This window comes from Panthera leo, chromosome C1 (assembly GCF_018350215.1).
Source record: "Panthera leo isolate Ple1 chromosome C1, P.leo_Ple1_pat1.1, whole genome shotgun sequence".
Taxonomy (NCBI): Eukaryota; Metazoa; Chordata; class Mammalia; order Carnivora; family Felidae; genus Panthera; species Panthera leo.
The window spans coordinates 39,626,034-40,759,347 of record NC_056686.1 but is presented as its reverse complement, the minus strand read 5'-3'; the positions used below and the strand labels follow the sequence as shown (position 1 = coordinate 40,759,347).

The window sequence follows — 1,133,314 nt, the reverse complement described above, 5'->3', positions numbered from 1 at the left end:
TCTCATTGAGCATTGTCCGCTCAAATACTCTAAACTCCAGGCTGTCTAAATAAAAACTTAGAAGACTGTTTCCACTGGCTGAGGCCTTTGCCCATATTATTTCCCTGACCTATCATTTCTCCCTCACTCCTGACCTTCTACCTCCCGTCAGGCTAACCATTATTTCCACTTGTCCTTCCTAAACTCAACTTTGTTTTGCCTAACCCTTCAGTCTGGGTTAGTCGCCTTCTCTGTGCTCTCAGTCCCTAAGCCTTTCCCTGTCACAGCCTGATCAAGCTGAATCATCTGTCCCTCCTCTGTGCAGGGCCTGGCACATTGCCTAAGGTAGAGTAGGCCCTCTTCATGGTTGAATGAACAAAAAGCCCAAGAAGCAATGTGTGCAAAGGAAGGAAACAAGAAAGATGAGAATGCTCCCAGAAGACAAGAAGTGGGTCTTGACTCCCTTTCTTTTATTCACCATTTACTGATTCCCCCCACCCCACCCTCACCAGACCCTGTGTAGGCACTAGGGAAACTGATTTATCAGACCTGGCTTGTCCCTAATGGAGCCCAGAGTCCTCCTGGGAAGACAAACAGATGAGTCCTTCTACCTCCCCCAACCAAAGGTTTTTAGAGAGCCCTAAGGAGAGTGATTAGACCATTTGGGTGAGGATCAGAAAGGATTCTTGGAGGTAGGACTCTGTTAAACTGGTATGGGCCTGAGTGCTCTAACTTTGAAGTCCCTGTTCTACAAAATTACTTACTTAAATGTACTCATATCCCATATTAAATATAACCTTTTTTCTGCATTCTCTCTTCTTCAAGACCTGCCTTGCTTCCTTCCTGTTAATAGCTCCCACCTAAATATGATATCCCTGTGGTATCCCTATTGCCACATTTGTATCAGAATCTTTTCACACATCCCCACGAATCATTATTTCTCTAGCTTGAAAAGTGAAATCATTGGATCCCTTGCAAGAAAAATTTCAAGCATTTGCCTCTTCTCACCCCACCACCCACCATTGCCATTTTCCTAGTCTCCTCTGAACTATCAAAATAGCTTCTTAATGAAGCCCTTGCTTCTGCACCATCGATCCATCCTCCACACTACTGCCATGAAAAATGTGACCAGAGAGCATTCATAGACTTGTGGTTCAGAAATTTATCATGGCATTAAGGCCTTGTAGCATTTGGTCCCATTTTTATGTCCCCTATGACTCCAATTCCAACCCAGCATCCTACACTCCAGCCATCTGCACACTACTTGCTATGCCCTCAATTCTCACTATGCTTCTCCACCTCTGACCTTTTGCCATGCTGTTTCCTTCTGTTGAATCCAGGTACCTTTTAAGACCCTCAATAAAAACTACTTTCTTCATGTAGCTGTCCCTGATTTCACTTAGTTGGAACACATATAATGATAGAAAATAGATGGGATCTATTATTGTATTATATTGTGTATAATTATTTTAACACAATTTTAAATATATAGTCATAACTGACATGTATTAGGCTGAGCCAGATATGTAAGAGCCCAGAAAGGTGTATATTGGTGTTCCTGTTTTGTAAGAATAGAAACATGGTTTCACATGGCTCTTCAGGGCTAAAGCCAGGATTTGAATCATATACCAGTTGCCTTTGTTAGATTTTGGGAAAAGACTACAACTTTTTTATCCTGGTATTCCTCAGTTTGTACAATCAAGGGAATGGGGGAAAACATCTCGAAGCCTTTGGCATCCACATGTAAGGAAGTAGTTGATCAATGATCTTCCTAACCCAGCTTTAGAAAGGAGCCCATGGAAAGTGCCCTATAGACCAGAGTGTGACCTAATCACAAAACATAATTTAAAATTGAAAATAGTAACCAAGACTATTACAGTGACAAAGACTCTCCTTGACCTAACTCTAGTCAGGCTTCTCCAAAGTCCTCAAGGTCATAAACATGGGTTCTGTCCTTGGCCCACTTATTCCAGTTTTAGCAAGAATCTAGCTAAGTCAGTTTAGCCAGAACCCCCCATTCTTGCATCTGACAAACTTAGTCTGCCTTCAGCAAAAATCCTATCAAGAAGGTTTAACTAGAATTCCCCTTATCCCTGATATTTCCTCTTAGTAATTTTCCATCCACTGATCCCACCCTGTTCCTTGCCCATAAATCCACACTTGTCCTTTTTGTATTCAGAATTGGACTCAGTTCTATAGTGAGGCCTCCCTTCCCCTATTGCAACAGCTCCTGAATAAAATTTGCCTTCACCATGTTAACTTCTGTCTGGCTCTGGTTTTCTCTGACAGCAGGAGATCTAATGCAGAAGGAGATATGATAATCTGGTATCTTCTATTGAGCTAGATTTTTTAAAAATAGATTTTATTTTTTAGACAAGTTTTAGATTCATATCAATATTGAGCAGAAGGTACAAAGATTTACTATATGCAGCCTTCCCCTACACGTGCATACTTTTCCCCATTATCAACATCCCACATCAGAGTGGTACATTTGTTACAACTGATGAACATACAATGACACATTACTAACACACAGAATCCTTGATTGATGAACCTATAATGATCCATTACTAACACACAAAATCCTTGCTTATATTAGGGTTTACTCTTGCTGTTGTACATTCTATGGGTTTGGACAAATTTATAATATGTATCCATCATTATAACATCATAATGAATAGTTTCACTGACCTAAAAATCTGTGTTCTACCTATTCATCCCTCTCTTGCCCCTGGATATCACTGATTCTTTACTGTCTCCATAGTTTTACCTTTTTCAAAATGTCATATAGTTGGAATCATACAGCATGGAGCCTTTTCAAATTATCTCCTTTCACTTAGTAATATGCAATTAAGGTTCTTTCATGTCTGTCCATGACTTGATAACCCATCTCTTTTTAGCACTGAGTAATATTCCACTCTTTGAATGTTCCATAGTTTACACTGAAAGACATCTTAGTTGCTTCCAAGTTTTGACAGTTATGAATAAAGCTGCTATAAACATCCATGCACAGGGTTTTTCCTCCCAGTTTTTCATTGTGGTAAAATACACTTAACATAAAATTTACCACATTAACCATTTTCAAGTGTACAGTTCAGTGGAATTAAATACACTCATAATATTGTGCAACCATCACCAAGATCCATCTTCAGATCTTTATTCATCTTACAAAATCAAAACTACTCATTAAACAATAACTCCCATCCTCTTCTCTCTGCAGCCACTGGCAACTACCATTCTACTTTCTGTCTGTATGACTTTTGACTAAGTATCTCACAGTATTTGACCTTCTGTGACTGACTTTAAGGTTCATCCTTGTATCATTTTGCGGAATTTCCTACTTTTTAAGGCTGAATAATATTCTATTGTATTTATATACCACATTTTGCTTATCCATTCATCCATTGATGGATACATGTTTTAGCTGTTATGAATCATGATGCTATGAACATGGGTGTACAAAAATCTCTTTGAGATCCTGATTTCAATTCTTTGGTCATATACCCAGAAGTGGAACTGCTGGATCACATGGTAATTCTATGTTTCTTTTTTCTTTTTTTTTTTTGAACTGCCACATTATTTTCCACAGCAGCTGTACCATTTTACACTCCCACAAAAGTCTGTTTGCAAATTTTTGTGTAGACATAAGATTTCAATTATTTTTGGCAAATATCAAAGAGCACAATTGCTGGATTGTATGCTAAGAATATGTTTAGTTTTGTAAGAAAGTACCAAACTATCTTCCAAAGTGGCTGTAACATTTTGCATCACCTTTACCAATGAATGAAAGTTCCTGTTGCTCCATATCTTCACCAGAATTTGGTGTTGTCAGTATACTGGGTTTTGACCATACTAATAGGTGTATAGTTGTAACTTGTTGTTGAATTTCCATATATCTGAAATTTTCCTTTCATATGCTTATTTGCCATCTGTATATTTTAATTGGTGACATTTGTGTTAAAATGTTTGGCCCATTTTTTTAAAAGAGGGTTGTTTATATTCTTGTTGAGTTTTAAGAGTTCTTTACATATTTTAGAGAACAGTCCTTTATCAGATGTATCTTTTGCAATGTTTTATTCAAGTCTGTGGCTTCTCTTTTCATTCTCTTGACACTGGCTTTCACATGGCAGAAATTTTTAAATTTAACCAAGTCCAGCTTATCCTTCTTTCTTTCATGTATTGTGCTATGCATTGTATCTAAAAAGTCATTGCAAACCTAATGTCATCTAGATTTTCTTCTGTGCTATCTTCTAGGGGTTTTATATATTTGCATTTTACATTTAGATGTGAATCATTTTGAGTTAACTTTTGTGAAGGGTGTAAAGTCTATGTCTAGATCCATTTTTTTTGCATATGGGTGTGTAGCTGTTCTAGTACTTTTGTTAAAAACACTATCTGTTCTCCATTGTATTGCTTGCATTTACTCCTTTGTTAAAGATCAGTTGAGTATATTTCTATAGGACTATCTGGGCTCTCTATTCTGTTCTATTGATCTATTTGTCCATTCTTTTGTCAATACCATACCACTGTCTTGATTACTACAGCCTTGTAGTAAGTCTTGAAGTAGGGTAGCATCAGTCCTCCAACTTTGTTCTTCTTCTTCAATAATCTATTGGTTATTCTGAGTCTTTTGCCTCTCCATAAAAATGGAGAATCAGGTGTTGATATCCACAAAAAAAACTTGTTGGGATTTTGTTTGAGATTATATCAAATTTATATATCAAGTTGGAAAAACCTGACATCGTGACAATATTGAGTCTTCCTATTCATAAATATAGACTATATTTCCATTTATTTAGCTCTTATTTGATTTCACTTACCAGAATTTTGTAGTTTTCCTCAAATAGATTTTGTACATATTTTGGTACCTTTATACATAAGTATTTAATCTGGGGGAGTTGCTAATGTAAATGGTATTTCAGTTTGATTTTTGAATTCCACTTGTTCATTGCTGGTATATAGGAAAGCAATTGAATTCTGTATATTAACCTTGTATCCCGCAATCTTACTGTAATCGCTTACTAGTTCCAGGAGTTTTTTTGTTCATTCTTTTGGATTTTTTACACAAATAATCATGTCATCTATGAACAAACTCAGACTTATTTCTTTCTTCTCAGTCTGTATATCTTTGATTCTTTTTATTGTCGTACTGAATTAGCTAGAACTTCCAGTATGATATTAAAAAGTAGTGTTGAGGGGACATCCTTGCCTTATTCCTTATTTTAGTGGAGAGATTTGTTTTTCACCATTTAGTATGATGGAAGCTGTAGGTTTTTTGTAGATAGTTTTATCAAGCTTAGGAAATTCCCCTGTATTCCCAGTTTACTGAGAGTATCATGTATGGATGTTGAATTTTGTCAAATGCTTTTTCTGCACCTATTGATATGATCCCGTGATTTTTCATTAACCTGTTTATGTGCTGAATTACATTAATTGATTTTCAGTTGTTGAGCCAACCTTGCAAACCAGGAATAAATCTCACCTGGTATATAATTCTTTTCATACATGGTTAGATTCTATTTGCTAACTTTTTTGAGGATTTTTTGCATCTATGTTCATGAGAAATATTGGTCAGTAGTTTTCTTGTAATGTCTTTGTCTGGTTTTGGTATTAGGGTAATTCTGGCCTTATAAAATAGGTTAGGATTCTTCTCTCTGCTCTATGTTCTGAAAGAAACTGTAGAGAATTAGTATAATTTCTTTCTTAAATGTTTGGAAGATTTCACCAATGCACCTATCTGGACCTGGTGCTTTTTGTTTTGGAAAGTTATTGTTGATTCAATTTATTTAATAGATACAGATTTATTCATGGTGTCTATTTCTTCTAGTGTGAATTTTGGCAGATTGTGTCTTTCAAGGAATTGGTCCATTTTCACCTATGCTATCAAATATGTGGGCACAGAGTTGTTTATTGTGTTCCTTTCATATTCTGTTAATGTCCATGGGATCTGTAGTGATGTCCCTTCTTTCATTTCTGATGTTAGTAATTTGTGTCCTCTCCCTTTTTAACTTAATTAGTCTGGCTAGTTTTGTTGATTTTATTGATCTTTTCAAAGAACCAGCTTTTGGTCTCATTGATTTTCTCTATTAATTCCCTATTTTCAATTTCATTGATTTTTTTTCCTCTAATTTTTATGATTCCTTTTCTTCTGCTTACTTTGGATTTAATTTGCTCTTCTTTTTCTAGTTTCCTAAAATGGAAGCTTAGGTGACTGATTTTAGATTTTTCTTCTTTTCTAATATAGGCATTCAATGCTATAAATTTCCCTCTTTCATTTACTTCAAATGAATGTCGAGGCACCTGGGTGACTCAGTAGGTTAAGCATATGACTCTTGACTTCAGCTCAGGTCATGATCTGACATTTCATGGGCTTGAGTCCTGCATCGGGTTTTGCACTGGAAGTGAGGAGCCTGCTTGGGATTCTCTCTCTCTGCCTCTCCCCAATTCATGCTTTCTCTCTCTCTCAAAATAAATAAATAAACTTTAAAAAAAAGTATCAAAATACTGTTTAATTTCTCATGAGATTTCTTCTGTGACACATATGTTAGTTAGAACTGTGTTGTTTAATCACATAAGTATTTTGGGATTTTTCTAACTATTTTTCTGTTATTGATTTCTAGTTTAATTCTGTTGTGGGTTAGAGCAGACATTGTATGATTTCTATTCTCTTAAATTTGGTAAGGCAGGGCACCTGGATGGCTCAGTCAGTTAAGCGTCCGACTTCAGCTCAGGTCATGATCTCATGGATTGTGGGTTTGAGCCCCCTCTGTGCTGATAGCTCAGAGCCTGGAGCCTGCTTCAGATTTCTGTGTATCCCTCTCTCTGCTCCTCCCCCACTCTCACTTTGTCTTACTCTGTGTCTCAAAAATAAACAAATGTAAAAAAAATTTTCTTTAATTTGGTAAGGCATATTTTATAGCCTAGAATGTGGTCTATCTTGGTAAATGTTTCATATGAACCTGAGAAGAATGTATATTCTGCTGTTGTTGGATAAGGTAGTCTATAGATATCCATTATACCCAGTTAATTGATGGTGTCATTGAGTTCAACTATGTCCTTACAGATTTTAAGCCTGCTGGATTTGTCCATTTATAATAGAGTGGAACCTGATATTATTATTTATTATTATTATATTTTATTTTAGAGAGAAAGAGCTCACAAGTGGGGGAGAGGGGCAAAGGGAGACAGAGGGAGAATCTTAAGCACACTCCCTGTTCAGCACAGATGCAGAGCTCTATCCCATGAATCTGGGATCATGACCTGAGCTGAAGTCAAGACTCAGATGTTCAACTGACTGAGCCACCCAGGCACCCCAAACAGATATTGCAAAAATAAAAATATGTTATTTATGCTAACATAAAAGGGGCTTAATATTGTTATCCTTAAACGAATTAAACTTATTATATTTCTTAGTTTTATTTTCTAACATGAGATATGTTGATAGATATAATTTATATAAACAAAAGCTCATTAAAGTCCTCAATAATTTTTTTAAATATTTATTTATTTATTTTTGAGAGAGAGAGAGAGAGACCAAAAAAAAAAAAAAAAAAAGTAAGTGGGGGAGGTGCAAAGAGAGAGGGAGATACAGAATCTGAAGAAGGCTCCAGGCTCAGAGCTGTCAGCACAGAGCCCAACAAGGTGCTTAAACCCACCAACTGTGAGATCATGACCTGAGCCAAATTCAGATGCTTAACCAACTGAGCCACCCAGGCTCCCCAAGTCCTCAATAATTTTTAAAAGCATATAGGGGTCCTAAGATCAAAGTTTGAAATTGTTAGTCTAAAGCCTTCCTACTTAAATGTGGTCCATGTATCACCTCTACCTGATTCACCTGGGGCTTATTAGAAATGCAGTCTTAGGCCCCACCCAAAACTGAGTAAATGAGAATGTACATTTTACCATGATCCTCAGATTTATATGCACATTGAAGTTTAAGGAACACTGGGCCTAGGAGGGTTAAGAAGTCTTCTTGACACTTGAGCTTTGTTGGATGACTAGGAGCAGCTGGGGAGGACAGAGACAAGGACTCAAGCAGAAGGGAGAGCTTGGATGAAGGCATAGTAGAGAAAAATGCCATTCCACATTAGGAAACTGCAAATAGAACATATCTAGATTCTTGGTAATATTTTTTCCAATTTTTTTATTGTGATAAAATACCCACACAATTTGCCATCTTAATCAATTTTTTTAAGTATACAGTTCAGTGGTTATTAAGCACATTCATAATGCTGTGCAATAATCACCACAATCCAACTCCATAACTCTTTTTTTTAATTATGTTAAAATACACATAACAGAAAATTTACCATCTAAACTATTTTTAACTGTACCTGTCAGTGGTATTAAACACATTCACATTGTTTTGCAGCCATCACCAACATCCATCCCCATAATTCTTTTCATCTTGTAAAATCAAAACTCTGTACCTACTAAACAATAACTCTCCAGTTATTGCTGTGCACAAGGGTTCCAATTTCTCCACATCATTTCCAATGCTTTTTTCTGTTTTTCTGACAGTAGCTATCCTAATAAGTGTTAGGAGGTATCTCACCATAGCTTTGATTTGTATTTCCCTAATGATCAGTGATGCTGAGCATCTTTTCATGTGTCTATTGGCCATTCCTATATTTTCTTTGGAGAAATGTCTATTCAAGTCCTGTCCCTATTTTTCAATCAGATTGTTCTGTTTTTGTGTGGAATTTCAGGAGTTCTCTATATGTTCTTCTTAATCCCTTATTGGCTGTATGATTTGCAAATATTTTTTCCCATTCTGTAGTTTTCCTTTTTATGCTGTTGATGGTGTCTTTTGATGCAAGAACTTTAATTTTCATGAAGTCCAGTTTGTCTAGTTTTTCTTTTGTTCTTTGTGCCCTTAGTCATAGCTAAGGGCATAACCTTAGTCATAGCTAAGATACCGTTGCTGAGTCCAGTGCTGTGAAGTTTTATCCCATGTTTTCTTTCAAGAGTTTTATTGTTTTAGATCTTAAATTTAGATCTTTGATCCATTTTGAGTGATTTTTTATGGTGTTTGCTAAAGGTCCAACTTCATAATTTTGCTTATATATATCCATTTTTCCCAGCACCATTTCTTGGAAAAAACTGTCTTCCCCCCACCCCGCCCCCATTGAATGGTCTAAGAACCCTTGTCAAAAATCGTTTGACCATAGATGTAAGACTTTATTTCTTGGATCTTTATTCTGCTCCATTGGTCTATATGTCTATTTTTATGCCAGTACCACACTGTTTTAATTTTTGTAGATTTGTAGTAAGTTTTGAAATCAGGAAATATGAATTCCCCAGTTTTTCTTTTTCAAGATTGTTTTGGCTGTTTGGTGTCTCTTGAGATTCCATATGAATTTTAACATCTTTTTTTTTTTTTTTTTTTTTTTTGAGAGAGAGAGAGACAGAGAGAGCGCGGGCACACACATGCATGTGCTGGGTGGAGGGTCAGTGGGAATGGGAGAGAGAGAATCTTAAGCAGGCTCCACACCCAGCATTGAGCCTGACATAGGGCTCGGTCTCACAGCCATGAGACCATGACCTGAGCTGAAATCAAGAGTCAGATGCTTAACCAAATGAGCCACTTAGGCACCTCTCCATATGAATTTTAAAATGGCTTTTTCTATCTCTGTAAAAAAACATAGTTGGGACTTTGATAGGGTTTGCATTGACCCTACAGATTGCTTTGGATAATTTTGACATTGTAACAATATAAAATCTTCCATTCCATGTTCCAGTGGAACATGAGATATGTTTCCATTTATTTATGTCTTCTTTGATTTCTTTCAGCAATGGTTTATAAAGTTCCTGTACTAGTCTTTCATTCCCTGGTTAATTCCCAAGTGTTTTATTCATTTTGATACTATTGTAAAAAAATCATTTTGTAATTTCTTTTTCAAATTGTTCATTGTTAATGCAGTTGACCCTTGAACAGTATAGAAGTTAGGAGCACTGACCCTATGCAGTTGAAAATGCACATATAACTTTGACTCCCCCCAAACTGGAGCCTACTTAATAAAAAGAATATAATAAGGAAGATAAAATATACTGACAGTACTGTACTGTAAAAAATTCATTTATAAATAGACCGACTCAGTTCAAACTAATGTTGTTCAAGGGTCAATTGTATATAAAAATGCAACTGATTTTTGTGTTGACTTTGTTTTCTGCTACTTTGCAGAATCTATTAATTAATTCTAATAGTGTGTGTGTGTGTGTGTGTGTGTGTGTGTGTAATCTTTAGGGTTTTCTACGTATAAGATTATATCAACTGCAAATAGGAATAATTTTACTTTATCCTTTTCAATTTGGATGCCTTTCTTTTTCTTGCCTAATTGTTCTAGCTAGAATTTCCAGTATATGTTGAATAGAAGTGGTGAAAGTAGGCATTCTTGCCTTTTCCTGATCTTAGAGGAAAAGATTTTAGTCTTTTACCATTGAATATGATATTACTTGTGGGTTTTTCATATATGGCTTTTATTACATGAAGGTAATTTCTTCTATCCCTAGTTTTCACAATGTTTTTATCATGAAAGGGTGTTGAATGTTGTCAAATGCTTTTTCTGTATCAGTTGAGATAATGATGTGGGTTTTTTCCCTTCATTCTGTTAATATGGTATCTTACACTGATATTGCTTTTTGTATTGAAAAATCCTTGCAATGACACATCGGACAAAGGGCTAGTATCTAAAATCTGTAAAGAACTCACCAAACTCCACACCCAAAAAACAAATAATCCAGTGAAGAAATGGGCAGAAGACATGAATAGACACTTTCCTAAACAAGACCAGATGGCCAACAGGCACATGAAAAGATGCTCAACGTCACTCCCCATGAGGGAAACACAAATCAAAACCACAATGAGATATCACCTCACACCAGTCAGAGTGGCTAAAATGAGCAAATCAGGAGCCTATAGATGCTGGAGAGGATGTGGAGAAACGGGAACCCTCTTGCACTGTTGGTGGGAATGCAAACTGGTGCAGCCGCTCTGGAAAACAGTGTGGAGGTTCCTCAAAAAATTAAAAATAGATCTACCCTATGACCTCGCAATAGCACTGCTAGGAATTTACCTAAGGGATACAGGAGTGCTGATGCATAGTGGCACTTGTACCCCAATGTTTATAGCAACACTTTCAACAATAGCCAAATGATGGAAAGAGCCTAAATGTCCATCAACTGATGAATGGATAAAGAAGTTGTTGTTTATATATACAATGCAGTACTACTTGGCAATGAAAAAGAATGAAATATGGCCTTTTGTAGCAACGTGGATGGAACTGGAGAGTGTTATGCTAAGTGAAATAAGTCAGGCAGAGAAATTCAGATACCATATGTTTTCACTCTTATGTGGATCCTGAGAAACTCAACAGAAGACGAGGGGGGAGGAGAAGGGGGAAAAAGAAGTTACAGAGAGGGAAGGAGGCAAACCATAAGACACTCTTAAATACTGAGAATAAACTGAAGATTGATGGGGGGGGGGGTGGGAGGGAGGGGAAAGTGGGTGATGGGTATTGAGGAGGGCACCTGTTGGGATGAGCACTGGGTGTTGTATGGAAACCAATTTGACAATAAATTTCATATTAAAAAAAAAGGAAAGAAAAATCCTTGTAATCCAAGGATAAATTGCACTTGATCTTGGTGTATAATCCTTTTATATGCTGCTATATTAGGTTGCTGGTATTTTACAGAGGATTTGTGTCAATGTTCATATGGCATATTAGTCTATACTTTTCTTACAGTGTCTTTTTCTGACTTTGGTATCAGGGTAATGCCGGACTTACAGAATAAGTTAGGAATTGTTACCTCCTCTTCAATTTTTTTTCTAAAAGTTTTAGAAGGATTGGCATTTGTTCTTTAAATGTTTGGTAGAATTTACTAGTGAAGCCATCAGGCCCAGGGCTTTCTTTATTGGGATTTTTTTTTTTTTTATTGTGAGTTCAATTTCCTTACTAGTTATAGGTCTATTCAGATTTTCTGTTTCTTCATGATTTAGTCTTGGTTGATTTTATTTTTCTAGTAATTTTTCCTTTTCATCTAGGTTATTCAATTTGTTGATATATACTTACTAATACCACTCTCTTATAATCCTTGTTATTTCTGTAGCTTCAGTAGCTATGTTGCCACTTTCATTTCTGATTTTAGTAATTTGAGTTTTTTCTCTTTTTCCTCAGTCATCTAGTGAGTTTTGTCAATTTTGTTGATCTTCTGGTTTCAAAGATTTTTAAAAAAATTTTAAATTGCTTTTTTATGTTGTTATCTATTTTTGAGAGAGAGACAGAGACAGAGACAGAGAATGAAGGGGGAGGGGCAGAGAGAGAAGGAAACACAGAATTTGAAGCAGGGTCCAGGTTCTGAACTGTCAACATAGAGCCCGATGCTGGGCTTGAACTCATGAACCTGGAGATCATGATCTGAGCCAAAGTCAGCTGCTCAACCAACTGAGTCAACTAGGCACCCCAGGTTTCATTGTTTTTTGTTTGTTTTTGTATTCTCTATTTCATTTATCTCTGGTCTATATTATCTCTTCTCTTCTGTTAGCTTTGGGTTTAGGTTGTTCTTTTTCTTGTTCCTTAAACTATAAGGCTAGGTTGTTGATTCGAGATATTTCTTGTTTTTTAATGTTTTTATGGCTATAAATTTCTCCCTTTACACTGCTTTTGCTGAGTCCCATAAGTTTTGGTATGTTGTGTTTTTGTTTGTCATTCACCTCTAAGTGTGTCCTAATTTGCTTTGTGATTTCTTCTTTCAACTATTGTTTGTTTAAAAGTATGTTGTTTAATAGGCACAATTTTGTGGATTTTCCAATTTTCCTTCTGTTATTTATTCCTAATTTCATCCCATTGAAGATACTTTTCATAATATTTATCTTTTTAAATCTATCGAGACTTAATTTGTGGTCTAATATATGGTCTACCCTAAAAAATGTCCTATAGGCACTTAAGAAGAATGTGTATGCTGTTGTTGTTGGGTAGAGTATTCTGTGTATGTTTGTTAGATGGAGTTGATTTATTGTGCTAAGTCCTTTATTTCCTTACTTATCATCTTCTGGAATGGTTGTCCTATCCATTGTTGTGAGCAGGGTATTGACATCTCCAACTATGTTGTAGAATTGCCTATTTTTCCCTTCAATTCTGTCAGGGGGAAAAGAGAACAATGAAGGGAGCCAAAAAGGGGCACTAGTCCTTTAAATTCCCTGGAAGTCACTAGCTGGAGGGGGAGGGGCTTGCAACAACGGGAAGGTTCCACAACAACAATGGCTGCCCACCTCTTTGTCTGTACCTCTGTGATTTGAAGCAGCAAGCACCAATCAGAGCACAGATTCCCAATATTTGGAGGACAGGGTCCTTTATGCTCACCCTGACTCCCATGAGCTGTGTTAAAGCTGCTTCAGGAAGCTGTGCATAGCTGCCTGCCACTGGGGGTGAAGGATAGATAGCTGTTACTGTTCTAAGAGTTGAAATTGATTGAAATTCACCACAAATTTATCTTCCAAGTATTCCCCTGGAAGTTGTAAGCAAGGCATCAGTAGACTCCAGAGTTTCAAATACATAGTTATATGAGGCAGATTCTGCTAGTGCTGAATCTTGGCATTTCCTACTTTGCCATCTTTCCAGAATCCTCTCTTGGTAACATTTTGCCCTCTAAAAAATAACTTATGGTGATCACAATATCCTTACATTAAAAACCAGGAGATAATATATATATTTACTGAAGGAAAATCTTGAAAATAATGATCCAAATATTTGATTAAAGGAAATTGATTAAATAATCATATATTCACTTCAAGAGGTATTTTCTAAAACCAGCATTCTCTACAACATTATTCTCTAGTCCCTTGCCTTACTTTGTTTTTCTTTATAGAACCTGATATTTTACTATGTGTGTATTGCTCATTGTATGTCTCTCTCACTATAATTAAGTCCATAGGGTAAGGGCTTTGTCATTTTCACTACTGAATTCTCAGCATCTAAAATTTGCTAGAGTCTGGCAAATTCTAGGAACTACCTAAATATTTGTTGAATATATGCATAAGTGAAACATGAAAAGTTCCTGGGAAATACCACTTAGTAAAAAATACAGAAAATGAAATGTTTTCTCTCATTAAAACAATGAAAAGAAATGGCATACATGTTGATGGAGTTTGGAACCTAGAAACTTGGAGATAATGGTCACCAAGGTAATGTGGAGAAATGGAAATGATTTTTCTGATAGGAGACAAGATTATAGGCAGTGTTTTTTCTCTCTCTCTCTCTTTCCCTTTATTCTTGGTATTAATGTTTCAAAGTGGTTTGTGCTATGAAAAAAAAACAAACCTTTAAAAGCTATTTTCCTGAGGCAGGTGAAAGCATGGATAGAATATTATGCTTGCCAAACTTATTCCTGATAAATGAGGCTATGTATTCCAGGGTGGGAAGGAATAGTCCTTGGAGCTTTCAGAGAGGAAATTAAGCACAGAGGAGGAGAATGATTGCTTAGTGTTTGAACAGTAAGTCACATGATACATTAGAATCAAGGGATATGGAGATAAGGGAACAGAAACTAGCTTCTCTGGTCTGTGTCCACAGGCTTTATTCTGAATTTAACAATGGAATACCAATAATCAGGCAAGGCCAGAACATAGAATTTCACATCTTGTATATGTCACAAAGGTGCTCAAGCCAGGAAACAAGTGGCAACTAAAATTCAGACCTTACTCTACTTTCTGAGTCACTGAAACCTGGTGTAGGGCTATATCTGCCCAGAAGGGGTAGCTTTTTCTAATTTTCACAAAGGCATCATAGAGGATAGTTAGTGGAATGGACCACTGACTTAGTGTGCTGGAGTCTGATGCCAAGTAAAATAACGTCTTAGTTGTACCACATCAATCTCTACTCCAGCAAGTACTGGGGCCAGGCTCAATGGGTAGTTTTCAAATAACCATGTGAAAAGACATGATTAATATTTCTCACATATAGTCGTACCAGACTTGTATACTTGCTGAAAGACAAGTTTATATGCTGGATGTAAATATAGAACACTAAATGACCTATTTTCTTCTAATCCTCCTGCCATGATTTAATGAAGAAGTGGGGGTGGGAGGGTTGCATATGGGAACACAGAAAGAAAAGCTTTGGAGTCCCAACTCTTGGACTCATCAAGTAGAAAAATATTGAGTTGAAGTCTCCAATAACATTCTCCTTATATCTCTCTAATTGCCTTAGGAAAAGACATTTAATAGTTTCTTAGTGGTTTGTGTTTCTCACATCCTCTGTAGCAACCATGTGAATTCAATGAATTCAAACATACTGCGCTCTTTCACCCTGCCTCCCCTTGGCCTATGCATAGAAAGTCTTTCATTGTTTCCTCAACAAATTCTCTTCAGCTTTTAAAACTCACTCTAAGATCATTTCACTGGGAAGCCCTCCTGATACACTATCTTCCCCACTGCAGATATTTCCTCCCTCTTCTGTGTTCCCCCAGCATTTGGCACACTTCTCTATTAGCATATAGCATGATCTGTAAACATATCTGCTGACTTTGTTAAACTGTGGGCTAACTCAGAATAGAGTTTATATATTTTTAATGTTTATATCTAGTCCTAGCATCTAATAGGATGCCTAGTGGAATGGGGTAGTCCAGAAATGTTTGTTGAATCATGAATGAATGAATGCTATAATGACACATGCATGCATCTGATGCAGGAGATATGGGTTCAACTCTTGGCTTCACTGTTAACTTTCTTTATGTGGCAGATTAAATAGGGCCACAAATGCTTTGATGCTTTCCTTATTAAGAAATGGTGTCTATGTCCTTTCCACCTAAATCTGAGTAGAGACTCTGTTAGTGCTTTAATAAAATATGGCAACAATGACACTGCCAATTTCCAAGACTTGGGCTTAAAAAAATGGAAGCATTCATTTCCTATCCCTTAGAACATTGCCTTTTGAAGCCATTGGATGATAGGTAAGATGTTTGGCAACCTTCCGGAGAGACCTCGTGGACGGGCTTTGAGACTACGTGCAGAGAGAAGGGCCTGACTGAGCCCAGCTTCTATGTGAGATGGGGTTAGCCAAATCCAGCCTTACCAATGTTTCAGTCATGTGAGTGAAGCTATCTAGGATCCTGCAGACCAGTCAAATTGCCAGCTGAACACCATAAACTGAGCTCATTTCAGTCCATGTGAAGCAGAAGAATCAATCGGTCGTCCAAGCATATGCCAAATATTACCCTACAAAATTAAGATATATAAAATATATATATATATAAATATATATATAATATATATATATATACATATATTATATATATATACCCTACAAAATTAAGATATTTTTTTAAAAAAAGCTAAGTTTGGGGATAGTTTGTTAGGCAATGACTGATAACCAGAACATAAGTTGATACCTAGAAATGGGGCACTTCTGTGACACAAAACCCAAGACATTTGACATTGACTTTGAGACTAGGCAATGATTGATGACTTGAAGGGCCTTGAGGAGTCTATTAATGAAATTGGTAATGGCCTGGAGAAGCCAGTCTGAAGACTTACAGAATAGTCAAGAAACTGTTATTGGAAGCTGGAGGAAGGTTGGCAACATGGTCACTTATGGTAACATTAGAAAACAGAAAGGTACCTAATGAACTTGAGGATCTGTGTGGGGACTTTCCAGGCAGAAAGTATAAAGTATCAACTTGCTTTTTGTAGCTGTCTATGATAAAATAAGAGAAGAGACCGGTAAACTAAAGAAGGCCCAGGATAGCATTTCTAGCCAGCACAAGGATCTCAAAGGAATAAATGGCCTCTTGGTAAAAGTCAAATCCAAGGTGTTGCCAGTAAAATAAGGTTACAGGGTAAAAACAAATCAAGGGTACAACTATAAAATCTTTGGTTGAGACCTCAGAGAGATTTAAGGCTGTGTCTCATAGATCTTTTATAAGTTATTCCTAAGGGGAAAATTCTTTCTAAGAATCTTAATGCTGTGCTTCATTGACCATCAATGTTGAACAATAGGTTTTCTAAGAGTCTTAAGGGTGTCATTCTACAGCAGCTTCACAGGGGACCTAGGGTCAAGAAAGGTTCTCTGAAAGAGATTTGTGGGTTTGTTTTTTGGATAATGGAGTAGAGTATAATATGATACAAAGGAAACTCCCCAAATTGTAAAAGGATTATATTAGCTTGGCCTGAAACTGTCAGAGACAATACAAGATTAAAAGAGGTCTTTGGACTCCCATTCTGCTTTGGGGAGAGAGTAGGCTGAGGACACTCCTCAGCTACAAAAATGGGCTGTTTATTATGGAAAAAAGGGGGATAATTCAGAGGGCAGTCCCAAAAATCATAGAGACTCTCATTCCCAGGGAGCAAAGATAGGCCTTAATTAAGGAACTAGCAACACGTGCCTAGCTAGATTTCAGAGTTTCTATGCACCAGTGACTGCAATGTGCTTCCATTCCCCCAACCTACCACCACTACAGCCGTCTTTTGAACTGAAGTGCCATTGCAGTTATTTTATACCTTTTGCCATTGTAGTTGGGTGTGTAAGGGAAGATAATTTTCCTCTTTAGTTCAGAGATCTTCAGTTGAAAGGAATAATGCTCAAGAAGCTACAGCTTAGAAACTACATCTGAGGCACCTCATCTACATCTGGAACTCATTCAGATGATGAGATCATGGACCTTATTCCTGAGTCTGATGCTGTAATTGGTTCTTCTGGTGGGGTAGATTCTTTGAGGAAGTGAGTGAATTTTACATGTAGGAAGAAGAATGTAAAATAATTTATGGTCCGTGGGCAGATGGTCACAGATTAAAGATGGCTGTAAATTCTTTGATCCTTTACCATTGTCAAGTGGTGTATCTCCTCCTCTAGAGTCAGGGTGAGCTCTATCATTGTTTTGAGCAATAGAATATTGTAGAAGTGGGAGTGCCTGGGTGGTTCAGTTGGTTGAGCATCTGACTTCAGCTCAGGTCATCATCTTCCAGTTGGTGGGTTTGAGCCCCACCTTGGGCTCTGTGCTGACAGCCTGGAGCCTGGAACCTGCTTTGGATTCTGTGTCTCCCTCTCTCTCTCTGCCCCTCCCCTGCTCACGTTCTCTCTCTCTCTCTCAAAAATAAATAAACATTATAAAAATTTAAAAAATATATATTGTAGAAGTGACACTGTGCTAGCTTCCAAGCTCAAGTCTTAAATGATGGTAACTTTCCACTTCCTGTCTCTAGGGAACATTGTCTCTTTGAGCCGTAAGCCACCATGTACCCTGCTGGAAAGATCACACTGAGACCCTCAGTAGGGTGAAGGGGACCCAAATGAAACCAACTTTCTAGCCATTCCCACCAAGCCTCAAGGCATGTAAATGAAGCCAAATGAGTATCTTTGAGTGATCTCAGTTGACTCTATGTGGAGTAGGAGAAGCAACTAACTTAGTCATGACTGGATTCCTGACTCAAAAATTGTGAGAAATAATAAAATGGTTGTTGACCCAAGCCACCTAACTTTGGGATAGTTTGTTACCCAACAGTAGATAACTGAGATCTCCATGACTTTGGGTCAAGTCTTTTCTCTCTAGAACTATTTCTTCAGCTTGGGCAGTGTCAGGCTAGGTTAGGTGAGCTCAAAGGGCCTTAACAGTTCTGATTTTCAGTTCTATTCCAAATGGCTTTTAGACACTTGTTGAATAATCAGTGGAATATAGACGATATATAACTAGGTACTCAATAAGTATTTAAATGAGTTTTGAAGGATGAAAAAGAACTGCTCATGTAGAAGTGAAGGGAAGGACACTTCAGACAGAATGAACAGCATGTGCAAAAACTCAAAAACCTGAACAGTTTAGGAAATTGCAAGAATTTCAGAATTGTTGAAGTTTCAAGTACAAGGGAGAATGGGGGAGATGAAACTGGAAAGATGAACAGGGCTGGATGCTAAAGAGACTTACTGGCCTGGACAAATGCCTGTAGGCTTTATCTGCAGACCCTGGAACACCTTGAAAGGAAAATTATCACTGAATCCTTTGTAAGATAAATGAGATTATCTACCTTTTCATACATATGGAAACCAAGGTTTTGTTACCTGCCCAAGATCACATAATTAGTGGGTGGCTGATCCAGGATTGGAATCCATGTCTAATAGCTCTGAAACTACATTTTCAAAGGCTTCAGAAGTGAAGGGCAGAAGACATGAATAGACACTTTTCCAAAGAAGACATCCAGATGGCTAACATACACATGAAAAGATGCTCAACATCACTCATCATCAGAGAAATACAAATCAAAACCACAGTGAGATACTACCTCACACCTGTCAGAAAGGCTAAAATTAACAACACAAGAAACAACAGGTGTTGGCAAGGATGTGGAGAAAGGGGAACCCTCTTGCACTGTTGTTGGTGGAAATGCAAACTGGTGCAGCCACTCTGGAAAACAGTGTAGAGGTTCCTCAAAAAGTTAAAAACAGAACTACCCTATTATCCAGCAATTGCACTACTAGGTATTTACCAAAAGGATACAAAAATAGATCCAAAGGGGTACATGAACCCTGATGTTTATAGCAACATTATCAAAAATAGCCAAGCTATGCAGAGTCCAAATGTCCATCAACTGATGAATGGATGAAGAAGATATGTATATGTGTGTGTATATATATATATATATATATATATATATATATATCCCACATCTTCTTACTCTAGCTCCATCCATGTCCTTGCAAATGACAAGATTTCATTCTTTTTGATGGCGGATTAATATTCCATTATATATATTATTCCGCCATCAAAAAGAATGAAGTCTTGCCATTTACAAGGACATGGATGGAGCTAGAGTGCATTATGCTAAGCAAAATAAGTCAGTCAGAGAAAGATAAATACCATATGATTTCACTCATATGTGGAATTTAAGAAACAAAACAGATGAACCTATGGTGGGGGGGAAGAGAGAGGGAAACAAACCACAAGAGACTCTTAATGATAAAGAACAAACTGAGGGTTGATGAAGAGAAGTGGGGAGGCAGATGGGTGATGAGTATTCAGGAGGGCACTTCTTATGCTGAGCATTGGGTGTTGTATGTAAGTGACGAATCACTGAATTCTATTCCTGTAACCAATATTGCACTGTATGTTAACTGACTAGAATTTAAATAAAAAATTGAAAAGAAAAAAAAAACAATAAAATCAAAGACTTCAGAAGTGAATATAATTTTTATTTATTTATTTATTTATTTATTTATTTATTATTATTTATTTATTTTAAATCAACAGAGATTTATTCTCTTACAGTTCTGGAGGCTATAACTTTATTTAAAAGACCATTTTGAACATATTCTTTGTTGTATGAAGTATGAGAGCAATGTGAATTGTTTATGATTAATTTTCCTTGGGGAAATGAGTAAAGCCTCCCAGAAAAGAGGACATCTTATTTATTTATTTATTTATTCATTCTTTTATTGTTATTTTAAAGCATAGGTAACTTTCATTGAGCTCAAACTACATGCCTGGCATTGTTCTAAGTGTTATTTATGCCTCACAACAGCCCTGTGAAGTAGGTACTGTTATTTTCTACTATTATTTCTTTTATTTAATGTTTATTTATTAATTTTTGAGGGAGAGAGAGAAAGAGGGAGCGCGCGCATGTACAAGTGGGGGAGGGGCAGAGAGAAAGGGAGATAGGAAACCGAAGCAGGTTCCAGGCTCTGAGCTGTCAGCACAGAGCCTGACAAAGGGTTTGAACTCACGAACTGCGAGATCGTGACCTGAGCTGAAGCTGGACACTGCGAGATCGTGACCTGAGCTGAAGCTGGACACTGGACGCTTAACCGACTGAGCCACCCTGGATCCCGTACTAATATTTCTAAAGTAAGGAGAGTTTAGGTGACTTGCTCAAGTCACACATTTCGTAAGCCTGGATTGGATCTTGGTGGACCAGAATCATGCTTTTTAATCATCAGCAGGAAAATTTAAACTGGGTCTTAAGATAGAGAGATTTGTGGGCCAAAGAGCATTTAAGAGGGAAAAACAACGTAAATAGTTGATGCAAATGTTTGATGGCAAGAAAGTTCCCTGTGTCCTAAGAATAACATTTCAGGGAAGCTGAAATTTAGAGAAAGAACATTTGTGTGTGTGTGTGTGTGTGTGTGTAGTAGTAGTAGTAGTAGTAGGAAGTGGAGGGAGGATGAGAAAAGAATGGTAGGTGAAGGTGCTGGCAATATACTTTGGGACCGGGTAATGGAAGGCCTGGAATGCTACACAAAGCACTTGATCCTCTGGGCTATGAGGAGGCTTTGAAGTTGTTTTCCTTTTCCTTCTTTCTTTTAATCAAATGAATGCCACAATTAGTTCTGTATGATTAGAAACAATAATCTGGTTGCAAGAGGAAATGGATTGAATGGAGGATATGGGAAGCATAGAGAAAGTAGTCAGGGCTTCTTTGTAATGTCTGACAGGGAGGCCTGAGTTAGGACAGTGGTGGTGGGGATAGGGGAAAGGGAAACAAACAGTGAGTGGGCTAGTGCTTGTTTTCATAGCTAATAGCTAGTTTCTACTGGGCATGATTTTGAAAGTTGATTAAATGTGACCTGTTTTTTGCTTGGAGAGGCTTGGATAAAAAGCTTATTTTCATAATTTAGAAAATCAGAAACTCTGCCTACAGTTCAGTGGTCCTCCACATAGGGCAGGTAAATCAAACACACTGAGGCCATTAAAGAACACACATATAAAAAGAGTTTGAATACTTTAGTCTTTTCTTGGCCTTTGCATTATTTCTACCTCAAAGACAGGACCCCAGAGGCATTTAAACAGGCACATTTCTGAGATTTTAAAATGTCCACAGAAGGCCACAAAACTTGACCCGACCCAAATAAAACTGAACAAAGGCTGAGGCAAATCCTGCATTCTGCACATCCTGCCTTAACAAACCTGACAAAGAAAACTTGCTGACACCTCCAACTCTTTTTACATCAATTCCATTTGCCTGGAAAACCCTCCCTTCCACCACCCTGCTCTGTGATGCAGCTCAGACCCACCTCTCCTAAGGCAAAGCCAGAAAAGCACTCCTTCCTCCTCCTCTAGCACACTCCAGATTTCTCTATTACAGCACTTGTCATCTGTTTAACAACTATTTGATTACTTATCTTTCTCTCTCACCTGTACTGTGAGCTATTTAAGAGTACAGATTTAATTTTGCTCATTTATTTATCTCCAGGGTCAGGCAAGATGCCTAACACATAAATGTTTGCTAAGTAACGCAGTCAGCACATAAACACATGATAAAATCTTCAGTTAAAGGAATTCAAATGCAGATGAAATACCGTCAAAAATATTTTAAAACTTAAAAAGTCATCAAAATAATACATTCACATTGTTTATAAAGTCAAAAAATACTATCAGACTTCTGATGGAAAACTGTAATCTCCACCTCTCCCATCCTTAACCTCAACCCCCCTAACCAAACTCTCTTAGCTATTTCTTCTGGTATTTCCCTCCATTAAAAGATAATATGCTTGGGGCGCCTGGGTGGCGCAGTCGGTTAAGCGTCCGACTTCAGCCAGGTCACGATCTCGCGGTCGGTGAGTTTGAGCCCCGCGTCAGGCTCTGGGTTGATGGCTCGGAGCCTGGAGCCTGTTTCCGATTCTGTGTCTCCCTCTCTCTCTGCCCCTCCCCCATTCATGCTCTGTCTCTCTCTGTCCCAAAAATAAATATAAAAAAACGTTGAAAAAAAAAAAATTAAAAAAAAAAAAAAAAAAAAAAAAAAAAAAAGATAATATGCTTATAATGACTCTTTTTGCTTTATCAACTTTAAACATCATCTTTTGAATTCCTATTGTGGAAACAGGGTTCAGCCCTCTGCCATCACTCCAGGCCTATATTGTCCTCTCCCAAATGTAGTTAAAATACAATTTTTTACTAAACCAAAATTCATTCTTTGAATCATTATAAGTATTGTTCACTGTAAGCTAAGCACTGGATTATACTTATATTTCTTTTCTTGTGTACTTTTCTTACTGGAGATATTAATAATTTTATCTTTTCCTTTGTTTTGTTCTCTATACCACTATTTTCTACATTATCAAATATATCAGATAATTTATCCATTTCATTTATTTTTCTGAAGATATAAGTCCTGGAACTTATTCCATTCTCGTGTTCCAATCTTCAAATATGCTAAACAACTGTAATCCTCACATTCTCCTTTATTATCATCTTGGGGAACTCTCTTTGCCTCTCCCCTGCATTATATGTACTTTATTTGTTTTGTTTTGTTTTTTGTTTTACCAATTCCATGTTTCTCTCTCTTTTTCTCCCTCATTCTGGTGGCACATATACCATCAATAGCTTCTTGAATATATGTATATGTATGTATATATATATGTATGTATATATATATATATATATATATATATATATATAGGGACTTTGAAAGTCTTTTTATGCCTTAATTTTACCTTTCCACTTGACTGGCAGTTCTCTAGGTATAGAATCTTAGCTTGGAAATAATTTTTACACAGAACTTTTTAAAAATAAGTGTTTATTCATTTTTGACAGAGAGAGTGTGAGCAGGGGAAGGGCGGAGAGGGAAGGAGACAGAGGATCTGAAGAGGGCTCTGAGCTGACAGCAGCAAGCCCTATGCGTGGCTTGAACTCACAAAACATAGATCATGACCTAACCTGAAGTCAGACACTCAGCCAGACACTGGCTGAGCCACCCAGGTGCCCCTTGACACAGAAATTTTAAGGCATTGCTACTTTCTTTTCTAGTGTCTATTTTTTGTTGTTGAGACATTTAATATTCTTTCAGTTCTCTCTCTATACTTTGTATTATACCATTATATTCCCCTGGAATTTTAAGCATATTTTCTTTATCTCCTAGTGTCCAGAAATTTCTTAAGGATTTACCTTGACACATCTTTAAAAATTTATTTGGCACAGACTTTAGTACATCTTTCAAACTGAAAATATGTGTCTTCTATTCTAGAAATTTTTTCTCATGTTCTTCCTTTAATAATTTATTTATCTTTGTCTCTTTGCTTTCTCTTTTTGAAACTTATATTGTTTGGGATCTGCTGAATTGATCTTCCAGTTTTCTTATCTCTTCATTTGTTTAACTCTTTGACTTTTTGTTCCATTTTAATTTCCAATTCTTCTATTGATTTTTTAAGTTTTCCACTTTCATGTTTTTAATTTTTATGAGTTCTTATTCTCTTTTTATTCTTTAAAAAAAATTTTTTTTAATGTCTATTTGTTTTTGAGAGAGAGAGAGAGAGAGAGAAAGAGAGAATACAAAGCAGGCTCCAGGCTCTGAGCTGTCAGCATAGAGCCCAATGCGGGGCTTGAACTCACAATCCCTGAGATCATGACCTGAGCAGAAGTTGGATGCCCAACTAACTGAGACACGCAGGCCCCCTGCTTGCTTGCTTTCTTTCTTTCTTTCTTTTAAAGAAAGCATCCTCCTCTTGTGTCATGAATGCAATAACTATTCTTACTCTCTAAGTACATTGATGATCAATTAAAATTTTTCTTCTACTCCCTAGTTTGTCTGTTTTCTTTGAGTTCCATTTTTCTATTTCTCTTGGCTTCTCCCATTTTGTCGTCTTTCTTCAAATATTTGGTGAAATTTTGCAGCTCTTCATATTTAGTGGTGAGGTACTAAAATGTCAATTGGAAGCTCTGTGTGAGTAATGGGATTGTCAACTGGTGGCTTCACTATAGATTAATAGGGGAGTTACCTGACCATTTTGCTGTGGACCTCAAAGTATCAATATTTGTAGTTCTTTTTTTTATTAAGCTGGTCAGTTTCTCCAGACTCTTCCCTTGGATAGCAGAGGCAGGTATTGCTGCCTGGCTATCCAAGTACTCTAAGCTAAGTAGGACAAAGGGACTAGAGGCCTCACCATTCAGTAAGTGGACATTCACTTAATTCCCCCATTTTCTGTTGTCCCTTCTCTCCCCATGCTAAGTGCCTAATTTCTCTGGGCCTTGGCTTCAGAGGTGCAAATTTTCCATAGATCAAATCTATGGATTTGATCTGCTGCCAGGATAGGGAGATCTAGCCTGATTAGATGAATTGGGGGAAGAACTCTGCAAGTCTAAGTTCTCTCTATATAGACATCATTCAGCCAATTTCTCATTCCTGCCTTCCACAATATTCCATGCCTCAAATTACTGAGCCTTTCTCAAATGGCAGTACAATGTAGTGGGTAAGGAAATAGACTTTGAACCTAGATTGTCTGGGCTTGAAATTTGGCTATGTGAACTTGGACAAGTTATTTGACCTCATGCTTCAGTTTCCTCATTTGTAAACTGGTGAAAATAATAGTACCTACCTCAAAGGATATTGTGAGGATTAAATGAGTTTATATATGTAAAATGCTTAGAACAATGCCTGATATCAACTAAGATATATAATAATACAATATTATTCTTATCCTTATTTGTTTCCATAGCTTCCCACTGGAATCTTCCCTCAGCATACACTTCAGCTTCCTCAACCCTATTCACTTTTTCCTCTTCTAAAAATGTGTCTACTGACAACTTCTCCTGCATTCTCTTTCCTCGTGAGTTGACAGCATTAAACAATCATTTGTTCTCATTTTACTGATGTTTTTGGAGAGGAGGAAAGATAAGCACATATGTAGATTATAATATATATTATATTATATTATATTATATATAAAACATGTTATATATAATATATAACATATTATATATGTTATTATGCTAGAACTGGTTCAATTGACTAAAATAAAAACACTGAAATTATAACATCAATGTTGATAAGATTGTGGTGAAATAAGGAGCTCATGCATTGTTGTTATCAGTATGAATTAATATAGTTTTTTTAGAATATCGAAACCTACAATGAGTCATAAAAACACTTTAACCTTTAACCGGCTATCCTATGCAATTATTTACAGGGGGAAAAAAATCAAGCAACAAAGAAATTATTCATTTTAATGAAAAGTTAGAGGCAATAAAAATTTCCAACAGTCTCAGGATGCTAAAGTTTAGTACATGCCTAACACATCCACTTGATAATATTATATAGTAATTATTTTCAAATATGACTTATGCTAAAATTTAAAAATTACCATATAACACTAAGTGCGAAGAAAAGGACACAAACATATGTCCACTGTGGGTGAGCAATATAAACTTTATGTTATAAAGGGAATATGCAAGAATAAAACCAGTTGTTTTAGAAAAGTAGAATTATGGAAGTTTTGTTTTTATTTTTAAAAAATTCCTTTTATGCTGTCATAAGAATGTTTTCATAATTGAAAAAAAACCTAAACCTCAAACCTAAAGCTGACAAAAATCATAGTGATTGTGTCTACCAGACCTCTTAGATGAAGATGAAAACTAAACCATTGGGCCAAACATCTGAAAGTTTCAGAACAGCCAGGTCTTTGATGTTGGGTAGACTAAACAACCAGATGTTTGACTGAAGTTTTCTGTTTTCATCGGAAAAGCTGACATCATGTAACTATGGCCTGAATGTATTACTGATGTCAGTCACCATAAAGTTCAATGAGTTGTTAACACAGTCCCACACAGTTCTCTTGGTCTTCCCCTTTTGGTACTCACAAATATCATCATTAGCTTGCTCTTTGTATTAGGTGTTTACTATTCCTCATTAAATCTAAAGAATAAAGGTTAACCTCCTTAACCTTTCCTAATGAGGCTGCAGCTGCTTCACCAGCCCCACATCTCATCATTTTCCTCCCTCACAAGGTTCATATTCTCTAGATGCTAGAATCACAGTCCCTGATTCTCAAGAAATTCATTGTGGTATTATTGTTGTTGTTGTTCTTGACTAGAGAATATTATCGTTATCATTCATTGAGCTATTATGAGCTAGAGTGATAGGGCTTAGTATACACTATTGAATTTCATCTTCACCATAACTTCTGTAGTCTTATTATTTCCATTTTATCCATAGTGAAAGAGAGGCTAGAGAGATTAAGTACCTTGCCCAAATTTACATAACCTGTAAGATACGGAGCCAGGACTCAGTCTTTTGAATTCCAAAGCCTAATGCTCTTAATCACAACACCATAGGGACATGCTACTAATAAATTTACTAAGATATTATGGTAGCTACATAGAAGTGTGGAGAGAATAAGGACTACAAAATGACAGAAAATAAATAGGCAGAAGTTTAGTCCAAGTACCATTTGTAAAGCGTCTATGATATTCTGGGCCCTATACCAAGTAGAAGCACACAGAAAAGTCGAATATCATCCTTTCCATGAAAGAGAAACCAGACTGATAAGGGTGTCAGGCACCTAAAATTAGGTGGAAAGTACAGGTGTTCCAGAAATGGAGCCCACAGGAGTGATGGTGTCATATATACCCAGGGCTTGGCTGGGGTACAGGGTTTCAGGGTTAAAGTTCCAGGAAAAGGAGAAAGGGAATAGAGAGACCCTAGACACTAAGTAACTTAGGAAGAGTGCCCAGGGAGATCATTGTCTCCCCACAGAAATATTTGAGGGATGAGGAAAGAGAAGAAACTTTTATCCATCTGAATCAAGAAAGCCCTGAGACACTTGACAGTCACAACTATTCAAGACAACAATGAAGATTCATTTATTTTACTAGTTCTTATTCTGTGCCTCTGTTGGGCACCCAAGGATTCAGATAGTCAGACACAGACTATCCTTGGCCATTGTGGTTGGCTCATTCATATTTGTGGAAACACAAATAAGTATGGAGAACCTACTATGTGTGACGCATTGTTCTAGGCACTGTGGATACAAGAGTAAACAAAAGAGACATGCCTTCATGGAACTTACATTCTGTTAGGGAGAGACAAACAAATAAATATGTAAAATATATAATATTTTAGATAGTGGTAAGAGCCCAGGAAGAAATATAAAGCAGGGAAGAGGGACAGGAAGTATCAATGAGATGGACAGGTCAGGAAAGGCCCATCTAGGAAGATGATTTTGAACAAATACCTTGCATTTTCACAAAAAGGAGAACATTCTAGGTACATAGAAGAGCAAGTGCAAAGGCTGTGAGGCTGGAGTGTTGCTTGATATGATCTAGGTACAGCAAAGAGGCCGATGTAACTGGGGCAGAGTAAAAATTATAAAAATTTTCACTTTTATTCTGAGAAAGATGAGTAGCCATTGGACAGTTTTTGAATCAAGAAGTGATATGATCTACTTTATTATTTCATATTTTCATTCTGGTTGCAGTGTTGATAATACACTGAAGGAGGATCAAAGTGGAGATAAGCTAGGAGGCTATTACAATAATCCAGGGGAGAGTGATGGTGGCTAGGATCAGGAAGATAGCAATAGAGGTAGTAAGTGGTCTGATTCTGGATATACTATATTTTAAAGGTATACTTGGTAAGTTTGATGATGGATCAAATTGAACTGTGAAAGAGTGGAGTCAAGGATGACACCAAGGTTTTACACTAAGGAAATTGAAAAATAGAATTGTAGTTTACTTTGATGAATAAGACTGAGTAAGAAGCAGGTTTTAAGGGAAAGATCTGGAGCTCAGTTCAGACATGCCAAGCTTTATATACATATTAAATATTCAGGTGGAGAAGGTGAATAAGCAATTGGATATATGGACCTGGAGTTCAGGGGAGAGGTCCAGGCTAGAGATAAAAATTTGGGATTCATCAACATGTAGATGTTATTTGAAGCCATATGAGGCAACGAAGGAAGTGAGTATACAGAAGAAAAAATCCAAGGACTGAGGTCTGGGCACTCCAACATTTAGAGGTCAGGACATGAGAAATTAGAAAAGGAGACTAGAAGGAATTATTAAAATTATAAAGAAAACCAGAAGAATGTAGTTTCATTCTAGGAATCAAATGAAGGAAATGTTTCTGGAGACATTTACAGTAAAGAGTAGCAGGAAATAAGAGTTGAAGTTGGAAGGGAATATGAAATCAGGAGAGGGTAATTTTTAAGATAGGAGAAATACTAGCATTTGTGTGTGTGCTTATAAGAAATGTTCTAGTTCAGTGTTTCTCAACTTTGGCACTACTGATATTTTTGGCAGAATAATGTTTTGTTGTGGAGGGCCATCCTTCGCATTGTAAGATGTTTAGAAACATCCCTGGTGTTCTATCGACTAAATGAATAGTAATGCCCCCACCCACCTCCCCAGTTGTGGTAGCCATAAGGGTCTCTAGACATGCTAAATGTTCCCTAGAAGGTAGAAGGAGGGGAGCGGGCAAAATCACCTATAATTGAGAACCACTGATTTAGTAGAAAAGAAGAATATGGTGATGCAGCATAGAGAGTGGGAGAATTGCTAGGGCAATATCTTTGAGTTAGTGAAAAGAGATGGGATCTACTGTCCAAGAAGAGGGATTGGTCTGCTAGTTTCATGGGCTGTGAATCTACATTAACAGAGAAAGCAAAGGGTATGGGCATGGATGCAGCTACGTGGCTAGATGTGTCGGTAGGTACCTAAGGAAGTTCTCTTCTAGTTGCTGAGAAAAGAATTCTCAGCAAAATAAGAAGCAGAGTAAGCAGCCAAAGGCAAGCACATGAAAGGAGGTGCCGGAAGTTTTAAGAGATGGGAGATCTGATGGAGATCATCTAGGAGAATGGACTGGTTGGACTAGAATTCACCAGCTGGGCTACTGAAATGTATTGTGATTGCTGAGCAGCTTTTCTATCCAGTGGTAAAGACCCAATAAGAGTAGAATAAGACTAATTAACATTGCTGTTTGTTTTTCTCCAGTCATATGCAGGGGTCTTGGTGCACAGAATAAGCTCAGAGTTGGATGTGAGCAGGTTTGCATTCTCACCAAAGAGTATCATGAAACGAAGGGAGGCAATGGAGTTGAAAATAAACAAGGGAGTGATTATAATGATTGACCATGATATTTAAGTTGGGTAGGAAGTCAAGTGAGGACATGAAGGGGACAAGGGACAGTAAAAAGGTGGTAGCATCATCAGTGGAATATAAATCCCTGTGGGACTGAAGGATTGTTGGAGTACTAAAGACAGTGGGATGGAAATATGGGGGGGGGGGTGCAGGGTAAGGATAGGGTATAGAGTATGACTGTGGTAGTGAGCTTCAGGGTGGGGTGGGAAATGGAGTCAAAAAGACAGATGCACATAACCATAGAGATGCACAGAGCTGCAGAGTGTCAGAATCCAGGGGATGAAGAGTAACAAAACCTTATTGTAGTAACCAACATAAACAATTAGCAATTTCCACCCTCCCTTGGATGATTATCCTAAAACTCTGTGTGGTAATATTATTCCCCTTGCCACTGACCAATTTAGAGATGGCCAAAAAGATGAACGAAAGTCTTCAGGGGAGCTTCGGGAAAAGGTTTTCTTATTCCAAAGAATGGGATACTTCCTCTTCTTCCTCTGGATTATGTGATGCCTGAAACTTTTGTAGCCACCCTGTTAGCAGCCTGAGGATAAAGTTAACACTGATGATGGCAGAGAGATGGAAAGAGCGTGGGCTCTTGATGACACTGTTGAACCACTGTATCAACCAATCCTGGAGATTGCCTTACTCATAGAACAATATTCCTATTTTGAGAAATGATACATTATCTATTGTTTAAGTCCATTTGTGTTAGGTTTCTGTTACTCTTAATGAAAGCATCTGATAACACTATCCTTGAGGAGCCCCTTGCCTATGGGAAAGCCACCATGGAAACAGATTAACACATTTCAGTATGTCACATGCTGCCCTGGAGGAAAACCAGGGGGCTGTGAGATCCTTGTGTAGGTGCTTAACTAGACTGAGAGTCAGGGAAACCTTTCCAGGTAAGAGTATTCCTTTTTTTTTTTTTTAATTAAATTTTTTTTTAATGTTTATTTATTTTTGAGAGAGAAAGAGAGAGAGACCGAGTTGGGGAGGGACAGAGAAAGAGGGAGACACAACACAGACTCCAAAGCAGGCTCAGGCTCTGAACTGTCAGCACAGAGCCCAACACAGGGCTCAAACCCACAAACCATGAGATCCATGACCTGAGCCGAAGTCAGATGCTTAACTGACTGAGCCACCCAGACAACCTGGTAAGAGTATTCCTTAAAAGTCAATAAGCATTCGTTAGGCAAAAGGGGGGTCCTGGGGAGAGAGAGCTGAATATGTGATGGGACAATGGTAAAAGAAATTCAAAACTTTGTAGCTTTACAGCTAGCAAGAAATACTAACTCTTGATGTATGTTTGTCAATCAAAAAAGTTACATATGTCAGAGGTTCATTAGTTGCCTATCCAGCATTTACTTTCCCTCTGCCTTTCTAACCATTCCCATATTTTCCTTTTGGAGCTACTCCTTCTCTGTGTAATTGACTCTAAACCCAGCTCTAGAGGTGGCCTCTGACTGACAGAAACCAAGTAGAATCATCTTATGCCCCTTGACATGATGATTTGTTCTGGTAAATGAAGTGCAAATCAATCAAATTTGGCAGTCCTCTGACTACAGAAGATATTTCAGGGATAGTTTAGTCAAGTTTGGGACTTTTATTTACTGGTTTTAAGAAATGATGCTCTCTCCCACTGCATGTAAACAAACAAACAAAATAGCATATAGTCTTTCTAGCTGCTAATTTGTGTCCATAGGGGAAGCTAGTCCAAGGATTACAAGCTAAATATATAGGAGGTCAGAAATGAGACTACTGAAGAGCAATTGAGGAGAAGCCCTGGTTGAACTGCACTGAAGTCTGCCCAATTACTTATTTTCAGTTATATTTGCCAATAAAACCTTTCATTAGTTAAGCCCATTTAAATTCGATTTTCTGTTACTTGAAACTGGATGGTCCCAATTTGAAACACATACACAGAGGATCAGTATGTTCATTAGTAACCTATATTATAGTTTATATTAGCTGGTATATGAGCAATTCACACCATAACATAATATTCTTTATCTTTACTTTCTTGGACTGATAGGTGACATACAGAATGTCTGGTTCCACACCAGACATCTGTCTGCTCTAAAGGCTTGGGGTGGGATACATAGATAAAACTCAAGAGAAGCAGACAGGGGACAATATTTTATCCTAAAGATAATGGAGATCCAGGAGAAGGGTTTAGGCAGGTTAAACAAACAAAAGGTAATAATTTCCATGGTTTTGAGGATAAGTCTTTTCAAAAAAGAAGTTTTTTTTCCCTTTTTCTTTCAGTAAAATTCTTATTTGCTTTGTAATCTACTGGTTTATTCAATAGCTATTTATTATGTGCCAGTCACACAGGAACTTAGGATATAGCAGTGAATAAAACAGGAAAAATTCTTGCCATCACAGAGCTTAGGTTCTTTTCAGGCCAAACAATATCCTCTCCACAATGTCTGCCTGAATTCTCTCAATTGTATTTAATATATCCTTCTGCTTTATGGCGTGTTGTATGTACTACTGTAATTACACTTATGGTCTGCTTCAAGTTAGAGGTATTGCTTCAGATGTCAAATATCCCTCTCACTAGACCAAAGGGTTCTTGGAAGCAAGGTCTATGTTACTAGTTTGCCTCCCAAGCACAGACCTGGTTCAGAGCAAGTGCCAGTAGGTATTTGTTGAATGAGAGAATGACTCTGTCTATAGTCCTAAAAGGGCAAGCCCACATGGTGCAGCTCTCTCTGTAGCTTCTGCCAGGCATTCAATTGGAGTGGATGGGAGCCAACCTGACATGGATTTAGATGATCTGGTAATCATACAGAAATGACATTCCTAATGAGTGATTATTACTGATAAGTGATAATAATAAAGTTCATTTGTATGACTGTGGGTATGATAGGAAATGAAAGCCTGGATAATTCTATTATGAAATTCAAACAGCTGTCCAGCTTAATGAATGTAAATGGCTCTTTGATGAAGAAATGGAATATATCAATGAAAATGGTGACTGCAATTATAAAAATATTTTCTTTGGTTAAAACTTAAATGACTCAAAAACTGGGTCATATATGCACTTAAATACTTTATAAATCACTGTAACTTAGGGGCAAACACCTCTGATTTTCCTAGAAACAAAAAAGAATTACTGTAAAGATCAAAAGCATTTGTTTCTGCTTGATTTCAAATGGTTGCTGTTTTATTGCTACTCAGTCAACAGAGGGAGCCCACGTTACAAAACGTAATAAAATTTCCTTACTGGGCTTTGTACATTGGTAGAAAGCCAATAGAAGAAATAGAAAGAAATAGAAGAAGTAGAATAGAAGAGTTAAGGTATTGGACAAATTTGGTTTTAAATGATACTAAGAATCTGGAATCCCTCTTATGAAACTGAGTTTGGGGGATGATATTAAGTTAAGGGTATTTCAAAATAGCATACGCATAGTGGATATATAAATTTTTAAACACACCTTACATACTGCCAGAATGAGCCGTGATCTTTAAAGTACACAGTTCTATCACTCTCCTGCTTAGAACCCTCCAGTGGTATCTTCATCACTTATGCAACAAATCCAATCTTATTGGGGTTGTATTAAAGGAGATAATCAATAGCATAGTGCCTGGCACAGTGAATTGTCAGTAAATTCTTAGTATTATTTTTCACTATCATGTCTTTTATTACAGTGATCCTTCAGACTAGAATGCTTTCCAAACTACCCCCTTCCTACTACTCTCATCTGACTAACTCCTTTCTTGTACCAGAGGCTTCAGGATCCCAGAAGTCTTGTCTTTCACTGTCTGGGTGCTCTTCTGATATTTATCACACAATATTGTAGTGATATGTTCACAAAGGTGTCTCTCCAAGTTGATAGCAGAGGCCAGATCCCATAAATTGTTCTGTCTCTAATGCCTAGTAATCAGGTGACCAACCATCCAGCTTGGCCTGGCACTGTTCCAGTGTTAGCAAAAAAAGTTCCATGTCACCCTCCCACAGATCCTGACACATAATAATAATTCAATCAATAAATTTGTTTGCCTAGGAAAATGATCACTTTTGCTTCACGGATTTAAGTTTCTCCAACTATTAACTAAAAAGTTTAAACAAAATAATATCTAAGGCCCTTTTAAACTTGATATTTTGGAATTGGATGTCACATTTATGTCCTGCCTACATTCATATTTTATCTTATCTATACTAAAGGAATTTTAACTAAGTACTACCTGTTTGTGTTTTAATTGCTTTTTTATTTTTTATTTTTTCTTTTTATTTTAGAGAGAGAGAGTGTGTGTGAGAGAGAGTGGGGGAAAGGGGCAGAGAGAGAGAGAGAGAGAGAGAGAGAATCTTAAGCAGGCTCCACACTCAGCGCGGAGCCTGTCACAGGTCTTGATCCCACAACCCTGGGATTATGACCTGAGTCCAAATTGAAAGTCCAATGGTGACCTGACTGAGCCACCTACCCTAATGGTTTTAATTTAAATGAATTTTTAAATTGAAATATAGTTGATACACAATGTTACATTCATTTCAGGTGAACAACTTAGTGGTTTGACAACTCTATTTGTTATGCTATGTTATCCACAAATGTAGCTACCTTCTGTCACCATACAATGCATTACAATACCATTGACTATATTCTGGACACTGTACCTTTCATCCCTGTGGCTTATTCATTCTATAACTAGAAGTCTATACTCCCCACTCCCCTTCACCCCTTAAATTTTTTTTAAAAGTACTACTGAAAATACTCATGATAAATCAAATGAAGAGTAAAATATAAATCTACTTGTACGGCATAATTCCAATTTTGTAAAATATGTATATTTTTATGTTTTATTGAAGAAAAGGGAATGGAATTATGAAAACATTTTTTATCAGTAAATTCTCCCATTTTATGAATTTCCAAAAATGTCTACAATTATTGTATGATTTTATACTTAGTAAACAATACCTATGAAACACCAATGTTTGTGCTGATGTGGTAGTGGGTATACTTTAAATAATTATTTTTCAGGATATTGTTACCTTTGCATGAAGTTGTTAATAAAAGCTAGCTAACTGATCACATGTTTCCTTTAACAGAGCTTCTCAACATTAATGTAGTTCTGGTCTGGGCCTGTGATTCTGCATTTCTAACAAACTTCCAGATGATGCCAGTGCTTCTGGTCTGTGGACCACATTTTAGGTAGTGGGCTTTAGTGTACATGAATTCTAATCCACATTTGACTATCAGTTACAATTTTTTAAAACAATATTGTGCCTTTGGTAGTGTTTCCCAAAATGACACATTAGGGAAATACAGGAAACTTCTCATAATTCACCCTTCTGAGTGCTGAGGGGGATTGATACCTTGGGAAAATTGTAAACTCTTAAAAATGTAATGGTTGGGAGTTCCTGCCTCAGAGTTAGTTGTCTTTTGTAAACAAGAAGTCAAACACAACAATATATGTTAGACCAACCAAAATACTAGACGCCTATGTTGACATATGCTACATAACTCAAAATAAGGTGCTTTCTCCTCTATGCCCCTCACAGAGTTCCTAGTACAGTTGTGTTCCATAAATAGAGTTTGGACAAAGGAATGAGTTTAATTATATAAATAATAGCTAGGATTTTAACACTTTCTGAAGGCGTAAAGCTCTGGTTCTCAAATTTCAGTGTGTGTAAGACATATCTGGGAAAGAAGCTGAAATGTAGATTCTTGGACTCTGCCCTCAGAAATTCTGATTCTGGGCAGTGGAATTAAAAAATCTGTTTTTTTAACAGGATCAGATGATTGTAATATAGGTATCTCTGGACTATATGTTGAGCAATACTAGTTTTAAATATAAGAAAAAAATTACCACCACTAACATGTAAGAAATACATTTTCCATCATGACCCAGTTTACATACATGTTTAGATACATACATATCTGAAACAAACTTTCATAAAATAATACTAACCCTTACTATGTGTCCCACCCATGTGTCATATCATAGCCTGATATTTTCTATTTTATTCAATTTCATTACAAAAAAATTGCCTACAACCAACCAACCATATTGATTTCACATCATTTACCTCATTTAATCTTCCCATCAGTGCTGCAAGGTAAGCACTCTTAACTGAATCTTTCTTACTTGGAAACAACCTTGGGGAAGATTAATGTGCCCAATGTTACACACTGAATAAATGGCAGAGGTGGAATTCAAACTCAGAATGCCTGGCCATAAATGGCTCTGGCCTGCCCTCACCTTCATACAAACATCCTGAAAAAGCCCAGCAACCCCCCAGTTTTGGAGTTGATTCAGACAGCCTCTGGTTTCCCCAGTTGAATTCTATCAACTTTGGATACCAATTAGAAATATCTAAGAAAAAAAAAAAAAAGATTTTTACTCAACTTGGACCAGGTGTGAACTCTGATCCATTCTGCTATAGTCAAAAGGATGCTGAGAGTGGGGTCACCTAGTACAGTCATGGACACCTAATCCCTACAGCAAGAGTTGAAGCTGGGGGGATGGTGATTTCAAAGAAAGGGCAAAGGTCTTGGCAGTCACGTAGAAATACATTTACTATATCTGCATTTCTTCTCATTTGAGCAGGGGAATTTTTCATCTCCCTTTCCAGGTAAGTACCCCCTGCAGCATTAGAACAGGAGAAACTAGAACAGTACAATCCAAGTCTTCTTCATTTCCCAACCCCTGCAGAACTCCTGCCCTCCTCACCTTCCCAAATGCACAGCAGGGATAGTCCTGGAAGTTCTTACCTGAGGCAAAGGAGAATTACAAAATGAAAGGAGCACCTCCTTCAGTCTTTGTGATGGAGGACAGTGACTGACTTTCTGGAAATTCAACAGGAGCTGATTCTTCTCTGTGTTTGAGTGTCCCTTTCTTCTCAGGGTCACAGCAGCAGGTTTTTGCAGAAGATTCTGAAAACCTGACATTGTTTGTTACATAATTCAAACTTCCCATCGAAGACACTATTTTAACCTTCTGAAAAATAAAAAATTGCAAAATTTCTCTCAAAAGTTGTTGAATAAAGAAAAAAGGATTATTATCCTTCTTTAAAAATATTCAAAATATAAAATTAATGCTGCAGTTCTCTAACAAACGTTCCTTTCTTTTATTAATGTAGACACACACCTCTCATGAAGACCAGCTATGGAAGTTTCAATTATGCCAAAAAGCATAAGACTAAATAAATCAAAAGGTTAAAAAAACATATGGAATTTTTAAATAGCTAAATCCTTTTTGGACAAATCACAGTGCTTTCATTTACATCCTTTGTTTCCTTCCCACTGCTGAGGAAGATCGACAGTTTCCTTGGTTAAAAGAACAGTTTGAAGTGCTTTTTAAAGAATACTTTTAAGATTTTTTTCTGTTATTTTCAACATTCTTAAAAGTTTTAGAGTCTTCCTCTCTTTAATATGGCAAAATAAAGAACAATTTTGACCTGTCTTAAAAATAGACTTTAATAATGTTTACATCTAATTAGACTCTAAAATTTTATTAAAATGAAAATAATTCCCAAATCCTAACTCAACAAGTATTTTCCTTGTCTTCCTATTCCCTCCAAATTTTTATATGCTGTGTTTGTAGAAGGATAATCCTGAGGAATATAGAAAGTGTTGTACTTTTTCCCCTTGATAGCAACCTCAACAAAATAGTGCTTTCTTTTGAGAAGTATATTTGCCTGTGCACAATCATTATAAATATTATTTCTATGTCTCTTAGGTATTGCAATCATGTCTCATATTCTTTCATCTGGAAGCACTTTGGTGTGTATTATTTGATGTGTATTAATTGAGTATTATTTTAACAAACATTCATTTGTTCATTATTATTTATATTTACCTGAATGCAGACTTCATCTACATCCCACCAGAGTCATGCCAAGTCAACCCAATGAGCATCTAAAAAATAAATACATTTCCAGTTCCAGCCGACAAGCACTTTACATAATACTGCTTTTGCTTTAATAAATGAATACTGCAATTTCTCTTTAAAAAATAATGCCTTAGGAAATAAATATTTTACCAAAAACATATTAACACATTAAATGAAAACTCTTAGGAAAGAAGAAGTAAAGATACAATTGAATTGTATCTTAATGGTGGTTGGGGAGAGGGAATAATTGTATTTAAAGGAAGTTCTAAGCCAAAAATTGGATGTACTAAAAATTACCCTTTAAAATGCTAAAATTAGGAGGGGCCAAGATGGCAGAACAGCATGGAGGTTTTTTTGCATCTCTTGTCCCTGAAATACAGCCAGATCAACACTAAACCATCCTGCATACAAAAAAAAAAAAAAAAAACAAACAAACAAACAAAAAAAAAACCTGATTTGAGGATTAACACAACAATCTGCACAACCTGAACCACAGAACTCAACAGGTACATGGTGCGGAGAGGTGAACTGGGGAAGACAGAAATTGCAAAAGGCGGGGAGCTGTTTTTGCTTGCAGAGAGAGGATGGAGATGGAGGTGGGGAGAGTACGGGAAAGCTTCCCCCCACCTGTGACACCTGAAAGCAGCTGATGAGAAAAGAAAGAGTATGCAAGGGACTGAACAAAAAAAGAGAAAGGAGAAAGGAGAGGATTTAAATTCCATTCCAGATATCGAGCTGTGGAGTTTCAGACTCTGAAGACTCTATAAATAGGGAGAGCACAGAGTCTGAAACTCTACAGCTCGATACCTGGCAGTCCTCTGGTGGGAAGGGCGAATTCCTAGGAATAGTTAGCAAGGTCCAAGGGGTCCTCAGGCCACATGGGGAGAGGCAGTTCCCTTGCTGGGAGGACATTTGGTAGAGGCTGTGTGGCCACCCACAGACAAAGGTTCCAGCAGACCCTGGAGAACAACCACATTCACTGGTGCTGGAACAAGGACATTAAGTGAGAAGCCTGGTGCCAGATATGTGTTGTGACTTCCATAATCCCTGAAACGCTGTTGCTACACAATCAGGTGAACTTTTCCTGGAGCAGGCTGGCACCCAGCCGCAGTCTCTGGGGATGGCAACAGCACAGTCTCGCAAACGTTCCTGGGAGCAGGCAGGCACCTGTACATTGCTTGGTGAGACTCTCCCTCAGAGGGTTAGAATGGGTGAAAGCTGCAGTCCCTCAGAAGTGAGGAGTTGAAACACAGCCACATCTGAGATAAAACCCAGGAGGGAGGTGCTGCCTCACAACCTGATGGCTTGGTCACTGACAGTGTAAAAGCGAGGAGTGGACAAAAGCTGGAGACAAAGGATGGGTGTGCAATTGCTGATCAGGGAGAACAGAGTTCTCATACTATAGACAGGGTAGCTGGGTGACGCTATTTTCACCCCTCCCACACATGCGCACACACCCCTACAAGTGCCACAACAATCTACCCCAGTAAGCCAAGCAGCGCCATCTAGTGGGGAATAGAGCCATTACACTAAGCCCCGCCCAACTGGGCCCACCTCGATCTTCAGGGAGTCTCTGCATGCTTAGTTTATGGACTATAAAGTGCTTCACAGTTTGAGGGGGAACCGATGTAATTTCAATCGTACTTCAGCAGTTTGCTGGTCCAATTCTTTTTCTTTTTTCTTTTTCTTTTCTTTTCTTATTCTTGAATAGAGAAAGAGAAAATTTTGTTATTATTTTTGATTTTTATTAAAAATATTTTTCTTTAGTTTTTTCCACTATATTTTTAAATTTTCTGTAAATTTTCAAAATTCTATTTTACCTCCATCATTTCATTTTATTCTATTTCATTGTATTCATTTTTTCAAATTTTCAAACATTTTCCTTTTTTCCCCTCTTTTCTCTCTTTTTTTTCCTTATCTTTCCTTTTTTTCTCTAATCTATCAAGCTCCTTTCAACAACCAGACCAAAACACAACTAGGATATAGCATCGTTTATTTGATTTGTGTCTGTGTGTTGTTTTCAATTTTTAAATTTTAATGTTTTTTACCTTATTAATTCCTTTTCTTCCTTCAAAATGGCAAAATGAAGGAATTCACCCCCAAAAAAGAACAGGAACAAATGACAGCCAGGGACTTAATCAACACAGATACAAGCAAGATGTCTGAAGCAGAATTTAGAATCACGATAATAAGAATACTAGCTAGGGTTGAAAATAGATTAGAATCACTTCTGCGGAGATAAAAGAAGTAAAGCTAGTCAGGATGAAATAAAAAATGCTATAACTCAGCTGCAATCTCGAATCGATGGCATGGTGACAAGAATGGATGAGGCAGAGCAGCAAATCAGCGATATAGAAGACAAACTTAGGTAAAAGGACACTAAGGTAAAAGAGCACGATTTAAGAATTAGAGAAATCAGTGACTCATTAAAAAGGAACAACATTACAATCATAGGGTTCCCAGAAGAGGAAGAGAGAGAACGAGGGGTAGAAGGGTTATGTGAGCAAATCATAGCAGAAAACTTGCCTGACCTGGGGAAAGACACAGACATCAAAATCCAGGAAGTACAGAGGACTCCCATTCGATTCAACAAAAACTGACCATTAACAAGACATATCATAGTCAAATTCACAAAATACTCAGGCAAGGAGAAAATCATGAAAGCAGCAAGGGAAAAAAAGTCCCTAACCTACAAGGGAAGACACTTCAGGTTTGCAGCAGACCTATCCACGGAAACTTGGCAGGCCAGAAAGGAGTGGCAGGATATATTCAATGTGCTGAATAAGAAAAATACTCAGTCAAGGATTCTTTATCCAGCAAGGCTGTCATTCAAAATAGAAGGAGAAAGAGAAAGTTTCCCAGAAAAACAAAAATTAAAGGAGTTCGTGACCACTAAGACATTTTAAGGGCCCTGTCTGAGTGGAGAGAAGACAAGAAAAAAAAAGAGACCAAAAGGAACAGGGACGAGAAAGACCAGAGAATACCACCAGAAACTCCAACTCTACAGGCAACATAACGGCAATAAAGTCATATCTTTCAGTATTCACTGTAAACATCAATGGACTAAATGCTCCAATCTAAAGACATAGGTTAACAGAATGGATAAGAAAACAAGACCCATCTATAGATGCTGTTTACAAGAGACCAATTTTAGACCTAAAGACACCTTCAGATTGGAAGTAAGGGGATGGAGAACCATCTATCATGCTAATGGTTGTCAAAAGAAAGCTGGAGTAGGCATACTTACATCAGACAATCTAGACTTTAAAATAAGGACTATAACAAGAGATGAAAAAAGGCATTATATCATAATTAAGGGGTCTATCCACCAAGAAGGCCTAACAGTTGTAAACATTTATGCTCCAAATATGGGAGAACCCAAATATATATTAGTTGGGAGAACCCAACTAATCACAAACATAAAGAAAGTCATTGATAATAATACCATAATAGTAGGGAACTTCAACACCCCACTTACAACAATGGACAGATCATCTAAACAGAAAATAAACAAGGAAACAATGGTTCTGAATGACACACTGGACTGGATGGACTTAACAGATAGAACATTTCATCCCAAAGCAGCGGAATATACATTCTTCTCCAGTGCACATGGAACGTTCTCCAGAAGAAATCACATACAGGGACCAAAAAAAGCCCTCAACAAGTACAAAAAGATTGAGATCATAACGTGCATATTTTCAGACCACACACTATGAAACTTGAAATCAACCACCCGAAAAAAATGTGGACCGATAACAAACACTTGGAGACTAAAGAACATCCTACTAAAGAATGAATGGGCTAACCAAGAAGTTAAAGAGGAAATTGAAAAGTACATTGCAGCCAGTAAAAGTGATAATACTACAGTCCCAAACCTCTGGGACGCAGCAAAGGCGGTCATAAGAGGGAAGTATATAGCAATCTAGGCCTTCCTAAGGAAGAAAGGTCTCAGATACACAACCTAACCTTACACCTTAAGGAGCTGTGAAAAGAACAGCAAATAAAACCCAAAACCAGCAGAATACAGGAAATAATAAAGATTAGAGCAGAAATCAATGCTATCAAAAACAAAAACAAAAACAAACAAACAAACAAACAAAAAAAAAACACAGTGGAACAGATCAATGAAACCGGAAGCTGGTTCTTTGAAAGAATTAACAAAATTGGTAAATCCCTAGCCAGTTTGATTAAAAAGAAAAAGGAAAGGACCCAAATAAATAAAATCAAGAATGAAAGAGGAGAAATCACAACCAACAGAGTAGAAGCACAAACAATAACCAGAGAATATTATGAGCAATTATACATCAATAAAATGGGCAATCTGACAGAAATGGACAAATTCCTAAAAACATATAAACACCAAAACTGAAATAGGAAGAAATAGACAATTTGAACAGACCCATAACCAGTAAAGAAATTGAATTAGTAATCAAAAATCTGCCAAAAGACAAGAGTCCAGGGCCAGATGGCTTTCCAGGAGAATTCTACCAAACATTTAAAGAAGAGTTAATACCTATTCTCTTGAAGCTGTTCCAAAAAACAGAAATGGAAGGAAAACTTCAAAACGCTTGCTATGAAGCCAGCATTACCTTGATTCCAAAACCAAAGAACCCACTAAAAAGGAGAATGATAGACCAACTTCCCTGATGCACATGGATGAAAAAATACTCAACAAGAACCAGCTAACCAGATCCAACAATACATTAATAAAATAATTCACCACGACCAAGTGGGATTTATACCTGGGATGCAGGGCTGGTTCAATATCCGCAAATCAATCAATGTGATTCATCACATCAATAAAAGAAAGGACAAGAACCATATGATCATATCAATAGATGCAGAGAAAGCATTTGACAGACTACAGCATCCTTTCTTGATAAAAACCCTCCAGAAAGTAGGGATAGAAGGATCATACCTCGAGATCATAAAAGCCATATATGACAGACCCAATTTTAATATCATCCTCAATGGGTAAAACTGAGAGCTTTCCCCCCAAGGTCAGGAACAAGACAGAATGCTCACTCTTGCCACTGTTATTCAACATAGAATTGGAAGTCTTAGCCTCTGCAATCAGACAACACAAAGAAATAAAAGACATCCAACTTGGTCAGAAGGAGATCAAACATTCATTCTTTGCAGATGACATGATACTCTATATGGAAAACCCAAAGATTCCACCAAAAAACCCTGCTATAACTGATCCATGAATTCCACAAAGTTGCAGAATATTAAATCAATGCACAGAAATTGGTTGCCTTCCTATACACCAATAATGAAGCAACAGAAAGAGCAATCAAGGAATCAATCCCATTTACAATTGCACCAAAACCCATAAAATACCCAGGAAATCCTAACCAAAGAGGTGAAAAAATCTATACACTGAAAAGTATAGAACATTTATGAAAGAAATTGAAGACACACACACAAAAAAATGTAAAAAATATTCCACGCTCCTGGATAGGAAGAACAAATATTGTTAAAATAGCAATACTACCCAAAGCAATCTACATATTCAATGCAATCCCTATCAAAATAACACCAGCATTCTTCACAGAGCTAGAAAAAACAATCCTAAAATTTGTATGGAATCACAAAAGACTCCAAATAGACAAAGCAATCTTGAAAAAGAAAACCAAAGCAGGAGGCATCACAATCCCGGACTTCAAGCTGTATTACAAAGCTATAATCATCAAGACAGTATGGTACTGCCACAAAAACAGACACTCAGATCAATGGAACAGAATAGAGAACCCAGAAATGGACCCACAAACGTATGGCCAACTAATCTTTGACAAAGAAGGAAAGACTATCCAATGGAATAAAGACAGTCTCTTCAACGAATGGTGCTGGGAAAACTGGACAGTGACGTGCAGAAGAATGAACCTGGATCACTTTCTTACACCATACACAACAATAAACTCAAAATGGATGAAAGACCTAAATGTAAGACAAGAAGCCATCAAAATCCTCAAGGAGAAAGCAGACAAAAACCTCTTTGACTTTAGCTGCAGCAACTTCTTACTCAACACGTCTCTGGAGGCAAGGGAAACAAAAGCAAAAGTGAACTACTGGGACCTCATCAAAGTAAAAATCTCTGCACAGTGAAAGAAACAATCAACAAAGCTAAAAGGCAACTGACGGAATGTGAGAAGATGTATGCAAATGACATATCAGATAAAGGGTTAGTATCCAAAATCTGTAAAGAACTTATTAAACTCAACACCCAAAAAACAAATAATCCAGTGAAGAAATGGGCAAAAGACATGAATAGACACTTTTCCAAGGAAGACATCCAGATGGCCAACCAACACATGAAAAAATGCTCATCACTCATCATTAGGGAAATACAAATCAAAACCATAATGAGATACCACTTCACACCTGTCAGAATGGTTAACATTAAGAACTCAGGCAACAACAGACGTTGGCAAGGATGTGGAGAAAGAGGATCTCCTTTGCACTGCTGTTGGGAATGCAAACTGGTGCAGCTACTCTGGAAAACAGTATGGAAGTTCTTCAAAAAATTAAAAGTAGAACTACCCTATGACCCAGAAATTGCACTACTAGGTATTTATCCAAGGGATACAGGTATGCTGTTTCAAAGGGACATGTGCACCCCCATGTTTATAGCAGCACTATCAACAATAGCCAAAGTATGGAAAAGAGCCTAAATGTTCATCAATGGATGAATGGATAAAGAAGATGTGGTATATCTATACAATGGAGTATTACTCAACAATCAAAAAGAATGAAATCTTGCCATTTGCAACTACGTGGATGGAACTGGAGGGTATTATGCTAAGTGAAATTTGTCAGTCAGAGAAAGACAAATATATGACTTCACTCATATGAGGACTTTAAGATACAAAACAGACGAACATCAGGGAAGGGAAGCAAAAATAATATAAAAACAGGGAGGGGGACAAAACATTAGAGAACCTTAAATACAGAGAACAAACTGGGGTTGCTGGAGGGGTTATGTGTGGGGGTATGGGCTAAATGGGTAAGGGGCATTAAGGAATCTACTCCTGAAATCATTGTTGCACTATATGCCAACTAACATGGATGTAAATTTTAAAATAAATAAATTATTAATAAAATAAAATGCTAAATTAAAGGGTGCCTGGGTGGCTCTGTTGGTTGAGCATCCAACTTCACTTCAGGTGATGAGCTGGCAGTTTGTGAGTTCCAGACCTACATCAGGCTCAGTGCTTTCAGTGCAGATCCCACTTCAGATCCTCTGTCCTTCTCTCTCTCTCTCCCTCCCCTGCTCATGCTCTCTCTATCTCTCTCTCTCAAAAATAAATAAATATTTAAAATGCTAAATCAGAGAGGAGGGAGGCCATGATGGCTGAGTATGAGGAACCTAAACTCACCTTGTCCCATGGATACAACTAGATAGCACTCACGTCAGTGGAAATAGCCCAGAAAATAACCTGAAGACTGGCAGAACAAACTCCACAACTAAAGAGAGTGAAGAAGCCATATCAAAGAGGGTAAGAAGGGCAGAAACTCAGTAATGAAATGGATGGAGAGCAAAACGGACCCACAGTTGGCAGGGAGCTGTAAACATGGAGAAGGAAGAGAAACACATTATCACACTGAGAAGAGGGGAAGACAGACCCCCAAAGCATTTGGCTTTGAAAAGTAGAGGGGTCTAATTCCATAAGCTCTTACAACCAGGGAGTGTTAAAGCCTGGAATTTTAAAAATCAGAGGGCTTGGCTCTAGGATAACCCAGAGAGTGATAGGAAGCCAAGTCTCTGCTCTTAAAGAGATAGTATGACATATAGCCCTTGGAGATACAACATAGAAACAGATACAACACATGGTGTACATGGAAGGGAGAGCTATTGACACATCTCAGAGCTCAGCTTGAGGAGCAGGGCTCCAGAGGGACTTCCTCAGGAACAGGCACCATATCCCTTCTCCAGCCCCCAGCATAAACACACAGCCACCTGCAGAGACCAGCAAAATGCCAACATTCACTACCTAACTTGCTTACAACAAACTCCCACCTGCCCCTCCATGCTATGGTGGACTGCCCTTCCCAGTCACATTTGTTTCAGGTGCTACAGGTCACCTCCCCCAGAAGATTGGAAGAAATCTTGCTAAGGCTGTGGTTCCCAGGTCGGTGGGCCCTGTGGAAGACTAAGGAACACCTTTGTAAAATTGTGTGCCCTGACAACACTGTCCTGATCTCATGGGCTGCAGAAAGTCTCATTTCAAAAGCAGACCTGAGTGCACCGTGTTAAAATGGCACACTCCTCCCCAGCTGGGCACCAAACACTTCCCACAACCGGCAAAGAGAGCCTCTGCAGATGAATGGCCTGAAGGAAAAAGTGGCCAAGACTCAACAGCAGGGCACATGGAACACACATAGAAAACACCCTGAAGATCCAGGTTATGGTGAACAGGGAACACTGCACTTCAGGATGCTACAGGACCTCTTCTTCATAAGACCATTACTTTCAACAGCAGGAGATGCACCTGACTTTCCTAACACACAGAAACAGACACAAGAGTTAGACAAAATGAGGAGACAGAGGAATATGTCCCAAGTAAATGCAATTTTTTTTTTTTAGATTTCACATATAAATAATACCACATAGTATTTGTCTTTCTCTGTTTGGCTTATCTCACTTAGCATAATGCCTTTCAGATTCATCCATGTTGTCACAAATGGCAGGGTTTCTTTTTTGTGACTGAATGACATTCCATTGTGTGTGTGTGTGCGTGTATTATTTTCTTTATCCACTCATTCATTGATGGATATTTAGGTTGTTCCCATATCTTAGCTATTGTAAATAATGCTGCAAGGAACACAGGGGTATAGATACCTCTTCAAGATACTGAAGATACTGTTTCCTTCAGATATATATCCAGAAGTAGAATTGCTGGACAGTATGGTAGTTCTGTTCATCTTTTAAGGAAACTCCATAATATTTTCCATGATGGCTGTAATAATTTACATTCCCATCAACACCTTCACTGTTTTACTGCAGAGTTATATTATCTCCCTAACTCTGTCATAATCTAGTCTAAATGGGCCTTAATCTTCATTCAACACAAATGGACAGCACAGGACATTTATGATATCATGCTGACTGACAAGGTGAGCAAGAATTAGTAACTACCCTAGATAATTGGGTAAAATATATGCATGCCAGAGGGTGGAGACAAATTCCACAAAATTCCAGGGCCTGTTGCCTCAGTGAAATTACTAAGCATCCAGTGGTCTGGAGCATGTCCAGATATCCCTTTCAAGGTGAAAGACTAGTTGCTGCATCTGATACCTGCAACCCCTAAGAAAGAGGCACAATGCATAGTGGTCTCCTTTGAATATTGGAGGTAACATATACTCCATTTGGATGTGCTACTCTGACCTACTTATTGAGTAATATGAAAGAGGTTCTAGTTTGGAGCGTGGAAGAATAGAAATCTCTGCGACAGATCCAGGCGGCTAAGTTAGTTGTTATGCCACTTGGGGTTTATGGCCCAGTAGATTCATGCTATGTGAAGTGTTTGTAGCAAATAGAGATACTCTATGGAGACTTTAGCAGGCAACTGTAGGTTAATGAGAGTCTGTAGGATTCTAAAGAAAGCTATGTTATCACCTGCCAATAATTATTCTTTTGGAAGTATTCTCTGGCTTACTATTAGATGTAGGGACTTAACATGTGACCATGGACACCAATTTACCTTTGAGTTGATCTGTTCACCATGAACTGGTGTTTTATGGTTTGCTAAGACATAAAGTTAGGCATGTAGATCTGCACTCAATTACAAATGGCATTAGGACGTATAAAACTGGATGTGAGCGGATTCTGAAGGCACAAAGAAATTGCATGAGGAGATGGTTAAGATGCCCATGGCTCTTATACCTGCTACCTGGTCTTCTCTCTCTCACCACATAACCTATTGTATCAAGTAGAGTTCCTTATCGTCAGTTCACTGAGGAAGAAGATACTTGATCCTGATTTGTCAAACAGTTCTGCATGATATGCTAGCATCATCTCAAAGTTCACAGCTGGAATACCAGAGTACCGCTTATGTATGGCCTTGGTGAAAATTTAAGTAGGCATAACTGAGCAGTGACCTAGTTGTATAGCCTCTAAAGATAAATTTTCAGAGTTATATATTTGTGCTGATTTACTGGAAGTGGGTACTTAATGGTTTGGCTGAATGGTTGGGGACTTGTAAAGAGTACAATTGGAAAATTAGTGATAAGGAGTCTAAGAAAAATAGATGTCAGTAAGTTTCTCTGAATGGACACAGAATAGGAATATAAATGAGTCTCAAGTAATTGCTCCCCAAAGAGCAATATCAGAAGAAATGTTAATAATTAAGTGGACAAAATGATCCATTTCATGGATGTCAGCCTGTTTTAAAAGCCACCCTTGCTATTGCTATGAATAACAAACTGTCCTTCGTCACTGACCCATGAGACATGAAATTATTGAAGGCTAACTTGTCAGAGGGCATCAATGGTGAAATCTCAGATCTTCACAATTCTTGAAAATATTATTTTAGACCATTGTAATTTCATATGTACTGTTCATTAGTCTTTTCAAAGAGAAAAATGTATATACCTATGATATAGAATAACATTTTAATCAACATGTAAATGTGTTAGGTTTTGAGAAACAAAATTCAATCTATTCTATCATAATATAACAATTACTGTATATGCATACATATAGTTATTTTTCACTTATAATGACAGGAATTTTGTTAGGATGCTTTGGTCATAGTAACAGAAACAAAGCTCTTTCTGCTTTATGCAAAAACAATAATTTATTATAAAATTACAAGGTACTTTGCCAAAGCCCAGAACAATAGTTACAAACAGGACACTAATAAATGTCAGATCTTGCTAGGTTAAGAAAATAGGTAAATTTATTATTAGGATAACGTGTGCCATACCAAGCCAAGGGCAGGCTTCATGAAGGGCTGGAACAAGGAAATGGAGGACTGTTAGAAAGCCAGGAATTACATTCTCCTGACCTCTCATGTCTGCTTTTCACTTTGCAAGTGCTTCAGTGCTCTCTCACAGCAGATTTACTGTTTTTTTCTTCCCACACCACAAGGTAGGACATGGCAGCCCACAGCTCCCCAGTTTGTTTCCTCTATTCCAAAGACTAATGAGATCAAAGCTAGAATCTCTTATCTCCAACCCCAAATTCGTAGGAAAGTTATAGCATCTCACCAAAATTAGAGAGGACTTTTCTGAGATAGGCAGTAAGATATGAGTTGGTAGGACACAAAGGGACAGAGAACAATTTATATATATGCTATTCCTTACAGACATTGAGCTGAAATAGCTTATTTAGATGTAGGGGTGGATATTAGATAGATGTTCTCACAACCGATAACTTGTAGAAATGACAAGGTGCTTTAGAAGACAGAGGTGTTTTAATCCTTTTTACTATTTCCCCTGGGACAGAAAGGGGTAATGGGACAGCCTGGGTAATGCTACTATCTTAACTGAGACAAGTTTATTTTCATTTACTGTAATAGGTATGATTTATCTCTTGGGAAGATATGCACAAGTGTTGGTATGAGTAAATTAAGCACAAAAGCTAATATTATATTTAGCAATTTTTCCCCAAAGAAAGAAAAAGGGGACTAAGTACATGGACAGTATTTAGGATAAAGAGGAAAAAAAAGATTAATTACAGAGTGGGTGTCAGAAATCCCTCAGGACCAAACACAGAACTCTGACCAAGGGTCTCTGATTAGAGAGGAACTCTGATTCATCTAGCTTGAATCAGAGGCTTAAGAACATAGATGCCCACATTTTCATCACAGTGGGGTAAGGATTAGGAAACCATTCTGAGAAGCAGACATAGGAGAGGGCAAAGAAAAATATTCTGGATTCTTCACAGTGTTCCAGGCTCCCCTAGAAGAGCAACAGATATTGAGTATATTGTTTACCAAAATCGTGACAAAATAAAAGTTGAATTGTAGGTGATTGATGCATTTAAAATTCAGAAAAGCTGATGAAAGTATTCTGCCCAGCCCTACCCACATTGAAATAAAATTAAAAATGTCAAAAGTATAAGGGAATGTTGTGAATGTTTTATTCAAAACTCTATTTGTGCTGAAGATTTCTTATTTTCCTGCATGTTGAAATACATTTGTATTATTTGTTATATCTTTTGATGAGATACAAGGAGTTAAGCTTAATGTTCATGATGTCACTCTAATTCTTCCTGTAATTATTTCTAGAAATAAGAATCAGCAAGGGAAGTAGGACCACTATATGGCAAGGAATAAGAAAAGTAATATTAGTATGGACATTCTAAGAGACTCAGAAGCTGGTAATTTGGTTTTAACTTTCCATGATTTCAGTGTACACAAAGTTTCAAAAGAAAAAAGTCATTCAATATTATGTTGAAATTTTTGTATTTCAACTTCTGCATTTCTTCGTGAAAATATTTCCTTAATGCTGTCATCTTTCTGATCATCATAAAGTGTCATATTCAGTACATTTTCAGTACATTCTTCTAATGAAATTGTTGACAGGTATGAAAATACTTTTTCCATTAGAGGTTCTCTGAGAAAAGGCATTGGAGAGCTCTTTTTTGCTAGAGTATCGTCAGAAAACCAGTCATCAGCTGCGTCTATACTTTGGCTGTAATGAGAATCAGATTGTAGTGTCGATAAGCTTAAAGTAACACTGCTGGGATGTGTTGTCGAGCTAGTCTCTGAAGGGCCACAAATGACCTTTTTTGTTGCAAGGCAGAATTCATCTTTAGAGTGATCTCTATTTGCTGTAAAAGAAAATTAGACTTACTATTAATATTACATAATTCATGAGCCAAATCTTACTTATAAAGACAATGTTTCTTTTTAAAATTCAGACTCTTTTAAGGGTTATAATGGACAGTAGGATGAAATAGTGAAATTCTAAGTTGCTATCACCATCTGTACAATGTTGAATATGTAATTAGGAATTAACAATTTCATGATAATCAAGAATAGAAAAGGCTATTCTAGATAAAATCAACCTGTTTTCACAGGAGAAGATTCTAAACAGGCTAGAAAGCTCAGTTCTGGAATGTCCCTTAAATCAGAAAATGTAGATAGTTTCTTCAGTATTTATAGCTAAGTAAGGCCTGATTTTTTAAAATAAATTTTAAAAATGCATGCTTCTGGGGGTGCCTGGGTGGTTCAGTTGGTTAAGCGCCTGACTTTGGCTCAGGTCATGATCTCATGGTCCGTGAGTTCATGCCTGACACCCAGCTCTGCCTGACAGCTCAGAGTCTGGAGGCTGCTTCTTCAGATTCTGTGTCTCCCTCTCTCTCTCCCCCTCCCCTGCTCATGCTCTGCCTCTCCCAAAAATAAATAAACATTAAAAAATAAAACAGTAAAAAAACATGCTTCTGTAAGATTACAAAATGTTTGGTCCACAGTGGGAAGGGCCTATGGGCTGGTTTTACACCAATTAAAGTAACATCTAACATTCCTAGAGTGCCTTACAATGTGCAAAGCAATTTGATATACTTACATATCTCATTTATCAATAATTTTTCAAGGTAGTTACTATTAGCACCACTTCACAAAGGAAAAGACATGTTTAGAGACTGAAGACTCACCACAAATCTAGACTTCATCTGGACTTCTAGTACTCTAAGACTAATGCTTCTCCCATTACATTATTTATGCTGCACAGTTGGTATTTTAAAATTTAAGTTTTAGAAAATATCATATGATATAATATCCTAAGCATATGTTATAATATTTTTACATATTGGCTTTTGATATTAATGTACAACATTAATTATTTATTTTTTTTATTTTTTAAATGTTTATTTTTGAGAGAGACAGACAGTGTGTGAGCGGGGGTGAGGCAGAGAGAGAGAGGGACACAGAATCTGAGGCAGTCTCCAGGCTCTGAGCTGCCTGCACAGAGCCCAGTGCAGGGCTGGAACTCACAAGCCATGAGATCATGACCTGAGCAGAAGTCGGGCGCTTAACTGACTGAGCCACCCAGGCACCCCTATAACATTAATTTTTAAAGCTGTTTTAGATACTTTATTACATTTTGTATATCCAACTTTTCTTTTATTTTCCTTTTTTTTTTTTTAAAGTAGGCTTCATGCTCAGTGTGAAGCCCAAGGCAGGGCTTGAACTCACCACCCTGAGATCAAGACTTGAACTGAAACCAAGAGTTGGACACTTAACTGACTGATCCACCCAGGCGCCCTTATTTCCAACATTTCTTAAATTACATAGGAGGATAACATTTTGAGGTACTAGGGACTATGCAATACGCATAATCTAAAGGATTATAAAACACTCATGTCTTTTGACCCTCCAGGATTACTATATGACACTAGCTATGATACCTTTAGATATAAATAAGGAACAAAAATTTAAATTACACATTTTAATTTAAGATATGACATGGCAAGTTTCGTTTTCTAAGAAATATATGCCTGCTCACATACTAATCCATTAACATTTCCCTTGAATTTCCATGGTTTTCAAAACAATAGGTATCATTTAGGTCAGCTTCTTGATTCTTTAAGATGTGAATTGTTATAAGTTGGTTATGATTTCTTTTAATAAATTGTTGAGAAAAATTACCTTTTATACATGCTGTTTCCTTTTTTCTTTGTTCCTCCTGCAAAAAAAAAAAGTTATTTGTATTTAAAAAACTGAATGGTTTCTATGTGATTTTTAAAATATATTTAACATATATTTATATAAGAATAATACATTTTAACTTCATAATTAATGTACTATGGAATGTTCTTTTTCTATGATATGAATTTATTTTATCAAAAATATGTTGTCAGAAAAGAAAAAGTGTTGGGGTATCATCTGGAAAGAATATGAATTGGTTCAAGAAGGCAGTCTCAGGATAGGGAATGAAAGGGTGAAATAGAGTTCATCAGAATTATTTCTCTCCCTGCTCACTAATTCAGAGTCACTTGGTTAGAACTAGAGAGGGCTAAAAAAGTAATTAGAATTCCTAGACTTACTCATTTCACTAACCAACAACAACAAAAAAATGAATTTTATAAAAATGTGTCTATTGTTTTGAAGCAAATAAAACAGTTACTCAAACAATACATTCCAGATGTGTTCTGTGAAGTGTCATGGGATAGTAGTTGTTGAACTCCAGGGCATCAGAATCACTTGTTGTGCTTATTAAAATTCTAATACTTGGGCATAATATCAGACCCTACTAAAACATTCTCTGGGAGGTGTTTGGGAGTATGCATTCTAACACGTTCTGCAAGTGGTTCTGATTCAGGTTTTCCTTAGACCACAAGACAAATAATCGGCTAGTACATAGGGTGTTTGGGATTGGCTGGAGAGATAATAACACTGTTTCTTGTGTTTTGGGGGAACTGTGTTAGTACTCTGTTCTGATCTGCATTGTCCTGTCCCCCAAAATGGTTTGCTTAGGATACACCGTACATATATATACGATATGTGTGTGTGTATGTGTGTGTGTATATATATAAGTCTTATACATACATATAGGATAACATTAAGCTCTTTTTTCACAATCTTTTACTTATTTGTCACTTTTACCTTTTATTAGTCACTTTTTTTATTTGTCACTTTACTTATTTGTCACTTTTACCTTTTATTAAGATAAATGCCAGTATAGGCTCCTGATTTACCTTGCCGGATTTAAGACCAATTCAATTTGTGACTCCTGTATAAATTATATTAGAATGCTGCCTCTCAGAGTTTCATGTGCCTATGTCTTACCTGGGAGTTTGTTCAAATGCAGATTATGATCCAGTAGGTCTGGGGGCAGAAGGGGGGTGGTCTGAGATTCTGCAATTCTAATAGACACTCCCAGGTAATGACGATATTGCTGGTCTGGGGACCACAGAATAAGGCCCTAGAATGATTGAAATTCCACCCAAACTAAGGGAATAACAAAATGAACATTCTTACATATTGCTGACTATAATTAGGTAGAATTTTTATGGAGGGCAATATAACAAATCTACTTTTAGAAATGTATTTTTTCCAAGTTAATAATTTTGGATTTGTGTAAATATACAGTTAGCAGAATGTTCTTTACAATACTGTTAAGCATTTTTAAAACTCTAAATTTCTAAAAGTAAAGAAATACTTAAATGTATTATGATAACCAGACAGAGAGCCAGTAAAAAAAGAGAACTACAGGCCAATATCCCTGATGAATATGGATGCAAAAATTCTCAACAAGATACTAGCAAATCGAATTCAACAGCACATAAAAAGAATTATTCACCATGATCAAGTGGGATTCATTCCTGGGATGCAGGGCTGGTTCAACATTCACAAATCAATCAATGTGATACGTCATATTAATAAAAGAAAAGATAAGAACCATATGATCCTATCAATTGATGCAGAAAAAGCATTTGACAAAATTCAGCATCCTTTATTAATAAAAACCCTCGAGAAAGTGAGGTAGAAGGAACATACTTAAATATCATAAAAGCCATTTATGAAAAGCCCATAGCTAACATCATCCTCAATGGGGAAAAACTGACAGCTTTCCCCCTGAGATCAGGAACACAACAGGGATGTCCACTCTCACTGCTGTTGTTTAACATAGTGTTGTAAGTGCTAGCATCAGCAATCAGACGACAAAAGGAAATCGAAGGCATCAAAATTGGCAAAGATGAAGTCAAGCTTTCACTTTTTGCAAATGACATGGTATTACACATGGAAAATCTGATAGACTCCATGAAAAATCTGCTAGAACTGATACATAAATTCAGCAGAGTTGCAGGATACAAAATCAATGTACAGAAATCAGTTGCATTCTTATACACTAATAGTGAAGCAACAGAAAGACAAATAAAGAAACTGATCCCATTCACAACTGCACCAAGAAGCATAAAATACCTAGGAATAAATCTAACCAAAGATGTACAAGATCTGTATGCTGAAAACTATAGAAAACTTATGAAGGAAATTGAAGAATATATAAAGAAATGGAAAAGCATTCCGTGCTCATGGGTTGGAAGAATAAATATTGTTAAAATGTCAACACTACCCAAAGCTATCTACACATTCAATGCAATCCCAATCAAAATTGCACCAGCATTCTTCTCAAATCTAGAACAAGCAATCCTAAAATTCATATGAAACCACAAAAGGCCCCGAATAGCCAAAGTAATTTTGAAGAAGAAGACCAAAGCAGGAGGCATCACAATCCCAGACTTTAGCCTCTACTACAAAGCTGTAATCATCAAGACAGCATGGTATTGGCACAAAAACAGACACATAGACCAATGGAATAGAATAGAAACCCCAGAACTAGACCCACAAACCTATGGCCAAGTAATCTTTGACAAAGCAGGAAAGAATATCCAATGGAAAAAAGACAGTCTCTTTAACAAATGGTGCTGGGAGAACTGGACCGCAACATGCAGAAGAATGAAACTAGACCACTTTCTTACACCATTCACAAAAATTAACTCAAAAATGGATAAAGGACTTGAATGTGAGACAGGAAACCATCAAAACACTAGAGGAGAAAGCAGGAAAAGACCTCTCTGACCTCAGCCGCAGCAATTTCTTACTTGACACATCCCCAAAGGCAAGGGAATTAAAAGCAAAAATGAACTATTGGGACCTCGTGAAGATAAAAAGCTTCTGCACAGAAAAGGAAACAATCAACAAAACTAAAAGGCAACCAACAGAATGGGAAAAGATATTTGCAAATGACATATTGGACAAAGGGCTAGTATCCAAAATCTATAAAGAGCTCACCAAACTCCACACCCAAAAAAACAAATAATCCAGTGAAGAAATGGGCAGAAAACATGAATAGACACTTCTCTAAAGAAGACATCCGGATGGCCAACAGGCACATGAAAAGATGCTCAACGTCGCTCCTCATCAGGGAAATACAAATCAAAACCACACTCAGATGTCACCTCACGCCAGTCAGGGTGGCCAAAATGAACAAATCAGGAGACTATAGATGCTGGAGAGGATGTGGAGAAACGGGAACCCTCTTGCACTGTTGGTGGGAATACAAACTGGTGCAGCTGCTCTGGAAAACAGTGTGGAGGTTCCTCAAAAAATTAAAAATAGACCTACCCTATGACCCAGCAGTAGCACTGCTAGGAATTTACCCAAGGGATACAGGAGTACTGATGCATAGGGGCACTTGTACCCCAATGTTTATAGCAGCACTCTCAACAATAGCCAAATTGTGGAAAAAGCCTAAATGTCCATCAACTGATGAATGGATAAAGAAATTGTGGTTTATATACACAATGGAGTACTACATGGCAATGAGAAAGAATGAAATATGGCCCTTTGTAGCAACGTGGATGAAACTGGAGAGTGTGATGCTAAGTGAAATAAGTCATACAGAGAAAGACAGACACCATATGTTTTCACTCTTATGTGGATCCTGAGAAACTTAACAGAAACCCATGGGGGAGGGGAAGGAAAAAAAAAGAGGTTAGAGTGGGAGAGAGCCAAAGCATAAGAGACTCTTAAAAACTGAGAACAAACTGAGGGTTGATGGGGGATGGGAGGGAGGGTAGGGTAGGTGATGGGCATTGAAGAGGGCATCTTTTGGGATGAGCACTGGGTGTTGTATGGAAACTAATTTGACAGTAAATTTCATATAATAAAAAATAAAATAAAATAAAATAAAATAAAATAAAAATAAATGCATTATGATACATAAATATTAATAAAATGGATATTCTTCCAACTATTAAAAATGATGCTATAGTATCAGAAGTAAGGAATCAAAAAATGATAAAGACATATCAAAAAAGACAGAGAAACAACCTTGAAGGGGTTCCCACTGGCCAAATTTTGAAAAATCTGACAATCAAAATAATTATAGTAATGGATTATCATCTGCTGAATAACACAGAAACCCATTAGTCTATACAGATAATAAATAAATACATAAAGTAATAAAGACGGGGACCTTTTTTCTTACAGTAGAAAGCCACATGACAAATATAGATGGAAGTGGTAGAATTAGAAAAACATCATTTTGCTACAGTTTTGTAAAGATTGGCTCAGGCAAGAATAATTTATATAGCTAGTAAGTAGAGTTTGATGAAGGATATTTACATGATCACAAAATGTCATCACACAAATTATTTAATTGCTAGGGCAAAAACTGGAATAATACAGTAGGTGAAGAACAGACACCATCCTGATTGTGTGATCAACTAAAATCACTAGTGAAAAGTAGACAAATATTGAATGTCTTCAGAGCTGATAAAATGAATCTGATCATAAGGAAAGTCAAACTGAATCTATGATCTATAAAATAACTGGCTTGTATTCTTCAAAATGTCAATATCAGGAAAGACAATGAAAGGGCATTCTAAAATATATTGAACTGAATAATGATGAAAAGAAAACATAAAAATTTGTGGGATGCAGCAAAAGGAGTGCTTAGAGGAAAATATAAACATTAAATGTTTATATTATAAAGGGAGGGAAGTCTAAGAATAATAAAATTGAAACTTCCTAGCAAGACTGATTTAGAAAAGAGAAATATAATCAGGAATAAAAAGAGTGCCACCACTAAAGATTCTACAGATATTAGAAGGATAATAAATGGATACTATTAAAAACTTTATGTCAATAAATAACAACTTATATAAAATGGACAAATTCATTGAAAAAACATAAATTTCTAAAGCATACAAAATAGAACATTTAAATAGCCCCATATCTATTAGTTACTACATTTATAGGCAAAACTTTCTCTTGAAGAAAACTCCAGATGTAGATGACTTCATTGGTAAATTCTAGAAAAACTTTGAGAAAGCAGTATTTTTCAAAAAGTAGAAGAGCAGGAAACATTTCACAATTGTTTTGTGACCAGAATAGCTGTGATATTAAAATCTCACAAAGATATTACAAGAATAATACCTCATATGAACATAGATGCCAAAATGATTTAAAATATATTAGTAAATCAAATCCAGGGGGGTTTATTCTAGGAATACAAGGTTGGTGTAATATTTGAAATTAAATGTAATTCACATTAGCAAAAGAGAAAATCCATGTGAATTATGTCAAAAGACGCAGAAAAACTATTTGGCAAAATTCAGCAAACTTCATGACTAAAAAAAAAAAAAAAAAAAAAAAAAAAGCAACTGTCAGTAGACTAAGAATAGAAGGGAATTTCCTTGACCTGACAATATGCATCTGTAAATTCCATAACTAACCTCCCACTTACTGGTGAAGAGTTGAATGTATTATGCATTCTAAGATCAGGAATATAAAAAGGATAACTGTTCTCACTTCTATTCATCATTATACTGGAGGTCTTACCCAGTACAATAAGATGAGAAAATAAAATAAAAGCATAAAGATTGGAAAAGAAGTAAAATTGATGTTTTTCACAAATGATGTGACTGTATTGAAGAAAACCCTATGGATTCTACAACAAACATTACTCGAAGTAATAAATAAATTTATTTACAAACGTCACAGAGCACAGGTCAATATAAATATCAATCGCAGTAAAGACGGCAATTTACTATAGACTAATTTGTAAACTAAATGCAATTCCCATCACAACAATCTTAACAAGATATTTTGTAGCTAGAGATAAGTTTATCTTAAAATTTTATAAACGGGCAAAAGCTTTAAAAAAGTCGAAAAGAAGAATGAAATTGGAGGAACCAAACTGCTCAATTTTATGACTTACTACGTAGCTAGAGTGTGGTATTGGTAGCAACAGACACACAGGTGAATAGTACAGATAAAGAATCCAGAAATAGACCCACACATATATGCCCAATAGATTTTTGACAAAAGTTGCAAAAGCAACAGTGTAGAAAGGATACCTTTCCAATAAATAGACATCAGTAGCCCCCAAAATGAGCATTGATCTAAACCTCACACCTTATTAAAAAATTAAAAGCAGATCAAAGATAGAAATATAGAATGTAAAACTTCATACCAAAAATAATCTTGAAAAAGAAGAACAAAGTTGGAAAACTTCCTGATATTAAAACTTACTTCAAAGCTGTAATAATTAAAATGTGATACTGATAGGGGTGCCTGGGTGGGTCAGTTGGTTAAGCCTTCGACTTTGGCTCAGGTCAAAATTTCATGGTTTGTGAGTTCGAGTCCCACTTTAAGCTCTGTGCTGACAGTTCCAGAGCCTGGAGCCCGCTTCAGATTCTGTGTCTCCCTCTCCCTTTGCCCCTCCTCCACTTGCACGCTGGCTCTGTCTGTCTCTCTCTCAAAAATAAATAAACATTAAAAAAAATTTTTTTTAATGTGGTATGATGTAAGGGATAAATATATAGATCAATGGAATACAATTGAGATTCCAGAAATAAATGCTCACATTTGTAGTCAACTAACTGACTTTCAACAAGTGTGCCAAGACAATCAATGGGAAAATAATAGTCTTTTCAACAAATGGTGTTGGGACAACCAGATATCTACATGCAAATGAGTGAAATTGGGCCTATACCTCAAACCACATATGAAAACTCACTCAAAATAGATCCAACACTTAAATATAAAAGCTAAGACTACTAAAACTCTTAGAAGAAAACATACACATAAATCTTTACCACCTTCAGTTGGAGAAAAGTTTTAGATATGACACTAAAGCTTTTATCTTGATGAGGTCCCAATAGTTAATTTTTGCTTTTGTTTCCCTTGTCTCTGGGCTACAGCCGATGTTAAAGAGGTTGCTGCCTGTGTTCTAGGATTTTGCTGGTTTCCTGTCTTACATTTGTCTTTCATCTATTTTGAATTTATTTTTGTGTATGGTGTAAGAAAGTGTTTCAGTTTCATTCTTTTGCATATTGTTGTCCAGTTTTCCCAACACCATTTGTTGAAGACACTGTCTTTTTCCCCATTGGATATTCTCTCCTGCTTTCTCAAAGATTAGTTGACCATATTGCTGTGGGACCATTTCCATGTTTTCTATTCTGTTCCATTGATCTGTGTATCTGTTTTTGTGTCAGTACCAGACTGTTTTGATTACTACGGCTTTGTAGTTTATCTTGAAATCTAGGATTGTGATAACTCCAGTTTTGTTCTTCTTTCTCAAGATTGCTTTGGCTATTCAAGGTCTTTTAATTTTAGAATTATTTTCAAAACTTAAAATTTGATCTATTCATAAAATGGAATACTGTATAACAGCCCATAATGAGCTATGAGTATATGCACCAACCTGGATGAATCTCAGAAACATAATGTTACATAAAAAGGTAAGAATGTATTAGATATGAAGTCTAAAAACATATAAAATTTAACAGTAGATTGCTCAAGGATCTATAGTATTTGTGGTAAAACCATAAAGAAAAGCAAATAAATGGTTAACTGCAATTACAGGATAATGGGTCCACAGGAAGGTGAGGATTAGATTGTAAGAGATAAATGAAGACTCAGGACACCTCAAAGTTACTGGTAATATTCTATTTCTTATTCTGGGTGATAGGCATAAATAATTACACTTACTAGTCTTTAAATTGTTTGCGGGTACTCTTTTGTATATATGCTGTATTTCACAATAAAAGCTTTTTTTTAAATAAACCAAGCTCTAGTTCTATATATTAAGCCATATCTTTTGTTATAACTTTCATCCTCCTGCCTGCCTGTCTCTAGTAGGTGAGGAAGGGGCCAATACACAGGTAGAAATTGAGATGAGAAAAAGAGGTACAATAAGAAAAAGAATCCTTTTGTACTGAAAGTGATTATGGCTGAGGTCAGCACTACCTTATTCTTTTCATACCATGTTTTTATTCTATGTTTTATACTACTTTTCTTCTAAATTAGGTTCCTATCACTGACTATCAAGAGTCCAAAATAATATTTTATATTTACTTGTGCATTATTTATCTCTCCCACTAGGTTATAAATGTCAGGGGAGCAGGGACTCTTATTTTCCTTGTTCACTACCAAATTTTCAGTTGCCTAGAACAGTGCCTGGCATATAAGCCTTTATTAGATATTTGTTGAATGAACAATAAACAGTTAAAATTCAGGGCTACTATATATGTATTTCTTCCATTACAACACTCAAGATATTTTTGTAACTGTCTGTCTGTATCCATCATTAGGTATGAAGACATCATTATACCAATAGAACCTAGCAAAATGCCTAGCATGTGATGGGTATTGAGTAAATTCAATTAATATTAAATGTATACATAGAAACATTTTTTTTCTCTGCAATGCAATCTCAGTTTCAAACCATCTTTCATTTGAAAGTCAGAGCTATTAATCTTTAGAATTAACTTGATCATTAAACCCACCTGCTTAAAACCCTCCAGTAATCATAATGGTATACTTATATGTTTCTCACTATGTGGCCAGGCATGATTCTGAGTGCTTTTTACATACTGATTCATTTACTTCCCATAACAATTCTATGGAGATGAAATCATCCTCATTTTGCAGAAGAGGAAACAGACACACAGAAGTTAAGTAATTTGCCTAAGATTACACAGCTAGTAGTGGAAGAGCCAGGATTCCAAACTGCATCAACTGGCTCTACAGTCTATGCCCTTGACCATAATCCCATAATGCCTCCAGGGGATCTGTGAAGCCTATGGGGCAAAATCCAAAATGCTTAGACTGCAAATGATCCTCACAGCCTCGTCTCCAGGATCTTTTCCTACCACTTCCTCCTATGAACCCTAGGCTCTAAATATTATAGCATTTTTACCGAACATGTTACTTACTTTCATACCTGTAAGCTTTTAAACATAGAATATCTTTTGTTCTTTTTCCGTCTGGCAAATTATTTCTCCAAATCCAGCTAAAAATTTCTTCTCTGTGAAGCCTTCCTCAATTTATGCTCCTTTGCCTGCATTTCGTCAATTTTGTGGCTCTTACCATGTTATGTTGTAATAATTTTAGTTTATATGATTTTCTTTGCTACTAACTTGGGGCTACTAACTAGGTCTGAACTCATATCTTATTTGTTTATGTAGCCTCAGTGCCAAAACTACTGTTGTCAAAAAATATTTGTTAAACAAATGAAAATTGAGTTTAACTTGAGTTCAATATTCAATATGTAAAATGAAACTTTGATATCCTACCAATTTGTCGATATTTATTTATTGCTATAATAATAATGTTATCAACCACTAATACTTATTTTGTTTAGTTATATCATAGATTTAAACTTCTACTGGTATCTCCCTTGTTTTACTTTGTGCATATAACACTGTTTTTGATATCACGTAACAGAAAGTTAACTATGTGTCTGTTTTTCCCACTTGTACTACACTAGCATCTCTAAGGTAAGATTCATATCTTAACCATCCTTAATAGGGGGCTCCCAGAGCTTAGAATACAATGAAGTCTTTTAAAAAATTTTTTAACATTTATTCATTTTTGAAAGTGAGAGAGACAGAGCATGGTGGGGGAGGGACAGAGAGAGTGGGAGACACAGAATCAAAAGCAGGCTCCAGGTTCTGAGCGGTCAGCACAGAGCCCCACATGGGGCTTGAACTCACAGACCATAAGATTATGACCTGAGCTGAAGTCGGATGCTTCCCAGGTGCCCCAGAGTACAATGAAGTCTTAATAGGTTCTTGTTAATTGTACTTAATTTCAATTAGTTTTGTTAGATTATTTGGTTACCCAAGTATCCTCTTATTTCTAAATCGCTTTCTTCTGACAGGCCTGGCAATTTTGCTTTTTCTTATTCCATGTATCTTCAATAACAATCCCACTATGAGGAGTATAGGCTCTCAGGTTAGAAATACAGAGAAGCTGGGTGCCTGGGTGGCTCAGTTCATTAAGCATCCAACATCTGCTCAGGTCATGATCTCACAGTTGGTGAGTTCCAGCAACGGGCTCTGTGCTGATGGCTCAGAGCCTGGGGTCTGCTTCAGATTTTGTGTGTCTCCCTTTCTCTCTGTTCCTCCCCGCTTGCACTCTGTTTCTCTCTCAAAAATAAATAAGCTTCAAAAAAATTAAAAAAAAATAAATATAGAGAAGCAACTATAAAAGCAGACATTTTCGTTTAGTTTTCAATTTCTCATAAAAACTAACCAGTTTGGGTAATTTAAATTTAGGTCCAGGTTATTGTCTCTCAAACTTAAAAATAACAATGGATACTCTTTCAAATTTAAAGACAACAATGCTAATGACATGGTATCAAATAAATTATTTGAAAATATTTATATAAAATATTATACATTACCAGTAATTGGTATCCTCCAGTATGAAAGTTTCGAGAAATAAAAACACACTGAGAATGAGATTTAATCTTTGCCTTTGATGATCTTTGCCTGCATCTCTCATCAGTTGCTTTAAATTTGGAATTTTGAAATATTTCTCTGAAAAATATTTTATAGAAAATATTATTAAACATATGTTCCATTATAAACCAATTAAATTGTTTCCAATAGTTATACATAAAGGTTTAAAAATCAGAACATATTATTATATATTAATTTTTAAAACACAAATCAATATATATAGTTTCTTCTCATCTATTACTGATTTCATTACACCTATTTTATTTGTAGTATGTAAATTATGCTACTTCTTATGCAGGGTTAATATTTCTAGTTTTAAATTAACCATGATTTTTTTTATATCCTTCTTTCTGGTTGTGAGATAATCAATCTACTTTAATGTTAGTCTTTTCATAAATTTGCTTTCAATGGCAAAGGAAATGAAATTAAACGAAACTCATTCATCAGCTTTATATTTAATAATATACCTGGCAAAAGTAAGAGGAAGGAAACTGAATTGAAACTCATACTTACAATGCAAGAGTAGTTGTGATCTTTATCCATGCAACACAAATAATTTTGAGAGACTGTTAAAAATAATCAATCAGCAAGTAAAATTCCAACTGATCAAAGATAGTTAAGCATGAGGAAATGTAGTTTCTAACAGTCATTCTAAATGTAACAATTTAAAAAATGATGCTGATTTCCATTTGTTCTTACAGAGGTACTAGAAAATTCCTAAATTAATTCAAGAGATTGCATTATGTTACTTAATGAGGTATAGGCAATTAGGATTCATTCATTCATTGAATTCAATTCCCTTAAATATTTATTGAATACTTACTATATGTCAGGCATTATGCTGGGTGTTGCAGAAAGGGAAAAAAAAGCACAGCCACTAGCTTCATAGAACTGTTATTGCTCTTATGGAGCTTAAACACTATTAAGGAAGACAGACATTAATAAAATACTGATAAGAAAATGAAAAATTACAACTTTGGAAAGTGTTATCAAGGAAAGGTACCCGGTGTACCATGTAAATACATAACAAAGGGAATTAATCTGGTTAGAGAGGTCAGGGAAGGCTTTTCTGAGGGAGAGATGATTGAATTGGGTATCTGAAGAAATAGTAAGATATTAGGTAGGTGTGATGGAGGAAGAAAGATGTAGAAGAAAGAATAGCCTAAGAAAAAAGAATAGTCTTTTTTCAGAAAGAAAAGCAAGTGTAAAGACCTAGGGACCAGATTAGGACACTGTATCAGAAGCAGTGAAAGCAAGAGGGAAAGTGGGAGACAAACTGGGGGAGTATGCATGGGCAAACTATGTAGAGTCTTAAATGTTGTGTTGTTTGTCTTTATCCCAAAAGCAATGGGAAGTCTTTTATCATATAGTGGGGATGGGATGGAATGGTTGAGTGACTTGATTAGATATGTATTTGGAAAATGTCTGGCTGAAGCATGGAGAAGAGATTTAATGGGGATAATACTGAAGGTAGTGGGTCAGTCATAACTCCTACTGCAGTAATCTCTGTGAGGGGTGAGGGATAAGGATAACTTAAATAAAAAGTTGGCAGTGGTAATTGAAAGAAATAAATAGACTTTAGTGATTTATGAGGTAAAATAAATAGAACCTGGTGATGGTTCAAATTTGGGGGAGGTGTGAAAAAGAGGAAGATACCAAGCATATTTTCAATCTTCAGAGAGAGAAAAAACAACCCTTCCCTCACCTCACATTCTCTTCCAGCTACTGGCCCATTTATCAACTCCCTCCTCACCAAAAACACAAAACAAACAAAACAAAACAAAACAAAACAAAACAAAACAAAACAAAAACCTTCCTTAAAGAGAGGTCCATGCTTGTTTCAATTTCTTACCTCCTGTGTCTTATTCAAACATAAGCTTCTGAACCCATCCCTCCACGAAATTGTTAAAGGTCATCAATAACTTACATGTTGCCAAATCCAAAAATTAGTTCTCTATCCTCATCTTTCTCAACTTCATAAGCAACATCTTCTCAATATCATTATCTCCTCCTTCCCGAAACATTTTCTAATTTTTTCTTCTATTTCTTTCTTTAATGTTAAATCCCAGTATAGTTAATATAGTGTTATGTTAGTTTCAGATATAAATACAGTGATTCAACAATTCCATACATCACCAGTGCTCATCACAACAAGTGCACTGCTTAACCCACATGATTTATTTTGCCATCCCCCCCTTACTTCCTTTCTGGTAACCATCAGTTTGCTTTCTATGGTTAAGAGTCTATTGCTTGGTTTCCCTCTCTCTCTCTTTTTCCCCTTTGCTCATTTTTTTTATTGTTCCCTAATTCCACATATGAGTGAAATAATATGACATTTGTCTTTCTCTGACTGACTTATTGCAGTTAGCATTATACTCCTAGCTCCATCCGTATCATTACAAGTGGCAAAATTTTATTCTTTTTCTTGGCCAAATAATATTCCATTGTGTATATATACCACGTCTTTTTTTTAAGTTTATTTATTTATCTTGAGAGAAAGACAGCATGAGCAGGGCACAGGAGAGAGAGAGAGGTTGAGAGGTTGAGAGAGGGAGAATCCCAAGCAGGCTCCACACTGTCAACACATTTTCCAAATACATATCTAATCAATGCAGGGCTAGAACTCACAAACTGAGAGATCATGACCTGAGCTGAAACCAAGAGTCAGATGCTTAAGTGACTGAGCCACCCAGGTTCCCCAGTATACCACATCTTCTTTGTCCATTCATTGATTGATGGATAGGTGGGCTGCTTCCATAATTTGGCTACTGTAAATAATGCTGCAATAAACATAGGGGTGATATATCCCTCTGAACTAGTGTTTTTGTCTTTTGGGAGTAAATACCCAGTAGTGCAATTACTGGATCATAGAGTAGTTCTATTTTTAACTTTTTGAGGAACTGCCATACTGTTTTCCACAGTGGTTGTACCAGTTTGCATTCCCACCAACAGTGCAGGAGGGTTCCTTTTTCTTCACATCCTTGCCAACACCTTTTGTTTTTTTGTGTTTTTGATTTTAGCCATTCTGACAGGTGTGAGGTGATATCTCATTGTGGTTTTGATTTGTATTTCCTTGATGATGAGTGGTGTTGAGGATCCTTCCATGTGTCTCTTGGCCATCTGGATGTCTTCTTTGGAGAAATGTCTGTTTGTGTCTTCTACTCATTTTTAATTGGATTATTTGGTTTTGGGGTGTCTAGTTGTATAACTTCTTTATATATTTTGGATACCAACCCTTCATCAGATATGTCATTTGCAATATCATCTCCCATTTGGTAGGTTGCCATTTAGTTTTGTTGATTATTTCCTTTGCTGTGCAGAAGCTTTTCATTTTGAGGTAGTCCCAATAGCTTATTTTTTCTTTTATTTTCCTTGCCTCAGGAGACATATCTAGAAAAATGTTGCTATGGCCAATGTCAGAGAAATTACTGTTTGTCCTCTCTCCTAGGATTTTCATGGTTTAAAATCTCACATTTATGTCTTTAATCCATTTTGAATTTATTTTGGTGTATGGTATCACAAAGTGGTCTAGTTTCATTCTTTTTCATGTGGCTGTCCAGTTTTCCCAACACAATTTATTTTTTTTTAACGATTTTTTTAACGTTTATTTGTTTTCGAGACAGAGAGAGACAGAGCATGAATGGGGGAGTGTCAAAGAGAGGGAGACAGAATCCAAAACAGGCTCCAGGCTCTGAGCTGTTAGCACAGAGCCCGACGCGGGGCTCGAACTCATGGACCGTGAGATCATGACCTGAGCCGAAGTCGGCCGCTCAACCAACTGAGCCACCCAGGCACCCCCCCAACACAATTTATTGAACAGACTGTCTTGTTCCCATTGGATATTCTTTACTGCTTTGTCGGAGATTAACTGACCACAAAATTGTAGGTTTATTTCTGTGTTTTCTATTCTGTTCCATTAATCTATGTGTCTATTTTTGTGCTAATACCATACCGTTTTGATTACTGCATTTTGGTAATATAAGTTGAATTCTAGAATTGTGATACCTCCAGCTTTGCTTTTCTTTTTCCAAATTGCTTTGGCTATTCAGGGTCTTTCATGGTTCCATATAAATTTTATGATTTTTTGTTCTAGTTCTGTGAAAAATGTTGTTGGTATTTTGATAGGAATTGAATTAAGTCTGTAGATTGCTTTGGGTAGTATTGGCATTTTAACAATAATTGTTCTTCCAATCGATGAGCATGGAATGTCTTTCCATTTTTGTGTCATCTTTAATTTTTTTTTATTTTTCTAAATGTTTCTTTATTTTTAAGAGATAGACAGAGTGCTAGCTGGGGAGGGACAGGAAGAGAGGGAGACACAGAATTCAAAGTAGGCTCTAGGCTCCACGCTGTCAGCACAGAGCCTGATGCAGGGCTCAAACTCAGGAACGATGAGATCACGACCTGAGCTGGAGTTAGACACTTAACTTACTGAGCCACACAAGTGCCCCTTTGTCATCTTTAATTTAATCTTTAATTCCATCAATGATTTATAGTTTTCAGAGTACAAGTGTTTCACTTCCTTGGTTAAGTTTATTCCTAGGTATCTTTTTTTAATGTTTATTTATTTTTGAGAGAGGGACAGAGTGCTAGTGGGGAGAGAAGAGGGAGACACAGAATCCAAAGTAGGCTCCAGGCTCCGAGCTGTTAGCACAGAGCCTGATGCGGGCTCAAACTCACGAACTGTGAGATCATGACCTGTGCCAAAGTTGGACACTTAACTAACTGAGCCACCCAGGCACCCCTAGGTATCTTATGATTTTTGATGTAATGATAAACAGGATTGTTTTCTTAATTTGACTTTCTGCTGCTTCATTCCTAGTGTATAAAAATGCAACAGGGGCACCTGGATGGCTCAATTGGTTAAGCATCCAACTTTGGCTCAGGTCATGATCTCATAGTTCATGAGTTCAACCCCTCATTGGGCTCTCTGCTCTCAGTGCAGAGCCCACTTCAGATCCTCTGTCCCCCTGTCTCTCAGCCTCTCCCCCACTTGCGCGTTCTGTCTCCCAAAAATAAACATTTAAAAAATGCAACAGATTTCTGTACATTGATTTTGTATCCTGTGACTTTACTAAATTCATTTATCAGTTTTTGTAGTTGTTTTTTGCAAAGTCTTTAGGGTTTTCTATATATAGTATCGTGTCATCTGAAAATACTTACAGTTTTACTTCTTTCTTACCAATCTGGATGCCTTTTATTTCTTTTCGTTGTCTAATTTCCAAGGCGAGGACTTCCAATACCATGTTGAATAAAAGAGATGAGAATGGAATCCTTATCTTGTTCCTGATCTTAGAAGGAAAGCTCTGTTTTCCCCCATTGAGGATGATGTTAGCTGTGTATTTTTCATATATGGTCTTTATTAGGTTGAGGTATGTTCCCTCTAAACATATTTTTTTGAGGGTTTTTATCATGTTGTTTGTCAAGTGCTTTTTCTGTGTCTATTGAGATGATCACACAGTTTTTATCCTTTCTTTTGTTGATGGGATGTATCGTGTTGATTATTTTGCAAATATTGAACAACATTTGCATCCCAGGAATAAATCCCACTTGGTCGTGGTGTGAATGACTGTTTTAATGTATTGTTGGATTCTGTTTGTTGAGGATTTTTACATTTATGTTCATTAGGGAGATTGGCCTGTAGTTCTCCTTTTTTTTTTTTTTTTTTTGGTGGTGTCTTTATTTGGTTTTGGTATTAGGATAATGCTGGCTTCATAGAATGAATGTGGAAGTTTTCCTTCTTCTATGTTTTAGAATAGTTTGAGTAGAACAGGTTATTAACTCTTCTTTCAGTGTTTGGTAGAATTCTCCTGTGAACTAGTCTGGTCCTGGACTATTGTTTTTGGGAGTTTTTTGATTACTGATTCAATCACCTTACTGGTAATAGGTCTGTTCAAATTTTCTGTTTCTTTGTGCTTCAGTTTTGGTGGGTTATGTTTCTAGGAATTTATCCATTTCTTCTAGGTTGTCTAATTTGTTGGCATATGGTTTTTCATAATATTCTCAGAATTTTTAAAATTTTTAAATGTATATTTTATTTTTGAGAGAGAGAGAGAGAGAGAGAGACAGAGCGTGAGCGGGGGAGGGGTAGAGAGAGAGGGACACACAGAATCCAAAGTAGGTTTCAGGCTCTGAGCTCTCAGCACAGAGCCTAACGCAGAGCTCAAACCCACAAACTGCAAGATCATGACCTGAGCCAAAGTAAGACACTTAACCAACTAAGCCACCCAGGTGCCCCAATACTCTCTTAAAATTATTTGTGTTTCTGGGGTGTTGGTTATTATTTCTCCTCTTTCATTGGTGATTTTGAGTCCTTTCTTTCTCTCTTTTATTTCTTTATTTTTTAGATGAGTCTCACTAAGGGTTCATCAATTTTATTGAACTTTTCAAAGAACCAGCTCCTCGTTTCATTGATCTGTTCTATTGTTCTGTTTTTTGTTTGTTTGTTTGCTTTTTTAGTTTCTATATCATTTATCTTTGTTCTAATCTTTATTATTATTTCCTTCCTTCTATTGGTTTTAGTTTTGTTTGTTGTTCTTTTTTAGCCTTTTACGTGTGGGTTAGGTTGTTTATTTGGGATTTTTCTTGCCTCATAATGTAGGCCTATATCGCTCTAAACTTCCCTCTTACAATCACTTTTGCTGCATCCCAAAGATCTAGGAATTCTGTGTTTTCATTTTCATTTGTTTCTGTGTGCTTTTTATTTCTTTGATTTGTTGACCCATTCATTGTTTAGTAGCATGTTATTTAATCTCCACGTATTTGTGGTCTTTCCAGACTTTTTTTCTTTGTGGTTTATTTCTAATTTCATAGTGTTGTGGTCAGAAAAGATGCATGGTGTGACTTCAATCTTTTTGAATTTGTTGAGGCTTGTTTTATGTCTTAATATGTGATCTATTCTAGAGAATGTTCCATGTGCACTTAAAAAGAATGTGTATTCTGCTGTTCTAGGATGGAATGTTCTGAATATACCTGTTAAATCCAACTGGTCCAGTGTATCATTCTGTCAGTTTCTTTATTGATTTTCTGTTTGGATGATCTGTCCATTGATGAAAGTCATGTGTCAAAGTCTCCTAATATTATTATATTACTATTGATCATTTCCTTTATGTTTGTTATTAACTGTTTTATGTATTTGGATGTTTCCATGTTGGGTGCGTAAATATTTACAATTGTTCTACCTTCTTGTTGGATTTTCCCTCTCTTAGTATATAGTGTCTTTTTTTGTTTCTTATTGCAGACTTTGTTTTAAAGTCATTTTGTCTGATATAAGTATTGCTACTCTGGCTTTCTTTTGACATCCATTTGCATGATGACTGTTTCTCCATCCCCTCACTTTCAATCATCAGGTGTCTTTCAGTCTGAAATGAGTCTTGGTAGGCAGCCTATAGATGGGTCTTGTTTTTTTTATCCATTCTTTCACCATATGTATTTTTTTTTAAATTTTTTTTTAACATTTATTTATTTTTGAGACAGAGAGAGACAGAGCATGAACGGGGGAGGGGCAGAGAGAGAGGGAGACACAGAATCGGAAGCAGGCTCCAGGCTCTGAGCCATCAGCCCAGAGCCTGACGCGGGGCTCGAACTCACGGACCGCGAGATCGTGACCTGAGCCGAAGTCGGACGCTCAACCAACTGAGCCACCCAGGCGCCCCACACCACCATATGTATTTTGATTGGAAGTTTTATATTCAAAGTAATCACTGATAGATATGAATTTATTGCCATTTTGTTACTTGTTTTGTGGTTGTTTTGTAGTTTTTATCTGATCCTTTCTTTTTTTTTTCTCTCCTTCATGGTTTGCTGGGCTTTTTTTAGTGATATACTTAGGTTCCTTACTCTTCATTTATTGTGTTTCTATTACTGTTTTTTGACTTTTGGTTACCATTAGATTTATATATAACATCTTTTGCATATAGCAGTCCATATTTAGCTGATTTTCACTTATTTTTTAACTCATTCTTTACTCCTCTCCCCTCCATGCTTCAGATATTTGGTATCATTTTTACACCCTTTTATTTTGTGATTCCTGTGTTTCTTATTCTTACTTATGCTTTTCGCTTTTCCATTCTTTTAACATTTCTTGTAGGGCTGGTATAGTGATCATGAGTTCTTTTGACTTTTGTTTGTCTGAGAAACTATCTCTCCTTCTATTCTGAGTGATAGCCATGCTGGATAGAGTATTCTTGGCTGCAAATTTTTCCTTTTGAGCACTTTGAATACATCATGTCAATCCCTTCTGGCCTGCAAAGTTTCTGCTGAAAAATCAGTTTATAGCTTAATGGGCTTTCCTTTGTAAGTAGCTATCTTCTTTTCTCTTGCACCTTTAACATTCTTTATCACTTTTTTTTTGACATTTTAATTACTATGTGTCTTGGTGTGGACCTTCTTAGGTTGAATTTGTTAGGGGATCTCTGTGCCTCCTGTATTTGGATCTCTGTTTCCCTCCCCAGATTTAGGAAGTTTTCAGATATTATTTCTTCAAATACATTTTTGTCCCTCCCCCCCTTTCTCTTTCTTCTTCTGGGATCCTTCTAATATGAAAGTAATTATGCTTGATGGAGCCACTGAGTTATATAAGTCTGTTCTTCACTTTATCTTAGCCCAAAGGCTGGGAGGCAATGTCTATTCTCATCATGCAGTATTTGTCTCTCACCTATTCAGCTTGATTACTTTCCTTTATTCTATCCTCCACATCACTGATATGTTCCTCTGCTTCCTGTAGCCTACTATTTATTCCATCTATTGTATTTTTAATTTCATGTATTCTGTTCTTCATCTCTGATATATTATTTTTTATCCTTTTTTCAAGGTTTTTACTGGTGTCTTCCACCATTTTTTGAAGTCCAGTGACTATCTTAAGTTCATTACTTTAAATTTTGTATCAGGCATATGATTTATTTCTCTTTCACTTAAACTTCCTGCTGTGATTTTGTTTTGTTTTTTCATTTGAGACATATTTCTCTGTCTCCTCATTTTGTCTAACCTTCTGTGTCTGTTTCTTATGTGTTAGGAGTCAGCTGTGTCTTCTGCTCTTGAAAGTAGTGGCTTTATGAAGAAGAGGTCCTGTAGTGTCCCGCAGTGCAGTATTCCCTGTTCACCAGAACCTGGCTCTTCAGAGGAGTCTCCTATGTGTGTTGCCTGCATCCTGCTATTGTGTCTGAGTCGCTTTTCATTTCAGTCCAGATGTCTGCCCTGACTTTTTGCCTATTGTAGGCTGTGCTTGCTCTCTGCAATGTTAATGAGGTCCAGGTAGGCCAGCTCTGGGGGTGTGACAGCAGAAGGATGTGGGGGCAGGGCGGTGGTGTTAGCAAAATTTGTACCCAACCCTTAGTCCTAGGCTGAACCTCCCACAGCCTAGTGGGAGGGTGTAGTGGTGGCAGCCAAAGCGGGGGTGGGGGGTGCTTGGCAGCTGGGTGGGGCACATGTGATGTTAGCAAAATTTGCACTGAGCTACTAGTCCTAAGTTGGACCCTCCAACGTGTGGTGGCTGCAGGAGCACAGCATGTACAGGCAGTGGGTGGGTGCAGTGTGCATAGCATTAACAAAAGCTGCACTGGGTCCAGAGCTGAGACAGCAAGCTTGGAGTTGGTGAGTCCTCAGAAGAATTTTTGGGCAGGGCACAGTACTAGCAGGTTAGGTAGCAAGTGCCTGTGCAGTGCCACCCCTCCCAGATGGCTCTGTGTTTATGTTTGGGGGCAGGGGAGGAAAATGGCACCTGCCAACTCCTTTGTTCCCAGAGAAATCCCCCAATAAGCTCTGAAATCAGTAGAAACAGATCTCCCTCCCATTCTTCAAGCTGTTGCTTCTATGTTGCCTCTCCTCAGGCTGTTGTTGCTTTGAGGGCAGACACCCAGCTATCACTTGCCCTCTGACGTTGAAAACTCCAGGCTCCAAGTTGTGCTGGTTATACAATCTCACAGAATTCAGCCCTGTTGGTTTTCAAAGCCAGACTTATGGGGATTTGCTTTCCCTGTGTGGGCTTCCTGGTATTTTCCCCTCTCCATAACCACAGCTCTCTCCCTCCTGTGGGCAACTCTTGACCACAGTTTCTGCATTTCCTAGTTTCTCTGATACAGCTTCTCCACATTTAGTTGGGGAGGTTGTTCTGCCAGTCTTTGGATCTCTTTCTGGTTTATTGACTTAGATATGAGTGATATCTAGCTGTAAATATGGGATGGGGGTATGCTTAGGATCTTCCTACTCTGCCATCTTCCCAGCACCCTTGAAACATTTCCTAATTTTGACTTCCTTGACAGTGTACCTTTCTGTTTTTCCGGTTAAATATTGACTCTTCTATTGTTTTGCTAGATTTCTAAATGTTGGTGGGCTGAAGGGCACAGTCCGAAGTTCTTCTCTTCCCTTCCAGCAATCACTCCCTGGTTAGTCTCACCCAGTTCTATAAACTTAGATACCCTCTATTAATTGATACCCTATATATTCAGGCTTGACTTCTCTCCTAAAAGTTCCTACATGTATATCTGAGGATTTGACATTTCTAATGGATGTCCAATAGACTTTCAAACTTTTATCCAAGATATAATTTGGATTAATTCCTAGTTTATCACTATTCCCTCAGCCTGCTCCTCTTTCTAATCATCTTTTCATTTCAGTAAATGACATGATCAACTACTCAGTTCCTCATGGTAAAAACGTAGATGTTAGCATTAATTCTGTCATTTCACTTATCTTTCCTTACCTCATCCAACCTATCAGCAAGCCCTGCTAACTTTACCTGCAAAACACATCCCCAATCCAACCCCTTCTTTCCATATCCTTTACTTCCATCTTAGTCCAAGACACTATCATCTCTGACCTGAACTATGAAATAGCCTCCTAAAGCTCTCTGCTTTCACTCTTGCTCAATTAAAATTTAGGCTTCACAGAGAAGTAAGAAAAATCTTTTAAAAATATGAATCAGAACTCTCATACATTGCTGGTTGGAGTAAGTACCCACTTTGGAAAACTCTTTAGCAATTTGCTATAAAGTTAACTATATGATCCAGCAATTCCACTCTTAGGTATTTACCCAAGAGAAGTGAAAACACATGTACAAAAATATTTATACAAGAATGTTCATAGCAGCCTTATTCCTAATAACTAAAAACTGGAAATGACCCAAATGTCCATTAACAGAATAAGTAAACTGAGGTATATTTATACACTGAAATACTACTCATTAGTAAAAAGAATGGAATACACATAAATACAACAACATGCATGAATCTCAAAAATATGTTAAATGAAAAAAAAGTAGACATAAAAAAGTCCATATGATTCTATGATTCTATTTGAATGAAATTCAAGACTAGACAAAATTAATCTATGGTAATAAAAATCAGGATAATGATTGCTTTTGGGTGGGAGGTGGGGAGTGATGCCTGGAAAGGAGCATGAGGGAAATTTACAGGGTGATGGAAATTTGTATATTTTGACTGAGGCTGTAAATACATGGGAATATATTTGCTGAAATTCATCATCATACATTTAAAATCTATGTACTTTATTTTATGTAAATTATATCTAAAATTTTAAAGAGTGTTACAAAAATGTAAATCATCTATAGGTGACATTATAGTGTCCTTAAAAGGGGGATGATATTACTGCTACCTCATGGGGTGGTTATGAAGTCTAAATGAGATCACATACAAAGCACTTAGAACAGTGCCTAGTATGTAGTAAGCACTCAGTGTTAGCCATTATTATGCTGATAATATTATTCCCCTGCTTAAAACCTTATGATGGCACAATAAATAAAATCAAACTCCATTTCTAGCCTACAACATCCTATTTGATCTGGCCCTTATCTACATCTTCAATCTCATCATTATTTCCCTCACTCAGTATAGTCTATTCACACTAGCCTTCTTTCCGTTTACTGAACAATACCAAGAACATTACCATTTGGGGTTTGTGTACTTGCTATCCCTTCAGCTTAGAAAGCTCTCTGACAAAGTCTTCAAATGTCTGGCTCTTTCTTTTGACTCAGATCTCAGATTAAATACCACTCACTTGAAGAGACATTCCTTGACCACTTTATTTTTCATTATCTGTCTCCTCCCAATGGCACTGCTAGTCTATGAAACAGGAATCCTGTCTGACTTGTTCACAGTTGTATCCTCAGTCCCTAGAACAATGGCAGGCACCCAATAAATATTTGTTAAAAGAATGAATAAGTGAAGATTTTCTAGTTTTCTGACCTGTGCAAGTGAACAGATAATATGCATTAATTTACTGAAATAGGGAATATTGGAAGAGTATGTGCAAGAACATGTTAAAATTTACATTTTTAAGCATCAAACAAAGCAAATGCTGAACTAAATATTCAAAACCACCAAATTTTAGGGTTTTCTGTCTCTGGAAAAAGACTATATTTAGACTATACCAGGGCATTCTGTCAGCTCTTATCTTAAATATCTCCTAAAGAAAGAGAGTTTTTCCATGTTGGTAATGTTTTTAACATCAGAAATGTTAAATGTTTCTAAATTAGAAATCAAAACATTTTTTAGTGTCAAGCCTCATAATTTGAACCCATGTCTTCCAAAGAATAAAATATATCTCATTATTCCTTAAAATTTTAATGCATGAAGACTGCTATGATAGTACTTATACTATTATTCTAGTAGGACTTCTCTTTCCAGGCTATTTTAAACATGTAAAGATTTTCCTCCCCAATCAAAGAGTCTGTAACCAAACCTCAAATTATAGAATCTACACTATTATAGTTATTTAGTACCATTTGAAAAAGTCTTTCATTGGATTTTTAAGGGGAAAGAAGTTAAATATTTAATAAACCTTACCTTCGTTTGCAAATCAGGAACCACAAAGCTGATGCCAAAGCAAAGAAACCAATTCCCAAAGTAACAGCACCAGCAGCCAGAAAATAGGTTAAGGGGTTTAAAAAACCTATACAAATAAATGATAAAAGATTATTTCATACATATATCTTCATTCTCCAGGTAAAATTATGTAACAAAGTATTTCAAAAGATATTACGTAGTGTAGTATTAAGACATTAACCAGGAAGTTGGGAGACTTGAATTTTAGGGTCCTGTGCAATTATAACAAATTTCAAGACTCTGAATTTGAGATTTACACAGGGCCTCATGATGATTAGGGTCAGGGCACATGTCTTTGACTCTGCTTGGATTTGATACCTAAATTTGTTTGTTTTTGTACAGCCATCACCTCTTTTTTTCTTATCTAGCTTTTTCCTTTCCCAGTCAAGTTGTGAATCTTTTGTTATCTTTTCAGTATCATTCTTTGCAGTCCTCTAAATAAGACACTTCTCATTTTAAAATTTGTATTATCTGGGGCACCTGGGTGGCTCAGTAGGTTGAGCACCCAACTCGGATTCGGCTCAGGTCATGATCCCAGGGTTGTGGGATTAAGCCCTGTGTCAGGCTCCATTCTGAGCATGGAGACTGCTTGAGATTCTTTCTCTCTCTCCCTCTGCCCCTCCCCCCTGCTCACACACACACACTCTCTCTCAAATAAAAAAATAAAAGAAAATTTGTATTATCAATCACTACAAGAAAGTAGATGGGGGTAATAAAGAACAAATGTGAGAAACTTCAAATTATTTTAGAAATCTTTGTCTTATCTCCATTTTATCCTAGGAACAATAAAAGATGATGGCCAAAAGTTAAATAAAAGCAACATAAAATAATAGCAATGTAAATCAATATATAAAAAACAATATAAAATAATAACAATAAAATAACAAATAGGTTAAGGGTTTAAAAAACCTATACAAATAAATTATAAAAGATTATTTCATGCCTATATCTTCATTCTCCACGTAAAATTAAATGACATAGTATTTCAAAAGATAGTACACAGTGTAGTGTTAAGACATTAATCAGGAGGTCAGGAGACAAACTTGCAAGTTTATAATTGGAAAAGCCTATTGGAATTATATGGTATAACTCTTTCATTTTACAGATGATAAAATTGAGATCCACGTAAGAGAAGGACCTGAATTGAGATTAGGCAGCAGATTAAAGCCAATCCTTTGTTTTTGTTTTTATTTTGTTTTTTTCCTATTATCCCTACTACCAATCATCTTGATACTGGTATATATTGAAAAGAATTAAAACTAAAGAATACATGATGTAATTATAGTCAAGTTGGTCAAGTATTTATTAAGATTCTGGTATCTGATACCTAAAAATAAAGCAAGTTGTGGGAAACTTTCACAGAAAGCTGTATACAACATGAAGGGCCTTAAAACAATTTAAAAGTAAAGTTGACCCTTGAACTACATGAGGGTCAGGGGCACCAACCTCTGCATAGTCACAAATCCATATATAACTTTTGACTCCCTCAAAACTTAACTACTTACATATATAAATATATAAACAATAGCTTACTATTGACAGGAAGCCTTACCAATGTATAGTCAATTAACACATATTTTGTATGTTGTATGTATTACATACTGTAGTCTTACAATAAATAAGCTAGAGAAAAGAAAATAATAAGAAAATCATGAGGAGAAAATACACTGATAGTCCTATACTATATCAAAAATCATCAACTTATAAGTGGACCTGCACAGTTCAACCCATGTTGCTCAAAGGTTGACTGCATGTTACCTGGGAAAAAAAGGCTTTAAAAATGTAAAACTATAGAATACAAACTGATGGTTACCAGAAGAGAGGTGAGTAGGGTGATGGGTTAAATAGGTGATGGGGATTAAGGAGTGCACTTGTGATGAGCACTGGGTGTTGGATGAAAGTTTTGAATCACTAAATTATATGCCTGAAACTAATATTACACTGTATGTTAACTAACTGGAATTTAAATAAAAATTTAAAAAGTAAAATAAAACTTATGAAGATCTTTATATGAGAACACATCATAAATTCCACTAAAAATATGACATGATAAAGACTTTGTTGTTCCCATACTTTTGTTATTTCCTAAGTAATTTCCAGTTTCCAAGATGGTGCCTCTCAAGTCTTAGTTTTCTTTGGGTTCAAAAAATGTCTAAATTTGGGAATTAATGGTACCAAAAAGTTATACCAAAAAGTGATACTTATAATACGAAAAAAAAAACCCTTTTAAGTGCACATTAGGAAGTCACTTAAATATGTTATGATGATGTTACGTATAAAAAATATCATATTCTTTAATTATTTAGTGCAGGGTTTCCCCACTTCAATACTAATTATCTTTTGGACCAGATAATGTGTTGTAAGGATTGTCCTGTGCATTGTACTAAAGATGTCTCCAGGCAAATGTATTCTGGGGGCAAAACTGCCCCCAGTTGAGAATCATTGGCACAGTGGTATGAGGAAATATCAGATAGCATTCAATGATAAAAGCAAGACAGATAAAATGCATATTTTTTAAAAATTGAAAAAGAAATAGTTGTACTCAAATATAAGATAAAGATTTCTAGAGGTGCCTGGCTGGCTCAGTTGGAAGAGCATGCAACTCTTTATTTCTGGGTCATGAATTTGAGCCCTATGAGGGGTGTAGCGATTACTTAAAGAAATAAAACTTTGAAAAAAAAAAAAAGATAAAAATTTCTATAGACAAAAAAAAAAAAAAAAGAAAGAAAGAAAAGCAACACAGAGACATAAGTAGAGGCTAAAATCACAAGCATGTGAAGCACTGAGATCTGGAAGCAAGAATTAGCTAGAAGAAACAGAGAAAATCATTGCGACAAGACCTAGATCAAACCATCCTTTGGTACTGTGAATGACCCTATAGTAACAAAATCTCTGTGGGAATGGAGTCCTGAACCACCAATAAAAGACCTAAGAAGGGGGTGCCTGGGTGGTTCAGTCAGTTAAGCTTCTGACTTTGGCTTAGGTCATGATCTGGCGATTCATGAGTTGGAGCTCACATTGGGCTCTGAGCTGACAGCATGGAACCTGGAGCCTGCTTCGGATTCTGTGTCTCCCTCTCTCTCTGCCCCTAACCCCTCGAGCACGCTTGCTCCCTCTCTCTCAGAAATAAATAAACATTAAAAAATTTTTTAAAAGACGAAGAAGGAATCTTGGAAAATGAAAAATTAAAAAATTTCATGATAAAGTCTTCTTTGAACACAATTAATAAAATGAAAGATAAGACTGAGAAACTTGCCAAGTTACATAAAGAAACGAAAAATATAAAGAAATTATGAGACTTGGAAAAGATTAGGAGTGTATATTTAAAAGTAATATGGGTTCCAAAAAAAAAAAAAAAAGAATAGAAGAGTAGCAGAGAAGAGGTATCTGGAGCAACAACCTAAGAAGGATTTTAGTTTAAAAATTTTTTTAATTTATACATAATAAAATTAATTGGTGTGTGTGTGTGTGGTTCCATACGTTTTGACAAATACAAAGAGTGGGTTTTTTTTCTTTTTTTTTTTTTAATTTTTTTTTTTAACGTTTATTTATTTTTGAGACAGAGAGAGACAGAGCATGAACGGGGGAGGGTCAGAGAGAGAGGGAGACACAGAATCTGAAACAGGCTCCAGGCTCTGAGCAGTCAGCACAGAGCCCGACGCAGGGCTCGAACTCACATACCGCGAGATCGTGACCTGAGCCGAAGTTGGATGCTTAACCGACTGAGCCACCCAGGCGCCCCAAAGAGTGTTTAATCACATCACCATAACCAAGTTACATGACACTTTCATCACCTCCCCAAATTTCCTCATACTGCCTCTTAGTGGTCAAGCACCAATTGCTGGCAACCATTATTTTCAATCCCCATTCTCTATCCTTATACTTTTGCCTTTTCCAGAATTTCATATAAATGGAATCATACAGCATGTGGCCTTTTGAGTCTGGCTTTTTTCACTTAGCATAATGCATCTGAGATTCACCCACATTGCTGCATGTATCAATAGTTCATTTCTTTTTATTGTTGAGTAACATCCCATTTTACGGATGTACCAGGTTTGTTTATTCCCCAGCTGAGAGACAGTGGTTGTTTCCAGTTTGGGGTTGTTAGATTAAAGCTACTATACATTTGCATAAAAGTGTTTGTTTGAACATAAGTTTTTATTTCAGTAGGGTCATGTAGCATGTATATATTTAAATGTATTGGGGTCCCTTGAGGGGCTCAGTCGGTTAAGTGTCCAACTTCCACTCAGGTCATGATCTCACAGTTTGTGAGTTTGAGCCCAGTGTCAGGTTCTATGCTGACGGCTCGGAGTCTGGAGGCTGCTTCAGATTCTGTCTCCCTCTCTCTGCCCCTACCCTGCTCACACTTTGTCTGCCTGTCTCTCTTTCTCAAAAATAACATTTTAAAAAATATATAAATCCATATATTTAAATGTATAAAAAACTGCCAAACTGCTGTCCAAAGTGTCGGTACCATCTTGCTTCCCCAACAGCATTTTATGACAGTTCTACTTGCTCTGATTCATTGCCACCACTTGGTGTTAGTTTTATTTCAAGTATTCTAATAGATGTGCAGTGGTATCTCCCTGTGGTTTTAATTTGCATTTCCTTAGTGAATAATGATGTTGAGCATCTTTGCACACATTTATTTGTCATCCATATACCTTCCTTAGTGAATAATTGACTCAAATCTTTGCTGATTTTTTACAATTCTTCAAGTCCTTGGTCAGATATGTGATTTGGAAATATTTTCTCCAAGTCTATGGCTTATTTTTTCAATTATTTTAAGAGTGTCTTTCTCAGAGCAAAACTTTTACATTTTGGTGATGTCTAATTTATTAACTTTTTGCTTGTGTGGCTTATACTATGGGTCCTATCTAAGAGCTCTTTGCCTAAGAGGCCACAAAGATTTTCTCCTATATTTTCCTATAAAGGAGTTATAGTTTTATGTTTTACATTTAATTTATTCTTCATTTTGAATTACTTTTTGGGTAAAGTATATGTCAATTTCTTCCCCCCCCCCCCCCCTTGGATATGTTTATTGAAAAGACTATCCTTTTTTCACTGAGTTGTCTTTGTACCATTGTCAAAAATTAAATAGCTATATTAGTGTCAATTTTAAGACTCTCTATTCTCTCCCCTTGATGCATGTTGTCTATCCTTTTGTCAATAACAACAACAATAGCAATATCTAATATTCATATAGTAAATACTACATGCCAGGCACTGTTCAATGTATTATATATTTAAATTCATTTAATTCTCACAAACAACTCTGAATTAAGTATAGTTATTTCTTCGTTTTATAGATGAGGAAGCAGATGAGGCAAAATAAGTTTAAGGGACTTGCTTAAATGCACACAACCGCTAAGCGAGGGAACAATAGTAATTTAAAAATTGCTAAGGTCCTTCCTTATCTAGATCAGGTGGAGAAGAGACATGGAATATCTTTAGATTTTGTCAGAAAAAAAAACCCAGTTAAGTATGGATGCTAATATTCTATAACAGTGGGAAAGAAAAAACTACTACTATGCACAACAAAGTAGATAAATTTCATAAATAATGTTGGGCAAAAGAAGACCAACATAAAATTCAAACACAGTTATCTGAGGAGTTCAAGAATGCTAATAATATTCTGTTTCTTGAGCTGGGTGCTGGTCATATAGGTGTGTTCAGTGAAAATTCATCAAGGCTAACACTTATAACTTTGAATAAATTAGATATATATGTATCAGCATGAATAGAACTGAAAAACATAATGTTCAATGAAAAAGCAATTTCCATAAATTTGGATTCAATTATTCCAGTTATGTACTGATTCCATGTATGCACATTAAAAGAAAACATAAAATAATGCTATTTTTAAAGCACATTAATATAATAGAAGTATTAAAATACATTAAATTCATGATATTTACTGTTTCTGGAGAGGGAATGAGGGGAATGGGACTGTGGATGGAACATAGACTTTATCTGTAATGTTTTATTTCTTTAAAAAATGAAATATCTGAAGCTTATATGACCAAAAAAATATGCATTGAGTAGATTACATGGGTGCTTGTCATCCCTTGTCCTTTTCCTTTTTCTTTTCACTTTCCTGGTGTGTGTGTGTGTGTGTGTGTATAATTATAATTAGTTATATATTTATAATTATATATATATATATAATACACATACATATATGTAGTCTCAATTTTGTAAAAAAAAAAAAAGGAAAACAATCAACATTGGTTATCCCTGGAGTAAGGGCTTATAGTTTTATTTTCCACTCTAGACCTGTGTGTGTATATTTTCTACCATGAGTATCTTAGAAAAATCAGGAAAAATAATTTGAAGCTTCCTATGTAATTCTTGACACCTATGTAATTCCTGATATTACACGTCTCCTTGTAGAACCTTCTCTATTGTTATCACTGTGATGATAGCCCAACTGCAAGAGGAGATAGTTAACGGTCTCCTCTTGCAGATCTCTGCCCTCTTCTTTACTCCACTCCCCCACCCCAAATCTCCATTAGGGAAGAAAATAGGTGTGATTGGTACACCATCATACTCCCTAATTTAAACAGGTCATTTACATCTCAGGGAAATCCCAATGAGGTATAAAGAATCCGAAAGTTTCCAAGCCACTTTACCAAGAGAAAGACACATTACATATTTGTTAATACCTTCAACAAGTCACACTTTCTCTCTAAATCCATCCGTAAAACAAAAAGACTGGACTCTGTGATCATTAAGATCTCCTTCTCACTTTAAAGTTTTAATCAATATATATTTTAAAGAAACATTATATACAAACATAGTATTTTTACTTTCTTGATTCTGCTCTTAAGTATCCTGTCTAAAGTAAGGAATCCTTACTTTCAGCAGTTACTGTATCGCATCACCTTGTTTATCTTTAATAATAACTATTATAAATAATTTTCTTTACTTACTGGTTTATCGTCTATTGTCTCTCTTCCTCTACCAGAAGATAAGTCTTTCTTACTATGGTATTCTTAGAATTTAGAATAATGACTGGTTACTCAGAAATGATTGAATATTCAATGAATGAATGAAAGTCACCGTGCTAAATGCTAGTATTACAAAAATGGATAAAATAAGTATGTTGTTTAGTAGGAAGACCATACATGTGAAAAGGAATACTTGCAATTAAAAACTATCTAGGCATTGTAATAGAAGAAATAAGTACAAAATGTGGATGCAGGTAGATTTATAAAAAGGTAGGGTAAATTTTAAAAAGCTCCGGAGTTTAGTTAAACATTACTTGAGAACTTTCTATTGCCAAACCTTTGCCAAGAATTGGTAATTCAAAGATAAATAACACATGATAATGGAGTTTATAATCTGGAGGAGACAAGATGTTTAAATGGGTATGTTCATTACAATATTCCAAGTGCTATGATAATGACGTTTTGGTAGTGCTAAGACAACAGAAGCGGTTTGACCAAGTGCAGAAACTGTTCTAGAGATAACACCTGAGCTGAATCTTACTGAACAAGTAAGAGATAGCTAGGCAAGAACATTAAGTCTTAAATCAGGTTATGATTCTTCTATCTTAAAATAAATAAAACTCTCTCCCAGCAGACCCTCCAGCATACAATTGATCCTTTCCTTACCATTTGCAGCCTAAACTCTTAAAATGAGAATTTCTATTTCTTCACATCTATTTCCAAGGCATTAATAACTCCATTAACACAAAAAATCAAAAGGCCACTAGTGGCCATTTTCTCTCTTTTGCCTTGGCATCAGTAAAGTAAATCCACTTGGTTTTCCTCCCCTTTATGTGTCTAAACCTTTATTGCCTTTATAGGTCTCTCTTCTTTAGCCCATCTATCCTTTAACATATCTATCTATATCTAAATACATCTAAATATATTGATATAAAGGATATATCTTTATATGTCTATAAATCTGCATATATATGTATATATATGTATATCCTTTAACTGCATATATATATGTGCATATATATATATATATCCTTTAACATATCTATTTAGATTTAGATTCTGTCTTGAGGTATTTAAGGGATATAGATAGATATAGATGTTACCTATATATACTTATATCTATATCTTTTCCCAAAACTACTAGGTATTTGTACCAGGAGTGTTTTCAGATTACTTTTTGCAATCATTCCAGAACTAAAAATCCTGTTTTATTTTTTGAGTTATTCCCAAATTACCTGTTTATTATACTCTTTTAGGGTTTTGCCAGCTTTCATTCTTTTTTGAACACCATTTATATGTAGAATACTGTTTCATACACCAAGTGAGGGATAAAAAGTCATTTAAATAAGAATGAATCCTTGCCCTGAAATTTTAAAAATCTATAATAAGATATAAGCAAGGCTCATATGCAACCAGTATAAAAAACTGACCATACTGACTTTTTTAGTTGGTGTCTGCTCTGAGTGGTTAGAAAACTAACCAGACCTGTCTGTGAATATGGAAAAATTACTCATTTTGCTGATTGGCTTTTAATGTTCTTATCTGAAAAATGGAGTCATACTATCTATCTCACATGACTAGAATTAGAAGTAAATGAGATAATGTTGCAAGGAATTAATAACATAAAAAACAGGAAGACATCTCAAGCTTCACATGCATACACCAGGCCATGAAGCAAGACTCAACAAGTTTTATAGAATCATTATTACATATACCACATTCTCTGAAAATAATGCAACTAATTTTGAAATTAATAACCTAATATATACCCTGAGAAAAGCTCCCATACTTCTGGAAACTTAAAATCACACTGTAAATAACTCATGCATTAAAAAAGAAATCAGTGGAAGTTTGAAAATAAATACAAATAACCAATAATGATATGTACAAATACTTGTAGCAACAAAGCTAGAACCAAATTCAAGGGAAATGTATGGCCCTAAATGCATATATTAGAAAAGAAAGCTGAAAAATAATGAGCTTATTCCTCAAATTACAAGTTGAAAAAGACCAGCAAAATAAGCCCAAATAACATAGAGGAAGGAAATAAATAAAAAAAATTAATGAAATAAAAATTAAGATTTTTGGTAAAGATTAATAAGATTGATGAATCTCTAGCTATATTAATAACCAAATAAAAAGGCATAAGTAAACAATATTTAAAATGAATAAAGAACATAATTATAAGTATAGCTGAGATTAAAATAAGAAAATACTTTCAACAAATTATTTTTAAACTTATAAAAATTATATATACCTAAAAGTGACTTACAAAAAGTGACTCAAGAAGTAATAGAAAACCTAAATGAACATGTATCCATTAAACTGAATCAGCAGTTACAAAATTTCCCCCAAAGAAAACAGCAGGCCCCAATAACTTTACAATTTCTACTGTATACCCATGATTCAAGTATTTCTTATCTTATACAAGCTCTTCCAGAAAATAGAAGAGATTGCTGGTTGTTTGTCCAAATACATTTTCCTCTTCTTCCCAGGCAAAAAGCTAGACTATGTGTCCTAGCTTCCCATACCATTAGGTGAAGCCATATGATGGAGTTCTAACCAATGGAATTTGAATGGAAGTGATGTCATAAAAACCTCTCAAGCACCTTTCTCCATACTCTTTCTCCTTTTAGGCTTGACTGGGATGGAGATTATCCCCAGGAAACTTTGGAGCCATGTGTTACCATGGATCTAATTAACATTTATAGGACACTCAACACAAATAAAATCAAAACACAACATATCAGGATTTGGGGGATGCCACGAAAAAAGAACTTAGGGAAAAATTTACACCAAAAAACTGCAATTTAAAAAAAAATGTGTGAAAAAACTTAAAAACTAAAGTAGAGTTGATTAAGCCTAATGTGAACAGAAGAAAAAATATTAAAAACTAAAGTGAAAACCAATGAAATAGAAAACAGAAAACAATACAGATGGTAACCCAAAATCAAAAGCTAGTAATAGATATGCAAAAGAGAGAGGGAGAGAGAGAAGGAGGGGGAGAGAGAAAGGAATCCAAGCATATCACTAAAGAAAGCCAACAAAACATGGAAGATAGCAAGAGAAGAAAAGATAAAGGAAATGTATAGAAACAATCATAAAACAAAAAACAAAATGGCAATAAATACATATCTACCAAAAATTTAAATGGTCCAATCAAAAGACATAGGGTGAAAGAGTGTATAAAAAAAAAAACAAGACCCATCTACAGGCTGCGTACAAGACTCATTTCAGACAGGAAGACACCTGAAAATTGAAAGTGAGGGGGTGGAGAAACAGTCATCATGCAAATGGATGTCAAAAGAAAGCCAGAGTAGCAATACTCATATTGGACAAAATAGACCTTAAAACAAAGAATATAACAAGAGACAAAGAAAGACACTATATAATAATAAATGGAGCAACCCAACAAGAAGATATAACAATTATAAATATTTACCCATCCAACATGAAAACACCCAAATACATAAAAACAGTTAATAACAAACATAAAGGAAATAATTTATAGTAATACAGTAATGGTAGGGGGCTTTAATACCCCACTTACATAGATGGACAGATTATCCAACAGAAAATAAACAAGGAAACAGTGGCTTTGAATGACACACTAGACCAGATAGATTTAACAGATATTTTCAGAACATTCCATCCTACAGCAACAGAATACACATGAACTTTTCAAGTTCACATGGAACATTCTCCGGAATAGATCACTTATTAAGACACAAAATGTCTCAAAATTCAAAAAATCAAAGTTATACCATGCATCTTTTCTGACCACAATGCTATGAAACCAAAAATCAACCACACGAAAAATCTGGAAAGACCACGAATACATGGATGTTAAATAACATGCTACTAAATAATGAATGGGCCAACCACAAAATAAAAGAAGAAATAAAAAGTTACATGGAAACAAATGAAAGTGAAAACACAACAATCCAAAATCTTTGGGATGCAGCAAAAGCAGTTCTAAGAGGGAAGTTTAGAGCAACACAGGTCTACCTCAAGAGGAAAGAAAAATATCAAATAAACAACCTAACCTTGTAGCTAAAGGAGCTAGAAAAAGAAGAACAAACAAAACCCAAACACAGCAAAAGGAAAGACATAATATTAGAGCAAAAATAAATGATATAGTAACTAAAACATCAATAGAACAGATCAATGAAATCAATAACTGGCTCTTTGAGAAGATCAACAAAATCAATAAACCTTTAGCCAGACTCAAAAGAGAGAGAGAGAGAGAGAGAGAGAGAGAAGGAAAGAACTCAAATAAACAAAATCACTAATGAAAGAGGAGAAATAACAACCAACACCACAGAAAGACAAACAATTGTAACAGAATATTATGAAAACCTGTATGCCAACAAATTGAACTTAGATGAAATGGATAAATTCCTAGAAACATATAACCTACCAAAACTAAAATATGAAGAAACAGAAAATTTGAACAGATCAATGAAATTAAATCAGTAATCAAAAAATTCCCAAAAGATAAAGGTCCAGGATCAGACAGCTTCACAGGTGAATTCTACCAAACATTTAAAGAGGAGCTAATACCTATTCTCAAACTATTCCAAAAAATAAAAGAGGAAGGAAAACTTACAAATTCTTTCTATGAGACCAGCATTATCCTGATAAAACCAGAAAAAGACACCCCAAAAAAAGGAAAAAAGAGAGAGAGAGAGGACTACAGGCTAATATCTCTGACATAAATGAAAAAAATATCAACAAAATGAGCAAACTGAATCCAATAATGCATTAAAAAAATCATTCTGTGGAATGATCAAGTGGAATTCATTCTGGAGATGCAAGGATGGTTCAATATTGACAAAACAATGTGATATGTCACATGAATAAGAGAAAGGATAAAAACATAGGGTCATTTCTTTTTTTTTAAGTTTTTATTTATATTTATTTTATTTATATTAGTTAACATACAGTGTAAAATTAGTTTCAGGTGTAAAATATAGTGATTCAGCACTTCCATACAACACACGACCTCATCACAACAAATTCACTCCTTAATCCCCATCACCCATTTAAACCATCCCTCCACCCACCCTCCATTCTGGTAACCATCACTTTGTTCTTTATGGCTACACTCTTTTTCTTGGTTTGCCGCTCTTTCTCTCTCTTTCTTTTTTCCCTTTGCTCATTTGCTTTGTTCCTTAAATTCCACATATATGTGAAATCATATTGTATTTGTCTTTCTCTAATTGCCTTATTTCACTTAGTATAATACTCTCTAGCTCCATCCATGTTGTTGCAAATGGCAAGATTTCATTCTTTTTTATGACTAAGTATTATTCCATTACACACACACACACACACACACACACACACACACCACATCTTCTGTATCCATTCATTAGTCTATGGGCACTTGGGCTCTTTCCATAATTTGGCTATTGTAGATAATGCTGCTATAAATATCGAGGTGCATGTATACTTTTGAACACATTTAATGAAATCCCTATCAAAATACTAATAGCATTTTTCACACGGCTAGAATAAACAGTCCTAAATTTGTATGGAGCCACAGAAGATCTCAAATAGCCAAAGCATTTTTGAAAAAGAAAAGCAAAGCTGGGATGCATGGGTGGCTCATTCAGTTAAGTGTCCAACTCTTGGTTTCGACTCAAGTCATGGTCTCATGGTTTGTGAGATCAAGCCCAGTGTCAGACTCCATGCTGACAGCATAGGGCCTGCTTGGTATTCTCTCTCTTCCTCTCTGTCTCTCTCTCTCTGCCCCTCCCCACTTACATACATGCTCTCTCTGTCCCTCAAAATAAATAAATAAATTTTAAAAAATAATTAAAGCTGGAGGCATCACAATTCTGGACTTCCAGTTATATTATAAAGCTATAGTGATAAAAACAGTATGGTACTGGCATAAAAACAGGCACATGGATCAATAGAACAGACTGGAAAACCCAGAAATAAGTTCACAACTTTATGGTCAATTAATCTTCAACAAATAAGGAATAAGTATACAGTGGGTTAAAGATAGTCTTTTAAAAAAAATGATGTTGGGGAAACTAGATAGCCACTTGTAAAAGAATGAAACTAGACCACTTTCTTTCACCATACACAAAAATAAATTCAAAATGGATTAAAGGCCCAAATGTGAAACCTGAAACCATAAAATTTCTAGGAGAGAGAACAGGCAGCAATCTCTCTGACATTGGCCATAGCAACATTTTTCTATATATATCTCCTGAGGCAAGGGAAATTGAAGCAAAAATAAACTATTGGGATTATACAAAAATAAAAAACTTTTTCTTTTGATTGCAAAGGAAGCAATCAACAAAACTAAAAGGCAACCTACTGAATAGAAGATATTTGCAAATGATAAAGGGTAAGTATCTAAAGTATATAACGTACTTATACAACTCAACACCTCAAACCCAAATAACCTGATTAAAAATGGTCAGAAGACGTGAACAGACATTTCTTCAAAGAAGACACCCAGATAGCCAAGAGATACATGAAAAGATCCTCAACACCACTCATCAGGGAAATGAGATATCACCTCACACTTGTCATAATGGCTAAAATCAAAAACACAAGAAACAAGTGTTTGTGAGGATGTGGAGAAAAAGGAACCCTCTTGCACTGTTGGTGGGAATGCAAACTGGTGCAACCACTGTGGAAAACAGTGTGGCAGTTCCTCAAAAAGGTAAAAATAGAACTACCCTATGATCCAGTAATTGCACTACTGGGTATTTACTCCTAAAAGACAAAAACACTAATTCAGAGGGATATATCACCCCTATGTTTATTGCAACATTATTTACAGTAGCCAAACTATGGAAACAGCCCATGTTTTCATCAATAGATGCATGGATGAAGAAGATTTGGTATACCAATAGACACATGAAAAAATGCTCAACGTCACTCATCATCAGGGAAATGCATCTGATGCATCTGATGCATCTGATTCTAACAGGTGTGAGGTGGTATCCCATTATAGTTATCAAAACTATAATGAGATACCACCTCACACCTGTTAGAATGGCTAAAATCAAGAAGACAAGAAATGAATGCTGGCAAGCATGTAGAGAAAAAGGGACCCTTGTGCACTGTTGGTGGGAATGTCTCACCCATCAACTCACCCACCCACCCACTCACCCACCCACCAACTCACCCACCCACTCTCTCTCAACAATAAATAAACATTAAAAAAAACTTTTGCTCTTCGAAAGACACTACTCAGAAAATGAAAAGGCAAGTCACAGACTGGGAGAAAATATTAATAAAGCACATGTCTGATTAAGGACTTGCATCCAGAATATATGCAGAGCTCTCAGACTCACCAATAAGAAAACAAACTGCCCAATTAAAAGTGAGCAAATGATATGAACAGATCCTTCACCAAACAAGACAAACAAATGGCAAATAAGCATATGAAAAGATTCTCCACATCATTATGCATTAGAGAAAGGCAAATTAAAATCATATTGAAAAACCATTTCACATCCATTAGGAAGGCTAAAATGAGATTAAACATACCAAAGATTGGCAAGAATGGGGAAGAAATGGAATTCTTTTACTATGCTGGTGGGAATGTACAATGTTACAATCACTTTGGAAATAGTTTGATAGTTTCATGAAACATTAAACATATACCCACCATGTGATTCAGCCATTCTATTCCTATGTATTTATCCAATAAAAAAGAAAATATATGTCTTATTTGTTTTTTTTATGTTTATTTATTTAGCCTGAGAGAGCATGAGCAGGGGAGGGTCAGGGAGAGAGGTAAAGAGAGAATCCCAAGCAAGCTCTGCACCATCAGCACAGAGCCTGATGCAGGGCTCAATCCCACCAACAATGAGATCATGACCTGAGCTGAAATCAAGAGTCAGACGCTTAACCCACTGAGCCACCCAGGTACTCTTACAGCAGCTTATTTGTAATAGTCAAAAACTGGGTGGTAGGCAGAGTTCTAGGATCGCCCCCAGACTCTCAGCCTCTAGTATACATACACCCTTTCCCAGTTATTCATGAAGCACTAATCTACATACTACTATAAACGGATTTTTCAGGTGTTATTAAGGTCCCAAAGTAATTGAGTAATAGAGAGATGATCTGAGTGGGCCTGGCATAATCACATGAGGCCTTTAAATCTGCGTCTAGAAGTCCTCAAAAAGTTCAAAATAGAAGTGCCCTGCCATCCAGCAATTGCGCTACTAGGTATTTATCCAAAGGATAAAAAAAAAAAATGGATTCGAAGGGGCACATGAACCCTGATGTTTATAGCAGCATTATCAACAATAGCCAAACTACAGAAAAAGCCCAAATATCCACTGACTGATGAATAGATAAAGAAAAATGTGGTGTATATATATACACACACACACACACACACACATATGTATATGTATATATATATGTGTGTGTGTGTGTGTGTGTATATATTGGAATGTTACTCAGCCATCAAAAGAATGAAATCTTGCCATTTGCAATGATGTGGATGGAGCTAGAATGTATTATACTAAGTGAAATAAGTCAGTCAGAGAAAGACAAATACCATACGATTTCACCCATGTGTGGAATTTAAGAAACAAAACAGATGGGGCACCTGGGTGGCTGAGTTGGTTAAGAGTCTGACTTCAGCTCAGGTCATGATCTCATGGTTTGTGAATTCGAGCCCCACATTAGGCTCTGCACTGGTGCTGCAGAACCTGCTTGGGATTCTCTCCCCCAACGCCTTTCTCTCTCTGCCCCTTCACCACTTGCACTCTCTCTCTCTCAAAATAAATAACCTTAAAAAAAAAGAAACAAAACAGATGAACATAGGGGAAAGAAAAAAGAGAGAGAGAGAGAGAGAGAGAGAGAGAGAGAGAAACCATAAGCAACTCTTAAGTATAAAGAACAAATTGAGGGTTGGGGTGCCTGGGTGGCTGAGTCTGACTCTTGGTTTCAACTCAGATCATGATCTCACAGTTTGTGAGTTCTAGCCCCGCGTCAGGCTCCTCACTGACAGGGCAGAACCTGCTCAGGATTTTTCTCTCCTTCTCTCTCTCTGCCCCTCCCCAGCTTGCTCTCTCTCTCTCTCCCTCTCAAAAAATAAATAAATAAACAGAATATTTAAAAAAAAAAAAAACAGAACAAACTGAGTGCTGCTGGACAGGAGGTGGGTGCGGGGATGGGGTAAATGGGTGATGGGTATTAAGGAGGGCACTTGTTGCGATGAGCACTGGGTGTTAAATGTAAATGATGAATCACTAAATCCTACTGCTGAAACCAATACTACACTATATGTTAACTAACTAGAATTTAAATAAAAACTTGAAACATGAAAACAAATAAAATAAATAATAAATACTTGAAACATGAGAAAAATCTGGGCCTAGAGGTCAGACACTGGGAAAGTCAGAGATTTGAAGCTTCAGGGGGATTTGTGTATGGTAAGTTCTCTATTATTAGCTGAAGATAGAGGGAGCCATTTGGCAAGGAATGAGGGTATCCTCTAGCAGCTGAGAGAAGCCCAGCAAGAAAATGAGAACCTCAGCCCTACAACTACAAGGAACAAAATTCATTTAACAACCTGAATGAACTCGGAAGCAGATTTTTCCCTCCAGAACCACCAAGAAGGAATACAGCCTGGTTGATGCCTTGACTTCAAGACTTATAATACCAGAAGCAGAGAAATCTGGCCATACTGTACCTAGACTTCTGTTCTACATAACTAAAAACCAACACATGGGTGTTATTCTATGTAGCTACTACAAAAGATAGTAGTAATTTGTTAATCAGCAAGAGAAAACTACTACAAACTGGAAAGAGCTCAAGTGCCCATCAACAGATAAACAGATAAACAAATTGTAGTCTATTCATACTCTTCGCAATAAAGAGAAATAAACTATTGCCATACACAACAATAGGGATAAATTTTAAAATAATTCTGCTGGGTGAAAGAAGCCAAAAAATATAGACTATATATAATATGATCTCATTTATATAAAACTCTAGAATATGCAAACTAATCTACAGTGACAGAAAGCAAACTAATGGTTGCTTAGAGATGAGAGACAGGGAAGGATGAGAAGGAGGAATTACAAAAGGGTATACAAAACCTTTTGGGGAATGGGGTGCCTGGAGCTCAGTTGGTTGAACTTCTGACTTCAGCCCAGGCCATGATCTCGCAGTCCGTGGGTCCTAGCCCCACATCAGACTCTGTGCTGACAGCTCAGAGCCTGGAGCATACTTCAGATTCTGTGTCTCCCTCTCTCTCTCTGCCCTTACCCTGCTCATGCTCTCTCTCTCTCTCTCAAAAATAAATAAACATTAAAAAAAAAACCTTTTGGGGGTAATAAATAATACATTATCTTGAGTATGGTGATGTATATGCGTGCGCATGTCAAAACTTTGTTCAAAATGTCATAAATATGTATTCAATTATTCTTCAATAAAGCAGTTTTTCAAAGTAAAAAATTTTAAATTATAATATTTTAAAGGAAGACATGGAAAAGAAAAATTTGAACACAATGAAAATGAAATTAAACACTATATATTAAAAAATAAATAAATTATATAAAAGAGTCTGGGAGATTTTTTTTTTTGTTTTCAGAATCATTTAAATCTTGCAATGAAAGATGGATCTGAAACCTTGCTAAAATAATTTTGGTTGATCCTCATTATTTGTGGATTCCATATTTGTGAATTCATTTACTCAGTGAAATGTATTTGTAACCTCAAAATCAATACTCACAGTGCTTTTATAGTTATTTACAGACATATGTATGGGCAGAGTGGTAAAAAATTTTAGTCAATGTACATGTTTTTTTTTCTTTTTTTCTTTTTTTAACTTTCTTTTTTATTTTTAAAAATTTACATCCAAATTAGTTAGCATATAGTGCAACAATGATTTCAGGAGTAGATTCCTTAGTGCCCCTTACCCATTTAGCCCATCTCCCCTCCCACAACCCTTGCAGGAACCCTCAGTTTGTTCTCTATATTTATGAGTCTCTTCTGTTTTGTCCCCCTCCCTATTTTTATATTATTTTTGTTTCCCTTCCCTTATGTTCATCTGTTTTGTCTCTTAAAGTCCTCCTATGAGTGAAGTTATATGATTTTTGTCTTTCTCTGACTAATTTCACTTAACATAATACCTTCCAGTTCCAGCCACGTAGTTGCAAATGGCAAGATTTCATTCTTTTTGATTGCCGAGTAATACTCCGTTGTGCGTGCGTGTGTGTGTATATATATATATATACCACATCTTCTTTATCAATTCATTCATCAATGGACATTTGGGCTCTTTCCATACTTTAGCTATTGTTTAGTGCTGCTATAAACATAGGGGTGCATGTGTCCCTTCGAAACAGCACACCTGTATCCCGTGGATAAATGCCTAGTAGTGCAATTTCTGGGTCGTAGGGTAGTTCTATTTCGAGTTTTTGAGGAGCCTCCATACTGTTTTCCAGAGTGGCTGCACCAGCTTGCATTCCCATCCATGTACATGTTTTTAGCTGAGGTCAAACAAGGCGACGTTCTGTCTTCTTATTGTAGATCTCATACTGTAGACAATTATCCTTTTCTAAGTTTTTTAAAAAATGTTTTATTTATTTTTGAAAAAAAAGAGTGCCAGTGGGGGAGGGACAGAGAGACAGGGACAGAAGATCTGAAGTGCGCTATGTGTTGAGAGTAGCAAGCCCAAAGTGGGGCTCAAACTCACAACCAAAAGATCATGACCTGAGCCAAAGTGGGACACTCAACCAACTGGGCCACCCAGGTGCCCCAATAATTATCGTTTTTGTGATCTATTTAGTGTTATGGTTTTTGCAGCTTTGTACTTTTTGTTGGTGATTTCACTGTTTAAAATGGCCCCCAAACATAATGTAAAACACCATCTAGTGTTCCTAAGTGCAAGAAGGCTGTGATGTGCCTTACAGAGAAAAAGTGTGTGGTAGATAAGCTTCACTCAGCTTTGAGTTATAGTGCTGCTGTCAACTGAGTTCAATGTTAATGAATCAACTAACTATACCATATAAAGTGTCTTTACATAAAAGCACACATAAAACAAAACTATATTGACTGGTTAACAAAAATATTGTAATCAGAAGTTGCAGGGACCTAACCCTATATTTTTCCTTAAGAGCAATAGTTGAGTATTTGTTAATTCAGTGTTCACAGCAACTTTATAGAACATAACTACCATTAATAATATATATTTTTATTCTCAATGATAAATAAAAATAATGGAGGTTCTACAATCAAATAGCTTATGTGAGTAGTCAGAGGCTTTAGAAACAATTATTTCTCTCATGACTTCTGCTTCACCTATTTGTTATTGAAGTAAACTAAATCAATGAATTATGTAGATTTTTAGTTGTTTATTCTCCACTGAAGATATTCTGATCTTTCTCAATTTTGCTCAGCTTTTCAACTCCATTTACCACTATCCTCAATTTCAGATGACCTCTGTCCTTTTGATATTTTAAGTCTCACTTCCAGTCAGAATGGCTCACTTCCAATCAGAATGCCTGTTCTTTTTTTTAATCTTCATTTATTTATTTAGAGAGAGAGAGAGAAAGTGCATGCAGGGAAGGGACAGAGAGAGAGAGAGGGGGAGAGAGAGAGAATCCCAAGCAGGCTCCACGCCACTAGCACAGAGCCCAACACGGGGCTTAATCACATGAACCGTGAGATCATGACCTGAGCTAAGAGACACTTAACCAACTGAGCCACCCAGGTGCCCCTGAGATGCCAATTCTTAAGCTCCTTTCCTTTTTCTCTAAGGAGCTCCCATTGCTTGGAAATCATCTCTTCCACTAGATTGTAAACTCTTTTAGAGCTAGGTGCAGAATGTTCTTACTTCACTCCCTATTTGCTGCACTCAAGGAAAAATAATAAAACCCCACAAGAATAAGAAAGAAGCAACTGGGCATGGCACCTGCAAAGGCAAAGTTAACAGAACAAGGCTTTAAAACATATTTTAAGGTCAGTAGAGACAGATGCTCTTTTACCACAAAAATATCTAAAAATTATGCTAGTAAGAATATGAATATGATTGCTTTCCCCTGGTATACATGTCCTGCATAATCCTCTCTCCTTGAATGCAGAAAAGAAAGATCTTTATGGGATATTTTTTCAAAAGTAGAAGGAAGGTCCAAGAGAAGCAATGCTGCTCCAGACACATACTTTGTGGAAGAGAAGCTGGATTTAGGGATACCATGCTCAACTTTTCATTTTTCACATGTATATTCTGTGTGATTTGAATTTTATCATTGTAAAACTGGAGCACAGAACTAATTGAACCTTATTTGGGCTTCCTTATATGTTCAATCAGAAGAAAGGGGAGCATTTTCATTCCCTTTTCCAATCAGTGTAAGGCACCTTTAGAGTAGGTGACAGGGAAAAAAAGAAAATCTCTCCTGTAACTCATCTGGCCTGCTAAACAGAACTACTTAATCTTCCATTCTGTCAAATGTACACGGGTAAGGAGGGGATTGTCAGCTTATTTGTGGTGGGAACTATATTATGCTTAGTGTAATGAAAGAGAAATGGTCATAAGCATTTCAAAATTATTTCAAATATTTTTTCAAGAGAGAAATAATTTGTTGCTAGAAAGAAAGCTTGTTACAACTTCACTACAATATACCCTTAAACTCTGTTTAACCTCTTATTTAAAGAGGTCCCAGTTGGGACACCTAGGTGGCTCAGTCAGTTGAGCATCTAACTTTTGGTTTCAGCTCAGGTCATGATCCCAGGGTCATGGGAGGAAGCCCCCACGCTCACTGCCAAGCCCACCTGGGATTCTCTCTTTCTCTCCCTCTGTCCCTCTCCCCAACTTGCATCTTTCTCTCTAAAACAAAAAAATAATTTAAAAAATAATGAAGAGGTCCCTGTTATGCGCAGTACCATCACACATAAAATTGACAGAAGTTTTGGGGATAGAGGAAAAGTACTATGATCCTTCATTTCTCACTCAAGATATGTATGGAAGTCTAAGGTGTCCATATTCCTTATGACAATTCTTTTATATTACTACCAGAGAAATTGTGTCTTCAGAAACTTTTCTCTAACAACCTGGGGTATATTTCAATGCAATGACATAAGCCTAAATAATGAAAATTGTAGAACTGCTTAACTGTCAAAAGTATAGCCTATGAAATTTCTGGACAAATATATAGCCTATAGACTACTTCTTCAAACCTTAGAATATTAATAAATAACATAATAAAATACTAACAACATCATGATCTAAAGCTTACCAACAGTTATTGTGACAGTTTCATCATCTGTGGAGTACTTCTTCCTTTTACTTAAGGTGCTCAAAGGAGCATGCTTATAAAAGCTCAATTGTGGGGCACCTGGGTGGCTCAGTTGGTTAAATGTCAGACTCTTGGTTTTGGCTCAGGTCATGATCTCACGGTTCATGAGTTTGAGCCCCACTTCAGGTTTTGCGCTGACAGCATGGAGCCTGCTTGGGATTCTCTCTCTCTCCCTCTCTCTCTGCCCCTCCCCTGCCTGCTTTCTTTGTCTCTCACAAAGTAAATAAATAAACTTAAAAAATTTTTTTGAGTATATAAAATTCATTCCATTCATTAAAGAGTATATAAAATTAACTACTGTTTTCTCATCTTGTTTATCTGGTATGACTCTTTGGCTTTCAAGTTTTAAATCCATCAGAATAAAACTTTACATTTGTGAAAAATGTTCCTGTGCTTCCCTCTGATGCTTCATTTCTGTAGTTAAAAAAAAGAAGATATTTATAAGAAGACTATAGTTTTTCTAGCTTTTAATAATATATTCAATTTGTTAGGAGACTGTCATGAATTTTCCAATAAATGTAGTGGTTACTCTTTTTGATATATTTGCATTATTTGACTATGATTTATAACTCAAATGTGATGATGACTATAGATCACATTTCTATATTTATATTTTGCTTCTTCTTCAAAATACTTTTTACTTTAGATACCTGTCTCTTTTGTGATTCATTTCTGCCACTTACTAATTTAAATACATCATATACAAGTTTTGATTCTTTTGTGACATCTTCCATTTGGCCTTAGAAACTTATTATTTTGAAAATCTGAGGGAAATTTTTTCAAGATGTTCTGAAAGATTATATTTAAATATCATATTTTTTGCAATTTAAATGAACATAGGAATTTTAGCTTTTCTTGAATAAATTCTAAAGCTGCTGTTCTATTTTTGTTTTTTAAAATAAAATCAGTAACTATCCCAAATCTGTTATTCACTATATCCCAAAACTTTCTTGAGTTACCTTTTGAATGCTTATTCTATTACAGTCAAACATACATTTTCTGTACTTGGTGACTCTTTTGAACTTTGGTTGATTTTTGTTTTATAGAGGTTAGGAAGGATCAAGGACTTTTACTTTCCCTTTTGAGCAAATTTTGGTAAATGATTTTTCTGAGAACACTTGCCAAGTGTTTCTACCATTTACGAAACTACTTAAAAATTATAATCCTCCATGACATGCTTTAAATAAAACACTGTGGTTCTTTTTTTCCTTTATTTTTCTGTTTAACACATAAACATTTTAAAAATGCATTGATTTAAACAAACCATATGGTTTCTATGTTCTGAAACTCTGATAAATTAACTTTGAGTTAAGAGATGTTAGCAACGTACTAAAAACATAATATCTGTTTCAATTTTAGTTTGAAATGATTGTTTTTGTCACCCGGAAGTGCATTGGTTAAATTGAATACTGAGAAGCTTACTAAGTCTTTTTTATTCCCATGTGTTCTGCTCAATGCATGTACCAATCATGTGTCAGATCATATTGTTAAGATTTATGAAAGTATGTCAAATTAGTATTCTTTTCAATTGCCTTCTTTCTTAAAGTTATTTAAAATTCCTTTATAATATGTAACCTTATACCTTTGTGTTTCTACAAATTTACAATATTGTTTTTGCTGTTTAAGTAGAGCTGAGTTTCTTTTTTCTTGTTTATCTTTTTAAAATAGATGTTTTTATGATTTCACTAATATACTTTTTGTTTACTTTATAAAATGATTCTTAAAATATTTCCAGATAAAAGGTTTTGCAAATTCTTGCCTTTATTTAAAATCATTTTTTCCCCGGGGCACCTGGGTGGCTCAGTCGGTTGGGCGGCCGACTTCGGCTCGGGTCATGATCTCGCGGTCCGTGAGTTCGAGCCCCGCGTCGGGCTCTGTGCTGACAGCTCAGAGCCTGGACCCTGCTTCCGATTCTGTCTCCCTCTCTCTCTGACCCTCCCCTGTTCATGCTCTGTCTCTCTCTGTCTCAAAAATAAATAAACGTCAATATGGGACATTTTAAAAAATAATAATAAAATAAAAAAAATAAATAAAATCATTTTTTCCCCAACACTTTAATAAATTAAATTCTTTGAAATGTGGCCTGCTCTGAATTAAAGGTGGTAGCTGCCTAATATAAGTAGTTTTGTTCAGCACTAATATTGATTCTCTTTTATTTGATTGAAAAGCATAATAAAATATAATCACAACAATATAAAGTAGATGTTTTAAATCACTTTGTTATTCAATATTAAATCATTAATTACTATGATTAAAGTTATTTCATAAAATTCTAAGAATTAGTCAAAAATGCCATTGGAAAAAAATCTGCTAAAGAATGTAGTAAGAGAAAAAATAAGTAGGGGGTGTCACAATTCCAGATTTCAAGTTATATTACAAGTGGTAGTAATTAAAACAGTATGGTACTGGCATAAAAATAGATACATTGATCAATGGAATAGAAAAAAAAACCAGAAATAGACCCACAATTACTTGGTAAATTAATCTTCAACAAAGGACAAATGAATTTACAGTGGGAAAAAGTCTTTAAAAAAATGGTGGGAAAACAGGACAGCCACATGCAAAAGAATGAAGCTGGACTACTTTCCTTCACCATACACAAAAATAAACTCAAAAGATTAAAGACCTAAATGTGAGACCTGAAACCATAAAAATCCTAGAAAGTGTACAAGCAGTAATTTCTCTGTCACTGGCTGTAGCAACATTTTTCTAGATATGTGTCCCGAGGCAAGGGAAATTAAACAAAACAAAACAAAACAAAAAACTATTGAGACTACATCAAAATAAAAAGCTTCTGCACAGCAAAGGAAATAATCAACAAAACTAAATGGCAACCTACTGAATAGGAGAAGATATTTGTAAATGACATATCTGATAAAGGGTTAGAATCCAAAATATATAGAGAATTCATACAATTCAACACCTCAAAACCAAATAATACAATTAAAAATGGGCAGAAGACATGAACAGACATTTCTCCAAAGAAGACATCCAGATGGCCAAGAGACACATGAAAGGATCCTCAACACCACTCATCATCAAGGAAATACAAATCAAAATCACAATGAGATATCACCTCACACCTGTCAGAATGGCTAAAATAAAAAACACAAGAAACAAAAGGTGTTGGCAAGGATGTGGAGAAAAAGGAACCCTCTTGCACTGTTGATGGGAATGCAAACTTGTGCAACCACTGTGGAAAACAGTATGGCAGTTCCTCAAAAAGTTAAAAATAGAACTACTGTATGATCCAGTAATTGCACTACTGGGTATTTACTCCTAAAAGACAAAAACACTAATTCAGAGGGATGCATCACCCCTATGTTTATTGCAGTATTATTTACAGTAGCCAAAGTGTGGAAGCAGCCCAAATGTCCACAGACTGATAAATGGATAAAGAGGTGGTGTACGTACACATGCACACACACACACACACACACACACACACAGGAATATTATACAGCCATAAAAAAGAATGAAATCTTGCCATTTGCAACAAAGTGGATGGAGATAGAGAGTATAATGCTAAACAAAGTCAGAGAATGACAAATACCATGTGATTTCATTCATATATAGATTTTAAGAAATAAAACAAACAAGGAAAGGAAGAAAAGAGAGAGACCAAACAAGAAAAAGATTCTTAACTACAGAGAATAAACTAATGGTTACCAGAGAGAAGGTGGGGGGAAGAATGTAGTAAGAAAATTAACCATAAAATGAAGCTGCCTTATGAAAATCTGATTCCATTAGTTTAATTTAGGAAAGTAACAGCCAAAACCACTAGCAAATGTAAATACTGATAGTATCTACCTTATTAAGGATTGTGAGGATTAAATGACATAATGCATATAAAGTGCTTAGTATAGTATCTAGTACTCTAAAAGCTTAAAAAATACTAGCCATAATCACTCTCCCCCACTTTTCATGCCCTCTCCTACCCTGACCCCACCTCAGTCCCAATCTGCTTCAACTCTAAAATTTTAACTCCTATATTCTATTCTTTACCATAATATGCTTTTCTCTGATCATTATTCCAGCTTTATTACCTTAATCCTACCATAATTTTAATTTTACCTCCTTGATGTTTCTAAACCCTTGACCCTCCTATTTCCCCCCAATTTATTATTATTCTCTGGCTTTACTTCCAGCCCTACTTTTTTCCCTATCCATCACAAAACCTCATAGTCCACAAATTTAATTTTACTCCCTTGGGTTTGTTAAACATAAAGTTGTGTCAGTCATAGGATCTGAAGCCAGAAAAACTCTGGGTTCAAATTCTGGCTGTTACTTACTAGCTGTGAGAAATGAGCAAGATATTTATCTTTTTACACACACACACACACACACACATATATATATATACATATACACACACATACACAGAGACAGAGACAGAGAGAAAATGATGATTGTTAGAATTAAATGCAATAGTGTATATCAAGCTTTTACCATACAAGCTATTATATGTTAGACTTTAAGTAAATCTTAGTTTCTTTGTCTTCCTCTCATTCCCTTCAGCAACTATTACAAAATTTCATCTTTTTAAATTTAATATATATATTTTTAATTTACCTCCAAGTTAGTTAGCATATAGTGCAACAATGATTTCAGGAGTAGATTCCTTAATGCCGCTTACCCATTTAGCCCATCCCCCCTCCCACAAACCCTCAAGTAACCCTTTGTTTGTTCTCCATATTTAAGAGTCTTTTATGTTTTTTCCCCTCCCCGCGTTTGTATTATTTTGCTTCCTTTCCCTTATGTTCATTTGTTTTGTGTCTTAAATTCCTCAATGAGTGAAGCATATGATATTTGTCTTTCTCTGACTAATTTCACCCAGCATAATGCACTTTAGTTCCATCCACGTAATTGCAAATGGCAAGATTTCATTCTTTTTGATTGCTGAGTAATACTCCACTGTGTATATATACCACAACTTCTTTAACCATTCATCCATCGATGGACATTTGGGCTCTTTCCATACTTTGGCTATTGTTGATACTGCTGCTATAAACATTGGGGTGCATGTGTCCCTTTGACAGCGTACCTGTATCCCTTGGATAAATACCTAGTAGTGCAATAGCTGGGTTGTAAGCTAGTTCTATTTTTAATTTTTTGAGGAAACTCCATACTGTTTTTCAGAATGGCTGCACCAGTTTTCATTCCCAACAGCAGTGCAAAAGAGATCCTTATCTCCACCTCCTCCACAACATCTATTATTGCCTGTGTTAGCCATTCTGACAGGTGTGAGGTGGTATCTCATTGTGGTTTTGATTTGTATTTCCCTGATGAGGAGTGATGTTGAGCATTTTTCATGTGTTGATTGGCCATCTGGATCACTTCTTTGGAGAAGTGTCTATTCATGTCTTTTGTCCATTTCTTCACTGGATTATTTGTTTTTTGGGTGTTGAGTTTGATAAGTTTTCTATAGATTTTGGATACTAACCTTTTATCTGATATGTCGTTTACAAATATCTTCTCTCATTCCGTCAGTTGCCTTTCAGTTTTATTGATTATTTCCTTCGCTGTGCAGAACATTTTTATTTTGATGAGGTCCCAACAGTTCATTTTTGCTTTTGTTTCCCTTGCCTCCAGAGACATGTTGAGTAAGAAGTTTCTGTGGCCAAGGTCAAAGAGGTTCTTGCCTGCTTTCTCCTCGAGGATTTTGATAGCTTCCTGTCTTAACTTGGGTCTTTCATCCATTTTGCTTATTTTTGTGTATGTTGTAAGAAAGTGGTCTAGGTTCATTTTTCTGCATGTCACTGTCCAGTTTTCCCAGCACCACTTGCTGAAAAGACTGTCTTTATTCCATTGGATATTCTTTCCTGCTTTGTCAGAGATTAGTTGGCCATACGTTTGTGGGCCCATTTCTGGGTTCTCTATTCTGTTCCATTGATCTGAGTGTCTGCTTTTGTGCCAGTACCATACTGTCTTGATGATTACAGCGTTGTAAAATCTTGAAGTCTAGGATTGTGACGCCTCCAGCTTTGGTTTTCTTTTTCAAGATTGCTTTAGCTATTCAGGGTCTTTTCTGGTTCCATACAAATTTTAGGATTGTTTTTTCTAGCTCTGTGAAGAATGCTGGTGTTATTTTGATAGGGATTGCATTGAATATGTAGATTGCTTTGGGTAGTATCGACATTTTAACAATATTTGTTCTTCCTATCCAGGAGCATGGAATCTTTTTCCATTTTTTTGTGTCTTCATCAATTTCTTTCATAAGCTTCCCATAGTTTTCAGTGTACAGATTTTTCACCTCTTTGGGTAGATTTATTCCTAGGTATTGTATGGCTTTTGGTGCAATTGTGAATGGGATTGATTCCTTGATTGCTCTTTCTGTTGCTTCATATTGGTGTATAGGAATGCAACCGATTTCCGTGCATTGATTTTATATCCTGCAACTTTGCTGAATTCACGGATCAGTTCTAGCAGTTTTTGGTGGAATCTTTTGGTTTTTCCACATAGAGTAACATGTCATCTGCAAAGAGTGAAAATTTGACCTCCTCCTGGCCGATTTGGATACCTTTTACTTCTTTGTGTTGTCTGATTGCAGCTGCTAAGACTTCCAATACTATGTTGAATAACAGTGGCAAGAGTGGACATCCCTGTCTTGTTCCTCACCTTAGGGGAAAAGCTCTCAATTTTTCCCCATTGAGGATAATGTTAACATTGGGTCTTTCATATATGGGTTTTATGATCTCAAGGTATGATCCTTCTATCCCTACTTTCTTGAGGGTTTTTATCAAGAAAAGATGCTGTATTTTGTCAAATGCTTTCCCTGCATCTGTTGAGAGGATCATGTGGTTCTTGTCCTTTTTTTCATTGATGTGATGAATCACAGTGATTATTTTGTAGACATTGAACCAGCCCTGCATCCCAGGTATAAATCCCACCTGGTCCTGGTGAATAATTTTTTTAATGTATTGTTGGATCTGGTTGGCTAATGCCTTGTTGAGGATTTTTGCATCCCTGTTCATCAGGGAAATTGGTCTAAGGTTCTCCTTTTTAGTGGGGTCTCTGGTTTTGGAATCAAGGTAATGCTGGCTTCATAGAAAGAGTTTGGAAGTTTTCCTTCCATTTCTATTTTTTGGAACAGCTTCAAGAGAATAGGTGTTAACTTTTCTTTAAATGTTTGGTAGAATTCCCCCTGGAAAGCCATCTGGCCCTGGATTCTTGTTTTGGGGGAGATTTTTGATTACTAATTCAATTTCTTTACTGGTTATGGGTCTGTTCAAATTTTCTATTTCTTCCTGTTTCAGTTTTGGTAGTTTATATGTTTGCAGGAATCTGTCCATGTCTTCCAGGTTGCCTATTTTATTGGTGTATAATTGCTCATAATATTCTCTTATTGTTTTCATTTCTGCTGTGTTGGTTGTGATCTCTCCTCTTTCGTTCTTGATTTTATTTATTTGGATCTTTTTTATTTTTGATTAAAATGGCTAGTGGTTTATCAATTTTGTTAATTCTTTCAAAGAACAAGCTTCTGGTTTCATTGATCTACTGTTTTTTGTTTGTTTGGTTGGTTGGGTTTTGTTTTTTGGTTTTTGGTTGTTTTTTTTTTTGTTTTTTTTTTTTTTGTTTTTTTTTTTGCTTCAATAGCATTGATTTCTGCTCTAATCTTTATTATTTCCTGTCCTCTGCTGGTTTTGGGTTTTATTTGCTGTTCTTTTTCCAGTCCCTTAAGGTGTAAGGGTATGTTGTGTATCTGAGATCTTTCTTCCTTCTTTAGGAAGGCCTGGATTGCTATATACTTTCCTCTTATGACCACCTTTCCTGCGTCCCAGAGATTTTGGGTTGTGGTGTTATCATTTTCATTGGCTTCCATGTACTTTTTAATTTCCTCTTTAACTTCTTGCTTAGCCCATTCATTCCTTAGAATGTTATTTAGTCTCCAAGTATTTGTTACTTTCCAAATTTTTTCTTGTGGTTGATTTTGAGTTTCCTAGCATTGTGGTCTCAAAATGTGCACAGTATGATCTTGATCTTTTCATACTTGTTGAGGGCTGATTTGTGTCTCTGTATGTGGTCTATTCTGGAGAATGTTCCATGTGCACTGGAGAAGAATGTATATTCTGCTGCTTTAGGATGAAATGTTTGAATATATCTGTTAAGTCCATCTGGTCCAGTGTGTCATTCAAAGACATTGTTTCCTTGTTTTTCTTTCTGTTTAGATGATCTGTCCATTGCTGTAAGTGGGATGTTGAAGTCCCCTACTATTATGGTATTACTACCGATGAGTTTCTTTATGTTTGTGATTAATTGATTTATATATTTGGGTGCTCACACATTTGGCGCATAAATGTTTACAATTGTTAGGTTTTCTTGGTGGATAGACCCCTTAATTATGATATAATGGCCTTCTTCATCTCTTGATACAGTCTCTATTTTAAAGTCTAGATTGTATGATATAAGTATGGCTACTCTGGCTTTCTTTTGTTGACCATTAGCATGATAGATGGTTCTCCATCCCCTTACTTTCAATCTGAAGGTGTCTTTAGGTCTAAAGTGAGTCTCTTGTAAACAGCACATAGATGGATCTTGTTTTCTTATCCATTCTGTTACCCTATGTCTTTTGATTGGAGCATTTAGTCCATTGAGTTTAGAGTGAGTACTGAAAGATATGAATTGATTGCCATTATGTTGCTTATAGAGTTGGAGTTTCTGGTGGTGTTCTATGGTCCTTTCTAGTCTTTGTTGCTTTTAGTCTTTATTTATTTGTGTGTTTTTTTCATCTGTTCTCCCCTCAGAGAGTTCCCCCTTAACATTTCTTGCAGGGCTGGTTTAGTGGTTACACTCCTTTAATTTTTGTTTGTCTGGGAAACTTTTAATCTCTCCTTCTATTTTGAATGACAGCCTTGCTGGATAAAGAATTCTTGGCTGCATATTTTTCTGAAGAATCTCCTTTCTGCCTAAGGCTTAATGTTACACTTGAGCTCAGAAACCATTATCATTTCTCTCTTCCTTCTGTACTATTTATTCCTCCTCTCTCCCTATTGACCTTTTCCCTTCACATTTAAACATTCAAAAGCCTCTTCCTTCCTCAAGACAAATAAACCCTTTATTATTCCTCATGGTCAAGCCTCTTGGAACAGTTGTTTACTCTCACTATCTCTACTTTCTCACCTCCTTTTCACTTTTCAACTCACTCTAATATTCCTTTTGCCCATATTCTTCCAAAGCTGCTCTCACTAAGATCCCATATTACTAAGATCGCACATTGATCTCCATATTACCATGGCCAATGGACACTTGTCTATGGTAATGACACAGTTGATCCCTCCTTCATTCTTGTAATTCTTTTCTTCCTTGCCCACTATGCCATAAGTTTCTCCAGGTTTCCATTTCTTGCTTTAGACTTCTTATCAGGCTCATCATCTAATGCCCATTCCTAATGTCATAGTTCCCTCAGACTCTATTTTAAATCTTTGGGTTTTTTTTTCCTTACAGAAGTTGGTTGATCCATCTAAATATATGTCTTTAATTACAACACCTATATGCTGATGGCTCATTAAACTTTATTTCCAGTATAGATCTCCAGTATAAGCTCCATAATCCTTTATTCAACTAGCTATCCCATCTCTCCTCCTATATGTCCCATAAATACCTCAAATTCAATATACTGAGAACTAAACTCAATTTGCTTCTACACATATAGGACATGTTTTAGCCAATAATAAACAACCATATTCCACAGAATTACCAAGGCCTTTCTCAATCCAGGACCTATATTTGAACACAAAAAAATCATTATTACTCAATTTTTCCAAGAATCAGTGCACAATACTATTCCAGATATATAGGAAAATAATCCATTACATATAATAGATGCTTTAGGGCACTAGGGTTTAATTATTTTGCAGAACTCAGTTGAAACATGTGCTCATTTACCTTCTATATCTATGCGCCAAGTTAGTAGCTTTTGCCTCTTGTCTCTGGTATCCTCCATGCCTCCCTCCTTCAGCTTTGCTGGCTAATGCTCTCATGCTTTTGTCTTGCCTACTGTAATAGCCTACAGAATTGAGTTGGCCCAAATCCAACTCTCTAATTTGATTTCATGACACTTGTCTTTAGGCTTATTATGGATCAGCCATACTATGCTACATGTACCTTCCTGAATATAATGCATTCTTCTGAGCTAAAGTGTCTGTGCCTTTGCTGTTTCCTCTCTTTGGTATCCCTTCAACCTCTTCATTACACTTTTTTTTTCTTTATACAAGGAAGTGATAAGTACACATTCTTTTTAAAGGATTCACACAACAGAGTAAAAAGTTAACTATTCCTTTATCCGATCTCTCTCTGCCAAATGTCAACATATACACACATACACTTTTCTCTCCACAGATAACTGCTATTAACAGTCTGGTTTGTATCCTTCCAGACTAAATTCTGGAGTTAACTCCTCACATTTGCTGCTATAAAACTTTTGATTTACCATTATCAGAGTATCATAATATATTTTAGTTGTTTAAGTTTTGGTTTATATCCAGCCTAAACTGGAAAATCCTGAGAATGGAGCTTTCTTTTTTAATATTTATGATCCCCCCATTTGTCACAATGCTTCATACATTTTTTTGTTGAAGGATAAATTACACTGTATTTGTTCTCATTATGGTCTAGTGGGGAGACATAAATAATTCTAGGGGAAGGAGCAGGGTATTAAAGAATCAGGTTTAGGAACTCTTCTAGATAATGTGACAGCTAAGTACCCAAATAAGTGAATATAAATAGATTAGAGGAAACAGAAATGTGTTCTACAAACCAAGTGGAACCACAATTAAATATCAATGTATCCTAAAAATTTTTTAAAGAGAACTGGTGGGTGGCTGAGTGAGGGGTGAGGGATGAGCAAAATGGGTGAAGGGGAGTGAGAGGTACAGGATTCCAGTTATGGAATGAATAAGTCATGGTGATGAAAGGTACAGCAAGGGAATATACTCAATAGTATTGTAATAGCATTGTATGGTTATAAATGGTAGCTACACTTGTGAACATAGCATAATGTATAGAGTTATAGAATCACTATATTGTACACCTGAAGCTAATGTAACATAGTATGTCAACTACACTTCAATAAAAAAAAATAAAGAGGTTCTTAACTATTATTATACAACATTATTACATATATGAGGATTTTTTAGTTTTTTTATGGGCTAGGAACTTAATATCACTCTAGCTATAATCTCTAATTATTATCTCCAGCTTACAGAGAAATAAGCTAAAGCTTAATTGAATGTATCAGACATCCTCAGTGGCATGCCCATATCCCCCTGGCCCACCATGGAGGCTACCTCCAGCTTCAATGGCAATTCCCATTAATGATATGCCAATGGCTTCCTATCTCAACCATCTGTCTTTCTGCCTGAAGGTTTTCTCTAGCAATAGGAGCATGCTACTTAAGGGAAGTACCAGAGAGTTAACACTCCCAAGAATAACCCTTAACCACTGAGGGAGGGGAATTAGTAGATAAATGTCTCAGTTTTCTTGTCCCTCAGTGAAACAATTCTGGGTTTTATTCTATAGTCTCTCAGAGGATCACCAGTAGAATTGAGTTCCAATTTCCCTCAGTGGTAACCTGCTCATTTACACACTTTATTGGCTTTCCTTTCTTCCTTGTGTCACTTCCTCATCAGGCTTCTGAAAGTTCTTTGAATCCCAATCCTTGTCTCAGAGTCTTGTTGTGGGGAAACCCAATTTAAGATAAAGAAGTTGCTTAAAGGGGCACCTGGGTGGCTCCATCCGTTAAGCATTTGGTTCTTGATTTCCATTCAGGTCTTGATCTCACAGTTGGTGTGACTGATCTCCATGCCTGTCAGCACAGAGCCTGCTTGGGATTTTCTCTCTCCCTCTGCTCCTTCCCTGATCTCACACATGCTCACCTCCCCTCCCCCCCCATATAAACATACATTTAAAAAAAAGAAGTTGTTTAAAGTCATAAATAGCTAATAAATAGTGAGCTTAGGTCCATCTGATTTTACATAACCTACATTCTATATTTATACCAACTTCTAACTTGTTTTTAACTTTCTTTTTCCCATTCACTAGGCACATTAGGTAGGCCCACAATTAAATTTATGTGTGGCATAAACTCAGAGAGAAGTGGGAACATAAAGGTTCAAGAGTCAAGTATGAACTTTGAGTATACATTCTTGACAGTGAGGAAAATAAATTGCATTTGGAAAAACATATTTGATGGACTATAATAATGGAAAATATATTCAAGTATAAATGGTTACTTTTTCATGTTCTATACTTTATTTGTTCATAAGGTTTAGCAAATCTTAATTATTGAATAAGTTAGCCATAGATACCACTGTGTACAGTGAAAGTGCTTACACTTTGTTAGCATTACAGCCCCTGCAAAAGTAAGCTCATACATGAAGGAGAAGCTCTTGAATTTTACCTTAATTTGCATGTGGTAGGAAAGTTGGTTTCTTTCCAGAAAGTATTCAGATGTAAGGAAGGGTAAACCGGGTTATCTCATTATTCCAAAGATCATTGTGGAAGGGCCAGAATAGGGCAACATTTTTAGTTTAGATTTTGCACTTGCATCATCCTTTTAAGAAGATTCAGACCTTTCCCTTACAAACAGGGCAAAGGGCTCCTCATGGCAAGCCAGAGGATTTAACTAAAATAGGGTCTTCCAGGAACTCTAGGTCAGGAAATGGTCATCAACTCCAAAACTCCAAAACTCCAAAGCCCAGTGGGTGCCAAAGAAATGGAGCAAAAGAAACTTGAGGGCTAAAATGGGTGCCACTTCTCAGGTCTGCAGTAGAGACTCCACTGAAGCCAATCTTCACAGGAGTGAGAGGAGCAGAGGCATTTTTTCAGCGGTTTTGAAGCTTGCTGGGGTCAGCTAGGGAGAGTAACAAGACAAGGCTGAGCAAGTGAGAAGCAGCACGACCAAGACCAACTGCCACTTAGGTCGCTGCTCTTCCTACATCCTGGAGGCGAGGTGCCCACTCAGCCTTTTCTGGACTGGAAGGTGCCTTTCGAGGAAGCTGGAGTCCCGCCACGAGAAGCTGGAACCTCACAGGCGGAAGTGTGGTGTGAAGCTAAACCCTGGAGGGTGGTAAACCTGGGGCAGGGGGTCCAGAAGCTGTAGCCTCACTCTGAATGGTTGGCTGAAGTTAGCTCCAACTCCTGAGTTGATGTAATCTGAGGAAAGAGGAGCAAGCCTTCCAGTGTGCTCCCAGTGGGCTCTTTCGAATCAATTCTCGCAGTCCCCATTTTGTCCTCTGGTTCTTTTGAGGTAACCCGCTAATGCAGTCCACCCAGTGGTGTGCCACGCCCTTCCATGTCCCTGTCCCCGGGAGCTTCTCCTTTGCCCTGCCCCCTCTCCTGGTGGTGAGAATGAAGAGCCTTAAGCTGGGTCTCCCCAAGGCTCACGGTATATTCTAGTCACTTGCTATCAGGTTTAATTCAGCAGCGAATAGTAGATTTATTTGTGCATCAAAGTCCTGAGAGAAATTAAATGTTAAAAGTCTGATTTTGTTTTTTACCAACTATAGTATATTGATTTCAGTAATTTTTTCAACCATCACGTGGCACTGAGCATTTGTGTGTCAAATCCTGTGGAAATGAAATATTTTTTGCTATCACGGAGCATCCAAGATAGGTAAAAATACTTAATTCAAGCATTTCAATACTTCTTCATTATATTAAATTCAATGAGAATTTATTAAACATTTTTGTAGATTAAGCTCTGTGCTAGGTATTGGTCATAGCAAGTTGAATCAGCTTTGGCCTACAGATCTGAGCTCACCGTCTTGTTGGAGGGAAGGGACAGAACACCAAACAATTATATTTAAAGGTGTAAGATGAACCCTGGTAAATGCTACCACAAAAGATTCAGGACAAGGGAATAGAAGGAATAGAAAGAATAGAAGTCTTTGTAGAGGAACAACATGTGTAGTAAGCCCTGGAAGAAGAGAGGTTATGTTTACAAGTAGAGTTCTGACTTAAGGTTTGTATTTTCCAACAGAACTAACTTGAGGTTTCTCTGTTTTTCTCTAATTTTCTCTTGCTTTCTAGTCCATTTTGCCTCCCACCCACCCACAACCCAGTTCTGTTTTCTTGGAAGTAGCCTTGGCCAGGGTATATCACTTACAAATGATAATTACCTCTTATTAAAATACTTATTTCTGCACAAACAGTACTTGTAAAGAAAGAATTTTCATTTTTTTTAGAATTTGTTTTAGCCAAGTCAACAAAGCACAGTTCCTGTGGCCCATCTGCTAGAACACAAAAATAGCCTCAGTATGTAAAAAACAGATGTTTAAAATGGTATTCATTAAAATGAGATTCCACCTGTAATAGAAAACAGAAAGTGGATGCAAAAGGAATGTTGTAAGCTGGCAGTGCTTGCTACTGCCTTCCATTCCCTTCGAAATGTACATTTGTGGGTAAAATCTTGCTAATAGGAATATGCTTCTGGTTTTAATCTCTAGTGATATGGGTTAATAGTAATATTGAAACACAATCACCCTAGACTCATTTGGAAGGTAGCAGTCATTAAAAACCAAAACAAAACAAAAAAATCCTCCAAGGTAGATGCCTTCTTACTAGTGAACAAAATTGTCTTGGGCAGAAAATTAACGACTATCCTATATTAGCAACAGAAATGAACATTTACTGGTTACCTTCTGTGTCAGGTGCTTTAGTGTATATTTTTACACGAACCCTATGAAGGAGATATTATCTTCACTCTATAGATGAGAAAATTGAGTTATATATTAAATAACTGCCCAAAGCCACAACTACATTGGAATCCAAGACTCTTAGATTCTGAAGCCAATATACTTTTTCTACTATTTCATACTGTCTTTGCAACAAGGAAGGCATGTAGAGGTTAAAAACCCTACACTATCAGATGTAGTGTCTGGGATGTAAATCCAGGTTTATCTGATTCCAAAGCCTATGCCTGTGTACTTCTACATATTTTTGGCCTTTGCCTCCAAGTTCATTTAGCCGCATCTATGGAGTGGAGGAAAAGAAGAGAGCATCTAGTGAAATAGGCAGAGCTCTAAGTGATCATTAAGCAAACCCAGACTAGCATTTAGTAACTGTGAGCAATTCAGGAAAACATTAGGCTCGTAAAAATACATTAATCATTTTTTAATGTATGTAAAATGTAGATTACCTTTATTATTTCTTAAACCATATTCTTTCATTCATTAATCCAACAGGTATTTGTTGATCTCTTACCTGTGTGAAACAGGCTTAATCAGACAAAAGTCCCTGTCTTCAAGGACTTACATTCTGGTTGGAGATGATTAAGACAGTAAACAAGATAAATATAAATCAGTGAAATATGTTGCACATTTGAATGATAAACGTTGAACAGAAAGGTAAATCAAAGATTGGGGATAGGAAGTGTGTGGAGGTGATTTTTGCAGTTTTAGGCAGCATGGCCAAGGAGGACTTTACCTGAAGGAAAAAAGAGAAAAGAGCCAAGTCAATATCTGTGGAGAGTGCATTCCAATAGATGGAATATTAAATGCAGAGGCCTTGAGGCCAGTGTGATAGGAAAAGAATATAGAAAAGATAGATATTAAGATGAGGTCAGAGTGATATAGAGAGGGAATTCAGATCATGTAGGGTCTTATGGGTCATAATAAAGACTTTGATTTTTATTCTGAATAAGATGGAAATTGTTGAAGGATACTGAACCAATGAATAACCTGATCCACATTTTTTTAATTATGATGAAACATACATAATATAAAATTTATTATCTTAACCATTTTTAAGTATACAGTTCATTAGTATTAAATACATTCACATTGCTGTGCAGCTATCACCATGATCCATCTCCATAACTGTTTTCATCTTATAGAACTGAAACTCTATGGCTATTAAACACTGACTCCCTGTTCTCCCCTCCCCCAAGGCCCTGGAAACCACCATTATACTTTCTATCTTTATAATTTTGATTAATTACCTCATATAAGTGGAATCATACAATATTTCTCTTTTTGTGACTGGCTTATTTCACTTACTATAATGTCTCCAAGGTTCATCCATGTTACAACATATTACAGAAATTCCTTCCTTTTTAAGGCTGAATAATAGTCTATTGTATGTATATACCACATTTTCCTTATTCATTTGTTGGTAGACATTTAGGTTGTTTCTAAATCTTGGCTATTGTGAATAATGCTGCCATGAACAAGAGTGTATAGTTATCTCTTTGAGATGCTGATTTTATTTCATCTTAGGTTATCCGAATTTTTGGCATTTATACATAATACTCTCATTTCTGTAAAATCAGTAATAATGCCCTCACTTTAATTTCAGATTTTAGTAATTCGAGTTGTCTCTCTTTTTTCATAGTCTATCTACCTGAAGCTTTTCAACTTTGTTGATTTTTTTGAAGAACCAACTTTTGGTTTCTTTGATTTTTCTATTGCTTTTCTATTCTCTATTTTGTTTCACTCTGTTGTCATCTTTACGATTTCCTTCTGCTAGCTTTGGGTTTAGTTTGTTCTTATTCTAATTTCTTTCTTTTTTTTAAGCCTTACAGTTTATTTATTTATTCAGAGACAGCACAAATAATATAAAAACAGGGAAGGAGACAAACCATAAGAGACTCTTAAATACAAAGAAGAAACTGAGGATTGCTGGAGGGTTTTGGGGGAGGGGGATAGGCTAAATGGGCAAGGGGCATTAAGGAGGACACTTGTTGGGATGAGCACTGGGTGTTATGTGTAAGTGATGAATCACTAAATTCTATTCCTGAAACCATTATTACACTATATGTTAACTAACTTGGATGTGAATTAAAAATAATAATAATAAAATAATAAATAAATAAATAAATAAGTAAATAAAGTGTATTTAGTCTGATATTAGTATAGCCACTTCTTCTTTCTCTTGGTTAGTATTTTTTTCTATACTTTCACTTTCAACCAGTTTGTGTCTTGAGATATCAAGCGAGTCTCTTGAAAATAGCATATAATTTGGTCATGTGTTTTGTTTTGTTTTTATTTTATTTATTTTTGAGAAGGAGAGAGAAAAAGAGTGGGGGAGAAGCAGAAAGAGAAGGAGAGAGGGAATCCCAAATAGGCTCTACACTTAGCATGGAGCCCAATGCAGGGTTCCATCTCATGATCATGAGATCATGACCTGAATGGAAATCAAGAGTCGGGAGCCGCTTAGCTGATTGAGCCACACAGTGCCCCAAGGTCCTATGTTTTTAATACAGTTTGACAATCTCTGTCTTTTGATTGGGAGTTTAACCATTTACATTTAAACTAACTGCTGATAAGGAGGGATTTGCTTCTGTCATTTCATTCTTTTTTTCTACATGCCATATAGTGTCTTTGTCTCTCATTTCCTGCATTCCTGTCTTCTTTTTTTGTGTAGTTGATTTTTTGCAATGTAGAGTTAAAATTCTTAATTTTTTTTTGTGTATAATCTATGGCTATTTGTGGTTACCATGGGGATTATATTTAACATTCTAAAGTTATAACAGTTTAAATTAATTTATAGCTGCTTAACTTAAATAACAAACAAAAACTCTGCTCCTTTACATTTCCATTTCCGTCCCTTTTGGTTATTGTGTCACAAAATTTCATCTTTATACATTGTGTGCCTAAAACATAAACAATTTTTTAATGCATTGGTCTTCTTAATTATATAGAAAACTAGATTAGAGATACAAACCAAATTTACAGTAATAGTAGCTTTTACATGAATAGTTTTAATTTTTTTAATTTTTTTTAATGTTTATTTTTGACAGAGAGACAGAGCATGAGCGGGGGAGGGGCAGAGAGAGAGGGAGACAGAATCCAAAGCAGGCTCCAGGCTCTGAGCTGTCAGCACAGAGCCCGACGAGGGGCTCGAACTCACAGACTGTGAGATCATGACCTGAGCCAAAGTCGGACGCTTAACTGACAGCCACCCAGGCGCCCCAATTTTTTTTTAATTTTTAAAGTTTATTTATTTTGAGAGACAGTGAGCAAGCAGGGGAGGGGCAGAGAGAGGGGGGGAGAGAGAGAGAGAATCCAAGCAGGCTCCACACTGTCAGTACAGAGCCTGATGCAGGGCTCAAACTCATGAACCATGAGATCATGACCTGAGCCAAAACCAAGAGTCAGATGCTTAACTAACTGAGCCACCCAGGGACCCTTCTGTGAATATTTTTTTTTATCTTTAAATGCATTAGTCTCTTAAATTATGTAGAAAACAAAAAGTTATATGCCATTGTTACAATAACAGTAGATTTTATACTTATCCATGTGTTTACCTTTATTGAGATCTTTATTTCTCCTTATAGCTTCAAGTTACTGACTAGTGTCATTTCATTTTACCTTGCAAGATTACCTTGAGCATTTCTTGCAAGGCAGGTCTAGTGGTTATGAACTCTCTCAACTTTTATCTGGGAGTGTCTTGATTTCTCCCTCACTTTTGAAGGACAGTTTTGTCAGATATAGGATTATTGGTTGACTTTTTTTCCTTTTAGCACTTTGCTTCTTTTTTCAAAGAATTTATTTATTTATTTTGAATGAGAGAATGGGGGGGCAGAGAGAGAGAGAGAGAGAAAGAGAGAGAGAGAATCCCAAGTAGGCTCCCCACTGTCAGCACAGAGCCAGATTTGGGACTCAGTCTCACAAATCATGAGATCACAACCTGAGCCAAAATCAAGAGTTGGCTACTTAACTAACTAAGAAACCCAGGCACCCCTAGCACTTTGAATGTATTGGTCCACTGCCTTCTGGTCTCCAAAGTTTCTAATGAGAAATTTGCTAATAATTTCATTGAGGATCCCTTTTATGTGATGATTTGCCTATCTCTTGCTGCTTTCAAGTTTCACTCTTTGGGTTTGGCTTTTGAAAGTTTGATTATAATGTGTAATGGGTTCCTTTGAGTTCATCTTGGAGTTTGTTGAGATTCTTGACTATTTATATTCATGTCTTTCCTCAAATTTGGGAAGTTTTCAGCCATTATTTATTTCAATATTCTCTCTGCCCCTTTGTCTCTGTCTTATCCTTCCGGACTTCCACAATGAGTATCAGTGTCCCACAGGTTCCCTGAGGCTCTGTTCATTTATTTTCAATCTTTTTTCTTTCTGTTCCTCAGCCTTGACAATTTCTATTGTCCTGTTTTCAAGTTCACTGATTGTTTCTTCTGTCTGCTCAATCAAATCTGCCTTTGAATCCCTCTAGTGAACTTTTCATTTCAATTATTGGTCTTTCAGCTTTGTAATTTTAGTTTCATTTCAGTTTTTTAATCTCGTTACTGATATTTCCATTTTGTTCACCCATCACTTTTTTGACTCTACACATGTTCCTTTAGTTCTTTAAGCATCTTTAAGATAAGAGTTTTCACATCTTTGTCTAATATATTTGCTATTAAGTCTTTCAGGGACAGATTCTGTTAATTTACCTTTTTCCCTTTAATAGGCTATACTTTTCTATTTCTTTGTACACCTTGTGGGGTTTTTTTATTGTTATTGAACATTGGACATTGAACTGAATAATGTGGTAATTCTGGCAATCAGATTCTCTCCTTTCCCCAGGGTTTGCTGTTTTTTATTATTTTAAAAATAATATTTCTACTTTTTTGATTATTTTTGTCTGTGCTGAAGATCAGCCTGACAAAGTAAGCTTAATGTCTTCTTAAGTTTTTTCGGGGCATGCACAGTCGCTTTGTGATTTTTCTCCATATATTCAATTATTTTTGGATGTACTTGTCTTTAATGTCTGGCTACTGAAAGGAGAAAAGGAAAACATGAGGGTGGGAAAAAAGGGCACTAGCCCTAATTTAATCTCCTGCAAGTCACTTCAGCTGGAGGGGGAGGGGCTTTCAACTCTTGGAGGAGATGTAACAACAATGGCTGCCAGGCTCTTTGTACGGTTGTGATCAGATGCAGCAATCAATACTCAGAGCACAAATCACCAATATTTGTAGGACAGCGTCCTTTTTACCCACCCTAGCTCCCACAAGCTGCGCAAGCTGCTCCAGAAACACATGTACAGCTGCCTGCCATGTGTCTGGGGGTTGGGGGAAGATAGCTGCTACTGTGCTAAGAGCTGAAATTGACTAAAATTAACTACAATTTACCTGTCCAGACCTTATAGTGCAAGTCAGAAACCTTCAACAGACTCCAGAGTTTCAAAATTAGTTACATCAGACAGATTCTGACGATGCAATTGTTGTCTATGTGGGGAGACAGATTCATGGTGCTTCCTCCTCTGCCATCTTCCCCAAATTCTCTATTATGTTTTAACAGGATCATTTTGGCTGCTGTGCTGAGGATATACTGAAGGAGAGCAAGGGAGGAAGCATTGAACAGTTTATGAAGTTGTTTCAGTAAGTAATCTAGGTGAAATATTCCCCAACAGGAGATTGGAAGGAAGAATAAGACAAAGGTCAGGGTAATTATTCCCCTGTAAGGTGATTACTTCCTTCAAGGTCACTTGGCTGTATCTGTTGCCTAATAGCTATTGTTCTTTTTAAGATACCTAATTCAGTGCCACTCTTTCCTTCGAAACTATAACTTCCTTTTTCTCTTTGGGATAGTGATAGCCTGGCTACTATTAAATTCAGGGTTAATGAACTATCCCTCATGGTTTCCTTGTACCTATATCTTACAAATATTCCTTTGTAAATAAACCTTCACTTAATTATCCTTTTTCAAATGTGCCTTGTGTTTACTGTTGAGACCCTAACTGGTACATGAATTCTTCAGTTTGAGATTCAATGTCTTTAGTTCTAATTAATCAAGCTTGTGAATTAATGTCCACATATTCTATATTACTATTTTTTGAAAATCTATATGATATATCAGTTACTGACAGATGTATGTTAAAATCTGTCATTATTACTGTCATATTCTATGTCTTTGAAAGCCAAGATTCTCAGTATGGAAGAGGGGAAATAAAGTAATATAGAAGACAGAAGAGATCATATGCAAACACTGTAGTATTAAATTTGAATTGGGAGTGTTAGTATGAATGTGTGAGGTATCATACAGATGTGTGTATGCATGTGTACATGTACATATATATGTGTATGAGTTAGTGTGTCCACTAAAAAAGAATAGAAAAATGACTAACCCAGCAATCTTAGCACCTATATTCCCAGATTGTAGTCTAGAATGAACATTTTCCATTACAGCTTCTTAGAAAAATGGCTTAGTCCAGGAAATATGCAAGATGAGCCTAGAACATCTTGTCATACTATATAGCAAGGAAGCTATCAAAGACTACTAGGATCAAATCAAAAGGACACATTATTAAACTTGAAGAAGTTCCCACTGGCCACATATGGAACAAATTGAATTTCAAGAAGGATAATAATTATAATAGATTGAAACTCATAGAATCCATGAGTTCAAAGTGACAAAAAAAAATTGATCACATTCAGAAATTGATAAGAAACAAATTTGTTACTTGAAGTCTGACCAAGGAAAGTGTCAAGAATTTATCCTGTCTTTTCTACATGAACTATGTCATTTGGTACTCAAATAATAGACAAAGAGAAATATCACTTTAATGAAGTATTTCATCTAATAAAAAATAAAGCTCAGCATTAGAATATCAGCATTTTGGAAGTCTCAGTAAATTAATAGCTGTAAGCATTTGAGAGCAATGGTTGTTAAATCACAACTAGACATGATATGCCTCTTAACAAACAACCACAACATTTCCTATGGTCTTGCAAATGTGAATGAACCCGAATCTGTTCTAGCCACTGGATCTGACTATCAACTTGTAGGAAATAACAGGAATCAGAGGAACACAATGAATTGTTCCTAGTTTCAAGAATATTCACTTTATAATTCATAAACTATATGTTCATGTATTACTCTTTTTAAAAAATGTTTATTTTGAGAAAGAGAGAGTACGCATGCACACACACACACACACACACACACACGTGGTGGGGGGCTGGCAGAGAGAGAGGGAGAGAGAGAATCTCAAGTAGACTCCATGCTGCCAGCACAGAGCTAGATGTGGGGCTTAATTCCATGAACTGTGAGATCATGACCTGAGCTGAAATCAATGGTAGAACACTTAACCAACTGAGCCACCCAGGCACTCCTCATGTATTACTCTTAATCAGTGTTTTATTTTACAATAAAAAAAGAATAAAAACCTCCCACCAAGCTTGGGAATTGCTTATTTTTTTTGTAGTTCTATTTTTGTCATGTATAAATGCATGCCATATATATATATAAATGGTGAGAAATTATATTTATATGTATGACAATTCATATATGAATTTATGTTTATATGTATGACAGTTTTTTAGGTACATGCAACAATTATTTAGAATTATTAAACTTTTAACTTTTGGTAAATTATGTTGTTATCCTCTATGTTGTTAATATTTTTTTCCTTGAGGGGCACCTGGGTGGCTCAGTAGGTTAAGCATCCAACTCTTGATTTCAGCTCAGGTTGTGATCAGTTTGTGAGATTGAGCCCTGTGTTGAGGTCCGTGCTGTCAGCTTGGGATTCTCTCTCCTCTTTCTCAGCCTCTCTCCCCACTTTCCTCTCTTTCTCTCTTTCAAAATAAATAACCTTTAAAAAATATATTTTCCCTTGAAACCTATATTTATATTAGTATAATGATACTAACTTTCTTGTGGTTAATATTTTCCTGGTATATCTCTGACCATCTATTTAGTTTTTAATCTTACTCTATTCTTTGGTTTTACATTTGTCTCTAGTAAACCAGATATTGCTAGATTTTTTTTCACCCAGTGTATCAGTGTTTGTCTTCTACCTGAGCTTTTATATACTTTAATGCACTCCAATTATTGATATACTTGGATTTGTCTTATTATCTTACTTTATGTTATCTCTTATTCCGTTTTTTTCTGTTTTCTTTGCAACTTCTGAATTTTTTTCATTTTACTTTTTTACCCACTACTATTTCAGAAAGTATCTCTAATGTATTAGTAGTTACCTTTTATATTTTTATGTTTATACTTAACATATCAAAGATGAAAATTAGGAGCTCCTGGGTGGCTCAGTTGGTTAAGCATTGAACACTTGATTTTGGCTCAGGTCATGATCTCTCATTTTCTGAGATCGAGCCTTGCGTGGAGCTCTGTGCTGACAGCATGGAGCCTGACTGAGATTCTCTCTCTCTCTCTGCCCCTTCTCTGCTCATGCTCTCTTTCTCTCTCTCAAAATAAATAAATAAACTTTAAAAAAAGATGAAAATGATTTAATATGTTTATCCTTTTCCAAATAACATAGAGAGTCTGAATACTTCAATTAATTAATTATTTTTGCTCTTATCATTATTTAATCTAAATATTTGAGTGAAAGACATTTGATTTTATTCCATTAGTAATACAAACATAAAGACAAAATACAAACGAGCTTTTTTGGAACAACTGAGTCAGTACAATAATTTAGATCAAACCTTCCTGACTTAATGTTATTTTTTCATGTACTTCTGCTTTTTTAAACCCTCATGATATTGTTATTATTGTTAAAAATGTTTGCCAACACCATTTGTCAAAGAGACTGTCTTTTTTTTCATTAAATTTTCTTTCCTGCTTTGTTGAAGATTAATTGCCCATATACTTGTGGGTTCATTTCTGTTTTCTAATTTGTTTCATTGATCCATGTATCTGTTTTTGTGCCAGTATCATGCTGTCTTGATCACCACAGCTTTGTAATATAACTGAACAGCAGCATGCAAAAAAATGAAATTGGACCACTTTCTTACACCATATACAAAAATAAATTCACAATGGATTAACAACCTAAATGTGAGACAGGAAACCATTAAAATCCAGGAGGAGAACATAGGCAGTAACCTCTTTGACATTGGCCATAGCAACTTCCTACTAGAGATGTCTCCTAAGGCAAGGGAAACAAAAACAAAAATAATTTTTTTTTATTTTAAAAAATAATTTTATTTTTAAAAATAATTTTATTTTAAAAAATAATTTTATTGGGACTTCATCAAGATAAAATGCTTTTGTACAGCAAAAGAAACAATCAACAAAACTAAAAGGCAACCTTTGGAATAAGAGAAGAAATTTGGAATAACGTATCTGATAAAGGGTTAGTATCCAAAATATACAAATAACTTAAAACTCAATACCCAAAAACAAACAATCCTGTTAAAAAATGGGCAGAAGACATGAACAAACATTTCTCCAAAGAAGACATCCACATGGCCAACAAACACATGAAAAGATGCTCAGCACCACTCATTATCAGGGAAATATAAATCAAAACTACAATGAGATATTACCTCACACCTGTCAGAATGGCTAAAATTAACAACACAGGAAATGACAGGATTGGCAAGGATACAGAAGAAGGGGAACCCTCTTATACTGTTGGTGGAAATGCAAACTGGTACAGCCACTCTGGAAAACAGTTAAAAATAGAACTACCCTATGACCCAGCAATTACACTGCTAGGTATTTACCCAAAGGATACAAAAATACTAATTCGAAGGGATAGTGCACCCCAATGTTTGTAGCAGCATTTTCAACAATAATCAAATTATGGAAAAAGTCCAAATGTCCATCGACTGATGAGTGGATAAAGAAGATGTATATAAATACAATGGAATATTACTCAGCCATCAAAAAGAATGAAATCTTGCCATTTGCAGTGACATGGTTGGAGTTGGAGAATATTATGCAAAGCAAAATAAGTTATTCAAACAATGACAAATACCATGATTTCACTCCTGGAATTTAAGAAACAAAACAAATGGACATAGTGGGGGGAAAGAGAGCAAAACCAAGAAATAGACTCTTAACTATAGAGAACACACTGAGGGTTACTGGAGGGGAGGCAGGTGGGAGAGGGGGATGGGTTAAATAGGTGATGGGTATTAAGGAGGGCCCTTGTGATGAGCACTGGATGTTATATGTAAGTGATGAGTTACTAAATTCTACACCTGAAACTAACATTACATTGCATGTTAACTAAAAACTTGGAAAGAATAAAAAATCAATATTTGGCTAGAATTACCTTTTTGGATAAGAATTGCTTATTATTCTTTTTAGGTTTAGGATTATTTATCCCTTGCATATTCATCTCACATTTCACAGAACTTCTATCTGTGATTACTTCCTACTTGAAAATTTTCTTTCAGAATTTTTTTTTACTGGAGATCTGTTTGTAACAAATTCTTTCAATTATTGTATGTTTAAAATTATGTTTAGTTCATATTTGTTCTTAAGTGATATTTTCAACAAAATGGCTATTTTGGTTGAAGCTTACTCTCTGTATTCTCATTCAGCTTTTATTGCTAGCGTTAATAAGTCAGCTATCAGTCTAATAGCATTCTTTTCATAGGCATATGTTTTTTTCTCTCTGGCTAATTTTTAAGATTTTCTTGGTCTTATATTCTATTTCACTATAAGATATGAAAATAAAGATTTTCTATTGATAGTATTTGGTGTGTGTTGGGATTCCTGAACTTGTAGGTTCGTGTCTTTTATAAGTTCTGAATAATTCTAAGGCATTATTTTTTAAAATATTGCTGCTTCTCCACTCACTCTATCCTCTCCTTCTGACACTAATTAGTCCTTTTCTAATCTATCCTCCATGTGTCTTAATCACTATCATTTTTTCCTGTAGTAAGTGTAAAATAATTCCCTGAAATTCATCTTTCTAATCTTCATTTTGAGTATAACATTTCCATTTCTAGGAATTCAGGTTTTTTCCATATTATGTTTGTTGTTTTAAAAAAATAACCTCTTTCTCAACTATTTTCTTGATTCCTTCTTTTCAAAAAATATATTGAGCATGGATGTTTTATGTTATGTTTGTAATGATTCTGAAGTCTGTGGATCTGATTCTGCTACCTGTTTTTATGCTGGCTCTTATAAATGATATTTTGTTTCCTTGGGTGTTTTATGTTTGTTTGTTTTTTTATGATAAGGTTATATATTTTTGAATTTTATCCATGAGAATTCTTTGAAGGCATTCCAAGGAATGTGTATTTACTTTGGTGAGACATGCAGCAGTAGTAACAGACGGGAATGCCTTATTTATTTAACTTATTCTTGTATTTTGCTTTGAAATAATATTAACTTACAAAAAGACTGCAAGCACAGTACAAAGAACTCCTAGAAATCCCACTAAAGCTTTACTGACTGTCCCAGTAATGTCTTTTATAGCAAAAGGATTCTTGTGGTCAGATTTCTTTTATTCTCTTTCAATATAGAAGAGTTCCTTAGTCCTTCTTTACTTTCAGGATCTCAACAGTTTTGAACATTGCAGGAGACTTATTTTGTAGAATGTCTTTTTACATGTTCCTGATGTTTCTTTATAATTAGATTTCTTTATAATTAGATTCGGGTTATGCATTTTTGGCAGGAACATAAAAAAATCATTCTTGGATTTTTAAATTACCTCCCATTAGGTAGTACACAATGCTGGTTTGTTCCGTTATTGGTGATGGTAACTAATATCATTTGAATTAGGGATCATGTTTTTCACCATTATGATTAATAAGTAGTTTGTTCAGAGATATTTTGAGTACCTTTCAGCTTCAGGTCCACATTTCATTACCTGCTCTGTAAGATGGAACTTGAGCCTGTAAACATTTCTCTTTTGCCTGATGATACAATGTTAATCTTTGTCAGGACAGGGTGCTGGAGGACACTAAAGAAAAAAAAAACTGGTTTTTCTTCCTGGTTTTAGTATGCTTTCCTCAGCAGTCTTCTGTAGTAAGTAGCTTCTGCAGTGTGTGGTAGCCACTGCATGTAGTGACCATCAGCATTTGATATCTTACCATTAATGGCTTCCCTTGGCCCCCTAGAAGGCAACTTTCTGCACAGTGTGAGTTCTACCACTGAGGCACTTTCCTGAATGACTCCCCCTGGTACCTCAGTGGGCCACAGCTGCATCCTTTCCAATGAGGGCTAGATCAGAGCATGGATGGAGAGCTTTTTCAGATTTGCTCCTTCTGCTTAGTCCTGGAGGTAGTTCTGCTCCCTGTATCTACTATTCTAGTAATCTTTAGAGTTCTGTTTTGCTTTTGTTAATTAATTCCTTGTTAGGAGGAGCCAAGATGGTGGAACAGCATGGAAGCTTTTCTTGTGTCTCATGTCCATGAAATACAGCCAGACCAACACTAAACCATCCTACACACCTAGAAAACTGATTGGAGGATTAACACAACAATCTGCACAACCTGAACCACAGAATTCAGCAGGTATGTGGCTCAGAGAGGTGAATTTGGGGAGCGAGAAGCTGCGAAAGGTAGGGAACCACTTTTGAGGGTGGAGAGAGGATGGAGACTGGGGAGGGGAGGAGAATACGGGAAAAGCACCCCTCCCCAAAAGCAGCTGGAGGGAAAGTGGAAAACTGGAAACAGCCACAGGGACTAAACTAAAAAGGGAGAAATGAGAAAGGGAAGGTTTAAATTCCATTAAGACTGTCAACAAAGGGAGCGCAAAGGCTGCAACTCCGCAGCTCAATACCTGGCAGTGCTCTGGTGGGAAGGGCAAATCCCTAGGAACAGAGTGGGGTCCGGGAGGCTCTTGGGCCACATGGGGAAAAGAAGTTCCACTGCTGGAAGGACATTTGGTAGAGACTGTTGAAGCCACCTGGTCCCAGCAGACCCCAGAAGGAAGCCACATTTGCTGGTGCTGAGGCAAGGTCATTAAGGGTGAAGCCGGGTGCCAGAGGTGTGTTGTGATTTTCCATAACCCCTGAAATGGTGCTGCCACACTGTCTCACGAACTTTTTCTGGGGCGGGCTGGCACCTCGCCACAGTCTCCGGGCACCGGGAGCAGCAGGGCCCAGTGGACGTTCCTGGGTACAGCCAACATTTGGCCATTGCTCATTCATCCATAGCTCAGTGAGACCCTCCTGCAGAGGCACAGAACGGGTCAAAGCCGCAGTCCTTTGGAAGTAAGGGGCCAGGCAAAACAGCCGCATCTGAGACAAAACTTGCGAGAGAGGTACTGCCTGGGGCCTGGTCACAGAGAGTGAAAAAGCAGGGAGTGGATGAGAGCTGAAGACAGAGGATGGGTGCGCGGTTGCTGATCCTGGAGAACAAACTGGGTAGCTGGGTGGGACCATTTAAATGCTCCCGCACATGCACATATGCACCTACGAGCGCCACAACAATCCACCCCAGTAGGCTAGCAGCGCCATCTAGTGGAGACCGAAGCTGTTGCACTGAGCCCCACACAACTGGACCAACTTCATTCTTCAAGAACACAAGTCTCACCACCGGTTAATTTATGGACTATAAAGAGCTATATAGACTGACTTCTAGGGGAAAACGAAGCAATTTCAGTCCTACTTCAATCAGTTAGCAGGTTCATCTATTCTATTTTCTTCTTTTTTTTCTTTTTTGTTTTTCTCTTTTACAATTCTTCTCTTTTTCTTGAATACAGAAAGAGAAAAAAATTCATTTTTATTTTAAATTTTTATTAAAAATATTTTTCTTTAATCTTTATTACTATATTTTTTACTTTTGTGTAAATTTTTTCAAATTCTACTTACTTCCATCATTTTATTTTAGTCTTCAGTGTATTCACCTTTTCAAATTTTCAAACAATTTCCTTTCTTTTCTCTTTTTCATTTCTTTTCTTTTTCTTGAATGCAGAAAGAGAAAAACTTCATTTTTACTTTCAATTTCTATTAAAAATATTTTTATTTAATTTTTAATTACTATATTTTTTCTTTTATGTAAATTTTTTTCATTCTATTTTGCTTCCATCATTTTATTTTTGTCTACTATAGTGTATTCACTTTTTCAAATTTTCAAACGATTTCTCTTTTTCCTTTTTTATCGTTTTTCTCTTTTCGTTTCTTTCCTTTTTTCTTAAATACAGAAAAAGAAAAAATCGTATTTATTTTTAATTTTCATTAAAAGTATTTTCCTTTAAATTTTTTTCTACTATATTATTTACTTTTGGGTATATGTTTTCAAATTCTATTTTACCCCCATCATCTCATTTTAGTCTACTTCACTATATTCATTTTTCATGTTCTCAAATGATTTCCTTTTTTTCCCTCCCTTCCCCTTTTTGTCCCTATAATCTGTCAAACTGCTTTCAACACCCAGACCAAAACACACCTAGGATTTGGCATCACTATTAGATTTGTGTGTGTGTGTCTGTGTGTTTTTAATTTTTAATTTTAATATTTCTTTTAATTTTAAGTCTTTTAACTTTAATTTTTCTACTTCATTAATTCCTTTTCTCCCTTCAAAATAACAAACGAAGGAATTCACCCCAAAAGAAAAAGCACAAAGAAACGACAGCCGGGGATTTAACTAACACAGATACAAGCAAGATGTTTGAACCAGAATTTAGAATCATGATAATAAGAATACTAGCTGCAGTCGAAAATAGATTAGAATCTCTTTCTGCAGAGATAAAATAAGTAAAAAATAGCCAGAATGAAATTTAAAATGCTATAACTGAGATGCAATCACGGATTGATGCAGCGGTGCAAGGATGGATGAGGCAGAACATAGAATCAGCAATATAGATGACAAACTTATAGAGTATAATGAAGCAGAAAAAAAGAGGGAGATTAAGGCAAAAGAGCACAATTTAAGAATTAGAGAAATCAATGACTCATTAAAAAGGAACAACATCAGAATCATAGGGGTCCCAGAAGAGGAAGAGAGAGAAATAGGGGTACAAGGGTTACATGAGCAAATTATAGCGGGAAACTTTCCTAACCTGGGGAAAGACACAGACATCAAAATCCAGGAAGCACAGAGGACCCCCATAGATTCAACAAAAACCGACTATCAACAAGGCATATCATAGTCAAATTCACAAACTACTCAGGCAAGGAGAGAATCATGAAAACAGCAAGGGAAAAAAAGTCCCTAACATACAAGGGAAGAGAGATCAGGTTTGTAGCAGGCCTATCCACAGAAACTTGGCAGGCCAGAAAGGAGTGGCGGGATATATTCAATGTGCTGAATCAGAAAAACATGCAGCCAAGAATTCTTTATCCAGCAAGGCTGTCATTCAAAATGGAAGGAGAGATTAAAAGATTCCCAGACAAACCAAAACTAAAGGAGTTTGTGACCACTAAACCAGCCCTGCATGAAATTTTAAGGGGGACTCTCTGAGGAGAGAAAAGATGAAAATATATATACAAAATAAATGAATACCAACAGCAACAAGGATTAGAAAGGACCAGAGAATACCACCAGAAACTCCAACTCAATAACCATGATAATGGCCATCAATTCATATCTTTCAATACTCACTCTAAACGTCAATGGACTCAATGCTCCAATCAAAAGACATAGGGTAACAGAATGGATAAGAAAACAAGATCCATCTATATGCTGTTTACAAGACACCCACTTTAGACCTAAAGACACCTTCATATTGAAAGTAAGGGAATGGAGAACGACCTATCATGCTAATGGTCAACGAAAGAAAGCCGGAGTAGCCGTACTTATATCAGACAATCCAGACTTTAAAATAAAGACTGTATCAGGACATGCAGAAGGGCATTATATCATAATCAAGGGGTCTATAGACCAAGAAGACCTAACAATTGTAAACATTTATGCGTCAAATGTGGCAGCACCCAAATATATAAATCAACTAATCACAAACATAAAGAAACTCATTGATAGTAATACCATAATAGTAGGAGACTTCAACACCCCACTCACAGCAATGGACAGATCATCTAATCAAAAAATCAAAACAAGGAAACAAGGAAACAATGGCTTTGAATGACACACTGGACCAGATGGACTTAACAGATATATTCAGAACATTTCAGCCTAAAGCAGCAGAATATACATTCTTCTCCAGTGCACATGGAACGTTCTCCAGAAGAGACCATATACTGGGACACAAATCACCCGTAAGTAAGTACAAAAAGATCAAGATCATATCGTGCTTATTTTCAGACCACAATGCTATGAACCTCGAAATCAACCACAAGAAAAAAATTGGATAGGTAACAAATACTTGGAGACTGAAGAACATCCTACTAAAGAGTGAATGGGCTAATGAAGCAGTTAAAGAGGAAATTAAAAAGTATATGGAAGCCAATGAAAATGATAACACCACGACCCAAAACATCTGGGACGCAGCAAATGCGGTCATAAGAGGAAAGTATATAGCAATCCAGGCCTTCCTAAAGAAGGAAGAAAGATCTCAGATACACAACCTAAACTTATGCCCTAAGGAGCTGGAAAAAGAACAAATAAAACCCAAGACCAGCAGAAGACAGGAAATAATAAAGATTAGAGCAGAAATTAATGCCATCGAAACCAAAAACACAGTAGAACAGATCAATGAAACCAGAAGCTGGTTCTCTGAAAGAATTAACAAAATTGATAAACCCCTAGCCAGTTTCATCAAGAAGAAAAAGGAAAGGACCCAAGTAAATAAAAGCAAGAATCAAAGAGGAGAGCTCACAACCAACACAACAAAAAATAAAAACAATAATAAGAGAATATTATGAGCAATTATATGCCAATAAAATGAGTAAACTGAAAGAAATGGACAAATTCCTAGAAACATACATATTACAAAACTGAAACAGGAAGAAATAGAAAATTTGAACAGACCAATAACCAGTAAGGAAATTGAATTAGTAATCAAAACTCTGCCAAAAACCAGAGCCCAGGGCCAGATGGCTTTCCAGGGGAATTCTACCAAACATTTAAAGAAGAGTTAACACTTATTCTCTTGAAACTGTTCCAAAAAATAGAAATGGAAGGAAAACTTCCAAACTCTTTCTATGAAGCCAGCATTACCTTGATTCCAAAACCAGACAGAGACCCCACTAAAAGGGGAACTATAGACCAATTTCCCTGATGAACAGGGATGCAAAAATCCTCAACAAGGTATTAGCCAACCAGATCCAACAATACATTAAAAAATTATTCACATGACCAAGTGGGATTTATACCTGGGATGCAGGTCTGGTTCAATATCTGCAAAACAATTAACATGATTCATCACATCAATAAAAGAAAGGACAAGGACCATATGGTCATATCAATAGATGCAGAGAAAGCATTTGACAGACTACAGCATCCTTTCTTGATAACAACCCTCAAGAAAGTAGGGATAGAAGGAGCATACCTCGAGATCATATAAGCCATATATGAATGAGTCAACGCTAATATCATCCACAATGGAGAAAAACTGAGAGCTTTCCCTCTGAGGTGAGGAACAAGACAGGGATGTCCACTCTCGCCACTGTTATTCCACATAGTATTGGAGGGTTTAGCCTCTGCAATCAGACAACACAAAGAAGTAAAAGGCATCCAAATTGGCCACAAGGAGGGCAAACTTTCACTCTTCGCAGATATGATCCTCTATATGGAAAACCCAAAGATTCCACCAAAAAACTGCTAGAACTGATCCATGAATTCTGCAAAGTTGCAGGATATAAAATCGATGCACAGAAATCGGTTGCATTCCTGTACACTAACAATGAAGCAACAGAAAGAGAAATCAAGGAATCGATCCCATTCACAATTGCACCAAAAACCATAAAGTACCTGGGAATACATTTAACCAAAGAGGTGAAAAATCTATACACTGAAAACTATAGGAAGCTTATGAAAGAAATTGAAGAAGACACAAAAAAATGGAAAAAGATTCCATGCACCTGGATAGGAAGAACAAATAGTGTTAAAATGTCGATACTACCCAAAACAATCTACATATTCAATGCAATCCCTATCAAAGCAACACCAGCATTCTTCACAGAGCTAGAACAAATAATCCTAAACTTTGTATGGAACCAGAAAAGACCCCAAATAGCCAAAGCAATCTTGAAAAAGAAAACCAAAGCAGGAGGCATCACAATCCCGGACTTCAAGCTCTACTACAAAGCTGTAATCATCAAGACAGTATGGTACTGGCACAAGAACAGACACTCAGATCAATGGAACAGAATAGAGAACCCAGAAATGGACCCACAAACATATGGCAAACTAATCTTTGACAAAGCAGGAAAGAATATCCAATGGAATAAAGACAGTCTTTTCAGCAAGTGGTGCTGGGAAAACTGGACAGCGACATGCAGAAGAATGAACCTGGACCACTTTCTTACACCATACACAAAAATAAGCTCAAAATGGATGAAATACCTAATGTAAGACAAGAACCCATCAAAATCCTCAAGAAGAAAGCAGGCAAAAACCTCTTTGATCTTGCCCACAGCAACTTCTTACTCAACATGTCTCCGGAGGCAAGGGAAACAAAAGCAAAAATGAACTACTGGGACCTCCTCAAAATAAAAAGCTTTTGCACAATGAAGGAAACAATCAACAAAATTAAAAGGCAACCAACAGAATGGGAGAAGATATTTGCAAATGACATATCAGATAAAGGGTTACTATTCAAAATCTATAAAGAACTTAGCAAACTCCGCCCCCAAAAAACAAATAATCCAGTTAAGGAATGGGCAAAAGACATGAATAGACACTTTTCCAAGGAAGACATCCAGATGGCCAACCGACACATGAAAAAATGCTCAACATCACTCCTCATCAGGGAAATACAAATCAAAACCACAATGAGATACCACCTCACACCTGACAGAATGGCTAACATTAACAACTCAGGCAACAAAGATGTTGGCGAGGATGCAGAGAAAGAGGATATCTTTTGCATTGTTGGTGTGAATGCAACCTGGTGTAGCCACTCTGGAAAACAGTACGGAGATTCCTCAAAAAACTCAAAATAGAAATACCCTACCACCCAGAAATTGCACTACTAGGCATTTATCCAAGAGATACAGGTGTGCTGTTTCGAAGGGACACATGCACCCCCATGATTATAGCAGCACTATCAACAATAACCAAACTATGGAAAGAGCCCAAATGTCCATCGATGGATGAATGGATAAAGATGTGGTATATATATATATATATATATATATATATATATATATATATATATATATATACCATATATATACCATATATATATACATACACACAATGAAGTATTACTCGGCAACCAAAAAGAATGAAATCTTGCCATTTACAACTACGTGGATGGAACTGGAGACTGGAGGGTATTATGCTAAGCGAAATTAGTCAGTCAGAGAAAAACAAATATATGACTTCACTCATATGAGGACTTTAACACACAGAACAAATGAATATAAGGGAGGGGAAGCAAAAATAATATAAAAACAGGGAGTGAAACAAAACATAAGAAACTCTTAAATATGGGGAGCAAACAAAGGGTTACTAGAGGGTTTGTGGGAGGGGGATGGGTTAAATGGGTAAGGGGTACTAAGAAATCTACTCCTGAAATCATTGTTGCACTATATGCTAACTAAATTGGATGTAAGTGTTAAAAAATAAAAAATTAAATTAAAAAATAATAATAATTCCTTGTTACAATTTGTGATCCTTTATACTTAACTTCCTCTGTTCAAATTATTGTGTAGTTTATTTCTGCTAAGTGGACCCTAATTAATCCAGATTTAGTACAGGGAGTGGTCCCAAAAGATAGACCAGAAAAGACTGAATTTGGGACTTTGTTTAATCATGCTCTTGGGCTTGAATGCAGTGCTGAGATCCTTGCCAATAGGAAGTGGGATGCTAGTAGCTCATGTCATGAAATATCACCACAAATAATCATGCTATTACCTGCAGTTAATTGGCAACAAGTAACAACTGAAACGACTCACTTGTGAGCCCAAGTGACTACTGCATTTGAACATTATGACAATGATGACTAAAAGAATTAGTATGGAATGTATTCTACTGAGTGAATTGAGTATTTACAGAAAGTAAATGACAAGTTCAAATCTTTTTCTCTCAGCTAAAGTCATGACCTAAGAACGAAAGAGTGGCCTTGACAATCATAATGTCTTTTGTCTTATGGTCACAGAACTGATAGTGCCAGAAAGAAAATATAAAATTTAATTGCATATGTTGTTGAATTCCACTGTCAGTTGAATTCATAGTTCCACCAAGTTCCTGAAGAAAACTTAGAAAATTGATTCATATATTAGTCTGTTCAGGCTGCTATAACAAAATACCACAGACTGAGTAGTTTATAAAAAAAAAAAAACAGAAATTTTAAGATTGTTTGTTCTATCTCTGTGAAGAATGCAGGTATTAATTTGATAGGGATTGCATTGAATGTATACATTGCTTTGGGTAGTATCGTAATTTTTTTAAAGTTTTTTAAATGTTTGTTTATTTTTGAGACAGACAGAGCACGAGCAGGAGAGGGGCAGAGAAAGAGACACACAGAATCTGAAGCAGGCTTCAGGCTCTGAGACATCAGCACAGAGCCCGACATGGGGCTCGAACTCATGAAGCAAGAGATCATGACCTGAGCCAAAGTTGGACGCTTAACTGACTGAGCCACACAGGCGCCCAGGTAGTATTGACATTTCAACAATATTTGCTCTTTCAGTCAATGAGTATGAAACGTTTTTCCATTTCTTTGTGTTCTTCAATTCATTTCTTTAGCTTTCTCTAGTTTTCAATGTACAGATCTTTGACCTCTTTGGTTAGGTTTATTTCTAGGGATTTTGTAGGTTTTGGTGCAATTATAAATGGGATCGATTCCTTGATTTCTCTTCATTATTGAATGAATGCTGCTTCGTTATTGATGTATAGAAATGTAACTGATTTCTGTACATTGATTTTATATCCTGCAACTTTGCTGAATTCACATATCAGTTCTCGCAGTTTTTTGGTAGTCTTTTGGGTTTTCCATGTAGAGTATCATGTCGTCTGTAAAGAGTGAAAGTTTGACTTCTTTCTTGCCAATTTGGATGCCTTTTATTTCCTTTTGTTGTCTGATTGCTAAGGTTAGGACTTCCAGTACTATGTTGAACAACAATGGTGAGAGTGGACATCCCTGTTGTGTTCCTGACCTTAGGGGGAAAGCTCTCAGTTTTTCCCCATTGAGGATGATATAACTGTGGACCTTCCATATATGGCCTTTATGATAAGGTATGTTCTTTCTATCCCTACTTTCTTGAGTGTTTTTATCTGAAAAGGTGCTTAAAAATAGACACATAGATCAATAGAATAGAATAGAATAGAGAACCCAGAAATGGACCCACAAATATTGGCCAACTAATCTTTGACAAAGCAGGAAAAACAGTATCCAATGGAAAAAAGACAGTCTCTTCAGCAAATGGTCCTGGAAGAACTAGAGAGTGACATGCAGAAAAATGAAACTGGACCAGTTTCTTACACCATACACAAAAATAAGTTCAAAATGGATGAAAGACCTAAATGTGAGACAGGAAACCATCAAAATCCTAGAGGAGTAAACAGGCAGCAACCTCTTTAGCCTCGGTCAAAGCAACTTCTTACTAGACATGTCTCTGAAGGTAAGGGAAATAAAAACAAAAATAAACTATTAGGACCTCATCAAGATAAAAATCTGCACAGAGAAGGAAACAATCAACAAAACTAAAAGGCAACTGATGGAATGGGAGAAGATATTTGCAAATGACATATCAGATAAAGGGTTACTATCCAAAATCTATAAAGAACTTAGCAAACTCCACACCCAAAAAACAAATAATCCAGTGAAGAAATAGGCAGAAGACATGAATAGACACTTTTCCAAGGAAGACATCCAGATGGCCAACAGACACATGAAAAGATGCTCAACATCACTCATCGTCAGGTAAATACAAATCAAAACCACAATGAGATATCACCTCACACTGGTCAGAGTGGCTAAAATGAACAACACAGGAAACAACAGATGTCAGTGATGATGTGGAGAAAGGGGAATCCTCTTGCACTGCTGGTGGGAATGCAAACTGGTGCAGCCACTGTGGAGAACAGTATGAAGGTTCCTCAAAAAATGAAAAATAGGGCTACCCTACGAGCCAGCAATTGCACTACTAGGAATTTATCCAAAGGATACAAAAATGCTGATTTGAAGGGGCACATGCACCCTAATGTTTATAGAGGCATTATCAACAATAGCTAAATTATGAAAAGAGCCCAAATGTCCATCAACTAATGAATGGATTAAGTAAGATTTGGTACATATATATGAATATTATTCAGCAATCACAAAGAATGAAATCTTGCAAGTTGCAACAACATGGGTAGAACTGGAGGGTATTATGCTAAGTGAAATAAGTCACTCAGAGAAAGACTGATATACGATTTCATCCATATGTGGAATGTGAGAAACTTAACAGATGAACATAGGGGAAGGGAAGGAAAAATAAGAAAAACAAAGAGGGAGGCAAACCGTAAGAGACTGTTAAATACAGAGAACAAACTGAGAGTCGATGAGGTTTGGGAGTTCAAGGGGTGGGTGAAATGGGTGATGGGCATTAAACAGGGCACTTTTCGGGATGAGCACTGGGTGTCATATGTAAGAGATGCATCACTGAGTTCTATTCCTGAAGCCAAGACTACACTGTATGTTAACTAACTTGGGAATAATAATAATATTATTATTATTCTCTGTCTCCCTCTCTCTTTGACCCTCCCATAGGTTCTCTTGCTCTCTCTCTTTCTCTTTTTTTTTACCTTCTTTTTATTTTTATTTATTTTTTATTTTTTTATTTTTTTCAATATATGAAATTTATTGCCAAATTGGTTTCCATACAACACCCAGTGCTCATCCCAAAAGGTGCCCTCCTCAATACCCATCACCCACCCTCCTCTCCCTCCCAACCCCCATCAACCCTCAGTTTGTTCTCAGGTTTTAACAGTCTCTTATGCTTTGGCTCTCTCCCACTCTAACATCTTTTTTTTTTTCCTTCCCCTCCCCCATGGGTTTCTGTTAAGTTTCTCAGGATCCACGTAGGAGTGAAAACATATGGTATCTGTCTTTCTCTGTATGGCTTATTTCACCTAGCATCACACTCTCCAGTTCCATCCACGTTGCTACAAAGGGTCATATTTCGTTCTTTCTCATTGCCATGTAGTACTCCATTGTGTATATAAACCACAATTTCTTTATCCATTCATCAGTTGATGAACATTTAGGCTCTTTCCATCATTTGGCTATTGTTGAGAGTGCTGCTATAAACATTGGGGTACAAGTGCCCCTATGCATCAGCACTCCTGTATCCCGTGGGTAAATTCCTAGCAGTGCTATTGCTGGGTCATAGGGTAGATCTATTTTTAATTTTTTGAGGAACCTCCACACTGTTTTCCAGAGCAGCTGCACCAATTTGCATTCCCACCAACAGTGCAAGAGGGTTCCCGTTTCTCCACATCCTCTCCAGCATCTATAGTCTCCTGATTTGTTCATTTTGGCCACTCTGACTGGCGTGAGGTGGTATCTGAGTGTGGTTTTGATTTGTATTTCCCTGATGAGGAGCGACGTTGAACATCTTTTCATGTGCCTGTTGGCCATCTGGATAACTTCTTTAGAGAAGTGTTTATTCAAGTTTTCCCCATTTCTTCACTGGATTCTTTGTTTTTCGGGTGTGGAGTTTGGTGAGCTCTTTATAGATTTTGGATACTAGCCCTTTGTCTGATATGTTATTTGCAAATATCTTTTCCCATTCCCTTGGTTGCCTTTTAGTTTTGTTGATTGTTTCCTTTGCAGTGCAGAAGCTTTTTATCTTCATGAGGTCCTAATAGTTCATTTTTGCTTTTGATTCCCTTGCCTTTGGGGATGTGTCAAGTAAGAAATTGCTGAGGCTGAGGTCAGAGAGGTTTTTCCCTGCTTTCTCCTCTAGGGTTTTGATGGTTTCCTGTCTCACATTCAGGTCCTTTATCCATTTTGAGTTTTTCTTTTTCTCTATTTCTTTCTTTCTTTCTTTTTTTTTGTGAATTGTGTAAGAAAGCAGTCTAGTTTCATTTTTCTGCATGCAGCTGTCCAGTTCTCCCAGCACCGTTTGTTAAAGAGACTGTATTTTTTTCCATTGGATATTCTTTCCTGCTTTGTCAAAGATTAGTTGGCCATACTTTTCTGGGTCTAATTCTGGAGTCTCTATTCTATTCCATTGGTCTATGTGTCTGTTTTTGTGCCAATACCATGCTGTCTTGATGATTACAGCTTTGTAGCATAGCTTGAAGTCTGGGATTGTGATGCCTCCCACTTTGGTCTTCTTCTTCAAAATTACTTTGGCTCTTCAGAGTCTTTTGTGGTTCCATACAAATTTTAGGATTGCTTGTTCTAGCTTCGAGAAGAATGCTGGTGCAATTTTGATTGGGATTGCATTGAATGTGTAGATAGTTTGGGTAGTATTGACATTTTAACAGTATTTATTCTTCCAATCCATGAACATGGAATGTTTTTCCATTTCTTTATATCTTCTTCAATTTCCTTCATAAATTTTCTATAGTTTTCAGCATACAGATCTTTTACATCTTTGGTTAGATTTATCCCTAGGTATTTTATGCTTCTTGGTGCAATTGTGAATGGGATCAGTTTCTTTATTTGTCTTTCTGTTGCTTCATTATTAGTGTATAAGAATGCAATTAATTTCTGTACATTGATTTTGTACCTACGACCTTGCTGAATTCATGTATCAGGTCTAGCAGACTTTTGGTGGAGTCTATCGGGTTTTCCATGTATGATATCATGTCATCTGCACAAAGTGAAAGCTTGACTTCATCTTTGCCAATCTTGGTGTCTTTGATTTCTTTGGTTGTCTGATTGCTGATGCTAGAACTTCCAACACTATGTTAAACAACAGCAGTGAGAGTGGACATCCCTGTCGTCTTCCTGATCTCAGGGGGAAAGCTGTCAGTTTTTCCCCATTGAGGATGATGTTAGCTGTGAGCTTTTCATAAATGGCTTTTATGATGTTTAAGCATGTTCCTTCTATCCCGACTTTCTTGAGGGTTTTTATTAAGAAAGGACACTGAATTTTGTGAAATGCTTTTTCTGCATCGATTGACAGGATCATATGGTTCTTATCTTTTCTTTTATTAATGTGATGTATCACATTGATTGATTTGCGAATGTTGAACCAGCCCTGCAGCCCAGGAATGAATCTGTGGTTACTTTTAGACTCTAGAAAAGAATTTGTTTCCTTGCTTCCAGAAGCTTTTAGTTTCCAAGGGCTACCATTATTGTTTGGCTCCTGGACTTGCATTACATAGCCTTGTGTCCCTCTGCTTTTGTCATCTCATTGTAATTTCTCTGACCTTTCCCTCTTGCTTCACTCTTATACAGGCCTTTGTGGTTACATTGGGCCCACCTGGATAATCCAGCATAATGTCTCCATTGCAATATCCTTAACTTAATCATGTTTTCAAAGTCCCTTTGCCATCCAAGGTCAATAACATATTAATAGGTTCTAGGGATTAGCACATTAACATTTGGGGGTGGCCATTTCCCTGTATATCATAAGAACTCTGAGGAAAACTTAAAGGAATGCACAAAAGCTTCTTTGTATTAATTCTACCAATTAGCTAGATATAAATCTTAGTCATTTTTTACTCTATTCTTCACCTTATCTTCTACTTCTAGTTCATTCATTTTTTTTTCATTATTTCTTAGTGATGTATTTGGAGTCCACTCCTTTTGCATTCTAAATGTCACTATGCTTACTTGTTCAGATCCTCAGCACCTTATGTCTAAAATACTGTGAAGTGTTATTGTTCTATGTGTGTTTTTTCTTTTCCCCCTTTTGATTCATTCTGACCACCAATATCAGATTAATTTTCATGAAATACTTGTTTGGCCATTTAACCTTAAAAATATTCCATAATAGGGGTGATTGGGTGGCTCAGTCAGTTAAGTGTCCAACTTCAGCTCAGGTCATGATCTCATGGTTTGTGAATTTTAGCCCCGTGTCAGGCTCTGTGCTGATGTCAGAGTCTGGAGCCTGCTTCAGATTCTGTGTCTCCCTCTCTCTGCCCCTCTCCCACTTGTGTGCATGCTCTCTCTCTCCCCCTCTCTCTCAAAACTAAATAAACATTAAAAAATATTCCATAATATTCAAAGCCCTCTGTTGTCTGGCCTCTACAAACATTCAACTTGACTTCAGTTAAATTTGTCTCCCAACACATGATGTGCATATACACATCCCATCTTGATTTTCCTATTTATACTCTTGTCTATCTCTTCCTTGCTTTTTAAACTTACCTTTAAAACTGAGCTGTTTTCCCTCATAATCACAATCCATCATTATGCAGCTGTCTTCTGAACTTCTATACCATTTAGAATATACATGCCACTACTTGACACTTAGTATACACATTATATTATAAACTTGATTTCTATGTATTTTACTTGGTGGTGTGAGATGCCATTTTTCTGAATTAAGTTTGCCCAAACTGTGTTTCCCTCCCACCTTTAACTTGGGAGCTGGAGATTATCTTGTTTGAAAATTGCTGAACCACTCAAGTAGTTGAGATCTTGATTGTCCCACAGCCTGGTGAAGCTAAGAAGTGGAGAAAGGACCAAGAGAAGGATGGTGGATCTGAAAAAGAACATCAGGGTAGTCTGTACCACACTATTTAGTATGATAAAGAAATGCAATTTTCATGTATGTTGAATGTATCTGTAGATAGCTGAGGCTTCAATCACTCTGCTGAAACCCCCTTCCTTGAGGGCTACCCATTGAATAGGAGTACTCTAGTCTCAAGAGGTTTCAGGTTGGAGTGCTGATAATGGAGCCTATGGGTATAAAAAGAAATGGATAATATATAAATTAACTGAGGACACTATGCTACTATTGAGGAAAATTCTAAGAAACGATATTGTGGTCATAGCTCCTATTTAGAAGTGAAGAAAGTTGTGCATCTTAGGGCCTTTGACACCAAAAAGAGGAAGCACCTAGGGTGTTAATTTGGTTTTGACAAGGAGACTCCAAACTAAAAGACCTGTAAAAATGTAATCATATTTGGCCTATTCATTTTTTTAAAAATATTTATTTATTTTTGGGAGAGCACAAGTGGGGGAGGGGAGCAGAGAAGGGGACAGAGGATCTGAAGAGGGCTCTGCACTGACAGTCTGACAGCAGTAAGCCTGATGTGGGGTTCAAACTCACAAACCGCGAGTTCATGACCTGAGCCAAAGTGGGACACTCAACCGATTGAACCACCCAAGCGTCCCATTGCCTATTCATTTTTAAAATTTTTATTTTTTAAAAAAATTTTTGATGTTTATTTACTTTTTTTTGAGAGAAAGAGACAGAGGTGTGAGCGAGGGAAGGGCAGAGAGAGGGAGACACAGAATCTGAAGCAAGCTCCAGGCTCTGAGCTGTCAGAACAGAGCCCAAAGTGGGGCTCGAACCCACAGACTGCGAGATCATGACCTGAGCTGAAGTCCAACATTTAACTGACTGAGCCACCCAGGCACCCCTATTTTTAAATTTTTTGAAGTTTTTAATTGAAGTAAGGTTGACCTATAATATTATTTTAGTTTCAAGTGTACAACATAGTGATTTGACAATTACAAAGAAGTGCTCATCATGAGAAGTGTATCGCTTTTTTCTTTTCTATACATTTTCTGTTATTGTTGTTAGAGTTGTTGGTAATTACACTGAACCAATCATTGTCAACAGAGTCTTAGTATTTGTCACTTATTTAGAAATGAAGATGTCATATTTGCCACATGATGTATCATGAGAAGAATCAGACAATCTAAGGAGTCTATAAAGTTAGTCTTTATTTAGCTTGAGATTAAAAATTGGGAGACAATAGTGCTACTGGTCAATGGAGCTCTTTTTGGTATTTGCCTGCTACTCTGATGAATATGTCAGAAGGAAAAAAAAATACCACACATTTGTGACCACATGGGACAAATAACTACATGGGATAAGTGATAAAATTTCTGGATGGTCTTATAATAAGACTATTTTGATGTGAAACAAGTAGGTTTCAAAATTTTTAATTACATAAAATACAAGGTCATAATATTGTGAGATTTAGGAAGTGAAATGGAGGTAAGTCTGTGCAGCTAGTGGCCTGTAGATATGGGTCTGCTTACACTGTTCAAATCCATTCAAATACTAGCTGTAGTGCTGGCAGTTGTTTACTTTGGCTGAAACATTGACAGAAATGATTCTGGGTTTTGTGTTAAGTTGGGACTTCTGGAGAGCTGCAGTGATTTCAGGAATCTCCTTTGTAGTAGCACCCAATTTGTTGGCTGATCTAGGGAGACAGGGACTGGGGGAATATGGAGCTATGGGGGTCCACTCTCTGCCCTACTGATCTCTTTGATGGTGTTGAATGTTGTTTCCTTGTATGGCTTCTGCCTTTTTCTGTATTCCTTTCTTCTTTCTCCCCCACCACCCCTCCCACACATACACAAAGATAAGAACTTCAGCTCATCCATGTTTGAGAAAGTGGCTGTGTTAAGACCAGAGCCAATTGCCAGTTGTGTTATATTCAAATTCATCTTATTGTGGGGCTCATTATCATTGGACTTTACTGTATTTGAAACTAGGTTTCCAAGAAAAGAACTGAAATTCTATAAAAATGAACAATTATTGAACTGGTAGTTCTAAAATGCTTTGCCTGAAAATCTAACACTTTCTTTGCAAACGTTTGAATTCTGGAAAGTGATGTGATATAGTGGAAAGACTACCAATCTATAAGTCAGAAGATCTACTGGTATTCCCAGTTCAACAAGTGTTTACTGAGTATTTATGATAAGCCACACACTGTACTAAATATTGGCCTGCTACTCACAACTAAGATATCTGATCTTAGTTTCACGCATGAATGTGGATTTCATTCATATGTGATTTCACTCATTGTGGAATAAAAGAAACACAACAGATGAACATAGGGGAAGAGAAGGAAAAACAAGATAAAAAAGAAAGGGAGGTAAACCATAAGAAACTCTTAAATACAAAGAACAAACTGAGGGTTGATGGGGAGGTGGGTTAAATGGATGACAGGCACTTTTCAGGATGAGCATTAGATGTCATACGTAAGAGATGAATCACTGGGTTCTACTCCTAAAGCCAAGACTACACAATATGTTAATTAACTAACTTGGGAATAAAAAGATTTTTTTAAGCAGGTAGATCTTAAGTGTTCTTAGCATAATAATTTTAAAAGATTTATAAAGAATTTTAAGCTATAGTATGTAATAAAAGAAAATAATGGTTAAAAGGATATTGATGCTTAAGAGTTACCATTAAGAAAATTTTCTCTCGATTCATTAGGGGAAGATGGTGGCGTAGGAGGACGCTGGGCTCACTGCGTCCTGCTGATCACTTAGATTCCACCTACACCTGCCTAAATAACCCAGAAAACTGCCAGAACACTAGCAGAACGGAGTCTCCGGAGCCAAGTGCAGACGAGAGGCCCACGGAAGAGGGTAGGAAGGGTAGAGAGGCAGTGCGCGCTCCACGGACTGGTGGGAGGGAGCCGGGGCGGAGGGGCGGCCCGCCGGCCAAGCAGAGCCCCTGAGTCTGGCTTGCAAAAGCGGAGGGGCCGGACGGAGTGTGTTCCGACAGCAAGCGGGACTTGACATCTGGAAGGTTATAAGCTAACAGCTCTGCTTGGAGAACGGGAGGGCTGGAGGACAACGGGAGGGAGAGTTGTTGAGCCCTGGATGACAGAGCTCAGCTTGGTGGGGAACAAAGGCTCTCCCCAGCGCCATCTCCCTCGCCCATCCCCCAGCCAAAATCCCAAAGGGAACTGGTTCCTGCCAGGGAACTTGCTTGCACCACGCAAACATCCAACGCTGTGCTTCTGCGGATCCATCCCTCTGGCAGGTCTGACTCCCTCCTGGTGCTGCAGGGCCCCTCCCAAAGCGGATCTCCAAAGGAAAAGCGAGCTAAGCCTGCCCCTCCTGCCCCTGTGCATCTTGCCGATCCACCCCAGCTAATACGCCAGATCCCTAGCACCACAAGCCTGGCAGTGTGCAAGTAGCCCAGACGGGCCACACCACCCCACAGCGAATCCCGCCCCTTGAAGAGGGGAAGAGAAAGTACCCACCAGTCTAACTGTGGCCCCACCGGTGGGCTGGGGGCAGACATCAGGTCTGACTGTGGCCCCTCCCACCAACGCAAGTTATTCAAGACAACACAGGGGAAGTGCCCTGCAGTTCCGCACCACTGCAGGGACTATCCAAAATGACGAAATGGAAGAATTCCCCTCAAAAGAATCTCCAGGAAATAACAACAGCTAATGAACTGATCAAAAAGGATTTAAACAATATAACAGAAAGTAAATTTAGAATAATAGTCATAAAATTAATCGCTGGACTTGAAAACAGTATAGAGGACAGCAGAGAATCTATTGCTACAGAGATCAAGGGACTAAGGAACAGTCAGGAGGAGCTAAAAATGCTATAAACGAGCTGCAAAATAAAATGGAAATGACCACAGCTCAGATTGAAGAGGCAGAGGAGAGAATAGGTGAACTAGAAGATAAAGTTATGGAAAAAGAGGAAGCTGAGAAAAAGAGAGATAAAAAAAATCCAGGAGTATGAGGGGAAAATTAGAGAACTAAGTGATGCACTAAAGAGAAATAATCTATGCATAATTGGGATTCCAGAGGAGGAAGAGAGAGGGAAAGGTGCTGAAGGTGTACTTGAAGAAATAATAGCTGAGAACTTCCCTGATCTGGGGAATGAAAAAGGCATTGAAATCCAAGAGGCACAGAGAACTCCCTTCAGACGTAACTTGAATTGATCTTCTGCACGACATATCATAGTGAAACTGGCAAAATACAAGGATAAAGAGAAAATTCTGAAAGCAGCAAGGGATAAACGTGCTCTAACATATAAAGGGAGACCTATAAGACTCGTGACCAGTCTCTCTACTGAAACTTGGCAGGCCAGAAAGGAATGGCAGGAAATCTTCCATGTGATGAACAGAAAAAAATTGCAGCCAAGAATCCTTTATCCAGCAAATCTGTCATTTAGAATAGAAGGAGAGATAAAGGTCTTCCCAAACAAACAAAACCTGAAGGAATTTGTCACCACTAAACCAGCCCTACAAGAGATCCTAAGGGGAAGCCTGTGAGACAAAGTACCAGAGACATCGCTACAAGCATGAAACCTACAGATATCACAATGACTCTAAACCCATATCTTTCTATAATAACACTGAATGTAAATGGACTAAATGTGCCAACAAAAAGACACAGGGTATCAGAATGGATAAAAAAATAAGACTCATCTATTTGCTGTCTCCAAGAGACTCATTTTAGACCTGAGGATACCTTCAGATTGAGAGTGAGGGGATGGAGAACTATTTATCATGCTACTGGAAGCCAAAAGAAAGCTGGAGTAGCCATACTTATATCAGACAAACTAGACTTTAAATTAAAGGCTGTAACGAGATGAAGAAGGGCATTATATAATCATTACAGGGTCTATCCATCAGGAAGAGCTAACAATTATAAATGTCTATGTGCCGAATACGGGAGCCCCCAAATATATAAAACAATTACTCACAAACATAAGCAACCTTATTGATAAGAATGTGGTAATTGCAGGGGACTTTAACACCCCACTTACAGAAATGGATAGATCATCTAGACACACGGTCAATAAAGAAACAAGGGCCCTGAATGATACATTGGATCAGATGGACTTGACAGATATATTTAGAACTCTGCATCCCAAAGCAACAGAATATACTTTCTTCTCGAGTGCACATGGAACATCTTCCAAGATAGATCACATACTGGGTCACAAAACAGCCCTTCATAAGTTTACAAGAATTCAGATCATACCATGCATACTTTCAGACCACAATGCTATGAAGCTTGAAATCAACCACAGGAAAAAGTCTGAAAAACCTCCAAAAGCATGGAGGTTAAAGAACACCCTACTAAAGAATGAGTGGGTCAACCAGACAATTAGAGAAGAAATTAAAAAATATATGGAAACAAACGAAAATGAAAATACAACAATCCACTTTGGGACGCAGCGAAGGCAGTCCTGAGAGGAAAATACATTGCAATCCAGGCTTATCTCAAGAAACAAGAAAAATCCCAAATACAAAATCTAACAGCACACCCAAAGGAAATAGAAGCAGAACAGCAAAGACAGCCTAACCCCAGCAAAAGAAGAGAAATAATAAAGATCAGAGCAGAAATAAACAATATAGAATCTAAAAAAACTGTAGAGCAGGTCAATGAAACCAAGAGTTGGTTTTTTGAAAAAATAAACAAAATTGATAAACCTCTAGCCAGGCTTCTCAAAAAGAAAAGGAAGATGACCCAAATAAAATCATGAATGAAAATGGAATTATTACAACCAATCCCTCAGAAATACAAGCAATGATCAGGGAATACTATGAAAAATTATATGCCAACAAACTGGACAACCTGGAAGAAATGGACAAATTCCTAAACACCCACATGCTTCCAAAATTCAATCAGGAGGAAATAGAAAGCTTGAACAGACCCATAACCAGGGAAGACATTAAATCAGTTATCAAAAATCTCCCAACAAATAACAGTCCAGGACCAGATGGCTTCCCAGGGGAGTTCTACCAGACATTTAAAGCAGAGATAATACCTATCCTTCTCAAGCTATTCCAAAAAATAGAAAGGGAAGGAACACTTCCAGACTCATTCTATGAAGCCAGCATTACTTTGATTCCTAAACCAGACAGACACCCAGTAAAAAAAGAGAACTACAGGCCAATATCCCTGATGAATACGGATGCAAAAATTTTCAATAAGATACTAGCAAATCGAATTCAACAGCATATAAAAAGAAGTATTCACCATGATCAAGTGGGATTCATTCCTGGGCTGCAGGGCTGGTTCAACATTGGCAAATCAATCAACATGATACATCACATTAATAAAAGAAAAGATAAGAACCATATGATCCTGTCAATTGATGCAGAAAAGGCATTTGACAAAATACAGCAAACTTTCTTAATAAAAACCCTTGAGAAAGTCGGGATAGAAGGAACATACTTAAAGGTCATAAAAGCCATTTATGAAAAGCCCACAGCTAACATCATCCTCAATGGGGAAAAACTGACAGCTTTTCCCCTAAGATAAGGAACACGACAGGGATGTCCACTCACCGCTGTTGTTTAACATAGTGTTGGAAGTGCTAGCATCAGTAATCAGACAACAAAAGGAAATCAAAGGCATCGAAATTGGCAAAGATGAAGTTAAGCTTTCACTTTTTGCAGACGACATGATATTATACATGGAAAACCCGACAGACTCCACCAAAAGTCTGCTAGAACTGATACATGAATTCAGCAAAGTTGCAGGATACAAAATCAATGTACAGAAATTAATTGCATTCTTATACACTAATAATGAAGCAACAGAAAGACAAATAAAGAAACTGATCCCATTCACAATTGCACCAAGAAGCATAAAATACATAGGGATAAATCTAACCAAAGATGTAAAAGATCTGTATGCTGAAAACTATAGAAAGTTTATGAAGGAAATTGAAGAAGATATAAAGAAATGGAAAAACATTCCATGCTCATGGATTGGAAGAATAAATATTGTCAAAATGGCAATACTACCCAAAGCTATCTACACATTCAATGCAATCCCAATCAAAATTTCACCAGCATTCTTCTTGAAGCTAGAACAAGCAATCCTAAAACTCCTATGGAACCACAAAAGGCCCCGAATAGCCAAAGTAATTTTGAAGAAGAAGACCAAAGCAGGAGGCATCACAATCCCAGACTTTAGCCTCTACTACAAAGCTGTAATCATCAAGACAGCATGGTATTGGCACAAAAACAGACACATAGACCAATGGAATAGAATAGAAACCCCAGAACTAGACCCACAAATGTATGGCCAACTAACCTTTGACAAAGCAGGAAAGAACATCCAATGGAAAAAAGACAGTCTCTTTAACAAACGGTGCTGGGAGAACTGGAGAGCAGCATGCAGAAGATTGAAACTAGACCACTTTCTCACACCATTCACAAAAGTAAACTCAAAATGGATAAAGGACCTGAATGTGAGACAGGAAACCATCAAAACCCTAGAGGAGTGTCGCGACCGGCGCGACAAACACCGAGGTCAGGGTCCTGAGGGTAGGGGAATGCAAGAAAAAAGAGAGAAGAGAAAGTTTGAGAACAGGAGGGTCCCCTGGGCTGATGGCCCAAGTGACGGCTTTATTGTTGCTGTACACAATCTTTTATATCCAGACTCTTATGGGTCAGGCCATTCTAAGAATAAACAGGTTTCACATAATCGCATAATCGCTGCCAACCAAAACATTTAGTTCTGTGTTTCTTGTGCATTTTCTAGACGGGTCACAACAAGACCCTGTTGATAAGATTGCTAGCAAAACACAATTCCCATGGTTGTTTCTATCTGACTCGGGGTAGAAAAAGGGAGGTAGCATTACTGCCAACACCTGCAGACCACAGGCTTCAGGAATTAACTTTCTCAGCCTTGACAAGGCTTTCGTATGCCCTTGAAAGTGGGGGAATGGGAGGGTGAACCACCGGGTTGGCTAAGTCAACAGGGAACGTTGCTCGACCCGGTCTCAGCCTGGCGCCGGGGCCCGGCCTCCCACAGAGGAAAAAGCAGGGAAAAACCTCTTTGACCTCAGCCTCAGCAATTTCTTACTTGACACATCCACAAAGGCAAGGGAATGAAAAGCAAAAATGAACTACTGGGACCTTATGAAGATAAAAAGCTTCTGCACAGCAAAGGAAACAATCAACAAAACTAAAAGGCAACCAACAGAATGGGAAAAGATATTTGCAAATGACATATCAGACAAAGGGCTAGTATCCAAAATCTATAAAGAGCTCACCAAACTCCACACCCAAAAAACAAATAATCCAGTGAAGAAATGGGCAGAAAACACGAATAGACACTTCTCTAAAGAAGACATCCGGATGGCCAACAGGCACATGAAAAGATGCTCAATGTCGCTCCTCACCAGGGAAATACAAACCAAAACCACGCTCAGATGTCACCTCACGCCAGTCAGAGTGGCCAAAATGAGCAAATCAGGAGACTATAGATGCTGGCGACGATGTGGAGAAACAGGAACCCTCTTGCACTGTTGGTGGGAATGCAAATTGGTGCAGCTGCTCTGGAAAACAGTGTGGAGGTTCCTCAAAAAATTAAAAATAGATCTACCCTATGACCCAGCAATAGCACTGCTAGGAATTTACCCAAGGGATACAGGAGTACTGATGCATAGGGGAACTTGTACCCAATGTTTATAGCAGCACTCTCAACAATAGCCAAAGAGCCTAAATGTTCATCAACTGACGAATGGATAAAGAAATTGTGGTTTATATACACAATGGAGTACTACGTGGCAATGAGAAAGAATGAAATATGGCCCTTTGTAGCAACGTGGATGGAACTGGAGAGTGTGATGCTAAGTGAAATAAGTCATACAGAGAAAGACAGATACCATATGTTTTCATCTTATGTGGATCCTGAGAAACTTAACAGAAACCCATGGGGGAGGGGAAGGAAAAAAAAAAAAGAGGTTAGAGTGGGAGAGAGCCAAAGCATAAGAGACTCTTAAAAACTGAGAACAAACTGAGGGTTGATGGGGGGTTGGAGGGAGGGGAGGGTGGGTGATGGGTATTGAGGAGGGCACCTTTTGGGATGAGCACTGGGTGTTGTATGGAAACCAATTTGACAATAAATTTCATATACTGAAAAAAAACAACAACAAAAAAAATAAAAGCAAGTGTCAGATGAAAAAAAACTGAGAACAAGCTGGGGGTTGATGGGGGGGTGGGAGGGAGGGGAAGGTCGGTGATGGGTATTAAGGAGGGCACCTTTTGGGATGAGCGCTGGGTGTTGTATGGAAACCAATTTGACAATAAATTTCATATATTGGAAAAAATAAAATAAAATAAAGCTATGCTATTTATTTAAAAAAAAAAATTTGCTCTCAGGGTGCCTGGCTAGGTCAATCAGTGGAACATGTGCCTCCTGATCTCGGGGTTGTGGGTTCGAGTCCCATGTTAGGTGTAGAGATTACTTAAAAATAAAATCTTAAAAAAAAGAAAATTTGCTATTTATGTTTTATTCTTATTTATAGCTATCTAGAATGTTATAATAATATAACTGGCATTCCTGTACTTTCATAGTGTGGTATTATTGGAAGAGTTTTGTCTCAAAATGCAATAATATTAGGTTTCATACATTTAAAATTTTGCATATGAAAAATTAAACAACTTTAATTTGGCATAAATATAGGACTTTGAGTAAATATCTTTTTAAATTCTATTTTAATTTGAACTAAAGTCTCTGATATCTTTCTGAACTTCTAAGGAAGCAGGGTTGTGTTGTGACAAGAATTTGGGCTTTGAAGACTTAAGTTATGATTATGACTTCTTACTAGATATATGACCTTGATGAGTTATATAACTATTCAGAGTCTCAATTTTCCTCAACTGAAAAATAGAAATAATTATACCAACTCAAAAGGTTTTTGGAAGGATTGTATTGGATAATGTATCTAAATGCTTGACATATAGTAGGGTTTACAAGAGAGGCTATTCTATTTTGTGTAAATATAGTAATGAAAAGTTTTAAATGTGATTGTAAACCCTAAATTCTGAAACTTTACAATGAAATTGTTACAGAAAACCACTTTCAACAATTTTTTTTGGAAAATCACATCAGTTACACCAATGATTTTTCCACATACTCTGTGATGAAGTCATCAAAATGTTATGTGGTTAATACTTTTCTAAGTAATATTTTTAGTATACTTCCCTATCATAGTCAATACATATTTAAATCCTTCACATTAAAATAATATATAGTTTTGATGTCAGAATTTGATGTGTTTTGGTAAATCTTTAATATTTGCTAATTGTCAGTATGTTTCATACTACCTCATAAAATTAGATTCAAAATAGTAGTTCATAAGTGATTAAACTTTAATTTCGTAAACATTTTTTTCCTTTTTAAAAACATTTTTTAAAAATTTATTTGAGAGAGAGCATTAGCAGGGGACGGGGGCAGAGGGAGAGAGAGAGAGAAAGAGAGAAAAAAAAAAAGAGAGAGAATCCCAAGCAGGTTCCATGCTTAGTGCAGAGTCCAATGCAGGATTCAATCCCACCATCCTGGGATCATGAACTAAGCTGAAATTAAGAGTCAGAGGCTCAGCTGACAGAGCCACCCAAGCACCCCAAACATTTTTCCTTTTTTTTAAACCTATTCTATCAATTCCCATCTTTTAACATAACCTGAAACTAGATCAGCATAAAATTACAGTAGCATACACACACACACACACACACACACACACACACACACACACACACTTTTTTTTAAGTTTATCAAGTAATCTCTATACCCAATGTGGGGCTTGAACTCACAACTCCAGAATGAGTACATGCCCCTCTAACTTGAGCCAGCTAGGTCCCCCTATATTTATATATGTAAACAAATGTATACATACACCATGAACACTAAAGCACAATCTATATCATGTATTCAGAAGCAATTGGCCAGTTTGAAACTCAATATAAGCAGTTAGTGTAGAAAATGCCTTAAAAAGAAAAAATAACCATGCTGGAGTTGGTACAAGAATTCACTTATATATTAAAGCCCTTTGAAAGAAAAGAGACTGAGGAAATGCCAACATTTTACTTTACTAATTTATTTTTAAAACTTCCTATTTTTGCTTTTTAGATGCACTCATTTTCAGTGTTTCCATTTAAATGTTTGCACAGCTATTTGATAAAATATCCACAAGATGGTGCCATGGTTAACATGTTAACATGGGCATTTGAGAACTAGAAAGAAGTGTTTGACATGCCATTGTATATGACAAAATTACTGTCAAATTTTCATTCGTTATGATAATACTAATTGTGCACTTCAAGTGTTCATATTATTACATTTTAGTATCAAGTTTTTTTATTTTTTGTAAACATATATTTTCAAAGAGAATATTCAATAATGAAATGATATTCAAAGTTGGTAACAGGGACATTAATTTGATCTTTTATACGTTACAACTTAATGGATATGTTTTTTAATGATCTCTTCCTCCATCTTTACTGCCAGGATTAAGAATAACATCCTAGTGGCATCCCATTAACTAGCATAAGTTAAACTTATATAAAGGCCAGGTTTTTTGCTATGAACTGAATTGTGTCCACCCCCCTCCAATTCATATGTTAAAAATCTTAGTTCCAGTGTGAAGGTATTTAGAGATGGTGCTTTTGGAGGGTAATTAATTTAGATGATACCATGATATGGGGCCCTCATGATGGGAGGGGGCAGAAACATCAGAGAGCTTGCTCTTTATCTCTCTACCATGTAAGGACACAGCCAGATGGTTTTCTGCACTCCAGGAAGAGTTTTCCACTAACATCCTGATTTTGGACTTCCAGGCTTTAGAATTCTGGGAAAAGAAATGTCTGTTGTTTAACCCACTTGTATCTGGTACTTTGTTATAGCAGCCTGAACAAATTGTGATAGTCTTTAACATAAAGAAAATGACCAAAATTGCAGGAAAAAATTATTTAAAAATAAGCCTTTTGCATGGTAGATGGAAATTGGTATAGTTAATAACAATTATTATTTATAGTTAACTATATATGATCGTTAATAATATTTAAGGCTGTTGCAATTTGAGTTCACGATAGCTGTAGTAATAATGGTTACACTGATGAAACATCTAATATAATCAATTTAAAGGAGTATTCTAAAGGAAAAATTTAGAAGAAAATTTGATGAGTGGGTGGGGAGAATTTCCAAAAACAGCCAAAGATGTACAGCAGGAATGTATTGAAATTTAAGAAAGCAGACAGAGGGGTACCTGAGTGGCTCAATTGGCTGAGCTTCCGACTTCGGCTTTGGTCGTGATCTCACAGTTTGTGAGTTCGAGCTCCTCATCAGGCTCTGTGCTGACAGCTCAGAGCCTGGAGCTGTTTCGGATTCTGCGTCTGCCTCTCTCTCTGCCCCTCCCCGGCTCGTGCTCTGTCCCTGTCTCTGTCTCCCAAAAATAAATAAACATTTTTAAAAAGCAGCTGCAGAAGGAAGCCAGAAATGGGTAAAAGTGAAGTGAAAACCTAGATGTGGAAAATGTCTCTGATTGGTTTTCCTAAAAACATCTAAAGTCATTTTTTTTCTATTTTAAAAATATTTATTTATTTATCGCTTCTTGGCCTTTTGGCTAAGACCAAGTGTAAAATATATTTATTTAAGTTCAAGTTAATTAGGGGCGCCTGGGTGGCTCAGTCAGTTAAGCATCCGACTTCCACTCAGGTCATGATCTCACAGTTCATGGGTTTGAGCCCACGTGGGGCTCTGTGCTGACAGCTCAGAGCCTGGAGCCTGCTTCAGATTCTGTGTCTCCCTCTCTCTCTGCCCCTCCCCTGCTCATTCTCTGTTGCTGTTTGTCTCTCAAAAATTAAAAAAAAAAATTTTTTTTATTTAAATTCAAGTTAATTAACATACAGTGTAGTACTGGTTTCAGGAGTAGAACCCTGTGATTCATCACTTACATATAACACCCAGTGCTCATCTCAACAAGTACCCTCCTTAATGTCCAGGACCTGGTTAGCCCATCTTCCCACCCAAATACCCTCCAGCAACCCTCAATTTATTCTCTGTATTTAAGAGTCTTTTACGATTTGCCTCCCTTTCTGTTTTTATCTTATTTTTCCTTCCCTTCCCCTATGTTCATCTGTTGTGTTTCTTAAATTCCACATATGAGCGAAATCATATGATATTTTTCTTTCTCTGACTTAATTCACTTAACATAATACAGTTGGGTCCATCCACATTGCTGCAAATGGCAAGATTTCATTCTTTTTGATTGCCAAGTAGTATTCCATTGTATATATATACCACATCTTCTTAATCCATTCATCAGCTGATGAACATTTGGGGTCTTTTCATAATTGAGCTATTGTTAATAATGCCTCTATAAACATTAGGGTGCATGTGCCCCTTCGAATCAGCATTTTTGTATCCTTTGGATAAATTCCTAGTAGTGCAATTGCTGGCTCGTAGGGTAGCTCTGTTTTTAATTTTTTGAGGAATCTCCATACTGTTCTCCAGAGTGGCTGCATCAGTTTGCATCCTACCAACAGTGCAAAAGTCTTCTCCTTTCTCCACATCCTTGCCAACATCTGTTGTTTCCTGAGTTATTAATGTTAGCCATTCTGACAAGTGTGAAGTGGTATCTCCTTGTGGTTTTGATTTGTATTTCTCTGATGATGAATGATGTTGAGCATCCTTTTGTGGGTCTGTTAGCCATCTGGATGTCTTCTTTGGAAAAGGGTCTATTCGTGTTTCCTGCCCATTACTTCACTGGATTATTTGCTTTTTGTGTGTTGAGTGTGATAAGTTCTTTATAGATTTTGGATACTAATCCTTTATCTGATGTCATTTGCAAATATCTTCTCCCATTCCGTCAGTTGCATAGTATCAGATAAAAAAGCAGAAGCTTTTTATCGTGATGAGTTCCCAATAGTTCATTTTTGCTTTTATTTCCCTTGCCTCTGGAGACATGGCTAATAAGAAGCTGCTGTGGTCAAGGTCAAAGAACTTGCTGTTTGTTTTCTCCTGCAGGATTTTGATGGTTTCCAGACTTACCTTTAGGTCTTCCATCCATTTTGAGTTTATTTTTGTGTGTAGTGTAAGAAAAGTGGTCCAGGTTCATTCTTCTGCATGTCACTGTCCAGTTTTCCCAGCACCACTTGAAGAGACTTTTTTTATACCATTGGATATTCTTTCCTGCTTTGTCAAAGATTAGTTTGCCATACGTTTGTGGGTCCATTTCTGGGTTCTCTATTTTGTTCCATTGATCTATGTGTCTGTTTTTTGTGCTAATACCATACTATTTTGATGTTTACAGCTTTGTAATATGGATTAAAGTCTAGAATTGCAATCATTCCAGCTTTGGTTTTCTTTTTCAACATTACTTTGGCTATTTGGGGTCTTTTGTGGTTCCATAAAAATTTTAGGATTGTTTGTTCTAGCTCTGTGAAGCATGCTGGTGTTGTTTTGATAGGGATTGCATTGAATGTGTAGATTGCTTTGGGTAGTATTGACATTTTAACAATATTTGTTCTTCCAATCCATGAGCATGGAACGTTTTTTCCATTTCTTTGTGTCTTCAATTTCTTTCATAAGCTCTCCATAGATCTTTGATATCTTTAGTTAGGTTTATTCCTAGGTATTTTATGGTTTTTGGTGTACTTGTAGATGGGGTGGATTCCTTGATTTCTCTTTCTGCTGCTTCATTATTGTTGTATAGAAATACAACTGATTTCTGTATGTTGATTTTATATCCTGCAACTTTGCTGAATCCATGTATCAGCTTTGGCAGTTTTTTGGTGGAGTCTTTTGTGTTTTCCACGTATAGTATCATGTCATCTGCGAAGAGTGAAAGTTTGACTTCTTCTTTACCAATTTGGATGCCTTTTATTTATTTTTTTTTTTTATCATTGTTGTCTTATCGCTGAGGCTAGGCCTTCTAGTACTATGGTGGACAACAGTAGTGAGAGTGGACATATCTGTAGTGTTCCTGACCTTAGCGGGAAAGCTCTCAGTTTTTCCCCATTGAGGATGATATTAGCTGGGGGCCTTTCATATATGGCTTTTATGGTGTTGAAGTATGTTCCTTCTATACCTACTTTCTTGAGGGTTTTTATCAAGAAAGGATGCTGTATTTTGTCAGATGCTTTATCTGCATCTATTACAAGGCTCATATGGTTCTTATCCTTTAAGGTTTTTTTTCTAATGTTTATTCATCTTCGAGAGAGAAAGAGAGTGGGAGCAGGTGAGGGGCAGAGAGAGAAGGAAACACAGAATCTGAAGCAGGCTCCAGGCTCTGAGCTGTCAGCACAGAGTGTGACACAAGACTCAAACTCATGAACCGTGAGATCATGACCTAAGCCAAAGTCGGACACTTAACCAACTGAGCCACCCAAGTATCTCTATCCTTTTTTTTTTTTATTATTATTAATGTGGTATATATGTTGATTGATTTGTGGATATTAAACCAGCTCTGTAGCCCAGGAATAAATACCACTTGATCATGGTGAATAATTCCTTTAATGTACTGTTGGATTTTATTTACTAGTATCTTGTTGAAAATTTTTGCATCCATGTTCATCAAAGACATTGGCCTGTAATTCTCCTTTTTAGTGGGGTTTTTGTCTGGTTTGGGAATCAAGGTAATGCTGGTTTCATATAATAAGTTTGGAAGCTTTCTTTTCTTTTCTATTTTTTGGAACAGTTTGAGAAGAATAAGTATTAACTATCCTTTAAATATCTGATAGAATTCACCTGAGAAGCCATCTGGCCCAAGACTCTTATTTGTTGGGAGAGGTTTGATAACAGATTTAATTTCTTTGCTGGTTATGGACCGTTCAAATTTTCTATTTCTTCCTGTTTGAGTTTTAGTAGTGTGTGAGCGTCTAAGAATTTGTCCATTTCTTCCAGACTGTCCAGTTTGTTGGTATTTAATATTTCATAGTATTCTGTTATAATTGTTTGTATTTCTGTGGTGTTGGTTGTGATCTCTACTCATTCGCTTGTCATTTTATCTATTTGGGTCCTCTCTCTTTTCTTTTTGAGAAGTCTGGCTAGGGGGTTATCAATTTTGTTTATTTTTTCAAAAAACCATCTATAGTTTCATTGATTGTTTTACTGGGTTTGTTTGTTTGTTTCTGTATCATTGATTTCTGCTCTAATCTGTATTATTTCCCTTCTTCTGGATTCTATTATGCTACTTGCATATTGATATAGTTTTTTTTAATCAAATTTGGAAAGATTTTGGCCATTATTTCTTCAAATAGTCTTTCTGACCTTTCTCTCCCCTTTCTTCTGGGACTCACCTTATGCATGTGTCAATATGTTTGAAAGTGTTTCACAGGTTTTGGAGACCATGTTCATTTTTGCTTATTCTTTTTTTCTTTCTGTTCTCAGACTGGATAATCTCAAATATGCATTCTCATATGCATAATTTTATGCACACATAATGCATAATCTTAACAGACTCTTAACTATAGAAAACAAACTGATGGTTACCAGAAAGCAGGTGGGTGGGGGATGGGTTAAATAAGTGATGAGAATTATGACAGTGCACTTGTGATGAGAACAGGGTGATGTATGGAAGTGTTGAATCACTATATTGTACACCTGATAATAATATTACCCTGTATGTTAACTGGAATTTAAATAAAAACTTTAAAATCTAGAAGCTACTGCCACAACAGTCTTTTACACCAAAGATAGCAAATGAGTATCTAACACAGCAAACAGGAGATTACAAAGCATGAATTCAGATGAAGAAGCACTGCCATGACCATTGTTTCTTTAGTCACAGGAAACTGAGACTATTTCAGCTTCTTTGGCAACAGCTCCTTGTATCAAACTGTCTTAATAGGCATCAGTTTCCAAATATGATTGCAATAAACAAAGAATGTGGCTGGTTATCCTTACCTTTGGACAGTGGAATACCTTTGCAGAAAGCTGCATGTTTACAAAACTTGCTTGCTAGCAGCAATAGACCATAACTACAGCTGAACACCATCCAACTCATTTTCACCTTCTAAATCTCACTTGTGTGTATTCTGTTGGTAGAACCTGATTCTTATCCAGAACCCTAGCTGCAAAGATCTAGAAAGATATATTTTTTTAATTTTTGCAACCTCTTCAAATATTTGGAGAAATGGAGATTGAGAAAACTATCCAAAATATCTACCATAGCCCATTAACATGACTAATTTCAATGTTTCTTCACATTACTATGCTAAATCCCATTTGATCATGTTGCAATTTTTAAGTACACTGTTGGATTCAATTAGATAATATTCAGGATTTTTACATGTATTTTCATAAGTGGAATTGGTTTGTAATTTTCTTGTATTATCTTTATGTGGATGCTCTGTTAAGATTATTCTTGTCTCATAAATAGAATTAGTGCTACTTCTTTTTCTATGTTCTATGAAAATTTCTTAGAACTCTACTGCTTGACACTAGCATTTGGAAAGGAGAAATAGGGAAGGGAAGAGGTAATTGATCCCCATTTTATCTTCTTTAATGTTGTTTCTTTCTGAAAGTCTACTGGATGTTGTGCTATTTTCTCCGTTTAAAACAATCTTTCCAGGAATTTGTCTATGTACCTAAGTTTTCAGATATTTTGGCATATAGTTTTTCATCATTTCTTACATTAGTTTGAAATCTTGGATATATCTGTGATTGTTTTCTGATTTTAAGTCTTTATTTTTCTCTCTCCCTTTGTTTCTCTCTCTCTCTCTCCCTCCCTCTTCCTCTCTCCCTCCCTCTCCCTCTCTCCCTCCCCCCACCCCTATTTTATTGATCTCTCTTTTTTCTCTTGATCAGCTCTCCCTGGGTGTGCTATTTTATTTGTGTTTTCATTGTAGTAAAGCAATAGGAGTCACCATACAGTATAAAACCAATCTTCCCAACTTAGATCACACTTTTGTTATTGTTATCAGACTTGTATGATGCAATATAGTAAAGAGAAAAGAGTGCAATTAGAAATCTCTCTCCATCTGTGGTCCCTAACCCTCTCTGGGTCCAGGACACTCTTTATCCTAAACTTTGTCCCAGAAACCCTCAATCTCCCTAAAGTTTTATCACAGTTCTTGAATTAGTTGATGAGAATGGATCTGAGATCTGAACTCCCCCTTCCTGTGGTATCTCCAGTAAAGCATTCAGTGGAGGGAGCCAGTGGATCAGAGTCTGTCATGGAGCAGCAACCATACTAATTATGTGTATATAAAGAATTTGATATAAACATTTTTACCTGGATAACTGAAAGGGTAAACAGAGAACTGGAAGGTACCCCAGAAATAGCAACTGCAGAAGGCAGCTAAAACCCCTATGGCTGAGAAGAGGTGAAGATATTGGAATTACTAAAATTTGGAAACTTAAGGGGTGACAGAGATGAAACTCAGACATTTCAGTAGGCTGTGTTGCTCAACTGTTACTGGTGGCACTAAGTTTGAATAGAGGTTGTGGGCCTGGGCCTGGGACTAACTCATTAGGAGCAGGTACCCAAGCTGAAGCTAGTACCTCTGGAGGGAACAGGGAACAATGAAGCTGGGAACAAGTATTGGAATAACTGCATGCTGGATTTAGTTGAAGTGATAGGAAGGAACTCTTGCCATGGTGAAGAATTGTTGGGAGGCCACTTATAGGAACTGCAAATAGATAGGAAGCCAACACAAGCCCAAATGGAACAAACAGAAAAGAGCAAGTTTCTTCTTTCTTCTCAAGCCTTGTAGTGTCTCTCAATTGCCACCTTTTGGCAAAGCCATTTTCAATCTCCTAGAAATTTTCTCACAGCCTCTCTCTGTGCTAGTTGCTGAGAATTGTCCTGAAATATATCAGCTACCCAAAGTTTGCAGGGTCCAAGCAATAGCCTCACAAAGCAGAGTATAGAATGGTGGATTTGGAGCTCAGGAACAGCAACATAATTAACTGAGACAGCCAGTAACTACTGCTAGTTCACCAACCTGTATGAAATCACTAATCCAGAGTTTGAATGTAATGGTTAATACCATTGTTATGAGTCAATAGAAAGAAGGATAATACTAAAAGAATGAGAATATTTCAATTCCTTTGGCAACAGCTCCTTCTATCAATCTGTCTTAATAAGCATGGCTTTGCAAATATGATAGAAATAAATAATGTGGCCACCTACCCTTACCCTTGGACATTGCTTAGATGGGCATTGCTAATATTTGTGTTTTCATTTATCCTTTTCTATGCTCTTGGATGAACAACCCCCTTTTCTAATTTTCTTCTTTTGGATTAATACATTTAAAAAGTAGTGGCTGGGGCTGGCTGATTTTATAGGCTTTATTTTATAGTACTGGCTCTATCTGTTGAATAGAAACTTTAGAATCTGCAGAAGTGTTTCCAGACTCTCTATAAAGGTAGAGATCCTGGACAGCAAACTAGTCTAGAGCATCGCTTTTCAAATTCCCTGTAGGGAATGATCAGGGTTTTTTGTTTTTTGTTTTTTTTTAATTCCAAGCTATCCAATAATAATACTTTTGAAAAAATAAAAATGCATCACTTTAAAACATGCAATAGTTTTTTAAAGACATACAAGCAAGTCAGATTTCTTATTTTAGATTCAACAGACATAAAATTGTATTTCAATAAATGTGATCAGTATAAACATTAACTAGGAATAAGGAAATAAATTGTAAATCTTTAGACCTTTAATTTTTTTTCTTGTCATATTGCACTGGCTAGAATTTGGTGTAAATGTTAAATAGAAAGTGGTGAGAGAGGACTTCTTTGACTTGATCCTGATATTAGGAGAAAATATTTTGTCTTGTACCATTAAAATATGATTTTATATGTGTAAGCCTTTTTAAAAATTTTTTAAAAACTTTTATTTCAATTCCAATATAATTAACATACAGTGTTTTATTAGTTTCAGGTGTACAATATAGTGATTCAACAGTTCTATACATCACCCAGTGCTTATCACATCAAGTATACTCATTAATCCCCATCACCTATTTAACCCATCCCCCCCACACACCTGCCCTCTGGTAACCATCATGTTGTCCTCTGTAGTTAAGACTGTTTCTTGGTTTGTCTCTCTCTCTCTTTTTCCTATGCTCATTTGTTTTGTTTCTTAAATTCCACACATGAGTTAAATTATATGAAATTTGTCTCTAACTTAAATAAATAAAGTACCATTAGATTATAACTCAAAGTCTAAAATAAATATCCATAAGCCAGCCCATACTAATATAATAATAATAATAATAATAATAATAACAAATGATTAAATAAATGAATTCATAGGAGAGAATAGACAAGTATTGCATGCAGAATTCCAAATAGCTTACATAGTTAATATACCGTTAAAGAGACGAATCATAGGGGTGCCTGGGTGGCTCAGTTGGTTAAGTGTCCAACTCTTGATTTCGGCTCAGGTCATGATCTCATGGTTCATGAGTTCAAACCCCACATTGGGCTCTGCACTGACAGTGCAGAGCCTGCTTGGGGTTGTCTTTTTTCTCTCTGTTCCTCCCCTGCTCATATCTCTCTCTCTCTCTCTCTCTCTCTCTCTCTCTCTCTCCTCTCTCTCTGTCCAAATAAATAAATAATAAAATAAATAAATAAATAAATAAAGCATAAACCCTCACTTCACAAGTGTGAATTGCACATAGTGACTTTCTTCCAAAAAACAGATTATGGAAAGAGTTTTTTTTTTTTTTTTTAAGGTTTTTAGTCAAGAGAGAGAAAGAGTCGGGGAGGAGCAGAGGCGGAGAGAGAGAGAGATGGAGAGAAGAGAATCAAGTAGGCTCAACACCGTCAGAGCAGAGCCTCACATGGCACTCGAACCCACAAACTGTGAGAATGTAACCTGAGCTGAGATCAAGTCAGATGCTCAACCAACTGAGCCACCCAGGTGCCCCAAAAGAGAATTAAAAAAAAAAAAAAAGAATGTGATTTTATAGTGGAGAATCCTGCAAACACTCTCTCAAGCCAGGTGACCAAGGCTAACATCAGCAGTCATAAGTCATCTCAATAGTATTGATAGCAGTCATATTGATAAGATTTGATGAGAACAGTATTTTACCTCTGTGGTCTTCCTCCCCCAAACCCATAACCTCAGTATGTTCATGAGAAAAACAGTGGGTAAATTTCACAAGAATGCCTGGCCAGTATTCTTCAAAACTATCAAGGTCATAAAAAACAAGCAATGTCTGAGAAACTGTCATGGCCAAGAGTAGCCTAAGGAGATATGAGTACTAAATATAATGTAGTTTCCTGGATGAGATCCTGAAACAGAAAGAGTACATCAGGGGGAAATTGGGGAAAACTTAATAAACTATGGACTTTACTTAATAGTAATGTAACAATATTGTTTCATTAATTTTGACAATATCCCATGCTAACAATGTAAGATGTTAATAATAGGAAAACTGGGTATGTGATATATGTCTCTATACTATCTTTGTAATAACTCCATACCTCTCCAACTGTTACAAAGTAAACAGTTAATTTAATAAATAAATTATTTTATTTTTGAAAGAGAGATAGAGAACGTAAGTGAAGAAGGGGCAGAGAGGGAGGGAGACGGAGAATCCCAAGCAGACTCCACACTGTCAGCACAGAGCTGGATTCCAGGTTCAATCTCATGAAACAAACTGTGAGATCATGACTTGAGCCAAAATCAAGTCTGAAGCTCAACTGACCGAGCCACCCAGATGCCCTTAATAAATACATTAAATTTTTTTTAAAATGTTTATTTATTTTTGAGAGAGAGAGAGAGCGCGCGCGCGAGTGCTCCAGCGGGGGAGGGGCTGGGGGAGAGGGAGAGGGAGACACAGAATCCTAAACAGGCTCCAGGCTCTAAGCTCTCAGCACAGAACTCGGTAACCACGAGATCATGACCTGAGCCAAACTTTTTTAAAAGTTAGTAGTAGGGCTTTGTTTCTTTCATGTTTGGTATTTAAATGACTACCTTGGATAAATATTGACAGTGTCCCAATGAAGTTTGATGGTGCAAAACGAGAGGTGATGCTAATTTGTTAAATAAGACTACTGGGATTTTAAAAGATCTCAATAGACTGGAATGATAGGCTGATATACACTAAGATTCAATTTCATAAGGTTAAATTTGAATTTATGTTCAAAAATCAATTGCATGAGTACATTATGTTTGCTAGCTGCAACATATGTATGTAAAAATCTTAGAGGCTTTTATGATAAACTTGATGCAAGTCTGTAAGTTTTTGCTGTCTAAAAAAATCAAGAGGTGCCTGGGTGACTCAGTTGGTTAAGCCTCTGACTCTTCATCTCAGCTCAGGTCTTGATCTCAGGGTTGGGAGTTCAAGGACCACATTGGGCTCCATATTGGGCTTCCCTCTGGGCATGAAACTCACTTAAAAATTTTTTTTATGTTTATTTATTTTTGAGAGAGAGGGAGAGACAGAGCATGAGCAGGGGAGGGGCAGAGAGGGAGAGAGACACAGAATCCAAAGCAGGCTCCAGGCTCTGAGCTGTCAGCACAGCGCTGGACGCCGGGCTGGAACTCACAAACTGCAACATCATGACCTGAGCCACCCAGGTGCCCTGAAACTTACTTTTAAAAAAAGCGAATATTCATCTACATCAATAGTATTTAGAACGAATGGTAATGTTGCTACTATATTATAGTCAAAATACTCCTTGAATATGGAATTCCGTTTAGGACTGGTACACTTTAAAAGATACATGACAGATTGGAGCAGATCCAGAGCAGAAAAAGTAGAAATGAGGAACACATTTTAGAACACAGTCTGTTTCTTCACATATTTGAAGAGCAGTAGTACAAGAACAATAAGGTTAATTTTATGTGACTTTAGAAGATAAGATAGAAGGTAAAAGCTTGAAGGAAGCAGAGTTCAGGAAAAAAATTAATTTATGAAAATAAAATTGTCTACCTCAATATGAGTTCCCTCTCATTGGAGGTGTTCATGTAAAATCTCTATGGTACTTTGTTGAAGATCTTCTCAAGGAATTCAAATGTTTATGGGGAGTTTTAGTAGAATGAAATGCCCTTAGCTTTTATATTCTTTGACATTTTGTTCAATGAAAAAGTTTCAAAATACATTATTATTTCCTGTGTCAAAAGCCAAACTCTGCATACTGAATAAAGCAAAGCAGAAAGATGAGTTCATTGCAAGCCTGGAACTCAATGATACAGAAGCAATGAATTCAAAGTTGCTCATAGACTAAGGGATTTTTTTATGAGATAAATGCAGAACTTATTTGGCTTTTTCAGTTGATTGGTTGCCTAGTGGTTTTCTTACTTGGATCAGGCTAGCTGAGTCAGGGGAACTAGGAAGTCCAGAGATGGCATAAACAGATTTGGAGTTAGGTATTGACTGGTATCCTCTGCTGATCTCCAAGAGGAGCTATAAATTCCTATAAAGTTAGGTTGTTTCCTTTATGCACCTGCATTGACCCTTTCCATTTTGCCCTTGATATAACTGACTCCATTTAGTTTAGTTCTATACCTGATACTAGTTAATCTTCTGAAGACTAAATAGTAGGCTTTGGAGAAGCAGCACAGCATATAGTGAATAAAATCATAGTCTTTGGAGCGACTGTCTAGGTTCAAGTCCAGTCATGCTACTTATTAACTTTGTGACCTTGGGCAAGTTACTTAACTTCAATGTGTTGTAGGTTTTATCCAGGCAAAAGCAATTTATTTCCTCATTTGTAAAATGAGAATAATAGTACCTACCTCATGAGTTTATTATAAACTCATATATATAATCATTTAATGATTTCATATTTATAAAATGCTTAGAACAGTAACTGATATTTTGTAAGCATTATAAATGCTAAAAAATAATTAATATTTTTAGTAAGTTTTAAGGGGATCTAAGGTTAAGGCTGAACTCTGTATTTCATATGGTGCATTTAAATGTTTAAATATATAATTTTTCTTCTAGTTTACAACTTTTGGTGCTGTTTTGTTACATTTTTGTTTTTGTTTTTTTAATATTTACTTATTTTGAGGGAGAGAGAGAGAGAGAGAGAGAGTAATGGTGGAGGGGAAGAAAAGGAGGGAGAGAGACTCCCAAGTAGGCTCTGCATTGTCAACACAGAACCTGATGCAGGGCTCAAACTCACAAACCATGAGATGATGACTTGAGCCAAAATCAAGAGTAGAACGCTTAACCAACAGAGACACTCAGCGCCTGTGTTTTGTTATGTTTTTAAATAAAAGGGAATCTGTTCACAATTATAAAATAATCTAGTGATACCAGTAAATTAATGATCCTCTGCTATGTAGATAATACATTCAATTCTTAATTACTTTATTTTCCCCCACATTTTACTCTATATCAAGTGTAAATTCCAAAGTATTTATCCCCCAAATTATTTTAAGGCCTGTCTTTCATCACTTTTTTTTGCTCACCCAAATGCAACAATACCCTTGCTTAATCAACTTATGTATCTGGAATTGCAGCATAAATGTCCCAAAACAGCACTTGAGAAACTATGATTTATACTTAATGTGTGACAGGTGGCTTCTTAGGAGAAATACTTATTTCTTGTGTCATTAAAATGATAAATTTATAAATCCTCAAGTTGCATTTCTGTTAAAAGTTTACTGAAGTTGATTTACTTCCAAATTTGGTTTTGCATACACATTCCCAAATAACACTTTGACCTTATGTTTACAAAAGCAAAATTACCATTAAAATCCTAGTAGAAGTAGATGATATTAACAAATTCAGCAACAGGATTTCCTGCTATTAAAACATCATAAGTTATTTATACTAAACTGTACTAGATTTTAGAATATGTTCAAGTCTGGTAATAAATAAATAAATTAATTAATTAATTACATCAGATACATTGTATTGTCAAAACCAATACAATGGTGTGGCGGGGGGAGGGGGGGGAGATGGGTTAAATAGGTGATGGGGATTAAGGAGTGCACTTGTGATGAGCACAGGGTGATATATGGAAGCACTAAATTACTATATTGTATACCTGAAACTAATATAACACTGTATGTTAACTAACTGGAATTAAAACAAAAATGTAAATAAAACAGTAAGAATGTAATGGATGAGGCAATCTCAAATATAATTTACACCAAAATAAGCAACTCTATATATTTTAACATGTGATCAGTTACATTGATTTTTAAGAGGCTTTAACTTCAATTTCCAATTAAAAAAAACTTATAATGAAATAAGTGCAATAATTATGTCTTGAAAACACATTTCACTATACCTTTGCTAAGTTAATGTTTTACAAATCTACCTTAAAAATAATATAATAACCAAACACATGGTTTTAATAAGCTTTGATGTGATACTGCAAGCATTTTTTTGTTGGTTTAAAGATAAAGAGTGTATTATACTACAGTAATACAGATAGGCTGAATTTGAGGTACACCTGCACAGATTGTCAATCAAATGCCCATCGTTTTGGCACAAGATAATTAATCCTATATACTCTGTATGTAATATTTTAGGAAAATATTTGTAACTATATTTGTATCTGTAACTATTTTTTCCCCTTTCCTTCCCACATGGTCTTCTGTTAAATTTCTCAAGTTCCACACATGAGTGAAAACATATGATATCTGCCTTTCTCTGACTGACTTATTTCACTTAGCACAATACCCTCCAGTTCCATCCACGTTGCTGCAAATGGCAGGATTTCATTCTTTCTCATTGCCAAGTAGTATTCCATTGTATATATAAATCATATCTTCTTTATCCATTCATCAGTTGATGGACATGTAGGCTCTTTCCATAATTTGGCTATTGTTGAGAGTTCTGGTATAAACATTGGGGTACATGTGCCCCTGTGAATCAACACTCATGTATCCTTTGGATAAATTCCTAGTAGTGCTACTGCTGGGTCATAGGGTTGTTCTATTTTTAATTTTTTGAGGAACTTCCATACTGTTTTCCAGAGCGGCTGCACCGATTTGCATTCTCACCAACAGTGCAAGAGGGTTTCCATTTCTTCACATCTTCACTGATATCTGCTGTTTCCTGAGCTGTTCATTTTAGCCACTCTGACTAGTGTGAGGTGGTATCTCAGTGTGGTTTTGATTTGTATTTCCCTGATGATGAGTAATGTTGAACACCTTTTCATGTGTCTGTTGGCCATCTGGATGTCTTCTCTGGAAAAGTGTCTATTCATGTCTTCTGCCCATTTCTTCATTGGATTATTTATTTTTCGGGTGTTGAGTTTGGTAAGTTTTTATAGATTTTGGATACTAACCCTTTATCTGATATGTCATTTGCAAATATCTTTTCCCATTCCGTTGTTTGCCTTTTAGTTTTGTTGATTGTTTCCTTTGCAGTGCAGAAGCTTTTTATCTTGATAAGGTCCCAGAAATTGCTGCGGCTGAGGTCAAAGAGATTGCTGCCTGTTTCCTCCTCTAAGGTTTTAAAGGTTTCCTGTCTCACATTTAGGTCTTTCATCCATTTTGAGTTTATTATTGTGAATGGTGTAAGAAAGCGGTCTAGTTTCATTCTTCTGCATGTTGCTGTCCAGTTCTCCTAGCACCATTTGCTAAGGAGACTGTTTTCCATTGGATACTCTTTTCTTGCTTTGTCAAAGATTAGTTGGCCATACATATATATGAATAATATTCTATATATATATATATATATATATATATATATATATATATGCCACATCCTCTTTATCCATTCATCTGTCAATGGACACTTGGGCTGTTTCCATATAATGGCTATTGAAAATAATGCTGCAATAAACATAGGCGTGGATGTATCCCTTTGAATTAGTATGTTTATGTTCTTTGGGTATATGTATTTTTTGAATTTCTGTTTTTGTTTTCTTTGGGTGAATACCTAGTAGTGGAATTACTGGATCAAATGGAAGTTCTATTTTTAATTTTTTAAAGTCTCCATACTGTTTTCCACAGTGGCTGCACTAATTTCCATTCTAATAGTGCACAAGCCTTCCCTTTTCTCCACATCATCACCAACTCTTGTTATTTCTGTCTTTGATTCTAGCCATTCTAACAAGTGTGAGGTGATATCTCATAGTTTTCATTTTCATGTCCCTGATAATGAGTGATGTTGAGCATCTTTTTATATGTCTTTTGCCCATTTGTATGTCTTCTTTGGAAAAATATCTATTCAGGTCTTCTGCCCATTTTTAATAGGATTATCTTTTTGTGTTGAGTTGTGCAAGTTATTTATATATTTTGGATATTAACACTTTATTAGATATATCATTTGCAAATATCTTCACCTATTCAGTAGATTCCCTTGTCATTTTGTTGATGATTTCCTTCACTGTGCAAAAGCTTTTTATTGTGATGTCCCAATAGTTTATTTTTGTTTTTGTTTCCCTCTCCTGAGGAGGCATATCTAGAAACATGTTTCTATGGCTAATGTCAAAGAAATTATTATGTTTTCTTCTAGGAGTTTTATGGTTTCAAGTCTCACATTACGTCCAGTTTGAATTTATTTTTGTGTATGGTATAAGAAAGTGGCCCAGTTTTATTCTTTGGCCTATAGCTGTACCATTTTCCCAGCATCATTTGTTGAAGATACTGTCTTTTCCCTCTTGTATATTCTTGCCTCTTTTGTCATAGATCAATTGATGATATAATTGTGGGTTTACCTCAGGGTCTCTATTCTGTTCTGTTGATTTTTCTGTCTGTTCTTGTGCTAGGACCATACCATTTTAATTACTACAGTTTTGTAGTATATCTTGAAATTTGGGATTGTTATATCTCCAGCTTTGTTCTTTCCAAAAATTGCTTTGGCTATTTGGATTCTTTTGTGGTTCCATACAAATTTTAGTATTATTTGTTATGGTTCTATTAAAAATGTTGTTAGTTGGGGTGCTTGGGTGGCTCAGTCGGTTAGGCATCCGACTTCGGCTCAGGTCATGATCTCTTGGTCCGTGAGTTCAAGCCCCGCGTCGGGCTCTGTGCTGACAGCTCAGAGCCTGGAGCCTGTTTCGGATTCTGTGTCTCCCTCTCTCTCTGACCATCCCCCATTCATGCTCTGTCTCTCTCTGTCTCAAAAATAAGTAAACGTTAAAAAAAAATTTTAAAAATGTTGTTAGCATTCTGATAGGGATTGCACCAAATTTGTAGGTTGCTTTGGGTAGTATGGACATTTTAACAATATTGGTTCTTCCAATCCATGATTATGGACTATTTTTCCATTTCTTTGTGTCAATTTATTTCATCAGTGATTTATAGTTTTCAGAGTATAGATCTTTTACCTCCTTATTTAAGTTTATTCCTAGATATTGTATTCTTTTGGTGCAACTGTAAATGGGATTGTTTTCTTAATTTCTCTTTCTGCTACTTTATTATCAGTGTATAGAAATGCAACAGATTTCTGTATATTAATTTTGTATGCTGCGACTTTACTGAATTCTTTTATCAGTTCTAGTAGTCTTTTTGATAGAATCCTTAGGGTTTTAACATATAAACACCTTTTTAACTATCACCCAGATTGAGATATACAACATTTCCCACACTCCAGATTTTCTCATATCCCTTCCCTATCTATAATCACCCATCACCCAGGTAACCACTATTCTAACTTATATTACCATGGATCAGTTTTGCCTGTTCTTGTACTTTTTTAAGACTCTTTTCTTTCATGCAACACAAGATTTGTGAGATTCACCCACATTAATGCATGGAGTAGTAGCATATTTTTTATTTTTTTGTTATTTCAAGTTTTAACTAAATGTATTAGTTAACATACAGAATATTGGTTTCAGAAGTAGAATCTAGTAATTCATCACTTGCATATAACACCCAGTGCTCATGACAAGCTTAATACCCATCACCCATCCCACACCCGTTTCCACTCTATCAACCCTCAGTTGTTCTCTATACTTAAGAGACTTTTATGGTTTGTTTCCCTCTCTTTCTTTTTTACCCCTTCTCCTATGTTCATCTGTTATGTTGTTTTAAATTCCACATATGAGTAAAATCATATGGTATTTGTCTTTCTCTGACTGACTTATTTTGCTTAACATAATACACTCTAGCTCCATCCATGTCATTGCAAATGGCAAGATTTTATTCTTTTTGATGGCTGAGTAATATTCCATTGTATATATATATTGCATGTGTATATACATATATGTATATACACACACTACATCTTTATCCATTCACCTGACAATGGGCATTTGATTTGGGCTCTTTCAATAATTTGGCTATTGTGGGGTGGGGTGCCTGGGTGGCTCAGTCAATTGAGTGTCCAACTTCAGCTCAGGTCATGATCTCACAGTTCGTGGGTTCAAGTCCCTCAAAGGGCTTTGTGCTGACAGCTCAGAGCCTGGAGCCTGTTTCAGATTCTGTGTCTCCCTCTCTCTCTGTGTCTCCCCTCTCATGCTCATGCTCCATCTCTCAAAAATAAATACACGTTAAAAAATACATTAAGAAATAATTTGGCTATTGCTGATAATGTCCCTACAAACATAAGGGTGAATGTGTCCCTTCAAATCAGTATTTTTGTATCCTTTGGGTAAATACCTAATAGTGCTATTGCTGAGCCATAGGGTAGTTCTATTTTTAACTTTTTGAGGAACCTCCATACTGTTTCCCAGAGTGACTGCACGAGTTTGCATTCCTAGCACTGTGCGATGGTTTCCCTTTCTCTACCTTCTCGCCAACATCTGTTTTTCTGTGTTGTTAAATTTAGCCATTCTGTCAGGAGTGAGATGGTATCTCATTGTGGTTGTATTTCCCTGACGATGAGTGGTGCTGAGTATCTTTTCATGTGTCTGTTGGCCATCTGGACGTCTTCTTTGGGAAAATGTGTATTCATGTCTTCTGCTCATTTCTTGACTGGATTGTTTTTTGGGTGTTGAGTTTGAGAAGTTCTTTATAGATTTTGTATAGTAACCCTTTATCAGATATGTCGTTTGACAGGAAACCATGAAAATCCTAGAGAATCCAGAATCCTACAGGCAGCAATCTCTTTGACCTCGCCCTAGCAACTTCTTACTAGGCACATGTCCAGAGGCATGGGAAACAAAAGTAAAAATGAACTATTGGGACTTCATCAAGATAGTGTTTTTTTTCTTATTGCTATGCAGTCTCTCATATGATTTTATCACAACTGTGTATCCATTCTACTGTGAACTAATATTGCATCGTTTCTAATTTTTTGTTACAATAAAACTATAAACATTCTTCAGATATGTTGATATGTTGTTTGCATTCTTTGTCAGATCTGTTGGGTGGATTCTCTTTGAGTGAAATTTGATGTATAGTTTTAATAGTTACTGCCAAAAAGTTTTATAAACTGGTTATGCCAATTTACACACTAACCAGCAATGTATAAGAATTTTATTTGATCCTTATCTTCATCAATATCTGATAGTTTTTTTTTCATTACTAGATATTCTGGTGTCAGCAAACTGGTATTTCACTGTAATTTTAAATTGTGTTTCCCTGATGATAGTGATGTTGATTTTTATTGGTCATTTGTACATCTTCTTTCAGAAGTACTTGTTCAATTCTTTTGTTATTTTGTAAATTATTTTTTTCCCTATCTTATTTGTAGGAAATCTTTGTAAACTCAGGATACAACTCCTGTGTTAGATGTCTGTATTGTGAATATATTCTCTGGATTACAGCCTTCCTTTGCACTGCTTTACTGGTATTTTTGGTGAACCGAAGTTCTTAATTAAGTTTATTGATTTTTATTTTAGAGTTAGTGTTTGTGTCCTGTTTAAATCCTTGCCTACCACAAGATCATAAAAATGGTCTCCTATGTTTGCCTCTCTAAACTTAATTGTTTTAGCCTTCACATTTAGCATCATGATTCATCTCAACTAATTCTTAACAGATGGTATGAATAGGGGTTAAGTTTCATTGTTTCTCAAACAGGTGTCCACTTTATCTAGTGCTATTTAAAAAAAAATCCTGGGGCGCCTGGGTGACTGGGTGATATTTCCAACTTTGGTTCAGGTCATGATCTTATGATTCATGGGTTCCAGCCTTGCATGGGGCTCTGTGCTGACAGCCCAGAGCCTGGAGCATGCTTCAGATTCTGTTCCCCTCTCTTTCTGCTCTTTCCCCACTCACACTTTGTCTCTCTCTTTCTCAAAAATAAACATTAAAAACAAAATATTTTTTAAAAAAGTCCTTCCCCCACTTAATTGAAGTTTCAGCTTCATTGTAAGTCAAATGACTATATATGTGTGAATCTATTTCTGAACTCTATTCTGTACCAGTATTGGTCTATATCTATTGTCTTAGTTCAAACTGCTATAACAAATTACCATAGACTGGTTGGTGTAAACAACAAACATTTGTTTCCCACAGTTCTGCAGGCTGTGAAGTCCAAGATTAAGATGCCTACAGATCCAGCTTCTGGTGACAGCCTGCCTTCTGGTTTGTAGATGGCCATCTTCTTGTATCCTTACATGGTAAAGAGCAGAAAAATAGATAGGAGCAATAGACAGGAGCAAGCTATCCTGTCTCTTCTTATAAGGGCACAAATCCCATTTATGTTGGCTCCATTCAAGACCTAATTATATTCTAAAGGCCCTACCTCCTAATATTATCATATTGGAAGTTAGAATTTTAACATATGAGTGGGGGGAGGACACAAATGTCTATTCTTTTGCCAATACCACAGTCTATTATCTGTACCTTTATAGTAAATCTTCAAAACTTGTTCTTATTCAGGATTATGTTTGCTATCCTAAGTCCTTTGCATTTCCATATAAACTTTATTTTATTTCATTCGTTTGTTTATTTATTAAGTAGGCTCCACTCCCAGTGTGGAGCCCGACATGGGCCTCGAACTTACAACCCTGAGATCAGGACTGAGCTGAGATGAAGGGTTGGATGCTGGGGCGCCTGGGTGGCTCAGTCGGTTGAACGACCAACTTTGGCTCATGTCATGACCTCACGGTTTGTGAGTTCAAGCCCTGCATCAGGCTCTGTGCTGACCGTTCAAAGCCTGGAGCCTGCTTCTGACTCTGTCTGTGCCTCTCTCTACCCCTCCCTCACTCATGCTCTGTCTCTCTCTGTCTCAGAAACACTAAAAAAAAAAAGTTGGATGCTCAACTGACTGAGCCACCCAGGCACCCCTCCATATAAATTTTAGAATCAACTTGTCAATTACCACAAAACTCAAACCTTCTGGGATTTTGATTGGAACTGTATTTGATATATAAATAAAATTGTGAGGAATTGACATCTTAATGACATTGAAGGTTTTTTCTCTGTGAACATGAATTATCTGTCTATATGAAGGGCTTTAATTTCTCTAAGCAATGTTTTATAATTATCAGCGTAGAGGTCTTTCACATCTTTTGTTAGATATATTCCTAGGTACCTGTACTTACTTTGTTCATGTTATTGTCAATGGTGTAGCTTTATAAATTTTACTTTCCATTATTTGTACCTGACATATAGAAATACAATTAATTATTATATAATAACTTTGCATCTAGCTACCTTGCCGAAATCACTATTTTTTTTGGTAGATTGTCTTGGGTTTGCTATATACATAATCATATTATCTGTAAATACAACTTTTACTTTCTTTCCAATCTTCAAACGTTGCAAATTTTTTCCTCACTGCACTGCCTAAGATCTCTAGTGTAATGCTGAATAAATGGTAGTAAACATTGATGTCATCTTCCCAAATTTGGAGGAGATAACCTAGGTGTAGGTTTTGTGTAGATAACTTTTATCAGATTTTAAAGTTCTTTTTCTTCCTTTTTATCATGAATTCATGTTGAACTTCATTAAATGTTTTTGCTATAGCTATTGAAATGATTATTTCCTTCTTATTCTGTTATGTGGTAAATTAATTGATCTTTCTTTTTAAAAATGTTTACTTATTTATTTTGAGAGAAAGAGCGTCTACAAGTGGGGGAGGGTCATAGAGAGAGGGAGAGAGGGAGAAAGAAAATCCCAAGCAGTCTCCACACTGTGCAGTGCAGAGCCTGATACAGGGCTCGATTTCATGAACCATGGAGATCATGACCTGAGCAAAAATCAAGAGTCAGACACAACCAACTGAGCCACCCAGGCACTCCTGGGTGTTGAACTTTATAAGTTCTTTACATATTTTGGATACTAACCCTTTATTAGATATGTCATTTGCAATATTTTCTCCCATTCTGCAGGTTGCCTTTTAGTTTTGCTAATTGTTTCCCTCAGTGTACAGAAGTTTTTTATTTTGATGAAGTCCCAATAGTTTATTTTTGCTTTTGTTTCCCTTGCCTTAGGAGACATAATTAGTAAGAAGTTGCTATGGCCAATGTCAAAGAGGCTACTGCCTGTGTTCTTCTCTAGGATTTTTATGGATTCATGTCCCACATTTAGGTCTTTCATTCATTTTGAATTTATTTTTGTGTATGGTATAAGAAAATGGTCCAGTTTCAGTCTTTTGCATGTTGCTCTTCAGTTTTCCCAACACTATTTGTTGAAGAGACTACCTTTTTTCCATTGGATATTCTTTCCTGCTTTGTTGAAGATTAGTTGACCATATAGTTGTGGGTTCATTTCTGGGTTTTCGATTTTGTTTCATTGATCCAAGAACATGCAACTCTTAATCTTGGAGTTGTAAGTTTGAGTCCCACATTGGGCGTAGAGTTTACTTAAAAATACAATCTGTATATTTTTTTATTTGAGAGAGCGAACATGCAAGCAGGGGAGAGGGGCAGAGGGAGAGAGAGAGAATCCCAAGCAGTACCCACGCTCAGCACAGAGCCTGACTCAGGGCTTGATCCCACAACCCTGGGGTCATGACCTGAGCTGAAATCAAGAGTCAACCAACTGAGCCACCCAGGTATCCCCAAAATAAAAACTTAAAAATAAAATAAATAAAATAAAATAAAATAAAATAAAATAAAATAAAATAAAAAACCTTCTTAAGTTTTAAAACCATATTTGATAATAGGGATTTTAAAGTCCTTGTCTGCTATTTCCAACATATGTATCATCTGTGGCTCTGTTTTTTATCTTGATTATTGGTGTCATTTTTCCTCTTTATGTGTACTGTAATTTTTAATTATATGCAGACATTGTGTATGATATGACCACAGAGAGTATTGGTGATGTTATTTTCCCCCACAGTTTATACTTTTCTCTGTTAAATAAATGAAATAAGGTAAAGATCACCTCAGTACAATCTGGAATCTGAACTAGTCCAAAGTTGAATTACAGTTTTAGTGAGACTCAGTCCACCTCTGATTTGTCCCTGTTCCTTAGAAGTGGCCCTTCCAAGCTTTTAATTGGAATTTTGGTAAGTCTACAGTACTGACCTACTGTGGGAGAAGACTAAAACATTATTGGACATTCATTCACATGTTTGAACACTATGAAACCACAAGAGATTTCATTCTACTTTTTCAGTCCAGCCCCATCCTTCAGTGTGACTATCCCAGGTTTTTGATTGAAAGCTTGATGAGTTTCTTGTCTCCTCAGCTCTGAAATTTCTTTGAAAACGTTTAAGTTTTAAACTTAATTCTTTTGCATCTCTTCTCATGCAGATATAACATCTGGTGAATTTACTGGGAGGGAGACCTGCTGTGTGTTTTTTACAGGCTCATTTACTTTAGCAAGATTCTTTGTCTCCTAAGCACTATGCAATTTCACTCTACCTCCCTGACCCAGGCCCTCCAGCTTCCTGCACCACTCAGTCAGAAAATATCCCATGTGATTAAGTGGCTGCTTATTGGGGGTACCTCTAAATTCCAACCCATTATGCCGGGCAATTTGGCTGTCAAATGCTTTTTTGTTTCCTTTTTCTCCCAACGAAGTCCCTCTGACTAGGCCAGATCAATTCCTCAGTGCCTAGAATTAGCAAATATAATGAGGAAAGGAAACTGTTGACTGTTGTCAACTTACCTGGAGAGGGCTTTTCTCATTGAAAGTTTAATTCATCTAAATGAACACTGATGTGTTTATTTATTTTAAAACATTTTTTTAATGTTTATTTATTTTTGAGAGAGACACAGAGTGTGAGTGGGGAAGGGTCAGAGAGAGAGGGAGACACAGAATTGGAAGCAGGCTCCAAGCTCTGAGCTGTCAGCACAGAGCCCAACGTGGGGCTCAGACTCACCAAAGGTGAGATCAGACCTGAGCCGAAGTCAGATGCTCAACCAACTGAGCCACCCAGGCGCCCCAACACTGATGTATTTAAAAATATTTTTGGAATTTATCCATTTATATGTTACAGTAGAACATTGGTTTATCCTTCCCGCTGTATCCTATCCACAAATGGAATTATCATGATTTAAAGAGAATTTTCCAGATTACTAATTAAGATGAGATGTTTTCATGTATTTATGGGCATTGGATTTTCCTTTTTGTGAAATTTATGTTGCATCTTTTGCCTCTTTTTTTCTACTGAGTTGTCTACTTTTTCATGATTTAAAAGATATTTTTACATATTCTTCTAGAATGAGTCCTTTGTAAGTTTTATGTATTGCAAATATATTCTCCCCTTCTGTGACCTTTTTTTCAGTTTTCTGTGGATATGTAATATATCATAATAAAAAAGGTTTGAACATATTTTAGATATTTTGAGACTGAAATGCCTGTAGACAAACCAAGTGGGAATATGTAAGCCATAGTTACAGATTTGGGACTATATTTGACATTTTCTATGCATTGCCTCAGTTTTTCCACTAGTTTTCCTGGACCTCAGCTGCTTGTTCAAGCCCAGCTACTGCCTCCTTGGCCAATTATACAGACTGCAATGGATCCAAGTTGTTTCACAACTGAATCTTGAAGTCTCAGGCTCTACCCACAAATTCCAGGCTCAAGTGAAGGATCATGCCATAGAGTATGCGATTTTGCTTATCCAGAAAGTATAGCAGAGGCCAAATGACTGGAAAGTATAGGGTAATTAACTCTGTAAGGGGCAAACTTTGACAATGGGGAGAGGACACAGGAGTGGCCAACCAATAGATTATCTTTTCATTCTTCTCAAATAGACTTTACTGGGTCTGGTGTTTCTGTATAACCTGCCTGGAGATGTCCTGTTTGGTATATTTCTGGCTGTCTAACTTTGAGAAATAATGGCCAGTTTAGCAATCCATCACATTGCATTTGCACTGCCCTTCTTCCTCACTCTTACATTAATACTTCAGCTTTGCTTCAGGATTTGTTTTCCAGAAAACTCAGGATAATATGACTTGTTAGTTAGTAACAACTAACTAACCTTTCTTCTCACCTTTAAATTCTATCCACTCTGAAGTATCCAATGTTATTTTGAAGTCCAACTCAAATGCTCCCGCTTCCATTTTACTTCCTGGGTTCTTTTTTTCACTCAACTCTCAAAGAATTTTTCTTCTTTTCCTATGTTACTTATTATGTTCTAATTTATAGTTATAGCCTCTTTACTAACAACGTGGACCTGGCACTGCTACCAGAAAGTTACTTTATTACTTTCCAGTGATTCCTTCAAGACTGCTCTCAACTTTTCATTTTCCATCCTTGGATGATGTCTAAGGAGGTTCCATAGATTTGTGGGTTACTCTTAGTAATTTTTTTAATGTTTATTTTTGAGAGAGAGAGAGAGAGCCCACACACAAGTGGGGGAGGGGCAGGGAGAGAGGGAGACAGAGAATCTGAACCAGGGTACAGGCTCCAACCTGTCAGCATAGAGCCGGACGTGAGGCTCGAGCTCATGAGCTGTGAGATCATGACCTGAGCTGAAGTCAGATGTGTAACCGACAGAGCCACCCAGGCACCCCTACTTTTAGTAATTTTTAAAAAATCCTCCTAGTCAAGGGTGCCTGGGTGGCTCAGTCAGTTAAGTGTCTGACTTTGGCTCAGGTCATGACCTCACAGTTTACGAGTTCAAGCCCTGCGTCAGGCTCTGTGCTGACAAGCTCAGAGCCTGGGGCCTGCTTCAGATTCTATGTCTCCCTCTCTCTCTGCCCCTCCCCCACTCATGCTCTCTCTGTGTCTCTCTCAAAAATAAATAAAAATTTTTAAAAATTAAAAAAAAATCCTCCCAGTCAAATAAATAAAGTCTTTTATTTGAGACTAAAAAACGTCTAGTCCAAAGTCTCCTATGTGTGGCAGATGTAAAACCCTGTGTTGGGGAGAGTAATGTAATTAATTTCTGTTCTACTTTACCACCTTGTTCTTTCACTCCTCCTTCCCCATTCTGGATTGGAACAAGGGAGAGGGAGGAGAGATAAGACAAATCTCACTTAACTGATACAGATATAATTTCCCTGAAGGGTCTTCTTTATGGCAGTGGCACAATTAGTGACTCTTTTTTCATAGAGTACTTTTGTGGGCTTTTTCAAAGACCATTTTTTTCAATTCCTAAGGAATCTTACTGCAGTACCCAATGACTCTCCCAGCTTATTGATTACAACTCCCCTCAAACTTAGTTTCTGGAAGTTCACCCATCTATCGAGGTCACCTCACCCTCTAAGCAGTCTTGTATAGAGTCCTCCTCAAGAAAACCCAATCAGGGTCACTGACATTCTTCAGAACAGTGGTAGGGATTGAAGCCAGACTTTAGTGAGTTGACCACAAGATTTTCTTACATTTATTCTGAGTTCAGTGTTTTGACATTCAATAATTGTTAAATTTTGTTATTCAGAGACCTCTGAATACTTTAATACCTCTACCAGAATTTAATGTGTGGCACAAAACTCTCAGCTTTTGGCAAGATTTTTTTCTTTTTTGCAATATTCACTACTTTACCACAAACATCTTCCTTTGGATGATAAAACAATCTGGTGATGCTATTTGTCCCTGTTTATATCAATTGCTACAAAGAACCTAGATCTCATAGGTCATCTCTCATACCTGAGACTGTAATTTCCATTGGACCATGTATATTTCATTACCTGACTCCTTTTCCAACCTACCTTTGCCACTTACTACTATAACAGCACTCTAGATCTTGTCTTACCTGTAACTACAATCTTCCTATCATTTCAATTTCAAGTGTCCTATTCTCCAACCATCATTTAACTTTCCACTCACTCTCTCTAAGATTCTAACTCTAGTAAGTCTCAAATTCCCCTGAGACTTATAACCTATTACTCCTATGAACTTTTAATTGTCCTTCATCCCACTTATGACCTCACACTTTTCTTATCAAATTTAAACTCCATGGCCAATGATTATAATTTTTCCCTTCCACAACCCATTTGCTTCTCTCTCACTTTGTCATATTCCTGTGGCAAAACTTGTTAAATTGAACTGTCTTCATACCCTTTCATTACTCTCATAAGGCTAAATGTGACTAGAGAAAAATACACAATTATACTGACTATTCTTATTTTAAGTTCTAACTATTGGGGCACCTGAGTGGCTCAGTCAGTTGAGCGTCTGACTTCAGCTCAGGTCATGATCTCACGGTCTGTGAGTTCGAGCCCCGCATCAGGCTCTATGCTGACAGCTTGGAGCCTGTAGTCTGCTTCATATTCTGTGTCTCCCTCTCTCTGACCCTCCCCTGTTCATGCTCTGTCTCTCTCTGTCTCAAAAATAAATAAACGTTAAAAAAAATTATATAAAATTCTAACTATTATTTTAAATTCACAATCAAAAATCAATAACCTTAATGGTACTCAGAAATCATGCTGTATTGCCCTACAGTTTTTACTCTTCCACTCTCCTAGAAAACGATTTGTACCTTCTGCTTCCTTAGATCTCATACTCCTCCTCCTGCTTCAACACTTTCAGTTAATAACTTTACTTCCTATTTTACTTTAACAATTGAAGCAATCAGAAGAGAACTTCCATAGCTCCCTCCACAGTCTCCTGGTTTCTCTGTGGCAATATCTTCTCAGTCCCCTTTGTTGGTTTCTCTTCACTGCTCTGACCTGTAAATATTGGAAAGTCCCAAGGCTCAAACCTTTTACTTCCTCTTTTTTTCCATCTAACCTTACACTTTCAGATCTCATTCAGTCTAATGGCCTTAAAAATAATCTATGTGCTGATAATTTCCAAATCTATATCTCCAGCTAAGTTAAGTTGTCTTCTCTGAACTCCAAAATTCTGTATATTCAACTGCCTACTCATCATTTCCATTTGGATATACAATAGACCTCTCATATTTGATGTCTATCCCCCCAACCTGTTTCTCCTACAGTTTTTCCAATCTCAGTTCTATTAGTTCAAACTTAAAACCTTGGAGGCAACTCCTACTGAATCTCTCTTTTAAACATATTCAGGAGGGAGGAGCAGAGATGGCAGAACAGCATGGAAGTTTCCTGTGTGTCTCGAGACCATGAAATACAGCCAGACCAACACTAAACCATCCTGCACACCTAGAAAACTGATTAGAGGACTAACACAACAATCTGCACAACGTGAAGCAAAGAATTCATCAGGTACATGGTGCAGAGACGTGAACTTGGGGAGCGAGAAGGGAGGTGCTTTTGCAGGCAGAGAGAGGATGGAGACGGGGGGAGAATATGGGAAAAGAAGCACCTCTCCCCAAAAACAGCTGGAAAGAAAGTAGAAAATTGGAAACAGCCACAGGGACTAAACTAAAAAGGGAGAAATGAGAAAGGAGAAAGGAGAGGGTTTAAATTCCATTAAAACTGTACACAAGGGGAGGGCAAAGTCCTCAACTCCGCAGATCGATACCTGGTGGTGCTCTGGTGAGAAGGGCGAATCGCCAGGAGCAGAGTGGGGTCCGGGAGGTTCTTGGGCCACATGGGGAAAAGCGGTTCCACTGCTGGAAGGATATTTGGTAGAGACTGTTGAAGCTACCTGGTCCCAGCAGACCCCAGAAGGTGGCTACATTCGCTGGTGCTAAGACAAGGTCATTAGGGGTGAAGCCTGGTGCCAGATATGTGTTGTGATTTTCCATAATCCCTGAAAAGCTACTGCTACACTATCTTGAAAACTTTTTCTGGGGTGGACTGGCACCTGGCCGCAGTCTCGGGGCACTGGCAACAGCAGGGTCCAGCAAGCATTCCTGGGTGCAGCCGACATTCAGCCATTGCTCAGTGAGACCCTCCCACAGAGGGGTAGAACAAGTCAAAGCCACAGTCCTTCGGAAGTAAGGGGCCTGAGAAAACAGCCGTATCTGAGACAAAACTAGGGAGAGAGGTACTGCCTGGGGCTTGGTCATGGACAGTGAAAAAGCGGGAAGTGGATGAAAACTGAAGGCAGAGGATGGATGCATGATTGCTGATCGGGTACAACAGAGTTCCCATACTAGAGACTGGGTACCTGGGTGACACCATTTTCACCACTCCCACACATGCGAATACGCGACTAGGAGCACCACAACACTCCACCCCAGTAAGCTAGCAGTGCCATCTAGTGGAGAATTGAGCCATTACACTGAGCCCTGCCCAACTGGGCGAACCTTGCTCTTCAAGAACACAAGTCTAACTGCCTGCTTAGTTTATGGACTATAAAGCGCTTCATAGTAGGACTTCTAGGGGAAAATGTAATTTCAGTCCTATTTCAATCTGTTAGAAGATCCATCTATTCAATTTTCTTTATTTTTTTTCCTCTTTTTCACTTCTTTTCTTTTTCTTGAACGCAGAAAGAGAAAACCCTCATTTTTACTTTCAATTTATGTTAAAAATATTTTTCTTTAATTCTTTTTTACTACGTTTTTCACATTTATGTAAATTGTTTCAAATTCTATTTTACTTCCATCATTTTATTTTAGACTACTACAGTGTATTCACTTTTTCAAATCTTCAAGCAATTTCCTTCCCCCTCACCGTTTTTCCTCCAATCTGTCAAACCGCTTTCAACACCCAGACCAAAATACACCTAGGATCTAGCATCATCTATTTGATTTGTGGGTCTGTGTGGTTAATTTTTTTAATTTCAATATTTTCTTAATTTTAGTTTATTTTAATTTTAATTTTTCTTCTTCATTAATTCCTTTTCTCCCTTCAAAATGACAAAAGAAGGAACTCACCCCAAAAGAAAGAGCACGAAGAAACGACAGCCAGGGATTTAACCAACACAGATACAAGCAAGATGTCTGAACCAGAATTTAGAAGCATGATAATAAGAAGTAGCTGGAGTTGAAAATAGATTAGAATCCCTTTCTACAGAGATAAAAGAAGTAAAAACTAGTCAGAATGAAATAAAAAAATGCTATAACTGAGCTGCAATCACGGATGGATGCAGCAGCGACAAGGATGGATGAGGCAGAACAGAGAATCAGTGATATAGAGGACAAACTTATAAAGAATAATGAAGCAGAAAAAAAAGAGGGAGATTAAGGCAAAAGACCACGATTTAGAAATTAGAGAAATCAGTAACTCATTAAAAAGGAACAACATCAGAATCATAGGGGTCCCAGAAGAGGAAGAGAGAGAAATAGGGGTAGAAGGGTTATGTGAGCAAATCATGGTGGAAAACTTTCCTAACCTGGGGAAAGACAGAGACATCAAAATCCAGGAAGCACAGAGGACCGCCAGTAGATTCACTACAAACCGACCATCAACAAGGCATATCATAGTCAAATTCACAAACTACTCAGGCAAGGAGAGAATCATGAAAACAACAAGGGAAAAAAAGTCCCTAACATACAAGGGAAGAGAGATCAGGTTTGTAGCAGACCTATCCACAGAAATTTGGCAGACCAGAAAGGAGGGGTAAGACATATTCAAGGTGGTGAATCAGAAAAATACGCAGCCAAGAATTCTTTATCCAGCAAGGCTGTCATTCAAAATGGAAGGAGAGATTAAAAGGTTCCCAGACAAACCAAAATTAAAGGAGTTTGTAACCACTAAGCCATCCCTGCATGAAATTTTAAGGGGGACTCTCTGAGGGGAAAAAAGAATAAAAAATGTATACAAAATAAATGAGTACCAACAGCAACAAGGATTAGAACGGACCAGAGAACACCACCAGAAACTCCAACTCGACAAGCATCATAAAGGCAATCAATTCATAACTTTCAGTACTCACTCTAAATGTCAATGGACTCAATGCTCCAATCAAAAGACATAGGGTAACAGAATGGATAAGAAAACAAGATCCATCTATATGCTGTTTACAAGACACCCACTTTAGACCTAAAGACACCTTCATATTGAAAGTAAGGGGATGGAGAACCATCTATCATGCTAATGGCCAACAAAAGAAGCCAGAGTAGCCATACTTATATCAGACAATCCAGACTTTAAAATAAAGACTGTATCAAGAGATGCAGAAGGGCATTATATCATAATCAAAGGGTCTATAGACCAAGAAGACCTAACAATTGTAAACATTTATGCGTCAAATGTGGCAGCACCCAAATATATAAATCAATTAATCACAAACATAAAGAAACTCATTGATAGTAATACCATAATAGTAGGAGACTTCAACACCTCATTCACAGCAATGGACAGATCATCTAATCAAAACATCAACAAGGAAACAATGGCTTTGAATGACACACTGGACCAGATGGACTTAACAGATATATTCAGAACATTTCATCCTAAAGCAGCAGAATATACATTCTTCTCCAGTGCACATGGAACGTTCTCCAGAAGAGACCATATACTGGGACACAAATCGGCCCTCAGCAAGTACAAAAAGATCAAGATCATATCCTGCATAATTTCAGACCACAACACTATGAAACTCGAAATCAACCACAGGAAAAAAATTGGAAAGGTAACAAATACTTGGAGAATGAAGAACATCCTACTGAAGAATGAATGGGCTAACCAAGCAGTTAAAGAGGACATTAAAAAGTATATGGAAGCTAATGAAAATGATAACACCACAACCCAAAACCTCTGGGACGCAGCAAATGCGGTCATAAGAGGAAAGTATATAGCAATCCAGGCCTTCCTAAAGAAGGAAGAAAGATCTCAGATACACAACCTAAACTGACGCCTTAAGGAGCTGGAAAAAGAACAGCAAATAAAACCCAAAACCAGCAGAAGACAGGAAATAATAAAGATGAGAGCAGAAATTAATGCTATCGAAACCAAAAACACAGTAGAACAGATCAATAAAACCAGAAGCTGGTTCTTTGAAAGAATTAACAAAATTGATAAACCACTAGTGAGTTTGATCAAAAAGAAAAAGGAAAGGACCCAAATAAATAAAATCAAGAATGAAAGAGGAGAGATCACAAACAACACAACAGAAATAAAAACAATAATAAGAGAATACTATGAACAATTATATGCCAATAAAATGGGTAATCTGAAAGAAATGGACAAATTCCTAGAAACATACACACTACAAAAACTGACAAAGGAAGAAATAGAAAATTTGAACAGACCAACAACCAGTAAGGAAAATGAATTAGTAATCAAAAATCTGCCAAAAAACAAGAGCCCAGGGCCAGATGGCTTTCCAGGGGAATTCTACCAAACATTTAAAGAAGAGTTAACACCTATTCTCTTGAAGGTGTTCCAAAAATAGAAATGGAAGGAACACTTCCAAATTCTTTCTATGAAGCCAGCATTACCCTGATTCCAAAACCGGACAGAGACCCCACTAAAAAGGGGAACTATAGACCAATTTCCCTGAATGAACATGTATGCAAAAATCCTCAACAAGGTATTAGGCAACTGGCTCCAACAATACATTAAAAAAATTATTCACCACGTCCAAGTGGGATTTATACCTGGGATGCAGGGCTGGTTCAATATCCACAAAACAATTAATGTGATTCATCATGTCAATAAAAGAAAGGACAAGAACCACATGACCCTCTCAATAGATGCAGAGAAAGCATTTGACAAAATACAGCATCCTTTCTTGATAAAAACCCTCAAGAAAGTAGGGATAGAAGGAGCATACCTCAAGATCATATAAGCCATATATGAATGAGTCAACGATAATATCATCCACAATGGAGAAAAACTGAGAGCTTTCCCCCTAAGGTCAGGAAGAAGACAAGGATGTCCACTCTCACCACTGTTATTCAACATAATATTGGAGGACTTAGCCTCTGCAATCAGACAACACAAAGAAATAAAAGGCATCCAAATTGGCCAGGAGGAGGTCAACCTTTCACTCTTCGCAGATATGATCCTCTATATGGAAAACCCAAAGATTCCACCAAAAAACTGCTAGAACCGATCCATGAATTCTGCAAAGTTGCAGGATATAAAATCAATGCACAGAAATCGGTTGCATTCCTATATACCAACAATGAAGCAACAGAAAGAGAAATCAAGGAATCGATCCCACTTACAGTTGCACAAAAAACCATAAAATACCTAGGAATACATCTAACCAAAGAGGTGAAAAATCTATACACTGAAAACTATAGGAAGCTTATGAAAGAAATTGAAGAAGACACAAAAAAATGGAAAAAGATTCCATGCACCTGGGTAGGAAGAACAAATAGCGTTAAAATGTCGATACTACCCAAAGCAATCTACATATTCAATGCAATCCCTATCAAAGCAACACCAGCATTCTTCACAGAGCTAGAACAAATAATCCTAAACTTTGTATGGAACCAGAAAAGACCCCAAATAGCCAAAGCAATCTTGAAAAAGAAAACCAAAACAGGAGGCATCACAATCCCAGACTTCAAGCTCTACTACAAAGCTGTAATCATCAAGACAGTATGGTACCGGCACAAGAACAGACACTCAGATCAATGGAACAGAATAGAGAGCCCAGAAATGGACCCACAAACGTATGGCCAACTAATCTTTGACAAAGCAGGAAAGAATATCCAGTGGAATAAAGACAGTCTCTTCAGCAAGTGGTGCTGGGAAAACTGGACAGTGACATGCAGAAGAATGAACCTGGATCACTTTCTTACACCATACACAAAAATAAGCTCAAAATGGATGAAAGACCTCAATGTAAGACAAGAAGCCATCAAAATCCTCAAGGAGAAAGCAGGAAAAAACCTCTTTGATCTTGGCTTCAGCAACTTCTTACTTAACATGTCTCTGAAGGCAAGGGAAACAAAAGCAAAAATGAACTACTGGGACCTCATCAAACTAAAAATCTTCTGCACAGTGAAGGAAACAATCAGCAAAACTAAAAGGCAACTTTTAGCAAACTAAAACTAAAAGGGAGAAGATATTTGCAAATGACATATCAGATAAAGGGTTACTATCCAAAATCTATAGAGAACTTATTAAACTCAACACCCAAAATCCAGTGAAGAAATGGGCAAAAGTCATGAATAGACACTTCTCCAAGGAAGACATCCAGATGGCCAACCGACACATGAAAAAATGCTCAACTTCACTCATCATCAGAGAAATACAAATCAAAACCACAATGAGATACCACTTCAAACCTGCCAGAATGACTAACATTAACAACTCAGGGAACAACAGATGTTGGCGAGGATGTGGAGAAAGTGGATCTCTTTTGCATTGATGGTGGGAATGCAAGCTGGTGCAGCCACTCTGGAAAACAGTACGGAGGTTCTTAAAAAACTAAAAATAGAACCACCCTACGACCCAGCAATTGCATTACTAAGCATTTATCCAAGGGATAATGGTGTGCTGTTTCAAAGGGACACATGCACCCCCATGTTTATAGCAGCACTATCAACAATAGCAAAAGTATGGAAAGAGCCCAAATGTCCATCAATGGATGAATGGATAAAGAAGATGTGGTGTATATATATATATATATATATATATATATATATATATACACACACACACACACACACACACACACACAATGGAGTATTACTCGGCCATCAAAAAAGAATGAGATCTTGCCATTTGCAACTACATAGATGGAACTGGAGGGTATTATGCTAAGTGAAATTAGTCAGTCAGAGAAAGACAAATATCGTATGACTTCACTCACATGAGGACTTTAAGAGACAAAACAGATGATCATAAGGGAAGGGAAACAAAATAATATAAAAACAGGGAGGGGGACAAAGCATAAGAGACTCATAAATATGGAAGACAAAATGAGGGTTACTGGAGGGGTTGTGATAGGGGGGTGGGCTACATGGGTAAGGGGCACTAAGGAATCTACTCCTGAAATCATTGTTGCACTATATGCTAACTAATTTGGATGTAAATTAAAAAAAATAAAAAATAAAATTAAAAAAAAACATATTCAGAATCAAACTGTTTATCACTATCCTCACTGCTACCAGTCTGATTGAAGTTATCTTAATCTCCTGCCCAAATTATTGCAACAGCATCCAAACTGGTCCCTCTGTTTCTATCTTTGTCTTTGTCCTACTTCTCAATGCAACAACCACTATCATAGCATTAAAATGGAATTCAGAGCATAGTATTTCCCTGCTTAAAGCCTTAATAGCTTCTTCTCATTTCATGCAGGGTAAAAGTAAGGGTCCTGACAGTAGTTTCCGAGATCATACATCATCTGCCTCACTATCACCAGGTACCTTTGATGTCATCTCTTTCTATTTTCCTTTTCACTCACTCTACTAATTCTACAATATTGGGTTCATTGTTCTTTGAATGTGCTCATGACAGGCATGCTCCTGCCTGAGGGTCTTTCCACTTATTTTTCCCTCTGCCTAGACACTCTTAACCCAGATAGCAATATGGCTCATACCTTTTAGATGTTTTCTCAAATTTTACCTCTTTTATGCCTTCCATGATCATTCTATTTAAAATTTCAACTCCCTCAATTCTTTCTTTTTCCTTTGCTATTTTCCTCATAGCATTTAGCATCTACTAGCATAGCACAGATTTCATTTGTATATTTTGGTTTCTCCCTCAGAGAATGTAAGATCCATGAGGGTACAATTTTTGTGTGGTTTGTCCTTTACTATACCCCTGGAGTCTGGAAAAGTGCTCGATAAATAATAGGCACTAAGTACATATCTGTTGACTACCCACAGGATTCCAGACTCACTGTAAACAGACATCATCCTTGCTCTCATGCAGCTTATAGTCTAACTCAGAAAAACAACCTTAAACATAAACTTATACAAATAAATACTCAACTACAGTTAAAACACCCACCGAGGAAAAGTACTGATTAATAAGAGCATTAAGCAAGGGAACATGCAACCTGCTTTATGGAGTCAGGGAAGGTTTTCCTTATAACGTACTACTTAAGTTGATACCTAACTGATGAGGCGGGGAAATGCACAAAAAGTAGAAGGAATAGCATATACAAAAACCCTGAGGCAAGAAAGAGCTTGCCGTTTTCACAGAATTACAAAATCCCTAATGTTATTGGAATATAGTGGTTGAGTATATTTTCAATTTGTATTTCTCTGAAAGCAGAGTCATAGACATGGTCTTGGATGCAGGCAGTTTATTTAGGAGGCAGGTAGTTTATTTAGGAGGTCATCCCAGGAACCAGCAGGGAGGGAGTGAGTAAAGTGAAATAGCAAAAGAGGAAATCAAATATAAGGACATGCTATTGAGTTTTTTGTAATCCATTTTAAAGAGGCTGGAGCATTTATCAACAAACCCTACATCTTATCAACTGCAAGTTGCAGAAGAAGTTAAATCCCTCAGTCATCTGGGCTGTGCTGGCCACGTGGACTGAGCAAGCTCTAAAGATGTCAGAAGGCCCTAGGGCAGAATACAGACTAATTTGAGTAAGACAAGGGCAATGTGAAGTGAATTGGAATGACCTAACAGATAGGGCTAAAATCAGAGATGGGCTGTGGGTATGTGATGTGGGTGGTGCTAGAGATATCTGCTACAGAAGGGGAGAGTGCCATTGTTATAATTATTTTTTTTCTAATTAAGAATGGTGTTGTCAAAAAAAAAAAAAAGAATAGTGTTGCCTCAGAATATGAACATCTAAATTTTGAATAATTACAGGGCACCTGGGTGGCTCAGTCGGTTAAGCATCCACTTCGGCTCAGGCCATGATCTCACAATTTTTGGGTTTGAGTCATACAACGGGCTCTGTGCTGACAGCTCAGAGCCTGGAGCCTGCTTTGGATTCTGTGTCTCCCTCCCTCTCTGCCTCTCCTTTGTTCGTGCTCTGTCTGTATCTCTCAAAAATAAATAAATGTTAAGATAAATAAAAATAAATAAATAAACAAACAAACAAACAACTTTTGAATAATTACATTTCAGTGTCTAACTTTTTTCCATCTCAAAGTCAAATTCAGTTTTTGGTCTAGTTAGGATGCAGTGAGAATATTTTTTACATTGATATTTATTTATTGATTTCCTATTCCATGAGCTGCTATCATGGAATGTAGCCTATTTGGAGAGACAAGACAATTTGTAATTTTGTTAGATATACAAACTGGTGAATGATTCAGTAAAACATGAAAACTAAAGTGCCATATATAGAGACATGGAGTATTCAGGAAAGAAGAATATTCTTAATCTCATTCTTAAAATATTAACTTATTATTACTATAGGCAGTTCTTAGTGTATTTGACAAAAGAATTGGGTCATTTTATTAACACATTCCTCCTCTACATGACAAAAGTATTTTTAGTAAAAATCAGAAAATGAAATGAATAATCATAATAGCCAGAAAATAAAAATAGACAGTAAAAACCTTTTATTATTGAAATATAGTTCACATATAACATTAGTTTCATGTGTACAATGATTTTATATTTGTATATATTACAAAATGATTACTGCAAGAGTATAATTAGCATCCATCACCACACAGTTATAATTTTTTTCTTGTGATGAGAACTTTTAAGATCTACTCTCTTAGTAACTTTCAAATATACAATGAAGTATTATGAACTATAGTCACAATGCTGCATATTACATCCCCAGCACTTATTTATTTTGTAACTGAAAAGTTTATATCTTTTGATCATCTACACCCATTTTCCCCACTCCCACGTCTGGCAACCACCAGTCTGTTCTCTGTATCTATGAGCTTGGTTTTTGTTTGTTTATTTGTTTATTTAGATTACACATATGAGTGAGATTGTATGGTACTTGTCTTTGTCTGATTTATTTCAATTACCAAAATGTCCTAAATTTTCATCCATATTGTTGTAAATGGAAAATTTCCCTTTTTATGGCTGAATAATATTCCATTTTGTATATATACCACATTTTCTTTATCCATTAATCATCGATGGACACTAGGGTTGTTTCCATATCTTGGCTATTGTAAATAATGCTGCAGTGAACATGGGGGTGCATATGTCTTTTCAAGTTAGTGTTTTCATTTCCTTTGGATAAATATGCAGAAGTGGAATTACTGGATCATATGGTAATTCTCTTTTAAATTTTTTTGAAGAACCTCTATATTGTTTTACATAGTGGCTTCCCTGACTTTGCATTCCCACCAATAGTACACAGAGTTTCCTTTTCTCCACATCTGCAAGCACTTGCCATATTTTGTCTTTTTGATAGTAGTCTTTCTAAGAGGAGTGCTTGGGTGACTCAGTTGGTTGAGTGTCCAACTCTTGATTTGGGCTCAGGTCATGATCCCAGGGTCGTGGGATCAAGCACACACTCATGCTCTGCGCTGAGCATGGAGCCTGCTTAAGATTCTCTCTCTCTCTCTCTCTCTCTCTCTCTCTCTCTCTCTCTTCCCCTCTGTCCCCCTCCCCTGCTCACATGCTCTAAAATTTTTAAAAAATGAGATAAACAAATAATCATTCTAACAGCTGTGAGGTGATATCTCATTGTGGTTTTGATTTGCATTTCCTTGATGATTAGTGATCTTGAGCACATTTTCAAGTATGTTTGGCCATCTGTATGTTTTTGTTGTAAAAATGTCTGCTCAGATCCTCTGCCCATTTTTAAATCACATCTTTTTTGTTATTGTTAGTGAGTTGTATGAATTCTTTATGTATTTTGGATATTAACACCTTATCAGATATATTAATAGCAAATATTCTCTCACCTTTGGTAGGTTGCCTTTTAATTTTGTTGATGGTTTCCTTCACTGTGCAGAAGCTTTCTGGTTTGATGTCATTTCACTTGTTTTGTTTTTGTTTTTTGCTTCTGTTGCCTTTGCTTTGGTGTCAGATCCAAAAAATCATTGCCAAGAACAATGTCAAGGAATTTACTACCTAGCTTTCTTCTAGGAGTTTTATGGTTTTGATTCTTACATTCAAATCTCTACTCCATTTTGAGTTGATTTTTGTGTATGGTGTAGTAGTCCAGTTTCATTATTTTGCACATGGCTGTCCAGTTTCTCAACACCATTTACTGAAGAGATTCTCCTTTACCCATTGTGTGTTCTTGGCTCCTTTGTCATAAATTAATTGACAATATATGCATGGGTTGAAAATCTTTTGTTGATAACAACAAAAAATTGTAAATTAAAAAAAAATCAAGAACCATATGATAATTTCCATATAGAAAAGGCATTGACAAAGTACAACATCCATCCATGATATAAAAAAAAAAAATCAACAAAGTAGGTTTAGAGGGAACCCAACATAATAAAGGCCATATATGAAAAACCCACAGGTAATAGCATCCTCAATGGGAAAAAACTGTGAGCTTTTCCTCTATGGCCAGGAACAAGACAAGGATGTCCAATCTCACTACTGTTATTTAACATAGTATTGGAACTCCAAGCCACAGCAATCAGACAAGAAAAAGAAATAAAAGGCGTCCAAATTAGCAAGGAAGAAGTAAAATTTTCACTATTTGCAGATGACATGATACCCTGTGTTGAAAACCTGAAGACTCCTCCAAAAAAGTGCTACAACTGATACACGAATTCCATAAAGTCACAGGATACAAAATCAATGTACAGAAATCTGTTGCAGGGGCACCTGGGTGGCTCAATTGGTTAAGTGTCTGACTTTGGCTCAGGTCATGATCTCATGGTTTATGAGTTTGAGTCCCGTATTAGGGCTCTCTGCTGTCTGAGGCACAGAGTGTGCTTCAGATCCTCTGTCCCCATCACTTTCTGCCCCTTACCCACTTGTTCTCTCTCTTTCACAAATAAACATTAAAAAAAATTAGAAGAAATCTGTTGCATTTTTATACACCAATAATTAAGCAGCGTAAAGGGAAATTAAGGAATCAATACAATTTACAATTGTACCAAAAACAATAAGATACCTAGAAATAAACCTAATCAAAGAGGTGAAAGACCTGTACTCTGAAAAGTATAAAACACTGATTAAAGAAACTGGAGATAACACAAAAAAAACGGAAAGATATTCCATGCTCATGGATTGGAAGAAAAACTATTATTAAAATGTCTGTACTACTGATAACAATCCACACATTTAATGCAATCCCTATCAAAATAGCATAAGCATTTTTTCACAGAGCTAGAACAAACTATCCTATACATACAATGGAATACTACTCAGAGATTAAAAAGAATGGAATCCAGGGGCACCTGGGTGGCTTAGTCGGTTAAGTGTCTGTCTTCAGCTCAGGTCATGATCTCACGGTTCATGGGTTTGGGCCCCACGTCAGGCTCTGTGCTAACAGCTCAGAGTCTGGAGCCTGCTTCAGATTTTGTGTCTCCCTCTCTTTCTGCCCTCCTCCACTCACACTCTGTGTGTGTGTCTGTCTCTCTCAAAAATAAACATTAAAAAATTTTTCTTAAAAAGAATGAAATCTTGCCATGTGCAACAATGTGGATGGAGCTAGAATGTATTATGCTAAATGAAATAAATCAGAGAAACACAAATATATGATTTCACTCATTTGTGGAATTTAAGAAATACAACAAATGAACACAGTGGAAGGGAAGGAAAAATAAGATAAAAACACAGAGGGAGGCAAACCATAAGAGATACTTAAATACAGAGAACAAACTGAGGGTTGCTGGAGGAGAGGGTAACTGGGTGATGGGCATTAAGGAGGGTACTTTTGGGGATGAGCACTGACTGGGTGCTCATGAATCATTGAGTTCTATTACTAAAGCCAAGACCACACTGTACAGTAACTGACTTCAATTTTAAAAAGAAAAAAGAAATAAAAAAAAGGAAAAGAAAAGAAAAGCTGAAGTCATCACAATTCCGGACTTCAAGTTATATTGCAAAACCCTAGTAATTAAAACAATATGGCATCGACACAAAAACATGCACAGATCAAAACCCACAACTACATGGTCAACTAATTTTTGATAAAGCAGAAAGAATATCCAACAGGAAAAAGATAGTCTTTTCAACAAATGGTGTGGGGAAACTGGACAGCAACATGCAAAGGAATAAAAGTGGACCACAATACAAAATGGATGGAAGACGCAAATGTGAGATGTAAAAACATAAATATCTTAGAGAACACAGGCAGTGATATTGGCCATAGCAAATTCTTTCTATATGCCTCCTGAGGCAAGAGAAACTTGCCCGGGTGGCTCAGTTGGTTAAGTGTCCAACTTCGGCTCAGGTCATGATCTCACAGTTTGTGAGTTCGAGCCCGCATCAGGCTCTGCACTGACAGCTCAGAGCCTGGAGCCTGTTTTGGATTCTGTGTCTCCCTCTCTCTCTGCCCCTCCCCTGCTTGTGCTTTCTTTCTCAAAAATAAATAAACATAAAAAAAAAAACCCTCAAGAAAGTAGGGATAGAAGGAGCATACCTCGAGATCATATAAGCCATATATGAATGAGCCAACACTAATATCATCCTCAATGGGGAAAAACTGAGAGCTTTCCCCCTAAGGTCAGGAAGAAGACAAGGATGTCCACTCTCACCACTGTTATTCAACATAATATTGGAGGACTTAGCCTCTGCAATCAGACAACACAAAGAAATAAAAGGCATCCAAATTGGCCAGGAGGAGGTCAACCTTTCACTCTTCGCAGATATGATCCTCTATATGGAAAACCCAAAGATTCCACCAAAAAACTGCTAGAACCGATCCATGAATTCTGCAAAGTTGCAGGATATAAAATCAATGCACAGAAATCGGTTGCATTCCTATATACCAACAATGAAGCAACAGAAAGAGAAATCAAGGAATCGATCCCACTTACAGTTGCACAAAAAACCATAAAATACCTAGGAATACATCTAACCAAAGAGGTGAAAAATCTATACACTGAAAACTATAGGAAGCTTATGAAAGAAATTGAAGAAGACACAAAAAAATGGAAAAAGATTCCATGCACCTGGGTAGGAAGAACAAATAGCGTTAAAATGTCGATACTACCCAAAGCAATCTACATATTCAATGCAATCCCTATCAAAGCAACACCAGCATTCTTCACAGAGCTAGAACAAATAATCCTAAACTTTGTATGGAAGCAGAAATACCCCGAATAGCCAAAGCAATCTTGAAAAGAAAACCAAAGCAGGAGGCATCACAATCCCGGATTTTAAGCTTACTACAAAGCTGTAATCATCAAGACAGTATGGTACCGGCACAAGAACAGACACTCAGATCAATGGAACAGAATAGAGAATCCAGAAATGCACCCACAAACGTATGGCCAACTAATTTTTGACAAAGCAGGAAAGAATATCCAGTGGAATAAAGACAGTCTCTTCAGCAAGTAGTGCTGGGAAAACTGGACAGTGACATGCAGAAGAATGAACCTGGATCACTTTCTTACACCATACACAAAAATAAGCTCAAAATGGGTGAAAGACCTCAATGTAAGACAGGAGGCCATCAAAATCCTCAAGGAGAAAGCAGAAAAAAACCTCTTTGATCTTGGCTGCAGCAACTTCTTACTCAACACTGTTGTCTCTGAAGGCAAGGGAAACAAAAGCAAAAATGAATTACTGGGACCTCCTCAAAATAAAAAGTCTGCAAAGCAAAGGAAACAATCAGCAAAACTAAAAGGCAACTGACAGAATGGGAGAAGATATTTGCAAATGACATATCAGATAAAGGGTTACTATCCAAAATCTATAGAGAACTTATTAAACTCAACACCCAAAAAACAAATAATCCAGTGAAGGAATGGGCAAAAGACATGAATAGACACTTCTCCAAGGAAGACATCCAGATGGCCAACCGACACATGAAAAAATGCTCAACATCACTCATCATCAGGGAAATACAAATCAAAACCTCACACCTGCCAGAATGGTTAACATTAACAACTCAGGGAACAACAGATGTTGGCAAGGATGTGGAGAAAGAGGATCTCTTTTGCATTGATGGTGGGAATGCAAGCTGGTGAAGCCATTCTGGAAAACAGTATGGAGGTTCTTAAAAAACTAAAAATAGAACCACCCTACGACCCAGGAATTGCACTACTAGGTATTTATCCAAGGGATACAGGTATGCTGTTTCGAAGGGGCACATGCACCCCAATGTTTAAAACTAGCAGCACTATCAACAATAGCCAAAGTATGGAAACAGCCCAAATGTCCATCCACAGATGAACGGATAAAGAATATGTGGTATATATACAAAATGGAGTATTACTCAACAATCAAAAAGAATGAAATCTTGCCATTTACAACTACGTGGATGGAACTAGAGGGTATTATGCTACGCAAAATTAGTCAGTCAGAGAAAGACAAATATCCTATGACTTCACTCATATGATGACTTTAAGACACAGAACAGATGAACATAAGGGAAGAGAAGCAAAAATAATATAAAAACAGGGAGGGAGACAAAACATAAGGGGCTCTTAAATATGGAGAGCAAACAGAGGGTTACTGGAGGGTTTGTGGGAGGGGGGATGGGCTAAATGGGTAAGGGCCACTGGGGAATCTACTCCTGAAATCATTGTTGCACTATATGCTAACTAATTTGGATGTAAATTAAAAAAATAAAATTAAAAAAAAATGGGCAGAACACATGAATAGACATTTTTCCAAAGATGACATACAGACACATGAAAAGATGTTCAACATCACTGATCATTAGGGAAATGCAAATCAAAACCACAATGAGACATCATCTCACACCTGTCAGAATGGCCAAAATCAACAACACAAGTAACAACAGGTGTTTGTGAGGATGTGGAGAAAGGGGAACCCTCTTGCACTGTTGGTAGGAATGAAAACTGGTGCAGCCACTCTGAAAAACAGTATGGAGGTTCCTCAAAAAGTTGAAAACAGAACTATTCTATGATCCAGCAATTGCACTACTAGGTATTTACCCAAAGAATATGAAATTACTAATTCCAAGGGATATATGCCCCCCAATGTTTATAACAGCATTATCTACAATAGTAAAATTACAGAAATAGACCAAGTGTCCACCAACTGATGAATGGATAAAGAAGATGTGGTATATATACACAATGGAATATTACTCAGCCATCAAAAAGAATGAAATCTTGCCATTTGCAACAACTGTGGATGGAGCTAGAGAGTATTATCCTAAGTTGAATAAATCAGAGAAAGATAAATGACTTATGATTTCACCCATATGTGGAATTTAAGAAACAAAACAAATGAGCAAAGGGAAAAAAGAGAGACACACACCAAGAAACAGATTCTTAACTATAGAGAACAACCGATGGTTACCAGAGGGGAGGTGGATGGAGGGCTGGGTCAAATAGGTGATGGGGATTAAGGGGTGCACTTGTTGTGATGAATACCAGGTGTTGTATGGAAGCGTTGAATCACTATGTTGTACACCTGAAACTAATATTATACTATATATTAACTAACTGGAATTTAAATAAAAACTTAAAAAATAATTAAAAATAAAACCAAAGTGTTATACACCTAAAACTTACAAATATTTTGTCAATTATATCTTGATAAAAATTAAAAACAGCAAAAAAAATTAAATAATAATTACGGTACAGAAAAATTAAAAAACAAAGGATTAATAAATGTTTAATGTTTACTTATTTATTTTGAGAGAGAGGGAGAGCAGGGGAGGGGCAGAGAGAGAGAATGAGAGAATCCCAAGCAAGCTCCATGTTGTCTGTGTATAGCTTGATGTGGGGCTCAATCTCACAAACTGTGAGATCATGACCTGAGCCAAAACCAAGAGTTGGACTCTTAACCAACTGAACCACCCAGGCACCCCTTAATAATTTTTAATTAATTTGGGGCAGCTGGGTAGGTCAGTTGGTTAAGCACCTGACTTTGGCTCAGGTCATGATTTCACGGTTTTTGAGTTTGAGCCCCGTGTCGGGCTCTGTGCTGACAGCTCAGAGCCTGGAGCCTGCTTCAAATTCTGTGTCTCCCTCTCTCTCTGCTCTTCCCCCACTCATGCTCTCTCTCTGTCTCAAAAATAAGTAAACATTTAAAAAATAATAATTTTTAAATAATTGATTTTTTAAAAGGGAAAGAAACTTATATTTATAAATTGTTGTGGTAATGAGTACCATTTTGCCTTTGAGCCTTACCTTTTGCATATTTGTCAATGACTTCATCAAAACCTGCCTTCTTCATATATTCATATTTAATAGAGAATATAGCCAGATTTGTCAATCTCTTTACTCACTGTTGATTGAAAAACTTTTTATTGACTTTAATTTTGAAAAGTTTATTTCAAATGAAGCAACATATCTACAAATAAGAAAAGTCTTAAGCAAAAAGGATAAGTTTGGCAGAGATATTGTGAAATGGCAAAATCCCATTTCACAATAAATTTTAAAAATTACATGTCTTTGTTTCTTTAGTATTGATTTTATTTTTTAACGTTTATTTATTTTTTGAGACAGAGAGAGACAGAGCATGAACGGGGGAGGGTCGGAGAGAGGGAGACACAGAATCTGAAACAGGCTCCAGGCTCCGAGCTGTCAGCACAGAGAGGGAGACACAGAATCTGAAACAGGCTCCAGGCTCCGAGCTGTCAGCACAGAGCCCGACGCGGGGCTTGAACTCACGGACAGTGAGATCATGACCTGAGCCGAAGTCGGCCGCTTAACCAGCTGAGCCACCCAGGCGCCCCTCTTTAGTATTGATTTTAACCGCTTTCAAATGTCTACATTTTAAATTCAAAATTTTAAACACAAACAAGAACTCCATATAGTTATGTAAAATGACAGAATTAAAGGAACTGAAGTTTTGTTTCTTCATCTTTACAATCTCTGTGTCATCATTTTTATATCAAATTTACTCTTTAAATGCAGAAATATATAATAGCACAGGGGCTGAAGACAAGAACAGCATCTGTAGTGAACACAAGCAATTCTGAACCATTATGAACTTACTCTACAACAAATATGTAGCCGAGTTTGAGTGTGTTGGATGCTGATTCAAAATTGATGTCCATGTAGCATACAATGTTTCAGTGATAAAAAAAAATAATAAATGACAAATAATTTTTGTAAAGTAGTCTCCACCCCCAGCATGGAGCCCAATACAGGGCTTGAACTCATGACCCTGAGATCAAGACCTGAGCTGAGATCAAGAGTTGGATGCTTAACTGACCAACCCACCCAGGTGCCCCAATGATACATGATTTTTAAGATGATTAAAAATATGCTAAGTGAGGTATGTACATATTAATATTTTGTTATTGGTTATTGCTTATTATGTTAATTTTAGGTTCACAGGAAAATTGAGAGGAAAGTACAGAGATTTCCCATATAGTCCCTATCCCCCACATGCATGGTCTCATTATCCCATTATCAATATCTCCCACCCAATTGGTACATTTGTTACAATTGTTGAACCTAAACTGACACACCTTAATCACTCCCAAATCCATACTTTACCTTAGGGTTAACTCTTGGTCTTGTACATTCCATGGATTTGGGCAAATATATAATGGTATGTATCCCTCATTATAGTGTCATACAGAGTATTTCCCTGGCCTAAAAATTTTCTGGGCCTATTCATCCCTCCAAATGCTCAACCTCTGGTAACCACTGATGGTTTTACTCTTTCCAGAGTTTTGCCTTTTCCATGTCATACAGTTGGAATCATACAATATGTAGCTGTTTCAGACTGGCTTCTTTTACTTAGTTACATACATTTAAGGTTCCTCTATGTCTTTTCATGGCTTTATAGCTCACTTTGTTTTAGCGCTAAATAATATTCCCTTATCTGGATGTACCACAGTTTATCCATTCACCTACTGAAGGGTATCTTGGTTGCTTCTAAGCTCCAGCAATTATGAATAGAGGTGCTACAAATATCTGTGTGAAGGTTTTTCAGTAAACATTACTTTTCAGCTCCTTTGTGTAAATACCAAGGGATGCAGTCACTGGATTAAATGGTAAGAGCATGTTTAGTTTTGTAAGAAACTGCCAAACTTCCAAGATGGCTGTACCATTTTGCATTCACACCAGCAATGAACGAGAGTCCCTGTTGACCTACATTATTAAGCAAATTTGATATTGTCAATGATCTAGAGTTTAGCCATTTGAATAGGTGTGTAATGGTATGAATTACTGGTTTTTTGGAGGAAGATTATAAAGGTAAAGTGCCATTTTCATCATATGATATCAAGGTTACATACCACCAACATGACATAGGACTGTTGATATTGATCTCCTGACTGAAGTAGTATTTGCTAGGCTTTTCTACTATGAAGATTTTCCTCACCCACAACTTTCCGTATTGTACTTTTAGGAAGGAAGGCAGCCTACATTTAAGGAGTAGAAACTTATGCTCCCCTTCTTTTAGGTTTGAGTATCTATATACTGTATTTAGAAATTTTATGCATAGGAAATTTGCCTATTCTCACCCATTAATTAATTAATTTAGTCATTTATTTATACCATTATAGACTCATGGATATTTATTTTATATTTTTGGTTACAATTTGATGCTACTTTTATTCTTTCTTTCTTTCTTTCTTTCTTTCTTTCTTTCTTTAAATATTTATTTATTTTGGGGAGAGCACAAGAGGGGGAGGGACAGACAGAGGTGGACAGAGGCCCCAAAGTGGGCTCTGCACTGACAGGCTGATAGCAGCAAGCCTGATGTGGGGTTCAAACTCACGAGCCACGAGATCATGACCTGAGCCGAAGTTGGACGCTCAACCGACTGAGCCACCCAGGTCCCCTATGCCACTTTTATTGTGTTGCTCAACTTATTCCATTTTTGGAATTGAGAGTTCTTTCGGCTGGCTCTTATGCCTCTCTGACATAGCCCCCCAGTGTGTGTGTGTGTGTGTGTGTGTTGAACAATCCCTTACTTTCTGACACCACAAGATGATCCAGGTTCATTTTGTAAATGCCTGCCCAAGTCCAGAATCAGCCATTTTCCAAGGAACCCTGGTTCTGTTTCATGGATAACGGTATTAGAAGCCAAGATCTAGGCCCTAAGTGTGTTTATTATGTTTGGGGTGTCATTTCTTCTAAGCTGAGTGGACAGAATGAAGAAGTATGTGTGCACATACTAACCCATCTGTATACACATATCTATAAATATTTCTATATTTAACTGTCTGTACCTATGAATTAAATGTGAATTCTTTTTTTTTAAGTTTATTTATTTTTGAGAGAGACAGATTGTGAGTGGGGGAGGGAGATAGAGAATCTGAAGCAGCCTCCAGTCTGTGAGCTGTCAGCACAGAGCCTGACATGGGGCTCAAACCCACAAACCAGGGAATCATGACCTGAGCTAAAGTGAATGCTTAACTGACTGAGCCACCCAGGTGGCTAAACACGCATTCTTACTGATGTCTCCAACTTTAATACATTACCACATTTTTTATTCTGTCTATCCTGTTCCCCTGGCTTGTCTGTAACCTCCCACTCATGAGAAGAATTATATATACGTGATCTTAGTTAATCCTGTGAGCTAGGAATTAGTATGTCATTTAATAGTTGAGGAAACTGAGGCTCAGAGATAATACATTTTTTCAAAGACACAGTAATTAAGAGGTGGAAACCAAACTTCTTCTGTGAGAAAAATAATATTTAAGGCAAAAAATTAAAAGGTATGTGGTTTGTGTAGTAGACCATTCTGATGAATTGGTAAAATGCATTTAAGCTATGTTGATATGGTCCAGAATTAAACATAGACGAATTTGACATTATACCAGTTGTTTCAATGTTGTGTGCACATCTTTGAGGACCAAACTATTACATTGAAGATCTGTTGTTAATTGTACATCACCCTGTGAGTCAACTGTAAAACTTCAAATTTGTTTTATATCTTCTAAAAGAGGCATAACTTGTTCTTAAATCATAAAGATCATTTTATGTTGTATATTTTAAGTCAATTGATTGAAGAATAATAAATAGTAGTGGATTAGATAGGGAAATTGCACCTCTAGTCATATTTTTCCTGACCCACTTAAAAAACCCAAAACAGCAGGGTGCCTGGGTGGCTCAGTAGGTTAAGTGTCTGACTTCAGTTCAGGTCATGATCTTACGGTTCATGAGTTCTAGCCCCATGTCAGGATCTGTGCTGACAGCTCAGAGCCTGGAGTCTGCTTCGGATTCTGTCTCTCCCTCACTCTCTACCCCTCCCCTGCTCACACTCTGTCTCTCTTTCTTTCTCAAAAATAAATAAACAATTTAAAAAATCCAAAACAACAACCATGCCCCCCAATTATGGCCTATTTTGAAATATTAATTTTGACTTGTTCTTGAAAATGGAACTCTGTGATAAAAGAGCGTGGGAAACACTGCATCTATCAATCCCCTTTTGTAAATTCACACTTGCCTATTAAGGCAGTTGAGAAAACCTGCAACAAAAAATCAGTTCAACTTTTGAATCACTGTTTCCCTTTGTCTATAGAATGCTGTTTTCATGTAAAGGCTATTAACATCCCATATATGTATATCTATATCTATATCTATATCTATATCTATATCTATATCTATGTCTATGTCTATGTCTATATCTCCCTTATATTTGGAACACAATTGCTTCTTCATTTCACAAGCGAGGGGACTTGGTTTACTTCTTCTATTTTCAAAATCTGAAACAGGGCTTGGCACATAGTAGTTACTCAATATTTGTCAAATGAATGAACAAATATTTATTGAGCATCTACTGTGTGTCAGTCACAAGGAATATTATGAAAAAACAAACATGCTCTCTAGGCAACTTACGCTCTAATAGAAAAGATTATAAATAAGCAAGTAAAAAGTAAAATTTTCGATAAGAGTTAGGGAAACAAACACAATATTGAGATGAAGCATAAAAGAGGTGATGGCAATGGTACTTTTGAAGATAAGTAGCTAGATACTAAAATACTTTTTTTTTTTTTAATTTAAGAGAGAGAGAGAGAGAGAGAGCGCACAGGGGAGGGGCAGAGGGAGAGTGAGACTCTTAAGCAGGATCCATGCTCAGGATGGAACCCAACATGGGGCTCGATCTCGAATGAGCCACCCAAGTGCTCCCAAACAGTTAGCTCTTTAAAGCATTTACTCAAACAAGTCAATAGTTAACCAGAACTTGAATATTTCTTTTTTAAAGATATTTATTTATTTATTTATTTATTTATTTATTTATTAAGAGAGAGAGCAGAGGAGGGGCAGAGAGAGAGAGGGAGACAGAGGATCCCAAGCAAGCTCCGCACTGTCAGCGCAGAGCCCTATGTGGGGCTTGAACCCATAAAGTGTGAGATCAGGACCTGAGCTGAAATCAAGGGTTGGCCGCTTAACCGACTGAGCCACCCAGGCACCCCTGAATATTTCTAACATCGGCTTTCAGTCAGAACGCATGTTGAAATAGGTTATATTAATTTAAGTACTTGCATTAAATGGATAGCATGCTCAAAAGAACTTAAATTAAAAGAATTTCATAAAGGAACTATCTACAGAAATACAGACAAGTTTAAAGGAAGAAACAAGGAAAGAAGAGGATCTCAAGAACCAAAGACAGCCAGAAGTCATTAGCACCGTTAGACCTGAAAAACAAGGAAGTTAGTGGGAGCAAGGCTTTGGGGGTTGACTGAAAAAAAATTATATTAAGCATCTAGGTCATATGCAAGTAATACAAACATCATCTATATAAATAGGCCAAAACTGTGATTCCATTTAGACAAAAATCAAATTTGTCTTCTTGACTGCCTTAATCACAATCCTCACATGCAATGGCACTCAAATGTGTATTGAACATACAGATTGCATCCAGCTCAGTCTTTCACACATGGTTTCCTACGAACCATCAAATAGTCATATAGATTAGTAGCTACCAGCGGCAAGGATGCACTGCAAAAGTACTTATCTGTCTGCCCAAGTACTAAAAGTATCAAGTAAGCATGAGCTGGGGAAGGCAAAGCCAACAGTTGAAAATACTGGTAAACAATGTCCTCTTTTACTAATTTTCTCACTGTTATTAACCCTCAAATACTGCCTCATCCCTTGTTGGTTTCCTTAAATTCTGCTTATGCCTTTGTAAATATATTCCCTTTATTAAATTCTACCCCCCCACACACAAAAATTGCACCTAACAGATGCAAATTTCTTGAATAGCGATAATCATATGAGTTAATGATTGTTTTGAAAATTTGAATACAAAGTAGTAACTGCAGTTAAAAAGCCAGGGTAACTTTTATAAGAGTCATAACATTTCAAATTTAAAACTATGTTCTATTTGGCAATTATATACTTCAAATGAAGAAAATTATTTTCTTGTGGGTCCAGTGAAGAAACCAGAGAAATCAGCAATAAGCTGAACAGAGGTTTAAAAGGGTCCTGGCCCAAAGGTGCAAAACAGGTTTTCTTTCATGTTTACTTTTAAGTGTGTGAGCAGTCAATTAAAGAGCACCTTAGAAAACTATGTTTTCCATATAGAGGAATTTGCCATGAATTTTCATATATAATCACATTATTCCATTCTATGTGGAAAAAGATTAAACATTGACCTTTTTAAAAGAACAAAATGGCTCTAGGTAATTTTAAATATCTGTTTAAAAACAGGATTCTTGGGGGTGTCTGGGTGGCTCAGTCAATTAAGCATCTGACTTCAGCTCAGGTCATAATCTCGCAATTCATGAATTCGAGCCCCGTGTGAGGCTCTGAGCGGACAGTGTGGAGCCTGCTTGGGATTCTCTCTCTCTCCTCTCTCTCTGCCCCTCCTCTGCTCATGCTTTCTCTCTAAATAAATAAACACCCCAAAAGAAGAAGCACTTTATATTTTTATTAAATTTTTTAATGTTTATTTATGATTGAGAGACAGAGAGACACAGAACGTGAACAGGGGAGGGGCAGAGAGAGGGGAAGACACAGAATCTGAAGCAGGCTCCAGGGTCTGAGCTGTCAGCAGAGAGCCCGATGAGGGGCTTGAACTCAAAAACTACGAGATAATGACCCAAGCCAAAGTTGGACGCTTAACCGACTAAGCCACCCAGGCGCCCCAAAAGAAGAAGCACTTTAAAAAAGAAAGGATTTGTTTAGGTCATGTGAGTTAATTAACATTCAAAAACATGCTACTGAAAGTATAATGGATTATAAGCACTAAATTCGGTATTTATTTTTCTTTTCTTTTTTCCTACTTAATCTACTATATATATATAGAATTATGTGATGTTTATAACAGAGAACATAAGCAACTAAATGACCATGTTGCAACATTAGAACCAAAATTGTCTTTTTTGCCAGAATCCATTTATGCAAGTGCTTAGGTGGGACTGGCTCAATACTCTCAGAGATAGGTAAACTTAGGTTTGGCCAGACAAAGCCACAGTGATTACTTCAGAAACTGGTTACTTAGAACCAATGAGTCTCAATGACAAACAAGGTAAGAATTCATCAGATTCATAACATATTTTGATGATGCAGTCAGCAGGATTTGCAAATAGTTTAGATGGTATAAAAGAAAGAGAAGAGTCAAGACTGATTAACTTGAGCATTTGGGTGATGGTAGCCACATACTGAGATGGGAAACACAGGAGAAAAAAGTTTTAATAGAATAAAAATTAAAGGTTTAATTCTGGACATAATAAATTTGAGATGTCTTATTAGACATACATGGGTATAAGACATGCCCAGCAAACAGTTGCACAGATGAATTTAAGATAAATTTAGAATTCCTTAGGGTAGATTCCTAGCAGTAGAGTTGTTGTATCAAAGGTTATGTGCGTTTTTACTGAGTTGTGCTGGAGCTAGCTTCTGCTGGCTCATAAGAGTTGATTGTTAAATTTTCAAGAATTTTTTGAGCCAATTGTTAGAGATATCCATTTAAAAAATTAAATTACATAACCTTAAAATTAAATACACTATTTTTAAAAAGAAGGAAAATGGGGGGAGGGGGAGGTTGGTCAGAGGAGGTCTAGTGGAGAGCTAGGATATTCACCACTGCCCAGCAATAATGGGCATAAATGAGGCACTCCTGTCTTTCCCAGGCAGAATGGTATCATTTGAAGCACTAGTGGGGAGTCAGAAATTCCATTCCTGCACAGCAGTAATGAATAGCACCCACCTTGCATGTAAACAGAGTCCAAACTGGAAATCTGGACTTGTACCCTGACTTCTACCCCAACTTGTCAGTGATGAGGTGGTGGGCATTTCCTTTCCCCTGCCATATAAATGTCAGGGAAAGCTAGCTAAAACAGGAGATTTAAATCATATCCATAGTCTTACAACACAAAACCCCCAAATATCAAAATTTCAATAAAAAATCATACACCCCACCTGGAACCAGGAAAATTTCAAACTAAATTACAACCTGAGATGATAGAGATATTAGATCTATCTGACAAAGTTTAAAGTAGCCATCATAAAAAAAATACTTTGAGCAAATGTAAAATGAGCAAATGTAAAACTATGTTTGAATCATAGAAAAATAAAAATTCTTGGCAAAAAAATAGAAAATGTAAAGATGGACTAAATGAGAATTTTAGATATGAAAAATATAATAACCAAAATAAAAACTCAGTGGATGGGCTCAACAGCAGAACAGAGGGATCAGAGGAAAGAACTAATGAACTGCAAGATAGAACAATAGAAATTACTCTATCTGAACAACAAAGAGAAAATAGACCAAAAAGAAAAAAAAAAAAAAAAGAACAGAGCCTTAGGAATCTGTGGAATCATAACAAAAGATCTAATGTTTATGTCAGCAGAATCCAAGAAGAAGAGAAAGAAGGAGTGGTTAAAAAAGTACTTGAAGAAATAATGGCTGAAAACTTTCTAAACATGGGAAAAGACACATACCTACATATTCAATAATCTGAGTGAACCACAGAAAGGATAAACCCAAAGACATCTAAACCAAAACATAGAGTTAAACTTTTGGAAACTAAAGACAAATTAAAAATCTTGAAAACAGGGGGAGGGAAACAGTACCTTGCCTATCAGAGAAAAACAATTCAAATGACAATGGATTTCTCATTGAAAGTCATGGGAGTCAGAAAGTAGTGACACACCACTTTTAAAATACTATAAGAAACAAACTCTGGACCCAGAATTATATATCTGGTAAAAATACCCTTTAGGAATGAAGGGAAAATCAAGATATCCTCAGATACAGGAAAACGAAGAAGTTGTCACCAACTGTAAGAATGGTTAAAAGAGTTCTCTAAACAGAAAGGAAGGGACTTAAAAAAGCAAGCTTGGAGCATTAAAAAGGATGAAGAAATATGGTAAAGAAAAATAAAATTAATTAGCTTTTCTTCTTTTTTTGAGGTTTCTAAAACATGCTTGACAACTGAAGCAAAATGTTTAACAGTGATGTGGTTATACATGTATGTACAAGAAATATTTAAGACATTATAAAGGGGGGAGTGTAAAGGAAAACAAAGGACAATATGGTTTCTATACTCCCTTCAAACTAATAAATTGACATCAGTAGACTGTGATAAGTTATGTATGTATGATGTAATACTTCGAACAATCCCTAAAAAAACTACACAAAGAGATGCATGATAAATAAATAAAAATGGAATTCTAAAAATATTCAAGCAATCCATAGGAAGGCAGGAAAGGAAAATACAAAGACAAAAAACAGGACAAACAGAAAATAAAAAATAAAACGACAACTTACACTCTAAAATATCAATAATTACCTTAAATGTAAATGGTCTAAATACAAATCAATAGACAGAAATGGTCACAGGCACCTGGGTGGCTCAGTCAGTTAAACGTCCATCTTCGGCTCAGGTCATGATCTCACAGTTTGTGAGTTTGAGCCCTATACCAGACTCTGTGCTAACAGCTCAGAGCCTGGAACCTGCCTGGGTCTCCCTTTCTCTCTGTGCCCCTCCCACGCTCGTGCTTTGTCTCTGTGTCTCTCAAAAATGAATAAACATTAAAATTTTTTTTAATAGATATAAATGGTCAGAGTGAATTAAAAACACAACCCAACTATTCTATAAGAAACTCACTTCAAATATAATGATATAGTCAGGTTGACAGTAAAAGAACAGGGGAAAAAGACATCATACAAACATCAATTAAAAGTAGTAAGTAGTAGGGTTCCCAGCCACTACAGTGGCCACAGTGACTTGCTCACACCAGTGCCACCTATAGTTTGCTGAGCTCCAGCCTAAGAGGGGTAAGTAAGGAGGTCTCTACACCATGACTCCTACAAAGCCAACTGCAAATCCACTAGTGGTAAAGTACCGAGGAAGCAACTGGATACAAAAGCTGCTCTCAAGAGTGGGCCCTCTACTGGAGAAGTGAAGAAACCTGTTACAGGCCTGGTACTGTGGCACTCTGTGAAATTAGCCATTATCAGAAGTCTACTGAACACTTCTGATAACCAAACGTCCTTTCCAGCGGTTAGTACAAGAAATTGCTCAGGACTTCAAAACAGATACGTGTTTCCAGAATGCAGCTATTGGTGCATTTCAGGAGGCAAGTGACGCCTATCTGGTGGGCCATTTTGAAGAAACCACCATTTGTACTATCCATGCCAAACAAGTAACAATCATACCACAATAAATCCAGCTAGCACATAGCATAAGTGGAGAACATGCTTAAGAATCCACTATGATAGAGAGGAAGAGCCAAGATGGCGGAACAGCATGGAAGTTTCTTGTGTGTCTCGAGACCATGAAATACAGCCGGACCAACACAAAACCATCCTACACACCTACAACACTGATTGGAGGATTAACACAACAATCTGCACAACCTGAACCACAGAATTCAGCAGGTACGCACCGCGGAGAGGTGAATTTGGGGAGCAAGAAGCCGTGAAAAGTAGGGAACCGCTTTTGAGGGTGGAGAGAGGATGGAGACGGAGGACAGGGGGAGCATACTGGAAAAGCACCCCTTTGGAGGGGTGCTTTTCCAGTATGCTCCCCCACTCCCCAAAAGCAGCTGGCGAGAAAGTAGAAAACTGGAAACAGCCACAGGGACTAAACTAAAAAGGGAGAAATGAGAAAGGAGAAAGGAGAGGGTTTAAATTCCATTAAGACTGTAAACAAAGAGAGCACAAAGGCTGCAACTCTGCAGCCCGATACCTGGTGGTGCTCTGGTGGGAAAGGCGAATCCTCAGGAACAGAGTGGGGTCCGGGAGGTTCTTGGGCCACATGGGGAAATGAGGTTCCACTGATGGAAGGACATTTGGTAGAGACTGTTGAAGCCACCTGGTCCCAGCAGACCCCAGAAGGCGGCCACATTCGCTGGTGCTGGGGCAAGTTCATTGAGGGTGAAGCCTGGTGCCAGATGTGTGTTGTGATTTTCCATAATCCCTGAAACGCTGCTGCTACACTACCTCGTGAACTTTTTCTGGGGCGGGCTGGCACCTAGCCGTAGTCTCCGGACACCACCAGCAGCAGGGTCCAGAGGACATTCCTGGATGCAGCCGACATTCGGCCATTGCTCATTCGGCCATTGCTCGGTGAGACCCTCAGTGAGATCCGTTTGCAGAACGGATCAAAGCCGCAGTCCTTCGGAAGTAAGGGGCCAGGGAAAACAGCCGCATCTGAGACAAAACTTGCGAGAGAGGTACTGCCTGGGGCCTGGTCACGGAGAGTGAAAAAGCAGGGAGTGGATGAGAGTCGAAGACGGGACGGGTGCGCGGTTGCTGATCCTGGAGAACAAACTGGGTACCTGGGTGAGGCCATGTAAATGCTCCCGCGCATGCGCATATGCACCTACATGCACTGCAACAATCCACCCCAGTAGGCCAGCAGCACCATCTAGTGGAGAGCAGAGCTGTTACACTGAGCCCCGCCCAACTGGGCCAACTTTGCTCTTCAAGAACACAAGTCTCACCACCGGCTTAATTTATGGAGTATAAAGAGCTACATAGACTGACTTCTAGGGGAAAATGAAGCAATTTCAGTCCAACTTTAATCTGTTAGCAGGTTCATCTATACAATTCTCTTTCTTGATTTTTCTTTTCTTTCTTTTTATCTTTTTCTCTTTTACGATTCTATTTTTCTTAAATTCAGAAAGAGAAAAAAATCATTTTTATTTTAAATTTTTACTAAAAATATTTTTCTTTAATTTTTATTACTATATTTTTTACTTTTGTGCAAATTTTTTCAAATTCTACTTTACTTCCATCATTTTATTTCAGTCTACTTCAGTGTATTCAACGTTTCAAATTTTCAAACAATTTCCTTTTTCTTTTTCTTTTACTCTTTTTTGTTTCTTTTCTTTTTCTTGAATGCAGAAAGATAAAAACTTCATTTTTACTTTCAATTTCTATTAAGAATATTTTAATTTAATTTTTATTACTATTTTTTATTTTTATATAAAATTTTTCAAATTCTATTTTACTTCCATCATTTTATTTTAGTCTACTACAGTGTATTCACTTTTTCAAATTTTTGAATGATTTCTTTTTTTTCCCACTTTTATCTTTTTCTCCTTTTCCTTTATTTTCTTTTTTCTTAATACAGAAAAAGAAAAAAATCATGTTCTTTTTAATTATTAAAAATATTTTTATTTAATTTTTTCTTACTATATTCTTTACTTTTGTGTATATTTTTTCAAATTCTATTTTACCCCCATCATCTCACACTAGTCTACTTCAGTGTATTCACTATTTCAAATTCTCAAACGATTTCCTTTTTTTTTCTCATGCCCCGCCCCCTTTATTTCTTCTCTAATCTTTCAAACCACTTTCAACACCCAGACCAAAATACACCTAGGATCTAGCATCATCTATTTGATTTGTGTGTGTGTGTGTGTGTTTAATTTTTAATTTTAATATTTTTTAATTTTAATTTTTTTAATTTCAATTTTTCTACTTCATTAATTCATTTTCTCCATTCAAAATGACAAAAGGAAGGAATTCACCCCAAAAGAAAGAGCACAAAGAAATGACAGCCAGGGATTTAATCAACACAGATACAAGCAAGATGTCTGAACCAGAATTTAGAAGCATGATAATAAGAATACTAGCTGGAGTTGAAAATAGATTAGAATCCCTTTCTACAGAGATAAAAGAAGTAAAAACTAGTCAGAATGAAATAAAAAATGCTATAACTGAGCTGCAATCACAGATGGATGCAGCAGCGACAAGGATGGATGAGGCAGAACAGAGAATCAGTGATAGAGGACAAACTTATAGAGATAATGAAGCAGAAAAAAAGGGGGAGATTAAGGCAAAAGAGCATGACTTAAGAATTAGAGAAATCAGTGACTCATTAAAAAGGAACAACATCAGAATCATAGGGGTCCCAAGGGGGAAGAGAGAGAAATAGGGGTAGAAGGGTTATGTGAGCAAATCATAGCAGAAAACTTTCCTAACCTGGGGAAAGACAGAGACATCAAAATCCAGGAAGCACAGAGGACCGCCAGTAGATTCAACACAAACCGACCATCAACAAGGCATATCATAGTCAAATTCACAAACTACTCAGGCAAGGAGAGAATCATGAAAACAGCAAGGGAAAAAAAGTCCCTAACATACAAGGGAAGACAGACCAGGTTTGCAGCAGAACTATCCACAGACACTTGGCAGGCCAGAAAGGAGTGGTGGGATATATTCAATGTGCTGAATCAGAAAAATAAGCAGCCAAGAATTCTTTATCCAGCAAGGCTGTCATTCAAAATGGAAGGAGAGATTAAAAGTTTCCCAGACAAACCAAAATTAAAGGAGTTTGTGACCATTGAACCAGCCCTGCATGAAATTTTAAGGGGGACTCTCTGAGGGGAGAAAAGATGAAAATATATATATAAAATAAATGAATACTAAAAGAAACAAAGATTAGAAAGGACCAGAGAACACCACCAGAAACTCCAACTTGACAAGCATCATAATGGCCATCAATTCATATCTTTCAGTACTCACTCTAAATGTCAATGGACTCAATGCTCCAATCAAAAGACATAGGGTAACAGAATGGATAAGAAAACAAGATCCATCTATATGCTGTTTACAAGACACCCACTTTAGACCTAAAGACACCTTCATATTGAAAGTAAGGGGATGGAGAACCACCTATCATGCTAATGGTCAACGAAAGAAAGCCGGAGTAGCCATACTTATATCAGACAATCTAGACGTTAAAATAAAGACTGTATCAGGACATGCAGAAGGGCATTATATCATAATCAAGGGGTCTATACCAAGAAGACCTAACAATTGTAAACATTTATGCGCCAATTGTGGCAGCACCCAAATATATAAATCAACTAATCACAAACATAAAGAAACTCATTGGGGGCGCCTGGGTGGCTCAGTCGTTTAGCGTCCGACTTTAGCTCAGGTCACGATCTCGCGGTCCGTGGATTCGAGCCCCACGTTGGGCTCTGGGCTGATGGCTCAGAACCTGGAGCCTGCTTCTGATTCTGTGTTGCCCTCTCTCTCTGCCCCTCCCCCGTTCATGCTCTGTCTCTCTCTGTCTCAAAAATAAATAAACGTTAAAAAAATTAAAAAAAAAAAGAAACTTATCGATAGTAATACCATAATAGTAGGAGACTTCAACACCCCACTCACAGCAACGGACAGATCATCCAATCAAAACATCAACAAGGAAACAATGGCTTTGAACGACACACTGGACCAGATGGACTTAACAGATATATTCAGAACATTTCATCCTAAAGCAGCAGAATATACATTCTTCTCCAGTGCACATGGAACGTTCTCCAGAAGAGACCATATACTGGGACACAAATCGGCCCTCAGCAAGTACAAAAAGATCAAGATCATATCCTGCATATTTTTAGACCACAACACTATGAAACTCGAAATCAACCACAGGAAAAAAATTGGAAAGGTAACAAATACTTGGAGACTGAAGAACATCCTACTAAAGAATGAATGGGCTAACCAAGCAGTTAAAGAGGACATTAAAAAGTATATGGAAGCTAATGAAAATGATAACACCACAACCCAAAACCTCTGGGACGCAGCAAATGCGGTCATAAGAGGAAAGTATATAGCAATCCAGGCCTTCCTAAAGAAGGAAGAAAGATCTCAGATACACAACCTAAACTGACGCCTTAAGGAGCTGGAAAAAGAACAGCAAATAAAACCCAAAACCAGCAGAAGACAGGAAATAATAAAGATGAGAGCAGAAATTAATGCTATCGAAACCAAAAACACAGTAGAACAGATCAATAAAACCAGAAGCTGGTTCTTTGAAAGAATTAACAAAATTGATAAACCACTAGTGAGTTTGATCAAAAAGAAAAAGGAAAGGACCCAAATAAATAAAATCAAGAATGAAAGAGGAGAGATCACAAACAACACAACAGAAATAAAAACAATAATAAGAGAATACTATGAACAATTATATGCCAATAAAATGGGTAATCTGAAAGAAATGGACAAACTCCTAGAAACATACACACTACAAAAACTGACACAGGAAGAAATAGAAAATTTGAACAGACCAACAACCAGTAAGGAAAATGAATTAGTAATCAAAAATCTGCCAAAAAACAAGAGCCCAGGGCCAGATGGCTTTCCAGGGGAATTCTACCAAACATTTAAAGAAGAGTTAACACCTATTTTCTTGAAACTGTTCCAAAAAATAGAAATGGAAGGAAAACTTCCAAACTCTTTCTATGAAGCCAGCATTACCTTGATTCCAAAACCGGACAGAGACCCCACTAAAAAGGAGAACTATAGACCAATTTCCCTGAATGAATGTGTATGCAAAAATCCTCAACAAGGTATTAGCCAACCAGATCCAACAATACATTAAAAAAATTATTCACATGACCAAGTGGGATTTATACCTGGGATTCAGGGCTGGTTCAATATCTGCAAAACAATTAACGTGATTCAGCACGTCAATAAAAGAAAGGACAAGAACCACATGACCCTCTCAATAGATGCAGAGAAAGCATTTGACAAAATACAGCATCCTTTCTTGATAAAAACCCTCAAGAAAGTAGGGATAGAAGGAGCATACCTCGAGATCATATAAGCCATATATGAATGAGCCAACGCTAATATCATCCTCAATGGGGAAAAACTGAGAGCTTTCCCCCTAAGGTCAGGAAGAAGACAGGGATGTCCACTCTCACCACTGTTATTCAACACAATATTTGAAGTCTTAGCCTCTGCAATCAGACAACACAAAGAAATAAACAGCATCCAAATCAGCCACGAGGAGGTCAAACTTTCACTTTTTGCAGATATGATACTCTATACGGAAGACCCAAAGATTCCACCAAAAAAACTGCTAGAACTGATCCATGAATTCTGCAAAGTTGCAGGATATAAAATTAATGCACAGAAATCGCTTGCATTCCTATACACCAACAATGAAGCAACAGAAAGAGAAATCAAGGAATCGATCCCACTTCCAGTTGCGCAAAAAACCATAAAATACCTAGGAATACATCTAACCAAAAAGGTGAAAAATCTATGCACTGAAAACTATAGAAAGCTTATGAAAGAAATTGAAGAAGACACAAAAAATGGAAAAAGATTCCATGCTCCTGGATAGGAAGAACAAATATTGTTAAAATGTCTATACTACCCAAAGAAATCTACACATTCAATGCAATCCCTATCAAAGCAACACCAGCATTCTTCACAGAGCTAGAACAAATAATCCTAAACTTTGTATGGAACCAGAAAAGACCCCAAATAGCCAAAGCAATCTTGAAAAAGAAAACCAAAGCAGGAGGCATCACAATCCCAGACTTCAAACTATAGTACAAAGCTGTAATCATCAAGACAGTATGGTACTGGCATAAGAACAGACACTCAGATCAATGGAACAGAATAGAGAATCCAGATATGGACCCACAAACATATGGCCAAATAATCTTTGACAACGCAGGAAAGAATATCCAGTGGAATAAAGACAGTCTCTTCAGCAAGTGGTGCTGGGAAAACTGGACAGTGACATGCAGAAGAATGAACCTGGATCACTTTCTTACACCATACACAAAAATAAGCTCAAAATGGATGAAAGACCTCAATATAAGACAGGAAGCCATCAAAATCCTCAAGGAGAAAGCAGGTAAAAACCTCTTTGATCTTTCCCGCAGCAACTTCTTACTCAAGAAGTCTCCGGAGGCAAGGGAAACAAAAGCAAAAATGAACTATTGGGACCTCATCAAAATGAAAAGCTTCTGCACAGCAGAGGAAACAATCAGCAAAACTAAAAGGCAACTGACAGAATGGGAGAAGATATTTGCAAATGACATATCAGATAAAGGGTTAGTATCCAAAATCTATAAAGAACTTATTAAACTCAACACCCAAAAAACAAATAATCCGGTGAAGAAATGGGCAAAAGACATCAATAGACACTTCGCCAAGAAAGACATCCAGATGGCCAACCGACACATGAAAAAATGCTCAACATCACTCGTCATCAGGGAACTACAAATCAAAACCACAATGAGATACCACCTTCACCTGTCAGAATGGCTAACATTAACAACTCAGGGAACAACAGATGTTGGCGAGGATGTGGAGAAAGAGGATCTCTTTTGCACTGTTGGTGGCAATGCAAGCTAGTGCAGCCACTTTGGAAAACAGTATGGTGGTTCCTCAAAAGACTCAAAATAGAACTACCCCATGACCCAGCAATTACAGTACTAGGCATTTATCCATGGGATACAGGTGTGCTGTTTCGAAGGGACACACGCACCCCCATGTTTATAGCAGCACTATCAACAACAGCCAAAGTATGGAAAGAGCCCAGATGTCCACTGATGAATGAATGGATAAAGAAGATGTGGTATATATATATATATATATATATATATATATATATATATATAGGAGTATTACTCAACAATCAAAAAGAATGAAATCTTGCCATTTACAACTACGTGGGTGGAACTGGAGAGTATTATACTAAGTGAAATTAGTCAGTCAGAGAAAGACAAAAATCATATGATTTCACTCCTATGAAGACTTTAAGAGACAAAACAGATGAACATAAGGGAAGGGAAACAAAAATAATATAAAAACAGGGAGGGGGACAAAGCATAAGAGACTCATAAATATGGAGAACAAACTGAGGGTTACTGGAAGGGTTGTGGGGGGGGGATGGGCTAAATGGGTAAGGGGCATTAAGGAATCTACTCCTGAAATCATTGTTGCACTATATGCTAACTAAATTGGATGTAAATTTTAAAAAATTAAAAATAAAATTAAAAAAAGAAATGAAAAAGAAACAAAAAGAAAAATTAACAGAACCCCCCCGTAAAAAAAAAAAGAATCCACTATGATGGGGTCGCCTGAATGGCTCAGCCAGTTGAGTGTGGGACTCTTGATTTTGGCTCAGGTCATGATCCCAGAGTTGTGGAATTGAGCTCTGCATAGGGCTCTGTGCTGAGCGTGGAACCTGTTTAAGATTCTCTTTCTCCCTCTCTCTGTCCCTCCCTTGCTCTTCTTCTCTCTCTCTCAAAATAAACATTTTTTTAAAAAGAGTCTTTCTCTCTCTCTCTCCCTCTGCCCCTCTCCCCCACCCATCCTCACTCTTTGTCTAAAATAACAAAAGTAAAAAATATTTTGAAAAAAATAAAAAAGAATCCACCATAATGGGAAACATTTCATTCTTTAAAAAAAATTCTCTGGTCAACTAATATTCAAAGCAGAAAAGAATATCTAATGGAAAAAGACAGTCTTTCAACAAATGGTGTTGAGAAAACTGGATGGCAACATGCAAAAGAATGAAACTGGACCACTTTCTTAAACCATACACAAAAATAAATTCAAAATGGATGAAAGCCCTAAATGTGAGAAAAGAAACCATAAAAATCCTAGAGGAGAATACAGGCAACAACTTCTTTGACCTAAGCTTGAGGAATTTCTTAATTAAACGTGTTGCTAAAGGCAAGGGAAACAAAAGCAAACATGAACTATTGAGACCTCATCAAAATAAAAAGCTTCTGCACAGCAGAGGAAACAATTAACAAAACTAAAAGGCAGCTTACGGAATAGGAGAAGATATTTGCAAATGACATATCTAATAAAGGGTTAGTATCCAAAATCGATAAAGAATTTATAAAACACACATCCCCAAAACCATTAAACCCAGTTAAGATAAGGGCAGAAGACATGAATAGACATGTTCCAACGAAGACATCCAGATGGCTAACAGACACATGAAAAGATGCTCAACATCACTCATCATCAGGGAAATACAAATCAAAACCATGAGGAGATACCACCTCACACCTGTCAGAATGGCTAAATTTAAAACCCAAGAAACAACAGGTGTTGGCAAGGATGTGGAGAAAGGGGAACCCTCTTGCACTGTTGGTGGGAATGCAAACTGGTGCAACTACTCTGGAGAACAGTGTGGAAGTTCCCTCAAAGAACTAAAAATAGAACTACCCTACCATCCAGCAATTGCAGTATTAGGTATTTACCCAAAGGATACAAAAATACAGATTCAAAGGGGTATATGCACCTCAATGTTTATAGCAGCATTATCAACAATAGCCAAACTATAAAGAGAGCCTGGGGTACCTGGGTGTCTGTCAGTTAAGTGTGTGACTTAGCTCAGGTCATGATCTCATAGTTCATGAGTTTGAGCCCGCATCAGGCTCTCTACTGTCAACATGGAGCCCACTTTGGATCCTCTGTCCCCGATCTCCCTCTGCCCCTCCCCTGCTAGTTCTCTCTCTCTCTCTCTCTCAAAAATAAACATTTAAAAAACCCCACAAATGTCCATCAATGGATGAATGGCAAGAAGAACTCATGGTTTGTAAGTTTGAGCCCTGCATTGGGCTTGCTGCTGTCAATGCAGAGCCCACTTTGTTTTTTGTTTTTTGTTTTTTGTTTTTTTTCTTTTTTTTTTTTTTGAAATTTACTGTCAAATTGGTTTCCATACAACACCCAGTGCTCATCCCAAAAGGTGCCCTCCTCAATACCCATCACCCACCCTGCCCTCCCTCCCACCCCCCATCAACCCTCAGTTTGTTCTCAGTTTTTAACAGTCTCTAATGCTTTGAATGCAGAGCCCACTTTGGATCCTCTGTCTCCCTGTCTGTCCGCCCCTCCCCACTCACACCCTCTCTCTCAAAAATAAATATTTTTTAAAAAAGATAATGAAATCTTTCCATTTACAATGATGCAGCAGAGCTAGAATGTATTATACTAAGTAAAATAAGTCAATCAGAGAAAAACAAATACCACATGATTTCACTCACATGTGGAATTTAAAAAACAAAACAGATGAATAGAAGGGAAGGTGGGTAGAAAAGAAAGGTAAACAAACCACAAGAGACTCTTAATAGAGAACAAACTGAAGGTTAATGAGATGGGCTAGATGGGTGATGGGAGCTAAGGAGAATACTTGTGATGAGCACTAGGTGCATGTAAGTGTCGAATCACTGAATTCTACTCCTAAAACCAATATTGATATGCTAACTGACTAAAATTAAAATTAAAAGAAAAATTTTAAAAAATTCTCTTCTTCCTGTTATTGGTAGTTCTAAACATTAGGTTTATTTTTCAATAGCGTCAAAAGGTACCTAAGTATATGACTGCAAGTGGAAAAATAGGGGACAGAAATCAGGTACTGGCAGTTTTTTTCATTTTCATTTGTATGTGAATTTTTAATATAAATGTGAAGACATTAACGTAAGTCAAAATGAATCAGAGAACAAGTTTCAATATTTCAACTCTGTAGTAATTATAAATAACCTGTTAAATTTTTTTATAAAAGTAAATAGTAATGGCTATTTACTTTTTAAAGTATACCTCAGAGCAAAGAAAATAACCAGAAACAGAGGAATACATTATATAATGAGTGATGAATCCACCAAGAAGATATAGCAATCCTAAATACATATGCACTAAACAACAGGTCTGCAAAACATGTGAAGTAAAAACTGATAGAACTGAAAGAATAAATAGAAAAATCCACAATTGTAGTTGGAGGCTTAAATACCCATCTGTCAACAACTGATAGGTTGGGTAACAGATCTAAATATAAAAGTTAAAGCTATTAGAAGAAAAAATAGAGAATATCTTCATGATCTGGAATTAGGCAGAGTTTTTGCAGACAAGACCCAGAAAACCCAGAAGGAAAGACTGACAAAATGGGCTTCATCAAAATTTAAGAGACCGATGTGCTACTCAGTGCACTAACAAGGCACCTGGGCTTCATCAAAATTTAAAACATGCTTATTGTATGGATATACCACATTTTGTTTATTCATTTATCATTTAATGGAAATTTGAGTTGTATTCACTTTTTTTGGCTATTATGAATAATGCTAATATGAACATTTGTGTGCAATTTTTATGGAATATGTTTTCATTTTTCTTTGATATATATACACTGAGAATTCTGGACCATATGGTAACTTTGTATAACGATTTGAGGAATTCCACACTGTTTTCTGAGGTGGCTCTACTATTTAATATTCTCACTGGCAGTGAATGAGGATTTCAATTTCTCCACATCCTTGTCAACACTTACTATATATAGTCTTTTAGATTACAGCTATACTACTGGGTCTCAGTGGTATCTCCTTCTGGGTTTGATTTGCTAATGATATTGAGCATCTTTTCATATGCTTATTAACCATCAGTATATCTCCTTTAGAGAAATATCTATTCAAATTTTACACTCATTTTTAAATTGGGTTGTCTTTAGTTTTTTTTTAGTAATGATTTTTTTAAATTCCAGTATAATTAACATACAGTGTTCTATTCATTTCAAATGTACAATATAGTGATTCAACAATTCTATACATTACTCATTGCTCATCATGATAAGTGTACTCTTAATCCCATTCACATATTTCACCCATCCACCCACCCACCTTCCCTCTGGCAACCACCTGTTTGTTCCCTATATTTGAGTCTATTTTTTTGTTTCACTCTTTTTACCTTTGTTCATTTGTTTTGTTTCTTAACTTAAACAAATGAGTGAAATCATATGGCATTTGTCTTTGTCTGACTTATTTTACTTAGCATTATGCCCTCTAGGTCCATCCACGTTGTTGTAAATGACAAGATTTCATCCTTTTTTATGGCTGAGTAATATTTCATAATATGAATAAATATGCCACATCTTCTTTATCAGTTCATCTATCAATGGTCACTTGTGTTGCTTCCATATCTTGGCTATTGTAAATAATGCTGCAATAAACATAGGGGTGCATACATCTTTTCAAATTAGTGTTTTGGTTTTCTGGGGTAAATACCCAGTGTTGGAATTACTGGATCAAAAGGCAATTCAATTCTTAACTTTCTGAGGAAACTTTGTACTGTTTTGTACTGTTTCCTTCAGTGGATGTAGCAATTTGTATTCCCACCAACAGTGCACAAGAGTTCCAAAAGCTGTAGTAATCAAAACAGTATGGTACTGGCACAAAAACAGACACATAGATTAATGAAACAGAATGGAGTCCAGAAATAAACTCATGCTTTTATGGTCAATTAATCTATGACAAAGGAGGCAAGGATATACCATGGGGAAAAGATTCTCTCTTCAACAAATGGTATTGGGGAAACAGGACAGCTCCATGCAAAAGAATGAAACTGGACCACTGGACACAAAAATTAATTCAAAATGAATTAAATATCTAAATGTGAAACCTGACAAAACTAAAACTCCTAGAAGAAAACATAGGCAGTAATTTCTTTGACATCAGCCATAAAAACATTTTTCTAGATATGTCTCCTCTGGCTATGGAAAAAAAAAAAGCAAAATTAAGTTATTATATTTATTAAAATAAAACTATTGGAACCAAAATAAAAAGCTTCTGGGGTACCTGGGTGACTCAGTCAGTTGAGCGTCAGACTCTTCATTTCAGCTCAGGTCATGATCTCATAGTTGTGGAATCAAGCCCTGTTTTGGGCTCTGCACTGATTCTCTGCACTTAAGATTCTCTCTCTTTCTCGCTCTCTCTCCCTCTGCCCCTCCTCCACTTGCATGCTCTATCAAAAAAAATTTTATTAATTAACTTTTAAAAATAATAAACAATTAAAAAGCTCTGCAGAGCAAATCAGCAAGACCAAAAGACAGCCTACTGAATGAGAGGAAATATACGCAAGTGATATATCTGATATGCGGTTAATATCCAAAATATATAAAGAATTATACAACTCAACACCAAAAAACAAACAATCCTACTAAAAATGGACAGAGGACCTGAATAGACATTTTTGCAAAGAAGACATACAGATGGTCAAGAAACAATCCATCACTAGTTATCAGGGAAATGCAAATTAAAGCCACAATTAGATATCACTCTGCTTTTTTTTTCTTCGATAATATTGATTTTCTTTAGATATTTATTTTGAGGGAGAGAGCGCATGTGAGCTGAAGAGGGGCAGAGAGGCAGAGAGAGAGAATTCCAAGCAGGCTCCACCCTGTGAGTGCAGAGCCCAGCATGGGGCTCAATCTCATGAACTGTGAGATCATGACCTGAGCTGAATGAAATCAAGAGTCAGTTGCTTAACCAACTGAGCCATCCAGGTGCCCCGATTAATACTCATATTTTTAAACAACCTAGACAGTTGTCTCATAGATGTCTCACAATTTTTGTCTGATTGCCTCTTCAAAATTAGATTCAGGTTAAATAATCTTGGTAAGAAATTTCATATATAGTGTTGTGTGCTCCCATCTGTATCACATCAGGAAGTACATAATGTCAGTTAATTCCCTTATGGTCATGCTAAGTTTGATAACTTGATTAAAGTAGTGTCCAAAACATCTCTCCATTGTAACAATACCTTTCCCTTTGTGATTAAATAATCTTAGGGGTTGATACTTTGAGATCATGTAAATATCTTCCTACCTATCAAACTTTCATACAATAATTTCTAAGTATTGCACTGGTAATTACAAGATAGGATTTCTTAACTCTATCATTCATTCTACTTTTCTTTTTTTAAGATTTTAACAAAATATTTATTTATGTATTTTGAGGCAGAGAGAGAGAGAGAGAGAGAGAGCAGTAGAGGGGCAGAGAAAGAGGGAGGGAGAATCCCAAACAAGCTCTGAGCTGTGAGTACACATGAGCCTGACAAGAGACTTGATCTTACGAACCATGAGATATTGACCTGAACTGAAATCAAGAGTTGGATACTTAACCTACTGAGCCACCCTTGTGCCCCTCTACTTTTCTTTTTCAATCAACACTTATTTACTGGGTGTCAATCATATGCCAGGTAACATGCTAGAAAGAATAAGTCCTACTTTTAGAGGTCATCATCTTTGTATTGAGCAGGGCAATAGACACAAGTCTGGGTTCTTTTGTTGTTTTTGCCTCTCTCTTCCTCTTTAAAAAAACCTGATAGATAATTTATACACTACAAAATTTACTCTTTCAATAAGGTGTACAATTCAGTGATTTTTTTTAGTATCTTTACAAAATCATGCAGTGATCACCACTTTCTAGTTCCAGAACATTTTTATCACCCCTAAAAGGAACTTTGTACCCATTAGCAGTCATTCCCTATTTCCACCTTCCAGGAACCCCTTGCAACACTTAATCTACTTTCTGTCTCTGCAGCCTATTCTGGACATTTTATATAAATGGAATTATACAATATGTAGTCTTTTGTGTCAGGCTTATTTCTCTTAGTATAATTTTCACCCATGTGGTACCATTTATTAGTACTTCATTCCTTTTTATGGAAAGGAATAGGAGAGCCCCCTCTCTCTCTGCACTTTTCATTTGTTTTTCTCTTTTCAGCCAAGAGTTATTTGCTAGAGAGTTTTTTAATTTGTAGCTGGGAGAAAATTTTTAAAAAAACTGTTACTCTTAAAATAAAAAGTAAAATTAAGATTCACATATTATACATTAAGAATCACATATTATACATTCATACAATTTGTATGTTTCTATTTCTCCTCATACCTCTCTCTTTTTTTTTTTAAGTAAGCTCTAGGCCCAACATGGGGCTGGAACTCCCCATGACCCCAAGATCAGGGTTGCATGCTCCACTGACTGAGCCAGCAGCCACCCTTCTCCTTGTGCCTCATATAGGTACTAATTCAAAAAGGTGTATTATTTATGAAGTTGCTGTGTTATTTGGTTCATATAATTCTAACTTTTATATCATCATTGTGAATTGTAATTTTTTTAATTTTATTTTTTATTTTTTAAAATGTACATCCAAATTAGTTAGCATATAGTGCAACAATGATTTCAGGAGTAGATTCCTTAATGCCCCTTACCCATTTAGCCCACCCCCCCTTCCACAAACCCTCCAGCAACCCTCAGTTTGTTCTCTATATTTATGAGTCTCTTCTGTTTTGTCCCCCTCCCTGTTTTTATATTATTTTTGCTTCCCTTCCCTTATGTTCATCTGTTTTGTCTCTTAAAGTCCTCATATAAGTGAAGTTATATGATTTTTGTCTTTCTCTGACTAATTTCACCTAGCATAATACCCTCCAGTTCCATCCATGGAGTTGCAAATGGCAAGATTTCATTCTTTTTGATTGCTGAGTAACACTCCATTGTATATATATACCACATCTTCTTTATCCATTCATCCATCAATGGACATTTAGGCTCTTTCCAGGAATTGTAATTTTTAGTAATATAAAGTATCCTTCTTTGTTTCACTTAATGCTTTTTTTGGCATGAATTCTACCTTATCTGATAATTGGGATCATAAGCCTTGCTTTTTTTATTTTTTGTATTTACCTGGTATATCTTTGTTTATTCCATTTTTTTTTTGGATTTGTGGTTCACTTAACTTTAGGTATGTCTCTTAAGTAAAGCATAGGTTGACTTTTGTTTTCTCCTGAAATGTGAATCTTTTTCTTTTAATAGGTGAATCAAATCCATTTACATTTGTTGATATGACCTATGTATTTGATCTCAACTGAAATAATACAAAGTATATTTTTGTGACCACAGACAGCAGAAATAGTCCAGGAAGTAACAAGGGAAGTTAGAAATATTTTTAATTGACTGAAAATGAAAACATAACATATCAAAATTTGTGGGATGCAGGAATATTTGAGGGACTATTTCTTTCAGAAAACAATAAATGTCTTGAATCAGTAATCTAAGCTTTCACTTTAAGAAAAAAAAGGAGCTAATTAAACTGAAAGCAAGCAAGCAGAAAGAAATAATAAAGGTAAGAACAGAAACCAGTGAAAACAGAGAAAAAATAGACAAAATCAGTGAAGCCAAAAGATGGTTCCTTGGAAAGTTCAATACAATTTATATATTCAACTGATCAAAATAAATAAATAAGAGAGAGAGAGAGAAGATATTAATTGCCAATATTAAGAATGTAAGGGAGACATAACTACATATACTACAGACATTTAAAAAATAAGGCAACATTATGACAAACTTATTTTCAAAAAATTTGACTATAAAAATAAAATGGACAAATTCCTTGAAAGACACAAACTACCAAAGTTTACTAAATAAAATAGATTGCCTGAATAACCCTATATATATTTTAAAATTTGAATGTGTAGATAAAAACTTTGCCATGAAGAAGACTCCAATTCCAGAGGGCTTCACTGGTGAATTCCACCAAACACTTAAGGAAGTTATAATATTGGGGCACCCAAGTGGCTCAGTTGATTAAGCATCTGACTTCACTCAGGTCATGATCTCGGTCTATGAGTTCGAGCTCCACATCAGGTTCTGTGCTGACAGTTCAGAGCCTGGAGTCCGCTTTGGATTCTGTCTGTCCCTCCCCCACTCATGCTCTGTCTGTCTTTCAAAAATGAATAAACATTAAAAATTTTTTAAAAAGGAAGTTATAACATCAATTCTATATAAACTCTTTCTGAAAATAGAAGAAAAGAGAGCACTTCCCAATTCATGAGGTCAGCATTACTCTAGTACCAAAAAAACAAGAAAAAGATGTGTTTTATTCCATTTGGGCTGCTTTAACAAAGTACCATATACTGGGTGACTTATAAACAACAGAAATTTACTTCTCACAGTTCTGGAAGCTGAGAAGTCCAAGATCAAGGCTCTGACAGATTCAGTGTCTGGTAAAGGCCTGCTTTCTTGTTCACAGGTGGAAGGGGCTAGGGAACTCTGTGGGATCTTTTTTATAAGAACACTAATCCCATTCAAGAGGGGTCCACCCTCATGACCTAAGTAGCTCCCACATCTACTCATTCCATCACATTGAGCATTAGGTTTCAACATAAGAATTTTAAGGAGATACAAATATTCCATCTATAGCAAGATATTAATAGGAAAGAAAGCTATACATCAATACCACTCATGAACATACTCATACAAATCTTTAACAACATGTTAGCATATCAAACCCAGCAATGTGTAAGAAGTATGATACATCAAAACAAAGTGAGGTTTCTCCTGGGAACACAAAAGTAATTCAATATTTGAAAATCAACATAACCCTCTTAACAGGCTAAAAAAAACGACAACAAATAATCACCTCAATAGAAGCAGAAAAAAAAATTAAGAAATTCCACATCCATTTATGATTTTAAAATAAAAAAATGTAAGCATACTAGGAATAGAAAGAAACTTCCTTAACCTAATAAAGGGCATCTATGAAAAATCTAGAGCTAACATGGTGAAAGATTAAATGCTTTACCCCTAACATCAGAAATAAAGCAAGGATGTCCACTCTTATCACTTCTATTAAACATTGTATTGGAGGTGATAGCCAGTGCAGTAAGGCAAGAAAAAGAAATAAAAGGCATACAAATTGGAAAGAAAAAAAAAAACAAAACTGTCTTTACTTATAGACAATATGGCTGTCCATGAAAATCTCCAAACAAACAAACAAACAAACAAAAAACAAAAAAAACCCACACCAAATCTAGAATAATTAGTAAGTTTAGTAAGGTTGCAGGATATAAGGCCCGTATATAAAAGTCACTGTCAGGGCGCCTGGGTGGCTGGCTCAGTTGGTTAAGCGTCTGACTTTGGCTCAGGTCATGATCTCACAGTTTGTGGGTTGGAGCCCCACGTCGGGCTCTGTGCTGACAGCTCAGAGCCTGGAGCCTGTTTTGGATTCTGTGTCTCCCTCTCTCTCTGCCCTGCCCCTGCTCACACTCTGTCTCTGTCTCAAAAATAAATAAACATTAAAAAAAATTAAAAGTCACTATATTTATCCCTACAATCCAGTAATTGTACCACTGGGTATTTACCCAAAGAATAAAAAATACTAATTCAAAGGGATACATTCACCGCTATGTTTATAGCAGCATTATTTACAATAGGCAAATTATAGAAGCAGCCCAAGTGTCCATCCATGGATGAATGGATAAAGAAGATGTGGTATAATAGACAATGGAATATTATTCAGCCATAAAAAAGAATGCAATCTTGCCATTTGCAATAACATGAATGGAGCTTGAGAGTATAATGCCAAGTGAAATAAGTCAGAGAAAGACAAACACCATAAGGTTTCACTCATATGTGGAATTTAAGATATAAAACAAATGAACAAAGCAAAAAAAAAAAAAAAAAAAAAAAAGGAAAGAGACAAACCAAGAAAGAGACTCTTTAAATTATAGAGAAATTGATGGTTATCCAGTGGAGGTGGGTGGGGTATGGTGAAATAGGTGATGGCAATTAAGGAGTATACTTGTCATGATGAGCACTGGGTGGTGTACAGAATTGTTGAATCACTGTATTGTATACCTGTAAGGAAAGTAACACTGTATGTTAACTATACTCGAATTTTAAAAGTCACTGTATTTCTGTATACTGGCAATGAACTGCAAATTAAAATGAAAATAGCTTAAAATATGAAATGTTTAGGAGCAAGTTTGAGAGATTTTATGCAAGATCTGTATATTGAAAGCGGCAAAATATTAATGAAAGAAAAAGAAAATTTTAAACCTGAATAAGTAGAGAGACATTCATGGTTAAAAGACTCAAAGTTGTTGACATGTCAGTTCTCCCCAAATTGATTTATACATTCAACATAATTTCAGCCATTTTTTGAGGATATTACATGCTAATTCTAAAATCTGAAAATGTATACAGAAATCAAAGGACCTGGAATATCAAAATTAAATTTAAATAAATACAGTTGGATTGATTTCAAGGCTACTCGATTTCAAGATTTATTATAAAGGTATGGCAATCAAGACAGTGTTACATCTGCATAATGATATACATGTAGATCAACGGTACAGAAAGTCATAATTAAACCTACATATATGTGGTCAATTGATTTTTCCACAAAGATGTCAAGATAATTCAATGGTTAAGGATAGTGTTTTCAATAAATGATCCTAGAACAACATAGGTACCTATGCAACATAGGTACACATATGCAATGAAAAAAACCCTTCAACCCTTACCCCACACTATATATAAAAAATTATTTGAAATGTATCATAGATCTAAAATTAAATTATAAAACTATGAAGTTTCTAGGAGAAAAACTTTTTCCCCTGGCTTAGGCAAAGATTTCTTGGATCACACAAAGCATGAACCAGAAAATTTTAAAAATGATAAATTGTACTTCAGTAAATTAAATCTTCTCTTCAAAAGACAAGATTAAATGAAAAGACAAACCACAGACTGAGACAATATTTACAAACACATACTGATAAAGATCTTGTATCCAGAATACACAAAGGACTCTCAAAACTCAATAAGAAAATAAACAAACAAGAAACAATAAAAATGGGCAAAATATTTGTATAGACAGTTTAACTTTTCCTTGAGCATAAGCATATTATCATTTGGGGTGGGGGTTCTAGCTTTATAAAGGGGCTTTCTGTCAGTCTTCCTATTTCATGATTGCCCTAACCATTGTATTTTATCCTCTCCTTGAGCCTCTTTAAAATCAAAACTTTAGGTTACCAGGTGTTATGGGCTGAATGGGTCTCTCCCAAAAGATACTTAAGTTCTAACCCCCAGCACCTGTGAATATTATCTTATTTGGCAATAGTCTGAGCAGATGATCAAGATGAGATTATTAGGGTGGGCCCTAATTGATCACGACTGGTGTTCTTATAAATAGGGGGAAATTGGACACACATAGAAGGACAACAGTGCCAGACCCAGGGAGTGACACCATCTATGAGTCAAGAAATGCCTGAAGTTCCCAGAAGCTAGGAGAAAGGAATAGAAAAGATTCTTCTTCAGCCCCCAGAAGGAATCAACGTGATTTTAGACTTATAACCTTTAGAAATATGAGACAATATATTTCTGTTGTTTTAGCCACCCAGTTAGTGGTACTTTGTTATGGCAGCCTCAGGAAACTAACTATTAGAGATTAGTGAATGCCCCCCAGAGCAGCTGGCATCAGGACTCACTTTCCCTCATTTTTTGTCTCTGTAGATTTCCCTTACTTTCTTGCCAGTGCACTCTGCATTCCAAAATATGTTTTAAAAAATATTTTATCCAGCAATTTATTTGTTTTGTTTTGGGATCTTTATTTTTAGAAAATCTAGTCTTCATTTTGTTGGAAATGAAAGTCTACTTGACTCTTCTAGACTAACTTTCTGAAAATGGAGTTTGGTTTCTCTCAGGTACTTTATTACTTTCCAAGTTTAATTTATTATTTCTTTTAGATTTCATTATGCCTAATATCCTATTATACTCTGTATATGGTATTTGTTTTTCTCACTAAATTGCTACTCACCTTTGTATACTCAGCATATAGAAAAATAGCTCACATATAATAGGTATTTAATAAGTGGTTACTGGGGTGCCTGGCTGGCTCAGTCTGAAGAGCATGCGACTTGGTCTTGGGGTCATGAGTTCAAGTCCCACTTTGGGGGCAGAGATTACTTACATAAAAAAATAAAAAAATAACTGGTTATTAAACGGAACATATGTGCATATTGATCACAGGCATAGATGTGTATAGTTGCTTGGAACAAGGACTTTAAGTCTTAATTCAAAGTTTTTATTCTTAGTCCACAAATACCTGCGATATTTGAGGTTATGGTCACCTAAGAGGGATTTTCTTTTCATTTTGATTAATATAACTAAATATAAGTCTCAGGAAGTCTGCTGGTTTATGTCAAAGAAAGTTTCCTATATTAGACTACAAAATGACTTATTAATAAATATTATTCTTAATTGTTACAACACTGTAATGTAAATAAAATTATACCATTTTACAAATGTGGATGTGAGAATCAGAAAGGATCACTGCCTATTCCACGATGAGATACATATCATGTACCAGAGTTATAAATAAAGTTTATTTGGCTCTAAAACCATTCACTCACTAGCCTACACTGACCACTTATTATATAATGATCATGAAACTCCTAGGTATTTTTCTATTCCCATTTGAATCAGAGTATCATAGTCACTTAGTCCAAAGTAATGAAAGATACCTTTCAAAATACCTACTTATTTATGCTTTTAATAATACATTTTATGTCTTTGCAGTTGCTTTCTGTTATTCACCTGATGTATTTGTTAGATGTAGACACCCTCAGAGAGTGCAAAACGGGACAACAGTCAATTATTTTGAGGTGGCTTTCCCTTTTTCTTCTCAATAAGGGAAGTTGCCCACTATAGGATATTTAAATCTATATCATAAGTCTTCTAATAAGATTTTCCCTAATAAAACTGCTTTTTGTGTGTGAAATCTACACCACATACTCCCATGCACTTACTTAGACCTTGTTTACTTTCCAGTTGTTACATGTATGCCATATGTAAACTTTATGTACCCAAATAGCTTTTAAGTCCCCCAAGGTCAATTTTCTGTTGCTTTGTATTCCTCATAATGATAATTGCCATTTATTAAAGGCTTCCTGAGTACCAGGAGATTTACACACATTCCATTTATTATTTACAATAACATGGCAAATTAGGTATTATTACCCCATTTTACAGATGTGAGAAGCCTCTGATATAATTAGTCCCAAGGTCGTAAATCTATTAAATGACTATAATGATGAGTACTTAAGATGTGGTTGTTGAATCGACTGATATGTGGTAATTCTCCTGAAAGATCTTTCATCTGTCCATAATGAAGTTATGTATCATTATGCTATAAATTACTAGCCTATGATTATGGGCAAGTTACTCAGCATCACTAAATCTGAGTTTCCTAATTTGTAAAATGTGAGAATAAAGCCCAATCTATGAGGAGGGTTATGAATATTAAATTAGGTAATACAGATACAAATAATAAATATTGATTTATTATCTTGCTTGATTTTGTTCCTTCTCTCTCTCCTTTTACTGAAATGTAAATTGAATTAGTATATGTATAAATTAAGAAGTTCCAAAAAGAAAAGACATTTATTAAACTATCTCCTATTTTCTTTGTATACATACAATAGCTTACTAAATGACAAAATTCAATATAATTCATTACTTTTATATGCTAATATATTCATTACTACATTAAAATAACTTCAGAGAACACTCTCAGATCAATTACTATTACACTTCCTAAGCAGAGAGGCATTTGTTTTTTAGGATGCTCATATTTCTTTTATAAATATTTAGGATTTTAGTCCCTACAATATTGGGTAAGAAGGCAGCAATCTTTTAATCTAATGAAAAGGGATTTAAATGTTTTTTACATTCCTTTCTCCAAATTAACAGAAGATTATCACATGAGACAATTTCTGTCTTAGTTGGTTTAATATCATTGTTGTTCTGTAACTTGAATTTTATGTCTGAATTTTATATTTTGATCTGATTTCTCTTTATTCTGTTGCTGAATAAAAAAATCTCACAATGGCCATACAGAGTCCTACTGTTTAAGTTCTACATATTTAAACTTAAAACAATGATATAAAATATTACTTTGTTCTAGAAATGTCAAATTAATCTTACATTGATCGTAAGTATAATATGGGGTTTTTTTTGTATAAGACAAAATGTGCTACTAAAAATTCCCATATCATCCTAACAACTCAGGACAACATTTTCCTTAGAAAGTACTGTTATTTAAAACTATTTTACATTGATAAGCCACAAAATTTACTTCCTGATCTTAGGGATAGTGCATGATATTTCAATAGGATCTGATGAACTCAAAGGTACTTCGGAGTCCTTTTTTGTGGAAATTTAAAAAATTAGAATATCAATAAGCTTGTGTTGTGTATTTTATAGATAGTAGTTATATGTTTGAAGAACATTTTAAATCTTTAAAAGATAAGCCTTTTTTAAGAAACTGAAACCAATCATTTATCTTTAGCTGATATTACTATGTACAGTTTTATTTTATGTTGCTACATTAATATCTTCCCTGTGACGTCTGTGATGTCCTTCTGGATGCAAAATCTATATATTCCTTCCTTTAAGTGCTTTATATAAAGTTATTTGCTTTCCCAATAGGTATATTGTGTATTTAAGCAACTATAGACAATGTAACCCAGCTCAGAGCCATTTTGATTACTCTTAAGCAAATTAGGCAGCATTCAGTCAATTCAATGCTCTCTTGCATGTGGCTCTACTCGGGCTTCACATTAAACAGTCCCTCCGTCTAGTCCAGATGTCCAACTACATCCACTTGCCCTTTTAGAATGGTGCTGAACTTGCTCTTTTGGAACAGAATATGTGTCTGTCATATTTAAGTAAAACATAATATATATATATATATATATATATAATTCTAAAATACAACCATAAATAGCAAGTGGTAACTTCTAGCTAATATGTTTTAAAAGCATTATCCAAGTGAGATGATAGAAAACTTACTAGAAACTGTAAAATTATTCATACCACTTGTTTCTGTTTCCTATGGTGGTATAATGAAAAAAAATTTTTTTTGGTCTTGTTTGCCCTGCTTTTGAATTCCTGGGCAGATACATCTTTTTCTGGTCTTGTTTTATCCTTGCTTTTGGATTATTTAGCAAATTGCCCATCATATAATTGAAATTAAATTAACCTACAACCATAGCCATCTAAAACATTTTAAATGTCCGTTCTTCCTCTTGTCACAATTGTATTTCTATTATTTCAAATTTAATTATATTGATTATGGATGTTAAGTTCCTTTCATACATGTGTATTTGCCTCATGACAAGAATTTGAAACAGTAAGTTAGGTAGAACTAGGACCTGCATCAGTGTTTTCAGTTCTCAGATTTTAATTTATATCATCTGGATCATTAATGAAAATGATCTCACCTATATCTAAAAAATTATCAGCTTACATTTCCATAGCAGATCATGATTTTACATCTTAAAAATAGTAATATGAAGTGAATTGATGGTATTTGTTCAAAATATCTACTTGCTCAGTAGTGAACTTCAGTAAAAAATACCTAAACATGCACACTTGTACATAAAAATACCAATATAGGACAGGGCCACGAAGTGTAATTTTGAATACCTGCATGAGAACAACTACATGCTTTTAGATAAACATAGAAAACTCTGATCCATGTTCCAAGTGCAAAATTTAACTGTAAAATAATAATCACTATAAATAAAATGTACAATTTACCAGTAAGAATAATTTATTTTAAAAGGTCATTGCATTAGATTTGATATCATAGTCCTCCCTTCATATTTTTCTGTATCAACATTTTAACTTTTTATTAGTTAAAACAATTGGCCTTATCTTAATACGGCAAATTAAAATATATTAAATTATTTTTTGAAGACTAGAACTTCAAGATTTTTTAGATCTTGATCCTACACTAAAAGTCTTAGCATGTGTCAAAATATTAAATAGGTGTTAAGATTCCAGCAAATTTACATTCAAAACATAAATATACACTTGCTACAACCTAATGTCCACACTTTTTTTTGCTAACTTTATTTTAAATAAAATACAGATTGATAGGCCTATGATTAACTTAAATTAATGGGAATAAGAGTTACTTTTTAGTACCACAATATATGATTTTTAAAGTTGAAGTAATGTTTATGAGTAGAGGAATAGATGGCTGAGGAAACAGGAATAAAGGAGAACTGGAAACCTCTTTCTACATGCTACTGTTGTTCATCACCTAAAACGTGGAGGCACAAAAATACAAAAAGTAAAAAAAAAAGAAAAAAAGGGGGGGCAGCCAAAAAATAGGTGATGATGGAAAAGAGACTTTGGAGCAATCAATTACTTCTATATCTAATGATTATTATATATTATTTTCTTCACAGTTAAAAATCATACCAGAATACACATTATTGCTTATTTGAATACTGAGATAGGGGATACTGTACTATTAATCATCATCAAATGCTGCTTAATTTAATAATTTGATCCCACTTATTCTTCTAATAAATGAAGTTTTAAAAATTTCATCTTGAATCATCACCACACTATGGTGATGGATTTGCAAATTAGTTATTCTAGGATTTTCAAATGTTAACATTTATTCACATCTGTTCTAAACTTTGACAGAAGAAGAAATGCACGTTCCTTTTAAAATGGTCTGTATAGGTTTGGTCTGAGGTTTTTGGTTAGCAGAATGGACATCAGAATGCTGCTGCATCATTGAGGACACTTTTTAGTAAAAATATCTGAAGGAGAAAACTATGGAACAAGAATTATTTGGGCCATAATGGCTTTTACAATAGTTCCAAAATGTAAGACAAGGAGATGCTGTTACATTAGCTGTGCACAGAATAGCTAAATTATTGAATAGTTATTTTTAAAGACCAGTGAGTTATTTTTTATTTTAGGAAATCATGTTTCCAAGGTATAGATTTTAAAGTCAGGGCAGACTTCTTCACCAGCAAGTTGTGCACATTGCACACTTAGAAGAAATAGGGGAGAAGAGTGTATTTTAATGTGATTGTGATAATTTAGTTGCATTTCCAAGTTAAAAATTTAGCATTAAAAGATGTCAGTTTTGCTTTATATGTGAACTTTCACTGTATATAACTAATCTGAGAAACTAAGGCATATAAAATAAAATTAGTCAGCATGATACTGCTTTATATGGTCAAGATAAAGGATCTATTTTTTTCTAAGTAACTACTGTAATGATTAAATATAAAGAAGAGCAGAAGCTTACGTCTCCAAACATGTTGGTGGAGATTTTTTTAAGCTTTTCACTTATCAAGTGCAGAAACTGTCTCATTATTTAATGTGAAGACCATTAATATCACTTTATACCAATTAAGTGCGTTTAAGGTCCTAGTAAATTATTTCTTCTTTCATAGTATTGGTTATATGTAGGATTTCTTCTTAGTACTCAAAAGAAATAACGGGTAGTTTGGATAAGGATTGGTGGTTTTTTTACTTCCTCCGCAAAAGAGCTGAGGTTTTTGGCCGACTTTTGTGTGGAGGGGGGAGGCTGAGAGCAGAGAAAAAGGCTGTATATAGAATTATAGAATAGGCCTACACTAAAATTGTCCCTTGACCAAAGAGGATGGGGGCTGGGAGAAAGAGAGGTGAGGTGGATTAATTGAAGGGTAATAATGTCTGTGTAGTTTTTTTTTTTTTTAGTGTACAAACCCTTTTCTCGTCCCCCCCGCCACCCCGTCCCCCTCCTTGTATGTGCTGGTACCTCTGGACCGTTCAGAAGCCATTTTAGAACTCAGGAAGCAAAATATGAGTTTCCACTTGTGCTTTTGCAGGTGTTGTGGTGGCAAGGATAACCTTTGCTCACTTGCCGGTGTGTTACCGTCCTGTTACTTAATGTCTTTGAGAATTAAAGACAGTACAGAAAATTTCAAACCCACATCCTAACACCTGAAGCTTGCACAATGTTTCTATGAGCAGATGGCAAAACATTTCACTGGAACCTTAATTTACCAAGTCAATATCCAGATCTGGAGAGTTTTTATTCTTTTGAGACACCGCTGAAGATCCATAATCGATTTTTTTTATCTATTCCGGGTAAAAACAAAGCAAAACAAAACAAGAAGACCCCTTCTAGGTGCTTCTGCACGCCGCGGTCCCACCCAAAGGGCCGGCGGGCCTGCAATCTTTGTATTTCACGCCGAGGGTCTTTCCAATTGAAAGTGCATTTTCAGTCCCGGACTACTAGCAGTTTATAGGGGGAAGGTAACACCATAGGGCAACTTCCCGAATAGTCTAAGGGGCTGAGAAGCCTGAGGTGCATTTGCCTCCTCGCAGTTGGACGCGAGGCTCTGAGCCCGGCTGTCCTCAGCTGTCACGGGGGGAGGAGGGAGTGCTGGCATTGGCATTGGGCGTGGAGCTGCTCCAGCCGCCGCGCCGCGTCCCGCTGCCAGCTCACCTCTGCGGAGAGCTAGGCACTCACCGGCCAGCTTGCCCCTGCTCCCACGTCGCCCTCCGGCCCCAGTCCTCAGGCATAGGTCGCTGGAACCATCCAGTGGGATGGCCGCCTCCTCCGCGGGGACCGCTGCCTGAAGGCCAGGGCCGGGGACCCTAGCCGTCCCGGTAGCCCGCAGCTCCCGGGGCGCTGTGGCAGCGGCCGGCAGGCGCCGGAGCCCGCTCCCCCTCCCCTCCCCCAGCTCCCGCCTCCAGCCCGCTGCGCGGTGCGCCCGCTCGCCCCAGCCGGCTGGCGCAGCAACGCACACACTCACTCCGAGGGCGCCTCCAAGGTTACCCGCGGGGTGGGGGCTGGGGCAGGCTCCGGCCACTGGCCTCCTCCGCTGCTTTCCTATTCCTGCGGCCCTTCCGCCGCTCCAGGGCGACCGGGATCCAAATCCCGAAGCAGAAAAGGCTCCAAAGTCCGGGGAGGGAAGTCGAGCTGGGAGGTAGACAGGCGTCCGGGTGGGGGGCGGCCTTAGTTGGCTGTGGGTGCCCAAAGAGCCGGGTCAAACGAGGTCGCGGCAAGAGGGGGCTGTGGCTCCGGCGGGCGCGCTCTGGGCCACGCAGCCTGGGCCGGGGGCAGCGCGCAGGGGGTTGAGGCAGCACCGAGGCGCCTGAGACGCCCCGGGCCCGCTGGGGGGCAGAGACAAGAGGGCGGCCAAACCTGCCGAGGAAACTAACTAAATAAAAGGAGACTGTTATTTAAGGCGCGGAAATTTGAAATATTTGGACAGGAAGAGAAAAGAAAAGAAACCTTAGCGAGGGAGGGGAAAAAAAAAAAAAACAACGCCAGCTAACGGTTTTGAAACTCCCCCACCCCCACGCCGGGCTTTTCTGCGCGCCCTGAGGGAGCTCTGGGCTCCAGCTTCCTCACTGGGGAGCCGGGAGCTGCCGTTTGGAGTCTGGAGAGTTTGTAAAGGACAGAAAGGATGTCTTCGCAGCCACTGCATAGACGGCTTGGGTTAGGTTGGCAATGGGCATAGCTTTACCCTGGGTCTCAGGCTGGAAGATTGTCTCCTGCCTCTCAGTAGGACCCTCCGTGGATCTGCTTTTTTTTTTTTTTTTTTTTTTTGGCGGGTGGGGCGGGGGGATCTGCCGTGTAAAATCAAAACAGTCTCGAGATAGCAAGACCGGAGCTTTACACCCCCCCCTCCGACCCTCCCACCCCCCGGAGCCTTTTGATGAAGGTAGCTTAGGGCAGTGTGGAAGGCTGCGAGTACGACCCTCTCTCTCTCCAACACTGATCTTCCAGCGCTTCTGGACTCTTACTTCTGCCCCCGGCAAAAGCCGAAAGCACCTTTTTGGGAACTGAGATTTCGAAACCAGTCCTGGGCTACGGATTCCACAGCGTTCGTTTGATCAACAGGATAGGAAATTTTGTAATATTACCAATTGAATTGTTTTCCCGGGATGGAATACTTTTGTCTATTATTAGTCAACCAGTGTAATGCGTGTGCAGGAGGAGCTCATCCCACCATTGTGAAATGTGCAATGTTGATCAGAAAAGTATTGATTCTCTACCGAAATATGGCAAAATGCAGTTTGCTCAGTGGCTCAAGGACTAGAACGTGGCCTGAGATCTGGCTAGTGTCCCCTCTTCTCCCAGGTGTAAGCCTGAATTCAGCTTTTCTGAGCAAAGGCTGAGCCCAAGTTTCCAAAAGTGGATGCGGGCACAGTGAAGAACTGAATCTGAGGGCGCATCCCTGCTGAAGTACCCTCCATCCTTTATATTGCGTTGTCTCTTGGGGGTCTGATCATCCTATCAATTTGCGCTTCTCTCTCCACTCCGCATATGAATTAAGTTCAGACCCTTCTCCACCTCTGTTTGATGTAAATTAGGTCCCATTAAACTCCGCAGCACCTTTTCTTCCCATCCTATACAATTCGCATGTCCAAAGTCTTGCTGACTATTGTCGAGGTTTTTGAGAGATTGAATAATGGTTTTTCATATTTCCTAGAGAGGACCACAAAACTCATTTCTAAAATACTTAGATTAGTAAAGCTATTTCCTGCGAAGAGCCAGAGAGATATGGTGATGTTTTAATGCTTAGTAAATTTAGGCTAATGAAGAGAGAGAGGACGCTCCCGCTCCCCTTACTGTGCTCCAACCACCTAAGAACAAAGCAACTGTAGAAGTACTTCTGTTTAGCTTAATAGACACCCTATGCCTTTATATTTGAAATTTCTAAAGAGCAATTTTAATGCTGGGTCTTGCAAGTTTATGAAACTCCACTTTAAATTCAGAAACGTCCATCTTTACAGTTGAAACTTATAAGAAGTGTTTTTATTTTTTTTAGGAATAGCCTTTTGTTTTGAAAGTATTCAGCTTTCCCAAGCAGTGTATTTTGTATGCTGATTCTGGTTTTAAAATCCAAAACACAACACTTTTTTCTTCAAAACATCTCAATTTCTACTTAAAAAAAAACTTTAAAATAAGTGTTTGAAGTTTAATATCATGTTGGTGTCAAAAATATATTCATTCAGTAATTTGTGGTTAGAGGGGGCAGAAGTTGAAGTCTTACTGCACTTAAGGAAGGTGAACTTCAGTGCTAAAGGGATTAAACATTTTCTCCTATATTCTTTTATATCATAGAAAATAAATTATTGAAAACCACTTGCCTGCGACTATTCCAATCCTTGTTAGGGCAGGCATCAGAAACATGTCCTTCAATAAACCTTGAAGCATTTTGTTCTTTTTGGAGCCAGGGCAGGGAGCTTATAAAGCAGAGGGGGGAGCTTTCACATAAAACATCTTTGTTCATGTTGGAGATGATGAATAATGTATTTATAAATTTATAAATGGTAACTGCATTGAAATCCTTTGGCGAAATCTTTAATTAAAATTAGAGTAAGTAGTAGATACTGAACAATTATCTTTGAAATTTTATATTTCTATTTCATTCAAAATTTTTAATTTTTAGCTAGATGTATTCTTAAAAAGATTTTATGAGCCTTTACTAAAAAATTTTGTGGGAATCAAGTACCATATATAGAAGTGGCCTATTTACTTATTGTAAAAGTTTCTATGTTTATTATACTGCAGTTAAGACCCTTACATGTATACATAATTAGTTATGACCCTTACATAATTTCTATATTTTTTTCTTGTTGTATTTTTTATCCCCTAAAAATTTGTATTTGCATTATATTTTAGGACTTCACATTTTGTAATTTTACATTTCTGACATTCAGGGAGAAAAAGCTTGACAGTATACTTATAGTATAAATTTTGAGAAGTATATTATTTAGCCAACTGTTTGACTTCGTGATTTAAAAAAATCAAACTAGTGGAAAGCACTTTCAGGGTGGCATTTTCTTTTAAAAAAGACTTTTAAAGTTAACATATATTTGTTTTCAGATCGCTACCTCTGAAACCTGTTTTTCAACTATTTAACTTGACTCTGAGAAAAGAGGAAGATTGAACATTAGGATAAATTCATAATGAAATAACTTCAGGTATGGTCTTCAAAAAATGTTGTCCTTATTTTGTTGTAGAGCAGAAATACTAGTCACCAAGTAATATCTTTGGAGGGGAGGCATGAAGAAAGAAAGAAAAGAATAACTGAATCATCAATGGAATACATCTAGTTTTTCAATTGGTCTATTTTCTCCAATGTCAAGATTTAATGCATCGTGATCTTTCAGTACACTTCTCCTTAGCGAGTGGCAAACTGTGTGGGAGTAATAGAGGAAATAACAGAAAAACATTGTCCTGTTTTGAAAAAGTGTTTAATTAGGCAAAAGAAGAGTCAGGACAAACCATTTTAAAAACAAAGTCTCTTAAGTTGGGTTTTGAGACTGGCAAAGGGAGAAGCAAGGAAAAAGTCAAGGAAAGATAACATATTCAGGAGAAAACCAAAGCTATTTGCAATTACATGTTAGAACTCAGGATTTTGCAGGTGAAAAAGATGTTGCTTAAATATATTCATAAACCTGTAATAAGATTTCCACTTAGCAGTTTGAGAAGATTTAACTAGTTGCTTAAAGTATAACAAAACTGAATTTTAACAAGTGATAGTAAAATAGGACAGCCAACCAGTTAACTGACAAAATAGAAGGCACTGTGGGAGAGCCCTCCCCATATTCATTGCAAATTCGAAGCTCCCTCTGCCTGGTTTCCCTCCATCAGGCTAACGACCTCGTTCCTCCGGTAGAGCCTGGCCAAGTCACAGGCGGTGTCCCCCTTATGGTTCCGATGCCCCACTTTGGTGGCCGTGTGCTTCACAAGGAACTCCACCACAGGGAGGTGGCCTTCTTTGGCAGCCAAGTGCAAGGGCAGGTTCCCTTCATTATCCTCGATGTTAACATCAGCTTGAAACTCCAGCAAAGTCTGTAAAGTGTCCAGGAAACCTGCTCTGGCTGCATCGTGAATGACAGCGAAACCAGTTCGGTCTTTCAAATCGGGATTAGCACCTCTAAGTAGTAGTCTCCTGGCAATCTCGGGATTTCCAAGTTTCATAACCTAGGAGAGAAGAGAAAATGGGAGAATCCTTCAAGTGCTCCTACAGGAATATTTTAAAATAGCCATCTTTCTTTCTATTTATGTAAGTATTTATTTTAGGTGAAAGAGTGCTTGGGGAAGACCCACATGATGGGGTTTGAAGGGCTCAATTTCAGGAAAGAAGGTACTAGTAGGTAAAAGAGGGCTTCTAAAAATTGGGCTTCTATGATGTAATATCTTAAACAGGTCCAAAAATAGGATAAATTGATCAATAAAATAGAACCAGTCCATCTTGTGTAAAATTCACCCACAACTCAGTTTTCTATCTCCCATAAAGAACTGTGTAATTCCATGAATTTATGAAAAGAAAAGAAATGGAATTTGGGAGTCTTCTGTTTGCTTGCTTATGCTCATAAAATACAAAACCTGGGGTATTAGTTATGAAAAATCAAATGTAGGTAAAATTTATTTTCTAAATAGCTACCCAAAAGAAATGAGAGTGAGATTCTTAAAGTCCCCACAGAAGTGTTTCTACACACTAGACTCTATAACCCAGTATAAAAATGATCTATTAAAATACCAGATCTGATATTTTCTTAAATTATTAATTTTCACAAGTTCTCTCCAAATAGATATAGCTCAAATTTCCAAGTGTTTTTTTAAAATTTTTTTTCTTTGCAAGTTATTTCATATTGGCTAGTAGGTGTATTCAGTGCTTAGAATCCTTCACTCAAAATTTTCAAATGTTCCTGATTATTAAGGTGTTAAATAAGCAACGGTTTTCTACATTGCTTGTGATGCTGATTTATCTAAAACTAAGTTCATGATACACCATGCATTAGATAGGAGATGACTATATGACAACTGTTCTTAAAAAGAATAAAACGGTCATCCTACTATATTACTTACTTTTTCTTAAAGTTCTGACTAGTGATTTTCAAGTGAGCAAGAAAGGAGAAAATAAGATATTTAATGTGTATTTTGGGACAGACAATTTTGTCTTGGGTTTGGATGCATTTAATAATCAACTGGTGATGCCACCTCATTTCCTTTTGCAGTGATTATCAGATATTTAGGACTAGCTATTTGTAAACTGCCAACATTTTAAAAGTCAGAATGTGGTATTAAAATTTGCTATCAACATACAAATAATTCACATGATAAAGACTTATCTACTGTTGTTTGAATACATTTCACCCTAATAGGGATCTCTGTTAGGCTCTCATAATTATAAAATGTCTTGTAGAGCAGCATGCCATTATACAACACATATAATTTAGTTGTGAAAAAAAGTGTAGTCTCATTAACATGCCAGAAAATAGTTCAGCATTTTAACTGGTTTCATTTATATTTAGGTATATTCATAATAATCTAATTTATAATAAATAGATTACATAGTAGACACTGAAATGTTTGTGAAATTAAATATAATACACTGGGAGATACATACAAAGATGATCCACCTCTTTAAATTGTGTGCTTGAAAAATAATTACAAATTAAGTAATAAAATATATTTAGAATGAATAATATTTTATAAATGCAAGCTATATAGATGGCCAAGATATTAAACTTCCCTGTTGATAAAACCCTGCTGACTTAGCCCTTCCTTTGGGGTAAGGGTAAAAATTATACATAATTTTTTTTTGAGAATTTCAAAAAAATATACTTTCGGTTAAATATTAGCACAATCTAATTTTTGCCACAACTACCTCTAAAGATTTAGTCACATTTAAGGACCTGCACTGGGAAGAATAAGGGCAGATACCTTGGATCTTTGTAAAGCAAATGTGCGATTAAGGCCTTTGATATTACCCTGATTGAAAAGCTTACACCCTTTGGGGGGGGGGGGAAGCTTTTGCAATGGAGTTAAGTGAACATAACTGTAGAAGAAAATTTGCCATCTTTTACAGAAAATAATAGTAACATTGGAAATTGTTTTGAAAGAAAGTTCTTTCTTGAGTTATGACACAACTTCAGAGTCAGGATTATACATACTGAAAATAAACCTTGAGACTCCTGTTTGTGTGTGTTTCATTATATGTACTAGGATTAAGCCACAATAAGTGGGTGTTAGTATCTTGATAAGTGTACTTAATATAAACAAGATTGCAAAGTTGTATTAAAAATGTCAAAACTTTTTTTTTGTCAGTATTAATCTCTCAGCCTTCCTGTTCGTCAAAAGTCCTGTAAGATCTTATTCTGAACATGGGTTAAGTTGCTCATTCCTTGTGAGATTTATAAAATCTTGGATTTTTCAATAGGAAACTTTTCAATATATTAAATTCGTAGCATTGCCGTCATCATCAAACCTATTAAAAACTACTAGGTGGACAAAGAAAAAAAATCCTTATCTCACAGAATCTACCTGAAATAACAAGATAAATAATTTAGTATCTATGCATAAGCCTCTTTAATACTGACATTTTTGCGAGGTCAGTATATTCTGATTTAAAATGTACAGACTGAACTTCGTCTGTTAATAGTGTATCTCCTGCCACTTAAATTTCTAATTCTTGTAACTAAAACAAAGCACTCTAAAACCTTCTCCCCAAAGGATTTTCAAAAACAGCTTCAAATGTTGCATTTCCAAACAAGCATAGTTCAGAAGAGTACCATCAGAAGTCTGATAAAGCAACTATTTAAGACTACTTTGCCATTTTTCTGTTTCTAACCATTCCAACTAAGTTACATGATAACTAACGTCCATAGGAGGAAAAAATTATCAGGTACAATACTTGGTAGCTGGACATATTTCATTTCTTGCTTGTAATCTAATTAACTGAAAATTAGAACATACCACCGCATGACCGCAGAGACAAAAATACTACAAACTGAGCTCTGATTAGAAAATTCAACTTTTTATTCCTCCTTAATCCTGAATGGGTGGATGGTATTACATTAACTATGAAATGTACATCCTGTCCCCGTGTCCAGGCCACCTAGTCCAAACGAGGAAAGGTCGTTTGTCAAAACTTGAAGCATTTGAAGGAAAAACACCCTCACCAGTAGTCAAGAAAATTAACGTTAAAGTCAATTATTGGAGCAAAGTACGGAAACCACTAATAGCAGTGTATTTACTTCAAATAATAATCATAATAGTGTGTTTACAGAGCTGTCTTACACACACACACACACACACACACACACACACACACACACACCTCGGCGCTTCTGGGACTCCTTTTAAATCCTTACCGTCACAAAAACATTCCAAAAATTAAGACCAAACCTAGAACCCACTTGATATCGAGGATGTTATTGAATTTGACGAGTTCGTTCAAAGTACGTCATTTTGGAGAGTTGGATCCACTTAAAGATATAAAATATGGCAACCAACTAGGCTTAAAAACAGTGAAATTTTGTACCCCCGAAAGCTTTAAAGCCGTTATTCCAGAAACCCGGGTCACGTAGGCAACATTGTTGACCTGTTTTCCCCACCTCTCTTGATACCAACCTGCAGCGCAGTCCTTCCAAATCCATTTTGTGCATTGACGTTTACATTATTTTGCAACAAACTAGTAAGTTGCTCTAGGTCCCCCCTGGCAGCTGCGGACGCCAACTCGTTCCCCCAAGGCTCGGCCATTCTTTAGGGTCCTGACGATCGGGAAAAGATGAATTAGTTGTTTTTCTTTTTTCCCCTTTCCTTTGCTCCTAACCAGGCTGCATGATGGCATCGGAGACTGACAGAAGGACTGGGATGGTTAATCTGGAGTAGAGCTTGGTAGTAAATACTAGTAAGATCTGCCTGCCAAAAGCCCGCCCCTCGATTCACACGTGATTATTCAGCAAAACTGAGCCATTGGAGAGGGGCTCCGCTCCTTGCTTTTTAGCTTAACCCCTGTGAAGAATTCTGGTGACTCAACAGAAAGACACATAGACACACATATATTCCTGGCAAATTACTCTGGACGTAAAATGTAAGCAGATCTGTCACGTACCTACACTACAGATCTCTGGGAGAAATGTGTGCGGAGACTTAAGGGACTAGATCAGGGCAAAAAACACCGCGGAAGAAAAGACATTTCGGGGGAAAGAAAAGGCACTAACCCACCCTTGTTCACGGTGGTGACTTGAGCCGCGCGAGCCAGAACCGCTGGGGCAAGTCCTCGGAGGGGCTCGGTCTCCATCCGTCTCACGCAAGGGGTAGTCCTGAGTCCTCCTCTGCAGGGAGAGCGCCGCGGCGGCTGGATGCTGACGTGCTCCGGAGGGTTAAAGACGATCGCCAAAGGCAAACGGGAGTAGCAGTTCCGTGGCCCTCAAGTTACAGGTCGTAATGACTCGTCAGTGGCCTCGGCTTCTCAGGAGGATCCCTTATTCGCGTTCGCGCCGAACTGCAAGCTAACGCCGTGTGGGAATGCTTCGTAGCCCGCCCGCCGAGCTGCCGCAGCCCCGCGGAGCCTCAGAGGCCGTGGGAGCCAGGCTCGGAGCGCGTCTCCGGAGGCGGCCGGGCGCGCGGCGGGCCCCGGGCAAGTCGGTCATGCCGGCCCCACCAGGTCCCGGGACTCCCAGCAGCGTGAGGAAGGGAGCTAGCGTTGCGGGAAGCTTCTATGGGGCTCCGGCTGCTAGGGCAGCGCGCTGCAGCATCGCGACTGCACAGGGCAGCCCACCGGTAACTTCCCGCCTACGACCGAACCAGCTCAGACTTCCCACTGTAGAGGCTCATTGAGCTGCCGCCGTCGTCTTCTTCTTCCTTTCCCAGTTTTCTGGGGGGGTCTCCGGAGATTGGGAGCGTCCAGAGAAGCGCAGGCCAAGGTCTGAGTATGGGGAGTCGCCACAATGCTAGAGGACAGCCAGTCTTGCCGCCGTGTCGGCGAGAGCCCAGCGGCTCCGACACCCGGTGCCACTTCGCCAACCTCTCGCGGTCCCCTGGCCTGTGCCCCCAGTCCGTGCCGCCGACAGGGCAGCAGCCGCCAGCTAGCTGTGCCCTGGAGCCGAGCCGGGGAGCTCTGCTTCCTCCTGAGCCGCAGCGCTCCCAGTGACAGTTTCTTTTGTAGCTGGTCCCCCCCAAATCGCCGGTCCCTGCTCTCTTCACCCCTAGAGACACTTGAGCGTTGTCCCCCTTTTCAGCTCTTTTCCTTTCCTCCCTCCCTGGCTTCTTTTTTCGCTCAAACAATTGCTGCTTCTGTTGCCGCTGCAGAGACGGTGCCGGTTTCTTCTCTCTTTTTTCCGATCTCATCAGCTTTTTTTGAAAAGAAAAAAATTGAGCGCTTTTTGAGTTGAAAAACCCGCCCCCATTTTAACGGCAGAGTTTTAAGGAGGCTCCGCGGAGTTGCAGCACCGCGGGAGCGGGAAGGCCGGGCACCGCCCACTCCCCGCCCACTGCCCAGGAGGCGCTCGAGCTAGCAGCTCGCCTGGCTCCGCCCCCAACCCGCGCCCTTCCTCCAGCCTCCTTGCTCCCCACCTCCCTCCTAGCGTCTCCTGCGCTGGTTCCCACCCGCCAGCCCCGCGGCCAGTCCCCAGCTGGAAAGGAGTTCTGCTTGGTGTAGCCGGGTTTGGCCTCCTCCCGCTGGCGGGCGGGATGGAGTCTGCGACACTAAACCTCGGACTCCCGGGACCCGGCAGGGGCGGGTGAGGGGGGAGAGGCTTGTTAATTAAGACGGCTGCAGAGAGCCGCAGGGCCTTAGAGGCTCGGCGGTGCTGGCTGCTGGAAGGCGGAGAGCGAGCTGGCGCGAACCAAGTCTTTCCCGGCCCTGGCGGGGCAGGCCGGCTCGCCTTCGTGCTCCCCCGCTAGGCTCTCGAAGTTCGGGCGGCCAGGCCCAGGGCTGCCGCCGCCTCCTCTGGGGCGCGCACGGTGTAAACTCCGCAGCCTTCTCAGTACCGGGCCTTGGTCTCGCACCTGCCAGACCAACTCCCGGGGTCCTGGTGGGCAGAGGTGTCCGTGGTGGGGGGGGGGGGGGGTGGAGGAAGAGACCCAGACTGACAGCGAGAACAGTGTTGAGAAAAACCAAAAGTCTTCACACACTGATTTTTACGAAAACTGAAGACATGGTGTAAGGAGGAAATCATGACGAACTCGGAGGACTTAATGTTCCAAGGGAAGAGAACCAATGAAATATTCCATTTCTTCGGGGAAAGGGAGAAAAACAATTAATTTTAAAGGCAAATTTACACTAATTCTTGGAAGGGTTTTCTATCAAGGCAATTTATTGCCTAGGTTCTCTTTTACTACTTAGATGGGGGCTTGGGGTTTTTTTGGGGGGGTGGTTAGGGTGTCTGAATGTAAAGGAGTAAATAGTCTCTTCCCCAATGGTTTATTTCAGTCATGTGAGACACCAGTTGTCTGTACTTTTAACTTCCTCTTTAAGCTATGTAAGATTAATTTACTACTGGTTTCTATATATATTTTTTGCCCTTAAAAACATGCAACACGGTTACATGGTGCACCCAGTGGTCAAAATGAAACCAAGCAAAAAATGACAAGTGGTCTAATTACAGCCGGCCTCCAGCAAGCATATCCTCAAGCAACATCTGTACCCAGTTCCTTGAAGAATAATGAGAGTATTAGCAACAAAACACACCAGAAACATCTGTGTGATCTCTAGCAAGAGACTGGCTAGGACGTAGATTAGCAGTCTTTTCTTTAACAGAATTGTTGAGAAAAAAATAACTACAGCTCTTTTCTTAGGCAACTAAACTTGAATTGTGAGTCAAGTATGAACTACAACACCAGAAATTAACTCCTCTCATTTCTTACGTACATTTAGATATTTCAAATTTATAGTTGCTTTTTAGTATTTATTTTGGTTTCTTGCTAAGAAAAGATATTGCAATGAGGAAGAATCTTAAAGTGCACTCATTATGTATAGATATATATGTGTTGTTTCTGTGAAATACTTTTGGCTTAATAACAGTAAATAAAATTTATGATAATTTAAGATGCATACAGAGTTGGATTAAGATTTTTGGGGGTCATAAGCACTGGAAAGATTTTGATGTCCCATCACCCCCCACCTCATATGTAAATAAAAACAAAGCCAAAAAATAAGAGTAAAGAAGTCCAATGAAATTCTGATTTTTTCCATGATGACTATTTCAGTGCTTTTGCTGAAATACTAAAGTCTTTAAGGAAGTCTTTGTTTTTTTTACTCTGGCTTTGCTGGTGTCCTAAAGCATATACTCAGTCTGCTTATTGTATAAACCACAACTGGCATCACAGAGGTTCCAGCCTTAGTTCAGAGAGCATAGGTAAGCACTACAAAGTAACTCCAGTGAGAATCTAGTTTTTATTAAGTGCTAGTTCATTGAAGTATATAGAAAGGTGAGTATCTCTGCCTTTAATAATTTGACATTCTAACATGGTATATGAGAAAGATCCACAGTTAAGCATCTATTATATTGAAACCAGTGGTTTCACTTTTAGCATAATAATGACATGTCTTTCAAATACTGGAAAAGAGGCTTTATAGTTGGATATTAAATACTAACAGTTATGGAAATCTTTTTCCCCAGCAGTTCATACTCATTTTAGAGCTTATAGAAATATAATTTATCAAATTATTTTGTTCTTTTCCTCATTGACTCAATTATGTGGTTTCTGAATGATTAGCTTATGGAAATGTGTATGTGGTATCTATAATTTCTTTACTAGTATCAAAGTCTTTGTTGTGTTCATAGACCCAACAGAGGTGGAAAACAGACTGCTACCCTCAGGGATCTTTTTATCATTTCATAATTGGGACTTTGCCATTTTATTTCTGAGTTTCAGTAGGCTTTCTTATATGGGTACTCCAACCCACTTATGAAAGTCAATTTGTAAAGTAAGAAAATAAATGCCCAGTAAGCAACTCAAAAGCTTAAATATAATAGCAATAATTAATATATGTATATTGTTTCATGGTTATGATATATGATGCACAGATTATTTAATCTTCACAACTCTTAATTAAATATGGTAATTATCCCCATTTTTTTCTGAGTTAAATATGATAATTATCCCCATTTTGCAGGTGAAGGAATTGAGGCTTGTTAGAGTTTGTGACTTAAAGCCAGTAAGTAGTGGGATATAGGATTTGGACTCAGATCTTGAGCCCAAATCTTACGCCTTTCCTGTTAGTTAAGAGTCCAGGATCAGACACTAGCCTCCTAAAGAACATCAAATCATTAGATGAAATATATTTTTGATTACTCAACTGTGGATCTAACTCTGTGGTAATCTTCTTATGAATTACATTAGAAGTGAGTAGTATGGTTAAAAAGCTTGATTAACTTAGCCAAAGAGTTAAGGTTAACACCACCAGTAATAAGTTATGTTGATATCATGTGCCCTGGTAATACTTGATGAGGGCATATCACTTCTGTGGTATTCTTCCTCCCAAATCCATAAACAGTATAATTCTGACAAAATTTTAGACAAACCCAATTTGTGGGATTCTAAAATTCCTGACCACTACTCTTCAAAAGTCAAGATTGAGAAACTATCAGATTGGAAGTGGCTAAAGAAACTTAGGAAATAAATTTATTATGGAAATAAATGGCTATATATAATGTATTCTGGATTGGACCCTGAAACAGAAAAAGGACATTAATGTAAAAATCCAAAGAGCCTCTAGAATTTGATTAATAGTATTATACCAATGTTAATTTCTTAGTTTTGATAGCTGTACCATGATTATGTAAGGTGGTAACATTAGAGGAAGCTGGTAATAAGGTAAGGAAGGTAAATAAATATAAATCTAAAATTATTTCAAATGAAAATTCAGCAAAATAACTACAAATAACCTTTATCACATATATTTGAAAGGAAGATAAAATAAAAATTCCTTTTAAAAAAGTAATGGTAAGATCAAAGAACATGGAGATTCTAGAAAAAGATCTATATTTGAATTAGGCCGCTCCATGAGTTAATGCAGTAGATCAACTCTGAGAATGGATAGATTAAAATTATTTTCCTTTGCTCATGCTTACATACAATCACTATATATTTTTATTCCCTCAGTTTGTGACAGTGAAATGAAATTGTTTCTAAGAAAAGAATTCTGGAGAAATGAAAAATGAACTATTTTTAATTCAATATTTTTCTTTCATTTTGTTTTCTGCAGTGGACAATTACTCTGGATGCTATGTACTAAATCATGAATAGGTAGGTCATAGGGAAATGTACAAACTTTGCAACATGGAGGGTGAATTGTAGGGCTGTAACCAGGTTAAGTGGAAAGAGCACTAGTTTTGACCTAGCCTTGAATACTAAGTATGTCACTTTGTAGCATGACTTTGGGCAAATTCTTAACTTCTCAGAGCAGTTTTTTATTCTGTAAAATGGTTGTTGTGAGAATTAAATGAGATCAGATGTGTAAAATATGTGTACATACTAGACATTCAATTCAAAAGTATTGGTTGTTATTATGTACTCAATACTTTGCTATATATGGATTATGGTAGATATAAAAACACACCGGATGAAATGGCTTGTAATCTCAAGGAACTTTCAGCCTCTGGGGAGAGATTAAAACATTAATATATGAAACAATTAGAGAAAAAAGTTACAGAATTTACCAGACCATTAAATTCTGTTGTAAAGACAGTAAAAGCAGTGATTAGAAAGCAGAAGAATTCTTGTTGGCCTGTTTTATGAAAGAGGTGGGCTTCAGAAAAACATTTAGGAATTGGTATACAGAGTAATAGCATCTAATATGTTTGGAGAGCTTTACAATTTCTGAAAAGTTTTCACAAGCATTATATCACTCAATATCCACAATTACTCTATAAGTTTTATAAGCCTCATTTTAGACATAAAGACATGGAGACTTGGAGAATTTTTTTTTTTTTTTTTGTTAAGGGGAAGAATTAGATCTGAAGCCTAGTAATGCTGTGAAATCTATGCTCATTTTGTAAAAATATTTTATTTTCCATTCATTCTCATGATTGTTTTCTTATCACATGCAACAGTCATGTCAGAAAATTAAGTCAGAGAGTCTAAGTGACCCATCCAAGTTCTCCCAGCTAATTAGCTGGGAAGGCAGTACTAGAACCCATATACCTGAATGTGTAGGGTATTCTTTCCATCTTTCTACATTACCACATCATTTTAATTCCCAGATGGAGAAAAGGGTGGGAGAAAGGGACGAGCACTGGATTTGAATGGGTTCTGCAGTATATACACATGCCATCACAGAGGAAAAACCTCCAACTTTTCAGGGCTGCATTATTCTTGGCCATGTAACTAGAGACAATTATTTACCTACCCTGTGCTGAGAATGAGGTATATGAATGGGACAACTGAATTGCCACACTTAAATTGCTGGTTCTGTGTTTCACCTCATGATTCACATTTGTGCTTTATTTTGAAATTACTTCCAATGGGATGGCAATTAAACAAGATGTTTCAATTCATGTGACTATGGAGGGTTCTATTCCTTATCTAGCTAATTCTGGTCTAAATACAGATTATTGCATGAGAGTTGTAGGCCAGACTATTTTCACTTAAGGGAAACACAGAATAAACCTAGATCTTTAGAACACCATAGTGCTCTTCTTTGTGTTCAGGGAATACAAAGAGCTAGGCCTTGTTCTAAATGGTGATTTCACTAGTATCTACTTTACAGTACAAAATCAGCAATCTTACTTCACTCTTTCAGGGTTTTATGCACTTTCCAAGGCAAGTCATGCTCTACCATAGTCTAGAAAATGATATTTACTCAAGTCAAACATATCCCACTGTCACTTTTCCTACAGCCATGATGACAATTACAAATAGTCATACTTCATTACATAGCCTTTGAGTATTCTTGTCTCAAAGCCTGTCAACTTCTGACCATAAACTGAAACTTTTAGTAATCGGTAAGTATTTTAATATAAGTTCTTCACTTACGGAATTATTTTAAATTGACTATTCAAAGCTGGACTCAAGGTTTCCCCATTTGTAAGATGTTGCCTCAGGTCCAAAAAATAAATGTTATGCTGTAGGAATAGAAAAGGTTTTATTTCTCATAACTAACAAAAATGCTCATCTTTTTCTTGGGGTCGATAGTCTCACCTTTCTCAGCTTCCATGTTTCCCCCATATCTATCTTGGGAGTCTGGTTATCTCTGTGTTACTGAGAATCTGAGGATGCAGGTGTCAGGGGACTTGGGTTTGAGTGTGACAGTGTGTAAGCAGGTTTTGACAGTGAGGTTGAGCCTAAAAGACTGTATATGAAATTGTATTTTGGTGAGACTTTGTTAGAGAAAATGAAATTTATGAAATGCTGTTTGTAAAACGGGTCGTGAGAGTGTCGAATTGGTTTGTGGGGCTTGATGTGTATTTATGTAACTATGTAACCTCGTAAGGCTCAGAATCTCATCCCCGCCCCAGCCAGCGGGGGGCAGTATCCGAGGCCTTTGCTTAATTCCAAACCGGAATAACCTGTTGCGGGACTTCAATCTCCCGCAGTTGCTAGTTGGCGTCGCCGCCTGCGGCGCGCGGATCCCCGCCTGGTAGTCGCGCGCCCAGAGCTTGACAGGAAAGCAGTCACGTGGCAGCCGCAAAGCAGTGCTTTGCGACCTCGATGACAGGCAAAATGTGCGACAGCTGTGGCGCCGGCCAACCAGGGGCGGAGGCGGCGGCCAGGGAGGAAGCGGAGGAGGTGGAGGCGGCCGTGGGGTTCGCCCGCCTGCTCGTTCGCCTGGTTTCCCCGCCCCCGCCGGTTTCACGGCCGCTGAAGAGAGTCGGGTGCGCGCTGTCGTAACCTGTCCTCATCCTGGCCAGCGACAGGAAGACCACACCGGCATCTAGACCAGCCTCCCTGTCAGGACAACTGCGGCGCGGGCTCCAAGGGGCTCAAGCAGGCGGCCCGGGCGCCTGAAGGTTACTGAGTGCATGAGCGCCTAGCCTCCCGCGCTGCCCCGCCCGCCGGCCCGCCGGCCCGCCCGCCGGCTCGCCTGCCAGCCCCTCGGCGCCCGGCGGCGGCGGCGGCGGCGGCGGCGGCGACGGCCGCAGGAGGCGCCGTTTCCCTGCCAGGTGCGCGCTTCGCTCCCGGAGCCGCGGAACTCGGCGGCCGCCATGGCGTCCAACATGGACCGGGAGATGATCCTGGCGGATTTTCAGGTGAAGTATCTGGCCCTGTTCCTCTTCCACCTCCAACTTCGTGGGTTCCTGGTGCCAGAAGGGTTGCCTCTTCTCAGGGTTTGTTTGAGCACTGCAGTGGTGTGTGGTTTGGGCTTTTGTATGGTACGTGGCGCGCGCGCGTGTGGGGTGTGTGTGTGTGTGTGTGGGGGGGGTACCATCCGGGAACGTGTCGGGTGTGGGGGGAGGTGAACCATCCGGGAACGTGCAATTCATATGCTGGGTTGGGTGTTATATACGGATTTGTAGGGTGAGGGGTGTTAATAATAGTTTAGAGTATGTGTGTGGACTGTGTGTAATGTTTTCTGTATTATGTAGAGAACAGGTAGAATTTGGGAGTATTCACTGTGGGGCTTTTAAGTATGGGGTATTTTGGGTCAGGAGTTTTGGGTTGTTACTTGAGAGCGTGCTGTACGGAGTGTGGGCGTGGAGAGCGTGGTGGTGTGGGTGTGGTGTATTGAGGAGAGTAAGAAAAAGGAGGAGGGGGTGGTGGTGAAGGTAATGGTGAGGGTATGGTCTTTTTCAAGGAGAAATAAACATTTGAGACTTTGATGCCATGTTGGAATCTTTGGAGGGTATGAAGATAAGGAGGAGGCAAATAGCATATACCATAGTATCTTTGCAGTGAATTCATAAGCTTAATAAATTACCAATTCATATTTGCGGATTCCCCTCTCCTCCAGATTTGAATTGTTTGGTTGGTGTCTTAATTCCAGGAATAATTTAAAGGATAAGCAAAGGTTATTCCTTTACTTAGCCCAACTGTAGTTACACTAATATATAAGTATCTTAGGGAGGCCCTTTGAAAGTAGAGTTGTACCTCATGAAAGACTTGGATTTAGAGCTAATATCCTGTGAACGCCATCTTTGCCTTTTGATGTATGATGAAAAAATTATTGTAGTGAGATATTTTTAACCAATCATTTTGGGATTAATTTAGAAACTACTGTTATGTATAGACTTTTCATTCTATAATACTGTCATCACACACCATGGTTTAACACTAGCACAGCAGGTGGCATTTTTTTCTTAATGAGATTTTGTTGCGTTTCTCTTCTCCCTCTTTCTCTGATTTTTTAAAATTTCCTTGTTTTTACAACTTAATATTGTGATAGTCATTTCCAGAGTTTGTTCTTTATCTTACCCGGTTACCAGATTTATTGGGAATATGGATGTATCTGTATTTGATTATACTGTAACTTCCAAACTCAGACAGAAAGAAGTGTTCTGAAAATAAAAGTTGACCACAAGATTTTGGTGTTTTGTATGATTAGCATGGTCTAGGATTTTTTTTTTTTTTTTGCCTAAGTCTTTTATTTTCTTAATTCTTTTTTTCATTCTCTAGTCTTTTATCTAATGTGGAATATGGTTGTATGAAAAAGGACTCTTTCTAGGAGTAGCTTATCCTGTTATAAAATTGTTATGTTCTGGGGTGCCTTGGTGGCCCAGTGGATTAGGCATCCGACTCTTGATTTCGGCTCAGGTCACGATCTTATGCTTCATAAGATCAACCCCCGTGTGGCCTCTGTGTTGACAGCTTGGAGCCTGCTTGGGATTCTCTGTCTCCCTCTCTCTCTGCCCCTCTGCTGGCTCTCCTCGTCCCCTCTCCCTGCCCCCTGTCTCAGAATAAATAAATAAACATTAAAAAAATAAAATTGGCATATTCTGGTAAGAATGGATTTAGACAATTTAGAGCAGTGTACCTCATTAAAAGCTTTAAGGTAAGTGTAACTTTGTTGAGATTTCACCAAACTTTTTATACTTCCTGTGACAACTTGTAGCTGCTTGTTCTCTCATTATTTATGACAGTTATTGTGCTTACTATGAACCTTATATTGGCCCAAAATAGGAAATTTAGGATTCTTGTACTCAGAGTAAGATTTTCTGACAAGCATTTGGGGTTTAATTTTGATCACATTAGTATATTCTACTAAGTTTTTCTCTTCAAACCAGTGGCACTGATGTGAACAGTTGTTTACAAAATGGGAAAAAGCTATGGCATTCTCATGTTTGCCAAATGATGAAGGTTTCTTTTATATTGTCAAGTAGGTAGGAACATTATTGGTAGAATAAAAAATTACTTAGAAACTATATATATATTGAGCACATTAGCCTTTTGTGTTTTTAGGAACCTCATATTCTTCTCACAAATGATGATTCCAGATCAGTTTGCTCTTGTGGACTTAGCTTTAAGATCAATTATTCTTCCTTTTTTTTTTATATTACATAAACTTTTCATAGGATTAACTTTAAAAAATTAGCATTGATCCAGTTATCAGAAACTGGGTAATTTTAAAGATTGCAGTTCAAGTCTTGGAGTGTAGACATTTGGAAGATGCTGGATTCTTCTGTAACTGTGCAAATCAATTTCTCCACCCAAAAGTGAACATATGACCATGAAATTAATAGTAACTTAGCTCAGTGCTGCCTTTGTAGAAAGGGACATGATTTTTTAAAAAAATGTTTGTTTATTTAGAGAGCAGCACATGTACCTGAGTGTCTGGGACATGAGAGAGAGGGAGAGAAAGAATGTCAAGCAGTCTCTAACGCTGTCAGCGCAGAGCCTAACATGGCTCGATCCTAGAACCATTAGCTCCAAAATCAAGAGTCGGGCACTTAATGGACTGAGCCACCCAGGTGCCCCTCAGGTGTACTCCTTAATCCCCATTACCTATTTAACCCATCCTCCTTACTGGCAACCATCAGCCTGTTTTCTATAGTTCAATGTCTTCTAATTGGTTTGCCCCCCTTTTTCTCCTTTTTTGAGAAAGGTACAGGATTTTCATTTACTTTTTAACATTTATTTATTTTATTTTAGAGAGAGCAGGGGAGAGGGGCAGAGGGAGAGAGAGAGAGAGAGAGAGAGAGAGAGAGAGAGAGAATCTCAAGTAGGGGGAGGTTTGATCCCATGACCGTGGGATCATGATCTCAGCTGAGACCAAGAGTTGGATGCTCAACCAACTGAGCCACCCAGGTACCCCTCAATTAAAAATTTTTAAAAATTGTGGTGAAATACACATAACATAAAATTTGCCATCTTAATTTGCCACTTTAAGTGTCCAGTTCAGTGGCATCAAATATATTCACATTGTTGTGCAACCATCACCACCATCCATCTCCAGAAATCTTTTTATCTTGCAAAACTGTGACATTAACCATTAAACAGTAACTTCCCATTTTTTTTGAACTCCATCCCCTGGCAACCACCATTCTATTTTCTGTCTATGAATGTGAGTTTTCTAGGTACCTAATAAGTGGAATCTTGCACTATTTATCCTTTTGCAGCTGGCTTATTTTACTTAGCATGAGGTTTCCAATATTCATCCAGTTAGTAGTGTCAGAATTCCCTTCATTTTTAAAAAGGCTGACTACTGTTCCACTGTATGTATATACAATAGTCCTCCATCATCTGTGGTTTTGCTTTCCATGGTTTCACTTACCCTTGGTCAGCTGTTGTCTGGAAGTAGATGATCCTCCTGATGTGTAATCAGAAGGTCAGTAGTAGCCTAATACTACACACAATGCCTGGGTCATTTACCTCACTTTATCTCATCATGTAGGCATTTTTTCATATCACATCATCAAGAAGGGTGAGTACAGTAAGATTTTGAGAGACCACATTCAGATAACTTTCATTACAGTATACAGTATTGCTAAGATTATTCTGTTATAGTTATTAATCTCTTACTATGCTGAATTTATAAATTAAACTTTCTCATAAGTATGTATGTATAGGAAAAAACATATAGGGTTTAGTACTGTCTTTGGTTTCATGCATCCATTGGGAGTCCTTGGGACATAACCCTTGTGGATTATGGGGGACTGCTGAACCATATTTTGTTTACCCATTTATTTGTCAATGGACACTTTTTCCCCCATGTTTTGACTATTGTGAATCATTAGTGCTGTTGTGAACATGGGTGTACAATTATTTGTTTGACTCCTTCCTTTCGATTCCTATAGGTATATATCCAGAAGTAGAATTACTGGATCATATGGCATTTCTATTTCTAATTTTTTTTGAGGAACTGCCATACTGTTATCCATAGTGGCTCACCACCAAAAGCTTGAATGGAGAGAATGGCAGTATCATGTTTAATGAATTATTTGTAAATTCAACTCTGGGCAAGTGAGTTTAGAATTTGGAATAGTCCAAAAAAAAAAAAAAATCAATTTTAAATGTAAATAGTGTTAGCATGGTATGATACTGGTAAAGGAATGAATAGAGTAGTACACCTACAGTTTTGGCTGGCTAGAGCTAGGAGGAGATGTAGAGGAATTTCCTGGGTTTAAAAACAGGCAGGCATTAATAAATGAGGACAGTTTTCTTTTTTCCTTAATGTCTTTTTTATAACAAATAGATGCATTCAGGTGAAAATTCCAGATCTTGTTCTTTTTGTAATTGTAGAATTCTTTGCCTTTTTTTTTTTTTTTAAAGGTTGAGGTGTAGAGCAAATATCATTTGCTCAAACAAACTTTTGAGATATATTTGGTTTACTTGCAGATGTGAAAAGAGCTATCCAAATAGAATTGCTGTTGCTATCAAATAATTTTAGTAATGTTAGTTATGTTTTATTTTAGGTCTATCTGAACAAAAAAAATTTTCCCTTTCCCGCTTAACCTTTTAATTAATGCAATGCTAATTTCTTTTTCCTCTAAGATACATTTTTATAACAATTTTGGGGGGGGGAACAAAACGGGTGCTATAGCTACTTAGGTTGGTGTCATATGTTGATTTCATATATTTTTCTACTTATATTTTTCTGTTACTGTCTAATATAGAGATGTAGATTATAGCTTCACTCAAGTCAAGGAAAAAAAAAGGAACAACTTTCATAATAGTAATGTATTTTTTTAAGGAAACAAATCTTATCAGGATGCCTGGGTGGCTTAGTCCATTAAGTGTCTGATTCTTGATTTCTGCTCAGGTCATGATCTCACAGTTTGTGAGATTGGGTCCCACATGGGGCTCTGCACTGATAGCATAGAGCCTGCTTGGGATTCTCCTCCCTTCCCCCCCTCCCTCAACTTATGCATGCTGATGCTCCCTCTCAAAATAAATAAACATAAAAAAGAAAGCAAAACCTTATCTGCCATGCTAAGAAAATGTTTTCTGAACCTAGTTCCAGTGGTCACAGAGTGAGTCTGTTTCTTCTCTAATTTGGCTTTGATTTTGATGTTACTTTCAGTTGTTTCCTGGATGACATAGTTGTGCTTTTATTTTCCTCTCTGGTCTTTCAAACTAGTGAAACCTTTGCTGCCTAAATTGCTTTATGCATTTTCATACTGGACTGTCACTATGGACTTTTAAATTTTTATTTGTCAGCTTCTCTTGGTAGCATGAACTCTTCCATGACACTATCAGTAAGTCACTTGAAATTAGTTTCTGCCCCTTCATAACGCTTTTTCCTTTTAAATGAAGCTGTGAATCTTCTACAAAAGGAGATGCCAGACTGTGCAAGTAGAAATGGTATTAATCCACATGGATAGGTGTCCTTTGTGATGTTGTGGATTAGGGACCAAACTATGTATCGGTGGAACATCATATGTATTTCCTGGGAGGTTGCCTTAGGCAGGAGATTGAGTACTGTGGCAGAAAGTAGTCTTGTTATTGTCCTTTCTTTTCTCCACTATCCTCTTTATTCATTAGAGAGACAAAGCATGTTGTGTTTGTGTTTGGATTGTTGGTCATTGGGAAAATAAGGTTTTGGCATGTAGAATAAAGTTTAGTAGTTAAGAGCATGGACTCTGAGGTCAGATTGTTTGGATTTAAATCACAGCTCTGCAACTCACTTATCTTGTGATCTTTGACTAATCACTTCACACTTCTGCCTCAGTTTCCTCATATGAAAACTGAGTTAATGCTTGTAAAGTGATTAGAATAGATGTCTAGTGTAGAAAGAGTTCATTAAGTTTTAGTTGTTACTTTCATTTTATTTTTAAATTTTTATTTATTTATTTTGAGAGAGAGAGAAGAAAGAGCATGCATGGGGGAGGAGCAGAGAGAGGGGAGAGAGAATCTCAGGCAGGCTCCACGGGCATTGAGTCCAAAGCAGGGCTTGATCTCACAACTGTGAGATTGCGACCTGAGCTGAAATCAAGAGTCGGATGCTTAACTGACTGAGACACCCAAGTGCCTTGTTATTTTCATTTTTGACAATTTTAAAGTATATGCTTGTTCTCTGCAGGAGACTTCAGAGATCATCTATTTCCAGCTTCTCATTTTTCCTTTTGTGGAAATTGAGATCAGAAAAAGGAAGTGACTTGTCCAAGTTCATGGGTTGGTTTGAAATAAAGATTTTGTCCAGGTGCACATTAGAGTGTTTATTTTCTAGCTTAATGTGTCACATGGCTTGGAGTTCTAGAGGAAAACAAGACCCACCATTCAGAAATTTCTCCAAATGATAAAATTTACATACAAAATGAATTAATAGTATCTGGCATATAATAGACATGCCAGAAGGGCGGAAGTGAGGGTGGGTCTGGCACTTTGGTTGTTCCTAGACTAGCACTCATTCCAGTCTAGTGCCATACCTCTAAGTTTGCAGGTGGTCAGAAGGCATGGAATAAAAAGCCTTTAGATTTGTTGAGCGGGGTTGGGTTGATGCCTGTTGTTTTCCAGACTGGGTTTATGAACTTTGTAGATCAGGGGTCAGGAAACTATAGCCTGTAAGTTGGCTGCCTGTTTTTATACATAAAGATTTATTGGAATACAGCCATAGCTATTCACTTATTGTTTGTGACTACTTTCTTGCTGCAGTGACAGAGGTGACTAGTTGAGTCAGACATTATGGCCCACAGGCCTAAAATATTTACTATTCGGACCTTTAAGATAAAGTTATTTCACTCCCCTCCTCCCACCATGAAACCAATACTATTCTTGCCAGGTTTTAGTAACTGCAAAGTGCTAGAATATTTGAATGCTTCACAAACAGCATTATATGGTTATATACCTCTGTAGGAAGCATTTGTTAGAACATTGCACTTAGGCAGACTAGAGCTCTAGTTTATTGCTGTTTATTTTGTTGTTGTTGTCATTTGTTGTTGTTTGGGCTCTGATTCTCTGAGCAAGTCATTTATCCTTTCTCGGTTTGAGTTACTCAGTCTATGAAATGAAGATTTGTCTAGAGCAATATCTACCTGAAAACAGGACTGGACTAGATTAGGTATTCATATAGAGTCAGGACAATCAGTTGCCAGCAGCTGGGGTTGAAGACATTCAGTTATAATTTAGGTAATTGATCTGGATTAGGGATCAGCAAACTACATCCTGAGTGCCAAACTACCACCTGATTTTGTCAATAAAGTTTTATTGAAAGGCTGTCATGCATATCTGTGTACATATTGTCTCTGGCCACTTTTGCCCTCAATAGCAAAGTTGAGTAGTTGATTGCTTGGCCTGCAAAGCCTAAAATATTAACCCTGCCCCTTACAGGAAAGTTTGCTGATCCTTATCTAGATTAGTGGTGTTCAGTTGTGGATAATTTCCCCACAGGGGACACTAGGCTATGTCTAGAGACATTTCTGATTGTCACATCTAGGGGGTGCTCCTGGCATTTAGTGGGTAGAGGCCAGGAATGCTGCTAAACATTCTGCACAAGACATCCCTTCACAATGAAGAATTATCCACCTTAAAATGTCTTTAGTGCTGAAAAACCCTCATCTAAATCATTGATTCTCAGACTTTGAATTTGCATAAGAATAACCTGGAAGGCTTGTTAAACCTTAGGTTGTTGGATCCCACCCCAAGTTTCTGATTGAGTGCATTCTAGGTAGGGCTTGAAAATTTGTGTTTCAGTCAGGTTCCCAGGTTATGTTGATGATCCAAGATCTACACTTGGGAACAACTGATCTAGATGACTTTAGAAGTTACATCCATTCTTGGGACTTTTTTGATTTTGTTGTCTTAAGTACTGTTGCATTTTTATGGCATAGGAAAATTGAGTATTTTATATATATTTGATGCTCACAGTAGAATGTGTTTTATGGCTTCATATCCTCCCCACCCACGACCCACAAGTGAGCTCTACATCCACTGTGGGGATGATCTCATGACCCTGAGATTAAGAGTTGCATGCTCCACCAACTGAACCAGGTGCCCCAAGGCTCCGTGCCTTTATACCCTTATTTTTTGTGGCCCTTTGGAAAACTTCTATTTATCTCTTAAAACCTATTGGCTGCCTTGTGCTTATAACATCAGTACCCTCTGCCCAGTTTTAGGGTTAATCATTTTGTCTTACATATGTTGTATATCTTTTGTATGTTTCTCTTCTTTTGAGTCTTATGCCAGATTGTTGGTAATCACTTGTTTTTTTCTGCGACTGTCAGCTCTTTGAACAACCGCCTTGGTCTTAACCGTCTTTTCCTACAATATCTATAAGAGGGACTCAGTGAATATATTTTGAAGGAATATTATGAATGTTAGCTGTTATGGTACAAATAGAGTAGAATTGTAAGTTTGTATGTATAGTTGACCCTTGAACAATGCAGGGGTTTGGGGCACCAACCTGCCATGCAGTTGAAAATCCACGTGTAATTTTGACTCCCCCCAAATTTAATTGCTAATAGCCTTTAAACTGGAAGCCTTATTGATAATATAAACGGTTAACACATTTTATATGTTCTATGTATTATATGTTGTATTTTTACGATAAAGCAAGCTAGAGAAGATGTTATTAGGAAAATCATAAGGAAGAGAAAATACACAGTACTGTACTGGATTGAAAAAAAAAATCCTGGTATAAGTGGACCCATATAGTTAAAACACGTGGTTTTCAAGGGTCAGCTGTATTTTTAAGTATCTACCATTTATTGACATGATTTTGAATAATAAAATTTGTCATTGAGAGAATGAAAATCAGCCTATTTTATCGAATTGAGGATTATAACTTTAAAGTGACCCATTTATAGAGAAATACAAAGCACCTCCCTTCTGGTGCTTTCTCCTTTTTATAGAGGGCTCAGTAAGGTAATGTGGCAAAATAGAGGGCTTGAGGTCAATAACTTCTGGAAATTTGAATGCTGTTATTGAATTATGTGTCAGTCACTCTTTTTTTTTTTTAAAGATTTTTTTTTTTTTTTTTTCTTTTTAAGTAATTTCTATACCCAGTGTGGGGCTTGAACTCATGGCCTGGAGATCAAGAGTTGCATGCTCCACCGACTGAGCCAGCCAGGTGCCCCAATCACTCTTCTTCATTATGGTTTCACTTTCAAACTGTTTTTTAAGGCAGAGATTTAAATTTCAAATCAAAATTTTTGACCCCTTTAAATCATTAGTCATTGGCTTTAAGGTGAGTTTGAGATAATTTCAAGAAGCAGTTTGATGACATTAACAGAATAATTGTACCTGTCTTATTTGTGGTTATAGAGGAATAATTGAGGTAGGAAGGATGAGATGTCAAGTTGTGGTAAAGAAAAGCAGAAATTTTTTTTCAGGTTTTGTGCACCTTAATGGTTTTAGAGTTAGGTTTCAGCCACCTGTTTTTTTTCCGTCTATAGTTACCCTGGTTCCCTGGACTCTTTAATGATTGAGCTGTAGTAGTAGTATAATGTTAATGAGAGGAAAGCTTTGTTTCTTGTGCCCTTCTGGCTCCCTGCCTTCTTTCTCCCAAGGGAAAAGTAGTGGTTGAACTTATGTTTTTTTAAATTTTTTATTAGTTTTTAAAAATTTTAAATGTTTATTTATTTTTGAGAGAACATGAATGGGGGAGGGGCAGAGAGAGAGGGAGACACAGAATCCAAAGCAGGTTCCAGGCTCTGAGCTGTCAGCACAGACCCCAATGAGGGGCTTGAACTCAGCAACTGTGAGATCATGACTTGAGTTGAAGTCAGATGCTTAGCCAGCTGAGCCATCCACCCAGGTGCCCTGAACTTGTGTTTTTAAATATAATTTTAGGAGGAGGCCTGACTGGATTGGTCAGTAGAGCATGTGACTCTTGACCTCAGGAGTTTGAGCCCCATGTTGGGTGTGGAGCATACTTAAAAAAATTATTTTTAATTTAGTTTATTTTATTATAAATTTGTAATTTACATATATATACACATATATATGTACACATACATATATACGTATATATACACACATATGTATATAGATAAAATCTTAGTTATATCCTTTGGCATGTAATAAAAGTGAGGTGGAGACACAATTGAACATTCTTATTTTAGGTTTAATGGGGGAGGAATAAGAACATTAGTATCTAGCTGTTTGTTGCTTTGTATGTATCAGATACTGTGCTAGGCTCTTAATAGCTAAACTCTACGGTGGCCTTTTTGGGATCCACTGATACAATTCTCCATGATTTCTGTATGTCTTGTGATCAGAGACATTGACTGCTTTTGTTTCTGCTCTTTTCAAGGATGTTTGTATAGTGAGCTACCTTGGAAGATAGAGATAGTGTCTCCCTCTGGAGTAAAGGGTAGGCATGTATACCCTTTGCATTTTGAAAGGTTTGGGTTGTCTAGGCTCTGAGTTCCTCCTCTAGTGCAATCTGTTGCGTGTGCAGGTATGACTTGGCCTACTTTGTGTTGCACTGTGGGAAATGGGCCTGGGACTGCCTAAGAAAATGGTGATATTCTGGCTATGAATATTGTCATGAGTCATAAAGTTCATTGTCTCCAACCCAGGAGTCTAGGTCTTCTGCCCGCATCAATGAAATTGTCAGGCTAACTTGTTAGCTTGCAAGTAGGGTAAAAAATACCAGATCTTTCACTGTTCTGACAGTTTTGGCAACAAGGATGGTATATCGACAGACACATGGCTTTCTGGAAGAGGAAGGGTGACGGCCTCATGGGCTGGTTAACAGAATTTGAGAGAAGTCTATGGGAATTGGTGTTGAACATGTTGTCCAAATTGTTAAGTGGTTCTCTACTTTATTGCCTGTTAATGAGGAAGAATTAGGGAGGTGGTTGCAGGCTGAGCACCAGGAAGTAGGATCAAAGACAGCTGTCTGAACATTCTGGTTGTTGCTAACTCTTAACCACCCTCAGGTATCTTCTTTGGTGGAGGGAATTTTTTTCACTAGTCTATTAGATTCAGAGTCAGACTCCCCCCACTCCCCACAATGTAACCACTAGTACTAAGATTTGTCCTGGCTGGGCAGAAGTTTCTGTCTCCTTTTAGACAACATTTATAGACCTGTGTACACCTACACTTGAATGTGAAAGGAGACAAATTTGCAACTTCTATGGGCACAAAGCAAAGTTGTTAGAATTTTCACTGGTTTGTTTGAGAGATGAGAGGATGGGGGTGCATAATGTCTTATGGCTCAGCCTTTCCTTTGGAGGAATCTTTATTCCCCACTTCACTGTCTAAGGCAAAGCCACCGCCTCAGTGGGGTCCTCAATTCATAGAGGTTTCCTTAAACCTAGGCCTAGTTTACCAGTGGTTCAGCCAAGCTGAAACTCGTTGTGTCTGCTTGTTTCCTGGGGCTGTTCAGCCTCTGTACCAGCTATGCAGATTGATAGTGGATGTGATTGTTCAGTGGATAGAGCTCAAGGCTGTTCTTTTTTTTAATTTTAATTTTTTAATTTTAGAGAGCGTGAGTTGGGGAGAGGGACACACACACACACACACACACACACACACACAGAGAGAGAGAGAGAGAGAGAGAGAGAGAGAGAGAATCTTAAGCAGGCTGCATGCTCAGTGTGGAGTCTGATGCGGGGATCATAACCTGAGCGAAACCAAGATGCTCAACTGATTGAGCCACCCAGGTGCCCCAAGGCTGTTTTTATAGCTCTGGCCAGTACTTTCCTTCATGAAACTTGTATTTCTCCTGCCCCTTTGGCCTATTGCCAATGGTCTAGCTATTTGGTCTGCCACTTGGAAACTATAGACTGGCAGATTAAAGACAGCTCTCTTTGAAGCTGTGAACTATGGAAACAAATTATAGCTGCTGATCAAACTGTCTGGATCACTCATGTAGATGCCCACAATAAGGGCCTGTTCTCTAATGAAGCCCACTGGAATCAAGCTTCTGATTGAGACTGCACTGCCCAGAGCCATCATTGTTGTCTGGATCCACCCATCATATTAGATGTGATAACGCATCAGCTATCATAAACTGGGTGTAGACTTAAGGACTGTGTATTTCTGATGCAGAGAGTAGCATTGCATACTATACTTGTGACTTCTGCCAAAAATTGACCTACTTGTCACATAATAAAAGAAGCCACATTTCATGGAATGTGGCTCCTGCTTGTTTTTGGCAGATTTAATACATTGGAACTTTGACCTCCCACTCAGAAGTATCAGTGCTGCTTCACTGCTGTTGATACTTTTTCTGGTTATGGTGTTGTTGTTCTAGTCCAGTTGGCTGACTGGCCACACAATTTTGGCTTGTGAAACTAATCTGTGTTATGCTTTTGGGCTTTCTGGGCCATTTGCAGTTGACAGTGGTGTACTTTTTATCTCAGAAGCCCCTCAACAGTGAGCTTGATAGTCAAGATATTTGAGGGACCTTTCATGCTCCCTACCATCCACAGGCATCTGGTATGTGGATAAATGTTGAAGACTGAAACATCTTTTTACTTACTAAGTCAGTTAGGCCAGTGAATACAGCTATGCCCAGAAAGGGATCATCTCAACTTGGGTCACTTCATGGGTAATGATCGGGGTGGAAGGGGTGAGAGGTTATATAGTCCTGTTTTGAAAATTCACATTCTATCCTATTTCTGGGCAAGGAGCTTCTTTTTTTCTCCTAGCTGCAGTGCAGTGCCAGCTTGTCGGTATACCTTTTATATGGCAGCTTGCCAAAAGGTGGTGTCCTGAGGGATTCAAACTTAATTCTTGTTCACCACCTGGATTTTCATGTTGGGTTGACATGGAACCCATGCAACCCATGCTGGTTGACATGGTCCTAGATCATAAGGATAATGACTACTGGTTGAGTACACTGCTTGTTGAGTTCCCCTACAGTGGTCCATGTGGGTCAGTAGAGACCGTAAATGGGTTTCTGTAGGTTTAATAAAAATTCCCTTGACTGTTTCATACCTGACATTTCTAGGGGGAAGGCCTGAGTATGAGTAGGAGATGATTGGAAAAAAGATGAAATTATAGCTACTGGAGTGGAACATACTGATTTTGTGGCAGTGGAGGGAAAACAACAATCTTGACACCCAGGGAAGGAACACCTTAGACTCCAGAAGCTTTGGGGAAGGGAGACACCTTCAGAACCACACTTAAAGCTTTCCTTATGAAGGAAAATGTCCTGGTGCAGCTCTTCCAAACTTTTGCAGGCACATTAAATTTAATTGACTGCTGAGTGTGCCATCCTCCATTAGATTGCTCAGCTCTGATCATCATTTGATGGCCATTCTCTTTAATCTTACTGAAAAATCTATTGGAAAAAGCAAGGGTTGCCCCAGCTCCTATACCTTCCATGCACAACACCTGTCGGTACCACCTCATGTCTACCCACTCCCATTCCATAGCCTTCTCTCAGAGATTCTATGGGGCAGATTACTGGTGGCCTGGATAATTGGGACAGTTTGGATTGACTGCTCTCATTCAGTCCTTTCAAAAACAAGGACTAGACTCAGTTGTTCAAACTGAATTTGGGAACTCTAGGCCTGACACCTGGCTGGGAGGCCATGTTGGGACACAGGTTGACTGTGTCTTTCAGACTAATGTAGGTCCCATTTGGAAGGACCCAATAATTGTAAACAACCCACGTTTTCTAGGTATACTATATCTGCCCTCAGGATCTTATTTCTTGTGTGGAAGCCAGGCATTAACATACCTCCCTCCTAAAAATATGGACTCTTGCACCTTTGAGTGTTTAACAGAATACCACCAGTAGATCTTATAGCCTTCAGTTAACTATGGAGATCTCTCTAAAATGACACTATCCTTATTTTCTTGGGGAAGCTTCCCAGAGTCATAACCAATTTGTTATTTATGCACATCCTGTAGACAGTTATCTCTATGAGGGAATTTATTTAATTAGAATTGGTGGTTCAGAATTTGTTCCTGACTTTTTAGCTGACATAATCAGTGACATACCCTGGCCCTGGAAAGCATTCAGATTAGCCTCAACTCACCAGCATTGTTATGGATGATAAAATTGCCCTAGACTTCTTCCTTGTAGGCTGAAACAGAGTCTGTATAATTGTTAATACATTCTCTTGTTCCTGGATTAATGCCTTGGGCCAAGTGGAAAAGTTCATACAGAACTTTGGGGACAGAACTGCCAGACTTTCTGAGGTAGACTCTGATGTTTTATGGGATTTCTTCAACTTATTCTCAGAGTCCTTATTTAGGACTCGGAGAAACATGGTTGAAATCAATTCTGAAGGTTAATCTTACCCTGCTGCCTGTTGATAGCTACTTTAATTAAATGCTGTATGAAACAGATTGAATGGATTTAGTCCCAGCCCTTTGTCAGTCAGAATAATCAGAGTAGCTGTTAGAATCATATACTCATGAGAAACTTTGTCAGCAGCCAAGATAGTTAGAAGTGAGAGAGACAAGTCTCTGTGCCTCATATTTCGGCACGTCTTATGAATAGAGACAGATTGTTCCAAACTGTCTTTTCAGGGGTATTGTATTGTGACCAGCTTAGATAATGTCTCCTTCTGGACCAAAGGGCAGGTTTGCTTACAGCTTGGGAGATAAAGATACCTTCTCCCTCCAAAGCAAAGGTGTCCATGCTCTCTGTCTATTATAAAAGATTCCCTAAGCTCAGGGTTCCTCTCCTCTACTGCATGTGCAGTTGTCACCTGGCCCACTCTGTATCACCATGTGAGAAATGGGACTTGGGAACCCATGTAAGAAAATGCTGATACTCTGGCTACTGTTATTATTGTGAGTAATAAAGTACTTTATTCTTGATCTAGGAGTCTTGTGTCTTCCTCTAGCGTCTTTGAAATTGTAACATGCTAAATTGTTGGTTTGCAAGTGAGTAAAATATTAGATCCTTCACAGTTCTTACCACCCTGTAAACTAGGCAGTCCTTCATTGTACAGATTGATTTTTAGAGATGGTGATTATAATAACTACTACTAACGTTTATTCAGCATTACTTTGGCCGATGTGATAAGTGTTTTATCTGCATTATCCAATCTAATTGGTATATACCTTTCAATTTGTGATAGCCGTCATTACTATTCCCATTTTAAAGATGAGAAAGTGGAGGCGTAAGGAGGTTAAGTAATTATCTAATGACAGGTAGTCATAACAAGGCTGTGTTTGGGACTCAGGTTTGTTCTACTCCAAAGTCAAGTCTGTGATTTGTATATGCACATTTCTCAAATGGGTATGCTAGGAAGTACTCAAAGCTACAGAATAAATGTCAATGTCTTCTTGTAGGACCAATTTACTAGAATAATTTATAAATATGTGTTTTTTAAAATTAAAAACAGTTACTATGAAGTAAATATGAAATTTACTATGAAGTAAATATGAAATTTGCACGAATTTTAAATTGAAAATGAAATTTCAAAGAAATTGTAAGGATCTGACTTGTTTTTCTTTGGGTTGTCTCCTCCTCTCCCGTGTTTCCTTTCCTCTATCATTGTGACTACAACAGTGGAAAAAATTAGTAAGTGCTGCACTTTACAAGCTTGCCTTTAAAAAAAAACAAACAAAGCTGCATCCAGTTATTTTTTGATTCCTTCATCCTTTTGTAGCTTTGTGAAACACAAAAAGAAAATAAAGTTTTTCTGCTGTCCCTGGATTTACTGAGACTAATAGAGTGATCAAAAGATAAAAAACTGGATTTAATTTAATTGACTTCTATTTTGAAGCTGTATGTGGCAGTAGTTGCTATTAGGATTATTTAGGTACTATTAGGATTGCTGTTAGGTTGCTGCTATGATTACTTTAGCAAGAGATTATCCTTTTTCTGCTTTTTTTCTTTTTTTTTCTTGTAAACTTCACTTTTACATTTACCAGTGTCTGTATTGTGTTGGTATGTGTCTGTATTTGTGCTGTCTATATATAAAATGCATAGTATACATAATAAAAATGTAAAAATATATTTTGGCTTCACTTTTCTGGGAGTACTACCAGTTATGGGTATTTCCTAAGGTTCCAGTAGTGGGACTTGAAACAAAGATAATGATGTTGAGGCAAAAATAATAGAATTGATTCCAGCCAGGGCAGGCTGGCTCCAGGTTGAAACACAAGAACTTTGTTTTATCTTTTTATTTTATTATTTTTTATTTTAAATTCCAGTATACATAATCAAGAACTTTGTTTTATACTACATTTTTGTTGACTAACTTGGACTTCAATAAACAAACAAAAAATAAAGGACATTGTATTTTAGAAGAGGAAAGCATTATTTAGTGATTACTTTGGAATAAAGTAGTAAATATTCTGCCAAAACGGAGTGGAACAGAGAAATACTGCCTAGGTTATTAGTCTTTCCACTTACGCATGCATGAAGAGTATGTAAAGTTACAATGTGGATTATGCCAAAGTGAAGTATGTTCTTATTGTTAAGATTACAGATTTAAAAAAAAATTTATTTTTGAGAGAGAGAGAGAGAAAGAACAAGCGGGGGAGGGGCAGAGAGACAGGGAAACAGAATCTGAAAGCAGGCCCCAGGCTCTGAGCTGTCAGCACAGAGCCCATTGCGGGGCTCGAACCCACGAACTGTGAGATCGTAACTTGAGCCAAGTCAGATGCTTAGAAGTTGGATGCTTAACTGACTGAGCCACCCAGGTGCCCCAAGATTAGAGATTTTCTTATATCATAAATCCTAACGAATAATCTGGGAGTAATTTAATATGCCAAGATAAAAATATTGATATACCAGGAAACAGCCACATGGTTTCATGCATGCGAGTGGGAGAGAGACAGAAGGAGACAGAGGATCCAAAGTGGGCGAGTTCATGACCTAAGCCAAAGTTGGACGCTTAACCGACTGAGCCACTCAAGTGCCCCTCTCTGTTGGCTTTTTAACTATGATTCTTCTATTTATTAGTGGTTGTTCTACAAATTATAATATGCATCTATAACTTCTTAGTCTACCTTGAGTTAATATTATTACTACCTTCTATATAAGAACCTTATAAGAAAGTCCATTTACTTATTTTCTTTCACTACTGTTGTCATATATTTTACTTCTACATGAAATATAAAACTCCACAGTATATTTTTGTGCTAGTAGAATATTCTTTAAGAAATAATAAAAAGGCGGGGCACCTGGGTGGCTCAGTTCGTTGAGTGTTCGACTTCAGCTTGGGTCATGATCCTGCTGCTCGTGGGTTTGAGCCCCTCATCGGACTCTGTGCTGACAGCTCACAGCTCAGAGCCTGGAGCGTGCTTCAGATTCTGGCTCTGTCTCTCTGACCCTCCCCCACTCAAGCTCTGTCTCTCTCTCTCTCTCTCTCAAATATAAATGAGTACATTAAAAATTAATAAAAAGGCAAGCATAGTTGTTTATGTTTACTCACATATATATTCCATATGCAGTGCTCTTCACTTCTTCCATAGATCCATATTTCTGTCTGGTGTCACTTTTCTTCAGCCTAAAGAACTGCCATTAGCATTTCTTATAATGTGCAGGTCTGTTGGCAACAAACTCTCTCATGTTTTCTTTTCTGAAAATGTCTTCATTCTCACTTTTGAAGGATAATTTTGCTACATATAAAATTCTAGTTTGATAATTTTTCTTTCAGCACTGAAAGATATTATTCCGTTGTCCCCTGTATTTATTCCATTTTTTTCTAATGGGAAGTTAATTACCATTCTTGTCATTGTTCTCTTCATGGGATGTGTTTTAAGACTTTTCTTTTTATCTTTGGTTTTCAGCAATGTGACTACTAGGGTGTGCCTTTGTATGGCTTCCTTAGTATTAATCCTCTTTGGTGTCCCACAGAGCTTCTTGAATCTGTAAATTTATGTCTCATGCCTGCTAAGGTACTGAAAAATCTTGCCAATGATATCCACACAAACAACAGGACATCTTTGGGGACATTTTTTGTTTAATAGAAGGAATGCTAGGAGCACTTCAAAAGAGGAAAAAAGATAGAAACATTAAGACAATTACCACTATTACCTTGCCATCAATTCATGCCAAATTTTAAAACAAATCCTGAAGAGTTGCTGCTGCCTTATAAATCCTTAGAAAGGAGCGTATGGTCATGATAATAAATGATGCCCAAAGATTTTTTTTAATAATTTGACATACATGTCAGTAATTTAAAATATATCCCTAAATCTGGATTTCAATAAGGCAACTGACAAAACTTTTTTTTATTTATTCTTAAAGATAACATACAGAAATAAAGATGAATGCTACTAGTCATATAGTATCTTGCAGCATGAATGCCCTCATCTAATTTCAATTTAATTTGCTTCAGTTCAGTAAACACTGGTAACCTGATATTTGGCAGGCAGTTAGATACTAGCAATACAGAGATGAATGTGACATAATTCCAAGCCTTGGGACACTCAGGGTTAATGGAATGATGTTCCTTTACATATGCAAATGATACAAAGCTAAAACAACTAGTATTCTGATGACAAAATCAGGATCCAAAAACTCAGTCATATCCTTTTCATGTTCATCTTATTTCAGTAGTTTACTATTCAGTGAGAACACACTATGTGCCAGAATGTGTGCTAGGCACTAGGAATACTAAAATGAATAAGATCTAGTTCCTGGCTGTAAGGAACTCACACATTACTAAGGAAGACAAGTAAATATTTACATAGTAAGGTGATAGCTGCAATAACAGATGCATGCATAAGAATGAAAAATATAGAGGGAATAGGTACTGTTAGAGAAGCCTTCACAGGAAATAATGCCTGTGCAGAACTAAAAGAGGTAAATAGAAGACTGGGAGGTAGGCATTGGGAGAACTGCAAAGGCAAAGAGACATGAAATAAATTCAAGAAAATTACAAGCATCAAAGTGTCACTACAGAACAAGGCAATGGGAAAAGTATAGTCTACAAAAGGACAAAAAACAAAGAGCTTTGTTAGCATGCCAATGAACTTGACCTTCATCCTATATAAGCAAATGACTATGGAGTTCAAGAGAAGTTAGGAGTGAGGCTTGAGAAATGCAAATGATTAAATTTAGGATGAGGGAGGTATGTCTTACCTATTCATGTAGCATTTTAAGTTTCTAGCCATTAAAAATGTATCAAAGCTGTAAGGTAGGTGACTGCAGTAATAGTAATGTAATATACAAATTAAGGGAGAGGCCATTCTGCTCTACTCCTACTCCTTTTTGGAATATTGTATTCACCCCCAAGCTTCTTCATTGAAGTGTGCCATTAATAAATAAAAACATCCAGAGGAAAGCAAGCAAGTGATAAAGAATAGTGGAAAGAACTAGAAAATTAGGACCCAGATAGTAGGAGTTAATGATAACATAGTTGTCTTTATGTGACAGGAAAAGAAATTTTGTACAGGTCTAGAGTAAATAAATAAGCTATAAAGAGATAAACTTTTATTAGCTATTTTAACTGACTTAAGAAGTAGCAATCACTAATATAATTACCTAGTATAATGCCAATTACCTAGTATAATGCCTGGCACAGAGCAGGTATTCAGTAAATTTTTGTCAAGTGAGTGAAAATATGAATCAAAGAAAAAAAGAAAACATGAATCAAGACAGTGTCAGGTAATACATATTTCTCTTTCTAACATCCTCACATCACAATACATGTGGAATCATTCAAGTATGTGTTGAACAAATGAATGTCTGGTATACCCTCAGTAACATACTTACAGATTTACAGCACTAAGAATTAAAGATGCTGTTCATTTATCAAGCACTATCACTAATACCACCCAAATTCATGATATTCCCATCTCTTTTATCTTAATCTGACTACAACAGCAACCGGAAGAGAGGTATTTCTGAGTAAATGCCTTGTCGAACAAATCCAGAGCATCCTATTTGGGATTACTAAAGCAATGATAGAAAACCAATCAAGATCCATGACTACAATTTCAGACTTGCCCCATGGGTAACATGCAGCATCTGCAACTGTGAGATGTGTCCTAGCCAGCAGGGAATTCCTTGCAGCTATCTTCATGAAGGTCTCCCAAAAACTCAGGAGGAATGCATGTAGAACTGAGTCCCAGGGCCAACTATGTATGTCACTATTGCCCTTTCATCAAAGGATGACTCTGTATCCATGTCAACATACTTTCAGAATCCATCCCCTGGAAATGCCAAGGCTCTGCTATAATCTCTCTCTCTCTCTCTCTCTCTCTCTCTCTCTCTCTCTCTCACACACACACACACACACACACACACACACACACACAGTACCTGAGGGCCGCCTAGGTGGCTCAGTTGATTGAGTGACTGACTTCGGCTTGGGTCGTGATCTCACGGTTCTGTTGGTTTGAGTCCTGCATCGGGCTTGCTGCTGTCAGCATGCTCTATCTATCTCAAAAATAAACATTAAAAAAAAAAGCACCAATAGAGGAGATAAAATAGAATACTAAAAAGTAGGTTCAACCTTAAAGAATGTAGGTAAATACAATTGGGACAGATGACAAAAAAAATGGTAGACAAACTCGTCATATTAATGATTACGTTAAATGTAAACAGACAAAGCAGTAATCAGAAGGTAGAGACTGTTACTACCAAAGGTTCCGGAACTCACCCCCACCTCACCCACTGATACTTTCAAGAGAGTGGCATGAACTCAGCTGCCACTTTCTAGAAGCCAGCCTGTACTCTCTTTACCTGCCTCCCTTACCCCTTTCACCCTCCCTCCCATTTGTAATTAAAATTGTTTAAGGAAAGGCAAAAAAAAAAAAAAAAAAAAAGTGGAGACAGATTGGCTAAGAAAGAAAAACTGATCTATATTGTTTACAAGAGAGGCATTTGAAGCATAAAGATCCAGTTAGGTTGGAAATGTTAAGGTGAGAAAACCTATACCATGTAGGTACTAATCATAACAAAGCTATTGTGATTAACAACATCAGGCCAAGTAAACTTTAAGGAGTATTACTAGAAATAAAGAAGTTCTGGCTTACTAGTTTTCTACTTTCTAATCCTGGGTAAATCATGTGGCCTTGTTCTGTTTTCTCATCTATAAATTGCAGTTAATATTTGAATTCTTATGTTAGTTATTTTACCTGTGTAATTATCAATCCTTGTAATAGCCTTGTAAGATGATTACTATTCTTCCTAAAGTTGCAGGGCTAATAGTTGGCAAAGCTCAGATTTGAAGCCAGTTCAGCTTTAATTCAGACTTTTTTTTTTTTTTTAACTACACATTGTTTTCTGTCAACATGCCTTCCTGTGAAGGAATATCCCCAATACTTTGCTTCTATAAAGATTTATGTCTATAAAGATAATACTAATCAGCAGAGCTCTCCTCAGGTCACCTGTCTATTCATCATGCCCTTTTGAAATCCATTCTTCTTTAAATCATATAAAAATAGCTTTATTCAAATGTTATTAATAGGCTGTTATTGAGAATTTTCAGTGTTGGCATTATGATTTTATTGTTCATCAGTGCATTTAAAAAAAAAATGTTTATTCAGTTTTGAGACAGAGCGTGAGTGCAGGAGGGCAGAGAGAGGAGGGGACAGAGGATACGAAGCAGGCTCTGTGCTGACAGCAGTGAGCCCGATGCGGGGCTCAAACTCACAAACCATGAAATCAGCTGAAGTCAGACGATCAACTAACTGAGTCACCCAGTGCCCCAGTAGATTTTATTTTTAAGTAATCTCTACACCCAACATGGGGCACAAACCTACAACCCTGAGATCAAGAGTTGCATGCTCTACCTACTGAGCCAGCCAGGTGCCCTCATTGTACATTTTGTTTATTTGTTCGTTTGGTTATTTATTTAAAAAATTTTTAATGTTTATTTTTGAGAGAGAGAGCGCGTGCGTGCAAGCAGGCTCCAGGCTCTGAGCTCTGACCTGTCAGCATGGAGCCCAACATGGGGCTTAAACCCACAAACTGCGAGATCATGACCTGAGCTGCAGTTGGATACTTAAATGACTGAGCTACCCAGGTGCCCTTCATTGTACATTTTAAAGATGCCCCTCTCCTAAAATGCTTTGTTAAAACTATGGCCTCAAATTACCCTAAATCAGTGTTAGCTTACTTACATTTTGATTAAGCTAAATGCAAAAAGATGAAGTGGCTTAGATTATTGGAGTCCATTCAGAAAAAGATACTGGTATTGTAGAGCCTACTGTGAACTCTTTATATAATAAACTGACTGCATAATGCATGTTATTTGCCTCTTAGAGTTGTAGAATATAAATTAGTGATATTTGTGTAGTCTTTTTCCATCATATTTGTAGTTTCTAGTCAGACTGAATACTTACAAATTACAGTTTATAGTAATGCTATAAAAAAGCCAAATATTCACGTTTATTAAAGAATCGTACAAAACTCTAGATGTACTTTGTTGTGTGAAGTAGTATGAAGCCTGGGAACAGGAGCTATATTACCCACAGTATTTCCAGACACTATTTAGCCCATGTAAACAGTCAAATACTTTTTGGTAGTTGTTTTTTTCCAATTATTGTCTCCTAAAAGTTATGTAAAAATTAGTATGTAATGAAATTCCCATAAAGATGTGTTAGATGTTTGCTCCCTCTTGTGGCTATAAAGGAGAATGTAAGCTCTTACAATGAATCTATTCTCTAGTTTTTTTTTTTTTTTATTTAAAGATGTACTGTAAATAGGGTATAAAATTTATCAATATTTTTGTCCTTTTGGAGAGATAGTAATCCATATACCTTTGTCAGCCCATAAAGTTTTTTTAGTGCACATACACTCATAAAACATGCAGAATTCATGCTCAAGAAGTATAATGTTTTAATGTCCAGGATAAAGTTTATATATTATTAAGTCAGAACTTAAGAGCACTTTTTGAGCATACCCTTTCTGCTTTCCCTCATATAAATTACATGAATGATGAAATAACTTTTTTCTGTTTTAGTTTTTTTTTTTTTTTTAACGTTTATTTTTGAGACAGAGAGAGACAGAGCATGAACGGGGAAGGGTCAGAGAGAGGGAGACACAGAATCTGAAACAGGCTCCAGGCTCTGAGCTGTCAGCACAGAGCCTGACGCGGGGCTTGAACTCACTGACTGCGAGATCATGACCTGAGCTGAAGTCGGCCGCTCAACCGACTGAGCCACCCAGGCGCCCCTTTCTGTTTTAGTTCTAAAACTCTATTAGTTTTAGTTATGTATGAGGGTACTACTGACAGTATTATTTCCTAATGGTGTTAAACATTCTTTGTTTTGATCAAAGTAAAAACAAAAGCCTAATTTTGTCTTCACAGATTTTATTTTATTTTATTTTATTTTATTTTATTTTATTTTATTTTATTTGGGAGAGTGTGAGCAGGGAAGACAGGCAGAGGGAGAGAGAGAGAGAATCCCAAGCAGGCTCCATGTTCAGTGAGAAACCTGATGTAGGGCTTGATACCAGACCCTGGGATCATGACCTGATCCAAAATGAAGAGTCAGACACTTCAACTGAGTCACCTAGGCACCCCGCCTTCACAGCTTTTAAATTCAGAACATCTGTCTAGTTTTGTTTTTTTTTTTTACATTTTTATTTATTTTTGAGAAACAGAGTGAGACACAGCGTGAATGGGGGAGGGGCAGAGAGAGTAGGAGACACAGAATCCGAAGCAGGCTCCAGGCTCTGAGCAAGCGGTCAGCACAGAGCCTGATGTGGGGCTCGAACCCATGAACTGTGAGATCATGACCTGAGCCGATGTCGGACACTCAACTGACTGAGCCACCTAGGTGCCTCTAGTTTTTTTTTTTTTTTTTTAAGGCATACTATTTTTATTCTAAATAATTAATGCAACTGAGACTATGAGCAGTTGGGCCTTATGAATGCTTAGTGTGTAGAAAAATCTTTTTAACACACATGTATATATATCCTTCATGTTCTTTTCTCTGTATGCTTAGAGAGCTTCAAATTATTTTGTTAGACCTCTCCATTTTCTGTATACTTCTGTCATTAATAGAAGTTGACTTTCATTTTGAGACTAGTTTTGGAATAGAAACAATATTTTCACCATTGCAGAAGAATTATACTCTATGTGTCAAAGACAAATAGCATGCAATAAATGTGCACTGTAATGTGGATGTTGGACTCAGTAGGGCTCGCTTACTAGACAGGTGACTTGCTCCTGAAACCAGTCTAGCTGTAAGCATGATCCAGATCCTCACCTCACCAAAATCACAATGTGTCTGTCATTAATTAAAGCAAGCAAACAAATAACAAAATGTTGTGGTATAATATTCATAGAGCAAAGAACACAAATCATAAAAGTTCATGAACTTGCACATAATGAATACACCTATTAAACCAACAGTCAGGTTAAGAAAACAATATAACTTCAGTAGCCTTCTTCTAGTTATTATCTCCTCATGCTCTAGAATAACCCAGTACTTTGAATCTAACCTATATTTTTGCCTGTTTTTAAACATTACGTGCAGGAAACCATACAGTAGGCTTTAAAAAAGATGTTTATTTTTGAGAGAGTGTGTACACGTGTGGGGGAGGGGTAGAGAGAGAGGGAGACAGAGGATCCAAAGCTGGCTCTGCTCAGTGAGCAGCCCAACATGGGCTTGAGCCCAGAACTGTGATATGACCTGAGCTGAAGTTGGATGCTTAACCAACTGAGCCACCCAGGCGCCCTTGGTAGGCTTTCAAAAAAAATTGTGGTTAAATATATATAACATAAGATTTATTTTTTTTAGCCATTTGTAAGTGTAGAATTCAGTGGCATTAAGTACATTCACATTGTGCACCATCACTGCCATCTATCTCTAGAATTTTTTCATTTTCTTGACCTAAAACTCCCTACCAATTAAACATTAACTCTTCATACCCCTCTTCCTCCAGTCCTTGGCAACCATCATTCTACTTTCTATCTCTGTGGATTTGACTGTTCTAGCTACCTCATATAAGTAGAATCCTATAATAATTAGTCCCTTTGTGTCTGGTTTATATTAGCATAATGACTTCAAGGTTTATCCATGTTATAGTGTGTGTCAGAATTTCCTGCCTTCTTAAGACTGAATAAATTGTTGTTTGCATATACCATCTTTTGTTTCTTTATCTGTCAGTGGACATTTGGGTTGTTTCCACCTTTTGGCTGTTGTGAATGGTGTAGCTGTGAACATGAATATACAAATGTCTGTTCAAGTTCCTGCTTTCAGTTCTTTTGGGTATACATCCAAAAGTACAATTGCTGGATCAAATGGCAATTTTAATTTTTTGAGGATGTGGTAGGCTTTTGTCATATGTATTTTGTGACCTTATAAATTTCCTTACCACTGTAGGAGGTTTTTCTTTTTAAAGAATGGAGAGGATTTTCTATATACGGCCATTTGTCTGTGATAAAAGATATCTTACCTACTAACTTAGGACTTTTTTCTTGCTTTCTCACATTGGCTAGGATCTCCCATGCAGTGTTGAATAGAACTGGTGATAACAAACATTTTTGCTTTGTTCTCAATCTTAGGAAGAAAGTACTTGCTCTTTCACTATTAAGTGTAGTGTTAGTGTAGGTTTTTTAAATAGATTTCTTTCATCAAGTTATGGAATTTTCTTTTTTCCTAGTGTGGTAAAATTTTGTTTTGTCACAGGTGTTAAATATTGTCAGCTACTTTTTTTTTTTTAACGTTTTATTTTTATTTTTGAGACAGAGAGAGACAGAGCATGAACAGGGGAGGGTCAGAAAGAGAGGGAGACACAGAATCCGAAACAGGCTCCAGGCTCTGAGCAGTCAGCACAGAGCCCGACGCGGGGCTCGAACCCACGGACCGCGAGATCGTGACCTGAGCCAAAGTTGGACGCCCAACCGACTGAGCCACCCAGGCGCCCCTGTCAGCTACTTTTTTTTAAATGTTTATTTTTTTTGAGAGAGAGTGTGCATGAGTGACTGGGTGAGGGGCATAGAGAGAGAGGGAGGGAGAGAATCCCAAGGAGGCTCTGTACTGTCAACGCAGAGTCCAGCGTGAACAGATCTCACGAACTGTGAGATTGTGACCTGAGCTGAGATCAAGAGTCGGCTGCTTAACTGATTGAGCCACCAAGGTGCCTCAGATACTTTGTTTTGAAGTTTGTTTGTTTGTTTGTTTATTTATTTATTTATTTATTTTTTTTTTTAGTAATGTCTACAACAAATGTGGGGCTTGAACTTAGAATCCTGAGATCAAGAGTTCTATGCTTTTTCAACTGAGCCAGCCAGGCACCCCATCAGATATGTTTTTTATTTAAGTGAGATGATCATATAGATTCTCTCCATTATTTTGTTGTTATGGTAAATTACACTGATTTCTTGATGTTAAATCACCATTGATGGAAAAAACCTCACTTGGTCATGATGTGTTATCTTTTTTATAATATGTATATATGTGTATATATATGTGTATACATACACACAAACACACATGCACATATAAACATATATTCCTGGACTTGATTTTGTTAAGGACTTTTGCATCCATATTTATGAGGAAAATTAGTTCAGATCTGGAGAAATTGTGGACCTATCTTTTCCATGTCAGTGAGGTGAGTCAGCAGATCAGTGACAATGTATATGAGCTACAATAGCACCTTGTGCCATACTTAGACTTTTTGAAGGCAATAATTCCTGCTGCTTTTCATCTGCCTTCTTTTTTTTTTTCTTATGGCCACTCTTGACCTGAAACCCTTCAGGGAAGAAATTTTCAGAAATGTAGTTTCAGCTTAGGTAAATCTGAGTCATCTTGGCCATACTTTCTATATTCTTTTTTTCTTGTTGTTCTAGGGATTATAATATATTTGGCTTACTTAGCACAGTCTGTCTTGAATTCTACCACTTTATGTATAGTAGTATAAAAACTTTATAAGGGTATACTCCCATTTATTCTGTCCTAGTCTTTGTTTTATTCTTGTCACGTATTTTACTTCTACATGTTATAAACCTCACAATTCATTGCTCTTGTTTTAGTTAGCTTTAAAGAATTAATTGTTTTTAAAGAACATAAGAAACAAGAAGTGTCTTGTATTTACCCACATACCATTTTTGGCACTCTATACATTAAAGGTTCTATCTGGTATCACTTCCCTTCAGCATGAAAAACTTTTTACTGTTAACAGTAAATTTGATTCTTTTCCCTACATTTGGTGTACCCTTCTGTTAGAAATTTAAGTTATACTAATATGATTAGCTTGATTGATACTTATCTTTTGCTGCTGATAGTTTACTCTTTTTTTAAAAAAAAATATTTTGAGAGGAGGAGAGAGCTCACTTGGGTGGGGGCGGGAGGGGAGTGGCAGAGAGAAAGATTCCCAAGCAGGCTCTTGGGCTGAGCTCTAAGCCAACATGGGGCAGGCTTGATCTCACCAACCATGATATCGTGACCTGACCTGAATTCAAGAGTTCAAGCCCCACGTTTGGCATGGAGTCTACTTAAAAACAAAAAACAAAAAAACCAGAAAACAAACTGGGTTGATGATTGATAGTATTTCCCAATAGCAAACTGCTGTTTGGCAAAATGTGTACACATCTGCACTGTGGGACTGTTTGGCATTTATTTGCATTTACCAACTTGTGAGTAGATTACATCAGTACAGAATTATAGGCAGCTTATTTTGGGAAATGGTAGAGACATGCTGTATTTTTCTTAGTACACACATATTGTCAATAAAAGCATCTATGTAGGTTGTTAGAATAGACTAATGATGTTAAGAAGAACAATAACACATCAACCAGGCTTAGTAAAATTTAAAATAGTATATAATTCAGTAGCCCTGATTTTTGTTTTTATTTATTTGTGTGTGTATATGTAAGTAAGTAAGCAATCCTCTATGCCCAGTGTGGGGCTTAAACTCACAACCTTGAGATCAAGAGTTTCATGTTCTATCAACTGAGCCAGCCAGGTGCCCCAGTAGTTCTTTCTAACAACAGTAAAACTTTTGCAGAATTAAAGTGGTTTACCTGAAAATATCCAGCAGGGAGTTAGGAGGTGGGCAAAGCTCTCTTACCATTGTATTGGTGGTTCTGGATACACTTTAGTAAGTGTAAGAATCACCTGGGATGGTTGGTAAACTAGAGCCCTACTTCCAGAAAGTTTGATTCAGTATGAGGCAGGATCTAAAAACCTGTATCTTTAAATTTCTTTTTTAATGTTTATTTGAGAGAGAGAGCGGGCGAGAGAGAGAGTGTGCAAGCAGGGGAGGGGTAGAGAGAGGGAGACACAGATTCTGAAGCAGGCTACAGGCTCTCAGCTGTCAGCAGAAAGCCTGATGGAGGGCTCAAACTCATGAGCCACGAGATCATGACCTGAGCCGAAGTCACACACTTAACCGACTGAGCCATCCAGGCGCCCCTAAAAACCTGTATTTTTAATAAGCATCCCAAGTAAACCTGATGCAGGAAGAATAAGGGCCATACTGTAAACAACTGTTTAGTCTACCATGCTGCCTCCTATGCTGTCTGTGATAGTGACTTGTCATGTTGCTGCTCAAGCCCTTCTCTTTTCTTTCTGAAGAGACCTTCTGGAAATGATACTGTTCTTACATTTGTAGTACTGACAATAATAGTCTATTCTGTGTTGTGCTCTAGTCCTCTAAGCATTCTGCTTTTGAGTATCCCTTGGATATTTCTGAATTTTCTCATAGTATGGAAGATGACTCATGTATTACTCTTTTCTTTCATTTTTGACAATTCTTAATTTAAAATTTTTTCTCTGACATATATGTATGTTTTAATAAAAATGAATTATATTTAGTTTCCTAATGTGACTGCTCTTTTGTCTTTATCTTTTCTTTCCACGTTTTCTTCTCTACCTATTCCTTCCTCCCATCACCGCTATTATGTTTCTTTTACCAAACTATGAGCTTCTTAAGCCTAGAATAGAATCGGTGCCCAATTAATGTAATGAATAAGTGAATAATGAGTCTTGTATTTTCTAAATATTATTAGTCATACGTAAGTTTCATGGCCATTGTACCCATTCATGGAAAGACATTTTTCTTAAAAACAAGATAATAAGGCAAAATTCAGGGTAAGAGTCAACTTAGTGGAAAAAGGAAGGCAATTAGGAAGTAGCCCTCTGAAAGCTTCAAAGATACTAATAATGATGTAATTTTCTAGTTGGTTGGTGGGTATATTATTATCAGTAGGTGTTTGGAAACTGGCTGTTCATCTTTGCTCAAATAGGGAAAAGTGAAATATAAACTACTAGGACTATTTGTAATGTAAGTGGGATGGTAGACTCTACAATGAAATCCACTAGAGTTGAAAATTTGACTTAATGGAGATTGGTAGGAAACTCTCAACACAACTAAGCATTACAAAGAACTTAATTAAATGAGTTTTTTCACATGTTTATTTATTTTGGGGGGGAGGGGCAGAGAGAGAGGGAGAAAGAAAATCCCAAGCAGGCTCTGTGCTAACAGTACAATGGGGCTCAATCCCACAAACTGTGAGATCATGACTTCAGCCTAAATCAAGAGTTGGATGCTTAACTGACCGAGCCACCCAGGTGCCCCTTAACTAAGTGTTTAAAAGCTGTAATAAAATATACATACCATTAAATTTTTCATTTCACCACGTTTAGATTTACAGTGCTGTGGCATTAAGTACATTGACATTGCTGTGTAACCATCATACCATTCATCTCCAGAACTTTTTAATCTTCCCAAACTGAAACCCTGTACCTATTAAATAATAGCTCCTCACTCCCTCATTTCCCCAGCCTCTGGTAATAACCATTCTACTTTTTGTCTCTATGAATTTGACTACTCTAGGTACCTCTTATAAATGGAATCATACGATATTTTTCCTTTTGTGTCTGACTTATTTTACTTAGCATAATGTCTTGAGTTCATCCATGTTGTAGCATGTGGTACAGTTTCCATCTCTTCCAGGGCTGAATATGTTCTGTTATATGTATATACTCCATTTGTTCATCTGTCAGTGGATACTTAGGTTACTTCCATGTCTTGGTTATTGTGTATAATGGTGGTATGGAAATGAATGTATGAAGATCTGTTTGAGTTTCTGCTTTCAGTCCTTTGGGTATACACCCAGAATTAGAATTGCAGGATCAAGTGGTAAGTCTGTGTCTGATTTTTTGAGGACTTCCATACTTAAACAGAAATTTTACACAGTTTTCATTTATACAACTAATTTTGTGAGGTTCCAGAGGAGAAAGTTGCAGGAAATAGCCTATATCTACAGTTTTTTAAGAGAGCAAGCTGGAAGCCAAGCCAGACTATATAGAATGGAGTGGAGACTATTCCTTTGTCTTTCGTTGTTCTAGAAAGCCAGGGAGACTTAAACTCTGTAGTAGTTAGTATCTGTTGCTGCTACTGGATTTATCAGTAGAGATATATTACCACATAACTAACATGGTTGTTTGACAAATGGAGTCCTTCCTATTCTATCCCCTCCTCCCTTTAAATGCTCTGTTACACCTATAGTTCTCTACTTATTGCAATTTCTTTTTTCTTTTAAAAACTTTTAGTATTTATTTGTTTTTTGAGACAGAGAGAGCATGAGTATGGGAGTGGTAGAGAGAGAGAGGGGGGAAGACACAGAATCCGAAACAGGTTCCAGGCTCCGAGCTGTCAGCCAGCACAGAGCCCGACGTGGGTTCAAACTCAGTAACTGTGAGATCATGACCTGAGCTGAAGTCGAGAGCTTAACAGACTGAGCCACCCAGGCACCCCTGCAATATTTATTTATTTATTTGTTTGTTTGTTTACTGTAATTTCTATTAGGTATCCAAATATTCCAACAATTTTTTCTTACAAGACCAGAATTTTTGCTAGTGCATGCACAGTGATACAATTCCTGAATATGCAAAAGATGTGTTATTTAATTCCTTTGAAAGGCATTTATTATGACGAATTATACTAGAGTTAGTTACAGGGACTAGAGCTACAAAAATGAGCAAATGTTTACTCATATCTTTGAGAAGACAATATATAAGCAAATGATTAGGATATGGTATGCTAATTATTATATATGTATATATATCTCAGGAATTTTGAGGTACACATACAGTTCTAAGAAAACATAAGTAATTTTTTTAGGGGTTAAGGCTAAGGATGGTTAGGGAAGGGAAAGCTTTACAGAATGAGGTGTCTTGAGTAATAGAAAAGATGTGAAAGGCACTTTAAACATAGGAACTAACTTGAATAAAAGGTGGGAGTAGTTAGAAAATGCATTAGATATGAGCAAATATTATTTGGCTGTGTGCTTGGGCTAAAAAGATGTCTAAGACATGGTTCCTATATTTCAGAAATCTAGTAGGATAGAAGAGAGATTTATAAACAAATGATTATATAATCATTCTATATAGTCTAATAGATGCCCAGATTTCATTGGAAAGTAGAGAGAGAAGGACCTAAAGTATCAGAAATAATTGCCAAAGTTTAGTTTACTTGGATACCTGAGTTGACTGGATCTCTGTGTCACATATTTTGTCTGATTTTTAAATTTGTTTCATCAGACAAGAGGATAAGTCCAGTCACTGTTACTCAATCTTTGAGAATCCTTTAAACATCTTTTGTCATTGTAGTTAAATAATAATGTAAGATATTTACATGGTTACACTGAAATCTATGCATCAAAGTATATTCAAAGCATTCTAGCTTATTTACTTTTCCCTTTTGTCTTTCTCTCCCTTTTTTTAAACATTAAAAAAGTCCTCTATTTTTCCATTGAAAAAATAAAAGTGAACATGTTTATATTTTTATATTATCAGGCTTTTTTTTAATTAAAAAACTTTTTTTAAAATTTATTTTTGAGAGCATGTGAGCAGGGGAGGGGCAGAAAGAGAGGGACAGAAGATTTAAAACTGGCTTTGTGCTGACAGCAGTGAGCCCAGTGTGGGGCTTGAACTCACCAACTGCAAGATCATGACCTAAGCCAAAGTTGGACACTCAACCGACTGAGCCACCTGAGTGTCCCTGTATTCTTTTCAGTCTTAAATGATAGTGTAGTCTTAATTATACAGTGTAGTCTTGGCTTCAGGAGTAGAATCCAGTGATTCATCACTTACATATAACACCCAGGGCTCATTCCAACAAGTGCCCCCCTTTTTTAATTAAAAAAATTTTTTTAATGTTTATTTTTGAGAGAGAGAGCACGAGGGAGGAGCAGAGAGAGAGAGGGAGACACAGAATCTGAAGCAGGCTCCAGACTCTGAGCTGTCAGCACAGAGCCCATGTGGGGCTCGAACTTATAAACCACGAGATCATGACCTGAGCTGAAGTCGGATGGTTAATTGACTGAGCCACCTAGGTGCCCCCAACAGGTACCCTTCTTAATGCCCATTTTCTCCACCCCCATCAACTCTCAGTTTGTTCTCTGTATTTAAGAGTCTTTTATGGTTTGCCCCCTTCTCTGTTTTTATCTTATTTTTCCTACCCTTCCCCTATGATCATCTCTTAAGTTCCTCAGATTACACATATGAATGAAATCATGTGATATTTATCTTTCTCTGACTGACTTAATTTTGCTTAGCTTAATACCCTCCAGTTCCATGACGTTATTGCAAATGGCAAGATTTCATTCTTTTTGATCACCAAGTAATATTCCATTGTATATATATGCCATACCTTCTTAATCCATTCATCAGTTGATGGACATTTGGGCTCTTTCCATAATTTGGCTATTGTTGATAGCGTTGTTATAAACATTGGGGTGCATGTACCCCTTTGAATCAGCATTTTTGTATCCTTTGGATAAATTGAAAGTAGTGCAGTTGCTGGGTCCTAGGGTAGTTCTATTTTTAATTTTTTGAGGAACCTCCACATTGTTTTCCATAGCAGCTACACCAGTTTGCATTCCCACCAACAGTGCAAGAGGGTTCTCCTTTCTCCACATCCTTGCCAACATTTCTTGTTGCCTGAGTTGTTAATTTTAGCCTTTCTGACAGGTGTAAGGTGGGTATCTCATTGTGGTTTTGATTTGTATTTCCCTGATGATGAGCAGTGTTGAACGTTTTTTCATGTGTCTGTTAGCTGTCTGAATATCTTATTTGAGAAAGTGTCTATTCATGTCTTCTGCCCATTTCTTCACTAGATTATCTGTTTTTTGGGAGTTGAGCTTAGTAAGTTTTTTTTTTTTTAATTTTTTATAGATTTTGGATTCTAACCCTTTATTAGACATGTCATTTGTAAATATCTTTTCCCATTCCATCAGTTACCTTTTAGTTTTGCTGTTTCCTTCAATGTACAGAAGCTTTTTATCTTGATGAGGTCCCAATAGTTCATTTTTGCTTTTATTTCCCTTGCCGCTGGAGACATGTCTAGTAAGAAGTTGCTGTGGCCGAGGTCAAAGAGGTTTCTGCCTGCATTCTCCTGTAGGATTTTCATGGTTTCCTGTTTCATATTTAGGTCTTTCCTCCATTTTGAGTTTATTTTTGTTATGGTGTAAGAAAGTGGTCCAGGTTCATTCTTCCGCATGTTGCTGTCCAGTTCTCCCAGCACCATTTGCTAGAGATCTTTTTTCTACTGGATGCTCTTTCCTGCTTTGTTGAAGATTAGTTGGCCATATATTTGTGGGTCCATTTCTGGATTCTCTATACTATTCCATTGATCTGTGTGTCTGTTTTTGTGCCAAGACTGTACTGTTTTGATGATTACAGCTTTGTAATACGGGCAGAAGTCTGGGATTATGATGCCTCCAACTTTGGTTTTCTTTTTCAACATTCCTTTGGCTATTTGGGGTCTTTTGTGGTTCCATACAAATTTTAGGATTGTTCTAGCTCTGTGAAGAATGCTGGCGTTATTTTGATTGGGATTTCCTTGAACATGTAGATTGCTTTGGGTAGTATTGACATTTTAATAATATTTGTTCTTTTGATCTATGAGCATGGAATGTTTTTCTATTTCTTTGTATGTTGTTCAGTGTCTTTCTTAAGGTTTCTATAATTTTCAGCATACAGATATTTTACATCTTTGGCTAGGTTTATTCCTGGATATTTTATGTTTTTTGATGCAGTTGTAAATGGGATCGATTCCTTGATATTGTTTTCTGTTGTTTCATGATTGGTGTATAGAAATGCGACTGATTTCTGTACATTGATTTTATATCCTCCTACTTTGCTGAGTTCATGTATCAGCAATGGCAGTCTTTTGGTGGAGGCTTTGGAGTTTTCCGTGTAGAGTATCATGTCATCTGCAAAGAGTGTAAGTTTGACTTCTTTGCCAGTTTGGATGCCTTTTTTTTGTCATTATTGTCTTATTGCTGAGACTAGGACTTCTAGTACTATGTTGAACAACAGTGGTGAGAGTGGACATCCGTGTTGTGTTCCTGATCTCAGTGGGTAAAGCTCTCAGTTTTTTCTCTAATAAAGTTAATTTGAGCATGAATTCCATGTGCATATGAGAGTAGAAAAATTGAAAAAAGAAGAAACCTTAAATATTGAGGTAAGCTTATCAGTTTCATTTTTCGCATATGCTTTCCTCTCTCTTCTCTCCCCAATTGTTTTCCATTATCTGCAATTTTCTCTCCCTAGATTTTATTTCTCAGTGCTTTTTATTTTATTTATCCTATAATTCTCCTTTTTAGTGGGGTCTTTGTCTGGTTTTAGAATCAAGGTAATGCTGGCTTCATAGAATGTTCCCAACATTTCATATCCCCCTTCCCTGCTTTAGTCCTTAATTTATCACAGTCTTTAAATATGTGTATTTAAAATACTTACCTTGTTTGTTGTTTGTATTGCCCTTTTACAATGCATGTGTAATGAGAGCAGAGTTTTCTGTATTTTTATTCACTGTGTCTCTTGGATCAAGAACACAGTTGATGCTCAATAAATATTTGTTGAATGAATAAATGGAGGCATGAAGTGAAATAAGGTTGGGGAGACCTGTCACTCGTTAATGTTTTTACATACCTGTTTTTGTTGTTGTTGAGGTATACTTTTTATAAAATAAAATGCACAGATTTTAAGAGTACAGTTTTAAAAATTTCAACAAAAGTATATTCATGAAATCATAACTTCAATTAAGATAGAGAACATTCCTGGGGCACCTGGGTGGCTCAGTTGGTTGAGTGTCCAACTCTTGATTTTGGCTCAGGTCACGATCCCAGTGTCGTGGGATTAAGCCCAAGAGAGAGATATTCATTCTCTCTCTCTCTCTCTCTCTCTCTCTCTCTCTCTCCCCCTGCCTCTGTCCCCTGCTTGCTCACCCTCTCTCTCTCTAAAAAGAAAAAAGATACAGAACATTCCTATCACCCTAAAATTTTCCTCATGTCTTTTCCTGTCATTTCTCCAACCTCTAGAGAAGCAACTGCTGTTTTCATTTCTGTCACCATAGATTAGTTTTTTCTGCTTTTGAATATCATGTATATGGAATCATATAGCATATATTTTCTTATTTCCTTTTTGTACTCAACATAGCGTTTATGAGATTTATCCATGTTGATGCATGAATCAGAAATACATTCCTTTTTACTACTGAGGTAGTATTCTGTTGTACAAATGTATCACCATTCATTTATTCATTTGTTGATGGATATTTGGGTTGGTTACTTTTTGACTCTTGTGGATAAAGCTGATATTAACATTCTTATATAAATCTGTGGATATTTCATTTTATGAAAATTTTTACTTCTCTTGAATAAATATTTAGGAGTGGTATTGCTAGGGGGCGCCTGGGTGGCTCAGTCAGGTTAAGCGTCCAACTTCGGCTCAGGTCATGATCTTGCAGTTTGTGAGTTCGAGCTCCATGTCGGGCTCTGTGCTGACAGCTTGGAGCCTGGAACCTGCTTCAGATTCTGTGTCTCCCTCTCTCTCTGTTCCTACCCCACTTGCACTCTGTCTCTCTCAAAAATAAATAAAGATTAAAAAAAAAAGTGGCATTTCTAGGTCATAAGGTAACATATTACCTATTTAGGAAAGTCCCCAGTGGTTATTCAAAGTGGTTTACCATTTTAAAATTCCCCCAATAGTGTATGAAACTTACTAGTTAAAGTGTTTTATTTTATTTTATTTTTTTGTTTGTTTGAAAGTTTGTTGACTTGTAAGTGTTCTTTCTAAGAGGCACTGTGGTAGGGAGAAAGAATGAGGAATTAGGTCAAGGTTGGAAAAATGTTCTAAGTGTTAAAGCAATCTTGTTCTCTGACAACCATTCTCCAAACTAGGGATGGGGGGAATATATATATATCTTCTCAATATCTTGGATAGAACTATAGATGGAGTTTTCCCCTCTGTGCAATATTTATCTACTTCATGAAGATTAGCATTGGTATGTAGTTTGCCAGTGAGACGGTGTCATAGGAAGCTCAAATCATCTATTCTCATGGACACACCAAATCTACAGCCACATATGGAAAAATTTCCTTTGAAAGAAATCCATAAATGAGCTGAGTGACTCCTACTCATTGGGCAAATGAGATAAAATTCATCAAAAAGGTTAGGAGAGCCTGACACACAATCTAACCATAAAACCTGCCCTTGGTTAGCAACACACCTGGGGGGGTGGGGGGACGAAGAAGTCCCAGCTTTTCCCTGACAAGAAAAGGGTTTTGGAGCCCATATCTGGTGCCTCAGTTTTTAAGACTTCCACCTGAGGGATGTGCCCCTAAAACATCCTGCTTTGAGAAAATGGGTTTGTGTCCATGAGACCCACAAGGCTATAGTGAACTCAGAGACAGTTTTTGAAGGGCTTTTGTTGACTCACTGTGGCTAACCCCCCAGGGCCAAAAACACAGGTAGCAGACTGAAACATACTCAGGCCTTCCACGAAAGAGCCCCATTTCCTTATCTTAGAAGCTTCAGTCTGAGGGGTAGGTTTCTAATTTAAGACCTATCTAGGGACTAACTGCCTCCCTAGGGGTCTCTCCAGAGACCACAGAGGCTAGCAGGCACCATCTTCCTGCTCTTCCTCTGCCCCACTCCAGGTCCTTGGTGTTTTAGAAAGGAGCTCATGCACACATCTGGCACCATGGTTTTTGCAGCTGCAAATCAGGGGATGCCCCTTGATCGCCTGGCTCTCGTAGCCAGCATGGCTTGCATTCATGAGTCACATCAGACAGTAACAAACAAAAACAGTTTTTAACCAGCATTCCTCCAGGTCACAGTGCTGAGGCAGCAGATAGAAATGCCTAGAGTTTCTGTGAAGGAGACCTATTTGCTTATCATACATAATACTACAGCCTGAGGGGCAGGCTTTTATTTTAACACACATCAAGGAGCCAATTGCATTACTCTTTAGAGAATGGGGAAGCCAGTGAGTGCCATCTTCATGCTTACCCCTCTGCTTTGTACCAGATCACTGGTGGACCCATGAAAGGAGCTTGTGTGCTCATCTGGCACCCAGCTTTTGTGGCTGTTGTCCAGAGACACCTATGATGATAGCCTGGCTCTGGTGGCCAGCAGAGCTTGTGTTCATGGGTCACGTGGGATGGTAGCAAAGAAACAGTTCTTAACTGGGTATCACCCCAGTGCAGACACATATACCTATCCTCTAGTCTTTTCCTAAAAGAGATATATTTACTGGGTATGTTTATATATCCTGAAGGGGATATATTTGACAGCTGCTGCCTGAGGATCTGGTTTCTAATCAGCCTCCATGTGGCTGCTGAGATCCTCCCCTTTGGGATACCGACAGTTCTTCACAAACCTTCAGCTACTGGGAGCCACTAAGAACAAAGTAGTTTCCTTAGATGATCCTAAGGGTTTGAGAGACAACCAAGAGCTAGGGCAGGATTGAAACATAAAGCTTATCTTCTATGTGAGACCACTATGTCAAGACTGGAAAGGGTGACTGTTTCATTTAATGCACAGAAACCAATCCAGAGAGGCAAGGAAAATGAACCAAAGAGTATATTCCAAGTGAAAGAAAAGGATATAATCTCAGGAACAGATCTTAATGAAACAAAGATAAGTGCTTTACCTGATAAAGAATTCAAAATAATGGTCATAGAGATGCTTACTGAGGTCAGGAAAACAACACATGACAAAGGGGGGATTTCAACAAAGAGAAAATAAAAGGAAGTACCAAAGAGAAATCAAAGAGCTGAAGAATACAACAACGGAATGAAAAATTCGATAGAGGGATTCAGAAATACATGAAGTGGAAGAAAGCAAGCAGCAAATTTGAAGACACGGTGGTGGATTCATCCAGTCAGAGGGTCAAAAAGAATAAAGAATGAAAAAGAGTGATGATAACTTAAGAAACTTAAGGGACAACATAAAATCAATATTTACATTATGAGGGTCTCAGAAAGAGAAGAGAGGGAGACAAAGAAGCAGAAGACTTATGGGAAAGCAATCAGGCATCCAGATGCAGTAATCCCAGAGAGTTTTAAGTAAGATCATCCAGAGACTTACACCAAGACACATAATTATTTAACACAAAGTTAAAGGTAAGGAGAGAAAAGTAAAAGGAGAAAAACAACTTGTTATATACATTCCCCATTGGACTGTAAGCAGATTTTTCAGCACTTTGTAGTCCAAAAGGGAGTGGCTTGATGTAGTCAAAGTGGTGAAAGAAAAACTGCCAGCTAGTAAAACACTCCCTGGCACAGCCGTTCTTCAGAATTGTAGAGATAAAAGAGTTTCTCAGACCACAAGAGTTGGAGGAATTCTTCAGCAGTAGATAGGCCTTTCAAGAAATGTTAAAGGAACTTCTTTAAGTGAAAAGACAGCCAGTTAGTAACAGGAAAACATACTAAAGTATAAATCTCACTGGTGAAGGTAAATAGATGGTTAAATTCAGGCTAATGTAATGGTAGAGGGTTAATCATTTATAAATCTCGCATGAAGATTAAAAGACAAAAATAGTAAAAAGGAACTATACCTACAGTAGTTTTTTAATGGAAATACAAAATGAAAAGATACAAATTGTGACATTAGAAACATAAAATGTGGGAGGGGGAAAGAGTAAAAATGTAGAGCTTTATAATGCATTCAGACTTAAGTTATTATCAACTTAAAATAGACTGTTACAAATATGTTTTATGAAAGCCTCCTGGTAAACAGAAAGCAAAAACCTGAAGTAGATACAAAGAAATAGGTATCTAAGCATACCACTTGAGAAGATAGTCAAATCATAAAGGAAGAGAGCAATAGAAGAAGAAAGAAACAAAAGAATTACAAAATAGCCAGAAAACAACCAAATGGCAGTAAGTCTGTACCTGAATAATTACTTTAAATGTAAATAGACTAAATTCTCCAATCAAAAGACATAGAGTCACTGAATGGATGCAAAAACAAGATCCAACTATATGCTGCCTACAGGAGACTTATTCAGCTTTAGGGACACAGACTGAAAGTGAAGGGATAGGAAAAGATATTGCATGCAAGTGGAGACAGAAAGCCAGGGTTGCTATACTTAGATAAGGTAGACTCTAAGGCAAAGACTTTAATAAGACACAAAGAAGGTCATTATATAACGATAAAAGCATCAGTCCAATAGGAACAAAGATATAAGTATAAATATGTAAATATAAAAATATAAAGACATAAAGCAAAGATTAACAGATTTAATGGGAGAAATAGCAATACAGCAATAGTAGGGGATTTTAATATTCTACTTCATCAGTGGATAGACTAGACAAAATCAATTAAGAAACATTGACCTTAATACGTTAGACTAGATGGACCTAAGAGACAAGTACAGAACATTCCATCCAAAAGCAACAAAATATACATTCTTTTCAAGTGGACCATGGAACATTTTCTAGGATAAATTACTTGGTTACAAATGTGTAATAATTTTTTTTTTTTTTTGGTCTTCGACACTCATCAGTAGTAGGAAAAACCAAAAAGAGCTCCATTCACAAGTGGCAGGCACCATTATTTCCTAATTCTAAACCACTAGGTAAATAAAGACTAACTTTATAGGCTTCTCTCCTTGTCACATTCTTTCCACAGCACATCATGTGGCAAATGTAATAGCCTCATTTCTGTATGACTGAGAAATATTAAGTTCCTTTTGATTATCATTGGTTTAGTATAATTACCAGCACCTTAACAACAGCAGCAATAATAGAAAAACAATATATGAAAGAATGGACAAAATATGATTATACTTGTATAAGCCTTTTACTTCCATTGTCTTGTCAAAACCAAATTAACTCACGAGGTGCTCCCTCTCTTTGGTGACATAGGCTCTAAGATGTGCCCTACTTTTTTCTCTGAGTAGTAGCTATGGCTATAATCTCATCCCTTGGGATTTTCCTCAGAAGTAGGACAGTGTCCTCATATATTATCTACATCTTTTTATAGCCCACATCCCATTACTAGCACTGCATCATGAAGCTTCTTGAAGCTATGAGTACTCCTGTTCAGTGGGCAGTCCTCTAGGAAGGGGATTTCAGTATGGTGATGAAGCCCCAGCTATCCATAGAGCTGGTCATGCAACAAATATAAAAATCACATTTTCTTGCTTGTTAAAGAATGTGGATTCAGACTACCTTGTACTCTTTTTCAGATCCACCATCTTTTTTCTGCTTCTTCCTCCATTCTTTAGCTGTATCACCCCTTGGGGGTAAATCATGATCTCTGCCTATTGAGTAGCTTAGTAATATTCAAACAAGATAACTCAATTGGTAATTTAAAGGGGAAAGGGAATTGGTTGGGAAAATTTAATTTGAGAAAATAGCATCTGAAACCACCATGCTATATACATAGAAATAAAGTTTATAATGTTGCATGTACATCCTATTGCATATACATTATATTAAGTGTCATGTATATTCTAAATACTGTAGAAGTTAGGAAGAGAGCTACATAATGATGGACAAATGGTAGCTCAGTTTTAAAGATAAGGTTAAAGAAGGAAGGGATAGACAAGAATACAGATAGGAAAATCAAAACGGATATCATAGGGTTCATATATATGTCATGTGTTGGGAGACAAAGTTAACTGTAGTCAAGTGGAATAGGTTTGCAGAAGCCAGACTATAGAGGGCTTTGAATACAGTGGAAAATTTTTTAAAACTTTTAATTTTGTTAGTAATCTCTACATCCAACATGGGGCTTGAACTCACAACCCCAAGATTAAGAGTCACATTGCTGTACTGAGGCAGCCAGGCACCCCTACCATGGAAGATTTTTAAATAGAAGAGGTGAAGTGGTCAAAGCAGAATTTTACAAAGATTAATCTGATACTGGTGGACCAAAAGAGGAAAATACAAAACAGAGAATACTATAACACTATTATATTTCAAATACTAGGTACTGGGAATCTAAACAAGTATAGTGATATGGAATGAAATGGATGTGAATTTCAAATACATCACTAAGAAAGAGTGATTGAAATTATGTGATTGAATAGGAAAGGAAGTGGATGTTATGTAAGAAGTGATTCAAAGGTGATTGAAGTTTGTATCTGAAAGAGTGGGAGAATGATTGTTTTAATAATATAAACAAAGAGGTCTTTAAAATGTCTTTTATCTTCAGTTTTCCTCAGGGTTCTTGTGATAGGAAGAATAATGGCCTCCTAAAGATGTTTATATCCTAATTTCAAGAATTTATGAATATGTTTCCTTACATGACAAAAGCTGGTTTGAATATGATGAAATTAAGGGTATTTAGGTGGAGAAATGCTGCATTATCCAGATGGGCCCAATATAATCACAGGGGTCCTTTTACGAGTTTGGCAAGAGGGTCAATTTAGAGAAGGTGACTTGAGAGAAGCAGGGAGTCGAAGGGTATGGAATGCAAGGCTAGGTGCCAAAGATTGAGGACAACCTCCAGAAGCCTGTAGCTTCCAGAGACAAGTAAACATTTTTTTTCTCAAAGCCTCCAGAAGTAGAGAAGCCTGTTTTAGGACATCTGACCTCCAGTATTGTAGGATAATAAATTTGTGTTATATTAAGCCACTAAGTTTTATAATAATTTGTTAACAGCAGTAATAGTAGGAAATAAATACAGTTCCATTCTCAGCCCTCTACTTGCTCTCCTTGGGTAATGTCACCCACGCCAGTGGCTTCAATTATTTACCCATATGCTGATGACTACCAAAAATAAAATTCTAGACCCACATTTCTAACCCATGGACAGCGCATTCTGAAAATCTTAGTGTCTCAAAAATATTGTATTCAATTTGTGTAAATGTGAATACAACTGTTTTTCAATTCTGACTTATTCACCACTGCCACCATTCCTCCCCCCACCCCCGTAATCTAAAAAAAATTGTGATAAAGAACACAAAACATGAAATTTACTATCCTAACGTCCTTGAAACTTGTTTCTCATTGTTAAAATGGGCATAATGGTACCCACTTTTTAGGGTTGTTGGGAAGATTTAATGAGAATGTAAATTGCTTGGCTTACAATAAATAACTTGTTAGCTCCAAATGGGTAAGAGTTTTATGCTGGGAATGCCAAATTGATTTTGAGTGTTCTCCATTGGCTTCATTCCCCTAGTTTGAGAATTATATCAGTTGAGTGTTAGTTGCTGAGTTCTGACAGTTAATTTTCATGTCTTATCTCTGGGTCTTAGGGTGAAAGAGAAGAAACCACCTAGAGCAGATACCTCTATGTCTGACTCAAAAGGCTATGAATAATTTGACTAGAATCGTAGCTTTGAGAAATAATTAATTCCCTGAATAATACTTAGGGAAGCAGATAACTTTGATTATTAATTTTATAACATTTATAACTCATCAAAACAACTTTCATACTTGATTTATTAAGTTCATTTTGTCTAAAGAGCACAGCCATTTTTGTTAGTCATTAATAAATTGAAGGGGGGAAACAGCTAATTAAAATGAGGAAGCATTTCTTCCAGTCCAGGAGGGTGCTTTCAAAGCCCAACTGTTACATATCGATATAAAGAGGTAACAGTGTAACTAGAACATTTATTACATAGATATTTTGTAATATATAGTATTTTAAGTGATGTTCTTTTCTGTTCTATAAATGATGCTGCAATACATTTAGTTGTCTTCTCAGGCTCTTCTTTCTGTGATACTTTCTCAAGCATTCCTTGTTTTTGATGATTTTGACAGTTTTCAAGATTACCTGTCAGGTTGTCCTTCAGGTGGGATTTGTCTGGTGTTGATTAGAGTGAGGTAATGGTTTTTTGGGAGGAAAACCACAGAAGTAAATTACCATTTTCATCACAATGTATGACTTAGCATTGTTGATACTGACCTTGACCTTGGTCACCTGGCTGAGATAGAGCACCCTTCCCATTTATATACTGTACTCTTTGAAAGGAAGTCATCCCACATGTAAGGAATTATACTCTACCTTTGTGAAGGCTGAGTATATACGCAAATTATTTGGAATTCTGCATGGGAGGTTTGCCTCTTATTTGTTTGTGTGTGTGTGTGTGTGTGTGTGTGTGTTAGTCAGTACTCAGAGATATTTATTTTATACTTTGGGTTATAATCCATTAAGAATTTATTTTGTTGCTCAAATGCTCCAGTTTTGAGGGAGGTCTTTTAATGAGATACTGCATCCTTCTGACATATCTCTATCATTTTGTGTGTGTGTGTGTGTGTGTGTGTGTGTGTGTGTTTTGTATTTGAACACTTCACGTGCTTTCTGGCACTATGAGGTGTTCCAGGCTAATCTATATTGTCTGTCCTAATCCTAGAGTCCTCCAAGGAACCCTCGTTCATTTTATAGGAGAATAGTATTAGAAACTAAGATGTGGGTGCCAGGTGTTCTTGATTTTGACCTACTTTTACTTGCTCCAAACATACCATAATTTCATGCATCATTGTCTTTGGCCATGTTGCTTTCTCTGTACAGAATATTCTCCACCATTTTTTTCTGCCTGGAAACTTCATTTCATCTTTCAAAAGTCTGTTCAAGGACTACTTTCTGTGGAAAGTAGTTCTTTAATTCTCTCTGAATCACTCTTTTTTGAAAATTCTTTTATATATCCTGCATTATAGCACATATCCTGTTATAGTTTTTTTTTAATATTTTTATTTAAATTCCAGTTGGTTAACATACAGTGTACTGTTAGTTTCAGATATACAATATAGTGATTCAACACTTCTATACAACACTAGTGCTCATCATAATAAGTGCACTCCTTAATCCCCTATTTAACTCATCTTCTCAACTACCTCTCTTCTGGTTCTTGGTTTGTCTCTCTTTTTTCCCTTTGCTCATTTGTTTTGTTTCCTAAATTCCACATATGAGTAAAATCATATGGTATTTGTCTTTCTCTGACGGACTTATTTTGCTTAGTATTGTACTGTCTAGCTCCATCTGTGTCATTGCAAATGGCTTAGATTTCATTTTTTTTTAATGGCTGAGTAATACTCCATTGTATATATATGCCACATCTTCTGTATCCATTCTTCAGTTGATGGACACTTGGGGCTGTTTCCATAGTTTGGCTATTGTAGATATTGCTGCTATAAACATTGAAGTGCATGTATCCCTTTGAATTAGTATTTTTGTATTCTTCGGGTAAATACCCAGTAGAGTGATTGCTGGATTGTATATCATGTTATAGTTTTGTTCGTTTACATATGTATTTGCCCTGCCGGACATTGGGCTTCTTCACAGCAGTGGTTGGGGCATTCTCATTTGTGTAAAAAAGTCGTACAAAACAAAAGAAAAACATTTGCTTTTGAGAGGAAAAGAAGTAGTGGTAGTGATAGTTAAAGGGAGATTTGGGTGAATGGTTTTACCAAAACTAGGGTCTGAAAGACTGATCTACCACTGTACTTAATATCTTGTTTTTCATACAACTATCACTCAATGGAGGTCATTTGAAAAGGAAGACCATTTTGTATCAATCAGAAGCAGCACTGTTGACAATAGCCAAAGTAAGAAAAGAGCCCAGACGTCCGTCGACTGATGAATGGATAAAGAAGATGTGGTGTATATATATATACACAGTGAAGTATTACTTGGTGTTCAAAAAGAACGAAATCTTGCCATTTGCAACAATGTGGATGGAACTGGACTGTATTATGCTAAGTGAAATAAGCCAGTCAGAGAAAAGACACTTACATGATTTCACTCATATGTGGAATTTAAGAAATATAACAGATGAACATAGGAGAAGGGAAGGAAAAATAAGATTAAAAACAGGGAGGCAAACCATAAGGGACTCTTAAATACAGAGAACAAACTAAGGTTTGCTGGCAGGGTGTTAGGTGGGGGGCGGGGATGGACTAAATGGGTGATGGGCGTTAAGAAGGGCGCTTGTTGGGGTGGGCACTGGGTGTTATATGTAAGTGATGAATCACTAAATTCTATTCATGAAATCATTATTACACTATATGTTAACTAACTTGGATTTAAATAAATAAAAAATAAAAATAAAAATATGGTTTAGAAGAACTGTCTGATCAGTTTTATCAAAATAAAAATAAAATAAAAATAAAATTCCTAAATAAAAAAAAATGGTAACAATGTTAAAAAAAAAACCCCAAAGATAATAGACCTCTAGACATTTTAACCTGGAAGGGGTTTCATACAGAGAATTAGATGCTAATGAAATCTTTGGCTGGATTAGAGAAGGAAGGCCTTTGCTTTCAGGAAGTAGGTGATTGTAGGTATAGCTTACAACCTCTGCCTGTGATCTTAACTATTTGCAGTTCTGAAGTCAGTGATTTGTAAGAGCTCACTTGGAGGCCATGGCAAACTTCATGTCTTCAGTCTGCTCAAGGTTTTATCTTTTGCTGCAAAAAAGGATTGATTTTATTTTATTTTTTTGGTCCTTACCTAGAATTAACTGTGAATCTAGAGGATTTTTCATGACAACTCATGTGACTGCCTTTCTCTAAAGAGGACTTACTTTAATCTCAAAAATATTTTTTTTAATGCTTATTTATTTTTGAGAGAAGAGAGTGTGAGTGGGGCAGATAGAGAAGGGGACAGAGGATCCGAAGTGGGCTCTGTGCTGACAGCAGAGAGCTTGATGTGGGACTTCAAACTCACGAATTGTGAGATCATGACCTGATCCAAAGTCAGACACTTAACTGTCTGAGCCTCCTGGGTGCCCCTATCATTTTTTGTTTAAAGCTGTGGTTAATGCTAACCAGGGATGGGTGCTGTTGTTAAAGAATTTGGTTGAGTGGGAGATAATGAATTAAATAAACAGACATATGTGTACATGACAGTGTATACTTTATGTGTTTATATATGTTATTCACTTTGACATCTTGTTAAACTTCTGCTGTTTAGTTACTTCTAAAAAATGTACAGAGTTGTTTATATTCCTGTTACTTGTGTTCTTGGCAAATAGTGCTTATTAAATATTGGTTTGAATTTTTACCTCTTTGTGGTATTTGCAACATTGTTGGAAAATCAGGGAGTCTAGGTTTCACATTTTGAATTTCTCTGAAGAATCCCTACCATATTTAAATAGTATTTCCTTGTAAACTAAAGTTTTGGGTTAGGAATTCTAACTTTGTGTGACCTTCTATAGATAGCTCAGTCTTGCTCAATATTTGTCTAACTATATGCCTACTGTATTAGATCCTATTGCTGCTGTAACAAATTGCCATAAATTTAATGACTTAAAACAACAGATTTTTTTTCTCTCATTGTTTCTGATACCTGCAGTCCAAATTATGATGTCACTAAGGTCATACTCTCTCTGTCAGCATTTCTTCGTTTATAGGCACATAACTCTCTAATCTCTGCATTGGTATTCATATCTTCTTTTGTAAGTGTGTTTATCTCAAAAACTCCTTCTGCCTCTGTCTTGTAAGAATCACATCTTGGGTCCACTTAGATAGTCCAGGATAAACTTCTCTCAAGACCCTTAATTTAATCACATCTTTTGCTCTATAAAGTAATATCTATGGTTTGAGGCCATTTTTTTTCAGCCTGCCATAACTATAGTTTAGTCAACATTCTTTACCACAGTGCTAAAGTGTGCTTCTGAAAGCTTGCATGTAGTGGTGGTGCTTGTCCTTGAGAGTGGGCACTCATTGCTTTGTAAACAATACCTAGCTATAGGCTCCAAGTCTTGAAGGGCTTGAGATAGTTGTTACACTCACTTTTTGGCTGATTTCATGGCCAAGTTGGTGACTTTGTTAGCTATTAGGTATCATTTCTCCATGGCCTTGATGATCCTATAGTTATTGTTTGCCTCATGTCGTGCACAGCAAAGTGACTAAAGGACAGGTACTTTGAGAAGCTTTCCATCTGAGTCCCTGGACTTCAAAGCTTTTTTTTTTCTTAATTTTTAAAAAAATGTTTATTTTTGAGAGAGAGAGAGAGAGAGAGAGACAGAGCATGAGCAGGGGAGGGGCAGAGAGAGGGAGACACAGAATCCGAGGCAGGCACCAGGCTCTGAGCTGTCAGCACAGAGCCTGAAGTGGGTCTCGAACTCACAAGCCACAAGATCACTACGTACGCCAAAGTCAGACGCTCACCCAACTGAACCACCCAGGTGCCCCTGGACTTCAAAGCTTTGAGTTGTCTTCAGCCTTCTTGCCTGAACTGCAGTTAGTTGTCTTCTATAACTCAGCAAACTTGTAGGTGATATGGGCCATATGGCAGTACTGGTGACTAGCTGGTTGGGATTTGACAGGAGTGTTGAGAGTGATTATCTGAGAGACAAAGCTACTCGCCTCTGAAAGCAGGCTGTTCTTTTTGCCTGTTGTCTCACCTGATGTCCTTCACTGACATGTTTTTCATATCGATGCCCATGCTGTAGTTGGGCAGGGCCTTGTGTTGCATGCATCTCTAGAGACTTGACCTGTGTGGTGATGTCGTAGGGGGCAAAGGTCACTACTAATCTGTGCCTGACAAAGGCTTATTCCACTCAGCCCATGGGCTTGGGGCTGATGCCCCCAATCTTGTAGATGACCTTGAAGGGCTTGTTGGTAGGGCAGGCTTGAGGGGTAGAAGGAAGAGGTAATGGAATCCAGCACATCTAGCAGTGTCATGCTTGCCACATTCCCTTTTTTCCTAGTGGTCTTCCAGTCTTTGAACCCATGTGTCTTGCTGTTGCTGGTCAGCATATTGTCCCTGTGCCAGCCTGAGGTGGTCACAAAGGCCATAGTCTCAGAATCATAATCTTCTTGATGTAAGCCATCACCTCCTTTGTGAGCTCCTCAAAGCACTCATATGAACAAGGTAATTAAAACTATAATTTTAATATAAAATACATTAAGATGAGAGAAAAATATGGGGAGAGAGTTGTTTCAATATCTTAACGCAGTCTGTTTCAATATGTTGTGTTAGGAATTTATCTCTAGCTGGTTGCTAAGAAAACTTTTGACCTTCGTTTGACATTATTTCTTCACAAGAAAAATTAACCCTTGAGATCAAATAGAAATATATCTTAGTTAATAATGTTTAAAATCTCTCCATAGCACTTTTTTTTAATTGACTTTAATTTTCTGAAAGCTTAGAGCTATATAAAATTTGAAGATTTTGCTCTCACCCAGTCACTTAATGGAAAGACAGGAAAGCAATTGAAAGGCAGTAAGGCAAGTGCATTTGCAAACTTAGAACTTTAAAAACTAAAAAATCAATATTTCAAAATTTAAAATGCAAGGGTGTACTCATTTTATACGTGTATTTTCTGAAATAGACCTCATGTGTCAAATCAGACCTAAAGTAATGGTATAGTTATAATGACAGTACATGCACTGAAAAGATGTATGAAATCAAAAAGGTGATATTTCATGTAGCCATACAGTAGTCAGGTTTTCTTCTCTTCATTAATTTATTCATTTATTTAACATCTATGTGCTAGGTACCATGTGGACCAGTTGAGGTTACATTCTCATTGAAATCTGATAGACATATAAATTAATATGAAGATTTGGAAGTAAAATCTGATAAATCAGGAAAAATTGAAGATGTGAATATCTTATAAACTCGTTAAGCCATATATTCAAAATGTGTACCAGAAAACATACTATTGGTTTTATAAAATGTACTAAAGAATTGATTCGGATTGGTAAGATTTATCTAAGACCTTAAAAACACAAAACAATATTCTTTTATGTCTGAATTCGTATGTGTAATGTAAAAATATGAAACCTGCTGTAACTCTCAGATTCTTCAGGAGGGAAGAAGGAAAGGATATCAAATAGAGAAGGATTAGGGACTTAAACTATCTGTAAATTTTTCTCACATAAAAAATGGATTTGAGATACATGACAAATAATAAAATTGTTAAATAAGGGTGGGGGTTATACCAGGGTATGTTTAAGAAATTTTGTTATAAAAAGGAAAGAAAAATAGTGAATGATAGATTTTCAAAGTGTGGAAGACTGGGCTAAAGGCCCTCTGTTAATGCTAAATAAAATCAGCCAACAAAATAAAACAGTAACAACAAAAAAATTAAATGTTTTCAAACTAGAAATCAAGAAAGGAGAGTTCTCAGATGCTAGAACTCAAAAAGGAAATCACTGCTATTGGAATGGCCAGTTGCTGAAGGCAAAAATGCCCTTTTAAACTGCATATAGATATGATGTTGCTAGACACTGATCTTATGCCTGGGGATGAAGCATAAGACATTAGGCCTGTATAAGTAAGGAGCTCTAAAAGCCTGGTGCCTATCTCCAAAATAATACCTGGTAAAATTCTACCCATTAGTTCAGGGCCATGGTAAACAAAGTGAGCATTCACATAGGAATATAGGTAGAAAAGGCATTATCCTCAAAAAACTGTAACTACAAGATTGTATCAAAAGATTGAGACTCTGAATTTAAATAAGAAATCAGAATAAGATGAATAAGAACTGGTCCAGAAGTATTGAAATGCCTGACGTTTCAGCCAAGGTAAATGTAAGAAACACTTTATAAGGACACAGCTGAACCCAAAGTGTGAAAATCTTGCTGAAGATGAACTTAATGTCAGAAGTTATATGCCACAGAGAAGCCACAGTTATAGTCAGCAGATGCTAAAACTGAAGAACTAACAACTTGAGAATTGATGACAATCTCAAATTTTAAAATACATGTGTTTAAAATATGTAAAGCAACAGAGAATAGAACTAAGACAGGAACGGATTATAGTGACAAATAGCATAGAATGGATTTTAAAAAGAATCTGAAAGAAAGTCATTAAAAAGAATGAATGGATGAGTAAATTAGAAAGCTACATAGTTAAAAAAATGAAATAGATAATGGGAGCATATCATCACAATATAGAGAGAGCATTGAAAATGTGACATAGAGGCTAGAATGAGATGCAGCTACATGACAAATAGGAAAAAAAGGGGAGAATAGATTATGTGGGAAAGATAACATTCATAAGTGGGGGATGTCCCAGACTTCTAAAAATACCCCCGACAGTCAAACACTATGCCTGAATAGCAAAGTCAAAAATAACTGCTAAAAGCTACCAGACTGGAGCAATTAGAAAACAAATAGGAAGGTAGTAGACTTAGGCCCAGTCATATTTTATTAAACATAAATGTTTTATATACACCATTTAAAAGGCCAGTGATTGTCAGACTGTGAAAAAAATGTTTTAAATACACCATTTAAAAGGCCAGAGATTGTCAGACTGTGAAAAAGGCCACACTAGGCTAAGAGAAATGCACTGTCTAAATAAAGCAACATTTATGTTAAAAGTGTGGTAAAAACTATGTTATGAAATTATCATTGAAAAGCTTAAGTGGCTGTTTGAATATCAAACTAGACATTGGGACAAGGGATATTACCAAAGATAAAAGGAACATATTACAATGATAAGAGAATCAATTCTTCCAGAAGATAATACTCCAAATTTGTATACATTAAAAATATATCAAGCAAAAATGAGCAGAACTGAAGGCAGAAATAGACAAATTCAAAATTATAACTGGAGATTTCTACAGTCTTCTCTTAATGATTAATAGAACAAATAGGATCAGTGAAGATAGAAAAGATTTGAAGAAAACTATCAACAACTAGACATAATTGGTTTAATTGAGAACTGATAATAATCTCAATTTGTTATAAATTCATGAAGTACTCCACAACAATGGAAGAGTACAGATTTTATTTTAGTGCATATGAAACATTTAGCAATACACACCATTGGCTGGGTTATTAAAGAAGTTTTGATTGTATGATGTTTTGATTGTATGATGACTGATATACAGAAATGATCAGTAATGGGATAATTGTTCATCTTCATGAATAATTCTTTTATTCTCCAACAAGAATGAAGGAGAGGTAATTACTATAGATCCTCCAGACTTAAAAGCACATTAGGAGAGAATTATGAATAGCTTTTGCTACATTCAATAACTAGGAAGATACATACTACCAATATTAAGAAATACACTTGAATATTTTATAACAACTAAAAGGTTTTTTTTTTAAGTATTTATTTTGAGAGAGAGAGAGAGTGAGTGGGGAAGGGGAAAAAAGAGATGTGGGGAGAGAGAATCCCAAGCAGGCTCTGCACTGAAGCACAGAGCCCTTTGTGGGGCTCAATCCCTTGAACCGTGAGATCATGACCTGAGTCAAATCAAGAGTCAGAAGCTTAACCGACTGAGCCACCCAGGTGCCCTTACAACAATTTTTAAAAGTAAATTGATTATTAAAAACTTTCCTTGAGAAAACTTTAGGCACAAATCACTGGTGGATTTTGTCAAACAGTTTAAGGATGAAAAAATACCATTTTTTTTTTTAGTTTTGTTTATTTATTTTGAGAAAGAAAAAGAGCATAAACAGGGAGGGGCAGAGAGCGGGAGAGAAAGAATCCCAAGAAGGTTCTATGCTGTCAGTGTGGAACCTGATGTGCATCTCAAACTTATGAACTGTGAGATCATGACCTGAGCCGAAATCAAGAGTCAGTCACTTAACCAACTAAGCCACCCAGGTGCTCTGAAAAAATACCAATTCTATTTCAGAAAATAGATGAGAACAGTGTTACCCTTGTACTCAAATCCAAGACATAGGAAAAGAAAATTATAGACCAAAATCCTCATGAACATAGAGGTGACAATCTTTAAAATATTAGCTGTTGAATCCAGGGACATAGAAAGAAGATAATATATCCTGACTGAATGGGGCTTATCTGAAAAATATAAGATTGATTTATCATTTTAAAGTCAGTCAGTGGAATTCACCATATTAATAGGTTTAAGGCAGAAATTCATATGATCACCTCAATAAATACAGGAAGATATTTGGCAAAATACAGCACCGAGTAATGGTAAAAATTCTTAGGAAATTGTGAATAGAAGGGAATCTCAACCTGATGAAGAGTATACGTAAAATCAACAGCTAATATCATAGTTAGATTGAATGCTTTCACCCAAGACAAGGGCAAGAATGTTTGCGCTAATCATGTTTACTTAGCATTTGACTGGAAATTCTGTCCAGTGCAATAAGTCAAAGAAAAGAAGTGAAAGACTTCAAGTTTTAAACTGAAAAGGAAGAAGTATCTTTATTATATGACATGGTTTCGTGCAGTTAAAATAATAAGAAATCTACAGGAAAAACTACTTAAAGTAAATCAATACATGCTTTATAAAAGAATTTTTAAAAAATTAAAAACACCACTTAGAGTAGCATTAAAAAAACATTAGAAATAAATTAAGACATGTATGAGGTAAGTAATTCTGAGAAAATAAAACCTAAATTAAATGGATAGATGTGGGGTACCTGGGTGGCTCAGTCGGCTCAGGTCATGATCTCATGGTTTGTGGGATTGAGCCCCAAATTGGGCTGTGTGCTGACAATGTGGATCCTGCTTGGGATTCTCCCTCTCTTTCTCACTGCCCCCTACTGTGCATGTTCTCTCTCTCTCAAAATAAATATATAAACTTAAAAATTTTTTTAAATGGATAGATTTTTATGCATCAGAAGTCTCTGTATTGTTAAGATACCTGGTCTCCTCAAATTAATTATAGAGTCTCTGCAATCCTAGTCAAAATCCTACATGACTTTTTGGGCAGCAATTGACAAACTGATCCTAAATTTATATGGAGAAGAAGAGCCCTAAAATAGTCAAAAACAAAACAAAACAAAAAAACTGAACCAAAAAAACAGCAAAGGTGAAGTACTTATACTATCCTTTTTAAAGATTTAATGTAAATATAGTATCCTTATTGGCAGAAGATTAGACATTTAGATGAATATAACACAATAGAGTCCATAAATGGATTCACACATGTAATTGAGTTGCAATAAAGTTATTAAAGTAATTCAAGGAGGAAAGAGCTTTATCTTTTTTCTTTCTCTTTTTTAAATTGTGGCAAATTATACATTACATAAAATTTACCACTTTAGCTAATCTTGAATGTACAATTCAGGGGGCATTTAGTACATTCACAGTATTGGCCATCATCAGTATTTAATTCTAGAATTTTTTTTATCATTGCAAACAGAAATACTGTACCCATTAAACAACCATGTCTACTTTTCTCTCCCTAGTCCCTAGAAATGTTTGTTCTATTTCCTGGCTCTGTGAATTTACCTATTCTGACTACCTCATACAAGTAGAATCATACAGTATATTTCCCTTTGTGTCTGGCTGATCCTCACATAATATTTTCCTGGTTTATGTATGTTGTAGCATGTGTTATTGCTTTTTTTTTTTTTTTTTGTAATTTAGCTTAATTTTTTATTTTTTAAAATTTACATCTAAATTAGTATAGTGAAGCAGTGATTTCAGGAGTAGATTCCTTAATGCCCCTTACCCAATTAGCCCATCCCCCCTCCCACAAAACCTCCAGCAACCCTCAGTTTGTTCTCTATATTTATGAGTCTCTTCTGTTTTGTCCTCCTCTCTGTTTTTATATTATTTTTGTTTCCCTTCCCATATGTTCATCTGTTTTGTCTCTTAAAGTCCTCATATGAGTGAAATCATATGATTTTTGTTTCTCTGACTAATTTCACTTAGCATAATACCCTCCAGTTCCATCCACATAGTTGCAAATGGCAAGATTTCATTTTTTTTGATTGCCGAGTAAGACTCCATTATATATATATATATACCACATCTTTTTTATCCATTCATCCATCGATGGACATTTGGGCTCTTTCCATACTTAGAAACAGCACACCTGCATCCCTTGGATAAATGCCTAGTAGTGCAATTTCTGGGTCATAGGGTAGTTCTATTTTTAGTTTTTTAAGGAACCTCCATACTGTTTTCCAGAGTGGCTGTACCATTGCATTGCCACCAACAATGCAAAAGAGATCCTCTTTCTCTGGATCCTTGCCAACATCTGTTGTTGCCTGAGTTGTTAATGTTAGCCATTCTGACAGGTGTAAGGTGGTATCTCATTGCGGTTTTGATGTGTATTTCTCTGATGATGAGTGATGTTGAGCATTTTTTCATGTGTCGGTTGGCCATCTGTATGTCATTCCTTGGAAAAGTGTCTATTCATGTCTTTTGCCCATTTCTTCACTGGATTATTTGTTTTTTGGGTGTTGAGTGTGAAGTTCTTTATAGATTTTGGATACTAACCCTTTATCTGATATGTCATTTGCAAATATCTTCTCCCATTCTGTCAGTTGCCCTTTAGTTTTGTTGATTGTTTCCTTTGCTGTGCAGAAGCTTTTTAGTTTGAGGAGGTTCCAGAGTTCATATTTGCTTTTGTTTCCCTTGCCTCCGGAGACGTGTTGAGTAAGAAGTTGCTGCGGCCAAGATCAAAGAGGTCTTTGCCTGCTTTCTCCTCGAGGATTTTGATGGCTTCCTGTCTTACATTTAGGTCTTTCATCCGTTTTGAGTTTATTTTTGTGTATGGTGTAAGAAGGTGATCCAGGTTCATTTTTCTGCATATCACTGTCCTGTTTTCCCAGCACCACTTGCTGAAGAGACTGTCTTTATTCCATTGGATATTTTTTCCTGCTTTGTAAAAGATTAGTTGGCCATACGTTTGTGGGTCCATTTCTGGGTTCTCTATTCTGTTCCACTGATTTGAATATCTGTTCTTGTGCCAGTACCATACTGTCTTGATGATTACAGCTTTGTAGTATAGCTTGAAGTCTGGGATTGTGATGCCTCCTGCTTTGGTTTTCTTTTTCAAGATTGCTTTGGCTATTTGGGGTATTTCTGGTTCCATACAAAGTTAAGGATTATTTGTTCTAGCTCTGTGAAGAATGCTGGTGTTACTTTGATAGGGATTGCATTGAATGTGTAGATTGCTTTGGGTAGTATCGACATTTTAACAATACTTGTTCTTCCTATCCAGGTGCATGGAATCTTTTTCCATTTTTTGTGTCTTCTTCAATTATTTTCATAAGCTTCCTATAGTTTTCAGTGTATAGATTTTTCACCTCTTTGGTTAGATGTATTCCTAGGTATTTTATGGTTTTTTGTGCAACTGTAAATGGGATCGATTCCTTGATTTCTCTTTCTGTTGCTTCATTGTTGGTGTATAGGAATGCAACCAATTTCTGTGCATTGATTTTATATCCTGCAACTTTGCAGAATTCATGAATCAGTTCTAGCAGTTTTTTGGTGGAATCTTTTGGGTTTTCCATATCGAGTATCATGTCATCTGCGAAGAATGAAAGTTTGCCCTCCTTGTGGCCGATTTGGATGCCTTTTATTTCTTTGTGTTGTTTGATTGCACAGGCTAAGACCTCCAATACTATGTTGAATAACAGTGGTGAGGGTGGGCATCCCTGCCTTGTTCCTGACCTTAGGGGGAAAGCTCTCAGTTTTTCCCCATTGAGGATGATATTAGCATTGGGTCGTTTATATATGGCTTTTACGATCTCGAGGTATGCTCCTTCTACCCCTACTTTCTTGAGGGTTTTTATCAAGAAAGGATGCTGTATTTTGTCAAATGCTTTTTCTGCATCTATTGAGAGGATCATATGGTTCTTGTCCTTTCTTTTATTGATGTGATGAATCACGTTAATTGTTTTGCAGATATTGAACGAGCCCAGCATCCCAGGTATAAACCCCACTTGCTCGTGGTGAATAATTTTTTTAATGTATTGTTGGAGCCGGTTGGCTAATACATTGTCGAGGATTTTTGCATCCCTGTTCGTCAGGGAAATTGGTCTGTAGTTCTCCTTTTTAGTGGGGTCTCTGTCTCGTTTTGGAATCAAGGTAATGCTGGCTTCATAGAAAGAGTTTGAAAGTTTTCCTTCCATTTCTATTTTTTGGAACAGTTTCAAGAGAATAGGTGTTAACTCTTCTTTAAATGTTTGGATAGAATTCCCCTGGAAAGCCATCTGGCCCTGGACTCTTGTTTTTTGGCAGATTTTTTATTGCTAATTCGATTTCCTTACTGGTTGTTGGTCTGTTCACATTTTCTATTTCCTCCTGTGTCAGTTTTGTAGTATGTATGTTTCTAGGAGTTTGTCCATTTCTTTCAGATTACCTATTTTATTGACATATCATTGTTCATAGTATTCTCTTATTATTTTTTTTATTTCTGTTGTGTTGTTTTTGATCTCTCCTCTTTCATTCTTGATTTTATTTATTTAGGTCCTTTCCTTTTTCTTTTTTCTTTTTTCTTTTTTAATTTTTATTTTTCAACTTTATTTATTTATTTTTTTTTATTTTTGGGACAGAGAGAGACAGAGCATGAACGGGGGAGGGGCAGAGAGAGAGGGAGACACAGAATCGGAAACAGGCTCGAGGCTCCGAGCCATCAGCCCAGAGCCTGACGCGGGGCTCGAACTCACGGACCGCGAGATCGTGACCTGGCTGAAGTCGGACGCTTAACCGACTGTGCCACCCAGGCGCCCCTCCTTTTTCTTTTTGATCAAACTGGCTAGGGGTTTATCAATTTTGTTAATTCTTTCAAAGAACCAGCTTCTGGTTTCATTGATCTGTTCTGTGTTTTGGTTTTGATAGCATTAATTTCTGCTGTCATCTTTATTATTTCCTGTCTTCTGCTGGTTTTGGGTTTTATTTGCTGTTCTTTTTCCAGCTCCTTAAGGCATAAGGTTAGGTTGTGTATCTGAGATCTTTCTTCCTTCTTTAGGAAGGCGTGGATTGCTATATACTTTCCTCTTATGACCGCATTTGCTGCGTCCCACAGGTTTTGGGTTGTGGTGTTACCATTTTCATTGGCCTCCATATACTTTTTAATGTCCTCTTTAACTGCTTAGTTAGCCCATTCATTCTTTAGTAGGATGTTCTTCAGTCTCCAAGTATTTGTTACCTTTCCAATTTTTTTCTTGTGGTTGATTTCGAGTTTCATAGTGTTGTGGTCTGAAAATATGCAGGATATGATCTTGATCTTTTTGTACTTGCTGAGGGCCGATTTGTATCCCAGTATATGGTCTCTTCTGGAGAACGTTCCATGTGCACTGGAGAAGAATGTATATTCTGCTGCTTTAGGATGAAATGTTCTGAATATATCTGTTAAGTCCATCTGGTCCAGTGTGTCGTTCAAAGCCATTGTTTCCTTGTTGATGTTTTGATTAGATGATCTGTCCGTCGCTGTGAGTGGGGTGTTGAAGTCTCCTACTATTATGGTATTACTGTCGATGAGTTTCTTTATGTTTGTGATTAATTGGTTTATATATTTGGGTGTTGCCACATTTGGCGCATAAATGTTTACAATTGTTAGGTCTTCTTGGTCTATAGACCCCTTGATTATGATATAATGCCCTTCTGCATCTCTCGATACAGTCTTTATTTTAAAGTCTGGATTGTCTGATAGAAGTATGGCTACTCTGGCTTCTTTTGTTGACCATGAGCATGATCGATGGTTCTCCATCCCCTTACTTTCAATCTGAAGGTGTCTTTAGGTCTAAAGTGGGTGTCTTGTAAACAGCATATAGATGGATCTTGTTTTCTTATCCATTCTGTTACCCTATGTCTTTTGATTGGAGCATTGAGTCCATTGACGTTTAGAGTGAGTACTGAAAGATATGAATTGATTGCCATTATGATGCTTGTCGAGTTGGAGTTTATGGTGGTGTTGTCTGGTCCTTTCTAATTCTTGTTGCTGTTGGTATTCATTTATTTTGTATATATTTTTTCATCTTTTCTCCCCTCAGAGAGTCCCCCTTAAAATTTCATGCAGGGCTGGTTTAGTGGTCACAAACTTCTTTAATTTTGGTTTGTCTGGAAAACTTTTAATCTCTCCTTCCATTTTGAATGACAGCCTTGCTGGATAAAGAATTCTTGGCTGCATGTTTTTCTGATTCAGCACATTGAATATATCCCGCCACTCCTTTCTGGCCTACCAAGTTTCTGTGGATAGTTCTGCTGCAAACCTGATCTGTCTTCCCTTGTAGGTTAGGGACCTTTTTTTCCCTTGCTGCTCATGATTCTCTCCTTGCTGAGTATTTTGTGAATTTGATTATGATATGCCTTGTTGATGGTTGGTTTTTGTTGAATCTATGGGGGTCCTCTGTGCTTCCTGGATTTTGATGTCTCTGTTTTTCCCCAGGTTAAGAAAGTTTTCTGCTATGGTTTGCTCACATAACCCTTCTACCCCAATTTCTCTCTCTTCCTCCTCTGGGACCCCTATGATTCTGATGTTGTTCCTTTTTAATGAGTCACTGATTTCTCTAATTCTTAAATCATGCTCTTTTGCCTTAATCTCCCTCTTTTTTTCTGCTTTGTTATTCTCTATAAGTTCGTCCTCTATATCGCTGATTCTCTGTTCTGCCTCATCCATCCTTGCCGCCGCTGCATCCATCCATGATTGCAGCTCAGTTATAACATTTTTTATTTCATTCCGACTAGTTTTTACTTCTTTTATCTCTGTAGAAACGGATTCTAATCTATTTTCGACTCCAGCTAGTATTCTTATTATCGTGATTCTAAATTCTGGTTCAGACATCTTGCTTGTATCTGTGTTGATTAAGTCCCTGGCTGTCATTTATTCATGCGTTTTCTTTTGGGGTGAATTCCTTCGTGTTGTCATTTTGAAGGGAGAAAAGGAACTAATGAGGTAGAAAAATTGAAATTAAAAAAAAATAAAATATTAAAATTAAAAATTAAAAAGATACACACACAAAAATCGAATAGATGATGCTAGGTCCTAGGTATGTTTTGGTCTGGGTGTTGAAAGTGGTTTGACAAATTAGAGAAAAAAAAGTAGGGGGAGAGAAAAAAAGGAAATGGTTTGTGAATTTGAAAAAATGAATACACTGAAGTAGACTAGTGTGAGATGATGGGGGTAAAATAGAATTTGAAAATAGAATTTAAAAACATATTCACAAAAGTAAAGAATATAGTAGAAAAAAAATTAAAGAAAAATATTTTGAATAAAAATTAAAGATAAACATGAATTTTTTCATTTTCTGTATAAGAAACGGAAAAGAAATGAAAAAGAGAAAAAAGATTAAAAAACGAAAAAAAGAAAAAATCGTTTGATAATTTGAGAAACTGAGTATACTGTAGTAGACTAGAATAAAATGATGGAAGTAAAATAGATTTTGAAAAAATTTACATAGAAGCAAAAAATATAGTAATAAAACTTAAATAAAAATATTTTGTATAGAAGTTGAAAGTAAAAATGAAGTTTTTCTCTTTCTGCATTTGAGAAAAAGGAAAGAAACAAAAAAAAGAAAAGGAGAAATTGTTTGAAAATTTGAGAAGGTGAGTACACTGACGTAGACTAAAACAATGATGGAAGTAAAGTAGAATTTGAAAAAATTTACACAAAAGTAAAAAATATAGTAATAAAAATAGAGAAAGTTATTTTTAATAAAAATTTTTAAAAAATGAATTTTTTTGTTTCTGTATTCAAGAAAAAGAATTGTAAAAGAGAAAAAGGAAAATGAAAGAAAAAAGAAAGAAAATTGAATAGATGAACCCGCTAACAGATTGAAGTAGGATGGAAATTGTCTCGTTTTCCCCTAGAAGTCAGTCTGTGTAGCTCTTTATAGTCCATAAATTAAGCCAGTGGTGAGACTTGTGTTCTTGAAGAGCGTGGTTGGCCCAGTTGGGTGGGGCTCAGTGCAACAGCTCCACTCTCCACTAGATGGAGTTGCTAGCCTACTGAGTGGAATGTTGCGGTGCTTGTAGGTGCGTATGCGCATGTGCAGGAGCGGTGAAAATGGTCCACCCGGCTACCCAGTCTGTTCTCCTGGATCAGCAATCGCGCACCTGTCCTCTGTCTTTAGCTCTCGTCCACTCCCTGCTTTTTCACTCTCTGTGACCAGGCCCCAGGCAGTACGTCTCTCCCGAGTTTTGTCTCTGATGCGGCTGTTTTCCCTGGCCCCTTCTGTAGGGCTGTGGCTTTGATACGTTCCGCCCCTCTGCGGGAGGGTCTCACCAAGCAATGGCCAATGAGGAATGGCCGAATGTCGGCTGCACCCAGGAACACCCGCTGGACCCTGCTGTTACTGGTGCCCTGAGACTGCAGCCAGGTGCCAGCCCACCCCAGAAAAAGTTCACGAGACAGTGTAGCAGCAGCGTTTCAGGGATTATGGAAAATCACAACACACATCTGGCACCAGGCTTTGCCCTGAATGACCTTGCCCCAGCACCAGTGAATGTGGCCGCCTTCTGGGGTCTACTGGGACCAGGTGGCTTCAACAGTCTCTACCAAATGTCCTTCCAGCAGTGGAACCTCTTTTCCCTGTGTGTTCCGAGAACCTCCCGGACCCCACTCTGTTCCTGAGGATTCGCCTTTCCCACCAGAGCACCACCAGGTATCGATCTGCGGAGTTGTAGCCTTTGCGCTCCCCTTGTTGACAGTCTTAATGGAATTTAAGCCCTCTCCTTTCTCATTTCTCTCTTTGTAGTTTAGTCCCTGTGGCTATTTCCAATTTTCCACTTTATCTTCAACTGCTTTTGGTGAGGGGGGGAGCATACTGGAAAAGCACCCCTTTTGGGGAGGGTGCTTTTCCAGTATGCTCCCCCCCAGTCTCCATCCTCTCTCCACCCTCAAAAGTGGTTCCCTACTTTTCGCGGCTTCTTGCCCCCCCAAATTCACCTCTCCACGCCACGTACTTGCTGAATTCTGTGGTTCACGTTTTGCAGATTGTTGTGTTAATCCTCCAATCAGTTTTTTAGGTGTGTAGAATGGTTTAGTGTTGGTGGCTGTATTTCATGGATGCGAGACACATAAAAAGCTTCCATGCTGTTCTGCCATCTTGGCTCCTCCTTTGTTTAAGTTTCTAAGGAGCCACCAAACTCTTCTCTGCAGCAGCTGAACCATTTTACTGTGTCATTAGCAGTGTGTGAGGGGTCCAGTTTCTCCATGTCTTTCCAAACATTTGTTATTTTCTGTTTTTAAAATTTTATTTATTTATTTATTTTAATTTTTGTAACATTTCTTTATTCCTGAGAGAGAGAGAGAGACACACACATAGAGCATGAGCGGGGGAGGGGCAGAGCGAGGGAGGAACACAGAATCCGAAGCCGGCTCCAGGCTCTGAGCTGTCAGCACAGAGCCTGATGTCGGGCTTGAACTCATGAGCCTTTGTGCTGTGAGATCATGTCCAGAGCCAAAGTTCAACGCTTAACTGATTGAGCCACCCAGGTGCCCCTATATTTATTTATTTTTAATTACAACCATGTTGGGAGGTGTGAAGTGGTACTCATTGCGCTTTTGATTTCAATTTCCCTAATGGTTGGTGATATTGAGCATCTTTTTTTGTGCTTGTTGGTTATCTGTGTACCTTTGGAGAAATATGTTAAGTTCTTAGCCCATTTTAAAATCAAATTGTGTTCTTGTGTTTGAGTTGTTAAGTGTTCTTTATATAATCTGGATAACTAAACCCTTATTAGACCTACGATTTGCAGATATTCCCTCCCATTATGTAGATTGCTTTTTTTTTTTCTCAGCAATGCACTTTGATGCACACATATTTTTAATTTTGATGAAATGCAGTATATGCGTTTCCTCTTGTTGCTCATGCTTTTGATGTCACATCTAAGAATCCATTACCAAACACAAGGTCATGGATATTTACCCTTACAGTTTTTTCTAAGACTTAAAATTTAACTCTTCTATTTTGAGTAATTTAATCAATTTTGAGTTCATTGTTGTATATATGGTGTGAAGCAGAGGTCCAAATTTATTATTTTGCATGTGGGTATCCAGTTGTCTCAACACTGTTTTTTGTTTTTTAGAAGAAACATATATATTTTTTAATTTTAGAGAGAAAGCATGAGTGGGGGAGAGGGTCAGATAGAGAAAGAGAGAGAGAGAGAGAAGAGAGAGAAAGAGAGAGAGAGAGAGAGAGGAAGAATCTTAAGCAGGCTCCATGTTCAGTGCAGAGCCCAATGTGAAGCTTGATCCCACAACCCTGAGATCACTATCTGAGCCAAAGTCAAGAGTTGGATGCTCAACCAGTTGAGCCACCCAGGCATCCTGTCTCAGCACTGTTTGATGAATAGAGTGTTCTTTTCCTATTGAATTGTTTTGGCACCCTTTTCAAAAATCAGGTGGCTATAGGGGTGCCTGGGTGGTTCAGTCAGTTAAATGTCCAGCTTCAGCTTAGGTCATGATCTCACGTTCATGAGTTGAAGCCCCGTCTGAAGCTGTCTGTGCTGATAGCTCAGAGCCTGGAACTTGCTTCAGATTCTGTGTGTCCCTCTCTCACTCTGCCCCTTCCTTGCTTGTACTCTCTCTTTCTCAAAAATAAATAAACATTAAAAAAAAATCAATTGGCTATATATGTATATAGGTTTATTTCTGGACTCTCAGTTACATTATATTGTTCTGTATGCCTGTCTTATATCAGTATCACAATGGATACTGTAGCTTTATAGTAAGCTTTGAAATCAGAAATTGTCTTTTGACTTTGATTCCCCCCTCCCTCCCCCCAAGATTGTTTTCACTCTTATTGGTCCCTTGCAGTTCTCTTTGAAATTGAGGATCAGCTTTTCCGTTTTACAAAAAAGGCTGTTGGAATTTTGATAGAGATTGCATTGAATCTGTACATTTCTTTGGGTAGTATGGTCCTCTTAATGATAGTAAGTCTTCCAATCCATGAATATTGGATGTCTTTTCACTGATTTAGGTATTTTAAAATTTCTTTGAGCAGTTTTCAGTGTTTCCTTCGTTAAATTTATTTCTATATATTTTATTCATTTAGTCTATATCACAAATGGAATTATTTTCTTAATATCCTTTCCCAATTATTCATTGCTAGTGTATAGAAATACAACTAAGTTTTGTGTGTTGATTTTTTATCCTACAACTTTGTGTGTGTGTGTGTGTGTGTGTGTGTGTGTATGAAGCCCTGAGGATTTTCTATGTTTAAGATCATATTATTTGGGAATAGGGATAGTTTTACTTCTTCTGTTCCAGTTCTGTTGTGTTTTATTATTTTTCTTGCCTAATCTGGCTAGGATTTCAAATATAATGTTACATAGAAGTGGCAAAAGTGGGCTTTCTTATCCTGTTCTTAACCTTAGGGTAAAGGTTTTTAGTGTTTCATCATTGAGTATGCTGTTAGTTTTGGGTTCTGCATAAATATATTTTATGTTAAAGAAGTTCCCCTCAAGAAGTGCCTGGGTGGCTCATTCGGTTAAGCATTCAACTTCGGCTCAGGTCCTGATCTTACACCTCATGGGTTCGAGTCCTGTGTCAGGCTGTGTGTTGATAGCTCACAGCCTGGAGCCTGCTTCAGATTCTATGTTGCGTGCTCTCTCTCTCAAAAAATAAATAAACTTAAAAAAAAAAAGTTCCCCAAAAGTTCATAATTTATGTGTTTTTATCATGAAAAGGTTGTTGGATTTTTCAAATACTTTTCCTGCATCATTTGAGCTGATATTTTTGTTTTGTTTTGTTTTGCTCTTCCTTCAGTCTATATATGTGGTATAATGATTCCTCTGTGTTGAATCACTTTTGCAATCCTGGGATAAATCCTCTCTTAATATGTAGCTGGTTCTGGTTTGCTGTTATTTTGTTGAGAATTTTTTTCATTTATATCCACAATGGATGTTGGTCTGTGTTTTTCTTTTTTAGTGCTCTGTTTATCTGATGTCATTATTAGGATGCTTCTGACCTCACAGAATGACTTAGGAAGTGTCCCCTCTTTGGATTTTGGGGGATGATTTAAAAAAAATGTTTTTTTAACATTTACTCATTTTGGGGAGACAGAGAGACAGAGCAGAAGTCAGGGAGGGGCAGAGAGAGAGGGAGACACAGAATCTGAAGCGGGCTCCAGGCTCCGAGCTGTCAGCACAGAGCCCGACGTGGGGCTGGAACTCACAAACTGCGAGATCATGACCTAAGCTAAAGTCGGACGCCCAACCGACTGAGCCACCCAGGTGCCCTTTTGGGGATGATTTATAGGATTGGTGTTAATTCTTTTTTATATAATTGGTAGAATCTAGCAGTGAAGCCATCAGGTCCTTGGCTTTTCTTTATAGGAGACTTTTGATTACTGATACAATCTCTTTATTTGTTATAAGTCCATTTGAATTCTGTTTTTTCTTGAGTCAGTTTTGGTAGATAGTATGTTTCTAGGAATTTCATTTCATGTAGGTTATCTAATTTGGTGACATATAATTATTCATAGTATTATTTTCATACTTTTGTAAGGTCAGTAGTAACATCCCTGCTTTCACTTCTGGTTTTAGTAATTTGAGTCTTCTCTCTTTTTTTTCTTGGCCAGTCTAAACATTTGTCAATTTTGTTAATCTTTTTGAACAGTCTTTGATTTTGTTGATTTTCCTTATTGTTTTTTCTGCTGTTAGTCTCATATTTTTATTACTTTCTTCCTTTTAGAGGCTTTGGGTTTAGTTTGTTCTTTTTCTGTTCCTTAAGGTGTGAGGTTGTTATTTATTTTAATCTTCTTTTTAATAAGATATTTACAGGTGTAAGTTCCCTTTTGGTCATAGAAAGATACTTTTTATGGTTTCTATCTTCCAGAATTCATTGAAACTTGTTTTTATATATTCTTTCCTAGAGAATGTTCCATTTGCACTTAAGAAAATATGTATTTGTGTTGTTTTGGGTAGAGTGTCCTATAAATGTTAAATCTAGTCACTTAATAACTATATTTCAATTCCTCTATTTCCTTATTGATGTTCTGTTTAATTCTGTCCTTTATTGAAAGTATGGTATTGATATCTCCAAGTGTTTCTGTAGAATTGTATTTCTCCTTTCAATTTTGTCAATTTTTTCTTCATGTATTTTGGAGACTCGGTTATTAGGTATGTATGTATTTCTTATTTTTATATCTTCTTGATGTATTGTTCTTTTATCAGTTCTTTTATGAAAATTTTTGACTTAAAGTCTGCTTTATCTGATATTAGTATCATGAGTCAGCCTTTCTTTTGGTTACTAATTGCACACATATTTTTCTGTCCTTTCACTTTTCACCTTTTTATGTCTTTGGATTTTGAAGTGAGTCTTTTATAGATAGCCTATAGTTGGATCATGTCTTTTTTATCCATTCTGCCTATCTCTGACTTCTAATTGGAGAGTTTAATCAATAATTACTGATAAGGGTGCATTTAGTTTGGCTAGTTTGCTGTTTGTTTTCTGTGTGTCATTCTTTTTTTCTCAGTTTCCTCAATTCCTTCATTATTGTCTCCTTTTTGGTTACTTGACTTTTTGGTACTGTACTGTTTTGTTTCCTTTCTCATCCCTTTTTCTGTGTGTTTTTTACTTATTTTCTTAGTGGTTACTCTAGGGATTATAAATAGCCTCTCCATATTATAACAATCTGTTTTGAATTAATACCAGCTTAACTTCAGTAGCATACAAAAACTCTGCTCCTATACAGTTCCATCGCTCCCTCTTCATGTTGTTATTACACCTTACATCTTTATACATTCTGTGCTCATTAGTGTCAATTTATACATTTTGTGTTCATTAATGTCAATTTATAATCTTGTTTTATGCATTTGTTTCTTAAGTAATGTAGAAAAAAGTTATAAACCAAAAATATAATAATACTGGCTTTTGTGTTTGCCTATATAATTACATTTATTATTTATTTATTTATATTAAATTTTTTAAATGTTTATTCATTTTTGAGAGAGAGAGACAGGAGCATAAGTGGGGGAGGGACAGAGAGCGAGGGAGACACAGAATCCAAATTAGGCTCCAGGCTCTGAGCTGTTAGCACAGAGCCCGATGTGGAGTTGTAACTCACGAACTGTGAGATCATGACCTGAGCCGAAGTCGTCCTTTTAACTGACTGAGCCACACGAGGTGCCCCTTTCGTTTAGTGTTAAAGGATGGTTTTTTCTTGTTTTTGTTTTTGTTTTTGTTTTGCTTTAAATAAGTCATCCTACTGCTTTTTGGCATTTATAATTTCTGTTGAGAAATTAGCTGTTGATCTTATTGGGGGTCCCTTGTAGATGAAGTTTTCTCTCCTTTCATGATTCTTTTTGAGTTTTTTTAAAAAATTTTTCTAATGTTTATTTTTGAGACAGAGGGAGACAGAGTGCGAGTGGGGGAGGGGCAGAGAGCGAGGCAGACACAGAGTCTGAAACAGGCTCCAGCCTCTGAGCTGTCAGCACAGAGCCTGGTGCGGGGCTTGAACCCACAAACCATGAGATCATGATCTGAGCCGAAGTCAGATGCTCAACCGACTAAGCCACCCAGGTGCCCCTCTTTTTGAGTTTTGATAGCTTGATTGTAATGTGTTTTGGTATGGATGTCTTTGCGTTTATCCTTTTAGGAATCTCTTGAACATTTTGAATGTGTAGTTTATTAAGTCTTTTACCAAATTTAATTAAGTTTTTAGCCATTATTAAAATATTCTTTCTGCCTCTTTATTTCTTCTCCTTCTGGAACTCCCTGTTATGCATGTGTTGGTGTATTTGGTGGGTCTCACTTCCCTCTTCAGCTCTGTTCATTTTTCTTCGTGCTTCCCAGATTGGATAATTTCATTTGAACTACCTTCCAGTTCTCTATTCTTTCTTCTGCCTCCTCAAGAGTTGCTGTCAAAACCCTGTAGTTAATTTTTCATTTCAGTTATTGTGCTTTTCAGCCCAAGATTTTTTTTCCTTGGGTTGTTTTTAAAGTGATTTGTATGTCTTTATTGATAGTCTCTGTTTGTTGACACATTGTCATTTTGGTTCCCATTAGCTCTTTGTTTATGGATTCTTTGAGCTCTTTGAGGATGTTTAATATGATGATTGAAAATCTTTGTGCAGTAAATCTGATGTCTCTTCTCCCTCACAGACCATTTCTGTTAGTTTCTCCTTTGAATGGGTCATACTTTCCTGTTGCTCTGTATATATCACAATTTCTTTTTTCACAAGTGATTATTTTAAATATATAATGTGATAACTCTGGAATCCAAGTTTTTACCTCTCCTTATGGTTCATTTCTGTTGCTTTCTGTGGGTTGTTATTTGTTCACTGACTTTTCTAAACAATTTTTATAATTTTTTTGGTGATGAGTTGTCTCTGTCTTAATCTGCTTGGGCTACAGTGACAAAATACCATAGAACAGAGATATTTTCTCATAGTTCTGAAGACTGAAAGTCTCAGATCAGTGGTGCCAGTGTGGTTAGTTTTTGGTGAGAACTCTTCCTGACTTGCAGATGGCCACTTTCTCTCTTGGTTCTCATATGGCAGGGACACACACACACACACATACACACACACACACCAAGCACTCTCTGGTGTGTCTTCTTATAAGAGACGTTAATTCCATTATGAGTGCCCCACCTTCATGATCTCATCTAAACCTGATAATTTCCCGTATGCCCCCTGTTACTGAGTGCCATCACAGTGGCGCTTAGGACTTCAACATCTGAATTTGGTGGGCAGTGGGAGTGGGGTACAAACATTTGGTACATAACAGTCTCTGAAATCTTTTCTTTAGTTGTGATCTGCTAATGGTATGAGAGAGATTTTTTAAAATATCTGGAGTAAAAAAGAAAATAAAAAGAAAAGAGAAAAAAAAAAGAAGAAAGAACGCAGGCTGTCTCTGTACTGGAGCACTCTAACACTTAGGCTGTTTACAACTCTCTCTTTTTTTGTGCTGAGCCTAGAGATGAGTCGGTAGTTTTTTCAGGTTTTCTCTGAGTAGGTGTCTTGCCTTGGACATGTGCATGGGTTTCTAAACTCCCAGTATTTTTTAGTGCCGTACTTTCCCAAAGAAATTGTCTTGCCATCTATTTCTTCCAGGTTTTTGGCTTGCCTGTTATTTGCCTCCATTGGAATATTTTGTCCCAAGTGGCAGTGAGTTTTTCATTTGCCTTAAAATTTTTATGAAGAATGTCCTCTTCAGAGTATAGCTGCTCTTTCTGTACTAGGAGAATTTTGAGTTGGTAAAACAAAGGCGAGAGCCTTGAGTCAGTCCTTCAGGTAGCCTTGCACAGGTCACAGCAGACAAATTCTTTGAGAACAGTGTCTGCTCTGCTCTCTAGAACCAGGGACTAGGGTTCAACTGTAGGAATGTGGGTTAGTATATTCAAGACTTTCACAGAGCCAAGAGTGGAGAAAGGGAAATAAAAACATTGCAAAGCTTTCACACTGTTTTGAAGTCACCTTTTTCATATTTCAGCATTTGTTTGGTTTGTACAAACCTTTGACCAATTTCCAGAGTTCTGAGAAATTTGATTCTGATGGTTTTTGTTCAATTTTTTTGTGTTTCTGTGGAGGGATTGGCTCTTGGAACTACCACCTACATGTATTTCTGAGGGAAAAAAGGATGATGTCTTTGAGGAAGTGTATTTTGCTTGTGCTTTCCGATGTTTGTTGCTGTTGGGCTCACTATGTACCTCTTACAGTTTTTCTCTCCACTTCTTCCTGTGCAGCTTCTGCCCTATCTTAACTGTTCTTAGCTGCTTTTGTTACTATTTTGGAGCCTTTGGATTATCCCTGGTTTTTCATTCAGCTTAAAATGAAGATTGCCTTTTTTACTTGTTTCCTTTGTTACATTTTTATGGTGTCCAGGAATCAAATTATTCCCTTATTCCCCAGATTTCCCTCTTTAAAATTTTTTTTTCATTTTATTTATTTTCTTTTTTTTTAAACATTTATTCATTTTTGAGAGTGAGAGAGAGTATGAGTAGGGGAGGGGCAGAGAGAGTGAGAGACACAGACTCAGAAGTAGGCTCCAGACTCTGAGCTGTCAGCACAGGGCCCTATGTGGTGCTTGAACTCACAGACCGTGAGTTCATGACCTGAGCTGAAGCCAGATGCTTAACCAACTGAGCCAGATACCCCCCCCCCCCCAATTTTTTTAATGTTTATTTATTTTTGAGAGAGAGAGGCAGGGAGGGAGAATCTGAAGCAGACTCTAGGCTCTGAGCTGTCAGCACAGAGCCCTGTGTGGGGCTCGAACCTACAAACTGTGAGATCATGACCTGAGCCAACTGGAATGCTTAACCGACTGAGTCACCCAGGTGTTCCCTGCAAATTTCCCCTTTGGTCCTTGTAGTCAACCCTTCTTCCTATCCTAAGCCTCTGATAATTAATATGTTTTCTGTTCTTATAACTTTGCATTTTCTAAAATGTTATGTAATTGGAATTATACAGGGTGTAAGCTTTTGAGCCTGGCTCAAAACACATTGCATAGTAATGTACAATAGCACATTGTACAATGTACAGTTGTACATTGTACAATTGTACATATGTACAATAGCATAATACATTTGAAGATTTATTGCCGTTGTTTTGAGTCATCAGTAATGTGTTCATTTTTGTTGCTGAGTAATTTTCTATTGCATGAATGTACAGTTGAAGGAAATTTGGGATGTCTTCTGTTTTTAGTGATGATGAATAAAGCTGTTATAAACATTCATGTGTAATTTTCACGTGAACATAAGTTTTAATTTCTTAGATAAATAATACCTAAGAAGTGGGATTACTATATCATAACTTTCTAAGAAAATTGCTAACTAACTTTGCAAAGTGGCCATATAATTTTGAGATTCTTATGTAATACATATATCAGTGTATGAGAGTTCTGGTTCTTCTGCATCCTTACCATCACTTGATGTTAGTGTTTTGGATTTTAGACACTCTAATGTATCGAAGTGGCATCTCTGTTTGTTTTACATATTCCTATTAACTAATGCTGTTGAACATTTTTTCATGTGTATTTATTTGTGTATCTTCTTTGGGGAAGTTTCTGTTGAAATCTTTTGCCATCCATCCATCCATCCATCCATCCATTTGTTTATTAATTATGTTTATTTATTTGGAGAGAGAGAGACAGAGCATGAGCAGGAGAGGGGCAGACAGAGAGGGAGAGACCATCCCAAGCTGGCTCCGCAGTGTCATAACAGAGCCCAGTGTGGGGCTTGAACCCCCGAACCCTAAAATCATGACCTGAACTGAAATCAAGAGTCGGTTGCTCAGCCGACTGAGCCACCAGGTGCCTCTTTATTATTTATTTTAATTGAGTTTTGAGACTTCTTCTTATATTTTGGTTATTAATCTTTTATTAGGTGTGTTTTGCCGATATTTTCTCCCAGTGTGTGGTCTGGCTTTTCATAACCTTAACAGTGTCTTTCAAAGTGCAGTCATTCTTAATTTTAATGAAGTCCATTTTATCAGTATTTTTGGGCTTTACTTTAGCTGTTGTGTCTAAAGCTCCTGAAGATTTCTTAGATTCTTCATATGTTTTCAGCACTAAAATTAGAATGGAATTAATAAATGTAACTAGAAAGGTTTTAGTATCCTTTCTTTAGTATTAAGAAAGTAAAATGGGGCACCTGGTTGGCTCAGTTGGTTAAGTGTCTTACTCTTGATTTTGGTTCAAGTCATGCTCTCATGGTTCGTGAGTTCAAGCTCCACATTGGGCTCTGTGCTGACATTGTGGAGCCTGTTTGGGATTCTCTGTCTCCTTCTCTGCTCCATGCTGTGCAAGCTCTCTCCCAAATAAATAAACCTAAAAAAATTATGTTTTAATTAAGCCAGTATGTTCAAAATGGTCATCTCAACACACATTTAATAGAAAAATTATTATTTTTAAAGGTTTTGATTTTAAGTAGTCTCTTTACACCCACTGTGGGGCTCGAACTTACAACCCTGAGATGAAGAGTTGCATGCTTTACCAACTGAGCCAGCCAAGCACTCTGAAAAATTATTATTAATTCTTTTGAGAATTTTTTAAAAAGCTTCTTTATTTTTTAGAGAGAGAGTGAGGGCCTGTGTGCGCAGTTGGGGAGGAATAGAGAGGGAGAGAGAGAATCCCAAGTAGGCTTTGCACTGTCAGTGTAGAACCTGATGTGGGCCTAGTGGGCCTTGAACTCACGAACTGTGAAATTACAGCCTGAGCCAAAGTTGGGCCCTTAACTGACTGAGCCACCCAGGCGCCCCTTAAAAATAAAGAATTTACGTTTTAATTTTTGTTCTAACTCCCACCCTCACGTGTATTTCACACAGCATATCTTAACTCAGTTGAGGCACATTTCAGGAACTCCCTATCCATGTGTGTCTAGTGGCTACGATATCAGAAAGCACAGATCTAGAAGTTTTAATAGTTTTAGGTTTTACTTTAAATCTGTTATTTATTTCGAGTTACATTTTGTATAGGTATGGGTTGAAGTTCTTTTTACATGGTTGTCATCAGAAATGTTTTAAATTTTTTTTTTTTCAATGTTTTTTATTTATTTTTGGGACAGAGAGAGACAGAGCATGAAAGGGGGAGGGACAGAGAGAGAGGGAGACACAGAATCGGAAACAGGCTCCAGGCTCTGAGCCATCAGCCCAGAGCCCGACGCGGGGCTCGAACTCACGGACCGCGAGATCGTGACCTGGCTGAAGTCGGAGGCTTAACCGACTGCGCCACCCAGGCGCCCCTTTTTTTTAAATTTTTTTTTTTTCCAGAAATGTTTTAATGAAAGCTCTGGGCAGTTAGAAATCTAGAGATTATTCTAGGCTCTAAAGCTCAAGATTTAAACATAACTTTCTGTTACTGCTTCATTGTCTTTTATTTCAGTGCAGTGTAAATTTACTTTGTAATTAATTTTCAAACCATATTTGTAAAATGCTAAGATGTGTTAGGCATTTAGTGTCTTGGCTTTATTCACATACCTTTTCAAACTTAAATTACGCATTATGCTCTTTACCTTTTTAAGATTAACCTCCCCATTCGCAAACTCATATCTAAAATTCTTACTTTGTTTCCAGGCATGTACTGGCATTGAAAACATTGATGAAGCTATTACATTGCTTGAACAAAATAATTGGGACTTAGTGGTAAGTACTTCTTTTTTTTCTTTTTTGCAGCTTTGTTGAGATATAATTGGCATATGGCATATAAATTTAAGGTGTATAACCTGATGATTTGATATACATATATATTGTGACATGATCAACACAATAAGGTTAGTTAACATATCTGTCATCTCACAGTTACTTTTCTGTGTGTGATAAAAACTTTTAAGATTTACTCTTTTAGCAATTTTGAAGTATACAGTGTAGTTTTGTTAACTCTAATTGCCTTGCTGTACATTAGATCCCCATTTATTCATTTTATACCTGGAAATTTGTATTTTTTGACCACCTTCATTCTGCCCTACCCCTGATAACCACCAATCTAATCTGTTTCTGTGAATTCCATTTTCTTTTAGATTCCACATAAAAGTGAGATCATACAGTATTTGTTTCCTCAGAATTATTTCAAGAATTTTTTCTTTCCCTGACCAGTAATCAAATTTTATTAATTTTTCAGTGTCCTTAACATTCCTTATAGATGGTTCAGCATACCATAGCCATTAATAATTTTAATCTCAGTGCACAAAATCTAAATGTCTTATCTTTAATATGAAGTTCATATTTAGTTCAGTATTAAATTACTAAATTATTATGAATTCTTAGATAATTATATGGTTCTTAAAGTTGTTCTCTTCTCACTGTGTATTAAGGTTCCTCTTCCCCTGTAATATTTTGATTGAGATGCTTGGTAGGAGAGAAAAGTCAGACATGTCTAAATGTCAGAACAATTCTATTTGATGTTTCCTCCTCACTTCCTGGAGCTCTCACTATTGATCACCCCTTTCTAAAGCTATTAAAGAAGTGACATTCTTGTGTGGTTAAAAAAATTTTTTTTAGTGAACTTCAGACAATTTATTATAGAAGTGGTTTAATGTTTTGAATGGTGGGAGGCAGTAACTCATAAATCAAGTCCGGACACAGCACTACAGAATTGTAATTTATTTACAATTGCGAAGCAACCTATACATGAGTTGTTTAAAAAAGATTTTTTTTAACGTTGATTTTTGAGAGACTGAGACAGAGCATGAGTTGGGGAGGGGCAAAGAGAGAGGGAGACCCAGAATCCAAAGCAGGCTCCAGGCTCTGAGCTGTCAGCACAGAGCCCGATGTGGGACTTGAACCCATCAACTGTGAGATTATGACCTGAGCCGAAGTCAGATGCTTAACCAATTGAACCACCCAAGTGCCTCATAAACATGAATTGTTTAACAGTATTGGAATAATACTGGTTGTGTTGGGATGACACAGGTGTCCCTCAGTGCCTTTGAAATGCTAAAAAAGTCCAAATTACAATTTTGAAGAAGTGTTAATTTTCAGAGGTAAAAACTTGAGATGTGGGCTTAGAGGGCTGAGATTAGATATCCAGCTATGTTCAAGTCCATGCATGCATTTATATAATCAACCATTAATTATCTATGTGTTTTGTGAAGATTTACTACTTTTAATTTTTATACTCAAAATATGAAAAATCTTTATTTTCAGCTTGTACAACTAATTGTTTAACATTTTCTGGTATATTATGCAAGGGTGTTTTCTTTTAATTGTGTGATTAAATTTTTCTAAATACAGATGAGTTAGTTGTAGTCCTCCTGTTTTGTAATCTGCATTTTTCACAACAGCGTATCACGAATGTCTTTATCTAAATAAATGTGACTGCTTATTCTTTTTAATGTTCTTTTAATGTATGTGACTGCTTATTCTTTTTAATGTTCTTTTAATGTTTGCATGGTATTTCAAAGGATGGTTGTAGCATAATTTTACCAATCAGTCCTATGCTGTTAGACATTTAGGATTTTTGCAGTGTTTTGCTAATATACACATTACTGTAGAGAATATTGTTGAACATCGTGGTGTGTGTAACCTATTATTTTCCTAGAAGATATTGAATAAATTCAAATCATAAGTGAATTTCTGGGTCAAATTATATATATATTTAAGTTTTTGGATATTTATAGTCAGTTGCCTTCCAGGATGGTTGCATTAATATGTACATTTTTGAGATTGTCTATTTCATTAAACCAGAGTTTCCTTATTTTTCATATAAGAAAAATGTTCAAAGAACACCTTTGCTACTTGTCAAAGTTTACAAATGCTTGAAATTATGGTCTGACTTGAAATCCATGCTTTTACAATGATACAATCTTCTTTTAAACGTATTTTTATTCTTTCCTTCTTTTAAGTTTTTCTGTTAATCACCCTCTGCTCATCATGACACATGCACTCCTTAATCTCCATCACATATTTCACACTTCCTCCCTGCTCACCTCCCTTCTGATGACCCTTATTAGTTTGTTCTCTATGATTAAGAATCTGTTTCTTGGTGTGTGTCTCCCCCCCCCTTTGCTTATTTGTTTTGTTTCTTAAATTCCACATATGAGTGAAATCATATGGTATTTGTTTTTTTCTGACTGACTTATTACTCTTGGCATTATACTCTGTAGCTCCATCCGTGTCATTGCAAATGGTAAGATTTTATTCTTTTTTATAGCTGAATAATATTTCATTGTATATGTATACCATGTCTGTTTTATCCATTCATCAGTCAATGGACAGTTAGGCTGCTTCCATAATTTGGCTATTGTAAGTAATGCTGCTGTAAATATTGGAGTGTATATATCCCTTTGAATTAGTGTTTTTGTATCCTTTGGTTAAACAGTTGTGCCATTGCTAGATTGATTATAGGGTAGTTCTATTTTTAACTTAAAAATTTTTTAAATGTTTATTTATTTTGAAAGAGAGAGCAAGCTTGAGTGGGGGAGGGGCAGAGAGGGAGAGAGAGAGAAAGAGAGAGAGAGAGAGACTCAGAATCCAAAGCAAGCACCAGGCTCTGAGCTGTCAGCAAAGAGCCCCATGTGGGGCTCAAACTCACAAGCCGCAAGCAAGATCAAGACCTGAGCCGAAATCTGACACTCAATGACTGAGCCACCCAGGTGCCCCTCTACTTTTAACTTGTTGAGAAACCTCCATGCTGTTTTCCAGAGTGGCTGTACCAGTTTGCATTCCTACCATCAATGCAAGAGGGTTCCCTTTCTTGGCATCCTTGCCAACACCTGTTGTTTCCTGTTTTGTTAATTTTAGCCATTATTACAGGCATGAGGTGATATCTGGTTGTAGTTTTGATTTGCATTTCCCTGAATTGAGTGATGTTGTGCATCTTTTCATGTGTCTGTTGACCATCTGGATGTCTTCTCTGGAGAAATGTTTGTTCATGTTTTCTGCCCATTTTTAGATTGGATTATTTGTTTCTTGGGCATGGAATTGTATCAATTTTTTATGTATTATGGATACTAACTCTTATCAGATAGTCATTTGCAAATATATTCTCCCATTCCATAGGTTGCCTTTAGTTTATCAATTGTTTCCTTTGCTGTGCAGAGGCTTTTTATTTTGATGAAAGCCCAGTAGTTTAATTTTGCTTTTGTTTCCCTTTGCCTCAAGGAATCTGTCTAGAAAAAATTCTATGATTTTTATAGTTTCAGGTCTTACATTTAGGGCTTTAATCCATTTTGAATTTATTTTTGTGTATGGTGAAAGAAAGTGGTCCAGTTTTATGCTTTTTGCATGTAGCTGTCCAGTTTTCTCAACATAATTTGTTGAAGAGACTTTTTCCCATTGGATATTCTCTTCTGCTTTGTCAAAAATCAATTGACCATATAATTGTGGGTTTATTTCTGGACTTTTATTCTGTTCCATTGATCTACGTTTCTATTTTTGTGCCAGTACCATACTGTTTTGATTACTACAGCTTTGTAATATAAGTTGAAGTCTGGAACTGGGATGCAGCTTGCCTTTTGTTTTCAGAATTGCTCTATTTGTGGTTTTTGTGGTTCCATATTAATTTTAGGATTGTTTGTTGCAGTTCTGTGAAAAGTGCCTGTAGTATTTTGATAAGGATTGCACTAAATATGTAGATTGCTTTGGGTGTAGACATTTTAACAGTATTAGTTCTTCTAGTCTTTCCCTTTGTTTATGTCATCTTCAGTTTCTTTCATCAGTGTTTTATAGTTTTCAGAGTACAGGTCTTTTACCTCTTTGGTTGGGTTTATTCCTAGTTATCTTATTATTTTTGGTGCAATTGTAAGTGGGATTGTTTTCTTAATTTCTCTTTCTGCTGCTTCATTATTGTTGTATGGAAATGCAACAGATTTCTGTAGATTGATTTTGTATCCCGGTGACTTCACTGAATGAGTGTATCAGTTCTAGTGGTTTTTTTTGGTGGAGTCTTGAGGGTTTTCTGTGTACAGTATCATGTCATCTGCAAATAATGAGAGTTTTACTTCTTCCTTACCTATTTGAATACCTTTTATTTCTTTTTGTTGTGAGATTGCTGTGTCTAGGACTTCCAGTATTATATTGAATGAAAGTGGTGAGAGTGGACATCCTTGTGTTGCTCCTGACCTGAAGGGAAAGGCTCTCAGTTTTTCTCCATTAAGGATGATGTTAACTGTGGGTTTGTCATATATGACCTTTATTATGTTGATGTATGTTCCCTCTAAACCTACTTTGTTAAGGGTTTTTATCATGAATGGATGTTGTACTTTGTCAAATGCTTTTTCTGCATCTATTGAGATGATCGTAGTTTTTATTTTTTCTCTTACTAACACAATGTATCACATTGATTGTTTAGCCATTGAACCATCCTTGCATCCCAGGAGTAAATCCCACTTGATTATGGTGAATGATATTTTTAATGTATTGTAGGATTCTATTTGCTAATATTTTGTTGAGGATTTCTGCATCTGTGTTTTTCAGAGATAATGGCCTCTAGGTCTCTTTTCTTGTGGTGTCTTTGGTTTTGGTATCAGTAATACTGGCCTCATAGAATGAAGGAAGTTTTCCTTCCTTTTCTATCTTTTGGAATAGTTTGTGAAGAATAGGTATTAATTCTTCTTTAAATGTTTGGTAGAATTTGCCTGTGAAGCCATTTGGTCTTAACCTTTGTTGGGAGTTTAAAAATTTTTTTAAATGTTTTTATTTATTTTTTTATTCTAGAGAGAGAGGGAGAGAGAGAGAGCACACATGCGAGAGCAGGGGAGAGAGGGGCAAAGGGAGAGAAAGAATCTTAAGCAGGCTCCATGCTCAGTGTAGAGCTTGATGTGGGGCTTGATCCCACAACCCTAGATCATGATATGAGCCAAAATTAAGAGTTGGATGCTCTACTAATTGAGCTACCCAGGCAGCCCTGTTGGGAGTTTTTTGATTTCTGATTCAGTGTTTTTGCTGGTAATTAGTCTGTTCAAATTTCTATGTATTTTTGTTTCCATTTTGTTTCTGTTTATTCATTTCTTCTAGGTTGTCCAATTTGTTGGTATATTGTTTTTCATAATGTTCTCTTATAATTGTATTTCTGTGATATCTATTGTTATTTGTCCTCTCTTATTTGTGATTTTATTTATTTGGGTCCTTTCCTTTTTTTTGTTGTTAAATCTGGCTAGAGGTCTATCACTTTTATTGATTTTTTTTTTCAAAGAACCAACTCCTAGTTTCATTGATTTATTATTTTTTAAGTTTCTACATCATTTATTTCCACTCTAATCTTTATTATTTCCTGCCTTTTGCTCGTTTTAGGTTTTGTTTTTTTTCTGGCTTCTTTAGGTGCATCATTAGGTTATTTATTTGAGATTTTTCTTGGTTCTTGAGGTAAGCCTGTATTGTTATAAACTTCTCTCTTAGAACCACATTTGCTGCCTCCCAAGGTTTTGAATTGTGTTTTCATTTGTTTCCATGTACTTTTTAATTTCTTCTTTTATTTATTTGTTGACCCATTCACTATTAAGTAGCATGTTATGTAACCTCTCTGTATTTCTGCTCTTTCCAGATTTTTTTCTTGTGGTTGGTTTCTAGTTTCATAGCTTTGTGGTCAGAAAAGATGCATGGTATGACTTCACTCTTTGTAAGTTCGATGAAGCCTGTTTTGTGGCCTAATATGTGATGTATTTTGGAGAACGTTCCTTGTGTACTTGAAAAGAATGTGTATTTGTTTTTAGGATTGAATGTTCTGAATATATCTGTTAAATCCATCTGGCCCAGTGTTTCATTCAAAGCCGTTGTTTCTTTGTTGATTTTCTGTTTAAATGACCTATTTGATGTCGGTGGGATATTAATGTCCCCTACTACTATTATTATTGTTATTATTATTATTATTATTATTTATCAATTATGTTTGTTATTAACTGTTTTATGCATTTGGGTGCTTTCATGTTGGGTACATAAATATTTACAATTATAATATTTTGTTGGATTGTCCCTTCTTATGTTGTCCTTCTTTGTCTTTTTATAGACTTTGTTTTGTTTTTAAACTTTACTTATTTATGCTTATTCCTTTCATTTTTTATTTTTAGCCAAACTTTTTCAAGTTTATTTATTTAGTTTGAGAGAGACAGAAACAGCACGAATGGGGGAGGGGCAGAGACAGAGGGAGAAAGAGAATCCCAAGCAGGCTCTGCACTGTCAGCACAGAGCCTGACATGGGGCCTGGTCTCATAAACTGTGAGATCATGACCTGAGCTGAAATCAAGAGTTATGTGCTTAACCTAGTGAGCCACCCAGGTGCCCCCAGACTTTATTTTAGTCTATTTTGTCTGATATAAGTATTGCTACTCTGGCTTTCTTTTGGCATCTTCATCCTCTCACTTTTTATCTGCAGGTGTCTCTAGGTCTAAAATGAGTCTTGTAGGCAACCTACACATGGGCCATTGTTTGTTTGTTTAATTCATTCTGTCACCTCATGTCTTTTGATTGGAGCATTTAGTCCATTTATATTCAAAGTAGGTATTGATAGAAATGTATTTATTGCCTTTTTATCGCTTGTATTGTGGTTGTTTCTGAAAATTTTCCCTGATCCTTTCTTGTCTTTCTTTCATGGGTTCCTTGTTTTCTTTAGTCATACATTTGGATTTCTTTGTTTTTATTCTTTGTATGTGTATTAGTAGTTTTTGATTTGTTGTTACCATTAGGTTTGTATATAACATCTTCTGCATATAGCAGTCCATATTAAATTCATGGTTGTTTAAGTTTGAACCCATTCTTTACTCCTTTCCTCCCCCTATTTTAGGTATATGGTATCATATGCTACATACTTTTATATTGTAAATTCCTTGACTGATTTTTTTTTTTTTTTACAAGAATACTCACTTTGACTACTTTTGTGTTTCCTACCTTTATACTGTCTTTTTTTTTTTTTCTCTTTCCTTTCCACTCAGAGTCCCTTTTGATATTTCTTGCAGGGCTGGTTTAGTGATCATAAACTCCTTTAGTTATTGTTTGGGAAATTATTTATCTCTCTTTCTATTGTGAATGATAGCCTTGCTGTATAGAGTATTCTTGGCTGCAGGTTTTTCCCCTTAAGCACTCTGAATATATCATGCCACTCCTTTCTGGCTTGGAAGGTTCTGCTGAGAAATCTGCTGATAGCTTTATGTGGTTTCCTTTGTATGTACCTTTTTTTATCTGACTGCTTTTAGTATTTTCTTTATTGGTATATTTTGTCATTTTAATTACAGTATGTCTTGTGGGTCTTCTTTTTTTGATTTTGACGGGGGTTCTCCATGCCTCCTGGATCTGGATGTCTGTTTCCTTCCCCAGATTAGGGAAGTTTTTAGCTATTTCATCAAATAAATTCTCTTCCCCCCTTTTCTCTCTTCTCTCTAGGCTCCTATAAAATGAACATCATTATGTTTGATGGAGTCACTGAATTTCTTAAGTCTATTCCAGTATTGCATAATTCTGTTTCCTCTTTTGTTCAGCTAGATAAGTATACATTATTCTGTCTTCTAGGTCAGTAATTCATTTCTCTGCTTTTTTCATCCTGTTGTTCATTACATCAAGTGTATTTTTCATTTTGATTATTTAGCTCTTTATCTCTGCTATGTTATACCTTATCTGGGTTAATTGTCTCACTGATGTCTACCACTTTTTTCTCGATTTCAGTAAGTAGCTTTAAATTCTCCATCAACCATGTTACTTATATCTGTTTCACTTAGATCTGCAGCTGTGGTCTGATTCTATTCTTTCATTTGGGACAAATTCCTGTCTTCTTATTTTTCCTAAGTCTCTGTTCCCTTTTCTCTGTGTTAGGAAAGTCATCAACATTTCCTTTTTTTGAGGGTAATGGTTTTATGAAGAAGTCCTCTAGTGCCCTGCAGTGTAGTTTATTCTATTTGCCTAGGGCCTGGCACTTCCAGCAATGTCCCCATGAGTGCTGCATGTGCTCTGTTGTTTTGTCCTGACCACTTTATCCTTCAGGCCAGTTGTCTGCAGAGGCTCTCTTTGCCTGGGTTGGGCAGTGTTTGGTCCTTGGCCTGAAGGTGGCATTTTTTTTTTTTTTTAACATTTATTTATTTTTGAGAGACAGAGCATAAGCAGGGAAGGGACAGAGAGAGGGGAGACACAGAATCTGAAGCAGGCTCCAGGCTCTGAGCTGTCAATACAGAGCCCGACATGGGGCTCGAACTCACGAACCATGAGATCATGACCTGAGCTGAAGTCAGATGCTTAACTGACTGAGCCACCTGGGTGCCCCTGAATATGGCATGTTTTAACTAGGTATGTTCTGGTCTGCTTATGAAATGAGACCTGTAGTTGCCACCACTGGAAGAAAGGCCTTGCAAAACTCCTGGGTGGGCGTCATGGTGTTGGCGGGGGTTTGGGGTGGGTCTTCTTGGGGAGAGGCCACCCCACTGGGAGTGAGGCAATTGTGATTGGGAAGGTGGTTCTTCTGAAATATGGGGAGGTGGGGCTTGGTTTAAGCAAGTTAGGTAGCAAGTGTCGGCACTGTGCTTGTTCCTGCTGGTGGCCCTGTGCTTATGCTGAGGGGTGGGTGGGGGGAAGTGGTATCTGCCAGTTCCATTGTTTCCAGCAGGGTCTCTCTGTGAATGCTGCCTCTCTGGGACATGTTCCAAGATGAGCAAATAATCTCCCCCACTGCCTCAGGTTCTCTTAAGAACAGTTTCCATGCTGTATGTCCATAGGCTGTTTGTCCTGCTTTCTCTTCAAGAGCAGCCACAGTGTCCTTTGAGCTCTCTCAGAGCAAAGAATGTTGACCTTTAATACTCTAGGCTTAAACCCCTGCTGGTTGCAAGAACTCCTGAAATTTGGGCCCTGATGCTTTCCAAGCCAATTGCTGTGGGGATTCGTTTTTCCATGTGTTCTCCTGTATCCTGCTCTCTCACCCTTGTCTGCAACTGGGGCTCTCCCCACCACAGCAGCCATGATCTGTTTGTCTCTCAAATTGCATCTCTGCATTTTGTACCTTCTTCGAGGTGGCCTCTTTTCTTCCTTTAGTTGTGGAGTTTGTTCTGCCAGTCTTCAGATAAATTTCTGGTGCATTTTGGTTGATTTGATAGTTATCTAGTTGTATTTGTGGGATGAGGCAAGCCTAGGGTCCTCCTACTCTGCCACCGTATCTTCCTAATCTGTTGTGCTATATTTTTATCAAAGCACTGTATAGATGACATGTCCATGATTTCTATGGAGATGGAAAGTGTCAGGAACTTATTCAGAATAATGTCTGCAGGTTTCTTGTCTTGAAGTTTTTTTTTTTTGCAATCTCACGTGCATTATTTAGTTTGTGTATTTTTAGGGTGTCTTTTGGAGAGGTTGATATAAATTGTTGTTTGAGATTAAAAATCCCACCAAGCTAATCTTGTGTGGTATTGATGAAAGGAGTATGGGATAGAGTTAAGTGAGGTTGTGGGCTTAGAGTAATGGAGTACAAGTCTTTCATCTGAAAATTACCAGTTGTGGTGTCAAGGGGAGGGGGCAGGAAATGAATGTAAACTCTTTCCTAATGTCCTTTCTGTTGGTCCATGTTCTTTAGCTTTGAAGGGTAAAACATTAATTGATTCTGCCTTTTTCTCAGTCCATTCTATCTAGAATATTGTAAAGGACAATTTTCCTAGGTAGCGTTAAATAATTGCGTGGCACAAGTACTCTTCTTCAACTATTTCTCAGTTATTTGATTTTGGAAAATATTGTAATAGCACTTGACTTAAAAACACTGGTGTTAAATTTCTGGAGAAATGTAATTTCACACTTTTCCGGGCCCACACAAAAGCATCAGGATCTCTCTCACAACCTTAATCTTTGGGTTTCTTTTGAAATATATGTCCTAACTGGCTTTTCTCTGCAAATAATCCACTTGTATCCACAGTAAAAATTTGCTGTGCTGTGTAACTATATTCTATACATTCTCTCATTGTCCTATTTTTATACAAGGTTTATGCTTTTAAAAAATGAAACTTGAACATTTTGAATAACTTACTACTAGTTCAAACTTTTCATTGGTATCATGGCACTTTTTATATGGTGTTTTATGTATTTTGCCTGTGCAGTGTATTTTATCTTTCTAAATTATGATTATCACTGCTGTATATTTTATGGGCCTTATGGAACAGTTTGCATAATTTGAGTTTTAAACCTTGGACATATCTATATTTAAGATTTCCTGTATACATCAGTTCAACTTCTCCCGTGTTGTTGTGCCCATTTTGCTAGAGAAGGGTAGAGAAATGTGAGTTAGGTACCACAGTTTGGGATTGTGATGATTTTAAGAAAGCCCATTACATCAGTACTGAATGTTTACAGTTTATCCAGATTTATGCTAGATAGAGTAGGATCTTAAATAAAGTAACAATATATGGTAGCTGACTTTGATAAGTGTACTGAAAATTTGGTAAGACATCTGGTTTCTTATACATGTATATTATACTCAAATGGGAATAACTTCTTGAAAAATAATGATTGCAAGTATTTTTGCTATTTTATAGATGTAGACACAAATTACATATTCTGTATGAAAATATCACTGAGTCCCAGGAATTTTAGTTATTAGTCACTTACCCCGATCTTGTACATTATTTTCATTATATTGCTATTCACAAACTAGTGCTTCCAAACCCTTTTCTAAGTACTCCCCACTTGACTCTATTTTGGGGTAACTGTAGGTTATATATGCAAAAATTCTGAAAACAAAATAACATGAAGTTTAATTCTTCTTTTTTTAACCTTTATTTATTATTGAGAGACAGAGCATGAGCATGGGAGGGGCAGAGAGAGGAGCAGACACAGAATCTGAAGCAGGCTCCAGGCTCTGAGCTGTTAGCACAGAATCCGACGAGGGGCTCGATTCCACAAACCATGAGATTATGACCTGAGCCAAAGTCAGACATTTAACCAACTGAGCCACCCAGGCACCCCACATGAACTTTAATTCTGTTGGGCAGTATCTCGAGCTACTGTTTTACTTGAAATGAAGACTGTAGTTTTACTCTGCCTGCCTCCTCCATCTACCTCAGACTGAGTTTTCACCGTGTTTTCACTTACATTTAAGAGATTAACGTTGTTATGGTTAATTTCCTTCCTTGCAGATGAGTATTTTCAGTTTATATCCAGAAAGATGAGCACATAAGGAAGAATTACTGCCAATGAATTAGAATCTCTTACAAAGATTGCATGGAAGCATGCTATGTAATCACTATAAATTTTAATGTAGGCTCCAGATTTGACCCAGTGTTCATTTTTTGTTTTCAGTACAGAAGAATTTGTGCCAGTGGAGAATAGAAATCTATATAGTTTGTGTTAATTGTGAGTAACCAAAATGTGAGACAGTTAACTATAGTGAAAACCCATTGTATTCATCTTGAATCAGGAGGCTGGCTTTTCAAATCTCTTGTCATTCTTTTATTGAGTATGGTCTAAGCTGAGTTACTTCTTTCTGAACTTTTTTTTACATATAATAAGGGGTTTGGATTAAATTACATTCAAGATCCCTTGATACATGAAATGTTTATGAAAAATTGATTTATGTTCTAATTCCTATTAAGATTCTGTAAAAATCAAATATGAATAGTAATATAAGCAAAAATTTTAGTAGAACTTCATCAGTGTTTGGAATACTTGTATACATACCATTTTGTTTAATCTTTTTAACAACTTTGTAATGTAGATAATGGCAGGACAAGATGCTATGCCAGTTGTTTCACAGGTCTTTATATATGAAACTCCTTCAATAAAGTAAAATTTCTAATAAGCTCAAGGAGATCTAGGGAAAGATATTTGACTTATACTTAATAACCCAGTGCCACATGAAAAGTAAAAGTAAAAAAAAAGTAAAAGTAAACCTGGCCATACTACATATTAAGTACTCTATGCTCTTAGGGAATGATTTTTGAACTTTGCACCATAATTCTGCTCTAGTTTTCTGCCTGTGCTGACATAGCTGTTTTGCTGAAGAAAGACTCTATTCAGAGTGCTTGTATTTATCTTTACATGTTTCAAATTAATGCAAAAATGAAACAAATCTTCCTATTTATTTTTGGATCATTATTAAATTACTAGTCTTCATTGGTAGATTTGTATTAATAGAAGCTTGTATGTAGTGGTAAACACTGAAGAGTCAAACGTAAGGAAAATTATCATGCACATAATTTGTCTCATTTTCAGATTCATTGAGGTGCTTTGAGATCTTTCTATTACACCAGTTTTCACTTTTGAAGAAATGTATCTTAATGATTACCCTAAAATTCCTTAGGAAAATTTCTTTTGCTACCCTACTCAGGATGTGGCTGTAGAGTTCCTTGAGTGTGTACTGCTTTTCTACTTTATACAGTGTTTTGAACACCTGCAGTTTTATGAATGAACTAGTTTAGCCAGTGATATAATGAGTCTCTGTTGTCATCAGAAAGCAGCCAAGCATTGAGTGCTGCCCTTCATCAATGGCCATTAGACACTGGCTTATACTTGCACAGATCCTTGCTATGACAAAAGAGAAGTTATTGTGAAGGAATATCTCATATTAATTTCTCCTCTGCTATAGCCTTCTTTGTTTTCCTTCTTTTTGAGGGACCATAAGCCCATTGTTCTACAGAAGTTTTCACTTTTTCAGTTTGTAATTTGACCATCATTCCATCTCTACCATCTGCCCTTTTATTGAGGGTTTACTTTGTGCTAGGTATTATGTCAAGTGGTTTACCTACATTATTTCATTTAATCTTCAGAGCAGTTCCAAAAGGTGGATAGGTAGGTATTAGGTTTTTTTTATAGATGAGAAACTGAGGCCCAATAAAGTAAACTGTACATGCTTGTGCATCTGATAAGAAGTAAAGCTGTGATTCTGAACTCTTGTCAATCCATAAAAATGTTCATGCCTTTAAAGTCATGGTATTAAATTTTCCATAGCAGCGTGTGTGTATCTGTCTCCTCTTTACTGCTATATTTTCCTTTCCGGCATTCACAACTAATTTCATATTGTCAAGTGAAAGAACTTTTGCTTTGGTTACCTAGTGGTACTTTAAATATATTTATGCATTTTTTTCAAATAGATTCTAAGATTCTGGAAGAAAGTGCTTGCATTTTTTTTTAATGTTTATTTTTGAGAGAGAGAGAGGGAAAGCACATGCATGTGAGTGGGGAATGGGCAGAGGTGGGGGGAGGGGCAGAGAGAGAAGGTACAGAGGATCTGAAATAGGCTCTGCGCTGACAGCAGAGAGCCTGATGTGGAGCTCAAACTTAAGAATCATGAGATCATGACCTGAGCTGAATTTAGACACTTAACCAAGAGCCACCAGGTGCCCCAGGATTGTGTTTCTTATTAATTTTGTCTTGGCACATGACATTTGTTTAATAAATGCTTATTTGACTGCTTTTCTTACTAGCACACTTTAATTTTTTTTAAATTTTTAAAAATTTTAAATTTAATTTTTAATTTAATTAATTTAAATTAATTAATTAATTTAATTAATTTTAATTTAATTTAATTAAAATTTAAAATTTTTAATTTTTTTAAATTTTTTAAATTTTTTTGTTTATTTATTTTTGAGAGAGAGAGAGAGAGTGAGGCAGAGTGTGAGCAGGGGAAGGGCCGAGAAAGAGGGGGACACAGAATCTGAAGCAGGCTAGAGACTCCAAGCTGTCAGAGCCTGATGTGGGGCTTGAACTCACGAACCATGAGATCATGACCTGAGCCAAAGTTGAATGCTAAACCGAATGAGCCACCCAGGTGCCCCCACACTTTAATTTTTAAGTCTATTTTCCATCCCCATCTTTTGCATATTTGACAAGTACTTGCTGTTAAAAGACTTATTGCTAGTACTCTTCCTTACCTGGCAAATATAAAGTTTGAGGAAAGAGGGAGGATAACTCAGATACCAAGGAATATGATTGGGCTGATTTAATTATCTCTCTAATAACATTTAGATGGTCTTCTGTTGCAGCTTTTTAAGTAATATGTCTGAAAACAAATCCTTTCTGTCTTTTTCTCCTTCTGTTTATTTCTGGTTGTGCTACCATAAAGAAAGCTCTTCACATGACCCAACCTGTCTGAAGTTTTTCATCAGTTCTCCATCTCAGGAGACAGCTTAAGTACAGTGAAGGACTACTGCTATTTAAAGTGTGATTAAGTGGATGTGAAAGAATTCTACCTTTTAGAAGAATACTTAAATTTTTACAAACATGAAATTGTCAGTTTACTAACCTCAGCAGTGGTTCACATTATCAAAACATAACTGTTTGAGGTCTACATTTTTACCCCTGACTGCAACTTGACTTTCTGCTTATCTTTTCATTAGATTTTGCTCCATGTTGTACTACTTTTGTTTTAAATATAATCTCATTCTAGAGTTACTTCCTTGCATGACCCAAACATCTCTTTTGTAAAACCTATGTTAGGTAAAAGTTTAGAGACTTTAAGACCTAGTAAAAAAGTGGTGTGTTAATTTATGGTTAATTAATAATGTGCCCACATTTTGTTGTGTGAATGTTTTGTTGAATGAAATTTGAAACTCTGGCTAATATTTATTGTTTTTTGATTTCTAGTATACTTGTTTAACCTATGTTTTAGAACATGCAGTTAAACTATTTAATTGAAATCATGAGGAGTCAGCTCACTGCTGTGAAACTAAGCTAAAAGCTTTATGCTAGTTATGAAAGAAGTAGTATATGCTACTTAATTAAGGCTTGAACATTTAAAAGAAAATAAAAATTTAAATGGTTTTGTTTTTAAAATTGTTCAGTTCTCTCGGATGCATTTTGATTTTGATGGTTTTTTAAAAAAAATTTTTATTTACTTTTGAGAGAGAGAGAGAGAAAGAGACAGACAGAATGCGAGTAGGGGAGGGGCAGATAGAGGGGGAGTCACAGAAGCTGAAGCACCTGCTCCAGGCTCCAAGATGTCAGCACAGAGCCTGCCCCAGGGCTCGAACCCATGAACTGTGAGGTCATGACCTGAGCCGAAGTCAGATGCTTAACTTGACTGAGCTGCCCAGGTGCCCCTGATCTTGATATTTTATAAAGCTTGCTAACCTACAGGTTAGCTTGATTTTAAAAAATGGGTATATTTTCCACAAGTTACCTTCTTATATGGTACTTAACTAATTTATTTCTGTTACTTGAATTGTTTTAAACAAAATATTATTGCAGCAGTGTCCTTGGTTAGCATACCTGTAAGTGTGATGACTTGCAGTTCCTCTTGCTGGTTTCTAGGATCAGCTGACATAAATCAGTGTGTGCTTAGGAAAGAAAAATATGGCACTTAGAATTCCTGTTTTCATATTTATACTGACAGTTTTTAAAAATTTTGCTACTTAGCAATAATATAACTTCTTAAAAATTTTAGTTATACTTCTGTATTTAAGGAAGAGGCAGTTAAAATAATATGTTCACACAAAAATTTATATTTCCTTTTATAGCCCCGTAGCTTCTCATTTTCTTCATTCTCATTAATTTATTAAAATTTTTTTTTTGCAATAAGAATGCTTAAGACCTACTTTCAGCAACTTAATTTTCTTTTAATAATCCATTGTTGGATTTTTTTGTTTGGTTTGTATTTTGTTTAGCTTGATGTTTTGGTAATTTTGATGTAATCATCTAATACTTCTTTCTGTCTTATGCATGGGTTTCTGTACAAAACATACTTGCTCTATGTCTTAAAAACATAGTTCCATAGTTCTTCAGATACCAAGGTATTCTAAGGTAAACTATGTTTTGTCTATATCTAGTTTAGTTACAGGAAACTGAACAGTGGAGTTGTTCTTTGAATACCTCTGTCACAGAATTTGGGTGATCTTTTGTAGCTTAATGTTGAGAGCCCTCTCCCATTTAACCCTCCCTATTCATTATGATGAGCTTCCATAAGTCTAGAGCATGTATGACTTCATACAGCCAAATTAGCCTATAATCTCCAACATGCCTTAAGCATTCCTTTTGCTAAGCTTATGCTTTTCCTTTTCCTCATTGATCATTCAGATTTTCTCTTCCCTTTTTCTTAAAAGAAATTTATTTATTTATTTATTTATTTATTTATTTATTTGAGAGAGGGACACACACAGAGTGAGCAGGGGAGGGGCAGAAAGAGGGAGAGAGAGAATTCCAAGCAAGCTCTGCACTGTCAGCACAGAACATGATGTGGGTCTCAAACTCATGAACCATGAGATTGTGACTTGAGCTGAAACCAAGAGTTGAATACTTAACCGACTGAGCCACCCAGGCATACCCCTTATCCTTCCTTTGAGGCTCACTTGAGGTCTGATCCTTTCTATTATCTAGAAGCCTCTTCTCTTAGGACACTTGTCTCTGAAGCTTTGTATCCGTTATTGTGCTTTTGCTACATTGTTCCTCTTCCCTTTACCCAAACAGTGTGCATATACATGTACAGGTTTAAAGAGAATGGGTAATATTGTTGAAAGAATTAGGATGACTTTCACCTAGAGTGTGCAAGGATGTACTTTATGGCTAAGTATACATGTTGATTCATGGATATAGCTTGGAAAATCATTATGCTATACCTTTAATCTATGGCTAACAGCTATGTAGAAGAAATCTTTGAAGATAATTGAGTAGTCCTAATGTATTACCACATTATTGCTAACATGTTGGCTTTTTTTTTTTTTTAACCAGGAAGTTTATTATCTTTTTCTGAATGTCAAAATTGAGGTATATTTCTAAAGGTCAGGTCAGTAGTCTCTATAGGCAGAGGTCTGTATTTTAGGGATATGGCAAGTCTAATAGCACTCTCATAAGTACCTGGCTTGAATTTGTGATTTATTATTTTTTTTCTTAGTGGTTGATCTAATGCATAGAGGATGAATATTTTTAAAACATCTAATGACTGATAACAGTATGTGTAGAATATGAGGATATTTTAAAATGTTAAGAAATTATAGAAGAGTTGCAGAATACTTCAGGGTTCTTGATATCCTGTATCCAACTTCTGTTCACATTGACATCTTACAGTATAGTTGGTAACACAGCACAGTATAGTTGGTGTGGTAACAATTAGTACAACTGGTACAGTACTATTGGTAATTTTAGTACCATACTATCACAATAGTACTATTTTACTGTTGGTACAATATTATTAACTGAACTATAGACCTTATTTGAATATCACTAGATATTTTACTAGTGTACTTATTTTGGTTCAAGATTCAAGCTAGAATCCACAGTGCATTTAGTTTTTGTGTTTTTGTAGCCTTCTCTAATCTGTGATAATTCCTTAGTTCTTTGTTTCATGTCCATGACACCTTTGGAGAGTATTGATCAGGTATTTCATAGCATATTCCTGAGTTTGGAGCTGTCTGGTGTTTTCTCATAATAGACTGAACATATGCGTTCTTGGTAAGAATATCACAGATGTGATTTTGTGGCTTTCTCATTGTACCAGAAGATGTCTAATGTCAGTATGTCTTATTACTGGTGATGTTAACTTTGACACTTGGTTAAGATGATGTCTCCCAGGTTTCTTCACTGTAAAGTTACTGTTTTCCTCTTGGTAATTTGTAAATGTCTTATGTGCAGATATTCTGAGACTATATAAATATCCTGTTAAAATTTTGCCCACTGATTTTCTGTCTTCTATTGATTTGTCATTATTCTTATAAACATTATTCTTAAAAACTATTTTTAGTAGTTTTCTTCGTTTTGCAAAATAATCTTTAAACAATCAGAATCTACATTTAAATAGTAATATACTGCTTAATGTGTGGTCTGATGGCCATATAACACTTTGTTTCTAATTCTTCTCTCCCATCTTTTGTATTTTTGTTCTCATGTTGTTTTAGTTTTGCATGTGCTATAAATACAATATGTTGTGACAGGTTTTGCTTCAAACAGTTTTCTTTTAGAACAATAAAATGTATGGAGAAAATAATTTTATTTTACTTAACATTTGTGTCCTTTCTTTGTGTAGATTTAAGCTTTTGTCTGGTATATTCCTTCTGCCTGAATTCCTTCCTTCCTTCCTTCCTTCCTTCCTTCCTTCCTTCCTTCCTTCCTTCCTTCCTTCATGTATGTATTTATGTATGTATGTTTATTTTGAGAGAGTGCAAGAGCAGGGGAAGGGTGGAGAAAGAGGGAGAGAGAGAGAATCCCAAACAGATTCTACATTGCCAGTGCAGAGCCCAACATGGAGCTTGAACCCACGAACCACAAGATCATGACCTGAGCTGAAATTAAAAGTTAGATGCCTAACCAACTGAGCCACCCAGGTGCCCCCTTCCTTTAATATTTCTTGTAGAGTAGATTTGGTGGCAATAAATTGTCACAGTTTTTTGTTTTTCTGAGAAAGTTTTATTCTTCATTTTTGAAAGATGCTTTCAATGGGTATGGAAATCTGGGCTGAAAGGTTTTTTTTCTTTTCCCTTTAGCACTTAAAAGTTCTGTGTCACTCTATTAGCTTCTAGCTGGCATGGTTTCTGGAGAGAAGTCTGTTGATTTTCTTATATTTGTTCCTCTATAATATCTTTTTCCTCCCCTCTGGCTGTACTCAAGATTTTCTTTTTTTTGAATATTATCTGTCTGAGGCTGTGTGTGTGTGTGTGTGTGCGCGCGTGTAGCTTCTGTAGTTATGGTTGGTGTACTTGGATCTGTGGTTTTAAATGTCCTTTTTCTTTTTTTATTGAGACTAAATTAATATTACATATAGTTTGACCATATTAATGTGCAGGTGTTTGAGTTGATCTCATTTTGTGTTGTGTTGGATTTGAGATTTATTTCTCCTTTGGCTTTGCTCAGTACATCAAAGCCTTCAAATTCCTTTTGTGATACCTTGTGTTTAGGGTATTGACTGGTTTGCTGGAGTTTCTTTGTTTTTTTTGTTGTTTTAATGTTCACTGCACCCTCAGCTTTTGGTTTTTCCTTTGAGCTGTGCTTCAGAGAGGGTGTCTCTTGCAGGTTACTTATAGTAACAATCTACAGTCTGTAGTAACAGTCTGCTAGCTAGACTGGTCATGGAGACCGGATGTCATTCTCTGTTGTTCTGACAATACTTCAGTCTTCTGTAGGCATTAAATCCCTGTGTCTTGGGTTTGTGGCCTTCTCCAAGCTTCTGTATCTTTCCAGCTATAATTCTGAGCCCAGCATGTTTTCCTGTCCCTCTTCTTGAGGTAGAGGGTTTTCCTCTTGTTTTCTCTTCTGGTGACCATGGACATGAGCTGTGCCCTAAGGTGACAACGTTTGTTGCCCTGTCCTCTCAAACTAAGGCTTTTGTTTTACAAAGGAGATGGAAGGGTCCTGAAAGAATTTTGTGCCCCTCACACAGTGTCTGCTGCTATTCTCTTTGTTTTGTACCTTAGTAGACTCTTGATTCTCAGGATTCTGCCTTTTTTTTTTTTTTCTCTTGTGAGCACTTGGTGGGTGGTGGTCATGGAGAAAACAGCCTGTAAGAACTTGCAAACCCCCTGTATTGGCCTTAACTTCTCTCACCAGTACACTGTTAGTCTTTACCAATTTGTCGGTCATTCTTGAGTAACTCTTACCCTACCTAGTAAGCCAGTGCTGACACCTTGTCTCTCTCTGCATGTTCCTTTCTTAGATTTTAGGCCAGTTGTTTGCCCTGTGAAGGGGTTCCAGAAAAGTTATGAACTCGGGGGCTCTCTCCTTCCATTATAAGGTTGGAAGTAATACTCTTTTCTAGTTCTCTAATGATCGAATGCCATTATTTTGAAAAACCACTGTTTTGAGTTTTTCTTTCTCTAATAAATGTTTGGTAGGTGGTTTTTAAATTTCTGGATGTAAGGTCCTTCCTGGTTTTTTTTGTTTTTGTTAGTTCTAATTCCATTGTATTGGATTTAGAGAGTGTTGTTCTTAAACATTTCTACTTCATGGAAATTATGTGTCTTTATAACCTATGATTGATTTTTGTGTTTGTCATTGGCTCTTGAGAGAAGGTGTGTTCTTTACTATCAGAATGTAGAATTTAATATATATCCATAAAATCTTCTACCTCCTTTCTTATGTTTTGTCCACTTGATCTGTCTTGTATTGAGAGTGCTATATTTAGTCTCCTATTATTAGTGTATTTCTGTCTTTTTAAATACCTTTTAGTTTTTCTTTCATGAAGTTGGCTGCTATGTTATTTCACACATGCATATTCCTAAGAGTAATATCTTCATTGTGAATTGTGGCTTTTAGCATTATAAAGTGACCTTTGTAAAGAAAAGTGACCTTGTCATATTTACTATATATATACTGCTCTTTTTGTCTTCATTAGCTTGATTTTTAAATTTTATTTTTAGTCATTTTGAGTTACTGTATCTTGGATGAATGTCTTATGTATAACATACAGTTGAGACCTCTTTCATGGGCCAAATTGAAAATGTTTTTTTAAACAGTTATGTCAGTTCATATTCACTAATATGATTGATGTGTTTCATCTCAGTAATGTCGTAATATTTTATAATTATGCATACTTTGTTGTACTTGCTTTGCTTTCTATGAGGTGTATTTTCATTCCTTTTATTTACAGTTATTTTTCTTAAATTATTGGTATTTAAGAAGGCTTATTTGTTTGTTCTTGTGTTTACTTTTATACTTGAACTTTTTTTTTTAATGTTTGTCTATTTTGAGAGATAAAGACTATGCGTGCAAGCAGGGGAGAGGCAGAAAGCGAGGGGGACAGAGGATCCAAAGCAGGATTTGTGCTGACAGCAGAAAGCCCAATGTGGTGCTCGAAGTCAGAACTGCAACATTATGACCTGAGCTGAAGTAGGATGTTTAACTGACTGAGCCAACCAGGCAGCCCAATACTTGAGCTTTTTTTAATGCTTTTAGTCTCATGTTTTCTCTTCAGTCTGTTACTATGTGATTTATCAATTTTTAAGTATTACTTAAGTTTACCTTTTGCTATGGGCTTATTCTATTTTCCTCTTTTCCTTCTTGTATTTAAAAAATTATGTTATTTGTACTTTTTCAGAACACTTACATTTGTCCATTTGTCTTTTACTTTGTGTCCCATCTTTGTTTTAGTGGTGTTTGTTTGTTTGTTTATTTATTTATTTATATTTTTATTATGAAATTTATTGTCAAATGGGTTTCCTTACAACACCCAGTGCTCATCCCAACAGGTTCCCTGCTCAACACCCATCACCCAACCACACCTCCTGCCCACCCCCCATAAACCCTCAGTTTGTTCTTAGTTTTTAAGAATCTCTTATGTTTTGGCTCCCTGCCTCTCTAACCATTATTTTTTCTTCCCCTCCCCCATGGTCTTCTGTTAAGTTTCTCAGGATCCACATAGGAGTGAAAACATATGGAATCTGTCCTTCTCTGTATGACTTATTTCACTTAGCATCACACTATCCAGCTCCATCCATGTTGCTACAAAAGGCCATATTTCATTCTTTCTCATTGTCAAGTAGTATTCCATTGTGTATATAAACCACAATTTCTTTATCCATTCGTCAGTTGATGGACATTTAGACTCTTTCCATCATTGGCTATTGTTGAGAGTGCTGCTATAAACATTGGGGTACAAGTGCCCCTATGCATCAGCACTCCTGTATCCTTTGGGTAAATTCCTAGCAGTACTACTGCTGGGTCATAGGGTAGATCTATTTTTAATTTTTTGAGGAACCTCCACACTGTTTTCCAGAGTGGCTGCACCAGTTTGCAGTCCCACCAACAGTGCAAGAGGGTTCCTGTTTCTCCACATCCTCTCCAGCATTTATAGTCTCCTGTTTTGTTCATTTTAGCCACTCTGATTGGCGTGAGGTGATCTCTGAGTGTGGTTTTGATTTGTATTTCCCTGATGAGGAGCGACATTGAGCATCTTTTCATGTGCCTGTTGGCCATCCGGATGTCTTCTTTAGAGAAGTGTCTATTCATGTTTTCTGTGCATTTCTTCACTAGGTTATTTGTTTTTCAGGTGTGGAGTTTGGTGAGCTCTTTATAGATTTTGGATACTAGCCCTTTGTCTGATATGTCATTTGCAAATATCTTTTCCCATTCCGTTGGTTGCGTTTTAGTTTTGTTGATTGTTTCCTTTGCTGTGCAGAAGCTTTTTATCTTCATGAGGTCCCAATAGTTCATTTTTGCTTTTCATTCCCTTGCCTTTAGGGATGTGTCAAGTAAGAAATTGCTGCGGCTGAGGTCAGAGAGGTTTTTCCCTGCTTTCTTCTCTAGGATTTTGATGGTTTCCTGTCTCACATTCAGGTCCTTTATCCATTTTGAGTTTGTTTTTGTGAATGGTGTAAGAAAGTGGTCGAGTTTCATCCTTCTGCATGTTGGTGTCCAGTTCTCCCAGCACCATTTGTTAAAGAGACTGTCCTTTTTCCATTGGATATTCTTTCCTGCTTTGTCAAAGATTAGTTGGCCATACGTTGGTAGGTCTAGTTCTGGGGTTTCTATTCTATTCCATTGGTCTATGTGTCTGTTTTTGTGCCAATACCATGCTGTCTTGATGATGACAGCTTTGTAGTAGAGGCTAAAGTATGGGATTGTGATGCCTCCTGCTTTGGTCTTCTTCTTCAAAATTACTTTGGCTATTCGGGGCCTTTTGTGGTTCCATACATATTTTAGGATTGATTGTTCTAGCTTTGAGAAGAATGCTGGTGCAATTTTGACTGGGATTGCATTGAATGTGTAGATAGCTTTGGGTAGTATTGACATTTTGACAATACTTATTCTTCCAATCCATGAGCATAGAATGTTTTTCCATTTCTCTTTGTATCTTCTTCAATTTCCTTCATGAGCTTTCTATAGTTTTCAGCATACAGATCTTTTACATCTTTGGTCAGGTTTATTCCTAGGAATTTTATGATTCTTGGTACAATTGGGAATGGGATCAGTTTCTTTATTTGCCTTTCTGTTGCTTTACTATTAGTGTATAAGAATGCAACTGATTTCTGTACATTGATTTTGTATCCTGTGACTTTGCTGAATTCATGTATCAGTTCTAGCAGACTTTTGGTGGAGTCTGTCGGGTTTTCCATGTATAATATGTCATCTGTGAAAAGTGAAAGCTTAACTTCATCTTTGCCATTTTGATGCCTTTGATTTCCTTTTGTTGTCTGATTGCTGATGCTAGAACCTCCAACGCTATGTTAAACAACAGCGGTGAGAGTGGACATCCTTGTCGTTTTCCTGATCTCAGGGAAAGCTGTCAGTTTTTCCCCATTGAGGATGATATTAGCTGTGGGCTTTTCATAAGTGGCTTTTATGATGTTTAAGTATGTTCCTTCTATCCCGACTTTCTCGAGGGTTTTTATTAAGAAAGTTTGCTGAATTTTGTCAAGTGCTTTTTCTGCATCGCTTGACAGGATCATATGGTTCTTATCTTTTCTTTTATTGTGATGTATCACGTTGATTGATTTGCGAATGTTGAACCAGCCCTGCAGCCCAGGAATGAATCCCACTTGATCATGGTGAATAATTCTTTTTATATGCTGTTGAATTCGATTTTACTTAGTATCTTACTGAGAATTTTTGCATCCATGTTCATCAGGGATATTGGCCTGTAGTTCTCTTTTTTTACTGGGTCTCTGTCTGGTTTAGGAATCAAAGCAATGCTGGCTTCATAGAATGAGTCTGGAAGTGTTCCTTCCCTTTCAATTTTTTGGAATAGCTTGAGAAGGATAGGTATTATCTCTGCTTTAAATGTCTGGTAGAATTTCCCTGGGAAGCCATATGGTCCTGGACTCTTATATGTTGGGAGATTTTTAATAACTGATTCAGTTTCTTCGCTGGTTATGGGTCTGTTCAGCTTTTTATTTCTTCCTGTTTGAGTTTTGGAAGTGTGTGGGTGCTTAGGAATTTGTCCCTTTCTTCCAGGTTGTCCAGTTCCTTGGCATATAATTTTTCATAGTATTCCCTGATAATTGCTTGTATTTCTGAGGGATTGGTTGTAATAATTCCATTTTCATTCATGATTTTATCTATTTGGGTCATCTCCCTTTTCTTTTTGAGAAGCCTGGCTAGAGGTTTATCAATTTTGTTTATTTTTTTAAAAAACGAACTCTTGGTTTCATTGATCTGCTCTGCAGTTTTTTTAGATTCTATGTTGTTTATTTCTGCTCTGATCTTTGTTTCTCTTCTTCTGCTGGATATGGGGTGTCTTTGCTGTTCTGCTTCTATTTCCTTTGGGTGTGCTGTTAGATTTTATATTTGGGATTTTTCTTGTTTCTTGAGATAAGCCTGGATTGAAATGTATTTTCCTCTGAGGACTGCCTTCGCTGCATCCCAAAGCATTTGGATTGTTGTATTTTCATTTTCATTTATTTCCGTATATTTTTTAATTTCTTCTCTAATTGCCTGGTTGGCCCATTCATTCGTTAGTAGGGTGTTCTTTAACCTCCATGCTTTTGGAGGTTTTCCAGACTTTTTCTTGTGGTTGATTTGAAGTTTTATCGGATTGTGGTCTGAAAGTATGCATGGTATGATCTCAATTCTTGTATACTTATGAAGGGCTGTTTTGTGACCCAGTATGTGATCTATCTTGGAGAATGTTCCATGTGCACTCGAGAAGAAAGTATATTCTGTTGCTTTGGGATGCAGAGTTCTAAATATATCTATCGAGTCCATCTGATCCAGTGTATCATTCAGGGCCCTTGTTTCTTTATTGATCCTATGTCTGGATGATCTGTCCAATGTTGAAAGTGGAGTATTAAAGTCCCCTGCAATTACCACATTCTTATCAATAAGGTTGCTTATGTTTGTAATTGTTTTATATATTTGGGGGCTCCCGTATTTGGTGCATAGACATTTATAACTGTTAGCTCTTCCTGATGGATAGACCCTGTAATGATTATATAATGCCCCTCTTCATCACTTGTTACAGATTTTAATTTGAAGTCTAGTTTGTCTGATATAAGTATGGCTATTCCAGCTTTCTTTTGACTTCGAGTAGCATGATAAATAGTTCTCCATCCCCTCACTTTCAATCTGAAGGTGTCCTCAGGTCTAAAATGAGTCTCTTGTAGACCGCAAATAGATGGGTCTTGTTTTTTTATCCATTCTGATACCCTATGTCTTTTGGTTGGCGCATTTAGTCCATTTACATTCAGTGTTATCATAGAAAGATAGGGGTTTACAGTCATTGTGATGTGTGTAGGTTTCATGCTTGCAGTGATGTCTCTGGTCCTTTGTCTCACAGGATCCCCCTTAGGATCTCTTGTAGGGCTGGTTTAGTGATGATGAATTCCTTTAGTTTTTGTTTTGTTTGGGAAGACCTTTATCTCTCCTTCTATTCTAAATGACAGACTTGCTGGATAAAGGATTCTCGGCTGCATATTTTTTCTGTTCATCACATTGAAGATTTCCTGCCATTCCTTTCTGGCCTGCCAAGAGTCAGTAGACAGATCTGTCACTAGTCTTATCGGTCTCCCTTTATATGTTAGAGCATGTTTATCCCTAGCTGCTTTAGAATTCTCTCTTTATCCTTGTATTTTGCCAGTTTTACTATGATATGTCGTGCAGAAGATTGATTCAAGTTACGTCTGAAGGGAGTTCTCTGTGCCTCTTGGATTTCAGTGCCTTTTTCCTTCCCCAGTTTAGGGAAGTTCTCAGCTATGATTTCTTCCAGTACACCTTCAGCAGCTTTCCCTCTCTCCTCCTCCTCTGGAATCCCAGTTATGTACAGTTATCCAATTATGTACATTATTTCGTTTAATTATGTCACTTAGTTCTCTAAGTCTCCCCTCATCCTCCTGGATTTTTTTTTATATCTCTTTTTCTCAGCTTCTTCTTTTTCCATAATTTTATCTTCTAATTCACCTATTCTCTCCTCTGCCTCTTCAGTCCGAGCTGTGGCCACCTCCATTTTATTTTGCAGCTCATTTATAGCATTTTTTAGCTCCTCCTGACTGTTTCTTAGTCCCTTGATCTCTGTAGTAATAGATTCTCTGCTGTCCTCTATACTTTTTTCAAGCCCAGCGATTAATTTTCTGACTATTAGTTTAAATTCATTTTCTCCTATATTGCTTAAATCGTTTTTGATCAGATCGTTAGCTGTCGCTACTTCCTGGAGTTTCTTTTGAGGAGAATTCCTCCATTTCGTCATTTTGGATAGTCCCTGGCATGGCGGGGAACCGCAGGGCTCTTCCTCTGTGCTGTCTGGAGTAACTTGCGTTGGTGGGCGGGGCCGCAGTCTGACCTGATGTCTGCCCCCAACCCACTGCTGGGGCCACAGTCAGACTGGTGTGTACCTTATCTTCCCCTCTCCCAAGGGCAGGACTCACTGTGGAGTGGTGTGGCCTCTGTCTGGGCTGCTTGCACACTGCCAGGCTTGTGGTGCTGCTTCGATGGGATCTGGCGTATTAGGCGGGGTGGATCTGCAAGGTGCACAGGGGCCGGAGGGCCAGGCTAAGTTGGCTTTGCCTTCGGTGGTCCGCTTCAGGAGGGGCCCTGCGGCACTGGGATGGAGGCTGACCCGTTGGAGGCATGGATCCGCAGAAGCACAGCGTTTTGTGTTTGCTCGGTGCAAACAAGTTCCGTGAGGGGAAGTGACTCTCTTTGGGATTTTGGCTGGGGAATGGGTGAGGGAGATGGCGCTTCCCATCGCCTTTGTTTCCCACCAAGCTGAGCTCTGTCCTCTGGGGCTCAACAACTCTCCCTCCCGCTCTCCGAATAGAGCTGTTGACATAAAACATTCCAGATGTTAAGTCCCACTGGCTGTCAGAACATGCTCTGTCTGGCCCCTCCGCTTTTGCACGCCAGACTCGGGGACTCTGTCTTGCCGGGTTGGCTGGCTGCCCCTCCACCGCCCCGGCTCCCTCCCGCCAGTCCGTGTAGCGGGCACCACCTCTCCGCCCTTCCTACCCTCCTCCATGGGTTTCTCCTCCAAGCTTGGCTCCAGAGAGTCTGTTCTGCTAGATTTCTGGTGGTTGTCAGGGTAAATTAGGCAGATGTGGGTGGAATCTAAGGATCAGCAGGATGTGGTAAAGCCCAGCGTCCTCCTATGCTGCCATCTTCCCGATTTCATTTCCGATACAGTGTGTAGTGGTGTATATTTATATATTCTTTTAAAAAAAATGTTTATTTTTGAGAGAGAGAGCACAAGCAGGGAGGGGTAGGAAAAGAGACAGAGGATCTGAAGCAGGCTCCGCACTGACAGCAGAGAGCCTGATGTGGGACTTGAATTCAGAAACCACAAAATCATGACTGGAGCCGAAATCGGACACTTAACCAACTGAGCCACCCAGGTTCCCTATATATTTATATATTCTTAAAATATTTATCATTGATTCTTGCACTAAATTTTTCTCAGTCATCAGTTGGTTGGATGAAGATCTTTGTCTAGTATATTTCTCAAGAAGGGCTAAATACTGCAGAATTCCCTAAGTTCTTATATGTTGAATTTTTTGTTTTTTCTGTTATCCTATATTTGAAGTTTGGCTGCGTATAAAATCTTTGGTTCATATGTTCTTTGCATTTATAAAAACCTGCTGCTTCACTGTCTTGCTTTATATATTGGTTTTGAAACTGATGGTAGTCTTACTCTTTTGCCTTTGTAAGTTATTGATATTTGCTTGGAGGCTGTGAGGATTTTTCTTTATATTTGAAATTTAGTAGTTTTAGTAAGATATGTCTCCGAGTTGGTCATTCTGAGTTAGTGTTCCCCAGGTCTCCAGTGAACTTATTCAGCACATACACAGTCATGTCTTTTTGTATTTCTAGAAAACTTTCTTAGATTATAGTTTTAGATTTTAGTTCTGTTCCATTGTTTTCTGTTATAGGAACAAGGCAATATGATATAGTTTTAAATTTTAGTTCTGTTCCATTGTTTTCTGTTATAGGAACTAGGCAATATGACTATTATTACTTTATCTCTCTTCTGCTTTCACTATTTTTCTCTCTGATCTCTCTTTTTTTTTTTTTTTCATTATGTTATTTTCATTCTCTTGGTTGTTTTCCTGCCTTTCTTCAATGCCCGTCATTAAATTTTGTTAGCATCTGTTTTCCTCTGGGTACCTTGTGACTTATTCTTTATTTGTGAGAATATCTTGTGTTTTTTTTTTTTTTTTTTCTTTTCCTTTTCCTGAGTACCATCAACTTTCCTTTCTCCCTGATCTTGTGGTTGTTGTTCATAGTTTTTCAATTTTTCTGATTCAAGGTGGTTTTTCCCCAAATGCTTATTTAAGTACATTTAAATATATTGTTTGGAGTATTGATTTATAGCTTTTTCCTGCTTAATGGTTGTTTTTTGTAAGGAAGTTCCCTCAGTAGATATGTATGGAATTTCATTTCCTGATGTTTTTTGCAATAGCTCTTAAATATTTGTTGATTTGTCTGTGTATATTCATGTTCATTTTTATGGTAATGGTGTGGATCACAATATTTTTATTTAATGGCGCCCTCTTCTGTCAGTTTAGCAAAATTCAGATACCTTAAGCCAGTTTTTTTTTTTTTTGGTTGGTCTGTTTCAGTGTGTGGGGGGAGTTGAAGGGTAGTAAATAGTAATGAGTGCTTTGATTTCATGGCTCTCTTTTGTCTTATAAAACACAAAATTTTCCCATTTTGCTTCTTTTCACCTTTACCACTTGACTGTCAAAGGGAGCCTTTCACTTTCCTTTCGCTTTTTCTCCACAGTAGCTATGTGTTTCTTAGACTGCCTTGTAATCATGCCTGCCCTTATAAATTGTACCTTTATAAGTTCCTTTCCTGTAATCTTTGTGCTTATCTGTTTGTACCTTTTTAATGTTTTTAGACAGAACTTATGGTCTTAGGCAATAGTTTAAGAGCAGTTTGTAGTCTACTTCTCTAGCTTCCCTCTTCTGTATTCCCCTCAGTTTTGTGAGACTGTGTTGTGGGGGAGCAGCGGGACCAGGAATATGAGAGACCATGCTCTGGGAATTGGTAATTTTCCTCTTTTTATTCAATTATCTTGAAGTTTCAGTATTCTCTTTCTGGAAGTCATGATGAAGTCATGATTTTTGTTTTGCTTTAGATCCCCTTTGTTGTTTAGTATTGTTTTGGATGGTGCAACAGTTTAGCTTCAATCAGGATACAGAAAACCCCACAGTGGGTTAAAGAAGTGACATTTAATGCAGTGAATTATTAACTATGATAAAGGAGTAAGTATAAAATATGAGAAAAATCTATACTGTACCCTAGGGCTAATAGAGAGTACCTAAGAAAGGACAAACTTAGGACGTATTCATACCTTTTTGGAGAAGCAGTTCAGCTCATTGAACTGGAGAGAAGTTCACTGGCTAGACCTGAACTGGTTTGTAGTCATTGGGTAAGTAATTGGCACCCTCTGGTGGCAGATGGGGGAGTAAATCAACAATCAGTAGTGTGGGTGTGCAGTGTGCTTGCTCAGAGTTGGGAATCCTCTGGGCACAGGCAAGCTGAGTGTAGAGGATGGGGGACTTGTAGAAGGAGCAGCAACGTGGTGTGAACCCTCTGGCCACAGGTGGCTGTGCAGAGCGGCTTGCAAGAAGGAGTCAGGGCACTAGTTAGAGGGCAGAAAACCTTTGGAGAGTTTTCCCATGGAGAAGACCATGAAAAGATTATCACTAACCCAAGACCGCATAGTTGTAGATGGACTATGTTCTGGGCCCATGACTGAGGTAGAACTCCATTGAGTGTCCTCACTTCCCACCCACATTGCCAGCATCTGTGCTGCAGCTGGAACCTACAGGAGAGAGACTTTTTCCTCTGCAGTGTCCTTCCAGTATCCTCTCTACTGAGAAGACATTGTGCTCACTTTAAAGAGAGACGTTAAGGAATTCTTTTTTTTTTTTCTTTTGTCATAATTAAAGTGTGCATTCAGACCTGAGAGTCAATAAATTGATAAATAACACAGATGGAAATACTGGATGGCAGATAGTTAGGCACCCACTGTTGACTGGACCCAGTACTCCTATTTGGGGGACAAGACTTGATACACTTACACAAAGTATAACAGGATCTTTTGGTCAGTAAATAAAATGAAGTCCAGAATTCCATCAAATTTTATATAACTGTATCTTTTTTTCTTATTAAATTCTTCATTTGGAATGCCATCCCTTGGCATTTCAAATCTTTCCTTCCAGCCTGTTAAACATTTATCTGCCTCAGGCACCCTCTGTTAAAATCTTGATCTTAGCCTTTTTTCTTTTCTTCTTCTCTTTCTCTTCCTTTTTTTTTTTTTTCTTTCTTTCTTTCTTTCTTTCTTTCTTTCTTTCTTTCTTTCTTTCTTTCTTTCTCTTTTAGAGAGTGAGAGAGCTGGGGAGAGGGGAAGGGAGGGGAGAGGGAGAGAGGGAGAGAGAGAGAGAGAGAATGAGAATGAGAATCTTAAGCAGGCTCCACGCTCATCATGGCTTGAGCCAAAATAAAGAGTCAGGTACTCAACCAACTGAGCCACCCAGGTGCCTGACCTTAGCCTTTTCATTACCAGTCACTGCCACCTCTCTCATAATCTTAATTTCAAGTATTCCTCTTCCTATCCTTTAACAACCTGACTTGCACAATCCTTCAAGCACATAGGATCTATAAATTCATGGGTCCTGCCACCTTTACTCTGGCTTTCAGATCCTTTGTATCCACTTTTCCTAATTTCTTTGTTGTTGTTGTTGTTGTTGTTGTTGTTGTTGTTGTTTTTCCATCATTACATTGACAATACTGCGGGGCCAAAACTTGAAGTCCAGGCCTCCTGACTCTAGATTCATATTCCACTATATTAAAGATGGCAAACTGTTTTAAGATGTAAGCCAACTTTTTTTTTTCACTGTGTGCAAAGGCAATTGATAATGTATACCTCAAAAAGTGTGTTAATGTTGATAGGATCATGTTTAGATTTAGCAGAAAAAAGTGATATAATTGCTTCTGAATATCTACAATAGACATATATGTCTCATTGTAGCCAAATTAATTTCAGTGTGTCTTTAAAATGAGTTGTGAGCTAACATCATCCTCTTTTTTTAAAATTTTTTTTATTTTTTATTTTTTTTCAATATATGAAGTTTATTGTCATATTGGTTTCCATATAACACCCAGTGCTCATCCCAAAAGATGCCCTCCTCAATACCCATCACCCACCCTCCCCTCCCTCCCAACCCCCATCAACCCTCAGTTTGTTCTCAGTTTTTAAGAGTCTCTTATGCTTTGGCTCTCTCCCACTCTAACCTCTTTTTTGTTGTTGTTTTTTCCTTCCCCTCCCCCATGGGTTTCTGTTAAGTTTCTCAGGATCCACATAAGAGTGAAACCATATGGTATCTGTCTTTCTCTGTATGGCTTATTTCACTTAGCATCACACTCTCCAGTTCCATCCACGTTGGCTACAAAGGGCCATATTTCGTTCTTTCTCATTGCCACGTAGTACTCCTTTGTGTATATAAAACACAATGTCTTTATCCATTCGTCAGTTGATGGACATTTAGGCTCTTTCCATCATTTGGCTATTGTTGAGAGTGCTGCTATAAACATTGGGGTACAAGTGCCCCTATGCATCAGTACTCCTGTGTCACTTGGGTAAATTCCTAGCAGTACTACTGCTGGGACATAGGGTAGGTCTATTTTTAATTTTTTGAGGAACCTCCACACTGTTTTCCAGAGCGGCTGCACCAATTTGCATTCCCACCAACAGTGCAAGAGGGTTCCCGTTTCTCCACATCGTCGCCAGCATCTATAGTCTCCTGATTTGCTCATTTTGGCCACTCTGACTGGCGTGAGGTGACATCTGAGTGTGGCTTTGATTTGTATTTCCCTGATGAGGAGCAATGTTGAACATCTTTTCATGTGCCTGTTGGCCATCCGGATGTCTTCTTTAGAGAAGTGTCTGTTCATGTTTTCTGCCCATTTCTTCACTGGGTTATTTGTTTTTCACGTGTGGAGTTTGGTGAGCTCTTTATAGATTTTGGATACTAGCCCTTTGTCTGATATGTCATTTGCAAATATCGTTTCCCATTCCGTTGGTTGTCTTTTAGTTTTGTTGATTGTTTCCTTTGCTGTGCAGAAGCTTTTTATCTTTATAAGGTCCCAGTAGTTCATTTTTGCTTTTAATTCCTTTGCCTTTGGGGATGTGTCAAGTAAGAAATTGCTACGCCTGAGGTCAGAGAGGTCTTTTCCTGCTTTCTCCTCTAGGGTTTTGATAACATCATCCTCAATGGGGAAAAACTGAGAGCTTTTTCCCTGAGATCAGGAACACAACAGGGATGTCCACTCTCACCGCTGTTGTTTAACATAGTGTTGGAAGTTCTAGCATCAGCAATCAGACAACAAAAGGAAATCAAAGGCATCAAAATTGGCAAAGATGAAGTTAAGCTTTCAGTTTTTGCAGATGATATGATATTATACATGGAAGATCCGGTAGACTCCACCAAAAGTCTGCTAGAACTGGTACATGAATTCAACAAAGTCGCAGGATACAAAATCAATGTACAGAAATCAGTTGCATTCTTATACACTAATAATGAAGCAACAGAAAGACAAATAAAGAAACTCATTCCATTCACAATTGCACCAAGCATAAAATACATAGGGATAAATCTAACCAAAGATGTAAAAGATCTGTATGCTGAAAACTATAGAAAGCTTATGCAGGAAATTGAAGAAGATATAAAGAAATGGAAAAACATTCTATGCTCATGGATTGGAAGAATAAATATTGTCAAAATGGCAATACTACCCAAAGCTATCTACACATTCAATGCAATCCCAATCAAAATTGCACCAGCATTCTTCTCGAAGCTAGAACAATCAATCCTAAAATTCATATGGAACCACAAAAGGCCCCGAATAGCCAAAGTAATTTTGAAGAAGAAGACCAAAGCAGGAGGCATCACAATCCCATACTTTAGCCTCTACTACAAAGCTGTCATCATCAAGACAGCATGGTATTGGCACAAAAACAGACACATAGACCAGTGGAATAGAATAGAAACCCCAGAACTAGACCCACAAACTTATGGCCAACTCATCTTTGACAAAGCAGGAAAGAACATCCAGTGGAAAAAAGACAGTCTCTTTAACAAATGGTGCTGGGAGAACTGGACAGCAACATGCAGAAGATTGAAACTAGACCATTTTCTCACACCATTCACAAAAATAAACTCAAAATGGATAAAGGACCTGAATGCGAGATAGGAAACCATCAAAACCCTAGAGGAGAAAGCAGGAAAAGACCTCTCTGACCTAAGCCGTAGCAATTTCTTATTTGACACATCCCTAAAGGCAAGGGAATGAAAGCAAAAATGAACTATTGGGACCTTATAAAGATAAAAAGCTTCTGCACAGCAAAGGAAACAATCAACAAAACTAAAAGACAACCAACGGAATGGGAAACGATATTTGCAAATGACATATCGGACAGAGGGCTAGTATCCAAAATCCATAACGAGCTCACCAAACTCCACACCCAAAAAACAAATAACCCAGTGAAGAAATGGGCAGAAAACATGAATAGACACTTCTCTAAAGAAGACATCCGGATGGCCAACAGGCACATGAAAAGATGTTCAACATTGCTCCTCATCAGGGAAATACAAATCAAAGCCACACTCAGATATCACCTGACGCCAGTCAGAGTGGCCAAAATGAACAAATCAGGAGACTATAGATGCTGGAGAGGATGTGGAGAAACGGGAACCCTCTTGCACTGTTGGTGGGAATGCAAATTGGTGCAGCCGCTCTGGAAAACAGTGTGGAGGTTCCTCAAAAAATTAAAAATAGATCTACCCTATGACCCAGCAGTAGTACTGCTAGGAATTTACCCAAGTGACACAGGAGTGCTGATGCATAGGGGCACTTGTACCCCGATGTTTATAGCAGCACTCTCAACAATAGCCAAATGATGGAAAGAGCCTAAATGTCCATCAACTGACGAATGGATAAAGACATTGTGTTTTATATACACAATGGAATACTACGTGGCAATGAGAAAGAATGAAAGATGGCCTTTTGTAGCAACATGGATGGAGCTGGATAGTGTGATGCTAAGTGAAATAAGCCATACAGAGAAAGACAGATACCATATGGTTTCACTCTTATGTGGATCCTGAGAAACTTAACAGAAACCCATGGGGGAGGGGAAGGAAAAAACAACAACAAAAAAGAGGTTAGAGTGGGAGAGAGCCAAAGCATAAGAGACTCTTAAAAACTGAGAACAAACTGAGGGTTGATGGGGGTTGGGAGGGAGGGGAGGGTGGGTGATGGGTATTGAGGAGGGCATCTTTTGGGATGGCACTGGGTGTTGTATGGAAATCAATTTGACAATAAATTTCATATATTGAAAAAATAAAGTATAATTTGTATAAAAAAATAAAATGAGTTGTGATCAGTAGTATGTTTAAGTAGCAAATATAGATTTTTGGTTTTAGACAGAGATCGCTGGCAGTGGTAACATCTCTGTTTCCAGCACTTGCCATAGTATTCTATAATGCTAATATATAATTCCAAAATGAATGTATCTCCTTCACTTCTTAATTCGAATGAGGAGCCAACCGGGAAAGATTTGAGGAAAAAGCATACAGACAGAGAAGAGAGCAAGTGTGAAGGCCCTGAGGTGAGGGTCAATATGTGTTTGAAGAAGAGAAACAAAGTCTGATGTGGTCAGAGTACCATGAGCAAAAGAGAGAGAATGCTATAAGTCAGATCAAGAGATAAGGACCTGATTTTATAGGACCCCATGGGTGAGTATTTTGGGTGTATTAAGAACATTTCACTTTGGTAACTCAAAATCCAAAAATGATTTTCTCACTGTATGAAACATTTAAATACATGTTTAAGAGTGATATAAAATTATATTGGTTTGGGTTACAAAGTAGTGTTCTCTTACAGTAGACCTCTAATGACAAGCTCTGTAAAAGCTCATTGCTGTTCTGAAGAAATCATTACCCAGACCTTCAGTTCTTTTTGTGTCTTTCACCATTTGGACTGTCTTGATCTAGGAGCTCAAAATCTAGAGTTTTACATCAGAATGAAATTATTGGTTCTGGTCAGTGGGAAGGAGTTAAATACTCTGAATGAGTATAATGAGATTTTTGCAGTTAGTATATCTGGACTCAGTACTACTATCTAGTGGACAAGACTTGATACACTTACATCAAGTATAACAGGATCTTTTGGTCTATAAATAAAATTAAGTCCAAAATTCCAAGTAAGTTAGAAAGTATAATGAGGCCTTTGCATTCCCAGTCAGTCAGGAAGTAAAACAGAGTCCAAATCTCTTACTTAGTCTGGAAATGTAATGATCCAGCATTCTAGTTAGTCAGAAAGTATAGTAGTCCATAACTTAGATATTGCTTAACAATTGGTATGAAAGTTTGATGGAATGCAGGAAACAAACTAATGGCCAAAATGTTTTGAAATCATTAATTCATTCAACCCACACTTAAAAAAAATTTTTTTTTTAAATCTTTTTATTTATTTTGAGCGACAGAGACAGAGCATGAGCATAGGAGGGGCAGAGAGAGAGGGAGACACAGAATCCGAAGCAGGCTCCAAGCTCCGAGCTGTCAGCACAGAGCCTGATGTGGGGCTGAACTCAAGAAACATGCCCGAGCAAACCGACTGAGACACCCAGGCGCCCCTCAACCCACACTTTTGATTGATCTCCTTAAAATGTTATGTTGTATAGCTGGGTTTTTCTTCTGACCTTAATAACTTCTTTTTAAAAAATATTTTACTATCTGACATTCTCTCCAACTATTTCTGTCTCTTATCATATTGATTGGCTAATTCAAAATGCTGCTTTTCCATTAACTTCATATCTTTTTCTCTTTCTTTGTTAGTTAAAGACCTAGAGTACTTATCTTATCTTACATTTTACTAAAACTTTAAAGACAAACAAATATAAAACATAGCTAGGTTTAGCCTGTTTCTTGTAATTAATTTTATTTTAAAAATATAATTATGTTTTGATTCATGAACAGTACATTGATATTTTTGAAAAAATTGAAAACTACATAAAAGCATGTTACAAGGGAGAAACTACATAAAAGCATGTTACAAGGGAGAAAACTACATAAAAGCATGTTACAAGGTCACTTATAATCTTACACTACAACTTTTGTTGATATTTTCGTATATTTTTGTGTAGTCTTTTTTTTTTCCTTTCTTCTATGCTTATGTATAAGCACGTGTGCATATATATAATTTTTTAAAGCTATTTTGCATCACAAATGCCTTCAAATCTTTTGAAATCTTATAGATGAGAGAAAAATGCATAAAGTTAAAGATAATATTTTACATATATTTTCAGGGGGATTCTGGATTCAGTCTATTATCACAGGTCTTTGTCATTTATTATCATGTGTTGTTTTGAGGCTTATTCTTTTAGATCTGCAGTGGAGCCATTGCTGCCTCAGATCTTTGGGCTACGCTAATGTTGTAGTTTAGATGTAAGGTTATAGTTATCACTCTCATAGTTCATGTTCACAATTATTTTTGTCAAAGTATGACATCCCATGCACCAAGGGGCTGGGTCTGGAGGGATTTTTAGTTTCAGTAATACATAGTATCAGTACCAATTTACATCAATAGCCCATGTTATAATTTCTTAAAAAATTTTTTTTAAAAACATTTATTCATTTTTGAGAGACAGAGACAGAGTGCGAGGGTGGGGGGATGGGCAGAGAGAAAGGGAGACAGAATCCGTAGCAGGCTCCAGGCTCTGAGTTGTCAGCACAGAGCCCAACGTGGGGCTCGAACTCATGAACCTCGAGATCATGACCCGAGCCAAAGCTGGATGCTTAACTGACTGAGCCACCCAGGCACCCCTGTTATAATTTCTTATTGACTGAGTAGTATTACATTATAGGATGTACCATAATTTGATTAATTCTCTATTGGAATGCACTTAGGCCTTTCTTAATTTTTCTTTGTTGTAAACAAAATAGCGATGCAGTAAATACCTTTCTATTTACTGTCTGACAGTTTGCTTGGAAAATATTCCTATAAGTAAAATTGCTCAAATTTGATATGAATTGCCTGGTTGCACTTGAGAAATGTATCAATTTAGAGATAACAAAGTTTATCTTTGCTAACACTAGGTATTATGGAATATCTTTATTAGCTATAATTTTTATAAAGTGAAATGTACAGATCTTAAACATATAGTCCGAAGAATTTTGGCAATTCTATACACCTATATAACTAATACCTGCCTCAGTATATAGAATATTCCCATTATCACAAAAAGATTCCTTTTTAATCTTCTTTATGTGTTTATAGGCCATTTATTTATATTCTTCAATGATATATCTATTCAGGTCTTTTGTGTTATATTTGGATTGATTATTTTACTGAATTATGAGTTCTTTTTGTATTCATTACATGTATAAATATACTAGTCCTTTGTCAGATACATTTACCGTAGATATTTTCTTCCAGTATATTGCTCACCATTTCATATTAATGGTGTCTTTTGAAAAACAGAGGACTTTAATTTTGATGTTCAGTTTATGAACTATTGTTCATGCTCTTATGTCCTGTCTAGGAAATTCTTGCCTTACACAGATCACATAGATTTTTCTTCTGTGTTTTAGCTTTTATGTTAACATTTTGAGGAAATTTTGGTGTATGGTGTGAGTTTAGATTTGAAATTCTTTTTATTTTTTTTTGCCAAGTGGATATCCAGTTCTTCCATTATCATTTTTGAAAAGATTATTCCTTCCTCATTAAATTACCTTATCACTCTTATTGAAAATGAATTAAACTTACAGAAGTGTTCTATTCTGGCTTTGAGGAATGGGTTTGTTCATAGTGCTGAAGTATAGGGAATCAGGATCTAGGCTTTTTATGTCTTCAGGTAGATTAATTTTGACATGATAAGCTTTCATTTAAAAATTACATGTTTTGTTTTTTTTTTTTTTTTGCCTGTTTTCAATATGTTGGGATGGCTGTCGTAGAATCTGATTTGTAATGTACTTGTTTTCAGCAGAACATGTTCGGATACCCCCCCGCACCCTCTTTTTAAAACTGCTGGTTTTGTCAAATTATCTACTGGTATTGAGGAATAAACAGGTTAGTAGCCATCTGGAAGTAGTTGTTAGAAGGACTTGACAGGTAATTAGCATCCTTAGGACACCCCACTCTTCCTTTCTGTGAAAGCATAAGATGCTGGGATTATCAAAATCAGATCAACGATATTTAGGCCATTTCTCCATTGCTTATACGTATTTGCTGACCTCTTTTAGTGATAAAGGCCTTATAAAATTCTGGTTGAATAAAACACCTAGAGATAAAGTAATTTGTATAAATATGAAACAAGACTCAAGTCTATAAATACCAGACTTCCTGTATACCAGAAAGTTTTGTGTATATTGGATGTTTGCGAGTATGTGAACTTGGAGTCTGTGGCTGGCTGTCCTGTAGTGGCCATTTGCTTGGTGTTGGTTTCACCAATATAAACTAATGTAAGCAAATGTGTTTTATGAATACACAGCCACTTGATTTTTATTGTTTTTGTTTATAAAGTAATAATAGAAATTTAGGTACCACAGAAATGAACTCCCTTCTTCCTGTTTTTCTTGCATAGTGCCAACAAAAATTGTGCAGTCAGTGAGCAAGGAACAGGCTAATAAATGTATATTCCATTTTGTGAACAAACAAACAAACCTTTCAGCTCCTTGCTATAGAGAGTTCTTTGTGCTCTGAGCACATCAAGAAAGGAACTGAGGTCTTAGGAGTACCTATTAGTAGAGCTAAGTTAGTTAAATATATTCCCCCTAGTATTTTAATAATGAACATTTATTTCAGTGGTTTATACCTTAATGGTGAATACTGAGAACTTATCTTCAGCTTCCAACTTTACTATCTGAAAGATTGGTTTGTGTTTTAAGTTTGATTTAGGTACTTTTATTGTTATGACTTTGAAAATTATTATTAATTAATAGTAATAGTGATATATTATTTATAGTTATCACATTTAAGGAATTTTCAAAATGAAATGAAATCCTTTGTATATATCACTCTGAGAAAAAATTATGATTTTCAGAATGTTTATATTTGCAAAACCGGTAGCATTTATGGTAGCAATTGATTGTCACATATGTTTTTTGGAGAGATTCCAAAATAATTTTTATTTCTAGTTACCACCCTACACATGCCAATTTACACGTTTATACTATAGCTTTCTGTGGTTACGTGGGCTTTTCAGCATAAAATTTTCTTACCAATTGAGAGCTTTGAAAGATATCAGTTGTTGAATGTTAGTTACAGATTTTTCACTTTTTTGGGGGAAAAAAAAAAAAAGGAAACATCTCCCATCTGATGCTGTTTGCATGGTTTAGCCCTGTGGTTCAGTCTGTAAAATCATCCTGTTGTACTACACCAAAGAATGTTTGCAGGAGGAAAAAAAAAAGAATGTTTGCAGAGTTGAGCATGTTATAATTTGATTTTTTGGGTGTGGTGGTGGGAGGTACTTTATGGTTTCATTTATTATAAAATTTTTTTTTAAATGTCATTTATTTTCTTAGAGACACAGACAATATGAACAGGGGAGGGGCAGAGAGACAGGGAGAAGAGAGAGAATCCCAAATAGGCTCTGCACTGTCAGCACAGAGCTTGATGTGGGGCTAAACCCACAAAACCATGAGATCATATCCTGAGCCGAAACCGAGAGTCAGACACTTAACTGAGCCACCCAGGGGCCCATAAAAAAATCTTTTTTTAAGTTTATTTATTCATTTTGAGAGAGAGACAGTGCGAGTTGATTGAGAGAGGAGAGAGAATCCCAAGCACAGAGCCCCATTGTGGGGCTCAAACCCACGAAGCCGTGAGATGATGACCTGACCCAAAACCAAGAGTTGGTTGCTTAAGCGACTGAGCCTTCATGGTTTTAAAGGGCACTTAGTATAAAGAAAACTGTGTTTTCTACTATTTTCATAAAGATGATGGTTGAATTGAGTTTATGGATTGGGTATGTATTAGAGACGAATTGTTATTGATAAGTGTTGGATCATAGAATTATGCTTCAGATGTTGTCTTTGAACTTACATAATGGAAGTTATTTGAGTAGTTTTTTAGAACACATAGGTTCCACATTAAAATCAGTACATGTAATATGTTATAAATTTCATAAAGAAAAACATCACCTTTGTAGTATTCTTGCCAAAATATTTAAATGAGCCTAATCATGAGGAAATAATCAGACAAATACAACGGTGTGTTATTGTATAAAATACCTGGTTTAGCATTTTTAATGACATATAAAACAACACACACACACACACACACACACACACACTCACATACACACACACGAAGGAGAAAAGGAAAAAAGTTAGGGAACCTGTTGTAGATTAAAGGAGACCAAGCAACAGATAGTTTAAATGCAGTGTATGACTCTTATCTGGGTCTTGATCCAAAACAAAAACAACCAAACAACCAGAACAACACACAATTATAAAGGAATAGTTTAGATAGTTGGAGAAATTAAAATTTGCACTATATCCTAGATGCAATATAATGTCAGTTAAAAATTTTTTTTAATGTTTATTTATTTTTGAGAGAGAGAGCTCAAGCAGGGGAGGGGCAGAGAGAGAGAGGGAGACACAGAATCAGAGGCAGGCTCCAGGCTCTGAGCTGTCAGCACAGAGCCCTGTGCGGGGCTTGAACTCACAAACCGTGAGATATGACCTGAGCTGAACGAAATTTGACGCTTAACTGACTGAGCCACTCAGATGCCCCTAATGTCAGTATTAAAAATTTTTAATGTCATAATAATATTATGGTTGCGTAAGAGAATGTACTTGTTCTTCAGATTAAATGCTGTGGTAGAGTTTCATAATGTCTACAGTTTACTTTCAGATGTTTCAAAAAGAAAAGGTATGTGCGTATGGCCAGAGAGAATGAAATTAATTTGGTAAGTGTTAAAAATTATTGAATCTATGCGAAAGGTGTATTGGTGTTCATTGTGTTTTCTTTCAGCTTTTCCCTACTTTGAAAACTTTCAAAACAAAAATGTTGGGGACAAAATCTCCACACAGAGTAAACTTTAACATTAGGATGGTATTTACTTTATTTTGGTTTGATTTTTATCTCTAATTCTGTCTTTTGCAAGAGGTTTCTGAATATGTTATATGCTCAATAATTATTTATTAATTGGGTTTTTCATTTTAATAATGCCATACCATGATTTTAGACTGTTTTATGGTTTAAAGAACACATAAAGAGTATTATATACATTCTGTTCCCATTTTGTAAAATAGATGAGATCGGTGGCGTTTTTTTAATTTTAGAAATGAACAATGTGGGGTTTTGAGAAACACACACAAGGTCATAGCCAACTACCATTGTGCCCAGACTTTTCTCCTAAATGTTGCAGTCCTCTATCTAATCATTCATTACACACTTCCATCCAGATGTCCCACAGGTATCTTAACTGCAATTTTTATATTCTGTGGTTAATGATGCCTCAGTAGATAGACCAGTCAAGCACTGAGTTATTGTCCTACAGTTCCTTTATTTATTTATTTTTTTCTTCATCCTACAATTCCTATCCTCCTATCTAATTAGCTCAAGGAGGCAAAGAAATGGGGAAAGAGAACTAATATTTTTCATGTACTTATTCAATACCTTGTATATGTTTGCTAATATTCTTTGAACAACCACTGTGTTTAGATGGTGTCTTCATTTTCAGAGTTTCAGTTTAATAGTAGAGACTGGGAAATAGGTTCAAAGAAGTTAAATGATTTGACCTAAGTTATAGAGCTTGTAAGGAGTGAATTTAGGTTTTCTGGTTTCTAAAGTTTGCATTCTTTCCAGTGATCCTAAGGAAATTTCTCTTAAATCTTTTTCTTGCAGTTTATGACACTCCCATTGCTTAAATCTCAGCTTGGATTATTGCAAGAGTCTAGTTAATCTGTCTTTCTGCTCTCTACTTCATTTCCTTTAGAACCTCCATGCTGTTGACAGAGTGAATTTTCTAAAAAGCAAATCTAGCCATATTTCTTTTCATTGGTTAGGATGAAAACAGTAAAGCATTTTGTATGATCTAGACCCTACCTTTTTCTCTTTCCTCATCTTTACGTGTCTCTTCACGTCTATCCTACTGTCCAATGCCACTGAAAAACTGAATTGCAGTTGCTATAGTCTGTCATGGTTGCATGCGCTCATATTTGTTATTACTCTAGCTCTTTCACCCTTTGCCACATTGTCTGTTATACTTGTTATTCAAGATTTGAAAGTATAAGTTCCTGCTGGAAGTCTTCTTAACACCTTTACTGGCTGAATTAGGTGTTTTTTCTTTGCCCTATACATATTTATGTTATAAATCTACATTTTAATTGTTTTCATGCCTTTTACTATAAAATTGTGAACTCCTTGAGGGTCATAGCTCACACATATTAGATGGTCAGTGAATGTTAATGAACTTTCATCTAATCCCAACACTATGAAAATACTTTTCCTTTGGAAAGCTGGCATAGAGTTTTTGCAACTTTATTTATTTATTTATTTATTTATTTATTTATTTATTTATTTCATCCCCAGTATTGGAATGGTAATTGGGGAACCTGATTCCTAGTTTTGGCTCTGCCCCTTATTTGGTATACTCTCAGTCAATTCAGTGTAACTTTCTAGGCTCAGTTATTTTATCCAGTTAATGACAAGTTGAATGAAGTGTTTTCTGACACCCACCCATCTTTCCTAATGACTTTGATTTTATGATTTCATCTGAGAAGTTTTTGAGCAAAGATGTGACACATTGACAGCAGTGTTACAAGAGTTCCACTTTGACAGAATGTGTAGGTTGGATTGGAAGGGTATAGACTGGATGGGTACAGAAAAACCAGTTAAAAGATTGATGTGGTTTGATGAGCATTTCATACAGGATCAGTATTTGGGAAAGGAGAAATAATTATGAGGGAAGCTTTACAATTTGAAATGGTGAGGGAAGAGTGGGTTGTCTTCTGCTCAGTCCTTCCCCTCAAATGGATTCCAAGATTGAAAGCTTGTATTGGCTTCTATAAGGAACTAGATTTTCTATTTTGAGAGAAATGAAACTATAGGAGTAAATAGCTTAAATTTCTCACTAATTCCTACCTTAACTTCAAAAGAGAATGAAAGATGGAACCACATAACCAGAGACATAGCTATTTCCAGATTTACATAGAAGATGTGTTATTTTTCCATTTGAGGAAACCACTCACAAAAAAACATAGAAAGAAGGTTATCATTCAGAAGAAGCATGAAGTCAGGAAAAAAGGTTGGAAAACCATGGTTTGAAAAAACAACCAGGAAAAAAAAAAAAAACCCTCAGATATCTAAACATGCTCATCAAGTTCATAGGCTGTGAAGTTTTGGTTTTGAGATTTTCCTCCCTGGAACATCCACTGTGGAGAAGGTCTCCTTATTAGTATTATTGCAGTTGCACACTTAAATTTAGCATTGTTAAATTTGTTGAGCTTTCGAACTTGTTCAGCAGGAAGTTTTAGAAAATATCTCTACTTTACTGTAAGGATGCTATGGGTGCTTATTACCCCAGATAGTCAAGAAATACAGAAAACTCTGGTATCAAAATTGATACTAGTCTGAGAAGTGCCATGGATGATCACTTTTGTTCCTGTCACTACAACTATTCTCTGCTAGTATAGGACAATAAAACAACTGTTGAGGCAGCTGTTGGTAATGCCACTACCACTCTAAAAGCTTTAAATAATGCTTCCACTGGATTTGCAACTATGTTGTGAGGAAATGTTGGTTTTCCCCATTTTGCCCTTCGTATTTTCCCAGCCACACTGCACATTCATCTTTCTAAAAGCAAGTGTTTTAGCTTCCTAGGGCTGTTGTAAAAATTTACCACAAACTTGGTGTTTTAAAACAAGAGAAGTTTATTCTCTTACAATTCACGAGGCCAGAAATCCAAAATTAAGGTGTTGGCAGGGCCACATTCCCTCTGAAGGATCTGGGGAAGAATCCTTTCTTTCTAGGCTATTGTAGCTTCTGATGGCTTCTTGTGGTCTTTGGTTTGTGTAAGCATAACTTCAATCTCTGCCTTCAGTTTCACATGGCTTTCTTTTCTGTGTATACTTTTTGTTTCTGATAAGGATACACTCATTGAATTTACGGCTCACCTTTTTCCAGTATTATATCAGTCCTTACCTTATATCTACGAGGACTCTATTTCCAAATAAGTCACATTTTAAAGTTATAGGTTGACATGAATTTTATTGGCATGCTATTCAACCCACTGCAGAAAAGTGCTGACAATTTGAGATAACTCTTACCGGTGGAGACCTTGTTTTCTTCTGATCATATTCATTCATTTGCTCAATAAACATTTAGTAAGCCCACGTAATACCAGGGATAAGTTTAAAGAAAGATGGATCAGATTATTTACTCTTAAGAGGAGACCCCAATGTAGTTGGAAGGCAGATACAAACCTTGGTGTCTACAATATAGTATGATAAGCAGGGTAATAGAGACTTACATTCAGTGCTGAATACGCCTATATACTCATCTTGTATTTGTTGTGGAGGGACCCAGGAGGGATAAGAAAAGAGTCAGGAAAGACTTAACAAAAGAGTTGACATTTGAGTTCTGAAGGAAGATTCTAAGACAAAGGGAGTATCAGGTGTAAAGGTACTATGGATTGAAAAAGAGTGGCTTAGGAAACTGCAGGTTCTAAAGTGCTACTGCATCATAGAATGTATTTGGAGGAATGAGAATGAATAACAAGCTTCTGTTATCTTACAACATTGACATCCTGAACCTGGATTTCAGTAATCTTATGAACACTGTGGCAAAGACAATACTATAATAAATTTCCAAGTCCCTTTCATATTATTCCTTCCTGGGCAAACAGAAAAGTTGATTTTTCTAGCCCTTCTGAAGTTAGATGGGGACATTCCTTCTTCCTTCCTTCCTTTTTTCCCTCCTTCCCTACCTCCTTCCCTCCTCCCTTCCTCCTATGCTGTGGACAATGATGGAAACTGTGTTCTTAAGGTAGAGTTATACTATTGGAGTGGCCACATGAAAGACAGCTCTCCTGGAGAGTTGCCCGTATGTTCAGCAGGTTTTGCATGAGTGAGAAATAAACTTTCTGATTTGTTAAACCACCAGAATTGGGGATTAGTTGTTACTGCAGCATAGCTTATCCTATCCAGACATATAGTTTTTTAAAACTCCTTTTAAATATCCCTCTAAATTAAAAATAAAAATTTACAGGGGCACCTGGGTGGCTCAGTTAGTTGAGTGTCCGACTTCGGCTCAGGTCATGATCTCACGATTCGTAGGTTTGAGCCCCGCATTGGGCTCTGTGCTGACAGCTCGGGGCCTGGAGCCTGCTTCAGATTCTGTGTCTCCCTTTCTCTCTGTGCCTCCCCTGCTCACACTCTGTCTCTCTCTCAAAAATAAGTAAAGATTAAAAAAATTAAAAAATAAATAAAAATTTACATTTTAAATTGAAAATATATTTCAGATGTAATTAATATTTCAAACTTAACCTCCCCATTTTTTACAATGATATTAGTCCTATGAATTCATTTTATAAAAATTATAATAATATAGAGCAGCCATCTCTCCATCTGGTTGTAAATAAATACTGTTAATAACTTGGCTTAAAAAGGCTCTCCCCCAAATTATTCTTTTATAAATTATTGTTGCTTTTTAAATGTCATTAAATATTTTTACAAAGCATGAGTTTGAATGGCCTCACCATATCGTATTATGGACTGTAGTACTTAACCAGCCTCCAGTTATTCATTTGGCTCTAATTTTTTATGATATAAACACCACAGAGAAATCCTTTTAGAAAAATCATGTAAAAAAAATCCCTTTATTATTTCCGTAGACCACATACCTAAGGATAGAGTTGTTGGTTTAAAGCAATCTCTCTTCTTGACTTTAAAAAATTTTTTTTAATGTTTATTTATTTTTGAGAGAGAGAGGCAGACTGCAAACAGAGGGAGGGGCAGAGAGAGGAAGACACAGAATCAGAAGCAGGCTCCAGGCTCTGAGTTGTCAGCACAGAGCCTGACGCGGGGCTCGAACCCACAAACCGTGAGATCATGACTTGAGCCGAAGTTGGTTGCTTACCGACTGAGCCACTTAGGTGCCCCCCTTTTTTAATGTTTTTGACATCAAATTAACCTCCAGAAAGGCTGTTATCTGCTTGCAAATATGAGAAAGCATTTTCATTGATTCTTAGCAACACTAGATATTTTTCTGTACATGTATGTGAGCATTTGGCAGCCTGATAAGTAAGTGTGTTATTTTGTTTTAATTTTTATTTCTTTGGTTGATATTTTGTCCCCCCATATGTTGCGTTGGTCATTTGTATTATTTCCTGTGTATCCATTGTCCATTTTTTCAAGTACTAAAACTTTTTTTTAGTTCTATAATTCCGTCTGTTCAAAATATGTAGGGTTTTTGTTTTTTGATAAATGATCATATACATGCACCCATGGTGGGTTTTTTTTCCCCTATTTTGTCATTTGTCATTTAAATTTACATGTGCATTCTTGAATGTCACAATTTTTATTTTCATATGGCCAAATCCGTCAACTTCTTTTTTTTCCTTCGTTTGTATGCTTATGTAGGACTTGTTTACTACAAGATCAGATTAAACATACACATATATTTCTCCTAGCACTGTTTGTTTTTTTTCATTTTTTTAACTTTTAACTCTTTAATTCACATAGGATCTGTTATTGTGTAAATAGCAATCTTTTTTCAGCTAATCATTTATTAATTTCAGTTAATGAGTATTATACATATATATATTTACAACTGTGTTTTCTTTGACTTGAAATTTCTTTTTTAGCTTATGTTGAATTTTTCTGTATACTAGGTTTCTTTTGGTCCATTTGATTTTTGAAGTCTGTTCTTGAACTAGCTTCAAGTGGTTTTCCTTAAGGTAACTTTATAATACATACTTATTGCATATGACAGACAAGTATTTTTTCATTACACTTCTTTTACAAAAATGTTTTGCCTTGTTTCAACTGTCTTTCTTCTAGGTGGATTTTAAAATTATTTTGTTTAGGTTACAAAAACAAAATGTTGATATTACTGTTATAATTTCTTTATTCTTATAAGGTAATGTAGGAGGAATTGGCATCATTCCAATAATCTTTCCATTCAGGGATGACTTCCCATTTCTTCATATTTTCTTTTAATTTTCTTTAGTAAAGATTTAGATGCTTTTTTTTTTAAAAGTGAGATGAGAAGCCACTGGAGTTGATAAATAAGACTGAGCCTGAGAGGAAGCTACAGTACAGAATAGCTTATCTATGTGATAAACTAGTAACAAATTTTGTTCAGATTATAAAATGTAGGTTGGTAAAACTTGGAAATGTTTTATACAAGATGTACTGGTTGCTGAAGTGTTAAATCTGAATTGATCTAGTGGTCAGTCTGAATTGATCTAATGATTACCACAGAAAATTTATAAGAACAACCAGATGTCTCTGTGTCTTAAATGACACCTTCAGGATCATGAGGAGAGGGTTAAACAGTCTGTGTTTAGTCTAAATTTCTGTGCTGTGGATGCAGATACCTTCCGTCAGCCTACCTGACCTTAAAAGGGACAAAGTAAGGTGCCAAGGTTTTGGTAGTGCATGCATGCCAAATTCTAATGACCAAACTATTGTTACTTATATAACCTCGCAATTCTTTTCAAGCTACTAATAATGCTTTTTTATTTAAAATGAAATATTTTTAAATTTTACTCACTTGAAAGAGCAGTTTGGGTCATGAGGTTTAAACAACTGAAATGCTGGGCTTTGGTTTGTCAATAATTGGCAGCTCAGTTATGGGATGCAGTGTAGCTGCCCAGATTTAGAAGAAACAAGTGGAATAGGAAAAAGAGAAGGGTGTGTGGGTAGTTTCTTGGTTTCCTGATGTTTCCACTCAGTAGTACAAAATACTCTGAAAGAGGAATGGACTTTTGGGAAGGGGTGTTACCTTTAACTGCCCTTAATCCTGAGCAGCAGTCTCAGTTTCCTACTGACCCTGGCACATATGCCTGTTTTCCTCTTATGGAATGTGTTGGGGAACACGTCAAGTGGGTGTCAGCACTGTTGAGGTTAGGCTGCAATGAGAGGTCGCTTATTTGAGGGTGAATCAGTTTATAGTTTACAGCAAACAATGTTAGTATTTCACAGTGGGTTACACTGTGAAAGCCAAATTGTGAGACTTTACTGAATAAGTAGTTAAAGGATAGTACCTTTTTGTGTACTCTGTCCCACTAAACAACAGACCTTTCTGACTGGTCTGGTTCCACTTTTCGCCTTCATGTTAGAGTACAGCTCCATGCAATAATGCACCTCGCTACTCCACCCCTCTTCCACATTATGACTGCCTGTATCACACTACCTCTTTCACAGAAGTGATTACACAATTTATATTACTGTGGGCAGAGTATGAGAGTTCCAGTTGCTCTACATCCTTGCCAGTACTTGGTATTGTCAACTTTTTATTTTATCCTTTCTCTTAAACAGGTAGAGGCATTTCATTGTGGTTTTAATTTGTACTTCCCTGATTGCTAATGGTTATTTGGGTATGCTCCCTTCTGAGTATCCATTTAAATGTCTTGTTTATTTTTCTATTGGAATATGGGTTTTTTTCCCTGTTGGTTTGTAGGAGTTCTAGATGTTTTCTGACTGGGAGCTCTTTGTTATATGTGTTGTAAAGATCTTCTGTTCTGTAGCTTGCCTTGTGTTCTTTTAATGGGGTCCTTAATGAGGAGGAAAGACTAATTTTTTTTATTATAAAATTTATTGTCAAATTGGTTTCCATACAACACCCAGTGCTCATCCCAACAGGTGCCCTCAATACCCATCACCCACCCACTCCTCCCTCCCAGCCCCCATAAACCATCAGTTTGTTCTCAGTTTTTAAGAGTCTCTTATGCTTTGGCTCCCTCCCTCTCTAACCATTTTTTTTCTTCCCCTCCCCCATGGTCTTTGTTAAGTTTCTCAGGATCCAAATAGGAGTGAAAACATATGGAATCTGTCCTTCTCTGTATGACTTATTTCACTTAGCATAACACTCTCCAGTTCCATCCATGTTACTACAAAAGGCCATCTTTCATTCTTTCTCATTGCCACGTAGTATTCCATTGTGTATATAAAACACAATGTCTTTATCCATTCGTCAGTTGATGGACATTTAGGCTCTTTCTATCATTTGGCTATTGTTGAGAGTGCTGCTATAAACATTGGGGTACAAGTGCCCCTATGCATCAGCACTCCTGTGTCACTTGGGTAAATTCCTAGCAGTGCTACTGCTGGGTCATAGGGTAGGTCTATTTTTAATTTTTTGAGGAACCTCCACACTGTTTTCCAGAGTGGCTGCACCAATTTGCATTCCCACCAACAGTGCAAGAGGGTTCCTGTTTCTCCACATCCTCTCCAGCATCTATAGTCTCCTATTTTGTTCATTTTAGCCACTCTGATTGGCGTGAGGTGATATCTGAGTGTGGCTTTGATTTGTATTTCCCTGATGAGGAGCGATGTTGAGCATGTTTTCATGTGCCTGTTGGCCATCCAGACGTCTTCTTTAGAGAAGTGTCTGTTCATGTTTTCTGCCCATTTCTTCACTGGGTTATTTGTTTTTCGGGTGTGGAGTTTGGTGAGCTCGTTATGGATTTTGGATACTAGCCCTGTGTCCGATATGTCATTTGCAAATATCGTTTCCCATTCCGTTGGTTGCCTTTTAGTTTTGTTGATTGTTTCCTTTGCTGTGCAGAAGCTTTTTATCTTCATGAGGTCCCAATAGTTCATTTTTGCTTTCATTCCCTTGCCTTTAGGGATGTGTCAAGTAAGAAATTGCTGCGGCTGAGGTCAGAGAGGTTTTTCCCTGCTTTCTCCTCTAGGATTTTGATGGTTTCCTGTCTCACATTCAGGTCCTTTAACCATTTTGAGTTTATTTTTGTGAATGGTGTAAGAAAGTGGTCGAGTTTCATCCTTCTGCATGTTGCTGTGCAGTTCTCCCAGCACCATTTGTTAAAGAGACTTTTTTCCATTGTGTATTCTTTCCTGCTTTGTCAAAGATTAGTTGGCCATATGTTTGTGGGTCTAGTTCTGGGATTTCTATTCTATTCCACTGGTCTATGTGTCTGTGTTTGTGCCAATACCATGCTGTCTTGATGATGACAGTTTGTAGTAGAGGCTAAAGTATGGGATTGTGATGCCTCCTGCTTTGGTCTTCTTCTTCAAAATTACTTTGGCTATTCGGGGCCTTTTGTGGTTCCATACAAATTTTAGGATTGATTGTTCTAGCTTCGAGAAGAATGCTGGTGCAATTTTGACTGGGATTGCATTGAATGTGTAGATAGCTTTGGGTAGTATTGACATTTTGACAATATTTATTCTTCCAATCCATGAGCATGGAATGTTTTTCCATTTCTTTATATCTTCTTCAATTTCCTTCATAAGCTTTCTATAGTTTTCAGCATACAGATCTTTTACATCTTTGGTCAGGTTTATTCCTAGGAATTTTATGATTCTTGGTACAATTGTGAATGGGATCAGTTTCTTTATATGCCTTTCTGTTGCTTCACTATTAGTGTATAAGAATGCAACTGATTTCTGTACATTGATTTTGTATCCTGCGACTTTGCTGAATTCATGTATCAGTTCTAGCAGACTTTTGGTGGAGTCTGTCGGGTGTTCCATGTATAATATCATGTCATCTGTAAAAAGTGAAAGCTTAACTTCATCTTTGCCAATATCAGTGCCTTTGATTTCCTTTTGTTGTCTGATTGCTGATGCTAGAACCTCCAACACTATGTTAAACAAGAGCGGTGAGAGTGGACATCCCTGTCGTGTTCCTGATCTCAGGGAAAAAGCTCTCAGCTTTTCCCCATTGATCCTCCCCATCATTGAGGATGATGTTAACTGTGGGCTTTTCATAAATGGCTTTTATGATGTTTAAGTATGTTCCTTCTATCCCGACTTTCTCGAGGGTTTTTATTAAGAAAGGATGCTGAATTTTGTCAAATCCTTTTTCTGCATCGCTTGACAGGATCATATGGTTCTTACCTTTTCTTTTATTGTGATGTATCACGTTGATTGATTTGCGAATGTTGAACCAGCCCTGCAGCCCAGGAATGAATCCCACTTGATCATGGTGAATAATTCTTTTTATATGCTGTTGAATTCGATTTTCTAGTATCTTATTGAGAATTTTTGCATCCATATTCATCAGGGATATTGGCCTGTAGTTCTCTTTTTTTACTGGGTCTCTGTCTGGTTTAGGAATCAAAGCAATGCTGGCTTCATAGAATGAGTCTGGAAGTTTTCCTTCCCTTTCAATTTTTTGGAAAAGCTTGAGAAGGATAGGTATTATCTTTGTTTGGGGAGACCTTTACTCTCCTTCTATTCTAAATGACAGACTTGCTGGATAAAGGATTCTCGGCTGCATATTTTTTCTGTTCATCACATTGAAGATTTCCTGCCATTCCTTTCTGGCCTGCCAAGTTTCAGTAGACAGATCCGTCACTAGTCTTATCGGTCTCCCTGTATATGTTAGAGCATGTTTATCCCTAGCTGCTTTAGAATTCTCTCTGTATCCTTGTATTTTGCCAGTTTTACTATGATATGTCATGCATAAGATCGATTCAAGTTACGTCTGAAGGGAGTTCTCTGTGCCTCTTGGATTTCAGTGCCTTTTTCCTTCCCCAGTTTAGGGAAGTTCTCAGCTATGATTTCTTCCAGTACACCTTCAGCAGCTTTCCCTCTCTCCTCCTCCTCTGGAATCCCAATTATGTACAATTATCCAATTATGTACATTATTTCGTTTAATTATGTCACTTAGTTCTCTAAGTCTCCCCTCATCCTCCTGGATTTTTTTATATCTCTTTTTCTCAGCTTCTTCTTTTTCCATAATTTTATCTTCTAATTCACCTATTCTCTCCTCTGCCTCTTCAGTCCGAGCTGTGGCCACCTCCATTTTATTTTGCAGCTCATTTATAGCATTTTTTAGCTCCTCCTGACTGTTTCTTAGTCCCTTGATCTCTGTAGTAATAGATTCTCTGCTGTCCTCTATACTTTTTTCAAGCCCAGCGATTAATTTTCTGACTATTAGTTTAAATTCATTTTCTGCTATATTGCTTAAATCGTTTTTGATCAGATCGTTAGCTGTCGCTACTTCCTGGAGTTTCTTTTGAGGAGAATTCCTCCATTTCGTCATTTTGGATAGTCCCTGGCGTGGCAGGGAACTGCAGGGCTCTTCCTCTGTGCTGTCTGGAGTAACTTGAGTTGGTGGGCGGGGCCGCAGTCAGACCTGATGTCTGCCCCCAGCCCGCCGCTGGGGCCACAGTCAGACTGGTGTGTACCTTATCTTCCCCTCTCCCAAGGGCAGGACTCACTGTGGAGTGGTGTGGCCTCTGTCTGGGCTGCTTGCACACTGCCAGGCTTGTGGTGCTGCTTCGATGGGATCTGGCGTATTAGGCGGGGTGGATCTGCAAGGTGCACAGGGGCCGGAGGGCCAGGCTAAGTTGGCTTTGCCTTCGGTGGTCCGCTTCGGGAGGGGCCCTGCGGCACTGGGATGGAGGCTGATCCGTTGGAGGCATGGATCCGCAGAAGCACAGCGTTTTGTGTTTGCTCGGTGCAAACAAGTTCCGTGAGGGGAAGTGACTCTTTTTGGGATTTTGGCTTGGGGATGGGTGAGGGAGATGGTGCTTCCCATCGCCTTTGTTTCCCACCAAGCTGAGCTCTGTCCTCTGGGGCTCAACAACTCTCCCTCCCGCTCTCCGAATAGAGCTGTTGACATAAAACATTCCAGATGTTAAGTCCCACTGGCTGTCAGAACATGCTCTGTCTGGCCCCTCCGCTTTTGCACGCCAGACTCGGGGACTCTGTCTTGCCGGGTTGGCTGGCTGCCCCTCCACCGCCCCGGCTTCCTCCCGCCAGTCTGTGTAGTGCGCACCACCTCTCCTCCCTTCCTACCCTCTTCTGTGGGCCTCTCGTCTACGCTTGGCTCCAGAGAGTCCATCCTGCTAGTCTTCTGGTGGTTATTGGGGTAAATTAGGCAGATGTGGGTGGAATCTAAGCGATCAGCAGGACGTGGTGAGCCCAGCATCCTTCTTAGCTGCCATCTTCTAGAATCAAGCAGGAAAGACTAATTTTAATGTAGCTTCATTTATTAACCTTTTCCTTTATTGAATTTGCTTTTATAGTTCCTGTGTTTAAAGAAATCTCTGCCTGCTCCAAGATCATGAAGATGTTGTTCTTTTAGATGTTTTCCTTAGAAGCTTTACTGTTTTTGCCTTTTACGTTTAGAGTTGTAATTTATTTGGAGTTGATTTTTGTTTTTACGTGTATGAGAATAGGTCAAGTTTTTTTGTTTTTTGTTTTTCTCACAGATATCTATTTGACTTACTATCATTTACTGAAAAGACCATTCTTTCCCTACTTCTCTACAGTGCCATACTTATCATAAATAAAATATTCATATATGTGTGGATCCATTTCTCAGTTATTAAAGTTCTATTGCTCTATTTGTCTTTCCTTGCTTTGGTACTACCCTGTTTTATTGACTGTCAGATTTTTTAAAAATCTTGATAATCTGGTGGGGTGAGGATTTTTTTTTTTTTAAGTTTATTATTTTGAGAGCAGCAGAGACAGCATGAGCAGGGGAGGGGCAGAGAGACACAGAGAGAGACACAAGGAGAGAGAGAGAATCCCAAGCAGGCTCTGTGTAACAGTTCAGAGCCCCACGCGGGGCTTGAACCCACAAACCGTGAGATTATGACCTGAGCCCAAACCAAGATTCAAACGCTTAACTGATTGAGCCATCCAGGTGCCCCGAGATGGGGTGTAGATTTTTAAGCTTTGTTTTTTCCAAGATTGTCTTGATGATTCTTGATCTTTGCATATTCATATATATTTATAATCCAGTTATCACTTCCTATAATCTGCCAGAATTGTAATTGAGATTATACTGAGTTTGAGGATGAATTTGAAAGAGAATGAACATATTTATAGCATAAAGTCTTCAAATCCTTGAACATAGAGTATCACTCCATTTTTTTTTTTTTTTTAACTTGTCTTTATTGTCTCTTAGTACTCTTTTCTAGTTGTCTTTGTTGTAGTCTTGTACTTTTTTCATTGGATATTCTCTAGGTACTTAAAATTTGTGAACTGTTATAAATGGTGTGCTTTTAAGTTTTCATTAATTTTTTAAAATATTTTGAATTTCTTTTTCTAGCTTATTTCCTGGTTCATATCTTGTGTACAGCATTCAAAGGAGTGGTACTAGTGGGCATCCTTGAATTATTCCAGACAGAGATTTCAATGTTGAAGCTAAAAGTGATGTTACTTGTAGGCTTTTTGTAGCAACCCTTTATCAAGTTAAGGAGATGTTTTCCTACTATTTTTTTTTTATTATCTTTTAGCAATTATAATTGATACTGAGGTTTAGTAAGTATTTTCCTTGCATACTTTGAAATGGCCACAGAAAATTTCTTCTTAGCACTGGTTGATATTTGAATGTTTTGCATTATTATTTTTCATTTAATTCTGGATGTACTTTTAGTAATTTTTTATTTAGGAATTTTGCCTTTGTGTTTGTGAGAGAAACTGGCATAGGATATTTTTTTTTCCCGTAATGTTAATGTATTTTAGTACTGGCTTCATAAAGTGTTGCTAGGTTTAGCATATAAAAATCTCATGCAGGCTTATACTAAAAATGTTTGTTTGTTTGTTTGTTTGTTTATTTCAGCATCCTGTATTTTATCTGGCAATGTCACTAATAGGTCAAGTTCAGAAATGTTATATCCGTTTTTTTCTGGAAGAGTTTATGTAAGATTTGTGTTTTCTTCCTTAAATATTTGGTAGAATTCATCAATGAAGCTGTCTGTACCTGGAATTTTTTAGATTTAGACCTAAATATTTAATTTTGGGGGTTCTCATGTAAATGATACTGTGTTTTTTTTTTCAAATTCAAATTGTTCATTCCTGGTATATACGAAAGTGAGTAACTTTAATGTCTTAACATTTTATCCTACAAGGATATATAATCTTTGTTTATTATATATTCTATTATTCTTAATGTGATTATGATAGAGGTTAAACACGTACCCTTGATTTTTTAAAGCCTAATATAAACAAAGGGTTTTACTACTTTTCAGACAAAGCAAGGACATTCGAAGAACACTGAACCTCCATGTATTTTTTGTTTCAGGTATTTTGTTCTGTTTTAATTCTGCATACATTTTAAGTCCTATAAGACATCATTATTGTTTTATACTGTCAATATGCATTTAGATTTAATTCTATTTACTCTGTTGCTTTTTATTCCTTTCTGCATTTCCTTCCATCTCATGCCGTTTTTCTTCTCCTTGAAGAACATATTCTGGTTTTTGCTTTATTGTGAGTGTATTAACAAAAAATCTCACCTTATTTTTTTTTCTAACTTCATTTTTGAAGAGTATTTTTTTTTTACTGGAAATAGAATTTTATTTATTAAAAATTTTTTTAATGTTTATTTTTGAGAGAGAGGGAGAGACAGAGTATGAGTGGGGGAGGGCAGAGAGAGAAGGAGACACAGAATCTGAAGTAGGCTCCAGGCTCTGAGCTGTCTGCACAGAGCCCGACGTAGGGCTTGAACTCACGAACCATGAGATCATGACCTGAACCGAAGTCGGATGCTTAAATGACTGAGCCACCCAGGTGCCCCTGGAAATAGAATTTTAAATGAAGAAAGTTTATTATTTTCATTACTTTGAAATCATTTTATTTTCTTTTGACTTCCATTGTTTCTGGGAAGAAAGCAGCTATTGAATTTAATTTTGCTCCTAGGCTTCTAGACAGTAAACCTTTTCCTCTTTGGTTGCTCTCTCCTTCTCTCTCTCTTTCTCTCTCTCTCCCCATACATATTTTTTTCAGCAATTTAATATGTATCAAGGTGTGGCTTTCTTTTTATTTATCTTTCCTGGAGTTCTTAGGATTTCTTTACTATGCCTCTTGATGTCCAACAATTTTAGGAAATATTAGCACTGTCTCTTTTACAAAGCTTCTGTTTTATCTCTCTAAGTCTAGAATTTAATTACGTATGTGTAATATCTTTCACTGTGTACCTCATATGTATTTTAGTCATTATTTAATTCCATTCTTCTGTCTCTCCATGTTTCACTTGGATAATTTTCCTCTGATTTATCTTCTATTCATTTATTATTCCTTTATTTAAGTCTAATCTGATGTTAAATCCATCTACAAAGCTCCTGATTTCACTTATCCTCTTTTTTTTTTTCTTTTTTCATAATTTCACAGGGTAGGAGGTAAGAGAGATGAGAGAGAGTGTAGATTAGGTCCTGTCAGAGAGCCCTGGTGAACACTCTATCAGATAATTTCATTTGGGACCTTGAAGGAATACTAAGGAATGAGGGTAAACTGAAAATATAGACCAGTCCTCAGAATAAATGAGGCTCAATTTTGAATCATCTCCATCCTTGACTACAATAAGATGATTCATCTTTTTGCCTAGATGTCTTCCAGGGACAAAACCCAGTTGAACTTTAAATAGATCTCTCAGTGTATTTTACCTGATCTACTCAATGAAAATTAAGGCTTACCTTAAGTAAAAATTTTACTGAAAGCCTAGAGAAACAGACAATAGAAACAGATCCATAGGAGATCAGATATTTCAGTTATCAGTCAAGAAGTTTTTAGAAATATGTTGTTATATGCCACAATGGAGAGTGTAATCAGAGGAATGGAAGCAATCAAATTCAAGTGGATTTATTTTGAATTTGTGTGGATATATTTGTTTAGAATTCAAAAGGATATATTTAGAAGTATATGTATAAAATTTCAAATGTGATTGTTTAAAAAGTAGTCATTGTTAATGTTTTTTATTGCCATAATTACAGCAGTATGTGAGGGTACGCTTAAAAAAATTTGTTTAATTCAGTGTAGGTAACATGCAGTGTTATGTTAATTTGGCGGAGTACACTTTGTATCATTTCAGTCCTTTGCAGTTTATTGGTATTTTCTGTGACAGACTGACTCTAAGATGGCTCATACAGATCTTCCTTGACTTAAGATGGAGTTATGTCCCCAAAAACTCACCATAAGATGAAAATGCATTTAGTACACCTAATCTGCCAAACAGCTTAGTTTAGCCTAGTCTACCTTGAACACTCTCAGAAACTTACATTAGCCTTCAGTTGGGCAAAATCATCTAACACAAGCCTATTTTATGCTAAAATGTTGAACATCTCATGTAATTTATTGAATACCGTGCTGTAGAAAAACAGAATGGGGGCACCTGGGTGGCTCAGTCCGTTAAACATCTGATTTAGCCCAGGTCATGATCTCACCGTTCTGGAGTTAAAGCCCCACGTCGGGCTCTGTGCTGACAGCTCAGAGCCTGGAGCCTGCTTCAGATTCTGTGTCTCCCCCTCTCTCTCTGCCCCTCCCCTATTCACGCTCTGTCTCTCCCTCTTTCAAAAATAAATAAACATTACAAAAACCCAGAATGGTTGTATGTGTACAGAATGGTTGTAAGTGTAATCACAATATTGTGGTTGTATAGATGACTGAGAACTGTGGTTGTTGCTGCTGCCTAGCTTCACACTAGTGTTTTACTGCATATCACTAACTCAGAAAAGATCAACATTCAAAATTTGACATATGATTTTTACTGAATGTGTATTGTTTCTGCATCATCATGAAATCAAAGCAACTTAAGTTGAATCATCTTAAGTTGGGGACTGTCCGTATAACAAAGTGATATCATTTCTGTGATTAAGTTACATAGGATTTAACTTCTGTCTTGCTAGAGATTCTCTCCTGTTGGCTTTGATGAAGCAAGTTACCATGTTGGTGAGGAATAGTGGCAAGGAACTCCCAATAGCCCAAAAGGAATGGAAACATGCCCCAAACCATATAAATGAGCTTGGAAATGGGGAAATCCTTACCCCGTTGAGCCTATACATGAGATCCTAACTCTGGCAGGCAGACACACCAGTTGCAGCCCTGTGAGAGACCCTGAAGCAGAGATTCCAGCTAAGCCATGCACACATACCTAGGGTGCTAACCTGAGATAATCAGTATTTATTGTTTTAAACTGCTTAGTTTATGGTAATTTGTAACACAGTAGATAACTAATACTTAATGACCCAATTTATGATCCAGTTTGTTTACTGTTTTCTATATTTTTAGAAATATGTTTGCAGTTGCTGGGAATAATATTTTTTATATATGTCCATTGGATCAAATATTTTAAGTTCAGATCTTCTAAATCTTAATTTTGTTTGCTTGTTCTATAAATTACTAAACATGGTATATTAAAATCTCCTGCAGTGATTGTGGATTTGTTGATTTTTATGGGTAATGCTGTTCATTCTAGGCTATATTATTAGATACATGCAAATACAGAATTATTATTTTTTAAAAGTTTATTTATTTATTTTAAGAGAGAGGGAGATAGAGCACACATGCAAGCAGGAGTGGCACAGAGATAGAGGGGGAGAGAGAATCCAAACAGGCTCTGTGCTGCCAGCACGGAGTCCAACATGAGGCTCAATCTCACAAATCATGAGACCATGACCTTAGCTGAAATCAAGAGTCAGATGCTCAACTGATTGAGCCATCCAGGCACCCCACACATACAGAATCATTATAACTTCTTAGCAGGCTGAAATTTTGTCTTATTAAGTTATTCTCTTTAGGAACACTTTTGGCTTTGCATTCTGTTTCGTTTAATATTAATACAGGTACACCAGTTTTCTTCTGGGTAGTGTTTTCTTGGTATATCTCTTTTTACTCTTTATTGTTCACCTTTCTGTGTCATTATATTGTTAATGTGTCCATGATAACATACAGCTGGTTGATGAGTCATCTTTAACCCATTTAATCTTTGCTTTTCAATTTTATCATTTTCTACATCCAGATTTATTTTTTAATTTTTCCCCCAATCTTTATTACTTACTTTTTAAAATTTTTTAATGTTTATTTTAGAGAGAGAGAGCACGTGCGCGCGTGAGTTGGGGAGAGGCAGAGAGAGAGGGGGAGACACAGAAACTGAAGCAGGCTCCAACCTCTGAGCTGTTGGCACAGAGCCTGATGTGGGGCTTGAACTCATGAACTGTGAGATCATGACCTGAGCTGAAGTTGGAGGCTTAACCGACTGAGCCACCCAGGCACCCCTTTATTACATACATACATATATACAGACATACAGACATACAGACATTTATTTAATTTATTGTCAGATTGGCTTACATACAACACCCAGTGCTCATCCCAACAAGTGCCCTCCTCAATGCCCATCACCCATTTTCCCCTCTCTCCCACTACCCGCCCCCACCCTCAGTTTGCTCTCTGTATTTAAGAATCTCTTGTGGTTTGCTTCCCTCCCTCTCTGTAATTATTTTTTCCCATTCCCTCCCCCCATGAACTTCTGTTAAGTTTCTCAAGATCCACATATGAATGAAAACATATGATACTTGTCCTTCTCTGATTTATTTCACTCAGCATAATACCTTCCACTTCCATCCATGTTGCTGCAAATGGTATTTCATTCTTTCTCATTGCCAGGTAGTATTCCATTGTATATATAAACTATATCTTCTTTATCCATTCATCAGTTGATGGACATTTAGGCTCTTTCTATAATTTGGCTATTGTTGAGAGTGCTGCTATAAACATTGGGGTACATGTGCCCCTATGCATCAGCACTCCTGTATCCCTTGGGTAAATTCCTAGTAGTTCTATTGCTGGGTCATAGGGTAGTTCTACTTTGAATTTTTTGAGGAGCCTCCACACTGTTTTCCAGAGCGGCTGGATCAGTTTGCAGTCTCACCAACAGTGCAAGAAGGTTCCTGTTTCTCTATATCCTCGCCAGCATTTGTTGTTTCCTGATTTGTTCATTTTAGCCACTCTGACCGGTGTGAGGTGGTATCTCAGTGTGGCTTTTATTTGTATTTCCCTGATGATGAGGGACATTCAACATCCAGATTTAATGTAATTACTCATATATTTGGGGTGAAATCTATGATACTATGTGTGTTGTACTCATTCCACCTGTTAACTGTTCTGTTTTCCCTCTTCTGTTACATTATTATTTTTTATTTCAAGTTTTTATTTAAATTTTGGTTAGTTAAAATGTGGTAAAAATTGTTTCAAGTGTAGAATTTAGTGATTCATCACTTACATATAATACCCAGTGCTCATCACAACAAGTGCCTTCCCTAGCACCCATTACCCATTTAGCCCATTCCCTGCCCATCTCCCTCCTTCAACCCTTCAGTTTGTTCTCTAGAGGTAAGAGTCTCTTATGGTTTGCTTCCCTCTCTCTCTCTTTCTTTCCCTTCCCCTATGTTAATCTGTTTTGCTTTTTAAATTTACTTATGAGTGAAAGCATACGTTGTCTTTGTCTGACTTACTTTACTTAGCATAATACACTGTAGCGCCATCCACATCGTTGCAAATGGCAAGGTTTCATTCTTTTTGATGGCTGAACAATATTCTCTTGTAGCCATTCATCAGTCGATGGACATTTGGGCTCTTTCCATAGTTTGGTTATTGTTGATAATGCTGGTATAAATATTGGGGTGCATGTGCCTCTTCAAATCAGTATTTTTGTATCTTTTGGGTAAATACCTAATAGTGCAATTGTTTAATTTTTACTTTTTTGAGGAACCTCAGTACTATTTTCCAGAGTGGTTGCACCAGTTTGCATTCTCACCGAGAGTATAAGAGGATTCCCCTTTCTCTTCGTCCTCACCAACATCTTTTGTTTCCTGTGTTGATAATTTTAGCTATTCTGACAGGTATGAAGTGGAATCTCATCGTGGTTTTTATTTGTAGTTCCTGATCATCAGTGATGTTGAGCAAACATTGATTATTTTGTTACTCTGTCATGTCCCCTTCCTCTTCCCATTTGTTAATTATATACTCTTTAAAAATCTTCTGGCAAATTTCCTTGGAAACCAGACAATGGATATTTGACTTCTCAAATTCTAATGTTAATACATTGTAAGGATCTTAGAACTGTTTATTTTCCATTTCCATTCCTCTCAACTTATATACTATTATTTCACTAGGTACTTTAGTTTTGTGGAAAATTTTTAAACCTCACAAATTACACAGTCGGTGTTCATTTAGATTTACCTGCAGTTACCCCCATTTTCTTTGCTCTTTTTTGCATCTTTGCCTTCAGTTTGGAATCATTTTCCTTCTGCTGTATTATATACTTTAGAGTTTGCATTAGTGCAGATCTGATGGGGGCAAACTCTTCCAGGTTTAGTTTGTTTCACACATCTATTTTTCCCTTTTCCTTTATTCTTGACAAATATTTTCCCTGGATATAGAATTATAGGTTGATTGTTATTTTCTTTCATTACGTCAGTTGAAGATATCATTCCATTATCTTTCCATTATCTTCTGGACTTTTTTGTTCCTGATGGGAAGTTACTTGCCATTCTCACTGTCATTTCTGTGATTATAATCTGCCCTTTTCTCTGGCTTGTTTTATAATTAAAAATTTTTTTAAATGTTTGTAATTAAAAATTTTTGAATATAGTAATTTACATACAGTGATATGCACACTTCAAGAGTTCAGTTCAACTAACTGTGATGCATGGATATCATGTTTTATTGATGGCTTTTTTTAAATGGGGGACATTTCAATGACAAACTCTAGGTGTTTGAGTCATACTAATCTTCAAGGGGTCTTGGCCCAGTATGTCTAAGGATTTGCAGAAACTCAAATACTGGTCATAAATCTAGCTAATATCTTTAGACATTGACCATTTCACTTTTAACTTTGGTTGGAAGGAAGTTTTTCTCCTGTCACTGTTTTTCTCTCTTTAGTTTCTCAAATGCACTAATTTTTTCCTACCTTTACAACATTTGCACATGTTGTTTCCTCTACCTCAAATGTTCCTTCCCCAGTTTTTAAAATAACTGACTTCTGCTCATCTTGTTAGATCTTAACAAATATTTTACCTCTTCAGAGGGTTTTTCTTGATCACAGGTATTTCTGTCATAGCACTATGTTCTTTTCCTCTGTATTGCTTAGTTTGGTGTACTTTCATGCTCATCATTTGCCAATTTCCCAACTGTCTCCTGCTATGTTCTGAGTTATAGGGCTGATCCACTTAAGCTACATTACCCAAGCTCCCTTGCCATCTGGCTTTTAGCCATCATCTTATTACAGGCAGTGTGAAGACATTGCAGAGGGAGATACTAGGCCATTGCTACTCTTCTCTTCCTGCTTCTGTGGAGTGTCCTGTAGTGATCCCATTTCTTGTATGTCTCTAGTTCCTTCCAGAGTTCCATCTCTCTCTGGACAGCCTCTCCTCCATGACTCCCATTACTACTGGGTAGTCTTGGTTTATGGACTCTATTAATACACTTTCTTCCTTTGTATCCACACCCTTGTTGGGGTAGTAGGGATTTCCTGTTGTTGCTTATTGCTAGGTTGCCTCACATAGACTTTTTTTTTTTTTAATTGAAGTGAAATTCACATAATATATGTTGAACCATATAAAAGTGTACAATTCAGGGGTGCCTGGGTGGCTCAGTTGGTTAAGCGGCCAACTTCGGCTCAGGTCATGACCTCGCAGTCCATGAGTTCGAGCCCCGCGTCGGGCTCTGTGCTGATAGCTCAGAGCCTGGAGCCTGTTTCAGATTCTGTGTCTCCCTCTCTCTGACCCTCCCCTGTTCATGCTCTGTCTCTCCCTGTCTCAAAAATAAATAAAACGTTAAAAAAAAAAAGCGTACAATTCAGTGGCCTTTAATGTATTCCCAGTGTGGTACAACCACCAGCTTGCTCTAGTTTCAAAACTTTTTCATCATCCCATAAAAATACCCAGACTCATGAAGTAATTCTTCCTCATTCCCTTTTACCCCCTTTCCCTACTCACTGGTAACCTTTAATATATTTTCAGTCTCTCTGGATTTTCCTGTTGTGGATATATTATATAAAAGGAATTATATAATATGTAACTTTTTGTGTCAGTCTTCTTTCACTTAGCATAATGAGTTTTCAACCCTCTTAATTCTTCCATTACTCTTAAAAGTAGTTTTCCTTATTGAGGTCCCTGTATTGATCTATCTGGTGTAGGTTCCTTTTCCTTGTTGGAAACTAATGAAATATTTACTTATATGTTTATTGCTTATTTATTACCTATAACATTTCATATATTCTAAGCTTCATGAGGACAGAAACCAGGTCTGATGTTTGTTTGTTTGGTATGAGAGAAATTTTAATAGAGTACTGAGGAATATTAGAGATCACAGAAGGATTATTAGACTTTATTCAAATTGAAGATTGATTAAACCTTTATAGTAAATTGATCTATCATGTATACATTACTAATTGTTTTTACCTGCTTTTGACAACAACCCTGTGGTAACAAATGTAGACTGTCAATTAATATAAGAATCTGCTAATATAAGTGTTTTTAAAATTTATATATTGTTGACATTTCAGGGAGGAAGCTACTCTCAGAGAATATTTATTTTAATCCTCCTTCACTTTTTTTCTTTCTTTCTTGGCAGAAATTGGGTTTTTTTACTTTTTTTTTTTTTTTTTTTTTGAGAGAGAGAAAGGCTCAAGTGAACGAGGGGCAGAGAGAGAGAATCTCAGGAGATGGGGGGGGGGGTGGGAAGAAGGGTGGCGAGAGAGAAGCGGGGCTCATGTTTTACCCGAAGCTTGAGCTCATCCAGGGTGGGGTTCGAGCTCACCTGAAGCCTGACTTGTGCTCATCTGAAGCGGGGGTTGAGCTCACCCAGTGTGGTGTGGTACTCAAGCTCACCCGATGTGGGACTTGAACTCAAGAACTGTGAGATCATGACCTGGGCTGAAGTCAGATGCTTAAGGACTGAGTCACCCAGGCACCCAGAAATCTTTTTTTTTTTAATGCATTTTGTTTTATTGTGGTAAAACACATGTGACATAAGATTTATCATCTTAACCCATTTTTCAGTGTATAGTTCAACAGTGTTAAATATATTCACATTGTTGTGAAACACATCTCCAGCAATTTTTCATCTTGCAAAAGTGGAACTTTGTACTGATTAAACAACAATTACCTCACCCTCCACCACCTCTACCACCCTGACCCTGCCTGGTAACCACCATTCTTTCTGTTTCTATGAATTTGACTACTTTAGATACCTCATATAAGTGGAATCATATGGTATTTGTTTTTTTGTGTGTGTGATTTATTTATGTCACTTAGCATAATATTCTCCAGGTTATATTCATGTTGTAGCCTGTAACAGTATTTTTTTTTCCTTTCTGAGACTGAATAATATTCTATTTATTCATTCATTTCATCTGTGGTCGTTTGGGTTGACTCCATCTCTTGGACATGAGTGTGCAAATATTTTTTTGGGACCCTGCTTTAAACCCTTTTGGATATATACCCAGAATTGGAATTACTGGATCAAATTTTGAATTTTTGAGGACCCTCCTTATTGTTTCTCATAGCGGTTATATCATTTTATAATCCCATCAACAGTGCATAAGGGGCATAAGGGCTCCAAACTCCAAATCCTTGCAAACACTTTTTAAGGGTTAAATTTTTGAGGTAGCCATCCTAATGGCAGTTTTGATATGCATTTCTCTGATGATTAGTGATGTTGAGTGTCTGTTCAAGTCCATTGCCCATTTTTATTTTTTTTAATTTTTTTTTTTTAACATTTATTTATTTTTGAGACAGAGAGAGACAGAGCATGAACGGGGGAGGGGCAGAGAGAGAGGGAGACACAGAATCGGAAGCAGGCTCCAGGCTCTGAGCCATCAGCCCAGAGCCCGACGCGGGGCTCAAACTCACGGACCGCAAGATTGTGACCTGAGCTGAAGTTGGACGCTCAACCGACTGAGCCACCCAGGCGCCCCTGTTGCCCATTTTTAAATTGATTTATCTGATCATTTTTACTGAGTTGTAGCATCAGAAGTATGATTTGAAAATGTTTTCTCCCATTTTATCGATTGTCTTTTTACTCTGTTGATTGTGGTACTTTGATACACAGAAATTTTAGTTTCATGTATCTTCCCCCCAACATTGTTGCCCATGTTTTTGGTATGATAGCTAAAAAGTCATTGCTAGATCCAATTTCCTGAAGCTTTTTCTCTGTGTTTTCCCCTAGAAGTTTTAAGTAAAAAAAAAAATTTTTTTTTTAAATGTTTATTTATTTCTGAGAGAGAGAGAGAGAGAGAGACAGAGCATGAGTGAGGGAGGGGCAGAGAGAGAGGGAGACACAGAACCAGAAGCAGGCTCCAGGCTCTGAGCTGTCAGCACAGAGCCCAATGCGGGGCTGGAACTCACAAACCGTGAGATCATGACCTGAGCCAAAGTCAGTCTCTCAATCAACTGAGCCACCCAGACACCCCTAGAAGTTTTAATTTTTAAGGAATTTTAAAAAAATGTTAAAGGTTTTATATTTATTTTTTGAGAGAGAGAATGTGTGAGTGGGGAAGGACAGAGAGAGAGAGAGAGAGAGAGGAAGACAGAGGATCTGAAGCAAGCTCCGTGCTGACAGACTGACAGCAGCAAGCCCAGTGCGGGGCTTGAACTTATGAACCGTGAGATCATGACCTGAGCCGAATTTGGCTGAGCCACCCAGGCTCCCCTCCGTAGGAGGTTTATAGTTCTGGTGACCATGCCTCTTTTTGTTCATTCTTTCATTTCTAATACCCTGACCCATTCCCTGATACAATGAATTTTGAGTAAAGCAAATTGCCCTCCAAATGTGGGTGGAGTTGAAGGCCAGTAAGTTGAAGGCCTAATAGAACAAAAGATTGACCTTTCCTGAGCAAGGGGGAATTCTGTAGTAGATGGCCTTCATATCTGAACTGCAACATTGGCTTTTCCCTAGGTTTTCAGCCTGCTTGCCCACCGTGTAGATTTTGGATTTAACCTGCCTCCATAATTAGATGAGCCAATTCCTTAAAATAAATCCCTTACTCCCTCTCCTTGTCCCTGACCCTCTCCCTCTCCAGTTACACATATACATATCCTGTTCTGTTCCTCTGAAGAATGTTGAATAATGCAAAATTATTTAACCCAGTGCCTTTATTTTTACAGATTTGGTAGCATAAAGGCTCAAAGAGAAGAAGAACTGGCCAAGGTCAAAGAACAAGTTACTGAGAAAGCCAGGGCATGAACCCAAGTCGCCTGACTTCCAATCTAACACTCTTATTACCTGAAATTGCTTTGCCCAAAACATCAAAACCAAATGGAGAAGCTCACCCTCTCCTACTTCAAAGAAGAAATAAGCATATTGGCTACTTTCCATATATTAGATCTTATCCTAAGTAGTTTGTATCCATTTTTCTTATTAATTCTCACAGCTGCCCTAGGAAATAAGTATTATTATCACTTTCCACTTCTAAAAATTTTTTTTAATGTTTACTTATTTTGAGAGAGAATGTGAGTGGGGGAGGGGCAGAGAGAGAGGGAGAGAGAGAATCCCAAGCAGGCTTCGCGCTGTCAGTGCAGAGCTGGATGTGGGGCTCTAACCCACGAAACATGAGATCATGACCTGAGCTGAAACCAACAGTTGGACGCTTAATTGGCTGAGCCACCCAGGTGCCCCTATCACATTCCACTTTTATATGGACTTGCCTAAAATGACACATTTTATCAATGATAGACCTTGTCTGAACTTAGATGTCTAACTCTAGAACTGGAATTATTGATTACAATACTGCATTCTCTGTATATATTTCTTTTATTCCTGTCCCCTGATGATACTAAGCACTAAAGAAAAGATTTGTTTACCCAGCTTTTCTTTATTTTAATGTTTATTTATTTATTTATTTATTTTGGAGTGAGAGAGAGCACCAAGTGAGAGTGCTCAAAATATTTATTTATTTTGGAGTGAGAGAGAGCACTCGCGCGACCAAGCGAGTGAGCATGCACAAGCAGGGGAGGGGCAAAGAGAGAAAAGGAGACACAGAACCTGAAGCAGGCTCCAGGCTCTGAGCTATCAGCTCAGAGCCTGACTCAGCCTCGAACCCACGAACTCTGAGATCATGACCTGAACCCCAGTCAGACGCTTAACTGACTGATCTTCCCAGGTGCCCCGTGTTTACCCAACTTTTTTTTTTTTTTAACGTTTTTATTTATTTTTGAGACAGAGAGAGACAGAGCATGAATGGGGGAGGGTCAGAGAGAGGGAGACACAGAATCTGAAACAGGCTCCGGGCTCTGAGCTGTCAGCACAGGGGCCCGATGCGGGGCTCGAACTCACGGACCGCGAGATCGTGACCTGAGCCGAAGTCGGCGCTCAACCGACTGAGCCACCCAGGCGCCCCTTCCAACTTTTGATTCTCATCAGCCGAGAGTCTTTTCCCTTCATTGGTTTGGCAGGATGATAAATGATTCATACTGCTTACTTTTAGGTCTTAATTATTTGTGATTCCTTATCTTCTGTTATTTGTGATTCTTTTCTGAGTGGAAAGGTCTGTGCTATTACCAGATTATTAGTACCCAAGACATTTCCAAAGTGGACACTGATTAATTTACCATGAAATTGTGTGCCCTGGACACATGTATATCCTCTGCTTCCAATTACTATTACTGTCTTTCCTTTATCTTCCTCTCTGCTGCTTTTCATACCTTCCTGTGGTAGCTGTGGGAGGAGCGGGGGAGGGTGTTGGTAGTGGTATGGGGAAAGTGTTAAGAGTTTTAAACAGTGTGCAAATCAGATGGTAATCAGTCAGTAGAGCATTAACAATTCAGAATTGGAAAGAACCTGGATTATAGTAGTGCTAACCTTGTACAAATTGCTCGGATTTACTGAGCCTGAGGTAATTGTCCTGCAAATGTATTGTATAGTAGATTGAAGGCATTTGTTTTCTTGCTCCTTAGTATATTTGGAGTATCAGATCCATAGCTTTCCTTCTGTCTTCTAGAAAGCACTTAGCTCTGAGTGCTATGGTGAATGCAAAGAAGTATGGTTCTTGCCTTCATGAGCTTAGACTCTGTTTGAGGACAAAAAACACATAGGTGGGAAAAGAAGCATAAACATAGGACATAATATGTGTAAATTTAAATGTCTTCAAATAGGGTTAAGCAGTAAAAATTGAGAGAGTGTGAGAATGATTGAAAATGCTCAGGGGATGGAGGAGAGACTTTAATTGGGCCTTGTGACTACAGGCTGTAGTAGATGAGTCTAGCTGCTTTTAAAATAAATGTAAGAATTTATTGTACATGTCTGAATATAAGGTGATTCTTATTTTCACAATGACAAGATAATGAAAATATTTTGGTCAGCCTGAATATATAAACTTTTTTAAGCTTGTAGAAGAAATAGCCTTTAAGTTCAGCTTAATAAGTTATGCATACAGATTTAAAATTATATAATATAAAATACTGCCTTATTACCTTTTTTATATTTGTTTCATGAAGAACATTATTCAAACCCTTCACATGCATTTTAAACGTTAGTTTCTTCCTCATTACCAGGTTAGTTTCTCAGTTTTTCAGAGCACATAATCTTAATTTTTGTTTAAGTGGCTTGAGATAGAGTTATTTTTAAAAAATTGGATATGGTACTTTCCTGGGAATTTTAATCTCAAGTCACAAGAACTCATTTGCTATTCGTGAGCTTTACAATGAAACCTTTTCAAACCCAATCTTTAACAGGTGTATTTTATTTTATTTTATTTTAAGTTTATATATTTATTTATTTTGAGAGAGTGGGAGAGAACTTACACGTGAGAGAAGGAGGGGGGAGGGGTGCAGAGAGAGAGAGAGAGGGAGGGAGGGAGGGAGAGAGAAAGAGAATCCCAAGCAGGCTCTGTGCTATCTCGGAACTTGACACAGGGCTCCATCTCACAAACCATGAGATCATGACCTGAGCCAAGAGATCAAGAGTCAGATGCTTAACTGACTGAGCTACCCAGGCGCCTCTAACAGGCTTATTTATAATGGCATCTAAAGTTTTAATTGTGAAATTATTACTCCCCCCTCCCAACTAGGAAATCTGTGTTGAACTTCTTTCTCTTCTTTTTTCTTTTTTAAATTTTTTATTTGGGGTGTGTGTGTGTGTGTGTGTGTGTGTGTGTGTGTGTGTGTGGAGAGGGGCAAAGGGAGAGAGAGAGAATCTTAAGCAGACTTCATGCTCAGTGTGGAGCCCTATGCAAGGCTCGATCCCATGACCCTGGGATCATGACCTGAGCCAATATCAAGAGTCAGATGCTCAACTGACTGAGCCACCCAGTTCTTTGCCATCTCTTTAAACTGATTCCATCAGGGAACCTGTGTTTAGTATCCAAAACTAATATTGCCTGAAGTTGTTTTAGACCCTATTTTTTTTTTAAATATTTTTTTCTTCAAAAATAAAATATTTGTAAGGACTCAACTATAGAGTAATTTCCTTTTTCCTTTGGGATGATTTTGAGAGAAGAACTTTGCCCTGTATGCAGTGTCATCATCTAAAATGAATCAAAGTGTTATAAGTGAACTAGTGAGTGATGTGAAGAAGAAAGCTGAAGTAGAATGGAGAGTTCAGAACAGTGCCATCCAATATAGATGCAACTACTCTTATGTAGGTATTTGAATTTAAATTAAATGATTAATTTAATAATTGTTAATAATTATAATTCAATTTGTTGGTTACTCTGGCTATATCTTAAATGATCAGTGGGGCTGGTGGCTAGGGTATTATACAGTGCAGATATAAAACATTTCCATCATTGCAGAAAGTTCTGTTGGGTAGTTGTAGTCTGGAAGGCTGGAAGATGTTCTGTAGCCTCAGGAATTTAATGTAGTTCATTTCTAGGAATGATCATATTTATGGTAGTAGTCAAACCTCTCCCCTCAGCCACAACCCCTCACCTGAGCCAACACATTTCCTTCACCCATACAGTCACAGATCAGAGATGCATTGATTTCTCAGTTTCTAAAATAGAGTTAGTGATCCAAGAATATGAGGATTTTAGTAAATATTAGTATTGTTGGTATAGTTCAGAGATTTATACTGTGTTCATTTGAAACACAAAGTGCACTCTTTCCTCTTTGTTGTTGTCAAGGAACAGACCTCTCAAATTGCTTTGTGGTGAAAAGATCAGGATTTCTGGGAATCAGAGGGGCCTGAATTTGAGTGGCATATTCTGTATGATCTTGGATAAACCATTTAATCTCTCAGAATGTTATTTTCCTCATCTATAACATGCTTGCTTTGTAGAGTGAGGATTAAATGAGACATGTAATAATGTGTAATTACTTTGCATAGTGTCTTGCACATGACAGATGTTCCTTCTCCCTTTATTCCTCTAAGTCCAAAAAGACATCTAATGAAGATTAATTCACTTAACACTTCCATTCATAAATTTGTCAGAGGGCATTTATTCAGCATTTACTATATGCAAAGCTTTCTTCTCAGTGGTGGATATATAGCAGTGAACCAAAACAAGTAAGACTGTCATCGTGGCACTTACATTTTCATAGGAGGAGACAGACAATAAGTGATACAAGTAAGTTATATAATGTGTCAGAAAGTGATCATTTCTAAGCAAAAAAATAAAACAGGGAAGAAAGATATAAATAAAGTAGGTGGGGGGGGGTCTGCAGTTTTCTGAAAAAAGTGGGCAGGTGACAATTGAATAAAGACCTGGAGGAATGGAATTAGTGAATGAGCCATGTATCTGGGGGCAAGAACATCTCAGGAAGGGGGAGTAGTAACCACAAATACCCTTAAGTGGAAAATCAGGCCTCCATTTTCTAGGAACATCAAGAAGATAATGTGGCTCAGGAAAGGAGGAGGAGGTGAAGTTAGAGATTACAGGAGTGAGGGAGAAATAAGCCATATTAAGGATGTTTTTATCTCTGAGTAAAAGTCAGTGGAAGATTTTGAGTAGAGGGTTGACATGGTCTGACATACATTTTAATAGCTTCACTGTGGCCACTCTGATAATACACTGTAGATGAGCCAGGGGAAAGCAAGGAAATCAGTCAGGATGCTGTTGCAATAATAGAGGAGGGAGAATATGGAGGCTTAGATCAGAGTGGTAGCAGTGCAATGTGATCAAATTCTGAATGTGTTTTAACATTTCAGCTATCAGAATTTGCCAGTGAATGGGAACGAGGGAGTCAAGGGTACACCAAGGTTTTTGAGTGGACCAACTGTCACTTATTGAGATAGAGACACTTTTATATTCTGCTTTATGTATTCTTATTTTTCCTCCTGGCTTCCCAAGGTTTCGGGCTGTCTTGTCCATGTGTTATCCATATTACCTAGCACAGTTCTTTTTGTTTGGTTGTTTTAACCTAGTGCAGAGTAATTGCAACCTACTTTCCTAAATTAAATTTATTTTGGATGTTCATCAACCTCAAAATGGAGACAACTATATTTAGGGCTGCTAAATACCAAGGAAGAGTGTTTTCCTTATGTTGTTGCTTATAACATAAAGTACCTCTGGCTTGTTGGCTTTGCTCAACCATCCAAAGCCTTCCCTTTAATCCTGTAGGATGTCTGCCTTCATAAATTCTTTAAACTGCTAATCTTCTGACATTTCTCTTTTCCATGTTTTAGCTTAAAATCTGAATCTTAGAAAAGGCAGATTAGTTGACATTCTCCCCTTTCTCTTTTTACATTCATTGAATAAAGCGGAAGGAAGTTGGGGTGTCTGGGTGGCTCAGTCGGTTAAGTGTTTGACTTTTGCTCACGTCATGATCTCATGGTCTGTGGGTTCGAGCCCCTCATCAGGCTCTGTGCTGACAGCTCAGAGCCTGGAGCCTGCTTTGGATTCTTGTCTCCCTCTCTCTCTGCCCCTCCCCTGCTTGCACTGTCTCTCTCTTTCTCAAAAGTAAGTAAACATTAAAAACTTTTTTTTTTTTTAAACAGAAGGCAGTTATTTTCTTTTTTTTCTTTTTTTTTCAATATATGAAGTTAATTGTCAAATTGGTTTCCATACAACACCCAGTGCTCATCCCAAAGGTACCCTCCTCAATACCCATCACCCACCCCCCATCAACCCTCAGTTTGTTCTCAGTTTTTAAGAATCTCTTATGTTTTGGCTCCCTGCCTCTCTAACCTCTTTTTTTTTTTTTTCTTCCCCTCCCTCATGGGTTTCTGTTAAGTTTCTCAGGATCCATGTAAGAGGGAAACCATATGGTATCTGTCTTTCTCTGTATGGCTTATTTCACTTAGCATCACACTATCCAGTTCCATCCATGTTGCTACAAAGGGCCATATTTCATTCTTTCTCATTGCCACGTAGTACTCCATTGTGTATATAAAACACAATTTCTTTATCCATTCGTCAGTTGATGGACATTTAGGTTCTTTCCATCATTTGGCTATTGTTGAGAGTGCTGCTATAAACATTGGGGTACAAGTGCCCCTATGCATCAGTACTCCTGTATCCCTTGGGTAAATTCCTAGCAGTACTACTGCTGGGTCATAGGGTAGGTCTATTTTTAATTTTTTGAGGAACCTCCACACTGTTTTCCAGAGTGGCTGCACCAATTTGCATTCCCACCAACAATGCAAGAGGGTTCCTGTTTCTCCACATCCTCTCCAGCATCTATAGTCTCCTGATTTGTTCATTTTAGCCACTCTGACTGGTGTGAGGTGATATCTGCATGTGGTTTTGATTTGTATTTCCCTGATGAGGAGCGACGTTGAGCATCTTTTCATGTGCCTGTTGGCCATCCGGATGTAGAAGGCAGTTATTTTATACTAAGCAGAAGAGAGAGGGGTGACTAGGTCTTTATGTGATGCTGACCAAAGTCTAAGTACCATGAAGTTTCCTCAGGAGAGGCAAAGAACCTGGAGAAGGGAAGTGACTGTCACTGAAACCACCTTTTCTAATTTTTGCTTTTAGTAAATGAGATCTTGGTTGCCAGTTCCTTTTGATCCCAGCTATATGGTTTTCCCAATTTGCTATTTGGTTTTTCATCCTTAGATATTTATTTGACAAGGGTGAGTCTCTCAGGTACCATTATTAATCTTAGGATCTGTCTTCTATTTCTTTGACTTTAATTTGGTCTACACCATTGCTGATGCTGCATGTTGAGCTATTTTGATAGTGATACCTACTTGGAAGGATTCAGTGAACATTTTTTGCATTTGACTAAAAACAGATTGTGGAATGGTTACATTTCCTAAATTGTTCTGCTTTCTGGTTTCTTTCCCTAAAGGAAAAAAAAAATCAAATTAGACCTTATTAAAATGAAATATTTGGCTGTTAGGAGCTGTTTTAGGGTTGCCAATTGTAATTCTTTTTTAGTACAAAGGTAAACAGCAATAGATTGGTAAAAAAATTTAAAAAAACCGACACATTAAATAAATTTAAATTTAGACTTGTGGGGCTGTTAAACTATTCACTTTTCTTCAACTATGGTTTCATCATCTTATTTGTAAGTGATAGAGTATTTAGATGATGTAACCATTATTTAAGTAGTGAAGAAAGGAAAAATCTCCAGAAGTAAGTTGTCTGCAATAGGTAAATGTTGAAAATCTTCTTTTTTTTTAAATAGTGTCCATTCCTTGCTTTCAACATTTTGTGATGAATAACTATTTGTGATTTTAAACAGGAATAAATCTTGGTATGGCACACATGGATGGATCTAGAGGATATAATGCTAAGTGAAATAAGTCAGTCAAAGAAAGATAAACACCCATATGATTTCACTTATTATGGAATTTAAGAAACAAAAAGAAAGAAAAAGACAAACAAGCATACTCTTAAATATAGAGAAATAAACTGGTAGTACCAGAGGGAGGGGTAGGGGGATTAAGATTACACTTACTGTGATGAGCACTGAATAATGTATAGAATTGTTGAATCACCATATTGTACACTTGGAATGAATATAACACTGTGCATTAATTATACTGGAATTTAAAACAAAGGAAAAAAAATCTTGGTATGTCAAATGTTACAATAAAAGCAGCTCATCTTTACTGAGTATTTTACTATTTATCAAATACCATTCAAGCATTTAGTATGTGTTAATAAGTTTCATCAAATCCCAATGAACAAGTACTGTTATCACTCTCATTTTACTGATGAGAGAACTGAGACAATGTAAGTAACTTTCTTAAAATTACATAACTAGTAAATGATGGAGCTAGGAAAAACTGGCATTCTGGTGTAAGAGCCTTCACTCCTCACTTTGAGCATATTTAATAATATACTCATTCTACATATGAGCTTCTGAAGGATCTATGCTTTTAGACATTAAGTAAATTCGAAAATAATAAATGGTTTAGGGGGAATTAATAGATTGTATATGTAATGTCAGAATAAAGGATTTTATATAGGTCTCTAAAATTTATGCTGTAAACAATCTGTACTTGTTCCCAAACTTGGCCGTGCTAAGAATCTCTGGAGGAGTTTGTGAGGGGAAAAAACAAATTTCTGGGCCCCATTCCATACTACCTGAATTTGAATCACGGGGTTCAGGACTTCAGTATATCTGTATTTTTAGCCCAGCATGAGGCAGACATTTATGCACCAGTGGTACATAGCATATAGCAAAATAGACTAAAACAAAAACATATAAGGATGAATAATTACAGTGGCTAACATTTATAGAGTACTTTCTTGTATTATCTCATTTAATCCTTATAACAACCTTGTGAATTAAGTTGGTATTATTACTCCATTTTGTAGATAAGGAAACTAAATCTTTTGGCCAATTTAACATGGCCAAAGTCAAACAGGTAATAAACACATGATAGAACAAGGATTTGAAAACAGATCTGTCAGACTACAGAACATAGAACATCCTACAATTGATTCCATCCTATAATAGTGGATTATAGACCAGAGAAATATTGAATACGAATTATTACTGTAGTTTTTTTTGTTTGTTTAAAAAAGAAAATATAAAAAGAAAGTATAAAAATTACTGTTTGTATGCCATCTCTTTTTTATCCATTTTCTATTAATGACAGTAGGTCATCATATTTGGTAAATTCCCTGGGGCCAATTGCACCATTAAAAATTTGGTTAATGCATATATGTAACTGTAACTGAGATTTATGTTGAGGCTCAGATGAGCATATATGTATCTCCTCCTACTTCTCTGATAACTTCTTTTTAATATATTCTCTGATTTTGTTTTTCGTACATACTCCTTAAATACTGACATTCCATAGATTCCATCATGAGCCATTTCTTTGTTCACATTATCCTTCATTTTGGATAAACTTAATACATTCGTAAGACTTTTGCAAAGACTTTTTAAAAAGTTGGTTTTATAACATAAAACATAAAGTGTACCATCTTATTCTTTTTTGAGTAAATTAATAGTGTTAAGTATATTCACATTGTTGTGAAACAGATCTCCAGAATGTTTTCATCTTGCTAAACTGAAACTCTGTACCTATTAATCTACAACTTTACCTTTTTCCCTCCTCCCATTCTACCTTCTGTTTCTATGAATTTCACTATTCTAAGTATTTCATATGAATAGAATCATACAGTAGTTGTCATTTTTTTGACATTTGACATTTTTTGGCTTATTTCACTTAACATAATGCACTCAAGGTTTATCCATGTTATTGTCTGTGACAGTATTTCCTTTTTTTAAAGCTGAATAGTATTCCATTGTATGAGTATACCACATTTTCTCTTATATATAATATATATATATTTATTTATATATAATTTTTAATTATGTATACATTATATATATATATATATATATATATATATATATATATATATATATATATATATATATAATAACCTTGACCTTGAGGTTAAGACCTGAACTGAGATTAAGAGTCAGATGCTTAACTGACTGAGTTACCCAGGTGTCCCTGTTTTCTTTATTCATTACTATTGATGGGCATTTGGGTTGCTTCCACCTCTTGGCTGTTGTGAATAGTGCTGCTGTGAACATCAGTATACAAGTATCTCTTTGAGACCCTGCTTCCAAATAATTCAGATATATCCCCAGAAGTGAGATTGCTGGATCATTTGGTAGTTCTATTTTTTCCAAATGCTTTTCAAGTAGATGACCCATGACTCCAAAGTCAGAATATTGAACTCACACATTTTACATTCTTGATCTCTTGGACATGTCTTTTTAAAAAAAATTTTTTTAATGTTTATTTTTGAGAGAGAGACAGACAGACAGGGTGTGAGCAGGGGAGGAGCAGAGAGAGAGGGAGTCACAGACCTGAAGCAGGCTCCAGGCTCTGAGCTGTCAGCACAGAGCCCAATACAGGGCTCAGCCTCACAAACTGTGAGATCATGACCTGAGCCGAAGTTGGGCACTCAACCAACTGAGCCACCCAGGCGCCCCAAGACATTTCTATATGAATGTTCCAAGTGTACTTCAAAATCAACATGCCTATAACTGAAAGCCTCAAATCTCCCTATCCTCACCAGCCTGTCACTTTGCTCATGTTCTTGGGTTCATGAATACATATTCATTCATGTATTCAGTATATGTTAACTCACAACACCTAGGGACCAGGCATTGTTTTTGGTGTTGAGGACACATCAGTGAACAAAATAAGGTCATTTGGATCTCACAATAAGGATGAGGTTAGACAGATAACACAAAAAGACAAACAATTTGTTAGGTAGAGTGTTATGGCTAAGAGGTTCTCTTTTAGATAGAATGGTTAGGGAAAGTCTCTCTGAGGTGACCTTTGAGTAGAAACCTTACTGAAGTGAGGGAGTGAGATATGTGGATATCTAAAGAGCATTGTAGGCAGAAGGAAAAATAAATATAAGGGGTTTGATGTGGGAGCATATTTCACTTGTTCAAGAAATTGTAAGGAAATCAGAGCAACTAGAGTAAGTGAACCTCAGGGATGTTGTAAGAAGATGATGTCAGTGAAGGAGCTGGAGCCAGCTAATACAGTCTTCTTACAATGTCAGAATACAGTCATTGAGTTTTACTCTGCTGGTATGGTAAGGCATTAGAGTATGGAAAGGGTTTTATTTGACTTGACAATTATAAGCATCATGGTGGCTTCTGTGTGAACAAGCAGTAAGCAAGTGAGGCAAAGACAGTAGCAGGGAGACCAGTTTGGAAACTGCTGAAATCCAGAGGAAAGATGATGGTTTAGATAGGGTGGTAATTGAGGAGATTCTACATTTTGCAAGTAGAATTTCTCATAGGTCAGATGTGGAATGTGAGAGAAAGGAATTGAGGATGACTATATATTTTTGACTTGAGTGACGGAATCTTTAGAATTGCTTGCCAGTTGTGATGATTGGGAGGACTGGAGCAGGAATAGTCTACTCAGTTACCCAAGCCAGAAGCCTGGGCATCATTCTCAACAATTTTCTCTTTTCAATTCGTGTTTCACAGTGCTGACCAAATGATGTTCCTGAAGGGCAAATTTCAGTTGCAGCAGTTGCCTGCCCATTATCTTCAGGTTAAGTAAAACTTTTAATGCTTGTATTTGTACTGCTTCTCATAATCTACCTCTTGCTTACCTTTCCAACTGGCTCCTCACTGCTTCCTCACCCAAACCTTTGCTGAAGCCACACAAAACTAGTTTCCACTTCTTGAATGGACTTACAGAAAAAAAAGATTTTTTTCCCCTGAATGCTCTTACTCAGCTTTTCCCCCTAGAAGAGCTCTGCTGTAACATTTGGTTCAAACATCACCCCTTCTTCCCAGCTTTTTCCTGGCATTCAAATTACTTCCACTGTTTTGCCTTTGCATTCATTTAGTATCTTATATATTCCTCTATTGAAGTTTATGATCAGTGGAAGGAAGAGTTATCAATAGAGTACTTGAAGAAGGGTTATCATAGTGATGAACATGTTTGGAAAGTAGGAATTTGAAAGAACATTTAGAAGAGGATAAATATAGTAGATTGTTGGAAACAGTCTGTTACAGATATTTACAGAAAATTAAATAATCATTTGTGGAAAAAACTTTCCTTTCTGCCCAGAAAGAAAGAGGGAGAAAATGGTGTAGAGCATCTTTTTTGAGTCCTCATTGGTTTCCCACCATTATCTCATATTCTTTCTCTAGAACTCTACAATTTAGTGTGGACATTTATATCTACTTTTGTTTCTTTGGCCTGTCACTTTTGTAGCTGGGAAAGTTTTCATCCCAAAATGGATCCTTTTCTTATAGCTCCTTTGATTAACAGAATACTAATAAGGTCTGTGAAATAATAGAAAAAAATATATTGGTCTCTGTCCCTCAGTTTCTGACACAGAGCTTCTAAAACCCTTATAATTTCTTAAGTGATAAGGATAATACTAGTGGCATCTTTTGTTCTACTATTTCATTTTTGACCCTAGTTTTTTTTTTTTTTTTTAACATTTATTTATTTTTGAGAAAGAGACAGAGCATGAGCAGGGGTAGGGGCAGAGAGAGAGAGGGAGACACAGAACCCGAAGCAGGCTCCAGGCTCTGAGCTGTCAGCATGGAGCCCGACGCGGGGCTCGAGCTCATGAACTGTGACATCATGACCTGAGCTGAAGTCGGACGCTTAACCAACTGAGCCACCCAGACGCCCCTTTGATCCTAGTTCTTGACCATAGAGCTCCTAAATCCCTTGGAATTTCCTGGGTGATACAAGTGTCTTTTGTTCTAATGAGGAGACTTTTGGGCTCCTGGATAGTTTCAGGATGGGGGCTGGTCACCAGAAAGACCAAACCATGATTAGAAGCTTCAAACTATCAGTCCTACTCCATCCTCCAGGAAGGGGAGAAGGACTGGAAATTGAATTAGTGATTGATCATGCTTACGTAATTGAAGCTTCCATAAAAATCACAATAATGCAGGTTGGGAAGCTTCCAGGTTGGGGAGTAGTATATGTGGAGGGAGAGTGTGCCTAGAGAAAGCATGGAAGCTCCGCATGCCTTCCCACATACCTTTCTGTAGGCATCTCTTCCACCTGGCTTTTCCTGAATTGTATCTTTTTATAATAAGTCAGTAAATTAAGAAGTAAAATGTTTTCCTGAATTCTTTGAGCCGCTCTAGCAAATTAATTGAAGAGAGGGTTGTGGGAATCTCTGATGTATGGCAGGTGGGTCAGAAGCACAGGTAATAGTCTGGACTTTGTGATGAGCATCTGAAGAGGGGTGGTGGGGAGTAGTTTTATGGTCCTGAGCCCTTAACTGGTGGGATCTGATGCTGCTATCTCCAGGTAGATAGTGTCAGAATTGAGTTAAATTGTAGAACACTTAGCTGGTGTTGCAGAATTGCTTGGTGTATAGAAAACCCACACATCTGGTGTCAGGTGAAGTAGTATTGTTTGTAGTGGAGTATTGAGAGTAGAGGAGACACACAGTGTCCCTCCATCTCCCCCCAATACAAGATTAAAGGTGAAAATTCCACAATTCATAGCTGTAGAATGATGGGCTCTTACAATTCTTCTGATTGGCTCTACTCAGGGTGAAATCATGAGAGGAGGATGATTTTATCAATTTAGTGTGGACATTTATATCTTCTTTTGTTTTCTCAATACTCAGAATAGTTCCAGATGATTAATTAAATATTTGTGGGATGGGTTAATGTTGGAATGAGTGAATGAAATATCAAATGAATGAATAAGATTCATGAGTGCTATGTAAGTACAACACAGTGGAAGAATCATTGAGACTTTTAAGGCAAACCAAGAAACAGACTTCAACTATAGAGAACAAACTGATGGTTACCAGAGGAGAGGTGGGTGGGAGGATGGGTTAAATAGGTGATGGGGATTAAGGAGTGCCCTTGTGATGAGCACCGGTGTTGAATCACTTAATTGTACACCTAAAGCTAATATGACCCTGTATGTTAGCTAGAATTTAAGTAAAAACTTAAAAAAAAAAAAAATAAAGGAAGAAAAATCATTGAGAAAAAGGTAGTGTGAGTCAGTTAAATTTTCTTGAAGAAAATGATTCACATCTGGGTCTTCAACTCCATTAGGCAACAATAGGCATTCCTTCCTTCATGATCCCATATTGCCTTTCACATTGCTTTACAATTAGTTGTTTCTATAACTGCCTGTCCTGGGAGGAATGTGTCTCATCATTTTTATATTTTCTCCAGCACTGTGCTCAGTGAATAAAAGAATGAAGGAATTTGAACTGGTGGAAAAGAGGATATTCTGTAAAGGATCAGTATGATTGGAGGAGAGAAAGTCTGTATTTGTTTGAAGAATTCACTTGATGGCAAGATCAGAGTTGTGAATGCTAAAATACTAGTACTGTACTTTGTGGACCCAATGTTTATTTTTTAGTTATTTTGAAAATATTTTGAATCTGACATACCATAGAGTAGTAATTTCAAATTTAACAAAAGTATACTAATTTTAGAAAGTATTTTTCTATATATTAAGTATGTTCAGGAGATGGAAAAATGGATAATGGACACAACAAAGCCAGTGTTAACAACAATAATTATTATTCTAGTTCACAGGCTTTCCAAACATGTGGAATATGTAGAGTTGCCTATATTCTTAATTCTGTCAACTAATAATATATACGATTATATATATGTATATGTATAATGAAAATGTGTTTATTCTATCATCATAAACTTTTAAATGTTTTTTTCTATTTATAAATTCTTGTAACTTAAATGTATTAAATATTTATTTTTACTTATCTGCAATCAGTAATTTGGAGATTAACCAGCTGAGGAGGCTGCTGATAAGAATAGAGCTGATGAGGGGCGCCTGGGTGGCTCAGTCGGTTGAGCGTCCAACTTCGCTCGGGTCACGATCTCACAGTCCGTGAGTTCGAGCCCCGCATCAGGCTCTGTGCTGACAGCTCAGAGCCTGGAGCCTGCTTCCGATTCTGTGTCTCCCTCTCTCTCTGGCCCTCCCCCCATTCATGCTCTGTCTCTCTCTGTCTCAAAAATAAATAAAAATGTTAAAAAAAAAAAATTTAAAAGAATAGAGCTGATGATAATGCTATGATGATGTAATCATTGAAGCCTGGAAAAATGGTGGTTTGTTAGTAACTAATGTGTATATACTGAGAATAATGAGTATTATACTGATAATCCTATTTTTGTACTTTAAACACTGTTTCAAGAGTTATACTTTATTTCCCATGTATTTTTTAGCCTTTTATAATCTAATTTTTAATAAAACTTAAAAAATATGTTTAATAATCTCTTCTTAGGCCTCATAATATTAGACTATTTTCACATTTTTCAGTTTTGTCTAATCCTTCCCTACAGTACCTTCTTTGCTCCCTCTGTGACATATTCATGGTTTTTGCCCTTATATCTAACCCTTCTATATTAATTTTTGTCATTAGATTTCTCTCATCTTTTTCTTACATGTATGAATTCCCCAATACTCTATCTCTCTTCTTTTCACCAAAGAAGAAAGCTATAGGGAGGGAGAATTAAAATATTTTTAGGGCTTCTTTTATTTGCCTTTAAACATATATAGCTTTAATCAATCTACCTCTGAATTTTTAAATTACTTTTGTCTCCATTTGGATATTACCTGAACTGCTTATAGTAAAATTAATTATTGAATATATTTTTGTCCCTGCTAGAATGCAAGCTATGTTATATTTATTAGTATATCTCCATTGCCTAGCACAGAGCTTGGTATGTAGTTGGCAATTAATAACATACTTGTTAACTAAACAAATGATATCCTACTGTCACTTCAAAGTTAACATGTTCAAAATTGAACTCTTCTGAAATTTTCCTTTGCTTCTATATCCACTCATTATTCAGTGTCCAGATCGAATGCCATCTCTTTTCTGAAACTTTTCTTAATCCTCATAAAAATCTCTTTCCCTATTCTATATTCCTTTAGCAAATTATACTTTTATTGTACCTTCATTCTGGATTGCATTTACATATTTATGTACAGAATTTATTATGTACATAAGGTTGAGGTCAGAAACTTAACTTCCTATCCAAAATGAAATACATTATTTAAAACAATCTAAGATCTTAGAAAAAGAAAGTGGAGGTATGTTACTGTTCCTGAACAGTGTTGTGTCCTACCCCTTCTTGCTAGTTTTCACTTATCCTTCAGTCTTGGTTGAGACATTATTTCATCTAGGAAGCTTTTTGAGCTTTGGTCACTTGGCTGTGTGACTTGTTTTGTTTTGTTTTTCATTTTTGTACTCCCTATCATCCTTAATTTAACAAATAAGTATTGAGTGCTGTTTAGTTCCTGCACTGTGCTAGGCAATGGGGATAAAGTAGTGAACAAAATTGTTATTGTCTTGTCTGTCACAGAGCTTACACCCTGTTGAGAAAGACAGACATAAAACAACCACCAAATAAGTAATTATTAATTACTATGAAGGAAAAGCACAGGGTTCTATGTGAGCATAAACCTATATAGATGGGGGTTGACCAAAGAAGTATTATTTGAAAAAGTGTATCTAACAGAAATTTTGGTTATCATTAAGATTTAGCCAGACAAGAAATGAGGAAAGGGCATTTCAAACAGACATAATATCTTCAAAAGACATAAGAACAAGAGGAACTTGATGCTGTTGAGGAACAAAAAGGCCCAGTTTGGCTGAGGGTATAGTTCATTATAGAGATGAGGAAACAGGCTGAAAGAGGTTCAGTGATTATAGAACATATTAATATCATAAAATTAATAAGTGGGAAAGTCTAGATTCAAATTTTGGACTTTATAAATCCTTAATATTCTTTCCATTACACCTTGGCATTCCTGAGTGAAAATTTGAACACAGTCTTTCCAGACTCTGGTATTTTGTTTCTTTTCCAACAGCACAGAAAATTCTCTTACTGTTTTCCTAATTTTTAGCAAAGAAGATATTTGTATGTGGAACCATTGCTGTCAAGAGAAAAGAGATAATTGACCTGGCTGTAGACAGAGATGCTTCCATTGCATTTGTGGCTTTGAAAACCCATGTTAGCATGTTTGGCTCAAAGGATTTATGAGCCTCCAGAGTTGTCAGGGTTCTATGGAATCCACTCTCTGTATTAATATGTGAATTTTTCTTTCTCTCTCTTTCTTTCTTTCTTTCTTTCTTTCTTTCTTTCTTTCTTTCTTTCTTTCTTGCCAGTGGGGCATTACAACTCTCAAAATTTATAGGAAGTACCTTACACTCTACTCTGTTTCCATTCTACAGAATAACATTGTAAACTTGACCCACTTCTGGCAAATATTTAGATTAATGTTTCACCAAATACACAAACTCCTTTTGGGAGATGATTTTCAGGCAGCTGATAAAGCATTGAAGTGTTAGGTTTTTTGTTTGTTTGTTTTTTCATTTTGATGTGGACTTGGATGGGCATGGAGAGGGAAGAAGTTGTTATGATGCAGAGGCAGAGTTGAAAATGCAAAGTTTTTCCTCCAGTGAATCTTCTCTATTACCTGTAGTGACAATCCAGGATGTAGCAGCCTGTTTGCTTAGTAGTCTGCAAAAACGTCCATATCATGTCACCTCTGTGCTATGTTCTGAGTAATTGGTGACTTGTTAGCATAGAGACCAACTTCAGGAATGTTTTATGGAAACTTCCCAGTGATGCTCCTGCCTCCTTTTGTAACCTGGTACAATTGTGGTATTGTGTTTATCAAAGAATTTATGCCTCTATGTTTTTTCCTTCTAGATGGTCTTTTTATGAAGATTTATAATTATAACATGAAAGAGTGAATTTAATTTCTGAGCTAATTCTAAAATTCTTATTGGAATTTTTCATTTGTGATTTTATATCTTAATCTGAAGAAGGAAATAATGTTAAAAATACTACTTTATGGTACTGATTTTACTTGTTCTGACATTCTTAAACATTGGTTTTTGTGGGTGTTTTGCTTGAATGAAGACTGGAACTAAGCTTTTTATGACTCAAGATTTGGGTATATTATATGCCAAATGCATTTTTTTCTTAAAATACGGTTTTATTATAGCAAGTAGAGAAACATTTTAGAGAATATTTTGTATTACTAGGGAAACATTTAGTATTTGTTTACAGTTTATTTTCCAAAATTACACTTATTTTCCTGTATAGTCTTCTCCACCCCACCCCATCTCTGAGCATTTTTCTGTTTTTGTTTTTGTTTTTTGTTTTTCTGTTTTTTTGTTTTTGTTCTTTTGTTTTTTGTTTTTTGTTTTTTGTTTTTTTTTTTTTTTTTTTTTTTTTTTGTTAAATGGGCTTCTCTGTTTTTTGTTTGCAGGCAGCTATCAATGGTGTAATACCCCAGGAAAATGGCATTCTACAAAGGTATGTTATAAGGTGCTTAATGATAGGTTGAGAATTTAGCAAAGCAAAAAGAGACAATTGTTAATCTTTTTGTTTCGCTTTTTGATAGAGCATTTGATACAGCATTCTTTGGTGTAGAAGCTCATTAATATTGTTACTGTTCTTACAGACATTTTTATTATATCAATTTCCTAAAGTCTCTAGCTTTTAACTGTATTATGTTATTTCAGAATGGGTGGTACTATTTTTAAAGCTGGTTTTATTTTATTTTTAGGAAAGCTTTTCGGGTGCCTGGGTGGCTCATTCGGTTGAGTGTCTGACTATTGATTTCAGCTCAGGTCATGATCCCAAGGTTGTGGGATTGAGCCACGTGTCAAGTTCTGCACTGAGTGTGGAGCCTGCTTGAGATCCTCTCACTCTTTCCCTCTGCACCTCTCCCCTGCTTGCCTGCACACTGTTTGTCTTTTTCTGTCTCTAAACTAAAAAAGAAAGGAAGAAAGAAGGCTTTTCAAGGTCATATTCTAATTCATAAAGTGGAAAGAACTGAATCTCAGCAGCTCTAAAACATGGTTATCATCTACCAATTCAGCCTTGTCTCCAACCAGTTTACTACATTCTTTTTCCCACTCACTTTTGTTTTCTAAATTAAGTATATGATAACTTGCAACAATTTCAGTAAGTTCTTAATTGATGAAACTTCCTAGAGCATTGAACTATTTCATCTGAAGAATCCATTGTTAACATATGGAATGGTCTTCATGGTTTTGTGTCATTGCCGGAAGGTAAAATTGGAAGATGATGCCAAGAGAACTCTAAGTTACAAAATAATAATTCCTTAAATTAGAAGTAACTTTTCTTAAGTTTTCTTTCCTTAAAATTGGAGACTCTGGTTTGGATTAAAAGAGGACACTTATAAAGTCATAGGAGGTAAAACCATTCTCCCTTCCAAGTGTAGTTTAATTACTTGATTCCCCCCCATCCCCCATTCAAACTTTGGCTTGAATTTTGGTGGCTGGGATTTCTAAGTCACTGAAGCATGATCTGCTAAGTGCAGATGAGGCAAACAGAAACAGCAGACTAGAATGAGGTTGTTTTGAAGAGAAAGAAAAGTGCTGTTGCAAAACTGTCAAAAAATTCACCATGAATTGCAAAATGTGCTGTACTTTATAGGAAATTGTCTATATTTAGAAAGGAAGCAAATTTTGTTTGGTACCAATACTACCCTTAGTGATTAACAGACCTGTTCCCTAAAAGAAACAAAAACAAAAAAACTGTGAGAAAGACTTTCCATCCAGAGTAAATGTGGCTGATTTCCAGAGTCTGTACCAAAATTTTTTTGTTTACTCTTTTCTTCTTTTTGTTTTCTTTTTTCCTTTTTTCTTTTTTGGTTCAAAAGCATTTAGTTTTATTGAAACCCTTGTCTAGAAAGCAAACCAGGTGATTACAGGAACTTCCTTCATGATCTTTTTTTTTCCCCCCGCCTTGGTTTAAAAAGGTTTAGACTGCTAAATATGGCTCCAGTTTTATTCTTGAGTAAATGTTATTCCACTTTTTGTGCCAAAATTTTCTTGCTAATCCCTTGTGGATTCAGCTGCTGGGTTCTGAGTACATATTGGATGTATCTTAACATTAACAGTATTATGCTATGGGTGAACTGTAGAAATTCCTTCATCCCTGGAAACATTCCACCTCTCCTGTCAAAGATGATAGTTTTTGCTTAATATAAGTAGAGATACAGCACTAAATTGACTTCTAATGAGGTTACTATAATATTTGAGGTTTAACTTTCATCAGAGTGGGTTTTGTTTGTTTTGTTTGCTTGTTAAAGCAATGACTTATGTGCACAGAAGAAAATCAGTTGTATCTAGTAATAGTCTTCAACTCTTTCCCTTCCTAACCTTTTTCTTCAGCTTTGAAATCAGTGTGGACTTGACATAACTGAAAATTCCTTTTGTAGATCTACTGACCAAAGGAAAAGAAAATGTTAATTTCTCATTTACTTAACACCGAAAGTGGAAGACACAGTAGTAGGAATGGTATATGCAGGTAGTTAAAAGGATTTTTGTTTATTTGACTTTTGTAGTAAAATTGAATATAGTCTGTGAATACAGCTGACTCTTAACTTGTCAGTTCATACCTCAACAGAGGAAAGAGCTACCAAAAATATTTTTTTAATATGAATTACTTTTGGAAGGAGAACAGCCCAATCCCTGTGCTTTATAGCTTTTCTTGAAATCAGATATTTGTATGAATTCAAAAGTGGGAATATGGTTTTTAATGTACCCATAAAGTTCAAAGCAAAGAAATTAACATTTTCCTAATGCTTAAGGCACTGTGTCAGGTAATTGACATATATTTCATCATTTAATACTTATTATAACCCTCAAGAGGTAAGTGTTCATATTTCATAGATGAGGAAACTGAAGGGTAGAGAGTTGACATAAATTTACTCAAGTAAATTTACTCAGTAAACTAGACAATGTCACACCTTTGTTTTAAGATTTTTTCCTTTGGGTAAAAAAGTTGGAATTTATACACGTGTGTAAGGTCTTTATCCCACAGCTTTGTTTTTACAGTTACTATTTTAGTTGTAAGCAAGCAAAGGCAATTACGACTATTTTAGTCGTAAGCAAAGCAAAGATGTTACTATCCCTCATTTTATAGGTAGGATAAGGCATGAAATGACTTGGCCCAGATGATATAGCATGATGTTGATAGAGTCAGGAATATAAGCAAGTCTTCTGCCTCATCCTCCAAGGCTTATTTCACTAGACAGTATACTACTAATACCATATGTTTATAAACTGTGTAACTTATGCTGTCATAAATGTAAACAATTTAATCATAAAACATCAAATGTGTGCATGTTTATTTACTACATCTTGGTATAATATTTAGCATATTGTCCAGAACCTTTTTAAACATTATTTTTGCAGGCAGTTATTGTTAGAAGGAAGAGCTAATGAATTACTCATGTTAGTAGACAGCACATGCTATGTCTTCTAAAAATTAAAAAAAAGTTTTTTTTAATGTTTATTTATTTTTGAGAGTGAGGGAGACAGAGCGTGACCAGGGGAGGGGCAGAGAGAGAGGGAGAAACAGAATCTGAAGCAGTCCTCAGGCTCTGAGCTGTCAACACAGAGGTGGACATGGGCTCAAACTCACAGACTGCAAGATCATAACCTGAGCTGAAGTCGGATGCTTAACCAACTGAGCCACCCAGGCGCCCCTGTTTCCTAAAAATTTTATGAACCAGTAGTGTAATTTTCCTCATTGACTAAGGATGGTGTTTATCAACTCATATTTATTTTTTGACCCAGGCAGATATATTGTATGTTTCTTTGTCTATTATTTAACTCATTGAGGGAACCTAGAGAAGACCAGAAAATAGTCCATTGTAGAGCAGCAATCCAGTTTGGTAATCAGGACCTTTCATCTCACTTAGTATCCCTTCATTTGCTAGTTGATTCAATAGTCTGAGGAGTACAGAACTGCCAAGTGGCATTCTCAGGTTCTAATTCTGCGAAAGTATTGTGGAAACATTACATTTTTTGGGAACTGTGATCTCTGAACCACCAGAGCCTAAAGTAGCAGGAAACAAAAATTCTGTTAAGTTGTTAGGCATAATAAAAGGAACCACTACCACTGCTTAATTCTCATACCCATGTTTTCTGGTAGTATGAGAAACATCATAGTTTTGGTCACTGATATAAAGCATACACCACATCCTTTAATGTGGAGCCTCAAGCTTTGAGTATGTTGTCTCCCAACCTGTGCCATAACTGTCTTCAGCAGGACATTCCACTGTTTTGACAAGCTAGGTGCTTCAGGGTAACAGGATATATGAATGATACCAGCACTATACCTCTTTTGCTGTGAAATGAGTTCCTTGTTTAGAACAAGGGGAAGCCATATATCAATAAGCATTTCCTCAATACATGAATGTTGCTACTGGCAGAATCATTACATCAGGGAAGTCAATTTCATATCCAGAAAAGTGTCTTTTTAAGTGAGAACAGATTGTTTCCTCCTCCATGATAGAAATGATGCATTACCAGATCCCTAAGGAATGATGCCATATTAGGGGCTCAGTATTAGTCTCTGTTGGTAGCAGTTTAGACACTCAGTAGTTTCCGTAGCCAGATTCAGACTTGGTAAGGGGAAGTTGATATTGTGCTCTACCTAACCTCCCTCCTTTTGGCATGACTACATTATACATTAATGTATTGAACAGTCCTAGGGTAGTAAGGGAAAAAAGCTGACTCACAACAATAGAACATTGTTATCTTATGCCACACTGAGAGCCTTTTTTCCCCAGCGGATAGCCTATAAGCAACATTCCCCTAAAACATATATTCACATTCTGTCCATTCTAAAAGATCCATTTTCATAAATTTCCCCCAGACTTCCTTGTCACCTAATTTTCTTTTATTCTTTCCAAGTCCTGATCAGCTGGCCAACCTATAAGCTATTGCTTGTGATTCAGTATAGATTTGTACCTCAGGCAATCTCTCTTTCTAAATGAAAAGGTCAACCTGTGGTACAATATCAAGTTCTCCCCACAGGGAGGCTTTTCTTTCACTGCTATCTTTTTGGGATATCTTTGTTTGGAGGCTGTTACGCTTCAGCAGTTTGTTTTTGGTTGGTGTGAGCATGTATACACAACCATCTTTTCTTTTCCCAGTCTAAATCTTTCCTTCCTCTGTTAACTTAGTTATCTCTTATTATTGATGGGAAGTGCAAGATACAGCAACTGCCTTTTACCCTGACTTGTTTATGACCACTGAACCCCAGAAACTTCACCAAGGTGGTGAGATCCTGCATTTTTGAGGCATGTATCTTCTAATTTGATAAGATAAAGCATCTCAGTGCTTGCTACTATTGTTCTTCAGGATCAGTTCACATTGTTATCAAAGTAATGTTGTTTTGTGGAATGCTTGGTGATCAAGATCTCCCTAGACTAGATTATTATGCTAGAGAGAGTTTACATAATCTTTTAGAAAAGGCAGTGAAGGTATATTGTTTACCCTTCTGGGTAAAAATAAAATGCTTGTCTTGGTAATTGCAAATTAATATAGAGAAAAAGATCTGTTTCCTCCTGTTATCCCTTCCTATGTAGTAACCCTAACTCCATGGATCAGGAAGCCAATATGGGATGTCTGCCAGTTACTGAAGGTGTCTCTTTGAATTATACATTCAGAATCTGGAGAAGAAATTGCATGATAGGTTGACAGATTGTTTGAATATAGTATGAGTGGACTTGGGCCAAAACTTGATTTACCATCATAATCTTCCACTTTTATATCCCTAGGAATTAGTATCAGTTTAGAGTTAGCATCTAGTAATCCCCTAAAGATTTAGATATTTTCCTTTTATTGGTACACAGGCACTCTAGTTAAAGGCTGCAGGTCTCTTAGGTGAAGTCTTAGAGGAAAATTTACAATATATATGTGTGGTCCTGTTGCATTTTCTTTGTGGGGATCAGGGGCTTTATGAAACAACTTGTGTTTGGAAACTGAGAGTGACTATGACTCTCCTTTGTGGTTATGGACCTCAGGTTTTAGGCTACCAGGTCTAGGGTTTCTCATGGTTTTAGATCAAGTAATATTTTAGTTGGCTGACTTTTAATTTTGTTCCTTAGATATAATCATGTTCAGTTAAATACTTCTAAAGATCTCTGGAGGTTGAAATCTTCTGATTGCTGCGTTTTGTCTCTGTTGTCTGTTAACATAATTGTTCCCACCTTCTTCTTACTAAATTCTGCCATTTGACCTCAACACTCTGGCATCTCATCATGCCCATTAGGGAGGCTTATTGAGTGGTTTCATCTCCCCATGTCATTCCCAATCCACAGAAGACAGCTTCTACAGTTTTTTTTAAGAAGGCAGACGCTTTTACAAATAAATGTATTTCTGAATGCTTTAGTGCAATGTCCTCTGGGACCTCATGGGTGATGTACTAGGAAGATATATGTATGTTCAGATTGTACATGGTAATCCACTTAAGCTTTATTTTTCTAAGCATCTGAATTTCTTCTACATTTTGCCAGGAAAGTTTGGGCATTTCATCCTTATTAAATGTAGACTCCTTTGGGACTTAAGTTTCAGTCAACAAGCAAACTATTAGAGGTACTTAGAGCTGCTTAAGCAAACATGTTATATTTGGCCCTACCCAAACTCTTTTGGTCAAATTCGCTTCCAATTGATTTCCTTGTCTGTTCCCTAGGTTTTTACTGATACAATTTATCAAAATTTTATAATTATTTTTGGATTTAAGCCCTCGCTCAGTTAAAACATTGTACTTACTTTCTTGGAGCCTACCTCAATTTGATTTTAGAGGCAAGAAGGAATGGTGGGGGTAGGTTTTGAGAATAGGCATCCCTTTTCAAGGCAATGGTCTCAAGTAAGATCATTACTAGTTTTCAACAAGAGGAGGCTAACTTTAGTCATGTTTCTGCTTACAGAAGAGGTTCAGAAGGACACCATGGATTCAAGATTGTAACCTTCATCTGAACCCATTTGGGTATCCCCATTCCATATTTTAGGATCCCACTCCTTTGAAAACTGTGCTGTAATTTTCACAGAAGAGATTTAGGAAGTATATATATTCAACTTTCACTATAATTATGCAAGCTGCAAAATTAAATTTTGTGTGTGATTCTCAGCAGGATCATACCTGTGGTTATAGGAAATAAGAAAGTGCTACTTCAGAACTTCTATAGCTTTCTTCTCATGGCTTGAACTGAAAGTTAATAACCCTAAGTGTGTCATTTTCTTCTGTTAAGCTTTCCATTAGATTCAGAAGCAGCCAGCTCCTAGTCTTTATTGTCATTACTATCATAATGGCCAAGTGCAATAGCCATTTGGTCCCCTTAGGCACTTGTTTTAATAGGCATGTGATCATAATGAACTGTAAGTGATAATGTAATTAATCATTATGCCAGTGCATGACTTGGATCACTAGCATCTCATTTTCCATTGGCAAGGAGCTCAGCAGTGTATTGACGGTCAAGGACATAATCAAGCCAATTCCTGAATTTTGTTTCCTGTGATGCCTCCATTATCAAAAAAGAAATGGGTATTTCAACAAAGGGAATTTAATGTAGGATTGGTTACACAGGTGTGGAACAGTAAAAAAGTAAACTGAAAAAACTTTGATATAATAACTGCTTCAGGAAGTCAGCACTCTTAGGTCTAGGTCAAAGGGATTAACAGAACTTTGAAGCCCCGAGGAGCCCCTTGGACCCGAGTGAGGATTAGGCCACTGTGGAATGCATACTGTTTAGCTGCTACTGGTATCTGAGGAGATGTCAAGAAACTGGTTATATGAATGCTGAAAAAAGCAGGAGACTGAAAGCTACAGGATGGTACTGATAGAAATATATGCAAACAGGAAGAAGGAAGTCTTTCCTCCTCTCCTCACAAATAATCCCTAGCTAGTATCCCCTATATGCAGAATCTATTAGGGAAACATATGCCGAAATAAATAGAATTTTGGAGAATGCTAGCACCAGCATCACGGTATAGACTATAGAAGAATGAATTTGGGGGTGCCTGGGTAGCTCAATCAGCTTCCCAACTCTTGGTTTCAGCTCAGATAGTGATCTCATGGTTTGTGGGTTTGAGCTCCATGTTGGGGTTTGAGCCCCATGTTGGAGCCTGCTTTGAATTCTTTGTCTCCCTCTGTCTCTGTCCCTCCCCTGCTCGCACTCTCTTTCTCTGTCAAAAATAAACATTAAAAAAAATATTTAAAAGAAGAATGAATTTGGAGTTAAGCAAACAGTAAGTCAGTGACCAGCCTATTAACTTCAGCTATTTTTCCGAGGTTCTGAGAAGTTGTGGCAAAATTTAGAGATACTAAGTAACCTTACACAACATTCTGTTCATAGATATTTAGGAGCTCAATTTGAATTCCAACAGTTATAGTCTTTCCTGCTTTGGTCATTTTCTTTTCCATGTCTTCCTTCTAAGATTACTTTCCTTGAGCTTAACAGCTGGGAGTTTTGGGTTTTGTATTTGCATCAGTGATTACTAGAGTATCTTAACTCTGAGATCTAAGCTAGTCATTTTCACACTTTTTTGGCCAGGACCTACAATGAGGAATGCTTGGAATCCAAAACACACATATGCAAATATGTATCAGGATCAAAAAGTTTAGGAACCAATACTTGGTCCAAACTATTAAGTGCCACATGCTGATAATGTGTTTCCTATCCTGTTCTTTAAAAGACTGATCACACAACTCACTAAATCAATTTTGTAATATAAATTTGGTTAACACTAATCAAAGCAATAGTGTGAAGTAAATGTAATTTTTTTTTTCCTGACTTGAATGAATACTGCTTATTTGTGTGTTTTTAGTCATTCTTGGTCCTGTTCAGGTTGCCAGTCCATTGTTTTTCCTCAAATTTAGGGTGAGAAAAAGGATGTTTTAGAATAGAGCTTGTGAGCTTGTAGTTTTAGTGGTGGAACATATATACAATAATGTATCAATGGAAGCATTCCTTATATTCCCTTCTTTCCTTTTCCTCCCAGCAATGGGGGAAAAAGTGGCTATATATGATAAATTAAGTGAGAGGAAAACCAAATTATTTAATAATTATTTCTTTACTTATTTGTTAAATATTTAAGTACCTTCTCTGTGAATTCTTGAGCTCTAGGCAGAAAATATGGCCATTAAAAACACAAATGGGAACTTTGCCCTTGTGGAACTTATATTCTACGGGGGTCTTAAATGTCAAATGATTAATACCAATTATAATTGTTGGTGGTGAGGAATTAGAACCAGTCTAAGGTAGTGAAACATGCTCTGAGTTGAAAAATGTTCAATCTGAGATATGTATGAATATAATTAACTAGAAGAAAGATGGAATATAGGGATGAGATGGGAAGAATATTCTTAGAAGGAATAGTCTGTGTTCCCCCATGAAATGGGAAGGATCAAGGTAAGATGGAAGAAATGAAAGGCTGTTGTGGCTATTAGCATAGAGAGATGGAGATAGCATAGCAAGCTAAGGATGGGAAGGTAGATAGGATATGGATCATACAGGGACTTATATGCCTCTTTAGCTCTGTATAAAGACCAGAGGGGAGTATCGAAGAAAAATGATATTAAGACATTTCTGTCTTTAATTTCATTTTAGTGGTGATCTGGAATGACATGCAGGGGAGCAAGGGGTACATAGACATTAGGCTTTTGCATCAAACCATACATGAGGTGCTTGTGACTTGCCCTAGGGTGTCAGCTTCAGAGGGGAAAGGTGGATGACTTATGACTTAAGATGGTGTCAAGGATAATGCCAGGAGTTTCTGGTTGGGTGGCTAATGTGAGGAATAATGGAAGGAGGATCAGGCTTGGGGAGACATTAAAGAGTTAAACTTTGGATATATGGAGTTTGAGGTTTGAGATCTTACTAGACACCAGGCATTGTGCTAAGCTTTTCATATGTTTACCTGATTTAATCCCTGCAAATATAATTAATTTTCCCATTTTACAAATGAGATAACTATTAAGTAGCCAGAGCAAAGATTTTATTTTTAAGACTTGAACGTGTTTAAATGTTATTGAGAAGAATCCAGAAGAGAAGGAGATGTTGAAGATACTAGAAAGGAAAAGCATAATCCATAATGCAAAGCTATTAGAAGATGGTTTTAGATTTTGTATAGATAGAATGATGTCTCCTCTGTTTTATAGAAAAAAAAGAGTACATATGATGGGTAGTTTGTGGATTTGATATCAGAAAGGTAAAGGAATTTCCTCTTGATGGCATGCATCCGTTTTCTCTGCACAGTAGGAAAAAAACCATCTTTTAAGATTGAGGAGTGCAGGGCACCTGGGTGCCTCAGTTCGTTAAATGTCTGTCTCTTGGTTTTGGCTTAGGTCCTGATCTCACGGTTTTGTGAGTTTGAGCCCTGCGTCAGTCTCTGCTCTGGCAGCACAGAGCCTGCCTGGGTTTCTCTTTCTCCTTCTCTGTCACTGCCTTTCCAACTCGTGCTGTCTCTCTCTCAAAATAAATAAATAAACTTAAAAAAAAGTTTAAAAAGACTGAGGAGTGTGATAGGGAGAATGGAAGTTTAAGGATGGTAAAGTTATGAAATAGTTTTGTGGAAAGTAGAGTTAATGAATTAAATAATGTGCTTCAGTGAGTAAATGAAAGTGAATGAAGACAGTGTTCTTAATTCATAGAAACTAAAATAATGTTTTACTAACATTAACAACGAGGCAAAAACCTGATTAAATGCTAAATGATATGTATGATACTGTTAATAGACATAGAAAGGCAAGGATGGGAGGGAGAATAATGTGGCCTTCAGTCGCTAGGAAAGATTTTATGGAGGAAGTACAACATAAGATAGGAAGATCAACACTAGCCAGGAATGGAAATGGATCCTTAGTGGTAATTTGTAATGATTTGGTTGATGATAATCCTTTTTATGTCAATATTTCAGTGACTATGGAGGTGAGACCATACCAGGACCTGCATTTGATCCAACAAGTCACCCAGCTTCAGCTCCCGCTCCCTCTTCTTCTTCAGCATTTCGACCTGTAATGCCATCTAGGCAAATTGTAGAAAGGCAACCTCGGATGCTGGACTTCAGGGTTGAGTACAGAGACAGAAATGTTGATGTGGTACTTGAAGACAGCTGTACTGTTGGTAAGGTTTTTCCTAACATAAAGCCTTCATAAATAATTTCTTAGGTAAATATTTCATTTTATATCCTTTTCTTTTGAGTTGACTGCCAATAAGAAGGGGGAGAGAGCAAATTGAAACTGATATTTTCCATACAGATAATTATGCTGCATTTTTAAAACACTGTGTTGATATTGAGGCAAGTTTGAGAATAATTTTTTTGTTCCACTTATATGAAATAGTGTAAGATGTTCTTTTAGGGCAGATGCAAATCAAACTTTAAGTATATTGTGTATTGGACTTTATAGCTGAAATCCATTCATTTTTCATGTTATGGTTAATGAGAAATCAGAAATAAGACATAATACCCTTCTCCCTGCCAGCTTTTCAAAGGAAACTTAAAGTGTATGTGTGCCATTGTTGGACAGATTTTGCCAAATTTCTACAGAGAAACTGTGTTGAATTCACGTTTGATTCAGATTATTTGACCCATTACTGTAGTTTTGCCTAAAATCTAAATTCCAAATCTTTCTGAAATTTTGCCTTTGTTCTTTTTTAGGGAGATCTTTCCTAATTGTATTTAATTTTATTAATTGAAGTACACTACAGAGAAAAAGCTAAACTGTTAAAAGATTGATCATTCTCAAACACTAATCAGATTGTTATTCCCTTACTTAAAGCCATTTAGAGACTTCCCATTGGTTTAGGATAAAATTAAAGTCTTTTTACCATGGCCTGTTAAGTCTCTGCTTGATCAGGCCCCTGTTCCGTTTCTAGTTTTCATCTGTTACCACTTTTGTCCTTGCTCACCATGCCTAAGTTCTTATGGACTTGTTTCAGTTCCTTGAATAGGTTATTAGATCCTTTGTACACATACCTTCTTCTGCCCAGATTTCTTTCCTAGTCCCTCTATTTCTTCCCATACTCATTCCCATGCCCCCAGTATTCTCCTATAGATTCCTTCCCCTGCTCCCAAATTGTGGTAAAGGAAAGTGCATAATATATCTATCCTCTTAAATTTTTAAATGTACAGTATAGTTTTGTTAACTATATGTACATTGTTGTACAGCATATCTTGAGAAAGCAGAACTTTTTCATCTTGTATAATTGAAACTTTGTATCCATTGACTAGCAACTCCCCATTTCCCCCTTCTACCAGCCCCTGGTAACCATCATTCAACTTTCTGCTTAGATTACTTTGAATACTTTAAATCTATTCTAGAAGTGGAATCATACAGTATTTGTCTTTCTGTGTCTGGCTCATTTCACTTAGTATGATATCCTCAAGTTTCGTCTATATTGTAGCAAATTACAGGATTTTCTTCTTTTTTTAATGATGAAGAATATTCCATTGTATGTATATTCCACATTTTCTGTATCCATTTGCCCATCTGTGAACATTTAGGTTGTTTTCGCCTCTTGGATATTGTGAATAATGCTACAAGAGATTGCAAATATCTCTCAAGATTTTGCTTTTAATTCTTTTGGGTAAATACCCAAAAGTGGGATTGCTGGATCATGTGTGGTTCTATTTTTAATTTTCTGAGGAATGTTCATACTTTTATCATAATGGCTCCACCATTGTTACTTTTTTCATAATGGCCACACCATTTTACACTCCCATAATGAACAAGGGTTCCAATTTCTCCATGTCCTTGTCAACACTTGCTATTTTCTGCTTTGTTTTTGTTTTATAATGGCCATCTTAACAGGTATGAAGTGATATCTCATTGTGGTTTGGGTTTGGATTTCCATGGTGATTAGTGATGTTGAACATCTTCTCATATACCTGTTGCTAATTTGTATGTTTTCTTTGGAGAAATACCTATTCAAGGCCTTTGCCCATCTTTAAATCAGGTTATTACTTTTTTGCTGTTGGACTGTAGGATTTCTTTATATATTTTGAATATTAACCCCTTATCAGATATATGCTTTAGAAATATTTTCTCCAATTTTGTAGGTTGCCTTTATACCCATTGTTTCCTTTGCTGCACAGTTTTTTGTTTAATCTAGTCCCACTTGTCTATTTTTACTTTTGTTGTCTATGCTTCTGTGTTATATCCATGAAATCATTGCCAAGACCAATGTTAATGAAGCTTTTGCTTTATATTTTCTTCTATGAGTCTTATAGTTTCAGATCTTATGTTTAAGTCTATGTTTTTGTTTTTTTTTTTTTTTTTCAGAATTTTATTTAAATTCTAGTTAGTTAACATCTAGTGTAATATTGGTTTCAGGAGTAGAATTTAGTGGTTCATCATTTACATATAATAGCAAATGCTCAACACAACGTGTGCCCTCCTTAATACTCATCACCCATTAGCCCATGCCTGCCTACCTCCCCATTTTGAGTTAGTTTTTGTGCATGGAATAAGATAAAGGTCCAATTTCACTCTTTCACACATGGATATCCAGTTTTCCCTACACTGTTTGTTAAAGAGACTATCCTTTCCCGATTGTGTAGACTTGGCACTCTTGTCAAATCATTTGACATATATGTATAGATTAATTTCTGGGGTTGCTACCTGTTCCGTTGGTCAATATGTTTTTCTCTAGGCCAGTACCACACTGTCTTGATTACTTTGTAAAATGTTTTGAAGTCAGGAAATATAAGGCCCCCAGCTTTATTCTTCTTTCTCAAGATTGTTTTGGCTACATAGGGTCCTTTGTGGTTCCATATGAATTTTAACATTGTTTTCTGCAAAAATGTCTAAAAATGCCATTGGGATTTCGTTAGGGATCACATTGAATCTGTAGGTTGCTATGAGTAGTACGGTTATTTTAACAATATTAATAAGTCTTTCAATCCATGAACATGTGATGTCTTTTCATTTGTTTCATCTTTACTTTCTTTTAGCATTGTTTTGTAGTTTTCATTGTGCAAGTCTTTTGTCTCTTTGGCTAAATTTATTCCTGTGTATGTTATTCTTTTTCATGCTACTGTAAATGAGATAGTTTTATTAGTTTCCTTATTAGATTATTTGTTGTTAGTGTATGAAATATAACTAGTTTTTGTATGTAAATTTTGTATTCCTGCAACATTGCCAAATTTGTTTATTAGGTCTAGCAGGTTTTTTTTTTTTTTTAATAGGATCTTTAGGGTGTTCTACATATAATATCATCTGGAAACATAGATAATTCTATTTCTTGCTTTCTGATTTGGATCCCTTTTATTTCTTTTTATTGTCTAATCATTCTGGCTAGGACTTCAGATCCTGTGTGGTATAGAAGTGGCAACAGTAGGCATTCTTGAATTGTTCCTGATCTTTAGAGGAAAAGTTTTTGGTTTTCACCATTCAGTATGATATTAGCTGTGGATGTTTCATATATGGCCTTTATTATGTTGCAATAATTTTCTTCTGTTTCTAGTTTGAGTATTTTTATCATGAAATGTTGGAGAATTTTGTCAAATGCTTTTTCTGCATATTTTAAGATGATTGTGTAATATTTTTCTCTTCATTTCATTAATATGGTATATATCACATTGATTTCCATATGTCGAACCATCCTTGTATCACATGCATAAATTTCATTTGGTTATGGTGTATGATCTTTCTAATGTGCTGTTGAATTTGGTTTTCTAATATTTTGTAGAGGATTTTTGCATCTATATTCATCAGGGATATTGGGTAATAGTTTTTGTTCTTGTTTTTGTAGTGTCTTTGTCTGGCTTTGGCATCAGGGTAGTGTTGGCTTCATAAAATGAATTCAGAAGCGTTCTCTCTGCCTTAATTTTTGGGATCAGTTTGAAAAGAGTGAGGTTAATTTTTCTTCAGATGTTTGGTAGAATTCTCCAATGAAACCATCTGGTGCTGAATTTTTCTTTGTTGGTTTTTGATTACTGATTTTGATTAATTTTTTTTCTTTTAATGTTTATTTTTGAGAGAGAGAGAGAGAGCAAGCAGGAGAGGGGCAAAGAGAGGGAGGGAGGGAGGAAGGGAGAGAGGGGGAGAGAGAGAGAGAGGGAGAGAGAGAGAGAGAAAGAGAGAGAGAGAAAGAGAAATTAGGGGAGGGGCAGAGAGAGACGGAGACACAGAATCTGAAGCAGGGTCCAGGCTCTGAGCTGTCAGCACAGAGTCCAACGTGGAGCTTGAACCCCCAAGCTGTGGATCATGACCTGAGCTGAAGTAGGACGCTTAACTGACTGAACCACCCAGGTGCCCTGATTTTGATTTTTTTTTTTTTTTGATTACTCTTTACTAGTTACTGATTTTTTAAATTACTGATTACTCTTTACTAGTTATAGATTTGTTTGCATTTTCTATTTCTTTGTGATTCAGTCTTTGTAGTTTATATGTTTCTATGAATTTACCCATTTTACTAGGCTATCCCATTTGTTGGCATATAATTATTTATAGTAGTCTCTGTATTTATCTCTGCAGTATCAGTTGTAATGTCTACTTTTTCCTTTCTGGTTTTACTTGAGTCTTTCTTTTTTTTCTTAGTTTAGGGTAAAAGTTTGTCCATTTTTTTCTTGATCTTTTCAAGCCTCAACTCCTAGTTTTGCTGATTTTTTAAAATTGTTTTTCTATTCTCTTTTCATTTTTGCTCTAATCTTTATTATTTCCTCCCTTCTTCTAACTTTGGGCTTAGCTTGTTTCTGTTTTTATAGTTACTTGAGGTGTAAAATTAAGTTGTGTATTAGATCTTTGTTCTTTTTTAATGTAGGCATTTCCTGCATCCCTAAAGTTTTGGTATGTCGTGTTTTCGTTTTCATTTGTCTCAAGATATTTTCTAATTTTTCTTACGATTTTTTTCTTTGCTCTTTTGGTTGTTCAGGCCTAAGTTATTTCTATACATCTGTGAATTTTCCAGGATAGATACGCTGTTAGGTCACAAACAAGTCTTAACAGATATAAGAAGATTGAAATCATACCAAGAATGTTTTCCTATCACAGTATAATGAAACTAAAAATCAATAGCAGTTTTCCTTCTGCTTATTTCTTCTTACATTTATTAAGATTCATTTATAACCTGACATGTCACCTACCCTGAAGAATGCTCCACGTGTGTTTGGAATTTTGCTGCTGTTCAGTGTAATGTTTTGTATACGTCTGTTAGGTCCATTTGGTCTAGCGTTGAAGCCCTGTGTTTCCTTATTGACCTTGTGTGTAGAAATTTTATCCATTATTGAAATCCCCTACTATTATTGTGGTTGTGTATTTCTCCCCTCAGCTCTGTCATTGTTTGTTTCGTATATATCGGGTGCTTTGATGTTGAGAGCATATGTGTATAATTGTTACATCTTACTGTATGTGAATTGACTCTTTTATCATTATATAATGTCTTATCTCTCTTGTGACAGTTTTTGACTTAAAGTCTATTTAGTCTGATGTAAGTGTGGTCACAATGCTCCTTTTTGGTTACCATTTGCATAGAATTTTTTTCCATCCTTTCACGCTCATTCTCTGTGTCCATGAATCTCAAGTGAGTCTCTTATAGATACCATGTAGTTGAATTTTGTTTTTTTAATCCAACTAGCCTATGTCTTTTGGTTGTTTACATTTAAACTAATTACTGATAGGGGAGGACTTAACTGTTGCCATTTTGTTGATTATATCCTTTCTGTCTTGTAGCTTTTGTTCTGTCTTTCCCTCTCTTGCTGTCTTCCTCTTTGTTTGTTGATTTTTTTTTTTTAACGTTTATTTATTTTTGAGACAGAGAGAGACAGAGCATGAACGGGGGAGGACCAGAGAGAGAGGGAGACACAGAATCTGAAACAGGCTCCAGGCTCTGTGCTGTCAGCACAGAGCCCGACGCGGGGCTCGAACTCACAGACCGCGAGATCATGACCTGAGCCGAAGTCGGACGCTTAACCGACTGAGCCACCCAGGCGCCCCAATTTTTTTTTTTTGTAGTATCATGCTTTGATCCTGTCCCCATTTTCTTTTGTGTATCTTCTGTAGCTGTTTTCTTTGCATCTTCTGTAGTTGTTTTCTTTGTAGTTATCATGGAGCTTACATAAGACATCTTCTATTTTTGATAATCTATTTTAACCTGGTAATTTAAGTCATACATAAACCTACTCTTTATTCCCTCCCTTTGTTATCAATGTCACAAATTATATCTTTGCATGTTAAGTACCATTAACATTTTATAGTTATATTTTGTATACTTTTTTCTTTTAACTTCTATACCAGAATAAGTTATTAATCACCATTATTACAATATTCTGTACTTGTGTAGAGTGTTTTGTAGTGTCTATATATTTACCATTAACAGTGAGCTTTATACTCCTGTGTTGCTATCTGGTATACTTTTGTTACAACTGGAGTACTCTCTTTAGCATTTCTTATAAGGCAGGTCTACTGTTGAACTTTCTCAGCTTTTAGCTGGGAAAAGTCATTATTTCTCTTTAATATATGAAGAACAGTTTTACTGGAAATACAGTATTCTTTTTTGGCAGTTTTTTTCTTTCAACACTTTTAATATATTATTCTCTTCCCTTCTGTCTGTCCTGCAAAGTTTCAGTTGAGAAATCTGTTGATACTGGGGGCAGCTCCCTTTATGTGATGAGCTTTTTTCACTTGCTGCCTTCAGATTTCTTTTTGTCCTTTAATTTGACAATTTGATTTTAATGTTTTTTGGTATGGACTTTTTCGGATTTATTATTTTTTGGATCCTTTGTGCTTCATGAATCTGCAAGTCTGTTTCCTTCCCCAGATTTGGGAATTGTTCAGCCATTATTTCTTCAAATAAGCCTTCTGACCCTTTGTCTTACTTTCTACAACTCCCATAAATGCCTGTGTTGCTCCTTTAATGGTTTCCCATAAGTTGTCTAGGCTTTTTTCATTCTTTCTCTTTTAATTTTTCTTGTTTCTCTTCTGACTGAATAATTTCAAATGACTTGTCTTCAAGTTCACATATTTTTTTTTTTTTTCTGGTTGATCATGTCTATTGTGCCCTTTTAATGACTTTTTCAATTCAGTTATTATATTCTTCAGCTCCAAAATATGTTTTTTAAAAAGCTTATTTATTTATTTTGAGAGAGTTTGTGCACATATGCATGCACGAGCAGGGAGTGGGACAGAGAGAGAGGAAGAAAGAGAATCTGACATGGGACTTGATCTCACGACTGTGAGATCATGACCTGAACTGAAACTAAGAGTCGGATGTTCAATTACAGAGCTACCCAGGTGTCTGTTTGGTTCTTTTTTTTTTTTTTTTTGGAGTAAGTTTCTAGGTTTTTGATATTTAAAATGAATTTGTAGTTTTAAAATGCCAAAGGCCCATTTATTGATATTTGCAAAATAGTTTTATTTATTTTTACATAGAAATTTGTCAGAATTGACCCTCCTTATTGTTCCTATAGATTTTCAGTAATATTGGTAAGGTATCCATGGTGTATTAGTAGGAAACTCCTTATGTAGGGTTTTTTACTAGGCTTTTACTTTCTTAGTTTAGTGATGAATGTATTTATTATAGGGGAAAGAACTCAGTACCGTATCACACTTTTACTTAAAATTATCTGTGTTTTATCTGTTAAAAAAACTATAAAGAAGTCCTTTATTAAATAAATTTTAACTGCTATTATGTAGCATGTGGCTGAGTAGTTAACACTCTCATTTGAAAATGACCTGATTTTTTTTGGTTGATGGAATATTTGGTATATGTTGGAAGTAAAAGGATATTTTGATCACTTGAACCACCCTTTTCATTGGTTCTCTCAGTGGGAGTGATATCCCTACTTATTTCAAAGATGGTGATCAGAAATGCTGGCTTGTCTGGATCTTGTCTGGATATGTTAATGTTACACTTTAATTCTATCTTAATTTGGAGAATAATCTATGAAACTGTGTTAAAGTTTTGTTACAAAAACATATGATAGAATTTCCAGAGATCACATTTGTTAAAACTGTTGGCTTTATAATTCACTTTTAAAAACGGACTTGTGACCAAGTATGGTAGAGTGGAAACAGTCAAATAATCATTCTGTTTAAACAGAAATAAAATTAAGATAGTTACAAATATATTGTAAATAAAATATGACTCAAAATAAATTATATATCACATGTTGTTATTGTGCAATACACACCTCCTGCTTCTCCTAACTATTCCAGTTTTTAAAATTTGTTTTGGATTATGGTTATTCTTTTATTATGAATTGCATGCCAGTCAAAGAATCATGTCGCACATCTTCTCTATGTTCATTAAGTTTGTTGATGTGCATCACTGTGGAAGTTGTATGCAGGGATGTTTGGAACTTGATGGAAGATTTTTTTATTCTTTCATTGCATTTGACTGATTAAGTTGTATTAGTTTTACAGTGATATCACTTGAATCCTTCCTTTATTTTTATCATCTCTGTTATCTTTATTCCTCAGTCTGTATTTTACATAGTTGCCCTATAATGATTTTTCTAGAATATAAATCTTCTTATACATCTTTCAGTGGTTTCTTATTTCCTATATTCTGTTTCATTTGCCCTTCCTTGTTTTAGTTTTTCTAGGAAACTCATACTCATCTTTTAATATTCCATGTAAATATCTCTTCTTTATGAAGCCTTTCCTAATTTGCGTGGACATAGTAGTTGATTCATCTTGTATGATCCCATAAAATATATGTACTTGCAAAATGGATTTTAAAATATCTTATTCTTTTCAAGTTTCCCTTGTGACTATTAACTTCTCAAACTATTCAGAGACTAGGTCTTATTCTTCTCTAAATTCTCCAAGCACAATGGTTAGCACAGGGTAGTATGTTGAGAAAATAAATGGCTCAATATATGAGCATATGTATGTATTTGTATGTATATTAAAATACCACAGGAAAACTTAAAAATATGGACCAACTTACTGTTATTAAGGAATTGTATAAATCCTAATTTTCTGTGTATGCATAAATGTTAAAATGCAAAGAAATGGTAAATAAGATGCAGTTTTCCAGGTTATTACCAGGAAGACTCAACAATGTATAAAAGCAAGCCTAAAGGCAGCTGACAACTTTATATCAGAGTGACACCTAGTGGTAATTGTATCAGTTTGTTAATATTTTTTAGTGTGTTATTTATTTATTTGTTTCTACAGTTTTGTTTTGTTACAAAATCTTTCTGGGTTTTCTTATTTTGAATAAATTTAAAGAATTATTTTAAAGCATTGGTTCTTCTATAAAATACTATCTAGTGTGAAATGGTGTGATCTTGAGGGTGGGAATTATTGTCTCGTTTTATGTATAGAAGATTAGTACAGGATTTAACCTAACATACAGGTATTTGTTCAATAAAGTTTGTTGAATCAGTGCTCCCAGAAAATTTACTTTTGCTGGGCCTATTCAGCAGAGCCTTAGTTTCATTTCTGGAATGGAAAATAGAAAAATAGGTCTGTAATTAGTTTAACCATTTGCCTCATTTTCTTTTCTGTTTTTAATCTACTTTCCTGAAACTACTTTTATTATGTTGGATAACGTTTGAGTTGAAATGAGTAAGATTGAGTATGTAAAGAGTTAAAACATTTAGCAAGTGCATTTTGAGCTTGAAAAAGTAGTTTAGGATATTTCAAACCAGTTTTTTTCTTGAATCTGTGAATTTAGTTTCCAGTCTTGACTCTGTAACTCAGATTAACCATGTAATTTTTGGCATATGCCTTTACCCTGTATGCTCAGACACTCTTTATGAATAATAAACACTGTATAAGTGGTTATTTTTTATTGTTATTAATGCATGTGGAAAGAAAGTAGCAATCATATTTGTCTTACACAAATGTTGTGAGCATGAAATGATGAGGACTAATCATAGTTTGTACTTTGGGGGAGAGAGGTGTCTGCAAATTTCGTACATTAATCTCACTGTTCTTTGGTCTGTCTTCAAACTGATATTTATTGCCTCTATGCCAACAATTGTACACTCCCCAAATTATAAAATTATTTTAATATATAAATAAGCAGCATCTCAGACTGGGCCATCGTGTACATAGGTTATTTTCATTTATGCATTAGAAATGTTTCTTTTACCTAGTTTCACATTTCTAAAACTTCTATTCAGTAAAAAAAATATTTTAATAGAGAAGTATATAAAAAAGAAACGAATATTTTTCCTCTCTCTCATTCTTATGTCCCTGCTGTTAGCAGTTTGGTATAGAGTTTAAAGTTGCCATTTTATAAAGCGTCTTTAAGCTTTATTTAAAATTATTTTTCCCTCAACTACTTTTATCACTCACGTCATATTTTGTTCAAAGCAAAGCAATGAAGATAAGAAGCATAGACTTATGTTTTCTAGCATCTTATTTTGTGCCATTTATCTTTCAGTCTCTTCTCCCTCTGATAATTCTGTATCATCTTCCTTTGAAAGACTCTAAGATGACTTTTTTTCCTGTTTAAAGGAATAAAACACACAGTAATGGCTGTAATAGTAAATAGCACTTTACTTTCTCAAGGTCTCATATTTAACAATTAGTGCTGAATATTAGGACATAAATTCCAAAAGATTTTTGTTTAATCAGAATGGATCATTTTATTATAAATTTTTGTTGATTACTTTGGGCTTACTTAATGTTATGCTGTTTTCAGACTGTGCATAAAATAAGGGAGTCATTATCCCAGAGGACTCCATGTTATATATCTATAAAGAGGGTGAAGTAGACATGGAAATAAAGGGCATCTATCCATTCATTCACTCATTCATTTATTCACACACACACACATGTACATATGCTCACATTACCTATTGTACAACAGCCACTATGCTTAGTGTACTTGGTTCCTATACAACAGTTGAACAATACTGTGAAGCAGTCATTGTTATCCCTGTTTCAAAGATGAATAAACTGAAGATCAGAGAATTCCTAAGTCATGAATTCAATCTTAGACTGAATCTAGAACTCATGATCTTCCCAATAAAGTAATTTCTATTATGAATGTAGATTGTGCTATGAGGATATTGAAAAGGAAGATTCAGTTTTAGCTGGTGTCTTGGAGGTATGGGAAGAGAATAGATAGGGTTGTGAGGGTGGTCAGGAAAGATTTCAGAGAAGGACTGAATTAAGAAATATGAATCAAAATTTGTTATGTGGACACATTAGGCGGGGGAAGTAAGTTTATTCCAGGCAAGGAAAGTACAGAAGCAGGAATGATAATGTGTCTGGAGGAATAATGAGGAATATGCGGTCTTTAGCATAGAGTTGGGGTTGTGGTCTTCAGTTAGTTGAACAGTTCACTTCAGGAGAACCTCGCTCCCTTTCCACCAGTGACAAATTTATGCTGCCCTTCCCTCCCCTGATCCTACCTTAGTCCCTGCCTCTGTCCTTTTATACTCCTTGACTTACTTATTTTCACATTACCTTGAGACAGCCAGAACCTGTATCCCCATTTTATAGATGTGAGAATTGAGAAAAGAGAAAAAGCAACTTACTGGTTTATGGAGATTAATGAGTGTGGAGGGATCTGTAAAAATTGTCTAGTCTGTATGGCCACAAATTAAGCAGTCTTTTCCACATTTTTGTCTTAGGGTCACCTACTGTGTGTTTAAATACTTTTAGCAATGGAAATGCTTGTTAATTTTAAGGCATTAATTCATTTGTTCAGTAACTCTGTCTAAAGTTTTATAAATATAAACATTTTATATACCAACCACATGCAAAAAAAGAGGTATCAGTTGCATGTGTTTCTTTTTCCTTATTTTGAGTTGCCACCTATAAGCTGCATTCCTTTTTTCTTTTTTCTATTTACTTATCTTTTCAAAATTTAATTATTTTTAATATTTATTTATTCTTGAGAGAGAGACAGAGAGAGAGATCATGAGCAGGGGAGGGGCAGAGAGAAAGGGAGACTCCCAAGCTGGCTCTGCTGTATTAGCAAAGATGCTGATGCGGTACTTGAATTTACCAACTGTGAGATCATGACCTGAGCCAAAATCAAGCATCACACCCTTAACCAACTGAGCCACCCAGGTGCACCCCCACTACAAGATTTTATTTAAATTTAAGTTAGTTAACATATAATGTAGTGTTGCTTTCAGAAGCATTCCTTTGACCTCACTTTCCTTTTACAGACGGAGCTTACAAGGTAAATGTATTTTCTCCCTTAATAATTCTTCAGCTATTAAAAACAGTACTGTTTTTACTCCATTTTTTCAGGCTAAACATCTTTAGTTCATTTAACCATTGCACAAAGTTGTATGGAAATTAAAATACATACTGTATGGGGATAATGTATAAAGTATGGGGACTATAGTTAACAATGCTGTATTTATATTTGAAATTTGCCAAGAGAGTAGCTCTTAAAAAGTTGTCATCACAAGAAAAAGACTAACTATGTGAGGTAAGTGATGTTAATTAAACTTATTGTGCTAATCATTTTGCAGTATACATAATAACAAATCACTATGTTACATACCTTCAACTAATATATCAATTATATCATAATAAAACTGAAAAATGCATACTATAGATGATAGTTGTTGTTAGTCATATTTTCTGAGGCCTCACTTTCAGATACTTTTCCATTTTAGAAGCATGGTTAGTTTTAGGAGGTCATTTTGCTTGTACAATGTGACACTCAAATTAGTGTCCACTTTGGGTTGAGAGATCACAGTTGATCTTTCCTCTTCCTAGATTGAGCCATGTCATTCCTATTAGTGTAATCTGTATTAATTTCTGGAACCACTTTTTAATGATGTTTCATCAGAGTCTCACAGTGAGGTGTTGATTGGTATTACTTCCTACCCTCTGCTTATTCTATTTTTGTAAACCATTTATTTCACAGTTTCTCAACAGGTCTGTCTTTCTGTTAAACTGTGAGTTCTTTAAAGACAGGCATGATTTCTTCTTGTTTTTATATTGTACTTGCTGTTTGGCAATAGTAAGCATTAATTAAATATTTGTTGAATGTGGAATAAGGGGATGAGCACTGGTCTAATACTAAAACTTTTAGGTTAAAAATATCTTGCCCTGTCCCTCTTCTTTTCTTTTAGTTGCAGTATTTTCTTGCAAAAAACTTCCTTTTCTACAGTCCCAGTTCCTATACAGCTTGACTTTCTGATTAGTTCAGACCATTTCTAAGACCAACTTGTTTGCCATCTTAGTAGTCTGAAGTTTAGAGAAGAGAAAGCAATAGGAAGATTTATGGCATTGCTAGTTATTACCTCTCTGTCAACCAACTAATCTCTTGTAAAAACTTAGTGCATTTTGGTATTTTAGGATTTTTGTACTTTTGAGCTCATCCTCTTCCCTCTACTGCTCTCCCAACCCTCCCTCCCCTTTAGTCATCTATGCCATTAGAGGATATTAGACTATCCTATTAACAGGTTTGGTTTGGAAAGTCCTTTATACACTTGGTAAATAGGTTCTAGTTTGGTGAGGTCCAAAGAGACAGCCATAGTTTATTTAACTCTTTGTCCACAAATACAAAGATTTAGGTTAATCCAAGGATATGTGATAACCCTAGAAAAACAGAGCAAATTGCGTAGCTTTCATTTCTTGGCTTGGTCATTACAATAATTCAAACCCTATATAGACTAGCATCAACAAGAAATTCTCCAGGATTCTTAGGCATGTAGAAAACTTGAAAGTTTTGTCTGTTTGTTTTTCCTAATTGGAAAATTCCTAATCTTTTGCCCCTTAAGTGTTCTGTTGTGGAAATACCAACCCTCAATCAGATAGCCTCCTAATAATTATTTTCTCTTCCTCTAGTCTTTTTCAATTTTTGCTGATTCTTCATAGTTCTTCTTGTTCTATTTGCATTTGTTTCCACATTTGTTTATTCCCTCAGTAAATATTTTCTACTCTAATTCAGGCACTGTATTCAAGCCTAGATATAGAATGGAGAAGAAAACAGGCATGGTATTTGTCTTCATAGAACTTACAGTCTAGGGGTGCCTGGCTGACCCTCAGATTGGGTCATGATCTCACAGTTGGGGGATTGAGCACCACGTCAGGTTCTGTGCTAACAACACAGAATTCTCTCTCTGTCTTCCTCTGCTCCTCTCCTACTTGTACTTGCTATCTCTCTCTCTCTCTTTCTCTCTCTCAACAACAACAAAAGCACTTATAGTCTAGTAATCTATATAGATGTAACTAATTTATAAGGAATAATTTGCAACTTAATGATGAGTGATCTCTCAAAAAATGTATAAATACAATCATGCCACTCCTGTGATGGAAAAAAATTTTGGGGTGCCTGGGTGGCTAAGTTGGTTAAACATCCAGCTTTGGCTTAGGTCATGATCTTTGTGAGTTCAAGCCCCACATTGGGCTGTGTGCAGACAGCTCAGAGCCTGGAGCCTGCTTTAGATTCTGTGTCTCCTTCTCTCTCTGCCCCTCCCTCCCTCGTGCTCTCTCTCTTTCTCTCTCTCTCAAAAATAAATAAGTATAAAAAAAAGAAAAAATTTCATAAAAATCCATATGATCATATCAACAGATACAGAAAAAACATTTAACAAAATTCAATGTCCATTTGAAAAAAAAAAAAACTCCAAAATTAGAAATAAAAGTAGATTCCTCAACCTGATAAAGGACATTTATTTAAATCCTCCACCTAACATACTTAATGATGACAGATTGAATCTTTTCACCCTAAAGTTGAAAATATGGCAGGGATGTTCACTCGTACCACTTCTGTTCAACATTGTCATTCAGAGCCTCGTTGTCATTCAAAAATGACATGATAATCAAGTAGCCCCCAAGAATCTACAAAAAAAGCTACTAGAAATAATAAGTGAATTTAGCATAGTCACATGACACAGATACATGATACATATGTGTTGATACACATATACAAAAATCAATTATATTTCTTTACACTGCAGTGAAGAATTTGGAAAGTAAAATTTTTAAAAGTACTTTTTACTATACCATTTTTAAAAAGGGATAAATTTAGCAAAATATACTCAAGGCCTTACACTGAAAAGCATAAAATATTGCTGAGAAAAAGAACTAAATAAATGGAGAGATATATCATGTTCACGAATTATAAATATCATATTCATGAATTATAAGACTCAAATTGTTAAAATGTCATTTTCCTCACATTGATCTCTAAAATCTGTGTAATTACAATAAAAATTCCAGTTTTTTTTTATAAAAAAGATATTGATGAGTTAATTCTAATATATATATTAAAATGCAAATGGTGTAAATGGTTAAAAGAATTTTGAAAAAGAAGAAACTTGGATGGCTCCATGCCACATCATTTTAAGACTGATTTTAAGATAGTAAATGTGACAATGTAATATCAGCAAAGAAAGACAAATAGGTCATTGGGATAGAATAGAGAGTCCAGAAATAGACCTCACGTTTACCTGCTCAGTATTTTACAACTTGCCAAGTTAATTCAACTCTGTAAATCTTCTCAACAAATGCAGTTGGCACTGTTGGATATCCAAAATGCCAAAACAACAAAAACAACAACAACAACAACAACAACAACAACAACAGGAGGAGGAAGCAACAGTAAAACAGCAGCAACTTAGCCCTTACACCACCTACTAAAATTAGCCCCAAATAATTCACAAAGCTAAGTGTAAGAGCTGAAACTATAGAATTTGAAAAAGAAAATTTTGAGTTTGGGTTAGGCAGAGTTTGTCCATTTCTTCCCCAAATAGGAAACAAAAAGTGACTTTAAAACTATAAAAGAAAAATTGAAATATGAGTGGATAAACAACTGTGGTACAACCATGTAATGAAATACTTCTTAGCCACCAAGAACCATAAAATACCTAGGAATAAACCCAACCAAAGATGTAAAAGATCTGTATGCTGAAAACTGTAGAAAACTTATGAAGGAAATTGAATAAGACACAAAGAAATGGAAAAACATTACATGCTCATGGGTTGAAAGAATAAATATTGTTAAAATGTCAATACTACCCAAAGCAATCTACACATTCAGTGCAGTCCCAATCAAAATTGCACTGGCATTCTTCTCAAAGCTAGAACAAACAATCCTAAAATTTGTATGGAACTACAAAAGACCCTGAATAGCCAAAGTAATATTGAAAAAGAAAACAAAAGTGGGAGGCCTCACAATCCCAGACTTTAGCCTCTACTACAAAGCTGTAATCATCAAGACAGTATGGTACTGGCACAACAACAGACACATAGACCAATGGAATAGAATAGAGAACACAGAATTGGACCCACAAATGTATGGCCAACTAATCTTTGACAAAGCAGGAAAGAATATCCAATGGAAAAAAGACCGTCTCTTTGCAAATGGTGTTGGGAGAACTGGACAGCAACATGCAGAAGGATGAAACTAGACCACTTTCCTATACCATACACAAAAATAAACTCAAAATGGATGAAAGCTTAATGTGAGACAGGAAACCATCAAAACCCTAGAGGAGAAAGCAGGCAACAGCCTCTTTGACTTCAGCTGCAGCAATTTCTTGCTCGACACATCCCCAAAGACAAGGGAATTAAAAGCAAAAATGAACTATTGGGACCTCATCAAGATAAAAAGCTTCTCCACTGCAAAGGAAACAGTCAACAAAACTGAAAGGCAACTGACAGGATGGGAAAAGATATTTGCAAATGACATATCTGATAAAGGGTTAGTATCCAAAATCTGTAATGAACTTACCAAACTCAACACCCAAGAAACAAATAATCCAGTGAAGAAATGGGCAGAAGACATGAATAGACATTTTTCCAAAGAAGACATCCAGATGGCCAACAGACATGAAAAGATGCTCAACATCATCATCAGAGAAATACAAATCAAAATCACACAGATACCACCTCACACCGGTCAGAGGGGCTAAAAAGAAATCAGGAAACAACAGATGCTGGCAAGGATGTGGAGAAACAGGAACCCCTTTGCACTGTTGGTGGGAATGCAAACTGGTACAGCCACTTTGGAAAACTGTGGAGGTTCATCAAAGAACTAAAAATGGAACTATCCTAGGACCCAGCAATAACACTACTAGGAATTTATCCAAAGGATACAGGAGTGCTGATTCATAGGGGCACTTGCACCCCAATGTTTATAGCAGCACTTTCAACAGTAGCCAAATGATGGAAAGAGCCTAAATGTCCATCAACTGATGAATGGATAAAGAAGATACGATTTATATATACAATGGAATACTACTTGGCAATGAGAAAGAATGAAATCCTGCCATTGGCAGCAATGTGGATGGAACTGGAAGGTATTAAGCTAAGTGAAATAAGTCAGAGAAAGACAGGTATCATGTTTTCACTCATATGTTGAAGTTGAGAAACTTAACAAGACCATGGGGGAAGGAAGGAGAAAAAAATAGTTACAAAAGAAAGGGAGGGAGGCAAACCATGAAAGACTCTAAAATACAGAGAACAAACTGAGGGTTGATTGGGGGAGGGCGGGAGAGAGGGGGAAAATGGGTAATGGCATTAAGGAGGACACTTATTGGGATGAGCACTGGGTGTTGTATGTAAGTAATGAATCACAGGAATCTACCCCCAAAACCAAGAACACACTGTACACACTGTATGTTAGCCAATTTGACAATAAATTATATTAAAAATAAAAAAAAAGGAAAAATTCCTAGCAATAACAAGTGACAAACTACCAATGCAGGGAACAGTGAATGAATTTCAAAATATGCTAAGTGAAAGGAACCAGGCCAAAAGGAATCTATATAATTTCATTTATATAATGTCCTGGAAAGGCAAAACTAGTGAATGAAATCAGATCAGGGGTTGCCAGGAGTTAGGGATAGGGGAGGTAATGACCACAAATGGGGGAAATATGGGTGAACTTTCATGGTCATGGAAAAGTTCTTTATTTTGATTGAAGTGGTTGTTTCACAAGAGTATACATTTGCCAAATCTCATTTCCTCAAACTGCACCCTTTTAGGATAAGTTCAAGGTCGTTGGTTTAGCATATATGTACACCCTTTTCTCTCTGATCTTATCCTACCTCTCTAGCCCTACAGCTTTCTTTCCCTTAGAAGCACCCATTTCTCATTTCATTGGTTGCCTACTATGTATGCTCTTCTAGTCTCTTAAGGATAGGTGTGGAATTAAAATGTTTTAAGCTCTTAATGTAAGCAGCTTCAGAGATTAATAAAATACAGTCTCAAGAGGACAAATTAAGCAGTTGGGTAGTATGACAGAAAGGTACCTTTAGGCAAAAGTCTTTGTTAAGTTAAACTAGAATGAAGTATCCATGTTGTTTGCCACAAAACATGGAGAGCCCATAGCAACATGGATACTGGTTACCAACATGCTTGAAAACTAAGCCATTTCTTCTATTCCTCCATCCCTCTCATTCTCAGACTCTACAAGTTGCTGAACTTCAAAGGAGTCTTTCTAATTTTGTGTGCATAAAAGTCACCTACAGAGTGAGTTGGGGGGCTAATTAAATTTAAGTCCTGGGCTGAATCCCATAGATTTAGATTCTAATTCTGTAATGGAGTAGAGACCGCAAATCTGCATTTTAAAAAAACAAACAACATAGGTGATTCTGATGAAATTGATTCAAGAACTACATCTTGAAAAACAGAGTCTATTTCACAGATTACTGTCTTATGCATCACCTTTTCCATTTTCAGCATAGGCAGTGCATATTTTCATTTTACTATTTCTTGTTATTTTAATATCCTGTGCCAATAGGTTTTCATCTTTTCTGTTTGCCATTCAATTCTTTGCTAGATTTTCTTGCTTAAAATCTGTAACAAGTTCCCCTTGGTACTCAATATACATGGTTACCATCTTGGTACTTAGAAGAAAGCCTTTCAATAGATATTAATTGCTTTGTTTACCCTTTCTTTTTTAAATTTACTGATTATTTATTTTTAGGAGAGAGAGAGTAGGGAAGAGGCCAAGAGGGAGAGAGGGAGAGAGAAATGGAGAGGGAGGGAGGGAGAGAGAGAGAGAGAGAAAGAGAAAGAGAGAGAGAGAAAGAGAAAGAGAAAGAGAAAGAGAAAGAGAAAGAGAAAGAGAAAGAGAGAGACAGTGTATCTGAAGTAAGTTCTGTGTTGTCAGCAGAGAGCCTAATACAGGGCTCAAACTCACGAACTGTCAGATCATGCCCTGAACTGAAGGTTCAGTTACTGAACTTAACCAACTCAGCCCTCCAGGTGCCTCCACACTTTCTTTCTTGAGCCCTGGCATAGAAATTGCCTCCCTCTGTTTATAAATATCTCATGTCCAGTCCATTCCTGTTCCAGTATTCACTGTAGAAAATATATGAAATAGACAAAATATGAAAAAAGTAAAATGGTCAGCTGTTCTACTTTTAACTGCAGTTAACATTTTGCTGCATTTATTTCCATTTTCATTCTACGTCTGTTGTATAAATTTATATTTTGCAGACTTGAGATAGACTCTATTTAATGCTTTATAATTTGCTTTTTTACTTAAAAAAATATTTTCTGTGACAGCACAAGCAGGGGAGGGGCAGAGAGATGGGGGCAGAGGATCCAAAGCGGGCTGTGTGCTGACAGGGTGACAGCAGCGAGCCGGATGTGGGGCTCGAGATCATGACCTGAGCTGAAGTTGGACCTCAACCAACCATGCCACTCAGGCACCCTATAATCTGTTTTTTTCACTTGTATTATATCATGATCATTTTCTGTATTTTAAAATATTTGGGGCACCTAGGTGACTCAGTCAGTTAAGCATCTGACTCTTGATTTTGACTCAGGTTATGATCTCATGGTCCTGGGATTGAGCCCCCATGTCAGGCTCTATGCTGGGCATGGAGCCTGCTTAAGATTCTCTCCCTCTCTTCCTCTCTCCCTCTCCCCTGATTGTGCACATTCACTCTCTCAAAAAGAAAATACTCTTGAAATACATAGTTTTTAAAATCCATACTATGATTTAGTGGATCATTTCCCTTTTGCTGGTTATTTTGAGCTCCCCTCCCTTCTTGATCTTTCACTATAATATTCTGCAGTGAACTTTGTTGAACTTCAGTGATTATTTTTCTTAATATAGATGCCTAGTGGTGTAATTCTGCATGAGAGGGCACACCCATTTTTTTAGTTTTTGGCATATTCTACCAAATTACTCTTCAGTGAAGTCTTATTAGTTTAAATTGCCATCAATAGTATACTAATTTATACTCTTGCCAACAGTTTGTGATATTTAAAAAAATAAAAACCAGAAAAACCTCAAAGACCTAAACATAAGAGCTCAAACTTGAAAAATCTTATAACAAAATATAAGGGAAAAGCTTCATGTCATTGGGTTTGGCAATGATTTCTTGTATATGGTACCAAAAGCATAGGAACAAAAGAAAAAAAGTAAGTGAACTGGACTTCATCAAAATTAAAAACTTTTGTGCATCAAAGATTCTATTCACAGAATAAAAAGGCAACCTACAGACTGGTAGAAAATACCTGCAAATCATATATCTGATAAGGGATTAGTATCCAGAATATATAAAAAACTCCTGCACAAATTTTTTTTCCCCACAAAAAAAAATCCAAAGAATCCAATTAAAATTGTTCCCGCCACAAAAAAGAAATAATTGTGACGTGATAGAGTTGTTACAACGGTAATCAAATTGCAATATATAAGTGTGTCAAATCAACATATATACATACACCTTAAAATTATACAATGTTATATATCAATTATATCTCAGTAAAAAATAAGTTGTTTAAAAATTGGGCAGAGGACTTGAGTAGATATTTCTCCCAAGAAAATACATAGATGGCCAAGCACATGAAAATATGAACATCATGAATTATAAGGAAAATGCAAATCAAAACCAAAATGAGATACCACTTTGCACCCATCAAGATTACTATCATCTAAACAACAGGAAGTGTTAAGATTTGGTGAGGATCTGGAGAAATTGGAACACTTGTTCATTGCTGGTAGGGGTATAAAATTGTGCAGCTACTGGGGAAAAAATGTGGCGCTCCTTGAAAAATTAAACCTAGAATTATCATGTAATCCACCAATCCCACTTCTTGAGTATATACCCAAAAGTATTGAAAGTAAGTACATTTACAGAAAAATAGAACAAAAAGTAGAAACATTCCAAGAAGCTATCAGCTGAAAATGGATAAGCAAAATGTGGTGTATACATATATACATATATATATATGTATATATACACACAATAGAATATTATTCAGCCTGAAAAAGGAATGAAATTCTGCAGTATGCTACAACATGGATGACAGTTGAAGACATTATGCTAAATGAAATAAGCCAGACACAAAAGGACAAATATGTATTATTCCCCTTATAGAAGGTACTGATGATAGTCAAATTGTAGCATGTAGATTAGTGGTTACCAGGAGCTGGGGGAGGTGGGAATAAGGAGGTATTGTTTAATGGGTACAGAGTTACAGTGTGGGGTGATGAGTAAGTTCTGGAGATGGATAGGAATGATGGTTACACAATGTGAAAGTACTTAATGCCATTGAACTGCACACCTTAAAATGGTTAGAGTGGTGCATTTTATGGTATGAATATATTTCCACAATAAAAAAAAGAAAGTGCTTTGCCAGTTTGGCAATAAATGATATCTTTTGTTTTCAATTCACTTTTCTTTCACTCTAATGAGTTAATACTTCACTAGGTTTAGTGGTTCTCTTATATGTGAGATTATGTTTCTATTGACTTAAAAACTTTAATTTATAAGAACTTTTTATATAAATGAGATTATCCTTTTATTCATTATCTGTTTTGAAGATAGTTTCCCAATTTACATTTTTATTTTATTGTGCTTTTGGGGATAAGGAAGATTTTTATTTTGACAATATGTATTGGACTTTTTTTTCATAGTTTTTCCCTTTATGTTTGTAATTGGGAAGCCCTTTCCATCCTGACTTAATATTCAGTTTTTGTATTCTTCAGAGTGCTAAACTTAATGCTTTACACAGAGTAGATGTGACATTGATATGAGATTTTAGATCTTAAAACAATTTTGTTATATGAATGGCAAGCACAGAGTGTTTTTATTTGGGCAAAGGACCTACAATACAAGAAGCAAAGAGGTAAATAGAAAATAGCCACTAATGAAAATTATTTGATAATCTTTATTGACCAGTATGCTTCATAAATGACCCGAACCTTTGCTCCCTAAAAAGTTATTTTGTTTATTTTTTTAAATGTTACTCATTTTTGAGAGAGAGAGAGAGCATGAGCAGGGGAGGGGCAGAGAGAGATGGGGATAGAGGATCTGAAGTGGGCTCTGCGCTGACAGCAGCGAGCTTGATGCAGGGCTCGAACTCATGAACCATGAGATTGTGACCTGAGCTCAAGTTGGATGTTCCACCAACTGAGCCACCCAGGCGCTCCCCCCTAAAAAGTTATTTTCAATACTTTCTTACCTATTAATTATAATCTTTAGGTTTCTTTCAACTTTCAGGGGAACATTGATGTTTGGGGAAAAAAATGACTTAAGACTTTTAATTTCACAGACACAAATATTAGCTTTTAGAGTAGTCTGATAGAGTGTATGTATGCATTGTTGGGTGTAATCTCAAGTTCTTGTAGGACCCAGTGACACACTGTAAATAACCATGTAAAAATGAGTAGTATTTTCTGGAATCCTTTTGTCTCAGAACCTCTAAATATCCATATATTTATGATTCTTTTGATAACTATAGGTGTTATGTTAGTGATCTTTTTGTTTAAATTTATATGTTTGAGCAGCAGGTTATGCAAGAGCTGCACCTTTGAACCTGTGAGGTCAGAATCTGTGGTGTAGAGGGAGAAACAATGCAGCATTGCCTTGTAGTCTTTGCTGTTAAAGTCTTACTTGTTCTTGGATAAAGTCATACTTCAGAGTGGTTTTACACAGCCTCTGAGATGGGTTCTTTCCAACCTTAAAAGTCTAATATACTTCTCTGATACAGAATCTTAATCTGGTTTTTCTCAAAAGAATAGCTGTCATAGTTAAAACAAGTATTTGTAGGGACTGGTAGGTTATAATATTCGAAATAAGGAAATGATTGGGAGCACTAAAGTATTTCTGACTTGCAAAAATGTTAATGGGACAAAGGGGGGGAAAATTCAGTTTTGAGGATTGTACTTGGGGGAAAAATCCATGCGATACTTATTATACATTTTGTTTCTTCTAGATTATAGGTTTGATTTCCTTATTGTTTCTACTGAGATAGGCTATCATTTTTCTTTTGGGGGCAGTTTTAACTTTTTGGCCCCAACTTGTGCTGGCATTTTTTAAATTAAAAAATGGCAGCAGCTGGCATTACAGGCATCATTAATATGAAATGTATTCATAGGTTTTTTAAAATTAATATGGAATTTGAGACCCAGAGAGGGCTTATAATTTGCCTTAATGATAGTTACCCAGTGACAGAACTGGGGTAATGCTTTTCATCCTAGTGATTATAACATTGCAACAATGTGCCTAATTCCATGTGGAAGTTATTAATACAGTCCCAGTATCCAACTTTCACTACACATTTTCCTCTGTGAAAGGAAATAATTGGAATGTATTAATAGTCATTTATTTTATATTGATAGAATCCTTTTTCTTCTCCTCGTGTTTAGTTGCCTTTACAAATATAAAGGTTTAATACTACATATTCCTTCCAAATGAACTTGAAAGAAGGTAATAAATTCTATACACAGTGTATTTGTTAAAACTTGGGAATCTGAAGGAAGATAAAAACTGTATAAAATGTCTGTTTGTTAGGCATTTAAATGGCAGATAAAGAAAGTGTTTATAAATCTGTTTTCAGTATATTGTAGTGTATCAGTCTAAAGGAGCTTTCTGTTTAGAGTAATTGCTGATGAAGGTTTGAAGTAGTCTTTTTTTCTTTCCTTTTTCTTTTTAGCTTTCTTGTCATTAAAAATTGGAAAGTTCTAAAGAAATGTTGCTGTCAGGGCGCCTGGGTGGCTCGGTCGGTTAAGCATCCGACTTCAGCTCAGGTCATGATCTCATGGTCTGTGAGTTCAAGCCCTGCGTCGGGCTCTGTGCTGACGGCTCAGAGCCTGGAGCCTGTTTCAGATTCTGTGTCTCCCTCTCTCTCTGCCCCTCCCCTGTTCATGCTCTGTCTCTCTCTGTCTCAAAAATAAATAAACGTTAAAAAAGAAATTTTAAAAAAATAAAGAAATGTTGCTGTTAAAACAAAACAAAACAAAGGCAGTTATACTCAGAGCAATGTTTGTAATATCCTTATTAATGCATAGAATAAATTGTTAGATGAACTAATTTATGGTTCATGTTAATATAAAACCACATAAATATAAAACATCATAATTTACAATGTAAAGGTAGGCATTATCATGTAAAATAGAATCAGTGTGTCTAACAATAGCTGACTATACTTTCATGAGCTACATCTCTGATGGTTAGTTTTTCTTTTTTTGTTGATTTACTTTTTTTTAAGTTTATTTATTTAGTGAGAGAGAGCACAAGCAGGGGAGGAGCAGAGAGAGAGGGAGAATCCCTAGGAGGCTCCACACTGTCAGTGTGGAGCCCTGTATGGGGTTTGATCTTATGAACCATGAGATCATGATATGACCTGAGCTCAGATCAAGAGTTGGACACTTAACCAACTGAGCCACCCAGGTGCCCCTGATTGGTTAGTTTTTCTGAAACTGTTTCAAACTTCGGAAAACATTGGGATTTTTGTTGGCAATAACTTCAAGAAATAAAAATTATAAGAATTTCTATTTTTGCCCCTAGAGGAATAATTGGTGTGGGCCTGCTGAAAGCACCTATAAAACTGGACAAAATATATGAAATAACTGTCTTTAGGTATTGGACAACAGGCAATGTAATAGGTCTATGATCGCTGAGAAAAGGGAAACAAATAAGGTGAGCTCTGTAGTTCCCTCTGATTTCTGCCTTGGAGAAGTTTCCTAGACCATTATTTACAGAAAGGGAACCCAAGCAGAACATGACAGTCTTGTTGACATGAAAAGACCTGGGAGATCCATGGTGCTGAGATGACTGGAATGTTTTGGGCAGAATACTAGAGAAAAGAGAGCTATGTAGAGAAAACTCCAGAAATCTGGATTGTGCTGCCCTCAAATCTTTGGCTTAATAGTAATCTGAATATCACAGGCTGAGTTGAACAATTCCTGGGGTTAGGAGACTATTAAATTCCTTCCTGCCAGAGGAAAGAGACTCTGTTGAACATACAGTTAGTAGAGTCTCCAGAGGAATATTTTCTATATTAGTATAGACATTTTAACAATGTTTGTTCTTCCAATCCATGAGAATGGAATGCTTTTCCATTTCTTTGTGTCCTCTTCAATTTCTTTCATAAGTGTTCTATACTTTTCAGAGTACAGATCTTTTATCTCTTCAGTTACATTTATTTCTAGGTATCTTACTGTTTTTGGTGCAATTGCAAATGGGGTAATTTCTTTCTCTGCTACTTCGTTATGGGTGTATAGAAATAAAACAGATTTCTGCACAATAATTTTATATCCTATGACTTTGAACTCCTGTATTAGTTCTGGCAATTTTTTGTGGAGTCTTTCAGGTTTTCTACACATGGTATCATGCCATTTGTATATAAAGTTTGACTTCTTCCTTGCTAATTTATATACCCTTTATTTATTTTGTTGTCTGATTGCTGAGCCTAGGACTTTCAGATTGTGTTGAACACCAGGGGTGAGAGTGGACATCCTTGTCTTGTTCCTGACTGTAGGGGAAATGTTCTCAGTTTTTCCCCATTGGGGATGATAATTAGCTATGGGTCTTTCATATATTGCCTTTGTGATGTTGAAGTATATTCCATCTATCCCTACTTTGTTGAGGGTTTTTATCAAAAATGGATGCTGTGTTTTGTCAAATGCTTTTTCTGCATCTGTGGACAGGATCATATGGTTCTTATCCTTTCTTTTATTAATGTGTATCACATTGAATGATTTGTGAATATTGAACCAGCTCTACATCCCAGGAATAAATCCCATTTGATCATGATGGATAGTTCTTTTAATGTACTGTTGAATTCAGTTTGCTAGTATTTTGTTGAATTCAATTTGCTAGTATTTTATTGAGAATATTTGCATCCATGTTCATTAGGGATGTTGGTTTGTAATTCTCCTTTTTAGTGGGGTCTTTGCCTGATAATTGGAATCAGGGTAATGCTGGCTTTGTAGAATGAGTTTTGAAGTTTTCCTTCTGTTTCTATTTTTTGGAACAGTTTGGGAAGAATAGGTATTAACTCTTTAAATGTCTGGTAGAATTACCCTGGTAGAAACCGTCTGGCCCAGGACTCTTGTTTGCTGGGTGATTTTTGATTACTGATTCAATTTCTTTGCTGGTTATGGACCTGTTTAAATTTTCTATTTCTTCCTGTTTCAGTTTTGGTAGTGTGTGAGTTTCTAGGAATTTGTCCATTTCTTCCAAATTGCCCAGTTTGTTGGCATATAATTTTTCATAGTATTGTCTTACAATTGTATTTCTCTGGTATTGGTTGTGATCTCTTTATGATAAGGCTGACTAGGGGTTTGTTAATTCTTTGAAAGAACCAGCTATTAGTTTTGTTTCTAAATTGTTTATATCTGCTCTATAATTTCCCTTTTTCTGCTGGCTTTAGGGTTTATTTGCTGTTACTTTATTAGCTCCTTTAGTATAAGGTTAGATTGAGTATTTGGGACCTTTCTTGCTTCTTGAAATAGGCCTGAATTGCAATATACTTCCTTCTCAGCACTGCCTTTGCTGCACCCCAAAGGTCTGGACTATTGTGTTTTCATTTTCATTTGCTTCCATTTATTTTTTAATTTCTTCTTTAATTTCCTGCTTAATCCATTCATTCTTTAGTAGGCTATTCTTTAACCTCCATGTATTTGAGGGCTTTCTAAATTTTTTCTTGTGGTTGACTTGAAGTTTTATAGCATTGTGATCTGAAAACATGCATGGTATGATAATTGATCTTTTAGTACTAGCTGAGGACTGATTTGTGACCCAGTAGATGATCTATTCTGGAGAATGTTCTATGTGCTCTTGAAAAGAATGTATTCTGCTGCTTTAGAATTGAATGTTCTGAATATATGTTAAATCTATCCAGTCCAGTGTGTCATTCAACACCATTGTTTCCTTGTTGAGGGTTTTCTGCTTAGATGATCTGTCCATTGTTGTAAGTGGGGTGTTAAAGTCCCCTACTATTAGGATATTATTATCAATGAGTTTCTTTATGTTTGTTATTAATTCATTTATACATTTGGGTTCTGCCAAGTTGGAGCCATAAATATTCATAATTGTTAGAATCGTCTTGATTCTAACACCTTAATTGTGATATAATGTCTGTATTCATCTTTTGTTACAGTCTTTGTTTTAAAATCTAGTTTGTCTAAGTATGGCTGCTCTGGTTTTCTTTTGATGTCCATTCAATCTGCAGCTGTCTTTAGGTCTAAAATGAGTCTCTCCTAGGCAGCTTATAGATGGATCTTGTTATTTTTTTTTTTTTTTATTTTTTTAACGTTTATTTATTTTTGAGACAGAGAGAGACAGAGCATGAACGGGGGAGGGGCAGAGAGAGAGGGAGACACAGAATCAGAAGCAGGCTCCAGGCTGCGAGCCATCAGCCCAGAGCCCGATGCGGGACTCGAACCCACGGACCGCGAGATTGTGACCTGAGCTGAAGTCGGACGCTTAACCAACTGAGCCACCCAGGCGCCCCTCTTGTTATTTTTTTTAAAATCCATTCTGATACCCTACATCTTTTGATTGGAGCACTTAGTTCATTTATATTCAGAGTGATTATTGAAAGTTATGAATTTAGTGCCATTGTGTTACCTATAGAGTTGGTGTTTCTGGTGATGCTCTCTGGTCCTTTCTAGTTTTTCTGCTTTTGGTCATGATTTTTGTTTTCTTGTTTTTTTGTTTTTTGTTTTTTGTTTTTTTTCCACTCAAAGTGTCCCCCTTAAAATTTCTTGCAGGGCTGGGTTAGTAGTCACAGACTGCTGTAGTTTTTGTTTTTCTGTGAAACTCTTTGTCCTTCTATTCTGAATGACAGTGTTGCTGGATAGACTATTCTTGGCTGCATACTTTTCCAATTTAACATGGTGAATATATCCTGCCACTCATTTCTGGCCTGCCAATTTTCTATGGACAGATCTGCTGCAAACCTGATTTGTCTTCCCTTATAGTAAGGAGTTTTTTTCCTTGGTGCTTTCAAGATTCTTTCCTTGTTGGTGTATTTTGTGAATTTGACAATGATATGTCTTGGCAATGGGCAGCTTTTGTTGAATTTAATGAGAGTTCTCTCTGCTTTTTGGATTTTGATCTCTGTGTCTTTCCCCAGATTAGGGAAGTTTTCAGCTATAATTTGTTCACATAAGCTTTCTGCCCCCTTTTCTGTTTCTTCATCTTCTGGGGATTCCTATCATACAAATGTTATAACATTTTAGTAAGTTGCTGAGGTCCCTGAGTTTACCTTTGTGATCTATTTTATTTCCCTCTTCTTTTCAGCTTCATTATTTTCTATAATTTTATCTTTTATGTCCCTAATTTGCTCCTCTGCCTCATCCATATTGGATGAGGTTTTTCCTCATCCATTGGAGGTTTTTGTGACCTCCATTTGGGTTTGCATCTCACTTACAGCTTTTTTTTATTTCGGCCTGACTAGATTTTAGTTCTTTTATCTTTGCAGAAAAGAATTCTCTGGTGTCTTCTATGCTTTTTTTTAAGCCCAGTTAGTATCCTTATAATCATTGTTTTAAATTCTAGTTCAGACTCTTAGTTATATATGTATTGATTAAATCCCTAGCCATCATTTCTTCCTAGTTTCTTTCTTTCTTTCTTTCTTTCTTTCTTTCTTTCTTTCTTTCTTTCTTGAGGTGAATTCATCCATCGTGTCATTTTGGAGGAAGGAAAAAATGTAATAAAATGAAATAAAAGTTTAAAAAATTAGAAAAAATCAAATAAAGGAAGCTAGATCCTAGGTGTGTTTTGGTCTGCTTGTTAAGGGTAGCTTGATAGATAAAACAGACAAGAGAAAAGAAAAAAAATTTAAGTAAATAAATAAGTAAATAAGTTCTCTTTCTGTATCCAAGAAAAAAACAACAAGCAAAATAGAAGAAAAAAAAAAAAAACCCAAAGAACGAATGAACATACAAAAAAAAAAAAAAAACCCCTAAATGAATCAGGTTTTCCCTAGAGCTGAAACTTGCAGCACTTTATGATCAGTAGACTAAGTGCCTGGAAGGGATTTGTGCTGGTCTTCTGGGGGAGGTCTTTTGCTCTGATTCTCAGGTTTACTTGCCCTAGTGGAGTGCTAGGAGCAGGGCTTAGTGTAACTGCTTCATTCTCCACTTGGTGGCTCTGGTTAGCTCACTGGGGTTGATCAGTGTTATGCTAATGGTGAAAGTGGCTTCACCCTGTTCTCTTAGTCTCCCCGATAGGGAAGTTTCTGGACTCATAGACTAGTGATCATTCACCCCTCCTGTGTCTCTAGTTCCGTCAGCTCCCTGCCTTCCCCCATCCATGTTCGAGCTGTCTGCCTGCCAGGCAGCACCTCTCTCCAGAGTTTTATCTCCAGAGGCAACTGTGTTTCACAACCCAACACTTCAGAGACCCCTATAGCTCAGCCTGTGGTGATCCTCTGGGGAAGGGTCTCGCTTTGCTGTGGCTGGTACTGGCTTGTCCCAGAAAATGTTTGCATGACCATGTAGCAGCAGTGGCTCAGAGTTTAAGGTAAATCCCAACACACAGCCAGCGCCTTTGTTTCTATTATAGGTGAGTGGGTAGCTCTATGGCACCTACCGGGTCTTGCCTGTGGAGATCTGTATTGCCTCTACAATATGTGCTCCAAGCAGGGTAACCACTTCTCCCTGCCAGACCCAGGGGATCCTTAGTCTGTGCTGCCCACTCCCGGGCCTCCTCCCTGCTTTCTTGCCAGAGTGCTACTAGGCGCTAGCCTCGGAAACCAGACTCTTTGTTCTGCTGTTTATAAAAAACTGGCAGTATTGAAACCCTCTGCTTCTCCCCACCTCCATCAGTTGTTTTGGGGAACAGTTTTCTTGTGCAGTCCCCTGCACATGTTTGCACTCTTTTTCTCTAGGTACTTTGAGGGGGAGTGTTTTTGTTGTGCGAATGGAGGCTCTGCTCAGTCTCCCCCTCTTTCTCTTCTTTGAAAAAATGGATCCCTCCTCTCTTTCATTCTGTGGCTCTTCTCTCCCCCAGTTCACCTCTGCAGACAGGTGTACCTGCCGCATTCTCTCCCTTAAATTATGCAGATTGTTCTGTTAATCCTCAGATCAATTTCCTAGTTGTTCAAAATGGTTTGATGTTGATCTAGCTGTGTTCCAGGTACAAGACAAGCCTAGGATCCCCTTACTACTCTGCCATCTTAACTCTTCCCTATATTCTTATAGTTTTATTTGATATTCTTATTTGATACTACAGCCAAAACTGGTAAATGATCATTTCTTAAAGGCTAGTTGCAATGTAAAATCTGAAACCACATCAGCGAAATTGTGGTATTCTGTTATATGAAAATTCATTGGAATATCTTTACTTTCACTGCATGATTTTCTAATACCATGAAATAGTCATTTGGAAAATATTGGTTCACTTAGTTATATAAATAAATGAAATATTGACAAATTGCATTATATGATATCAGTAAATCACTTTTTTTTTTTAAAGTTTATTTATTTTGGGAGAGAAAGTGAATATGCACAAGAGGGGCACAGAGGGAGAGAGAGGGAGAGAATCTCAAGCAGGCTCCATCCACACTGTCAGCATGGAGCCTGGTGCGGGGTTAGAATTCACAAACTGAGATTATGACCTGAGATGAGTAAGAGTTGGTTGCTTAACCAACTGAGCAACCCAGGTGCCCCAATAATTTGTTAATACCATCACTAATCTCACAGAAAAGTATTTTAAGTATGGGGAAGTTATCAAGCTCATAATAACATATACAAAGTTTTTAAAAATTTGGGATTTAGTTTGAAGCCTCAAATTTTATCATTGACCAAAAAATGTCAGATTTTTCCCTTGGGTTGACAGGCTTACTTTGTTCCTTTTTAAGAAAATGTCAAGTCTGAATAACATAATGTAATATCATTTATTCAAGTAAAAATAGTGTTCTGTGAGAAACACAGTTCATCTCACATTATAAACAAGTCCTTTTCCTCAGAACAATGATTATACTTTAATATGTAACAGAAGTGCTTTATGGGTACTTCCGGTTTCATCACACATAATATTAAATGCACTGAGATTTAATAAAGGTAACCATTTTTGTTACTTCATGGCTTTTTTTTTTTTAATGCAAGTATTTGGTGGTTAAGGATATAAGGACTAGGGGCACCTGGGTGGCTCAGTCAGTTAAGCGGCCGACTTCGGCTCAGGTCATGATCTCACAGTCCGTGAGTTCGAGCCCCGTGTCGGGCTCTGTGCTGACAGCTCAGAGCCTGGAGCCTGTTTCGGATTCTGTGTCTCCCTCTCTCTGACCCTCCCCCGTTCATTCTCTGTCTCTCTCTGTCTCAAAAATAAATAAACATTAAAAAAAATTAAATTTAAAAAAGGATATAAGGACTAGTAGTTCAGGTTAACACCACTACTTCGATTTGTGATAAAGTAGCAGGAATATTACTTAGCATTACTTTTGTACAATCAGTCTCAAGCAGTCCTAGACATCTGTGAACTATACTTTTGAGAATCGCTGCTTTAGATCCACCCTAAAAAGTGTTGTGAAGGAGTCTAAAGAGGATCAGTCTGATATGCATGAAAATTAAGGGCCTGTCAGAATAAACTTCCACGCTCTTTAAAGGCAAACCAGTAAATGTAGATACTCATTAATGTAATTTTCATAATGAACGGCATTTAGTCAAAAATAGTAGACATGAGAAGTATCCACGTTTGACTCATAACTTGGAGAAAAATTTGAAAATAAAAATCCTTAAATGGCAAAAATAATAGAATTAACAGATGAAGATTTTAAAACAGCTGTTTTAACTATTCTTAAGAGTTTAAAGGAAATCGAGAATGCAATGAGGAAAGAAATGAAAAATACTGAAAATTGACTAAATGGAGATTCTAAAGTATAAGATCTACTAAGAAAGAATTTACTCAAAAGAATTAAGAGGTAGATGCTGTTGAAGAAAAGATCAATTAATTTGAAGACATAACAATAAAAGCAATGCAAAATGAAGTACACACAGCAAAACTACAGGAGTGAGGTGGTAGATGCAGCCTGAGTGGGGACAAATTGAGTGGTCTAATGTATGTGTGATTAGAGTTCCTGAACTAGAGGGACTAGTAGAAAGGGAAAAATGTTAAAAGAATAGTAACACAAAACTACCCAAATTTCATGAAAAATGTAAACTCACAGACAAGTGTAAGAAACTTAGTAACTCCAAGTAGGAGTAACTCACAGGAAGCCATATCAAGACAGATCATAATAAAATTGCTGAAAATCAGTAGTACAAGAAGTTCATCCAGCAACAGTCAGACTGGTCTGTCAAAATTAAGTGCAACTCGTGGAAACCTAGAAGCATTGACAATAGGGGTGCACAAGATTCAAGGGCTAGTCTTGATGCCCTGCAATGGTTACGAGAGCAACAAGAAAACAAAGCACATGCTGCCCAGCAGCTTCTGGAAATTCCTAATCCACAACGTCAAGGAGCTTGAAGTGCTGCTGATGTGCAACAAATCTTACTGTGCAGAGATTGCTCATAATGTCTCCTCCAAGAACTGCAAAGCCATTTTGGGAAGAGTAGCCCAGCTGTCTGTCAGAGTCACCAATCCCAATGCCAGGCTGCACAGTGAAGAAAATGAATAAGCGGCTTTTGTGCATATCATATTTGTGTTAATAAAAGCATAAAACTGCAAAAAATATTAATCAGAGGTGAGGAAAAAAAGACACATTGTATATAGGAAAGAGATTTAAAAATAATGACTACAGACTTATTATCAGAAGCAATGCAAGCCAGGAGACAATCAGTGATATTTTTAAGTGTTGAAGGAATAAAATGTTAACTTAGAATACTACATCCAACAAAAATATCTTTCTAAAATGAAGACAAAATAAATATATTTTTCACAAACAAAAGCTGCAAGAAATGCTAATGGAAGTTCCTTAGGCTGAAAGAAAATTATAACAGAAAATTAGATTAATACAAATAAATGAAGAACACCAGAAATTGTAAATATGTGGGTACATATGAAAATTTTTTAATTTTTAATATTTTTAAATGATTAAAAATATATTGTGGGGTTTATGAATTATGTAGAAGTAAAGGTGTGTGGAAATATAAGTATACTGTTGTAAGACAAGTCCTATATTATTTGAAGGCAGACTGTATTAAATTAAAAATGCATATTATAAACCCTAGATCATTCACTAAAACAATGAAATACAGATAATAGTTATCAAGCCAAGGGTTAAAATAGAATGGAATATCTAAAAATACTGAATAAATTCAAATGAAGATAGAAATAGATGATAAAAAATAGGATGAATAGAAAACAAGACTGTATAGTAATTACAATTAATATAAATTAGCTTACATTCTTATTAGAAGGTAGAGATTGTGAGACTGGATAAAAAAGGAAAACCAATGATATATGTACAAGTAAACCAGTTAATATATTTTTTAAAGTTTTTATTCATTTATTTTGAAAAGGAGAGATAGAGAATCCCAAGCATGCTCCAGGCTCAGCTTGGAGCCTGATGCAGGGCTCTGTCTCATGACTGCAAAATCAGTACTTGAGCTGAAATCAAAAGTCAGATGCTTAACTGATTGAGCCACCCACGCACCCCAAAACCCACTTTAAATATAAAGCATAATATTGAAATAAATATATGAAAACAGTATAAATATGAATATGAATATAAATATAAACATGAAATATAAATATATGAAAACAGTATATATATGAAAACAATATATATATGTAAAAACAGTAATCAGTATTATGTTATTAATAACATTGTTACTAAATTAATATTAAATGAAGTAGACTTCTGGGCAAGAATATGAGGGCCAAATGGAGACATTTCATGATGAAAATGGGAACTCATCACAAAGACCAAAGTATCATAAATGTGGACATGTCTAATAACAGAGTTTGAAAGCATATGAAACAAAACCTGATAGAACTGAAATGAGAAATGGACAAATCCACATTCATAGTTGGAGATGATAGCAGTCCTTTCTCATACTAATGTTCAGAACAACAGATGGCAAATATGAACAACATATCAACCAGTTTGACCTATTTGAAGTGTGTAAATTCCTCATAATTATAGCAGAATACATATTCTTTCATGTGCAGTTGGTACATTCATTAAGGCAGAAAATATACTTAGCCATAAAACAAATCACTGAAAGTTTAAAGACCACGTGAACTGTGTTCTCCGAAAACAGTGGAATGAAAATAGAAATCAAAAGTCTAGAAAATCCTGATATATTTGGAAGTTAAACAACATATTTTTAAATCATGGGTCAAAGAAAGAATCACAAAGGAAATTAGAAAATATTTTGAACTAAATTAATATGGAAAATGGCATGTCAACAATTGTTAGATGCTGACAAAGTGGTATTGAGAGGGAAATTTATGGTTCAATTGCTTAATTACAAAAGAGTTCTAAAAACAATGACCAATTTCAACTAAGAAATAGTGTTCCACTAGTTCCATTTGCACCAAGAAGTGTTCTCTCCCCTCCTTCTACTTACAGGAATAGAATTTACATTCACTCCTAAAACAGCTAAATAAACCACCCAAAAGACTTAGAAGGAGTACTATCAGGAATAGTGTCTGCTCACAAGCTATATTGGAAAATCTCATAATTTACGAGGCTTGGATAGAGTATTCAAGGCTTCAAGGTTTTTGCATCAGTAATGGGGAATAATTAGCTTTAGATTATATACTGTTCACATGAAACCTACTGACATCTTAATATCAAGACCCAAGAGCTGTTTCTAAGTAACTTATCTGCATCCTAGACAAAGCCTAAGAATATTTATAGGAACAAAAAATATTCAGCACCCATTAAGGTAAAATCCACAAAATTCAAAATTGTCAGCAGGCCTGTGATTGCAGCATCAAGCCTGTGGCAGCGTTCAATAAACTGGGGCTAATGCAAGATGGCATAATATATGGGAATGATGATATGAAAGAGACCATAAGAAGGCTTCCTGAGAACTTTTACAACAACAGGATGTTTCACATTAAGAGAGCATTGAACCCGACCATGAAGCAGCAGATTGTGCCTAAAGAGCATTGGACAAAATGTGAAGAGTATAAATTCTACCTTGAACCGTATCTGAAATGAGTTATTTGGGAAAGAAAAGAGAGAGAAGAATGGGCAAGGAAATAATCATGGAGTTGATATCTGTGGTTGTAACTGTCTTCCAAATATAATTTTTTAATGTTTGTTTATTTTTGAGAGAGATACAGAGCATTAGTTGGGGGCGGGGACGGGGAGGAGTGGGGGCAGAGAGAGATGAAGACACAGAATCCAATGCAGGCTCCAGGCTCTGAGTTGTCAGCACAGACACTGACACAGGGCTCGAACCCGTGAACCATGAGATCATGACCTGAACCGAAGTCACACGCTCACCCGACTAAGCCACCCAGGTGCCTCTGTCTTACAAATATTTTTTAAGAAGTTGGATAAACATGAAGCATATAATTAGAACCATTTGAGCTACAAATGTATTACTTTAAATGTCTATTGTAATTATAAAAATAAAAAGATACGAAAGATTTCAAATCATAAGTCATTGGAAATGTTAAAAATGATCCAAATTGAGTATCTGGAGATGAAGACCATGATGTCTGAGATGAAAAATTTACCAGATGGGATTAACAGATTAGACATTGAAGAAGAAAAGATTAATAAATTTGAGGGCATCATATTACAAACCAATTTGGAAAGGAGTTTGGCAGTTTCCTACAAACTTAAAAATATACTGACCATTCTTCATTTAGGTATTTACCCAAGAGAAAAAAAAGCATATGTCCTTCAAGACATGTACATTATTGTTCATGGCAATTTATTTCTAAAAGCACCAAACTGTAGAAAACCTCATATGCTTGTAAGCCAGTGGATGGGTAAACATTGTGGTATACCTATACTTAGTAATAAAAGAAATGCACTATTGTTACACACAACAATGTGAGAGAAGCTCAGACTACTTTGACTGAAAGAAGCCAGATTTCAAAAGTATATATTCTGCAATTTCATTTATGTAAAATTCTAGATAATTCTCAATAAACCATTGTTACAGAAATCAAAATCCTCAATTCTCTGGGGATGAAGTTAGGATAGTGTAGACGAATTACCAAGTGGCATAAGAAAACTTTGCAGGGGTCATGGATAAATTTACAATCTTGATTATGATGGTAGTTTTACTTTTTGAATATATTTGTCAAAACTTGTGAGATTGTAGATTTTAAATATATGCAGTTTATTTTATGTCAATCATAATAAAGCTGTTAAAGTTTTTTTTTAAAGAGCAAATAAAATCCAAAGTAAGTATAGAAGGAAACAAATTATATATGTGTATACACACACACAGAAATTAACAAAGCAGAAAATAGAAGAAGAATGAACAAAAAATAAAACTTCAAGCTGTTTTTTTTTGAGCGATGAATAAAATTGATAATTTACTTGGTACTGCGAATAAGAACAAAAGACCCACAAAGTTATTCATATTGGAAATGAAAGGAACCTGTAGACATTAAATAGGTTGTAAGGCAACATGAAGAACAAATTTATACCAGTAAATTAATGTTTGGCAGACTTTAAGAAACTATAAAAATTATATTAAAGGTACAAATTATAGCTGACAGAAGAATATTATAAAATCTGAATAGATGTACATCAGTTATTTAAATTGAATTGACAATCAAAGTCTTCCCACAAAGAAAATCTGGTATTAGATGGCTTCACTGGTAAAGTCTATCTAATATTTAAGGAAGAAATACTAGCAATCATTCATAAATCAAGGATGAAATATTTTCTAATTCATTTTGTGAAATCAGCATTATTCTAATACCAAAACCAGACAAAGGCATTATTGTAAAAGAAAGCTACAGACCAATATTTCTCACAATTATAGACGGAGAAATCCTTTACAAAGTATTTGCAAGTTGAATTCAGTAAAATGTAATAAAATATACACATACGTATATAATATACCTCATGGTCAAGTAAGTTTAGCCAGGAAAGCAAATCTTATTTAACAGCTTATAATTTATTCTTGTAATCTACCATATTAGAATAATAAATGAGAAAATTTATCTGATCATTACAGTAGGTGGAGGAGAAAGCATTTAATACCCATTCATGCTGTTAAAAAAACAAAACAACTAAACTCACAACTAGTAAGAATAGAAAGAAACTTTGTCAACCTCATAAAGCACATTGATGAAGAACATATAACTAATGTAATACTTCATAATTAAAGGCTAAATTCTTGACTCCTAAGATCAAGAACAATGCAAGGTCCACTCATAAAACATCTATTCAGCGCTTTGTAGAAGACATGCAAATAGCCAGTAAGCACACAAAAAGGTGTCCAGTGTTGTTAGTTATTATTAATCTTCAGGGAATATAAATTAAAGCCACAGTTCAAAACCACGCCCACTGGAAAGGCTAAAATACAAAAAGAAAGTTCTTATTCATAGTAATATGTGGCAACGGGAACTTTGGTGGAGTGCATGATGGTATAATCACTTTGGAAAAGTTTGGCAGTTTTTTTATAAAGTTGATCATACAATCTAACATTCCATTCTTAGGTATTCAAGAAAAATCAACACATATTTACAAAAGAGTTTTCACAATAAGTTCATAGTAGCTTTTTTTTTGCAGTAAGGAAAAAAAACAGAAACAACCCAGATGGTCATCAGCTGGTGAATGTATAAACATTGTGCTCTGTCCATATGTATTTTCTTTGCTGCTGTGTAACAAAGGCTGCAATTAGTATGTTACCTCAAGGCTCAATTAGGGAAGTGTATACACTTTTGCGATTACTAATGTGGTTGCTGACAGGATTTATTTCCATGTGGGCTGTTGAACTGAGAGACTCAGCTCTTCACTCACTCTTGGTTGGAGGCTTCTCTCCCTTCCTTATTATGTTTGTCTCTCCATATACCAATTCAAAACAAGACAGTTGGTTTCATCAGAGTGAACAAGTAAAGGGCAAGAGAGAGTGTGCTAAGAAGATGGAAACTGTAGTCTTGTAACCTATCTCAGAAGTCCACATCCCATCACCATTATTATATTGTCTTCATTAGAAGTAACTTGGTACAGCCCATGCTCACAGGGAGGGAATTACAAAGGACATGCATACCATGAGGTGGAGAGCATTGAAAGCCATTTCAGAAGCTGCCTATCTTACAATATAATAGAATACTACTAAACAATGAAAAAGAACTTTATTGGTACACACAGAAATATAGGTGAAGATCAAAAACATTATGCAGAGCAAAAGAACCCAGACATAAAAGATAACAGACAAAACTCATCTTTAGAGTAAGAAGGAAGAAGATCCATGGTTGGGTAGGGTTAGGTTTTTGTTTCAAAGAGGTATGAGTACCTTTTTGTGACATAGGAAATGTTCTTTATCTTAATTGTGGCAGTGGTTGCACTGGTGTATATATTTATCAAAACTCATGAGTGAGTTTTATTATATGTAAATCATAATCTAAGTTGGGATTTTGAAAAGTATGCTATTGAATTCAACGGCTTTTTTTAAAAAAAAACTTTTTCTAGTTTTATTGAGATATAATTGATAAGCAACACTGTATAAGTTTAAGGTGTACATCATAATGACTTACATATATTGCAAAATGATTACCATTATGAGCTTAGTTAACATCCATCATCTCATGTAAATACAAAAAAAAAAAAGCTTTTTCTCTCTGTGATAGGAATTCTTAGGATTTACTCTCTTAACAACTTTAGAATGTAGCATACAGTAATGTTAACTATAGTCATCATGTTATATATTACATCCCTAGTACTTATTTGTATAATAACTGGAAGTTCTACCATTGACCACCTTTGTCCCATTCCCCAACTCCCTACTTCTGGTTACTATAATCTGGTCTTTTTCCTTTGAGTTTCTTTTCTTTTCTTTTTCTTTTTTTTTTGGATTCCCCATGTAGTTGAGTTATACAGTATTATTAGTCTTTCTATGTCTGACTTCTTTGACTTAGCATAATGCCTTCAAGGTCCCATGTTGTCAAAAATGGCAGAATTTCCTTCCTTTTTTTAATGATTGAATAATATTGAAATGTATATATGCATAACAACCTCTTTATCCATTGATCTGTCAGTGGACACTTAGGTTGCTTCCATATTTTGGAAGATACTGGATATTCCATATGGAAGATATTCCATATTTTGGAAGCATTGTAGATAATGCTGCTATGAACATAAGGGTGCAGATATCTCTTTGACATAGTGTTTTTATTTCCTTTGGATATATTGTTGGATCATATGATAGTTCTATTTTTAATTTTTTGAGGACCCTCCATGCTGTTTTCTATAGTGGTTGTACTAATTTATAGTCCCACCAACGGTGTCCTTTTCTCCACATTTTTGCTGGCATTTGATAACAGCCATTCTAATAGACATGAGGTGATATCTCACTGTGGTTTTGACTTGTGTTTCCCTAATAATTTGTGATGTTGAGCACTTTTTTGTGTACCTATAGACCATTTGTATATCTTTTTTAGAAAAATATCTATTCAGGACCTTGGCCCATTTTTAATTGTGTGTGTTGCTGTTGTATTGTGAGCTCTTTATATATTTTGGGTAGTAACTCCTATCAGTTTGCAAATTCAGTGGACTGTTCTTGATGACATCTATATTATCTTCACATTTTTCAGGTAACATACCAGGGTGCTATAGTGTCAGTGCTATGTTGTGTTAAGATCTTTGGTATCAGGTAGACCCAGATATGAATACTGCCTCTGAAACTTGCTGCATTCTAGTGCTTCATTGACCTGAATTATTTCAGATATCCCTGAAACAATAACTACTGTCTATTGACAACCTATACTGGCCAGGCACTATGCTAAACATTTATGTGTGTATTACCTTAGTTAATACAATCAAAATAACTAACATTTTTATAGTCCCTTGTGTATATTGGGTACATACTGATACAAAACATTTCCCATGCCTTTACGTGATTTGACCCCAATGAAGGGTTGATAGTATAATTATCCCCATGTCACAGAAGAAATTGAGACCAACAGAGAATAAATTTTTAAAATATGAGGAACTCAGTTTGTTGTCAAGATTCTGGTTTTGTTTTCTGTTCCTTTCTACCAGGAATTATTTATGTGTTACCTAAGCTTGCTGCAAAGAGTAACTGGGTCTTCAACTTAAAATCTCTTTTTGTTTTTCCTTTAAGAAACTTCTTTTAGGTTATGAATGCTAAGAGTGTCTCCAAGAGTCTAAGTGGAAGGTGTCAGGTGAAGATCGGTTTCTAAGAGGAAAGCACTGGGCAGACTTATAAGAGCATAAGCCCAGTTCCAGACAAGTACTGTTCTAGAAATACCAACCTTAACCACAAGCGAAAATACAATGTTTATATGTATTTGATATAAAAAGTATGGCTCATTTTTCTACTATTTCCATAAATGGAACAATATTTTATCAGCAGTGACGTTTTTGAAGGCCAAGGTTGATAAAGTTTGTGCTTGTAAAATATATTGTGATGTTTAATCACTAATCAAAAGTGCCCAGATAGGAATTTTCTTTGGGGAAGTAAAACCATGTCACGAAGGCCATGAAGTTTTTGATTGTAGCATTGCTTACTTTGGCAACTGTGTTTCTATAGTACTTGGGTAGCATAAGCTTCCTCTCCCCACCCCCCACTGGCCACCATTTTTTTCCTTTATCAGCATGGAATTATTTTTCCTCTTTTAATATATGACATAATCAGTTCTTTCAGTATTCATTCACTTATTACAAATGGGATTGAACCTAAAAGTATAGACTAGCACCAACATAATAAAAGTTAAATACTTGTAATCTTTGTACATTCTGATTCAACAATCTATAGTTCCAGAAATTAGCTGATTGATTTACATGTAGACTTGATTCCTGAAAAATGATTTGTGGGCCACTGGGAAAACTTTGATTCCTCACTGTTTTTCATTAGCATCATGTTCATTTTTGCTTTTTATCTTTAAGTCTTTTGTCTTTTCTGAATAGAGTAACCTTTGGTTTGGCTCTCTTTCATAAACCAACTCTCCTTCAGGCTGAGTTTAAGTTTTCTCTCTCTCATTAAAGCCTTCTCTGACTATTTATCCAACATATTTTTTTTTTCTTTTTTGAAATTCTGTTGCCTTTCTCTTTAAAACAATGTAAGTTTTCTTCTAGATTATGTACATTAGCTTTATTTTTTCAGTTGCTTTTGTGGATGTTATCTCTTTTTATCTTTGGGCCCTGGAAATAGTTAAGAATAGCAATATTATTCCCCATTTTATGATGCAAAACCTAAGAATGGATATTTTATTTTTTTCAAGATAAGACTTTAATCCAAATCTTCATTCCAAAATCTGCTTTCCTTCTATAATACCTCAAGTTTTATACTTTACCTGCTATTCCTACCACATGCTGAGCATTTAGTGGTATTGTCAGTTGATTGGTTTAAAACAGATTATTTACCCCCAATCACTGATAACTATTTCTTTTAAAAAGATATGCAGTTAATTAACTAGTTAATTAATTGTAGAGTCTTTTATCAGAATTAATCTTGAAGCCTAAGTTCTCAAAGGGACATTTTATTTGATCAAGATTTGAAGTTTGGACTATGGAAATTTTTCTTATTTATTCATCAGAGAAATGTCACTGACTGTGCACCATATGCTTACTATTAAAGCTAGCCCTGGTTATAGACAAGTGATGATCGCATTATTTTGTTAGTAATATTCAGTCTTTTCTTATTTATACAGGAGAGATTAAACAGATTCTAGAAAATGAACTTCAGATACCTGTGTCTAAAATGCTGTTAAAAGGCTGGAAGACCGGAGATGTGGAAGACAGTGTGAGTTTCTTAATTGCCTAAAATAAAAGAATATGAAGTTATACAATTGACAAAATGGTGTATTAAAAAATGGTTTTTATTAGTTTTTATTACATATGACAGAAGTAGATTTTGGTAAAATAGTAACTTAGTTTAAAGAATCAGCAAACAGTGTTTTTCAAGTGAAAACATTTTCATGATAAACTAGCAGTAGTTTTGAATGAGTTAGGTATGTAATTGAAAACGGTATATGGCATATTTTTCATATTTCTAACTGTTATATAGGAGTTAGTTTGGCATTCTTTTTGAGAGCCTTTACTTTTTTCTCAAACCTCATAGGGTGTCATTAAGTACCCTGGAACAATAATGTACTAAACAATTACTTATTGACCTGAAGGAAGTCACATACAATGTATATATATATATGCCAAATATTGATAATAGAACAGAGATAATAATAGCAAATTTTTTAAATTTGGAAAATTTAAATGGTGAGAATCGTTGTTTACTTGGATAGTGGGAAGTGCATGGAATGAATTGTATTTTAAGAATTTCATAAAGTGTTGCCGTTATAAGGCAGTAGTTGCTATTCTTAAGGACCCAGCAGCAGCCTCAGGTATTAAATATTTCATACACTTTTTCTTTGACAGAGGAAGTGGGGACAGATGGAAAGGAAATGAATTAACTCTAAAGTTTTAGATGTTTGAGGTAGAAATAATTATCAAATCTTTTCATACTAGTTATTAACTTGATATTTCAGTATCTAGGCATAAACATAGAATCTTCAATTTTTGGTTCAGTTCTTTGTCAGTGACTTCTGGTAGACATTGTGCTTGTAAATATCTATATGTGAGTTCATTTGGTATATGGAGATGTTCTGAGTATTTAAATAAGATATTTACATGAATTTCACATTAGCAAGGTATTTATAGGTTTAGGTTTAAGTTAGTGATGTACTGTTTTAGGGGTCAGCAGCCTTTTTCTATACAGAAACAGGTTGTAAATCTTTTAGGCTTTGTGGGCAATATAGTCTCCCTTGCAGCTACTCAATTCTGTGTCATAGTGTGAAAGGAGCCACAGGCCATATGTGAAAATGTGAAGCGCTACTGTGTTCCAATAAATCTTTATGGATGCAGAAATTTTAATTTTATATAATTTCACATACTGCGAAATACTTTTTTAAAATTTTCAACCATTTAAAAATGTAAAAATTATTCTTAACTTACAGGCCATATATAAAGAGGCAATGACCTAGATTTGTCCCATAGGCATAGTTTGCTGACCGCTGGTGGGTGCTATATGGCTGTTGTAATTGAAACATAGGTTAAAAAAATAAAAAGAAGTGCTGCCTGAGTAAATCAACAACCTTGGCAGAAATAAAACACGAAAATGCATTAGTTTATATAGCTGTATCATTTATCTGTTCATTTACTGAGAAGCCTATGGATATGAATCAGTTGTACATGGCATTTTCAGTAGTTTGTAAAGAGAAAGACGATTATTTTGAAAATGTTCTTAAAGCTATCTGTTCTAATATTTGAACATAGTCTTTTGTTACCAACAATATTTTCAGTTTCTGTATACTCTTTTCCCAAGATGATTTCTGATATTCCTATGCCATTAATTTTCTGATTGCTCCTGAATGTATATTTCCAGGTTATACTGTTGTGAATTCATTTATCCAAATTGGTAATTCACTTTTGTACTTGCATACCTTATTAACATCTTTAAGTTAACATGTTTAAAATGGGGCTCTTGGTTTTTCTTCCCATGCCATTTCTCTATCAGTTTCCCTCCAATAAATGGCAGCACTGTATAGCCACTAATGAATACAAAAACATGGGCATCCAGTCTTTTCCCATTTCAAATAACACCTAATCCTTTGGTAAGTGCTATAACATCTGTCTCCAAAATATACCTCAACTGTGGTCACATTTCAGTATTTTTATTCCACTGCCTAATCCAAGCCATTAGCATCTCATGCCTGGATCAATGCAATAGCTTCATCATTGATTTCCCAGCATTTTTCTTGAGTTCTTCCTTACATTCTCCACATAGCAGCCAGAGTGATCTTTTAAAAACATAAATTGAATTATATAACTCTGCTGTTAAAACATAGTTTTTTATTGCACTTTAAATAAAACTCGCCGTGGTTCAAAAGGCATTGTATTATTTACCCACTGTTCACCTCTACAACCTTTAGCCTTCCTTTTACCCTCACTTTACATGATGCAGCCATAGAAACCTCCTTTTAATTCTTCTAATAGGCCCAAGCCCTTTATGTCTTTACCTGTCCCTTTAACTGCTTGGAATGCTTTATCCCCAATTCTTCATATGGGTACTCTATTTCATCCTTCAAGTCTCAGTTTAAACATTACTTTCTCTAACAGGCCTCTGTATAAAACTAGGTTCCCATCCCAGCATTCTCCATCATAGTACCTTGAGCAAATGTTTGTGGAATGAATGAAGGAATGAATGAATAAAAGTATCCATTTATTTAATTATGCCATGTGTGGTTTGAGAGGGAAGATTCAGTGGAAAATCTATGGATGATAGCATAGCAAAAGGTAGTAGTTACCATCCAAATGATAAGAGTATTTACAGTAATCCACCAAGTAAAAAAATGAAAGATGAAAAGGTAAAAATAACTTTCCTGTGTATGCAGGTGTTTTGCTTGCATGTTATAGCTCTGTAAAGGTCACACATCAATTTCAAAAGGGCTTACACATATTTTAAAGATTCAGAACATAAAGGTTTCTGTACAGATTGTAAACTTATGAGTAATTGCCTAACATAATATTTTTGCAGACCATGCATTACAAACCATTAATGGGTTGTAAAGTGACATGAGTGGGTTATAGCCCACATTAAAAAACCAAATAGAATAGAAGATGTCAGAGTATTTTGCAAACAGTAAGGGTAAGTATTTTTATTTATTTAACAGATAGCTAATATGAGTCAACAGTAAATCCCAGTGTCCTTGTATACTTATAGTAAGATGGACCTTCTTGGAGTGGGATCAAGAATGAATTCTATACTTGGGTAAGATCAGCCTCCCTATGTGTCTCTACTTTCATCTGTAGGGTTAAGAGAGATTCCTAGACATCGCACCCCACCTTGCTTTCCAACACTTTCAGCCTGGACATTATTATTTGATTGTACCACAACTAATTTCATTACATCTCTTCCTGCTGTTTATGCTGGTCACTACAAGGAGTTTAAGATTCTCATATCATCCCTCACTAAAATTTCCATAGCTCACATCTGTCTCTAGCCTTTTCCTCTACAATGCCTGGGACCCTGTGTTATTCCCTGTGGAACTAATTTTATTATTAGCAAAATTCCTTCTGTTGTCAACCTCTTCCCTGCACATTCCCTCCACCATCTTCCTCTGACTGAAATCTGCCTTCCTGAGGACATTGTTTCTTTGTAGCCTTCTCCGTGTTCATTGCTTTTCCTTAGCAGCCATCATAACAGTGGACTAACTGGTAAAATATGTGTCCTTATTGCTCCTCACTTCCACTTCTGGACCTTTATCAGTCCTTCTCTAAAAATCTTCAGCTTTGAATTTGATGTCAAAAGATCATCACCTACTTATTGAGGTGTTTCCCCTCATTTCCTGATTGGTCTAGAATTGCTCTCTGTCTTCTTTTTTTTTTAATGTCATGCAGTATGTATGTATTTTTTTAAATTTACATCCAAGTTAGTTAGCATGTAGTGCAATAATGATTATAAGAGTAGAATCCTGTGATTTATCCCCTACATATAACACCTAGTGCTCATCCCAACAAGTATCTTCCTTAATGCCCCTTGCCCACTTAGCCCTTCCCCCCACCCACAACCCCTCCAGCAACCCTCAGTTCTTTCTCTATATTTGAGTCTCTTATGTTTTGTCCCCCTCCTTGTTTTTATATTATTTTTCTTCCCTTCCCTTATGTTCATCTGTTTTGTATCTTAAATTCCACACGAGTGAAATTATATGATATTTGTCTTTCTCTGACTAATTTTGCTTAGCATAATGCACTTTGCTTCCATCCACGTTGATGCACATGGCAGGATTTCATTCTTTTTTGATTGTCAAGTAATACTCCATTTTGTGTATACACACACACACACACACACAGACACACACACACAACACACAGTGGGCTCTTTCCCACTTGTTCTCTTAGCCAACAATGGCCATTATTGATAGCACTGCTATAAACATTGGGGTGGATGTGACCCTTCGAAACAGCACACCTGTATCCTTTGAATAATACCTAGTAGTGCAATTGTTGGGATGTAGGGTAGTTCTATTATTAATTTTTTGAGGAACTTCATACCGTTTTCCACAGTGGCTACACCAGTTCGCATTCCCACTAGCAGTGCAAAAGAGATCTTTCTCTACATCCTTGCCAACATCTGTCATTGCCTGCATTGTTAATTTTAGTCATTCTGACAGGTGTGAGGTGGTATCTTATTGTGGTTTTGATTTGTATTTCCCCCCCTTTTTTTTAAATTACATTTCCTTGATGATGAGTGGTGTTCGGCATTTTTTCATGTGTCTGATAGCCATCTGGATGTCTTCTTTGGAAAAGTGTCTATTCATGTCTTTTGCCCATTTCTTCACTAGATTATTTGTTTTTTGAGTATTGAGTTTGATAAATTCTTTATAGATTTTGGATACCAACCCTTTATCTGTCATTTGCAAATATCTTCTCCCATTCCTTTGGTTGCCTTTTAGTTTTGCTGATTGTTTCCTTCATCATGCAGAAGCTTTTTATTTTTATGAGTTCCCAATAGTTTATTTTTGCTTTTATTTCCCTTGCTTCTGGAGATGTGTTAAGAAGTTGCTGCAGCCAAGGTCAAAGAGGTTTTTGCCTGCTTTCTCCTTGAGGATTTTGATGGCTTCCTGTCTTATATTTAGGTCTTTCATCCATTTTGAGTTTGTTTTTGTGTGTGGTGTAAGAAAGTGGTCCAGGTTCATTCTTCACGTTGCTGTCCAGTCTTCCCAGCATCATTTGCTGAAGAGACTGTCTTTATTCCATTGGATATTTGTTCCTGCTTGTCAAAGATTAGTTGGTCATAAATTTGTGGGTCCATTTCTGGGTTCTCTATTCTGTTTGACTGGTCTAAGTGTCTGTTTTTGAGCCAGTATTATACTGTCTTGATGACTACAGCTTTGTAATACATCCGGAATTGTGATGCCTCCAGCTTTGGTTTTCTTTTTCAGGATTGTTTTGGCTCCTCGGGGTCTTTTCTGGTTCCATACACATTTTAGGATTGTTTGTTCCAGCTCTGAAGAATGCTGGTTTTTTTTTGATAGGGATTGCATTGAATATGTATATTGCTTTAGGTAGTATCGACATTTTAACAATATTTGTTCTTCCAATCCATAAGCATGGAATATTTTTCCATTTTTTTGTGTCTTCTTCAATTTCTCTCATAAGCGTTCTACAGTTTTCAGTGTATAGATTTTTCACTTCTTTGGTTAGGTTTATTCCCAAATGTTTTATGGTTTTGGGTGCAATTGTAAATGGGATTTTTCCCTTAATTTCTCTTTCTGTTGTTTCATTATTAGTGGATAGAAATGCAACCGATTTCATTGATTTTATATCTTGCAACTTTGCTGATTTCATGGGTCAGTTCTGGCAAGTTTTTGGTGGAATCTTTTGGGTTTTCCACATAGAATATCATATGGTCTGTGAAGAGTGAAAGTTTGACACTCTCCTTGCCAATCTGGATGCCTTTTATTTCCTTTTGTTGTCTGATGCTGAGGCTAAGACTTCCAATAGTGTGTTGAATAACAGTGGTGAGAGTGTACTTCCCTGTCATGTTCCTGACCTTAGAGAGAAAGCTCTCAGTTTTTTCCCCATTGAGGATGAGATTAGCGTTGGGTCGTTCAAATATGGCTTTTATGATCTTGAGGTATGATCCTTGTATCCCTACTTTCTTGAGGGTTTTTATCAAGAAAGGATGCTGTATTTTGTCAAATGCTTTCTCTGCATCTAATGAAAGGATCATGTGGTTCTTATTCTTTCTTTTGTTGAGGTGATGTGTCACATTGATTGATTTGCAGATATTGAACCAGCCCTGCCTCCCAGGTATAAATGCCACTTGATCACAATGAATAATCCTTTTAATGTATTGTTGACTCCAGTTGGCTAGTATCTTGTTGAGGATTTTTGCATCTATGTTCATCAAGGAAATTAGTCCATAGTTCTCCTTTTTAATGGGGTCTTTGGTTTCTGAATCAAGGTGATGCTGGCCTTGTAGCATGAGTTTGGAAGTTTTCCTTCCATTTCTGTTTTTGGAACAGCTTCAAAAGAATAAGTGTTAACTCTTCTTTAAATGTTTGGTGGAATTCACCTGCAAAGCCATCTGGCCCTGGACTCTTGTTTTGGGGGAGGTTTTTTATTACTATTTAAATTTCTTTACTGGTTATGGATCTGTTCAAACTTTCTATTTCTTCCTGTTTCAGTTTAGATAATTTATATGTTTCTAGGAATTTGTCCATTACTTACAGATTGCCCAATTTATTGGTATATAATTGATCATAATATTCTCTTATTATTGTTTGTATTTCTGCTGTGTTGGTTATGATTTCTCCTCTTTCATTCTTGATTTGATTTACTTGGGTCCTTTTTCTTTTTGATCAAACTGGCTAGGGATTTATAATTTTGTTAATTCTTTCAAAGAACCAACTCCTTGTTTCATTGATCTTTTCTACTTTATTTATTTATTTATTTTTTATTTTTTTTAAATTTATTTATTTTTTTCAGATAGCATTGATTTCTGCTCTAATCTTTATTATTTCCCATCTTCTGCTGGTTTTGAGTTCTTTTTGCTGTTCTTTTTTTCAGCTCTTTAAGGTTTAAGGTTAGGTTGTATATCTGAGATCTTTTTTCCTTCTTTAGGAAGGCCTGGATTACTATATACTTCCCTGTTGTGACCACCTTTGCTACATGCCAGTGGTTTTGATCAATCTTGTTATCATTTTCATTTGCTTCAATGTACTTTTTAAACTCCCCTTTAACTTCTTGGTTAACCTGTTCATTATTTAATAGAATGTTCTTTAATCTCCAAGTATTCATGGTCTTTCCAAATTTTTTCTTGTAGTTGATTTCAAGTTTCATAGTGTTGTGGTCTGAAAATATGCATGGTATGATCTTGATTTTTTTGTACTTGTTGAGGGCTGATTTGTGTCCCAGTATATGATCTATTCTGGAGAATGTTCCATGTGTACTTGAGAAGAATGCATATTCCACTGCTTTAGAATGAAATATTCTGAATATCTGTTAAGTCCGTCTGGTCCAAGATGTCATTCAAAGCCATTGTTTCCTTGTTGATTTTCTGCCTAGATGATCTGTCCATTGTTGTAAGTGGGGTGTTGAATTCCCCTACTATAATAGCATTATTATCAATGAGTTTCTTCATGTTTGTGATTAATTGGTTTATATATTTGGGTGTTTCACGTTGGGGCATAACTGTTTACAATTGTTAGGTCTTGATGGATAGACCCCTTAATTATGATATAATGCCCTTCTTCATCTCTTGTTACATTCTTTAAAAAAAATTTTTTTAACGTTTATTTATTTTTGAGAGAGAGGGAGAGAAAGAAAGAAAGGAAGGAAGAAAGGACGAACGAACACGAGCAGGAGAGGGCCAGAGAAAGATGGAGACGCAGAATCTGAAGCACCTCCAGGCTCTGAGCTGTCAGTACAGAGCCCAACTGGGGCTTGAACCCACAAGCTGTGAGATCATGACCTGAGCCAAAGTTGGACACTTAACTGACTGAGCTACCCAGGTGCCCCTACATTCTTTATTTTAAAATCTACATTGTCTGATATAAGTGTGGCTACTCTGGCTTTCTTTTGGCGACCATTAGCATGATAGATGGTTCTCCATACCCTTACTTTCAATATGAAGATGTCCTTAGATATAAAATGGGTCTTGTAAACAGCATATAGAAGGATCTTTTTTTTCTTATCCATGCGATACCCTGTGTCTTTTGATTGGAGCCTTTAGCCCATTGACATTAGAGTGAGTACTGAAAGATATGAATTTATTGCCATTTTTTGCCTGTAGAATTGAAGTTTCTGATAGTGTTCTCTGGTCCTTTGTTGTCTTTGTTGCCTTTGGTCTATTTTTGGTTTTGTTTTTTGTTTTGTTTTGTTTTTTCATCTTTTCTCCCCTCAAAGAGTCCCTCTTAAAATTTCTTGCAGGACTGGTTTAGTGGTCATGAATTCCTTTAGTTTTTGTTTGGGAAACTCTTTATCTCTCCTTTTATTTTGAATGGCAGCCTTGCTGGGTAACGAATTCTTGGCTGCATGTTTTGTTTTTTTTTTTTACATAAAAGATCATTTATTTATTTATATAACAATCTCCATTTTGTCTTCCAAAAATCGGATTATTTATACCTAAGGCACCATACTAAGTTTAAGTCACTCACTCTTTGATAAAGTAATTGAACACTAGCTAAGCTGCATAGGCTTTCTAAGGTATAGATTCACACTAAATATTCTTATAAGTGTGAATCTATAAAATAAAGAGGATAACATTTATCAACAGGCCATATTTTTATACATATAATTGTGCAAGTTACAGTGTTTTCGGTTAGGGAGAGGGAGGATAGGATAAAAAAAGTGCAACTTTGGCTGCATGTTTTTATGGTTCATCACATTTAATATATCCTGCCACTCCTTTCTAGCCTGCCAAGTTTCTGTGTATAGGTCTGCTGTGAACCTGATCTCTCTTCCCTTATAGGTTAAGGATTTTTTTCCCCTTGCTACTTTCATAGTTCTTTCGTTGTCTGTGTATTTTGTGCATTTGACTATGATATGCCTTGTTGATGGTCGTTTTTTGTTGACTCTAATGGGAGTTCTCTGTACTTGTTGGATTTTGATGTCTGTGTCTTTCCACAGTTTAGGAAAGTTTTCTGCTATGATTTGCTCACATAAACCTCCCACCCCTTCTGTCTTTCTCTTCATCTTCTGGGACTCCTTTGTTTCAGATGCCTTTCTTTTTTAATGAGTCACTGAGTTCTCTATGTCTTGTATCGTGCTTTTTTGCCTTACTTTCCCTCTTTTTTTCCTGCATCATTATTCTCCATAATTTTGTCTTCTATATCACTGATTCGCTGCTCTGATTCATCCACCCTTACTGCTGTGGCATCCATTCGAGATTGCATGTCACATATAGCATTTTTAATTTTGTCCTGACAAGATTTTACTTCTTTTATCTCTGCAGAAAGGGATTCTATGCTTTTTTCAACTCCAGCTAATATTCTTATTATTATGATTCTAAATTTTAGTTCAGACATCTTGCTTATATCTGTGTTAAGTCCCTGGCTATCCTTTCTTCCTGTACTTTCTTTTGAGGTGAATTCCTTCATTTTGTCATTTTGGAGGAAGGAAAAGTATTAGTGAAATAAAAAAATAAAAGTTTCAAAATTAAAACCAACAGAAAAAATCAAATAAAGGGAGCTAGATGCTAGGTGTGCTCTGGTCTGGTTTTTGAAAGAAGCTTATAGAATAGAGAAAAAAGGGGAAGAAAAGAAAAAAAAGGTAAAACATTTAAAAAAAATTATACAATAAAATAGAATAGAATGAAATGAAGAAAGTAAAATAGAATAAAAAAATTTACAAGAGAATATAGTAAAAAATTTTTGTAAAAATGGGAAATAAAAATAAATTCTTTCTGTATCCAAGAATAAGAGAAAAAGAAAAGGGGGGGAAAACACCAAATAGATGGACCAGGAAACAGAAGAAAATCTGAATGAAATTACATCCGGTTTCCCCTAGAAGTCTAAATGTGAAGCACTTTATAGTCCTTACACTAAGCAGAGAGAGAGACTTGTGTTGGTCTCCTAGGGCCTGAGCTTGGTTGGCGCAGTTGGTTGGAGCCTGGTGCAAGGGCTCTCTTCTCCACTAATTGGCACTGTTTAGCTTACTGGGGTGGATTGGTTGGCAGGCATGCATGTCTATGCGAATGCATGGGAGAGGTGAAAATGGGGTCACCCAGCTTCTCTGGCTCTGGAACTCTGTGCTCTCACAGACCAGCAGTCAAGCACCCCACCTTTGTCTTTGGCTTCCATTCACTCCCTACTTCTACACTGTCTGTGTCCATGCTGTCAGCCTGTCAGGCAGAAGCTCCCTCCTGAATTATATCTCATATGGGGCTGTGTTTCCAAATCCCTCACTTTTGAGAAACCTGTGGCTTGGACCCCCTCTGACCCTATGGGGGAGGGTCTCGCTGGGCAATGGCCAGGTGCCCGCTTGCCCCTTGGGAACATGCATGTGGCTATGCTGTTGCAGAAGTTCAGAGATTGTAGACAGGTGCCTGCCTGCCGCAGAAAAAGTTTGGGTAATTGCATAGCAGCAGAGGTTCAGGGCTTATGGCAGAACACAACATACAGCCAGTGCCAGGTTTCATCACACCATGGTGTCTTTGTTCCAATATGAGTGAACATGGCTGTTCTCCAGGGTCTGTTGGGACCTTTGCTTGTGGAGAGACTGTATAGCCTCTACCAAATGCTCTCGTAGGAGGAGAACCACTTCTCCTCCTATGGCCCTCAGACCTCTCAGACCTCGTGTTCCAGGGGATTCACCTTTCTCTATCCTAATTCTTGGTAATTTAAATATCTTTGTAAATGGTTCTTCCAGTACCTCGGACTCTTAGTTTCTTGAATTTCTTTCCTACAGAGGTCTTTTTTTCTCCAACCTGTATCAGCTATATCTCCCATTCTCCTATCATTTAATTATAATTCTCAAATCTTAATTTGAGGCTTTGATTTTCTGCTTACCATATCTCATCTTTCTAGCTCGTTTCCTTTGGTGTCCTAACTCCAGCAGTTCTTCAACACTACTTAGGCTTCTAATCCATTGTTTCTACCATCTGCTCAAGATGATTACCTCTTTCATGTTTTTTCTTCCTTCCTTACAGTGGGTTAAATCCCACGGTTAATCATTATAATCACTTTCTTGTGTATAATCCCAACTCTTTCTTTAAAGATCCTGCATGACAAAAATCCTTACTTTTGATAAATCCAACTCCATCTATTCTGTGCCTTACAGCTAAAAGTGGCTGCAGACAAATAAAATCATGGTGTTGGTGTACCTTTAAATTCATGACCATGGTCTTTAGAGAGCCCCTTACTGTTGCTAGGCAGTAGCAGTATATTTACCTGGTTTATCTACACTCCTAAATGGTTATTTTGTACTTGTCCTCTCCTCAGGCCTTTAAAGCACCTTTCCCTTATTCTCACTCTCAACTGATGCCTTTCTTTCCTGTTTTGTTTCATTGACAAAATAAAGGCAATATAAGCAAAATTCTACAAATTCCCAGCTTGGTCTCTGTTTACTTACCTGCATTTTACAAAAGTATTCTCCTTTTGTTACTCTAGATGGCTTGTCCAGTCTCCTATTGAAGACCAGGCCTCCATGTTTGCTTTGGATTGCATTCTTTATCCCCTCTGGCCTATTCAAGGATTTGACCTAATTCTTCCCTGTGTTTCCTGCATCATTGGTATTTTTCTCTAATAGACCATTACCTCTAGTAGAGCATAACCACAAACATAATGTTATGTCTTCTATTTTTCTTCCCCTTCTAATAATCACTGCATTCCTCTAGTCCCCTTGATAACAAAACTTTCCCCAGAGAGTTGTTTATATTTCTTGTCTCTAATTTATTTATCCCCATTTCTCCTTAGCCCAATCTAAGCAAAGAATTGCTAGTGCTTCTGTCAAAGTCACCAGTGAAGTGACCACGTGACTAAATTCAGTGGTAATCTTGTCCAGTGTAATGACTTTTAAGTGCATCTATATGCACAGTTTTATATCTTTAGTTTATATTTCCACTCCAGACCTGTTCCCGGCTTTCCAGATTGATATATCCACTTGCTTATCTTCTCCATTTAAATGCTTGATACACATTTCAAACTTACCTGCCCAAAATGGAAGTCCTCATCTTCAGTCTTGCCTTTGAATTGATACCAACTTCATCTTTCCAGTTACTCAGTCTAAAATCTTTAGGATCATTACTGACTCCTTTCTGTTAGAAACTGTATCCAATATGTCGGGAAATCTCTTTGATACTATTTTCAAAATATATCCAGAATCCAGCTATTTTACATCGCTTCTATCACACTGGCATAAACCATTATCATCCTTATCTTAGTATATTCCATTAGTCTCTTCTGTGCTTCTGTCCTTCTCTGCCAACCCCTTCCCAAGTGTTTTCAACACAGCTAACAAATTTATGTATGTATGTATTATTTAAATGATTCATTTTAACGTGAATCATTTAAGTATCCTGTCACTTCAGTAGTTTCCCATTTCATTCAGAGTAAAAGTCAAAGCCCTTACATTAGCCTAAATACCTCAACATATTTCCTGTCCTTACCATCACTGTTCTTTCTGTGACCCATCTCAGTCAGTGCTCATTTGACTTCAGTTACATTAGACTCCTTGTTGTTCATTAAGTATTTTGTGCTGGTTGTTTTCTTTGCCTGAAATATTCTTTTTCTGTATATTCTCATGGTTTACTTCCTCACCTCTTTAAGTCTTTGCTCAAAAGCCATATTCCCCACGTGAGAACCACCCTCACCACCCAGTGTAAAATTACATAACTCACACCCCCATATTCTTCACCCTCCCTTTCCTGATTTATGTTTATTCCAAAGAATTATCAAGTTTTAATATTCAACTATATAGGTTGCTAACTTTATTTGTTCCTACTAAACTGTAAAACTCTATACCATCAGGGGATTTAGACTGTTCTGTTCACCACTATACCCTCAGTGTTTACAATTGTCCTGTCACAGAGTAGGTAGCTCAGTAAGTATCTGTTTAATAAATATGTATGCCCTGGGTTACGATGTAAAGATGTAAAATGTGTTTCTTAATATGTTTTTCTGTCAAAAAAAAAAGTTTGAAGTATGTTAGTAAGTTTTTACCATCAAGTTAGGAGTGCAAAAGGTATGTAGGGTTTTTATGGCAAAAAGTTGTACTAAAGTTTTGTGTGGCTTTCAAGATATAGTTCAGATGTATCACAAGAGTAGTTTATTCACCCTAGATGGAATATTTTAACAAAAAAATTCTCTGGAGTAAGAGTTAAGGTACCCAGGTAACACTTACTAGATCTCTTACCCAAGTCAGTTTACTTCTTGGGCTGCAGTTCCTTATCTTTAAAGTCTTTGGGTTGAGGTGCTTGCTTATAATCTTTTCTAGGTCTTGTGATCTCTGAAAACCTACAGTATGCTAATTTTTGTTATAATGATCCTTGAAGAAGTGCGTATTAGTTTCAAGGATATACTTCTTTAATGAAGAAATTAATGACTCTTAGCTGTGTTCTTATCTAGTTGTATTTCATCATGAGCTAAAGAATTTGCGTTTTATCTTTAATGTTCATACTTATATGCTCACTTGTATATGGGAGAAACAAATTATTTGGATTCAGTCGTTCTGCTTTATCATATTTAGGAAATTATCAAAAGATGAAAAGGTAAGCTATAATATTGAAAAATTTTCAAGAACTTTAGGGAAAAAATGAATAATGTACAATCAACAGTCATTTTTTTTGTTTTGTTTTTAATTTTTCTTTTCCAGACGGTCTTAAAATCGCTACATTTGCCAAAAAACAACAGTCTTTATGTCCTTACACCAGACTTGCCACCACCTTCATCATCTAGTCATGCTGGGTAAGGTGTTTACTTTTCCTGGGAGTCTGAAATGGAAAGCTTGATTGTTACATTGCTTTAAGCTGTATGTAAATATCAAAATGAAATCAAATCAAAATCTTGTTGAAGCATAAACTTACCACCAACTATTAACTATATAAAATTTCAAACTATTTTGGTCTGGATGGTTTGTTTGATTTTAGTGGTGGAATTTTTTTCCAAAGAAAATCTTTAGCAAAACTCCATTATGGAAAAAATAGTCAAAAATGGTACTGCTCTGGGGTGTCTGGGTGGCTCACTTGGTTAAACGTCTGACTCAATTTGGCTGAGGTCATGATCTCAGAGTCCTGAGATTGAGCCCCATGTCAGGCTCTGTGTTGAGCACTGAACCTCATTAACATTTTCATTCTCTGCCCCTCCCCAGCTTGTTCCATCTCCCTCTCTAAAATTAAAAAAAAAAAAAAGTGCTGCTCTGTTTGAAGGGGAGGGACTAGTATTAGAAGGAAGAGATTGAGTAAATGGAACTCTAGCTTTCCCCATGGCTAAAGAAGGCATACTTTTGAGGGAAGTTCATCAGGTCCTGCAGAATAGGGTTTGAAAAGCACTGATACATTTTTGTTAAGCTTTTCTATTTGAAATAAAGAATCTTATCCTTTTTTCATTATTCTTGAAACTCAAGACATTTATAGAATGATTAAAATATTTTAATATTAAATTATATATTACATTGTTAATGCTAGATAAAGCAAACTGATCCAAAGTAAATGATTATGCCAGTAATAGAGTCATAATGTTTGTGAGTACAGTATCACTCCAGAACTACATTTGTTTTTAGATTTTCATAATTTTTATACATGTTTCTTTCTTTCTTAATACAATTTGGTGATTTTGTGTGGTAGAGACCTGTGTGCTTAAACTATGAATATTGTCAACCTTTTCCCCTCCCACCTATGAAATATCTTTATTATTATGTATTAAAAGGAAAAAATTACTCTTTTTCTCTCATACACTATTCACAGAATACTTCTGGCTATGAAATGTGTGGTGTTCTTTCCCTCCCACACCAGGCAGTTTTTCAATGCCAGTTCTACAATTTTAATTTAATTCTGATATTATCTACCTGAAGACAGCATAAAATCCCATAGGTTCGGGGCTTAGTCCTCTAAAATTGTCCCCACATTAGACACAAGTTCAATATTTGGAAATATTCCTTCCTTTTCTATTTTTTGGAATAGTTTGAGAAGAATAGGTAATAGTTCTTCTTTAAATATTTGGTAGGCTTCACCTATGAAGCCATCGGGTCCTGGGCTTTTGTTTTTGGGAGTGTTTTGATTACTGATTCAATTTCTTTGCTGGTAAGTGGTCTGTTCAAACATTCTATTCATGTTTCAGTTTGGGTAGGTTATGTTTCTAGAAACTTACCTATTTCTTCTGGGTTGTCCAATTTGTTGGCACATAGTCTTTCATAAAATTCTCTTATAATTGTGCTCCTGTGGTGTTTGTTGTTACTTCTCCTCTTTCCTTTGTGATTTTATTTGGGTCCCTTTTTTTTTTTTCTTGATAAATCTGGCTAGAGGATTATTAATTTTACTGATTTTTTTTTTTTTTTTTTCCCCAAAGAACCAGATCCTGGTTTCATTGATATGTTCTGTTGTTTTTTTAAGTTTCTTTATCATTTATTTATTCTCTAATCTTTATTATTCCCTTCCTTTGACTGGTTTTAGGTTTTGTTTGTTCTTTTTGTAGCTTTAGGTATAAGGTTAGGTTGTTTATTTGACATTTTCTTGCTTTTGAGGTAAGCCTGTTTTGCTGTAAACTTCCCTCTTAGAACCATTTTTGCTGCATCCCAAATGTTTTGAACCATTGTATTTTCATTTTCATTTGTTTCCATGTACCTTTTAATTTCTTCTTTTATTTCTTTGTTGATTCATTCATTGTTTCATAGCATGTTATGTAATCTCTATGTATTTCTGCGCTTCCCAGACTTTTTTTTCATGTGATTGGTTTCTAGTTTCATAGCTTTCTGGTCAGAAAACATGCATGGTATGACTTTGATCATTTTAAATTTGACAAGACCTGTTTTGTGGATCTCTTCTGGAGAATGTTCCATGGGAACTTGAGAAGAATATGTATTCTGCTATTTTAGGATAAGATGTTCTGAATATATCTGGTAAATCTCTCTGGTCTATTGTGTCATTCAAAGCCATTGTTTCTTTGTTGATATTCTGTTTAGATTATCTATCCATTGATGTAAGTGGGGTGTTAAATTCTCTTCCTAGTATTGTATTTTCCTTGATTAGTTCCTTTATGTTTGTTAGTAACTATTTTAGGTCTATCTAGTAACTATTTGGGTCTATCCATTATAGGTGTATAAAATTTATAATTGTTATATTTTGTTGGATTGTCCTTTTTATTATTATATATATAGTCTCTTCCTTTGTCTTTTGTTATAGTCTTTGTTTTAAACTTTATTTTGTCTGATAAAAGTATTACTAATATGGCTTTCTTTTGACAATTTGCATGATAAATATTTCTCCATCACCTCACTTTCAATGTGCTGGTGTCTTTAGGTTGGATTATTTTGTCCATCTATGTATTGTCATTTTATTACTTGTTTTGTGTTTGTTTCTGAAGATTTTCTCTGATCCTTTCCTGTCTTTCTATCTCTCATGGTTTGCTGGTTTTCTTTAGTGATATATTTGTATTTCTTTCTCTTTATTCTTTGCATATGTATTAGTTTTTGATTTGTGGTTACCATTAGGTTTGTATATGACACCTTCTGCATATAGCAGTCTATATTAAGTTGATGGCCTTTCAAGTTTGAACCAATTCTTTATTCCTCTTCTCCCAGGTTTGAGAAATATGATGTCATATGTTACATCTTTTTATATTGTGACTTCCTTGGCTGGTTGTTACAGATATATTTATTTTTGCTATTTTTGTGTTTCCTACCTTTATAATGTCACTTTTGCCTCTCCACTCAAAGAGTCTCTCAATATTTCTTGCAGGGCTGGTTTAGTGGTCATGAACTTCTTTAGTTTTTGTTTGTTTGGGAAACTCTTTATCTGTCCTTTTATTTTGAATGATAGCCTTCCTGGATAGAGTCTCCTTGGCTGCACATTTTTCCCATTTAGCATTAGAACTTATCATGCCATTCCTTTCTGGTTTAGAAAGTTTCAGCTGAAGTATCCCCTGCCAGCCCTTTTGGTTTTCCCATATAAATGACTGTCTTCTTTTTCTTGCTGCTTTTAAATTTTTTTCTTTATCGTTGTATTTGGCGTTTTAATTATAATATGTGTTGTTGTGAATCTGCTTTTGTTGATTTTGATGGGGTTCTTTGTGCCTATCCTGGCTCCGAATATCTGTTTCCTTCCTCAGATTTGGGAAGTTTTCAGCTATTATTTCTTCAAATAAATTCTCTTACCCCCTTTCCTTCTTTTTCTTCTGGGACTCCTATAATGCCAATGTTACTATGTTTGATGGAGTCACTGAATTCCGTCAGTCTTCTCATTTTGAATAATTCTTTTTTCTCTCTTTTGTTCAGCTTGATTATTTTCCATTACTCTGTCTTCTAGGTCATTAATTCATTCCTTTGCTTCTTCCAGCCTGCTGTTCATTCCATCAAGTATGTTTATTTCATTTATCAAGCTCTTTATCTTTGCTGTTATTCCTTACCTCTGTGTTAAGGGTCTCATTCATGCCTTCTACTCTTTTCTCAAGTGCAGTGAGTAATTCTCATGATCATTACTTTAAATTCTCTATCAGGCATGTTACTTATATCTGTTTCACCTAGAATTCTGGTTATGGCCTTGTCCTGTTCTTTGATTTTTGATACGTTTTTCTATCTTTTCATTCTGTCTTAATTTCTATCCCTATTTCTGTGTGGTAGGTCAGCTATGTATGCTGTTCTTGAGTATAATAGCATTCTGAAGAAGAGATCCTGTAGTGCCCTGTTGTGTATTATTCCCTCTCCCCCAGGGTATGGTGATTCCAGGAGTGTCTACAGTGTGTTTTATGTGCACTCTGTTGTTTCGTTCTGGGTGCTTTATCCCCAGGTCAGTCATCTGTAGAGGTTCTCTTTGCCTGTTGTGGGCAGTGTTTGGCCCTTTGCCTGAATGTGACACCTTTTAACTAGGTGTGCTCTGGTGTATCTGTGAAATGAGACCTGTTGCTACCACTGTGGAACTTGAAGCTCCACAAAACTCCCGTGTTTGGAGATAAGGTGTGAGCACAGGTTTGGGCTGATCTTTTGGAGCCAGAGGCTGTCACACTGAACTCTTATACAAGCATGACTGGGAAGGGTGGTTCTTTTGGAGCATGGGGGTGGGGCTTGGTGTAAGCAAGTTAGGTCATGAGTGTCCGTGCTGCACTGGTCCCTGTAGGTGGTCCGTGACCCTGCTCATGCTGAGGGGAAGTGAGTGAAATGGTGTTGGTCTGTTCCTTTGTTCCTATAGTGGTGTCTTTGTGAATGCTGCCTCTCTGGGATGTGCTCTGAAATGAGCAAATAGCCTGCCTACTGTGTGCCCCAGGTGGTCTTCAGATCACTGTTTCCATTCTATGTGTCCCTGGATTATTTGACTGCCTTCTCTCCAAGAGCATTGCAATGCCCTTTGGGCTCTATTCCCCCAAGCTGGATGACCTTTAAAACTTCAGGCTTGGGTTGCCTGGGTGGCTCAGTCAGTTAAGCATCCAACTCAATCTTAGCTCATGTCTTGATCTCACGGTTGTGAGTTCAAGCCCCATGTTGGGCTTCATGCTGGGCATGAAGCCTACTTAAACAAACAAACAAACAAACAAAACTTCCAGGCCTTAAGATCTACTAATTGTAGGAAATTTGGCCCTTTTTGCTTTCCTAGCCAATTGCTATGGGAATTCGTTTTCCCTATGTGCTCCCCTCTGTGCTGGTCTGTCTCTCACCTTTATTCGAGACCAGGGATCCCTTCTCACCACGGCAGCCACAAATCCAGTTTTCTCCCAAACCATGTCTCCACATGTCTTACCTTCTTTGATTGGCCTCTTCTCTGCCTTTCATTGTGGAGTCTGTTCTGCCAGTCTTTAGGTGGATTTCTAGGGTATTTAGGATGATTTGATAATTATCTAGCTGTATTCCTGGGACAAGGCAAACTTCAGGTTCCTATACTCTGCTGCCATCTTCCAACTTGGCTTTATGGATTTTTACCAAGTTATACTGATGCTGTTTCCTTTGTTGGAACAGTAAGACAGAAGAATTCAAAGCCAAACAGAAGATACAGAAGCACAAACTATCTGGGGGGGGAGGAAGGACATGTAGAGGCTCCTTGTAATGAAAAATCATATCAATGCATATTTTATTCAAGTCTAACTAAAATCCAAGTTGTTTTTCTCTTAGTGTGTTAATCTAATGTATCTTTCAGTAAAACTAGAGATTATTTTCCCTTTTTTTGGTGATGTATATCTGAATTTTGATTTCATGGGAGACCATTAAAAAAATTCATTTAGAACCTTAAAAGCTAATGGTTATAATTATTTTTAACTTGTGGTTTTAATTTTTTATTCTACCAAATAAAAATAAGTTTTCAGGGGCACCTGGGTGGCCCAGTTGGTTGAGTGTCCAGCTTCAGCTCTGTTGAAGATCTCATGGTTCATGAGTTTGAGTCTCACATGGAGCTCACTGCTGTCAGCATGGAGCCTGCTTCCAATCTTTTGTTTCCCTCTCTCTCTGCCCCTCTCCTGCTCATGCTTTCTCTCTGTCTCAAAAATAAATAAAACATTAAAAATATGTTTTCAACATTGTAACTATATAGTAGACTCTAAAAACAAATTTCCTATTGAGTTATATAACATATCATATTATCTAATCTGGTAGATAAAGTTTGTAATTTGTTACCTAATTTATAATCTAAACAGGATAAAATAAGGGGTAATTCTGATTCTTAATGTTATTTGAGAATTGGCAAGTGAATAGAAGAACTCTGGAATTGGTTGTTGTAAATAGGAGAATTTATATATATAATGTCCCCATTCCTTTCTTCATCTCAAATTTGGGAATTTTGAAAAAAAAATAGTTTATTTTATTTAGGTGGTTCATTTGATGTTTAATTGGTTTTATTATTATTTTTTTCTTTGAGATGAGTCAATGTATATTAGAAGATGGAGAAGAGTTGGATAATAACCTGCTTGTTAATTGCAGTGGAGGACTATGATGAGGTCCTGCTGCCAGATTTTACCATTGCAGTTCCAGTGAAATGGCAAACTTTAGGTTCATTCTTTATAAAGTATCAGTCTTCTATAATCGGACCAGGCAATATGGTATTATAGTGTCACTCCTAGACAAAGTTTATTATAACCAAGTCAGGAAAGTATTATGATTGTAATCTATTTCTCCAGACAAAGGACACTAAGGTATAATGAGAAAAATCCTAGATTACTCTCCCAGTTTAGCTGCGGCCCCAGATTTTTCATTTATAAAATGGGAAGCATTGTTTTTAGTTGTCAGTGTGGTTGTAAAAATTCATTAAGCAGCAGTGGTACATTATATGTAAATGCATAAATTACAAAGCACAATAAATAAAATGATTTATTTATGCTGATAAATACCATTAGTAATTAGTAATTACCATTAGTAATTTATTAAATATTAAAATAACCCTGCTAGTATGCAGCGTGATTTTGATTCATCTATTTTATAAATGAGGAAATTGAGGTATTTAGAAGACTTTTGGATTGTTCAAGGTGAATAGTAAATACTTCTCACTCTGAAGTCTCTGTGACTCTGCATCTAATATGGCTTTTGGATTCTTGACACAAATGTATAAGACTTTAAAGATGTCTTCTCTTGGGGCGCCTGGATGGCTCAGTCAGTTAAACATCCAACTCTGAAGTTTGACTCAGGTCATGATCTCATGGTCGTGAGATTGAGCCCTGCGTCGGACTCTGTGCTGAGTGTGGGGCCTGCTTGGGATTCTCTCTCTCCCCCTCTTTTTCTCCCTGTCCCTCACTTGTGCTTGCACTCTCTCTCAAAATAAATAAATAAACATTAAAAAGGTAAATATGCCTTTTCTTTTGGAGGCAGTTGTTTAGATTGAGATTTTTTTCCCCTTGTAATTGTTATATACTCTTTGAAGGGCATTACATTAGTTCACTCATTGTAGTTCTTCTCAGGAATATTCATGAAATTTCAGTGTGTGATTCCCTTTTTTTTTTTTTTCCAGTGTATCCTTAATCATTTATTAAAATGTAGATATAAAATAACATGGTCTTAAATTATTTACTTATAAACCATTTTATTTTCAAGGTTTGATGAGAACTGTAGATAAAAATTGTTTTAATGTTTGTTTATTTTTGAGAGAGAGAGAGACAGAGACAGATGATGAGTGGGGAAGAGACAGAGAGAAAGACACAGAACTTGAAGTGGGCTCCAGGCTCTGCCTGGTCAGCACAGAGCCCAACGTGGGGCTTGAACGGCAAGATTGTGACCTGAACCGAAATCGGATGCTCAACCAACTGAGCCATCCAGGCACCCCAAGAACTGTACATATAGAGAACAGTACATTTTAAACCATGTCCTATAAGAATTTTTTTCTTGATTTTACTACCACTAGGGGGTGCCTGGTAATTGAGTCTTTTACGTATTTACAATTTCTGAAAAAAGAAAACATTAAGAGCAGAAAATTATATATAGATTTATAATTACATTTAGAATTATATTTGAATGTAAATTATATTTTTCAGAAGATAGAATATCAAGCTTTCTGAAAATTTAAGAGCAAACTCTTTAATCATAACCTTTATAACAGTTGAAAATCATTTAAAAACACTTTTTAATAAGTCAGATTTCACTAATTAATAGGTGAAATAGTACCTCAATGGCAAAACTTCAGACTATACTATCAGTGATAGTAAAATTAGCAAGGGGGAAAAAAACCGGTTAATTATACAGGTTTCATATTATTATAGGAAAAATTTTAGTCTATCCAAGATTTATTGGTTACATAGTGAATAAAAATAAGTTCTGTTTTCCTTTTAATTTTTTTTAATATATGAAATTTATTTTCAAATTGGTTTCCATACAAACACCCAGTGCTCATCCCATAAGATGCCCTCTTCAATGCCAATCACCTACCCTCCCCTCCCTCCCACCCCCCATCAACCCTCAGTTTGTTCTCAGTTTTTAAGAGTCTCATGCTTTGGCTGTCTCCCACTCTAACCTCTTTTTTAAAAATAAGTTCTGTTTTCAATGAGCTTATATACTCTTCATTAAAAGTATTAGGCTTGTTTTTTAATTCATCTCTTTACAGAAACTTTGCTTAGATATAACTCACTCTTAGTGTTCTGTCTGCCACTCAGGTTGATTCATTCACTAAGCTCCTCTTTCCATCTACTCTAAAGGTTGGTGTTCCTGGGAGTTCTTTTCTCAGCAGTTCCTCCTACTGTAACGTCTCCCTGATACCTACTCTCAGTCCTTCACTTTCCAAATATGTATAGATGACACACAAATACCTATTTATAAACCCACATGTCCTAGTTGCCAATGGAGCTTTTCACTGGTGTGTGTCCATATGCAATTCAAAGTCATGTTTAGAACTGAGAAATGTGTACTACTATATATTTTTTTTTATCTTAAAGTACAATGGTTCAAAATACTGCAGTGTAGTTCTATTAGGATGATAATTATTTAACAGGTCATTGAGTTTGGCATATAAGTAATTGATGACTTTTTTGAGATTATTTCTGATAGAAAAAATGAGAACCAGATTATAGTAGATTTTAAGAGATAAGAGAGAAGTGAGGAATTGGAGTTACTGTTATTTCAGAAAAGTCAACTATGCAGAGAAGAAGTTGAAGGATGAGTAGCATCAAGAGACTAGAGAATTAGAAGAGGAGAAAGACACAGCAGATAAGAAAAATTTGAAAATATAAAACCAAAACTAGGGCTGTTGCCAAAGAGGGCATGGGAGTGGCTTAGCTCCCATGAGCTAAGCTCCCATGATCGAGAGAGAGAAAACACAGATAGCAGGTATGTGTGACTGAGCAAGGATGTTTTGGTCTCTCTTCCTCTTCTTATAAAGACACCAACTCTATCGGATTAGGGCCCCACTCTTAAGACCTCATTTAATCTTGATTACCGCTTAAAGACTGTCTCCAAATAGTCATATTGGGGGTTAGGGATTCAACATAAGAATTCTGGTTGGGGAGAGGGGAAATGCATTTTAGTCCACAGCAGGGATGCAGAGTGGAGTACAGGGTTTAAGTATGGAAATGAAGTTAGCTAGCAGGTTTAGTGACAGTAGGAAAGATAGGAGAATAATAGATTGAAGCAAATGGAGAATGTTTCTGGGTTCTGGATTTTTAGAGCTATTGTAGTAAAAGTTAGTGACAAAGTACAAATTATAGATAATGACTGAGATAGAAGATAAGTAATAGTTACAAGAATAAAAATGTTAAGTATGAAGTTAAAGTGCTTGGTAGGTGACAGTGACACAACATTTACCATTTATAAAGACAGGTTTTTTTGCCAAGTCTTTTATATATATATATATATATATATATATATGAGATATTAAATCTTCACAATAAATCAGAAATATTATTAACCAAATTTTGTAGATGGGGAAACTGAGTTAGGGGTAGTGGTGAGGTGGTGAGAAAGAGTGATTATTGGGAGTTCATTTAGGTTCTTGTTTGAAGAAGGCTAGATAGCCTAATTAACTTTAGTCTGTATTAGAAAAAACATACACATAGGTATAAATGTTATAACTAAATGGGATAATGTTAAAGAATAACCTGCATACTTCTAGAATAAGAAAGAGAATGGTAAAACTTAGTGCATCAGCAAACAATAATATGAAAAAAGGAGCACAGGAAACAAGGAAAGTAGAAGAAAAACAAAATATGGTAGCAAAAAAAAAGAAATCAGGTATATTGAAATCTCAGTAAAATATTAAACTCTGCTATTAAAAGCTCTCATATAGGAGTTTTAAAAATAGTCCACTATATGTTCTTTACCAGAGAAACATTTTTTGAAGAAATGGCATAGAAAAGGGAAAATAAAGGGACAGAAAATGATATTCTAGCCAATATTAATTAAAAGAATGTATAGCATTCTTTTCACAACACAAGTTGTGAACTTGTGTGTACAAATCAGCAAAATTGACAAAATCACCGGAAGAAATAGATTAACCACAATCATATACAAACATCTTTCAAAAACTAATGAATTAAACAATTGTATTCTTGCCAGCTGTAGAAGATTTGAATAGCTGAATTAAACACAAGTGCAATACTAATGAAAATTGGCCATGTACTAGAACACAAAGCTAGTATCAAAAAATTGCTATCATACTGACTTCATTCTCTGGCCATCATGCAACAAAATTACAAGTGAAGTTATAATAAAAGATATTTCTGAGATCCTCCATACTTTTGGATACTACAGATAATTTATTTCAAAATTATAGGTTAAAATGAAATCATAGTAGCAATCACTGGATATTTAGAAATGAACATAACTGAGAGTGCTAGATACTAAAACTTAGAATATAACCAAAGTGGTACTTAGAGGGAAATACGTAATCTTAAGTCCACTAATTAAAAGACAAGAAAGATAGAAAACACTTGCATTGTATGTTCAACTTAAAAAAATAGAGAAATAACAACAGAGTTAACCAAAAGTAAATAGAAGGAAAGAAAGATTAAAAAGCCGAAGTTATTGATAGAGGTAATCAACATCAAATTAACTCTGTTTGGAAAGTCAAGACAGGAAAAAGTAAGAGGCAAGCACAAATAAAAATACCAGAAATGAAAAAGGGAACTTAACTACAGATTCATAAAAGTTTTCATAATAAGGTAACTATTAAATAATACTAAAGCAAGTAAGAAATTAGTAAATTTTAAAACAAAATTATACGTAAATAATAACAGAAGAATTTAAAAGTGTCCCATAAATGTAATGAGCTAGGCAGCCTTCACTTCTTGGCATGAGGTTAACCTTTATTTTTGTCTACTGTTCCTTAAGGTTTTCCCATCAAAATATGTAGTAATGGAAGGAGCTCTGGCTTTATAGAACACATAGACTGTTCAGTCCTGTATTTGCCTGACACTGGCCTTTTGGCCTAAGGCAACATTTTTCCTCTATAAGTCTTAGTTTCCTTAGTATTATTTCATGTACGGCTATCTTCTCCAATCAGATCCTGAGCTTTGAAAAGCAAGGGGCACCTGGGTGGCTCAGTCAGTTGAGCATCCAACTTCAGCTTAGGTCATGATCTCTCAGTCCATGAGTTTGAGCCCTGTGTCAGGCTCTGTGCTGACAGCTCAGAGCCTGAAGCCTGCTTCCGATTCTGTCTCCCCCTCTCTCTGTCCCTCCCCTGCTTGTGCACTCTCTCTCTGTCTCTCAAAAAATGAATAAATGTTAAAAAAAATTTTTTTAAAAAAAGAAAAGCAAGAACATTCTTAATGAGCATCTTCCTCAACTTATGAAAGTGTCATGTATGTAAAAGGCCCTTAATAACAAACATTTGTTGTAATGAATGTGAGAAGTTTCATGACTAATTGAAGAATGTCACTTTTGGTTCTTGCATCCGTACTCTCTCCATTGGCTGTTTTGCTAGTTGTCAAATTCATCATAAGGTGTTTTTCAGATAAGTTGAGAGTCCTATCTATCATGTTATTTATGCAGGATGTCAATTTTTCACTCATTTACCAGATATAGATTGAGTGCCATCTTACAATATGTTAAGTTATTGTTCTAGGTGCTAGAGATATAATGAGAAACAAGCTGACAAGGTGCTTGCTTTCATGCAGTTTACAGTATAGTATGTGTAGAGGTGGGGGGACAGGCAAGAAACTATAAAAAAAACAATAGATGATAGTAAGTGCTTTCTAGAAAACCAAAATAGAGTGACATGATAAGAATTGGGTGGCTACTATAGGTTGTATGCTCAGGAAAGGCCTCTCCAAAGATATACTGTTTAAGTTGAGACATGAATGGTGGAGGAGCCATTAAAGTGAAGAGCAGAAGAAAAAGTATTTTAGGTGTGGGAAATAGTGCTGAAGCTTTCAGGTCATATGTAAATATTAGTTGGAGGTTGAACATTTTGGATTGGGGTATTACTAATGATAACTTGCTAGAAAAGGACTGAGAGGATGTCTCGGTAGAGTCTTGGGCAGTCTTTTCACCTTGCTTTGGCCTTGTTTTAATAGGTGATGAAAATGTTCAGTTCCATTTTAGTTATATAGGTTTTTTTCATTTTATGGAAAGGTGACAGAAAATAAGGTATCCCTGTGTAGTTTTCCCTTTTATAAGTAGTAACTGAGTCTTTGAACTTTGACCTTTTTATACTCAGAGGATGGTTCCAGTTAATATTTTAATGACTTCCATGAGTTTGTTTTTGAGCTCTGTCACGCAGTCAAGCATATGGTCCTCTTGTGTGGCCTCTGAATTGTGAAGTTGCTGTTAACTATGACTTTGAGTTCATTGCTATTGTATAAGCAGGGTTAAATTCAGGGTGCTAATTGGGACTCTTGTGATAGTTGAGTAAACCACTAGTGTTAAAATATATGACTTTTTTTTTTGGTCCTTGGAAAACCATTGGTGTGGGAAAGCAGGTGACAGTAGTCTTGAATTAAGCAAGAGTAGGGTGTTATATTTTCCAATGGGTGCTGTGGAAGGAATCGAGGAGTAATGAGTCAAAGGTATCTTAGTTGTAACCCCAGCTCTGCCACAGAATCATTGTGTGACAAAACTATTTTAATGGCTAAACAAGCACCCAATGGAGTATGTGGTTTAGACTTGAATCCTAAGTGGAGTCTTTTACCTCTTATTCCAGATCTAAATCTTAAGACCCACATACTCAGGTAGCCTAATAGAGTTATGACTGGGTCTTTAGAGCCTGATGGGCTGGTGCAATAGGCCTGCTTCACCAACCTAGTCATAGTAGGAAAGACAGCTTAGGGAGTTCATGGCAAGCTTTGTCCAGGTGTATCTACCACAGAGGGTAAGAAGTGGGAGAGAATTCATTGCACTAGGACATAGGAAGTGAAAGAGGAAGCTGCTGGTTTAGTCCTTGCCTTCTGTGACTCCTAACCTAGTACAGTGTGACCTTGTGAATAATTGCAATAGTCTCTTCTTTTCTTCCTCTGGGAGAAACAGGTCTAGAGTGGGGAAAAATACTCTAAGTGTTCTCATTAAAACTTCCTTTGTGGGGAGAAGCAGCATGGGCAGAAATAGTATACTCCCTATGAGCAGAGGCAGAAGTGAAGAAAAGCAGATGAAACACCATTCTTCTCAGGATCCTTGAGGTCTCTAACTCTCCACATTTCATATGTGTTTCACTATACCCATTAAGCATGGTATATATAAAAAGGGAAAGACTGAAGTATTCCTCCTCTGTCCTTAGCTTCTTATAACTATCCAGCAGTTGTGGTAGTAAGTATCCACCTGTGCTCCTAGCCTTGGTTCTAGCTGAGGTGTATTGATACTCATATAAACGTAGTATGCCTTTTTCTTTTTCTTTCTCATTCTTGTCTCTTCCACCCTGTACTGAAACTCTACTTGACTCTCATCTTTCCCCCTAACCCCAACGAAGAAAGATAACTGAGAAGCACCATGTAATTTTGTGGGATTCAGTTATTTGAAGGACATTCTGAAGATGCCTCCAGACTCTATCCTTCTTCTATTTCCCCAAAACCTCACAATCTCTGCACAAATGTTAATTCTTGTAATATTTTTCACTCTTTTGTGTGTTTCCTGCTAAGGTATACTTCCTTATGCAAGAAGAGTCACACCCACAGGGTTCTGACTTAGAATGAGAAGAAAGCTCTCATTCTAAGGGTATCGTCTTTGGAAGGACTTAAAGCAACCATCTAATCTAGTCCTATTTTATGACTGGAAGAACTAAGGTACAGAAAGGAGAAGTTAGTCTGTTAGGCCTTAGCTTTTTCATCCAGAGTGATCAGGTTGATAATTTCTGCCTCCTGGGACTTTGGGGAGGGGCATTGTGATTAAATAAGATAGCTCATGTGAGCACTGTGCAGGTCACAGAGCTAGTTAATGGATGAGTGAGGACTTGGCTGTCAGGGAACTCTTAACTAACTCTAAACCACTCATTATAGTGCCTCTGAGCATGCTCAAAAGGTCAGAGTGAATATGGTCCTGAATATAACATCTCACTTCAGCCTGGTTCATGTGTAAAGTAGATGCTCATAATATCCTTTAAATGAAGATGGACAAAGTGATGCAGCTCCTTTAGGAAGAGGTGAACAACTTCCAAGGGGGGGCTTTTTTTGTCTAAGTATTTTTATTTTCAAACCCGAAAAAAAAACCCCACACAGTAGGCTTTAATGTCTAAATAATTTTCTGACATGTTATTTGAAATGGTTGTTCTATGAGTGTGTCTTCTTCATGGTGACTTTTTATTGATCAATATTTGTGAGATGTTAGCAGCGTAGAAGAGAGATCTTAACTGGCCTACACGTGACAATTTTGTGAAAACTTTGTATATGGAAGTAAATACTCTGAATGGATCAAGTAACTTTTTTTCCAAAATGCTTTACAAAATAACTTTTTGTTGTTTTTACAAAGGATAGTCACCTTTGGGAATACTTTACCAGTGTCATAATCATTATGATATTTGATAACACTTTGATATATCATTTTTAAAGTAGGTCATTATTTCTCAAGAATTAGTGGATATAAGCGGTGCTTCAGGTACATTATTGTGACTGCTGTTCAACTTAAATTTAATTCTAGTGAGTATTAGAATTTGTAAAAGTGACATTAGAAAGTATTGGGTTAGTAAATGTTTCAAAATTTAATAAGGGGGTTACTAAAAAGTAGCTTATTTTAATAAAAGGACATTTCCCTGAAGTTATGCATTCTGGATGAAAGAAGAAACTTTTCTCCAATTAAAGCATTGATGGAGTTCACAACACATCTAATTGGATTGATGTACCAAACCCATTTATTCAGTTTACTGCCTATTGATAGGTCAGTGACCACAGATATTAGCTTGTTAACATCACACTTTGAAAAAGAATTGCAGGTATTCTCTATAGTTGATTTAATGAACAGTCAGAAACTTGGTCATAATTCATGAAACAAAAATCAATATATCTGTAAATGTAATTTTTTTTTTGTTTTCTTCACATTTTGTCTACATGGATGGAATTATTTTTTGACAGTTTTGCTATAAACTACTTGATGGATCACAATATATCACTATCACCACTAATTACCACATTTTGATTCATCTTACGTACTTTGGTTAATACATTTTGCTGAATCCAATATATCACTATATTGATAAACAGTAATTATAAAGACACCTGAACTTGAAATTATCATGAAAAATGTTAAGAATTATGTGAAACCAAATGTTTGTTTATCTAGACATATTTAATTGCCAGCAAAGAAAGCAATTAAAAGTAGCTGCAGGGTAAGAGGCCAACCTTCGTTAAACGTGGTTTTAAGATTGTTACAGAACTTGTGGTGATGATAACATGGTGTCTTGGAGGATGTTAACAACTGTAGCAGAGTGTTAATTAAGAATGATGTAATCTGCAGCTCAGAATTATTAGTATCATATGTTAGTTTAGCTGGACAGGAGCAAAACCTAGTTTCAGTTATGATAAGGGCTCAAGTTGTATTTATAGTGGAAAGATTAACATTTTATTTTTATGCTCTTCCTGAGACAATTTAAAAATCCTGAATAAAATACAGTCAAATGTAAACATCAAGTCCCTAGCTCATTTACATATGTGCCAGATTTTCAAACTGATTGCTATTTGAACCTAATCTGTCATTGCTGGCTGCATTAGCTACAACAAACATTACATTTACATATTGATTTCTTATTTTGTTTTAGTGTAAATAATCCATAATTATAGTAAATTTGGTCTTTTGTTGACAAGAGCTCATATGACTCTGTAAGTTTAGGATGGAAATTTAAATTGCCGTGTGTGATGCTTTTTAATTTAAAATCTTGATGTATCTGAAAGGATAAAAAGATCGCTGTAGATCATAAAATATTCCCAGAAACAAAAAAGAGAACATTTTGTAGGGCCTTTTGGGAAGATATAAATTATGAAGTATTAATTAAAAATTCAGTAGCACATTTGAAGTATATTATCTACATTTTTTCTAATAAAGTAATTTGAAAAAAATTACTGTTTTTGCTTCAGATTCAGGTCATATTTAAAAAGTAAAATCTACTGGAAATGAGCCCTCTAAGTCTGTACTTTATACTGATAGTTTTGTTTAAAATATCCACTACAAGAAAATAAACAACATATACACACAGCAGGAATGAAACAGGAAATATTTTAATCTTTATATTGGTGTTAATACTTTACTTATTGTAACTACATATACAGCATTATTTTGAGAAGTATGATTTCACTGTCAACAAGCTATATGTGTCAGTGAACATGATGTGTCAACAAATCCATGGTTTCCATTTACATTGATTAAAAGGTCTGTTGTATTTGTGAAGATAAAAATAAGGGGCCCATCCAATTGCAAAATGGTAGCTATCAGATTGTTCAAGAGTTTATTTATATGGTTTACATTTTTCTATAGAGATCAAATTTACATACAATAACATACAATTGTTTTTGCAAATTTATTTATTTACAATTAAATTTTTTTGAGTGTAGTTGACACACAATGTTACATTAGTTTCAAGTGTACAACATAGTGATTCCACAAGTTTATACGTTATGCTGTATTCACCACAAGTGTAGCTATGATCTGTCACCGTACAATGCTATTACAATATCATTGACTATATTCCTTATATTGTGCTTTTTATTTCTGTGACTTATTCATTCCATAACTGGAAGCCTTTATCTCCTACTCCCTTTCACCCATTTTGCCCATACCTCAGCCAAAAATGTACAATTCTTAAGTTTCTCCCAGTTATAGGAGTTTTGACTAAAGCATATTGTTTTCTACCATGGATTTCAGTGAGTGAGGTTTTAATTTGGAGGTGTATATATTTATATATTTATACATTTAGAAGCTTGTGTTCAACTGATAGCAGCTGTTTACATGGTGCGGTGAATACAAAAGTTCTAAAAACCCTTATTACATTAGTTAATGTAATAAGTATTAGTATTAGTATTAGTCAGGATGCTATAATAAAATACCATAGAGTGGGTGGCTTACACAACAGACATTTATTTCTCACAGTTCTGAAGGCTGGGAAGTTCAAGATCAAGGAAGGTACTGGTAGATTTGGTTCCTGGTGAAAGCCCTCTTCTTGGCTTGCAAATGGTTGCCTTCTTGCTGTGTCCTCACGTGGCAGAGAGAGAAAAAGCTCTGGTCTCTCTTCCTCTTCTGTTAAGGACACTAATCCCATAATGGGCGCCGCCTTCATGATTTAGCTAAATTTAACCTTCTAAAGGCCCTACCTCCAAATACCAGCACATTGGGGATTAGTCGTTCAGCTTGTGAATTCCAAAGAGACGCAAACATTCAGCCCATAAGAGCCCTGAAACCTAAATCTGAATTTGTTGTGTTTCCTAGTTTGGTTGTTTAATCTTGATGGATGTATACTTTATAACAATGTTTCTCTTAGAACTGTTAACTATTTTAATAGGAAGGCTAGGGTATAGGCTGCCCAAATCTGCCCACTGAAGACTTTAAGAGGGAATTCTTGATTTAAGAAATTGCTGGAAAGGAAATTCTTAAATTACTGTCATATTCTGGATGCAAGATACCCTGCCTGCTACTGCGCTACCCTATAAAATAGGCCTGCTGCTATTTGGCAGGAAGAAAGCCATACCTCTTCTTCTATTTAAATGTTTATTTATTTTGTGAGAGAGAGTGTATGCACAAGCCGGGGAGGGCAGAGAGAGAGAGAGGGAGACAGAGAATCCCAGGCACTGACAGTGCAGATCTCCCATGCAGTTCTCAAACCCACAAGAACCATGAGATCATGACCTGAGCAGAAATCAAGAGTTGACGCTTGACCTACTGAGCTACCCAGGCACCCCAGCCATTCCTCTTCTTATTAATCAGGAATTAACAACAGGTATATAGCTACATGATGATCAAATGATTGTTTCACTACCATAATGCAGTGTTAAGCTAACCTTGAAAAATCACTGCATTATACATATTAAATAGCCATGTGCTTTCTGCAGAAAGAGGATCTCTAAAGTGCTCTTTCAGTGTGAAATGAACTCAGTCAAGACAGTAGACTGTTAACATTTATTTCTTTTTTAAAAAAATTTCTTTTAATGTTTATTTTTGAGAGAGAGAGAGAGAGAGACAGTGAGTGAGGGAGGGGTAGAGAGAGAGGGAGACACAGAATCTGAAGCAGGCTCCAGGCTCTGTGCTGTGAGCACAGAGCCCGACGTGGGGCTCAAACTCATGAGCCATGAGATCATGACCCGAGCCGAAGTCAGACGCATAACCAACTGAGCCACCTAGGCACCCGTTACATTTATTTCTTAATGCTGTTGCTTTTATCAGTACTTGATCCATAGAGGCTAATAATTGATGGTTTTTTATGCCCACATGTATAAAAATGTATGTAGTTTCAAATTTACTTACTGGGGCTTTTGTGTTAAGATTTGCTATACATTATTTTCTCCTTATTAAAAAACTGGAGAGGGTGCCCGGGTGGCTCAGTCAGTTAAGCGTCTGACTCTTGATTTCAGCTCAGGTCATGATCTCATGGTTTGTGGTTTGAGCCCCTGGCTTGGGGTCTGCACTGAAAGCATGGAGCCTGCTTGGGATTATTCTCTCTCCTCTCTGCCCTTTCCCCCGCTCGCACGTGCACCCTCTCTCTCTCAAAAAATAAACAAACTTAAAACTGGAGGGCAATATAAAATGTATTAAATTAAGCCAGTGAATTAAAGGGAAATTGGTACTTACTAGAAGGCAGATATTTTATAGATGGCCTCTTGATTTCTGATAAATGTTCATAGTTAAATTGGAATAGGATCTCCCCAGGCAGAGGTGGACATTCTACTAATGAAATGGCACTATAAGTGTAAAACTTGTGGACAAAAAAGAAAGCAGAGCGGGATGTTCTACTGGAACTATTGCTGGAATTGTGTTGATGGCTTCAATATTGATGCTTAGCTATAACATTGAGAATTTTAAGGGAGTAGTTTGTTTCCTTCCTTCCTTCCTTCCTTCCTTCCTTCCTTCCTTCCATTCCCTCTCTTGTATCATTCCCCCCTCAATTTTATTTTATTTTATTTTATTTTATTTTATTTTATTTTATTTTATTTTATTTTATTTTTTTAATGTTTATTTATTTTTGAGAGAGAGAGAGAGAGAGAGAGAGGGAGTGGCAAGTAGGGAAGGGACAGAGAGAGAGACATGTACAGAATCCGAAGCAGGCTCCAGGCCCTGAGCTGTCAGCACAGAACCTGACACGGGGCTCCATGAACTATGAGATCATGACCTGAGCTGAAGTTGGCTGCTTAACCAACTGAGCCACCCCGGTGCCACCCCCTGTTGCCCCAATTTTAAAATGAAGAAACTAGCTAGGAGAATTATGAGATGGTATATATGAAAATATCTAGCACTTGGTCTATTAATTGCCTAAAAATGTGAATGTTCATTGTATTATATTGTAGTGTATTTTTTACAAATAGTCACTAGCTTAAAGCTTGGGAATAATGTATGTGATTCTTATTACAATTTAAACATTAATTTCACTCTCTGAGGGTAGAGCAGTGGCAAGTTTTAACAGCTCTTATCTTTTGTAGAAAAAAAATCTTTTTGTTGGTAAATGCAAATATTCTAACTGAAAGGAAAATCATGATGAAGAATCAAAAATTAAATACCTTACAGTGAGAATAGAATATATATTCTATCGAAACCATTTCTTGCTTTGGGTTAAAATTGAAGGTTGTACATTTGCTTATACCTTTCCTTCTCCCTCTAATTGAAGTGAAAACATGCCATTAAAAAAATCATTTCAGGGGCGCCTGGGTGGCGCAGTCGGTTAAGCGTCCGACTTCAGCCAGGTCACGATCTCGCGGTCCGTGAGTTCGAGCCCCACGTCAGGCTCTGGGCTGATGGCTCGGAGCCTGGAGCCTGTTTCCGATTCTGTGTCTCCCTCTCTCTCTGCCCCTCCCCCGTTCATGCTCTGTCTCTCTCTGTCCCAAAAATAAATAAAAACGTTGAAAAAAAAAAAAATCATTTCATGTTATTTCTCACCCACCCACTTTGGTTGGCAGTAGTCCTTAGAGTTATTATAAAGGTTAAAAGTTACATAGCATGAATGACTGAATTTTGAAGGTAAAAGACTGCCTGAAGGTAGATTAACTGAGGCTAGCTATCCTAATCAACCATTAGAAGGCACTGTTAAAAAATTGCTCCTAGATGCAATAGCTATGAGGACTCATATCATTCTGCTAAGTAGCAGCTAGAATCTGTGTCTAGATAATATTGTAGCAATAAAGTCTTTGCCAATTATACCAGTCACCACAGTAAATTCTTTACAGCTTTCACCCCCATTTCAATTCACCCCCCCCCCCAAAAAAAACCTCAGAAAACCAAGAAACAAAATTTACTCAGTTCACATGCCAGATTCTGTGGAAAGCCTCTGTGGTTAAATTTAGGTATTCTTCCTCCTTATTTCCATAGCACCTTAGGAGAAGTGGTATTAGCATTCTTAGCAAACAGTACCATATGTGAATTGTAAGTTTACTTATCTTCCCATCTCTCAATAAACTCAGTGAAGGTAGACCTGTGATCTTACTGGGTTCCCTTTCTCAGTACCTGGAAAACAAATCCTAAGGGTTAGACCTGGGTGGCTGCTTCTTATTTTGTGTGTGTCTTTAAGCAAGTAACTTCAGTTTTGCCATCTGTGAAATGGAAAATGATAATCATAACGTCATAAAGTTGACACGAATTTCTTAATGCCTGATGCCTAGTAGCACTCATTAAAGGCTAGCTATCATTGTTAATGGCTAAGTGAATGAGTGAGGCTGGAGTCTGAGGTCACAAATAATATCTTTAGCTTACTCCTCCAGACAAACCATTCTCACAAGGAATATGAATGTGGTATATCAACACCAAATAAGACCTGTGTAAAAAAAGAACACTGTGAGGGAGTCTAGATAACATTAGGCCTAGTATAAAATTACATTCAATGCATCAAAAAAAGTTTTATCCTCTATGAACTCCTGCAGAGGAATGGAACTAAAACATGCTACTAAAAAACACCATAGATCCTTTTATTAATGTTTCACTGTCATTGTAAGATTTCAGAGTATGAATACCCCTCAAAAGTGTTCCGTTTTCAGGATGCCTGGGTGGCTCAGTTGGTTAAGGGGCCAACTGTTAGTTTTGCCTCAGGTCATGATCTCACAGTTCCTGAGATGAAGCCCCGCATTGGGTTCTGTGCTGACAGCTTGGAGCCTGCTTGGGCTTCTTTCTCTCCCTCTTTCTCTGTCCCTCCCCTGCTACTTCCCTCCCATGAATCTGCTTACTCTCTCAAAATAAAAATAAAACAGCTAAAAAAAAAAAAGTGGTCTGATTCCACTAAGTTATATAACAGGGCACCTTAAAGCTTATATGGCATAAAAATTTCCACTTGGCTTTCTAAAATTTAATATTCACAGTTCTATGAAGGATTATTCTCCTTTTCCTGAAGAGGAAACAGAATTTACAGAGTAATTAAGTGTCTAAAATAGGGCCTTGTATGTGGTGGACATTCAGCAAATACATTGAAAGAATGTATGATTGACATTTCAAAGTCAAACAACTAGCAAGTAGTGGAGCCAAGGATTCAAATCTAGCTCTGTGACTCTCGAGCAGTTTAAACCTATAAATATTTTTTCTTGCCTAGTTACCTTGCCCCGGGACTATCCAGGAATTGTAGAACTACACTAAAGTGATGTTCTTCTAAAGTAGTCTGAGTCAGTGCTGGTCCTAACAAACCTTTTGCAAAATTACTGCACAGGTCTGCCAGTCAAGATCAAGAGACATATCTAAAGAATTGCATAAAGGCAAGCACTAAAAGTATTAGACATGTGTAGATCCATATGTAAAGATAAAGGAGGATCTATACAATAATCAAGACTTCTGGAATTCTGAGCTCCTTAGCCTGGCATTTGAAACCTCCATAATGGTCGTGTTTAATTTTTTGAAGTTTTCTTTTTCACAAACCCTTCATCACATCCCCTTATACTTCTTCCTTATTGCTTTCTGCACTTTTCCCTATATTCTCCAATCTCCATCTCTGCTCAAACTAGCCTATAGTCACCCTCCATATCTACGTGTCCAATTACTATCCATTCTTCTTCGTATTACTTCAAAGTACCGTTTCCTTTCTTCACAATCCTCGCATCTGTTTTAAATTCTATGAGTAGTCTATCTTGACTATAACCAATAATAAGGGGACAAGTGGGTGGCTCAGTCAGTTGAGCTTCCACCTCTTGATTTCCACTCAGGATATGGTCTCACAGTGGTGAGATTGAACTCCATATCAGGCTCCATGCTTAGTGTGGAGCCCACTTAAGATATTCTCTCTCTCTCTCTCTCTCTCTCTCTCTCTTTTTTTCCCCTACCCTCTCTCCCTCCCTCCCTCCTTCCTCACTCACACTCTCTCTGAATGAATAAATGAAAATAATAGGAATCAAGTAATTATAGAAGGAATGAATGAATTGTGAACTCCTAGCAGGCAGGAGTCTTAATCATCTTTGTATCCCCAAAGCAGCCTAGCCATTTGGGAGATAGGATACTGATGTGTAAAGGACATAGAATTAAATATAATTTAGAAACTGGGTTTCATCTTTTTGTATCTGCATGACCTTGGGCAATTACTTGACCTTTTTGAACCACAATTTTGTGAATAAAATGGCACTTCATAGATAGTGAATGGCAATCTGTGAATGACTATCTGAGTGAATGTCTCAAAAAAAAAATGACAGTTAGTAGTTCTTTATATGCAGTTCAGAATATGCAGCACTAACTACTCCTTAAATGTTTATAGGATTCAGTTGAATCACTTTTTATTATGCTAGTTGCCAAGGGAAATACTGATGAGTAATAAGATATCTATCTTTAAAAGACTTGTAGTTTTGAATTGAGGACTTCCACACATGAAACAAATCAAACTGTACAAAATATGCTATAATTATTAAATACAGTATATGATAAAGGAATTGGAAGAAAAGGTCAATAATAAATAAAAATGGTACGTCATAAGGTGGTCTGAAAGCTGCAGTATTGGTAGGGTGGTTGTGAAGGAGGATGAGAATAACATGAACAGAGATTGAATTGAGTATGGTGTGATGTTTCTGACATGAGAAGTTAGCTAATCTCTAGAGCAAAAGCCAAATTTTGAAGAATAGTTGTGAAGTCAGTCTACCTATGAAAGGCCTTGAACTCCAAATAGGCTTTTCATTACTTGCCACTTTTGACCCCAAATTCATTTAGCATGCAGATAATTGAACAATTAACCCAGCCTCTGTTTGAGCCACATTGCATGCCTTTCACACACCCTTCGCTGTGGTCATAATGAGCTTTTTCCTGAATGTTGTCCTTTTTCTGACCTTATTGTACTTAACATCTCAGCATCAGTTGGTGTAATTGCTCATGCCCTTCCTAACTGAAACACTTTTTTTGACTCCCTCATGCTAGACTTTCTTGGTCTTTCTCTTATCTCACTGACCACTTATCAATCTCCTTTACTCTGACTCCTCCTCCTATGCTTGATTTCAAATGATTGGGATGCCTGGTGCTCCATCCTGGCCTCTCTCCTTTTCTAAGCAAACTATTTCTCTAGATTATTTCTTTTGCCCACAAAATCTAAATACTGTCTGTACGCTGTCAACTGTCCTGCTCTGAGCTGTCTTCCTTGACCTTCACCTCTGTATAGCTGTACATGATATCTCTTTTTGGATGTCTAATAGGCATCTTAACATGTCCAAAACTTCATTCTCAATTTCCCCAACCAATATGTTCCCACTCCAGTTTTCCTTGTTAAATCCAGTTCTGTCCTTCCATTTGCTTAGGCCAGAAATTTGAGGTTATGTTTTTCTCTCATTCCATCAGTAATTTGTCTGGCTTCTACCTCTGAAAGATATCTGAACCTGACAACTCTTTACCATCTTTGCCTCTACTGCCCTAGTCCAAGTCACCACCACTTCTTACCAGGGCTAGCCTCCTAACTCTTCTAGCTCTCCCTGCCTTACTGTTTCCTCACTGTAGCCTGAACAGCCAGAATAATATTGTATACATGTAAATGTAAGTCAGCTCTTAACTATTTCCCTGTTTAAAACCTCCAGTGGTTTTCCCGTGCAATTACTATAAATATCAAGTTCTTTACTATGGTCTGCAAGGACCTACATGATCAGACTACTGCTATCTCTTTCTTATCATAACAGCTTCAACTTAAATGGCACTTCCTCAGAGATGCCTTCCCCAACTGTTCTGTTGAAAATAATTCCCTTCACGCTGTTCCTTTGTTACCTTTTTAATTGTAATCCTATTTTATTACTTCATGGCACTTAGTATTCTCTAAAATTGCTTACTCATTTATTTATTGTTTGTATCCTTTACTGGAATGTAAGTCTCATGAAAGCAGGGATCATGTTTTGTTTTTTTTTTTGTTTTTTTTGTTTTTTTTTTTGTTCACTGCTGAACCCCTAGCATCTAGAACAATGTCATAAACATAGGTAGGTACTCAATAAATATTTGTTAACTGAGTGAATGAACTTACTACGTTCTGCCACTTGTTATTTCCTTGTCTAAAAAATGCCACCCTTCTGTCTTTCCCAGATGAAGCAAAAATTTCTTGTCTTCCAAATGATAAACACAAAGGTCCTACTTATCCAGCATATTTCAACTTATATTTTTCTTCTCCTCTAAAGCTTTCCTTAACCATTTCCCTCTTTCAGAGACAGAATTGAGCACTTCCTTCCATGTTTTCATTATACTTTTTTCAATTTCTCAGTTGTACCTATTGCATTATACTCTGGCTGTTTATATATTTGTCTACCTTCTTAGATTGTGAAGTCTTTTATGGACAGGACCTATGTATTATTTGGGTTGATATTCTTAGCACATGGAATAATGTAAGACATTGAGTTAATGTTGATAAATAAATTAATCAAAATCTTAATACCTATAGTAGTTTTCAAGAAAGTAACATTGCTTTGTGAGATACAAAGATGAATAAGACTCTTGCCTTCTGGAAATTCACCATTTATTCATTATTTACTACATATTTATAGTGTGACAGGCATTATGCTTAAGTGCTAAGGATACAGTGACAAAGGTTCCTGCCTAAAGAAACTCTATTTTAGTTAGGTATTATTTCCTTTGATTTTGATCAGTAATATTTTATGCTATATATTGGTGTTTCCTAGGTATTTTTAGTCTATAATTAACCTGGGAACTCTATGGGAGACAGTGGGACAGAGATTAACTGCCTAACCCTAATCTTCTGTTGAATGTATGTTTATCATATAGTTACAGATTAGCAAAGAAAGAATAATAAAGGCCAGAACTGTGTAGCACACCCAAATTGTCTTCCCACCTCCACCAGTCTGGCACAGTTATACCTGAGGCTGCCAGTATAGATTATTCATACATAACGGTGACAGATTTTTATTTTCTGGAGTGTTAACAGTGCTTCTTAAAATTGTCATAAACAAATAGAACTATGACTTATATTTCTTGTCTTAGGTGGTTAATTTCATTTACTCTTCATAGTTCTGATACATTTCTAACATTTTGGTTAATGTTGCTTTGAATTCTCCCAGTGTCTAAATTCTGTATATTTCTGAGTCCTAAGTGAAATCACAGATATTTTGAAGGAATCTGGGGATAACAATTAAAATTCTGTAGTTTTCAGTCAGTATCTTCTGAATTTTGACTGAAACCATATTTCTATTCTTACACAACATTCATGAGTATAAACAGTATTTTATATTTCTGTTCTTCTAAAACAGCTGTTTCACTTGGATTTGAACCAGAGCATTTGAGTATACATTTTAGTATTATATTTGGAATTTGATATAATTGAAAAATTTGGTTCTCTTGGAGGAAATACATATGTAGACAATAGCCTATGACTTCTAGAAAATTCTTATGTATGCAAAGTGTTTAGAATTGAAGTTTAAAAACACCTTGGTAGAGAAGGAGTTAACAGGTTAGCTCCCCTTGGTTGTTCTCAGCATGCTCTCTTGCCTTTAGGAGCTGAAGAGATGATAACATTGGGCCCGGACATGCCTGTGTGGAGGTTATGGTACTCCTGGGGTTTTTGCAGCTAGCTGTAAAGCAAGCTAGAACATGTTCATCTCAGAGTTCCTTGTTTTTCTTTCAACCCTTTCAGTGCCCTGCAGGAGTCATTAAATCAAAACTTCATGCTGATCATCACCCACCGAGAAGTCCAGCGGGAGTACAACCTGAACTTCTCAGGAAGCAGTACTATTCAAGAGGTGAGTTATGTCTCACAGCTAAGGAATAAAGGTAGCTCATTATAGCTAATGTTGACCCTGTTAAAGAGGGCTTATCTGTTCTAGTTGGAAACTCTCTTTATGTTTCATTATTGGGTTCTTAATTTTAATTAACTGGAGCATCAATGATTACTGTAGATATATTAAATGACTTGACCTAGAAAGATAGATGTTATAAATGAGAGCTCTTGATAACTCTTAAAATAGTCAACTTAAAACCTTGCTTAGAAATAACTCATTGTTATTACATAATGCATTTTATGGTTTTATAGTAATGATTTAAAATATTAATTTGGAAATTGTGGACAACATGCATTTTCGAACATGCTTGTACTTTATTTGAACGGTTGCTTTCAAATACATTATTTACAACATGGCTTTTTCCAAAAGGAATTTGAGAAAGCTTTGCTTAAGTAGCTCAATCCCAACGTTGGACAGTATTCGTGAAATGCTGTTGGAGACTGTCAGTCATTTAGCTCAGAATATCTGAGAAGAGTCTATTTATAGTGTTAATATTTTCTTCAATGTGGCCAACCAGGGCCACTGTTTCAAAAAAGAACCGCCCCCAAGAGAGAAAAGGTACCTTCTTGCCTGTGGCCCCACCCACTTAAAAGCCAGTAATTTATCTCCATGGGGGGAAAATATTCAAGGGTTTGACAGGACTTGTGTTTAGAAACATTGAAATGACAGTTATAACACATTACCTCTTGTTAGTTGTTAAGACAACAATCATTTGTCTACTAATATTTTTATAAAGAGAATTATGTTTAATCTTGGATTATTTCATAATTTTTTTCTTGGACTACATTGGTTAAAATAATTACTAATGTCATAATGAAAGAATGAGTTGTTTTCACCTAGTCATTTTTCAGACATATATGAATTGTTTTAGCAGTGGTTAGACTATTAATGGTTTCCTTTTTTGATGTTTTGTCAATGAATTTCAACTTCTGAATTTGCCGTAAATAAATCACTGTTTGAAGTTTATTTTCTTTGTTTATCACTTGAATAGTTGGTTGACTAGTAAATTTTTCTCTGCCCATACTTTGAATCATAAGCTTGAATTTGATTTTTTCCCCAGGGTTTAAAAATATTAATTGCCATTTCATTCTTAACCTCTACAATGGGTGTTCTAGTTTCTAAATTGAAAGTTTTAATTCCTTGGAGAATCATTGTTGCTTTTACATTAAAAATAATGTTTAACTATGGCTATATTGCAGAATTTATTCTGGTAACTTTATGGTGGTAAAATTTAAGTTATATATTGGATGTAATTAAATAAGGAAATTTAGTTTCTAACAAGTAACTCCATTTTAATCAAGAAAAGCAAAAATAATATGAAGTAAATTTCATTCTGATTTACTTTTTTAAATTGAAGACTAGTATAATGCATGATGGATAAATATACACTTCTTTATTTCCTTTCTGACTGAAATTTTTACAGCCAAAATTTTAACTTTTTTTTTTTAAACATTTCCAGTTTCTATAGTTTGAGTGTGTTTCAATTTTCTCCCACAAGAGGGCAGAAAGGACTATTAAACTGATAGTCTAAAAATGCCATTCAGTGTTTTCAAATTAGCTTCTCTTATATTAACAAAAAGGAGCATAATGGCCAAGTTATTGTTTGATTTACAGATAATTGGCATATTGCAAGGAGGAGACTTAATTTCACCCTTTTAAATTAAACAGGGAGATTTAAAAAGACATAAAATATTCATTAATGTTCGGTGATTATAAAGTAGTGGCATATATTTATTTTGCCTTTATTACTGTTTCGATGGGAAAATACTGCAAATATTTCCGAAATCGAGTTGGCCATACTGACAAGTTGAAATGTTTAAGCAGCGTTAATGCAATCTGCTCACACCTGATATCCTATGCAGAATGATTCAAAATGACTACATCAATTATTAAAAGAAATATTTAAAATTCTGTAAATGTGCCATTGTGCGCCACAGTTGGCTGAAACTGTTCTCCATTGCCTGCAATTTAGATTATCAAATATATTTTAAGCCTCAAGGACTTGAAAACAGTAAACCTTTTCATACCATTTTCTAAATGAAAAATGTCCTAGAAATATTTTTGCAAAGACAGATATTCTTAACGTATTTCTTTGTAACAGTTTGGTTTCCTCTTTTTCTTTTTTCTTTTTTTAAGTTTATTTAAAATAAGATTTTGAAATGCTAGGTGCCAGGACAAAATAAATGAAGTTTCTAATATCAGTTGCCTTTTATGAGTAGACAGGTACATGTAGGCTCTTTTATTCTGTACAACTTAGAAAATGAATATGGATAACACTCTCTAGGCCTGGGATTACACTCTGTAGGTCTAGTCCTAAGACTTTTCTTCTTCAACTTGTGGAATACTTGGGGGGCAGGGAGGTAGTTGGGAAAGAATAGACGCTTTTATGCTACAGCCATGCAACCCAGAGTGACACTTAAGTATGTGGCTTTTTTTGTTGTATGATTAAAAGTCAGTTTGCAACACAATAAAAATATAATGTCAGTATGATTTTGTCATACTAGAAATGTTAGAATTTTTGTAGTACTAGAAATGTTAGAATTTTTGCTATGAATGTAGAAGCTTAGTGATGCCTTACATCCTAAATTATAAATTAATTTCTGTCATCAGTTTCTTTTCAGTGTTGTTTAATATTTCCTAGAATGAATTTTGACCAATATGTGAGGGAAAGGAAGAAAAACCACCTGATTTTTTTTCCAGTGTAGGAGTATTTTATTTTTGCTATAGGTGGGGGAAAAAAAGCCCATTTTTTTGATATTTTTAAATTTTGAAAACCTTGCATATACAAGAGAAAGCTTTTGTAATATTTTTGTCCCAGAGAGAAATTTCTATTAAATGAAATAGGGTTGAAAAGGTCCTATGAATTCAACTTTTAATTAGACAAAATACATTTTTTAAAATACTGAATTAGAAAATAGAACTTAGATGTAGTTTGAATTTCAAATAAACTCTTCAGTGACCATATGTTCATGCAACTTAGTGGTGATAAACCGATAGTTGTGCAAGTGTTTGTTCATTCTGGCTCTGTGTTCTCTTGCTTCACAATGCATGACTTATGTCCTTCGGGTGCTCTAGATTTTAATTTAGGCTAGTTAGATATTGGGGTTTTTTTTTTAATCTCTTTACAAATCATTCCATTTACATTATCCTTCTACTTGAGGAAAAGACATTGATAGCATAAAACGGTCAGACTGGAAAGTTGGAAGTAGTTGTAAGCCTAAAAATCCTTTCTCTTTTTTCCATTTAACAAATTATCAGATAATATGACAGTAACTTTGTGACAGTCTTTCTTTCCACCTTTTTGGGTCCTGAAGTAGCTACTTGTCACACTTTAAAACAGTGAATTTCTTTGAAGATTCAAACGAGCTTACCTAATTTTAATGCATTTTCTTCACTGAGAATTCAGATTTTTAAACAGTTCATTATATTGATTGTAGTAATACTACTTTCTAATACTGTTAAAATCTGTGATTACAAATGCACTTGGGATTGGTTAAATTAAAGGAAAAAGATCAATTTGCCTACTGCAAATCCTAAACCCAGGTGTGGAAAAGGATATGAAGTCCCTGAAATCAAGCCAACTTTTCTTGGAAACTAATTCTTTGTTGTCCATATTACTATTGCAAAAGCTTCTATTAGGCAAAATATCCACTTTTCTTTGCAGATGTCATACAAACTTAAGGAATACACACATGACCCAGAATAACAGTGATAAGAAACCTAAGTATTTTTGGTATGGAATCATGGAGTATTATCTGTTATAGCAAGAAGCATGATGAATAGCTTTTAGAATTATTTAAATCCTCTTCCAAGTTTCACTTTACCCTAGAATTCTCACTGTTCTTATTAATGTTGATTTAGTTCTTAAGGGAAATGAAATGGAAAAATTGACAACCTATAAAGATATATCTTGCTTAGAAGAGTAAAGCATTTCACTACTAATACTAGTGATTGTCAAATGAAGCCAGTGGTTTGAATTAGCAATGAGAAGTGAACTAAATACATAAATCATACCAGTCCTTAAAAATAATCTTGACTAAATAATTGTGAAATCATGAGGCTAGTCTGATTCTGCAAATTTGAAACGTGTTGGGTTTTATGTCTATTTTCCTACTTGCTACTTTCTCAACTTGCTTGACTAACGTATATTTCAAACTAGTCTCCTCTGATGCTGGAGATCATTAACAACAATTAAACATGTAATTTTTTACAGATTGTACTAATAAGCAATTTTCTGGTATTGGGTTGACTATAACTGTTTAACTAACATGCCCTTTCTCTAAATGTTTTAAGTATAGGTGTTTTTGTTTGTTTGTTTTTTTGTTTGTTTGTTTTCTAGTGTGGAGAGGGCGGGGGTGCTGGCACAGAACTGAAGAATAGAGTAGCTGAGAATGTGCATATGCAAGAGAGTAAATTAAATTGTGTGCTTGTTTAATTAAAAGTTTAAGTGATTTATAAATTTACTTCAAAATAAATGGCATATATAAACTCAATTAGAATGAACCCATTTTAATTAGCATATATCATAGTTTGATTTTTTAAAATTTGAAATCACAAGTGACATCTTAGCAAGAATGAAAGACATAATTTCTTAAGCAACTGGGCAATGAATTCAAGCCTTTATTCAGCTTTCAGAAAAGGAGATTATGAGTTTCTTTTAAATATGCATGTATATTATTAGTTTCAAGTTACATGTTATAATCTGTTGAAGTCATACCACTTAAAGCGAACAAATTGCTAATAATCATTTTATAAATATTGAGGTTACCTGTGATTCTTAATGAATCATCCCCGTAGGAAATAAGTTTAAGTAAAATTTACAATGTGGCCATTTGAAACTGACAAGTCTTTTTCTCTCTTCTCTCTCCAAAAACATTTTAGAATAATCTCTATGGGAAATTAAGTATTTAAGTATTCCTTCACCTACTTTCAAGAGGATAGGAACAATGAAATTTTGTTAAGATTTAAGGACAATGCTTTAGTCCTTTGTTACTTAAAATATGTGTATCCTAACATCTTCTTAGCTGACCATGTTTCATAATCTCTGATTTGTGTGTAGGTAGTTTCGAAATGTCTGGGTTGGGAGAAATTATGTTCAGTTATCAGAAACTAATAAACATAAGACATTTTTATATGCAAGAAAAGGCAGAGAGTAAATAATTGCACTGGTGACCAATACTGTAATAATCCTGTTTTACAATATGCACTTGACAGGTTGTAATAGTGCTAATTGAAGAGACTAATTCACACTTGCTTCATTCTATTCAAAGGCAAAATCAGCAGCTTGTTTTGCTTTTGACCAGATGGTCCTCATGAACACCTACTGTGCACTTTAAGTGCTTTACTAGAATTACAAAGGCTGGGGGCTGCGTTCGACTCCAAATGATTTGAGAAGAGAGAGAGAGACGGAGAGAGAGAGAGAGAGGGGGAAAAAAAACCCTCTGTGCTCAATGGATTTGGTGCAAGTAAATTAATTCTAGTGGACCCATTACACACTGAGCCCCCTTTTCAAAGCTCTGAGCCTCCTCGCTTGCTCTGTAGCAATGAGAAAGAGAAAGAGAAAGGCAGATTACTGCAAACAGAAATAAAAAAAAGGGCTATGAAAGGGAGAAAAGAGGCCTTGAAGCCTTTCATATCATTTGAGTTTTTCAAGTGCGTTATTTTTGGGGAGGGTGGATATATGAAAAGCCAATTGGAGTTTTTTTTGTTTTAAAGTGCGCTATTTAAGCACCATGAATATAGGCGCAAGAGCAACAGTTGACTGAGTTTACTGTGGTGAAGCTTTGTGTCCAAGGATGAATCAAATTCATTATATTCAACTCTTTGTGTTTTAACATGAATGTAGGGTTAGTTTCACAAGACTGTGTCTGTTTAGGATAATTATAATTTAATATTTTCCTTTCATAAAGTTATCACTGTAGATGTCTAAAATTTTAATCAAAGCAGATTTCGTACATTGACTTTGAAGCACCCTGACAGTTTAAAATTCAAAGGAAAGCTTTTTTAGTTTTCAAAAGAAAAGAAAGGCTCATTCTAATGGCATTGAAGCAGAGATTATTATAACTAATTAGAAGTCACACATCTGTTAGCTTTTGGTTTGTGACTTACTTATGTATTTTTTGAGTAAAATATATACTTCAAAAATATATTGCGGTTATTGAGTGAACCCAAAGGGATAAATTGCACTTAATAGAGAACGTTTATTTGAGCCAACCGTTTTTGCCAATTTTTACGTGGTCCTGTAAAAATATGTAGTATATTAAAGTCCATTAAATGTGAATTGGAATTGTAGAATTAATTATCATAAATTGGAATGCAGTTCCAAACATATTTTCACGTGGTTCTTCTTAGCATAATACTAATAATTAGCCAAAGTTATTATGACATAACAAGAAGATATAGCAAGCCCAGTTTGTGCAAATTTATAGTTATTCTTATCCTTAAAGCTATTTGTGTACCATACTTGTAATTTGGAATACTGACACTGTAAAATAATGAATTCTTCTAAGTTATGTGTGTGAAGATACAGGAGATCACATCTAGGACATGTCAATTATTTTGTATGTTTTTATACTTTGAAGTTTAATTCTCTTGTGATATATTGTCACATGTTATACTTTTATTTGATGGCATACTGACATTATAATTCAAGTTCATTTTAATTATAGTTATTAGCAAAGAATACAACAAAATCATGCCAGTAATATGTAAGTTAATGATAATTGTAAATAATTCATAGAGAAGATTATTTCTTAAGTTTGGCCTGTCTCTTTAAATGAATGTTTAGCATTTATACTTTAAAAGGCATAAGACACCAATAACGCTTTATATATTAATATGTCTTAATTAGTCTTAGGAAATAAAATGTAGAAATGTAAAAACAACCACAAAAACATTTTAATTTTTATTTTTCAAAGACTTTTAATAGAGGGTAACATGCTTTCTTTGATATTTAAAATAAAATTTGATTTATTTCCTATTAATGTCATTACTTTGGGACTTTGTTCATTGAAATATAAGTTTTGAGATGGGGAAGAATATAAGGGGAGTCCTCAAACCTTCAACCAACAAAACATAATGAAATTTATAAGCAATGAGGTGTAAATAAATTGATATCCTTAGGGAGATAAGGATTTCTAGAAAAAATATGAATGACTAGGAAATGCTTACTGAAAAAATTTTTTTTTTTTTTTTTTTTTTTTTTTTTTTTTTTTCAGTTTAAATCGAAGGTAAGACTACTAGATTCTCTTTCTTGTAGGTACCATACAAAGCTATCTTTAAATCTAGGACTTCAGTTAGCAGACGTGGATTGACCATGCAATCACTTACTTTAGGTGGGGCTGATTCTTTGGTTTCATAGGCATAGTAGTTTGAGCCTTTCTCCTCATGAAGAAGAGTTTATTTCAACATTAAAATATTAACCCCTAGATTCCTGATGCCAGAGACAAGCTTCTGTCCTCTAAGGGAAGGGAAAAAGAGAAAGAAACCTTTTTCTAAGGTCTGGAAGAGGCTGAAATTTTTAACAGACCTTGGTAGGTACTGGGTTACTTAAGCTGAGAAATATTTTAACATTTAAGTATCCTCCAGCCATTAAATAAGAATAATAACTTCCTCATTCTTCTCCCTACCCAACACCAGCAAAAAAAAAAAAAAAAAAAAGAGAGAGAGAGAGAGAGAGAGACAGAAGTAAATCAGAGGTTGGGTAAGTGAATGTAAAGTGCTCGTAAACATAACCTAGATCAAGTCAAGGTATATATTAAGGCCTACATGTTGAAAATTATTTACATGTTTATCCTTATATACCAAAGATTATTTGGCCATAAACCCCTTACAACATCTGTTTATGATCATTTTTCTTTTGTCTAATGTGTCTTGTATATGACTTAATGCTACCTAGTCAAGGAGTTCTTCTTCAGACATATTTAGTATGGAAAATAAAACTTAAACAAAAATCCTATAGCTCAGTTTAGAGCTATATTAACCTTATTATAACCCTCAATATGTTCCTTTTTTTAAACATATTTTTAAAAGAAAAAAGACTTTAAAAGCTTGTAGCAAACATTTTTTATAAATGACAAAATGTATTCCTTGCTTTGTGGTCATTGCGTGACCAGACAGTAGAGTACTGGATTGTTTTAAGGTTTTTACAGCTGCAAGGCAAAAGCATCTGCTCATTGCAAAGCCGGCATTGTTTAATTTTGACACTGACTTCTCCATGCGTCTTTACCAAGCACTGGATTAGATGCCACTAAGATGAAATTTGTTTTAAGTTGCTCCCAAAGTGCAGCTGTCCCCATATATGGCCTAGTAGCTTAACCAAAACAGACAGACATAGGATCAATCAGAATCTTTGTACAGGGTCACCTTACTAGGCTAGAGAGGCTCAGAGAAAGAATGTTAATGATATTTATTGTGAAGAACTGCGAAATTAGTTTCCAAGCTGATTTAGTGTATGTAGAAGTATACCCTTCCCCATTTTAGGGCAATAGGACCATTATTAAATATTTAGATCTTAAGGTGGGCTATAATGGTCCAATATTAAGGTGCCTATATAACACCAGGCATTATTCTTCCACAATGGATTGAAAGAAAAATGATCAGTTTATTGGTCACTAAGGTAGTAATTGACTGAAAATAAAACTCAATCTAAAATGGCTCTGCTAAAATCTTGAGAAGTGGACATTTTTATAGAATGATAATTTTTCTTTAATGTTTCAAGTGAATGAAAAATGAAAGAGCACCTCACTTCCCGGGTTTCCTGGGATTGTGTGAATTTCTACCCAGCTGGTCCAAATTGATTGATACAGGGCCAAATATTTGTCTGCCTACATTTCAAAGTCTATAATTTGCTAATGAATTGTGGTAATAATCTTTCATCATACATGAAAGATTTAGCCAAACAATTTGCTAAGTATGTATTTTGATCATAAAATTTTTGGACTTACACCAAGCTTTACATCTATTTTACAGCTTATGCATGGGGGGTGGAGGGAGAGCAGGGGGAGAAATAATACTGAACATGAATACTTGATGGAAAGGGATGAAGGAAATAAGGGAAGAAGGTACTTTGGAAAACAGTAATGCTGGGAAAGTCCTATGCGTAACAGTGGAAAACAAACTGGATTTGCACTTAAGAGTACAAAATAGGATTTTTAAAATGCCACCAGTTTCAGCCTGTGGTCTCCAGAGGTATGGTATCCATGCAGATGAAGTCAAGGAAGGAATCTTTTCCTTTTTGGCTATAGCTATTCCACACATTGATTATGGATAATTTCTTAAAATCTTTATGTTAGAAAAGCCAAATCCCCACAAATTGAGTGTAATTGAAGGCATAAGAATAAAAGCCAGAGGTTTGTTGGGGTTGATTTAGAGACTTAAAAACACACAACAAAACAAAAAAAACAGTGAAGAAATAAATGTGATTTGGCCAATTCCAGAAGGTGAGAGAGGAACCTCCCAGGTTAAGCTTTAGAAATGACAATGGGCATCCAAGAAAATATTTTTTCCCTCTAAAACAAAGACTGTACAAAAGACAGTGATGCTCATATTTGTGTGGGGGCACATATTTAAGATTAAATAACCCCCATTTGGAAAAGTATAAGTCTTATTGATGTATTTTTGGAGAGCATCATAAAATACACTCCAGAGAGAGTCCAGGATTAGCCAATGGAGTGAGAGAACAAGAAAAGGTTCTAAATAAGACTCTATCATGTATATGTAATTTCTCTTTCATTGTTAGAGATCAAGGTGTCATGACTTATTTGATTGATACAGACTGAATTGTTTTCAAGTTGTCCATGAAGACAAAATTTAATAATATTGATAAAGTTTTCCTTGCTTTGCAAGTAGGTAGTTAAAATTTAAAAAGCAGATAGCTAGAAAGAGAGAAACCATATTGTAAGAGACTGAACCTTCCATTTTACAGATTTTAAAGATAAGCAGCTCTAGAGTTTTTACATACCTGCTGGACCTCTCTCGAATATGTCATCTTTCTGGAGCATTAATTTCTACCCATTTATGTAATCCTCTTTTCTCTGATAGAGCTAAACCTGTTCTAAATGTTAGTACAGTGAAGATCTATCCAAAGTGGAAATTCCTAATGTATATAGGAAAGTTAAAGATTTATATATCAAGCTACAGCTTTATTTCAGAGTAATTGAAATCAGTTGACTTTCTCAGCCTCTTTCCTTCTGTTTTCCCATTTTTTCCTATTTCATTGATTTAATACTTGTCATAATTCTTTTGTAAGTATATTGTTACCATGTTATGGTAGTGACGTTAATGTTGAAGAGATCCTATAATCATTACAAAGGAAAAAAAACAAATCATATTTAAATAAACTCAGTTACAAGTGGTTACAAGTGAGATAGTGACATTCCTGATTCTCTTGTTAATAATTTTATAAAAATTACATTTCAAAAACATTTAAGTTATAGATTATATATGTTAAGTTCAAAATATGCTGTTGCCATTTGTTTCTAGTGCTTTTGGTATTCTGTTATCAAAAGCAGTATACATTTATTTACACGCCTGCCTTTACCTGATGAAAATGTGAAGTATTTCCTGCTAAGAGGTATATTTGTAATGTCTAATAATAATAATTATTATTATAATAGAATATCAGTTTGGGGTGCCTGGGTAGCTCAGTCGATTAAGCATCCGATTCTTGATTTCAGCTCAGGTCATGGTCTCACAGTTTCTGGGTTTGAGCCCATATCAGACTCTGTGCTGATAGTGTGGAGCCTGCTTGAGATTCTTTACCTCTCTCTTTGCCCCTTCCCTGTGCCCTGTGCACACGTTCTCTCTCCCAAATCAATAAATTAAAAAACAAAAGAATATTAGTTCATTTCTGTTGAATTGGGAAATACTTCCCCTACCCTTCTCATTGTAAAGAAGGGAATTTTAATAAGGTATTTTTAAAGCAAGGCTGCTGTTTTTTTATGGATAAAATTTTTGTTGCTGATAACAGGTATGTACATGGATCACTTTGCTTGGAATTGGAAATTTCAGAAATATAATAAAATGTCTTACAAGTTGTAATTTCTATTGGTAATTGGAATTTCAAATATTGTAGCTAGTTTTTGTATATAATGACTGGAGCAACATGTAAAGCATGACTCTAAAAGTGATTGATACATTAACATGCATACATTTCATCAATTTAAATGAATGTTGATGCCTTCAAATTAAACATCTGTGTTATTGATATACATATCCTCTGTTGCTCAAAAGTTTTTTTAGATTTCCAGGAACTAGTTTAAGAGACTATGATTTTTTTTTTTTTTTTTTTTTTTTTTTTTTTTTTTTTTTTACTTTTCTTTTTGAATGGCCTCACTTATGGCCAGTCTTTCTTCTATGATGGGGAGAAATTGATTTGTTGCAACTGCCAAAAGTAATTGGAAACAAAATGTTGTGAGGCAGGTGGTATTCAATCTGGGTGGTCAAATTTTTGGTTATTCTCTCTTTCCTGAGCTTCTTGTCTCCTTGTGAATATATATTCTGTTTTAGCATTTATCACACTCGTTTGCAGTTATCTATTATTTTTTCCCCGTTAGACTAAGACCAGGAAAACTATCAAATTCATCTCTTTATTTGTGGACCTTCCACTGAATTTGTTACAGAGTCTGTATGCTTAATGAATGACTGAATTTAAAGAGAGCAATCTGTAACTCAGTGAGCTTGTTTGCACCTGAAGGCATTTGCAAAAGTGAAGTCATTCAAGTAATGTTTCTGGTATTTCAAGCATTTCTTTTTTTTTCTTTAATTTTTTTTAAACGTTTATTTATTTTTGAGACAGAGAGAGACAGAGCATGAACAGGGGAGGGGCAGAGAGAGAGGGAGACACAGAATCTGAAACAGGCTCCAGGCTCAGCTGTCAGCATAGAGCCCGACGTGGGGCTCGAATTCACGGACTGTGAGATCATGACCTGAGCCGAAGTCAGACTCAACCTACCGAGCCACCCAGGCACCCCTCAAGCATTTCAAGAATTAATCTTGATATAAATAGGTGCTTCCTTAAGAGGGTTATTATGAGAGGATCTCTGATTTGGCTATATAAATTCTCACTTACTTGTTAAAAATGAGACTGAGAATAGATAGTTTGCACAAAAAGTGCAAAATAAAATTCTAACAATAACATAGATTTATATCATCCTTAATTTGTAATACCTGCCAGGTCACTTCTTGGTGCTTTCTTTGTAAATGAGGTTATAGCTGGTTTTTAAAAACTTTTCTGAGTCTAGGGAATGCAGTGAAACAGATTTTAATAAAACTAACAGTATTTCTCAATTGACAATTAAGTAGTTTGTGATAAGTGGAAAGATCATTACACTAGGGTATGGGGAAATCTGAGTTCTAATCTTCCTGCTACTAACCAGCTGCGTGCTCATCTAGCCCTGAGTAGCTTGGTATTTATTTTTCCTTTGTTTGACTTTTTCATAATATAGAGCAGCAGAAACTCAAAGTTTTTGCTAGTGAAAATATAAAATGTCTTGGAACTTTAGGCATAAAGTCCCTTTGTCCCATTGAACCTGGTGTATACTTGTATTGCAGCACTTCTATCCTTTTGTTTTGTGTTTTTCCTTCTCATGGTAGGCTTCTTGAAGGTAGGATCTCAGTCATTTAATCTTCATATTTATAGTACTAAATGTAGTATCTAGCACCTTATAAATGATTATTGAATGAGCACACATTTACATGAGTCACCATTCAGTGGTTGAAAAGAAATTGGGAAACCTGGATTCTAATATCTGATGTTTTGCATTATAGATGTATGAATTTAGGCAAGCCATTTAACTACTGCTGTGAATCTGAGTCATTTATGAAAATTAGGAAATGGTTTCAAAGGAGTTTCCTGCTTCTAAAATTTGGTCATGATGTGTGAATTTAGCGACTTCATATATGCTTCAACTGAACCTTGTGTGTGAGGTGGGGATGGAGGAGAGAGAAAACTGGTCAATAGGTAGTCACTGTGTGTATAAACATGCATATTTGTCACTGTGGAATGTAAATATCCCTTTAATCCTTAAGGTGTTATTTAAGAGATTCAAGGTTGAAATAGAGGCCTCTGTTGCCATGGTGTTTGAAGTTCTATAATTGAGAATTCTTTCTGAATAATAAAGAATTGTATTTTTATCTTAAAGTACAGTTTAACCTTTTTTTTTTTAATGTTTATTTTGAGAGACAGAGAGACAGAGAGAGAGAGTGGGGGAGGAGCAGAGAGAGAAGAAGACAGAGAATCCGAAGTAGTCTCTGTGCTGTCAGTGCAGAACGCGATGCGGGGCTTGATCTCAAGAACCATGAGATCATGACCTGACCCCAAATCAAGAGGTGGACGCTTAACCAACTGAGCCACCCAGGTGCCCCTATCCTTGAATACATATGATGTGATGAGACTTTAAAGGTGAATTGCATAAACATAACAAGTTTTTCTAATATATAAGAAGAATTTTTAATAATTGAGATGCATAAAAGTAAATGGTATTTTAATTTAACATCTTTAGTTTCACTTGTGGTAAGTGAATTAAAATTCTGTGAGAATATCCAGACTATAAGGATACCAACATAAGGATACACCTATAGATCAGTAGAATAGAATTAGAAGTCAAGAAATAAATCCCTTAACACTCAAGGTCAATTAATTTTCAGCAAGTTTGCCATGACAAACATGGAAAGAATCGTGTTTTCAACATGTACTGGGACAACTGGATATCTACATGCAAACAAATTAAATGGGACTACTCTTTCACATCATATGTAAAAATCATTTGAATCGAAGACCTAAATATAAAAGCTAAAACTATAAAACTTTTAGAAGAAAATATAGGAATAAGTCTTTGTGACCTTGGGTTAGATGATGGTTTCTCTAGATATGACATCAAAAAGACAAGGAACAAAAGGAAAAATAGATAATTGGACTTAATCAAAATTAAAAACTCTTTGGTCTCTCAAAGAGCACGATCAGTGAAGTTAAAAGAATACTCACACAGTGGAGGAACATATTTACAAATCATGTATTGATAAGAAACCTGTATAAAGAACTCTTATAATTCAACAATAAAAAGACAACCTAATTTAAAAATGGATAAAAGATTTGAATGGATATTTCTCAAGAGAAGATACGCAGTCAGTATGTACATGAAAAGTTGTTCAACATCTTTAGTCATTAGGGAATTGTAAACCAAAACCAGAATGAGATACCATTTCATACCACTAGGAATGGCTAGGATAAAAAAGATGACAATAACAAGTGTTGATAAGATGTTGAGAAATCAGATATTGCTGATGCGGTAGCTTTGGAAGACAGTTTGGCAGTTCCTCAAAAAGTTAAATGAAGAGTTACCATATGACCCAGTAATTCCACTCCTAGACATATACCAAAAGTATTGAAAACATGTCCACACAAAAACGTGTGCATGAATATTGACTGCAGCATTATTCTTAATAGCCAAAACATAGAAACAGTCCAAATGTCCATCAACATATTTGATGTATGAATAAATAAAATATGGTATGTCCATAAGTGGAATATTATTCAGTCATATGAAAGGAATGCAGTACTGATATGCTGCAACACAGGTGAATCTTAAAAAAAAAAAAATTTATGCTAAGTGAAAGAAGCCTGACACGAAAGGCCACACATTATATGATTCCATTTATATGAAATGCCTAGAATGGGCAATTTATATAGGCAAAAGGTAGATTAGTAGGGCAGTGAAACTACTCTGCACCATAATGGTGGATACATGTCTTTATAAATTTATCCAAACATACAGAATGTACAACACCAAGAGTGAACCCTAATGTAAAGTATGGACTTTGGGTGATAATGGTGTGTCAGTCAATGTAGATCCATCATTGGTAATAAATATACTACTTTGGTGGGGGACGTTGCTGATGGGGAAGGCATGCATTTGTTGGGGCAGAGGATATGTGAGAAATCTCTGAACCTTCTGCTGAATTTTACTATGAACCTAAAACTACTCTAAAAAAAAAAAGTCTCTTTAAAAAATTAAGAAGTAGGTTAGTGTTTGCCAGGAACACATGGCTGAGACAGAAAGGGGAATGAGTAGTAACTGCTGATGAGTACAGGGTTATATTTGTTGTTTTGCTTTGTTTTTTTGTTTTGTTTTTTACATTTCATTAATAATAACCCACCAGTTACACAACACAAATGCATTTAAAATATTAAATATCTTTAAATAATTGTTTATTTACATATTTTATAAATAAAGTTGTATCTAATGAGAAATATAATGTAATTTAAACACAGTGATCTTCACATGTGGATTCAGAGTTTAATAATTAGGAAAGTCAATTTAAATCTTCATGTTTATGTGTGTACAAATTTGTTTTTGTGCACATCTCTCCCTACTTGAACTCATTTTCAGAATTCTTTTTTTAAATTTTTTTAAAGTTTATTTGTTTATTTTGAGAGACAGAGAGAGAGGGAGGAAGGGAGGGGCAGGCGGGAGGGGAAGAGAGAGAATCCTAACTATACAACTAATACAACTAATTCAATCATAATTTTGCAAGGTAACACCACTTACGAACTGTGAGATCATGACCTGAGCTGAAACCAAGAGTCCAACACAACTGACTGACCCACCCAGGCGCCCCTCATTTTCAGAATTCTAAGATAATATAACTAAGAGCATACTTGGCTTTGCAATAAATATCTGAATTTGCCATAGGTATGATTTTTCTGTGTTTTTCATTGTAAAATTTACATAACATAAAATTGACCCTTGTGACCATTTTTGAGTGTACAGTTTAGTGGAATCAGATATATTCACAGTGTTGTATAACCATCACCACTATTCATTCCCAGAATTTTTTTCATTTTCCCAAATTGTGACTCCATACCCATTAGACAGTAACTCCCCAATTCCTCTCTCCCCTCTAGCCCTGGCAACTACCATTTTACTTTCTGTCTCTATGAATTTGACTAGTCATATAAGTGGATTAGTATTTGTCCTTTTGTAACTGGCCTATTTCACTTAGCATAATGTTTTCAAGGTTCACTCATGTCATAACATTTTTCAGAATTTACTTTTTAAGGCTGAATAATATTTCATTGTATGTATATGCCATATTTTGTTTATCCATTCATGATGGGACATTTGGGTTGGTTACACCTTTTGGCTATTTTGAATATTGAACAGAAGTGTACAATCACCTTATCAAGCCCATGCTTTCAATTCTTTTCAAATTATACCCACAAGTAAAGCTGGATCATATGGTAATCCTGTGTTTAAGTTTCTGAGGAACCATCATGCTGGTTTCCACAGTGGCTGCAACATTTCACTTTCCCACCAGCAGTGTATAAGGATTTCAATTTCTCCACATCCTCACTAACATTTGTTTTTTTCTGTCATTTTGATAATATCCATTTGGATGTGAAATGGTATTTCATTGTGGTTTTAGTTTGCATTTTCCTAATTGCTAGTATTGTTTGTTGAGGAAGCATCATTTCATGTGCTTATTGGTCATTGTATATCTTTATAGAAATATCCACTCAAGTCCTGTGCCCATGTAGGAGGATATTCTTTATGGAGTGATGAAAACATTCTGGAATTTGTTAGTGATGATGGTTGCACAAGTTTGTAAATGTGCTAAAAACCACTGAATCATACACTTAAAAGGAATAAAAAATAAACAAAACCAAAAGTGGATATGGAGAACTGAGAGCTTATAAGAGAACTACAACTACAAGTTGAATAATTGTACCAAAAAGGAAAATTAAAGAATCAGGGATGGTGCTACAAGGATAAATTATATAAAAACACCCAGTTTCAATTTACCAATGTTTACCAAGAATTTAAAGAACTCTTTTTGAGATAGTAACTAAATCTCTCTCTATTTAAGTTAAGCCAAGAGAAAATGGACCTTGTAATGTTGGAGGTATTTTTTTGGGGGTTGATGTTATTAAGCTTTGGAGAGTTTTATGAAGTCAAATTTTATAAGCATTTCTGTTAAATATTTATTTTTTTTGTATGTGTCTACTTGTACTCTTTTTTTTTCCTATAATTCATTTATTTTTTATAATTTACATCTAAGTTAGTTAGCACATGGTGCAACAATGATTTCAAGAGTAGATTCCTTAAGCCCCTTACCCATTTAGCCTACCCCCCTCCACAATCCCTCCAGCAACCCTCTGCCTGCTCTCTATATTTAAGAGTGTCTTATGTTTTGTCCCTCTCCCTGTTTTTATATTATTTTTGCTTCCCTTCCCTTATGTTCATCTGTTTTTTATCTTGAAGTCCTTGTATGAGTGAAGTCATACGATATTTGTCTTTCTCTGCCTAATTTCGCTTAGCATAATACCCTCTAGTTCCATCCACATAGTTGCAAATGGCAAGATTTAATTCTTTTTGATTGCTGAGTCTTCTTTATCCATCCATCCATCGATGGACATTTGGGCTCTTTCCATACTTTGGCTACTGTTGATAGTGCTGCTATAAACATTGGGCTACATGTGTCCCTTCAAAACAGCACAGCTGTATCCCTTGGATAAATACCTAGTAGTGCAATTGCTGGTTCCTAGGGTAGTTCTATCTTTAATTTCTTGAGGAAACTCCATACTGTCTTCCAGAGTGACTGCACCAGTTTGCATTCCCACCAGCAGTGCAAAAGAAATCCTCTTTCTCCACATCCTTGCCAACATCTGTTGTTGCTTGAGTTGTTAATGTTAGCCATTCTGACAGGTGTAAGGTGGTATGTCAGTGTGGTTTTGATTTGTATTTCCATGATGATGGGTGATGTTGAGCATATTTTCATGTGATGGTTGGCCATCTGGCTGTCTTCTTTGGAGAAGTGCCTATTCATGCCTTTTGCCCATTTCTTCACTGGATTATTTGTTTTTTGGGTGTTGAGTGTGATAAGTTCTTTATAGATTTTGGATACTAACACTTTATCTGATATGTTGTTTACAAATATCTTCTCCCATTCTGTCAGTTGCCTTTTAGTTTTGCTGATTCTTTCACAGCTTCACTCTGCAGAAGCTTTTTATTTTGATGAGGTCCCAATAGTTAATTTTTGCTTTGGTTTCCCTTGCTTCCGAAGATGTGTTGAGTAAGAAGTTGCTGCGGGCAAGATCCAAGAGGTTTTTACCTGCTTTCTCCTCGAGGATTTTGATGGCTTCCTGTCTTACATTTAGGTCTTTCATCCATTTTGAGCTTATTTTTGTGTATGGTATAAGAAAGTGGTCCAGGTTCATTTTTCTGCATGTTGCTGTACGTTTGCTGAAGAGACTGTCTTTATTCCATTGGTTATTCTTTCCTGCATTGTCAAAGATTAGTTGGCCATATGTTTGTGGGTCCATTTCTGGGTTCACAATTCTGTTCCATTAATCTGAGTGTCTGTTTTTGTGCCAATATTTAGTTATTTTTAAGTGTTTGTTTATTATTTTTGAGAAAGAGAGAGTGCAAACACGAGAGGGACAAAGAGAGAGGGAGATAGAGGATCCCAAGTGGGCTCTGTGCTGACAGCAGAGACTCCAGTGCGGGGCTTGAACTCATCAACCCTGAGATTATGACCTGAGCCAAAGTCAGACACTTAACTGACTTGAACCACGCGGGCACCCCTCTGTTAAATATTTAAAAGGGGACAGATCCTTACTTTGCTTTTGACTAATTGATTATAAGTGTATTGCACAAGTAGCATAACATCCCAAATGGATTAATACCAACTTTTCTGCACAGTGATAACATGGACACAAGTACTGTTAAAGGGTACTGATTATATCATACAGAGTTTCTTTGACTAGTGCTTTTTTGCAGAGTGCTTCCATTAGTTTGTTCTGTTAATGTGAATGTAGTAGAAGAATATTTGAGCATGGAATAAATATTTTGTATGGAGAATAAAGATATTAATTAGTGTGTTAGGAAAACATGTTCTCTGTGAGGAAATTATCATGTACTTATAATTTAGTGGAGATCCACTAAAAGAAGGAGTGATTTTTTATTTCACAGTAATTTGAATGAATTTCTATGGAGATTCTTCCAGTCAGTAATATTCTAGTTGTTGATAACTACATTGAGGGGAAATGAGGAGGAAGCTTCACATTATGTTAGTGTTTTATACTTTACAACTTCCTCTCCCTTACCTTAATGCATTTGATTCTTATAGCATCTGCTGGTGTCAGATTTGCTGCATATTGCTGTGCAAGTCGAAAATGGCACCTTCTGAAATTCTGAAATACAGTGGTCTTGATGAGGTTGTGAATGTAAAACTCAATGAATGTAGTCACCTTTACTGCTATACAAATAGAGATATTGGGGCCCCTGGCTGGCTTAGTTGATGGAACATGTCACTCTTGACCTTGGGGTTATGGGTTCGAGCCCCCATTGTGTGTAAAGATTACTTAAAAAAATAAAATCTTTTAAAAATAGGTAGATGGATAGATAGATAGATAGACAGATAGATAGATAGATGTACTGATGAAGATTATAGGTAAGTGGTATAAGAGTCCCCAATGAAGACATTGTTTTTTCCCATTGTATGATTTGTAGTGCCTTCATTTATATCATTTACTAAACCTTTAATCCATTAACATGGTCTATACTGAGAAGCCTCGCCTACCTCATCCTCCTCCTATCTCACTATATAGACTCTTTGCTCATCTGTAAAATTAGCAGTGGTAATATTACTTGCCACAGGTATTATTTAATTATGAGAATAAAAGTGAGATGGTATAGGTGAATATAACTTTATTAACTCTAAAATACTTTTTATAGGAGTTACTCTTTTTTCCATGTATCTCAGATTTTACTAAATGATATTACTTGTCTCTAAACATGCCTCACTGTTTTTAAAAGAGTTTCTTTAACTCTTCTCCTTCTGCTTGACCCCTTCTCCTCACACTGTTCAAAGATCCCTCCCCACTAAATATTTCAGGAAGACCATCCTCAGGTGATACATCCTTTAGGAAGTCTTCTGTAATCTTCTGTCCAGTTATAAATGTAAGCTCTCCTTACTTCTTGATTTTGCCCTTATATGCCACAATATAATATTGTGCTTCATGCACAATTTATATTCTTGTCATTGATCATTGTTCAGGTCTTTGAGGAGAGGGGAGCTATGTCCTACTGATCTTTATGTTCTCTACAGAACTGAATAGAATGCTTTAAGATTAGTTGGGGGGGTAGAGAATATAGAAGAAGAAAAAGCATATGTTGAAATGGAATTCCATTCCACTGTTCTAATCACACTTAACATATGTATCTGTTTTAGCACTTAACTGGTGTTACCTTGCAAAAATATGATTGAAGTCATTAGTTGTATAATTCTGTAGCTAACTCCCGTCAGTGCAAAAAAGCTGATTGCTAGATACCCTGGAATTTTGTGAACCTGATAAACTGTTGATAGTTTGAAATTGGCCAGACTTGAGAGTATTTACACCATGTAAATTGGCTAACTCTACAAATTGTGGCTTTTTGTTTGGTTTGTTTGGGAGAACCATTTTACCAGCCATTGCTAGTTGTGTGTCTCTAGCCCAGAATAGATTGTGAATTCCTTCAGTTTGATTTCTGCTTCAGTGCCTAGCCTATGATAGGAATACTCTTTGTAGAATTAATGCATAAATAAGTGACTGACTTTATCAGCTGCCTTATTCCTCTTCTGTCTAATTTCCTGCTGGCAGAGACTGAATTTCAGAGTCAAGTGTATTTTTTGAGACCAAGATGAAAAATGGCCCATTGTCATGGGCTGCAGTTTTCTTTCTCCTTCAGAGTTTGACCTAAAAAAAAAAGTCTATTGGAAATCAAGACTATTAAACACAGATGTTTCAATAGCACAGTAAGGATGGCATTTCTGTCCATTATCACCTTGTTAAACTACTCCTGCTATGACTTTGCTGCCTACTAAGTTTTTGGCATCCTTGCTTAACTGACTGACTCACCTTTCAATTTCCAAGTTGGAAGCCAATAGTGTGAACCACCTCAAATTAGCCGAAAGATTTCCTTTCACATTATAAGAGGTAACTAACTGATTAATTCTCTCTAGTCATAGATGATACAAATACCGACAAATTAAAATATAATGTCTTAGACTTAAAATATTACTAAAATTGCTATATTTAAACAACTTACATTATTTTTTCTATTATTTTTCTATTAAAATTTCAGTTTTATAAAAAATGACCTTTATATAAAATGGTATTTAAAGATGTTAAGAGTCATTTGGATTTTTTAATTTTTTCTAAAACATTTTCCATAACCATGATACATGTAAGTTTCAAAAAAAAAAAATGCTGTGCTTTCTGACCATTCCATATGCCATCTATTGCCATCTAAGCTCAAAACCATTTTTAATTTCTTTAAAATTTTGAAGTAAACACTATATTCAGATCTCAACCTTAAGTATTAAAAGAATAGAAATAGCATCTTTCTGAAGTTGTCAGTTTATGTTCTATCAATAATATTTATGTTACTTACAATACTTTAAATCCCTTTCAAAAAGGCTGAAATGAGGGCACCTGGCTGTCTCAGTCAGTAGAGTATGCGACTCTTGATCTTGGAGTCGTGAGTTCAGGCCTCACATTGGACACAGAGTTTACTTTAAAAAATAAAAAAAGAAGGGTGAGATGTACCAGTATGTATTGAATAAGTAGCATGTTCTTTTTTGTAACCAAGGAGGTAAATAAATCACCAACATAAATTTTTCATTTTTGAAGTTCTGTTCTCACTTTACACAATAGGTTAATTTTGTTGGTAAAATCAAGACAGACAGAAAATGACATTACACAACATGCATATTTGTTGGTTCTATTGAAAGTGCGAAAAATTTCAGACAGTTTTAATTAGGTGCAAGTGCACTCTGTCTCTAGAGGTACATCTTTCAGGATCAGCTACTCAGTTGCATGTTGGAATTCCATCCTGTATGGAATTAGTGCACTGCAGATACTGAAGATGTTTGATTCAAGAATAATGATAATGGAGTGGTGACATTTTAATACAACCTTGCTTATTCTGTGGAAAAGTTAAGAGATAGAAGCAATTCAGAAAAATGGGAGATTCCTGTTTGGGTTAAAGATTTGTAGAATGCTAGTATTTGTTTTCCATTGTGTGTGTGTGTGTGTGTGTGTGTGTGTGTGTGTGTGTGTGTGTTCGAGAATACTAATGGATCATTTACAGGGACTAATAGGGTTTTGAAATTTACAGTAAATCACAACATAAAATAAATAACTACTTTTATTTTTCAGACGTTAAGGTCATCACAAATTATGGTAGAAATGAAGCATGCAACTAAGTTTTCTTCTTTCCGGTATTTTATAAAAATGATTAGAATTCTGAATATAGTGTCTGTGATCTATATTATATTATAATAAACTGTTTATATTTGTAGAAGCAACTGTTCAGGTTACAATACAGAATAGCTTTCAGTGGACTCTGCAGATAATTGGTTCATATAAATTCTGTGCTTAAGTGTTCTAACTATAAGAATGGTCAAATCACAAGTACTTTTTAAGTTGATCTGAGCATCTTGGAGAGTGATAGAAATTCTCTCAAAATTCTGATTCTTGTTATGGAGAATACTGCATTGAGTAGTTGTCTTGATCAGATGATCCCATAGGTTACTTTTGCCTCTAAAGTTTTAGAATCTGTGATAGATTTTCAAAGTGTTTCCTTAATAATGTGATAGAGCATTATAACTTCTGTATGAAGATATCCTTTTATAAAATGAATTTTATCTAAAGAATAAGAAGAAACAAACTTTAAAAAATTATAATTAATATTTAGTGATAAAACTAATTGTCAATGACACTCGAACGCTAGTTTTACAAAACATTAATTAGATGTTGCTGTTATCAGTCTGCTACACACTATCAGAGCTTAACATTTATTCAGCTTGGAAAACATTATTTTAATCTTTTAATTAAGATCACCTAATTCTGAATCATAATTAAAATATGAAACAAAAATGACTTATTTTGGTGAACACCTACTATATCTACTAGATATAGCATAGTGAAAGTGGTTTTGCTAAAAAGCTGGATTTTATCTCAAGGCAAAATACTACTTATTGTGAAGCAAAGGTATAAATTTTAGGCTCCGGGATTTATTCATGGTTAGGTCATTATCCAGAAATGGAATATATTGTCAATCTGTATTGTGTTGTTATTAGATGTGTTAATGGCCAAGATGTGTGATTCAGACTCTACAAAAATACATGTATAGAAACTTTTATTTTTTAGTGTTTGCATTTAGAATATCTGTGACATACAAATACATGTGGAAATACATAGCACTTACCAATATTTTATTTTTGTTTACCTACTATGTGCTTAACATTTTAACTACACAGTGTTATGATTTTATTAATCAGTAAAAATGTGTTTTTAATAATACTAAATTGAAATGCAACTGATAGAAATAAGAAAGAATTTACTGAGAAAGTATTCACTAAGAATTGAGAATTACTGCCTCCTTTACATATGTGTATAAGGGTCTTGCCTACCTCTTACTTAGCCTTCTATCTGGAACATCTTTTGCATGATTGGCTCCTCATTCTTCAGGTCTCAGTTTATTTATTTATTTTTTTAATGTTTATTTATTTTTGAGAGAGAGAGAGAGACAGACAGACAGACATACAGAGCATGAACAGGGGAGGGGCAGAGAGAGAGGGAGACACAGAATTGGAAGCAGGCTCCAGGCTCCGAGCCATCAGCCCAGAGCCTGACGCGGGGCTCGAACTCACGGACAGCGAGATCGTGACCTGAGCTGAAGTCGGACGCTTAACCGACTGAGCCACCCAGGCGCCCCATTCAGGTCTCAGTTTAAATATCATCCTAGAAAGACCTTCTCTGCCACCATCTTCCTATATAACTAGGTCTCCACTACTTTGTGAGTTTCCATCATTAAACTCCGTTTATTTGCTTCATGGACTGATCACAAGTTGTAATTATGTGTTTGGTTACTTGTCTTTCCCATTAGACTATATGTTTTATGGAAGTAAACCATGTCTGTCTTATTCCCTGGCATAACCCAAGCACCTAGTTCAACAACTACAAAAAATTTTTGCTGCCTCTAAGAAACTTATCTACTCAAACTCACTCTCTTCATCTTTTGAAGAGGCACTTTATGCTAGATCCACCACTTACTAAATCTGACCTTGGCAAGTTATTTAGCTTCTCTATGCCTTAATTCCTTCGTCTCTGTGAAGATGACATCCCTTAGGGTTTTGTTATGAAGATTAACTTTATTACTGCATTTAAAGCTCTTAACACAATGTTTAATACTTAATAAGCATTGAATATAGGTTTTTAATATTTTTTAATATTTATTATGGTCTAGATTGCATGAAAATAGTTTATCATTGTGTCCATTGCTCTCTTTTTTGTTGTAAGCTTCGGGAGGAGAGTAGTAGGTGTATGTTTTACTTATTTGTCCATATTAATGTATATCATACAGTGTTCTGTAGCAAATTCAGGTCTATTTTAACACTCATTAGATATTTAATTCTATATCCTAAGTATCTACAGAATAATAAAAATTGCTCTCTTCATGTCTGAGTGTTGCTATGAACTAAAAACAAATAACCTCATTTTATTCCCCCTGGTTACCAGAAGCTCCAACCACTCAGAGCTGCTCTGAATTCTTAGACACACACCCCTTAGCTTTTTGTACTTTTCCTTGTTCATTTTCTCTTCTCCTCTGACTGCTTTTACCTTCCATGTCCATATCCAGAAAGTTTTTAAGTTCTGTGCTCAAAGATGCCACCTTTGTAAAGATTTCTTTAATCTTTCATGGAGATAAAATGACTTTTTTTGCTGAGTTCTTTGTTTATGACTTTTCAGATACCTTGTAATGTAATATCTTACATTTGAGTCATTTGTATGAAGATCTGCCTATGTAAAAGAAATGTGGACTTCTACACATAACAAATATTTGTGATGCTGTTACCATTTGCAAAGCACCATGCTAATAGCCTACTGCACAAGGATAATTTGTTTGTGGACTTCTAAGGAGATAAACCCATACCTATTAAAGATGATTTAGTAAGTGCTGTAACAGAAGGTATTGGGATTAACTTTACTTATGGGGGCTGAAGAAGGCCTTCTCAGGAGGTAATATTTGAGGTGGCTGTGTAAAAATGGGTAAGAAATTTCCAAGTGGACAAGAGGAAAAGCATGGAAGCATGAAAGTAACTGAGTTTTAAGAAACATCATTTTTCTGATACATCTAGAAAAAAAGTTTCTTGTATTTTCAAGTCCTGTCAAGGTCTATCCAGTATAGTACTTGACATATAGTAAGTTTTTAATGCTTGAATAATGAATAAGCACAAGTGTTGTGTCTAGCACAAGCCAGCATAAACTATTCTCTGTGTCCATCTTTTGCTTCCACTTTCTTTTGAACTATCTTTATTTTCAGTCAGTATCTTCCCAAGTGCTGATACCAGGGCTACTATATAAAGCCCTGAGTTTATTCTGCCAGTTTTGTGACTTTAATGAAATTTGCCTCTCTCACAGTTAACAGCAGAATTCCTGATACTCAGCTTGGGTCACATTATTTAAACAAATAACTTGTTAGCTGAGAGGTTAATAGTTAGTTCTTAATTTGGAAAAGTAAGTGAGACCAAGTCATTCTAAGTGCAATTGGATGCTTTTAGAAGTTTTAAAGAGAAAAATTACATGATCTAGTTATGTTTTTTAAAATACTGTTTTGCTGCTTTGTGTAGAATGGATTGCAGAAGGCAAAAGTGAAAACACTTAGAATTTTGAGGTAGTTCTTGTACTAGTCCAGCTGAGAGACAGTGGCAGTCTTGTTTTGGTTATGGATTAAAAGGAATGAATGGTGAGAATAAGGGGAAAATGAAAGATGATTCCTAAATTTTTGAGTTGAGTAACTGAATGGTAGTGCCATTTATTAAAATAGGACTAGATATGAGGATAATTTAGTTTTGGCATCTAAACATCTGCATAGAGAAGCAAGTATAACATCTGCATAGAGAAGCAAGTATATCAGTTGGGCAAATTGTTAGGTGTCATTTGTCTCTGTATAGTGGAAATAATGCCATCTATTTAGTAGGGATACTGAGGGATACTGAGGGATAAAGCATGCGGCACTTAATAGTTGAATGAAGGAGTGAATGAAGTTGAAATTCAAAATGAATGAATTCAGGTGAATGATTTCAAAATTCAAAATGAATGAAGTTGAAATTCAAAACTACACTTTTTTTTAAGAAACTGGCTTTCTTTCCCTCAGTAATTTTGTTGTCTTATTTAGCAGTTATAAAACAATGTACTGTGTGTTGATTATCATGTTTGGTAGATGAAGAATCTGGCATAGGAAAATATATTTTTTAGAAAGCAACTAATTTAACTTTATCAGATTATCCAGTTCTTGCCTTCTTCCTTGTGTTTTTACTCATAAAAATAGTGTTTTGTGAAATGTGTAAGACAGAGGAAAAAAGGATTCCCTGAAGTATCCTAGTCAAACACTAACGAACTTGCCCTCAGATATATGCTTGACATTGCCTGCCTAACCCATGAGTTAGATAAAAAAATGACACTGTGGTTTCAATAGTGTATAGTTGCCTAGATGCTCACTTGCCTATGAGGCTAATGCTATTTGTATTTATGAGAGATAGAGGAAATTCCTGATGCAGTTTTTAGATTTTGTACTGTGGGGTATCTTAAGGGTGAGATCGGTAGGGTTGGTTAAAGCTGCCTGGAGCAGGGAAAGGGCCTGACATCAAGCGTTAATTTTGAATGGGTAGTGACTATCTCAAATAGTCTTAAATCATCCCCAAAACCAAATTATTTTACTTTTGTAGTTTACATACATGGCCTAGATGTGCTTCATAGTTCAAAATTTTCTAAACTTTGTAATATGAAATAAAATGAAATTATTGTGCACATTCAGGTTGGCATTGAAAAGCATAACAATTTTTCCATCATAGTGTTAGTCATTGTCTTTTTAATTACTCAGAAAGTACATAAATAATATTTTCATTGTAAATGACTCAGAAGCCTAAAAAAAATTTGATAACTTCCTCTTCATGAGTTGTATGGATTTCTCTAAGATAGCAGCTTAGAAATGGAATGGCTGGGTTGAAGGTTACATTCATTTTATTTTGATAGATATTGCCAAATTGTCCCTACTCAAAAAAAGCTTTGCTTTCTTCTTTACCTACCAGCTATGTGAGCATGCATGTTACATCAACAATGGATTATGTCAATATTTTTAGTTGTTACCCATTTGAAAGGTGTGAATGGTATTTCTTAATTTGCATTTTCTTAATTACTAGTGAAATTAAGCATTTTTCTGTATGTATTAGTTTATCTTGGTGATATTAGTTTCTTTTTTTCTTTTTTTTAATTAAAAAATTTTTTTTCAACGTTTATTTATTTTTAAGACAGAAAGAGACAGAGCATGAATGGGGGGAGGGTCAGAGAGAGAGGGAGACACAGAATCCGAAGCAGGCTCCAGGCTCTGAGCTGTCAGCACAGAGCCTGACGCGGGGCTCGAACTCACGGACTGTGAGATCACGACCTGAGCCAAAGTTGGACACTCAACTGACTGAGCCACCCAGGCGCCCCTACAGTTTCCAAACCAAGTTACTTTGGTATTTATTGAATTACAGAGTGATTAATGTGCATATAGTAATGGTTGAACTTTAACAACGCTGAAACACTTGATTCACATTGTTAGTTTTACTATAGAAAAAGTATATATTGTAGTGTATAATTTATTGTCTTATCATGTATGTTACAATTGGAATAAAATGGAGGCATTTACTATTATTATATGAACTTGGTTAAGTTACATATCTTCTCTGTGCCTCAGATGCCTCATCTCCAGATGAATGGATAAAGGTAATATGATTTATACACACAATGGAATATTGTTCAGCCTTAAAAAACGGAAATCTTGCCATTTGCAACAACATGGATAAAGCTAGAAGACATTATGCTAAGTCTTTATGCACTCCTAATGCTTTATTGATATCTTTATCATAATAGTTATCATATTGTACCATGAATGTTTGTTTCTGAATGTAACCCTCACAGGGCTGTGACTTCCCTTAAGGCAAGAATATTGTGTCTTTATCTACCCTGTATCTCTCTTGCAGAGGTTGCAAACTGGCAACTGCAATGACTGTTTTGTTTGGCTACGAGTTTTGGTTCAAGAGTGTTTTATATTTGAACTGGTTGCCAACACTTAAAAGTTTGGACACATCACATGTAAAACAACAACAACAACAACAGCAACAAAATAAAACAGAATTCCTGGCTTCTGGCCTCTCTCAACGAATGAGAAAATTCTGGCAACATCGAATCCCAGATTTTCCATAGCAGCAATCAGCTGTTATAGAGTAGTAGGTGCCTCAGTAGATGAGGCATGCTCTCCAGTTTACTGTAGTCCCCAGCACCCCAATTTTGCTTCCTCAAAACTAAAACTAAATGCCATTTTCCCATCACATTTCACCCATTTATGTTACGTCTCTAGCTGCTTTGTACACTTGCATTTGAGAAGGCTACTCTAATGCCTGTCAGAGACAGAACTTCAGAAGTGCCCAACAAATGTTTGTTGAATAGATGAATTAAAGAGCCATAAACATATACAAGTATAGAAAGTTTACCAGATTTACTTTTAAATGTACAAGGTAATAGGGGTCTAGCTGTGCTTTAGCAACAGCTATTCCTGTCCTCTTTTTCAATTTAGAGCATGAAGAAGGTGTGGTAATATTGGGGTGTCAGAGAATGTTGCTCTCAAATAACTGGCTTTCCTTGGATGTGATTGCCAGGCTGCCACAATTTTCAAGAGTAGATACCCTCAAATTTATTCAGTACCAGCATAATGCAGTGAAACATGACAAAAGATAAAATATGATCAAATGCACTTGCCATTTATTTTGGAATACATGACAATATCTATTCACTTGAGCTAAAACATACAAACAACACCCAGCTGTGTTTGAAGACAGGGTATCTTTGATCAGAATCTCTGAAATATCCCTTTGAGTTAGCTATTAGTATAATAAACTTTATTAATTTGTAGCTGACAGTAATTTGGGATTTATGATTATTTAGTTGAACTAATGCATGACCCAATCTGTGAAGGAAGAGTTAGGCAAGTAAGTGATCAGTATGGGTAACATTTTTTGGCAATATAGAGGGGGCAGTAATAATCTACTGAAAACACACAGACTTTTCTTTTTTGAAGTTTTTTTAAATGTTTATTTATTTTTGAGAGAGAGAGAGAAACAAAGTGTAAGTGGGGGAGGGACAGAGAGAAGAGGGAGACACAGAATCTGAAGCAGGCTCCAGGCTCTGACCTGTCAGCACAAAGCCCGAAGTGGGGCTTGAACCCACAAACCGCAAGACCATGACCTGAGCAAAAGTCAGATGCATAACCGACTGAGCCACTCAGGCTCTCGAAGAACAGACTTTTGTAGTTTGAGTTTTGGAGGAAGTATCATAGTGAGGTGAAAAAGAAAAAGTGCTTCAGAGTCCCATAGATTCCTTTTTGAATCCTGTTTCTGCTTACTTGGAGAGTTTAAGTCCTCAGATGCTTTTTCTGTTAAAATAAATAAATAAAAGCTAGGTGAAACTTGATAGCAAGAATTAGAGAGTATATACATGTATATAAAGCACCTGTCAGTACCTTTGCATTTCATGTTTCTCTGTCTGGAACACTCTTTCTGGGATAAGTACCTTCTCATTCAGGATTCAACTCACCTAAAGTAGAGAATGACTGGTAGGAATCTAATATCACCCTTCGTAGAATTTACCTAATCTGAAATTATCTTGTTATGTATTTACTTATTTTCTGTCTCCTTCCTTACCGCCCACCCCCACCTGCCATACACATACTTTAGAATGAATTTAAATTCCATGAAGGCAGAGACTTTGTCTCTTAGTAACTACTACAAAATAGTAGCATCCTCATTGTAGCCACTCAGATATTTTTTGACTGGCTGGACGACCATATGAATGCTCATGAGTTATTAGCACTCAATGAATGTACTTGTTAAACTTAGAACAGGTTTATCTGTTGCTTATGAAATCCAGTGAGAAATTCTCCTAGTACTTTATTAGTAGTGAATTATGTACTTTCCTTAAAAGTATTTTTATAATGTCACCCTAATTTTTAGCATTAATAAAAAATGATCTACTTTTTAAAGGAGGAGAAATGTTTTATATTTAATTCTTAACTCTTTTCTCTGGTCCCATCTGCATTTTTTTCTATTCATTCAGTCATTTTATTTACCTTAAAAAAAAAACCTGTAACAAGTATATTTGTACTGTAAATAAGCTATTCTCACATATTTTCTTACCAACTAGATGTAGTTCCTTAAGGGAGTATAGACGTCTGAATCTTGTTCACCCAGCACTTTCTTTGCTGTATTGTAATCACTGACGTAAGAACTTACTGAATCAATAAGGAACTGGGTTTAAGGCTGGTAGTAGTTATAGCATCCATTATATCTGTCTCTTTCCAGCTCTGTTTTTTTAAAAAAAAAAATTCTTCAGTTTATTTATTTTGAGAGAGAAAAAGCATGTGTGCACAGAGGGAGGGGGCAGAAAGAGAATCCCAAGCAGGCTCCGCACTGTCAAGAGCAGGGCTCTGTCTCACAAACCTCAAGATCATGACCTGAGCTGAAATCAAGAATCGGATGCCTAACCAACTGAGCCACCCAGATGCCCCTTCCCAGCTCTGCTTCTATGAATGCTTTAGGAATCTTGGCCCAAAAAGAAGGAATTAATTTTGAATCATCACTCTCTTAAATCAGATGCTGCTGCCAGGTGTACAGTTAACATGATTTGTTGTAGTAGCATCTGAATCATTGTAATTGTTCCCAGGTAACCATTTTGTGAATGAATGAATGAATGAACTGATGAATAATTAGACCTACATAATGTGGCAGCTATGTAAATCAAACGTAACATTTTTAAATAAAGAATATTTGACTCTCTTGGATATTTAATGATTACATTATAGCCCATTATTGCTCTTTTTTTTCAAGTAAGGTTTCATTTATGTGTATGCTATCACAGTTCCTTCAATTTCAGAATACTAAAGCATATAATTCTTATTTATACTTATTAGGCTACTTTAAAATATCATCATTAAGAACAACAAAAGTATACATGTGAAAAATTAATTTAGCACAATATTTCTACCTTTGTGTATTGACTATAAAGAAATAAGAATGAGATGAAGTATGTAAGTATATAGTTTTATCAGTGGTATGTTTTTATGTTGCTCTGTATTCTTCACTTTCTTAAGTAATCTTAATAGACTGTTCAGTAGGATAGGTACTATTCGCATGTGGCAATTTAAGTTTAAATTATGTTCCTTACTCAACTACACTAGCTAGCTAGGTTTTAATGCTTAGCAGTCGCATTGGGACTAGTGGCCACCTTATTGGACAACACAGATATAGAACATATCTGACATCACTGTATCACTGTTAGCACTGATAGACCGTCATACACGTGACTCCTTACTCTTTATTTTGCCACATTGTACATTAGATTTTTTTGTTTCTAATTTGAAAATGAAGTTTAATATTTTTTAGAAACATTACGTTGTTAATTTCTTGAAATCTCTTTTCTCCAAAATGATTGTTTTATCAACTATATATTTAAATCAGCATGTTCTTTTTTCATTTGTTTTTCCATTTATTAAGATAGTCAACACCTGACATTTTCACCATTACTTAAAACTCTGAGTTCTGTGATAAATACAGTTGAAGTAATGCCTGTAGGTAATATTAACTTGTAAAACAACATAGCATATGACAGTGTCTCCATGCGCCTCTTTTACCATATACAATGAAAAAAATACTTATTAAATGGTGATTTTTCCCCCTTTATCTTATTAAGTAAATTATATGGTCCTTTTATATGGAAGCCTCCATAGTTAGAGATGTAAAACAGCAATTTCTTGGTTCTATAGCATGACATAGTTCAGAGCTGAGATTAGAGAAACCCCGTAGAGTTGTTAATACTTGAGGGCATCCCCAACTAGAAAAGTATGTGAATTTAGGCATGGGAGGAAGGAAGGATCTGCTTTAAATTTAGTGTAGGGTCACTGAATCTTAATGATAGATTAAACAAGGGAGGTAGAATAATGAATAGGGGTATGCAGTGTGTAGCACTAATACCAGAAGTCCATGGTTTGTGGCGGTTTTTTAATGTCCTTTCCCATATGGTTTTGAATAGAGTAGGTTATGGCAGGGATGAGCTAAGGAATAGCTTTGTTAATGAATAAATAGGAGTAATTTTTTTTTAACAGGAGACTTCAGACAGTTTATTTAGAAGGACTGCTTATTTAATGAATCGTGATTTAAAAAAGAAATTCTCTGATCTTAGTTATACATTAAGTGGAATGCTAGGGTATTCCTGTTATTTTCTTTCTAAAATAGCTATATTTACATTTCAGAGCCAGCCCTAAGACCGAAATCCTTGGGATCGGATTGTAACTGCCTTAATTAAAAGCCAGTTGTATGGAGCTTCTGAGCATTGGCAGTATCAGTCCTTAGTTTGGATTTGGTGTGCAGTATTAGACTTTAGTTCATAGTGTCAATTCACTTTGATAAGCTTTAATTAAATTGTCCCTTGCAACCAGCATCCAACTCTATCTCATTCACCTAAAATTAACTAGGTATGTGATTTTGGTGCCTATTGTCTTATTACAACCTTGCTCTTAGCCATGGCAGCTACTTTCCTTAATATATCCTCCCTGCCTTCCCACCCACATATCTCTTGGAGAGAGTAATACTGAAAGCTGATCTTGGAAACTAGCAAGTTAAAATCAGAAAACCTAACCAGGTATACTTCAGTATCTCTCAGCGTTGTTCTTTGGAAGAGATTACTTAATATGTCCGAAAGGAGAGGTTAAATAGGTTGTCTCTGGTGCCTTGGTTAAGCAGAGTGAAGGGAAGTGTAACTCTCCTGACTCCAGGGCCCCAAATGCAAACACTGGCCTAGTTGTTCCCAAACTTTCTCCTTGATGTGGATGACTTGAATGGTTTATTTTCACTTGATGAGCCACACCCCCAGGCCACTTTAGTATTCAGACCCCAACACTAAGTCCCTTTGTTGTCTTTGTTTTTTGCATTTTTTTGTTAACAAGAAAAGATAAAATTATAAGAGACCTGATTATAGACTGAGCTTCCATTGCTGATGGTTCCCACCACTTTTTTCAGCATCTCAGAGAAAGGCAAAGGCCTGGATGGGCAACAGAAAGCAGCAAAGCAAACATAAACATCATGTCTGAGCATCAGTGTAGTGCTACCAGAATGGGAAAGGGTACGCAGTTTTCATCAAAATATAAAGACGATCTTTGCCCCAAACAGTAGGATTGGCAGCACTTTTAAAAACTTGAAGTTGCTAGAGAAGCAATGGTCTTTTCTTATTTAAAAAAAAAAAAAAAAATTAACAGGAAAGAAGAAATGGATTAAGAATTTTAAAAATCTGCATTATCATCCAGACCTAGATGTTAACTAACTGAATTACATTTGGGCAAGTAGTTTAATTTCTGTATTTGTGTGTATAAAAAATTTAAAAGGAAATGCAATTCTATAAGAAAACAAATTGGTAGGGTAGATCAATGCCATTGCCCCACAATTTTACATTAGAACATGTAGAGGTTGCAAATAAAACAAATACTTGACCAGAGTTTCACTTGTCCAAATCAAAAGCATAGAAGAGGGATTGGTTAAGAGTGCCCAACTGCTGAGAGAAGGAAAACTAGAATAATGAGGTAGGGCATAATTGATTTACTGTATTTTGGCAAAGTAGAATATCAGCAGGCCCAAAGTGTAAATGTCTTCATATTCTTTTATTCCAGACAAAACTCTTACATTAGCATGGGTTGGAAACTCAAGGCTTTGGGCAAAAGCTTATATGAGAAAGAGTTTTTGCTACCCCTCACTTTATGAAGTTTACTGTTTTAACTGTTCTTCTCTTGCCTTGATTTATTTTCCTTGAAAATTTTTTATCTTGCTATTTCTTTCCCAGTTGTGTGTGACACCAGGAACTGCCCTCTTACTGTGAAGGCCGCATTCAATTGTTGAAACAATAACAAGTTTCTATTTGATCTGGCAGTTGTCATTCCTCTATAGCACTTAAAAGTACAAAAATCTGTAGCCTGTAACTTGCTCTTTATTGCCTATTACAGCACAACAGGTCTGAAAAGGCTCTCTTGGTCTCATGACAGAGGTTTTATTCATAGTTGGTCACTCTTACTTGTTACCACTTAATGCCCATCATTTAGAGTAAGTGTAAAAGGTCTCATAGAAAATTCTTACACACTACAATTATAAAAGTGTCAGGTAGAAAAGAATTTTAAAGATAATTTATTATAACCCTTTATTTTACAGAAGAGGAAATTTAGGCTAAGAGAAGATACACTATAGTGGTGAAAGAATCTAGACTTCAGAATCTCAGAAAACTAAATTAAACCCTAATCTCACCATTTATTAACTGGAATAACTTATTTGTTGTCTCTGAGCTTCAGTTTGCTCACTTGTAAAATGAAGATAGTAGTATATGTAAAGGTTATTGTGAAAATGATATGTTAAAACCAAGTTCCTGGTTTGTAGAAGATACTGAACAAATGTTCATTTGTGTCTCTTTCCTTCCCCTTTCCTTTGTTCAGGGTTACTTATAATTAGTAGCATAGCTGAAATGAAAACCAGGTTGTTCTGTCTCCAAGGGCATGTCTTTACTCTGAATAAAAACAAACAAAACAAAATTCTTGTTACAGAAGTAATAGAAACTTCAAAAAGATAAAAATGAAATAAAATTAACTCATAATCCCATGATACTGAGAGAACAAATTTTACCTTTATTATGTATCTTTTTTTCTGTGCATTTATTATGTATCTTATTTTCTGTACATATAGTATGCATATATATATATATATATATATATATAATAAGCAGAAATGTACATAATTTTATAGCCTTGTTTTTCTAATATGTAACAACTTTTAATGTTAGTAAATATTCTTCTACATCAGGGTCAGCAAACTTCTTCTGTAAAGGGCTAAATAGTAAATATTTTAGGCTTTGCAGGCCATATAGCCTCTGTTACATCTACTCAGCTCTGCCATCATGGTAATTCAGAAGCAGCCGCAGACAATATATAAAAATGGAAGTGGTGGTATTCCAGTACAACTTTATTTACAAATATAGCAGACCAAATTTGGCCTCTGGGCTGTACTTGACTGACCCTGGTTCTACATCACCATTTTAGTGGATGCATGATATTTTACTTATTTATTTAATTATCCTATTTTTGGATATTAAGAATGGTGCCAGTTTTGCATGTGTCTGATGATATACTAGGTGCATTGAATATCCCTATAGCTATAGGGATAAATTGGTTTATAAATTTGGTTTTATACATAATTATATCCTTAAGATTAACATGTACACTGCATCTGACATTATATCAAATTGTCTGCTAAAATTCAGACTTAAAAATCAAAACATTTTGGATATACAAGTATTTCTTGGTTTACATAATCAATCTTTGAAGTAGTACATAAAATTGAACTTTATAAAATGGTTTTAAGTTAAAGTAAAACTTCTAAAAATGTTCTTATAATTGCTCTAGTTATTTCTAGGATTGACTTTTGACTTAATTGGTGTTTTCCATTGTGGAAGGAGTTATAAATTGATTGACTCATTTACTTGATTTGTTTTTTTTTTTTAATTTATTTATTAATTTTGAGAGAGAAAGAGACTGTGCAGTCAGAGGAGGGGCAGAGAGAGAGAATCCCAAGCAGACTCTACACTGTCACCTGTGGAGCCTAACACAGGGCTCGAACTCACAAACCGTGAGATCATGACCTGAGCCAAAACCAGGTGTTGGTTGCTTAACTGACTGAGCCACCCAGGTGCCTTAATTTACCTGATTTTAAAAGGGGGAGACCAAGAGTCGATTCTCTACTGACTGAGCTTGCCAGAGGCACCAACAAAGTTAGCTTTAAAAGTTATGATAGTTTGGGGTGCCTGGCCAACTCAGTAGAGCATATTACTCTTGATCTCGGGGTCATGAGTTCAAGCCCCATGTTGGGTGTAGAGTTTACTTAAAAATAAAATTAAAACAAATGTTTGATGTGTGCTGGCTAATACAAAAATAAACTTTTTATAAATTCTTTCAAAAAAATAATAAAGGGAAATTTTAAGAGCATTTATTGAATGACTGATACATTCATTGCAGGCATTAAAAAAGTATTTGTTTCTATTGGGCCATTAAATAGTTGGAAAAACTGCACTCTCTTACTGTTTCCATAAAGTATAGAGAGGAGATATTGCCCTGTAAGACAAGGTCTTGACTGACTCATAGGAGGTTAACCTTCTGTTATTTTTCCTTTGGGTCTTGTTTCAGCTAGCCTATGAGGGAGACAAAAAACAAACAAACTTTTCATTTGCTTCTAACATAGTTTCCTTTATTTTTTTTTAATGCTTATGTATTAAAATTTTTTTTAATGTTTATTTACTTTTGAGAGAGAGAGAGACAGAGTACAAGTAGGGGAGGGGCAGAGAGAAAGGGAAACAGAATCTGAAGCAGGCTCCAGGCTCTGAGCTGTCAGCACAGAGCCTGACATGGGGCTCAAACTCAGGAACTGTGACATCATGACCTGAGCCAAAGTCAGTTGCCTAACTGACTGAACCACCCAGGCATCCCAAATGTTTATGTATTTTTAAGAGAGAGAGCACAAGCAGGGGAGCAGCAGGGAGAGGGGGATAGAGGATCCAAAGTGGATTCCAGGCTGACAGCAGTGAGTCCAATGTGGAGATCGATCTCAACTGTGAGATCATGACCTGAACCAAAGTCAGATGTTCAACCGACTGAGCCATCCAGGTGCCCCCAAATACAGTTTTCTGATGTTTAAGAACATTTCTTAATTCAGCTGATGTATACAGGTGTCTTCCAAGTTTATTTAGTGTGACCAGTAGATCATTTATTGTGGATTTGCAGTTTTACTACAATGTCCAAATACATATTATAGCCAGAAAGCAATCACTTAGTTTAAGGTAGAAAACTGAAGAAAAGCACAGATTCTCAATGGTGAAGACATTATCAATTATTTCAGTGCTATAAAGTCTGTGGTAAAGAGGTAGTAGGGTGTCATTAGTTTCTTAGACTAACAATGATCGCTTTATCATTCAAATAAAATTATAGCCTGTCTAGAATTTTTGCAACAAATCATTGTTAACCATAATTGTTCTCAAAAAGGATTGGCTACATTAGGCACAAATTCAGAGAGACTTTAGAATGAGTATACTAGAGAGGTATGGTTATCTGGGAAAGCCTATAACTCATACATCTTAAAACAGTGCTTCTTAAACTTGGCTTAGTAAGAATTACCTTGAGGGCTCATTAAAACACAGAGTTTTAATTTATACAGAGTTGTATTTATTGTATTTATTGTTTATGATTTCAACTTCTGCAACTTCACAATTTCTCTAAACCTTTTGTTTTTCCAGAAAGCTCTTAAATGTTAGCATCTTTCCTATTTGAGAAACATTCTCAGCCTTGCTCATCTTAGTACCTTAGGAATTCTCTTTTAAAATTCAGGTTTAACCTTTAGCTTAAGATACGAACTTATTTCAAACTATTTTTTTTAATGTATTTATTTAGAGAGAGAGAGAGCACCTGCGTGCCAGCAAGCAGGGGAGGGGCAGAGAGAGAGGGAAAAAGAGAATCTCAAGCAGGCTTTTTGCCTGCTTTTTGCAGGGGCTCAAACTCACAAACTGTGAGATCATGACCTGAGCTGAGATGGAGAGCCAGACGCTTAACTGACTGAGCCACCCAGGTGCCCCACAAATTTATTTTAATAAACTTATTATCATTAGTCCAGTCATTTTATTTTTTTTTATTTTTTTTTAAATTAAGTTTATTTATTTTGAGAGAGAGTGAGTAGGGAGGGACAGAGAGAGAGGGAGAGAGAATCCCAAGCAGGCTAGTTCAGTCACTTTAAATATGGCCTAACGAAATACAAATCGAAACCACACTCAGATATCACCTCACGCCAGTCAGAGTGGCTAAAATGAACAAATCAGGAGACTATAGATGCTGGAGAGGATGTGGAGAAACGGGAACCCTCTTGCACTGTTGGTGGGAATGCAAACTGGTGCAGCTGCTCTGGAAAACAGTGTGGAGGTTCCTCAAAAAAATTAAAAATAGACCTACCCTATGACCCAGCAGTAGCACTGCTAGGAATTTACCCAAGGGATACAGGAGTGCTGATGCATAGGTGCACTTGTACCCCAATGTTTATAGCAGCACTGTCAACAATAGCCAAATGATGGAAAAAGCCTAAATGTCCATCAACTGATGAATGGATAAAGAAATTGTGGTTCATATACACAATGGAATGCTACGTGGCAATGAGAAAGAATGAAATATGGCCTTTTGTAGCAATGTGGGTGGAACTGGAGAGTGTGATGCTAAGTGAAATAAGCCATACAGAGAAAGACAGATACTATATGTGTTCACTCTTATGTGGATCTTGAGAAACTTAACAGAAACCCATGGGGGAGGGGAAGGGAAAAAAAAAAAAAGAGGTTAGAGTGGGAGAGAGCCAAAGCATAAGAGACTCTTAAAAACAGAACAAACTGAGGGTTGATGGGGGGTGGGAGGGAGGGAAGGGTGGGTGATGGGTATTGAGGAGGGCATCTTTGGGGATGAGCACTGGGTGTCGTATGGAAACCAATTTGACAATAAATTTCATATATTGAAAAAAAAATATGACCTAACTTTGCAATTATTACATCATTTTCACCCACACCAAAATTTTAGGAAAGGGAATTATGAATATAACCATTTTTCTAATGTAAGTGTTAAATCTTATCCTTGGTAATTTTGCAGGATGGCTAAAATCCATTTCCGAGTAAATGCATTCAGATGCATTTCCATATTTGATTGGTTTGATTGTCATCATTCCCAGTAATCTTTTAAAATGCCAGTTGTCAAACTTCCTTACTGACAGGTAAGAAGTGGAATAAGTTTTTAAGTATGGTATACAAAGCAAAACTTAGTTACAGTTGTTAGAACGAAGAATTCAGTTAGAGCCAAAAGATGTTTTAAAGAGCGGAATACAGTTAGTTCAAAGCCTAATTGAAAGCAACTTCAATTTTATAGTTTTCTTCAAACAACATCTTCATTGTTTTCTGGAAAGATGGTATTTGAGAAAAAGAAATGTCTCCAGTTACTGTTTTTATGAGGAGAGAATTGCTGAGTCTTTTAAATGGTTAATGAGAAGAAGTAATAGTTAAACACTTGGAGCATTGATTTCTGATTTGAATTCTCCAACACAGGCCAGCCCTGAGGGAAGGGGGAAAAAAGCTTGCTAATTAACATTTGATTACTGATGCCACCTTCTCATTCCCCTTGCACCATCCGGTTTCATGTGTTTTTGTTCAGGAAGGGTTTTTAGGAGGGTTTTAACTTGCATCTTAGTAAAACAAATCCATCTGCAACTGGGATGAGTATATAATATGTTAAGAAAAGAAGAAGAAAAAGAAAAGTCCTTAGATATGAAGTATGTGTACAAAACCCAGTCTGGATCAGGAATGATTTGGTTTTTTAAGTATAAGCCTTTCAGAGCACCAAAGATTGCTAGGAAACTGGAAGTAAGCCTAGTCTGTATGCTTTATTTTGATTTAAACACCCACACACAGATTCTTATTTTTTCAGTGCAGTTATTATTTAGCAAACTCTTAACCAGAGCATCATTTGATAGTGTGAAATACTTGGAGTTCAAAGTTTGATATATTTAAAATTTGGATAAATTCACATTCTAATATGACCAAAGGCTTTCTAATATTGGTAAGAGAATGATTGTAGTTTCAGGGTGCCTTTTGGTAAGAGTTGTAATCTGCCATAGTATTCTTAATTCAAAAAATGTGAGAAGTAGAATGCTCATAAATTGGTAGCTGTTCTAATCCCATGGCAATTATTTTGTTTCTATTTTTATTAAAATGTTTGATATGTTAAGAATCTTGGGCCAGATTTCAAAATTTTAAAGATGTTGACATAAGTTAATAGCACTTTACAACTGTTTTAGTTAGTAGCAGTCTGGCAAATCCATAGCCTGAATGATAACATTTGGTTCATGGAGTAGTTATATGGGAAACCAACATGACAGGCTTAATTTTTAAATGAATCTCACGAGAGGAAAATGTTATGTGGCCTTTTAAAAAAATGTAGACTTTTTAGTGTGATAAAAGCAAAAGCTCAGACTTTTCTCATCTAAGGAAAAAATTCACCTAATATGCTTATTATATATAATATTTGTGTTTTTTACCTGAAATTATCTACAGTTTTCCTTTTTGATCTATTGACTTTTTACTATTTTTCTTCCGTATTCTAGCATTGAATGATTTTAAACTTTCCCTCATTACTTGCTTGTCTTACATATGTTTAGCTCTTCCTGTTCCTAGGATTAACTCCAATACTGTCACAAAATCAGAGGATTTTAGAACTTTGAAAATTAGAAGTGATCTTGTTTTATTCTCTTCTGATATTGAATAAACTAAGTCTCAGAAAGATTTCACCAACTTGCCCACAATAACAGCTGAGCAACATTAGGACTAGAAATCTAGTTCTCTCTTCTCATTATGCCATAATACCTCAAACCTTGTGACTTTTCTATCAGAATCTTCTTTCACTTGGATAATACCGGAATGACATTTAAAATTCTCTGAAATGTTTTTCAGTAGTTTGATCAACATTTAACACACAAAGAATGATTTTATTAAGGCTGACAAGTTATCTACTAAGTTTTTTATATTTCAATTTGAATACCTACAAACAGCTCATTTGAGGCTAATCTTAGAGACTCACAATTTAGCCTTTAAGCAGAATAATTTCCTAAGAATTCTTTTCTAAGAAATTCTGATAAAATTTAACTAAAAAATAAAATTGTTTGAAAATTTTTGGAACTCAAAAGAAAACTTTGTGGGAGATGATTATCATGTTTAATTTTATATTAAACGCGTTCATAATAAAGTGATCTTTCCCCAGTGCTGTGTTTATCACTGAAATTTCCACATTGAGGAAATAGTGAAGTTTGAAGTCAAGATCACTGCTTAGCTTTTTACATTAATTATAGTATAATAAACAGATATTAATAATGAAAAGCAAGTAAACAAATCGGTAGTATATTCTGTACTATTTCAAATTTATCTGATCTTTTTTCTTAGTCACAACTATTTTATCTGAAGCAATGGGAAGAAATGAAACTATCCTTTTAGGAAATCTAGAAATCTCCAAACTCTGGAAAGTCTATTGTCAATCTAGAATACTTGATCCATATACAGTATAGTTTGCAACATAGCTTTAATATTCGTCTGGTAATCAAAGCAATTATTAAATTTCTTCAGAACTAATTGAAACATTTGCATAGTTTAGCAGCCTGAAATCTCATAGATTTAGAGCTTAATGTATAACCAGAATTGAAAAGATTATGAAGGTTCAGCAAAATATTGAGCCAATGCTGATCAAAGAAAATGTGTAAGACAAAAAGGCCCTTAGGAAATGTTACCCTGTGAAGTGCCACTTGTCCTTAACTGGAATTTAACACAAATCTCTAAAGATGAAACTCCATCAGAAGTAGCACAATAATGGCAGCTGGGGATGCCAGCTACAGCAGCCTAACCTGTGTGTGCTCTTACTGCCTCTCTTGAGTGCTGTCCAATCTCTCAAATTAGTCACTCTCAATTTCTCTGTTCCTCCCTGTCCCTTTTCCACCTTCCCTGTAGTCCTGCCTTTGTCCCCACAATCTCTTGCTCTCCTTCCTCTGTTTTTCTGTCCTCCTTCCCTCTCTGAGAGAACTCTGTGTTCTTCATTTGATTTGTGATGACCTTAAATTCATCTGCATCATTTTATACACAGCTATATTTTGTTATTCAGGTTTCCTAGAATACTAATCTCTTAAAAGAATAATTTTTAACTTTTGTGTACGTTTGGGATTTTTTCCTTCTCTGCAAGATTATGGTGTAAAATTTTAATTCCATAAAACTATCAATGAAGATGCTAGAATTTCAGTATCTACATTAGTAAAAGCATCACTCATTTTGTACTTTTGCTATCATATCACTTATCTTTCTTTCATATAATGGTAAAATTTGTCTATAGTTACAGCTTTGATAAAATACAGAATTATTTTTGGAAAACTAGTTTGTTTTCTCTTAAATTGTTGCTTAGTGGTTGTGGTTTAGTACATGATTCTTTTCACTAAATCTCAGAAACTGTCAATTTAGCTTTTTTATTGGAACAGTCAAACATTAGCCTAATATGTTTTATGTTGTACCATCTCAGCCAAGGTCTGTCTGCATTAACCAGTTTATTCTATGACAAGTTGCTTAACAGATGTCATTCTGGGAAGAACAATGAAGCCAAATACTTGTGCAATGTCTAACATTACTCTAACTTTGATCACTTTTGTTCAGCACATCAGTCTGGCGTTGTGCTTTATACCAACATAACACTATAGCCAGAACATGCTTTTCAGGCTTAGAATAGCAAAGGAATGTTATTCATTTCAGTGCAGTTACAGATGAGTTAATAGAAGAAGAAAAATACTGTTTATTTCATAATACCATATTGTTGTGATTTGGAATTAAGGTGGAATTTAAAGAATCCCACTCCAGAGTTATTTGTTTATATACTCAATCCGTAGTATTTGTGTATACTCTCCAAAGCTGGGGTAGACTTGCCACCTTTCCAACAGATGTAAATACTTGTCTTGCCTTTCCCCCCCAAAAATAGCTGATGAAACTTAGTGTATCTAGACAACATAATTCAAAAATAACTTTAAGAAAGGAATTTTGTGTTAAGGCATAAAGTTTCAGACTACCTCTTCTGTCCTTTCCCTCTCTTTTATTAATATAATAGATAATATAATAATAAATAGGTATTTATGGAACACCTTTCTCCTTAAGCATGACAAAATAATCTTAGCTAGTGGAAGTGGTCAGAAGTTTATCCAGTTGCATTTGGTTGTATTGTTGGGTTGATAATAACTAACGAAAATTTCCAAACTTAATGTGACTGACCATAAACAAAATACTGCATGGCAGAAAGGCCATTGCTAAGAACCTCTGAAAAAAGCTGTTTGTTTGAATTGAGTGGGGACCAAACCATGCCCCCAAGCTCCTCAGTTCTCACTTACATAGTCTTTTTCACAGGTGTACATTAGAGATAAAAATAGATTGAGTTCCATGTTTTTTTTGTTTTGTTTTTTTCTTTTCCTTGGTGAATATATATCTCTATTTCACTGGAAGGATAACTTAGATGTGTTTGTGTATAATAAACAGTAATGTGATACAAGATGCTGTAATTAGACAACATGATACTTTAGGTTTCTGCATTTTTAAAACATGAACGAATGCTGCTTGTTTTCTATATTGAAGTGGTATTATTGAACAGATTATGTTCAATACTAGCTTCATTTGTTACAGTCGGGTAATCCCATAACTAACTTTGAAGAGTTAATGAAGATGGATGATCTCTCCATTCTTAGGATTTGTCATTTTTTTAAATTTGTACTTTGAGAATAAAACAGAATTTCTGTAACCGGTTTAGAAGAAAAGCTGAAGACCAGTATGACAACTCTTAATTACTGGGTAACATAGAGTTTAACCTTCCAACACTTTATTCTGATAAGTTACTTACCTCCTGTCCTTTTAAAATGAAAAGGCATAATGTTGCATGTTGAGAAAAATAGTTTTTCATCTTTAACAGTATTTAAAAAGAATCATTGAGAGGCAGTTTTCAGGAAGACCCTAAATAGTATGTTAATGGATGGCTCTCAGTTAATAAATATGCTGTTGAAATAGTTTTTAATTTGGGGTGAGATCAAAGAAATAATCTGTCTTTTCATATCTTTTAAAAAAAATTTAATGTTTGTTTTTGAGACAGAGACCAAAAGCACAAGCGGGGGAGGGGCAGAGAGAGAGAGAGACATAGAATTTGAAGCGGGCTCTAGGCTCTGAGCTGTCAGCACAGAGCCCAACATAGGACTTGAACCCACAAACTGTGAGAGCATGACGAAGTCGTAACACTGAGCCGAAGTCAGACATTTAATCTACTAAGCCACCTAGGCACCCCCACTCCCCGCCCCACTGTGGTTTTATATCTGTGAAACTTCTATCAAACAGTCAAAACCTTCAGGTTTTTCTTCCTGGCCTCTCCAAAAAACAAAACAAACAAAAACTACTCTCTTCTTTCTCCCACATAGAAACTTAAAGTATATCTTTTTTTTATTACACATCATGAGTCATTTAAAAATTTAATATATTATTAACATTTATAATTATGGTCCATGAGAGGTGAAAACTGTGTACCTGAAGCTTCTTGACTGAATAGAAACTTGAAGCCATTCAGGAATATAAAAACAACTGCAGAGGGAGATGTTTCTTGAACTACTATTTCATCTAGCTTTCATTGAGGATCTACTTTTAAATTTGGTTTAGGTTATTTTTACAAAATTTTTCTGACACTTGTTTTCCTAGTTTCAAATTCTGTTTCAAATCCAGAAGAAAAAGGAAATACAATGTATATCATGTAAGTGGCAACAATCATAAGTCATATGGAAACCTTATTTTAATTGTGATGTCTCTTTCTTTGTATAGGTAAAGAGAAATGTGTATGACCTTACGAGTATCCCCGTTCGCCATCAGTTATGGGAGGGCTGGCCAGCTTCTGCCACAGATGACTCAGTAAGTGACCATTGAGTTGTCATTTTTTTATTCTCTTCTCTCTTTTGCCATTTTCAGTCTAATTGGCTGTGATTATCACAAAGCAGAATCAAATGCTTTGAATATTCCACTGAAAGAACTTTAGAAATCAAATAATGTGAAAATGAGTTCTAATAATTTGAGGTCACTTGCAGAACACATATCATAAACCAAGTAACGTCAGCATTCTTTTGGTAATGTTACAGTATCAGTATCAGGAATTTGATGCTGCTTGATTTGACTTAATTTTTTCCTTGATAAAAAGAATGTATTTAGACATTCCTAATGAAATATCCCAAACACAAAATAGTTTTTCCTAAATTACAGATGTCTCAAAATCAACCTAATCATATTTAGTTTTAAAACTACATTTCCCATAGTAGATTGATACTTTTTAAAAAAGTTAATTTGTATAGTAATATTGATGGCACTCTATTCTTAAACATACCCATAATTTTCACCAGCATAACAAGCTGGAGGAAAAGATTTAGTTTATTATTTTTACCTATTATTATATCTATTTACAATGATTATCCTATTGTTAATTTTGAAACCTTTCTTATCTATACTGTTTGCAGTGATCATTCTTTTCCAAGAGAGTAAATTTTATTGTCTAAGGAGGCCAATTGTAATTACATTTTGGCCACTTTTTCCCATGTTCTTGGCTGTTCTAACCAGACACCCTTTAAAAAAAAAAAAAGTGAAAAATGAGAATGTTTCAAGAATTTTGACGTTAACTCTAACGTGTATAATAAATCAGACTGCAAAGAAATTGAGACCTTGTAAACATCTTACAATAATAAATACCCAAATAATAATATTGTATTATCTAGTAAATATTACATTTCCATCTGGATAATAATTACTCCTTCTCTCTCAGCACCAACATCATACATTTTGTGGAAGATAGAAATATTTTTAAATAATTTATGTAGATGCCACTTGAGTCTAAATTATTCCATAGTTTAAACACTGTGCCTTTGGAAAATGCTTTATAGATTATGAAACTTTAAAAATAATCAGAAAATAGGGGCGCCTGGGTGGCTCAGTTGGTTAGGCATCCGAGTTCAGCTCAGGTCATGATCTCACAGTTTGTGGGTTTGAGCCTCACATCGGGCTCTGTGCTGACAGCTCAGAGCCTGGAGCCTGCTTCAGATTCTGTGTCTCCCTCTCTCTCTGCCCCTCTCCCTCTCACAGTGTGTGTCTCTCTCAAAAATAAGTATTAAAAAAATATTTTAAGTAATCAGAAAATAGAGAAAAAAAATTTTAAGTGAATCCTTCCAGAAAAAAATTGTTTACATATAGGCACATTTCTTTCCTTTTTTTTTTAAAGAATTTTTTTATGTTTATTTAGTTTTGAGAGAATGAGCGAGACAAAGTGTGAGTAGGGGAGAGGCAGAGAGAGGGAGACACAGAATCTGAAGCAGGCTCCAGACTCTCAGCTGTCAGCACAGAGCCCGACGCAGGACTTGAACTCACAAAACGTGAGATCATGACCTGAGCCAAAGTCTGCTGCTTAACTGACTAAGCCACCCAGGCGCCCCTAGGCACATTTATTTCTAAGCAACTGATTTTAATGTTGATACAGTAAATCATTAGAATTATTGGCTGGTTTGCCATGGCTAAGGGGTAGGGATGTGGTTGCTGGTTTTAGTTTGGATTGTTTTTTTCCCTGTTGGTGAAATTATTGGTGAAATTCTGATTGAAGAGCAAGAACACAAAGTAATAAAGTCCAGAAATGTGGGACTTCATAGGATTTGAAAAGCCAACTGCCCTGAGGTGCCATTTTTGTGGAAACCAGACTGAAATAGACTTTTCAGATGCAAGTTCTAAGAGTGATAGGCAAATTTAGTGGAAAATTTAGTGAAAAATTGTTAGTATTATAGTAGTGAATTGCTCTATAGCATCATGCCTTATACATCTTAGGTGTTAAATAATTGAAGAAAATTGACACAGTCTTTTATGAGGCCCATGTTTTAATGATTGTTATAACATTTAATTTTTTACCAAAGAGTTCTAATACAATTTCATTCCTATAGGAGAATATAGAAAGCAGCTTAAACTCATCGTTCAAGACTATAATACTACCTCATGCTGTATCTAAGTCACAGCTAACACAAGAGGGAATCTCCATTAAGAGACTTGATTTTTTTTTTTTGCCTCATTATTCATATTTGCACCTTGTCCCAGAACCTGTGAAGTGATGCCTGCCCACACCTCCCCAGAGCAAATGTTGCCACATTGGCAGGATGTTGCCTTGAGCTGTATGATTTGATACAACAAAGATGTTCAGGACCAGGCTGCTTTTAACTGGTGCCATAGCAGATCCACTAGCTCCAGTACTTAAATTTTGGCAAAAATAGCTTATAACTGTAGTCTTCTAAGGAGATTCTAGGCAAATAAATGTTGTGAAACCTTTCTTTCATTAGGATTATGAAAACTCATAAAGCTGGTGCTTGTAATCTATATTGTTGCAGGTGATGGTGTTTTTATACTTATTTAAATCACTCAAGTGGAGGCATCTGCTACAAAACAAGATCGTCCTCACAGCTTAGGGCATGAATTGGGTACAGCTGAGAAATGTCAGCTGTGTAAACAGCCTGAAATGTGTTACCAACAAAAATATAATTAATTTCTTTCCAACACAGTGTGCCATAACTTAATACTTAGAATGGTTTAACTTTCAGAGAAAGCACCTGAACATTTTCTTCCCAGTGCCAGAGTAGAGGATTGATTATAAAGGTCATTAAAAGTGAGGTTAGTTTGCGCTTTTCCTGCTCAATTGCAGATATTTGTGTGGCTTTGAATATATAGTAGCTTTAGATAAACAGTGGCTTCCATGAATTTATGGAAACATCTTAGATCAAGAAGTGAATGGGTTTGAGATGATGCAAATGTTCTAAAATTAGATCATGGCCAGGTTGCACAACTCTATAAATTTACTAAAAATCATTTAATTGAACATTTAAAAATGAGTAAATTTTATAGCATGTAAATTATACCTCACAAGCTATTTTTTATAAAAGTTAATGGAGAACTAGATTAAAATACTTTTTTCATTTACATTTTTATGTTGTATGAGAAATTTTTTGCAATAACACAGAAGATGTTTTCTTTAGCGTACTTCTCATTAACCTTTGACTTAGCAAACAGGACAAAGAAATAGACTCCTTATAATTAGATTCTTGTATAATCTTAAGTCTCTTACCAATCTGATAGACTACACTTTTTTGACATTTTCAGTGCTACTCAATGAAGTCAACAATCATTTAAAACATTGTTGTTCCATCTCCCTTCAGAGTTAAAATATTTTCTTTGCTTGTAGTTGTACTCTAATGGGGTATGGGATACTGTATGAATTGTCAATAACTCTTTCAGTTCCTTTTGCACTCTTTCACCAGGGAAATAGGTATCTAAAGCTGCACCAGTAGGGGAATGTTTTCATGCTGTGACAGTTCAGCTGTGAGAACAAGGAGTTGCAAGTAGGCGAAATCTCATTTTACACTTTAACAAGGACGCTCTTGGATTCCAGAGAGTAGAAATAATTTTAACACTCTGAACTATGTCTAGACACCTTATTTATTATAATGCAGATAATTTGAATATACATAGTTTTAAAAATTCCAAGTTTTAATAATGCTTGTACAAAGAAAGAAAAATCCTTCAGGATTATTTTATTAAAAACAATATTTTATAGTTTAATGTATTTTAATAGGAAACTTACAAGAACAGCACAGAAGACAGACAACATTAAAAACATGTACTTGCATGTAGGACAACTCAGAAAAGTATAGTGAATGGTTAGAATCTACTGTATGATAAAAATGCTACAAACACCATTTAGTTGCCGTCAGTAAGAAATTTACTTGTTTTTAAAATTTTTTTTGAATGTTTATTCATTTTTGAGAGAGACAGAGACAGAATGCGAGTGGGTTAGGGGCAGAGAGAGAGGGAGACACAGAATCCGAAGCAGACTCCAGGCTCTGAGCCATCAGCACAGAGCCCAATGTGGGGCTCGAACTCATGAGCTGTGAGATCATGACCTGAGCCGAAGTCAGATGCTCAGCTGACTGAGCCACCCAGGTGCCCCAAGAAATTTACTTGTTTTTTAAAAATCCAAATGCTGGCATTGTCCCGAAAAATTTAACAGGTTTATTTACTATTGTTATAAAGTTGAACTGCAAAACTTGTCCACTGAAACATTTTGACTCGCATTAATGCCTTATGTCCCCATATTTATATTAAAAATTGACACACAAATGAAAGTGGAAAAACTGTCAGTACCTAATTTCTGTCCCCTATTTTTTCACTTATAATCATATACTTATATGCATTTTGACCCTCTGGGAAAAAAAAAGTTCAGAACTACAAATAACTTGTAGAGGAGAATTTCTTTTTAAAGAATGAAATGTTTTCCATCATAGTGGATTATTTTTTTTAAATTTTTTTTAATGTTTATTTATTTTTGAGACAGAGAGAGACAGAGCATGAGCAGGGAAGGGGCAGAGAGAGAGGGAGACACAGAATGTGAAGCAGGCTCCAGGCTCTGAGCTGTCAGCACAGAGCCCGATGCGGGGCTCAAACTCACAAACTGTGAGATCATGACCTGAGCCGAAGTCGAACGCTTAACCGACTGAGCCACCCAGGCGCCTCCATAGTGGATTCTTAAGTATGTCCTCCATGTATGAGGCATGCTAGCTGGATGTCTTTTGGCATGAATGTTACACGTTTGGCATGGATAGCACACACTGGTTCTTCAAAAAGGCCTACCAGATAAGCCTCGCTTGCCTCCTGCAAAGCACCAATAGCTGCACTCTGGAAGCACAAATATATTTTTATATCCTGAGCAATTTCTTGCACCAGCCACTGGAAAGAAGTTTGAGAATCAAAAGGTCAGTGGACTTCTGATGACATCTAATTTCAGAGTGCCACAGTACCAGGCCTATAACAATGAGGTTTCTTCACCCTTCCAGTAGGGGGTGCACTCTTGTCAGCAGCTTTTGTATCAGGTTGCTTCCTCTGTGCTTTAGAAGTGTTGGATTTGCTGGCAGTCTGCTTTTTAGGAGCCATGGTGTAGAGAACTCTTACTTACCCCCCTTCTCCTTTGGCTGGAGCTGGGCAAGTTAGAGGCGGTGCAGCAGCCCTGCAAGCACAATTTAATTCTTCTGTTTTTAGTACTTTTTTATTGTGTGCCTTTTTTTTTTTCTTTTGAGATTACTAATGGTCTGCCAGGGTTCCATCATTGGCTAGAGGAATGTGAACTCAGAATTTGAGAAAATAGGAATTTTTGATTCAGGTCTTTAGGCATGTGTTAGGAATTAGAAAGCTGCTTATATATTTTCACATTGAAAATGAGATCATTTACAAGTAGAATCATTACACAGTGACTTTTCTATAAAATAAAAATAAAACAAAAACCACACACATCCCTCCTGCCTTTTTGTATTTTTAAATAAAAAGAATTTGTGAACATAGGAATGTTATCTACTTTGATCCTTCTAATGGGGACCATTTTCTTCTGTAACTTCTCTCTGATGCATGTGTTTGTCAGGTGTCAAATTATGGACATTCCCTTGCCACTGGTTCCCTGCCCACCACTCTATAGGAGCTGCTGTCTGAAGAGACTGTCACAATTACCACATACTTAGAAAACAGTAGTTCTCTATTAAGTAAACTCATAAGCCTCTACTGTAGTCATTCCATCCATTGTTGCAAGGTTAATATTTCTGAGGTGCAGAATGAATTACATTCATCCTTGCTTACTTATCTTCAATGGCAACCCAGCACTTGCTGATTTATGTACAGATCTTTATGCTGGCACTCAAAACCCTTCATTCTTTGGTCTGAAATGTCTCTTGTAGGTTTATTTTCCCATAGGCCCAGAATAAATCATCAATAAATGTTTCTTGAATAAATGGTTGAATATGATAACATATATATCTCAGCTTAGGTAACTACTCATTTTGCCATTCCTTAAATATACCTGGTGCTCCCTTCTGCTCTGTGTCAGTTAATCATACTATTCCTTCTGCCTGGAATACCTACAGTAATTATTTCCTTCCTCAAGACCCTTCTTTAAGAAACTTTACCTTTATCCCTCTTCCCATGCCACCTTTACCAGCTCTCTTAGAAATTAGTTTATATTTCTGTTCCATTTAAACTTTTAAAATTATTTATTTTGTTCTTTCCTTCCTTAGTTCCTCTCACCTGGCTCCATTACTTACCATCTCAATAACCACAAACAATGAACCTTTCTGGGTGTCAGTCTCTATAACTATAGAACAGAGATAATCACTCCTAGAGATATTATGAAGACTGAAAGAGTCAGTATTTATAAATACAGTTACCCCTGAGTTTATTTCAAAGACTAAAGTAGTGCTAGATAGTGTCTAATGTAGTTAACCTTTGGCTATTACTGTTCTTAATCCATCTATCTGTTCATTCACTAGACATCTGTAGAACAACTCTTATAGGCCAGTAACCATGCTTGCCCTTAAAGTTGCAAGGATAAGGTTTGTTCTTCAGGTCCAATTCCTTAGGGATTGCAAAGTATAGTGTGAGACAGATACATAAACAATGATAATTGCAGTCTACGTAAATGCAGAGAGATCACAGAAGAGGGAGCAACCAATTTTGCTGACAGATGGGAGTGGGAAGAAAATGACTTCCCAAGAAAGTGACATTTGATTACATTTTAATTCATATTTTTGTGTTCCTCTCTTTTGTAAATTCTAAAAATTAGGAGTAAGCACTGTCTTCCTCATCTTTGTATGCTCCGTAAGGATCAAACATAGTGTTTTATACATTCACTCATTTGAATTGTTCAAAGTTTTGCTAAATTGACATCTATGATAATAAACAACTAAACAATGAATTTGTATGATTTTAGTAACTTGATAAACTGAGATTCAAGTTTCTAATAAAAATTAAATTATCTTTCTAATACAAATTTCTTTCCAATAAAAATTAAATTATCAAAACTCAGTATTTCTTTAGTGGCAAGTAGAACAACATAGTTGTGGGGCAGCAGGCCAACACCACGCTGATTTGTACGTGTGTGTGTGTGTTTGTGAGAGAGCAGGGCAATCCAAGTTCATTGAATCCCAATATTGCTATTATTTGGATAAGTTAGTTATGGTATGAATTTCAGTTTCCTCATCTGCAAAGTGAGGATGACACCTTTGAAAGTCTATTGTGAAGATTAAATGGATTAACATAATAGGTTGAAACATGAAATTACCACTTTTTATGGACACAATGGTTGAATATTAACAACTTCATATGGTTTTACCAAGTAGATAATACACATAATATAATGCAGGGTTTGGCAATTGTAACTGTCAGCCCAAATCCCACTCAACATTTATTTTTGTAAATAATGTTTTATTGGAACACAGTCACACCCATTTGTATATGTATTGTAAACAGCTTCTTTTACAGTATAACTAACAACAGGGATGTGTGGTTGCAACAAACGACATGCCCACAAAGCCTAAAATATCTGCTGTTTGAACCTTTACAAAAAAAAGTTTGCCAACCCCTGGTGTAACTAACATCTGGCATTTAGTAGGCCATTCAACAAACATTAGCTCCTTTTCCCTTGAGTGAGCACCTTCTGTATATCACATACACATGCAGAATCAGAAGCATTCTTTGAGTAACTTCAGGGTCATCCTATGCTATTTAAATTACTTTGTTGGCCCATCCTAGGTCAGACAAATTTAGGCAATCTTTGGATGTCTTCACTGGCTCTTTGTTTGGCAAGGTTATAGATAATGTTGCTTCTGATGGTAGTGAGACTCCATTGCTTCAGAGGGTCCGTTGCCCTTGTCAACATATAGAGTCTTTTACAAATAACACAGGCAAAGACTAAACAGAAAGAACAGCTTTGAAAGCAGAGGGAAGTTTTATTTTTAAAGGAATGAAAAGTTGTGAAATGGACTATACCCTGAACAGAGAGAGAAATTTGGGAGGGTGGATGAAGCATTCAAGGGACGTATTTACTCAGTAAATATGAGGGCAAACACATGGAAGCAAGGCAGCCCCCAACACGATATTTACAAGCATTTTGACCTAATGCTGTGAATCTTGATTTTACAAGGGGTTTATTAAAATCCTAAGCCTGTAGACTACTGTTTCTGTCCATGAATAGTTAACTGCTATGGAAATTTTCTTCCCTCTATAAACTAGTGGAAGACTGGATAAAATATGTGAAATAACTGTTTTCAGATATTAGACAACAGATAATGTAGGACTCTGAAGGAGACATACGAGCCCTATGGTAGTCTTACATTCTGCCTGGAGGAATTTCTGGATTCCAGAGTACAGAGATGAAAACAAAGCAGGAACTGGTTATTTTATTGAGTTTGAAAAGAAAGTGTTTAGGGAAGTCAAGGCAGCTAGACTTTGGAAGGCAAAGTACTAGCAGAGGAAAAACCTCTAGAAATCTACATAGTGTTCCCCTGGTGTTTAGTTGAATACCAATCTGTGCATGCAGATGGTGAAATTCCAGGAGGCTGGGTAAAGAACAACTGCCAGGAGAAAGAACAATTAACTAGGATCTGTAAGGCAAACAATTCTCAGAGCTCACATAGAACTGGGAATAGTTTGAGTTCCCACTGGCCATTGTGGAGACACCTCAGTGACTAAATGGGGCATTCAAAGGATATCCACCAGAAGAGTCACATCTTAATGGAGAGAATAAGCAAGGCTTAGGGTGAACCTACTCTAGGACTGCCTTTTTACACGCTTAAAAACAATCTTCAAAAGGAACAAGCTGATTAACAAATAACTGCCTCTAGAAAACAGAGTCCAGCATCCAGTCAAAAATTACTATACATACGAACAGCAGAGAAACCTAACTCACAATCAGGAGAGAAATTAGTCAAAAGAAATACACATAGAAATTACTTAGATTGGGGTGCCTGGTTGGCTCAGTCGGTTAAGCATCTGACTCCAGCTAAGGTCATGACCTCGCAGTTCTTGAGTTTGGGCCCTGCAGAGGGTTCTGCTGACAGCTCAGAGCCCAGAACCTGTTTCAGATTCTTTGTGTTCCTCTCTCTCTGTGCCTACCCTGCTCACGCTCTGTCTCTCTTTCAAAAAAAAAAAATTTTTTTTTTTAAAGTGACTTAGATAATTAAATTAGCACATAGGGATTTGAGCTTTATAAATATTATGAACATGTTCAAGTATTTAAAAACATGTAGTTAATGAGGGGAGACTAGAATATATAAAATGGAATAATGTATCATTCTAGAGATAAACAATATTATATCTGAAATGACTATTTTACTGGATGGCTTAATAGATTAGAAAGTGCCAAAGAAAAGACCAGTGAACTTTAATATGTAGCAATAGAAACTATCTAAATTGAAGCACAGAGAGAAAAAAAGACAAGAATAAATGAACAAAGTGTCAATGACCCCTAGGACAAAATCAAGCAGTCTAACATACATGTAATTGGATCCTAAAGGGAGAGAAAAGGTAGGGGAAGGAGGTCAAGACAAAAAATATTTGAAGAGATAATCTCTGAAATTTTTACATATTTGATAAAAACCATAACACTTACAGATCCAAGAAACTCAATAAACTCCATGAAAGGTAAACACAAAGATTTCTACACTGAGGAGTATCATTATCAAAGGTGAAAACAAGTGATAAAGAGAAGAAATTTCAAAGCAGAAAGAGTTAAAAAACAACATTGATTACATAGGGGAACAAATGTAGATTCTTTAGATTTCTCATCAGAAACAATGCAGCTAAAAAGCAGTAGAATGCCATTTTTAAAGTACTAAAAGTTAAAAAAAAATGACAACCTAGAATTCTATATCAGATGAAAATGTTCTTTCAAAACTGAATGAAAAATACTTCTCTAAACAAAAATTGAATTTGGTGTCAGCAAACCTGCAGTGCAAGAAATGATAAAGAAATTTCTTTAAGCCAAAGGAAAATAACACTACATGAAGTAGTATAATATTAATTGAAGATAGTCTGTTATATTAAAGATGCATATTGTAAACCTTAGAGCAACCACTAAAAAAAAAAAAAGACAAAAAACATAGCTAATAAGCTGTTAAGAAGGATAAAATGGAATTATTTTAAAAATTATCCAGAATAAGGCAGGAAAAAAGAAAAATTGGGATATGTACAAAACAAATAGCAAGATGAAAGATTTAAATCCAACTGCATTATAATTACAGTAAATGTAAATGGTCTATTAAAGGGCAAAGATTGTCAAAATGAATTTTAAAAAACAAGACTCAGCTATATGCTGCCTATCAGAAACTTACTTTAAGTATAATGCCTATAAGAAAGCTATAATGACTATGTTAACATCAAAGTACAAAACAAAGAATATTAAAAGGAGACATTTCATATGATTGAAAGGACAGTTCATCAAGAAGACATAACAGTCTTAAATATATATGCACCTAAAAGCAGTTTAAAAATACATAAAATAAAACCTGACAAGACCAAAAGAATAGACAAGTTTATAATCATAACTACTGATTTCATTCCTGTATCAGCAGTTGCCAGAAAATAACAGATAAGGATATAGAAGACTTGAGCAACACTCTTAACTAACTTGACCTAATTGAAATTTATAGACACATTACTCAGCAATAGCAGAGTACACTTTGTTTTCGAGTGTAACAATGGTTCATTCACCAAAATAGACCACAGCCTGGACCATAAATAAAGTTTTGGTACATTTTAGAGGACTGCAAAAAAGTCAATATCTGACCAAAACAAAATTAAATTACAAATTTTTGTAATTTATGTAATTTGTAATTTACATGTTATCTTTATTCTTATACACTTTGTTTAGTAGTTTGCATGTCCAATATAATCAAAGGAAAAACTACTAAAAGTGACAAGTGAAATTAACACAGGCACAAGCTGCAAGATTAATACAGCAAAAAAATAAAAGTTACTATATAGCACCAAAGAAAATTTTGAAAATGGAGGTTTTTTTCCATATAGGAAATTTATTGTCAAATTGGTTTCCATACAACACCCAGTGCTCATCCCAAAAGGTGCCCTCTTCAATACCCATCACCCAACCTCCCCTCCCTTCCACCCCCCCATCAGCCCTCAGTTTGTTCTCAGTTTTTAAGAGTCTCGTATGCTTTGGCTCTCTCCCTCTCTAACCTCTCTCTCTCTTTTTTTTTCCTTCCCCTCCCCCATGGGTTCCTGTTAAGTTTCTCAGGATCCACATAAGAGTGAAAACATGGTATCTGTCTTTCTCTGTATGGCTTATTTCACTTAGCATCACACTCTCCAGTTCCATCCACGTTGCTACGAAGGGCCATATTTCATTCTTTCTCGTTGCCACATAGTACTCCATTGTGTATATAAACCACAATTTTTTTATCCATTCATCAGTTGATGAACATTTAGGCTCTTTCCACAATTTGTCTGTTGTTGAGAGTGCTGCTATAAACATTGGGGTACAAGTGCCCCTATGCATCAGTACTCCTGTATCCCTTCGGTAAATTCCTAGCAGTGCTACTGCTGGGTCATAGGGTAGGTCTATTTTTAATTTTTTGAGGAACCTCCACACTGTTTTCCAGAGTGGCTGCACCAGTTTTCATTCCCAACAGTGCAAGAGGGTTCCCGTTTCTCCACATCCTCTCCAGCATCTATAGTCTCCTGATTTGTTCATTTTGGCCACTCTGACTAGAGTGAGGTGATATCTGAGTGTGGTTTTGATTTGTATTTCCCTGATGAGGAGTGATGTTGAGCATGTTTTCATGTGCCTGTTGGCCATCCGGATGTCTTCTTTAGAGAAGTGTCTATTCATGTTTTCTGCCCATTTCTTCACTGGATTATTTGTTTTTCGGGTGTGGAGTTTGGTGAGCTCTTTATAGATTTTGGATACTAGCCCTTTGTCCGCTATGTCATTTGCAAATATCTTTTCCCATTCCGTTGGTTGCCTTTTAGTTTGGTTGGTTGTTTCCTTTGCTGTGCAGAAGCTTTTTATCTTCATGAGGTCCCAATAGTTCATTTTTGCTTTTAATTCCCTTGCCTTTGGGGATGTGTCAAGTAAGAAATTGCTGTGACTGAGGTCAGAGAGGTCTTTTCCTGCTTTCTCCTCTAGGGTTTTGATGGTTTCCTGTCTCACGATCAGGTCCTTTATCCATTTTGAGTTTATTTTTGTGAATGGTGTAAGAAAGTGGTCTGGTTTCATTCTTCTGCATGTTGCTGTCCAGTTCTCCCAGCACCATTTGTTAAAGGGACTGTCTTTTTTCCATTGGATATTCTTTCCTGCTTTGTCAAAGATTAGTTGGCCATACGTTTGTGGGTCTAGTTCTGGGGTTTCTATTCTATTCCATTGGTCTATGTGTCTGTGTTTGTGCCAATATCATGCTGTCTTGATGATTACAGCTTTGTAGTAGAGGCTAAAGTCTGGGATTGTGATGCCTCCTGCTTTGGTCTTCTTCAAAATTACTTTGGCATCAAGAAATGTTCTTAATGGCATCTAGAAGGGTGAATCCTTTCTGGAACGTTTCAATCCGTTTGGTCTAGATCCATCAGATGAATCACTATCTATGACAGCAATAACCTTACAAAATGGATTTCTTAAATGATCAGACTTGAAAGTCAAAATGACTTCTTGATCCATGGGCTGCAGAATGGATGCTGTGTTAGCAGGCATGAAAACAACATTCATCTCTTTGTACGTTTCCATCAGAGCTCTTGGGTGGCCAGGAATATTGTCAATAAGCAGTAGTATTTTGAAAGGAATCTTTTTTTCTGAGCAGGTCTCAACAGTGGACTTAAAATATTTGGTAAACCATGCTGTAAACAGATTTGCTGTCATCTAAGCTTTGTTTGATTTAAAGAGCACAGGAAGAGTTGGGGCACATGGGGAGTCATGACCTGATTTTGGCTCAGGTCATGATCCCAGAGTTGTGAGATTGAGCCCCATGTTGAGCTTGAGATTCTCTCTTCTTCTGCCCTTCTCCCCCACTTGCTGTCTAAATGAATGAATGAATGAATGAATGAATGAATGAATAACACAGGCAGAGTAGATTTAGTGTAATTCCTAAGGGCCCTAGGATTTTCAGAATGGTAAAGAAGCATGGGCTTCAATTTAAAGCCACCAGCTGCATTAGTCCCTTACAAGAGTCAGCCTGTCCTTTGAAGCTTTAAAGCCGGGCATTAACTTCTCTCTAGCAATGAAAGTCTTAAATGGCATCCTTTTCCATATAAGGCTGTTCTGTCCACATTGAGATTCTGTTGTTTAGTGTAGCCACCTTCATTAATTATCTTAGCTGGAGCTTCCAGATAACCTGCTGCAGCTTCTACATCAGCACCTGCTGCTTCACCTTGTAGTTTCATCTTATAGAGATGGCTTCTTTCCTTAAATCCTGTGAACACACCCCTGCTAGCTTCATACTTTTCTTCTGCAGCTTCCTCCCCTCTCTCAGCCATCACAGAATTGAAGAGCGTTAGGGCCTTGCTCTGGATTAGGTTTTGGCTTAAGTGAATGTTGTGGCTAGTTTGATCTTCCATCCAGACCACTCAGACTTTATCCATATCAGCAGTAAAGCTATTTCGCTTTCTTATTCATATATTCACTGGAGTAGCACTTTTAGTTTCCTTCAAGAACTGTCCCTTTGCCTTCATGACTTGGCTAACTAGTGCAAGTGGCCTAGCTCTCAGTCTTTCTACATGTCTTCCTCAGTAAGCTTGATCATTTGTAGCTTTTAATATAAAGTGAGAGACCTGCAACTCTTTTTTTTTTTTTTAATGTTTATTGATTTTTGAGAGACTGAGAGAGACAGAGCATGAGCAGAGGAGGGGCAGAGAGAGAGGGAGACACAGAAACCGAAGTAGGGCTCCAGGCTCTGAGCTGTCAGCACAGAGCCCAATGTGGGGCTCGAACCCACAAACCATGAGATCATGACCTGAGCCGAAGTCAGATGCTCAACCGACTGAGCCACCCAGGCACCCGACACCTGCGACTCTTCATTTCACTTAAACACTCAGGGGCCATTGTAGGATTATTAACTGGTGTAACTTCAATAATGTTGTGTCTCAGAGAATAGGGAGGCCTGAGGAGAGAGAGAGTGATGGGGAAAAGCTGGTTTTAGAGCAATCAGAACATACATAACATTTATTGATTAAGTTTGCTGCCTTATATGGGTGTGGTTCATGGTCTCCTAAAACAATTACAATAGTAACTTCAAAGACACTGATCGCATATAACTGTAACAAATATAATAATAATGGAAAAGTTGGAAATACTATAAGAATTACCCAAATGCAGCACAAAGACAAAAAGTGAAAAAATACTGTTGGAAAAATTGGCACTGATAGACTTGTTCCATACAGAATTACCATAAACCTTCAATTCATAAAACAAAACAAAACAAAACAAAACAAAATAAAAAAACCACACAGTATCTGTTAAGTGCAACAAAGTGAAGCACGATAAAATGAGGTGTACCTATAAAGTCCTTAAAAGTGGAGAGGTATAGGGGCATCTGGGTGGCTCAGTTGGTTAAGCATCTGGCTTCACCTCAGGTCATGATCTTGCAGCTCATGATTCAAGCCCTGAGTCAGGCTCTGTGTTGATAGCTCAGAGCCTGGAGGCTGCTTCTGTCTCTCTCTGCCCCTCCCCAACTCACACTGTGTACATATCTATCTCTCTTTCAAATATAAACATTAAAAAAAACTTTTTTAATGGAGAGGTATATCATGGTCATGGATTGGAACTTCAATATTTTCAAGGTTTTATTTCTCCCCACACTAATCTGTGGATTTACTGCATTCCCAATCGAAATCTCAATAGCTTATTTGGGGTAGAAATTGATAAGTTACTTCTAAAATTTATATAGAAATATAAAGGATGTAGAATTCCCAAAGCAGTTTTGAAAAAGAACAAAGTTGGTGGACTATACTGCCTGATTTCAAAAAAGAATACAGTATTCAAGCCAATGTGATATGTGTAAAGACAGGCATATAGATCAATGGATAAAATACAGCATTCAGAAATAGATTGTGTCTGTGTGTGTATACACATATAAACATACATTAACTATATATATATATATATATATATATATATATATATATATATGTCAATTGGTTTTGTACAAAGATATCAAAATAGTTCAATGGAGAAAGGATGGTCCTTTTTTTTTTTTTTTTTAACAAATAGTGTTGTCAGTAAGGACAACTTGAACCTTTATGTCATACACAAGAATTATCTTGAAATGGATCATAGACCTAAATGCAAAAGCTACAGCTGTAAAACTGGTAGAAGAAAATATAGGAGAAAATCTTCTAAGACTTGAGAGTAGAAAAAAATTTCTTAGGACACTAAAAGCCCTCACCATAAAAGAAAAAAAAAAGTACATTTGGCTTCATCACAGATTGTAACTTTTGCTCTTCAGTAGACACCATTCAGGGAAAAAAGGAAGGGCAACCACAGACTTGGATGAAATATGTGGAAAACATATATTTGGCAGAGACCTTATATCCAGATTATATAAAGAAGTCTTGGGGTGCCTGGGTGGTTCAGTCGGTTAAGTGTCTGACTTCAGCTGAGGTCATGATCTCGTGGTTTGTGGGTTCGAGTCCTGCATCAGGCTCTGTGCTGACAGCTCAGAGCCTGGAGCCTGCTTCAGATTCTGCGTCTCCCTCTCTCTCTGCCCCTCCCCGCTCATGCTGTCTTTCTCTCTCAAAAATGCATAAACATTAAAAAAAAAAAAAGTCTTAACTAAATAATACTAGGAAATTGGGGGGGGGGTGATAGAAATTTTTGATATTTTGATTGTGGCGGTGGTGGTTACAAATATATATGTATCAAAACTCCTTAAACTGTACACTTTAAAATGGGTGCATTTTGGGGTGCCTGGGTGGCTCAGTCGGTTGAGTGTCTGATTCTTTGTTTTGGGGTCATGATCTCGTGGTTTGTGGGTTCGAGCCCCAAGTGGGGCTCCATGCTGTCAGTGCAGAATTCTCTCTCTGCCCCTCCCCCACTCACACTTACACTCTCTCTCAAAATAAACTTTAAAAAATACTTTAAAAAACGGGTGCATTTTATTATAGGTGACTGGGCCTCATTAAGTTTTATTTTTAATAGTAGATTATGATGAGGGGTGCCTGGGTGGCTCAGTTGGTTAAGCGTCTGACTTTGGCTTAGGTCATGATCTCACAGTTTGTGAGTTCGAGCCCATGTCGGGCTCTGTGCTGACAGCTCAGAGCCTGGAGCCTGCTTTGGATTCTGTGTCTCCCTCTCTCTCTGCGCCTCCCCCGCACATGCTCTGCCTCTCTTTGTCTCAAAAATAAATAAAACATTAAAAAACTTAAAGAAATAGATGATGATGAATATGTTGATTTAAAACCATAATTGATAGATGAGAAGGCAAAATGCAGAATCAGTATTCAACTCCAAATCTGCTCCCTCCCTGATGCCATGTACCTTCTTTTGTACCATGCTATTTCTTCCATGTTCCATGTTTCTCCAGATAATTTCAATTTTTAAATATCCAGTCAGATTTTTTCCAGAATTGTACTCATACTGGTTTGAAGCTTAACACTTATTCCATAAAAAGCAGAAACAGAGAAAATTTGTCTTCATTTTCCTTTATTTGGGTAGCATTTATGTGTTTTTGAAAGTAAGTGAATTTTAGATTTTCATTGTAGCACTTTGGTTTGCATATATGTGTGTTCTTGAATAGTAGCCATATGCTGGTAGTTGAGGACATTAAGAGACATTCATATAGTGATTTTTAGTTTACAAACATTTCATATATATGATCTCATTTGAGCCAAGTAGCAGATTATAAGTAAATAATTTTTGATAAAAATAGTACACAGTGGAATACAGTTGATATTATTGTAAATTTTCCTCAGTGCTATTTCAAACCACTTCTTTCTTCTAACTGGCTCTTATAAAGAGTAGTTGTAATAACTTATTTGTTTACATATACTTTTCTCTCTATAAGACTATGAACTCTTTGAGGACAAGAGGCAGATCTTATTCATCTCTGTGTCTTAAGTACCTAGTAGAGTCCCTAGCACAAAATAAACAGTAAATGTTTCTTGTATTTATATTAAATGTAACTCTGAAAAGTCAAGTGATTGGCTCTAAATCGCAATAAATAACTGATAGCCAAGTACTCCAGTACATATTACTGCTTTCTTCAGAGGCTCCGCTGCTCTTTTTCAAGAAACCAAGCTCTTTTCCTCTGTAACTGAGAAAGGTCTTATTAGAACTCTTGTACCTGACCCTATTCTATAACTGAGAAATGAAGGTTGTTTAGAATACGTATGTGCACTACTTAATCTCCGGCATTTGTGTTTGCAAGTTAACATGCTGTCTATCGTATTTGAACAGCTGTAACATATGTGATAAGATTTCTTAATAAGTCATTTTCTTGAGCAATGGAAATATGAATCTGAAGAATAGTGTTCCCAGTTTGTTAAGTTGTGCCTTTAGACTCTTGGGTTTTAGATGTAATCAATTGCCTATAATTCTCTGTTTGAGAAAAGTGGTGAGGATAGCGTTGTAACCTGTTTTGGAGCTAACAGAGATTCCATGTCATTTTTTGATGTGTAAAGAAAAGGGATGTTTGCAACTGTGTTCAATTGGCTACATTCTTATAAATTTTCCAACGGAAAGAGAAGGCTTAAAATGAAAATTTCTGCATGGTAAGTAGCTTTTTGAGCTCAAGGTGACTTAATCAATAGTCCTATCAATTGCTATTCCACATCATGACATTCTTTACTATTCTACATGTATAGTATGTAAGGGTTTTTTTGGTAATCATCTACAAGAGATTGTTGGTAGTGATTGTTCCCACAGCCAATGAAAGTCTTTTTGTTCTTTTGTTGTATGTTTGTTGACAGCTGTGATCAACACGGAATGAACTGCTTTACAGTTTATTACTTTCAAAGTACAAATTTGAATGCTGTGGATTCAGATGTATAAAAGAGATAAAATTACAGACAGCTTTGAGTGGCAGTTACATATCAAACCTCACGGGGGTTTGACAGGCAACGAATATCGTTATTAGACGCTTTTTCCATAATTGCTGACATTTATCCAGTGTTTCACAGTATTTGCTAATGTATTAATGCAGTCAATCTCTGAGAGGCTGCACATGCCTTTTTAGCCCTGGCTTTTATGGGATTCTGAAATTCATAGACCCACAGATACTTATTCCCTGCTGGTTGCCGTAGTGACAGAGCTCAGAGATAAGCCAAGACAGAGCCCTTTTGTGATTGCTTTTCAGGTGACATTCAGCGCCAGCTTGAGTAGAGTGTCCTTTTATAGTTCCTGTAATTCAGAAAATGATAACAGCTTTCTGCTGCTTAGAAGAGAAGTCTGTGGACTGCTCCCGGTGGGATTTCAGTTTGCTGTGCCACTTCATACCAACACCAGCCTGATAAAGTTCTTATTATTGTGGAGATTTCAAAGTGCAAGAGGACTGAATTAATTATGACAGGTTAGAAAATACAGGACTGATACTACAAATAAAACTTAAAAAAACCAATACATGTTCTCCAAGTTTATGTAACAAATTAATTTGGATATTTTAAGCTATTTTGATTATATAGTTAGACATTTGCTTAATAAGTAAATGCACCTGACTTGTAAATTGCTGGTGAACCATGCTAGCTGTTCCATCTCAAAATTCAGAAGTTATCTTTTATTTGTGTATCATTTTCTCATTTGAAACCATTACTTCAACATCTTGCTGTTTAAAGGCAAATAGCTGTATTTGAACACTTTCTTAGGGTTATTTTAATTTCTTTTCAGTATTCTCAGCAGTGGAATAATTAAAAATGAATGTTTTATAAATACCAGCTTATATAAAGTGCTTCAAATTCATAAGAAAACACTGATAGTAGAGCATTGTGGTATGGGAGAAGGATGGGCATTTCAAGAAATAACTGGAGAAAATAGAATCTTATCTGGAGAAAGCATAGGCATCCTAAGAAGCCATCTTTTTCCCCTAGACTCCAGAAGCTAGGAGAGTTAGTAGTCTTAATTCTGGAAGAACTCCTGTAACAGTGGGTAAGTATGAAGAACCGTGAGAGCTGGAAACCACCATCTGTGTAGTTGATACTACTGAAAAGAGGCAAAAACAAACAAACAAACAAAAAACACCAAGAAGAAGGAAGAACAGTAACCCAAATTAAACCATGCAAATCTGAAGGAAAGTATGAAGTACTTAAATATCTTACCCCTAAAATTTAAATGTAATTTCACAGTTAAACAGGAAGCAAGCAGAATGAGCTGAATAGAGAGGTAACTGGAGAATCTGAAGAGATGAAAAAGAACAGATGTATTCCCTGATTTGTAAAATGCTAGTGAATCATTCTAGGTGAACAAGCATATGGATAACACATGAATGAGGACTCAGAAGAGAAATTTGACCTGAATCATCTCATTGGTTATCTTGGATTAGTTGTGCAATTGAAAAGCTGCAGATCTGATTTGTGTTACTTGTTTCTAACCTTTCAGTCTCATTTAGAGCAGATGTAAACTCATCTGTCATAAAATTCAAATATTTGTAATTCAGACAAAAAAGGGTAACCTTCAGACTAGTGACAAATAAGTATGACATTTTCAAATGATATTTAATAGACCTTTATTAACAGTGTGTTACCCCATGGTGTTCGTTGCATTTCTTACTTCTACAGTTATCTTAATCATCTGCTTCAGTAAATTAAGTAAAAGAAGAGAGATTTGTAAGAGTTGTATTATTTATGATACGCTTTTCTTTTTTTTAAGTTTACTTATTTTGAGAGAGAGAGAGAGAAAGCACACGTGCAAGCAGGGGAAGGACAGAGAAAGGGAGAGAGAAAGAATCGCAAGCAGGCTCCACTCTGTCAGCATGGAGCCCCATGTAGGGCTTGAATCCACAAACTATGAGACCATGACCTAGGTTGAAACCAAGAGACGGACACTCAACCAACTGAGCCACCCCAGTGCTATCATGAACTTTTCTGTTCTGTGGTTATCCATTTAGGAATCTCTCTCAAAATTTAGTTATCCACTGTTTTAGAACTGATAAATATCAGCTGATAATTGTTACTAAAAGAAAAACCAAAACAAACCAGAAAAATGAAACCTTTAGGATAGGGGGAAAGGGTATAACAGTCTCTTGAAAAATGTAAAGATTCCATGTTTAAAAATGATTATTCAGGGAATTGTTTCTTTTTACTAACAAGATCACTTGTTCCCTGAATTCAGAAACAAAAATTTCATTATGATGTTTATATATTTTCTGATGATTATAAACTCAAAAATAATTTAATGAAAATTAGCCTTTTGCAGTGTGACATCAGTTTTTCAGTGAGAACTAAATTAACTTTCAAAAATTGATGTTTAGTTATTTTGATACAAGATATGTTACAATTGAGGCACCTGGCTGGCTCGGTTGGTAGAGCATGTGACTCATGATCTCGGAGTTTTGAGTTCGAGCCCCACGTTCTCGTGGGGGGGTTACTTAATGTAAAAAAAAAAAAAAAAGTTATAGCTAAAAATAGAATACATTTATGACATGACCCCAGGAAGTAAAAGAAAGAAAGAAAGAAAAGTCTAGATGAAAATAACCATTTCTCTTCACCTCTCTAATTATTATTCTTGTTGTTATTAATAAAAATAGTAACAACTGGAACAATATTCATCTATCCTACTTTCTTCTAAGCATTTTGCTGGGGCTTTATATGTTTTATCCCTAAAATGCCCATTAATCAATCCTTAAAGGTAGATGTTATTATTCCTTTATTTACACAGCTCCTTCCATGAAGGAACTGAGGCTCAGAGTGGTTTAGGAACTTGTGCAACAACACACAGAAGAACTGGTAGAAAGGGGATCCTGGTCCAGGTTTGACTCTACAACCTCTTTCCACTGTACCATAAGGGATTCCCTAAATCTCAAGTTCTTATTTTTCCTTCCCTACATAGTAGTTCTCCAACCTCACCTGTTATAAGCATTCAGATATTTTCCTTAAAGAATCTGTTTTGTCCCCATAAGATTAGTCCCTTTGCCTTCAGCTCATCTTAGACCTCTTTCTGGGAATAATGATAACATTAGATAGTACTTTAAAAGTACTATACACAAGATATTAGTGTTAGTAATATATATAAAAATATAGTTCAATCTTTCTAACAATCCAATGGGGTAATTATTGTTTACCCCATTTTACACATGAGCAAACTGAGACATACTCATTTGATCTCATAAGTAGTCAGTGGCAGTGGTATTTGAGCCCAAGTAGAATAGAATAGAGTTCATGGCCTTATCACATTGTATACCTCTCATAATAGCACAGGTGGATGAAATACAGGACATCTGTAAAAGCCTATCTGTCATTTATGTTCTTCACCATGATACAATGTTCACTGTGTAGCAGCTTATGGATGAGCATGCTACATTCATTGTGGCAATAATTATACTTCTATGGAATGTGAGGTGGAATGGAAACTAGGTCTTTCTATAATTTACTGTGAAACGTGACCACCATGTGTATCATATCTGCCAATTCTTTTTCATTTAGATTCGTTGATTTATAGATAATTGGCAACTTTACTCACAAGCTTTTAACATTCAAGGAGAAGGTATCCTCATTCTAGCCTTTTGCATCTTTTAATGCTACTAGCTGAGGATTTACCAATTCATCCATAAAACTCCAGAAGTGATATTAAATGTTCACATTCTCATTTTTAACATGAAAGATACTATGGGTAGTTATTTAAAAACTTGTCCAAGTCTACAGAGACAGGATTAAAACCTGGAAGCTCCTTTACAACTGAACATTAAAATATTGCCACTAGCCTAATCCCACACTTTCAAATCTGGTAACTGTATAGAAAAAGAGCACTGGGTTTGGAAGTCAGAAAACCTTGTTTCTAGTCCAAGCTGAGTATAAGATCATCTCTTTACCTGTGCTCTGTTCCCCATTCCCATCTGTCTTCTCACAACTATACATTATCAATGATCTCTTCTTTAGTATTTTAATGAATCACATTGTGCTGGATATTCTATCCACGTTTAAACACAAAAAGCCTCTCATCAAACACACATATACACACCATAAAACAAATCTATGTAAACATACAAAAACAAATTCTCTCAGACTTTACTACTTTCCTAGTCTTTGTGGCCAAAATTCAAAGAGTTATCTGTAATTATCATCTATATTTTTTTCTCTTCCACTGATTTCTCACCTCACTCTACTCTGGCTTTCAACCCATTTCTCCCCTGGAATAGCTTTCCTCAAGGTACCATTGACTGCCATATTGTCAAACCAAGTAGGCCTCCAAATTCTCATTGTAGCTATACTTGACTTCTTAAGAGTATTGGAGAAAAAAACCTTTGAATTGAAATACATTCATTCAGAAAGGTGTATAATGATAAATGTACAGCTTGATGAATTTTCATAAAGTACCTTCACATAAGCAGGAAGAGAACATTTGCAGTATTCCAGAAGGCCCTCTCAGGTCCCCTTCATCCAAAAATAAGACCCTAAATCAGTTTTGTCTGGTTTTCAACATATATAAATGGAATCATATAGTATATACTGTTTGTCTCCTTTATTCATTCCTTGCTTTCCCCTTTCTTTTTTTTCAACCATATGTTTATGAGATTGATCCGTATTCTTTTTGTTTTTTTTTTAATTTACCTCCAAATTAGTTAGCATATAGCGCAACAATGATTTCAGGAGTAGATTCCTTAATGCCCCTTATCCATTTAGCCCATCCCCCCTCCCACAACCCCTCTAGTAACCCTCAGTTTGTTCTCCATATTTATGAGTCTCTTCTTTTTGCTCCCCCTCCCTGTTTTTATATTATTTTTATATTATTTTTATTTCCCTTCCCTTATGTTCATCGGTTTTGTCTCTTAAAGTCCTCATATGAGTGAAGTCATATGATATTTGTCTTTCTCTGACTGATTTCACTTAGCATAATACCCTCCAGTTCTATCCATGTAGTTGCAAATGGCAAGATCTCATTCTTTTTGATGGTCGAGTAATACTCCATTGTATATATGTATACCACATTTTCTTTATTCATCCATCGATGGACATTTGAGCTCTTTCATACTTTGTTGTTGATAGTGCTGCTATAAACATGGGGGTGCATGTGTCCCTTCGAAACAGCACACCTGTATCCCGTGGATAAATGCCTAGTAGTGCAATTGCTGGGTCGTACGGTAGTTCTATTTTGAGTTTTTTGAGGAACCTCCATACTATTTTCCAGAGTGGCTGCACCAGCTTGCATTGCCACCAAAAGTGCAAAAGAGATCCTCTTTCTCTGCATCCTTGCCAACATCTGTTGTTGCCTGAGTTGTTAATGTTAGCCATTCTAACAGGTGTAAGGTGGTATCTCATTGTGGTTTTGATTTGTATTTCCCTGATGATGAGTGATGTTGAGCATTTTTTTCATGTGACAATTGGCCATCTGGATGTCTTCTTTGGAGAAGTGTCTATTGATGTCTTTTGCCCATTTCTTCACTGGATTATTTGTTTTTTGGGTGTTGAGTTTAGTAAGTTCTTTATAGATTTTGGATACTAACCCTTTATCTGATACGTCATTTGCAAATATCTTCTCCCATTCTGTCGGTTGCCTGATCTGTATTCTTATATGTAGCTATACTTGATTCATTTTCATTGGTTTATAATATCCCATTATGTGGATGTTCCACATTATTCACCTGTTTTAATATTGATGGAACAAGCATTTGGGTAATTTCCACTGCTGGGCTATTTTCAGTGCTACTTCTCAGCAGCATTAGAGTCTACTGTAAACTCCTCCTTCCTGTAATACTCTTCCTCTGCCTCCCAGGATACCATACTCTCCTGGCTTTTCCCTGTCTCTGCTCCTTCATTTAATGTCGCCTTTGGATGTTCATCCTCTCTGCCCAGTTACTAAATATTTGAGGTCATTAGGGCATAGTTCTGTGTACTCATTCTGTCTCATAAGTTCTCCCTAGGCATTCTTATCATACCTGTAGATTAAATTGTCATTCATGTGATGATGGTCAACAAATTTATATTTCTAGCCCAGTCCTCCCATGTCAGTTCCAGAAAAGCCTTCTTAACATCTCCATTTAGAGGTCCCATATACCTTAAATTCATTGTATCCAAAATTGAATTTTTATTTTTTCCTGACCATACTTGGTCCCCCTCTAAAGTTCCCTGATTCCATAAATGGCATCACTGTCTATCCAGTTTCACAAATCAGATAGAAGTTATTCTTGATACCTCTGTCTCCCTTGCTGACTTTATCCATATATTCAATTCCTGTCAATTTTAGCACCTATATATCTCTTACTCATTCACTTCTATCCATTTCCACTGCCACCACCCTGTTACAAGATACCAACTTCTTGAATCTGGACTATTGCAAAAGGCTACAGACTGGGCCCTCATATCCACTCTCACTTCCCTTCAGTCTGCACTTCATACTACATCAGGATAGTTTCTTTTTAAAAAGTATATATGTCTGCTCAAATAATCTCTCTGTTTAATCTTCCCAAATAAAGACCATAATCATTACATAACCCACCAGGCCCTGCATATTCTGATATCTGCTTACTACTTTAGTGTTGTGTTACATTATAATACCTCTTGTTTTTTAGCTACATTGGTCTTCTTTGAGTTCTTCTAATGTATCATCTTTGAGCCTTTGGGTGAAGTCTGCTTAGGAAAGGAGGATAACGAAAGCATCCTCTTGTTTTGCCAACCCAGGAGGCATTCACTAAAGTTGGTTCCTAGCGGCTGGCTTGAGAACCAGTAGGCTGCCATTTAGGACACATAAAGACGGCCAAGGGGCAAGTGACAGTGATCAATAATTTAATAATTATTAAATTTTGCTGTGATACTGGAATTATGTAAACAAATGGCAAGAATTATTGTGGTTTTAGTTTTCATTCTTTTGTTCTGTTGATCTGTCCCCCCTGTCATTCTAACATTCCTGCCATAGTTTATTTAAGGCTCTTATCATTTTTTTCCTGGTTTCTCTATTTCAGTTCTCCTTTTCTTGCATCCCCTAGTCTGTCTTTCCTTCTGTAGTATAATTTTTTTTGTTAAATGCATTTGCATCATATTATTCCCTTGCTTCAAATCTCTCTGTGGTTTCCCATTGCCTATAGGATAATGTCTAATGGGAGCTTATATGGGGCATATATAACCCTTCATGATCTGACTTATTCATTCCCCCTTCTACCTGTATTTCTGACTATTTTGTACCTTACCTGTCCTCCAGTAACATTAAGTTACTTGTTTCTTAAATGTGTTGCCTTCTTTCTTGCCATTTTGCCATTGTTTATATCATTTCCTTTCTTCTTCTAAGGTGCTTGCATTCCTTGTGGCCTAGTCCGTAATCAAATTATCCTTTTAAGATTCAACGGCACTTCTTTGTGACATTTTCCCTTGAAGTCTTCAGACAAAGTTAGGCATTTCCTCCTCTTATTCTCCTATGAAGGGACTTAACCATTTTGGTAATAAAATTAGTTACTTACACTTAGGTGTAAATGCATTTAACTACTTGTTTGTGGATCCCTCAAAAGCAGCAATACTCTTCTCTTTATCTATCTATAGATACATACTTGATATTTAGTGACAAGGTAACTAAAGAAGAGTGACTAGGAGAAATGAGGAATGGTCAGACTTTAAAGTAAAAAGATGTGTGGGGTCAAATTCATGCTGTGTAGTGGATTCCTTCTATTATTGTTGTTAAGACTAAGGCCAGCTCTAGGATCTTGGTGCTATGTACAGGGATGAGTTACAATGCATTTGACTTTGACTAATTAGGGTTCTTTTTGTATCATCAACATCAGCTTAATAGTCAGATTTTTTATTACATATCTGCTTACTGTATGGCACTTGAGTTTTACTTTGAGATCCTATAAGGGAATCAAGGTGAATACATATGAAAAGTTAAAGTTGAAATAACGCTGAGTCAGATGGTGCATAGAATGAGCCTAGTAAATGTCAGAGGAATAAACCATTCATCTGTTTTTTGGTTTTAAACTCATTTCACATAGACTAACTCATTTTTCTTTCATAATCTTTTAATCAGGCAAGAGTTACTGTTTTTCTCTTACAAATAAAGAAACTGAGATTCAGAGAGGTAAATGACTTTGTCAAGAACACTTGAAAGTGATAAAGTTGTAGAGTTTGGACTAGAATCCCATTCTGCTGACTTGTCTACCAGAATGCCTCCCATGGAACCACATGGCCTTTCTGTTTGGCCATTTATCTTCCTATCTGTGAGAAGTTTTTCAACCTGGGCCAAAATTTCTGAAAATTTCCCAAATACAGTCAAAATGGAACATTTTCCCTCAAATACTACAATAAAAATAAAAGAATATAATTTAGCAGAGTCTTCAACTGCTCTTTACTTCGTAGGGGTTGGTTCAGACTTCGTATATCTATTGAGCTAGTTGAGGCTTTAGGCTCTGAGGGAATTAACACAATATAGACTCAGTGTAGTTGGGAGGTGGTAAGAGCAGTACGGTCATAATGTGGGAGAAGATGATATTAATGAGCCTAAGGTGTAGAGTAGGGTACAATATGGAGTTACTGAGTCTAAGATGATGAGGTCCTAGAAGAGGATTTGGGGGGAAAGGATAGAGTCTACAAGAAAATTGAGGCTGTCTCCCATTTGGGCCCAAATGTGACTACCACTCCTTCCAGATATACGTAGCTACACTATCAAAGGTTGCCCAGAGGAGCCATATTCTCTTCTTACAGTATCCCCAAGGGCATCCCACTCTGGTAGAGAATTAATCACTGTCACTTACTCCTTAGCTGTCTTTATGTGTCCTAAATGGCAGCCTACTGGTTCTCAAGCCCCTAAGAACCAACCTTAGTCAATGCTTCCCAGGTTAGCAAAACAAGAGGATGCTTTCATTATCCTCCTTTCCTAAGTGGACTTTACCCAGGACTGGCTATAGCCAAAGCCTATAGCCTTTCTCCCAAGGCATAAGTAAGTAAAAGTTTTAGTGTTAGGAAATTGTAAAAAGTTAAGTTTGAATGATGTTATTTTTATTCTGTCGAATAAGTTTCAATGTCATTTTAGCTGGGGAACGTTTCATATGACATCATTTAGGAAGCTCTTGGATTAGGTGGTGATGAAGTGTGGGAGTGTCTTGAATGACAAAGTATGAAAAGAAGAATATGATATATTGAAGGGCACGGGCCCAGCTCATAGTCTCTGCTCTGAACTTGCCACCAGTTTAACCTTGGGCAAGTCACATAAGTCCTCTGGACTTTGGTTTACTTAGCAGACAAATGAATTATATTAGAAAATATACATATGACCATGTAATTAGATTTTGAAGTAGCTTTCGACAGATTTACTAATTTTACGAAGTCTGTGTTTCCTCATCTGCTATGTGGGAATATTAGCAGCTTTAGGATAGAATGAGTTAGTGAATATGGGTTGCCTGGCTAAATAAAAGTTAGTTTTTTCATATGGGTGAACAGATATATGTTCTAGAATCAGAACAACTTGAATTAGAATTAAATCTCAACCCCACCAAGAGCAAATAGTCTGTCAGGACTTCTGTTTCCTGAAACAGGGTAATAGTACCTACCTCATAGAACCCTATGTTAGTGGCGCCTGTGTGGGTTAGTCCGTTGAGCATCTGACTCTTGATTTTTCAGCTCAGGTCATGATCCCAGGGTCGTGGCGTCGAGCCCCATGTCTGGCTCCATGCTGAGTGTGGAACCCGCTTAAGATTCTCTCTCTCTTTCTATCCCTCTGCTCCTCTCCCCCACTTGGCTTCTCTCTCTCTCTCTAAATAAAGAATTTTTTAAAAAGAACCCTATGTTAATGGAAAGTTGGGGGAGGAATTTAAAGTGATGCACAGTAGATGCCTTACAAATATTGGAATCCTCTCCCTTTCTCTCCATCATCTTTCCCACCCCCAACTCTCAAATTATTTGATTCTATACAATTCTGATGCGTAAGTCTTTAGCAAATGAAATGGATCAACTGAAAATAGGTAAATTTCAAATAATATACAACTTATGAATGTCAACCTTACTAGTGTCCTTCAAAAAATAAAGCTTTCCTTATTTCTTGCTTCCACTTTGCTGAGAGATCTCTAGAAATTTTGTTTTGCTTTGAAGGAATATTTTTGACATTACTATATGTTGATTAAAATAATGTATAAAATGATCTATTCCTAGCTTCTGGAAAAAAAATTCACTAAAAAGTTTTGCTATACTGACATTAATGGTTCTTTCTTTCTTTCTTTTGTTTTTTCTTTAATGGAATACTTTTCAGTAAATTTATTCAGCTCAAAGTTACAGGTTGATTAATTTTTGGAAAATAAGACTTAATATTAGCACACAAAAATGATTACTTCTTACAGAGTTAACACTTTAGCATAGCTTTCATTTTATGCTGGTTTTTGGCATTAACATAAATAAGTGCTGCAGGTATGAATTTGCCCACAAAAACATGCTTGACTTAGGAATAAGGCATTATTTTATCATGTGTCAAAATGTTTTCGAAAGATTATTGGATTTGAGGATTTTCCGTTTAATACAAAAGATTATTCTTTGGTGTATACAAGAACCCAGTGAACCAGTAACTAAATATATGCACATGTATCTAGAGAGATCTAGAGAACTTACCAGTTCTTGTGTTTATCAGAGTGTGAGTCCTTTTTAAAAACTATGATAGTAAAATAATGCTGATTTATTTTTATTCCTATGTGAGATGTAATTTACAGTGTAATAGAGTATCTTTATATGTGGTATACATTACTAGATAGGTTTTATACCAATCTGAAAACATTCTTACTAGCTACATTATGCATCCTCATAAATTTGAGTCATCATATTTTACAAATTGGGAGTGCAAATGACATTTGAATACTCTAATTCCCATGAAATCCACAGAGATGAAATGTATTAGAATGCAAAAATAATTACACAGAAACATTAAATATGAAAGAAACTAGTATATTTTATCAAAAAATAAAAATGTTTAAGTTCAAATTATGTTGATGTTGAATTTGAGTGGTTTATATTTTGCTTATTTTGACTGGTGGTTTTAGGTTATCAGTTACTACTGAATCAAATTTAACCTGCTATCTTAGGTCAGAATCCTTTTGGGCCTTATACTTTTCACTCAGACCCAGAGGTCAATCGGCACTCTGATGATAGTGTTTAGTATTTCTTATCTCACTTTGGAGTGGTTCCCAGGCATTTTTTTCCCCTAGGCAGATTTTGTATTTCTCTAAAAATTACAACGATCTTTCATATTTTACCTTGGCAAGGAAAGTAGGCAAAGTACTCATTTAAATTAAAGTAATAGACATTTATTACATAACTGACCTATCAAAGAAACCTTCTAAGCCCTATGGAGGCTAAAACTGAGAATATAAGATTCAGGCTGAATCCTTAAGGGCCTTAGGATCAAATACCTAAACAGAGACATAGGTAAAGTTGAAAGAATCACAAACCAAGAATTCTCCAAGTTCACAATAAGGGCATGGGAGTTGAGCAGAAGAAGAATCACATGGCTGGAAAAGGCCAAGCATGGATTAACCAGCAAGGTAAAATTCTCTCCCTCTCTCTCTTTTTTTTTTTTTTTTTTTTTTCTGGTTTCTAGGTAGCATTTATGGTGCTGTGCCTAACTTCATATAGTTAATTTAGACACTATTTTTCCCAGGAGGAAAAGCCACGACAAGATGCACAGCAGCACTATGTCCAAAGCTGTTAGCATAACTGCCTGAGTTTTGCCAAGGAATTAGATGCTGCTGGAAAAATATCCACAGCTCCTATGTTTGCTATCCAAAGAGTTCCACAGTGTTGTGGGGTAAATGGCATCCCACTATTGACTAGACATGTGCCAAATGGCTTCTTGGTACTCTTTATGCATACAAAGCAGGCCTGAGATGTATCCCTGCATATCTGAAGATTCTGTCATTATAATGAGCTGAAGTCACCACTGATTAATACTGTAGCTCTCGAAAATAATGAGGTTTTTCCACCAGCAGAACCTCTTTATCAAATTTAAAATGAGGAGCCAGCTTGAAGTAAAAACTCCTTCTAACCAAAGATTTTATCTTGATTCTCTGTGAATATGTTGTGATTATAAAGCAAAGGATTATCATCAATATTTCGTGTTGACTTTATATGCCTTTGTTAATAAATAACTTTCTAAATGTTAGAGAAGATGAATAAAAGTATCTTGAGGGTTTTTGTTTTTTCATAAGTTACCCTTTCTGTATTTTGGCTTGAGAAAAATTTTGCATTTCTAATGCACTATCCATGTGTATGATGGTTTTAAATTTTTGTGGAACTATTAAGATACTGAAATTGTGTTGCCATGCCAAAATTCCAAAGGATTCTTCAATGGATGTGATTTGCAATAAACAAGCAATTAACTTTCTCCTGCTGAATTCCTGCTCAGAGTCATTATTTTGTCCTTTGCTTTTCATGAGTGTTTAATACTTCTAGATTCTGTTTCAAAGCTAGTTTCCACAGGCTCTGGCTTATATCTTTCAGCCAGGTTGTTGGTGTATATGTGTGTTTGTGTTTGTGAAACAACATTGAACTTTTAACTTTGACCAGGTAATGGACACTGGGCAAGTTGAGCATGTTGTAGCAAATATAGATCCATTCATTTTTGTTTTGTTAGTGTATATCAGCATTGATTATGGTGTGGACATATTTATTTCCTGGACTTTGTAGATCTTTATCTAAATAACAGCAGCAAATAATGAAGTATTCAGAGTTTAGCCATCATCATTCAGTGTTTCCTTGAATACAAACTGAAGTAAAAATGGAGGAAAAGCTCATTTTATTTATTTTTTAAATCCCCTATTAAGAGAGAGTAATTAACTCAAGATCCACAATTAGCCTCACAGCAGTCCATATAAACCACCGCCAACCATCCCAGGTCTTTCAGAGGTGGCATAATTCTGAGATTATTTTGCACTTGAAACAGAGAGGCTTATAATAACTAGCCTAAAACACACTTAAGAATGAGGTTTTTCCTTTTTCGTTTTTTGTTAATGTCTGCCCTCTCTAGTTATAATTTTCTGCTTTATAAATGGGGGAAAAAACCAAGTATTAGGAGAGAAGAATACCTCCTTCCTACCTGGTTATAAAGCTTTGTCTTTGGTAAATCTGGAAGTAGCTGCTTTGCTTTAGCTGGAAATTTCATTATCGAATTTGTTATATGACAAAACAATTAACAAAATGAATCACATATTCAAGCTTGGGAGAGGACTATGAAGAAAATTTAGAGAGGCCTACTGTTAAAGTATAATTGCTGGCTCTTCCTTGTTTACCTTTTTTGGTTTGGTTTTGTTTTAAAGGGAAATGTTCAGTTGCAGAGCATTCCTGAATAATTCAGATATAGCACAAAGCTCGACCCTGGGAACCTTTTCTTCAGCTTTCTGAATGTTCTTTATGCAACCTGCTTTTACAGGTTTAGATTACATTCTGTGACACTGTTTTTGTGGTTGAATTAGAAACTTTTTTTTTTTTTTTTTTAGTTAAACCTGTGATAAGTAATTGTCACAGTTAGTGCCCTGGTACAATGCTAATTTGAAGTGACATGTCCATACTGGCCCTCCGTAACATGAAGAAGCCTAACAGGTGTGAGGGGTGTGGCTTCCCATGGGCTCTGTTGAACTTCTAACCAGAGAAAAATAGCAGAAGAAGTGAAATGAACCTTGAATAAAGCTGTCAGCAGTAATTATCTCAGCAACACTTTGTGGGGAGATAAAATAAGCACTTGTGCTTTTATAACCTGAACACACTGCACCCAAGATAGATTTTTTTTTTTTTACCCATTTAACATAAACTGTTAAATACCTTTCAAGAGATCTTTTCATAAGCCTAATTACTCAATAACAACAATTATCACAAAATATAAATTGTTGGAAGACATGCATTTGTTTTTATTTTAACATGTGGTTTCTTTTTGGTATTTAAGTAGTTTTGGTAACAAAAGTTTTTTTCATGCTTTTTGTTTCAGTAAAGCCATTATAGTGTGAAATCTCAAATATTGTATAGAGAATTACATTATCTTCTGGGAAAAGATACTTTGACAGTTAGAAAAATGTTTGAAAGTTTGGTTTTCAGTTACTTTAAAAATGTTCAGAGTATTGGACTGGCCCGTATGAAGCAAGACAACATGTGAAGGACCTGAGTGAACTGCAGGTCACCATAGCCACAGTGCTATATGCATGTCCTTGGAGAGGTGCAAAAGTCCTGTATTTCTTGAGTGAGAGATTTGATAAGCATTTTCCAGTCTTTTCTCCAAGCACCAACCGTTTTCTTTAACAGTAGTATTTTTTTAAGTATACTTTAACTTACTTACAAAATAATTCAAATGACCTAATGATTATGTTTGCCTAACCTGGGAAGTATAGAGGATTTCAAGTGTAATTTTTCTCTACAAATGTCCAGGCTATAGAAACTAGCCATGCAAAAAACAGATGAAATATTACAATATATACTGCTCTCTTTATTTCTTTCATTGCCTTTCTACACCTTGAAATATATTAAATATAGTTATGATTTCAGGTAATCTAATGACATCTAGAGACTTTGGAAATTTTTTCATAATTTAACTTTAGCATGTTCCCACACCCAATAAATTAGAAGTTTAACAAGCTAGCCAGGTTAGTTCACATTTACAGTGGAGGTGATGTCATTTTAAAAAAAAGCTAAGAATGAACATCTTAGTCCTGTCTCTGCTGTTATTTATTAGGTTTGTGAACTTGAGTGAAAAATAAGAACCTTTTTTTTTCTGAATAGGACTTGGTAAACTATGCCAGGTACATTCACTAAGGCAGTAACAAAGATTAGATATAGCATGATAAAATACAGCTAACATGGTGCATACTTTATTCACAAACCAGTGGTTATTAACTTCATCAAAACGGAAACTGTTCACCATTGGCTGTATCCCTAGCACTCAGCTGATTTCCTCATGGATGCTCACTATTAGTTAAGTGAATGAATAATGTCATATTGTGCACTCTACTTAAGACAAATTTAGTATTATCTGTTTGCTACTCCCCAGAGGTATATAGCAAAATCCCTACCATATGTATATATGGACACACACACACACACACACACACACCCCACTCTTTAATCCTCACAACAACCTTATAAGTTAGAAACTTTACAGAGGAGGGAATTGAGGAACTGAGAAGATGGGGGAGTTGTCTAAAGTCATACAGCTATTAGCCAGCAGACATAGGATTTCAAACACTGGCAGTGTGACTTTGGAGTCCAAGTTCATACTCTGCTTTTATACTTCTCCAAGGAAGCATAATAACAATGACTACCAAAGAAATTATCTTACAGTGATACAGGTTTCCTCAGAAACTTCCCTGTCACAGGTGTAAATGATTTAGGAGACTTGGGAATACATTTTGGGGGGGGGGGGCGGAATTCCTTTTTTATTCATTGAGACACTTGCTCTCCCTTTTGCCTCCTAGAACAGCAGGCTCACCAATCCATTGCATCCATTGAAGTGGCATTGATAACTTTCTTAGGGCTACCTCTTCCCCAATACAGAAATGTCATACAGGGCTAAGGCCTGGACAAACTTCCATAAATGTAGGATAACAGAGTTTTGATTCCTAGATATTTGGCCCTTCCTTCAGTCAGGTCCAATTCCTGGGCCAAGCTTTCACCTCTTTAACCCAGACCCTGACCTACCCATGTGAGACCTCTGTTGCTAAAATCCCCACTGCCTCCTCCTACTCAGCTCTCACCTGGGATTGTACTCCTCCCCTCAGGAACTAGCTGACGAAAAATGTTTATTTCTGGAAGAGTTGTCAAAGTTTTACTAGGTATGATTGATTACAAAAGATACCAGGTGTTTTATGGGGCACCTGGCTGGCTCATTCAGTGGAGTGTATGCCTTTTAATCTTGACGTCTTGGGTTCAAGTCCCATGTTGGGCGTAGAGCTTACTTAAAAAAAATTTTTTTTTTAGAGATACCAGGTGTTTTAGAGAACAGAAAATTTTGAAATTAGGAGGTTATAGTAGGGGCTTTCAGGAGGAGATTGAACTGAGAGTTGACAAAGTGCTTTCACTTACTTTTTCTCTTATGATCCAAGCATACCTATGAGACAGGTAGAAGAGAATGGGGATGGAAACCCAGGCAAAAGTCATGGCATGAGCAAAATCTAGGAGTAGGCAAGTGCAAGGCATATTTTTGGTTCAGTGAGCAACTATGTATACAGTATAAAAAAAGAATGGAGATAATAGCGTGAAAAATGGGCCAGAAATGGCCTTGAAAATTTTGTTCAGAGTGAGCTAAAGGAACTTAGAAATCACCTAGTCCATGTTTTTTCGTTTTACAGGTGATAAAACCGAGAGAAGAGAGTTGATCAAAGTCACAATAAAGTTGCAGAGTTGGGATTTTAATCCACATCCTTTTATCTATATACAGTGTTCTTTCAATGTATTAGCCCTCCAATATTTTTATACACGTGGAATCCTATCATAGGCAGCATTGATGGGAGAAAGTCATAAAAGAGCACCATGCAGCCTTAAGACATAAAAGAACAATAGTACTTGATTTGCTTTAATGGTGGTGATAGAAGAGAAGTAGCTTACAGGCTGGTTAAATGTATTTAAGCTGAGTCCTTAGTAGGCTTAGTCTCCCAAAGTCACTGCAGCAGATAGCAACACTTCTTTCCTCTCCCCCTCCGCCATCCTCCCGCAGGCTGTTTTCCTCTCCTTCAGTCTTGGTTCAGTTCATCTTACAGGAATTAAATGGGAAACCTGAAGTGAGTTTCCACTTTTGGACATCACTTGTAAAATATCCTCATAAAAATTTCCATCATAAGCAGGTAGTGAATGTCAGAGATGGGCTCTTAGATGTACTCAGAGCTAAAATATATCTAAACAAACATACTCTTCACTGGGCGATACTTAGAAGAATGACATACTAGCTGTTGAGAATGGATAAGAAACCCCTAAATAAGCTTGGTTTGTTTACCTAGGAAGAAAGTATTTTATTTTATTAAATATTAGTCAACATCTTCTGAATACCTTTGGTATGGAAAAGTTTAATACATTGGGTTGTTCTGTGTATGTTCAGAACACATATCAATTAAGTTAAATGTAGGTGACATAAGGTGTTATTAAACTATCTGATACCAATACTGTCATCTAGTCTTAAATTTTTAAAGACAGAAATAATTGGGCATTGCATCTGAAAACACCTATTAGATAATCCTTTTTTCTGACAAAGAGCCAAATATCAAATGTGTGTGTTTTTTGTTTTTGTTTTAGTTGCAAAATTAAGTCTACTAGGCTTGGCACTTTTTCACTTATCATCTTTTTAATGTTGTCAACAAAGATATTATTCCCATTACTCAGATTAGAAAAGTGGGTTTTTATGAGATCAAGCAACTTTCCTGGGAAATGGTATAAAATATCAAAGCCAGGATCCAAGGCCAGGTTATCTGTATCTGAGTACCTGACATAATGGGAACTTCATAAATGTTTATCGAATAATTAAGTTATAGACTCTGGGTAACTATATGGTTCATATAACTTACTCAATAACTAGTTCTAAATTTTGAAATAATTATGGGGAAGAAGGGCAAGTTCAAGAGAATTCTGCACGTTTCAGATTATTCGCCCCCCCACCACCATCCCGTGGGTTAGAAGCAATGTTTTTTAATAGGTTCTTTTCTCTCTTCTGCCCTCCACCAGAGGGTGCTCATAAGCAATTAAATGACCAAGCGTAGAAATAGGAACTAAGAAACTAGTGCCATTTTCATTCACAGCATGGATTATTGCCCCTGTGCAAAATAGGTGACTTTCTTAAAACAGAAGTCTTGATTCAACTGAAATAGCTTCTTTTGCTTAAAGTTGCCTTGCAAATAGTAACTTGTCTGTCTGTGTGAGCTAGTATCTTTATAGACATAAACCTGACCATTCTTAACTAAATAGGTATGAGAGAAATTATGTACTAGGCTACATTAGGCTGGTCTAATAATAGGCTACATTCTTATACAATCTAATGCTCTTCATAAGTACTCTAGTATTCTGAAGTACTTCAGAAGCTCTTCTAATGTACTCACTAGAATCAAATAATAAAATGCAAGAATGTTGTTATTTAGTTTATAAAAGTACATCTTTTTGGAAATTTTGCTAATTCTATTACAATGGTCAAATCTTTATCTCCTTATGGTGCAATCTGGTTTTAGGAGATAGGATGCAATAGAAGACTTAAAAACTAAAGCTTTTGTGTCGAGCAACCTCTCTTTGATAGAACTCTGGATAATGTGGAGCCAGTTCAGGGAAGCGTGAAGGTGGACAATTATAATGTGAAAAAGTAGCATCAGTTGATTCTGTTTTCAAGAATCCCAACATGTTTTTTAAATATTTTCAAAAATTTTAATAAATTTATTCTTTATTAAAAAGACAGTTTAAATTAAGTGTGTCATGTGGAATTTACAACTTGTCAAATCTACAGTTCACATCTTGGGAATATTTACATGTAATTTATGACACTAACTATGGGTTAAATAGAACCAAAATAAAAAAATATTGTAATGCAATTTTAATTGAAATTTGTCCTCTGCAGATGTTCACTGAGGACCCAAGAAGATGGCCAGCTTATACAGCTTATAGTTTAGAGTGTGGTTATCGAAGAATGCCACAAATTAGTAGCTTCACTAAGGCATTTCTGCATACTAATGCATTAGGAAATGCATAAATGCATTAGGAAATGCTATTTATTTTGACAGTCATTTCCTCAAAGATCAGTCTCAAGTCATTATTGATTTGAAATCCCTTCTTTCTCTTCTTTGTTTTTTTTTAAATTTTTAATTGAAATATAGTTGACATTTAATATTATATTAGTTTCAAGTGTAAAACATAGTGATTTGACAATTATATACATTACAAAATGCCCACCATGATAAGTATAGTTACTGTCTGTCACCATACAAAGTTATTACAGTATTGACTATATTCCCTATGCTGTACTTTTCATCCCTATGATTTACTTATTTCATAACTGTAGGTTTGTACTGTTTAATCCCCTTCACCTATTTTAGCCATCTCCCTATTCCCTTCCCCGCTGACAACCACTAGTTTGTTCTCTGTGAGTCAGTTATTCTTTGTTGTTGGTTTTTTTGTTTTTTAGATTTCCACATATAAGTGAAATCATATGGTATTTGATGGTATTTATCTTTCTCTGATTTATTTCACTTAGTATAATACCCTCTAGGTCCATTCATGTTGTCACTAATGGCAAGGTTTCATTCTATTTTATGACTAATATTCCATTGTATGTATATTTACTGCACCTCCTTTATCCATTCATCTATCTATGGACACTTGGGTTGTTTCTATATCTTGGCTATTGTAAATATTGCTGCAGTAAACATTGGGTACATATATCTTTTCAAATTAGTGTTTTCATTTTTTTCAAGTAAATACCCAGAAGTGGAATCACTGAATCATATGGTATTTCTGTTTTTAGGGTTGCTTTTGTTTTTGAGGAAACTGCATTGTTTTCCACAGTAACTATACCAATTTACATTCCCACCAACAGTGCCCTTTTCTCCACTTCCTTGTCAATACTTGTTATTTTTTTTTTTTTTTTTTGTCTTTTTGATACTAACCTTTCTGACTGGTGTGAGATGACATCTCATTATGGTTTTGATTTGCATTTCTCTGATGATTAATCATGTTAAACATCTTTTCAGTGTCTGGTAGATTAAAATAAACAGAAAAACAAGTCAGGAACAGTTTATTTATATATATTTCCTAAGTTTTTGTCTTTTTTTAGAAATTTGGGATAATTAAACCAAAACATAGTATTTGGCAACTGGCTATAACATCTTTGAAGAACAGGTTAAGAGTCAAGAGAACATGCTTCTGCTATCATTAAGCAGCTGTTTGACTTGGTAAAACATTACCTCTCTACATCTCAGTTTCTCCCCTTAAATAGTACTATTTGACTAGATCCTCTTGTAAGAAGGAACTACTTTTCATTTGGAGTCTACTGGGGATGATGGGGCTACTGATAGAACATGCTTAAGAGTGGCTGCTGATAAACTCTCAGGAGAGTCACATTACTAGCTTTGAATGGAGCAAGGGATGCTTGATGGGGATAGTATGGCAGCAGCACTGAACTCAGCTGAGACAAAGATCTGTGGTCTCCTTGTTGGGATATCAGCAGTTGATGAATTCAAAGACCCTTCCAACTTGAATATCTTCTGAGTCTAAAATGAAGCCATATCTATAACAGCCATCCTTGTTTCTTCCAACTCTACTTGCTTGCAAGATAACATTCGTGTTTTTGTACATAACAGAAAGCCTCAGAATTTGTTACTGTTGGTGTTTATTTCATGAAACCTTACCAACCTTGCCAAATCAATTGAGGACTATATAATAGAGCAAGGCCAGGAAGAGAACACAGTTTTTGAGCTCTTTACACAGGAGTTTTGTAGGTAATTGATCTTGACCTGCACATCTCTTATAAGATTCCATTGGTTCCAGATTGTTATTAGTCACTTCCTTTTTAACAGTGTGCTTTTTTTTTTTTATGAGGTGACTAAACTGCTATTTAACCCTGCTACAAGAATGTGGCAATGGGCTAGTCCAGACAAGTGGATGTGCACTTGGTAACTAACATTCTTAATAAGCTTGCTTCAACCTGCCACAAATTAAAGCTCTGTGACTTTTCTAGCACATAAGTGATTTAAAAAAAAAAAAAAAAAGCTCAGATTGTGAATAAATAAGCTTTTTTGATTTGCACTCTGGTTGGCAGTAAATGAAACTTCAGCCTCATGATTCAGTTTGGCTTATAACTGTCTTAATCTGTCTAGCTGAACAGTGAGCATCTGAAAGTTTTAAAGGGGTGATCCAGCAGTCATCTTCAGGGATTCTTATTCATAAAAAGCTTTGGATTGGTCAGATAGGTGATGTAGTTGAAAACTCCATGGCTTTTGGAATAAAATCTGGTTTGCCACTTAGTAGTTCAGTGATCTTAGACAAGTTATTCTACCCCTCTGAGGCCATTTTGTGATCTGTGCAATCATGTTTATTTTTAATTTGCAGGATTCTCATATATGGTAGACATATATTATGTTAAGCATTTAAAATATTGTACCTGACAAATTGATGATATCCAGGAGCAGCTGTTTGCTTAAGTCAAAGAAAGTAATTATTGTTTATCAGTCCATCAGACAACATATGGTAGGACCTTAATTGTTTTATTTTATTTTATTTTATTTTATTTTATTTTATTTTATTTTATTTTATTTGAGGGAGGGAGCAAGCATGCGCATGCGCATGCTTTTGCAGGAGGGACAGATGGAGAGGGAGAGAGAAACTTAAGCAGGCCCCATACCCAGCAAGGAGCCCAGAGAGGATCCCAGCTCGGGGTTGGATCTCACAACTGTGAGATCATGACCTGAGCTGAAATCAAGAATCAGTTGCTTAACTGACTGAGCCACCCGAGCATACCCCCCTACCCACCATTTTTGTTTTTGTTTTTGTCTTTGTTTTTTGAGAGAGAGAGAGAGAGAGAGAGAGAGAGAGAGAAAGGAAGCAGGGGAGAGGGGCAGAGGGAGAGAGAGAGAGGATTGAATTATTTCTAAATGCTTCTGAGATAAAACTTCCTGAGTTTGAGTTTTGGCTCACTACTTAGTAGCTCTGTGACCTTGGGCAAGCTCCTTAGTCTATGTAAGGTTCAGTATCCTTCTCTTTAAAATGGGGATTACAATAATACTTACCAAGCAGAGTTATTGTGACAGTTAAGTGGAGTAATGCATATAAAGCACACACATAATACCAATATATGTTAAGCTCTCAATAATAGCAATTATTACTAAAATATTTTTAAAACTACTGAGTAATTTCATGGGTATTTGTATATATATTTCAAACCTTATCAAATTATATATTTTAAAACCTGTATGGTTTATTGTAGGTCACTTATACCTCAATAAAGCAATACTCAATGATGTGTGTGTATATCTTCTTTGTACTACAATGATTGTATTCTATGCTGCTGCCTTGTCAGGATGGTGACAAGCTTTGAATGTTTTTTTTTTCTTTTCTTATATTGGGGTACCTGGGTGGCTCAGTCAGTTAAGCATCCAACTCTTGATTTCGGCTCAGGTCATGATCTCATGGGTTCATGAGATCAAGCCCCAAGTTGGGCTCTATGCTGACAGCGTGGAACCTGCTTGGGATTCTTCTCTCTCCCTTTCTCTGCCCCTCACCTGCTTGTATGCACATGCTCACTCGCTCGCTCTCTCAAAATAAATAAACATTTAATAATAAAACCTAAGTATTGTAAAACTATAGCTTTACTATTTGTATCTTTTAAAAATTAGTTTGTAAAATACAATGCTCTTGTGTTTAAAATTTTTTTCTTTTATTAATATTTTTTAAATACAAGAGCATTGTATTTTACAAACTAATTTTTAAAAGATACAAATAGTAAAGCTATAGTTTTATAATACTTAGGTTTTATTATTAAGTGTGTCACATTCAGGACAAGGATCCTTCAGGTGATTGAACTGAATGTTCTTAGTGATGTATTAAGATGACATTTCATAAGAGCTGGAAAGGGTCTGAGAGGTCTTTCATGTGGGTTGCTCTCATATTTTACAAAAGAAAATATTAAGGCTCCAGATGACTAGCCCTAAGTCCCATAACTTGGTCTCCAATTCAGAACTCTTAAAATGTCTTAGTCTCAGTGATTTAACAGTGAGGAAAAAAGACAAGCTGCAATGTGGGGGAGAGGGCTAAAAGTTAGCTACAGAATAAAAAATACTTTGAAGAACTAATTCATATTTTTAAAGAAAGTGTTATTTAAGAAGGGCCCTATAAACATTCTGACAACTAAGCTTAAAATAATAGTACTGTGTCAATGGCTTGTTAGAGGTGGCCTGTGATCAATTATGATGGTTTATAGGAGTTGTCATTTACACATTGCCGTAATATTTCATTTTAATTTGTTTATGAGGAAACACTATATGCTTTCTTAATTATGTAAGGGGAAACATTGAGAAGATTCTAAAACTTCACAAAAGAAAGCACTTTGAGAGTTTCTCAGTTGTTTCAAATAATTGCCATTATTTATGAAAATTAGTTTTATCTGTATACTTTGCATAATTTACAACCTTTTAGTCTCAGGATCCTTCTGTACTCTTTAAAAATCATCAAAGACCCCAAAGAGCTTTTGTCTACAAGGATTATATCTAATAACATTTGCCATATTCAAAATTAATATTGGGAAAAATTAAGTTTTTTTATTTTTTGCTTATTTATAAGTTTATTTTGAGAGAGAGAGGTGGGGAGGGGCAGAGAGAAGGGGAGAGAGAATCCCAAGGAGGCTCCCTCTGTGCTGTCAGCACAGAGCCCGAGGTGGGGCCTGAACTCAAGAATCACGAGATCATGACCTGAGCTGAAACCAAGAGTCAGACACTTAACCAACTGAGCCACCCAAGTGTCCCAAGAAAAAATTAAATGTTTACTTAAGATAATAATAAGTCCATTACACGTTGATATCAATAACACCTTTTAATTAAAAGTAATTGTATTTTACAAAAAATAAAATTAGTGAGTGATGTGTTACGCTTTTACAAATCTCCTTAATGTCTGGCTTAATAGAAGACAAGTAGTTTCTCATATCTTCTGCATTCACCTGTTGTGAATATATCATTTTGGTGGAAGTATAGGAAGAAAATCCAAGCCTACATCCTGGCTTCTCCTGGAGAAAGAAGGAGTATTTTAATAGTCTTTTCAGATAATTGTGAATATTCTTATCTGATACTAGATCGGAACTCAATAAGTGATAGCTAAATGTTAGTTTTAAAAGATTATTTTTAATGTTTATTTTTGACAGAGAAGGAGAGAGCATGAGCAGGAGAGGGGGCAGAGAGAAAGGGAGACAGATGATCAGAAGCAGGCTCTGCACTGACAGCAGAGAGCTTGATATGGGGTTCAAACTCACAAACTGAGAGATCATGACCTGAGCTGAAGTCAGACACTTAACCAACTGAGACACCCAGGTGCCCCTCTAAATGTTAGTTTTGATATGGAATCTACAGCCATTTAAATATACATTTTGTAACTTTGTTACAGTAAGATCCATTGATCTGTCTTGCACTTTAAATAGATCCTTTTCCAGTGCATAATTTTATAATATCATGCATTCATTGTTCATCCAGAGAGTATCGGTCCTCTGAGTTATGCAGATTTTCTAATGTTGACATACTCCATTATTTGATGTAAAAAAAAATGATCACCTGTTAATATCACTACCAATCTCATTGGAAAAGTCTTTAAGGGAGCACATGGCTGGCCCGGTCGGTGGATCATGCGACTCTTAATCTCAAGGTTGTGAGTTTGAGCCCCACTGTGGGTGTCGAGATTACTTAAAAATAAAATCTTATTTTAAAAAAAGAAAGAAAGAAAAGAAAGTTTTTAAGCTTTAGGAAGCTGTTGAACTCATGGTGGCTAATACGTTTTTCAAAATTTTAATTTTTATTTGAAAACTCAAATTTTTTCATGGGTAACTGATAACACTCAGACCTGTTCCTTGAAGTAACAGGCTTGCTTCATTCGTTTTTGAAGAAAATTCTGTCAGACACCTAAATCCAAATAGCCATTATTTGTGTGCCAGTCATTTAAGTAATAACAGTGTTCCATTGAAAAAATTGTTGGTTCAGCACACAAGGCAAACAATTACACAAGTGCTTTTTCCTCAGCAAAACCATCATACTTTGCCATATGCAGCAGGAGTGCTTTTTGCAGACTTCCCATTTGTTCACACAGAGAGTTTTAAAAGAGGTGTACATGGGGCGCCTGGGTGGCTCAGTCGGTTAAGCGTCCGACTTCGGCTCAGGTCATGATCTCGCGGTCTGTGAGTTCGAGCCCCGCATTGGGCTCTGTGCTGACAGCTCAGAGCCTGGAGCCTGTTTCAGATTCTGTGTCTCCCTCTCTCTCTGCCCCTCCCCTGTTCATGCTCTGTCTCTCTCTGTCTCAAAAATAAATAAACGTTAAAAAAATTTTTTTTTAAATAAATAAATAAAAGAGGTGTATGTACTCAAGAGTCATGTTTAATTAAAAGTAGTATTTTTTACTGATTCAGCAGGGACATTCTTTACTGGACATTTTTATAGTGAGTACATGGCACTGGAGACTTTCACACAGTTTGGTGTCACTCCCTTGATTTGTGCTAAGGTACCAGCAGTTTTGCCCACCATTGTTTTTTCATTGTCAGTGTAAAAACACATTGAAAAAGTCAAATACCATCTAAGTGTTATTATGAAAATTATTTTGATGTTGTGGACCCCCTAAAAGGATCTCAAGAACCCTGTCTATAAACTGCATTTTGAGAATCATTGGCATAGTTAATATGTTCCTAAGAAAATACTAAATCTTAAGAGTATTCACTAACTGATGGAATACCTAGTATGTGGCAAATCTATTTTCCTTTAAGCCATCTTACAGAAAGCCTGTTAGGAAAGGTAATATTATCCATTGTTGTAGAAGAAACTGAGGTTTAAGATATGAAATATTGATTGGAGTAAATAATAGAATAATAACTACCAGAAGTGAATTTGAACTCAAGACACTCAGACTTTAGAAGTCTTGCTTTCAAGAAAATCAGAAAATAAGCCAAAAACTGGTAGAAGGTATCTACAAAAGTTACGTCTAATAAAGGGTTTTTATCTAAAATACAAGAAACTCTTAAAACTCAACAAGAAAATGAACAACCCAATTAAAAAATGAGCCAAAGACCTTAATAGACATCTTACCAAAGAAGATATACAGATGGCAAATAAGCATATGAAAAGATGCTCCACATCATATGTCATCAGAGAAATGCAAATTAAAAAACACCTATTAAATGACCAAAATCCAGACCACTGACAACAGCAAATGCTGGTGAGGATGTGAAGCAATAGGAACTCTCATTCACTGTTGGTAGGGATGCAAAATGTTACAGCCACTTTGGAATATGGTTTAGCAGTTTCTTAGAAAACTAAACATACTCTTACCATATGATCTAGCAACTGAGTTTCTTGGCATTTACCTAGAGGGGTTGAAAACAGCTTCACACAAAAACCTACTCACAGATGTTGATAGCAGCTTTATTCATAATTGCCATAATCTGGAAGCAGCCAAGACATCTTTTAGTAGGTGAATGGCTAAACAAACTGGTTCACCCAGACAATAGAATATCATTCAATACTAAAAGGAAATGAGATTTTAAACCATGAAAAGACATGGATGAACTTTAAAATGCATATTACTAATTGAAAGAGACCAATTTGGAATGACATTCTGGAAAAGGCAAAACTATGGTGACAGGAAAAAGATTGGTGGTTTCCAGGTGTGGTGAGGGGAAATAGAGATGAATAGTCAGAGCACAGAGGATTTTTAAGGCAGTGAAAATACTGTGTATGATATTATAATGATGCATAAATACCATTATACCTTTTTCCAAACATATAAAGTGTACAACACAAAGAGTGAACCCTAATGCAAACTCTGGACTTAGAGTAATTACGATGTGTCAGTATAGGTTTATCGTTGGTAAAAAAAAAAAAACCCATTCTGGTAAATGATGTTGATGATGGGAGAGACTATGCCTATTGGGGGCATATGGCAGGGGGTATTGGAGAAACCTCTGTACTTTCTTCTCAATTTTGTTGTAAACCTACAATTACTCTTTAAAGAAAATAAAGTCTTTATATGTAAATATACATATAACTCTCATGCCATTCAACAAATAACCCATTTTATGTATATAATAGTTTGATTTAATTAAATCCATGACCCATTTAATGTATATAATAGCCAGTGAGATTTTTAGGCATGAAATTCTTTTACCCCAACCTATCCCTAAGCATTCAGAAGATTATACCCTCAGATGTGTTGTATTTATTTAAAGGTATAGAATTAAATAATAAAGGGATTTTGACTTGATTTCTTTTTGAATTTGTGAGCCTGTTTTGAATCTCTGAATCTGTGATGATGGAAAGTCAGAGAATTACAGTCTAACATGGCCAGAAAAAAAAAAAAAACCTGAATAAAGCCTTGAAATAGATTTTGCAAATGAGTCACAGTCCTTCATTATATTAGGGTAAAGCAGTCTTGTGATTGAGAGATTACCATTTTTTTATAGGTTAATTAACTAATATAATGTATGCAAATCTAAATTTTTTAAGGCAACCCTCTTCAACTATAAAATCAAGCAAACCTGCAGCCCTAATCCTTTTTTCCAATTTTTTGCAAAATAAATGCCCCAACGATAATAGTATCGATCCTTTATAATTATATAACCATTTGGTTTCACATACATTATCTCATTGGATCTTCATATCAACTCTGTGAGGGAGAACAGATTGTATTACCCTATTTTTATATTTAAGGACAGGTTTATTAATCTATTCTCTTTCTAAGAAAACTGAAATACAGAAATTCTAAATGATTTTCCCATAGTCATTGGGCAGTTGAATGATTTAGCCAGTCGAGAATCTCAGCCTTCTGACTACACATCTTTTATATAAATTTAGGTTATGAGTCCCAGCAAACATTTACTTTAGCCCTAAATTCTTGAAATCACTCTCTGAGTAACCATTGTCCCTTCCAAGGGGTTGCTAGCCCTACAGAAACTGCCTGGAGGAGATATAGCCCCATCTTTACTCACTTTTATTCCTTTTTTTTGTGCCTATTCTTATATGCATCTTTTGTCTCTCCACCTGGTATATATGTTCCCTCAGGACAGACTTACACTGGGCACATAGTAACTCAGAAATTCCTGACCCGGTAATTTCCTCAGTGGATTGTGATTGGTGTCTGAAATAGAGTGATGCAGAGGCCCACTTGGTCAGCTGTAGGCTAAGGAGAAAGTGCTGGCCACTCCTCTTCAGGAATTACTAGTAGCTATGGGAAAGGTTAATGTTAATAACTATAGACACCAGCCCATTGAGGAGCCAGCCCATTTGTAGTACTATGTACTTTTAACGAGTACTTTCCTCCAACTTCTAAAATATGTCCTCTTATAACTTACACATGATTAGGCTGCTATGCAAAGGTAGTCACAGTAGTATCTAATCACCATTTCTCTCTCCAGGTCCTAAAAATAATGATCATTGGACTGATAATAGGTCTTCTGCCTAGTCCGTATACTTTCAAAATCAGCTTTTACTTACCTTAATTTAACCCTTTCAAAAGTCCATTGACGTAGTTAAGTCAGGGATTACTTACCTCAATAAATGGAAAACTCTGGCTTAGAATAGAGACTTTCACAAGTTCCGGAGGCTGGGAAGTACTTGACTCAAGATTTTTCTGGCTCCTGGTCCAAATTTCTTTCCATTATGCTACACTGCTTCTAATTGTCAGTGACATTTACCATCATTATTGTTTCATTACCAGAGGATTTCAGGATGGGGGAGGAGAACTTTTTTTAAATGAAAACTATTGTGAAAGTTAACATGACTTAAATTTAGCCTGTGCTTCTTATCCAAATTAGCTTTGCTTTTCTTGGTACTGAAATAAAATAAATTGAGCTAATTATGATAAATGATGAATAGAATGACAGGAAGGATGCAGTTTGCTTTCTGTAATTATTATTAATCAGGTTTTCTAGCATTTGTAAGGTACAGGGCCAGAATATATAAATGCCAAAACAAACTAACAAAAATCTCTAACCATGGGGCACCTGGCTGCCTCAGTTGGGAGAGCATGGGATTCTTGATTGGAAAGTCGTGAGTTTGAGCCCCACGTTGGCCATAGAGTTACTTTAAAAATAAGTAAAATGAAATGGTTAAAATGGCAAAGGTTAGGTGTACTTTACTCCAATAAAAAAAAATAATAATTTAAAAAAATCTCTAACCAGACTAAAGGAAAAATAAGAATCAAATACAAATGATTTTTATCAGTATAATATATATGACAGCACATACCTCACATGATTGAAAATACCTGTATAGTTATGTGACATTTGTAGTTTTCATTCCAGTACTTGTCTTCAGATAATTAGCTTATTTGTAACACGTTTGAATTGTACTCATGACCAACCCACTATTGTGTCTTTGGTTGGTTTTTATGAATTTGCAGATATTTAGGTTTCCTCAGATATCAGTTTAATTCACACCCAAAAAGTTACCAATGGATGTTTTCAGTGTGCTAATGGAGACCCTATCTTATTTCTAATAATAATAAAAGAAACTTTTTATCATCATTATATTAAATACACCAATGTGTCATTTCATGAACATTAGAGAAAACACCCTCTTTTGGCTACTTAATATTGTTTTAATTCTATGTAGACAAAAATGACATGTACTCATATGTGCTCACATTTTCCCAAATTTAATTTAAACCTCAAATTAATTATTTAATATCTGACCACTAAAAACTTCAATAGAAGTAAAATATGTGGCTTTAATTATGTTGGCTAAACTAGGCAGATTCTTTGGGTAACATCTTGGATCATAATGGTAATAAAAATTAACTGAATGTTTGTGTGCCAGGTACTGTGCTAGGTGCTTTACATATATTATAGATTCATAAGCTATAATAATTTGATATTGTGGATTAATATGATTAAATAATAAATGACATTGTTAATATCTGTGGAAATTTTTCTTTTTAGTGCCTTCAACAAACACTATTCCAAGCACCTTCCAAAAAAGATTTATAGAGCACTGCCCTGGGAATTAGTAAACTGAAGTATTATTCTATTTGGAAAAGTAACAGACATACTAGTAGTGGGTGGTGATGTGGAGGTTATATATGATTAGCTTTATTTTAGACTTATTACAGTTTCCTGGAGCACCAGTCTATTGTCTTATGAAAAATAGCCTTGACTAAAAATAAACTATTGGTACTGCATCAAAATAAAAAGCTTCTGCACAGCAAAGGAAATAATCCACAAAATTAAGAGGCAACATACTGACTGGGAGAAGATATTTGCAAATGACATATCTGATAAAGCATTACTATACAAAATATATAAAGAACTTAATACAACTCACACCCCCAAAACAAATAATCCAATAAAAAAATGGGCAGAAGACATGAACAGACATTTCTCCAAAGAAGACATACAGATGGCCAACAGACACATGAAAAGATGCTCAAAAGATCACTCATCATCAGACAAATACAAATGGAAACCACAATGAGATACCACCTCACACCTGTCAGAATGGCTAAAATCAAAAACACGAGAAACAACAAGTGTTGGCAAGGATGTAGAGAAAAGGGAACTCCCTTGCATTGTTCGTGGACATGCAAACTGGTACAGCCACTGTGGAAAACAGTATAGAGATTCCTCAAAAAGTTAAAAATAGAACTACCCTATGATCCGGCAATCACACTACTGGGTATTTACCCAAAGAATACAAAAGTACTAATACAAATGGATACATGCACCCCCAATGTTTACAGGAGTATTATTTACAATAGCCAAGTTATGGAAGCAGCCTGTGTCCATCTGTCAATGAATGGATAAAGAAGAGGTGAGATATATTTTATATATATATAATGTATATATTATATATACACGTGTACATATATATAGTATATATATATATTATGCATACACTGTGTATATATATTATATACATTGTATATAGATTATATACACATTGTATATAGATCATATATACACATTGTATATAGATTATATATATATACACACTCTCATATATATGTGTGTATATAGACATATATATAAATATTATTCAGCCCTATAAAAGAATGAAACCTATTAACATTTGCAGCAATGTGAATGGATCTACAGAGTATAATGCTAAGCAAAATAGTCAGAAAGACAAATACCATATGATTCACTCATATGTGGAATTTAAACAAAACAAATGAGCAAAGGGAAAAAAGAGAGCAACAAACCAAGAAACATACTCCTAACTATAGAGAACAAACTGATGGTTACCAAAGGGAAGGTATATGGGCAAATGGGTGAAATACATGATGAGGATTAAAGAGTGCACTTACTGTGATGAGCACTGGGTGATGTGTGGAATTGTTGAATCAATATATTTACACCTGAAACTAATGTAACACTGTATATGTTAACTCTGCTGGAGTTAAAATAAAAACTTAAGGCTGCCAATACCATTGGCAACTGAGTCGGTGCTGCATGTTTTGTACTGATTGCTCCCTGGGCATTGAGAACAGCCAGGCATCATGTCACCTTGTGGGTGGTGTGGAGGAGAAAACCAAGGTATATGTTGGTAGTCTGGGAACCAGTGTCAGCAGAGGAGAGTTAGAAAGGGCTTTTGGTTATTACAGTATCTTAAGAACTGTGTGGATTATGAGAAATCCTCCAAGATTTACCTTTGTGGAATTTGAAGATCCTAGATATGCAGAAGATGCAATGCGAGGCCTGGGCAGGGAGGTGATTTGTGGTTCCCAAGTGAGAGTTGAATTATCAACAAATATGCCTCGGAGCTCTGATTTTGATAGACCAACCACCTGCCCAACATTCCTTTGATCCCAATGATAAATGCTATGAATGTGGCAAAAAGGGACATTATGTTTATGAATGTCATCTTGACAGCTGGTGGAGGAGAAGCAGGTCACAGTCTAGATCACATTTAAGATCCAGAGGTAGATGATACTCTTGTTCACATAGCAGGAGCAGGGAAAGGAGGTCAAGATCACCATCTCCTCAGCGATCAAGATCTGTGTTTCTCTGTAGATCGAGATCAGCTTCACACAGAGGTCTACGTCTGGTTCCATAAAAACATCAAGATCCCCATCAAGGTCAAGATCAAGAATCAGTTCTGTTTCACTATCAAGAATCAGCCATGGGGCGCCTGCGTGGCTCAGTCGGTTAAGCGGCCGAGTTCGGCTCAGGTCATGATCTTGCGGTCCGTGAGTTCGAGCCCCGCGTCGGGCTCTGTGCTGACCGCTCAGAGCCTGGAGCCTGTTTCAGATTCTGTGTCTCCCTCTCTCTGACCCTCCCCCGTTCATGCTCTGTTCTCTCTGTCTCAAAAATAAAAAAATAAACGTTAAAAAAAAAAAAAAAGAATCAGCCAAAGTCCAGATCTCCATTTCCAAAAGAAGCCACTCCCCATCAAGAAGTACACAAAGAAGTGCAAGTCCTGAAAGAGTGGACTGAAGTTCTCAAGTTCACCTTTTAGGGAAGGGTCATTTTGTTTACATTATTATAAGGGATTTGTGATGTCTACAAAGTGTAACCTAGGAAGGGTATTTCAGTTATCTGAATAAATGGATTTGGGTTATTACTCTATAAATTCACAGCAGTAGGATAATATAAATTTTTGTTGAATGTATTAACATCCTGTGGTCTGAAAATGTGGGTTTTAATCTGGTACATTTTAATAAAATGTTTCTAACTAGAAAAAATAAAAAGAAAATATAATAAAAGAAAAAAAATAAATAGAGTAAAGGAAAAAAAAGAAACCAACCCTGCCAACCAACATCTTCTTCTCAGACTTTCAACCTCCAGGACTGTGAGAAAATAGATTTATGTTGTTTAAGCCAACAAAAAAGAGGCCTTGACTATTGTAACATCCCATATATGGAAAAATTTCAAATTTTCAAAGCCTTCCTGGTAATATAATGCATGGACTACTAGAGTGAGCTTTCTAGTCTAACTTCAAAAATAATAGAAAATATCAAAAGTAAAGTCCTTTTGTGAAACATGGCCTCATTTTGTTTACAAATGATGGATTCTTCTTTTTACAGATGTGTCTTGCTGAATCAGGGCTATCTTATCCCTGCCATCGACTTACAGTGGGGAGGAGATCTTCACCTGCGCAGACCCGGGAGCAGTCCGAAGAGGTAAGCCTGTTTGCCAGCTTTTCGGTGAATAGGAGGCCTGTCTTTCACCGACCTGCCCACTTCCTATTCTTTTTTATCTGCCACACAAATGAATAGATAAAGTTAATGTAGCGTGAATAAAGTCTCAGTAAATTCTTGAAGACAGAAACTTTTCATGCGAGTTTATTGCTAATGTGCTCCTTCTTGGTGTATAAGTTTCATGTTTCAACAGACAGAATTCAGGTGAATTGGTTGAAATGAATTTTACTTAGAATTGACAGGTTGACTAAAGGGTTTTCTTTGCTGCTAACTATATAGTAGAATACAGTTATTAGGACTGATCCTGAAGGTCCTTTAACTCCTGGAGTTGGAGCACTTTCTATGAGCCAGATGTTGTGCTCAATACTAGGTAACAAAGATGAATAACACTGTTTCTATACCAAGGTGCTCAGAGTCAAACATGGTAAATTAGCAAATTAATAATAATGGCATAATGTAATAAAAGCAGTGATAGCATATAGGGAGTTATAAAAAGAGAAGAGGGGCAGATAAGATTCAGCGTGTTTGTGTATGGGATGTGTGTCTTTATGGGTCTGAACAGTGTTAAAAGGCAATATCTTTTCCATGGTTACAAATAGCACTCTGTGTCCAGCTATGACTTTGGATACAAGGGAATGGGGAAAGATAGATTGTACATTACAGTTTAGCTTTTTAAAAAGTTTTTATTGAGCTCCCACTGTGTGCTAAGAAAAATCATCAGCATGACTTAAAAAAGTGTATGTGATAGAGGTCATAGCTAATAATACAAAAAAAATGTTACTTATTTCATTCAGTGTTTCAGGCTAACATATGATCCAAGTATTCAACAGATGGACTAGTCCAGTCAAACCTTTTTCCATTTACATTCTATACAAAATATAGTTGCAAATTTTTATTTAAACTGACTATATATTTTGAATACTTATTGTGGAAGCTGCCACAGGACCTTTCCAGCCATCTTCTGAATATGTATTTATATCACTTAAATATGTGAAAGAGAAATTATATTGTAGTCCCTGCTCATCCTGTGAAAATGATAATTTGCTGCTCCGGTTTTTAACGTTTTTTAGAAATCCACAAGAAAGAAAAGGTTTTCCTCTGCTACAAATACTACTGCACTGTTTTCTTGGGCCTCTAAAAATGTTAATTTCCTTTAAAGAGGCCACACTATTTTATTCAGCATTTTATCTCCCTAATCCTCATGAAAGAAAACATAATATTGAGTTTCACTGTTTGGCAGAAATTGCCAGAAATAATTTATTGAAATATTTCTTTCTTGAGGCGCCTGGGTGATTCAGTCAGTTAAGCGTCCAACTCTTGATTTCAGCTCAGTTTGTGCATTCAAGCCCCACATCAGGCTCTGTGCTGACAGTGTGTGGCCTGCTTGGGATTCTCTGTCTGCCCCTCTCCCTCTTGTGCTTTCTGTCTCTCTTTCAAAAATAAATAAATAAACATTTTTAAAAAAGAAATATTTCTTTCTAGTGCTTGAGTATGTTTTTAGTGCTAAAGCAGGTTATGCTCCAACTCTTTAATGGGTAAATCCACTACATTAAAATGTGGCCAATTAGCTCCACCCCATTATTCTGTGCTCTGAAAGGTGACAGATAACCTGTTTCACTTCATTTTATTTCCTTCTCTCACTCTCACAAATATGTGTTATTTGGCCAGACCCTTCAGCAAAAAAGAAGTCAGTGCCATATAGTAAAAGGAGTGTTGATGAGGCTGGCACACTCTAGGTTAGAGAAGAAGTAGAGTGGAGTTAGGAGGCTTTGCTAAACTAAAGAGTCACAGTCTTGGGAGTATCTAAAAATGTGATTATTTGGGATGAAACTATTACTTTTCCTTCTCTGGCTAATTGTAAATATCACCCTTTCAGGTGGCTGGTGAGAAATGGACGGACAAATGTGACTTGGGCTTTTATGCTGTCCTAGAATTATACAACTGAAAGGGATTTTTTAATTTGATTTCCAGTCTTCTCTCCATTCATCCCTCATTCATTTAAACATTTATTTAATGTCTTCTAGGTGCTAAACATTAGGACCATAGTCTGTATGCTGAAAGAGCTCACTCAGAATATACCTTCAAAATATACCTGTGTTTTATCTCCAGTAACAAAATTCTGTTTCATGAGGCAAACCAGTTCCATTGTTGAGCAACTCTGTCTGTTGATATCTTCCTTATATTAAACTGGAACCTGTGTCCCTGCAGCCTCCATCCAGTGGTTCTGCTTTTTTTATGGTTTTAACCCTTTTCCTAAATGATTTCATGTTTCAGGACAATTACCATTTTTCTATTGACTGTCTTAAGCCTGGAGTTAGGAAGCAGATACTTGAGATCAGTAGTTAAATTTAAGTTTTGAATATTATGGATTATAGTTATTTGTCCTCTAGCTGGGGGAATTTTGTTTCTCATATCCTCCTTCTGGTCCTATACCTATATTTTTTTATGATTATTCACCATTTTAATTTCCTTCCCAGCCTTCCCTGCCCCTGACCACCTTTTAATGATCTTTCCATACCTCTGGGTACCTAGCTAAATATCTCCCTCTCCTTTTCCCAGGTGCTTAGGTGAGACAGGGTAGAGACCCATGGACCCAGTCTTCTGGAGAATTACCCAATTCTCAGTTGATAGAGAGGGAGGGGTACCCCAAGAATAAAAAAATAAACTTCAAATGTAGTTGACTAGTTAATTAGTTAATAACTTCAGTTAGGGAAACATCTATTGAATGCTCACTATGAGCTAGTCAGATGAATATAACCTGGTAATTTCATGTTATATAATTAACGAGAAAATTGAGGCAAGCACAAGATACTAGGGGAGCACAAATACGGGGGTGGGAGGCACAATGTTCAAGAATATTTGCAAGCAAAAGCTGTGTCTGCTTTATTCACCTCTGTAGCCCTAACACCTAGTGTAGTACCTGGCCTGTACCAGCCACAAAATAAATATTGGTGAGTGAATATTTTTTTTAAAAGAAGGAGAGAGGGAGGGGTAGGAGGAAGAGGAAAAGGAACAAGTTGGGAGGGGAGGAGGAGGAGGAAGAAAGACTAGAAGAATTTATATCCAAATCAAATTATAAAGAATAAAGAACAGTCACCCAAATGAAGAAACATAGAAATAGAATTTCATTCAAAGGAAACAACATGGTCTGATGCAGTATATGCACAGAGATGAGTGCAGTTTGGTGTCTGTGCAAAATAAAGTGGAAGACAAAGATAAGAGATGAGGTGAAGGTGAATAGGACTTATAGGTCAAGTTGGGAACTTGAAATCTAGGCAGCCATAGAAGACTTTTAAGTATTTTTTAACATACACATTTTAGAGAAGAGCACTTTGGCTGCTGTGCAGAAGCTAGATGTAAGGGAAGCAGGACTGGAGGCAGAGAAATAAGTATGAATCTATTTTACCAGCACAGTTAAAGGATAATGAGATCCCAAACTAGAATATCATTGGTAAAAATAGAGAAGGATATGGATTCAGGAAGTGTTGTGGAGGGAAAATCAGTAGGACCGGTGACTGATAGGATCTGTGGGAGAAGAGAAAAGGAAGAGATAAGAATGATACCTAGGTTTTTTGGTTTAAGTGATGGAAAAGATTCATTCAGTATTCATCCAATAAATTCTGGTTACATGCCTCTTTATGCCTGGTACTGGTCTAAGTGCCAGGAATATAGCATTGAACAAAGCAAAGTCTTTCCATTAAGGAGCTTATACCTAACAAAATGAAATTGAACACAGATAATTGCCAAAAATCTGTATTTCAGTTTTTAAAACTTGGTGAGACAAGTATTTAGCTTGTCTGCCTGTGGTGCAATGCCACATACTGCTAGGGTCAATGCCATGTATTGCTGGAGGAGTCAATAGTATGTGGCATTGCACCACAGGCAGACAAGCTAAATAGTAGTCTGGTTCCTTCTGAACATTTCCATCTGAGTGCCCACTGCAGATTCACTCTGTACGAAATTGAACTTACCATATCTCCCCAGAAACCTATCTCCTCACCCATATTAATAATAATCATTGTCAACCCCAGCCAAAAACTGTTCATTCCAGTCACTGAGAGACCTGCTATTCTTTGAAACCGCACCAAATGAACTGATACCTCATGATTTTTATGACCCTTTCCTTTTGACTATTCAGATAGGGATATTTTTATGTCAGCATCAAATTTATTACCGTAATTTATTAGTTGAGAAATTTCTTGCTATCAGAGTTTATGTTCTACCCATTATCTTGATTTTACCCTTACTACCCTTTCCCACAACAAGGGAGGAGCAAGGGGTCTCTATTTCATTTTTATCCTCTCCCTCTATTGGTTCCTTCTTTTTATCCTAAAAACATGTTCAGGTCTTCCCTAAAAAAAAATATTCCTTCGGGCTTTAATCTACACTGGATGACTATTTCTTCACCTTCTATTCACTTAACTGACTACAGTTTGGGCTTTTTTCTACCAGGTGATTTAAATTGAATTTATGAGTCAGATACTCATTTTTATAAGATGCTATGCCATCTCTTTTCATTTTCACAGCAGCCTTTCTGGGTCAGTATTAGTCACATTCTATAGTGGGGGTGCAAAGACACTTGCCCAGTGTCATACAGAAAATAGTAGAGCCAGGTCTTTCAGTTATAAATTCAGGTTTCTTTCATGTGGTTTTTTGTCATAATACCTAACTAATAACTACCTAATAACTCTCTCTTCCTTGATTTTCATCCTACTGAACCTGTTTATAGTTCTTGTCTGCATTGAAATTTTCTCAGACCTTGCTTCCAAGATTTCTCTCTCACTTTCTATATTTTTTAATATAAAATTTATTGTCAAATTGGTTTCCATACAACACCCAGTGCTCATCCCAACAGGTGCCCTCCTCAATACCCATCACCCACACTCCCCTCCCTCCCACCCCCCATCAACCTTCAGTTTGGTCTCAGTTTTTAGGTCTCTTATGTTTTGGCTCCCTCCCTCTCTAACCTTTTTTTTTTTTTTTCTTCCCCTCCCCCATGGCCATGGCTTTTTGTAGCAACGTGGATGGAACTGGAGAGTGTGATGCTAAGTGAAATAAGCCATACAGAGAAAGACAGATATCCTATGGTTTCACTCTTATGTGGATCCTGAGAAACGTAACAGAAGACCATGGGGGAGGGGAAGGAAAAAAAAAAAAGAGAAAAGAGGTTAGAGTGGGAGAGAGCCAAAGCATAAGAGACTGTTAAAAACTGAGAACAAACTGAGGGTTGATGGGGGGTGGGAGGGAGGGCAGGGTGGGTGATGGGTATTGAGGAGGGCACCTTTTGGGATGAGCACTGGGTGTTGTATGAAAACCAATTTGACAGTAAATTTCATATATTAAAAAATAAATAAAAAAAAATAAAAATAAATAAATAAGAAAAAAAAAAAGGCCATATTTCATTCTTTCTCATTGCCACGTAGTATTCCATTGTGTATATAAACCACAATTTCTTTATCCATTCATCAGTTGTTGGACATTTAGGCTCTTTCCATAATTTGGCTGTTATCTAACTTTCTAATTTTTGACAGCTAATCTCTTCATCTCTTGTACTGTTTTTCCTTCTTCACCAATTGAAATATGTATATATATGTTTACATATTTATATATCATAATTTTATATATATCTATAAATATACATATATATTTAATTTTTTAATGTTTTATTTATTTTTGAGAGAGAGGGAGACAGAGTGCAAGTAGGGGAGGGGCAGAGAAAGAGGGAGACTCAGAATCTGAAGCAGGTTCCAAGCTCGAGCTGTCAGCACAGTTCCCACCGCTACTGCTCAAGTATAGGCTCTCAAGTCCTCTCACTTGGAACTTTGAAATAAGTTTTTCTTCTCACATCTCCAAATCAAAGCTGCCATATGCCAACATACTGCCCTAAACACACGTGTACACACACACAGAGAGCCATCAGAGGTGTTCCCTTGAGCAGTCCTCTGCCTAAAAACCTTTTGTAGTTCTTCTGTTGCCATCAAAGTAAGTCCAAATACCAATGCCAGTTTAAGGACTGCTGCAACGTAGTTCCATTGAAAATTTTTGGCCTTAATGCTAGTTCATATTCTTCTCCCATATGTGGGGTTGATGATTCAGTTTGCTTTCCTGAATTCTTTATTGATTTTCTAAATATCCAATTCCTTGCTTGAATTTTTTCTCTGCCTAGAGTACAACTTCCTCCCTACCAGTCTTCCATTACATACTGTGTACAACATTGATACCTCTTTTAAAAGTATGGGTTAATCCTGAGAAACTTAACAGAAACCCATGGGGGAGGGGAAGGGAAAAAAAAAAAAAGAGGTTAGAGTGGAAGAGAGCCAAAGCATAAGAGACTCTAAAAACTGAGAACAAACTGAGGGTTGATGGGGGGTGGGAGGGAGGGGAGGGTGGGTGATGGGTATTGAGGAGGGCACCTTTTGGGATGAGCACTGGGTGTTGTATGGAAACCAATTTGACAATAAACTTCATATGTTGAAAAAAAAATAAAAGTATGGGTTAAAATTACCACTTGTGTGAAGCCTTGCACAGTCTTCTTCACTGGTGCTAGAGTAACTCTTTTATTAGCCACAGCCTTTGCTTGTACTTTTATTATATCTCTTATCACACTGAAAAGGACACATCTGCAACTAAATTATATCTTTGTACAAGTAGTTGCTGAAAGGAACATCTGCTTCAGTTATAAGCTTGCCTTAGTGCCAAGTATATATAAGTCTAAATTTTGTCTCAAAGTTTGGTTCTTTCTCCTCTAGGAAGTTTGCTCTGATTTTTCTCATTACCAGTGTATTAAATGCTCTCCTCTGAACTTTACCTGTCATAACGCTTATCATTAGATATTATAATTATCTGTATATATTATATAGTGTTCCATAAGAGAATATAGACTACCTTGCATACAGGTTCAGGCAGTGTGGCATTTACTAGGGCTTTGTAAATGTTTTTAAATAATAATGGGAATAAATGAATGCCAATAAACAGGCAAAATAGAATCACAAATTTTTTTTAGCTGCTTTTCAAATTCTGAATAAATAACTTCTCTGGATTCAAAGAATTTTAAGTCTGCCATGACTAAACCAAGAGATTATGTATTCTCATCAGCAAACATTAATGAAAAAAAGATTGTTTATCTCATTTTTAGAAAAAGCTTTTCCTAACCTGTTAGATGACTGATAAGAAAATGTGAAGAGATTGGGAGTTCCTTATACATAATTAAGTAGCTCATTCTTGCACATACTTCAATAATTCATATTTGAAATATACTTTTTTCAACAAAATTGGCTTTTTAGATAACTCCCTTTGAAGATGTTGTCGTTGTAGGATTCTGCTTTCTGGGTCTTAAGAGATTTGGGAATTCTACACTTTATGAAGACAAAATGAATAATGGGTTAGTTACATAGGCACAAAATTAAAATCACTATCTTAGTATGATGTAAAGTCCTGTTGTTAGGGAAAGGGGCTATTATTTGAAAACTGGATTAGGAGAAGAAGTTTAGATGTAGGAGAGTGAGTAAGGTAAAAGGAGTAAGGAAAAAAATGGTATGTAGAACAATCCTTTTCTCTTTACTCTCTGTGTCCTGCAACACTTCTTCTTAACCTGATGCCTCTTAAAAGGAAAGATGAATGTTAGGCAAGACTAAGTGACAGCTAAGGTGAGAGCTTAGCTGATAGAGAATGTGTGGTTTGTCATACTAGACGTTTGTTTCTTTCCACTAGTCTATCCTGATGGAACTGTAGTGTACCTTTTAGATCCTGAGCCTTTACTTGTTTAAGACTGAGCCTCAAAGTTCAGGGAACTTCGTGCTCCAGATATTTGCCAGACTGAAACATAGCGGGGGAATTCAGACACAGTAATGGTCCTAGTAAATGTGTTATTTTGTAAAGGATGCTCTCTCACCACTTTGAAATGAGAAGGGGTTTTTGAATTTTGAGGCTATTGAATTGCTGAAATCCGGAGGAGATCTTGGCCCTACAAAGCAAAACACTCAAGTAGGATTAGAATCCTAAGTAGAACCAAGGTGTCTGTGAGAAATAGTAATTTGGTCAAAATAGCAGATAGACTGCTTAGGATAAGGACCATTCATTTTTACTCATGCAGTAAGTATTTGTTCATTATCTTCTCTATTCAGGCCATTGGGAAGTCTGTCGTTCAGATAAGAGGGAAAAATGTTACAATTCTGGGCATCAATGCTTGGTTATGCCCAAGAAGGAAATGCTAAGCTGAGTCAAATGTAGATATCTTGGCTTTCTTATTTGGAGCTGTTAGACTTGCTGGATCAGTTATTTTAAAAAATTGTTTCATAGTGTTCTGAGATCCTTTGGAGGTACCCCAGCTATCAAAGGGATATGAGAAAGAAAAGGCCAATGCCAGGAGCCTTAGGCTCCCCATTGCCTTCTCCCCTGCATCAGCCAGAGTGGCCTTACTTTTGTATATGGTATGCATTGTAATTTTACATAATATTTTGCCATGGGGCCAGGGGAAAGAGGTAAAACATTGATAAGAAAGATCTTTAAAATCTCTTCTAGCTTTAAAATCTATGATTTTATAACTGTCTAAACTCTAACATCCCTCTAGCCAAGTTTTATGAGTCTTTGATTCTTAGTTTCCCTTGATGTTTTCCTGGCAAATATTTATCTCTAAGTTAGGCTCTTCTGCATAGACCAGAATCAACTAGTTTCCCCATTTTCATAGTTTAAGTGCATAGTACCGTATTTTAAAAAGATAGAAATTTCATTTATTAAATAGTCTTTATAGATTCTATTTACTGAACCTAGTATAGACAGGCATTTAGCCAGATACCTTGCTGGGACCCTCTTCTCATTCAAAGCATAAATATTTGTCAGTATTCACAGTTTGGGTGTTTTCGATCCCAGTATTTTTGAAATTCTGTTCTTACCTAGAGATTAGCAGCCTAGTGCATTTTTTTGAACCTGATGTTTTTAATTGTAATACTTTAAATCTCAACGGATGTTGCTGAAAACAAAATAAACAGCGTATTTATTGGTGCCCAACATGTAGTAAATGAACATTTACTGAATCATACATCTCATATTTAATAGCCTATACTTTACAAAAAGCTTTCATATATAGTGTTATTTCATGTTATCTCTAATAACACTGAGGAAAGTGTACCATTTTTCACTAATGAGAAATTTGAGAACCACTGCAGTAAGGAAGTGGCAATTTGAAATAGAGATTACTGTGAGCTTTTTAAAAGACTCATATAGCTTGCTTTGTGTCTGACCTCTCTGTACCCATCTCCTCATTTATTGAGCAAATATTTATTGAGCACTTACTTGTGTACTATGTGCTGGGGATAAAACAGACAAAAATCCCTGTCTTCATTCAGTTTGTAAGCATCCTTCATTTTCCCTCAGGTTCCAACCTTTAGTATAGGGGTATCACAGCAAGTTTAGAAATATGTAAGCCTTAAAATGAAAAATATTAAGATTTCCTCTAGCAAATGGCTTCTTATTTAATAAAACTATTATAATACTAATGTTCTATTGTAGTTATATAACTTATGTTTTGGAATTTTATTTCCTAAAGTCAATTTAAAGCTAATCAGGACTTTTCTCAAATAGCAAAGCACCGATGTTCATATGGTTAGTGATAGTGATGGAGATGACTTTGAAGATGCTTCCGAATTTGGGGTGGATGATGGAGAAGTATTCGGCATGGCATCATCTGCCCTGAGAAAATCTCCAATGAGTGAGTATTAATAGCTCTTTGGGTCCAACGTTATAATTCTACTCTCTACTGCAGAAACTTAGGAAGAACAATGAACTTAAAAATCTCTTACTGACTTTCCAGGTTTACAGGGAGAAAATTTAGCAAGTAGGCACATTATTCATTAGAACCAGAGCCTCTTGAATTTTTATTTTATTAACCTCAACATTTCCCAATGCTTCAGTAAAATTCATTAAAAATGTGAAGGAATGTATAGATTTGTTTCATGTGTATAATTAGTTATGAGTCTGTCTCTTCACTTTAAATCTAGAGCCTGATAAACAAATAGCTATACTTCTGTGACTTGACTTGTTTCCCCACATCTTATTGGAGGTATCAGTTTTAAGAGTAGTATTGCTTTTCCATTCACCGGTATCACCTTTCGAAGGAAAGAAAAGTAAACTAAATGGGACATCTCCTTTTCTTTCACTCCACAAAATATATACTATAGAATCACAAGTGATACTATATGCAAAATTACCATTAAAATAAATCCTTAAATGGCTCATTTACTCAGTGAAATTAGGTAACTCCCTTGAGCAGAAATAGATGTGATATTTACTTAAAATTGACCATCTTCCTTATAAATAAGATTTTTAAGAAACTCGAGATCCTTTTTATATCATTTAATTACAAGATACCATTTTAAGACAACATTAAAATCCTAATGATGGCTGGCACATATTTGAAATACTTAAGATCGTGTCAGTTGGTTTTCCAAAATTTATGAGCTTGGAATTTTTTTAAGGTTTGATGAAATCTTCTAATGTATGTCCAGTTAAAATGTCTCCTCAGATATATCACAAAAGCTAAAATTTAATTTTATTTCCTCTTTATTGATTAAATATATTTCTTATATGTGGGATTAGATGTTATGTGGTTTGTTTTTTGTGTCTATTTGTTTTGTTTTTTGGTTTTTGTTTTTTCTTTTGTTTGTTTTTTAGTGCCAGAAAACGCAGAAAATGAAGGAGATGCCTTATTACAATTTACAGCAGAGTTTTCTTCAAGGTAGGGTTAGGACATTAAATATATAAAATTGATGTTTTTTTAATGCTACTGTGATTTTTCTGGAGCAATTTTAATCACAGATTGTCTTTAATTTTTCTGTGAAGTATTCAAAGTATGTGTTTCACTAGTAAGCCACTTATGCCACTTCAGAGATGCATTCATGTTATCTCTATATAGAAGCAAAATAAGTGGATTACAAAATGTGGATCAAATTAATATATTGACTATATTCCCAAAAGGACTATGTTATAGAATACTAATTTTTAGTATATCATAGGATAAACAAAAATATCCTTTAAAATAGTATTAAATTTAAAAATAATTTTAAAATTTTAAATATAAGTGAATTTTTCTTTTAATTTTTGTTTTGGAACTGTTTAACATTTCTTCTTTTAAGAGTCTACTATAAAATGTTTTATATGCATTTGAGATTCTTATAAGGTGTTTAAGTAAAGAAGATTTGAATATTTAACCCTAACTTTTGTTTAAATGATGTTTCTCTCTAGTTCTGTTTTCCAATGTAATATAATTTGGAAAATTTGCAAGATACAATTTTTTTCCCTCTCTGTTGGACTTCCGGAATAAGTTAACTAAAATGGAAAGTTAAGGCTTCTGTAAGGGAAATCTTATGAAAGTGGATAACCAAGAATCACTACTTATAAATACCATGGTTTTGTAGCATTTATTAAATCCATTTGCTAGATGTAGTTAAAATTCCAGTATTCTGATATAATCAGTATAGGCCAAAAAATTTCTAAGAACTAGTGAAGCCTTTAAAGAAATGTTTTAATGTTTGATCTGTACTTCAGAGATACTAGTCCCAACATTTACTTAGAAGATGCTGATTAGACTTGTGAAACTTTGAGGTAAATTTGAAATGTATTTTAATTAATAGACATAATTTTTCCTATAGATATGGTGACTGCCATCCTGTATTTTTTATTGGCTCATTAGAAGCTGCTTTTCAAGAGGCCTTCTATGTGAAAGCCCGAGATGTAAGTGCAATCTTAAACGTTTTCTGATTAAAAAGTGCATCTCCTATAGGTTTACCACCAGGCCTCAGGCAATGCTTAATGTTTTCTGTGTTTTTCAGATTGAAGACTTGATTTTGTTTGTGGTTCATCTACCATCCTAGTCATCACCAAGATGCCCATTTCAGAGGGGCAATAGTATAATAGGGTATTGCTGCCTTATGTAGATGGCTTTGTCAAGCTCTGAAACAGGAGGTTTTTTCGGGGGGGGGGGGGGGGGGGAGGGGCAGGGGGCGGTGGACATGCTTAGAAGGGACCAGGCTACCTGTGTATGTTCTTTTCAGTTACATGATTGACAGGTTCTTGCTAAAAGAGGTTTCTTTCAGTCATTCCCTAAATGACCATCTAATAAAACATATCTAATAACTGCAATATTTTTTTCTCAAAAGTCACTTTAGACACAAAAATATAGAAATGGGCTTTGTGATGTTGAAATCAGGTAGACTGACACTTATGACAAGAATTCAGAAAGTACAGTGCAACAAGAATATTCTATACACTCTATATGTTGATACAGCAGTGAAGACCTCAGTAATCTGGCTCCTACCTATCTGCACGGCTTCAACTCTTCCTGTTCCCTGCCTTACAATTAATAAATTTAGTAATAATGTTCCATTTGTGTTTCCCCATAATCTTGCTCTTTGTTCATGCTTCTCTGCTGTAAGGAATGCCTTCATTCTGCCTTTACCTGGTTGACTCCTACTCTTCCTCTAAGACTTAGTTGTTCCTGACTCTTCCACTGTTGTCACTATTCCACCTCCTCCTTTAGTACTTTGTAAGGAAACCCTCTGCTCTTTTTATTGTTACATTTAACACATTGCTTACAAGTATTCTCTGTATATGTCTTCTCAAAAGACTTGATTTTCTTTTTGGCAGTGACTGTGTACCTACATCCCTATACATAGTAAATACTTTATATATTTACTGAATGAAGGAAAAAAAGAGAATGGAAGGAAGAAATAGTGTAGAGTGGAGGAAAAGTTATTAGAATTAAAGAGGGCAAGAAGTGTTGAGACTAAAGTGTAAGAATTCCTCCGAAATTCCTGAAATTCCTGTTCTGACCTAAGGAAAATTTCATCTTAAACAAATTTTTTAAATGGACAATAATTAGTGATCAAACTTAGAGCAATCAATGATAGTTGAATGAAGTGGATTAAGAAACAGAAACTGTTCTTTACCTAAACTAAGAATAGTGGACTAGCCCATTATAAAGGCTTTTTTAAACATCTATTTTTTTAACCATTACATTTATATTAAATGGATGTTATTTTGAAGAAATAAATATTTACAATAAAATATATTTGTAATAATAATTACAGTAGTATTAATATATTTGTAATATTTACGTGTTTATTGTTTCCATAAATACAGATTTATGGAAAATACTGAAAAGCAAAAAGGAAATATTCTAACATAGATTAACAGTTTTACGATTCATATTCTTTCCATTTTTTAATATATTTTAATGAGTCATTTTGCGTGTATTTAATATTATTGTGTCATGTTATAATCCTGTTAAAATAGCTTATTTTCACCTTTTAACAACATGATCATTTGCTTAATTATTTTATAGTATTTTAACTCGTTATTAAAATAATTCTTAATACAGAAAAAGTAAAAAGAATAGTACAATAAACATCCAAATCTCTTATACTTAGATTTAATAATTAACAAATGTTGCCATATTTGCTTCTTCCATATATAGACATCCCAAAGTTTCAATGCAGATATAAGCCTTAGTAAACTTCATTCTTTTTTTAATGTTTATCTTTGAGAGAGGCAGAGAGACAAAGAGAGACAGAGTGCGAGCAGGGGAGGGGCAGAGAGAGAGGGAGACACAGAATCTGAAGCAGGCTCCAGGCTCTAAGCTGTCAGCACAGAGCCTGACTCAGGGCTCAGACCTACGAACAGTGAGATCATGACCTGAGCCAAAGTTGGATGCTCAACCAACTGAGCCACCCAGGCGCCCCAGCCTTAATAACTTCAAAAGTTTAACTGCCAAACATTTATAAAAGAGCAGCATTTGAAATGTAATCATTCACATTTTTATACTTGTTTAGTTTTGTGATTTTGATAAATTTTTATGATAAATTTTTGTTTCAGTTCTTCTCTGAAAATGGCAAGCATTGATTAGAACAGAAAATAAATGTAAAATTTATTATTCAAAATATACAAAAACAAACAAATATAAAGAATTTGAACTTTCATATGATTTTTTTTTAAGTTTGTGGCAGTTACATTTTTGAAATAATTAAAACTTAAACTGCGTGATACCCTTGTATATTCATTATTTTGGTTAAACCATTTTAAAGTACATTACAGATATCATATCTTATGCCTAAAAAATCTATATATATTTTCCAAAAAATAATTATATTCTCCTATATAATCACAATACCATTATCACATATAACAATTAACAGTAATTTCCTAATATCATCTAATATCCAGTGAACATTCGGACTTCACTAGCTGTTCCCAAAATGTCTTTTTAACTTTTTTTTTTTTAATCACAATCTACTCAAGGATCACAAAATATATTTTGTTGTTGGATTTCTTAAATTCCTTTTAAACAAGCACCCTCTCCTCCCCAGTCCTGTTTCCTCCCCCTCCCTCCCCTCAATAACATTTGCTTTGTGAAGAAATCATGCTAGATGACTTACAGACTGTTCCAAATTCTGGATTTGTATAATTGCTTCCTTGTGATATTATTTAACTTGTTCCTCTATCCCTGTATTTCCTGAGAAATGGATATCAGGTCTAAAAGTTTTGTCAGATTCAGATCAAACTTTTCTTGCAAGAATGCTTTGTAAGTAATGCTGAATACTTTATTAAAACAGGAACCTAATAGGTTATAGAGTCTCTCATTGTATGGCCATGTTATTGTATTTAAACAATCACTTATTATTGGACCTAAATATGGTTGAAAGTAGTTGAAGTAACTGGAAAATGTTAGGGCCTTTTGTAACTTAAACTATAGCTCCCCAAATAGCCATAAATATACAGTACAAAATAGACAAAAGAACTTGTTCTAAATGTCTTATATAATAAACTGGCATTTGGATTTATTCAGACTGATTATCCAGGGGAACACAACTCTTGCTTATTAACTTCTGGATATGTCTAATGAAACTATTGATTGTTTGCTTTGGACTAGTGTCGGTGTTTTAACAAATGAAAATCATTGGGATGATTTTCATTTGTTAAAGCAAATTTCACATTTGTGAAATTAAATGTTTTGCCTCATATTAGATTCATACCAAAATCCACTGACCTCTTTGGATTCCTAAACTGTCTTTATCTTTTCCCCCTCATCCAACATTTTCTGTCCTCATTTCTCTTTTACAAGTTAAAGAACAACTGTTTACACATTGTTACTACATTACTATAAACTTACATAAAATTTATCCACATAATGGATAATTTATTCAGAATTAAATCTAAGCAGATACATTTATTATAGTCATCAGCCAAGTTATATATATCTACTTTTAATTAAAGAGAACAGGGTCCACATAGAAATAATACTGTTACTATAGATTTATATGGTGCTGTATGATTTATAGAACATCTTTCCTATACGTATCTCATTTGAACCCCACAACAAACCAGTGAGATAGGGGCATATAATGTCAACATTCCCATTGTAAAGATGAGCAGGCTTAGAAACACAATACAGTTTAACCAAAGCCCATCAGTAGTAAGTACTGGAGGCCAAATAAGAGCTCAGGTTCCAACACAGGTAAGTGTGATTTACACCATACCACTGTATTTCAAAGTTCATCTCTCCTTTTCAGATTTCACATTTGAGACTTAAAACACATCTTTTTCAATATTATTTTATAAAACTTGTGAATGAAACATTTTTAAGAAAACAGTTGGCCGATGTTCACATATTTTAAAAGCAAGTGTGACAGATACTGTGGCATTCTTACTAAATTTCTTTCATCTTAAATATCACATGTTTAATTTAAACTGTGGGAGGCACATTAATTTTACCAGGGCAACAGATGAGCCTCAAGCACCAGCATTCTTTACTTGAAGTGAGAAATTGAGTTCCAAGAGTAAATAAAAACAAGATTGAAGGTTTAAATCCTCTGCTAGGCTTTTTGAACTTATATACTCATTAAATGTTTATTGGAGTGGTGGGATTACAAAGGATTTGGGGAGCTTCATCAACTGGTATATAGTTAATCACTAAGTAAAACACTACATTTGATAAAGTGTTTCTCACGATGCCACATTCAATCCATCTTAATGAAAACTGCTCAAACTGATTTCATTTGAGAGTACTTGATGAAGAGAGTGCCCATGGTTCTTTCTGCCTTTTTCATGAGAAATTTAAAACACCGTCCAAAGCAGAGCTCCAACTTTAGTAAAATAGGTATTGTAAGTTCTTGTGTTTAAGTATGTTGTGACAGAGACAGACTTCTGGCAACAGGTTCATCAGTTTTATGACCTCCTCCTATGCCCTTAACTGTTAGAGATGTTCATGCACTTGAGGGCCATAAATATTTATCACATGCCTACTAAGGACCTGGACTATAGAGCTTTCCTGCCCTTGAGATGCTCGCAGTTTAATGGGGAGGATAATATAAACATCCATATAGTATAATATGCTATAGAAGCAAAGAGGAGAGGTATTTCATCTACCTTAGAAAGTTTAGGGAGATTTCTTGAGGTACATCTGACCTGAATCTTATAAGATAAGCAATACTTAGCCAAATAACAAAATTCTAAACAGAATAAAAGGTCAAAAGCAAAGGCAAGAAGATTAAAATTAGAGAATTACAACCAAAAAATTAAGACCAGGAGAAAAAAATGCAAGACAGTTGGATTACAGGGCTGGGAAGATCAGCAGGGGCCATGGCATGGAAGGGGCTGTGATTCCTTGTTATTACCTGGCATTTAAAAGATATTTATTGAATAAAGCTTATATTATCTTTAGATAAGTGAGAGCCAATGGTTAATCACCTTAATTAAGGTTGCAGAAGAGTTACCACTGGCCACACCACAATTTCCTAGGAGTTTTTTTCTTTTTTTTAATATTTATCTTTTTTTAAATTTTTACAAAGCCTTCACAAAAGCTGTCGTATCAAGAATTGTAATAGCAGCACCAGTTGTGTGTCAGCTGCTTAAGATTTTGTTTTCTATTTAATGAAGATTTTTTTTAATACGAAATTTATTGTCAAATTGGTTTCCCTACAACACCCAGTGCTCATCCCAACAAGTGCCCTCCTCAATACCCATCACCCACCCTCCCCTCCCTCCCACCCCCCATCAACCCTCAGTTTGTTTTCAGTTTTTAAGGGTCTCTTATGTTTTGCCTCCCTCCCTCTCTAACCTTTTTTTTTTCTTCCCCTCCCTAATGGTCTTCTATTAAGTTTCTCAGGATCCACATAAGAGTGAAAACATATGGTATCTGTCTTTCTCTGTATGACTTAGTTCACTTAGCATAACACTCTCCAGTTCCATCCACGTTGCTACAAAAGGCCACTTTCAACAATACCCAAATTATGGAAAGAGCCTAAATGTCCATCAACTGATGAATGGAGAAACTGTGGTTTATATACACAATGTTTTTCTTTTTTTGAGAGAGAGAGACAGAAAGACAGAGTGCAAGCAGAGAAGGGGCAGAAAGAGAGGGAGACACAGAATCCAAAGCAGGCTCCAGGCTCTGAGCTGTCAGCACAGAGCACAACAAAGGGCTCGAACTCTTGAACCAGGAGATCATACCCTGATCCAAAATCAAGAGTCAGATGCTTAACTGACTGAGCCACCCAGGCGCCCCTCCCTAGGAGTTTCCTAAAGATGGTTCTTTTTCTCCTTATTGCCTCCCTACCTCTTATTCCTGCTACCTCTGAATTCTGTACAAAAAAAAAAAAAAAGTGCCCTAGAGAGTGATTAAACATTTGTAATAACTAAAAACCAACAGCACTAAAAATCTCAGTGCCACGGTTTATCTCCCACATGAAGCGTTGTTCATTTCCTAGCATCCCCTTGGGAGACTGGGCTTTGATATCAGTAATCCTGTTACACCTCCTTAGATCTTGACTTCAGACCCAGTGCTGTTTCCAAATATTACACATAATTTAAGGAAACCAATGCTCAATTCTTAATTTCCCACTTAGTAATTCTGTGGCCCTAAACAAGTAATCAGCTTGTTTCTTATCTGGGGAAGAAAACCAAAAGGGAGATGATGATACAGTTTTTTTGAGGATTAAATAGGATGCTATCCTTAAATGCACCCAGCACTATGGCTAAAGTGGTGTGAAGCAATTTGGGACAAATTTGAAATGTTTGTAAAATAACAAAACTGATTTATTCATACAATTTATGAACTAATTCTAAGAATAATTCCAGAAAGGAATTTTGAGAACCCCTATATAAGTGTTTACAGCACTAAAATAACTGCTTTGCTTTAACAATGTTTGTTATCAAGATTTATTACTTTACTTTAAAAAAATCAGCCTATTTTAAAGTAATGCTGTTTCCACTTCATGTTTAAAGATGTAAATACCATCACTGATCAATATTTTTCTTGAAAAATAACTTCTTCACAAATCTGAAGCTACAGCCGTAGTTGGTGAGTTTCTATCCCTCCATTATCCAGAAAAAATAGGAAACAAACTTATTTGTGGTTTAGAAAATATGCTCAGTTTCTTCATTTTGTCTTTGTTTTCTTTTCAATTTAAATTCCTTAAAGTCAGGCATTGTCTTTAGAGTAATTTTCTATGACAGCTATGACAGCATCCTGCACATGTGTGAGATAAGAACTATGATGCTAATATAACTTTGCTACGTATGTTTTCATTGTTGTAAAGAAAAAAAAGAAAGAAAATAATACAGGTACATTTAAAGTAGAAAACAAGTAACCACATAATTCCAAACCTGAAAATAATTACTATTAAATGTTATTTTACTATTAAATGTGTGGTTGTTGGGTTGTTTTTTTTTTTTTTTTTTTTGAAAGAGAGACAGAACAAAAGCTGGGGAGAGGGACAGAGGGAGAGGGAGAGATCTTAAGCAGTCTCCACGCTTAGTGAGTAGCCTGAGTCAGGGCTTGATCCCACAACCCTGGGATCATTACCTGAGCTGAAACCAAGAGTCAGATGTTCAACCAATTCAGCCACCCTGGCGCCCCTTAAATGTGATTTTTTTTTAAATCTCCAAATATGTATATCAGAAAACATGTTGATATGTTTTACATAAATGAAACCATACTAAATACGCTGTTCTGTAATTAGATGTTTCCACTAAATATCTTCCATAATATAAGAAATACAGATTAAAACTACACTAATACATCATTTTCACATATCATAATAGCAAAATTTTTTCTGCATATATACCTAAGCATAGAGAAATAAGATAAATACAAGGATATTTATTACAGCATTGTTTATAATAGCAAATAATTCGAAATATCTTAAATTTCATTCATACAGTGGAATACTATGTGACCATTAAAAACAGTGAAGTCACTTTATATATATTGATGTGGAATGATGTTCAAGATACTTTGTAAAGGGGAAAAAGTGAGATGCATAACTGTGTAGTATATCTCCTTTTGTGCTATAAAGATTATGTGTGTACATAGATAGACTATTAAAACACACACACATACACACCAACCCCCTACTATGACTTTAACCATCCTGGGTCTCAAATATATGTAATATGGCACACCTGGCATTTCAGATAGATGTACATTTCAGTACTACAAATCCCAGTAGGCTATCCTCTCTGGGTTAAATAGACTGGACTACAAGCTAATAATGAAGGCTCTCCCTGACCTTTGCATGAAGGCTAGACTAACAACCTCCATGTCTTCTTTTGCCTTCATGCCTACTTGGCCTTCTGAAAACAGGGTCCTCTCCTCTCTTCTCACTAACCAGGTGTACAAGATGGAGCTTTCTAAAGGACCAGTTAGGTCATTCACATTAGGCCAGTGTTAGTTACAGTCCCTTTAAGTATAATTCAGGGCCCACTGGAGTCTATGAGAGTCTTTCTGATGGGCCACAAACTAATCCATAAATGGATATCTTGTCTTTAGATCAGTGTGGAGCCTGCTTGGGATTTTCTGTCACCCTCTCTGCCCCTCCCCCCACTCACACGTTCACTCTCTGGCTCTCTCTCTCTCTCACACAAAATAAATCAAATTTAAAAAAAAGAATTACCATATGCTTAGCCTTAGCTTATTTTTATAATTTACATTGTTCTACTGTGAAATCTGTCAGATAGTACTTGACAGTAGTAAAAAGTTACTGAACATGTTTACTCACAAATCATTAGAATTCCTGTGATTTTTCAGCAAGAATGCATTGTTATCAATATACTTCAAAAAGTACTGTTAATTTATCTTTAATTCTTTATGCTGTGGTTCCCCCACCCCCTGGAATGTGGAAATGATGTGATGGATAAGCTATGGGTTCTTCTTCTCAGTGGTCTAAAAGTGGGAAAAGAAGTATTTGTGTACCATTGCCTTTCAAACTGTGTACTTCACATTCATTCACATTCGTATTATTCTGCCTGCTTAACAGACCACAGGTTAACTAGGGGTAGTGTTATTCCTCTCAAAAGAGAAGATGATAAAATCCTGCCTGCACTTTTATGAGGCTGCTTTTCCAGTCGTTGGTACTGCTTCTAGGTGTTCACCTGGAAAACCAGTGAGATGAGATCTTTGCTCTGGCCTGCAACTGCCTACTTTTCTTGCCTCCATACTCCCTCTCACAACCTCCCGAAAGAACTCACCTGCCTCTCTACAGTTTGTGATAATAGCCAATCACTTGAGCTTCTAATTTCCTTATTTGTAAAAACTTTAGTCACATGGTGGCCTTCCTCAAAAATACTTTATGACTTGAATATTACACTCTGAACAATGAAAACTGATAAAGCTTTGTCCCGGTTAATGTTGGTCAGCTTTTTTATGAAGAGAGTTTGATTTTACTTTAGGCTTTTTTCTTGGTTTAACTGTGACTTTCATATGAGAATTCTCCCTGCATGAGGCTCAAATACATTTATGTTCTCAGGATTTCAGAGTGCTATCCCAACATCTGCTTCAGGAAGTGAGAGTAAAAAGACACCATCTTGGCATCACCTCACCTTCAATATCTGGCTGTTTCCTTTTGGAACCTCTCCAATTGGTTGCTGATTGTTGGTCCCCGAACTCAGCTTTGGGAACCAAAAATACAAAGTGTCATGACTTTTTCCACAAATCAATCTACACTGATTCTTCACTCTTTAAAAGTTATTAGCTTGGAGTTCTTTGAACATATCAGGCTACTAACATTACTGGGCCTTTTACCAAACTTTTCTCTTTGCTTTTTCTTCTTTTTATTCTTATTTTCCTTATTACCACCCAAATTTCAAATTTAGCTCAGTTATTCCCTTTATAACGAAGTAGCCAATCAAAGTTTATGCTTAAACCCTAAGACTGCCTCTGTTATAGGACTCATAGTACCACTCCCATCTAGACAGAGTGTTGAACTTCTCACCTCCAGAGCTATATGGCACCCAAAGCACAAAAAAGTGAAGTAGCTTTCCCAAGGTCACATAACCGGGAGGTGACAAAGCAGGAATTTGAACCAAATGGCATGGCTTCATGCTGTCTGGCCTCTGTTCTCACCTGTACTTATCTTGAGTTTCAGTTGGATGCTGGGCTGGATCTACAAACATTCATATACAGGGATAGGATTATAGAAGTAGGCAGTGACTGGAACAATCCTAATTGGAGCCTAGATTTAAAACAGTAAATAAAACAGCTACAAAGGACATTTTGAGGTTGTCGGGGAAATTTGAATATGGACACTATATACTCGATGAAATTGTAACAATATTAAATGTCTAGAGTGTGATAAAAATATGGTCATGTAAGGGAGTGACCTTGTTTCTCAGGAGACAGACACTGAAGTATTTAGGGTGGATGTGTCAAGATGTGTGTAGCTAAACAGTATAGTTTACTAAACAGCAACTTTGAATGTTTCAGGGAAGGAAGCATACAATGAATGATAGAGCAAATATGGCAAAATGTTAATAATTGATAAATCTAAGTGAAGGATTAGTGTTTATTGTTGTGTCAGGTCTTTGTATCAATAAACCATTCCCAGACTTAAAACCAAAAAAGTAACAGTGATGGTGATTCTTAATGGTGATGAAAATCATGATAGAAAAGAAGAAAACAAAGTCAGGTCCCAATATACATAAAGGAAATTATTTTATTTTTAATGTGTTTTAATTCTTACACTGAAAAATCTATGAACTACCATTTATAAAAATGATAGCAACTTTAAAATTAATACACAGACTGGACTTTCTGGTACTCAAAAAGAAACTAGAAAACTTCCCTTTGAGTCCATCAGCAAATATTTTCTGAGTGTCTGCTCTATGCCTGGCTTATTTTGAGACATAGCCAGCTCATTTCTTCCAGGTCTAATGTTCTATGGTTCTGTAATGCTAAGTGTCTAAATACAATAGTTCCTGTAACTCAAGGCCACATCACATTGGTTGCTGTCAGCCTGGCATTTTCCTAAGCATCAACTTAGTACCTTAGCTCTTGGATTTTACCTTATTTTATTTTTTTAAACGTTTATTCATTTTTGAGAGACAGAGAGCAAGTGGGGGAGGAGCAGAGAGAGAGACACACACACACAGAATCTGAAACAGCCCCAGGCTCTGAGCTGTCAGCACAGAGCCTGATGTGGGGCTCGAACCCACAGACTGCGAGATCATGATCTGAGCTGAAGTCGGCCGCTTAACTGACTGAGCCACCCAGGCACCCCAGCTCTTGGATTTTAATGTAAAGATTAGTGAGGCCCTGAAGGCAGGGACACAATTTAGCATATAAACACTATTGCTAGTAGGAGAAATAGAGGAGCTTCATAATCTTTAATACATTTTCTTGGCTATCATTTCTTTTGAAATTGCTTTCAAATCCTTTATTTTACTTGGATAATTCTGGAATCTTCATCTTAACACCTACATTTCATTCAGCACTTACTTTGGGCCAGATGTTGTGAATAGGTACTATACCCACTTTATCCACAGTCCTTGGAATAAACACCCATCTTGCTCCATGGTCACACAGATGGTAAGTGCAAAATTGGATTTAGCACAGAGCTTTTTTACCTTTACACTATGTTACCAAAACCTAGATCACAAAGAGGGAGTCTGAGGAGAGTGTAGCTGGTCTGCTTGCCTTTGTCGCCCAGACTTAACACCCTCTGTGCCAAATTAGAAATACAAATAAAATGTAGTTTCTTTAATGTCCCATTCTTATCACTTATCTTATGGTACTGCAATTAAATTTTTGCTCCCCTATACACTGACAACCACCCCCCCCCAACTCTTTGAAGACAAGGGAACTTTGTTTTATTCATCTTTATATTCTCAATGCCTAACACATAGGCACTCCGTAAATGTTATTGAACTGAATTATTAATGGACCAAAGGGAAAAATGGTTATAGTTATGGAAAACAAAACATTTTCTCATGCTTTTTCAATGTACTAGACGCCCTTTCTTCACAAAAGCAGTTTTCTGATATGCTGAACCCAGTTCTCACTGTTTGGACCTGTGTTTAATTGAGCTCAATAAAATAATCAGAAATCTGTGTCTCGGGCTTATTTAGCTGTGCCTATAGTTTAATCAAAGATTTATGTAGTCCATATTCAGTAGCATTTGCATATTATTAAGAGTTTTCTATTTTACTAAGTATTTCTGTCAAAATAGCAGAAGAAAAAATTTTTGTTGAAAGCATATTATGTTAGAAAGATCATTTTAAGATTATTCAGTTTCCCTTTTCAAAGCTACTATGGGCGTTCCACCCCCCCACCCCCAGCCTGAAGATTCTCTTCTGATTACTCTTTTTATCATCTCCTTTCTCACAGTTTAGAGCTTAAAGTGAGAATTTTTTTTTAAGTGTGTTTTCCTGGCATCTCATGTTTAACAGTGTCAGGGGTTTGTGTCCCTGGAACGAAAACTGTTTCTCCAGAGCCTTTTTTCTCTCAGCTTCCAGTGAAAAGAGGGGCGAGGCGAGCCAGTCGCTTACCACAAAGCAATGCCACCACAAAGGAAAGATTAAGGGTTTAGAGAGAGGTCAATGTGGGTTTTTCTCTAACTAAACACTTTCCTAAAGTTTCCTTGTGGAAAAATAATGAAGTCATCTCAGAGTTTTTAAAGAATTTTTATTTCTTTTTCACCGTCTGCATTCGCTTGTCTTCTCAGCATGGATGTTTAATCTTCCTAGGCTTTGTGAATTGGCCCAAATGAATAAGTAGTGAGCTGTCTCTCTAGGAGCTAGAGGCTTATTCTAAGGGCCTAATCACTGAGTAAACACATCTTTGCCCTCCCTCTCACAACTGCGATATAATAGTCGAGATTCTAGCACAGTAACCTGGATATTGCAGGGACCAATGCTTTGAAATGCAGAGTGGTTGATCCTCCAAAACAGACAGTGCCTGATCTTCGCCTGCCTCTTTCTTCTTTTTTAAATTAAATATTGCCAAAGAGATGCTGTTTTATTGCTTGATATTGTGCATTAGTGCCCTGGATTTCCAAGTTTAGTTTCAGTCAACACTGTCGGCTGCACTTATAGGGAACTCTGCATGTTGGGTTTCTTAGTAGCCTCTTCGGCACATGTGTGTTTGGTTTGGAAGAGCATTTAAATTAAATCAGTGAGATAGCAATGTAAATCGCTAATCTCTTTCTCAAAGTCTAAATGTTCCATTGCAGCATTCTTGAGAGAAATGGGCGTTTTAAAGATTTAGCCATTGCCATTGTTTGGTTAGAAATATGCTGATTTAAAAGTGGACAGCTCTCTTGTTCCCAGTGTCTCATTAAATGTAGTTGCTGAGATACGATCAAGCAGAATTAGAGGTTGACATCCCTCTGTCTATTCAGCTAGAGAGCTCCTAAGAAGAGGAGTTCTGAATTTGTTAGTGCTGCCAGGTTCATGTTCCTTTTCCTAAAGCAAATTTCTAGATTCTTTTGCTGAAAGTGGTTTGGCATTGCTGCTGCCATTTGGTATCTTTTTTTGCCAGGGGTTTGATAATCAGCATTCAAGTTTCTTTCATCAAACATGCTGAGACCCATGCTAGCTGTAGGGATGCAAAGACTGAAAGAGACCCAGTCCTCACCCTTGAGAGACTTTGTCTAGAGGGGAAACTGGTAAACAATGATAATACTAATGGGAAGAGATAGAGGCCCAGAAAAGGAAGCTGTTAGCTCTGCCTGAGGGAATCAGGGAAGGTTTCATAGAGGCATTTGCTTTGAGCCTTAAAGGATGAGTAGGAATTTACCAGATAAGTATCTCTCCCAACTGTGAATCTGATTACAAACTTCCTAGAAACCAGCTACTGTTACCTGCAGACACCAACATGGATGAAGAAACCCAGAGTCTGTCTTGTTGACCATTTTATCACCACTGCTTCCTACTAGTCCTGACACAGTATTTCAACAAATGCTTGTTGAGTGAATGATTAAATGAGTTGACCCATGGAAACAGCTACTATTGGAGTAACTGAGCTACTTATACTCAGGAATTCTGTCCTTATTCCCATTACACATTGTCTCTGAGGCCCAGGAAGCACTGATGTATGAGCAGGGGCCAATCTGGCATCTTCATATTCTATGAGCACTCCAAGCCTTGACTACAGTGTGGTTGATTTTCCTGCTACTGCTGTAGTGCCAAAGAAAGAATACTAGGCTTAGAGTACCATCAATTTGGCTTCCAGTCCCAGATGTACTACTTACTTACTAGTTGTGGTAGAATTTAGGACAAGTCTTCTTTCTAAACCTCAGTTTTCTTATCTGCTAATAAACTTAAGAATACTATTTTACAGGTATATTCTGGGGATTAAAGTAGGTAAAGGGTGTGTAACTAATAGTGCCTCCTATTCATAGTAGATGCTTTTGGAACCTTAATCTATCTATGTACCTCTGGTTACCCTCATCTAGTACAAAATTTACCTTTGGAGGAAATATTTTAATAATTACATTATTATTATTATTATTATTATTATCATCATCATTTGGATTATTGAATAGGATAACTCCAAGCTTCAAATATCAATATCCTTTCATCAATATGAGCCTTACATTTCTCTGTAAATGTCCTATCCCACACAGCAAGTTTTTCTTTTTTATCATCACATCCTTATTTAATATGAAGGGAGAAGACCCTAAGCTTCCTTAAAATTTTCCTTTGCCAGAATTTCACAGATTGGTTTGCATATTGTGTTTACCATAATTTTTTTTTCCATATCATGGCAAGTGACTGTTTTTAAACTCAGCTCTTCTACAATGTAGCACCAAGAATTAGTCAATAACAATTTAGGCTCTTTAATCATCATCGCAGGGGGATGTTGTTAAAGCTGACATGTTGCAAATTATGTTGCTCAATTTCAGTTTTTAGTTTCAGTTATTTTATTAACTATCCATCTATGACAGAGGACGCTTTTAAGAGAACAAATGTCATTTCTATAGCAGGTTTTATCAAGCAAAGGGGAAAGAATAATTCACCATATGAGAAACCACAGCGGACATTTTCTGAAATATAGACTAGAGAGAATTCATGTGAACTACTTTCTACCATCTTTCCAGGGGCAATTAGATGTTACATGCTCTTACATAAAGACTTTAATATGAGAACACATTAAGGGCTTTGAAATTACTTGTGGAAGTAAAACATAACTTCATTTCAGACCTTTTCCCTTCAAGTAGAAGAGACTTCTCAGAGTTAAGATTAAAAACAAAAAAATACGTAAGAGACTTTGGGAATCAATCTTAATCCATATTTTTTCTCTGTACATAGTTGGATAGTTCAAAATTAATTTTCCTTTTATAAAGCATGTTTTAATATGAAGAATTGTAAATCCGTTTTATTTAAAGAAAATGCAATTCTATTGCATATTCTGCTACAGATAGGCTTGCACATGTTAACAGGGGTCTGTGACAGTCTATAAAACAATATAATCATCCTAGCCTCTTTAGAGTATAAGGAAGCAAAATTTATTCATATTAGTGAATGCTTTAGGAACTCTTAAGTGTCAGGTGCTCTTTTAGGTAGTAGCATTTAATTTTTGTCTTTGCTGTTTATATTGACAGATTATGCCTTTCCAAAATTCAAGAAATCTTATGTTAGTGAATATTTTAATTCATCTGTCTTTTCTCCTCTTTTCAGAGAAAGCTTCTTGCTATCTACCTCCACCATGATGAAAGTGTATTAACCAACGTGTTCTGCTCACAAATGCTTTGTGCTGAATCTATTGTCTCTTATCTGAGTCAAAACTTTATAACCTGGGCTTGGGATCTGACAAAGGACGCCAACAGAGCAAGGTAATACTGTTGTTACAAGTGGGGCTTCTATTTTTTAAAAAAGTTACTGTATTTGGTTTCTTATCATCATAAACATTTTCATCCTCAGCATTAAATCCTCTACCATTACATTTAATTAGATAAAAGGTATTTGTTGTAGCTAATGTATGCAGTTATTTACAATTGTGAAAATATACCTCAATTTATAAAAGGTTTTTAAATCCAAGAGCAACCTGAAAACTAAAACCAAAATACCAAATTGTTTTTCATCGTTTTGCAGTAAAACTGGTACAGTACATTTCCACCTACTGGATATTCTTAGGTTCTCATATGTTGTTGAATATTGAGAGAAAATCTATTTTTAATAATGTTGAGAAAAAGCAGAGCAAGTCTAACATAAAATCTTAGTAGTAAGTTCATTTTTTAATAATTCCAGTGAAGAAGGCAAGACATTCTGGGCTAGTCCATGGAGTTGGTAATAGCTTAACTCTAGCATATACTAATTGATGTAATCGCCTTATTGCACACATTCTTTTGCACACATCCATATTCTCAGTAGGAAAAAAATCCCTTTCCTAGCTGTCAGGATAAATTTACTTAATTTGTTAATCATAATATCTATAAATGATGAATAAGTCTTCATATTTTGCCTGTTTGAGTTTCCCATCTGAAATATATTTCATCATGTTTAATTACACATGTGGCCATAACAGTCAGTGATGCTACTTTGGGTGTGTTTAACACAATCATAATCACAGGGTATTGGTTTATGAACAGGGAGATTAAGTTCATTTCAAGGCAAGCCTACTGTAGTTACCTAATTTAAATGATTATAGAACAATTAGAAATCATCTGATTTGTTTTTTTATTATTTTATAGCTCACTGAATTTTTGCTCATCATTTAGACTTTGTTTTATGTAATCTAAACCTGAAAAGAAGAATGATTCTTCCCTGAAATGTGAAGCAAAAGAATGTTGAAGCAATTTCTTCATCTAATACTTCATTTCTTTAAGCAAATGGTTAGGAAATTTCACAGGATGACTTCGGTCTGCATTGGAAATGTTCCCTGTTATACATAAATAAAGAACCTTTAGCACCTGTATTTGTTTAAATTAAATCAGGTTATTATTCACACTCAGTTAAAGGTGATGAAAAGCAGTGCCAAAAACAGATAAAAATGCAGCATCGAAGGTCTTTCATGAGGCAAAATACATAGACTGGAGACTTGGCTAAATCTTTTGCCATTCACTGGCAGTAAGGAATCTCCTCCTTTCCTTTTATCCACAACTTGATGGAGAAGGAAACACTATTTCTAAACCATCTGTAATGGCTAAGTTCAGCAGGCTACCTGCTGTTATTTTGTTCTATCCTCCATTTAATTCCTTAGTTCCTTTTATTTTACAATGACAAAAAATTGCAGTGTAGTTTCTTTTGAAAAACAGTGTTTGAGGGTTTTTTTTTTATGACTGGCAATCAACAGCCATGTAATTGCTTTGTTATGTTTTACCAAAGAAGTCTGTTAAGTAGCACAACTTTGATACACTAGTAATAAGAGTTTGCAGGTTACAGAGACACCTGTGGTGACCAAAGCGACAGAAGCTGCTTATTAGAAAGAGCCAGTACAGCTGTGTCCTATTAACTCCTTATGACACTTTTTTTAAAACACAAAATAAAGGCCTTGTTTAAGGCTTTAGAGTTATTTCTCAATGAATTGCAGGACCAACTGTGAGGTATGATAAGATATTTCAATCTACATTTTTAAAAATATGGCATCTCATTATTATTATTACATTCATGAAAATGAAAAGAAGTGATATTAAAGACTGAAAATAGAAACATCTAGGAATTTGCTTTAGTAAATATTTATACAAACAAGAAACAGGGCCAATGGGACAAAAGAGAATTAACCATTTCTGGGATTTAAGTTACTCGGCATCCTTACTCAAAATTAAATTCTATCCATATTACAAATTAAAAAGTATTTTAAGTTAAGGTATTATATTTCTCTCTATAAAGCAACAGAATCATGTAGATGCTTTTCATGTACATCTCCACATTATTATTGTCAAGGCAAATGGAAAATACATATTTTACATACCCAGGACGAAATTTCATTGGAATGACATATTCCTAAAATGGAGTAAAAGTAGATTTCCCTTGATATATTGAACTGCAAAAATATTTTAATTAATTAGACTTATTTATTATCACAGGAAAAGATTAGCTTAGCAACAGTTTTCTTACCAGCCATCATCTAAATAAAATTGTCTAGTTGCATTTCCATCTCTATGATCTTACTTGTATTTTTAGTACCACATTTTGTCCAGAGGTGTTTGTCATAAACATTTATTGAATTATCCATTTGACACTATTAACACTGAATAACAAAACCTCAAAGTTTCACACTCAGTTCAGTAGAAGACCACTGAACTAATATTTATTGATCAGTGAGCTGTATTTCAAAAGTTGCTGTGCCATCATTTGCATATTACCAGAAAGCTAAAATATGACAGATTAATATGTGAAAATGTAGAAGAGATTTCTGCGCATCACAAACAAGATTGCTGTGATTTTCGTATGACAAATGTAAAAAGTGTGGAAATAAATTCCTGGTGGATGGCTTGTTTCATCCCATATCTGGCTTTCCTAGTTCAAACTGATCACACAAATTTTTTTAAATCCTGAGCCTATATGCTATTTAGTCTGGGTGACTCCTTAGTAGTTTTCTGGGACTGCCCCCTGACGTGATAGCTGGGGACATTGGTGCCTAAGATGGGGTTGGACTTGCCAAGCAAATTTACTTTTGCTTAAGAAATAATGGGGCGCCTGGGTGGCTCAGTCCGTTAAGCATCTGACCTTGGCTCAGGTCATGATCTCACAGTTTGTGAGTTCGAGCCCCATGTGGGGCTCTGTGCTGACAGCTCAAAGCCTGGAGCCTGCTTCAGATTCTGTTGCCCTCTTTCTCCCCTCCCCCCCCCCCATAAACAAACATTAAAAAGAAAAAGAAAAGAAATACTCTGCTAAGGGGCACCTGGCTGGCCTAGTCAGTAGAGCATGCGACTCTTGATCTCGGGGTTGTGAGATCAAGCCCCATGTTGGGTGTGGAGATTACTTAAAAAAAATTAAATCTTTAAAAAAAAAATAATGGAAGAAATACTCTGCTAAACCTACAGAAACATTAGTCAGTTTACTGTGAATCTCTCATGTGTAGAAGATAAGAGAAGAATACTGTACTAAGTGAATGATTTGGTAAAGTTACCAGAATATGAATGTCACTTGAGGTTATAAGTTAAATTTCTTAATTTCACTAACAAATTAGAGTAAAAAAGAAACAGATATCTATAGAATGTCACTATTATACACCCCTGTGATGTTGATGATTTGGATTTCCCACCTCCAAAATGATTCTAATAACTTTCTTTCTAAGTTGAATACTTAATTTGACCAACCTAAACCTGTATAAAATAGATTAGAATAATTTCTGGATTGATCTTGGAACGTTCCAAATATGAATTGAGACATCAGACTTTAGCAGTAGTGGTAATATAACTATCTTCTCCCTCACTAGATTGTGATCTCCCAGAAAGTCTTATTCATTTTATTTGTCTAATTAAACAAGGCACATTTATTTATTTATTTATTTATTTATTTATTTATTTATTGAGAGAGAGAGAGAGAGAGAGGGAGAGAGAGGGAGATAGAGAGCAAGCATGGGAAGGGGCAGAGAGAGGAAGACAGAGAATACCAAGCAGGCTGCACACTGTCAGTGCAAAGCCCAATGCGAGGCTCGAACTCCTGAAACAGTGAGGTCATGACCTGAGCTGAGACCAAGAGTCAGTCATTTAACCAAGCAACCCAGGTGCCCTGTAAACAAGGTACTTTAAATTTACAAAACTGTAGGAAAAAGAAATTCAGTAAGCATTTGGCCAATGAATGTATGCATCCATTTCCACCTAAGAATGTGCTTATAATTTCAGTATTATATATCTAAATGGAGGTTTCTTTCCTGGAAAACTCTGTACAGTCTTGGCTGTCATGTCTAGTTGCAATTCAGGGCCATTCTTTCTTAAAGCAGTAGGCAATAAGCCCTTGTTAGTCTTAAGAAGTCCTGGAGAGTATAATTTCCCAAGTATCCATCTGAACAATAATCCTGAAAGAAAGAGTAGGATATACCTGTAACTGAAAGAGCTGAAGAAACAGGTAACAGTAAATAAGGAGATCCTGCAGATCATTTCTGAAAGTAGCTAAAAAATATCTTAAGAAAGGTATATTTTCTTCATGTTTATTCATTGAGTAAACATTTACTGCATATTTAATAGGAACCAGGAATGGTACTTTGCACTGAGGATGAGAAGGTGAAAAAGATACAGTGTATAATGCTCAAAATTCCTACTCTTTAGTAGGAAGACAAACAGAGAGCTAATATGTAGTATGAAGTATGCCCACGGTGCTTTGGGAGTATAGATGAACTTCATAGAGAGGTACTCTACCTGAGTGGGCCAAGGAAGAACTTCAAAGAAATGACACATGGAAAAATGAAATTAGGATTTTACTCTTTTTATATTAGCAGCATTCCTAGTTTATTAGGTTGGAGATATCTGCTATTTTTATAAAGGAATATTAGTATTTTAAACCTCATAATTAAGTATCAGAAACGAAGAATCAGTGGTTTATATAATTGTGGAGGAGAGAAAAAATAGAAGGACCTGCCCAGCTAGTGTAATCATATATGGTCTGAACGAGATTAAGGTTTAAGGTCAACTAGCAGGGATGGACAGATCCCAAGAAGTTGTTTTATTAATGATTCACCCCAATATTGGCATATGCTTACAGGCAGACAGTGGGGCAGAGATCAGATACTCTTTTGGATGTGGAAACATGTAGAAAATCATCATGGATTTAACTACTACAATAAAATATATTTAAGGACAATATATTGTTAGTGAACAAATTCTTGTGCTGTAAAAGAATAATTTCTTAAAATTCAGGACAGTTATCACCTTTAGGAAGCCTTGCCATTGTCCATCCTCTCTTGCCTCTCAGTCTAAAATACACATTCTTTATGTTCCCATAATATCCATATACTAACCTGTAATGATGGAATTCATTAACATTGTATGGTTATTGTCTGTCTCCCTATTATGTTGTCACCCCCCACCAAGAGAGCTATATCTATAGTCTCAATGTGTTACACAGTGCCTTTGAAAAAGTCAGTGTTATATTGATAAATAATCTCTAATAGTCTTATTGAATAATAAATGGCAGTGGAAAGAGTATTGGAAATGCTGTTATACTACTCTAATTGTGTGATCTTCTGCCATAGCCATTAGTAGGTCTAATAAAGCAAAAACCTTCATTTTCCTTGCTGAATTAATTACAAATGTCCAGACCAGGTACCTTGTCTTCTGCTGGCCCTGTAGCACTTTAGAATATTGTTGTCTGTCTTCTGTGCACCAGGCACCCGCACACCCTCTGGAAAAAGACTTGAATTCCAGCCCAGATGAGTTCATCCTGTGGTTCCAGAGTTTCTTCCCCAGACTCACCAAGTCTGATAGCCCTGAAACAACTGGCCCCCTCAGATCGGGCTATTCGGGGATGGTACTCTGAGCCTTCTGCAATGGTGATGGCATTGATTAAAGTAAACATGTTCATAGGACCAGAGTGCTAAACTGGCTACACGATGAGGTATGCCAAGGAGTCAAGCAAATTCCATTTGGGCATCATTTGAATTAAATATAGATAGTAGTATATAAAGCACTAGCACAATAAGCATTAATTTGCTTCCCTCTATTAGAGTTATTTGGACATCTATTAGTTGCATGGGAACATTGGCACAGGAATGCCCTTGATGTTAAGCTATGAGTTTTTGGCTGTAGTTGCTTCAACAAGGAAAGTTACATAACCTATGTGGCACAGTAAACCACCAGTATTAACCAGTAGTAAATGGATTAATGGGTATCTCTTGTTCTGACCAGGAGGGCCCACAAGGCAAATGTCTCAGTCTATCTAGTATAAGTACTGGTTTAGATTATTTAATTCTAGAAAACTTGAATTTGACTAGGATAATGCCAACTGGGTAATCAGCCTGCTATGAGGTGTTTATATGTAAGTTCCTGAGGTGGAAATATTTAGCACATCAGTGTACATGCTATGAAGTGTTAAATCAGCCATTGTGCACTATTTCTAAGCGGTGTTCATAGTAGCTGCAAATAGTTACCTAGGAATTGCTGACAGTGCCTGAATTACACAGGTTGCATGAAATATATATACATAATGTTGCATTAAATTTTGCCTACACAGTTAGTACCAGTATTCACAGAATTCTGTTGCCTGTTAATATTAGCTTTTGAACTTAATGTCCTTGAGTGCAGTATTTCAGATCACTGGAAACTTCTGCTGCTATGCTGACAGGTACTTTTTAGCCTTAATATTCAAGTGATAGTTTTCCACATTACTTAATCTTTGGCAAGAGTTAATTGACTTAAAGCTCTTATTATCAGTAGGCTGTCTTCACCTGCACTTTCCATTTGAGCAATTAGCAATATTCACAGTGGCATACCCTTAATTCCAAATTACTCCATGCTTCATGCCTGGCTGAAGCCTAGATGACCATGTTACTCTAACCCTCCACCTCCATTTGATCCAGCAAATATTGCCCAGGTGTGAGGTCTGCATGGGAGACACAAGGAGTGTTAATTCCCAGCTGCTACCCTAGGAGGAGATATGGATTCTGCAGAAGTAGCTGATAAAACAGATGGACATGTTGTGGTCAGGGAACCAAGACTTCCAGAGAGCCTTCATGCCAGATTTCCATATAATTTTCCCCAAACTTCTTTATTTCCTTTGTGCTACGTTTTCCTTCCAGTACTTTTAAAGGAAATGTATTGCCATCCTAAACATCCCAGGTCAAGGGCTTAATTAATGCTTTAAAATAAAGGTTCCAAAACACCAGGAGAGTTTGTCATTTTCTCCCTGGTTTGTTTTGTGAAGAGGGAGGAGAGAAGGTGAGGAGGAACCCCTCCTGTTCCATGATTACATCCTACCCACTCATTTTCTCCTTTTCTCCTCTGCTTTTGATTTTTAGTGGCGGTCTTAACAGAATGTCAAGATCAATTTGCAGCATGGTTTAACTCAAGGTTTGCGTTCTGCCAGCAGCAATTGTCCCTGCAAACAATGCCGTGTGTTCTTGTAACTTCAGAAGCTTTTAGAAGGATCATGGCAAGGGCAGCATCTAATGACTTTATTAGTGTAGGGTTTCAAAATGGGCTCAGTAATTGTTCATATCTCTTTGTCAGCAAGTCATAATTACTGCTCAGCATTGTCCAAGGGTGCAGTTGTGAATAGTTTACTAATAGTACTGAAAGGAAGGAAAAGAGGGACAGGATAAAAGATGATGGCCTCTTATGATTGAGAACAAGCCAGTCTGTATATAGATGATGGCTAAACTGTTTATAATTCTTTACTCTTTTTAAAATAGAAGATTATCCTTTAAAAAATGTTCTTTTAGGTAATTTTAAATTACTGGTTTACAAGCCTTTTTACTGTGATTTGGATACTTCCTACACTACTACCTAGTACTGCAATCATAACTGCCTGCTGGTGCATGCATTATATCTGAATCAAGCTATATATTTTTCCCTTGATATTAATCTAATTAATGCTATTTAGAAAACAGGCATTTAACTCAGATACAGTTTTCTATGTGTTTTCACAGTCTATATGAAGACTGTTTTAGAAAAGAACAATCAAAGGTGAGAACTGTTGACAATACAGTCCAAGAGAACATTATATGTTTTTAGCAAATCTTATTTTTCTCATGCACTAGACCTTTCTTGTTACTCTGTTGGTGTTCTCCTTGGTCTTTCTGCTAAACCCTTTGTATTTTGAATATTCTAAGTCTTGATTTGTAAGAGTTACAGAATAAAAAGAATCATTATATCTTTTCAAGATACACAGAGTTTCAGCTAAATGCCAAGCTTTTGCCCTTCTGTGCTCTGTAGCCAGATTCTTTCCTGTTTTGTGACTTTCTAAATTTGTGTGCAGTTGTATGCAAATATTCCCTCCCAATAGCTAGTTACCTAGAATTTTAGAATATACAAATTCAGATAAATATGACTGCCAGAGGTACTTGCTCCAGTGTTTATATAAAATACAAAACATGAGTTATCTAATGAAACAAATTCTAAAAATTAGACATCTCCAAAATGAAATATCTTTTTTAAAGTAATATACCCCATCATGTCTTTTGCTTTTCTCCTTGCCTGAAATTGGAAAGATCTCAAGAGATTTATTTACTTTATGAACTGCTTTGTTAGTGTTAATAATTTTTATATTCATGGTTGTTTCTGAAGAACTTTTACTGATCATGTATCAACTATGCCACTTAAATCAGTAGCACAGTTCTCCTCTTCCATAAATACTGATAGTAAAACACTCAGAAAACTTATAAAGGGAATGTGTTCGTTCAGTCACCACCTATTGGAAACTGGTTCCTCTGACATTTTTCTAGTATTTGCCTCTCAATCTAGATAGATACTCAAAGAGGTTTTAGTGCCCAATTACCTTAGTGATCTCATCTGCTAAATATACCACCAAAAACTGTCAGTCTGGAATTGTAGAGTCAGGTGGAATCCTGTTTCCTAACGTATTTGGGTAATTCATTAGGAAGTAGATTTTGTGTCCTTTCCTCAAGCATGTTTGTGTCTTTGAACTTGACTGCATTACAGTAATAGAGAAAAGTGACAAAATATTTTTATATTATTAATGAATTAAAAGTTAACTGTAGGGATTTTTATAGTTTATCTGCTGTTGGCTGACTCAGTCTGTAGGCACAGCAACAATTGAAGATATGTATGTATCTTTCTGTATGTATGTATCTTTCTTTTCCTCAATGCATGATCAGCACCAAGAAAGTCCTCTTTAATATACCTTTCTACACATCTCAACTAAGGAAAGAATGAAGCAAGTTAACATGAACAATAAAGAAGCTTTGATTGCTATATCTCAATCTGAAAAATTATGTTGCGAACCCAGTATCAAATAAGGTATTGGAGGCTCTGAGTAGCTCCCAAATAAGTTACTCAGTACCACAGCAACAAAAATTTATTTGGTCATTATGAAAGCTATGTAAGTATTAACTTTTTATTAGTTCTTAAAGCAAAATCTATGCACATTTAAATATGTCAGTTGCTGTTCTTAAAAGACTATGATAAACTATTTTCCCACTGTTTATGCAGATATCATTCATAAAATGTAGAGCAGTTAGGAAGTTGGACTCAGTTGGTCTGGGAATATGAAGAACAAGGAAATATTAGGCAAATGGTATAACATTTCCAGATCTTTTTTTTTTTTTTTTCATCTATGAAAATTGGGGAAGAGGGTGCTGACAGCTGACCTACTCGACCTGAGACCTTTGACCTTTATCTCTAAAATTCTTTTTCTGATGACTTGGACACAACTATTTTCAATAGAAAAATGAGAAGTAAGCAAGATTTCATTTTCAAAATAAATGTTAGTAAAGTTTTTAAGTAGATTACTGCCCTTACCAGTTTGTGATAACTTAGAGTGACCTTAGTGGAGTGTAGCTAAGGATGCCACAATCATTTTCTGCCTCTTTCACCAATAAAGACAGCTTCTTTACCCTTAGAATTGTTCTCCAAGCTCATGCCATTTATGAGAGGGGCTTCTACTGAGAGTTTCAATAGCTAAGAATAAGACTATCGTTACTGCTTTAAAAAAAAACCAAAACACATAATAACTGCAACCATTAAAGCACCTACTATGTGCCATACTAATTGTAGATACAGATATAGATATAAATAGATGTATGAGTTTATTTAATCCTCACTGTGTATATATTAGGTCATTTGACTACAATTCTGCAAGGTAAATAGCCAAGGTCCAATGTCACATATGTGGAAATTATTTTTGGCTCAGAGAGGTTCTATAATTTACCCAAGGTCATGCAAATGGTTGTACCAGATATAAATTCCAAATCAACCTGTGCTTTTCTGCTTCATAATGTTTCTTGTCCCATGACCTTGTCAGGCTGGATTATTCAACAACAAAAATGTACTAAATAACTATGCAAAGCCTTATGAAGGTTGTAAGGGGAATATAAGACCTAGACCTTTTGCTCAAGGAACAAATAAACATGGGATTCACCAAATCTTAGAGTTGGAGATTAGAGGTGTTCTCAACATCTAATTTACAGCCATGCAGGTATGTTTCCCCATAATGTGCTTAACTGTTATTACTACAGTTGCTACCTGGATACTGCTAGGGACAGAGAAATTAAAGCTTCAGAAGGTAGTACATTTTTGAGCTACTCTAAAAGCTAGAAAAGGTGTTTGCTACAGTACTTCTTCATAGAGAGGGCTTCTAAAACTTTCTCCCTTTTGGTTCTAGTTTTGAATTAATAAGCCTAACTTGGGGATTAATAAGCCTGACTTTAGTTCTGCCTTACAGTCAGTTTAACCAGAGCTATCTTGTTTGCCCTAATTTTCTTGCCTTTTTTTTTTTTTACAAAGTATATTTATTTCCATTGCTTCTTATATGCTAGGGTGTCTAGATCCAGCCCATTCTAAAGGTGCCCCAAATCAAGCATAGTGCTCTAGAGCAGGTTTATCTCACGCTGTGCTCAGTTCTATTCTGGAATTATATTGTTGGCTCCTGTTGAACTGAGGTAGTCAACTAAATCCCCCTACCAGTTTTTCAAATATGGGGCTACCCTGATGGGCTGGGCCTGGGTTGTTATTATTTGTTTAAATAATTTTGGGGGTCTGGGTTGTCATTAAACTAGATCTTTGCCATTCTCTACTAATGCAGTTGACTGACAAGATCTTTTGAAGTTCAGATTCTGTTAACTCTCCCAAGAGTTATCATTCATAAATGATATTGTAACTCCTATCATTTCTATTGCTGTCATTCTTGATAATCCTTTCCATTCCTAGCTATACCTAACTCCAGAATTTTTTTTTCTTCTCCTTATTTACCACACTTAGACGGAGCCATCAAGAAAAGCTTTATCACCTCATATATTTTTATTTCAAGCACTGGCTCTGACCAACACTTCCTATCCCTGTCTTAACTTGCTCAAGTGCTAAAGTTTTTTATCTCATTTTGCCCTGCAATCTATTGAGCCCACCACTTTACTTCATCTGCCCTTTTGTGTCTCTAATCTTCATTTCCCTTTTTGTCCTATTTAGATATCAAGGCCCATCATTATGACTTCCTTGTAATATCTTAAATTCCCTTACCAGTGTCTCCATCCATTGCACTCAATTTGCTGAACCCAGCTATTCTCCTTCTTTATATCTGTGCCCTTGCACTTAAACACTGCTAGAGATAGTCACACTAATTTTTTTTCTAAACAAACATAAACTTCAAGCAAGTACACAATAATGCTGACCAAGCCTACTATGATTCTCTAGTTAGCTTTTGTTCCCTTGGTAAGATGTCTGTTTCATACTACTCCTCATTCATTAAACATCTCCTGTCCCTCTCTGCTCCCTTTCCCAGCTGCCCTCACAAGTGGACTGAGAAAACAGAAGTCATCAGATAGAAATGACTTTTAATTTTCTTTCTTCAGGTCTCACTGTAAATGTCTCCTCTTGAAAAAGACCTGTTGAACCTTTTTAGAGAAAGCTTCTTCACCATCATTCTTTTTCATAGTACTCTCTTAAAACTTTTCATAATAAGCCATTGCTTTTGTTTACTAAAATTTTGTTTTCTAATTCTTCCACTAGAATGTAAGATTCCTAAGGGCAAGAATTACATCAATCTTCTTCACTTGTGTTTCTTACTTGAATACTAATAATTACTTGTTGGATGATATAAAAATGCAGAACAGCATAATGGTTGAGTATAAATTAATTTAGATTTAATCACACTAGGATTGGAATTCTATCTGTGCCAGTAGGTCACTATAGGGACCTTGAGCAAGTTGCTTAACCCCTCTAAGTTGCAGTTTCTGTATTGAAAAATGGAGATTAAAAACCACATCCCTTAGAGTTGTTATTGGACTTAACTGGGATAATTGATTTTTGAAAAAGTCTGGCACAGAGTAAATGCTCAGTGCATTGTATCTGTAAGGTATATTTGGTTTATGTCAGACATTTATAAAAATGTTGACAGAACAAAACCAAGTGGTAAGCTATTTGAGACCACTTTCAGTTTGGTAACACTCTACAGGTTCGATTTCTCAGTGACAAGGAATTTATCCAACTTAGCCTGCATTTCTGAATCTTATCCTGAAGGATATTTCAAGATACCTCATCACTTCTTACTGAACTCCAGATACTCAAAGCTCATGGAATGCTCATGAGTTCTCAGCCTAGTAATTCAGCCTAGTTAGGCTTATTGTATTCTTAATAACCCATGTTGTCTCCTAGTCATCACTATTGTATTCTAAGTGTTCAGAAGCCATTTGTCTAAGTGACTTTTCTAGCTTTTGTAGAGGACTGAGATCCAGTTTACTGATCTGTACTTTTTGAAACTCATAGTATTAACTTGTTTTTAGAGATTCAGATGATAGTCATTTTTATCATCATTTATTCTAGCTTTTTACTGTCCCATTTATTCTACTATCGAGGCATTTCTTTATCCAGTAAAGTATCCATTAAACATTTATAAATACTTGGGTTGACTCAAGTTTTGTACATAAACACTGAATTTAGCTCTGTAATTCTGGCAGCTTAGGAGAAACAGAAAATGTTTCTCATTTATTCATCTATCCATCTAATATATATTTTTTGAGTTTCTAGTATGTGTCAGGTACTATGCCCTAGAGTTTACAGTTTATCATTTATAGATCTCATTGACTGATAAAAAAAATTTTAACAGCTCATCTCAAGATTTTCTGGCACTGAATTCAAGAGAGAATTTTTTTTGCATGATTATCTATTCAAGAGTCATTAAGAAATAAAGTAGACAGTTATTTTCTACTGTTTTGCATATGACAGATTTTAAATTAAAATAGATGTTTCTTATATCAACCTTCTGTAAAAGAAGAGGCCTTTGTATTAAATATTTTGTAGTAATGGTAATTTTTTTAGGGATCTTAGGTGATATGGTCCTTAAGTATTCCTTTTTGATGATCTAATTCATAACTGGTATAGAGCATAAAGGAAAAGCCTATAGAGTCAACCTGTCCATTCAGTGCTCTTTATCAAACAGCAACTGTCTCAAGTGAGCATTTGTCAAGTGCTTTACATGAAAGCTTTAATGAGCGACTAAGATGCTAATATACTGAACTGTTGCTTTTATCTTTTGAAGATTTTCCTCCTATGTATGAGATTTCTGCTGATGCTCTCCCACATTTTCTTATCCATTAGAATGGAGGTAGGTGGGGAGATGGATTAAATAGGTAATGGGGATTAAGGAGTGACTTGGTGGGGTGCCTGAGTGGCTCAGTTGGTTGAGCATCCAACTCTTGATGTCAGCTCAGCTATGATTCTAGGGTCGTGGGATTGAGCCCACATCAGGCTTCGCACTGAACGTGGAGCCTATTTGGGATTCATTCTCTCTCTCTCTCTCTCTCTCTCTCTCTCTCTCTCTCTCTCTCTTTTTCTCTCTCCCCCCATCTACCCTTCTCCCCCATTAGTACTCTCTCTTAAAATAAAATAAAATAAAATAAAATAAAATAAAATAAAATAAAGTAAAGTAAAATAAAGTAAAATGAAAATAAAAAGGAGTGCATTTGTGATGAGCAACAGGTGTTGTATGGAAGTGCTGAATCACTACATTGTACACCTGAAACTCATATTACACTGTATGTTAAATAACTGGAATTTAAATAAAAACTTTTTAAAAAGTCAAATATGTAAATAAATTACATATAAATGTCAGCATTCCAACAGAAGCCAACCAACTCTGAAATAAATGATGCTGAAAATTTTTAATATAATAATAAAATCACATCTCCAAATTTTGCAGATAGGAAAAAATCAGGGAACATGACAGTATGAAAGAATATATATCTTTACTTCAAATCTGTACCTTAGAATAGTACATGATCTTATGCTACAATGATAATGAGGTACACTGTAGAAGTTATGCAGCAGTATAATACAGTGCCAAGCATGGTGCTAATCGTAACACCTTGTTATGTGACTGATGTGAGTCTGATATTGCTGTTATAATTTATTTTAGGAAACATTTTGCCTTATCCTTAATGGGGGGCGGGGTGGATAAAGGAAAAACTAATTTTGACTCTGAAGCACATAAAAGGGAGAAAATAAAGTAATATTAATTAATCTGCTGACCAGTTCGAAAGGTATCATTATCTTCATTTTATATGTGAGAAAGCTAACTAACGCTCAGAACAATTAAGTTATCTAAAGAAACAACTAGTAAGTGACAAAATCAGGTTTATTTGACTCCTAAGCGTGTTCTTCCCTACAGTATTATGCTGCTTGCAATAATTCCTACTTTCTTTAATATGTTAATATTTGAGTATTTTACACCTCTTCTAAATCACATTTTCAGTCAGTGGGTGGTGACAGGATGAAATTATGTAAAAACTGCAGTATGCTAAAAATGATGAGGGAAGCTTAGAATCATGAACTTGTGGACCAATACCTGCTTATTTTGAGGGTCCAAATGACTTATGATGGTAGAAGCACATTGAAAGAGGCCTTGGAGACCATTATAATTCAACTGTCTTTTTTTTTAGTTTATTTATTTTTGAGAGAGAGGGAGAAACAGAGCATGAGCAGGGGAGGGGCAGAGAGAGAGGAAGACAGAATCCAAAGCAGGCTCCAGGCTCCGCGCTGTCAGCACAGAGCCTGATGCGGGACTTAAACTCACTAACTGTGAGATCATGACCTGAGCCCAAGTCAGAGGCTTAACCGACTGAACCACCCAGGCGCCCCCCAACTGTCTTAATTAAACTGATTTCAGAAGTAGTTGGAAGAGGAAAAGAAAAGTTGTATGGTCAACATTATCGTAGTGGAGATAAAGGTTACTGAAGCATAAATTGGCTTATTCATGCAACAAATATAATTAGTCAGTAGGTGCTAGGAATGCAGAGGTGAATAAGAGATGATTTCTCTCCTATTGGCTGTCCAAGAGTACCATTATGGAACACAAAGTTCTCCCTGACTTCTGGGCCCCCTTTCCCTTCTCTCATTCTCTCCAGTACTTAATCTGAACCACTAAAATTCAGGCCCCAGTTAGATGCCAGATTATGTTTCCTGTTTAGGGGCCTTGATTTATCAAAGCCAAAATATCCTTATTAAGGACACAAACCATGTCTTACCTTGTCATATGTTTAGTAGGTCCTTCTAAATATTGACTGATTGATAAAAGGCAGAACACAGAAGAAATATTTTTTTTGATTTAACATACATTTGCTCTCTTATATGGCCCCTGAAAATGAATCTTCTCTTTACATTTCTAGAGAAGGAATTTTTCCATTTTATAAGAAATTGGATTAGATATTCTCTGTTATTCCTCCCAACTAAGATTTGTATGAGGTACTTAAAATAACTGTTTATTTCTTACTAGTGGTGAGAATAAGACAGCCAATTATCTATTTATGATTATTGCCCATCCCAAAAAAATGTGTGAATAATGACTCTATAGTCATTAAACTGTCAGTGCCTCAATGCCTTTTCACTTGAGTGATTTATGGGTAACAATAAGGAGATAAATTAAGTTACTTGGTTTTGGGGTACCTGGGTGGCTCAGTCGGTTAAGAATCAGACTCTTGATTTCAGCTCAGGTCATGGTCTCACACTTCATGAGTTTGGGCCCTGCATCAGGCTCTGCACTGATAGCTCAGTGCTTGGGATTCTCTCTCGCCCCTTTCTCTATGCTTCCCCCCACCCCCCACTTGTAGTCACTCTCTCTCTCTCTCTCTAGCTCTCAAATAAATAAATAAACTTTTAAAAAAAGTTATTTCGTTTTTTTAAACTCTGACTCCTGGGGCACCTGGGTGGCTCAGTCGGTTAAGCAGCCAACTTTGGCTCAGGTCATGATTTTACAGTTCGTGGGTTTAAGCCCTGAGTCAGGTTCTATGCTGACAGCTTGGAACTTGGAGCCTGCAACCTGCTTCCGATTCTGTGTCTCCCTCTCTCTCTGTCCCTGCCCAGCTCACACACACTCTCTCTCTCTCTCTCTCTCAAAAATAGAATAAATTCTGACTCCTTATCTATTGAGACATTTAACAGTTTACTGTTACTAAGAAGTCTAATAAGCTTCAAAAAGACCAGGGATGTTTTTTAGATTAAATCTTCCCAAAATCTCACCTGTGTTTTTTTTTTTTTAATTTGCCTTTAGTTTGGCTGTGTTCTAACATGCGTATAGTATTGCATTTTCATGGAGAAACATTATACCATACTTTTACAAAACAATTGGTATAGGGACTCCTGGATGGCTCAGTTGGTTAAGTGTCAACTCCTGATTTCAGCTCAGGTCATGATCTCAATTTATGAAATCAAGCCCCATGTAGAGCTTCACACTGACAGCACAGAGCCTGCTTGGGATTCTCTCTCTCTCTCTCTCTCTCTCTGCCCTTCCCCCATGCTCTTTCTTGCTCTCTCTCTCAAAATAATTTTTAAAAAGTGACTGATACATATTACTAATATGGATCAGTAGTCATTAAATGATTCTATCCTTTTACCCTATGTTTTCACTTCACAGACTTTCACTTCACTTCATAGGAAATACTTCATGTTAAATTATCCCAGTATTATTCATAATAATAAAAACTAGAAAGAAAAATCTAGCTATAGGTGAACATTTGTGAATGTGACAATATATACATCTAATCAATGGAATATTATTCAAACACTTAAGTACCATGCCAGTTCATTACTATGGCGTAGAAGGCTTAAAAATGGTATTCACTCATATAGTGATTACCACAAAAAGGAAAAGGTATATTTGAACGAAACACTGATAAGAAGTAGACAAATGTTATTAGCATTGTGTTAAAAGTTTATGGAATTTATATTACATGTAATTTTTCTTTATTTTTGTAATGGACTTACTGTCTTTCAAATTTGATATTTATTTCATGATTAGCTAATATATTGACATTAAGCAAAACTCAAAAGGCATAAAAAGGTATGAAATGAAAAGTCTCATACTTACCCCTGTTAGTTACCCTCCCCAGAAGCACTGTTGTAAGTTTCTCATTTATCCATCCAGAGACTATTTTATATATAAACAACCCAAAGCTAATATGTACTTACTTTTCACCTGTTTTATACCATGGTGGAACTGGTAAACACCATTCAACATCTTGCTTTTTCCACTAACATTATATGTTTTTTTTTCAGTATATGAAGTTCATTGTCAAATTGGTTTCCATACAACACCCAGTGCTCATCCCAAAAGGTGCCCTCCTCAATACCCATCACCCACCCTCCCCTCCTTCCCACCCCCCATCAACCCTCAGTTTGTTCTCAGTTTTTAAGAGTCTCTTATGCTTTGGCTCTCTTCCACTCTAACCTCTTTTTTTTTTTTCCTTCCCCTCCCCCATGGGTTTCTGTTACGTTTCTCAGGATCCACATAAGAGTGAAACCATATGGTATCTGTCTTTCTCTGTAGGACTTATTTCACTCAGCATAACACTCTCCAGTTCCATCCACGTTGCTACAAAGGGCCATATTTCATTCTTTCTCATTGCCACGAAGTACTCCATTCTGTATATAAACCACAATTTCTTTATCCATTCATCAGTTGATGGACATTTAGGCTCTTTCCATCATTTGGCTATTGTTGAGAGTGCTGCTATAAACATGGGGTACAAGTGCCCCTATGCATCAGTACTCCTGTATCCCTTGGGTAAATTCCTAGCCGTGCTATTGCTGGGTCATAGGATAGGTCTATTTTTAATTTTTTGAGGAACCTCCACACTGTTTTCCAGAGTGGCTGCACCAGTTTGCATTCCCACCAACAGTGCAAGAGGGTTCCCGTTTCTCCACATCCTCTCCAGCATCTATAGTCTCCTGATTTGTTCATTTTAGCCACTCTGACTGGTGTGAGGTGGTATCTGAGTGTGGTTTTGATTTGTATTTCCCTGATGAGGAGTGATGTTGAGCATCTTTTCATGTGCCTGTTGGCCATCCAGATGTCTTCTTTAGAGAAGTGTCTATTCATGTTTTCTGCCCATTTCTTCACTGGGTTATTTGTTTTTCGGGTGTGGAGTTTGGTGAGCTCTTTATAGATTTTGGATACTAGCCCTTTGTCCGATATGTCATTTGCAGATATCTTTTCCCATTCCGTTGGTTGCCTTTTAGTTTGGTTGGTTGTTTCCTTTGCTGTGCAGAAGCTTTTTATCTTCATGAGGTCCCAATAGTTCATTTTTGCTTTTCATTCCCTTGCCTTTGGGGATGTGTCAAGTAAGAAATTGCTGCAGCTGAGGTCAGAGAGGTCTTTTCCTGCTTTCTCCTCTAGGGTTTTGATGGTTTCCTGTCTCACATTCAGGTCCTTTATCCATTTTGAGTTTATTTTTGTGAATGGTGTGAGAAAGTGGTCTAGTTTCATTCTTCTGCATGCTGCTGTCCAGTTCTCCCAGCACCATTTGTTAAAGAGACTGTCTTTTTTCCATCGGATATTCTTTCCTGCTTTGTCAAAGATTAGTTGGCCATCCTTTTGTGGGTCTAGTTCTGGGGTTTCTATTCTATTCCATTGGTCTATGTGTCTGTTTTTGTGCCAAAACCATGCTGTCTTGATGATGACAGCTTTGTAGTAGAGGCTAAAGTCTGGGATTGTGATGCCTCCTGCTTTGGTCTTCCTCAAAATTACTTTGGCTGTTTGGGACCTTTTGTGGTTCCATATGAATTTTAGGATTGCTTGTTCTAGTTTCGAGAAGAATGCTGGTGCAATTTTGATTGGGATTGCATTGAATGTGTAGATAGCTTTGGGTAGTATTGACATTTTGATAATATTTATTCTTCCAATCCATGAGCATGGAATTTTTTTCCATTTCTTTATATCTTCTTCAATTTCCTTCATAAGCTTTCTATAGTTTTCAGCATACAGATCTTGTACATCTTTGGTTAGATTTATTCCTAGGTATTTTATGCTTCTTGGTGCAATTGTGAATGGGATCAGTTTCTTTATTTATCTTTCTGTTGCTTCATTATTAGTGTATAAGAATGCAACTGATTTCTGTACATTGATTTTGTATCCTGCAACTTTGCAAAATTCATGTATCAGTTCTAGCAGACTTCTGGTAGAATCTATCGGATTTTCCATGTATAATATCATGTCATCTGCAAAAAGTGAAAGCTTAACTTCATCTTTGCCAATTTTGATGCCTTTGATTTCCTTTTGTTGTCTGATTGCTGATGCTAGAACTTCCAACACTATGTTAAACAACAGCGGTGAGAGTGGACATCCCTGTCGTGTTCCTGATCTCAGGGAAAAAGCTCTCAGTTTTCCCCATTGATCCTCCCCATCATTGAGGATGATGTTAGCTGTGGGCTTTTCATAAATGGCTTTTATGATCTTTAAGTATGTTCCTTCTATCCCGACTTTCTCAAGCGTTTTTATTAAGAAAGGTTGCTGAATTTTGTCAAAGGCCTTTTCTGCATCACTTGACAGGATCATATGGTTCTTATCTTTTCTTTTCTTAATGTGATGTGTCACATTGATTGATATGCGAATGTTGAACCAGCCCTGCAGCCCAGGAATGAATCCCACTTGATCATGGTGAATAATTCTTTTTATATGCTGTTGAATTCGATTTTCTAGTATTATTACTGAGAATTTTTGCATCCATATTCATCAGGGATATTGGCCTGTAGTTCTCTTTTTTTACTGGGTCTCTGTCTGGTTTAGGAATCAAAGTAATACTGGCTTCATAGAATGAGTCTGGAAGTTTTCCTTCCCTTTCTATTTTTTGGAATAGCTTGAGAAGGATAGGTATTATCTCTGCTTTAAATGTCTGGTAGAACTCCCCTAGGAAGCCATCTGGTCCTGGACTCTTATTTGTTGGGAGATTTTTGATGACTGATTCAATTTCTTCGCTGGTTATGGGTCTGTTCAAGCTTTCTATTTCCTCCTGTTTGAGTTTTGGAAGTGTGTGGGTGTTTAGGAATTTGTCCATTTCTTCCAGGTTGTCCAGTTTGTTGGCATATAATTTTTCATAGTATTCCCTGATAATTGCTTGTATCTCTGAGGGATTGGTTGTAATCATTCCATTTTCATTCATGATTTTATCTATTTGGGTCATCTCCCTTTTCTTTTTGAGAAACCTGCCTAGAGGTTTATCAATTTTGTTCATTTTTTCAAAAAACCAACTCTTGGTTTCGTTGATCTGCTCTACAGTTTTTTTAGATTCTATATTGTTTATTTTATTTCTCTTCTTCTGCTGGATTTAGGCTGTCTTTGCTGTTCTGCTTCTATTTCCTTTAGGTGTGCTGTTAGATTTTGTATTTGGGACTTTTCTTGTTTCTTGACATAGGCCTGGATTGCAATGTATTTTCCTCTGAGGACTGCCTTCGCTGCATCCCAAAGTGTTTGGATTGTTGTATTTTCATTTTCATTTGTTTCCATCTATTTTTTAATTTCTTCTCTAATTGCCTGGTTGACCCATTCATTCTTTAGTAGGGTGTTCTTTAACCTCCATGCTTTTGCAGGTTTTCCAGACTTTTTCCTGTGGTTGATTTCAAGCTTCATAGTATTGTTGTCTGAAAGTATGCATGGTATGATTTCAATTCTTGTGTACTTATGAAGCGCTGTTTTGTGACCCAATATGTGATCTATCTTGGAGAATGTTCCATGTGCACTCGAGAAGAAAGTATATTCTGTTGCTTTGGAATGCAGAGTTCTAAATATATCTGTCAAGTCCATCTGATCCAATGTATCATTCAGGGCCCTTGTTTCTTTATTGACCGTGTGTCTAGATGATCTATCCATTTCTGTAAGTGGAGTGTTAAAGTCCCCTGCAATGACCACATTCTTATCAATAAGGTTGCTTATGTTTGTGAGTAATTGTTTTATATATTTGGGAGCTCCCGTATTCGGCACATAAACATTTATAATTGTTAGCTCTTCCTGATGGATAGACCCTGTGATTATTATATAATGCCCTTCTTCATCTCTTGTTACAGCCTTTAATTTAAAGTCTAGTTTGTCTGATATAAGTATGGCTACTCCAGCTTTCTTTTGGCTTCCAGTAGCATGATAAATAGTTCTCCATCCCCTCACTCTCAATCTGAAGGTGTCCTCAGGTCTAAAATGAGTCTCTTGTAGACAGCAAATGATGGGTCTTGTTTTTTTATCCATTCTGATACCCTATGTCTTTTGGTTGGAGCATTTAGTCCATTTACATTCAGTGTTATTATAGAAAGATATGGGTTTAGAGTCATTGTGATGTCCGTAGGTTTCATGCTTGTAGCGATGTCTCTGGTACTTTATCTCACAGGATCCCCCTTAGGATCTCTTGTAGGGCTGGTTCAGTGGTGACGAATTCCTTCAGTTTTTGTTTGTTTGGGAAGACCTTTATCTCTCCTATTCTAAATGACAGACTTGCTGGATAAAGGATTCTCGGCTGCATATTTTTTTTTTCTGTTCATCACATTGAAGATCTCCTGCCATTCCTTTCTGGCCTGCCAAGTTTCAGTAGAGAGATCCGTCATGAGTCTTATTGGTCTCCCTTTATATGTTAGAGTACGTTTATCCCTAGCTGCTTTCAGAATTTTCTCTTTATCCTTGTATTTTGCCAGTTTCACTATGATATGTCGTGCAGAAGATCGATTCAAGTTACGTCTGAACGGAGTTCTCTGTGCCTCTTGGATTTCAATGCCTTTTTCATTCCCCAGTTCAGGGAAGTTCTCAGCTATAATTTCTTCAAGTACCCCTTCAGCACCTTTCCCTCTCTCTTCCTCCTCTGGAATACCAATTATGCATAGATTATTTCTCTTTAGTGCATCACTTAGTTCTCTAATTTTCCCCTCATACTCCTGGATTTTCTTATCTTTTTCTCAGCTTCTTCTTTTTCCGTAATTTTATCTTCTAGTTCACCTATTCTCTCTTCTGCCTCTTCAATCCGAGCCGTAGTTGTCTCCATTTTATTTTGCAGCTCGTTGATAGCATTTTTTAGCTCCTCCTGGCTGTTCCTTAGTCCCTTGATCTCTGTAGCAAGAGATTCTCTGCTGTCCTCTATACTGTTTTCAAGCCCAGCGATTAATTTTATGACTATTATTCTAAATTTACTTTCTGTTATATTGTTTAAATCATTTTTGATCAGTTCGTTAGCTGTTGTTATTTCCTGGACATATTTCTGAAGGGAATTCTTCCATTTCGTCATTTTGGATAGTCCCTGGAGTGGTGCAGGACTGCAGGGCACTTCCCCTGTGCTGTCTTGAATAACTTGCGTTGGTGGACGGGGCCGCAGTCAGACCTGATGTCTGCCCCCAGCCCACCGCTGGGGCCACAGTCAGACTGGTGTGTGCCTTCTCTTCCCCTCTCCTAGGGGCGGGATTCACTGTGGGGTGGCGTGGCCCGTCTGGGCTACTTGCACACTGCCAGGCTTGTGGTGCTGGGGATCTGGTGTATTAGCTGGGGTGGATCGGCAAGGTGCACAGGGGCAGGAGGGGCAGGCTCAGCTCGCTTTTCCTTCGGAGATCCACTTCGGGAGGGGCCCTGCGGCACCAGGAGGGAGTCAGACCCGCCAGAGGGATGGATCCGCAGAAGTACAGCGTTGGATGTTTGCGTGGTGCAAGCAAGTTCCCTGGCAGGAACCAGTTCCCTTTGGGATTTTGGCTGGGGGATGGGCGAGGGAGATGGCTCTGGCGAGGGCCTTTGTTCCCCACCAAGCTGAGCTCTGTCGTCCAGGGCTCAACAACTCTCCCTCCCGTTGTCCTCCAGCCCTCCCGTTCTCCAAGCAGAGCTGTTAGCTTATAACCTTCCAGATGTCAAGTCCCGCTTGCTGTCCGAACACACTCCGTCCGGCCCCTCCACTTTTGCAAGCCAGACTCAGGGGCTCTGCTTGGCCGGCGGGCCGCCCCTCCGCCCCGGCTCCCTCCCACCAGTCCGTGGAGTGTGCACTGCCTCTCTACCCTTCCTACCCTCTTCCGTGGGCCTCTCGTCTGCACTTGGCTCCGGAGACTCCGTTCTGCTAGTGTTCTGGCGGTTTTCTGGGTTATTTAGGCAGGTGTAGGTGGAATCTAAGTGATCAGCAGGACGCACGGTGAGCCCAGCGTCCTCCTATGCCGCCATCTTCCCAGGATCCTCTCTAACATTATATGTTAAAGATATTCCATATCAGTTCATAAAGAACACTTTCTGCTTTATGGATAAATATCCCTTTAAATTTCCAAAGATACTATAATTTATTTAATGAGATCCTACTGATGGGCATCCAGTATTACAGTTCTGTAGTAAGAGTACACATAGGTGATTTCCTACATAAAAACATATCTAAACTAAATTCCCAAATGTAGGAGTGCTAGGTTAAGAGTATGTGTGTATTTTTTAACAGATGAACATAGGGGAAAAGAGAGAGGCAAACCATAAAACAGACTTTTAACTATAGAGAACACTGAGGGTTGCTGCAGGGGAGGTGGGCGGGGGAGATGGGTTAAATAGGTGATGGGGATTAAGCAGAGCACATGCGATGAGCACTGGGTGTTGTATGTAAGTGATGACTCACTAAATCCTACACCTGAAAATAATATTACACTGTATGTTAACTAACTGGAATTTAAATTAAAACTTGGAAGAAAAAAAAAGAGTATGTGTGTATTTTTAATTTTCATAGATACTGGCAAATTGCCCACAAGCGAGTTGGCACAAATTTCACTCCGTCTAACAGTGTACAATACTTGCTTTATTAAGCTGACAGATGAAAAATAGTTTCTTAGTGTAGCTTTATTTTTTTAAGTTTATTTATTTATTTATTTAAGTAATCTCCACAACCAACATGGGGCTCAAACTCATGATCCCTAGATCAAGAGTCACATGCTCCACCCACTGAGCCAGCCAGGCACCCCTCTTAGTGTAGCTTTAATTAGAAGTTAACTCATTTTGAGTTATTTTGAGTGTCTTTTCACATGTTTATGAGCCACTGCTATTTCCATTTCTGGGAGCTGTCTTTATATATTGTTTGTTGATCTTTTCCTTATTGTTTTGTAAGAGTTCTGTATATTAGGGAACTTTGCCCTTTTTCTGTGGTTTGAAATTCAGAATTTTTTCCCCTGTTCATCATTTATCTTTTGGCCTTGTTAAGCTATTTTTTACCATATAGAAATAGTCAAAACTATCAGTTTTGTTTTTTATGCTTCACTCTGCTCCAGCTATACTAACCTTATTTTTACCTTTAAAATATGCTATCGAGGTGTTGGTATTTGCTGTTCTTTCTGCCTGAAATTCTCTTCCCAGAGATACGTGTTTCACTTCCTCCTTCACCTCTTTTGAGTCTTTGACCAAATACCAACTTTTCAGTGAGACTCTTTTGTATTGCAGGCTCCCTTTCCCTGCTTTGTTTTTCCTCTATCACCTGTAGCTCACAGGCTTTAGGAGTATTTTTAGTTGTCTCATAGAGACATTGCAGCTCACACGAACAAGTGAGAATTAACATCTTCAACATGGTCTTCACCCCAGGAGACTAGACACATGGTCCACTGAAGCTGCCATTGTCCAAAACATTTTGGGGACAACTTCCTTAAGAACTTCATTCAGAGACAGCTTAAAGCTTTACAAGGAAAGCAGTCCTGTGCCCTGAAAATGTGTTTCTCAGTGTAGTCCATTAACCCCTAATATAAAAATCACCTGATGTGGGTTGGCAGCTTATTAACATGGGCAGTTTCCTGGGCCTTTCCCCAGATCTACTGAATCAGAATCTCTGGGGAATGGGGCTGAGGAACCTGCCTTTTAAAATGGGGCTCAGTCAGTTGAGCATCCGGCTCAATTTCGGCCCAGGTCATGATCCTAAGGTTGTGGGATCAAGCCCCATGTCAGGACTTAAGATTCTCTCGCTCCCTCTCACTCTCTCTCCAAAATAAACAAACTCCCTAGGTGATTCCTAAGCCATTAAAGCTTAAAGATCACGGCCTGTATAATCAGTGTCCCCCAGCTTAGTCACATACCTTTTCCTCACTCAGTTTGAATCATACTTAAGACTATTTCCAAAAATCAAAACTACCCTCAAAGGACAAAGGGTGTACCAGAGGTGCTGAAGATCATTCCCAATACAAACTCCAGAACTGAGCTAAACAATGGGATAGGCATGCAGACGTGGAAATGGTGTTGCAGTAGGAAACAAAACTCTTTGGTCTGATTTTGGTATGCTTGGCAGTGCTAGTAACTTGATAAGTCTCACTTCACACATTAAAGGACCTTGGCTTTAATTTTCTTATTAAAGGGAAAAGCAGAAGAAAGAATGGCTAGATAGGCAGATGATCTCAAGGGTTCTTTCTTTTATGTTCTGGTTTTTCTACTGATATGCATAAATGTGGTTAAACAAACCCACATGTATGCACATGTGTGAGTAATGAGGATTATTACTCTAGCAAAAACAGCTTGTTTGGTCTGTTTTAAAGGGAAGAGACTTTGGAGTGTCTGGGTGACTCAGTTTGTTAAGTGTCCAACTCATGATTTCAGCTCAGGTCATGATCTCATGGTTTGTGAGTTTGAGCCCCACATTGGGCTCTCTGCTATCAGCATGGAGCCTGCTTCAGGTCCTCTGTTCCCCTCTTTCTCTGCCTCTCTCTCTCTCTCTCAAAAATAAATAAGCATTAAAATTTTTTTAATAAATAAAGAGAAGAACCTTAAACCAAAGTAACTTAAGAAGTAGTATAAAATTAGCAGCTATAGCTAAGGAAATGTATACATAGATTCTGCCTTAAACTATTTGGTAATATTGGAGAAGTCCCATAGCACTGTTGAACATGAATATCTTCTGCTTAGTAACCTCTCATTTTGAAGAAATGGTTCACACTTTATCAGAAAGACAATTAATGTTAGTTTAATGGCTCAAGGGTAAGCAGCCAGAAATTTTAATACTGATTCTTGGTTTTAAATCACTTAACACTGCTAAACATAAATACATTTAAAAAAAATTTTTTTTAATCTTTATTTTGAGAGAGAGACAATGTGAGCACGGGAGGAGCTGAGGGATGGGAGACACAGAATCAGAAGCAGGCTTCAGGCCCTGAGCTGTCAGCACAGAGCCTGACACGGGGCTCGAACTCACGAAGGTGAGATCACGACCTGAGCCAAAATCGGATGCTTAACTGACTGAGCCACCCACGTGCCCCAGTAAATACATTTTTTAATAGTGATTATAGTTCTGTTTCCTTTTTGTTTTACTTCATTTTTTTTTTATTAGAGATGAGTAAGTTTGGGAAAACAGACTCTGATTGCATTTAGCTACATAATTGTGTTGTGCCTATCATATCCACTTTTAAATGTGTAAGGTTTTGTAGTATTACACAGCTGTAGCATCATGTCTTTTCTTATTTTCCAAATATTAATACTTCCCCTTTCATTCTCTAAATGAAAATAAAACCAGTGACTATTTTGGATTTTAGTCAACAATTCTTACTATGCAAAAAATCTTTCTGGGGCGCCTGGGTGGCTCAGTCGGTTGAACGTCTGACTTCAGCTCAGGTCATGATCTCGCGGTCCGTGAGTTCAAGCCCCGCGTTGGTCTCTGTGCTGACAGCTCGGAGCCTGGAGCCTGTTTCCGATTCTGTGTCTCCCTCTCTCTCTGACCCTCCTCCATTCATGCTCTGTCTCTCTCTGTCTCAAAAATAAACGTTAAAAAAAATATATATATATTTTTAAATCTTTCAGTGTTAGCCCCTAGGTATAAGCTATCATTTGATTTTTTTTTGTTTTTTGATTCTTTTTTAAATTTTTAAATGTTTACTTATTTTGAGTGACAGAAAGAGACAGAGACAGAGCATAAGCGGGGGAAGGAAAGAGAAAGAGAGGATGACACCGAATCTGAAGCAGGCTCCAGGCTCCAAGCTGTCAGCACAGAGCCCAACACAGGGCTCAAACTCACAAACCATGAGATCATGACCTGAACTAAAGTCAGATGCTTAGCCAACTGAGCCACCTAGGCACCCCAAAAGCTTTTATTTTAATCCTGAAAGTATAGTTATGATAAAAATGTTAAATATCATTATGCAATTAGTAATAAAATAGCTACCAATTTGAAGGGATACCATATTTTGAACATAATTCTGATGCTTTTTGTATCTTACAATAATATAAATGTTTTAAATGTAAGTATTACTCCCATTTTACATCTGAGGTTCCTTGGGAACCTCAATATTACATATTGAAATGTAATAATCAGGAAGCCTCACAGAGTCATTAGCAGTTTTTAGCCTCCATTTTTTATCAGATGTGCATCCTTTTGTATTATCTGGTATACAGTAGATAGTAAATGTTTGTGGAATCTCACCATTCCTAAATTGCTGTGTTTCTTCTATTATGTATCTTATACTGGAGTACAACTTAGTAAAAGTCAGTGACTCATTTAATTATGAATTTGATTGAGAGAAACTAAACTATATCCTGTTTTGAATTAAAATGAGATTACTTTTTCCCATATCTGATTTATTAGTAATCCTGGTTTCCATTAGCAACATAGAAAAGTACTATGCTTCAGAGACTGAAAATTTTACTAATGATTAATATATGCTAGCCATTAGATGTTCTGCTTTTTTTCTTCCCAAACTTTAGATTAAAAGATAAGATTGTATCTAATTTTAGATTTCTAAGAGCAAGAACTGGTGAATATGAGCTACTAATTATATTTTGTTTCATCAGCAAGGCCAAAGTTTGAGACTTCTCACTCACTTCCCCCACCACTACCATCACCCAGCCCCCACCAATGAATTGCTTTATTATACTTGATTTGTGATTAACTGTTTTCTCTTCATTCATTTTCTCAACCTTTCCTTCTTCTTCCCCTTCCTCCTTACCTCCCTTCCTCCCACCTTCATTCTTTGTCTTTTAAATTTGTCACTTTAGCTTTTTGTTTTGGGGGGTTGATTCCTCTTAATTAGATATATGAGGAGTAAATTGTTTCATTTATTTAAAGCTTTTATAATTAAAAAACAAAGCCATTTCTCCTTGCCAGGGAACAGTTGCCATTGCTTCCCCTTCTGGGTTTGAGATTGTAGGAATCCAATTGTTGTGGAAACCATTTATCCCTTTGTGACACCTGACTCTCTTGAACACTGTATGCAGTTAGGCTGACAAGTTTGGTGCTGCCATTAGATGCACTGGCACACTTTTAGCTCTTTAAAAGGGAAGAAAATGCCACACAATTCTGAAAACCACATTTTTTTTCTTGAAACAATTTGTTTTTCCCTTGTCTGTTTTTGTGCTAATGTTCTGAAATGGATTTTTGCTGTTGGTAGTATGCTATGAATGGTAACTTTGTGCTGTGAATAGATGTTGAGAGGAAGAAATGGAGTCTCCTAGCCATGAGAAGGATGTGATATCTGTGTGACGAAGTTCTTGTAAATTGTAATAGAAGGAACTGACAAGCAGGAATTTTGTAATTTGGGACTTGGCTGTCCATTGGCCCTATATGCTCTCATTGATTGTAATTTGAAAATCTCAAAGTAAACATGATTCAGATCTTAGGAAGATTAATTAGATTAATTAAAAATTTAACAAAGTCTCTCTTTGATTAGAACAAATTGTTAGTTAAGGCCACTAGAAAGCATCAACTGGCTGCGGGATTCCTGTGTATTTCTCCACAACTTCCAAAACATTAGAATGATTTGCCAATACCTGCTAGAAAACTGATCACTTTGTTGTTTTTTATAGTTAATTGAACAGCTAATGTGCCTTTGAAGGCTGTATTTCTCTTGAATACACTTTGTGAAGTTTTGAAATGTGTGTTGTGTATTAATTTAAACTCAAGAAGTTACCTCTATTTTCATAATTATTTTCCCTTCTAGCTCGTTTTCATAAAATGACAATTTGGGAAGTACACAATTTCCAGGCAAATTGTCTTGAAATTGAATACTTTAAACCACTAAGCTAACCAGCGTGTCTGCCTGCTTTCTCTCTTTTCTCCTTCCTTCCTTCCTGGCTTCTTTCTTCCCTTCCTTTTTTGGGGGTATCCTGTTTAGGTAGTATTTAATACACTTGTGAGGCTAGTGCTATGATGGGCATCTACTGTGATATCCACTTAATCCATTGGTGTGAAAGCAACAAGGACTTATTTTCTCCCTTTTGTAAGGAATGACATTCCAGCTGTTTTTTGACATTTTTAAATTCAGAGGTTGCCAACAATCAAATCAGGGTCAAGATTGACCTCAAATATTTTAGTAACAGCAGAAAGAAAAATGACATCCTAACGTTCTAGTGTCTTGATCTACACATCTCCATTGATGAATTAAAACTATATGAGTGTGAAATTTTGTACTGGAGGCTTAGGCTGCTTGAGCACCTTTTATTGTATAATAGTTCTGGAATGTGAAGATCTGAATTTTCATGGGAGCACTGATATTTCATGGCCAACAATTGATTTCTTAGGGCCTTGTCATTTCAAATTGCCATGAGATCTGGTTATTGCTGCTCTAAATATATATATGAAACTGCCTCCCAGTGAACTTATTGCTGTGGTGCTAACTTGCCTTGACACTCTTGCTGACAGCTCTCGTGGCCCTTAACATGGTCTACTTCCTGTAGTCACAGCACAGGTTTTGTGGAGGATTCAGCCTAAATTTCTGGAATGAATTTCTATAGACAAGAGATATATGGGCTTTAAAAATTAAGAGGTTTGATTCTGTTTTGAATTTGGATATCAAATGAATCTGAGCACATGACATTTTAATGCCGTTTGTCTTTTCAAATAGATTTACCTTCTAATGCATGTGACAACAGGATTTTGCTCATCAGCTAGAACATACATTTCAGAGGAGTTGTTACCTAAAATATTATCATAAGGCATAAGAAAACACACGATTTAAGTTGCCTTTCATGAACATAATTAAGAATTAATAAGCCAGTACCAGTGGCTAGTCCCCAGAATTTCCACTGTTTTGCCTTTTGTGACCTGTGTTATTAAAAGTCCATTATTTTTACAGACTTTATTAAATTGGATCTTATTAAAGCATTCTATATTTGCATTTGGTCTTTCATAATTCATTATTATTATGACATTTACTTTTTACCATCAGATCTGAAAACATATCATAAGCTACCCTTTTCTCTTGAAAGAAATGCTAATTTCAAACAGTCCTCTAATAGAAGAGAAAAGCTTTATCAGTTTTTTCATTTATTCCAGATCGTGTTAAGAATACTAATGCTAGACTTCAGTATGCTAATATCTCTGAGCTTTTTTGGTCAAAAGCTTAGAATTATTATTTTTATCTCATGGTAAGTATGAAACTAGAAGGCCCACTACTACTGGAAAAAACACAATTCTAAAGTACAATTCTTGATTCTAAAGACTTGTGAAAATGTTGCTAAATCCTGTTTAGTCTAGGATGCTGCCAGTCAATTTAACTTTGTACCACACGGTATTTGTCCTATTTAAGAAATTCTTTCCTCTTAAAATTCATTTTGTTTGTTTTTCTCATTGTTTGGGGCAGTATAGCTTGCAATGTTTAAGACTAAGAATCCTATTCTCTCAGCCTCCAGCCAGCATTTAGGGCTTGCTGCCTGCTTTCCTGTATGATAATTATTTCTGTATCATTTAAGATATTGTTGAAAACTCTGTATAGCAGGACTGTATGTACTGATAACAGACAGGCTATTTGTAACATAATTAGTAAAACAGTGAGTTTTTTGTTGGGGAACTAGTAAGTTTATTAAACTCCGAAATGAAATTGACTTTGACTTTTGTCTCATTTTAGATTTCTGACAATGTGCAATAGACATTTTGGCAGTGTTGTGGCACAAACCATTCGGACTCAAAAAACAGATCAGTTTCCACTTTTTCTGATTATTATGGGAAAGCGTTCATCTAATGAAGTGTTAAATGTGATACAAGGTAAAGTACCTGTCACAAAGGGAGTAGAGTGTCTTCTTGTGTATGAGATAACCTTATAATATTTACCATCAAAGTTGAAAGTAATTCTCTATATTGGTGAACATCTTTGTATTTTAAAACATAGAATATCCTAAAAAAGAACATCTTCAAAAAGTACAGGTTCTATGAAAAATGAAATACGCTGCATTAAATTCCAACAGAAATTTCTTTTTTTTTATTTAAAAACATTTTTTTAATGTTTATTTATTTTTGAGAGAGACAGAGTGCCAGCAGGGGAGGGGGAGAGAGAGAAGGAGACACAGAATCTGAAGCAGGCTCCAGGCTCCGAGCTGTCAGCACAGAGCCCGACGTGGGGCTCAAACTCATGAACTGTGAGATCATGACCTGAGCTGAAGTCAGACACTGAACCAACTGAGCCACCCAGGTGCCCCACCAACAGAAATTTCTTAATAAAATTGTACAACCCTTGGGACATAGCATAATCATGTTAATTGTTCAGAACTGCTAAATTCTCCAACAATTAAGTCATAATCACTTGTCAAACATGACATTTTTTATACATATATTGATTTCTTGCTGTAATGTTGATTAATTGAAAGAAATGCTGATCTTTAGTTATCTAGAAAAGCCAGTGACTGGGTATTATAAATCAATTGTTCACACAGTGGTTGCTGGTACCCCTTATTTGTGTGAATCCGTGTTAGGATACAGTGCTAAGGCATGAAGCTATAGGATGCCTGTAAGTTTAATCACATAGCATACTCTTTACAAACAAAAACAGTGACTGATTTTTTATAAAACTGTTACTGATATACCCCAAGGATTATTATAAAATTATTATTTAGAACATAGCTTAAATTGAAAACAGTATATCTTTCCTATGCCATAGTGAAAAGATGTTTCGCATGCCCCAAGCTAAAGCTTGTGTCTGAGATACTTTCTTTCTTTTTTTTTTAAGTTTATTTTGAGAGGGAGAGAGCACTAGTGGAGGAGAGACAGAGAGAGTGGGAGAGAGAGAATCTCAGGCAGGCTCTCTGGGCTGTCAGTGCAGAGTCCAATGTAGGGCTCGAACTCACTAACCATGAGGTTATGACCTGAGCTGAAACCAAGAGTCGGTCACTTAACTGACTGAGCCACCCAGGTGGCCCTGAGATACTTTATTTCTACCTGTATTTCAGTTAAAAGTTCTATAGTGGATAATGTGATGTCGGGGCATGGTGTGAATTCTAGTGCCTTTAAAACTCAAAATAAAACCTCTGGTATTTTATGTTTGCTCTGTAACTAAAGCATTGAGTTTCATAAACAATGCTAAAGAAGATCTTCTAGGGGAATGAATTACATAGGGTAAATGGATAATGAAAATAATATTTCATTCCTGTTTTCCCTGTCAAAGGCAGTATTATAATAGTCAGTGGTTCTTAAAATGTATTCCGTGGATCCTGGAGGTCCTCTGGACCCTTTCATTGGATCCGTGACATCAAATTGTTTTCATGATAGTGATAAGACTTTTCTTTTTTGCCTCTTTTTTTTTTTTTATTACTGTGCTAACATTTGCATTGGTGGCACAAAATCAAATTTGTGTAAAACTACTGGCACCTTCACACAAATCAAGGTCATGACCAAAACTATACCAGTAGCATATTCTTTACCTCTATTATGTGCAATTTTAAAATTATTTTATTAAATTTCACCCTTTTTATAGTTTGTGTGACACATGAGAGGTATGGATAACACATTTCTGCTGCATTTCAGAGTACAAAGGTAGTCTCAAAGAAAAACACTTGTATGGTTGCTTGAGCTGAACTAGTCATTTTTTCCTTACAGAACATCATTTTTACTTGAAAATACTGAGAGACAAACTATGCTTAAATAGCCTAGGTATTACTGATAGTACTTGTTGCCACTGATAAAACTTGAGCTTTTAAGCAAAACATTGTCATCCACCATAAAATTGACAGCTTAAATAATTTTCTGATGACATCAGTTGTAAGATTAACAAATGTGATTTTTTGATATCATATAATTAGGTATGTCAATATTGAGGAGAAATGCATAAGTCAGTGAACCAATATTTTCAACATAACCAATGCATGATGTTATAAAATCATGCATAGGTTAAAGATCCATTCAAAGAGCAAGATAGGTCAGTGGATCTTAATATTACAAAATACAAACAGTTCATCAATGGTTTCAAGTTCTTCACATACTTGAAGAAACTTCTACTTGTCAGTTTAGGTGTATCAAAGAATATTTACAATTATCTATTAAAATACTCCTCTCTTTTTCACCTACATATCTATGTGAGACCAGATTTGCTTCATAAATATTAACTAAGACATAAAACAACATATTGTAACTGGTTTAATATACAAGTAAATATGAGAATCCAGTTATGGTCTATTAAGCCGGACATTAACAACATTTGCAAAATGTTAAAACAATACCATTCTTCTTGCTAAACTTTTTCATTTGGAACATAGAGCCATTTTTCATAAAAATGTGGTATTTACACTAACATGTAATGGGTTTATTATTGTTACTTTTAAACGAATTGATAAATATGCTTTAAGTATTTCAACTTTTAATTTCTAACACAATAAATGTTGATAACAATAACCCACATAAAAATTATTTGGGGATCTCAAAAGTTGTTAAGGGTGTAAATGAGTTCTGAAAACAAAAGTTTTAAAACTACCGCAATAGGCTATAAAGAAAAAACTTGTCCAGAACTGCATTAATTGGTCCCTTTTCTCTGTCTTGTCCAGTTTGGCAGTGAATCCTTACAGTTAGGTTTGAAGCACAGTTGATAAGCAGGCTTAAGCCTGAAAATGAATGGCCAGTACCCTCCATAAAGAAGTCCTATTCCTAGGCACTTGGGTGGCTTAGTCAGTTAAGCGTCTGATTCTTGATTTCAACTCAGGTCACACACAGTTTGTGGGATTGAGCCTGCATCACGCTTTGCACTGACATCACAGAACCTGCTTGGGGTATTCTCTCTCCCTCTCTCATTCAAAATAAATAAACAACATAAGAATTCATATCCCATGCATTGAGTCTTAGTCACTACAGTTTGCAAATAAGAAAGGGAAACTCAAAGATTTGCCCAGTATCAAAATCTGCATTGAAGTTTCTCCAAAACTCTTTCCATTTGTCATACCAATTAATAACTACCAGTGATTGTGTATTCTGTGATAAGGAAATTGATCCTTAGAGAGCTATAGTCAGTCACTCATTCACTTAGTTATTCGCTTACTAAGTGAATAGTTAATTAAGCTCTTGTCATGTGCTAGGCAGTTTCTAGGCACTAGAACATATAGTTTTTAAGTTGTGGAGTTAGGTTAGAACTGTGGCTATAAAACCAACTCTGCTTTCTCACTACCATGGTATCACACCAAGATAATATTTGTTCTCTAGCTCATTTGTTCAGAGACTAGTGCTGATGTGACTGATTTATTTAGATTGTTTCTTTTACTAAGGACCACAGATGCTCCCTAACCTGCTGCCAGTGGTCATAAGGAAAATAGAGAAAAGGACCGTTGAAAGGTCATGTTAGTCCAGCCCTACTCTAGAATAACACCAGCAAGGATGCTTGCTATTTGTTGTCCCGTTTCATCAATGGGACAAGAAGACCTCCTCTCAGGCCGTGGAGAAAGATGGGCACTTTTGCATGTAGTTTTGAAAGAAAAGAAGAATTGCCAAATCTTTATGTATCCTTATGGATTTCTCTCTTGTAGATGTATCCAAAGCAAGTAACAGGACAATGCATTCAAGAAATGGTGTATATGTGCTTTATGTGCTATACTTTTGTCATGGCATTGGGCAGAGAATAAAATAGCATTAAGGAAAATCAAGCATTTATTTGTTTTTTTTTTATTTTTTTACTATTTATTTTTGAGAGAGAGAGTGCGCAAGCAGAGTTGGGGCAGAGAGGGAGACAGAGAATCTGAAGCAGGCTGTGTGCTATCAGCACAAAGCCTGACATGGGGCTCAAACCCATGAACCGTGAGATCCTGACCTTAGCCAAAGTCTGACGCTCAACTGACTGAGCAACCCAAGCACCCCAAAAGGAAATCAAATATTTAAATACTCTCTTATAAAACTAATATAACATTGTATATTAACTAACTGGAATTAAAATTAAAACTTTAAAAGATTAAAATAAAATAAAATAAATAAGTACTCTCATAAAGTTTATAGTATAGTCATTTAAAAGCAGCTGAAAGGGAAAAATATCAGTTGGGCAAAAAAAGAACTCTTTTTTTTTTTTTTTTTTTTTTTTTTTTTTTTTTTTTTTTCAGAAAATGAATTGCTGTTTGCGTCACCAGAGTTTTTAGTGATAAGAGATAATTCTAAATAAATAGTGTACTGAGATGGCAAAGAGAACAGGCTTTTTGAGTCAGACTCATTTGATTTCAAACCCTGGCCCCACCACTTAATCAGCTTGATCTTGATTGCACAGGTTACTTGAGCTCTCAAAGTCAAAATCATAATGATACTTTCAAAGCATTGTTGTACAGGTTAAATGAGATTATATATATAATCTAAATCTAAATTCTATAGATATAAATAAATATATACTATATACTATATAATATATAAATAATATATCTATAATATATTTGTATATAATAATAAATATATAATATGTACTATACTATATATAATATATAAATATATATTATAATAATATATAAAATGTAAATATATTATTTATATATAAATATATAATATAAAATATATTATAATAAATATGTAACATATACTCTATTGTAAATAAATATATAATCTAAATACTATATATATACTTATATTTTTGCCCAACTGATATATATATATATATATATATATATATATATATATATATTATTTAGCCTAATTATTGGCATATAAACAAATGGTAGTTGTTGATAGTATCTTTAAGTACATGCATTTTTCTACCTTGAAAGAACTTCTGATCCTCATGACTTAACCATTCTTCTTCATAGTGCTGAAAAATCTTTCTCATTGAGAGATGGTTCCCTCAAATCTACTGTATTTGAAATTTCAACTGCCTGTATACTGCTTTACTCTTTCACATTGAACATATGAAACTTTTCAATGAAAATGTGAAAGTGTTTTAACTAGATATTAGCATAGTAGTCTGCAATTTTTATTAGACTTTAGTTACTCCTTACTGATTAATTCTAGAATGGCTTTCCATTTTATTATAACTTTAATAATGTGAAATTTGGCAATCTCCGTGTGTTGCTAGGTAACACAACAGTGGATGAGCTAATGATGAGACTCATGGCTGCAATGGAGATCTTCACAGCCCAACAACAGGAAGATATAAAGGATGAGGTAAGATGAAAGGTTAAGTAGACTTTTAATAGGATTTTGATGGGATAATTTGTCAAATGGAGATGCTTGCCTATGTCATGATTGATAAATAAGGATAATGAAGATGCATTTCCAGATGAACCAAGGACTTTTATACCATTGAGTTTACCTTTCAGTCCTTTCTTTTCATGACCCTAAGACCCAACAATTTGTTTAAATTTATGGACATTTATACTTTGCTAGATTTGGAGTGGTGACAGGAGGTCAATTTGCAAGAAATGAATTCCGAAGCATATTTACAAAAGAAACGAGAGTCCAGGAAATCCTGTGTACTATGTGGTTTTTTCACTCACTTTCAAGATCCTCTTACTCTTTCTAAATATTGAGATTGATTAGGAGTGAACAGATTTTACATTTGAACATATTTTTGAAACACTGGGAGGCTTAGTAAAAGATCTCCAGAATTCTGAATTTCTCAGTCTCTTTAGTATATTCAGTTGGTATAGATGGCATGAGCATGGAACCTCAAATAAAATAATAATAACAGCAATATTGATAATGACAGTAGTAGTCAACATTTACTGAATATTTATAATGTGCTAAGCACTGAGCTAAGAAGTGATCTCAAAACAACCCCATGAGGTTGTATATGAGTCACAGAAACTCTGCCACAGAGTTCTGGCAGAAAACACATGGCACTTTCAAACATGGTTATTTGAGAACAATTTAATAAAAGAACTGTTTATAAAGGTAAGGTCAGGGTTTATGGAAATCAGCAATAGTTAGTACAAACTCTAGGGCAAAGAGGAGCCGTTAACTACCCCTAGGCCTAAATGCGTTAGAGAAGGTGGTATATGGAGAGGACTGTATCTAGTAGAGGGATATAGCCATTGGTGTCCTGGTAGAGAGGAAACCCGGAAATAGCTTTACTTTCCTTCCAAGCTCTGATCTCCTACTAGTACCTCCTACTGACCTAACCCAACCAGAAGCTGAAAATCAAGAGAACCACCCTGGGCAAAAAGCTAGGTGAAGTGTGGATACTGAGGACCAAATGAGAGATAATCTAATACAGATTGGTACTATTATCTTCACTTTTCAGATGAGAATGCTGAAGATCGAAAGGGTTAAGTTCATTTGCCCAAGATCACATGGCTAGTAGGACCTATAATAATCTCAAGTAATCATTACTGCTATATCAGTCAAAAAATTTCTGGGTTTGGAAGGCAGCCTAAAAATTACGAAACACATGCTAGCATTTGTTCGTTTGAGATGCTTATTTCACAGGTACTTATTAAATTATCCCTCCTAATATTTTTAATTGAAAAATTTTTTTTCATAGACAAATAGAGAAAGTTTGATTTCTGAGTAATGATGAAAAGTTTCCAGCTATAGGGAGTACTTTCAATACAATACCCATTAGCTATTACAAATGGAAAACATGTAGACATATTTTTTACTTTATTTGCTTGTCTCTTCTATTAGACTGAGTTTAAGAACAAGAGTTGGGTCATATTCACATTTATAACTGTATCCCCTAACAGTATACCTAGGATGAAGTAAGCACTCAACAAATGTTTGCTAAATGATTGACTAAATGAATACTTGGCAGAATTCACATGAAATAATGTTAGTTGATGGGGCACCTGGGTGGCTCAGTTGATTAAGTATTCAACTTCAGCTCAGGTCATGATCTCACAGTTCATGAATTCAAGCCCCACATCGGCTCTGTGCTGACAACTTGGAGCCTGGAGCCTGCTTCTGACTCTCTCTCCCTCTCTCTGTGTCCCTCCCCTGCTCGCTCTCTCTCTCTCTCTCTCTCAAAACTAAACATTAAAAATAAAAGAAAGAATGTTAGTTGAAAAAAAGAATTCTTCATTATAGTGGTATAAAATCTGATTAACAAGTTAGCACTAATTAACAAATACGAAACTTTGGAGTGCTGTAACTAGTTTAGAGTTTTAATACACATTAGGTTTCTTTCATTGCTGGAAAAATGATGTTTGTAATTTCCTTAATAGACAATGTTTCATTTACTCTAAAGAAAAGGTAATCAGGTATATGGTGGAAAGATGTTTATCTGTTACTCTATAAATTGACAATGACATTTTGAAATAATGAAGTACTGTACTTACTTAGGAATTTGTAATAATAGGTGTGTTGCCGTTCATGATTACATTTATCCTGGAATAGAGGCATTGATTGACAATAACTCACTAAACACATTCTTCAGCCATTTAAATCTTGAGTCTCATTAGTACTAGATTTACAGATTATGCTGTATAATAATATGAATGCACTATATTTGCATGCATATTCCCAGTTCATTCTTTCGTCTTAATTTGTGTTCCTCATAATTCATTGGTAAAGAAATTGACTTTAATTCCTTTAATACTGAGCACAAATTTTAATATCAGGGTTACAGGAAAAATCCAAGGCTCCATATAATTGAAATTTTTATTGAAATTTAACTGTAAGAGGTAAGGATTTCTCTTTGTTTTTAGTGTCTTCATGGAAGTTATTATTCAGTTCATAAGTAGAGTTCCTAAGACAAGCTTTTCTAGGTTCAACGACTTGTTTTGGACTATGCATAGATCATAAATGATTTGGTATCTGCTGTGTACGTGACAAGAAACACTGTCCCTTATAATGGCGAATTTGCTTTTACTCTTCAAAAAATTTCAAGTAAGGCTTTATCTTAAGCTTGCAATTATAATCAAATTCATAGACAGGGTTGGGGCACAGCTTCCTAGGCCTGAATTTATGTAAACTTAACTTTGGTTCAGTTGTATCCATTACCTCCCTGATTCCATTGTATTCGTGCAACCAGAGATGCCTATACTATACAAAGCTTTTATTAAATAAAACCAAGCCCAAACATATTCATTCTCTGAATTATTCTTTAATGGCCCAGAATGCACTAACCTTTGTATCACTAATTGTTCTATTTTCTTTTCTTTTTCTTCCAAGATTTTATTTAAATTTAAGTTAGTTATTAATATATAGTGTAGTATTGGTTTCAAGAGTAGAATTTAGTGATTCATCACTTACATACAACACCCAGTACTCACCACAACAAGTGACCTCCTAATGCCCATTACCCATTTAGCCCATCCCCCCACTGACCTCCCTTCCAGCAACCCTCAGTCTGTTCTCTATATTTAAGAGTCTTTTATGGTTTGCCTCCCTCTCTGTTTATATTTTATTTTTTCTTCCCTTCTCCTATATTCATATGTTTTCTTTCTTAAATTCCATATATGAGTGAAATCATATGATATTGTCTTTCTCTGACTGACTTATTTTATCTAAGTATCTTATTTTATCTAAGTATCTTATTTTATCAGAGCATCTCTGACTTAGGTACCAGAAGATACTCTACCTCCACCCACGTTGTCACAAATGGCAAGATTTTGTTCTTTTTGATGGCTGAGGAATATTCCATTGTATATAATCAAGAAGCATACATTATATAAGCCTCTTGTTTTGGTAGAACGGCCTATAGTTTTATTCACAGACACTTTCAGTAATGATTTAGTTTGGTTTTTTAAGTGTTTACTGAGCATCTATCAAGTATATAGCTCCGGGCTCAGTCCTGGGGACAGAGAGGTACTTTGCTGCAATGTAGGCTTATTGACAATGAAGGGATGAGGAGGAGAGTAAATATCACTACATGATAGTAGCCACATCTAAAATCTGTTTTTACTTACAGCCTGGTTCCAAACAATAGATACTTTCTAACATGTAAATAGATTCAATTATTTTCATATGCCCTATTTTCTTTAGCCAGTAGTAATCCAGAAACCTCTGATTATAAAGAGTTTATGATACTTAGTTCCTGGTCTGTTTATTATTTCGTTCATTTCTTTGTTCATCCATTCAACAATGTATTTGGAATCCTCAGTGTCATAGGTGCAGGGATTACTTCTTTCCAGATTTTTCTATCTCTTCCTGATTCAGTGTTGGTAGGTTGTATGTTGAAAGGAATATTTTTTTTAGTTTATTTATTTTGAGAGAGAGAGAGAGAAAGAGAGGAGGGGGAGGGACAGAAAGAAAGGGAGAGAGAATCCCAAGCAGGCTCTGTGCTATCAGCACAGAGCCCAGTGCAGGGCTCGATCCTGCAAACTGTGAGATCATGACCTGAGCTGAAACCAAGAGTTGGACGACACTTACCTGATGGAACCACCCAGGCACCCTGCAAGGAATTTATCCATTTCTTCTAAATGATCTAATTTATTTGTATACTGGAATGTAATTGTTCGTAGTAGTCTCTTATGATCCTTTTTGTAATATTGTGCTATCAATTGTAACATCTCCTCTTTCATTTCTGATTTTATTTATTTGAGCCCTCTGTTTTTCTTGGTGAGTCTGTCTAAAGGCTTGTCAATTTTGTTTATCTTTTCAAAAACTCAGCTCTTAGTTTCACTGAACTCTTATTTATTATTGAAATTTAATTGACATAAAATGGTATATTTTATTTATTATTGAAATTTAATTGATATAAAATGGTTTCAGGTATACAACATATTAATTCAATAATTCTATACATTATTCAGTGCTCACCATGATAAATATAGTTACACTGATCTTTTCTATTGTCTTTTAGTCTCCATTTCTTTCTCCTCTGATCCTTACCATTTTTTCCCCTCTGCTAACTTTGGACTTTGTCCTTCTTTTTCTAGTTCCTTGAGAGTAAAGTTAGATTGTTTATTTGAGATTTTTCTTGTTTCTTGATATAGGCATTTATCACCATGAGCTTATCTCTTATAACTGCATTTGCAGTGTCCCATAAGTTTTGATAGGTTGTATTTCCATCTTCATTGTCTCAAGGTATTTTTTTATTTTTTCTTTGATTTCTTCATTGACCCACTGGTTGTTCAGCATGTTGTTTAAGCTCCACATATTTGTGAATATTCCAGTTTTCTTCTTGTAATTGATTTCTAGTTTCATACCATTTCAGTTGGAAAACATGCTTGATATGATTTCAGTTTTTATTAAGATTTTTTGTGTGCCCTAACATATGATTTATCCTGGACAGCATTCCATGTGTGCTTGAGACGAATGTGTATTCTGATCCCTTTGGGATAAAATGTTCTGTATATGTTTCTTAAGTCCATCTTATCTAACCTATCATTTTATTCCAGTATTTCCTTATTGACTTTCTGTCTGGATGATATATCCATTGATGAAATTGGGGTATTAAAGTCCCCTACTATTATTGTATTGCTGCCTCTTTCTCCCTTTTAGGTCTGTTAATATTTGTTTTCTATATTTAGGTACTTCTATGTTGGGTGCATAAATATTTTAAAAAGGATTCTTTATCCAATGTTTTTTCTCCATAGTTAATCCCAGATCACAGAAGATAATAATTTCTTTCATCTTGATTTGTATATTCATTTCATAAATATTTATTGATCTTTTCCTATGTACTAGACACTATGTAAAGCACCAGTACCACAGCTGTGAGCAAGATAGGGCCACTGGGCTTACAACTCAGGAAGTAATCAGGAAGATAGAGCCCTGGGAGCACCTAGCCAGAGTGAGCTAGACATGCTGTGTAGGCAACTTGACATGGAGGACAGAGAAGGGCTCTTGCATTCTCCATTGTAAGCTATGAGGCAGGTATAACAGGTGAGAATGAAGATAATAATAATAGCTACTCTTCAGGTTCCTGCCACATGCCAACCATAGGTATTTCTCAGTGTAATTCCTAGACTACCAGAATACTTAGCTATCCACCAAGGATTCCAGGCAGTTTGGTATGAATAAGCAATGTAATCAATTTTGTTAACATGTATTTCACATTTTGAAATGTAAAATAAATCACATTTCATTCATCATATCTGTTTTATAGGCTGCTCATATACAACAAGGATTGCATTGGTTGTTTTATTGAGACAAATTCATTTAACTGGGGCAGTTTACTTTGGCTTCTGAACTATTATGTCATTCACATGTTATTGTTAAACTTATATTCATTTTTCCTTGCTTAAATCAGTTATATTATCTTCTTAATTCCCCAAAATTGACCGTGGCTGAACGACCCTACAATGCAGTAATTGTACTATGAGATATTTACCCAAAGGATACAAAAATTCAAAAGGATATGTGCCCCCCGATGTTTATAACAGCAGTACCTACAACCGCCAAACTATGGAAACAGCCCACATGTCCATCGATTGATGAATGGGTAAAGAAGATGTGATGTGTATATACGCACACACACACACACACACACACACACACACACACGTACAACAAAATATTCCTCAGCCATCAAAAAAAATGAAATCTTGTCATTTGCAAAATGTGGATGGAGCTAGAGAGTATTATGCTAAGCAAAATAACTCAGAGAAAAACAAATACCATAGGATTTCACTCATGTGGAATTTAAGAAATGAAACAAAGGAGCAAAGGGGTAAAAAAAGAGAGGCAGACCAAGAAACAGACTCTAAACTATAGAGAACAAACTGATGGTTGCCCGAGGGGAGGTGGGCAGGGATATGGGTTAAATAGGTGATGGGTGATGGATATTAAGGAGTACATGTGTTGTGATGAGCACCAGGTATTATATGAAAGTGTTGAATCACCATATTGTACACCTGAAACTAATATTACACTATAAGTTAACTAAGTGGAATTTAAATGAAAACTCTTTTTAAAAATCTGTGCATGGTTTATAGCAACATTATTCGTAATAGCCAAGAGGTAGAAACAACACGAGTGTCCATAAAGGGACAAGGGTAAAAAATAACAACAACAAAAAAGTGGCATATGCATACAATGGAATACTATTCAGCCTTAAAAATGAATTCTGGTAGAGGCTACAATATCAGATAAATCTTGAAAACATTATGCCAGTTCTCAAAAAGAAAAGGGAGATGACCCAAATAGATAAAATCATGAATGAAAATGGAATTATTACAACCAATCCCTCAGAAATACAAGCAGTTATCAGGGAATACTATGAAAAATTATATGCCACCAAACTGGACAACCTGGAAGAAATGGACAAATTCCTAAGCACCCACACACTTCCAAACTCAAACAGGAAGAAATAGAAAACTTGAACAGATCCATAACCAGCAAAGAAATTGAATCAGTTATCAAAAATCTCCCAAAAAATAAGAGTCCAGGACCAGATGGCTTCCCTGGGGAATTCTACCAGAAATTTAGAGCAGAGATAATACCTAACCTTCTCAAGCTTTTCCAAAAAATTGAAAGGGAAGGAAAACTTTCAAAGTAATGAAGCCAGCATTACTTTGATTCCTAAACCAGACAGAGACCCAGCAAAAAAAGAGAACTACAGGCCAATTTCCCTGAGAAATATGGATGCAAAAATTCTCAATATACTAGTATCTCAAGATACTAGCCAATCGAATTCAACAGCATATAAAAAGAATTATTCACCATGATCAAGTGGGATTCATTCCTGGGCTGCAGGGCTGGTTCAACATTCACAAATCAATCAATGTGATACATCACATTAAGAAAAGAAAAGAAAAGAAAAGAACCGTATGATCCTGTCAATCGATGCAGAAAAAGCATTTGACAAAATTCAGCATCCTTTCTTAATAAAAACCCTCGAGAAAGTCGGGATAGAAGGAACATACTTAAACATCATAAAAGCCATTTATGAAAAGCTCACAGCTAACATCATCCTCAATGGGGAAAAACTGAGAGCTTTCCCCCTGAGACCAGGAACACAACAGGGATGTCCACTCTCACCACTGTTGTTTAACATAGTGTTGGAGGCTCTAGCATCAGCAATCAAACAACAAAAGGAAATCAGAGGCATCAAAATTGGCAAAGATGAAGTCAAGCTTTCACTTTTTGCAGATGACATGATACTACACATGGAAAACCCGATAAACTCCACCAAAAGTCTGCTAGAACTGATACATGAATTCAGCAAAGTCGCAGGATACAAAATCAATGTACAGAAATTGGTTGCATTCTTATACACTAATAATGAAGCAACAGAAAGACAAATAAAGAAACTGATCCCATTCACCATTGCACCAAGAATCATAAAATACCTAGGAATAAACCTAACCAAAGATGTAAAAGATCTGTATGCTGAAAACTATAGAAAGCTTATGAAGGAAATTGAAGAAGGTATAAAGAAATGGAAAAATATTCCGTGCTCATGGATTGGAAGAATAAATATTGTTGAAATGTCAATACTGCCCAAAGCTATCTACACATTCAATGCAATCCCAATCAAAATTGCACCAGCATTCTTCTCGAAGCTAGAACAAGCAATCCTAAAACTTGTACGGAACCACAAAAGACTCCAAATAGCCAAAGTAATTTTGAAGAAGACCAAAGCAGGAGGCATCACAATCCCAGACTTCAAGCTATACTACAAAGCTGTAATCATCAAGACAGCATGGTATTGGCACAAGACAAACACATAGACCAATGGAATAGAATAGAGACTCCAGAATTAGACCCACAAAAGGATAGCCAACTCATCTTTGACAAAACAGGAAAGAACATCCAATGGAAAAGACAGTCTCTTTAACAAATGGTGCTGGGAGAACTGGACAGCAACATGCAGAAGAATGAAACTAGACCACTTTCTTACACCATTCAAAAAAAACCCACCTCAAAATGGATAAAGGACCTGAATATGAGACAGGAAACCATCAAAACCCTAGAGGAGAAAGGAAAAAACCTCTCTGACGTCAGCCGCAGCAATTTCTTACTTGACACATCCCCAAAAGCAAGGGAATTAAAAGCAAAAATGAACTATTGGGACTGCATGAAGATAAAAAGCTTCTGCACTGCAAAGGAAACAATCAACAAAACTAAAAGGCAACCAAGGGAATGGGAAAAGATATTTGCAAATGACATATCGGACAAAGGGCTAGTATTCAAAACCTATAAAGAACTCACCAAACTACACACCCAAAAAACAAAGAATCCAGTGAAGAAATGGGCAGAAAACTTGAATAGACACTTCTCTAAAGAAGACATCCAGATGGCCAACAGGCACATGAAAAGATGCTCACATCACTCCTCATCAGGGAAATACAGATCAAACCCACACTCAGATACCACCTCACACCAGTCAGAGTGGCTAAAATGAACAAATCAGGAGACTATAGATGCTGGTGAGGATGTGGAGAAACAGGAACCCTCTTGCACTGTTGGGAATGCAAACTGGTGCAGCCACTCTGGAAAACAGTGTGGAGGTTCCTCAAAAAATTAAAAATAGACCTATCCTATGACCCAGCAATAGCACTGCTAGGAATTTACCCAAGGGATACAGGAGTGCTGATGCATAGGGGCACTTGTACCCCATGTTTATAGCAGCACTCTCAACAATAGCCAAATGATGGAAAGAGCCTAAATGTCCATCAACTGATGAATGGATAAAGAAATTGTGGTTTATATACATAATGGAATACTACGTGGCAATGAGAAAGAATGAAATATGGCCCTTTGTAGCAACGTGGATGGAACTGGAGAGTGTGATGCTAAGTGAAATAAGCCATACAGAGAAAGACAGATACCATATGTTTTCACTCTTATGTGGATCTTGAGAAACTTAACAGAATACCATGGGGGAGGGGAAGAAAAAAAAAAGAGGTCGGAGAGGGAGGGAGCCAAACCATAAGAGACTCTTAAAAACTGAGAACAATCTGAGGGTTGATGGGGGGTGGGAGGGAGAGGTGGGTGGTGATGGGTATTGAGGAGGGCACCTGTTGGGATGAGCACTGGGTATTGTATGGAAACCAATTTGACAATAAATTTCATATTAAAAAAAAAGAAAAACATTATGCCAAGTGAAATAAGTCACAAAAAAAAAAAAACACAATTGGGCAAGCAAAATAAAAGGCATCCACATTGGAAAGGAAGAAGTAAAATTATCTCTATTCAAAAATAATATGATCTTATATTTTGAAAACCCTAAAGATTCTACACAAATAGACTGTTAGAGTATATTTGGCAAAGTTACAGGATACCAAATTTAAAAATCAGTTGTATTTATATACACTAGCCGTGAAGAATTTGGAAAGGAAATTTAGAAAACAAATTTCATTTACAACTGCATCAAGAATAATAAAATACTTAGAAATAAATTAACCAAGGAGACCCAAGCCTTGTATACTGAAAACTACAAAATACTGCTGAAAGAAATTAGGAAGACCCGAATAAATGGAAATACCTCCCCTGTTCACAGGATTGGAAGACTTAATAATGTTTAGATGACAACATTATCTAAAGCTATCCATAATGCAATGCAGTCTTAGTCAAAATCCCAGAGACATTTTTTTGCAGAAATAGAAAAACCCATCTTAAAATTCATGTGGAACCCCGAATAGCCAAAACAATCTTGAAAAAGAAGAACAAAGTTGGAGGAATCACATTTCACAATTTCAAAACTTATCAAAAACCTATAGTTTCAAAACAGTGTGGTACTAGCATAAAAGATAGACATAAAGACCGATGGAATAGAAAAGAGAGCCCAGAAATGTACTCATAGGTATGGTCGGTTGGTTTTCAACAAAGGCCCCAAGACTATTCATGAGGAAGGAACTGTCTCTTCAATAAATGGTTTGGGAAAACTAGATACCCAGATAGGAAAGAGTGAAGTTGAACCCAAATCTAGCACCATATACAAACATTAACTCAAAATGGATCGAAGACCTAAAACTATAAAACTCTTAGAACATAATACAGATAAAAATCTTCATGATTTTGTCTTAAATATGACACCAAAAGCACAGATAACATAAGGAAAAAACAGGTAAGTTGGGCTTCATAAAAATTAAAAACTTACTGCTGTATAGAAATGCAACAAACGTTTCTGTACACTGATTTTGTATTCTGTGACTTTACTGAACATGTGTGTCAGTCCTAGCAGCTTTTTGGTGGAGTCCTTCAGGTTTTCTGTGTAGAGTATCATGTCGTCAGCAAATAGTGTAAGTTTCACTTATTCCTTGCCAATTTGGATACTTTTTGTTGTCTGATTGCTGTGGCTAGGACTTCCAGCACTATGCTAAACAGAAGTGGTGAGAGTGGACATCCCTGTCTTGTTCCTGATCATAGAGGTAAAGCTCTCAATTGAGGATGATATTAGCTATGGGTTTTTCCTATATGCCCTTTATTATGTTGAGGTATGTTCCCTCTAACCGTACTTTGTTGAAGGTTTTTATCATGAATGGATGTTGTACTTTGTCAAATGTGGGGGGTTTTTTTTGCATCTTTTGAGAGGATCATATGATTCTTATCCTTTCTTTTGTTAGTGTGGTATATCTTGTTGATTAATTTGTGAATAGTGAACCACCACTCTTGAAGCCCAGGAATAAATCCCACTTGATCATGGTGGGATTATTTTAATGTACTGTGGATTCAGTTTGCTAGTATTTTATTGAGAATTTTTGCATCCATGTTCATTGAGACTATTGGCCTGTAGTTGTCTTTTGTAGTGGAGTCTTTGTCTCCACAAAGACTTTTGGTATCACAGTAATGCTGACCTCATAAAATGAATTTGGAAGTTTTCCTTCCATTTCCATATTTTGGAATAGTTTGAGAAGTGTAGGTATTAACTCTTCTTTAAATGTTTGGTAGAATTCCCCTGTGAAGCCATCTGGCCCTGGACTTTTGTTTGTTGGGAGATTTTTTATTACAGATTTAACTTCTTTGCTGGTTATCAGTCTATCAAACTTTCTATTTCTTCCGATTTCAGTTTTGGTAGTTTATGTTTCTAGGAATTTATCCATTTTTTTCTAGGTTATCCAATTTCTTGCCATATAATTTTTCATAATATTGTCTTTTAATTGTGTCTGTGGTGTTGGTTGTTATTTCTCTTCTGTTATTTTCAGTAATAGCCAAATTATGGAAAGATCCCAAATGTCCATTGACTGATGAATGGCTAAAGATGTGGTATATAGATACAATGGAATATTACTCAGTCATAAAAATGAATGAAATCTTAATAGTTGCGGTAACATGGGTGGAGCTAGAGAGTATTATGCTAAGGTAAGTAAGTCAGAGAAAGACAAATACCATATAATTTAACCATACGTTTTACAAAACAAGTGAACATAGGGGAAAAAAAAAAAAGAGAGAGAGAGAAAGGGAGGGAGAGAGGCAGACCATGAAACAGACTCTTAAGAGACTCTTATAGAGAACAAACTGATGGGTTACTGGAGGGGAGATGGGTTAAATAGATGATGGGTCTTAAGGTGGGCACTTGGGATGAGCACCAAGTGTTGTAAGTGATGAATCACTAAATTCTACACCTGAAACTAATATTGCACTGTTTGTTAACTGGCTGGAATTTAAATAAACACTTTTAGGAAAAAATTAAAAACTTTTATGCTTCAAAGGACACTATTGAGAGTGAAAAGATAACCCACAGAATGGAAGAAAATACTTGCAAATCATATATAAAAAGGGTTTAATATCCAGAATATATAATGAACACCCACAACTGAACAACAGAAGCCAAGCAGCACAATTCAAAATTGGGCAAAGATTGAATAGACATTTCTCTGAAGAAGATTCTCAAATGGCTAACAAGCACAAGAAAAGGTGCTCAACATCATCAGTCATTAAGGAAATACAAATCAAAACCACAAGGAGATGCCACTTCATATCCAGTAGAATGGCTAAAATCAAAAAGAATAGAAATTAACACAAGAATTTGGAGAAAGTAAAAGCCTTGTACATTGCTGATTGGAATGTAAAGTGGTGCATGTGCTGTGGAAAACAGTTTGGAAGTTCCTCAAAAAGTTAAATATAGAATTACTGCATTACTTGATAATCCACTTTCAGGTATGAATACCCAAAAGAATTAAAAACGAGAACTCAGATACTTGTTCATAAATTTTGATTGCAGCATTATTTACAATAACCAAAAAGTGGAAACAGTCCAAATGTCCATCGGCATATGAATGGATTAAAAACTGTGTTATATCCATACCAAGAATGTTATTCAACTATAATACAGGTTGAGGTACTGATACACGCTGCAACATGGATGAGTCTTGAAGACCCTGAAATGAAAGATGCCAGATGCAAAAGGCCAAATATTGTATCATTCTACTTGTATATCTTGAACAGACAAATTTATAAGAACAGCAAGTAGAGTAGAGCTTACTCCAGACTGGAGGTATGAGGCAGGTTGGGGAGTTACTGCTTAATGGGTATAGAGTTTCTGTTTGATGTGATGAAAATGTTATGGAAATAGTGTAATGGTTTGCACAACACTGTGAATGTAGTTAATGCCACTAAATCGTCCACTTAAAATAGTAAATTTTATATTATGTGTATTTTAGCATAATAAAAAAATAACCCACTAACAAAATCCACGTTCAGTGGTTTTGAGTGCTGAGAAGTGAGAGATTGCTGTGGACTGGCAACATGAGAAGTTCTTGATTGTTGAGGTCAGTACTTGCTGGAAACTACTGGGAACTGACATAGAATGGAAAAGATTCCAGCCCTGCTTTCATGGGCTTTAATCCTGAGCAGTTTATTAGTCTGTATTAAATTCCAAACTTTCATACCTTAGGGAAGCAAGGGTGTCAGTTGAAGTACCTTAAAAAAGAAAGTAAATGTGTTGAATATCTGCTAGTGCTGAGCACTGTTAGACTCTTCCTGAAAATAATCACTTCTAGTTTTCATCATAACCTTGTGAAATAGTTATTACCCCCATTTTATTGAAGAGAAAGCAGACACATATAATACTTATAAAAGTTTGCCCAAAGTCACACAACTGTGTCAAAACCAGAATACATACTTCTGTCCTTTTTGTATATCATGATCCCCTGTAAAGCTGAGTTACATTAAAGATTTGAAGGATGAACTGAAAGCAATGTTCTTATCAAGATTAGGTAGAATCAGAGTGGGCTGACCTGAAAGGTAGGTCAGACATTCCTAGATTCCCAAATACCATATTCACTTGAGTAGAATAAGAAAATTTGTCATACTGTCTACTCTTATGCATGGAATAATGCGCACTGTTAAAAAGTTATATCCACGCCCTGTTTATTTACATTTGTTGCTCTTAAGGTGCCTGCTGATGGATCCGTCCAGCCATGCTTGACACTTCAGAGTGAAGTTAATATTTGTTATATATGAAACTAATGTAAAGGGATTTATGACTCAATATTGGCATTACAATTCAACACACCTGTTGAGCCAGCCCTTCACATTTTTTCCTTCCTTTGCCTGAGGTGTAGAGGCTTCTTCATGGATTACAGTAACACTTTTTGACAAGCTTAGACTGGGTGGAGCTGCCTTGTAATGACAGAACACAATTGATGATATCTCAGTAATGCATTCTTTTTTGATTTGGGCTGTCAACATGTATTACTGTAGAAGCAATCATTGTTAAACAACTTGCCCAACCTGTCCACTTTTTGGTTTTAGTAAAAGTACAGTCTAACAAAATATGTTTATTATCTTAATTATGCTATATTACCTAGCTTGGGGGGGGGGGTAATATGTCTAGTTATTATATTTTATTTTGTGTACCATTGTTTTAAAAGTAGCTCCAAATAAAAATTAAAACCTACTTCTTCTAAAGTGTTCTCAAGTGGCTGTTGAGACCTTCCCAATGTAATAAACCTGACAGGCATCCAAAGAAAATGTTAACTGAAACTCTCTTAAGGCAAATCCTTTAAAAAGAGGCAGAAGAAACTTTTCGTGTCTTAAATATGACACTACCTAAATCCTTATCTTTAGAAACAAATATTCTTTGTGAATATTTCTCTCCCACTAGGCAGTATATCTAATTAGCTATCATGCCAGCAAACAGGTAGTTGCACTATAGTATGAAAACATAGCAATGGCAATAAATACAAGGAACAGAGATGACCCAAAGAAGACTTCTTAGAGGAGGAAACATTTAAGTCTTAAAGGATGATATATAGATGTTTACCAGGTAAACCACCATTAATTCATTTCTTTGACCCCTAAACCAACACATTTTTATTAAGGACTTGCTATATGCCCACATTGTGCTAAGCACTAATGTACAAGATGATACAGTCCTTAGATGTTAAGTGACATGCAAACAAAGGATTCCAGTATAATGATATAATTCCCATGATAGAGACATATGTAGGGTGTTAAATCTGCCTATCAGAGTTAGAAAGAAAGACCTCACCAGGGAGAATTCTATTAAGCTTAAAAAAAAAAAAAAAAAGGCAACATTGTAGTAGGTAGACTTGTGAAGAAGTGTCTTCTAGAAAAAACAAAGATACTTTTCTAATAGATAGCTAGATTGGTGAAGACTGAAAGACCCATTTTATAATTAAGTGGGGACTACCTGATTAATTAGCAGAAAGATTCTAATTTCAGATTAGATATTTCAGTTCAACAATAAGTATATATACACCCCATTTCCTATTAATACTTATCTTTGCAGACCATTTTTACCATAAAGCATACCAAAGTTAGTCAAAGCAAAAAAAAAAAAAAAAAAAAAAAAAAAAGATTCCCTACACTCCACACTTCTAAAGTTTTGTTACTGTTAGAGGTGTATGTATGTGTGTTTATGTTTGTGTGTTTTAATGTCTGGACATATATAGGAAAATATCCTAGAGAAAATTTTGGCAGACTATAGAAAACTATTTTAATAGAGGATTTGCTTTTGGAATTCTTGGCTGCACGGCATTGTTTTATTGAAGTAATTCACTGCTTATATACTAAAATATTCATCACAGCTTTGCACACCTTTGGAGTCTTGGACTAGGAATGTTTATTACCCTTGAATTAGAAGAGAGAACACTAATATGCCTGGTGGAGAACAACTTGAACTCTTACTCATTTGCTCATGGGAATACACAATGTTTCAGCCACTCAGAAAAAGCTTGACCTTTCCTCAGAAAGTTTGACCATACGCTTAACGCACAGCCTAGATATTAACTCTAAAAATGTGAAAACTCATGTTCACACCAAAACCTGTACATGAATGTTCATAAAAGCTCTGTTCATAATTTCCAAAGCTGGAAACAATTCAAATGTCCTTCATTATCTTTCAGTTCACCTTCAGTGGATAAATGGATAAATTATACCATGTTCTATCCATACAATGGAATACTACTCTGCAATAAAAAGGAACAAACTATTGATATTTACAACAACTTGGATATATTAAAAAGGCATTTGCTTAGTAGAAGAAGTCAGTCTTTAAAGGTTACATACTATATAGTTCCATTATATGATAGTTTTGAAAAGATAAAACTACAGGCATGGGGAACCAATCAGTGGTTGTTAGAGGAGTTAGGACTCAGGAGAGAATATGACTACAAAGGAATAGCACCAGGGATTTTTGGGGGGGACAACGGAAGTTTTCTGTATCATATTTTGGTGATGGTTACATGAATCTATACGTGTGTTGAAACTTATAGAACTATATACCAAAAATAATCCATGTTGTAGTATGTTTGCTTAAAAAATAAGATCAAAAGCAAAGAAAATTAACAGCCCATAGAAGTAACTATAAAATGGGCTTCAGCAAAAATTTACAGTTCTTTTATTGTTCTTTTTTATTGTATTACTAATGTTATTTGTTGCCTGTGATAATAACAACATTTATTGAGTCCCTACTCTTAGGGACCAGGCCATTTGCATTCCTCCTATAAATTCTTTAAGATAGGTATTATTATACCCATTGTACAGAAAAGGAAACTGGCACACAGCATTAAATGACTTTCCCAAGACAGATACAAATTGGGGGTCGGGGGAATCTTATTTTATACATAGCAGTTGGGATTGTACTAACTTTACCAGTATAGACTGCATCTATTAGAGTAGCAGTTCTCAAAAAGTATGGTACAGTGGCTGCTAACATCACTATTACCGGAGGAGTCTGTTAAAATGCATGTTTCTGGTTTTCAGTCTCTTCTTGTATAAAATGGGATGATAATTATACTTACCCTGATGGGCATGTTTGGAAGATTAAATAAGATAATATGTGTAAAATAGGTACTAGTACCTAGTATTTACTAAAAGGTATATAAATAAATATTATCTATTGCTGTTATTTTTATTCTAGGCTGAGCTGAAAGGAACTTTAGATATCATTTAATCTTAATTTAATACTACAGTTGAGGAAAATGAGAGTTATATAAGTTGTTTGCCCAAAATCACTTACAGAATCAGGCCTTTTGTTGTTATTTTTTCTCCTTTTAATGTTGTTTTCTCTTAATTGAAATTAAATATTTCTCTTATAATAGGAAATCCAGTAGGTGTATAGGAGTTGGGAGAAAGATTTTCAGATGCTTTCAAATTACAGCCTTTTGTTTTTAAGTAACATTTTCCTTTTTTTTAGTTAAGGTATAATTGACATACAACATTATATTACTTTTAGTTGTAGAACATAACGATTCAATATATGTATATGTTGTCAAATGATCAGCACAATAAGTCTTCTTAACATCCTTTACCATACATGGTAATAGAATTTTTTGTGAGTAATGATAACTTTTAGGATTTTTGTAAGTTTCTTTTTTTTTTTAATTTTTTTTTAACGTTTATTTATTTTTGAGACAGAGAGAGACAGAGCATGAATGGGGGAGGGGCAGAGAGAGAGGGAGACACAGAATCGGAAGCAGGCTCCAGGCTCTGAGCCATCAGCCCAGAGCCTGACATGGGGCTCGAACTCACCAACCGTGAGATCGTGACCTGAGCTGAAGTCGGACGCTTAACCGACTGAGCCACCCAGGCGCCCCATGGATTTTTGTAAGTTTCAAAAATGCAGTACAGTATTATTAACTATAGTTGCTGTTCTGTATGGTACATCTCCATGGCTTATCTATCTTATAACTGGAAATTTGTGTCTTTTGACCACCTTTATCCATTTCGGCCAACCCCACCTCTGGCAACCGCCAGTCTTTTCTTTGTTATGTATGAGCTTGGTTTTTTGGTTTGCTTGTTTGGATTCCACATATAAGTGAGATCACACAGTATTTGTCTTTTTCTGTCTGACTTATTTCACTTAGCATATTGCCCTCAAGGTCCATCCATGTTGTCACAAATGGCAAGATTTCGTTCTTTTTTATGGCTAAGTAGTGTTCCGTTGCATATTTATACTCCACTTTCTTTATCTATTCATCCATTGGTGGATATTTGGGTTGTTTCTATATCTTGGCTATTGTAAATAATGCTGCAGTGAACATGAGGGTACATACGTGTTTTTGAGTTAGTATTTTTGTCTTCTTCAGATGAATACCCATAAGTGGAATTGCTGGATCATATGGTAGTTCTACTTTAATTTTTGGGGGGAACCTCCATACTGTTTTCCATAGTAGCTGCACCAATTTACACATTTGCCTTTTTAAATAGATTTATACTAGAAAAAATAATTCCTTAAATTCTTTTTCATAAAGCTCTTATAAACATTTGTATATATTTGATTATACTACCTTAACAGTTGTAAAAAGGTTTATCCTTAGGAAAATATGAACTAGAATAACTATGTAAAATGCAAAGAATAGAGCCTATGGAATCTATTCACTGCGAATATTCCAGATGTAACTGAGACAAAGAACATGTACTTTGTAGTCCTAAACTAGTTTATTCATGCAAAGCAATAGAAAAATTCAGCTTTGCAAGTAACCTAAAGTGTTTGTGAACATCTCTTATCTGGGAAAGGGGTGAAAGTTTCTATACAACTTTTTAATCCAAATATCAATTTAAATATATAGCTATAGCTATCTAATTACTATTTACTAGAAGACTGAACTACATAACTTCTCTTTGAAAGTCAGAACCAGTCAACCATGGAGAACAGTCTTTATATGCCTAAGAGCCCTTTCATATTTGCTCCTCAAAATGACAGCCTTCTGTCAAAAAAGTAACTAACACATACCTACCCCCTTGCTCCCTCATTCCAAGCTGGAGGAACTACCCATTCCCTATTCATATACTTTCTCTTTAATCACTGAACATAGGTTAGCTGGTAAAATACTTGCTCTGCATTTTAGTACAACAAAAATTCTTTCGGGGCGCCTAGGTGGCGCAGTCGGTTAAGCGTCCGACTTCAGCCAGGTCACGATCTCGCGGTCCGTGAGTTCGAGCCCCGCGTCAGGCTCTGGGCTGATGGCTCGGAGCCTGGAGCCTGTTTCCGATTCTGTGTCTCCCTCTCTCTCTGCCCCTCCCCCGTTCATGCTCTATCTCTCTCTGTCCCAAAAATAAATAAAAAACATTGAAAAAAATTAAAAAAAAAAAAATTCTTTCAGTACCTGCCATGTACCAAGATGCACTGGGAGACACAGTTTCTACCCTCAGAGAGCTTGCCACTTATCTCTAAAAAGGAAACCTCAGTACATGAAGCAATTAGAGAATAATTAGGTTCAAAACAGGGAGACACACAAGTGGAATGGAAAGAAGTTGTTTGGAAGATTAAGAGAAAATAATAAATTAAAGGAATCTGAAGAGAGATGTGGTTTGAATTAGGCCCTCGGTAACTAGAAGAAAGTCCTTGCCTGAGAATAGCTCACTGTCTCATGAGAGGCAACTATAAATTAGTCATGAAGAGTTTATGGTGCCATAGTGCCTGAATTCAAATCCTAATTCTGCCACTTAGCAGCTACATAACCTTGAGAATAATCTCTTAATCTCTCTGTGCCTCAGTTTCCTCAGTTAGTAGTTATTTGATAGGATTAAACCCATTGATATCTGTTAAGTGCTTAGATTAGTACCTGGCATCTACTAAGTACTTATGAAATACTTTCTGTATAATATAAACTGAGTTTGGAATAATGAGTAGGAAGTAATCATTTGGACTAAGGAAGTACATTTAAAAATGTGGAAATGTGATACAACTTGTAGGTGTGATATACGGGACATGTGGAAAATGAGAAGTAATTTAATAAAGCAAGAAGGAGGGGTTGGTAGACGGAAGGGAGGAGATAAGGGTCTGAAAATGGCCATTAGGGCCACATGTTGAAGGCACTCTGCTATAGAATTTAGATCTTAAACTGGGCAGTGGAGTATTTGTCACTTCTTTTAAGCAGGAAGTTGACATAATTAGATTTGTAATTTAGGAAACTAATTCTGATGACTGTGCTATTTGCTCATCACTTTGTTGGTATCTTTATGATAGTACTTATCTTGATTTTATAATTTATCTGTTATTTTGTTTTCTTTTTGAAAGAAAACCTTCTTTTTGAGGTATAGTGCTTTTCAAAGTGTGGTCTATTGAGTAGATATTTGTTACAACTAGATTTTTGAGCATCTATGCTATACCTACTGAATCAGAATCTCTGCAGATGGGCCAGAGAATCTGTGTTTTCACAAGTTTCCTAAAATGGCAAGTGACTTTTGTATATCTTAAAATTTGAGAACCCTTGGTTTAGTGAAAAGAACACAGCCTTTAGAACAGATAGACCTAAGTATAAAGACTGATTGAATCTCTTACAAACTCTATACCATCAGCAGATTATGTAGCCAGTTTGAGTCTCAGTTTCCCCATATGTTAAGTGTAAATAATAATACCCCATTGTTGGGGTGAAAAGAAACAGCATATGTAAAATGACTAACTCACAATAGGCCCCCATGTATACTGCCTTCCTTTCCAAGTTTATACTTCTATCTCCTACATCTAGTAAGAGAAAAAAAAAACTGTCTTACTCATCTGCTTGTTTCCAGTTCCTAACACAAAACCCGGCATATAGAAGGTATGCATAAATGTTTTATAAATGTGTAAGTGGATGAATGAGTGATGAATTTTATAGGGAGAAACTAGAAGTTGGGAGACCTATAAAGAGACCAATGCCATAGTGTAAGCAAGAGATGACAGGGTTCTGAACTGAGACATCATGCTTGAAAAATGTGCAGATTTCATCCTAGATTACCAAGCAGATATGTAGATTCTCTCTGGACTGGTTTAGCCTTAACATATAAACTCTCACAAGTTAGCCCACTTCCTCCAAAACAGACATTGAGACGGCAGTCAAGGCAGTCCATCGTTTGAAATCCTGCCACTAAAGAAATTAGCAAACCAGTCTTAAATCCAGCTTTTCAACTCACTCCCACATACCACTTCTATCCAGATGAAAAAGAATCTTTTCTAAACATCTCCACCGGAAATTCCAGAGACTTATATTCTACCAAAGCAAGACCGTCTCAGTTAGGGCTTGGAAGTTACTTGCTACTTATGAATTCATCTCTCTGTTTTCATGGTCTTACAATGTACTATCTTAAGATTTCTCTGTTTAAAACTTTGGAGAATTAAAGTTTAAAAAATAACTTGTTAGTCTAACATTTAGACTCAGTCTTTTATATAATAGGTACCAAACTTATTCTTTCAAGTATGTAAGCTGAAAGAATGTTGAGTATCAGGTTTGCCATAATCCTTATTTCACTGTTTTTTAGCACTAGCAGTTCATTAATGATTTTATAGGCAAATCAGTTTAACAAACAAACTTATAATACAGATGTCTGTAGAGCCAAATGTTCATTTCATTGTTCAACTTTTAAGAATCTGTGAAGTCCCAGGCACTGTTTGTGACTAGGGATACAGAAATAAACAAGGAAAAGTCTCTTCAATTTGCTTAGGATCTGAAGAGAAAAATAGACATGTGAGTAGATGATGACAACTCTGCAGCATAAGGCTGGAGGTACATATCCATTTCTTACTCTCTTGCTCGTCTCTGTAGAATCCATTGATAATACAATAAATTAAACCTGTATTTGTTTTTCCTATTATTCAGTTCATTCAGCAAGGGTAAACAGTTTATTCCCAGGAAAATCATTCCATGACTATCTCTTACACTGATTGAAGGACTATATTTACAATATTTGGAAGGAAGAAAATTTAGAGAGGAGAAACACATTAAGCATATAGGTTGAAGAGAAATGAAATGGCAGAAAGAGCTAAAGATGAGGTACCAGGTGGCCTGCATTCTAAAAAGCTGTGTGACCCTGGGAAAATCACTTAAACTTTCTTAGTCTCTGTTTCCTCATCTCTAAATGGGAATATATATAAAAGCTCCTTCCTGGCTAACCTAATTATTGGGAGTATCACATGTGAAAGTGCTTTTTAAACTTTGGAATATAAGACTTTAAAGGATTAAAAGTCGTAGGTAAAAATATTGGTGGGAGATATTCATTAATACTACATTTTCCTTTGCAAATAATTAAGGGTAGCTTTGATTTGAACAAGGAAATGAGAGGTTTTTACAGAATGGAAACCACAGTGATAGATTAGGCCTAGGACCAAGGAATTAATTAATTCGTTTGTTCTTTCTTTCCTTCTTTCCTTCTTTTTTTTTTAAGGAATTCATTCTTATCATGGAGTGGATCAGGCCTTCTTAAGTCATTCCTGATTCCATTAACAAAATGATAATCCCTTTCAGTCTGGAATCTTTGTACATTTCAGAACGATGCCTCACCATGTGTTCCTCTGTTTAATACTCAAAACCTGGGTCACCCAAAAACAGCAAATTTAGGGGCTTACCATGGGCCCTTAGGTTAAAGAGCCTCCCTCCACTATCAGCCCCTACAACCTTTAACTTAGAATGTCAATACCTAAAGGCAGACTAAGCACTTATGGAATAAGCAGAGAAGGTTCACCAAATAAACAGAAAAAAAACAGAGAGAGAGCTACCTTTTTGAAATTTGGCATTTCAGAAAAATCAGAATTTTGTCAAATTTGTTAAACTTATTTTACAGTTTAGTATAAGCTTGTTTCCTAAATTACATATGGTGTATCAGTTATGCTTAGGACCACTAATGTTCATATTTTTGGCACTGGGATACTTATCACAGCCCTGATACCTAGGCAGTGACTTGGATGAGGTATAGCAGTCAGCCAGGGAAGAATGGAAAAATGCTTCAGAGACCCGAGGATTGTGTTCATATCATTGTTCATGAACCTTTCCCTGCTTTCCCTCCTCTACCATTGCCAATCTACCCATAAAAAATGATGCTGTTAATGAATGGTGATTTGCCCCAGGCCCTCCCCAGGCAGCCCTTAAAAGAAAGTGGAGAAATTCAACTGTTTGGGCTGAGATAACACACCTAGTTATTAGAAGGAAAGGGATTGATATTATTAGGGAGATGATGGTGATGATGATGATTAAGATAACATTTATCAAATGCCTATTGTAGTTCCAGATACTATACTGGGTGATATGTATTCATCATTTCATTTCATCCTTTCAGTAATCTAGCCAGGAGGTATTTCTCCCATTTTGGAGATTTAATTGATCAGTGTTGAAGGAGATCAAGGAACTCACCCAAGGACACCAAAACCTAGAATTCAAACCAAGTCTGTGTATTAAGCCTATGACATTTTCCTTGTACTGTTCTGACATCAGAATGGAATGAGGACTGTAATCCAAGTTATTTGGTTGGAAAGTGAATGTTTTGGCTGCAGTACACCATGAAGCCAATGCTACCTGGCAGCGCTTCTTTGGAATGCCAATTTAACGCATCTTTTCAAGCAGTGCTTTCATCATTTATACTGCAAGTGCAGAAAAAATAAAAATATTCCTCTCTCTTTAGAGGAACTTTGTTGTTAGAGAGCTTTGTTGTTAAGAGAGCTTTGTTGTTATTTAGTTCTTGGCTCTGTAGCTATCAAGACAGCAGCTCATATTACTTCCCTCTGTAATTTTGATACTGGGTGAGTGGTTAGGCAAAATTCACATAACATAAAATTAACATTTCAAAGTGTACAATTCAGTGGCATTTTTTACATTCACAATGTTGTGCAACTATTACCTCTATCTAGGTCCAAAACATTTTCATTACTCCCATATCCATTAAGCAGTCACTCCTACAACCCCTTTGCCCTTCCTCCAAGAGCCCCTGGCAACCACCATTTTACTTTCTGTCTCTATGATTTGCCTATTCTAGATTCTTTATACAAGTGGAATTATATAGTGTGTGATTTTTTTTGTCTGGCTTCTTTCCCTTAGGTTCCTCCACACTGTAGCATATGTCAGTACTTCAGGTTTTTTTTAATAGCTGAATAATGTTTCATTGTAGGGACATACCACATTTTATTTATCCATTCATCTGTTGATGAACATTTGGATTTTTTTCCACCTTTTGGCTGTTGTGAATAATAATAGTGTGCAAGTATCTGTATGAGTCCTTGTTTCCAGTTTTGGGAATATATACTTAGAAGTGAATTGCTGAATCTTGTGGTAATTCTGTTTAGTTTTTCAAGGAACCACCAAGCTGTTTCCACAGTTGTCTGCATTATTTACATTCCAACCAGCAATGTGCAAGGGTTTCTAATTGCCAACACTTGTTGTCCCCCCACCCCATATTTTAAATATTAGCCATCCTAGTGGATATGAGGTGGTATCTCACTGTGGTTTGATTTACATTTCCCTAATGACTAATGATGTTGAGCATCTTTTCATATGTTTCTGGCCACTTGTATATATTCTTCGGAGAAATGTCTAATTCTGATACTTTAAAAATAAATACTGTTTTAATATCTTGTTTTGTAAACAAAATTATTAGAATATCCTATGGCCTAAGAAATTTTCAGAAATAAGATCTTAAATATCTAAGCTCCAGCTCTATTCCAATTAGATCATAAAATGGAAATTTAAAAACAAAAACAAAAACAAGGCTTTCATCTCCCAAACATTGAAGAAGAAATTAAGGCACATTCTTACATTTTTTCTGGTGCCTAATCAATTAGTCCCCTTACAAATAATTTAATTACTAAATTCTGCTTCCTTTGTTCTCATACCAACCAGGTACTTACTTAGAAAATAAAATGATCACTGGCTTTGGAGGCAGGTTATGGCTTTAAAACTTGGCTTTAAATTATTATATACTTGAATTATCTTACTTTTTTCTTTTTGAGATCACTGACTCTACAAAATTGCCAGGGACTGGCTTGTCTATTTTAGTGACTCAGAAGGAGTCAGTTAATTGTCTATCCAGTTCAATTCAGTCCACACTTGTTGAATAACTCCTCTGTGCCAAACATTGTGCCCAGTAATCAGCATGAAGAGTCCCCTGAAAAGAAACTTGTCGTTCATGCAGAATATGTCACAGAGAGTAGTCCTGGAATAATCTAGCAATCTACACAAAAGGATTATTTCCTCAGTAGAGCTGTTTTCTTAACACCCATCCCTACCTATTATCATTTCTCTGAAGGCTTCTAGCCATCTTTTAAGTCTCAGAACCCAAGATAGAAGTAATAGCAGTAATGGTAAAAAGAGGAAAGTAAAAGAAGAGCATTTAGCTTGGAAAGGCTGTTCACACTTCTGGGATCCATAATAGTTTCTAGAGCAGGTACCTTAGCGCCCTTTCCCTTTCTTTCTTATATACATAATCACCTCTTTTCTTTCCTCCTTCCCTCAATATATGAAGATTAAATCAAATCATAATACACAAACTAATCAGAAAAGTGCCTGGCATATAGTAAGCATTCACTAAACATTAACTACTGTTATGTTAAGTTGGCACTTAGTGATGTTAAAGTATGCTGGAAATTCAGAGATTAATAAAACAGTATCCTTGCCCTCTAAATGCATAGTCTAGTAGGAGAGACAAATAAGTAAATACATAACTATAACACTACAACGTGAATAGAACATAGAAGTGAAGCCATTCTACCAGAAGAGTACTTGTGAATACATGTACACTTAAGGTGGGCCTAAAAGACAAGTGTGATTTTTGCCCAAAGGAGAAGAGTATTCCAGGCCAAGGATAAAGGATGTATAAAGGCAGGGAGGCATGCAAAAGCTTGGTCTGTCCAGGGCTCTATATGCCTACATAGGATATGTGGACGGGGGAAGTGGCCAATGAAGCTGATTAAGGATGTGAGGGCAGCTGTGTTAAGATTTAGACTTTATCCTGAAGGTGTGGGGAAATCACTGACAGAAGAGTGTTGTAATGTGATTTTTATTGTAGAAAGGTAATTCTTTTACTGACACTATATTTTCAACAATAGAAATTTGATAACAGCAATATATAACTACAAAATCTCCATAAAAATAAAAACAAAAATCCTTTGTCCCTTTCTCCTAGATGAAATTAAAAACACTCTTTTAACATAAGGACTAGTGTACCTGGTTCTTTCTCTTTCCCACAGTACCTGGCTCAGTGTATTATTTATAGTAGGTATTCAACAGAGTCATTGCCTGAAACTAAGCCAAGATACCAAGTGAAAAACAAAAAAAAAATTCTATACCTAAGCCTCCAAGGCAGGTGATTTGTTCAAATGTGTCTAGAGTTAGAAAGTATTCTTCGGGGGTTCCTGGGTGACTCAGTCAGTTAAATGTCCAACTCTTGATTTCGGCTCTCCTCATGATCTCACAGTTCATGGGATCAAGCCCCATGTCAGGCTTTGTGCTGACATCATGGAGCCTGACATCATGGAGAGATTCTCTCTTTCTCTCCCTCTCTCTCTCTCTCTCTCTCTCTCTCTCTCTCTCTCTCTCTCCCTCTCTCCCTCTCTCCCTCTCTCCCTCTCTCCCTCTCCTCTGCTCACTCTCTCTCAATATAAATAAAATTTTTTAAAAAAAGTATTCCTCCACGTCTTCTAGTAACCTAAGTATATAATTCTCTTGCATGCTTATGCCTAATCGAATTATTTTTATCTGTAGTTCGAAATCACTTTCAAGACCTTCTATTACTAGCCTATGAAAATTTTGAAATATGTGGCTACGAGACCTTTGACTTTAAATATTTTTTAATGTTTATTTTTGAGAGAGAGAGAGAGAGCACGCACATACATAAGCAGGGGAGGAGCAGAGAGAGAGGGAGACAGAGGATCTGAAGTGGGCTCTGTGCTGACAGCAGAGAGCCCGATGTAGGGTTCGAACTCATGGATCTGAGATCATGCATGACCTGAGCCAAAACCAAGAGTTGGATGCTTAACTGACTGAGCCACCCAGGCGCCCCTTTGATTTTAAATCTTTAACACTAATGTCAGAGCTAGGTTATGGCTTCTGGTTTTTTGTACTGAACAAATTAGTTACTCTTTCCATCTGACCTTTCCTTTTCCTGAAGTACTCCCTAGATTCCCATGAACTCATTAGAGTTTTATTCCCTGCTTACTAAAAGTTAAAAGTTAAAAAGGCTGTAATCAGCATTTATAATGATTTAAAAGGGTCAGCAAATTCCCTGCTTACTAAAAGTTAAAAGTTAAAAAGGCTGTAATCAGCATTTATAATGATTTAAAAGGGTCAGCAAACTTTCTCTGTGATGGGTCAGGTAGTAAATATTTTTAACTTTGGGGGCCATATTCTCTCTGTTACAGCTACTCAGCTGTGCTGTTGTAGCACAAAAGGAGTCATACATAATATGTGAACAAATGATCATGACTATACTCCAGTAAAACTTGTTTTCAAAACCAGGCCACAGGCCAGCTTTGGCCCTAAAACCATAGTTTGCTCACCTATGATAGAAAACAAGCTTTCTCTTCCTGTCTTATTTATTTACTTTCAGGAAGGAATCCCAACTAGAGAAGTGGCAACCAAATGTAGATGTTATCAGAGACCATTACATCATTTCTGTTACAAACACACACACACACACACACACCAAAATCTCCAGAGCATTTAACTGGACTTTCCATGTAATAGGGCTGCCATATGGGAGAGGAAATATAACTGTCTTTCTCTTAATTTTCTCAGAGTGTATGCTCTCAATGGACATGTTCCTATATGAGCAGTCTGAGTGACCGCTGCTTTGGATTCTGTGTCTCCCTCTCTTTCTACACCTCCCCTATTCATGCACTCGCGCCCTCTCTCTCTCTCTCTCTCTCTGTCTCAAACATGAATAAACATTAAACACACACACACACACACACACACACACACACAATAGCACAGGTCTTGTCTCCCAAACTGCTGCCTCTACACTAACAGATTAAGTCCTCATCCAATAGTATTGAACCATTCTTCTGTACCAGTGTGTACCAGTGTGTATGAATTTCCCCCATTTATAACTTTACTGCAAGCAAAAACCATCCCAAGCACTTGTAATTAAGCAATATAGATATATTACTTCTAAGCAAAGAGATTCTAGCTTTCTGTAAGATTCTCTGCTCAGACTTATACAGTCTTCTTAAATAGTGCTTTTCAGAATTAAATGTGCATAGGAATCACCTGGAAATCTTATTAAAATTTATGTTCTGCTTTCATCCAATCTGGGATGGGGCCCAAGATTCTGCATTTCTGATGAGCTTCCAATTGTTTTCAGTGTTGCTTGTTGAATTACTTTGATTGGCAAGGTTTTAACTACTACTTTTATTACTACAGCCCAGTCATTCAAGGTCTTATCATTAGATTAGCAGAATTGAGAATCAGAACTGGTGTTCTTCATGTGAGGTGGCATTCAAAGCTCTACTCCTTGACTATGGTGACTTCAACCAATTGATAACGTTTATGCAGTTCAGTAGTTTCTATAGAACTAGAGGTTATCATTTGAAATGGTCCTTACTCACTTAATATTATCTCATACTAGAAAATTCAAAACAATTATCTCTTTGAGTATTGTTCTTTTCTAGAATTCCTAGCAGATATATATTAAATACTCTTGATTATATCCTCCATGTCTCTTAACTCCTCTATCATATTTTATTTCTCTATATCTCTCTGTGTTGCAGTTTAGGTGATTTTCTCACATTACTTCTACTTCATTAATTCTCTTTTTTTTTTCATTAATTCTCTTTTCACCTGTGTCCAAGCTGCTGCTTAATCCATCCATTAATTTTTTAGTACTATTAATCATTTATTTTTTAATTTTTTTATTTTATTTTTATTTTTTTTCAATATATGAAATTTATTGTCGGATTGGTTATCATACAACACCCAGTGCTCATCCCAAAAGGTGCCCTCCTCAATACGCATCACCCACCCTCCCCTCCCACCCACCCCCCATCAACCCTCAGTTTGTTCTCAGTTTTTAAGAGTCTCTTATGCTTTAATCATTTATTTTCTAAAGCTATATTGAAGTATAATTGATCCACAATAAACCTAACCTATAAAAAGTATACAACTTGAAAATTTTTTTTAATGTTTATTGCTTTTTGAGAGAGAGAGTGTGAGCTGTGGGGGGCAGAGAGAGAAGGGAAACAGAGGATCTGAAGTAGGCTGAGCAGAGCTTGAACTCATGAACCATGAGATCATGACCTGAGCAGAAGTCAGAGGTTTAACCAAACTGAACCACCCAGGCACTGCGCAATTTGAAAATTTCTGACATACATATATGTCATGAAACTCTGACTACAATCAAAATATTCATGTCCATATTCATGGACATGAGCATATTCATGTCCATCACTCTCAAACATTTCCTCATAGACCTTTATAATTCCTTCCTCCTGCATCTGCATGCCAACCTTCCAGGTCCCATGCCCCAAATGATCTTTCATCTTCTCAAGTTTTATTTTAAAAAATTACATCATACAGTATATATTCTTTAGTGTGGCTTCTTTCACTCAGCATAATTATTTGAGATTCATCTATGTTGTTGCCTGTGTCAATAATTCATTCCATTTAATTATTTAGTAGTGTTCCACTATATACAGAAATTTTACTATTTTTTTAGTTCTAATAATTTTTTAATAGAGGTGGAATTAACATAACATTCAGGTAATCACTGTAACATGTGTCACTCAGTGGCATTCTGTATATTCACAATGTTGTACAACCACCATCTAACAATATTAATGATACCTTTAAGAATAATTTAACAGTTGCATCTAAAATTTTGCATAAATGCCTTTTTTAAGGGAAGCTTTTAAATAGCAAAATAGCTCACATTACACTGTATTTTTCTTTCTGATTAGCTCCTCTCTCTCTCCCTCTCTCTCTCTCTCTCTCTCACACACACACACACACACACACACAGACACACACACACAGACACACACACACAGACACACACACACACACACACACACAGTATTCCAGCAGATCCAAATGCTTCATTCACTGTTAGCTATTCTGGATCCTAAAATAGGCTACTAATATATAGGATAAGTCTTCCCTCCAGTAGCCACTGAACAATATGATAGCTATTTGTACTTATATGGTAACTGCCTGAGCTTAGTTCCTGTCAGTATCTGAAACAAACACTGCAAATTTTACTTGATTTACTCTAAACACTAATGTGCCCCTAGTCCCCAGTGGAAAGACTGTCAGCCTCCACTTTGATTCAACCTTCTACATGACCACTATACCATCGTCATCATTTTCATTTAGTAAAATTAGGTACACAAAGCTGAGAATGGGTATTTCAGTGCTCACTGAATCTGTTTCCTCTGTTTTTACTGTTTTGAGAAGAAAGCTGAGCAGTCTCATTTAACCTTGCATTTCAGTGCTGTATTCCTGAGAGGAATCCACTTCGTGCTGGCTGCCCTCAGTAAACTGACCTTAAGTCACTCAGTTCTAAGCGTACCTCTTCTTTTGAGTTTCTGAGATTTGGTCTCTATTACAGAACTCATTTCTCCAGACTAGTCACGATTGGCTTAAAATTGGCAGAAAAGCCACTGATAATTGGCTTACCACTCTCACTCTGAAATCCTATGAAGGGGAATTGTTACAGTATGACAGAGGTTCCAATACCTGTCTGCCCTGAACAAGCAATGGTTTGAGGAAAGCACCTACTGCTGCTTTCAGAACTGTATTTTCTCATATATTTTGTCCATTGACCTGTTGACATACATTTAGATTATTTCCTAGTTTGGGACTATTACAAATAAAGCTACTATGAACAGTTGTATACAAGTTTTTTATATTTTCTCATTGGTCTTAGGTAACTACCTAGGTCTAGAATGACTAGATTATATAGTAGGTATATATGTGCTCAGTTTTTTAAGAAAGTGCCGAAATGTTTTCCAGAGTAGTTGCACCATTTTCCATTCCAATCAGGAGTGTATGAGAGTTCTAGTGGCTCTACCTCCTTGTTAACCCTAGGTGAGGTTAATCTTTTTAAATTACAGACATACTAACAAGTATATAGTGGTGCCTCATAGTGGCTTTAATTTTCCTAACGACTAATGAGATTGAGCTTCTTTTCATGTGCTTTCTTGATGTCCATACGTCTTTTGATGGTCTGCAAATTTTTGCCCACTTTTTAAATTGGATTCTTTTTTATTTTTGCATTTTGAGTTCTTTATATGTTCCAGATACACGTTCTTTATTTGATAAGTAATTTGCAAAGATTTTTCTCCTAGTTTGTGGCCTAATATCATTTTCAATTCTCTTTAGGAGAACAGAAGAAGTTTTTAATTTTGATGAAGTCCAATTTATATTTTCCTTTATGTGTCATGCTTTTGGGTCATATCTAAGAAATATTTGCCTAACTCCAGGTCACTATTTTTTCCTATATTTCTTCTGAAAGTATTATAACTATAACTAGGTTTTATACTGAGGTCCATGATCCATTTGAGTTAAGTCTTATATGTAGTATGAAGTATGGATTGAAGTTCTTTTGGGGGAGGGAGAGTAGAGAGGGAGACATGGATACCCAGTAGTTCCTGCACTATTTGTTCCAAACACTGTCCTTTGCATTGAACTTTGCATCTTTGTTGATATATATGTGCAGATCTCTATCTGAACTCCATTCTGTTCCAGTGGTTTTTTGCCCATCTGAATACAAATATCACACACAATTACTTAAGCTTTATAATAAGTCTTGAAATCAAGTAGTGTGGAGGAGATATGGAAGATGGCGGCATAGGAGGACACTGGGCTCACCTCGTCCTGCTGATCACTTAGATTCCACCCACATCTGCCTAAATAACGTAAAAAACCGCCAGAAGACTAGCAGAACAGATTCTCCAGAGGCAAGCGTAGACAAGAGGCCCACGGAAGAGGGTAGGAAGGGCAGAGAGGCGGTGTGCACTACACGAACTGGCGGGAGGGAGCCGGGGAGGTGGAGGGGCAGCCGCCCAGCAAGGCAGAGCCCCCGAGTCTGAGTTGCAAAAGCAGAGGGGCCGGACTGCGTAGGTTCTGACAGCCAGCGGGACTTAACATCTGGAATGTTATAAGTCAACAGCTCTGCTGGAAGAGCGGGAGGGTGAGAGAACACCGGGAGGGAGAGGTGTTGAGCCTCAGAAGGCAGAGCTCAGCTCGGCGGGGAACAAAGGCTCTGGCCAGTGCCCTCTCCCTCGCCCATCCCCCAGCCGAAATCCCAAAGGGAACCAGTTCCTGTCACCAAACTTGATTGCACTGCGCAAACACCCAACAATGTGCTTCTTTGGATCCATTCCTCCCACGGATCTGCCTCCCTCCCAGTGCTGCAGGACCCCTCCCACAGGCAACCACCAACTGCAAAGCTAGCTAAGCCTGCCCCTCCCGCCCCTGTGCACCTGTGGATCCACCCTGGCTAATACGCCAGATCCCATTGAAGCAGCACCACAAGCCTGGCAGTGTGCATGTAGCCCAGAGAGGGGCCACACCACTCCACAGTGAGTCCTGCCCCTGGGAGAGGGGAAGATAAGGTACACACCAGTCTGACTGTGGCCCCAGCGGTGGGCTGGGGACAGATATCAGGTCTGACTGTGGCACTGCCAACCAACACAAGTTACTCCATACAGCACAAGGGAAGTGCCCTGCAGTTTGGAGCCACCCCAGGGACTACCCAAAATGGCAAAATGGAAGAACTCTCCGCAGAAGAAACTCCAGGAAGTAGTGACAGCTAACGAATTGATCAAAAACGATTTAAGCAATATAACGGACCATGAATTTAGAATAGTAGTCATAAAATTAATCACTGGGCTTGAAAAAAGCATACAGGACAGCAGAGAATCTATTGCTACAGAGATCAAGGGACTAAGAAATAGGCATGAGGAGCTAAAAAATGCTATAAATGAAGTGCAAAATAAAATGGAGGCGGCCATAGCATGGATTGAAGAGGCAGAGGAGAGAATGGAAAAAAAGGAAGCTGAGAAAAAGAGAGATTAAAAAATCCAGGAGTATGAGGGGAGAATTAGAGAACTAAGTGATGCAATCAAATGAAACAATATCCGTATAACAGGAATTCCAGAAGAGGAAGAGAGAGAAAGGGGCTAAGGTGTACTTGAACAAATCATAGCTGAGAACTTCCCTGATCTGGGGAAGGAAAAAGGCATTGAAATCCAAGAGGCACAGAGAATTCCCTTCAGACGTAACTTGAATTGATCTTCTGCACGACATATCATAGTAAAACTGGCAAAATACAAGGATAAAGAGAAAATTCTGAAAGCAGCTAGGGATAAACAGGCTCTAACTTCTAAAGGAAGACCCATAAGACTAGTGGCAGACCTATCTACTGAAACTTGGCAGGCCAGAAAGGAATAGCAGGAAATCTTCAATGTGATGAACATAAAAAATATGCAGCGGAGAATACTTTATCCATCAAGTCTGTCATTCAGAATAGAAGGAGAGAGGAGAGAGAGGGAAGATGGTGGCGTAGGAGGACGCTGGGCTCACTGCGCGTCCTGCTGATCACTTAGATTCCACCTACACCTGCCTAAATAACCCAGAAAACCACCAGAGGATTAGCAGAAGGAGTCTCTGAAGCCAAGCGCAGACAAGAGGCCCAGGGAAGAGGGTAGGAAGGGCGGCGAGGCGGTGCGCGCTCCACGGACTGGCGGGAGGGAGCCGGGGCGGAGGGGGGCTCGCCGGCCAAGCAGAGCCCCCGAGTCTGGCTGGCAAAAGCAGAGGGGCCTGACGGACTGTGTTCCGACAGCAAGCGCGACTTAGCGTCTGGGAGGTCATAAGTTCAACGGCTCTGCTCAAAAAGCGGGAAGGCTGGAGGACAAAGGGAGGGAGAGCTGCTGAGCCCCGGATGACAGAGCTCAGTTTGCTGGGGAACAAAGGCGCTCGCCAGCGCCATCTCCCCCGCCCATCCCCCAGCCAAAATCCCAAAGGGAACCAGTTCCTGCCAGGGAACTTGCTCGCTCCACGCAAACACCCAACTCTGTGCTTCTGCGGAGCCAAAACTCCGGCAGCGGATCTGACTCCCTCCCGCTGCCACAGGGCCCCTCCTGAAGTGGATCACCTAAGGAGAAGCGAGCTAAGCCTGCCCTTCCTGCCCCCGTGCACCTTGCCTACCCACCCCAGCTAATACGCCAGATCCCCAGCACCACAAGCCTGGCAGTGTGCAAGTAGCCCAGACGGGCCACGCCACCCCACAGTGAATCCCGCCCCTAGGAGAGGGGAAGAGAAGGCACACACCAGTCTGACTGTGGCCCCAGCAGTGGGCTGGGGGCAGACATCAGGTTGGACTGCGGCCCGCCCACCAACTCCAGTTATACACCACAGCACAGGGGAAGTGCCCTGCAGGTCCTCACCACGCCAGGGACTATCCAAAATGACCAAACGGAAGAATTCCCCTCAGAAGAATCTCCAGGAAATAACAACAGCTAATGAACTGATCAAAAAGGATTTAAATACTATAACAGAAAGTGAATTTAGAATAATAGTCATAAAATTAATCGCTGGGCTTGAAAACAGTATAGAGGACAGCAGAGAATCTCTTGCTACAGAGATCAAGGGACTAAGGAACAGTCACGAGGAGCTGAAAAGCGCTTTAAACGAAATGCAAAACAAAATGGAAACGACGACAGCTCGGATTGAAGAGGCAGAGGAGAGAATAGGTGAACTAGAAGATAAAGTTATGGAAAAAGAGGAAGCTGAGAGAAAGAGAGATAAAAAAATCCAGGAGTATGAAGGGAAAATTAGAGAACTAAGTGATACACTAAAAAGAAATAATATATGCATAATTGGTATCCCAGAGGAGGAAGAGAGAGGGAAAGGTGCTGAAGGGGTACTTGAAGAAATTATAGCTGAGAACTTCCGTGAACTGGGGAAGGAAAAAGGCATTGAAATCCAAGAGGCACAGAGAACTCCCTTCAGACGTAACTTGAATCGATCTTCTGCACGACATATCATAGTGAAACTGGCAAAATACAAGGATAAAATACAAGGATAAAGAGAAAACTCTGAAAGCAGCTAGGGATAAACGTACTCTAACATATAAAGGAAATGATGCATAGGGGCACTTGTACCCCAATGTTTATAGCAGCACTCTCAACAATAGCCAAATGATGGAAAGAGCCTAAATGTCCCATCAACTGATGAATGGATAAAGAAGTTGTGGTTTATATACACAATGGAATACTACGTGGCAATGAGAAAGAATGAAATATGGCCTTTTGTAGCAATGTGGATGGAACTGGAGAGTGTGATGCTAAGTGAAATAAGCCATATAGAGAAAGACAGATGCCATATGGATTCACTCTTATGTGAATCCTGAGAAACTTAACAGAAACCCATGGGGGAGGGGAAGGAAAAAAAAAAGAGGTTAGAGTGGGAGAGAGCCAAAGCATAAGAGACTGTTAAAAACTGAGAACAAACTGAGGGTTGATGGGGGGTGGGAGGGAGGGGTGGGTGGGTGATGGGTATTGAGGAGGGCACCTTTTGGGATGAGCACTGGGTGTTGTATGAAAACCAATTTGACAATAAATTTCATATATTAAAAAAAAAAAACAGAATAGAAGGAGAGATAAAGGTCTTCCCAAACAAACAAAAACTGAAGGAATTCATCACCACTAAACAAGCCCTAAGGAGATCCTAAGGGGGATTCTGTGAGTGAAGTGTTGCAAGGACCACAAAGTACCAGAGACATCACTACAAGCATGAAACCTACAGACCTCACAATGACTATAAACCCATATCTTTCTATAATAACACTGAATGTAAATGGACTAAATGCTCCAACCAAAAGACATAGGGTATCAGAATAGATAAAAAAAAAAACAAGACCCATCTATTTGCTGTCTACAAGAGACTCATTTTAGACCTGAGGACACCTTCTGATTGAAAGTGAGGGGATAGAGAACTATCTCTCATGCTATTGGAAGCCAAAAGAAAGTTGGAGTAGCCATACTTAGACAAACTAGACTTTAAAGGCTGTAACAAGAGATGAAGAAGGGTATTATATAATAATTACAGGGTCTATCCATCAGAAAGAGCTAGCAATTATAAATGTCTATGCGCCAAATACAGGGGCCCCCAAATATGTAAAAAAATCACAAGCATAAGCAGCCTTATTGATAAGAATGTGGTAATTGCACGGGGCTTTAATACTCCACTTACAACAATGGATACATCATCTAGACACAGAATCAGTAAACAAGGGCCCTGAATGATACATTGGATCAGATGGACTCAACAGATATATTTAGAACTCTGCATCCCAAAGCAACAGAATATACTTTATTCTCGAGTGCACATGGAACATTCTCCAAAATAGATCATATACTGGGTCATAAAAGAGCCCTTAATAAGTATAAAAGAATTGAGATCATACCATGCACACTTTCAGACCACAATGCTATGAAACTTGAAATCAACCACAGGAAAAAGTCTGGAAAACCTCCAAAAGTATGGAGGTTAAAGAACACCCTACTAAAGAATGAATGGGTCAACCAGGCAATTCGAGAAGAAATTAAAAAATAGATGGAAACAAATGAAAATGAAAATACAGCAATCCAAATGCTTTGGGGTGCAGCCAAGGCAGTCCTGAGAGGAAAATACATTGCAATCCGGGCCTATCTCAAGAAACAAGAAAAATCCCAAATACAAAATCTAACAGCACATCTAAAGGAAATAGAAGCAGAACAGCAAAGACACCCCAAGCCCAGCAGAAGAGGAGAAATAATAAAGATCAGAGCAGAAATAAACAATACAGAATCTAAAAACAAAAACAAAAACAAAAACAAAACAAAAAAACAAAAACAGTAGACCAGATCAATGAAACCAAGAGTTCGTTTTTTGAAAAAATAAACAAAATTGGTAAACCTCTACCAGGCTTCTCAAAAAGAAAAGGGAGAGGACCCAAATAGATAAAATCATGAATGAAAATGGAATTATTACAACCAATCCCTCAGAAATACAAGCAGTTATCAGGGAATACTATAAAAAATTATATGCCACCAAACTGGACAACCTGGAAGAAATGGGCAAATTCCTAAGCACCCACACACTTCCAAAACTCAAACAGGAAGAAATAGAAAACTTGAACAGACCCATAACCAGTAAAGAAATTGAATCAGTTATCAAAAATCTCCCAAAAAATAAGAGTCCAGGACCAGATGGCCTCCCTAGGGAATTCTGCCAGACATTTAGAACAGAGATAATACCTATCCTTCTCATGCTTTTCCAAAAAATTGAAAGGGAAGGAAAACTTTCAAAGTAATGAAGCCAGCATTACTTTGATTCCTAAACCAGAGACCCAGCAAAAAAAGAGAACTACAGGCCAATTTCCCTGAGAAATAGGGATGCAAAAATTCCCAATAAGATACTAGCCAATCGAATTCAACAGCATATAAAAAGAATTATTCACCATGATCAAGTGGGATTCATTCCTGGGCTGCAAGGCTGGTTCAACATTCACAAATCAATCAATGTGATACATCACATTAATAAAAGAAAAGAAAAGAACCATATGATCCTGTCAATCGATACAGAAAAAGCATTTGACAAAATTCAGCATCCTTTCTTAATAAAAACCCTCGAGAAAGTTGGGATAGAAGGAACATACTTAAACATCATAAAAGCCATTTATGAAAAGCCCACAGCTAACATCATCCTCAGTGGGGAAAAACTGAGAGCTTTCCCCCTGAGACCAGGAACACAACAGGGATGTCCACTCTCACGGCTGTTGTTTAACATAGTGTTGGAGGCTCTAGCATCAGCAATCAGACAACAAAAGGAAATCAGAGGCATCAAAATTGGCAAAGATGAAGTCAAGCTTTCACTTTTGCAGATGACATGATATTACACATGGAAAACCCGATAAACTCCACCAAAAGTCTGCTAGAACTGATACATGAATTCAGCAAAGTCGCAGGATACAAAATCAATGTACAGAAATTGGTTGCATTTTTTTTTAATTTTTTTTTAATGTTTACTTATTTTTGAGACAAAGAGAGACAGAGCGTGAACAGGGGAGGGGCAGAGAGAGAGGGAGACACAGAATCCGAAACAGGCTCCAGGCTCTGAGCTGTCAGCACAGAGCCCGATGAGTCTGGGGCTCAAACCCACAGACTGTGAGATCATGACCTGAGCCAAAGTCGGCCACTCAAGCGACTGAGCCACCCAGGCGCCCCAGTTGCATTCTTATACACTAATAATGAAGCAACAGAAAGACAAATAAAGAAACTGATTCCATTCACAATTGCACCAAGAATCATAAAATACCTAGGAATAAACCTAACCAAAGATGTAAAAGATCTGTATGCTGAAAACTATAGAAAGCTTATGAAGGAAATTGAAGAAGGTATAAAGAAATGGAAAAACATTCTGTGTTCATGGATGGGAAGAATAAATTTTGCTAAAATGTCAATACTACCCAAAGCTATGTACACATTCAGTGCAATCCCAATCAAAATTTCACCAGCATTCTTCTCCAAACTAGAACAAGCAATCCTAAAATTTCTACGGAACCACAAAAGACTCCAAATAGCCAAAGTAATTTTGAAGAAGAAGACCAAAGCGGGAGGCATCACAATCCCAGACTTCAAGCTATACTACAAAGTTGTAATCATTCAGACAGCATGGTATTGGCACAAGAACAGACACATAGACCAATGGAATAGAATAGAAACCCCAGAACTAGACCCACAAAAGGATGGCCAACTAATCTTTGACAAAGCAGGAAAGAACATCCAATGGAAAAAAGACAGTCTCTTTAACAAATGGTGCTGGGAGAACTGGACAGCAACATGCAGAAGAATGAAACTAGACCACTTTCTTACACCATTAAAAAAAAAAAAAAAAAAAAAAAAAAAAAAAAACCACCTCAAAATGGATAAAGGACCTGAATATGAGACAGGAAACCATCAAAACCCTAGAGGAGAAAGCAGGAAAAAACCTCTCTGACCTCAGCCGTTTCTTCCTTGACACATCCCCAAAGGCAAGGGAGTTAAAAGCAAAAATGAACTATTGGGACCTCATGAAGATAAAAAGTTTCTGCACTGCAAAGGAAAAAAATCAAAACTAAAAGGCAACCAAGGGAATGGGAAAAGATATTTGCAAATGACATATCGGACAAAGGGCTAGTATCCAAAACCTATAAAGAACTCACCAAACTCCACACCCGAAAAACAAAGAATCCAGTGAAGAAATGGGCAGAAAACTTGAATAGACACTTCTCTAAAGAAGACATCCAGATGGCCAACAGGCACATGAAAAGATGCTCAACGTCACTCCTCATCAGGGAAATACAAATCAAAACCAGACTGAGACACCACCTCACGCTGGTCAAAGTGGCTAAAATGAACAAATCAGGAGGCCTAGATACTGGCGAGGATGTGGAGAAACAGAAACCCTCTTGCACTGTTGGTGGGAATGTAAACTGGTGCAGCCGCTCTGGAAAACAGTGTGGAGGTTCCTCAAAAAATTAAAAATAGATCTACCCCATGACCCAGCCAATAGCACTGCTAGGAATTTACCCAAGGGATACAGGAGTGCTGATGCATAGGGGCACTTGTACCCCAATGTTTATAGCAGCACTTTCAACAATAGCCAAATGATGGAAAGAGCCTAAATGTCCATCAACTGATGAATGGATAAAGAAATTGTGGTTTATATACACAATGGAATACTACGTGGCAATGAGAAAGAATGAAATCTGGCCTTTTGTAGCAACGTAGATGGAACTGGAGAGTTGTTATGCTGAGTGAAATAAGTCCTACAGAGAAAGACAGATACCATATGTTTTCACTCTTATGTGGATCTTGAGAAACTTAACAGAAGACCATGGGGGGGGAAGGAAAAAGGAAAAAGTTAGAGAGGGAGGGAGCCAAACTATGAGATTGTTAAAATCTGAGAACAAACTGAGGGTTGATGGGGAGTGGGAGGGAGGGAAGGGTGGGTAATGGGTATTGAGGAGGGCACCTGTTGGGATGAGCACTGGGTGTTGTATGGAAACCAATTTGACAATAAATTTCATATTTAAAAAAAAAAGAAATCAAGTAGTGTAAGTCTTCTCTCTTCATAATTGTGTTGGCTTACTCTAGGTCCTTTGCATTGCTGTATGAATTTTATAATAGGTTTGTCAATTTCTACAAGAAAACGAAATACTGCCAATATTTTTATTAGAATTGCATTGAATATGTATATCATTTGAAGAGAATTGTCATATAAAAATATTGACTCTTCTAATCCATGAAAATGTTGTATTTCTCCATTTATTTAGGTCTTTAATTTCAGCAGTATTTTGTAGTTTTCAGTGTACATCTTTCTGTCAGATTTATCCCTAAGTATTTCACATATTTTATGCTGTTATAAGTGGTATTTTTTAAATTATAGGTTCTAATTGTTTGTTGCTAGTGAATAGAAATGCAGTTGCTAGTTGTATATCAATTTTATATCTCACAACCTTACAAAATCCCTTATTAGTTCAAATAGCTTTTTGGTAGAATCCATATAATTTTCCATATCTCTGATAATTTTATGTGTGATACAGAGTTGTACCTACCTTTTCACTCTAGATGTCTTTTATTTCCTTTTCTTGCCTTAAATTTGAAAATCAATCCATGTGATTCACCATATGATTATCTCAATGGATGTAGAAAATGCACTAGGCAAAAGCTAATGCATTCCTGATAGAAACTTTCAGTAAAGTAGGAACAGAGTAGAACCTGAAAAGACATCTATTTAAAAAAACCTATGAGCTAACATTTTACTGAGTGGTGAAAGATTGAATGTTTTTGTTTTTGTTTTTGTTTTTTTGATCAGGAAAAAGGCTGGGATGTCTGTTCATATCACTTTGTTAACCATTGAATTAGAAATCTAGCCAGACTAATAAGCAGTAACTCTCCATTCTTCCTTCCCTCAGTCCCTGGTTATCTCTGATTTATTTTCTAGTTCTGTGACTCTACCTACTCTAGGTACCTCATGTAAGTGGAAATATACAATATCTGTCCTTTTCTTTCAGGCTTCTTTTACTTAGTATAGTGTCTTTAAGGTTTATCCATGTTGTAGTATGTATCAGAGCTTCCTTCCTTTTATGGCTGAATAATATTCTGTTGTATCTGTATACCACATTTTGTGTATCCATTCATCTGTTGATAAACATTTGCATTGTTTCCACCTTATGGCTACTGTGAATAGTGCTGCTATGAACATGTACTTATTGACCATTTATATATCTTTAGAGAATTGTATTTTCAAGTCCTTTGCCCATGTTTTAATTGGATTGTTCATTTTTATTGTTGTTGACTTATAGTAGTTCTGGATATTAAATTGTTACCAGATATATGTTTGCAAATATTTTTCTTCCATTCTGTGAATTGTCTTTTCACTCTAAATAGTGTCTTTTGATGCACAAAAGTTTTTAATTTTGCTGGTGCCTAACTTATCTATTTTTTTTTTCTTTTTAATGCCTATGCTTTGTCATACTGAAGAAATCACTGCCTAATCCAAGGTCATGAAAATTTTCACCCATATATTTTTTAATTAATTTATTTATTTATTTTATATATGTTTTTAAATTTATATCCAAGTTAGCATATAGTGCAACAATAATTTCAGGAGTAGATTCCTTAATGCCCCTTACCCATTTAGCCCATCCCCCCCACCCACAACCCCTCCAGCAACCCTCTGTTTGTTCTCTATATTTAAGAATCTCTTATGTTTTGTCCCCCTCCCTGTTTTTATATTGTTTTTGCTTCCTTTCCCTTATGTTCATCTGTTTTGTATCTTAAATTCCTCAAATGAGTGAAGTCATATGATACTTGTCTTTTTCTGACTAATTTTGCTTACCATAATACCCTCTAGTTCCATCCATGCAGTTGCAAATGGCAATATTTCATTGTTTTATTTTTTAAATTTTTTTAAATTTTTTTTTTTAATTTTTGAGACAGAGCATGAGCAGGGGAGGGGCAGAGAGAGAGGGAGACACAGAATCTGAAGCAGGCTCCAGGCTCTGAGCTGTCAGCACAGAGCCCAACGTGGGGCTCAAACTCACGGACTGCGAGATCATGACCTGAGCTGAAGTTGTTCAGTTAACTGACTGAGGCACCCAGGCGCCCCAACATTTCATTCTTTTTGATTGCTGAGTAATACTCCATGGTATATACCGCATCTTCTTTATCCATTCATCCATCGATGGGCTCTTTCCATACTTTGGCTATTGTTGATAGCACTGCTTATAAACATTAGGGTGCATGTGCCCCTTGGAAACAGCACCTGTATCCCTTGAATAAATATCTAGTAGTGCAATTGCTGGTTCCTAGGGTAGTTCTATTTTTAACTTTTTGAGAAACCTCCACACTGTTTTCCAGAGTGGCTGCACCAGCTTGCATTCCCACCAGCAGTGCAAAAGAGATCCTCTTTCTCCACATCCTCGCCAACATCTATTGTTGCCTGAGTTGTTAATGTTAGCCATTCTGACAGGTGTGAGGTGGTATCTCATTGTGGTTTTGATTCGTATTTCCCTGGTGATGAGTGATGTTGAGCATTTTTTCATGTGTTGGTTGGCCATCTGGATGTCTTCTTTGGAGAAGTGTGTATTCATTTCTTTTACCCATTTCTTCACTGGATTATTTGTTTTTTGGGTGTTGAGTTTGATAAGTTCTTTATAGATATTGTACCCTAACCCTTTATCTAATATGTCGTTTGCACATATCTTATCCCATTCTGTTGGTTGCCTTTTAGTTTTGCTGATTGTTTCCTTTGCTGTGCAGAAGGTTTTATTTTGATGAGGTCCCAATAGTTCATTTTTGCTTTTGTTTCCCCTTGACTCTGGAGACGTGTTGAGTAAGAAGTTGCTGCGGCCGAGGTCAAAGAGATTTTTGCCTGCTTTCTCCTCGAGGATTTTGATGGCTTCCTTTCTTACGTCTAGGTCTTTCATCCATTTTGAGTTTATTTTTGTGTATGGTATAAGAAAGTGGTCCAGGTTCATTCTTCTGCATGTCTCTGTCCAGTTTTCCCAGCACCACTTGCTGAAGAGACTGTCTTTATTCCAGTGGATATTCTTTCCTGCATTGTCAAAGATTAGTTGGCCAAACTTTTGTGGGTCCATTTCTGGGTTCTCTGTTCTGTTCCATTGATCTGAATATCTGTTTTTGTGCCAGTACCATACTGTCTTGATGATTACAGCTTTGTAGTACAGCTTGAATTCCAGGATTGTGATGCCTTCAGCTTTCATTTTCTTTTTCAAGATTACTTTTGGCTATTCAGTGTCTTATCTGGTTCCATACAAATTTTAGGATTGTTTGTTCTACCTCTGTGAAGAATGCTGGTGTTGTTTTGATAGGGATTGCTCACCTATATTTTCTTATAAAATTTCATAGCTTTAATTCTTTAGTTTTAGGTCTTTGATCCATTTTGAGTTGATTTTTTATATAGTATAAAGTCAGAGCCCAACTTCATTCTTTTGTAGCTTTCCCAGCACCATTCATTGAAAAGACTGTCCTTTCTCCTTTGGATGATCTTGACACTCTTGTCAAAAATCAATTTATCTTATATGTGAGAGTTTATTTCTGAGCTCTCTACTCTGTTGCATGGGTCCAGATATGTATCCTCTGCTAGTACTACAATGGTTTTTATTTTATCATCATCATCATCATCATCATCATCATCATTTGAAGTATAATTAGCATGCAGTGTTATATTAGTTTCAGGTATACAATATAATGATTCAGTAATTCTATACATTACTCAGTGTTCATCACAGTATTACTCTTAATCCCCTTTATCTATTTCAGCCATCTCCCCTAGCAACCACCAATTTGTTCTCTGTAAATAAGTCTGTTTTTTGGTCTTTCCTTTGTTGGTTTGTTTTGTTCCTTAGATTCCACATATGAATGAAACCATATGGTATTTGTCCTTTCTCTAACTTATTTCACTTAGCATTATACCATCTAGGTCCATCCATATTGATGTAGATGGCAAGGTAACATTCTTTTGTATGGCTGAGTAATATTCCATTGTTTATAAGAATAGGTAAAGTACTACAGTGTTTTGATTACTATAGCTTTGTAGTAAGTTTGGAAATCAGGAAATGTCAGTCCTCTGACTTTGTTATTTTTCAAGATTGCTTTGGCTGCTGTTTTGGCTATTTGGGGTCCTTTGAGTTTCCATATGAATTTTAGAATGGATTGTTCTAATTGTTTAGAATGGATTGTTTCTTTAAAAAATGTCATTGGTATGCACTCAGTTGTTTCTTAAAGAGATTTAAACAATAAGAAAAAAATGTCTGTTAATTTACCCACGGAGCTCTCATTTCCAGTTCTCCTTTGTGTAGATCCAGATTTCCATCTGGTTGGTACTGTGGGTACTTCTCCCTAAAGGACTTCCTTTAGCTTTTCCTCGATACACATGCTGGTGATTAATTCTTTCACCCTTTGTATATCTGAAAAAGTCTTTATTTCATCTCCAATTGAAAGGTAATTTTACCTTTGATAAAACTTTTGGTTGACATGTTGTTTTTTTTTCAGTGCTTTAAAAGATGTTGCTTCACTATCTTATCACTTGCACTGTTTCTGAGACAACTGCTTTCATTCTTAATTTGTTCCCCAGTACATATTATGTCTTTGATTTCTTTTAAGATTTTTCTTTTTATTATTAATTTTGTGCAGTTTGGTTATGATGTGCCTGGGTGTAGCTTCCTTTGTGTTTTTTTTTTTTTCACCTGGTATTCATGTAGATTCTTAGATCTGTGGCTTTATAGTCTTTATCAAATTCAGAAAACTTTTGGCCATCATTTCCTAAAATAAGCTTTCTCCCCCCACCCCTGCACCCTACTCCCAGACTCAAATTATACTTACACCATACTGCCAAAAGTTATCCCATAGATGACTTTCCATTTCCCTACCTCACTTGGGTCCAAAATAAAATCTTCTGGGACTCTAGGTTACCAAAATGGATAATCTAACTTGTCAGGTTCCATGCTACCTCATCATTTACAGCTCTAATTTTTCAGTTTTTTATTTCTGGTACCCAGGTATTTCTCTTTCTTTGTTTCTTTCTTTCTCACATGCTGAGTAATACTTTTTAAAAATTTTGTTACATTTTCTCTATCATCTTTAAGTATTTATATTGAGAGAATTTCAAGGTATCTTGGTCCATATCTCTTCAGGGATACATACCAGAGCCATCTCCCTATTTACAAGGTTTTACTCAACAGAGCAAAGAGCAAGGTATATGTTCTGACCTGGGCATTCAGAAGAAGAGATAAATAATATATGTATGTACATATTTGTGTATGTATTTGGTAAGTATTTGAAACAAGCCTAACCACTATAGCCTACTTCAATTTGATAATTCAGAACTTTGCATTAGCCTTTGGGGATTAACTGATGATTACCAATTTTAAACACTACAGAGGAGTAACAAGTTACATCTAAATTCCATTTCGGATTAAGTAGCTCATTTAGGAACCATTTGACAGCTCAGAATGTTTTCATTATTTTTAATGGTTTATAGGGAAGTCTGACTCAATGGCTACTGTCTCAGAGAACTATACCAAGCCACCTAGTCTGACACAGTGAGAAAAAAACATAGGCTTTGGGGTGAGAAAGGTTTTTAAATCTTTTAAACATAGGTTTAAATTCTAACTCTTGTACTTCTTAACAAGTCACCCTATTACTCAGAATTAAAAAAATACATGTAAATAAAAATTACTAGTTTGAAGAATACTTAGAGACTCCAGAACTTGAGGTGTAGAACTGTTTGAGCACTGGTAATTCCATTCATTCATCTAACAAATGTGTATTTAATGCTTGCCATATGTAAGATAATACGCTAGATGCCATAGGAAATACAAAGACATATCAAATGGAGTCTTTTCCCTCTGGGAGCTTAACAGCTGAGGTAGGAAACAGTAAAAAAACATACAAATGAGTGTAGCACAAAGCAGTATGAGAGCACTGACAAGTATGCTGTAGATGAAAGGCTTCAGTGGAGGCTATCACTTAGTTCTGAGCAATCCCACTTCACATTTTGGTGTGATAAAGAGTATTTTAATACCCAGTAGCCCAAGCTCTAGCCCAAGCAGCACCTGAAACCAGTTCCTGAACCAGCTGTTCTACTTCCACACAATATACATGTATTTCTCATCACTTTGTGCAATGTGCCCACTCAGATTTAGCACAGGGAGTCTCCGCAAGGACTATATTTGTAGGGTAGAGGAGAAGTTCCAGGAGGCTCATGTATAGATATGAGAACAAATTAGTGCATGATATGTTAATCACACCTGGAATTTTCCTTTAAAAAAATCTAATCATATAGAATAATATGGGGGAGATGCCTAAGCAGTGTTCTTTAAACATCCAAATTGGAGATGATAGTGAACAGGGCAGTTAGAGAAGCAAATATAAAATCCATAAGACAGAAAAGAAGAAATGATAGCCATTCACAAGCAACTACCAAACACGTAAGAAGTTCTGACCATGATAAGTTTAGAAAAATTCATGCTGAGCCACATGCCTGATCTGGCCTTTCTGTCTGATAGTCCAGGAGGGCTGTGAGCAAGGAAAAGAGCATTGGTTTGTAGCAGACAGGAGAGAAGAAGCTGTCAGGAGACCTGGATTCAAGTCTAAGTTCTGCCACTGACTTAATGGGTAGTCTTGTATGAATCCTCTATCCTCATGTGATTTTAGTTTCTCCATCTATATAGTGGCTCTTTTGTACATGTTGTTCTCTTATATTTCTTTTTTTCTGTAATTTTTTTAATGTTTATTCATTTTAAAGAAACAGAGAGAGACAGAGCACAAGCAGGGGAGGGGGCACAGAGAGAAAGGGAAACACAGAATCCAAAGCAGGTTGCAGGCTCTGAGCTGTCAGCACAAAGCCTGATGCGGGGCTCAAACTCACAAACTGTAAGATCATGATCTGAGCTGAAGTCAGACACTTAACCAACTGAGCCACCCAGGCGCCCTCTTATATTTCTATAAAAAGCTGGTAGGATTTTTAATGATAGAGCTAATGGAGCAGAACTATTCCAGGTAGAAAGAGAGTGACATTATTTAAGGAATAAAAGTAAAATAATGCAAAACTTGAACACCGAACTCTTCACAAAAAAATGATGAAGGTGATCCAAGCAAGCAAGATTATCTGTGTCTTCCCCTATTAAACTATGGCCTGCGTCTGCATCCTCAGTGCTGATGTGATGCCTAATACAAAAAGGAGGGTACAGGGAAGAGAAGGAAGCAAGTTAGCTGGTGCAGGAAGTCCTCTCATAACAGGTGCCACATTTTGTGGCAGAGATCCCTATATTTAATGGCCTTTCATATCTGCAACAGTCTGTTTTAAAACAGAGCTGTTTACTTAGAATGCTTTTATTACGAACTATATTTGTGCTCAAAGGGCTTCCAGCTGTGGTAGCTTTTAGAAGGTCCCTTTGTTGTCTGTACATAGTGTCATAATAGGTCATTTCTGCCCAGCCAGTTGATTTCATTGAGTCAGGTAGGGTTGCATTTTTGTTAAGCTATTCTCTTCCTCCTTAATTTTTACTGCAGACAATAAATATTTTGTGCCTGGAAAGATAGTTTTTTTATTCAACAGATGCTTATTAAACACCTCCCAAAAACTACACAATGTGTGAAACACTTGGAATATAGAGGTGTGTAATATAGATAAGGACCCTGCCTTTATGATGCTTACAGTGCCATAGGGGGATCTCACATTAAGGAAATGATTATATGATAATTAATTGTCATTGTGATAAAAGTTTTAAAGGGACAGTACAGAATGTTACAAGAGAAACCTAAACTAGAGGAGTGGGATCAAGAAAGTAATGTAAAATTAAAAATTTAAACATCTTAAGTATTTCCCCATTTGAAATATAGAAAGATAAGTTACTCCCATAGGTTATATTAAGTATATTGGGGATTTCTGAAAGGTAGACTTGTCCACAGAGGCATAAAAGCCTTAGAAATTCAATCTTTTAATATAATAAATAACGGGAAAGGGAGACAGAAGCAAAAACACATAGCTTGCTACTGGCCAGGATTGGATTTGAATACAGATCTGCTAATCTTCCCATTACCTCTCCTCAGTGACTTATAAAATAAAGACATTATATATCAAATATAGATCTTGGCTAAATGAACTATTAAGTGGCCACTGTGTACAAACTTGGATATGGAGTGGAGGAGGAGTTCACAGAGTAATGAATTAGGGAAATGCTAATATAAACAGAAATGCGCAAAATATAATTATCAGGCTGATTGTATCTGGTCGTAGTAAAACCTAGTATATATACCAAAGTGGGAAATACCCAGCTGGAATTAGTGAAAATATATTTAAAGATGTATGCTGTTTCTCTAAAGTATGAATACTAATTGCTTAGTACAAGTCTCCAAGTGGAAGTGTTTAAAACCCATTTTTATTCATGTGTAATATTATATGACATGTAAATTATCCCTGAATGCTTCACAGCCTGAGTGATCTCTCAGGTTAAATATTGTTCCTGATATAAATCACCTAGCATACCCTTTCATCATAGATAGTATAGCAATTAGCTTTAGCCAGCAAGTTATAATTATTTCAAATTTTTTATTTAAAAGATTGGGAATCAGTGAAATGTTACTATTTATATCAGAGATTTTGGAATTAGCTGAATCATTGAAACTAAAAGGAGATTGAGGCTTCAGAGAGAAGGCCAGTCTTAAATGGGTATCAGTGAGAGCACCTAAGTATATATTGAATTGGGAAGACAAAACATTAGAAAGTGTTAAGTTCAACCATATGAGATTTCCATTTTCAGAGGTCAAAAACATTCAGATATTGGTGACTTTATATGATTCATTCAGCTATGACACAAAATGGCCAAAAAGGGAACCTATATTCTAATGTCAACAGGTGTGGGTATTTATTAAATTTAAGTACATGTAGAAATTCTGGTAGTTGAATTAACTTTTAATTTCATATGAAGTAATTTAAATGTAGGCAGATGCACAATCACTTCAGAAGCTAAAAATGTTTTAAAGGATCTTCAACTTGGATAACTGCTTAAGTCATCCACACTTGATGAGTGTGAATGTTGTTGGAAGCACTGAGTTCGATAACCAAGCTTTAGTGGTGTAGTGTGGACTGTAGTTAACCAGGGTATTTTGCTTTCAGCTTCTTCTCATGCTGACCAGAGGATTACTTTCTAGTCCTTTACTCTCTCCCAGTCCTTAGCCTCAGTGGTGACAACTCCAAGTTTATCTTTAAAAAATCAGGAGAAAAGGGGAAGGGAACTAATCATTGTGAAAATGAAATGTCAAGTGCTTTGCAAGACCGTTTATATGTTATTATATTTGAGTCTCGCAACAACCCTATGAAACAAATGCTATTTCTATTTTATAATTGAAGAAACTGAGATCCAGAGAGGTTAAATAACTTGCTCAAGGTCACACAGTTTATAAGTGGTAGAGCTAGGCTTCAAACATTCTTATTTCACCATCTACTGTGCTATTATTCTTCTTGTTTGCTCATTTCTATCCTATACACTTTAAAGTGCCTTATTTAATTCTAATAAATTTACACAGGACTAAGACAAGATGATCATCATTGTTTTCTTCTATTAAAAAAAAGGAATATGGTAAAAGACATTTAAGTCTTTTCCTTTCTTTTAAGGATGAACGTGAAGCCAGAGAAAATGTGAAAAGAGAGCAAGATGAAGCCTATCGCCTTTCACTTGAGGCTGACAGAGCCAAGGTAGGTTTGGTCAAGGGGCTTCTGAGACAAAGAATTCAATCCTAAATAGTCTTTTATTATTTATTTAAGTGCCAGCCCTTTTATCATCTTAATACATAAGAATGTTAGATTTGCAATGGAGAAAGCTAGATTCAGTTAACAGAATATAATTCTACCCGTGGCTTTTGAAGCATGATTCATTTTGACAACACAAAGTTTTTTAACACTCATGAAAAATGAAAACAAAAGTAGGCCTAATATTTATTTTACTTGTTTTTTAACCAGTCTGTAGTAAAAACTCAGCAATGTTTAAACCACTGATTTATTTAATACTTCTTGAGTACCTGCTTCTGTACTGAGTATTGAAGGAGGGAAAAGAAAATAAGCCACAATTTCTACCCTCAAAAGACTCACAATGTGGTGTAGAATAGATTAACTCAAGAACATAGTTAGCTATAACACTTAGGCAAGGATCATAAAAGTCATAAAGGAAGCACTGAGTTCTGTGAGAGATTAGGAAACAAGAGTTTCAGTGGAAAGTTTTTTTCTAGCTTTTTTTGGAGAGCTAATAAGTGGAAATCTGCTTAGGGAGAGTTTCATGGAAGAGGTTAAAAATGTGAACTGAATAGAGAAAAAGGGTAGGAGACAAGAGGTGGTATATGCTAGCAGCAAGGAGCCAGAAAGCATGGGTGCATGATAGAAGCTAATGCAGATAGAGCCTGATATTTGGGTATAGGAGAGATAGCAGAAAAGACCAGAAAAGAAGACCAGAGAAAGGTCTTCCGAAGAATCTTGAATGCCACACTCCCGGAGCTGAACAGGTGTTTATATGGGTACTCAACATGATCAGAGAGCTATACTTTATTGTTCCTTCCATTTCCACTCTTGTTCCAGAGAGAAACACTTCTATTATGACGGTGCTGGGCATGAGCTCTCTTCCCCCTCCATCCCCCGCCTTTTTAAGTAAACTAGTGTTTATTGAGTGCTGGCTCCCTTTCTCTTTTATTGACAGAGGGAAGCTCATGAGAGAGAGATGGCAGAACAGTTTCGTTTGGAGCAGATTCGCAAAGAACAAGAAGAGGAACGTGAGGTAGGGGATAATTTCAAGTAAAGTTATTCAAAAGCTAGGTTTATTTTCACTGCATTTGATATTGAAGCTATTAATATTTCTTATAACGTCTTTCCACTTTCCCCAGACCCATTTCAGTATGGAAGACCTAACCTTTCCTTGAAAGAATCATTCCTACTCTATTGTATGGAACTCTTAGAAAACTTGACCTTATACTAGTTTCATGCTTTTCTGTTCTTTTCAAGAAATTCCTTTCCCTTTTTTTACATGACAAATGCTCCCATCCTTCCTGGATATTGTCTCACCCCAAGAATACAAAACTGTATTTTCGGCCCCCTTCCCAGTCTTCACTTTCCCCACCAAAAGACATGTGAGTTACTTCTGTGATATCTTCATTGGGCCCCTAAATATGGGAAATCCATTTAGCATGGCTTATTCCCCTCTCCCCAAGTTCCTGTCATATGCATAACAATATAGAGAATTTTTCACTTACTCATCTTGCAAATATTTTTTGAATACTTAGTACATGCCAAAAATCTGATCAGGACTAGGGATAGAGACATGGGTCATCCCCGCCAGGAGCTCATAGTCTTGTAAAAATAGAATTACAAAACTATGTGTAAAAGCTATAATAGAGATGTGCCTAGAGTGCAGTGGGAACAAAGAGAAGGAAGGGATATCAAATGATTTCCTAGGATGGGTTCACAAAGAAGGACTTTTGAAACTTTTTCTAGACATGGGATTAACAGCAAGATTTACTTATAAAAAGAAGTCATCTAACAAGTGATGGAAAGGCCTGGAAGGCTCTAACTTGGGCTAAGGAAAACTCCAACTCGTTCCTGGTCAGAGGATGTCATTTCATACTTATTCAATAAATGTTTTTTGAACAAGAATTATGCTAAGCACTGAAAAAGAAACAAAAGATAATAAAACAGTTTCTACAAGAAATTGCATCTGGTAGGGAAGATACGACATGTCTACAAGGAACAGCAAATCAAGGGAAAACCATGCTAAATAACATAGAAGTATACTTAGAGAGTTCATTAGCAAAGTAAAATCTTTCACAGCTTTGAGAATCAGACTACACTATAGAAGAAGTGATATTCAAGCCACGTCTTAAAAGATGTGTAATCTTTCACTGTTTGGAAATCAAAGTTTATTCATATTCAAACACATTATTGAGTGCCTATCACATACATGCAAAATACGATGTCTGCCAAACCCTAGTCTGTGTACACTGAAAACTCTCAATAATGGAAGGTAGATTTATTGAGCATCTTCCGTGTATCAAATACTTTTCTAGCGGCCTTACATATGCTTACTCATTGACCATTAAAATAAGCTGCAAGCTTAGAGATTTTTCTTTACAAATGAGAAAACTAAAGCTCTTTGAGAAGTCACACAAAGAAATGGAAAAGCTGCAATGCCTGGGTGGCTCAGTCAGTTAAGCGTCTGACTCTTGATTTCAGCTTAGGTCATGATCTCACGGTTCAGAAGTTCAAGCCCTGCACCAGGCTCTGTGCTGACAGAGCAAAGCCTGCTTGGGATTCTCTCTCTCCCTCTCTCTCTGCCCCTTTCCTGTTCGTGCATTAAAAAAAAAAGAAATTGAAATATAGCTGAGATTCTCACCAAGTCTTTATGACTCCAAAGCTCATGCTGTTTCACTTACTTCATTCCAATACAAAGTCATACATCATTGCATGTGTCTATAGGAATCATGTTTGCAATGTTTCACAGAAGTTAAGAAACAGATTTGTCACTATGCTTTTAGGCTATTTCAAGAAACAGTTTGAAAATTTAGGACTCTCATTTTTGATGCTCTTTCACAGTGCACACACTCTCACAATAGTATATCTTAAAACCATATACTTGCTAAAGGTCAGGTGTACACATGTTCTGGATCTAGAGCTTAGTAGTACATTTACTTTCTTCTGATGATTTATTTTATTTACCCCACGCTAAAATCTGTTCTCTCTCCCAATGTAGATAAAGCCTGTCCTCTCACAGAAGACCCCATAAACATCCTTTACATACTTCAATATCTATGTTCTGGCTACAAGTATGTGAGAGGATGGAACACTCTATTTTGCAACTAGTCATTATTGCACTTATCCATGAGTGTACTCCCAAAAAACCAAGTTCGGGTAATACTCCATACTTTACCCACCCTCCCCAGAGAGTCACAGTTAAAGGCTCTTATAAACCCCACCATTAAAGAACTCTTTATCTTCTGTGTATCTTAATTTACTTAAGTCTTATCCAAATTTATTTGACCCTTTTTTTTCATGGAGCACCAATTAACATATTTCAGCACACTCATGTACAGCAAACAACTCCTTGGGAAAGGTGGTTTTATTGTGCAACCTCTAAAGAAACTGAGACCCAGGAAGATTATACAGTTTCCCTATGGTCACCAAACTGGTTGGACACATAATCTGGACTAGAAGCCCAGTCACCTGACTTTTTACAGTAATACTGCCTCTCCTTCTAACCAGAAATCCTAACCTGTATAATTGTATTGAGAAACAAGAATGGTTTTATTATTTTAATTATCTCTAGTATTTCAAAATCTTTTGGAAAGATGAAGTATTAAATAGTCAAATCACCTTGGTTACAGTGAAATTCCTTAGTAGTTGGTCTCATTTTGCTGTGTGGTACCTGTTGTGGTGAAATCAGCAAAATCTAGGAAGACATTCTTATCTGGCCTTTGACCATGATAAGGAGAAAGGCTCTAAAGCTATTCTCAAAGGACAAAAAAAAACCTCCCATATTTTACCAATTTATATATTTTACGTGTTCCTTCCAAAATGAGTTTCAAGTATTTTACATAAATATGTGCAATTCAAATGGATTAAGGAAGAAAGAAAAGATACAATAATCAGGACAAAGGAAAATAAAGCCAAAAGTAAGATTAACATTTTGACCAAAGACAATCCAGCATACCCACCTGCTCAGGATGAACCAAAAATTTGTTCGGTGCTTTTCTTGGGCTAAAATGATTGTTTACAAGTTTCACTTAATCTATTACATCAGGTAAAGACCAGTTTATCAAAAGATGCCCAGATTTTTCAAGCACTAAGACCTTAGAGCAATGCTTCTTATGATTTCCTTCAAGAGAAAACTGTGCAGGGACACCTGGGTGGCTCTGTCAGTTAAGCATCCAACTCTTGATTTTGGCTCAGGTCATGGTCTCACGGTTCGTGGGATTGAGCCCCACATTTGGCTGTGTGCTGATAGCACAGAGCCTGCTTCGGATTCTCTCCCCATCTCTCCCTGCCCCTCCCCTCACCTCAAAAATAAATAAACTTAAAAAAATGTTTTTAAAAAAAAGAAGAGGGGCACCTGGGTGGTTCAGTCATTAAGCATCTGACCGGCTCAGGTCACGATCTCACCATTCATGGTTCAAGTCCCACATCGGGTGAGCTCCAGTCCTGCTTCAGGTGAGCTCCAACCTCACTTTGGGTGAGCTCAAGCCCCACTTTGGGTGAGCTCGAGCCCTGCATTGGGTGAGCTCAAGTCCTGCATCAGGTGAGCACGAGCCCCACTTCGGATAAGCTCTGCTTTTCTCTCCCTCTCTCTTTCTGTCCCTCTCTCCCCCTCTGCCACTCACTTGCTTGTACCCTGTCTCTCTCTCTCAAAAAAGAAAAAAAGGGGGGAAGGGGGGAACTGCAATATGGTGAATACTGTAGCTACAACTATAATAGCAAAAGCAAGTCCTATATAACAGCTTCTTACAGCTTTATATAATTTGAAAGCATAAGGCCAAAGCACAGTTTACTAAAAGCATCTCTGCAGGGCCCAAATAATATATTTTTTGGTGGTCCAGCTTAAAGGACAGATTTTATAGTTACTAGAGAAATGTATGAGCTACATATTCTTTAAGAAATCTTTCCTAAATATTGAATTTTGCCACCAAGTTTTTGGTTAGTAGAAAAGGTTTCAGCTAAGATTTTTGACTCTCAGGTCTTTTAGTCAGTCAGTATTCAGCAAATATTTGTTAATCTCCTTTGTGCAAATCACTAAATCGGGTGCTGCGGCATGTATGAGACCTAGCCCCTGCCCTCAGGGAGCTCACTAATACAGGAGGGTAGATGAATACAAAATAATTATAGGAAAAGATACTATACATTATAAAAATCATTAAAATAGCACAGAGTATTAAAAATATTTAGAAGAGGATGATTTCTGACAAGGAAAGCAATAAAAAAGATTTCACAGAGGGAACATGGCTTTATGGTTAAAGATGAAGTGGAGGAGCATTTTGGATGGAGTCATGAATAGGTGGATGGTGAATGTATGGGAAAGGGTAGGGCATGGGCTAGGTAATATGAATAAAGAGAGAAAGACACAGGGCTTCTTCAGGGAACAGTAAATGGACAAATTTAGAACACTGTCTAATAATTAGATAAGGTTAAAAGAGCCAAGTTTTGGAGAATCATGGGTGAGAGAGAATAGGCACAAAGCTATTCCCTTTTGCTGCTGGTTAAGTTTTGCCTATCTGCCCAAAGCTGTTTTCTGGTTTTGGTGGGTTTTTTTGTTTTGTTTTGTTTTTGAGTTTATTTAAGTAATCTCTGTACCCAGCGTGGAGTTTGAACTCACAACTCTAAGATCAGGAGTTTCATGCTCTACTGACTGAGTCAGCCAGGCGCCCCCAAAGTTGTTTTCTTTTACATCTTGGTGCCTACTCTAATCTTAAAAGACCATTAAATGAGAGAACAGAAGAACATGGAATTAGAAGCCTTGGTACTTCCCTTTAGTTTTCTGATCTGCTCTTTATAACCATCCTACAAAACTCACTTGAGTATCATTACCATCTTACAGATGAAGAAATCAGATCATAGCAGGATTAAAAAGCCCATTTTATTTACTTATTTATTTGTATTTCAGAAAGAGAGAGCATGAGCAGGGGAGAGGGGCAGGGTGGGGGGGAAGAGAGAATGAGAATCTTAGGCAGGCTGCACACTCAGCACAGATCCCAACACAGGGCTCGATCCCATGAACCATGAGATCATGACCTGAGCTGATCAAGAGTCAGATGCTCAACCAACTGAGCCACCCAGACACCCCTAAAAAGCCTATTTTAAAATTCTTAGCAAACATTTGCCTGGTAAAAGCAGAACCAGAGCTCCTACTGGTATACTTGCTACCTGTTATACTACATTGGAAGAATGAAAGTGGGAACATGAGTAGACTATTAAAGTCAAACTGTTCCTTATAATTTGTATTTTTATCTTATGTAAGTTGCTTCTTGTCCCACAAAAGTAACACCACTACATGAGCCACAAAGGTAATCATCCCTACTATCATCATCATCAGTAGCTATTAAGCAATTAATAAGTGCTAAACCCTGTGCTTAGCACTTTACAGACATGATCTTATTGAATCTCTATTAACAACTTAATAAGGTAGGTGCCAATACATGAATTCACCTTATTATAACTATAGAGATCACAATTTATTAGTTTCAATTTGAAGTATTCTGCCATTGTCTTCATGAACCATTAAAATAGACTAGAAATTCTAGTTTCACAGTATCCAATTACCAACCTACAGACTGTTCCTCATATCCCAAAAGCAGCCCAAAATTCATATATCTCAATTTTGGTCATGACTGTTTGCCTCGATTTACTTTATCCAGCAGTAAGACTATATTTGTTATAAGCAGTCAATACTCTCTAGATGGATGATTGGTTGCCAGAACAGAGAATGGTTGCAGAATTGGGTCAGACCAATTGTTCTCATATAGGATCCGTTCTGTTCCTTTGATCACATCAGTATCATGACTTTAAATACTGTCTGTACACTTGGCATCCAAATTTAAACTCCAGGTCCTCCCTTTCCCTAAACTCCAGACTTGAATATCTAATTACTAGCCCATCATCTCCACATAGATGTCTAATAACATCACAAACAATATATCTTAAGCGGAACAACTGATCTTATCCTCCCCACCCAAACTTACTCCTCCTGCAGTCTTCCCTATCTTAATAAGTGGAAAATCTTCTAGTTGTTTGAACCAAAAACCTTAGAATTATCCTTGACGTGTCTCTTTCATGCCGTATTTAATGAGCAAATCCTTTTGGCTTTACCTTCAAAATATATGCACAACTCCAATGCTACGTACCTATACCACCACTATCATTCTCATGCAAGCCACCATTATCTGTTACCTGGGTTACTTTAGTAACCTTCCAACTTGACTTGATGCCTCCATTTTTGCCTTCCCTATATGTCTTTTAATAAGTCCTTTTAAACACAATTGGTACATCATGTCACTTCAAGACCCAGATGGCTTCATATCTCAAAATACAAGTTCAATCTTTACAGTGATTCTAAGCGTATGCAGGATTTTTAAAAAAGAAATTGATAAAGTGATTCTAAAATTTCTATGAAAAGGCAATCGAACTGGAAAAGCCAAAACAATTTTGAAAAAGAAGAACAAACAAAGTTGGAAGATTGACTCTACCAGAGTTCAAGACAGCATATTCAAGACATTGTGGGAACTGGCAGAAGGATAGACCCACAGTTCAGTGAAACAGAATAGTCCAGAAATAGATTCACACATATGATCAATTGATTTTGACAAAGGTGCAAAGACAATTCAATGAGAAAAATAATAATCTTTTCAACAAATAATGCTGTGACAGTTGAGTATGCATATGCAAAAAAATGTAAAAACACCAAACAATAAAAAAAAAAAAAAAACCTCCCAGTCCATTTCTTGCATCATACACAAAAAACAAGTCATAGACCTAACACTGTTAAAGTCCTCAAAGAAAACATTGGAGAAAAATCTCATGATCTTGAGTTAAGCCAAGATTTCTTAGATCTGACACCAGAGGCACAATCCGTAAAATAACAAGTATCTAAATTATACCAAATCAAAATTAAGAACCTCTGCTGATCACAGGGCACCTTGGTGGCCCACTTGGTTAAGCATGTGACTCTTGATTGCGGCTCAGGTTGTGGTCTCCTGGTGCATGGTATCCAGCCTCTCATTGGACTTAGTGCTGACAATGTGGATGGAGCCTACTTGGGATTCTCTCTCTCTCTGCCCCCCCCCCCACCGCCACCACCCTGCACTCACTCTCTTGCTCTCTCCCTCAAAATAAATAAGCAAACATTAATTAAAAAAAAAAAAACTTACACCGTTCAAAAGACACTGTTGAAAAGATAAGCCACAGACTAAAAGAAAATCATATATCTACTGTCCAGAATGCATAATGAATTCTCAACATTCAATAATAAAATGGACAAAATATTTAAAGAGATACTTAACCTGGTGCCTGGGTGGCTCAGTTGGTTGAGCCTCCGACTTCAGCTCAGGTCATGATCTCATGGTCCATGAGTTCGAGCCCCGTGTCGGGCCCTGTGCTGACAGCTCAGAGCCTGGAGCCTGCTTCCGATTCTGTGTCTTCCTCTCTCTCTCTCTGCCCCTCCTCCGCTTATGCTTTGTCTCTGTCTCAAAAATAAATAAACATTAAAATAAAATAAAGATACACATACCATATGACCCAACAGTCAGACGCCTAGGTATTTACACAGGTGAAATACAAGTAACAGTAAAATTTATGTTCACAGAAAAATCTGTAGTTAATGTTTATAGTAGCTGTATTTTAGTCACCAAAAACTGGAAGTTAGCTAAGTGTCAACCAACTGAAGAAGGAGTAATCACACTGGTATATTTGATGGAATACCACTCAGCAATAAAAGAATGAACTACAATATAGTCAACAACATGAATGAATTTCAAATGCATTACACTGAATGAAGAAAGCCATTTATATGATATTTATGACTATATTTATGTAACATTCTAGAAAAGACAAAACTGGAGACAAAATAGAAGTTGCCAGGGACTAGGATTGGGGGAACTGTGTTGGGGGGGGGGGGGTTGGGGTGATAGAACTGTTCTTTATCTTGATTGATGATGATGGCTATATAAATATATGCATTTACCAAAACTCACAAAATTATACACTTAGAGGGACAGGTTTTTACTGTATATCAATTATACCCCAATTTTAAAATTAGGAAAAAAATTATTACATGGGCTACTCAAAGCCATGTATGACTTACTCACCCTTCTCCTTTGATTCCTCTCTAATCAACTCCATCCCCTTCTCCCCCTGATCTTTCTGTTCCTGCCACATTGGCTGCCTTGCTATTCTGCAGTCAGGCCAGGCGCCAGGGCTTGACAGTTACTGTGATTACTGCCTGTGATGCTTCTCTCTGACCTAAATGTCCATGTGACTCCCTCTCTCTTTTAGGCCTTTGCTTACTGGCCTACAGTTTTTACTTATTGAGGCTTACAGAGTTTACAGTTGTACCCCTCCCTCCTACCAGCCTCCCTGTACTCTCTCCATAGCATTCATCACTTTGTGACAAACTATACATTTTCTTATGTGTGTATTTGTTGTCTTTCTTCCACCCTACTAAAATATAGTTTCCACATAAGCAGAATTTTTTTCATCTATTTTGTTCACTGCTATTTTCCTATCATTTAGAACAATGCCTGGCATATAGAAGGTGCTCAGTAAGAATTTACGGAATTAATGACTGTTTGCTTTAGCCTATTTCAAACTCTGTTTCAGCTAGCTATAAACTGTTGTATATGTGAGTATGACGGGTACTCAGAAGCCCAGAAAATAATGTGCATATGCATGTATTTATGTATGCATGTTGTGTATGTAAATTAAGTCAGTCTTTGATTCCTACTGTAAGAGATTGGTATAAGAATATATTATTTTTCCTGTTTAAAAAATGTAAGTGCATAGAAACTGTCTTTTCTGGGTATCTATCTATAGTTCCTAATTTCACTTCAAAGAAGTCCCCATTTCTCATCCTTCAAATGTGAATGCTTTGAGTATTCATATTTTTTAGTCAAACAAAAAGTCCAAGATCAATTTATATTTCCAACTTATACTAGGTTTCCCTGTTTTGTTACAAACCTAAAATAATACAAATAAAAAATTATATTTGTTGAACAAATCAAATTGAAGTTTAACAATGGTGTTTACTATGACTGCTATTCAAGTGTAGGTGTCCTTTATGTCATTGTTTTACAACAGTGTTTACTTATATGAGGCCTTTGTTTTTAGCCAGTATATTTGAAACTTAGCTACTGATGTATGTTTGTTCTTTTTTGCCAGTAAAACTTGGGTATTCACATCCCAAGGTTGCCAACTTACCTAATATCTCTTCATTGTTTTCCACATTGGGACCACTGGTGTGGGATATCTGAGGTCTGTTTTCATTCTGGGGAAAAGCCCTGGAGACTAGGTGCATTGAGGAAGCAGATATTGTCTGCACAATGAGTGGGGTAATGAGCTACTGTTGTTTATTCTTCTGTAGTATAATTGGTTGAGTTCAGACAATAATGTAGCATCTGTTGTTATAGTGTGCAGGGAAATGTCAAAATAGAAGGCAAGCATACAGGTGGATTAAAGGGAAGAACAGGAGGAGAAACCAGGAAATATCACATTAAGTTCTGATTTAAAGTAGGTGCAGAGGCATTATAATAACGATAATGATAACAACAACAACAACTGTCATCTGTTGAGCACCGTATTACAGCGTGAGTTTCAATGCTAGGCACTTATTGAGTGCTGGCCATGTGTCAGCACTTGCTAGATGTTTTACAAACATTACTACATGTTATACAAAAAAAAATTGTGAGGAAGGTATTATTGGCCCTATTTATTATATGGGGTAACTGAAGTTCATAAAGACTGTTATATGCCTATGAGTCAAGATTTGAACCTCTGTCTGTCATACCCAAAGCCTGTTTCCTAACCATACATAGCATTTAATTGTTAAAGTTTTTTAAACTGCAGTGTTAGCAGTCAGGATAGTGATTAACTTTGAGAAAGATAATTTTCAGGAAGGGGCAAAAGGACTTTTGATGGCCAGTTATATGGGTATGTTCACTTTTTGAAAATTTATCAAGTTGTATACTGTTGCACACTATCTATATACATTGTACCTTTTCATAGCATATTTCAATAAAAAACTTTAAAATGACAGAACATATGGCTTTGAACAAAACATAAAGTTTTATACAGTATATCACTGATTAAAATTTTGTTTAAAAAAGATTTAAATATATATTTATATAAAACTATGCATGGAAAATTGATGGAGAGTGGGATGATGAAAAAGTTTTAGAAATAAATGGTGGTGATGGTAATACAACACGTAAATATACTTAATGCCACTAAATTATACACTTAAAACATGGTTTAAAAAATTAATGGTTTAAAAAATCAAATGGTAGCAGCGGCTATCTCTGGATGGTGAATCTGGAAATTAATTGTAATATTTTTCTTTTTCCAAAGGTTATATATTACTTTTATAATCAGGAAAAATATTTTTTTAACTCAAAGACATAGTTTTAAGTTTTTATTTTAATTCCAATTACTTAACACACAGTGTTATATTATTTTCAGATATACAATATAGTCATTCAGCAATTCCATGCATCACCTGGTGCTCATCACAAGTGTACTCCTTAATCCCCATCACCTGTTCAGCCCATCGCCCCACCTACCTCCCCTCTGGTAACCATCAGTTTGTTCTCTGTAATTAAGAGTCTGTTTCTTGGTGTGCCTCTTTCTCCCTCTCATTTTTTTCCATTCGCTCATTTGTTTCTTAAATTCCACATATGTGTGAAATCATATGGTATTTGTCTTTCTCTGACTGACTTATTCCACTTAGCATTATGCCATCTAGCTCCATCCATGTCATTGCAAATGGCAGGATTTCATTCTTTTTATGGCTGAATAATATTCCATTGTATATATACGCCAGATCTTCTTTATCCATTCATCAGTTGATGGACATGTATGCTGCTTCCATATCTTGGCTATTGTAAATAATGCTCCTGTATAAACATAGGGGTGCATGTATCCCTTTGAATTAGTGTTTTTGTATTCTTTGGGTAAATACCCAACAGTGCAATTGCTGGATTATAGGGTAGTGCTATTTTTAACTTTTTAGGAACCTCCATATTGTTTTGCAGGTGGCCACACCAGTTTGCATTCCCACTAACAGTGAAAGAGGGTTCCTTTTTTTCCACATCCTCGCCAACACCTGTTGTTTCTTATACTGTTGATTTTAGCCATTCTTGACCAGTGTGAGGTGATATCTCATTGTAGTTTTGATTTGCATTTCCCTGATGGCAAGTGGTGATGAACATCGGCCATCAAAGACATAGTTTTAAAGAATCACAGTGTTAGAAATAGTCAAATGATCCCATTTAACAGTTTAGAAAATATATATAACTCTAATCCACAGAGGTGGTTTATTCCTACAAGCAACTTTTGGGTAGCCCTAAAGGAACATGTATGTTGAAAATTAGTCTGGAAGTTGATGCCGGAGGGAGTCATACCTCAGAGAAAGGAGTGATGAGTTCTTGGTTACTAGGAGTAGAGCCCCTGAGATTCAGATTCTTTTAGCATTTATTTAGCACATGCTGTGTACTTATCACCATACTAAGTACTTTCGCATGTATCATTTCAGTTAACATGTTAGTTTATTCCTTCTCTTATCAAATACATATTGAGCATATATTTTGTGCTATATGCTACTCTTGCAATAAGCAGTAAGACATTTTCCATACTCTTAAGGAACTTGTAAGCTAGTGAGAAACCAGACATTAAACAAATAACTATGGTACAGTATGGAGAATGCTGTAATAGACATAGTACAACTGGAATTTAATTTTGATATACACAGGTTTATCTATTCATTGGGTTATTAATATATGACAATATTACTAAAATAACTTAATATTTGAAAATGTTCAGCTGAAACTGGTTGCTGATCAGAACACCAATATTAAGTAAATTCCCTCATGCTAGCCAAAGAAGGAAAGAAAGGAAAGGAGAAAAGGCAAGAGTAACTGGTTTAACTTCCTATTATTCTGATTTTTGAATTATATTTCTTATGTCTCCATTTCTGGGTTATCAGTTCCCCCATATAAAAAACAAGAATATAGGACTATTTAACCAGTGCAACCCAAGCAACCATTCACTAAAGCCTACTATGTATCCAACACCACACTAGGAACTTCACATATATCGTGTTTGTAATTCCCATCTTTTATTATCCCCTTTAAGGTAGATGGTATTATCCAATGCCTCAAGAAAGAAAATGACTTCAGAGTCATAGAGAAAAATAGCTTTCACTATACACTACAGAAATTCTTTTTTTTTTTTTTAATGTTTATTTATTTTTGACAGAGAGAGAGAGAGACAGAGCATGAGTAGGGGAGGGGAAGAGAGAGAGGGAGACCCAGAATTCAAAGCATACTCCAGGCTCTGAGCTGTCAGCATAGAGCCCGACTCGGGGCCTGAACTCACAGACTGCGAGATCATGACCTGAGCCGAAGTCAGACGCTCAACCGACTGAGCCACCCAGGCGCCCCTACGCTACAGAAATTCTTAATGTTTTTTTGAAAACCAGTATTAGAACCAACCAAATTATCCTGAATGACACAAAATTAGTTTCTTATCTATATTGGTGTCTGAACAAACTTTGTTTCTTTGCTGGTTATTTTAAACACATTTTTTCTTCCACCCTGTTTTCCCCACCCTCTATAAGTTAACATTTTTATGCGTTTCTTTTTATTTGTAGAAGCTTATTGATTTTCTCCAAAGAACCAGCTTATTTATTGGTTAACTATATATTTTTTTCTAATGCATTCCTGTATGCTTTAGCTTTATTATTATTTTCTTCTAAGCTTTTTTCCCACTTACTTTATTGGCTTTTTCCCCCTAGTGTTTCCCCCTAGTCTTTTTTTTTTTTTTTTAAGTAAGCTCTACACCCAACATGGGGCTTGAACTTACAAACCCCAAGATCAAGGGTTGCATGCCCTACCAACGGAGCTTATTTTTGTTCTTTCTTTTCTGATAATAGAAGAATTTTAAGGCTATGAATTTCCTCTGAGCACTGCCTTGGATGAGTCCCATTAATTCCAACATGATGGATTTCAACAATCATTGTTTTCTAGATATTCTGTATCTTTTATTTATAGTTCCCCTTTATTATTTATAGTTCAGTTCTGTGCTGACAATGTGGAGCCTGCTTAGGATTCTGTCTCTCTCCCCCTCTCTCTCTGCCCCTCCCCAGCTTGTGCTCACTCTCTCTCTTTCCCTCTATCAAATAAACTTTTATTAAAAAATGAAAATTGCTGTTGAGGATTTAGAGAATATAAATTTCAATTTCTCTCATTCATGTTACTTGGTTATAATAGTCACAGATAAATTGAAGGAATATTTTGTTTTTCTATTGATGACAAATTGGGAACATGGAAATGTCAAAGTAACCAGGCAAGAATATAAATATAAGGCTGAGCATACTAATGGCAGGCTTACTTATCAGATGCCTCCCGAGTACCAGAGACAAAAAGGTTTTAGTGAATTTCTGCCATAGATTCCTATATCAGAGACCTTCTAATTTCCTTCCAATGGAGTATCATGAATATGAAACAATGCAATACTGTAGGTTGTGAACCTGGAAACCTAGGTTCAGCCCAACTCTAGCCATCAGATCTCAACAGTTTACTCCATCTGTTTAAGTCTGTATTTTTACCTGTGAAGTAAAGAATTTTGGCCATCTCTAGGTCCAGAAATTGGAACTTGGCCAAGTCCCACAGCAAGTTAGTGACAAGGCTGAAAATAGGTCTACGGTCTTCTGCCTCCAATAAAGCTAACATTTGAATTTCTTTTCATTCCATTCCACTTTGTTTTTATTGTAGTAAAATATATACAACAGAAATTTGCCTTTGTAACCATTTCTAAGTGTACAATTCAGTGGCATTAATTATATTCACAATGTTGTGCAGCCATCACCACTATTTCCAAAGTTGTTCATCACCTCAAGTGAATCTTTCCAGTCCATTTTCATGTTTGTATAATATCTAGTATTCTACAAACTCTTCAGTCATTTTGACTTGGAAAATGTATGCTTTTCAAATATATTATTTACTTGTATGTCTTTTGTAAATGCTTCTAATAGCCTTAATTCATAACCTACAAAGGAGGCAATTTGGGTATTTGATACCCATGAGCCCTTCAGTAAAAAACAAATTACATTTCTTTTCTATGTGGTTACCTATCAATTTACTAATATGTCATTAAGGTGGGATTTCTTTTAATTAATTGCTTATTGGGCTAATATTAAGAAAATGAAAAATATGTGATTCTATTGTTCAAGCATCAGGCTTGGTTAATAAAGGGCAATAACTTTTTGATGAGTTTCTAGAAAGCAGCAGCTTCTTTCTAGTCTCTCCCTGCCCCACTCTCCACAGTCCTTTCTGTTACACACTTTGACACCTGATTTTTTCCCTCTTTAGGCCATTCGACTCTCCTTAGAGCAGGCCCTGCCTCCAGAGCCAAAGGAAGAAAATGCTGAACCTGTGAGCAAACTGCGGATCCGGACCCCCAGTGGCGAGTTCCTTGAGCGGCGGTTCCTGGCCAGCAATAAGCTCCAGATTGTCTTTGATTTTGTAGCTTCCAAAGGATTTCCATGGGGCGAGTTCAAGTTACTGAGTACCTTTCCAAGGAGAGACGTAAGTTCACATGCCTATTTTAGGAAATATGTCCAGTGGGAGATATCCCATCATTAGGGTTGGACAAAGTAGTCCAAGAAAAGTCCAATGGTACAGCCTACTACAAGACCACAAGCCTAGGAGTACTTTGTTGCACACACCATTCTCTTCTCAGCCTTTGGAGGAGGTATGTCTTCCCAAGCCAACAGACATGCCCCAGGAGCCTATGTGAGAAATTAGGTACTAAATCTTTCTTCCTTCCTAGCTATTTCCCCTATTCAAGCATCTGTATGCAGACTCAAGATCTTTCCCAAGATCTCATCTCTATATACCTCAGAGTAGATCTGAGAATTGTGTGCTTATCAGCTTAACAGTTTGATCAGCGTCAACGATTATAGGTTCACTAGAACAAGTCATGCTAAACCAAGAGTTTTTTGTGATTTGACAGTTTTTGCTATCCTGGAAAGTCACAGAGAATGACTTATACTCATTATGTATCTGTATTTCAGCAAAGTATTTGATAGTCTCTAATGTATTCTGGGGCAAAATAGAGAGATGTAACTCTATACTTAGGTAGTCTCATTGCTGACTAAATGGTGGTGTCCAGAAAGTGACACCTAGAGTAGACCAGGAAGTTCTATATTCAATCCTTTATTACTCACCATGCTTTTAAGACTTTATCAGATTTATAGATTATGAAAAACAAGATTTAAAAAAAAACCTTAAAATACTAAAACAATAGACAAAAATAAACCTATAGAAATTTTACAGAAATATTTAGAGATAGATTCCCACATTAGATTTAGAAAATTAATTACTCATGTTTGGGCTGGAAAGACCATGCCTTAGCAGAAGTTATTATTGAATTGAGCTGAATAAGCATTAATGTGTTGTGGCTGCTAACAAAATGCTAGATGCATTTTTAGAGGTATAATCCCAACAAGAAGATAATTTAATGGTCCTGTTCAGCTGTGTACAAAATAAACTCCCCCTAAAACAGTCCTTAGACTCCATGCTGAAGCCTGAAGAAAAAAGAGCATGTCTAGAGCAGAGCTGATCGGAAGATGAGGGAACTGGAAATCCTGTCATTTGAGGAACATTTCCTCTGGAGATGGAAAGGCTATGGGAGACATGATTGTTGTCTTCAGTTACTTGAAGGGCTGCCATGAAAAAGAGAGATCTTACTTTGTAAGGCTCCAAAGACGTTACTGGGACCAGTGATTTCAAAGTTACAGGAGATGAATTTGGCCCCATATAGGGAAGTATTTTCTAAGAAGGGAATATCTTGGGTCATGAAGTAGTGATTTTCCTGTCATTGGAGATAACCATGCACTACTGAATGATCCCTTTCCAGCATTACTGGACATACATGGGGAAGGATTCATTCCTGATGTTCCTACTTTAACTGGGATAGGGCTTAGACTAGCTTACCTCTAGGATACATAGTAAATCTTAATATTCTTTGATTCCATTTTGATCCAATAATGTAAACTCTAATAACTTAGACTTCATCTAAAACACAAAAGCAAGAATTTAATTAAGGTTCATCTTAGTCCCTCACAGTGGCTGTCAGATTTGCAGAGTAGAGACAGAAACCAGTGGTATATGTTTAGCTCTACCACTCAGCCACAAAATCCCTAGGTGGGATGAGGATCCTACTACTTATATCTCAGCCAAGGACACTGGAATGGACTCCAGGTGCTAGCCATTGGTTCCTCTCTCACTAGCCCCACCTACTGCTCCAATCTCTTCCTCTTTGTTATATATAACACACACAAACATGTCCCAGGGAACACATGCATGTACGTGCTCTGTAGACTGCATGGCCAAGTAAAAAACTACTTTAATTCTGACACTGAAGTTAAATTCTAAGTGTGTGAACACTTAGGAAAGAACCCCTGTCAAGGGGTTCAAGATCAGCCTGGTTCTCATACTTATGTTCTGTGATGAACATCTCTCTTAAAGAACTTATAAAACTTAGGAACTAACTTAGTCCCTCCCAGCTCTTGTTTGTTTGTTTGCTTGTTTAAATTTAAGTATAATTAACATATAACCTTATATCAGTTTCAAGTGTACAATATAATGATTCAATATTTGTGAACATTGCGAAATGATAGCCACAGTAGGTTTAGCTAATATCCATCATCACACATAGTTACAATTTTTTTTTCCCTTGTGATGAGGACTTCTAAAATCCCAACCCTTGGTTTTAAGGCACTCCTCTTCTGGGCCTTTCATCTGAAAGTGAAAGTACTAAAGGAGAGAAAGTCTAAGGAGCTGCTGGCTTTTAAAATTAAACTTTTTTTTTTTCCAGTTAATTTTTAAACCCAATTACTGGGAGTAGCGTGGGGGGAACAATCTCTAAAAAAATTTTTTTTAATTTTTTAATTTATTTTTGAGAGAGACAGACAGACATAGGAGCAGGGGAGGGGCAGAGAGAGAGGGAGACACAGAATCCGAAGCAGGCTCCAGGCTCTGAGCTGTCACCACAGAGCCCAACGCGAGGCTCAAACCCACAAACCATGAGATCATGACCTGAGCCGAAGTTGGACGCTTAACCAACTGAGCCACCCAGGCACCCCTTTTTATTTTAATGGGTTTTTTTTAGTTATTTTTGAGAGAGAGAGAGAGGAACAATTTCTAAAAAGGCTGAGTTTTATGGTTAGTATTAATGACTATATGGTAGAAATGTACAAAGTTGCTGTTGTAAATAAGCAAGGGAACTGTGAAGTGAAATGCAGAGGTTTTTGGGCCTGCTATCTGCCCACCTTGAGCTCTACTGACTGAACACTCAGCCTTTTCAGTACAGACTATGTTAACTATGGATTTGCCCTAAATCGAGGGTCAGTCACCTAGTTTTAGAGAAAATTTACTCTTTTTTTAATGTTTATTTATTTATTTTGAGATGGGGGTGGGGGAGAGTGCAAAGGGTAGGGACAGAGAGAGAGGGAGAGAGAGAATCCCAAGCAGGTTCCATGCCCAGTGCAGAGCTCGACCCAACACAGGGCTCGATCTCACAACTGTGAGATCATGACCTGAGCCAAAATTAAGAGTCAGATGCTCAACTGACTGAGCCACCCAAGCTCCCCAAGAAAATTTGCTCTTCATTTAGATCTCAAGCATTCACTCTTTACACTGCTGAAGAATGCTATTCAATCTCGTTAACAGGCTCTTCTAATGTTCCTTTCATACCTAACCCCATTTCTATCTCAAACCCTATCCCAAGGCCAGTTTAGATCAAGTTGGGCCCAGCTCCCCAGAGGAAAAGTTTAACCAGAGGCTTGCTTCTGTAAGAGGATTTTTAAAACCCTATTCTGATCATTCCCTTTCTTGTTTAAAACAAATAAACAAACAAACAAACAGAAAACCTCATTAATAGCTCCTTATGGACCTAGGATAAGGATAGACCCATTAGAATGTTTTCAAAAACTCTCCACAATCTGACCCATACCTACCATTCCCACCTTAAGCTTTGCCTTTCATTACTTATTTCCATCACCAGGAGATAATGAGATGCTCACTATTCACAAAAGACACGAGACTCTCTTGTTTCTCTGCTTCTGTATACTCTGTTCTCTTTTCTTTGAATATCCACTCTCCCCACTTTTCCTGGCTTGTTTGAGGTCATCTTTTAATGCCCAGCTCAAATGTCATCGATGCTCTCTCAGAAGCCCTCCCCTTCTCCCAGGCTCCTCAGCTCTGTACCCATTGCAGTTTGTACATCCCTCTCTCATACCACTTTTCCTGTTGTTCTATGATTTCTTACAAAGGCTGTCCATATCATGTTCATGTCTATCTCCCCTGAAGTTCCCAGAATGGTACCTCACACATAACCATTTACTTGCTGTTGTGAAATGTTAATGATCTCAGTCTGTTCCTAAATCTCTGATTCCAGAGTGAACTAGAGAAGCTGTTCCAAATAAGAACAGATGCCATAGGCCCACCCAGATTCCAGACCCAGACCTAAACCCAGAAAGCCCACCCAGGACTCACTAGACCTCCTAGAGCCAGGGGTAGGGTGAGAGTTAATAGCCCTTCATCCTTTTCTAAATGCTCTTTCAAGTCAAATGACTAGTGTTTTTGCAAGGCTATTCTGTAACAGCCATCTGTGTCTGCAAGGATTAGGATCTAATTTGTAAAAGTCATCTTAAATTACAACCAAACTAAAGACTGTTAAAAAGCACATCTTAAGACCTCACCTCTTTAATAACAAATAACATAAGACTTAACTCCAGGAGTCTTATTGTGTCTTCAACCTTTTCTCCACAAAGCAGAGACTGATTTCTCACCATAGGATGGTAAACGTTCTTCTGTGCCCCCACCCTCCAATCAAAACAATACTTCATGTTAAGATTTCCCAGCTGTCCAACTATTTACTAAATGTCTGGTGGGTATGCCACTGAATTAAAGCACTGTGGGACAAGCAAAATAGCAGCAGACACAGGCCTTTCCCAGCAAAGCTGATTGTCAAGGTGCTGGGAACATTGAGTTATTTGATTTTTGTTGTTGTTTTGCTTTCTGTTTTGCTCATAACAGTTACCAAGAGAAGAAGTATTCACTACCAGAGCTTTGGTCATTAAGCCATACCTCTTGGATGTGTTAGAGCCCTGTGAACATCAGTGGCCCATTTGCTTACTTGGGCATTGCAAGCTAGTTGGTAGTGACATAGTTGAGTCCTAAAGTTAAGGAATGATCTAACCCCTACTACTTACTACTCCCCCTGCCTCAGAGTCAGTAAGGGGCCCCTGCCATCTTCTCAGTTCCCCTCTGGACCTACTGGGTACTGGCCCAGTGCCACTCAGTGTGAGGTTGTCAATATCCCCCAACCTTCCTCTTTCCTTTTCTCTCCTTCTTTCCCACCCCTCCTGTTCTTTCCAATCCCATTTTACTCTTTTTATTCTCCTCCCTTCTTTCCACTCTTCCCGCCTCCTTTTCTTTTTATACCATAACTCTTTCCCATTACTGTCTCCTCTGTTTTCCTTCTTTTGCCAACTCAGAGAAGCTCCAGCTGCAACTGGAAAGTGTGGTCTTTCTGTTTATAATATGACTGGAGAATACTAGGAAAGGAGGATGGTAATGGCAGATTGGCTTCAGGACTGGTGCCCTGTGTTCCTTGTCACTTATGTAATCACACAGCCCTCATTCTTGCTCTGAGAGCATTTCTTCCTCCAGACCTATAGATATGAACTCCCCAAACAGACAAACATGGATACATTCAGAAATATAGTATCAGACATTTTATATTCTAAAACAAAGTAATGAATGTATTTGTATTTTTCTCCTGCTTTCTAGTTTTTCCCCATCCATAAGTATAACTTATAATTTTTTTTCTTTCTCTTTCTAATGTTTAAAGGAACAAGACAGTGAATATAAACAAGCTTCTAGTGGAGTAGGCCCTTAGTTAGTAAAGGTTTGTTTAAATTAACTTTGTGGGGGGAACACCTTACAAATTTAGGGTATGCAGATTCCTTCCTCTGTTACCCATCCACCTTTATTACATTAAGCATTAAGCTCAGTGCTGGAAACACAGGAGTGGAAAATAATGACATAATTCTTGCCCTTGTAGAACTTACAGTCTGTATCCACAAACTACTGCTGGATGATGTTTGACTTTATCGATAACACAAGGATATCCTTTTTGCCAACATAAGGAAATAGAAGTAGTTTAATTTGTATTTCGTTCATGTATTTGTTCTTCCATATGACAAAACATTTGCTGAGCAGCTACTCTGCCAACCTCCATACCAGATGCTAATGATACAGAAATAAAAAATTGTTACTGACCTTGAAGAGTTCATATTCTAGTGAAAACACACATAAAGCAAATTGCATTACAAATTATACCTACAGTTGGAAAGACAGGTAATTTCACCCTGCAGTGGTAAGGGAAGGCATTAGAAAGGAAATAAATTTGAACTGAGTCTTGCAGAGAGATATGTTGGCTGAGTAGAAACAGAGCATAGTTAAAAATAAAAGTTTTGGTTGCAGTTCGACCTGTATCTGAATCCCACTCCATCAGATACCTGCTGTGTGACACTGAGCAACTTACTTGACCATGCTGAATGTTTATTTCTTCACCTTTCTTTCTTTGAAAGAAAAATAATAACATCTATCTCAGAGAGTTGTGGAAAGAATTAAATACGAGAATGTAAACTGTCCCTACCACATAGTAAATAGTATCTGCTGTAATTACCTTAAGTGGAGAGAAGCAGAAGAGGTAGGAAAGGCTTACAGCTAAAGAAAGCATGGTAGCAATGAATTCTTTCTTTAGAGCAATGATGGATACTTATGTTAAAAATACCCAAATGCTCTAAACCAGACAAAATAATGTATCATTACATTACATTGGAATCGTTACTATATTTGAAAAGGATCTCAGAGATATCAAAGCAATGCTGTCATGTTACAGATGGAAGAATCAAAGCGTAATAAAATGATGCACTTTACTTATGTCACATGATCAATTATAAAAGCAGAGCCAACACTAAAACCCAAGTTTTCTTATGGCCATTGCTTTTTAAGATCACTGGCTTCTTGGAGCACCTGGGTGGCTCAGGTAGTTGAGCTTCCACCTTCGGCTAAGGTCATGATCTTATGGTACATGAGTTCAAGCCCCACATCAGGCTCTGTGCTGACAGCTCAGAGCCTGCAGCCTGCTTCAGATTCTGTGTCTCCCTCTCTCTCTGCCCCTCCATCATAGTGCAACAATGATTTCAGGAGTAGATTCCTTAGTGCCCCTTACCCATTTATCCCATCGCTCCTCCCACAACCCTTCCCATAACCCTCAGTTTGTTCTCCATATTTATGAGTCTTCTGTTTTGTCCCCCTCCCTGTTTTTATATTATTTTTGTTTCCTTTCCCTTATGTTCATCTGTTTTGTCGCTTAAAGTTCTCATATGAGTGAAGTCAGATTTTTGTCTTTCTCTGACTAATTTCACTTAGCATAATACCCTCCAGTTCCATCCACATAGTTGCAAATGGCAAGATTTCATTCTTTTTGATTGCCGAGTAAAACTCCATTGTATATATATACCACATCTTCTTTATCCATTCATCCATCAGTGGACATTTGGGCTCTTTCCATACTTTGGCTATTGTTGATAGTGCTGCTATAAACATGGGGGTGCATGTGTCCCTTCGAAACAGCACACCTGTATCCCATGGATAAATGCCTAGTAGTGCAATTGCTGGGTCATAGGGTAGTTCTATTTTGAGTTTTTTGAGGAACCTCCATACTGTTTTCCAGAGTGGTTGTACCAGCTTGCATTGCCACCAACAATGCAAAAGAGATCCTCTTTCTCCGCATCCTCGCCAACATCTGTTGTTGCCTGAGTTGTTAATGTTAGCCATTCTGACAGGTGTAAGGTGGTATCTCATTGTGGTTTTAATGTGTATTTCCCTGATGATGAGTGACGGTGAGCATTTTTTCATGTGTCGGTTGGCCATCTGGATGTCTTCTTTGGAGAAGTATCTATTCATGTCTTTTGCCCCTTTCTTCACTGGATTATTTGTTTTTTGGGTGTTGAGTTTGATAAGTTCTTTATAGATTTTGGATACTAACCCTTTATCTGATATATCATTTGCAAATATCTTCTCCCATTCTGTCAGTTGCCTTTTAGTTTTGCTGATTGTTTCCTTTGCTGTGCAGAAGCTTTTTATTTTGAGGAGGTCCCAGTAGTTCATTTTTGCTTTTGTTGCCCTTGCCTCCGGAGACATGTTGAGTAAGAAGTTGCTGCAGCCAAGGTCAAAGAGGTTTTTGCCTGCTTTCTCCTCGAGGATTTTGATGGCTTCCTGTCTTACATTTAGGTCTTTCATCCATTTTGAGGTTTTTTTGTGTGTATGGTGTAAGAAAGTGGTCCAGGTTCATTCTTCTGCATGTCGCTGTCCAGTTTTCCCAGCACCACTTGCTGAAGAGACTGTCTTTATTCCACTGGATATTCTTTCCTGCTTTGTCAAAGATTAGTTAGCCATACGTTTGTGGGTCCATTTCTGGGTTCTCTATCTGTTCCATTGATCTGAGTGTCTGTTCTTGTGCCAGTACCATACTGTCTTGATGATTACAGCTTTGTAGTACAGCTTGAGGTCCAGGATTGTGATGCCTCCTGCTTTGGTTTTCTTTTTCAAAACCGCTTTGGCTATTCGGGGTCTTTTCTGTTTCCGTACAAATTTTAGGATTATTTGTTCTAGCTCTGTGAAGAATGCTGGTGTTATTTTGATAGGGATTGCTTTGAATATGTAGATTGCTTTGGGTAGTATCGACATTTTAACTATTTGTTCTTCCTATCCAGGAGCATGGAATCTTTTTCCATTTTTTTGTTTCTTCTTCAGTTTCTTTCATAAGCTTTCTATAGTTTTCAGTGTATAGATTTTTCACCTCTTTGATTAGATTTATTCGTAGGTATTTTATGTTTTTTTGTGCACTACCCCTCCCCTTTTTGAGCCTTATCTGTCTATCCCTCTCTCTCAAAAATAAATAAACATTAAAAAAAAATTTTTTTTAACCCTCCAGTGGTTTTAATGGCCTAGCAGAGAAAGTCCAAACTCCTTACCGAAGCATACACAATCTCACACCATCTCCTCTTCCTGCTCATTTCTTCTCCCCTGCTCCTCACCTCCCATGCAGTTACTTCCCTACCACATTCATCTCATCCTTAAGCCACAAAAAACTGCTTGCCTGAGAGAAACCAACAGGTGTCACTCAGGTGCAAAATGCACTCACAGAGCTACCTTATCCCTTTTCTCGTCAGCTTTGGGAGGCAGCAAGGCAGTCATTGTTAGTGCCAGTTAGAGAAAGTGGGGGCCTCAGGTACAATGGCTTGCTTGAGAGCATACATCCAGTTCATGACCACTGAGGACTAGAGACAAGGCCTCTCAATTGCTTTATTTCCAAAAGTGATGTTGTAAGGAAAGATGCTTGTGGCATATTTTGACCACAGGACGCTTGAATTTATAGGTTGAAGTCATCTGCTAAACTGTTCATATAATATTTACAGAAAAAAAACTAAATAACAAAATATTTAAAAGAATAATATAGTTACTTCTAAATAGGTCTATATGTGAAACTAATCTGGTATATTAGCAGTCTAATTAAAGGGAGAAAATACTATTTCTAGCAAGAGTGGTTTATATTTCTTCAGGTTAGTCATTTTGTTTAAGAAATGTATTATTTTCTTTTTTTTTGAAATGTATTATTTTCTAAATTATAAGTTTTGTTTTTAAGTAATGAGATGAAGCATCCTATGCCTTAACAATGCCTTACACACTGACTCAGTCTGAAAACTCATAGTTCTTAGGTGTCTGTGCTTGATTGTTGGAATAATTAAGGAGATGGAATAGAGAAAGGCAATGATATAGAGGAAGGAACATTGGGCTTGGAATCAAAAGATCATTTATTAGCTGTACAACCTTGAACAAGGCACACCCCCTTTCTAAAGCTCAGTTGTCTTGAAACAGAAGCAATAAATTCTGCTTCTCCCAGGACCATATCATGGCTCAAATAAGGCAATGTATATAAAAGTGTTTTATAAACTGTGAGATATGAAATATTAAAAGTGATAATGATCATGATGATTATCCAATAGCCAAATGTTCAGCATAATTTTTTTTAAATAATAGTATTTATTGAGGTTTTACTATACTAGGCACTAATCTAAGTACCCTATATGCATTATCTCATTTAATCCTAAAAACTATTCTGAAGGTAAACATTCATCCTGTCCTCACTGAGATGGGGAAATTCAGGCACAAAAGAGGTTAAGTAACTTGCCCAATGTCATAGTAAATATCAGAACCAGAAACAAACCTAAGTGTGTGACTCTAGAGTCTGCTCCTAATCCCTATGCTATCATGCCTCCTGATTTATTCCAAGGAAGTAGTTTGTCATCTAAAAAAATACTTTAAATGTGTAAATGAAACTCAGTTTTACACATTTGAAAAGATTTCATCATCTCTGATTTTTCATATTGTCTTTGTAATTCCTATTCCAAAGTCACAGCCAGATGTAGGTAAAGTATATACTTAGTTGTATTTCACACTCTGTTTACCAGAAAACTTTTATTTTTCTAGACACTGTTAAGTGCCAAGGAATAAGGCATGGTCCTTGCCTTTGAGAATACCTGGGTTTCTCATACAAAAATAATCCCCATAATGCAGTTCATGCAGTGAGTTCATTCTAAGAGTAGTTAGACAAAAAGGGCAACAGAAGTTAAAGTTGACCAAGATGCATGCTGACCTGGGTGATCAGGAAAGGCTTTGTATAGCAGATAAACAAAACTTTTGAGATGGATAGGGTTTTTGGTGGACTGGTAAGAGGAGAACATTCTCCAGCAGCCAGGACAGCTTGAAGAAAGAAGCTAATGTTGGAAAGCACAAGGCATGGCTAGATAGTGGCGTGCAAACTAGATTAGTTGAAAAATGGGGTTTGTATATAGTCAAGTTCTAGGAAAAGGCTAAAGGGGAATTGTATTAAACCCAGAATACCAGGCAAGAGAACTTGGCTTTATTTCATGTAAATTTGCTGAGCAAGGTAGTGACATGGTCATCATGGTATCATCAAAGTAAGAATAATTACCTGTACGTTACTCCATAATTTGTAAATTCACATTGCCTGGCACATTGTAGGTGCTCAATAAATGTCAGTCCTCTAATCTCTTCTCTATCTGCCCTCATTATCTAGGTGATCTCAGTCTTGTAGCTTTAAATGTCATATATACAGTTACAACTCCAAAGGTGTATATCTCCAGCCCAGGCTCTCTCCTGAACTCCAGATATTTATACATACAACTGCCTACTCAGCACCTCCACTTCATGTCTGGTTGACATTTCAAATTAAACATAGTCAAAACTAAACTCCTGATCCCTCCCCTCACCCAAATCTGCTCCTGTCATAGTCTTCCTCATCTCATTAAATGGCAACTTCATTCCCCCCTTTTTTTTTCAGGCCAGAAACCTTGGAGTCCTGCTTGACTCTTCTTTCTCTCATTTCTCCATCCAACTCACAAGCAAATTCTGTTGGTTTTATCTTCAAAATATATCAGAATCTACTTCTCATTGACTCTACAACTAACCCTAGGCCAAGCCACTATAATCCCTTGTCCATATTATTGCAGTAATGTCTTAACTGGCTGCTCTGCCTCAACCCATGCACCACCCACCCTACCCCTTCATTTTCTTTTTCTGAAAAACCAAGAGACTTTTTAAAAAATATATAAGGCAAACCACATCACTTCTTTTCTCCAACCCTGTAATAGTTCCCCATCTAGTTCTGAATTTTTGAAAGGCCCTCCCTGATGTGACTCCCTGGTATATTTCTCTGACCCCACTCAATTTTTTCAAGTCGTCTTGGCATCCTTACTATTTGTGAAACACAACAAAACATTTTCTCACTTCAGGGCCTTGCACTTACACTTTCTTCCTCTAGAAATATATATTGCTCATGCCCTTATGTCCTTCAAGTCCCTACTCAAATGATGCCTTTTCATTGAGGCCCTTTCTGACCAACCCATATAAAACAATAGCCTTCCTTCCCTCCTTTCAGCAACCCCTCTTTCTTTTTTTTTTTTTTTTTAAATTTTTTTTTCAACGTTTTTAATTTATTTTTGGGACAGAGAGAGACAGAGCATGAACGGGGGAGGGGCAGAGAGAGAGGGAGACACAGAATCGGAAACAGGCTCCAGGCTCCGAGCCATCAGCCCAGAGCCTGACGCAGGGCTCGAACTCACGGACCGCGAGATCGTGACCTGGCTGAAGTCGGACGCTTAACCGACTAGGCCACCCAGGCGCCCCAGCAACCCCTCTCTTTCTAAATGACAACCGTTAGGCTATCTACCAGTTATTGAGTTCCCACTGTCTATCAGTAACTATGCTATGCACTTTACAGGTATCCTCTAATTGAATCCTTACAACCAGCTTATGAAATTGGTATTAACTTTATAGTTGAAAAAATTAAAGGCACAAAAAGCAGATTTCAAACCCATGTCCGAAATCTATTATACCAAGCAAATATTCCCATTTACAGATACAGGAACTAAAACTTGTAAGTTAAGTGTTTCGACCAAGATCACATAGCCAGGAAGTAGAAATTAAATATCAAGGTACTGATTCTTTCCATTCTATCTCACTGGAAGCCTGGAAAAATGAATTGACATAAAGAAAGACTAAAGCCAGAAGAATAGTCAAGGGATGCTGCAGTACTTAAAATGAGATTGATAAAAATGCAGCCAAGCAGGGGGAGATTAGAGAGATGCTTAAACATAGTCTCCTAACACCTGGACTAAGTATTTTGATAAATGGTTCGATAGTTTCTCCTATGTCATCTTTACTTGGGGTCAGAGAGATGTTGGTTCTAATGCTGGCGCTTGCATCTATTTGCTGAGGTACATTAAGTACATTATTTCTCTTTGCTATATTTCAGTTACTTCATCTTTCAAGTGAGGATAATGTCATGTGTCCTCACTAATATATTGTGATAATGAGATCAAAAGTGATAATGAAAACACCTGGTAAAGGGCAGAGGTCCATGCTGCTTGATTTGGTAATGCTGAGTTCCTTTTATCCATTTCCAGCAAGTCACTGCTTTTGCCCTGTCTCTAACCTTTAAAAAATAAGTTTTTACACACATTCCTCATTCCTAATATGAGGGTGACCTGCATCTTGTGACTTGTCTCTTCCTTGGAAGGAAGTCCATTATTTATTACAGCCCCTCTAGTGCAGGAAAAAAAAAATGTGTTCTGAGTATTGACAATCATGACAGGGAGACAGCATGATGATATAAAGAACCAGTTATTAGGTAGACCTTGGGCGAGGCACATAGCCTCTCTAAACTTGTTTCTTCACCTGTAAAAGACAGACAATGATAGCCACATATGAGGTGATGTAGAATTAAGAGAGGTGATTTGAAGGCAAGGACATAACACATGGTAGGTACTCAGGACATATGATCCTTTAAGATGTATAGACCTTGTGATCGCAAGAAATAACACCACTCACCAGCTGGACATGACCTTGGCAAGGCACTGTGTGCAGGATGAAACCACACCATCTCGCTTTCAGCATACTTTCCTTTAAGTGAGCATATTCTCTCTTCCTTCCTTCATGTTACTGTTGCCAGAAAGCAGAATCGTCCTGAGATTACATGGAAACATAACTAAACACCAAAGAGGTTTGCAGTGAAATGTACTGGCACAATTTCCTGCTTACCTTCAAGAGGAATTGGGTCTGAGCCTTCCAAAAGTGGATGAATCTCTGATGTGAAAGTTTTCTTTGAAATTTTTGTGGCTGATTTGGTGACCTCTTCAGTTCTTACAGCCTTTTCTACCTCTCAGTCAGACAGGGGAATAAATAATTATTAATATCCTACTCTGTGCCAGAACCTGTGCCAGACACTTCAGAAAGTATTCTCTCATTTAATCTTTATACAAACCCTAAGGCATAGATAGTAGCCCCATTTTACAAATAGAACAGCTGTGGCTAAGAGATGTTAAGCAATATTTCCAAGATCACATACATAATAACTGACATAATTGTGAATGAAACATCCAAAGTGTATGCTTTTTCATACAATGTGTCAGGGGTTCCCAAGACCACCTGTAGGTCTGATGATTTCCTAAGAGGACTCACAAGACTAAGCATGTAGTCATACTCATGGCTGTGATACAAACCAAAATCAACAAAGAGGAAAGGCACATGGGGAGAAGTCCAGGGGAAACCAGGCACAAGTTTCCAAGGGTCCTTTCCCAGGACAGTCATACAGAATGAGCTTATTTCCTCCAGCAGTGATTTGAGACAACACATGTGAAGTGTTGTCAGGCAAAGAAGCTTATTAGGGACTTTGTACCCAAGGTTTTCAATTGAGACCTGATCACAAAGGCAGGTCTCACTGCCTCTACCCTCCACTGAGGTACGAGAATTCCAGAAGAAAAGTAGGTATTCAACACAAGCTATGTAGTTTGCACAGTGTAGACTTACTGAACCACACCAGTTCTGGGAATGTTGGGAACCCTCCTGAAAACCAAGTTCCTGGACACCAGCCAAAGGCCAACCTTAAAAGCAAGGCTTTCAAAGAATATCAGTCTTTTCTACATATATCACCCCCTTTACTCTTGACCAAGACATTTTTACAGAAAAGTAAGAGCAACTTGCAGTATGGGTCTCAGTTATGCTTTTTAGAGGTCCTGGACTCCACCAGTTAAAACAAATCCGGGGCACCTGGGGGGCTCAGTCAGTTAAGCGTCTGACTTCGGCTCAGGTCATGATCTCACAGTTCATGAGTTTGAGCACCGCATGGGGCTCTGTGCCAACAGCTCAGAGCCTGGAGCCTTCTTTGGATTCTGTGTCTCCCTCTCTCTCTCTGCCCCTCGCCCACTCACACTCTGTCTCTGTCTCTCAAAAATAAATAAATGTTTAAAAAAATAACATTGAATTAAAAAAACAAATCCTATTAATCATTAAAGTCCATCTTAGAAAGTAAGGTGGCTTCCTCCTTAAGTTTCTATATTAACCTTTTTTTTTAAAACCTGGCCCAAGGCACCAATTCAGGGATAGCACAATTCTAAGTTGAAGCTGACCTGAACACCTTCCAGGGCTGAAGCAGTGTCTTAATATCAGGGTACACACAAGAAGTACAATCCCAGAGAGCATACATGATACCCCTGGAAACAAAATCTATAATTAATTGTTAGAGCACCCCAAGCAGGACATGCATTAGGCCCAGTGTGGTACCTGCCCCCCACTTGGGTTCTCAGTCAGTCCAAACAATTTAGTTCGGTCCTTGGTTTCAGAGGGACTGCCTAAAGCAGGCAGTCTCAAATAAATTTGCTTGTCCATGATACCAGTTTATCTGCCTCATGAGTGTACATGACTTCTGAAGGTGTTTTGTGTGAAAGTGATGGTGGTGGGGCTACTGCCTTCTGTCTCTTAGTCACCACTGTCATTTGTGATTGTAGACTCAACATTGAGTTTGAATTAAAAGCACTTGCAACAGCCTGGAAAGCCAGCATGGAGAGTTTTCCTTCAGGAAGAGAGGAAAGTTTCCAGGAATAGTTTTGAAAAGCAAACATTTTAATGCCTTCCTCCCTCCCCTACACCTCCCCAGGTGCCAGGGTTTTGTTTTGTGTTTTCTCCTTTGTTACAAAATCAGTATATCCTATATTTAGCAATCATAATTTTATTTATTTTTTATTTTTAATGTTTATTTATTTTTGAGAGAGACAGAGTGCAAGCATGGGAAGGGCAGAGAAAGGGAGACACAGAATCTGAAGCAGGCTCCAGGCTCTGAGCTGTCAGCACAGAGCCTGATGTGGGGCTCAAACTCACAAGCCACAAGATCATGACTTGAGCCGAAGTAGGACACTTAACCACCTGAGCCACCCAGGCACCCCTATAGAAAATCATGTTTATACAACTTCACCAGAAAGACCCATCATGTTTAGGAATTGGTCAGGTCAAAATCCTGAATTACAAAAAATTTTCTAAATGAGTTTACATAACCTCCCACCCCTTTTGTCCTGTTCATTTATCTGGTGAGCAGCCTAGAAAAAAATCAATCCTTTTTTGAGCACAGCAGCATTTAAAAATCCAGCTTGTCTTTCTAAGGTATGCACCAGAGGAAAGGTTAAAAAATAGAGTCAAGCTATTTATTAGTCTGTTGTTGCAAACTGCAACTAATCTGGGAAGTTGAACACAAGTCAACCATAGTAAGACATCCCCCAAAGGAAGTCGAGTCTGGTCTGTCAGTAATGGGCAGAGGAGTCACACTCCTCGTGGTGTGCCCTACCCCAATTTGCAGCTTTTGTCAGGAATCACAAATTAGGAATGCAGTCATTCTCTATACCAAATATAAGCCAATCAGCAGCTTGATTTTAGATGGTCCTATCAAAAAACAAACCCTTTCCTATGGGCATTTGTATGTGACCCAGATGATACAGATAATACTCATGATATTTTCAAAATTTCAGGTCCCTAAAAGGGGTATCCTAAATTTACAACAGTCACAGAGTCAAAGTCCTGTTCATTGAGCCTCTGCTTGCTTTCATTTCACCACTGCACATTCTGATGCCAAAACAGCTCACAACAGACAGTGTCAGGTTTTTATTTAAAGTCAAGTCTAGACAATTAGAATCTGTGGACTTAGGAGTCCCAAAAGAAGCCAGCAACTTTTCTTCAGCAGCAGCAAAGACAAGATGATGCAGGACCAGGCAGCAGTGTTCTAAGTTCAAGTAACAAGCAAGGCTTTCCTAAGCCCTTTTGGTATTGTCCAAATTTACGTACTCAAAAATATGCACACCACACTGGAAAATCACCAGCCTCCAAAGACCAGAGACCTAATTGTATACAAGCTCATTAGCAAACTAAAAGTGGGGTTTTTTTTAATTCTTTTCAATATTTATTTTTGAGAGAGACAGCGTGTGAGCAGGGGAGGGGCAGAAAGGGAGACACAGAAACTGAAGCAGGCTCCAGGCTCTGAGCTGTCAGCACAGAGCCTGATGTGGGGCTCAAACCCACAGACTGTGAGATCATGACCTGAGCTGAAGTCTGGCACTTAACCAACTGGGCACCCAGGGGCCCCAAAAATATTTTTTTTTTAATTCCCAAGGTGTATCTCTATCTGGAAATTGCTTTTCTTTCCAATGTTATCTCCCTTTTTCTAGAGGCTTCAATAAGCAAAAATCCTTAGTTCTGGAGATTTGTTCTGTTTCCAGTACTCAGAGTTTAAATGCTAACCCACTCGCCAGTGGCAAAATCAAGGAAGTGGTGTTCTACTAACAATTTGCAGCTTTCATTGGGATGATACCTCTAGCATTTATGAAGTTAGAAGTATGTAATGTTTTATATCCATTTTTTACCATATATCCAAATACAGTAGCTACAAAACCATTTTTTTAATCCTTCTCTTCCCCCCTCCCCCCCCACCTCTTTCTCATAGAAAATTTATTCACCTAGCAGTATATTTAGCATTTACAGGGTTAATATTAAGCTGCTGGGGAAGACCCCTGCTGGAATGCAAGGGAAGTGGGGAAGAGAGCAGTTCTTGGCTGTTGCAGCAACAGACCTAACAACAGCTAAGCTGCAGAAATGGCTGGAGTGTTTTTCTCCCTTTTCCCCCTCTGGTTTATCTAAAATTATGCTCCAGCCCTGAGAACCAATTTAACTCTTTTCTTCCTCCCACCTGAAGGAGAGAACAATAAAAACTTTGCATTTCTGGCCTATGCAAGGCTCACTTTTAGAAATTTTGTTATCCTTTCTCTTGTCACCTAAAAGAGAGAGCAAAGCCAAAGGCCTTACAAGGTTGCACCTTTTTCCTTCACTTTAGTTAGCATAACCAAAACTAGTTAAGGGAACCATGAAGCCAACTCTCCTAGATTAGATCTATCATTTTAAAATACCATAGGTAACTTTTACCTCTCACAACAGATAGCACATGTTTCATACCATGGATGAATGACTTCATATCCACTCAGGCACCAAAGGTTGACCATTCCTTATCCCTTCCAACTTTCTTTATCCAAACAATGCTTTCACCATATTTCACCAAAATCCCACTTCTGACACCAGCTGACACTGTGACTATTCCAAGGTTTGATAATTCCTTAGCAGAACTCATAGGACTGAGCATCCAGTCATATTTATGGCTATGATTTATGGCAGCAAAAAGATACAAAGCAAAATCAGCAAAGAGAAAAGGCACACGGGGTAAAGTCCAACAGAAACCAGGCACAAGCTTCCAAGGGTCCACCTGCAGTAGAGTCACATAGGACATATTTAATTTCCCAAGCAAGGAAGCTTATTAGGGACTCAGTACCCAGGATTTTTAGTTGAGGACTGATCATGTATGTACCCTCTGCAGTGGCATGTCCCAAAATTCCAGAATCCCAGAAGGAAAGCAGGTGTTCAGCAAAAATTATATTGTTTCCACAAACAGTTTGGGCATAGTGAGACACTCTTACCAGTTCTGGGAATAGTGGGAAGCTTCTCCAAACCCAAGTTCCTAAATGCCAGCCAACGGCCAACATTGTAAGCAAGACTTCCGAAAGAATAACTGTCAGGTCTGCTATGTTAACCCTTCTCTGAACATAATTTTATAATTTTTTTTATAATTTTATTTTTTTAATATATTCACATCTCAAATTCATTTCTGGGGATTACTAGTGGATATGTAGGTGGAACTCTGTAAACTGGGAAACTTCTAAGCATTTGACTTTGCCTCTTACCTTCACTTGTAACAGAACTTAGTCCTGTAGTGAAGGGTCAAAGTAGCCTCCAAAGAATACAGTTGATCCTTGAACACCATAGGTGTGTTAGGGGTGCCAACCCCCTGTGCAGTCAGAAATCCACGTATAACTTTTGACTCCCCAAAAACTTATGTACTAATAGCCTACTGTTGACAGGAAGCCTTACCAATAACATCAACAGTAATTTAACACATATTTTGTATGTTATATGTAATATATGTTGTATTCTTGCAATTTAAGTAAGCTAGAGAAAAGAAAAGGTTATTAAGGAGAAAATACATTAATAGTATAGTGCTATATTTATCAAAAAAAAATCTACATATAAGTGAACCTGCTCAGTTCAAACCATTTTGTTCAAGGATCAACTGTACTAATAAGCACCAGTTAACCCTGTATTGTCAGAGGAGATTTTCAACAGAACCTGAGAAAAGCACAATCCCTGGAGATTGGCATCTCCTAATTCTAGAGTGCCAACATACTCAATATAAACTTGCCCCAAAATCTGCAGTAGTCTGCTAAGAGCCTCTGCAGTTGTCTTTCAGGGTTCAGCCACTTTCCCTCCCAGAGAGAATACTTTCTTCAAACTGGCTACTTAAAATAAAGGAGAAGTTGTTGGTATTTATTTTTCCTTGCTTGTTTTATAAGCAAATATAAATCAACACTGTAAAGATGATTTATTCAACACTACCTCTTCTTTTCAATCACATTTCAGAAGCATTGTATCCTGAAACAAGAGCATACACAGGCTGTGGAGTCAAATGGACCTGGCCTTGAATTCTGGATCAGCTTTCCATTGAGTGATCTTAGGTTACTTAGTCTCTTAGTAAAAATGGGAGTGTCAATACCTACTTTAAAGGATTTTTGTGAGCATTAAAAGGAAGACAAATGTAAAATATTTAATACATACAGCATATAGTTAGACTCTAATAATAGTAACTGGTATGGTGCTAATGGTTATTATTTCTCTGCCCACCTCTTCTTTCCTATCCTTATTTTTTCTTTTATGTTTTGGTTTCAAGAGGACAGGATCTTGGTCCAATATTAACTGTTTGGAAACTACCAGCTTTCAAGTAAAGATATCAAACAGTGTGCCTTACAGGCCTAATAATAAAAGTTTAAGAGTGGTGTTCAACTAGGAGTATCTAGAGTTTAATATCTGCCTTCTGTTTTACCAAACCAGCAGATTTCTTTCATAGTTGGAAACATTTCTAAATTAGTTTATGGTGTTTTTCCTAGGGTAAGAGACAGGCTTATTTCCTCCTCGAGATTTTTACCTAATTTATGTCAGAGTTCTCCAGGGTCTGCTCTGTGTAAGTTCACTTGGGCAGTATCTGTACTGCATCTTATTTGCCTTTGCACCTCCATTTTCTGGCACTGAGCTTGCACAGGCCTACCACAGAGTAAGGACCCACCAAGATCTGACTATAGGATAGACAGAAGGATGTATGGATGGCACACTATGGTGGGTGTGATGATGATTATGACATGGTCTTGACCTATAAGGCCAAGTCTGGTAGAGGACATAAGGCGGGAAATCACCATAGCAGGCATGGGACACATCTTGCCAAGCTAGGCACAACATGAAGAAGAATACATTGCTTTGGCTGAACAGAAAGGTCTTTGTCAGTAGTACAGATTGTGGTGAGCAATGTATCTGAGGTTAAGAAATTACTGTATTCTTATTTCATTCTGTGGGCTATAGGGAGCTGTTGGTTTTAGAACTGAGAAGTACAGTTTTCATTTTTCACAGTAGTTATGTTGTATAAAGTTGCCACAAACACTGAGTTACCAAATACTCAACATTGTTCCTAAGGTAAATACAGGGTTAAGTTCCTATGAGCCTCTGGTTATAAGTTTTCATTAACCAATCAGTATGTAACTTTGTTTTATGTGTGTTTCTGTTCAAAGACATCTTATTTAATATATAGTGTTTTTAACAATGAATCATGGCCAGCAATACTATAGCCCATGCCTGAAGTTTATCTGGCACACACATTTTCTCCATAAAGCATATCACAGTCTTCTTAAACTTAGGAATACTAGACTGCACTTCAGCAGTATGCTTGGGGGCCATTTGAAACTGCAAAATCACCCCAAAAAGCACAAAAATAAAAAAAAACATGTGACTAAATCTACCACAAGAAGGACATTTGTTTACACTATCAGAGCTGAAACAATAAAACAGAGTATTGCCTTGTTTGACCTTGGTTGGGAACATGTGTATCAGGCAACTCAAAATGTTCACCACTCTGCATGTGTTCTCAAATGACTATGAAAGTACTGCACATGTTGATTTTGGAGTTACAAATAAATGTTAACAAGTAGATTAATTTACAAATTGTAGGATCTGGAATAATGAAGACCAACTATAATATGAGCTGTGTAGCCTTTTAGGAACACTTGCATACTATTTTCAAAAATACTTCTACTCGGGGGCGCCTGGGTGGCTCAGTCCAACTTCAGCTCAGGTCATGATCTCACAGTTTGTGGGTTCAAGCCCTGCCTTAGGCTCTGTGCTGACCACTTGCTCAGAGCCTGGAGCCTGCTTCCGATTCTGTGTCTTCTTCTCTCTCTGCCCCTTCCCTGCTCATGCTTTGTCTCCCTCTGTTTCTCAAAAATAAATAAGTGTAAAAAAAAAAAAAATTAAAAAAAAAAATACTTCTACCCATAACTTAAAGTTAGTCTACATTCATTAATTTGATAAACATTTAACACATGCCTAGTTTTACCAAGTACTTGCTAGGTACTAAAGATACAAAGATGTGACCAAAAGGCCTTATAGATGAATGACCAAATAAAGATATTCAAAGGTCAAAAATGTTGTGATAGTCTATACTGGCTATAGTGGGAACCAAAGGAACAGTAGAGGGTTTAGTTCTACTTGAAGGTCAGTAGAGCTTCACAGAAGAAACAGGATTTGAACAAGTGTTTTTAAAAAGGAACAGCAATAAAAAGAGTATACTCTTGATACGTGAAACAACTTGGATGGATCTCAAGGGCATTATGCTGAGTAGAAAAAGGTAATCTCAAAAGGGTATACATACTGTATGACTCCATTTATATAACATTCTCGAATTGACAAAATTATAAGGATGGGAAACAAATTAGTGATTGCCAGGGAATAAGGATAGAGGGTGTGGTTGTAGGGGATAGATGTGACTATAAATTTCATAGTTTAATTCTGTATCTTAATCATAGTGCTGGTTACCCGGATCTGCACATGAGATGAAATTGTACATAACCATTCACATACACACCCTCAGATGAATACACATAAGAACTGATAAAATGTGGGGGCACCTGGGTGGCTCAGTCGGTTGAGCCTCCGACTTCAGCTCAGGTCATGATCTCATACTCTGTGAGTTTGAGCCCCGCATCAGGCTCTGTGCTGACAGATCAGAGCCTGGAGCCTGCTTCAGATTCTGTATCTCCCCCTCTCTCTGCCCCTCCCCTGCTCATGCTCTGTCTCTCTCTGTCTCAAAAATAAATAAAAACATTAAAAAAAAAAAAAAGAACTGATAAAATGTGAATAAGGCCTGTAGTCTAGTTAATAGCATGATACCAGTGTCAGTTTCCTGTTTTTTATCACACTATAGTTATATAATATGGTACCATTGGGTGAAGGCTGAGTCAAGGGTACAAAGGACTCTACTATTTTTTTGACATCCTGTGAGTTTATAAGTTTTTCAAAATAAAAAGTTAAAAAAATAAATGGACATTTGCCAAGCAGAAGCATGAACAAAACCATAGGAATATAAGCCAGTATATGTTGGGGAACTGCACACAGTTTTCTGTGATAGAATTTAGGATATGAAGTTGGGCACAGAAAGAATTGAGATAAGAGATGGAAAAATACTGAAGAGTCTTCTATGTATTAATCTAGCAAATATTATTTGAGCACCTCTTATGCACAAGACATTAGAGATATGATAGTGAATAGGCTAGACAATGTTCTTGCCCTCACAAAAAACAACCCCACTGGAAATTTGAACTAGTTAAGGTAGGTGTTAACCCTTGTAATAAAGATGAAATATTTAGGCTTACAGCTGCCATGTGGCTAACACAAATTGACATAGCTAGTAAGTTGCAGAGCAGTGGCTCCACTTAGGTCTTTTGATTCCATATTTTTGCCTGTTTCTTATCGTCTAAAGCTTGTGGATGTTTATTAAGAGGAATTAGAGTAGGGAGAGCCTGGAAAAATGAGACCGGATAGAACTATTGCAGTAGACAAGACAGTAAGCTGTGGAAGTATGAACTAAGAGGGCATCAACAGGGATGAAGAATGGGGCACCTGCGTGGCTCAGTTAAGCAACCAACTCTTGATCTCAGCTGATGTCTTGTTCTCAGAGTCATGAGTTCAAGCTCTGCATTGGGCTCCATGCTGGGCATGAAGTCTACTTTAAAAAAAAATAGAGATGAAGAAATGGCAGAATCAGGAGAAAGGAATAATCAATGGGATTTGGTGATTGTCAAACTAGTCAGTGGTGGGGGGTGGGTAGAAAGGAGTTGTGAATGATGAGAAAGATGGTTTCTACCATGTACAGAAATCAAAGAAGACTGCTAAGGAGGCAAATTTCACTTGAGACAGATTTGTTGAGTCTGGGGTACCAGGAGAAAATCTAGGTGGTGCTTTCTATCAGAGGATTTAAACTATGACACTGGCTCTAAACCAGAAAATGCCCCTGGCAGTGACTAGAGTGGATTTGAAGGAGATGAATGATGGAGAGACAGTACAGGGTGGTGGTTAAAAGATCAGAGTCTAACATCCCAGGATGAATCTCAACTCTGCCATTTCCTAGCTCTTTGATCTTGGGCAAATTACTTAACCTCTATATAGCTCAGTTTCCTCACCTATACAATAAGGATGATAGTACCTACCTCACAGGGTTGTTGTAAAAATGAAATGAACTGATACTTCTAAAGCACCAGCATGTAGTAAGTCTATATCTAAGCTATTATGATGAAGCTGATGGCAAGAAAAGGCAAGGATTTTGCTAACCCACAGAGGTATTGAGAGGACCAGTGATATTTATAAGAAAACCCATCACTTATGTTCCTGACCAGATTAAAGGAAAACACAGAGGAGTTTTAAATAATGTTTGAGGCAATTATAGCCATTTCATGGAAGCTGAATGGAATTCAGAGCCTTCACAAACTGTCTCTGCCCTTTCTACTCATTTACAAAGGACTTGGAATGGTAGGGAATGAGGACAATGAATGAAAGCCATTTATTTTTGTGCCATTATATGCATAATCAAGTATATTAGTTCTGTGAAAGATAGATATTATTCCCATTTTACAGATGAGGACATGGAAGCTTAGAGTTCTTAAATTTTTTAAGGTTGCACAATAAATGTCAATACCAGTATTAAATTTCCAAAATTCAGGGCCCTTCCCAATACCATGCAAACATAAAATGGAGTGACTGTTACTGATTATGTATAGGTATGTTGATGTATTTAAACCTTTACAAAATTATTTACTTTGTCCCAGAAGTTAATTTTATAAGGGGTTTATAAAGCATTATACCATTCAAAATTGCTATATCAGAAATCAAATAAACTTTTAAAGGCTTTACATACAATCCAATCTGACTCCTTCTGGCCATAAATAAAAAATCATTAGTTCTGTGCTCAATATTCCAGGTGCTTCTGCAGACATGCTTTACTCACTTAAAGTCTGTATAATAACCCCATTGTAAATACAAACAACTGCAAACGTGTATATGCGCAGATTAACCTTTTCTAGACACTCCTTGTAATTTTCAAAGCCAGTGCTGGAGTTCCAGAGTGCATTAGCACTTGCATCAACATGCCAAATCCCCCCCGGGGCCTCACTGCATTGCCAGCTCCAGCTCCAGCTCCAGCCCCAGCCCCAGCCCCAGCCCCAGCCCCCCCAGCCCCAGGCCCAGGCCCAGGCTCACACCCAGACCCAGACCCAGCCCAGCCCAGCCCCAGCCTACTGCACCCTGACCACACCCTGCTTCTTACCTGGAAACAGGACCTCAAGGCTTCAGGTTTAATGTCTATGGCTGAATCCCAAACCTGAAGATTCTTTTGACATTTCCAAATTTATTTCACTTTCCTTCCTCTAGTTGGCTTTCATGTAAGAGCCTTGTGTGAACAGGCCTTCCTCATGCATGTATTTTAGACCTTGAGAACTAGAAAAGACCCCTATTTTATAGATGAAACAACCAAGATACAGAGAAGGAAAGTAACTTGATCAAGGCCTAGGAAAACCAAAAGATACCAAAAGCAGAAATGCTTGGCCCTGGTTTACACAGTCACAAAATGAAGGTTAAGATGTATGTTTTTTAAACAAAAAAAGAATTATACACATCAAGTTATTTGGGATTATGTCTAATTTATCTGAATATTCCCTAGTACTGTGCTTGGCACATAGTAGTTAATACTGATTCATTGTATATGAAAGTATAAGTCAGAAAAATGGTTCATTCGCTTGGAGGAAACAAGTGTGCATATTAGAATGCATCAAGGAGGAAAGAGAAATAAACTGACACCCTAGGACTGAGGTTTACCTTCCTCGTGCTCCCCTGCTGAGCCTCTTCCCTGTCATAGCCCTTTACTGTTCTGAATTGTAGTGGGCTAATTTCTTGTCTGCATCCTGTCCTAGATTCTACATTCCCTGAGGACAGAAATAGTGTCTTGTTCACTGTTGTATCCCAGTGCCTAGCGTGGATTCTGACATTGTAGTAAACATTCAGGAAATATTTGTTTAGTAAATAAATGAAAAGAAATAAAGTATTCCTGCCCATTCACGCATCCACTGTTTTTATTTGGTTTTTGCTTTAGTATTTTCCATCTTCACCAGGCAGAAACTCAGGATATCCTCACAGCTTGAGGATAAGCAAGAGAGGACCACAATGTAGTCACATTCACCCTCACTTAATTAGGGTTTCCCTCCTTCCCTTCCTCATTCCATGTCTCTCCCCCCTCCCCCTGCATAGTCATGGAAGAGAACTCCAAAGTCTTTGGGGGGAAACCATGGAGACTCTAGAATTTAAGCTCTAGAAGTCACCCCTCTGGTTAAAATTTTCAGGTGTTTTTTTAACAGCCAGTTGTCAGCCTCTCATTTTGACAGTATGTTCTCAGAAGAGTATGATAGACTAGGAAGGGAACTAAGCTGGGAGCCAGATGTCCGGGACAGAATTTTAGTTCTTTCAGCCATTTGTTGTGATTTCAAGCAAGGTATGTACTTCTCTGGGTCTTACTTTCTTCATCTGAAATATGAAGAGATTAAAGTAAGTGCTTTCTTAATCTTTCAGCTCTGATACTGTGTGATTCTCTGATTAAATGACCCAGATATAGATAATACCTGCCCTGTTGACAACTCTATTCTAAAAACTAGAACAAAACCATTGGCTTTCTGATCGTTTTAGCTTTATTTAAGATCATCTTCTCTCCTTTTATATGAGAATGTCTCTGTCCCAGGCAGTTTATGGGGACTTAAGCTTTTATTTACTGTAGCTGGAGGGTTCTATAAGCTGGAGCTTTGACAATATTTCACATTTATTTATCTGAGCCAGAGCTTAGGATCAGGTGGCAGCTAAGTCACTTAAGGTTATTCAGATGCACTGAAAATGTTGCTTAATAATTCAGAACCAGTTTTCTCTGTTTAGAGTATTAAGATTTTTTAAATCCTTCTAATTAGCCAATTCCAACAGCATTTTAAATAGACAAGGAAAAATCTATCCCTTCCGAAAGGGCAACTGATGCAAACTTACTGTCAGTCTCTATGTCTGTGCAGCAGGACTGAAGCAAGGGCCAGAGAGAGTCCACAGCCAGGGGGCCTGCTAGGATGATCTGTTAATGGTATTACTGACAAGCTCTGCCTGCTGTCAGAGTGAGGCTAGGAAGGTACAGAAGGGACCTGGGAATACAGCTCCTCTTGACTCCCTTTCTTTGGATTGGTGGAGACTCCAGGGAAGAGTGGGGAGCCTCTATTCAGTCATTCAATAGGTCAGTCTTTCAACAAACATTGATTGAACTCACACTGTTTCCAGCAATACACTAGGCCCTGAGGATAGACAGCCAGTGAGACCTCATTTAAGCCCTCAGAATTCAACCCAACTGGAGACATAGACTCCTAGACAAACCTGAGAGGCACAAAAGACAGATAACTCAGTGTGAGACTGTAGCTGATCCTTTGAGCTAGAGCCTCCATAAATGGGTAGCTTTGCCTGGTCAAAGGCTGGTTTAGCAAAGGACAAGGTTGGCATTGCCAGTGTCTACATTTCAGTTTAAACACTCCCCTTAAGTCTGCCAACAGACATTGGCAACCACCTTGTCTGAGGAGCATGAGCTGAAACAGAGGTATTAGTGTAGCAAACGTGGGCTACATGTGCAGAATAGGTACTTGAGGGAGAGACCACAATGAACATATGTGGTCCCTGTGTTCCAGAAGCCATGGCCTAGTGAATGGGAGAAGATGCCACTTATGATTAACTCTGTTACAAGGAACTAGAGAATGAGATTAATTTAGGCTCTGTCACTAGGGCCTGGTTTTATAGATAAAGTAGCATTTAAGATGAACCTTGAAGGATGTATATAAGTTTTCAACAGATGGAACTGGGGAGGAAGGACATTCCAGTATAGGAAATAACATAGAGGAAACAACACAAGCAAAGGTTCAGAGAGGAGAACCAGATATATTTAGCACCAGATATATTTAGGGAATAACAAACTGCTCTAATTGGCTAAAGCATAAGGTCTGTGAGAGGACAGTATTTAGAGAAAGAATGTTGAGGCCAAGCCACCACCACCCTTTCATAACATTTAAGCCCAGATACCACTTATTTGATGCATTTTTTTTTCAAAATAAAATAGAATAAACATCTATTTTGCCACTTAACTTTACAAATGTTGTTAATAAAGGCTTGCTATCTGTGTTTTTCAGTGTTCCATGATGTACCTCTTTGGTTTGATCATTTATTGAGAACATATAATATACCAGGTTCTTTGCAGGAAGCTGGAAATACAGAAAACGGAAACACACAGTTCCTGTCTTTAAGTTGCTCAATCTTATCCAGGAGACATTTGTGTAAAGTACAGTGGAAAACAAGCTGTGTAGATGCTCACAGCAGGTGTAGAAGTGGTACATCAGATGCAACATCCTTATTTAACAGAAGGAAACTCAGAGGAGGAACAGTGACTTGCCCAAGATCACACAGGTAGTTAGAAGCAGTGTGCTAGAGTTAGGAGCCAGGTTTGCAGTCTCTCAAAGCATGCTTGGTACCTTCTGTTCTCCTCTACTCTGAACCCTGACCTTCTGTGGACATAAGGACTGAACTGACAGGAAATGAGCATGAAGAAAACCAGAGTAGGTAAAATGCATATCTGCAGCCACCTTCAAGTATTATTTCCTTAGCATCTTCTTTCCTAAATACTTTTGTTTCCCATCATGGTACTTTTCCTTAAGTCCAGGAGAGAGTTTGGGAGTTTCTGGTATAAGTTTGGTATTGTACAGGTGCCTGCTGGACCAACCTTCAAAGAAAACACCTGTTCTGTTCATGATTCTTGCCTTCCAGTTTCATAAGCTTTTGGGCAGATGAAATGTAATATCAAAATAGCTCAGAGAGAGCCTTGGTAACATTTAAGATATTGAACGTGCTGCATCTGGTAACTAGAAAATTTAATGATCTCCTGCTGTTTTGGTAATTGGATAAGTAAATACATCAGAATAAATCACACCGGCAAGTCTTTTGTATGTCGTTAGGGACTCAACTCTTTTAACTCCTGTTCAAAGCTCCAGCTCTTGAGCGGTGTTTGCGTGCAGACTTACGCACACACCAGCTCGCGTGGCCCTGCTTGAGTACTAAAATGCATTCAAAATGTTCACTTTCTCCCTAGCCACTCTGCCTGAAGAGCACATCGAGCATGCCCCTCCAGATCCCTCTGAAGCCAGGGAGAAAAGTTTTTTTTCAAAAGTTTAAACCTAATAAGACATTCAAACCCTTCATGATCTATCTCCAAACTGTCTTTCCAATCATATCTCTTCCATTATGGATATGCTATGAGCCTTGCCAGAAACACCACCCATTGGGAAATTGGGAAAATGTGGCCAAAGCAAAAGGGGACTATGCTGTTGTAGTAAGGAATCATGTAAGAAATTTAAGAGAGCCAGGATCAGACATTTTGGTCAACTCTCTCAAGTGACAGTGTGAAATAAAGATGCGGAGGGAAATGGTCTGTTAGAACCTATTAGGTGTTGAGTGATGTTGTCACCAGCTCACAGATGAGAAATTTGGGTCTTCTGGAGGTTCAATGACTTGGTCAAGAGCATACATGCAGAACTAGAATTCTTACTGCCTCCCTAATTAGCACTTAGTCCATGCCTAGTGGTGAAACTATAGGGCAGATAATAATCAGGGTTTCTCAGGTTTTTAAGCTGAGGTAACAGTTCTGAACCTGGTTCTGAACAGTTCTGAACAGGTTTCTCTACAAGCATAGTGGTTGCTTTGTAGACCAATCTTTTATCAGAGGCCTCCTAGGAACCTTTTATATAAGGACCTGGCTGCCTTCCATGATATCAGCCTCTGAAAGTGAGGCATGTCCCCTAGACCAGTGCTTCTAGCCTTTTACAAATCATTGCACACATTGAAAACGTTTGTATGCCTCTTTAGGGTAACCACACTAAGTTGCTCAGGGTTAGAAGGCAACCCAGCCCTGAGGATTCTGGTTGCCCTAAGGGATGAGAAGGCTAGTATCCTGGCACACCTATAACCTGCCACAGCACTGGGGCTGATCTGCACTTTATTTCTCTTGCCACACTATAGAATCCTCATTTGTGAATTTGCCTATGCCCTATTTATTAGGCTTTCAGGGACAGTGAGCTTGCAAACCATTCTATAAAGTAGGTCTTCTTTTATTTACTTGAAATCATGTCTTCTGGAGCCCAAGAGGGACTAATCTTGGGAACTGTCTTCCCAGAATGAGGACACATGCCTGTTCTCATTCTCTTTATGTTCTCTACTATTTTATTATTGTTTTGCTTTTTATGTTCACTCTGTACACTAGGATCTTCTGTTTCTAGACTAAAGAGGCTTTCCTTCCCACCCCCACCCTACCCATCTTGATAGAAGCCCCTCTATTCCCTCTGGGCTTTCCCCACTAGATGATATTAAACTAACATCATTGTTTAATAGTATAGTGACGAGAGCCACCACCAGGGATACCAGTGCAAGGAGAGGGTCACATCTTTCATTTGGTGTTCAGGGTCTCCCTGACAATGCGCCAAGTTTGAGGCCATTTTGACATTAGCAACACTTTAGAGCCGTGTCCTCATTAACAGCCTGTCTAAAAGCACAGAGTGGGAATGAAGAATCTAGATTTGGTCCCACATCTGCCATGAATGCTAAGTAATCTAGGGTAAATTCTTTTCCCTCACTGGACTTGTCTGTCCTCATCTGTTACAGAGATAAAAACCCCCTCCAGGGGCGCCTGGGTGGCTCAGTCGGTGGAGCATCTGACTTTGGCTAAGGTCATGACCTCACAGCTTGTGAGTTTGAGCCCCATGTCTGGCTCTGTGCTGACAGCTCAGAGCCTGGAGCCTGCTTCTGCTTCTGTGTCTCCCTCTCTCTCTGTTCCTACCCACTCGTGTTCTGTCTCTGTCTTTCTCAAAAATAAATAAACATTTAAAAAAAATGTTTTTTTAAACTTCCAGGGGCACCTGGGTGGCTCAGTCAGTTAAGTGTCCAACTCCTGATTTCAGCTTAGGTCATGATCTCACAGTTCATGAGATTGAACCCCACATCGGTCTTTGCACTGACAGCATAGAACCTACTTAGGATTCTCTGTCTGTCTGTCTGTCTGTCTCTCTCTCTCTCTCTCTCTCTCTCAGTAAATAAATAAATTTAAGAATCCCTTCCAGATCTAACAATCACTGGGTTTGTGATAATTGAGGAGCTAGATAGTGATATTTTCCCATTGCCTGACATAGTAGTACACTCTGTTTTGGGGAGATACGTGCTTCAGTTACATGAAAAGGATGATCCTTCTAAGTACGAGACTTAGAAATAAATAGTCTAGTGTATGACTGCAATACTAATACTATCTGGTGTGATGGTTAAGAACACAGTCTTTGGAGCCAGACCTAGTTTTAGATCCTTATTCTGCCTCTTCCTGCCTGTTCAGTCTTAGGCAGGTTATATAATTGTCTGAGCTTCTATTTCTCATTTTTAAAGTGGAAGTAATAGCACCTCCCTCACAGGGTTGTATAGTGTAAACCATTTAGAACAGTTAGCACCTAGTAAGCTCCCAATAAATGGTTAACTGTTACCATTATTATAATGTGATAAAACAAAGAACAGATAGGGCAGCCTATAAGATACAATTTTTATCCCTTTGCCACTTTAGTCTTCTCTCCCTTTGTTGTTCCTTTACCTTTTCTTTCATTCTCCCTTCTTCCCATCTTAAAAAAAAAAAAAAAGTCAAGGAAATAAAATGTCTTGTAGGACCCTATTCTTTGCAGCTGCAGAAGCCCACCCAACCTCACTCTGTAGCACACCAGTTATTCTACCACAGTTTAATAATGGAAAGAGGAGATCTGTCATTGTTTTCTGGAAAGTCTTGTTCCAGTGCTACTTCTTACCTGTGATGCAAGAAGATGACATGTTGGTCTAGAAACTACACAGGAAGCTGAGATGGAAATAAGCTATAGAGTAGTCCCGTAGTGGCACCCTTCCAGACTGAATTTTCCTTTTAGGGTTGCATTACCACCTTCAGCAAATATAGAAGAGAAGTTGCTATGAGTGAAAACTGGCATTGTCCTGCTTGGTGATGATGATGATGATGATGGGTAATCCCTTATGTTTGCAAAAGACTTTACAGTTACCAAAGTCTTTTCACACCCTGATCAGCATATGACCAGTAGATCAGGTCTTAAGTTCTCCCTCTGGTACTTTGTGGGTATAACTGGCCTTTCTTTTTAGGGATTCCCAACTCATCAGAAGGTAGTTAAAGAAAATGGACAATTAGCTATGAAGACCACATTGACAGTAACAAAAAACAGCCTGTGTTCTTTTGGGGAAGAACAAAGCTCATACCACAACAGGAAAAATGGGCTGTGATGAAGTTGCAGAGTGCCTGCTTTCTTTATGCTCAAAGGAAAGCCAGTTAGTCACATTACCTGTTCCCTGTTTAGAAGTAGGATCAGACATGATGAAGGGGGATGCATCTGATATAAGCTGGAAGTTCACAAAACTGGGTGCAAATTCTAGCCTTATCTTTTCTACCTGTGTAATCCTTGGCAAATCCCCTAACCATTTTTGACCTCAAAGAATTCATCTATAAAATGGGAATAATAGGAGTACTTACCTCTTAGGATTATTATGACAATTTAATTAGATAATATATAGAGCAACTAGTATAGCATGTGGCACTTATAAAATGCCAAATAAATGGTAACTATTGATGATGTTAGTAATTATTTTTTAAACTTGTAGTATTTAATGTGCATTTTTTAATGGAGTAACTAACAGAATAGATTACTTATACCAAAAGATTAGTTGTTCTCTCATGTTCAAAGTAAATGCTAATTTTGAACAGAACCAAAAGCAGATATATATATTCAGCTTCACTTTAATTTGGAAACTTACGTAAGCAGTCTTTGTGCTGCCTCCTAGAGCAGAAAGAGCTCAGGATTTGAAGTGTGTTATGTACACATTCTTCAGAAGGAAGTTTGTCAGCACATTCATTTTGTGTTCAGATAACTTGTTTGGTTTTTTTTAATTTTCTTTAATGTTTATTTATTTTTGAGAGAGAGAGAGAGAGAGAGCAGGTAAGGAGCAGAGAGAGGGAGACACAGAATCTGAAGCAGGCTCCAGACTCTGAGCTGAGCTGTGAGCACAGAGCCTGACACGGGGCTTGAACTCACAGACCGCGAGATCATGACCTGAGCTGAAGTCAGACGCTTAACCAACTGAGCCACCCAAGCGCCCCTCAGATAACTTGTTTTAAGAAGCATGTCTTTGGGGCACCTGGGTGGCTCAGTCAATTAAGCGTCCAACTCTTGATTTCAGCTCAGGTCATGATTTCATAGTTCATGAGATAGAGCCCCAAACCCCGTGTCAGACTCCTTGCTGACAGGTCAAAGTCTGCTTGGATTCTCTCTCTGCCCCTCCCCAACTTGTGGGGGTGCTCTCTCTCTCAAAATAATAAATAAACTTTTAATTTAAAAAAAAAAAGCATGTCTTTAAGAATAGGCTTTTTTTGTGGCAATTTAGAATTGATTAATGCCCTGACTAGGTTGCTCTCATCTTCTAACCAAAGCAGAATAGACTTTGAGAAAAAAAGAGTTATGACCCTTACATCAAGTTACATCAATCATAACTGTTAAGCCCCTGTTCAGTGTTGTGGGGGCATTTGGGGTTTTAAGTGACATTTAAATAATATCCCTTCACTTCACTTGTCCAAGACTAATTGAAAGACATAAGACCAACAGAAAGAGTAGGACTCGGGGGGAATACAAATATCACCTTTGTTACTGAACATGTTGATCAGAGATTGTGGCTTGGGATCTGCAGCCAGGGGTCTTACTGATACATTCTTTGTCCCTAAATGAGACAGACTTGCCCACACAGTCCTGGGTATACAACTGGTCAGTGCGGGCCCCTTGTAACAGAAGAGCAGGTTTGGCTCCAGAAAAGGGAAAGGAAGGGGCTGAGTTTAGATTCTTCTACCCTATTCACCAAACAGGTAGATCTCCTTTCACCCTGTGTGAGAAATGGGGAGAGCATCCCAGAGTCCCTCTGTGTGGAAGCAGGAGTATGAAATAAATTCTTCATGATTGTAAGCTTCATCTTATAATCTTCACAACAATGCTGGGTGGCAAAAATGTCTCACTATTATAAATAAACAATGAACCAGAAAATTAAGTAACTTATCGATGGTCATCAGAGAGTTAGGAGGTTTTAGCAAAGGAATCCAACCCAAGTCTCCCTCCCTAGATCATTGGGGAGCTCGCACCACACAAATGACATCTACTAAGATATAAAGAAGACATTGAATTATAGTTGCTTCCATGTGTGAGGCTCTATGATAGTTATTTTAATCCCTACAACAATGCTTTCACCCAATAGAGAAGGAAACTGGATCTCTAAGCATCTTAGAGCATGGCCAAGAGCTGGAATTTGAACCCATGTGTTTGTTTCCAAAGCTCAACTGCAGCCCAGTTGACCTCAGTGAATCATTACACTGCCCCCCCACATTTTTTTTTAAATGCAAAAATTAAAACTTAGAGAAGAAAAGTGATTTGTCCAAAGTCCCACCACTAGAGCCAGAACTGGAACCTATACATCCTGGCCCATTACATCCTGACACCATTATAAATATACAGCCATGGCGGTCAGTACAGAGGAATGTGGAGGAGAGAGAGCTTGCTGAGGGCTGAAAGGTGAGTGAGTGCTTGCAGAGACTGTGTGATGAGTGCTTGCAGAGACGTAGAGGATGGTACCTGGTTGTCTTTCACATCTCTGGGAGGGAGGAGAAGGAAGAAGGGGTATGGATGAGATTCTACTGTTTGTTGTCTGTGTGGGCTACAGAAAGACTGTGAACTTTCTGCCAGTGTAGCAAAGGGACTGCTCCTGGGGATCAGGCTGCGCAAGGCTCCTCTGCACACAGTGCTGCCAGCACACAGTCTAGAAAGTGGTGGTATTGGTCTCCCAGAGGAGAGCAGCCAAATACTACAGAAAATATGAGAACAGAGCTTTTCTCCCCTTGAAGATGCCGGAAGTTTCAGAAATGCAAATTTTACTCTAAAAGCAAGAATAAATTATAGAAACCACTGGTGGTTTATTGTTTCCCCATTCCACACACTGAACCTTAAGCCTGTAACTCACAGAGTGAGAACACAGTTATACCACATGAAGGAGGTGGGGGAATAGTTATAATGGAAATTATAAGGAAACAAACAGGTCAGAAGGCTTGGGTTCTGGTTCTGCCTCTACCATTTATGCTGTGCGATCATAGGCAAACACAGTGTCTGGATCTCATTTCCTAATCTACAGAATGTGGCTAATTCCCAATGCATGGTTTTCAAGTACTACTGCAGTGCATTTCCCTCATGAGCTATTAAAATACATTGGGAGCTTTCAAAAAAATGCAACCTAGCATGTTTTTTTAAGACTTTATATTTTAGAGCAGTTTTATGTTCACAACAAAACTGAGCAGAAAGTACAGAGAGTTCCCATATACTCCCTTACATGTATATCCTCCCCCATTATCCATTATCAACATTCTCTGTTATCAACATCCCCTACCAGAGTAGTACATTTGTTACAACTGATGAGCCTACATTAACACATCATTATCACTCAGAGGTATATAGTTTATATAGAGTTTACTCTTGGTGTTATACATTCTATTGGTTTGGACAAATGTATAATGACATATAACCATCATTATAGCATCATACAGAGTATTTTTACTGTCCTAAAAATCCTCTGTGGTCTGCCTATTCATCCCCTCTACCCATCCCAACCTCTGGCAACTAGTGATCTTTCTACTGTCTCCATAGTTTTGCTTCTTCCAGAATGTCATATAGTTGGAATCATACACTATGTAGCCTTTTTGATTGGCTTCTTTGATTTAGCATTTAAGATTTCCTCCATGTCTATTCATGGCTTAATAGCTCATTTTTCTAGTGTTGGATAATATTCCATTGTCTGGATGTATCACAATTTATTTATCTGTTCACCTACTGAAGGATATCTTAAGATGCTTCCAAGGTTTTGGCAATTGTGAATAAAGGTGCTATAAACATCTGTGTACAGACTTTTGTAGATTGTCGTGTGGACATGTTTTCAGCTCCTTTTGGGTAAATACCAAGGAGTACAATTACTGGATTATATAGTAAGAATATGGTCAGTTTTGTAAGAAACCACATGTCTCCCAAAGTGCTATGCCATTTTCCATTCCCACCAGCAATGAATGAGAGTTCCTGTTGCTCCACATCCTCACCAGCATTTAGTGTTGTCAATATCCTGGATTTTGGCGATTCTAATAGGCATGTCGTGGTATCTCATTTTTATCTTAATTTGAATTTCTCTGATAGCATATGATGTGGTGGAGCATGTTTTCATATTTGCCATCTGTAGTAGATCTTCTTTGATGAGGTGTCTTTAAGCTCTTTGGCCCATTTTTTAATTGGGTTGTTCATCTTATTGTTGAGTTTTAAAAATTCTTTGTATATTTTGGATAATCATTCTTTATCAGATGTGTCTTTTGCAAATATTTTTCCTCAGTCTATGGTTTGTCTTCTTATTCTCTTGACAGTGTGTTTCACGGAAGTTTTTAATTTTAATGAAGTCCAGCTTATCAATTATTTCTTTTGTGGATTGTGCCTTTGGTGATGTATCTCAAAAATCAAAGCCATTGCCAAGGTCATCTAGGTTTTGTCCTATGTTATCTTCTAGGAATATCTTCTAGTGTTGTGTTTTACCTTTAAGTCTATAATCCATTTTGAGTTAATTTTTTGGGAAAGATGTAAGGTCTGCATCTAGATCCAGTCTTTTTGCCTGTCAGTGTTCAGTTGTTCCAGCAACATTTGTTGAAGCTAGCATTTTTTCCTAAATGTGAAAATATTAGATTCAAATTTATCTTCATTCAGTTTCAAAATAAAAGCATTAATTTTGTTAACAAAACTAAGTAAAATAACAAGAACTGATAATAATATCTATCTTATATGATTGTGAGTCAATGTTTGTGTAAATATGTTGTAAACTATAAAGTACTATGCATATATTGCCACTATTATTATTTTATTATCACTCAGCTCCTGCTCTGAGGTAGCCCCCAATGTAGTAGTAGTAGTATATTTATGCTCGTTTTTTTTTTTAAGTGAGAGGCAGAATGTTGTGGCTAGAAAGAACCCCAAAATAGAAGTCAGAAATTCTAGGGTAGAGTACTACTTCTGCTTCTTATCAACTGTGTGACCTGGGCCAAGTCACTTGACCTCTCTGAGCTTCAGGTGGGCAACCTGTGGAAAATGAAGGGGTTGGACTTTTGGCACTTAAGGAACTTTCTCCCCCTAACATTCTGGGACTCACTTGGTGTGGCCTGGATGAGATTCTGTCACATTGATTCACATTTTTCTCAATAGCAATGTTAGACTTTTTTTAAAAAGGAACTGAGGCCCAGGGAAGTAATAGAAATAAGATGTATATGAAAGTTCAAACTGCTGAGAAAATTGATCTAGGAAAGAATAGCTTTGTTCCATTTTTGCTAACATAAGTTTCACAAAGATGAATTGCTAAAATATTAATTTAATAAGAATATATATTATTCACTTTTCCTAAGTATAATGAATAAAATGTCAAAATGACTGACTTTCCTTTTCTAACAGACAAAGTCAGGCCATATCTCTTATCTGAGAATGCGCCTCTTCTCCCAAGGAGTCCCAAAGGGTGGGTTTCTCTGTTGATTTAGAGAGTCAATAATTCAGTAAAGTCCCAAGTAAATGGCAGAACACAAGCTCAGTTTGGGTTTTTGTATTCGTATTTTATAAACATTTCAGGGTTTTTTTTTTCCTGACCCTTGATCTTTTGCCATTCTTAAAGTGAAGATCTTCTCTCTTGGAAGCTTGGTTAGAAACAACCTCAGGGCCATCTCATCCAACTTTTTTGTCTGGGTGGATCCTACTCGTAGCCACACCTCGGGCTGAATATTCTAGTGGTTCTACATATGGATTCCAAAGCTAGATTCACATTCTGGCTCTTTCCTGAATAGCGTTGAGACTTTGGGTGAGTTACTTAATGTGTTCCATGGATCAGTTTTCTCATCTGTATAATGGGAATAATAATTATACCTACTTCAGAAGATTAGTATGAGAATTAAGTTATCTTATAAATGTAAAATGCTTGGAATATGCCCGTTACAAAATGAATGCTTAATAAATGTTAGCCATTATTATTATCTTCATGATCTTCTCAAATATACCCTTATTTGAATGCTTTGAGGGTCAACAGAGAATGTACTCATTCTCCCCTCCCCTCCCTACTTCTCCACTTCCACAAGGCAGCCTATTGACATGTTAGTCAGAAGCATTCTGGTTATGAGCTTTGGAGTCAGACAGACTTGAGTGTGAGATCTTATTCTATCTGTACCTTGAGCAGGATAACCCATGGTATCTTCAACTATAAAATGGCAATAATAATACCTACTTCATTTGACTTTTTGAGGAATGGTTAAGGTACTCTATATAAAGCACTTAGCATGGTTCTAGCTACATTGTAGGTACTCAGTAAATGCTAGTTGCTGCTATGACGATGGTTATGAAGAACAAGAAGAAAACAACAGAAGGAGGAAGAAGAAAGTAGCACAGTAGCACACCAGCAGCTGCTGCTCTGTTAAAAAGTTCTTTCTGACCACCTGAATTCTGCTTCCCCTGCGATTTTAGCCCACCAGTCCAAGCTCTGCCCATTGGCACAGTGAATAACATGAATAACACATCTGATCTACTTGGTAGTCCTTCGGGTAGCCCTTCCCCTGTAGCAGCAACCACCACCACCACGTCTCAGTTCCTCTCTCTCCCACTCTTCAGCCATTTCTCAGAGAATGTGGTTTTTAGGCTCTTCCCTGCCTGGAGGTCCCTTCTGGCATGCTCTACATTCTTCTTCTTCTTTTTCTTCTTCTTTTTTCTTCTTCTTCTTCTTCTTCTTCTTCTTCTTCTTCTTCTTCTCCTTCTCCTTCTCCTTCTCCTTCTCCTTCTCCTTCTCCTTCTCCTTCTCCTTCCCCTTCCCCTTCCCCTTCCCCTTCCCCTTCCCCTTCCCCTTCTCCTCCTTCTCCTCCTTCTCCTCCTTCTCCTTCTCCTTCTTCTTTTAATGTTTTCTTTTTTTTTTGAGAGAGAGAGAGTGCAAGAGGGGGGAGGGGCAGAGAGTGGGAGACAAAGGATCTGAAGCAGGGTCTGCACTGACAGCAGTGAGCCCGATGTGGGGCTCGAACTCAAGAATCATGAGATCATGACCTGAGCCGAAGTCGGGGACACTCAACAACTGACCCAGCCAGGTGCCCCCACATCCTTCTTAAGTGGGACCCAGAACACTGGGCCATCTATCTTGCAGGGGAAAACCTCATCCCCCTAGGTTCCCCACAGTCTTTTTGTTCAAGACAGTCAAATAAAAATGGAAGCAGAGGTTGTCCTTGTTCATTTTGAAAATTCCTGTCTTAAAATGATCTTCAAAGAAAAAAATAGTGCTTCTGATCTGGGGTACCAGAAGGAGCAGCCCCCAAATAGCCATGTTTGCTGTGAAGTAGTTCAGCACAGCCCCACTGAGGCTATCAAAGGGGGTCTCCAGATACTGAGGCATTACCCAAGGGCAGCAGGGCAGAAATAAGAAGGCAGCCTGGTGCAGACTGGGCCCCAAGAGGCCTCAGGGGAAAGCTCCAGCTCTGAGGTTAGACCAGGACCCCTCCCCAAGGCAACATTCCAGCCAGTAATGGCTACCACCAACTGAGCAAGTACTGGCTTGGGCAGTGTACCAGACACTTTACTAATATTCCATTTAACCATCACACCAACCTATGAATGCGAAACTGATTATTCTCATCTTAAAGATGGGAAAACCTAGGCTCTCTGGTTCTATAATTTCTTCAAGGCCCATAGCTAGTAAAGTGACAGCAAGGATTTGAATCTAAGTTTGCTTCAGCCTTTTTAACCATTATGCTGTATAGACAGACCCTTACCATGTGGCCTTAAACAAGTGGCTACAACTTTGAGTCTCAGTTTTGTTATCTCCACCCACCTTGCATGGTTGTTACAGGAATTAAATGAGATAATATAAAGTCCCTGGCATGTAACAGGATTTGAGAAACTTTATTTTCCTCCTTTTCGAGCCTCAGCCATCTCACCCCAAAAAACAGAGAAAATCCCTTAACTTTTCTTGGACACTGAGTCTAAGAAAACTGGGTATGTTTTCTGAACCTCTGACCTTGCATGTTGACAACTTAAGCAGGGTGCAAGGAGGGAGCAGGGAGCAGGCAGCCTCCCAGCCTGTTTTGCTTTATAGCATAATTTTTCTGCCAGTCTGCATAGTTCTGGCACTATTGATTATGGTTTCTCCCAACAAACATCATATTTACAAACTACAAATAACAAAGTAGAAGATGCCGGAAGAGCTCTGGCATGTTAATTAAGAACAATAGACAAAGCAGCTGGGCAAAAAATACCAACGAGTCTGAAGCAGAGGCTCTGTTGACAAAAGACAGCACAATATTGTATGTTAATTGGGGAAGTGGGTAAACATTTGCCAGCAGCTTGCCCCCCGTGCATTGGAAGACAGACAGCAGGCTGGGCCCTCCCCACCGTCTTGCCTGCCCATCTGCCCAGAACCCAAGAGATACCAGTAGAGCCCCTTTGCTCTGGGGTCTGTATAAGCAGAGAGGATTCTGGAGGTGGTTGTGTCTCCTTAATGACCCTCCTGGGCATACCAGGTTTCCATCTGGATACAGTCAAAGATCGTGTTCCTCCTTCAGCTCGCCAGCCTGCTTGTGACACCAAGCCTCTCAGGGACCCCATCCCCCTCAGCTAGGAGAAAACAAGCAGAGCCATCTCATTAGGTGTGGCTTGAGTTGAGCAGAGGACAAGATTGCTGGCTTCAAATGCTGTACACTCTGCAGACTGCTGGCCCAGAGCCCCTGTCTCTCACATAGCAGACTACCTGGCCTCCCATCACACACACTCAGAACTATCCATTGATCTGTCTGTCCATTCTTACGGTTACTCACATACACAGGAGCCTTCACTGAACACCTACTCTGTGCCACACACTGTGCTAATTATGTATTTTTTTTCTCATTTAATCCACACATCAGTCATGCAAGGTTCATATTAACTTCAAAGCCACAAAGCTAATAGCCAACACAGCTGTGATTGAAACCAGAATCTTTCTGGTTCCAGAGCCCCACTGTCCTTTCCACTACACTACTATTTCTTAACTTTTTAAAATTTATATTCCCTTCTGATAAATAAGAAAACTTTGTTTCTTTCTCTCACTCTCAGATTCATAAATCCTCCACCCCTGCCCTGGCCTAAGGGGTCATAAACCTAATATAGAGTTCCTGTATGATTAGCCTATCCCAACTGACCCAAGATTTTGTCTAGCTTTACTCCCAACAGTTCATATTATAAAATAATGATTTTTTTTTATTTCTAAAATATAAAGTCTTATTGTGGCATTGACTCATTTTTTCAAACTAAAAATTCTCCCACCCCACCAAGGAGATTGTTGATATCCCTTCCTAGGGAGAGTGTCCTCAGTGGAGGATATTGATCTTTGGGCATGGCAGAATACACATTGTCCAGTTTACTACAGGGAGGTTTAGCCATATCAGCCCCAAAGGCTTAGCTCTTTTCCCACCAAGCAGAAAAGTCCTTCCATGCTGTGGGGAGTTAATCAAGCAAAAGTTCCCAGGAGTGCCAACCAGCTGTTCAGCCAACACCCTTTCCTCAGGGGCTCCTGTCAGCCAAGCTGAGCTATGTAGGAGGCAAGGACCTTCCACTTGCCCAGGAAGAGGTCCAGTCTCCTGAAGCTATGCCTGCCCTGTGGTCAAATGCTAGTTTTTCCACTCAACTATGAGATTCGACCTCTATGAGCCTGGTTTCCTCTGTTATAAGATGGTAATAACTCTACCTACGTCATAGGTTTATTGTGAGGATCAAATAAGAGAACAGGTTTGGAAATGTTCATGCCACTGCTTAGCAGACTGAGAGTCAGGTTGCACAGACAAGATCTGAATGCCATGTGGAGAAAACAGTGCTTATGCCAGTCTTTTGAATATATTTTCTTTCTTTTTAGGTAACCCAGCTGGACCCAAATAAATCACTATTGGAGGTAAAGTTGTTCCCTCAAGAAACCCTTTTCCTTGAAGCAAAAGAGTAAACACAGCCCAGCAGTGGAACCAGCCATTCCTTGACAAGCCAGAGGCCTGCGTCAAGAGAAGGGCTCCTCGCCAACCCACCTACACGCTCGTCTCACTCAATTCAGTGTCACACTCTGCCTCTTGCAAGATTGCTGGAAAAAAGTAATAATAAACATAGCTACTTAAAAGTTCCCATCCATGAGTATATGTTCCCACCCCTCATAGAGAATTACAACTCTACCACCCTCCCTTATCCCCTTCACCTCGCCCTTGTTCAATGACTAATGCACCGTTCAAGTGTGAGTGATCACGAAGTAGAATTTTTACCTCTCGAGTGCCCATCTTTTCCCCACACTGTCTAGGACAGTTCTGTCTGCCCTGTGACACCAGGATGCTATGTATTTGATATGTCTCATTGAGCCAGGGCTCATCCACCTCTGCCTTTTTATTTTCATGACTGGATTTCTACTCTGTCACCTAATTTTAAAAGGCATGGGGGAAATAAGTTAAATGGGACTTCTCAGCATGGAGATTAAACATTGTTGTAGGAAAAAAAGCATATCATCTTTGTTGGTACTTTCTGACTTCTTTACTAAGATGTAAGATGTGTTTGAGGACTGCATTCGACATATATGCAAGATACTTATTTACTGCTGCTCCCTCGGGTCTCCGGGTTCCACCTAGGAGGTATTTGCTGTTCCCATGCAACAGGGGAAACTGTTTAAGCACATTATGTGAATATAGAGATAGTGTGAAGAGGACCAGTACCAGGACTTTGGTATCTCGCCCAGCTGCAGGGAACTGCTGTTAGGTTTGCATTTGGGCAGATACCAGCTGCCATGTTGCTGATCCTTCAGTGTACACTGAACACAGTTCTCTCCTGCTTTTCCCTCCCTCCACTCCACCATACGTTTGGACCTTGTTTTTTCGTATTTTAAGCACCTTGTCTATCACCAAACTCTGATCAGTCACCCCATGGACTCTGAGCCTCTATAAAACCTTGCTCCACTATTTCACTCTTTTAATGTTTTAGTATTAGATATTGGGTCCCCTTCTCAAATGAAAGGGATGCCATCCTATGGCTGAAAATTCTGACTACATGTATTTAAGAGAGCAAACTTGGGGGCTCAGCTCAGAAGACCTGTGTTGCCTGAATCTACATATAATAATTTGGGGACAGTTTAGTAACCGTGGGTTTTTGTTAATCTGTGGATTTGGGGTTTGAAGTTTAGTTCACGGAAGCACTATTTATGCCTTCACAGCCAGTGATTTCTTTTTGGTCTTGGAATGTTTCTCCACATCTGTTTTTATGTCACCTGTGGTCTCTATCCCAGGGGTTAGGATTCTGATTTTGACATTCTCTATTTGTCCCAAGTATAGTCTAAGTGCTGGTTTTTTCCCCTGGCCCAAGTCAAGGGTTCCTTAGAACACTCCAACTGAAGCCTAAGATATGTTTAGTCATTTTCCCTTTGCCTGGAAGTGGATATTGGCCAGGAAAATTCCACCTTGTGTCTTTTCTCTGATGCTCCAAACAGGGACCTCCCCTGAACACTTTCTTACAAGAAAGAGATGTGTTCCTAACAGACCAGTGCTCCATCTACTTAGGTGCAGGCCTTCTCTGGCCCCAGAGGTCTCCCAGGGAGACTGAAAGGAAAAGAGACCCATTGTGGGGGGAGCACTTCCTCTCCGGCTCCACTCCTACCTCCCTTTTTTTGGGGGGTGGGGGCGGTCCACACCTACCTTCCTACCTGGTGGTCCCACAAGATAGTCATCTCCAATGCTACAGATGCACTAGGGCACCAGGTCTTCTTTTTCCAGGGAGACCTTGTTCTGTAGCTGCCATGCAGAAGCTATAGCCCTGAATGCAGACCATACTTAGGAACAGCAGCAAGAGTGTGGGTGGGGGTGGAGAGACAGGACTCTGAATTCACTTTCATGTTTAACCTGTTCTGTCGGATTTAGGTTTGACTTCATCATATTGTTCTGCCCTGTCATCTTCACTTCTGTATTCCAGTGGTACAGACTTTATTCTGAAACTGATTTCATAGAAGTTATTAAGTGCTTCCTTTTTCGACCCTGACTTGAGAGATTCTCCTTACTCAGGTCTCATGAAATCCTATCCTATAGGCCCTCATTGCCCCGAAAGGCCTCAGCTAATTGTCACTGTTGACTGATGCCATTCTGTTCTGTCGAACTCCAGAACAGGAGACCAAAGCAGTTTTAGGCTTTTTCCAACAAGTACAACATTAAAACAATTTGCATAAAGTTAGGTTCTAAGAAAAACATTAAGCAACTTGCTATCACAAGAGGAGCTATTAAGTCATTTCTGCTATCACAGAAAGAGCAATGTCTTTTGGCAATTCTTCCTCATACCTTTAAACTCCCTTGCGCTTTGCATCCCAGCCTCCAGATGCAGTGAGTCAGTCAGAACAAGTGCTCAGTGTTCTTATGCCCAGCTGTTAATAGTGAAGTTCCAGGGCTCCTTGTCATCCTCACTCCTGCTCCAGTTCATTCCTTAGTGTTTCTCAGATTATCAGCTGTATGTTTGAAGCATTAGTTTGAAGTTTTAAGCAAGTATTGACAATATTCCACAGTCTCTAAGAAGGTGCCGTTTGGGGAGGTTTCTGGCTTGCAATGTTGCCATGCTCTGGCACCACTAGTTTTATGGGACACACAGGTGTTCATCTCTGAATTGTAAGCATCCAAAGTCTTGAGTTGGATGAGACTTTTATGGAATCTTTCTTTTTTAATGTAGGAGAATAGGATTTGGGCTTTTATAAGTTTTATTTGGTGACATAAACATAAAATAAGTTTGTGGTTGTATTAAAATCGCTACTCCCAAAGCTACACATGCTGACCTGAGTATGCTGGTCAGTGGGTTTAAAGATGTTGCACAGCTCTGGCAGATTTTCCCAAAAGCACAGAAGTTGTTCATTTGGATAGGGGGAGAGCGTCCTAATTGTCCCCATGAGCAGGATCACTGGCACATTTCTACCATCCCTCTCAGCCCCTCATCCATCCAGTCCCAGTCCCAGATCCCATAGGTGGCTGGAACATGGAACTGAATCCTAAATTCAGTCCACGAGTAATCACTTAAACATCACACTTCACAACGTATGTGACCCTTTCATATGCATTATCTCATTTGATCCTTTTAAAAATTCTTAGAGGGAGCTATCTCTCTCTCTCTCTCTCTCTCTCTCTCTGTCTTTTGCTCTCCCACCTCCTCTCCCTCTCTCCTCACTCTCTGTCTCTCTGTCTCTGTCTCTGTCTCTCTCTCTCACACACACACACACATATGAGATTTTAGGGTCTTCCAGTTTGAACCTTAGTCTTGCCACTTAAGAACTGTGTGACCTTAAGGTGAGTAACGTCTCTGAACCTCCATGTCCTGATGCATTCAGATAGCATTTTGCAGTTTCCCACCCCTTCCACACACATCACCATGGCCCACTGCAGTGAGAGAAGCAGGGCAGAGATGATTATTCCATTTTTGCATGTGGGGCTCAAAGGGCAGTGCTTGCCTGAAGTCACACAGGATGTCAATAGAAGAGTCCACACTCGAGCCCGAGGTTCTGATTTTCAGTTTCACAGCTCTTTATAACAAATCTCTAAATTTTATGTCCAAGAATGGAGCTTGGCATCCCCTAAATTGTGTATAAGAAGTTAAATGTGTAGTTTTCTGGAAGAGGAAATCTGTATTCATAAGATTCTCACTGGGTAATATTGATGCCAGAAAATTCAGAACCACCATTTATGCAGATACCATCAGACTATTTGGGAAGTTCATTTCTTTTCATCAAGCCACATTTTCATCTAAACGAAAGCTACACCCCCCAAAGGGGGTGAGATACAACAGTTGGGCTTTCTTGACTTGAACCTCCCTCTGCATTTAGTGCTTCTCTCTTGTCTCAAATAATCTGCTTTGGAAGGTGACCTCTAACAACCCCAACTGGCCTTACAGCTCCTCCCTGCTGTATTTTGAAAGCGTGGTCTGAAAGGAAATACCAATAAAAGAGACTTGCTCTCCAGTCTTCATTCTGTTAACTCTCAATTTGCACATTATTAGTTGTTCTCAGTTGTGAGAGGTGATACAATGTGTGGCTAAGAGCATAGCCTCTAGAGCCATATTGCCTGGATCCAAGCCACTCCTGCACTTACTAGTAGTGTGCCCTTTGGAAGTCACTTCACCTTCTTGTGCCTCACTTTTTAGCTAAAAAAAAAAGGAGGTAACAACAGTACCTAGTTGATAAGATTCTGAAGATTAAATGAACTAACATTTAGCAATTAGTTAACATGTAGAGCAGTTAGCGATTACCTGGTCTACAAACTCACATGGGGGGGGGGGGTGGATTAAGGAAAAGAGCGGGAATGATGATAGCAGTGACAAGTGGCCATTTATGGGGGAGGACACAGAAAATATGAGAAGCAGAAGAATTCCAAGAGAACTGCTCTGTGGCCCTACAGGGAAGAGTAAAGACCCCTGCACAAAGTGTCACTGTTACTGGTGTCCAGAGGCTAATCCTGGGGCATCATGGGAAGGAGGGAAGAGGAGACTAACGTGCTGAGCATTTAGGATGTACTCAGTAATGTGCTCAGAGCAGTACATACATTACCTCATGTAACCCCACAACAACCCTGTCAACTGGGTGATCTTGACCTTATTTTGAAGAAGAAACAAGCTCTAAGAGGTAAAGTCTAACTAGCCTGAGTTCCACAGCTTATAAAAGAGCAGAACAGAGTTTGGGACCCAGACCTTTGACTCCAAAGCTCCTACTGTGTTTATGGCAATGCAGTGCCACGTTCAAGGAAAGTATGACATATTACCAAGCGTTTCACATAGTCACAATCATAACATTTTTTAAATGTTGATGGATACAAAAATGGGTAAAGCCTTACTTCTATAGAAAATATAGCTCTCCAAAATGACTCCTTCCCCAATGTGTCAGGGGCCAAGTTTTAAGCAATGCCTTTGTTTTTAAGTACATGCAGTGATTTAAGAAGCATCCTGTAGCTTCTACATCTTTGACATCTCCGAAGTCCATCCCCTGCTCCTTTGTCTGTTCTCCCATGGGCATTTCTTCCCTAGACCTTTGTTGTCTCCCACCTGCGTCATAAAACCACATCCTAGTTGAGCTCCCTTTCTCCAGTCCCTCTCTTCTAGACCAGTCACCACACAGCTGCCAGAAAGAGCTTTCTAAAACACCTGCCTCACCATGCCACACTCCTGTTTTCATACCCTCAGAGGCTTCCCATTGCCCTCCAGATAAAATCCAAACTCTTGGCTTGGATTTAAAACTCCTCTCATCTGGCCCCCACCTCCCTTCCCATCTACCTCCAGCCATGCCCTCTCACACTTCCTGAGTCACCTGCAGTTTCCTGAAAGCATCAGCTCCATATCACCTCTGGCCTTGGACACTGTCCCCTCTGTCCTGAGTGCTCTCCCATCACCACCAGACTCCTACCACCCCTCTATCCTTCGCTTTCAGTTTAGACTTCATTTCCTCCAAAATGGTTTCACTGACCATTGCTACACCTTCTGCACCTTCTCCAAGTTAGGTGCCTGTGCTGTGAATCTTCGGCTCTGTGCTACCCTTCTCGTAGCGTGGATCACTCTGAATGGTTACTGTCAGCTCACATGTCCTTCCTGCCCCCACCTCAGACTCCTGAGCCCTTCAAAAGGTCTGAGTCACTTCTTATCCTCAAGGCCTGGCAAAATGACTAGTACATAGTAAGCACACGGTAAATTTTGACTCAGTAACTGAGTTTCAACAAAGAAATGACGTCTGTGTACAGGTGGTCGCTTCCATCTCTAACACCTTGCTCATCTGGGAACATTGTAAGGGCAGAGAACAGGTCATAATCATCTATTTCCAGAGCCAGCCCAGGGTCTGGCACATAGCAGTCATGCACCCAGTGGTTACTGAAGCAGTTAATTAATTGGAGCTGGAACAAAACCAACAGGAGCTGCTGGGAAGAAACAAAGGGTAAAGGAGTTGGTGTTGAATACCCAGGTAAGCCCTGCACAGTGTCACCCCATGCCATCTTCAGAAGTATCTGCCAAGTCACTCTACTAGTATCCTTATTTTACAGTTAGGGGAACTGAGGCTCAGAGAAATTATGTCACTGTCCAGAGACATACAGCTAGTAGAGAGGAGCTGAAATTCCACTCTGGATCTGAGCCCAAAGCCCATACCTGCTCTGTTTCCCCTCATCAGTAAGCCCCCCACCCCATCCTTGAGCTGCTTTAGTAGCTGTAACTTCTAAGCCACAGGTGATAGAATATAAAAATTCCCACACACACTTTCCCCCTTGCCTTCTAGGATACTGCCTGCCACTAGTTTCCTCCAACCCCTCTGTCTCCTGTGCAGTGTTTTTCTGCTCTGCTTGCCTGTGAAATGTCAGCAGCCCCTGAATTCCTTCCTCTGCCCTTTGCTCTTTGCAAACTCTCCTTAGATAGGAGGCAATTTGTACTTTGAAACTCAGCTCAGATTTTGCCTAAGGTATAAATTCCACAAGGGTAAGGTCTGTGTCAGTCTGATCTGTTGTTTTATCACTCCACACAGAGCTGGCACTGTATACATGCTTGGTAAATAGCTGTTGATAATATATTGAACATTGATATGTTTATTGAATGTCAGGCACTAAATGCTTCACTCACAACAACCCTATGAAGTAGGAGCTATTAATATCCCCACTTTATTGGTGAGCAAACTGAGGAACAAAAGATTAGGTAATTTGTTCAAGGTCATACAGCTAGTAAACCAAGGAGCCAGGATTCACACACAGGTGGTTTGGCTCCAGAGTTGAGGCTATTACTCCATTCTACTCCTTTTCCTCCAGAAAGCCTCATGGAATCACCAGGACAAGTTAGGAGCCTGTCTAATCCCTGTGTTTGCCCCTAGCAGAGCACTTATCATATTATTATGATTATTTGCACAGAAGTCTCCCTTATAGACCATGACTGGTCTGCCCCACTGGACCTGGCACAGGGCACAGACAGTAAATGTTATATGAATGAATGAACTACAAAACTACCCTGTGAGATGGATCATACTATCCCTGTTTCAAACATTGATAAACTGAAGCTTAGGTTAAATCATTTGCCCAAAGTCTCATAACTACTATATAACATAACCCTGTCTATCACCAAAGCAAATCTTTTTTTTTTCCATCATGCATTTTCATTAGACCTGCATTTAATTGAAGTATTACTTAAGTGCTCTTTGCCTTATGGAGATGGGGTCAGTTTTCACTCATCTATTCATCATTTAGGTTTTTTGGTAAACACTGGATTCTCAGCCTCTACCCTCAGCTCAGAATTTCCAGGCTGGGATGAGGCCACAAATTTCAGGGCAGTGTGGCCAATGCTAGAGAAGTTCCAGGAACCATGGGAACCCAGAGGAGGCTCCCTGATTGGATAGTTGGATAGGCTTCTGGGAGAGATGAACCCCACCTAGGAGCTGTGGCCAGTCCATTCTGTAATAAATGGCACTGCCCTAGCCTGACAATCTGAGATCCCAGAGTTACAAAATGTAGGCATCCTACAGGATCAAAATGGAGACTGCTCCTCTGGACTCAGGAGTCCAGGCCCCTGGAAATGTCCCCTGCCTTACTTGGGCACACATTGGTAACATTTGCATGATATTTTTCTGAAGAGTTGGCAACAAGGAGAGTCTTACTGAAACTTTTCTCTGTGTTTTGAGGAGTCTAGTGGAAACACAAGTAAAGAAAATCAGGTGTGGAGGCCAGGAACTTCACTATATTTCTAAAGGAGAGTGCCAAGGTCTCAGCTGGATGGAGCATCCCACATAGCAATCATCATCTTCCTACCTGGGTCTGCATAGTCCTTTTCTCATTTCAGAGCATTTCCATATACAGCAGGTCTACCTTTCCTTATTCTGCAGATGGAGAAACTAAGGCCCAGAATAGTGAAATGAGCAAGACTCCATTCTGGCATGCCTTCAACCACATCAAGCATCAGTGAGGAACTAGCTTGTGCAGTATCACCTACATGCCTCAGGTTCTTGATATAAAAACCAAGGTGCATTTTGTGAATTTTTTACATGCTATGGGAGGTCATGGACACAAAGGGAAAGACCATGTTCTCTGGCATAAAAGTGGTACTGTGCCATGGGGAAAAGAACCCAGCCCCTGGCTTTGCAGAGTCCCACAAGGAACCAGCAGGGCTATGTTGTGCCCAAAATAGTGGAGGCCCTGAGAAGAGACAGATGGGGCCGCTTCCAGAGGCTGGGGGTGGGCTCTGGGCTGTGCTGCTCCTTTCTTACTGGTGCAGTATCACTTTGTGCTTTATAGCAAACATGTTCTGGTTAATGGAGCCCCTGGAGAGAGTGGTGGGTAGGGGAGATGAGGTGACCTAGGGAAGGAGATGGCCCAGAGTCCCTCTGGGACCTTGAGCACCCCAGGCCTGCCAGAAGGTCTCTAATCCATGACACCCCATCAGAATTCTGATTCTGGAGGGAGTTTTCAGATTATGGTTCAAGAGCAGAAGTCACCTGTCATCAGCTCCCAGCTCCCCAGTCCTTTTTCTAATGGAAGCAAAAGGGTACTGAGAAGGGAACAGTTTTCCCCTCTGGAGGGAAGGCAGAGAAGAATCGTTCATTCAGCAACTGACTAACAAATAACAATACCCAATATACCCCGAGTGTTTTCTCCATGTCAGACACCGAGAAGGAATTTCCATGAATTGTGTCATTGAATCCTCACAGTGACCCATGAAAGCTTCCATCTTACACAGGAGGGAATGTGCCATACTAGCACCCATGTTCAGCCAGGCTATGCCCAAAGGTGTTAAGGTGCTGCCAGACTCTTCACCAGAAGTGAAAGCAGAGTGTGGTCAGTCCTGAGGGGTGAGAGGGGGTGTACATGCTCCAAAGGGAGTGAAGAAAACCCCAAGAAAAGAGGCTCCCAACACCAAAAGAAAGGGTGCCTTCATCCACCCCTCCTACACCTATTCCTAGGGGGTCAGTTCTGAGAACTGGACAGGGTGGGGGTTGAGGGGAAGTGGCCTCAACTCTACCTCCTAGACTCACCAGTCTCTTCCACAGATGCAAAGAACAGTTCTCATCCCTCCCCCACCGAGCTGTATCACTCTGGGAAGTTACTTCTTCATGCCTCAGTTTCCTCTGACATGAATTGGGGATGAAGATGGGTAGCTGTGAGGCTTCAGAGAGGGCAAAATGCAGAGGCACTAAGCTTGCAGGGTTGGTCTGTGTCTACTGTGCCTCTAACAAGAGACAGTGGGGCAACCTGAGTGCTGGGTCCTAAACAGTGAACAAAAGTGTTCCAGGTAACTGTGTGGCCTGGGCCTGAGCACCTGGAGAAGGCATCTGTGCATCCATGTCACTGCAAGCCTGGAGTCTCAACCCATTGCTGGGGGAGAGGGGGGGCAGGAAGCCACCTACTTGTCAGCTAACTTCCCCACCCTGACACAGGGCCCCGCCAGGAAAGAGAGTTAACATGTTGGGCTCTGGCCCAACCAGTATCGGGCCCTGAGCCAGTCATGCAGCTTGGAACTCACCCACCATACACAGTCTGGAAGGAGACTGCGCAGTCCCAGCAGGAAATGGGACGGGGTGCGGGGTGGGGGTAGGAGGGCGAGGGGAGGGTAGAAGTCTGAGTAGAACTCTTTGAGGGAAAGATGCCAAAGGTGCGTGGGTTAGTGTATGTGTGAGTGTGTGGCCTGGGCAGATGGATTAGGTCTCTCCCTTCTAGCCCCCTCCCCCTCCCCCATATGTTCATTTTGGTCGGTGACCTGAGGGTTACAAGCTGCGAGTATGCGGCTGCGGACACCCCACGCACTTCCCAGGAGCAATCGGCACTCAAACCCCGGCTGATCCAGCCCAAGAGCCAAGAGCCCTGATGCCCTTCATCTTCGCATTCTTCTCTCCCCACATGCGATGGCCTGGAGGCTGCTGTTCTCCAAACAATCTGATTCCAGCAGGGAGGCGACTTGCCCACGGTCACACAGGGCTGATTCCTGGAATCGCTGTTTCCAAAGGCCCTCTTGCAAGAAGGAGACCACGAGAAGGAAGGTCCAAAAAAGACCACCCTGTGGGTGCACTCCGTGCACAAATCACTGGCCCTTCGCACCGTTTCCTCTGTGTAGAATCGCCCTTCCCTCCCTCGGCTTAGTCAGTTCCAGGTCCTTCCAAACTCAGCGCCGGGAAACTGTGAGAACTCATTTAAAGTGGGTCAGCAAGGAGGCCGGTCTCTAAATATACTATGATCGGTAACTCTCTTATGCTCCTGTCATAACCAGTTAGACATTGCAATAGGTGAAACAATGTGTTCACGATAGATACATAAAATACTAAAGAATGTGCTTAAAAAACAACTCAAGGAACAAAACGACAAAATTTACAAGGGGACATAAAAGTTGTGAATAAGAAAGTCACACTGTGTCCGAGATGGAAATATCCCATATTGTGAAGATGTATAGGATAAATCTCCCTCAAATTAATTTCTAAAGGCAGTTAAATAAAATTTCCAAAGGTTTTTAAAATTTTACTTTCACTTTGGAGCCAGCTTTAAAAATTCTAAAATATTTATTCAGGTGACTATCTTTCCAAAATTGGCAAGAGTATTTGAAAAAGAAGAATCAGGAATCAGAAAGATGCTTGCCCTCCCAAACTTTACAGAACTACAATAATTTTTTAGTGAGGCTGGTGCAAAAGTAAATAGCTCCATAGAGAGAAAAGTGCTGAAATGACCTAAGGCCATCTGAGAATTCAGTATATAATATATGATCAGTGCAGAGGGGGAAAGGGTGGACCATTAGATACAAGCTGTGATAACTGGCTAACATTGGAGGGGGGGAATTAAGTTACAAACCTACTTCACAGCTTCCACCAAATTTAATTTCAAATGAACTAAAGATATAAATGTAAATCATTTATATGAAAAGGGGCTAAAACAAAATATAGGTGAATGCTTTCAGAAAGTTGGATTTGAAAAATCCTTGTTTAAGCATCTATAAAGAAAGAAGCATCTATAAAGAAAAAATGACAGATTTGGCTACATAAAAAAAATTAAACTTCAGTGTAACAGCAAAACTGGATAAAACAGCAAAAAGGGAGAAATGCAGCATATGTTACAGATAAGAGGATGCTACTGTCTTTAATATATAAACAGCCATTACAAATTAAGGAAAGGAGAAACTCAATGAGAGAAAAATAAGCAAAGAATATACACAGTTAAAAAAAAACACGAGTGACTAACACGTAAAGAAAAACTAAGAAATAACTAAGGAAATGCAAATTACAATGACAAAAGATTCTTTTTTTCCTGCCTGAATTGGCAAAGATTTAAAAGATCAGCAAGATACATTACTGTTGAGTGTGTTCGTTGACACAACCTTTCCTGGGGGCTATTTGACAAGTAGCTATCAAAAGCCTTAAAAAAAAAAAAAAAAAAAGCCTCTGGCCAATCAATCTTATTTCTAAGAATTTATCCTAAGGAAATAATTAGGCAAATTCACAAAGAATGTTCATTGTAGTAATGTTTATTGTAGCAAAAATTGGAAACAAACAAAATACCTCAAGAGGAAATTGGCTAAATTAAAGTACATCCACACACCGAAATATTAAGCAATTTTTAAGGTTATGTAGATATATTAATATGAAAAAATGTTTATCACATTTGTAAATAAAACAAGTAACAAAAAGTATATTTTTGTAACGGTAAATAGACAGACAAGGAATTCCAAATTTACTATATTGTCTAAAATGTTTTGTAATGTTTTATCAGAACAAACAATAATAATGTTTCGATTTGGGAAATCGAACGTTTCACTTCAGGGAACCCTTTCTTCAGGAAGTCTCCCTTAACCCTCCTTTCCTCACTCCCACCTCAACCCTGTTTCTCATCGTGAGGTCACTGATGGGTGACTGTGTCCCTAGTTGGTCCATGAACACTTTAAGGGTCCTTCACAACTGATTTATCCTCGAGCCCTAAGGCATTTACTAGGTGCTCAAAATGAATGAAATTAAAGACCCGTTCTCTCGAGTTTCTGTGAATCATCTCTCAACTGAATGGAATCGAACCGAACGAAAGCCCCTAGGTCTGACCCTGTCCAACTGGAACTGAAGAAGAAAAGAACCTGAGTGGGAATGGGATCTAGGTTCCCATCTTCCTCGACGCTCAGCCGAACTGTAACCCCGGGCAAGTTGAATTCCGGGCCTTGCTGAACATCGGCGGTCTTGTCTCTAAAACGTGGAACGTCACACCTCCCCCCAAGGACTGGGTACCAAGCAGCACAGCGCAACATCAAGAGTTTATCAGGGTAACGGTACACATTAGGCGCTCAAAAATACAAGCAAATAGTTGGGCAATGAACAGTACTCTCCGCGCGTTTGTCCCAGGCTCAGCTGCGCCCAGCCAGAAAGCTGTGGAGACAGGAAGCCTGGCGACACTGGGAGGCCGCCGCTTCCGCACGCACCCTGCAGACGCCCGGGCTTGATCCAAAGAAGGGTTGCGGCCGGCTGGGCTCAGGGGCTCTGCGCTGGGGATTCTCGCCGCGCTCTCAACTCGGTGCCACCGCTGCTTCGCCCTCAGGTGGCTCCCTGGCCCGCTCCTCTGCTGAAAGGGGTCGAAGGCCCGGGGAGAGGCGGAGCACCAGAGGGTCCCGCGGACCCCAGAGGGAGAGGTGCTGAGAGGGGCCTCGGGCCAGAATTCCATCTGCCGCGCCCAGCCTGACGCCGTGCCTGGAACCGTGCACAACTTGGGCCTTGGGTAGGGGTCTCCTCTGGTCTCCTGAGTTCGAATTCTTTTCTGTCCCGTACTGCTTCTGAGATGGGGGCCCCGTCACCTCACCTCCCTGGGTCTGTGGTCTCACCTGTCAAGTGGAATAATAGAACTTGCCTCGCAGACTCTGGCGGGACTTAAGGGCCTGGAGGGGAATCGCGAGGCGCAGGGCCCCTCACAGGAAGAGCGCCCGAGAAGTCAAGGGCCACGATGAAAGAGGTTCTTTCTGGTTGCAGAACTGTGCCTGGGTCCCTGGCCCCGGTTTAGGCCGGATCCGTGGCTTTGACCCCGTAAAAGGGCCATTGTAGCGGGCTCGGGGGCGGGGACAGCAAACCAGGCTGCACTTCTCTGTCCACGCAGGGGTGCACGCGGCTGACACTCTTAATTAACACGGCGAGAGTTGATCCGGAGGAAAATGTTGTCGTGGTCTGTGTGTGTACAGATGTGAGTGTATCCACACGCGTGTTCGTGCGTCTGTGGTTGTGCGGGAAAACAGCGTGTATGGGGCAGCCCGCGTAGATTCCTTCTCCCAAAGGTACCTTCCTTCCCCCCTTTTCTCCGCGCCCCTTTCCCGGTAAAGAGTTTCAGCCAAACTAACGGAATCTGGAGCGGCCAGGGGAGGGCTGGGGACGGGAGGGGCGATTCCGTCCCGGAGCCACCGGTTTGGGGATAATTACTTTTAATGTCAGAAAGATTTAGTTTAATATCATCTCTATTAGGCTGCCGGGAGGGTAATTAAACGGGACGTGCCGCAGCCGGCAAACAGATGGCGTCTGCTTGCTCCGAGGCCGCGGGCAAACAGCGCAAAAGTCAATGCCTCCCGGGTCCCCCATCAGCGCCCCCGGCCCTGCTCCTACTCAGCGCCACCACGCCGCACCTCCAGCCCCCTCCACACCCTCAACCCCAACTCCAGCCTCACCCTGGGTCGCCACTAGGGCCATCCCTTTGAACCCCACCCCTTTGCGGGAGGGGTCCTGGGGGATGGGGCCAGCAGCGAACACGGGTGGAGGTGGATTTTCCTGGCTGGGAGAACTCACCCGGGAACCCCAGACGCCGGCGCAGCAAATGATTCTGAACTAAGAGGAGGTGCTTGAGGGAGTGTGTTTGTGCCTGATTGTGTGAGGATGAGCTTTCTGCCCTGAGCCGCCTCATTCGTCCCAGTGGTCTGGCTTTCTCCGTGCAGGGTCCAACTTCAGGGCCCTGGAACAGGGTTGGGTCCATGGACTAGCGAGGGCACATGTCTGTGAGCATATGCTTCTATCTAGGTGTTCAGTCACTGACCAGGGAGTCTGTGGGCATCTGGGTATGAGGTCAAGTACAAAGTGGATATCCTAGGATGAGGGCATGATTATGATCGCTGTGAATTCAATCAGACTTTCTGAAGGGGTCCTCTGGGTGAGAAGGCAGCTTCAGAGGTGAGTGCACCCTGTGGGTGGTCACTGCAAGCAGATGTGAGGGTGTATCCAAGACTTTCACAGAATGAGGTTCCACGTGCAGGATGTATGTCCAGGTGTGAAGCCACCCTCTGGTGTGTGTAGAAGGTAGTCCCTGCTGCCTCAATTTGGGCACCACTGGTAGCTAGCACAGCCACAGCCCTCAGGGCTGCTCCCTTGGGGATCAGTCCAAATCAGGACTAACCCCAGGATGGCCTGTAGAGGTATGAGTGCAATGACCTCTGCCTAGGATGACTCTGCCTCCCTCCATTCATGACACATTCACTCCCATGAGCACCCCAATCTCAGATGTATCAGAAGAAAGGCTGTAGGTCCCAGGCCTGTTGAGTGATGAAGGCAAGGAAAGAGGAGCCTGCTCTAGGGGTGAGCAGATTCCCCCTCTGGGCAGGGTTCCAGGATGTGGACTCTGCCTCCTAAGGAAATGAGGTTCCTCACACTCTAGTGGAAGAACGTGGGGTTCCCAAGTCCTTGTGGCTGGACCCTTGGCACCCCCAGGTTCACTGAACTGAAGTTGAGGACACAGTGGCCTGGCCTCAAGCAAAAAGAGGAGTATCTGGGCCACCGCTCTCCAAAAGCTAGGCTTATTCCTATAGTTCAATTCATTTCGGGTTTAAAATAATTTCTGAAAAACTTTGTCCAAGGTAGCTCTGGGAGAAGACACCAGACACCCTGGTGCGGGATTCAGTCGCAGTCCTCCCCCTCTCCCACATGTCCTCCTGCCAGAGTGCAGCTAACAGAGAGATTTCCTTAACCTTGTAATGTCAAGGTGTTCTAAGGTGGGGTCTGGGTCTTCCACTCCTGCCAGGACATAGTATCCCAGATTCATTCCCTTACCTGACTCCATGCAGGACACGAGGTGGAGCTGACCCCTTGCTCTCTCCCAAACATATTCTCAGGCTCCAGCTAGTGGAATTTGTTAGGAGCAAAGGGTCTGGTTTGTTACCATCACAGACTCTGTCAGGGTGGGAGGGCACTTGCCCGAGGGCCTGGTCAGCTTTCTGGAAGCTCTCTGCCCGGCTCTTCCACACACCACCTTCTTCCCTCTCCCTCTTCCTCCCTCAGCCTGGCCATCCCGGACAGCATCCTAGGAACCTCCCTGCGAGGCTCGGTGAACTGGGGTGGGGCCCCACTTTTCTTGCCTTCCTCCCCCAGTCGCATGTGCCTAGCATCAGAGAGGTTGGGCTGGCGGGTCGCCGCCCACGAGTTGTGCCAGTGGAAAGGGGTGCGTTCCTAGGCCGGGGGCGGGACACTGAGTCTAGGCGCCCAGGACCTCCGCGACCCAGGCTGCGCGGGCCAGAACCCCGTGGCCCTGAAAGTTCTAAAGAGCATCACAGAAACGCATGATCGGGAGTGGAGGGAGAACAACGTGAAAGCTCGTTTTTTCTATTAATTAAACAAATTTTCTTTACTCTGAAGGAAAGAGAAAAGTGGAGAGTAAAAATGAGAGAGAACACTGGACCGAGGAAAAGACAGAAAGAAAGGGCACAGAGAATCACAGAGAAACCCAAGGTGATCCTGCCCGAAAACCGCGGTATTAATTCCAGATGTTGCCATTCAAAAGGGAAACAAAATCCAAAACCTGTTACCTCCTCTGCAGATCGAGCTGTTCCTCAGGGCCGTGACGTCAGTACGGGAGTGGAAGGTGAAAGTTAAAACTACTCCTGGGGGTCCGTGGCGACCTTGTCTCAGTCCGGGAAGGACGGACTGACCGATGCGCGTCCTGCGTTCAAGAGGATCTAGGGAGACAGAGAGGGCACGTTTTACTTTCGTTTAAAAAAGAAATTAAACTTTTTGTTAATTTGAAACAAAAGTGACAAAAAGAATCCCACCAGCACCTAAAGGAAATCAAGATGCTGCAGAAGTGAGGAAAGGAAAGAGCAAGAGGAGGAAGAGGAATGGAATTAAGGGTTGGGAAAGGAAGCGCAAGGGAACTGGAAGGCTCCGACGGGAAGCGTCATCTCAATTCTCTCCCGTCTCCTCTTTAACAACAGAAATCCTCATAAACCATACTTACCCTTTTTTGATGCCTATCGTATCAGGAATTTTAAAATAAAGGATCTGTGTTTTAAAAGGCGGCAAGAGAAAAATACAAAACAGCTCCCAACTACCCCAAACGCATTGGACTTGGTAGAACAGAGCCGGAAGGAGGCAGGAAAAATCGTCTTGGCATTTATGCTATATGCCCTCTCCCTTCCCCACCCCTGCGTCCCCGTTCCACCCCACCCCGACCGCGGTAATTGAATTGTCACCTGCCCCTATCCCGCCCCCGGCCACCAGGGCCACTTGGGAAACTCGGCCTTGCCAAGCGCCCGGGGCCTCTGAGAGCCGCGCAGCGGAGCCCGCGTCCTAGAAGCCGAGGGGTTACACACGGCTACGTAGAGGCGCACCGGACACGGTAATTAGGCGCAATTCACACGCTCTCGGGCGCACGGAAACTACTTGTCACGATATTTTCAACGCTCCTCCTAGCCTACTTTTTTCCACTCCTTCCCCGGCGCGCCCCTCCCCTCCCGGAGGCACTCTGTGGAGCTTTTGGAGTTTCGAATCTTTCGGACACTGTAGAATGCGGGGCTCCCCGGGCGCGGGCCCGGCCAATCAGAGCGCTGTCTGCCTCCCCTGGCCAATGGCAGGCGCCACATTGTTGTCCAATTCTGTCTAATGGAGCCCTAAGGAGCAACAATAGAGCGGGCGAGCGGCTCATTGAGAGTCTGGCAGCGCCGGGCAACTGGGGCGCGGCTGTGCGCAGCGTCCCGCGCGCTCCGCGAGGGGACGCCGCGCGGCGAAGGCCGGGTCGCGGGTTCCAGACAGCCGGTCCCTAACCAGTCCCCCGGCTCGGATTTCCGACGGAAGCGTTGGACTGCACAGCGTTCCGAGGGGGTCCGGAAGTTCGGACATGGTGACCGAAGGAGGGTGACGTGGTCAGATAAGGGACCAGGGGGCAAGGGGAAGAGGCCAAGAGCGCCTGCATCGCGAGCGGAGCTGCGAGGTGCGAGAAGCGCCAGCGGAGGAGGAGGATCCCCGAGCCCAAGGCAGGTAGTTGAGGGGCGCAGGGAGGGCAGGGGGAGGCGGCCTGGTCTACCGGCCCTGTTGACAAGGCCCGGGCCACGCCGGCCTTAGGGACTTAGCGGCCCCAGGGGCCTGAGGGAAGAGGCCGCTCAGATAGGGAAGGGATCTAGGATACTGGGGCGGGAACAGGAGGATTCGGTTCCGGGCTCTGGCGGGGACCCGGGAATACGGGGACCCAGAAGAGACAGGGAAGAAATTCGGGGCTGGGCCTGCTTAGGCCTTCTAGGTCCGCAGCTCAGGTGAGACTTCGTTGTTAGCCTATAGCCAGTTCCAGAGGCGACTCCTCTGCCTCGGTGCTGTCTCCTGGGCTATCCAAGTCCCAGGATCCCAATTCTGAGACCAGAGCTCTCGAGAATCTGCACTCGAGTAGGGTCCCGCAGAGATCCCAGGATGGGGAGTATGTGTCTGACGATTCTGTCCCTAGACTGGAGGAGAGGATCTTGAAGGCAGTGTGAGATGGTCAGAGAAAAGATCACCCTCCTGTAATACCTAACTTTTCGCAAGATACTTTTTTCTTCTCGACTACTCTCCCAGGCTACAAGACTAAAAATTGTGCCACAGGTTTTACTCCACCCCCACCCACAACTTTTACCTGAAGGGTTTGTTTGTTTTTCCCTCTCATGCACACCTTTCTCTCCTGAGTGAACCCTGGGACCCAGACACCCGTATCAGCTGTTGTTTTGGTGTTGTTTTCCTCACCCCTCAAGCTAACCTTGAGGCTGGGTTTGCTTTTCCAAAGTTTAAGTTTCTTCGGCTTAATTTTCTCTTTAGCCCCCCCCCCCCCACGCCTCCCAAATTCATTTCCACACTCATTTTTCTCTCCCACTCCCTGGAGGCCCCGCTTCATGAAACTTGTAGCCCCCACATTTCCACGGGTCCCTGCCCCTCCCCCCGCGCCTAACTTTGCTTTTAAAATATTTGTTTTGCTAGCCTTCACTCTATTTCCTCGAGCCGTTCTTTCTGTTCCTGATTTTTCTAACTCTTCTGCTCTCACCAAAACCTTCAGACCCAGCCAGCTGAACTCCATGTTTTGTATGCTCTGATAGCTCTCTCTTTTTCACCTTTCCACAAAACTGTGCATTTCGCCTCGGTTTTCCTGTTTTGCTCTTGGTATCGGTCTAACTGTTGGATCAAAAATTTTCTCTCTAGTCCGAGTCCCATCAAACAAATATTTCTCTCTACCTGTCTCACTCCAATTAAGCTAAACTTTGGGAAATAATATTTTACTTTTCATACCCTCGTTATATCCACCTGAACCAATAACTTTTCAAACTTTGTGTCTTTTTATTTTTATTTTCCAGCGGAACCATTGAGTCAAACGAAATCTTAGACCCAGCGCATAAATCAGATATAAGAAGAGCCTTGGTGGGGGTGGGGTGGGGGAACTCAGCCTTACAAGGGGGATCAGAAGGCACCTCCTCCCGGCAATTTGGCACCACTAGCCAAACTTCCGCGACCGAAATTTCCCTCCCTAAGCCTGATTTCTTCGTGGGTACGCTGTACCTTAGCACATCGTGCGCTCCTCACCACAAGTCTCTTCCTTCTTCCCACGGTCTTCTACGCCAGGTCCTGCCATGGAGCTGCGCTCTGAGCTGCCTAGCGTGCCCGGCGCAGCGACGGCGGCGGCGACAGCGACGGGGCCGCCCGTGGCGTCTGTGGCGTCGGTGGCAGCGGCGGCGGCTGCGGCCGCGTCGCTACCGGTGAGCGTGGCGGGCGGCTTGCTACGAGCGCCGCCGCTGTTGTTGCGGGCGGCGGAGAAGTACCCGCGGACCCCCAAGTGCGCGCGCTGCCGCAACCACGGCGTGGTGTCGGCGCTCAAGGGCCACAAGCGCTACTGCCGCTGGAAGGACTGCCTGTGCGCCAAGTGCACGCTCATCGCGGAGCGCCAGCGCGTCATGGCGGCGCAGGTGGCGCTGCGCAGGCAACAGGCGCAGGAAGAGAACGAGGCGCGCGAGCTACAGCTGCTCTACGGCACTGCCGAGGGCCTAGCGCTCGCCGCCGCCAACGGCATTATCCCGCCGCGACCTGCCTACGAGGTCTTCGGCTCCGTGTGCGCCGCCGACGGCGGGGGGCCGGGAGCAGGAGCGCCCGCAGGGACCGGAGGCGGCACTGCGGGCTCGGGGAGCTCAGGTGAGCGCGCGGCAGGGTGGGGAGGAAGGGAAGCAGGGAAGGGGCCCCAGGGGACGTGGCCCAGAGACTTACTTGTCTTGGTATGGAATCCCCTTTTCTAAATGCCCGACTGCTAGAGTTCACCGCGCACCCAGGCCCTGTTTTTCACTGCGGGGCCAAATGTAGACCCTGTAATCTTATCTTCTCTACCCAAATGCAGCCAGGTCCCAGTTTCCTTGCTCACTTTGCTCGGAAATCCGCGCGGAAATCCGCGCGTCTCATATTTAACCTTGGTTCTGCTCTTCACGCGCCGTGGTTCCTCTGCTCCTTCCCAACTTTCTTCAGAAATCTGGCCCTCTCCCAGTCTTCCTCCTTCTTCCCGAACGGCTTTCTCTAGGTATTGAAGACACCCCCTTCCTTTTCCCCCTCTGATTCCTTTTCTCAAGTTCCTAATGCTCCCCGGACAACCGCATCCTGCGCCTGCTCCTTCTTTCTAGCTTCTTTCCCCACCTGTCCTGGTTTCCTTCGAGCAGGAACTCTCTCGCTTCCCTGGATCCCCACTCTTCCCCCCCCCCCCCACTACTCCCAGTCTGGCCCCACCCTCTTCTTCAAGAACATCTCGCCTTTTTCTAGGGAGGGAGGAATTAAGTCTGGGGCCATTGGGGGCCTTCTGAGACCCCAGCTTGGCAGTGAAGAAGTTCTTAGGTTTTAATTTTGGAAAGGGTGGATTAGAAATAGGGGCTCTATTTTTACCTGTAGAAAGGCTTGAGATCTCTTAGATGCCCAAGGTGCCTTCCATTACAAGCTATGTTGCCCAAGGCCAGAGGGCACCCAGGGCAGAGTTTGCTCTTGGAACGATGAATGTGGAGTGGGGTCTCTATACAGTAGATTATATAGGTGGAAGTTATATTGTCTCCTGGGCCAGGCCACTTCTCCAGGTCAAGGCAAAGATAGGAAGGAGAATAAAGGTGGAAGTGTTGGGGCACAGATGTGGAAAGGGGAACTGAACATTGAATTTACAGGGCCCAAGTGGTTAGGGTCCTGGGTACATACAAAAGAGTGCACCCTAGGGGTAGGGGAAGTGAGACAAAACTGTAGGGGCTCAGAGATTAAGGAATACTGGAGAAAAAAGAAAGAGGCACTGGAGCCCAGTGAATGAAGGTCGTCGGGTTCAGAGAGAGAGGAAACTGGGTCCAAAGGGATAATGTACTGAGGGTGCCGTCGCCTCCCGGCTCCTAATCACTCCTCATATACCCTTTTTTCCCTTCCTAGAAGCCAAGTTGCAGAAGTTTGACCTGTTCCCCAAGACGCTACTTCAGACCGGCCGCCCAGGCAGCCCGCAGCCGCCACCGGGGAAGCCCTTATCACCCGACGGCGCAGACTCGGGTCCCGGGACATCTTCTCCGGAGGTGCGGCCGGGCTCGGGCTCTGAGAACGGCGACGGGGAGTCCTTTTCCGGGTCGCCCCTGGCCCGGGCCTCCAAGGAGGCAGGTGGGAGCTGCCCGGGCAGCGCAGGCCCGGGAGGCGGTGGCGAGGAGGACAGCCCGGGCTCCGCCAGCCCTTTGGGCTCCGAATCTGGTTCCGAGGCCGACAAAGAAGAGGCAGAGGCCGCTCCCGCCCCAGGGCTGGGCGGGGGCCCGGGTCCACGGCAGCGGACGCCGCTGGACATCTTGACGCGCGTCTTCCCGGGCCACCGGCGAGGTGTCCTGGAGCTGGTGTTGCAGGGTTGCGGCGGCGACGTGGTGCAGGCCATCGAGCAGGTGCTGAACCACCACCGCGGGGGTCTGGCGGCCGGCCTTGGCCCCGCCGCGCCGCCTGATAAGGCCGCGGTGGGTGCGGTAGCAGCTGCGGAAGACGCGTGGCCGGGCCGCGTTGATGCCGCCGCTGCCGGGGGGCCGGGGCTGCCCGCGCCGCTGCAGGCCGGCCCCGCTGCCCCTCCGCACCATAGACCTTTGCTGGCCGGCGCCATGGCGCCTGGGGCGCTGGGCTCGCTGAGCAGCCGCTCGGCCTTCTCGCCACTGCAGCCCAACGCTAGTCACTTCGGCGCCGACGCCGGCGCCTACCCACTGGGCGCGCCGCTCGGCCTCAGCCCCCTGCGCCTGGCCTATTCGGCTGCAGCGGCGCACAGCCGTGGCCTGGCCTTCATGGCTCCCTACTCGACCGCGGGTCTAGTACCCACACTCGGCTTCCGCCCACCCATGGACTACGCCTTCAGCGACCTCATGCGCGACCGCTCGGCCGCCGCCGCTGCGGTGCACAAGGAACCCACCTACGGCGGCGGCCTGTACGGGCCTATGGTCAACGGCGCCCCAGAGAAGCAGTAGGCCGGGGGTCCGGCATCCGGGCGGCCCCCAAACGGGGACCCCAGCCTTGATCCCGCGGGCCGCGGGTCCCTCTTCACCCGTTGCGCCTTCTGCGCCCCGGCTCGGGTCCTCTCGCTCAAAGGTGATTTTCAGTTTTGTTTTGGAAGGGTGGAGAGCTGAGCAATAGGGAGCAACTACAGATACAGGTGTTCTCCGAGGGGGTGCGTGGCCCTGACCCTCGTCCTCTAAACCCCTCCTCAAGGCTCTATCAGCTCTAAGAAAGGCGGGGAATTCTTGAGAATTCAGAGGCTGAGGCCGCCACACACGCTCCTGCCTCTCCTTTTTGGTGTGCTCGTCCCGCCCGCCCGCTCTCCAGTGGATGGCAGGATAGTCCGAGAGTCTGTCTTCTGTGTCTCCCTCTCCTTATTAAATTTTTAAAAAAATATTCGCTCTAACAAATATAAATTTAGGATGTATAAATCTCTTGGCACTGAGTCGAGTCTTTGGGACACACATATATATATCGATATCAATTGTAAAAAAAAAAAAAAAGGAAACAAGTTCTAAGGTGCACTTTCCTCGTTGCGGTATTTGTCGCTCTCTTTGTTGCTTATGCCGATAAGCATGGGTTTCCTTGGTGCAGTGTGAGTTTTTATATATGTATAAATCTATATATAATCTATACATATATATATACAAGCCAGTGTATAATGTTATAAAATGGAATTCTAAGTTATTAATTGTAATCTGTAGGTGACCTCGGTATTAACGTGAAAAATATTCAGAAACAAGCAAAAAAAGGACAAAATGGAAAGAAGTAGACTATGCGCGCATTGTACTTATCAGGTTTTATAGATTAAATATATTGTGAACTCGGGACAAATCCTGCCCACCCGCCCCTCTTGCTTGCGGCCGATCTCTCCCTAAGGAGTGGTCAAGGTGCGCACTGAAGCAGGAACAGAGCGACTAGTGACTGAGCCAGAACCGCCCGCCCGAGGGCGCATCCCCGCCTCCCGGGACTCGCCAAAAGCCCGACCGAAGGGACAGCAGCAGGAAACGCTGCTGCAGAGAATGGCTCACTTTGTGCTTTCCTTTGCATAGACATGAGCTAGAAATAAATGTTATTTTCTAAGAAAACAGCACCGAATCCCGTCCCGCTCCTCGGGCGGCCACATTGAAAAGGTCTTGATTTCCCGCTCGGGCCCCGCAGTGCCAGCATGACTTAAGGCTGGCTGGTGTCCGCCCCCGGGGGGTGCGGAGCCGGAAAACTTTCCGTGGCGCAGGGAAAGGCCCCGCCGACGGGAGTGACGCGCGACTCAGAACCCCGCGAGGAGCGGCGCCCGCTACGCGTCGGGGACCCTGCGTCCTTCCCACTCCTGTTTTGGGCGCGCGGGAGCGGCGGGTCGTCTTGCCATTGCCCTGGATCCTCGGATCGCTGGCAAAGCCTCCTACGGAATTCTGAGAGGCTGGAGGCCGGGTTCCGGTTCTCCCGGGCCGCAGATTTGGGCACAGCACGGGTCGCACACCGCGCGCTTCCCTTCTCAAAGAGGTTTGGAACCAAAGCAACGGAGGCGGCTGGGGAAGGAAGGCTGCGACCATTCTTCCACAGAGGCTCGTGGCCCGGGAGTTATTCTGGGGTGATGGAGGTCGGAGGGGGGGAGGGGGCGCTGCCCTCGTCCGCGGCAGTGTAATCCGAAAGGGACTTTGAGGACGAGCCGTCCGGCCAGATCTCTCTTAGCACCCCAGTGGCTTTCCCTCCTGCAGCGGGACTGAGCACAATAGTGGCTCCCCCGCCGACCCCCTCCTCCCACCTGCTCGGCTCCCTGCAGGATGACTCCCTCTCTCCGGGAAACAGGGTGCTCCCTCCCCTAGTCTGGGCCCGGCGTCATCCCAAGGTAAACTTCTGGGGCCGGCTCGAGTTCCGCCAGGCGGTGAAACTTAATAGCAGGACAAGAAAAACGGTTTAATAAAGAAGGGCTTTAATAGGGAACTAATTTGATTGAGTTGCCTAATTCCACTTTAATTGGAAAGGGGTTTGGCTGTTTGGTTATAAAGTGCGAGGGTGACGATGAGCTGAAAGTGGTGCAAGAAGGAGCGAGAGAAGAAAGATGGGGGCAACAGAGAGAACGAGAAAGGGAAGGAAGATAGGAAGGAAAGAAGAGGGAGAGAGGAGAAAGAGGAGGGAAGAGTTACTAGAAAAAGAGAGGAAAGCTAGAGAAAGAGCGCACTTTTAGAAGGGTGAATTTTCTTGCCCTTCATGCTGCTCCCTCAAGCCTTCTCACCCTCTTTTTCCAGTTTTTTGGAGGCCTCTGGTCCTCTTCCAGCATAGATTCCAGCTGCCCCCTTCCTGGCCTCTGCCTTCATCCCCATCCAAGGTGAACTTAAGATCACTCTGGGTCTCTTAGTTTCAGGAGAGACCTACATGGAGTCTCCAGGAGCTCCTTGGTTCCTGCGGGTGCTCAAGCCAGACCCCAAGGGTTGGCCTGGCAACCACCATTCCCACTCTGAGGAACAACCGGATCGGAGCTTCGTGGATTTCAAGATTAGGATTTTAGTTCATCCTCACAGCAAACTCGGAATAATTCAGTGAGTTGTTTATTATTGGCTTCGTTTTACAAGGGAAGAAAGAAACTGAGGTCCGGAGTGGTTTGTAGACTTGTCCACCATCCCAGGACTCTGGACCTCCTTTCCTCTGCACTGCCCCAGTGGACCTTCTCCTTCTTCTCCTCTCCTGAAGCAGTCTCTCCTGGCCAATGGTGGGGGCTCTGAGGAACTGCCCCTCATGTGTACCCCTGCTGCTCGGAGAAGGGAAACAGTTTGCCTCAGCTACCGGCTGCCAGCAGTTTGGGTTGAGCTTAGAATGATTCATGAGCGGTGAAACTTTGAGAGGGTGGGATAGTGAGGTTCCCAGGCTCCTTTCCTCCCTGGCCTTGAGTCTTGGTGGCCCAGATGCAGTGATGGAAACCCGGGGTAGGCAGTCACAGCTTTGACACTTTGGTGAGTTCCAACTGCAGAGTCAGGAGCACTGAGGCTCAGAGACTGACAGTGACCTGCCCAGGGCTGCACATTCAGGTTCTAGGGAGTCAGAATCAGAAACCAGGATGCTCAAGCCAGTTTGTTAAGTGGCAGTGGTGGGAGTGGGGGCTGAGGCAGTACCTGCCTTGGTTTGGAGGATCTTCTGCAGCAGGTGGGAGGGAGCTGGGGCCTGAGCGCTGCTGAGATCTCCTGGGAGATCTTGTGGAAGGCTTTAGAATCACCTTTTCTTTGTGGGGAGAGGAAGGTGGCATGGGAGTTTCCATCTTGACCTCTACCATCCATATTATTCCCAAACTTTCCCCTAAGTCTGCTGCAGCTGCCCCTGGCATGGGAGGACCGAGGATCTGGGTCTGGATTACCATGGGAGAGCTCAGATTGTTGTAGTGGTCATTTCGACATTATCTCCCTCGCCCCCTGCCCCGGCTTCTCTTCTTCATAACAACAGCAGCTAGCTACACACTATTGAGTGTCTACTGTGTACCAGGTCTCCTGAGTAGAAGTCGTGTAGGATGATAGCACCAAAAAATGGCCAGGGGAAGCAGGGACAGGGAGAGAAAAGGTTGACTTCAAGAACTATCAGGAACCAGGGGCGCCTGGGTGGCTCAGTCAGTTGAGTGTCCAGCTTCAGCTCAGGTCATGATCTCGTGGTCTGTGAGTTGGAGCCCCACATCAGGTTCTGTGCTGACAGCTCAGAGCCTGGAGCCTGTTTCAGATTCTGTGTCTCCCTCTTTCTCTGCCCCTCCCCCTCTCATGCTCTCTCTCTCTCTCTCTCTCTCTCTCTCTCTCTCTCTCTGTCAAAAATAAATAAACACAAAAAAATTTTTTTAAAGAACTATCAGGAACCAGACTCACCACTCATGATCCAGTGGGGGTGGGAGTGAGGGGAGTAAGCCAAGAGGAGAGTTCACAGATAATTCCCAGGTGTCTGGACCACTTGACCCTTTGCAGGGTGGTGGGCCCCTGGAGCAGACACAAGATTGGAAGATGAAGAAAATATTTCAATATTCAACATACAGAATTTGCAGAACTTATGGGGCCTTTAGGTGTGGATGCCAAATGGTCAAGAGTCAGCATGTGGGTGGTAGCAGGGCCTTGGGAGGGATGAAGTGGCCCAGCCCTTTATCCCATTGGACAAAGGACTCCCTTAGCGGAAACCATGGGCCTGGGTGGAGGATGTTGAGAACCCAGGCATTGAAATTCTGTCTTTCATCTTTTCTGTTCATTCCAAAAAGGTTGGCCTCTGAAAATCATTCTCTTAAAATTTTGTACCCTGTGAAGTTTATTGTCCCAGAGCAGGACCCTGGGGAGCCTATGCCTGGTTTTGTTGTGACACCAATGAAGCTTAAATGTCAGGTGTCCCCACCTGTACAGATCCTTTTCAAACTTTCCCTGCTCTCTACTCCCTGAGACTTTAGCTTTAGTGGGTTTTTGCCCTTTCCCCACATGTCCATCCCCACCTCCCTATATCTTGCACTCTGGCCACACTGAGCTCCTCAGAGTCACCTAACAGACCATGAACTTTCCTGAATCTTTGCCCATGCAAGTCCCTCTGCCTGGAAAGCCTTTCTTATTCTTCTACTTTGAGGATTGTCCTCACTTTCGCCAAGTCCCAGTGACACTGATGGAATTTAAAGTTCAAGATCCTCACTTGGAGGAGAAGATGGTGGTGGAGGAGGAGGACCCTAGGCTCATCTCATCCCATGAATACAACAAGATAACTATCCTACATACCCAGAAATCTTCCTGAAGACTGGCAGAACAAACTCCACAACTAAAGGTGGAGAAGAGCCCACATCAAATAAGGTAGGAAATGAGGAGACACAGCTGGGGAGAGAAAGGGATCATGGCCGCTTCCATGAGGAGGGAGCTGTGGTCACAAGGAAGAGTGAGAGACAAGTTAGCACACAGGGGAGCACAGGGAGAAAACAAATCCCCATAGCAATTGGCTTGGAAAGTAACAGGGCCTGAATTTCATGAGTTCCTGCAACCAGCAGGGCTTAAAGCCTGGAGTTTTAAAGGTCAGTGTGCTTGGCTCTGGGAAAGCTTGGAGGACATTGGGGCTGCTCTTGGAGAAAAGGTAGGGCAAACAGCCCTTGGACATACAGCTTGGAAATAGTGATCTCAAGAGTGCTTGGGGCACACAGTGGGGAGGTGAGTTTCTCATCTCAGAGCATGTCCCAAAGAGGCAGCATTCACAGAGAGACCCTTCTGGGAACAATGAACTAACTGGTGCCATTTCTTTCCTCTGCCCATCAGCATAAACACAGAGCAGTGCCAACACTCCCTACCTAACTTGCTTACACCAAGCTCCATACTCTGTGCTCCAGAAGAACCACCTTTCCCAGTCACACTTGCCTCAGTCCTAGCATGGCAGGCCCCCCTCCCAGAAGCCCCTCACCCAGAAGACTGTCCTAAACCCCTACCAACACCAGGTCTCTTGACCTCAGAGTTTTGTGAGGCCTCCATTCTGGTGGTGGTGGCAACAGGTCTCATTTCACAAGCAGACCAGAACACACTAGTGAAAACGTGCCACATCCAGGCCAGCAACCAAACATTGCGCACAACAGGCAAAGAAAGCCTCAGCACACCACTGGCCTGAAGTATAAAGTGGCTAGGACACAACAGCAGAGTGCAGCACACAACACATATTGGAGGCCCTATGGAACAGGGGGACACTACACTGCAGAGCACTACAGGACCTCTTCTTCCCATAAGGCCACTAACCTCAAGAACAAGAGATGTAGCTGACTTTCCTAACACAGAGAAGCAGGTGCAGAGACTTAGACAAAATGAGAAGACAGAGGAATTTGCCCCAAATGAAAGAATAGGACAAGGCCACACCTGGAGAACTAAGCAAAACAAATATAAGTAACATACCTGATGAGGATTTCTTTTTTTTTTTAATTTTTTTAGGTTTTATTTTTAAATAATCTCTAGCCCAACAGGGGCTTGAATTTACAACCCTGAGATCAAGAGTCACATGCTCCATTGCCTGAGTCAACCAGGTGCTCTCCTGATGGAGAATTTAAAGCAATGGTTGTAAGGATACTCACTGGACTTGAGAAAAGAGTGGAGGACATCACAACACAGAAATAAGGGATAACATAGCAGAGATAAAGGCTCAGTAAACAAAATGAGAAACACCCTTGATGAAATAAACAGCAGCCTGAAAGAAGCAGAGGACTGAATTAATGACCTAGAAGACAGAGTAATGGAAAGTAATCAAGTTGAAGAAAAGAGAGAAAAAAATCATGCAAACTGAGAGTAGACTTAGGAAACCCAGTGACTCCATCAAACATAATAATATTTGTATTATAGGAGTTCCAGAAGAAGAAGATGAGAGAAAGGGGGGGGGGGTAGAGAATTTATTTGAAGAAATAATAGCTGAAAACTTCCCTAGCCTGAGGAAGGAAACAGATATCCAGATCCAGGAGGCATGGAGAACTACCAACAAAATCAACAAAAACAGATCCATGCCAGGACATATTGTAATTAAAATAGAAAATATAGTGACACAGAAAAAATATTAAACGCACCAAAACAAAAGAAGACAGTTGCATACAAAGGAAACCCCATAAAGTTATCAGCAGATTTTTCATCAGAAACTTTCCAAACCAGTAAGGAGAGGCATAATATATTTGAAGTGTTGAATGAGAAAAACCTGCAGCTAAGAATATTCTATCCAGCAATACTATCATTCAGAGTAGGACAAAGAGTTTCCCAGACAAACTAAAACTAAAGGAGTTCCTGAGCACTAAACCAGCCCTACAAGAAATATTTAAGAGGACTCTTTGAGTGGAAAGAAGAGACCAAAATGACAGTATGAAAGTAAGAAACACAAAAGCAGTAAAAATGAATATTTCTGAAAAATTCAAAGAACTCACAAATAAAAGGATCAGAGAAAATCTTCAAAAATAACCACTAAACAAGTAACAAAGTGACAATAAATAAATATCTATCAATAATTACTTTGAATGTAAATGGACTAAACACTCCAATCAAAAGACAGGGTGACAGAATGGGTAAAAAAAAAAGACCCATCTATATGCTGCTTATAAGAAACTCATTTTAGACCTAAAGACACCAGCAGATTGTATGGGAGGGAATGAGAAACACTTATCATGCAAATGGATGTCAAAAGAAAGCTGGAATAGTAATACATACATCAGACAAAATAACCTTAAAAACAAACACTATAACAGGAGATAAAGGAGGACACTATATAATAATAAAGGAGACAATATGAAAAAAAATATAACAACTATAAATATTTATGTACTCAAATACATAAAACAGTTAATAGCAAACATAAAGGAACTAATTGATAAAAATGCAATAATAGTAGGGGACTTTAACACCCCACTTACAGTGGATGGATCATCTAAACAGAATATCAACAAGGAAACAATGGCTTTGAATGACATATTGGACCAGAGGGATTTAACAGATATATTCAGAACATTTCATCCTAAAATAGCAGATACATTCTTTTCAAGTGCACATGGAATATTCTCCAGCATAGGTTATATATTAGGCCATGAAACAGGCTTCAAAAAATGGAGAAAGATTGAAGTTATACCATACATCTTTCCTGACCACAACACTATGAAACTAGGAATCAACCACAAGAAAAAATCAGGGAAGACCACGAATACATGGAGGTTAAATAACATGCTACTAAACAATGAAAGGGTCAACCAGGAAATAAAAGGAGACATAAAAAAGTACGTGAAAACATAATGGTTCAAAACCTTTAGGATGCAGCAAAAGTGGTTCATCAGTACAGGCCTATCTCAAGAAGCAAGAAAAATATCAAATAAACAACCTAATCTTACCCCTGAAGGAGCTAAAAAAGAACAACAAACAAAGCCTAAAACAGCAGAAGGAAGGAAATAATGAAGATTAAAGCAGAAATGAATGATATCAAAACTAAAAAAACAACAGAAGAGATCAATGAATCTAGGAGCTGATTCTTAGAAAAATTTGATAAAATTGTTAGACCTTTAGCCAGATTCATCAAGAAAAAAAGAGAAATACCCAATAAATAAAATCACAAATGAGAGTGGAGAAATAATGAAATACCACAGAAATATAAATAATAAAAGATTTTTAAAAACTATATGCCAACAAATTGGACAACCTAGAAAAAATGGATAAATTCCTAGAAACATGTAAACCACCAAAACTAAAACAGGAAGAAATAGAAAATGAACAGACTGATTATCAGCAAAGAAATTGAATCAATAATCAAAAATCTCCTAACAAACAAAAGTCCAGGACAGATGGCTTCACAGGCAAATTTCGCGAAACACCTAAAAAGAGTTAATACCTATTCTTCTTAAATTATTAAAAAAAAATAGAAAAGGAAGGAAAACTTCCAAATTAATTCCATGAGGCTAGCATTACCTTGATACCAAAAGCAGTTAAAGACACCATTAAAAAAGAGAACTATAGGCCAATATTTCCAATGAAGATAAATGCAGGAGTCCTCAACAGAATATTAGCACACCAAATCAAACAATACATTAAAAACTCATTCACGGCAATCAAGTGGGATTTATTTCTGGGATACAAGGGTGGTTCCATATTTGCAAATCAATCAACGTGATACACCACATCAGTAAGAGAAAGGCTAAGAACCATATGATTATTTCAATAGACACAGTATCCCTGATGAACCTGGATGCAAAAATTTTCAGCAAGATAGTAGCAAATCAAATTCAACAGTATATTAAAAGAATTATTCACCATGATCAAATGGGATTTATTCCTGGGCTGCAGGGCTGGTTCAATATTCACAAATAAATCAATGTGATACACTACATTAATAAAAGAAAGGATAAGAATCATATGATCCTTTCAATAGATGCTGAAAAAGCATTTGACAAAATAAGGCATTGTTTCTTAATAAAAACCCTCAAGAAAGTTGAGATAGAAAGAACATACCTTAATGTCATAAAAGCCATATATGAAAGGTCCACAGCTAATATCATCCTCAATGGGGAAAAACTGAGAGCTTTCCCTCCGAGTTCAAGAACATGACAGATACATCCACTCTCACCATTGTTGTTCAACATAGTACTGGAAGTCCTAGCATCAGCAATAAGACAACAACAACAACAACAAGAAAAAAAATAAAAGGCATCTAAATTGGCAAAGAAGAAGTCAAACTTTCACTCTTCGCAGATGACATGATACTCTACATGGAAAACCTGAAAGACTCCACCAAAAAACTACTAGAGCTGATACAGGAATTAGGCAAAGTCGCAGGATGTAAAACCAATGTACAAAAATCAGTTGCATTTCTATACACCAATAATGAAGCAACAGAAAGAGAAATCAAGGAATTGATTCCATTTACAATTGCACCAAAAATGATAAAATACCTAGGAATAACTGAACTAAAGAGGTAAAAGATCTGTATGCTGAAACCTATAGAGAGCATTTGAAATAAATTGAAGAAGACACAAAGAAATGGAAAACATTCCATGCGCATGGATTGGAAGAACAAATATCGTTAAAATGTCGATATTACCCAACTAAAAGGAAAGAGTATCCAATGGAAAAAGTATCTAATGGAAAAAAGACATTACCTTGTTCTAGATGGCTGGAAAGTTAGGCTTAACAGGACCACTGACTGGAGACCTATCTGTAGTCCTTCAGTCATGGTGGCCTAAGGGTAGCAGACTCTTGCATGTTAACTCAAGGCTCCAAGAGAAGATGTTCCAGTGAACAAAGTGAAAGGTTACATGGCCCTTTATGACCTTGCCCCATAGGTCAAGACTGTGACAAGATTCTTCTATTTGCAAGTGACTGACACTGAAGTCACTTTGATTTAAAAAGAGGGAAGTCTCTCTGCAGAGACTTTTGTAGAGAATAAGGCCTGCCGGCTGGAAAACCAAACTTTCAGCATAGCTGAATGTTTGCCCATTGCAGCCCTAAATAGTCTTTGTTTTAGCATTTTAAGGTAGAAGCTTTATTTATAAAGCATTTTACTTGCTTTTCCGTTTTCTTTTCCAAGGGACACTGAGATGCACCAACCTTTTTTTGATTTAAAATCTTCTCAGGAGGTACAGGATAGGGCTGTGGGATCTTACTGGATTAAGGGTTCACTGGCTCTAGCACTAAAAATTCAATATATATGGGATTTTTTTAATGAATTTTAAAAATTTTGAAGACGATTTATTATGAACAATTTCAAGCATATAAGTAGAGAGATGAGTATAATAAATTCTCATATTTATCACATAACTTTAATAATTCACATTTTTCTTTGAAGAATTAAAAGTAAATTACAGACATTGTGAAATACTTCAGTATGCATCTCTAAAATATGAGACATGTTTTTACAAAACCTCCACATATACTCTCAATATTAAAAATAATTCCTTTAGAGGCACCTGGGTGGCTTAGTTGGTTAAGCATCCAACTTTGGCTTAGGTCATGATCTCATGGTTCATGGGTTTGAGCCCCGTGTCAGCTCTGTGCTGACAGCCCAGGGCCTGGAACCTGCTTTGGATTCTGTCTCCCTCTCTCTCTGCCCCTCCCTCTCTCTCTTTCTCTCTCTCAAATAAATAAACATTAAAAATTAAAAATAATTCCTTTATATCATCTAATACCCAATACATATTAAGATTTACCCAGTTGCCCCCATTTGGGGACTGACTTACTTATTTACACACACACACACACACACACACACACACACACACACAGTTGATTTGTTCATACCAGAATTTGGTCATCTCTAGCAGACACTGGCAGAGTTCCTAATTTCCTAATTTCCTAATTTCAGGATCCATTTTTCTATGTCTAAGGGTTTTTATACCAGAACCACAGAAGAGAGAGGAATACCAGAGTTGGGGTGGTGGAAGCCACCCTTTTCTGAGGAAGCAATGAGAGGATGCATTGTTGGCAGAGAATTTAAAACAATAATAATACTGACTACAAGCTGGTTGGATTTTTAAATGATCACCATAGCCTAGCAATTCTAAATAATCTCAGAGATAAAATATTACTCACCTCAAAAACTTTCATTGGTGGTCAAAGTTCTCAACAATCCACAGTGATTGTTGAGTTTACATTATGTGTGCATGTGCAGTGTGTGTGCAGATATGCACACACATATATAAAATGTATTTAGATATACTTATATATCACAGATGTTTACTTTATAATTTTTTATGTTTATATATAGTAAAATTGACTTTTCCATAGTAGATCTCTAAAAGTTGGAACACATGTATAGATTTGTTAATTGCCATCACAATCAAGATTCAGAACATTTCTATCACCCCAGAAAACTTCCTTGTGTTGCTCTTTTATAATCAGTTTTCTTCCCAACTCTTAACCCCTGGCAACCACTGATCTGCTCTCTGTCTTTAATTTCTTCTTTTCCAGAAGGCTACATAAATGGAATCCTATAGTATGTAGCCTTTTACAACTGGCTTCTTTCCTCAGCATGCCTTTGAGATTCATTCAAGCTGTTGCATGTGTCAATAGTTCGTTCTTATTTATTGCTGCATAGTATTCAACTGTACAGAGGCACCACAGTTTGTTAATCCATTCACTATTGAAAGACATTGGGTTGTTTTTGCTTTTGGTGATTATGAATGGGGCTGCTATCAACATCCATGAATAGGCTTTTGTGTGATCATAAGTTTTCATTTATCCAGGGTAAAATACACAGGGGTATGATTGCCAGGTCATATGGTAATTGTATGTTCAATTTTAGAAGGTATTGCTTATTGGGATACCTGGGTGGCTCAGTGGGTTGAGTGGCCGACTTCTGCTGAGGTCATGATCTTGCAGTTTCTAAGTTCAAGCCCTGCTTTGGCCTCACTGCTGTCAGGGGGGAGCCTGCTTTGGATCCTCTGTCCCTTTCGGCCCTTCCCCAGCCACTCTCTCTCAAAAATAAAAATAAACATTAAAAAAAAGAGAAGACATTGCCTGTTTTCCAGGGGGTCTATACCATTTTTCATTCTCACCAGCCACATATGAGAGTTGCCACATCAGCACACTGGTTGTCTAACTCTTTCTTTTTAAAAGTCATTTTAATACTAATGGTGTGGTGTCTTGTTGTGGTTTTGATTTGCATTTCCCTAATGACTAATGATCTTAAGCATCTTTTCATGTATCTGTTTTCCATCCATATATCTTTGCTGAAGTGTTGGTTCAAATATTTTGAAAAATTGGGTTGTTTGTTTTCCTACAGTTGAGGATTTTCAAATAATAGCTTTACTGAGATATAATTCACATACCATATAATTCACATATCTCAATTGTACAATTCTGTGGATTTTAGTGTATTCCCACAGTTGCATAACCATCACCATAATCAATTTTAGAACATTTTCATCACCTCCAAAAGAAATTCTGTGCCCATTAGCAGTCACTACTCATTTGCCCTAAACTCCCCAACCTGACATAGCCACTGATTTATTTTCTCTGTCTCTAAATTTGTCTGTCTTGCAAAATTCATATAAACAAAATCATATAACATGTGTTTTTTTGTGTCTGGCTTTTTTCACTTAGCATGTTATTTTCAAGGTTCATCCATGTTGTAGCATGGATCAGTGCTTCATTCTTTTTTATTGCTAAATAATATTCCACTGAATAGATACACCACATTTTCTTTATCCACTCATCTGTTGGCAAACATTTGAATTATTTCCATTTTGTAACTATTGTGAAAAATGTTGCTATGAATATCTGTGTATAAGTTTTTGTGTGCATATACATTTCCTTTGAGTATACACCTAGCAGTGACATTGCTGGATCACATTACATCTCTATGTTTAACCTTTTGAGGAACTGCCAAACTCTTTTCCACAGCAGCTGCACCATTTTACAATCCTACCAACCGTGTAACAGGCTTGCCAACACTTGTTGTTATCTGTCTTTTTGATTCCAGCCATCCTAGTGGTTGTAAAGTGGTATATCAATGTGGATTTGATTTGCATATCCCTGATAGTTAATGATATTGAGCATTGTTTCATGTGCTTTTTGCTCATTTGTAGGTCTTCTTTGTACAAATGTTTATTCAAGTCCCTTGCCCACTGAAAAAACTAGATTGTCTTTTTGCTATTGAGGTTTTTTTTTTTTAAGTTTTTATTCATTTAAGTAATCTCTGCACCCAAAATGGGGCTCAAACTCACAACCCTAAGATCAAGAATTGCACCCTCCTCTGACTGAACCAACCAGGCACCCCTTGCTATTCAGTTGTAAAAATTCTTTCTATATTCTTAATACAAGCTCCTTGTTAGCTTGATGATTTGCAAGTATTTTTTCCCATTCTAGGGTTGTCTTGTCCATTTCTTGGTGGTGTCTTTTGCTGCACAAGTTTTTAGTTTTAATGAAATATAATTTATCTGTTTTTTCCTTTGATATTTGTATCTTTAGTATTACATTTAAGAACCACTGCCTAAACTAAGGTCATGAAGATTTCCACTTATATTTTCTTCAAAGAGATTTTTTTTTTTTGAGAAAGAGAGAAAGAGAGAGAGGGTACAAGTGAGTGAGAGGCAGAGAGAGAGAGAGAGAGAGAGAGAGAAAAGCAGGGCTCATGCTCACCCAAAGTGGGGCTTATGCTCACTCAATGTGGGACTTGAGCTCATTGGATGAGGGACTTGAACTCACAAACCATGAGATTATGATCTGATCTGAAATCAGATGCTTAACCGACTGTGCCACCCAGGAGCCCTTTTTCAAAGAGTTTTATAGTTTTAGCTCTTATATTGAGTGTTTGATCCATTTTGAATTAATTTTTGTATATGTGTGAAGTAATGGTCCTAATTCATTCTTTTGCATGTGGATATCCAATTGTCCCAGAATGATTTGTTGAAAAGACTATTCTTTCTCATTGAATTGTCTTAGCATCCTTGTCAAAACTCAACCATAAATGTGAAGGCTTATTTCTGGACTCTCAGTTCTATTTTATTGATCCATGCTAGTATCACTCTGTCTTGATTAGTGTAGCTTTGTAGTAAGTTTTTTATAAAAAATATTTTTTAATGTTTTTTAAAATTTATTATTTTTATTTAAAAAAATTTTTTTAATGTTTATTTATTTTTGAGACAGAGAGAGACAGAGCATGAACGGGGGAGGGTCAGAGAGAGGGAGACACAGAATCTGAAACAGGCTCCAGGCTCTGAGCTGTCAGCACAGAGCCCGACGCGGGGCTTGAACTCACTGACCGCGAGATCATGACCTGAGCTGAAGTCAGCCGCTCAACCGACTGAGCCACCCAGGTGCCCCTTAAAATTTATTTTTGAGACAGAGAGAGACAGAGCATGAGCATTGGAGGGGCAGAGAGAGCGCGAGACACAGAATCTGAAACAGGCTCCAGGCTCTGAGCTGTCAGCACAGAGACCGACACAGGGCTGGAACTCACAAACCGCAAGATCATGACCTGAGCCAAAGTCCCTGTAGTAAGTTTTGAAATAGCAAAGTGTGAGTCTTTCAACTTGGTTTATCTTTTTCAAGATTGTTTTGACTGTGCTCGTTGAATTTCCATATGAATTTTAGGATTATCTTGTCAATTTCTGTAGCGATGTCAGTTAGAAAATTGATGCAGGCTTGTGTTGAATCCATAGATTAATTTGCAAAGTATTCCCATCATAACAATATTAAATCTTCTGATCCATGAACAAGGGATGTCTTTCTATTGCTTTGGGTCTTCTTTAATTTCTTTCAGCAATGTTTTGTAGTTTCCTAAGTATAAATTTTGTACTTGATAAATTCATTACCAAGTATTTTATTCTTATTGATGTTATTGTAAATGGAATTTTTTAAAATTTCATTTTGAATTGTTCTGTGTAAGTATATAGAAACATAGTTAATTTTTGTGTATTGATTTTATATCTTGCACCCTTGCTGAACTCATGTATTAGTTTTAGTAGTTTTCTTACTGGGTCTCTTAGTGTATGTTGTACAAGACTTTGTCATCTGTAAACAGAGATAGTTTTACTTCTTCATTTCTTTTTTTTCTTTTTCTTTTTTTAAAATTTACACCCAAGTTAGTTAGCATATAGTGCAACAATGATTTCAAAAGTAGATTCCTTAATGCCCCTTACCTATTTAGTCCATCCTGCCTCCCACAACCCCTCCAGTAACCCTCTGTTTGTTCTCCATATTTAAGAGTCTGTTGTGTTTTGTCCCCCTCCCTGTTTTTATAGTGTTTTTGCTTCCCTTCCCTTGTGTTCATCTGTTCTGTGTCTTAAAGTCCTTATATGAGTGAAATCATATGATATTTGTCTTTCTCTGACTGATTAATTTCGCTTAGCATAATACCCTCTAGTTCCATCCACGTAGTTGCAAATGGCAAGATTCCATTCTTTTTGATTGCTGAGTAATATTCTATTATATATATACACATGTATATATACCACATCTTCTTTATCCATTCATCCATCGTAGACATTTGAGCTCTGAGCTCTTTCCATACTTTGGCTATTGTTGATAGTGCTGCTATAAACATGGGGGTGCATGTGCCCCTTCGAAACAGCATACCTGTATGTATCCTTTGGATAAATACCTAGTAGTGCAATTGCTGGGTTGTAGGGTAGTTCTATTTTTAATTTTTTGAGGAAACTCCATACTGTTTTCCAGAGTGGCTGCACCAGTTTTCATTCCCACCAGCAATGCGAAAAAGATCCTCTTTCTCCACATCCTCACCAACATCTGTTGTTGCCTGAGTTGTTAATGTTAGCCATTCTGACAGGTGTGAGGCAGTATCTCATTGTGGTTCTGATTTGTATTTCCCTGATGATGAGTGATGTTGAACATTTTTTCATGTGTTGTTTAGCCATCCGGATGTCTTCTTTGGAGAAGTGTCTACTCATGTCTTTTGCCCATTTCTTCACTGGATTATTTGTTTTTTGGGTGTTGAGTTTGATAAGTTCTTTGTAGATTTTGGATAGTAACCCTTTATCTAATATGTCATTTGCAAATATCTTCTCCCATTCCATTGGTTGCCTTTTAGTTTTGCTGATTGTTTCCTTCACTGTGCAGAAGCTTTTTATCTTGATGAGGTCCCAATATTTCTTCATTTCTAATCTGGATGCCTTTTATTTCACTTTGTTGCTTCATTTCCGTGGCTAGAATCTCCAACAAAATGTTGAATGGAATGGCAAGACAAGGCATCTTTTTTTTAAGTTTGTTTATTTATTTATTTATTTATTTATTTATTTATTTATTTATTTTGAGAGAGAGAGAGAGCAGGAGATGGGCAGTGCAGAGCCTGACACGGGGCTCGATCCCACAAACCATGAGATCATGATCTGAGCTAAAATCAAGAGTAGATGCTTAATGGACTGAGTTACTCAGGCACCCCATGAAATTAGGTGGGCAGAGAAAGACATATATCATATGATACCATTTATAGAACATATCTAGAATATGCAAATTCATAGAGACAGAAAGGAGAGATTACCAAGGGTTAAAGGCAGAGGGGAAGGTGGAGTTATTTCTTCATGGGTACAGAGGTTATTTTCAATCTAGTGAGTTTGGGGTGTAAATCATAGCAATGGGTACAAAGAATTGTGACTGTAATTAATGCCACTGAGTTATGCTTACAAATTATTAGGATAAATATTTTATTCTTTAAATATTTTATCCATAAATATTTTAAATGTTATGTATATTTCATCACAATAAAAAAGTAAAAAAATCCACTAGACTACATGATGAATACAGAAGCCACATATATGAAGACATGAAAGCTGAAATGGTCCTTTAATATGTGAAGAAGTGGGCATTTACACTGGGCAAGACCCATTATGAGACTCTGTCATTGAAACATGACATGCATTTAATGTTTTCCTTTCTTTAGATTGATTATTTCACACTGATTTGATCCCCTTAGCTAAAAAGCCAAAGGCTTTTGCTCATTTCCTTCCTGCTTCTCTCCTTTGCCTTCCTTCATCCATGCCTTAAGGAGGTTGGCCCAGCAGTGGCTCAGTTCTTGCTTGTTAACCAATCACACCCATGCATTGTAGTTCCATGTCCACATTAAGCAAAGCTCTCTGAGGAATTCCTGACAGTTACTCTGTGTCCCCCACCTCCCCCAGAGGGCCTGTTTGAGGACCTTTCCAGTGACAGGACAAAGAAAGGAGCCCCATCTCTCCCAAAGCTAAGCTCACCTTTCTTTCTTTGAGGTAGAAATGTTGCTTGCTTTCTTTCTTTTGTTTTCAATCGTATGTAGATAGGAAAATCTGACAACGTATAATAGTGATGGTATATGCCATTTCCTTGATTAGGGGAATGTTAAGTACATTACCAGCTGACAGCTGATGCAAATGGGTAATAAAAATGACAACATAGGGGGTGTCTGGGTGGCTCAGTTGGTTAAGTGTGCTACTCTTGATTTTAGCTCAGGTCATGATCTTATGGTCATGAGATCAAGCCCCACTTTGTGTTCAACACTGAGCTTGCAGCCTGCTTAAAATTCTCTCTCTCTCTTTCTCTCTCTCTCTTTCCCTCTGCCCCTCACCTACTTGCATGCTCTCTTTCCAAAAAAATATATATATATATAGCATCAGCTACAACATGTATGGTAGTGAGCATTTTCATTAATAGAAAATTTTCCTCTGTGAGGAAGAATTTTGTATTTGCTGATCAGAATGGACTTAAGAAATCTTCCATGCAAAGCCTAAGCCTTTTTCATAGATGTCCTCTTTAATTTGACTCAACCACTGTATCCATCTGGCTTTCTGAAGTCATCAAGAAAACAATGTATAGGATGGTGTGATCCTCATAGTGTTTTATTTTCTCTAATCATAAGTGGATGCTGGAGGAAATGAAAACTGTACGTATTCTAGATTCAGTCCTTTTTTGAGGCAAAATCTAAGTGATTAAGAAGGTGGGTCTTCCTTGACTGCTTTGGAGAGTCACTCTGATTCCAGGTTCCTGCTGGGAATGGGGGTTAGGGGTATAGTGTCAGAAATTGTCCTGTGAGGAACTATGACCATGTTTTACAGACTCTGGAAGCAAGTAGGGCATTTAGGTGGTGTAGTTTGTGTGTGAAAGAATTGGAGGGTGCCTATGTGTGAGTCTATGTGTTGTGATTGTGAATGTGAATATGTGTGGGTTTATGTATTTCTTCAGGAGCTATTTCCCATTTAAATAGCAGAATGTGGCACAGCTGGGTGGCCCAGTCAGTTAAGCGTCAGACTTCGGCTCAGGTCATGATCTCACAGCTCACTAGTTAAAGGCCCGCATCAGTCTCTGTGCTGACAGCTCAGAGCCTGGGGACTGCTTTGGTTTCTGTGTCTCCCTCTCTCTCTGCCCCTCATTGGCTCATACTCTGTCTCCCTCTCTCAAAAATAAATAAACATTAAAAAGATAAACAGCCCAATGCAAGTGTCAGAGTTCTTAAAAAAAAAAAAAAAGACACACACTGCACACTTTGCCTACATTAACTCATTCCTCCTTCACTACAATTGTATCTGGAGAATTCTTCAATATTCCCTTTCCTCAACAGAGATGGAGCAGAGATGAATGGCCCAAGCTCTTGACCTCCTATGTGGAAAAGTCACAGTGTGAACCCAGGCCTGGGTCCTGATAATGTTCTGGGCTACTGACCTGACTTACCACTCAGCCACAGGATCATTAGAGAACAAGGGAGTTACCAACATCAATTTGCATGACTGGAAGTACCAGAGTTACAGAGGTCCTACACACTGCCCAACATTATAAGGTGGCCTCAGTGGTCATGTAAAGCAGCAGCTATAGGTGCATTTAAGAGCCAATTTGGGGGGTGCCTGGGAGGCTCAGTCGGTTAAGCGTCTGACTTTGGCTCAGGTCATGATCTCGCGGTCCGTGAGTTTGAGCCCCGTGTCGGGCTCTGTGCTGACAGCTCAGAGCCTGGAGCCTGTTTCAAATTCTGTGTCTCCCTCTCTCTCTGCCCCTCCCCTGTTCATGCTCTGTCTCTCTCTGTCTCAAAAATAAATAAACGTTAAAAAAAAAGAGCCAATTTGGGCATATCATTGGTGTGAAATGTGCCTAGAAAGCCCAATGCTCCTGGTCAGCCCACAGATTCTGAGAGGTGTGGGGCCCCATGTAAGACAGTACAGGTAACATATGTCAGTGCTGGGGTCATTGTTTGTAAATGACTAAAGCAGGTAAGAATCAGCAATATATTTTAGTGTATTTGAAAATATTATCATAAGCCTTAGAAGTGCTCAAATTCTGTAAGCACACACCCAAGGGACAGTGAAAAACAGAAACTCAATGTAAAACTTAGTTGTTAGCTTGGTGCCCAACACCCTTGTTGCAAATATCTTGTATGGCGGGTTAGAGAGTGTCAGCGCTCACTCCATGCCTCCTCTCCATAATGAACTTCCCACTTTTTGGATGGCCTGTGCCAGTATAAGCAGCCACTGACTCGGACACACTCACACTACATAGGAAAGGAAGACTGGAAAGAAAGTACCACATGATGGACAGTTTCTAAATGGTAGGATGTCAGTATTTTAAATCTTCTATATTTAATTTTCTGTATAATGATTGATTAGTGAATAAATACAATAGGATAGTTGCCTAAGATTGATTTCAGTCTTCCAATAAAGTACAAAATCTTGTAGAAGATGCAATCACTGCAGTAGCAGCCTATGGGCATCCTGGGGAAGAGCTGGTTTTCTAAGATGATAGTAGCAATTTGGCTGAATCTCAAACAAGCAGGAGAGGTCATGGGACTCTATCATTACAACATACCACGCACTTTAGGGTTTACCCTTTTTTAGGTCGACTCTTTCACATTGAATATGTTCCCCTTAGCTAGAAAGCCAAAGGCTTTGTTTCTCATTTCTTTCCTACTCCTCTACTCTGCCTTCCTTTGTCCACCAAGGAGGATGGCCCAGCAGCAGCTCAGTCCATACTTACTAACCACCCACATGCACACTCCCACATCGTGTCCACATCTAGCAAAGCTCACTGACAAGTTGCTGAGCAACCCCACGTGCGCCCTGAGAGTTGCTATGTATCTTCCTAGTTCCCACTGAGGGTCTGTTGGAAGATCTTCCCAGTTTGAAGGCAGAGGAAGAAGCCCCAAACCTCTCCAAGGTAAACATGTTTGTCTAAGACAGAACCAAGTTTTTTCTTTTTCAATAGGCTTACGGTATGAAATTCTGAACACGGACATCCCAGATGATATATACAATTATCTCAGTGCAGTTTCAAGTAAGAGTGTATCACCAACTGATACATATAAAAGAGTATTTTAAAAATGACAATAGCAGTTACAAACTGTATGCTAGTGAGTATTTTCCTCAGCAGAAATTTTCATACTTGAAAGTGAATTTTGTACTTGCTGATCAAAAAGGACTTGTGAGATCTTGCATGAAAAGCTCAAGATTTTTCCATGTCCTCTATGTTTTGTTCTGGGGCCATTCACTCAACCACTGATTCCCATTTGGTTTCCACTGGGACCTGAAACCACCAGGGAGATGTCAGAGCATAACAGGCCCTTGTAGGTACCTTGCTTGAATCTATGGTGATGCTCAGGACAAAGGTTAGGAGCTTTGGATCCTGCCAACTATGCCAAGTAATGTTGACCAAGAAGAAAAGGCTGTGATATGAATGTCAAAGGAGGTGATGTCCAGAGTCCCTCTAAGCACGCTCTTGCTCACTGTATCACCCCAGCACTGATCATGGGACCAGAAGAGCCACAACCCACTGAGTAGACCCATGGAAACTTCTGCTGCCCAGCCAGTGAATCAGAGTGAGAGGGTACATGGTGGGGAGGGAGGCAAACCATAAGAGACTCTTAAAAACTGAGAATAAACTGAGGGTTGATGGGGGGTGGGAGGGAGGGGAAAGTGGGTGATAGGCATTGAGGAAGGCACCTGTTGGGATGAGCACTGGGTGTTGTATGGAAACCAATTTGACAATAAATTTCATATTAAAAAAATAAAATAAAATTTAAAACAGGGCGCCTGGGTGGCTCAGTCGGTTAAGCTTCCGACTTCGGCTCAGGTCATGATCTCACGGTCCGTGAGTTCAAGCCCCGCATCGGGCTCTGTGCTGACAGCTCAGAGCCTGGAGCCTGTTTCAGATTCTGTGTCTCCCTCTCTCTCTGCCCCTCCCCTGCTCATGCTCTGTCTCTCTCTGTCTCAAAAATAAATAAACGTTAAAAAAAATTAAAAAAATTTTGAACAGTAAAACAAAGTGTGAAATTTGAGGCACAATATTTTTGTTTGGTAAGCATGGCGAGTTCAAGTAAAAAATCAGATATATAATCCCCATGTGGGGCTCAATCCCACTACTGTGAGATCATGACCCCAGCTGAAATCAAGAGGCAGACACCCAACCAACTGAGCCACCCAGGTGTCCCTTGTTTATTTAAAGTTAAAAATTGGTGGGGCACCTGGATAGCTCAGTCGGTTAAGCATCTGACTCCAGCTTAGGTCATGATCTTGTGGTTTGTGAGTTTGAGCCCCACATAGGGCCCTGTGCTGACAGCTCAGAGCCTAGAGCCTGCTTCGGATTCTGTGTCTCCCTCGATCTCTGCCCTCTCCTGTTCACTGTCTGCTTCTCTCTCTCAAAAATAAATAAACATTAAAAAAAATTTTTTTTTAATTTAGGGGCGCCTGGGTGGCTTGGTTGGTTAAGCATTCGACTTCAGCTCAGGTCCTGATCTCACAGTTTGTGGTTTTGAGCCCCAGGTTGGGCTTTGTGCTGACAGCTCAGAGCCTGGAGCCTGCTTCAGAGTCTGTGTCTGTCTCTCTCTACCCCTCCCCCACTTGTGCTCTATCTCTCTTTCAAAAATAAATAAGCATTAAAAATATTTTTTTAATTTAAAATTAAAAAACTTAATGGCATGATTATACATATAAATTTCAACAAAAGAAAATTCTCATTGTATTTCTTTTCTATTCATGATTATTTTCCATTTTATTTCATACTAATTATTGAAAATATTTTTGGGGGGGCGCCTGGGTGGCGCAGTCAGTTAAGCCTCCAGCTTTGGCTCAGGTCATGATCTTGCAGTTTGTGAGTTTGAGCCCCACATTGGGATCTGTGCTGACAGTGCAGAACCTGCTTGGGATGCTCTCTCCAGCTCTCTGCCCCTCCCCCCACTTGTGCTCTCTCTCAAAATAATAAAAATAGATAAACTTTAAAAACTGAATATTTTTTTTCATATAGAGAAAGGGGCTGTTAAACTGTGATCCATTGCAGTGTCAAATATATTAGGTATACCATGGGTAAAAGTCTGCTTTACCTGCTGGCCACATGCCAAAAGTGCCAGGGAATTAACACTCCCAGGGACCAGTCCTCTACAAATGATTTTGAGAATTGGTGTATAACCATTCCAGCTCTTTTGCTCTTCAGGTGTGATAATTCTGAGTCTTGTGTTTTATGCCATTTCCCAGAGTTTCCTCATGAGACTGAGGTCCAGTTACCCACTGCAGTCCTGGTGTAACAAAACACCCTGCATTAGCTCCTTTCCTTCCCTGTATTGCTTCATTGCTGCCCTATGGGTTCTTCAGGGCTTCCCACAGAAACTCAAATCCATGTTTCAGAGTCTGTTTCTGGGGAAACCTTATCATTTAACATAGAACAGCCCTTCATTTTTTTTTTTTTTTAATGCCAGTGGTTTACTAAAGAAACCAAGGCAATTGTCCTCTAGAATTACCTATCTTAAGAATCTGATTGCTTCTTCAAGGTGTCATTTAACTTTTTTCCTCTACCCCCTGTATTTCTGGTAAACTGGAAGTTAGACCCAAAAGGTTGCTTAAAGTCATGTAAAACATTCTTGTTAAGAATTTTTCGTTGGTAATTCTGTTTATTTCATATTACATAACACAAGAATGTAGACCATCCACCAATAATGATGTTAAAATTGATCAGTGGGTTCAGGTGGTGACAATCTGACTCCTTTATTGTTGAGGTGTATTTTCCCCCTTATGACCTCTAAATAACCTGTGAGTTGATAATTTGATACCTGGCAAATATCTAGTTCTCCATTGTAGTGGGCAAGTTAGTGCTCTTCCCCTAAAGATGTCTGTGTCCTAAACTCTAGAAATTGTGAATATGTTATATTACACGGCAAGAGGGAATAAAGGTTGTAGATGGAATTAGGGTAATCAGATGACCTTAAAATAAAGAGATAATCTTGGATTATCCAGGTGGGCCCAATGTAATCACAAGGATCGTTTAAAGTAGAAGAAGGAGGCGTAGGGGAGTTCAGAGTCAGAAAGAGATTTGGAGATGTTACCCTGCTGGCTTTGAAAAGTGAGAAAGAGACAACTAGCCAAGGAATGCAGGCAGCCTCTAGAACCCAGGATAGCTAGGAACTGGATTCTTTCCTGGTGAACAAGGAACACAGGAACACAGTCCTCATGACATCCCTGTTTTTAGCCCATTGGGATTCATTTTGGACTTCTGACCTCTAGAACTGTAAGGTAATAAATTTATGTTGTTTTAAGTCACTATATTTGTAGTAATTTGTTACAGTAGCTATAGAAAATGAATATACATATTAAACTTTTATCAAATGTGATTTGCATCCATTGTTCATCAGTTAGAACATTATTCCATGAGGGGCTGCAAAAAAGTGTTTTATTCTAGTTTCATTATTCCATCAACATTTTCTAGTTGAAATTCTTTTGTAAAACACACACACACACACACACACACACACAAAACAAAGACAAGACCAAAACCCTCTTCCTTATCAACCAAGGTTGTTTGGTTACATGCAATTTGCCATACAGTTTGAATAGGAAAGGCAGGGAAAATTCTTAATTATTTTCATTAATTGTCAATACTCACAGTTAGGGATTGGTACAATGTTATCTCTAATAGTGATAAATGAATTGTTACAAAATATTATTATATGTGTTGATCTCAGTCAAGATACATAATTTCTCTAAGCCTTATTTTCCTCATCTGAGTAAAGGGAATAATAATGGTCTTACCTCATAGTGTGCTGTGAGGATTAAATGATGATAAATATATTTATGTACCTAATAACACATCCTCAAAATACATGTAGCAAAATTGACAGGATATTAGAGTGAAACAGTTCTGCAGTAGTAACTGGAAACTATAATACTTAACTTTCAACGATAGATAGAACAACTAGATAGAAAATAAGAAAGTCTTAAGTAGAAATGAAGTTCTGATATATGCTACAACATGGATGAATCTTAGAAACATTATACTAAGTGAAATAAGCCAGATACAAAAGGATAAACATTGCATGATTCCACTGATATGAGGTACCTAGAATGGTCAAATTCATAGAGACATAAAGTAGAACAGTGGTTTCCAGGAGCTCAGGGGAGTGAGGAATGGGGAGTTAGGGAGTTAGTGTTTAATGGGTACAGAATTTCAGTATGGGATGATGAAAAATTTCTGGAGATGGATAGTGGTGATATTTGCACAACAATGTGAATGTACTTAATGCCACTGAACTTAGTATCCACTTAATGAACTTAATGCCACTTGAAATAATCAAAATAGTAAAATTTATGTATACCTTACTGTAATAAAAACTATACTAATACTAATATAGACTTATTGTGTTCTAGGCATTGTTCTAAGAACTTTCATGATATAAACACACTTACTTAGTATATAATAAGACACTTAGCATAAAGCCTGGCACATAGAAAGTGCTTAATAAGTCATAGCTAATAATAATAATTACTGTTTGTTGATGATGGCAATCCCCATTTAAAAAATTGGAGACTGAGGCTTGGGGACTCTAATGGGCTTGCCCAAGACTATTCATTATGAAAGTAATGGTTCAGGGTCTCCATTTGGCTGCCAAACTCCAAAACCCTCAGTTTCCCACTTTTCTGCTTCCCATGAATTACTGAATTTTACCGCCAGCAACTTATAATGATAGAAAAGATAGAAACAAATCCATCAATACAAATAGTTGTTAACAGCCAAGATTTCAGTGCAAGAGAAAATTATAAAATCAGAAGATCTGTACATGAAAAGATGCTCAATAGTACTATCATTAGGGAAATGCAAATGAAATCTACAATGGGATGCCAATATCCACCACTAGAATGACTAAAGCAAAACAGAGTGATAACATTAAGTACTGGCAAACTTATGGAGTAATTAGAGTTTTCCTTGCTGGTGGTAATGAAAATAGTTCAACTACTTCTTAGATACAGTTTGGCAGTATCTAATAAAGTCAAACACACATGCATCATATTTCCCTGAATCCTACTCTTAGGTATTTATTCAAGAGAAATAAAAGCATATGTCCACATAAAGACTTCTACTGAAGGGGTGCCTGGGTGGCTCAGTTGGTTAAGCATCTGACTTCAGCTCAGGTCATGATCTCGGTTCGTGAGCCCGAGCTTGCTCTGCAAGCCCGAGCTTGCTCCGCGTCGGGCTCTGTGCTAACATCTAAGAGCCCAGAGCCTGTTTCGGATTCTGTGTCTCCCTCCCTCTCTCTCTCTCTCTCTGCCCCTCCCTTGCTTGCATTCTGTCTCTTTCTCTCTCAAAAATAGACGTTAAAAAATTTTTAAAAAGACTTCTACTGAAATGTTTATAGCAGCTTCATTCATAATAGCCAAAAGTTGAAAAAAACAAAAACAAAACAAATGTCCATCAACTGGTGAAGGGATAAACAGATAGTGGTATATCCATATGTTGTAATACTAATTCAGTAACAAAAATGAATGTCATACTAATATTGCAAAAATATGGATGTATCTCAAAAATATGCTAAGAGGTCAAACACAAAAAACTATATGTCATATGATATATAAAATTCTAGAAAAAGCAAAACTGAAGTAACAGAAAGCAGGTTAGTAGTTGTTGGGGGTTGAAGGTCAGGAGAGGGGATCAACTGTAAAGGGGCATGAGGGAATATGGGTGCTGGATGTTACACAATTGTGTCCCCAAATGAGTTAATTTTATTGTATGTAAATTATGCATCCATAATTAAGAAATCAAATGAGTTAAGTAAAACTCCAATGGTAATTTAAATTCGAAATGTTAGTATAAACTCATGAATTTTTTAAAAAATTCAAATTTAATTCATTCTGTCCAATGAAAAGACCTAGAGCCAATGAATGACCATCTGGAGCAAAGAGCACTCCTATCATCCAAAATTTGGTCTCTAAATATTGTTTCTTCACTTCATGGTACTGTGGAGAACTATGGCTCTTCAGGAAAATGGCCAGTTCCAGATCCTAGGCTGGGAATGTAGTTGAGCCTGGGACACTTTCTTGTACTGTAAAGTAGGCCATCTAAAGTAAGCGAGGCTATGGCAAAAAAACAAAAGTTGGCAGGGGCTTCTCCTGGCCAAGAAAAGAAATAATGTGTGCATAAAAATTAATATTGACTATAATTAATTAAAGCACAGATATGGGTCTGCCCTCATGGTGCATATTATCTGGTAGGGAGAAATGCAATAACCATGCAAATAGGCATACTGAATTAGGCAGACTAGGCCCAGATATAACTTGGTAATACCCCCACATTGGCTTAGCATTATAAAGAAAAGAACAAGATACTATGAAATAGAAAGAAGCAGTCTTGAAAAAGAGCCAGATAGAATTTAGAGAAATGAAAAACATATCATTGAAATTAAAATCTCAATGAGCAGACCAAATATCAGATTAGACACAGTTGAAGAGAGAATTGGTGAACTGGTAGATAGATGCAAGTAAATTGGATACAAACATAGACACAGAAATGGAAAATATGAAAGACAGGTTAAGAAACATGGAGGATAAAAGAGTTCAACATTCATCTAATAAAAGTTTCAGAAGATGAAAATAGAGAGAATGAAGACAGAGATAATCTGTAAAGCAATTTTGAATAAGAATTATCCAGAATTTATCAAAGACAGAAGTCTTCAGGTATAGGAAACCTAAATATCTCAAGCAGGATCTCAAATCTGCAAAACACCACGGTCGGGAAACCCCCTTAAAAATCAAAGATAACATCTTAAAAATAACAGAATAAAGAGATTAACCACAGAGGGTGACAATTAGAATAATTTTAGACTTATCAACAGCAACAAGAGAAGACGGTGGACAGTGGTATTATGCTGTCAAAGTGCCTAGAGAAAATAAATATCTACTGAAATTTTATCCACAGGTAAGCCAGCATTCAAGAGTAAAGGCAAGATAAGATATTTTCAGAAAAAAACTGAAATACTTACCAGTAACTGACCTTTGTTGAAAGAACAACTAGAGGATGTACTTCTAGAAGAAGGAAATCTAACTCAGGAGTGAATGTACAACACAATAATAATAAAAATACAAATATGTGGATTTGCTGAATAACATTTGATTATATGAAGTGATAATAAAAGTTAATTTTCAGCAGTCTAATAGAAGGTGGAACAAAATACTGTAAAATGATAACATAGATAGGGAGTGATTAGAGATAAAGTTCTAAGTCATTGTTTTATATAAACACGGGTAAAGATATTCTTTAACTTAAAAAAAAGTATTCTTTAACTTTAGACCTTGTTAGGTCATATATATGTATTAAAATTTTGAAAGTAACTCTAAGTATGGAAATAAATTGTATAATTTGAAACAATTAGAGAAGAAGGAATAAAAAACTAGTCAATCTGTTAGAAGGCAACAGAGAAAACAGAAGCATTAGTAAAGCAATAAATATAGGAAGTTCTAAATTAAGATGTTAAAAATAAATTCAAACATACCAGAAATCACAAAAATGTAATGGACTAAACCCATTAGTTAAAGGTAGAAATTATCAGATTGGATTGAAAGACTATGGTCATATGCTCTTTAGAAGGGATGTTTTTAAAGTTTTTTTTTAAGCTTATTTATTTTTTTTGAGAGAGAGAGAGCAAGCAAGGAAGGGGCGGAGAGAGGGAGACAGAGGACCTGAAGCAGGCTCTAGGCTGAAAGTACAGATCTTGATGCAGCGCTCAAGCTCACAAACCGTGAGATCACTATCTGAGCCAAAGTCAGATGCTTAACCAACTGAACTACCCAGGCGCCCCCACCATGTTGAGGATTTAAAGTGCATTCAGAAACTGGAAGATTTTAAGCACTAGAAAGAGATATTAGGAGTTGTATATTCAAAGAAAGTTCTTATTACTTGAATTGCGAATGGATGCAGAATGCAAGAATGGAAGCAGGCTGACCAGGTAGAAGGGTACTACCAGGTGAGGCATGTACAGAATTTGCTACAATTTCCCTTTGCACTGCTAAGACCCGACCTGTCACCACATTAAGTCCACTTTGATTCCCCAACGTACAGTCATTCATGATACCTAAAAAAAAGATTTACAATAGGAGGATCAGTGGGACAAACTACAGTGCTCACTACTGTAGGTGAATCTGAAGCTGTAATTATAATTTATCGTCTTTCATCCATTCAGGATTTCCCTTATGCTCAGCCTCATCTAGAACTTCTGCCAGTCTAGATTGCTTGCCCAGGGGGATGACCCAGACTTTCAAGGATCTAAGCTCCTAGTTACCTTGTTCTTGTAAGTCCATGATTGCTGCAATTGCCATTTTTGTTGTTATTATCATCTATCATGGAAGCACCAAATTCCAGACAAACTCCTTCCTGCCCCCATTATACAGCAGCACTTCCATTTCCTTATGATAATCAGGGTTAGTTACTCCTGCCAATATGATTCCTTTCTTTGCTTGGAGGTTTACCAGAATGAAGGATCCAAAATGACCAAAAGACAGTCCTAGCTTTAGGTTCACTGGAACACTTTATGGTGTCCCTTAGTAAAAACATTTCATCCCTGAACCTCAGAACTTCTAACCATAAAGACACTAAAGTTCTGAGGGCAGAAGTACAGAATTCTCAAGTGAGTCCTAACATTGGTGGTAAAGGAACCAATTTTACTTTCAGCACTTGGCTCCTGGGCCAATGTATTGTGACTTGTGGGATACAGTACCTGTAGAAATTCAAAATTTCTATTCAAGAGTGGTCACAGCTAGAGCAGCCTTGGTAAGATAGAGCCCATGACATTGAGCCATATATAGTATCCATCTTTGCCACTCTGACAAGATTGTTAATGGGCCTATTGTATGATCACTGGGTTGGCCAAAGATAGAGTTTGACTAACATCCATTAAGTGAGTCATTCTATTGACCTAGTTATTCAATGCCTCCTCTGGTGGATCTCTGAGGAGCATTGCATGTGACACAAATACCTTTACACTTCATGCTCACTCCTGTGGGTTGATCTAAATGACTCTTTGTCAAGCCTCTTTGTTTCTGACCTTCCAATTTTCTTTCCTCCAGGACCCTGACTATGCATACAAACCTTTTACCACTTCCCAGGAATCTATATACATCTTTACCTTTGTCCTTACCACACAAAATCGATGACTACATGTACTGCTTGAAGTTCTCCCTGATGGTGGAGGAGATCCCATGTCTTGGAGTCACCCACAAACAAGTTGTAGTGTAGAAGTCCATTTTCTACTTGTGTGAACATATTGAGTCTACTCATCCATGAACTAGTCCCAGGTTTTTCTCCTTCCTATCAGCCACTTGCTGCAAATCTCCTAAGAAGCCATAAGTGAAAATGTGGTGCCTGGGTGGCTCAGTAGGTTAAGGGTCCAACTCTTGATTTCAGTTCAGGTCATGATCTCACAGTTTGTAAGATCAATCCCTCCATTGGGCTCTGCTCTGACAGCATGAAGTCTGCTTGGGATTCTCTCTCTGCCCCTCCTTCACTCATGGTCTCTCTCTCACACAAAATTAAAAAATAAACTTAAAAAAAAAACAAAAACAAAAACGAAGTCCTAGGTGAAACTTATGGAGAGACTGCAATGCAATGGAGGTAGGAGACATTGAATTTGGGTTCCCTATTTGGACCTTCCGGACCTTCTCAACCCTAGTACCAAATGTACCATTTATATTGTATGATAGAATTGTTTTGTGGTTGTGATAATATCCAGCTCTTGATAAGCATCTCTGGTTTCATAGTCATTTAATGTTTTAGGTCAGGTTCTCAATCTCTCCTAAGGCCCAATAGCATGCCAGCAGCCTGTCTTTGAATGGCAAAAGCTTCTCTGCTGCAGAAATATGAATAGCATTCGTCCAGAATCCTAGAAGTCTATACTGAAACTCTGATTTGGGTGCTTGTCAGAGATTCCTCACAGCCTCCTATCTACCATGGATACCTCTAACACCACTGAATTTATTGGTCAGCTTCTACAGCAACCTAAACCAGCTGTAGAGCCCTCTCAAAATGGGTAAACTTCTCAGTCACCCCAAAATTGGATTATAACAGTATAAGTAAATGTGGGCTGTATTTAAAACCCAAAGGGCCTATCAAGGGCTGTGACTTTTTCTTAGTTATAGTAAATAAAAGGTGCAATAACTTAGCCTTTACTTTGGGGCAGTGGGATGTCCTAGGATGCCCTATGCCATTAGAGTACCAGAAGTTGTTATTGATGTGGCAGACCCCTTAATATTTGTAGGATTAATCTCCTACTTTCTAGTACACATGTTTATTTCCAAGGTATACAGAGTACTTCTGCTCATGAGATCTGATTAATATGATGTCTTTAGTATACTGGACCAGTATGATGATGTTCTGTGGAAATGTCAAAATGACCAATGTTCCTTTGGTTACATGGAGACAGCAAGAAGAATAATCATAGCCCTGGGGCAACAAGGTCAATGTGTTTGCTACTCATCCTAGGGGAATGTGAAATGAGAACTCTAAATTGCTTTTGATCTTCTTTTTTGATAGGGATTGAAAATATGTTTGCTGCACCAATAGCTCTATGCCAAGTGTTGACTGATTCTAGTGGAGATACATTTCTGGCATAACAGCTGTGACTGGATCTGTCACTTGGTTAAGTTTCTGGTAGTCACTATTGTCCACAATGATCTTTTTTTTTTTTTTTTTTTTCAGGGAATATAATGGTAAACTAGAGAGGGATATGCTAAAAATCACCACCCCTGCATTCTTTAATTCATTGATGCTGGCGCTAATTTCTGCCATTCTACTCATGCTGTAGCACTGCTTCTGATTCCAATTCTTGTCCTGTGCAGGGGGCAGTTTTAGGAGCTCTCACTAAGACCTTTCCTCACGGGATGGATTCCATGTGAGATGCACTTGGGCCAAGACTCCATATATCTTCTGCCCTTTATATAACCACAATTCAACAAGGGAGCTGTGATGGCATGTTGAGTTTCCTGGCTAGAAGTTTAGAAGTTTTATTCAATAGCCGTGGGTGTTCCCCTTTCTTCAGTATGGATTGTCTGGTAACTGGTTATAGGGCTTTTGGGGACAGGGGTAATATGTATTGTATATGTTTGCTATGGTATTTCTTGGTCTTTCCTCAAGGGGACCTGGCTTCTCCTTCAATTAATGGACTCTGGATCTGAGAATTGGTTCAACTCTAGAAACTAGGCAAAGGATCATGATTTTCCATTGTGGCAACTGATGATCAGTTTTCTGCTTCCATGCTCTTTATATTTTTTTGGTTTATAAGTAAGTCAACACTCTAGATGGCTGCCCATATGTCTCCTCTGGAAACACTATTAGCCTTCACCACATAACCCTGTGGGTCAGGGTCTTTGGTTACCATTCCAGTTTTGTTGCCCATTTAACACCCACCTTGTTTCTGATGTTTAAGTGCCACTATCTGACTTTTGATAGTCTAGAATTCCTTCTTCCCATTGACACCAGGTAGCCCAGTTCCATAGCTGCATCTTTACCATCAACTTGGCTTATAGAGGAAAGCCAACACTGAGTTTTTAATAGTGCATTCCCTGTTGTTCCATAGTGCATAGTAAAGGGAGTGTTCTCTAGCCCTCTTACAGAACTTCATCGGTGGCTGTCTGGTCTTGCATCATAAATCCATTTGAGTGTGCCCACTTCTCTGAACTTTCTGACCTCTTCCATAATACTCTGCCAAGGCAGTTATGGTATTTCTGCTTCATTTACTGTAGGCCAATGCCATCTCCAAGCTTCAAGAAACCACCCTAGCAATGTGTTATGACTGGCTTTGAACATCTTTGCCAGGATGTGAAGTCCTGAGTGAGAGGAGCACCTACTTCGATAAACTACTTCCTATCCAGCTTAATATTCTTCCTCTACCATGGCCCAGCACCCTCAAGATATGCTTTCATATATAATCTTCTAGTTCCTCCTGGTATATATTAGTTAGTTCCTGCAGCTCTGATGGTGAATAATCTATTACCTGCCATGTAAGGGACAGTACTTCTCCATCAAACCATGCTGAGATCAGACCTAGTTTTTGGCCTACATGTCATGGGTGGTGGGGTGGGGTGGGAGGAGGCAGGAAAACAATTATTACCTTGGAAGACAATTGCCTATAGGAGGACTTCGCATGGTCTCCTGGCAATGAGAGGCTACTCCCCTCTATGCGGGGAGAGGAAGCATTTGTGCCAACCTACAGGGCTCAGGAAGATGTGGGGCCTAAGGTTCTCAAGTCCAAATACCAAGTCTTAGCGTCCTACTTCTGCCGCTCTACTGGGACTTGGACTTTGTTTCAGGACTTACTGGAGCTGTGGATTCGGTCTCTTTTGTAACTTAGTCATGGTTCCAATCAAGTCTTGGGCTGATTTTCAGCACAGTTTGCTCTCCTGCTGCAGGAGATGAATGTCTCTTTAAATTGTGCCATGGAGACCTTTTAGTTTTCAAATGTGCCCTGAGTCGATGGTGGACTTAACAGCCTGACAGATCATCTTTCTTCAAGGTAACACAACCTAATCAACTCCACAATCCTTATAATTACCATTACTTCCGTTGCTTTCAAGGGCTGGAGCTATGGCATGGTGGTTGGTTTTCTTTCCACTTCTATATCTGCCCAGTCTATCACAGGCTAGAGTCAGTCAGTAATTGTGCTGCTACAAAATCATCTCACTTCCCAGCAGAAACAGGATTTTTTTTCTTTTTTTTGGCCATCTAGCTGCCTAGTAATTTAATTCTAGAATCTCCTCCTGAGGCCTGCTTTCTAGGATCATTTCTGTTGTCACCTGTTTGGTTTCGGTTTCCCCAAGAGTAGATCTTGAGACATGAATTTGGGTATAAGTAGTTTATTTTGGAGGTGGTCCTATGAGGCATAGTGAGAGAGTACAGTAGTGAGATAGGAAATGGAGAGAAGCTAATAAAAGATATACTAATGAGTGGGTTACCTCTGGCATCACCTGGAGCTCAATCCAACTGGGGACCCTCTGAGAGGCAGTGAACTGTCCCACAGTGGGCAGTGTCACTGAACATGTTACCACAGGAATTGGAAGGTCTTATCCACTGATTCTCAACCCTTCTTGGGAGAGGGTTGCCCCTGGAGTATTAACTCCTTTGCATTTCTGGCCTGCCCTGCACATGATTCTCTCCAATACTAGAGAAAGCTCTCTGGCAGAAAGACATAGGAAACTATCGGTATGCCTGGAAACCATGCAGGTGACCTCTTCTGACCACAGCAACCTCCTCACTGGCATCTCCCAAAGCTCCAGGCTGACCATGCCACTGTGTGGTTTTAAATCCTGCAGTGACTTCCTGGGATTCATTCTCAGGATAAAGTAGCTACTGTTCCCTGAGGGCCAGTGAAATGCCAGGTGTTGTATAAATGCCAGATCTTCTCTTGCATTAATAGATTTTTTACAAGAGCCTCAACATTTTCATCCTACTGAGGAGAAAACTGAGTCCTAATGAGGTGTGAATGCCTGAGACTAGCGCAGGAGCAACTTCATATTCCTGCCCCTGCCTGCTCCTCCTTTCTGAGCCCTCTCCTTTGTCCCACCCACATCAAGCCACTCGTTCCCCATCATCACACCTCCCTACCTTTCTACATGCAGTTTCTTTGTGTAGAATGCTCTTTCCTTTCCAGATTTTGCAAAAGCCTTCCTATACTTCAAAATTCAGCTCAAGTGACACCTCCTCCAGGGAGTCCTCCTGGACCTGCTAGGCTGAGTTAGTCCTTCCTTGGTGCTGCCATAGTCTCTGTTTGACCTCTTGGTGTTCTTTCTGGCTGTTGACATGTTTGTACCCCTGCCTTCAGGAGAGCCTGAAGAAATGCTCAGTGGATATTTGCCTAGTGAATGAAAGATCACCCCACTCATTTTGCCAGCTTGTGCTGTTCTCACTCTTTGCCAGCTTGTGCTGTTTCCACTTTTTTATGATCTTAAGTTTTCAAGGGCCAAGCTGTAGGCTTCTAGGAGGGCAGAAATCTCTGTTTCCTTAAAGGTCAGTCTTCCCTGGAGCCACCTGGGTGGCTCAGATGGTTAAATGTCTGACTTCAGCTCAGGTCCCGATCTCATGGTTCGTGAGTTTGATCCCTACATCAGGCTCTGTACTGACTGAACAGAGCCTGCTTGGGTTCTCTGTCTCCCTTGCTCTCTGCCCCACCCCAGCTTGCATGTGCTCTCTCTCTCTCCCTCTCAAAAGTAAATAAACATTAAAAACAAAAAGTCAGTCTTCCCTGGATTGGAAGCTTTAGGAGGGCAGGAAACACAGTGGATCCTCTCATCATTGTATCCCAGCATCTAACCCAGGCCAGGCCTAGAGTGGAGCTAGATTACATACTGCAGAATAAATGAATGAATAATAAGTACTCTTTATGATGTACTCATCCACTGTGCTCTGTGCTGTGGATGGAAAGACAAACAAGGCAAGCAGGCCATGTCTCTGTTCTCAAACCTAGGTTCCTCCAGGAGCCCGCCCTAACATAAGTGCTCTTGTGCAAATACTTTATCTGACAGGTGACCCCATAAAGCACTTCCCAGGAGAGATGGGAAGTGAGACAGGCAGGCAGTGGGCCACCTGAGGGAGTGTCACTGAACATGTTACTACAATGAGCGGCTGGAGCTTCGTTGTACAGCCATCTGGGAACTTCAGTGGGGAACATAAGCTTTAGAGTCATCCTGCCCACAGGGTGAGGGAACTGGGGTGTTCACACCCCCACTTCTGTTGGCCAGTGTTTGAAGGCTGGCACGTGTGTCTGGGGAGGGGGCACTGCGGAGGTGAGAAATGGGCTCCAGTAGCCAGAGGAGGCCCTTAGGTAAAGCAGTGCATGTGCTGGCAGTTGGAAGGTGGGCAGGAATGGTAAGAACGAGGGCTGTGGGTATGGAGAGTGACTGCTGCACCCAGTGAGTGACAGTCACATAAGCATGGCATTACTATCTAGCCAGCCTCCAGATGAAAATCCTGACCAGGACCAGGTAGGCAATGTGACTGACAGAAATACTTGGGTTGAGAGCAGTTGCCTCTTTAAAAGTTGCACGCACACCACTTTGCTGCTTCCTCTCTTCCTCTGACAGAAGGTTGCCACTAGTTTTAAGGAAGATGAGTGTGCTGGCTGTCTTTAATCTTGGCGTGCTCCTGCAGTCGTCTGACGCCTTCAGAAGAGACTGCGGTAGTGCTCCCCACCTCTCAGCTCCAGCCACTCATCACCATGCGGGGATCTGGGGTGCAGGGTGATGTGGGGTCACATCTGGTTTTCTTAAAAGAGAAGTGGTGAGGTGCCTGGGTGGTTCAGTTAGTTAAGCGCCCAACTCACAGTTAATGAGATCGAGCCCTACCTCGTGCTGTGTGCCACCACAGTTGACAGCATGGAGCCTACGCGGGATTCCCTCTCTCCCTCTCTCTGCCCCTCCCCCCTCTCAAAATAAATAAATAAACTTAAAGAAAAAAAGAAAAGAGAAGTGGTGATTTAGATATTTATGTGAAATCTCCTGAGTTTAAATGTACTGGGTTGCATATTATCCTCCCCAAATTCATGTTCATCAGGAACCTCAAAATGTGACCTTATTTGGAAATATGGGAGGAAGGAAGACTGTGGGAGGGCAGCCTGCTGGTGTGAGGGGCAAGTTCACGTGCTGGTGGGAAGGGGCCAGGAAGGAGAGGAGCTGACAGATGAGGAGGTGCATGGCTGGGGGGGGTGGAGGTGGTTTTGGGCAGGAGGATGGATCCTGCTTTTTAGAGGGACAGAAGGGCAAGGGCAAGGATGGTGGAGGATGTTGGCAACTGGTAAAAGGGGAAGCTGGGGGTCACAGCGGACTGATGCAGAGTCTGGGGCCACCTGCTGAGAGTGAGGCAAAGGGGTGAGGGTGGTACACAGGTGGTGCACATTCACTATCAGTGGGCACAGCAGGGGCTGACCAGGAGGCCCCAAAGCTCACTTTCCTACAAAGGCGTCACCGTCCCATGAACACATTCTTCTTGAGATGCGTGGTTGGGGGTGGGAGGGGCTTTGTCCCCAAGTTATTGTTGCCTGAAAGACCAGCTGTATCAGGGTGTGTGTGTCCCCCTTCAACTCTACAAAGCCTGGCAGTAGATTTGATTTAAGTCTCATTTCCTGAGTATCAGCTGTGTTGGAGGCACTGGAACATGCCTTATTTCTTTTACTCTTCGAAGTAATTCTGTGAGAGCATTATCATTCCTCTTTTAGAAATAATAACAGAGCTCCTTGCTTGGAACATCCTGTGTGCCGGGCTGGTCCTGTGCACTGGTCACCTCATTTCATCCTCCTACCCCCTCCTCCCCACCTCATTGAGGAAGAAAGGATTGCTGTTACCCTCATTTTGCAGATGAAGAGGGTAGGAAGGAGAGGGAGGTTAAGTATCTCATCCAGGGGGACCCAGGAGTAATCGGAGACCAGGCTTTCAAAGACTAGGTACAGCCCCTTTCCCATGCCAATGTGTGCCTCTCCCATGCCATCCGTTTGGTGTGCTCATTGTCCAGATGTTTGTCACTGAAGGCTGGAAACTGTGGGTATGTGAGCGGAACCAGGATCTCTTCTCTTTGTCCCTGACAGGAACAGAGAGCATGTCCAACAGAACTCCCACCCCTGTCCAGCTCTGGTCAGTCATTCCCTCAGTGAGCTGCTTGGCCATGAAAACATGCTGCTGACCCCCCAGCTGCCTCTCCAGCCCAGGGCCTGGCAGCAGGCTGTGCTCAGTGGGAAAGGGCCGAACCAAACTTTAGCAACTTGGGCTGAGCACGCACTTTCTGCCCCCTGCTGAGGCAGCCTGCATGGTAGAAGAAAGAGACAAGCGACCTGATTTTGAATTTTGGCTCTGCTATACCCTGGCTGTAGACCTGGATGCTAAGTCATGCAATCTTTCCCAGCCTGTTTCCCCAACTCTAACATGGGGGGAGTAGTTCTCAGCAGCACTCCACAAACCTGGAATCCAAGGGCGCCTCTCCATGTTGTGAGGATTCAACAACAAAGATAAATAATAACCCTTGGCATTTGTTGAGTGTTTACTATGTGCCTTGAGCTAGTCTAGCGCTTTGCCTGTCGTCTCATTTAACCCTTACAACAACCCTGTGAGGCAGGGAAGGAAAACAAGGCACAGAGAAGTTAAATTCCCCAGCCAGTAAACGATCTAGGGCCAATTCTGTGACTTCGCTGACCGTGTAATTTGTCATCCTGAGTTTCTTCATCTCTGAAATGGGTTCATTATACTTACATCACAAGGTGAGCCAGCGGCACGCTGCACAAGTGAGGAATTCTCTCACTGTGAGTAGTGCTTCCTTCCTTTATAGTTCTGGGGCCTCCAGGCTCTCCCTGAGTGCCGGGCTGTCAGTTTCCTCGCCCCTCTCTCCATTTTTCTGCCACCTCTTTTTTGTGTACTTTGTATCCCTCTCTAGGTCTTTCTCCCAGTCTCCTACCCTCTCCCACCCCCATCCCCAAGTGCCTCTCGGTTTTCTCCGCCTGTCCTCTGCTGCCCCTGTGTGGCTAGAGCTGGAAAGGCCGCTCCTCGCGGCGCCACCCCTTCCGGGTCGCGGCGCAGCTGAGGACGCAGCTGGAGGTGAGCGCGGGTGCATCCAGATGCGGTGCTCGCGCTGGGGACTCGCTCTCTGCATCCGACTGGCAGAGGGTCTGGGTTTGGCACCGAGCCTTAGACTTGACTCACCCCTGGATCTATCCTGACCTCGTGTTGGTGCGGGGGACAGATGCCTGCTTCTAACCTGGGATCTGAGCGAGCCCCTCCGGGAGTAGCCTCTTTCAAATCTTCAGCCCCAAGGAGGGCCTTGGCCTTCGTGCTGTGCGCGTACCTGCCGCCTCTAGGATTTGGTGAAATTTGAGCTCCAGAACTGTCATAGTCTTTTGCTAGCTTTTTTCGCCCTGCGGACCCTTCCAATACACACCAGGTGCTCTCCATCTTTAATAGTCGCTGTTGGAAGGTTAAAAACGTGTTCGGAGAGGAATGCTTTCGCGTTCACGGCACATTGCCAATGAGCAGCATCTCCTATTACTTTTCTTACACCGCCCAGCTCCTTCTCAGAGCTTAGTTATCTTCCCGTCAGAAACCTGATAAATATCCATTCTTAAATTGTTTTACATGGTTTCACAACATTTAACTCTTTCATGTGCTTAAATATATTTTAAAATTGCACAAGAAATATATGGCCATTGTAGAAAGATTAGAGAACATAACAAAGGACTTCCAATTAAAGATGACAGGTTGGATACACATGCTCTTTCCTGAAACTCCAGGAAAATGACAGCGGATGGTTTTATTAAAATATTTAAAGCCACAAGGACAAAGGGAACAGGAGACAAGATGACAGCAGCTTTTGAAAGCTGGGAGTGGAGCTCAGACATTTAGCTCGACAGACTTGGAAAGGTGCATCTTAAACCGCAGTGGGTTTGCTAGATTTATAAGCAGCCAGATTTTACCTTGGGAGCTCCGAAAAGGCTCAGGCACTTCTAGAAGTAGGTGGGGCTGAAAGCCGAGAGCAGTTAGACCCCCTGGTTTCTTCCCACTGAGCCCAGACTACCCCCTCCCCCAACCTGGGCAGAGGACTGGAGGTTTATTCTTTGGAGAGGGTCTCTGGCCTGGGAGGAGGGGACTTGAGGGTGGGAAAACAGGAGATTAAGTGAATGTTGAGTCCCCAGCACAACACCACTTTCCCTGCCCCATTCAACTCCTGGCACCTGGCAACCAGGCAGACACCTCTAGGCAGGAGAATGGAAGATGAAACTGGGAAGAGGGGTGGCGCCTAATGAAGTGGCCCCAGCAGGCCCCCTCCCCCAGGCCCATTGTCCACACCCCCGACCTATGCGCACACAGCTCCCAGTCAGCTTTAGAATTTTTCTTGACTGTGTGGAGTGGTTTTTTTTTTTTTTTTTTTTTTTGGCCTAATTTCAGACTAGAAAAATTGCAAGAATTCCTGTCTACTCTTCACCAAATTCCCCTAATATCAACATATTATTTTTTCACTGAACATGATGCCCCCTTGCCCCTGAATAATTCAGTGTCTTTCTCAAAACTGAGGACATTCTTTTTAACATTGAAATTAACATTGATTCAGGGCTATTATATCTACAGACCTTATTCAGATTTAGCCAACTGTGCCAATAATGTCCTTTAGAGCAGAAAATCCCAGATCATGTGCTGCATTTAGTTGTCATGTCTCTTTAGGCTCCTTTAATCTGAAGCAATTCCTCAGTCTTTCTTTGCCACATTGACATTTGTTCAAGAGTACAGGACAGGTATTTTGCAGAATGTCCTTTAGTTTCAGTTTGTCTGATGTTTCCTCCTGAGGGAACCGTTGACAGCAATATCACACAAATGATGTTGTGTTAGTTCACATGTCAGGAGGCACATGACGCCCATTTATCCCTTTGCCAGTGATGTTAACTTTAATCACCTGCTTAAACGAGGTGTCTGCCAAATATCTTCAGTGTAAAGTTATTGTTTTTTCCTTTGTAATTAATAAATATTCATTATCCACCAGTTTTCAAATCATCGATTATTCTTGCCTGAATCAATTATTATACGGATGTTATCTGGAGATAATTTTCTAATGCCACCATTGCCTTTTATATTTATTAGTTATTTTCCTGGTACAAGGAAGAGCTTTCCCCCTCTTGCTATTTATTTATTTATTTATTTATGAAGTTGTATTAATGTCATCTCATGGATTTTATTTCGATCAATGAGTTATATAGTCTTACTATATATATGTATATTATGAAATATTATGCTCAATATATTATGCTGTATGTGCATATTATGCTCAGTTCATTCTAGATTTATCCACAGGGAGCCCCTTTCTGCTGCCCCTTATGTCCATCGTAAGATGGACTTTCTGGCACTTTCTTGCATAAGGGGATATTCTGGACTCATCTACTACTTTCTCTGCCCTAGTTTGGGAATCAGCCATTTCATCAAGGAGGCTTGTTCTTTTCCTAATGCCTCATGTAGAGATAGCAAAGACCCTCAGAGAGCCAAGGAGAGCATCTAGTAGAAAAGACAGAGACAAAACAAAATAAAACAAATGAACGAACAAAAAGATAAAAGCTATGTGGCAGAAAGAGACTAGATGGGGAGGTAAACACTCTAAAAAAAAATCCAGCACTCTATCATGAATATTTTCAGAGAATCAAGAGAAGTTATTGAATCCACTAGAGAAGAGAATGCCATAAAAAGAATGATCAGGAAGAAAAAAGTCTTGGATGTTAAATATCAGAGAGCATAAATGAAAAAATCAGTTGAGGAGGTATGAGACAAATCTGAAGAGATACTTTGAAAGGTGAGGCAAAAAGACAGAGATGGAAAACAAGAGCAAATATATACCAGGGTCCAAACTCTGAAAGGTGGGAGTCTTAGAAAAAGGTCCATGGTAAGAGTGGGTGGGTGTTGGTAGATGTTGGCAATCTCTGCCTTTTTAGAACTAGGGATATAGCTGTTGCTTTGGGTATGTGAAGGCTGTTGAGCAGCAGCAGTATGCTGGCAAATTTTTAACAACCAGCTCTCCAAAAATGTGTGCATATGCCTGCATCCATAAGTTCATTATACATTTTACTAATATGAGTAACAAAATTTATGGTGATGACATATACAATATTCTTTTTTTTAAGTTATTCATTTATGTATTTATTATTTTTTTAATATATGAAATTTATTGTCAAATTGGTTTCCATACAACACCCAGTGCTCATCCCAAAAGATGCCCTCTTCAATACCCATCACCCACCCTCCTCTCCCTCCCACCCCCCATCAACCCTCAGTTTGTTCTCAGTTTTTAAGAGTCTCTTATGTTTTGGCTCTCTCCTACTCTAACCTCTTTTTTTTTTTCCTTTCCCTCCCCCATGGGTTTCTGTTAAGTTTCTACAATATTCTTTATCATAAATTCTATCTAGCTAATTGATTCTCGTAGAATACTTCCACTGACTTTTGCCAAACTCTTATATCTGTAACTGATAGTTGAGATTCAACCATAATTTGACAAATGGAGTTGCATTCCAATGTGCTTTTTTTTCATATAAATTTATTGTCATTAGATCTGATACATGTTCTTCTGTAAAACTGTTTCTCAAAACTCATATAAATTATAGTCATTACATTTAAACCTCTTCAGCTTCACCACTACATATTTTGAAATTTCACCTCTTTTTTTTAAATTTCAAAGTTTTATTTAAATTCTATTTAGTTAAACATGTGGTGTAATATTAGTTTCAGGAGTAGAATTTAGTGATTAATCACTTACATACAACACCCACTGCTCATCACAACATGTGCCCTTCTTTTTAAATTTTTTTTTAATGTTTATTTACTTTTGAGACAGAGAGAGACAGAGGATGAACGGGGGAGGGTCAGAGAGAGAGAGGGAGACACAGAATCTGAAACAGGCTCCAGGCTCTGAGCTGTCAGCACAGAGCCCGACGCGGGGCTCAAACTCACGAGCCGTGAGATCATGACCTGAGCCGAAGTCGGACGCTTAACCCCTTAACCGACTGAGCCACCCAGGCCCCCCAACATGTGCCCTTCTTAATACCATTACCTATTTAACCCATTCCTGCCCACCTCTCCTCCAGTAACCTTCAGTTTGTTCTCTATTGTTAAGAGTCTATTTCATGATTTGCCCCTCTCTCTTTTCCCCTATGTTCATCTGTTTTGTTTCTTAAATTCCACATATGAGTGAAATCATATAGTATTTGTCTTTATCTGACTGACTTGTTTCACTTAGCATAATACACTCTAGCTCCATCCATGTCACTGCAAATGGCAAGATTTCATTCTTTTTGATGGCTGAGTAATATTCCAGTGTGTGTGTGTGTGTGTGTGTGTGTGTGTGTGTGTGTACCATATCTTCTTTATCCATTCATCAATTGATGTACATTTGAGCTCCTTCCATAATTTGGCTATTGTTGATAGTGCTGCTATAGACATTGGGGTGCATGTGCCCCTCTGAATCTGTATTTTTGTATCTTTTGGATAAATACCTAGTAGTCCAATTGCTGGGTTGTAGGGTAGTTCTATTTTTAACTTTTGGAGGAAACTCCATACTGTTTTCCAGAGTGGCTGCACCAGCTTGCATGGAATTTCACTTCTTTGTCAATGATGTGAATGACTTTTTTTGCTGCATTAGATAATAGTTTTCAAATGCTGGAAAAATATTCCCTCAATAATCTGTGTGATTTATAATGTGGTAGCAGCTATAGATCTGACATGTTTATAATCTGCATTATTAACATTTTCCCCACACGTTCTTATGTCTAGACCAGAGATCAGCCAACTCCTTCTGGAAGGGGCCAGATAGTAAATGTTTTAGGCTTTGTGAGACTCATATGGTCTCTGTTGCATATTCTCCTTTGTTATATCTTTTTCAACATTTTTAAAATGTAAAAATCATTCTTAAGTCACCATACAAAAATAGCATGTTGGCTGTGGTTTGGTGATTCCTGGTCTAGACAATTAACAAAACAATAATTCAAGCCTGATGCTGTAATATTTGCCAATTTCTGTGGTGTAAATACTCTCAGCATGGCTAATTTCAAGCTATCCCTGAATATGCTGGGGACTTGGGGAGTGATGTGAATTTGCATGCCATTATATAGCATTTGTGCCATGCAGACACTGTAGATTTAAATCACCTCAAGAGTATAGCCAGCAGCAGAATGTAATAAAATAATTAGGAAGTAATACATGTTGAGTATGTATCATCTTTGTTTTTCTTTACAGCTTATTTAATTGTGAATGGATATAATTTAATTTCTAGTAATGGTGGTGTTTAGCAACTGGGGAGCAGGCGAGGGGGTGGCAGAAGTCTGGTAGGGTGTTAGGGTGGGTTTAGTCTCTAATCAAGGTCAGAATTCAGTCTGTGACCTTCATCATAGCTCAGTCTTTGAGGGGCTCTGTCTGGGGTTAATTTTGGGGCTCAGTATATGACCTGAGAAAAGTTGAGTATCTCTCCTGGTGAAGCAGACTGACCCCTGCAAAACTGCAGTTTCAAACCCAGACCTCTACATTTACAAGTCAGGGAACCATGTCACAGATCCCAAGGCTAAGAAGAGGCTCAGAGTTAATGTGGCTCCCCACCCCCACGCGCCACTTCTGGGTGAAACTTCTCCTCCTGTTATCTCTGCATCTCCCACTAGAGGGCAGCAGAGACCTGACTAAAAAGAAAAATGTTCCCGGAACCTTCACCCAGGACTCCCCACCATCTGAGGGCGGGGAGGTTTCCCTCTTTACTTGCACCACCACCTAGGTTCCTGGCTCAGCTTCTAGGATCATGGAGCCAGACTCTGGAAACCCGGCTGACCCTGACCCTTAACCCCTTGCTCTCCTCAGCCCTGTCCCTATCTCTGTGGCTAAATCATACACTCTGGGAGGTTGAAGTGGGATTGATTACGTTTGTACTCCCAGTGCCTGGCATAGAGCCCAGCACTGAGTGAGTGCTTAGGAAATGTTTATTGAATCAGTACTTAGAGGGTGGGGCAATGCAGTATATGGAAAAGAACCTGGTTTTAGACATGATTTAAAGTCTAGCTCTAGCTGTGTGACCTTAAGCAAATCAAGTAACCTGTCTGAGCCTTTGATTCACTATTTGTAAGAGGGAACACTGGTATCTAACTTGAAGTTCTGTTGTGAGGATTGAATGAAATGACAAGGGGGTAGAGCCAGTATACACTAGATGCTTAATAAGTGGAGAGATTTTTATGATGTAGTTTTGAGGAATGGTAAGTAATCAGATGTGGATAAAAGAATAGATGGGAGATGGAAGATGTGATTGCTAGAGGAGGCTGAAGGTCATGAAAAAGCCTGAATGTCATGTTGAGGACATAGGGTGTTCTGTCGACAACGGAGAGCGCCTGAGGTGTTCTTCAATCTACTTGGTGAGATGAAACTAAGACACAGCAAACCTCTTGTCTCAGCTCCTTGGCACTCTTACTTATCGCAAATACACACACACACACATGCATGTGCACACACACACACACACACACACAGCCATACACATGTACTTCATTTGGAAATTACTTCAAATTATGGAAGAGTTGCAAATATAGTAGGAAGGCTACTATATATACTTCTTATCCAGAAGTACCTATTGTAAATTGTCAATTTGCTTTATCATTTCCCCCCTCCCATTCTCTCTTTGTATATTGTTATTTCTGTTCCATATGAGAGTAGGTTGCATACACCGTGACCCTTTGCCTCTAAATACTTGAGTGTAGACTCTGCTTGTTCTTTCTCCGCTGCTGTGGCCACTCCAGTTCCTTCTTGCCAGACATGCCAGTTGTCGAGCTGGATAAGAACTTACCAAAACAGCGGCGTGCCCACAGGACTGGTAGAGCGACTCCGCACGGCCAGTGCAGCCATCCTGGGCCAACCTGAAGACTATGTGAGCGTGATGGTGTGACCAGGTCTGGTCTTGGTGGTGAACAGCTCCACTGAGCCCTGCGTGCAACTGCTCATCTCTTCCATCACGTGTGGAGGACACTGCAGGGGAGAACTGCGGTCACAAAGCCCAATTTTTCAAGTCCCTCACCAAGGAGCTGGACCTGGGCCAGGATCTGATAATTATCTGCTTTTCCCCCCTGGAACCCTGGCAGATTGACAAGAAAGGGACAGTCATGACTTTTCTATGATTGGCACGGAGGGCATCTGTGAGCTGCCTGCCCCTTGCAGAGGGTCCTCCTGGTAGAGGAGGGGCCTGGTGGATACCAGCTTCTGAAACCCTTCATGCAGATGTGCCAGTGACATTACAGTCCTCTTCTCACCTGCATGTCAAATAAATGAAGAAAGCTTTGTTTTCCATAAACAAATAAATACTTCAGTGTATACTTTTGAAGGGTAAGAATATTTTCTTACATAAGCACAGGACAGTTAACAACTTTAGTAATTTTGTCATTGGTAAGATGCTTGTATCAATTATGACTATGTCAGCAGGAATAATGGCCCCTCAAAGATGTCCACATCCTAAATAAATTTCGGTTGTTTTAAGCCATTAAATTTGTGATTATTTGTTACAGCAGCAATAGAAAATTAACACTAATAGTTTCATCAGTTCTGACTGTATTCCCATTTTGTCAATTGACCCAGTAATATTCTTTTTTTTTAATTTACTTTTTAAAATTTACATCCAAGTTAGTTAGCATATAGTGAAACAATGATTTCAGGAGTAGATTCCTTACCCCCTTACCCATTTAGCCCATCCTCCCTCCCACAATCCCTCCAGCAACCTTCTGTTCTCTTTATTTAAGATTCTCTTATGTTTTTGTCTCCCTCCATGTTTTTATATTATTTTTGCTTCCCTTCCCTTATGTTCATCTGTTTTGTATCTTAAAGTCCTCATATAAGTGAAGTTGTATGATATTTATCTTTCTCTGACTAATTTTGCTTAGCATAATACCCCCTAGTTCCATCCACGTAGTTGCAAATGGCAAGATTTCATTCTTTTGGATTGCCGAGTAACACTCCATTGTATATATATACCACATCTTTATCCACACATTCATCGATGGACAATTGGGCTCTTTCCATACATTGGCTATTGTTGATAGTGCTGCTATAAACATTGGGTGCATGTGTCCCTTCGAAACAGCACACCTGTATCCCTTGGATAAATACCTAGTAGTGCAATTACTGGGTTGTAGGGTAGTCTATTTTTAATTTTTTGAGGAACCTTCATACTGTTTTCCAGAGTGGCTGCACCAGTTTGCATTCCCACCAGCAGTGCAAAAGATATCCTCTTTCTCCACATCCTCGCCAACGTCTGTTGTTGCCTGAGTTGTTCATGTTAGCCATTCTGACAGGTGTGAGGTGGTATCTCATTGTGGTTCTGATTTGTATTTCCCTGATGATGAGTGATGTTGAGCATTTTTTCATGTGTGGGTTGGCCATCTGGATGTCTTCTTTGGAGAAGTGTCTATTCATGTCTTTTGCCCATTTCTTCACTGGATTATTTGTTTTTTGAGTGTTGAGTTTGATAAGTTCTTTATAGATTTTGGATACTAACCCTTTATCTGATATGCCATTTGCAAATATCTTCTCCCATTCTGTCAGTTGCCTTTTAGTTTTGCTGATTGTTTCCTTCTCTGTGCAGAAGCTTTTTATGTTGAGGAGGTCCCAGTAGTTCATTTTTGCTTTTGTTTCCCTTGCCTCCGGAGTCGTGTTGAGTAAGAAGTTGCTGTGGCTGAGGTCAAAGAGATTTTTGCCTGCTTTCTCCTCGAGGATTTTGATGGCTTCCTGTCTTACATTTAGATCTTTCATCCATTTTGAGTTTATTTCTGTATATGGTGTAAGATAGGTCCAGATTCATTCTTCTGCATGTGGCGGTCCAGTTTTCCCAGCACCACTTGCTGAAGAGACTGTCTTTATTCCATTGGATATTCTTTCCTGCTTTGTCAAAGATTAGTTGGCCATACATTTGTGGGTCCATTTCTGGGTTCTCTATCTGTTCCATTGATCTGAGTGTCTGTTCTTGTGCCAGTACCATACTGTCTTGATGATTAGCTTTGTAGTATAGCTTGAAGTCTGGGATTGTGATGCCTCCTGCTTTGGTTTTCTTTTTCGAGATTGCTCTGGCTATTTGGGATCTTTTTTGTTTCCATACAAATTTTAGGATTATTTGTTCTAGCTCTGTGAAGAACCTTGGTGTTACTTTGACAGGAATTGCATTGAATATGTAGATTGCTTTGGGTAGTATCGACATTTTAACAATATTTGTTCTTCCTATCCAGGAACATAGAATATTCTTCCATTTTTTTGTGTCTTCTTCAATTTCTTTCATAAGCTTTCTATAGTTTTCAGTGTATAGATTTTTCACCTCTTTGGTTAGATTTATTCCTAGGTATTTTATGGGTTTTGGTGCAATTATAAATGGAATTGATTCCTTGATTTCTCTTTCTGTTGCTTCATTGTTGGTGTATAGGAATGCAACCAATTTCTGTGCATTGATTTTATATCCTGCAACTTTGCTGAATTCATGGATCAGTTCTAGCAGTTTTTTTGTGGAATCTTTGGGTTTTCCATATAGAGGATCATATCTGGGAAGAGTTAAAGGTTGACCTCCTCCTGGCCGATTGGGATGCCTTTTATTTCTTTGTGTTGTCTGATTGCAGAGGTTAAGCCCTCCAATATTATGTTGAATAACAGTGGTGAGAGTGGACATCCTTGTTTTCTTCCTGACCTTAGGGGGAACGCTCTCAGTTTTTCCCCATTGAGGATGATATCAGTGTTGGCTCATTCATATATGGCTTATATGATCTCGAGGTATGCTCCTTCTATCCCTACTTTCTCGAGAGTTTTTATCAAGAAAGGATGCTGTATTTTGTCAAATGCTTTCTCTGCAACTATTGAGAGGATCATGTGGTTCTTGTCCTTTCTTTTATTGACATGATGAATCACGTTAATTGTTTTGTGGATATTGAACCAGCCCTACATCCCAGGTATAAATCCCACTTGGACGTGCTGAGTAATTTTTTTAATGTATTGTTGGATTCAGTTGGCTAATATCTTGTTGAGGATTTTTGCATCCCTGTTCACCAGGGAAATTGGTCTATAGTTCCCCTTTTAGTGGGGTCTCTGTCTGGTTTTGGAATCAAGGTAATGCTGGCTTCACAGAAAGAGTTTGGAAGCTTTCCTTCCATTTCTATTTTTTTGGAACTATTTCAAGAGAATAGGTGTTACCTTTTCCTTAAATGTTTGGTAGAATTCCCCCTGGAAAGCCATCTGGCCCTGGACTCTTGTTTTTGGCAGATTTTTGATTGGTAATTCGATTTCCTTACTGGTTATGGGTCTGTTCAAATTTTCTATTTCTTTCTGTTTCAGTTTTGGTAGTGTATATATTTCTAGGAATTTTTCCATTTCTTTCAGATTACCCATTTATTGGCATATAAATGCTGAGAGTATTCTCTTATTATTGTTTTTATTTCTGTTGTGTTGGCTGTGATCTCTCCTCTTTGATTCTTGATTTTATTTATTTGGGTCCTTTCCTTTTTCTTTTTGATCAAACTGGCTAGGGGTTTATCAATTTTGTTAATTCTTTCAAAGAACCAGCTTCTGGTTTCATTGATCTGTTCTACTGTGTTTTTGGTTTCGATAGCATTAATTTCTGCTCTAATCTTTATTATTTTCTCTCTTCTGCTAGTTTTGGGTTTCATTTGCTGTTCTTTTTCCAGCTCCTTAAGGCATAAGGTTAGGTTGTGTATCTGAGATCTTTCTTCCTTCTTTAGGAAGGCCTGGATTGCTATATACTTTCCTCTTATGACCGCCTTTGCTGCATCCCAGAGGTTTTGGGTTGTGGTGTTATCATTTTCATTGGCTTCCATATACTTTTTAATTTCCTCTTTAACTGCTTGGTTAGCCCATTCATTCTTTAGTAGGATGTTCTTCAGTCTCCAAGTATTTGTTACCTTTCCAAATTTTTTCTTGTGGTTGATTTCGAGTTTTATAGCATTGTGGTCTGAAAATATGCACGGTATGATCTCGATCTTTTTGTACTTACTTAGGGCTGATTTGTGTCCCAGTATATGGTCTATTCTGGAGAACGTTCCATGTGCACTGGAGAAGAATGTATATTCTGCTGCTTTAGGCTGAAATGTTCTGAAAATATCTGTTAAGTCCATCTGGTCCAGTGTGTCTTTCAAAGCCATTGCTTCCTTGTTGATTTTTTGATTAGATGATCTGTCCATTGCTGTGAGTGGGGTGTTGAAGTCTCCTATCATTATGGTATTAATATCGATGAGTTTCTTTATGTTCGTGATTAATTGATTTATATATTTGGGTGCTCACACATTTGCCGCATAAATATTTACAATTGTTAGGTCTTCTTGGTGGATAGACCCCTTAATTATGTTATAATGCCCTTCTACATCTCTTGATACAGTCTTTATTTTAAAGTCTAAATTGTCTGATATAAGTATGGCTACTCTGGCTTTCTTTTGTTGACCATTAGCATGATAGATGGTTCTCCATCCCCTTACTTTCAAACTGAAGGTGTCTTTAGGTCTAAAGTGGGTCTCTTGTAAATAGCATATAGATGGATCTTGTTTTCTTATCCATTCTGTTACCCTATGTCTTTTGATTGGAGTGTTTAGTCCATTGATGTTTAGAGTGAGTACTGAAAGATATGAATTGATTGCCATTATGATGCTGTCGAGTTAGAGTTTCTGGTGGTGTTCTCTGGGCCTTTCTAATCTTTTGTTGCTTTTGGTATTTATTTACATATATATATATATATATATATTTTTTTTTTTTTTCATCTTTTCTCCCCTGAGAAAGTCCCCCTTAAAATTTCTTGCAGGGCTGGTTTAGTGGTCACAAACTCCTTTATTTTTTGTTTGTCTGGGAAACTTCTTATCTCTCCTTCTATTTTGAATGACAGCCTTGCTGGATAAAGAATTCTTGGCTACATATTTTTCTGATTCAGCACACTGAATATATCCCACCACTCCTTTCTGGCCTGCCAAGTTTCTGTGGATAGGTCTGCTGCAAACCTGATCTGTCTTCCCTTGTAGGTTAAGGACTTTTTTTCCCTTGCTGCTTTCACGATTCTCTTCTTGCCTGAGTATTTTGTGAATTTGACTATGATATGCCTTGTTGGTGGTCAGTTTTTGTTGAATCTAATGGGGGTCCTCTGTTCTTCCTGGATTTTGATGCCTCTGTTTTTCCCCAGGTTAAGAAAGTTTTCCACTATGATTTGCTCACATAACCCTTCTACCCCTATTTCTCTCTCTTCCTCTTCTGGGACCCCTATGATTGTGATGTTGTTCCTTTTTAATGAGTCACTGATTTCTCTAATTCTTAAATTGTGCTCTTTTGCCTTAATCTCCCTCTTTTTTTCTGCTTCATTATTCTCTACAAGTTTGTCCTCTATATCGCTGATTCTCTGTTCTGCTTCGTCCATCCTTGCCGCTGCTACATCCATCCATGATTGCAGCTCAGTTATAGCATTTTTAATTACATTCTGGCTATTTTTTACTTCTTTTATCTCTGCAGAAAGGGATTCTAATGTATTTTCGACTCCAGCTAGTATTCTTATTATTGTGATTCTAAATACTGACATCTTGCTTGTATCTGTGTTGATTAAGTCCCTGGCTATTGTTTCTTCCTGCTCTTTCTTTTGGGGTGAATTCCTTCATTTAGTCATTTTTAAGGAAGAAAAGGAATTAATAAGGTAAAAAAATTAAAATTAAAAAATTAAAAACAACACACACACACACACACACAAATCAAATAAATGATGTTAGATCCTAGGTGTGTTTTGATCTGGTTGTTGAAAGGAGCTTGATAGATTAAAGAAACAAGGGGGGAAAAAGGAAAATGTTTGAAAATTTGAAAAAATGAATACACTGAAGTGGAATAAAATGAAATGATGGAAGTAAAATGGAATTTTAAAAATTTACAAAAAATAAAAAAATAGTATAAAAAATTAAAGAAAAATATTTTTAATAAAAATTGAAAATAATAATTTTTTTCTCTTTCTGTATTCAAGAAAAAGAAACAAAAAAGAAGAAAATAAATTGAATAGATGGACCAGTGAACAGACTGAAATATGATTGAAATTACATCGTTTTCTCCTAGAAGTCAATGTATGAAGCTCTTTATAGTCAGTAAACTAAGCAGGCAGAGACTTGTGTTCCTAAAGAGCAAGGTTGGCCCAGTTGGGCGGGGCTTAGTGTAATGGCTCCGTTCCCCACTAGATGGCGCTGCTTAGCCTACTGGGGTAGATTGTTGTGGAGCTTGCAGGTGTGTATGTATATGCGCATGCGCGGGGTGGGGCGGAGGGTGAAAATGGCGTCACCGATCTACCCAGACTCGGGGCGCTGTTCTGATCGGCAACTGCGTGCCTATCCTTTGTCTCCAGCTTCTGTCCACTCCCTGCTTTTACGCTGTCTGTGACCAAGCTGTCAGGTTGCCAGGTTCCACCTCCCTTCTGAGTTTTATCGCGGATTGGCTGTGTTTACGACCCCTCGCTTCTGAGGGACTGCGGCTTTGACTCGTTCTGCCGCTCTTTGGGAGGGTCTCACCGAACAATGGCCGGGGCCGGCTGCACCCAGGAACGTTTGTGGGACCTTGCTGCTGCCGATGCCCAAGACTGCAGCTGCGTGCTAGCCCGCTCCAGAAAAAGTTCACGCAATCATGTAGCCACAGCGTTTCAGGGATCATGGAAAATCACAACATACCTCTGGCACAAGGCGTAGCCCTTAACGACCTTGTTCCAGCACCCGTGAATGTGATTGTTCTCTGAAGTCTGCTGGGACCAGGTGGCCGCACAGCCTGAACCCAGTGTCCTTCCAGCAGGGGAACCGCCTCTCTCCATGTAGCCCAAAGACTCCCTGGACTTCACTCTGCTCCTGGGGATTCGCCCTTCCCACCAGAGCACCACCAGGTATTGAGCTGTGGAGTTGCAGACTCTGCACTCCTCTTGTTTACAGTCTTAATGGAATTTAAACCCTCTCCTTTCTCCCTTTTTAGTTCAGTCCCTGTGGCTATTTCCACTTTTCCACTTTCTCTCCAGCTGCTTTTGGGGGGGTGCTTTTCCCATACTCCCCTCCCCAACACCCCATTCTGTCCTCTCTCCTCAAGCAAAAACAGCTCCCTGCTCTCTGTGGCTTCTTTCTCCCCCAGCTCACCTCTCTGCACCCCGTACCTGCTGAATTCTGTGGTTCAGGTTGTGCAGATTGTTGTGTTAGTCCTCAAATCAGTTTTCTAGGTGTGTAGAATGGTTAGTGTTGGTCTAGCTGTATTTCATGGATGCAAGATGCAAAAAAACCTACCATGCTGTTCTGCCATTTTGGCTTTTCCCCCCGACCAGTAATATTCTTTATGGCATTTTGTCTCTCCAGTAGATGATCACGCATTCTATTTAATTGTCATATCTCTTTAGTCTTCTTTTTTTAATGTTTATTTATATATTTTGAGATAGAGAGGGGTGTGGAAGGGGCAGAGAGAGATGGAGACTGAAAATCCCAAGCAGGCTACTCACTGTCAGTACAGAGCCAGATGCAGGGCTTGATCCCATGAACCATGAGATCTTGACCTGAGCTGAAATCAAGAGTTGAGCACTCAACCTACCACCCAAATGCCCCATCTCTTTGGTCTTCTATAACTTGGAATAGTTTCTCAGCATTTCTTTATCTTTTATGAAAATGGCATTTTTGAAGACACAGTCTGCCCCTGCCCCCTGCTCCCTGCTCCTTCTTTAGTAGAATGCTTCTCATTTTGGGTTTGTCTGATGTTCCTTTGTAATTAGATTCAGCTGCTGCACCAGTGGCTATAACACTGCATAAATGATGTTGTGTCCTTCTCAGGGACACATCAGGAAGCACTTGATGTCTGTCTACCTGTCACTGGTGATGTTCATTTTGATCCCCCAGTCGAGGTGTTTTTGATACTGGGTGCCACCAAGAAGGGTTCCGTGTGGTGAGAACTGGTGTAGTTTGCATCAAGGTTGTCATTGCTCTGTTGGGAACTGGGCACCAGGAGATAAGTGATACCTCATACGTGGTATGCAGCCCACATAGCCTCCCAGGAAGCTCCCAGGCTAGTGGGAAGCCAAACAAGGTGACTCACTCATGCATGCATGCATTTCACAAGTATTGATTGAGCACCTGTGTGGGTGGGGCTAGGATACAAGGGTGAGCAAGAGAGAGCTGGTGTTTACCTTCATGTGGCTCACAGTCTAGTGGAGAGGATGGACACTGCAAAAATAAATAAACAAATAAATAGAAAAGAAAAGATTGCTGTGTCCTCAGTGTCTAGACCCTTGCCTGTCACACAGAGCTGCTCACAGGAGAAGAAATTGTGGCTCAGAGAGGGAAGACAGCTCCCTCTGGCCCACCCAGCTGGCTTTGGGGGTTGTAAGTCCTGCCTCTCCCCAGCAGAGTGGGCCAGCAAGTTGGAGTTTCCAATCCATGGGCAGCTAGGGGTTGGTTCATCTTGGAAGGAGCTGTTTCCTCTGTCTTCATGCTGCACTGCCTCCTTGCCCTATCCTGCTCTGGGGCTTGGGGGCCCCTGATTGGGCCTGTTGTTATTTAGTCAGCAATAATATTGGATTTACTTTCATCTCTGAATTGCATCAAATGTCGCCAGTGACATTTCGTTGACACACAAGGAGGAGGCTGGCATTTTTAGATTGTCAGCGTGTTATAGATGTAGAAGCAGATTGTGTTGGGGTGTCTAGTTTATTGTTAATTAGATGGAACAGGCAAGGCCTCCTCAGTGAGCATGGGGATAAGCCCTTCCCCCACACCTGCTTCAGACTGACTTCAAACCCCCTCCCAGAAATTAATGAGGCCACCAATTTTCCCATTGTAATGGGGAATTCATTTCAGAAGTTTGGGGGGCAAACAACAAAGTGAGTTGTTCTCTATCTGTGGGTCTCTTTAATATTTCAATTATGTCCCAAAAGCTTTCCATCTTCTTCCTTTATAAGTGAGAGAGAAAATGAAGACAGTTTGTGGTGGACAGTGGTTCACACTAGTTCAGTACTTCCAGATCAACAGATACTTATTGAATGCGCACTAGCTGCCTGGCCCCAGGGGTATTCCTTTACCTCTCTGCCTTGGTTTTCTCATCTGTTAATTGGGGATAATAATAGTCTTACCTCAAGGGTGTTGTGAGAGGCAAATGAATTTAAATATCCAGAGTGCTTAGAACAGCACCTGGCACATCACAGGCACCACGTCCCTTTCTTCCACCACTGCTAGCACTACGATCATCACAGCCAGTGTTGTGGGTGCTGAGGAAGTACTTTGTCCCTCTGGTAACTTATAATCTGATAGGGGAAATGGACATATCTACAACCAATTCCTCAGATCTAGGAGCTTCCATGATTATTTCAAAGCTTCCATGATTGTGGATCTTGCAAGTTCTATGACTTCATACTTATAAGATTCTCTGAATTCATGGTCCTAACATCCAACGGGGGTTTTAATGATTGTAAGGTTCTGCGACGCTAAGTGCAGAGAGGTGATCTGAGGTGACAAACTGACTTGTTCACCAGTCCTGTTTTCCTCTCCTCCTGGGCACACAGACTGTTTTTGCAGCCTGCCTGTTGTTAGGTGTGGCCACGGGGCCAAGTTCCGGCTGAGGGAGGTGGGTGGAAGTGACGTGGGCCCTGCCAGGTCTGGCCGTGAAACCTCCCATGGAATACCCCACGTCTTCTTTCTCCCATTCCTGACCCAATGGACACAATGCCACGGCCTACTGCCAACCGTGGGCAGAGCCACCATGTGGAAGGAGCCCAAGTCCCTGAATGAGCACGTGAAAGGTGGTCCAGTCAGGAGTATGAGCAGGAACACATCTCCTATCGTGTAAGCCACTGAGCTAATCGGCTTTTATCTAACTTGGCAGCTGGCAGTTTGGGGCAGATGAGGAGGCAGGTGAGAACCTTCCTGATGGAACCTTCTTCCCATCCTTTCCTTCTTATCTGCTGTCCGCATCAGTTCTTTTTCACCGCCTTCTCCAGCCCTACCCCTGGGTCACAGTGTCCACAGCATGCAGGTCCAAGACTGCCCATCAGCAGCCCCAATTCAGATGTTAGCAGGAAGGGCACAAGACTGTATGCTGTGGTGATCACACCCCTGTTGTCCCGGCCCCTCCTTGCCCTGCAGCAAGCATGGGAATCCCGGCTGGGGCTGGTGTCATTGCTCTGAATGGGGCTGAGGAACCCATCCTATGGGCAGGCCCAGGCCTCTCGGGCCAGCCCCACCTCCTTTTTCTGTTGCAATGAGCAGGGCCCAGCTCTTTCCCTGGGCGGGCAGGAAGTGGGTCTTTGCTTATGCTCTCACCTCTGTCCTCACTTGTCCACACCTATGCCACCCTCTCCCTTTCCTCTCAGTGTGCTGCCAGGTGGGGCAGGCTGCCTCTCCCTGTCCAATAACATGGCCCCCAGCTCAGCCAGAATGTGGCCTGTTGACCCTGGGCACCCTCAGGAGAGGGCAGATTTTGCTTCAGTAGAATTAGGACCATAGTCTGTTCCTTGTCAAAGGCAACTTTCTGTAATTTATGCTTACATTTCACTGTGAGAGATTGTATGTTCAGCTTGTGCTAGCTTGATAAATACATGGGCACATAGTTAAGAGCCTTTGCTTGTGGGGTGCCTGGGTGGCTCAGTTGGTTGGGTGGCTGACTTCGGCTCAGGTCATGATCTCATGGTCTGTGAGTCTGTGAGTTCGAGCCTTGCATCAGGCTCTGTGCTGACAGCGCAGAGCCTGGAGCCTGTTTTGAGTTCTGTATCTCCCCCTTTCTCTGCAAAAATAAATAAACATTAAAAAAAAAAATAAGAGCCTTTGCTTCTGCCAAGGTTTGGCTCACAATCCGGGATCTGAATTTTAAAAACAACCTCCTAACTTCAGCTGCTAGGCTACAAAGGTAGTGGCAGTCAGGGGAGAGGGGCACATGGAAGACCCACTGCTTCTCTATCTGGAAAGCTGGAGCTCCCAAGCCATCTCCTCCAGGCTGCCTGCCTTCATTCTCCCATACAGAGTTAGCTGGTCCTTCCTCTAGGCCCATTTTCTTATGTGTAAAAGGCAGATGCCTTTTCTTGGGGTACACTAAAGTTTGAATGAGATGCTACATATAACATGAGCAGACCGGGGCCTGGTCCTAGTGAGCACCCAGTTCTATTAGCTGGGTGTAATGTTGGGGTGGGTGTAGGTGTTGGTGTTAGGATGCCTCACTGAGATTCCAGTCTTCATGGCGATGCACTGACATGCTGGGAAAAAGACCAGTGAAGAAAACTAGCTTCAGGAGACCAATATTAGGACTTGAAAAAGGGGGGACAAATGCTGCAGCTGGACTCTGGGAAGGGTGTCCATGAGGGGCAGTACCTGGGCTCAGTCATCTGTCTTCAGTGGAGGGAAGTACTTCTGAGCAGGGACCTGAAATAGTCTTCTAGTCTTCTGAACTAGCCCTCCAGCAAACACTCATCCTGGGTTCCTAAAGAGAATGGCACTTGTGCTTGGTAGAAACCCATAAATGAGAACTAGGGCAATTTGGAGGCCAGTTTACACCTAAAGAAATTCAAGTTCAGGGAGTGTAAGTTACTTCTCCAAGGTCACACAGCCATCAACTGGCAGAGCCAGGATTGGAATTGCAGTCTCCAGGTCTTTTCCTTGGTCTGGTCCAGGGCCCACATGAGTGAGGGCAGCAGCTGTATGGATGGAGGGCCCCAGAGCAGCCTCGCAGTTAGCACAGCTGGTGTGGGCAGCTGGAAAGCTCTGGATGCCACTGAACAGAAATCATGAGCCTCCCTAGGGGCCAAGAGAAGAGGCTGGGGTCTTTTGGATTCATCATTCCCTGTCCCTGGGACAGCCTCCTCCTCCAGCTGGCATGAAAGGGAAGCCAGCAACATCACACGGATACCTGCTCCCTGCGGATAAGTGCTTGTTTGCAAGGGCCATGTACGCTGCACATTTGCTTTATGTAAATAACAAAATAAAAAGGCAAGCTCTGCCACCATGCAGTTCTGCTGTCCTTTGGAGCAGGAGGCTTCCCACTGAAAGATGTTTAGGTACTAATGGATTCTACCTGAGTTGTCATCTAAACAGCAAACATCTTTGCAGCTGCATAAAATCTTTCCTGTTTCAGGTGGGTGGCCCGGGAGGTGCTGTGAGCTGGGCGGAGGGGGGGCTTTATGTGCCGTTATTTTTAGAACATGAAGGAAGGCCTTAGAGATCTGAGTGGATGTGGATGTTATAGAGAGGTTTTTTTTAGGTTGATACAATCTCAAAAAATGGAAAGAGGTTGAAAGAGGGTGATTCTTTAATGGCAGAGCCCGAGATAAAAAGCTTATATATTGATGTCACCTTTTTAACCTGAATTTTATAGGGATGAAATTTAGCATCTATCTTCCACTATATGTTGTCAACCTTATGGCTGTACCTGGAGTCTCACTGGTCCCTGATGAGCCTGTCTGTGGCAATTTGCTCCAACACCTGTGTATTAGAGGCAGTCTAAGTGACACAAAGCTTTGAATAGAGCTTTTGTTTTTTTCTTTTCTTGTGGATGCTGCAAAGTCAGAAGATATGTGGGCAGCTGATCTCTGATTAATGGTGAGCTCATGAATAAGCTTGGGACAGGAATGTGTCCTGAGAACAGGGAAGGAAAGTCAGGGAGCCTCTGAGTCAACCCAAGTGATGGGAGATTATGGGATGGCCTCTGGTCACCTGATTGGAGGCATCCCTGTGGAGAGAAAGGCACACGTTGTTCCCTGAGACACAACTGGGCTTCCATGTCAGATTTGCCACTGGTGACTGTGAGACTGGGAAAGTCATTTCACTGCTCTGAGCATCAGGTTTTTTATTGGGGAGTAAATAATAGTCCCTGCCTTAAAGGAATGATATGAAATAAGGAATGTAAAGTTCCAACAAGCAATGAGTGCTCCATAAATGCTGGTTTTACCCCCTCTGGTGACAGCTGGGTTTAATCTTAGGTGTACCGTATTTCTGTATTTTCTTTCTGTCTCTCTGTGCCCACTGACTTAGAAGTTGGGCTAAGTAGGGGGCGCCTGGGTGGCGCAGTCGGTTAAGCGTCCGACTTCAGCCAGGTCACGATCTCGCGGTCCGTGAGTTCGAGCCCCGCGTCAGGCTCTGGGCTGATGGCTCAGAGCCTGGAGCCTGTTTCTGATTCTGTGTCTCCCTCTCTCTCTGCCCCTCCCCCGTTCATGCTCTGTCTCTCTGTGTCCCAAAAATAAATAAAACACGTTGAAAAAAAAAAAATTAAAAAAAAAAAAAAGAAGTTGGGCTAAGTAGAACGAAGACTCTGGGGGCAAGGATATTGTGAGTCCTGTTTCCTACTGAACATCTGACTTTAGGTTTGGAATGTTGTGGTACAGACTGTTCCCTGACATAAGTAATACTTCAGCTATAGATTAAGATGTAAAAGACTCAGTCCTTGATCCTTGGCTCACAGTAGGCTCTTAGTAATCATCTGTGCTGGAATGTTAGCTGACGAATCATCAACCAGCGCCTGTCCTCCAGAGGCCTCCTATTTAAGCTCCACACAGGAAACACGTAGGGACCACCTGCCCCTGAAAGGGGCTGAGCAGGTATTGAAAACCTGTTGGACTCAGTCCTTCCGTTTCTTTTAAAAAATTTTTTTTTTCAACGTTTTTTTTTTATTTATTTTTGGGACAGAGAGAGACAGAGCATGAACGGGGGAGGGGCAGAGAGAGAGGGAGACACAGAATCGGAAACAGGCTCCAGGCTCCGAGCCATCAGCCCAGAGCCTGACGCGGGGCTCGAACTCACGGACCGCGAGATCGTGACCTGGCTGAAGTCGGACGCTTAACGACTGCGCCACCCAGGCGCTCCAGTCCTTCCGTTTCTTCAAGCACCACATGCTGGGGCTACACTGAGCCAAGAGGGCCGAATGGTCTGAGAAGTCAGGAAGTCTTTACAGAGGAAGTGACATTTGAACTGGTCTTGAAGATGCAAAAGAGTTCTCCCAAAGGAGAAAGAAAAGAGTGAGGTGGGAAAGTAGCACCTGTAAAGCCCAGAGGTGTGCAAGGTGAGTTGCAATTATAACCCAAGTGAAACCCAGCAGCTCTGCAATCCCAGGGGCAGCTGATGCTCCAGGTAAGACAGAGTCCTGCTGCCACCAAGTGGCAGTGGGGGATGGTGCTCATCGTAATATTAGCATTTATTAAGCACTTCATGTTTGCCTGGCACTATAGGTGTTCTACACATATTAACTTCTTTAATCTCTGTCAAGCTTATGAGGTAGCAGCTATCTATCTAACTCCACTTTAGAGATGAGGAAACTGATGCCCACAGAGGCTTAATAACTTACTGAGGGTCACATAGCTAACAACTTTAGAACAAGTACCCTGTATTTCCCTTTGCTTCATTTCAGTGCACTGCCTTATTTGAGGTCTCCCATGAGAGAAGTGTACAGACCACAGATCTATTACATGAAAAGGCCAGAATGAGCCACTAGTGTGGAAATCATTGTTCAGCTGGGGATGAGGAGGGGAGGGAAGAAGAAATTGCATGTGATGACAAGATGAAAAATTAGAGGTGGCTAAAACTAAGTACTGTTACTAAGTACTGTTACTCACACACTCGGGCCCACTCCCACACCTGTTTTTCTTCCTGTTTCTTCCTTTTTCCTCCCTGCTGGTTTTTAGGGCTCAACACAGGTCGCTGGTGATAAGGGAATGACAGTATCCAGAGTGGCTTGCCTACCGGCACTGATCTGGAAGACAGCACCAACTCCCTGGTGTAGGAGTTACTTTAATTTCTGCCTTCCTCCTTTGTTTTTCTCTTCTGAGCCTCAACTTTAAATTACATCCCTCCCGGTTGATGGGGGGTGGGAGGGAGGGGAGGGTGGGTGATGGGTATTGAGGAGGGCACCTTTTGGGATGAGCACTGGGTGTTGTATGGAAACCAATTTGACAATAAACTTCATATATTGAAAAAAAATAAAAAAAATAAATATCTCTTCAAGAAAAAAAAAATTACATTCCTCCCCCCACCCCAACTTGTTGAAGACACTGCAGATCAGGAAGTTTGTCAATAGAGGTGGTGGGTTGGGGTGGCTGTGGGATGGAAGGGAGGGGAGAAGTAAGGATGGAATGTGAGGGGGGAGAGGGGAAGAAGAAGGGAGGGGAAAGGAGGAGGAGGAACTTGGAGGTGGAATGAGGGTGTCAGATGGATGGTGCTCTGGAGACTCTTCTCCATGCCTCTCTGTATGCCTCTGGGGGTTTAGTAGATAGGGATTTTCCTTCAGGTCCACAAAAGTGCCAGGAAAAGGCCTGGGGATGGACACTAGGAATCAACTCATGTGGGTCTGAGCAGTAACAACAATGCAGTTGTCACTGCATTGAAGTGAACTGAATGAACACTCATTGGAAGGGGCTGGGGTGTGGTCAGTGACTGTGGGTGAGGCTCAGCCCCAAGACTCTAGAGAAGGCATGGCTCCAGGGAGGGATGGGTGGTGCCTGATTTTAGACTCCAGCTGACCTGTATTCAGATCCCAGCTTCTGCCACTCATTAGCGGTGTTACCTGGACAAATTATCTCCAGGCCAGTATCTCCAGGCCTCAGCTTCCCTTAGAAGAGCTGTTGTGAGGTTTGCATGATATAAATTGTACAAAGTACCTGGCAAAGTACAAGTTCCTTTCTTTTTCTCTACTGAGTATTAACTACTTGTGTGACTCTGGGCATATCATACCATTTCTCCAAACTTCAGTTTCTCAATAAAATGGGAGAACTGCCTCTTGTGCCTACCTCACAAGGTCAAGGTGAGGACTAAATGACACAAGGACTACTTAAAGAACTGAACTAATGGGAGAAGTAGTTGAGGTATTAGTTGTGTTGCTTCCATCTGAAATCATTGTTCTGAGTGCTCAGGTTATAGAATCATAGAATCATCTACTCTTGCTTGACTGTGTCCCTGAAAACCTAAGTATTTGAAGAACAGGGGAATTTCTCTGTGGTAAGGGAGACTTTTGGGTGTTTTCATGTTCTACATTTTGATCTCAGAGCTGGTTACACAGAGGCTTTGTGAAAATTTGTGAAAATTCATGTACGCTTACGATTAGTGCACTTTCTATATGTCTGTTATACATCAGTAAAAAAGTTTAGTTAAAAATATTTGTGTGCACTGATTACATTTTTAATGATACTAATAGTTAAAACTGTAAGATATGTTAAGGGTATTTGTTTAAAATAAAGAAAGAATTCTTATTTTTTAGCTACATGTTGAAATATTTAAGGATGAAATGAAAAGAATTTTATTAAAAAACACCAAGGTTTGGGGAGAGGTGAATGGGTAGGAATGTAGATGAATCTAGACTGGCCAGAGGTTAATAACTGATGAAGCTGGGAGACAGGTACATGCAGTTTTACTATACTCCTTACTTTTGTATATTTACATTTTTTTCATAATAAAAATGTTTTAAATATACTGAGAATTTTGTATACACCATGACCAGGTGGGATTTATTCCAGGTATGCAAGGCTGGTTCAACATTCAAAAAATCAATTAATGAATCCATAATAACACATCAAAGTATAAAAATCAAATGATCATATCAACAGATGTAGAAAAAGAATGTGACAAGATTCAACACTCATTCATGACAAAAACTCTCAGCAAACTAGGACTAGATGGAAACTTCTTCAACTCAGTAAAGGATATCTACAAAAGCCTACAGCTAACATCACACTTAATGGTGAGACTAGAAACTTTTCTGGTAAGATCAGGAAAAAGGCAACGATATCCCCTCTTACCACTCCTTTTCAACATCACAGTGGAAGTCTTAGCTAATGCAGTAAGACAAGAAAGGAAATAAAAGTATACATACTTACAAGGAAGACATAAAAACAGATGACATGATCATCTATGTAGAAAATCTGAAAGAATCTACAAAAAGCTCCTGGAACTAATAAGAAATTATAGCAAGGTTGCAGGATACAAGGTTAAATATACAAAAGTCAATCACTTTCCTATATACCAGTAGCCAACAAGTGATGTTTGAAATAAAAAACACATTATCATTTACATTAGCAACCCCCTCATGAAATACTTACATATACATCTAAAAATATGTATAAGATCTAGATAAGGAAAACTCTAAACCTCTGATGAAAGAGATCAAAGAAGAACTAAATAAATGGAGAGATATTCCATACTTATGAATAGGAAGACTCAATATTTCAATTATTCCTAACTTGATCTATAGATTCAACACAATCCCCCCCAAAATACAAGTTATTTTGCATATGTCAACAAACTGATTGTAACTTTTATATGGAAAGGCAGAAGATCCAGAATATCCAACAAAATATTGAAGGAGAAGTACCAAGTCGGGTGACTGACACTACCCAAATTCAACACTTACTATAAAGCTACAGTATCTAATGATGTACTGACAAATGAATAGATCAATGGAACAGAATATAAAGCCAAGAAATAGATCCAATTAAATATGGTCAATTGGTCTTTCACAAAACAGCAAAGGCAGTATAGTGGAGAAAAGATCATCTCTTCAATAAATGGTGCTGGAACAACTTGATATCCACATTAAAAAAATGATCTAGACACAGACCTTAAATCTTTCACAAAAATTAACTCAAAATGGATAATAGACCTAAATGTGAAATACAAAGCTATAAAACCCTTAGAAGGAACCAAAGGAGAAAATCTAGATGATTTTGGGTATGGTGATGACTTTTTAGATAAAACCCCAAAGGCACAATCCATGAAATAAATAATTGATAAACTGGACATCGTTAAAATTAAAAGCTTCTGTCAGTAATGGCACCTTCAAGAGAATGAGAAGACAAGTCACAGACTGAGAGAAAATATTTGCAAAAGTCACAGCTGATAAAGGACTGTTACCCAAAATATACAAAGGACTCTTAACAATAGGAAAAATGAACAACCCAATTTAAAAATGGGCAAAAGACCTGAACAAGTACCTCACCGAAGAAGATATACAGAGGCCAAATAAATATATGAAAAGATGCTAAATCTCATATATTATTAGAGAATCACAAATTATAATACAACTGATAACACAGAAATACTAAAGATTATAAGAAACTATACACTAACAAATTAGATCACCTAGGAGAAGTGGATAAATTCCTAGAAACATTCAACCTACCAAGACTCAGTTATGAATAAATGGAAAATCTGAACAGATCAATTACTAGTAAGAAGACTGAATGAGTAATCAAAAATAGCCCAACAAAGAAAAATTCAGAACCGGATAGCTTCACTGGCGATATCTAGCAAGAAAGAAGAATATGTACCAATCCTTTTCAAATTTTCCAAAAGAAAGAATAGGAGAGAACATGTCCAAACTCATTTTATGAGACCAGAATTACCCTGATTCCAAAGAGAGGACACTACCAGAAAAGAAAATTATAGGCCAATATCTTTGATTAACACAGAGGCAAAAATCTCCAATGAAATGTTAATGAACTGAATTTGACAGTACATTAAAAGGATCATACACCATAATCAAGTGGGATATATTCCAGGGATTCAAGGATGGGTTGACATATGGAAATCAATAAATGTGATATACCACATTAACAAAATGAAAGATAAAATCATATGATCATCTGATAAAAACTCTCAACAAATTAGATATAGGTGGAATGTACCTTAATATAATAAAAACCATATGTGGCAAGCCCACAGCTAACAACATACTCAATGGTGAAAAGCTGAAGGCTTTTTCTCTAAGATCAGGAACAAGACAAGGATGTGCTCCCTTGACACTTTTATTCAACATAATACTAGAAGTCCTGGCCAGAACATTTAGTTAGGAAAAAAAAAAAAGTCATCCAAATCAGAAAGGAAGAAACATTATCTCTGTTTACAGATGACATGACACTATATACCAAAACTGCACCAAAAAACTGTTAAAACTAATAAATTCAGTAAAGTTCCAGGATACAAAATTAATATCAAAAAATTGGTTGTGTTTCTATACACTAAAAATGAACCTTCAGAAAGAGCAATTAAGAAAACAATCCAATTTACAATAGCATCAAAAAGAATGAAAAACTTAGGAATAAATTTAACCAAGGAAGTGAAAGATGTATATACTGAAAAATATAAAACATTGATCAAAGACATTGAAGAAGACACAATAAAGGGAAAGATATTTTGTGTTAATGGATAGGAAGAATTAATATTTTTAAAATGTCCACACTACTCAAAGTGATCTATAGATTTAATGCAATCCCTATCAAAATTCCAATGCCATTTTTCCCCAGAAATAGAAAATAATGCTAAAATTCATATGCAACCACAAAAAAAAAAACCCTAAATAGCCAAAGCCATCTTGAGAAAGAACAAAGCTGAAGGCATCCCACTTCCTGATTTCAAACTAAATTACAAGGCTATAGTAATCAAAACAATATGGTATCAGCATGGAAACAGACACATAAATCAATGGAACAGAATATTTCTTAGAGATAATGAACTTTCATCCTTTATGGATATATACCCAGAAGTAGAATTGCTGGATCATATGGAAGTTCTGTTATTAATTTCTTGAGGAATCTTGTTTTCTTGTTTTCCATAGTGGCTGTACCAGTTTATATTCCCACCAAGAGTGTACAAGGGTTCCCTTTTCTCATCTTCACAAGCATTTATCTCTTGTCTTTTTAAAAAAAATATATTTATTTATTTTTGAGAGAGAGAGAGAGAGAGAGTGAGAGCACAACCAGGGGAAGGACAGAGAGAGGGAGAGAGAGAATCCCAAGCAGGCTTCTTGCTGTCAGCACAGAGCCCCTGGGGTTTGAACCCCTAAATGGTGGGGTCATGACCTGAGCCAAAATTAGGAGTCAGAGACTCAACTGACTGAGGCACCCAGGTGCCCCCATCTCTTGTCTTTTTGATGATAACCATCCTGATGGGCGTAAAGTGATATCTCATTGTGTGTTTTCACTACCATCCCACCACCAAAAGGTAAACATATGAGTATGAGTTAATTAACTTAGAGTTAATCCTTTCATAATGTACATGCATATCAAATCATCACATTGTACACATTAAATATATTACAATTTTATTTTTCAACTATACCTTAATAACGCTAAAAAAAAAACCTTCAAAAGATTGAGAAAAAATATATAGTACATGTGAATTACCCAGAACTGTTCTTGGCTCAAAAACATTAGTTAAAAGAGGCATACCGTGTAGTGGTTGAAAGCTTAATGTCCATAGCTGGAGTTCCTGGGGTCAGTCCTGGCTTTGTCATTTGTAACTGTAACATTGGGCAAGATACTGACTCTCTCTGGATGCCTCAGGTTAACCTGAAATGGCTGGGGAGGTCAAGCCTTAGGATGTGCAAGCTATCCCCTGTGGACTGGGCTTCTCTGCTTCACTATTTGTATCATTACTGGCCAAAGGAGAGAGGCAAGAAAAGCAGGGTGAAGAGGGGAAGGAAAAAGCTAACATTTATTAAGATCTGCTGTGTTTAGTATTCATTCATTTACTCAACAGGAATTTAACTGAGTACCTATCATGTGCTAGGAGGCAGTCTAATTGCAAATAAGACAGAAGAGGGTCCTTAGGAGTTTACATTCTTATGGGAAAGACAGACAACAGGCAAGTGAAGAGATAAGTAGGGTGATTTCAGACTGTGGTTTCACCTTGGAAGGGACTGGAACACCATCCCTAGGTTGGGTGGTCAGGGAAGGCCACCCTGAGGAGGTTGCATCTGAGATATGAAGGGTAATAAGGAGAAGACAGCCCTGTGAAGGTCTGGGGGAAGATAATTCCAGGCCCTTGGCTTAGGACTTGGTTATATTATTTCATGTAATCCTCACAATAGCCTCAGATATAATTATCCCCTTCCGTAGACGAGCATAGTTGACACTAAGAGGTCACTTGCTTGAGTAAGTAGTAGAGACAAATTGAACCCTGGTCATCAGACACAAAGTGCCCTCTGGGTAGTGTTTTCATGAGGAAAATAAAAGTAAAAGCCTGACATTTTAGCTTATAGAAATAAAGGATTCAACTGGCAATGCTTCTGAATGATGCAGCCTCAAAAACAATTCTCCCCTAAGAAGGTCTTTAAGGCAGATTTCCCCCTTCCACACTTTTGCCTGGGCCAGCTTCTCAGTCTGGAATGTCTTTCCTGCTTCTCTGTGCGCATCCATACCCTCCCGTCCCTCAGGGCCTAGGTCCAGCTCCACTCCTCATGAAACCTGCCAGGAGGACTCCAAGCCCTGGCATAGCCAGGACATGCCTTCCAGAGAGTGAAAGAGCTTTGTCCAGGTCACTCAGCCACTAATGAGTGTCAGAACCAGAAGGACAGACAGTGAACAAGCCTGAGGAGCATGCAGTGTGCTCTGACATCAGGATCCCAGGCCAGAGAGTGGCCCAGACCCAAATGCTGCCATTAACCTGGGGCTGACAGAGAAAAGTGCTAGGTAGAGATTCCAATCCAGTCTTCCTTGTTACCCTCTGGTCTCTCCCTTATGGACACCCGAGGTGCCCTGGCCTGACTCAGCCCAGGGCCTCATAGGCAGTGCTTTCTGCAGGCCAAGGTTCCTGCTCCTCTCTCTCCCAGTTACTCAGATTTCCTTCTGGGAAGAAAGCGCTTTTTTTTTTCCCCCAGAGATGACTCTATTCTCATGGCCATAGATTACTCCTGACACCTAATTACTGTATATCATCGTGCCATAAAATGATGATTGGAGGTGTCACTGTCCCAAATTTGTGCTCATAAAATACGTGTTCTTTTTGTTTTCCTCCTCTGCATTTGTCTCGGAGAAAAGACAGGCAAATTTATTCTAACTTTTCAGAAGAACTTTAAAGCACAGGAACAGAGGAGTTTAGAGGTGGGTGGTTTTAAAAATACCCTGCAGAGGCGGGATGCTCCAGCCATGCTGATTTTGTGTGGCCTGTGGAGAAAACGAAGACCTTGGTGAAGACATTGACTGCTCACCTGCATTTCTCTGCCTTTTCTGGCCTGGCAAAAATCCTTCCTCCAGCCTTTCTTCCCTTCCAGTGCCCTGCCATCCTTATTGCCACACCCTCCCTCCCACTTGGGTCTCTCTAAGGAAGCACTGGAGTGTGGTGGGCAAGATTCCCCTTCCAATGTCACCCTGACTTAGCTTCAAAACTCACCTCTGCTGTTGGTCAGCCCTGTGACCGTGGGTATGTTATGCCTGGAGTCTTGGTTCCATCACATATGAAATGGGGAATAACAAATACTACCTTTACCTGGCAAAGCTGCTCTGAGGATTAAAAGTAGAACAACCCTAGAGGTAAAGCACCTGCTAAGGTCTGACACAAACGAGGGGCTCAACAAATGTTGCTCCTTTTCCTTCCCTTGAAAGTTCTCCCGCCTGTTCTCCCTAAAAGGGCCCCGAAGTCCTAAATCACTCCTAACCTGATTAAAATTCCGCTTCCACAAGCTCTGGCTGCAATCAGGAGCCAGTAAGAAAGCATTCTGACTAAACTGGTTGGCAACAAGGGAAAGTGGTATCCATTTAGCTCTCCACGAGGCATCAACAAGGACATTCTGAAAGAGCAATCTGCTCAGTGGGAGGAAGCAGAAAAGATGGCCTGTCCCACCACTCTCCCTGCACGGGGAACGCTGGCCGAGCTCCCTGCAACCTCTGAAGCAGTTCGGTCCTCTGCCTCCTGAGGTAGCCCACTTAGAATTCACCTCCCTGAGGCCTCACACCAGAACCCCAGTTCTCATAGAGCAAATATTTCCTCTGGGCTGTGGGAGTGTACTTTAAACCAAGATGACTTGTCTTGTGAATCAAAACCAACCTTCAGGTGATTCCTGGACTTAGATGGGAGACTTGAGGACTTGCAGGCAGGTATGCAGGCCCCAGCTGCCATAGGGGAACCCTTACCCCATCTCACCTGTGCCTGGCAAATAACTCACCTCTCAGGCTCAGCCCAACTGCCTTCCTCAGCTTGAGGTATTTGTTTCCTGTCTGGGATCTCTGTGTACTGGACTCTTGCCTGCCGTTTAGCACTTTTCTCTGTCAGCTCCAGGTGAGTGGCTGTTTGGGTTTGGGCCACCCTCTGGCCTGGGAACCTGACTCTCAGTACCCTCCTGTTCCATTGAACAGGCTTGTTCAATGTCTTTGCCCCCACTCTGGCAGCTTTACGAGGGCAGTGGCTGGGTCAGCCTACTCACTGCTGTAGCCAACATATCTAGTACTGTGCCTGGCACATAGTAGGTGCTCAGTGAACAATCATGTTAACAATGACCTGGGCTTACTATGTGCCAGGCACCATTCTGAGCACTTTACATATATCAGCTCATAAAATTCTCACAATGATACTATAATGTGGGTACTGTTATCATCCCAGTGTAGTATGGCAATTAAGAGCAATGATTCTAAAGCTAGATTACCTGGATTTTTGTCCTAACTCCATCACTTATTTTCTGTATGATCTTGGTTAAGTTACTTAACCTTTCTGTGCTTCATTGTGAAATGGGGATAACTGTACCTATCTCATAATAGGGTTCCAATATGAGTTCACATACATAAAGTGTCTATATATTAGGTATGATCCCCATTTTGGTGGCAAAAATTGAAACACAGAGAGTTTTGGTAACATATCCAAGGTCACACAGCTGAGAAGAGACAAAGGTATGACTTACACCAAACTCTGGAGTCCTGGCTCCCTCTGGAAGCACAGTAGAGGTCTCTCTTCATCTGAAACCCGAAACTGCGAAGGGTATTTAGGCCTCTTATGCGGATCCGGCCCCCGTCTGAGCCTGTTTTCACGGTGTGAGCTGTGAGCAGAGCGCAAGGCGCTCCTTGGGGCTGATACTGCACGCTGGGCGGGAGGGCCTCACCCAGGCCCAACGGGCGCGGCCAGTGTGGGGTCTCGGTCCGTCCCGGCGCAGCGACTCTTCCTTCGGCCAGCAGGGGTCAGCCGCAGCCGCTGTTGGCGCCTCCAGTGAGCCGCTGAGAAGCGCGGAACGCAGCCCCAGATTTGGCGCCCGAAGGACCCTTGGAGGTCATACGCCCTGAGGCCCGACCCAGGCCCCGGGGTGGGGAGGAGGTCCCGCCCAAGGTTGCCCAGGGGTCCATGCTAGCGGGGCGGGACCCGAATTCTTTGTCCCTGGCTCTTTCCCAAAGTCCAAGAGGCCAGTTTGAGGGGCTCTAAAAACCAGGTTTGGGCCCTAGAAGGTTCCACAGGAGGTCTGGGTGCCTGTCCCGGTTGTACCAGACGTGCTGTGTGACCTTGGGTAAGTCGTCACCTTCTCTAGCCCTAACGTCCGTCCAAGGAGGAGACCCCGGAGGCCGGCGCGTCCTGTGATTTTAGAGAGGGTCTCTCTGTTATTACAGTGCTGCCCGGCCATAGGCTATACAGAGTCGGCCAGCCCCGGGGTCTGAGTAAGTCCTGAGAGCCACGCGGGCGAGGTCCCAACCCTTCCCAGAGGACGGCGTGGGGGTGGGGGGCAGGCCGAAGCATAGCACCCAGTGGCCAGCAGGGGGCGCTGCTGCACCGCGGGCGGTTTCCGCGCGTGTCCTCCCAAGGACAGTGTGGACACGGCGACGGGTGGTACAGAGGCTGTGGCTGGCTGAGTCCGCCAGCGCCCACATTACCGTTGCGTGGCCGTGTTCAGAGACACGATCTTCGGCTGCGGGGGTGGGTGCGAGTCACTGGCACCCTGCTGGCCTTTAGCGAGTTTCTGGTGCACCGTGTGTGAATGGGGACTGGGCTGGGGGGGCGTTTCAGTGAGGAGTGTTGGGAGGTCAGGCCTCGCTGTGCGACCTTGAGAGGTCACTGCCCCTGTCTGGGTCTCGGTTTCCTGTCTCTGCAAGGGAGTTTCTCGAAGAAGCCGAAAATGCTTTATAAAATCTGAAGCCCAGGCTACCCTCAAATTGAAAGCTTTTATTGAAAAATAGCCATACTGTGCTTACTTAATTCATCTCCCAGCTCTGCACCCTGGTAGCAACCAGTTTAGCTTTTTTAACTTGTGTTTTCTGCTGTTTATCTGCATAATTAAAAGTAATATGCTTATACTGCTATTTCTTAATTTACCAACTTCAGACATCTATTGTCTTCCTGTTGGAATAAAGGAATTAGCTGTGTTCTGGTCCCATCCTCCTGCCCAGCATATCTGGAGCACTATTTTTAGGTAACTCAGTAATCAGCATTCCTATTAAGAAAATGTGACTCTTTATTTCCCCAAAAGCTCTATCAGAACTGCCATCCACCTCTCTTCCCCACTAAAGTTCTGTCACCTTCTGTGTTCTGTTTTGGGCTTCCTTTTCCCAGGGGTGTTCCCTTCCATACTGTATTGCTCAGTTGTTTGCAGGAACTCTTCTCCAGGGTTTTCTCCCATGTCCCTGTTTTTTGGTCCTCTGTCTTTGTTAGCTTACTCTCTGTCTTTGGAAACTCCAGTTGCTTCCTAAGAAATTGGGCAGAGGTGAGAAATTTTCATATATGTGGACTTAATCTATATTCTACCCTTGTATTTGGTCAATAATTCAGCTAGGCATAGAGTTATGGGTTGGAAATCATTTTCCTTTAGAATGTCCATGCTCTGCCCAACTACAGTTACTGTTCAGAAGCTTCATGCCTTGTGATTTCTGTTTATATGTAACTGCTCTCTCTCTCTTTTTCGGTATTTTAGGATTTTCTCTTTATCCTTGGAATTCAGGAATTTCACAATCCATGTGACATGTTGGTGACTTTTGTCATTCATTGTGCTGGGCCCTTCAAAGTGGAGACTTGTCGCTCCTTATCAGGGAAATACAAATCAAAACCACACTCAGATACCACCTCACGCCAGTCAGAGTGGCCAAAATGAAGAAATCAGGAGACTATAGATGCTGGAGAGGATGTGGAGAAACAGGAACCCTCTTGCACTGTTGGTGGGAATGCAAATTGGTGCAGCCGCTCTGGAAAGCAGTGTGGAGGTTCCTCAGAAAATTAAAAATAGACCTACCCTATGACCCAGCAATAGCACTGCTAGGAATTTATCCAAGGGATACAGGAGTACTGATGCATAGGGGCACCTGTACCCCAATGTTTATAGCGGCACTCTCAACAATAGCCAAATTATGGAAAGAGCCTAAATGTCCATCAACTGATGAATGGATAAAGAAATTGTGGTTTATATACACAATGGAATACTACGTGGCAATGAGAAAAAATGAAATATGGCCTTTTGTAGCAACATGGATGGAACTGGAGAGTGTGATGCTAAGTGAAATAAGCCATACAGAGAAAGACAGATACCATATGGTTTCACTCTTATGTGGATCCTGAGAAACATAACAGAAACCCATGGGGGAGGGGAAGGAAAAAAAAAAAAAAAAAGAGGTTAGAGTGGGAGAGAGCCAAAGCATTAGAGACTGTTAAAAACTGAGAACAAATTGAGGGTTGATGGGGGGTGGGAGGGAGGGCAGGGTGGGTGATGGGTATTGAGGAGGGCACCTTTTGGGATGAGCACTGGGTGTTGTATGGAAACCAATTTGACAGTAAATTTCATATATTAAAAAATAAAAAAAAAAAAAAAAAAAAGAAACAAAGTGGAGACTTGTGTCCTTCAGTGCCATGAAATTAAAAATTTTTTTCTTTAATAATCTGCTTCTCTCTGTGTCCTCTCTGGAACTCCTATGATTTGGATCCCCAACCTCCAGGATTGATCTTCCAGATCTCTTTTCTCTTTTTCCCTTGTTCTTTATCTTTCTATTCTACTCTCTAGATTATTTCCTTGAATTTATGTCTCAATTCTCCTATGAAATTTTTTATTTCAGATATCATATTTTTTAATTTCTAAGAGTTCTTATTTGTTCTCTGTCTCCCCCTCACCCCACCCCAACATAGATACAGCCTCTTTATTTATCTCTCTGAGGATATTACTTAGTGATTTTTCCCTCCTGTGCCCTCACTTATCTCTGTCTCCTCCAGTTTCTCTGTTTGGCTAGTTTTTTGTGGTCTGTCTTTGGCTCTGTATCCTTTCTCACTGCCAAGGTTTCTCTGATGTTGAGGTCCTAGGCTTTGTCCATAGTTAAGAACAAGGATCCAAGAAGTTGACTGGCATTGGGTGTGCTGTGGAGGCAGGTGGGCCAGTTTCTTTTTAGGTGGGCTAGGCAGGGCCTGGTCTTTTGGTTGGGGGACACATAATTATTAACAAGGGGAGTTCTCTGGCACTGCCCTGTTTCTGCAGTAAGATAGGAAGGATGTGGTTAGGAGGGTGGATATGGTTAAGAGGGTGGATTTTGGAGCCATACTACCTGGCTTTGAATCCTACCTGGATTTGAATACTACCTGGGTTTGAATCCTAGCTCTGCCCTTAGTAACTGTATGACCTTGGACAAGTCACTTAATCTCTCTGTGCCTCAGTTTCCTATATGTAAATTAGACCTATAAGAATATTACCCTATGTGTTGTTGAGTTCATATACCTAAAGCTCTTAGCCTGGAACATAGTGATGGGTCTGGGGTCACTATCTATAGCCACATTCTCTATGGAGTAGGGAAGAGATTTGTGGAGTCTACCTGTTCCCTAGGCAGATTTTCAGGGCAGATTAGTGAGGGCAGATTTTCAGCCTTTTCCAGCCTCAAAATCTCACCTCCTACCACCCCTACCCCATCTTCCCATGTCATTGGTACATCTTCTGCAGGTCTTATCTAGGTCAGTAGAAAATAGTGCAACTTTAGTTTGTTGAAAAAATTATTTCAAGCCAGAAATAATTTAAAAATGAAACCTGTTGTAAACATTTTATTTTAACTTAAAATCTATAGATGCCTACTCCCTTTTCTTTGAGTGTGGGTCTGTTAAATGGAATTCTGTAAGGTTTTTGTTGCATAAACCTCAGTGCATAAAGCATTGTCTATCGTTTCCTGGTTCAGCTTCTTTATAATGCAGCTAGCACTTAAAGGAACTTATGGAATGATCTGAATACAAATTCCTTCTAGATTTATATCATTTCCTCCCAATCTGTTACAACTGCTTGTCTGTAACTCATCTGAACATTTTTTTAATAGCAGTCTGCCTTCACTGAGTATTTGAAGGCATTCAACTTAGTTTTCATAAAACAACTCCCTTTTTGCAATCATATTTTATTGGTTTATTAATATTAAATTGAATCACATAATTATAAAAGCAAGTATAACTGGCATAAACAGGTTTGGGAGTAAGCAATTGTTTCTGGGAAAGCAGACAGATTAACTAGAGGGGATATACATGGGCATTTGCAGGAACATCCTACCAGACAAGGGTATCCAGCCCATAAAGCTTGTACAGAGAATGGTGAGTGTGGCTGTTCTATTTTTTTTTTTAATTTTTTTAAACATTTATTTATTTTTGAGACAGAGAGCATGAACAGGGGAGGGTCAGAGAAAGAGGGAGACACAGAATCTGAAACAGGCTCCAGGTTCTGAGCTGTCAGCACAGGGCCCGATGCGGGGCTCAAACCCACGGACCGCGAGATCATGACCTGAGCCGAAGTCGGACGCTTAACTGACTGAGCCACCCAGGTGCCCTGAGTGTGGCTGATTCTGAGTGTCCTCACTGGGTGGTGGTGGAGCACAAGAGCTTAGGTTGTGTTGTGGGCTCCAGCATTCTTCCAAATAAGTACCACTCACTCCTCCTTCCCCTTTCCATCTTAAAGAGATTTGTTGAACCTTCGCATCCATTAATGACTCTTCTTCCTTTCTTCCTGTTCTCTGTGTTTATATCTTCTCTTTTCCTTACTGTCATTTTCAGGGGAGAAGGTATAGAGAGGGAGAAAAGATAAGCATTAAAGTTCAAACTGCCATTTTTATCCAGACAGTTCTCTTATTTAAGAATCTCAACCTCCAGGGAGCAGCAGAGCCTATTATTATCTCCACAAAGGTTACAACTGACAGAAGCAACTGACAGAAGCAAGTTTCAAACTCAGGTCTGTTAGAGGCTGTAGTGGATACTGTGGTGCTATGCACAGATCCCATCTCTTTGGCTGACACACAATCCCCTTGCTGCTGGGAATATTGGTTGCTAGTGGCTCACTAGAAATTGCCCTTGGCTTTAGAAACTGCCTCATCCTAGTGTATGCTTCATCTTGGTGATTGCCCTGACCAATGACTGGCTGATGGAGGGATATAAAAGTTCAACCTGCTTTCCTCAGTTTGGAAAATTCTGAGGGGCCATCCCAGCTTCAAAGCTGTCTGTGGGATCAGTTGCAATTCATTGTGGGTCAGCTTGTCCCTCTGCCCTGTTACAGGTGTGGCACCAGGGAGCACTCCCCAGTAAGCCTTCTGCACACAACTTCTCACTTCAGAGCCTATTTCTGGAAGCCCGATGTAAGGCAGATGCTGTGGTTCTTGATCTTCTAGGTAGTGGGAGACCCAGAGCTCCCAGGCTATCTTGGGGCATGATTCATCAGCACATGGAAAACAGGGCTGAGGATGGTTGTTGCAGAACTCAGTAACCAGGGGGGCTGATGTTTCTACAGGAAGGGCAGGAATGGTGCATTCCCTGGTGTGGTTGGAGGGCAGAGGGGTGTGTGGTGGGTGAGGAGACTGAGCAGGTCCTGGAGGGATTTGCAGTCAGTGGGGAGTCATAAGAGGGTTTTACACAAGGAGTGATGGCCAGATCTGGGACTGAGTAAGATGAACTCGACTCCAGGATGGATAGGAGGGGGCGGGGTGAGGGCACAGAGGGCAGTGAGGAGGCTGCTATAGTGATCCAGGAGAGAGAAGATAAAGGCCTGGACCAGGACAGTGAGGATGCAGAGATGGTACTTAGTGACTGACCGCTTCCCACCCAGCACCCCAAATCCTACTACCTGCTCTTTCTCTGTACTTCCTAATGTGCCACATCATTAACTTACTTGTGATGGTTATTGTTGGTCTCCCTCCACTACAATGTAAGCTCCACAAGGGGACAGGGGTTTTCGTCTGTTTTGTTCACCGACATGTTTTCAACAATAGAAGAGTGCCTGGCACATGGCAGGTGCTCAGTAAATAATGGATGGATCCTTTTGAGGTGTAGAGGATTGGGACATGGCATCAGGTTAGGTGCCTGGAGAGATGGTAGGGGCTTCCCGATATGAGGTCAGGAGGAGGGGCTCCATTTTGTAGGTGCTGAGGGGCAGGGATGGAAGGTAGAGAGAGTTGCAAGTGCTGATCTCCAGCAGGTCTGAATCCCCATAGACTTGTATTATTCAGTATTGCTAGGAGCTACAGGTTTTCCATAGAGTGACCAGAGGGTTTGTGGTGAAAAAGGGCTTCAGTGGGTTCCTAGTTTAAAATGCTACTTATCTTTTGATTCCTTGGCCCAGTCCCTCTCAGCTGAGAACCTTCAGCCCTGAGTTCTGCTGGTGGCTGTACCGTGAATCAGCTCTGTGCATGATGGGCTACGTCGGCTCTCTGAGCTCAGTTTTCCCTCTGTCAGGTGAGGGGAATTGTGTACTCTGAGAAGCCCTCCTGGTCCCCCTGCCAAGGTCTCCTCCCTTCTCTGATGGTGTTCGAGTTACCAAATGCTGTGTCACGTCTGAGTCGCGATGAGACTAGGGAAGCTGTCACAGATATGGAACTGACTTACAGCCAGGAAGCACAGGGAAAACATGCTTTCCTGGATAGGAAGAACAAAGGATGGAGCTCTCCATGGCAGTGCTGGAAATTGTTTGCTTAGTTTTGAAGTTTTTCCGAAGTGATCCAGTGATGTTTTTTCCAAGATGCACTGATTTTGGATGGATGTTTAAATGAGGAAGTACGGCATCTCAAAGTCAAGTGTGCAAAATTCGATTCAACACTGTTCCTCCCAAACTGTTTCTCATATTCTCTTAATGGTATCCCTATCCTGCACCTGAATGATCGTGACCACCTCCTGCTTCTTCATTATCTTTCTCTTGTTGCTGCTGCTTGGAAAGATCTTTATTTTGCCTTTGCTCTTTGCAAGAAGTTTTATTATAGTAAATTCAAACTCACACAAAAGTAGAATAATATATGTGAGAATAATGAACTCCCATGTACCTATCACCCAGCTTCAAAGGTTGTCAACCCATGGCCTATCTTGTTTCATCTACTCCTGCCCACTCTCTCCATCCTATCATGCCCCCGTATTGTTTTAAAGCAAAGTCTAGACAGCATGTCACCATGTGTATAAATTTAAGGATGCATTAAAATACATAACTATAGAAATAAGCCAGTCACAAAAACTACTGTGTGATTCCATTGCTATGAAATACTTAGTCAAAATCATAGAGACAGAAAGTAGAATGGTGGGTTTCCAGGGGCTGGAGGGAGAGGAGAATGGGGAATTAATTGTTTAATAGGTAGGGAGTTTCAGTATTACAAGATAGAAGGAGTTATGGAGATGGATGGTGGTGATGGTCGCTCAACATTATTTATTTATTTAAAATTTGTTTATTTATTTTGAGAGAGACTGCACATGAGTAGGGTAGGGACTGAGAGAAAGGCAAAATCTTAAGCAGACTCTGTGCTGCAAGTGCAGAGCCCAGTTGGGGGCTTGAACTCATGAAACTATGAGATCATGACCTGAGCCAAAATCAAGAGTCAGATGGCCAACCAACGGAGCCACCCAGGCACCCCATTATGAATGTATTTAATACCACTATGTTAAAAATAGTTAAGATAGGGGGCACCTGGGTGATTCAGTCAGTTGAGCATCTGACTCTTGATTTCTGCTCAGGTCATGATCCCAGGGTCGTGGGATCAAGCCCCACGTTGGGCTCTGTGCTGAGTGTGGAGCCTACTTAAGATTCTGTCTCTCTTCCCTTCCGCCCCTCTCCCCTGCTCATGCTCTAACATTAAAAAAAAAAAAGGTTAAGATGGTAAATTTTATGTCATGTGTATATCACAACGATAAAAAATTGGGAAAAAATACGTAACTACAATGTCATTTCCATACCTAAAAACACAACAAAAATTCCTTAATATCACCAAATACATAGTGTTTAAATTTCCTAGGTTATTCATAATGTAATTTCTTTTACACTTTGACTCCAAATCTAAACAAATTCCATATGCTGCAATCATCTGATAGTGTCTTTTAAATCTCTTTTGATCTGTAGGATAGCCCCTCCTCTTATTTTTCCCCAGCTGTATATTTGTTGAAGAAAGTGGTTGTTCATCCTATAACCCACATCTGGACTTTGCTGCTTGCATCTTAGTGATATTTGATATGTTCGTCTGGCTCTTGTGTTTCCTGGATATCAGTAGTTAAATCTAGAGCCCTCATCAGCTTTTATTTGTGAGCGAGACACCTCAGAGGTGGTGGGATGAACTTTTACCATGAGGCACAAAAGTGTCTAATCATCGTGTCTCTTTTTGTTGTTAGCAGCCATTCAGCATCATTGCCTAGATCAACTACTTCTTCAGAGTTTGCACAATAGTGGTATTCTAGTTCCATCACGTTTTATTTGCTCTTTAGCTGAACTTCTATATAGTGTAACATCCTCTCATTAACTCTTTGGATATGCCAAGATACAATTCATACAGCAAAGCAGGCTAAGAACTTGATTCTTTCTGTTTATATTTAGCTTTTTAAATAATGAGTTAGTTCCTCAGCATTACCCAAAGGTGACCAGTGAGATGATTTTGTATCATTATGAACTCATGAGTCTAAATCAGTGTGACATGTTTCAACCCATTTCAGTTTTTATCTTTACTGATGCTCAAATGATCCCATCCCATCTTTGGTTAGTGGGAACCTCTTCAACTTGGCTCCTGAGTCCTTTTGATTGTGACCTCAGTAGTTTCTGCTAGCTTCCTTGCTTTCTCAGATAACAAGGTGTTCCATTTCTTATGTTTCCTGTCCCAGACCTACAGTCAGCCATTTCTTCAAGAGCTTGGAGTGAAAGTGGGTTTCAGTAGGTTCCTAGTTTAAAATGCAACTTGTCTATTGCCTCCCTTTCTTTCTAATGGGAAATGGTATTTGGAGGGACAGTCTGAGTACTAGGGATTACACTGTCTTTAATGTTACCTTTGATACATATAAAGAGTGTGTACCATATATATATTTATGAAGTATTATACAAAATGGCTACCCATCAGCCACCACCCAACTTAAGAATTAGAATATAATCAACAACAGTTCATCTTGTACGTGTCCCTCCTTTATCTCAGCCCTCAGCCTCTGTCTAAGGGGGTGGATTGTGTATTTATCATTCTCTTGCTTAAAAAGAAGTTTTATCACATATGCGTGTGTCCTTAAATATGTGTTTATAGTTTGTTTTTGAGCTTTATAAGAGTGATGTCATAAAGTATGTTGTTCTGTGACTTGCCTTGATTTTACTAAATATAAATAAAAATAAATCTTAGAAATATCCTTTTAAAAAATTTTTTTAATTGTTTATTTATTTTTGAGAGAGAAAGAGAGACAGAGCATGAGCAGGGGAGGGGCAGAGAGAAAGGGAGACACAGAATCCAAAGCAGGCTCCAGGCTCTGAGCTGTTAGCCTGACGTGGGGCTCGAACTCACAAACCGTCAGATCGTGACCTGAGCCGAAGCTGGATGTTTAACCGACTAAGCCACTCAGGTGTCCCTTTATCCTCTGTTTTTTAAGGTTATAATTCATTTATTTCCAATGATCTGTAATATTGCATTGTGTGACTATATCATAATTTATTGTATCCATTCTCCTGTTTGTGGACATTTGAGTTCCTCCAGTTTTTGCTATTACAGATATTCTGCTAAAGATAATCACGTCCCTGGTGCATGTGTGCAAAAGTTTGTCTAGGGCAGTGGTTATCAAACATTTTAGTTTCAAGATTCCAAAGAACTTTTGTTTATGTGAGTTATAGCTATAGATATTTACTATATTAAAATGTTTTTAAATAACCATTTTATATATTAATTCATTTTCAAATGCCAAAACAAACTCATTATATCTTCACATAAATCATATCATTTAAATGAAAAATAACTGTAATTTCTGGGACAAATTAAGTGAGAAGAATGATATGGTTAATTTAAAAAACTTTTTTTTAAATGTCGATTTATTTTTGAGAGAGAGACAGAGACAGAGATAGACAAAGAGGAAACAGGGGAGGGGCAGAGAGAGAGGGAGCCACAGAATCTGAAGCAGGCTCCAGGCTCTGAGCTGTTAGCACAGAGCCTGATGCAGGGCTTAAACCCACGAACTGTGAGATCCTGACCTGAGCCAAAGTCGGATACTCAACTACTGAGCCCCTCAGGCTCCCCAGAATGATATGGTTTACATTTTTGCAAATCTCTTTAATGTCTGGCCTCAAAGAAGGCAGCTAAGTTCTCATACCTGCTTCTGGGTTCAGTCTGTTACGATATCTCACATCATGTGCTCTGAAAAACTCCACTGTGTACTTGTGAGATGAGAGTGAAAAAATCATATAAAGCCTTTCAAATATATTACAAAAATAGTTTTGACCTCATGGATTCCGTGAAAGTCTCAGGGTCCCTGGACTACACACTGAGACTTGGGTTTGGTCATAGTCTGAAATAATCAGTGGCCTGCTTCAGTTCTGACTAGGGGGTTCCAGCTCATGCAGCTGAAGGACCGCTCCCCATGGCCCAGCCTAGTTCTCAGCATTGGGTTTGGGGCCTTAGCCGCATTTAAAAATCAGTGTAACTGAGTCATTCTTTTTTATTTTATTTTATTTTATTTTATTTTATTTTATTTTATTTTATTTTATTTTACTTTACTTTACTTTACTTTATTTTATTTTATTTTATTTTATTTATTTTTGAAAGACAGAGAGAGACAGAGCACAAGTAGGGGAGGGGCAGAGAGAAGGAGACACAGAATCTGAAGCAGGCTCCAGGCTCTGAGCTGTCAGCACAGAGCCCGACACAGGGCTTGAACCCACAAACTGTGAGATCATGACCTGAGCCGAAGTTGGATGCTTAACCGACTGAGCCACCCAGGCACCCCACTGAGTCATTCTTTTTAATTATTGTTTGCATTCTTTCTTCTCTCAGGGACTTGAAGAAGAGAGGTAAGGGCAGGACAGGGTTTGGGCACAATAATATTCAGTGGCGCTTGGATTCACCCTAATATCAGTAGTGTCCCCTGACCCATCAGGATAAACATGCCCAGTGCTTATCCAAGTGGGCCTTTAATCTCACTGGGTTCTTGGTCCCATTCTGCTGAGGAGAGATTTTATATCATCACCACCAGCATCACCATTATCATCATCGTCAAACAGCTTCTGTTTACTGAGCATACCATGTAGACCAGGTCTTGTGTCCTGGGTTAGGTACTTCATATGCAATAGTTTATTGGATCCTTGAATGACTTTACAGATCAGGTGTTATTATCTGTGGAGACAGACGAGTGAGGAAATGGAGGCTCAGAGAGGGAAAGTGACTTTCCCAAAGTCACATACCTGCTGATCTGTAGAGTGGAAGAGAGAGCCCAGTGCTCACACATCTTGGTGCAGGACCGTGAGTAGCCAGAGCAGGGGGTCAGCATCCCATGGCTAATGTGGTCTTGGGCTTTGTGAGAGAAGTTGAGGTCAAGTGTAGATTCAGTTCCCAGGGCCAAAGTCTTCAGACTTATCTGGCTCATCTAAACTCTAGGCCACCACAAAAGCCACTTGCCCTCCCCTCAGGGAACTGTTTGCTTCCTCTAGCAGGCTTTTGGAGCCCACTGGGTATGGAAGCAGGAAGGGAGCTGGAGGGGTCTGTGTGGTCCAGAGTTCACAGGCTTAGGTGACACCTAGGCTTCCTATGCCCCAGTTTCTTCTTCTGTAAACTAATACCAGGACCATCTCTGCTGCTTTCCCAGAACTTCTGTGAGGAAGAAACAGTGCTAAACAACAACCTTCATCCATTTAATGCCTATATGTCAGGTCCTACGCCAGTCTTTATACCTTATCTCATTTAATCTTCATGACAACCATGTGCATGAGGTATTTTATTATCTCCATTTTGCAGATGAGAAAACTGAGGCTTGGAGAAGCTGTGTAACTTGCCCAAGATCTCTGAGCTGGGGAGTAGTAGAGCTGGAGTTTGAACCCAGGTCTTTCTGGGCTGCTAAGAATTTTGTAATGGTAATGATGGCAGCGTGTGAGTGTGTGTGTTGTAGTTTCATGTGAATATGGGCTCTGGGCAATGCTGGTTTGCAAATGAGCCAAGCCATTTGCAAGGAGACAGGGCAGGGTGGGTCAGACCAGCTGGTGATATTACATTTGCCAAAAGAAGTGACAGAGAGGAGAAATACAGGGTGGTGGGATGGTGGGTATTGGCAGAGGCAGCACACAGCAGACAGCTATTGGGCACCTGCTCTGTGCTCTGAAGTCTGGCAATGGAGCTGACCTGATCTCACCCTCAGGGTGCTCAGTCAAGGGGCACAGACATCCTACCAGACACCAGTCGTGTGCTATGTTCTATTAGGATGCAGAAGTTGCATTCCTAAAAAAATCTTGTGTTATAAGAAATGGAATTATGGAGACAATTGCTTCAATGGGGCAAAAGAGGTTAAGGGCTGGATAGTTTCAGACTAGCCATAACAAAGTTATTTTTCCTTCAGGAATGGCAATAATAAAGGTGCTTTTATAGCTCTAAGTGTATGGCTGTAAAACCTGAACATCACAGAGCAAATCCAGCCTTAGACATCCGCACGCTTTTGCTCAAGAGGAACATCTTTTCTTTTTCTGTCCCCCTAGCACTGTCACTAGGGCAGACTTCTCTCACCTTCCATTCATCTTGACCATACACTGCTGGAGAACCAAGGGCCAAGCCCTGCTAAAGCATCCTAAAGACATCGGACACTGCCAACTCCAGTCCCCACCATCCCCTTCACTAGTTCCCCTGTAGCAGACTCTTTCTCTCCAATCTGATCTGCCCAGTGCAAATTGCACTCTCTAATTAAAAGATCACATCATATTGAATTTACACTTAAAAAGCTTACCATAGGAGAAATTCTTACCTGGTATAAAGACAGAAATGAGAGCATGTGGAGGCAGTGTTGTGGCACAATTAAGAGTGACGACTCTGGAGCCAGTCTTTGTGGGTTGAAATTCTAACTTTGCCACTTTGTGTGGCCTTGGGCAAGTCACTTAGCCTTCTGTGTTTCATCCATGGTAACATCCATGGTTGTAAGTTTCAAAGAGGTAGTGATTGTAAAGTCTTACACAGAGCCTGGCACATAGTGAATACTCAGTAAATGTTAGCTCTCTAACAGTGCAGAGGGAGGAGAGGTCCACTGAGTCTGGGGTGTGGGACACAGGGAACAAAGAAAGTCACTGGGGAGGAGGGGAAACTGGAGCTGGACTGAAGGGTGAATGGGATTGGACAGGAGGATGAGTCAGAGGCTCTTTTGAGGCCCCCAAACAAGTCAGGTGGAGGGATGTAGGAAGGAGAGGAGGAGAGGTTAGGTGTAAAAGACCAGTTAGGGCTGTTGCAGGGATCTAGACAAGAGTTGATGAGGCCAGCACTTAGCCATGGTCATGAGGATGGGGAGGAGGGGTGGCTTCCCCATGAGAAGACACCTGTATTCCATGATCCTGGTGCCCAGTGCCCTGGAGCATGTACAGGAAATGAACCATGTCTAATCTGTTGGGAGTATACACTGTATTTACAGACACGAGACTGACAAAGGTAACTTTCAATTGTCAAAACTTGGGAGTAAGCTGGCCTGGGTTATCCTAGAGTAGCCTTCTATGGACTTGAACACTGTCATCTATGTCATCCCATCTCTGCTCGCTGTCACTCTCAGTCTGTTCTTCCACGCCATGTTTCATCTTTGCTTCCCACTGTATTTGACTGCAGTCTCTCAAGCAGGTTGGTCCCACTAGGCTAGAATTATAGCTGAAGCCAGGTCAGGCTTATATTCACACATTCCAGCAACAAAGAGGTATCAATGTCTGACAATGGCTTAGAGCAGTGGTTGTCACACTTTAGTGTACTCAGAATCACCTTGTGGGCTTATTAGAACATGACTGCTGGGTCCCCAACTTTCTGATTTAGTAGGTGTATTAGCTTGCAAGGGCTGCATAAAAAAGTACTACAGACTGGGGTGGCTTAGACACAGAAATTTATTTTCTTACACTCCTAGAGACCAGAATTCTGAGATCAAGGTATTTGTAGGGTTGGTAGGTTTCTTCTAAGGGCCTCTCTCCTTGGATTATAGATGACTATCTTCTGGTGGCTTAACATGGTCTTTGCTCTGTGTGTGTCTGTATCCTAATCTTTTCTTCTTTTAAGGACACTAGTCATATTATATTAGGGCCTACTTCAATGACCTCAGTTAAGCTTAATTACCTCTTTAAAGACCCTGTTTCTGAATATAGTCACATTTTGAGTACTGGGAGTTAGGACTTCAACATACGAATTTGAGGGGGACACAATTCAACCCATAACTGTAGGTCTGGGGTGGAGCCTTAGAATGTGCATTTTTAATAAGTTCCCAGGTGATGCTTCTTCAGGGACCAACCACACTTAGAAAACCACTGGCTTAGAGTGGTTATCTCTATCCCTGGTATGGATGCACTTGAACATCCAAGAATTATAGTGCTCCAAGAATTATAGTGTCAATTGAAAGGAATGCCATTCACTTATAACTGGCAAGTGGGGGAGGAGTAGAGCGGAGGAACTTTTTAGCATTTCCCAAATTACATGGTGCTGGTATTATGGCTTTTCAGCAGCATGTGGAAGAAGAAGGGCTCAGATTTTCCAATTGGAGACATCATGAATCCAATCCTGGCTTTGTCCTTTCTAAGCCAATTTTGAGCAAACCACATAAGAACTCTGGGTTTCAAGTTCCTCATCCATAAAATGGGAGTGAAAATAATACCTGCAGGGTAGTTGGAGTTAAATGTAATAATTTATGTAAAGGAACTGGCACTTAATATATGACAGCTATTATTGGTGGTGGTGGCATTTTTAAAAAATTTTTTTAAATGTTTATTTATTTTTGAGAGAGAGAAAAAACAGGGGAGGGACAGAGAGAGAGGGAGACACAGAATCTGAAGCAGGCTCCAGGCTCCGAGCTGTCAGCACAGAGCCCGATGCAGGGCTCAAACTCAGTAACTGTGAGATCATGACCTGAGCCAAAGTTGGACCCTTAATTGACTGAGCCACCCACGCACCCCTGTTATTGTTTTTTAAATGTTAATTCATTTATTTTGAGAGAGAGAGGGAGTGTGTGAGCAGGTGAGGGGAAGAGGGGGTGGTAGAGAGAATCCCAAAAAGGCTCTACATTGTCAGTGCAGAGCCCAATGTGGGGCTCAAGCTCACAAACTATGAGATCATGACCTGAGCTGAATTCAAGAGTCTGACGCTTAACTTACTGAGCCACTCAGGCGCCTTGGTTGTTATTTTATTTTTAAAAATATGTGGCATAAGAGTCAGAATACATGGGGTCTAGTCCCTCACCCTGGAACCTAGCTGTGTGTCCTTGGGCCCCCTCTTAACCTGTTTGAGAAGGTCTCTCTCCTGTTGCCCCCAATCATGGTTATTCTGAGGACCAAACAACATAACGTGAAGATGAACAATTGACTATGCTGTACAGTGGAAAGCACTCATATAATTTTTTTGGCAATAGACACCAGTAGGAGTAAGTACCAGACTCATAAAAATTCCTTCTGCTCAAGGAATAGTGTCAGTGCTATGTCACTCCACCCGCCTGACAAGAGGTGCACCCCTAACTCAGCTGGGCCAGTCAGAGGGCTTCCTGAGGATTTTTCAAAGGAAAATCCTAGATCCTGTCTGATACTGGGAGTTATGGGATGTGAGGTTTGGGAGGAGGAGGTCATCACATTTCATGCCATATGGGGGAAAGCCAGGTCTTTGTTGGATGGGATGATGCTGATATGCAGAGAGAGGTCAGTGGCATTTGAGCCCATGGCTCCTGTGGTTCCCAAGGCCCAGCTGTGCCTCAGAAATGAGAGATACCCTAGTGTCCTTACCTGGGCAAGTTTCAACTGGGTTTCTTACACCTGTAACCTTGACAAATACATTATCACTTAACAAGTATTTATTGAACATCTATGCTGTGCTAGCCACTGAGCTAGATGCTAGCCAAATGTTGTAACAGATTGCAAAGGCTGTTTTCACTACCCCAGGCCTGTTCTGCCTGCCTCATCTTCACTCCTTAGCAGGAAACTGCAGAGTCCACCACTATCCCTTGCTTTGCCAGACCTCAGGGCAAAATCTCAGTATAATAGAATCTCGATCTCTTGGAGTTAGTGACCCAGATGATGATTAAATCTGAATTCTCACCAACTTTAGCAAAAACCCTGTGTGACAGATATGAAGCCTCTCAGCTCATACTGTGGTGGTGACTTTTCCACACTCCTCACTGGGCCTTGGGATAGAGATCAAAGAACATTTCAAGGAAGTCCTCTCATTTTTAGCCACCACTGCAAATTGGAAGCAGTTGGCATTTATTTTAAAACTCAGATTCCTGGGCCCTGCCCAAACCATCCAAATCAGAATCTTTAGGGACAGGATCTGGGGATCTGAATTTTTAAAAAGCTTCAGAAGTGTATGTCATACAGCCTGTCTCTAGGCCTCTGTGAGGGAGGCCCCTGTGTCCCTCTCCTCCTCTGAAAGCTAGAGGAGCTGGACAAGGAGGGGCCAAGGGACATGACTCAGAGTAGTAAGAACTAGAAGGCCTCAGGGCAGGGACAGACTGACCTGGGAAAATTGCATCCCCTCTCTGAGCCTTGTTTCCTCATCTGACAGTCAGGGTTGATGATAACTTCTGCCTCATGGAGTTGTTACGAAGAATTCAATTTTGTCTCCCATGGTTAGGCTTCCTCCCACTGAGGAAGTGAAGCCCCCAGGAGGGCAGGGATTTTTTGTATTCCCCACAGGGTTGGGGATGCAGATGGTGTCCTGTGGATGCCTGCTGATGGGGCATCCCCTCCTCTCCATCTCCACAGCCATCAGGTGAGGCTTCATCCTCTGCCACCTGGGCTGTAGCCCCAGCCTCCTTCTGGGTCTTGCCAGTTCCTCTCATAGGTCATGCAGGGAGGAAGACTGGCCCTTAAAATGGCTCCTTCTCAAAACTCCACAAGGTTCCATGGGCACTCTCTCTGGGCGCCCCCACCCCCTCTTTGTACCTGGCATGTTGTACCTTTGTACTCTGTTGCCCAGGCATTCTGGGTCAGTTGCCAATGGGCGGCCTGGGGATTTCTTCTGGCTTGGTTTCTTCCAGCTGTTAATATCTGTCCTCCAAAAGGGCTAGTGCTGGATGATACAGATCCTGGCCTAGACCTCAACTCCAGAGCTTACTGAAGCCTGCTTTGAAACAGAGTGAGCCAAGAAGAGACAGTTGGAATCTTGGGGTAAAATTCCTAAGGGGGTGGTTTGAAGCAAATTGCCTGTCCTTTTTGGGAGCCTCAGTCTCCTTGGGTGCCAAAAGCAAGGATTCTAGGACTTGTAGGATTTTTTGAAGGTTAGAAATACTATAGATGCAATGCTTGGAAAAGAGAAGTTGTTCAATGAATGGTAGCACATATTATTACTTGGGTATGTAGACCTGCCTTCCTCACTGCTCTGGGAGATCTCTGAGGGCAGGACTATGTTTTTGTGTAATATAATAGTTATGTCTACTGAGCATTTTTTATGAACTGAGCAGAACTTCCATAGGATAAACAATTATATTTATTTCATAGGGTTGTATGTAGATTAAATGAAGAGGTTTGTCCCTACTTTCCAGATGAGGAAACTGAGGCTCAATTAGGTTAATGTTCTTTGTACCTTTGTATTTCTCTGTCCCTGTACAGGGCCTCGCACAGGACAGACACTTGAATGACTAAAATTGTATTACGTGGCATGGTGGTGAATTGGCCCTGTTCACAGGGCATGTGGGAGAGACTCAGGCTTACCAGCCCCTTCCCTTCTCCTTCCTGGCCTCCCTGGCAGAAAAGGAGGGTGTGAATCCATTGTTGGGCTGGCAGTGAGGGCCTCCAAAGCCCATCAGAAGCCCCACCCACAGTGGGGGGGGGGGGACATTCCAAGGAGCCAAAGAGCGATATACGAAGATCTGAGTCAGATTAAAGTGGAAGGTGGAATGGGGAATGGTAATGACAATGTGCAAATCCTGCCTCTGCTCTGATTAACAGAGTTTTCTGTTGATGGCCTCATTGGGCAGAGTGGCTCTGTGCTCCCTTGCCTTCTTCTGGTTGTTCCTCTTATTGTCCTATTTTTCCATAGATCTCTCCAATGGTGGAGCTACACTTGTTTCATTTTACACAGGGGGCCACTGAGGCCCACAGAGAGATAAGACCCACTCAAGGGCACACAGCCTGTGCATGAGGAGAGCCAGGCATAATAGATCTAGTGCTGTACTTGAGGTCAGACTGTGATCCCTTCTACCATTGGCAGCACCATGACCTTGGACAAGTTACTTTAGCCTCCCTCAGCCTCAATTTGCTTATTTAAAAAACGGGAATATTAATTGTCTCTACCCCGTTAGGGTTGATGTGGGGATTAAATGAGGAAATGAATGCACCTCATCTAGCACAGTGCCCGGCAAGGATAGATGTTTCAAAATGTGGGTTCATTTGCTTCTTTAATCTTTGTCTCTTCTCTTTTTTTTCAACTGTCCCGACTCCCTTTAAGCTCACCTTTTTCTTGTTCTTCAAGCTTTTTATATGATGGTATCAGCATGTGGCTCTGCTACATAGTTCTTGTTTTCAAAAGCAAGTGAGTAGAAGGGGAATTCAGTGGGCAGCTCAGAACCTCAGTAATCACACCACAAAAATTCATCTCAAAGGAGACAGCTAATTGACCCACAGGGACCTGCTGGTTTCTGACTTCATTTAGCGTGTGCAAGAGCTGAGGGAAGAAAACTGAATGCAGAGCTGGGAGACAGAGGTTTGAGATCCAGCTCTGCCACTATGTGGCTGTGTGATTCTGGGCCAGTCCTTTCCCCTCTCTGGGCCTTGGCTTTGGAAGCAGTCCATGGGAAATTCTGATACTCTGAATTTCTAATTTTATTCTAATTACATGTCTCAGGGAGGAGCAACTAGGCCCTGGATGGGATGTGATGAATGAATGTTCTTAACGAGAAGCGGAAATCATTTGTGGTTGGGATCTGTACCTCAGATCAGAGTGACAGGGTACATGGCCAGGCCATATTTTCCAGCAGATTAAGTTAAAAGCTGTGGCCCAAGACTCTGAAATATGAAGAAAAAAGGAGAAGATGACAGGATATTTTTTCAAAGAAATATTTTCCAGCCAAACGATGTAGCAGATGATTTCCAGGAATTTGTTCTTGTTCTCGATCAAAGGTGAAGAGTTCAGAGCCTTCAGGGAAACAAGAAGCTGTAGGATGGACTGAGGGAGTCTGGCTCAGGTGGTTTTGGGCCATTTGCTGAATCCCACTGAGCCCCAGTTTCTTCATCTCTAAAATGGGGCTGATCTTTCCACCTACAATGGTCATTGCAGGGATTAAGTGAAATTTGGAGTGTGACAGCATAGCTGTCTCATAGTTCATGATCCCTAACTAGGAAAATCTGAGTTCTGGTTCTGGTCCTGATAGGATGTGGCTGTCCAGGGGGGTCAAAGAGGTAATTTGGGGGATTGCCAGTTTCACGACGGGGAGTTATGATTGCCATTTTAGACCAAGGGTGTGGCCAAAATGATAACCATTTTGTTTCTTTACATTTATTTATTGAGTTAGTATTTACTGAACACACGTCATGTACCTAGCATTTTGCTGGTTACTGGGGTGGACAACAGCCCCTCCTACAATGTGGAAAAGCACCTCCATATCCACAGGCTCCTCTCCACCCTTGGCCAGCCCCGTGCAGTAGCTGCCAAATGGAGAATGGGTGCAGCATTCTTCTCTCTCCCCCTGCATCCAGACAAGCACCACATCTGGTCCATCTGTTCTCCTGCTATCACCCACACTGACCCTCCTCCTGCTGTACTGTTTGAGACCATCACCCTATGTCAGGGAGTTGACATCAGTCTCCTTCCTACATTTCCAAAGCAGGTTCCACATACCATCTGAGCAATCCTTCTAAGATGCAGCTCATGCCACTGTCCTGCTCAAGACTCTTCAGTGGCTTCCTTCTGCCCTCAGCAGAAAGGACACAGCCCTTTGTGTGGCTTAGCAGTGACTCCATGTCCTGCTCTGCCCACTTCACCTTGATCACACATGACTCCTTCAGATCCTGGAAGTTCAGGATGGGCTGTTTCAAGCCTCTTTGACATTGCTGGGCACCCTCCCTATGCTGGATTTCGTGTCTCCTGCCAGCATCTACTCAATTTTGGCCATCACCGTCTCTACAAGGACATTCCTGAGTTTCTCTCAGCAGACCTGACTCCTTTTATCAGCTGTAGAAATAGTCTTGGAGAAAGGAAGTGACCACCCAAGGTCACAAATGAAATGTGACACAGACCCTCTATATTAGTCTGTAGGAGCTGCCACAAAATACAAAGAGTGGATGACTTAAACAACAGACATTTATTTTCTCACAGTTCTGGAGGCTGCAAGTCCAAGGCCAAGGTGCCAGCAGTGTTGGTTTCTGGTGAGGCCTCGTTTCCTGGCTTGCAGATGGCCTGCTTCTTGCTGTGTCCTCATGTGACTTTTTCTGTATGCTTGAACACTCCTGGTATCTCTTCTTCTGTAAGGACACCTGTCCTTTTAGATTAAGGTCCCACCCTTAGGATCTCATTTCACCCAATTACCTCCTCAAAGGTCCTGTCTCCAAATACAGTCACACTGGGGCCTGGGGCTTCAGCATATACATTGTAGAGGAACATAATTCAGTCTATAATACTCTTATTGCTGGAGATCCAAGGCTAACAGGCAGAAAATTGTTTAGTGGCAAGATGGTGCCATGTGTGTCCTGTGGAGGTGCAAGGAGGAGCTTGGTGGTTAGAGAAGTAGAGGCAGAAGATGGGAATAGTCAAGTGTGAGAAGGGGAGGGTTTTAGTGACCTACAGTGAAGGCTAGGCGGGTGGAGCCTCCCTTTTTGTTCGGAGGCTGCACTAAGTGTAAAACACAGGCTGGGCTATGGAAGGGGGTGGGTAAAGGGGAGGATGGTGAGCTCAGCCTGCCTTGACCTTGGAGTGGAGAGCAGGTCTCCCTGTTTGCAGAGTAGGTGGTCACTAAGGGCTGCCATCCACTCAGCTCAGCACCTTTCGGTCACCCTTCAACCCTTCAACATAGGGATGCACACCCCTAGTTCTGGGGAGTGGTAAAACCATTTGCTTAATTTAATTGTCTGGTAAGTGGCAGAGTCAGGACTTGAACTCAAGGCTCCTGATCCTCAGTCTGTGGACTTTTCTCAGCAGTGAGGTGCCTAGAGTACAAAGTTGAGAGAGTCATGCTCACAATCCTGAGCATGAGTGCCTCCTTTCTTGTCTCACCCTTGCCCCAGCCAGTCTGGCCACATCTGAGGGTGACTCCTCTCTTCTCTTTACCCTCCCCAGCAGCAGAGGCAGCAGGCTGCAAGAACCCGAAACCAGTCTTGGCTTTGCTCCTAACCAAGTGGGAGACATTAAGTTAATGGCCCTACAGGTGAAATCAATCCAGTTAAAATTACTGCCCTCTCCTTCACCTGCTCACTTTAGAAGCTAGCGGTGCGGCATTATCTGTTCTCATTCACCTCCTCGGATCATGCTCCCCTCAACCCACTGTCACCGATGGGGGTGATTGGCACAGAATTACAGAACTGGAATGGGGCTGAGCCTCAGTCTTTGCTCTGTTCTATGGCTTGGGCCAGCTGTTGTTAGAAGACAGGGAAGGGCTTAGGACTCATAGCTGAACCCTGAGTTCAAATCCTAGCTCTGCCACCTCCTGACTGGGTGACCTGAGCAAGCATCTAGGCCTCTCTGTCTCCTCTGTGAAATGGGTAAAATAAGTTTTGCTCCCAACCCCCAAACACCGTCCAGTCCACAATGAGAGTTGATGTGAAAATTCTTTAAAAGCTGAACAGGAGTGAGGCAAAATTGGAAAGAAGAGTTGCTAGCACTTAGAAGCTTGCCTAAGGGCATGCAGCTAATAAATAGTAGAGCCAAGTTCAAACCCTCACAATTCCCCTGTATATCTGTTCTCTTAACTACAAGGCTGTTTTTTCTTCTGGGTCGTTTCCCACTTATTTTTGTAAAATTTTCTTTATTTGTTTTTGAGAGAGAGGGAGAGAACAAGCAAGAGAAGGGCAGAGAGAAGGAAAGACAGAATCCCAAACGGGTTCTGCACCATCAGTGCAGAGCTGAATGCGGGGCTCGAACTCACAAACTGTGAGATGATGACCTGAGCTGAGATCAAGAGTTAGACACTTAACCAACTGTGCCCCCCAGGCACCCCATCCCCACTTATTTTTAAATGTTGATTAAGAAGGATCAGTTGCTTACTAAATGCCAGGCACTTAACATATATATTTTTTCATTTGATCTTCCTGAGATGATGGCAATTATTTACCCATTTTGCAGAGAAAATTGAGACTTGAAGAGGAGTACACAGCTAATGAATGGAGAGTCAGGGTTCAAACCTAGATATATTCTAAAATAACAATGGTAATGACAATATGACAATATTCATATTAGTAACTAGTTAGACACTGCTCTCAGGAACAAGATAACTTGAATCATCTTGGCGCTGCCTCTGATCTACATGTGATCTTTATCAAGTGCCTCCCCTCTTGGGATTTCATGTTGCAGTTTCTGGTTCTAAGGACCCCCCAGCCCTGGCAGATGGTGATTCACCGGGGATGGCAGTCTGAGGGCAGTTGATTCCCTCATATAGAGGTATTTGTTATCTGTACATTGGAAATATTTATGTGTCTCAACCTAATTAGTGAACAAACATAATAATAATAATAAAGCCACTCTGGAAAGGGAATTGCTATTGGAAACAATTGTTTAGACAAAACACCATTTGTTCCCAGCTTTTGCTCCCTGCTGGAATGGCGGCCCACTTGTTTTGGTGACAGATGCCTTTTGACTGGGGTTTTGAAGCATGTGCAGCTGCTTGGGGTGGAGGTGGGAGATGGAGCTGGCCCATTCTCAGCTGGCCTCTGAGGAGATTCCCAAAGTCTCCTGGAGGTGGGGGACACTCAGCCTACCCTGCAATCATGGGGTCCTTGACCTCTCGGATAAGGCTAACCCCTAAGTTCTGATGCTACCTTGTAGATTTTGATGCACAACTATGGTCCTGAGATGCACAGTGACTTGCCCAAAGTCACTCAGCAAGATGGTGGCAGAGCCAGAGCTAGAATCTACATCTTCTAGTTCTTTCCATGGTGGCATGTGGTTTTCTGAGCCAATGATGATGTCACCACATCTCACTTTAGTATCTGGTATCTGGCCTGCCTGCCCATGCACAAGTCTTATCAGGAATTACTAACTTTTTGTGTCCTACTAGTGACTCTAAGATTACTGTTACCCTCTGGTCTGGACAGATCCCAGGGGGGCTGATGTTGGTTATGGGACCCAGCAGAGCAAGTGTTCAGGGTCAAGCAGGTTAAGAGGGGCTTGAGTCAAGTATAATTGTTTTGGTCTTGGTCATGTGACCTCCATTCACCAGTAGGTCTTGGTTTGATTCCTCACTTATAAAATGGAGCAATACTTTTTTTTCTCCATACCCCATTCACAAAGGCACTGTGGACAAATTACATGAAGAAATAAAAAGTGCTTGTAATCTGAAGAGTGATATAAACATATTATTAGTAATAATGGCCAGCATTTATCAAGCACTTTCTATGTGTGTGCTAGTTGAGGTATTAATCCTTGCTGCTGAAACACACGACCTTCAAATCTCAGTGGATTAAGCAACAAAAGTTTATTCTTACCTGCCATAATCAGAGGTTGGCCAGGTGGCTCTCAAGAGGAGCTCTTTCCTAAATTTATTTTCTTGGAGTGTTCCCTTTGGGCCTCACTGATAGGGGTGAGAGAAACCTGGAAGATGCATGGTGGATTTAGGGCCAAGGTTGAAGGTATATTCTTCTCTTTTATCCACATTCCATTGGTCAGAGTTCGGTCTCATGGTTCCTCATGGGAACTGGGAAATGAAGTCAAGCTCTGAGCACAGAAGGAAATAAACCTATTTGGTGGATACATGGCATTTTCTCAGCTACAGGGTACCATGCACCTTGTTAATCCTCATAACAGTCCTCTAAATTGTTTTATCATCCCCCACTTTTTTTCTAGATGAAGAAATAGAGACTCAGAGAGGTCGGAGGACTTACAAAATAAAGATGCCAGATTAAAGGGAGGGTAGTGATCTGAATTCAGTCAGTATAGCTGCAAAGTTCCTGAAATTTAATTTTTTTTCCAGAGAAAACTCCTAGCTATGAATGGATCAGTTTAACTAATGTTATTTATTGAGGGTCCATTAAATGCTGAGCACTGTACTATCTCCTGTAAAATGTCATAACCATTCCTTTTCCTCTTCTGCATGCCTAGACTACCTTTATTTCCACAGAAATTCTAATTCTGTCTGGTCCTTAAAGTTCAGCTTCAGACTGTTCCCTTCAGGAAGTTTCCCCTGATTACCCCTGGAAGTCACTCTTTTCTGAACCTCTCTTGCACTAGCTTCAATTCCAGGAAATTATGTGCAGGAGAGAGTAAGGTGCAGAGTGGATCCTTTTTTAGGTCCAGGAATTGACAACTGAAATTCATGACTTAGAAAAAAAATACCAAGTCCCCGCATTTTATTTTATTAAACATTTTTTAATGTTTACTTTTTTTGAGAGAGAGAGAGAAAGACAGAATGTAAGTGGTGGGGGGGCAGAGAGGGAGGGAGACACAGAATCTGAAGCGGTCTCCAGGCTCTAAGCTGTCAGCACAGAGCCTGATGTGAGGCTCAAACTCGTGAACCACAGGATCATGACCTGAGCTGAAGCTGGCTGCTTAACTGACTGAGCCATCCAGGTGCCCCTATTTTATTTTTAAATGTTTATTTATTTATTTTGAGAGAGAGAGAGAGAGAGAGAGAGAGAGAGAGAGAGAGAGAGAATATGAGTAGGGGAGGGGCAGAGAGAGAGAGAGAGAGAGAGAGAGAGAGAGAATCCCAAGCAGGTTCTGCACCTGATGAGGGGCTTGATCCCACAAACCGTGAGATCATGACCTGAGCTGAAATCAAGAGTCAGACACTTAATTGACTGAGCCACCCAAGTGCCCCTAAGTCCCCACGTTTTACAGAGACTGATGGGGTGTCAGGGCCACTGCTGGCTGAGACTCCTGGTTTAGAAAACAAGCCCCACTCTGACCTCTTCCTCACTAGAAAAGGAGGAATGGGAAAGGGAAAAGCTGTTACCTCCCACCCCATTGCCCTGGAAGAGACAAAGGATTTCCCCTCCCTGAGACAAGACCCCAAGGAAAGAATAGACTGACATTTTGCTTCTCCACTTAACTAACTGGCCTGGCAGTAGAAGAGCAGAGAAGAGCTAGGTGGTCGTTTGGCCGGGCATAAAAGGCAAGGACAAGCCCCCTACACCTTTCAGTTCTCGAATGTGTTCACAGGCCTCTGAGTGGAGGTCCACAGAGATTAGATGAGATTAGGGACCTCATCATTGAGAGGCATCAGGGGATTGAGTTGTGAGATCATGATAGGGTGTGTCAGCCAATGATGAGGCAAATCTCAGGGGGGAACAGTGCATAGAAGAGCTTCTTGGGGAGGGCCTTCCTCTGCAGAGTTTAGGGGAGACTCCGCATCACCATAAGGATTGCACAGACAATAAACCAGGTCAGTGGCTACAGCTAAGGCACAATTAGGAGAGGACTACCTCACCATGAGCTGTCACATTAGGAATCCACTACCTCCTGCTTCCCTCCTTGCACCCCCATACCAGAGCAGTGGAAGAGGGAGGAGGATGTGGTGAGAGCATACTCCGCCTCTCATAACAAGAGCCAGATGCTTTAACTGGGTTAGAGGTGGTGGGGTATAAGGCAGGGAACGACAGTGGTGGGGTAGCAAGAGATTTGAATAAAATATAAGAATAAGGAAAAAATAAGTAAATAGGATTGAATCCTAAAGAACTCAAGTGAGACTGTTCTAATAACTAAAAGTGACTCAAAAGTTATGGCTTCAGACTGAGAGTTTGTAGGGCAGCCTGCTACCCAGCAGGAAAAGAGAGGGTTCAACAGAGCACAGTTGGTAGCAGTTATTGGAAAAATAAAACGATTCCAGGTTTATACCCCAATGAACTGAAACCCCACAGTAAGTCAGTTTCATATTCATCCATTTAGCTACTATTTTCTGAGCTTCTAGTCTTTGCCAGACAATGTTCTTGGCACTAGTGAGTCCAAGGAGTTTACCCTGGTGAGGAAACAGACAAGTAAATGCTGTGAGATAGGATTTATGTGATAAGATGGTAGAGTACATTGGGGCATGGAGGAGAGAGGAACTCAGTTATGGTTCTGTGTGTCAGGGGGTGGATTGGAATGATTTGGGGGGTCTTGAAGAATGAGTGGGAGTTGACTAGGTAGTTGCATTGGTGAAGGATATCTAACTACAAAGGCACAAAAGCATGAAATACTGGGACACATTAGGGTAATTGTGAGGAGTGTGTTTGAACAATGCATGAGGGGTACTCGTTACTGCCATTTTCTCTCCTGCTTTCATTTTATCTCCTTTGCCCAACTGGACGGCACGCTTCTTCAAGGAAGGACAATGTCAAATATCCATTTTATCCCCTCCCTACAACTAGCATAGTTGTAAAAATATAATACTGAGCTGCTTTTAACTAGAGAGGATCCAGCAGAAGTTGCATGATTCTCTTGGGGAATCTTGAAGTGGGAGGGAGGCAGATGGGTCAGTATATGGCTTAGGGCAATAGGCCCCTGTCTGGGCCTTAGTTTCCTCCTCTGTAGTAAGAAAGTTGACCAGATGATGTCCAGAGTTAGCTTGGAGATAGCCTGAATTTAGAATTTGGGAGATAAGAGCAGTGGATTGGAAATCAGGAGACTTGGTCCCTAGTTCCATCTCTACCACTAGCTAGGTGTATGACCTGCCCTTTCTCCTCCAGACCTCAATCTTCCCTATTTGTAAAACGCAGGAGGAGTGGCACACTATATTTATAAAGGTCTCTTTTAGTTCTGATCTTCTGTGCCTTCCTCTCTAAATTCAGTTGACCTTGTCCTGGCCTGGTGTCCTTGCTCAGGAAGGCCTCACTTTCCTCAGTATTCTTCAGACACATTTTCAAACTCTATGGGGTAAGGGAGGGAGATTAGGGCCAGGAGAGGGTATTTGAGTGAGGCAATGAATATTTATAACAGACGCTCCCACCAGAGGACACATTAAGTCTTGCAGCATAACAAAACTGAATTACCATGAAATAAACTTTCTTAATTAAACCAATTAAATTTCTTCCCAGTATGTAATTTAGAAACTCTGATAAACCCTGGTTGAAAAGGTTTGTTTTAGCCTTAAGCTGGCTGAGAAAGCAGGAACATCTGGTTGGTGGTGGAAAGGCCTGTTTAGGCTCCAGGCCATGGAGGCAGCACCACGGTGGAGCTATCCATGGTGCTGAAACAGCCTCTGCCTCACGGCCGCAATAAAGGACACAGGCAGGCCAGGGCCCAGTGGTGCTTAGGAAATACGCTATTTGAGGACAGCATCTTCCGTTCTAGGCAGGGTGCACTTTTCTATTCCTATGCTTGACAGCAGCCACTTAGAAGTTAACCATGTATTCTCCCCATCCCCACAGATCCACTAGAGTTTGAAAAGATGCCATGAATTTTCTTATATTTATGGAATCCTAAACTCTCATGGCTGGGAAGCATGGCCTGGTATGGCTTCTTCATTATAAATAAAGGAAATTGATCTTCAAAGTATTCAAATGGCTTGGCCCAAGGCTACACAAGAACAGAAATCAGACTTTTCAAGCCCAAGTCTCTGACTCTAAATTCAGTGCTCTTTTTGCTAAGATGTTCTTGTAGTCAGAGAAGCCTTTGAGGGCAGGGACTGGTCTTGTTTACCTTCGTTTTCTTCTGGAATCCATCTTATTGTCTGGAAAATTTTTTGAACAAATGAATACATGCATAATCTTTATATTCCTCCATAGTCAAATATATTCAATAGTAATCATATCATAATGCCAATTGCACTAATGTAATCTTTTGCATTTATAGGATTTTATAGTTAACAGAGTGCTTTTTGTCTGTTATCTAACTTGAGTATCAAAATAGTTCTGGAAGCTTTAATGTTAGTACCATATTCTATCATAGGAAACTGAGGCTCAGGGGTCTAGTGGTTTGTCCAAGGTCACAAGGAGAGTCAGTGAAGAAGCTGGGAATAAGATCCAGCTCTCCTGATGCCTAGCCATGAACCCATGGCTGCACTTAGCACACGAGGGGACAAAAACACAAGGGTATTAAGTTGCCCTTGCTCACAAACTGCAATCCTAATGTGTGGAAACAAGGTACAGGTACTTAGAAACATGTAATGGATGAGATAGCATGGATTAAGGACAGGTGGGTGGCACAGATAGTGACTACTCTAGCATTTCAGGAGAGAAAGGAGTCCCAAAGGCTTGTGGGAGATTAGAGAAGTCCTGGTAGCCAAACTGGCACTGGAAGGTGTGATTTTTATAGGTAGAGAAAACAGCATTCTTATGAAATCAAAGCATTTTAATGCTGGAAGAAACTTAGAAGTGAACATCTCCTCCATTTTATAAATTTTTAAAAATATGTATTTATTTTTGAGAGAGAGTATGAGCAGGGGAGGGGCAGAGAGAGATGGAGACACAGAATCTGAAGCAGGCTTCAGGCTCTGAGCTGTCAGCACAGAGCCTGACACTGGGCTTAAACTCACCAGCCATGAAATCATGACATGAGCTGCAGTCAGACGCTTAACTGACTGAGCCACCCAGGTGGCCCACTCCTTCATTTTATGGATAGTAAAACTGAAATGAAGAGAAGTGAGGGATTTGTTCAATATTATAAAGCCACTTGTGGCAGACTTTTATATGTAGTCACTGGGGACACAGGGCAGGTAGGACAGGGTCCCTGCCCTCAGAAATTTCCCAAGCTAGTAGAAGGAGGAACATGGAAATGAGTAGGTGCATTCAAGTGTCACAGTGATAGAATTTATGTGGGGCCTCATGTAGTTGCAAAGGAGGTGCACTCATTTTATACAGTAACATATTCAAAGTTCAAAAGACTGCATTTGAAGTGGTCAAGATCAATCAAGGTCAGGCACCATATGTCAAAATTCTTTTCTCTAACTCTGAAACCAATGACTAGAAGGAAGGAGCTGTAACAATAGAGAGAAGCAGGCATGGACTCTGGAATCTGGAAGGCTGGGTTCCAGCTCTAGTTCTGTCTCTTTCTGGCTATGTGGCATTGACCTGCTATTCTCAGTGCAAGGAGCATCAGTTTCATTATAAAAAGGAGGGAGGGGCTACTTTGCCCTTTTTTAAGGTTGTGGGGGTGATTAGAAGAAACATCTAAGTATAAATGCTTAGTTAATTATAAAGTGATAAAGCAGTATATATTTTAATTGTTATTATTCCTCTAGTATAGAAGAAAAAGTCCGGGATTATAGCTGAGTCACCTCTCTGGGACCCTGCTTTCTTGTTTATGGAATGAGATGATACTAGTCTCATCTGTCTTACAGAAATGGTTTAAAGTAACAAAACAGACACATAAATCAATGGAACAGAATAGAGAACCTAGAAATGGACCCACAGATGTGTGTCCATCTAATCTTTGACAAAGCAGGAAAGAGTATCCAATGGAAAAAAGACAGTTTCTTTAGCAAATGGTTCTGGGAAAACTGGACAGCGACATGCAGAAGAATGAAACTGGACCACTTTCTTACACCATTAAAAAGAAATTCAAAATGGATGAAAGACCTAATGTGAGACAGGAAACCATCAAAATCCTACAGGAGAAAAGAGGCAGCAACCTCTTTGACCTTTGCCACAGCAATGTCTTACTAGACAGCTTCAGAGGCAAGGGAAATAAAAGCAAAAATGAACAATTGGGACCTCATCAAGGTAAAAAGTTTCTGCACAGTGAAGAAAACAATCAACAAAACTAAAAGGCAGCCTTTGGAATGGGAGAAGATATTTGCAAAAGACATATCAGATAAAGGGTTGGTATCCAAAACCTATAAAGAACTTATCAAATTCAACACCCAAAAATGAAATAATCCAGTGAAGAAATGGGCAGAAGACATGAATGGACATTTTTCCAAAGAAGACATCCAGATGGCTAGCAGACACATGAAAAGATGCTCAATCATCAGTGATGCTCAAACATCACTCATCATCAGAGAAATACAAATCAAAACCACAGAGATACCACCTCACGCCTGTCAGAATGGCTAAAATTAACAACTCAGGAAACAACAGATATTGGTGATGATGTGGAGAAAGGGGAACTCTTTTGCACTGTTGGTGGGAATGCAAACTGGTGTAGTCACTCTGGAAAATGGTATACAAGTTCTTTAAAAAATTAAAAATAGAACTACCCTACGACCCAGCAATTGCACTACTAGGTATTTATCCAAAGGATACAAAAATTATATAAACATGCACCTCAATGTTTGTAGTAGCATATCAACAATAGCCCATTTGTGGAAAGAGTCCACATGTCCATCAAATGATGAATGGATAAAGAAGATGCAGTACACACACACACACACACACACACACACAGTGGAATACTACTTGGTGATCAAAAAGAATGAATTCTTGCCACTTGCAACAACATGGATGGAACTAGAGTATGTTATGCTAAGTGAAATAAGTCCATCAGAGAAAGACAAATGTATAATTCCACTCATATGTGGAATTTAAGAAACACAACAACAGATGAACATAGGGGAAGGGAAGGAAAAATAAGATAAAAACAGAGAGGAAGGCAAACAATAAGAGACTCTTAAATACCGAGAACAAATTGAGGATTGCTGGAGGGGTGTTGGGTGGGGGGATGGGGTAAATGGGTGATGGGCATTAAGAAGGGCACTTGGGATGAGCACTGGGTGTTATATGTAAGCAATGAATCCTTGGATTCTTCTCCTGAAACAAATACACGACTGTATATTAACTAGCTTGAATTTAAATAAATAAATTTAAAAAATGGAAATGGTATAAAGTGAATAATACCCATAATAATAAAATGATAGGTATAAACAAACAAAAAGTGTGACTGTATTCCTGGAGGGGAATCAGTGATTGAGTAGAAGGCAAACTGGGTATTGTTACTGTAAACTCACATTTGTACCTTGAATCCATTTACAAAGCACATTCACAGCTATTATCCCATCCAATTCCCTCAACAGCTCTGTGAGATGAGCCTATAGGGATGAGCCTATCACAGATGATTAGCCACATCTCACAGATGAGAAAACTGAGACTCCAGAAAGTGATGAGCTCAGAGGCTAAATCTCAGTATGGCCTCAGGGTCATCTCCCCTTCTTCCTTTCCAGCCATCGCCTAGTTTCCTAGTGCTCAGAACTCTGTCTTCATGCAAGTCAGTTTGGAAGACAGGCCAAAGTCATGCTCTCTTGGACTTCCCTCTTGCCTTGAGGAGCAGTACTGGTCTTTTCCCCCTGTTCATTCAGTACTTATCCCTGGGAGTGCTTGATAACATCTTTTTCCCGGAAATGTGTTGGAGGCCTCACCTGCATGGGATGCCCCTGCAAACTAATAAACAGAGCCATCTGTAAATTTTTCTTTGTTCAAAGGATGCCAGATGCAACACCGGAACAGCTGGAACACTCCTTAGGATGCCTTCAGTTGCTCAAGCTGTCTCAGCCAAGACATGCTCTCCTTTGTTCCTGATCTCAGTTGAGGACTGTCTTCCCCATTATGCAGGCAGGACCTTAGGAGTTATTGTCTACTCTGCTCATGTCCCTCCTTTGCTGAAACCCTCCAGTGGCTGGATTACACCAGTCCCCATGCATGTTCCCTTCCCCATAAAGATACTAAAGAAGAGAGAATAAGAAAATCACTCTATTTTGGGGTTTGAGGACATAATTGAATTGCGGTTTTTAGAAAATTTACTGCAAAGAATCTCTTCCACACTGTGGCCATGGAAGTTTGGGAGACTGTTAAACTGGAGCCTTCCAGTGGGAGCTGAATATACAGAATCCAGGAAGTGGCGCTTGGCTGAATCTTCTCTCATCTGGGGCAGAATCTGGGTGTGAAGCATACAGATCCAATTAGGAGGGGAAGGGATTATCAGGACCAGAGTTGGTCCAGGCACAGGACATGCTAATGCCAGCCTCCTGGGGAACAATTATTGGCAGATGATTATCTTCCTTGGGCAGCTCAGGCACCCCTTATTCAGGATGCTTCCCTGATCTCCAGGCTGGGTTGCTGGGGTGGGAGGGAAGGGCTCTTCTCTGGGCTTCCAGATCCCTGGGCTTCTCTCTGTCTCAGCCTTTATCACACTGTGCTATTATTGTCTGTGTTAGTAATTACCTCCCACCACTAGATTGGGAGCTTCCCTAATGCTGGCTGTAACTCATCTTTGTATTCAGTTCCTAACACAAGGCTAGGCACACAGTGGGTTTAGCATTATAGTTAGGAGCATGGGCTCTGGAGCCAGACTGCCTGTATTTCATTCCCAGCTTGACCCCTCATTAGCGTGAAGACCCAGGGCCAGTCATTTAAGTTCTTTGGGTCTTTATTTCCTCAACTATGAAGTGGGAATAATAATGGTAAATACCTCAGAGAGTTGTTATAAGGGTCAAAAATATAAAGCATTTTAAATAGTGTCTAGCATAGAGTAAGTACTGTATAAGAGTTGGATATTATTACTTAAATCTTGATTCTGCATTTTGGATCTCTTCTTATTAGGAAGTATGATTCCATGCCCTGTCCCCCACCCACACCCTCCTTGCCACCAGTTTAGCTATGGGAGTGAGTTCCAAGTGACTGGGGCTGGAAGGCAGGGTAGGCTGAGGAAGATTGCACAAGAGAAGTTATTGCTGTTTTTGCAAAATTTGACCCCTAATGAATCCCCTGTCTTCTGTGACATGAAATGCAATTAAACTGACTCCTCCTTTCTTTACACTTAATCTGCTCAAGTGATACCCATCACTTGGGTCCAGAAGATGCTGAAAATCATTAGTGTTCTGTATAGCAACAGGAAGGCCTTCTGAAGACTGATCCAAACTGGCCTTTGCTGGTCTGTGTTGGGTGACCTGGGTGGGAGGGGAGGTTGGAGGGCAGCCAGTGGAGAAGGGAAGCAGAAAGTATAAGAATGCTTCCTCTTGGGGAGGCTTTGGGTAAGACAGTCCTACTGTATATGTCTAAAAGAGAATCTGGAACTACATAGGTCTTTGTAAAATAGAGTAAAATAATACAACACAACACAACACAATACAATACATCTCCAATGGAGGAGTCCTAGAACAGACTTTAGAGTCTGGAAGTCTTGGCTCTGCCAGTTACTGGTTCTATGATCTTTGGGAAATTCATTTGCTATTTAAACCTCAGCTTCCTCTTCTGGAAAAGTGAGAGGCTTAAAATCAATGTTCTTAAATAAAACTAAAATCAGCATTCTTAAACTAAAGCAGATTTCCACTTCAGAAACTTTAATTACTTGGGCCAGGAATGGGGCCTAGGAACTTGTGCTTCCAAAACAACCATGTGATTGTGACCATGTGAATAAAGTCTTCCTGGATTTAATATGTTATGGGCCTGTAATTTTCTCAAGGTTAAGTTACAAATCTGACCATATCAGGCCCTTGTTTAAAACTCTTCACTGACTCCCGTTGTTTTTAGGATTAAGTCTTGCTTTCCCAGCCTGGCTTGAGTGCTGGCCCTAACTTCGCACTGCACTCATCTCACACCATTGTTCTCTTCCACTACATTCTCCAGTCATACAAGAACTGTTTGCAGCATATCTTTCCCACCTCCACTCTTTTTCTTTTTAATTTTTTTTAAATGTTATTTATTTTTGAGAGAGAGAGGCAGGGGAGGGACAGAGAGAGAGAAGACGACACAGAGTCTGAAGCAGGCTCCAGGCTCTTAGCTGTCAGCACAGAGCCTGGTGTGGGGCTCGAACTCACAAACCATGAGATCATGACCTGAGCTGAAGCTGGATGTTCAACCGACAGAGCCACCCAGGCACCCCCAACCTCCACTCTTCTATTGCAGCCGTCCTCCTTTCCTGATGGAGAACTTTCTCCCCTTTTCTTTCCGTTATTCTCTTTCTCAGTCTTACTTCTTCCTGGAAGTATTGCATAATTACTCCAGCCAGAGATTCTGTTTTCCTCTGAGCTACAGAAGCACTGACACTTGGTACCACTCACTCATCATGGACAGACTGCCAGGTATGGTTATTTATTTGTGTCTTAGCTTTATCCTGCTCCCCCCATTAGACTATATGTTCCTGGAAGGAAATGATTCATTCAAGTTTGCCCACCCCCTGCTTTCAGTTAGCAGAACACCGTAGACATTCAAAAAATATCTGAAGATATGATCTGATATGATCACACCTCCTTTAGAGTATTGGGTCCTAGACTTGCTAATTGGTTGTCCATCTTGGGGGGAATCAAGTTTATTGTTTCTGTCCTAGCTGGAAAATACAATGTAATAGCCAATTACAAAATAAAAGAAAATTTCATGACTAGCAATATTATTTTCACTTCTAAACCTATCCTGAAATTATCACCCATTAATGAGAACAAAAGACTTTTAAAATTTGTTAAAACTATAAACAATTTGTAGTTGTTATTTAATAATATTATAAAATATTATTATTATATAATTCAATAATTATAGTGATTATTATTTCCCTTAGCTATTTAAGGGAAAGTGTGCTTATTATGCTCATGCGTATCTGTTTAATAGACATAATTACACTGTTAAGGTGTGTCTGCCGGAGATGAGTCTATTGAGTACTTCTGGGCTCTGAAATCACCCAGGACTCCTTTGCCCTTTTCCTCTGCCTCCCCCAACCTAAGCCATATAGCTGTCATTAATTCTGCATGCTAACAGCTTTGTTACCTAAATATATTATTATGCTTTTCAATTAAGGAGCCCAGGACCTTATGCAATTGGTCCAAGCTGACCCAGATACCAAGAGGCCCCACAGCCGCAAAAGGCTATAGAGGCAGCTGCAGTCTGTCCTTAGCTAGACCAGCCAGACCCATCCCAGTGTCAAAGGGCTCTCCAGAGACTGAAGCCTTGGACCCTTATTGCCCACCACCTCCACTGCCAATCAGTGTGACTTGGAGAATGCCCCTCTGGCCTGGGAGTCAGATGCCTTGGTAGTAGTTCCATATTCATCTCTTGCCTATTAGAACAGTGCTCCTCAAACCTGAATGTGCCTATGAAGCACTTGGGGGTGTTGCTAATAAGCAGATTCTGTCTCATAAAGTCTGGGGTGGGGGTGGGGTGCCTGGGTGGCTCAGTTAGTTAAGTGTCCGGCTTTGGCTCAGGTCATGATCTCATGGTTCATAGGTTTGAGACCCACATTGGGCTCTGTGCTGAGAGCTCAGAGCCTGGAGCTTGCTTCAGATTCTCTGTTTCCCTCTCTCTCTGCCCCTCCCCTGCTTGTGCGCATGCTTTCTCTCTCTCAAAAATAAATAAACATTAAAAAAAAAAAAAGCCTGGGGTGGGGCCTGGGATTCTGCATTTTGAATGAGCTCTCAGGTGACAGTAATGCTGTTGACTCATTGACCACACTTGGAGCAGCAAGGAGCTAAACTATAAACTTCCCCTCTGCGCCTCATCTTCTTTATCTTCAGGATGAAGATGCTAGATTTGGTGACCTCTGAGGACCTGTCCAGCTCTGATTTTCTGTGATTCCAGAATAAATGATAATGATGGCTTTTGTAGCTGATGTTTATAGCATATTCATTCTTTTTTAAAAAATTTTATTTATTTATTTTAAGAGAGAGCAAGCAGGGGAGGGGCAGAGAGAGAAGGAGGGAGAGAGAATCCCAAGCAGGCTCCATGGTGTTAGCACAGAGCCTGATGCGGGGTTTGAACTCACAAACCGTGAAATCATGACCTGAGCCGAATCCAAGAGTCAGATGCTTAACTGACTGAACCACCCAGACACTCTCCACCTTTATCCTTAATAGCCAAAGTATGGAGACAACCCAAACATCCATCAAACTAGTGAAAGGATGAGCAAATTGTGGTATACTCATATCATGGAAAACTACTCATTAATAAAAAGGACTGAACTATTGATATATTTGATAAATTTATCAAATACATTTGATGAATCTCAAATGTATTATGCTAAATGAAAAAAGACACAAAAGATGGCATAATATGTTATGCTATTGATATGAAATTATAGAAAAGAAAAACTATAAGGACAGAAATCAGATCGGTGGTTGCTAGGGGCTATGAGTGGGAGGGGGTATTTATTGAAAGGGGGCTTGAGCAAAGTATTATGGAAAGGGTGATGGAAATTTTCTGTGCCATGATTGTGGTGGTGATATGTGAGTGGATACATTTGTCAAAAAATCATTGAATTATACATGTAAAATTGGTGACATTTATGCTGTGTAAATTATACCTCAAGAAAGCTGACCAAAGGAACCTCTCAAAAACCAAACCCCATAGATACTGTTCATTGAGTCTTCACAATTTGCCAGGCATTTTACAGAGATTGCGCCCCTTCTTTTTACTACTCCTTCAAGTTAGAATTATCCCCACATGGGGAAGGCTAAATTCAGAGAGGAAATGACAGCTTTCAAATAAGAGGTAGGATTTGAATCCATGTCTGATGACTCCAGGACTTGGGCTACTTCTGGATGACTGCATTGATTCTCAAATCCCTCAGTCCTTGCTTGTAGCTTAGTGAAAGCGAGCAAGCATGAGTGGGGGAGGGGCAGAGAGAGAGAGAGAGAGAGAGAGAGAGACAGAAGATCCAAAGCAGGCTCTGTACTGAGATATGGAAAGAACAACCCCAATGGCCTGTCACAATTTACCTGGGAGGCTGGGATTATTATCTTCTCCATTTTGCAGATTGAGAACCTGAGGTTTATAGGGGTTGGGCAGCCTCCTTGAGGGCACACAGCTTGTTAGTGGGTAGAGATCAAGCTTGAACTCTGTTCTTCTGGCTCTCAATGCCATGTCTTTTCCTTTTTCCCACAAGCAAAGAGAGGACAGAGTCCCACCCTTGAAAAGTTTACAGGGATACAGCAAATGGCTCATAGCCTTTAAAGAGCACTGAAGGGGTGCTTGGGTGGTGTAGTCAGTTAGGTGTCCAACTCTTGATCTCGGCTCAGGTCATGATCTCATGGTTCGTGAGTTTGAGCCCTACGTTGGGCTCTGGGCTGATAGCGAGGACCCTGCTTGGAATTGTCTCTCCTCTCTGCCCCTTCCCCAATCGTTCTCTCTCTCTCTCTCTCTCTCTCTCTTTCTCTCTCTCTCTCAAAATAAATAAATAAACTTAAAAAAAAAGAACACTGAAAAACAGCTTATAGTCATGTAGACTCCAAGAGGTGGCTCAGAATAAAAGGATTCAGAGGAGAACTGAGCCAGGAATGGCAGAAGCAGTCAGGAAAGATTTCCTGGAGGAGGTGAGGCTGGGTAGGTTAGACACAGAAGTTGGGTACAGTTGGGATAGGCAGAGGTGGGGGAGTTATATTTGTGTCTCCACTCCCAGCTCCCTAGGAAGACTATGATCTGAACTATGGGAAGAAGACTTGAACCATGGAGAGAACACTTGTGAGACATTAAGCTTGGACCTGGCTAGGATGGCTGGAAGAACTCGCTGCTGTTCTCCCTCTGATTCTGTCCAGAGGAACTCTTTGGGAAGGGGAGGCAGCAGGAAGGGCATTAGCCACAGATAAGCAGAAGGGAAGTGACCCTGTCTTCAGGACCTTCCAAATGGCCCACCCCTAAGCGTCGCCAAGATGGCTAGCAGATCTATCCATTCAGGCCAGGCATCGGATCCTGTTGCCCCAGGGGCTCCAGATGTGGCCTAGAAGCTGCTGGGTATTACTCAGCCACCCTCCCCACCTCTGACCCCGTCCCCACCTGGGACCAGGCTACTCTTCTGGGCACTCAGGAGGCCTGTTGCCTCCAGCAGCTGGTGCAGGATTAATAATTGAGGCTCTCTCCTGAGCTTTGCGTCCATCAGGGACTAGTCCTCCTGCTGCCTGCTATTATTGTGCTCTGATCAATTAGTGGGGAAGAAATGAGGTCAGAGAGAGCAGGTGTGGGCTTGGCTTTGTTTCCGGGGAAGGGCTAGGTTGGGCTGTGGCTGGGGTGGGGTGGTGATGATGAAGAGACAATTCTCACGGCTTTAGGCCATGGGCAGTAGAAAGGAGAATGGACCACAGCAAATACAGGGCTTTTAGCTCAGAGGGCTTGGCCTCACTGTTGCCAAGAGATAAAAACAGCATTTGGAAAACATTTGTGCTCCAGGCTGCGCAGGGCACTGGGATGGGCCCATTAGCCACTTAATGTCCTGGATAATAACCCTCGGCTTCTGAGAATGTCAGCTGGAAATCCAGACTCTACCAACAGTGTGGAAACAGGCCAGCATCCTTGGCCTCATGTTCAAAGCCCTCTCCATTTAGCCAACCAATCCTACTCGCTTCATCTATAACCTTCTCTCATGTGGCTCTATGCTCCAGCAACCTGAGCATGTCCTGGGCTCTCTTATTTCCTTTCCTTTGCTTAAAATGCTGCTCCCTTCTGCCCTACTATGTTCCATCTCTGCCTGTTAAAATCCTCCTCATGTCATATACTAGCTTCTTCATGAAGTTTTTCTTATAGTCTCTATCAGCAGTTGTCTTTTGCCTCTGACCTACAGGATGCCAACAACATCTTACCTTATATTAAGGGAATTTGAACTTGTTCTCCTTTTCCTGTTCAAGAGCACTGGAATCACAGAAGACCATGACATGTCCAGTTCTGGACAGCTGGCCTTGACTTTCTAGCACACAGTAGGTCTGAGGAACTGTGTTAAATCTAATACCCATCTATACACATGCAGTCTATTTCTCTATATCACTCTGAACACATGAATGAGCAACTTTTTTCACCCATCGATGCTTTTGCATTTGCTCTTCCCTTGGCTTAAGTACCCTTCCTTGCTTTTTTCTCTGGCAAGATCCAGCTCCACATCAGGTTAATCTGTGCTCTCTCTGTATCTTGAGCTCCTGTCTTTGATGTTATCATTCACACTGTGCTGTGAATAAGGCAGGCATTTTCCTCTCAAAAGACTTACAGCTTAGCAAGCAAGCAAACAGCTACAGCACAGTCTTCAAATCCAGGGTTGACTCTCAAGCTTCAGGCTTTGGTGTCATAAAAATTCAAATAGTATAAAAGGGTAGCTAACAAAAGGTTTATCTTCTCCAAAACCAGAGCTGCTGCTATACTGCACAGCTCCAGGCAGGCCATTGCCACTGTGGTCTAGACACGTGGCTCCACCTGGGCTTGTATAGTGCACAGGCTTTACAACCATATCTGGCAGCCCTGCTCCAATCCCTAAGCTGAAGTTCCATTCCCCAGAGGTAGCACTGTTACATTTCTTGTGTATCATTTTAGATGCTTTACACATACCAAGCATTTGTGAGTGTGTATCCTTTCTTTACACACATCGGATTATGTTATACACAATCTTTTGCATCTTGTTTTCTTAATATATCTTGAAAATAACTTTATATCAGAACATCTGGGGATCTACTTCATTATTTTCAATACTAGCACACTATTCATATTATATGTGTGTACCATAATTTAATTACTCCTCCATTGATGAACATTTAGGTTGTTTCCAATTTATCTTAACACTCTAAACAGTACTGCCACAAACACCTTTATAGGTATATCTTTGAAAGCTTTTGGTGAGTTAGTTGTCTGTGGGATAAATTCCCAGAAGCTGAATTGGTGAGTCAAACAGAAACATGTGTTTCAAAGTTTGATGCACATGACCAAATTTCCCTTCAAAGACTGAGCTAAGCCTTCTAATATAAGTAGGAACTAGTAAGGTAAAGGCCTGAGCATAATGAGCAGCATGAGTAGAGGCATGATGGCTTGATAGAACACAGCCTGCTTGGAGAAAATGAATTGTACTGTGTGGCTGAACTATAAAGCAAAAATTGCATGGTGAGTGATGGGGCTAACCTCTCTGAGGCAGTGGCCAAGTCACTCAGGTATTGGTCTAAATCTCAGGGGTTGGCACCCTATGGCTTGCTGGCCAAATCTGGCTCCCTGCCTATTTTTATAAACAGAATTTTATTGAAACATTCCACACCCATTTGCTTACTTATTGTCAATGGTTGCTTTTGCTACAATGGCCCAGCTGAGGGTCGCAACAGAGTATAGATATCCCACAAAGCCTAAAATATTTACTACCTGGCCCTTTATAGAAAACGTTTGCTGTTCTAACTAGTAATACCAGCCTGAGAACAGTGGCAGGCATTGGAGAATTTCAAGGAGTAGAGGGACATGGGTCAGATTTGCATTTTGAAAAGATCACCATTGCTGTGTAGTGAGGATGGGGGTTGGGAGGTGTCTGAAGGTGCAGGAAGAAGGCTTGTGCAGGACTCAGGTGAAAGATTATGCCCTGGATTAAGGCAGAAGCATTGTGGATGAAGAAAGGAACATGGATTCAGTAGTGCTTGAAGAATAGCTGGGTTTCTGAGTGAGGAAGGTCCACTAGAGAAGTCAAGGATGTTTGGGAAGATGCTGTGTTCTGGTGTTGACATGTATGACAGACGAGTCAGGCACCCAAATCCACTGACTCCATTCTAGCTGCTGGTGCCAGTGCTTGGAGTGTGACTGCTCTGGACCAGGGTCTCTGGTCTCCCTTAGGTTGAAAGACCAATGTCTTCCAACCTTTAAGCCGGCATCGTCACAAGGAGACCCTTATAAGGGGTTTCTTATAAGGATGTGCTCAATTTTTATCTTCTCTTGGAGCACCAATTCAGCTTTGATTTTTAAATGTAACCCTTCTTGATTTTCTGCCCATTTAGAAGGTTATCATTGAGATGACTCAAATGATGCATGAAGTGGTGAGGAACTTGAACTCATGGCATAGATTGGGCTGCTATTTTGCTTTTACCCAGTTCCATGAATGTAATCTTCTGGTCACTTCCAACAAGAGAATACTTTCCCCCCTCTTTGAGCCAGTGGGGGTATCCTATTCAAATCAGAAAGGTTAAGTATAAAGAGGAGGTAAAGAACTGGGAATAAATGATTCACTAGAATTTAAAAGGATAATGACAAAGGATATTTTTTTAAGCTTATTTATTTTGAGAGAGACAGACAGTGTGAGTGGGGTAGGGGCAAAGAGAGAGAATCCCAAGCAGACTCCACACTACCAGAGCAGAGCCCAATGCAGGGCTCAAATTCACAAAGCTGCAAGGTCATGACCTAAGCTGAAACCAAGAGTCAGACACTTAACTGACTGAACCACCCAGCCACCCCAGGATAATGACAAGGGATCTTAAGCGTGCATTGGAATCAGCCTCTTCAGAAGTCAGACTCAGAATCACTGTTGTCTGAGTCATAAGAATTATGTCCTAATGACAACACAAGACAGACCATGGTTGTCCAGGTAAAGGTAGAAAATAAAGAACAAGTATAGTTCAGTGAGACCTGTGGTAGTAATTGCTCTGCCTTTTAAAACAGCAGTCTGGGACATCCTCTGAAAGTATAAAGGTTGACCTGAACAGAGAAGAGAGAAGAAGGGAGAAGGAGGGACAGACAGCAAAGGACAGAGAGAATGAGAAGCAAGTGAGTAAGAATGGAGATGGAGAAGAGGAAACTGAATAAGTTCCTGTGCATAGGAGGTACAGGTGAGGTATTTATTGTGCCAGGAACTCCAAACTGATGACTAATTTATTCTGCATAATAACTCTGAAGTGTGGGTTGTATCATCATCACCTTATGCACAAGGAAGCTGAGGTTCACAAAGAACGAGTGGCAGAAGTGGGGCATTAACCCAGGACTGTCTGACTCCCAAATCTGTGCTCTTTCTTCCACCCTCCATAGGGCCAAGAGTGGGTAATGGGTAGACTAGGGTAGAGGGAAGAGAATTTAGGAAGGCAACAGGGCTGGAGAAGTCTAACAAAATCCAAGCGCTTGCCAAGCCCGGCCACTCATGCCTGAGCAGCTGGCTGATTTTTCATAAAATAAAAGAAGTCCCTGAATTGAGAAATATGTGTGTCTCCTAGATTGGATTGTGCAGTGAACAGTAGCCAGAGCGAGCAGTAATCCATCACGGCCTGGCGTTGGCGGGTGCTGCCAGCCGGAGCCCTGGTGGAACTGTTGTGAAGGTGACCTTGGGAGAGAGCCAGGGTCCAACCTCTAGCTGCCTCCTGGGAGCCTGGGCATGGGATGGACGGAGATGGGGTGACAAGTTCCCTCCTCCCTACTGCTGAGCTATTTTCCTCCATTTTCTTTTCAGCATTTTACATGTTGCACCAATGCTGGTCTGGCATCAGCTGGCTAGGTCGCAGGAGCTGAGGATGGGGCTGACCTGGAGAGATGGATTGAGCCAGCAAGACCCTAAATCCTACACATCCTACAATGAGACTCAATTTATCAGCCCTTGTGACCCCAGACCTAACTGTCCTCCCTTGTTGGCTGAATTCCTTGTGTGGAGCCAATTGGCCTGAGATGAGCCCTGGAGGGCATCACTTCACTTAGGGAAGGCCAGTGGTTAAGGATTCTCTGCAGTCAGTCAGACCTGGCTTGGTTGCCTATTTTACTATCTGTGTGGCTCAGACATGCTATTAACTTCCTAGCCTCAGTTTCTTCATCTGTAAAATAAGAATTCTTAGTATACTTGAGAGAAAAAAATAAGATAATGTAGGTAAATAAAGCCATTAGTTAAATGCCTGATGCACAGTATCTTGACAAAATGGTAGTTATAATTATTTCCTTTATTCTTCAGGGTCACCATGGCAGATGAGGATTATCTATCTTATTTTACAGGGATCCAGAAATGTGCCCCTCTGTGCCTTTGAGGATTTAGAAACGACAGAGAACAAAAGACTTGCTTTCTGGAACCCATATAAGCCTTGATATTTTATGTTCTGCAACACTGTTGGGCTTTCTGATCTCCTGCATTCTTGGCTACCATAAACTGAGTGCTCGCCATGTTCCAGATACTGCATTAAACTCTTCTCAAACATTAGCACTAGCTGCTGTAACAAAAAAACCCATGAAAGCATATGGTTCAAACACTATGAAAATTTATTTCATTCTCAGGTCAAGTCCAGGATGGGTGTTCCTGATTGATAGGAAGCTCTCCTCCAGCTGGTGAGTCAGAGACCCCGGCTGCTTACATATTGTGGGTCTGTCAGGTTCATCTCATCTACGCCCAGTGGCAGAAGGAGGAAAGAGCACAGAGGATGGAGGTTTTTGTGTACCAGGTCAGGAAGTGGCACACATCACTTCTACTCATGTTCCATTTGCTGGAATTCAGTCATGTGGTTTCTCCTAATGACAGGAGACTGGGAAGTTTAGTCTAGTGATGTGCCCAGGAGAAGAAGACATGGGTTTGGTAAAGAGCTAGGAAGTCTCTGTCATGTGTCATCATTCTGTTTTATTCTTACAACAATTGAGGGAGGGAGGGAGAAAGAGAGAGAGAGAGAGAGAGAGAGAGAGAGAGAGAGAGAGAGAGAAAGAGAGATTGCTCCTTCTGTCTTAGCCAGCACTTTGCCATGAATTCCTTTTCAATCTTCCAATATCTGCCTGGCCCTTTAACCCTGATGATCTCAGTGGAACCCCTTTTCTTCTTTCCTTTCCCCACCAATTTCCCTTGTTCTAATTATTTCCTATAGGGTGCCAGATATTTGTATAATATTCAATGTATCTTGTAAAGGGTTTTCTGTTCTTTATCTTACAATAGATGGTGAGAGTTATCTATAACAATAGGCAAAACTTACTGAGTGCTGATAATGTGTTTTTCCAAACATTTTATACATATTAACTCATTTAATCTTCACAACCATTTATGAGGTAAGTTCTATAAGAATCCGATTTTACAGATGAGAAAACTGAACTACAGAAAGGTTAAGTAACTTGTCCAAGGCCACTCAATGGTGTAGCCAGAACTGGAATCCAGCCAGTCTGGCTCCAGAAATCTCTGCTGTGGACTATATTATTATTGAATAGTATTGTGGGTCGGACTCAGAGCTAAATGCTCCATATGGATTAACTACAAATCTATGAGGAGTAGATAATTGTCATTGTCCTTACTTTACATATAAGGTGCTCCAGGCTCAGAGGTGTTAAACAACCTGTCCAAGGTCACACAGCTATTAAGTGACAGGTCTGAATGAGACCAAAGTCTAAACTCTAAGAACAGTGAGATTGTATTTTCATTTCCACAGGGAAGAAGAAGGATTCATTTTATTTTTTTATTATTTATTTATTTTTTTAAATGTTTTCTTTTAATTTATTTTTTTAATTTTTTAAAATTTACATCCAGATTAGTATATAGTGCAACAATGATTTCAGGGGTAGATTCCTTAGTGGCCCTTACCCATTTAGCTCATCCCGCCTCCCACAACCCCTCCAGTAACCCTCAGTTTGTTCTCCATATTTATGAGTCTCTTCTGTTTTGTCCCCCTCCCTGTTTTTATATTATTTTTGTTTCCCTTCTGTTATTTCATCTGTTTTGTCTCATAAAGTCCTCATATGAGTGAAGTCATATGATTTTCGTCTTTCTCTGACTAATTTCACTTAGCATAATACCCTCTAGTTCCATCCACGTAGTTGCAAACGGCAAGATTTCATTCTTTTTGATTGCCAAATAATACTCCATTGTATATATATACCACATCTTCTTTATCCATTCATCCATCGATGGACATTTGGGCTCTTTCCATACTTTGGCTATTGTTGACAGTGCTGCTATAAACATGGGGGTGCATGTGTCCCTTCAAAACAGCACATCTGTATCCCGTGGATAAATGCCTAGTAGTGCAATTGCTGGGTCATAGGGTAGTTCTATTTTTAGTTTTTCGAGGAACCTCCATACTTTTTCCCAAAGTGGCTGCACCAGCTTGCATTGTCACCAACAATGCAAAAGAGATCCTCTTTCTCTGCATCATCGCCAACATCTGTTGTTGCCTGAATTGTTAATCTTAGCCATTCTGACAGGTGAAGGTGGTATCTCATTGTGGTTTTGATGTGTATTTCCCTGATGATGAGTGATGTTGAGCATTTTTTCATGTGTCAGTTGGCCATCTGGATGTCTTCTTTGGAGAAGTGTCTATTCATGTCTTTTGCCCATTTCTTCACTGAATTATTTGTTTTTTGGGTGTTGAGTTTGATAAGTTCTTTATAGATTTTGGATACTAACCCTTTATCTGATATGTCGTTTACAAATATCTTCTCCCATTCTGTCAGTTGCCTTTTAGTTTTGCTGATTGTTTCCTTCTCTGTGCAGAAGCTTTTTAGAGGTCCCAGTAGTTCATTTTTGCTTTTGTTTCCCTTGCCTCTGCATATGTGTTGAGTAAGAAGTTGCTGTGGGCAAGATCAAAGAGGTTTTTGCCTGCTTTCTCCTCGAGGATTTTAATGGCTTCCTGTCTTACATTTAGGTCTTTCATCCATTTTGAGTTTATTTTTGTGTATAGTATAAGAAAGTGGTCCAGGTTCATTTTTCTGCATGTTGCTGTCTAGTTTTCCCAGCACCACTTGCTGAAGAAACTGTCTTTATTCCATTGGGTATTCTTTCCTGCTTTGTCAAAGATTAGTTGGCCATACGTTTGTGGGTCCATTTCTGGGTTCTCTATCTGTTCCATTGATCTGAGTGTCTGTTCTTGTGCCAGTACCATACTGTCTTGATGATTACAGCTTTGTAGTATAGCTTGAAGCCTGGGATTGTGATGCCTCCTGCTTTGGTTTTCTTTTTCAAGATTGCTTTGGCTATTCGGGGTCTTTTCTGGTTCCATACAAACTTTAGGATTATTTGTTCTAGCTCTGTGAAGAATGCTGGTGTTATTTTGATAGGGATTGCATTGAATATGTAGATTGCTTTGGGTAGTATCAACATTTTAACAATACTTGTTCTTCCTATCCAGGAACATAAAATATTCTTCCATTTTTTTGTGTCATCTTTAATTTCTTTCATAAGATTCCTATAGTTTTCAGTGTGTAGATTTTTCACCTCTTTGGTTAGATTTATTCCTAGGTATTTTATGGGTTTTGGTGCAATTATAAATGGGATTGATTCCTTGATTTCTCTTTCTGTTGCTTCATTGTTGGTGTATAGGAATGCAACCAATTTCTGTGCATTGATTTTATATCCTGCAACTTTGCTGAATTCATGGATCAGTTCTAGCAGTTTTTTTTTGTGGAATCTTTGGGTTTTCCATATAGAGGATCATATCTGGGAAAAGTTAAAGGTTGACCTCCTCCTGGCTGATTGGGATGCTTTTTATTTCTTCATGTTGTCTGATTGCAGAGGCTAAGCCCTCCAATATTATGTTGAATAACAGTGGTGGGAGTGGACATCCTTGTCTTCTTCCTAACCTTAGGGGGAACGCTCTCAGTTTTTCCCCATTGAGGATGATATTAGTGTTGGCTCATTCACATATGGCTTTTATGATCTCGAGGTATGCTCCTTCTATCCCTACTTTCTCGAGGGTTTTTTTTTATCAAGAAAGGATGCTGTATTTTGTCAAATGCTTTCTCTGCAACTATTGAGAGGATCATATGGTTCTTGTCCTTTCTTTTATTGATGTGATGAAGGAAGGACTCATTTTAAAGAATGGGAAGGCATATGGTTAGTATGTCATTTCAGGTGGTTTGTGTATATTTTAGAGAGGGAGAGCAAGCACTGAGGAAATGGAAGGCCCTCCACTTTGCTGACTGTGACAAGTTATATTGAATCCTTCTGAGTCCCACTTGCATTCTTGCACTCAGGAGCCTATATCACCTTGCAGAAAACTTGTGCATGTTAGCATTTGAAATACTCATGTGTAAATCCCAGATTTGCCCTTGATCTTGAATGAGACTGAGTCTTATTTTCTTATTTCTAAAGTGGTGATACTACAGTCTGTCTGCATTTTAGGTAGGTGTGTGTGTGTGTGCGCGCATGTGTGTGTGCACGCGCGCGCACGCGTGTGTGTGTGTTGTCCTTTAGAGAGTCTGGAACACAGTAGGTACGTAATAAATGGTTGCTCTTGTGTGACAGCTGAGGGGTTGGATAGCTGGCTTAATACCACAGAACAGAAGGTGGGTTGAGAACAGAAGAGCTATCCTCAGGTGAGGTGCAGCACAGTCCTCCTTTAAAGGTGAGGAAACAGTCTAGGGGGCAGGCGATTTACTTTCCCAAGGTCACACGGCCAGTTAGTGGTGGCAGCAGGACTCCTGGCCCAGAGATCTTTCCACAGCTCAGCCTCAAATAACAGCCTTTGGATTCTATACTTTTCAGCTCTTCTCTGATGGGTTGAATGATGATCCAGGGGCCCCTAAGAATTACTCTGGCCCACATCCTTTGTTGAAAGATAAATAGTGAGTGAACCTTCTGCAGTGAGTTGGAACTACTTCTCCCTTTGTTTTGCAAGGTCTGGGGGGTCACAATGGGTGACTCCAATAAATAGCAACGGTCTGGGAGCTGTACTGTGAGGACCCATCAGTAATTTTCTCATTTGTTGGCTAAATGTGTGAAGATAAAACTCCTCACCTATCACATTCCCCTTGACTCTTAGATGTCTTCAAGGTTAAAGGTTGCCTTGTTCTAGAAGCTGAAATATTCCTGTTGGCCAAGTCTGGCCTTACGTGGCTGATGTTCTTCTGAGATAGTGCTGCCCACTCACATCCCCCGGCTTCCATACTCCATCTCACTGGTCATTCACCTCCCTGACCAGCCATCATCTTCCCTGACCTGAAGCCTGCTACAGCCTCTACTTGGCCTCACTGCCTCCCCCATTGGCTCTTTAGCCCACTATCTACACTGAAGCCAGAATTAGATTTCTTGCCATCACTTGCCTGTTTAAGAAACACTTTAAGGGACTTCCTGAGTGGCTCAGTTGGTTGATCATCCAACTTCAACCCAGGTCATGATCTCATGGTTCATGAGTCTGAGCCCTGTATTGGGCTAGCTGCTGTCAGAGCCCACTTTGGATCCTCTGTGCCCCTCTTTCTCTACCCCTCCCATGCTCATTCTCTCTCTCTCTCTCAAAATAAATAAACATTAATAAAAAGAAGCCTCCTGGTCCCTCCTGCATCATTTCCCACATTCGTGCTGGCCCCAATCCCTCAACAGGCCCCACACATTTTCAGGTCCTTGTTCTCACTGCCTGCACTACTGGCTCCCTTCAGCTGCCTGGTCCAAACTCCAAGCCCTAACAAAAATACTTTCCCTTCCCTTAACTGCTCAGGTCCTTCTGCATGGGACTCCTAGCATGCTTTGCTCTTGTCTCATTGGGTGGTAACTGATGTTGACCTCTTTGCTTGGCTTCTTAGTTCCCCACTGAGCACTAGATTCCTGGAAGACAAGGCATGGTGTGTCTAGGTGTAATGGCTGGGTTGTTTGTCAAACTGAGCCCAGCTGATTGCCAAAATATGGAAATATTTTTGTACTATTTGGCAATAGCTATCCGGGCCTTTCCCCCAGGACCCTTAGCCTTCCTGTGGTCCAGCAAGTAAAGACTTAATACTGGGCATAGCTGAGGGCTCCCACTTGGTCAAGCTGGCTGTTACATTTCTAATTTCACCACGAAAAACCTTTCACAAGGAATGGGACCCATTTTGTTCTTCTCTACCAGATGAACACCCCAGGTTCCTCTAAGGTCTTGGCTTTATGAAGAGTCTCGAGCAGTGGCTTGGGAGCCCCTGCTCACTGGAAAGTAACAGAAGCCTTCCCTTCAAGATGCCCAGGTCTGAGAGCATGGGAAAGTGTGGCCCTTCTCTGGTGGCCTAACATGGAGGCAGGTATTAACAGCTTGAGATTTCAGGACCAAAGGTTGTGGAGGGCTTGATAGTTCCGCTCAGTTATAGAACCCATACTGCATGCCTGGCACCAAGTGAGGCACTGGGCCTCTAGAGCTACATCAGGGTAGACCTTTTGGAGTTCACAGCCTGGATGGGGAGACAGGCATGTAAACAAACAATGACAGCATGGGGTCATGATAGAGGTGGGTGTGCGATGGGGCCTTGAGAGGTCCAGAGTCAGGGAGGGCCACTTGGAGAATAGAGAAGGCCAGCTGGACCTGAGTTCTGAAGGACTGCACAGAGGAGTCTTTCCCTGAGCCCAGGGTCACCCCTTCTGGACCACTACCCTCCTAGAGCAGCAATGCCCAGTCATTGCTCTGTCTCTGTCATTGCTGGTCTTCTCCTGCCAAACCACAGTGTGAAAACAACAATAATCAAAACTTAGGGGTGCCTGAGTGGCTCAGTTGGTTAAGTGTCTGGCTCTTGATCTCAGCTCAGGTCATGATCTCATGGTTGTGACATGGAGCCCTGCATTGGGCTCTGTGCTGACAGTGCAGAGACTGCTTAGCATTCTCTCTCTCCTCTCTCCCTCCCTGTTCCTCTCTTCTTCTCTCTCTCAAAATAAATAAACATTAAAAAAACTTAAATTGTGCTTACCATGTGTAAGTGCTTTATATATAATAACCCATTTAATCCTCACAGTGATCCTATGAAGCAGCTGCAATAAGTGTTCCTGTTTTATAGATGGGGAAACTGAGGCAAAGAATATTTTTGTAATTTGTCCGAAGTTGTGGAGGGAGAATGTGGCAGAGCAGCTAGGCAGCCTAGTTCTAGCATAGAGGTATTTTAGCCACCATACCACTCTACCTCAAACCATCTCCAAATATCACAGCTGGGGTCCTAATCTCTGTGGTGAGAACACGAGGTGGTCTTTTCTTCTGGCATGTATCATGTGGTTTGTAGTCCCCACAGTCTCAGGCACGTTTTGACACAAGCTCCTTGAGATCCCAGGTGCTACATGTATCTGTTGGAGCTCACAGTGAGGGTTTAGCCATGGGCAATCGCATCCCCCCCCACTCTCACCCTTGAAGTCAGCATAACATCACAACCTACAAGAGCTCCAGGAGCCCAGGTCTAACAGAGGATTCCCAAACCTGCAAGAGTCATTATTGCCCAAGCTGGCCTCACCCTTTCTTGCATCCGTGTCCTCACAATGCTCCCTCCTCTTCTCTCACAGGAACCTGCATGGAGGAGGTGACATCTAAGTTGGATTGTGAAGGGTGAGGAGTTTTTCATGCAGAGGAGAGGAGCGCAAACCTTTCAGGTAGAGCTTCCCAAGCACAGACATGGGAGTGTGAAATAGTATGATGTGTTTGGGGAATGAGGAGAGTCAGGGTCAATGATGAGGCTGGGAAGGTAAATAGAGGATGACCTTTGCCTTCAGTCATTGGGCAATAGGGAGTCACTGAAGAATATGGAATAGTGGAATTGCATGGACGTATTGGTGTTTTAGACATACCATAGAGCATGGTTTCCTAGGAATGGACTGGCGGTGGGGCAGCCAGGAGGGAGGCTGTGCCATAGTTCTTATACAATAATAGCTTAAATTAACATGGTGAAAGAGAAGGGGGCAGCCAAGAAATGCTTCTAAGGACTTGAGACTGCTGATTGTGGGGTAAAGGCAGGAGGAGTTGGCCCCTGGCTCAGGCTCCTGGCTTGGATGACTTGGGGCTGGTGCCAGGAGAAGGGATACATTTGGGTACTTTATAAAGTAGTGAGATCTATCTATTTTGGACGGTGACTCAGGTGGGGCTCAGGTGCCAATGTGCCCTGGATTGTTACCTACACAGGTGAGCTCAAGAGTGGGCTTTGGTCTAGAAATAAAGATCCAAGAGTCCTCAGAGGAGGGAAGAATGTGAAGCCATGGGAGGGGGTAAAATTCCCTAAAGAGAAGGTGCCAATGACACCATGAAGGAGAACCAGAGAGTGGACCCTGAGGGAGGCTAGCAGTTCAGGGGCAGGCCACATGGATGATATCTTCAAACTGTCAGGTATAAGTCATTCATTCAACAGACTGATCACTTCCTATCTGCCAGGCTCTGTTCTTTATGCTATGAATGCAGCAGGAAGTGAGATAGAAAACCTCTGACCCATGGAGGTACATTCTAGTGGAGAGAGGTGGACATAAACCAAAGTAAAATATGTAGCAGGACAGGTGGTGGTTAAGTGTTCTGGAGGCTAATTAAGCAAAGGATGGGGGGTGGCTAGGGAGGGTTGAAGTGGAGAGCTGCAATTGTAAATGTGGGGGCCTCACTGAGGTTATATTTGAACAAAGATTTGAAGGAGGTGAGTGAGGTGGATATCTGGGGGAAGACTGTTCTAGGAAGAGGAAACAGCAAGCGGCCCTAAAGTAGGCTGTGCATGGCACATGGGAGGAATAGCTGGGAGGCCATGCAGTTATCACCAATATTGTATAAGTATTATTGTTATATAGTTATTATATAAATTTTCAGTATCTACCCCTGCTCTGTACTGCAATGATTTTTGTAGAGGTGATCTTGGGCAAGTCCCTTAACCTCTCTGTACCTCAGTTTCCTCATCAGTAAAATGGGGATAATAATAGTATCCAATTGTTGGTTAGATCAGATGAGTTAGTGTATGTAAAGTACTTTGCATAGCACCTGGTACAGAGTATTTGCTGCTACTACTAGTATCACTATTATTATTTTTATAATCATCATCTCCCTCTCTCTAGACTTCAAGCCCTTTGAGGACAATGGCTGTGTGTGGTTCTTCCCTGCAGCCCAGAGCCAGCCCAGGGCAAGGCTTCACAGTGTAGGCTCTATAAGGGAGTTTTTGGATAGAACAAATAGAAAAACAAAAGGCAGGACATGGAAGGAGCCAGGTCTCTGGTGCCCCCCCACCGCCCCAGCTCCCCAGACCCTGCAGAGCTGGCCAGGGCCTGGACGGCTGGGGCTTGAAGCAGGCCCAAACTCCATGCGCATGTGGAGCCTCCAGGCCTGACAATCTATTTGTTATTAGGGTAATAAATAAACAAGTTGCTTGTCAGCACAGGGACTGGCACGAGCGCCTTAGAAGATAAATGCTGCCTCTGAAATAGACAAATATTTACCATCCTCCAGACGAAGTTGTCAGCCCTGCTAAAGGCCTCCGGGGCTTAGAATTAAAGTGCACATTGAGATTTTTTTCTACCCTAATGGAAATATATAGCATACTTCTTCATAACAAAGAATGTGTAGCTGCCTGTCCTTGAGCACCTACTGTGTTCTGGGGCTTTCCATCACACTCATCACAATCCTCTGGGGTAGGAATTGTGATCACCACATTCCAGATGAGGAAATTGACACTTGAATGAGTGAAGTGACTTGCTAAAGGCCACACAGTGAAGGCTGAGATTTGAACCTGATCCCTAGCCCAGGCTCTGGGTTGGAATTTCCTGTAGCCAGTATGTCAAGATCCTTAGCTCAGTGGGAGGAGTGGTAGGCACAAAGACGGGCTCCTCTCCACCTTATTACTCTGGGCTCACTTCTACTTTCATGGAACAGACAAATGAGGTTCTTAAAGGACTGTGTGCCTGAATGAGGTTGTCACAGGAGGATGGCAGATGTTGTTTGAGTTTTAAAACTACAGAGCATTAGAGCTGGGAGAGGCTTTATAGTTCCTTATACAAATGGAGACCAAGGTCTAGCCCAGCCCTGATATGTTAGCTTCTGCTGTGTGTGCAGGAATCATGTGACATGATCCCCACTTCACAGATCAGGAAATTAAGACTTAGAAGACTAGCAACTTGTCCAAGGTTACATTGCCATGAAATGGCAGCCCCAGGGTTCCAAAGTGGAGCATCTCCAGAGTGTGTAGGTAGAGTGAATGGGTCACCTACATGCCAGGCTGTCAAGATCCACTCCTGGTTCTGTCATTTATTAGCTGCATGACCTTGGGCAAGTTACTTAGCTCTTTGTGCCTCTATTTTCTTATCTGTAAAATAGACATACTAATAACTTACCTTGCAGGGTTGTTGGGAGATTGAAAAAGTATGTATAAAGTACTTATACTCTGTCTGACATATAGCAAAAATATTAGTAATTATTATTTATTACAAATATTAGTTAATTATTATTATCATTATTGAGTTGTTTGTGTGTCATTCATTCAGCAAAATTTATAGGTGTCTGAAGCAGATGCTGTCAGTACCCACACATATGCCCCCAGAATTTACCATTTCTGAGCATAATAGGCAGGCCAGAAGTACCAGGGTGTTAGCATACAGAGCAGCTTTCAGCCAATAAGTAATGGCAGCTGGTGGATACATACCCCAGCTCTCTCACCCCTCAGGTGGGATATTCCGAGACAGAAGTTCTACACTGGTTCCTGCAGTTAAGTTCCACCAACTCGTAGAGGTAACTTGCTTAAAAATACACCCTCTATTGGTGCCTTCCTTTCCTTAGCTCACTTCCCAATATCCCTTCTAGAGTTTCCTGAAACCACTTTCCAAATACACTACCTGCAGTTTAATCCTTGTTTTAGAATCTGTTTCTGAGGAAACCCAAACTACCCAAAGGTAGTTTCTAATGTGTATCAGATCTTATGTTTGGGGCTGAGTAGGCAGGTGAAGTAGAGTTGGGAAAATGAGGAGATAATTCCTGGCAGAGGGAACAGCATCTGCAAAGGCACAGAGATATGAATTGTGTTTGGTGAAGTGTGAGGAGAGGAGTATTGCTGGGCTAGTTTGACTTTTACTTTGGCTGTGATATGGACAGGTTTAGGAAAGATCCCTCAGATGGCCATAAGGAACACTCTGCCCAGACAGTAGTCTCAATTTAATATTTGAGGACCGTCTGCAAAAAGTGGGGTGTTCATCTGCATTTTTCCTGTAAGGTTCCAAAGGTGTTCATCAGCTTAAGGTTGGTTTTAAATAGTTGAATTTCATTAGAAAAACACTATAATTGCTGATGGACCTCATTATGAAAGGCTCAGCCTAGAGACTGTGAGGGCATCTGAACATTCTTTGAACATTCTTTGGTACAGGCAAGAGGCTCAGCTCAGTCCTAGAAATGACCTCTGCCTCCCTCAAAGAGCAGGGACAGGGTCTGTCCTCTTCCTCTCTCTGAACCCCTGAACAAGGCTTTCTTTTCCTCATGTTCCTTCTCCAAGAAGCATCTCTTCTACATATAAATCACTGCTCTTCTCAAGTCCCTGAAGTTCCTTTTGGATGTGTACTCTCTTTCAGTTCAGCAAACAGTTCTTGAGTTGTACTTGAGTGGAACTCTTGAGCAGGCCCTGGAGACCCAAGGATGCCTCAGATGTGAGTCTGTGCCTCCAGGGAAAACTCTCACTCTTGAAGAAGAGATGGGCATGTAAACTGACAGTGATTTATATGGTGGGAAGATGTCACAACAGAAAGGCAGAGGGAGGGATTAATCAAATCTAGGGAACAGGTCATGGAAAGCATCTCAGAGCCAATGTAATCTAAACAGGGTTTTGAAGGATGCAGAAAAGTTGGGTACTGCTCTTCCTTGACTAGGTGTGTGCCTTCATAGAGAATGAGCGTCAGACTCTGCCACACTTTCAACTTCTTCCCCTAACTCAGACTCCTCCAAAGCTAGATATGCTCAGGCTCTATCCCCATCCTCAGCCACACCTTGAGTCTCACCCCATTCTGGTGGGAAGAGAAAGTAGCTGAGAGCCTGGGACCAGCACTGCCCTACCCCCATCCCCACTTTGCTTTTGAATTCCTGAGCTGGAGCTCCTGTCCCAACTATATGAACTCTGGGTATTCTTTAGTTTCTCCCAGTGAAACTCTTGTATTTTATTATCTGATTTATTTTGTCCTCACAATATTAGATAGGCCCACAATATTGGATAGGTGGAGCAAAGTTCTCAGGGTCACACAGTCAGGTAATGTTTGAGCAGATCCTTGGACCTGGGACTGGCTGAGCCCATGGTACCATTCTAATAAATCAATTTGTTAAAGCCTTGGAGATGCTAGAACATTTGGATAGAAGATTCTAAAGTTGCTGAATATCTCAACAATCAACCTGGCTTCAATCTTACCTTCTTTCTACTAACAAATTTTCAATTTGTGATAATTCAGAATTTGTGAGCTGGCCTGAAATTTACCTTTGCCTTTGCCATGAAAAGTCTCAGCAGAGGTACATATTTTTGAAGAAAAAAGCCCTGCTATTTGGATGTTTAATTGACACTAAATGTATCAACATTATGTGCCCATGGCAAAGATTTATATTCATTCATAAGAGTTAGCTATTCTAAGCATGGTTTTGATGGGCAGTAGAATATGCCACTTGTAGAGATGTGGGGGAAGAACATATTTCCTTGCTTTCATCCTGTAATTCACACTTTTATTTGTCAGAGACTCTGAGCCTCTGCCCCACAGCCAGTCACACTAATTCTGATTATTTATTTTTCATGTACTTTTATAATGGGACAGTCCTCTGCCCATGCCAATTGCTGTGCCATTACTCATGTTGAAGATGAAGGCAAAGTGGTTAAGGAGGAGAGAATTGAAGTCCGATCATAGATTCCCCCACTGACTTTATGTGTCCTTGCACAAATTTTTTAACTTCTTGAATGTCATTCAAGTCTCTACTTTGGCTTAACTTCCTTTTATAGCTCCAGCTTCTGCTTATATTCCATAGATTACCTAAATCCTTCAGTCAAACATGCTTACTTCCCATTCCAGGAACATGCTCCATTCTTTCCTCCTTCCTCCTTCACTAGGAATGCTCTTTCTTTGCCTTAAAATCCCATGCAAAATGGGGCATCTGCATGGTGCAGTTGGTTAAGCATCTGACTCTTGATCTCAGTTCAGGTCATGATCTCATAGTATGTGAATTTGAGCACTGCATCTGGCTTTGTGCTAATGGTGTGGAGACTGCTTGGGGCTCTGTCTCTCCTTCTCTCTGCCCCTCTCCAGCTTGTGCTCTCTCTCTCTCAAAATAAATAAACTTTAAAAATTAAAAAAAAATCCCATGTATCTTTCAAGACTCGGATGAGAGGCTATTTTCTCCATAAAGCTTTCTTCTCAGCTGGCTGTGAGCCTCCCCTATCATCTCTTTGAGAGATTTTAGTCACATCCTACCTGGCATTAGAATTCTTGTAGACATGTCTTTTTCCTATTACTAGATTATAAGCTCCTTGAAGGCAAAGTGCATATTTTCTATATACTTATAAATCCACATTATAGACCTGGGTGTACAGATGTAAGTGGAGAAGTTGGAATTTATACTTGGGGGTTCTGGCTGCAAAGCCCCTGCTTCTGTATCCTATGGAATGGATAAAATAACTTCAATTTCAAATGCTGATAGTTATTTTGTACTTTGTGTTACCTGTAAAGATGAATCGTAAACTCTGAAGTTCTGTCATTCTCAGGAGATTATGGGATGACTCTGGCTTTCTTGGATGGCCAGGTGGGAAATTCAGCAGGAACTCAGTTGCAGATCTATGTCAGAGATTTCACCATGGAGCCCAAGTCTGGATTTGGGGGACATCCAGGCCTGAGACTGACCATCCCTTGTTCCTGGGATCTTCAGCTGGGTGGGATTCTGAGGCTGTGTGGGGATCTGTACAGGTTCCCAGTCACCCTTCTTATACCTCAACATCCACTCTTCCAATCTTTTCACCATCCAGTGTGACTCCTATATATCTTGCATTGAACTAGGTCCTGAAAATACAAAGATTAACCAGACACCATCTTTATCCTCTAGGGGGAGGCAGATATGTGAACAGATAATGAAAGCCTATGGAGATATATGTTATGGTAGAGGAAAACCTAGGTGTTGTGGTGGCCCAGAGCAGAGGGCCCAGGGGATCTGAGAGATCACACTTTCTGCCTCTTGCTCTTTCTGGACTGTGGAGTACATTGACTCATTGTGAGATCTTAGACATATCACATTTATTCTCTGACCTTGATTTTCATTCTCTGTACAGCAAGGTATCTGGGGTCAATGATCCCCCCAGATCTTATCCCACAATATTTAACTCTGTAAGTAAGTATTGATGCCTCTGTACTCATGCTGCTGGGCACAATGCCAGTCATCATAATACCCTCAATATTTCTCAAGAGGGGCCTCCTCAGAGCTCCAGGTCTCATCAGGCAGAGAAGCTCTGGTATTAGGTTGTTGACTCAGGACTTACAGAGAGGTTTCAGGTCATCTATTGGTGTCTGTCAGTGCTGGAATGGCCATGTCTGCTCTGAGCATTGCCTGCCTTCCTCCTATTTCACTGGGGAGGCTGCTCCCTGTAAACATCATGTCAGGACCCGGGGATACAGTGTTAAGCAAAAATAGATGCAGTTTCTATCCTCATGGAGTTTACAGTCTAGTTGGGGAGTGAGCCTTAATAAAATGGTCAACAAATGAATGTATAATTACAGCCTAAGATAAGTGCTCAAAAACAAGAGGCATGGTTCTAGGAGAGCAGGTATAGTAAGGACTGAAAAATATCAATAGATTTAGCAGCATAAGGTCATTACTGAGGGCTGTTTTGTTAGAGTCATAGGTCCAAAAGCCACACAGGAGTGGGCTAAATTTAAATTGGAGGTAAAGAAGTGGAGATGGTCAATGTAGGTAACTCTCAATCAGTGAGCACTGAATGAGCTGGAAGGAACTTCAGAGGTCTTTCATGGAAGGCACTTTAAGAAAGGTCACAAAGTGAGGCTCCTGAGTTGCTCAGTCCATTGAGCATCTGACTCTTGATTTCAGCTCAGGTCGTCATCTCAGGTTTGTGAGATTAAGCCCTGCATTGGACTCTGTGCTGACAGCATGGAGCCTGCTTGGGATTCTCTCTCTCCCCTCTCTCTCTGCTCCTCCCTCACTCATACTCTTTCTGTCTCTCTTTATCTCAAAATAAAAATAAATAAACATTTTTTAACAAGAGAAAGGTTACAAATAGATTCACAGACATCATCTTTGTAATCCTTAGAACAATCTTGTGACACGGGAAGGTCAAATTCACATTTGACAGATGAGAAAAATGGAGACCCAGCAAGGTTGTGTGTCTTGAGCAGAGTATTCACAGCACACCCAGGACTGGAACTTAATTCCCCCAGAATCCCTGCCCTCCTTATGCTCTGCAAACACTGTTTGTTTAGAGGTTATCTGAATGAATGTGTATTGTTTTCACCATACTCAGGGTTTCTTTATTACTTCTTCCTTCTCTCCTCAGTACTGAAGGATTCAGGACCATGGCCAGCACCGAAGCAGCCTACAAATTCTGAAATAAGCTTAGAGTCTTAGCCAAAGAGATCAGCACTGCCTTTGTAAGTTGGTTTTCTCAACAAACATAAACCAAACATCTATTAAGTATCAGGTGCTGTGAGAGGTGCCAGAGACTCAGAACTGGAAAACTGACCTTAGGAAACCTACCATCTAGGATGGAGAAAACGTGGACACAGATAATCACAACAGAGTGTGAGATGCACAAAGGTTGTGGGATCAAAGAAGGGTTCCTGGAGGAGGCCCAGCCTGAGCTGAATCTTGGAGAGATCAGATGGCAGTGAGGAGTTACTGGGTAGTTTTAAGCAGGGGCTTGAAAACGTCACATGGGTGTTTTAGAAAGGTCCCTCTGGTGCATTGTGAGAATAAAGGAGGGGGTGAGAGAGAGGCAGGGGCTGACTCAGGAGACTGAGCAAGAGGAAGGAGTCCCCCCAAGCTCATTCTAAAAGGCACAGCCAGGTTTTCATCTCACTTGCAACAGTAGATGGAAATATCCTGGGTTTTACATGTTTCCTTTTGGCACTGAAAGATTTACCACCTTGCCAGCTGAAGCTGACACTGTGAGAGAACTGTGTTGCTGGTGGAAAGGAGGGAATTGAAATTTGGGGATAGAGAGAGGAAGGAGAATTTGATTTGCTGAACAGTCACTATGCATCAGCACCATGCTAGGTGCTTTTCACGTATTCTCATTTAATTCTCCCAACAACTTGTGAAGTAATGAGGTCCCCAGTTTCCATAAAAAGAAACTTTATGGAAGAGGATCAGAGATGCCAATTAACTGTGGCCTATGGCCACACACAAAATAAAAGGGAGAGCCAGAATTTGAATTCAGATCTGCATGTCCCCAAACTCCTCACATTCCCTCTTCATGCACATGCTGTTTTGGTGGGGACCCAGCTGACAGAGGAGGAGAATAACGACTTCTGGGCACCCACTACTGCAGCCTCCTGTTCACACACAAAGGAATAATCATATTAAGTATTGTTTTCTCAGTTCCTAAACCCAGAAGACTTGGAAGGCCACAAGTAGACATAGGATCTGTGACTCAGCCCCTCCTGGGCTGGGTGCATTTTGCTTGTTCCTTACCATCCCATAGTACCCCGTCTTGCAGAAAAGAGTGCTTCTGTGTCCAGGAATGAGAAATTGAGGGGTTTCATATTGGTGCCAATTACCTGCTCTGACACCCCTCAGGTGCCCTTGGCCCCCAAGTTTTGGAGGCTGTATCATTCTCTCTGGGCACTTTGCTGCGGCTGTGGTGATGTCTGCCGCAGAGCCTGAGGAAGCTTTATGGAGATGGTCACACTCCAGTGCCCAGCCTACTTGTTGGAACTTTCCAGAAATATTGCACTGCAGACATTTTCCACGCCGTTATGCTAATGGAATCAGGAAAAATCAATTGTCCTTAAGGAACAGGGGAATGAGACGTGCTGTAAATGCCACAGAATGAGTGATTGGTTGATTGCTTGCCGGCGATCGGAGCGCGTCTCATCCCTACATTATTCTGATGAATTTTTATGGCATGCCTCCTCTCTTGCTTGCTCCCTCCCCCCACCTCACCCCCCTAGCTGGGGAAGAAGGTTTATGGCTTGCAGCTTCTCAGTTGATTGAATGCAGCTGGCATTGTTGCAGCAGAGGACAAATAGGTACATTTGCTTTACAGGCTGGGAAAAGTGGGTTTGGAGAAATTGCACTGCCACGTCCCTCTGCAACAAAGGCGCCCTTAAAAATGCAGATATTTTTTATGAAATGACTTTACTTTCCTTCTTGGCTGTCCGTAATCTTCCTATCAGAGGAAAGGGCAAAAAAAAAAAAAAAAAAAAGGTTGGGGGAAAGAAATATATGGCTTGCAATTCTGCGGAAATCCGATTTTTCATTCTCATCACAAAGGAAGCTAACGAAGGCATTTCATTAGTATTCATTTTAGGCCGATGTGATTTTCTCCTCTTTGCTAACACAAAAATAAATAAATAAACAGTCGAGCCATGTCTGGGAAACTGCCGACAAGGCGGCCTGGAGCAGAGGTCAGCATTTTCTAGAATGAGTGTATACCGCATTCAGCAAGGTGGCCAAGAAAATGGATCCAGCTCAAATAAGGACCATCTGGGGCAGAGAAGAGACAAGGTTTAGGTGGAGACAGGTCCCTTGGGTTTCAAAGCTGGTGTCCAGCTTGGCTGTGACAGTTTATGGACTGGGGAAAGCAAACAGGCTGTTACTATTGTTTTCCATGAGGAGTTTGTGTGATTCTGGCTGCTGGTCCTGAGGCAGGGGATATTTCACATCTGGTCAGGGCACTAAGGAGCTCCTTCTATTGTTTATTCTTCCCTGTTTCTTTCTCAAGGACAGCTAAACCCTGTTGAGGGCTGAAATCATATTGTGAAAATCTGGGAGTTTTTGGCTTGGAAGTAGAGATTTTGGGACACAGCTGTTGTCTTCATCCATCCAAAGGGGCATTGTGGGCAGAGGAGCAGGCTTATTACATTGGGCACCAGAGGGCTAAACTAGGATCTGTGGGTGGAAGTGACAGTAGGCAGAGGAATCTACCAGATATGAGATCAAATTTCAGATCAAGCATTTTCTGGTGTGTCCATAGGCAAGTTATTAATGCCTCTGAGCCTCAGCATCTACATTTGTATAATTAGGTAAGTTAGAATAAAATCCAATCTTTTTATTATTTTCTAACTAGGATCAGGTATAGTAACGTGCAGTGCTGGGAAGCAGGTATTGGTGACTGCTTTGTAGAGAAGTTCCCCTTCTGAGGTTCAGAGAGGTGGTAAGTTGCACAACCTCTGGAAGCAGGCTCCTGGTCTCTGAAGTCAAAACTTCTTACCTGCCCCCCAGCCCCAGGCCCTCTTGTTCAGTGGCTTCTTGGGCTACTATGAGCAGGAGGTGAGACACAGAAGCAGATAGCTCTTTGTTCTTAGATAAAAATTACCCAGTTTGCCTCAAATACCAAGTCATTTTATACATTTCTGTCTCTCTCGTGGACTGTGCATTCCCAAAGGGCATTGTTCCTTTGTACCCTCTGTGCTCAGTTCCAATGGCTTAGCAATTCCTGACTTGTCTTAATGTGCCATATCCTTGGATGGTTACTAGCCCTGGCCTGTGCTCTTGTGCCTTTGCAGAACCTTCTTCCCTGCTTTTCCCATTTGGCCAAGTCTTACTGATCCTTCAACTCAGATGCCACCACTTCTGGAAAACCTTCCTGGAGACCCACACAGGTCTTTATTCTCTCTGTGCTCTTGTGGGGACATGGTGTACTTTTTGTAGAACTGTAACTGTAATAGTAACAAAAGCAGCAAGAATCAGGGAGTCAGGTTGACTTGGGTTCAGATCTTACCACTGATGTACAATCATGAATGAGTCTCATTTTCCTCCACGAGCCTCACTTTCCTCATTGGGCAGTGAGGATGGTGATATTACCTACCTCCAAAGACTGTTTGGAGGAGTCAAGGAGTACTATTTGCAAATTACTTTGCTCAGTGCCTAGGCACATAGATGACAGTAAAAATTCAGAATGAATGAATGAATGAATGAATGAATGAATGAAGTTTCTAGTTGGTTAGAAATCTTGATAAAGAAGACTGAGGACACATTTTCAAATCTTCAGTTTCCTCACTCCTGTCCATATTCCCAGAATAATAACTAACCACACAATGTGCCAGGTAGTTAGTGGCAGGCCCAGAGGTAGCACTAGGGTCTCTGAGGCTCTAGTTTAGGCATTTTTCATGTCTCCCCTCCCAATCAGGACTTTAGCTCATCAAGGGCTCAGTCCCGTCTTCTTCACCTGTCTCCCTACTGTGGGTAGCCCATGAGGTGTTGACTGGAGGGTGATAGGGCTCAGTTGGGGAGATCTGAAGTTCTCAGTTCAACCCTGCTTGCCTGCGATCCCATGGCTGTCAGCTTTCTCATCCATCATGGGGCAATAATATTTCTTTCCAGGCCTACTGCGCTGGGCTATTACTGAAGAGGGAGAGGAAGAGGAAGAAGAGCAGGGTGCTTCATCAGTTCTTGTGCTTCTAGGAATTAAACTGATGGCTGTTGTTGCTGTTGTGGTTGTTGTCATTGTCTCTCAAAAGAGTCCCCACAGTCAGGGTCTTGGTGCCAGTCTCTTAGAGGAGATGGCTCTGCCCTTGAAAGCCACTCTCTCGGCCTGGCGTTTCCTGTGGGTAATTTGAAACTGGGGCTCAGAGAACTGAACTCCAGTTAATGGTTTTCAATAAAGAATTAAGTGCTGCTAGTCAGGCTGGCGCTGGGGCTGGTTTCCCGGAAGGGGGAGAGGGCTGAGGGAGGGGGCAGTTGCACGCATTTAGGGATGCGTTTGCATTTTCCGGTCAGTTAGGCAGCCTGATGAAAAAGGGATAAGATCAGGCCACAGCAGCCAGAGGGTGGAGTGGAGGGGGGAGTAAGAGAGACCCAGACTTGCACTATGCAGGCTTCAGGGAGGGAGTAATGGTCACTGCCATGGAGCTAGATGAGTTGTTACCACAGAAAGTACTTTTGTCAGACACCTGGCTACTGGCCCCTGCCCTCTGGGCAGCCCCTATAGCAAGGAATGCTGAAGCCTTTTCTGCTATGGCTGCCTCCCACATCATACATCACCTTATTACAACCATGGCTTTCACTGTGCTTTCTGCACAAAATAACTCCTTAAAGCTTCATCTACAACCCAAAGGGGTTGCTATTATTTTCATCACTCCTGCTTTGCAGATGAGGACACTGAAGTACAGAGAGGTTAATTAACTTGCCCAAGGTCACACAGCTTCGGAGTGGCAGATACGGGCTTCAGAGCTGTGTAGTCTGGTGCCAAAAGTTGTGCTATATAATCACTATGCTGTATAACCTGCTATTCTTTACGAGGGTCTCCAAATCATTTTATCTACAGCTCATGAGGTTAGTAGGGGAGGGTCATTAGCTCCACCTCACGGATAAGGAGGGACTGAGGGTGAGGGAGGTGCTGTGTTAGGGAAAGGGGGCTTGAAAGAGAGTTAAAGAAGGCATCCAGATATGGGGAATGAAGTAGAAAGATCCCATGAGAAAGTTATCTGCAGCAGGTATCAAAAGCCTTAAAAATGTTCAAACCCTCTGACTGGGTATTTCTGTTTCTGGGAGTCTGCCCTAAGGAAATAATACTGCTACAAAAAGGCAATTCTAATAAAAGAAAAGATTGATTATAATATCAAATGATTGGAAGCAATTTAAGTACCCAACTATGGGAAATGGTTAAATAAAATCTGGTGTTTACACCTGATTTGACAGTCTGAAGCCATCAAAAATAGTGGTTCTGAAGGTGACATAGTAGTCTGGAAAAATACTTATGTTACAGTGTTAAATAAGGAAAAAAGTAAGACAAAATTTCACGAATAATAAAACCTCAAGTATGTACCAAGTATATCGGAGCTATGTGAAAGAACAGCTGCTATGTTAGGATGATAAAATTGTAAGCACTTTTTCTCTGTTTTTCCAACTTTCTATAATGCTATTTAATCTTATATTGTTTTTTTAAATGTTTATTTTTGAGAGAGAGAGCATGCACACGAGTGGGGGAGGGGGACAGAGGATCCAAAGCGGGCTCTGTGCCATAAGCAGAGGGCCCGATGCGGGGCTCAAACCCATGAACTGTGAGATCATGACCTGAGCCAAAGTTGGACTCTTAACAGACTGAGCCACCCAGATGCCCTAATGCTTTAATTATGGATAAGTTGGTGGACTTGGTCCAGGATATTATTTGATGGCCTAAGAAAGGTTAGGCCTTTCCATGCCTCAGTTTTCTAATCAGTAAAATGTCAATAAGATTCCCTTCTTTTCAGGACTGCTATATTTAATGAGATAGTAGGTATAATGTACCTTGCACAGTGCCTATGCATCATAGGACTAAGTGATGTCAATTACTCCCCTGAGGTTTCTTCCATTTCTCACAGGTTATCTTCTGACTTATTGAGGTTTGCCACAGTGAGGGTGGGACAGCCACATCCAAACCTGTATTCCAGAGATGGAGTCTCCTTAGGTCAGGTGTAGACCTGTCAACCCTCCATTGCCTGATACAAGCCAAAAGAATGAAGGCTAGAGAGGGTCAACCGGACCCCAAGCCCCAAGGCAAACTCTGAAATTTACTCCCCGTGCTTCCACCACCACCACACCCCCCCACCCCCACCCCCAGCCTCCCTAAGCAACACATACTACCAAGCTAGTTTCCTGTATGGCATCTCCCCAGGACTTTTGGCATAGAGACTTGTGTGGCTCTGATGCTGCCTGCTGGGGGTCCACAGGTCACCAATTCCTTCATCCATTTGTTTGCTTATTACTCATTCATCTACTCACTCCTTGAATCATGTAGAGGGAGTCAGCTACAGTAGATCCTCACTGAGTGTTGACTTCATGTTTACTGGGGGTGGGGGTGGGGGTGTGCGTACTAGGGATTTTCACTTACCCTAGCTTATCGAATATTCACATGTGCGCTGCAGAAGAGGTTTGCTTAGCAGAGCTTGGCAATTAAAAGAGCAAAATACAAATGAATGTTTCCTCCTATAGACAGTCAGTCCGTCTGGCCCCTGGCCCTATCAATTCTGCCTCGGTACTGCCTTTTGGATCCAATCCTTCCACTCTAGCCCTCTGCTTCAGCCACTTGGTCTCTGCCAGAGTCACCTTTATAAAACTGAAACCTGACTAGGCGAGCATCCCAGCTTTTTGGCTTGGCAAGTCTAGTTTCCCATGGTCTGACCAGGCAGCTCATCACACAGCCACTGTCTGCTTCTCCCTGTTCCTCAATGTCCCTTCATGACTTTATGCTTTATGTACCATTCCTGGTTCCTACAATTCCTTTTCCTGCATGGCAAATGCCTACCTGTACTCTAAAGCCTAGCTCAAATCCCCTCACACCTTTGGCTCCCATATAAGATTTGCTGTTCCTCCCCTGTACCCATCTTCCATCCCACTACACTGTGATAAATTCCCAGTCTGTTCCCCTCTGGCTCCCTTTCCCCCAGGACTGTACATCTCTCTCAAGGGCAAGAACCATGTCTTTTTATTTCTGTGCCTCTGGAGCTTAGCTCAGAGCCTGGCACAGACAGGAGGCCCAGTGAGTGTTTGTTGACTGAATTATGGATGACAGTGTGATCTCAGGGCCTCCACTAGGGAGGAACAACAGGGCCTCTTGACCTCTTGGGAATGGGAAGTGTTCGCAGCTGAATTCTCCTGGCAGACGCTTTTCAGCATCACCAGCTGCTCACTCCCCAGAGGCCCTGTCTCTGCTCAGCTCCCTGATGGGTATAAGAACATTTGGCCATAAACCTACCTAGCTATGGGATTGCAGCCACCACTTCATAGGGAGCTGACTCTGACAAAGCCTTGACCTGTGCAGCTGGACATGCAGGGAGTCTCATGGTCTGACCCTGCTGCATCTCAGTCCCATGCCATGCCTCTCTGTACCCTCATGCTCTAGGCTACAGCCAGACTGAAAAGTTTTCTGAAGACATCCTGTGACTTCTCTTTTTAAAAACGATTTCTTCTGCCTGGAATATTCTCTACCTGCTCAGCCCTCCATCTTTGCCAGTGGATTCCTACTGACTCTTCTGGTTAGGTCAGGTGTCACCTCTCCTCTGGGCCAAGAGCCTGTCCTGTATACCTCCCAGGCTCTGTGTCACCCCCATTGTTGCACTGTTCATACAACATTGCCATTACCTGTTTATTTTCTCAATAGGCCTGTGGGGTCCCTGAGGACAGGGAGTTGGTCTAATTCACTTTGGAGTCCCTAGCACCTGGATCATGCTAGATGCTCACAAGTATGTGTTGGCTGGCTAGCTGGTATGATGGTTAGGGGGTATGTGGTGCTAGGACCCTTCCCTGTTGCTCAGTCTAACTGCAATGTGCATATTGTGTAAGGGTGAGGGTTACAGTCTATAAGAGGGCACACCCAACACTCAGGCCTGCAGGGTAAGTAAAACACACTGTCAGTGAAAGGCAGCTGAGAGCATTCCCAGTACAGCCCTGGTTTGGAGAGAGACCTGGGCTTTAGGACCAGCCCTGCTTCACACTGACTCTGAGCTTTCTCCTATCTGTCCAAACGTGCTTCCTGATCTCTAAAATGGGAACCACAACCCTTGCTCAGCTACTTTACAGAGTGATTGTGAGGACTTGTGTGACAGTGTCTCTGAAATTACTGCTTAAACTGTTAAGTGCTGAGCCTGTATTTTCGCTCGGGGGAGGGGGGGGGGTGGGGGGGGGGTCGGTGGAGGGAAGTGGTGCTCAGCACTGTGATGTGGCAATGCCCACTAGAGGGAGCAGCTGAGCAGCAGGACAGGTCCTCCTCAGAGCTCCCTGGCTGGTCCAGAAAGAGGGAACACGGTCTAAGACATCGCCATGAGGTCCCAGGTTCCCCTTTCCTCACGTTTCCCTTCAAATTCAAGTGACATCTGGGCTATCGTTGACGTGCTAGAAAAGTAAGAAAGAAAAAAGCCCAGCAACCTCCTACATTATTCCTGGAAGTGGCTATGAGATGGGTGAAAGTATAGGACACCGGGGTTCTTTCCCTTGAGCACTGTTTGCTCTGTTTAGCTCAGAAGCCTGGATTCCAGGGCTCTGAGGCCATTATCTGTCCATTATAGGGGAAATCTACTCGGCTATGGAATGCCACCTTAGTGGGACAGGGCTGAGGTCTGCATGGACCTCCCTTCATGGATGCCCGAAACCTGCAGGCTTGGCCTCACAGTTGATTAGCTTCCTCTCTGCTGGGGCGAGTGGGACCAGACAACGAGGCCAGCTGGAGGAGAGCTCTGTAACCCAATTTGCTGTGTAGAGAAGCCAGTCTGTCTGGCAAGAGCTAATTGGAAAGCTGCTTCCTCTAAGCCTGGACCCAGGAGGGCGCTGGGACTGGCTGGAGGAGGGGGGGCTCAGCTTGGCCCACATCACTTAGTGCTTTGTGGGAGCCGCTCCCAGCAGGAGGGCACTTAGCCCTGGTAATTGGCCAGGCAGGCTCATCATTAATTCATGTCAAATTGTATTTCTTCTTTTGAGGGAGAGAGAGAGAGAGAAGAGGTGGGGGTAGATAGGAATAAATGAGTTTCTGAAGGGAGGAGTCTGTTTTAGGGTTGGGTTGAAGCAGCTTTGATTTGGGAAGAAGGAGGGTGGTGATTCATTTGCTAACTTGCTGTTGACCTGAGCAAGTTACTTTCCCAGAGGAGGTCTCAGTTTCCTAATCTGTGGTAGGAGACAATAACTGTGATCTATTTCAGAGATGGCTTTGAGGATTGAATCCAGCTATGAGAGATGAGTGCTCTTCATATGGTCATTTCAACAGGCCCAGGGAGGCAGGGAACCATTTACATTTCATGTAATTATTGATGCAGAGTGGGGTAGGTTTACACCTATCATCTTTTGGATGGACAGCATTTTTTCATGGCTCCATTTCATCTCTTTTGTTGGCTTATTAACTCTTTGGTATGTATTGTAGTGGCTGCTTTAGGGTTTATAGTATATATCTTCAACATTGCATTACCTTCAAGTGAGATTGTAGCACTTTAGATAGAGTCTGGGACTCTTAAAATAGTATATAGTTCCATTTCTTCTCTCCTGACATTTAAGCTGACTTTGTCATACATTTTACTTATAAATCCCACAATACATTGTTATTATTTTTGTTTAAACAATGATTTTTTAATTCTTATTGTAGTAAAATTTAGTTCTTATTGTAGTTAAATACACATAACCTAAAATTAGCCATCTTAACAATTATAAGTGTATAGTTCAGTGGCATTAAACACATTCATAATGCTGTGCAACCATCACCATCCTTCTCCATAACTCATTTCATCTTATAAAGCTAAAACTCTATACCCCCTAAAGTCAATTATTTTTTTAAAGGGATTTAAACAATAATTTAGAAATCTTGTACATTTACCCATGTAGTGGCCATTTCTCATATTTTTCATTCCATTTTGGAGATTTCTATTTCTATCTGGTTTCATTTTCTTTCCGACTAAAGTATTTCCTACAACATTTCTTATAGTGCTGTTTTGTTGGTGATGAATTCTTTCAGATTCTGTGTGTCTGAAAAAAATTTTCTTTTACTTTCTCCTTTGAAAGATATTTTCACTACGTATTCTTATAGGTTGACAGCTTGCTTTCTATACTTTAAAGATGATACTTCAGTGTCTTTTGGTTTGCATTGTTTCTGATGAGAAATCTGTTTTCACTTCATCTTTGTTCCTCTGTATATGATGTTTCCTTTGCCTATGATTGCTTTTAATATTTTCTTTTATTACTAGTTTTGAAAAATTTGATTATGGTGTGTCTTGATATAGTTTTCTTCATTTTTCTTGTGTTTGGGGTTCATTGGGCTTCGTAGATCTGTGAGTTTACAGTCTTCATCAAATTTGGAAAAAGTTTCAGGCATTATTTCTTCAAATAATTTTTCTGTCTTCTCCCCTCCTTTATGGGCTTTAATTGTACATATATTAGGTTGAACGAAGTTGTCCCACAGGTTATTGATGATCTTCTCATTTTAAAATTGCCTGTTATTTTTTCTGTGTTTCACCTTAAATAGCTTCTATTTCTAGTTCTTCAAGTTCACTAACAGATTTTTCTGTAGGGTTTAATCTGCCTTCAATCCAATGTATTTTTTATCTCAGACCTCACAGTTTTCACCTTTAGAAGTTTAAAATTTGAGCCTTTTGTTTGTATCTTCCATGACTTTATTTAAACTTTTTAAACATAAGGAATATAATTGTGTGTTTTATGTCTTTGTTTCCTAATTCTAATATCTGTGTCAGTTCTGATTGATATTTCTCCTCAGTGTGGGTCATATTCTCTTGCTTCTTTGCATGCCTGGTGATCTTTGGGTTCTAGACACTGAATTTTACCTTGTTGGGGGCTGGATATTTTTTGCGTTTTGTAAAATATTCTTGAACTTTGTTCTGGGATGCAGTTAAGATACTTGTAAACAGTTGATCCTTTTGGGTTTTGATTTGAAGGTTTTTAAGGCAGGACCAGAGCATCTTCTAGTCTAGAGCTAATTAATACCCATTATTGAGGTAAGACCCTTCTGAATGTTCTACCCATGCTCTGTGAATTATAATCGTTTTTTTCTTCAAGTTTCTTGGGGAGAACAGGTATTATTTCTGATGCTGTGTGAATGGTGGGAACTAATGGATCTTTCCTGTGCCTCGTGTAGTTTCCTCACACATATGCACTCAATACTTGAGGTGAAACCTCTATAGATCTCTGTATTTCTCTCTGTGCAGTGCTCTCTCTCTCGAGTGCTCTGTCTTATGAACTCTCACTGTCTTGCTATCCTTGGACTGTCAGCTCTGACTTCCCAAATCAGGGAGTCCATCAGATTCTCCTTGGGTTCTCCCTCCCTGTTCTGAAGCCTAGAATCTCTCTCAGTGCAGTAAGCTGGGGAAGTTGTAAGGTCTGCCTTGCTTGTGTCTTATTCTCAGGGGGTCTTTGTCTTTTGTTGCTTGTCATTAACTGTCTTGAAAACCATTGTTTCATATCTTTGTCTGGATGTTGTTGTTGTTGTTGTTGTTGTTTCAGGTAATAAGATAAACCCTATCCCTATTATTCCACCTTGCCTACAAGTGGAAGTTCCCAGGGAGGCAGTAAATAGGGACATTTTTAAGAAAATGTGTGTCTAGCTCCAGGCCTTGGGGTATGGAATTTTCAGGGTTGGTAGACAGAGTGGAGGACAGTGATGAAGAGGTCAGGATTCCTGGAATCTATCCCTGGCTCTTTTAACTCTCATAATCTTTAAAACAAAATCCAAAATTACTATCATAATGTTCCAGATCCTTCCTAATGTAGGCACCTCCAGAAGGGCTCCTTAAAGAAGAGAAAGGAGCCCAGGAAAGAAGAAGGTTAATAAGGGAACATTTAAAATTGTGTAGAATTCCATTTAATTTGGGGGAAGAGGGACTGATTTATTAAGGATTTCACCAAATGGGATCGAGTTTTGGTACAAGTATTTTGTGTATATTATTTGATTTAATGGCTTAATTGATTTGGACCCACTCACTAAACTCTGATCCCATACACAAACCTGAACCCTGTTATCAGACTGAGATGTCTCTGTGCAGATACTGAGCTCTAACTGTGATTTCAGGTTAAACTCTGAGGCCAGGATGCACTGAGTCACATAAATAAGAGTAGAGCTCATTCAATACATCCTATTTCCACCATAGTAAACTCCTTTAAATATTTTGTGACTAACAACTTTCTCTTGGTCTCAGTTCTCCTTTTTAAAAGCTGAGAGTCTTGGGGCATCTGGGTGGCTCATGACCAACTTCTGCTCAGGTCGTGGTCTTGTGGTTCATGGTGTGGGCCCTGCATTGGACTCTGTGCTGATAGCTTGGAGCCTGGAACCTGCCTCCGATTCTGTGTCTCCCTCTCTCTTTGCCCTACCTCTACCCCCCTGCTTGCACTCTGTCTCTCTCTTTCTCAAAAATAAATACACATTTAAAAAATAAATAGAAGTTGAGCATCTCAATGGCCTCAACTGAAGACTATATATTCTTCTGAGATTTACTTGTGTAGGTGAACAATGGCTCCTCATTCTACCAATCCCTTGTAAAAAGCTCTGATCTCTATCCAGGTTGGCTCTGACATTTCAGTTCTCTCAGTGCCCACTGTGAGTTTGGACTTGGAAGGGGACAAGAAACACCAAGGAGAAGACATTTTGCCCAAGCCCTTATATATGAAATGCAATCATAATGCTTTTTAAATATTTTTTGTTGTTTGTCTATACCTTAGTAATTATTTAATCATTCAGCAGTTATTGATTGCCCAACTACTATGTGCCAGGCACTTTTCTAGTTACTAAGAATAAATCAGCGGACAGACAATAATCCTTGCCCTTGTGGGCCTTGTGGTGGAAGACAGACAATAAGTATAATGTGTAAGTAAGCCATAGAATATGTTAGTATGTAATAAGAGGTATTGCCTCTGAAAGTCATCACCACAGTGCCTGATACATAGAAGGTATCCAAGAACTCTTTCTAAAAAGCTAATGTGGCATCTTCACCTTGGAAAGCCAATGGGAGCCAAGTATTGAAGAATGATGAGAAACTCACTAGGTATGTGAGAGAGGAGTATCTGGCATAGGGAAAAACAAAATTCGAAGTTGGAGATGGGGGACACACTTGGGGAAATAGTGCCTATGGGGAGAATGTGTCAGGCTTTTAGGGCTGGCAGATGTAAGTCATGTCAGTACCATGGAGAGCTACAAGGGAGGCCAACTTCTGGAAAGACCTCTTGAAGCATAAGAGAGCCCTGGCATATGACCAGCTGATTTTGCCTGGCCAATTCAACCCCCAAACAGAGTAACTGTTAAATTCAGGCCAGGCTGCTGTCTGAATCTGAGTGTCAGTCTCAGAAGTGGAAGCTAGTGCACCCCTGCCTTACATCTCTTGCTATCGTAGTTGTTGGCAGAATCTGGTGGCAATATCTCTAGAACTGTTATCCAAAGATCTGGGTTTGAATCATAGTTATACCAGAAGCCATCTGCACAGGTTTGGACAGGTTAGTTTTTCATATGTAAAGTGAAGATAATGAACTTATAGCGATGCTGTGAGAACTAAATAGGATGGAGTTAGCAAAGCATCTTGTGCAGTGCCTGCAACATAAAAAGCTAGATTGCAACACTTTGTTGAAGGGTAAGTGAAATCTCTAGCAATGTTAGGGCTTCTCTGGAGGTGAGGCATAGTATCTCACAGGCAGATAAATGGAATATGTCATTTTAGACAGAAAAAACAGCAAGAGCAAAGGTAGAGAGGCATGAGAGTGGATGGCTGGCCCAGGAAATGGAGAGTAGTTTAATAAGATTGAAGCTATACAGCTGCCACTTTTATTCTGAGGTCTCCTAAACCACTATTTTCAGCACAGAGCACTCTGTTGAACCTCCAGACTTTATTTCCAGCTAGCCTATTGTGCATCTCAGTTGAAAGATCTACATGCACCTCTGACCCACCTTTCCAAAACAGAATTTACCACTTTCCTCCAATGTGCTCTTTTCAGATGACATGTTAGAAGGAAGAAGTGTGTCTTATGAATGGTCTTAAACTGGGTAGAAGTTTTTGGAAAAGGATGTGGTGACCTTATTCTCCTTTCCAAGTGAGAGCAGAAAATGAGAATGGCTTAACCTAAAGCATGAGATAATTGGATTAGAGAAGGAAGAACTTCACTATCATAGAAACTCAAGAGAGTTTCCTGTAAGAAACTCAGGAGAGGTGATCAAGAAAAGCCATGCAATTCTCTTTGCTGAAAGAGATATTATCATCTAGCTGGAATATTCTCCTTCTTCATCACTACTTAGTCACTATTATAATAATTGAATTATTAATATCCTTTTAACAGCAGTTTACATTTGTATAGAGCTTTACAGCTTGTAAAAGGTCTAATTTGATCTTAATCGCCACCCTGTGAGGTTATCAAGACAAGGATTATTAACTCATTCCCCCTCGCCCTCATTTTATACATGGAGAAACCGAAACTGCAAACCACAAAACTGACACAATTGGCAAGAAATCAAGTAGTGCAGTCAGGAGAAAAGCTATGTCTGCTAGTTTCCACTGAGGACGCCCCCCCCCCCATTTTATTTTCCAACACAGCACTCTGGATGTCAACTGAAAACAGCAAGAACAACAGTTGAATATATGACTAAAGATCCACTGAGTCCCTCTTCCTGGTGCTGATTTCAAGGAGTGGGAGAATGAAGGGGACCCTTGCTCAAGGAATTCAGGAGTTTCAGTTCAAAGTCCTAGAGCCAAGTTATTAGGCAGGAGGGGGTCTGATGCCACATTAGCTTTAACCAAGAGAATTGACAGTAATCTATTTCTCACATGGTCTAGGACTTGACTGTTTACAAAGCATTTTTACGCTCCCAATCTCATTTGACATGCTGCCCCCACCCTGTGAGGGATGTGTCATTGTTATCTCCCATTTTCCAGACATGAATGAGGAACCTCAGAGGGGTGAATGGATGGGCCTGAGGCCCTTGGTCAGCAACTGAGATGGGATCTGAATTGCCATCTCTGGCCTCTTGGTTCAAACTCTCTCTCCCTCTTTCTGCCGCATCCCAGCTGCCTCTGGCCAGACCCGAAAAACAAATCCTGTAATTGAGTTGGAATGTGGGTGCTGGGGCCCAGGAGACAATGTTTCCTGCTTTTCAATCTGTTCTTAATTTATTAAAGTGATGAAATAAGGAAGAGGCCCAGAAGGGGTGGATGTTTTCCATCAGTGAGTCACGGGAACCTGCAGAGGCAGAAGGTCAGGAGGAAGGCGTTGTTGCTCGGGCAGCTCCCCTCCCCCTGGCAAAGCCCACTCAGTACTGGGGTGGGGGTCTACTCAGAGGTGGCCCTGGGAGTGAAATAAACTGAAAAAGAGCAGGATCCACAGAGGACTCTTTCCATTCCCATAATGTGACCACCTGAGTACCTTCCCTTTCAACTGACACACACTGAGAGTCCTAGGAGAGACATCCAGGGGAAGACAGGAGAAGGCCTGGCCCAGCCTGAGGGGGACCAGAAAAGGCTTCCTAGAGGAGGTGACATGGAAGCTGAGAATTGACAGGTGAGAGATGTTATCTGGGAAAAGAGGAGGTGAGGAGGAGAAGGCATTTTCTGGGCAGAGAAAGCAGTGGGTGAAAGGCCTGGAGGGGAGGGAGAGAATGGGTGGAGCCAGCAGATTTGAGAAATGATGAGGGGAAGAGCAGGGGCTGGCAGTGCTCATATCCCACAGGGTCTTTGGGTCAGGCAGAACAGTCAGATTTCCTTTTGCAGAAGTCTGGTTGTTAGCTCACTTTCTCTGGCTATGCATAGAGAATAGACTACAAGGATTGCTGGGAGCAGCAGCCTGAGGCAGGGAGAGTTGGTGGGGCCTGAGGCAGGGCAGTGGGATGGGGATAGAGGTGGCAGAGAGGGTAGAGGGAAGGAACATAATCCTTCCTATTAGACAAAAGGGCTCCTTTATGGATGATTATTGGATGGTGGGTGGGGGGAGGGAGAGGAAAAAGCTGGCTTGGCCCAGGGCTTGGTGGCTTGGCCCTGGTGGCCACTATTGACACTTGTCTGTGCACAGTGGATTTGAGGGCCTTATTCTCTAATCACCATTCCTACTCAGGCTGCTTGCCATCCCATCCACTAGGCAAAAACTTTTCTGTGTCAGCCTTGGGGCTGGGCACTGGGTATGTAGTGACCACTCAGAAGCAGTCCTTTCCCTCCAAGTGAGAAGACAGGCATATAAATAGTGATGACCATATGGTGTAATGCAGCTGGATTAGAGGGGTTGCAGGACTCCAGAGAGGGCACCAGAAGGAAGTTGGCAATCAGGGGAGGCTTTCTGGAAAAGGAGACTGCAGAACCAGTTCTTGAAGCCTAGGTAGGAGTTAGCTGGCTGATTGAAGGAGAACAGATTATTATGAGGATGGAAAGGGGGTTGTGAAAGAGCATGATATGTGCAGGGAGGTCTGTGGGTGGAACTAGGGGAGAAGGAGACAGGCAGGGCTGGGCTTTTGTGGCCTGGCTCTTTATGCACTCTGCTCTTTCAACTGAAGACACTTTTCTTTTTGGTCCACTTTACACCACCCTTTGAGGTCCATTTTAAATTCAAACTCTTGAAGTCTTCCTTGATCCTATGGTTGGTCTCAAGTAATTTATTGAGCATGACTGATTTCTCTTTACATATTTATTTCATTTATTCATTACAACATCCCTGTGAAGTTAATAGTTCAGTTCAGTTCAACAGCTATCTAGTCCTTACTATGTGCCATACTCTAAAAATACAGAGAGAAATCAGACATTGTTCCTGCCTTCAGATAGCTCACATTCTAGTGGGAAGACACACCTATTAACAGATACTTAAAAAAATGATATTGGGGACTATTGTCTTTGCTTTGCAGATGAGGAACTAGATTTATATTTATTTATTAACTGACTTTACCCAGGTTCCTAAAAGGAACCCTGTTCTGGGTAGCATTGAAGTCAGTGTTTTGTCTCCTGCTCCAGTCAGCTCCCATGACACTTACCACTTATCTGTCTTGAGGATATATAAAAAAAAAGAAATGCTGGTAGATTTGACTTACTCCCATACCTTGTTTTTAGTTTATTGAAAGTAGAATCCAGTGTTGTGAAGGGGTCTTACAGAGAGAAATCTTGTGAAAAGATGGGAACTAGCATTTAGGAAGTACCTCCTGAGTGTCAGCCTAGTGTTCTGGTGCCAGACCCACTTTCTACCCATGTGCCCCTTTCTCTGGGCTCCTAAAACCCTCCCATCCACATCTACATTGGCTCTTCTTATCATGGTGAATGACTCTTGGTCACTACGCATTCATTTTTCTATCTCTGTCTTCCTTACTCAATCAGTTTAGAAAATTAGGTATAGCATGTGGGCTATTATCAGAGTTTGGTAATCCTGAATTGGATTGATTTGAATTTTCCTTATTGATTTCCACATGCTTTCATAGAATTTGCATGTGTCTCCGTGAGTATTTGTGCATGTTGAGCCTGGGTTTTTGTAATGGCTAACCCATAGCTTCCATTATGTGTGTGTAGCTCCCAAGTGGGGCCTTGCATTGACTCTGTGTGTTTCCTACAAGGGTGTCCACAGCCCCTTCTAAACCCTATGTATGCCTTCTCACCTCATCAGCATTGTATTCTGACCCAAATGTCCCTTTCTTCTAGAAATACATTTCAGGGTAACTCGTGTCTCCTAGTCTTGTTTGAAATAGTTCAGCACTCTGGGGTTTGGAGACTGGCCTCTTGGTACATATCAAGAGCCTGTATTTGCCAGCTGAGCTCCCCAGCTATGTGACTGCTGAAAATGTGAGAGGGCCTGTTGGTTCTGAAGGGAAATGGGCAGTAAATGATAAACTACACTCAGCCCCCTGTACTGCCTGCAGCTCTGAAAATGCTCCAACTGGTTTGTAGCTTCTCTAAGAGGCTGAACATTTGGGGGGAGGGGTAAAAAGGTAGGAATTTGGAAATTGTCTTCAGACAGTTTGTGTTTCTGGGTATATGAGAGAGACATCCCCCCTCCCCAGCTGATCATGGTGTTTTAATGACTCAAAATCATGAATATTAAACCGAGGGAAAGTTGACAGTATTTAAATGAGCATCATTAAGAGACACATAAATTAACAGGGTTTTTAGTTCTTGTGGAACTGCCGTTTCAATGTTAATTAAACAACCGGAGTGCTCGGGCGCTTTTGCAGCAAACTGTCCCCAAAGTGTGCTGCAGAATATCATTATGGGTGGCTGCCTCACTGTTTAATTATTTCCAAGTTGATTTTTTTTGTTGTTCATTGCTGCAGTAGTTTTATGCTTGTCTTGCATTTGGAAAAGGTGATGGAGCTGAACCTCCCAGGAAGCTGCGGTGTGATCTGCTGGCCCATAGCGAAGACCTGAGCTGAGCAGTGCTTGTCCCTTAATGCTGGCCTCTGTGAGGGAAGCCCCAACTGGGCCTTTGGGTTTCCTAATGGACTGGTCCATGGCTGAGTCTAGGAGGCACCTGGATACTTAGGTATAGATAATCTCACTCTTAGAAAGTTGAGGGCCTGAGTTTGGAGGGAGCCCTGAGTTGGGGAAGCAAAGGCAGGAGTGATGGTGAGGGAGGGGGTAACAGTGGCCTCCATGGATATGTTTGAGGCAGTGTAGAGTGAAGGACCAGCAGCCCTGAGATCTGCTTTGGACTCCAGGGGTCTGAACTAAATGACCTTGAGACAATCCTTTCCCTTCTCTGGCATCAGTTTCTTCAACTGTGAAATGAAAAGGTTTCTCAAAGAGGGTGATATCGCCCACAAGAGGGTGAAAAGTGGTTCTTGGGGGTTGGAAAAAAGCTTACTTTTTAAAAAACGTATAAAACACAGAAATAAACAGTATAAAATCAAATACATAATATAACTGGTATTAAAATTTATGGGGGTGGTAATTAAGAGAAAAAAATGTTTAGAAAGATTTTGTAGGTGGGAAATAATGGAAAAAACATCAACAAATCCTTCATCTGTAAAGAAAAGAAAGTCCATTGTAAGGTGGCCAGATGGACACATACCCTAGGATACAGAAATGGTCATCTAGAAGAGGGCCTAGCACAGAGGAGACAATATTTATTGAACAGATAGATGGATGAAGTGGGCCTCCTTATAGCATTCCATGAAATGCTATGAAGTTTCATGAACATATTTATTTATTCATTCTATATCTCTCAGGGTAGAGTTTTTTTAACAGTGTAAGACAGTTTTCTTAATACATTATTAAATGGAAAAGTAACGGGGTGCCTGGGTGGCTCAGTTGGTTAAGCGTCTGACTTTGGCTCAGGTCATGATCTCGCAGTTTGTGAGTTCGAGCCCCGTGTCAGACTCTGTGCAGACAGCTTGGAGCCTGGAGCCTGCTTCTGATTCTGTGTCTTCCTCTCTCTCTGCCCCTCCCCCACTCACACTCTGTCTCTCTCTCTCTCTCAAAAATAAAGATTAAAAAAAATTAAATAGAAAAGTAACTATATGGTTGACTAATCTTCAAAAAACAGGAAAGAATATGCAACAGAAAAAAGACAGTCTCTTCAACAAATGGTGTTGGGGAAACTGGACAGCAACATTCAGAAGAATCAGACTGGACCACTTTCTTATACCATACACAAAAATAAATTCAAAATGGATGAAAGACCTAAATGTGAGACACAAAACCATCAAAATCCTACAGGAGAAAACAGGCAGCAACCTCTTTGACATCAGCTGTAGCAGCTTCTTACTAGACACATTTCCGGAGACAAGGGAAACAAAAGCAAACATGAACTATTGGGGCTTCATCAAGATAAAAAGCTTCTGCACAGCAAAGGAAACAATCAACAAAACTAAAAGGCAACCAACAGAATGGGAGAAAATATTTGCAAATGACATATCTAATAGGGTATGTATCCAAAATCTATGGGTTAGATTTTGGGTTAGTATCCAAAATCTATGAAGTACTTATTGAACTCCAAAAAACAAATAATCCAGTGAAGAAATGGGCAGAAGACCTGAGTAGATATTTTGCTAAAGAAGACATCCAGATGGCTAATAGACACATGAAAAATTCCTCAACATCACTCATCATCTGGGAAATACAAATGAAAACCACGATGAGCTACCACCTCACACCTGTCAGAATGGCTAAAATTAACAACACAGGAAACAACAGATGTTGACAAGGATGAGGAGAAAGGGGAACCCTCTTGCACTATTGGTGGGAATACAAACTGATGCAGTCACTCTGGAAAACTGTATGGAGTTTCCTCAAAAAGTTAAAAATAGGACTATCCTATGATCCAACAATTGCACTACTAGGTGTTTACCCAAAGGATACAAAAATACTGATTCAATGGGGCACCTGCACCCTGATGTTTATAGCAGCACTATCAACAATAGCCGAATTATGGAAAGAGCCCACATGTCCCTCGACTGATAAATCGATAAAGAAGATGTGTTTTCTGTATACAAAGGAATATTATTCAGCCATAAAAACGATGAAATCTTGCCATTTGCAATGACACGAATGGAGCTAGAATGTATTATGCTAAGTGAAACAAGTCAGGGAAAGACAAATACCATATGATTTCATTCATATGTGGAATTTAAGAAACAAAACAGATGAACATGGGGGAAGGGGGAAAAAAGGAGAGAGGGGGGCAAATCATAAGAAATTATTAACTATAGAGAATAAACTGAGCATTGTTGGAGAGGGGGTGGGTGGGGGATGGGCTAAATGGGTTATGAGTATTAAGGAGGGCACTTGTGATAAGCACTGGGTGATATATGTAAGTGATGGATTACTAAATTCTACTCCTGAAACCAATATTATGCTATATCTTAACTAAAAATTTTTTAAATGAAAACTTGAAACATTGTTAAATGAAAAACAAAAGGAAAAGAGATACGAAACTATCATCTGTCGTTAGTGTAGGTATGTAGGTGTGTATATATACACTTGAATGAAATCCAGTAAAATGCTTCCGAGGGATCCAGTTATCAGTCAGAGTGTGCATTAAAACACCTCTGAGAGGGGCCCAACAGGCGATCTGGTAATAGGGAGCTCAGTGGACATCAACTCTAGGCTGACTGAAGTAGGGCCTCTAATCTCCCTCTAATGGTTTCCACCTGGGGAGGTAACACAATGCTAAGGGAGGATAGCACCAGCCTCTTCCAGGATGGGCCAAGGCCTGGGTCTGGAGATGAACGGGGGTTTCTCCCCATTTTGGTCTTAGCCTTTTGGCTGGGCCCAGGTTTGCTCATTGGAGACCCAAGTTAAGAGGGCCTCCAGGCAGGGGTAAAACTTCCTTCTTTCAAAAACCCATTTGGACAGGTGAATGTTAATTTGTGGATCATGGAAGGCTTTAAAAGTCAAGACTCCAAGAACAAAAATCATAAAGAAAAAGATTAATAAAGCTATAAAACTTTTAGACATAATATTATGTAACTATTATAATTACTTGCTTAAGGTATTTTCCATAATGGACTGTGAACTCCATGGGATCAAGTGCTGTGTATACCTTTTCCACTGTTTTTTTGACTAGTCTCTGGTGCATAGCAGGTACTCAAATAATGCAGGTATCCCCCAACTTTTCAAGAGTTTGCATTAGGCCACTTTGCTTTTATGAAAGACTTACATTAGTACCTGTTTTGGGTAACCAAAAAATATCTGGAGAGGATTTTTGCTTTCATAAATAAAAGCGAAAATAGTTTTCAGCACTTGTTTTGCAGTGAGCCATTATAGAGGCAGTATGCATGGAGCAGTCAGAGTGGCAATGCAGTCAGTTCCTTCCTGGGGACTATACTCAGCAACTCGCTGCCATAGCTTTGAACTTTGTGAGCATCTGTGCTGTATCTCAATTTATTTTCTGCATCCTTGAGCAAGATATATTAAGGTGTCAGGCCAAAGAGAGGTTATTTTTTGGGGGGTCTGAGAATGATAAAATTTTTCCATATAAATTAATGGTAATTGCTGCTTCACCTTGTATCATTTTGGCTTATAAAAGTTTTCATAGGACAGGTCTACTTTCGGATGTGGGGGAGATCTATAATAATAATACATAATAATAAATAACGGAGTTCACCATGTGTTTAGTATATATTATGGTTACAGGGAATAATTTAATTAACAAAAAAACCCAAAAACCTTAGAATGCTCATTCTTTTCTTCTTGCATATTCCAGGATTATAGAAAAAAAGTAAGTTCATAAACCTTAGGGAAGATTGCAAAAATAGCCACAATACTTTGTAAATTCTCCCATCCAGACGTGGAGAGCATTTCAGGCTGGCTTGCATCTTGCTTTGGTCAGTAGAATAAGTAATATTGGGTAAGTTATAAGTCTAGGCTTCAGGAGGCCTTGGCAGCTTCCTCTCTTGGTATTCTTAAAACACTGAGACTACCACCAATGTGACCAAACCCAGGCAAGCCTGCTAGATGATGAAAAACATGTGGTTCAATTGACCCCATTAACCCTCAGCTGACAGCCATCTAACCCCCAGAAACAGACCTTCCTAGCTCTTCCACAGCTATACACAGAAAAATGAATGAGCCCAGTCAAGACCAGCAGGAGAATCGCCCACCTGAGGATAGCCTAAATTGCCAACCTACAGGATCATGAACTAAATAAATGGTTGTGTTAAGACACTAGGTTTTGGATGGTTTGTTATGTAACAATAGATAACCGGTAAAGACCTCTTCAGGGGGATATTGAAGACTAATTAGAAGGTGTTTCATCCTATACCCTGCCAATAGAAACACAATTAAAATAACCAAACAAATCTCATCAGGAGATAGATAGTATGTAATGACTCTCATGATGTAGGAGCAACATTTTTTTTAATTTTTTTTTTACATTTATTTATTTTTGAGAGACAGAGACAGAGCACAAGTTGGGGAGGGGCAGAGATAGAAGGAGACACGGAATCTGAAGCAGGCTCCAGGTTCCGAGCTGTCAGCACAGAGCCCGATGTGGGGCTCAAACTCACAAACCGTGAGATCATGACCTGAGCTGAAGTCGGACGCTTAACTGACTGAGCCATACAGGCGCCCCAGGAGCAACATTTTCAAGAAGAACCATACTAAGCAGATATTTCTGTAATGGATACCTGTCTAAGGGAGAGATTGCTGGAGCTTGGTAGTGGTGGTGGTGGAGTGGTTGGGAGTTGGTGGTAATGATTATAAAAATCCAGAAGTTTCTCAATTTCTTAAGTTATGGGTTCCCACAATTATTCTTCCTGGGACCCAGATAGGCTTTGCTCACTTATTCCTCTCATCTTAATGCCACCACAACTCTCTTGTCAGGGAAGTATTCAAATTCTCCCTATATTACTTGACCTTTAAGGATGTCCCCTTTCCCTTTCATGTCTCAACACCATACCACATACACTATGCCATCCAGACTAGCCCTGATGGTCTAAACACACTTCTCTTTCATGCTTATGTCTTCATATATGTTCCCTCTACCATGACCTCTTCTTCATCTGGCAAAACCCCACTTATCCTTCAGGGCAAAATTATACAAATTTACCTTTTGGGGGAAAACTTCCTCATTAGATGACAATTGGTCAAGCTGTCTCTGAGCCCCCAGATCTTAATTATAGCACCTTGTCTCATTATGAGCTAAACTTTTCTTTCTTTGTCTCCTCATCTCTTCCCCTAAACTTGTCTCCTCCTTACCTGCCAAGTAGAGTCTCCATCTAATTCCTATTTGTGTAGGTTGATTTCTAGTGTAGCAACTAAAAAATATTCTTTGAATGAATGAACACTAATATTTGAACAGGGTTTTCCAGCTTGCAGAGAAACCATTGTCCCAGATACTCTCATTAGCCCCATTTTCTTTTTCTTTTAAAGTTTATTTATTTATTGTGTGTGAGAGAGTGTGAGTGCATGTGCATGTGTATGTACATGAATGGGGGAGGGACAGAGAGAGAATCCCAAGCAGGCTCAGCTCTGCCAGCACAGAGGCTGATGCAGGGTTGGTCCCAGGAACCATGAGATCATGACCTGAGACGAAATCAAGAGTCAGGTGCTTAACCAACTGAGCCACCTAGGCGCCAGAGCCCCATTTTCTAAATGAAGAAACTGAGGCTTAGTGTGGTTAAATGACTTGTTGGCGATTTCTCAGTGAGTAAGCAGAGGAGAGGCTGTTGAATTCTAAAGCCCAGGCTGTGTAATGCCTGTATTATCATTTAATCATTTATTTATTCCACAAATATTTAATTTGTGATCACTCTCTGCCAAATCTCCTGCACATCTTCCCACCTTCTACTTATGCTGCAATTCCTATCAAGCTCACTTTTCTCCACTTTCCCACCTATATCCTTCACATTCATCCCCCTGGGAAGTCTTCATTGAACACAGGCTGAGTTATGTATTTATTTCTGTTCCACAAACTCCTTAATTTTCTTGTCATATTACTGTCTTCCCTTTGGGCTACAAGGAGAGTAAGGGCTTCCCAGAACCCCATTATGATCCCCATACCCAGAAAGTTCTTGGGTGGGGTAGAGTAACGAGGCCATGTGAGTAATAAGCCTTAGGGATGGTCAGCAGAGGACAGATCATGAAGGAGCTTCTTAGTCATTTGGAGACTTGGACTTTATCCTGCAAGCAGTCAAGAGCCAGGGATGGGTTAAGCAAATGAAATGTTATCACTTAAGGAATAAAGAAAGTGGAGCTCTTATAGGAAAATGAGAAGAGATAGCCAGAGAGGCTGGGAAACCAATACACAGGCCTGGGGAAACCAACACAAATGGAAACCTTCTAGTATATAATGGTATTCTACCCCAGTCTCCTTCGATCCTCACCCCTCACTTCATGTGCTTTTAATAGCACCTGTAGCTTTTCTTCAGTGGGACTGCCCTCAGGCTATTAGACTAGAACTAGCCTACTATCACAGACAGCTAGATGTGTCTGGGAGTTGACCAATGACTGTTGGGTTATTGGCAGGGAGAGAATGAAAGCCCAGCCCCACTCTTGAGTTGGGACGACTTACACTTAGGAGTTCCCCTGCAGGATCAGGCTAAAATCTACTCTCTGCAGGACTTTTACCTTGTTTATCTCCTTTCCTTATCCTCCTGCTTTTCCTACTCCATTACTGGTTTCTTCAGGAAGCATTTCCTTAATCACTTGTACATAAATGCCCATCACAGAATCTGCTCTGAAGAAGCCAATCTAAGACACATACATGGGTACATACATTAATATAAAATGGACATACAAATTGTGCTCATACCCCAAAGCAATAGCTCAGAAACACATATTATCCCCTCTCCACATACCTGGGTGATGAACAGATACAAGAAACCACGGATCCTACCTTTTAGGACCCTAGTGAGGATCAACCAATCCCATGAAGCTGAAATGAACTTCTGTTTCTTTTATTCATGAGAGATTTATTGTAATATTTACCATTTCCAGAATACTTTTAGAGCTGTTATTTTACTGGGCATCCAAAATGTCTTGCAATATGGGCAAAGCATACTTCAGCCTCATTTAACAGACAAGGAAGCTCAGAGTGACTGGGTGATTTGCCTGAGGCCACCGAGCTCATCTGGTTTCCTAGATTTCATTGCCTGTCTTCACCATTCTGTTCCTCTGGGGCTACTGGATCTAGACCTAGGGAAAAGTTTCACACCTTTGTGCTACAAGATGGAGATGCATAGTACAAGGGAGTAAATGGATTCCTACACAGTAATCCAGTGCATCAAACCAAACCAGAGAAGCAAAGGTGTCTGGGAGTTAGTGTCAGGGTCAGATAGATCACCTGAATGGTGAACAGGAAATAATGGAAAGTACTGAAGTTGAAGAAAACTATGTGTTCTTCAGGACCTTGATGGCCAAAGGAAGAGTAAAAGTATCCCTCAAAACAAACATTGCATACAGCACAGAATGCTGGGGGAAATTGGGGAATGGCAAAGCAAATGAGGCCACATGTTGAAAACAATATTAAAAAAATACATTGAAATGAAGCTGCTCAGGTTCTCCTGGACACAGTTCAAGCATCACCTTCTCTAGAAGGTGTTCCCTGGGCCCCAGATGGGACAATCTGGTCCTTTCTTGTGTTCTTATTGTTTCATGTTACCCTCTGTTACAACTTTTAATAGTTGGTAGAGGAATTTCAGTTTACTTGTCTCCCAAACTAGACTATGAAATCCATGAGCAGAAACTGGGCCTAATCACTTATGAATCCCATTGCCATGTTACACACTGAGCCATGATCCTGACCACAATTTAGCCTGGCCCTGGCCAGAGACTAGTCATGGAACTCAGGTCCCAATTGAGCCCTAATCTTGGCCACAGACTGAGCCCTAATCCTAGTTATAGTCTGAACCTTGATCTTGGTCACAACCTGAGCCCTGATGTTGGTCCCAGCCTGAGCTTGGATCTTGGCCGTATATTGAACCATAAACCTGGCTCCAGACTGAGTCCTGATCTTGGTCCTCAACTAGACCCTGGCTCCATCTAATATACCTGTCATTTCACAAGGGGCTCAGCCCAGCCAACCCTCTTGCTGTTTAAATGACTCCTTGCAGGCTACCTGGGTGGCTTAGTTGGTTAAACATCTCACTTTGGATTTCAGCTCAGGTAATGATCTTGTGGTTTGTGAGTTTAAGCCCCACATCAGACTCCATGCTGTCAGTGTGGAGCCTGCTTGGGATTTTCTTTCTCTCTCTCTCTCTCTCTGTCTCTCTGTCTCTCTCTCTCTCTCAAATAAATAGAAACTTAAAAAACCTCCTTGCATACATGTTTGTCCATCCTATTTCACCTATATCTCAGCCTTGTAACTCTATTAGATCTTGAGCACCCCTAGGGCATGTCTATCCCACAGGCTGGCACAGGGGAGGCCTCTAAAGGCTGCTAATGAGAATGGGTTCACTGAGTGACCATGCCTTGATAAAGATGCACTGTGACTGCACCATGGGAGGAACAGGAACCAATATAGTCAGATCATAAAGGAACTCTACTTCTTGTACCCTGGCCATCTCTGTGATCAAAGGACATTTGAGAAAAGATATCTTTTTTTATATGCAGCACAGTCCCAGGTAACAGAATATGCTTTTCCTTAATCAAGAGTCTGCCAGAAGTGGGAGAACAGTCAGGAACTTGAGGGCAAAGGAAGTGAGAAGGAGAACTTTTGCCTTCCCAGGCAGAAAATTAATTATAAATCAGATCGTGTTACCAGAATTGTTTATATCTGTGTTTTAAGAAATTTGCCATCTTCTGAATCTAATAGATGAAGCAGTCGGAGCTTGACTGCTACAACAGTTTTTAATTTGTTTGGAAATTAGTCCAAATGATGAAGAAATGCTTTTCAATACAACACAAAGGCAATACAATTGACACGTCTCCTTTTAAACAACAATGACAACACAGTTCTCAACATTGAATAATTAGAGAAATGCATACATCAGACATAGGTTGTATACCCCTGGTTCTGAGAAATGCCACTCCTAAGGGGGATACTAACACCTACCAAGACCTCTTAGTTTAGCACTTTGGTGTCTGTATCATTTTACCCTTTGGAATAGAAGCAGGAGAGGGATAGGTAACCTCACCTTCCATTTCAGAGAGAGGAAATTCAGGCTTGAAGGAATGAACTAATTTGCCCAGGGCCACATAGCTGAGCTTGTGCTCTCTGCAACCTCCATGCTGCCTCTTTCTGAATGTGGTAAAGGCTCTGCCCTTACAAGGAACAGATAAATGGCTTTCCCCAGTAACTTGTGAGGTTTTTTTTTAATGGGAAAATCACTCTGAAGTATTAAGTTGATTGATGATATAGACAAAGTCTACATTACAGCCTCATAGCCCATTTTCATGTAGAATTGCATACCTGCTCCAGTTTTACCATCGTCAATCCACTGTGTGATCTTGTGCTTGTCACTCGTCTTTTCTGAGACTCTGTTTCCTCTTCAGCAAGTGGGGGTAATATCTACCTCACTGATTTGTATGAAAATGAAGGATGTTGTTAGTATATTAGTATGTTAATAAGAAGTTGTGAATTATTTTAATTAATGACTGTGAAGTTTTAAACACTGGTCAAGACCAAGATGTTGTTACAACATCTAGAACCATTCTTGGCACCCTGTAAGTCGCTGAGCTATGCCTTCTGAGGTGTTCCCATGCCCATTCTCGGGGTGAGATGTAGCAGTGAGCTTTCAGGAGCCACAGAACAGCATTCCTCAACAGATAAGTGAGCTTTGAGACATCTTGTCATAAAGTTTGAGAAAGCTTCTCAGATACTGCACTGAAGAAGGGAAGATCACTCCTTGGTTTCCTGCTCTTTCTTCCACTAGGAAATTTCAATGGATTTGGGGATGGTCTGATGGGGCAGCCTTGCCTGTTGGAGCCTTTAAAATTGGAATTTTATTGTATTTTTTTCTGGGTCTTGAGAGGTAGACCAGATTTCCAAAAGAAAACAGCCAAAGGAAGGGTTTGCTAGGAAGAATCAGCATTCTGAGCAAATGTGCAGAGGTGCAGGGAGGTGACAACCAGGGAGGGGGGTGGGGGCCAGGTGGTCCTAAGGAAGCCAACTCCTCTGACAATTCAGAGCCATAGAAGAGTTTGGGGGAGAAGAGTGGCATTTATTGATTTTCTGTTAGGAGCTGTACATATGTCAGCCATTTAACCTTGTGAGGTAGGTATCATCATGTGCATTTTATAGATTAAAAAATTAAACATCAGAAGTAACTTGCTGCAGTTGCATAGTTTGGAAAGGTGAGAGCCGAGATTTGAGAATTTAAGGTCAGTTCTAATCAATTCTAACACCCTTACTCTTTCCAGCACAACTTGCTGCACCCCTCCCACCCCTGCCAGTGCAAAATTATATATATATATTTAAATGGCAAATTGTGAGGTCAAGTTCCTGGGGGTGGGAGCCATGAGAGACTGAGCAGAAGGGGAGACCACAACATCCAGCTTCTAATTTCCTCTGTTCCTCCCAACAGGAGGCTCAGAGGCCTTCCATACTAGGTGTGCAAGGCAGTCTGCTATTCTTCCTTTCCCTCATCTACTCACACCTGATGTTCTACTGGCCTTCCTGCTCCAGCCAGTTATCTAACCTTTTATTGTCCTCTAAGATGTCTGAAGATAGCCTCCTTCAGTGGTTGGGTCTCAGTCCTAATAAGTGATTTATATGCACAACACACAGATGAGAAATGGTGGAGCTGGGCTGGAATCTAGGAAGTTAGAGCTTTTTGTATTGTACTGTTTTCACAGTGCCTACCAAATAGTAAGTGCTCAATGAGTAGGAATCCTCTTTTCCCTTCCTGCAGCAACAAATGACCATTCCACTGGAGGTTCATTGGCCCCTGCTTTCCCTTTGGAGGTGGCTCTTGTCACTGGCCAGGGTTCAGCTTTTTCTGGAGGAGTAGGAGTGCCAGTGTCTGCAGCTTAGGCTGGGGGGGCTGTGGTCCAAGGGTCTGGCCCCAGATAGAAAAAGGGTGGCTTGGGAAGGCTCTGGCTGCTTTGCATGCAGGATGAGGGCTCCTCTGGTCAATTTGCTTTCACTAATGTCAGGCCCCTGCGGCGCCGTTGTTGGTTGCGTAGCAACTGGCCGAGCAGTACGGCAGAGGTGGCCATGCATAAAAGATGACACATGATGGTGGGGCGCGGGGTGACGATTTGCAAATTTAGATACAGTCACAGCAGGAATATGAACTGGGCGCTCGACAGGCATTGGGGGGTGGGTAGCTCTCTCTGTCTCCTCCCACCTCATTTAAAAAGCCAGGTTCCCAACATATTTACAGAGGTCTGGGGAAAGGGAGTGTAAGGGGAAAAAGGTGGCTTGACTTCAGCTCCCAGAAAACCAGGGGCTGGGCAGGTGGGGGCTGAGAGGGGAAAAGGGAGGGAAAAAAGATGGGTAGCTATAGAGGCTCAGGACATCCTGTGGATCCTTCTCAGACAGTCAGGCTCCTGGAGACCATCTCTGCCCCAGGCCTTCCCCTGCTCAGGTGGAAGGATGGTGAAAACAGCTATCTGGACACCCCTCTTCTCTCAGCAGCTCTCCTCTGTGCCACTTCTGGTCACTGCAGGGAGGTGGGGTGTGCTGGACTCTGCATACTCAGGTCTGGGTTCCAGTCCTAGCCCTGTTATTTCCTGATACTGGAAACCTCAGCAGGTGGCTTTAAATCATACTCAATTCAATCTATCCAATAGCAACTGAGCACTTGCTATGAGCCTCATGCTGACCTAAGGCCTAGAGAAACAGTATTATAAAATAAAGTCCCTGCCCTTGAGGAGCTCTCAGTGTGGCGAGAGAACAGATGTTCAAATCAATAAATTATATCCTAGTGCATTGACTGCAAAAATAGCGTTAGGGAGGAGGCGGCTTCTACTCTGAGTTTTAAAGGTAATATAGGGACTGGCCAGGAAAGCAAGGAATGGAGGGGAGCTCCCAGCCAAAGGAAGGTGTAATTTCAGCTGGAGGTGAAGGGAACTTGGAGGTGTTTGATGTGGCCAGGGAGTGAAACTTGGTGTTTCAGTCCCAGTGAAGACATGCCTGGTAAACTCCAAAGGTCATACTGGACTTGTGGGCTCATCTTCCTGCCCACCTCTGACTTCACCATACAGGGGAGAGTTCCACTCAATGAAGGAGTAACAGACCGTACAATCATTGATGGCCACCTGGAAGGGACTGGAAATCCATGTGACCTCAGCTCCTTAAATTAGAGAGGAGGAGTCAGGGCCAAAGAAAGAGTGAAATGACAGGGGACACCCTTGACCTAGGTGGGGCAGAGGAGAGAGGAGACGGGACAGCAGTGAATAGGTGGGTACCTGTCAGTGAGGATCTGGAGGTTCTGACATGATAGGGAATGTGGTAGTTTCATAAACAGGAGACTCCTTCAGGAAGAGCTGGTCTGGAAAATAACTCCAGGGCAAAAATGTCACCTCTAAATATAAACTCTGAGAGGACAGGTACTTTTTTTTGTCCTGCTTGACAGTAACAGTGCCAGGCACAGGTAAGTACTTGCTGAGCAATTGTTGACGAGTTCTTCTTGCTTGTCCAGGGCTTTAAAGCCCACTATTTTATCTGACCCTCCCTAAATCTCTGATATAGGTATTGTATCTCTATTTTTCAGGTGAGGAATTTGCTCAGATTGTAGCAGGAACTTGTCCAAAGTCATACATAGTGTCAGATGTTGACCCCAAGTTTTCTGACAGCTCCACCATGCCCTCGGGCCTCCACACATAGGACTTTTGCTCTGGGGTGAATTGTGGGTAATTGCAACAATGGCAACAGATAGAATTACAATGTCAGGAATTCAGTCCAGAAGGATGGATTTGGGGTCATCACTGAGGAATAAAATTGCTTGGGAAAAAAGATGTAATTTGGCTAAAAACTTTGCATGGGCCTCCCTGAACGGGATCATGTATCAAAATGGAAGCTGGGCAAGGCAGGTCTTCTCATGCCTCATCACACTTTTTCATCACTCATGAGAACCAGGCAGGGGTTCAAATCCCAGCTCTGACACTTATTTGCCAAGTGACCTGGGATAATTCATTTTGTCTCTATTTCTCAGTTTTCTTCTCTGTAAAATAAGGACAATAATAGCATCCACCTAATGGAATTGTTGTGAAGGACTAAATAAATATATGTGACATGCTTAACACAGTACCTGGCATGTGGTAAGTGCTTGATAAAATAATGATAATAATAATAATAATAATTATTATTATTATAAATATATAACATATAATTCTTATATTTATATTATTATAAATATATAATATATAATAATAATTATTATTATTATTATAATTATTATTATTATGAAGGAAGGCAATCCAGCTTGGGAAAAGAGTCAGAAGATGGAAGGTGGGGGAAGACCTCCAGAGGGATCTAATAACATGAGTTGAGTCTAGAAAGTTAGATCAAGTCTAGGAGTAAGATCAGGAAGAGGAAGGATTTTCAGACAGAGGGAAGAGTAGGTAGTAAACCGCAGAGGCTTTATCTAGCTCTCTGTTTAGCAGATGAAGACACGGAGCTGCAAAGAGAGTAACTTCTCTGTTGAGGGCTATGCAGCAAGCAGTAGCAGAGTGTGGCTGGCCTCCAGGCCCAAGGCTGAGGGGCAGGGAAAGCTCTAGGTATGCCAGGCATAGGGCCTGCCGAAGAAAATGGCCTCAGCCCTCTATGCTGGGGCTGTTTCTGGAGGGCACAAGGCAGGGTAAAAGTGAAGAGGTGAGGTGGGCCTTCTCCAATATCTAAGGAGTTAGAGGGAAAGCCAGGTCCTGCTTGACCTTTGAGCTGCACCGTGGGGAGAGGGAAGTGGTGGCTCTCATGTGCTTGGAGCCTCTGACAGTTGAGGGGCTCACTGAACTGACAAGTAAATGAGCCAAGCATTGGCTCCTCATGAGGATGTGTGATCTGTATTACTTACAGATCTGGAATCTGGATGTGGGAGCAGGCACCTGGTCTGTTAAAGATCTGAGGAGTTACCAGAGGAGGCAGATGCTTCTAAATCCACAATCCCCTGTGTGGGGGCTATGCATTTTCAATTGCCTTTACAATCTTTATAGGCTCTGGTATCTGTGAGGAGCTGGACAGAGATTCTTACCTGGAGTGTCCCATGGTGAGTCCTTGACCGAGATGAGCCCAAGAATGTTGGTCTTGGTGATAGACTCTCTTATGGCGTGTTCTGCTTGCTCCTGGGGGTGGGGAGGGTGAGTAGTGGTGGCTAAAGGGACTGGTAGCTCCTTAGGGACAAATGTTGCAGTCTAGAGAAATGCACCAAGGCTTCAAATCTCTACTCTGTCTCCTGGATATCTGAGCTTTGCCGAGTTATTTAACTTTCCTCCTTTTCCTCCTCCATAAAATAGGGTTAATAACAGCATCAACCTCGTGATTATTCAGAAGATTACATGAGGCTGTGCATGTATAACACTTGGCAAATGAATGAACTGACACAAAGGAAATGCTCAGCCAATGTTAATTATCATAGTAGGGTCTCAGATTTAACTCATAGTCTAACTCAAATCTGCAGTAAGATTGCGTTATGTTTTCAATTGATGATCTAACCTCACTTTTGAGCCTCCCATCTCTCTCCCCACTGCTAAGGGGGAAAATATAGTTTTTAGTTCCAGCCAGGATAAAATTCTGTGTTTTTTTTTTAAGTGTCAGTATCTACATATTACCTCATCTTTCTCTTGGAATTCCTTCTGGAAGATTCTCAACTTCACATTAGTCAGCCTGGGCAAGGCTCATGTACTTGGAGAAGCAAAAGTGTATAATGCATTAACAATTTCCAAAATATTGCCTCTGCTACCCTTTTATTATTATATGAATGATGTAGGGCTCCTGTCATCCACTCCAGGCTGTGGTTAGGATTGCAGCCGATCTTACACCCCCAGGCCAAACAAGGTATGGGCTGTCCAGGGTGGAACAACTGCAGTGGGCCCCTTGAGGGCACCTGGCTGCAGTTGCAGAAGCAGCTGGTCACAGAAGCCCTCACCAGACGGCCCCTCATCTCTACACAGGCCCCATCTGTACCCACCGCTGCTCCCTGTGCCAAGGGAACCTGCTGCCCGCTCAGATCCAGCCACCTGATCTCCAACGGCAGCCCTGGTCTGGTTCTCAGAGCATTGTTCTGTTCAGAGATTTCTTTCAAAAGAAAAGCAGCAGCTCCAGTGGCGCTGGAAAAAAAATTCTTTATTAAATACAAAAAATAAAAATAAAAATAAAAAATACCCCACTCTCTTCTTTCCTTCTGGAGAAGCTTCTCTGGATCAACATCCAACTCTCTGTCACCCACCAGCCATAGAACCCAGACTCAAAGTCAGATGGAGGGCATGGAGGCCCGATGGGGGCCACTTACAGATGTCACCACTGGCGGGGCTGAGCCGTGAGGAATCGGTCTGCAGCTACCTAAAACTTGTGTTTGAACAGCATCTCTTGCCGCATTCCTGCAGCTCTGGCCAGGACAGTGGCTGGAGAAGCTCTGCGATGCTCTGACTCACCAAAGTGCACATGACTTCAGATGATAGTAAGAGGTTGTTTTTTTTTTTAACGTTTATTTATTTTTGAGACAGGGAGAGACAGAGCATGAACAGGGGAGGGTCAGAGAGAGGGAGACACAGAATCTGAAACAGGCTCCAGGTTCTGAGCTGTCAGCACAGAGCCCGACGCGGGGCTCGAACTCACGGACCGCGAGATCGTGACCTGAGCCAAAGTCGGCCGCTTAACCGACTGAGCCACCCAGGCACCCCGATAGTAAGATGTTTTGAGGTGACCATTAGCAAGTTACTGAACCTCTTCTGTGCCTCAGTTTCCTCTCTCTAAAATGGGAATAGTGCTGTACCACACAAGGTTATTATACAAATTAAATAGAGAAGGAGTTAATTTTTAATTTTTTTTGGAATGTTTATTATTTTTGAAGGAGAGAGAGAGACAGAGTGTGAGCAGGGGAGGAACAGAGAGAAAGGGAGACACAGAATTCAAAGTGGGCTCCAGGCTCTGAGCTGTCAGCACAGAGCCTGACATGGGGCTCAAACCCACAAACTGTGAAATCATGACCTGAGCAGAAGTCAGATGCTTAACTGACTGAGCCACCCAGGCCCCCAGGAGTTAATTTTTAAAAGAACTTTTAGGGGGCGCCTGGGTGGCTCAGTCGGTTAAGCGTCCGACTTCGGCTCAGGTCATGATCTCACGGTCCGTGAGTTCGAGCCCCGCGTTGGGCTCTGTGCTGACAGCTCAGAGCCTGGAGCCTGTTTCAGATTCTGTGCCTCCCTCTCTCTCTGACCCTCCCCCATTCATGCTCTGTCTCTCTCTGTCTCAGAAATAAATAAACGTTAAAAAAAAAAAAAAAATTAAAAAAAAAATAAAAGAACTTTTAGAATGGGCTCTGACTCATAAGATATGCTATGTAAATGTTTGTTAAATAAACTGCAAAGGTCATCGCATTAAATAGCACTGGTTCATACAGTGAAAAAGTGGATTCCAAGAGGTGTGTACACCTTGACTTTGTACTAATATGTCTTGAGCATCTTTCTAAAACTTGCTTTTTCCCAAATGGGGTGAGGCTTCAGACTGAGAACCTTGGGCAGGCAAAGACCTCTCCAGAATTTAATACTTAAACTTTTGTTTTCAATGTAATTAATTTTACATTTATTTTCCCTTCCTGGTATGTAATATTGGTTTTCCACTTATGATAGTGGTATAAAATTTATTTAAGATAAAAGTGAATAAATCTAAAGAAAAATAGAAAATGAATAATGGTATTGGTGACATGTGGACATGGCAAAAGTAATAATAATGGGAAGTAAATCCTGGAATACTAAGAAAATCTTAGAAGCAGTAAATGTCTGTCTATGATCTCTCTCTCTCTCTCTCTGATATATATATATAATATATATATATATCCCATCATCATCATCATCATCATCATCATTTATCTATCTAATCTATCATTTTTCTACCATCCCTAAAGAGAAGAGGGTGTGGAGTGTTGACTTTTAGGTATGCTTTGAGGAGTGCCTTTCTCTACCTGAGTCCCAAATGCCCGCTCTACCAGTACATGTGGTCCAGCTCTCTAGACACACCCCAGGCTGGTGCTTAAGGCTCTGCCCCTGCAGGTCTCCCTCCCCTCACTCTTTCTCTCTCACTCTCTTTTAATCTTCTTGCCTGGCAGAGTGGCTGTAAAATTACCACATTAATTTCCAAATCAAGCCAAGTTCCATAGTAACAGAACAGCTTCCATCCAGACCTGAAAAGATTCATTAGGAAGTTGATTTGATAAGTGCCCTCAACTTACTCCTTCAAAAGAACAGCTGCATTTACCCAATTCTGATAGCACTCCAGGGGCTGGGGCACCGGGTGAGCCTGACACCCGGGCTGCCAGAGTGAGTCCTGCAGCCGGTGCAGCAGAAAAGCCAGGTATTCAGGAGCACTGGACTGTGGACCTCAGGAGGACATCAGAAATTTGGGTACACGAGTGAGGGGGGTGCTGATTTGCCTGCCCCCTTTGAGAATTTTTGGATGCCTTCAACTTCTAGTTGGTAAACTTGCTGGGAGAGGTGGTGGGGGAATGCTTTAGACTGAGAGTCGCGGGATGCTGAGATTGTGACTTAGAGGCAAAAGTGGGGACACAAGACACCCCAACCTCTATATGTCAGGGGGAAGGACCGAGTAGCCAGGGCACATACTTCATAGCTTAAATGGATCATAAAATGTTTATTTTATGAGATTTGAGTCATTTTCAATGTAAATTTTCCCGATAAGTTATTGCTTGAAAGCCTCCATATTCTCATCTATAAAACGGGGACAATAATACCTTCTCACAAGGTTTCTGTGAGGCCTGAGTGGGATCACATATGTGGAGCTCTTAGTACAATGCCTGGCATGAAATTACATCCACCTATGGCGATACCGATGATGAACGTGATGGCTCACAGTCCACATTTCTGACCACAGCACCACTATCTACCCATCGCTATCTCCCTCAGCACTCTCACTCAGCAAGTGAAGGGATCCTGACCTGCCCTTCCCTAAGCATCTCTCCATTCTCAGCACACCCTGTTGAGACTCTTGTCACCTTTCATTTGCATATGCTATGACTGGCTTCCCAACCAATGTCCCTACCCCAGTTAAAGCTGAGAGAGGGAGGTGAAGCAATTCCTCCTCTTTCCTCCTGCCTCCCCTCTCAGCAGAGTGGCTCTGGAGTGGTTAAAGCCCTGGAGGAGACAGATGCACAGTGTGATCGGGATGCACTACTCACAGGAGGTGTGACTTTGGGCAAGGGACTTGACTTCCTTGAGCCTATGTAAAATTGTGTGATGCTTCTTCTTACTTTATAAAGTACTGTGCTGTTCAGTGAGATTGTGTTTGTGAATTGGTTAGCCCAGAGCCAGGCTCAGAGCAAATGCCTGATAGATGTTAGTTACTCTGTTCATTTTCCCAGACTAGCCCTTGTGCTTGGCCGTCCCTGGAGCCCAGAGCTGGGAAAGACTCAGGAGCTGCCCTTCAGGCCTTCACTTTCCAGTGGGGGAGATGGACACCTGCAGGAACAGCCAGAACTCAAGGTACCAGAGGGGATACTGTAGGGGCCTCTCCAAAGGCTTCCTAGAGAGATCCACACCTGGAGACGGGCAGGATTTGCCATGTGGCCTCTCATGGTGAGAACTGCATACATGAACAGAGATACTTAAGCCTGTTGCAAACACACCCTGATGTGAAGGGCCTGAACCCAAGTTTCCTGCAGGAGTCTGAAGAGGGAGAGACAGACAGAGACAGAGAGAAAGAGAGAACCGTCAGAGGGCACCTGGCTCAGCCAAAAATGCTGGGAGTGACTTCAGAGCCAGTTTCTTTTTAGTTGAGAAAATATTTTGAGGAGACATTGTGTCTATTGTTTTTGCATACTTTATGTGATTTTATTTAACTGCGAGAAAGACAGTAATAACAATAGCTGACAAATTATTGACGATCTACTATGTAGCCAAGCTCTGACTAAGTGCTTTTCATGTATTATCTGATTTGATCCTCAGACAGTCCACTGGGGTTTATATGAGAGTTGTTTCCTTGTTTAACTGACAAAACAGAGGCTCAGAGAAGTTACACAACTCGGGATCACAGTTAGAACATTGCATCTGCCTGACTTTGGATTGTCAGCTCTTCATCATCATTCTGCTCTCTGGCACCAGGAGATCCAGTTTGCAGATGGGAAAACCAAGGATCAGAGGAGCAGCGATCATTTTGGAAGGGAGTTGCAGGGCAGTGGTGCCATGTGGAGGATGCAAGGACAGGTGCTGGGGAAAGCAAGGGAGTGGCATGTTGGGGGGGCAGCCTTCCAGGAACAGAACCAAGTGCCCTCCTCCTGGCAGAGCTTCCCTGCTGACAGGGCCCAGTTTCAGGCCGGCAGTGTTCTGTTGGTACAAAAACAACATTGTGCAGGTTCCCTGGTTAAAGTCTTCCTAATAGCATTCATATTTGCATTACACATTCCTGTGGCCTGCGGTGGGGAGGGATCCCTTGTTTTAATTTGGCAGAAACTAATAAGTCTGAGTGGAGAGACATCACACATCAGGCTGAACATGGCATTGTCACCCCTCTAATTTGTTAGACAATACAGCCCTGCTGCAGCTTCCAGTGTGGACGAGGAAAAATAAACACATGTATATTAATGACTTTAAAAGATTTCCGTTTATCCAAGCGTGTCTTTTTCTTTTTATTCAGAATATCATCAGATCAATAATTAGTCCCCATACATTTTAATAACTGGAATTTTCACTTATGATTGTTTTTCATAATTTTGCATTTATGTTTGACAAGTTCAGGAACTTGTTTAGTTTGAAAAGGGAGAGAAAAAGTCAGGGTTGGTTTCTTCTTGTGTTGTGATGTCCAAAATCTTAAAAAGCAGTGGAGGTATGAGCTGAGAGGGGCTTGCTGAAATCCAGTAAGTCGCTTGGCCTGACTATGTTCTGGATGGTTGTAACCTTAGGGATGTGTGTGTTGGAGTGGGGGCAGGGATTGGATTCTTCATTATTCAGTGTTTTATGTTTTACTTTTTTAAGTTTATTTATTTATTTTGAGAGAGAGAGAGAGAGAGAGGCGGCAGGGGAGGGGCAGAGAGAGAAAGGGAGAGAGAGAGAGAGAGAGAGAGAGAGAGAGAGAGAGAGAACCCAAGCAGGCTCGACACTGTCAGCACAGAGCCTAATGCAGGGCTCGAACTCACAAACCATGAGATCATGACCTGAGCCAAAGTCAAGAGTCAGATGCTTAACTGACTGAGCCACTCAGGCACCCCAGCCCAGGGTCTTATGTTTTATAATTAACAATAAGCCCTCCTCAGAAGGAGACCCACTGGGGAATGTGGGGAAGCATTCCATATGCAGAAGCCAGCAAAGTGTCTTTAAGAGGTATCTTGGCCCCACACACTTCCAACTTTAGTCTCCTTTCTCCTTCAGGAAAAGCCATTGTCGCAGTAATGGTGGAAGGGACCTGCTATCCACCGACACGTAATTCATGCCAAATCCTTTCTGTATCACCATCAAACCCATGACAACCTTGCCCAGCAAATATTATTACTCCTCTTACAGAAGAGGAAACTGAGTTTCATACAGGAAGCACGAGCTATCCTGGGCCACACAGCTGAGAGGGCTCTCAACTGCAGTTGGCCTGACTCCTTTGTTGTGTCTTCCCATCCTTCCCTTGCATGTCATACTTTCCACTTTGCCATTATGACTAGCACAGAACAGTATTCTTCCAGGGAGCATCCACTGTGGTCTCTACACCAATGTGCTTCCCTTCATCATGGCACTGTTCTCTGCTGTGCGGATGTGTTGATGCCCCATATATGCACCTGTTTACATGATGTTTCCCACCTTAGAATTTGGACTTCTTAGGGTAAGGGCTATACCTATTTATATTCATTTCCAGGGTTGGAAAATAAATCTTTAAGGGAAAAAAGGGAAGGGAGGGAAGGAAGGAGAAAGGTAGGGAGAATGAATTATACTAAAATAAATTATGCAGATTCTAAAGTTGCAGCCTGTCTCAATGCCCCATATTCATGCCGAATGGAGAAGCCTCATTTCTATTTTCCCATCTTCTTCTTTTTATTTTTTATGAATGTGAAGGTTTATTTATTATTAAAAGCATATTATTATTTTTAAATGAACTAGGTGCTCTGAGTAAGGCAAAGAAAGCTATGACATGATCTTTACTATCCCAGACCTTATAATGGAGCTTGAGAGACACACATACAGGATCTGTTAAATAACTAAATAAGGGAGCTTATGATTCAGAAGGGGGACAAGAGCAGGGATGCACATAAGCATCTGCAATGGGCCAGGAGCTGGGCTAGGTACTTTACACACATTATTTCACTCAATCCTCACACTTGTTCAGTGGGCATGACAGCCCCCCTCCCTTTTATAAACAAGGAGATCACGGGTTGGGTGGAGGGGCTAAGTGACTAACAGAACTACCTGGTAAAGAATGGGGACCCAGGTTTGTCAAATTTCCAAAGTTTATTCTCAGTCAGGCTCCCAAATGAAGAGAACAGACAATACAAAGTAGATAGGTTACTAGGGGTAGTGGAAGCAGGCAGAAGATATCCTGTTACCCTTGCATCTCCTGGCCTGTTCACCTGCCAGCCCCAAGGTTCTCTTGCATTACCCAAGTCCTGAGCAATCTTGATGTTGGTGGGATGACTTTGGGGCTCAACCTCAAGAGTGGGTGGATTCTGGAATTAGGCCCAAGGCCCAAGCCTGGTATGTTGGATACCAGCTGGCAGCACTCTCCCACATCTTCCTTTGTTGGTGTTGGCCCAGTGGATGCTTGCCTCAGTTTCCCTGATAGACCTCCACTATCCAACAGAGTCCTCAGCCTTGCCCTCAGTCTGTTTGGCAGACACACGGATCCTATAACTGGCTATTCCCTTTGATTGAAGGAGTAGAAAGCAATACTGTGTCAGCCAGTGTCTGGTTGAGAAGTAAACCCCTCTAGGTATTTCAAGGAAAGAGACTTTGTTATAAAGCTATTGGAGGGGTTGGAAAACAAAAGAGGAAATAAAGGGGGTGCTCCCCAGAAATCAGTACCAAAAGGAAGCCATCACTGCTCTTGGTCTAGAAAAGGAAAAGGGGGAGGAGTGGAGGCTTCACCCCCATGACATTCCTGGAACTGGTATTGGCACAGCTCCTACAACCCAAGAGTTCACACTCTTGTGGATAACAGAAGCCAAAAATGACATCAATTTCTTCTGGCCTTCTTATCACACACGTGTGCCTTCCAGTTGTAGAATCAGACTGGATCCCAGTGGGCACAGGAATCTTAGAAGTGTAGTTATAGGTTTCCCGCTCTACAGGTGCCCAGAAGAGTTTAGAACAGCAGGTATAGAGCTGAAGACCAATGACAATATCCAGGACAGGATGGAAAGAGCAAGGGTTTGGGAATCAGATGGTTTTGGGTTCATATCCTGGCTCTGTGTTAATGGGTTCTTGGGCAATTTACCTAACTTCCCCTGACTTAGTTTCCTCATCTGTAAAGTGGGAATAATAGTAATTATACCTTCCTCATAGGGTTATTGTGAGGCTTAAATAAGATTTACACATATACAGCACTTAATACAGTCTCTGTCCATACTAAGTACTCTCTATAAATGTTAATTGTTGTTGGCAGTAGGGTATTTCAGTTTAGTTCTCTTTCATATACACACAATCCTGTGTTTCTTGAACTCCTTATCTCTACTTCCTTACCATTACAAATCAGTATCCACGTTCACCATCCATGAGTGCTTTTATTTATTTTTTATTTTTTTTTTAACGTTTATTTATTTTTGAGACAGGGAGAGACACCATGAATGGGGGAGGGTCAGAGAGAGAGGTAGACACAGAATTTGAAACAGGCTCCAGGCTCTGAGCTGTCAGCACAGAGCCTGATGCGGGGCTTGAACTCACGGACCGCGAGATCATGACCTGAGCCGAAGTCGGATGCTTAACCGACTGAGCCACCCAGGCGCCCCATGAGTGCTTTTAAAAATGAGCCAGATCCTTGGAAGATATTGTACATTTGCAGAGAACCTTCCTGTCTATGCTGTACAAAAGTGGTACCCTACCCAAAACTGTGCTTTTCCTCACTCTCTTCACCCCAATTTCCCTGGTAATGTCAAGAAACTTAACAGGAATCAAGCAGGAGTAGAAAGTCTCACTATATGCCTGCATCTTTGATCTCCTTGATTCCCATGACAACCATTAAGATAGGGATTTTTGACTCTATTTCACAGAGGGGAAGACTGAGGCCCAGTGATATTATAGATTCAGGTACTACACCTCCTGCTTCCCACCTACTCTTCTCTCCGAGGCCCCACGTAGGAATTGCAGGGCTGGACTGCTTGGTGATGCTCAGCTCCTTTGAGCAAGTGTTTCCTGGGCGCCCACGAGTGGTGGGCACACAGCCAGGCAGCCACTGCCAAGCCCATCCCATCTGGAGTTAACTCACGAGACTCACGCGGCTAGGAGGGGGTTGGCAGCAGGAAGAGGACGGTGTGAGAAAAGAACATCTCATGCTCCCTTTGCCCACGCATGAGCCTCTCCTAGAGAAGTTGGATCCAGCCACTTTATTCTGCTTTCTGGCACTTAAAATGCAATATTGGGCTGGTTCCAACTCAATCCCATCTCATATGGGTTTATTGAGCATCTACACAGATGGGTCATGCCCAGGGTCTGACCTAGGGAAGCTTACGGTTGGGGGAGGTAGATATGTAACAGTAAAGGCAACACTGTGTGGTCAGTGCTATGTCAATGAAGCACAGGGCTTATGGGAACAGAGAACATGGGTTCCTAGTTCTGCCTGGGGAATAAGGGATGGCATCTCAGAAAGAGTGGCTATTGAGCTGAGCCTTGAAGGAGGCAGAGGAGCTGGTTTGATGAAGGAGTTGGGGGTGCTGACCCAGGCAGAGGGAGCAGAAAATGCAAAGGCCATCTGGGGAGCTGAGAGAGGCTCATGTGGCTGACACATGGAGGGCGAAGGCCCTGGTGGCAAAGGCTGAGTCTATGAGAGGCCAGAAAGAGTTGAATCATGGAGGGCCTTGTGAATTATGTCTGTGAGCATGAACCTCATCCTGGGAACAATGGACAGCCACTGCTGGGTTTTAAGCAGGAAGTGACATGGCCAGATTCATGGTTCAGAAATAGCATTCTGTGGCCAGAGTGCAGTGAGGAATGACCCAAAGCAAGACAGGCCACTGAGGAGGAGGTTGTTGCTGTGTCTGTGGCCTAGACTGGGCAGTGGTACAAGGAATGGAGAGAGGGGCAGATTTGTTCAGGAGATACTTAGGAAACAGAAACAACCAACATAATAACAGTAATCATAATAAGCAAACACATAGAACTGTCGCCATGTGCCAAGCACCAGTCTAAATGCTTGACATATAACTGATTTAGTTTTCACAATAACCCAAAGAAACATAACTGAAAGGGTATGTATCATATTTAAGGATTAGAGATTATATACCTAGTAAGTAGTGGAGTCAGGATTCAGTCTTGGGCAGTCTGGCTCCAGAGTTCAAGCTCTCAATCCCACATTATACTGCTCTTGAGGTTCCTGTGCTCAGTGGCTGATTAAGCATAGGGTGTGAAGGGCAGGGAAGACTCTCAGTTTTCACAGAAGCTCACATTCAGCAGAGCAAGGCAGAGCTGGAGGAAAGCACAGAAAGCATAGCCTGAATCCTGTGGCTCGTGACCAGATCCCTTCTTTTTGGACCCAGCTTTTTGTCCTCACTTTTTACTATAGATTGAATGTTTATATCCTCATATGTTAAAAACTAACGACAATGTGATGATATTTGGTGGTGGGGCCTTTGGGAGGGTTCTGCCCTCATGATGGGGATTAGTGCCCCTTTTTTTTTTTTTTAATTTTTTTTTAACGTTTATTTATTTTTGAGACAGAGAGAGACAAAGCATGAATGGGGGAGGGTCAGGGAGAGGGAGACACAGAATCTGAAACAGGCTCCAGGCTCTGAGCTGTCAGCACAGAGCCTGACGCGGGGCTCGAACTCACGGACGGTGAGATCATGACCTGAGCCGAAGTCGGCCGCTTAACCGACTGAGCCACCCAGGCACCCCGGATTAGTGCCCTTTTTGAAGAGAGCACAGAGATGTCTCCATCCCTTTCCTCCATGTGAGGACACAGCAAAGAGATGGCTGTCTATGCACCAGGAAGCAGGTCTTTGCCAGACACCAAATCTGCTGGTGCCTGGATCTTGGGCTTACAGCCTCCAGAACTATGAGAAATAACTTTTGTTCAATTGTTTAAGCCATGCAGTGGATGGTACTTTGTTATAGCAGCCTGAGTGGACTAAGATACCCTTCCTGGAATCCTGTGGGAGTCTTGACATCGTTCAGGACCCTCAGCTCCAGATGAACCCTGGGATTTCTAAGCCTTTTCTCCTAAAGGGTTCCTGAGGACACAGAGATACTTCAGACATGGTCCCTGTCATTGACAGTCTTGCCGGGAGCACTCCTGCTTCCAATCTCTCCCTGTCCCCAGCATACCCCATTCATTAGTATGTCCTCTAAACTACCTTGTGAAGGACCTTTTATTTTTCCATTTCCAATATGTTCTGGACCAATACTTTTGTAAAATACAATAAAAATGTCTCAGCAGTGTCAAATTGCTCTAAAGGTTTCTAAGTCCTTGCTCTCACCTTTTCTTGATGTACTTCTCTCATTGTGGACTGGCAATAGTTCATGGATTAGCCCCAGTTCACAACCCATGCTTTGTTGAGCACTGCTCAAGTCTCTGACTCCAATTCCACTGCCACCACTCTAGACTAAGCCACTTACCACTTGCCTAGACTTCTGCAGTAGTCTTCTAGATGGTTCACCCTTATCACATCCTGGTTGTCTCCAATCATTCTGCGCCAAGTAGCTAGAGGAAGCATTGCAGCCCATAAATTGGGCCATGACACACCCTTGTAACCCTGCTGGGGCTTCCCATTTTCTTTGGGGTGGTTTGTGATGGGCCCATTTCTACTTCTTGCTTTCTATTTAAACTCTCACTTTCCTACTCATTCACACACATTAGGCTCCACTTCATACCAAATTGGTATAGTTTTTAAAAATGAATGTACTCTTTCATGCCTCAGGGCTTTTGCACACTTTGTTCTCTCTACATGGAATGTGTTTTATTAGACATTCATTCATTCTTTGAAGCAATACTTCTGGGACACTCACTATAAGCTAAATATCATGCTAAGCACTGGCACTGCAAAGGTGAAGACAATACAGCCCCTGCCCTTAGGAGTCCATGATCATAGGGAGAGAGATAAGTTGACAAACACTGACCACATAGTGGAGCAAGGCAGTGACAAAAGAAAGCACAGGGCAGTGGGAGTTCAGAGAAGGGTTTCATAACCCAGACTGGGGTAGGCAAAGGCTGGAATAGGTAGCCCTTGGAAAAATCACCAACGAATCATTCAGAGCTCTCCCAGCAAGGGCAAAGGTCGGGATGAGGAAAGGTGATCTGGGCTGAGGAACAGCCTACGCAGAGGCTCAGAGGTGGCAGGCAGGGAAGGGGGGTAGAAGCACAGCAAAAGAAGTTTTCCTCATTGCTCAGCTGTCAGGCCTTTTCCCATGTCCTAAGGACACAGCACTGGTGCCAACTACCCCACACATAAATACACACCTATAGACTTAAATACACACAAATGTCAAAACATATATTGAAAGCCTTAAAAATATTATCCTAAGTGAAAGGAGCAAGACACACAAGGTCACACATTGTATGATTCCCGTTTACATGAAATATCCAAAAGAGGTAAATCCATAGAAACAGAAAGTAGATTAGTGGTTGCCAGGGACTGGAGGGAGAGGGAGTGTGGAGTGACTGTTTAATGGGTACAAGGTTTCCCTTTGGGGTGATGAAGATGTTTTGGAACTAGATGGATGTGATAGTTGCACAACACTGTGAATATACTAAGTGCCACTGAACTGTACAGTTAAAATGGTTAATTTTATGTTATGTCAATTTTACCTCAATTTTTAAAAAACGTATGGAAGCCCATAGACATATTCATTCCACAAACATTTACTGAATGCCTCCCATGTGCCAGGCACTGTACACAGCACTAGAGATTCAGGGATAATTCCTGCCCTGAAGGACCCATACATGTAAATAGAAACACAGATATGAACCCATGCAGACAAAAATACATGCCTCATGAAGACATACAGACATATTCACTTAACATTCACTTAGCAAATATTTATTGAGTTCTTACCACGTGTCAGGCAATAGGCCAGATGCTGGGCCTACAGTGGGGAACAAATAGACATAATTACTGTCCCCATGGCTTAAGGACACGAACACATAATCATCTACAGAGGCACACCCAAACTGAAGTACATACACACACACACATACCTAAACAAGGACACATCGCAGCCACATATGTTTTGGGTGGAAGAAATGAGCAGTAACACGCAGGCAGGCAAGCATAGCCCCCCGTGCTCCCTGACGTGCACACACATCCCTCATGCAATCAACGGGAATTCCATTAAAAGGCAGATTAAAACTGGCTTGAGATTTCAGAGCCTTCTCAGGAGAGGGGAATAAACAGGCCTCAGTAGAAGGGCCTGGAGCATTGAGGGGAAAAAAAACCCCAAGTCTCACTTAAGTGATTTTTGGCAGAAATCAAATTAACGGCGAGACTATGGACCGCTGACAAGGTGCTCCATCATGCTCTGCTGTGTGAATGTGTTTCTTAGACATGTTGTTTTCATTAGCACTTCATTTGATAATGATAAATGGCATTTTCATTTGAAAGGAAAATATTAAAAAGTTCTGATTTGCAAGAGCAAGTTAGAATAAATGATATTATTATGTTCTGTCACTTGTTTGGCTCAGAGAAAAATAATAATAATGATAACAAAAGACCCCAACAGCTTTCCCTGCTGAAGAAACACAAACATTTTATTTCTCCAGTGAGCCATTTGCTCACCATCAAATCTGTCCTTGGTGCAGAACCTGCCGAAAGAAGATGGTTTAGGATGGTGGTAGAGAAATGCTAGACATCAAAGGCCATTAGGGTGACCTTGGGAAGTCCTTGGGTCCTTGTGCGCTAGGAGGGGGAGGGATTGCTCATTGGCTGAGGCTCTGTTGGGACCTGGGATGCACTTTCTTGCTTTTGGGTTAGATTTCAGCTTTCTTTCCACCAATTTATAGAAGCCCAGCCTCCTCTGAACTTACTTCAAGCACCCCAGAGTCATGGTGGTTGACCAAGTCACTGCCCTGCTTACAACCCGTGAAGGGCTCCCCATCAACTCCTTAGACTGGCATCCTAGGCCCTTGGCTACTTGCCCCTGCCCCCAGCATCAACTCACAAATTCCCCCACACTCACTTTATGCTATAGTCACTCCATACCATCCCTTGCATATGCTTTCCTTTCTACCCACATGGCACACAGAGTCTCTGGACATCTCGAGTGAATTCCTACTCATTCTAGCATCTCCCTGTGAGATCTTGTCTGAACTGTCTTCCATGAAGGGGCCTTATTATTGCTTCCCAAGTCTTATTTTTATGTACCTTATCACTGGTGTGAATGCATGAAATGGCCTGGTACAGATGAAAAGCTGCGAGTTATTGGCATGGTGGTGCATTTGGTGCGAGCAGGTGTGGTGAAAGGGAGTGCTGGGGTTGCAGCTGGCCCTAGCCTGTATAGGGCTGGGTGTCTTCAAAATCTCTATGGCCTTGCCTATCCCAAGCTAGTGAGTGCTCCCTACTCTGGCTCCCACAGAACTCTGGACTATCCTGCCCTGTGATCAATCCCATCTTAATGTTTGCAGCTTTCTGGGTCCATAGTTTTGCTCCTTTCTTGCCCCTGGATCGAGAGCTTCTTTAACACAGGGTCTGCTTTGTGTTCTCTTGGTGCTCCCAGGGTCTGGCTCAAGTTCTGCTCAAAGTGAGTATCTGTTAGGTAATCAAGTGAGGAGATGATGGCATGATGGCCTCTCTGAGAAGGGCCTGTCACCTAAACTTAAGTAGAAGTTGTGAAAGTTGAAGGCTGGGGAGAATTGTTGTTGTTTGGGTGACTTTGTTCCTGGTATTTTTTCATATCAATAATGTAACCTTTCTTTTCTCCAGAGGTGAATCAGAGTCAAATAAGCTTGTTTGAAAACCTAGCACAGCTCGGTGAGGGTCGATGGCATTAGCATGCATTGGGAGATTTCCAACGTCTGGGTCAGCCTAGGCAACGGATGACTTTCCCTCCCGTCTCCTTTGTTGTAGAGGGAGCTTGGCGTGAGGGGAGAGGGCTGAATCTGCTGCCTCTGGATGGAGTGAGAGCTTCTCAAGGTCAGTGACCACAATAACACAGGACTTTAAGGCTGTCTTTGGTCTTTCTTCCTAATCACTTGACTATTCACTGTCTCATTAGATGGCCTCCAAGAGCCCAGTTCAACTAACATGAGGTGAGCTCCCACAAAGTGCCAAATACCCTACTGGGTACTATTGGCAGGAGAGATAGTACACATCCTATTTTATAGATGAAGAGGCTGAGGTTCAAAGAAGGGAAGAGTCTTGTCTAAGGTCACACAACTGGATGGTGGATGAATCAGGACTAGACTCCAGGTCTGTCTTGCTCTTACCTAGGTTAAGGGTCTCCTTCTCCCATAGCATCCATAGGTATTGAGCCCTGGAATTGGTGCTGGGGGAGTTAAAGGGCTGAGTTAGTTGTGGATATTGGGACAGATAAGAGAATTTGTAGCCTGGCTGAAACTGAAGGTCTCCATAGCCAAGCCCTACTTCTGTCTCCAAAAGTACTTCTGCCTCCTCCCTGCACATCCCACATCTTGACCTGTACTCCAGTCACAACTAGGAGTTCTCTAAGCTGACCCTGCCACCTTTTCCACCCCATGTCTTTGCTCAAGATGTCCCTCCCACTTGGCAAGCTCTTCTATCATCTTCACCTGTTAAGGTTCCTAGCATCCTTTAGGATCCAGCTCATATCTCATCTCCTCCAAGAAACCTGCCAGCTGGTTTGTTATCCCCACAGCACTATGAGCCTTGTGGACGTGGACTTCTTGAACTATATCTGACACATAATAAGTGCTCAATAAATGTATATGTAATGACAATAACCATAGTATGTTCACTATTAACATGGTAACACTTGGGCTCCTGGGTGGCTCAGTCGGTTAAGCGACCGACTTCGGCTCAGGTCATGATCTCATGGTTTGTGAGTTCAAGCCCCGCATCGGGCTCTGTGCTGACAGCTCAGAGCCTAGAGTCTGCTTCAGATTCTGTGTCTCCCTCTCTCTGACCCTCCCCCATTCATGCTCTGTCTCTCTCTGTCTCAGAAGTAAATAAACATTTAAAAAAAATTAAAAAAAAAAACATGGTAACACTTGCAAAATTTGTCTAGAATGGTGCTTCCAACCAACTTTGGGTCACCTCCTTTGAGAATCTGTTGCTGGGAGTCACAGACCCTCCTGCCACAAAAGCACAGAGGAGTCACATCTTATGCAGAGGTTAAATTCTAAAGATGGTCTGTGAGGCAAAAATCACATGTAATGGAAATTATTCTTGAAAATCCTTTGAATTTCCCCTAAAGTCCGGAGCACATAGTCTACACAGCAGTTAGTTGGTTTACATTTGGAACATGTAGTATAGAAAAGCTTTTCTTTATAAAATGGAATCACCATCCACACAGCAAGATGTTTACCTATAAAAGAGGCATGAAGAAAGTCACATTTTTTGCAGGACCAGCATATTTGTGCCTTTACATACAAATTTTAGCATCATCTTTAAGGGGTTCATGGACCTCAAAGCTCAGGCATGAACCTCAAGTTAAGAACTTTTGATATAGAGCTTTAAAATGTGCTCTTACCATGCAGTAGCTTCTTTTAACCCTCAAAGCCATCCTTTGAAATGGATTTCATTGATACTATTGCTACTTTATAGATGAGGAAATTGAGATTCAGAGAGGGAAAATAAATTTTAGTTCGAAGACCTGGTCTCTTGTCCAATGACTTTGTCCAAAGACTCCTCATTCAACTGCTTTGATGGCCACCTTGGAGGGTTGTACTGATCCTTTGTCCACTTGTCAATGGAAAAGGAGGATGTGTGACCTTAGACTAGTTACCTAACCACTCTGAAACTCAGAAGCTCTGTTTGCAAAATAAAGATAATAATATCCACTGAGTAGTGTCCTTGTAGGATTAAATGAGCCATTAGATATGAAATTGCCTGGCAGGGTGCCTAGGATGTTGCAAGGGCTTCCTAAGGGTTAGCCTTTCTTCTCCATCTCTGCTGGCACTCCTGGGAAATCAAACAGATAAAAGTCTTCCTCTGCACAGTGTCATCTCCCCTCCTGACCCCAAAGGTCTTCAAAGAGTTAGAGTCCTGAGCAAAACTGCTTAAGAATATGCAAATTATTTTTCTTGTCTTTGAAATTTCTGGATTTATTGAGCACTGAGTGGAGAGCAGAAGAGCAGGCACCAGAAGTCTGTTCATCACATATTTTGTGTGACTTTGGTTAAGTGTTTTCAATTCAAGAAGTGCTTATGGAAAAATAAATGCCTCATTCAGGCTTTCAAGGTCCTTCATCTACCTCTGCTTGAGCCCTCCAATGGCTTCCCATTTCACTTAGAGTAAAAGCTCAAGTCTTAACAAGGTCGTATGGAGCCTGGATTAGTCAGGGTCCAGCTGGCAAAACACAACTCACACCAGGTAATCTAGTAGAGATCACTTAATGCAGGGAGTTAGTTACAGAGGTATTAGAAGAGCTAAAAGAGCAACCAAGGAGGTGAGGCAACTGTGAGATTAGCAAATGAAGGGGCTGCTACTTTCCCTAGGGATGCAGGAATAAAGGGAGGGGCCCAAGGACTGGAGCTGTTCCACCAGAGTCTGAACCTTGATAGGCTTGTCTGGTGGGAGCTGGAGCCATTGGGGGGGGGGGGGGGCAGTAGCCCCTGCTAGATATACCACTTGAAATAGAGAGAGTGAGAGATATACTTAGCTTTTATTCCCTCCCTCTCTAATCTGCTAGTGCCTCCCATTGGCCAAATGTAACCAGAAGCCAGAGGGCAAGGGAAAAGTACAGAGAAGAATGATATGAGAGGAAACCAGCCATTGATGGCACAGGACCTTTACAATATGGTGCACCCCTCCTCAGTCTCCTATCATGTCTCTGGTCTCTGGAATCATGTTGGAAACCTCACACTTTGCTCACTCTACTCCAGCCACATTGGTCTCCTCAGGATTCTTTGGATACTCCAGCCCTCTACATTTGCTATTCCTTCCATCTGGATTTTAACCACTAGATATCCACATGGCTCCCTTCCTTGCTTCTATCTCTTTCTAAGAGGGGCCTTCTCTGACCATCCTAATTAAGTTTCCACTCTCCTCCCCCACTCCTTATCTCTTTGTTGCTGTATTCTTCTCTCTAGCTTTTATGACCATTTAACATGTATGTATGCATATAGTTTTAGTGTTCACCTCCTTTCTCTAGAATGTAAACTCCATGAGGGCAGAGATTTTTTTTCTGCTTTGTCTACTGCTGTATCCCCAGTCCCTAGAACAGTGTCTGGAAAACGGTAAATACTCAGTATTTGTTGAGTAAATGAATGGATGAAACAAGATCCAAATACTCCCTCATTTGTATTCATTTGTTCATTCAATAAATTCTCATGCAGTGGAGGGATTGAAGCAGGAAATGTAAGGAAGCAGTCTGAACAATTAGGATGCACTTCTGTTTCCCCATTCATAAGACACTGGGTTAGAGCAGGAGACCTCAAAGGACCCTTCCAGCCTCACCATTCTACAAATTTAAGAGTATTTCCCTGGCAGAAATACTTGGAAGATAAAATTAATCCTCTCCTTAATCAGCGGTTCCCACCTCTGCACGTGACTTGTCAGGGGAACTTTTCTCTGATACTCACATGATGTGGGAACTTGTCACATCTTCCATCTCTGGGAACATCCTCACCTGAAATTGAAAGGTAAATATTTCAGTTGTGAGTCTCTCTGTCATGACTCAAATAATTTTAAAATTGCTTAGATGTCTTTGCCTAACAATGTTCAGATTGTTCTAATGCAGGGGAAAACGGTAGTTTTAGACACAGTAATATTGATAGCAGCTAGTAATTTCCATGTATTTCTCACAGTTATTGGCACTGGGAGGATTATCAAGGAGAACTTTTTAGTTATTAAATAGATGTTCTATGTCAAGGAACTAGCATGGCACCTGGCAATAGAAGGTGCTCACTAGATAATGATGTTTTCAATCATTATTTCCATGGAGTTGGGCTGGAAAATGCTTATTTCCTGGATGCTATAATGTCATCAGGGATCCCAGCTCAAAGGTCCTCAGTAGACCACTTTAGAGCTTAGGGCAATTCACTGCAAGAGTGGCAGAATGTCTGTATAAATGAATTGAAGGTTTATGACTAGGGGTCAGAGGACAGACAGTTCAGTGTTGGCACAATCTTCCTCTCATTCATTCAGCAGAGAGTCTCTAGTGCCTTTGTGAGAACAGAATTCCATCCCTGCCCTCAAGCAGCTCCTCATCTAGTCCAAAGGACAATATAATGTGCTGTTAACATCAGTTAATGGGTCTCAGTGCAATGGTAGGGGAAGGTACAGGATGTTTCCATGAGTATTTAGAACATCAAAGGTGTTAGGGTACCTGGGTGGCTCAGTCAGTTAAGTGTCCAACTTCAGCTCAGGTCATGATCTCATAGCTCATGGGTTCAAGCCCTGCATCAGGCTCTGTGCTGACAGCTCAGAGCCTGGAGCCTGCTTGGGATTCTGTGTCTCCCTCTCTCTCTGCCCCTCCCCTCTGCCCGTCGTGCTCTGTTTCTCTCTCGGTGTCTCAAAACTAAAATAACTTTTTAAAAAATTAAAAAAAAAAAAAAGAACATCAAAGGTGTTTCCAAAACTACATTTTTATTTTTTTTTGAGAGAGAGAGAGAGAGATGAGGGGCAGAGAGAGGGGGAGAGAGAGAATCTTAAGCAGGCTCTGCACTGTCGGTGTGGAGCCTGACACAGGTCTTGATACCATGACCCTAGAGATCATGACCTGAGTCAAAACCCAGCCGGACACTTAACCGACTGAGCCACCCAGGCACCCCCAAAAACTACACCTTGAATCAAGCACAGATTTTGTTTTGTCCCTTCCCTTACCAGTTCTAGCAAAAAGAGAAAAGGAACTAATATGGTAAGCAATTATCATAGCATTTAAAAGACTATATTGTTTATTTATGTGGTCATTTATTGTCTGTTCCATCCTTGAAGGCAGGGAATTTTACTTGTTCTGTTAACTGCTTTCTCCCCAGCTTCTAGAGCCAATTTAGGTGCATAATAAGACCCTGATGTGTATTTATTGGTTGATAAACTAGACCAGCCCAGTTTAGGCCACTGTATAGGAAAAAGATATAAAACTGGGCCTTGGTCAAGGGAAAGAAGTTGAAAGAGCCCTGAGGTCCTTGAAGTCAATGGGGTCCATGGTCATTGAGAGCTGTGCGTATGGGACAAGGTTGCAGAGATCAGAGGTGTGGCCAGATCGTAGAAGTCTTGAATGCCAGTCAGGCCAAGCATCTTGACCTGTGTTCTAAGGCCCTAGAGAGACACAGAAATATTTTTAACTGGATTGAGGCCTTCTCAGTCTCCTGCTCCATGACCTTCTCTTTCTTTCCAAAGAGCTTTCCAAGTTTCTTTGGTGTTGCTTGCTTTATTTGGATTGGCCCAGAGTTATTTGGGAGTTCTGTAACCAGCAGAAGTCCTTCAGCACGTGAAAGAAATCCAGTTATCTGCTCCCCCTTCCCTAAATTCAACTCAACCTAACCCAAGCCCACATTCTTCCTATAATTAAACCCAAACTCCAGCTAAATTAGGCAAATATTTTATTTTATTTTTATTTATTTATTTAAATAAATTTTTTTTAATGTTTATTTGTTATTGAGAGACAGAGATAGAGCATGAGCATGGGAGGGGCAGAGAGACAGGGAGACACAGAATCCAAAGCAGGCTCCAGGCTCCAAGCTGTCAGCACAGAGCCCGACGGGGACTCAAACTCACAAACTGCGAGATCATGACCTGAGCTGAAGTCGGATGCCTAACCGACTGAGCCACCCAGGCGTCCCTAGGCAAGTATTTTAAAATGGTAACTCAAAAAAGGGTGTTTTAGTAATTGTGTGATGAAGATGTCAGATCTCTGTCATCTCATTGCAGCCTGAAGGATAGTTGAGAGGGAAGTCACTTTGAGAGATTTTAATAATGTGTCCAATTCTTAATGTGTATGAGGATGATGACAACTGGATGTCAGCTTCAGAGAGGAAGGGTCAAATCTGCTTTGGTATGTCTGTGCTACCTGCCTTGTATCTCAGGGTCTTAAAAAAAATTATTATTGACAAAACTCTATATTCATTGACAAACATTTCTTAAGCATTTACTAAGTTCCAGACATTGTCCTAGATGCTGGGACCAGGGAATCTGTGTTCATAAGAAGCCAAATCTTTGCCACAAGGACCTTTTCATCTAGTAGGGAAGATTTGACACAGGCCTTACGATCATCACAAAGAGTTTTCTTTATTTATCAGGTGTGATTTATGTATATTTTTTCATTTAGCCCTCACAGAAACCCATTGAAGTTGATACTTTTATTTACATTTTATTAGAAAAGGAAACTAACTGTTGTTAGATCGGTAAGTGGTACAGTGGGAATTTGAACTTTGGTCTGACCCCAAATCCATGCTCTTTCCACAGTGGCTGTGTCTTGCTTTAGAGATCTGGTGTGCGTATAGGGAGTAGAGCAGGAGAAGGGCAGTCACACAGCACATCAGAAATCATTAGGAATGATGAAGGTACAAATGGAAGCTGGCTCAAATTCCATAACTGTGACCAGGACCAACATGCACTAGACACTCACTATGTGCTCCCCCAAGTGCTAAATCATTGAATCCTTTCAACAGTCTGATAAGGTAACTATTCTTAAATTTCTACCTGTAGGGGCAAATGTGCCTTAGAGGTCCCCTCCCTCTAGCTGTGTCAGATGAGGCAAATATCCCTGGAGGAGGTAGTGAGACTTAGCGGAAAGAGTTTATAAGTTTTGGAGTCAGACGGACTGGACTAGAATCCCACCTTCCCTGCGGCCAAGCTGACGATGCTGGAAAATTGCATCTGACAACTCCGCACCTCTGATTTCTTACCTGTAAAATGGGAAAATACTGTGTGCTTCAAAGAGGTGTTAGGAGGATTACAGAGAATGTATTCAAGCCTCTGGCTCCTGGTCTGTACTCACAAAAAAGCAGCCATTTTTATTATCTCTGCTCTGAGCTCCCAGACCCCATCCCTGGGCCAGGCCTGGCCATATTAGCATGTGGAGTCTATTCTTTTCCCTGACCTGCTTCAGCTTCCCTTGAGCAGCCCTAGGCAACTGTCTGAAAGTGGAGGAGGAGGTGCTGCCTGTAGCCACCACCCTGCCCAGCTGGTGATGACCTGGAACGCCAGCCTGGCTCTCTTAAGTCACCAAGGCACATGGGACCGGTCAGCCTGATTCAGATGTCTTACTCCTTTTGTAATTCTTCTCGGGGGTGTCCTGACCTCAAGACAGCAGTGGCTACAGTTGCTTTCATTTTATATTTAGCTCTCCCTGAGCAGAGAGATGGGGTGTGGCAAGCCTTAGCAGAGGGAGAAGGAGGGGGAGAGTTAATGGCCAGGGCAGGAGTGGGGATACGCAAAGTGAGCCCTCACTTGAGGGCCTTGACAGGACAGAATTTCCATCTCCAGGTACTCTTCTGTCAGCAGGTCACTTCTCAACGGGTCTTCTCGAATGCCAGGAACTTGGCTGGAATCTTGGCTGGAAAGCCTCAGGCAACGCTAGGAAATACTTTTTAATTTATACCATAGCAAAACAGCCTGTGCTGATTTTAACCATATTTATCCTCTTTAAGTGCAAACCATTCCTAGCTTTCCCTTTTGCTTAGTCCAAGTCTTTAACAATCTGGTTAAAATGCCCCCTAAGCTCTGGCAGTGACACCTCTGAAGGTCCCTGGCTAACCTCATGTGAATCTAAAGACAATGGTACAAGGTAAACAGATCAGAAGTGGTTATCCCTAGATTATAGATGTGGAGTTCAGAGAGGGAGAGATACTTGCTAGAGGTCACATAGTGTAAGCCTAGCAGAACAGGGAGCCAGCTCCTCAGGTCTTAACATTACTCCACATTTTTTATTTTGAAAGTTGACAAGACAAATGAACTCAGTGACCTTGGAATAAAATCCACATTCTTTTTTTTTTTTTTTTGAGGACTTTATTTATTTAATATGAAATTTATTGTCAAATTGGTTTCCATACAACACCCAGTGCTCATCCCAACAGGTGCCCTCCTCAATGCCCATCACCCACCCTCCCCACCTTCCCACCCTCCATCAACCCTCAGTTTATTCTTAGTTTTTAAGAGTCTCTTATGGTTTGGCTCCCTCCCTCTCTAACTTTTTTTTTCCCTTCCCCTCCCCCATGGTCTTCTGTTAAGTGTCTCAGGATCCACATAAGAGTAAAATCCACATTCCTAACTAAGGTCTGCAAAAGCCTGCATGATCTGGCCCTGCTTAGCAATCCAGAGTCTGCTGGCACCTCTGTTTCTTCCCTCACTGTTCTTCTGCCCCTTTTGTCCATTCGTTTCTTTCCCAGATCCCCTCAAACTCTCCCCACCTCCAGGCCTTTGCACTGATGTTCTTTGCTTGGCTCTTCCACAATGACTCCTTCTCATCCTTCAGGTTCCATTTCAAAGTCGTTTTCTGAGGGAGAAGACCTCTACCCTAAGTAGAACCCCTCTGTTATTTTCTCCCACAGCACCTTCCTTCTCAGCCTTTATCCAATCTGTAATTATTTATTAATGAGCATATGGATGAATAACTTGGTGCCCAAGACATTCATCGCTATTAATTTAATTATTCATTTATTTAGCAAATATTTATTAAGCACCTACTAAGTGCCATTCTTTCAGGAGCTGACGTCATAATAGTGAACAAAATAGGTACCAATCTCTACATGAAGGGGAAATTTTCTAAAGGATAGAAGAAAAGCAAATGGAGTTAGTGTCACCCCAAGTGTTTTGGCTTGAGCGACTGGTAGGATGGTGCTGCCATTTGCTGAAATGGTGAAGAGAGCAGGTTGGGTGGACAGGAGGGTAAAAAGCTATTCTTTTTTTGTTAAGTATAAGATGTCCTTAAGACAGTCAGGTGGAGATGTCAACTTGGCAATTGTGTATTTGGCTCCAGAGTTCAGGGCAGAGATCTGGGCTGGAAATACACATGAGAATCATCTGAACATTAATTATACTAAAAGCCATGACCCTGGATGAGTGATCCTGGGGAGTGAATGTAGTTAGAGAAAAGGCCCAAGAAACCAGCCTTCAACATTTAGAGGTCAAAGAAATGAAGAAGAAACTGAGAGATGGCCAGAAAAGTAGGGTAGGAAGCAGGGTCTTTGCTTGAGAATGAAGATGGGGGAGGGGGAATTGGAAATTTGAAAAGTGAGGAGAAAGCAGGAAAGCACCATCCAAGAGGGAGGGAGAGAAAATGAATTAGAGAAACAGTGCTACTGCAAGTAGTCTTGGGGCCCCTGTGAGGCTAGTGGTCCCTAATTTAAAGGGAGACTGAGGGGCATTAGCATGTATTTTCCTCTTGTCATGTGCAGCTGTGAAGGTGCAGGAGAAGAGTAGCTGGAGAGCTAGCAGGTGCAGTGGAATGAGGGCTGGCCAGGATATTGAGAATGCATGCAAGGCAGGGTTAGATGTTTGATCTTGGAATTTACACTGGCTAGGAAGGGAATGAGGACAGTGGGGGTGGGAGAGGGGGAAAGGGACAGTACAAGGCAAATTGAAAGTCCCAGTGGGATTGAGTTAGTTTCCCAGAGGAAGTGGGAGAGGACGTAGGCACTGACAGAGACACTTGAAACTAACATTAGGGTGTTCAGATCTGAGGTCTGAGCAGGAAGGGAGTAATGAGGTGGAAGGGGAAGCAAAGGCTGAGGAATTGAGAAGCCAGGATATTGGAGGCATCATCCATATGCGTATTGAAATCATTAAGGCTTATGATGAACTAGTTTCGGAGTCTTAGTGTGGTTTGGGGGGAGTGTGGGAGATGAGGTATGTGCCCAGCACACAGTGGGTTCTCAATCAATGTCATTTAGTCTTTTATTTGCTTAGTATTTGTTCGGGGCACTGAGGCTTCTCCCTCAGCTGCTTTCAGAGCAGAAATTCATGGAGGGTCGTGGCGTGGCTTGGTGGGTGGGGACGGAGGGTGGGAGACACCCTTGGGGCCCAAGCTGGCTCAAGGGAATGCGCGGGTCCCCGTGCTGAGGCTGCCCCACAGTTTAGGGTCCAGGCCCTCTGCCGGCTGCCGGCTGGACGCCCACCAGAGCTGCACGCCTCCGGCTCCGCGGCAGCAGCAGCAGATGGTGAGAAGTGGGTGGGCTGGGGGTATCTGCAACTGATCCCACAGTTGCTGGATTAATGAGGCCTCGTGCCCGCCTTCTTTTCTGCAGTGTGCCAGCCGACAGTAGCTTCCTTTGCTGGGGTGGGTTTGTTTGTGAGAAATTTTTTGGCAGTGAAAGCTCAGCACCTGATGAAAACTTCCTCTCCCCCTCGTTTCTCCCCCTCCCCTTCTTCCTAGACTGGTTTTATGTATTCTTGGGCCTCGAGCCTTCCCCTGGGGTTCCTTCTAGTGTCAGCATGGTGTAGCTGAATTCACATAGACCTGGTTCTGCATTTACAGATAGGGACACTGAGGCCTAGAGAATTTAATCATTTATTCTGTAGCAGGAGGCTCAGGACTCTACATATATTCCATGCCCTTCCAGTGTCTAGCTACATCCCCGGGTTGACATAGACTTCATGAATGAGAACTTGGATGGTTCGTATTTAAGGCTCAGACATATATAAGCGTAACTGATGGGCACTGAGGTCATGGGGATAGGGGCGTTAGCAGCCAGATTACAATAAGAACAACAGGGTCCCAAGAGAAAACATCACTGTAAGTGAGGAAAGCATCTGGCACAGAGGTCCAGACTAGCAAACAGGCTCGAGGATGAAAGGGACTAGACGAAAGGCACTTCTTAGCCCACTCTGACCTACCTCCACCCCTGCATATCCAAAAAATGATTTTACTAAGTCACCAGGGGTCTAAGCAACTCAATGGTAGGACTGTTCCTTCCCTAGCCAAGTGGGATAAGAGAAAGGGAGGGTACATCCCTAATGATGAGCAAGAGTGAGAGAATGAGCAAGAGAGAGAAAAATGAGCCCTGTAGATCTGGAGGTAAGCAAAGACACTGAGATCTTCCAGTCAGTGGGATGGCAGGAATTGAATCCCCAAGGAGCATCAGAGGTCAGAAATAGGTCAGTGCTGCTGAATGGGGAGTCCTTAGATGCATGGAAGACTGATGCAGTCAGCAATAAGGCAATGGAGATATGGAGGCAGGTGGGGATGGAACTCCTAGAGGTGGGGATAGCAGGCATTTGTAGGGGCATTGGACATCTGGGTGGGTCTGAAGACCAATGTGAGTCTCTTCAATGTGGTCAGACTGGGAGGCATAGGTAATGGCCAAGTGGGACAGGGTAATAATCAAACTTAAATCAGTGAGGCAAAGTTGTCTAACCTTTTTCACATAGTGTCATACATACAATAACATTTTTTGGCCCAAAAGGGTAGAGGGACAGGCTGTTTGGGGTCAGAAATAAATGGCTTGGGGACTCTGACAGCCCAGAGCATCACCCAGCTGCTCAGAATGTCAAGGAAATAGAATGAGAACATCAATAAGAATGTGTTCACTGGCTGGGAAACTCTGCAGTAAGGAATGTATTTTTTTCTCATGTAATGAGAAGCACAGGGAAGACAATCCAGGCTGCTGTAGCAGCTGAGAGATGCTACTGAGGACCATGGTGCCTCATGTGTTTCAATTCTGTCATTCATGGTTATTGGCTGTTGCCTTCATAGTTGCAACATGGCACCTGCAGCTCCAGATATCACATCAGCATTCCAGGGGGGAAGAAAGAAGAGGTGGGGAGGACAATGACAAAGGGAAAGTAGAATGTCAGCTGAGTTTGCTCTCTTTTAGATCTTTCCTGGAAACCTCACCAGGGACTTGTTACATCTCATTGGCCATAGCTGTGTGATGTGGCCACCTCTAACTGTAAGAAAAACTGAAAAATGTTTTAAAGCTAGGCGCTTTGTTGCCTTAATAAAATTAGGTTCTGTTAGAAAGGAAGAAGAGAATTAATATAGGTAGTTTTGCATGGTTTAATATAAACCATGAGGCAGGAAGGGGAGAGGATGAGGCTAGTTAAGCAGTCAGAGCCTAGATAATGCAGGGCCTTGAAGTCATGCTCAGACATCTGGACTGTCACCTGTTCGGGACTCTCCTCAGGGGATTTAGGCAGGGAAGGCATTTGGTCAGGTGGATATTTTAGGCAGCTCATTCTGACTGAGGGGATAGGAGGGGTACAGATGTTAAGGAAGGGAGGTCTCCTGTGAGGTCAGTGCCAGAATCCATGTACATAGAAGATGTCCAGTTGTCTCTGATGAGCAGATGAGACTTAAACTAGGATAGCAGCCATGAAGAGGGGGAGGAGGGGACGAATTTGGGAAATTTTCAGGAGGTAAAATTCACAGGATTTGGTAATTGATTGGATGGTTGAGGGAAAGGGGTAGAGTTTAAAAATATTCCCGGGTTTCCCACCATTGATTGGGATGTGGAACAGAAGAGAAAGAGCTTGTCTGGAATGTAATATTTGTTCAAAATCACACAAGAAATTGGTGGTAGGGCTGGAAATTGAACCCAGGTCTCCTGAGCCAGTGTTCCTTCCATTACTGCACTTGATACTCTAGCCTCTATCCTCTGGAGCCTGGAGAAACAGTGCACTCATCTCTTTGGACACACTGATTCTTTTCCCCCTTTCTCGGTCTACCAAGTTGAAAGACCAGGGATGAAGTTAAAATGGCGGTGGCATCTGCTTCTGGGGGGCCCAGTTTGATGAGGGTATTCTGACAGAGTGGGCAGAGGGGCCACCATAAACATCACCCCAGCTCTCACTGATGTGATGGGGTCAGAGAGTGCTTGGTCTGAGCATTCGCTTCTCCCACAATTATTCTTTCTCTAATCCCTGCTTCATGTTTGGCTGGCACATTAATTTCCTTTTGCTGCTGTAATAAATTACCACAAACGGAGTAACCTTAAAACGTCAGTTTATTCTCTTACAGTTCTGGAGGTACTTACCTTTTTCAGCTTGTAAGAACCACCTGCATTCCTTGGCTCATGGGCCCAATCTTTTCCTTCTGTCATCACATCTCCTACTACTGATTGATCTCCCTGCTGTCTTCTTGCTGCCCTTATGATCATATTGGGCTCACCTAGATAATTCAGGATAATCTCCCCATCTCAGGATCCTTAACTTTTGCACACATTTGCAAAGTCACATTTATCACATAAGGTAACATATTCTCAAGGTTCAAGGGTTAGGGTGTGAACATCTTGGGGGGGCGTTATAAAGCCTACCACAATTGAGCACCTTCACTGACATTCTTTTTGTGCCCAATCTTGTGCTGACAAGTAGGTCACCGTCCTTTCCCCTTGATGAGCTTACGGTTTAGTGGTGAAGGCAGAGATGTAAACAGCAAATTACTCTGCAGGCTGAGAGATGGAAGCACAGGGACTTTGGGAGCCCAGGGGAGTGGTACATAATCTGACTGGGAAGTCAGGGAAGGAGCTCCAGAAGAGATGCATCCATGCTGAATTTTGAGGAATGTGTGAGAATTAGCCAGATGAATAATGATGAGATGATGGTGATGATGTTGCTAATGATGATGATGGTGATAGCAAACATTTTTATTGTTATTGCTATTTTCCAGGTTGTGTTTTAAGCACTTAGCACATATTAATTCATTTGATTCTTCCAGTACCATATAAAGTGGGTGCTTTATCATCCCTATTTTATATATGAGTTAATTGAGGCTGAGAGAAGATGATCCTTTGGCTGGAATGTAGGTCCTTCCCACTACTTTTAAGGTAAAGGTCAAAGTCCTCTCTGTGGCTTGCAGGGGTTATCAGGTCCTGCTACCACTCCCAGCCCAGCCCCAGCCCCACCTCCACTGCTGAGTCACTATGCTCCTTCCCACTGAGCCTCCTCTCCACCTCTGGCTCTTTGTCCATGCTCTTCCCCTCTGCCTAGGATGAGGGATGCCCATCTCGTCCTTCAGACCTCAGTTCAAATGCCACAGTAGCAGGGCATTCCTTGTCCTCTGATGGGCAGGTGTCCTTGTTACTTTCAGAGCAGCCTGTACTTGACTTTAACAGCATTCGTCCCCAACTGTATACAAACATCTCTTTTGTCCCCTCATTGTATCCTCAGTACCATACAGTAAGTAATTAATAAATATTTGCTGAATCAATGAAAAACATAAGGGAAAATGAAAATCTAGGAGAAAGCAGGAGCAAGACCATCAGAGACCATCTAGTCCCTAACACCTTCCCTTAACTTCTGGGAAACTGAGGCCCAGTGAGGTACAGTGATATCACACAGTAAGTCAGGGGGCTGAGGATTCTGACTCCTGGTCCTGGGTCACTTCCATGGTTCCCATTGTGATGCTCCTGACCTTGCCCCAATGCCTGCCTGTCCAAGTCTGATTCATCCTTCAAGGTAAAGCTGATTCCTACACATGTCTAAGGATGCCTTTCTTATTACACTTCAGTCTCACCCTTCCCTACCAAAGTTACACTTGACTGTTTTTTTTCTCTGTGCTCCCCAAACAACCTCTGGTTTTGTTCTTGTTCTTCAGTGCTCTGCCTGCGTTTGAGCTCTTCCAAGGTAGGCACTGCATTTGATTCCTCCATCCCCAAGGAGGCATGCATACAGTGGTACAAATGTGGGGTGTCAAAGTGTGCTGTGAGACAGGAAAGGAGAGGGATATGGGATTGTCCAGGAATCCCTAACCCAGCCTGAGGGGTATGAAAGGTTCTCAGGAGGGACTGAATTGTGAGCTGAACATGTAGGATCAGTCATGTGGATGATGTGTGTGTGTGTGTGTGTGTGTGTGTGTGTGTGTGTGTTGAGTGAAATGGGGCCTGGTTGGGGGTGGAGCAGTGGTTCAGAAAGGGCATTCTAAGGAGAGGAATCCTAATGTTTGTAGGATGGGATAAGGAGCTAGTCACCTAGGGTAGGATTGGGCAACCCAAAGCCCCTTTTTCTCCCAAGGATTCAAATGAGGAGATTGAACTGACTTCCAAGGGCTTTCCATAGCTAACTAAGCAGGCAAAGACCAGGCTGACTGTGTGACAAGTGGGGGAGGGCTGCCCTTTACAAATAGTCTGATTGGATCTGTTTGTCATCTTGAGACAGAACATATGAGTCTTTCTTGTGCCTACAGCAAAGACAAGCAGGGCTTGGGGATATCAGTATTCCTCTGCTATCCTCCCACTGCTGTCTACCTATGTTCCTTAGCACCTATCGCCATCCCCTCACCAATCCCTGGAAGGCCTGTCTCCACTCCATCTTGCCCAGCCGCTTCCCACTGTACTGCACAGGCTGTCCAAGTTGCCTGTCCTGCCCCAAGCCCCTGCTCAGGGCAACTCCCCCAAGCCATTCTTTGCCAGCAGGCCATGTTGTGTAGCATGTGACTTCAGCTCTGGCTTCAGGACCAGGTTGGTCTATGAGAAAGGGAATTAATTGTGCCAGCAGCCTGTGAATGCCAATGAACCAAGGCATTCAGGTTCCTCTCTCTAGAATTTGAACAGTTTATTTAGAGAGAATTGGACTGCTGGTAAAGGGAGCATCACTGAAGAGTCCCAGGGAGGAGGTGGAATGGTAGAATCACTGTAGTGGCCAGGCACCAGAGGAGGGACTGACAGGGTCTGTGGTCCCTGTTGTATTGTTGTGTTTCAAAAGCAGCTCAAATTCTACAAGGCTGAGTGAAATTTCCAAGTGCTTGTTTTCATATGCATCCTACTATTTCCTCCCTCCTTGAGGCTTTTTCCTTGTTCTTTACATCCACAGGCACCCACCAAACCCCCTTCCCCTGCCAAATGGTCCGGCCCAAGCTCCTTGCCTCTGGGGATCTTTCTGGCTACTGCTTAATCCCTACCACTGTTGACCCTTGAACAACACAAGTTTGAACTGTGAGAATCCACTTACGTATGGATTTATTTTTACGGCACTGTAGATGTATTTTCTCTTCCTTATGTTTTTGTTAATAATATTTTCTTTTCTCAGGGCACCTGGGTAGCTCAGTCAGTTAAGCATCTGACTTTAGTCCAGGTCATGATCTCATGGTTTGTGAGTTTAAGCCTCGTGTTGGGCTCTGGGCTGACAGCTCAGAGCCTGGAGCCTGCTTCAGATTCTGTGTCTTCCTCTTTCTGCCCCTCCTCCACTCATATTCTGTCTCTCTCTCTCTCAAAAATAAACATTAAAAAATTAAAAGAATAATATTTTCTTTTCTCAAGCTTATTTTATTGTAAGAATAGCATATATAACACATGTAAAACACAAAATATGTGTTAATCAACTGTGTGTTATTGGTAAAGCTTCTGGTCAACAGCAGACTATTAGTACTTAAGTTTTGGGGGAGTCAAAGTTATATATGGATTCTTGACTATGTGGAGGTCAATGTCCCTAGGTCCAGTGTTGTTTAATAGTCAACTGTACTCTTCATCGAGTGCCAGGAACTTGACATATTTTATTTCTAATCTGTCCGTCTCTGATCAGGACTCTCAGAGACATTAAACAACTTGCCCTGGGATCCAAACTTAGAACTTTCTTTCAATAGTGCTTGTCCTCCTTCTACCAGGCCATACTCTCTTTCCTCTCTGGGTACCAAAATACTGTTTCACTCCCCACAGATTTTCAGAATTTCTTGTAATTCTCCTTCCAGCACAGAAGCTACCTGGCATGGCTAAATAATTGTTTCATATGTCTTTTCTTTATAACAAAACTCTAAATTTCCTTTCTTTTCTTGTTTCCTGCCATAACCCATTGCACAGTGCCATGTACAAAATAGGTGGGAGAAAAAAAGTGCTGAATATGTTTGTTTATTGCTGTGTGGCCTACCTCAGTGCCTGGCCTGTGGCAGATGTCCAGAGCAGAGGTTCTAATGTAGACAAGGCTTCGGTTGATTCTCCCACCCCCAGCCTACCTTACATCACAGGTAGGTGGGGGTGCAACAAGTGTGGTATCACACTGAAAGGCCCTCAGTGTGGTTTAGTGGAAAGACCTTGCCTTGGAGCCAGACAACGGGTGTAAATTCCAATTCTGCGACATGCTGTAAAACCTTGGGCAAGCTGCACAACATCTCTGAGCCTCTTTTGTCAGGTGTAAAATAAGGATTATAGTGCCTCCTACGAATGTTCTGAGGATTTGGAGGCAATACAGATAGCAAAAGGAGCTCTCATCATGGTGATATTGTTCACATGATGACTTTCTCTCTGAGGGAGACTTGAAGGGTCAGCTCCAAGTGTGGCTGAGTTAGCTTGTAAACATTTTTTATCCTATGGTCGGTCCTATCCTCAACCCCTTTCCACCTCATTGACTTTTGGTGGTTTAAATAGACTTGTCAACGAAATTTTCATTTTTAAACACTGTTGCTCATCAGTATTTAAAAACTCTCATTTTTAGTTTTTCCTTGTCAATTTGCTTGTAAATCAACGTTATTGGATCTGTTTTTCCATTAAAGAGTTGGGGATTACCCCAGGCACAATGCATTAATGTTATTTCCCTTGTTCCTTACATAACAGGACTCATCTCCACCTTTAATTGAAGTAAGGACCATTTGGTAATTGTTTTGGCTCTGATTATGACAGAATTGGCTCATAGCCAGGGTGGTATAACTGGGGGCTTTGAGGTCAGGCAGAGATAACAAATCTCTTCCGAATCTCTTTTTGCTCTATGTAAAAGCAGGATGATACTCCTGAATTGGCAGAAGGACCAAATGCTAAATGTATAGTGCCTGGCATATTGGAAAGATAATAAACGCTTGTGCTCTTTCTAGAAATAATCTCTTAAACCTCAAGGACTTTGGTGGAAACTGTTTAAAATAATTACATGGTATCCTGGAGTGGCATGTGAGTCTACTTTGCATTTGAACCACTAGTAGATTAAGCTGGACTTGCATAGGGAAACCTTCCTGTAATTAACCTGGGGTTGGGTGATTTTAAGCCAGTTTTCATTCTGCTGCAGAAACAAAAAAAAAAAAAAAAAAAAAAGAGAGACTGAAGAAATGCTATTCCTTTAATTGAAGGAACACTTTTATGTTCTCAGGTCTATTTTAATCTTAAGTGCCGATTACGCATCATTCTCTCCTGTTAACAGACACTTCTGTAAGTGATCTGCACAGAGAGAAATATGATTCTTACATAAATACTGTACCATGAGAAATTATCTTATTACTTAATATGCCAAAAAGCTAATAAGATAAAGGAATGCTACGAGTCATTTTTGGACAATATTAAAACTTGATTGTAGCTCATGGAAATAAAATGTAATTTCCTTTTATTATTCTCTTTTCCAGGTAGAACAAAGGCAGTGAAGGGTGTAGGGATATTATACAGCTGTGCTCCATGAGCATGTGTTAAGGCTGTGGAATGGATCCTGGCAGGATGACCTCAAATTAAGATTTTAATGACTCTTCCATTTAGAAGACACACTCTTTCCATTAATGCTGCCTTGTCAGGTATGATTTTTGAATTTGCAAGTGAAAGTAAAACACCCCATTTCCTATTCAGTTGTACAAATGCTTGCCTCTGTGTATTTGCATGTATATGTCTGTTGAAGAACAAATGCATAGTGCTTACAGAAAGTAAGGGCAAAACAATTGGAACTGAGTTTCCTGAATTGCCTATGGTGAAAGGTGATTAAGTGCCAAATTTTGACAAGGTTAAGGTAGTCAGACACAAATACTGACTGCACAGGAGCCCTATGAGACTTTGTGAGTTTCAAATGTCCTTTTAAGTGTTGTTCTTTGGGATTTAAATGTTTCATTTATAAGTGAACAAATAATAACTGATCTTGATGAAAGAAATTTAAACAGGACCCAAGTTGATAAACTGTTCTGACTGTAACTAACATTTGGTCACTCTTTGATCCTTTTGGTCAGATGTAAGTAGTTTTGATGCTGGTGGTGATGATGTAGGATGGTTACAGACACAAGCACATGTTTTTTGGACTCTTCCTATCAGTCTGAGAAAAATAACACTAAGTAAATGCCTTCAGCCTTCCCTGACATGCAATTTTTCATCCAAGTAAAACATAACGTACCTAGGACCTAAAAAAAAATGTAATAACCTCTGCTTTCTTGTGATTTGCTAAAACTTTCCCACAAACACCTACAAGAAACTATGTAACGTTTGTCTGGAGATTTAAGGTACAGGCTTACACTCACAGCAAAATGAATTTTTTATTAGTTGTTAGGCAGACATGTTATGCTGATGTTGGGAAGTGCTACCAAGAGAGTGTATATAGAATGGCCTTCCATGGATATTTTAAAGACCTATTTAAACACGTACAGATCTTTGTGAAACTGTCAAGATAGGTCTGTTGCAGGCTGGGGAGTGAACTACATGAACTGGTAAGATTCCACCAACTTCCAATATTCCAAAATAATGTATCCATTCATTTAAAGTACACTAAAATGACACTTTTAAGGATCAGAGATGGTGATGATTGGTAGTAACTATCTTAGGTTTAGCAGTAACATTTTTAGACCCTATACACACGTTTGTGAAGCCGTTTTCCCTGGGGGCAGCTATTTGTGCATTTTTCTTCAGAAAAGAAACTTAGGGACTTGTCTTTAAATAAAACTGAAATAAGAACCCTCAAGTTCATCTATGTAAAGTTCAGGCTGACTTCGTTTTAATATTTAGCTTGGTTAATTAAATCCCATTCTTTGCCCTGAATTTAATTATCCCAACTACTGTGGTAATTTAATATAATAATAAAAAAGGGGAAGGGTAATGAGAAATGGAAGAGAATCTGACTATTTCTTCATCTGGCTCACTTAGAGGCATTTCTTCTGCTAGTGTCAGTTTATGGATGGTGATGTTTTATGAGGTATTATGAATTTTCAATTAGTGAGAAAATGAAAACGAAAGACAGTAGATTGTCAATGAGTGGTCGTATCGGGAAATCACTAAAAAGCTCATCTGTAAATTTAAGGGAACATTTTAATATGACTTCATGATACCTTAGACATTTAGTACCCCCCTTGAGGTTGAGCTTAAAATCCATGTTTTTTATACACTGTATAAGTTAAGTCCTTGTTTAGGTTTCTACTGGAAGTAAGAAAGTCAAATATTTGCTACTTCTAAGCAAAAATGAATGCTAACATAACAAGGTAACCTTTCTTGTTTTGCTACCACTTCCAATGTAAATGGTCTGTTTCCTAAAGACTGCTCCAGCTCTGCAGTCTCAAAGCTGAGGGGCTGTGCAGTCGACTCAGACTTGGAGTCAAGCCCCAGCTGGAGACTTGCCAGCTGTTTAAAGTTACTTAATGTCATTGAGCCTCAGTCTTACCATCAGTGAAATGAGGACAGTGCTATCCACCTCTCCCAGATTGCTGGAGGACAAAGTGAGAGAATGTAGAGGACAGCACACAGCCTGACAGGAGATGCTCTGCAAGCAGTGACTTCCTTTCTTCTGAACAAGTCACAAATATGCTTATAAATGAATAACCGACACTAAATGTATCACAATGCCAAACATAATGCCAAATGTACCAGCTTGTTATCAATCAGTGCAGTGTTCCTCACTTTAAAGTACCAGTGATTCACCTGGGGATCTGGTTAAATATAGATTTGCATTCAGCCCGAGATTCTGCATTTTAACAAGCTCCCAGATGATGTGGATACTGCCGGCAGGAGCCCACACTTTTACTCGTATGGAACTAGGGCAATGACTTTTGAATACCGAATTGACTTTGAGAGACTGGGCTAAGTTGCAAAACACAATTTTACTCTACCTTTTTTTGTTGTTTTTTTGTGTTTAATGATAAAATTACTGGGGAAATTTGAAGATGCTACAAAAAAAGTTTGAATGAACACATTTAAAAATCTGGGAAGCTCAAATCCATTCTACACACTTTCATTTATTGTCTGGACAGATAAAGTACAAATAATTCAAACACAACAAGATTATGAAAAAAAAAACATTTACAATACTTTCCCTCAGAAATCATCTAAACTAGCAAGATTAACATGAAGTCATTCATTATAACTAAAGTATACAACTGCCTGGTCCTAAGATTTTTTTTCCTTTTTTTTTCCCCCAAGAGTGAACACATTATAGAGAAGAGATTTTGGCACGCCTTTCCCACTAATGCTTAGCAAATGCATCAAAACTTTGCCAGCAAACTGCGTTCATTCATAGCAGGTGATGTAAAAAGTTTTCCCTGAATGTTGAACGAGTGTTCTCTGAACTGAAATCTGGTGTTTTTTTGTTTTTTTTTTTTTTCAAAACCGAAAAGAGGAAAAAAAAACAGAAAAAAAATTTAAAGGAGGAGTCTATGATGCAGCCTTGGTTTTCGTTATCTGTCTACCACTACGACTACTACTACAGTTTGCCTCTTCAGTGTGAAAACAACAGTTCTGTCTACATGCACTTAGTGGGTTCAGCATGGGAAAAAACGCACAAAATAAGCACAAGTTATAAATAACCATAACGTTTTATTACCATTAAGACTAAACTTGTATTGAAAAGATTTTATATAACAAGACAAGAAAAGCAATAGCAAATTTAACTATCAACTAGATTATGCATAGCGAGTAACTGTTTCTATTACCCAGGGAAGAGCATGAACCCTTGTATTTTTTTGTTTTGTTTTTGTTTTAAATATATAACCGTACAAAGCACAAACATACTAAAATGATCAGTGCACTGGACGTGGGAGAATGCTCCCTCAGTCATTTTGTTCCCTTAGCTCTGTTTTTTTTTTCCCCAATCTGAATTACATTAAAATAAAGACCCAGTTGTTTTTATTTTTCTACTGTGCAGTAAGAAAAAATATTCACAACAAACATGACAATATATCAAACAATAGTTCTACACAAGTTACCTTGATACCTCTTTAACTGTCACTTAAATATCATAAGAAAACATTTTAAGACATATACAAACAAAACTAGCCAAGTGTTACAACTTATAATAAATTAACCCAAAGAAAAAATAACTTTATATATATATATTTATATTGTATATACACATACACACACAACAGAATGACACAATAATATGCTTCTTCCCATAGTTTAAGTAAACAAATAAGTAGTCTAGCCAATCTAGCTATATTTGATCTCGGCCATAGGCATCATCACATCGGCGATTAAATAAATAAGTGTTTCAAGCAACATAAACAGTGTTTCAAATGTACCAACACAGCCCAATTCTACCAGCATGGGCTACAAAGTGAATTTGAAAATTCCTTAATGAATTTAAAGCAAATGTATCTTTTGTTTTCCTCTCCTAAACACATTACATTTAACTATGATACTAAGATATGTAAATAATTTCGTAGCACCTACTGCTCAAACTAAGGAAGTTTTAGATCAAAAGGAAAATTAATCTTTTTAATTTTTGTTCTGCTGACATCCCATACTGATGACTTAAAGAAAAACTGTCTTTCAACTCATCTCCTTGCTTTTGGGTTTTGACTGTGGGGAACTGTGGTACCCTGGGTAGAACGAACACTCCTTTCCCCTAGTAATTAATAATTGTTTTTTTATTATTATTACATGCTATGAAAAGATATGAAGATCATCTGTTTATAGCCCATCCTTCAAAAAACAGTCTACGAATCCAGTTTAAAACACACATCTTGATCTCTAAAAAGTTACCAGTGCAGTATGAACGCGACAAAGTTGTCAATTTCCCCTAAATTAGCCAGTCAAAATATTTTTTTCTCAAATCCAGATTCTCTTGTAAAAATTCTTTATATTTTATAAAAATAGATTTTTCTTGAAACCCATTTTCAGCAAAGAGACCACCTCTTTGGCAACAATGTTAATGTTATTAAATTGTTAATGTCATCAGGTATCCCCCTTGCCCCCATCCCCTAACAGAAGACTGTTTTTAGTTCACATGATATAAAAGAAAAAAGGAAAAATAAAAAAATTTGCAAAAGTTTTTTTTTCATTTTTGCAATTTTTATTATTCCTCTTTAATTTGTGTGGGGGGTTTTTACCAATCTGATTGGATCAACTTTTTGACAAAAAAAAATCTTTTTTTTCTTTCTTTGAATCCCATTACTTTGTAAAAATTGTTTTATTTTTATTTTTTTTTTTTGTTTTTTGTTTTTCTTCTTCAAATGAGCGAATGGTCATCTTAAAAAGACCCACCTTCAAGGAAGGTAGTAAAGTTAGCTGGCTGGGTTAAAATCCCTGCACATCGCTATCTATGTATATTATATTCAACAACGACAGCTATGAAAGAACATTCAATGCATCAAAGGTATTTTTTTGTTTTTTTTTCTTTTTTTTTCTAAGCATTATAAAATCCTTTCCTGGTACACCTCAGGATAATCCAATGTTTTAATACTTAGGCAACACTGGCTTATAAAGTCCATGGTTGAATATAAGCCTCGAAAAGTTTGTTTCTCTCTCTTTTGTGTGTGTGTGTGTGTGTGTGTATGTGTGTGTGTGTTGTTCGTATATATTTATATATATATTTTAATAAGGATGGGAAATTCAGGACTTGTGGGCTTTGTTGGTTTTAAAGGAAACTTGCAACACTCGGTCTCCTAGGCGGTACCCGTTGAGGCTGGCAATGGCCATGGCTGCCTCATCATAGTTGGTCATGGTGACAAAGCCAAATCCCTTGCACTTATTGGTGTTGAAGTCGCGGATGACCTTAACGTTGTTCACTGCGCCAAAGGGGCCGAAGAGCTGCCAGAGGACACTCTCGTCGGAATCAGGGGACAGGTTGTAGACAAAGATGCACCAGCCTGTTCCTGTGTGACCAGGGATGTTCATTCCCACAAGGCTTGTCATTCCGTCAATGGTGATTGGGGAGAACCTGGGGGGACAGGCAGAAGGGGGGACTGGTCCAGACATCAGTCTGACCACGGATAACACACAGATGCACAGACACAGACATGGGGCAGAGGGCTGAGTGAGTGTTTGCAGGAGAGTCTTCAAGGTTTAAAAACCAAAATGCAACAACTAATGTCTGTGGCATTTCTTCTGAATGGAATGGCTAAACTGGCTAAGGGACATAAATGCCAAGAGAAAAGCTAGGTCAATTCCTAATAACCATAAGAAACTCCTAGAGCAAGACTCTACCGTACTTCTACCACAGTATATGGTCATAGGGTATCCCACTCTGACCCTTATCCTCCCTCCCCACAATAGACAGCTCTTGGGGGAGGGGCTCTATTTCATTCATTCTGTTGCTCTACTTATTTATTCACTGAGGCACATGTGGGACTATCACAGACATAGTGACACATAGAAAATAATCAATACTTATTGACTGCATAAGTGAATAACACTGGTAGATATCAAAGCTTGGGAAAATTTTTTTTTAATTTTTAAGGCAGATTAGGGGATGGCCCGAGGAGTTTTCAAGTCTACCATCTTTGCAGTCCCCTGACTTATGGTTGTCAAAGATCTCCTGATATTTTGAGGACAGAGATATGTGACAATGAACAGACATGCCTTGTTATTAACCACATGGGTGGCTCATGTTTCATTTAGCATTTCTTTAAAAGAGTTCAAAAAAAAAAAAGCCCAACCAATAATATTAACAACAGATCACTCCTTGATGCTGTATTATCTGGAATTAATTTCTAAGCATCACAGGAGTAAGATTTCAAGTGGTTTGTGCATTTATATAACTTGAATTAGAAAAGCAGGAAACTGTTACTTGCCTATTATAACTTCTTTTGTATTAGCCTTTGAAATAGGCTATCATGAAAAGATAGTTTTCATGCTATCATGAAAAGAAAAACAACCCTTCAGATTTTATTCACCGTCTGATAAAATATATCCCGTGTGATTCATAATGGATGCATCAGATTATGTTACCAGTGCCTACAGCAGAAAAATATTTGTTAACTTTTTGTTTTATACCAAACATATACAGGGATTTTGTCCATATCCACTGACTAGTGTCTTCGTTTTCATGTGGTTGGGTTTTTTTGGTTTTGTTTTTGTTTTCTGAAAAGGAGGATAGGAGGAGGAAAGGAAGCAAAAACTGGGGACAAGAATGGGGTAAAGTGTTACTTAGGATGTTTTAAAAATAAGCAAATGTTCTTGGAGATTGGAAAGTCCTATGGAAGAATAGTTCTGCACGTAACTAGAATTTAGGTAATCAAGTGGCTGCTGTAGATATGCTAAACATAACTCAATAGGTATTAATTTTGGCATTATTCACTAAGTCAATCTTCCCTCTTGCTAAAAAACAAATAACAAGGGGCACCTGGGTGGCTCAGTCAGTTAAGACTCTGACTCTTGATTTGGTTCAGGTCATGATCTCATGGTTTGTGAGTTTGAGCCCTACATAGGTGCTGTGCTGGCAGTGTGCAGCCTGCTTGGGATTCTCTGTCTCCCTCTCTCTCGTCCCCTCCCCTGCTCTCTCTCTCAAAATAAATAAATACACATTAAAAAAAAAGTAACAAGACAAAACCAAAAATCATCACGGTAAGAATTCTTAGAAGGGCAAATGCATGTCTATTATTTGCATTATTTCTGAAGACTGTCTTCTCAACCTTCTCTCCTCCAACTGAGTGAATTGACTCCTCTCAGTTTAAAGGTAGAGAACAGCTATAAGTAATTGTTTTAAGGCCAAAGTCAGGAGCCAGCAAAGAGGTTTCAAGGAGAGTCTCAATTCTAGTTGGGAATGGCTACCTGGAGCACTTTGGTAGGGAGGAGCCTGGATCCAAGCCTGGGCTTAATAGGAAAGGAGAGTGCTCTTATCCACTAGTGACGTGTGCTCTGAGTGGGGAAGCAGAGGGGGTGGCGGCATGCACGCTGCAACTGTGTGCCTTCCCTGGCCTCGTCCGTGCATGAGCATTCCTCTTTCTGTAACTGGTGCCGCCTCACTCAAGTCAGAGGGGAGCAAAGGGCAGAGTGGGAAAAATGCAAAAGTGAGAGTGGGAACAGGCAAGCAGTGTGCTAGACACGTGGAAGTAATTCAGTTATCCTCACTGGTGCCAGGACTGAGATTCAAGAGGCTGGCGCTCTCGAAGTGAAGTCTGCAGTCAAGTTATTCCCTTTACTGTGTGCAGTTTCCAGAGTAAGGGTACTTACCACGCATGGCCAAGTGGTGAAAGAGCTGCCTCATATGGGGGATGTGACTGGGACTACTAAAGACCACATTGCTTTCCCTGACTGTGGGAAGGGGAATTAAAGTGTGCAGCTCTACTGAGCAGGATGATGAAGATGCTATGTCCCTAGCAGCTCAGTGGAGCTTATCAAAAGCACATATGGGAATCTCATGGACACAGTGACATAACGCACTCAACTTCCTGAGATTCAGCTTTCAGACTAGGTCTGGATCACTCTTGTGACTGCATTCAGAGAGCCCCCACAAACCTCGATTCTATTTGAACCCCCAACCCCACAGAAAGGCTTTAAATGAAAGAAACTGCAAGTGTAAAACATATATACATGTATAAAACCAAGGGAGGATTTATAATAACTGTTAAAACCTGTAACAAAAGAAACTCCTGGTTGAGGTGCACACAGATACACTTCATTCTCAGGCTGTACCCTGAAATGCACACTGAGCTGGGGGTGGGAGTCAGCAGGTCCTCCACAAGTTTATTCATGCTTTGGCCAGGGCTGGTAGTCCAAAATCTAATTTTTCCACTGACAATCATAAGATTGTCAACCGTGATTAGCAAAGTGTTCTAATTTTGATTTGCTGGAATCTGCCCTCTTAACTGAATCTTGGCATTGCTAATGCAAAACAGTTGCTCTGCAAGTTTGCAAAGTCAGCTGGCAAAGACTAGGAGCCTTCTCCCTTGGGGGAGCCGTCTAGAGAACCAGATTATCAAGGGCTTGGTAGCTGTGGCACCTGAACCATAGGAGAAGCCCACCTGCAAATAAAAGAAAAAGTGAAACACACAAACACGCTTTGTGTGCCCTAAAAGAAACAAAACCAACTGAAGTCTGAAATTAAAATTAAGAATTTGACATGCTGGTGGAGGAAAAAGGAAGAATTAAAAAAAAAAAAGTAAAGTTAGTGAATTAAAAAAAAAATTTCTAGCCCCAGTCTGTGCCAACACGGACATCTGGCAATCTGTGGAGTTTTAATTACCTCTTTACGCCATAGGCCATATTAAGCAAATTGTCCAGCCTGCAAAGAGAAGGAGGGTCTCTGGGTTAATGCCTCACAGATGGCAAGATCGCTCAATGGAACTATTAATAAGAATGCTCCATTTTCAAAGAAGAAAAGCTCGACAACTTTCCCCAATGCTTAGAAGTCTATCCACTGGTCGTTTCCCCCTTTTCTGCCTCCAACTATGAGTAATCCACGTTCAGGTCAATGCTGGAGTTTAAAGCAAGTGTCTAATGAAGCTCCCTTTCTTTCAAGGTCTGAATTAATCCCACTCACCCCTCCTCTCAGAACATTTGTGTGGATTTCATTTTATATTGTGTGTGAGACCGTTAAAAGGGGGCAGCTTCTTAAGTTGTTCACCTTTTATTACAATTCACCTTTTACTGCAATTAAACTTGTGAATAAAAGGAATACACGTGCATGCACAAGGCATTATCAGAATAGATCTTTTCTCTTAATCTAGCTACATTAACTAAATCTTCTTACCACACACATTTTTTTGAGGGGGAAGGAGGAGCTTGGGGTTAAGATTTTTTACAATGAGCTGACTGTTTGCAACCTGAAAGCTCCTCCCAGCAAACTGCCATTATGTTATAATCTCCGTCATGGTCAGTATTTTACTTGGGGACAAGCTATTCACACCATGGGGCAGTAGTAACCATAGTTTCCACCATTAGAAGCCTGCTGGAAAGGCTTTTTACATAAATACTGCATGTGCTCTCACACAAAATAAAAATTAGATGACTTGGACTCCTCATGAAATCATTAACCATTTCAAATTCCCAGGGCATGGGAGGACACTGCTAAGGCTGATTTTCTCCTCATCATGGCCAGATGGAAGGGCCTACTACCTTCCCATGTGATGTGTGAAAAGGAGAAAAACCCTTTCATTAAAAGGAAGTTGGGGCATGGGTGGAATAAAATCATTATTTAGAATTATTACGAGTAGGTCAAGAATATTCTTAACTCTTGCACAATAAAGGCAGTCAAGGTAAGACTGCCTTCATGGAGTGAAACCTGCCTTTCAGAAATGTCCCAGGAGAAGGGAAGTGCCCCCATTGCACTGGGAGGGTTTGGTACCTCAAGGAAACACTAATAAGCCTTAGACAAAATCTTCCTTCTTGTCCCAGAATCTACTGACTTAACAGTCAGAGTGCAGTTAACACAAAAGAGAGTACCTGTCCCTTCCCCAACCCAACGGAGTTACCTGTAGAAGAAAGAGGAGGACAGGCCAAACAACCCATCATCTGTCTCCTGGCCTACACTTTTCTTTGACTTTGTTAAAAGCCACTCCCTCTGCCTTAAGTCTAAGCTACTGAATGTGGTCACTTATTTGTGATTTAACTTGTTGAAACAGAACACCTTCTTGTTTGATGAAATGTAGACATTTTGTTTTAATCCAAGAATCTGAAGTTTAACCACAGCCACAGTCGTAAGTTGAAAGGGGGCTTGGAAGAGCATCTGGTCGGACCATCCCATTTAACAGTAGTGGAAACTGAGGTTCAGTAGGGAGCTTCACACAGTGATTCCTGGGGACAGAGGTTCTTATGCTTGTCCCATCTTTCTGGGATGTGGGTTTCCCTGGCCCCCACCCAGCTCTGTACATGTGGAGCAGCGTTCTTTCCCCCATGGGTGTGCCTACCTGAATCTCTGGGCCTGGTGGTGAAGCGGGCCAGGGTAGCGCCGATTGGGAGACTGGTAGAGCTGGGAGAGCAGGGCCTGGCTGGACTTCTGGCTGGGGTTGTTGGCAAACTTCACAGTAATCGGTTCTGTAGCACCGCTGGGCTTCTGGCCATTCAGCCCTTTGATGGCTTCTTCTGCCTCGATTCTCTTATCAAACCGAATGAATCCCACCCCTCTGGACACTCCTAGGGAAAGAGAAAGAGCCTTCATAAAGAGTGAACAAATCACACTGGTAAATATCTCTGAGAAGAGATGGGCTGGGCCCCATGGACCTCCAGTGGGGAGTGGCCCCACTTGTGGGGCCAGGGCTGAGTATCCCAGAATCTCTCTCACCCATCAAAATGCATCTGCCTGCATTTCTGCCATCATGGCTCTGGGCAGGTGCTTCCCACCCACAGAACACAGGCACCTCTCACATCTGTCCATTCCAGCCTCTACACCAGATTGCTCAGTTCTCGTCTCCTTCTAGTTGCTCTAACCCATCACCCACTGTCCAGTTTCTAGTCCTGCAATGTGCCCTCTGCACCTAGCAACCATGTAATCTATTTGACAAGCAAACTCTGACCACATTACACCCCTTCAAAGCATCTTTTACACATTTTTTGTAACTTTTCAATTCTTTACTTTGTGCGTGGTACCTGTTCCTCACTGCCTCCTACTCCACATACGGAATAACAAACAAAACCCACAAAAAATCCTCCCATGGCTCTATGTTGCATACAGATGAAGTTAGACTTTCTTAGCATGGCATTTAGTGCTCCTGATGATGTGGTCCCAAATCCCCTGTTGAGTCTCATGCCAGCCATACTGAACCACCACATATTCCTTGAACAGGCTGTGTTCTTCCTTGACTCCATGCCTTATGACATGTCCTATCCACCTATTCTACAGGACACATCATGTCCACCTAGAATTTTCTGTCCCTCTTTGTGCCAGATAACCTCAATCCATCCTCCAAAACCCTGCTCAAATGTCACCTCCTTGATGTAGCCTTCACAGCAACCTCCCCCCGCCCAGGCACAGCACACCTTCTCCTGAGCCCCCGTAGTACACTGGACAGCCCCCAGCAAGTGCTCATCATAATGGAGTCCTGCAAGGACAGAACTGTGCCTCCTTCATCTCCGGCCCCCAGTGTCCCTCTGTAGTGTCTGGGGCAGAGCTGGCTTCAGTAAGGGTCTATTGCAGGAGTCGAATGAGCAACACACGCTGAACTGCTCTCAGGGGGTGTTTTAAAATGGGATCAAATGGAGAGTAGGTAAAAACATTTTGTCAATAAAAATGCAACCCAGGGTACCTTACATTTCTTACTGAGAGGTGGTGGATGCCTTTCTTTATTATGGACAAAGTACCACAGTACCAGGTCCTGGGTTCATGTCCCTGCACTGCCACTAACTAGCTGGGCAGAAGTCAGATCCCCCACTTAAGACCTCTCTTTTTTCACGTGTGAAATGAGGCAGCATGCGGTTCCCTCTAGCTCTATAATGATATCATTGGAGCCGGAGCTCTAACACAGGTTCTTTTCACATACAAAAGTAATGTTACTTGGTTAAGGGTTGAAAGAGACTTTGAAGGTCATTCAGTCCCACTCACAACCTGATGCCCGAATCCTCTTTATAGCCCTGCCAAGTAGTTTAGCTGCTGCTGGAACAGTTCCCATGATGGGAGATCTACCTCCTAAGATGGCCCATTTTAAATGTGGGCATTTGATTGATAAGAAATCTTTCTCTTATGTCAAAAATCTGTCTGCACATGATCCATACCCTTTACCCTAAGTAACCATTATCTCTCTGCTCCTATGGGTCACAGGGCACTGGTTGTGGCATTGAGACACAAGGAAAGAAATGACAAAGAAACACTTAACCTGTGACTTGATCAACCAGGATTCGAGAGGTGATGATACGGCCATATTGCGAGAAAAGCTGCTCCAGTTCCTTCTGGGTCATGGTTTTGGGAAGGCCGCTAACGTAGAGGTTAGCATCCCTGATTGAGGCAGAGCTCGGACGGGCATATGAGACCTAGGAAAAGGCAAGAGGAGCTAAATCCATTACAGGCAACACCCTCTGAGTAGAGACTGAGTCAACAACTGAGATGACAGCCCCTTGTCTATCATTCGAACTCATGGTGTCCTTTAAATATCTCAGTAGTTCAGATTCTTAGCTACTCTTGTAATCGTAATACGAATCCTGAGAACGGCAACAGAGGAACAAAAGGAGAGGTGACGATAACTTAAAACAAATGCACAGATAAGGGTCTCTAAGTGCAGAACAAAATAGCTACTGTATGGCAGCTGTTAAATGCAGAACGACCCACGCATGGAGCTCTGAAGATTTACCTCCTGGATGTGGGTGTATAGATGATTTACTGTATCTAACACATAATAATCTTTGAATAAACCAAAAAAAAAAACCCTCCATGAAATTCTGCTCTGCAGATTTCTCTCCTTGCCACCCTCCCCACCCCCAAGCCCTTCGTCTTCAACACATTAAAGCGATCAGGTTCTCTGCAAGATTTTTTATGTCCCATCCTCTGTGTTGCTCCAATCTGCTCCCACAAGGTCTGCTCTCGCTGAATGACAAAGTGCAATGAAATGGGGCTTCATGAACATCTGCTTGTGAAACTGGATACATGACCTTGTCATAACATCTGCAAGAACCGGGTACCTTCTAACGTGGAGGAAGAGCAGACAAAACTACAATCAAGGAAAGGAGAGCAGAGGGGAAAGGAGGGAGGGAGAGGGCAGTGGAAGAAGGAAGCGAGCCTCACGGATGGTTATAATAAGTTCGACTTTGTAAATTTGTCCTCCCAGATCTCTCAACTGCTTTTTTTCCCCCAAAAAGCTAACACAGAAGTGTAAACAGATCTGAAATTCCATCTGCAAGAAGCCAAATCTGTAGCAGTACACATAAGCAAAGCAAACCCCAGCAGTCATTAATTTTAGACTTTCATTTACTTATTTATTTATTTTTTAAGAAAACAACATCAGACATTTGAAATATAATTTACAGCTAGTCTAACAAAAGCACTTTCCTGCTAAAGCTATTTCTGGGGCGGTTATGGCTCAGAATAGATGATGAAAACAGTCATTTCAGAGCACATCTGACAATGTTGGACAGGAAGGGACCTATATGCCTTAGCATTTTTCAGTTGGGAGTCTTATTTAATCCATATATCCAATTTACAAGATCTGCTAAGACTCTGGGGGTGAGTGTGCATGTGCATGCATGTGTGTGTGTGTGTGTGTGGTACACACACAAAAGCATGCGTACAAAAGAAATTGTACATGTTAAATTGGACCCTTGGCATCAAGAACTAAAGCTCCAGCAGTGGAGGAGACCTTGCTTCTGAGAAAGGGTCTGGCAGTGTACCTAGCAAAGAGGAATGAAGGATGAGCAGACCCCCTCGCCCTTGGCACTCTCTCCCTTTCCATGACAGAGATGCCGAGTCCCTTTATGGGTTCCACACCTAAAAATAGATGTTGACTCAACAGATAAAATGATGTGAGTGACTAATCTGCCTCGTTGGTCTCCTCCTGCTGATGGAGCAAGGCAGACTGTCTGCAGTATCTACCTCTTCTAGAAACTCAGGGGGTGGCCTCTGTAGGCTCTTTTCCAGCACAGGGCTGACAGGCAAAGGGACATTTACATGGAGTCCCTGGGGAGTGGGAGCTGAAGGACCAAGAATCTCATGTGACTGGACAGAGCATCACTCCACACAAGGCTCTCCTACCCCCATTCTTTACAGAACAAAGTCCTTCAGATTATAATCTAGCAGAAGTATGTTTTAGACATGAGGAGGGAGTGGTAGGGACAAGGAAAGAAAAACAAGTAGTGATATGTTCATGGTAATGAGAGTTACCCCTGTCTAATCCCTGCCAATTATTGACAAATTAATAACCTGTATGACATTTGTGCTCCCCCAAAACATACCCTCCTACTTCTATGTCTTACAAGGAAAAATTTCCCACCTACTTTTTCAGGCCCTGATCCTATTTTTCTTTAAGGCCCAGATCCAATGCCATCTTCTCTAGACAGCTTTCCCTGATCTTACCTCCTCCTAAAAAGCCCCCTAGCAGTGTTGAACCATACCCATGATACTTAACCCATTCTGACCTTGATTTACCATCCCTCTGTCTAGACTGCTGATCTCCTTGAGGTCATGGTTGTGTGTGTGTGTGTGTGTGTGTGTGTGTGTAGGGGTGGTGTATCTTATTCACCTTAGTGGTTCTAGCTCCCAGCACAGAGCCTTATACCTTCAGAATGCTAAGCATCTAGTGAAAGAATAAATGAATACATCCACAGAACAAAATGAATGATGTAGGAATTAATGACTCTGGAGTTAACTGCAGCTTGGATTCCTCTACTTAGGGGGATCACCAAGAGTTAAGCGTCCAGAAGCATAGCTGTGTTTCCCTACTAAGCTAAGAGCTAAGGGGAAGGTTTCCCATTTCCCAGTGTCTGAGGTTGGAAGGACTGAAAGAAGACTGTTCCAGAAGTAGACGCCACGTAGAGGCTTTCTCTTAGCAAACACTTCCCGAGGACCTACTATGAACCAGACACAGTGCTGTGTGCTGGGGATGCACAACAAGAAAGAACACGGAGTGGTCTCTTGCCCTAAAGGATTTCCAAGTCCAATGGGGACAATATACAACATACAGAAGGTACCCAATAAACATGAGTTGAATGGAAGAATGGTACACAATATGGACCAATTATCACAATGCTGTAAGATGTATGCTATTCTAGGGTTGTATAGCTGGGACTAGAACACAGTGAAGCGGAGGGTTTAGTTAAGGGTTATAAGGGCCAGAAAGAAGACAGAGCTGAGATGGGTGTGTGGTGGGGTCAGGGCATGGCGGCCTAATGATAGCCCTCCTCTGGTGTGAGGACAAATAAGACGATGAAGGTCAATGGCTTAGTGCAATGCCTGTTTGACACTCAATAAATGCACAATGGATAATAATGACCTTGATACCCAATGGTCTGGGCAGCCAGAGCTGGGGTAGAGAGGGGAGCAGGCTTAGGACATACCTGCTGGGGAAAAGGGGTGGACATTGGAAAGTAAATGACAGAACCAAAACCATTTCCTCAAAGGATGATTCTGATGGAGGCAGAATCTTACCCAGGCAGAATTTCTGCCACAGAGCAGTTAACAAGTGCCAAAGGTGAACAGCAGCACCTTGATAATTCACCAAACCCAACTCTTGCTTACTTTTTCTCCTCCATTTGAAAAACTTAAGTCTCTTGTTATCTTAGTCTTCCGTCCGGGAAATCTGTAGAAGTAGGTATGGGCAAAAATGACAGAAAAAGGATCTCCCTACATTTAATATCCAAATGCTGATTCCTGGTATTTGTACTTTTCAAGTGTCCTCATACATTTATGAAATCCTAACTGAGTGACTATAGGGGTCAGGTCCTTTGTTAGGCTGAAACATTTCTCAAAAATTATCTATTTCTAGCCCCTGCAGACAGCCAGCCATTGCTGGTGTGTTAACCCCACTAAACTAGTGGCCTAGAGCCCAGGGCTTCCAATGTTAAAGGCAGTGCCCTAGAGAATCCCATGCCTCAGTCCCTCAGGATCCTGCTCACTCCATTCATCCAGAACCTTTGAAGACAAGACTGGCATTTCTAGGCTGGCACTGATCTTGCTCTGGAGCTCAGAAAGAGCTGGGAATACAGAGGCCACTCCTCTAGCTCTGGGTTAGGATGGCCCAGAGGCAGGTGACTTTACAAATGACCTTGATAAAAGATTTGCAGTGCCTCCAAACTCCCCATCCCTGCAGGCTTACAGTAACCCTGACCCACTGCAAGAGTAACAGTACAGTGTGGAGTTTACAGCCCTGACTGTGAGCTGGCTCCCAAACTCACTAGCTATGTGACCTTGGGCAAGTAATTTGATCTTGATAAATCTCAGTTTCTCTACTGGTATAAAGGGGGACAATTTTCCTTTGATGGGTTATTATAAAGAAGTAAGATAATAGATTTAACAGGGGTAGCACATTCCTAGAATTTAGTAGATATTTAGTAAATGTTATTATATTTACTACAGGTGAGTACTACAGGCTTTTGTGGGCAGTGTGGGACTCTAGCACCCACTGGGACACACCTTTCAATTTTACCACACAAGCAAATATCTGGGATACCACCAGTGAACACCTATAGAGGCACCACTTTCCTCCTGTCAGCCTGGTGGGGTCTGGGTGATCTGTTACCACTTCACTGCCATGAATTTCCTCTAGCACATTTCTACAGATTCCACTGTACTTTCCATATCCACAAAGTAAAGTACTTCCCAATTTCCAATGTGACTTCACAAGTCTGCTGTCAGTGATTCTCATCAAGGTGGTGCAGCAGCATTATCATTCATCACAGATGGGGCAGCAGGACCCCCGCTGGGGGCTGCCCCTCCCACACAGCACTCTCCTCGCAGGTTCCTTCACCTGTTCACAGCCATGGGGGTTGGCCTGGGCAGGGATGGGGGAACAGCATGGCCTTGGGTAAAATGTTTCCTGAATCCTCTGGCAATACCTTGCCCCTTGTCTAACCTGCTATGGTACAGAAAAGGGAGAGGACTTGGAAAACGTGATAAAGGCTTGGTTTAGGGTGCTGGGAGTCTGGTAAGGTAAGAAAAGGCATCCTTCTCTGCTTTCGAAAGGTGCTCCTTTAATAAATACTGGCATTAGAAGATGTGAGTTCATTTGTTCCTCTCATTTCTGAACACTTCCTGTCTGCCGAGCTGTGCTGGGTGCCTGGTGCTTCAAGCACTCCGAGGTCCAGTGAGGAAGGGAGCAGATAAATGAAGAGTGCAGTTCAGAGGGCTGTTCCTGGCAAGGGGTTACTCATCTCCCACTTCCAGTGTTAGCTTCCATGTGGAGGGAGCCCCCTGGGGTAGCAGTCTAGGCTTCTTGGTACCCCCTCACCTCTCTTCTCCAGGGGAAGTACAGTGACCATTCTGAACAAGCTTCAATACTGGCAATAGGCACCAGGAGCCTCAGCCACTGTGTACTTCTTCCCTTCTGGCAGCCAGATACCAGCTGGAAGCACACTTTCTGTTCCAGGATCTGTTCGATGAGAGCAGGAGGCCTGTGGGGTCCAAAGCCCCTGTAACATGGTATGTCAGTCTGTCAAAGTGTGGGGTTATGTGTTAGGAAGTCCACTGTGTTCAGGAAATCCATCCGGGACATAATCTGTATTAAAGGTGACCTTAGGATTCAATATGCTTTTCTCTTTTGTATTATCTCTCACCTGATTTACAGTGGTTTTACAGGATATGGAAAACAAGAGCATCACTTGTTAGGTCCCTTTAAATCATAATAAGGATCTCTATCATTGACTGGATATCTCCATGAGCTAGGCATTCTATTCACAAAACTGCTAATCTCTACAACTGTGGTTCATGGTAAGTGGAAATAAAGGTGACAGGTGCCATTGGTGATACCAGCAGCAAGCACTATCCTTGAAATCTGCTTCACAGAAACTTGGTGCTGGACGTGGCCTGAAAAGTTCTGGCTGAGATCTCAGACAGCTGGCCACCCACCTTATACATTACATAGGAAGCTCACTATTTCATGAGGTGCTCTGCCCCATCACTGGCCATCACTGACTATTGGTAAGTTCATCCTTCAACTGTGTTCAAACCTGTCTCTTCTATAGTTTCCATCCTCCTCCTATTTCTATTCTAGCTCCACACACTAGGAACATCCTTCCTGTTCTCATTGCCTCTTATCCTGTGGGTTTCTCTCACTGATAGGTGCAAGTTAGAGCATCAGGAAACTTTATTTTGAGACAGGCCTTTGTTCCAAGGAAGTTCTTGTTTATGTTACTTTAACTGACACTGAGCATCTATTCTGGAATGGAAAAGAGAAAATGGTTAAGAGCAAGGGGCTTTGGGGCTAGAAAGATATGAATTTAAATCCTGACCACTTCCTAGTTGTGTAAGCTTGGGGCAAGTCACTTAACTTTCTGAGTTATATCACTTGAATAACATAGCTTAGAAGCTTTCTAACAGAGTTCTTGGAGCATTAAACAAGCTAATACATATAAGATTTCTAGGCACTATGCCTGGCACATAGGAACTGCTCAATAAACAGCTCTGATATAATTGCTATGGCCTTATGTGAAACACTGGTTGGTACAGAGATGAAAACAGCCATCCTTGACATGTAGGACTATTAGTCTAGCAGAGGAGACACACACAGAGACCAGTCATTTCAAAAGATCAAGCTGCAGATTTTCCCCAATCTGTTGTAACACCCTACTCTCTGAGTGAGCATAAACTCCCCAGAGCACATAGATCCCTGGGGGATATTCATCCCAAAGAGACCAGGAGAATGGCAGCTGAGAACAGTCTCCGGTGCTGCCAGGGCCTTCTAGGAGCAAACCCTTGCAGGTACCTCTGATTCCCACCTCCAGGAGCAGGGAGAGAAGAAAGAAGCCAGCTGGCTCCTAGAAACAACAGCTTTGATTGTGAGGATCGGCTTTCCCTGTATCTGTGGCTGCAGCCCTGCCCACAGGCAGAACAGGTGTCTGCTTATGTGGCCCCACTCCTCATACTTCCCCCACCTGTCACCTGATACATGATATTCTTTTATCAGGGGCAAGACCTGATGGTAATGTTTCTAATGAGCTCTGATTGTGCCACTTCTCCCTGCCCAAAGCCTTCAATGGTTCTCCAACACCTTGTGATGGATGTTCAAATCCCTCATTTGAGCATTCAATGCCCTCTGAGATCTGGACCAACTTCTCAATTCCTGCTAACTCTCCATGTACTCTATGCCTCAGTTCAAATTTAAAAAAGGTCAGTTTTCAGAATATGCGCTTAAAGTTTCCACTTCCTTATCTTTGTTCTTGCTATCTGTTCATCATGATGTCAAAATGAACTCCTGCTCATCCCTACAGACCTGGTCTGAATGCTATCTCTTCTCTGAGGCCCAGGCACAAATGACTGCTATCTCCTTAAACTCTATAGATGATATACATTTCAACAGCAGCAGCTATCACTGTGTCTCCCATTGTGGAGTTTAAGAGTATCCAAGAATATCAAGAGAGTGTCTGGCATACAGTAGGCAGGATAAATATTTCTATGGTGTGGTGATATATTCATATGCCTACAACTTTAACAAAGTCCATTAAATTCCAAAGAAGCTTACTTAGTACAACGATATTTCTGTCCATCTAGTGGCCTCCAGAAGGTAGAGATATGCTAAAGGTTTCATGGCCTGGTTAGTGGAAGAGCTGGTCTCAGACTCAGAGCTGAAGACACTCAGTCTTCTCACTAAACTGCAAATCCTGATTCTTGCTATATGAAAGATTGATAAGATTACTGTAGCCACCTGGGAGCTCCATAATACTTCCTACCATACAAAGCCTCTACATGTGCTGCCTGAGGCTTAGTAAGGCTCAGACTCTTTCTTTATTTTTTTATGCATCTTTGAAGCATGTACATCTCTGAAACATGCAGATGGGAAAAAGTCTTCTCCTGTCATGTAATTTTCACCTTAGGGATAACCCTATTCACTTTTGTCATCATTCTGGGAAGCATTACTTGAGTACCCCACTATAAGCCATGATTACCCATGAGATATTATTCGTTCCATTTTCTAGATGACTAACTCTGGTTCAGTGAGATCAAGTACTTGTCCAAGGTCACATAGCCAAACTAAGACAAAGCTGGATATGACTCCAAGTTCTGGGATCTTTCCACTATACCAGGCTAACGTGGACAGTGAAATAAAAGCTGTGTGCTTGGCACAAACTGCTGCTTTCTCTGGAAAGTTATCAAGCTGACAAGATCACACTATAATATTTTATTAGACTGTTGCAGCTGGAAGGAACCATTCTGCAGATGAGGAAATGCATCCAGAGAAATAAAGTTAAGTTGCCCAAGGTCATTCTGGGAGTTTTTGACAGAGCTGGGACTTGACCGACTCTTCATCTTAACTCAGAGCTCTTTTGAATGGACAACAAAGGGGAAGGGAAGAGGGATTGGCTCTATGATCTTTGACAGACGAGCTGATTTTCTCTGGGGCTTCATGATAGCCATAGAGAAGAGATTCCTTATTCCCCACGGCCACTGATGTTCTAGGCCAGCGCTGTCTAATCAAACCTAGGATCATGAAAATGTGTTGCTTGATATGGTGGCCACTAACTACATGTGACTACAGAGAACTTCAAATGTACCTGGTATGACTGAGGAACTGAACTTTTCATTTGACTTAATTTTAATTAATTTAAACTCAAATTTAAATAGCCATGTGTGGCTACTATACTGATAGAAGAGTTGAAGTCCAGGAACCACAAAAATTCAGAATCTCAGAGCTCAAAGGGACCTTTACATCAGACTCTAGTTTGGTATAGGAATCTCTTCTACATCATCCCTGATGACTCCATTTGAATGTCTCTAACAGAGAGTCACTACTATCCAAGACAAATGTTCTACCCTGATAGCTGCACAGGGTCTCTTCCTAGATTCTTGAAATATAGGATTGAGTTTCAGAATCACTGCAGACTTCTTTTCCCTTAGAGAACAAAAACCAACCACTGTGGGTGAATCTGAGTATGGCATCATCTTTGCCATCTTCCTCATTTGCCTCTGGACAACCCTTAGAATGTCAGGTCTCTTTAAAATGTGGGGCTGAGAATGGGACACAGACACCAAGGACAGGTTGACCAGAGTGCACAAGAAAGCAGCATTACCTCCTGTGACCTGGAATCTACAATTCTCCTAACACAGCCAAGGTGCACTGGCTTTTTTTAAAGCAGCTCACATCCTACTGTTGGCTTCTTTCACACTTGTAGACAACTAAAGCCCCCAAGTCCCATTCCACACACTTCTGAAACCAATATAAGGTAGCAATATAAGGTGTCATCTTAACCTGTACCTGTCTGATTTTCTTTTGTAATCCAGACCCAGGACACTGTGGACAACCTTCAAGAGATACTGGAATTGTAACAGCCTCACTGGGCAGAGAGAGCAGGGAAGCTCTAGTTCTCTCAAACTCCTACACCTGTATCTGAAATCATTCACTCAGAAGAAGTTAGCAGGGCACCGGGAAGCAGAGCAGGCAAACGGAAGCTCTCACCGGAGAGAAAGAGCAGCCTGGTACAACTGGGGTAAACGAGTCTCCAGTTTCCACTGCTGTAGCTATGTGCCCTCTCTTGGGTCCTTGGGGATTCAGTGATCCAGCCTCCCCTGCTGACCTTGGTGGGGGAAGTGCTCCCACACTGCTCTGACTATAGCTGTAATGGGGGAGGAGAGAAAAATGCCTTTTTTATTATTAATAAGACTGAGGGAGGCAGTCTATCATTTCTGGGTGGGGTGATACCCGTCAGCAAAAAATGATCTGCCAACTCTCTGGGAAGCATTAAGAGCAGTGATAGGAGAAATAATTGCTTATGCCGAGTGCAAAGAAAAGATGCTTCAGCGGAACGGAGGCCTCTAGCAAGGCAGGTGGATTGCAGGGCGAGGGAAGGAGGCCTTGCGCCCCAATGACCCCTGGCAAGAGGAAGAAGTGGGAGGGGCATACTGGAACCTACAAAACTCAAGTGTGGAAAGATCCCCTGGAGGCACCGTTAGTGCTATTAGAAGAATAAAGCGAGAACAGAGAAATGGCTAAGCAGCATCATGGTACAGAGAGGCCTGAAGACAGGAGCTCAGTTTGTTTTCCTTCGCAGTGATGGGAAGTTTCTTCCTTCTGAAAAGCCCTTACTCAATGCACCTTCTCCTTCTCAGTCCTGCTCCCTCTGGAGCTGGGCTGCTGCCTTGTGATAAAGCTTCCTTCTTAACTCTCACAGCCCCTCTCCTGACTGAGTGCCAACCCTCCTGGGTTCACTCCGAGTGGCAGAAGCAGCCTTTTGTCCCCTCCTTCCTGCTCCAGTCCTGAAAGCACTCACACCTCCAGTTTGCACAAGAGCTGTGCTCTGGGAATGTTTTCTTTAAAGTCGTATTTTTTTAATATGAGTAATAGCTTAATGTAATTATTTGAAAAAGACAAGACACAAAATCATTTGTAAACCTGTAATGCAATGAGAAAAGGAAGGAAATATATAAAAACGTTAACAGTATTGAGTTGGGAATGGCTGATACTGCCACATTATACGATAATGTGTTTTCCAAATTATTTATAAATAAGCATGCCTTGCTTTTAAAATGAGTAAAAACAGCTCCTAAAGAGCTAATGAAAACCAGTGTCTAGGCTGACAAAAACCTACCACTACAGCTTGCAAGCCACTGGTTTCATCCGTCCAACACCCCAGGTGACACACCCTCGCCAGATGAGCCTTCTTGGAACTTTGCTTTGACCAAGTCCCTTTCCTGCTCAAACCTTGCACAGCTTCCGGGTCCCCACTCCTCCACCCCAAACCAACGGGCAGCCCTGCAGCCCCATAAGCGCCCCATCCGCGCCCCATCCCACTGCATTAGAGAAGATTCTCTGTATGTTTGTGCCCCCCATGAGACAGGAGCTTCTGGAGGCAGAGTAGTGAACACTTCTTTACTCCTCTGCTCCTCGAACTCAGGTTAAAAATCCAAACTGGTCTCCCACTATTCTGAAAGATTTACTGGGCATGATTCCAAACCCTCAAATTACACTCTGGATCACTTTTTACTGAAGGTTCTCAGTGTAACTTGAATATCAATCCAAACTTTTTGTAAAGATATCTCTTTTGAAGGTACTACAGACATCTAATTTTCTTTGTTACTAATTAATGCGACAAAGAGCTGGACCACTACAGCTGGATTCAATGAAGTGCTTCCTAGTAAGCAGCTGAAATTACAGTGTGAATTCAGAAGCTGCTGTTTTAGAACCCATGGAGAGAGGAGAGGGCCCAGGACTGGGACAGGCATCCACTGTGGGGTCAAGGAGTACCGGGAATCATTTTCCAGAACCCACAGTCATTTCAACCCAATACATCCCAAAGTCTAATGTGATCTCTGTTGGAGACAAGTGAGGAAAAGCTCAACAAAGAGCACTCTCAAAACTCTAAATGGGGCAAATCATCTCCACTGTGTTCAGAGTTGAAATCCTAAGATAAGACCCACTTTCCCAAGTGGAGTGCCAGGCTGGTCTGTCAGGCTAGACATGTAAGCCCACGGTCCATGCTCTGTGCCTCTCTAACACATGTAGATGGGAGAAAGTCTAGGGCACTGCCATCTCTGGGTCACCTAAATCCCAGGACCTAGCACAGAGCCTGGAAAGCAGGGGTTCAAGAAGAAAAGACCTGAACTTAGGTCTGTACTCAGGTTGATGGCAGAAGTCCCAAACCACAAGTCTGCTTAATGAAGAACCTGGAAGAACCACACAATTTGTTTGCTTTTTATATCTCCTTCCCATGCCAGGGAGTATTATCTGTGTGTGCAGAGCCAAATACAGACCCAAACAATCTCATAGAATGCACGTGCTGCTGAGCAAACACACAGTGTGACCTTCCAACACTTACAGCCTACTGCTAGAGTTATTTTTAAAACACCTTTCTTTACTCCAAATCTCACATACCAACCATGTGATCCTGGGTAAGTCTCCTACCCTCTTTGGGCCTCAGTTTCCTCAACTGTACAACGGAGAGAATAGCACCTTCTTACAGGGCTATCTTAAGAAGTAGAGTTCATGTGTGTAAAGCATCTAGCCCTAGGGATGTTTCAAGAATTCAATCCTCTCAAGCATGTAAATATTTACTGTTGGTACACAGTAAATATTCAATATAAGGTAGCATTACTATTATTAGTAGTATAATTATAATAAATAATTATTATTATTTCAAGCATATGCTCATATATTAAGCATCTCCTCTTGTGGCAGAGTCCTTCACAGGCCCTTCAGATGCTAGCTCAGCTCAGCTGCTGGTCACTGATGTGCCATTGGACAGGTCATTTCATCTCTGAGCCTGGCCACTTTCTCCCACTAAACAAGTTATAATTCAAAGAATAATTCCTCTGTAGTCACGTCTGCAAACATGTACTAGATGTTCCTAGGAGATCACTGTAACGCATGTTTCCAAAAAATATATTTGTTTGATCCAGATAGGCACGTTATCTGCAGTCATCCACACTACTCATAGGGGCTTAATTAATGAATCACGTTCTTTCTCTGCTTTGATGCTGTGTCTATGCCAAGACTGTATTCTCTTTGAGGACAGAGGCCTGGCCTTGCCCTCTATATGCCTTTGATATTGGCACATAGTCACATTACATCCACCTTACTAAAGCGACAATGAATAGTTGTTAACAGGGAACCATCATTTGGGGGCACCTTCCACTAGGAGGTGAATGAATCATTCACGTCCAATAAGCAAAACAGTGTTTTTGTACTTAAATTTGACTTCAGAGGCCACACACTGCTTGCCCACAGGTCAACTATTAAGTTTTGTTTGACCTGACTACCTATGCTTTAAAAATTTTAAGTTGGTTTCCAACCTTTAGAAATTGACAGATTTGGCATTAAAAATATCTAGATTTCAGTTTTTATTGAATAATTGGAAGACCTGGCAACAATCTGGGTTTAAACAATCTGTAGTAGCTGACTAGTACCTGCCATTTTTATTGCTTTCCACCTCACTATAGTCTACACCCTTCCCTTAGGGCTTTCTAGAACTATCCCTGAATCTAGCAGTTAATCATTAAAACCTAGGAATTAAAATATAACAACAACAATTAACTCTTGGTTTTCCTGCAGCTATGTTGTACATTACATTTGAAATAGGGTGTTTTGGGGCACCTGGGTGGCTCAGTCAGTTAAGCATCTGACTCTTGGTTTTGGCGCAGGTCACGATCTCACAGTTTGTGAGTTCAAGCCCTGCATCAGGCTCTGTGCTGACACAGCAGAGCCCGCTTGGGGTTCTTTCTCTCCTTCTCTTTCTGCCTCTCCCCTGCTCTCTCTCTCTCTCTCTCTCTCAAAATAAATAAACTTAAACAAAAATTTTTTAAAAAGTATTGTGTTTTGCACAAAGCACTTCAAAAATGCTCCAGAAATGTGAGAAGGAGGGACAAACTTGACCATATCTTGCAAACATGTACTAGATAGTTCTGGGCAGATCTCTGTAAAGCATGCTTCCAGGAAGATATTTGTTTTTTCCAGATATGAAAGTTATCTATTCCTTCTTGGGAGTCAGAGCAAAGAGATAAATCTCATGTCACTTATCAAAGCAGACTGAAGCAGAAGTAAACAGTGGCCTGAAAGGCAGAAAAGCAATTTTAAAAAATTAATAAATGATGAGACTATTAACAGCACATGAAAAGGGTTTGCTTTTTTCCTTCCCTTTAATATGATTTTTACCTTAAACATTGTGTCCCTTTAGGAAAGGGAAGAAAAGTTAATAAAAGAACCTATCACTCAAACTTAATTTTTAGTAAGGCAAATAAACTGCTTTAATGAAAGGGCTGAAATCCCCAGGTTTGCACATTAAATTTTCATTCGTAGTAGAGGATGGAAATTATTGATTCAGCCATGGCATCATGCATTTTGAATCCTACAATGCCTCGGAAGCCCATGTTACTGCTGGGTGCAAATGTGTTGGCAGCGTTTTGATGCAGGGTGAGCACAGGGTGGGTGAGGGGGTGGGGCAACGGATGTAGAGAAGAGAAGGCAGACAGCCTTCCTGCAGAAAGAAAATAATCGACGTTCCTTGTCTGTAAGATCTATTTAGACAAAGCACTACTTCTGATGGCTTGATGGATCAGGGGGTGCATTCTGAGCGCAGAAAAGCCAGGTCCAATCAGTCTTTCAGGAAACTCAACAGCTTCATGGAATATTAAAAAAAAAAAAAGGTAAAATGGATGGCTGATGATTTGATCCTAAACTCTTGGGAAGGTTGGGGTTTCAAGAAAACTGTAGAGGAAAAAAAAAAAGTACCTTTCTCAGTTCAAGGTCAGCGTGTCCATCAAGGGAAGAGTAAATGTCTGACATTCTAATGCTGAACTGGATAGCACAGAAAAATCAATCAAACCCACAAATACAGCTCTCAACCTGGTGTGGCCTCATCAAACAATCAGGGACGTGAGCATCCCATCTTCACGTAAAGCGTAAAAATAGGTATGTTTTTCCTTTGAAAGAAATTAATCCTCCTGCCTCTCAGAGGACTACCCCATAATTAAACAACTCTTAATTATTTCTCCATTAGATAGCTCAAAGGGATTGATTGTAAGATGAGACTGAGGCAGCCTGAATCAGGCTGATTTGGGGGTCTTTGTGTACTACAGATTGTATGAGATCATGAAAGCAAGCACTTTTGGAAATAAGCTAAACTCAATTGCAAAAGTAAAGCTGCTTAAAATAAAGGAAGGAAGGAAGGAAGGAAGGAAGGAAGACAATCGGATAATAATATTCCAAAAAAAGAAGATTTTTGTTTTGGTTTTGCTTTGATTACCTCCTAGCTGAAATTATCTTACACCAACAGTCTCTCTCTGTCAGTCCTGATGTTGGAAAAGTGGCTCTGTTGAACTAAAAAGTTCTGCTTTTGTGTTTTCATACGCTGAGAGCTGGTGCCATCTATAGATTTCCATTCTGGGAGAGGTTCTCTTTTGTCCTACTTTGCGTCAGACCTGCTGTCGTGAGGATAAGAGCGCCCAGGAGACACCTCCCTGTGGTTTAATAGGCTATGAAGGATGGGACTCATTAATGGGCTGGCAGCTGCCCCCAAGCAGGATGCTGCCTGGAGGTGGGGGAAAAAGGGGAAGGGAGACTGAGGAGGAGGAGAAGGTTCCATCCAGGAGACCACCACTAGCTATCAGAGGGGGCCCTCAAAGCAAACAGCACCACCTCCTGAAGGATCTCCACAAGGGGAAATCTGAACTGAGAGAGTGACGGCATAGTCATAGAAACCTCTGGAGAAACAGGCTCTGGGTAACTGTTTCTCTTTTTCGACTTAAAACAACCCCACCTGAGGGGCGCCTGGGTGGCGCAGTCGGTTGAGCGGCCGACTTCAGCCAGGTCACGATCTCACGGTCCGTGAGTTCGAGCCCCGCGTCGGGCTCTGGGCTGATGGCTCAGAGCCTGGAGCCTGTTTCCGATTCTGTGTCTCCCTCTTTCTCTGTCCCTCCCCCGTTCATGCTCTGTCTCTCTCTGTCCCAAAAATAAAAATAAAAAAATTAAAAAAAAAAAAAAAAAAAAAAAAACAACCCCACCTGAGATATTATCTACAGCTCTAATTATTTTCCAGTTGCTCGAATGTTACTTTTTCTGTCATTCCTTTACTGTGTTCCTAACAATTTGATAGTCCCCATCCCTATTATATTAGTGTTTATTTATAACAGATTTTTTTTTCTTTTCTAGTCACAGTTAGGGAGGTCCTTGTCCCCTTTAGGTAAAGCCAAACTGTTTCAGCCTGCCACATGAGGCTCCTGCCCACCTCCCATCCCAAATCAGACCATGCTATCCTATATGCTGTTCCCCACTCATAATGTTTACGTTCATTTTCACAGCTTCCCATGTGCTGTTCCCTCTGTGTGGAACAGCTTCTCTGGCTCAGCTTCTTCCCATGGCTTAGTTCTGGCCATCTTTGCAGGCTTGGGCTCACAGGCCTTCTTGGTGGGCCCTGACACCCCATCTGCCCTCCAGTCCCTTCCCTCTACTCAGCCTACATCTCATTCTTTGTAATGATCTGTGTCCTCCACTTAGCACTGTGGATGATAAATGTCCTTTGCATAAATAAAGAACACCACTTCCAGCTCCCTGATAGCCTGGATTTATGAGATCAAAGGAACAAAATTTAACCAGTGCCTCCCAATCAGGACAGCATATCACTTCTTACCTTTATGGTTTTGGTCTGGAGTCTGAGTCCATTTAAAGTATTGATGGCTTTCTCTGCATCCTTTGGATCAATATAGTTAACGAATCCATACCCTAAACTCTGTCCTGTGGAAACATTTTAAAAAGAGAAAGAGAGAAAGAGAGCTCAGTATCTTTATAGCAGTAATACTTCCCATTGCAGTGAGTCAAAACCCTCCTCTAGTATATGGTTTATTTTACACCAGGGTTTACCCCAGGTGAAGTTTCCAATTCTTCCATCTCTCACTTTGGTCAGCCTATGAACTCCCAGCAGCTGCCCACGTTGGGAATGGGTAAGTGCCCCTGCACATCCACATACGTACACAAGTGTCCACTTAATTGGACAGAGGTGAAAAGGTAGTTGAACGAGAGCAGGTGTGCTTTGTTAGATCTGAACTGGAGTCATGGGGCTTTTCCTATGGGCAGTGTGACTGTGGAGAGAAGTCACTGGATGTCCCAATTTTTTTCCCCCATATGTCTTCTCTGGAGATAACAGCACTTGCCAGAGACAAGTTTGAAAGGGTTAATGAGACACTGTGTATAAAATGCCTACCAGGTACATTGCCTAGAATATAGTAGCTGCTCAACGAAAGACAGCTATGCTATGCTCAGTCCTGTAAAACTGGGGCGAGCGCTGAATGCGGTAGCTGTGTCTGCTGCCTCAGTCATGCCAGCCACGCCCACACTCAGAGGAATGTAGCAGGATCTGAGCAGCAAAGACTGAGACATTTATAGTGAAGGCATGACCAGAATTTAAAGCAGTTGCTACAAATCATTGGTTGCCCTCATCATCCTCCCCTCCCAGCCCAAGAACAATTTAAAAAAAAGAGGAGGTTCTATTAGAAAGAACTGGGGAGCTCCTAACACAAAGGGGAGAGTGCAAACACATTCTGCAAAGAGGATTTAGCTCCTTTAGGTGGAGATGGCATCAACTTGTCTGCAAAGAGAGGTAGCAAGTGACAGGGCTCCCCCCAAGTGAAATAAAAATAATGTGCTTGCGATCGTGCCACTGATTATAAATAGTCCATCAGCTCTGCCATGTGTCATCAGCCAGAAATATCATTAGGAAACTTTACATTTTTTGACATACCCTTTAAGAAATACAGAGCTTAGGGTGGCTGAAAAACCAGCTTGAACTTCCCAAGCAATGTTATTGATTTGTGGGCAGCAGTGGAGCCGAAAGGGAGGAAAATGACAGGACGTCACATGTCAGGGAAGACTGATTACATAAAGCTCTTTCTGGAGTACCCGGGCCAGGGCTGGGAGACAATACAGCAAAAAGCCTGCCATGTCCTGGTGACAGGAGCCCATTTCAGCAGCCAAAAAATCTTTCCAACAGCTTCTGTTTTGCTGGTAAATGTCTGTGTTTGTGTTGGTTGTAGGAGGGAACCTGGGAAAACAAGTTGGGTTCTGGATCAGAAAACGGGTGACTTTGTTATCCTTTATAGGACTCAAGCAAAGAGGATCATGAGTAATGGCTCAGTGCCCACTTTTGTCCCCAAAATGGAAAACCCAAAATGACAATACTTTCCATTAGAAAACTCCTCTGTGTTTTGGAATAACAGGAAAGACAGGAGCAAACTTGGCCAGATATACCCTTTATAGGCAGAATTAGTAACTGAAGGAGGAAGAGCGAATGCTAAACACACTCTAGCTGCTGGGGCCCTTCTACATGTGTGTGTATGTGTGTGTGCAGAAGAGTAAAAGTGTGTGTGAGAGAGAGGTGTGTGTGAATTACACGACCCTGCCACATGTTCTGAGAAACTTTTGCAAATCCTAAAATACAAGAGGCATTAGTTTAAAAATATCATTATCCTAAATTTGGCTCCACCTCATCAAGCCCAACTAAATTCACCTAATTAAATCCATTTTCATCATTCAAATTTATCAGTTCTATTTTCCTTGTAAATAAGAGAAGCCTTAAAAATTGCAGCACTAAACTATTCTTACAATTATTTATTTAAACAGTTGTGCACCATGTTGAGATGCTTTGAAGGGCATTTTTAAAGCAATAATCTCAATGATAAACCTTAGCTAGTTCTAGGAAACAAGTCAGACAGTCAATCTATCCAGCTAAATTGAATTTTTATAAAATTAAAATGAAATATGAAAAAATACAGACAAAACACTCACCACTTAGCTGCAAACACTGAACCTAAACCCAAATAGTTCATGATTCGTCATGCTGATGGAATGTATGTGGAGAAATTTATCATGCCTACCAGTGATGCACATTCCCTGATACACTAGATCTTTCTTTCTAATTATCATATAGTTATGGTAATCTAAAATAAATACAGCAGCTATGTTTTTACATTCTATATTTTATCTTTGGTTTAGACCCTTGCTTCAGGTCCTAGGAAGGTTCTGAAGGTCAAGTGAAGGAAAGGACTCCTGTCCAGCAAGCTGTGTCATACCTCCCCACCTGCCTGTATCAGTCCCAAACCCACCATCACCTCAGGTTGACTGCAATTAGCACAACTGTGCTGTCATCACCTGCTCTAGGTTTAGAGAGAAACTGCACTTAACATCAGGAATGAAGGTGCTTTTGGGAAAAACTAAAAACCAGATGAACATCGTTTCAGAAAGGAAGAGGGGGAAAGACTAGAGATTCTCCTTGATCTGAAATAACGAGGTACAAACTCTGAAACAGAACACTGCATTCAAGCAGAGGGGAATGGAGGTGAAGAACATTGCCTGGGAAATGAAAGACATGAGATAAACTGGCATCACAATGAAACTACCTGTGCTACCTTGTTCACAAATGGCTTCCTCACGTGCTTCTTGCCAACGTAGGAGTCCAGCTAAGTCTAATAAAAAATACTCGATGGAACTAAGCAGTCTCTTTTTAAAAATGCTTGCTTATTTATTTATTTTGAGAGAGAGAGAGAGGGCACAAGTGAGCACAAATGGGGGGAGGGGCAGAGGGAGAGAAGAGACAGAATCCCAAGCAGGTTCTCCGCTGACAGCACAGAGCCTGAAATGGGGCTTGATCTCACGAACCCTGAGATCCAAGCCCTGAGATCATGACCTGAGCCGAAATCAAGAGTTGGAGTCTTAACTGACTGAGCCACTCAGGCACCCCCTAAGCAGACTAAGCAGTCTCTTTTAAAACACTCTAGACAGGATTAAATCCCAAGGTAGAAAATATAAAAACCCAAGCCTCATTTCTTTAAAAAATGATTAGTAGGGGGGAGAGTAAAATGAGGAAGAATTCTATGTTTTAACTTGTATGTATGATGGACATACATTGTTTGATGAGTTTTGGGTTTGCAGTCCTATATTTAAATGCACATGGAAAAATGTAGATGAAACACATTCACAAAAAATACCAACACTATTTCCATGGGGACTAAGAGAGCCATCATGCTGGGAAGGCCCAGGGGACCCAGTCTGGAGCCTAGAGCCAAGTGTGTGCCTATCTGCCTCCCAGAAATAGATAAGGTCCTCTTATTATTTTTTTCCCAAATAACTACATTTTTCTTTATCAGCAATAATAAGATTTCACCAGATAGGTATAGCAACAGTATTTTTAGAACATTAAGTTTTTTAACTTTACTTTTGTTCTCACTTTAGGAGTTTATTTTGATAGCAAGTTGGTCAAATAAAACAATTAAATCATTGAAGTTATGTTTATTGAATCATCAATAAAAAAATCAATAAAGAACAGATGATATTATAAAATGAAGACTGCCTCCAAAATTTGTAAACTGCAGTGAGCACCTGACTCCTTGATGCTCAGGTGATCAACCACCCGGACATGTGTTACCACTCCTTAATAGTCCTGTCCAGCAGGCATAGATGAGGGATCCCCAGTGACCATGCATGGGCAGGAAATGCTTTCTTGGTAGTTTGGGATGGAAACTTAAAATTAGAATGTAGTTTCCAAAGGGAAACAGTTATACATAATGGCTACACTTTAAGGCACTTCAGTGTATTTTAGATTAAAGAGGTTCACAGGCTTTTCTTAAATCTGAACCTGAATATTTCTGTTTTTATAAACTGCACATATGTACATGCACACACACAAACACATGATGGGTCCTCCTACTCTGACATGGCAACATCTCTATTCTGTTGTAATAATTTGTATACCAACTTCTCCCCTTGGAAACCAAACATTTCTCCCTACAAGAACTAGCTTATAAAAGTTTGCTTCCTTGAACACAGTAGGTGCCCAACAAATATTTGAGGGACGAAAGAGTGGATACATATGTTTGTACCAATCCTCCATTTCTAGAAGAATGCTTTATGTTTGGGGGGAAGGTGGGATACCTAGGGAATTCTTTTTCCATTTGTGAGAAAGGGGGAACATGACAAGTGGACACCAAAGATTGGAAAAGAAAGCACAAAGGATGTCTAGGTAAGCTCTCCTCCAGCACAGATCAGGTGCTGCCTGTCTTCTGCATTTCCAAAGAGCTTTGCCACCCATTCTGTCACATTTGACTCTCACAACAACCCCATGGGAGAGATAATCATCATTTTATAGATGTGGAAACTGAAGATCAGAGAAAATAGTGCTGGATCTTAGTCTAGATCAGGGATTGGCAAACTTTTGTTATACAGGGTGAGATAGTAAGTAGCTTAGGATTGGTGGGTCCTCTGGTCTCTGTCATGACAACCTTGCCATTGTGGCATGAAAGCAGCCATAGACAATATGTGTTCCAATAAAACACATTTAGGAAAACAGGCAGTGGGCTCAATTTGGCCTTTTGGCCATAGTTTGCTGACCCCTGGTTTAGATCTTTTGACTCCAAATCCAGTACCCTTTGCCATACTCACAGTTAACTCCATTTGAACTAAAATGTCCCTGACAACTATTCCAAAGCCCTGAAATACCTCTGAGGCTTTTTTGAATCATCTAAGAAAAACAAAATTATCTTCAATAGTTGTGCTAAGCATTTTTATTGCATTCAGACTCTAGGAATCACCCTTATAGCTGATTATAGTACCATTTTCTTGGTCATTCTGGATAGAAGTTGTTTTCCCTTGCCTTTGGGGTCCTGGGGGTTATGACAGCAGGACCCCAAATGTGACATCCTCATGGCTGACGGCAGCAACAGAGAAGCCATCCCTTTGCAAGGCTGGCTGGAAAGGGCCTCAGCATTTTGCACTGCCAACCTGCACACTTTGCTCTTTCTTTCTTCAAAAATCGTCATTCTCCAGAAACCTAACTGCTACTCCCCTCATCTGCAAAGTCCCTGAGGGGGCAGCCAGATGGGTAGCTGCTGTTGATAAAAACTTCTGAGTTGAGTAAGGATTCTTGTGAATGTTAGAACCCCGAGCTCAGGATGAAATTCTGTTCTCCAAGCACATGATAAAATCCCCAGTCACCTTAAGATCACCTGCATGGCAGTAATCCGCATGCTGCGTTAACTGCAGCCAACTATGAATCCCAAGACTCCCTCCCTGCCAGTCCTGAGATGTCAGATGGCTCAAAATCTACCTGAATACACCCTAAGGAGGGTCAGAGAGACCTGAAGCTGTTATTACACACACACACACACACACACACACACACACACACACACACACACACAGTGTGTGTGTGTGTGTGTGTGTGTGTGTGTGTGTGTGTTTCAAAACTTATTTGCTGTATAACTTTGGTTAAGCCATTTAAGCTTCAGCAGCATATTCCTTTATCTGGGAAAACAGGGATAATCCCTTATCCTCACAATCAGAGAATCACTGTGAGGGTTAACTATGTTAACACATAGACTAACAGCAGCTACCATTTATTCAGGGTCTGCCTTGTGCCAGGCACTGTGCTAAGTGGCCTACTGTTACCCAATTTAATCCTGTGTGAAATGGGTACCATCAGGCCCATTGGGCTGATAAGAACAATAGACTAAGACATGTTAAGTAACCTGCCCAAAGGTAACCGGTAAGTAGGGTCCACGGTTAGGATCTGAATAAGCCCAGATCTGTGTGACTTTTGGGCTCAAGCTTTTCTCTCCACAGGGCCTGGCTTCTGTGAAAAGGCACAGCAGAGTGTCCAGCATCAAGTAAGCACTCAAGGACATGCACACACTCTGCGCTGGGGTCTCTTCCCCTTCTTCACACTGACTGGGGATGTTTTGAGATTCTGGAGCATCCATGGCTCTGTTCCCACCCACCCCACCTCTGTGGGTTTTACATGGTGTTGGGCATTCTGGGTCTTCACTTTTCTTCTGCAGGCTCAGGGTTAGTAGAACCAACTAGTCAGAGAATTTCTTTTCTTTTGGTAGTTCACACAGTTGCTTCAAACTAAGTATGGTTTAAAGTTTTTGTACTCTAAGTGTGGTCCCTGTACCAGTATTGTTGGCATCATCTGGAGACTTGATACAGAAATGTAATGATTAAGAAATGCAGCTTCAGCTTATTGCTGTGTGGCCTTAGCTAACCAAGTTCAAGTAATGTCCCTACACATTGGTTTCTGAGAAAACTATACATCTAATCCTTAGTAGCAGGGAAGGGAAGCACAGATGGGAAAGTCCTCAGAATTTCTTTGTATACATTATTTCTTTTCATCCCCCAATTCTGCATTCCCACTTTGTTCCTTTCTGCTGCAGTAATTGTACCTGTAAAATGAACTTAAGATTACTTTTTCATGGAATTATTAGGGAGATTAAAAGTGATAATGCATGCAAAGTGCCTGGCATATAACGGATGCTCAGTGGATGCTGGTTCCTTGTCTTTCTTCTCTCATGCCCCATTAAATATTGCTTTCTACTATTGTCTATGAGACTGTTATCTTCTCATTGAGGTCCCAACCTTCTTAAAGGGAGAGAATGTTTTTGATGCTTTTCTTTTATATTGGAGCACATAATATGCTATAGGCACACAGACTCCATGTATAACAGGCATCTACAACATGCCAGATACCATGAGTGGGCCCCAAAATGACCAAGATATTGTTCCTGACTTCAGGAGACTTAATATGCAGAAGGGAAAAATAGATATAAGAATTAATTATAGCTCAGAAAAAATAATAAATATACCAGAGATATTTATTTTAAAACCATATACAAGAACAAGAACAATAACAAAAGTATACACATAACAGAGGAGACGAAGACTGATTCTGAGCAGAGTACAGAAGGCTTCCTGGAGGTAGAGGCACATGAGCTCAGCTTTGAAGAAACAGTAAAATTTTGATAGGATTTTCCTACCAAGGGATGACCTTCCAACCTGAGGGCTGAATCCAAGCACTGCATGAATTTACCCCACAGGTATTTACTGAACACTTGTCATGTGCGAGACATAGTTCCATTTACTGAGACTAGAAGAGAACAAAAATACTTGGTTTCTGCCATCACTGAATCTATATTCTGATTGAGGGTGATGGAGCAAGACAAGAAACATAAATAAAATATAAAAGTTGTCAGATGATGGTGAGTACTGGGGAGGAAATAAAGCAGAGGAGGGAAAAGTATAGGGGATGGGGTTGCAATATTTTAATAGAATGGTCAAGTGAGGTCTCGCTGCTAAGGTGACGTGAGAGCAGAGACCTGAGGGAAAGGAGGCAGCCAGTCCCTTCTCTCTGAGGGCAGGGCATCCCAAACAGAAGAAATCTTTTTTTTTTTTAAAGGTTTATTTATTTATTTTGAGAGAGAAAGACAGAGAAAGAGAGGGAGTAAGCAAGAGGGGCAGAGAGAGGGAGACAAAGAATCCCAAGCAGGCTCTGTACTGTCAGCACAGAGCCTGATGTGGGGCTTAATCCCACAAACCATAACATGCTCCTGAGGCAGGAGCATGCCTGGAATGTCAGAGCAATGACACAAGTGAACGTGAGGGCAGCCCCCCACTGCACTTGCTAAGTGACTGAACAGAGGAAAGGGGCACCCCTGGTTTCTTCAAACTGACTCTATAATGCTGCGGAATAAGACATATATGAAAACCATGCCAGCCCACTCCCCTCAGCCCTGCAGATCAGGGGAACGATCTCACTGACATATCCTTTCAAAACCATCTCTTAAAGTATCCCTGTTCCTCACTAGGTGAGGAGCAACTTGGGGCCAAGATGCTATTTTATTCATCTCTGTATCCCCAGGACTTACCAAAGGATCCATAACATTGTTGGATAGTCAGTAAATACCTGTTGGGTGAACAGATGAATATGATCTATTCACATACATACTTACATCCTCTTAACCCACTCAATTTCCCATATACCAAACAGAAAGGGACCAGGAAGAGCTGCAAACTTTTTTACCAGGGCCTTACCCATGTCCAGAAGAATCAGTACCATGAGACACATCTGAAAGACCTGTAGTCTTCAGTCTGAAGGAGAAAAGACTCTAGAGGTGCTCAGAGCCAATTCTAATATTTGAAAGGCTGTCATGGGAAAGCAGGGGTAGGCTTGTCATAAGGGAGAGAATAAAGATCTGGGAGAAGAAAGTTAGGGAGCAGATTTCTGCCTTGATAAAAGGAAGAACTTTCTAATAATGATTGATGAGAGTGTGGCTGCCTTGTGAGGTGGTAAGGGTGCCATGACTAGAAGTATGCAGAGACCAATGTTTGTTATCAGGGAAGGGGGCAGCAGTCAGCAAGACGGACTGATCCCTTGTAACGCTAAGATGAAAGGTTCTAAATTATATTTTATTTATTAATTTGAGGAACAAGGGCTAAGTTTTTTATTGTTCATTTCTTGCATTTCCAGTATTCCTTGGTGACATCCGTGGCCTGAGGCTCTTTGCCACAGTCCTGTACCACCACACAACTGCAACCAACCACTTCATGGGATTTTCCTTCTCTGTCAGTTTTACAGAGGCCTACCCATTCCCCTAGTTTCTTGTTGTCATTAACCTTAATTTGGTTGATTTGGTGTTCAGCACAAAGGGCCTCTGCCAGCTTGACATACATAGGTTCATCCAGTTGGACGCAAGCACACAAAGATGGGCTTGGTGCTTGCTTGTCTAAGGCTTTGGCAGCTTCGTGAATTCCATGTGCTAGGTCATCGTGGAATGAGTCTTTCAACACTTCTTGTAAAGCAGTATTAATGTCCATTATACCTCCAGCTACAATGCCTTCCCTGGCCATGGTGGTGGGTTATGGGTGGAGCCAAATCTTGAGTGTACCCTAGCCTCCCCCTCTGCACTCCTGGGGGGCAGCAGGGAAAGAGCTAAATCGTATTTATTTTAGACCCAACACTCCCAACGTGTTTCAGTTTATCCTGATTTCTAACTGAGGAAATAAAAAGGATAGAGACTAATTACTAAGCACCTACAAGCAAAACACGTTACATATATCATTATTTAAATCTTCACAACTTCTAAAGCAGACATTTTTTTATGTAAGTACTATTTTTTTTTATTTAAATTCAAGTTAGCTTAAAAAAATTTTTGTTAAGTTTGAGAGCGAGTGTGATTGGTAGGGGGTGGGTGCAGAGAGAGGGAGAGAGAGAATCCTAAGTAGGCCCTGCACTGTTAATGCAGAGCCCTATATGAGGCTCAAATCCATGAACCCATGAGATCATGACCTGAGCCGAAACCAAGAGTTGGTCCCTAAACCGACTGAGCCACCCAAGTGCCCCAAGTTAGTTTTTTTTAATGTTTATTTATCTTTGAGAGAGAGAGAGAGAGAGAGAGAGAGAGAGAGAGAGAGACTCTGACAGGACGCTAGTGGGGGAGGGGCAGAGAGAGAAGGGGACAGAGGATCTGAGAATAGGGGAGGGGCAGAGAGAAGGGGGGAACAGAGGATCTGAAGCAGTCTCTGTGCTGACAGCAGCGAGCCCAACGTGGGGCTTAAACTCACCAACTGTGAGATCATGACCTGAGCTAAAGTTAGAGGCTTAACCAACTGAGCCGCCCAGGTGCCCCTTAAATTCAAGTTAGTTAACGTATAGTGTAGTACTGGTTTCAGGAGTAGAGTCCAGTGATTCACCACTTTGAGGCAGGCATTTCTATCCCCGTCTTACAATAGGGGAATCTGAGGCCCAGGAAGTAGATGTAACATATCCAAGGTTATTTGGCTGCAGAATAGTAGCCAGACTCCTCTGATTCCAGAGCCTGTGCATTTTTTTTTTTTTTTTTGCTGTGCCCTGGTTTCTTGAATATGTGCTCATTTGTATGCTAAACACCTGCTGGACATGGCACAGTGTGTCTGAGACTTTGACAGAGCCTGAGTTTTCTAGTACTATCTCTAAGTCCTCATTCTTCTCATTTAATTTCAATATATACCACCCAAGTATCCCATTCCCACTTTCTAACTTGGTTGTGCCTGCCAAACTGGATCTAGTATATCACAGAATGACAGTCTTGGAAAGGACTTTAGTATCAATCATCTTCAAGTCTGTTCTCCAGATTCTGAAACTGAGGACTGAGGAAGAAGCAAGGAGTTCATGGTCTACTAGAAAGTCAGACTTATGAATAATAATGATAGTAGAGTATGGTTCAGTGTTATGACAGTAGGAGAGAGGGATTTCTGAGATTAATTCAAAAAGATTGATAGGAGACAGCCACACAATAGACGGAAAAGGGCATTCCAGCAGGAGGAGGAAGCATGAGCATCTATCCCTTGAGGAGACAGACCTGCCATTCTGTTCACAGCCACTACTTCCAGGAGGCCGCTGATTGTTGGTATCAACCTGAAATGTCAATACTGTTTCCAAGTTGAATCTGGGCTCAGATGTATATGTGACATCTCCCCATACCTCTGGCACAGATTCAAGAATCATTTAGGCATCTGAAATTCTGAGTGTGTCTGCTTTCTGCCAACAACAAACACTATTGAAAAAGACAGGACCTGGTCTCCCTTATTTCAAATTCTTGAAGTATTTAAAATTACATTGAACCAGTACTAGGTTATTTCCAGAGGCTACATTCTGGCTTCCTAAGTAGACGTAGTTTCCTTAGAAGCTGAGAACTCATCATGTAGCATCAAGATGGCAATGAGCAAAACACTTGTCCCACAGTGGGCATTCAGTATGAGCTTGCTGAACTAAATGTATTTCTTAATGGACCCTAAATCCCTTAAGGGCAGGGACATGGATCTTATTAATCTTGGTATGACCAACGTCTGGCACATAGTAGGCTTCCAATAAATCTATGTTGAATGAATGAATGAGTGAATGAACTCAATAAGTGAATGAACTCAATGAATAAATAGGAACAAAAATAGTTATTTTTTGAGTGCTTACCATGTGCCAGTTATTGTACTGAGTGCTTTATTTTTTTTCTAGCTTTACTGAGATATAGTCAACAAATATGACTGTAAGATATTTAAAGTGTACATCATGATGATATGATACGATTTGATATGATGTGCAATGATAAAACACATTTATTTATTTACTTACTCATATTTTTGGTGAGAACATTTAAGTTCTAGCTGAGTACGTTATTTCTCTCATCTCATCTGCTCCCTGAAACAATCCTACAAGGTAGGCATTATCACTGCCATTTACAATCAAGAAGACTGATGTCCAGAGACCTCAGATCCCAAGACCCAAGTCCATCTGGCTCCAAAGTCCAAATAGGCTTTTAACAGAGTTTCCTGATTTCAGAGGCAGTATCACCCAAACTGTTCAAGTAAATGTGAAACAAAGCCTGTGTTACTGGGGTAAGGTTCATGGAAATGCAGAGTATACAAAATGATTTCCAGCAGTCCCCAGAGCAGGAAGGACTGGTTACAAAACTACAATATTCCACAAAGAAAGCCAACCAACAAATTCCCAAAGGAGGTTTTTTTTTAAACCTCTTTTAGTTTGTCCTATAAAATAAGTTGCTCCAACGACAGATCTTCAAATATGTATTTCAATAATATACCTCAACAAATGACAAAATGAAACTAATCTGAACCCTATTTTTCTTCTGTCTGTTCAGGGAAGAAAGGCGATTCATGAGATAAAAAGCTAGTTTAAAAAAAAAGCTGAAAGAGAAAAAATAGGTAATGTACAATGGATAATAGAAACCTCAGCGACAACCACCTCACCCTTCAGCATTTATCACACAAAAACAAGTGTTCAGACTGATGACCCTGGGGCAATGAAAGATTCTTAATCGAAACAACACTCAATTAAATTATGTTCAGAATATTCTTACAGACAGGAAAGAATAGTCAAACATTTAAACATATTTTTAACAAGGGTTGAAACAAAAAGAGGAGGATTTTGGCAAACTCCCAGCTAGTCAGAGAAATGAACCAGAATTCTTAATTCTTGGTTGGCTTACTCTCACATACAACAAAAGGTCTGGATGTCAGACAGACAAGACTTTCCACCCAGAATGGATGCAAAACCAACAGGTGATTCCAGAAACGCAGCTGATGTTAAACGATGTTCTAACAACAACAAAGGAGGAAGGGGTAGAAAAAGTCATCAGGTTAGTAGTAATTGTATACACTGTAATTAGCCTTTGGGCAAAATGAGATTCTGTGGGTGAAATGTCTGTGGGTGAAAGGAAGTGCTGTGTGTAACACTAAGACAACGGCTTCCAAAACTCCCATCAGACACTGTGGAGAAGGCGTGTGTGGAGGCTTCCGATATCATGTTGGGATTTAGATTAAATGAGATAACTTATGTGAGAGGGCCTGGCACAAGGTAGATGCTTTATAAATATTAACTGAGTATAAATCTATTAAAACTGTCTTTATCCAAAGTAAAAGAAAATTCATGGCTCTTGATGAAGGAGGTGAGAAAAATAACTTGTCTGTGCAGAGCTAGAGAAGGACTTTGTCGGAGAATCTTTGTCAGTGTGTCATTTCTGAAATCAGGGCTTGGGGATCTCTGGCCTTGGATTCACCACTAACAGCGGTGTGAAATGCAGAGATGAGTACCCCATCCCTATCATCAAGGAGTTCACTGATAGTGAAGTACCAGACAGGAATCTCATGATCATGTTAGGATCTGACAAATGCTAAAATAGATATTTCCCAGATCCATGAAAAAAAAAAAAAGAAACAAGAATCAAAGCACATTTTCCCTTTTCATCACCAGTCAGCTTGCAGATAAGAAATAAGACAACATCAAGAAACAAAAACCCAAGAACAAAAGGACTCATGCAGAAATGGGTCTGTAGTGTAAGAAGCAAGGAGGGAAGCCATCTTCTTTGATTTTTTTTTTTTTTTTTAAAGCTAAGGGCTTCTTAGGGAATGGCTATTCTGTGCAAGTGTGACCAGCATCATTACACTGAGTCAAGTACCTGGGAGAGGTGAAAATGAAGAAATGCCCAGGAATGTGTGTGAGAATTGCAAAACATAAATACCTTCTATGGCTCACCTCTTTTGGGCAATGGAAAATGAAATGTTACCCTGACAATCAGAAAACCAAAGGAACTCATGATTTAAATCATGCCCAGAACATGCTTAGTACTCAGTAATTTTTAACAAAAATGCCTAATGTTTGATGGGGCTGTGTTGGTGCAGAAGGGATGGATCCATCTGGCACCATATTCGGTTTCTCCTGAGAGCCATTAAGACTTTCCTAGGACTCCAAGGCCTCTGCTTGCCCACTCATGTGTAGTAGAGAACCCCACCTCTTTCTTAACAGAAAACAGGAGGTCATCAGGTAGGTACTATCCCAAACTGCCTCCTTCCCTTCTACTACAAACTTATCCCTAGCTCCTCCTGGCTTAGAATGACAGTCCATAAAATGCTGGAGGAAAAAATGTTCCTAGGGCAATGTTATGTATTATACATTCCTTTTAAGATTTGTAACACGCATTAGCACAGACTCAAAGAAGCAGTGATTAAAAAAAAACAACCCTTTTTAATTTGGTTCACTTCAGTTTCCCAAACTCATTTGGTCACAGAACCTCTTTTAAAAAAACATATAACCTATTAAACACCTTTGGGAAAGACTTTTAGATGAGATTCCCAAATGAGCACTACTCTTTGAAACAGGACAGAATACTGCCTCAGGATATAATTACCCTAGCCTGGGGGTGTGGGCCCCAGCTCTGAGGTATAGTTCCTGAGATACCAGAGGGGCCCACAGGAAAAAGGAAATGAAGCCAGAGAACAGTTCTAAGGTCTCTTTTTACTGTAACAGTCTATGATTCTGTTTCTCAGAGGACACCACACAGACTTGCTCTGGGATAATCTAGACACAGGACAGAGATGCATAGTGGGGAGGGGGTCAGATGTCTGAAGACATATTTTCATCTTGTACAAATCTGGGTCTAGCTCACTATGTATCAGCATACAATAGCTCAAGGAGTTTCACTCAGAGAACCAAAGACCTAGGGGAGAAACAAAACATAATTGTGTGTGGCTGTATGGACACCAAAGCAGAAGTACACATGTAGAGGTGCACAGATACAGCCATACACTTGCACATTATCTATACTTAACTAACTAGGCACAATACCCTGGGAGCCACTTTAGTATTGCAGATAAAAACAGAGTCAAACAGGATGCCTGGGCGGCTCAGTCGGTTGAGGTCTGACTCCTGATTTCCGCTCAGGTCATGATCCTTGGGTTGTGGGATTGAGCCCCATGTCGGGCTCCACGCTGGATGTGGCCCCTGCTTGGGACTCTCTCTCTCTCTCTCTCTCTCTCTCTCCCTCTCTCTCTCTCTCTCTCCCCCTCTACCCCTCTCCCCCGCTCGCGCGCTCTCTCTCTAAAGTAAATTTTTAAAAAATAGAGTCAAACAAACATGGGTTCAATTTTGTTCTGACACTTAGAAGTTGTGTGACCTTGAACAAGTTAGTTAACTTTTCTGAGCCAGTTTCCTTACCTGTAAAATAGGGCTAATAATACCTACACCTCACAGAACTGCTGTAAGAATTATATACTATTTACCAGATGCTGTTCTGCATGTTTTATATGTTGATGCTCACAATAATCCTATCAATATCCCTATGTTACAAATGAGAAAACCGAGGCACAGAGAGGGGAAAAACTTGCCTGTTACACAGCTAGTAACTAATGAGGCTGGGATGCTAACACAAGCAGTCTACGTCTTAATCACAAAGCTATCCTGCCTAGCACAGTTCCAGATTATAGTAGGTCTATGATATTCCCCGGGAAGACACAGACACACATACACAAATATACAAATACCCTACACCTCTTCTTCCTCTCTCGGATTTAAAATGTGCTGTTTTTGTCATTAGTTTGTTACACGGGCAGTTCAAGTGGGCAGCATGCAGACACCAGCTTCCCAAACACAAGGATCCTACGTGGCTCTTCAAGGAACAGAAGAACAATTCAACATTATAAATGATGACTCACGACCACTATTTTCACAAACAGCCTGCTAATTAAACTTTCTTATGAACCTTGCTAACCAATTTTTCCAATGCATGGAGGAAAAATCATTCATTATAGACCGGAATCCGAAATCTAATATTAACAGCACAAGTAGGATCTGTGGCATTGTAATTTGATCAGCTTGAGCATTAATAACAGTTAGACACTGATGTCTGAGGCAGTTAATCAGCTTTTGTTGAGATGTACATAGATAACTGAACAAAACATCTGGAAGACAGACTAGAAAGTAAAACTAGCTTATCACAAGGGGTTTAGTATTTGCTTTATCCTTACAAATCCCCTCGTCACAATGTTCTATCTTCTAGGTGACCACAGTAATATCCTGAATTGGTATAGCACTTTAACGACTTACCAACACATTAGTAGCCCATCTCCCATCAACACACAGTAAGGTGGAAAGAACCAGTGTCGTTTTCCCCATTTTATGTACAACAATCTGAGGCACAGAACAGTTTGATCCACTGAAAGTCCCATAGCTATAATGAGAACTTGGTGGAACCTTCCATTTTATCATGTTGCCACTCATAGAGGTGGCCTGGTTTTAAAAACAATCTCAGAAATCATCCTGGCATTTTCAAATACTGAACTGAAGGCTTTCATTTACAATCTTCCAGAACCACTAAAACTGCTATTCATTATTACTGTAGCTATTTCTGAGGTTTACTGGAATACATCCTACACAGCCACATGCAAGACTCAGGATGAAACAGCAAGAATGCGAGGGACCTTCTCTGTGAAAGTCTCTTGTTCCAACTGGCAACAGCATGTGGTCAGACAGACATGGGTACACAGACAGCTCGGTCAGTCACTTCAAACAACGTGAGCTTTGGTTTCCTCATCTAAAGAATGGGGCTGCTATTACCTCTTGGGGTTGTGGTCAGGATTAAATGAGATAACAAATATAAAGCAACTGGCATCCAGCAGTTCTTAATAAATGTAAGGTCCCATTCCACTCTCCTGCCTTCTCATACGGCATTTCCTATTTCCTATTTGGAATTATATAACTGAGGACTGAACCAAGAACAAATAGATACCTACTTTTCCTTTCCTCTGTCTTCATCCATCTATTGGCCCAGGGGTAGGACACTTGGTGAGAAGAGGGAAGCAGTCAAGAGACAGAAGGGGCCCCTCCCATTTATAGGCTGCTTTAGTTTACAAGTGCCTCCACATGTGTCAGCTGTTTGAATTCCAAGTCCCATGCAAAGAAGGTAGGGTAAGGATCTATCTTCGTATTGTATGCCGAGAAAATGGGAGGTCCACAAGGAAAAAGTGACTTATGCAAGGCCAGGCACATACCTATTATGTGTGTGTGTGAGAGGGGCTGGGGAGTAATGCAAGATATTATTGATATCTGTCTCACTTCTGGTTAGAGTTCACTGCACTGTGTCTGGTATTTCTGAGAAGGAAGCATTCGGTATGTGTGTGTATGTTGGGGAGGGTAGAACACTCTGGGGTAGTGCTGTATTTCTTTTGTACTTAGACAGTGGTCTGTCTCATTGAAAAAGCTCCACTTACTGGCAAGGGGCACTGGGGAAGAGAAAAGGTGGCTGAGAACTAGTTCCAGTTTCCAGGGTCAGGGCCAGAAGGTGAGAGTAACATTTGATTTTCCTGCTTGCTGTCCAGCTCAGAGTCCTGGGCAATGCAGAACCTGCCAGAACTCACTGCAGGGACCCTTACCAGGAAGATGGTAGCAGAGTACTGAAGTGCCTGTGTGCCCAGCCTCAGGGTTTGAGGGGAGAGGGGAAGACTGAAGAGATCTGGAGACCAGTTAATACCTCAGTTCATGGCAGCAGGCAAGGAAGCTCACTTCAGAACACTTCCTTTGGCACATTGTTTACAAAAACAGTGAAAACAGGGACTCCAGTCAGGCAGCCTCTCTCTGTCACAGACTTCCTTGGCCAGAAAAAAACATGTCAATCAATCCAACATGGGCTCAAGCAAGAAAGATGAAGAAAGAAAAACTCTATGTATGTGAGTTCAGGCTTCATATCCCATCCTGTATTATAGCTGGCAAGTGTCTCCACAGAGGTCTGTGGGCTAATGTGAGTGTCGGGGGGAAGGTGGGGGGGGGGCTGGGATCCTGCTTACCACTTGAGAATGGGATCAAGGTTGTCACCATCCATTTTTCCTTCATGTAAAGAAAACTTAGGCTAAGTGGTTGGTTACTTCTCAGACAAGTCACCTAGCCACATGTAATTTAATTTTCCTTCTGGTTCTCCTTTTACCATTCATCCTATGCCCATTTTGCTCTACCTTGCTTTTTAAAAAATCCATAGCTATTTTAATTCTAGCTCTCTTTCATATTATCTTACAAAGCCAATTCAAATCCTCTTTTAATCAAATGGCACGTGAGTACATAAAAAGGCAAAAAGAGGAGGCAGGACAGGAAGCAAGCAAAGAAAAGAAAAAAAAGAAGAAAGAGCAAGGAAAACAAGAAGCCAAGTGCTCTTGACTCAAGTCTTCTTTGGGAGGCTCTGGCCTCAATATGTTGGCTATTTTGATAGGGTCAGAGGAAGTACTGAATGTCAAAGCCTTTGAAAACAGACACAAAGGGAAATTTGGGGGATTATTAAGTATACGTTTTATGCTCATACCGCCAATAAAATGATTAAATCTGAGTCAAGATGTTTGTGGTGAGAAATTCCATTATCAGCCATAGGAATTAGAGTAATTACCCGAACTATCTGTATCCACTTAATGGTAATGGGACCTCACATATCACCAGACATCCAACTGCAAAACAAGGGCCAAGCAGAAAACCAAATTTGTAAGTCAGCAAGAAACTGAAGTAGGTGCAAGGAGAGTCACGGAGAGAACTTGTGCCTGACCTCAGCAAGATAAACAATGATCCTCAAATCACAGACGCCATGGGGAGTCTGCAAATTGTCCACCTCCTTCTGTGTTAGGTTGGGTTATTTATTAGGAAAGTAGAAAAAAACACAGACTTTGGAGTCTGACAAACTTGGGTTCAAATCTTAGCCCTACCACTTATTAGCTATGACCTTGGATAAATTACTTAACCTTTCTGAGCTTCAGTTATTTCATCAACACAAAGGGGCCACTAATAACACTTTCTCATGGAATAGTCCTGACTGTTCCATTCACTATTCCTTGAAGATGTCTCTGAAGCCTTGCTCAACTGCTTCCCTCTTCATGGACTGGTCTCCCACAACCTGCTCTCTACCAAGATCAAGGCTCATTTGACACTTGTTCTGAGAACCCCAGCCTACTGTCGTCTTTCTCTCTTTTGAACACCCATAGCTGATGTGTTCATATTCATTTAGCACAGCCAGAGTGACAAGGTAACAGATCACAGACTTTGCAGTCAGACAGATCTAACCCCACTCTCCAGCTAACTGTTCTAAGTCTTGGCTTCCTTATCTATAAAATGGGGATAATACCACTGATCATACATAACTGACATAAAGCTTCAATGAGATAATATATATAATACGTAGCTGAAACATAGCAGGCATTCCATCAAAACTCCATCCTTCTGTGATGCGTCCTTCTGTGCTAATGAAACTACTAGCCAGGGTCAGGAAGGGTCAGTTTGGACCTTGGTGAAAAACGAAACAAACACCCCCCACCCCCACCCCCACCCCCACTACCATCACACGCAAAACAGTAAAGGCGGACAGACATGCGTTCCAGCCCCTTCCAGACCTGCAGGCTGCCGTAGGACCCCATACTTTGTCCTGGCTTCCCCCATCACTGCCCTGCTGGCAGCAATGTGTGGGCACAAACTATGTCTTATCCTCTCTGGCTTCTTCACAGACCCTGATACAGAATTTAAGAGAAGAGAAGGAAAGGGAATAACATTTATTTGGTCTGAGAGAGCAGACACTAAATAAATACTGTTGGCTGAATGAAAATGTTTTACAAATGTAAAAGCCTTATCCAAATATATGGTCTCTATCTGAATTTTATCTTCTCTCCAAACTAGAAATATCTTCTCCCATCAAAGCTCAATTTGGGGACTGTAGAAAAAATAAAAAGGCAACTTAAAGATCTTTAGTTCTTACAAGGAATGAAGACAGATACAGAGTTCATCAGTTAAGAGCAATAAGGGAGATGTGGAATGGGGCTGTTGTGGGGTGGGGGAGGCAGACTGAAAAGAGAAATCACCCTGCCACACCTCCCAGAAGACAAGAAAAAAAATGAATTTCCCATTAACACATTTCAGAAAGCACTTTCCTCCTACCCTGAAGCTGATGAATTACATTTTTAGATAATGTGTGGAAATTTCAGTTTGACATTACCTTCCTGCTTAGTTCCTAGTCTCAATCAACCAGGTCATTCTACAGAGAAGGGGGAGGGAGTGAGGGAAGGAGTGTGTGTGGGGGTGTGTGTGTATGTACTGGGGGAAGGAGGGGAGGCTGGGTGAACAGGGAATTGGTCCTACGAACCAAACAGTCAGCTAAAGCACAGAAATAGAAAATCCTTAAAATACCCAGGCCTGATTCACATCCCAGGTAAAAATCCTTTGAGACATTTCTCTTGGGACATGAGAATACTTTCCTACGGTTATCTGAGTTTGGAAGCGGGGCAGAACCATCTAATATGGAAGGGAAGATGAAGGGGAAGATAGCCAGGGGGCAAAAGGAAACCATACCTGCTCTATAATCCTGACTCCTGCCACCCTGGGAAAAGAATTATATCCAAAGGAGCAGAATGTACCTGTATAAGTTCTAATCCTCACTGATCCATTCAGTTGCCAACCTATCCCAATTAGAAAGTATGGGAGCTCTCTGCCCCATGGGTGTGTAAGAGGCACAATAATTACATGGTTTACTGTTTGCACTTAACATTCTGACATCTTCCAGTTCCCCTTAATAAGGGAGACCCCTATTCTTCCATTTTGTAACCCTACTAGGCTGCCAAATCTTCTCCATAACTGAATATTTTCCATTCACCCCCAACAATAATCACTTTCCCTCCCCAAGTCCACAAGTCAAAATTCTTTCGTTCTTCTTTGTGGAATACAAGTAAGATGACTGCAGGGGGATGAGAAATAAAATGACAGATGCAAATCTGCCTGATTTTCCTTTGAATTCAAGAAACACATTGCACTGTACCAAACACATTTTCAAAGTCAGCAGCAAAATGTGCTGATAAATGCTACTATTTCCTGTACCTTTCTCATCACTAGCCCTCTGATGTGCATGTAGAAAAGTTCATTTAGCTAATCAATATCTTGGGATTTTCTTGGATTATACATAATTGAGACTGGGTTTTAACTATGCTTACATTTAAGGCAGCATCCATTTTAATACAGTGCTTGCAAAATCAAGAAAAAGAAAACACAGTGAAGAGTATTTTGTGAAGAGACAAAACCTGAAGTTAAAAAACCACTCTGTTCTTCCTTGTTCAGGTAACTGGTGACCTGCTTAATTAAAAAACCACTGGTCCTTATTGTTATTTTTTTAATGTGTAGTATGCTCTTTTCCAAAACAAAAGATTTTGAACTCTAATTGTGTTTTCCCTGAACTGAAAGTTTTCATTCCCTGGGTAATATAAGCTGAGTTCATTTGTTAAGGGGAGAAGTCAGTTGAGTATTTTTAGAGAAACTGCCAAAGATAAACTATAAATTGGACAACTCACAATTAGACAGTCCTGGGTTCAAGTCCCAGCTCCTCCACTTGGAAGCCAAGACACCTTGGGCTAATTACTCAGTTGTTCCTAAGTCCAAGTTTCTTCATCTGTATAATAACTATCTTGAGGATTACATGAAATTCCATCAATTCATCTCAGCACAATGCTTAGCACATAGTGCACAATAAACACTGGCTATTATTGTGAGTCTCCAAGAAATCCCAATTTACTATTTAAATGAGCTACTCTATTTAAAGCACTGAATACCATGCCCAAAACACACAGAAGGCACACAGAAACATACAAAAACTTCTGCTATTATATTTATTTGGCTGGGTGTTGTAAGAAAGTATGCCAATAAACTCACCTTAGGGCTGAATTCACATTTTAGGAATGAATTAAAAGCACTTTCATATTTTAGGATTTTTCAGGGCCTTTTATTGTTTATAAAGTTATCTCAGAAGTAAAACTCACTCAAATTTCCATAGTGCCCTAGAAGTACAGTTTCTTGAAAGTATATGAGGTAACATAAAGCAGTCCACAGCCCTCACTGTCCTTTCTCTTTTTAACCCAAGAGACCATACTCCATGCAATGCCTCCTGACCTTAGAGGGCCCTAACAATCCCCCCACCCCCGCTGCTGTACCCACATGTCACCTACTGAGAGGGACACACAGGATTAATAGCATTTTCACAAATCTGAGAAAGAATAGAAGTTACCCAGTGGCACGAAATCAAAACTGAGTTGGTTCCTTTAACTGGAGATGTGATTCCAGATACAAAGGTGGTGGCAAAGCATTCACCCTGATGTCCACAGCAGTGAAGGGTCTTTTTTGCCTTGTTCTGCCTTTTCCACTGAATAACATTAATTACGCCAAAGCCAAGTGTTATAAAGAAAAAAATGAAAAAAAAAAAAATGGGCTAGAGGTGAGGTTTAGGAAATGCTGTCTTTGTCAGGGTGCAACTCTAACCAGCTTCGTTTTTTGGTATGCTTAACTTCATCTGGTGATGCTGCTTCATAATAGATTACTGTGTCCTAAGAGGCATACTCTAGCTCTACTTCCTGTGTCCAAAACACAAAGGAATAAAAAAGGCTTTTGTTCTTAGATTGGAATTTTAGCTCTATACCTTTGCTTTTCTTCCCTCTACCTAAATCCTAACCTCATCTTTCAAACCTCTCCCAGCAGCTCCAGCTAACAGAAACCTCACCCTTTCTCAACCATCTATAGTCCTTACAGTCTGTTCCATGCCCTGGACACTCTATATATTCAGCTTTATAACAGATAATGTTCAGTTTAGACCACTCCGTCCTCAAAACCCTTCCTTCAGAGCTCTTACCTGCCTGAACTGGGATTTAAAAAAAAACAAAAAAACAAACTACACTGCATGGGCACATGAAGAGTAATATCAAGTAAAAATTCTTTTTGATCGCTAGAATGCAAAAAATCACACGAGCTAGACAAGTAGATCAAAACTGTTTGTTTTACATGGATTCATTTCTGGGGATTTTTCTTTGTTACTTTTTTTCTCCTTTCTGTCTTCCTTTTGGAGAGCAGTGATAACGAGGTAGACAACTATTAAAATGTAATTTAGCATCCCAGTTCTGCTGGCTTTAAGACATACCCTGAGCCATCTAACTGCATCCTGCCTAAGCCATGTTTCCTCCCCTAAAATACTGAGCATCTCTAATGCAGTCTCAAAGCTTGAAAAAACAAAAGGGCAACAAAATTAAAAATGAGAAACTAATTCAATTCTTTGCAGTTCATGGGAATAATATAATTTCTACCAGGAGTTTGATGTTTTTTTGCCTGAGTTTTGAGGTTGCACAAAAGCTTGTGGGCCACACACCATGTCCCTTTCTCTCCAGCAGCAGAGTCTGCAGATGGATGAAAGAGAAAAATGAAGAACATGGCTTCCTGTGCCATCACGTGTCCACAGCTGCACACAAAAGCAAGTTGGGAGACATGTTTTCTCTCTCTGGTACCTAGATTATCCTGATAAGCGTCCTTTTAAAATTGGAAAAAGAAAATCTAATATCACTGAGAAGATAAGTAACAGAGATGTCCAAAAGCACTATAACAGAATCTTAAACCTGGCACTTTCAGTAAATTTGGTTCTACTCTGAAGGCTGAGTTGTATCCCCAGAGGATGATAAATATTGTTATCTTTGCCTCCTGTTATACACAGGAGTCTAGTTTAAAGCCATGGTGCATTAGGTAGAATCTCCAGAGGGTGGCCAGCAACTACTGCTCAGAGGATCAAAATGTTTCATTGGGTTATGGGGCCAGGGTTAGGCAGCGATCTTCGCTTAACACAGGCAGGGGCATCCTGCACATACTTCCCCATAAAATCATGCTTTTGGAATCTGGGGGTGAACCCCAGCTCCACCACCTGGCAATAATTGTTTTGCAGGGGGAAATTACTTGACCTCACAAGGTTTCAGTGTCCTCATCTAAGAAAATGGATGTTATTCTCAGGGTTAAATCAAATACGGTATGTCTAGTGCTTAGCAAGTACCTAGCATAAAGTATCTGATAAATGATAGCAATTATGTCCTCAGCACCAAACACTTAAGCCCATGCCCAAATTTCCTCTATGTGTTTTCAAATGGAGAATTCATTCACAACCCACAGCCAGGAGCCAACCCAGCCTACCTACAATGCTTTCAACAACAAGTCTCACTCTCTTTCTCTTCCTCTGAGTGTCTCTCTTTCTCTTTTTTTTTTTTTTTAATTTTTTTTAACGTTTTATTTATTTTTGAGACAGAAAGAGACAGAGCATGAACAGGGGAGGGTCACAGAGAGGGAGACACAGAATCCTAAACAGGCTCCAGGCTCCGAGCTGTCAGCACAGAGCCCGACACGGGGCTCGAACTCATGGACCGTGAGATCATGACCTGAGCCGAAGTCGGCCGCTTAACCGACTGAGCCACCCAGGCGCCCCTCTCTTTCTCTTAATTTGGTAAGCGGGAACCTTCTAAGGGAATCCATTCGCTTAGGGAGTGGTTTGGGCTGGAAAATCTTAATCTTGAATTCTTATCTCTTCACCACTTCCCACCCCCCAATCCTCCCACTAGATATTTAAACTCCTTGTAAACTTCACAGGATCAAGATGTATTGAGATCTGTAGGAGGTGTTGGAGGAAAAGGGGGGACTGGGATGTTAAAAATCAGGGCAACAAAAATACTTATGATGTCATTTACCCTGACTTCTGAACCACCGGCAGCAGCCTTTCAACTTGCCTGATGTTCCACCTCGCCTCTCCCAGCCTGTGTTATCACCTCCCACCAAATGTAGGCCTCAGAGGGTCTTCCATTAGAGCGATTCTCACTCCTTCCCCAACTCCCCACAGCCCTCTCTCCCTCCTTCTCTGACTTTTAGCGTAGTCAATTAAACCTGAACAACTGGTGGATGGAGGAAATATGCTGCATCTATGGAATGGTACAGCAGGGACCAGTTTCACTGTTAATTTAAAATGCTAGAATTAATTAGGTAGTGTAAATGAAGAATTTAATAAGCACTCTTTACAACCACAAGTTCTACTTTTATTAAACACTGCTACCAAATGAGGGCAAATATCTCAGTTCTCTTACATATTTCCTTGCTTCATTCCCAGAAGTTCCCTGCAAATAAAAAAAAATTTTTTTTGCCTGAAATTTAAAAAGTGCATAATTATAAATTTATGCCTGAATTATATTTCTGCTTTCAACCCATAAGCTTCTTCTTTAAGCTCAGATGCTACTGTCTCTGCTTGTGCTGGAGAGGGTGCTAAACAAACCAAAGTTGACAATTTTGGTTTTGTATACCAAATTAAAGGCTGTCTTCGAAGCTGTCACTCCTATTCAAATCTACTCGGTGAACTACCAAATTAGCATTCTTTCAGTAAAGGAATCTGCTTGTTTAAACATGTGTCTTTAGAAAACAAGGAACAACACCATGAATCAGTACTTTTAAAAAATCTCACTACAGTTCTAAGGGAAATCTTTTGAAAAGGTGATTAATAATATTCACTAATATAGCTGGCAGAGTCCCTATTTAGAAGGTAAGGCTACACCAAAAATACATTTTCTATACAGGAGTGGGAGGAAGAATCATATGCTTAACTGGTTTTAATTTTGTGTGAATTATCATCCTATTATATAAAGATTATTCAGGAATCTAAACATTGGCTGTCTGAGAGGACAGGCAATTCTGTTAAAGGATGGATGATACGGTGCTCTCAGATAAGATCATCAAAGCTCCGGTCCTATTTGGAGACCTTGATAAAATTTCTCTGTTCAGCCACTTTCCTTGTAACATACTACATGCCTCTGTAATAACAACATCTCCCACTTACTAAGAGACCACTATGCAATAGGCGTTACACTATCCAGTCTCTCACTTAATTCTCAAAATAAGCCCTTTGAGATAAATATTATTTTCCAATTTTATAGATGAGGAAATTAATTTTGGAGGGTTATGTGACTTTTATTTTCAACAGTTATTTTAGTTTTATGATCTTGCAAGGTACTTAATTTATATAGAAGACAAATTTACAAGTGAATTAGAAGAATTGGAGAACACATACAGCTATGTGCACACGTATACACTGGATTCTCAGACTTAAAACCAAGATGATGTATCTTCCTATTTTAATGACAGACTTTCCTTTTTCTTAATAGGCCAGTTGCTTGTCAATTAAACTGTCCAGAGAAAAGGAAACAAAAGTCAACACTCAAAAATGACAAATGCTCAGGTGGGCGGAATGATTTTAGGAATGGAGCATCAGAGATGAGCAGCTGCACTCTGTCATGACGTAGCCCAGTAGATTTCTAAGAAAATATTCTCACTTCCAAAAAGATTACAGGGACACTTCACTCCAAAGAATTACAGTATCAGTGTCTGGCAAACATTAGGTCTTCAGCAAATGGCTGTTGATTAGAAAAACATCGGAAGCTAAAATGTTCAAGTATTGAAATTGTAAGGGTATTGTGTTACTATTAAGTAAAAAGTCTCTGACTTCTCAAAGAGTATCCTCAAAACAAAACAAAACAAAACAAAACAAAACAAAACAAAACAAAACAAAATACCTCAAATACAGATCTTCATTAAGCTTCTCCCTCCTACTGCAGAGTAGTTTTATTCCAGAATAATCTGCTATCCTTACAGCCTACTTCTCCCAGAGACAATGGGCAGTTGTGATCTCCGTCCACAATGGCTCCCCCGCCCCATTAAAACACTGTCTCAGACACTGGACACACACAAGCCAAATGCTTGAGAGGAAAGGAATAGATACAAACTAGCATGGAGTACAGGGAGGGTGGAGGGCAGAACTGAGAACTATAGAACAAAGGGAAAGGGTGGCTGATTGAGAATAAAAGGGGATCAAACCAAAGGGTTATTTCACAGAAAGTAAAGCTTGAGGAAGCTCCAAAATCTCATCTGCTTCCAAGTCCTACCAATCTGCAGAATGGTTTTATGTAGTGTACACACTTGCAGGAGCTTACGACTGTGTTCCCACGCCATTCCTGAAGGCAGGATACACGATGCAGACACTCAGATGCATTAACCATCACCGTGCGTGTGTGTGTGTGTGTGTGTGTGTGTGTGTGTGTGCGCATTCCTGCTAAGGTCTGCACATTCAACGGAACAGATAGCTGCTGATCCTAAGCTTAGAATATTGAAGAAGACCATACCTGTAATTTTGTCTCTCACGAGTTTGCAGGATTCTATTTCACCAATGCTCCCAAAGAGACTCCTGAATTCCTCCTGGGTCATGTTCTGGGGTAAATAGTTGACTATGAGGTTGGTTTTGCTGTCATCTGTGGCTGCCCCTGTCTGCATGGGAGAAGGACAGTTTCTATTGTTGCTGGAGGGTCCATTGCTTGTATTGGATGTCGGGCCATTTGACACCTGTGGCTCCATGGTGCTAATTATCTAAATAAAAATAAAAATAATAAAAATAAACCTCCTGAAATCTCAAAGACACAAAGTCTCTTTCAAGATTTTATTTTATTTTATTTTGTACTTTGAAAAGAAAGGGAACAAGATAAAGCAAGATGGAGCAAAAGAGACTGGGTTGTGAACACATCCAATTTAGAAGCATGTTTTTAACCAAAATGTTAAACTCCCTTTGCTATTTTTAGGCCAGCCCATAGATTTTGAACACAGACTAGAATGCAATGGGAACGCTCCCATTATTTTGTTAATGAAAAGCTAATTCCTGTTTTCATTACACAATCACTCTCAGAAATGTATACTTAAGCCACACCAAATTATAATTAAAATGTAAAGTAATAATCATGATTAAAATTATAGTTCCATTAAAGCTGAAAAACTAAATATAGAGGTCTATGCTCACAAGATCAAATACAGTACCTGTTTATTAACTATCTTATAAAGTAAAATGACATTAAATTAAGTGGGGGCCGTTCCATATCGGAAGGGTTTGGATTGTCACTGATGTTTAAGCACTGATCAAACTTCAGATTTCATCAACACACACCAAGGAGCTGCTAAGTCATCTGATGATTCTTCTCCCTAGCCACTCCATTACTGTTTCTCCTGGACCTCTAATAAAATAAAGAACATAAAGGAAAAGGTCTCTCTGAGTATCCACCTTAGGTCCAGCACAGCCTGAGGCTATCCTCTCACACTTTATTCAAAAAGGACTTTCTGTGGATTTAAATACTTAATTAAACAAAAATTTCCACAAATGTGTGAACTGTTCCAGGCAGCATGTATGGGAAAAAAGACAAATAAATCTTAGTCTCTAGCCTCAAGGAGATTACAGTCTATGGAGGACACACACAGGCAAATGGCTCACAGTAGGACAATGAGCATGTAGTAGGGGAACAATTAGCCCTGCTTTATAGGATGTGATTGAGGAAAAGTACTGAGAAGATGAAGCAGGAATAAAGTTCTACGGGAAAAATGAATTTAAGCTCATGGAGCCTGGTTGTAAAGAGGCCCTGTATGGCATGACAAACATGGAGAATCATAAAACTGCAGAGCCAGAAGTCACTTAAGGAAATAAAATCTAGTAAAATCTAGTTCAAAACTCTCATGTTTGAGATGAATTCCAGAGACATCCAGTGAACTGTGTCATTGCAAACTGGGGCAGAGCCTGGGCCTACAGTTTTCCTGGCCCCGAATGCAGCCCAGCAGTCCCCCTTTTCCATTCTATCCTATCACCATCCCTTACTAGTCCTTCATGATAAGACTTCCATTGCCTCCGAAATTGATCAATTCTCTGGAAATGGAATCATGCTCTGCCATTCACTAGCTGTGTGACTTTGAGTAAGGGACTTCAATTCTAGGAGCCTTAGTTTTCCTCATTTGTTTTTTTTTGTTGTTGTTGTTTTTGTTTTAATTAAAAAAATTTTTTTTTACATTTATTTCTTTTTGAGAGACAGAGAGAGACAGAGCACAAGTGGGGGAGGGGCAGAGAGAGGAGACACAGAATCCGATGCGGGGCTCAAACCCACAAACCGTGAGATCATGACCTGAGCTGAAGTCAGATGCCCAAGTGACTGAGCCACCCAGGCACCCCTAGTTTTCCTCATTTGAAAATGGGAACACCTGCCTTGCGAGGTGGTGACATGATGTACAGAAACCACCTGAATAGTAGTGGGAATGTAATTCACATTCATTGATATTTATTTGTTTTTATTTTTTAAAAAGATTATATTTTTAAGTAATCTTCATACCCAATATTGGGCTCGAACTTACAACCCCGAAATCAAGAGTTGCATGCTCTACTGACTGAGCTAGCCAGATGCTCCCATCATTGATATTTATTAAAGTCACTCTACCAATTGTCTGACATCACTTGTCTCACTTCTCACAAGAAGGCAATGACACATATTCTCATATTCTCCACATCTTGTAGACAAGGAAAGCAAGGCTTAGCAGATATCTGATAACTAGCAGCTTCCATTATCATCACCATTTGGCTATTGAGAGAATTTCTGGGGGATAAGCACTTTTATATCATACACATGTAGTAAAGTGTGCAAACCTTAAGGGTACAACTCAAAGAATGTTTACAAAGAGAACACAATTCATACCTGAGTAGTCACCTTTCAGATCATGATATAGAACATGACTAGCATTCCAGAAGTCTTTCTTGTGTCCCCACCTCCATCATTCACACCTCCCGAAGGTAACTGACTTCTAATCCAGAGATTTGTTTTATCTGTTTTTGAACTTTAAATACATGGAATCACACAATATGTACCCTTTCATGTCTTTTCACACATTATGTCTAGGTGTCATCCATGTCGTTAGATATAGTGGTAGGTTCTTCTTCTCCACTGCTGTAGAGAATTCCACTGTATAAAAATATTGGGGGCAACTGGGTGGCTCAGTCAGTTAAACATCCCACTCTGGTTCAGGTCATGATCTCACGGTTTGTGGGTTCGAGCCCTACATAGGCTCTGTCAATGCAGAGCCTGCTTGGGATCCACTGTCTCCCTCTCTCTCTGCCTCTCTCTCTCTCTAAAATAAATAAACATTTAAAAAATTAGGGGCACCTGGGTGGCTCAGTCAGTTAAGCGTCTGACTTTGGCTCAGGTCATGATCTCACAGTTTGTGAGTTTGAGCCCCACCTGGAACCTACTTCAGATTCTGTGTCTGTCTCTCTCTGCCCCTCCCCCCCTCAAAAATAAACATTAAAAAATTTTTTTAGATCACATTTTGGGGTGCCTTGGTGGCTTAGCTGGTTAAGTGTCAGGTTTTGTCTCAGGTCATGACCTTATGGTTTGTAGTTTTGAGCTCCGTATGGGGCTCTGTGCTGACAGCTCAGAGCCTGGAACCTGCTTTGGATACTGTGTCTCCTTCTCTCTCTGCCCCTCCCCCACTCACACTCTGTCTGTCTCAAAAATAAATAAACATTAAAAAAATTTTTTTAAAATCATATTTTATTTATCTCTTCTACTGTTGGTAAACATTTGGGTTGTTTCTAGTTTTTAACTATTTTGATAACGCTGTTATGAGCATTATGTACTTGTCTTGTAGTTTACACACACACACATTTCTGTTGGGAATATTCCTGGGAGTCTATTTTTGGGTCATAGAGTATACTTATGTTCTGCTGTAGTAGCCACTGTCAGTATCTTTTTTAAATGGCTGCACCAATTTACACTCCCACCAGCAGAGTATGAAAGTTCCAGTTGCTGCTCACCCTTATCAATACTCATTGAGACTTTCTTGGTTTGGTTTTATTTTTGCTTATTTTCTCATTGAAGCAGAGTGATAAAGTAAAAAAGGAATATATTTTTAGTCAAGGCAACAGCTGATTTAAATTGTAGTTCCACCACCTGTTAGCTATGTGCTCTCAGGCAGGTTACATCAATACTCTGAGCCTCAGTTTCCTCTTTGTAAATTGGAATAAAGCCTCTCGTGTAGATTTATCTTCAGAAAGAATGCCTGGAGGCATAATGACTAATATTCTGCATCATGCCCTATATAGGTGTTACTTTAATTCTTTCCTCTTCTGAATGATCATAAATGGGAAATGAAACCAAAAGAAAAAAAAAAGTCTCAAGAGGAGTCAGAGAAATAAGGCAGATGGAGGAAGGTGAGGAGCTTCTAAGATTCTTTATCATTATAAGTAACTTAAGTGGCTCCCCTTATCACATCATCAGAACTTTTTTCTTGGATTCAGGTCAACTGTGGGATTCTGGAAGGCTGGTTGAGACAGCAAGGAGAAAACAAAGAGTTTCTGAGAAGAATCTTATTATTTTAAATATTTATTTATTTGAGAGAGAAAGAGAAAGAATGGAGGAGGGGCAGACAGAGGGGGGCATAGAGGACCCAAAGCAGGCTCCAAGCAGCAGAGAGCCTGATGCAGGGCTTGAACTCACAAACCACGAGATCATGACCTGAGTCGCAATCAAGAGTTGGAATACTTAATCCACCAAGCCACCCAGGCGCCCCATCTGAAGAATCTTAAATCAAACTCTTCTCAGCACTGATAGAAACTGTACCAACACAGCCTAGTCAGCTGCTCTGTCCAGGAAACAATGAGGGAGATGCGCCCAAGGGATGTACATGCTAATGGAGATGATGTCGTAGAGCATCATCACAACTCCTGGCTGGGAGGCAGGTTTCTGCTCTGCCAAACTGTTGGGCCTCCTGGGCCTGAGCCGTGTCTCCATTTGCTGTGTCGTCTCACTGCCTCACTAAGTGTCCAGGCAACAGACACAAGGAACACTGCCAACTTGATAAGGAACTTAAAAGCAGAATTTGTCTGGTTCAGAAGGCTGGGCTGGCAGAACCACAGAGCTACCCAGCTGCTACATTTTGACTTAATGGCAAAAGTGCTAGTCCCACAATCTATAGAATACCTTTCCTGCTCTCCATATTTGTCAAGTTACCCTTCTTTTTATTTCTTTTTATTTTTTTTAATGTGTATTTATTTTTGAGACAGAGAGAGACAGAGTGCGATTGGGGGAGGGGCAGAAAGAGAGGGAGACAGAATCTGAAGCAGGCTCCAGGCTCCGAGCTGTCAGCACAGAGCCCCGACACGGGGTTCGAATTCAAGAACTGTGAGATCATGAACTGAGCCGACATCAGACACTTATCTGACTGAGCCACCCAGGTGCCCCTGTCAGGTTACTCTTCTTATGTCTCTCCCACAAACGCCTAGAAAATATCCTGCATCGAGGCAGCCTTTTCGGCATGAATGATGGAGTATGAAGAAGAATGTAAATCATACCTAAGCATGCTGAGATTCTATGGGATCAAGACTGTTAAAGGTCACCTGACAGCCAGGTTCATCTTTTGTTCACTGGATGCTCGCCTCACAGACATGTGTGGTGAAAGCCAGCACTTGTCCATGTAAACATCTCACAGGTTTCCTTGCTCCAGAGAAGCCTAGGAAGCATCAAGTCTGCAGTAAAGTCATTTCAGTTCCCCAACCATCTTCCCCTACATCTTATGTGCATTTCCTAAATTATGCTGACTCCTGGACTGTAGCCCCATCTGTAGATCAGACAACCTTAACTGGGCTCAAACTTTTGAAAAGGATCGATGAGATGCAATATTTGGTACTGAGCTACTTCAACCGACCAAACCTATAAATTAGGTCAAGTCATTCTTGGCTTATGGAGATGGAGCTCTCTTTGCTCTGCACACACACTACAATTATCCTTTTGTGTATTCAGAAAGAACTGATGAAAATACACACAATCACATAGAGTTTGCTCAATAAAAAAGTACAATGCTAAAGCTGAGAAACACTTGCAAAAGTTTAACACACATCACATAGTAAGCCCCTCACTCATCTTAATGATGCATCCCAGGATACAAGACAGGCTTAAAAAAAGGAATCACAAATGTAAAATGTCAGAATCAAATCCAACACACAAGTGAACCAAGAGGATTTTAAAACATTACTTGGAAAATAAGAGAAATTGCCAAGGTCTAAAGATACAGAACCCAAGAATATTAAACTGTAATATTTTAAGGTTATATGACGTCTTTAACGAGAGGACACCTGTAATCTCAACTTGGGGAACAGACCAGAGGTAAACGTATGTTAGCAGGAAGTATATCCTCCAATAAGTGCAGAGGCTGGCTTCACAAGATCAGAAGACTTCCTTCCCCAGGCTAAAGCCTTTGATATTCTAACAGCACAATTTTCATTGCAAATAAATATATCAGTTACTCAAGTGTGACTATGTATTTTCATGAAACAGTCTGTGTGGGTCTCATGGCCAACTTTGCAGCTGACCAGGTTCCAAACCGTTTTTGCCCTCCTTCCCTCTTACGAATGGCAATTAAGAACAGAATTACAGTGAGCATCCAGGATAGAGCATTGAGGAGGTTCAGTTGACTTCAACTCTAATGGTTGTACAAAGCACTGCATTAAATCTTTTATGTTCCTGTGATATATTTTAAGAAACATTATACAGGCAGAAAATTTCAGGGATAAACTATTAGAGCAGTGCACAATAACACAGGCACTCAAATCCTGTCATTGTAAATGTCAATGATTTGAATGACTAATTATTCACACTCAACGCATTAACCTCATCCCTCCCACCATTTTTTTTTCAGAAAAATATACAACAAAAGCAAGAGGGAAGGCCTCAGACATGCAGCTGCTGGATCAGCACTCAGGGACATTTATCTCTGTGGAGGGAGGTAAGAAGCAGAGGCCAGGCTCAGCCTCATTCTTAAGGTGCTCCTGAAAAAAACAGCCCATCGTAGTGTCTCCATCGCCACAATCCTGGGTCCTTAGGCCCCATAGCCTTAATTACCTGCTCAATCCCATCTTTTATTTTGTCCCCCCAAAGGTATCTGCTTCACTGTTTCCTGGACTTGTCAGGTCAGATGCACATAAAAAATGGGGTTTATTTCCATTATGGCTAGATCTTAGAATGCTAGATGAACAGAGATGGAGCCCCGGAGTGCCAGGCACTGTGCTGGGCCCTGAGGTTACAGAGACAACAAAGACAAAGAGATAGCCCTCATTGAGTTCCTGATGGAGATGCATGACAGACACCAGAGAACACGAAGGACCACAAAGCCCAACCCCCTAATGTTAACAATGAGGAAACCTAGGACCAGAAAGGGGAAATAACTTGCCCTGGGTGATACTGCTAGTTAGAGCAGGAAATGGGACTTAAGCCCAGGTCTACAGACTACCTCACTTGTGTACTCTTGTGACAATGCAGACATGGACATTTAGATGAGGGTTTATTTCTCTTTTTCTGGGAAGAGGGAGTAAGGTGGCCATATCATAAAAATGCCCTTGAACAGAGGTGTGGAGACATGTCTACCTCCATACTTTATTGAGTATAGCACTTTACAGTTTACAAAGAATGGTGACCTGAGCTCCATAGCTCAGAGACCACATCTGTTTTGTTTATTATAGCATCTCCTGCATGTAGAACAGTGCCTGATGATTCTAAGTTCTGGATAAAGGACTACTGAATGAATGAAAGTCCTTGCACGTTCAGTAGTTCACTAGATCCCTCAAACAACCCTGTAAAGTACAAGCCAAAAAGGTATTAATGTCATCCCATTCTTAAATATAACAAAAGAGGGCAGAACACTTACTGAGTACCCACTATATGCCAGGCATACATTTAGATATTATTTCATATACAGATTGTAAGAGGCATTTGTTCAAGCAGGAGGGCTGAATCTTTGGCTGACATGAGCCCCCTTGAGAACCTGTTGAATGCCTTTTTCCATTCTCCCCAGAAAAATGTACACACACACACACACACACACACACACACACACACACCATTTTACGTACACTAAAGGCAATCCTTTGTCTCCAGATTGAAATCCTCCAGCTGATTCTAAGAATAGCAATACAATCAAAGTGCAAAAACTTCCCTTCCTTCCCAAATCTTTCTTTTCATGTAATTTCTTGTTCTCAGAATTCATGAATTCATTAACCAAACAAATATTTATTGCCAAAGGGTCTACATGTCAGAGGAGAGAGCAAGCATGTCTTATGGCCAGAAGGTCCTTTAAATATATTAAACCAAACTATTGTAAAATTCTAAAAATGTACTTAAAGTCTCCTTTAATATTTCTTCCATCAGCTCATGGACTCCTCATAGTTCCTTCTGTCCTTCACTCTTCACAAGGCTTTCATCTGCTCAAATCTGGGGAAAGACTAGAGTTATAGGGCTGGTCCTCCTCTTCACAACTAAGGACAGTTATTGTCCCGGGCACCAGAGAGCCACCTTGGAGGCCCTACCGCAGCCCCCTCACCAATCCTGTCTGCCATACTGTGGCCTTACTCCAATATTTTCCATAAAAATGCAGTCCCACAATAAACTGCTTGGTCTTGCATTTACATATCTTAACCCACTTTACACTCTCAGGATTTACTTCATGAGACACATAAAGGGTTACGACTTTATGTTACAGGAACCTGTGCTATGGTAAAACGCAAGACTGACATTCGTCATTCAAGAGCCCAGTGCAGGGCCATTGTACTCCTATCACGGCAGTTCTCAACTTCTGGTTTTCCGGAGGAGGGGTGGCCTCAAGGCTCAATCTGGGCAAAAAGACCAAGAGAAAAGAAACTAAGAAGGTCACAGGAATACGGTGCTTCTTTTCCAAATACTCTCCCCTTTACTTTTAATGCCCTCTAAATGTCAGCATTCCCAGAAACTAGAAAGATGGAGTGTACTGATTGCAAACATGTCTCAGGTGTGTACATCTGAGACACACGCACACACGTATTTTATTCAATATTTTAATGAGTATTGAAAGGTGTTTTCTTTTACCATGTTGGAAGGACTTTTGAAAATTTATGTATAAAGGCTAACCCTTATGTAATAGAACAAGCGCTCCCGAGAGCATGAAGAATAATGTTTACCAAGGGCAGTCACTGAATCGAACCATTAAAGAAATAGATTTAAATTATTCATGAGAACAAAAATAAAAGTCCTAATTCTCTTTGTAGGCATTTCCCACTTAACCCTTATAAAATCCTGACACGCAGTATGTTAGACTCTGGTGGTGCAGCCCAGACTACTGCATCTCACCCGCCTTTCAAAAGCCTGAAAAACAAATCCCCAAAGTTAGAAAATTACACAGCAGGCTCTGTGTTCCTGAAGACAGATATTATTTTTAGGAATAATTCCTCACTTCTCTTCTTGCTCCTTTAAAGATACTAAAAATGTCCTTACAACCCCCAATTTCATATTTTTTAAAAGTTTTATCCATCAGCTCATAAAATCCACACTCTCCCCTCCTTCTCTTCAAGAGGCTTTAATTCACTCAAGTCCCTTCAGATTAATATTTTTTTCTAAATGCAATGCTTTCCTGGTTATGATTCAACTGGGAGGGAGACACATGTTATTAATGGGTTCCAAGAGCAGGGGCTGAGATTGATGATCTGATCACTCTAAGAAAAGGGAACTTGGGAATATACTCACCCCACACCCCCACGCCCCCCACCAAATTACAAGTGATGACTCACAAAAGACCCCTGGAGCAGAAGAATCTGGCTGAAGACTGCACCCATGTCCCTCAAAAACATTTGTACCAAGTTTCCCTAATTCTGCTGGAAGGTAACTAGAAAACTCTAGAAAAAATATTTAATTCCAACTGGGGAAAACATGCTGACAGTTTAATAGTACCTTTGGGTAGATGCACAAATAACCTGAAAGACCTATTTACTCTAGGAAGTTATGTGGTAATAAATTCTCAGCATATCCTTAAAACAAGTGTGTTCAAGTCAACACAAGTTTATTGAATGCTATTATAGACCAAGGCATTGTTCTAGGAATACAGAAAACAAAACTAATTTGGTCCCTGCCTTTAGAGTGTTCAAGTTAGGAGGATGGAAAGGGAGGGCAGATAAACAAATAATTAACTAAAACCAGTTGTATATACCCCTTTCTTTAAGCAATTGCCTCCAGAGTTTCTCTAATGACTCTCCCTCCTTCCCAAAAAGCACATACATGAGATATACACAGACAAGTTCTGATACTGTACTGACAGTCCTGTTTCCAGTCTAAATGCTTACGTCCTAAACAAATGACTATTTGTAACAAGGAGGTAAGCTTAAGGCATTACTCCTTTGAAACAGCATCTTCTTCACTGGAGAGGAATACTAGGCGTGCCAAAAGTATTCTCAGTGGGGGTAGTCAGGGTTTTTAAAAACTCAGCAGTCGCTGGAGAGAACAAGAGGCATTAATACTTAAAATAGCAGGGCCAGCGTGGATATGAAAAGCATAATCAAAATTTAATTTCTCTTAGGCATTATTCTCAAATTCACAGAAATCCAAGTTTTTAATCTTCCTCCCCAGATACAGCACACACATTTCTCCTCCTAAATAAATACTGGCCTCCTTTATATCTTACAGTGTTTCTTTAGGGCTTTAGTTTGGGCCTAAAATGATTTCCTGGTATGCCTGTCCTGGGGCAGTCCTAGTAAAACCCCTGGGTACTTGGTTTTAGCAGACTTTTACAGCAAACCTTCCAGAGCCGAGGGATGACCCGGCCATCCAGTTCATTATAAAGACGAGGAAACCTTTCTGTCACCACCCTTTGAACCCCCAATTCAGTGCTCTTTTCCAAAATAAAGATCATCTCAAACTTTCAATAAGCCTTCTTTGTTAAAGACATATTTGAAAAGCGCAAATGTTTTCATTTCAATATAAATACAATTTCATGGCCAAGCTCTCAGGCTTTCTGCAAAAATATTAGATCTAATAAAAAAATCAACAGGAGGGGCACCTGGGTGGCTCAGTCGGTTAAGCGTCTGATGTCAGCTCAGGTTATGATCTCACAGTTTGTGAGCTCAAGCCCCGGGTCAGGCTCTGTGCTGACAGCTCAGAGCCTGGAGCCTGCTTCAGATTCTGTGTCTCCTTCTCTCTCTGCCCCTCCCCCCTTCTCATTTCCTCTCTCTCCCTCTCTTAAAAATAAACAAACACTAAAAAAAAAACTTCAAAAAAAACTTAAAAAAATCAATTGGAAAACAATTCCTTTCCCATTCTACCCCTTAAGCTTCTAAACTCTGAATATTTAATGTGGACAAAATAACCAAAATGCCTCATAATTAGCTATGGGTACCTGTTGGGGCAAGAACCAGTTGTGATGGTAGACACGTCATCTTCATACAAAGAACATCAATGGATAATTTGTAAAATTGCTTCCATAATCATCAAGTTGAGCTTCTTTTTTTTAAGTTTATTTATTTATTTTGAGAGAAACAAAGAGAGCCTGACTGTGCATGCGCTCATGTGCCTGCGCGAGTGGGGGAGGGGCAGGGAGGAAGAGAGGCAGAATCCCAAGCAGGCTCCACACTGTCCACTGGAGCCCTATTTGGGGCTTGAACTCATAAACCAACCATGAGATCATGACCTGAGCCCACCAAGAGTCAGACTCTTAACTGACTGGACCACCCAGGCACCCCAAGTTAAGCTTATCTTCTGATTAAATGCATAATCAATAGCCAGTGGCATAAATATTGTATACTTATAAAGTGCCTGGCTGGTGGCTCAGAGTATAAGCAAACTCACGGGGATTCAGCTGAACGAAGCAATGTGTTATTCTGCATCTGTATCATGATCTGCAGCATGGGGTCACTCCTCCGCATTTGTGTTAATGCACACTCAGATTAAATTCTTCAGAAATACCAATAAAATGTTTTTTTTTTATTGTGAAAATTTGTATTTGTTTTCTTAACAAACCTGGGTGGGAATGGGGAGGATAGTGAAGGGAAGTAGAGGGAGTCAGTATCTAGAAAATTCTATACAGGGCAACCTTTTGTTAAGAATTGTATAATGCCAATGGTTCTTCCAATTGTGCAATTCAAAGGAGAAAAGATTATTTGGGGGCATACTGAAGCTAAAGATACTAAGTGAAATAGACAGTTCTCAGCACCTCAGTGTATGTGTAAGTGGCCATGGTAAATTAGACCTGTGGACAATTCACACAGCCTCATGTTATATCTACATGTTCATTACTGAAAAAATCTTGAACGTCATTCTGATAGGGCAGTTTTAAATTTGAAAATTACTTTATCACATTTGAAATTTTATTTTTAATTTCTTCCTCTTCTGAATTTCTTTCTTTCTTCCCTTCCTTCCCTCTCCTTTTTTTCTTCTTTTTTTTAATAAGAAGGATTCATTAGAAAAAAAGACTTTTTGACCTGATAGGGGAACTTTTTTCCTCACACTACCTCAGAGAGTTATTTGGGACTACCACTCATCCTGGACACCCCCTGGGAAGGCAGATGGGTGTGAGTAAAATGGGACTCTAGCCTAACAGCGTTCCTAAGAATGCAGACCTAGGCTGGGAGAAGTGTATCTCTGAATTATTTGTGGACAGCTTGTTCACATAGAACATAGAAATTCAAGGTCTGCAACTGTCAAGCTTTAAGGTGCAGTGAAATAGTATCATTCACATTGGTGGAAATGTAAACTGGCACAATCTTCCTGAACCTTATGTTCATATTCTTGGACCCAAGGACCCATTCTGAAGCTCAGAAAAGCATTGTAAAATTCTAAAGATCAAAAGTATGCATGATAAAGTATATTATGAAAAGTGTATCTTAGAAGAGTGAAAAAATAGAAACAACCTAAGGGCCCAACAAGAGGGGATGACTAAGTAAGTTACTGTATAGTTTTATGACACAGTATTCTGCAGCTGTTAAAATTATGTTTATAATGGGTTTTATAACAGAAGAAACCATGTATGATAAATGTAGAAAAAAGTGAAATAAAAATTATCTTGATTACATAAACATGTACAATGTAGGAGGGAAAAGTAAAAATACTAACAATAAAGGGTGGGATTATAGGTGACTGTTACACTCGTCTCTATCTTTATTTTCCAAGTTTTTGTCTTACAGTGAAAATACAGCACTTTTATAATCTGAAAGGAAGTTATTTTTAAAAATGAAAGAAAATGTCAAATCCTTCAAACCAGTTTGGAGTCACAGTATTAAAAATTATTCCATCTCCTTCCCAGAGCTGTCCTGCGGGATCTCTCCTTGGCCACACTCTGCTCCTACATTAGAGGACACATAGGAGCCCAAATGAATAAAAATCGCATTTCTTGAAACGGCCTGTGATTCAGTCTCTCCTTCACCTAAATCACTGTGTATTAGCAAGGTTACAATCTAAGTCTGCCTTATCGCCTGGCAGCAACCTTCAGGAGGACAGCAAGGAGAGAAGATGATTTATAAGAAAACCATTCCCTGGATCGGGGAGTGAAAAGTACTGATCCGTTCTAAAAGCTCCTGCTGACAAACTCTGATATTATGAACATTCTGCACTTGGACAAAAAGCTCCCACTTTTCTTAATTACATGGTCTGAGCAGGAGCCTGCTTTTAGGGTCTGCCCAATCACACAACAGCCATTTATTTTCCCAACCGCAGCTGCCAAAATTTCCCTGATCTCTGTTCTGTGCTCCATCTTCAAGGACATCTTGTGAATGTATGACACTGTCAAGCAGCATTCCATGCCATGCTTTTTAAGCTTCTCTCTCTCTCTCTTTCCTGCATACAGAGATCTTCCTAATACATATGTATTAAAAATCTCACAAACAAAAAGCAAAGTGGAGAGGAAAAAAAAATCACAAATACCACGTATCAGAATGTTTGTCTACTTTAAGACAAATACTTTATTATGACAATGAACCACTAACACTCTTTATCCTCTGTATGATTGGTTTCCTTTAGTTTTATGGACTCTGCATCTTGTAATTCATTGTGTCTCCTCTTTGTAATACTGCTAGAAAAATGAGGGGCAAATTTGTAGCCCTCTGTGTTTAAGGAAAGAGCACAGAATCTCCCTGCAAACTTTTGATTCTTGTTTTTAATGTTTGTTTTATTTTTGAGAGAGAGAGCAAGGGGCAGAAAGAGAGAGAGACAGAGGATCTAAAGGCAGGCTCTGTGCTGACAGCAGAGACCCTGATGCGGGGCTTGAACTCATGAACCATGAGATCATGACCTGAGCTGAAGTCGGCTGCTTAACTGACTGAGCCACTCAGGGGCCCCTTGATTCTTTTTCAACACAAACTTAACCTCTGAATTTATCTTGTTTTTTTTTTTTTTTATTCTCTTAATTTTCCTTCACCTCAATTTCCTCATTGTTCTATTTTTTTAAAAAAGAAAAATAGATGTATTTTTACATATTTTTATGATGTTGCCGGGTAACAACAGAAAATTTTAGATTAGAATAAAGAACAAGTTAATATTTTTGTCTTCACAAATCATCTTGTGTCTTTCAAAATATGCTTCTGAAATCTCACTAATTCATATAATTGGACAAAAGTCAAACTGGCATTTTAAAAATTCAGAAATGGTAAGACTTTTTAAAAATTGTTACCTTTATACTAAAATTTAAACTGCATTATATATAATTCTCAGATAAGACCCTTGTAGAACTAATTTAATAAGTCCCTAAGAATAATTTGGATACATGTATACACACTAAGGTATTGAAGAGTTTACATCTTTGAGTCAGGTAACCATGTCCTTTGAAATCACAAAGTAAATTTGCTTGGCAAACTGCTCCAATTCTTGATATATTCTTTTTATCCCAGAAATTTATCTTAAAAAAAAAACAAAACAATGAAAGGCTAACAATATTCAGAGTCAGCTGTTGTCAAATTAACAAATTTTAGGGCAAACTAAATTTTTTTAATTATAGGCATACTTTAAAGCAAGTCAAAAGTTTTAAAAAAGTTTTTTAATGTTTACTTATTTTTGAGAAAGAGAGAGAGAGACAGAGTGCAAGTCGAGGAGGGCAGAGAGAGAGGGACACAGAATCCGAAGCAGGCTCCAGGTTCTGAGTTGTCAGCACAGAGCCTGATGTGCGGCTGGAACTCACGAACAGTGAGATGACCTTAGCCGAAGTTGGGACGCTTAACCAACTGAGCCACCCAGGCGCCCCAGCAAGTCACAATTTAATAATGACAATATTGCACTTCATTTGAACAGCTCTTCCCCACAACTGAAGTTAGTTCTTAAAAGAAGAGGAAAGGGGCGCCTGGGTGGCGCAGTCGGTTAAGCGTCCGACTTCAGCCAGGTCACGATCTCGCGGTCCGTGAGTTCGAGCCCCGCGTCAGGCTCTGGGCTGATGGCTCGGAGCCTGGAGCCTGTTTCCGATTCTGTGTCTCCCTCTCTCTCTGCCCCTCCCCCATTCATGCTCTGTCTCTCTCTGTCCCAAAAATAAAAAAAATTAAAAAAATTAAAAAAAAAAAAAAAAAAAAAAAAGAAGAGGAAAGGCAGTACAAAGGAACAAAAGTCAAGCTAACTTCCCTAACGTCAATGAGTTCCTTCAATGGGCCAGAAGCCATTATGATAAATGCCTGAGATACAGGAGAGAAAGGGGTTTCCTGCCTGCAAGGAAATAAATAAATCAGTAAATAAGTAATTACTCTATAATGTCATAAATGTGGTAATGGAGAAGTATATACAAAGTGCCCAGCAAAGTCCCTGCCTGGAATATAGCAAAGGCCCAATAAATGGAGATCCTGTGATAACACTGATTAAAAAGTGCTTTGAGTTACACAGGAAAATGTTTAGGCAAGCAATTACCATGAACTTCTAATACTACCAACAGCGCACAATAAACAGTGATAGATATAGTCAGGTAGGTTACTTCACTTAATTCTCCCACAACTGTGCAAAGTAGGTAACTATCGTTCCCCCTACTTACAGTTGGGGAAACCAAGGCTTGAAGAAGTGAAGTCACTCTACACAGGATGAAGGAGAAGTGAGGCCTGAGGCAGTATCTGCTCTCACTCAGCCAGAACCACAACTTGAACTCAAGTGTGAAACCAAACTCTGCCCCTTCTGAAACCTCCAAGTCAGAGGAAAGAGCTCCTATCACCATAAAATGCAACCCCAATGGTCTTGGGAGAAAGTAAATGATCGAATCCAATTAAAACCCTACTGGGCTACATATCTACCATTAGTCATTAAAACTGTCAAATAAATGGATGCTAGAGGAAAATCTTAGTTCAAAATTCCACATGGTGTACAGGCAAGAGCATGAAGTTTGGAGTTTATATTTGAAAACTGGCTCCAGCCTTGACCGTGGTTTAGACACTTAAGACTCTGAATTGCAATTTAAATTTACTCATCTGAAAAATACACATAATTCTATCTGCCTTGCAGGGTGGTTGTGAAGATGAAAAATAACAAATTTAAGGCATCTGGCTCAGAACTTGGCACACAGTAAGGACACAATACATGTTCATTCCCCTTGTCAAAATTATAACATTCTAAAAACATATCCCCATTAAAATGAGGCAGCAAAGTTGACTAGAGCTGGTAACATTTATCCTTGGAATTTAATTTCTGAAATGGAAAAAAATACTTACAAAAGTTAGTACTCATCACCTATGTCAATAGCTATTTCCTTCATCTTCAAAATGTTTCACAAACATTAACTAATAAATTCTCGCAATAATACCAGTCAGGAACATACAGAGCAAAGGGAAAGGGATTAAGTGAACTTTAAAAAGTGAGTAATGAAATCACCATTTTTAACACTTACAAACATAATTTCTGGTACACTTTGCCTTTTTAAAACACCCTCTACTGTGAGTGGCTTAAAGTTAGATACTTCAAATGTAATAAGTGCAGTCACTCAGGTTTCTGATTTCCCAAGAGGAAAACCCTCTTGTTTTCATGGGAAATTTCAGGAAATTGCCACAGTGCTCTCTGTGGAAGGACAGCAGAGGGCATTTCTGACTTTCCACATGGACCTGCTCAGGGTGGAAGCATAGAGGTTGTCTGTCCTTGGTGTACCCTCCACTTGGACTGCTCCTTCCTTCCTGTGGACCCCAAGGAGCAGCTATGTTGAACACATGCACTTCAGGAGAATTTTACAGGGCACTGTTGGAAAGGTGTGGTGGGAAGTGCAGAGATAACACAGAAAGTGTTATCTTCCTGCAGAAATGGAATGAAGCTTTACAAAGTCACTGGAAAGAATTCTTTAAATCACATGTTAGACTCAGGGGATTTTATAAGCACATTCACACCCAGCACCCCATTTCATCTTCATGAAGACCCTGAGAGATGAGTGGGCTTTGCCCCCCTCCCCTATCATTTGTATTTTACAGGTGAGCAAACCAGGGGCTAAGCAGCAAACAGAAAGCAGAGTGACTAGCCCTGGTTCCCAAGGTACAGAGCTGGGATCTGACCCCGGGTCTTCCTGTCACTGACTCTCATCTTCCTCCTTTACCCACCACAACCTCCATAAACGCTGGAAATCACCCTCCCAGCAACATTTTCTCCAGCCTGCAAGGACAAACTAGAACATGCTGTGGTCTCTCCCGTGCCACACTCTGCGCAGGCACTCCTGTTGGAAAGCTGTCCTCTCCCACCACCAGGCCTAACAGACCTTCCCCAACACCCCATCTTTCCCCAGCTCCCACCTCTATCCTTGGCACATGCTTCCCTCATGGACATTTACCACACAGCCTCGAGACTCTCCATTTTCCTGTCTTTATCGCTGGACTGTGAGCTCCTTGAGGACAGGGGCTGTGTTTGATTCATTTGTAACCCCAGGGACCAGCGCAGAGCTCCAGGTTTTGTTGGCAGAATAAATGAATAAACAGGCGGCTCTCCAGGTGCTCACCTGCTCTCCATAGCTAAATCTGCTTTCCTTGCTCTGTTCCCCACCATTCCTCTCTCATCATAAACTTCTCTTGTATCTTTCTCAGCTCTTCAAAATCAATTTAAAAATAACAGCACTTTTGGGGCACCTGAGTGGCTTAGTGGGTTGAGCATCTGACTTTGGCTCAGGTCATGATCTCATGGTTCGTGAGTTCAAGCCCCACATCGGGCTCGCTGCTGTCAGCCCACAGCCCACTTCAGATCCTCTGTCCCCCTCTCTCTGCCCCTCCCTCTCTTGTGCTAACTCGAAAAAATAAATAAAAACATTAAAAAAAAATAAGAGCACCTTTATCTTTTAAAGCTATATTGCACTTATCACGCTTGTCTTCCTCAACTTCTTTCAAACTGTCCCCAAAGACTGTATTTTTAAGGCCATTTTCTGGGGAAGGCCATCTTCATAGCCTCTTTTCCTTTACCATTCATTCATTCCAACTCAGACTGCCTCTGTTTCAGGCCTAAACTCATATTTTATTTTCACTTTGGGTCTAAATCTGGCTAAGGGCTACAGGTTAAGAGTCCCACAGAACACTTGCACCTAGGAGTTGCTACAAGTCACACAGGCAGAAGCCAAAGCCAATGGAGACTCAATACTTTGCTGTAACATCTATCAAAGCTAATGACTTGCGTGTTATTTAAAAAAAAATGATTGAATAAACTATCATATAATTACTTCTACTTCCATTCAATTCAAATCAATTTAAACACTTATCCAATATCTATCTATCTAATGGTTAGGAACACAGGCACCAGAGCCTGAATGCCTAAGTTCAGCTGTGTGATTTTGGGCATGTTACTTAACAATTCTGTGTCTTAAGTTTCCTCAGTGTTGACAGTGTTTATAGGAATGTGGCAAAGATTAAATGTATTTTATGATTAGATGACTGAGTTCCATGGCATTTGATCCCTGCCATTGAGGAATTTAGTCTTGTAAGGGGTGGGGGATGGCAGTGGTTAATGGACAGATCTGTGAATAGACAAAATTCCAAAATGCAACAAAGCAGGTACCATAGTCTGCCTTCTGTGGTATGTATGTCTTTTCCATGTCTTTACATGTGTGCTTCCTCTCCTCCCACTAAAATGCTTCTCCCACCACCATCTAAATAACTGGGCCATGTTGCAAAGTTCAGTTGAAGTCTGACTGCCTGACCCAGATGGCCTTGGCACCTCCTCTCTTTGCTTTGCTGTGGCATTCACACTCCACATCCGGTCACAGTCTACCTGCCTGTCTCCCCACTGACTGGGAGCTCCTGGAGAACAGGGCCTGAATTTTAGTTGACTTCTTGCTCCAGGTATGGAGTACACAGGAAGAATCTGACCAAAGCCTGCTGAATGAATCAGTGATCAGCGGCAGGTGCAGGGTGCCAGGAGGGTTTAGAGGGAGAGAACACGGGAACATTGCACGAGACTTCCTTTTTTCCCAACCCACCAGGCTCTGCAGTGTGCTGAGAAAGCCATAAGAGAAACTTGTGGTTCTATATTTTTAAATCCTTTCCTTAAGCCTTTTCTTCACTCTTCCTGCGCTGTTTATTTTAGATGAGTACAGGCATGAAGATCAAAACAAATGTGAACCAGTGGCTAAGGGGGGGGGGGCAAATAAATTTTGGGAGACTCACAATCGTAACATGCCACTAAACACAAGAAGAGGAAAATATTTAGGGCTTCACCCGGAGCTCTGCACAAAAGGTGCACTGCCAAATGTTCGGTTATTCTTCTACTCTTAAGAGTGTTTGATGCAGAATTTTGCTTTTTTTTTTTAAGTAATTTAAATCTACACATTGCAAATGAAAACAAAAGAGCTCTGGCAACAGAATAAACGGTATCTCTCCTTTTTTAATCTTAAGATTTTAATCTAATTTTATGCAATAGTATACACAATGGAGAGAGGAGATAAAAATACATAAAATATACATATCTATATTTTAAAACTAATGCTTTCTGGTTGCTTTCATCATGTAGGTTTATTTACAATTCCAGTTAATGCAGCAGTATTGGCCTGAATACTTTTGACCTACGAAAATACATATTCAAAAGTAAGCATTTCAACTTAAAAACTTGACAGCAGACTCAAGAACTGAACTCAGGATCTCACGCTCCAGAGCTCTTTAACCAAGCTCTTTTTATCTTCTGCTGGCATCCACGAGCCTTTCTTGGATGATATATCCTCAGTTTTGAGGTTATCTGTTCTCCTCTTTGAAGGTTATGCAATGGGAAGTACCTTGCATATTTTAGTCTAAATCTCTCCCTATGAGCCCTGCAAAAAATGACTAATACCTAAAATACACACCATAGCACCCTAGGTGGATTGAACTATTTTTTAAAATGTTCCTTTATTAAATGCCTACTGTGTGCCAGGACCTGAACCAGGCTCTTTACATATGCTAATAATCCTTTGAACAAGTCTTTGAGGGGTGCCTGGGTGGCTCAGTTGGTTGAGTGTCTGAATCTTGATTTCGGCTCAGGTCATAATCTCACAGATTGTGAGATCGAGCTCCAAGTCAGGTTCTGCACTAACAGGGCAGAGTCTGCCTGGGATTTTCTCTCTTCCTCTCTCTCTGCCCCTTGTCCACTTGCATGCACACTCTCTCTCTCTCTCTCTCTCTCAAAATAAGTAATTAAACTTTAAAAATAAAAAAATAAACCAGTCTTTGAAGTAGGTATTATTAACTGTATTTTATAGACAATGAAACTGAGGCTAGAACAAATTAGTGGCCTTACCACCCCCCCCCCCCACAGTTAAGTGGGAAAGGAAAAAAAAATCCTCAATTTCTCTGACTCCAAAGCCTATCCTCTTAACCACTAGATTACTTTTATGGAAATTAAGAATCTTATGATAATGACAATGACTATTGAACTTTTTGAATGATTGGCCTAACCTTTCTGACCTTCTTGGGATTTTTATCCCATTTCATAGTCTCAACTATAGGGAAATAGAGTGGAGCTTCTCCCTCACAGACTGAAGACCTCTGGTCTTTTTATGAGTTCTCTATGTTGGGTTTTCCTGAGGCCCAGACACCTCAAACCAATCTTTTAATTTCCTGCTACTCCAGGGATGACCACCCCAAAATGAATGCAGGTAGGGTATGCCTGTCACCCCAAGAGTCAGCAGCTAGTCAGAACAGGACAATGACTGCTCCAGCTTACCAAGCAGAAGCAAGACACTGGCTGAACTGTTGTGGCCTCATTACATGTTCACAAACAAATACTTATTAGTGCCACTCTCCAACCCATTATCTGACTGTATTTTTTAACTTATTATATTAGAGAGAACATGCGTGCACAGCAGAGGAGAGGGGCAGAGAGTGAGAAAGAGAGTAAGAGAGAGAGAGAGAAAATTTTAAGCAGACTCTATGCTTACGACAGAGCCTGATGTGGGGTTCAATCCCATGGCCCTGGGATCATGACCTGAGCCGAATTCAAGAGTCAGATGCTCAAGACTGAGTCACCCAGGCGCCCCTCATTTTATGTTTTAAATAGCATTTCATCACATGGAATTATAAAACATCACACAATCTATCTACTAATTCTACTTACTTACTTATTCTGTTGCCTGTCTTCCCCCTCTAAAATGAAAGCCCCATGAGGGCAAGGACTTGTCTTAGTTACTGCCGTATCTCTAGTACCTTGAACAGTGTCTGGCATATAGCAGGCATCCAACAAATATTTGAAGAATAGGACCCAAATTAATTTCACATGACAATAATAATGATGCTTATCATTAACACTCTATATGCTAAGCACTGTTTTACATTCTTTATTTTTATTAAGTTCTTAAAGTACATTGGTCCATCAAATCCTCAAAATAACCCTAGTTTACAGATGAAGAAACTAAAGCATTGGGGGGGGGGGGCGGGATTAGTGATTTGCTCAAAGTCATAATTGGTAAAGCCAGGATATGAACTCTGGCAATCTTCATTGAAAGTCTTTATTAATAACCACTAGGCTAAATGTCTATCATCAGTCACTTCCTTTTAAGAAGTGAATAATATAAAATAGGAGATAGAACATGGGCTCTGGAATCAAACAGACTAGGCTTGTAATTCCCAGTCTGATACTTCTTAGACATGTAACCTTGTAGAAGTTATATAAACTATGTGGTACTCTTTCTTAAAAATGGGAATAAAAATACCTGCTTCAGGAGCACCTGGATGGCTTGGTCAGTTAAGTGACGGACTCTTGATTTCAGCTCAGGTCATGATCCCAGGCTTGTGGGATGAGCCCTGTTTGAGATTTCTCTCTCTCTCTCTCTCTCTCTGCCCCTCTCTCCAGCATGCATGCACTCTCTCTCTCTCTAAAATGAAATAATAAAAAATTTTTTAAAAGAAAAAAATACCTGCTTCCTAGAGTTATAAGGTTCAATGACATAACCTAAGTTTGTTCTGTTTGTAAAGCCTGACACATACACTATAAAAGGTCACTATTATTGTGATGTATCATTGTTAACCATGTGGTAAGAGACCAAGGGACATAAAGAAGTCTGAAAGAAAGAAGAATTAATGAGGAAGTACAAGGTGAGTCATGGTAGTCAGGGAGTTTCACGTAAATAAGACATCCTCAAGATCTTCAACCCAAAGTTACACAACTACGGTTGGTGAGCAACAGCAGTGTCAAAATCAGTCTTCATGGCAGAGGGCTTTGGGTCCAACTTCCCTTTCACAGGCTAGAGGATAACGGCGCACCTGATGGCAACCCCTTTATGAACATATAACCAACATCCAACTCTATCATTCAGTTAACAATTCATTACCGAGCACTTACTAGGAAACAGGCACAGAGATAAACTCAGTCCTGATTGTTGAGGTGGCAGTGAAACAGGAAAGTCAACAACTGATAATGCACTGGGGAAGACCAATGACAGAAGGATGCTGGCAGTGCTCATGAGTCCCAGCATGAGTCACCTTTCCTAGGTGAGAAGTCACCTATTTGTCTCTTGAAGCCAGGTGAAGAAAAGTAGAAGGATGTTTGACACCAAGGGATCTGTCTGAGCATAGGTACAGAAGAGCATGGTGAAGTTCCACAGTGGAGAATGAATGGAAGGCTGAGAGCTGCAGGATGGGAGTCTGGAAAGGAGGGTGGGGACAGGCCACAGAGGGTCTCCTGGGTGTTGTGAAGGCAGCTGGGCTTGATCCTGAGCCACAAATCTCTAATGTAGCCATCTTTGAGATCACATCTCAACTGTGTGCCTGTAGCAAATACACTGGTTCCCCACAAAATACAAACAAAACAGGGGCACCTGGGCAGCTCAGTCGGTTGAGCATGCGACTTCGGCTCAGATCATGATCTCACAGTTGTTGGGTTTGAACCCCGCATCAGCTCTGTGCTGACAGTACGGAGGCTGGAACCTGCTTAGGATTCTGTGTCTCCCTCTCTCTCTGCCCCTCCCCTGGTCATGTTCTGTTTCTGTCTGTCTCTCAAAAATAAATAAAAATGTTAAAAAATTTTTAAAAATACAAACAAAACAGCACTAAGAAAAAGAAAGAAAACACTATTTTTTTTAGGTTCACTGCTGTATTTTCTTCCTGAATAGACCATGGGCATTTTTAGCAGTAGGGGAATTTATCACCACCTCATGATACTGTTCCCCTTTTATATGTTAAAGTCACTTTAAACTCAACTCTGTTCAGCAAATGTTACTCTCCTTTCCCAGCACAGCACCTTGAGCAACTTGGTAAGTATTTGCTGAACTGGGTTAGATTCATTGAGTGACAACTGTGTAAGGTAACCTTGCACCAATGGGTAAGCAGGGGCCCATGGGTAGTAGAAGATAAAAAGATGAATATCATGACAACCTTACCCTCAATGAACGTGAACCTCCAATGATGCAAAAGAGGCACATATGACAATAATATACACACCCCAAAGCAGAATGCAAGGGTGCATTCTTTCAGCAGTGGGCTTTGCAGGTGGTGGGGCTGAATCCCACTCTCATTGCACTTTTGCCAGATACTCAGGGGCTATGTCTCTATGCTAAATCCTCAGAGACCACTAAACAGTAAGTACTTAGCAAAGTTTTATTAAATGGATCTATTTAATCCTCACAACCCCAAGAAGTATAGATTATTTTACAAATGTGGAAACTGAGGCTCACAGAGGTAATGTGACTTGCTCAAGGTATAAGGTTAGTATAGAAAGAATAACAATAACGACAATAATAATTATTGTTTTTCATTCTAAGGAAGCCCGCCTTCTATTTTCATTCTCTAAATGTTTCTGCCAATGGTTTCTCTTTTCATACTAAGACAGAGAAGGTTCTCTCTGCCTGAATGAAACTTGAAGTTCATAATTTGAATTTTTTCTAAAAACGTTTATTTACTTTTTGAGAGAGAGAAAGGGACAGAGAGAGAGAGAGAGAGAGAGAGAGAGAGAATCCCAAGCAGGCTCAGCATTGTCCACATAGAGCTTGACACGGGGCTCAATCCCACAACCATGAGATCGTGACCTGAGCTAAAATCAAGTCGGATGCTTAACTGCCTGAGCCACCCAGCTGCCCCCACAATTTGAATTCTTGAACTCCGGTTGGCTTTTCCCTGTTGCAAGTTTTAGGAGTTTCAAAGGGCATAGGTTGGTTTTAGGGCAGATGGATCTGCCACTTTCCAGGCAAGGACATTCTTGAGTACAAAGGTTCTCCAATACTCTCCCACTCCCTTCCCAATCACCAGCTATTAATCCAATTTCAATTCAATTCAATAAATCTGGAATAATTACTATGTGGCAGGCACCTTTCTCAGTACTTCCAAAATTAAATATTTGGTACGGAAGTTTCTGTGGCTGCCCTCCTGTGATTAAATCACATCTCACCCACTTTCACGCACAGTAAAGCCTGAAGAGCAGAGAACAACTCGGGCTCCTGGCTGGCTCAGTCAGTTACGCATCCGACTTTGGCTCAGGTCACGATCTAGTGGTTTGTGGGTTTGAGCCCTGCGTAGGACTCTGTGCTGACAGCTAGGAGTTTGGCGCCTGGAGCCTGCTTCAGATTCTGTGTCTTCCTCTCTCTCTGCCCCTCCCCCACTTGCTCTCTGTTTCTCTCTCTCTCTTTCTCAAAAATAAATAAACATAAAAAAAAGAGCGGGGACCAACTGACCCACCAATATTTGTAAAGAAGTACAGTGCTACCACAGAGTAGGCATCTTAATACATTTTCATGGAACTGAATAAAACGTTTAAATTTCACTCTAGAATCAGACACACCTGAGTTCAAATCAAATCTGGCCCAATCAATTACTGCCTGTGTAACCTTAATTTACCTTTCAAAATCTCCGTTAGTTCATCCATAAAATAGGAAAATTAACATTTACCTTTTAAGGTTGTTCTAAGGATTAAAAGGGATGGTGTGTAAGGCACAGTGCCTGACTCATAGTAAGAGCTCAAGAAATGAAAGCTAATCTCATTATTTCTAGTCTCACCTTTAGATCACCTCCACTACTTACTACTATCATTAGTATTATTACTTTGAAGGTTCAGCTAGGTGGCATGACCAAGGAATAAGATTTGCTAGTTAATAAATACTTTGACTAATAGAGAGCCGTAGCATATACCATGCAGATAGCATGAATTTTCGAAGACTAAAGATACAGTTTCACATTAAATGTAAAATAATCAGATGCCATCCTTCCTTTAATAATTTGGAAGATACTAGAGATCTTGCATTGCATAGCTCTGAAAAAAAAAAACGATGGGTTTTGTTTGTTTGGAGAATGCGGAGCTCATGATCATCTAGAACAGTGTTTTTCAAGGGCCTGGGTGGTTCAGTCAGTTAAGCATCTGACTTTGGCTCAGGTCACGATCTGGCAGTCCATGAATTAGAGCTCTGCGTCAGGCTCTGTAATGACAGCTCAGAGCCTGGAGCCTGCTTTGAATTCTGTGTCTCCCTCTCTCTCTGCCCCTCCCCTACTCACGCTCTGTCTCTGTCTCTGTCTCTCTTAAAAATAAATAAACATTAAAAAAAGTAAAAAAAAAAACCAAACAGAACAGTGTTTTTCAAAATTTACCGACCGGAATCCAACAAAGCAAAAAAAGTAAGAAACATACTGAACACACATCAACTTCACATCACAACTCAAAACATAGGCAACTGAAACAAAAGATTCATGAAATAATACTTACCCTTCCTAAGTACTAGCTACTGATGTTTTCTTTTCTATTTCATTTATTATTTTACTTAAAAAAATTCTGGTCAAAAGACCCAGTAAAATAACTGGAGGCAAAACTAAACCTAGTAATTTACTAATACTGCTATTCTGTCTGTGAGGGTGTATCAAGGATATGGTTTAACTGATCCTCCCATCAAGATATGGATTCTATTTTACATATTAAGAAACTGAAGCTCTCAGCAAGATGAGGTGACTTGGACTAAGGTAGACTAAATGGCAGACCCAAGACTCACAAGTCTTCCAACTCTGTAGTTCAGGCTCTTTAAAAAAGGATAACTCAATTCAGTAAACATTTAAATTGAGTAGTTACTGTGTGCCCAACATCGAAATAAGAGAGCATCTGACATGATCTCTGCCCTCTAGGGCTCACAGACTACCAGGGAAGACAAGCATGCCTTGGTACATGCACTTGGAAGTCTGAAGCGGGTATATTCTATTCTGGGGGAAATAAGTTTTTTTCCCAAACTACCACTATCCTATCTCTGGCCACACATTTTCCCATGACATGAGCACTGGTACCTGCTGGTGAGAGAATGCAGCGTGCTCCTCTAACGGCACATTTCTTTACAATCTGAAATAAAGTTGGTATTTTTCCTCCTAGTGCTTTTTGGCACTGTAAGCCTAAAAGCAAGCCTCAACGTGACTTCACCAGTGAGCATCATCATCATCATCATCATCACATCACACTCTGACCAGAAGAGTGCTTTAATGTCAATTCTCTCTGAACGACCAATATCTAATTAAGAAGCATCTTTAGGGTGACTTCAACTTCTGAGAAATCATGACCCAATAAAGGCAAGTCTTCCCTGCAAAACAATCAGGAAACTAATAATCCTTTGAACTAACACATTCCAGAGCTACTGATTCAAATAAAGTTAAAACCAAGTCAAAACACCTTAACCTTCCTAAATGATAGCTTTTAACTAGTTCTTTAACTTTACACATCCTATGCTGCATTTACACCAGACTACTTATTCCATAAGCAAGTGCCCATCTCCGTGCCTTTACTTACATTCTTCTTTACACACAGAATTCTCCCTTTCCCTAATTTCTCTGCCTATCCATCTTTCCTGGTTCCACCCAAATGACATTTCCTCCGTGAAGCCTGCCTCCTTCCTCCAACAACAATGAATGTCTCCTCTTCTGTATATTTTACCTTCTCTGCTGAGACATTCTTCACATTCTGCCTGTCACTGTCCTTACCCACTAGATTAGAATACGTTTTAAATACTATGACATACCAGAAGGCACCTAGAATGTGATTTATATGCACAGACATGCCATTGTATTTGCTAATTCCACACTGAAAAACTTGATCTAGAAAAGGAATTGCTTCACTTGTTTTGTTTTTGTTTTTGATTTCCCCTAGAGAAGTAAACTTTGGCTAAGCTGGATGTATTCCTAAATACTTTGGAGCTAAGACTTCTGATATTCTTAAGCATGTATCCTAAGGCAGGCAGCTAAGCTTTATTTTCTATAAAAAGGGGTTAATAACACATGCCCCAACTACATTAAGGAGATCAACCTGACACCATAGAGCAAAAATTATACAATGTTAAGTGAATATGAGAAATGATCTCCCTAGTCACAGATCCATTACAGCAGAACTGTGCTGGGAATAGCTCAAGTTCTAGAAATACAAACTTGCTCCTCTGTTCTTAGAAAATTGACACAACGGTAGTTCGGGAAGAGTGCTGTTATGATTATAGCAACTGCAAGCCCTGTCTCCAAAATACACCAACTAGAGACCTGTTTAAGAGTTTTTATTAAAGCTCCTCTAAGCTAAAAGTCTTTTCTTCTTGCAGATAACCTTAAGCCAGTGGTGTAAAGCAAGAAGGAATTGAGACTCAAGTACTGGCTTAAATAGGGGTCAATTTTTAAATAATACAAACATTTAGCTAGCCAAGAGATCCTAAGAATATCCATCTGCCCCTCCCCTGTCTAGTCACCTGCTCAAATCATTCACCCGATCATCTCTTTTTGGTCCTTCATTAATAGGTGTGAGATTTTTCTAGGCTAAACTATACAGAAACATCTTCTACCCTTCTCCATATTCAAGCCCCTTTCTTCCACTGGCGTATTTCTGCCCGAACACACACAATGTAAAAATCCACTAAATTCTTCCAGAGAGCTTGCATACCATATATGAGGCTGCTTACAAAATCCTTAGAAGAACTTGGTGAAGCCTTGAAATAGATACACATGGAAAGAGAAAAATTCTATTGTCTGTTTCACAGTAAAGGGTCTTTTTTTATAAAAGCATAAGTCCTGGAAAATAGCGCTTGGGGGATCAGATCAATTTATAATCCTTCCCCTGATTTTAAGGATTAAATTGAAGGAAAGAAAATTACTCCCTTTCACATCCTTCCCATGACCATATAAAGTGGAATCCAAAATCCATGACATTAAAATAGTGTTCTAAAGGTTATGTTTTCAGTTTAAGTCTCAAGCACCTTCAGGTACTACTTGTATTATTTCTTTGTCCTCACTTGTGACAGCAACAGGTCCCAATTTAAAGCAAGTTGTCAATTTTATTAAATGTGCCTGTTTATTCCCCCTTTCAGAGCCTTGGGAAAAAGGCACAAAGTTAGGCTCAGCTTAACACAAGTCCTGACACCACTACCTTTCCCAAGTGTGTGTGACCAACAGTTACATCAAGGCCTTCCTCTTTTCTCTTTCTTTCCTACAAATGGGAAGGTAATAAATTGAGGGCCAGCATTCTGCTCACATCTCCCACACCTCTTCAGTCAATGCAATCGCTTCTAGAACTGTTTGCACTGCCAAAGCCATCCATCATCCTGCCTCACCAAGCAGGAGAAAGAAAACTGATGGCGAGTTAGAAAAATCTCATTAAGCCACTTTTTGCCTCAACCTCTTCACCACTCCTTGAAAATCAGAACTTCAAAATTCAGTCTTTTGGGGAAACAAAAAGGACAGAAAGAAAAAGGTGATGTGGTGAAGAGGGAAAACATAGCTCCAAAATAAGTTGGTTTGGGCCAAATTCAAATAAGTCACAGGTTATAATAACATATTTTAGACAGCAGAGATGATATTGCATTAATGAGCTTCACTTTTTTTTTTTTTTGGTTTTTATCAGTTGACTTCTGAATTTCCTAACAGACTCATGAAATAATAATAATAAAAAGAACAGCACCAACTAAAATTAATTTTATGTTCACCTTTTTTCTCTTTTAACAACTAAATCCCAAGTTAATTCTAATTCCAAAGGAGATCGTGAATATACCTTACAAAACCCTAGGAGAAACTTAATAAAGCCACACAATTTCAGGGAAGAACTGAGGGACTATCTGTGTTTAAAAATTACTGTGCCACCACCCCTGCCCCCTTCCTTGAGTTCTGGGGAGAGGATGGAGACTATGAGGGCATCATTCAATGTCACTTCTCCCCATGACATCTGGCACGGGCAGACTGAAGGAGACCTAACATCCTCTAAGCACCTTTAATATTCAGGTGTATGACTGATGCCTTCACATACCGTTTCTCATTTGATCCTCACAAAAACCCTGTGAGTCAGGCATTATCATCTGCATCTTAAAGATGAGGAAACTGAAGCTCAGAGGCTGAAGGACTTCATCCAAGATCACCCTTTTACTAATAGGGAAAGTCAGGATTCTAATCCAAATCCACCTGACTTTAAAGTCCTTTGCCCTTCCCGGTTTCTTAAGACAAAGGGCAATATTTCCAGATGGTTGCTTGTACAGGCACACCATGAAAGTCCTGTAAATCCACAGGCAGACTTGTGGCTCCGTGGCTTCTGAGCTGGCCCTGCCAATAAAGACATGGAGACAGTGGTATCTAGTAGAAACAAATCTAATTTTTCTACATGTGTACAAATCGATGTGATATGTATTTAGCCTCATCTGCACACTGGCCCTCTGGGTCTTAATCACAATAACCAGGTTGATTTCAGGATTGGAACCTTTTCTACTACAGAGGCGATTAAAATATAATCAAGCTAGAAAGTTATCCTCCCCCAAAGCCACCTAAAACAGAACAACTCCAAAATAAAACCAATTTACATATTTTAGCCCAAATTAAAATGTAAAAGCTAAGGATTCCCTTTTAATATCCTGAATAATAAATGCACATTTATGTAAAGCTTCCTTTGGGGAATGGTTACTATGAGGACAACTTTCCCAATATTATTCATAAATATCACTTTTGTTTTGGTGTTACAGTAAGAATCTGGACTTGTGGGAATTGTACTGTCTGTACCCAGTGCATCAACAGAGATAATTAATATTGAAGACAAGTACAATATCCAGAATTTTAGATGTGTGGTTGGCTGCATTACAAACAGTAACATAAGAAAGGATGAGTCAAATCTGGTCAAAATCACACATTACAGGGACTTAGTCGTTTACTCCATTTTAAGTGAGCACTCTCCTAATAAAAGTTTCATTAGTAAAGATTGCAAGTTCTCAGGCTTTCCATGACAGACTTTTAAATAGCACTTAGAGCTAAAGTTTATCATTAAAGCTGTATTTACTACTGCTGCATCTTCAAAGGGGGCACTTGAAAAAAAAAGTTCAATTCAGCCTATTATTTTTCATGTACAAATTAGAAAGGAAAACTCTGAAGGTTTAGACTGGCAGCTTAGGAAAACATAGGCTACTTCAGAAGCCATTATTGGCACATCCAGAGCACACTGGGGGTCATGGCTGTCTATCTATACATACCCCGCCACACACACACACACACACACACACACACCATGCAGTATTTAGTGTGTGTCACAAAGTTACTCTATGATTTCTGCTCTATGTGCAGACTTACAGTTTGCACAGGTACATGCCAAGAGGGCCACTATCTTCTCAGGTCCTCCCCGGAGGGTGACATGGGGAAAGGTACTCAAAGAGTCATCTCTGTTGGAAGAAAGGCATTCGTATTTCTGTAAAATTAACAGGCTCTAGCCAAGCTCTACAGTAGCTGACAGAGAGACGAGTTCCTCCCAAATGCCTAAACTTTACTTTTCCTGAAAGCAAACATCTGCATATATGGAACCTTATAGACAAAAATGTCCAGAAGACCTTTTATTTCTTTTTAAAATTTTTTTAACATTTATTTATTTTTGAGAGACAGAGAGAGACACAGCACAAGCAGGGGAGGAGCAGTGAGAGGGGGAGACAAAGAATCCAAAGCAGACTCCAGGCTCCGAGCTGCCAGCACAGAGCCTGACACGGGGCTCGAACTCACGGACCGTGAGATCATGACCTGAGCGGAAGTCGGCCACTCAAGCAACTGAGCCACCCAGGCGCCCCCCCTTTTTATATCTATCTTTTGGAGTCACGCCTAGGCTCTTACAAATACAAAAAGAAAAACATTTGTGTACTTGAATGTTCAAACAGATCTCTTCTCATAACTTGACACAAACCTCATTATGTAACATCCAACTTTAAAATCCCTCACCACAACGTTAGCCCCAATCACAGGGACTTAGCCTCTTAGAAGTTTTTTGATCAGTGTCAGAAGAAAAAGAAAACGGTGAAGCTGAATTCCACCTTCCAAAGAAATACACATAGCAAGTCCTCAACAAACACATCTTCATCCAACAACAAATGATAGCTAACCTCTACTATGAACACAGTTGGGAAAACAACTTCAAGGGCTAGTTGCTACAAGACAGTAGATGACAGCAGGTAACTGATTCATACAACAAGCAGGAGTGGATTCAATGCCACAAAGTGCAGAGAGGGGGAAACCTCCACCCTGTAGTGTGTTTTTCAGAATTCGCCATCTTGGCTAGGATGGTTTCTCTGCTTCCTCGTATCCTGAAAATAGAACTAAACTTCTTATAGAAAAAATGTTTATGAATAGCATTTTATAGCTTTAACATGAACAATTTAAAAATTAAACTCGAGTTTAAATGTTATTTTTCAAACCAGAGTCCAAGGTAAGTTATTTAAGAGCTACCTATGACTTGTAATCTTTTTCCATTTTAAAAAAATCACATATGCTAGTTTTGCACTTTACTTTTTTTGGTTAAAAATAAGGCTTTCCAAAAACAAAACAAAACAAAAAACAAAACCCAAGCACAACAATTACATTGACCTTATTTCTTCAACATTTTCACTGCTTCCTCAACAAAAATTATTTAAAGATTCCTTTATGGTGTTCAGCATTTCATGATCCTTATACAGAAAGATCCATATTGAGGGGAAAATATCTCTGGTATTAAATACAATGAGGAACTGAATAACGATCTTCCCCAAAGCAAAATGGTCAGTCCTAAAATGGTCAAGTAAAAGGCAAAAGCTTGGCGGTGGAGCGTGGGGAGAGACAGAAAAGAGGTAGAGACAGTGACAGGGTTTAGGGGAGCCACCAGCAAATTAGGACTCTAACACTGCATAATTTATTTCTTAATGAATGTACAAGGAACAGCATAAATATTACCATTAAGCGGAGTGAACAGCCAAAGCAAGCTAGCTGGCTGATTGCTTTCTTATTTTTTATTCTCTTGTAACAATTCCATTTCCAAAGTGCTTGATTCCTAACACTGATGCTCCATAGCTATTGTGAGCACACTGCCTGAATACTTAATGAAGTAAACAACAAACAAAATGGCTCATCTTTGGTGCCCCTAGCTAGCATCCCAAACTGGATATAATTAAAGGTGTGAACAAGCAAGCAAGGAAGTAATGAACCTGCAAAGTCAAGGTTCTGAGAAATTATCGGGCATCCTGCACTGCACCAGTTCAAATTTATCACTCATTATCTCTTATATCGGCAAGTGCGGATCCACATGTTGGTACCTCTCTCCACTCTTGTCCTCCGGCCTTTTTTTTTCCTTTCCATTTCTAGATGAGTAATTTATGACAATTACTGCTTGTGACAATTCCCACCCACCCCCAGATCACCTTTCTTTTTACCTTTAAAAAGCCACTGACCTATAATGGCCCTCTATCCTTAAAATACACTGAGATTTTAAAAATAAAAGGATGTTTCTAAAGCACACACATACACACACAAACTCACAAAACAATGCACAAACTGCTAACACAGCCACCCTACCTCCTACTTGTTTTTACCAATGGTTAAAGATTAGGTTCAAATGTTCCTAAAGAAAAAACAACTCTCCTTCCACAAACATATACATTTTAATTTGAACCCAACCCCTTGATTGAAAGAGCAGCTTCTAGCTCACAAACACTGTTAGGGATTTGCACATTTATAGTTTCTCAAGTGGCAACTAAAGAAAGGTATTTGGTTACGAATGGAAGTCTGCAGGGTCCGGATATATCTTTTTTGATTGAGTTTTATATTTCTTCTAATAAGAAAACTCTTGGAGTCTGTGAGGAGGAGAAGCCACTTCCTATGGGAAGCCAGCCCAGTTTGGTTTTCTTTCCATTTTTAGATGCACATATACTTGCAAGTATGTATACACATTTGGTAATACCAAATAAGGAAAACCTAAGACAGGTGCAGGATTCCAGAAACACACACACATGCTTACACAGATACACACACACACACATACACACACAGAGTCTCCCTCTGTCACATACACATAATTTCCATATATCTATCAAACGCATGGAAGAACGAACAGTGGGCAATAAAAGGTTGACTTCACTTTCAAAAGGAGAATTGGCCAATTCTGTGCAACATGGTCCATCTACTGGAAGATGGTAAGATAAAAGCTTGAGAATGTTTATGTCCCTTCATACCCCCCAAATTCCCAATGACATTGGGAAAAAATACTGCATTGCAGCATTTGCCAGCGCACACTCATGTGTCTAGCATCCGCTGGCCAGCTCACCAACAAATGTACATATTAAGTGTCCAGACATATAAATTAAGTGCCTGGTGGCCACAGATCATTGGAACTGATGAAGAAATTTGTCAAGGCCAAAGTACTTCTGTTCACATACAATGACCTCTATCAAGACCGCCATTCCTTATTTGTGGTACACACAATTTGTTTCAGTTTTCTTTTTTCTTTTTTAAATTAAAATAAGGCATTAAGATGCCAAGGGCTAATTGAAGCAGCGTATATCCTCATGGAAGAAATAGTATTTGGTCTACATATAGGAAAAGATTCCACCCACAATAAGGAAATAAGTGCAAAGGGAAGAAATCAAACCAAAGAAAGGACTTGCCCTGAGGGAAACCCTTTCATTGTTCATGGTAATTCTTGAGAAAAACACCTTGATTTACCCACAAATTCTTCTAGAGACCCTGAATACACACACAAAGCACTATTCAGGCAATGATTTCTAGATTTGAAATGTCAAATAGATTATCCCCAACAGAAATGCTAAGTTTAGAATACCTGAAGTCTATCACGTCTCAGACCCTTTTTCAAGACTGAGTTAAGAACTAAAATGCAAACACGTAGCTCATTTTCTTTCTCTTTCTTTGAAAAACATTCGATCGTTATTAGCTCATAACAATCTGGGCTTCCCCTCACAACAAAATCCTTGAGTGTTCAAAGGACCAAGGAAGAGCTATTGGGAGAGAAAAAAGTTTGAAGGCTTTGGAAAACTATCAAACAGAAGCAAGCTCATCTATATCTGGCCAGGAGGACGACTGAATGAATGGCAGTTAGAAATGAGCGGAACTGAGATTACAAAAATGAGTGCTCAAGTTGTCTGTTAGGCTTTTTTTCTGAGATATTAAAATTATCTTATAAGTCAATGATTCTCAAAGCAGTTTCTCAGCTACTTCCCTATCTATGTTCATTCTATCCTTTTAAAAATTTGAATATTAAACGATTTAGCCAATATGTTACAATGAGGTATACAGAAATTCTGACCATTAAGCCTGGGATGTAGTCAGGTATTTTTTGCAGAAATATATCCGATCAGATTTTCATTTCTCAATAAATGCACTCTTAGCCTAGTGCTTCCATAAAGGCACACCTCCTCGTGCAGGTAGTAGGCATTAATGTTTTTAAGACAAAGAAGCAAGAAAGGTCAGCAGTGGAACCACGTGTCTTTTTTACAACCCAAGACAAAGTGTTAGTTCTATGGAAATGGTTTTGCCCTAAGGAAAATATGCTAGAAATTCCTCAGAAAAAAATATGTTAGAGATAATAAAAAAAACCTATTCTAATTTTTAAGAGAGATATGCTCAAGACAGAGAGCAAAGGTTCAAGTATATGACATATGACAAAAATAAGTTTATTTATTTTTACTTCAAGAGTCAAAACAAATAAAAAAAAATCCCCCAATAAGAAGACAAAACAAAAAGAAGCGTCTTGCAAGGTAAAAAGAATGGGTGGGGGGTGGGGGTGGGGGTGAGTGCAGAGATTTGCAATGGAGAGAGTAAAAATTAAGAGCACTTTCAGTAAAGCCAATTACATTTCCGAACCTTTTAACATATTTCAGTATTTTTTAATCTCTCATTTTTGGGCTTAATATTAGCTACCTGATCGTGTATCTAATTTGGAAGAAACCAGAACAGATCATGGTTTTTATGCAACCTCCTGTTTGCCTAAGCACTATACCTTTCAGTCCTTCTGGTACCCACCATCATGAGAAAAAGAGCCCACTAGTAAAGCACACTCAGAGGAAAAGGGAGAGATGCCTGTCACCCAGGGCACGCACGGGTCCTAGACGTTCAGAGACTCTAAAAAAAAAAAAAATCAGCTTTTCGCTCAGTTTATGCCAAGACTAGACCCAGGACCAAATGCACTGCAGTGGTTGCAAGGGTACACCTGATGGACCTTGTGGTTGGAGGTATGGAGAGGTAAACGAAGCAAGAGGCTAGAATGCAGCTTTTCATTGATTATTTTTAAAAGTAATTTCTACTCGGGATATAAAATGAAAGATACAATGAACTCCCTGGAATTGTAGTATCAACATCTGATTTAGTAAAAACACCAATATCAGCTAGCACAAAATCATTGCTTTAGGGTAGATCTATACTACCTATATTTCTCCAATGGATATTTGCTGGAAATTTCTAAGAAATCATTTGCAGAACCTATCAGCTGTGGGAGTTCACTATTATGCTTCCGTCAACTTCATTCAATATAATTTACATTTTTTTCAAATGGCCTCACAGGATTCCTTGCGATTTTTCGCACGTACAATTTCACAGCAGGGGAAAGGGGTAAAGAGAGGAAAAAAAAAAAAAGCAAGATTCCCTTCCCTCCCTTCCCCCCTCTTCTTCTTCTCTCTCCCTATTTTTTAAACCAAAAAAAAAAAAAAAAAAAAAAAAAAAAAAAAAAAAAAACAGGAGAGACAGAACAGATGCTTAAAAATAGATTTCTAAAAATCACTGTAAACCAGAGTTAGAAATGTAATTAACACCTATTTATAAAGAATAATTAAAGTTGGGCCGGCCACAAAGAACAGCAAAGATAATCGAGGTCCTGTCCTCCCCCCCTTTTTTACACTGTTTGCAGTGTGTTCTCATGATAGCCACCTGCTCCCTACTCGGCTTTTCCTCTGTTCGTTTCCCCGGCAACCTTTCATTGGGTTTTCCTCCCAGCTATCGCTTTCAGTTGGGCTGCTCGGTCTAATCTTATTTGTTTTACACCCATCAAAACAAGCAGCCAGACAAAGGCAATCCTCTAAGAATGGGAAAAAGACCACAGCTTTGTTATAACATCTATGCAGAGCGAAAAGTCCTCCCCAGGCTTTGCTAGCAAAAAATAAGTGAGATAGATATGAATTTACAGCCTCCCCACATACCCGGCTTTGAAACCCTGTGAAAGCTATTGCTGGTGAAATTCAAAGTCAAAGTGGGCACTCGTGGCATTTGATTGTGCCATTTTGTGCCATATCTTCAGGGTCAACATCAGGCGACAGGAGCGGCACTCAAGGAGTTTCCCTGCTTCTTTTTTTCCCGAAAAAGATGATGCTAAAAATAGATTTACTACTTTGGCAGAATGGTTTTCCACTTCCCTTTCCACATCCAAAAGTCCTGCTTCACAATTGCATCTGCTGGTACTGAACCTCACCTCCTCCACCCCTCATACCCAGCCTTCCCCATCACTCCTAGCAGGAGACTGAAAAAGAAATGTGCCTTTAACTTTAACAGTCATGTAATTCTGTTGAAAGCTCACAGAGGCGGTGGACACGCCAGCCAACAGCTACGGTGACATTGTGATTGTCAAAAAAGACACCAGCCTCGCTTGGCTAAATGTGTGTTCGATGGAAGAGGCAGTGTGTGTGCCTTGTGTGCATGCAGTGCCATTACACTTGGAGATGGATGCTGGGTTTCAGAAAAGAGAAATACTAATAAACACACACACAGACACAGACACGATCTGCACAGTGATTTACGATGCACAGTCCATCATCCTTACACACACACACACACACACACACACGCACACACACACACAAGGCTGGAATCTCCAAGCTGCCTTCCTCTGAATTTTCACTTACCATCTTCAAGCCATTCCACTCCATCTGTGATCAGAAGAAGATGGACCCTCACACAGTGTGTCAAAAGCGGAAAGGAACGTTATGTAAAAGCTGACATTCCTTCTTACAGAGCTGCTGCCCAGAGAAGGAAGCAACAACTCAACACGCCAGGCACCGCTACACATACAAGCCGCCTCCTCTTTTTTATGAGGTCATGACAGGAAACTCTTTGAAATACAAGATGCAGCATTTACTGAAGCCCAAATAAATCACTCTCTTTGCCGTTTTGACTGCGCAGTCCCCCGAAACACAACTGCCCATCTCAACGTTCAGTATCCAGGAACTGCCTCTCGAGCTTTAAATTTCCAGCACGGAAATGGAGATTCCTAACCCCGCTACATCCCCTCCAGCCCCACAAAACCCAGGCACATAGACAAACCCCCTCTCCCTCACAAAAAAACACAGAACAAAACCCTTTTTTTTTTTTTTTTGCCAACATGGTCTCATGTAATATAATCTCTTTCAAAAAATCAGCAATTATTTCGGCCCACCTCCCCTCTACATCACCCCCCTCCTTTATGTTGAAGGGAAAATTGACAATGACCTGTTAAAAATGACAATCTATTTCCCCACTGCTTTTCAATAAAAGGACCTACCGGCACTCTCTACACAAAAGAGATAGTAAATGTAGGAACCAAACAGCAGCAGAGAACTAAACTCTTGTGCAAGCATAAGACTGGTCAAGGTGTAGATGTTTTTCTTCCCTCCAGCAACACAAACAACAGATTATAAATCTAGTCATACCTACCATAACCATTCTTATTGGCAAATATTGGGTCTCGCAGAGCTTCGACTCTTCTCTTAAAATTTGCAAAGGTTTCAGAATGTATTTTTTAAATGACTACTATTGTTATATATATTTAAAGATCCACAAAACACAGTGTGGATGATTGTAAAGTAAATCAATTATTTGGGGGGAGGGGATGGGGGGAGAGAAAGAAAAAAAAAAAGAAAGAAAAGGAGCAGTGAGCTGAAACCCCCGATTCTAGGATGTAGATAAGAACAACTGAACAGAGCCTTGCTGAAATTGGCTCGAAGCTTCCCCTTTTTACATCCATTTATGGGACCATCTGTCAGCCGAAGCCAGGATCTGATTGGCTGGGGAAAGGAAGGGAGGCGTTGCAACATCAGGTGCTATTTAAATTAGCTACTGCCAGATTGACGATGTTAATGATTTGGTGACCTCTACAACAACAGAGACCAGATTTCTGAACTGCTTCTTGTGTCTGGTAATTAAGGCCAGGCAGAAGCAACAACAGCCATACTTGTATTTTTACCTCTTCTCTCCTCCCAGCTCAAAAGTACTGTAACAACTGCAGGTCACCCGCCGCTTGCAAACCTTAATAGTGGGAGTGTCCTCCCTTTCCCCTGTCCTGAGGGCTGCACCATCAAACCCCTTTGACAGAGGGCTTTTCCAGTATGGAATATTTTCAACCACCTTATCTTTCTGGACAGTTGCTTTCTAGCGAAATGCATATTTAATGATCTGCCTCTAGGCTTAAAGATACAACAAAAGCACTTTAATGTGCTAATACATCCACGTTTTAACTTTATTATTTCCTAATATTGCTGATTTTCAGTAAGTAATGCTCCTTGTGCAGCTAACATGGCCAGGGTTTCAAGAGAAGGCAAGTTTGAGACTGTGCTTGTTCTGTGAACTGGGTTCATACAAGTTTGCTTCAGAAAACTACTTCCTAATAAAAAAAAGAAAAAAAGCTGGGGTGGGGGAGGGGGAAAGTTGTCAGCCTCTACCTTTCTGCCTTCTGTCTGAGCTTTTCAAAACAGAGAATGATGAATGATTTATTTAAATGAATATATTTCTCAACTTGGATAGAGGCATGATCTGAATTTTTAAAAATCCACTAAAACACATTTTCTCTGCTTTCACTACTGCTATAGAGAATGGTAAAGCATGCTTTTGACAATAGCATCATTTCATAACCGGTGCAGAGGGCTCATCTTGCTTAACTGAACACGTGATTTTGCTTCTCTCCTTCAAAAGATGTATTTTATCTTTGGCCCCTTGAAAGACTTGCAAAGAGCTATTTAGCAAGTGTGTGGTGATGTATACAGTTTGTCTGCCCATGTTACACATGTCATAACCTCTGCGACACCAGTCTTCCAATAGGATAGTAATCTGTTCTGGTTTGGGTTTTAAAGTGGCTTACCTGAAGAGTTTCTGCTTTACTTCTATCCAAAAGGCTAAATTACTGCTATTTATTTAATTCACAATTTAGTCAATTTGTTCCTCAATGAATACACAGAGGTAACAAGTATTACTAAGGAAATAATTCAACATTATTTTAAATCTTTGGCTGTAGTTGACAGCAAGACGGGACTGGGCACAATAGAAATAGAGGCCGAAAATCATGCTACACTCTGGGCTTCGAAGTCCAAGAAAAGACAGGCCCATGAAAAATTGTTAGAAAAGAAAATGACCTTTATATTAAAAAAAATTAAAACTGTTTTTTTCCCAGCTACTATTTCATGAACACACACACACACACACACACACACACAAATGTACATATTCACACTTTTAAAAATACAGATACACCACAAAACGGTATGTGCTGGGTACACTCTATGATACATTCAGCTGTTCGAAATAAAAATACATGAAAGAGAAAAGTAGAAATGTTAAAATGGTAACAATAGTTATGGTGAAACAATACTGGTCTAAGTAAACTTTTAAAATAATTTCTCCAGCAAATATACAGAGTCCTACAAGTCACAACAGTACTATAGTATCTGTTGAACTGTGTTCTAGGGACGAATTCATAGGTTAAGTGTTCTAAAGAGCTCAACATACAGACACAGGGAAGGTACAGGTGCCCCAAATCAACAACAGAAACTCTGAATGCAATCCTATCAATATCAAAATATTGTGAAAAGAAAACCATGAACACAATGCTGAAAAACACAAATGAAAACAGCTCCGCTCCAGACCAAAATCTTTACTTTGTATCTCTCTGGAGGTTATAAGAGTCACAATGTCTTAAAAGCATTCTCTCCCTTCCTTACTAATCTCAGCACACTTAGGTATCAATCAACAGTAGGTATATCAAAAGATGTTCTGGCCACTTTTCCGAAACAGGAACTGTATATTACAGTATAAATAATTAGCTGGTTGTGCTAGGCTAAAAAAAATCCATGCACTTTGTATATTGATTACTTCTCCAAAAAACCTCCACTCTAAAGTCTTTCAACGGAATCCTCAAACAAATGCACAAATGTCCTCAGAGGCCTTTTCTCTAAAGACAAAGGCAGAATCCTATTGTTGGGAAAAGTCAACCTTATTATTGCATTTCCAATAGTACCATTCATCTTTCAGAGTGAGGGGCTGACCGCTCCATCAGTGGTGTGACATTTGTAAAGCAACAGATTCTCAATATATTATCTCAAGAATCAGGCAGGCGAGTCTCCCAGTCATGCACGATTTTTTTTTCTGCCACAATCCTCCACCACCACAGAAAGAAACTTGTCTCACTCAGGCAGCTAAGGCAACCTAAAAATGATATCCCAGAGCTGTGGGGCTGCCAGTGCCGCTGTATCCCTCTTACCATAAAAGAGCAGTTTCTTGACTCATTAATAACAATTTCCCTTAAAAGAAGTAATCTCATATCAGTCAGCCCCTTGCCACCATGCACACATCCCAAAGGTTGCAGATATGTCAGCATCAGTCGCCGGCAGCCAGCTTTCCCACACAGAGTCCAGATGGACTGTACCAGAAGCCAATTCAGCGTTAATAACTACCTACTCCGCGCAGTGGAGAAGCCTTACGTGGCACAATGGGCTAGGAAACAGCAGCCGGCTGAAACTGCAAATAAAAAAGACAAACCAAATTCTCCAAAAGCACCAAAAGGAAGGAACAGAAAGGGAAGCGTGAATTGTATTCCTTGACTTCCATGAGAAGAAAAAAAAAAGAGAAAAAGAAAAGAGAGGAAAAAAAGAAAAAGAAAAAAGAATCCTTCATAAACATAGGGGGGAAAAATGAAGGGGGGGAAGGGAAACAGATGCTGCCCAGAAAAAAAGTGACAAAATATTACCTCATTATTTAACAAAGCAGCATTAAGCGTCCTGCTGATTTCAAACATCTTGCCACAGATTTTGTTTTAAGAGAAACAGATAGAATCCTTTGCAAAGCACTCCGTCTGCAAAGGGTTCTTCAATTTTCTTGCGCGCCACGGAACAGTCAATATATTATTTCCCTAGAGTTCGCACATTAAAACCTCTAGTCAGTGAGCTGAATTTTCCCCTTATCTCACACACAGTAGACTCCTGTTATATGTACTGCTCTCTTTGCAAGAGCAGCCTGCCCCAAACATGGCTGGTGTTTAAACTACTCTTTAAAGTAACAGTTCACTATATAACCACCAGGTGGGTAGAGTGCACAGATTCAAATGAACCATCTTAAAGGATCGTGGTGTTCCCCCCCACCCCCGCCCCCGCCTTTTAGGTGTACAGTGTGACATGATAGGCATCGTGTCTTGTATCTCTCTGTATCTTGTCAAAATAAACAAATAAAATTCCTTCTCCTGACTTATAGGGAGGAAACAAAACACCATCACCAATTCTAATAAGAACTGTGAAGAATGAAACACAAACACGCTTTGTTTCATTCAGCAAAGGATGAACAAGGAAAATGCAATCAACACAGAGCAGGGCCGTGGGGGAGGGACCAAAAACTCCCTGGAAATATTTTCCTTTAGCAAAAAGAGAAAAATATTGACTCACGTGATAAAAACCCATCAAAAGTGAGCATATGGATGAATCACATACAAGATGGAGGAAAGAGTTTAAGGGTACAACTTTTCTTCTGAGTAAAGCATGAGGTTATTTGATAGGGTCTTTTATGATAGGAAATAACCAAAAGCTTAAACATAAAGACACTGGGAAAAAAAACAGAAACAAAATCTTAAGCATCTCTTTTAAAAATACAATCATACCAATAGCTATAAATGACCACAAGAGCAAATGAATCATATCTCTCCTCAGTCCTATTCTTTTTTCCTAAGATCCACCTCAACGTGGAACATTTCTGTCCTGTGTTATTTTGGATGTATAGCTAACGTGGTGTCTCCTTTGTACAATTCTATTCCAATTAATTTGCTCCTCTGCCAGGAATAAATAGAATGTCCCAAGCTGAAAGCCCCAAGTGATGGAAGGTGGATGTTCAAAGATAAAGAATCACCTGGACATAAATAAATCTCATCCCTTATATTGTTATATGGCCTGATTTAAAGGAGGATATTATTAAAGAGCATGCATGCACTATTTTACGTTCTCTCGTATCTAAAAGAGAAACCAACACACACAGATACCTGGAATTTTGTTTTCTTGGCTGGACAAAATTAATGCCCTAGAACTTACACATCCTCTTGCAAACACAAATGTCGATACTAGTATTTTTCCAGCCCATCCAGGCAATATTTAGCCACATACAATAGTGACTGTCTCCTTCATGTTTAAGTCTAGGCTGCCTCGCTTAATACCATTTAACCTCCTCGCATATATTAAGTTTCAAGTGACAATTTTTAACTGGGGAATGAGAAGGAGTTGCTCTCATCAAATTCTGGTTGTATGCAATAAGCTAATTTGTACACTCACCATATGTCTTAAACACTAATTAAAAAATGTCACTTTCTTCAAACATTAAAATGTAATCAGCCTAGTAAATAAAATATTCCCGAGTTTTCTTGCCTTGGTGATAATTTAAAGAGTGTTTATCTCAAGGTAACCTCTCTATTTTGATTACCAAGAAAGGCTTTTGATTTGAAAAAAGAAAAAGGGAGATATTGGGGGCTTGGGGAGTGAGAAGAGTAAACCACAACTGTACGTAGTTACACAAAGGAAAATAAGATGAGGCGGGGTTTTAAGGACCATAGTCTTGTTACCCTAAGGCAAATCCAGCCAATCAATACCACCCATTGACGGTCTACCATCTGCCATGCTACCCAGCGATGTGGCTAAACAGACCTGTTCCATATGACCGTAGCCGGCTCATTTTCAGTCGATTAGGGCAGTTCCAGAGCATTCACGTGCAATAGCACAAAACTCCAAGTCTGACTGAGCCTCTCTCTTCACACCAGTCCCTCCCAGCACAGCTGCAGACTTTTTTCCTCCTGTTCTGGGTATCTGGATTATCTCTTCTTGCACCTCAATTGAATTAGCAAAATAGGGTGGGAAGGTAGAACAAACAGACACACACACACACACACACACACACACACACACACACACAGATAATTGCTGGCCCTTCTTCACTGTCATGCAGAAATCAGGAATTCCACGTGCTCTGTCCTAATATGATTATGGCACACCATTTAAATAGCATCATCAGTGACTATGACCTGACATTTTCCTGTAGTGCTTGCTATTTCTTGTTATCTTCTCCCTCTTCCCTTGAAAAATAGACACAAAACTGTTGGCATTTCTTCCTTTAGAGAAAATACAATCAGTATGCCCAGACAATGGTATACTCTATTTAAGGGCTTTGGATAAAATTTAAAGCCTAATTTTCCTTTGATGAATTGTGGCACTGGTTTTGTCTTTCTTTTTCCTGTTAAAAACATTAAATCAAATTTTATAGGAAAATGGAAACATACCATAGAGGCAAGAAAAATGCACCAGACTGACATGGAGTCTTGGAATTCACTGTCGATGTTCTCTTAGAGATATATGACCTGACCGTATGATGCTTTTCTCTTTCCTAAGTAGTTTTGTCTACTATGGATTGCAGGAAAGAGCTACAAGAATGCTCCTGTGTAGGAAAATGTGACAAATGGATGTCTAGTCCACTTAAATTGCCTAGAGTTCACCTGTGCAGGTAAACCAACCTCTGGGTTGATTCACACTTGATCTTCCCATTTTCTTTCCATTCCTATGCCTTATGCTAGAATAGCAGCTGAAAGCAGAAGATTTCTTTTCAGAATTAAGGTACGCTTTTTCAAAAGTGCCTTTGACCATTCCCTTAAAGCACTAGGATGTCTTTCTGGGAAAGAAAATTTAAAGGACAGGAAAACTGCCTTACTTACAAAATTCTGAAAAAGGTAAATACACATTTATCAAAAAAAAATCTAATTTAGGTGGAGTCCCTCTCTGGACTTTTCACTGTTATATTCTTCATCACAGCCTAAGAAAACTCAACAGGGTCAATGTGCAAACACACAGAGATTTCTGAAGATCCCTGCATTAAAGGATTTGGGGCCTTTCCATTTCAGCTCAGATGAGCTTCACTAAAAATAATAAAAAAAGAAACAAACAAAATACCCTCATGTAAATATAAATCTTTACAAATCAAAGGCCACTGAACAGATAAATATGGAATAGCCATACCATCAAAGGATTCAGTGTTTAACCAGATTAATACAGTTTAGAAAATAATTCAACACAAGAGTTTTTTCAAAAAAAATTCTGGACTCATAATTCTGCAACTACAAATAAAGAAAAAATGTATAGTATCGTAAAAAAGTATTGTAGAAGGAGGAGGAGAAGGAGAAGGAAGCGAAGATGAGAGGAGGAGAGGGAGGAGAAGAAGAAATAAAATAATAGGACTTATAAAGTACAAATAAAAACTGTTTTTTACCAGCAGTCTATTGTATACTGAACACTACACTAGGCACTTGATATGCACAATTTCACACAACATCATAGGAATCACAACGGTTATATCTAAGCATTCTTCTAGAAAGGTGTTTTCCTTATCTAAAAGTAAGACTTCCTCTCCATCACTTCATAGAAGAATATGCTTAATAAATATCTGTTGAATGAATGAGGAAGATGGATACAGACTAGAAGAGAAAGAAAAAGATGTAATTTTTTCTCATCTAAAAGTGACCAAGAGATTTCTTTGTGAAGTGCTTCTAACTAAACATGTCCTCAAAATGTATCTCATTTAGCCTGTCATTATGACCAGGCTATAAATCTGAAGTGAGTGAGACAAAGGATTAAAGCTGGAAAGCAAAAAATTTTAGCAGGTAGGATGAGTACCTGATTCAGACCTAATTCTCTACTTCTTCCAAATCTGGCAAAATTCCTTACATACAGTAGCTGCTCAGCAAACATCGGCTGGATGAACTCTGATGTCCTGAGCCCCTTACAGGACATAGCTAAAGCTGGAAAGCAAAAAATTTTAGCAGGTATGATGAGTACCTGATTCAGACCTAATTCTTTACTTCTTCCAAATTTGGCAAAATTCCTTACATACAGTAGCTACTCAGCAAACATCGGTTGGATGAACTCTGATGTCCTGAGCCCCTTACAGGACAGAGCCAGGCTCCAGGCAACACTCAATTATGAGGAAGGAATAAAGATCAACGATTCCATTCAACATCATCTCAAAAACTATTCCAAGGCCTATTTCATGTGATTCAACTAGGAGGCACTAAACACCATCTTAGGGAAAAAGATATGCTAGGCTCCCTAAGTCTCAGTTTCCTCACCTGTAAAATGGGCACAGTAATACTTCCCTTAAGGTTTGTTGCCAAGACTAAAACAGATAGGCTTTGTAGAGGCAGCACTCTATATGGTACCTGTTATTAATATGGAAAATAGGGAAAACTGTATCAATTAGTACCTCGCTATAAGATAATTCAATCTTGCTGAGGAAGATACAATTCAAAGACTCTCAAAAACATTTAGAGAATAATAAGACAACAATAACTAAGAAAGGCTGAATGGTCTGTTCCAGTTCTAACCAAAATGTCTGCTGCAGATTAGAACTTAGTCCAATAAGTAAAGTTCAGTGCTAAATTCTGAGTGTGAAGAAGAAGAAATACAAGTCATAATTCCCACCTTCAAGAAGCTTACAGTTTGGCTGGGAAAGAAACATTCATATTTACACATGAATCTTGATAGTGTAAGGAATATAAAAGGAATAGTATCAAAATAAAATACTGAAGAATAGTTGATGGTGAGGATGCCTTCTGCACTGATGAGGAAAGCCTTCAGGGGAGAAGCTGGAACTAATACTAGGCTTAAAGAATGATAGGATTTGTCTAGGAAAATTCCAGATATTTTATATAATAACAAAGGTGGGGGAGTATGGAAGGAAGGGGATATTGGCAGCCAGCTCATTGTAGCTAGACCCCCTTTGAGGTTTCCTCTAAATCTATTCCAATCTCTTCCACATTTTTAAAGTTATAAAAAGAGGAATATTATGATATGACTGTGGGAGAGCAGGCCTTTTATTCAGTAAGTACTTTCATAAAAAGAATAGGAATTAATAGTTACGGCACATCTACTCTGTGTCCAACATTGCACTAGACACTTTGCCTATAAATCTCATTTAATCTCATAACTCTGAGATTTCCAATAGGGAAACAAAACATTAGGGAATTTAAATGATTTGCTCAAGATCACACAGCTAGTAAGAGGCATATTTATACATATCCAATCTCAATCCACACTCTTCACTATAAATACTACCTTATATAGAAGAGTGTAGATCTAGAGAAATTTAAGTCTTATTCTCTATGTTATTATATATTCAGAAACTAACATTCAAAGTAATGTCACTGATATCTGCTGACAGTATAACAATAACAGTAAAAAACCAAACCAAACCCAAGAACAAAAAACCTAACCTATTGCTGGCAATTTCAGTATTCTGCCACCAGGTGATGACAGAATCCTGGTCCTATGAGAATTACCAAGGTCATGTTTTTGCCTGCTATAATTTTGTGTGTGTGCTATTCCTTCCTCCATCTCTGGTAGTGGAGGAAAGAGTGCCTGATCCTCAGATGGACTTGTCTACTAAAGCCCCAAGACATTAATCTCTCCAAATATTTTCCAAATTTTATCAAAAATTCAACTCTGAGCATAATTCTAAATGTCAACAATTTTCAAACAATTTTATTACAGATTGTATTCAATGAATTATAGTTCTTTTTTATTTTCACACTCTACTGTGAGCTTGCAGGGTAGAAATTGCATGTTGTTTGCCTTATCATCCCAGCACGAAGAACGTCAGTACCTAGAACATAGTGGGCACTCGGTAAAAGAACAGAAATAATTGGTTCCAAATATTTTAGAAAAACTTTAAAACCAAATGCTTAGGACACAATTGTTTGGTACTTTATTCATTAATAAACAACTTTCTCTTTCAAGTCACCCTTAATGCAGGGTTATTATAAAAAGCCCTTTCCTGAGGTTGCTCATCAGCAGCTGCATTTCTCTCAGTGGTCAGGTACTTCCTTCTGCCTTAGGAACAGTCTACATTCATTATAAGCCCTGCCCTGCACAGCAGTCTTGTTTACCTTTTCACCCTTTTTATGCCCAAGAAAGTTGCTTCCAATCTCTGTGGGAGATGAAGAAAAACCATGAAAAACAAGAGAGGCATGCTATATACCTGTCAGAAAGAGGCAACTCTCCACTTGACCCTTTTTAGTTCTCTTCTCTGACTCTGAAGCTGGGGGAATGATTTAACTACTTTTAAGCAGAAGAGTAAAGTTGCACATTAGTGCTGAGTAGCTCATTTCCCTTAGCAACCCCTTAGCAACAGCAGCTTCAAGTTCAAAATACCTCCTTGAAAAGGATCACATCTTTAATGAAGATGAGTATTTTTTTTAATGTAAGGTTTTTGAACAGATGTTTTAACATTACAGCCCCCAAAGCCTTGTAGGCTACAAATATCTATTTCATGCTAACTTTTCTTTATGATATTATGTGGTAACCATAATGATGCTGGGCTCCTGTGAAATTTCAGTCTCTGGAAAAGCCCTGGTCTTACTCTGAAATTATTCACAAATACATAACTTTTATTTTATCAAGTCACCATTAATCCTAGGTTATTACAGAAATTATACTTAAGTTCTTTAAAAAGGGTTACTGATATTGACCTCACTATTCAGTTTGCTCCCTACTGAGAAGAGTGAACAACTTAAATCACAGTTTTTAAAACCTACATCAGGGTTTTACAAACTATATTTATTATATGTAACCTAAGATTCTATGGACAGTTTAAAGAAAAATATAAAAAGAAAATTTCAACTTTACCCCAAACAGCTACTTACTGATTTTATTATTCAATACTTACTTTGTTTACTTCATTGTCTATAAACTGGATGATGGGATATCGAATAATCATCACATTTAATTGTTTTTACATTGTCAGTGAAATGAGAAGGCTTGCAAAAGGTTTTGCTAACCATCAAGAACCCTTAGGGATATAAAATGTTCATGTCATATATGTTATGCCTATCATTAAAACTTTTATCTTGTTCAAAAATTTTGAAGCTCTTTTGTCATCTTAAAGTTTTCATAATTCAGGGGCGCCTGGGTGGCGGTTGAGCATCCGACTTCAGCCCAGGTCATGATCTCGCGGTCTGTGGGTTCGAGCCCCGCATCGGGCTCTGTGCTGACAGCTTAGAGCCCGGAGCCTGTTTTGGATTCTGTGTCTCCCTCTCTCTCTGACCCTCCCCTGTTCATGCTCTGTCTCTCTCTGTCTCAAAAATAAATAAACATTAAAAAAAAATTTAAAAGTTTTCATAATTCAAATAATATATAAACTTCTGCTTGAAATTTGTTTATTGTCTATTAGCACATGGGTCCCTCGGGCACAAAATGCACAAGGGCTTAGAACAATGAACATCTTCACTATTGATCTATGTGTGCCAATTCCATGATGTGGACAGAGAAAAGACGTATTTTTACTTGGTATCAGTAGATAACAAAACCGTACCATTCACCTGACATGAAGTTTTATATGTTTCCACGTGTCAGGGTGTTACTGAAGGACGTGCCTAGAGCAATGACCTTTATACACAGTAGGTGCTTGACATGTGTTCCTGAAAGTAAGATCCATTTTAAATCACTAGGGAATATACAAGAAGGAGCCAGAAAACCTCAAGGCCAGTTCCATCTCTACCACTAATAATTCTATGACCTTGGGCAAATCACTCTCCTCTTTGGACCAGAATCTTCTCGATTAAATAAGAACTGAAACTAGGCGATTTCTGAAGTCCCTGCCAGCTCTAATATGTCAGAGTCTATAGATAAATAGTTTTTAATTAGCAAACAAAATTTTTGGTAAGGTTAACTCAGATTTTCAACTGACATTAAAGTGTAAGAATGCTGGCTAAAGGGAAGTGAAGCTTTTGAGGATTTTAAAATCTGTCTCAAATGAAGAGCCAGGTTGGTATTATGTTCCTCCGATATCCAGTCTGGTGACCAAAGTTATTTTAATAAAATACAGAACTAGAGACAGTTGGTTAAAATCATTAAACTTGCAAGCTTTGACCAGGACCTTGATCAAGTTTAAAGATTCTCTTTGAGTTTTAGTGTCATCATGTTCAAAATGGGACAATAATAATGCCTAAGGTGTGAGGCTTAAGTGAAAAAATACACATAAAGCATGTATTATTATAGGGTATAGGAAATGCTGTTACATACTCAAAGATGCTAAATATTTTTAGTATTAGGTAGAAACACATGAAATTGTTTTTAAAGATTAAACAGAATCAAATACTGTCACTTCTATTTCGCTCAAGCTATGATTTTCTTCTCCTGCCTAAAACACCTTCCATGATCCTCACTGCTTATATCAAGTCCAATTATTCAGTATGGAATTCAAGGCTCTTTGCAATCTGGTCTTCATTTAAGTTTCCTGAGTCCTTTGGGACATTCCCTCCCATATATACAGCTCTAGACATGCCAGTCTATTCTCCCATGTTGCTTGGCCCTTCTACCTCATGCCTTTGTTCCTATTTCTTCCATGTGAAATGCATTCTCTCCCTGGAAAATCACATTCATCCTTCAAGGCTTCAACCTCACAAAGCAAAATGAGCTGATTCATTATTTGAGCTTTTATAGCAGCTTATTCTTCCTGCCTCCACCATCACAGTTGTTTACGGGTCTGTTTCCCTGAGCTGCTTTCAAGATACTCCAGGGTGGGGCACCTGGGTGGCTCAGTTAGCTAAGGTTCTGACTCTTGATTTCAGCTCAGGTCATGACCTCACAGTTCCTGGAATTGAGCCCTGCATAGGGCTCTGTGCTGTTAATGTGGAGCCTGTTTGGGATTCTCTCTTCCTTTCTCTCTGCCCCTCTCCTGCTCACACACAGGTACATGCACACTCTCTCAAAATAAATAAACTAAAAAAAGAAACAAAAAGATACTCCAGGGCAAGGGCTGTTCTTATGTGTCTTTGTTTCCCTCCAGTTGAGCGCATTGGCTGCCTTGTAGTTTGTGCTCAGTAAATATCTGCTAAAGTAAAATGAACATAATCACATGGCAGGTTAAAATAGAGTTTCTCTTAGGGGCGCCTGGGTGGGTCAGTTGGTTAAGGGTTGGACTTTGGCTCGGGTCATGATCTCTCGAGTTCGTGAGTTTGAGCCTTGCACAGGACTTTCTGCTATCAGCAGAGCCTGCTTCAGATCCTCTGTCCCCCTCTCTCTCTGCCCCTCCCCTGCTTGCATTCTCTCTCTCAAAAATAAACATTAAAAAAGAAATGGCTTGTCTTAGAAATAAGTCAGTCAGAGAATGATAAATATCATATGATTTCACTCCTATGTGGAATTTAAGAAACAAAACAGATGAACATAGGGGAAGGGAAGGAAAAGTAAGATAAAAACAGAGAGGGAGGCAAACCATTAAAGAGACTCTTAAATACAGAGAACAAACAGGGTTGCTGAAGGGGTGCTGGGTGGGGGGTAGGGCTGAGTGGGTGATGGGCATTAAGGAGGGCACTTGTTGGGATGAGCACTGGGTGTTATACGTAAGTGATGAACCACCAAATTCTATTCCTGAAATCATTATTACACTGTATGTTAACTAACCTGGATTTAAATAAAATTTAAAAAATGAAAAAAAAAATAGATGAGTACCAAAGAGGACTCCAAAAAAACCTTAACTTTTGGAATCCACCCCTCCAGAGAACCGTTTTTTTTTTATGTGAGAAATCTCTACCAAAGTAAGGTCTTTATCCCTCTGGAAATCCTCAAATGACTAAAATCCGAAACTCTAAAGCGGAAGTTATTCTTCAGGACAAATCCATCGAGCTGAAGCCATGAGCTTTCAACAAAGACCACTGTCTTACTACTAGAGATGGCAATGCTCTGTCTGCAACCTCATTTAATGGCTATAATATGAGAGTTTGCACACTGAATCTGTGCTTCCATAGCTGGAGAAGTACCAGTTGCAGAGAACTCCAATAAGTCTTGGATGATGTGGAAGGCATGGAAAAGAGGAGGATACTGCTGCAGCCTGGAGTGTGAATTCATCATTTGCCCACATTACCATGCTCTACACAATCAGGACTCTGGAAGAACTCTAGGATGTGCAAGTGCTTGAGAGAATTAATAATGTATTCTAAATATTCTTTAATGTTACTGCCTATATGAATAATAACAGTTAATATTTAGTGTGTGTATGTATATGTATGCATGTATGAAATTACATCATTATGGATATGTGTATGTATATACATTTGTATATATATGTATATATACATATATATGTATATATGTATGTGTATATATATATAATTTATATATATAATATATATGTATAATTAGTTTAAAAGGAGAGTCAAGAGTCAACACTTCTGCACTATAGGAGTAGCAGGCTATTTAGCTGGTTTGTAACTCCAGAGGATTTACTTTCAAGGTTTTTTTCCCAGTAAGTGCTTTTTATCTAAGTAAAAGCTTATTAGAATTCCTAATATATAAACAAATAAAACAGTACTGCTCTCCTGGTTGGGAAAAGAGTGGGTCCCACTAAACCAATATAGTCTAGTCTAAATCTAGTCTTGTCCAGTCTATAGTGCAGTAGGAAAAAAGTTAATTGGGAGTCAAAAGACCTGGGTTCTAGCACCAATGAGACCACCCTTAGGCCCAAGCCTCCTCCTCTAGTACATCTAATTCAAAGCATTTGGTAATTGCTATCCAAGATTACAAGCATAATGCCTCAGTTTCTGGGGTTTCTCAAGCACACAGGATAAAAGTGCTTACTCCTCTCCTACTTTCTACCTACCTTAAATCTCCCCAATTATCGTGTTTCCCAATCATTCTTCAATTACACAAAGTTCAACAATGGTGTAACAATGGTGACAGTGAGGACACACAAGGTTAACAACACAGGTTTCACAAGTACCCAGAGCGGGCTTAGAAAATAGACCTGGTGTCTTGCTCTTGTCCTTCAAGATATCTCTCTCTAGTCAAGAAAAGTTATCTGTAAGCTTCTCAAGAGTCCTGAGAACCACTTAGTTGTATAGATCTATCTCTTTAACTTTTCTTATACCCACTGCTATTTGCTTGATTCAAATCTCTGTATCTCTCTCCTAGATTTTTATCAACATATCCTTACCTCCAATTTTGACTGAACCCCATTAGCCAGACACACTGACCTTTCTAAAATTCCATTTTAACCACATTGCTTCCTTGATTAATATTAATCAAAGTCCATCCCTCTTCTGCTGAGATTTCCAGTGAAGGTGTGTCAGCAGACCTCTAACTGTACATGTTGATAGGACATTGTTTCATAACACAAATGTATATAAATTCAAAGTCTTCTCTTGCATGCCTGTTTCTCCTACTAAGCTTGAACTCCTTAAAGGGTGGGGAACATATATGATTCACAATAAATAATGGATGAATAGATTAACAAATGAAACTTTCCCTAAACAAAGCTTCCAAATAGTTGCTTTTCTCCTTTTTAAGCTGCAGAGAGCTATAGGTAGCTTTCCTCCATTTGCAAAGTGGCTTTACATAACAACTACTATCTACTGAGCACTTACTATATCAGGAATTAGTATTAGCTCTTTACATGTATTAACTCACTTAATATCACAATAATCCTATAAAGTAGGTACTGTGATTGTTAACCCTACATTGACAGATAAAGACAACTAATGAGGACAGAGAGAGGTTAAATAATATACATTGACTCATTATAACCATTAAACAAACATTCAGAGTGTTTACTGTGCTATTTTCACAATAACCTATTAGCAGGAAAGAATATGTACAATCATCACTTTAAAATAAAGGCAAAACCATGCCTTGTTCATCCTTAGGGGTCCCTAGAGTACCCAGAAGAGAATCACATTCAATAAATATCTGCTGAATAAGAATTGAATTAGTGCCTCTGAAATCTAGTAGTGGGCCCTTCTACATCAACTACTTTTCTTGACTGATGCTTGAGACAAAGGACCTCTCCTTCTTTTGGTTAAATTCAGACACTTTTGAGAGTGCAAGGAGGCTCTATTAATAATTACACCAAGACAACAAGCATAAACCAGCACTGTCCAAGGACAAGAAATCCCATTGATATCCATACTCTTCAAGAATCCCTTCTGGAATTATATTTAGGGAAATAACTTAGGTAAATAAAGGTGCACACTTATGTATGTATCTTTGTATGAGCTATTCTCTGTCTGGAACACAATACCTCCCTTCTTCTTCTGCTTAGTGAACCCCTACTCATCCTGCAAAATAAAGTTAAAGTATTAATTCCCACCAATTCATTCAGCAAGTATTTACTAAGCACCTACTATGTGCCAGACACTAAAGAATTAACATTAAAGAAGGCACACAAACCCCCTGCCTTGAGAGTTTACACTGAACTGAGGGCAGACAATAAAGCTTCCCAAATTTCCTCAGAAAGAATTAGTAGTTTCTTTTTTGACTTCTCATAGAACTTGTTCTCCAGATTACTCCATTCCTCATGGAATTGCAATGGCTGCCTTCCATTCAAGACTGTGAGCTCTTGGGGCGTCTAGGTAGCTCAGTCGGTTACTAAGTGTCCAATTTTGTAACCGACTTCGTCCAACTCAGGTCATGATCTTGCAGTTGGTGGGTTTGAGTCCCACGTTGGGCTCTATGCTGACAGCTCAGAGCCTGGAGCCTGCTTCAAATCCTGGTTCTCCCTCTCTCTCTTCTCCTCTCCCGCTCGTGCTCTCTCTCTCTCTCTCTCACTCAAAAATGCATAAATGTTAAAAAAAAATCAAAGAAAAAAAGACTGTGAGCTCTTTGAGAAACAACCCGTCTTTGTCTATATGCCCCAAGACTAACACAGTGCTGGGTTACCCAACTGAACTGAAGTCCACATGCTTTCCTTCTCACGATGCCATAGCTACTAACATTCCCTTGAGCTCACTGCTTGATTGCTGAACATTTTAAAAACACCAAGCAATCTCTTGGCATCCACAAAATACTGTTCTTAGCACTGGGATGGCAATGTGGCAAGAATGTGATATGGTTCAGGATCTTTGAGCATTTATAATCAGACTTGGGAGGCCAGGTTTATTGATGACAACAGGGACAGAACAAGACAAGACGGTACATAATCAAGAACAAGACGGTACATAATCAAGGACTCGATTGTGTGGATCAGACTCAAAACATTCTCTAAGTTCTGAGAATTGAGATGTCAACAAGGGCCCCAGAAACTAGGGTGAACACAAGTATTAGAGAACATCAACCTTCACTTTAGCCCAGCAATGTTGCCAGGCTGCCCCCTTGGGGTTCACCACTTTCCAAAACCATCCCCAAATATGCCAGGATATCCTTACATGGATCACACACATTCTCTTAAGCTTCTATGCTTTTGCACAAGCTTGTGCCCTACCTGGGATGCCTCTATACCCCTCGTATATATGATGGTCATTAAGATTCAGCTCAAATGTGGCCCCCTTTGTGATACCATCCCTGAGCTCCCTAGGAAAAACTGACCATGCTTTCACTGTGTGTCTAACCCTGCTCCTTCCCCACATATATACCCATTGTACTCTGTCTATACACTTAATTGTATCCATCATTTATTTATCTATAGGTCCATCTCCCTTACTAAGTTATGAATCTGTTGAAAGCAAAGACCTCCATTCATCTTTGTATCTCAATCACAATGCCTGGCATGGAGTTTGTGGATGGACAGATGGATGAATGGATCAACATACAGATGGACTCAGTTATGAGTTTGTGTGTTGCCCCCCTCCCCGCAAAAGAGCATCAGCTTATATAACCTCATGTGGTCTAGTGAAGGAATTTGTAAGTGTAGAGATTTGGGTACCAATCCTGAAGTCCCTTAATCTTATTTTTTTTTTTTTTTAATTTTTTTTTCAACGTTTTTTATTTATTTTTGGGACAGAGAGAGACAGAGCATGAACGGGGGAGGGGCAGAGAGAGAGGGAGACACAGAATCGGAAACAGGCTCCAGGCTCCGAGCCATCAGCCCAGAGCCTGACGCGGGGCTCGAACTCACGGACCGCGAGATCGTGACCTGGTTGAAGTCGGACGCTTAACCAACTGCGCCACCCAGGCGCCCCTTGAAGTCCCTTAATCTTAAATGAAGTCACTTAATCTCTCTGGACCTCAATTAGTTTTATCTGTTAAATTGGGATAAAGCATGAAATCCCTACCTCACGCAAAAATGACTGGGAGTTTTAAATGAGATGAAAGAAGTGAAAATGCTTACAATAAAATGTTGCTTCAATTTTGGTGGGCGGTGGGGGGGGAGCATCAGCCACATCATATTATCTGGAGATATTTTTAATTTAAGCCAATACGTCCTTCCTTCTAATCTGACACATGGCTGTGCTTTTTCTAGGTCTGCTAACAGAACAAATAGGTGACAAACCTCTGTGCTAGGAGTCTCTGGGATGAGTTTCTTATTCTCTTGCTAGACAGGAGAATAAGAATTTGTCCTTTTTGTGGGTCTGGGGCTTCAACTCTCCAGGTCTAAACATTTTTGATGGCCTTGAACTAATTTCGGCCACCATCAACAGAATGGGAGTGGAAAAATCCCCACCACATCTGCCTTGTCAGGGGGTGGAGGAAAGAACTTTCTAAATAGCCTCATTATTGGTCCCAGCTGAATTCTGCTCCTGTTCCATGATGCCAGCAAAAGCATTTTAGTAAGATGCTGCCAGCATCAAAAGCAGATCCACTTACGGTTTCCTGTAAGCGTATCTGCAATGGCAGAAGGTGGCGGGTAGCCAGGTGTGAGTGTGCGTGCTAAAAATCTCCAATACGTCAAGCTGGAAGAACAATTTATGAAATGAAATTCAATGTTCTATTTCTAATCCAAGAACTCAGTTTAAGGCACCGGAAATTCGGCTGGGTAATTCGGCTTTAATTCTCTGCTGCTTTACTGAATTACAGGATCTCAGAACAGACAGAGAAATGTCCTCTGTATTCTTCTAGCTTGAACATGTCCCACCCCACCCCGCAGGACACTCCAAAAAAGGGTTCATCAAACTCTGCTTACATAGCTTCAGTGAAAGGGAGCTCACTACTGTTCTAATCATTTGCCCAACTTGGGGTTAGCTCTGACTATAGGGCAGGGACCACCATGTATCCATCCTGTTTCCTTTTCTTCCTTTTCACCCAGCTAGACTACAGTGTGGCTGAGTAACTGAGATCTGACCATTGGAATGTGGGTGGAAGTGATGTGCATCCTCCCAGGCCTGGTCCCCCAACAACTTCTGTATGGTGCTGCTTCTTCTGTTTCCTCCCTTTACCAGAGTAGATGCAGAGGGTACAATGCTGAACTCTGAGGCTGAAAGGAGAGCAGAGCCACTAGATGGAGGGGGCCCAGGGCCATGAATGACCATGTAGAGCACGGCCTCCTGCAGACCCATCTGAACTGTGATATGAGATATGAGTGAGAAGTTCCTTAACTGCATTAAGCCACTGAGATTTGAAGGCTGTTTGCTACAATAATTCATAGTCTGACATAGAGACCTTTCATCCGGTTTTTTTAAGTGGCAACACCAGACTAAGTAAGTGTCTTAGTAGTTACTGTATCATCATCTCTCTTAGAAGCCTTAGTGATATTAGTATGATCTATACTTTGTATAGAACATATGTACTATTAGCTATGTACTATTAGCTCCTGAAAAGTGAAAAGGAGTAGTGCAGGAAGGCAGGGGAAGAGGATATGGGAAGGAAGGAGAGGTGAGGAAGGCCACATTCTCTCAAGAACCAGTCTCCTTATGCATGTAAATTTCATTTATCTCTTACAATAACCCTACGAAATGGAATCACCACCATTTTAAACAGGCAGAAACAGATACTCACACAAGTTGATGTATATAACTCAAGTATGCTTGGGCTCAGCCATTTCCCACTGATTTCAGCACCTGAACCTACCAACTGGCTTCTGTGAACAGACCTCACAACCTCCACCTGCCTCTCTGATCCTCAAACACCAACCTCAGAATCCCTGTTATTATGCTTGCCATGTTAGGACTCCAAATGCCAGGTGTTTTCATGACTCTTAAACAATTGAGTCCTTTGGACACTGGGTTTCCCCATCTGGCTGTTCTTCTGCAGGTGGCCTTAGCAAACTGCTATGTTCTCCTGCACCTGGCCTCATCCTTCCCATACCTGGTGGCATCTGCTGAGAAAATGTGCCCCTACAGCCCATTCTGACTACAGGAAGGGTGAAAAATAAAGGTGTTTTTTAAAAGCTGACACCCATCAGGGAGCCTGGGTGGCTCTGTTGGTTAAACATCTGACTCTTGATTTCGGCTCAGGTCATGATCTCACAGTTGTGAGACTGAGCCCCGTGTCGGCCTCCACGCTGGTCATGGAACCTGCTTAAGATTCTCTCTCTTCCCTCTACCCTTCCCCACTCATGCTCCCCCCCCCAAAAAAAAGAAAAAAAAAGCCAACACCCGAACACCCGAGGGAATGTTGAAATTGAATCAAAGTTCCAAAAAGTTTGAAATTCTCAGCCTCTCATCTTCCCTACTGCAGAGCTGGTGCCCTTGTGCTGACAGATGAAGCTGACATCAAAATTGGAAACAAATATTTAACAGCCCAACCCTGGACAAAGTCTAAGATCTAAAAATGTATGGGTGGCTCAGTCAGTCAAGCAACCAACTCTTGATTTCAGCTCAGGTCATGATCTCACAGTTTGTGGGTTTGAGCTCCATGTTGGGGTCTGTGCTGACAAAGCCTGCTTGGGATTCTCTCTCTCCCTCTCTGTCTGCCCCTCCCCTACTTGTGCTCTGTCTCTTTCCCTCTAAATAAATAAGTAAACATGAAAAAAAATTTAAAAAATGTATGGCCCTATGTCTACCAAAGTTCTTAAAATACTGGAAAGCCAATGTATATCAAAAGTCATAATTTTTTTAAATTGCATTAGAAGCTATGAAGATCATCTTAAAATCAAAAGGAAAACCTTCCAAAGTAACGATACCTTACCTTTTTAACTTAGGTTGACCACCTTTTAAGAATCTGCATTAGGTGTCCTCTGCCCTGCCTCATAACCTCCTCTGCTTCCTTTCCAACACTGCAGTACTTTTCCCACTGTCATGACCAGTTTATGGATCTTTCTTTCCCACTACATTTAAGAGTTTTGCAAGGCCAGGCAGGGACCATATCTGATACTCCTCTTTATTCCAGTGCCTGGCAGTGTGCCAGATAATCCTTGTGGGGCTGGTTACTTTTCAGCGTGGTTCGTAGTAGCGGTGCCGCTCAATTCCTTTGCTGTGGAGCCCTCAAGTCTTGCTCTGGATCAGCATCATCAGCTGTGAAATGCGGCTCTCCCTGCACCCAGCCTATTCTACAGAGTAACTGCCAACCCTGAGTCGGAACCAAACACAATCATTTGAATGGATCTGAAGTATCGCTGATGCTCACCAAGGTTTAACTGATTATTCTACCCTCTAACATTTGGAGAACAGGTCTGTGGGAAGATGTAAGAGGTACTGGCTGGCTATGTGGGTGGGTGCCCTTTATTGTTTCCTGGTTTCTAGTGCCCTGAGTGATCTAAGGAGCCTGACCATCCCAACAGGTGGAGGACATTCAGTGGCTAACATTGTGTAAGTAGCATTACTACCCAGCTAAGACCTAAAGACCAGCAGGTGGTTTTCTTTTATTTTAAGAACTTTATGAGGCATAAGGCCATGCATTTTCAGATGTCATACTTTGACCAAGGTTGCATTGTTAAATATTTGTTTTCAATTTTTACATCAGCCGAATCAAGGCAAGGGCACCAACTTTGCAGTGGGGACGATGAGAGGCTCAGAATTTTGCTACAGATGCTTGTGGAAGAGTTGGTCTACAGAGAAAAGGATGAGCTGGATGACCTCCTAAAAAGATTCTATGATTCAGATGCTTTACGCAAATGTTAACGAATAACTCAGCATGGCAGGGAAAACAAAACCAGTGCAGTAGTGCTGTTTAGGTATTATGTGCGTTTGCCTTTAATTAAGTGATTTCAGGAGCCAAGAACTGACTTCCCAGCCCAGCAAAGACCTCTGGCTGCAGTGACATCACAATGCTAATGCATACTTTATTCCTGGTTCAGCAGAAGACAGGCCAACTTCCATCCACCAGTTCAATTTGTGAGCGAGGATATTTCCAGTCAACAAAAAGCTATTTCTTACAAGTAAAGCAAGTGTTCTGAAGTGCTTACAACCCAAACACACAAAAGGTATCCAGGGTATCCTGGGTCTATTGGGTCTAGAAACCAGAATTTAATAAGGCGATAAAACTGTTCTATTAGTCAGCTTGTATTGCCACAACAAAATACCATGGACTGCATGGTCTAAACAACAGAAAATTTTTTTCTCACAGTTCTGGAGGCTGTAAGTCCAAGATCAGGGTGCCATAGGTTCTGAAGAGGATGCTCTTCCTGGCTTGCAGATGTGACTGCCTCGTGTTGACTGTGTGCTCACATGGCAGAGAGAAAGATCTCTCTCTTATAAGGCCATCAATCCTATTGGATTAGGACCCCACTCTTATGAGCTCATTTTTTTTTCTTATGAGCTCATTTAGCCTTAATTGCTTCCTAAAAGTTCTATGTCCAAATAGTGTCACATTGGAGGGATAGAGCTTTAACATATAGATCTTAGAGGGACATAATTCTGGCCATAGCAACTTTCACATGCAAAGTTCAGTGTCTATTTCAGGTGGTTATAGTTTAAGTCGTATCACTAAGGTGAAATTCACAAAAATAAAAATATATTTATCCTCAATGGGTTATTAAAAAATTTTTTTTTAATTAAGTAGTCTCTATGACCAACACGAGGCTTGAACTCACAACCCCGAGATCGAGAGTGGCATGTTCTACCAACTGAGCCAGCTAGATATTCCCTTGATGGATTATAGCTAAGATTAAAAAAAATACAATCCAGAAGATGTATGTTGTTTGCTATTCATAATCAAAGTTGTAATATATGTTTCTCTGGAGATTGTAAGAAGAGAAACAATGGAAAGTACTGGAGTGGAAGGCATGAACATCAAACATCTTTATCCTGTAACTAACTAGCTGTGCCACCGTGGCTAAGTCCCCAGCCTTCTCTGTGCTTCTGTTTCCTTATTATACCAAGCTGGTTTAAATAATAAAACACATTAGGGCACCTGGGTGGCTCAGTTAAGCGTCGACTTCAGCTCAGGTCATGATCTCACAGTTCATGAGTTTGAGACCCGTGTCGGGCTCTGTGCTGACAGCTCAGAGCCTGGAGTCTGTTTTGGATTCTGTGTCTCCTTCTTTTTCTGCCCCTCCCCCACTCATGCTCTGTCTCTCTTGGTCTCTCAAAAATAAACATTAAATTTTTTTTTAAATAAATAAGAAAACATTATTAATTTAAAATAAACTGTGTTTCACAGTGCCATTTCTGGGTGGTTGTTTTGAGGATCCAAATCAGTATAGTGATTAGGAAAAAAATCTCCTGCTCCAAAGGGGTCTACATAAGGAAAATAGTGGATGGTAAAATAAATATCATTAATCCATTTAGTTTTCTCCTTTTGTTTACCTTTAAGCCCAAAAGATAATTGATTGCCCCTTTATACCCACCCTCCTTCTTGATACTAACATTCTCCCTTTGGAAAAAAAGATTAGAACAATCAGTAGCATTTGGGAATGCCTCCCTTTAGCTGAAGAACAGCCAAGGCCAAGAAGTGACTTGAGGGACCGAGAATGAAGCACTGGCCTTGGATCTGCAGAGACCCAGAGACAATGCACTCACACTTAAGCAGCCCCCATCCCTTTGGGAATATAATACACAACCTCCCCTCCCTGAGCAGCACACAACAAAGGAACACTGGCCACAATCCAATTATGGGGGGAGATGCACCACTCCCAGGACAGCCAGCAGGAGGGAGGGGTTGGGAAAGCTCATTGCAAGAAGAGCTCTGAAAATATATCTTATATAGAATGCAGGCTTCTGGCTTGAAAACATTAATTCCATTGCAGAGAGTCACTGAACAATTTCCCAAGGATTCCCAAGATCTCTTAAGCCATAAAAAGCATCCTTATTATATTAGTATGCTAAAGAGTTCCTCTGCGTACTATTCTAGGAGATAGAAGGGAGAGCATGAAAAAAAAAAAAAAGCTGAATGATTCCAAGGAAGCAAACAAAGAAACATCTTTAAAGCTTATATAGTTACACCTAATTCTGAAATCTATTTTTTCAAAGCCAAATTGGAAAAAAGTTCACGCCAGTTTTCGGGAAGGTACTACAGAACCAGTTATTTACAACCCAAACAGCTTTGGTGTTCCTTTATACAATTAAAAAGCACCTTCAAACAAGATATGTTTATCAAACTGTAAAATAAGAAAAAATAACCCTTTATCCAAATCCTAGACTTTTCTAAGCTTAAAAGTAATTAACAAGGAAAAATACTGATAGGCTTGATTACATGTAAATTTAAAACGTCCATAAGTCTAAAACAATAAAAACTATAAAGAAGATGAGCTGAAAAAATATTTACCACAGGTATAAAAAAGGACTACTGCTTTTTAAAGCACTCACATAAATCACAAAAGTTGTCAGTATAGACTCAGACAAAACACACAGTTACTTAAAAGAGGACTTAAAACTGGTTAATAAATATGGAAAATATTTAACTTCACAACTAGTTGTAAAAAAAAAGTTTACATTAAAACAACACTGATAAGGGGAGATCTCAGTATCTATCTCCCCCTTCACTGACCACCTAAGGAAGATGCTTGCAGGAGTAAATCCAGTCAGGTTCAAGAGCTTTTTATTGGATCACGATCTCAGAGGGTATAGTTTTAATCATGCCATGCATGAAATATTATCAATTTTTAAAGGCTTTGTTGAATTGGTATATTTGAATAAAAATGGTATCTCATCTGTCAAGGAAATGATATTGAAATGGCATGTGGACAGGTCTATACCAGCAACGATAGGGCAAATAGTCTTCCTTTGCTCTGAACAAGACTTTCCTCACCAATCCAATGCAGATGGGGAAAAGGGACAAGGGGCAACCCCATTTTTAGCCTCTGGCCACGTCTAGGCCCAGCAAAAGGAATTTTTCACAAGGTCCGGCCCAGATTACAAGGACTGAAGACAGAGCTCATCTGTGCATCTCTTGCTTGTTTTCTTCACTTACATTTCTGTGTGATCTCACAGGAAAAGGAGTCCAGAAAAGGATTTGAGTGTTCTTGGAACTCTGGCTCAATGCAACCTTATATCATCCCCTTATCAAGTGAAATTCCTCTATTCCTCTATTCCTTCAACAAAAATGTCCTGGGCACCTACAATGTGCAGGCATCATTTGAGCCACCTATTAAAATAGCTAAGGCTGTGTGTGTGTGTGTGTGTGTGTGTGTGTGTGTGTGTGGTCTATTTTTCTTCATTTATTTATTTTTAAACCACTTTATGGAGGTGATGGTTTCACAGATATATACTTAGCTAAGACTTTTAAAACTGATCACACTGGCAAAGGTAGAGTGAAAGAAGCACCCTCACACAGAGCTTGTAGTTATATACATTTTGGGCTGCTGGGATGAAATTTTTGCAGTAATGTGAAGCAAGAGCCTTAAAAATGTTCCTGTAGTTTGACCTCATAGGTGAACAACCATGAAACTACCAAAATAATAAAGACAGCATATTATATATGAAAATGTCCAGTATAGAATCATGTGTAAGCCCACGCTAGGCTAGACGTAAAAAGGAGACATGAGGATACAGTAAAAAGGCAAATAAAATAAACTAATGGTAAGATGCAATGAGTGCTACGAAAGAAATCCACACGGGGCTAAGAATGAGAACAGGATCTACTTGAGACAGACATTAAGGGAAAGCCTCCACATTGAAGCTGGGGCCTGAGTGATGAGAAAAAAACTAATCATTTGAGAACCAAGACAAGAGAAGTTGAGCCAGGCCAGTGCAAAGGTCCCAAGGCAAGAGCATTCTTGGCTGGTTCCTGGAACCAACAGAAGGCCAGTGTGTCTGCAGTGTGACATGCAAGGTGGAAGGTGGTATGAGATGGAGTCAGACGCAAAGGCAGAGCCAGATCCTATAAGGAAAATGCTTATGCCATTATGTTAAGTGAAAACGGGAGGGTCGCAAATTATGTTCACAGTATGATCTCAGCCATGAAAAAATATGCATAAAAAAAGACTTGGAAGAAACATACTAGAATGTTAACAGTGGTTATGTGGGAGAGGCACAAAAAGCGTACTGGCTTTGGAACTAGAAAAATTCATGTTATATCCAGGCTTCACTAACTTACCACTTAGGAGCATAGATATTTAACCTTTCTAAGCCTTAGTTACCAAATCTATAAAATTAGAATTAGGTCTCCTCACAACAGTGAGCTGACACATAGTAAGCATACCTTACTTAAAGAGCATTTTTTATTATTACTGCCACTGCTCTTGGATAAGAAGATTATGGGTGATTTATCTTCTTTACACTGTTTTAGACTTTCCTAATTTTTAACATTCAAGCATGTTTCATAATCAGAAAAATACAAACTTTATTTTTTAAAAGGTTCTGATAGCTAAACTATCACTGTGTATGAACTACACTGTGTTAAATCAAATGTCTTTCCACTGCAACAAATGCATTTTCACTGGCATACAAGGCATTTAAGGCAGCCCCCAACATTGAGGGCAATGCAACATTTATAAGGGACCTTTAGCATAAAGGTTCAGCTATGCAAACATGCAGAGACTCACAATTAACTCGAAATATCAAACAAGTTGTTATTGACCTTTTAGGAGTATCAACAATGCTGCAGGTTCTCTACAAAATACAAAATTAAGATACATGGACGGATGCCCAGTTTGGTCCTAAAACAACCTTCAGAAACCTTTAAAAAAAATCACAGAAAACATTCTTTTTGCTTCAATCCAGCTGATCTAAAAATTTTTGATTTGCTAACTTTCTTGAAAATGGACTTTTCACCTAAAATTCTATGTTTAATGAGAACAAAACTGGTGGCTCTAGAAAAGTCTGATGAGCTCTTGTGCCCACCTGTGGGTAGCCAGAAATATATGTTCATCCAGAGAAAGGGAGCAGGGAGCTTTGGGGTCAGACACACCTGGATTCAAGTTATAGTTCAACCTCCAAGACTCTGGAAGACTTGAGTAGTTATATAATCTCTTTAAGTTTCTGGCTTCCTCACCTGTGAGCTACTTTTCTGGATTAGTAACGATGTACCTAAAAAGACTTACAGAATACCTGGTACCTTGTAGGCGCTCAGGAAATGATAGTTGGTATTATTCTCAGGGGAGGTTACTTCCTGGCCAGCACATCTCACCTTTCTGCATCAAGAATGCCAGAATCCTAGGGTAACCCCTGTCTCAAAAGGTTGGCTCCTTCTGTGGTTCATGTTGGTTTACCAAGCACAAAGCATAAAATGTAGGCTATTTCATAAATATGAGTAGGTAGGTACAAAGGTATGTAGGTAGGCAGGCAGACAGGCAGGTGGGTGGGTACAAAGAAAGAGAGGGAGGAGGAAAAGGAGAAATTTTGTTCCATAGAGATCAAATGCTAATTCTAACTAGCAATCCCATGTACAGAAATGAAGACCATGTCTTGCAAGCTGAAAATCAGGGCATGAGGTCTAAAAAGAGTGCTATCAAGGGACAATGGCTCAGAATATCTAAAATCATGACTGCTAGAGAAAGTTGCCTGGTAATGGAAAAGTGTGTAAATGACTCTATAAAACCCATCCCCACTGCAAGATGTGTGTGGGTCATATTCATTAAAATAACCCTAGGGTGCTTATTAAAATGTATATTCCTAGGCTCCAGCCCAGACCCACTGAACCAGAATCTGGATGAGAGGCTCAAAAATCAGTATTTTAACAGAGCTCATCAGGTGATTCTTGGGCATGACAAGAGCCATTAATCTAAGGGAAACAGAACTGAAAGTGTTCTTAATTGTGATTTCTTCAGTCTCTGAAGGCATGCAAGTGAAAAGTCATGTGCATCTAGCACTTCATCTGCCAGAGACCTCTCTTAACCACACGTGGCCTTTCTCTATGTGCTGTTCATAGCCTTCTTTTTGGATATTCTAATGTTCTTGATGGACCATCTGATTCATTAGAGGCAAACTGAATTCATTTTGGGGTATGACTTGCTATACTCTAATTCTTTAAAAATCTGTAATTATCTACAAGTGGCAGCTTGATTAAACAGAACAATGGACAATGCAGAATATACTACTCTCTCAACCTAGGGAACAAGGTTTATGTTTTTATCCATCATCTCTGGGCTCTTTCAGCACCTCCACAAGAGGGCAGTCAGGGGAAAGTTTTACTTCTGTCAGAAAGCCTCTCCTTAGAAGCTCTCCTAATCTTTGGGTCAGAAGGTGGTTCTTGGTTCTTCTTAAAACCAAAACCAAAATCAAGGATCAGATACATTAAGTTACACTTTTAGAGATATAACTGAATATTGACTCTACAGGACATAAGTTTTTTTAATGTTTTATTTATTTTGAGAGAGAGAGAGATAGCGTGCAAAAGTGCGAGCAGGGGGTTGGAGAAGGGGCAGGGAAAGGCAGAGAGGGGGGAGACAGAGAATTCCAAGCAGGCTCTGCATTGCACTGAGCCCAACCTGGGGCTTGCACTCAAGAACCATGAGATTATGCAAGAGTCAGACGCTCAACTGGCTGAGCCATCCAGGTGCCCCTCTACAGGACTTAAGTTTTAAGTAAAAGGGTTTTTGCATATTTCTTCTCCCATTCTCTCTCCACCGTGACCCTATCACCTCTTCAACAGGTTCATGAATTTATTTCCCTCCCATCCAGTGGCTCAGTGAGAGGAAAACCAGTACAGAGCACCAAGTGTCAATGTGACATTGTGGGGAAGCCAGGGAAGGCTGCCTGGTAGGGGCGACATTTGAACTGAGACCTGAAGGATGCATAGGCAATGAGAAGGCTTTCTGGGGAGAAGGGAAGGGCATGCACAAAGACACAGCAGCATACAAGATTCTGACATATTCAGGGACTAAAAGAGCTTTGCTAAGACTTTAGATTTTATGGTGAAGATGTTGCATTTCAGCAGAAAAGTGACATGATGAAATGTGTGAGTTAGAAATATATACACACGTATGTTTGACAGAAATCATATGATGGAATTCACAGTGTAACTGCCTGAATACATCAGTGCTGTGTTCGTGTGCGTGTGAGTGTGTGTGCGCGCGTGTATGTGAAATGAACAATGTATTACACCTTTGAACTCACATACATAGTTCTTTCTATAAGCAGCTGGTCCCTGGAATTGACTCAGAGTTGCTCAATATTCTTGATCTCTGGAACATTCATCTTTCATGTTGATGGCTTTTGCTGTGTTGTTCTCATGTCTGAGCCCTACAAACTGACAGAACTGTGACAGAACTGACTCCAGGGTCAGTACAGAGTTGGGAATGCTAGGGCTGGCATTCAATTATGTTTAATTAACCTCACTGATAACAGGAATAGTTAATGTTAGCAATGTTTAAAAACTGCACTAGGACTTAGAATTTTTCTGAGCCTATATGGAATATAAAGTGTGAAGATAGATAGATAGTCAAGAAAGTGCTTCCAGCTGCTCTAACCATCCCGGATTAAGGTCAGAGTTCAGAACAGTCATTTTAGTGGAAAGGAAATCAAATCAAACCAATTCTAGAGGTTTTAAAATAGGATGGCATAAGCACTTTTAAGATGAGATTAATAACAAAAGAGAGAGGAGAAAGGGTGTCTTTGGGGAAGTGAGAGGAATAAAAACAAGGGTATATACCAACTTCATGGTTCTTACTGAGAACCTATTCAAAAAAATAGACTCAAGTCGGTTTAAATTTTTTTCCTGATCCCCGAATATATTACTATTAGTGTTAACAACAAAAATGCTATATTTGTCTAGCATTTCACAGCATGCTTTTACATGTATCAGATTTCTCCAGTAGAGGCTGGGGTGAGCTGCCCAGATCCTCCTTCACGACTGAAGAACTTAGTCCCTTAGATAGTGCTCAGCTGACTGGAGAGAGCTGTCTCTCCCAAAGTCATGCCCCTTTCTTGGGGCACCCCACATCTAGTGACTGGTTGACATAGGGTATGAAGACCTGGAACCCTTGCTCTGACTAAGTACCCTTGGAAGGGCTATCTCAGCTTTCCATCCCTTCATGGGGTTGGTTGAGGCCTTCACTGAGACTGTAGCCCAGCCCCACTGGTCCCTCTGTCTGATCCTGCTTCTTCCCTTCCCCCCAACTTCCCTCTGCTCTCCTCTACTCCCTTTCCCTCCCTTTCTCTTTCCTTCCATGGTGATGATCCCCAAAGTACCCCCTAATAAATCTCCTGCAGGTTAGCCCACATCTCTAAAGTCTGCTTCCCAAGGAATACAACCTGTGGGAGTTATTATCCCAATTTTGAAGATGGAGAAACTGGACATCTTAGACAGTAAACTAATTGCCCAAGTTCACCACCTGATTAGAGATGACCAATGACCAGAACATAGACCCATCAGATGTTACTCAATGGACACCAGTGTGGTAGGGAGGCAGGAAATAGAAAAATGAATAAGGCCCCAACCCTTCTAAGCTCACAAAGGAGTAACACAAACAAACATAGCCATAACCCCCAAGGCCACCAACAGAGGCTCCTGTGTTAGGCATGAGAATGGCATAGAGACAGTGATCAAGGTGTGGGATCTGCATAGGGAGCGCCCTTTGTTCAGTCCCTATTTCCTCTGGTACTTACTACCTGGGGAGTGAACTTTGCTTTTGACATCTATAAAATGGACCATCCTGCTAGCAGGATCACTAAGGGAACTCTTTGTAAAACACACATTACAGCAGCTTGGCATATGGCATATTGGGGTGTGGGGGGTCAACTCCTTGCATGATTTGTAAATTCCCCAATTTTAATGCCTTTAAGTGAAGAGGACACTTTCTAGTTCTCCACTCACCCTACCACTCCTTACTAACTTATTCTCCGCTGCTTCCTACGCACTGATGTTACCTGACTGGCCAATGAAGGCAAGTACGTTTGTCTGTGTGTGATCACTGTCACCCCCACCACTGCAACACACATACATACACACATACATGCTACCTGTACATATATACGTACATAGCATATATTTACATATTAGATGCCAAGCTCTGTTCTAAGCACTTTACAATTATCTCATTTCATAGAAGAGGAAATTGAGGCGTAGAGAAGTTAATAACTTGCCCCTCAGGTTGTGCAGCCAGTGAAACAGCTGGCATTGAAACCATGGCAGGCTGGCTCCAGAGCCTGAGGTCCTCCAAACCATGTCACAGACAGTTTGTATGCAGTAACAATTATAGACATGGACCCCTCTGAGGGTAAAAGGAGAGAGAGAAGGTAATTGTGAGAATTAGATGAGATAAGGCAAGTAAAACAGGGCACTAACTGGCATGTGGGAAGCACCAGGTAAATGCATGGTATTATCATTAAGGAATAAATAAATACCTTTTCCCTTGAATAAATGGTGACACTCTCATGTTTGTACAGTATTTTTTTTTAACTCTCATAACATTTCTACAACAAGCATGGGAATTGGGATGGTTAATTTATATGCCAACTTGACTGGGCCACAGGGTGCCCAGCTATTTGGTCAAATATTATTCTGGGGGTTTGTGAAGGTGTTGTGGATGAGATTAGCATTTGAATGAATGTATTGAGTAAAGCAGATTGCTCTCCCCACTGAGGGTGGGTTCATTTAATCAGTTGAAGGCCAGAATAGAACAAAAAGATTGGCCCTCCTGTGAGTAAAAGGCAACTTCTCCTGCTTGACTGCACTGAGCTGGGGCATCAGTTCTTTGCTGCCACCCAACTCTAATGGAAACATCAGCTCTGTCTGGGTCTTGAGTTTGCAAGCATTCAGACTGGAACTGCACCATCAGTTCTCCTGGCTCTCAGGCCTCTGGACCCAGAATGGAATGATACTGTTGACTCTCCTGGGTCTCTGGCTTGCTGACTGCAGCTCTCGGGACTTGTGAGCCTTCATAACCACATGAGTCAACTCCTTCCAATAAATCTCTCTATATGTACATACATCCTCTGGAAAACTCTTGACTAAGTAACCAATATAGGAAGTATTCTCACCTTTCCCCTCTTACAGATGAAGCTAGAGGTTGAATTCCTTTGCACAGTTTATAGCTTATTTCCTTATCCTTCATCACTGGAACTCTCTGGGTCCTGCTGATGGTACTTTCATTCATTTAGGGAACATCAAACAACTGTTATGAGCCAGGCATTGTACCCCTAAATAATTTTTAAGTCCACTCCATCCCTCTCTATTCCTAGTCCTCCTGGCTCTACACTGTATAGCATGCCTTAAAGCCATGACTAGCCAAAAACCAACTCATAGTCTTGTTCACATGGTCCACTGAAAATGTCCAGAAGCCAATGGGAGGCCCAGGAGTCTTACATGGAAGTCCAGAATCTGGCCCCATGTTAGATTTCTACTTTTCTAAGTGCTTAAGGCCTTTGGTACTTGTGGCCTGCCCAGTATAGTTATGGCTACCATTGTATTTCAGGCAAGACTCTTGGTATGTTCCTCATCTACAAAGCCACTAGATCTCAAACCCCAGAAGACAACCAAAAGTTAACATTGCATGTTAATGTTTCATACATGTGTATGTATTCACTAAAAGGTAAGGAATTGTTTTATCCTTAATTCATCTTTTCATAAATTTTTCAGGTATATTATTGATTTTGCATTGAAATAGTTTTGCAAAAGCATTTTAGCTAGAATCCTTATTTAGCATCTTGCAGACCACAACACCTAGTAATAATGATTTTTCACAAAAAGAGGGACATGGGTTTTTGTGACTTTGCTTTAAAAAAAATCAATAGAGCATTTGTGCCTGTATTAGAGATTAAAATAGCTTTTACCACACAATTAAGGTAGGCTTTTTTTAAAAACAATATAAGAGACTGTGTCAAATGTCCTTGCCCCCACCCAGAAAATTTCTAAGTCTCTTAAAAGTTTAAAGATACAGAGGAAGGGGAATGACTAAATATGAAATTAAGGACGCTGAGTTTATATCCCAACTTCAGTGCCTACAAAAAAGTATTGGGAGAATACTTCTTCCCGTGTAAAGATGGAGTAATAACCCCACCCTTTCCCCAGGTGCTATGAGGTTTGAGGAGATTGCCTGAGCAAAGAGCTGAGTAGAATGTGATATGGGAAACAAAGGCAAAAGAAAAAAGTAAATCTCCTTACAACTTACAGCCCACTGACATGTCCTTAAAACAGGCAGAGTGATGTTCTTTCTGCCCTCAGGTCCTTCCCTGTGCTTTAATAAAACCACCTTCTTGCACCAAAGATGTCTCAAGAATTCTTTCTTCGCCCTCGGCTCCAAACGCCAACATTTCTACATCAGGATGCACAGATGTAGCCACTTTCTATCTTGAAGCTTGAGCTGTATGTAGACTAGGGCACCATCCACACAGAGGGAATTTTAAATTTTCATCTTAATAACCATTGACTGAGCTGGGCATTGGGGATAAATGGGGATTAAGGTGAGTAAGATCTATCTCTCCTCCCAAAGACTTCATAGTCTGGCAGAGATGACAGACCACTTTAGTGAATGACAACCCAACACAGGCACCAGAGTCAGATAACTTTGATTGAACTCCCAACTCCTACTCTTTGTAGCTGGGGGACTTTGGAAACGTTATTTCCTATCTTGAAATTTCAGTTTCCCCACCTGAAAAAAATGAGACAATAGTACCCATACCTTCTAAGTTGTGGAAGGAATCAGATAAAGGATTGAGTACGATGTCTGACATTAGTAAGTAATCAATCTTTGTGTCAAGATTATTACTCATGTTATTCCCGGAAGTTGCAAAGACCACAGATTTGAGGGACCTTCAGAGTTAAGTTGGAATCCTATTACCAGGAAGAGGAGGATCTATGTACCCTGCCTTGGTAAGTTAAAGGAAAGATGACTTTTTTTCCAGGACTCTTGTCATCCACCAGTGATGGTGACAGTGAGTGGCTGATACTCAGTGAGTCTTGGCATCTGTCTCATAAAACAGTAGGAAGAACCAGTAGGGCTGTGTGGACAAGCATGCCCCAGTGTCTGTGAGGGAAGAAATATAGGGTGGTTCACATTCATGCAGTGGTACAAAAGGCATCTGTGAATTATCTAGGCTACAGTTTATTTCTCTTTATTCTGGTACTTTGCCCACAGTGCTCCCTTCACACGATGGACAGCAATTTGAGGGGGAAAGGAAACTGAAATTTGCCTGGGCTAAGTAAGATTAGGCTTGGACACTAGTCCATTTGCCTATTCATTTATTCATTCATTTCAGGATTTGCACTCATTTCTGATTCCAAAGTCCACATTCTTGCTATGCTCAAGGGCCCTCTCATGCTCACTAAATGCAAACCGGGAGTAGGAGACAATCCAACAGTTTGTTTAAAGTTTGTTGAAATTCAAAAAAAGCTAATCATTAAGACATCCAAATCATTACAAGTGTTTCAAATAATTTCCAAGTGTTTTAATAATTTTAATACAAATAATAGGTGCCATTTGTTGAGTACTTACTGGGTGCCAAGCACTTTACATGCATTTATGTCAATTTATGTGAGTGCCACTTGATATAAACGATTACCACATACATTCCCTCAACAGTTTTACAACAACCCTTTTGGGGTAAGCAGTCCCTTCCTCACCTTCCTTCTCCAGTTATGAGACTCATTTTACAGACAAGGAATCTGAACTGCAGAGAAGGTCAAAGGACTTGAACAAAGTCACACCATCAGTAAGTATAAGGCCTTTAGAAATCTTTGCCTGTCCAGTTTGGTTCCAGCCCCATCATGTTCAGACAAAACTCTTTGGTGTTCTCTTCATATACCCGGATCCAGTTCTTTCCAACCTACCTCAGCTGCCTCTCTAAAAATCATCTGCCAGTGATAACCCTGAACCTAACAATTCCTAGTCACCTAATCCTTAGGAAGCTGTATCCATAGTGGACCTCAACTTGACCCTGACTCTCTTTAATCAAATTGTTCAATAAACTTTTATTGGTTACGTTAGCAAAAATAGAAAATGCATTACCCAGTAAAAAAGTTTCTACAAAGTTGAAATTAAGAAGTCTATCCATGCCACGAGGAATGGATAGTATCAGGCATATTTATCCCTGACAGGAAATACTTTTTGAATACTTACCATGTGCCAGGCACCACTGGAGGGGCTGAGGAGATAAGGAAACAAGACAGACAAATACCCTGCCCTCATGGAGCTTCCATTCAAGTGAAGGGAGAACAAACAAGTAATAAAAAATAAAATAGGTTAAGATAGCAGTGAGCAGTATAGGGGAAATAATGCTGGATAAGGGAGATAGACAAAACAGGGAAGGAAGGAAAGTTCTTCTGGACTACGAATAGGAAGGCTCTCTGAGGAGAGGTAATTTGAGCAGAGGCCTGGGTCAAGCGAAGGAGGTAACCAGCCAGCTGCTTGAGGGTCTAGAGGTGTGGGTAGAGCAGGAAGGCACTGAGGCAGGAGCCAGTTGGGCATCCTGGAACAAGACAAGAGGGTCAGTGAGGCTGGAGTGGTGATCTGAGAAGGTTGTGAGAGGCAGGCTGAAATCATACAATACTGGATGTTGCAGGCCAAGGTTAGGAATTTGGATCTCATTTATTCTACCAACAATTCTTTGGAGTACATGGTATTTACAGAGGAAAACACTGAGTTCTAAAATGATTATACAACTTTCTCTGCCCCTATGAAATCTCACCATTCAGCTGTGGAAGTTTCATATTCTATATTCTTGCTATCAAATGAAAACACGGGTTAGTTAAGAGGAAAATGAAAATGATAGGGAAGAAGAGCCCATAGAAGAGCCCACAATCCTCCCACACCACCCTCCACCAGGAACCAGTCTTCAATAGTGCTAAATGGGTAGAAATCTCAATGAAGACTCAGGAAAATAAATGCAGTGTTCAATCCTCTCTGACCAATGCAGTTCTTTTGCACTCCCCAGAACTAGAAATACCATTCCCAAACTGCTATCCTCTCCATCCTAGTGACCATTATTTATATCACAGATATACTTCTATGTCCAACCACATTAACAATGCCAAGATAGCTTCAGAAAACAAGGAATCTTGTTGCTTGGCAAAGCCAGGGGCGGCAGATACACCAATTCCAGCTTAGGCTAGCTATTCCCTGCAATAATTCTGTACTTATACCAAATTCAGCTAAGAGGAAAAAGAAACTACAGAATTTCATAGAAAATATTAATAACAGCCCTGACACTAAAATAAAAAGGACTTAGAAATGTTTAAACTGGTTAGGCAATGCCTTCAATCGGCCTTCTCCAGAAATTCCTGATGACTTATCCCCTGTGAGTTACTGAGTGTAGAGAGGGGCTACAAAGGAAATATAGTACCAAGGTTAGGAGGTTGGGCTCTGAAGACTACCTGGGTTGAGGGGGTGGTTGTAATGGTTTAATAATGTAATTCATGTAAAGTACTTAGTGTAATGCCCAGCACATAGGAATAACTAAAAACCAAGCTGTTATTCTTATTACCATTATTGCACAGATAAATAAACCCCAGACCCTTCCTGAAGGATGGTGAAGAACATCACTAAGAAGAATACTACTAAACAGAGATGCCAGGAACAAGGGTACAGGGGAACCAAGCTGACATATCTAAAACATATTTATTGAGCACCTACTCTGGGCTCAATACTTGTGGCTAGGAATATAAATGAAGTGGACAATATGACTTATGCCCTGGAGAAATTCACTACAACTTTCCTTTCACTAATGGATGGTTCTGAATCAAATAAGTAGTTCATAAGCATCCATGTCTAGTGTCACACAAAACATAAATGGAGTTTCTGCTTTTAAAAAATAGCTCTTTGGAGGATGCTGGGTGGCTCAGTCAGTTAAGCGTCCGACTTCGGCTCAGGTCATGAACTCCACAGTTCGTGAGTTTGAGCCCCACATCAGGCTCTCTGCTGTCAGCGCGGAGCCTAGTGGGATCCTCTGTCCTCTCTCTCTGCCCCTCCCCTGCTCGTTTGTGCTCTCTCTCTCCCAAAAATAAATAAACATTGAGCTCTGGGGTTAGAACAGACAACCCATCTAGGGAGATAAGGTTCAACCAGAAGAAACAGTAGGAAAACAAGCTAAGCATGAGAAGGTGTGAGGGCAGGGTATAAATATTACAGAAACCAAAGACAAGAGAGAATAATGGGGGCCAGAGAGATCCAAGAGGGTTTCATTAAACAGGGGACAGAGAGTGAGGTATCTTCCTTAGCACAGTGATTAGGTTGCCATCCAGAGCAGGCAGTCTTCTTAGCTGGTAAAATGATGCTGCTGTTAAAGAAATTGAAATATGACACAGAGGTACATAAACAGAACTTGCATGAAATGAAATCTGTTTCATATGAGACTGTAGGATGTAGTAGAAAGAGCATGGACTTAGAGCCACAAGGCCTCGGTGATTATTGTCTGTGAAATCCTGGGTAAATTATTCCTTCTGAAATACATAAATGTTTGTGAATAAGCAAAATAAATAGAAATTAAATTATTATACACTGTTTAAATCAGGTACAGCTCTATGGACAGCAAAACCAATCTCTGATCCTAGAAGGGAAAATGTCTGTGAAATGAAAAAGGGATTACTTTTAATTCATTTCATCCAGGGGAGCCAAAACAGAATAGGCCATCCTTTTTGGGAAAACTTATCTGTAGACTTCCATGTAAATCCATAGCCATCTCAACTGAATACTTGCAAGAAGATCCATGGGTTTCATACAACCACGTGTGTGATGTTCAGAAACGGAATTCAAAACTCAACTCTTGATCACCTACTATGTATTAGATTCTGGGATAGGCAACAGGTATATTTTGATGAAAGAGACACCATCCTTGTGCCCCTGCAGAGTTCACAGGCAGTTAACCATGCTGTTCTAACATAGTGCCAGAACTCCTTCTACTACCTACTACTAGACAGCATAGACTTTAACCCCTAAAACCTCCAGCCATTGGTTCCAGGTTAGTCTTAACTGCTCCCCCTTAAAAGCCTTTTCAAAATAAAAGATGGAGGTTCACCAACTCCCCTGAACCTGATTACCCCATCTCATCCACCCCAAAACCAGTCCAACTAGAATGCTCTTCCCCAAATACATTTCTTATTCTATGTCTAGTCATGTCTACTTTTTTATCTCAGAAACACCTTCAGGGTCACCTGGGTGGCTCAGCCAGTTAGGCATCCAACTCTTGAGCTCAGCTCAGGTCTTGATCACTAGGTCATAAGCTCAAGCCCCACATTGGGCTCTGCACTGGGCATGGAGCCTACTTTAAAAAAAAGGGGGTGGGGGGAAGACCTCCATTTCCCACCCTCATCTCTCCATAATCCTGACCACCTAAAACAACACCCCTAGGTCTCTCCCCCCTAACCTGTATTATTTTATTTAATAGTTTATTAGCTTGTTATTTATATGCCTGTCCTGCTAGAATGTAAGCTGTGTCCCCAGCACCTACCACAGTGCCTGGATGCAGTTGGTACTCACAGAACATACAAATTCTATATCACTTGATACCTTTCTGACAATATCTGTCCCTTTTGGCATGGTAATATTATATGTGTACTCATATGCATAAATATGTCTTCCCTACATGGTAGTAAATTCCTTGAGGGTTTGTCTGTTTCACCTCTGTATCCTCTAATACCCATGATAAAGTGTTTCCTTGATTAATGCTATTGAATAAATAATGTGGTCTCTTGCTTAAGACCTGTAGAATAAATAAATAATATGATCCCCTTCTCTTCAGACTTCTTAATCTTGACTTTGTCAAACCTCTGCCTCAATCCTCAGAAATATGAACATAATTTGAGTGGTAACGTGGAAAAGTTAAGGACCTTTTAACCACATTTCTTCTGCTTATTTTTAAGAACTATACTTGACCACCAAGTTTAAAGGTTATTTTTTCCCCATCCAGCAAACCCTTACCTGGTACAGCTTTTGCAAACACCTATCAATTTCTTGGGGGTAAAAAGTGAATCAAACCTTTAAAAAGCATGCACTCTTCTAGAGTGCACCAATCTCTGCTTGCTGTGGGTATAGCTATTTTTATCAGGTGATACTGTGATATTCCTTTTCAACACATGATATTCACTCTTTCAAGCTGTTCGACACTGTTCTATTTGGTTTTATGTTACATCAATGAGACAGTTTGAGGGAAAAGGAAAAATGGGACATGCTATATTTAGTAGCACCACTAAAACCCTAAATAAAAACTACCCAGTGTACATCCAGGACCCTACCTTCCAACCCAAGATTAAGGCCAAATAGGAAATGCCTTTATCCAGGAGATATTTTTCCTAAGAATGTTAATTACAGAAAGCCATTTGCAGTGTCTCTAAAACTTTAAGGAGTTAAAAGTCATACATAAAAGTCACAGAAAGGCCAAAATATTACTGTATGTATTTGTATTTTCATAGTATTTTCACTCTGGGAAGTATCAGCCTAATTAGATTTTAAAATGATAACACATCTGGTTACACATCTGGACAAGATGAGTTTGAGGCAGTCATGTGACAACTATGAAACACTGGTTAACAAGCACTAAGAAGAACAAAATTCAAGAAGATTTAGGCTGGAGTATCAATGTCTCTACATAAAGACATACTGTGAAACTAGCCACATCTTCACCCCTCCTTGTATCCATGCCCTTTGCAATGTGACTTTGTAGATCTTACTATCAAGAGATGTAATCTTTTTTCCCCATGCCTGTATCTGGGCTGATCTTGTGATGTGCTTTGGCCAACAGGATGCAGTAGAAATCCCAGTGTGTCAGTTCTTGCTTACTTTCATTCTTTCTTGGATTCATGCCTACCTGTCATGTGAACAAGCCCTGACTGTCCTTCCAGAGAAAGAAAGACTATGGAAAACATCCCAGTGAGCCCTGGGAAGACCATCCTGGAACAGCCTGTAGCCCACTGACCCTACACATGTGAGAGAGCCCAGCCAAGATCACAGAGCTACCTTCCTGCCCTAGACCTGACTGCAAATGTATGAATGAGCACAACTGACATCAAAAGAACTGTCCAGCTGATCTGTATACCTATATGCAATTATAAACACTCACTGTTTTAAACCACTAAATTTTAGAGTGGTTAATTATATAGTAATAGGCAACTGATACAAGTAACAATAAATAAAACAACCTATCAGGAGCCTTACTATGTGCCTAGCACTATGCTAATAAGCATCTTACAGGGGTTGTTTCATTTCTTTCTCACAGTAACTTTATGCAGTAAATATTACTATCCCCATTTTACAGATGACAAAATTGTGGTCCAGAGAGTTTAAGTTGACTTCCCCAATGTTGTATAGCTAGCAGAAAATGAGGCCAAAATTCAAATCAGACAGTACAACTCTAGAGCAGCACTCAAGCCCAAAAAAAAGGATCTTCTACTTAATCCAAGATAAATAAGTAACTTTCTTCCAGTCTTTTCTACAACAAATAATCTGTCCTAACCTTTCCCTGTCCTTCTGATTTTTCCAACACAAAGAGCTATTTCTATGAAGAATAACCTTAACAGCAGTGATTTAATTTGCTGATATATTATCTCATTTAATCCTTAAACAAACCTGTGAAGTTTCTATCATCAACTTTGTTTTAAAAAGAAGAGGAAAAAAAACGAAGGGGGGAGGAGCTCAGATAAACTAATCCACCTCCCTAAGTCACACAGCCTGTGAGCAGCCTCATAGGGCTGTAACTCCAAGTCTGATAACTCCAGAGCGCAGGCTCATGCTGCCTGGCTGCTCTTCTGAACCACCTCTGGGTTCTCCAAGCAATTCAATCTTTCCTGCAGTTCATTCCCCTGTGGCCCAATTGTTTCATTTAGCAAATATATACCAAATACTTCCTATCTGCACCAGCCATAAAAATGGCTCCTGAGGAGGATTCAAAGCATTTAACTCCATGTTCTCTGCCTTCAAGGAACTCACAATCAGTTGGGGATTCAAGACTGAAATACACAAAAAGACTGAAATTTAAGAAGTATTAGTAACTGTCAAATGAATGGAATAAGCAGTCAGATTCCAGAGTTCAAAGGAAAGCGAGAGAAACATGGACTGGCAAGGCTTCACATGGGAGGGACCATGACGGATGCACAGGATGGGAGTTTCCTGTGGGAGCACAGTCTTCCATTGCTGTAGGAATATGATTTGGTCGTAGGGTTGTCATGGTGATTGCTTCTTCAAGATATCCACATGGTGACTATTCAAATCTGGTTGGTTTGGACAAGAGTAATTCCTTGCAGGGGGGCAAAAAAGACTCATCTGAGAGGTGCCTGGCTGGCTTAGTCAGTAGAGCATGCGATTCTTTATCTTAGGGTTGTAAGTTCAAGCTCCATATTGGGTGTAGAGATTACTTAAAGATAAAATAGAATCTTAAAAAAAAATACTCATCTGAGAGTCCTAGCATATCCAAAACTTGGAAGGGTTAATAACTGGATTCTGGAAGCTTGAAGCAACTACCAGCTCATGACAATCAACAGATTCAGAAAACAGACAATAAGTCTAGACATTGTCTAGACCAGTCCCATTAGGTAGTAAAAAAGATGGAGAGAAGGACCAAGAAGAAATGCAAGGCATGCATAATGCATACAAAATGTCAGCAGCTTGTGTTTCAGCTTTTGAGAGTCAGGGAAAAATTAGCTACCAATAAAACACCTGCATTTGAGAAAACTCAACCTGTTTCATTTCCAGATTATTTTTTTCTGTTCTCAGAATCCAGGAGAGGCCCTTCTTGTTCTGACACAATTAAGCTTCCCAGGATTACCTCTTGCCATCTAAGCCCTTCCATGCTACAATGCACTGGCTACATTGTGATGCTTGCATTTTCTCAGCATACCTCGCTCTATCACACACCCATGCTGTTCCTGGTCTCTGGGGCTTTGCATAGAGCCGTTCCTTCCACTGGATCTCTCATCTCCTTTATGCACCCTATGCATCCTTGGTTTAAACCTTCCAGGTTGAACAGAAGAAAAACAGAAATCCTGTGGGGGAAAAAACCACCATAAAGGAGGAAACAGGCTGGTACAGTAGGCCTAAAACCTCGATGGGATCAGTGGTTCCAGGTACAGTGGGAGGTTCTAACTGAAAGCCACATTTAACAGTGCAAGAGAAGATGTGTGATAATGAAATAACTCTTGTCACTAGGAGCCCATGTCACAATATCATGGGATCCCTACAAAAGCAGGTAGACATAAAAAGAGGAAAATGCTTGGGGCACCTGGGTGGCTCAGTCGGTTAAGCATCTGACTTTGGCTCAGGTCATGATCTTGCGGTTCGTGAGTTCAAGCCCCGCATCGGGCTCTGTGCTGACACCTCAGAGCCTGGAGCCTATTTCAGATTCTGTGTCTCCCTCTCTCTCTCTGACCCTCCCCCGTTCATGCTCTGTCTCTGTCTCAAAAATAAATAAATGTTAAAAAAGAGGAAAATGCTTGTGCTATTGACAATAGCCAAAGTATGGAAAGAGCCCAAATGTCCATTGACAGATGAACGGATAAAGAAGATGTGGTATACATATACAATGGAGTATTACTCAGCAATCAAAAAGAATGAAATCTTGCCATTTGCAACAACGTGGATGGAACTAGAGGGTATTATGCTAAGCAAAATTAGTCAGAGAAAGACAAATGTCATTATGACTTCACTCATATGTAGAATTTAAAATCAAAACAGATAAGGGAAGGGAAGCAAAAATAAAAACTGGGAGGGGGACAAAACGTTATGAGACTCTTAAATATAGAGAACAAACTGAGGGCTGCTAGAGGGGTTGTGGGTGGGAGGATGGGCTAAATGGGTAAGGGGCATTAAGGAAGACACTTGCTGGGATGAGCACTGGGTGTTATACATAGGGGATGAATCACTGGAATCTACTCCTGAAATCATCACTGCACTATATGATAACTAACTTGGATGCAAATTAAAAAATAGAAAGAAAGAAAGAAAGAAAGAAAGAAAGAAAGAAAGAAAGAAAGAAAGAAAGGAAAATGCTTGACCAGTGACTGGAGAGAGGGGAGCATCTGAGATCTGGAGTATGAAAAATGGCAACAAACTCAAACTGGCAGGAGAAAGAGCAGATGCTCCAAGAGGTCTTGTGGGGAGAGCAGTGGTCAGCTGATGAGATGAATGCAGCAAGTCTTAGTACTAGATCATTCCAGATGCTGATAAAGGAACAGAAATCTAGAGACAGGGGCCACAGAGGAAGCTGAAAAACAAGCAGGTCACATGTAGGTGTTTCCAATAGTGGTGGTAGCACAGTGGAAAGGCAGCTTTATAGCAACAAACAGAACAGCATACAATGGCCAGGATATATGGTAAAAGGAGGCATCAAAGAAGAAAAGTAGAAACGTAAGTAGGAGGACATATTATATGATTATATTTGTAATAATGATAAAAATATTCAATTTGTGAAAGGTTTATTCAACTATAAAGCACATATCAATGATAGGCATTATTTCATTTGTAGGAAAAAAATAGCCTTTGAGTATGCCCATAGACATAAGAGAGGGACAGAACTGATAGCATGCCATCTGGTACATGGAAGAATACAGACATACTGGACTCAGTGACAAAGATTTAATTTTTTTTTTAATGTTTATTTATTTTTGAGACAGAGAGACAGAGCATGAACGGGGGAGGGTCAGAGAGAGGGAGACACAGAATCTGAAACAGGCTCCAGGCTCTGAGCTGTCAGCACAGAGCCCGACGCGGGGCTCGAACTCACGGACCGCGAGATCATGACCTGAGCCAAAGTCGGCCGCTTAACCGACTGAGCCACCCAGGCACCCCAAAGATTTAAAATGACCTCATCTAAGATCTATGAACTGGAGGAGTCTAGGGGACATTCCGGTTGTATTTGTTTAGAACCCAATTGCCCTGCTAGAATGAAAACTCCTTGAGGTGAGAGACTGTGCTTCTCATTCACTACTATTACCAGTACCTAGCACTATGCCTAACACACAAGGGACACTCCATAGATATGTGTTTACAGTCTTAATAAACAAATGCATGGATGGATGGATGGATGGATGGACGGACGGATGGATGGATAAAAATATCAGCTTACCATATCTGTATCATAAACAAGATAGAAAGCATTTGTCCATGTGTGAACCCAAGTTTTAAAGAAGACAAAAACATCCCTGAATTCAGGCCTGCTGATGACAGTGAGAAAAAAAGTGAGATTCTCTCAAGAGAAAGGTATAATTCATTTGCCTCCTTACCATTCCCGTCCTGTGCATTCTCTTCTAACATCTCTTTTCTATTCACAGCTTGAAAGGTTCTAGGTTTGGGAGTTAACAGGCGAGCAAACAAATGATTCTCCTCATTCATTGATTCAACAAACACTTTTGTAGCTAGGCACGCCACTAGGCACTGGGCACATGGACAAGCAGGAGACAAGCAGTAAACATCAACTAAGGTGGTTGTGGTATGGTAAGACAGATGGTTCCTGAAAGAATACAGAACAATCATGCCCAACTCAGTTTTAGGGGGGTCAGAGAACATGACAGGCATCCCAGATGGCATGGGGCAGGGAGATAAGAAGAGGAAGGGGATGTCCATACCAGGGGTAGAGGAAGTGAGAAATGACACAAATTAGATTCCTTCCCTTTAGACTCTCAGGCCCCCTGCATTCATCTCATCATTGCACTGAGAGCAAAGATTGAAACCATCTGCTTATTTTCCTTGTTTTCTCCACTATATTATGGGTTTCTTGAGAGAAATAAGGGGCTATATAATTCATTTCTTTATTTCTAGAACCCAGCAGAGTTTCTGCCATACAAAGGATACTTAATTGGATAAGAACTTAAAAAATTTTTTAATGTTTATTTATTTTTGAGAGACAGAGAGAGACAGAGAATGAGCAGGGGAAGAACAGAGAGAGAGGGAGACACAAAATCCGAAGCAGGCTCCAAGCTCTGAGCTGTCAGCACATAGCCCAACGCAGGGCTCGAACCTACGAACCGTGAGATCATGACATGAGTCAAAGTCAGTTGCTCAACCGACTAAGCCACTCAGGCGCCCCAATTGGATAAGAACTTTAGAATGGAGAGGTAATATACCCTAATGGTTTAAGAACATGATTAAAGGCACTGAAACCAATTTAGCTATGAGACCTTGAGCCACCTCTCTATGCCTTGTCTTCCTTATCTGTAAACTAAGGATAATAATAGTACCTACCTGTATTAGTTGTGTCCTCCCAGAAGGAGACACTGAGATAGGGTCAGGGATGCAAGAGATTTATCAATTTATTGTGAGAATACAGGGAGAGGAAGTAGAATTGGAGAGAGAGAGCCTCACACCACAGTAAAGATCAGACAAAGGCTTGGCCAACCCAAAGGGGAGCTCTGGGACAAAGATTTTCAATAAGAGGAGTCCCACATTGGGCAGAAATGGTCAGGCTCTGGTATTTCCACCATTCTCAGTCATTGGCTGGGACTGTCCAGAAAAAGCATGCCCTTAAGGCACTGCAATTGGAGGCTGTTATCTGTGCTCCTTGCAGATAAAGTGAGTTGTCTCTTGAAGGGAGGTCTGAATAGCAGACCTCCATGGTGGCCACAGTACCTAATAGGGTTGTGATCTTCCATTAGTCAGTACAGATAAAACACTTAAAACAGTGCCCAGAAACTTAGTATGTACTATTAAAGTATTTCAGTCTTTTTTGGGAATTATAAACTCAGAACACCGTAGGGGCTAGGCAGGAAACATAAATGTGTAAATTGGCCTGAGTAAAATAAAAGGGAGAAAGAGGGCCCATGGTCTCTGTAGTTTACCTGGAGAGTACATAATCTACTTAATGATATTAAGATTAAAAACAATATCAAAGAAAATAGCAACTATTAAAGCCTGGCTAAGATTCAAACTTTGAAAACTTAATTTGTATATAATTTTATGAATAAACAGAAGCTATTATGCAAAGATCTTGTCAATCATTTGTGGTCATTGACAGCTAAGCAGGGCATCACAGGCACTCTGTTTTTCACAATCCATGCTGGTGAACTTGGCCTCTTTGATATGTTAGGAGTGATATTACAATCTCAGAAGGCATCAAGGAATATTGGGGTTTCTTCTGTATTTGGTTATTCAAAGTTTTGATACTTTTTAATGTATGGAGATGCTCTGCTGGATTTGAAACGTGTTTATTTAAATTTTTCTCCAACAAGAGAAAAAAAGAAAGATTACCTTGAATGAGGAATATAAATCATGCTTGAGTATTACAAGGCACTCAGGGTATCTGTCCCTTAAGAAGTAAGCAGACAGCTTTGTCCAGCCAGACTCCAAAAGACAGAGTAGGTGTGGCATGACCAGAGTTCTGGGCCTGTGAGGGCATGGAAACATGAGCTCACAGTGCCACTGGGTTCTGAGGGCTGTCTGAGACTTGGCAGATGACAGTGGGAATACTGCTGCTACAAATGGGGTCATGCTGGTAGTAGTGTCACAGTTAGAAGAGGACCCAGTCTAGCATATCCTCAGCTACTGCCTGCCGAGGTTCTCCTCAACATGGTAATAGCAGGAGACTGCTTCACAAAGTCCTTGGTCATTGCTCTGGATCCACCTGGCCCAGGCAAATTGCAACTCTGCCATCAGTGCTTACTCATAACTTAGCTGCAAAGGGCAATACCACTCATGAGTCCTAAGTGGGGCATACTGATGTACTCTGAGCTGATGAGGGCAAAAGGAACATGGATACCCCAGTTATACCTGATTACGTGTAATAAAGCTTCTACTGGAAGTCAAGCTTTTGACTTTAGATGTCAAGTGCCTGTATAACCATCCTTGATGACACATGAAAAAGTCATACCAATCTCTCTGAACTCTGAATTCTAAGATCTATATAAAGAGATTTGACCATTTATTCTGTTTTTAACTGCACTGGTAGTATATGATAGACAAACTTGAGGGCACAGAATAACCTTTATTTGAATTTTGCATCATAGTATAATATTTTTAAAAATAATTTATCAAGGCAAAATTTACATATTATGAAATTAACCATTTTAAAGAGAACAATCAGTGGCATTTAGTACATTCACAATGTTGTTCTCTCTAGTTCTATCTAGTTCTAAAACATTTCAATCACTCCAGAGTAAAACCCCTTTGCTCATTTAGCAGTTTCTCTCCATTCCCACTCCCATAACTAGTCCCTGGCAACCACCAATCTCCCTTCAAATTCTTTGGACTTTTCGGATATTTCATATAAGCACAATCATGTGTCACCTTTTTTATCTGGCTTCTTTCACTTCTTTCAGTGTATTTTGGAGGTTCATCCATGTGGTAGCCTGTACCAGAACTTCATTCCTTCTCATAGCTGAAGAATATTTCATTATATGTATATACCATAATGTTTATCCAGTCATCCGTTGATGGACATTTGACTGTTTCCACCTGATGGCTATCATGAAGAGTGCACTATAAACATGTGTGTACATGTACCTGAATAACTGTTTTCAATTCTTATGGGTACCCATGTAGGAGTGGAACTGTGGAGGTCATATGGTAATTCTATATTTAACATTTTGATGAACCGACAAACTTTTCCACAGTTGTTGCATCACTTTATAATCCCACTGGTAATATATGAGGGTTCTAATTTCTCCCCCTCTTCACCAACACATTATTATTATTATTAATTTTTATTTTTATTATGGCCATGCTAGTGGATGTGAAGTGGTATCTCATCATGGTTTTGATCTGTATTTCACTAATGACTAATAATGTTAAACATTTTTTATGTGCTTTTTGGCTATTTTTTAACTTACATGACAATCAGGGATACAAATTTAAGTTATAATTCAATTGCATATGGGACTCCCAAATGCAAATAATGCAACTGAGGTGATGATTGAACAGATACCTACTGTGAGCTTCACTAAGTTCGTCCATGTACAGGTCATGATAACCACACCACAACTCACTAAGTTTTAGTTTAGTTGTTTTCTTTTCAAACATTGATTGTAAAAATGGGTTTCCATTTCAGAAATATTATCTTTAAATCAGAAATATATGATGCCTAAGAAAATGTAAGTTCCACAAGTGCAATAATTTTTATCTATATCATTCTCTCTGAATAAGGTACATACTAAGCACTCAACTAATTAAAAAAATCAAATTGACTATCTGGCCTCAGAGACTGTAACTAAATGTAGATAGTAAAGTAGAAGGATGCATCTACAGTAACTCCTTAGCATTTTTCTGCTCAGGTTCACTGGGTAAATGATGATGCCATAAACTAGGATAATGAACACAAGAACAAGAACACTTATAATAAAGAAATTATCTCAGAAGTCTTACCATTGGTTCAGAGTTCCATTTTTACTTTTGTTCTTCAGTTTTAATGCTCCTTTTATACCACTCTTTTTTAAAGTTTATTTGAGAGAGAGAGAGAGAGAGTGTGTGTGTGTGTGTGTGTGTGCACGTGCACACACAGGGGAGGGGCAGAGGGAGAAGGAGAGAGGGAATCCCACGCAGGCTCCACTCTGTCAGTGTAGAACCCAATGAGGGGCTCCATCTCATGAACCAAGAGATCATAACCTGAGCTGAAATCAAGAGTCAGATGCTCAACTAACTGAGCCACCCCAGAGCCGTTATACTACTCTTTTTATGCAGAAAATGTAAGAGAAAAGTGACAGAATTTTCTACAAACATAAGGTAATAATAACACTGCTACTCACAAACATTTCTCACCTTAATTTTTTGTGGTTTGCTTTTTCTTCTTATAGGTCCTATCCTGTCCTCATCCATGCTGAATATCACTCCATCCCACATATGTCCAATTTTCCATAGGAAAAAAAAAAGACCATTATGACAGTCTTTACAGTACAGGTTATCCCAATTTCGTTTGGCAACTTTATTACGTCTCTTCTGTCTTATGAATCAGAGAATGTCCCACTGAACAGAACTTATCTAGAAAAGCAGATAAGCAAAAAACTGATCTAGAACTTATCTAGAAAAGCAGAAAAGCAGGTCCATTGTGATGCCATATGACAACATTTTGTAACTAGAGGACAGATCACTGAATTTTTGTTTACTTCGGTCACTTCTCCCTTGTAGAGTGTGATTCTCCCATTTCAAAAATCAGAAAAAATAATTCAAACTTACTTTAATTTGGTAAAAATGTTTGATACCACTTGTATTTTGAAATTATTTTAGTATAAAAATATTATAACCTTGCATAATATACACCTGAGAAGAATAGATCACATCTTCAGAGGAGAGAGAAATACTATTTCAATACACAGTAAGAGTGTCCCATGTATACTAAAATTTTTTCTTCTGCCCTATGTCTCCAAACAACATAGTAATTTGACTTCAAATTACAGTATAGTATTACAGTTAGTATCATTTTCGCCTCAACAAGTGATAGTATGAGTGGACAGGGAGAGTTTGTAGTACAAAACACTCACTTGTAATACAAACTTGGGATCTGACTTCTATTATTACAGTTATGCACCAGGCACTTTCAGGAACACTAGCTCCAATGACCTGAGTAAGATCCTCAAAACTGCTGCTTCCCAGATGACCCTTTGTTGAGAAATTCATGCTGTGAGAACTAAAAGATCTTTAATATCAGAGATGTAGGGAAAAGATGGCCAACTCATCTTCAGGGGGAAAAAATAAAAGAAAAATCCCTTCTATAATAGCAGCAGAGCAAGCTAATACAGGTCAACCACAGGTGTCTATACATTGAGTAAGAGGCCAGAGTTGTACAGAGTCCTACTCAGGCTTCTAGCAGCAAAAACATGACTCCATGGCATGGACTCCCTAATTAGAAACTCTAGTTGATGACAACCCCGAATTTTTGCTTTTTATCTTTTCCTTGCTACCACCCTCACCTCATCTTTCTGACATTTTAATTCAAATCAGTAAAAACAACTTCAAAACTTTTCTTATAAAGGTTTTGGTTGAAGGGCCTTATACTAAGTCATTTGCTCAATAAATATTTGTTGATTGTCCACTAAGTAGAGGGTCCCAGAACTCAGTAGAGGGTCCACTAAGTAGAGGGCCCCAGAACTCAGGAGATAGAGTGATGAATAAAATCCATTTCTGTCCTTGGGGTGCCTGGGTGGCTCAGTCAGTTAAGCGTCTGACTTCAGTTCAGGTCATGATCTCACAGTTTGTGGGTTCAAGCCCGTGTCGAGCTCTGTGTCTCCCTCTCTCTCTGCCCCTCCCCAGTTTGTGCTTTCTCTCTCTCTCTCTCTTTGAAAAATAAACATTAAAAAAATTTTTTTAATCCATTTCTGTCCTCAAGAAGTTTGGCTTCTTTCCTCAAGTGTGGCAATTCTGCCTGCAGGGGCCACAACGTTTCATGTGATGATTTCCAACAGAACTCTGATGGGTAAGTGGTTCTCCTGACAGATACTGGGGCTCAGGGCAAGGGTAGTTGATTTTGTAGGCAGAGAGAACAACAAATGCAAATAAGCAAAAGCAAATATGAAGCATGTTTGGTCAACTGCAAATAATTTAATATTGTAGCAAGTGGAGGATTTGAATTGGAGAAAATGAAGGGGCATGAGGTTAAATATAAAGGTAAGGATAGATGGAGAATGACAAACCAACAGCTTGGGCTTTATCCTGTGGAGAGTGGGGGACAGGGAAATGATCTCTAAGTTGAGATCTACAACTTAGAGACAATGTATGGTGCTGGGGAACAGTTGGAGGGGAAGAGACAGGAAGGTAAGACAATGTGTAAAGAGGACCTCATGGTAGACCAGTAGAGAGATGAAAAAGGAAAATCACAGATTATTCACATTGTCCTTATTTTTCATCACCCCGAATAACCAAAAGCAAACAGTCTAATTGCTTCCTGATGTTGTCTCCATGCTTTTCTTATGAAGATATGATATGTTAAGGATTTTTTCTGGGGGCAAGAAAGTGAATAATATTTCTTTCTAAAGAGCCCTATTCTTTACACAAAAGCCTTTCCACATTTAAGGAAATACCAATAAATAATATCCCATATAATATACTTTTAATCGGAGACCAAAGTAGAAAGGCTTTTCAATAGTATCCACCAGCTGGAATATATTCCTCTGTGGTATATTTAAAATTAATTGTGCCTCTGAGTCACAAAAATAGGATTCAAGTCCCTATTCCATCATTTACCAGATTTCTCTCATTGGCAAGTCACCCAACTTCTCTAGGTTGTCATCTTTAAAGCTGTGCCTCAGTCAGGGTCCCAGACAGGAAATGGAGGGCACACTCAAAGCATAAAATTAGGCAGGGTTTAATGAAGAGAATTCATCAAGGGAGATGAAGCACCCCAGGCTGGCAGAAGTGGAGACCCTTTGCCATCCCTTAGACCTTAGAAAATCCAGAGAGAAAGCTACAGTTGTAGGATGGTAGGGGTTGTGGCCTTCACACACCACTATTAACCAACAGCCTAGCACTGGAACTGAATTTCTTTCTGCCCTCAGATATCCTGCTAGTACACCACTGGCTGAATCCTTCCCAAAGCAAAAGGACAATGGACCTCACTGATGCAATCTATGAAAGGCAGCCTCCAAAGCCAGAGAAAGGATGGGGAAAAGGGTAGAGAATAGATCTAGAGAGCAAATGGAAGACACTCAGTCCAAAAATGTAATAATGGCTCTCCACCTTCACATAGATTTGTTGTGAGGGACAAATATGTAAAAAAATTCTTCATAAACTGTAAATAAAGTAAACAAATATGATAATTATGGGATCCATCCAATAAGAAGTAAACAAGAAAATGCTATGGTGTGGGAATCCTGAGGTTGACACATCTCAAGCTTTCCAATCAAAAGTATCCCCTACACTGGAATTTTTACTTTCTGCTTAAAAATTTAAGTCATGAGGACACAAACCAAATTGAAAAGGAATTTTTCAGTACCAAATGTTTAAGTCAAAGTGAAAAATTGATTCCCTAGTGAGGTCAGTGTGACAACAGTAAGGCAAGACTCAGTCATCTGCACATCAGCATCTCCATGTTAGTTTCCTGCCCTTCCCCTTTCCCAGCTCCAATTCTAACTTTTGCTGGCGCCAGAATCAGCAACAATTCTAGAAGTGATTCCATTTTTTATTGTGGTTCAGAACCAGTTCTTAAAAGCACCAATACATTTGTTAAAGAAACATTCAGGAAGCATTTGCAGAGCCCCTACAATGTGCATAGTATATAGGTTAAACATCTATCTACTTAGCAGTGTATGATGAACCATGACAAAATTTATTCAGCATACAAACATTATAATCCAATTTATAATCTTTTTTTCCTTCTTGTTCACTCCTCTCTAGCCTAGAGTGACTTTCTTGCTCTTCCTTGAAGCCTTCTAGGTACACTCCTGCCTTAGGGCCTCTCCTCTAGCTGTTCCCTCTGCTTATTCTCCAGGGAGACATATGGCTAACTTCTTTACTGCCATCAAGTTTGTTCAGATATCACCTTCTCAATAAGGCCTGCTCTATTCAAGATTGCAATCCCCCACCCAAGCTCCTCATCTCCTTTATCCTACTGTACTTCCTCCAAGCCCAGAGCACTTATAACCTTCTAACATGCTATATAATGTACTTGCTTATTATGGCTACTTTTAATGTCTATCTCCCCTTGCACCCTTATTGACAGGGATATTTGAATTTTGTTCACTGCATTATCCCAAGCACCTACAACTGAGCCTTGCCCATACTGGACACTCAACAAATATTCACCGAATGGATGAGTCAGTTAATTATCCGATCAGTCATGTGAAATGAGGTTCAGTGATATTAGCAATTTTTTTCTTAATGGAAAATTTTAAAGTCAAAAAAAGAAAGTTTTGTTGGCATTGCATTTTAAACCTAATAGCCTCACCTCAACTATGATTTGTTCCAAGTTTTTGCTTGTAGGTAAAAACTGATATAAGTGATGATTAATCCCCATTATAATTAAATATAAAACCTGCAACATTTCTATTAAAAGAAATGTAAGATAAAGAATAAAGCTGGTACTATAAAAGATAATAAGTGTTTGTAATTAACATGCTGTGGATAACTGTAAACTCTATCATTATACAAATAAAATGTAAAAATTCTTAAAGCAACTGGGAACACTGCAGCAGCTGCAACATCAACACTAACCACTTTGCCAGTTTGTTCAGAGGCTGTGCAAATTAGCACAAACTGATAGTAACACACAGAATGCATTTGAGAGCCATTTTTGCACAACATAAGTTTAGTTTTTTTTTCTTTAGATAAAATATCATATCCTGATGCGTGAACATGAAGAGCCAAGATGAACCTCAAACTGGTAAGGGGAATAAACCATGAAGTGGGCAATTTAGGTACCTCTGAGTAAACTATCTCTAGGCTTTGATTTAAGGAACAAAGGTTGTTTGTGCAGTAAATTTGGGTCCATAAATTCATGGTTTGAATATGTACAAAATATGTATAAAGGTATTAGTATAATTATTTTGTTGGACAGATACCTGGAAAGTCAAACAAGAGCTCAAAAGACAGCACTAAGTATAAAGGTATCAGAGGAGTAAGTGGTTTCTTTCCAGAGAGCCAAACCTTCTACCTCCGTTATCCAAAGTGCTGAAAAGGCAGAAAGATTAGGAAGCTGCTGTATAGCTATCTTTCCCAATCAATGAAGGACATGATTTTTAGTGGACCCATGCATGGAATACTCAGCTTAGACAATGACCCTAACTCTGCCTCAGTTGTAATTGGACTTACATGTAAAAGGTGTGTGTGTATGTGATGGTATGTTTGGGTTTCTCACTGCAGTAGGGAACTACACCATTTAGATCAAAATTGAACTGTTCTAAAACAAGAATCAAAATCTGACTTGTTTCATATTCTATTGTTGAGCTATTTTGAAAGAACCAACACAGCTTTTTACTAGATACCATGTGTTGTGGGCTGACCTATAACCTCCCAGAATTAATATGTTAAAGTCCTAAACACCTATCACCTCAGAATATGATTATTTGGAGATAAAGCCTTTAAAGAGGTAGTGGTTAAGGTAAAATGAAGTCATACAAGTGAGCCCTAATTCAAATATGAGTAGTGTTTTTATAAGAAAATGTGATTAGGGCACATACACACACAGAGAAAAGACCATGTTAAGATAAAAAGACAACCATCTTCTAGCCAAGGAGAGAGGCTTCAGGAAAACACCTGTTTTTCACATCTTTATAGTGAATTGACATTAAAATATACATAATGTTGATTTCTGACCTCCAAAAAAGATGAATATGAATCTATCAGTTTTAATAATAACATCTAGCATATATTAGCATTTACTACATGCCTGGTGCTGTGCTAAAAACATGTTAGGTATCTCACTTAAGTATGAACAATACAAAGAATTTACTGAAAGCAAGAAAAGGGATAGAAAATGACTCTGGCCTTTCAGGAACTGTGCCTACTTGATGGATATATTATGTAAACAAGCACTACTGGATCAAATAAAACATTTTAATCTGATTTTAAAAAGCTATTTAGTAAAAACTAATGCTATATGTAAGTTTCAAATTAAGTAGCATCTCAGCACAAGCCACACATTCTTCTTCATAGACCATCAGTCCTGGCAACAACCTGAAAAATGAGAGTGCCTTCTATGACCCAACATAAACTTATGAAGAACATATGCTCATATGCAGAGAGGCCTCTGGAAATGAATCACTAGATTAAGCAGAATTAGGTTGGTATGTCAGCTACCACCTCCATAAAGATATATACTTAACATATTGGGAGATTAATTTTCTTAATTAACTTTATTGAGATGTAATGCACATACAACCAAATGCACAGATCTTAAGGGTTCAGTTTTGATGAGTTTTGACAAATGGATACACCCTTCTAATCAACACCCCAATCAAGATATAGGATATTTTAATCACCCCAGACAGTTCCCTCCTGCCCTTTGCAGTCAACCTCTCTATCCAACCATAGGTAGGTAGGTATTTTTAAGTAGATATAGTAATAGTGATGGTAATAGCTATTGCTTAATGATAGTGAACAATAGGAGTATTTGCTGAGTGCCTAATGCCAGGCACAGTACTTATATAGTATTCTATTTAATTCCCTGTTGAAGGTTGGTATTATCCCCTTTGATCTACTGGGAATAAAAAGGGAGGGATGGTAGGACCAATAAATTAATTATGCAAGGTCAGATAACTACTGAGTGGTGAGATGAGACCTGAACCAAGAACATCTGAATTAGAATCCCTTATGTTAAACTATATTGCCTCTACACAAATGCTAAGGTGTTCTCTGTTAATTCAAAACACACACTACATAGTGGAATTAGTGAGGCCACCAGCTCTACATCACAGCCTCACCACATCCAAGTACCTCATCTTAACAAGCAAGCAAAGGCTTCAGGGTCTAATACTAATGATAACTAAAGAGGATTACTTGCAAATTCTTTAACTGAAAACCTGCTTGTAAATCCCTCACATATTTCTAAAGTAGTTGGGAGATGGGGAAAATCCTCTATATAGGTGGGTGGGTCACAACTCCATCAGTCCCAAAGAATGGTTAGTGGTTTAGAAAACGAATGGAAGGAACCCAACCATCCACTTGTTCTTAGTCAACCACAGTGCCACAGCCCACTTTACCCAAGGAACACAAGGAAAGGCAGTGTGCAGCACTGCACTGTCATTTTTTTTATGGATTTGTGGAGGCAAACATCTGGATTGAACCTTTTGATTCTTCATTACACTAATTTTATTCAGTTTAAAATTCTACCCACTCACATTTACAAAACACTTCACACAGACTACTTCCCTCATGAATGAAGTTCCATTCAAAACTTTAAAACATCAAACTTATTCTGAAATGACTGAGGTTAAAACTTATTCAGTGTCAATTTGCAAGTGTTATAAAATATAAAAAACTAGACACAAATGCAAGACAGAAAGGGAGGCAGCCTCTTTAAGAGGTACTACTAAAATAAAGCAGCTAGGGGTGCCTGGGTGGCTCAGTCCAATGAGCATCTTGATGAGACTCTTGATTTTGGCTGAAGTCATGATCTTGAGGTTCAGGGGACAGAGCCCCCCCCCCCCCCCCCCCCAGGCTCTGCACTGACAGAGCTAAGCCTGCTTGGGCTTCTCTCTCTCTCTCTCTCTCTCTCTCAAAAACTAAATAAACATTTTAAAAAATAAAATAAAATAAAGCAGTTAGGTAAGGGGCACAGATAGGCTTTCAGGATCCCACAAGGCTCTTGCCAAACTGCGTTATGGAGGCAGTATTTGAATCGCCAAGAGGAAGATTTTATGAGAATTACCACCGTTGAACGATACCAGCTAACACCTTGGGAATCAATAAATAAGACTCACTTTTCCCCAAACCTGGAGGTGTTTCCTAGAAGCCCTTACCCTTGGTTTCCCTGTAGTCTACCTAAATCCCTTAAGATATGTTGGGGGAGGGGAGGTTCTCTTCCTTTTAGAAACGAATTCGTCTCCCGTAAATTAAAGACTTCAGGACGTGTGTTTACTGAATCCCCAACGTTTGACAACCCCCAGCCCAAAGAGAAAACAACAATCAGAAAACACTGATAGCCCCTAGCCAACACCTGAGCCTTCTTTTTCCTCCGCTAAACGAGAGCAGTGCTTAGTGCAACAGAAGCGCCCTCTCAATCTCATCCAGAAATATCCCAAACCCAGGTCCACAGCTGCCAGTAATGGGGGGAAACCATTGGAGAGTGCAGCTTCTCAACAATTAACGGGAGTCACACAGAGAGACAGGCCCCCGGAGGATCCATGCCCGCTCGCCCAGCACCCTGGGGCCTTGCTCGCTCGAAGCCGCCCGGACTTTTTGGCGCCACCAGCTAGTTCAGCAAAACCACTCCGAGGACAGCTCTCGAAAGGCGCAGAGGGGAGTGGCGCAGGGCGGCGGCTTCTCCGCGAGGGCACTGTCCGCAGTTGCGGGAGAGAAGGCGCGCGCCCACCCAACTTTCGGTTGTCTCCCCAGAGGCCAGGGGAGTCTCGGGAGGCCAGCGGGGGAGTGACCCGGAGCCCAGCGGGAACAGAGCTGCCAGATGGGCGAGGGAGGGGTCTCCAGGAGTCCTCCGACCAAAGGCGCGCGGCGCGATTCCCAACTGCAAGGGCTCCCACTCCCTCGGTGGGAATCGGGGTGGCCGGACTGGGCGCCGGGGGCAGCCGAGTCCCGGCCACGTGGCCGCGTGGCCGCCGGCTCCCATGACAGCGGGTGGGCGGGGCGTCGGGGGCGCGGGGCCGATCAGAGGCGCGGCTACCTGATTCTTGAGGCGCATCTTCCTGGCGGTGCGGTCCGGCAGGAGGCGGCAGCTGCTGGGCGCGACACGGCAAGCGGGGCGCGGGGCGCGGCGCGCGGCGCGCGGGGGTACGTCCGCTGAGTCGCACAGCGCTCGCTAGCTCGCTCGCTCGCCCGCCCAGCGCGGCGCGGCCGCTTCGCCACCCCCGCCGCTGTCGCTGCCGCCACCCCCACCGTCGCCTCCAGGGGGCGCCCCGCGCGAGAGACGGAGGACTGGCCCCTGTGAGGCAGGCTCCCTTTGTGGTCCTGGCGCTTGGCCTGGAATCTATGCTGGAAAAGGTGAATGAATAAAACTTCTCCCTTTCCTCCAATACTGCTGCCTGTTCTTAAATTTTAAGCGTGGTAGCTGCTTTGCCGTTCATGTCTACCAACACCATTTGGACCAATGTTATTGGCAAAACGCTGTGCTGAGCCTTGAGCGTTTACAAACTTGCCCACTTTGGAATCCTTAAGATAAATCTTACCCTTTGTGGGAAGACACACTAGGAAAATGGCCTGTCTCCGGCAGGCAGTGTGGGCGCTTTAAGTTGGTCCCTCAAGCCATGTTTAGCTAGTTGACTCCTGTCCAAGTTATGTCCAAAGAGAAGTGAGAAATGGAGACAATGAATGACATCACTAAACCCCAAGCAAAATGGCCAACACTTCTGTGCTCTATAATTTAAAATAAATGTGTTAATGATAATTTAAGGTTAAACTGTTTGTTGGCCTGATCTGGGAGAGCCCTTCAGTTTTACTGCCTGGCCTGCTAAACCACGCCAGAGGTTTGAATAATATACAAAGTTAGTTCCATGCTGGGTAATGTGATGATAATTAAAAATGTGGGTGGGGGGCACCTGGATGGCTTAGTCGGTTGAGCTTCCAACTTGGGCTCAGGTCATGATCTCATGGTTCATGAATTCAAACCCCTCTTCAGGCTCTGTGCTGACAACTCAGAGCCTGGAGCCAGCTTCAGATTCTGTGTCTCCCTCACCCTCTGCTCCTCCCCCACTCACACTCTGTCTCTCTCTCGAACATAAGTAATAAACTAAACATAAAAGAAAAAGGTAGGTCAGGGACCCCTGGGGTGGGCTCATTCGGTTAAGTGAGTGAGTCTTGATTTTGGCTTAGGTCATGATCTCACCCATTGCAAGATTGAACCCCACCCACATAGGGCTCTGCACTAACAGTGCAGAGCCTGCTTGGGATTTTCTCTCTCCCTCTCCCTGCCCATCCCTTGCATAGTCTCTCTCTCTCTCAAAATAAATAAATAAACATTAAAAAAAATAAATACATAAAAATAAAAATGGGTAGGTGAAAAAAAAATAGGGCAAGTGGCTTCTTTGGCTCTCCTGATCTTTATAAAACTTCCATGTTCTGAATTCAGAAACTCAAAGACCATAGGGTTGTAGAGAACATCCATTATTGCCTACAGAAAATCTACCTTGATTCAAAATACAAGAAATACAGGTATGAATATGAATTACTAAGTAAACTGCTAAGTTACTTAGTAATTACTTCGTAATGCTCAGGATTCCCAAATTTTTTCTTGTTTTAGGGCTTGATTCATTGAGACCTTCAAATAAACTAAAGAGGAGGCCTAGGTAATAAAAGGACTTGGGGGACACCTGGGTGGGTCAGTCGGTTAAGCATCCAACTTGGGTTCAAGTCATGATCTCACAGTTTGTGAGTTCAAGCCCTGCATCGGGCTCACTGCTGTCAGTGCAGAACCCACTTCAGATCCTCTGTCTCCCTCTCTCTTCGCCCCTCCCCTACTTGAGCTTGTTCTCGTGCGTGTGCACTCTCTCTCTCTCAAAAATAAACATTTTTTAACAAAGGATTTGGAATAACAAATGAAACAAATTTGATGTTTTTTCAATATAATAATAGCAATTAGTGATTGATCACTTATCATATTTACTTTCCATGGATTATATCATTTAATCCAAGTTTTAAATGATTTCATTCTTAGTGCCTCCTTAAAACTGAATAATCCCTGTTTGTTGTAAGAGCTGTTTTCCTACAATCTCATTTGACTATGTAATACAAAAGAGTTTTGTACCTGAGAAGATGGGATATACCAACTCAAAATTCTGCTAACTAGTATCCTTTGATCTGATATATCCATTTCTATAAATTTATTTTAAGGAAGTAATCATTAATGTGTTCAAATATGTAGCTCTATGATTGTTTACTGTAGCATTCTTTGGAATGTGGAAAGATTGGAAATCCTCTTTAAGGGTCAACAAATGGGACTGATCATACAATGTAATAGTCTGCAGACATTAAGAATGATACAGTAGGTAAATATTTATCAATGTGGAAAGATGTTCACAATATATTTCAAAGGGAGAGAAAAAGCAGATCACAAAATTGTATGCTTAGAATGATTCTGTTTGTGAAAGAGTAACTGATTATTTTGGAAGGTGGGATCTTGAGTGATTTTTAGTTCTCCTTTTGCTTACCTCTATTTTTTTTTAAGTTTCTGTAGTAAATTTTTATTATTTTGGAATTAAAACAAATTTTGTTTTAATGAATCCATATCCCTGATTATTATCAAAGTACCTACAATGAGCAAGGCATTGTGGCAAAGATGAGCAGATAAGAATTCAGTGCAGTTTAGCACAGTAAACTGTGCTAAGACTTAAGGCTAAGACTATGTTCTTTAGCCACTGTCGTTAGGTCATTAATTAGACCTAGCTTCCAAGTTATAGCTCTGCCCTCTTCAAGGTATGTCATCTTGAACAAGTTACTTGGTTTTTCTAAGCCTAAAACCAGTGATGATAATAATAGCTAACTTTCAAAGAGAATTTACTTTGTGCTAGGCAGTATGCTAAGCACTCTGTATATAATCTCATCCCCACATCAGCTGGTGAGGAAATTGGGGCTTAAATTAAGGGAAGTCAAATAACTTGCCCTAGTTTACATAATTAGATAAATACATCACAGTGTGGTTATGAGGATTAAATGCAAGGATATACTTAAAGCACTTAGCCTAACACACTGCCAGGTGTGTGTGTGTGTGTGTGTGTGTGTGTGTGTGTGTGTGTGTGTGTATACATATACATATATGTATGCGTATGTATATATACTGTCATTTTCAATAATTTAGGCACAACCCTTATAGCAAAGTCTGTTCTTTATAATCATTTTATTACTCAGATCACCTCTCTAGTGAGTCTAATTTGTCTGTTCAGTGGGGTGGGTAAGAGCATGGGCTGGCTCTAAAGCCTGCCTTGGTTTGGATTCTAGCTCTACCACTTACTAGCTCAGTGATCTTGGGTAAGTTACTTAACCTCTTTGTTCCTCAGTTTTCTTGGCTGTAAAATGGGCATAATATTAGACTGACTTCATGGGGGTTGTTTTCAGTATTAAAGAGTTAACAGAGCAGTAAGAACAGTGCCTGGTATACTTAGAGTTCTTTAAATGATTATACATTTTATAAATTATAAGTTGTTTTTATACATTGATACAAAGATTTTAGTACATTGCCTATGTTGATATCTGAAGATACTGTTATTTAACTTAAAAGGTTAATGCACAACCTGTCAGGATTCATAGGAGGAAGCTGTCCCCATTTAAAAGAAATCCATGTAGCATTACATGTGCTTGTATTTACTAAAACAGAATTCAAACCCAGACACGATATACACAAAAAACTACCAATTCTTTCAGTCTAACTTTTCCAAAATCAGTTCAGCCATGAATTCTTCAAAGAAAAGAATCTGGCATATTTAGAACTTCACTTTGTCATGCATTTTGTTTATTATATTCAAAGATTTGATCTATTCTCTGGATTTATGAGGTCTTTTGAAAGCAACTGAAAAATTCTACACATAAATAAAAAATAATACATCTTCAATTTTATACTCGGATATGTTAAGGTAATACTACTTATGAAAAATCTCATAAAAAACAAATCATCATAGCATTAAGGATTATGGTACAGGAAAATAAAACAATTTTTCATCAACCGAAAATATCTTTCAGGCTGATACACACACACACACACACACACACACACACACACACACTTCATTAAGTGCAACATATTATAAACCTAGTATTAACTATTTAAAACAAATGTTTTGGAATTACTTTAAATTCCCCAAAGTATAGTGTTAATTTACATTCCTTCCCAATACAAACCATAAATAGAATCTGTTATAATTTTACAATTACACATCATATTGTGACTCTAGGATAGTCAACTTCATGTAACAAGCAATTAGTAAGAGCATGGAAACTTACTTTCTTCCTCTGAAAGGCAATTCCTGTATTAAGGACAATGTTATTTTTCTTTAAAAGTCTTGAATCTTCACACAAAGGCATCACAAGCTCATTGTGAACCTTAATTATAAGGGCACCTGTGTTTCTTTGTTTATCTGGTTGGTTGGACCTGAGGATTTGATTTGCCACACTCCTCCCCTGTCCCGCCCTATTTCTCTCTTAATGAGAACAACTTAACAATAGCATCTGTACAACCTCCGGGGCTCAAATAATGACTGGGGAGGAACACAGGTATTAGTTATGGTGGGAGAGCATTTGCTGCTTACCCTTCAGGTAAAGGGCTAAAATTCAGGGTAGTAAGAGCTAACTTGTGGGATAGATTGCTTTTAAGACACAGGAGAGGTTTCAGAACATGAGGCCCCACCCCCATCTACCCAACCCCAGCACCACCCCACTCTTCTCCCTGGAGAGGCAGTGTGAAATTAGATGGAGTCAGGCTAATCCCACCTCTGTCCTTCAGGAGCTCTGTGATCTTTGGCAAATTCTATTATCCCTTTGAGCCTCAGTTTCTGTATAATGGAGATAATAAGTAGAGATAAACTTACCTCATAGGTTTTATGAAGATTATTTTTAATGTTAATGGAAAAAGTGTGTGCAGTAGCCATTAATACAAGTTGCTTCTTTTTCCCCTTTCTCCTCTGCAGGAGACACATTCAAAAAGGCTCCAGCTATGCCCATCCATAGAAGAAGAATAGGCATGTGTGAAGGTATGGATAATATTTGAGGGATTTGGAAATTTGACATAAGATAAAAAATGCATCTATTATTTTCATCATCAACATCTTCTGGGCACGCAGTAGATCTAGGCCTCCTGCTAACCACTGACAGTGGAGTTGTCTTCTGTCCTCCAGAAGATCACAGCCCGAGGGGACAGTAGACAAGGAAATGACGGGCAGTGATAATACAATGTAACACTGTTAACAAGTGCTAAAACAGAAGGGTCAGGGATCTTGAGAGTGCCATAGGGGCATCCAAAACAGCCTGGGGGAGAGTGGGTTAGATGGGAGAGGGACCTGGGAAGATTCGTGGAAAATAAATTATTCTTGAACTGAGTTTTGAAGAACAGGTAGGATTTAGAAGGTGAAAGACTAAACACTGAAGCTTGATAGAGGTGAGGTGCCTTTTAAAAAAAGACCTGCTTGGGGCGCCTGGGTGGCTCAGTCGGTTAAGCGGCCGACTTTGGCCCAGGTCATGATCTCGTGGTCCGTGAGTTCGAGCCCGGTGTCGGGCTCTGTGCTAACAGCTCAAAGCCTGGAGCCTGTTTCAGATTCTGTGTCTCCCTCTCTCTGACCCTCCCCCATTCATGCTTTGTCTCTCTCTGTCTCAAAAATAAATAAACGCTAAAAAAAAAAAAATTAAAAAATAAAAAGACCTGCTCTACATAGCTGTGAAATAATTTGTATATTCCATTGTCAGACTAAGGCTACATTGTAATGTTATTATTATGGATATAACAGAATTTGTGCATTCTCTAATGTTTGATCACATGAGATTTCACTAGGAACAATGAATAAGCTTTATTTTCAAATAAGCCCATGAGCATATGTTTAGAAACATTTTATTAGAACCTTTGACGTAACAGTTTTAATTAACTATTCTTAGTTGCTCCTTAACTGTTGCAGTTTGCACTTAATAAATTAGATAATTAATTGCTTAGTAGTAGAAAATGGCTTGGCCCTTCATGACATGCAGGAAATGATAAAAAGAGTACTCAGTCTTCATATAGGTTTTATTGTTGTAAAGGACCTTAGAGATCATTGATATCATCCTCCTCATTTCATAGACCAGGAAAGGCAGGTCCAGAGAAGTTCAGTGATGTGCCTAAGTTCACACAACTGGTGAGAAGCAAATCCCAGTTCTCTTGGCTTTCCGCACATTGCTGTCACCAATGGCAATGGCTACCATTTACTGGATACTGTGTGCTGACGTGATTAACTGGAATCTCTAAATATTATTTCATTTATTGACATTGCTAGTCTAATGCCTATGCCTTGAATCCTTTTAGAATGGAGCAAAGAATACTTTTTTTTTAATTTTTAATTTTTAAATTTATTTTATTTTTTTGAGTGAGAGAGAGAGAGAGAGAGAGCACAAACGTGAGTGCATGGGCAAACGAAGGAGGAGCAGAGGAAGAGGGAGGGACAGAATCTCAGGCAGGCTCCACGCTTAGTGCGGAACCCCACTCAGGGCTCCATCTCACAACGGTGAGATCATGACCCCAGCTGAAATCAAGTCGGCGGCTTAACTGACTGAGCCTCCCAGGTGCCCCATTGGAATAGGTACTTTTATTATTTTATTTATTTATTTATTTTAATGTTTATTTATTTTTGAGATAGAGAGAGAGGGAGCATGCAAGCAAAGGAGGGAGGGCAGAGAGAGAGAGGGAGGGAAGAGAGAGAATCTGAAACAGGCTCCAGGCTCTGTGCTCTGAGCACAGAGCCCAATGTGGGGCTTGAACTCACAAACCATGAGATCATGACCTGAGCCGTAGTCAGGTGCTTAACCGACTGAGCCACCCAGATGCCCCTGGAACAGGTACTTTTAAAAAGTAAATGTTTGTGGGTGCCCATTTGTGAGTGGCTCACATTTAAAAAGTAAATGTTTGTGAGTGGCTCAGTTGGTTATGTGGCCAACACTTGATTTCAGCTCGGGTCACAATCCCAGGGTTGTGGGATCGAGCCCCACATTGGGCTAGGCATGGAGCCTGCTTAAGATTCTTTCTCTTCCTCTCCCTCTGCCCCTGCCCCCACTCTGTACATGCTCTCTCTCTCTCTCTCTCAAAAAAAAAAATTAATTAAATTAAAATTTAAAAAATATATAAATTTTTTTTTAAGTAAATATTTGTTATGTGGATATCAGTGAATAAAGAAATGGTGTTCACATAGTTTGTTTCATTAGCTAGTTAATGTATTTCTTTCAAAGCTAACTTTAGTTTTATGTATATATTTCAAATTTTGTTTCTAAGATTCTCCTCTAGGAGTTTGAATTCAGTTCAGTTTGACAAATATTTATTGAGTCTTTGTGACAGCAAGGAAATCTTTCTTTTCTGTTGCATTTTCACTGGATGTCAGGCTTCATGAGAGGCTGTGTCATGCCAGGAAGGATCACAAGCTTGGGAGTCAAATCCCAGCTCCACAAGTAACCGTCTTGGTCTTGGGGATCTTGGCAAATTACCTATTTTCCTTATCTGTAAAATGAGGGTATGAATTAAATCTACCTTAAAAGGTTACTCTATGGATTAAAATGAATGAAATAAGGGAATCCACTTTGTTCGTGTCCATTTGTTCTGCAGATTACTCATATTCTTTAGGCTGAGCAGTATTCTGTTAAAGGTCATTTATTGTAATGTGTGGCAGATTGTATTTTCCAAATGTATCTACAACAGTATCTCCCAACTCACCTGTTCTTCTGCAATGTGACCTTGCTGCTCCCTCACCAAAGGGGATTCTAATCCTCCTCCCCCTTGAGTCTTGGTCACTTTTAGTGACTCTAGGTCACATTATCTATTGTCCCTTCTTTCTAGCTGATAGGAATGTAGATGTCATGATAGGAGTTGAGATACGAGTTGGCAGGACAACAAAACAGAAAGACTCTGCGATCGCGATGATTATTTATGTTGTCATAGCAGCCATGGACTACAATAGCCAGACTTTTACATGACAAAGGAACAAACTCTTGCCTTGTTTTTAGGCCACTTATTTTGGACTTTTCTGTTGCAACAAACCAACCAATATTCTAATCAACACAATTAGAGATACTGTAATGAATCTAAGCTCCTGGCATAAAACAAGTGCTCCATGGAAAGTAGGTAGCACATTTCAAATGCCAAAATTATCTACTGCCCTCCAGGACATAATCCTACCTTTCTAGGTGACTTTTACACCTGGTTCACTGACTTCTTCCACATAGCCTTCCTTCTATCTCTGCCCTCTGGGTCATCAACAGACAATAATAATCTTTTTGATCACTTAATCCCACTAATCTTTCAATCCCTCATCTCTAATGACTCATTTTCCCTTCATTTCAGCCACTCAGCCTCACTGTTGACCCCAGGCTTCATTATGACATTAAATGGCTCCACCTCTAAGTTCTAGAATTCTGCCATATTTTCTCTCCTAGCCCAGGCTGTTCCAAGTGGGCCTCTGTTGGTTTCCCAAAGCATCTGTACAGTCCTCTGTCACAGCTAGTATCACTCTTCTTTGTCAATTTCAGTTCCTATATCTGTCTCCCTACTTTTTGAGGAGAGCGTTTTGAGCTTTTTGAGGTTGGAGATTGACTTATTCATCTATATAACTACAATTCCCATCAAAAATATGTCTACTAGTTGGAAGTTCTCAGTTTTTCCTGCCTCCGTGCCTTTGTTTATGCCATTCCTCCCTAGGAATATTTACCCCCTACTGCATTGCCTGCTTTTAACATCAGACAAATCCTATAAGGTTTATCTCAGATGTCACCTCTAAGAAGTTTTTCCTGAAAGGACACTTTCCTCCTTTGAAGTTCCAAAGCATTTCCATGTTATTTCTTTACAGGCACTTTGATTTTGCAGTCAATTCAATTATTGAGTACCTACTATTCACTCAATATATGCTGCCCATTTCATTCATGGCTATCTTTTATGCCTT

The 1,133,314-nt window shown here is 38.6% G+C and overlaps 6 protein-coding genes, 3 long non-coding RNA genes and 4 pseudogenes across 24 annotated transcripts; 8 read left to right on the top strand and 5 right to left on the bottom strand.

Annotated features, from left to right (window-relative positions):
• Positions 1-36,527: 36,527 nt before the first annotated feature.
• Positions 36,528-39,280, bottom strand: LOC122228470. The gene is made up of 3 exons (XR_006206610.1): positions 39,196-39,280; positions 37,609-37,667; positions 36,528-36,747 (listed from the first exon to the last, which is right to left on the bottom strand). It is a non-coding gene; the product is annotated as an uncharacterized LOC122228470 (long non-coding RNA).
• A 10,427-nt stretch (positions 39,281-49,707) lies between these two features.
• Positions 49,708-85,211, bottom strand: CC1H1orf185 (chromosome C1 C1orf185 homolog). 2 transcript variants are annotated; one of them, XM_042952940.1, is made up of 5 exons: positions 85,172-85,211; positions 75,652-75,757; positions 62,794-62,929; positions 52,242-52,278; positions 49,708-50,422 (listed from the first exon to the last, which is right to left on the bottom strand). In XM_042952940.1, the coding sequence occupies exons 1-5, from the start codon at positions 85,185-85,187 to the stop codon at positions 50,028-50,030; spliced, it is 690 nt and encodes a 229-aa protein (XP_042808874.1). In that variant the 5' UTR covers positions 85,188-85,211; the 3' UTR covers positions 49,708-50,027. The 2 variants fall into 2 exon arrangements, with proteins under 2 accessions (XP_042808874.1, XP_042808875.1); XM_042952941.1 differs by lacking the exon at positions 85,172-85,211 and adding an exon at positions 85,040-85,165.
• Positions 85,212-203,140: 117,929 nt separating this feature from the next.
• LOC122225874 lies at positions 203,141-204,624 on the top strand (annotated as a pseudogene).
• Positions 204,625-234,796: 30,172 nt separating this feature from the next.
• CDKN2C (cyclin dependent kinase inhibitor 2C) lies at positions 234,797-240,838 on the bottom strand. Of its 3 annotated transcripts, none has more exons than XM_042951140.1 (3): positions 239,575-240,838; positions 238,982-239,121; positions 234,797-235,546 (listed from the first exon to the last, which is right to left on the bottom strand). In XM_042951140.1, exons 2-3 carry the CDS (start codon positions 239,108-239,110, stop codon positions 235,169-235,171), a joined length of 507 nt encoding a protein of 168 aa, XP_042807074.1. In that variant the 5' UTR covers positions 239,111-239,121; positions 239,575-240,838; the 3' UTR covers positions 234,797-235,168. The 3 variants fall into 3 exon arrangements, 2 of the variants coding, with proteins under 2 accessions (XP_042807074.1, XP_042807073.1); XM_042951139.1 differs by having other exon boundaries at positions 239,579-240,838; XR_006205858.1 differs by lacking the exon at positions 238,982-239,121 and having other exon boundaries at positions 235,494-235,546; positions 239,579-240,838.
• A 6,208-nt stretch (positions 240,839-247,046) lies between these two features.
• Positions 247,047-761,339, top strand: FAF1 (Fas associated factor 1). 4 transcript variants are annotated; one of them, XM_042951189.1, is made up of 20 exons: positions 360,294-360,350; positions 366,279-366,344; positions 374,565-374,617; positions 403,453-403,499; positions 413,927-414,132; positions 455,840-455,931; positions 469,500-469,591; positions 495,856-495,961; positions 540,609-540,695; positions 591,420-591,515; positions 601,113-601,239; positions 602,202-602,265; positions 603,179-603,260; positions 618,477-618,631; positions 649,403-649,539; positions 654,791-654,879; positions 704,364-704,444; positions 705,436-705,513; positions 719,849-720,064; positions 761,081-761,339. In XM_042951189.1, exons 3-20 carry the CDS (start codon positions 374,600-374,602, stop codon positions 761,162-761,164), a joined length of 1,857 nt encoding a protein of 618 aa, XP_042807123.1. In that variant the 5' UTR covers positions 360,294-360,350; positions 366,279-366,344; positions 374,565-374,599; the 3' UTR covers positions 761,165-761,339. The 4 variants fall into 4 exon arrangements, with proteins under 4 accessions (XP_042807120.1, XP_042807124.1, XP_042807121.1 ...); XM_042951186.1 differs by lacking the exons at positions 360,294-360,350; positions 366,279-366,344; positions 374,565-374,617 and adding exons at positions 247,047-247,548; positions 319,271-319,339; XM_042951187.1 differs by lacking the exons at positions 360,294-360,350; positions 366,279-366,344; positions 374,565-374,617 and adding exons at positions 319,277-319,339; positions 396,684-396,750.
• Positions 448,060-449,254, top strand: LOC122227052 (cytochrome b-c1 complex subunit 7-like). The gene has a single exon (XM_042951194.1). It carries the CDS (start codon positions 448,998-449,000, stop codon positions 449,190-449,192), a length of 195 nt encoding a protein of 64 aa, XP_042807128.1. The 5' UTR covers positions 448,060-448,997; the 3' UTR covers positions 449,193-449,254.
• LOC122227051 lies at positions 589,742-590,573 on the top strand (annotated as a pseudogene).
• Positions 761,340-778,043: 16,704 nt separating the features above from the next.
• On the top strand, positions 778,044-783,336 carry DMRTA2 (DMRT like family A2). Of its 2 annotated transcripts, none has more exons than XM_042951191.1 (3): positions 778,044-778,392; positions 779,996-780,559; positions 781,811-783,336. In XM_042951191.1, exons 2-3 carry the CDS (start codon positions 780,004-780,006, stop codon positions 782,860-782,862), a joined length of 1,608 nt encoding a protein of 535 aa, XP_042807125.1. In that variant the 5' UTR covers positions 778,044-778,392; positions 779,996-780,003; the 3' UTR covers positions 782,863-783,336. The 2 variants fall into 2 exon arrangements, with proteins under 2 accessions (XP_042807125.1, XP_042807126.1); XM_042951192.1 differs by having other exon boundaries at positions 778,044-778,396.
• A 43,973-nt stretch (positions 783,337-827,309) lies between these two features.
• LOC122228542 lies at positions 827,310-827,668 on the top strand (annotated as a pseudogene).
• A 73,700-nt stretch (positions 827,669-901,368) lies between these two features.
• LOC122227625 lies at positions 901,369-987,699 on the top strand. Of its 4 annotated transcripts, XR_006206159.1 has the most exons (7): positions 901,369-901,482; positions 909,360-909,453; positions 946,284-946,404; positions 957,105-957,170; positions 975,370-975,531; positions 978,125-978,224; positions 987,618-987,699. It is a non-coding gene; the product is annotated as an uncharacterized LOC122227625 (long non-coding RNA). The 4 variants fall into 4 exon arrangements; XR_006206156.1 differs by lacking the exon at positions 987,618-987,699 and having other exon boundaries at positions 978,125-978,276; XR_006206157.1 differs by lacking the exons at positions 946,284-946,404; positions 987,618-987,699 and having other exon boundaries at positions 901,374-901,482; positions 978,125-978,276.
• ELAVL4 (ELAV like RNA binding protein 4) lies at positions 978,324-1,132,734 on the bottom strand. Of its 6 annotated transcripts, none has more exons than XM_042952243.1 (7): positions 1,132,555-1,132,734; positions 1,030,027-1,030,267; positions 1,003,550-1,003,653; positions 987,673-987,826; positions 985,771-985,996; positions 984,108-984,146; positions 978,324-980,861 (listed from the first exon to the last, which is right to left on the bottom strand). In XM_042952243.1, exons 2-7 carry the CDS (start codon positions 1,030,253-1,030,255, stop codon positions 980,534-980,536), a joined length of 1,080 nt encoding a protein of 359 aa, XP_042808177.1. In that variant the 5' UTR covers positions 1,030,256-1,030,267; positions 1,132,555-1,132,734; the 3' UTR covers positions 978,324-980,533. The 6 variants fall into 6 exon arrangements, with proteins under 6 accessions (XP_042808177.1, XP_042808176.1, XP_042808173.1 ...); XM_042952242.1 differs by lacking the exon at positions 1,132,555-1,132,734 and adding an exon at positions 1,124,389-1,124,414; XM_042952239.1 differs by lacking the exon at positions 1,132,555-1,132,734 and adding an exon at positions 1,115,883-1,116,071.
• On the top strand, positions 996,734-1,006,399 carry LOC122227627. The gene is made up of 2 exons (XR_006206160.1): positions 996,734-996,919; positions 1,005,907-1,006,399. It is a non-coding gene; the product is annotated as an uncharacterized LOC122227627 (long non-coding RNA).
• On the bottom strand, positions 1,012,189-1,012,587 carry LOC122227624 (annotated as a pseudogene).
• Positions 1,132,735-1,133,314: the final 580 nt, after the last annotated feature.

Bases quoted from the DNA above. Each gene is read 5' to 3' on its own strand.
- ELAVL4 (XM_042952239.1), bottom strand. From the start codon at position 1,115,963: ATGTGGGATGGAGTGATATTCAGCATGGATGAGGACAGGATAGGACCT. The intron at 1,030,268-1,115,882 runs GTGAGAAATGTT...ATTTTTATTTAG, and splicing joins GCAAACCACAAAAAATTAAG to ATAATTAGCACCATGGAGCC. The intron at 980,862-984,107 runs GTAATTAAAACT...CTGTCCCCCCAG, and splicing joins ATGGCCTATGGCGTAAAGAG to GTTCTCCCCAATCACCATTG.
- FAF1 (XM_042951186.1), top strand. From the start codon at position 247,504: ATGGCGTCCAACATGGACCGGGAGATGATCCTGGCGGATTTTCAG. The intron at 540,696-591,419 runs GTAAGTGACCAT...TTCTTTTTACAG, and splicing joins CTTCTGCCACAGATGACTCA to ATGTGTCTTGCTGAATCAGG. The intron at 601,240-602,201 runs GTGAGTATTAAT...TTTGTTTTTTAG, and splicing joins CCTGAGAAAATCTCCAATGA to TGCCAGAAAACGCAGAAAAT.
- LOC122227052 (XM_042951194.1), top strand. From the start codon at position 448,998: ATGCAAGATGGCATAATATATGGGAATGATGATATGAAAGAGACCATA.
- CDKN2C (XM_042951140.1), bottom strand. From the start codon at position 239,110: ATGGCCGAGCCTTGGGGGAACGAGTTGGCGTCCGCAGCTGCCAGGGGG. The intron at 235,547-238,981 runs GTTGGTATCAAG...CTTCTCTCCTAG, and splicing joins TTGGAAGGACTGCGCTGCAG to GTTATGAAACTTGGAAATCC.
- DMRTA2 (XM_042951191.1), top strand. From the start codon at position 780,004: ATGGAGCTGCGCTCTGAGCTGCCTAGCGTGCCCGGCGCAGCGACGGCG. The intron at 780,560-781,810 runs GTGAGCGCGCGG...TTCCCTTCCTAG, and splicing joins TGCGGGCTCGGGGAGCTCAG to AAGCCAAGTTGCAGAAGTTT.
- CC1H1orf185 (XM_042952940.1), bottom strand. The intron at 62,930-75,651 runs GTAAGGTTTATT...AATATTTTTCAG, and splicing joins TTCCTGATTTGCAAACGAAG to AGAAATATTTCAAAATTCCA. The intron at 52,279-62,793 runs GTAATGTATAAT...TTTTTTTTGCAG, and splicing joins CTGGAGGATACCAATTACTG to GAGGAACAAAGAAAAAAGGA.